Raw genomic sequence first — 1,153,433 nt, 5'->3', positions numbered from 1 at the left:
ATTGGGTAACAGGCAGAGCAAGGTTGTGGCCCCCTAAGAAAAGGAAAACAAATGAGATTATTTCTATAATTGCCCTAGATTTCTGACTGGAGTCACTTTTCATACAGTGGCAAAAGTAAGATGGACCCAAACAGAGCACAGAGGTGTCACTGAATTATGCAGTCAGAAATCAGAGTTCAAGAAAGATGAAGCAGTTGGAATTTGGGGGTCACTGCAGGAGAGGAAAGAGTTGCCCAGAGTAATAGCTGCAGAAATTTGCATAGGAATCCACTGTGTCTTTTTTTAGAAAATACTATGCTACATGATCATATGATGGAATTATACTGGAATAATCAGACTACAGGCACTATAAGACAGATAATTCTCAGACCTGAAACAGGGCTGGGAAATGTTCAAGCTCTCACTAGCTTGGTAGAGAGATCTCTGAGCAACTGAAACATTCAGTAGAGAACCTAGAAGGATCACTTTTTAATAGTAGGACTAAACCAAAACTAGAGTAAATGCTGCTACAGTACTATGTTGAATAGAAGTGGTAAGAATGGACATCTTGTTTTATTTCAGTTCTTAGGGGGAATTCTTTCAACTTGTCCCCATCCAGTATGATGTTGGCTATGGGTTTGTCATATATTGCTCTTGTTATTTTGAGTTACGTTCCTTCAATGCCTAGTTTGTTGGAAGTTTTTATTATGAAGGGAGGTTGTATTTTATTGAATGCTTTTTCTGCCTCTATTGAGATGATCATATTTTTGTTTTTAATTCTGTTTACGTGGTAAATGACAACTATTGGTTTGCATATGTTGAGCCATCCTTGCATCCCTGGAATAGAACCCATTTGATCATGATGTATTATTCTTTTGATGTGCTATTGAATTTGGTTTGCTAGTATTGTTTTTGAGAATTTTTGCACCTATGTTCATCAGAGATATTGGCCTGTAGTTATATTTTCTCGTTTGCCCTTGCCTGATTTTTGGTATCAGGGTGACTCTGGTTTTGCAGAATGAATTAGAGAAGAATCCCTTTTCTTTGATTTTTTGGAATAGTTTCAGAAAGTGATACCAGCTCTTCTTTGCAATATCTGGTAAAATTCTGCTGTAAATTCACCTGGTCCTGAGCTTTTTATATTGGAAGATTTTTTTATTATTGATTCTATCTCATTATTTCTTATTGTTCTGTTCAGGATTTGTATTTCTTCCTCGTCCTATCTTGGGAGCTTATATGTTTCCAGGAATTTATCCATTTCCTCTATGTTTTCTAGAGAATTTCATAGTAATCTCTGATAATCTTTTGAATTCTGCTCTGATCTTTATTATTTCTTTTCTTCTGCTAGTTTTGAGTTTGGTTTGTTCTTATTTTTCTAGTTCCTTCAGGTTTGATGTTAGGTAGTTAATTTGAGATCTTTCTTTTTATGTGGGCATTTAATGCTATAAACTTTCCTTTTAGCATTGCTTTTGCTGTATCCCAGAGGTTATGGTGTATTGTGTCTCTGTTTTCATTTGTTTAATATAAAATTTTAGCTTTTTCTTTAATTTTGTTGTTTCCTGAAAAGTCAAGAGCAAGTTGTTTAGCTTCCATGTACTTGTATAGTTTTGAGAGTTTTTCTTAGTATTAATTTCTAATTTTATTCCACTGTGGTCTAAGAGGGAGACTTGATATGATTTTGACTTTTTTGAATTTGATTAGACTTACTTTATGGTCAAGCATCTAGTCAATTTTGGAGAATATTCCAGGCACATACAATAAAAATGTATACTCCGTAGTTTGGGGGTACAATATTCTGTAGGTGTCTACTGGCTCCATTTGGTTTGGAGTATTGTTTAAGTCTAGAGTTTCTTTGTTGATTTTCTGCCTTGATGATCTCTCTAGTGCTATCAGTTGGGTCCTAACACCCCCTACTATTGTTTTGCTGTCTATCTCATTTCTTCAGTCTGTAGTATTTGTTTTAAGAATATAGGTGCTCCAGTGTTGGGTCATATATATATTTAGGCAGTTAAATCTTCTTGTTGTATTGAACTCCTTATTATTAAGTAATACCTTTCTTTGTCTTTTTAAAATTGTTGTTGGTTTAAAGTCTCTTTTATCTGATATCAGAATAGCTACTCCTGCTCACTTTGGTTTTCTATTTGTGTGATATATTTTTTTCTATCCCTTTTCTCTGAGTCAGTAGTAGACCTTACCTGTTAGGTAGGTCTCCTGTAGTCAGCAGAGGGTTTCATCTGGGTTTTTGCAAATCCAGTTTGCCAGTGGGTCTCTTTTAAGTAGGGCATTTAGGCCATTTATGTTGAAAGTTAATATTGGTATGTGAGGTTTTTTTCTGGTCATAGTGTTGCTAGCCAGTTGCTTTGTCTTCTCAATTGTGTAATTACTTTATTGGATCTGTGAGTTTTGTACTTACATGTGCCTCTATGATGGTGAGTATCATCCTTTCATTTCCATGTTTAGAACTCCTTTAAGCATTTCTTGTAGGGTCAGTCTAGTGGTTATGAATGCCCATAGCATTCAATTATCTAGGAAATACTTTACTTCATTTATGAAGCTAAGTTTGGGAGGATATAAAATTCTTGGCTGGCTTTTTTTTCTTTTTGTTTTCTTTAAGAAAGCTAAACAGCAGCTCCTATCTCTTCTGGGTTGTAAGGTGTCTGCTGAGAAGTCTGCTTTTAGTCTGATGAGGTTTTCTTTATAGGTGATTTGACACCTCTCTCTAACTGCCTTTAAGATTTTTTCTTTCAAATTGACCTTAGTCTGATAACTATATGCCTTGGTGATGTTCATCTTATATAGTATTTTCTAGGTGTTGTTTGAATTTATTGTATCTGGGTGTCTACACGTGTAGCAAGATCAGGGAAATTTTCCTAAATTATTCCCTCAAATATGTTTTCCAAATTTTTTACTTCTTTTTATTCCTCAGGAATGCCTATCAGTTGTAGGGTTAGTCACCTCACATAATCGTATATTTCTCAAAGGGTTTATCCAGTTTTTAGAATTCTTTTTAAAATCTTTTTATTTAACTGAGTTAATTTGAAAGACTGGTCTTTAAGCTTGAAATTCTCTCTTCTGCTTTGCGTAGTCTATTGTTAAAGGTTTCAACTGTATTTTGAAATTGCTTCATTGAATTTTTTATTTCCAGAAGTTTTTTTTTTACTTTTTTAAAAAAGCAAAACAAAACAAAAAACACACATCTATCTTGTCTTTCATATCCTGAATTATTTTTCTGACCTGTGTTGTTTTCAACTTTCTCTTAGCACTTATTGAGCTTTCTTACAATCCATATTTTGAATTCTTTTTCTGTCGTTTCAGAATTTTTATTGTTTTTGATTAGGATTCATTGCCATGGAGCTAGTGTGATCCTTTGGGGGTGTTGAAACATTCTGTCCTTTGGTACTGCCAGAAAGCTTGTGCTGATTCCTTCTCATCTGTAAAAGCTGTCACTTTTTCTTTTTGAAATTTCTATCATTTGGATGAGACTTGTAAATTTTTTATTCTTTTCTCTCTTGGGGGTGTAACTGCAGTGTATGTTGTGTATGACCATTTGGCTACTGTTTTGGATGCTTTCAGGGGGCCAAGCTCTGTATGGATTCCTTGGTTATAGATAGCTTTTTAATGGTAGCAGATCATATGATCTGACTCACTATCTTCCGTGGGGCTGGAAGTGCAGAGGTCTCAGAAAGCTTATCTTGTATGCTGACAGGTTTTTACTTGGTGATGCAGCTTGGTATCTAATCCAGTAGGTGGTGCTTAAGAGTAAAAGCTGGCTCACTCTTGGGCACCCTGATGAAGAGTGGAAGCACCTACCCTGATGAAGGTGGCAGGGGGAATTTGCTGTGGGATTTACTGAGGTCTCAGGTGGCTGCACCAGCTCCCCATCCTAAGCAGGCAGGGATGCGATCCAGTTCCCTATCACCTCCCTGTCACAGTTTGTGACCTTCAGTTCACATTGACAGTGTCCTTTATCTCCAGGCTGCATTACGACTGAGGTTCACAGGAAATTCCCATCTGGCGGGTTACTGCAGAAATGATCTCTGGGCGGAACCTCTTCCCCCAGCCCAGAATAGATAGCTCTGTGGCTGGTCCACTCTCTGTTCCAGGGACATTGCAGCTATATGTTGGGAAGGAAAGATGAGCCATACCCTTGTGTGAACCTGTGCAGCATGGACACTTTCAGCAGGGATGCAGATGCTGAGAATAGCACTGGAAAGGCTGTCTCTAAGTGCACATACAACAGCCCCCAGTTGTGTGGGAGGTGGGGGGGCAGTAGGAGGTGACCCCCTCTCTACATTTGTTCCTAGCCACTGGTGCTGCCTATCAACTGGGGTGCCACTGTCCCCCACCTTCAGAGATCACCATTTCCTTTGTTCCAAGGGGTGCTTTGGTGCCCCTTCCCCTAGGGGCAGCTCATGCTGAGGGCTAGATCTCCAGGGGTCCTGTAGTTCACCAAGAACCTACCGATCCTCTGTGGCTGCCAAAATCAGAGCAGATTCTGGGGTATGTTTATGGGGTATTTGGTGATGCAGCAATACAAGGGCTGAGAATCCCTGGGCCCGGTAATGGTCCACAATAGATGCACAACCACTTTGGTGCCAGCTGCCTCTGTTTGGATTTGGGGTGAGTGTGAGTGCACCTGCACAAATTTGCTTCCCGGTGCTCTGTCCCCAGGAAGTTTCTAAATTGCCACAGGGTTGCCCAGGCTGACAAGGGCAGAGGGGCTCTCCAACAATTCCAGCAGTCAGCGTTTGTTGCAGGGGTGAGGGGAGCAAAGAAATACCCCCACCTACCCTTTTCATGGGACTCCAAGTTTCTTGGGGGTCGATCTCTGCCAGACTTTTGCTGCCTTCATTCTCTGCACTCCAGCTTCTTCTCATGAGTTCTCTGATAGGTTTCAGCACTCTTCCCTTAGAGTCCTGATAGGTTTCAGTACTCTTTCCACATGGGTCATGACCATACACCTGTAACTTTGATCTTCTTTCTGAGGAGAGCTGGCATTCGATGTCTTTAGTCAGTCATCTTGAAAAACAGCATCAAAAACAAAACAAAAAACTAATAGTAGTTCTTGAATTTTCATTAGAAATAATGCAAACCAGAAGACAATGAAACAATATAAAGTTCTGAAAAAAAATCTGGCAACCTAAATTTCTACTTATAGTAAAAATATTCATCAGAAATAAAGTGAAATAATGATATCTCAGGTAAACAGAATCTGAGAGAATTTAATTATTAACATATCTGAACTATAATGTGAAGCCTTTCAAGTAGGAGAAAAATGATAAAAGCTGGCAACATGAATCTATAAAAAAGGAATTGAAGTCCTAGAAATGGTAAATGTTTAAGAAAATAAAAATGACATGTTTTTTCTTAATTGAAAAACATAATTGACTTAGAATAAGAGTTAGAGCAAGACTAATGTTTTCTGGGTTTATAACGTATGTAAAATAAAATGGATGACAATAGCACAAAGAACTGAAACACTTGTACATTGTGAGTGTGAATATAAAATGGTACAACCACTTTGGAAATTTGTTGAGCAGTAACTTATGATGTTAAACATATATTTTGCTCCTCATTATTTACCTGAAAGAAATGAAAATATATGCTTCACAAAGACTTTAATGCACAAATGTTTATAGATGCCTTTTTCATTTAGAACAAATGTGCATAGTAGCTATACAATGGAAACAAACCAAATATCAACTGGTGAATGATAAACATATTGTATTATATTCATGCGATGAAATGCAACTCAGGCCTAAAGGAATAAACTACTCATACATGAAACGACCTGGGTAAATCTCCAAAATATTATGCTGAGTGGAATAAGGTAGAGACAAAAGAGTAAATTCTGTTACTTCCATTTATGTGAAATTTTGGAAGAGAAAAAAACCAATCAATATAGACAGAAAGTAGATTAGAGTTACGTGAGGCCAAAGTTTGTAGATTAACTACAAAGGGGTCTTGGATGAACTTCTGAGGTAATAGAAACGCTGTATATCTTGAATGTTGTAGTGGTTAAATGGGTATATACATTTGTCAAAAATCACCAAACTGTGTAGTTAAAATGAATTCTTTTTATGGCATGCAAATTATAACCAATGAAGTTTATTTTAAAAAAACTAATAGATAACAATAGAAAAATCAAACGTTTCTATTTAATGAATGATTTTCTTTAGAACAAGTTAATGTTATAAAATAGTTGATATAGAAGCTTTACATTTAAAGGTTAAATGAGAAACTTTGTGTTCCATCAGCATTCTTGTCTTTTTCATTAATAGATTTGTCTGAAATGACTCATATTCTGACCTGGTTGTATACCTCTGATTTTCTCACTTGATAAATGATTTTCTGATTTATAAAGGAATATTCAAGTCAAAGCTGCAAAATAAATTTAATTATTACATTTTCCTTTTTTTGATCGATGAGAACTTTATTCATTGATTCACTTTCTAAATATTTGAATAAGACAGCACAACCTAGGCTTTGAAATTAGCCAATTAGACCTGGATTCTAATCATGGCCAATTATTACTTGCATGACGTTGGGTACCTCAGTCTTTTGTTGCTGTTGTTCTGCACTATGGAGTCAATAGGTAGCAGAATTAATAAGTCATAAAGAAAAAGGCACAGTCGCTGCCTTTAAAAAGGTTACGCTTGGAGAGAAAGGCAGAGAAACAATTGTGAAATATTTTGGTCATTGTCAGGATGAAAGAATATATGTGGGCAGTGGAAGCTCCGTGAAGGGCCATTTTAATCTTAAGGTATTGGAAAAGGTATCAGAAGTTCATATTTAAGTTCAGAGTTGAAGAATGACTAGGAACTCACCTAGTTGACAAGCAGGCAGAGGCCATTTTAGGTAAAGGAAGCTGAAGTGCAAATGGAACAAGGCTTGAGAAGCATGATGTTTTCATGTTGTAGGGGTATAAATCAAAGGGTTGTGGGTAAAAGCCAGGGAAGATGAAGCAGCACAGGCAAACACACACCATATCATAGATGTCATTGCATTCTATTTGTTTGAGGGCTTTATAGGATAGGAGTCTAATTCATAGAAATTTTATCTTACTTATCTGGATGCAGAGATAATCAGACAGGAATCACAATGCTGACCAACACAGTAGGCTATTTTTCTTTGTGTAAATCTGCCAGTTCTAGTAAAAGCTTCTACTAGGTTGTTTAAAGTTGTAGTTAATTGTTATAATTTATATTAAATGGTGCCAATATTTTATCGACATATCTACTTTTCCTTTCAATGTGTGATTTTAGAATTTTCTATATTGTTGGATAAGCTGATTCCATTTGTCGCTTCATTGAGAATAAAGTTTGCCAATTTTGAAATGATAGTTCATGGAAAAAAATGCAGTCTTATAAATTGAAATATAATTTATAAATAACATATATACATAATAAAATCAAGTTCATGTTTAAAGGGCTTTGAAGCACCACCTTCCTCATATTTTCCCCATATATTTTAGAATTTAGTGACCAATAAACAAAAGAAGGTTAAATTAAGCCCATTTTATCTAATGTCCCAAATAAACAACAGGCTTAAAACTCTGTTTTAAAATAAAACTCAGAAGGACGAGAAACCATTGATCAGGGCCATATCTAGAAACAAATCATATTCACCAAAGTTCAGCGCAGGAAGTAGAACACTATGTATTTCAAACAGTAAGGGGTATAATATAGTGTATTAGAAACTTACATGCATTATTGGAAAGGTTGGAGAAGTAGGAGTTGGGAAGTGACTATTCAAGTAGTGAGTTTAAAGATATATCACCATAACTTCAATCCAGGAGTCAGAAGGATGCTGCTATCTCAATCCCCACCACTGCAACTAATGCTGCCACCTGACACACATAAAGCCAAAGACCAGACACTGAGAAGCAGAGTCCAGCCACCACAACTGCCTCTGCTCCATAATCATGATTGTCAGCACCCATTAACAGGAAGTTGCTCTCTAATTCTCTTCCACCTTCCAGACCCCAGAGAGTGCACCTAATTGATACCTAATTGGCAGAAATTAATTTGCATTTATAGTTCTAGCTACAACGATATCTGAGGAATGCAGATCGTACTTTTCCTTCCCTTAGGTGAAAGTGCATAAAAAAGAAAACAGACAAAAATGAATCCTGAGGACCTATTAGACCATAGCCAACACCTCCTTTAATCTTTAGAATTTTATATCATTATGAAAAAATGTGATGCTTTAATATTGAAATGGAACATAATACAAAGAAGCATGGTGTTGGAGACTGATGTCCTACAGTGAACTACAAAGTAATATCTCCATTAAACTGCGTGTGAGCTCCTTGGGGGCAGGGTTGCTATCTTATTGATCTCTGTATTTTTAATCTGATTAAAAAATACTTGATGTAAGATGTACATTCAGTAACAATTTATTGAATAAATAAGTCGAATAGAATACATTACTCCAACACAGCTGACCAAGGCTGTTCATTTATTTATTAACATTAGAACTTCAACTACTCAGGCTAAGTGCAGTGGCTCACATCTGTAATCTCAGCATTTTGGGAGACTGAGACAGGAGGTTTGTTTGAAGCCAGGAGTTTGAGACAAGTCTGTGTAACATAGTGAGACCCCATCTCTAGAAAAATAAAAAAATTTAGCCAGGCTTGGTGGCATGCCTCCTAAGTAGCTGGTGTCATCTCAGCTACTGGGAGGCGGAGGCAGGAGTTGAACTTGAGCCCAGGAGTTTGAGGCTGCAGTGAGCTATGATCATGCCACTGCCCTCCAGCCTGGGCAACAGAGAAAGACAGAAAAAGAATTTCAAATGTCGTAGTTCAAGTAAATAAACTTTTTTTTTGCCATTTTCCCTCCAACTTACATATATGTAATCTATACACATGTATATGTATCTATATACACATACACATACATACACCATTGGACAGTTAGTTACTAATATTTTGCTGTATTTATCTTCTAAGAATAGAATATTCTTCAACATAAATAAATTTCAGTTATCAAATTTAGGAAATTGAACTTTGATATAGCACTATTATTTAATATACTGTCTATATTCAGATTTTACCTTTTGTTTTAAAACCTAGGATTTGATAAAAGGATCATATATTGTATTTAGTTGTCATTTCCCTTTAGCCTCCTTTAATTTAGAAGGTCTCCAGTCATTGTTTATTTATTTACCTATATATCTATCTGTCTATATCCATTTATTTTCATCTTTCATAACATGGTACTTTTTTTAGTCTAGGTTAGATATTTTGCAAAATATCCTTTAGTTTGCATTAGTTTGACTGTTTCTTCATAATTAGAGTCAGGTTTACACTTTTTTACATTATGGTCAGTAGTACTTTGTGGGTGATGTTGTGTTTTCAGTGCGTGACATCAAGAAGCATTGATGTCAGTTTGTCCTGTTATCAGTGGTGTTATGTTTGATCATTTAGTTAATGATTATTAGTAATTTTATTTTGAGGCCTGCATACTGTCCTTAATATAGGTGTACTGTCCTTGTGCCAAATGTCTCCTAGCTTCTAGAGGCTTATCTATACAAAAGGGATATGTTTTAAATTATTTGTCAGCAATATTAGAAAGTGTTAGGGAAAAAACCTTATATAATATAATAATTTTGACAATTTTTATTTGAGCAAAAAATAAGTCATGAGTTGGGCAGCACTCAAAACCATAAGAGGTACCAAGAGCTCTGCTCTAGCAGCATGACCAGCAAGACTTTACCAGTTGTACATGGAAGTAAAATGAAATTACTTGATTTGGCTGGAGCTAGATATTTGCCTTATTTGGGCATGGTGTGATGGAGGTCCCTAGTTATATAGCCAATTGGCTGATTAGCTGTCTGTGATTGACTAAAGATCAATGCAAAATTAATCAGTTACAAGGAATGCCTCTAAATTAAGTTTCTGTTTGCTTGTGGAAGAGTTCCGTTTACAGAAACAACCCCAGGCTAACAGCATCCTGCTTATCTTGCTTTAACAGAGATAAATAGAGAATGTTTCTCATCAGCTATTTTCTCTAAGGAGTTTGGCACCCACTTATTATACTACTGTAAGTCTTATAAATTCAACAGATAGGAGATTGAATAAAGCAGAAAACACTAATGTGAGTATGAAAGTTCTGAGCGATGCCATGAAAATTATCTCTGTAAACAGACTCTCAAGTAGAGGTGAGCCTTCCTGGAAGCTTGTTTCTTTACTTCGGACCCTGCTCTTTGCCTCAATATTTAAATTGAAGTGGTGATCTGCACAGAATTTCCAGACCCAAGCCAGGAAATAGCCAAGGTCTGCAGCATTTCCCACTCACAGGACTTTTCTCTAAATACTCTGATTGTCTTAATCCAGAACTCAGTTTGGATTAGTATTTTTTCCTTTTTTTGAACATTTTTGGAAAATAGGTCTCTTTACTAGTGGGAAAAAGATGCTTCTCTGAGATTTACTATCATACATATAACCCAGTGAACTAGAAGCATTTGTGGAATGCTGTAGAGGTAGAAACTAGCTTTGTCACAGATGGAAATTTCACTTCAAAGAGGAAGATTGATATAAATTTTTCTTTTTCCCAGATACAGTAGTCAGATTTTCCTGACTGTGTTTACAGAATGACTTTGATTAAGAATGCAGTTTGTGAGGAAAACTTAAATATATAAAGCAAATATTAGCAGAAGTGAAGGGAGAAATAGACAGCAATATAATAATAGTAGGAGACTTCAGTACTCCACTCTCAACAATTGATAGATCATTCAAACAGAAAATCGATAACAGAACAGTGGGCTTGAACAACACTAGACTGAAATGGACCTAAAAGACAAACACAGAACATTCCATCAGTAGCAGAATACGCATTCTATTCAAGCTCACATGGAACATTCTCCAGTACAGATCATAGGTTAGTTCACAAAACAAGTCTTAACAAATTTAAGAAGATTGAAATCATATCAAGTATCTTTTCCAACCACAATGATATAAGGTTAGAAACCAATAATAGGAGAAAAATTGGGAAATTCACAAATATGTGGAAATTAAACAACACACTCCTGAACAACCAAGAAGAAATCAAGAGGGAAATTTTAAATATTTTTCAGATAAATGGAAATGGAAACACAACTTAGCAAAACGTATCAGATACAGCAAAAGCAGTTCTAAGAGGTAAGTTTAGAGTTATAAACGCCTACATCAGGAATGAAGAAATATCTCAAATAACCTAATTTTATATCTCAACAAAATGGATGAGATTGGGTATGTCCAGCATGTATGGCTGTATACCAATAAAATAGAAAAGAAAGAACAAACTAAGCCCAGGGTTAGTAAAAGGAAGGAAATAATAAAAATAAAAATAAAAGCAGAAATAAAAACTAGAAAAACAATAGTAAGGATCAATGATGTTTTGAAAAATTAAAAAATGGACAAATATTTAGCTAGACTAAGAAAAAACAAAGAAAACTCAAATAAACATAATAAATGAGAAAGTAGACATACAACTGACACCACAGAAATACAAAGGATCATAAGATACTACTAAGAACAATTACACACCAACAAATTGTATAACTTAGAAGAAATGAGTAAGTCATAGAAACATACAGACTACCAAGACTGAATCATAGATTTAAAAAATAGACAATCTGAATAGGACAATAATGACTACGGAGATTGAATCAGCAATAAAAACCTTCCAACAAAGAATTGTTAGGGTAACGCTGACCTCATAAATAAGTTTGGAAGTCCTCCTCTTCAATTTTTTGGAAAAGTTTGAGAAGGATTGGTGTTAATTTTGTAAATATTTGGTAGAATCTGATGAACTTCAGGTTGCCAGCATTACCCTGTGTATTAGTCTGTTCTCAGGCTGCTATGAAGAAGTACCTAAGACTGGGTAATTTACAAGGAAAAGAGGTTTAATTGACCCATAGTTCTGCATGAATGGTGTATTAGTCAGTTCTTATGCTGCCAATAAAGACATACCTGAAACCAGGTAATTTATAAAGGAAAGAGGTTTAATGGACTCACATTTCCACATGGCTGGGGAGGCCTCACAATCATGGCAGAAGGCAAAAGAGAAGCAAAAGCACGTCTTACATGGCAGCAAACAAGAGGGCTTCTGCAGGGGAAGTCCCATTTATAAAACCATCAGCTCTTGTGAGAGTTATTCACTATCAAGAGAACAGTATGGGAAAGACCCATCCCCTGATTCAATTACCTCTTATCAGGTCCCTCCCACTACACGTGGGAATTAAGGGAGTTAACAATTCAAATCTAAAGGTGAGATTTGGGTGGGGATACCCAAACTATATCAGCTGAGAAGGGCTCAGGAAACTTACAGTCATGGCAGAAGGCATCTATCTCTTAACAGCAGCAGGAGAGAGAATGAGTGCAAGCAGAAGAATTGCCAGATGCTTATAAAATCATCATATCTCATGAGGCTCACTCATTATGAGAACAGCATGAGGGAACCACCTCCATGCTCCAATTACCTCCACCTGGCCCCGCCCTTGATGCATGGGGATTATTACAGTGTAAGGTGAGATTCGGGTGGGGACACAGAGCCAAACCATACCACCCTGATACCAAAGCCAGACAAAGACACTACAAGAAACGAAAATTACAGGCTAACATTTCTGTTAAATATAGATGCAAAAATCTCCAATAAAATACTGGCAAACTGATTTCAACAGCACATTAATGAAAGGATCATACACCATGATGAAGTGGGATTTATCCCTGGGATGCAAGGATGATTCAACATACGTAAATCAATGAATATAATACATTACATTAGCAGAATGAAGGATAACAATTATATGATTATCTCAATAAATGCAGAAAAAGCATCTGACAAAATTTAACAACCTTTCATAATAACAATTCTCAACAAAATAGAAGGAAAGTACTTCAATGCAATAAAGCCATATATGACAAATCCAAATCTAACAGGTTTGTGACAACATGAATGTACCTGCAAGATGTTATGCTAAGTGAAATAAGCCAGGCACAGAAAGACAAATACTGCGTGGTTTCACTTTTAAACGGAATCTAAAAAATGTGAAATTCACAGAAGCAGACTATAGAATGGTGATTGCCAGGGGCTGGGGGGTGGGGAAAATGAGGAGATGTTGGTCAAAGGGTGCAAAATTTCAGTTAGGCAGGATGAATAAGTTTTAAGATCTCATGTACCCCCTGGTGATGATAGTTAATAATCTGCTATATAACTGCACTTTAAATTTGCCGGGAAAGCAGATCTTAAATGTTCTCAGCACACACACACAAATAATAATCATTTGAGGTACTGGGTATGTTAATTAGCTTGATTGTGATTATAATTTTACAATGTATACACATATCAAAACATCACATTGTGCATCATAAATATATACAATTTTAACCTGTCAATGGTGCCTAAACAAAGCTGGGGGAAAAGATAGTGAGACTAGTGGACTACATATAAATTTCTAGCTTTCCATCTTACTAGTAGTGAGCCTGAGCTTCCTCATCTGTAAAATGGAGATAATATGTACTTTCCTCATGGATTATGAAGATTAATTAGGTGACGTTCTTAAGGTGTGAAGACATTTCTAATAATAGTGTCAGGCATGTGGATACCAAGAATACAGTAAGAATATTATTATCAAAATCACCTTCAATTTAGATATCATTTCCCAAGAATGTGGATGGGGGCATGTCCAGCCTTTGATAACTCAAGCTTCTGATTTGAAGATGTTACTAGTGATATTAGAAAAGCCAATGATGATTTTTGGGAAGCAGAATGTGATTGTTTAGGGGAAAGATTAGTGGACTGTGGAATCTGACAATATGAGTTACGATCTTTACCAATGATGTCTGTGGGCATGTTATTTAACTCTCAGCCTCCGTTTCCTAATATCTGTAATTTGTAGGCTTGTTATGAAGATTTGAACAAATGCATAAAAAGGTAAGAAGGACAACTTCTATGGCTCTGGGTTTTTCTCTTCACAGGGTAATAAAACTTAAGACCCCCGAGTCTCCTGACTCTTCAGACTCTCACCTCCTCCCTGGAAAAGGATTATACAGGGCTGCTCCCCACCTCTGTCTTATACACAGCCCTGTAACAACTCTGGAAAGACAAAAAAAAATGACTTAAATAGGATAGCACCGAACAGATCTTTAGATCTTTCTGTTTCACTTGATTTCCTATGAAATGATTGTCTTCTCTTGTTACTATTTATTTATTTATTTTGAGACAGAGTCTCACACTGTTGCCCAGGCTGGAGTGTAGTGGAAACATCTCTGCTCACTGTGCCTCAGTCCCCCGAGTAGCTGGGACTACAGGCACACACCACCATGCCCGGCTAATTCTTTTTTATATTTTTAGTAGAGATGGGGTTTCACTATGTTGGCCAGGCTGGTCTCGAACTCCTGACCTCAGGTGATCCGCCCGCCTTGGCCTCCCAAAGTGCTGGGATTGGAGGTGTGAACTACCGCACCTGGCCTCTTTAACCTTTCAATGATGGAAGAAACTTTGCTAAAATATATTGCCTTTTTTTCAGTGAATAAAAATTAATTCAAATAGTACTTACAAGAAGTATTCAAGAGGAAAATAAGATTCCAAGTTTGTTCCTCTGATTTCTGGGGCTGTGGTCAGCTCCTAGTTGTTCAGTGATCTCAGAATACACACACACACACACACACACACACACACACACACACACACACACACACACAGGTTTTTATTAGTTTTGTGAAAGTTAATTATATTACAGATCTGGATATTTAAATATTAGGATTCCTGGATGTTCAAGGATTTTTTTTATGAAGAATTATTTATAAGCAGATCCCTAATAAAATCTTTTTCTGGATTTTTACCAAAGATGTAGATAAAAATCCACCATCTAAGTATTTATTAAGCATTTATGTATTACAAAGGAATATTCTAAATTCTTTTTTTTAATTTTATTATTATTATACTTTAAGTTTTAGGGTACATGTGCACAACGTGCAGGTTTGTTACATATGTATACATGTGCCATGTTGGTGTGCTGCACCCAGTAACTCGTCATTTAGCATTAGGTATATCTCCTAATGCTATCCCTCCCCCTCCCCCCACCCCACAACAGTCCCCAGTGTGTGATGTTCCCCTTCCTGTGTCCATGTGTTCCCATTGTTCAATTCCCACCTATGAGTGAGAACATGTGGTGTTTGGTTTTTTGTCCTTGTGATAGTTTGCTGAGAATGATGGTTTCCAGTTTCACACATGTCCCTACAAAGGACATGAACTCATCATTTTTTATGACTGCATAGTATTCCATGGTTTATATGTGCCACATTTTCTTAATCCAGTCTATCATTGTTGGACATTAGGGTTGGTTCCAAGTCTTTGCTATTGTGAATAGTGCCACAATAAACATACGTGTGCATGTGTCTTTATAGCAGCATGATTTATAATCCTTTGGGTATATACCCAGTAATGGAATGGCTGGGTCAAATGCTATTTCTATTTCTAGATCCCTGAGGAATTGCCACACTGACTTCCACAATGGTTGAACTAGTTATAAGCCCCATCAACAGTGTAAAAGTGTTCCTATTTCTCCACATCCTCTCCAGCACCTGTTGTTTCCTGACTTTTTAATGATCGCCATTCTAACTGATGTGAGATGGTATCTCATTGTGGTTTTGATTTGCATTTCTCTGATGGCCGGTAACTGCGCTTCTTGGTATTTACCCAAAGCAGTCACAAATTTATGTTCACAAAACCCAGCACATACATGTTTACAGAGGCTTTATTTATAATTGCCCAAACCTGGAAGCAACCAAGATGTCCTTTAGTAGGTGAATGGATAAATATACTGTGATTCATCTAAACAGTGGAATATTATTCAGCACTAAAAGAAATCAACTATCCAGCCACAAAATGACATGAAGGAACCTTAAATGCATAATACTAGGTAAAAGAATCCAAACTGAGAAGACCACATACTGTATGATTCTAACTAAATGACATCCCTGAAAAGACAAAAGTATAGTGACAATGAAAAGATCAGTGGTTTCCAGGGGATGGGGAAGGAATGAGTAGCAAAATATAGAGGATTCTCAGGGCAGTGAAAATACTCTGCAAAATACTGTAATGGTGGATACATGTCATTATGCATTTTCCCAAACCCACTGAATCTACAAAACCAAGAGTGAACCGTAATGTAAAATGGATTTGGGGTGATTATGTTGCATGTGTAAATGTAGGTTCATCAGTTATAATAAATGTACCACGCTGGGGGTAATGGTGATAATGGGGGAAGCAATGCATGTTTAGAAGAAGGGAGAATATGGGAAATCTCTACACCTTCCTTCAAGGCTGCTCTAAAAAAAGAAAGAAAAAAGAACAACCGTGGAGGAGTTAAAAGGATGATTAGCAAATGGAAAAATGTAGTCATATATGTTAAGTGGGGGTAAAGTACTAAAGTATTATTAAAACTGAGATGACGGCCATGTTAAAAAATATATACGTGGGGAAATTTTGGCAATAGAAACAACACATTCACACACACACACACACACACACACACACACACACACACACACACACACACACAGCACATCCAAATGTACCCTAGCTAATATTCAATAGTAGTTGAAAAACAAAACAATTAAAACAAAAATCTTACTAAAGGGAGAAAAGGTAAGGAAACTTCAGGTAAACACCATATGCTGGTCATCTTCTGCATCCTCTGGATAGGATAATAAAATATATTATGGGAAAAGAGACATCCACGGGAAATAGTTTATCAGATCCCTTTCTTGGCATTAGAATACATCCTTGGCAGGAAAACTTGACTCCCTGCTCCAGGTTTTTCTCTAGCACACCATTTTCTATAGGTCCCTTCTTAATAGGGCACTAGGAATAATTTTAAGCATGTATTTATGTGTCTAAATTGCCATAGTAGTTCAGTTATTGGTGGTGGCGGTATCCATTGTACTTTGTCTTAGTTTTAGCCTAGGTGACACTTTCAGTCAGATGAATCAGTCATAAGCCACTACTCTCTAAGCTTGGGATTTTTACTGATGTTTCAACCCTCTTGAAACCTCCCCATTCACTTTAGAAACTCCATTTAATTTATTAAAAGCCACTTCTAGGGATCTCTGCCTCTCAAGCCATCCTTCCTAAATTCTGTTTACCAAGCTAATTTGTTTGCTTATTTTGAGGATCAAGCCCACTTTCATGGGATTAATCTTTGCTATTTGGGATCTGTTCATCCACATTACATGTTGTTCTGTGCTTAATGGCCCTTGTCTCAGGGCAGGGATGAAGGAAAATGGATTGGGAAGAAACAGATGGAGCTTTTTTTTTTTGCCTAATTTGGTTTTATCATATCACCAGTCACTGCACTGAAAATTCCAAATCTAGAAGTAGAATAAGGCGGTAGAAGATTATTGCCTATCCACGATTTTCTCTTCCTGCAGGAAGGTCAAATTGGGTAGAAGGGGAAGATAAGTTTAATTTTGCTGGTTCGAATTTGAGCCTGTCAGCAAATTTCCAAGAGAAAATGTTCTGAAGATAGTTTGAAATAAGAAACTATAGTAGATGTAGGAGATTTGGATTGAAGAAGTTTTGGAATCTACTTTCAGCAGTTTTACAGTTGAAATCCTGAGTGCACTTAACTTCGGTGAGGAAGTAAATCAATGGTGAGAAAGAGTTTTGGAGAATCAAATAGGGTAAGTAAGCTAGCATGTATTGTATATACTAAAATGCAATGAAATACTGGTTTTGATTTTATGATAATAGCTATTCTTATTAAAAGGAGGAAGAGGATACAGAAAGGGATAACTTATAGGGAAGGCGGAGAATAATGAAAGTTTAAAAGTCAAGGGAGGATACTAGAGACTTCCAATACTGTCTCTAGTATTGAAAGTGCCAGAAAGGTCAGTGTCACTGACTGATAGAAATTCATGAGATTTGGTAAATGAGAGAGTCATCAGTGATGATGTTAGGGATAAGAGTAAGAGTACATGAAATTGCAATGAGAATTAAGGCCAGCAATGGGGCATTTGTTTAGATTCTTGGCATAAAAACAGAGGGTGCTATGGACTGGTAAGTAGAAAGGACATTAAAATGAAGTGAAAAGTATTATCAATCAGGAGACATGAATATATTTCAGGATGGCAAGGCAGCGGGGAGAAGGGGGGTGCATCTTGTAGTGAGGAAAAGATTGAACTGTTCTAGGGTAGTGATGGTGGGAGGTAATCTTACAAAGAAAGTAGGAAGCAGTGTGGGGGTTCTCTCAAGAATTGCCTTCATCTGAACTCAGCCAGAGATGGTGTGGATCCTGCCATACCACACAAGAGTTTGTTCTCTTTCCACTCTTACTAGGTGATAGATATTCTCTATCTATTTCATAGATTTTGTTTTCTTTCAACATCGATTGAAACTTTCCAGCATGCTTTGGCGTTGTATTTATATTCTATTTGCCTACACATCTCACAATATGGCTTACTTATGCTATACCACATAGAATTGTGTCATAGACACATAAGAAGGGTGAAGCAACTGTGAACCTGATGCCCAGTAATGCAAGTGTTTGCAGGAATTGAATGACTACTCTTACTCAATACTCAAATATATAAATATAACAATTCTTTTCATAACTATCCAGAACGTCTTCATGATGAATTACTTCAGAATTATGAGTGGGTACAAGAAAAAACATATTTTATTCTTTTTAATGTAAGCGTTTTAAAAACAAGATTATTTTTCTGAATTGCATTATCATGTGAAGTTTTTTTTGTTTGTATATGGCTTTTTTTGGCTCAGGTTCAATAGATTTCACAAAATCAACTTCAGATTCTGTTATTGTGCTCCCTCACTCACTTCCTAGTGTCAAAATATGTGCAAAGGCTGAGATTTAGGTTTAAAAACATGGATATGCAATTGAAACATCTACAGAAGTTATCAGAGGAGAGTGTATTTTCATAACCCTTTCTGATTTTTGCATACAGTGTGGACATAGGGGATTTAAAGTTGGTTCAAGTACCTTTTCAATTATAATTAGAACTGAACAAAAACAACAGTCAATAGATTTTTTTTTGTCCTTGGGGCTATAAGAAGTCTGCAACAGGAATTACATTTTGGGACAGCAGTGCAAGGAGGTTATTTAGGAAAAAGATAATTAATTATAGCCATTATGATGATTTGATCTGAGCAAAAGAAAAACTTTTAAATAAACTTCTTGTTTAATCCACCTGAATCCAGTCTTCTTTAGTGCAAGCCCCAAAGGGATATTTTCATGTGGTTTATGTTATTCTCTCGTGTTTGTTACTTCACAACTTTGTGTTATTTACATCAGTGCCAACGACCAGAGAGAATTTGTCCACTCCATTCTTTCTCACACTCTGGATTGATTCACACATATAGAGGCAGCATGTAGAAAAGGTTTCAATAATTTCAGACAGGTCATGGATTGAAGAAACATATAGAGTGTTAATTGAAAATACCAGATTGTATGCCGTTTTCTTCTTAATTTCCTAGTTTAAAAGCTGGCTGGAGTTTTCCTTTTTGTCACATAATATATGTCTACTCTTTTTTTACATTAGCTTTGGGTTGTTGCATGGTTGAAACATCATATTGAAATTTGTTTTAAGCCAAATTATTATAAAGCATTTGATTGTGTGTTTTATGTGTCTACCACTTCTTTTTTCCAGATTATTTAGTTTGAAAAGATAAATTCAAGTTCACCTGGATGTAAGATAATTCTGGAGTAATATAGCTAACAGAATGCCATAGTCTGTTTCAAAAATATTTTGTTGTACAGTTTCATGAGGAAATATGTCTGTAATTTTTCATTTTATAGAACTATGACCTATATTTCTCAAAGATAGCATCGGAAAACATAATGCTTCTTGATCAAATGGCTGTCATATTCATGGACCTGATAAATAATCCTGAATATGAGTGTGTATAGGGTAACTTTAAAAATATCTATGTACAAAGCTATAAATGTGAATTTTAAAAAATTATCTATTTTGTTTTTAACACATAATAGTACATACTTGTACATAATTGCACAAATGTATAATGTTTCTATACATGTATATGTTGTGCAAAAATCAAAGGTATTTAGCATATCCATCACCTCATACATTTATCCTTTCTTTGTGCTGAGAACATTCAAATTCCCTCTTCTAGCTATTTCGAAATATGCAATACAACATTGTTAACCATGGTCACCATACTGTGCAATAGAACACCAGAACTTATTCCTCCTACCTAACTAATTGTATCTGTTGACCAATTTTTCCCTATGCTCTTTTTCCTTCTTCCCTCCCAGCCTCTGTTAACTGCTATTCTACTCTCTACATCAGTGAGATCAATTTCTTTAGATTTCACATTTTCGTGAGATCATGCCGTATTTGTCTTTCTGTGCCTGACATATTTCATTTAACATGATTTTCTCCAGGTTCATTCATATTGCTGCAAATGACAGGGTTTCTTACTTTTTTATGGCTGAGTAGTATTACATTATGTTTATATGTCATATTTTTGGCCATCCATCTGTTGATGGACACAGGTTGATTCTATATCTTGGTTATTGTGAATAGCAAGCAGTGTAATAAACATGGCAGTGCAGATATTTCTTCAACATACTTATTTAAATTCCTTTGGTTATATGCCTAGTAATGGGATTATTGGATCACAAGATAGCTCTACTTTTAATTTTTTTGAGGAATCTGCATACTCTTTTCCGTAATGGCTATAGTAATTGACATTCCCAACCAAAGTGTATGAGTTCCCTTTCTCCACATCCACACTAGCATTTGTTATTTTTTTTATAATAGCCCTTCTATTTGGAATGAAGTGATATCTCATTGAGGTTTCGATTTGCATTTTCCTGATGATTAATGATGCTGAGGATTTTTACAATATATCTGTTGATCATCTTATCAACAGATATGTTTTCTTTGGAGAAATGTATATTGAGGTTTTTTGCTCATTTTAAAATTGGATAATTTAGTGTTTTTGCTGTTGAGCTGTTTGAGTTTCTTATATATTGTGGATATTAACCCCTTGTCAGGTGCATAGTTTGCAAATATTTTCTTCCATTCTGTGTGCTGTCTTTTCACTCTTTGATTATTTCCTTTGCTGTGCATAAGATTTTTAGTTTGATGCAATCACATTTTTCAGTTTTCTTCTGTTGCCTGTGCTTTTGGGGTCTTATCCAAAACATTTTTGCCCAGATCAATGTCTTGAAGCATTTCCCCTGTGTTTTCTTCTAGTAGTTTTCTTGTTTTGGGTCTCACATTTCCAGCTTTTTGAGTTGATTTTTGTATTTGGTGAGAGATAAGGATCTAGTTTCATTCTTCTGCATATGGATATCCAGTTTTCCCAGCACTAATTATTGAAGAGACTGTTCTTTCTCCATTGTGTATTCTTGGCAACTTTGTCAAAAATCAGTAGGCTGTAAATGAATGAATTTATTTCTGTGTTCTCTATTCTGTGTTATTTTTCTATGTATCCATTTTTATGCTGGTACCATGCTGTTTTGGTTACTATAGCTTTGTAGCATATTTTGAAATCAGTGTAATGCTTTCATCTTTGTTCATTTTTCTCAAGATTGCTTTGGCTTTTTGAGGTCTTTTGTGATTCCATACACATTTTAGGATAGTTTTTTCTATTTCTGTGAAGAATGTCATTGATATTGTGATAAGAATTGCTTTGAATCTTCAGAGTGCTTTGGGTAGAAGGGTCATTTTAACCATATTAATTCTTCCAATATATGAGCATGGAATATTTTTCCATTTATTTTTATCTTCTTGAGCTTATTTAATCAATGTTTTATAGTTTTCAGTGTAGAAATATTTCACTTTTAGGGTAAATTTATGCCTAAGTATTTTATTTTTTGTAGCTATTGTAAATGGGGTTATTTTCTTAATTTCATTTTCAAATAGTTAACTATTAGTGTATAGAAACACTACTGATTTTTGTATGTTGACTATTTTCTGCAACGTTTTGAATGTATTAGTTCTAAGTTTTTAGTGGAGTCTCTAGGGTTTCTATATATAAGATCATGTCATTTGCAAACAATTTAACTTCTCCCTTTCCAATTTGGATGTCTTTTATTTCTTTCTTCTGCCTAATTGCCCTGAGTAGGACTTTCAGTACTATCCTGAATAGAAGTGGTGAAAGTGGACATCCTTCTCTTATTCACAATTTAATAATGAGGAGGTTATTAGAGGTTTCAGCATTTCCCCATTCAATATGATACTAGGTTTGAGTTTGTCATGGATTGTCTTTATTGTGTTGAGGTACATTTCTTCTATAATTTATTGGGAATTTTTATCATGAAGTCATGTTGAATTTTATCAAATTCTTGTGCATCTATTGAAATGATTATGTGGTTTTTGTTTTTGGTTCTGTTAATGTGATGTATCATATTTATTGATTTGCATATGTTGAACCATTCATCCCTGGGATGAATCCCACTTGATCCTGGTGAATGATCTTTTTAATGTGTTGTTGAATTTGGTTTGTTTATATTTTCTTGGGGATGTTTGCATCTATGTTCAGCAGGAATGTTGGCTTGTAGTTTTCTTTTGTTACTGTGTCCTTGTCTGATTTTGGTATCAGGGTAATACTGGATTTGTTGAATAAATTTGGAAATATTTCCTCTTCTTTAATTTTCTGGAATAATTTGAGTCGAGCTGATCATTGGGTTGGTGCAAAAGTAATTGCTGTTTTTGCCATTAAAAGTAATGCAAAAATCCCCAATTACTTTTGTACCAACCTAATATTCTTTCTTCTGTTAATGTTTGGTAGAATTCAGCAGTGAAGCCATCAGGTCCTGGGCTTTTATTTGATTGGAGACTGTTTATTACTGATTCCATCCTGTTGCTTGTTATTGTCTGTTCAGATTTTCTCTTTTTTCATGATTCAGTTTTGTAGGTTGTATGAGCCCATGAATTCACCCATTCCTTCTAGATTAACCAATTTGTTGGTATGTAATTGTCTCTTATGCTACTTTGTATTTCTGTGTTACCAGTTGTAATATCTCCTTTTTCATCTCTGATTTTACTTGAGTCTTTTTTTCTTACTCTGACTAAAGGTTTGTTAATTTTGCTTATCTTTTCAAAAAATCATCTCTCTGTTTCATTGATCTTTTGTATTTTTATACTCTATTTTATTTATTTCTGTTTTGATCTTTATTATTTTCTTTTTTCTATAATTTTTAGGTTTAGTTTATTCTTTCTTGTCTAGGTGCAATGTTAGGTTGTTTAAGATCTTTCTTTTTTTTTTATGTAAGTCTTTATTGCCATAAACTTCACTTTTAAAACTGCTTTTGCTGTATCCTATAGGCTTGGCAAGTTATAGTTCCATTTTCATTTGTCTCAAGAAATTTTTTAATTTTACTTTTAATTTCTTTATTCACCCAGTGGTTGTTTAGGAGCATGTTGTTTAATTTCCATGTATTTGTAAAATTTTCAAAGTCCAAGGCTCTTAGTAGGTATATTACATATTTCTCAGAAAGTAAAAAATTTAATAAACTTGGTGACATAAGGTATAAAATACACGGTTTACTCATTTTTTGTCTTCTGAAAGTGAATAATTGAAACAGCTACATATTCAATGCTACTTGAATTAAATTGAACCCCTAGGGAACTTAGGTGCTTGCACCTGAAAAATCTATTTGCATTCTAGTTTGTAATACTGTAGTCATTTCAACTAACTAGGGATTTCTAGTTCTTAGAAGCCTGATAGAATCCTCTAATCTCCCCAGTCATTTGTCTCATTCAGGGTAGTGGACTTCTAGAAACAATGTTCTTCTGTAATCTCTTCTGGCAATACAAGTACACAGAGAAGTATCCCCTCTCTCCTCTCTCTTTGTTCCTGCCCTCTACTTCCTCCTCTTCGCTGGATCTCTCCCTGTTCTTTGTTAGTACTAGTGGAAATAATTCTACTTTCTCATTTCCCTTTTTGTATCTACTTTAGATCTAAGTCTCTATAGAACTTTCTTTAGGGGAAAGGGAGCCACAAGGGTGACCTCGTTTCCCACTTATGCAACCTACCTTCTTAAGGGTTTCTCATGTGGCTGCCATTTTATTTATTTTCGAAATGAAAACAGCTTTATGTTTTGTTTTTATTATTAAAATAATACATACTCATGAAAAACACATAATGCGAATTAGAAAAAGTAAAATTTGCAAAACAAAATACAATACAAATAAAAATAAAAAATAAAATGTAAATTACCCAAGGATAATTACAGTTAACATATTTATAAAAATCCTTAAAAAGCATGTAAACCAATAACGTAATCCCTTTTCTGCAGGACTGTGTGCCTGCGCATATATATCTCTAGGCATGTGCAGACACACATATCTATAGAACAGGGATTATGTTATTGGGTTACTCGCTTTTTCCACTTGACAGTATGTTATAGATATCTTTCTTTATCAATAAATGTCACTCCATATAATTGCTTTAGATTTCACCTAGTATTCAAGAGTGCTGATGTACTATAATTTGTTTAACTGAGAAAGATTAAGATTTTTGTCAATTTTCTCCTATTATAGACAATGCTGCAGACATATCCGTGCATAGATACCTCTGCATACATGTGTTACCATCTCCACAAAATACATTTCTATAAAGGGGATTGTTGTACATAGGGTGTATTTTAGGATCACATTTAGTTTGTCTGTATGAGAAAAATATAAGTAACAATAGTTTATCTGAGTACATTATTTGCTTGTCTTTCATAACAAAGTCTGGAAGATGAAGTTCAGGCTTGGAGCAAGTATCTGAAGAACCGGGTTGATTTTTCTCTTCTTGTTCCACCGTTTTAACATATAACTTTTTTCTTGCAGTTACAAAAAGGCTGTCTTACCTCTGTGCATTGCATTCTCATTTTAAACAGGAAAATAGTGGGAGGCAGTGACAAGGAGGAAAGGGAAGGATTTCTGTCTACATCGGGAAAACAAAACTCACAGAATCTCCCGTGGATTTCTGTGTATGCTTCGTTGACCAAAATAGTCTCACAAGACAAACTCTAACAGCAATGGAGACTGGCGCATATATATATAAATTATTAATATTATATTATTAAATATTCATATAATAATATGTATTTATATTATATAACATATAAAATATATAAAATATATATTTGGATATTAATAATAGGTATCATGTAACATGTAAATCTACACTGGATATTAATAATAGGTATATCATGTAACATGTAAATCTACACTGGATATTAATAATAGGTATATCATGTAACATGTAAATCTACACTGGATATTAATAATAGGTATATCATGTAACATGTAAATCTACACTGGATATTAATAATAGGTATATCATGTAACATGTAAATCTACACTGGATATTAATAATAGGTATATCATGTAACATGTAAATCTACACTGGATATTAATAATAGGTATATCATGTAACATGTAAATCTACACTGGATATTAATAATAGGTATATCATGTAACATGTAAATCTACACTGGATATTAATAATAGGTATATCATGTAACATGTAAATCTACACTGGATATTAATAATAGGTATATCATGTAACATGTAAATCTACACTGGATATTAATAATAGGTATATCATGTAACATGTAAATCTACACTGGATATTAATAATAGGTATATCATGTAACATGTAAATCTACACTGGATATTAATAATAGGTATATCATGTAACATGTAAATCTACACTGGATATTAATAATATATATCATATAACAGATAAATCTACACTGGATATTAATAATATATATCATATAACATATAAATATATATTATATATTAGTAATATATTTATATATTAATATATAACATATAAATACATATAACATATATAAAATATTTTATATTAATATATTATATATAACATATATAAATATATATTAATATATATTAATATATGTAACATATATAAATGTATTATTATATATCAATAAAATATATTTATATATTATATATAACATATAATATATATATACACACACAAAGTCTGGGCACATTGCCATTGAAAACATTGCCACTGAGAGAACATTTTGGGTTCTGTTAGTTTGGAGGATGGCTATGGACAGGTAGTTAGCAGCATCTGTTACAAAGGCTCTGTGTGTTAAACATTTCCAACACAACAGTCAACTATCATCGACTCTAGAAAGACTGTCTCAATTTACCCCTCCCAGGCATTAGAGTGTGCTTTTGCTATGTCTGAAAGTATAGGAGTAGGAAAAGAGTTCTCAAGTGACTTTTGTTCTTGAACTTTCATGGGAGGAAATGTTTGCCACTTGGAGAGGATGATCACTGGTCACCAGACATGAGGGTAGGTCAGTTTTTACATTGTGTAAAATTTTTCTTTTCAAAGTTTTGGTTATTTATACTAGAAACAATGGCACTGCGTTCTCTTGCTTCTAATCATCAGCATCTTTGGTGCAGGCTCAAGTGGAAACCTAAAATGAGCTGAAGCAGAATCAGGGTGGTATGAGCTGCCAAAAACAGGACTTTCTGGGGATATTGGTAAGAAGTTGATAATGGGGAAAGATATGTGGTAACATTTGAAAAAGTGTTTTAGGGATCAATAAGGTTGCCCATCTCACCAATGCTAGTCACTGTATTTAGGATTGCATTTCTTTCCAACCATTAAAGAAGCTTACACTGAACTTTTGATTTATTTATATAATCATTTCTGTTTTGCATATAAAAGAATAAATGTGCATCAGAGAAACTATAAAAATTGTAACCACTTTAACACTTTGGTAAATTTTTTGTATGTATAAAAACTTATCTGTGCACATACACATATAAACAAATGCTGAATCACATTGTATATTTAATTTGGTATCTTACATTTTATACTTCAAATTATTATAATAAGAATTTCCCCCAATTCTTATAATTATACTCTAAAAACATGATTTTAATGATTATGTTATTAGTTTGATATTTCATTATTCTCGTATTGTTTGATTTTAGTTTTTTCCCCTAATTTTTCTACATTATTTAAATTTTAATATTAAGCATCCTTAAATTATAAAAGCTATTAAGTATATTAATTATTGGGTCAAAAGATAGAAAACATTTTGAAGCTCTATGTGGATACCTTTATAAAATGGTACAGATACATAAATGTTGCCAAATCTTTCAGAAACTTTGTGCCAGTTTACTTTTTTGCTGGTAATGCAGGTACCTCTCTTTTTGCACTTTTGCACCCAAATATATCAATTTTAAACCTTGCTAAATTTGAAGTCATTATTTTTCAAATTATAAATTCTGTTTGTTACCATTGAGTAGAAGTTTTTTCATTGTTCAACTCCCACTTATGAGTGAGAACATGCGGTGTTTGGTTTTCTATTCTTGTGTTAGTTTGCTGAGAATGTTGGTTTCCAGCTTCATCCATTTGCTTATTGTGTGAGGTTTAAATGACATATCTAAATTGGGACACTTTTTTTTTTACTTTAAGAAACTGAACAAATTTAAATTGTTTATTTGAGTGTAGTTTTATTATTATTATTATAATACTTTAAGTTCTGACATACATGTGTGGAACATGCAGGTTTGTTACATAGGTATACACGTGCCATGGTGGTTTGCTGCACCCATCAACCCGTCATCTACATTAGGTATTTCTCCTAATGCTATCCCTCCCCTAGCCTCCCACCCTCTGACAGGCCCCAGTGTGTGATCCTCCCCTCCCTGTGTCCATGTGTTCTCATTGTTCAACTCCCACTTATGAGTGAGAACATGTGGTGTTTGGTTTTCTGTTCTTGTGTTAGTTTGCTGAGAATGATGGTTTCCAGCTTCATCCATGTCCCTGCAAAGGACATGAAGTCATCCTTTTTTATGGCCACATAGTATTCCATGGTGTATATGTGCCACATTTTATTTATCCAGTCTATCATTGATGGGCATTTGAGTTGGTTCCAAGTCTTTGCTATCATGAACGGTGCCACATTAAACATACGTGTGCATGTGTCTTTATAGTAGAATGATTTATAATCCTTTGGGTATATACCCAGAATGGGATTGCTGGGTCAAATGGTATTTCTGGTTCTAGATCCTTGATGAATTGCCACACTGTCTTCCACAATGGTTGAATTAATTTACACTCCCACCAACAGTGTAAATGTGTTCCTATTTCTCCACATCCTCTCCCGCGTCTGTTGTTTCCTGACTTTTTATTGATTGCCATTCTAACTGGTGTGAGATGGTATCTCATTGTGGTTTTGATTTGCATTTCCCTAATGACCAGTGATGATGAGCTTTCTTTATATGTATGTTTGTTGGCTGCATAAATGTCCTCTTTTGAGAAGTATCTGTTCATATCTTTCATCCACTTTTTCATGGGGTTGTTTTTTTTCTTGTAAATTTGTTTAAGTTCTTTGTAGATTCTGGATATTAGCCCTTTGTCAGATGGATAGACTACAAAATTTTTCTCCCATTCTCTAGGCTGTCTGTTCACTCTGATGATAGTTTCTTTTGCTGTGCAGAAGCTCTTTAGTTTAATTAGGTCCCATTTGCTAATTTTGGCTTTTGTTGCCATTGCTTTTTGTGTTTTAGTCATGAAGTCTTTGCCCATGCCTATGTCCTGAAGGGTCTTGCTTAGGTTCTCTCTTAGGGTTTTTATGCTTTTAGGTCTTATGTTTAAGTCTTTAATCCATCTTGAGTTAATTTTTGTATAAGGTGAAAGGAAGGGGTCCAATTTCAGTTTTCTGTATATGGCTAGCCAGTTTTCTCAACACCATTTATTAAATAGGGAATCCTTTCCCCATTGCTTATTTTTGTCAGGCTTGTCAAAGATCAGATGGTTGTAGATTTGTGGTGTTGTTTCTGAGGCCTCTGTTCTGTTCCATTGGTCTATATCTCTGTTTTGGTACCAGTATCATGCTGTTTTGGTTACTGTAGCCTTGTAGTATTGTTTGAAGTCAGGTTGTGTGATACCTCCAGCTTTGTTCTTTTTGCTTAAGATTGTCTTGGATATACAGGCTCTGTTTTGGTTCCATATGAATTTTAAAGTAGTTTTTTTTTTTCTAATTCTGTGAAGAAAGTCAATGGTAGCTTGATGGGGATAGCATTGAATCTATAAATTACTTTGGGCATTATGGCCATTTTCACGATATTGATTCTTCCTATCCATGAGCATGGAATGTTTTCCCATTTGTCTGTGTCCTCTCTTATTTCCTTATGAAGTGGTTTGTAATTCTCCTTGAAGAGATCCTTCACATCTGTTGTAAATTGTATTCCTAGGTATTTTATTATCTTTGTAGCAATTGTGAATGGGAGTTCACTCATGATTTGGCTCTCTGTTTGTCTGTTATTGGTATATAAGAATGCTTGTGACTTTTGCACATTGATTTTGTTTCCTGAGACTTTGATGAAGTTGCTTATCAGCTTAGGGAGATTTTGGGCTGAGATGATGGGATTTTCTGAATATACAACCATGTCATCTGCAAACAGAGACATTTGACCTCCTCTCTTCCTATTTGAATACTCTTTATTTCTTTCTCTTGCCCGATTGTCCTGGCCAGAACTTCCAACACTATGTTGAAAAGGAGTGGTGAGAGAGGGTATCTTTGTCTTGTGCCAGTTTTCAAAGGGAATGCTTCCAGTTTTTGCCCATTCAGTATGATATTGGCTGTGGGTTTGTTAAAAATAGCTCTTATTCTTTTGAGATATGTTCCACCAATACCTAGTTTATTGAGAGTTTTTAGGATGAAGGGGTGTTGAATTTTGTTGAAGGCCTTTTCTGCATCTATTGAGATAATCATGTGGTTTTTGTCACTGGTTCTGTTTATGTGATGGATTACATTTATTGATTTGCATATGTTGAACCAGCCTTGCATGTTTCCCAGAGATTCTGGTATGTTGTGTCTTTGTTCTCATTGGTTTCAAAGAACTTATTTATTTCTGCCTTAATTTCATTATTTACCCAGTAGTCATTCCGGACACTTTTTTGAGAGTCAATGGTAGTTAACTATTGTGTTGCTTTGAAAATTGCTTGGCCCATGGAATGAGTTCACTTAATTATTACTCATCCACATGCACAGAACCACATCACCACCAGCCTCCGAAACACACACACACACACAGTACCCTTTGGATTGAAATCTAGTATTTTTTATATCTAATTTTGTAATAGCTACATGATATTCTCTTACCTGAATGTTTTTATGAATCTCCTTTGTAATATATTCAGGTTGTTTCAAATTTTTTCAAATTGTATATGTTGCAAATAGTGAAGCAATGAAGATTCTTGTGGTTACAGCTTTGACAGATTTTTAGTTATTTTCTTATGACAAGTTCACAGAATTGTTGAAATCACTTATTTTTAAAATATGCAAAATTTAATCCTTTTATATGTACTCCCAGTTACAATACTACAATGATTTCTTTATAATGTTAGTCACATCTTTTTCCAGGAAATTATTTATGACATTGAGATTTTCCAATGTATTCACATTATTTTATAATAATAATTGTAATAAACACTCTATATTTGTTTCAGCATCCTCTTTCTCATTTGTCATTCTTATTTCTTTCCTTCTTTTGTTCTACATTGACTTTTTAATAAATTGATCTGGTTTATTCATTTATTATACAGCAGAAAAACTTTTAAAGTTTGTTAACTCATTTTTTATGTTTTTAAAGTAATTCATTTGTACTATTATTTGTGTTTATTTGTATTTTTACTTTCCATGGTGTTAACTTCTTGGTGTTTTTTTTTTAACTTTTTGAGTTAAAGCTTGAGTTTTTAGATTTACATATTAATTCTATTTTTCTATTTTAAAAATCATTCATTTATGGCATTATGTTATTTTCTTTTACCTTATATTTTTTATTTCCTTGGGGCTTATTTGATGTTTGTGATAATGTTGCTTATTCTTATTCCTTGAGTTGAAAACCAGTAAATCAGGATTTCATGACCATTAGGTATATGAAATTAGCTAGAAATTAGTAGAGATTCAGTTGCCTCTCATACTTTTGTGTATTTATGCATAAGGTTTTTATTTTTATTTTTAAAAATATTTAATTCTTTGGGAGGCCAAGGCGGGCGGATCATGAGGTCAGGAAATCGAGACCATCCTGGCTAACACAGTGAAACCCCATCTCTACTAAAATTACAAAAAATTAGCTGGGCGTGGTTGCTGGCGCCTGTAGTCCCAGCTACTCAGGAGGCTGAGGCAGGAGAATGGTGTGAACCCGGGAGGCGGAACTTGCAGTGAGCCGAGATCGTGCCACTGCACTCCAGCCTGGACAACAGAGCAAGACTCTGTCTCAAAAAAAAAATTTAATTCTGTATCTTTATTTTCTGCTTGTTCCATTCACTGTTTATGGAGTCTGTTTCAAATTCAGTTGTTTAGGATTTATATTAAAACTTTTATATTAATTATTTAACTTCACTGTAATTGGAGAAAACAGTCATTAGTGTTTCTATACTGGGGGGTGACATCAGCAAGATGGTAGACTAGGAAGCCCCAGGCCCTGCTTCCCCCTTGGAAGCACTGATTCAACAACAATACACGGGCCTATCTCCTTTTTGAGAAATCCAGACATCAGTTAAGAGGCTGTTGTATACCCAGGGGATCACCAAAACAATTGCATTCAAATTGGTAGAAAAATTCATAGCACTCATTCTCCAGAGCACCTGTCTCTGGCATAATATGGTGACTAGGAGGAAACTTCCATCTCTCAGCTTCTCCTGGGGATGGAAAGAAATGACTGGAACGTACATCTAATATGAAACTTTTCTGTCTTACCTGAATCTAAGTGGTGATAGAAATGAATATCAGGTTGAGGGCCACTGAGAACAAAGGTGATGTGAACTAGCACATACTCATTTGCCATTGCCCCTTCCCCTAACTCAGTGCAAAGTCAGCAGGAGAAAACCTCCAACTTGTGGCTTCTTCCTGGTTAGAGAAAAAGTTGGAGCATGTGTCCAACATTCAAACTTTTTGTTGGGGTAGGAGAGTGGCTGCCTGAGGCTGGTTACTATCTTTCCTGACTAGGAGAGCTTATAGGACTTTACATGCCTGGGGCACCCTAAGAACAAAAAAGGAGCTGGAAAGCTTGCTGCTGCCTCAAAGGACTTATAGTATAGTATACAGGCTGATACAGCTTGGTAGCTTCTCCCTTACTTTCTGGCTTCTGAAGGGCGTTGCCTGAGGGATAGTATCTTACCTGACTGGTGGCATGACAAAACCAGCATACTCTAGATGCCAGGTGGCCAGTGAGAGAGAGAAAGAGAGAGACAGAGAGGAAAAAAGAAAATCTTACAGTAGCCCCAGGGAACCCAAGAGAGGTACCAGGGGGTGCAAGAGATTGCAAGCTGCTGAAAAAGGAACTCTGCAATACCACTCTAATTTGGAATTTACACATGTAAGTCAGAGAAGAATCATCCACAGAAAAGGTTTGAGAGGCTGTCAGAATCTCTAACGGGGCTTATTGATGAAAGTCTTTCCTTACATAAAGCCAGTTTGTAAACATTGGGAGAGGTGGCTGTTTTTTCAAATGTCTATATCCCAACACAATATAATAAGGCACATAAAGAAACAGGGAAACATGGTCCAAACGAAGGAACAAAAAAAATCTCCAGAAGCCAACCCTAACAAAACAGAAGTATACAAATAATTGAAAATAATTGACAAATAATTGAAAATAATTATCATAAAGATAGTCAACAAGCTTAGGAAAATGATGTATGAACAAAATGAAAATATTAACAAAGAAATAGAAAATATCTAAAAGAACCAAACAGAAATTTTGGAACTGAAAGTATAATAACAGAATACTATATATCTAATAAAAAGTTAATCACCAAAATACATCAGAATCTCCTACAACTCAATAACAAAAATGTACAAATAACCCAGGTAAAAATTGGACAAAGGACTTTAATAGACATTTCTCCAAAGGAGACATATAAATGGCCAACAAGTGTATTTTTAAATGCTCAACATACTAATCATCACAGAAATGAAAATCAAAATCACAATAAGATCTCACCTCACGCTTGTTAGGATGACCATTATTAATAAATAAATAAATAAATACATACATACATAAATAAATAACACATTTTGCCAAGGACGTGGAGAAAATGGAATCTTTGTGCATTGTTGATGGAAATGTAAAGTGGTGTAGCTGCCATGGAAAATAATACGTGTTAAATACAGTAAGAAATTCTTCTTCAAAGGTTTAGCTTGTTTAAGTTTCCTTGTCCTTTGTTCCCTGCTATCAAGGCCAGATTTCCTTACTCTTTGTGTCCCCCTGTCCTGGTAAACAACCTTCCCACAAGTCCTTATCTATAGAGCCCACGTTCCACATCTGCTACCCACTCTGTGAATTACCCCTCCCGTCGCAACAGCCCCTCCTGTCGCAACGGCCCTTCCCGCCGAAATTGTCCCCCTGCCAGTGTAACTGCATTCCTGCACTTTTCAAGTTAGCCAACCGGGTTCAGCTTAGATTATGCGGTTCAACTCCAGCCCGTGGAGGCAGGACACAGTAGCAGGGACAAGTTGGGTTAGGAATAAAACCCCTTCCCTCCTTTGTTCCGTGTGCTCTCCTGACAACCCGACCTATGAGAAGCACCTTTCTGCAGAAATAGATTTGCCTTGCTGAGAGATTCTTTGTCTCAGTGCCAGTTCTTCTTTGTGGCACCGAGCATTTGTTTCCAACAGTATGATTCCTCAAAAAATTAAAAATAGAACTACAATATGATCCAGCAATCCTACCTCTGGGTATTTACCAAAAAGAACTGAAAAGAGGATCTTGAAGAGATATTTGCACACTCATGTTTTTTATAGCATTATTCACAATAGCTAAGAGGTGGCAATAACATGTTTCTATTGTTGGATGAATGGCTAACAGAAATTTGATACATACATACAATGGAATATTATTCTGACTTTAAAAAGAAGGAAATCCTGTCATTTGCAACAACAAGGATGAAATCTGAGAGCACTGATAAGCCAGTAACAGAAAGACAAATACTGCATGATTCCACTTATGTAAGGCATCTAAAGTAGTCAAATTTGTAGAAGCAGAAGATAGAATGTTGATTTTCAGGGACGGCGGGGAGGGGGAATGCAAGTTGCCATGCAGTGGGTATAAAGTTTCAGTTATGCAAGATGAAAAGGTGCTGTTAGGTTGGTGCAAAAAGTAATTGCGGATTTTTGCCCTTAAAAGCAATGGCAAAAGTGGCAATTACTGTTGCACCAACCTAATATATAACAAAGTATACACTCTGCTATACAACAAAGTGCATATAGTTAATACTGTACTGTACACTTAAAAATACAATAGGATAGATTTCATGTTATGTGTTCTTTACCTCCCTCAAAAATTTTTCTATATTTGAATCTTGCTGAGTTAAAAAAATAGTTTAGTACATATTTGATGATTTTAAATGTCCTATGGAAATTTTAAAAAGTATATATATATATATTTAAAATAATTAGTAAATCTTATTATTTAATAAGTCCTATGAAATCTATTATTTGAACCATATATGTCATAATTTTGGCAACTGAGTTTTCCACAGATGGACAGTGGCTCATGAAAGTCTTCTACAGTTATACACAGGCCATTTCTCCTGAAAATTTTAAACAGCTTTCCTTTATAATTTTATATTATCTGCCCCATTTAATGCTTTGTTTTGGCCTGCCTTCTCTTTTATGTTTTTGGCATTTGCTCAATATATATTTAATCATTCTTATTTCTTTTTAGCTTTACCTTTGCTGTTTAAACAGCATATAATGTATTTTTATTTATTGTCTTTTTTTTGAGACAGGGTCTCACTGTGTCACCCAGGCTGGAATCTGGTGCCAGTAGCATGATCTTGGCTCACTACAACCTCCACCTCCTGGGTTCAACTGATCCTCTGCCTCAGCCTCCTGAGTAGCTGGGATTATAGGTATGTGCCACCACACCTGGCTAATTTTTGTATTTTTGATAGAGACAAAAGGTTTCACCATGTTGCTCAGGCTTCTCTCGAACTCCTGGGTTCAAGTGACCTGCCCACCTCGGCCTCCCAGAGTGTATTGTCAATTTCAACATCTTACTTTTTCAGTGTGTTTTGTGCTTTCTAGTTTCTTTTTCTCTTTTCATGAGAATATTTTGTTTTTATTTTCTTTAATGTTGCAGCCATAATATATTCTATTCTAAATTCTACATTTGATTGCTTTTAACTTATCAAATAAATGCATAATCCCAATTTCTCCATTTATTAAAATCAGGAACCAAAAAGAAATGACACTCCCTTTATGTACTGAGGAATTTATGCCATTCTACTTCTTCTCCCTAGTGTAATTTCTGAAGGCTGAATATAGAGTTACTGTGGGTGTGTTTGTGTATAATTTTTAATGTAATTATTGTAAATGTATCTGCAGAAGTTATATTAGTTGGTTTTAATTTTGCTACTTTGCCATTCTTGATTTTTAAATTTTGATTATCTCTTAGTAACCAAGAGGATCTTTGAATAATTTTTTCTAGGGAGACTTGTAAGTGGTGTAATTTGGGAACATCTTTTTATTTCATTTTCTTAGGTGTCAGTGTTGCAGGAAAAGTTAGAGGCTGACGTGATGTTTGCTCTAAGTAAGAAGCTTTGGTATTTGCAGAAATGTTGTTATCGTATAATTGGTTTTAGTAGTTGGGCTGTGGTGATGTACGTACCTTTTTCATTAACCATGTCTGGGATATGGTGAGCTCCTTCAGTTTCACATCATAGGTTTTGATCTCAGGAAAAGTTTCTCTGAACACATCTTTGATTATTGTGTTCAATGACAATGATAATGGTATTGGTAACAGTTATTCATTGAGTGCTTAAAATGCCTATGTAAAAAAATTTCTATGCATTATCTAATGTCGTCAAGAATAGCTACTATTCTTTTTCTCTTAAAGAGAAGCAGACAAAAGCGATGTTAATTAACTTTCCCAAGCCTCTAAGCTAGTAAATAGTAGAGTTTCAACCCCAAATGCCTCACTCCAAATCCTAAGCACTAGCTCACTAGTTTATACTGTCTCCTCAAGGATTCTATGTTTCTGATGTTTTTCTTCAGGGCCTATCTATATATTAGCTTGGTTCTCAGCCCTTTATCCTATATCATATTAAGTTCATATTAATATCTGTATAAAAATCCTTCTTTTCAAATTCTAGGAGAGCATCTCAAATTGGACCATTTCCTCAAAGATTTGATTTTACATAGTGTAGCTTTGCTTTTTTTGCCTAATTTTTTAAAATTTTAAATTGTATTTTAGGACTCATTAAAATCCTTTCTTATTTCGTCAGCCTCGTTTTTGCCTGTGCCTTGATTTAACAGCGTTTTTCATCATGCTTTGGGACCTGTTTCTGAGAGCACCAAATAGACACACTTCTAAAACAGTCTTATGATTTCCTGAGTTTTTAACATACTTTTCCTTTCCTCATGTGTTGCTTTTTGTTGTTTACTTTTCTTTGGTTGGGAGAAGACTCTCTGTGTCTCACATTTGTCTGTAGACATGACAAGGGGAATGTGTTTTTAGCAACACTCCTTGTCTACTGGTTGTTGGGAAATTCCTCCTCAGATTTAGGTCTTAGAGGCAAAGTAGTGTGAATAGTCTCTACATTTAGTTTCTAGCACTTATTTTATTCAGGGTGGGTCTACTGGGGTGAGGTGAGATATTTTCTGTGGTTGGGTTCTCTACCTATGCTGATGAGATAGCAATTCTTGGCACAGGTTTAGAATAGGGGAGACTAATCCCTGCCAGTGTGTAGTTGTCCTATTAATCTTCATGTCCCAGCATCTCATAGTACACATTTTTTCCAGGTGCCTATGTCTCCAAAAATGCTGTACACTATTGACTGTTCTCATCTTTTTCTGGTACTGTTGTTTGTTGACTTTCATAGCTCCTGAATATGTAGAAAATGGCAAGCATATGGAAGTAGGGAGAGAAGCATTATTTTGGTCAGCTAGATTTTGTACATGCTACCATGTATACCATGGCTAAGGACTAATATTGCAAGTGAATCAAGTTTGTTCTTATGGTTTTCTATTGTTTTTTGTATTCTGTATTATTCTTGGTCAGACCCAAGAATAATACCACAGAATATGTGTAATCTAAGAACAAGTTTATGAATGTATAAATCTCAGTGATGGATTTATTGAAAATCTCCCCAGAATTTAACATATATGCTTTTAGGAACTTTGTTTTATACTTCTCTTGCCAGTTTTTAACTTTTTTTCTTTGATACGACAATTCAATTGCAATATGCAAAGATGCTGTCTTCTATTGGGTTCCCTAAAAAGTAGATCCTGGAACCTATACTTCATTTAGACGGTGCCTTCAGATAGCAGGGTCCAAAGCAAGAAAGGAGGGAGAGCCATTACAAAGAGGGATTATGGAGCTGGTCTCAACTACAGTGACAAGTTGATCAATCTTGTTGATATCTGAGAAACAAAATGAAATGTGTTTTAGCATCTAGTGTAAATTAGTTTCCATCTCTCATTAGTCAAAAGTTTAACCCATGGGACATTAACCCATTGGTTGTACGTGTGTGAACACTGACTAGGTTCTTGCAATGTCACACGCCACAGTACCAACCCAGGAACCCCAAAGTAAGAGGACAGGGCATACAGCACAGGCCTGGGCTAGGTGCTATCAAAATGCTCCTCCCTGAAGCAGTTCAGGGTCCATGTAGAACCACTCACTGACCAGGGGCTTGAGAAAGATACCACTGAGGCTCAGAGGATGTGAATAGTAGACAAGAGGGCCCTACTGGAGACATATTAGGTTCCCAGTAAAGGTTTGAAGAAGTATCAAATGTAATAATCTGGGATAGAGCATTGTTATTTTCAACTGGATTTAACATTACCTTGTATTCTAATAAAATTGAAATCGACAACATTGTTCAGACATTTGCTGATATTCTGAGATTTTTCATTTTCTGATATTGTATGAATTAAGGAATCAATACCACATCTACTAAACTCCTCTGCTGTGAGCCTATGTGCCCTACCACATCTCCTACCACTCTGAATAGAGACCTTCATCTTATCTTTTATGTGAAACACATACTGTCTTCATGAAATCTGTTAATGGACAGAGGTGACATGGAGACTTTATGCAAGGGAATTTTAGTGTAATTCAAACAGGATGCTTGGGGGTAAGGACTGAGAATACTACGTTCTTGAGAAAGGAAGGCAAGAAACTGGGAATTCCTGGGGGCCCATTTAAGATGTTTGCATCACCCTGCTCCCTGACTTTTCTCAATCATAAATTAATCCTGAAGATAAGAAAGCTGTTTTAGCTCTGGAGTTCAGACCCATGCAAAGAGACAGATTAGTTAGCAAAAATGAACAATTGAAATGCTTGTATACCATATGCTGCTTAACCACAGACATTCAGCTATTTCTAACTTGCTGTGATGCCTGATAGTGTAATTGTACTCCACATACAATTTTATGGCTGTACTACTGTGCTGAGTAGACCAAAAGATTGGTAAGATTTTCAACTATTGTAAACTCACACTCATATATGTGTTATAGAGGTGATTTTTAAAAACTTTTTGTTTTGAACTTATTTTAGATTCATGGAAAACTTGCAAAGATAGTACAGAGAGTAGCTATATATGTCTTATCTCACTTCCCCTAATGTTAACATGTTAAAAAACCATCATCCAATTGTCAAAACAAGGAAATTATTGATTGAATGCTCTTATCTAAACTTCATACCTTATTTTAACTTCCAATTTTTCCAATATTTGTCTTTTTTTCTATTCCCGGATCCTATCCAGGATCCCACATTGCATTCAGTTGTTATGTCTTCTGTCTCTACAATCTGCAACAGTTCCTCAGTCTCCCTTGGAGTTTCATGATCTTTCCACTTTTGGAGAATACTATTAAGTTGTTCTGTAGAATGTCCTTCCATTTGGATTTGTCTAATATTTTCTCATTCTTGGAATAAACTTTTGTATTTTTGGCAAGAATACAAGGAAACGATGTTGTATATTTCTGAATATATAGAGGTGATATTTTTATCTTTTCTATGTCTAGATAAAACTTGTAAAGTTTTCTAAAGTGTCCAAACAGTGACTAGTTGATGCTCAGGGATGTTGTCTATAAGATTCTTGGCTTTAGATGTGAAATCAAAGTAGATAATTTCTAGGATCCCTTTCAATTTATCATATTCTATGATTCTGACTTATTCATTCAGCCATTATATATTTACTGAGAAACAAGTATTTGCCAAACACTGGAACATAGACAAATACTTGCATTTTTAAAAAATCCAATATTCCAGAAATACATACATATAAATGCAGATACACATAGAGCAAAAACAATTAGTGTATTAGTAGACGAATGTGTAAACTTAATGGGGCACTCAGGAGAGTTTGGGTTTAAGAAAATTAAGTTGGGGAGTATAGGGGGAGGCAATTCTTTCCCTATTTCCCATCTTTACCCATACATAAATAAACTTCCACTAACAATTAAGGTCTCTTGAGGAAGTTATGGGGAGGGAGATATATTAGAAGTTAGGGTTCTCCAGGGAAAAAGAACCAATAGGAGATATATATATATATATATAATATTTGATATATATATTATGTTTAATATATATATTATGTTTAATATATATATTATGCTTAATATATATATTATGTTTAATATATATATTATGTTTAATATATATATATATTTGTATTGTGATTATGCAGAACAAGAACTTTCAAGATCTACCGGCAACATGTATAGAAGTAGAAAAGCAGATGGTGCAATTCAGTACTAATATGAAGGCCCGAGAACCAGGAGCACTGACGTCTGATGGTGGGAAAAGAAGAATGTCCTAGCTCAGACAGAGAGAGACCAAATTCATCCTTTCTTTGCCTTTTTGTTCTATTGAGAACTTCCATGGATTGGATGATGCCCAACTGCATTGATGAGCTTAGATCTTCACTGATTCAAATGCCAGTCTCCTCCAGAAACACATTCACAGACACACCAGAAATAATGTTTTACCACTCCTCAGCTAGTCAAGTTGACACCAGAAATTACCATTACAGAAGCCTCTCCCTTCTGTATTCTCTCAACTGAGTTAACTCATTACTGAGATTGGTAAGAACCTGACATTCTCTGGGTCTCACTTTTCCATTTGGCGTTGATAAACTGTTTATGTATGATGCAGACACTTGATTTCTATGACTGGTTTCTCTGGAAGCCACATAATTTCCTTACAATTTCCATGAAGTCAGACTCTCAATAGATCAAGCTCTGGGAAAGTGTGAAGGAGATGACTCTTCTATCTTTTTATCTGTCACTTGTGTGTAAGTTTCAGTGTGTCTGGGTAGCCGGTGGTTACAAGGCTGTACTCAATTCTCCAATCCAGCCTTACCACTAATAACTGAATGCTTCAAGCCCTGTTTTCCCTCATGTGTCTAATATCTATTGATTTGAAGCAAAAATGTAATTGGCATCCTTAAACTTTAATACGTTGACTGTCAGGACAGGCTTTATAGAGGCAGAGATCTTTAGACTAGGTTTGAAGGTAAGACAGAGAATGGCAAGGGTGGAAGACAGGTACATATTTCAGGCATAAGAGTATTGGAGTATTTGGAAGTGGCCAATTATAGCATCATTCTTCTTTACCTGGGATTTGGAACAAATCATTAAAAAAGACAATGGAGTAGCAGATAGAGAAAAAAACATATTTTTCTAAACCCATACATGCCAAATTGGAGAATGTAGCTTAATATAGGCCTGCTGATCAATCTCCAGAATTATACAGACTTATCTATCGCCATGGTCGTAGACAGTGATAAACTGGGGCAAGCCTCCTGATATGGGTGTATGTATGTAAACTGTGTGTGTGTGTGTATGTGTGTTTGAAGCAATAGAATATGTGACTAGAAAGGACAATTGAAAGAGACTTAGCACATTGGTATATAGCCTGTATCCTGTTTTAGATCGCTCTTGTTGTGTATGAGGGATGCTTTGGTGGGAGGTGAGATAGAAGGAAGACAGTAAGTTCAATTCTCCCTTTATTGAACTAATCTAGAAATGAAGTGATTAACTTATTAACCAATACAATGGAAGTGAGGGTAGAGTGGACAGAATAGGTTCAAACAAGAGTTTAATAGAATAGGCCTTCTTGGTAAACAGTTAGGTATGAAAATATGGGAGACCTAAGCAGCCTCAATTCCTTCTTCCAAATTAACTGAAGTCTGATCAGATTTTACTGGGAAGTTTTCCCTTGGAATCTATGACATATTTTCAAAGAAAGAGCACTCTTCATAATTATGTTTACTAGCCTCCTAGCATAGAAGCCAAATCTGTTCTGTGATTGCCATGCCATCTCTGCTTGATAGCAGCATTGATCTTGAGTTCAGACGAACTCAGAAGACACTGTAGGCTTCATCCGGCATTGTTTATTTGGTTTTCAGAAAGGCTACAGGATGCAATCATGGCATGAATGGAACGGTAGAATGGAAGTCCTTGTAGGCACAGCTTCTGAGGTCCCCATCATTCTACAATTGGAATGCAATAAAAGTGAGTAGACGCAGAAAACCTCAGTTTAGGAAAGCCATAAATTCTGGGTCCTTTTAGCTTTTATAGACTAGCTAGTCTCTTAGACTCCTCAGGATTATAATTCTAACTCTCATTCTCTCGTGCAGCTCATTCTTACCACTGAAAGTTATTCATTATTTGATGAATAATCTTGCTAATAAGGCATAGGCTCTTGGTCCAGTACATAGTCCTTGGCTGGATTATTATTTATCTTGGGCCTGGTATACGTATACTCCTAAAATTCTTTCCATTAATGTTAAAGGAGGATTTGCAGGATCAAATTCCAGATGTCTCTGAGAATAGAGGAAAGGCCATAGAATCAGCTCTCAAGCCTTTCATTCCAGTAATGAAGAAAAAAAATCAAGTGAAATATAAAAAATATGTATTGTACCAACTGTTTAACCTACTTTAGTCTAGAAGATAATTGTTAGTGCATTTGGATGATCAATGATCATTCACTTGACAAAAAAGCACCCCCCACAGAAACCAAAACCAAAATCTCTAGCTGATTTCAATAAAAAATGGAAATAATTGACTAAAAACTTAGAGGCAAAATATAGCCTCAGATACAGGCTGATCTCGGGTCTGAAGGCCTCAAATGATACATTACTTACTCTTTATTTCTGTGCTCTGCTTTTTGACTTATACTGACTTACTGATTAGGTAGGCCCAGCATGGTAGCCCCTGTAGATGCAAGGCTCAGTTTTCCCAGTATTTAAATCTAGTGGGAAAGGAATATATCTTTCTTCCAAAATTTTCATTCTGCTTCATTGGCTCTAATTGGGGCATATTTCAATTTTTGAGCCAATCACCGTGAGGCCAGGGAATTTGGTGCTCTAGTTGGCCAGACTTACAGTTGAAGGTTGAGACCACCCATGTGCCATGACTAAGAATGGGAACAGGGTGCTTCCTCAAGAGGGAATTTGAACAGCTGTTACTGGAAACATGGTGAATAGATGCTGAATGGCTATAAAAGTCATTTATATTTAGGTTTTTTTTTCCTCTTTCAACTTATAGGAGCCCAGCTCAAAATAACTTAAAGATAAAACAACATTCATTAATTCACATGCGTGGGAAGTCCAGAGATGCAGCTAACTTCATATAAGCCTGCAGGGGGCTCAAATGTTGGCATGACTCTGCTTCACTTGCACTCTGTCATTTCTCTTTGTGTTACTTTAGTAATCAGGTTTCTCCACAAACTGGGCAAATGGCAACTGGAAACCTTGTGCTTGCTATAAAGCTAGAAAAGTTCAACTACTTGAATAATCTCAGTGGACAAAAACTGTCTTTACTGTTAGCTCCAGAATCCTTGGAGAAGACTTTTTGGCCCTCTTTGGGTCAGCTTCCTATTCCTACATTAATTCCTGGGCCCCAAGACACATGGGGACTTTGGCAATATTTGGATGCAGTTTGACCAGGTGAGACCAGGTCACTGGGATTAATGACCCCACACAGCATCAGGGAGTAAAGTTTCCTGAAAGAAAATTGGTATATATCAGAGGAAGAGAGATGAGCAGACAAAACCATAGCTGCTACAGTCCACTACGGCTGTTGAGTTGCCTCAGGGATTTTTAATATTGTGCCCCTATTAACTTTATTCATGAGTTTTCTCACTCCTCTGAAAGCTGATCACCAATCACAAATGTCTGGCACAAATGTTTTTTAAAATGAAAAAGAGAATGATCACATATGATTTCCACTTGATCAGAACACAAGACCTCATATCTACTTCTTGCAACTAAATTTGGAAGAAATTTGGGAGGAATCATGAAATTTCTGGTAATAGGCCTGGTATTTTCCTCTGTAAAGCTATACACTCACCAGGTCAGAGGAAATAAAGCTACCCAAGTGACTAAGATGAGTTCCACTGACTGGGTTTTGTTAGTTGTAACTATTGCTAATACCATTTCTTAAATAAAGTATCAGAGCAACAATAACATCTCTCCTTAGCACTCCTAGAGTGACTTTGGCAACATTCTTATTTAGCTGTAATTCCTTTATAAGCAAATCTTCCGGAAATCAGCTTTCAGAAAGGGAGATCAATTAGGGAGTCCCTTCTAAATTCATATAACTTTAGGATTAGGCTTGGAGGTGAGTAGGGTGCTTTTAGTGAGGTACATTAGAGATGATTCACTTGATTTGTTCACCACTTGCCATACATTTCTCTATGTGTGAGCTAAGTTTTTTTCATGTTCATCAGTAGGAATGAGCCCACCAAAGCCGATTAACTCTCACCAAGGGTTTAAATGGAATGGAATAAAGATGGCTTATTTAAATCACATGCATTTTGACGATCATTAGAGCTCTGTGTCCTATGAATAAGGACGATTAAAATTCAGCAGAGTTTTGTGTATTCTTAATATGCATTTAGTTTACACCACAACGTTGTCTTTAACATACCATTATGCAGTGTGCTATGACTGCTATTCATAATGGCACACACTTGGTAATATGCACGATGATTCAGAATAAGTTGAAGTGTCTTTACATTATTCTTAATATAATAATGGTTCCTAGGGCTACATGCAGCTGTGAGTGCATATTAACAGGGGTAGCCCACTGAGAATTATGAATCTATAACACAAAATTTTCAGAAAAAGTACTTACTGTGTATGCAAAATTGCGGCCCTTTAAAGCTTGAAACTTGGGCTGGTTAAAATTGCTTCTAGAAATATTTTTTAAAAGAAAATATTCCAGAGGTAATAAGTGAACTGAATAGATTTGTGAATGATTGCTATAAAGTCTTCTTTTTAAGGTAATAACTCACAAAACTGCAAAAGGAATAGAAAATTATCTTTTTATGCATGTGCAATGTGAAATCAATTCAAGTGAATTTCAGTAATACATGTTCTTGATGTTTTTACCATCTTAATAGATCTCACTATCTTTTATTCTTGTTGATTGACTGATAATGAGACATAAATAATCCTATTTCTTTGCTAATTTGATCTCAATTTCTACAAATGTAGACAGTATTAAGAAGTATTTTTTAAATGGTCATTTTTGACCTTATTTTGGTAATGTCCACTCTTACTTCCACCCCTCCCTAAAACCTCTCTAAAATTCTCATCATCCTATAAATCAGTTCAAACACTTGAACATCATACATGAAGCTCATTGTGAACTATCCATTATTCTCCCTGCACTCAACTTTCTTTACCTCCCATAACCTCACACAGTACACATCAGCATTTTGCAATCATTCATTATCTTTTGGTTCTGCACACGCTGTTCCTTTATTCTGGAAAGTTTGTCTTGCCCCTCTGGACACCATTTTTTAGTTTCAAGACACAGTTAAAGCCTCATCTTCTCTATAAAATGATCCTTGACCCTGTGTGTATTGTACCTCCTAGCCCAGCCCACCTCAATCATGCACTTAGTGACTCCCTTTATAATGCCATTGCTGGACTGGGTAGACTAACCTCCATCAGTATACTTACTGAACAGCATGGTCATAAAATAGACAAAAATAATACTGTTCCCATGGGATTGACATATGCTTGAAAATATGTGTAATTGACAGTATCTAGCACATTGTATATACAGTACATATTAGTTATATTCTTATTGCTGCTAAACTGAATTTTAATTATTTTTACATATTAATCTCTTCTACTAGTCTGTGAATTTCTTGAGGGCAGGGACTATGTTCTATTCTCATTTTACTTTCAGGATGAAACATAATATTAAACATAAAAGAGGTGACTAATGAATGCATGTTGCATAAATACATTGAATATTTCACTAAAGAATTTCATATTTTGTAGAATTATTTTACATGTAAATTGTTGTATTTCGTTAGTTCTGAGATCCACTTTTTTGCACATTTTACCTTCTCAGAAATTAGAATGGGTTATCACAGCTTGATTAGCAGCACTCATTCTTTCTTTTTATTTTATGACACATAAAATAATCATGTGTCTTACATTTGATGGTGTCTTAAATTCAAAGAAATGTAGTACTTCTGTTTCTTACTAGAGTTAATAAAATTAGTTAAAAATATCTAAGTGTCTGTATTAGTCGGAGTATTCCAAATACCACAATAAATAACCAGAATGTCTCAGTGGCTGCTTACCAGAGGTTTAGGTGTCACTCATGTTCCAGTCTAACGTGGGTCAGAGAAGGGATGAGGGGAGCCTGTTGCCATGCAGCCCTTCAGGGAGCTATGCTTGTTCCATCTGGGGGCTCCCCCATCCTCTGGGGTGGGATGTCCTCTGCTAGATTTTCTGAATGAAGGGAAAAGTGAGAGCACAGACAACTTCGCAGCACACTTACCAACCAGTCCTACAAGTGGTACACATCACTTGCTTTCACATTCCACTAGCCAAACTCAGTCACATGGCCCAACCTAACTGCAAGAAAGACATGACATGGAATCCAGATATGTGCCAGGAGGGAAAGGAAACTGGATTTGGTGAGTGCATAAAAATTTCTGCCACATGTCCAGTGCTGCACAAGACAATATTGAGAACACACATAGAAGTTATCACAACTCCTACCTACAAAGAGCAGACAATTCAATCTCTATGCTTATTTAGTCAATAAATATCCATCAAATACCTCCTATAAGCCATACCATGTGCTACATGATGTGAGGCATACAGAGCTCAATAAGATTTTGATCCTGCTGGGTTTTTATTATCTAAGATAAAATAGGCACATAAATAATTATAATACAAGACAGAAAATGAAAAGGACCATAAAATAGAAGATGCATCTAACTGGAGAAATCAAGGAATGGTTTTGGAAGAGAGATGTGTAGACCTATACTAACAGAAGACTTTGAGCATGGATATTACCAGAAAGGATCCCAGGAAGAGGGATCATCTTAGACTCAAACTGTGGAAGAGGATGAGGGTGCAGTCTTGCTAAGAAGATTCTAGAGATTCTCTTGGAATAAGAAATGGTGTCAAAGGACAGAAACAAATCTTACTGAATAGAAGCCATCTAGAGAGAGGGATTTGAGGAGCAGAGAACATTTTGTTAGGTAAAGCTTAGGGAGGAAAGAATACAAAAAGTAAATGCTCAGAGGCAAAATCTCCATATTGCCCCTTTGGTTCTGTCATTTCAGTAGCTGTGTGAGCACATATCTTCCTTGATCCACATCACTACCACCCAAGCAAAATAAGATATGGTGGGTCATGCTCCGGGGGTGAGTGTGTTAAGAACTCACTATCTTTCCCATTTGTATATCATATATAAGTATAATACAGTATGATACATGTATAATGTTCACATATATGTGTGTGTGTGTGTGTGTGTGTGTGTGTATATATATATATATATATATATATATATATATAGTCACATTAGACTTTTAAAAATAACATTGGGCACCACAGTAGACTCCTTTGGTACCCAGTGTCATATCCCCTCTTACAATCTCTGATTTCAGCTACAGCCATGATGCACAGTTCCATGGGAACTGAAACTCTCATTGTGTTGGCAGCTTTCCTGCAAAACCTGTAGGTTCTGAAGTCAGGGAGAAGTTAACAGCCTTGGGGCAACCCTCAACCCGTGATGGAGGTGGTGGGGGGTGGAAATCAGTGGATAAATGCTCATATGTATTTCAATTCAAATATTTAAAAACACTTCGAAGAAAATTTTTGCAATCTATCCATCTGACAAATGGCTAATATCCAGAATTTAAAAGGAACTTAAACAAATTTACAAGAAAAAAAACAAAGAACCCCATCAAAAAAGTGGGCAAATGATATGAACAGACACTTTTCAAAAGAAGGCGTTTAAACGGCCAACAAACATATGAAAAAAAACCCAACTTCACTGATCATTAGAAATGCAAATCAAAACCACAATGAAATACCACCTCATGCAGTCAGAATGGCAATTATTAAAAAGTCGAGAAGCAATAGATGCTGGCAAAGCTATAAAGAAAAAGGAATGCTTTTACACTGTTGGTGGGAATGTAAAATATTTCAACCATTGTGGAAGACAGTATGGTGATTCCTCAAGGATCTAGAACCAGAAATCCATTTGACCCAGCAATCCCATTACTGGGTATATACCCAAAAGAATTTAAATCATTCTACTATAAAGACACATGCACATGTATGTTTATTGCAGCACAATTTACAATAGCAAAGTCATGGAACCAACCCAAATGCCCATCAATCATAGACTGGATAAAGAAAACGTGGCACGTATACTCCATGGTATACTATGCAGCCATAAAAAGGAATGAGATCATGTCCTTTGCAGGGACATGGATGAAGCTGGAAACCATCACTCTCAGCAAATTAACACAGGACAGAAAACCAAACACTGCATTGTTCTCACTCATAAGTGGGAGTTGAACAGTGAGAACATATGGACATAGGGTGGGGAACGACACACACCAGGGCCTGTTGGGGGGTGGGGGGCAAGGGAGGGAACTTGGAGGACAGGTTAATAGGTGCAGCAAACCACCATGGCACATGTATACCTGTATACCTGTGTGAACATGTCATGTTCAGCACATGTATCTCAGAACTTAAAGTAAAACTGAAAAAAAAAGAATTATTATAACTGGGTTAAGAAAATGTGGCACACATACACCATGGAATACTATGCAGCCATAAAAAAGAATGAGTTCATGTTCTTTGCAGGGACATGGATGAAGCTGGAAACCATCACTTTCAGCAAACTATCACAAGAACAGAGAACAAAACACCACATGTTCTCACTCATAGGTGGGAGTTGAACAATGAGAAAACTTGGACACAGGGCAGGGAACATCACACACCAAGGCCTGCCAGGGTGTGCGGGGCTAGGGAAGGGATAGCATTAGGAGAAATACCTAATGTAAACGAAGAGTTGATGGGTGCAGCAAACCAACATGGCTCATGTATACCTATGTATCAAACCTGCATGTTGTGCACATGTACCTAGAACTTAAAGTATAATAAAAAAATTAAAAAAGAATTACTATAAAGCAATAGTCATCAAGACTATATGGTATTAGGAAAGGATAGACATATGAATCAATGGAACAGAATAAAGTGTTCACAAAATAGACCCACACGTATATGCTCAATGGATATTCAGGAAAGGTGCAAAGACAATTCAACAGGAAAAAAGGATAGTCTTAATAATGTTGAAACAATTAGACAATCATGAAAGAAAGAGAACCTTCAATAGCCGAAATATGGAATAAATATCATGTTCATTGATAAATGAATAAAGAAAATTTATTATGTATACCCAATGGAATACTGTTCAGCCTTTTAAAAAAAGGAAATTCTGTCATTTACAACAACATGATGAACCTGGAGGACATCATGTTAAGTGAAATAAGCCAGGCACAGAAAGACAAGCACTGCATTAGAGTACTTATATGTGAAGTCTAAAAAAGTTGAACTAGAGGCAGAAAGTAGAATGGTAGTGGTAGCAGATGGGTGGTAAGGAGGCTGGTGAAGTGGAGCTGTGTTGGTCAAAGGCTACAAAGTTTCAATTAGACAGGATAAAAATCTTTTGGAGATCTATTGTATAGCATGGTGACTTTACTTAATAATGTATTTTATACTTGAAAATTGCTAAGAGATTAGATTTTAAATGTTCTCATCACAAAAAAGTATGTAAAGTAATAGAAAAAAATTCTTTGAGAAAAATAAGTTTTCCTATTGATTGCTGGCAAAGGGAAAGATATATTGAAGGTGTTTCAGGAATGGAGGAAACATTCTCCAGAATCAGAGATTAAGAAACTTCTTACCAATGGATGCAGAAATTGTGGTATACATACACAATAGAATACTATTCAGCCTTAAAAAAGAAGGAAATCCTGTCATTTGACACAATATGGATGAATCTGGAGAACATTATGTTGAGTGAAATAATTCAGGCACAGGAATACAAATACTGCATAATCTCACTTATATGTGTAGTATAAAAATGTCAAACTCATAGAAGCAGAGAGTAAAATAAATGGTGGTTACCAAAGGCAGTGGGGGAAGGGGAATTGGGGCAATGTTGGCCAAAAAACACATTTCAATTAGACAGGAGGAATAAGTACAAGAGATCTATCATAAATAATGGAGATTACAATTAATAATATTTTGTATATTTGAAAATTTATGTGTTCTCACCACAAAAAAGTGTGTGAAGTAATGCATATGTTAACTTGCTTGATTGAGCCATTCCATGATGTATACATATATCAAAATATCATGTTACACACAATAAATGTATACAGTTTTTACTTGTCAATTAAAGGAAAAACATACTCCTTGTTATGGAATTTATATGCTTTTGGAGCTCTGAAATGATCAGACATTTTCCAGGGTGTTTGGATTTTTATTGGGTTACTGTTCTTTTACCTTAATAAATGCTGACTCTGTAAGTCTTCTTTTAAATATAAAAGATAACCCTTCTTTGTCTTACAACTATAAAAGCTTATCAGCACCTTAGTAACCTTTACAGGTTTATTTCTATTTAACTCCCTTAATCTGATTTGCATTAGTCTTTTTAAAAGAAGCAATATTTTCTTGTGCTAGACACACTTTGAAATTGATGTGGTTTAAATCTTCCCACACATAACTGAGTGGTGACTTACTGCTTTCCTTAGTTGCCAGCAGACTGAAGAGATGCCAACAATAATGAAAGAAAACACAGGCTTCCCTGCCTCTCCGTCACCTCAAAATTCTGTAACTCTGAATGGCTAAAATAAGAAAATATGATAGGGATACCATCTGGGCTCTTATTATAAAAGTTAACTACAGAAAAAATTATTAAATGTACACACCTCTACCTTGACTTGCTTAGAGATTTCCTCAAGCTCTGATGTTGGTTGACAGAATGCAGTTCACAATTTTAATATGCCACATTTTGATATGGATGACAGCAATGATAACAATATCAAAAAAGTTATCCAGACTGAGTGTTTACTATCTGTTATGAAGTATGATACATGTTTACATGCAGTTCACTTATTCCTCAAAACAACCCAATGAGGTAGGTACGATTATCCGCATTTTACAAATGAAACATTAAGCCTTAGAGAAGGACCAAGTAATTTTCCTTAAAGTTACATGCTAGTAAATGGCAAGTCCTTTCAAAGCAGATCTGTTTGATTTAGACTGCATTGATCCCACTTGGTTGAAATGACAAACTGGCTCGTTCCTTCCCCTCCTTATTCCTGCCTTCCTTCTGTCCATCCATCCATGTTATTTCTCTTATTCTTGTATAGATCCATGTTGAATACATTTTTCTGCCCTGGATTCTGGCTTATAAAATGTATAGACTTATCAAATGCATTCATTGGATAAAACCACTGAGGTATAATGAACCTAAAAGGGTATATAAGTGGTTAGACTTCCCTCCAGATGCAGGAAAAAAAAAAAAAAAAAAAAAAAAAGCTACATCATTCCAAACAGTTCTAGTTCCACTGGAAACCTTCCTGGGATTGGGAATTTAGTTGTTGTTGTTGTTGTTGTTTTTGTTTTTGAGACGGAGTCTTTCTCTGTCGCCCAGGCTGGAATGCAGTGGCGGGATCTCCGCTCACTGCAAGCTCTACTCCCGGGTTCACGCCATTCTCCTGCCTCAGCCTCCCGAGTAGCTGGGACTACAGGCGCTCGGACCACGCCCAGCTAATTTCTTTTGTATTTTTTTTTTTTTTTTAGTAGAGATGTGGTTTCACCGTGTTAGCCAGGATGGTCTTGATCTCCTGACCTCGTGATCCACCCGCCTCGGCCTCCCAAAGTGCTGGGATTACACGCGTGAGCCACCGCGCCCGGCCGGGAATTTAGTTCTTTTGTAACAGCCCATTCTTCAAATTTCAGCCTTAATCCTTTTCTTTACGTGCCCGTGGTAACTAGGTTTTATCCCTGTGCTCTTCTAGAGCTGCCTGCAGGGGAAGAGCAAGCTCGTCTCCAGAGAAAACAGTTGCTAGACTGCTTTGGCTCCCAATCAAGTGGAAAAATGAGTTTAGAAGGGTCAATTCTAGTTGCCTTGATCAATTTCCAAATCAAGACAGTTTGACTGCCAGTGTCTCCTTTTTCATGTAGAGAACAGATATTTAAAATTTCTGATCTTCCACCTGAATTTCCAAATTGATTGGGAGGGTATTTCTTTCTCTCCTTCTCCTCTTCTTCACCTCCTCCTCCATTTTCTCTTTGTTATCATCAGAAACCAACATAAAGTTTCCATCCAACTATTTGCCTATTTTATCCACCGTTTCTCTTAGGTATTTTTCTATCTGAAGCTTGTATTCTAGCACAACCTCCACTAAAGGTAACTCTATATATTCTGATTTATTCAAATCCAATCAGCTAGAGTTAATGAATTCCTAAGGGCAGGAGATCAATCATGTGCTATTTATATTTAATTAAATTCGTGTTGCCTCACTTGTTTTTTATAACAACTTTAAGGCATTTGAGAAAAGCATATTTGTGATACATTCTTATCTTAGAATAGTTTTTCTTATATTTTGATGGATTTTACTTTACCAAATTCATAAAAATCTTACTTTCTTCAGGACTTTTAGGACATGCACACTAATAATACTTTTATTAGCGCAAGAGTCCTCCTCACAAATTTTCTCGTTTCCTCCAAGGTAGAATTGATCTCATCCCTGTATTTTGGTCTCAAATTAAACTCAATTGTAACAGTTTATTGCATGTGCTTGTTGATCTGTTTGCCTCTCTTTCTGGGCCATGAACTCCTTTGTTTCCCTGTGTTTATGTGTAACAGGCTGGTTACACATAATGCAAAGTGATATGTCAGATGAAAGAAATTACGGCACAATATAGTTAACTGTGAATAAAATGAAAGCATGCTATATAATCTATGTTCCTAGGCACTAGGGTTTTAGTATAGAGAAAAAGAAGGGGTACGTTGGAGGAAGGAAAGAGTTTGATGGAAAAGTGGGTATACATGTGTATAGAGGGAAGATTGAGAAAACAGAACCAGGGCATGAGAGACCCATATCTTTGAGAAGCTGGTATAACATGGACACAGGTTCTTTCTTTCATTAAAGACTCTCAGACTTCCCTTTGGTTGTCATGCCAGTTGCTAATTTTCCTTCTCAACAAAGTAGGAAGACCATCTAGGGCAGGGGACTGCAAACTTTTTCTATAAAGTGACTTTTAGCAATTATTTTCAGCTTTGCAGGACATATTGTCTCTGCAGAAAATTCTCAGCTCTGCTGCTGTGAAAACAGCCATAGACTGAGGCCATGTGTAAGGGGTTTGATTAAACTTTATATGCAAACTCAGGCATTGGGCTGGATTTGGCCCACAGGCATCATCTGTCGACTCCCGATCTAGCATAGCGAGATCATAGTCTGTGCCTTCTGGTTCTCCCTCTGCTCTGTTGTGCTTTCATGGTTTGTCCAACAAATTGGTCTAATGTGAAATTAAGAGCTTTCTTTACGGAATCAACAAATCACATTTTGCTTGCTTACTAACTAAATTCCTTAACAGAAAACAAAATATTTAATTTCCAATTAGCTATAAACTATTCACTATTCAAATAACACAACGTCTGAAATTTACTCACTAAAATATGCTCTATTAATAAACCAAAAAATTCCAATGACTGATACTAAATCTTTTCTAGTATTCCAAAAGAAAAGAGACAAAGCAGAAATGATAGCTTGATATATCTGAGTTTAGGGAAGTGGTAGACATGGAAGTGGTAGGTGAATAAAAGTGGCAGAAAAGATTAATTGGAGGGGAAGAAAATCAGCTTTGCTGTCCTCATTATTTGATTGAAATTTGGTCCAGTTTGCTTTAAACTAGTCATAAAGAAACAGATGCTGAGTAGGAGGCATTTTTTTTGGTCAGCCATGCTCTTAAGACTCTATGACTTTGTTTTTCAAGATTTCTTGAGGGGTGTATAGGGTGATGGGAATTGTTTAAACAATTCATCTGACCACAGGAAAAGATAATTATATTTCAAAGGATTCTAACTGTGGTGCCACTCCTTTCTTTGGATTTAAAACTCAGACTAGAGAGGTAGTGATCTGATTGAGGTGGGGTTGAAAGTTTATGTATAAAACTACTTCCCTGCAACTATAAACGTATAGCAATGATAGCTATAAATAATATTTATGGAACCATTGTTGCTCTGGAAAAAATATATAAATGTTTCTTATAAAAAAACAGAAAAACAAAACCAAACTGCAGTAAGTTAGGCTAAAGCTGGAGATCTACTGCACTACAGGGAGGCTGAAGCTAGAGATCTACTGTACAAAGAGGCAGTTAAGATTTCAATTTCTGTGGGGAAGTAGAACCTAAGTCTTCCACACTCCAGTCAGAAGCTGGAGTAGGAAAAAAGCCAAAATCATTCTCAGGGACTATAGCCTATATTGTAGTGCTGGATGGCATGGCAGGAGGAAGCAGAGACAGCTGAATATGGCTCAAGCCATATGTTGACTTGGACCCTCAATTTGTTACAGCTCCCAGAATGGTAATTCTGAGCTGCCAATACAAGACTTGTTTCTGACTGGAGACTTGGGTAACCCAAATAGAGGCAACTATAAAAAGACCAGACATATAGAAGTGAGTGCCGAGAGAGAAATAGAAAAAAAAGTTAAAATAAAACACAAGGAAATTGTTAACTTGGTCTTGCAACTAAAATTCTATGAATGAAAACTAAACTCATAATAGCCAACAAATTTCATAAATGATTAAATTCATTACCCAGAAAATTACAATCTTCTGAACAGGACATTAAAATGTACATGGTTAAAATCCTGAAAATCATATAGGAAAAATACACAGCAAGAGCAAGATATGAATAAGTATAGATGATTATGAGTCAATTACAGGAGATGATTTTTTAAATGTATAGGTTTGAGAAATAAAAAAAATGTAATCACTGTAATAAACTCAGTAAATTGAACATAGCCAAAAAAGAAAGAGTTAACTGGAGGAAATATCTGAAAGCTTGACCTGTTATTCGGGAGAGATAGACAAAGAGATGGAAAATATCTAAGTAAAATTAAGAAGCACAGAGGATAGACTGAGGAGCCCCAAACTACATATAACAGTTCCAGAAGCAGGAAAAAGAGGGAATAGCAGAGAAGTAGCATTTCAAGAGATAATAGCTTAGTGTTTTTCTGAATTGAAGACAAGAAATTTATTGTCACAAAATACACACTGCAAGCTGAAAAGGAAAAATAAAAGTAAGTCCAATTAGACTCAGAACCAAAAAACCCTGTAAACAACGAAAAGGAAATAGAAAATTTAAAAAAATTTTTCTATTTTTTAAATAGAGTAAAAAGAAAATTTTACTCTTATTTACTACCTAAAAAAGAGTAAAATTAAATTCACAATAGCCTTCTAGGAAGCAACAATAGATGTTATAAGTTGTCAGAGAGGGAAAATAACTCTCAATATGTAACTATAACTAGCTAAGCTATCATTCAATAGTAAAGGCAAAATACCATTTTCAGGTACTAGGATTAAATGAATTTATTGCCCATATGTAATTACTGAATGAAGAAATAGTGAACTAGTGAATTTGTGACTCTCTAGGAAGATATCATTGGAATATGAATGCAGCCTAATTACTGACTCTAAAAGGAATATTAATAGTCACTAATTATCTTAAGATTATTGGGAATAACAATATCCTAGAAAAAAGGAAGGGCAGTGTTTGGAGGATAAAACAAGCTAAAACATTTTAGGAGTGAGAGAGAAATAGCAAACTTTAGGTTTTGTTAGAAAAATATGAAATTAAGTAGGATTGCAAAAAATTTTAATGTTGCCACTAAAAGAATAGAAATACAAATGGTAATTTCTAAATTAACATAAAAAGAAAGAGCAAATAAATTTATCAAACAACAGGCTGAAAATGTGTAAAAGGAAGCAGTGACAAAAATATGGTATACAGAAAACATAAAGGAAAGTAGCATAAATAAGTGTAAAGAAATCAGTAATCACAATAAATATAAATGGATTAAATATACCAGTTAAAAAGAGATGATCCAATTGCATATGAAAAATAAAAGCAAAACCTAGAATTATAGATGTATCATTAGAAAGGGTGGTTTGAAAGAAAGAGAGGCCAAAGTAAGGCATTTTGGTGCCATTTGTGTTGTTGGAATTTAGATGACTTCAAAGTGATTTAGTTTACACAGAAAACCAGAAATAATGAAAGAAGTTAATACCACTGAAGTCGTCAGCACATTATTAAAGCAACTCTGCTTTTCAGGGGTTTTGGAATGAGAGATGCTTAAACTTAAATTCTTTTTGTACCACTTGGCTTTGTGACCCAGAATAATTATCTAAGACTTTTGTGACTGTGTTCTCATCTGTAATATGTTTTATCGAATCTGCCTCACAGGTTTGTGGTTAAAATTAAAATGGATGATGATTTAAAGTGTTTATTACAGTTCAGTGTATGTTAGTACCCTTTTTTCTCTTTCCCTTGTACTCTTTAATGTGCTTTAATTTTGAATCAGATGAAATAAAACATTTGGCTTGATTTGTTTCTATAAAGAAAACTTAGAGGCAGCAAAGGCTCATTTAATCTCAGTCTCCAAATATAGATGGTGTTGTGCTTGGAAGCTCTTCAGGAAATTCAAGATGAAACAATATCTAAGAAATGGGGTTTTCCAGCTTGCATTTGCTGTAAGTCATAAATTGTGGACAGGATCTTAGTGAACACTTAGTGCATCTCCTTCATTTTACCAGTAAGAAAAATGGAACACAAAAGATTAGTGTGCTGAAGTTACATAGAACAATCCCTCTCAAACTTTAATAATGTACACATGAATTTCTCAGTATCTTCTTAAAATGCAGATTCTGATTTACTATGTCTGGATGGAGCCTGAGTTTATGCATTTCTCACCAGCTGTCAGGTAATATTGATGCTGCTGCTGTCTGGGCCACACTTAGAGTTGTAAGGACAGATACAGATGGCAGAACAAACATTAGAATCTGAATCTACTAGATACATATATGCTTTACACTATGTCACACTTTAGGAAATTTTTCAGGGAAGCAAACAAGGGGTTGTTTCTGACATTTAAAAAAAGCACACAATGCAGTGGTTTATAGTACAGGAAGAATATAATTTATATAGATATATACTATTCTTGGTTTGTTATTGGGAATCAGGTGGCAACCCTATCTATACAAATCAAAATTGAATTGATCAAAAGACTTGTTAGAGGAGAGAAATCTGAATAATGTCACTTCAGAGTTCCCCCTTTGTGCTTTTTTGCTAACTTCTATGGCAAATTTTAAAATCGATCTCTAAGTGTTTCCATTGAAAACTAAGTGAATTTCAAAGCACCTCCTTCTTGCCATGACTATTACTGGATCTTTAATACAGATAGAAGGTGACCAAAATCCAAACCAAAATTCCCTGAAACAAAAGGCATTGAATTGTTGAGTTTGGATTCAGGTATTTTTTGTCAATTTTATTTAGACAATGTTTGTTTCCTTCTGAGATTTGAATAAGGTTCTTACACTCTTGGGCTCTATTTCCCTGCCTGTTCTAACACTAATTATTAAAAAAAAAAAAAAGAAACAAGGAAACATTTAAAACAGTTCTTTAAGTGCTAAGTTCTTAGATTCATGGATTCAATAAAAAAAACAGTGCCTCTTCATTTTTCAGGGCTTGTGCTGATTTATACAGGCTTTACGGGCACAAAAATTAGATTAAAATTTTTTATTGAATCTTGTCTGAAATGCTGAAACGCGAAGGGAGACTTCAAGAAAGAAAATTCATTCTCCCAATTCTCTCATTAGATTTGGCTTTGGGAAAACAGAAGGTGTAAGCATACTAGGCTGCTGGTTTACCTCTGGATGCATCCCAGTCTGCCCAACCCACCAGGGGAAGAGGTTTCTTATCCTATTCAGAACCTCACAAATTACGTATTCTGCTTAGTATTTCAAGGTATGGCACACTAATTACCATCTATGTAGACAAGGGTTCGAATTTTCCAGGATCCCAGCAGTTGAGTAGAACTCCTTTTGACTTGCTCATGGATGAAAAAATTTCAGGAGATATCTTTAGTGAATTTGAAGGAACTTGTTTGTCAGAACTCACAATTCAAATTTCTGTGTTGCAGCTTCCTGCAGATCTAATCATAGCTTTTCTCTGCTTGGTCATGATTTTCTTCATTTGAGCTCAGTTTCGTCTCCAGATGTCCAGTAGTGCTTCATGCACCTGGATGAACATTGAATCAGAAGGACAATTAAATAGCTGAGAACAATGAACTCAGGGATCTCTGCCTTTATTCTTTATTTAAATTCAGGAATTCTTCTGGGCTTCACTTTCAGGAAGATCAAAACTCTTTGATTTTTACCCATCAGTTGCAGACTACCAGCAAAGTGTGGAATTGGTTTCATTACCTTGTGAGATTGCTGGCAACAGTGACTCATGCAGGGATGGTTATTTGCTTCCTGTGATTTGCCTGCCATGCAGGTGGTTGGTTATAAAAAAAGAAAGTTATTTTCAGACATGTCTTGAAATAATATCACCTCTGTTGGGTTGCCTAAGGTAATAGGACACTGAAGGATGAGGGGTACTGGGGGATTGGGGCTTGGTGTTATATCAGTGCATCAGAAAGCTGCTGAAATGACAAGGTACCTGTTAGAATATCTACATGTAGAATGTATGCTATAATTGTTTATGACTAAAAAAATTAAGAAACACTGCAATAACATAATTATCTAGTTGGGTGAGTTGGTTGACTGTGGTCATTTTATTAATGTGTTTTTGAGTAATATTTTAATATGAAAGAAATTTTTACCATAAAAATAGTTAAGCAGGAATTATGATACCTAGTCTTTGCTTTTGTCATGCTCACTCCACCATACATCTGATCCCATGAAGAACCCCCCTCCACCCAGTGTTTCCATTTTCTCATCTAGAACAGTGAAGACTAGGTTTCTGAGACATTTATTTTTAGCACATTAATTGTACATAATTCTTTTGAGGTGTAGGTGTTAAATGGATTTTAAATATTAAAACATTCCTGGAGCATTGGTGTAGCCATACCACTAGTGAGTCAGAAATATAAAAAAAAAAATAAATATCTACTGTCATCCATGAAATACATAGGTTTCTCATCCTGGCACAAGTTAATACTCCATTTCCTAATTTTCCAACTTGTGAATTTTGTAAGTGCACACTAAGCTCAGTTGTCCCTGTAAATTTAACCAATCAACAAATGCTCCTTGAGTGCGCTTCCTCAGAACTACCATGAGGCTGTACGGGGATGTTGGCTTCTGTGGCGACAGAGAGGTCTTTTGATGCTATTCTGTTTGCTAAGATCTCACTCCATCTCCCCCCAGCTTGAAGCCACCCAGGTTCTATGTGAAGGGTTTGGAGGCCATTATGAGTCAGGCAACAGCTTTCTCATTGACGTGGTCAGTGGGGTTCTTCTGAGAAATAATGAAGCAATGGCCCTGGCTGCAACCAACAGAATGCCTGCTGCCTCAGAGTTGCTGTTTTTCAAAGCTAATCTTTTTTTTCAGTTTATTTTTACACTTAGACTTTATTACTATGTAAAAATACAAATACCAAAAGAAGCATAAATTTACTCTGAGAGGATATGACTGACTTAATCTCATGAGATATCGTGATTCCCATACATTTACGTTCAGCTGTTATCAATTGAATATTTCATATTAATCAAGGAGGATATGATTTTACTGGAGGAACCAATTGGTGCTGCTGTCAGTTTTTCCTGTGTATGATTCTATCATCTTTTTAATTTGAGGGCAGGAGAATTTCTTCAGACCCTGAGCCAGAATAAGATCTAGGAAAAGGTGACATGATCTATATTCTTAATTTAAGAACCTGTTTCTAATGATCAATATCTGCATCAAAAGTGTAGTTTTTATGCTTTCACTTTAAATATAGATCAAGTAGCACTTCTCACTCATATATCTTCTGCATTGAGCATTTAATTTATTACACTTTTTATTTAAGGCTTGGGATAAGGGAACTATTAGTTTATAAAAGAAAACTTTTTGACTGAGTTTGAATTCTGCTGAGAGGAGGCAGCAAATTGGAGCTGAAATTGGACAATGTGGGCACGTCGGTGGATTTTAGGTGAATGATAAGGTATGTGTGTTTGTTTAAATAATCACTAGATCAAATTTCCAAAGAATAACTCTCTTCTAAAGGGATAATTATTTGTTCACTTACAGTAAAAACACAGGGGAAGCGAGTTTAAGCACTCAGTGAAAGTTTGAAATCTACACTGGCATTAGGACAGGGGTCCTCAACCCCCAGCGTGTTAGGAACCGGGCTGCACAGCAGGAGGGGAGCAGCAGGCAAGTGAGTGAAGCTGAGCTCCACCTCCGATCAGATCAGCTGCAGCATTAGATTCTCATAGGAACGCGAACCCTATTGTGAACTGTCCATGCGATGGTTCTAGGTTGCACGCACCTTATGAGAATCTAATGCCTGATGATTGGTCATTGTCTCCCATTACCCCCAGATGGGAACATCTAGTTGCAGGAAAACAAGCTTAAGTCTCCCCCTGATTCTCCATGATGGTGATTATGTGATAATAATAGAAATAAAATTTGCAATAAAGGTAATGTGCTTGAATCATCCTGAAACCATCTCCCACCTGCCCCCCCCCCCCCCCCCCCCGCCCCCCAACCTGTGAAAAAATTGTCTTCCACGAAACCAGTCCCTGGTGCAAAAAGGTTGGGGACAACTGCATTAGGGCATAGATAAGAGCCACCCACATACTGAGTTAAGGTAGGTGTTTTGTGTTCACCTTGTCCTTAGGAATTTAAGCAAGGTTTCCATGCACTAAACAAATGGTACTTAAAAAAAGAATGGGAAAGAAAGACACTTTTACTAACATAGTTCCTCGATAAAAGTAATAGTTCCTCAATATTTATTACACAATTTCTACATCCTAGACACTGTGCTAGGTGAAGGAGCTCTGGCTCATTTGGTAAGTGCCCGATACCATCTAGCATGACCTCACCTTCCTCCTTACTGCTTATCTACAACGACCAAGTCCCAGGCTCTGGAAAATGTCTCTTGAACTAGTTCAGTTTTCCTTGTTTTGACCATCTGTGGGATGTTTTTTGCACTAGCTGTCTGGGTCTTCCTGCTCTTTTTTCTAGTTAGCTATCCAGCTGATCAGCCCAGGACCCTAGTGTAACTTGTCTAAATGGTGCTCTGATAATGGCTGTGTCCCAATTCTTTTGGGAGTGGGATTTTACATTTCCGGGTGTGGTTGTTCTGCTTCTACAGGACATAATAGAACCTGTGATTCATCAGAACTCTTAGCATAATCAACTAAAAACGGATTTCCTCTAGCACTCTATACTTTTTTTTTTTTTTTAAGGGGGAGTTTTGCTCTTGTTGCCCAGGCTGGAGTGCAGTGGCACAATCTCGTCTCACTGCAACCTCTGCCTCCGGGGTTCAAGCAATTCTCCTGCCTCAGCTTCCTGAGTAGCTGGGATTATAGACATGTGACACCATGTCCAGCTAATTTTTTTTTTATTTTTAGTGGGGACGGGGTTTCATCATGTTGGCCAGGCTTGTCTCGAACTCCTGGCCCCAGGTGATCCACCTGCCTCGGCCTCCCAAAGTTCAGAGATTACAGGCATGAGCCACCACGCCCGGCCACTCTATACTTTTTAAACAAATTAACTTGTTAAATAAATACTTGTTAAACACATTTTAAATTAAAAAAAATTTAACTTGTTAAATTTTTTTTCTGAAACAAGCACTTTGCATTTGTTGAACAATACTTTTAGTATCAGAAAACTATGGAAATGTAATGAATTTCCATAGTTTCCATAGAAATAAAGGCTTACTTCTTCAAGAAATTTCCTAGCGAAAGCGAGACGATGCCTCCCTTGGTGCAATTTGATTTTCAGTGAACATCTTTGCCTTAGACTGTCCCAAGCATAAGTGGACACTAAGCAGGAAAGAATTCTAAGGTTTTTTTTCCTTAATCCTATTTTTTTTACCATTTGTTTGGCAGTGCTCAGAGAAATATGGCCACTCATCTTTGCCAAAATGGACACTTTTTTTCTTTTTAGCAGCAAATATTTTTTGAGGATTCTCAGAAACTTTTATGGTTTTTGGTTAGATTTTAAAAGATTATAACAACGAATTTTCAAGTGTTTACTTTGAACTATGATCATTAAAAAGAATTCAAAATCCAACTATAATATATCAATTATTTGTATCTGATATGAGTCTGAGATAAGAAGAAAAAGAGGAAAAAATAGAAAATTTTTTTACTCTGTAGTAAGCCACTCCTAAGTAAGTAACTCCTGTGTGTTGGTGCATTAGTCTGTTCTTGAACTGCTGTAAAAAAATACCTGAGACTGGGTAATTTATAAAGTAAAGATTTAATTGACTCACAGTTCCATAGGCTGTATAGGAAGAATGACTGGGGAGGCCTCGGGAAATTTTCAATCATGGTGGAAGGTGAAGGGGAAGCAGACATGTCCTATGTAGCTACAGCAGGATGAGGGCAGGGGAAGGTGCTACACCCTTTTAAACAACCAGATCTTGTGAGCACTTACTCACTATCATGAGAGCAGCACCGAAGGGGAAATCCATCCCCACGATCAAATAACCTTCCAACAGGCCCCACCTCCAACACTGGGGGTTACAATTCAGCATGGGATTTCGGTGGGGACACAGATCCAAACCATATCAGCTGGGAAAATATAATTAAAACCAAAATTTTCTCCCAGCCCAGGAAACCTCTCCACAAAGGCAGTTTAAAAATAAAACAGTTTTATTATTAAATAAGCATAAAACCAAGATGTGATGCACATCACAGACAATCCACTAAGAGGCTGCAAAGACAGAAAGAAATCTCATCCCTTTAAGCCAAGTATATACAACTCATTACATATATGTTTTCAAGATAAACAATAACTATCCTCAAGTAAGAGGACTCAACAACACCAATTGTCACACATAGTTTATCCTAATTTCACCTGATAACTGGGGTGACCATATGTGTTAGTTAATTTGCTTTATCCAGAGGAAAAACACATTTCTTCTGTTTTTATGACAGGAGGTAGATTTGTAACTTGGAGCAAGGCACCCATTGAAGTTAGGCATTTACATTTCCACAAAAACTAAAAGATAGATGCTATTTCCCTTGAGGTTTACATTTCAAAGAGAAGCATTTTAAATGTTCCAAGGAAAAGGAGGGGAGAGAAATCTGTTTCCCCATTTTCCACAGGAAGAATTGAGTCTCTTATTTTTAAATTGTATTTGTTCTTATGTGTGTAACCTTGCAGATAAATCACTATTTGGTTTCACAATTGTCTGATAATAAAATCTGCTATGTAAATGTTTATCTCTGAGTATTGAGACCATGTGCAATATTTATAACTTTAACTTTGACGAATGTAACCAGTCTACAAGCTGAGTTCCCTGGAAATTTGGAATCTTTTCCATAGCACAATCTTTCTCAGCATATTCTAAGGAAATGGAGTTGCTTTGGAAACAAAGGATCTGGCTTATGTATTTTCTGAGGTGCTAAGACCCTTGGTCATAATTCTGTGTCATGCCCAACTTTTGAGATCCTTAGTTAATTTGTGTAGAATTAATCATTCTTCTTTTGATCTTCTTCTCAATTTAGTTGCTATTAATGCAGATATTTTTGCCTCACACAATCTCTTTCTTGCTTTCATCTCCAACAAGGGCTCTCAACACTAGCTAGATGTTATACTCACCAACAGACTTTCTATAAAATGACAGTGTCCAAAGACTCCACCTTCAGAGATTCTAATTCAGTTGATTTGTGGTGGGATCCAGGCATCAATATTTTTGAAGAATTCTATTTTGCAGCTGAAGTTCAGAACCTCTGATCCAGAACAACAAATTGGTCCAATAAGCCACTCACCAACAATAATAATTACTCTGTTTGTAAGCTGATCCCATGCTAATCTTTTTGGAATGCTGGGAGCTTTCACTTTACTGGACCTTTCATATAATGGCAGACACCTTATAGAGGAGACCACATTATCTTCTACACCATCATCACAACCACCAATAACTATAAATATAAACAACACATTGGAATCCTTGGTACTTGCACAGAACCTAACAGGGACTAGATATATCTTTATTGAATAAATAACAACTGCCTAGTTATTGAGCAGTACATAAGAATCAAGGAGGCAGAGTATGTACTTCTTAAATGTAAAGAAGATCTCTTCTGACATTCCAATCTTAGCTCTGGGGACATAGGATCATTGTAAAATTCAAGTACATGATTATTTGCTGTTGAGAATAATTAAGGTGTGATAATGGTAAGCTTTAGGGTTTAGAAAAGGGGCAAAAACTCAAAGCCAGAGAAATTTAAATGGTAATTGATTCCTGATTATTTAAATATTATAGTTATAAGAGATCAATAAAAACTTATCTGCTATAGTTTATTTATCTCTCCACTGAGGAAAAAAAAACTACATCTGGATGCTTTGTAAAATTATCACTATGTCTTCCCATCTTGACTTGGGTGGAAGCGTAATAGAAAGAAGAAAATAGATAAAGGAGAAAAATTAGGGAAATACATCTCCTCCTTTAGGAAGGAAGGGAAAAGAAAAATAAGTGAGAGAGGAAAAGAGGAAATTAATTAAGTGGGCTTTTTCCTCTAGAGAAAGGGATTAGAGTAGGGCTTTTTTTTTCTTTAATGTAGCACAATATTGTGTCAGCCTAAAAGACACCTAAACAATATTTTGAAACTTTCTGTCTTGACATGCACCTCATGCCATTGGTAAATGTGCTTCCTACCCCCTCCTTCCAGCCCCCAGCAGATATTTAACCTGGATTTTACCTATGAGTGATCCAGAGAATTCTAGTTCTCCCAAATGTTGCACATTAAAAAAAAAACTCATGGTCAGGCAAGTCTGAAACAGTAGGTCCTACAGCCCAATGTATACTAGCATATTAAAGGCCCAGAGAAGCCTGAAATAAAGAAATGTGGTGCACAGTAACCTAGCATTCTCCCTGAAAGCAGGAACCCTAGAGTTATATAACACTAGCAGCTGTGGAGCGAGAGGTCTGTATTAGACATGTTGGGGATACACTGTTAACCCATTCCACCACATTTTCCATCCTATTACCTTAGTTTTATTATTGTGGGTCTCTATTCATTTGTGTCACAGAATACCTAAGAAAGAGAGGAAAGAGGTTGAATTTAGGAAAACAAGTGGGAAAAAGAGGAAGGTGAATAAATAATAATAATAATAAAAGACCGAGATAGATCTAGAACAACAATGGCATTAAAGTGGAAACCCAGCTGAGGTATATTACAGCGAATCGAGGACTTTTCACACATAACATCTGATTTAGGGAGAAGGGAAGAGAAAATGAGGGACCAGGCTGCCTGGGTCACTGCATTTGTGATGACAGGATTCCTACTCTATGCACAAACAGATGTGATCTAATCTTCAGACACTCAGCCTGTTCAGAAGAATTGTGATGAAGGTGAGCTGAGCTTAAGATAAGCATTTTTCAAGAAGAGTCAATACAGAGAAAGAAATGTCATGTTCTTTATGGTGATTTTAGAAAAATTTCTCTGATTCCTCTCTGGGGCATAGTTATGACCCACATTATATTTAAAGAAAAATCTTGTTTGGCTAATATTATCTCTCAACTACCTTGTTATCTAGTGAAAAAATGATCATAACCAAAACCCAACTAACTATAACCTTGCAGTAGCTAGAGAACCTTTCTTCATTATGCCACACTCACAAAACCAAATACCAACAAAAGAAGCTGACGGGAAGGATTTACAAGATGTGCAAAAATTCCAGCAGCGTGAGTTTGAGTTCCGAAGTGCTTTCATTTTGAGCACCTAATTTGGTATAGACTGGGCAGTTATGATTATCTCATTTTGCAGATGAAGAAGGTTAAATGATTTGTCCAAGATCATGTTGCTATGATAACTTTCTTCCAACTCCAAATTTTATTCTTGTTCCAATACATATGCAGTTTACTTTACCATGCCCTTGACTTCTATGGTAAATTCATACTTAAAATTCAAAGAAAATGATCAGTTAAAAGCTAACAGCTAATGATTATTGAGAACTTGCCCCGTTCCAGGCCCTGTTTTAATTACTTTACACCACCGTAGTTAATCCTAACGCTATTCCTAGGGAGAAGGCACTATCTTGATTCTCATTTTACTGATGAGGAACAAAGGCTGGCAGGGGTTGGCGGGTCTGGAACTAAGACTCAAGTCTGTTTGGCACGGGAGCCTATGCTTTGCCACATTGTTGTTTGTCTCCATTATCTATTGCTCCTGTAAAAAATTACCACAAACTCGATGCTTAAAACAATGCAAATGTATTATCTTACAGTTCTGGAGGTCAAAAGTCCAACACGAGTATCACTGGGCTGAAATCAAGGTGTAGGCAGGGCTGCATTCCTTCTGCAGGCTCTAGGGAAGAATCCACTTCTTTGCCTTTTCTGTTTTTTTTTTTAAGGCCAGTCACATTCCTTGGCTCCTGGCCCCCTTCCATCTTCAAGCCTGCAATGTTTACTGGGTTTCATGCCGCTGTCTCTGTTGGGTCTCTCTGATGTCCCCTTATAATGACCTTTGTAGTTATATCAAGCACACTTGGATGATCCAGGCTAATCTCCCTATTTTAAGGTCTGCTAATTAGCAATGTTAATTCCATCTGCAACTTTAATTTCCCTTGGCCAGGTAACCTGACGTATTCACAGGTTACAGAGATTAGGACATGGACATCTTTGGTGGTTAGGAAGGGTGGGGGCATCGCTCCACCTACCACACTGTTCTTTCTCTTTTTATAGAAGGCAAGATTTAGAATGCAGTACTGTATCTACTTAGGCAGAAAGTGTTACCCGAATATTTTAGAAAGGCTTTAAAAAATAGATCTGTAAACAAAAATGACTTGGGTGACAATGAAACAAGAAAATATGAGTTTAATTAAACAACCTGGGTTTGCACTACTGTGCAGTTTACAAAGTGTTTTCACACACATCTGATCCTCGTAGATAACCTTTGCAGTAACTAGGAAAGATCTGACAGTTAACTAACCCCCTCCCGCCCTCCTTTTCTTGCTTTCTTTTTCTTTTTCTTTTTTTTCCTCCTTTGGTTCACAAATGTTTTTCCTAAAATAAATCATACTGTGCAGGCCTAGTAAAAATTATAATTTTAACCTAAAATAAATATATTAAAATTTTCCACAGCTTTCTATTACTTTTTGGTTTAGTTTTCAAGGAACTCTGTCTGTGGGAGGAATTCTAAGTATCATTTGCAGATGGCAGTTTCTTGAGCTGGTTTAATCACGTCAATGAGAGGAAAATGAGAAGAAGGTATTGTTGGGAGAAGTAAGAATGAAGTTGCTAAAAAAGTGGGCACTTATTCATTTGAGAAAACCATATTGAGCACTTGCTATAGGCCATGTACTTTTCTGGGATCTAGGGATATAGTAATGAATAAAACAGTCAAGAGTCCCTGTCTTGGGAGCATAGACATCCATTTCTAGAAGAGATTGATAATGGACAAATTAACAAGCATATATCTATCTATGTATCTATCTATCTATCTATCTATCTATACACACACACATAATATTTAGCAATGATAGATATTGGGAATTCTGGTGGCAGAATTGTTATTTAATGTGGAATGGCCAGAAAAGACCTCCCTGGCAAAGTACCATGTGAACAGAGACCTGAAGAAAATAAAAGATACAACCAGTGTTTATGTGGGGAAGAGTGTTTCAGACACGGGGAATAGCCAGCCCAAAGACCCTTAGGTGAGAATGTGTTTACAATATTTGAAGAAGAACAAATAAAATGGAGCAGAGGAAGCAAACTAGAGAGAAATAGGAGATGAGTTCAGAGACATGATGTGGACCAAACCATAAGCAAACATTTGAGGAATTTGGTTTTTAATCTGAGTGTGATAAGGATCCACTGGAGGATTTGAGAACAGAGACGTGATGTGATCTGACTTTAGTTTTGAAAGGATCACTCTGCCTGTTGAGGATGGGGAAGAAAACAAGGGATGGGGATGAGAGACCCGTTAAGAGGCTATTAAAATATCCTACCTGATGGTAGCAGCAGAGGTGGAGAAGGGGTCAGATTGTGAGTGTATTTTGAAGGTCTACCTGTGAAGATGACTGATGAAGGGGAAATGGGGTATGAGAGAAAAGGAAGACCCAAATATAACACCAAGATTTTTAACCTGAGCAGCTGAAAGATGAGTTGATACTTACAGATGAATAAGATTGGGGACAGAGTAAGTTCAAAGAAGCGAATGAGGATTATGTCTTTGGACATGTTAGGATTGAGTGGCCTATTGGGCACTTGAGTATCAATATAAAAAAGAGAGTTGGATATGTAAGTTTGGACTTCAAAACTGGAAATACAAGTTAGGAGTCATCAAAAGATTGGTTCTTGGTGTGCACTGGTATTTAGACATTGGAGAACAGAGGAAAAGGTCAGCAAAAGAGACTGAGGAGGGGCCAGTGGAGACAGGAAGTCAAGTGCAGAGAGTACTTCCAGAAAAAGAGAGTGAAAATGCAACTGGTAGAGGGAAAAACATAGGGCTGAAAATGAACGATTGGATTTTTAATATAGAGGTTTTATAACTTTGACAAGAGTTTTTGCAGCCCGTGGCATGGTGAAGATGAAACTGATTGGGGTAAGCTCAAGAGTGATACGGGGGAGGAAGTAAAGACAGCAAGTATAGACATCTTTTAGGAATGATTTCTATAAAGGGAGGCAATAAAATGGTACAGTAATGGACAGCATCATATTTCAAGGGAAATTTTTTCTAAAAATGGGAGGCTGATAGGAAAGAATGAATAGAGAGGAGAAATTGATGATGCAGGTGGAGGACAGTTGAGCAGGTGAGAGTGCATGGAGGTGCAGCCCAGGGAAGCACTGGCCTTCCCTAGGACCATGGAAAGTGACCAGAGGGAAGGTATAGGATGCCAGCAGAGGCGGATAGATTGGTGGATATGGTAGGGGCATGTGGTACTTCTGAGAACTTCTAATAACTCAGTGAGATAAGATTTAAGGTCATCAGCTGACAATGAAAAGAGGAGATGGGATGTGGGGTGTTTAAAGTAAAGAAAAGCTATCATGTAAGAGAGTAGGAAAGTGAGTACACTAGGAAAATGTGATTTCCACTAGGATTTCTGGTTAAATTTCAGCTTGGGTCTGTTTGTCTTTAGCTTTCCCTGGTAAAGGAGGTTAAAAATCAATCATAATAATTGGTGCTATAACATTTTTAAATTTTCAAAAATCCCTCTCTCTGGATCATAATAAAATATTATGAGGGAAGTCTTTAATGTGGTCCACTTTCTAGGGGTATTAGCATTTTCAGCAGTAGGAGAAAGCCTTACCCAATGCCTGGTGACTTAATAATGGAATTTCAGGCTTTGGAAATAAGGTTGTTGGGGAAATATTTTTGGGGAGTGGGTCCAATTCCTGTTCCTTAAATACCAGTATATTGTTATCAAATGATGCACAAATTTGGAGCTTTACAGAAAAACAGTTGTAATTTCTGATATTCTTGATAGAGGCTATTAGTTAATGGGAGCATGAGCATGCCACTCAACTGCTCTAGAAACAAAATAATAGGAACAAGGAAATGTTTAAGGGGGTAGGTTGATTGTAAATCTTCTTTGTTACTGTCTTCTGGTTTTCTTTTAAAGCTGTGATTCTTTCCTAGGGTTTCTCACCAAAGAAAATGATAAACATCTCAATGATTCCCAATATTTTCTCTTTGTAGTCCTTTGGCCCATTATTAGGTTGCCAAACTTCTAACACCTTTGGAAAATGAGAATATGGTGGTATCCTCATAGCACAAGACACTAATTCTGGTCACTGCTTCCATTTAATAAAGACAAGGAAATGTCTTTCTCTCTCTTAAATGGCAGAGCTAACCTTATAATCTGTCATAGCTTTGCTAAAGCAAGAAAATTCTGAAAAAATCTTCTGACACATTTTTCAAGACTTCTGGAAAAATAGTATATAAAGAACCAAGAGAGGCTGACATAAAATGAAGACAGCTTACTGTTCTGTCTTTTTCCTTAATTGGATATGCTGTTTTATAAGAAGCTCTATTTTATTTTCATGTACTGCAAGGAAGAGCAGCATAGTTTGATTAAGCTACAAAGATCTTCACTGGTGCTTTAACACAGTTATTCTATGTTAGAGCTCATGATGTGGACATAGAAGTCCAGAGAGGTTGAGGGGCATGATAGTGTTTTCTGATCCAGGCTACAGTGGGAGTCTTGGATCCTGACTGGACTGTTCCCAAACAGAAACCCAAAGGTAAATAGCATAAAATATAATGCAATAGAAAGGCGACATTCATTGTTTTTAACATTTATAATTTATTGGTTTTTTTATCACTGAGTCATTATCTCGTTTCTTATTTATTTAACCATCTACCCTATTAAACAAGCATTTATTAAGTATCTACATGGTACTTAGACTTCACGCTAGATGCTGAGGATACAGAGATTAGTCAGCGATATTCCTTACCCTCGTGTAGCACACAATGTAATCTTCCAAAGTAGCCAACAGTAGTGGGATGAATCATGTCTCTGCCAAAGTTCACAACAACCCGGAATCTCAAAGTGTGACCTTATTTGGAAATAAAGTTTTGCAGATATAATCAAGTTAATATAAGGTCAAACTGCATCAGGGTGGGTCCTAATCCAATGGCTGGTGTCCTCAAAAGAAGAGGAAAATTTGGACACAGACACACACAGAAGGAAGGTGGTTATGTGACGTCCAAGCAGAGATTGGAGTTATGCTCCACAGACCTCTTGCCAAGGATCGCTGACAACCACCACTAGCTAGGCAGAGGCAAAGAAGCATGATCCTCTAGAGCCTTCAGAGAGAGAGAGTGGCACTTCCCACACCTTGATTTCAGATTTCCAGCCTCCAGAACCCCAAGACAGTAATTTCTCTTGTTTTAAACTACGTAGTTTGTGGTCATTTGCTATGGCAGTCTTAGCAAACTGATATAGATACTTATATTTTGATACATTTACACTGATCTCCAAATATCTTCTTCCTTCCCTTTTTCTTTCGTGAAATCACTCCATTTAAATAGAAAAACTTGCAAACAAGTGCTTTGTTACAAGTTGATTTGAGATGCTCTATGGAGACCCATCCTCTTTTTTCCACTCATCTTCATCAGTACTTTTGCCTTCATTCAGAGTGGATGCTTTTTTTTTTTTTAAGTACATCTATTTGACAGTTTGCTTTCATAGTGGAAGTATTTTTGTGGTGGAAATAAAGGCTGTTAGTAGAAGACTTACTAGAAGCTAAAGGCTTTTTTTTTTTTAACCGAACAGCATGTGAATGGTTTCAAATTTTTTCCTGAATTTCAAATACTTTTTGTGAGAAGCAAAGATGGAAGGAAAATGATATCATGGCTTCTTAAAATTAAATGAAATTTCTACTTGGCCACGTCTTAATAAACAGAAGCCAGCTAAGCCATATTTCTTTTATCTGCACAAAATGAATGGCATTTCAATCAATAGATCCAACAGCAAAGAGCAAGCCATGGTACTTACAGCTGCCAATGTCAAATATAGTAAGTACTCAAGAATACATTGGCAGGGACAAGTTTTGTGCAAATGCTGTTTCGTGAAAAGCAAATTCTCATAGTAATTGTTGGTGACCATGGAGATCATGTTCTAAATTAACATTGTACGATTATTGATTTGGAGGTAGGAAATGCATTTATTCCAAAAGCTCATTACCTAGCAACCACTGAGGCAGAGAGTCACCCAATCAGAAATAATCTTTCTCATAGAACTATGGAGGTCAAATTATATGTACGATGTGTGTGTGTGTGTGTGTGTGTGTGTGTGTGTGTGTGTTCAAAAATGGCCATGGATATTCTATTATATGCAGGTCTATTACTTTTCAAACCTGTTCAAAACTAGATTGTTTTATAAAAATAGGAAAAAGCATTAAAAGGTCTATTAGGTGCTTGGGAAATGGAAAAAGTATAAATTACTTGCATAGGTTAGATAATTTTTATGTTTTCTTCAGGGACAGACCTTTTTTCATCTTGTCTTTTCTACATCCTCTCTTCTATTGCACACACACTCTCTTTTTTCTCTCTCTCTTCTCTCAGGACTAACCAGGTATAACATCTCAGAACTTAAATATACAGAACTATATGGCCAACACAACCTCATCTCATGTAGTATTTCTTTTAGAATACTTCTTTCTGTGATAGTTTCCTGAGATAATGATACTCAAAATTAATCAGAAAATCTCAACTTGATGTAAAACAAAATGTAACTGGTTTTCCCTGAGGTGAATGATTTCATGAGGTACAGCCATTGTGAGGTGTCAAGTCTAAGTTTACTTGTTTAACTCATGGAGTTAAATAGTAAACCACAAGAAAATAATGTTCTTCAATGATGATAAATGTTTGTGCATCTACTTTAAGATTCTTCTAATTTTCTCTCAGATTTTAATGTAGTGGAAAAAAATTTGATGTCACGGTATAAAAGTGGAGTTTTTTTTGTTTTGTTTTGTTTTTTCTTTGAGATCGCAGGGACACGTGTCTTAAAAAATATGTTTTAATATGCCACGCGCGGTGGCTCACGCCTGTAATCCCAGCACTTTGGGAGGCCAAGGCGGGCAGATCACGAGGTCAGGAGATTGAGACCATCCTGGCTAACACGGTGAAACCCCGTCTCACTATATTTTTTAGTATAAAAAATACAAAAAACACTAGCCGGGCGCGGTAGCAGGCACCTGTAGTCCCAGCTACTCGGGAGGCTGAGGCAGGAGAGTGGTGGGAACCCGGAAGGCGGAGCTTGCAGGGAGCAGAGATCGCGCCACTGCACTCCAGCCTGGGCGACAGAGCGAACTCCGTCTCAAAAAAAAAAACAAAAAAATCTGTCTATCTATCTATCCATCTATCTATCTATCTATCTATCTATCTATCTATCTATCTATCTAACTATAAATACATAACTGGAAACACAAGAATATATATAACTTGAGGTTAAGATCCTTAGCTGAAACTAGTAATGTGTTCCATAACTCATCCATTAACAAATATTTATTTGTTATTAACAAATATTAAGGTCCAGGCATTGAGAATTTAGTAGTTAAAAAAAAATTCCTGCCTTTGTGTAGTGCATATTTCATGATGACTTTAATTGCATTATAAACTAAACATTTAGTGAAAGGTGTATATAAGTTTGAGCAATGTAACTGGACTTTTTACTGAAGGGAAATTTATATATAGTGTAATGTACAGACAGGAAGTGAACAATTCAATGAGTTCTGATAAATATATACACCTGTGTTAAGCACAACTGTTGTCAAACTACAGCACATTTCCAGAATTTTCCCTGGTGCACTTTACCACTGAGTTTATACCCCACAGGAGAGATCACCGTTCTAATTTCTATCACCACAGATTGCTTTGGCTTGTTCTTACACTTCATATAAATGAAATTATAGAGTACACACTCTTTCGTGTCTTGCTTCTTTCACTCAGCATGAGGTTTTTGAGATTCATTCATGTTATATCAGTAGTTCATTCCTTTTTATTGCTTAGCGTTATTTCATTGTATGAATATACCACAATTTGTTTATCCATTCAAATGTTGATGGACATTCGGGTTGTTTCCAGTTTTTGGTTCTTATGAATAAAGCTGCTATAAACAATCTGGTATAATTTTTTTTTCCATACAAGTCTGTTGTCAGATATATGCACTGTGAATCTTTTCTCCCAGACTGTAGCTTGCATTTTCATTTCTTAACCATGTCTTTTGATGAGCAGAAGTTTTTCATTTTGATGAAGTCAATTTGTCAATTTTTTCTTTTATGATCAGTGCTTTTTGTCTCATCTGTATGAAAGCTTTGCCTCCTTGAACCACAAAGGCATTCTGTTTTCCTCTGGATTTAGAGTTTCAGCTTTTGCTTTTAGGTCTATAAACCAGTTCAAGTTAATATTTCTGTGAGGTGGAAGTCAAAGTTAATTTCTTCCTCATCTAATTACTGCGTCATTTTTGGAAGAGATTATTCTTTTCTCATTGAATTGCTGTGGGGCATTTGTCAAAAATCCACATACTTGATCATATGTTTCTAGACTCTATTCTGTTTCGCTGATCCTTTAAAAAACTTTTATGCAATACCATGCTTTTCATAGTAAACACTGAAATCAGGCAGTGTGAGTTGAAATTTTTTCTTCTTTTTTTTAATATTGTTTTGGCTATTATAGGCTCTTTTCACATAGATTTAAGAATAAACTTTGTGGTACCTATTTTAAAAAGCTCACTGGAAGTTTTATTGAAATGGTGTTGATCAATTTAAGGAGAATTGACATTGTAGTGATATTTAGTCTTCCATCCCATAAACATGGTATATCTCTTGGTTTATGTAGATCTTCTTTTATTTCTGTCAGAAATGATGTATACTTTTATATATCTTTTGGTAAGTTTATTCCTATTTTCTATTTCTTGGTGCTATTTTAAATAGAATGAATCAGTTTAAATTTCACTTGTCAAGTATTTGCTGTTGATACATGAAAATTTAATTAACTTTGCATATTAACCTTGTATCCTTTGAACTTGCTAAATGTACTTATTAGCTTTGTTTTATAAATCCCTTAGGATTTTCTATGTAAAGATGATATTGCCTGCAAATAAAGACAGTTATAACTAAATTTTCAAAATCTTATTAGGAAATATAATGTTATTGAGGTACAAAAAATTAAGGATGTAAGTATAAAAATGAGCCACTAAGCCTTCACCATTTCAAAGTTATGTGATGAATCTACATCTAAGGATGTAGGTTATCCTTATTTACCTACATAAATTGAGTGCTAGCCATTAAAAATACAATGTGTGGCCAGGCGTGGTGGCTCACATCTGTACTTCCAGCAGTTTGGGAGGCCAAGGTGGGAGGATTGCTTGAGGCCAGGAGTTTGAGATCAGCCTGGGCAACATAGCGAGACCTCATCTGTACAAAAAATTAAAAAATTAGCTAGCCATGGCAACATACACCTGTAGTCATTGCAACTTGGAGACTGAGGCAAGAGGATAGTTTGAGCCCAGGAGTTCAAGGTTACCATGAGCTATGATCATGGCACTGCACTCCAGCCTGAGGGACAGTGAGGCCCTGTCTTTAAAAAGAAGAAAAAATACACTATGAACCATATATGTAATTAAAAATTTTCTAGTAGCCACATTTTAAAAAGTAAACAGAAATGGATATAATTTACATTGGTATTGTATTTTATTTAACTCAACATATCCACAATTATCATTTCAACATATAACCAGATGAAAATTATTAAAGAGGTATTTTATGGTCTCAGTTTTGGTACTCAGTCTTTGAAATTCAGCATGTAGTTTATACTTACAACATATCTAAATTTGGATTAGCCACATTTCAGGTACTCAATAGCCACATGTAGCTGGTGGCTTTCATATTGTACAGTATAGATCTAGAGGATAAAAAAATATAGAAACAAAGAACTTGTAGTTAAATGACTGTATTTTGTCTTTCTACAAATGCACAGAACCTGATTAAAAAAAGCTTTAAAATTTTACTTTCTTAAGGCACATATTGTGATATCGCGGACACTTTTCATTGTTAAGTACTATTTTAGGAAGACAGTTACAGTAATTAAGAGCTCAAGCTCTAAAACTAGACTAATTGTTTTTCTATGTTTCTTCCATTACTTACTATTTGAGCTTGGGCCAGTTACTCATTCCCTCTTTGCATTCATTTCGAAAATGTTACTTCATCTCTAAAATGGGGACAATAATATTACCTATCACATAGAACTTCTGAGAGTTAAAAAAGATAAAACTTAGAGAAGTTAAAAGAGATCAGACAGTGCCAGTCTGCACTGGCACATAGTAAGCAGTCAAGAAATATTAGCTATAATGAGTATTCACAGAGTGTGTGTGTGTGTGTGTGTGTGTATGTGTGTGTGTGTATGTGTGTGTAAACACCTTGTGTATGACCTGGGTGAAAAATGAATCCAGTGGAAAGATGTGTTCACTTATGTCCCTTTTCGTTGGTCTTATGGTTAAACTGAGCTGCATATATCATATTGATATATTAAAGTGGAGTAATTAGGAACATGACACTTATGAAGAATGTGTCTGTGGAACCGACCAAAGAAGCAGCTGCCTAGGCTGGTCAGCCAGGAGAAGTTCCATCTAGGGATCTCAAAATCACTCTGTATTTGGAGCTGAATGGACTTTTCAGACATTTTCTATGGATACATTTGCTCTAATTTCTATTCCTGGTCCCTAGCTGCTAGTAACCTCTGCTGCCGCTATTGACATCTGGCAGCTCTCTGGTTCGGTAACTTAAGTCAAATTACCTTTTTCTCTTTGTTTTAATAACTATTCCCTCATAGCCTCCTCTCTCGAAGCCAGAGACAGGACAGAATTTAAAAAAAGAAGCCCCTCTGAGGCAAAGTCTTAGATTTTTGAAAGAATCTATTTTGGACTCACTTTAAAATCCATTCATTTTGATAAATATAATCTAGCATGTGTCTGGAGCCAGACCAGTAAATTTGTGAAGATTCTCAGCTTCATCTCAGCACTCTCAGAGAGACAATAATTCTGTACTTCGGCAGCATAATGAGATTTATTTGCACAACTTCCATGAGTGTATCTATAGAATGTTCTTGTGGGGGAGAAGGGTTATTCAAGTGCTATCATCTGACTTTCCTGCTTTCAGTAAATGTTTGCTATTTGAGATATTTTTCTATGTATGTGTCTCTTAGAGTTTCTTTGCTTTGTGATGTGTTCTCCTCTTGGGAGGCTGGCAGTGTAAGTGGTTGACAAAAAAAGCTAATAAATCTGAGGTTAATAGGGCTCTAGACAGCAAAGTACATGGAATAAGGAGTCTCAATAGCTGCAGAGTATTGGTGAAGAAGGAGCTGTCAACAGAAAGCCTGATTATTGCAAAGGGCAGGACAAAGCTCAGAAAAATTCCAGATCAGTTTTCAATGTGCTGAAGTAGTGCCTCACATCAGCATATTTCTCCCATGGCATGTAAAGTTGGAGCAAAAGGAGTCAAACGAAGATACAACTCTCTGTGTGATTTCAGAAATCTTAGCTTGGATTTTAAGGTAGTACATGTATGTGGGATACCTTGAGAGGGCTAAATACACAGGAATGAAGAGTGTTCAGGCTCAGGTGCACAATACACCTTAAATGTTGTGTAAAGAACTAATGTATTAGCCAGGGTTCTCTTAGAGGGACAGAACTAATAGGATAGTATATACATATAAAGGGGAGTTTATTAAGTATTGACTTAATGATCACAAGGTCCTACAATAGGCTGTCTACAAGCTGGGGAGCAAGGAGAGCCAGTTCAAGTCCCAAAACTGAAGAATTTTGTGTCTGATGTTTGAGGGCAGGAAGCACCCAGCATGGAAGAAAGATGTAGGCTGGGAGGCTAGGCCTGTCTCTCCTTTTCACATTTTTCTGCCTGCTTTATATTCGCTGGAAACTGATTAGATTGTGCCCACCAGATTAAGGGTGGATCTGCCTTCCACACTCCACTGACTCAAATGCTTATCTCTTTTGGCAATAGCCACACAAACATACCCAGGATTAGTACTTTATATCCCTCAATCCAATCAAGTTGACACTCAGTATTTCACCATCGCAACTAGCATGGTGAAACCTCCTGCATTTTGTAAGAGTTTGTCATTTGTGTTGCTTTTGAGGCTTCATAATTTAGCTTCTCTCTCCACCTGCAGGGAAATTAGGTACATTTAAATATTAACTGTTTGTGGTTGCACAGCCCGGGTGAATCAGCCTATTCAGCTGGACCTTCTGGTAGTAACTTGGCTGAATGTGCCGACAGTGACTGCTGACATCTGGCTGTCATGGTGGCCACCTCGATATTGCTTCAGTCACGTCCTCAGGCGGTGTGAGGAAAATGTGTTACTGTGGTGGTAGAGGTGACTTGCTAGTGGGAAGAGGGTTTCTTTTCTTTAAGATCTGAGCATAGAATCTGTGATGGGGATAAAGAAAAGATCTCACAGCCTCTAATATGGACTATGTAAAAAGAGTAAGTGGTTGAAACATTGTATATCTGAGGAGTGGAATCAGGAAAGAGAGCCTACAGAGTGCCTCTGACATAGGAGCACACTTCCTGAAGAAGCTAGCTGTCTCCGACTTATAACACAGGTGTTGGTTTCCCTTAAACTCAAGAAAACTACCTCTTCAAACATATACATTTCTCACGTTGAAGAAAGAAAAGCATCTCATTTAAAGATAACATGTCAAGAATTGGAGTAAACCAAGGCTTCCATATAAATTGTAAGTCTCTCAACATTTATTAAGTAGGCAATTTATGCCAAGTTTATTTCTAGATAATGGTGGAAGCAGGGAAGGGTTCTAAACAAGCAGGGGTCAAATCCTGCAGCAATCTTCTCCAGCTACAACTCCTGGTCTCCTACTGGGTGTCCAGCTTTGTACAAGGCTCTGGTCCATGTGGTGGGGGGAAGAACAGATGGGTAGACCTTACAGAATCCGAGGGGGTGACTGACCAATCCACATACACCTTCTCTGGAGACTGCCATCTAGCTCTGAGAGAGAGAGGGAAGAAAGGGAAGTATCACTGAGAGAGTGAGTGAGCACTCTTATCCCCTGATAGCACTTCACCTTCTGCAGCCTGGCAGCACTGCTTGCCATTGGAGTCACTGGATTACAATTCTTTTCTAAGAATCAACTTTCCATTTTGGCTTATACTAGTTTGAATGTTATCTTTATTTATTTATTTATTTTTGAGATGGAGTCTTGCTCTGTTTCCCAAGCTGGAATGTAATGACATGATCTCTGCCTCCTGGTCAAGCAATTCTAATGCCTCAGCCTCACAAGCAGCTGGGATTACAGGGGTCTGCCACCATGCCCGGCTAACTTTTGTATTTTTAGCAGAGACAGTGTTTCACCATGTTGGCCAGGCTGGTCTCAAGCTCCTGACCTGAACGTCCGCCTCGGCCTCCTAAAGTGCTGGGATTACAGGCATGAGCCACTGCGCCCAGCCTGGATATCTGTTGTCTTTTGATGGAAGCCAGACATGTTTATTATTAAACAAAGGAAAAATGAATAAGTATAAAATTGAAATAGAAATAATCCTTTCTACTCTAATTTCCACCTTCCTGCTATACATGCATGTGCATGTGTGTATGTGTGTGTGTGTGTGTTTCTTTTTTTGAGCTGCTCAGGGTACCCCTTCTCTTTTCTTTACCCTTTTTCTCTTTTTAATTTTTCTTGATTTCCTGGCCCTCATAATGATGTCCATGTAAATGAGTCCTTATTTTTTATCTTTCATTTCTATCTTTTTTAAAATATACTTTAAGTTCTAGGGTGTATGTGCACAAAGTGCAGGTTTGATACATAGGTATACATGTGCCATGTTGGTTTGCTGCACCCATGAACCCATCATTTACGTTAGGTGTTTCTCCTAATGCTATCCCTCCCCCAGCCCCTCATCCCCCAACAGGACCCGGTGTGTCATTTCTATCTTTTATGGACATTATGATGTGATAAAATTGGACTATTCAATGATATGACAGAAATCTATTTTACACATGTTAATGTATTTGTTATTACTAAACAAATATAGCATTTATATAAACCACAGCCTTTGTCTATCTCAATCTCTGCATGTCCAAGTCCTATTTCAGTCAGCTTAAATGCTGCATCTTCAGTATGTCTTTCTTATTCCTCTTGCTCACTTCATCCTTCTCCTCCTCCTCCTTTTCAAAACTACCTACCATGGCAAGTAATGTCTCTCCTTGAATTTCCCACACTATTCTAAGTGCCTTACATGTGGTAACTCATTTAATACTAACCATACCCTATCATGTACATAACCTTGTCATCACCGCTATTTGACAGATGAGGAAATTAAATATCAACAGTCATATAACTTTCCAAAGTTCATGCTATTAGTAAATAACAGATCCAGGGTTCACACCTAGACGGTCTGGTTCAAGGGTCCAGGTTTTTAACCTTATTCTGTAATGCCTAACTCTCTCCAGGGCTTTATGCCTAGTAGTGTTGATGAACACTGCCTTTCCTGCTACACGCTAATTGTCTTGAGTGTAGAGCAGCTGTCTGACTTTCTTTGTCTCCCACACATTACCTAGCAGGGTGCCTTGTACATTCCAGAAACTCAATAAATATTGGGTGAAGGATTGATTCTCTTATTTGTTACTGTATCCCTTTCTGTGGTTTGGTTGTCCCTAAATTTAACCAAACAACATATTAGTTGATGGTCAATATGTTGATTTATCCAAAGCCTTATTAAGAACAGAGTAAGCCATCTCCTTTGCATCTTTCATGCCACCTCTCACCAACTCCCGGCTGAAGAAGAAAATGGAATTGGTTTGACATGACAAATTTTGTGGGCTGCTTCTAAACAACTTAATAACCTCCAGGATTTTACAAATTGATCTTTTTCTTAATGAATTGCCCCAGAAACTTTCAGGTTTGAGAGTTGGACTAACTGCTCCATAATTCATGAGCTAGTACTGATGCTCTTCTTGTAGTGTAGGATGAACTGATTAATTTTTTGGACATTTTGGAAAATCTGATCTGGATGAATAAGTCCCTGGCCTGTTTTAAATCTTATTTCTTAAGTCCTCTGGTAGGAATTATATTATGTCTCTGACAATAGTAGCCTTTGTAATGAGAACTGAAACAAAACAGGCATTAAATATGTCTGTGTTAGTCAACGGCTTCATGTGATTTTTTAAAAGGATCAAATTATATTCTGAAGACTCAGACCAAATGGAGAGAGGTATTTTATATTTAATGATCGTGTATTGATAATGGTTAATGATTTATTTGCCCTATGGCAAAAGAATTAGCTATGGCATGCCTTTCCTGCTCTCAGAATCACTGTACAGAATCATTGTTTTTTCCCCTATTCATTGCCCATTTTTGAAATTCAACCCCAACTCTTGATATTTAAGCAAGTTCATCTTCATTTGTGAGCTGTTTGCACAGCAAAATTTAAACAAATCTTTAATGCACATTTGTCAAGAAAATGGCATTAAAAGTAATTGTGGAGCCCAAACTTTCTCTGCTGATTATGATTAAAGTAGAATCATGTTCTATTTAAGAGGTCCTGAGACTGATTATGGGGCTTGAGATACTGTAGAGCTGATAGTGGTGGTAGCTGCAAGCAATATGCAGAGCCTCACACCCAGTGAATGGCCAAACTGTTAATGGATGGTGATTCCGACCACTATGATTCACTAATATGAATGGCCTTTGGGAAAAGTAGCTGTCTTGGACATTTGGATCATGTCTTTGTTTGGGCTGCTATAATAAATTACCACAGACTGGGTGGTAATAAACATCAGAAATTTATTTCTCACAGTTCCAGAGGCTGGGAAGTTCAAGATCAAGGCACTGGCAGATTTATTGTCTGGTGAGGACCCATTTCCTGATTCATAGACAGCTGTCTTCTTGCTGTCACCTCAGGTGGCAGAAGGAAGGAAAGAGCACTCTGGGGCAAATTTTATAAGGGCACTCATCCCATTCATAAAGGCTCTGCCCTCATAACCTAATCCATGTCTACAATCGCCACCTCCAAATACCATCACATTCAGGTTAGGCTTCAACATTTGAATTTCGGGGGGCATAAGTATTCAATCTATAGCAGCTTGGAATACTGGTGTGTTTTTGTTTCATTGGTTTTAAATTTGCTCATAGAATTTGAAAAGTTATTTCACTAGTAAAAAAACAAGTCCATGGAAGCAAAAATTTCCTCTAGTCATGAAAAACTGTAACTTTTTACTCAATTCTCAGATCTCATATTTATAAAAGGAGAATCTCGCCATGCAAGGTGTCTTTGAATAGCCTGCTGGGTGGATTTGAGAACTGCAGTATATTATAGGGTGAGGAAAAGAGTAAAACACACAAAGAGAAAAACAGACACCGAGTCTGTCTTTAAGGACTTATATCCTAGTTGGTTTTTAAATGTTGAAAAGTAATGAACATATATAGCTGAAACACAAATGTGTCTACAATGAATTACAACTCTGGAAAAGTATCATGATGTTATAATGTTTGGCGTGAAGTGGAAGGAATTTTGTAAGTAGAAGCTATGATCGTTTTGCTATCAAGGGATGGCAGGGGGATGACAAATCAAGGCCACAGCTACTACAGATATGATAAAGTAAGAGTCCATCTTTTGAGTCTTGTCCAAAGACCTGAGTTCAAGACTAGGTTCTCCCACATATTGGTTCTGGGATTGTGGGAGGTTTGTTTAAGCTCTGGGCCTGTTTTCTCAAATATAAGATGAGGAAGTCCAATTATTTGTCACCTGAGGTGTCTCCTAGTTCTAATATTCTTTAACTCTACAAACTGATGGGATTGCCTGAAGGCCTACAGTTTCAGCGGTTTGATGAATCTGACCAAGAGGTTGGCTTACCAGATTCTGTTGGTTGGTTCTGGCGTCCATGGTGCTAAGCAGCAATGTAGGTGAGGCAGGGAAAGGAAGGACTTTCTCTGTATTTCTCTGTCATTGGAGCTGATCTCCATCTCTACCTCAGTCTTTGCAAACCAATTATGAATGTAGAGTTTCTGAAGCAAGGCTATAGCAATTCATGGGACTGCATTCCCCTTAGGTAAAAGAGAAGGAAACAAGGCTGGAGTATTCTGGCACCTTTTTGCTATAGAGTCAATGTAGTGTGGTAGGTAAAGCATTGACTAGCTTAGTGAGTTAGATAAATTGCATACCCTCTCTGAGCCACATTTTCCTCATTGGTAAAACTTGCCTAATAATAGCATCTATCTCATAGAGTAGGCTTAAGGATTTAAGAAAATAATCTGAAAAATGGTATTTATTGAGTGATACTAAAGCCAGGCACTTTGTATGAGCTTTAAACTCTTGCTTAATCTTACTTATTTCTCCAAAAAAGTAATGAGTATGTTGAGTAGAGAGACTGAGGTATGCTAAAATAATTAGTTGAAAGACCATTAGACTGGGGCAGATCAAGTGGCCTGTGTTAAGTAAGCAACGTGAAACTCAAATCAATGTAAACTTTCATATTCCAGGTCAATTAGAAATCACCAATTACCCCTAACTAGCGACTTTCCACTATTTAGGCTTAACCAATCAGAAGGTGCCAACTAACCTCTGACTAGGGACTTTCCACTGGAATGATCCCAATAAGGCAACTGCTCCACTCTAACCAATCAAATATTTTCTTTGCCTTGCTTTAGTTTATAAGAGCCTTCCCCTCGTGCTCCTTCTTCAGTGGAGCTCAAAATGGCCCACAGTCTGGAGCTGCCTGATTCATGAATCACTGTCTGCTCAAATAAACTCTCTAAAATTTTAATGTATCTTAGTTTATCTTTTAACAGGTGGTAGAGAGGGAGGAAAGAGAAGCACCAGAAACAATGTTTTTATAGTGTTGTAGCTTCTCCTAGATCTGGCCTCTGTCCCACATATTTGCCTCAGTTTTCTTATAATTCATAGGAAAATTGCTGTCAAATGTGTGACCCCCCTTTAAATTTCCAGAGGAAAATAAAGAAGCAAGAGAAAGTTAGTGGACATGGATTAGTGGCTAAATATGAATGTGGTTCTATCATTTTATGTTCCAATATATGCTTTTTTAACATTCTCTAATTCTTCTCCACATTTCAATTTGATAAAAATCATTTGCTGTCCTTATGTTCAGTTAGTGGATTTCTTCTGGGAGAAAAAGAGCTTTTAAAAAACCTACTGTAATGACCACAGCACAAGTGAATCCTCTCTGTAAATTCACTTGTATTTTTTCCTTGAATATTGTAAATGAAATGTAGGAATAAATTTAACATCCCCAAGAGAAGCAATGGTCTCCTATTCTATTACTTTCAGGCCCACTCTTATATTGTTAATTTGTTTTTGGTCTCCGTAGAGGGCAGCCTAAGATAAATTGCATTTAAAGTGAAACAGGAGTGATTTGGAAGACATAGGGTAGAACTGGCTCAGATGAAGATTTTGAAACACTGTGGTGTATTATCTAGAATGACTGAGATTCCTTCCCTTGAGAACTTTGTAAGTAGACTGGCTTCCTCCTTGTTTATATTATTTCAGTGGAGTGATAGCTGAAAGAGGGTGTGTGTGTGTGTGTGTGTGTGTGTGTGTGTGTGTGTGTGTTGGGGGTGGGTGGGTATTCAAAAACCCTTCCAGTCCAATTCTTCAGAGTTTAATACCAAAGGGAAAGAGACCTTCACAAAGAGCCTTTATCATTGGAGCCAACTTAATGACAAAGAGCAATTAAGCATTTCTATGGTGGGTAGTATTCTGTGTCTGTTAGCTATTATTAAAACTTATTGAGTTTTTGAAGGGATTTATCTCTTGTTGCCTCTCTTTGCCTTTGGCTCAATAGGGCAATGAAATCGGAATTGCATGCCTGTGACAACATGGGGGCGTTGCCACAGGATGAAAGATGTTACCAATTTAGCCTGACGACCACTTCAAAGTCAAGAGGAGGAACAGATGGGTTGGCATTGGAAAATTCTCCTACTTGCTTAAATAAAAATAACTCATAAAATACTAAAGATGGAAAATAGATTTAAAAAATTAAGCAAATACAATTCAATTTTTTGTTTCTATTGGGTTTTTTAGACAATAAAGTTGTGTCTGATCTAGGATCAATCAAAAAGTATTTGCTGAGGGCCTAATATCTATGTTATGAACTATGTAATACAAAATTAATGAGTGTTAAAGTTGTGGACTGCTTCTGAAGAGAGTATGTATGATTACCTGGACAAGCTACACTCACATGTGTGTATGTGTATATATGTTGTGTGTATACATGTAAAAATATGTGTATATCTATCTATATATCTATAAAATTGTATTAGCAGCAGATTTTATATTGGAATTATATGTATATCACATGCAGATAAAACTAAATGTTAAATTGTGAGGTTCTATCATGAAAAGAACTATAATCTGTGCAATATGCCATGCAGATATTGTAAAATAAATTTTTAAAAGGAGATTACTATGAATAGAGGCATCAGGGATGACTTGATTGGGGCATTCGGGTGCGTGGAGATTGATGGGTAGATGGGAGGAACAAGGCAATCAATCGAGTATGACAAAGAGCTTAAGCCAAGGTAGAGGCTAGAGTCAGGGAGGCAGTAAAAGGACTTGTTGAATAGAAGCTAATATTTCTTGATTTGAAATTGTAAGAGATAAAATAAACTAAGCACCTGGGCTGAGAGAGCCAGACAGAGTTGAAATTAATGTGGTTTCCATTATAGGGTCCTAAATTGGAGATGGCATAAGATTTAGAGGTTGGATGAATTTGGAATTGAAGATAAGATCCACCTTCATTACTGTATCGTAAGGCTGGGGACTTGCTTAACGGAATTAATTTGGAATGATGGGAACCAAACAATTGTGTAAAATGCCATAATGGAGACAAGTAGAGTTTTAAGGGTGGGAAGGGGTGTAATTTGACACAGAAATTGCCGCAAGCTTGGTGACACCATTCATTTAAAAAACATTTCTTAACACAACTTTGTGCTAGGTGCATCCAAAAGACAGGCCTTTCATTCTTCTGGAGTTTATAACCAGAATGATGCCCAAATTTAATACTGTCCAAATTTAATACCCACTACTGTTCTTGTGTAGAAGAAAAAGCAGCTTCTTTTTCTATAACTTATTGCGCATTGATGGTATTCCAGGCACCGTATTAAATACTTTACAAATATATCTGTAATCTTACAACAAACCTGTAAGGAGATATTATTAACTTCTTCTTATAAATAATAGAATACAGGCTCAGAGTGATTAAGTGATGATTAAGGTTAAGTGGCCGAGCTGATGTGCAAACCCAAGCTATACAATCCCATTATTCTGTAATATAGGCATGTAGTGCATTTACACGGAAAAAGGACCAAAAAGTGTTAATGATAGAGAAAGCGAGGTAAACAAGAAAGATGTAATTTGAGGGAAGCCTCTAAACACTTGTGGAACTCTCATCCCAGCTGAATTTAGGACCAGTCAGTACAGCTCATTTGTCACTGTGCCTGTCTACCTCATCAGCTCCCCATTAAGTCTTCTTGTGTTCATGCCATGTGTATCCGTTTCCTAGGGTTGCCACAGCAAATAACCACAAACTTTATAGCTTACACTAATAGAAATTTATTCTCTCACAGTTCTGGAGGCCAGAAGTCCAAAATCAAGGTGTCAATGGGCTGCATTCCCTCTGAAGGCTCTGGGGGAAATCTTTCTTTGCCTCCTCCACTGGTGGCTCCAGGCATGGCATGGTTTGTGGCTGCATAACTCCAGCCTCTGCCTTTGTCTTCACATGACCTTCTCCTCTTTCTCTCTGGGTGCCTCTACCCTGTGTGACTCCTATGCGGACGTTTATCATGGGATTTAGGGCCCACCTGGATAGTCCAGGATGCTCTCATCTCATGGTCTTTAACTTAATTATATCTGCAAAGACCTTTTTTTTTCCAAATAAGGTCACATTCACAGGTTCTAGAATGTGGACAAAGCCTTTCCCCACTTAACCATGTGTTTCATTTCAGGAAGCTCCTGCTTATGTTTTGGACAAATACAACCAAGACAATTCAGCTTATTACCAATCTAGCTGTGGCCTCTTTACTTCTAGAGGCAGAAGACCTGCTCAGGGTTCAGCTCTGTTGTAGTTAAGGCTTCTGGTCAAGTATAGGCAGGTGAAAGGTGCACAGAAGCCCATGGGTTTTCCCCCTTTCTTAATTGGGGCTTTTGTAACATTACACAATTGATCAAGATCATACAATTTCCTCCTTCCTCCTTGGTAGGGAGAGATATACACAATTCTCTTTTGTGTTCTAGTTTGTACGTAGGGCATTAGAATTTGTATTGTTATTGTACCTAAGAGTAAAAAGTCTGTCTGGAACATAAATAATGGTTATGACTTGAAGATTATTTCTTTCTTAATTTGTCAGTGTTACTCCAATAAACCAAAGTGAAAAAGATCTTCACATAGCCCTGAGTTACCATATTCTGTTCTACTCATTCATACGTCAAGGCATAAATGATAAGGTATAGTATGTGTCTGGAATGAAGCCCTGTAATCTGACCTGCAGATCAAAAAAGTGCTAATAAGTGGCAATCAATCCATCAGCCAACAAATGGTTTTATTTTCACTCAGTATGGGTTTCACGCTTAAAGGGGAGATAGATAATTAAGACTTCATGTTTCAAAATATTAAATATTGATTTGTAGACATTTAGCAGCAGGCATAAAGCTCTCCTGAGGGATGACAACAACTGTCTAAAAGATTATAAAAGATTTTATTTCTCTTGGTAGAATTTAGCATTTATTTCTTATTTAAAAGATGTGAAATGAGAGTTAGTAAAATATTATATCAAGGAGAGAGCTCAGAGCTCTGCAAATGGATGTCATGTCTGTGGTGTGTGGCTAGCCAGAGTTAAAATAAAACCATTTTGCTAGTTTCATATTGGCGTTTGGTTTATTGAAGTGTCAGAAGGTTTATAAGCTCTTCAACTCAAGTTTTGATTGTTTTATCCAACTACTGTCACTTCTTATCAGTATTAAAGGCAAAAATCAAAGAAAAGGCCCAAGGGAGGAGCACTTCCAAATGTTGCTTTTTGCTGTCACAGTTGTAGCACTGATACTCTCTTGACAGGCCCTTTTTCTTGACACCACAGAGTAATTAGGGGGATTTTTATAATAGGCTTCACCAATTAGTTAATACATTTTCTGATTAAACACTCCTTTATCTCAGCCTTAGAGAAACTGCCTAAATGAGTAAGAGCTGGAGATTGGACCTATAGTCAGGGCGAGAAGGGAGACAGCATTCGGAGTGCAAGTATCACCAGGGCTTTGATCTTCCCAAGACCTTGAGTCAGGAATACTTGTCAGCACAGGCAATTGGGACATTAGGGCCCAGCACAATATTCAGACCTCACAGAGTAATTTTGCAATCAATAGACTCACGTTATGTGTGGTTTTCTAGCACCTTGAGGAAATTTAGTGTCTTTCAAAAGGTTTATTCTACTAATAAGCTCTTTTGGTTGAGGGACTTTGCAAGGTAGAGAAAATGTCATCAAATTGAATGAATGTGGAGAGACTTACAAAACAGTGTAAAGGTTCTGGGAACACCCAAGATATAAGATTTACAAGACTTGCAGAACTTCCCCATGTTGCCATAGCATTCTCACAGATGCAATTTGAGTTTCAAAGTTATTTGTACTATTTAATATGCTTCAATAAAAACAGCAATGCTCCCCCAAATCTTATGCCATTTGGTTGGTTGGATCAAGTTTTTATAGTTGATAAAAGTAAAATGCACACTTGTGGTCCCAGCTACTGAGGAGGCTGAGGCGAGAGGAGGGCTTGGGCATGGGCATTTGTGGATGCAGTGAGCCATGATTGTGCTACTGCACTTCAGCCTGGGTGTCGAGATCCAGGCTGTTGAGATGCTGGGAGCCAGATCCAGCCTCAAAAAAAAAAAAAAAAAAAAAGTAAAGAGTAAAATGCTGAAGTTCCAATTCTTTTGGCCACTTAAGGCTGGGGGTTTGTCTGGTGGATCTGAGGATGTGGTGGATGTTGGGTCTTCTCTTTTCCTGGGTTTACAAGTGGAATTTGGGTTGAAGTTTTTATAAAACCTCTTTTCCATTGAAGATAATCTAATGTTTGAGCATGCAGCTTTAAGGAGGTCCCTCTGTTTACTAAGATTTAGGTAGGTAACATATCCTATGGGCATAAACTATGCAGAGAAATGAGCAGGAGTTTAAAGCTTCCAAATTGTAGCCACAATCTCTCCAATGGAAGATGTCCTTGGATCTCCATGCCCAGTGGTCTGCTTCCTATGGTTGTTGTTGTTTTTAAATCAATTGCTCCATGGGCTTTAGAATTGCTCGTTAAAGAGGTTGAGAAAGAAACAAATTTGGTTCAAGTTTTTGTGCTGAAAATTTGCACTCTCTAAATCTGAAGTGCCCAGAGCTAGGGCTCTGCAGCTCTTATCTCATGCTTTGATAGCTCCATTGCATACAATCTACAGCAAAGTTGAAAATATTTAATGAACAGCCTTGTTGTATATGAAATTGATTTCTTTAGCAAATATTTGTTTGAGAGTTCCATGTGTGAAACTGACAAGCAATGTCACAGTCCATTTTATTTTTTTTATTATACAGGTATATTCAATTTTCAAATAAAATATATTTGAATTTCTCATTTAAAAGTCTGAAGTTCTTATGATGCATTTCAGAGCTATCTTTTTCTATAATGAAATGCTTAGAATTAAAATGCATTCTCTTAAAGGCACATCCTTTTTTTATTAGACATTTGAATGCACCACGCCATTTTATCAGCAGTAGTAAGTAGAGGATAGAATAGGGAAGTGACAGAAAATCCATATGACAGAGAAAATAGGCTCTCTTCATATGTGTATGTGATTGCATGTGTGTGAGTAACATTACAGCAATCGTAATATGGGGATAGACATCTTTTGGCATCATAATGTTGAATCATAAAATAAGATACAATTTTTAAAATGTGGTCTGTTTTGATCACTTGATTATTTCATACTAGCAGCAAATAGAAAATAGACTAAGACAAGAGAATCTACTACAGTCGATTCTAAATTAAGTCCTAGGCTGTATCTCTTTTACAAGTGAAAGGGAATTGGAAAGGCAAGTCATCTTTTTGGGAAATAAAAATAGACAATATATTTAGAAATAAACACTCATATTTGGTTTTAAACATATATTTTATAAAACAAAGAAGCAGCTGCGGTTTCCATAAGAGAATCATAGAGCGTACATTAAATGGAAAATTTAAAGCTGTAAAGTTGAAGTGGGAGTTCATACCAATTATCATTGCCTCTAATAATTTAGATAGTATTTCCTAGTATGCAAGAAAATCTCTAAAGTATATGATCATGTTCATATTTATATTTAACTTTGGAAAAACAGAAGAAAACAAACAAAAATTGTCTTTTTTTTTTGAGACCTTCCAGGACATTTTTATTAGACATGCAAATTTCTTCTAATTATCAGGTGATCCAGGAAGTATTTGCCATTTCTAAAATAGAAAATGTTAGATTCCAAATATAATGCATCCCGAAGAGGGAAAAACCTGGCACACTTAATAATGTATACTTCATTTACAGTTCTGAGAATATGCATTTTTCTGGCTATGACATTTCTCCCAGTCATGGTTCTGATGTATTTGGATCTCCAAGTACGTTGTAACTAGAACAACAACTGAAGGATATACTCAACAGAATTCATGGAGAGGAAATAGACATATTTCAGCATGAGAGAATATTTATGCATTATTTAACAGCAATAATGTTTGAATTCATACATTATGCAAATGCAGTTATAATCAGGAAAATGAAAGAACTTGGACTGCTGCAACATCCTTAAACCCACCATTAGGTACCTATTTGTGCATAACATTTGATACTGCACAACGCCTTATGATGCTACACCATGTCACTTGAGGAGAAAAGTTATCAGAGAGTAGCCAGATATCAAATGAAAAGGTGATGAACCTCTGATTACTACCTGATATTGACTTCTATAAATTTATCCTCAAACATGTGTTAAAGTGTGAATGATAATTAAAATGATATTGGAATAAAATGCACTTTACTCAAATGTTGCCTATTTAGTCAGATATGAATGACTTCATCTTCTTTCCCAAGAGAGGCCTACCTATGTGTAGGCACTGTTCTAAGAATTTTATAAGAATTACCTCTTTTATTCTCATAAAAATTACCTCCTAACAATGCTATGAGGTAGACACTATTATTTTTCCTACTTTACAGATGAGGAAACTGATCCACAGAGAGGAAGAATAGTTTGTCCAAGGTCACTAAAGTATTAAGCGGCAGAATTTTGGCTTTGAATCCAGGCGATCCAAATCTAAGCCACTATGACACATTGTTTACGTTACTATGATAGTTATTTGTGTTCTGCTTTTTCTTTCCGACTGTAAACTAACAGCATTAAAAAAGATAATAGTTGAGCATTTCTTATATCCCAGGCACTGTGGCAGTCACAGTGGATGCAAAGATGAGTAGGCATAGCTCCTATTCTCCAGGGGCTCACAGTCCAGCAGGGAAGATAATCATGAACTTACGCTGCATCACAGGATGTGCAGAGAGGGCATTAGAGAAGCAAAAGGAAAGGTATCCCATCCATCTGGAAGAAAGGCCATAGGAAAGTGAGGAAAGCTAAAGGAAGAGTTACTATGATTAGAGCTTCATCCTATACCTTGTCCATTCCTTACGCTCTGGCTCCTGGATGGAGTACTGCGCATGATATGAACAAGTAAATCAATTTAGTATTTAATTTTCTTAAATTAAGTCACTCTTTCTTGACACCAGAGAACCCAGTGACTTCCATACTGTTTGTCCTCAGGTGCCATGGAGTCTAGGCAGAGTCTGGAGAAGATACAATCCCTGACTTTAACAGTGATTCCTCATGACTTAGAGAACCTTATAAAATTCATGACTCTTGCCCTAGAAAAAAATATACCTAAGTGAAATTCTGTGAAGTATTATGGTTTTGTGAAGTCTCTAAAATCCACTTGGGACCCCACATTAAGGACTCCGTGTCTGAAAGAAAGCAAGGTAGCTGAATAATGAGCCTACTAGAATACAATGACAACGAATGGGTGTACAGCAGCAGTTCTCAAACTTTTTAATCTCAGGACTTCTGTATACTTTTTAAAATTATTGAGAACTCTCCTGATTTTTTGTTTATGTGGATTCTGTCAATTTATACTTATCATATTAGAAATTAGAACTGATAAATCTAAACATATTTATTAATTCAAAAATTACAATAACGAACCCCATTACATGCTAACATAAATGTTGTTATAAAACATAACCAGGCCAGGCACGGTGGCTCAAACCTGTAATCCCAGCACTTTGGGAGGCCAAGGCAGGCGGATCACCTGAGGTCAGGAGTTCGAGAGCAGCCTGGCCAACATGGTGAAACCCTGCCTCTACTAAAAATACAAAAATTAGCCAGGCATGATGGCGGGCACCTGTAATCCCAGCTGTTCAGGAGGCTGAGCAGGAGAATCTCTTGAACCCGGGAGGTGGAGGTTGCAGCTAGCCGAGATTGTGCCACTGCGCTCCAGCGTGGGCGACAGAGTGAGACTTTGTCTCAAAAAAACAAAACAAACAAAAAACACCACATTTTCAAAGATAAGAAAAATTAATGACTAGTGTTATTATATTACATTGTTTGTTTGTAAATATCTTTTATGTCTGGCTCCATAGAAGAAAACTGGATTGTCAGGCCTGCTTCTGAGCTTTTAATCTGTTTGGATATGTTACTCCTGTTGAAGCATATGAAGAAAATCTGTTCTCAGGTATGTAGTGGAAAAACGGGAGTACTTTAACAGTCTGTTAAGATCATCATCTGTGAATATTCTTCTTTGATACTGCACCAAAACTTAGCAAGTGGTTGTTTATTAAAAGTTACTTACAATGCCAAAGCTGAAATCACATTAAACAAACTTTTCATACTTTGTTAATTAAAATCCCTTGGTCTGCTTTTAATTTTGAGTAGCAATTTTGCCCTTGCATGACTTTTGCAACATTTTTCAATGGTCATTTGAAAATATAAATTCAGGGAGTTACGCAGATCTTCCAAATATTAACATATTTTGTTATATAGTATAAAAATGCACTTATTGATATCACCATCAATCTTATTAAACAATTTTCAAGTACTGGGAAGCAGCAAGCTTATCATTTAGATACAAGTTTCCAAAATTTCAATTTTCTTTCAAAACTTTTAGTTTTATCAATGGCAGCAAACATTGTCAGTTGCTTTTCTTGATGTGCTAGGCTTATTTTATTTCTTTTTGGGAAAATGTCCCCCAAATACACAAGATTGAGTAATCATAGCTTGTCGGTTATTCTTTCAAGTAAAAATAATGTTCCACAACCTGTCTTGTTGAGCTTGCAACCCAAACAATCACACTAATGTTTCCCTCGACACAAAGCTTGTATCTCTATATGCAGCAAAAGTGCTGCATATCTTCTTCCTATTTTGTCATCTAAATTATTAAATACTGAGAGCTGAAGACCAGCCTGGGCAACATAGTGAGACCCCATCTCTCAAAAACAGAAAAAAAAATTTAGCCTGACTTGGTGGCACATGCCTATAGTTCTAGCTACTCAGGAGTCTAAAGCAAGAGGATCCCTCAAGTCCAAGAGTTCTAGGCTGCAGTAAGCTATGATCACATCATTGCAGTCCAGCATACGTGGCATAGTGAGATCCTGTCTCTAATAAAAAATAAATAATAATATTATTAAATATTGTACTCAAGGATTCAGTTTTAATAAAATTAATAATCTTTACTCTTTTATTAAGATATTTCTAAGTGAAACGGGATTTTGCAAAAACTGTGTGAGGCAACTGAAAAGCACAATAACTATCTAATAGAGTGGATGCCATTGCCTTGATTTTGCTAAGGCACAGGAAGTCTTACCCACCACTGCTTTTGCACAATCCATGCAACGGTCAACAAAATGAAAAAGGCAAATGTCTTAGTATTATTATGAAAAAATGTTTGACCCTGCAGATCCCCTGAAACCATTATGGGTTCTTAGGAACCCTGAAGATTCTGCATTTCACACTTTGAGAACCACCGGTGTAGATGATACAAAGAGAAGAACCTGTGAGGGGAGGTTGAAAGGTTTGGGAAACAGACTTTGTAGAGAGAGAAGCTGGCTAATCAAAGCCTTAGTATGTGCCTTAAGTAGTTTCAGTGAAGGGAAAGGCTGCAGACATCTTGGATGCCCAACACACCAATTTTAACGTTGGATTTCCCTAGGATAAGGATGTGCGTTTCCTTCAGGAGTCATTTTTCTAACTGCAATTTTTGAACTTAGTATTTTGAACACAGTGATATCTATTTCTCTGGGCAGAATTTAAAGAAAGAGTGAATAGGAAATGGTAGGAGGGAATTACAGTCATCCAGCTGAAAATAGAGATTTAAAAAGAATCTCGCAAAACAAAGCCTTCTTAAAGAGCGAGCTTATATTATGAACACAGAAGCTTCAGAGAATCCAGGTTCAGAGTGGAGTGTTGACAGAGGCAGGACTAGAGAAGCAGAAGAAGGCTGTTCCGCAGTAATTAAAACTAAACTGAAGAAGCTGAAAGATGCTTGTAATTCTGTGTTTTCATAGCAGTGGGTTCAAGCTGCCATGGAAGAGGCTCTATTAGCATTTACATTACAAATCTCATTTCTTCAGAGGTCATAGCTCAAGCTGAAAATTCACTTCTAGTGAAAACTCCATACCTTTTTGTTGGCCAGAGTCACAAATGGAATGCTGCTTAGGTTTATTTTAGTTGTCTAAATATTGTAGGGTTGCCTGGTAATAAATCAACTTTATGCAGTATTTTTCTACTATTTATCTGTAATCATCTTGAAACACTAGGGTTTCTTGCATTTAGGTAGAATCCTGTATTATATACAGATCACTGATAAAAAGATATTTTCATGTTGTGAAACAGGTTAACAAGAAAGAATATTACTCGCCATTCATCTTTCTGCCTCCAGCAAAGCATATCTTCCAGAGAGATAGCCGTTGATGTCTTTTTTAAATGCAGTGGTAATTCCCCCCCCCCCCCAACATTATTGCCATATGGATGGAAACTTGTGGTAGAAAGTTATCCTAAGCTTCAAATTTCATTCATACTTTGCGATTTTCCTGGCATCACCATTTCTTTAAGCATAAAGTATATTGTGTAGAATCCTTCATATGGTCCAATATGCAGTTATTTCTGGGACAAAGTTAGCATTTGGTAGTATTTCCTGCCAAGGAATTTTGCAAAGGAAATTGCTATGCTGTGGTATTGCATGAAGGATGTAATTTGCTGGGGTACTGAATACCTACCACAGTGAATAAAAATACGTACTCACAGCAGAAAAAAAAAGCCTGGACTAGAAAAACCTGCCTTGTTCTTCTTCCCTCTGTGAGTCACAGTCAGGCTGGAAAGAGGACAAGTACACAGCTCTGGAGAGAAAAGTAAACGAGATCAGGTGCTCATGTCATGATTACACTCAGGTGGAAGAAAATACTTTTCGAGTCTGGAATGTTCTAGACACCCACATGTGGCTTTGTAATTAATATGGTGATTGAACACATTTATAAAATTCTGGGCAAGGAACAGAAGATAGATTAATGGAAAAGCTTTCCATTAGTGTAGTCTGCTAAGAAAACCCCAGAGATTTCTCAAAGTTCTTTTTGGAATATCTCATTTGGAAGCTTACATAAGAAGAATCATAGAAAGAAAACATCGTAGTGATAAGGGGTCTTGGAAATGGTTCATTTCTAACCCTTCATTTCTTAGGCAAAGTGTATTTTCAGCATTTTAGAATCGTATCAAATGAGAGTGAACCTCTAGGTGAAAAATGGGCCAGAGAACTTGAATTTCTTTTGAGCCCTAAGTTTTCATGTTTTAATAAAAATAGATATAAAAGTACTTTCGTTGAAATAAAAGCCCTCCATAAATTCTAGAGATTTTAGTTATCTTAACTGTTGGTTAGATGCCATAGAGTGACACAGTAACAATAAAACCAGATCTACACTGGCAGAAAAAAGGTTGTCTTTGTCTATGGGGCCTTCCAAGGGAGGTAAAAGCAGCTTTGGCCTGCTGACTGGTCAACGGGGAGCACTTGAAAAGAGCTTAGAATTTCCAAATCGGCACAAAAGCAGTATAGGTGTCACTTCAATCTCATATAACCTTAAAAAAAAAACCCTTGTTCTCTTTTTGATTCTGAGTGAATATGGCCTAAAAAGAGGCCATGGGAAAGAAGGATGATATTTGCATACTCACCATGAAGACTGTACTTGTAATATATTCTTAATATTGAAGTCTTTGTTTTTAGAAAGGTGAAATACACCTCTCCCTCCCCTAATACATTCCAAGCTGAAACATGGTACCAAGAGCTTCATCCTGCACAGTTTCATTATTAATAGTGCTATCATTAATGCAAATGTTGACACATTATCTGCACAACCATTTTCTAGTAAGGAAATCCACAAATAATATTTGACATCTTGTTTACATAGCAGCTACAGTGTGTATTTTTCACTCTTCTTTATATCTTTACTGCATATTGGAGCTCCACATCATTTTGGCCTAGTTCAAAATCTTTTAATATGCAAACCTGAATCAACATCAAAGGACAAATCAGCTTCAAAATGATTTTCCACACTAACAGTCTTGTGCATCTACACCAAATATTATCACATGGATTGCTATACATTTTTAAGATTCCATGGTTTCATAACGCTTTTTCTGACCATTAATATGATGTATGGACTTTCACAATATGTTTCTTGGGCATAATTTTTAAATAAGTTTTCATTTTCTTTTTTAAAATATAAACTTCATTAAATGTACATTTTTTCATCATAATCTAGGCTTTTCTAAGATCAGGGTGTTAATGATACTTCAATTATTTTAAACCATTGTTTGCAATACAATTAAGCAGACATCGTGAATCTTTAACATTAAGATTTCCTCTGTATGAAGAAATTATATAACCATTGCAAAAGTGCTATCAATTCTGCAGGATTTTAATCAGAAACAATCTTTTAAGAGCCATACTTCACCATAGGATGCAAACATCTTGTCTCCTAAGAAAAGCATTGTAGAGAGGGTTTGCTAATTGATTTTTCCTTAAGAACAATCTGTTTCTTTTCCAGTTTATTATAGGAAACACTGGCATTTGTCATTTTTCCAATATTTGGAGCTTGCTGCCTTAATAAATGCACATATCAGATGATGCTCTCTCCCTGTCTGATGGGCGGATGGTGTTGGGCAGAGGAAGGTCACAATGATGCTAAATTTGCTGCTGAGCAAAGGATCAAAGTGTAAATGGAATCCAGAAAGCTGGGAAATGTAAGTGTGCCAGTGTAAATAATCTATTAATTATTAACAGCTAAGAGACTGAAAATTCCTATTTAGTCATGACATCTTTATTTTCTTACTGATGGAATCATTTCTGGCATTTTTAAAATTAAAGGTTTTTTTTACTGTAGATATAAAATATTTCAATTTACAGTACATCTCTGCTGGTGTTTTCTTCTTCTTTTGACATTTTTGTCTGATTTCCACATATTAAAACAATATCAGATATGACAAAAGGCAAGAAGAGCTCCAAGTATGAAAAATAGAACAATGGTGTTAGGGTTACCTATACATTAAAAAAAAATCTGTTCCAACATAGAGGGAAAACAAACCTCCAGGTACAAAGTAAGTGATGTTTGAGAAGCTTCAGGCATGTTAGCTATTTATAGAAAGCAAGTGACATTGAAGGTGCTGACACTTATGAGACCATTTAGCAGATGTTACAGGAGTATAAGCCATTTTTCAAACATTTTCAAATATATCGAAGAAAAGTACAAAGCAAACATGAAATATATTAGGGTCCTTGCTGTAAGTTTTTGAAATTATTATTATAAAGTGGACAATGATATAAAACCTTAGTATGTTCAATTTTTATGTCTATAACCTTATCAAAGTTAATTTTAATATTATTTTCAGAATTAGCTATTTGTTTAACTGAAGTAACTGACACTCTGCTCATCACAGTTTAACTGGATAGAGTATAAATTTAGCCTAAAAAAAAAGGTTGGTACCATGCCAGACATTTGGGGACTTCTGAGGCACAGTGGGTTGGTGCCCCCGACACGTGGGGGAGCAGCTTTTATTAACAGCACACTTCCATTGGCGAGGTAACGTGCAGACCTTTGATAACTATAAAGGCCCTCTCTTCTGGGTTTCTTAACAAACTAAAAGGTTGAATCAGGTTCCCTGAAGTTTGTGAACCCCTTTTTGTACATTTGAGTCAAGTTTGAAGCCCAAATGGGCCAATTTATGTTTTCAGGTTAGTTTTGCTTTGAGTTGAGGAAATATGTTTCAACCTTCCATTCAACAACCAAACTCAAGGGGTGTGAATAACGGTGAACTGTTCACACAAGCCTCTGCACACCTCCACTGCTGTGTTTCCTACTGCTGGACTGCTGGTCCGAACTGGCCTCAAAGGACTTGACACCAGAAGGAGGTCTTTCATGTTTCTCTAGCTTTGATTTCACACTCTCGGCTACTGATCATTTATGATAAACTGGAGCCTTTTGAGGTGAGCAATGTCATGGTTACTGCCTAGATTTGAAATGACACTATATTGATGCATTTTACAACTGGAACATATGTTAAAAAATATATATAGATAGAATATGTATAAGATATATTCTTTTAAAAAGAAATATTTTAGATAATATGTCCGAGATAGAGAGTGAAAGAAAAAGAATAGGAAGAGTTCCTATGGAATACATTTCAGTGTAAGGAGTTTTATATAGTTTGTTTAAAAGAAGGCGGGAAGGGTAAGTAAAAAGAAAATGCTATCAGAGTTTATGCAAATTGAAAACCATTATTCCTAATAGAATCACATAGTAAGAATGAGTCTCTGTATCTTGTCTTTAGTTTGGATTTTTTTTTTCCTTGGGGAGATGCTGTGTGTCTTACAACAAAAGCATCTGAATTGGAGAAATATGTATCCATCCTTACTGCCGGTAACAAGGGAGACAGCCCAGCCACAGCCCTCCTGGTGAAATGCTCATTCTGTCCAGCAGAGGGCACTAGCAACTAGTGCACACCAGTCAACACATCATGGTCTTTCCCGTATGATAAATAACCATATTTTCTTTTTTTAAAATTTAACTTAATTTAATTTAAAGTTCCAGGATTCATGTACAGGACGTGCAGGTTTGTTACACAGGTAAACGTGTGCCATGGTGGCGAATAACCATGTTTTCATTACATCATAAGCCACAGTAGTAAGAAACACCTTTTTTTTTTTTTTTTGATACAGAGTCTTGCTTTCTGGAGTGCAGTGGCGCGATCTCGGGTCACTGCAACCTCCGCCTCCCGGGTTCAAGCGATTCTCCTGCCTCAGACTCCCGAGTAGCTGGGATTACAGGCGCCCGCCACTACGCCTGGCTAATAGTTGTACTTTTAGTAGAGACGGGGTTTCACCATGTTGGTCAGGCTAGTCTCGAACTCCTGACCTCAGGTGATCCGCCCGCCTCAGCCTCCCAAATTGCTGGGATTATAGGTGTGAGCCACCGTGCCCGGCTGAGAAACACCGCTTCTTATTTTTGTTGTTATCACAACATAATCTCTTTACTCCAGTGAACATTTCAGATTCCTCTAGCTTCAATGAAAATATCAATATCCAATTCAAAGCACTCTCTCAATGTCCAGGATGGGTCTATTAAAACAAATCCACACAGCCCTTTCCGTACTTCTGAATAAAATGAACTTTCCTGACTTTCCTCACACGAACACTTCTGCTCATTTCAGCAGGATTCCAAAGCAGAGAGACAGCATCCGAAATTTCTGAGATCTTCGGGTGAACGGAAGAGGTGCTTCAGAATGTTTAAGACCCTTGGCTCTGCTACTGCCGTACGAATTTCTTACGGAGGAGACCTGATCAAAGTCAAACAAACCTTGATTTTACAGGAACACTGCAACGTTTTTAAGTAGCCATATCTTTACATATTTAAATAGTATTTAAGTAACCATCATAAACATATTCAAATAATTAGATTTATTTGAAAGTCTGCTGTATGTTGATCAGTATAATTCCTTGGAGAATGACAAATATTTCAAATATGTTGCCACAATATCATTGTAAAAGTTTAACTAAAGGAATTTGGCCCTTTTTATTACCCTGAACAAGAATGTGCAAAACAAAGATGCAATGGACTGTATATATCTTAACTGTTGCTGAGTAAACTTACCAATAAAAGCCAATAGCAATATCTCCAGATCATTGACAAGAAAGAGTTCCTTGCAATATTTTTATACATTAGCATTATTGAATGATGGTTACATAAATATAAATTGTAAGAATGTTTTTATTGAAAGGAAAACTTACAGGGCATTTAAATTATATTTATATAATTTATATACATTTATATTTATAAATTTAAATTTATACAATTTATATACACATTTTTAACTTTGGATGTTTGTGATTTTTCTCTCTCTTTTTCTTGGGGGGGAGTGGGGACCTAAACCCTATGGAGATGTATAATGATTTAAAAAAATAAAAACATGAATGTAAACTGTGTATCACTGAAATGACGTATTTTGCTACAGAACTATACCTTCTATGGCTTCCACTAAAAATATAGGATACATTGGTCAATCGGTCAGAGTTTTGAATTTTTTTTTCAATCATTGGTTTATAAATAGCATCCATCTTGCTTTCCATCACAATCATGCCTGAGTGAGTGTAGAAAAAGTTGCATTCAGGAATATGGTAAAATGTTACAGGAAGATTTATGCCATTTTGAATGGATTGTTTCAGGTTGCCTGAATTTTTAATACCCCTTTCTTGTCACAGAGAAGAGAACTTTGTTATTTTTGGCTTTCATTAGAGTTCTCACTTCAGAGTTGGTTAGTATGGGTTTCTGCTTTCCAAGCTGACATCTCTTTTCTATTTAGCATCTGTTACATAAACAGGGTGAATAGCTACAGGGTTCCAAAATTGTGAGTGAAGCAGCTAACCCCCTTCTTCCTCACTAGCCAACATAACTGACAGCACTTAGCTCTCTCCACCCCTGCTGTCTGAGCTCTGAAGGGACTCTGTAGCACTGCCTGCCTGACTCCGCGCCACTGACGGCGGGCAGCGTTGTTGGGAAGAGAGCAAAGGAAGGGAGTCTGGTGGTGTGACGATGAAGATAATAAAGGAAATTATTAATGCGTCTACAGTATTTTTTGCATATTTATCTTACTGATCCTCACACCATCCCTCTGAGAAACATGTTATTATTATTACCTCACATTTTTAGTATTCTGTGTACATATTTTTAAATTCTATGTACATATTTGTAAAAAAAAATTTAAGTAAAGGCAGGAGAGAAGAAATACTCTAGATAGGAGAATTTTTTTTTTCCACTCTTTTGCAGACAGTGTTAAGGCAGGGGTTGGGCAAATCAAAATGCCTTAAACACAGAGGAAAATATTTATCTCACGCAACAAGAAGCTTAACATAGGCAGTCCAGGGCACAATGATGTCCTCAGTACTAAGCACTAGCTGTCATATTTCTGCTCTGCTGTCCTCATAGGGCACTGATTCATCCTCAGCTTGGGTCTTCATAGTCATAAGTTGGCTGCTGCCCTTCGGGGGTCGCAGTCACGTTGTCACACAACACAGGGTCTAGCACAGGCTCTTGAAGATAGCAAAGACCAAAGAAGTCTTGTGTGTCAAATTGAACTGCACCACCTCTGAGTTCCAGGGTTGGTTTAATTCTCTGGCTCCACATAGAAGCAAGATGGCTCTAGTCTTTCCTGCCACTCAGATGCAAGCACATCATAAAACAAACAAACAAACAAATCAAAAATTCCATGAGGCTCAGAGACTTTAAATAATTTGTTCCTGGATTTTGAGGCATGTATGGAATATGGTGCCCCTTGTTCTGTCTCCAAGTACGGTGCTCTGCCGTGAAAGGTGTTTGGGTTAAGAGAAGGCAGCTCTCTCAGGTATCTGTCGATTTGCACAGGCTTCTTTGTACACAATAGGCACTCAGCATCCACTGATTTGATTTTAGGCTTAAAAATGAAATTAAAATGGAGCTACCTTGGGCTGTTTGGCTTTGTTCTCTCTCTGGCATTTTCCTGTGTTAACTTTAATTGCATTTGAACCAGACTCCACTGTTCTGGTTCAGGACAATGTCCAGAACCCAGATAGCTTTTTCTGATCTGTTTAACTCTCTGCTAACACCCACACAGATGGAGAAAATCAGAATCAGTGGACTCATTCTGTTGTTTCAGGATCCTGGACCCCCTCTGTAATCAGCCAATTCATCTACCCTTTTTGAGCACCTCCACGGTACTACTCCATTCTAGCTGCTTCAAAGTATACAAGATGTAGTGCTTTTTATCATGTACTTACAATGTATTTGGAGAAACATGTCAAGTACATGTGAACAATTGGCTAACAATTTTAAGGTGCATTATATGCATCAGATAAATAAGCTCTATGGGAAGTCCAGTGCACAAATAGACATAAGATGTGGGCTGGCCCTTGGCAGATGAACCGGTCACAAGAAGCTCTACTCAAATTTTATGAACATGGGGATTCTCAGATACCTGCCTGCTGCACCACCTGGTGAGACAGGAATTGAGGCAAACCTAGGGCCTGGAAAATTAGGGCAATTGCTTAGGGCTATGAACTCTATGCAATGGGAGAGCGATTCAGATAGTCAGCCTTGAGGGGCAAAGGAGGATTTCTATTTAGGTAGATTTAACTAAGACATAAAGTTTGAGGGATATTTTCAAACAAAGAATTAAACAGTATGTGTACTCATTATGCCCAACACAGAGCCTCCCTCAAGCAACACAGCCCTCTTTATGACTTAATTAATAAACCTGATTTTACTTGCCGATAAATCTTACCAGGAGTAGGGGGTCACTGGACTTGACAGCAAGAATTTTCTGTTTTGTTACTGTTTCTGCACATCCTCTGAAGCTTGGATTAGAAAGAGAGGTGCCGATTTGGAAGTCAACAACACAGAGGTGGCTATTAACACCAGAAGAGTAGATGAGCCATGAAGGCAAGAAATTCCATACAGAGGGGAAGGCTAGAGATAGAACCTAGAGGATCGCCAACCGCAGTTCCTCTTAACCACAGACATGACTCTGGTCTTTGATGCTTCATTTGTAGAGTAAGGACAATTACAGTATCTACCCTATAGAGCTATTTGAAGGTTTAGTGAGTTAATAAATGCAAAGCACTGGACAATTGCTTCATAGATAGACAACACTCAATACTGTTATCAAGATGAATCAAATTCTCACTCCCCCTCTCCCATTCTCCTCTCTCTGCACATTTCTCCTGTGCCCATGAAACTGCCCTCCTGCCTGTAAACCCTCGCCGGATGTTTAGAACCGTCTGCCAAACATTTCTTGAGTGATGGGTGGACCTCCAGGCCTTTTTATTTACTTTCCACAATCAAAATTTAACTGTTTTATTTTAAATTCCACTAACTCTACCATGGGTGTTTGCATTTTAACCAGACAATGCCTTCATGTGAAAGAATGTCTGTATTGCTGAGATTTTGGTCTCTAACAGAGATTTCTAGATACAGGGCTCTCTTTGTACACCCTCCTCAAAACACACTTGTAAGCAACCTCCTACTCGTGAGACCTCGAAAGTGGGAAAGGAGACAGCAGTAAGGACGATACAGAAATAGGCACAGAGAAACCAGCAGGTACCAAGGATGTCATCAAGCAATTTCCACAGAAAGCAAGCATGGATTAAAAGAGAGAAGCCAACAAATTTGTGGTCATTTGAAGCCTAAAGACACATTTTAAAACATTTCTTAATTTCTTTAAGTTTCTATCTTTTTTCCCCCTATGGAAGAAATCTACCCAATATAACATAAACCACTAATACTGTGCTCTAGGCAGAACATAGTTCCGTGAGCCAATGCAGGCTGGTTTCAGGGAAACTAACAACATTATTGATTTTAGTCAGGCTTATTAGAATCAGTGTTACATGCCCTTTTCCTCTACCAGATTGTATTTGGACTTCATTATGAAATCTCATTACATTAAGAGGAGGCTGCGATGAGTTCTGTAAATAAAAAATTTCCAAAGACGGATTTGTTAAAATTAGTATATCTGTGAAATCTGCTTTGGGTATCAATCTGTCAAGAAAGGGAATCATATATTTTCTGATTAGACCTTGCTTTTTAAAAAATATTGGGAATATTCACCAATTCTAGCAGCATACAGGAAAGCTTCCCTTGTTTTCCTGTTAGGAACTCCTGTGCAACATATTGTCACAGAACCTGGGTGAGACATCGCATCACATAATGATTACAGACAGCTTGAAGGGATGAACATGGCTTTTTCCTCTCCATGCAGCTCAGTAACACAATAGGCTCGTGAATCCCAAACTGAGAGCTATGAAAATGGAGTCAAGTCTGTAGCTGGCAATGCCTGGGATTTTTAGTGCAGGAATACGGAGGACTAAAAGAGATTCGAAACACCCAACCCTTCCATTTCTGCTTCAATATGTGGCATATCATCTGGATTAGGCGACTTAAGTGAACTGATAAAATTGATGAAAATGAACTGATAGAGGAAATTACTTTTCCAAAACAAACAATTGCAATATGTACTTTTCTCTTAGACACTCACTCCTGTGTCTGTTTATTCAGTATCTGCACGCACAACCTTGTAAATACTGAAGAAAATGATGAAAACTATTTAGTCAGACAGCTTAGTGTTTTCTCGTCCAAAATTATAACCACAAACTCAACACCAAACCATGTAGTGTGGTTTCACTGAGAACTGAGAGAGCAGTTGTGGGATTTTCATTTAAGAGGCAGGGAATGATAAGGCATTAGAGTGAACAAGTGCTGTCACAAACCTCTTCCCTGCATCTCTCTATATGCTGCCCTGGTAGAACCCTGTATCCCCTTGATCCCAGAATGCTTCCCTCCCTCCCTCCCACCCAGGTGACATTTAAGACCTCTCTTGTTAGCCCAGTGCTGTGGCTCATGCCTGTAATCCCAGCGCTTTGGGAGGCCGAGGCAGGTAGATCACCTCAGGTCAGCAGTTCGAGACCAGCCTGACCAACATGGCAAAACCCTGTCTCTATTAAAAATACAAAAAATTGGCTGGGTGTGGTAGTTCACACCTGTAATCCCAGAACTTTGGGAGGCTGAGACGGGTGGATTACCTGAGGTCAGGAGTTCAAGACCAGCCTGACTTACATGGTGAAACCCCATCTCTACTTAAAAAAAAAAAAATAGCAAGAATTAACTGGGTATGGCAGTGGACGCCTGTAATCCCAGCTGCTCAGGAGGCTGAGGCAGAAGAATTGCTTTAACCCAGGAGGCAGAGGTTGCAGTGAGCCGAGATCGTGCCACTGCACTCCAGTGGGGGCAACAAAAGCAAAGCTCCATCTCAAAAAAAAAAAAAAAAAAAGATCCAGGTGTGGTGGCAGGTGCCTGTAATCTCAGCTACTTGGGATGCTGAGGCAGGAGAATTGCTTGAACCCTGCAGAAGTTGCAGTGAGCTAATCACACCACTGCACTCCAGCCTGGGCAACAGAGTGAGGCTCTGTCTCAAACAAAAACAAAAACAAAACAAAAAACAAACAAACAAACAAAAACCTCTCTTGTTCAGGGCATTGTTACAATTTATTGGATTCATTCTGATAAGGGAGAAAGACCTAAGCATGGAGATACAGAGTGGAATATTACAGTGTGGGAGAGTCACACAGACAGGTTGGGAGAACTCTCAGGACTCAGATCTGCTGGTGCAGGGTAGGAGTTGCAGTGACAGGTTGATTTCTCCCATCTCTTCCGACATGGGTTTCCCCATGTGCCACTCCCTGTAGATTAGTAGTGGGGTCACGAATGTCCTCAAACCACACTAGCATGCTGGGACAATGTGTGTCTTTGTGTTCTGTAATTGATCTGAGTCTCCTTTATGAGCCCCCTCTCTCCTGAATACTTCAAGTTGCCAGTTAACAAGATATCAGTCACCTCTGCTTTAACCAGTCTCACTTCAGCCTCTGGTTCATCCATCTGGCCTCTTCCCAGGGCTGCCTCTGTGCTACTGATCCTGCACCATGGGGAATTGGCTTGGTTCCAAAGGCTGAGGATGTCCTAGGGACCTGGAGTCTCAAATAGCATGCTGGCACTTGTCCCAGTGTTCCTGAGTTCCCTGATGACTGTAAGTTTTAAGTTATCATCCCCTCTTGGGATGTGACTCCATGACAGGAAGGGGGCAGAGGAGGAGAGTTGTCTGCATATCTAGATGCACTTGCACTCTCTACCTTTGCTTCTTTTCTTCCTGCTATGCCTCACTGCTGGCAAGATTGGGCTTTTATTTTACTCATTTGTCCTATTTGATAGGGACTTTTCCTATATCCTGCATTCTCCTTGTAGACCCCAGCATCATAACCTCATTCCCAGTGATATTGTTTGGATATTTGTCCCCTTTATATCTCACGTTGAATTATAATCCTCAGTGCTGGAGGTGAGGCCTCGTGGGAGATGTTTGCATCATGGGAGCAGGTCCCTCATGGCTTGGTGGTGTCTTTGTGATCCAGAACTCTGGATCTTGAAGATAGTGAGTTCTGACAATCTGGTCATTTGAAAGTGTGTGGCATCTCCCCCTACACTCTCTCTCTCTCACTTGTTCCTCCTTTTGCCATGTAAAGTACCTGCTATTGCTTCACCTTCCACTTTGATTGCAAGCTCCCTGAGGCTTTGCCAGAAGCTGAACTAATGCCAGCACTGTTTCCTTTCAAGCCTGCAGAACTGTGAGCCAATTAAATCTCTTTTCTTTATAAATTACCCAGTCTCAGGTATTTCTTTATAACAATGTAAGAACAGCCTAATACATCCGAACACCATTAAGATTTAAAGAGAGAAACCAATTCACCAGTAGAAGATTACAATTCAGCAGGTATTTCAAGGACATTAAACTCATTGTCCATTATGATTTTCGTAGGGGTGAAACTTGAATGGAATTATAAAATATAGGGGCTTTGTCTTTCCCATACAAGCCTTCTTCAGGATACAGTTGGCCCCTTGTATCTTCAGGTTCTGAATCAAAATTGGTGAATAATAAGAGCCAACTAAAGAACTTGAGCATCTGCAGATTTCAGTGTCTTTATGGGTCCTGGAACAAATTCTCCATGAATACCAAAGGACCGTGGTATTCATTTTCCAAGACAGAATGGAGATGTCCATTGCCCTAGATTTCATATTGTTCGCCTAGATATCCTGACATCATTAGAATGTCTTAAAATTCTTTAAGCCAGATGGACATTTACTTTCATTTAAGTCATCACAGTATACTTGAAAAAGTGTGCATGAAATGGTAACATGAACTATAAAGGGTTAACAGTTCGATTGTCATCAGTGCGCATTTATATTTATAAAATTCTCTTGCAGTGGTTCATTATAGCCCTGAAAAGCAAGGAAGTTCCTCGTTACTAGTTTATAGAGTTATACGCACAGAGGCATGAGGTTATGAAATTAGTTATCTAAGCTTCTACAAAGGGGAGAAATCTTCTACTTAACACTAGTCAAACATTCTCTGGAGAATATGATATGCTTCTGGATACAAGACATCACAAATTACTGCACATTCTTGGAGGGCAACTGGGATTCAATCACTCAACATATATTTATTCAAAAACCATTTATTGCACTCTAAGCGCTTGCCCATTTTTTAGGTGCTGGGGATGCAATAGTGTTGTGTTAAGTAAGGTAAATAAAGTCTCTGCTTTGAGGGAGCTTGCATTCTGGCAAGCAAACTAAGAAAGAGGAATATAGGCAAGTGTGAAGAATCTCTAAAGACCTTCAAGAGTAGACCTATCAGAAGAAGAGAAACCTTGGGGAATGGAAGCTATTTGATGATTGCAAATAGTAGAAGATCTGAACTTTAGAAGAGGAAGGAACTTACGTTTCTATTGGATGTTGCTCCGTAAGACAGAACTAGGACCAATGGGGAAGGTTAGGGAGGCAGACTTTGCTCAGTATAGAAGAGGACTTAGTAACAATTAGAGTTCTACTACATCTGAAAGTTACAAGCTCTTGAGAAAGTGTTCCAGATAAGGCTGGGTCGCCATCTGTCAGAGGCAGTCGCAGGAGGCTGCCTGCTTTTGGAGAAGAGTTTGAAGATGGTCTGTGTGGAACCATTCAAATCTATATCCTTATGATTCTGCTCAGGTAATTAACTTCAAATGTATCACGCTGAGCTCATGGCATTTTGAAAAACAAAATATTTTGAAACTAAGACACACATCTAAGCACACAAAGTAATCACAGGTATTTTGGACAGCAGGCTAACGCAAAGACATCACATGGGGACTATTATAAAATCTGGGGCCTACAGGGTTCCAGGGGGCTTACAAGAACGGATGAGAAGTAGAATTAGAGCCCGTGGGGAATGGAGCAGGAGAAAGGAAATGGTATCAAAGGGTTGACAGGTCAGGGCCAGGGACATGGGTTCTGTCATTAAATGGTTGAAGCAGGTCACTTTAATTCCCTAGTCCTCAGTTTTCTTATGCTTAAGAGAACATTTTGCATCGATGGCTTCAACTAGATCTGATTTTCTGAGATGAGAAGAGAAGTGTACATCCCTTTTCCTTGCCACAAAAGTCTTTTGACTGGCAAAGCCGATAGTGGGTTCAGTAGGGAAGTGTCCTATACTATTGCTTTCACACAAGTTTACTCACATATTCATTTACTCTCATCCACAGCTCAGTGTTCAGAACTTTGGGCAGTATTGATAAACTTCTCCTTTTATGTATATTTGCTAATAAGGTATTGCAGTTAGTTATTTGATTCTAAAGTCTACTCACTTAGATGTTACCTTATAATAATGGTTAAGATTAAGATATGGTCAACAAGAACAGGAAAAGATGTTCAGCATCACGAGTCATCAGAGAAATGCAAATCAAAACCACAAGATGCCACTTCAAACTCATTAGGATGGCTAGAAACAAAAAGTTAGATAACAATAAGCATTGGCAAAGACACGGAGAAATCAGAACCTTTATTCTTGCTGGTAGGAATGTGAATGGTGCAACTCTTTTGGAAAATAGCATGGCAATTCCTCACATGATTAAACAATTACCATATGATCAGCAATTCCGCTCCAAAGTATACACTTTGGGGGGCCGAGATGGGCAGATCATTTGAGATCAGGAGTTTGAGACCCACCTGGCCAACATGGTGAAACTCCGTCTCTACTAAAAACACAGAAAAATTAGCCAGGCATGGTGGTGTGCACCTGTAATCCCAGCTACTCAGGAAGGTGAGGTGGGAGGATTGCTTAAACCCAGGAGGCAAAGGTTGCAGTGAGCTGAGATAGACCACTGCACTCCAGCCTGGGTAACAGAGCAAGACTCCATCTCAATAAAAAAAAAAAAAAAAAAAGAAAGAAAGAAAGAAAAGAAAATATATGTTTCTGCAAAAACTTGTACATGAATGCCTATAGCAGCATTATTCATAATAGATGAAAGAGGAAAACAATCCAAATGTCCACGAACTGACAACCAGATAAACAACATACAATGGACTACTATTTGGCCATTAAAAGGAATGAAGTATTGGTACCTGCTGCAAAATGGGTAAACCTTGAAAACATTATGCTAAGTGAGAGAAACTACATGTTGTATGATTCTATTCACATGAAAGTACAGAATAGGGACATTTATACAACAAAAAGTAGATTAGTGGTTGCTTAGGGTTTGGGGGAGGGGATAGCAGGGTGATTGTGAAAAGAATACTGAGTTTCTTTTTAAGGTGACAAAAATGTTCTAAAATTGTCTGTGTTGATTGTTGCACATATCTGCAAATATGCAAAAAGCCATTAATTGTACACTTTAAATAGATGAATTTATGGTTATTTGAATTATATATCAATAAAGCTCTTCTTAAAAAGTAATATTTGAATCCGTGGTTTGAAAATAGTCTCTAATAAAATACTTGACTCCCCAAACCAGGTTGTAGGACACCTCAAATTATAGCCTTAGTTCAAATAAGGAGAGTCCATTTCAGATTCCATTTGAGCCTTTAAAATCTGTAGTTTAGTAAGTGAGGAACTCAGACCTTCAGTCTCTGATGATTTGGGGAAACTAGGTTTGCGGAAAAATAATTCCTATCCTTTTAATGCTTTCTGTGTCATTTGTCCTAGGTTCTCCCTCCTAAAGATGCAATTATAAGATGCAGAAGAGTGAAATATCTAGAAGATACCTAAAAATCAGTTGCTACTATACACCCTCCAGTAAGCTTCTATCAAAAAGGAAAATTTTTTAAAGAAAAATGTTATAAAAGAGGTATATTATTTTTAATACTATATTCTTGCAATTTAAAATAAGGAAAAAATATAAAGAGCTTCAAAATGTTACTGTCTCTTGTTACATGACATGGCCAAAGTTTTGCTTATTGACATTTATTAAGTACTCTTGTGCCCTAGATGCTTTTACATACCTTTAGTCATAATCCTGTTTAGGGTCACAGAAGCGGAGTTTATAGAGACTGCAATTTGCCTCAAATTACACTGTTTTTGGTAAGTGGTAGAACCAGGACTTGAATCTGTATCTTTCAGTCATCAGAGTCTTTTGGTCTAAACTGCCCTTGAAGAAAATGGGCCAACACCATGGCTTGAGTTCTCCTATTGCTAAGGACAATAAAATAATACAAGATATAAACAGGAAAGCTGGCTACTCAGAAGATCCATCCACAAAGTTTTCTAACGTAAAGCCACCTCCTGAAGTGAGTTATCCTTACTAATTTCTAAAAAGGTAGCATCATTGCCAAAAGTCTTCCCAATCCAAACTTTCTTACTTTTATGCTAGCTGAATTCAGATGGCAGCACCTTCCCTCTCTTGTCATTTTCTCTTGCTTTCACCCTACACAAATTGCTAGTGGTTGAATTGCCAACACACTAGAGCTCCCCTAGTGCTTCTCACACATCTCCAGAAATGATGTCAGACCAGCTCGGCTCATGTTCATATCCTCCTTGGCTGATGAAATATTTAAGCCATGCTGATAGCCTCAGATGGCATTTTAGATGCAGAATATACCAGCCTGTTGTTCCTCTTTGCAGAGGAACAGTAGGCTACGGCGCCCTGCCTCCATTTCTCTCCCATGTTTATGCTAAGAATGATACTTCTGCCTAATGGTGTTTTAATCAAAAACAGCTCATCACCAATACTTTTTTTTTTCTTTTTTTACAAAAAGAAGCCATTTCTAGTAGGCTTGGCTGACAGAGTGTATACAATTAGTAAGACCTTTTAGAGAAAGAATTTACAGAAAATGCTCCATTTGTTGACTTTCAATTAAAATGATAACAGCAACAGATCGAGTGAAAGGAAACCTGTTGCCATTCTGTCAGCCCTGTGGCGGGTGTGTGGTGGGAGAGCGAGGCTGTCTTTGCAAGCACAAGTGAGCAGGTCATTCTGACTGCAGCGTTCACACCCAAGCTAATTGATAAAGACATTCTCATTTTGACCCGATCCCATGGAAAACAGGCAAACAAACCAAAAACACTTGTCAAACAGCTATGTTAACACAGGTAAGGTTAATAGGTGTGAGAGACTAGACTTTCCTTAATATTAATCAAAAATAATTTAGGCTTTAACACAATGCCCTTGCTCTTTAATTTTGATGGTAAAAATCAGAACGCTTCCCTTCAATGCCATTAATGGGGTCAGCCTCCAAGTCTGAGCGAGTAGCCATGCCGTCAGTCCCATGGAATCCTAAAAACCATCATCATTTGTTTCTAAACAGATCATGAGCTATTTACCATCCCAGTGTTTTGTGCACAGCTGGGTGTCTGGCAAGTGTCCAATATCCATTAACATTTAAAAATTAGTCCCATAATGCATCTTTTCTGGGGCTTGAGAAGTATACACAGTGACACATGGTGGGAACCAATTACACTTGCACTACCATTAGTCTGGCTGCATTCAACTTCCCAGTAAATGCAGGCTAATTTAGTTTCCAGAATGGTGTGTCTAAATTCATACAATAATCTTAGAGAAGGCTGCACATCTAAAGATTTATAGTGGAACAAACTGCTCAGCAAGAATATTACTTCCCACAGTGAAACATGAGAGCACATCACAGGACGATTCACTGAATTTCTGCAAGTTTCCTTTCAATACATCCTTCTAAAACTTCCAGTCAGGGGATGAGTTGGAGGACACAAACAGACTAACAGATTTCAGTAACCATTTCTGTTGCCTTGGTCTGCAGAGCTACCATCACTTTGTATGCTAACAGATAACTTTAAATGCGTCTTTCTCACCTTTGGAGTTATAGCTGGGTTACCTTAATCCATTTTTCCAGTGAATGGACAAATTCTGCCTTTGGAATAGAGTACTTTGAACTCTTTTTGGGCATCGTATTACCTTATTGCCCAAGATGAGCAAAGCAAACTCTATAATTGGTGGTTTGGTAAAAGGTTGAATACAGAGAAGTTCAGAAATAAATGCTGTCTGGAAAGTGCTGTTCTCCAAACTTCCACTGTCTGGAACAATTTCTCTAATAATATCCAAGGCAAAATAGGGAGTCAGGTCTATCTGGAAAGCAACCCAAAGAGAACCTCCTTCCTTGCTAGGTGTCCATTCCACTCTCAAAATCAGGATGGAAACTGATTAGCTTCTCTGGCTAATCATTCTGGGGCACATACTGTACCAAGCTTCTTAGCTCACTCAGTCTATGTCACGCTGCTTAATAAAGCTAAATTGCTCACACAAACAGAATACTGTGCCATGGGCTTTTAGGATTCAGAGGTGGTTTAAAAATATAATTTTTCACTAACATTCAACAGAACAATTTAGCAATAGCTTACAGAAAATTGCAGGAAAGCAGTAATTTTCCAAATGTGCACAAACTGATTCAGCAATTTACAAATTAGAGACTTTGGGGGTGGTTAGGATGTACAGTGAGCTAGCAAAATTGTCCTCTCTGAGGGCAGACTTCCCTTGCCTCAGGCTATGCTGGGGAACACCATTTCCTTTTTCTCTAGCACCTTGAAATATTTAATGGCAAAACTTTGTTTGGAGGTTATAACAGTTAAGTTAAAAATTACGTTGACTGAATTGATTTAAATTGGAATTGACTCCAGGAAATGCCAAGGCCTCTGTAATTGAAGAGTGATTTTTAATGAGTTTGGAGCAAATACTAGTTCTCTTTCAGTGTTCTCTTATTTTGAGAAGACCGTATACTACAATGTTTTTCATTGAGAAGTTTATAAACAGCATCGAAGGTACAACTGCCTCATCAGGGCTGTTGATTTGTGCACTTACTGAATTAGGAGTTTGTGGATAGCATTCTTTTCTTATTGTTTAGGAAGTATGAATCACTGCCACTGCTGAAAATGTATAGGATAGGCAGTTAGGCACAGTATATTAAAATAATATGAATGTGCCAATTGAGGAAAACAATGAAACCAGTTATTTAATAAAACTGTCTATATCATATGTTTCCAGATCATTTTGTAGGGCGATTTTAGTGTAAGGATTAACCCAATTGGTGCAGATTAGATGAGAAGAGGCCTGATTTGAGTGAGAATATTTCATTTCAATAACCTTAAAAGGTATAGATTTTATCTATAATAGTCATTTGGATATGTGTCTTGCTTAAAATAGCTAGTTCAATACAGACTGGGGAAACAGGTGCACTTATCTTTTGTATAAAATGCATGCAGGGTTATGATCTCATCACACATACAAAAAACCCTTTACAACTGGAATCATGAACAAGAAATGTATTTCCTTCAACTTAATTATTTAGTTTCCTACTAAGAAGTTGCTCTGCAGAGGTCAATTATCCTTCAGGGATATCCTGGAAGAAATGAACAATTAGCTTGATTTTCTGTTGAATTTGGAGCTTGAAACTCAGTATGTGATCTATTAAAAAAAGGAGATAATTCCTCTTAAACCATGTCCTAATCTACATTGGAGTCTTACACTGCAGGTAAGAAATCAGCAAAGTAATCCAATCCACCACCATGGGGCCAAGACTAAGTATCTTGATATACAACAATCATGGCTTCAAAACATTAATGGAAAAATCTCTCATGGGGAGCTATGAAGAATAACAGAATTCACTCCTCTTATGAAGTGCAAAGCCTTATGAAAGGGAAATGCCATTTGATTTTTTTTAACTAAACAGAATTGCTCAAATCTGATTAAAGAGAGTAGCAGCAAACATTGTAATTTGGGGTAATCAGGAGAGTGTACAGTTTTATGGAGAGATGAAAGGCATGAGTATGGCTTTCATAAGCTTCAGACTATCCAGGAGGCTGACTGTTACCTGGCTCTGCTCTAAAAAAAGCTTTCTTGCCCTAAGAAACAGAATTTAAAGTGGGGACTAAATTGAGTTAAAAAGCATCCTGCACAGAGCTTTTCAGAAAAGCGCTGAACTCGCCTATGTAATGAATCTAGAGAAAAAATTATTTTCTCTCTGGAAATGTCTTTCTGTTTGTGAGTTATTTTAACATGGGAGTTGTAATACAACATTCTTTTTTATTTTAGTTTTTAAATTTGAGGATGCTGGTTTCAGCCGGCTCTATTTCCTTGGAAGTCAGGGCTATGCTTTAAGCTTCATAATATTGGATGACCCTCAAGACCTTTAAATCACCTTCATGTCACTGATTTAGCATTTCCCCTGAGGATGCATTCATTTGTTCTGTCTCAGTCCTGAAAGTCTGGCTTTAACACACGCATAAACGCACATGCACACACACACACGGAAAAGAGATGAAAATATGCAGAGGGTTAAAAGAAGAACTCAAAAGTATATTACGGAGTAGGAACTTGCTAGAGTTGTGTCATTTAAAAGATAATCCCAAGCAAATAGTTTTATAGCCAGTTGCTGGCTTTCTTTACAGCAGAAAGATCTGTTTTATCAAAAACCACTGAGTGGGTGGCAGAAATAAGTCTCTGCCTGGAGATAGGGTAGAGCTCTCTTAAATGGCTGCTACTTATGATACCAATGATAACTTGTAATAATGCATAACAAAGAGCACCCTGAATTCATTTAACCAATTTCAATAAGATTGAAACACGTTTTTTTTAATTTTTTTTATTATACTTTAAGTTTTAGGGTACATGTGCACATTGTGCAGGTTAGTTACATATGTATACATGTGCCATTCTGGTGCGCTGCACCCACTAACTCGTCATCTAGCATTAGGTATATCTCCTAATGCTATCCCTCCCCCCTCCCCCCACCCCACAACAGTCCCCAGAGTGTGATATTCCCCTTCCTGTGTCCATGTGATCTCATTGTTCAATTCCCACCTATGAGTGAGAATATGCGGTGTTTGGTTTTTTGTTCTTGCGATAGTTTACTGAGAATGATGGTTTCCAATTTCATCCATGTCCCTACAAAGGACATGAACTCATCATTTTTTATGGCTGCATAGTATTCCATGGTGTATATGTGCCACATTTTCTTAATCCAGTCTATCATTGTTGGACATTTGGGCTGGTTCCAAGTCTTTGCTATTGTGAATAATGCCGCAATAAACATACGTGTGCATGTGTCTTTATAGCAGCATGATTTATAGTCCTTTGGGTATATACCCAGTAATGGGATGGCTGGGTCAAATGGTATTTCTAGTTCTAGATCCCTGAGGAATCGCCACACTGACTTCCACAATGGTTGAACTAGTTTACAGTCCCACCAACAGTGTAAAAGTGTTCCTATTTCTCCGATTGAAACACTTTTCACACATTTTCATTTACTTTTTTTTTTTTTTTTTTGAGACAGAGTTTCACTCTTGTCACCCAGGCTGGAGTGCAATGGCGCGGCCTCGGCTCACTGCAACCTCTGCCTCCCGGGTTCAAGTGATTCTCCTACCTCAGCCTCCTGAGTTGCTGGGATTACAGGCATGTGCCACCATACCCAGCTAATTTTGTATTTTTAGTAGAGACGGGGTTTCACCACGTTGGCAAGACTGGTCTTGAACTCCTGACCTCAGGTGATCCACCCGCCTCAGCCTCCCAAATTGCTAGGATTACAGGCCTGAGCCTCCATGCCCGGCCTCATTTACTTTTACAGCATGCTGGAAAAGCAGAGTGGGCAGATCTTACTTCTCCCTCTGCAGTGAAGAGATGTGAAGACCAGAGCTGAGAATATGTGAAGTGAGACAAGATTAGGTGCTTCTGGTTGAACCCCTTTGAGTTATTTTTTTCTAATATATATCCCTTTCAACATTTTTCTGTGTTCAATTTCACACTGTTTCCCATCTGGCCTAAGTGGATGGGAAGGGAGTCCCAGGATTTCAACTCAATCTGAAAGACACGCTCTTTGATTTTAATCTTCCCTTTTCCTTAAACTCAACTTCTGCAGACTACCTCGACATGACCTAGTAACCCCAAGCCATCAGACTGGCGTCCAATGTGACCACAAGAGATTTTATGAGGAAGTGTATGGTCTGACCACTCAGAATGGACCTGTATTTCCAAAACTAAGCACCAACCTACTTGGCAGCTTAATGTGTCCTAAAGGATTGGGTAAAGGGAACTATCACAGCTTTTGGTGTCAGACATACCTGGGTTTAAGCAATGGCTGATGCTTGGTCTGAGTTCTCACTTCACCATCTGCAAAATGGAGATAAGATCAGTAATCACCTCAGAGAGTTATTTATTTTAGTAAAGAGGAATGAGATAATGCAAGTAAAACGTGTCTGTAATTATAGTAGGCTCTCATCACAGACCCAGCCTGAACCAAGCAACTTACATCTTCATGATCCATATTAGCCTTGGACTCAGTGTTTTCTCCAGCCTTGTCTTTCCTGTGTACACTTTCTTAGTCAAAGTTCCCAAGTCCTAACTTTTTGTTATTCCATGTTGAATCTCACAAAGGAATTTCCCAAGTATACTCTTTATTTTGAAAATATATTACCTAACTCGTGAAGTCAGAAAGTTTTCTTCGGCTATATAGCTTCTGAGGTTTTTCTGCCCAATTGCCCTCCAGAATGTGTAGGTTGAATTAGATCAAGCTTACTGAGGAAGCCATTACTAATTTCCTTCCTATGGAGAAGTGAATATGCCACGAGAAGTTCTCACATCTCATAAAACTGCCTGTGACAGTGTAAAACGCATCATGGGAGTTTCCAAATGCATTTCTCTGCTTTGCTACGAGAATTGAAGCATCAGAGAATATTAACAGTGACTTGGAGCCCCAAAGTCACTGCTCAGCCCATTTTCCAGATGAAGACACTGAAACATAAAAAGGTCTAGTAGTTCTTCAGTTACCAAAATGGAGAAGAGCCTTGAACTACTGACCTCTAGTGTTGTACCTTTTGTATCTCAGAATAAAGCACAATCTTTAATAAATTATTTGTGAATACAAGTTTGAAGGCAATGTCTATTCATAAAACAACTGACCTAGTTAATCTAGGCAATCAAGTTAATTAAACAATTAATTCCTTGGCAGGTGAAAGGAGGGCAAGTTGCTAACAAGCAAAGGACTGCTAAATTGGCTGTTTGGCCAATTGTTTGATGAAATCATCCTCAAGTCAGTCCAACAGTCATTTCAACAGCCTTCTAGATACAAGACAGATCAGGGGGTGATCTGTCTCCACTGCTGTGCTGAATGAATGGGCAGTGGTGGTGATAGTGGTGGGCCATCCAATTTAATAGAATGAGATGGTTTTCATTCTTTGGGATTTACAAGATGCATAAATGTGGCTAGTCATTAATTTTTTCTTATTCAAATGGACGTTAGTTCTTGATGAGCCATCACACATTTCTTTCCCTTGCACAGTGATTTATTTCCTCCATTCATTTTTCCTTCAGTGACACTTTCTTTTTCCTAATTTTTTTTTAACTTTAAGTTCCAGGATACATGTGCAGAACGTGCAGGTTTGTTACACAGGTATACGTGTGCCATGGCAGTTTGCTGCACGTATTGACCTGTCCTCTAAGTTCCCTCCCTTCACCCGCACCCCCCAAAATGCCTTGTTTCCCACCCTGTGTCCACGTGTTCTCATTGTTCAACTCCCACTTATGAGTGAGAACATTCAGTATTTGGTTTTCTGTCCTGTGTTAGTTTGCTGAGGATGATGGCTTCCAGTTTCATCCATGTCCCTCCATAGGACATGATCTCATTCCTTTTTATGGCTGTGTAGAAGTCTATGGTGTATATGTACCACATTTTCTTTATCCAGTCTCTGATTGATGGGCATTTGTGTTGGTTCCATGACTTTGCTATTGTAAATTGTGCTGCAATAAACATACGTATGCATGTGTCTTTATAGTAGAATGATTTAAATTCCTTTGGGTATATACTCGGTAATGGGATTGCTGGGTGAAATGGTATTTCTGGTTCTAGATCCTTGAGGAATCACCATACTGTCTTCCACAATGGATGAACTAATTTAAATTCCCACCAACAGTGTAAAAGCTTTCCTATTTCTCCACACCAGTACCCATTGTTTCTTCACTTTTTAATAATTGCCATTCTGACTGAAGTGAGATGGCATCTCATTTTGGTTTGCATTTCTCTAATGATCAGTTAAAGTGATGCATTTTCACAAGGCCTAACTATATTAGTTCATTTTCATGCTGCTGACAGAGACATACCTAAGACTGGGCAGTTTACAAAAGAAAGAGGTTTAATGGACTTACATTTCCACATAGCTGGGGGGCTTCACAATCATGATGGAAGGCAAGGAGAAGCAAGTCACATCTTACATGGATGGCAGCAGAGCAAAGAGAGAGCTTGTGCAGGAAAACCCCCATTTTTAAAACCATCAGATCTCATGAGACTCATTCACTATCATGAGAACAGCACAGGAAAGACCCACCACATAATTCAATCACCTCCCACCAGATTCATCCCATGACATATGGGAATTGTGGGAGTTACAATTCAAGATGAGATTTGGGTGAGGACACAGCCAAACCATATTGCTAACAAAAGATGGACAACCAACTCAAGTGCAAAGTTAAATACAACTGTTCAAAGGCCCTTCTCCAGAAATTAAGCAGATATTTACATGACAGCCAGAATGACAAGAGAAATCAGTCAAAGGTGATTTTAATTTTTTCTCTTTCTCTTTGCTTCTAGAATCATGCATTTTTCCTAATGAACTGAGAGAGATGAAGCTGCCTCTCTGATAGTGAGTTTCACAACACTCAGAAGCACAAGATGGATTTGACTCCCATTTCTGATTTCATCCTGTCATTCCTTTTCTTTTACAGACATGTTTTTTTCTCATCGGTCTCTGAGAGTTAGGAAATGTTTCAAAGGCTATAGCATCCATTCCATATATCGTAGTTGTCCCCAAATGGGCTCTGCAGAATTATCTTCACTAATGTAGGGCCAGCAGTGAGCTCTGTGACAACTACTTATGCACCACATTTCTGGGTGCCTAACTACTCATATCACATGAAAGCCCTAGGTCTTCCACATGATGGCACATAAACAAGACTACTCCCTGAATGTCACCAGCTCAGAGGCACCTCTTGCTAATTTGGAAATCCCAGTTCCCCTCCCCCTGCCAACTTGATTCTCTAATTATGTGTGCAGGCCCACCCTGGGATACAGTCATGTAGGATTTAGTCTTTCAAATTCTTTGCAAGATGTTTCCCTAGCCTTGGCTGTGTCCTGAGGAGGACGACTGCTCAGCTCAGCAGTAATCTTGTAGTTTGGTAGCCTTTAGGGGGCTTGAGCTGCACAATAATGGGGGTGGAGTGGGGCTGGAGATCCACTGGTGGAGAGAGAAAGAAAAGGCCTTCTCCTCAAATCTCTGTTGTGCTTTGCACCTGGGTTCCAGAGTAACTTAATTTGGGCCCTGTGATGGTTAATATTGAGTGTCAACTTGATTAGATTGAAGGATGCAAAGTGTTGTTCCTGGGTGTGTCTGTAAGGGTGTTGCCAAAGAAGATTAACAGTTGAGTCAGTGGACTGGGAGAAGCAGACACACCTTCAACATGAGTGGGCACCATCTAATCAGTTGCTGGGAGGCTAGAATAAAGCAGGCAGGAGAAGATGGAAGAGCAGACTTGCTGAGTCTTCTGGCCTTCATCTTTCTCCTGTGCTGGATGCTTCCTGCCCTCAAAAATCAGACTCTGAGTTACTTGGCTTTTGGACTCTTAGACTTACACCAGTGATTTGCCAAGGGCTCTCGGGCCTTTGGCCACAGAAGGCTGCACTGTCGGCTTCCCTACCTTTGAGGTTTTGGGACCCAGACTGATCCACCATTGGCTTCCTTGCTCCGCAGCTTGCAGATGGCTTATCGTGGGACTTTACCTTGTGATAGTGCGAGTCAATTCTCCATAATAAACTCCTTTTCATATATACATCTAACCTACTAGTTGTGTCCCTCTAGAGAACCCTGACTAATACAGGCCCGGAATTGCATAACATCATCTATGAATAAAGCTCTTTTTGTCCTAAAGTCTCCCTCTCTTTGTATTCCAGACTGATGTCCACCAGACTGGTGGTGAGGGGAGAATGAGTGGGTGACCCGAAGGCTACCATGCCAGCACTTCTGCTTTCTCTTTTTCTATCTCAACACCCTTCAAATATACCATAACCACAGCCACACTGCCGTCCCCCAAATGCCTCTTTGAGTAAAAATTCAAGCCTCCTTAAACATTAACTCGTGGAAATGTATATACGTGTGTTGGGGTAGGATGGAGAAGCAGATGGATGGAAACCTTCTTACCTTGAAGTGCATGAGCGGAGTGGGGAAGAAAATGAAATATTGGAGACAGCTGGCTAGGCTTTTCCTGTAAGGGTGTCCAGTTCTCTTCATCCAATGGGCCAGGCTGTGTCCCAGGTTGTCAAAGGGTAAATCCTCTTCCTCATCGGCCAGTCTACAGTGTGGCTGACTGCAATGTCTGCTTCACTGACTTCCAGAACAAATACACTGATGAACGTTTTCAGCAGCTCTTTACTGAAGCGTTCATGTAATTGCTCTCTAACCACAGAGTCAGGAGATGAGGGCAGTGAAATTGTGGTGCTTGGGCACTGCACATAGGCCTTTAGGATATTCCAAGTGGACACCTTATTGTTCACTAATTCACCCCATTCTCTGTGCCCATCCTTTTAAAGCCCTTCCCCATCTGTGTTCCCAGCATCATTCCTATCCCCTTCCATTTTCCTCCAATAGGCCTTGAAATTCAACACCCTGGCCAGAATAATGGAGCCATAGTGTCCCTGACGTGTCCAGCAAATTCTAAGACGTTGGGTCTCAGGCCTTTCCTGCCTATCATGGCTTTTTCCTTCTCTCCAGTCTTTCCCAGAACACAGAATATACTTTCACATAGAGCCTGCTGGTTCTGCTGAAAGCACTTCCCCCTCCCCTCACCACCTGCCTTCCTTACCCTTCTCAGATGCTTTCCTTTGTAAGACACTGTGCCTAATCTTTGTGGCGGGTTTATATTTCTCCTTCTCAACATACTTTTTTTTTTTTTTTTTTTTAATTTGAGACAGAGTCTTGTTCTGTTGCTCAGACTAGAGGGCAGTGGTGGGATCTTGGCTCACTACAGCCTCTGCCTCCAGGGTTTAAGTGATTCTACTGCCTCAGCCTAATGTAGCTGGGATTACAGGTGCACACCATGATGCACAGCTAATTTTTGTCTTTTTAGTAGAGATGGGGTTTTACCATGTTGGCCAGGCTGGTCTCAAACTCCTGACCTCAAGTGATCTTCCTGCCTTGGCCTCCCAAAGTGCTGGGATTACAGGTGTGAGCCCAGCCTCCACATGCCTTTGACCTTGGTGTTTTGTTTTGTTTTTGAGAATGTTCTTGGCCTTATTTGTTAAAGACACACTTGATCCCTCCCTGCCTGGATTATATTCTGAAATTCTAAATTTCCTTAGATTAATTCACATGAATAGCACCAAATCCAAATCTCTTTTTTCTAGTCCCCGAATTTCTTTCTGACACACGACTGTGGGTGGAGGAGGGAGGAGGACTCACGGGTCAATTTTCACCAGATAGCAGTAGACGCTGTGCTACCGAAGGAGGGTGGGGTGGGATCTGTACCTTGAGAGTGCATGTTAAGTTTTAAACATGTTCTTTCGTCTTATGAAAAAAATTACTGAGGACACTAAACCTTTGTCTTAGGTTGAGTCCCTCAGAAGCAGCCCCTGAGACAACGATCTGAGCATAACTCATTCATTTGGAAGGTGGTCTCAGGAAACACTAACAGGGGAATGAGGAAGTGAGTCTGGAAGAGGATGAAAGGAAGCCACAAAGTGTGCGGGGCTCCCTCTCCTCCCAAACCCTGGGAGACTGAGGAAATTACCACAGTGGTGTTGCCCAACGACTGGGAATTGTGGCCATTTTTCTCCTCCTCCATTATTGAGTGCTGCTCCAGGAGGGATTAACTCCCCCAGCATTTCTGGCAGCCCCTGCCCTCTGTTAGAAACCAGACCCTTGGGGCAGAGCCCTAGGTACTTGAGGTTAGGCGCCAATAGCTTATATTAGGACAGTCACAGCCCCAGCAGAGGGGAATGGGCAGGACACTCACTTCCCCATCTGTTGTGCCCTATTCAAAGACATGAATAGAAACACACTTTTATACTTTACTGGTCAGTGACCCAGAAATGCAGAGAATCCTCCTTCCCTTTGGTCAGAAACTACTCCATGCAGTTTGCTGGTGTGATTTTCAAAATGAAAGTCCTTCCCACACCCCCTCCACAGAGAAGGGTCCAGTGAGGAGGGAGAAAGGCTGCTGGAGTTTTATATCACCTACAGTCAGTGGTCTTTGTTTTGATAACTCCTAAGAAAGTAGTTAGTGTCTGATTAATGAAAATAAATATTTATTAAATGGAAGAATAAATAAAGAAACTGGGACTGAAGCCAAGGACACCTGATCCCAAGAGTTGTGTTCTTTTCATTTCATTCAGTCTTTACCTTGTTAGGGAATCCCTGAGCTAGGGAGACTGGAAGCAGTGGTTGCCACCAGTGGTGCAACGAAGTGTCCCTCACTGGGAATTTGCAGCCTCGGCTGATAATGCTTTTGTGTCTCTACAACTGGGACCTGTAAATTGGCCTGCTAACCTCACCAGAATGCAAAAAACCCCACTCTATTAAGGGCTGTTGAAAAATCAACCAAAATGTCAACACTCTTAATAACAGATCTATTAATAATTCAAATGTTTTAGTAACAATATAAGCATTTCCTCACATTATATCAGAAAATTTGACAATGTTTGCCCATATTTATAATTGTGGTGGCTTTACTTTTCAGAAACAGTATGATTATTAAGCACAAATGCATTTGTTTCTGCACTGAATAGCCTGGCTTGACGAAAATATTCCAAAGCCAATAGCTCTTATTTAAATAAATAAAATTTGTCTAGAAAACTTCTGAATTCATTCCAAGAAAAGGGAAGCTATGTTTAGCATAGAGCTAGTGCTGTTTATGTGTTTTTGTTTCTTATAATTCTTTCATAACTGGTTATGGATGGTAACTTTCTATTCGGGATGCATTCTATTCCGCTGGCTGTAATAGGTAACAGAGTTTCCATGGTGTAAATTTGCATACACATTATGTAGTTCACATGCATGCACATTTACACACTTACTACATTTGTTTATTCAACAACTACTTATTTGCTGATTAACGCTTTTGTCATTAAATGTACAAACTTATTTGAGGGCCACAATAAGATAATTGCTCTGTTAAAAAGGAAAACACAGTCTTTGTCTTAAGAAAGACCTAATTCAAATCCCATTAGCTGCTTAACATTGAGTAAGTGACTTACACCCTTCAACTGTCAGTTTCTACATCTGTCAGATTGTGATAGATAATCCTTACTGCATGATTGATGAAGGTTAAATTAGATAATACATGTGAGTAAATTAATACTTAATTCTATGAATGACTTTATAAGGTTGATATTACTATGCATATTTTTACAGAGAAGTCAATCGAGATTCTCCCAAATATGAGTCCTCCAATTTGCACAGAATGGCACCTATGTAGCTAACACACTGAGGGCACATTCTGATTTTGCCCTCAGTGTGTTATTTAGTGGGTTACTGAGTGAGATCTGACATCTCACTTTAAAGTTTTCAGGGTTACGTAGAAGTAGCAAGAAGATTCCTCTTATCTCAGATGACACTACAATTGTTCTTATCAGGGAAGAGACATAGAATCTCTTTTTTATCAGTTAGATACTCATTAAGGTTAGCAAACTTTTATTGATTAGTGAAGGAGTGTGTGGCTGGTTAAAGGGATAGTAGCAGCTTAACTGTTAACTGCAAAGCAGGGGACGCCTAAACACTTCTCTAAAAGTATTTTTATATATTTTTTGCTGAGTTTCATTAAACATCCAGCATCAAGGCCTAAGAAGGCTGTTTAAATATTTGAAAGAGGATTGATTGTGTGTTTTGACATAGTTGTGCTTTTACAGGAGTATCAATGATTGTATGGATTGGTTGTCGGTTTGATGTACTTGCATGAGTGGTGTTGACAAAGTCAGAATATTCCTGAAAGTACATGTTTGGCTTCACCAGCAGCATTTTGTAATATTGAGGTAAATATTTTTCTTTGTGTGTGGGAACACATTTCTAAAATGACAAAGGAACAGAGTGAGCCTACATGATTTTTGTATACAAATATTTATCTTACAGACAACTTTTCAGGAACATTTAGTGCATAAAGCCAAGTAGATCTATATATCGATCAGGCTGGCTGGTTTCCAGGCTAGGAGAACTTGATTCCTCTCCCATAAATTCACTATTCTCTTTACAGTCCCAGGATTTTCACTGGCAGCATTTCTCCCAAGGCTACAAGGCCTTTGCCACCTACTTGGGCATGGGCGAAGAAGAAGAAAAAAAAGTAAAGGAAGAAGGAGGCATGTATAGAATATTTACAAAGCATAAAAGTGTTTACCTTTGATATAATTTTTATAAGAAACCTAGAAGAAATAATCTTTGTATTTTTCTCTTTGATTTTTGTCCTACTTTTGGCAAAAGAAAGAGGATAAGGCAGCGATGAGGTGGGTTTGGAGCTTGGCCCACCTGCACTCTCCTGTACCCTTTACTTGCCATCCACATGGCCTGGCTTGAAGGAATTCTCTCCAGTCCTGAGTGCAGGCTCATTCCCTCAAAACTGGGTACAATTATACGCCATGTGGGGTTGTTGTGAAGATTAAAGAAAAGTACTCAGCAAACAGTAAGTAATTAATAATTTTTTGGCTATTTTTAATTTTTAACAAGAATATGATCACCTCTGGGATGGTAGAATATCTACTAGTTAGAATATAGTATTAGAAGTGGGCAAGTTGCTAAATTTTGTTTTTAACCTTACTATTGACTCACCGTATACTTGGCGTTAATAATGCAGTTGTTTAAGTTACATAGAAAATTTGATGTTGTAATTTGGTGATGATAACTGGTCCTAAAGTGTTTTCAGAAAGGGATTTGGAGGTAATGAGGGAAGGAACAGGTCACACAGAGCCTCGTTGACCATTCTGAGGACTTTAGCTTTGACTTTTACCACTTCAAGGTTGCAAGTAAAGGTGTAAAATGACCTGAGTTATTTTTTTAATGGACTGTTCTGGTCGCTGTGTTGATAGTAGCCTATGACTGGAGGTGGGAAGGGAAAAGTAAGGGAGAAACAGGATGACCTTTCGGGCAGATAGTACAATAAGTAATCCAGGTGAGAGTTGACGATGACTAGGATCAGTATGATTGCAGTGGAACTTTTGAGAAGTAATCATATTCTTGATATATATGTTCAAAGCAGAGACAATAGCATTGCAGATGGACTTACTGTAGGGTGCAAGAGAAAGAAATGAGTCAAAAGTCACTTCAAAGTTTTTAGCCTGCACCACTGGAAGAACACAGTTGCCCTCAGTAGGGATGAGGGGAACTGAAGTAGAGTAGATTCGGGGTGAAAGATCAGGTGTTCATTTGGTACATACTATATTTTAAAATGTTTATTTAATTCAAGGTAGAGATGTCAAGTAGGCAGTCAGAAATGTGAAACTGCAGTTTGAAAACAAGGTCAGGCTGGAGATATAAATGTGGAAATAGCTTGCATACAGATGGCATTTAAAGCTACAGACTGGATGAGATCACCAAGAAATATGTGTGGTAAGGAAGACAGCACCAAGGGCTGAGCCCTGGAAGAGTTTACTTTCATTAAATGATGTCTCCTGAAGATTAAAGGAAAAGCAGCATTATTCAAAAGAGGCCATATCTACATTTGATCACTTTCTTGCCTTGTAATTGCAAACGGTTTAAGTCCTCCTGCTTTTGCCAGGATTCCGCTGAAAGAGAGGCTGCAATGGGACTCAGAACACAATACCCCAAAGTATGGCATTTTGATATGCTGAGTACTTTAAACTTAAGGACATTAGAAGGGCCTTGTGAGCAGGTCACTCTGACCTTCTGTTGCCCTTCTGTCTCCTGACCCTTTTTCTCCCCCAAAAGGGAGTCATAGAAACCAGAATTCCTTTTCCCCAAAGGTAGGTCATAGAAATTAGGATTCCTCTCTCTCAAACCAAACCATAAAGTCTACAAAGGTTACTCTTTCCCCACCCCTTGAAGATTCCAGAGGCATCCTGCCCCACACCTGAGAGGAAGGAATGCTATGCAAGGAGGTCAAGGAGAATCTGAACAGACAGGCCTCGCTGGGTTTCCCTCCTCAGTCTATTAGAACAAAATCATACCTTGTGCAATCACATCTCTACACAGCTGTTCATTCTTCATTGAATCTAAGCATAAAAATCGACAGCTTTCCCTTCAGAAATGAAGATCTAAAAGCCCTATCTTCATTTCTGAAGATCTAAAAGATCCTATGTCACATAAAATTTTGATTAAATACATCTGTTATGTTTTTCTCTTGCTAACTTGCTTTTTGCTACGGGAGTTTCGACTATGACCCTTATGATCGGTGAGGAAAAGTATTAAACCTTTTGGCCCTTACAATAGTAAACACCAGATACAATTTAATCTCTTTAATTGAATGTCTCTTAACTGTCTTGGACTTGTATCTGGAATATATAAAGAACAATAATAATTCAATAATGACAAAACCAACTCTCAAATAAAAGATGGACCAAGATTTGAACTGAAACTTTTCCAAAGAAGATATGCAGATGACAAATGAGCACATGAAAAGATGCACATCATTAGTCTTTATGGAAATGCAAATAAAATCACAATGAGATATCATTAACTGAATGGTTAAAAAGGAAACATACCCCTCCCCTGCCAAAAAAGCCAGCAAAAACTGATAGTACCAAACGCCAGGGTGGATAAAGAACAACCAGGACTTATATATTGTTGGTTAGGAATGACAAAAGGCACAGCCATTTTGGAACACAGGCAGTTTTTTTTTTTTATAAAGTTGAACACATACTCACCATATGTGTTTAACTTTATAAAGTTAAACAGCAATCCATATTTAAACAGCAATCCATATTTACCCAAACTGGGGGTAGAAACATGGTCATACAAAAACCTGTACACACATGTTAATAGTAGCTTTATTCATATTTGCCAAAAACTGGAAACTACTCAAGTGTCCTTCAACTGGTGGATGGTTAAACTGTGGTACATCCTTACGATGGAAGACCATTTAACAAGAAATAGAACAAATTACAGACACACACACCAAAGTAGATGAACTCAAATGCATTATGGTAAGTGAAAAAAATCAGACTTAAACAGCTACATATTGTATAATTCCATAAGCATAATCTATAAAGACAGAGAAGTGGCTGTTGAGGACTGAGGTTGTGGAGAGGGGTTGATTACGAAGGGCACAAGTGAATATTTGCAGGAAAGGAAACCATTCTACACCTTGATTGTAGTAGTTATATTATTGCATACCTTTGTCAAAACTCATGGAATGATACACCAAAAAGGGTGAATTTTACTATATGTAAATTATATCTTGGCCAGGCGTGGTGGTGGCTCACACTTGTAATCCCAGCACTTTGGGAGGCCAAGGCGGGCACATCACCTGAGTTCAGGAGTTTGAGACCAGCCTGGCCAATATAGTAAAACCTTGTCTCTACTAAAAATACAAAAAAAATTAGCCCAGCGTTGTGGCCTGCGCCTGTAGTCCCAGTTGCTTGGGAGGCTGAGACAGGAGAATCTCTTGAACCCGGGAGGCAGAGGTTGCAGTGAGCCGAGATCAAGCCACTGCACTCCAGCCTGGGAGACAGAGCCAGAATCCATCTGAAAAAAATTAAAAAATAAAAAAAAATCTTCATAGAGCTGATTTTTTTAAAAAAATAGCATTTTTTAAATAAAACAATAAACAGCTACAAAAATATAATAAAACACCAGAACAAACAAAAAAACACACGGCTTTTAGTGCTGAACTTTTTGAGTTAACTACGTCAAAAAGTCAAGAGAAAGTGAATTACCATGCTGAAGTCTTTCCCAAAGGATGGGCAAGAGGTGGAGAGTTATTGTCCTCTTTCATTTGCAGCATCCAGGAACACTTTGAACAAAGCCAGTGATACACTTGCTGTGGACCTGTTGGATAGCACATTCGCCTCAGTGAAAGGTGACCCCACCTAATGTACTATAAAGTGTCAGCATACAACAAGCTTGTTGTATTTTTAGATCCCAGACTCAGAGACTCCATGTATGGTATTTTCACACGGGGTGAGGTTGACCCAAAACACCACAGGCAGATTCTCTGGAGTAAAAGATTTTTAACTACATGTCAGCAATGATTAGTTACAAAGGGAAAGAGAACTTGCCCCACTTGACACTAAATGACAGAACAATTTGACAAAAGCTAAAAACAGGAAAAAAATCAGTCCTTAAGACAAGAGGCTGATCCCCAGTAGTGTTAGGGACAAGTCTTTTGATTACATCTTTTGTCCCACGAATAACAAATCCCTACCCTCAAAAGGCTTTCTAGGCTGGTCTCCTAGATTTTGGCCTGGTGACCTCCAAAGTATAATTTGCAGAGTTAAAGGAATCTGACCTGCATTTAATATTTAGTTCCTATATATCTCCACAAAGTGTATTCTGGAGAGGGAGCCATAGAATTTCATTATCCCTCTACATACCAGGTACAGCACAGACAACATGTTCTATAGTTTTTTAAAGACCTGGGTAACCAGTTAAAACCCTGATTACTGAAGATGCTCTTTAAAACCTCCTGACTTAGGCCTCTAGCCTGGTTATTGTTAATAATTGTGATGCTGGCTTTCTGTGAAAGCTCAATCACAATATTTAATCATGGGACATGCAAGGCTTTGCTAGGGATGGTGTGCAGAGACACCAGACAGGCCCCTGTCATCAGGGCTGGCATTGGGGTGGGAAGAAGCAGGACTTAAGTATAAAATGATAATCGTCATAATGATGGTAATTCAAAGTATCATACACCAAATCACAAATGTGTGGTAGGAAGAGCAAACACAATAGAGAAGTAGCACATCATAAACAGAGGTTTGAGAATCGAATGTCTGTGCCCTTGAGTCCAGGTTCCATTCCTTTTTAGCTGAAACATTGGAAACTCACATAACCTCTCTAAGCCTTCATCTCTTTATCTATAAAAAACAGATACATAAATTTCACTGCCTAAACCTGTAAGAACTAAAGGGGATCATGCCTATAAATGTTTAAGGACAGTGTCTGGCATGGAAAGCACTCAGGAAGTGTTAACTCTTGGTGGCAGAAGAAGCAGTAATAGGATTTGAAATAAGCAGTGACTTCTGCAGTGGTACATGGTGTGTACTTCTGGGGAGGTCCTAGGTGGAGCTATAAATTTGGAAGTATAAATAGTACTTAAAATGATGGGCTGGAGGGAGATTATTCAAGGAGAGAAAGTAGACGAAAAGGAGGATAAGGTCTCCTCTGGAGCCCTTCCGCATTCCAAAGTTCAGCATTTTGGAATTGGACATTTTTCCTCCTTTTTCCTTTTCATTCATTTTAGAATATACCTCTACGACATTTTACAAATTCCCCACAAATATCACAGCCGTGGAATTAGAGCTCTCTACCTAAACCCTGACAGGCTTCTCCACTCACTTTCATTTCTGTCACTATTAGTGGAACGTGGAAAAATAAGTTACATAAACTTCCGTTGGCTTATGTCATTTTAGTCCAGGTCTCCATTGTCAGGTTAAAGGTTGAAGCAATTATCTGGATAATTCAGGCAGAACTTACCAGGCCTCTGGGACCCCTTTCTCTTTCTGCTACTTTTGCCTGAGTAACCAGGGAATCACTTCAATCCTTTTTCTGCTCATGTAACTCTGGTCTGACTATGTCTTTACCCACTGGACCTTGTCACTGAAATAAATATATCATATTGGAAACAAATACCAGTGAGGGAAGGCATGCTCATTTCAAATGTGGGTGTATTTAATTTCCATATGGACTATGCTGTGAGCCAGTGCAAAAGGCAGCTCTAAAGCATAAGGGATAAATGAAGGCAGACAGTCAGGAACTGAGTCCTTGTCAGAATAAAAGGAAATCAAGCTCACAAAAGGTAAAGGAGATGAATTTTCTTGACAAGAGCCTGTATTACCATTTATTGTTATTTATGGCTTTTTGGGAGAATAGCTAGAATACTAAAATAAGGAACATTTTGACTCATGTCACAAAACACCATGTGAATTGATAGCCTCCTCGTTAGAGATATTTTTCTGATCAAGAGGCGACACATCACCCTCATGAAAAAGGAAGTGGTGGGGAGGGGGACAGAAAAGAGATTTTTGATGGAAAAGCCTGGAAAGTTTTACTTGTTTAATTGCTTGGGTTGGGATAAATAACAGCAGAGTAAATGAAAATCGCACTAGCAAAGGATACCCTCCTGTTTGTGTGACTGAATATAAGTCCATGAAACTTATGGTGGTGCCCAAATAGAGAGAAGCCACTAGCTCTAACTCAGCATTGACCGAGCCTGTCAGATCTTATCTTAATGAGCTACAGATCCTAGGACAGGAGAGGAACAAAACGAAGCCGTGTGATAAGGTACACAGTGCCGTAATTGGATCAAGCTGAGGCAGCGGTGGTCCTCAACAGCAGCTGTGGGCACAAATGAAAGGGCTGTCAGTCGCAAATAATTTGCTATGTTTCAGTTTTCACTTTTGTCCATAGGGTAGGATGTCAGAAGAAAAGTCTAAGAGCACAGCTTTCCCTTCTGCATTTGCCTGCCAGAATATTTCTCTCTATCCACACTTCAGCAAATTTAACAACATGACAAATCTCGAGATGTTTGAAATCCTTTATTTACATGAATCCAATATACTTTCTCAGATCTTACAACCTTACTCTGCATGCAGTAAATTCCCTATGTTGCTAGTGCACTGTTGCAATTTGCATTGCATTTTCCATGATTTGCCAGTGTTCCCAAGAAACACTCAGTAAATACTGATGCTGGGCACTGTGAAATGAGCCCTTCAGAGTAAACTGAGGTTTTGTTACAAATGAACAAGCATTTAGCCTCCCATGATCCACAGCAATTTTATGACAATTCCATGGGCATTGTTTTAGTAATCTAATGTTGTATAACAAACTACCCCCAAATTCAGTGGCTTACAACAACAATCTATTATTTCTTGTCATTCTGTAACCTGGATTGGGCTTAGTGATACAGTTCTTCAGCACTCTGTGGTGTCTGCTGGGGCTGGAACCTGTAAGATGGCTTCTTTACTCACACGTCTGCCGCTTCAGCTGTGATGTTGGGAACAGCTGGTGGCTGGGCAGGCATTCCTGTCCACATGCCCTCTTCATGTGGAGAGCATGGTCTCAGAGAGTTCTGATGTGTTCCATGATGATGGCTTGCAGGAAGGAGGAGGTAGAAGCTTCCAGTACTCTTAAGGCTAGGGCGTGTCCGAGTACATCACTTCTGACATATTGTACTGATTAAAGCAAGTGATGGGGCCAGCCCCGATTCAAGGGAGGGGAGATAGGTAGCGGTAGGGATAGATCCCCACCGTTAAGGGGATGAATGAGCAGTGTGTGTGTGTACAGGGAAGGAAAGAACTGATGGTGGCCATTTTTAGAGGCCTCATAGATGCGTTTTGGACTGCTTGGTGGGGACTGAGGAGTACTGGAATTGGATTTCTTGCTTGTAACTGGTTTGTTTCTTGTTTTGAGCACATGATCTCAGAGGTATGAGGAACTCTAGACATTTAAACAGGGATTCTCAAACAATTTTGTGGTGATCCATACTGGAAGTTTTATGAAACAATGTTGACTCTTAATCTGTGCACTGAATTCTGAAGTCCTTTATTCTGTTTCATTTTAAAGAAAGTTTGTCTTGACTCTTGACATTGATTTCATTATCTACCAATGGCATAACACTGTGATTTGAAAAATTCCAGTCTAATCCTATCTACTCATTTTAGAGATGAGGTGGCTAAGGATTAATGAGGTTGAGTGACTTTTTAGAGGCAGGACTAGTATGCAGGTCTTCTGACTCAGAGGTGATTAAATGCCCTATCAGTTCACCATACTGCATTTATAAATACGGAGTAAGCAGTGGATCTAACGTGAGTTATTAATTTTGTTTAATCTATACTTACTCATTATGGTCTTCACAAAAGTACAAATGAGGGATTGTTGTTTTTTTAAATGTATTTTTTTCTCATTCCCCTACAATTTCACCATGCTTAATATAATTTTTCAAGCATGAGCATTAACTCACAGCATTTCTGAGCAAGTATATAATGTATAACCTATTCTCTGCCCTCAGACTGTTTTTTTTCTTCTTTTTGAGGTGGGGGGTATAGTTTGCCTACTTCACAACCCCAGGGGATATAAAAGAAATAAAAACCCATAAATATCATCCTATTTAATATTATTGTCAAGAGGAAAAATGTTCTGACTTTCCTATTATGAAAAATTGGAGTAGTATTCTAATGAAGATGGTGGAAAGGTCCACAGGAGATTTTGAGGAGCAGGACTGTCTTCCAGGAAAAGTTTTAGTGTATTTCTGCCTGGAGTCATAGATTGACTGGAGGACCTACAAATCCAAAAGTTACTCACTTTGGTTTAGTGGTGTTATGGGGCTTCATCAACTGATGGTTCCATTAGATTTCCAACAATAAAACTGCTTTTTAGGTAAACTAAACTATCTCTAAACTTGGAGCTGCAATTGATAGTGAAGAGTTGGATGGATGTTACTTTGGTTCTTACTGCAGTTTGGTGGTCTAGTATAGCACTATTCAATAGAAATATAATGTGAGCCACACACATAGCATTTCTAAACATTCTAGAAGCCTCATTTTAAAAAGTAGAATGAAATAAATGGAAGTAATTTTTTTAAGTTTATATTTTGAAATAAGTTTAGACATTAAAAAGTTGCAAAAATAGTGTGGTGTTCCAGTATATCTTTCACCCATCTTCTTTTAATGTCAGCATTTTGCATAATCATGGCAAAGTTAACAACACTAAGAAATCATCATAGATCCAATATTCTTAACTAAATTGCAGACTTTATTTGGACTAGTGAAATAATTAACTCAATAGATCCAAAATATTATCATTTCAACATGTGATCAATACAAAAAATTATTAAGATACTTTACATTCCTTGTTTTGTACCAAACATTTAAAATCTGGTGTGTGTTTTACTCTCACAGAACATCTCAGTTTAGCCAGCCATGTTTCAAGCCCTCAATCACCACATGTGGTTGGTGGCTACTGTATAGGACAGTACAGTCCTACTGTCACAACTCAGAGAAGAGCCATCATCAACAATCTACTTATTCTGCATGTGAATTATCTGTAGGGAACTTGAACATATGCAACGCTTATGGGAGAGGCAACATGGCTTGCTGTTAGGAGCACTAACCTGGGAGCCAGGCAGAGTGGAATTCCAGCTCTGCAACTTACCACTGGTTGTGTGACCTTGACACGTAACTCAAACTTTCTGGGCCTCCTTTTCTTCATCTGTCAAAAAAAAAAAAAAAAAAAAAGGGAAATAGAAAATAAAGAAGATAGCAACAACTCATGGGGTAATCAGATGGACTGAATGAGATAACACGTTAAATGTGAACACCGCACCTTACCTGGAGTCGGTACACATCAAATGTTAGCTTCTAGTGGTCATCTATGTCACTGCCAATAGATCAAAGAAAGATCACTTTCTTTGGGTTAAGTGATATGAAAAGACCAATTAGGGCTCTGGTTAATACTTTAGAAAGGCTCAACAGATGTTTATTGAGTACCTACTATTTGCCAGACACTGGGCTGAGTGCTAGAAGTATAAAGATGCATAAAAAGCACCTAAGGAGTTTACTATTTAGTAAAAGACAAATAGCATTTAAATAAGAATTCTGCATTTTCTGTGTATATGTGCTTGTGTTTGTGTATCTGTGATGGGGTGGAGGATGGAAATTGTTGTGGCAATTTAATTAATTTTTAAAATTATGAAACAAACATACCTTTAAGAGTTATGAAAACAGTTTAAAAAATTGAATATTGGCCAGGCGCGGGGGGTCACGCCTGTAATCCCAGCACTTTGGGAAGCCAAGGTGGGCGGATCACAAGGTCAAGAGATTGAGATCATCCTGGCCAAGGTGGTGAAACCCCATCTTTACTAAAAATACAAAAATTAGCTGGGCGTGGTAGCACATGCCTGTAGTCCCAGCTACTTGGGAGGCTGAGGCAGAAGAATCGCTTGAACCCTGGTGGCAGAGGTTGCAGTGAGGCGAGATCACACCACCGCACTCCAGCCTGGTGACAGAGTGAGACTCTGTCTCAGTAAATAAATAAACAAATAATATCACTAATCCTGTCATCTTCACGATTAGCTTTTTCTGTCTTTTAAAATATTTATTTTAGAGTTTTTTCATTTGATTAACATTGTGTGATTGTAATCACAGTGTAGGTACAGTCGCTTAACTTCTATATTGCTAGATATTTGCCGTAGAATCTGAAAGACTATTTGTAAAGAGACAGTTACCTAAGGCATTTTTAAATAAATGATTTAAGCTGCATTCATTAGCAGGAATAAAATTTATTTATTTCTTATTACAGAAGGAGGTGGTGAACTCATGGAGGTGGTTAGATGTGTTTAAGAAAGCTATCAGTGGTAATGATAATGATAGAGCTAATTTTTCCTGAGCACAAGTATTGTGCAAACCCAGCAGTATGACTGCAGAGCCCTGTCTTGTCTAATAACCTGTATTGTCTTCAAAAAAAATTGTGTGTTTGTTTTAATCTGAGTGTAATATATATTGAGTTCTTAAAGTCTGGATATATACAGAGATGTAGAAAATCACAATAATGACTCTACCAAATGTGTAATTGTCTTTGGGAAGTTACACTATGGACTATGTCCTTTCCTCCCTCCTTCCCTCCCTCCCTCCCTCTCTCCCTCCCTCCTTCCCTCCCTCCTTCCCTCCCTCCCTCCCTCTCTCCCTCCCTCCTTCCCTCCCTCCTTCCTTCCCTCTCTCCCTTCCTTCCTGCTTTCCTGCCTTCCTGCCTTTCTTCCTTCCCTCCCTCCCTTCCTTCCTGCTTTCCTGCCTTCCTGCCTTCCTGCCTTTCTTCCTTCCCTCCCTCCCTCCCTCCCTCCCTCCTTCCTTCCTTCCTTCCTTCCTTTCTTCCTTCTCTCCCTCCCTCCCTCCCTCTGGCCTCTGTAGCTCCTCACCAGGCCAATTCCAAGCCTCCCTCCCTCCCTCCCTCCCTTCCTTGATTCCTTCCTTCCTTCCTTCCTTCCTTCCTTCCTTCCTTCCTTCCTTCCTTCCCTCCCTCCTTATATAGTCTGCATTTACTTTGTATTATGTGATCAATAATTTTAACTAAATTGTCTTTTTATGTTATAGACGCAATTTGAGGGATGAACTATCTTGCACTTTCAAAACGAAAACTAAAATCTCATTGATGTATTTTTAAATATTCTATTCATTGTGTACTGGTCACAAGACAAACAGATCTAGGTTTGAATTCTGGCTCTTATGTTTGCTAAATATATTCTTTTTGGGCAGCTTACCTTCTTTGAGACTCAGTTTCCTTATTTGTGAAATAAGAACAAGAAAAGTGCCTTTCTTCCGGGGTAGTTTTGAGGTTTAAAAAAGATAATGTACGTAAAGCTTGCACTATTACAAAATATACTTCACACACATTGACCACAGAAAGTGTTCAATAAATGGTTGTATAACAGTCAGTCCAAGATACCATAGTCAACTAAATGTGATCTTTGTATCACAGCAGTCATTTTGAAATCCGGGCTTTTTTTTTCCAAGATAAAACTGCTTTGTTTTGCCTCCATTCTCTTACTTCTCATTTATCTTTTCAAGAATCAAATATAGAGGATTTAAAGCAGGATGTTTCTTTTATTACTTAAAGAGGATTGCTCTTCTAACTCTATCAGCGAGGCCATGAGTCTTGCTGCCCTGGCATGGAAGGAGACCATGAGGAAAAGGAAATGGAAAGCCAGAAGTTGGCCCCTTCCGTTCCAGGAGGATGTGGGGAAGAAGCAGACAGAGCAAGAGTAATGAGATCTTTCTGCCCCTTGGTTTGGTCGGCATCTCATTGGCACAAGGGAACTTTAGAATCATCCACATAATTTTGGGATTCTGAGAATGTGAGTGCTAGTGCTGTGGTACATGGGGGGTGGCGGGCTGCAGGCTCTTATAACAATTCCAATTCTTGCTATAGCCCAAATTGGTTTAGGAGTGATAGTGCTGTGGCTCTGAGGGATAAGCTTGAGTGAGCACTCCTGGCTCTCCTTGGCCTGTGGAAAGCTTGGAGGAATTGGCCTGGTGAGGAGCTACAGAGGCCAGAGGATCCCAAGATGGGAATCAAGGAAATGAATTTAAATGGTTGGGATTATGGACTTCAGCAATAAACACCAGAATCTCACTTTCAGAAAAATGTGAGATAGAAACATTGTACCTCTACAGCACAAACTGACCACACCATTTGTAGCAGAGAACATTGGGTGAATTCACAGACTCTGCCTCCTCAGTGCCAGCATTAGGTCACATTATCTACATTCTTCTACATGACAACATTTTGACAAGTAGCAGGGAAAGGATAAGATTGTTCAAAATCTTGAAAAAACACTGTTTGATCAGAAGAGACTGAGCTATCTAAAGAGAAAAAGTCAACTATTGGATCTAAGTTTTTCAGATTGGGTTAAAATTTATTTTTTCCCCTATCAACTGGAGGTGTGAGTGTATATGTTTGCATGAGTTAAAAAGGATGGGAAGTTCCTTTTAATGAGATGGGTAAGATTCTTAGAGCCCTTTTGGTGACAGGGAGATCAGAGTTTCCATTTTGAACGTACTAAATTTGAGATGCCTGTTAGATATCTAAATGGAGAGAATGAGTAGGATTTTAGGTATGTGAGCCTGATATTCAGAAAAGGAGGCTGTGGCGAAGATAAAGATGGAGTTACAGCAAATAGATGGTGCTTTTGTGCCAGGTCATAGCTGGCCCTTGGCAACTTAAGTGTTTGAAGAACATATACCTCCCATCTGTTTCTTTTGGAAACCACTGCATGAATAGCTGGGGCTGGGAGGATGGAAGCTTAACTTATTCTCCCTTCTTCTTCATCATAATCCTAAGGAAAATGGAAAAGTGGCCATAGACTGTACTGGCCTGGAGGGTGTGTAATGCTGCTGAGCATGAAATTCTTAGACTTATGAAGGGTTGCCCGTATGGAAGGGACTAAGGCAAGTCTGCCCACACTCCCACATACTTCATGAAAGGAGTAGTGAGGACACTATTTGCACATCATCCAGGTTGATATTTTTAAAGGAAAGTCCCATTCTTTTGTAGCTTCATGGTTTAATATGAACGCATGAGAAGGGATGACATTAAAGGTCCTTTGCCTCTGGTTGAACACTAACAAAAGCCACTTACCTTCTACTGTTTTTCCCAATAGCTTATTTATGATCTAGGCCTGAATATCCTTCCACCTGTCTATTGGGGTTTTCACCATCCTTGTGTCATGTTCACGCTTTATGATGTGGCGACATTTAAGGCATGTAACTCTGATTTCCTTCCTTCCATTTGTACTATCCTTGTTTACCTCTACTTCACATATCCATCTTCTCTAAGTGTGTGAGTACATGCTCTATTTCATGTCACTGGAGAGGGATGCTATCTTTCCAAGTAGATGCATTTGAACCAATCTTCTCACCATCACTGACATAATATACAACTCCAGCTCTGTTGAGGTGTCAGCAGGTCCGTTATCATACTTGACTTGTTTTGAGTTGCTGATTCTGTGGAATCTATCTTCTTCTTGAAACAAATGAAGTCTCCTTTTCTGAGTATCTCAAACAAAGTATAAGACAAAGGCTAATAATTACCATAGTATTAATAACATTAATTATAATATTGATAGCTAACACTTGTTAAATATTTTCTTACATACTGGGTTACTGGGTTCATTTTTTCACATGTGCTATCTTAGACACAGGTGAGGTAGGATATGGGAGGCCATGTACCTAGTGGTTAGGACCCAGGATCTGAAGCCAAACTGTGTGGGTTGGGATTTTGACACTGTCACTTATAAGTGTGTCATCTGGACCCCCCCGCCTTTTGCCTTGATTTTTTAATATAAAAAATTGGAATAATAATAGTGAGGAAAATAAGAATACCTATTGCACAGAGTTGTTTCATGGACTACATTTGGTAACACATCCAAAAAAACTCAGAAAAACACTTGGCACATAGGGATCCATCAATATCAGCTTTATAAGTATCAGAATGACATGTTCTCCTGTCAAAAATGAGAAAAATAAATTAAATATAAGCGATCCTAAACTGTACCGTGATAGGTGGAATATTCAGACTTAAAGCCAGGTTTGTTTAAGGTAATATATCATCCAGTAATCTAGGGGCCAAGAGGCCCCCCTAAGATACTTCTGATACTTGTATATAACTAATGAATGTGCATTCTAATGTGAACTGGTGGCAAACATGCCACATGCTGTATCACATGAGTACCTGTTATATCACCTACAAGAGAAGAAAACAGTACTTCCATTTTGCTGGACTTTCTTACCAGTTCAGATAGCTCTGATCCGTACGCAAACTAAAAAAAAAACAAAAATAAAAATAAAAACAGCAGTTGTGTGGATATACCTGACTACTACCACATCAGTTCTTGGCCTATATATGTAAAAGTATTTTCTAAACTTTAAAGCTCTTATGATTATTATCCCGGGATGCCTATTGCATGGGTACCAATACCTAGGAATATTTATGCCATCTGGATAGAAATAAAAAGGCCCTGAAGGTTGATGTTATAACTCTCAACGCATTTTTTTCCCTCTGCTTTTCTTGTTTCTAATGTTGACAACCACCCACATGGTATTCACTGGTTCTCAGTGCAGCCCACAGAAATGCCAGCTGGCTGCATGCCAGTGTCAGGGGGATGAGATTGTTGGGAGCTTCCTCATAGCAAAACCCTGTCAATGACAAGCATTGTTTCTGAATCTGAAATATTTTTCTTTTTCTGTCCCTTTGGTTTCTCTTCCCACTGGGGAATGGGACTCAGAATGGGTAACTAATTATATCAAAGTAGCTGTGATGCCTAACAACACCAGTTCTCATATTTATGCAGCATCACTCACTTGGCTGTACCAGCTAATATGTGAAGATTGGGTGAGGCTGTCAGCATCCACGTGCAGCGTTGCCGGCAAGTCTGGTGTGCCTCTTTGTAGCTCCATGCTTACTTTCAAAAATATGATTTGTTTTCTCCAGGCCTGTCCAATGCACCACATTTAGAGAAAAGCACGATAAAAACACAAAATCTGCCTTCTGCCTATTTTTTGGCAATTAAACAATCTTTTTCTTAAATGAATAGAAATACCAAATTTTCCTGTTTGAGAACAAATGATCACCAAAATTCAATCGCAAGCATTTGTACACCAAAGATCCTTCTTCTATCCTGATAACAACTTCTCAAGTAGCATCACAGATTCACTCTAAGGAATATTCTTTATTTGGAATCCGGTCTTGTGCACATTGGATTGCTGATTAGAGCAATAAATGAAGGAAGCTTGGAGAGCTCACAGCACTTCCTAGACTGTATAAAAACGCATTACCTTTTACTCAACAAGCATAATGCTTTAAAAATTGATCTTCACTGACTTAAGGACTTTTTTTGGCTTCTGAAATCTCTCATGCAAAATCTAAGGGATTCAGACTGTATGTATTATACACATAATGAAAATTGGTGAGCCTTCAACAAGTGTATGATTTGTGCATACCATTTTAATAACTTCATATGTTACTGTGCTTATATTAGTCCGCCAGGAGTGAGATCAGTTCACCAACTCAAGGTTTCTTTAGATAATGATGGAGCTAGGATTCATAGGCTTATCATTCAAGATACTCCTGTTTTACACTAGGTACTGTGATAGTTCACAATATTGTATTATCTCTTGTGGAGAACAATCTCCTACCAAGGCTCCTAGAGATTGCCAAATTGGATTTCAAGTAACTCTGGATTTGAGTACAACAATAAGAGAATGATTGATTGATGACCCTCTTCTACCATAAACATGAGGTTTCCTTGTGTCTGCAATTTCTGACCAAGCGATGTCCAGTAATTATGTACAATGCAGCTACGGTTTGGAATATTTCAGTTGTCCTTCTAGGTCTGTGAATATTGTGCTTTTCTTTGGTAGAACAATAGATGAATTAGTGTTTACTGAGCACTATGACTAGGCGTGTTCTAAGGGCTTTACATGTATTTAATCATCACAGCTATCTTATGAAGTGACATTACTGTTTTTCTAATTTTCAGACAAGGACACTAAAACACAACAAGGTTAAGTGATTTTCCTAGGGTCACACAGTTGGTAAGTGGTGGGAGGAAAACAGACCCAGGCACTCCTATTCCAGGCATAGTGCTTCTAACCTCTGTGCCCATAGAGTTTGAGAGACAGCTTTTTTGTAGAAGTAGCAGTAACGGAATTTTTCAGTGTTAGGTGAATCCAGTAGAGAAGCAAGGACTCTCTGATTTCTAATGCACAAACTTCCTGGCTTGTTAGGTTTCTTTGCCTGATTAGTAACAGCTTGCAGGATTCCTTAATTCGGGGAAAATCCTAAGTCTACTGTAGCTACACAATTTCTCCTTAGCAACAAAAATATTCTGAATGGGTAACATACTGAGAGCACGTGAAGGAATTGCAAATTGTAAATGGTATAAGCATAAAGATTTCCTCAACATGTGGCTGTGGTGGTGATAGGATAGGCATTTCCAAGATGGGTACCATCCACAGTTCCAAGCTTTCCCTAAGAAAGAAATAGGGTTCCACCCAAAAGGAATGTAGTGCTCCCAATGGTTAAAGTATCTGGTCATGTATCTAGAATAAGGAGCACTACTGTGCCCTCCTATCAGAGGAAGTGTGAGCATCACATTTTCAAGTTACATACAAGGTTATAAGACATTTTCTTTAAATGCACTGAATGGTGCATTTGATTAAGGACTGAACTTTCAAGGGATTCCTTTGAGTAGAGTGTTTTGATTTGCTCCTATCAGGCCTAGCCCTGCCTCATAAATAATGGAACAAGCCTTGCATGCCCCTGAATTCTGAGCTGTGGCAAGCATTTGAGGAAATACTGAGTCACTGAGATTCTCAAGAGCCTTAAAGAAATGAGGACCAGTTGAAATTCTACCCTTGGGGACCTTTGCACAGACTTTACTTTGGTCTTTGGCTAGGATACAAGAGGGAGGTGAGCCATTGGTTCATTTGTTTTCAACCCATACCATATTATTCCATATAACACAAGCCATTGCACTCTGGTGTAGTATCAACTGCATTCTCTTCTTGGTCTTAACCAGACCGTGAGTCCTTTAGTGTCACCTCCTGATTATATTCTCTGTTGCTCCATACAAAATCATTAGCAGCACTTGTGCATGATTTGGTTGATTCTCTTGCCTGTTTGGCTGCACTTAGAATCCTACAGCAGCTCTACAAATGAAAAGGTGTCCAAGTAAAGGCTCTACATGTTAGGATAATTCAGTAACTAATGGTTGCACTGTTAATTTGATTTTGCTGCTGATCAGAGATAGGAAGAGAATTGTAATTGAAATGCATTGCAACCGATTTGTAAATGTTGGTACACATTATCCGTCATTGTTATGCTATTATGCTATTAACATAAATTATCACATAGAGGTAATTTGAAATTGTGAACTGACACAGGTATATCTCATTTCTGGCAATAATTACACATACAGGAAGGAGGTCAGGCTAAATGTTGCATAGTATTATTGTGTGAACTACTGATGGACAGTAGTGATTAAGTGATGTTAGCATGGAAAAATTAATTTGTTCATAGCATTTCTATTTTTTGTCATATATAAATTTTATGTATCACATTCAAATGAGTAATAGTTTTTTTTTAAGAATACACTTTTAGGGCTAACTTCTTTTTCCTTTTCTTTTTTTTTTTGAGATGGAGTCTTGCTCTGTCACCTAGACTGGAGTGCAATGGCGTGACCTCAGCTCACTGCAACCTCCACCTCCCGGGTTTAAGCCATTCTCCTGCCTCAGCCTCCTGAGTAGCTGGGATTACAGGAGTGCGCCACCAGGCCCGGCTCATTTTTTTGTATTTTCAGTAGAGACCCAGTTTCACCATGTTGGCCAGGCTGGTCTCGAACTCCTGACCTCGTGATCCACCCACCTTGGCCTCCCAAAGGGCTGGGATTACAGGCATGAGCCACCACACCCGGCCAGGAGTAACTTTTCTAAAGTCACTTCTGCTTCATACTGATATTGATTTTACTGAGTTTTTGTTTCACATTTTATTTTTAGCTTTATACATAGTGATAGGACATTTTCTTTAAAAAGTTAGAGGATACAGGAAGACACTGTTAAAAAGAGAAGCTCTTTAACAGTGACTTCTTGGTTGACTACACGAATCTCCAATTCATTTGTGTATTGATGAAGTGCCTTCCCTATTCTTAAAGCAAGTTAGGACAAAAACAATAAGAATATGCTTCAGGAGACGAGTATTCATTTTGACTAAAGGAACTGTGTATGCAGGCAGATTCCATGTTGACTCTATACTGTGGAGAAATACTTTCCATTTTTCAGTGTAGTCTATTAGATTACATACTACATTTGGTCTTTGGGATGGACTAATGAAAAGAAAACTAAGATCGATTTTATGATGGGAGACAAAGTCAGACAAGAAACATTGGATTCCTCAGATTTAAGCTTTGAAAATCTTACATGCTCGAAGCCTCTCAGGCAGAGGTTAAGTTGTCAATGGATACCACAGTGAAAATAGTGGACAAGTGTCAGTCTGAGATCTTGCCACAACCAGATGTCAAGAAAAAAATGTAAAATGACAAATGGACCCTTAACAGAATAATGTGCTATCATTGCATCCTCTCCCAAAGGGTCCCATCAATTCTAGGACTTTTGAGTCTATGCAAGTCATACGATACAACTATTTATGAGATGGAGATGACGCAACAACACCTGTGACATTCTGGAGCTCTGAAATGGGAGGCCTAAATGGGTTCCTTCGGGCTCAGGTCTGAAAGAAGCTGCACATAAACTTATAGAGACAGTGCCATAACAATTCTTGGTTATTCTTAAATGTGACGTGCTAAATGCAGAGTCAGGACACAGGAGTTTTTTTTCTAAGTGATAAGTTCTACTATAATCATGAAGGATAAAAGACATATGCCATCAAAATTACCCTTGAAAATCTCAAGAAGATGCCATATTGAAGACTGAGACAATCTCTCAGTGAATCCTACACTGCCAGCTTTATTCCCAGGTTTGATAAATCAGTAGATATTTCTGTGCAACAGATGTAGTAGGTGCCTTTCATTTAGGGCCATAATGTATGAGAAATACATATTTTTATGCATTAGAATCTGAGTCAACATAGCACAGATACTTGCATGATGAGGGGCACGTGAGAACTGGGGCTGGCTTGAGGAGCAAATTTTCATATTCTCACACTCCGTCTTCAATTCTTTCTGGGACATACATGCATTGAGTGAAATGGCCAAAACTGCGGTCCGTATTGCTTTCCTAAAATTTTTCCCTTTCACTCTCTTCCTCTCTTTGCACTGCCTCTTGTTGTTCTCTTCCTCTCCCAGACCCTTCCTTCCTTCCCTCCCCTCCCCTATGAACTATCAGCAGTTAGCATTATTTATATTTCCCCAACTAACTCTTTGAGATGGGGTAGAAACATTAAGCCTTAAAAAACCCCAAAAACCTATATATGTTCTATTCTCAGCTCTAAGGTTTCTAGTTTCAATTTCTAGTTTAAAACCTATATGTCTTATTTTCTGTTAGCAGGGGTTCTTAACTTTTTATAGGCCAGGATTTTTGAGTAGTTGATGAAAACAAAGGGCCATTCCCCAGAAAAATATGCTGTTTGCATTCAAATTCAAGTTTTTAAAAATCAAGGTGAACTCATGGTCCTATAATCTTTAACTAAGATTCTCTAGAGTTTCTCTTTCACCACAAGTTTCTCTTTGTAATAGCAAGTGTCCCATGTTCTTGCAATCTAATATTCTATGTTTTAGAGGGAGACTATAATGATAATAATGACGATTATACTAGGAATAAATAGGTAACATTCATTAAGAGCTTAAATCTGTATAGGCATTAGGCCAAGTTAACTCATTTACCCTTTACCAAAACCCAGTGATGAATGTGTTGTTGTCCTTATTTACTGTTAAGAAAACTGAGGTATAGGGAAGCTAAGGAATTTGCTCAAGATCACAAAATTAGTGAGCAGCTGAGTTATGATTTGAGCCCATTAGCTTGGTAAAAAAGAGAAGAGAAGATGAGCATGGCCATATTGTACCATCAGATTGTGACTCTCTAACACCGGTCCTTTCTAATCAGGAGAGCGTCCCTCCTTAAAGGAGAGGATGTGCCTTCTCTTAGTAGTTGATGTTTGCTGTTGACCTAAACTACATCTATCCAGTCTTACAATCAGTCCTCCTGGTAAGCACTTGAGTCATTTCAGCAGTTTTGTAGCCTGATTTTGGATTCTTAAAAATATTATACCGGCTGAGGCAGGAGAATGGCGTGAACGCGCGAGGCGGAGCTTGCACTGAGCCGAGATCGCGCCACTGCACTCCAGCCTGGGCGACAGAGCGAGACTCCATCTCAAAAAAAAAAAAAAAAAAATTATACCTACTTTCCAGAACAACCTAATTTCATATTATCATTTCAGAGAATGTTTAATTTAAAAAGATATTATTGAGGCTTCAAGCATGTAATGACTTTTCATACATATCAGAAATCTAACCTGCAGTAACTTAAGGAAGAAAACAAATTTATTGAATTGTGGTGTCCAAAGAACTACTGAACAGCGAAGTTGTGGAAGGAGCAGGGAGGCCATGAGGCCTCAGGGACAACTCACACAGGGAAGCAAATACTGATAGGTCCCGCTGGTTCTAATCTGCTTTTATTTGCGTTCATTTTCTTTTACTTCCAACTCACTTTCTTCAAATGGCAGGAAACATAAATGACCATAGCTTATAAGTTTTATATTTTACATCTTATCACAAGAGGGTGACAGTTTTGTCATTGTCGTGATGTCAAGTACAAAAATCCAAGGCAATTTATTTTATTGACCTAACTTGGGTTAATTTCCCACCCCTAGAATAAATCAAATGTGACTTGAGATGGAGAAATAGGATCATTTGTGAAAACATGTCAGTCTCATAGAAATATGTGAATGGAATAGAAATGGAGAAGTTCCCAGGAGAAGGGACCGGGTGATGAATAGACAATACTGGTTTGCTGAAAAGTAAAACTCAACTAAATTTATTTGTTTGAAATTAGCATTAAATTATAGAGGTAACTATTAGGGGGCTTGAAAACATATTTCTTGATTTATACAATTCGATGAATATACTGGGAAAATGGTATGCACTTTGAATTTCGTTAATTTAATAAATAGGTAATTATATGGAAAAATTTTATCATGTCTTTCAGCAAAAGTAACATTATTGTGAAGCAAATAATATTATCCTTAGTTTGGATTTTTAGATGAGTTCATTTAAAGCGAGATAAACTTGCAATGAGGAGCCAATGGGAATAAGAAGCACCTATCTTAGAAGAATAGCTAGGACCTTCTACTGAATGACTTCTGGAAGAATCCAGGACTATGATTAAGGTAGCTTTAAGCAGAGAATGAAAGTGTACATGCAAAGTTCAGTGACTAAATTGTCAAAGTTTTTGATGCTGTACCTGTCACCTGGTGCTTTTTAATGAAAGGAGAAAAATAGAATTAGTATGCACAGGACATTGTGTAACACAATTCTAAGATGTAGACCTGGGTTAGCTCTTTGAAGAATCTGAAATTTGCAACTGGGAAATATCGCTGGTCTAGCTACAGCTGCCTTACATTGCTATAGCTGTGCTGAGTAAAAGACGGTTCTGGTTAAGGTCTATTTAGGAATTATGTCATTGGAAAAGGCTTGCATTTTGTGGAGGTCACATTTTCAGCATTGAACTAGAGCCAAGATGGGAAGAAGAAATTTCTTTCTCATTCTTTTTTATTTGCATTAAGTAAGAAAAATACATTTACATTTGGGACTTCACATATTTGAAAATATATGGAAGTCAGGTTGAAGATTTTCTTCTTGGCCAGCATCAGTGAGTGTGAGAAATAGTGGTGTGCTGTGGATGGCTACATGCAGCAATGAGCCCCATCATTTGGAAAAATGAACATCAACAATTTTAGCTCAAATACATTTTTAAAGGTGCTTTATATGTAGATTTATATTTGATATTAACAAATCTCTTTTGTTTAGCATGAACTCTGGGAACATGATGATAATAATACTAGGGCTAATTTGTAGTAATGTTTTTTGCACCTGGGAATAAATGTGCATTTGTACAGAAAGTTCAAAAAACAATTTAATGTTGAATAAATATAATCTCTAATTTATGGTGATAGTAGGCTGTCCTAGCAGCTTGAAAGGACAAGCTGGTATATATGGGGAAAACAAGGAGCCAAAGGATGACACAGGGTGGGACAAACACAAGAAGGGTGCAAAATTGACAAGAAATGAAGTGTGCTTACACAGACTGTAATTGATCTAAATATATGCCCTAGCCGACAGACACCCTCCTGAGATTGCCACCTTGAAAAAAAGTACCTTGGTTAGTTTTATCCTTGTCCCACTTTCCTTCCAAGTCCGTCAGGAAGAACTTTCAGGCTCCCTTTCCTCTGTTTTCTAGACACTAGGACAGGGGCAGGAAATCTAGAAGCAATGACTCATGTGTTATTTGGAACTGATTTGAACCTAGAGTCTGACCCTTTGCATCTTTTGGAAATATTTCAAGAAATACATAGCCAACTCCAAGAAAAACACATTTTTACCAAATCACTCAGTAATAGGACAGAAAACAACTTTAGGAAAAACTTAAGTACAGTTCTAATTTTTATTATGTCAAGAACATATGAGATGAGGTGGAGCCTCCAGACTGTCTTTATAATGGAGGTAAAAATTCTCCAAAATATACCTTTTCACCTCCTGCAAATAATGACTTAGGGTTCAGCTAGAAACTTATGTCCAAACTAAAGGTTTTCCACCCATTGTGGAATAATTTATTTCTTTTGGAAAACTTGCAAACCATCTCTCCATAAGCAAAAGAGTGAAGCAATAGTAGACAGAAGGGAATAGAAAAACAAGGAACACTTTGTCTTCAAAATAACAAATGGTTATTAGAGTATTGGCAAAGGGATAAGAAGATGCAAAGACAGGGTGTGTGAAGAGAAAGAAGAGAACCACAGAAGGGCCAGACTGCCAGCTGTCTACACTCTACAAACCCATTAGGGCAGGGAGAGATTGGGAGGGGACTCTCTTCTCCATCCTAGCCGAAAGACTCCAGAGAAAAAGGCAGGTCTATTAGCCTTCTAGGGCTCCCATAACAAAATATCATATTAGGTAGCTTAAACACCAGAAATCATTTTCTCACAGTTCTGGAGGCTAGAAGTCCAAAACCAACGTGTTAGCAGGGTTGGTTTGATTCTGAGGCCTCTCTCCTTGGCTCACACATGGCCACCTTCTCACTGAGTCCTCACATGGTCTTTCTTCTGTTGGCCGACATACCTGGTATCTCTCCGCGTGTCCAAATTTCTCTTCTTATAAAGACGCAAGTCAGATTGGATTAGGCCTCGTTTTAACTTAATCCTCTCTTTAAGGTCCCCATCTCCAAATGTGGCCACACTCTGAAGTACTGGGGATTAAAGCTTCAATTTTGTGTGGGTTAGGGGACACATTTCTGCCCATAACAGCAAGATAGCTCATCAGCCTGTCAGCCTCACAAATAGGCATCGTTACAGAGATGAGCAGAAATTTTTTTGTTGTTGTTTAACTGGAGCAATATTTCTGTAAGGTAAGGTAATGCAAAGTGTGGTCATCATTTACTTTCAGTTATCAGGACTCTGGAGACATAAAGTAGACAGTGAGTAAACTGGCTCTTTGACCCAGGTGTGGCCTGACTTTTGTAACAGCTCTTTTCATAGGAGACTGAAGTATTTAGGGACAAAATATTATCTGTTTGCCTGAAGATGGATTTCCAAAAAGGCTACCAATCCTGCTACAAAGGCTTTGCTACCATATACCTCTCATTGCTGTGTTTACTCACCATGGTGGAGCATTTCCAATCCTGTCAACTTGTCTTTGATTTTACATTTTTTATTGTAACTTTCTAGCCAAATATCAATGCTGCTGTCTATCTTTTATATGTTCAAAATAAAAAATTGCACAGTGGTTATGTTTTTATTTTATTTAAAGATTATTTCTGTTTTTGGCAATCTTTCACAGCTCTTTTCAGCTCTGGTGCTACAATAAACCTATTGAAACTCTGACTTTTATGAAGAACAAAACAAGCCAGAGAATTATTTCACCCCACAAAGTTGGGAGACAGATTTTATTTGCACCCTTTAGTGTTCATAAATCCTATATATCTCCATTATAGGTTTACCTTAAGAATGGAATTTTGTGTCTTGCTTGCATTTTATAAATTTTGTCTGGAGTATTTCACATAAGGAAGTACTTTCATATCTTTTATTTAAAACCAAGACGTCTTCTGGGCTAAAGAGGTGACTTTTAGAAATGGAGTTAGGACATGATAGTCTGCCCCAAATGAGAGACAAATCTAAAGTATGCTGAGCTAAGAAGCAAGACAGGTTTCAAAAACCTCTTACCATATTTATTTTTATACGTACATTTTATCCTGTGTTCATTCCCATATGATCTGCCATCAATTACCCAACAGTAATGAAAACTTCTATGTTTTTACAAGGTAGAGACACAATAAAACTAACTGGAGGTTGGCAAGGCTGCCACTTCAGCTTCTTTTCATATTACCTGTCCCTGCATACCCCTGACTCCTTTCCTGTGCCCTTCTTTCAAGCATATATATATATGTATTTTTTTTTCCTTTTCATCTCTTAAAGCTTTTTCTCTCGTTTATTTTATTGGGAAAAGCATAGTGTTGTATATCAAAGCACCTTGGACTCAGACTAACCAGAAATTGAAATCCCAGCTCTATACTTGCTGCATACACTTGGACAAGTTACTCACCGTTTCTCCGCCTTTGTCTCCTCATTTCTAAATTGGTGCAAATATGGAAAGTAAATGAGACTGTACTTATAAAGTGCTGAGTCTAGTGCTACATAGTATAGGTAGTTTGGCTGCGTAGTGTGAATGAAAGCTATTTTAATCTTTCTTATTCCCTCTCCTTATTATTCTCTTTAAGTCTCTTCCTTCCTTTCCTTCCCTTCCCCTATCTCCTACTCTTCTTTATTTTCTTTTTGGTTCATTATTGTCTCCAGTCTTTTCTTTCTTCCTCTAACAATGACAGAGTATACACTTACATATATAGAGATATATATGTAATCAGATTATCATGTCCTAACTCCATTTCTAAAAGTCACCTATTTGGCCCAGAAGATGTCCTGACTTTAAATAAAATATATGAAATTATTTCCTTATTTTATGTGAAATACTCCAGAAAAATTTATAAAATGCAAGCAAGACATAAAATTCCATATATATATGTAATTTCCTGTGACCTAATCCAGTGAGTATCAAATAAGAGACTATATTGGGAATCTTTATGGATTTTTAATTATTTCAAGAGCCTGAGGGAAGCCTTAAATTGATCTGCAATAGCACTTCATTGTTTCTTTTCTTTTGGCTCCAATTAGGTCAACTCAGTATAGAGAAACTGGTTCATGCTGATCAGAATCTCTGATGAGGAGTTATAAATGTCTTTGGTTTTAAAAAAGAGAGAAGGTGGGGGAAATGATCAACTTATACTTTTTCTGGGAGTACCATCTTTCAACATGTAACGTTCGTGAGTACTGGAGAAGAAAATGAACAAATTAAAATCCTTATAGTTCTCTTTTCTTTTGTCTAAAATTAAAGAGGTGGACTAGATACTTTTACCTTTTCTGAATAATAGTGGTAGGACCATGTCAGAGTGATTCTTTAATTGAAACATGCTTTGGTGTTTCAGGCCCTCAGACCTTTCATTATGGTAAGACTATAAGAAAAGGTTGATAAATCCTATCATTGTATTAGTTATTTAGGAATATTATTGAGGACCTTTTTTAACCACATTATTCAATGTGGCTCTGGTGTGAAACCCATTTCACTATTTCACATTGGAATCCAGAAAGCTCAGAGTCAAATTCAAATCTTAATCACAGGCATTGAAGAGGTCTTTTTAGGCTACCTGTACTCTAATATCTCTGGTCCTGGAGTTTAAAAAACAATTCATTGATTTCCAGTTTCTGGTTTCATACATACAGAGCTTAGAGTTGCCACTCTATCCTAAAAACAAGTAAAAAGTTGAACAGATTGAAAAATCAACTTTCCTTAGGTCCATCAGAGAGGTGAGGATGCAAGGCAAACTGCTCAACCCAAGACTAAAGAGACAGGCAAATGCAGGGAGTCACGGCTTGTCAGAAAAGAGACTCGGGAGAGGAAACAGACATGGGAACAAGAGCTAGAGTAAGAAAACTTGACTGTGTAATTTGTGAATTGCTAGAGGCTTAGTGTGGACAAATTTGAGTCAAAAACTCCAGGGGGCCTCCCACATTTTTGTCAGTTTTATCTCCAGGAGTTTAACCAGGTTTTCACAGTAAATATCAGAGAAAATGTCCTTGTGCTTCTCGAAGGGAAGGGGAGAAGAAGCCATTTTGAAATATGCCAGAGCACTCCATTCTTCTGAATAAGGCCCACATGGGAAACTAGTTAACCAGAGCCCCACCTGCTGGGCTATTATCAGAGCCTAATTGTCCTGGGGGAAGGCACATACTCAACTCCAGTCAGCTTTAACTTTTCACATGAGAAAGGAAAATACCCAAATTTAGCCCACTTTAGCCATCCTGTCCCACCTAAGGGAGATGGGAAATGAAGAATCACTAGTGAAGTGCCTAGACTAGAGTCACAGGCTCATAAAAGACTGAGACCTGATTATAAAACTGTAGAATGCTTCCCCTTGCCCACACCTTATCACCACATTACTAAAGGTCTATTTACAACAGTTTCTTTTGCCTGGTTCATCATGCTTAGCTACCAAGAAAAAACTACAAGAGAAAGGAAATAAAGTTTAGCACCACAAGAAAATCACTAAACCACAGGTGTAAATAATAACAGAAGATCTAAAGACAGATCCTCTAAAAACCAGAAAATGATTGACAAAATTATAACCTCAATAATAACCCTTATTGCAAACGAATCAAGTTCTTCAATTAAAAGTTAAACAGTGGCTGAATGGATTTTTTAAGAAGACCCAACTATATGGTGCCTACAAGGGAATCATCTCACTATTAAAGACAAACATAGACTGAAAGTGAAGAGATGGAAAAAGATATTGCAGCAAATGGAAATCAGAAGTGAACAGGAGTATTCATACTTAGATAAAATAGACTCTAAGTTAAAAACTATAAAAAGAGACAAGACTATTATATAATGATAAAGGGCTCAACTCAACAAGAGGATATAACAATTATATATGCACAAATACTGGAGCACCCAGATACATAAAGCAAATATTATTAGATCTAAAAGGAAGAATAGAGTGAAATACCATAATATTAGGAAACTTCAACACCCCACTTTCAACAATGGACAGATCATTTAATCAGAAAATCAACAAAGAGACATCAGACATAAACTTCAAAACAGACAAAACAGACTTAACAGACATTTACAGAACATTCTATCCAAAAGCTTCAGAATACACAATCTTCTCAATTGTATATGGAACATTCTCCAAGATAGATCACCACAGAAGTAAACAAAATAGAGACAAAAAATAATTCACAAAAATGGAAAAAACAATCCTAAAATTCAAGTGGAACCACAAAAATACTGAATAGCCAAAACAAACCTGAGCAAAAAGCAAAAAGCTTGAGACATCCTACAACCTGAGTTCAAAATATGCTATGAAGATATAGTAGCTAAAACAACATGGTCCTGGCATAAAAACAAACATGTAACTCAATGGAATAGAATAAAGAGCCCATAAATAAATGCATGTACCTACAGCCAACTGATTTTCAACAAAGGTGCCAAGAACACAAATTGAGGGAAAGACAGTCCCTAAAACAAATGGTGCTGAGAAAGCTAAATATCCACGCGCAGAAGAATGAGACTAGACCTCTACCTCTTGCCAAATGCAAACATCAACTCAAAATGGATTGAAGACTTAAATGTAAAACCCCCAATTATTAAACTACCAGAAGAAAACATAGGGAAACACTTTATGACTTGGATTGGGCAGGGATTTTTTGAATAAGATCTAAAGAGCACCGGCAACAAACACAAAAATAGACAAATGGGATTAAATCAAACTGAAACACTTTTGCACAGCAAAGGAAACCATACAGTGATGATGCAGCCTACAGAATGGGAGAAAATATTTGCAAACTACATACCTGACAAGCGGTTAATACCCAGAATTCCAAAGTATTTAGGAGACTTAACTGTAGAAAAATAAACAAACAAATTTAAAAAATGGCTAAAATACCCCAATAGATATTTATCAAAAGAAGACATTCAAATGGCCAACAGGTACATGGAAAAATGCTTGCCATCACTAATCATCAGGAAAATGCAAATCCAAACCATAATGACATACTACTTCACTTCGGTGAGAATGGCTATAATCAAAATGACAACAGAAACAAGTGTTGGTGAGGATGTGGAGACAAGGGAACACAAACACATTGTTGGTGGAATTGTAAATCAGTACAGCCACTATGGAAGACTGCATGGAGATTCCTCAAAAAATTAAAAACAGAAATACCATATGATCCAGCCATCCCACTACTGGGTATATATTCAAAGGAAAAGAAATTACTATGTCAAAGAGGTATCTGCACTCTCATGTTTATTGCAGCACTATTAACAATATCTAAGATATGGAATCATTACAAGTACCCAACAATCCAAAAATGGATGAATAGATAAAGAAAATGTGGTGTATATATACACAATGGAATACTATTCGGTCATGACGTGATTGAAATTCTGTTATTTGCAACAACATGGATGAACCCAGAGGATAACATGTTAATTAAAATAATCCAGATGTAGAAAGACAAATACTGCATGGTCTTACTCATTTGTGGAATGTAAAACAAAACAAAAAAACCCAAAACTTGATATAGAGAGCAGAACAGTGGTTGCCAGAGAAATGATAAATACATGGGGTTAATAGATATGCTAATGCTCATGCTAATACATGAGCTTTCTGGATCTATGGGTAGGTGTCTGACATTAATTTGTTAAAATCCTCAGTTATTTTTTTCAATGAATGTCAGACACCTACCCATAGATCCAAGAGGCTCAAAGAATGCCAAAAGGATAAATACCAGAAAATCGATACCTAGGCATATATCTTTCAAACTATAGAACATCAAAGATAAGGGAAAATACTGCAAAAAGCCAGAGGAAAAAAGATCTTACCTTTAGAGGAGTAAAAACAGAAATTACATTTGACTCTCTTCAAAATCATGCAAGGAAGAAGATAGTAGAGCAAACTATTTTAAATAATCTCAACAGCCTAGAATTCTGTGTCCTGCAAAATTATCTTTCAAAAGTGAAGGGAAATTAAGACTTTCTCAGACAAACAAAAACTGAAGAAAGCTTTTACCTAGTAGACCTGCCTTGAAGGAAATGTTAAAACAAGTTCTTTAGAGAGAAGGAAAAATAATATAGGTCAGAAATAGGTCTACATAAAGAAAGGAATCATATCAAAGAAGGAATAAGTGAGAGTAAAATGAAAACTTTTATTTTTCTTATTCTCAATTGATCTTACAGATGACTGTTCTAAATGATAATAGCAACAATGTATTTGAATTTGTATGTTTCCATATTACTCACATATCTTGAGTGTGTATATATTAATATAATATACACACATATATATGCGCTCACATAGAAGTGAAATAAATGACAGCAATGATGCAAGGGATGGGAGGGAGGAATTAGGATTATTTTATTGTTATAAAGTATTCACACTACCCTACCTGTGAATTGGTATGTTATTTGAAGGTAGATTTAAATTAGTCGTAAATGTATAGTAGAAGGTTTAGGGCAACCACCATAAAAAGTAAAATAATAAGAAGAGAGATGAAGGAGAAGAGGAGGAGGAGGAAGAGGAGGACAAGGAAGAAGAAGAAGAAAAAGAGGAAGAGGAACTAATATGCAGGAAAAATAGAAAATGGAAAAAATGCTCAAATCACAAAAGGCAGAAAAAGAGTGGAAGATAAAACTAGGAACAAAGAATAAGATCAAGAAATAGAACATAGTAATATGATAGATATTAATCAAGCTATATCAATAATAATTTAGAGTGGCAATGATCTAAATGCAGCAATTAAAAGACAAGGATTGTCAGAGTGGATTCTAAAACAAGACCCAGCTATATGTTGTCTGAAAGAAACACACTTTCAATATAAACTCGCATACTAATTAAAAGTAAATGTGTGGAGAAATATATACCATGCAAACATGAATAAAAATAAAATAAGAGAAGACACATTAATTTCAGACAAAGCAGCTCTCAAAGCAAAAGAAGTTATTGGGGATAAAGAAGGGCATTACATGATGAAAAATTGGTCAACTGTCTAAGAAACGTAACAATTCTTAGTGTGTATGCACCTAACAACAGAGCATCAAACTAGATAAAGCAAAAATTGATAGAAGTACAAGGAGAAATAGATGAATCCATTATCATAGTTGGATAGCTCAACACCCCTCTATCAGAAATGGACAAATCTAGTAAGCAGAAAATAAGTAAAAACTAAGTTTAATTCAATAACACCGTCAATCAACTGGATATAATTTGATTTCCATAGACTATTTATTTCAACAATTGTAGAATACATATTCTTCTCAAGCTCACATGGAAAATTCACCAAGGTAGAACATATTCTGGGCCATGAAATCCACCTGAACAAATTTAAAAGCATAAAAATTAATGTCTGCTTCTGACGACAATAGAATTAAATAATAATCAATAGCAAAAGTATAACTAAAAAATTCCAAAATATGTGCAGGTTAAACAATATGCTTCTAAATAACACATGAGTCAAAGAAGAAATCTCAAGAGAAAAAATATTCTGAATTAAATAAAAATAAAATCACAATTTATCAAAATTTGGGATTCAGTGAAAGTGCTTAGAGGGAAATGTATAGTCTTGTGTGCATATATTAGAAAAGAAAAAAAGATCTAAAATCAATAACCTAAGCTTCCACCTTAAGAATCTAGGAAAAAAGGAGCATATTATGTTCAAATTAAGCAGAAGAAAGAAAGAATAAGAATTGAAGAAGAAATCAATGAAATTGAAAATGGGAAATCAATAGAGAAAATCAACAAAACCGAAACCTGACACTTTTAAAAAGTCCATAAAATTTATAAGCCCCTAGCCAAGAAAACTAAGAAAAAAAGAAGGATACACATTAGTAATAACGGAAATGAAAGAGTAGATATCACAACGGGTCCTATGACCACTAAATGGATGATAAAGAAATACTAAGAGCAACTCTATGCCTACAAATGTGACAATTTAGATCCAATAGACCAATTTCTCAAAAGATACAATCTGCCAAAACTCACACTCACACACAAATGAACAATCTTAATAGACTATAGCTATTAAAGAAGTTGAGTCAACAATTCATATGCTTCCAAAACAGGAAGTACTAGGCCCACATGGCTCCACTGGTAAATTCTACCAAACATTCAATGACAAAACGTGTCAATTACTACAACCTTTTTCAGAGAAGAGCGTTTTTTCCTAATTCATTCTATGAAGCCAGCATTACCCCAATACCAAAATTAGGCAAAGACATTCCAAAAAAACAAAACTACAGAGAGCGGCAGATCAAGATGGTGAAATATAAGGTTACACCAATTGTCTCCTCTGCAAGCACACCAATTTAACAACTTTCCACACACAAAAATAAACACCTTCATAAGAACCAAAAAAATCAGGTGAGCACTCACAGTACCTGATTTTAACTTCATATCACTGAAAGAGACACTGAAGAGGTTGGAAAAACAGTGTTGAATTACCAGTGCCACCCCTCCCCACATCCCCTGGCAGTGGCAACGTGGTGCAGAGAGCATTTCTGTGAAGCAGGAGAGGGAGTGCGCAGCAACTGAGAAGCACTGAACTCAGTGCTGCCCCATTACAGCAGAAAGCAAAACCAGAACAACTCAGCTGATGCTCACTCACAGAGGGAGAATTTAAACCAGCCGTAGCCAGAGGGGAATCACTGATCCCAGCAGTCATTTTTTTCTTTTTTTTTGAGGTGGAGTCTCGCTCTGTAGCCCGGGCTGGTGTGCAGTGGTGTGATCTCAGCTCACTGCATCTCTGCCTTCCAGGTTCAAGCTATTCTCCTGCGTCAGCCTCCTGAGTAGCTGGGATTACTCTCCACCATGCCCGGCTAATTTTTTGTATTTTTAGTAGAGACGGGGTTTCTCCATGTTGGGCAGGCTGGTCTCAAACTCCTGACCTCAGGTGATCTGCCCTCCTTGGACTCCCAAAGTGCTGGGATTACAGGCATGAGCCACCGCGTCTAGCCGATCCCAGCAGTCTTAACTTGAGTTCCCACAAACCTTGTCACCTTGGGCTAAAGGGCCCTGGGCCCCTAAATAAACTTGAAAGGCAGTCTAGGCAACAAGGACTGCAACTCCTATGTGAACCCTAGTGCTGAATTGGGCCCAGAACCAGTGAACTTGGGGGGACACATGACCTACTGAGATACCAGCTGGGGCAGCTAAGGGAGTGCAGGTATCACCCCTTCCCAAACCCCAGGCTGCATAGCTTGTGCCTCCAAAAGAGACCTCTTCCTTCTGCTTGAGGAGAGGAGAGGGGAGAACTTTGTTTTGCATCTTGGATACCAGCTCAGCCACAGTATGATAGGGCACTGGTCAGAGTCATGAGGCCCCCATTCCAGACTCCAGCTACCAGATGACATTTCTAGACATGCCCTAGGCCAGAAAGAAACACACTGTCTTGAAGAGAAGGACTCTGTCATGGCAAGATTCATCACCCGCTAACTGAAGAGCCCTTGGGCCCTGAATAACTAGCAGTAATACTAACAGACTGCACTGAGGGCCTTGAATGAGACACTGAGACTTGCTGGCTTCAAATGAGATTCAGCATGTTCCCAGCTGTGATGGCTATGGGGCAAGATTCCTTCTGCTTCAGAAAAGGAGAGGGAAAAGTAAAGGGGACTTCGTCTTGCACCTTAGATACTAGCTCAGCCACTTGGGGGGGTAGAGCATCAAGCAGGCCCTTGAGGTCCCCGATTCCAGAACTTGGCTCTTGGATGGCATTTCTGGACCTGCTCTGGGCTAGAGTAGAGCCCACTCCCCCTGGGATTCCCTGAAGGGTGAATCCCAGGCCAGGCAGCAATGACCGGAAGCTGACTTAGCTCTTGGACCTTAAGGGAAGATCAGCGGTAGTCTGGCAGTGCTCCCCTGTGTTCTGGTGGTGGCAGTGGCCGTGGGGTGAGGCTCCTCTGCGTTTGGAAAGGGGAAGGAATAGTAGGAAGAACTATGTCTTGTGATTTGTGTGCCAGCTCAGCCACAGTACAATAGAACTCCGGATCGACTTCTAAGGTTTTTTACTTTAGTTCTTAGCTCCTGGATGGCACCTCTGAACCTGCCTGGGCACTGAGGGAACTGATGCCAGGGAAAAGGCACAGACATGGCTGGGTTTGCCACCTGCTAATTGTAGAGCCCCAGGCCTTGAGGGAACATAGGTGGTAGCCAGGCAGTGGTTACAGTAGGCCTTGGGTGAAACCCAGTGCTGTTCTGGCTTCAAGTCTGATCCAGCACAGTCCTAGTGGTGGTGGCCCTAGAAGTACTGGTGTCACTTTATCCCCAGCTCCAGATGGCTCAGAACAGAGAGAGAGAGATTTTGGTTCTTAAGGAGAAAATGAAGAGAGCAAAGTCTCTGCCTAGTAATCCAGAGAATTCATCCATATCTTGTCCAAGACCACCAAGTTGGGACCTCTATTAGTCTACAAGAACCACAGTGTTACTGGCCTTGGGACACCCCCTAAAGCAGATACAGTTTAGATCACAACACCTAAGTCCTTTTGAATATCTGGAAAGTCTTCACAGGAAGGCTAGGTACAAACAAGCACAGACTATGAAGACCAGACAGACACAGACAAACATCTGCAAGTATCAAGACCATCCAGGAAAAAAATGACCTCACAAAATGAACCAAAGAAGGCACCAAGGACCAATTTTGGAGAAAGAGAAATAGGTGTCCTTTCAGACAGAGAATTCAAAATAGCTGTTTTGAGGAAACTCAAAGAAATTCAAGATAACACAGAGAAGGAATTCAGAATTCCATCACATAAATTTAACAAAGAGACAAATAATTAAAAAGGATTACACAGAAATTCTGGAGCTGAAAAACACAACTGGCATAATGAATAATGCATCAGAGTGTTTTAATGGCAGAACTGATCAAGCAGAAGAGAAAATTAGTAAGCTTGAAGAAATGCTATTTGAACATACACACTCAGAGGAGACAAAAGAAAAAAAGAAAAAAACAATGAAGCATGCCTACATGATCTAGAAAATAGCATCAAAAGGGAAAAATCTAAGAGTTATTAGCCTTAAAGGAGAGGTAGAGAAACAGGTATCAGTAGAAAGTTTACTTGAAGGGATAATAACTGAGAACTTCTAAAACCTAGAGAAAGATATTAATATCAAAGTATAAGAAAAATATAGAAGACCAAGCAGATTTAACTCAAAGAAGACTACCTCAAAGGGTTCAATTCAACAAGAACAGCTCACTGTCCTAAATATTTATGCACCCAATACAGGAGCACCCAGATTCATAAAGCAAATTCTTAGAGACCTACAAAGAGACTTAGACTCCCACACAATAAGAGTGGGAGGCTTTAACACCCCTCTGACAATATTAGACAGATCATCGAGACAAAAAATTAACAAAGATATTCAGGACCTGAGCTCAGCTCTGGATCAAGGGGACCTAATAGATATCTACAGAACTCTCCACCCTAAAACGACGGAATATACATTCTTCTCATTGCCACACAACACTTTCTCTAAAATTGATCACATCATAGGAAGTAAAACACTGCTCAGCAAATGCTAAAGAGCTGAAATCATAACAAACAGTCTCTCAGACCACAGTGCAATCAAATTAGAACTCAGGATTAAGAAATCCACTCAAAACCACACAACTACATGGAAATTGAACACTTTGCTCCTGAATGACTCTTGGGTAAATAATGAAATTAAGGCAGAAATCACGAAGTTCTTTGAAACTGAAGAAAACAAAGACAACATACCAGGATTTCTGGGATGCAGCTAAAGCAGTGTTTACAGGGAAATTTCTAACACAAAATGCTCACATGAAAAATCTAGAAATATCTCAAGTTAACAACCTAACATCTCAAATAAAAGAACTAGAGAACCAAGAGCAAACAAACCCCAAAGCTAGTAGAAGACAAGAAATAATGAAGATCAGAGCCAAACTGAAGGAGATAAAGACATGAAAAACTCTTCAAAAAATCAACAAATCCAGGAGCTAGTGTTTTGAAGAAATTAATAAAATAGACCACTAGCTAAGCTAATAAAGAAGAAAAGAGAGAAAAATCAAATAAACAAAACACAATCAGAAATGATAACAGAGATATCACCACTGACCCTACAGAAATACAAACAACCATCAAAGAATGTTATAAACACCTCTATGCACATAAACTAGAAAATCTAAAAGAAATGAACAATGTCCTGGACAAATATACCCTCCCAAGACTGAACCAGGAAGGAATTGAATCCCTGAATAGACCAATAATGTGCTCTGAAATTGAGGCAATAATGGCCTACCAACCAAAAAAAACCTCAGACCCAGACAAATTCACAGCTGAATTCTACCAAAGGTAGAATTCAAAGAGAAGGTGGTACCATTTCCACTGAAACTATTCCAAAAAATTGAAAGGGAAAGGAATAGAAGGAATTTTTTGGAACACATCAAAAAAATTGAAGAGGAGGGACTCTTCCCTAATTCATTGTATGAGGCCAGCATCATCCTGATACCAAAACCTGACAGAAATACAACAAAAAAGAAAAACTTCAGGCCAGTATCCCTGATGAACATAATGCAAAAATCCTCAAGAAAATACTGGCAAACTGAATCCAGCAGCACATCAAAAAGCTTATCCACCATGATCAAGTTGGATTGATCCCCGGGATGCAAGTTTGGTTTGACACACAAAAATCAATAAATGTGTTTCATCTCAAAAACAGAAATAAAGACAACAACCACATGATTATCTCAATAGATGCAGAAAAGGCCTCTGATAAAATTCAGTATCCCTTTATGTTAAAAACTCTCAATAAACTGGGTATTGGTGGAACATATCTCAAAATAATAAGAGCCATATATGAAAACCCACAGCGAATATCATACTGAATAGGCAAAAGCTGGCAGCATTCCTCTTGAAAACTGGCACAAGACAAGGATGCCCTCTCTCACCACTCCTATTCAACATAGTATTGGAAGTCCTGCCCAGGGCAATCAGGCAAGAGGAGGAAGTAAAGTGTATTCGAATAGAAAGAGAAGTCAAATTATATTTGCTTGCAGATTACATGATCCTATATCTAGAAAACTCCATAGTCTCAGCCCCAAAGTATCTTAAGCTGCTAAACAACTTCAGCAAAGTCTCAGGATATAAAATCAATGTGTAAAAATCGCTAGCATTCCTATACACCACCAACAAGCAAGCAGAGAGCCAAATCATAAATGAACTCCCATTCACAATTGCTACAAAAAGAATAAAATACCTAGGAATACATCTAACAAGGAAAGTGAAGGACCTCTTCAAGGGGAGTTACAAACCACTACTCAGAGAAATCAGAGAGTATACAACAAATGGAGAAACATTCCATGCTCATGGACAGGAGGAATCAATATGAAAATAGCCATACTGCCCAAAGCAATTTATAGATTCAATGATGTTCCCATTAAGTTACCACTGACGTTCTTCACAGAATTAGAAACAACTATTTTAAAATTCATACGGAACTTAAGAAAAGCCAGAATAGACAAGTCAATCCTAAGCAAAAAGAACAAAGCTGGAGGCATCATGCTATCTGACTTCAAACTATACTACAAGGCTACAGTAAACAAAACAGCATGGTACAGGTACAAAAATGGACACATAGACCAATGGAATAGAATAGAAAACTGAAAAATAAGACCATATACCTACAGCCATCTGATCTTCTACAAACCTGACAAAAACAAACAATGGGGAAAGGGTTTCCTACTTAATAAATGGTGCTAGGAGAACTGGCTAGCCATAGGCAGAAAATTGAAATTGATTTCATTTTTATATAGGGTTGGAGGTCTAGTTTCATTCTCCTGCATATGGACACCCAGCTTTCACTGCACCATTTATTGAAGAGACTCTCTTTTCCTTAGTATTTGTTCTCGGCAGTTTTGTCAAAAATTAGTTGGCTGTAAATATGTGGATTAATTTCTGGGTTCTGTCTTCTGTTCCATTAGTCTTTGCATCTGTTTTTATGCCAGTACCATGCTGTTTAGGTTATTATAGCTTCCTAGTATATTTTGAGGTCTGGTAGTATGATGCCTCAAGCTTTGTTCTTTTTGCTCAGGATTGATTTGGCTCTTCAGGGTCTTTTGTGGTTCCATTTGAATTTTAGGATTTTTTTTCTATTACTGTGAAGAATGTCATTCATATTTTGATAAGGATTGCATCAAATCTGTAGATTGCTTTGGATAGTATTGTCATTTTAACAATATTAGTTTTTCTGATCCGTTAGCATGGGATGTCTTTACATTTGTTTGTATTCTCTTCAATTTCTTTCATCAGTATTTTGTAGTTTTCCTTGTAGAGGTCTTTCACTTCTTTTTTTAATTATTATTATACCTTAAGTTTTAGGGTACATGTGCACAATGTGCAGGTTTGTTACATATGTATACATATGCCATGTTGGTGTGCTGCACCCATTAACTCATCATTTACATTAGGTATATCTCCTGGATCTTTCACCTCTTTAGTTAAATTTGTTCCTAAGTATTTTATTATATTATATTTTATTTTATTTTATTTTTTGTAGCTATTGTAAATAAGATTGCCTTTTAAATTTCTTTTTCAGCTAGTTTATTGTTAGTGAATAAAAATACTACTGATTTTTATATATTAATTTTGTATCCTGCAACTTTACTGAATATCAGTTCTAAGAGGTTTTCTGCTAGAGTCTTTTGGTTTTGCTATATATAAGATTATGTCATCTGAAAACAGACAATTTGACTTTCTCCTTTCCAGTTTGTATACTAGAAGAAAACATAGGGAAACACTTCAGGACACTGGTCTAGGAAAATATTTTATGAATACGACCTCAAAAGCACAGGCTGAAATAAACAAATGGGATTATGTCAAACTAACAGCCTTCCACACAGCAAAGAAAACGATCATTAACGGAGTGAAAAGACAGCCTACTGAATGGGAGAAAAATATTTGCAAGCTACTCATTCAACAGGGGATTAATATTCAGAATATGCAAGGAACTCAAACATCTTTTTTTTTCCTTGATGGAGTCTTGCTCTGTCACCCAGGCTGGAGTGGAGCAGTGTCACAATCTTGGCTCAGTGCAACCTCTGCCTTCTGGGTTCAAATAATTCTCGTGCCTCAGCCTCCCAGATAGCTGGGATTACAAGCATGCACCACCTGGCCCGGGTAATTTTATATTTTTAGTAGAGATGGGGTTTCACCAAGTTGGCCAGGCTGGTCTTGAACTCTTGACCTCAGGTGATCCGCCTGCTTCATCCTCCCAAAGTGCTGGGATTACAGGTGTGAGCCACTGCACCTGGCCATGGAACTCAAACATCTCAACAACAAAAAAACAATCTGATTTTAAAACAGGCAAATGATCTGAACAGACGTTTCTCAAAAGAAGACATACAAATGATCAAAATACATGAAAAAATCCTCAACATCATTGATGTTTCAGGGAAATGCAAATCAAAACCATAATGAGATGTTATCTCACCCCATGCAGGATGGCTATTATCAAAAAGACAAAAAAAATTGCTGCTGAGGATGCAGGGTAAAGGAAACTCTTATACACTGTTGATGGAAATGTAAACTAGTATAGTCACTATGGTGAACAGTATGGAAGTGCCTCAAAGAACTACAAATATTACTACCACAGGATCCAACAATCCCACTACTGGCCATTTATCTAAAGGAAAGGAAAGCAAGTATCCAAGAAATACCTGTGCCCACAACTTCACTGCAGCACTACTCACAATATCCAAATAAGGAATCAATCCAGGTGTCCAACAACAGACAAGTGGATAACAAAAATGTGATACGTATACACAATGGAATACTATTCAAGTGTAAAAAAGAATGAAATCCTCTTATTCATGGCAACATGGGTGGAACTGGAGGATATTATGTTAGGTGAAATAAGCCAGGAATAGAAAGTAACACTGCATATTCTCACTCATTTGTGGAAATGAAAAAATATTGATCTCAAAGAAATAAAAAGCAGAACAGGGGATACTAAAGGCTGGGAAGAGCAAGAAGAAGGGAGAGATAGAGAGAGACTAGTTAAAGGATATAAAATTGCAGCTAGATAGGAGGAATAAGTTCTAGTGTTCTATAACACTGCAGGGTGATGATAACATATTATATAGACTCAAATAGCTAGGAAGAGAATATTGAATGTTCCTAACACAAATACACGATAAATGCTTGAGATGGAAGATATAATTACTCTGATCTTTTCGTTATATATTATATTTGTTGAAACATCACTACATACCCCCTGAATATGTACAATTGTTATTTTTCAATTAAAAATAAAAATAAAAAAGACATGCAAAAAATAAATAAAAAAAGAATAGCCGAAATCCAGAACAACACCAAAAGCAGGTAAATATATGGAACAAGATACGGAACAACATGAACTTTCATTCATTGCTTATAAGAATGCAACATTATATAGACATTTGGAAGACACTTTGGCATTGTTTTACAAAACTAATCCTACCATACAATGCAACAATAATACTCCTTTGTATTTTACCCAAAGGAGTTGAAAGCTTATGTTTTCACTCCTTTACACAAAAACCTGCACACAACGTTTTTAGCAGCCTTATTCATAATTGCCAAAACTTGGAATCAAAAGATGTCCTTCAATAGGTCAACAGATAGATAAACTGTTGTTCATCCAGACAATGGAATATTATTGAGCACAAAAAAGAAGTGAACGATCAAACATTGTAATGATATGGAGGAAACTTAAAAGCATGTTATTCAGTGAAAGAAGCCAATCTGGAAAAGCTACATACAGCATGATTCTAACTATATATGACATTCTGGAAAAGGCAACACTATGGAGACAGTAATAATGTCAGTGGTTTCTAGGAGTGAGGGTAGAGCAAGGGATGAATAGATGGAGCACAGAGAATTATTAAGGCAGTAATCATTATGGTACTATAATGAAGGATACATATCATTATACATTTGCCCAAACTCATGGAATGTCCAATACCAAGAGTGAACCCTAGTGTAAACTATGGACCTTGGGTGATTATGATGTGTCAGTGTAGGTTCATCAATTGTAACAAATATATGACCCTGTGGGGGATGTTGATCACAGGGGAGGCTATTTATGCATGTGTGGGGGGCAGAGACATATGGGAAATCTCTATACCTTCCTTTCAATTTTGCTATGTACCTAAAATTGTTCTTGAAAAAATCCTTTAAGGCAAAAAATAAATTAAAAAAAATAGAATAAAAAACTCCTAAACCAAATTTATTCAGATTTCTATTTTATAACATTTACCTTAAATCCTCTGTAGAAACACTAAGAATATACATTAATAAATAATTCTCATCTCTTCCTCTGGCTTCTCTAATTTCTTATCACTCAGATATTTCCTTCAGATGTCATTTTATTCACATGCCTTCTTAGGCTGTGTTTATCTCTCACATAAAATCATTGATTAATAATTTGTGCACATATGTAGAAGAGAAGGGAGGTCTTTTCTTCTTCCTCCTATCACAACCTCTAATTTTTGCATGCAGATTTTGTTTGGCTTGTAGATGTTATTTAAGAAGAGCAAATCTACTGTGATAACTGCTGCCCCATATCATACATTACTTCTTTCTATTCGTGGTCTTAACTTTGCTGGTGAGAACTCTATTTTATGTTTTCTGTATTTCTCTTTTCTTTTGTCTACTTTACTCTGGAATATGCCATATTTTACCTTGTGGGCATGAGTTCCAAACAAAATTATTCCTGGATGACTGTGTGTGTACCCTACCTAAAAGCAATTAGTTATTGCAACCCAAATTACCAACACAATATAACTGGGTCATGCTAATTTTTGGTTTAGTACTTTACTGTAGGTTATTGAAGCTGTTTGGCATTTTAATTTTTCAAAGTGCTTCAGGAGGATTTTGATCACTTTATAATAAAACTTTATTAAGCAAGATACACATATAACATTATTTTATAAAAGAGCTGAGACACTGGCATGTGGTTTGGTATAAGAGTGAAGGCCATGGCCTCTGAAATGGGACTACTTGGGTTTGAGCTCTAGCTTTTTCACTTAACTACTATGTGAGCTTGAACAAATTACTTAATCCTTCTGTATTTCAGTTATTGATCTTGTTTTGTAATCTGTAAAATGGGCATTAAAATAGTACTTTTAGCTCATAGATTGATGCATATGTATTATTACTTTGGTGATTTTTAATTGTCATAATAAAACAGTCAAAACTAGTCTGTAGTAAACTTGTACATAATTACATTTAATTGCTCTATCTTCTTGCCTCATGGCTCTTTGTTGTTGAATTTCCATTATCCAGAGAGAGCTGTCCCTTGCTCTCTCGCTCTTTACTTGGACTTTGGAGAACAACAACAAAAAGCTACCATGTGTAAAATGAAGCTAAAAAGAAGTTGATGATTTAAATAAATGAGCATGTTTCTTATAAAATTCAGGAAGGATAAAGAACTCCACTCAGTTCATTAACCAGTTACTAAATGGTGTTTGCATTATCCACATGAATACTAAATGAATTCATTATGATATGTGCTATTACAGTGAATAGCAAATGAACTCATAACTATGGGCTCCATAAAAATATTCCTAATGGAGAAGTTATGCATTGTCAAGCTGCTTTCTAGAGTAACTGGGGCTTATATTGAAATGGGTAAAATAAATAAGATGAGGCACAACATTGGTTAGTTGGAGTTATTTTAATAGGTTCTTTAGAACTGAAAATACAGTTTATGTCTTGATAAAATGTCAGTGGCCTCAGATCACTCCATTATTTGTTTCTGTCCTTTATTACTGATGGCTGATGTCTAGCTTTGTCTTTGATTCAAAGACAAAGATACAATTATATGCAGCTGGTCAACAGGAAAGCTTTGGTCTGTGATAAGACAGACTATGTGAAAAAGTCTTGAAGAGTTTGCAACATTTTCTGCTCAGAGACTATCCAAAGAAATGGTTAGCACACTTCACCAATCGCAGGTCAGTTGCTATACATAAAATCCAGTGAACTCCCTCATCTGCCAACTTTTTCTCAGTATAAGAATCAAATATATTTTAGAATTAACAGCATGATTGGTGTACCCTTGAAGTAATATTTGGATTTTATTGACCATCATAAATAGATTATGAAATCATGGCAGCAACAAAAGCACAGATGGTGTCTTATAAACCTGCATACTACAAGTGATGAGCCCTAAGACGAGTCAGAGGGCACTCGTGGGCCATCAGTGGTCTAGAAACCACACTACACACTACGATAACCTCTCATTTAAATGCAGAATTAATTTCTTAGGAAAAAAATGACACAGCTTCTTGGTTTCGTGGTAAAATTAAAATACTTCCTGTGCTGAATTTTCAAGAATCACCAGTTTTGTAAGTAATCCTAATCTATGGATTACATTTGAGCCTATGAAAGTAAAATTTAGCAAGAAGTATAAACAGTAGAAATAGAAAGTAAAACTTCTCTAATGTAAGCAGTTTAACAATTCAGATAACATTACTTGCAGGCCCACAATGCCCAGGGCATTATGGGGAATGCACAAATAAGACTGTATTAGACTTCCAGAAATTTTTAATGTAGTCTATCATGTACCTATTTAAACATGATATACATTAAACTGGAATAAGACTTAGAACCAATATACACATACGCAGTGTGAATAATAGCAGCAAAATAATAGCAAACATGTACATAGCACTTTCTATGTGCCAGGAACTGTTTTAAGTAAGCACTGTACATAAATTTATTCATTTAGTACCCACAATAAGCCTGTGCTGTGGGCCCTATTATTATCTCCAATTTACATGACACGATACTGAGCTGCAGATGGTTAAGTAACTTAGAGGTAGGTAACTGACCACAACATTGTCATGCTTTACTTCCATGATGGAGGGTTGTTGCTGAGAAGCAGCTGCTGCATGTAGAGAATGATGACATTGTAGAAGAGGGGAGAGCCACAAGATTCATGATACCGTGAGAAAGAATTTTTGCAGATTAGAGAGATCATGGAGCCTAGAGAAGGATTTTCCAAAAAAGGGGTTTTTTTTTTTTGGTTTGATAATTAGAACATCATGGTGTTTTTAAGTAAGTGGCACGTGGAAGTAGTAGGACATGGAAGTTATTTCCAGATTCTTTCTAGTTAAGGAAATACGAGGGCATAAAAAATTAAAGATAGTTTTTGAAACCTTTTTTTTTTTTTTTTAAGAAGTTTGGTCTTGAGTGCCAAGGGAGTAGGGATGAAATTAGTTTTCGGGTATTAAAAAAGTAGAAGGAGCTTTACAAAATAAGCATGAAGTAGATTTAAGAGTGATCATCAGAGAAGAGTCAATGGAGGGAGAGAGATTGAAGATAAAATCATCCTCTATGAAATCATATGCATACCTTCTAAGCTACTGTTAGCAGAGAAAATTGATAAAAAATACAGCTCTTTGGTTAATTACATTGGCTGGATATCACCATTTTGTGAAGGTCCATATGGTTTGTGGGTCATCTTCCCAGCTCAGAGTCTTCAGGTGGTCAAAGGATCAACTTTATTTTTTGTTATGATCCACAGAGGAAAGGAAAAGAGATAATGACCAAGACAAAGAAAGAAGTGAACCCGGGGAGAACCTTCAGGAAATCTAAGAGAAGAGTTTTTTTAAGTTTTTCAATGTGTAGACCATTTTAATATCGTGTCAATGTTTCCTGAAGAAGTTGTTGGTGATCTTTAAGATTCCTGGACTTTCACCAAAGAGAGTCTTAAAACACACACACACACACACACACACGCCTCCAATCAATATCATAGAACACAAGAGTTGTAGTTTCGATTTCCTCTATTACTTAAATATATTATATGTATTATGGTTCAAGTACCTTTGATTATTCTTAACTTTGTGAAAACATGGCATTAGAGCCTAACTTAATAATGACACATTTCAGGAATGAGAAAGCTTCTAACACAGCACCTAGTAAAATGTTAAATGAATTAAACACAATTAAATGAGATTTGACATGCATTATCTCATTTAACATTCACAAGAATCCTGTGAAGCAGATGTTATTATCCTGTCTTATAGTTGAGGAAACATGTTAATGGCATGCCTAAAATAACAGAGGGGTAAGAGGAAAAGCATGGTCTTGAATGGATTCTACATAATCTACTAGTATTTTCTTATGTGTTACATTTGTTTCATTTGTACTTTGAAAGTGTAAGGCAAGTATAAACTTCAAGGTGCTATTAAAAATTGTATTTTTTAGTGTAATGATGTCTGAAAATTGTTCACAAGTATTTTACTGTGGCTTACACCTCAGCAGAAACAGCTCTCAGCACTTTCAAAGTGGGACTGTTTTATACAGCCTAAAAATGCTCTCCAATAAGGCTTCTTAGTAGCAACTCCGCTGACAACCTCCTGAATGTAATGTTAAGTTACACAGAATCTAGTCCGGCGCAGTGGCTCACGTCTGTAATTCCAGCACTTTGGGAGGCCAAGGCGGGCAGATCACGAGGTCAGGATATCGAGACCACCCTGGCCAACATGGTGAAACCCCGTCTCTACTAAAAAAAATATATATATATATCTATATCTATATATATATATATATACACACAAAAATTAGCTGGGCGTGGCGGCGGGAGCCTGTAATCCCAGCTACTCAGGAGGCGGAGGCAGGAGAATCGCTTGAACCAGGGAGCTGGAGGTTGCAGTGAGCAGAGATAACGCCACTGCACTCCAGCCTGGGGACAGAGCAAGACTCCATCTAAAAAAAAAAAAAGAAAAAAAAAAAGAACAGAATGTAAATGGGAAGAAATGTTTTCCTGGGAGAAAAATGATACTGATCTCTATTTCCCCTCCTGGAGGTAATTGACAATCAATTGCTTAATTGTTCTCAGAATCTTTCCTATTTCTACCACAAATGTCACAATAACAGCACAAATGTACTAATACAATCATTTATTCATTCAACAAACTCTTTTTGAGTAATTATTAGTGGCTAGGCATTGGGATTATCGTTTTTGGATACAAAGAAAAATAGAGTACAGAATCCATTACCTCAAGGCTCTTGTTCTCTAGCATGTGTGTCTTAGGTATTTAAACATATGTTCACAGGTACAAAATATTGCACATAGAACTTTAAAATGCATAACAAAAGAAATCATATTTGTGATAACTTAGTATTATGCTCCAAACTAATAGTTGTCACAGATTATTCAAATTCTAAACCTTTCCGGGAAGAAGTGCCGTATACAGCACTTCTCTTCCATCCTCGCATCTCCCTTCCCGCCAGTACAATGCCTTGGACTTACGTAAAGTGTAGATTTACTGAGTGCCAGACAAATGCAAAATTGACTTTTCCTCTGCTCCTTTCTTTTACATGTAAAATGTAGATTCACAAAGCTAATCAGACCCTCACAAGAATGTAACCACTTGTCTTATTGCTTACCCACTCTCCTTTTTTTGTTCCCCTCCTGCTTGCTCTTTCCCCTTTAAATATTGAAGCTCCCAAAACCATCTTTTGAAAAAGCACTGGTCACACATCCTGCTATGACTTGCATTTCTTCTTCCCAGGAGTGTCTTCAACCTTGACAAAATTAACCTCTAATTGATTGAAATTTGCCTCAGTCACTGTTCAGTTTACAAAGTTACCCAGCTCTTCTGCTTAAATCTTTCTCTTAAGCTCCCTTTAACTGCCTTTACTGGACTTCTCTACCTTGTTGTTTCTTAGACATCTAAAGTTCAGCATATTAAAAACAAATGTTGTGGGGTTTTTTAAACATAATGATGTCCCTTTATTCATTGTGGTACTTCAAAAACAAAATACATACATTATTAAGAAAATAAAACACAGCAAAGCAGAATTGAACATTTGAGTACTTTTTGCCTCTTCCTTTTCTCTTACCAGAAACCACCTAAAGAGGTAAAGAATGGTAATTGTTTTCTAGATATGTTGAAAATATTTTTTTCTTTTCTTTCCAACTTTTATTTTACTTTCACTGGGTACATGTACAGGTTTGTTATGGATACATTGCATGTCATGGGGGTTTGGTGTGCAGATAATGTTGTTATCCAGGTAATCAGCATAGTACCCAATAGGTAGGTTTTCAGTGCTCACCCTCCTCCCAACCTCCACCCTCAAGTAGGCCCTGATGTCTATTGCTGTCTTCTTTGTCAAGAAACTCAAAGTTTAGCTCCCACTTGTAAGTGAGAACATGCAATATTTGATTTTCTTTTCCAGCATTAATTTGCTTAGGATAATGGCCTTCAGATCCATGCATGTTGCTGCAAAGGATATGATTTCATTATTTATTATGGCTGCATAGTATTCCATGGTGTATATGTATCATGTTTTCTTTATCTAGTCCAGCATTGATGGACATTTAGGTTGATTCCATGTCTTTGCTATTGTGAATAATGCTGTGATGAACATATGCATCCATATGTTTTTATGGTGGAAAGATTTATATTCCTTTGGGAATATAATGAGTAATGAGATTGCTGGGTTGAATGGTAGTTTTATTTTAAGTTCTTTGAGAAATCTCTAGACTGTTTTCTACAGTCACTGAACTAATTTACATTCCTGCCAGCGGTATATAAGTGTTCCCTTTTCTCTGCAACCCTGTGAGCATCTGTTATTTTTTGACTTTTTAATAGTAGGCATTCTGACTGGTACAGGATGATATCTCATCGTGGTTTTCATTAGTGATAATGGTTTCAGTAGTGATATCATGGTTTTCATTAGTGAAATGTGGTTTCGTTGGTGATACTAAGTGTTTTATCAAATGCTCAATAGCCACGTGTACGTGTTCTTTTGAGAATTATCTGTTCATGTTCTTTGCCCACTTTTTTAATAGGGTTGTTAGTTTTTTGCTTGTTGATTTAATTTCCCTATAGATTCTGGATATTAGACCTTTGTTGGATGCATAGTTTGCAACTGTTCTCTCCCTTTCTGTAGGTTTTCTGTTTACTTTGTTGATAGTTTCTTTTGGTGTGCAGAAACTCTTTAATTAGATCCTACTTGTCAATTTTTGTTTTTGTTGCAGTTGCTTTTGGAGTCTTCATCATGAAGTCTCTGCCAGGGCCAATGTCCAGAATACTAGGTTTTCTTCGAGAGTTTTTATAGTTACAGGTTTTACGTTTAAGGCTTTAATCTATTTTGAGTTGATTTTTGTATATGATGAAAGCGAGGGGTCCAGTTTCAATCTTCTGCATATGGTTAGCCAGTTATCACAGCACCATTTTTGAATAAGAAGTCCTTTCTCTATTGTTTGTTATTGTCTGCTTTGTTGAAAATCAGAGAGACATACTAAGTGTCTGTCTTTATTTCTGGGTTCTCTAACCTTTTCTATTGGTGTATATGTCTGTTTTTGTACCAGTATCTTACTGTTTTTATTACTGCAGCTTTGTGATATAGTTTGGACTTGGGTAATGTGATGCCTCCTGCTCTGTTCTTTTTGCTTAGGGTTGCTTTGGCTATTATTTGGACTCTTTTTTTCTTTCCAAATGAATTTTAGAATTTTCTCTTCTAATTCTGTGAAAAAATGCCATTCATAGTTTGACAGGAATAGCATTGAATATATAAATTGCTTTGGACAAAATGGCCATTCTAACAACATTGATTCTTCCTATCCATGAGTAGGGGATATTTTTTCCATTTGTTTGTGTTGTCTCTGGTTTCTTTCAGCAGTGTTTTGTAATTCTTGTTGTAGACGTCTTTCACCTCCCTAGTTAGCTCTATTCCTAGGTATTTTATTCTTTTTGTGGCTATTGTGAATGGGATTGCACTCTTGATTTGGCTCTCAGCTTGGACATTATTGGTGTATAAAAATGCTACTTATTTTTGTACATTGATTTTGTATCCTAAAACTTTGCTGAGGTTGTTTATCAGATCTAGGAGTTTTTGGAGAGTGACTATGCAGTTTTCTATGTATAGGTTCATACTGTCTGCAAGGACAGATAGTTTGACTTCTTCTCTTCCTATATGGATGTCTTTTATTTCTTTCTTTTGCCTGACTGCTCTGGCTAGGACTTCTAGTAGTATGTTGAACAGGAGTGGTGAGAATAGGCATCCTTGTCTTTTTCTGGTTCTCAAGGTGAATGCATCCAGCTTTTGCCCATTCAGTATGATGTTGGCTGTGGGTTGGCCATAGGTGGCTCTTATTATTTTGAGGTATGTCCTTTTGTGCCTAGTTTGTTGAGGGTTTTTAACATGAAAGGGTGTTGAATTATATTAAAAGCCTTTTCTGCATCTATTGAGATGATGAAGTGGTCTTTGTTTTTAGTATTGTTTATTTTATGAATCACATTTATTGATTTGTGTATGTTGAACCAACCTTGCATATCAAGGATAAAGCCTACTTTATTGTGATGGACTAGCTTTTTGATGTGCTGCTGGATTCAGTTTACTTGTATTTTGTTGAATATTTTTGCTTCTATGTTCATCAGGGATATTGCCCTGAGGTTTTCTTTTTTGTTGTGTCTCTGCCAGGTTTTGGTATCAGAATGATGCTGACCCATAGAATGAGTTAGGGAGGAGCTCCTCCTCCTTGAGTTTTGGAATTGTTTTGGTAGGATTGGTACCAACTCTTCTTTATATATCTGGTAGAATTCAGCTGTGAATCTGCCTGGTCAATGCCTTTATATGGTCAGTAGGGTTTTTTTTCTGTTATTATTACTGATTCAGTTTTGGAACTAGTTATTGGTCTGGTCAGGTTTTAATTTCTTCCTGTTTAAATCTTGGGAGATTTTATGTTTCTGGGAATTTATCCATTTTTTCTAGATTTTCTATTTTGTGTGTATAGAGGTATTCATAATAGTCACTGTGTTTTTTTGTTTGTTTTGTTTTCTGTGTTTCTGAGGGGTTAGTCTTAATGTCCCATTTGTAATTTCTGATTGTGTTTATTTGGATCTTCTCACCTTTTTTCTTTATTAGTCTAGCTAGCAGTCTGTCAATATTATTTATTCTTTCAAGAAAAAAAACCCAACTCGTGGTTTTCTTGATTTTTTATGTTTTTTTCTTACCTCCATTTCATTCACTTCAGTTCTGATATTGGTTATTCCTTTTCTTCTGCTAGGTTTGGGGTTGCTTTGTTTTCATTTTTCTAGTTCCTCTAGGTGCGATATTATGTTGTTAATTTGAGATCTTTCTAACTTTTTGATGTGGACAGTTAGCAATGTAAACATTCCTCTTAATGTTGCTTTAGCTGTGTCCCAGAGATTCTGGTATCCTGTATCTTTGTTTTTGTTAGTTTCAAAGAATTTCTTGATATGTGCCTTAGTTTCATTGTTTACCCAAAAGTCATTGGAAGCAGATGTTTAATTTCCACGTAATTGTATAGTTTTGAGAGTTCTTCTTCATATTGATTTCTATTTTTATTGTGCTGTGGTCTGAGAGTGTGGTTGGTGTGATTTCAGTTTTTTTTGAATTTGTTGAGAATTGCTTTATGGCTGAAAGCGTGGTCAACTTTAAAGTATGTGCCATGTTCAGAGCAGAAGAATTTATGTTCTGTGTTTTTGTGGGGGTGAAGAGCTCTGTAGATGTCTGCTGGGTATATTTGGTCAAGGGTTGAGTGTAAATCCCAAATATTTTTGTTAATGTTTGGCTTTGATGATCTGTTTATTACCATCAGTGGAGTGTTGAAGACTCCCACTATTATTTGTGTGGTTATCTAAGCCTCTTTGTAAGTCTCTATGAACTTGTTTTATGCATATGGGAGCTTCAGTGTTGGGTGCATATATATTTAGCATTGTTAAATCTTTTTGTTGAATTGAACCCTTTATCATTATGTAATGCCCTTCTTTGTCCTTTTCAATCACTGTTGCTTTAAACTCTGTTTTGTCTGAAATAAAAATAGCAACTCCTGCTCTTTTTTGTTTTCCGTTTGCTTGAAAGATCTTTCTCCATCCCTTTACTTTGAGCCTATGGGTGTCCTTGCATGTAAGATGGGTCTCTTGGAGACAGCATAGAGTTGGGTCTTGCTTTTTTATACAACTTGCCACTATGCACCTTTTAGATGGGGCACGTAGCCCATTTATATTCAAGATTAATATTGATATGTGCAGATTTGATCCTGTCATTATGTTTTTAGCTGGTCACTATGTATACTTGATTGTGTAGTTGCTTTATAGTGTCAATGGTCTATGTACTTAAGTGTGTTTTTGTGTGGGTAGATAATGGTCTTTTGTTTCCAAGTTTAGCACTCCTTTAAGGACCTCTTCTTAGGCAGGTCTGGTGGTAACAAATTCTCTTAGCATTTGCTTGTCTGAAAAGGATTTTATTTCTCCTTTGTTTGAAGTTTAGTCTGCTGGACATGAAATCCTTGACTGGAGTTTATTTTCTTTAAGGTTTCTGAGTATAGGCCCAATCTCTTTTGGCTTGTGGGGTTTCTGCTAAAAGGTCCACTGTTCCATTTGTAGGTGACCTGCCTCTTCTCCTTAGCTGCCTTTGAATTTTTTTCTTTCAAGTGTACCTTGGAGAATCTGATGACTATGTGTCTGGGGGATGGTCATCTTATACAGTATCTTGCAGGGGTTCTCTAAATTTCTGAATTTGAATGTCAGTTTCTCTAAAGAGGTTGGGGAAATTTTCATGGACAGTATTTTCAAATATGTTTTCCAAGTTGCTTACTTTCTCTCCTTCTCTTTTAGGAATGTCAGTGAGTCATAGGTTTGGTCTCTTGACATAATTCCATATTTCCTGGAGGTTTTGTTCAATTTTTAAAATTCTTTTTTCTTTATTTTAATCTAACTGAGTCACTTCCAAGAACCAGTCTTTGGGCGCTGAGATTATTTCCTCAGCTTAATCTATTCTGCTGTTAATACTTTCAATCATGCTATGAAATTCTTGTGGTGAGTTTTTCAGTTCTAACAGGTCAGTTTGGTTCTTTCTTAAAATGGCTTTTTCATCTTTCATTTCTTGAATCATCTTACTAATTCCTTAAATTCCTTGGATTGGGTTTCAACTTTCTCCTGAATCTTGAGGATCTTTGTTGCCATCCAGATTCTGAGTAATTTCAGCCATTTCATTCTGGTCAAGAATCATTGCTGGGGAGCTAGTGTGATCACTTGGGATTAAGAAGACATTCTGACTTTTAGAGTTGCCAGAGTTCTTGTACTGGTTACTTCTCATCAGAGTGGATTCATGTTCCATTAACTGTGGTAAAATTTGAGTATAGTCAGTTGGCTTTGTTTCTGGATGTTTTCAGAGGGCCACAGCTTTGTGCAGGGTCTTTGTGGCTGAGTTCTTGTCCTTGGTTTCACAGATGCATATATTAGCAAAGTATTTTTGGTGTTGAAGTCTGGACTGTGGTCCAGTGGATGGTGCTTCAGCATAATGACGAGTAGAAAGACTCTTACTCAGCCTATGTCTCCTCTGTATTTCTTTGTGTTTGCAGCCATGCTACCTCTAAATGCTCTGAAATTGTGGGCTCCTCTCCCACTCAAGTGCTGGCCATAGATCTAGGCTTGGCACTCCCAGGCTTCACACTACATCCCTGGGGTGAGTTAAGGTTTTATGTTTTCTCTTCAACTTGGTGGCACCAGGGTCAGGGACCTTTGCAGTGGCAATGGCAGAGGACCTTTCACTTATCTCTTGGGGCACCATTTCCACCCCAGAGAAATGCAGAGCCACTGCCAATCAGAATGATCAGCTGTGGGTGGGGTGGCTGTGCTGTGAACCCAAGCTGTGGGACCCTTCCTGGTGAAGACCAGGATGGATGGGGGTCTCATGGGGAAGACAGTCTGGCCTCTTCTCCATATGGTGAGTGCAATGTGCTGGAGGTATGAGTGAAACACCATGGCTCTTTGTTCCTTCCCCAGCCCAAGGGCAACAAGAGCCAGTACAGCTGCAGCAGCAGTGGCAGAGGAGTTATCAGTCGCCTCTGGGAACTCCACTCCAGAGAGACACAGAAGGGCTGCCAATGGGAAGGTTCAGCCAGGAGTGGGCCTGCTGGAGCAGGGGGTCAGGGGTTCACAGGAAAGAGAAACTGGGCTCCTTTCTGTATGGTGGCTGCAATGTGCTGGAGGTGCAAGCAAAGCAAGCAGGTTCTTTGTTCCTCAACCCAAGGGCAGCAAGGATGGTACTACTGCAGCAGCAATGGCAGAGAAAGTCTGTGGGTTGTCTCTGGGTATTCCACTCCAGAGAAAAGTGGAGTTGCCACCAACTGAAGTTATCAGGTGAGGGCAGGGCAGCTGGGCTGGGGGCTCAGGTGAGGAGGCCCTGCCCATTGAAGAGCAGCAGGGGCAGGAACCCTCATGGAAAATGGTCTGGCCACTTTTCCATAAAGCAGCTGCAGTGTGCTGGAGGTCTATGATAATAGTTCTTAGGTTTTTTTTGTTCCCTCCCCAGCCTGACGGCAGTAGGGATGGGGCCTGCAGCAGCAGCAGCAAAGGCTGCAGTCCTGTTGGTTACCTCTGGGAGCACCAACCCAGAGAAATGCTGAGCTGTGACCAGTTAGTGTGCTCTGAGGGGATAGAGTAGCTGTGCTTGGGTCCTAGGGCAGTGGCCTTTGCCTGAGGAGGTGCAGTGGAGGCAAGGTCTGCAGTCTGTCCACTCCTCAGCACTGTGGATGTGGCCTCTATCCTAAGGATGTGCATGAGAGCCTGGCCTCCCTTGTTGGCAGGGCTGTGGTCCCGGGTGCCAGGGAGCTCAGGGATCCAATTTCCTTGGGGCTGTACATAGGCCTGTGCTGCGGCTCTGCCCAGACTCTACCCAGCTCTTCGTTTCAGTCTGGAGATCCCATGGAGAGGCAGTAAGGGGGTATCTCCTGTGCCCAGGGTTGCAAAGGTCCATGGCAGAAGTGTAGGTCTCTGGGTTCTCTCGCTCACTCACCCTTTCCCTACAGTGGGGAGCCTCCCTTGCCTGCATGCCAATCCCAGATGGGTGGCTGTACTGCCTTGTTCCTCTCTGCTCTACATGGGTCCCTTGGCTTCCCTGATGAATCCCAATGTGTCCCTAACATTGTTATTTCTCTCCTAACTTTTCCCTTATCCTGTGCCCATGATTATTATTGAATACTTGCTCCCCAAATATCACTAGCACAATGTGTTGATAATTTAAAGTTCAGTTCATTATTTACCGAAGTAAGAGAGAATACCACCTTGATAGAACTTTGGCAGTGTGTGGGAAGTGGGAAAGCAAAATTTGAATTTGTTGAGACTTTTGGTTTAAGATGGGTGTTTTAATGTGGGGACTTGATTAGGATTCGGTAAGGGTCACCATACAACTGTTTAGGATTGGTGGAATTGGCAAGGTGGGGATTTTTGAGGGAAGGAATTTAAAGAATTGTAGGGTACAAACTGTTGATGCTTTCCATTGAAGACTTTAGCTGTTTCCAGAAAGTTTTCTCATGCAGAATCAAGTCATTTGTCTGAACTAAATTCTCGTGCAATTGTAAAGTCTTATTAATGATGGCAATAGAAAAGTCATGCTGATATTGAGCATAAGTTAGGTTTGGAGGTGGAAGTGGGTAGTTTCCATCCACATTGATTTTGGACTTCTAGCTTCCAGAACAGGAAGACAATAAATTTCTGTTATTTTGAACCATCCAGTTTGTAATACTTTGTTATAGCAGCCATAGGAAACTACAACTAATGTTAATGAAGCAGGTGACTACACATTTTTTTTAACAACAACAACAAAATTACCTCCTATTAAGAATAACCACAAAATCATCAAACTGGATTCTTTCAACATGTATTTATTGAGCACACAGTGTCCAATCTGTGTGTGGAGGTACATGGTTTGAGTTCTCATTATCTACAAACTTGCTTTAAACAACTGGGCAGCTGATGGTTATGTGAATGTATGCTTGCTTCATATATTCACTGTTTAAGCCTCGATAATATTAGACCTCTCTTGTAATTTCTTAGAAGAATTCATTCACAAATGATCATTGCTAATAAAAATTCCTTTTAAGCCATATTTAATTGGATGACACTTAGCTTGAACACCTAACAGTGAATTATATATAACCCCATTTGTGATCTTCTCCATGCACAACTCTTTGATCCCCCATTTACATCAGGTACCTAACTGTATAAAACTATCCATGACACTCTAGGGCACTGCTTTACCTGTACTTTGCATGGGCATTTTCCGTGATTGGCTGAATAATCTTTGAAGGCAGTTTTTAGCATACTAGCTGCAGAACAGACAATAGGAGCTTAATAAATACATACTGAAAGAACCCAGTTTGATGATTTTGTGGTTATTCTTAATAGGAGGTAATTTTTTTTGGTTAAAAAAATGTGTAGTGACCTGTTTCATTAACATTAGTTGTAGTTTCCCATGGCTGCTGTAACAAAGTATCACAAACTGTGTGGTTCAAAATAACATAAATTTATTGTCTTCCTGATCTGGAAGCTAGAAGTCCAAAATCAAGTTGTTCGCAGGACCATGCTGCTCCTGAAACCTCTGGGTTTGCCTCCTCCTAGCTTTTGATAGATTGCTGGCAGTCCTTGGCATTCATGAGCTTGCAGCTGCATAACTCCAATCTCTGCCTTTGCCACCATGGCATTCTCCTTGTGTGTGTCTGTCTTCACGTGGCCGTCTTCTTATATTGACGCCAATCACATTGGATTAGAGGCCCACTCTACTCCAGTTATGACCTTGTTTTAACTTGACTGATCACATCTGCAATGACCCTAGCTCCAAATAAGGTCATGTTCTGAGGTACTGGTATTCTGAAGTACTTTCATGTATCTATTTTTGAGAACCAATTCAACCTATAACACTGACTTATATAATTCACTTTTGAACTAGAATGACAAATTATTGGCACCTAGTGGGTGCCACAAAATGATATTCCTTTCCTTCCTTCTTCATGCTGGGTTATAATTACAGTGACTATTCATGACTGATTTCTGTCTGTCCCAGTGCCTTTATGCTTGTCAGAAGGTGTGCACGCAATGTGGTGAAAATTGGGTCACCCATTTACCTGTTGATCCTCATCAACTGGCAGGTGGTTTCTGAGGACCTGGGCTTTTTAATGCTATTCGGTGATTTTTCTTAGAGAACCATCGGTCTGCCCCTCATGCAGTATGTAGCCACTGCTGGTTTCTTTCTTTGTCATTTTGTACAGTCTTGCTGCACTCCCTCCTACACCACAATATGCTTTTGTGCAAGGAGCCAGCTCACTTCAGGGAGAGGAGAGGCGTCCAGCTGCCCATGGACCCCACCAGCACCAGCTCTGACATAGGAGGGGAAACAGCCCCGAGAGGTGCAAAGTATTCTAAGTTATGGATGTTCATAGAAGGGTAGTTTGTTTTATTTGTAATTCTTTACTTTTGGCTGTGCTTACCTCCTGCCAGATTTCTAACTCCCTTAACATTTAAGATTGCCAAATCAGGCCATCTGTAAACATGAAAAGTTGTAAAACTGGGGTCTTTCACCAAAGTGATAGTTTTAATATTCTGAACAGAAGAAAAACTAATATTTTAGTTCTGAAAGTCCCAAATAATAGTTTGGAGTGGGCATAGCCTCTCTGTTCTCCATCCTCTGCATTTCTCAGGGTTTTCTGAATGTGGGTGGATCTTGGTTTGATGGCCATCTTTTTCTTCCTCTCTGTCAAGAATGTGCCTTGGCAACCATTGGAGAAGCCCAGCACAGCTTTTGTGAGCCAGAAAGGTTAAAACTGAGCTGACAGGACAGCCCCAGCTCTCTGCTGTTGGTGAGTTATTCTGTTTATTCTACATATGTTTCCTTTTAATTAAAATGTCATTTTTAATTAAAAATGAAATGTCAAGAAGGAAAAAAATTGGCAAAGTCTGGATGATTGCAATGAATGCAAGCAGGAATAGTCAGTAGAGAGAAATAACTTTAAAAGGACGAGACTGTATCTTATTCACCATTTTGGTTAAAAAGGAAAAAAACAAAACAAAACAAAAACAAAGAGAGCCTTGGAGGGTTTTGAATGTTCTCTGCTGTTCATGGCAGACACACACACACACACACACACACACACACACACACACACATCTGCTTTATAGCTTGTTCCCATAATTAAAAAATATATATATGATGTGTGGGCACATGCTTTAAGTTAATGAAGGATGCTGATGGGTGCCACATCTTTCATGAGTGACAGAGCCACTAATGAGATGTAGCATTGACTGTAGAGGGCACCAATAAATTGTGTAAAACACCCCTGCTGGCCATTTATTTAATTTATTTTATGGAAGCATAATGCCTTATAGTTTAATATGGAGCTTTTATTTTGTTATAAAGACCCAAGTCTACAATGGGGTTTTCAAGAATTATGCATCATTTATGCCTCCCATTTCAGCATGGCACTGATAGAGAATATTCTACATTATGATTAAATCCTCAAAGAGATGCTTCTATAGGCAAAAGCAACTGCACTAGAGTTTACATTATGTCTTCTGCAGAGTGGGAACTGACACATGGTTAGGAATGTGGTGGGGCTTGTAGAAATCAGTTGCAGAAGAGCGACGAAAGGTAGTTTTGGTATCGAATAAAGGAAAGACCAATGAGAAGTGAGCCTCTCCCCAGCAGGTAGTGTCTTCATTTGGTCTTCCATCTTTATCTTTTTATGCCTTTTTTTGCTCTTTTGATCATGCTGAGAAACTTCCTCTCCCTCTCCACATCTGGCAACTTTGCCTCATTTTCTTTCCTGTATGGTGCTATTCTTTTCCCTGACTTAGGTCTTTGCTTATGTTCTTTCCTCCGACATGTAATTATCCCACTATACCCTCCATGAACTCCCCACCTAACTTCTCCTACTTGCTCTTTGAAGCTCTGTTTATAAAATCAGTTCTCAACTTCAATGATTTCTATCCTGTAATGGCATTTTTTTCCCTTCCATCAGTAAGTCCTGTGAATATTCTTTCATAACTCCCTGGACTTCTTCCTTGTATCACTTATAGCACCTGTAATTAAATGCTTAATTGCCAACTTAATTTGGTTACATTTTCTAGAATGTAAGCTCCAGGAAGGCAGAAACAGTGCCTACCTTGTTTATAGCTGCATCCCTAGCACCTGGCATGATGTCTTGTACATAGCAAATTTCAGATAAATATTTGTTGTTGAATAAATATTTACTCTCAGTAAAGACTGTAAGTATTTGGTTAGTATGGTTTTCTTAAAAGCAAGTGAAAAGTAGTACAGGTTCATGAAAATTGTGAAAGGGCTTTATAAACCGTTATACATACCTCCAGTTTAGCTCTCTCTCCAATCCTGCTTGCAGTCTATGAAAATGAAACTAAGAATTAGAGTTTGATTCTCATAATGATACAGAAAAAGCTGTAATTTTATGGAAACATAATTCAATAAACCTATACTGAAAGTCTACTATGTGCCAGACAGAGTACTTGGCACCTGATGTCCCTACAGTTAAGGAGCTTTCAGTTTGGTAAAATTTGTTGAGCAAGTAAGAATTGAAAAACATTTTTATCTACATTGGCTGTCTTTTGTATTTCCCCACCAGTAAATGTTATGTAAAGGAAGCCCAGTTCTTACAATGTATATGACAATATATACTTGTGTCTATCTACAAAACAAAAACCTGAAGGAAATTGAAATGCTATTCCTTGTTTGCTCTATTAGCTTATTAGTATGAAAGTATTACTTTATTGAAAAATAAAATAAAATGGTTGAAATGATATTGTGTACGCATTATTTTCTGTCTAGTACTCAATTTTGTAAATATAAGTAATAAAAGTAAAGACATCTCTTATCCATTTGACTAGATTTTTTTACAGTTATCTTTAAAAATTTATTGGAAACATTCTCCCATTTTTCTTTATCTCCATGATAGTCAAGAAGTTCTGCTTTGTGTCCAGTTGAAATATCTTCTGCTTTATTAAACCAATTTCTGCTTGTTTGCACCTCTGTGTCCATGGAGAACAACTGATCAGCATCCTTTATATAAAACCTTTTATATTCTTGGAGACAGTAATTTCCTGTGAAATGTTTAGTTGAAAGTTCCATAAACTTGAAGAGAAAAAAAAGGGTTGTGGTTACTTTATACTTCATGAAAATATTGTGGCAAAGCTTTGAATGTAAAGACAGTTACATTTACCTTTCTGTGTGACAAATTAACTTTAGCCCCCTTTTTAATCGCATTTTGGTTTCATCATGATACATTTAAATTATGTATTTCCTGGCAAATGTGGTTAATTATTTTGGAAGTGTATGCACATAGCAACCCTCTTTGGTTTCTCTTAATTTCTCGGTAAATCTTTTTGACTGTATTTTATAATTTAAATTTATAATTGTCCCAATATGAATTATTATTCATTTGGAATTGATTTTGGCAATTTGATTCTAAAACCTTGAAATCTAATAATGGATAACCACTAAGAAAACATTCTCATGAGATATAGGAAAAAAATTTATTTTAGGGTCGAGTGATTTAATTGCACGAATAGGTTTTTTTATTTAGAAAATGTGTTATTCCTACCATTAATTTCAATAGTCCATAATTGTCCACAGTAGTTTAAGAAATTCAAACAGTATTTATGTAACATTAAACCCAAAATATCACTGAAACTGCAAACATTTGTGTGGCAATATTAATGTGCAGACATTTTCTGGGATTGACAGCACATGGGCACATGGTATTAACTATCTCATAATTTCTTCATTCTTTATGTCAAGGGAGCTCTTCATGGAAGTTCTATGATTGGAGGGGGTCTCTATATACATTAGCACACTTCTGCCCAAGTGTTTCCTTGGTTTTGGTGAAAGGCTGCCCTCTTGTGCAGAGATGAGAAGCAACTGTTAAACAGCCCCATTTAGCTTATTAGCTGATGCAATTTCTATTGGATTCTAAAATGGAAGTTAATGCTATGCTTGGAACCCACAAGTCATCTTTTAAAAATATCAAGAATTTACTCTTAACCTTCCTCTGGACTCTTTGTACCTTAGCAGGGATTATGATTCTCATGGTTCCTCCGTATGACTCAGACCAAAGATAAACTCTCACCTTCAATTCAAGGAAACAGCTCCCCATTAGGAACAGCCTATAGGGTTTTGCTCTCAACAAATAAATGATGTGTTTATTTCTAATTACAAAACATTCTCATCTATTACTGAATCATATAACTTAATGAAAAAGAAACCAGACCCACTCCTTTGGGTCTATTGAAGTCTAGGTCTTGGCTTTGTCACCGCTGGAAGAGAAGAAACTTGAAGAATCCTTCACAATGTTAGCACTGAGAAGTGAAAAATAGAGTGCCACTCACTTCTACTGTTTTAGGTCTTATTTATCTAAGCATCTAATTGGATTGAAGAAGTAGTATTTCAAAAATGTATATTTGATAAGTAGGTAAGATAGATTATTCTATCTGAGACTTTAGTAAGTTTTATTTTATGTAAATGCTTTCTTGTACTTTTTAAATTTAGGGTTTTAAAGAGCTTCAATAATTATTGTCACTTAGAAAAGAATGAGTTGAATATCTTCATGAAAGTTGTAAGAGTGGCTAAGAACCCTGAGCAATGGTGTCTGAATTAATCACTCTGTCTCTAACGTATAACTCACAGAATGTAAAAGTAAAGCTCTGATGTGATTATAGTTTAGAATTCCACAAGGTCTTTGGTCACCAGAGTAAGTTTGAGCCCCACCTTTTTATTAGATAAGGATGACATAAAAACAAACAGAGCCTCAAGGAAAATGAAAACATGTGTCCCCACAAAAACTTGTACACAAAAGTTCATAGCGGGATTGTTCATAATAGCCATAATAACCAAAACATGGAAACAACCCAAATGTCTGTCAGTGGACAAAATGTGATTTATACATACAATGGGTTCTTATTCAGTCACAAAAAAATGAAGTACTGATACATGCCACAGCATGGATGAACCCTGAAAATATTACTCTAAGTAAAAAAAGCCAAACACTAATGGCTATATAATGTATGGTTCTATTTTTGTGAAATGTCCAAAATGAGCAACTCTATAGAGATATGTAGATTAATGATTTCCTAGAGTTGGGGTGATTGGGGAGGGGAGGAGCGGGGAAAAGAAGAAAATGGTGACAATGGGCACAAGGGTTTTTTAGAGAAGGAGGTGATAAAAAATGTTCTAAAATTGATTGTGGCAGTGATTGTACAATTTTGTGAGTATACTGAAAACCATTACCTTGTACTCTTTAGGTGAATTTTATGGTATTAGAATTATATCTCAGTCAAGCTGTTCTTTAAAAAACATAAAAAAAGTAAATAAATTAAAAAAAACCTACTGTGTTCTGTAAAAAGTCTTTTCCTTATTTCAATGGTTGGTACAAAGTCTTTATTCAGTACTGAAAATTATTCATATGTGTGCAGTTAGCCTCACCAAACCATTCTTGGTTTAAAGATTTTATGTCTGATTCAAACCTGCTTTCTTGTTTTATGAGTTTAATTATTATGAATAATCTCTCAGACTTTTCTCCCCCCCTCCCAGGACAAAAATGCCTTGGAGGGAATGTAAATATTTTAAGTGTTGTTACAATATTTATATGAGCAGAAACAAAGAGTTGAGGGTGGCATTTCCCTAATGAATGCCAGCACTGGCTTTGGGATCAGATCTATTAAGATTCAAATCCTACTTATTCATTGTGAAATCTTGTACAAGTTCTCTTTGAATGTCAGTTTCCTTCGCTATAAAATGAGGATAGCAGTACCTTCTTCATATAGCTGTTGTTTCATGTATTAAATGACATAACATATTTTAAGCACTTTGCAAATTTACTTAGACATGATAGGTGTTCAAAAAATGTAGACATTAATAATAATAATTTTGAAGAAAATAATTCAATTTATTTAAAGATAATCCTTATTTAGCTAAAGTGCATGAATAGAAAACAGAGTTAACAGATTCCTCAAACCATTTCAATGGTAATTAGGGAATTTTTGCATTGGTCTTTAAAAGCATGAATATTTATAGAGAGTTCCTTATTAAGAATCATTTTTTTTCCTTCAAAAGAAAAGCCAGATACAAACAAGTAGGGAACCATTGTAGCTTTTGGGGAATGGGCAAAATTATTATCTTGAGGTATTATTTTCAAAATAATGGATTTTACTTGTCGTAGGACACTTTTTTCTGCCTTTTCATCACAATTGCAATCAGCACACTACCTGCTTTCAGCAGCAACAGAAACAGCTGGATCACCCATTTTGATGAGGGATTACTCTTCAGTATTTATAGTAACACCCATTTCACCAAGTAGGGCTCAAAAGAAGGAAAAAACAAACAACTGACTTTTCTTGTAACGGGTAACTGTTTTCTTTTGTACTAAATTTTCTTTCCTATTGCTTTCACTAGCTTCAGATCCTGAAGCTCATTTCGCCACTCAGGGGACACTAAAAAGCAGCCAAACCAACACAGCCAATAGAAATTTAATCTTAAAAACATAAGACTTTGCTTTGAAAATCCTGTAGAAACATTAAGCAAAATATTAAGGAATAAAAACAAGCCCATGAGCATGCCAAAGGTCTTGAAACCTGAACAAGGACTACATTCTAAGTCAGACACGCATAAATATGTGTCTTTTCTCACTGATATTAATGAAACGGTTAATTCTGTTGTCATGGCAACAAAGAACAGCTGTGATAAAAAGCTAAAGGTCTACACATAATGCCCAATACAAGGTCTCTAATTCTAAAGCTGATTTTCTTAGCTACAATAGAAGTGATGTGTTTTCAATATCATTCTAAGCTTTCACATCAAATCCTTCTAGTTAATCCAATAAATAGACCAGTAGCATAAAAAGGAATATATGTTTGCACATTATAAACCTTATAAAAGAAGTTTACCTATGTCCAATGTTAAGAGGGGATCTGAAAAGTAAATATATGCTCCTTCAGAATAAAAACCTACTCTGAGTGAAACCCTAAAAAGTAGAATATGTTTGAATAGGATATTAAGGTAATTATCAAATGCACTATTATCTAGCTAGTCATTAGGAATGTATTATATTTGAGATAACAACATCACTGCTACTACCAACAGCAACACAACAGCAAAAATAATTCAATTTTAAAAACTCACTGGAACATAGTAATGTAAGTGGCAGAGTTTGTTATAGGCCTATTAATGTTGTTTATAGGTCCACTGCAATTTGTCAAATATATTATACCAGTAATCCAACCCTGGTTGTAGATGAATTTCAGGCTCTGATAAAGACTCATGTAATATTTCAGCTTCATTGATGAATCTCTTCCTTACCTTCTTTTTGGCCCTGGAAGGTCACCTAGATTTCTTTGTCTTCCTCATCTCCCTTCTTCATAGATCTCTACGAGAACTGTCCTCCCTACTCTATTCCATATTCTTAGCTCAGGTACTCACAGTTTCTCTCCTGGATTACTGTGATCGAACAGGCCTCCAATTCATTCTCCAGCCAAATGTCAAAGTAATCTTTCTAAAACATAAGTGAAATCATGTCCCTTCTCTTAAAATCTTTCAGATTTCCTCCCTTTTCTGTCTGAGAAAAATCAAAAGTTCTTAGTATGGCTTAGAAGAGGCTTCACGTGAACCTTAGCAACTTCACCCTCATCTCCTCTGATGCCCCACTTGCTCTGTAGTCAAAAAGACCTTCTGAAGTTTTCTGAATGGTCATTATGTTTACGATTTCTATATCATTTTATAGCTGTCTGTCCTTTACTTTGAATGTCCCTTTTTGCTTTTCCATGTAATGATTTCCAATTTGTAGTTGTAAATTTAACTCATATTTTCAAGGGTGAGCAATATAGTGCTTTATATATAATAGTTTTTGAAAAGGTCAAAATTAAAATATTCCACAGTTAAATAAATTGTAGCACAGCCATAATATCAAGCCATTACACACCATGCTAGAGATAAACATGCAGTGATATAAAAATCTATTGTTGCTCTTTTTTAAGGTTATTATTGGATTAAAATCAGTATATGCTAGGTGATTCAATTTTTTCAAAATTAACTTTATTGATGTATAGTTTACATAGTATAAAATACTCACATTTAAAAAGTACAGTTTGATGGTTTTTAAAAAAGTGTATACTACTACGTAACCACAATCACAATCAATATATAGAATATTTTCTGCTATTCCCTTCTAGTTATTCCTCATGTTCATCCCTGGCCCCAGGCAACCACTGATTTGACTTCTGTCACTATAGACTAGATTTTTTTTCTGGAGTTTCACATGAATGGAACTTAGAGCATTTTTTTTGTGTGTGTCTGGATTTTTTCTTTTAGCATAATGACTTTGAGATTCACCCATGTTGTCCTGTGTACCAGTAGTCCCTTTACTTTTATTGGTGATTCGCATTTGATTTGGACATTCAGTAATTTATTCACATGTTGATGGATGCTTGGGTCATTTCCAGTTTTGGCCTATCATGAATAAAACTTCTATAAACATTCAAGTACAGGTCTTTACATAGACATTTGTTTTCATTTCTCCTGGATAAATATGTAAGAGTGGAATTGCTCAGTTGATTGGTGTCTTAGTTCATTTGGGCTGCTATAACAAAAATACTATACACTGGATAGCTTAAAAAACAAACATTTATTTCTTACAGTCCTGGAAGCTGGGAAGTCCTAGATCAAGACACCAATAGATTTGGTACCTGGTGAGAGCTCTCTTTTCAGTTTGTAGATGGCCATCTTCTTGCTGTGGCAAGGGACAAAGGGGTCTCTCTGGGGTCTCTTTTATCAAAGCATAAATTGCATTCATGAAGGCTGATGTGGTTTGGCTGTGTACCCACCCAAATCTCATCTTGAATTGTAGTTCCCATAATCCCCATGTGTTGTGGGAGGGACCTGATGTGAGGTAATTGAATCATGGGGTGGTTACCTCCATGCTGTTCTCATGATAGTGAGTGTCTTGTCATGAGATCTGATGGTTTTATAAGGGGCTTTCCCCTTTTGCTCAGCACTTCTCCTTGTTGCTGCAATGTGAAGAAAGGCATGTTTTCTTCCCCTTCTGCCATGATTGTAAGTTTCCTGAGGCCCCCCCAGCCATGTGCAATTGTGGGTCAATTAAACCTCTTTCCTTTTAAATTACCCTGTCTTGGGTGTTTTTTCATAGCAGCGTGAGAATGAACTAATACAGTAAATTGGTACTAGGGTGTGGAGTGCTGCTGTAAACATACCCCAAAATCTGGAAGCGACTTTTGAAGTGGGTAATGGGCAGAGGTTGGAATAGTTTGGAGGGCTCAGAAGACAGGAAGATTGGGAAAGTTTGGAACTTCCTAGACACTTGTTGAGTGGCTTTGACCAAAATTCTGATAGTGATATGGATAACAAAGTCCAGGCTGCGGTGCTCTCAGATGAAGATGAGGAACTTGTTGGGAACAGCAGTAAATGTCAGTCTTGCCATGCAAAAAGACTGGCAACTTTTTGCCCCTGCCCTAGAGTTGTGTGGAACTTTGAACTTGAGAGAGATAATTCAGGATATCTGGTGGAAGAAATTTCTAAGTGGCAAAGCATTCAAAAGGAAGCAGAATATAAAAATTTGGAAAACTTGCAGCCTGATGATGCAGTAGGAAAGAAAAACCCATTTTCTGGAGAGAAATTCAAGCCAGCAGCAGAAATTTGCCTAAGTATCTGGGAGTCAAATGGTAATCACAAAGTCAATGGGGAAAATTCAGAAGCATGTCAGAGGTCTTCACTGCAGCCCCTCCCATCACAGGCCTGGAAGCCTAGGAGGAAAAAATGGTTTTGTGGGCCAGGCCCAAGGCCCCCCTGCTGTGTGCAGCCTTGGGACTTGGTGCCCTGCATCCCAGCTGCTCTAGCCATGGCTAAGAGGGGCCAAAATACAGCTCAAGCCATAGTTTCAGAGGATGCAAGCCCCAGACCTTGACAGCCTCCACGTGGTGTTGAGATTGCATGCACCAAAGTCAATAATTGAGGTTTGGGAAGCTCTGCCTAGATTTCAGAGGACGCAATGGAAATACCTGGATGTCCAGGCAGAAGTTTTCTGCATGGGTGGAGCCCTCAAGGAGAACCTTTGCTAGGGCAGGGTGGAAGGGAAATGTGGGATAGGAGTCCCCACACAGAATCCCCACTGGGGCACTGCCTAGTGGAGCTGTGAGATGAGGGTCACTTCCTTCCAGACTCCAGAATGGTAGATCCACTGACAGCTTGCACTGTGCACTTGGAAAAGCTGCAGATACTCAATGCCAGCCCACGAAGGCAGCTGGGAGGGGGTTGTACCCTGCAAGGCCACAGGGGCAGAGCTGCTCAAGGCCATGGGAGCCCACCTCTTGCATCAGCATAACCTCGATGTGAGACATGGAGTCAAAGGAGATCATTTCAGAGCTTTAAGATTTGACTGTCCCATTGGATTTTGGACTTGCTTGGGCACTGCAGCCCCTTTGTTTTGGCCAATTTCTCCCTTTTGGAATGGGTGTATTTACCCAATGCCTGTACCCCCATTGTATCTAGGAAGTAACTAACTTGCTTTTGATTTTATAAGCTCATAGTTGAAAGGGACTTGCCTTGTCTTTGATAAGACTTTGGACTTAGTCTTTTGGGTTAATTCTGGAAAGAGTTAAGCCTTTGGGAACTGTTGGAAAGGCATGCTCGTGTTTTGAAATATGAGAACGTGAGATTTGAGAGGTGCCAGGAAAGGAGTGATATAGTTTGGCTGTGTCCCCACCCAAATCTCATCTTGAATTTTAGTTCCCATAATCCCCATGTGTCATGAGAGGGACCTGATGGGAGGTAACTGAATCATGGGGGCAGATACCTCCATGCTGTCCTCATGATAGTGAGTGAGTTTGCACAAGATCTGATGGTCTTATAAGGAGTTTTCCCCATTTTGCTCAGCAATTCCTCTTGCTGCCACCGTGTGAAGAAGAATGTGTTTGCTTCCCCTTCCACCATGATTGTAAGCTTCCTGAAGCTTCCCCAGCCATGCAGAACTGTGAGTCAATTAAACCTTTCCTTTATAAATTACTCAGTCTCAGGTATTTCTTCATAGCAGCATGAGAATGGACTAATACAAAGGCTCTACCCTCATCACCTCCAGAAGCCAAATCACCTCCCAGAAGCCTCATGTCCTAATACCATCTCACTGGGGGGTTATAATTTCAACATTCAAATTTTGGGAAGACAAAAACATTCAGCCTATAAGAATTGGTAAGTATATGATTACTTTACAGGGTACTGTCAAATTGTTTTTAAAAGTGATTGAGTGATTTTATATCTTCTCTTGGTGAATGTCTGTTTAAGTCTTTGGCCACTGTTAATTTTCCTTTTTCTGGAGTTGTTACGTTTTAGAATTTTTTTTTCTGAAAATAAGTTCTCTGTCTTATGTTTGTATCACTCAATATTATGTAATATTTTCTCCCTGTCTATGGCTTCCTCTTTACTTTCTTAATAGTTTCTTTTAAAAATAGGAAGGTTTTGTGTGATTTTTTTTTTTTTTTGGCTGAAAGAGTTTTTTTTTTTTATTAGACTTTAAGTTTTAGGGTACATGTGCACATTGTGCAGGTTAGTTACATATGTATACATGTGCCATGCTGGTGCACTGCACCCACTAACTCGTCATCTAGCATTAGGTGTATCTCCCAATGCTATCCCTCCCCCCTCCCCCCACCCCACAACAGTCCCCAGAGTGTGATATTCCCCTTCCTGTGTCCATGTGATCTCATTGTTCAATTCCCACCTATGAGTGAGAATATGTGGTGTTTGGTTTTTTGTTCTTGCGATAGTTTACTGAGAATGATGGTTTCCAATTTCATCCATGTCCCTACAAAGGACATGAACTCATCATTTCTTATGGCTGCATAGTATTCCATGGTGTATATGTGCCACATTTTCTACTACCTGACTTCAAACTATACTACAAGGCTACAGTAACCAAAACAGCATGGTGCTGGTACCAAAACAGAGATATAGATCAATGGAACAGAACAGAGCCCTCAGAAATAACGCCACATACCTACAACTATCTGATCTTTGACAAACCTGAGAAAAACAAGCAATGGGGAAAGGATTCCCTATTTAATAAATGGTGCTGGGAAAACTGGCTAGCCATATGTAGAAAGCTGAAACTGGATCCCTTCCTTACACCTTATACAAAAATCAATTCAAGATGGATTAAAGATTTAAACGTTAGACCTAAAACCATAAAAACCCTAGAAGAAAACCTAGGCATTACCATTCAGGACATAGGCATGGGCAAGGACTTCATGTCCAAAACACCAAAAGCAATGGCAACAAAAGACAAAATTGACAAATGGGATCTAATTAAACTAAAGAGCTTCTGCACAGCAAAAGAAACTACCATCAGAGTGAACAGGCAACCTACAACATGGGAGAAAATTTTCGCAACCTACTCATCTGACAAAGGGCTAATATCCAGAATCTACAATGAACTCAAACAAATTTACAAGAAAAAAACAAACAACCCCATCAAAAAGTGGGCGAAGGACATGTGTGATTATATTTTTGTAAAAAGTGAAACATAGACATGCACACACCCCTTTGAAATACAGAAAAGAACCTGGAAAGATATACACATGGTAAATACCTCTGGGTAATCAAAGTGATTACCTCTAGGTGGTATAATTATAGTTCATTAAAAATTTTCTTTTTTTCCCCTAACTTTCCATAATATACATGAATTGCTTTTATAATTCAAAAAATATTACATGATATGTGAATAACATTATAATAATTATATATATATCATTAAGTGACACTCCTCCGCTTGTTGATCTTCTGAATGTGTCTTTCTTTCATCTTTGTATTCCTGGTGACTGTCTCAGCATCTGATAAAACTGGTGCACAATATGATTTGATCAAATTCATTTAGCAAATATTTATTGAGAACCTACTACGTGCCAGGAATGTACTGGGTACTGGGAATGCAAATTGTATATGAAACACAGATCTCGCAAATAAGTAATTTACAGTTGGATAATCTCTCTATTGTCTATGCCTATTATAATGCCTAACACTTACTAGCTACTTGAAAAATGTGTCAATGAATGAAATGAAGAGATTGTAATTGAGTCTTGTATTTCTTAGCATGATATTTTTTCCCAGTTATATTATCTATTTATTTGACAATGATTTTTTGGCTTATCTATTAGAGTTCAGCATGGACAATTCAAATAAATTGTCTGTACACAGGGTTTTGCCTTAAATGGCCGAATCAAGTGGGATATAATTCTGAATCCTCTGAAGAGCTGATGAATTTTAAAAAGAGAGGTATAGGGAGGGGTCTGGAAGATGAAAACTTTTTCATTACGTTTTTCTAGGTGAGCTCATCTTAAATAAAAGTAGAGTTCAAGTCATCTGCCTGGCATGGTAACATTTTCCTTTTTATTAGAAGTGGTCAGATCAGATCTCAAGTCACTTAAGATTATCTTAATTATTAACATGACTACAATCATTCTTTACATAGATGTTGCATATGTATTACTTGGTCATTAGACTCAGGACAAACAGTGTCATCCACATAATCAAATTGAATGATTTCATTCTCTGGCTCCAATCTCATGATACTATTAAATAATTTCCTGTGAAATATCAACTACCAAATATTGGATATATTTTTGTTGGTTACTATGTTTGGTAACTGTGTATGATATTGTCAGCTATGGTTACTGTGTTTGAACCTTTTTCTAATAAGGGCAAATAGAAATGGTGATTGCAAGAAGTCTCAAGACCTGTGAATAAGGAAAATAATTGTTCTTTCAGCAGATACATTCTAGTTAGCTAGCCATTCGTGTGTAAATAGAATAAACGGGGGGCAGGGAGATATTACTGCATAAATTGAACATTGACTACCTTTTTAGTAGCGGAATGTCTTTTTTTATAAGCTAATATTTGAAGGGCAGGATTTTTGGGTGTTAAGTAGTTATGACTAGAGATTAAAGCACATTTATTTTAATTTTATGGTGGCATTCCACAGGGTCAGAATTTTTGCAAATGTAAGTTTCATTCTGAATTTTACTTCTATCTTCTGCTTTGAGGATAAATCATTACCTGTAGGTGGAAATATATACCTTAACACATTTGGTAATGACTTTGGAGCAGGAAAAAACCACTTTTTTGAGTACAAACATAAACAATTCTCATAATGTTTAGCTTTTCTAGACAGAAACATGTTTCTAGGAAACACAACAGAGTTGTCTAATTATTTGTGAGTTCCGAACTGCTTGTCAACTTATGTTAAATTGAACTAGAGTCATCCTTTAATCTGATCAATAAATTGCCCTATTACATTTACTAAACATTGCTGGCTAGCTCATGATCACTGCTTTAGTCCTTTTACAGGGCAACTGATTATAAAGTTCCTTTAAGCAAGAGGACTTTTCTTACACTTTCTAATTTCATCCAGTAGTTGATGGGAACAGTGGTGGAAAGTCTGTGGAGACACCAGTGAAATTTGCCTGTTTTAGTTCTATATAAGAGAACTCTGAAAGGGAGACAAATGTTTTTCATATGGTTAGAAATTGCTGGAATAAGTCAATCAACCACTTGGGGAAAGGTGGCTTCTATTGTTCTGCTATAGTTTCCTCTAAAACTTAATGATCGAAGAGCAGTTTTTGGAGGGAAGGAGTGATGTAGATTTCTATCTTCAACAATTAAAAACCAGTAAGCTGAGACCACAGTCTAATCCAACTGTAACATTACCATCTCACCAATAAAGTCAGGGTTTGTTAAAGTTTCTAAGTTTGTAAATTTGTAAATTAACGTTTGTAAATTTGTAAATTAACCTGTCAGTACCTCAATATCCTTATTTGTAAAATTGAGATAATCCTAGTATCTATGTCATTGACTTATTTTGCAGTTCCATGAAATCATGTAAATAAAGCTGTCAGGGCAATGGATGACACATAATGGCAGAATAAGTATTAATAATTATTATTACTGTTAGTACCATTGTTACTGCTATTATTTCCCACTTTTATTATTATTACTATTACTGATATCTCACCAATTCACCTCTGGGTCCCCATAATGTTTGGCAGTAAAATTTATAAAATCAACAATGCTCACTCTTCATTATTGAAGAAAATCAAAAGGTAGCATTTCTCTTCTGGGAGAAAGCATCCTCAAACATTAGTGAATGTTGAATCTCACTTAATGAGTAGAGGAAAACAGTCTAAGCATTCTGGGCCTGCAGATTGGAGGCAACAAGTGCCATGGGAACCTCTCTGTGCCTGAGCCAAGGTCCTGAGGCACAACAATGTTTCCCACTGGGCTGAGATAGCACTAAAGATGAGCTAAAGTTGATGCTAATCAATTTATAGATTTATTTGGCAGTACAGGTCCATGATCTCTTTTCCACAATTCTGAAATCTAAAGAACTCCAAAAATAAAGAGGGTTTTTGGGGATGGGGCAGTCACTTATTAGTAAAACTAACTTGATCAGCACTCATTTGGGGGCAAAATCTGAACTCAAGTGAGTCTACTGTAGAGTCTTCATTAACCTTAGAATGAATATTATATGCAATGATTCAGAAGCATTTAATGACCTTGCATATGGAGTGTTGCCCTAGACCCCACTGGGGGTATATATAACATAAAGCGTATACATTTTTTTTCCTAAAATGTGAAAAATTGTGAAGTTGGAAACACATGTGGCCCCAATCTTTGTGGGTGGGAATTAAGAACTACACCTACTCACAGATTTACTTTGGTTTAGCAATGTGAGCAGACCCAGTGTCACCATCATTTCCTCCCCCAGCCTCCAACTCTGAATGCCCGCTCCTTGAGAGGCTGTCCCTGATTGAGGCAGAAGGCAGACAGATGCCTAGGCAGGTAGGTAAGTGTCCCCGGCAAAACCCCACCTTCAAGCCTAAAACAGCCTGAAGGCTGAAAGACCAGATGAAACCTGTGACCCAGAGGAAGAACTGCCCCTGTTTGCCTGCTCTTTCCCAACTGATTCTTTCTGAATAGTCCCTTTTAACCAATTGAATGTTACCTTTTTCTATACAACCTATGGCTTGCCTGGGCATGCCTGCATGCACACTGGGAGAATAGGGTAGAGCCACCAGGAATTCATGCTTTATGTTGGGGAGGAGCCTAGCCTCTTCAGCTCATATGTGAAAGTCTTAGCACTCCACCATGAGATGGGAGGCTGCTGGCCAGACCCCTCTCTTTGTTGAGAGCTCCCCTTTTACTTAATAAATTCCACCCTCCTCACCCTTCAATGTGTCCATGTGCCTAATTCTTCTTGGTCATGAGACAAGATACTGGATTTAACTGAGCTAAAGAGCAGAAAATCCTGCATCATCTTTCACCTCTACACAGAGCCCTGATGGGCTCCCAGAGAAAAGGAAGGCCATTGAACCAAGGTCAACAGCGATGACAGACTGTGATGGTTTTTTTTTTTTTTTTTTTGCACTAGAGAAAGCCATCCCTTCCTGCTCTTTTGAAGCCAGGGATCAAAATTTAGAGACTGTTTGGGTGATTATAATTCAAACTGAAGGATAATCTCCCCAGTGAAATTAGACTATAAGCCCATGGACCTAGCATTTCTGATTCCAGCAGGCCTTTGCATGTTGGAGACTTGGTTTCTTCTCTCTCTGTGGTTTTCAGTTTGGTGTTCAGTTTAGCTGCTCTAGCGTGCTGACTCTACCTTGTCCTACTTCAGTTATGCAGCTAGCTCTTGGGACAACTCTGGGGTGACTCTCTGACATTTCTTTCTGTTCATCTTGAAAATAAAATACCTCTGAGATTTAGGTTGGAAGATCAGTATTTACTAATCAAACCAGAGATATAAGGCCATGGTAAAGAGATAGCAGTTTCCTAGGCCTAATTAAGGAATGGATGCTAACAATGACATGTTTTACAAAAGAAATATTACACTGGAAAGGCATTTGTTTAGTAATGAAATCTCAGAAATGATTTCAAAAGACAGAAATTGTTAAAGTACCATGGAGGAAGGGAACCCTGGTCATGGGAGGTGACTTGCCAGCCTCAGTGCTCTGGACTCTTTGAAACTGATGTCAGCAAACATTCCAACCATCTAACCAATTTCCCTTGCTTTATTCCTACGTTTTCCCTGCCTAGAGGAAAAAAATACACTGGTCAGAAGATGCAAGAGTCCAAGTTCCTTGGTTGTTCTAGTTCTTATTGCACGTTCTATTTTATATAACTACATTTGTGAATTGAGGTAGTCAGAGTTTGCCCCAAGGCAGGGAGCTAGTCATGGTGTGTGTGCTAACAAGCCCTTATAACTGAGAGGCTGAGGCTGCCACCCAGAGAGGACTTCTTGCAGGCAGACATGGCTTCTCCTGAGGCACCCTGCCCTTGCTTCCAGAGGGTAGACAGGTGGTCAGGTGAAGCAGACAACAGGTGACTCCCCTCGTTGTGCATCTTCCCCTAGAGTTTTTCTTTCTGAAGCAAAAACATGTATTTTAGTACTCTTTATTTGTTTCTGAGGTTAGAGTACATCAGGTTGACAACAATAAGTCAAATAAAAAATATTTACTAAGTATCTACTATTTTATTCACATTGCACCAGGCCTTAGGGAAATGCAAAAGAAGCAAAGAAATGTTCCTGCCCTGGAGAGACAAAACTAACAAACTTTGCACAGGAAGAAAACATTTCTGCAGCAAAACCAGGGCAGATAAATGTGGCTGTTTTGACTGACAGTGGGGAGAATCTGGGTCTAACTTGGTTAAAGGAGAGAGAAAGAAAAGCATGAGCTAACATGTTAAGAGATTCTAAAAACTGTAAACAGAGAAGAAACTTCCAGGTCTACAGGGGACAGGCAGGCAACTGGAGATATGACAGCCTTTGTGTAGGTGGTGGGATGGTCTGTTGACCTGGAAAACTCACGTCCTACTTAAAGAGGCAGTTGCTTCAAGGCAGTTGCTTCAGGCCTAGTTCAGGGGTTGGGAAATGTTTCCTTGTAATGTGACAGATAGCAAATATTTATTCTTTTCAAGGCCCTCCTGTCTCTGTTGCAACTCAGCTCTGCAACTCTGTTACCCATGGAAGCAGCCATTGACCACATGATTACTGGATGGGTGTGACTGTGTTCCAGTAAAATTTTATTTGCAAAAACTAGAGGCCATGGTGTGGTCACCATAGTTTTCCAACCTCTGCTCTAGAGCTGATGGCTGTTGGATCTGAGTTTTCAAAGGGATTTAGAAGTCAAGATTGTGATGTGAAATATCTTGATTTTAACATGTTGAATCAAAACACATTTAATGTCATCTGATACAAGCAAAATCCTTTCTATGACCTCATTTGCAGCTAATTTGCATACTTTGGGTAAGATTTGATATGGATTTTAAAGATAAGTAGGATGTGATAACTGAACATGAGAAAGGAGGGTTTCTGAGAAGGGGGAATAGCATGATATTCAAATTAGCTTAAGTTCATACTGACATTGTTTGATTAGCACAGCACCAATAGTTCAGCTTCTCTATCCATCTAAGCAGCCCTCACTAAAATCCTGGCCTTCTTGCAATAGTTCTCTTTAACTATGCTTTGTTATTCTTTGGATGAGGTTTTCTAAGAATCTATTGTATTAGGGAGCCCCAAATCTGTAATTTCCTTCTAATGAGGCCTGTTAATTTGATGATAGCATAATCAAATATAAACACCACCCTCCCTTGGTCTGTAGGGTGCTTCATAATGAGATGGATCCAGAGGGGCAGAGAGTTGCCAGACACATGAAAGAAGCCTGTGTCCCTAACTAAGGAAGGACTTATTAATGATTTTAGTCCCAAAGGAAGAGACACACAGAAAATCTTCAGAAAAGAGAAATGGCGATGGTGAAATCAAAGCAACCCAGATGGCCTATAAACAGGCTAATTATGTGGAAGACCCAGAAGCAGCTCTGAAGTTTCTTTCCCAGCTGCCTATGGAGTCTGCCAGGTAGCCAGATGCTGGCAGGGAAAACGCCTTCCACAGGTCATCAGCAAAGTGGTGCTCCACATTAAAGCAAACGATAACCCCAGTACTTTCCTTTACGCAACAAAAGAAGATTTCAGATCTTTACGAGAAAAATTTTAGAGAACTTGTAAACCTCCATATTATTCAATGAATAAGAATTATGCTGATTGTTTTTGTTGCTGGAAAAACACAATTTCAGAATACCACATATGTTTTTGTGCATGTACATATACATATTAGAATAAAGAAAGAAAATGATTCTGGGGTATCTTGTTAATCCATTGTAGTTTAGAGATAAATGTCAAAATTTTGATGAATAATGTCATTTCATGTCAATATTTTCTTTATCATCTTAGATGTACCAAACTCAAAGCTCGGCTCAGATGCTGAAATAAGATGCTGTGATTGAAAAGCTCTGCTCGTTCTTAAGCCTTCCTTATAGCCTTTGGGACACCTTCTGCCAGGCATCTGAGGGTGGGTAGTGTAGGTCTTTCTTGCTAATTGAGTATGGTGATTTCAGCAATATCTGCAGAGAAGCCAGGTACTCAGATTCAGAATGGAAAACAAGATAGAAGAGTAAAAAAGGGCAATGTGGTGGCTTTTTATTTAAAGCTAAAAAAATTAATTTATCTATGACCAGGATGATATCATAAAAGAAAATGGGACTTGTGTTTCAAGAGAGACCTACCTCAGTTTCCTAGCTATTTTTTTATTTTTAATAACACCTAAGATTTTCTTCTTTTTAAATGGAGGCATCTCCATCTTCCTCTGTGCTTTTATTCTTGGTGTCTATTAATTGTTGAGAATTGCATATGAGTGGAGACAATAGAGGCATTATGCAGGTGTCATTTTAATTATATATCATAGGAAGAGAGAATCATTGTTTGTAAGTAACTCTATGTTCAATATCGGGGCTCAGTTTGGAAACTTGAAGAAGACATTCCTAGCCAGCTCTTGCACTCTTTTGGGCTCACACATCGCTATGTTGCATTGCCATGTTGCATTGCCACTTTTTCATGTATCTACCAGTCTCCATCACAGTACTATGCATTCCCTGAAGGCAGAGGTGGGGTAGTATGGAGTTTAATTCTAAATTTTCTTATGAGGGAAAGATTGGTCTTTTCATCAAATGGGCTGGTACATCTGGAAATCTACATGCAAATGAATGAAGCTGGATTCCTACTCACCATCTAAAAAAAATTAACTCAAACGGATCAAAAACCTAAATGTAAAGGTAAAAATATAAATAGAAGAAAGCCTTGGTGTAAATTTTGTGAACTCTCATTAGCTAATAGTTATTTAGATAAATTATACCAAAAATAAAAGTAACACAATTTTAAAAAATAGATAAATTGGGCATCACCAAATTAAAAACTTTTGTGCTTCAAAGGACACTATCAAGAAAGTGAAAAGACAACCCACAGAATGTGAAACATTTTTGCAAATCATACAGTTGATAAGGGACTTGAGTCTAGAATGTACAAAGAACTCCTGCAACTCAATAATAAGACAATCCAATTAAAAATAAGCAGACAATATGAGTACACATTTGTCTTAAGAAGGGACAGAAAAAGTCAACGAACACGTGAAAAGATGTTCAGCATCATAAGCTGTCAGTAAAATGCAAACCAAAGCTACGATGAGATACCATCTCATGTCATTAGGCTAGCTATGATCCAAAGTACAGATAATAATAAGTGTTGACAAGGATGAGGATAAATTAGAACACTCATTCCCTGTTGGTGGAAATGTAAGTTGGTGTAGCTGCTTTAGAAGACAGTCTGGCACTTCCATAAAAGGTTAAAAAGAGTTACCACGTGACCCAGCAATTTCACTTTTAGGTATATATTCAACAGAAATGAAAACATATGTCCATAACAAAATTTCTACATGAATGTTCACAGAAGCTTTATTCATAATAGCCAAAAAGTAAAAACAACCCAAATATCCACCAACTGATGAATGGGTAAATAAAATATGTCATATCCATCAAATGGAATATTATACGGCCATAGAAAAAATGAACTATTAATACATGCTAATATATGAATTAACCTTGAAAATAGCATGCTAAGCAAAAGAAGCCACTCACAAAGTACAGTGGTAATATCCACACTATATTGCATGATTCTATTTTTGAAATGTCCAGAACAGGCAAATCCATAGAGATCAGAAGCAGATTAGTGTTTCCCTAGGGTTGGGCAGAGAGGAATGCGGAGTGACTGCTAATTGACTGAGTTTCTTTTTTTTGGTGTCATAAAAATGGATTCTGGGCCGGGCGCGGTGGCTCACGCCTGTAATCCCAGCACTTTGGGAGGCCGAGGCGGGAGGATCACGAGGTCAGGAGATCGAGACCATCCTGGCTAACACGGTGAAACCCCGTCTCTACTAAAAAATACAAAAAATTAGCCGGGCGTGGTAGTGGGCGCCTGTAGTCCCAGCTACTCGGGAGGCTGAGGCAGGAGAATGGCGTGAACCCGGGAGGTGGAGCTTGCAGTGAGCCGAGATCGCGCCACTGCACTCCAGCCTGGGCGACAAAGCAAGACTCCGTCTCAGAAAAAAAAAAAAAAAAAAAATGGATTCTGGTGATGGTTGCATAAATGTAAATGCACTATAACCTATTGAATTGTACACTTTAGATGGCTGTTACATGAATTACAGCTCAATAAAGCTGTTATAAAGGATAATTTATTATGTACCTAGGCTACTACATGCCAGGCTCTGCACCTGGCTCTGGGAATGCAAAGATGAATATGACAACTGCTTTTAATCTGATGCACTAATAGGCATATGCATAAGGAGTAGAGATATTACCAGGAGTGAATGATTAATTCTTGCAGTTGGGGATATCCTCAGAGATATCAGAGAGGAGGTCCCAGCTGCTTGAGATAGTATTTGAAGAAAAAAAAAAGTTTCCTCCAAGTGTGGCATGATTAAGAGCAATACAGAATGAGGAAGTAGCACATGCTAAGACGTGGAGGTATTTTACACATTTATTTTGATATAATTTATTTTCGAAAAACTCTATGCTACAAAAAGGAAAAAAAGAAGTTTAAAAAGCACTTTTTGGGCAATTGCTTTAGTATTGATGAAAGGTGGCAAGGACGCAAGTTGAGGTCACACATGTGGGATGGTGTGGAGAGTTGGGATAAGCAGAGGCCACATTTATAGAGCCCCTGCCCTGTTCCTACAGGTCTTGCCTCTCTTTGTCTGCACACAACCCTATAAGATCTGCTTACTCTTCTTCATTTTATTGACAAGAGAATTGAGGCACAGAGAGGTAAGGTGACTTGCCCAAAGTCTCAAGTGGCCAATTGACAGAGTTAGTATTCAACCTGGAAAATCTGTCTCCAGAACCTGAGCTCTAAGCCACTAATCTTATTTTGAAGGCGTTATTCCAATTTTGTATTCCCCATGAAACCTGGCCCAAGGCCTGACCCATTGCTGGACCTTGGAAAATGATTATTGTTTGAATAAATCCATGCTCTCCTATCTGTTTATTTCAAAGATTCCATGCTATGAAGCATGAAGCATAGGCATGAGCATAGGCAATCCCACTGCCTACAAGTAGAGAAGCTGGAAATGGAGGTCCTGGCCTTCTGCTTCAAGACAGCTGCCTTTTTCGCTCCTTCGTACTCTTTATAGTGCCTAACCAGCAGATCCAACCACCCAGTGACACCAATCTGAAGAGCCAATATTTATTAATATTTAATTTTATGAGTATAAAATTAAGCTAATACTTATCAAGCAAGTTCTACATGCAGGCACTGTGCTAAGCACTTTACGTGCATTATCCCCTTTAGATCTCTTGATAATGCTAAGCAGCTGATCCTTGGGAAAGTGGCATATTGATCAACAGCATGGATTCGGGAGGTGAACTGCATGGGTTCAGATCTTAGCTCTGCCATTTACCAGCAGTGTGGTGTGTGAAATCTGTTTAATATATCAGTACCTCAGTTTCCTCATCTAATAATAGTACCTACTTCATAAGATTGCTGTGATGGTTAAATAAATTATTGGCTGTTGAGTATTTGGAATAGTACCTGACATGGTGACTGCTAAGTGGTAGCTGTTATCAGTAATTTTCTTTCTACATCTGTTTACAATTGAGAAAAGTGAGGTTTACATTATTAAGTACCTTCCACACAAAGACACAGCTAAGAGCCAGAGCCAGGATTCAAACACAGGGAATTTGATTCCAGAATCTGCATTCTGAACCAACTCCAGAAGATTCAGTTCCCATGGTATATAACCTCTGTGAAGCATCCTTTGTCTTCCCAGACGAATTTAAGGATGGCTTTATCTATACTTGCATAATAGCAATAAAATAAAATGTTCAACATTTTATTAGAAATGTAGAACACCGTATTGGTATATTTTCCATTTTCACAGTGGCTGGTATCTAGTAGGCTCTTAATAAATATATGTTGTTAGTCTAAACCCTATTGCTAAATATTTCTTCAATCCATTCCCTCCTCCCTAACCCTATTACTGCTGCCTTATTAGTCCAGGCACTCAAAATTTCTTGCTTGAGCAGATGTAACAGCATCCTAATTAGACTTTGTGTGCTGCCTACCCTGCACCATACCCTGTGATATGAGATAATATTAGTGAGTCTTTTTTCTGTGCAACCAAAAGAATCTACAGTTTTCCAGCTGATAAAATTGATCCAAAAGCTAAATGTTTATACATACAGCCCAATAATTTCATGATAATTTGAGCAGCCTTGCCACCCAAAAGTCCTTAATAATTGCTATTTGTTGAGTGTAGAACTATCTCTGTTATTTAAAGCATGGTGATGAAGAGTGTTGATTTGTAAACACCAATGTAAAAACAGTTGACCTGATAGTCATATGCAAAATATGGTTTGTTTGTTTTTTACTGTTGCTATACCAAATAAGTCATCTTAAAATTTTAACTATATGACAAGTTCCATGTAGGTCTGTTCATGATCATTAACATCCTCTTTAAGGAAGGTGTCTTGGTCCATTCAAGCTACTATAACAAAGTAGCATAGACTGGATGGCTTATAAACAACAGAAAGGTATTTCTCACAGTTCTGGAGGCTGAGAGGTCCAAGGTCAAGTTGTCTGTAGATTCTGTGTCTGGTGAGGGCCTATTTCCTGGTTCGTAGATAGCAACTTCTTGCTGTGTTCTGACACCCTGCAAGGGGTGAATAAGCTCCCTAGGCCCTCTTTTATAAGGGCACTAATCCCATTCACGAGAGCTCTGCTCTTATGACCTAAGCATCCCTTAAAAGGCCCCACTTCCTAATACCATCACCTTGTTGGTTAGGATTTCACCATGCAAATTCCCGCTTGCCATGGTATTTAATATATTCACAGGTTTCAGGGATTAAGATATAGGTAACTTTGGGGGCAGTGGGGCGGGGAGCATTATTCTGTCTACCATGCAGAACAATAAAGATAATATGAACTTTCAGCTACAGGGGTTACATGTGGCCTGAAAATAAAGCCACATAAAGAAGAACAGAGAGATGAAGGGAAACAGTTCTGATGATGCCACTGTTTGAAATTCTGAATTCAGTAAAAACTTCAGTGAACTCTATTCCTGGGCTTTTAAGTTATGTGAGGCAATAAAATTCCTTTTTCTTTTCCTAAACCAGTTTGAGTTGGTTTTCTGTCACTTGAAATCAAACATCCTTACTGATATGGGGCGGGAAAGAAAAGGAAGAGGTAGGGCGGAAAGAGAAGAAAGAGTTCATTGCAAATTTAATGATCAATCCTAAGCAAATGTGAGAAGGCTGAAGCGGTTATACATGTAGAAGGCAAAGAAGATATGAACTTAGGAAGAGATAAACTTTAGACATATTGAGTTTAGGGCTTGTATATGAATATACATTGTATTTGAATAAAATATACATTTGTATTCAAATATATACATATAGGTTTGGGTTTTAGAGAAGTCAGGATGAAAGAAAGATTTGGGGATATCTAATACTTTTCCCTTTATCTTTAATATGCATGTTTTTATCTATGGTGTTCTTGGTTTTCTAGATCCTTGGATTCCTATACTTCCATCTTCAGCAGAGGAGAGCATAAAGACATCACATTCTTGTCTTTAAGAAACTTTCAAAGTTTTAAGGGTTAGCTCATGTTTATATTGTGATGGAAAGCAATGTTATTGGCCATAATTGTTGGCAAGACTTTGTAGCGTGATAAAAATGACTCATGCTCGTAGTCTCAAAAGAGAAAGAGAAAATGAGGTGTTACTGTTTCCCCCCACCCCAACCACATATGCTGGTTGAAGTCTCATTGAAACATCCTAGCCTATAAGAAAGAAGAGCAAGATGTGGTCTCCCAAATGTTGCAAAACTGAAATGGAGTGTAAAAATATTCATGATTTGTTTTCTACAGTCCTATCCCAAATCCCTAACCCCTTTCTACCTATTTTACTCAAAAGCTGCTCTTCTAAAATTGAGGAAATAAGCATCTTTGAGTTTCTTGCCTGAAGACATAAATCAAATTGAAAGGCTCTTATCTTCCACTCAGGTTCTTATGCTTTCAAGACAAAACATGCAGACTTAACCTCTTCATTCATCTTAAATTTTAACATACATGTATATATGCACACTCATGGATGTGTATATGCATATATATTAATATATTTGGTTCTTTATTATTGACCAAATACCTAGGTTTCATAGAGATGGATACCATAGAAGCCAGGAAAGATGAATAAGCCAACACTATTAATAGGCAGGTAGATCTCATTTTCAGTAGAAACACATAAAGGAAAATTACTGGTGAGAGAGGAGGTCTTGACCCATATGTTGATTAATGCAAATCTTTGAAAACTGCCAAAAGCGTATAAACTTGAATGCATCAATGGTAGTGGAATAAGGAAGGCAGGGCCATAGAAAGACAGAAACAGACAGAAGGCTCTTGGTGCTTGCAGAATACAGCGTATGAAAAAGCACGATATAAATTCTGTAAACAAGTAACTGCACAGATTCATAAATCAATATGACTCACTACTATAGACTATTTGCCAGTGACAAAATAACTTGGATTCTTTTATAATGTAGAAGTTTATAGTGCATACCAGAATAGTAAATGAAAGACAGTATCAAAGTTTATAAATGCTCTAGATCAGCTAACGAAAGGTTAACACACTCAACAAGACAGTCAGCCATGCTTGTTTCCAATGCAAATAGCACTATCCAATTTAAAGATGTCACCTGTAATTTTAAAAATTTAAGCAGAAAATCCATATTAATTAATAAAAGATGTGCCATATTAATTAATGCTACCATATTAATTAACAAAGGGGAGCACTATAGACTACAGGAACTTCCCAGAACCATTAAGGGTCCGGTCCAAATTTTCACCCGGCAGGCAGTTTGCTGAATTTTGCGCATATGTAAGTGGAAAATGTTACAGCTCTGGGTAGATACTAGTGTGTTTAATGGCCTTCCTGTTAATTGGATTAACTTCATGGGATAGAAGCAGACCAAATCCTGCCAGGTAACAAACTCATTCCTAAGGGCAGTACCTTTCAGACAATATTATTACATGATTTTGCCAGCCCATCTGCTGGTAACCTAAGACCATGCAAAAGTGAAAAATGCATCTCCAAATATCCATATTACAGCAAAATATCTAATGCTCAGAAAGATTATCTGACAAAGGGCATTGCCTGAATATCAAGTCAATTTAACTTCATTGCCAAATACAGTTCCGATTAAACATGTCAGTTTATGGAAGTCATTTATTTGCTTTGTGTTTTAATTTCCTTTTTAAAAAATATAGAAATAACCAGCTTATAGAATTAGGGAGGTAAAATGAGATCATTTAATATTTATATATTTTCATATTTATATACTAATATATAAATATATAAACATGTTCATTTTAATCACATTCACCTTTTCAATTATATATATTTTATTACTAAAATCTTTTATTTTTGACAGAATTGGTTAACTTACTCTTTTTTTTTTTGTGACAGAGTCTCACACTGTTGCCCTAGCTGGAGTGCAGTGGTGCAATCTCAGCTCACTGCAACCTCTGTCTCCCAGGTTGAAGCAATTCTCCTGCCTCAGCCTCCCAGGTAGCTGGGATTACAAGCATGTGCCACCACGCCCAGCTAATTTTTGTATTTTTAGTAGAGACAGGGTTTCACTATGTTGGCCAGGCTGGTCTAGAACACCTGACCTCGTGATTCACCCACCTCGGCCTCCCAAAGTACTGGGATTACAGGCGTGAGCCACCGTGCCCAGTCGATTAACTTACTCTTAAAAATAAATCTTGATCTTTCCATTGCATGGAGTACTTTTTTTTTTCCAGATAGCCATGACAAATGTCAGCCTAAGAAGTCATACTATCAGTTACTACTATGACCATCTGACTTTGAGTCTAGCAAATGTAGATTTTAGTTAGTGGCCGTATATCTTTTAAAACTGTATTTGAAATTTCTACGCTCATGAACAACAGTAATTATATCTAACTTATTAAGTGTATGACTATTATCTTCTCCATTTTATAGATAAGGAAATTGAGGCTGAGCAGTCTAGTTAATGTATCCAAGTTCAGCAAGTGGCAGATGTAGATTCTACTATCCTGTGTGTAAGGTGAATAACTGTTTTCATATTAGTAGGAAGTTTTAAGAGACTCCAGTGAAGATGGGGATCATGCACTGTGGACTGTATAGTGAGTGATTGGAGTAACAGGTTTAAATATAAACTCTGCCCTTGGCAATGTATGGTCTTGGGAAAATCACAGAAACTCCTAAGCCTTGTTTTTTCATCTGTGAAATGGAGCTGATAACCTCTACCTGACTACATTTCTGTGCAGTTAAATGAGATGTTTCATTACATTTCAATTTCGGCATTTTATTTTTTTGGTCAATGAAGTTTTAAAACAAAGCTAGATTTTTTTTCAGCATTAAAAACATAAGATTTATATAAAAATTCTCAAGTATCTACAAGTAATTTATTTCTTGACATTATACAAAGTCAGCATAAAATTTTAAGCCATTTCAATGTATTGACAAAGCTCTACCATAAGTATTTTATAAGATAAACTTGTGATGGTGTCATAGGACAATGTAACATCTTAGTTACTGTTTTCTTATTATTGAAATTATCTATTTGTTATAAAGTATAATTTGATTAGATGAGTTCTGATACAAACATTTTTTAACTGAATACATATTAAACATTGTATTTAACTCACTATTAATGAGGGAATGGTTAAGATTTACAAGTAGTCCCGGTATGAACATTTTAATCTTAAAAATACATGAGACAAAATATGAAATATATTCAAACATTTGTTTTTTAGTGTTTCACTATAGGATGTTTTTAAATAAGAAAAACAGTAATTGAATACTTATTCATTGAAGAGTCACTGTTTCATTTTATCCTCACAATAACCTTAACCTTAGGTGGTACAAACTATTTTAATACCAACTTTACAGATTGGGAAGTTGAGGTTTGGATGTCTGAGGTGACAAGCAATTAAGAGGCAGCAGGGTATCAAACTTCAAATACATACTAATCCTCAAACTTTGGGGGTAACGAAGGTCACATATAGTTGGAATAGTGGCGGGAGGCCTTCCTAGGAGGGTCTTGAATTCCATTTTAATTTGTTAAAACGTGGAGAAATCTTGAGGGTTTTATAACAATGGAGAAATATGATAGGATATGCAGGTTGGCAAGCAATCTAGGAGAGTGCTTGCATGAGTGGGAGTGAGATATTCCTACAAGAGCTGGATAATACATAATGGAAGAATGAATCATGGCAGTGTGTACGATGGAAAACTGGAGAAAGCCTTAGGAGATGTTTTAGAGGTAAAATTGTTAGACATGGTAACTGACTGGATGTGGGTATGGAACAGAAAAAGTAGGGAAATAACTATTTTGATATTGGAATTAAGTTAAAAATATTTAAATACAGCAAGTGCTCAGGTACTCAGAAGTCCAACTTACAGGTATAGATGTTGGCATTAACTGTACAGAAAAGGTGATAACACCAGTCAGAGTGGGAGAGGGGGAAGACATCCCAAGGAGCATCTTGCAGATTGCTTCTGGTTCATGGTTCCTATAGATTTTAGCTATTGTCTTTTACTATCCTACCTCAGCTTACCTTTGTAGTCATTTAAGTAACTCAGGCTCTCCAATCTCTTGACGTTTGCAATTGCTGTTTCACCTCTGGAACACACTCTCTATTATTCATGACATTGGTTTCTTCCCATCCATCAGGACTTACCTGCCCACACTAGGAGGAATAAGTACCTTCCTCAACTCCGTCTCAGGCCTTGTTGTTACTGCCAGAGCACTTATCATAGTTTGCACTTAATTTATTTGCTTGATTTTTGTATCATCCTCTAACAGGCCCAACCAGTAAGGCAGGAGCCATGTTTGTCTTGTTCATAGTTGAATCCCTATCAGCTAGGAAGTGCTTGGCATAAAGAAGTTACTTAATATTTTTGAATGAGTGAACAAAGTGCGGATTCTGATTCCTTGAGGGATTCTAGTGTGATCCAAACCTGTCTCTCTGTCTCCACCTTACTTCCAACCACGTTCCTTTTGTCCTAGCTAATTCAAGCTTTTGTGGTTTTCCAAACATTCCAGACTTCTTAAACCTCTGTGCTCTCTCTTGTTTTCACTGCTTGAGGTGTCCTTCTCTTGTTACCTATTTAGGAAATTCCTTTATGAGCTCATATTCAGAAAGATTAAATAATCTGTCCAAGATGATACAGATAATGAGTGGCAGCTGTCGTATTCAATCCAGTTCTGTTTATTCCAAAGCCCAAACTTTTAATCACTGTGCAATATTGATAATCACATGTTAAAAATATTATATTTTATGAAAAATCAATGTATCCCAAATTAAAGAGATATGTTTTAATCAAGTTGTTGAATACATGAGAAAACTTCTAAATAAAAGAGCCAAAGTTTAAAAAAAAAACAAACTTGGCTTAATTGTCATCTTGTTAAGAGAGTATACCTTTGATGTCCCTGCTCTCAAGATTGCTTTCCTAGCATTCACCACATGTTACCTACTATTTCCCCTGTACATTGTAAGCACCTTGAAGTTAGGGAGTGCCGTGGTCTGAATGTCTATGTTTCCTCAAAATTCATATGTTGAAATTTCCATATCCAAGGCGATGGTATTAAGAGGTAGAGCTTTTGAGAGGTGATTAAATCAGGAAGGTGGAACCCTCGTTAATGACATTAGTGCCCTCATAAATAGGCCCAAGGGCCTATGTTCATCGCTCTACCATGTGAGGACACAGCCATAAGGTGCAATCTCTGTACCATAAAACAGGCCCTTGCCAGACCTCGAATCTACTGGCACCTTGATCTTGGAATTCCCAGCCTCTGGAACTGTGAGAAATGTTTTTTGTTGTTGTTGTTGTTTGTTTTTTGCTGTTTATAAGCTACATAATTTATGGTAATTTATTATAGCAGCCCTAACAGATTAAGACAAGGAGCATTCATCATTCGAGTTCATACCCTCAGCCCTTAGTCCAGTGCTTGGTTCACTGTATAATAGCTGCTTCCTAAATATTTGTTGAATGAATAAATGGTTGGTTGAACAAAAGGATGAAGGCATGTAGCATATTAGACATAACCAAGGGCACCTACAAACATATCTAAACAGTTATATGACCTGGAACAAGTTAGTTAGACTCTTTAAGCACCTATGTCTTCATTTTTAAATGGAAAAAAATATAGCACTTACCTGTGATCTTTATAACATTCCAATGTAATAATACATGTTGTATTAGTCATGATTGTCCAGAGAAACATAACTGATACACTTTATATATTTAGTTAAAAAATTCATTTATTATTTTAATGAATGAACACACATAATTGTGGAAGCTTGATGAGTCCCAACTTTGATAGGGGAAGCCTGCAAGCTGGCCTCTCAGAAAAGAGCTATAGTTCAAGTCCAAAGGCAGTCTGATATACAACCAGAAAGAGCCAATGATGTAGATGAAGGCTGAAGGCAGTCTGCTGGAGAATTCCTTCCTGCTCGAGGGAGGTCAGCCTTTGTTCTAGCCAGGCCTTCCACTGGTTGGATGAGGCCCACCCACATTATGAAGGGCAATTTGCTTTACTCAGAGTCCACTAATTTTCATGTAAATCTAACCCCAAAACACACACCCTCACAGAAACATGGAGAATAATGCTTGACTAAGTGTCTGGGTACTGCAGCCCAGCCAAGCTGACACAAAGAATTAACTATCATATATGTAGAACATTTAGTACAGCTTCTCAGACATTCGTTAGGAAGTGCTCACTAACCACACTCTCTTTTCTGGTCTTATGTCCCCAGTCATGTCTGGAGGTAAGGTGCCATGAGAATGTGTGTGTTAGGGTCAATGGCTCCTGGTGTCTTGCTGGATGGGAATAATGTGGTTTTCATTCTTCCTTATTATGAGTCTCTCTGTAAATAACATATGTAAAATTGAGTTATGTTTTCTACACACAACATGGATAAGAAAGACTTCTTGGTACACAATAGAAAGTGAATACAACAGAAAGAAATGTGTGTAAGGAAGAAACTAGTATAAAATCATGGATTGCCATGGCCTAACCCTGGTCACTTGTAGTTCTCCACAGTAGTTACAGAAACAGTTAAAGTATTTTGCCCTCTCTTTCTCAGAAAAAAATGCAAAGGTCATGATTATTTCTTTAATCTTGATCAAGGAAATTTCTGCCTGGCATTTGGCATTCAGTATCTTGAAGAGGACTCAGGTGTGTACATACATGGGATATCTTTTATAATATTCCCAGAAGGCTACTAAACTCCCAGAACTCCCAGAGTGAAAAACTCTCATCAGATTCAGGTAGGGGGTAAGACATTATGATGGCATCCACGTAGCCCTGGTAAATCTCTTTTCTAGATTACTGGAACTGTTTTCTAAGTGTTACCAACTCCAAAAGTTAAAATCCCTCACCACGACAAGAATGCAAAGAGAGTCAATTTATATGAGTCAATAATATCACATAACTATCTAAGCAGTAATATTAAGTGAGGTGTGTACTTGCTACAGTGAGACTGGCACTTTCAGACAGGCAGGCAGGCTGCCACTTTCCATTTGTCCCTGCCCATGGGCCATTGCAAGAATCCTGGCCTGTTCCCAGTAAAAGATGCCTTTTGGCAGAATAGAATCTAATTCAGTAGGTAAAGATGGGTAAGAAGGACAGGAAGTGAAACATTTGAGTGACTGCACTATTATCACCCTTATTTTACTTAAACTAACATGAGTTTTATATCTGGATGGAATGCTCTATAGGACTAACCAAAAACTGCTCTATTTCAAAATCTAAATGGTTTATATGAAATTATATTTGCAAATGAGGCAGCAAAAGACCATATTTAAAATGCTTTATGATATTTTATTTGATATTATTCAGTAATACAGGTTTTGTGGCAAATATGCATTTCTAAAAGTGCATAATGAAATATTTTATTTTTCTAGCTCTTGAATTTGTCATAGAAATAAGCCATAGATTGTTATTTTCTGATTTACTACTTATAGATTCATATTGAAGATGCCATGAAGAGGAGATAAATGAGTTTATATGACACTATTTACTGATTATGAAAATAGACAAATACAAAAATATTATCTAATAACAAAAATATATTTCTTTTAAACATAACCACTAAAACAGAGTAGTCAAACTGATTTGGCACACTTAATATATATTATCAACATTATATTTTTCATTCTTGAATAATGAAGCATTGCATACTTTGAGCTTTGTTCAAACATTAGTTGCTATAATCATGAAGGTGACTATTAAAACCAGTCAGAGCCCGTATGTGCACAGCAAAAGAGTGGTAACCAGGATCTATCCTATCATCTCATTTTGTTAGGAACATAGTTTAAAGAGAAATGCCATTAAAAGAGGATGAGTTTGGACACCCATCTCACGCATGAGTAGTGAATGGTATTTAGTTGGTAAATATTCTCACTATCCTCTATCCAACACCAAAAATAAGCAATTTCAGCAAAGGGGATTTTACTTAATAAAGTTCTACAAACTCAATTTTAGGCTTTCTTTTCCTGTCATAGCAAATAATTTTTTTGACTTTCTTCATTTGTACTTTATGGAGCTAATTACATTTTCTTAGAAACAGCATTAAAATTAAAGGTAATTTTTAATGATAAAATGTTTCCTTGGATACATTTTCTTGTATGTTAAAGAGTACTTTGTTTCAAAATGCTTAATTTCACTTACAATTAGAAATCAAATATGGAGCACAGCACAGGGCAATTTGGAAACTGTCACACTAATTGCCACAAAAAAGTTAATTTTTCACATAAGACAACTGGCAATGAACATCCAATTAACTGCCACACAGTTATTTAACTACTATCCTCAGAAAAGAATTATTCTATTTTATGACCATTAATTGAATGGTCATTGACATGAGACATTTTTTACACTTACAAATGTATTTTGAAATTACATATTTTTACTTAGAAAATGTATATTTGTTTTAATTTGGAAAGAGCTGAACACAAGGATCATGATTTTAAAAGATCAGCATATGTAGGTGACATGAAAGTTCACAGCAACTGTTTCACAAATCACCTTAACACACCGAATTCACAGATAAGGGTACGCCTCTCTTTGGTTCATAAGGTGTTGTCCTGGAAACCATTTTGATGCAGTCGACAATAGGGCAAACACTGAGACACAGAGTACAGCCTGTACAAGTGTCGGTTATGGTGGGCAGGTGGGTTTCTGGATCAAACTGTATAGCCTGCAAACAGAAATAGAGGGTATTGATGTCACTGACCACAAAGGTCAACAATGTCCCCATTTTAGCATCAACATTTTTCTCTGCTGCAGAGGAGCCACACTATGAGACAACTACGTCCAGCTCTATGGTGCAACTATAGCAACAGTTGAGCTGACAGAGGAGGAAAAAAAGAGCGAGAAAAGAAATCCTTTTAAATTAAAAACACAATGTTTAAAATTCCTTAGGGGTATTTTTCTTCATTGTGTGAGGAAAATATGTCATAACATAGTCACTCTCTAGTTTTCTTTGTTCTGAGCAGAGTTCGGGTCTTTCCAGTTCTACCAGGATGGGGCGTCTTCTACCTGTGGATTTTGGGGGACTTTCACACGTCCTCCTTTTCCTCTTCACACTCTTTGTTCTTGACAGTGGAAAAGTGTTACTGTCAGATTCTGAGGCAATGAATACATTTGTTTGGATTTCAAATAATGCATGTAGTTTTTAGAAGAAAGCAGAAGAAAAAAATTAGCTTAACAGTCAGCTTTGAGTTTTGAAGATTTCCAAGCTGACTCTAGTCATTGTCCACCAAGAAGGGGAAAAAACACTGAATGGAGAGCCAGGAAAACTGGTGTCCAGTCCTGGCCCTGACACTATTGAGCCCAGATTACCACAGCCAGGCCTCCAGCTCTGAAATGGCTTAGGATTTTGAGAAATTTTACAATTTTCCTTCCCCCGTCTTCCTCTATTCCCCCCCTCCCTTCCTCCCTCCCTTCCTCTCTTTTTCTTTCCACGAAGCAATGTAGAATAAGCAATTAAAAATACCAAGTATGAAATTCAGGACCGAGTTTTTTTTAAAAAAAGATATGATGATTATTTTCCCACTAAAGAGAAACATTTCAATGATGAAAAATGACATGTAAGACCTCAGCGGAAGTTACAGGATTTCTATCTAGGAGGGATTTCAGGGCAGCTATGTAGGGGTGGATCATGGTGTCAGAGGGGATTTAGGAAACTTGCCTGGCAGTCTCACTTGCAAAAAAAAATACAAGAGTTTTACTCAGACTGTGTACTACTTTGAAGTGACTAAGTCAGGGCTGAGGAAATTACAAGGGACAATAAGTGTCTCTCCACCCCCATGGTACTCCTTGAGGCCAGGTCTACAAATCTTACATTTTCAAGGAATTGCATTATTTTGATTTTTTTCCTGTCTCATACCAATGTTATAATTCAATTATATATGTGTGTGTATATATATATATATATATAGTTGTTTAAAAAATTCCCTCCTCCAAATGAAGCTGCATGCAACTATGTTTTTTCTCTTTTATGCACATATAAATGAAAATAATATTTTCAGAGTAAATCATGATAGTTGCTTAATATTTTTTAAAAGTCTGATCTTTAAGGAAATAAACATATATTTGAACAAGAACTATAGCTATAGCAAGTCATGAGAATATTTGTCCACACAAATTGGTGCTATGTTTTGTAAAACAACATTTTAAGGTGCTGTTTGGATGAGTAAAAATGATTTATCTTCCTTACGTACCCTTTTATATAAATGGAAACTCAATGAAGTAACTGATAAAAATTAAGACTAATGCTTAGAAATATACTTTGAAAATCTGCAAAGATATAAAACTTTATGTTCAATTAAAAATTTTGGTTTTCTATTTTTATCTTCTGAGACAGAAGAATCAAAGAACTTTCTAAGTCTCTTAAAATGCATACTTGTGATTTTCTTTCTCATTACTAAGAAGATTTTTCTAAAGTTGTTCCAAGTCTAGAATTCCACGGTGGGAGCCATAAGTTCTAAGATTTAAGATATTAGAGAGCTGATGCTCTGATAGTTATAGGACTTCCTGACTGATCTCTGATTGGTTAATTTGAAAGATGACATGAAAGTAAATGTGATATGGCTAGCACTTTATAAAAATAACGGTTAAGACAGCTTTTAGCTAGAAAAAAGGTGATGAATTGAGTAAAAATTTGGTGTAGAACTGTGAAACTAGGAAGAAAAATTAATAGTTTTTTTAAAATTAAAATATGTCTGTCATAAGAATATGCAAAATCCCACCATGAGCAGTATGGAATCTGCCCCTAGGTTGAATAAGGTACACAAACTTCTCTTTTTAAACATGGGGACATTTTATTATGAATTTCGAACATTCCATTGATCATTTCTTAAAAAGATCTTTTTTTACTTATAGCTTGAAAAATATAATAAAAACAATATTGTATAGTTTTTAGCAATTTTTAATAGTTCAGTAGTTTTCCAAAACTTTAAAATTTGCTTTCTCCAAACTCTACTTCTTAAGAAATTCTTTTGCTTTCACAATACATCAGGCTTTTGAGAAGAAACGTATGTTTAAAAGTATTGTTATGATCATTTTTTCATTCATTTCTAAAATTCAACCAGTTAAAAGTCATAGTTGTGCCAAACTCTTTAAAAAATAGCAGGTTATAAATATATAGGAAGTAAATGAAGAAGCAAATTACAAGCCAAAGAGAAATTCACAGAATGTGTTTTCAAGAGAATAGCCCACTAGAAGGAGTCAAATCCCCAATTTTTCTTTCTTTTTCTTTTTCTTTTTCTTTTCTTTTCTTTTCTTTCTTTCTTTCTTTTTCTTTTTTTTTTTTTTTTCCTGCATGGTAGATGCTCTGCTGAGGACTGAGGAGCTGGAAAGTAGCTATGGCTCACTTCATGAGGGAAGAATACATCTCTTAGGCTTTTCCAGCTTCAGAGGAATTCCTGGGACCAACCTATACAACTCGTTGGTGGGAAAGTGCTTCTTTCTGACTGTAGTAAAAGCCTAATCAATACTGAATGGAAGAGAACTCTCTTTTGGCAGAAGGAATCATAGCCTTTCAGAGTAATGGCCATAAATGGTAGTTCTGTTCCCTTTCCTCTGTATTAAAGCATAATGCTTTCCTAGTATTCCTAATTTTGTGTGCATTTCTCTTTTCAGTTGGATTTTTCTCTCTAATGTTGTGGCTGATGAAATGGTATAAAAATGATTCTGTGCATTAAATGCTGGCATAGTAAAAGTTACAAGTTTCCTTTTAAAAAAAGACCATATTATAAGGGTGACAGGACAGAAAGATGTACTGTTGCAGAAGAGCAATATTTGGCACCACTGGTTTAAATTTCACACATAGCAACAGAAAATGCTTTCTGCCACAAAAACGAGAAGAAACATGTCTCATAGCATTCTAATTCCAGCAGGATTCTTACCTGGTAGCCGGAATCATTACAGGTCATGTAGCATTTACCACAGTTGATACACATTTCTTCATCAATCATAGCCACAACTTGCTCTACGTTGCTCAGTTCACCAAATGTTCCAAGGTACTGCAGTGCTTTTCCTATTACATCCTAAAAATAGCCACTGAATTACTTAGCAAGCTCATTTTAAAACATTTTCATGTAATAATTAATATCACTCAGCATTTTCCTGTTTTTATACAATGTTGCATTATATTAACTTGGGAGACTGGATAGCATAATTCTCATAGATAAGCTTTTTACGATAATTATAGCTTAGATGTTTGTCTTCTGAAAGATGGGCAATATGCATGCCTAGCTTAGAAATACGAGACCTAATTAACTGCATTCAATAGGTTTTTGACTGGATAATTGAAAACAGCATTTCTGTGGACAGAAAGAATAAATGACACCCGTTTGAGTTGTTATGGCTAACTTTTTCTCATTTTTGGACCTTGAAGGACCAAAAGTAATACAAAGTGACAAAGGGTAATACACTATGCTAGAAAAGTTTAGATTGCTCATAATGAAGGGAATACGAGTGTGAATGTTATGCATTTATTTCACTGCATGAGGATTTTAGATTTTAATTTAAAAAGTGCTGTGATAGAATACTCACCTGTCATGTCTTGAAGAGTACGTAACATTATTTAAAAATTCTAATTTATGTTAATTGATTAGGTTGATCCAATAATTGAGTCAGATGCTCTTTTACTTTAAAGAAGTAGAATTTTCTTCATTCACCATTGAAGATCTTTCATGTGATTACATATTGCTTTGTTCTTCATACTAATTGGGAGTGTGCCTAATATGTGAAGCACAGACTATGTTTCATCAACAATAAGAAACATTTTGCTTCATAAAACAAAACAAAAGAATGTAGCAATGTCAAATTAGCATGCTGTCAAGATTTTTGCTTTTGTTTTTAACTATTAACATGAGAATCTTGTTTGAATTCAAGGTCCATGTTCAAGGAGGTTTGACTCTTACTTAAAATCATCTTTCCATATTCTCTTTGGTATTGCATTTTCTGCTATTCTTATAATCTTGCTTACTCTTCTTTACTTTTTTTTTCTATTTGATCTCTAAATTATAATATACTCATTATCATGGAATTTCAAACTGAGACAAAGTTTACATTTTTATACAGTTCCTTTGTGTATCTCTCAAGTGATAAGATGCTAGAAAACTTCCAATATTGTCTTCCCTATTTTCTTTATAATGCGTTGAAGTTATAATTTCAACTATACTGCAGTCTGTTTGTAGGTGGGCACTTGACATCCAAATCAATATTTCCATTTTGAAATGCTCCCATAAACTCAAGATCTACATTTATCAGCTGCATAATGAGCACTGTCATTAGAGATTGGTACTTCAGATTCTCTACTCACTGAACTTATCATCAACAACACGAACTGGGTCTTCCTTTGTATTTCTTTAGTTTTGTGAATAGCATTAGGATTTTTCCAATCATGGAGTCTTGGAATTTCATAGTTATATGTCACTACATAACTTGCTCCAATATCTCCTATCTGTTGCCAAGTCTGGGTTCCAGATGTGCAATATCTTTTGAATCCTTTCCATGTTTACTGCCATCTTTAAACATTATTAATGAATTTCTCATTAATTTTAATGCAATTGTAAGAGACTACTTGATAAGTTTCATCCTCACATTCTTCCTTTCCCACTCTATCCTGGGCAATGCTGCCATCTTAATCTAGGATGTAAGACACAGACTAAATTTCTCACTACCTTATTCAAAAATCTGTTGAATTAGGCACAGGCTTACCACGCTGGCATTTAAGGCTTTCTGCAAACATGTCTTTTTCTATCTTATTTCTCAGTTTCAAACACCATGCACTTCAGCTACACTGGAGGACACACTTTTCAACTGACCCATCTGAGATCTAACATTAGGTTAAATCCTCTGTCTAAGATACCTTTCATTCCTAACTCCACTTTGCAAAATCCCAAGCATCCTTCAAAGACATCTCGAATGCCACTACTTCATGAAGATTTCCTTAATCCTTCCTTCTTCTTTCCTAACCAAATGTGAGGACGTGATCTCTCTTTCTTCCTCTTTCTCACCTTTTCCCCTTTTCCTCCCTTCCTTGCCCTCTCTCCTCCATATCCTCTTTCTTAAAAATTTTTTTGATGGCCTATGGTATTATATCTATTATGTGGAACTAATGACAACAGATACCTTTTGAGTCCTTAATATATTTCAGGCCAGTGCCATACGTTTTACACATTTTCTCACTTAAACCTCATGCATTTAATAGTTGATGATGTGACTGAGATTTAAAGTATCCAATTAAGTAAATGATGAAGCAGGGATTAAGAACCAGTGTTGCCTGTTTAAATACCACGATCATCAGCACTCTGCTATGCTGACTCATTTGTTATTCTGTATTTAGCAAATTCTAATTCATGTTATGGATATTTTCTACATTTAGCTTCCCATGTTGTGGTCTCTTAGTAAGCTTTAATTCATCTGTGTATCTCATGTGGTGTATCCTGTTTCTGGAGATCATTGAAACACAATGGGTACTCAAATATTTGTTAACATAAATATAAATTTTATATATCTACACACTAAACCTATAATGTGGTAGTAGGCACATAGTGGGATGAAGTAATAGCTATTTTACTGAACATTTTTATTGATATGAGTATTTTAAATACAAAATAATCATAGTCAAAGTATCTGGATATGTGTAATATTTCCCAGTACTATTTTAAAATAATAAATTCAAGAGGTCACTATCTGGCTGTAAAAGCCCATTTATATATGATAGAAAATAATTTTTTAAATCTAGTAAATAAATCAACCCAAAGAGTTGTTTCACTGAATCAGATCATGATGACTAAAATCATCAATAAATATTCAAATGATGATTATACAGGAAACTCTCTAGGCAGTCAACAAGTGTATAAGCCTTCTTCAAAAGAAACATTGTATATGCCTTAGAAATTTTATGTGGAGCAAGTCCACATTCTGTGTACATTAAATATGCCTTTTCCTCTATATTGGAGATTTGCTTTTGTCATTTATTAAAACATCATTGTTTAATGTGAAACCAACGTGGAGCCTCTAGAATTTATTAGCACATGGTGTTAACAATTCATCCCTTATTAATTACAATTTTTTAAGAAAATTATATTTTTTTCTTTATCTCGAAGAGGATAAAAGAATGACAACTATTTTAAATCATTTTGGGAAAGAGTAGCAAAAAAAATTATTCCATGCGGCTAAAAATGTGGACATTTGTTTTAATCCCAAAGCCTCCAGGTAGTACTACCAGCTTATGAATACCCTTGAGTAGATGTCCTGGAATCTGGAGTTGGCTGAAAGATGCATAAAATCAGGAAGTCACATATGGCTAGTCTCCAGCCCCTCTTGTACACACATCTGTGGAGATCAGGGAACCCATATTCATTATTCCAATTCATTATTACACCCATTTGGATGTATGAAGGTTCAGCAGTATGGTGTAGCCATCCCTGATTAGTGGAAATGGTTATATGTAGATATGTATGTGGAGAAAGCAATGTTAAATCTTTTAAATTATAGATGATAACACTTAATTTTAATGTAGGTGTTCAAGGAATGGATGTTGCAAAGTACTACAGAATTCCAAGATCCCATTATTATCAATTTATTACTTGTTTGAGATAGTTAAAAGTTGTCGTTGTTTTGTTTTGCTTTGTTTTGTTTGAGACAGAGTCTCGCTCTGTTTGCCCAGGCTGGAGTGCAGTGGTGCGATCTCGGTTCACTGCAAGCTCTGCCTCCTGGGTTCAAGCGATTCTCCTCCCTCAGCCTCCCAAGTAGCTGGGGCTACAGGCGCCCGCCACCACGCCCGGCTAATTTTTGTATTTTTAGTAGAGCCGGGTTTCACCATATTGGCCAGGCTGGTCTCAAACTCTTGACCTTGTGTCCACCCGCCTTGGCCTCCCAAAGTGCTGGGATTACAGGCGTGAGCCACGGCGCCTTGCCTAGTTTTTTTTTTTTTTTTTTTTAATAGACCAGTCAATGTTTCTGTTTGATATAAAGTTTAAGGCCAAAGAGTGAGGAACTAGACAGCCCTGATTCCGTCCCTGATGTTTCATTCTGAATTTATTACGACTAATATTAATTTATTAGTTTTGGCCTATTTTTAATAGCTGATGGAAGTATTTTCAAATTGTGATTATCTAGCATGTTAGCTGTTCTTTCTAGCTTCAAGTCTTCATATTTGATTCGCATGTATCATATCACTTTCTACTGCATGCCTATGGCTCTCGCCCTATCTTAAAGTAAAACAAAAGTCATAAGATGAACCATTGTAAGTCACACTATCGTAAAGTAAAAAGAAAAATCATAAGACGAACCATTGTTAAGTTCTTAAGATGAACCATTGTAAAATAAAAAAAAAATCATAAGATAAACCATTGTAGGTCAGGATTGTCTGCACTTTGTACAACTTCTGCAAATAAGTATCCTTCAAAAACCAGGACCCAGAACAGCATGCTGTGGGCAGTCACTATGACTTCTAACCTAAAAACATTCAATATTTAAATTATTTGGATGTAGCTATTTAATCATTTAACTATTTCCTTATCTGTACCATTACCAATGTCATATCTTTTTATGGTATATTCACTTCTTGCCTAATACATCTTTCAAAACAGAAAATGAGATAATTCAGTTTGCTCTTACTGAATTTATGCTGATTTTTAACTTCTTCCTTTACTAATGCTCCCAAGTCAAAAGCTGAATGACGTTTGTAGGATTCCTTTGGGGTTAGATCTCAATCTTTCTGATTTGTTTCCATCTTTTCCCTACTTCCCCTACAACATCCACCTTTTTCTTTGGTAAAGAACCTGGAGTAACATTTATTTTTCATCAGTGTGGTATAATGATCTCTTACAAAAGCACTTAAAAATATAGCAGGTGCCTTATTCTGGATATTCTATATATGCCCTCTGAGCAGAAGGCAGACAGGAGTACTGTACAGTAAGAAAAGGACATCTTAAGTTTAAATTTGGCAGAACTCTGATAACTAAGGACTCGGCTTGAATATGCTGAGAGCAGAGGGCAGAGACAAAGTATGATCCAGAAAATGAAGTATTAGATTGGCCGGCGAGGGTGAGAGAAGCAAGTAAATCAAGAGATTGAGTAGAGGCAAGTGAGACTTTTGGAACCAAAGTAGTGAGAGCGGCTTGGGTGAGAGGGAGATTATTAGTGAGAGAGTCAGATGAGTAAGGATTGGCCGGGAGCAAAGTTGGTTCAGTACCTGTCTGTGGCCCTGATCACTGTATTTTTTCTATCTGGGATGAGCTCAGGCTTTAAAGTGGTAATGTCTTGCAAGACACTTTGGATTTAAATTCATTTAATGAAGGCAAGTGTATTTCTACAATATCCTTAGGTATCTTAGGTTTTAACTCTCAAATATATTTTCTCTACTCTTTTTAGTTCTGATAAAATTCTTTACGGGATTCTAGAAAGATAATAGGAGTCAAACAGTTCTCTCTAATTATAATTTAACAGTGTACCACCTGCTCTAAGTAGTGAGTATTAATAGACAAAATATGTTGCTATTTTTCCTAATATTTTCTCCAAACTCAGATCATTTGAGGCTTTAGCACTTCTGACCTGTCCTTAAATCTTGATGCCACCCTTTTACTTCATCATTGGTAATGTGATCTGTCTTTTCTCATATAAGCACCAAACACTGAGTTATCTAAATGCATAACCTTTTTCTTACTTCTTAGGAAACTTAGTGATTATATAATCAAATTTGTACTTGTCAGCTTCTCATTTTTCCTGATCCATCTTCAGGTTAGAGTTGCTGACTATAAGATAATATCTATTGTTTTCTCTGAACTTCCTGAAATTAGGTTTACTAAAGGTGGGATACTTGCATTTCTAAGCTCAGACTTCCTTTCATTGGCCTAATAAACTCTAAGTTAACGTGGAATGGTTACTTTCCTTCAAGATTCCTTTAGCTGCCATTTTCTTCAAACAGACTTTTTTAGCCAGTAATAAGCCAAAGCAGCAAGTCCCCTCATTACTTGTCTCTCTTTTGTGAGACTGAATTTCCAACAAGGCAATTCAATAATTTTTCCGATGTTTTGCCTTTAGTGGAGTGGGATTTCCATCTGAAGTTTGCAAAGGCTTTCATCGCTCCTCTGTCTTGCCTGTCCCTATTAACCATCTGGTTACAAGGTCTCTGATGCAGTCCCAGGGTAACATTTGTTTTTCTTTCATTTCACTCTCCTGCAGCTGCTTCCTCCATACTCCACCCTCAGGTTTGTGGATTTCCATGCATGTGTATAATTTTTTTGATAGATACTGCTTCTCCCCTAGCCCTTCCATCAGACCCATTTATTCCAGACAATATACACCTTTTCATGCCATAATCTGGTCAGGAATCACATTTCTACAAATCCCCATAAGACTTAAGGGATTATTTTACCAAATTCTCTTCAGTTTTTAAAGTTCAGTTTGATAATTTTCATCTGCTATGTGTTGGTACAGGGACAAGTGAGAATATTAACCTTGTTCCCAGCCCATTTCTCTGGTATCTTTTGGAAATTGCTGGGCAAGGCCTCCACTATTTTTCTTTCTGTTCCCTCCTGTTTATGCTCCATAGTATCCAATATGGTCTTGCAGTTTTATCTGAGTACTCTTCTCTTTCCTTTCACAATTCAATTGAAATAATAAAGCACTCAATCAGGCTGACTGGTGTCCCGCCAACACTGTCTTGCCAGTCTTATGAGATGCAGTCCATCTCTTACTAGAAGCAGCAGGAAGAAGAGATGAAAACATCACTAGTGCCCCTAAACCATTCATTTTCCTACCCAGAAATTCAAAGACATTAGAGATACATTCCCGGCTTCATAAGGAGAATGAGAATTCATTCTCATACATATCAACAGAAGTGGAAAGCATTCGGGGGACTTTATAAGTCTTGGCAGACTCTCAAGTCTCTGTTATATGCTGCCTTGGAATAAAGCACGTTTCTCATTTAACTGGGCCAAATGTGCACACTGTCACTTCAGTTCTCTCAGCGAGGAAACGAAACTGCCTCCTGTAGGAGGCATTGTCTGGTTTCTTTTCTCTAGCACAGGTGAACCTGTAGAATATGTCAGGAGCTTCTTCAGAAGGTCCTTGTTCATCTTTTAGAAGGAAATCTTTATACTCATTGCAGGAGGCCAGGTTTCTTTTTCTTCTTTTATCTCATTCTTTCCCATCAGCTTTCCAGTACTTCTTTTGATACCCTCTTCTTCCTCAGAATCTTTTTCTTTCTGTTTCCCTTATGGAATTGGTAGCTTCATAATATGGGCCATACGCATGGTAAATGCTATGCTATTATGCATTGGAAATGAAGATGTGGTGTTGACAAAAAGGAAATCATGCAGATTCCAGGCTGTCCCCAGGGCCCCAGATCATTCCCAGGGGTAGGACGGAGGGCCTCTGAGGCCATTTTGTTTTTGTTTTTGTTTTTGTTTTTTTTTAGTTTCAAGGGGCTGGGAGAATCAGGATGTATGTTGTCTAGCAAAGATTTCTGGTTCTCAAGGACTCTCTAGTCCCTGGATAACACTGGGCATAACTATGCTTGATGTTCAGATGAAATTCATAGCAGTTTAATCAGTTGATCCCATTGCTTTTTTATATTCTGTTATTAATACTGATTTATAAAACCCAGTTATTTTCCTCATTATTGCTTCTCAGTTCTGTGCTTTCTATGAATTCCAATTTAACAAAAGAATGAGCTTACCATTTTGATGTCACTATCTGCTTGATCCAGGGATTATGTATTGGATTTAAGGTCCCATGGCTGCAGGTTATTACAAGTATGTTTGAATACTGTGCTTTGCAAACATACTGATTTGCTTGAAATGCCACCTTCCTTTTCTTTCTTATTTCTATGTTTCATGAGAGACAGCAGAGGACAGTGCTTAAGGGCCCAAGGTTTAGAGCTACCCTTTGGAATCAAATCTTGGCTTTGATATCTTCCTAGCTGTGTGACCTTAGGAAAGTTATTTAACCTCTCTGTTTATCAATTGCTTACTCCATAATAGCACAGAGGGTTATTGTGAGGATTAAATGAGCTAATTCGCAAGCACGTAGTGATGCTTGAAACCTCATAAGTACTCAATAAATATTAGCTTTTATTATTAATTCTCTGCTTAATTAACACTAATTTATTAAACTCCATTTTAAATATCACCATCTCTGTGAAGCTTTCCACAATTACCCGAGGCAGAACTAATCCCTTTCACTCCTCTGTTTTCCCAGAGCATTTTGTACATATTTGATTGAACTGTAAATAATTTTTAACATGTGTCTTTCTCCCTTGCTAGACTATGAGCTCCATAAGGATAGACGTCTTTCTTTTTAAAATTCACGTTGTATTCCTAGTTTCTAGCACAATTTCTGGATTGCAGCAAGTGCATAATAAATATATGTTAGCACTACATCTCCATCGAGATTGCAAACATCCTGAGCCTTGGACCATGCCGTGTCTGTTTTTTTGAATCTCCTGCAGTCCTTAGCACACTGCTGATCACATAGCAAATACTAAATACATACTTGCTGATTGACTGATATTGAAACTGCCTACCTCTGAAGAAATAGACCATTAAGTCATTAAGGCATTTGAAAGGAAAAAAGAACAAAAGATCAGATCTACTGAGCATAGCTTGCTTAGAAATATTATTGTTGCATTCCCAACCAGGGAAGATGGGGTAGATCAGAAACTTGAATGCATGACAGAAAAACTTGTTCAGACGAGAGGGGCTTAGTTAACTTTGTGGGACACTGGGGTTCTTTCTACAGCAGATGGGGAATAATGTACTGTGGAAGCTGAGACGATAAACAAAGCAGTGTCATGGAGTTTAAACTATCGAACAGAGGAATCTATAAAGAGGCCAGCAGAGAGGAGGGAAGAAACAAGCTAAAATAAACAGATGGGTGGACAGAGAAAATATTAAGCATGAAAACAGATAACCCAGGTCCTCCAGGAAAAAGGGAAGTAGGAAAAATGGTATGTCAAGAAAGAAGAAACACTCTAGGGAAAACACTGAAGTAATCATGTAGCAGCAAATACATGGCGTGCCTGGGTGTGTGCTAAAAAACAGCAACAACAACCACAATAAAAGGACAAGAAGCAATGTCTGATGCATGTGCAGACAGAAATTGACTTTAAAGGGAATGTGGCCATTAATATCAACGTGGACTGAAAAATCACACAGCCACATCATCTAGATGTGGTCTGAAATAATGGGCAAAACGGCAGGGACTTGTATAAAAATGACAATAACTGTGGCTCCTAGAATTTGAATAGAGCTGTGCTGTGTATAATACTTTCACACATATCTTTTCATTTAAAACAATAGAGTTGAGGCCTTCTGACATTATCCAGTATATATTTTCCCTCCTGCCAATCCCTTGCCTGGACTGTTACAATAGCTTCTAACTGGTCTCCTTGTTTCTGCCCTTGCCCCTCTAGCAAACTGTATCAACACTGCAGCCAGAAAGAGCCTTTGCAAAAATAAGCCAGATCATATCAGTCTTCCTTTCTAAAAGCCTTACTGGTTTCCTGCCAAGGGCTTTGCTATTTCAGGGTCTTTGCACTTTCTGTTCATTCTGAATGGAGTGTTCTTCCCCTGGATACCCACATCATTCATTCCCTCACTTTTTTTTAGGTGTTTGCCCATATGCCATTAAACAGGCAGGTGTTCCCTGGCCAGTCTCTCTAGTAATTTTTATTCTCCTAAGCTTGTTCTATTTTCTACATCACACTTGTCACCATCTGACATATTATGTATTCATTTGTTTATTTGTCATTGTCTGTTTCTCCCTACTAAACTGTGAGCTCCATGAGAGCTGGGATTTTCACTACTGGATTGTGCCAATGACTGCTATAGTACCGGAACATAGTGGTTGCACATTAAAGATTATTGGACAAATTAAGAAACATACATGGATGAATTTGACAACTGTTGCCAACTAGAGGTGGAATTTCATTGATTGCATATGCGAGACAAAATGAAACAATACAAAGTATTGGTAAAACAATCGGTGCTTTCTGACCTTGTGGACCACTTTCCTACTCTTAAGACTTCCTTTTTGTATTTCTTCCACACTATCATTTTATCTTGGTTATCCTTCTTTCTTTGATCACTTCTTCACATTTGTTCCTCCAGAACTCCCTACTTCTTCATAGAGTATTAGGTTAAGTAAGAAATAAGAAAATACATGTGCAGCTTCTATCTTGGGTCTGGAACACAGTGGGCGTTGGAAATGTCAGCTCTTTCTCCTTTATATCCTCCAGCATAGGCCCATAATTCCTTTATCAATTTCAAAACACTCAAATCTAAGTTTTTCATGCTACACCCCAAACCCCCCTCAAACCTAAAACACTAACATCAAAACCTTAACTCATTATCTTTTATTTTTTTTTATCTCTGTGGAACCATAAAAAAGCTGGACATCTTAGTCTTCTTATTATCAGCTCTTTACTATACCTATGCCTAATATAATGAGAATCACTGACTCTTGGAGGAAGAATTAACAAGACTTTATTAATTTCATCTCTGTTTCCATTACCATAGCCAATTACCAAATCCAGGACCACATTATGGCATACCTGAAATATTCTCAGTTCCCCATTCCCTTCTAATCTCTACTTAGTCTACAGAGCTCCTTAAATGTCACTTCCTCAAGGAGGCTTTCATTGGCCCCTTCAATCTAAATTAGGTCTCACTATGAAACAGATTCTATATATCTTGCATTTTTTCTATGTAGCTCATATCAAAAAATAATTTTATCTTGTTAGTGTGATTCCTTAATATCTGTCTCTTTCTATATTCTGTATGCTTTATGAGGACAGAAGCTGTGTATGTTTTATTTATTGCCCTGCAGATGCTCAATTCCTAGTGCATTGCTTATCTCATGGTAGGTATGCAATAAAGATTTCCTGAAAAATACATAGGTTTCTTCAAAACTTCCAACTTTGTTGGCCTCCAGAGCTTTATGTATTTCTATTTTCATTCATCAGTTCATTTTATTGGACAAAATGGAAATGAATAGTCATCTTAACATGGATTTCTTTCAAACTGTTCATTTCAAATATTATAGCTAATAGTAACATTTATTTAGGACACATTTGGTGCAGGCACCATGCTAAAAGCACTTCACACATCATCTAATTTATAACTCTATGAGGCAGATACTTTTATTCTTTCCATTTCACAGATTAGTTAGCTGAGGCAAGTTCATGCAGCTATGAAACGGCAATGCCATAGTTTGAACCTAGGCAGTGTGACAGAGTAGTCCCATGCCTAATTCAGGAAATTCTTTCACCATAAACATAATCTGTTAAAATTTTACAAACTTTGCTTTGTATTTCAATGAGGGCAATAGTTTCTGAAGACATTTTTATGGTCACTTTCTTTAAATATGTCTGCTTGTTAAAATGACACTGGAAAGTCCAAATTCAGCTTCATGACACGTCTCTCCTCTTATGCAAGATATCTTAATATATTGTTTAGACTCCTTTCCCTCTCTGCTTGCCAAAGATGTAGTTTCCTTAATCATGCCCTTTCTGGCAGCTTCAGCTATTCTCTCCCAAACATATGCAAGCATATGCAAGCCTGGATCATTCTCATATAAACAAAACAATCTTTTCCTCTACTCCATTCCTCTTCTTATCCCTTTCCTACTGACCTTTCTCAAGTTACTGAAAGCGTATTCTGCACACTTTGTTGTTACTTTCTCAGTCTTCATTCATTCCTCAAATTATCACCTCCTGGATTCTACTTCTCATCATTCCATTGAAGCTGCTTCTTGGGCCAGGAAAAGCTAAAATGTGATGGGTCTGAAGGTTATGCTAAGGAGCTTACCTTAGGATTACGGTTACGATGGGGGAATTTTAAGCAAGGGATAAAACAAACAGTCCTACATTTTTAAAAGACTCCTTCATAATAGTTGGAGAATGGATTAGATAAGGAGGACAAAAGAAAGCAGGACAGTTAATATAATGTTTTAGAATTCCAGGAAAGAATATGTAAGCAACACACTGAGGCCTCAGCATTATGTAAAGAATGTAAGAGGAGGGAGATGTAAGAGATAAGAACAATAGTCATTGCTGACTAGCTTGTGAATAGGATGAGTAATAAGATGACATCCAGGCTGAACTGCAGCTTTTTGAGTTAGGTAAGATGGGGTTCATTGAGACAGAGGACTCAGGAGGAAGAGCAGGCTTGGAAGGAATGGGAATCAGTTTAGTTCTAAGTATGATGACTATTGGGTTCCTTGGTCAGACGATGCAGGTGGAGGTGACCCCAAGATATGGTGACACAAGTCTGAAGTATAGAAAAGATGTCTGGGATGGAGAATAGTTGAGTCATTGTGTAGGAAACGTTTAGATTTATCATAAAGGAAGATTATACAGAGAGAAGGAAGCAGAGAGGTGAATACAGACACCAACGTCATGTTCTTTCAATCCTTTTCTACTTTCCCCAACCTGTTCTTCAGCTTCCATCATATGAGACTACACGCTGCTCTCTGAACTCAGTGATTTTCTCAAGGCCCACCTTCCCCTACCTCTTCCATGAGGTTAATATCAGAAGGAAAAAGGAATCATATTAAACATATTTCAAAGTAAAGGATCAAAGCTACAGGACAAGAAATAATTTTGTTTTGTAGAAGTGTAAAAGGGGTATCTTAAGTTTGGTATTAATTAAATAAGGAGTTTAGAACCCAGAATTTTGAATTTAATTAGAAGTTTTCATTTATAAAGATTTAAAAATCATTTATTATTGGACAAATAATTACTTACGGCATAAAACTTTTTTCTAGAGATTGACCATCCTTATTAGAACCTTGTCTAATTCATTTTTGATTTGCCCTTGAAAAGTTTTGGAAAATTTTGAGAGGTCGAAAATTTGAATATAAAGTAAACGATGCAATTTATGGTACATTTTTGTCACTGAATCATAATTTGAGAGATGAAAGGGATCCCTTTAAAATGCAAATATTGAGGTCTTGGAACAACTGTCTATTTGGAAAAAAATAAAGTTGTAACTGTACATGATACTTTAGAGCAAAACAAATTTTAGAGAAATTGAAGTAAAATACAAACATTAAAATCCTAAAACAACTAGATGGGGTAAATACTGATATAATCTTGTGGTAGAAAAGGCTAACCTAAGCAAACAAACGGCAAAAATCACAAAATGAGCCTTTGCTAGAGATGATTACACAAATTAAAACTTCTCTGTGTGTATGTATATGTGTATATATACATATATACACATACAGTTTTATAGTATAATATAAATATAAATACACAGTTTTATATTTATAATACAGTTATTTGTTATAACAAATTTAATCTCTAATTTTCTAAAGAGATAACTGCATTTATAAAAACTGAAAATGCTCGCTTCCCCGAAAACCTCGCCACTATCAGCTACTATTTTGTTTTTTGACAGGGCACAGCATCTGCCTAGAAATGACAACAGGTGGAATGAGCATGGACATTCTGGGGAGAAGGCCAAGGCAGTGGAAAATCCACCAGACATTGAGAAAATCTACCACAGCTGCCCATTAAGATGTTGACACTGATAAGGTCTAAGATGCTGGTAAGATGGTATCTACAATGTCTTGAGGCTTATGTAACATGTAACACCAAGGACATTTCACTCTGGATAACCTCTAAAGTAAGACAACTTAGGAGAGGAACATAAACTTGCACTATTTTTAATAAGATGCCTTATCCCTCTTTGATACTTCAGAAATCTTTATCTACATCCAAGACTTCACAATTCTTTGGTTTATTTAATTCTGACTTTGATTTTTTTTTGATTAATGATCTACAGGCTTTCATGCAACCACAGATTTTTTGTTTGCTCTGTTTTGTTTTTTGTCTAAGTTATCAATATTTGATATATAATCTCTGAAAGATTTGAGGGCTAGAAAAGGTAAAAATGCTTTCATAATCATATTGCACTTCTTTTATTTCAAATATAAATAATATCTTCCTTTAGAAATTTTTACACCTAAGGAAAAGATGCCTAGAGATGGAGATTTTACATTTAATTCAAATTGATTAAGAAGAGAGAGAAAGCTGGGAGAATTCCTATTGAGAGGTGAAGCCAGCTGGACTTCCTGGGTCCAGTGGGACTTGGAGAACTTTTCTTACAAGAGGATTGTAAAATGCACCAATCAGCACTCTGTAACTAGGATTGTAAAATGCATCAATCAGTGCTCTGTAAAAACACATCAATCAGCACTCTGTAAAATGCACAAATCAGCACTCTGTAAAACGCACCAATCAGCAGGGTCCTAAAAGTAGCCAATCACAGGGAGGATTGAAAAAAGGGCACTCTGATAGGACAAAAACAGAATATGGGAGGGGACAATAAGGGAATAAAAGCTGGCCACCCCAGCCAGCAGTGGCAACCTGCTGGGTCCCTTTCCACGCTGTGGAAGCTTTGTTCTTTCGCTCTTTGGAATAAATCTTGCTGCTGCTCACTCTTTGGGTCCTTGCCACATTTAAGAGCTGTAACACTCACTGCGAAGGTCCACGGCTTCATTCTCGAAGTCAGCGAGACCATGAACCCCTGGGCAGGAACTAATTCCGGACACACTATATCTCCAAATCATATAGTAGTCATAGCCACACATTGGCAAAAAGGCTCGTGAAGGGCTGTAGGTTCTGGCCTTCGCATTCCATTAGTGTTCAGTTTGTTCAGTTCATACTTTTAGTGGCACAAAAATAATATAACATGAACAACTCAAGAGACGATTTGGGGCTTTTATGCTGTTAAAAGTCCCAAATGTTCATTTTATTTAGAATGATGGCATTGAAGTGCTGGCACGCTTTGTGGTCAGCCACTCCCTTTGCCCTTTCGGAACTCTGTATTGCTGAAATTTTGGAACATTGAGTCTGGACCACTGTTTTTAGCATGAGATACATTTTTTTTTCTTCATAGGTAGAAGGAATTTTTAAGGGTTCCAGTCTCCAGTTGACTGCTAAAGATGAATTTCAGTGAGGTCTACTTGAGAACACATAAAAGCAAGCTTTTCAGCTGATATTTCAAACAGAAAATGGAGATGTAGGAGTAGAGTGTCATCAAATACAGAAGAATGAATTTCAGTAACTGCAAACTACATTTTAGTGATGATGATTTCAGACAGAATGCCATCCAGTAACACCTCCATTTTTCTCATTATGACTGCTTCGAAACAATACTGTCTTGAGGGTGACAGAAAAAAAGAAGGTGTGGTTACAAAAGGGTTACCTGAGGGATCCTGGTGGTGATGGCACTGTTTTGTATCTTGACTGTGGTGGTGGATACATGAACCTCCATACATGACAAAATTGTACAGAACTAAATACAACACACACATAGAAGTAAAACTGGAAAAACTTGAATAGGATTGGTAGATTGTGTCTGTGTCAGTATGCTGGTTGTGATATCATACTATAGTTTTGCAACATGCAAAACAGGTGAAACTGGATAAAGGGTACACAAGACCTCTCTGTATTATTTCTTACAACTACATGTGAATCTACATTTCTGTCAAAATGAAAAGTTTAAGGAAAAAAATCAAGAAAGGTAACACATACTCATAATTCTATCTTAGTGTAATTTTTGTTATTACCAGAAAATAATCTCCTGAGACCCAAATAAATGTCCAGGCTTTCCAGAGGCCAAACCAGAGAAAGATTTTCCAAAACTTTCAAGTGCTCACATTGATATTGATGTGCTTATTGATAACTGAGTTGTACTACATGACTAATACAAGATATCTTGGAGTAAATTATGGATTAAAATAATTTTTAAGTGACTATAAGAAAACTAGGAATTTCATCTTAATATCTCCTGACACATTTAATGTATATAAAAATTTCCATGACATGCATGCTTGCCAGTGTTCTAAAAAGTATAAAATATGCAAATAAAAAAGGTTATTTTATAATTTAAATGCAGTTTTCACCATGGACAGATGTTTTTAAAACTTTCATTATAATTCTAAAACCAAATTAGTGATACATTTAGGCAGTAAATAAACATTTTAACTATATTTGTATATTTAACCAGTAAAGTAGGCATACTTATATAGTTGGCATAATTTTTACCTTGATGGTAGGAATAGGCCTTTTGGGAATAAAACAGTTTCTCTTAAGTGGTGAAAAAGCTACATTTTGTTCTTTCAGTCTAATCTTGTTTTCTGCTATGATTTTCTTGCGCTGTTCCAGATAAGGTCCAAAACTTGGCAGTTTCTAAAAGGAAAACACACAAATAAGGAAGCATGTTAGCTCAGAGAAGAGAAAAATGGGAAGATATAAACATATAAATATTATCAACAAACAAATGTGTGTCTAGGGATTGTTTCATGTATACTGTAACTAGATCTTCACTCATTGTTTTGGACCACTAGTCTTCTTGGTATCAGGTTCCGTCAATTATTAAAAAGAACACAACAGTACAATACTTTTACCAAATATGTATGTATTACATATACAAATGTTAATTAAAATACATTTCTAAATGGAAGAAAGTTCACAATGGCAAACCAAACCCATTCACATAAAACAACAGCTATTAGTTAAACCATTTGTTTGGTTTGTATAGACAGAAGGTGAAACCTATTGATGCTTTTTTCCCCTTCATCAGGTTTTTAGCATGATATAGACACAGTTGTAGTCCCTGACAAATGCTTTTGTCAATAGCAAAGGTACTTCGCCAAAGTTCTCATCTGTATCTCTATTTTATTGTGTTCAAATTCTTACTACATCTCTTTAAAGATTGTAACTAATGTTGATTGCAATTTACTGGAATAGCTGAAAAACAAAAATGGTAAAAATATTGATTTCTCTGTACAGAAAACAAATTTTATTTTGCATGGAGGCAAAAATAGAAATGAAAAGGAGAGGAAATATTACAGTGCTTAAACAAACTCCATCAGTATTCAAAATCACATCACGGAGCTTTAAATTTCAAGGTTATCCAATTGTACTTTACAAAGTTCATTTAGAAAGATACCTGGGCGTCATGGAAAAATGCTAAGTGGTTTCAAGTTAACACGAAAATGCCCTCATACCATTCATTATCCCACAATTATTTTCTCTTCACTTTGTCCTTCCCCTCTTCTAGAACCTTTGATCTTCACTTTTACTGACACATACTGCTGGTGATACACATCACTGAATTCCAAATGTTTTGTGTCGGCCTGTAACCTGGAATTGCTAGGTCTCTTTCATAAGACTGCAAAAATACCCTCTCTCTCCTGCAGAATAAAGTCCATTTATCTAGCTGATGGAGGTTTGGAAAACTACAGCACTCGAAGGTCATCCTGATCTCTGACCTAGCAAGTATTTTGGTGAAAAATCACACTTGTTTCAAAACACTGGCCTCCACATTTCAGCTTGCATAACGCCCCAGGAAAATGAGTTCTCTGGTCCTCTAGAGACCTCAGTAGAGTAGGTAAGCTAAACTTAAACCATGTTCCAATTAAGCCGAACTGCAAACTGCAACTGTAATTCATGTTAGCAAAGAACGTACTTATGTGGAAATATCTAAGATTGTTACTTCCATTATCAATTCATTATAATTATGTCAACAAGTCAAGTAAATGGAAACAATGTTATGAATGCCAAATTAATTTATATACAATGAGACTAGAACTGAGTACTTCATCTCTACACCTTAATGCTTTCTTAATTTGTAATATTTAATTGTTGCAGTAATATGAAATGATAGGATGGAGGGAGATAGTATTTTGTATCTATTTTGCTATAAAACAAGTGATACTGACTTGCTAAAAGTGTAAAATAAATAAGAGTATAAAACAAGTCCTTATCACATATATAAGCATCCTTAAAAGACAATGCTTTTATGAAATGGCTTTTTCTTGGGGCATATGAGGTATATGAGGTGTTAGGGATTACACTTGGTGCCAAAGAAATGCCTTTGGGGTCAGATAACACCACATAAGGTGGCGAGCACATGTCCACATGATATAAATCTTCAGAATGTCACCCCCTGCGTGCTTCTCTTATACCTCAGGGGCATCTCAATCCTAATCTAATATACTCAAAGACTATCAAGAACGGTTAAGTGTTGAAACATATGACCTCTGGTTCTAGCAGATGCCTCAGGTTAGCAGGCTCCATGAAAATCGGAACCATTGTTTTCCCTGTTGGGGTTTACGTGGTTCTCTGTTTGGACTTTACCTTACTCAACATCATCTAATTTCACCTAAGAGTTTTGTAAAGGCCATTCAAAAGAAATCATTCTTGCAACCTTTTAATCTATCTTCCTTTAAATGTACATCAGAGGATAGTATATTTTTTCATTTAGATTATTATTTATCCAAATGCAGACAATGAATGTAGTTAAATTTAAACCATAATGATTTCAAATTATTTCAACAATGGTAATAATAACAATAAATTTTTGAAAATCTTTTGATGCTGAATATAATACAGCCTGTGTAAATATCCAACAGCCTGATATTTTCTGTCATTTTTTGCAATGATTGACCACATTTGCCATACATAAATTATGTTACACAGCCTTCCCCTGGCTAACATGCTAAGTTTCTAATGTGCTAATTGGTTTTATAATTAGTCCTAAAGAGAGAATCTCAATTTAACATAAAGATTCCTACAGGATTTTCTTTGTGCATTGGTTAGAAGAATTAATGGACTAAAAGGAAAACTTGCCAATTTTTTTTAATTGAAAGCAAAAAAAAAAATACCAAATATCAGTGACTGCTCCTTCCACCTTCCACCAAGCATCTCCACGTCAAATTGGGTTCATTTTTGTTTAATTCCTCACTGCTACATGGAGCTCTCAGAGACTAAGGTATAGTACCAGCTTCCAAAACTTCAAGGCTGCTGTAGACATTTTGCTTTCCTTATTAGTTTGAAAATTTAAGTGCTTTAAAAAATATGTTGTATATATTAAAGTGGTCCTAAGGCTATTTAAGTACTGAACATTTTAAAAGTAAAGTTTTCCGAAAACAAAAAACATCAATTCTCTCCTGCAACAAAGGATCAACCGATCACCTTTACACATACTACATTTAGGCATACATTTGTGTTTTGATCTTGCAAAAAAAAAAAAAAAAAAAAAAAAGGAAGAAGGAAAAAGCAAGCAAGCAAGCAAAACAAAGCTAAGAAAGAGTGAAGATGAATGCATAGTTGGCCACTGTGTGTGTGTGCAATCAGTGATGATTAATAAAGCATTTAGTTCAAATCTCTGCCTGAACATACAGTTAATTGATTTCCTATTGCAGGAGGAGAAGCAGCAGGACCTGACAGTGCCAGCAGCAGGAGCTTTTCCTCTTCATTCATTATTTTCTTACAGAAAAGTTGTAGCCTGCGGTAACTCAAAGTGAGAGGTTTTGAGCGTCACGCTATATTTCTTAAACAAAGGAAAAAGTTCTTTAGGACTATCAAAAGCTGCTTTGTAACTGATGAACTGAACAAAGCTCAGAAATGGTGTGAGTTTTGTTTCAATAGTTTCTCCAGGGATTCATCATTGATGAATTTGTTCTCACCAGAAAGGCTAAATCCTACTCATTTAAAGATAACAGTATCTTACACTAAAACTGTCTCTATCCAGATATAAAAAAAGCATTACATTGCCGATAGAAAAGTGACAACATAATGAATCAACAATGATACCTTAAGCCAGCAAAGCTTTAAGGTAAAGAAGTCTATTTGGATTATAATTTATTCATGGATCAATCTAAAGGTAATTGAGCATATTATGAAGTAGAAAAGGGTTCTTGTTTGTAATAGAAGCAAGCACTTGTATCTTCCAGTTTAAATTGCATAATTTTTATGAGAATGGCAGCAAGTTGCCTAATAGCACTAGTCTGTAGTACTGTAATGGATCAACTCTATTTTCTTAATCACACTCTCTTATCTAATTGGAAACCATAACAAGAAGACAAGTAATTACTTTGATATCTAAATTGTAATATGTGAAAGATGAAAATATTTCCAGCTTATATCAGAATATATCACTCAGTATCATATATATATGTATATATGTATCTTATTCAGTATAAACCTGAAATCTATCTATTATCTATCTATCTATCTCCTTTAAACCTATTTCGTGTGTGTGTGTGTGTGTCTATACAACTGACAGACTAAAGGATAAGTTACATGTAAAGGATATCTAAAAGTTGACTTTTTTTCCCAAAAGACATGTTTGCATATGACATAGCTCTATTATTTATCAGTCTTTTGACATTTATTCAACAAATACAGTATTGAATATCCACTCTGGGCCAGGAACTGTCCTGTGCTACACTAAAGGCTAAACAATTTCCAGACAGTGTAGTACAAATTATCATTGTTATTAATTTTGTAAGTATCTTTTGCTATTCATTAAGGGCTAGTGTCAGATTGAATTATATGTCAAATATACCTGGTTATTGCAGTTATCTCAAGGAATAATATGCCAGACTCCTTGGAAAACTGTTTGAACTCAATAAAATGACCAATAATTGCAGAGAAAAATGAAGAAAATAAATGTTCAAAGAGTTGATCTTTAAAAAACTCAAAAAGCTAATTGAAGTAGTTCTTGGATACCTAAAATAAAAAATATGGGAGCAGTGTGGTATAATGGTTGAGAGCATGGGTTCTCTGAGTCTATTTCATTATCTATAAAATGGCCATTGTGAGGTTTAAATAAAGTAATCCAGGTAAAGTTCCTAACTCACCCTAATTTCAATCTCTGTGCTCAGTATGATTCAAGGTAGCACAGGAGATAGAGATGAGAAGTCTCTTTTCTGTTCTGTAGTTTCTGAATTCAGTTACTTTTCTTCTTTCCTCTTTTCAATTATGAAAGTAATCAGTTACTTACATTTGATGCTGATTTTTATTTCAAAATCAGTTTTAGCATGGTTTAGAATCAGAAGCTCAGATTTTCCCATATGTAAGTGGCATGTAATGCTTAATCACTGATATAACAGTAAGCAATGTTTCATGATATTATCAAATTTGGACAGTGGAACACAATAAAAAGACAGAGACAGAAAGTCCATCTACATATTACACGTTACCATAGTGCTATGTGATGGCTAATGATGCAAATCAGTACACTGGCATTGGACTTGTAAAATATATGAAATATGAGTATTAGTTTAACCTGATAAATGTAAGCTACAACTTTTGATCAAATGTGTGATATCTAAATAGGTCAAAAGCAGAGATAGTTCATGTTTCATAGTGAAAGTAGAAAGTCAACATTCACATAGTGATGAGGGAAATAATTTAGAAGTCAAATTTGCATTAAAATCAGTTTCGCACTCATTAGCTGTGTGACTATGAGCCAATTACTTTACTATTCTGCTACTAATTTTCCTTATCAATGAAATGAGAATGACAGTATCAAACTCACGATGTTGGTATAAGCATTAAATGGAATAATATTTGAAAAATGCATGCCTGCCAATTTATTCCCATAAGCCTTAACTGCTTCTATTGCATTGTGTACTGTGCTCTGTGTTTCCATGTTTGCTCATGCATCCCCTCTGCCAGAATACCCCATCTTGTCTTTTTCACCTGGTACATGCCAATTAGGCTATTTAGTTTCAGCTCAGTCTTCATAACACCTAAGTAATCTCCTTTACCGATTACCCTCCCTGCCCAGTGGTTTAGAATATCCTGGGCATATTTTAATCTCTGTGCCTACTGCACTGCCTTATCATCATTAGCTTATGTGTCCATCTGCCCAGCTTGAGATCCTAGACAGGTAACTTTGATCCAGCACATAATAGGTGCTGAATATAATTTTTCAAAGCTTAATGAATGAATGAATAAATGAATGAATGAATATCTTGAATATATTTACAAAATCTTTCTGGTTGTTTGAATTGTCAAACAATCCCAAACAATTACTTTCAGAAACAAATTAAAGTATATAAATAGGTTTTCAAATATGACATGAAGTAAAAAATCGTACTTATAGAAAAGCTGTGATTCATACATTCAGAAAACATTTATAAGGAGCCAGACACTTGAAATTTATATAGAAAGGATAGTGTGTGACCTTAAAGAGACTATATTAATAACAATTGCAATACCCTGTGACAAGGGCTGTGGCAGAAGTGACACAAACTGTTATATGAGCAGTGACAATGTGTATCTAACCCAGGCTGAGGGGTCAGAGATTTTCTAGAAGAGGTGTCATCCGAGCTAAACTCTGAAGGATAAGGTGAAGGTAGGATGGCAAGTGGTGCAGTGGAGGCGTGAGGTCAGGAAAGGGGAAGATAATCCTCCAGGTGGAATAAACAGCGGAGGGAGAAGGGTGACAATTTGGAAAAGGCACCGGGGAGCCAATGGACTGCTAACCCTCTGTTCCATCGTTCATAAGCTACAAGAGGGTGAGGCACTTCACCTGTTTAAAGCAGGCAGAACGCATTTTGTTGTGAAGTGATGAAGTCGGATCATGAATTAGGAATAATGTCAATCAAGAGAAGAAAGTCTAACATTCATGGAATGCCAGCAAAGGATGATGGAAATAAGACTTGCTTTCTGCTAAGTGCTGTGCAGGTGCTGGGGCCCAGGCCACAAAGAGGACCAGGAGACTGTTCCTTCCAAAAGCAGTTTATAGCCTTATGAAGAGGATTGAGTCATATTCAAAGGAACTCAGATAAGAAAATTATTATTTTCATACTGAAACAATTTAAATAACTCATATCAGGTCTCTCTTTAAAAACTGTCATTTTTTAAAGTAAGTATTTTTGAAGAAATACCTCTAGGTTGGGATTTAGGAAATGTGGTATTGATGGCATGTTTTAGGAGAAACCAGAACAAAGAGATGGTCCAAGCATTATGCATGGAGAAATGTAGAATTTTGAAGGAGAGGGGGAATAGAAAAGAGAGGAGAGGGTAAAAGGAAGTGTGAAAAGAGAGGGCAAGAGAGAAGGAGCAAAGCCTGTTGGTATGAGGCTGAAGGACTTTTATAAACAGGGAGAGCCACTATTTAATTTTAAGATGTTTGCATTGCTCCAATCTAAATCCTCCTCCATAGTCTTTATCTAAGAACATCTGCTACACACTTACATGTCTTGGTGAGACATTTGGAGGAAAATCAGGGAAACAGGGTTGAGTTTCATGGTTGGGTTGGCATATAGCTGAAAAGAATAGAAACCAACAGGAGGGAGGTTTGAGGGAGATTCAGAATTCAATGACAGCTGGAATTTATAGCCAGAAGCAACCTAGAGAACAGAATCTCTGGGGATTTTGTAGCAATTTCCAGAAGGACAGGACTGGGTAAAGTCAGCTGACATGTGGCTTACGTCCGTCATTGTAAGGAGAAATAAGTAGAGGACGACATGCACAAACAATCTGATGTAACCCAGATCCAACGAGCAATTAATTCCAACTCAGAGGTTAATACAATCTTTACAGTGAAGGAGGAATTTAAACTATGCTGAAAAATTCTGAAAGGGGAAAGCAGTGCCTAGTTGTAGGAGGAGAAGAGAAGTAAGGAAATGAAGTGAAGGAACTACAGGATGAGCTTATCCTTATATGGCTAAAATATACTAAATGTCAGGGAGATAGTGGGGGATGAAGCTGGACTATCTATAGATAGGGCTCTGAATTCTGGGCAAAGTGTTTGGATTTTATTCTTTAGGGTGTATGGGAACACCAGATATTTGAAAATGTGTGACCAGATCCTCATAGTGGCAGAAGGAAGGGTGGACTGTAGGATGATGGCGGTAGCAAAAAGGGAGAATGATCCAGAACGTTGGAGATGGGATTCTGGTAGTGGTAGGAAAGTGAACTAGATGAGTTCTAAGGTCATCATTATTTTCAAAGCTGTTATAGTAGAAAATTAAAAAAGGGTTCTATGGTGTAACGGTTAATTTTATGTATCATCTTGACTGGGTTAAGAGATGATGCCCAGGGAGCTGGTAAAACATTATTTGTGGGTGTGTTTGTCAGAGTGTTTCCAGAAGCAATTAGCATTTGGATCAGTAGACCAAGTAAAGAAAATACGCCCTGAGTAAAGAGAATGTGGGCGGGCATCCCCCAATTGGTTGATGGCCTGCATAGAACAGAAAGGTGGAGGAAAGGCAAATTATTCTTTCTTCTGGAGTGAGAGCTAGGACATCCATCTTCGCATGCTCTTGGATATCAGAGCTCTAGGTTCTTGGGCCTTTGGACTGTAGGCCTTATAGCACTTGCCCAGCCATCTCCTCCACCATCTGCTGCCCCCCTCATCTCTCAGTCCTGAGGCCTGCAGATTCAGGCATAGAGTTAAGTATGCCATTGGCTCCCCCAGTTTTTAGGCCTTCAGAGTCAGGCTGAATTACACTACAAGCTTTCCTTGTTCTCCAGCTTGCAGATGGCACATCATGGGACTTCTTGGCCTCTATAACAACGTGAGCCAATTCCCATATTAAATTCCCTTTTACATACCTATATATAACCAATGGGTTACATACAGATATAACCTATAACCTGTTGGCTATAATAATATAACCAATTGGCTGCATATAGATACAGGAGGGAATTGAATATATAACCTATTAGTTATGTATGGATATATAAGAGGGAATCTAATATGTTAAATTGGCTCTGTTTCTCTGGAGAACGCTAATACACGTAGTATTCGGGAAACAGAGAACCAACACTGACTACCTGTCCCCACACCAAGGCTCCAATATTGATCTTCACTCCCACACTGCCTGCTGACTGCCTCACCCTGACTCACAATGGCTTCTGCCTTGAAACTCCTGCATGCTGTCATTCTTCCTGACAGACTTTTATTTCCACCTCTTTGTTGGTCATCTTTCTGCAGATGACCCCTCCTTTATCACCACCCCCTGCTCAATCAGATTCTTGACTTTTAAAATTACATAGGAACTTTGTTAACTGGGGCCTGCATAGTCTATGAGCTGCCAAAGACTTACTTCTTAGTCAAAAGGAACATAAAGCAGTGTTGGTGGACAACCTGGGAAGGGTAAAATGACTTAGTTTTACTTTCCTTGCATTCTAAAGGACCTTTGCTTATATTTTGTAGAGATGATGAGGTAAGGGAGAAGACGTGGGGAAAATCAATTTCCTCAAAAATGGCTGAGAGGGGATTATAAATTTAACAAGGGAGAGGGAAGGAACTGCACCATCATCATCACCTTCACGAATATATCAGCTTATTAACTGATCATGGCTATATACCAGACACTTTGCAAAGCACATGAATACATTATCTCTTCCTTATTGCGAAGAAGATAAATAATATCCATGAGTTGGGTATTCTAGTGTCCATTTATACACAACAACACTGAGGGGCATAAAGACTAAGTAACTTGCTACAATTAATTCAAATCCAAGTCTGCCTGATGTGAGACTCTGTGCTATGCTGCCACTCATATTTCTTTGTAGTCCTCACAAAGTTTTGTATAAGGTAGGTGTTTAATATGCTCTTTATTTATTTAAAGAAGCATACTACCTACATACTCCATTCCTTGAAATCCATGCTTCCTGTTTTACTTATTCCACAAATTTTGAAGGGAAAATGTTTTGCACAGTAGAAACCATTAAAAAAAGATGCTGAACACATACCAAGCAAAATATCTGAATTAGTTTGGTCCTGTTTATTACTGGCCTCAAGTTTAATGAGCTCAAGTTAATACAGGTGAAAGGCCAGGGTGTTACATGCAGAAGTTAATGAAATACTATAGAGCTGCTGAGAAAATGATTAGCAGCCAAATGTGAATTTAATATACTTCATCTTCAAGAAGCAATGCCCCATGGGAGGCATCTTGCTGGGGGAGGTAATGTGGCATATTGGAAACAGCACTCACTTTGGAATTAGGAGATGGGGCTCTGATCTTCGCTTTGCTGTCAGCTGGTTTTGTGACCTATGGCAGCCTGATGACTCCCTCTGTGTCTCAGTTTTCTCACCGGTAACATGAGGGGGTTTGACTACATGATCTATGAGGTCCCTCCCAGTGATATGATCTGTTTTGTTTTCAAATTCACAATTAGAATTCCTTAGGGCTTATGCCTAGGTGGCATCACATTGTCTGTGAATGAAACATCAGATTGAGTCATAAATTATAACTCTTTCCATCCTACTTAACTCTAGAACATTCTGAGTCTATTAGGCTATAACATATGGATATCATGGATCATGTTTATCAAAATTCCAAGGTTGGATGGGTTCATAAACTGTTTTAGACTTCATTAGTAAAAGGTAAAACTAAAGATATTGTAGCTATTTTACCTCACTATTAAATAATGAAATCTGTATAGAAAATTAATAGAACTAAAAATATTTTTTTAATGAAAGCTATTATAAATCTGTATGAATTGGGAAATTCATACAGTTCATAACTAACATTACACTGTAATTATCTTGACAAAGTTTGATGTCTAGTTACAAACTCATCTGAGACACACTCTATGGAAAATCAACCACAAATATTAGAAGTGAATATAAATGATAACAGGCATGAAATTACTAAAGAGGTAAGAATAAAATATAGATACACACGTGGTTGCATTTGGTACATATTAGAGTTTTAGGATTTGGGAGAAAAAATAGAACCTTCTACTAAAGCAATGCAATATGCAGAATGATCATTGATCTTAGAATGCAGAAACTAGCTGAATGACCTGGGGCAAGCCACTTGCCCTCTGTGAGCCTCAATTTTCATCTGTATAAAACAGAAATAACAATGATCACCTTGCCCATTTGTTCTTCACCACAACTATTTAAAATAGGAAAAGCATTAATAGATGATTAAAATACAGCTGTTACTAAAATACAGCTGTTACTATTTTGAAAACTCTAAAGCATTATAGAACCAAAGTATTACATTGTGCATAAATCTCATTTATGCACAATATAATAAATAATGTAAAGATGTGAGTGCTCTGAATTATAAAAATGTCACAGAGTATTAACAACACATAAAGAAAGATTTTCTCAGCAACAGTCCTTCCAGTGCCTTAGGAGTACTTGGGTGAAATAATTTGCTTTTGAAATCCACCTTCAAAATGCTACTGCTTTCATGGCTAAATGTTGCATAGAATGTCAAGGGCAAAAACCAATGAGGGAAAATGGAATAAAAATTGCCTTACACAATGGAATGGAAGCAAAGGAAAACAGAAAAATGAGGTGATGAGGAAAATGGGACTGCTATAAATGTGGAGTAAAAAAGCATACAGGATTCAGGCTATATTTGGAGCAAGACTAGGTTAATCAATTTTCTTCCATATTTATGCAATATGATAGCTAATATCCTCCTATGCAGAAACACCTGTCTTAATCCCTTTTACAGCACAGGACATAAAATATTACATTTTGATCCATCTAAAACCCTATTTAGAGTTACAGTTCAGAGCATACTGGAATGAAATGATCATCATTTTGAAAGTCAATTTTTAGTAGTTCTATGCTAAGCAGCAGATTTATATTGGAAGGAAAATAAAAGCAAGTATAAGTTTTTTAATATAAAAAAATCTTTCTAATATAATTAATTAGCATACATGTATGAAATATTAAACATGGGAAAATATATTTTATTCATTTGGCAAAGTGCTCCACAAATAATAGCTTCTCCATGCAGCTACAGAATACAGTAACAAACATCCATAAATCAGAATTCATCTCAAATCTAGGTCTCCCAACTCCAAGCCTAGTGCCACTCCCTCTACATTGGCCATGAACTTCCTGAAGTTTTTGGGCTACTGTTTTGCACAACAATACTTAAAGTTTTTGGTGTTTTAGGAAAAGATACTGAGGGAAGGACCTAATAAACTACATCCTTGAGAAAGACTCCTTCTTTCAGATGTATTTGTTTAGTATTTACAATTTGTCTAGTACATGCTATGGGCTGACCATTGAAGACATAATGGAGAATAAAACAGATATGATCTCCTTCCTCAGGGAATATGTAATCACTTTTAGTGCAATAGAATTAAACATAAGCAATCCCACTCACCTGCACTTTCACCCTCTGTCTTCTCTTCCACTACTAAGAGAGGTATCCTATGTCCTTTAAAAGACTCCACTCATGGACTCCACCTCACGTACCCTTTGATCATCTGAAGGAATTTGCTTCTGTCATTTTTATCTTTGACTATTCAACAATTCACCCTCATTTTTACATTATTTTCATTAGCACACAGATACACTTTAGCGTCTGTCATCCTAAAAACAAATATGCTAAGCATAACAAAACAATTTCTGTGACCCTACAGCCACTTTCAGGCATCATTAATTTACTTCCCTTCAAACTTCTTTTAAGCATTTTTAATAGTGTCTGTCTTCACACCTTCACCTCCTATTCACTCCTCAACATACCCTTTTCAGGAATTTGTCCTCCATTCCAAACAATTGAAATGCTTCCATAATGAAGCTAACAACAATCTTTATTGTGCAAATCCTGTGGCCACATTTTTGTTTGTGCTCATCTAACTTTATCTCTCAGCATCATTAAACTTAGTTGACCCTTCTTTCCTTCTTAAAACACTATCCTATTGCTGGGCACAGTGACTTATTCCTGTAATCCCAGCACTTCGTAGGCTGAGGCGGGAGGATAACTTGAGCCTAGGGGTTTGAGACCAGCCTGGGCAACATAGAGAGACCCCATCTCTATTTAAAAAAAAATAAACAAAACCCCCACTATTCTGTTTTTCATCCTACGTCACTTCTAAGTGTCTCCTTTGCTGGGTAGTACATACACCCCAAATCTCTCTACTTTTCACCATTTCCATTGATATGGCTCTAGTCCAAGGCTCAATTGCCTCATCCTTGGGCTACTGCAATAGCCTCCTAACCAATCTACCTGCTTTCTCTTTTGACTTGGTATAATGTATCCTCCTTATAGTAGCCTGAGAAGTTGTCTTAAATAGAAACTATGACAGATCATTCCTCTGCTTAAAATCCTTCAATGATTTCATTGCTCTTAGAATAAAATCGGAAAACATCACCATGACTGTAGGTTTATCTAGCCCCTGCCCACCTCTTCAGTATATTTTAACCACTGTCCCCTTTACTCACTACACTCCAGCCATATTGTTCTTGCTATTCTTGACAAATCTTATAAGATCATATGACCTTAGGGCCTTTACATTTACTGGGTTTTTTTTTTTGGTCTGCATCCAGATCTTTGCATAGTTGGATCCTTCACATGTTTTAGGACTCAGATAAAACGTCACCTCCTCACAGAGGCACTCTCGGATCACCCAATCTAGAGTAGGCCTTTCAAATCACACTCTTCACATCTCCTTTTTAAAAATATTCACATCGTTTATTTGCTTACTTTTAAAAATCTCCAACCCCTCTAAAAGGTACTAGATTAAAATGTTCACTAATCTTATTTACTAATTTCCAGAACCTTGAGCAATGCCTGGCTCATTGTACACTCTTGAATGAATGAAGGTACTGGGTAATTGTACATTTATACACAGTACAGTCTTGAACTTAGCTTGGCTTCCAATTCTGGCTCCATTTTTACTAGGTTTTTGACTTAGTCGTGTTTTGCTTAACTTTTGTAAGATCTCAGTTTCCTTACTCATAAAATGGGAATAATATTTTATAAGGTTGTAAAGATTATATAATTTATATAAATTGTATAGAGTGAAGCCAGAGCTTAATACACAATAGGCACTTAATAGGCCTCTTTGCCATCATTATAGAAATTCTTATCGTCAACATTATTTTTATTATAGAAATTCTAGCAATGTCTCATAGCTTTTTATTAACTTTGTGAATTACTTATGTACACAATGACACTATTTTAATGTATTTATTTTTTAAAAATGTGCTTTTAAAATATTTTGCCTTGTGCTTAATATTATGATATAGTAAACATTTCCCATCCCTTCAGCAAACCATTTCTCCAGCATTTATAAGGGAAGTCAATGGATTAAGCATGTTGTACGTGATGGAGAACTGCTTATTTCACATTTAGACTGCATACACTGTATAAAGTCAGGATTGCTCATACAGTTATGTAATTTTGTGCTCCACATGTTTAAATAAGTAAAATTAAGAAAATGAAGATTTGATAGTTGACAAGTAAATGTAAACACCAGTGCTTAAAGAATGAAAGCAAGACCATTCTGTAGCCTAAACTAGATGCTGTCATCTGTGGGGGTTAGGGAAGATGCTAAGATCTGAGCCTGCTACCATGCTACTTCACGAACATCTGGCAGTGTGTCACTTCACAGGCAACAACATCTTCTCTAAACAGAAGAGACTTGAATTCATCAGGGATTCCTGTAGTACAGTATATGCTTAAGTTAAGTACCTGCTTTCCCGTGATTTCCATAGATTATCATATTCATGATACTGTGGAGTGAAAGCATTCTTCTCACTCTCTAAGTAGAACATGAAAAAGAAATTAAAACATTGGCAGGCACTTTGTCTCCAGTTTGTTGGACAAGTAAGAAAAGGACTTTCCATCCATTAATGTAAATGAAATTCTGTCAACTTAGAGCATTTAAACAAAGATGACATCAGCCTGTCTATTAATAAATTCCTGACAGGATAACAATTACATTTGTAGTTGACTGTTTTTCTTTCAATAAATGTAGGTCAGTGGGTATTTTTAAGGAATCTATTTAAAATAAATTCGCAAACCCCAATAACTTTTCTCCTCATCTCTGTTAACCCAGAAAGTAACTTTAACATGCACATTCTTGCTTCTTAAGAGTGGTTTTCAGAATATTGTGGTCAAAGCCTTTTTAACACATGTAACTGTGTAATTAAATATGTGTGTGCCTACTGTGCTATATACACACATATACATACAATGCACTTCCATAATACATATATGGTATCTATATTCTACCCCAATATTTTGAATTGAATCCTATAGAAAGATTTAAAGCTACAGAGGGCTCTCTGTTATCTATGGATGGTTCTTCCATTTAGGGATAATCTGGGCCCTTGTGTTACTGCTTCTTTCTGACTTGTGCATTTCTTTCATTATTGACTATCAGAAAGGAAAGGTAAGAAAAGGTAATAAATTGATCTAGCTGGTTAGTCCTCTAGCCTTAGGAATCCATTTTGTAGAGGAAGAAGAAGTGAATTTAATGAATAAATTGAGTTTGGGGGGATTATGTGTGGAATTCACTAATCTACCTGGCCCAATACCCCATTAGTTAGATTTGAGAAAGTAAGTTTCTAAACAGAATCAGGATGAGATTTTCAATTTCATTTTGTGGAAGGTCTTTCCAAGACAATGTGTTTTCTCTGTCTAGGGGAGTTTTGGAGATGGTATATGTTGATATATTTGAATATCAGTTATAAGTACTACCAAAACAGTGAATAATTTTACCTTCATTTATTACAAATTAAAAGCACAGCTCTATATTTCATCACATTTAAGATGCTATCATACATTGTTTATTAATACGATAAACAAGAAAATATAAGGAAAATATATTGTTTAAAATATTACTAAAACTTTTTCACATTCAGCATCTGGTAACTTGACGATATAATCAATTTTAAGGCAAACTGATTCAGAGGTATTAAAAATGAAAAAATGGATGTCTTAGATTTGGTAAAATGCATTGTGTTTTCTAAATACTTACCGGCTCAGTTCTAAGTCTCCTTCTCATCATTGTTAGTAGCCATAATACAGTAATGGCATCTCATTACTCCTAGGGCGATGCTACATGGAAATTACATCATCATTCCTAAAACCCTATTTATAAATGAAAGTCCAAATTTTGGATGTATAAAACTTCAAAATTTGCCATCATAGAAAAGCAAAGAATAAACCTTGTTCTACTTCCAGCATTATCCCAGAAAATGATGAGTGACTATCACAAAGAAAGAGAGGTGAGGGTGAACATTACCATATGTTCTTGAGTCGGGTTAAGTCCATACCTGAAAACTTCTGAGATAGGTGTCTTTATTGTTTCTTGACTCCATTTTCCTATCCATATCTCTTCTACTCTTCTAGAGGTATGTGGTGCTAAATAATTTTTTAGGTTAAAGACTATGTACATTATATATTTGTATTTGTGTCTTCTAATGTGAATTCAAGGAGAAAATAGCATAAGCAATATTTGTTCCTTCAAAGAAACTCAGGATGTCCTAACCATTTTATAAGAGAATGATTTCCCTCTTGTATTTCTCCATGAATGTCTTTGCATGAGTTAAATATTTGAAAGGTTGACAGACTTAGTTATTTCTAGAAGAAGTTTCTGTTGATCAGTGTGCAGGGGTTAATTCTGGGACTGCCCCTTAGAGATATTTTTCTAGGGCAGAATGAGCCACAAAGAGAAAGATACACAGGACAGTGTGAATACAGCATCATTACATCATTTAATGGCTGATGGTGGTTATGGCAGCCAATAGTCTGAGGAAAGCAGATTTTCCCTGAATGATAAAAAAAAACCATCATATTAAATAAAATCATAAACAAATACCATATATTCCTGTTAATCATCCAATGATGAAACTGTATATGTGAATACACTAATGCATTCCTTAAATGCAAATTACTGCTAAATTTCTAAGTAAACTGTCTTCCACTTCAGAGCCATTGTAATCCATCTCTTATGTCAGATGAACTGTGAGACTTATCCTTCTGATCGCATAGGATTTACTGCTTTTCGTCATTCATCTCTCACACTTGGTAATCCTTTTACCTCTTCCTTCCAAGTTTGTAATTTAAATGCACTCTATTCACAACTGAAAAAAGGACCCTAGTGTAAATAGGATGTCTTTAAGTTACGGCCAAAGAAGTCATTACTGCTTATACAATGGTGTGGGTTCTATTACACAGAGGACAATATGAGGAGGCTCACTCTTCACTTGCTTTTATCAATGTTTTGTGTCAACACAGAATAAAGGGTGGGTGCTGAATCTGGGGTCTTCCCTTGCTTTGACTTGTTTCTTATGGTATTGCAACATTTTGTGTTTGAGAGAAAAGTCCTTGACTACCAGCATTGGCCCCCATGAGTTCTTCAGTTTGTCATCAACATGGATTCTGATTTTATTGTTTGAAAGTTCTAAAATAGCAAATTGACAAAATTGGTATTTACTCCTGAAAATCCTACGTGGCCATTTCAAAGAGAATCACGTTTAGAAGAATTAAAAGGTGCATGTAAAATGCTTCCATAATATATTTTTAAGTGAAAGAGAAAGCAGGATTAGAGCAGCACATACAGTATGATCCTAATATAGTTTTTATTATACTTATGTATTTTCCTAATTTTCTACAGTGAGCACACACTACTTTTATAATGAGGAAAATGTTCTTAAAAGTATTGTCTTAAAAGGCACACTAACAGAAATTGTTATAAAAACCTATGCAGGAAGAAAATTACAATCATTATTATGGTCACAATTGTTACCTTATATGTTTTTAAAATATGAATCTCAAATCGTAATTTAGAATGGTAGATACCAAAGAAATGTATGCTGTGGGAGGATGCATATGTAATGACTACACAGACGGAAATATGATAAGTAGACCTCAGGCCCACTTCTAAAATATGGTTAAATACATAATAAGTAAGAAATGTTCATTCAGTTCAGCAAAGCACTGCATATGTTTGAGGATATAGATTTTTTTTATTCCTGAGAATATGAAACTCCTACATTTTAGGTCTATATGGGGTGTTGGCAAATTAATATCCTCCAAGAATTAAACTGTGATGCTAACTTTCCAAGAATTAAAACTATAATGTTAGCTTTTATTAGAGTGAGTTCTTTTCTATTTGCAGCTCTCAGAGAAGAAATACATTTAGGAGGATATACATATGAAAATATTTATATACAAAAACACAGATTAAAAGTTTGTCTTCCCAAATAAGTTAAACATTTAACTTAAACCAATGTTTGCTGAGCACCTACAATTTTTTAGGTATTGATCCCTCTAGCTGGCTCCCTATTCAATGAGCACACCCAAACTGCCTGCACCATGACTGCCTTTTAACGGGGGGGCTACAGTGCATCTTACCAAGACACAAACTTAGGAGGTCCAGGTATAAACTATAGCTGATGTAAAATGACAAATTGGTCATGCACAGTGGCACACACCTATAGTCCCAGCACTTCGGGGGGCCAAGGAAGGCAGATTACTTGAGCCCAGGAGTTGAAAACCAGCCTGGGCAACATGGTGAAACCTGTCTCTACAAAAAATACAAAACTTAGCTAGGTGTGGTGGCATGCACCTGTAGTTCCAGCTACTCAGAAGGCTGAGGTGGAAGGATTGCTTGAGCCCAGGAGGTCAAGGCTGCAGGGAGCCAGGATTGTGTCACTGCACCCCAGCCTGGGCAGCAGAGGAAGACCCTGTCTCAAAATAAATAAATAAATAAAAGATAAAAATATATAAGTATACAAATAAAGTGACAAATCATGGATTTACTATGGAAATGGGTAGCTTTTCTCACAGGATTAATTTTTGTACACTATCTCCTTTCTGCAGTGTTTTATATACAGATAAATTTGAGTTGTCTTTAGATATCTACCTCAGAAAATGCTTAAAAAGGCAACTCCAGGCCAGTGACTCACACCTGTAATTCTAGCACTTCGGGAGGCCGAGGCGGGTGGATCACCTGAGGTCAGGAGTTCGAGACCAGCCTAGCCAACATGGTGAAACCCCATGTCTACTAAAAATACAAAAAAAAAAAAAAATTAGCCAGGCATAGTGGTGTGTATCTGTAATCCCAGCTACTCAGGAGGCTGAGGTAAGAGAATCGCTTGAACCCTGGAGGCAGGGATTGCAGTGAGCAGAGATAACACCACTGCATTCCAGCCTGGACAACAGAGCAGGACTCCATAAAAAAAAAATGCAACTCCAGACCCCTGGAATAAAAGCATATGACAGGTTGAATGTGCTAACACTACAAAGTTTCCAAAATAAAATCTTTATTGATTGATTGACTGAATGCCTTGTAATTATCAAGTGTCGCTCATTTATCTGCTGCTTTCAACTTTACGTGAACATATGGATGAAGAAAGACTTCCTGAACAATCTTCACTAGAAGATCGTTTCAGAACCATATGCTAAAGTAAAGCTTTTTTATTGCTGTATAACTGCAGAGGACATTTACAGGAAGCTGGGTCAAGCACTCTTATCATGTTTCTTATGTACTAATTCAACCTATTTCTTAAGGTTTACCCACATTCATTCTATAAAGTTAATACAGAGACAATTAGGAGAAAGACAATCCATTGTATACATATTGCAAGAAACTTTTAGTGTCGCTAGAATGTCGAAGATGCAATTTATCATACTTTGTTTGGAACTTTTGCATCTTTATTCATAAGTGAAAATGGTCTATAATTTCGGTCTACAATTTTCTGGGTTGTACTATTGTCAGGATTTAGTATTAAAGTTGGTCAAGGTTCATAAATTTATTAGGGAGTTTTCTGTACCTTTCTATAAGTTGTAATTGTTGAAATAACATAGAAACTCTGATAAAACAATTAGCTAGTCAGATGTGAAATCACTTGTGCCTGATATCTTTTTAATAATAAATTTTAAAATTTGCTTCCAATTCTATGGATGATTATTGATTACATAATCAATTTGAGTAGTTTTTATTTGACAAGAAATTACTCCTCTCTCTAGATTTTCTGACCAAATAATTATATATAACATCTTTTCACTCTTTAATTCTCTCCTGCGTTTGAGGTAACAGTAGAGAATTAAAGAATTCTGTTTTCATTCTTATAGAATACATTTTTGCTTCCTTTTTGCTTGAGATTTTATTGTAATTGTATATATCTATTGATCTTTTCTTTTCAAATGTCACCTTTTGTTTTATTTTTCCTGTTCTTTTGGTTCTTCCTAAGACTGACCTTGCTGATGCAAGGGGGAAGTGACATCCCTTAGAGGCCAGCACATCTTCTCCCAGTCCAGGCGGGTCTTCCACCCAGACTCTGGGCACCCTGAGCTCTCTTTATAATCTTCAGATTTTATTGTGAGAACACCTTCTTTTTCCCCCTTTTGTTTCCCACCCTGTCGTTAACCTTCTGCTTAAACTCTCTTTCCATTTCTCTTTCTTTTTAACATTTTTTTTTCTAAGCCAGAAACTTTTCCAAAATACAGAGCCATTTAAAAATACACAGGTAGAAAGCAAGAGATAACTATAAAGTAGATTCCATGCTTCCTGGCTTCTGCATGGGGCAGGAACTGAGGAGGGCATCAAAAAAACATGGTTCAACAATATAAGCTGCATTGCTGTTTAAGTGCCTGGAAACAGCAGTGCCCATTGAAGAGTACTGAACGTGGAATCAATACTCAATAAGGAGATTCAGGTTCTAGGGCTTTGTTTTAAATATTTTTTCTGCCAGATTCAAAAATTAACTCTTATCTAAGGAATCAGTCACCAAATTTCCCTTTTACTGTCGACTCAGAAGTTTAGATAACTACATAGAACCAAACGGAAGAAAAATATTCTAAGTTTTATAATCACATTTATTTGCTTCAAAACTTTCAAAAAACTTGTTTGTTTGTCTTTAATAACTCACATTTTGGTGGTTTGGCACATATCATCTGAGGATTGATGTTGAATGAGTAAATTACTGCACCAGTTGCAAACAGGAAAGAAAAAAAATAATGGAAGAGGATACAATAATATAATAATATTTAGTGACAACAGGAGAAAATCCCTCATTTTTTTTCACAGACTTTGGGGACAAAAGGTTCTTTCCTTCAGGTATTGGGAATTTTGAACAACAAACATTCATTAGAAAGCATACTAGGTGTGTGATTTATTGTGACTTCCAGTGACATAACAGAGCTCAAACAGAACAATATTTATTTGAAAAGAAAGCCATATGGCAGTGCATTCTGTAATTCTGGTTTATGAACATTAAGAAGTGAATTTTTAGGCCATCTACAATGGGTCTCAGCACTTTAGTATGTCTCCAGAAGTCAGGTAACAGCTCTCCATGCTAGAAAACCATTCAAAGCAATGACATGGAAATTAGCACAGGAGTGTCCCGCTTTGCAGCCCAGTCCCTTGATTCCTGTGATTTGACAGGAAGATGATATCAAAGACTGCAGAAAAGTGTTAAGGGACAGCTCAAATGCTGGTGTGTGTGTGTGTGGTGGAGCAGGTGAGCAGTTAGGATTGTGTGTCATGGGCTGACAGGAGAGGGAGTGTCAGGCTACCACGTGGGTGAACATGGGCCCTAACATAGAAAATATGCTTTTTGTTAGGATTCTCAATATCTAGAAGGAGGGGCAACCTTTCTGGCATGAATGTGCAACTGCTGTGAGGATCCAGTAAAAGGTCTTCTCAGGATTTGTTTAAAAAGGTCAGCTCAGGAACTACTGACCCCTCTGACTTCATCCTGACAGTTTCAGCCCTCTCACAAAATCACTCTTGTCACTTCTAGCCTCCTGTGCTTTTCTGAAAACAAAACCCTCTACCACCTGCCGTCCATTATTCCACCAGCAAGCAACATGCGCTCTCTTCAGCTGATATTTCAATTTATTCGTGGTTAGATGTGCAGTAATCCTCTGACTGAAGCTGAGGGAGCAGTTTAAAGATTTAAAACAAAACAAAGCCAGTGCTTCAAACATCTCTTCATGCAAAGCTTACCAGATGCAGAAATGTGGCTAATTCTCATCCACACAAAAGCTAAACGAAGACCCGCAGATGGTCAGTGCCTGCCCTCTGCAGAGGGAGAGGCAGGGTTGGCTCCAAGTAACAAATAATTATCCAGGCCCTTTGTAAATCAAGTTGTACCACTTCTCCTGTGAGCATCCACAAAGACGGCTGCATATATTTGCTATTAGCTCCTTCTTTGTCTGGGGATTTTGTTAATGCCCTTTCTTCATATAAGTTTGTGTCGCCTTGTTCTCACATTTGACACCAACTGAAATAGCCTTGCAGAACCTTTGTTTCTATTTTCTTCAAAATGTGTATTCCTCAATGAGGTTTCATCTTAATCTCTTCTTTTCAAAAGGATATGAATTGAACATGCAGAGAATCAGCCTAACAGGACCGATTATCAATTTCCATTTCCTTTCAGTGCCTTTGCCACCCGTGGGCCACCTAGACAGCTTTCCTTGAAGACAAAGGGTGTCTGAAATGGACAACTTTATTTTATATACCAGTCTCTTAGCGGACGACAGAGCCTCATCACCAGTAATAAATCCTTCTCCTGACCCTTTTATATAATGCACAGCTGAGCTAAAAAGGAAATCAATGTTGCAATTTTAATTTAGCACTTTCATTCTGTTAATTTATCTAAAAAATCCTATGCCACGACTTTACCTTGTCAAAACAGCCAATTTGTGTCAATAGGAAAATGTGAAAATGCTCTGAGTCTCTCCTCTGCACCCCCAACCACGTTTTTAGTAGTATGGCTGTAAAAACCATGGGGCACATACTAAGCCTTCCATGTTTTCCTGTAAGTGCAAAGCTTCTTTTGCAAACAGTGTGAGCTCAGCAAGTTGAAGAAATATGGAGGGTCTTTAGGGAGAAAATAATCTGGGACCACACTGTTTGTTAGCTTTGCTAAAGATGTTTGTGAAACTACTAAAATGGAATGCCAAATGTCTAAGTATGTATTAATGGTGATGCCTGAGCATATTAGTCAACTAGGGATATTAAATCTTGATTAATCTCTGGGGAGAGTTCTAAGTAATAAATAACACTGTGTTTTCTGTCAGGGGATCATAAAATAACTCTGGTTTTACTCTTTTCTCTCTGTATTTCACAACTCTAGAATAAGCCAGGGATAGAAACTTAATTTACTCTGGGAATGATGCTGCCACAGGAGAATGAGGTCAACTCCACACCACACTGCACTAGTGCCATGGTGGAGATGCAGAGGGGTGGAGCCCCTGAGCAGGAGAGGACCTGCTACCTTTCCAGTAGGAATCTTGTGTCAAGAAATTGTTTCTTCAAGCCTTTATTCAAATATCACATTCTCAGTGGGAACTTTCCTAATCATCCCATTGACATTAAAATTCTTCCCTGCCTCCTGCCACTCATTGGCCTTCACTATATCCCTTCCATGACTTTTTCCCCTCTTGGCACTTCTGACTTTCAACATCACTTTATAATTTACTTGTTTTGTTTATTATCTATCCCCATTCCAATGATATGTAAGTATACTGCTGTTCACTAAATAATCCTCAGGGTATGGGACTGTTTTTAACATACTGCAGGTGCTCAAAAACATGTTTCCCAAAGAATTATCATGAGGTCACTTCTGGCCAGTTGTTTCTTGGGTGCAGGAATGGCTGCATTATATAGGTTGATGCATGTAACAATTCTGTTGGAAAGAAAACCACCTCTTGCTTTCAGGGTCCTTTTGAACTCTACAAGAACTGAACTTGGTATGGGAGAAGGAGCCAAACTCCAAATCCAGGGTAAGGAATTAGCCCAAAGGTGGGCTTATAAACAGAGTCAGATCCTGGGACTTATGTGTCGCTGAAATAAAAAATAAACCTAGTTGGTTTGGGCTCGAAAAAAGGCTTCAGCTATTAGTCCAGCATGCTGTAAGCAAAGTAATTCAATGAGGGCCATTATAGCATAGGTACCATGCTTGGCACTGTAAGAGAGACAACATCCTGGCCTGGGTCTGCAAGTAGATTATGATCTAGGGAAGTTTACATACATGTTTCAGTCTAGAGCAGGGCATGGAATGTACTATCATGGGAAATCAAGGAGGGTTTGTCCAAGATTCTTGAATCTTGAAGGATGGAAATGTTTTCAGTACCAGAGATGAGATAAATGGCATTCAAGACAATGAGAATGCTGTTAAGGGAAGCAGAACGCATTTGAGGAGTAGCAATTAGCCTCATGTAGCCTACTTCCTTTGTAGATGTTTGCTGGAGTACGGATGAAAAGAGAGATAATTCTAGAAAGATAGGTGACTATCATATTAGAGGCTGGGTTTTACATGTTGTATTATTTTATTGGGTAACCAGGAATAGCTCTTAAAGAGGAGACAGACTTCATTCAGAAGCCTGTGCTGTAGGAAGGATGCTCTATTTTGGTTTTGTGGCAGTGATGGGGCTAGGGATAAATATGCTTAGTCAAGTAAATAAGTATTTAGAAGTACTAGGCTATAAAGCTTAAGAACTATGGAATCTATCCAACTTATAACTGTAAAGCAGTAAATGTAGAATATTCTAGAATAAAGAGTCATACACTTATATTTCAAAGACTTCCCATCAGAGACTTTGCAATTTTGCTCCTTATTCTTTCTAGTATTCTTAACCTGAATGGTTAAGAATTCTTCAAATGAAATCTCTTTAACTTAATTATAACCAATTTTATCTTATTTCCTCATATATGTACGCAGATAATTACCACATGGCATTGCCAAAAGTCAGCCTGTTACATGCCTGATGATACTAAGCAAGTCTACTGTTCTTTAAAAAAATGTTGCTTTAATCTTTCCTTATATCACTTACTCTATCCCTTCAGTTAAAAAAAGAAACTCTTCTCTTTACTCCTTGATATCTTTATTTTTTTTTCCTGAATATTGACAATAAAACTGTATGTGGACCTGAGAAGAACGTGACTACTGGAGAGACTAGTGGATGATCATTTCTTGACTGTTTTATGCAATTGACTTTTTAGTTCTCAATTGCACTGCTCTGATTTGTCAAATTAAATATAAGGTTGCCTATACTCTCAGATATTTTTCTTCTATACTTGGATCTCGTTAGATCAGACCATCCTCTATTATCTTTAAAGTAAAGGTTAACTACCATGTGGCCAGGGAATAGTAAAACATGATGCTGACACATTTATTTCAGTTTTAAAGGAAAAACCTCAGTTTTCAGCTGATGAAACATAGGCTGAAAATCCTAATGCTAACCATAACATTGTAGGTTCTCATTTGAATTCCAAAAATTGGGTATCTTTACATAGAAGAAACGTATTTACTCTATATGTCGGTCAGTACTAAGATATACACACAAACAGTTTACCACACTTCCTGTAGACAAAATTTATTTTTTTCTAATAAACTCTGCTTCTAACATTAAGGTTAAATTTAACTAGTTCATTGAGACTTTGTTCTTTATTGTCCTCTGAAATTGGTATTATGCTATCAAATAAATATAAGAAAAACAGTAAAAATTCATCTGAGTAGGGTTTGAAATATAGTACCTTCAATAGCCCAGAGGACTCACTTACTTTTGAATCTGATAAACAAAGTAAATATATGAAGAAAAATATATATGCTCCTTGGCATCACATTTATACACTAGCTTATTTACAAAATTTTTCTTTATTGGTCCTTTGAATGTAAGAAAATCCACAATCTAGATGCTTAAAAAATGGATGAGAACATTTATTAAGTAAGAAAATATACATGGACACATATATATGAATGCATATCAACATTTACTTTTGGTTTTAATTCTCTCATTTATCTTTCCCAAATTTATTTTATAGTCTATCTAATATTTAACAGATTTTTTGTTGTTGTTGTTAGCTTCATTACAACATCTGAAATATCCAATTTCCTCTATAGTTGCTGCTGTGTTTAGGCAGACACCTTTATTGAGTTATCAGAGGACTGTGCAGGTTCTGAGCCCTGCAGCATACAGAGTAGCCTGGGTGATTCAGGTCAATGTGCAATAATGAATCTGGGTCCCTGCCAAATATGGTCTGCCATTGTGAAGTTCTATCTCTCTGCATTTTAAATCATGATGGTTTTTTGCATTTCACTTTTCCATGGATTTTGCTTCATTAAACAACTTTGGAAGGAGTATTTTGCACTCTCAATTTTTGCGTGAAAGTCACTGATTAACTGGTGAATTTATGGTTTGAAATGATGCAAGGCCTGATCTGTAGGAACCAGAGGAAAATTTCCTAATGGACTTCTTCCTGATTTTACCAAAGCAAATGCCCTCCACCCTCGCCCTGCTCTAAATAGCACAGATTTCTGGTATTTTAATGTGTCATTAGTTTGACCAGACAGATTTTAGTCCCTAATAAAATAATTCTCCTAACTCTTAGGTTATTTATTTCTTAATACTTTGCTGTGAGATAAGGCAGAAAGACATGCTAACTGAGCTGCAATGCTTCAACATTATGACTTTAGTAACTTTTCTGAGTAATTTTAAAAACATGGAGAGCTACAGTTACCCAAAAAAACAGTTCAAGGAAACAAAAGGACTAGATTTACTCCAAGCACAGGTTCAGTAGGTCAGTGTCCACATAATAATCTGTGCTTTGTATTTTCCATTATTTCTTTTAACATGCTTTAGTGTCTACCAAGGATGAAAGAATATAGACTCCATTGTCCACTTGGAATTTAACCTTCCTATTTGGCCAGCTACTAGGCACAAAATGTTTGGGTTCAGTGGATATAAGTCCACTGAGGAAAGTTAGATGCTACTAAAATTTTCCTGCATCTTTGCACACCCCGGATGATCTATCCCACCCCAAATATTTGTGCATCTACACAGTGAATAGTTTATCTGATCTCCTCATAGTGATTTTGTGGATTACCTTTGCTTTATGAATTTAAGAAAGTCACTTACTTCTTTTTATCTGCTAACCAAGAGGTTCATAAATATTCTCTAAAAACCTGTGGGCTCTAACATGGGAAGTTAGAGAGTACGTACTTTTCCTAGTGCGTATGAAAGAAAAACTCTAGGTTCACCCTGAATAGCATCTGGAGGGACTGAATTAATAGAGTAAAACTGCAACTTCAAAACTCTTTTTTTAGAATGTTAATTTAATTTTGAAACCTTTTTAAAAGGCTTAAAGGATTCTTTTTAGATAAACTAACAAGTGGGGAAGAAATAAGCCACTTCTTTTGGGAAGTTATCAGTGGTTTCAGGACCTTATAGTGGCAACTGGATTTTCAGAAAAGGAGAAATATTTTAAAATAATCCCCCATTTTTGACTAAGATAACACTGTTTGCTTGTGAATGGAGACTCAACATGTATAACTATGTCTCCTATTTATGTGGATGAATCTTGTTTTCAAAAGACTATCTTGATCACAAGATCGTTTTTCTCAACAAAAAAACAGAAAAAGTATTACACCATAGATGTCCTGATGCATTTTTTCTCACTCATATCCAGCATCTCATTTGTTATAGAAAATTAAGTAGATTTGAGTAAAAAGGTATAAAAAAGAGATTCCAGTTTTATGACTTTCTAGTACTTATAATTATTATAACTATGCTGAATACTTGCAAAGGCCTGGAGAATGAGACTCAGTTTACTCAACAGGCCAGAATAAGCCAGAGAAGCAATTGCTATGGTCTGACTGTGTCCTCCCCCAATTCATATATTGAAATCCCAACCTCCAAAGTGATGGTAGTAGGAGGTAGGGACTTTGGGAAGTGATTAGGTCATGAGGGTGAAGTCCTAAAAACCGAAATTAATGCCTTCATAAAAAAGATCTTAGAAAGACCCCTTCCTCTTTCTACCATGTGAAGTTATAGTGAAAAAATGGCTGTTTAGGAACCAGATAATAGGCCCTCACCAGACACCAAACCTGCTAGCACCTATATTTTGGAATAAATTTCTGTGGTTTATAAGCCTGATTTATAATATTTTGACATAGCAGTCTAAACTACTAAGCAAAAAATTATTTTTATATGAATAGGTACTTTTAAGATAGTTTAAAATGGTTAATTCGGTTTAGTTTAGAAATAATTTATATCATTCCTTTCTTTTGAGATGATTACTGGCTAAGTACAAAAAGTAATTTCAAAAGTAAAACTTTTGAGATTAATAGTACAATGATAAACTTCAGCCATGCTCTTGTCTGACTTGTCAGAGATTCCCAATTTTTAAGAACAAGTGAGATTTACTGTGCCTGTGAGGCTCTTTCCAGAACTGCTCTTTTGGCCCTCATTCTTATGGATGTGGTATTAAGTGGTGAATCCAACCTCCACACATGAGTATTTGATAAATTTGCTCAAGTAGAACTTCTAGATGTATCTGACACTTGTTCCCATCCTACTTGTTTTTTAATTACCTATAGATTATAAGGCATTTTTATATACATGTTTTATTGAAAGCTCTGGATCTTAACAAAGCAAACACTTGCTTGGATTTGCCTGCCTGGCCCCTTTCTCCACTTGTTCACACTCAAACTCCTACCAAATCAAATTCCTTGCAGGCCCCTAATGTTCCATTACATATCATGCCCCTCAGTCTATGCACGTGCATGCTGGGTCTCATATACCCTTCCTCCAACATAATCTAATAGGTGAATCCTTACTATGTCCTAGGTCCCACCTTGATATGGCCTTCTCCAGGAAGCACTCCCTGCTGACACTCACTTCTATCACATCTGAGATTAACTCATTCTTAGTATTTACTACACTATACTGAGTACCTGACTTTCCCTCAGGCCTAGGACAGAATCTTGTAATATTAATAGCATGCTGTCTGTCACAGACAACTGTTCAAATACATTCGTTGAGTAAATGAATGGGTGAATGGTAGCTAAAACTTCATTTTCTCTTTAGCGTATCTTTTGCACATGATTTCCACATTTCAGTTTTTCTTAAAATTCCCTGGGAACAGCATCTTGAAATTTTCTCAAATTTTATATTTTCTTTAGGACTTTTGTATCTTGCTCTGCCTGGACAGTCCTTTATTCATTCAACAAATATTTTTGAGTTGTGTTTATGTACAAAGTACTTTACAAGGTTTTCTAAGGAACCCAAAGATAAATAGTACTTGGATGTTGCTCACAAAGGGCTTACCGTCTAATTGAAAAGGGAAGACAAGTATAAACGTAGTAAATGGCAAGCTTCATACAAGGGAAGTGACACATTCAATTGGAGGATAAGGCAGGCCTTCTTGGACACGAACAAGGCCTGACAGCATATGCAAAGTCTGGACATCACAGCATAAAGAGAAAAGACATTCCAATCCATGAGATGATGTTTGTGACAAAGAGGAAAACAGAACATGGAAACTACAGATCAAAGCCTGACTGGACCTCAGTGTTTATGAAGAAGGGTAACAATGCTGATGATATGTTGAAAAGGGAGCCTGGGTTGGTCCAGGTAGGGGAGGGTCTTGGAAGTTACATTTTTGTAGGCAAAGGAGACTAGTAAAAGCTTCTGTGCAGAGTTGTACATCTCTCATTGGCTGACTCTTGCTTCATCTTCCTACTCAGCATTTCTGTACCTAACTCCTTTTTCTATGAAGCTACAGAAACCCCTCGTATCCCATTCCACCTCCTTTTCCTATTGTTTTATGACATTCTAAATAATTCTAGAAATTCCAACTTGAAGGTTACTAGAAAGGTAATCATCAGCTCATTTTCCCCCATCCTCATTAAGCTCTATTACTTACATCAGGCTCAAAATCCCAACAATTAGTTTCTGCAGTAGTCCCCTACTGGCATCTTTCCAGTACTAATTTACTTGCTACAGATTATATTTTTTTTAGTTATTTTGAGACCTTTGACATCAACATTTCCATTTCTGGAGCCATTTCCTTGTCTTACAGCTCCCGTATTGTTTCTTTTTTGAAACACCAACTCATGGCTAAACTCCACTGAGCATCTTCTTGGATTATGGGAAGAGTATATTAAACAGAGGCCATTCTCTTCCACACACGGTTCCATGTACTGCAATAACAAACCATGTATGTATTGCTAATCTTGCACGGACCAAGTACATAGCAGTCGGCACTCAATAAATTTGTTGAGTGCTTAATAAATGTGTTAATGAATAAGTGTTGGTTCATGCTGGAGTGCAGGTTCCTCAGTATCAAGTATTAGTATTTCTATTCTGCATCTTTGAACACTCTCACTGAAACAGGCACTAAATAATTCTGATTAAATGAATGCATTAATCCCTTCAGAAAAAGGATGCCTGTAGAAAAATCCCAAGGAAATGCAAACAAGATGCAATGCAATAAGTTTTCTCACCTCAAAATATGTAGAGCATCATATATATTATTTAGGCTATTACAGAAACATACATATTCTTGAGTTCTCATTTACTGATGCCTGGCATATATGCTTTCAATAAAGTATAGCCATTGCTGATTTTTTTTTAAGCCTGACTCAAAGGCTTCATGTCTTTGAACTAAACAAGAGTTCTGGGTTTTTATGACTTATACAAACAAACAAGCTGAGTGTGGTTAGAGTTATCCATGCCTAATATTTTAATTCCATTGTTCAATAATTCCAATTCCTTTGCATTAGTTTTGCTTTATTATACCCTTATAATACTCTCAAATATATCTATAAAACTTTACAGCCCTTTTCCAATGGCATATGGTGTGTGTTCTGAAGAGAAACATGTTTATGAGCTGAAAGATGGGAAGAAAATGTAAAGTGCTCTTACGGGACTCAGGGAGGGATTGCTGCCTGCCTGCGTGGCAGGAACACTGCAGTATATCAGACTCTTGCAGACTGAACAGAAGCCCTTCTATTTCAACAATGAGCAGAAGTCTGGAATTGTGCTATGCTAACTTTGATGCTATTAGGGTATTTTTTGTTTTTTGCTTTTTTCTCTCCTAAAGATTAAAGTAAATATTTCCTGAAACAATATTTGAATACTGTATGTTGTAGGATAGTATCAATTGAGATGGAGGGAAGGAAAGAAAAGTAGAGTGTGGATGGAGGAGTGACAAAAAATACCATTTTTCTGTCCTCTCCCACTGAAGCCCACCCAAACTTTGTCCAAGCCGGAGCTTGCAACATTGTTTCTTACAGAGCTTATCTGTAGTTATTCTTGGAAACATGCAAATACTCATTCTAAAAGGTCCTGCTGTATTCTTTTTTTTTTTTTTAATGGAGTCTTGCTCTGTCACCCAGGATGGAGTGCAATGGCATGATTTTGGATCACTGCAACCTCCACCTCCCAGTTCAAGAGATTCTCCTGCCTCAGCCTTGCAAGTAGCTGGGACTACAGGCACGTGCCACCACACCCAGCTAATTTTTTGTATTTTTTAGTATAGACAGGGTTTCACCATGTTGGCCAGGCTGGTCTCGAACTCCTAACCTCAGGTGATCCTCCTGCCTCAGCCTCCCAAAGTGCTGGGATTACAGGTGTGAGCCACCACACCCGGTCCTGCTGTATTCTTAAAATGGTCATTTGCTGAGTGCTAGATTCAAATTTTCAGTTGCCTCATATATTCCATCTTGGTCTTCCTTGTCACGATCACTGATATATAGTAACACAGCTGCAGAGACTAGAAAGCTTCGTGTGACCTCTGACTTCTTTGCTGTTGCCCCTAGTTGGTCACCAAGCACAGTCATTTTCCTCTCCCATCTCTCTCACTCACTCTTCCCCTTAATTTCCGTGGCTCTTCCGCAGGTTTCAGGCCCTTGAACTGATCTCACATGGCCTATTCCAATAGTTTCTTAGTCAGTCTCTTTTAATGCTAGGCTTCCTCACTCAAATTACCCTCTAACATGCCACCACAAGATGGTTATTTCTTTTAGAAAGTCTACTGTCATTGCATCCTATTGTAGCATTTTTATTCTGCTTTTTATTATACTTTGCAGTTTTAACTCCTGTTTGCACCCAGTGACTGTAAACTGCATCTTCATGTCATCTTCAACATCTCCGTCACCCATTTCACAGTGTGTTTTAAATAGACTCAGGATTATCTTTACACAGAATGTTGGTTCTGCTCATGAGGATTCTCCTGGTCCATATCCTGACATTTCTAAATGTCCAGCCTTTCCTATTGATATTCTATTAGAAGGTAAAATAAAAAGGCACTCACTGCCTTTAAATAGCAATACAGGAAAATTTCACTGCTACTCTCATGCTGTCCACCACCGAGTCTTGAGCAAACATAGATGTGAAAATAAAATATTTAAGGAGAATACTTTGAAGGATTCACTTTTCTGAATTCTCTAAATTTTACTTCTAGGTGTTCTAAATTTAAGCTAGATCTTTAGAGAGCTGGTTAGCTGGAGAGTCCTTTGCAAAATTCTTTCCATGGTTACAAGTGAAAAAAGAAAGTATAAAATGCTACATTATGGAACCTGTTGTTGCATTTGTATCAGAGATGTGGTTCTAGAACAAAGTATCTTCTTTGTATGGACACATCAGACATTTCTTGAGGGAATCCTACCAGAAGGAGATGCTCTTTACCTCTTCTATTGGTTTATACCTGTAGGTCCTGTGGTCTGCATGTGATCTATATGTGATTGCTCCACTTTTTGCATTAGTTGCTAGGCTGCTCAGAGTATTATTTTTAACCTCTCTTTATTAGGGATATCATCCCTACTACTGATAATATTTAGCTTATGACTTACATACACATAGATACTAACTCTATTCCATCCCCATTTTATCTTTTTCACTCTAATTCCTACCATCTGATATTTTCCTTTCCTTTCCTCTCCTTTATCCTTTTCTTTTTTCCTTCCTTCCTTCCTTCCTTTCCTTCCCTCCTTCCCTCTCTCCCTCTCTCTCTTTCTCTATCTCTTTCTTTCTTTCTTCCTTTCTTTCTTCTCTTCCTTCCTCCCTCCCTCACTCCCTCCCTCCCTCTCTCTATTATCTATCTATCTATCTATCTATCTATCTATCTATCTATCTATCTATCTATCTTCTACATGCCCAGTTATTACTTAATTACTGAAAATCATTATGACAAGTTTTAAGTATGAACAGTGTTTGCGAATAAATGAATATGCTAGTAAGTTCTATTTCCTGTAAATTACCTAAGGCAGCACTTTACACATAGAAGATGCTCAAGAATTTCCTGATTGGATTCCCAAAATTTCAAAGCACTAAAATATATCAAAAAGAAAAAAAAAAGGAACGCTACAGGTCAGAGGTAACTAGTCATTTGAAATAACCTAAATTGGCTTTTGGTCAAAGTTGAGCACAACAATATGGTACTCATCCTTATTGGCTTTCATCTGTTCTTAGTGAGTTATATTTCCTAACTTGAGGTAAAAAGAGTGAGGTAACATGTGTGGTATTTTTTCCTGCTATAATCCTCATACAGAATATCTGAAAGAAAATGGTACTTTTCATGCATGTAATAATACCCAGGCACCACTATATCAGCTAACTTTGCTAGATAGCAGTCACAAAAAGGCCATTAATATCTCTCTTACTTCCACCTGAGAAAGGTTAGTGCTATGGGATGTGCACAAGAAGAAGATCAAAGAGCATGCATTGCTGGTCCCTGCTATATGTCAGAGCAAGACAACTGAAATACACTGAGAAGGTCAAGAGCAGTGGAAGCTGAAGAGATAACTATTTGTGTGTGTGTGTGAATGTTTATAGGATCTGAAGAAACCTGAGCACAAACGTCAGTCTTCATGACCTGATCACATATGACTCAATACAGAGGTGAAATCAAGGTGCTCCTACTGAGGAGTTCAAAGTAGAGACTCCGAAGAATGAGAGTGCAATACGCCAAGGCATCCAGGTCCTAACAGGAAGAAAATCCATGAACAAAACCAGCAATGAAGAAAAGATCATTCAAAATGGAATAATTTTAGTTTCTAGGGTTACTTTTTTTGTATTTTTCACATAACAAAAACTTTTTTGTCACTTATTTTCCTTTACTTAAATGATTTTAAAATGAAGATAAATGGTTGCCAGGGTGCCTACAATTTAAAATATGTCTGAAAAGATTTCTGTGGCAGTCCCAATTACTGAGCTATTAAAAGTAAACACAACTAAAATTTTAAAGAACATGCGGAAAGAAGCCTAGGAAAATGTTGATTTTGAAAAAACAAAAACAAACCACAAACATATTTTTAAAAACACACATACACAGTGTAATTCCTTTATGATCCTCATCAGACTTTCCTACATCTCAGCATTCTTTAGGTCAGTCAGTCAAATCATCGCTAAAGCTTTCACCAACAGGAACATCATTCCTGGCGTTAATACTTCAGTGTAAGAACTGTTACTAATAATAAAATTTTATATACTAAGAATTTCTTCCTCAAGTGATATACAAATGCCTCTACAGATAAATACAATGTTGTATCTTATCACTAATCTATTCTACCCCACATTCATTAACATAGCTACGGTACAGTGTATTGGGTTAGGAAATGAATCAGATGGAGGAAATCTTCACAGCTCCATATTTCTAATATAAAATAGGAATTGTGCATAAACATTTTGTCTTTATATTTTTCAAATATAACAGTAATAACTATAGAACATTTGACAAATGGAGAAACATAAACAACAACTACTACATAAATTTGGCACTCTAAAAATTCTATCATAAATTCCATCATTCTTATAGGTCCTTCTTCCATCTTTTTTCATGTGCAAATCATCAAGATGAAAAATGACTTGCATATGTTTGATCATTTTGCATTTTATCATTAAAACACCTGATCCAATAAATTTACTGTAATTTAATCAATTATTTTCTATATTGCTCCCAAGTTTTTATAATGACTACTATTTCATTAGTAAGCAATGATGAAGAGAACGTCTATATGCACATTAAAGTATATTTTGGATTATTTACTTAGAGTTAATTCAAATACTTTAGATTAAAGAATTTCTTTTCCAAAGAGCTGAACCTATTTCTAAAGTCATCAATATTTATGACATCAACAGTTTCAAACCAATACTTGATATTTCTTAATATAACATGAATATTATTTTTTTTTGCTCCGTTGGTATGTGATGAAAAAGTAAGGCCTTAGTTTTCCTTTCAATTTCTTAAAAAACTAGTTAGCTTGAACATTTTCTATGTTCTTTTTTAGATGTATTTCTTGTTTTGTAAACTGTCTGACTATAGAGTACTAAGATATTTTTTAAAAAAATTTAGCTTAGCCTTTTATAAAATAAAAGCATTAATTCTGCCACACTTATTATATTTTTCCTTAAATCTGTTGCTAGCCTTTTTGGATTTGGGTTATATATTACATACATAAATTTTACAATTTATGCAGATAAATATATTTTTGGTCTTCTTTTTTAATTGCTTTTTGATAGCGATAACATACAATGGTATCATAGCTTTATTTTATTCTACTTTTTTTGTTTGAAAAAATAACCTTTTTCTCTAACTTATGCAGGGGAATCTGCTTGTTAGTGTCTTTTTCCTTTTTGTTGCTTTTAAAAATTGATTACCTACAGAAGCTTGATAAATATTCAGTTTTATTTTCTTCTACATGTACTTTGGTTTGTTTTTATATCTAACTATCTAATCCTTTGAAATTTGTTTTGGTATATGGTATGAGACATTTTTGATCTTTTTCTTCTGTAATTGCTATACCATATCACAGAGCACATTGCAATTTAAAAAATCCTTCCCCATTGTTGTATGAAAACTTCTATGATACACATTGACCTATTAGGTTACATTTTTTATTTAAAATTATATTCTAGGCCTGGTGCGGTGGTTCACACCTGTAATCTCAGCACTTTGGGAAGCTGAGGTGGGCAGATCACTTGAAGTCAGGAGTTCGAGACCAGCCTGGCCAACATGGTGAAATCCCGTCTCTACTAAAAATACAAAAAATTAGCCAGGCGTTATGGCATGCGCCTGCAGTCCCAGCTACTCAGGAGGCTGAGGTGGGGGAATCGCTGAAACCCGGGAGGTGGAGGTTGCAGTGAGCTGAGATCATGCCACTGTACTCCAGCCTGGGTGACAGAGCCAGACTTTGTTTCAAAAAAAAAAAAAAAAATATATATATATATATATATATATATATTCTAATTATATTAGGTAGAGACTGTTATGGTGTAAGTGTGGGCAGCAATAATGAGCTGATAATAATGTCTTTATCTTTTAGGTAAAGACTTATGGCCAAGCTAGGGTTTTATATAGCTGGCTCTAGGCTGACCCTAAGTTTTCAAAAAATGGGAAGAACATCACTTTCAACATTTAAATTGAGTTATTAATGTATTTCCATAACGAAAATAACGCTATTAAACCTGAGTATAAATATTTGCTTTCCTTTGAAAAATGATCAGTTTAAAATAAGCCAGAATTTGGTATTCTCACATCGTATGTATGAGCATGAGTTCTGAAACAGATTGCCTGAGTCTAGCTCTCTGGTCTGCTACTGACAGGCTGGATAGTTTGGCAAATTATATACCACCTTTGTATGCTACTTTCCTCATACGTGACAGGATGATAATAATAGTCATGATTTCTTGCAGTTGTGATAAGAATTAAATGAATTGAATTAATATTTATGCCATTTTACCAGGTTTGGGGAGGAAGAGGAGGAAACATGTCAACAAAGGCTTCCTTAAAGAGGGTGACCATTTGGTTAAATCTTAAAATATCAGTAGATGTTCACTATTTGAATGTTCTATTTTGACACGACTTTCTGAAGTTGGTGGTGGCCCAGTTAGCAGAGAATTTTTACTACATACTTTTAAAGGTTCAGCCCAGCTCTGCAGGGCCATGTGAGATGTTGCTTCTTATTAGTAGCCCTCGGCATAATGATGAAGGAAGTTAACGTTGCCTTTGACACTTACATCCTCTCAGTGAAACCAAGGTATGGATTTGAAAGCACCTCAGTGTTGGGAGTTTAAATAGAAAAAGATCTGATAAAATAATTTACACAAAGGTGAACAGTACCTAGTGGGTTACTCTTTCCAGGTGCGGTCTTATACATATTTTTTTAATTTAAAAAGTGTTTTGGAGATAATTGATATTTTAAAAAATCAGCCTAAAAGACAGCTTAATCCACCATTTTTCTGAGTTTCTCTAAGCATTAAGTTTGGTCACCAAGAAGCAACGTTCTTAGATTTTATTAGCTTAGGTTCACTCGAGCATACTTCTTTTGAGTTGATTTAGCTAATCCTTAGCTTTCACTAAAAATTGATATGGTATAGGTATTTGAAAGACACTTTTGTATTTTTCACAAAACCCCGGCTATAGGCATTGTACAGTAAATTATTAAGTGTTCATTAAATATGCATCCATGTAACAAAATTTTCCCAATATTTACTGCCAGGAGCAAAGTGTTGTCTCTTAAGACAAACCTAGACATCCCCTTTCATCAGACCATGAGAGCTATAAAACTCATGAATTTCTTTAGGTTCTTGGCGACCAATAAGTTTACAGCTAAACATGATGTCCTGTTTTAATAATATAGCTTATCTTTTGTTTCCCATACAAGCACTTCTTGCTTTCTAAATAATTTCTGCTGTGTCTTAAATTTTAAAAATTTTATTATCTTTAATGTTTTAAATTGGTAAACTACTTTAAAAGACATGTAGGAACATGAGTGGAATAGCTGTTGCCTGTGTTCCTCATTTGACCCTTACTAAATATTAATTTTTAAAAAATAGTGTTTTTTTTCTTTCCAAGTAGATTTCAAGGTTTTATGGTAGAACAGGATTTCTTGTTTTCTATCCTCTATACTCACCCCACATGGGTACTCAATAGCTAAATTGATTGATTGATAGCTGTCTTTTAAAAGCAGATGTCTAGACAGGATTTTTAATGATGGACCGCGTTAAAAAATGATGGACTAATAGTGGAAATACTAGGCTGAGAGAGTGTTTCTGTTATTTTTCAAAATTCCTCTACAATGGACTATGGCCATTTTCTGCATGCAAGGAAGAACACAGCCAGGATCACCGTTCTTTAAATCAGAAAGGACTTTGATAGAGTCCAGTTCCCTCAGTTCAAATGAGGAAACCAAGGCCCGAGGAGTTACTATCATTCCCAGAAGTAGCGAGCTGAGTCAATATAACGTTAAGACTGAAATTTAGGCCTCCCTGTTGCCAGTCTGATGTTGTTTGATGCCAATCCATTTATTCACTTTCTGCTTCCACACAAGAATGACTTGCATAATTTTAAAGGTTGGAAATCCAGCATGATCCTAAATCAGAGTCTCCATTCATAAAACTCTAAGCTTTAAAAATGCTAGGAATCATTACACAAATAAAATTCTGAGCACTCATTGTGCTATGCCTTGTGCTAAACGTGTTTCTTTTTTCCATATAGTCTTCACAATCACCCTATGAGGTCAGTACTATTATTATTCCTGTTTTAAAGACGAGAAAATGAGAGGCATGTCTCATGTTTAGCACTGGGATTCAGTGGCACTCTCCTACACTGTGTGGACTGCCTCGCGAATCCAGTCATGTATACACATGTGTGTGTTTTTCCTTTTGGACATGTAATGAGATTTTTTTTCCCCATGCCAGACTGGGGTATCTTAGTATCTCTCTCATGGAATTCTCAATTCCTACCCACCTAGGTTTTTCCCTGGAAACTTCCTGCCATCAAAGCCGGAATGATATTTAGTGCTTCAGTATTAGAAGGTCACAAATTGTGCTGGAATCCAAGGGAGAATCACGTATTTGGATGAATCACGAACGAATAGTCTGAACTTCCCCAAAAACACTGTCAGTAAAAATAAGGTGCTGCCATTAAATGACACCTTTAAAGAAGGCAAGAACGCAAATTTATGACAAGAAGAAAGAACTTCTGAGCCAAAATCAGCTAGATCTTTTTTGTTTTTTTCAATGCCATCCTTGACACTGGTAAAGAGTAGCCAGCTAGGTATCTGTCGACTAGAAAGAATAGTTAAAATGGACAACTAAAACCATCATATTTACAAGTGACACAAATCAGAAATTGTTGGCTAACAAATCTCCTTATTCCATCACTGTGATATTTGCTAAAGCTGACCACCTATTAATTTTTCCAGTGGAGCCTAAGGATATAGCAAATGCCAAGTAAATAGTTCAATCTGAACCAGGTTTATTGTTCATCTGCTGGTGCTGTGGTACTGTGCCGTGCTTGTGTCTTTTGTTGCTGTGGAATAGCAGGCCTTCCGGGAATGCTAAGAATACAGTGTCTTCCCAGAGCTGATTACACCAGACACGGGCCTCAGTGATGCATGAACCAGCTAACACAGTGCCACACAACCCCACAATGCTTTCAGCATATTCAGTCATCTGCCTCGGAGAGACTGAAAATATTACTATTGATTTGGCTTGGTGTTTAATGTGGTTGTTAAATTTTAAATCCCTGTACAATGACCAATACTTTGGGTAGTAATGTAATTCTTCCAGGTTTATCATCTCTCTTGAAATCTGACTATTTAGTACATTGTGTAGCATTAAATTTCAGACAGGGGAATAGGTTTTAATAACACAAACACTTAATAAAATAACTGTCCATGAGCTTTCTCATAATGGTATTAACAGGGAAAGACAATTTCTCTCATTGCGCTTCTCTGCAGACATTCTGTCGGCTCTGTATCTCCATCAGTTTTTTCATAATGTGCTCTTGGCACACTTACTTTAATATTGCTGGTTTGAGAGCACTGTCTTTTTTATCCTTGTCACTAAATGTGATATTTTGAGCACTCAAGATGCGCTGCAAACAGGCCTAAAGTATTTATATTGAAACTACAATGGCAAAGCATGTAGGATCATCTACCTCTCTGAAATGAGCCTTTAGGAAACAACTTCATCTTGGGAACATCTCTGGCTACACAATTGTAAAAATGGGCTGATAATTAAAGTACCAGGGAACACTCCTTCCATATTCACTGCTTATAAGCAGAGTGGTCTTGGTGGGTGCACACCTTAACATAAAGGAAGTAATACTTACATCTTGCTTTTGTCACACCGAGGCTGATATCTCCACTAAGTACACATCCCTAATCCAAGACGTTAGCAAACATATCTCTTATCAACAGCACGGCTTTCACAGGCTTTTTTCAGTGTCCACCAACCACTTTCCATTCTGGATAAAGGATGTTAGCTAGGTAAGAGGATAAGCACAGTTGTAATCTGGATATTCAAGCTGACCTAATGGTAGATGCTGGATGCACACTGAACCTGGCCTGGCGGAAACCTGTTTCTAAATGAGAGTGGCATGTGGAAACAGGGACAGATGGTGGGGTCAGTAATAAAGAACTTGTTTGTTGTTGCTGATTGGAGGCCATTTCTTCTGCCAGCATGACTCCACAGATTTATCCTGGCATTGGTGACCAAGGGGAGACAAACAATGTTGTTCAACAAGCATTCTGAAAGCTACCATATGGCCAGAAGGAAATCTCTGGAGAATACCAGGATGTGCTGTGTTGTGCTACACTGTGGTAGTATTGCTCTTAAGCAGTAGGGGGCATGGTGAGTTCATCCGGTTAGAAGTATAAATAGAAGTAACTGAAAACAGCAGGAAATATAATCCGGTGAGCTTGAGAGCTGGTGAGCAGTTTTGTTGTGGGCTGCTTTTAAGATTATTTGCTTAATAAACTGCATTAGTTTCATTCTTTTGCATTTTTCTCGCAAAAAATGTTCATAAAGGTTGGGTTCTAGGGTGACAAAGTGTTGGGAAATTTTGTTGATTAAAAAAACATAAATATGAACTAATAAGAGAGAAGAATTCATGTTAGTCTAGAAGCTTAGTTAATTGGGAGTCTCTAGAGGAGTCACTCAAGATAGTGTTTGCTAATTAAGGCAATGCATTTTCCAGGGATTTGGAGAAGCAAGAGCTCTCCTCTGGCTTTCTGTCTGCTTGTGAGTTACTGTGCGGCACCAGTGACGAGCTTTCACTGATTCCAGTCACATGACTGACTTGGGTAGATGTATTCCACTCTCATAACAAAGGCTTGTGGGTAGTAAATATTACCTATCAAATAAAACACCAAGGTAATTCCAGTTAACTCTTTTCAGGAATTCTAAAATTTTGTCATTGAGTTTGGTCCTTTCGAAAAAGAAGTCTGCCAGAATTGGATATTTCTTTTTTAAGTTTTTGGATTAGTAAATCTTATCCAAAATGTAGATTAATTTCCTATACTAGCTCCAAATTAAGAATTCTGCAATTCTGTTGATCCTATTCTGATTGATGCCAGATTCGGTTCACCGGTGATGAACAAGTCAGTCATGGTGCCTCAGATTCCTTCCATCTCATTTCTGATGCTGTAGCTGGATTTCTCTAATTATAATTGGATCACGCCAGTGGGATTTTTAGAAAACTGCAAAGTGTTTTTTGTTCTTCTGAGAAACAAGTTATAAAAATAAAAAAATTTATGTATTCTGAAAATGGCTTCACAAGATGAATCTTTTAAAGAAAAATCAAAACGTTATGAAAAACCTAATAACACTCATAAGTTTAGATATGCAAAAGAAAATGAAACAGTATTAAACCCCAAGACTGGGTTCTATTCATGGATTTTAAAAATCTTGGACCTGTAATATTTAAAACCTCTATCTTTATAAAACTTGAGTTTAACCAACTGAAGTATCATTACATCCTTGGTTTTAAACGTCATTACCACACTACCAGATATTTCTAGACTGAAAAGATTTTTTATGTTTACGAGCAACAGATTAAAGGCAAAGGCAGCATTATTGTAATAGGATGTCATAAGATGTTTCTCAATCTTAGATGAGGCCCCAACTATGAAAGGAATGTTGGCAAATCTCCTTCTTTCTAAAGGTGGATCAGGCAGGACTTGGTGAGATGTGATTCAAATTCATTCTGTAGGTCTGGGATCTTTCCCTGTCACCCATAGCTCTAAGGAGAGGCAGAGAAGACACTGGAGAAAAGATTATGTATTGATAGCCCAGAAAAAGTGCTGTAATTTTCTCTGCTCTCTCCTGTAGAATGTTCTGTTTCCGCTACCTCAAGCCAAGTGACAGAAGACACTCTAAATACAATCAAGAGTGGGGTACTTGCCCAAAGAGGCAACTGATTTTTTTTCTTTTTTTTTTACTCTGGGCTACCTATAGCCCTATTTGCTACTTGGAAAAATCTGCCTTTATGGGACACTTGCTGACCGTAGTGATACCAGTCTTAGCAACCTGAACATGGACATGCCCCTGGGTGTTTGGGTGGGTAGCTGTGGAGGGTTAAAGTAAGGAGGCTGGTGTCTGACTACTGCTGAGAAAGGCCTGTATGTCAGAGGTTGGTTGTGAGGGTTCCCTGATAGTAGGGCCAGTAGAGGTGTTTGCTTATGATGACAGAGACAGGAGTTTGTTTTGGGGACACTCTGGAAAGCTGCTGCAATATAACTACATTGAAAGCCCTGCCAAGGAGAGGTAATCCCAGTAGAAAGAGACTTCAGGGGTGAAATGCTGAAGCATAGGAAATCATAATGGGCAGAGCAGAAGGTATCACCAGGGAGACAGAATGGGAGGCTCTGAAGATCCCACAGAGGTATCCTTTAAGAAAAAGAGTTGGTACCTGCCCTGATTGCGTCAATATCAGTACCATGCCATAAGAGCACTACACAATCATCTTTTAGCCTCATATGCTTCCTCCTTTCCCAGCACACTGGAGGAATCACATGTGACATGGAGAAGTGGAGAAGAAGGATGGCAGAGGGAGGCAGAAGATAATCACAGACGACCTAAGCATCCGGCCTTTTCTCTACTGATGCTATAGGGCCTACTGCAGGTTAAAGCAGAGATTGTTTAAACAAGAGGAGAGCCACAAGTTTCCTGGCTGGACTCTTTATTATCCGAGGGTGTTCTAATGTCTGGAAGTGATCAGAAAAACTCTGGGATTTTATCCATAGCCAAGAAGAGGAGCTTAGTGGGTTTTAAGAGAATAAAGATGTTTCTGGCTTGTTTTGAAAGTGCAGCTCATTTGGTACACTATAATACTGTTTTTTTCCCAATAATCAAGTAATTAATTTTTGTGTGATGACATGAAGCCAAATATAAGTGTGAGCTGAGTGGATCATACGTCTAATAGATCTGTAAACATGAGGAGGTAGGGAAAGTTCACTTCTGAGTACATATCACATCTGCAAACCTTGTCATAGTGATCCAAAATGGAATGGGAAGTACTGAAGATGTATAGTGATCTCGCTTCATGTAGGATTGTGCTTGCATTTTCTAGCACAGTCCCTAGCACATAATGGAAGCTTAATAAGTGTATGCCAGACCAAACTGGGAAGCTGGGAAGACAAAGCGAGGCACGAGGTGCATAGAAGGTGACTAACAGGTTCTTGAATTAGAAGGGAACTAAGTTAGAGCATGAGCATGGCCACTATTCCTCTACTCTACCTTACTTACCTCCCTGACTTTGTCTCTTATTACTCCCCCTATCTACTCTACTCCAGACACCCTACTCTTGGCTGATCCTTAAGGTTTTTTTACTCGCTATTCCTCCTGCCTGGAAATCTCTTCTCACAGACATCCACGAGGCTTATTTCTCATTTCCTTCACATTTTGCTCATATGAGACTTTCTCTAAAAGGTCCATACTCACTGCTGTCTAACCTTTAAAATGCAACCTGTCTCCTGACTTCCATACTTTTGAACTCCCTTGCCTTCTCCACTTTTCCTGTTTACATAGCCCTTATCACCAAATATACTATCATTTATTATCTTTACTGTTTGTTCATTTTTATCTCTTTTACTTAAATATAAGTTCTACAAGGGTAGGTTCCTTTTTTAAGTGGATAAATCCCAAGTGTCTAGAACAGTGTCTGACACATGGTAGGAATTTCAGTCATCTTAGCTGAATGAACGGATGGCAATAGATGCCCAGAGGCCTCTGTGTCATGTTAACTGGATTCCATTTGAGGCATTACAGAACCCTCCGGGGTCAGGGGAGGAGTTACTGACTCCTTTGCCAAGTAGCCGCAGTACATATCCACAACCTCTTACCAAAATCAGCATTCTGGGTATTCTAGAACCACACACGAAAACTGCTTAGGAACTCTCAAATCAAGTAGCAGGTCAAAGAACTCCTTTGATTTACTCTTTGTTAGGCTGCTTGGAGTAGGATGTACTAATTAGATTTGGAAGCACTCAAGGTTTATACTTTGAGCTTTATCCCCATAGAATGCAGAGAGAATAGAAATGTAAACCCTAGTAAAAATTAAAATAAATTAACAGAATCAATCTAGATAGTTCTTCAAGTCAACTTGCACTCAAAGAGTATTGGGCCTTTTATGGTGCAAATAATCATATTGTACATTAGGGATAAGTAAATCTATCTTCAGTTAGACTTTGGCAAGCATTTCCGCTTTTAAATGTGAAAAGCCAACTTGAAAATTCTGATAAATATATTTTATAGAAAACCTCATGTAACATTAGAAAAGAAAAAGAAACTAGTTTCCTTCATATGGTTCTACTACACATATAGAATTATAAATACATGCGAATCTCTCTTTTTCTCAAGGACCAAAGAAGAGAAATGAAAAGAAAAACAAGAAAATAGAAACAAAAGATTCCAGAGATGTTGTCAGTCTCTTTCAAACAGCTCATTCTTTGGAAAGCATATCTCCGTCAGATTTCATTCTTCATACTTGTTTCACTTTCCTTCATCAGTAGTAGACTTAAAACACTGTTACTCTCTTTATAAAACTTTACATAATAATCTGTTATTTTTTTAACAGAAAAATAGCAATTCCTCCTCAGCCATTCTTTGTTGGCTAAACTAATTTAATTTATTCTGTAAGCTAAATAATGCCAGCTCTTTATGCCCTTCCTGACTTTCCTGCTTGGCACTTGAATAGTCTTGATTCTTTTAAATTTGGCTCTTCTAAGATTTTTTGATGAAATTTGATGAAATATTTTGATGAAATATTTGATCAATAATTCTTTAGAGACTTATAGAAAACTTTCAAAAGCTATTGCTTTCATTTTTAGTTTTTCTCAGTATAAAATACATGTTCCTTAAAGAAAACTGAGGAAATATAGAAAAGAAAAAGAAAGAAAAATTACCAAGAATTTCTGCTTTCAGAAATGTCTGGTAATATATGGGTATTATCATAGCTTTTTTTTCCTGTCCACAAATGCATGCTTTTTTAAAATAACAAAACAGGAATTATATTTAGATATAGCAAGGTTTCTTGTTTTTTTAACTTAATAGCATGAGCATTTCTAAGGGACATAATATACTATTTTTAAAATTATTATGATTATTTCGAAAATAAGTCACTTTCATTCTACCAGGGATGTTTGGAACAAGGTGTGTTTTGGAATTCCTTCTTGCTAGAATGGCTATATTGGAATCCTGTAGGGCATCTTGACATCTGCTTTAGGCACACTGAAATGTTCAATGGCAAGATTATTTAGGACTGAGAACATCTGACCACTCAGAGCAAATTATTTAAACTTCAAAGTGAATTAACCCATAAAAATGACTTGATAACCACTATCTAATGCTGATTGAGATATCGAAACCACTGGTCCACAGGTGGAAAAAGCCTCCAAGATAAGTGAATCTAGGTTCCTGAGTAAGGAAATTTAGTATTACCCAGTGACTGTACCAATTAGATAGACACTTCTACCTACAGACTCAGTGTCAACCTCTATAAAATAGTAAATATAATCCTCACCTCTTTTCACACAGGAGTTTCTTAGAATTTAAGTTTGGCAAACACTATAAAAAATAGCTCTGAGTCATAAGAAATTGCCATATTGCCAGGCTACTTAGCTATTTATTACCTCACACTTTTAGTGTCTGAGGTGAGTCAACTTTAAACAAAAAAGCATTTTGAAAATGGATTTTACAGCACATCTTCATAAGGCCATTTCTTATATCTCATCTTTCAAATTTCATTTGACCAGAATTTGGGCAAAGAGAATTATTCTTAATACATGTGTAACGGCTGCTTTTATGTGTCATCAAGAAGAGTTGTTCACCAGCCAATGGTAACTGACTCTTCTGACTCTTTATCCCCAGTTACAGACCTTCCCAACAAGGAAATTATTATTCTTTCCATGATTCTCTGGTCATCAAACCCTGCTATGCATCACCATGAAACAAATATCAAATAAAGGATAAGTCTCAGGATAACCCCAGAACTGGATTTCAATGCTCAGATCCTGAAAAAGTATCCTCTGATTTTAAGACATTTGCTGATTCAAGTGACTTTTTAAAGCAAAAAGACAACAAATGGGTACACTTCCTTAATGCAGAGACATAGGCAAATGCCTTTCTTTCAGCTTTACGCAAAGATAGAAGAAGAATCTCTTACATTCTGGGCAACCATCTGGAACTCTATTAATTGGTGTATGAAGCAAGCTAAACTATAAGCTCAGATGTAACATGAAACAAATACACTCAATTAATGGAAGGTAAAATTACAGTCCCCAAATGGAAAGAACTACAAGTTCTCTGGTCATTCTACACGAAAAGTTCATTTTGACATTTCAGTTATATTAACAATCTGTTCCTGCTTTGGTGATCTTGAAAGAATGAACAGCAATATTCATAATCTCTACTATCAACTTTGCTAAATTTTTTCCCCAAAGACCATCTTTATTACCCTGTAACTTTCACTGCTTGAAGTGTTCCCATTTCTACAATAAATAGATTAAAATCAACAGAGAAAAGCTTCAAAAAGTGACAGGGTTGTTGGAATTTTTCTTGGGATTGTTATAACTCCTTCTTTATACACAGGTCATCTGAGTCATAATGAAACACCAACTATTCAGAGTCACATGCTGTGCTTTGTGCTTTTGGTTGATCAGAAAAGCAGTGAACTTGATCCCATCACTATAATCTGATGCAGCAAGGAGGAGTGATAACAAATTATTCTTAGCTGATTTATTTTTTTCTTACAAATCACTTTCTTATGCACACAGAACTGCCAAAATGGCATCAGTTCTCTCACTAAATCTTGCAAATAAAACAGTATACCTTTCAACGTGGTGGCTGAGATTGTGTGTTGTGGAGAAAAGGAAGATATGCAGAGATGTTAGCATGGCCACAGGGTGATGGTGGTGGTGGTGCTGGGGCAAGTGTGCACTACTAATAGGAGAAGATGTCAAAAAAATGAAGCATAATAATAGTGCAATTTATCCTTGCTAAACGTACTGCAGTGTGCTATAATTAAATATGAAAACCTAAATTTATCTCTATGTTCGGTTGTCATTAATTTAACAGGGAGTGCACATGTTCTAATCTAATGGTTGATTTTTTTTTCTCCATGTGCAGCATATTAAAATGTATATTAGCCTCAAGGTGCATAAACACAAAATAATAGACCAAAGGTTTTGGCCTGTGGAGAAAAAAAATCCATGCTCAAAGGCCGTCAAGTAGCTGTGATGCAGGGGAGACACTCACTTAGCCTCATTAAGCCAAAGCTCTCTTTTGCTTGTCTTTTGTTCTGCATGACAGCAGCCTCTTTGTTGTATAATAATTCATTCCAAGTTCGTTCCAAGCTACCGAAACTGGTGAACTGTGGCCATTTTAATGAGAAGTATTGGTGGTATGCATAATCTGGAAGCCACGTGGGCCAGACAATCACAGAGCACTGCAGCCAGCAAAATGAGATATTGTCGAAATCACAAATTTGTCAAGTTGTTTTTGGACAGGGTATTATAATAAGCACAAAATATGCATCCTATTACTCTGCATCTGCCAGTCAAAGATCACTGTAATGAATGCGTGCTGCAGGGTATAACCAGGCCGTTTTCCTAAGTAAAACAAACCACAGAGTACAGAAAAGAATTGTGTGGGTTTTTTTTTTTTTTTTTGGCATTGTTTGACTTTTTTTTTTTTTTTCCTAATCCTTTTGCACCAGGAGTCAGGTTCTCCTGGCATGGTGTCCACTGCTAGCAGTGAATACACAGGCGCTGCTGGTGCCAGGGAGTTAACATGAATACATTGCTTTTTTAATAGGTGTGCTTACCATCGGAGAATACAAAACCTCAAACTCAAGGCTTCAACTGAGTCTATTGAAGAATTCCTGGGAGAGAAAAGGGAAAAAGGAGGAGAAAAAAATATCTCTCCCAATGATCCTAAGCCTTATGTTTTATCCTTTTCTACTTCAAATGGCTTAGCCTTTGGGACTTGTTTTGTTGTTTGTTTCTCTGTTTGTTTATTTTTGCTTTTTTGTCTGTCTGTTGATTTATTTGCTTTTTAGATGAACCTGAAGCTTTGGGAAGAAATGGGTGAGATGCTAATCTATCCCAGTTCTATAATATTAATAGTTTGTATAAGAAAACTAATACAATGTTGACAAGTAGAGAGAGTATTTTCACTTGCCCATAAAAATGGTCCTTAGGGAGAGTGACCATATACTTTCTCAACTAAACCAGAACTCTTCTGAGAGTGAAGGGAAGATATTATCGATAATTACAGGCATAAAAAGTAAGACTGTCAGAGACAAACTGGCCTATATGATCATCCCAACCATAAGCTCTTGAATTGGCAAACGTAAAGGAAGCACACCATGTCCAAAGGCCATACAATACATCCTGTTATTCTGGGCAGTCTCTATGAAACATTCAGGGTTATTTGTTTGTTTGTTTGTCTGTTCTGTTTTCAGCCAATGGACTTTCCATAAGGTCTGGATGGAAATAAAATGATTGTTAAATCTAAGAATATGGAGAATACTCTTCCATTCTTTTCTAGCCATTTTTTAAACCTTACTGAACCTTTTTTTTTTTTGTGATCAGGAGGCATGATGTGAGACAGAGACATATAAAAGTATGGTCCATATGGTATTTATAATTGGGGCTGCAGTAGAAAGATGGGTAAAACCAAGTACAATTACTCAAATAAATGTGGATTCGGATGGTAAATATGAATATATGTATAAAATAGATGCTTTCTTACTTTAGAGGAGATAAATATATCCAGTGGGAAAAATAAACAAAGCTTCCTGGGGTAGGTAAGAATTAGTAGAATTTCAATAGGCAAGGAAAATAAAGAGTCAGAAGAACTGCATGCCATGAGCCAATGTATTGAGGCTGTTATAGGAAGGAGGAGAGCATGTTTGAAAACCACTTTACTGAAAGATAATTTACATAGAAGGAAGTAACAAAAGTAAGACTGACAAAATAGGCCAGGTGCAGTGGCTCACGCCTGTAATCCCAGCACTTTGGGAGGCCGAGGCCAGTGGACCATGAGGTCAAGAGATGGAGACCATCCTGGCCAACATGGTGAAACGCTGTCTCTTCTGAAGCTACTTAGCTGGGCGTGGGGGCATGCTCGTAGTCCCAGCTACTCAGGAGGCTGAGGCAGGAGAAGAATCGCCTGAACTCAGGAGGCAGAGATTGCAGTGAGCTGAGATCGCGCCACTTACTCCAGCCTGGTGACAGAGTGAGACTCTGTCTCAAAAACAAACAAACAAACAAACAAACAAACAAAAAAACTGGCAAAATAGGTTGCAGGGAGATCACAAAGAGCCTTGAATGCCAGATGAAAGAATCCCTTACATTTGTTGGTCAAGAAGTATCACTGAATGCTCTGAATCAGAAAATAAGCTTTGGAAAAAATAAACTGGCAGTGATATGTAAAGGGTCTGGAGAAGGAGAAGCTGGGAGAAGAAAGCCTACAGTTATAGCGCAGAAGAGAGGTCCTAAAAGCCTAAACTAGGATATTGATATTTGAGATAAAGATAAGACTATCCAAAAATGCTCCTTCCTTTTCCTAAATATTCCAACTGTAAGACTTACATATATTTCTCAAGTTGTATCAAATCTTCTCAATGTCGTCTATGTCCTTAGCCCATCAGTCCATCTTATTTTCATGTTAAACTCTTCTGTGCATCTTGTCAGGCTCAATGATTGCGGAGCGAGTAATAGCTCTCGTTTACTGTACTTTGAGAATGGGTAGAATCAAGAGGGTGAGTGCAATATTGGTTTATACAACTTGGTATAGCCTAAGTTGGTAGGCATTTTCTTTTACCCTAAGTTACAAAGTGTGTGCACTTTGGATAGATACATGACTACTTTATTGTATAGGCACAGGTTTGAGAAGGGAGATAAGTGCAAGGCAAACCAGATCCCTGAGTAGGTCTTGGGAGATATAAGCTAGAAACTCTGCCCATAGCCTGAATTATGGAAGCCTGCAACTGTAACAAATGTCCTGGGATGAAATGTCTGGAGCCTTAAGCTGTCATGCATGACAAGAACAGCTCTTTAGTGCCAGAGGTCTCTGTCTCTGGGGCACTGGTATATCCCTCCATTGCCCATGTGTTCTTCTGTTTGGTGTATGTGTAGGGTGTGTGTGTGGGTGGGTGTGTGTGTGTTCTTTTGGGATATCTGCTTTGAAATTTCATCATCAAACTAGGCTTTTCCCTGATGAAAGTTCCATACTATAGAGAAAACATCCACATTTGCTTGCAGTTTGTGCAGCTTAAACTGAAGACAGACGAGTTGTGCAGCAACCACAATATTTTCATTTATCTCTTAATAGATTTCCATCTAGGAATCAAAAGTCTGATTTTATTTTTCAACTCTGATGATGAATACTAAGAATTATTTTAATTATAGATCTATTTCATTCTGCAGGAAATAAGGAGAGGCATTTTGAAGCTTTTTTCTTTAAAGACCTCAATAATATTTATCTTCTAAATGGGATTTTCATATATACCATGACAATCTTATGGATTACTACATATTGGGAGATACCTACTATGGAATCCCTGGCAATATCTAGTTTTAATTAAAATGAAATGTCATAATAATGTCATCCCACATTCTGGTGTCACGACAAACATCTTTGAACTCCTGTGATTAAATAAGCAGAAACACTTGATAAAACTTCTAATGATTCTTCTAAAGAAACGAAAAATCTTACAGTTCATTGTTTGTATCTCCTTTACAAGTATATCCTTTCTTGTATTATAGCTATTTAGATCTTAACTTTCAACTCAATTATAAGCTCTTAATAGAAAATACCTGCATCACTCTAAGTTTACAACAGAGTCTTTTGTATGCTTTGGGCTTGATAGATATTAATGAAATGGAAAGGTAAAGGTAAATGTTTCACGCCCTTTGGAATTAATCTCTATTGTACATATATAACATGCAGATGCACTAACAGAAGATGACAAAAATTAGCAATCTTTTGAAAACTAGTATTTACTAAATGGATGTAATATGTGTTGATTATCGTAAGTTAGGATTGAGTAAACAATTAAAATGCTCTACATGGACCAAATTGAAAGCCCATATTACTGGCAATCTGATACAGAATTATAGCTGTGTTTCACTTGTGAAATAGAGATAACTTTTTTTCTTTTTTTGAAACAGAGTCTCGCTCTGTCACCCACGCTGGAGTGCAGTGGCATGATCTTGGCTCACTGCAAACTCCACCTCCTGGGTTCAAGTGGATTCTCCTGCCTCAACATCCCAAGTAGCTGGGATTACAGGCATGCACTGCCACGCCCAGCTAATTTTTGTATTTTTAGTAGAGACGGGGTTTCCCCATGTTGGCCAGGCTGGCCTCAAACTCCTGACCTCAGGTGATCTGCCCATCTCAGCCTCCCAAAGTGCTAGGATTACAAGCCTGACTCACTGCGTCCAGCTGATAACTTTTGTCTTTCTCCAGTGTCATTATCCTAGTTTATAACATCATCTTGCAACTCGATTTCTATAGTAGACAGTATTAGCTACATAATTTGGGGACCCAATGAAAAGCAAAAATCCAAGCCTCCCAGTTTAAAAATTATTATGAATTTCAAGATGGGGTTGTCAGAGCATTAATCCAAGAGCAGGACCTTCTGAGAGGGAAGCTTTGTGCTATGGCACAGATTACATACCCACAAAGCCAAGTCTGCTAGCCACCTCATAATGATGTCTGTAACTTCATTGCATCACATTTCCTATATATTTTCACATAGTAGCATGACGATGTATTTGTATATTTTCACCATTTCTGTGTAAAACCATTTGGCAGTTTCCCTTTGCACATTTAATAAAATCCAAATTCTTTGTCATGGTCAACGAGCCTCCACATAATGTGGTCATTGTCAACCTTTCTAATACCATGTGGCGTTACTTCCTCTTTTTTTCTCTAACTTGTGCCACAAAGGCCGTCCTTCAGGTTTTTGCACACCTTCACAAATGCTACTCTCACCAGTGGAACGCTGTTCCCTGGCTACTCATCCTTCACATATCATTCCAAATATCTCTTTCTCACAGAACCCTTCCCTGATACCCAAATTAAAGTAGCTCCACATTCCCTATTTTTCTTCTAAGCATGCCTTTTCCTCCTGCAAATGTTTAGTACACACTGTATCTTAAAAAAAAAACTAAAATAGTTTCTGTCCATGATTAGATTGTAATCTCCAAGAGAACAAGGACCAGTCTCTCTTCTTCGCTACAGTACGACAATGTTTAGCACATTGCCTACATCACGGCAGGTGCTTAATAAACATTTGCTGGATGGATGAATAAGTGAATGAATGAAAGCACCATTCAAATGTTCAAGAACATTTTTCTCACTATTACTATTATTTTCACGTAGGTAAAATATAATTTGCTTGGGCAACCAGAACTATAATAAGCTCACCCAGGCATTTTCTTGTGGGCACTGGGCTCTCTCTGGGTTCTCCTCTGAAGAAGCCCTCTTCTCAGATATACTGTATATATGAATATTTATTTCTCTTATACAAAAGAGGACCTCAGAGCTAGGTGCATCACTGCATCATCTGCTTTCATGACTTCTGGATGGAGCGAGACATGCTTCTTTCTAGGTCCTTCTCTTTTCCATTTTCTATTTTACTTAAAGAGAATGAGCTGTTAACATATTGAAACTAACCACCCTGTTCTTCTTTAGCTTCAAATAGAACTAAGGCTGTTTATAAGAAACTACACACAAATAGAGTATATTGCATCTTCCTGGAATTCTAGTACATTATAATGACAAATGTTTTTCATTGCAATATTCATTGCATTATGTTCAATTGTTTTTGTTGTTGGTCTGGAAACACCAGAAGTGTAATTACTAGCTTTGATAAAGTAATAAAGTCAATGGAATAAACTATGCTTGGATTATGGCCTCTTGTTATAAGATAAGCAAAGCTAAGTCAATACCCAATAAAAAGTAATACTGATATCAAATCCAGCTATCTTACGTTCAAAATGAGAAATCATTACCTTCTCATAACATTCTTCTATGAAATGTGTTCCTTTTAAAACATTAAAACTGTAGAAACATTAAAATACTTTACGTATATTTACATATACCTTACTGTATTTGAGAACATATATAGAGATTATAAAGATATAATCGTACATATATATGAGCTCTTTTTGATTCTTTACAACAGTGCTGTGAAGTCAACTGGGAAGATTGAATTATCTCCAGTCTCTAGATGAGAAAACCGAGAATCAGAAAGATTATCTGGGGCTGGGTGCAGTGGGGCTGGGTGCAGTGGCTCATGCCTGTAATCCCAGCACTTTGGGAGGCTGAGGTAGGCAGATCATCTGAGGTCAGGAGTTCGAGACCAACCTGGTCAACATGGTGAAATCCCCGTCTCTAATAAAAATACAAAAATTAGCCAGGCATGGTGGTGGGCACCTGTAATCCCAGCTACTCGGCAGGCTGAGGCAGGACAATCGATTGAACCTGGGAGGCAGAATTTGCAGTGAGCCGAGATCATGCCATTGCACTCCAGCCTGGGCTACAAGAGTGAAAGTCTGTCTCAAAAATAAAAAAATAAAAAAATAAAAGAAAAGAGAAAAAGAAAGATTATCTGGTACTATGCAATCAGCTATTAATACAGACAGAATCCAAATCTTCAAATCCCTGTTCTTTCAATTTTACTGTTAATATGTTCCAAAATGCATTTTAAATTAAAAACATACTAATGGTCATACTCTACTATTCCATAGAAGAATTTAAAAATGGAAAGTTATTCATGGAACAGTTTTGAAGTAGTATATTATCTGGATTTGTCTAGTATATTTTATTAAGCTCTCTTCAGCCTGTCCTCATCAAAAATAAGTATTACATTAACATTACAGTTATTTAAAAATTAACCTTTTCTAGGCTGGTTTAATTTTATGGATAATGTATTAATCAACATGGCTTGAAGTTTCCTATCAAAATGCAGTCAAGGCCATTTACACTACTATTTCCAGGAATCTCCTTCTGCTACCTTTGTAAAGCATTTACTTCATAGGAAGCATTTCAAACACTACTAGTGGAAAAATACACTAGGCAATTATAGCCAAAGTTTCTAGGGATGTGGCTAATTTATTTCCTGGTTTAAACCATATCTAAATGAGATTTAAGAGTTCAAGAGCTGGGAATGAATGGACAATTGGGTTATTTTGTATTCTGTAGAGTGAGATTTGCAGTCAATGTCAGTATTAAATGTAGGTGTAAAATGCAAAGGTGCGAAGTTTGAATGATGCCTCCACTTTGTTAGGTGATGGCTGAATCACATACACACACACACACACACACACACACTTACATAAACACATTGAATATATACACAAACACATGCAGATATAGATAGTTAATATCTATAAATATATCTATTAAACTATAATATTAATGTCACATAAAAATACACAGATACCCATATTTAATAATTTTTAAAATATACCATATATAGTACTCATATCTATTGTATATAACATATATATGCAAGGCACACATGTAGATATTGCTGTATATATTCTGTAGACTAATATATTAATATATATAATTATCATATTTATACAATATTATCATCACCAATGTTTTCATCAAGTTGTCACTCTCTCAGGTATAGCATACCTGAGAACTGAATACTTTTCAAGTTTATGTTTAGATGGTTTTCGTGGTTGTGTTTTCCCACTGATAAAGTAGAATTTTAAATATAACTTGTCTTATTTTTATCTGTCCTCAATTTGAGTGCGTCCTAGTTCATTAAATTTAGAAATCCCTTCTCATTGCCCCTCTGCCATGTAGTTAATGGTCTGTAAAACACTTAAAAACATTAGAGGAGTTCATTTTTTTTAAAAGGGGCTCTATGGAGAAGCCTTCTAAAATGTAAGAATCTTTTGTAATCAGCTATTTATTTACTTGTACTTTAAGTTCTGATTTTCATCTAGTAGAGGCATTCTTTGGTCAAGGCAAAACTGCAGTATTCTCTGTAGCTTAATATGAGTATAGCTGATAACATCATATTTTTTCCCATTACTACTATACTGAAACTAGTCTGGAACCTAATGAGCTGAATTGCTATCCAAAGGAACAGGATTTAGGTTCAGATGGGGAAAAAGAGAATAACAGCTGCATCCACACTCCCTTCCACATGATCTTGTTCATGAGCAATATGATGACCTGGCATGACATGCAACTTTAGGTCTGGCTCTATAGCCCCAGGAGAACATGGCGAGGACAGTATTAAAAACGTGTCTATCCTATTCAACAAATGGTGCTTGGATAATTGGCAAGCCACATGTAGAAGAAGGAAACTGGATCCTCATCTCTCACCTTACACAAAAATCAACTCAAGATGGATCAAAGACTTAAATCTAAGACCTGAAGCCATATAAGTTCTAGAAGGTGACATTAAAAAAAACCTTCTAGACATTGGCTTAGGCAAAGACTTCATGACCAAGCACTCAAAAGCAAATGCAACAAAAACAAAGATAATAGATGAGACTTAATTAGACTAAAAACTTCCTGTATAGCAAAAGAAATAATCATCAGAGTTAACAGACAACCCACTGAATGGGAGAAAATCTTCATGATCTATACATCCAACAAAGGACTAATGTCCAGAAGCTACAAAGAACTGAAACAAATCATCAAGAAAAAAATAAACAATCCCATTCAAAAGTGGGCTAAGGACATGAAAAGACAATTCTGAAAACAAATGGCCAACAAGCATATGGAAAAATGCTCAGCATCACTAATTATCAGGGAAATGCAAATCAAAATCACAACGCAAAACCACCTCACTCCTGCAAGAATGGCCATGATAAAAAAAAAAAAAAAGATGTTGGCGTGGATATCGTGATGTGATGAAAAGGGAACACTTTTGCACTGTTGGTAGGAATGTAAACTAGTACAACCACTATGGAAAACAGTGTGTAGATTCCTTAAATAACTAAAAGTAGATCTACCATTTGATCCAGCAATCCCACTAATGGGTATCTACCCAGAAGAAAAGAAGTCATCATACGAAAAAGATACTTGCACAACCATGTTTATAGCAGCAGAATTTGAAATTGCAAAAATACAGAGCCAGCCCAAATGCCCATCAATCAATGAATGGATAAAGAAAATGTGGTAAATATACAGCATGGAATACTACTCAGCCATAAAAAGGAATGAAATAATGGCATTTGTAGCAAGCCAGATGGAACTGACTATTATTCTAAGTGAAATAATTCAGGAATGGAAAACCAAACATCTTATGTTCTCACTGATAATTGGGGGCTAAGCTATGATGATGCAAAGGAATAAGAACGATACAGTGGGGCCAGGCGCAGTGGCTCACGACTGTAATCCCAGCACTTTGGGAGGTTGAGGTGGGTAGATTACTAGAGGCCAGGGTTGAAGACCAGCCTGGTCAACAGGCGAAACCATTAGCCATGTTATTAGCCAGGCATAGTAGCGCACTCCTGTAGTCCCAGCTACTGAGGGGTTGATATTGCAGTCCGCAAAGATTGTGCCACTGCCCTCCTGGGCAACAAAGTGAGACTCCATCTCAAAAAAAAAAAAAAAAAAAGATTGATACAATGTGGGCTTAGGGGAAGGGTTGAGAGGGGGGTGAGGGATAAATGACTACACATTGGGTACACATTGGGTAAGTGTACACTGCTTGGGTGATGGACACACCAACATCTCAGAAATCACCACTAAAGAACTTATTCTTGTAACCAAACACCACCTGTCCTCCCAAAACCTATTGAAATAAAAAATAAATTAAAAATAAAAACAAAAACACGTGTCTAGGTAGCATACATGATAGGTGTACTCACCCTAAGTAAGTTAATGTGTTTTACTTGTGTCATTGCAAAAATGAAGCAAGGTAGAGCTATAAAGGCTGTCTGAACTTTTCTCAAGACCCGGTGGTGGGGTGAGGAGTCAGTTACAACTGGTTATTTTCTCTTTGCGGGGAACATATATGTGGCCTGAATAGCTGAGCAGACAGACTTGGGCTTGCTGCTATTAAATATGTGGAATGTGTGTTAATATTCAGGACATATTTTTTCTGTTTGATTTCACTACTATACTTCAAATTTCATGCCTCCTAAAATCAAAGGCTTTTCACATTTCATATTTCCAAGTGTTGTCATAAGTCTGACTTTGGAATCATCATTTACACTATTCATAGTTCTTTTCATCTATCAAATGTTATAACCTGTTGTTCCCTGGATTCTGTATGAAGCCAGAACTCTTCTGCTTTTGTGTCCAAATATTCTCTCTGAATTTTCACTCGAGTCATTAAAAAAGAACTATTATCTGACTCTTCCATGATTTGTCTCTGGATAGGAGGCCCCAAATTGCATTAGTTGTTTTTATTATCCTAATACACTGAAAGCCTGATTTTACTATAATTTGTTCTTCAGTTTCATCCCAGCTCTAGGTCTCCTGATAATACTGCTTTGTAAATTGTGTCTATTAAATGCCTTATTTGATATTATTATTTCACAGATTCATATCTTACATTTACCCAAGTTTCATTTCATTTCTTCTTTCTTCTTTGTAACCTCTTTAGATTCTTTTGTGCTAGTTATCTTTTTTCTGAGAATTGAAAGTAGTTCCCAAATTATAGCCAACTACAAATTTCCTTAGTGTTCTTTTGACCTCACTTTCCAACGGTCTCACTAAATAAGACAGACGAGATGCTTCTTACATTGAGATTTTATTTTATTGTATTATCTATTCTAGTACTTCTCAAACTTAAACATACATATCAATCACCTGGGGATCTTTTTAAAATGCAGATTGCGATTCCATAGCTGTGGAGTTGGGCCTGAGATTCTGCATTTTTCAACAACCTCTGGTGATGCTGATGTTGCTGGTTTGGGTACCATGTTATGAGTAGCATTGATCTAGATAATTCCAGTTGGTACAAATAAATAACTTGATTGATTTCAAATAATGTTTTAAATAAAATGTTTATATTTTTAGTGATGGAAAATTTTTAAATCGGTAGTTATTTGAAATGAATAAATTTTTTTTACCTTGGATTAGAGAATCTCACTTTAATAATACCTAAGAAGGAGACAGGAACTTGATTTTCCCTTCTTCAGGCTCCAGGGTTCCATTCTTATAGAAAAATACAGACTGCATTCTTTAAAGAAACTACCATCAGAGTGAACAGGCAACCCACAAAATGGGAGAAAATTTTCGCAACCTACTCATCTGACAAAGGGCTAATATCCAGAATCTACAATGAACTCAAAAAATTTACAAGAAAAAAACAAACAACCCCATCAAAAAGTGGGCAAAGGATATGAACAGACACTTCTCAAAAGAAGACATTTATGCAGCCAAAAAGCACATGAAAAAATGCTCACCATCACTGGCCATCAGAGAAATGCAAATCAAAACCACAATGAGATACCATCTCACACCAGTTAGAATGGCAATCATTAAAAAGTCAGGAAACAACAGGTGCTGGAGAGGATGTGGAGAAATAGGAACACTTTTACACTGTTGGTGGGACTGTAAACTAGTTCAACCATTGTGGAAGTCAGTGTGGCGATTCCTCAGGGATCTAGAACTAGAAATACCATTTGACCCAGCCATCCCATTACTGGGTATATACCCAAAGGACTATAAATCATGCTGCTATAAAGACACATGCACACGTATGTTTATTGCGGCTCTATTCACAACAGCAAAGACTTGGAACCAACCCAAATGTCCAACAATGATAGACTGGATTAAGAAAATGTGGCACATATACACCATGGAATACTATGCAGCCACAAAAAATGATGAGTTCATGTCCTTTGTAGGGACATGGATGAAATTGGAAATCATCATTCTCAGTAAACTATCGCAAGGACAAAAAACCAAACACCACATATTCTCACTCATAGGTGGGAATTGAACAATGAGATCACATGGACACAGGAAGGGGAACATCACACTCTGGGGACTGTTGTGGGGTGGGGGGAGGGGGGAAGGATAGCTTTAGGAGATATACCTAATGCTAAATGACGAGTTAATGGGTGCAGCACACCAGCATGGCACATGTATACATATGTAACTAACCTGCACATTGAGCACATGTACCCTAAAACTTAAAGTATAATAATAATAAAATAAAATAAAATAAAATAAACCCCTCTTGGTAATAAGTTATATCACCTAGTGTTTGCCCACACTCAAACACACATCACCTTTTCTGCCCGTGCACACAGTTTTAGAGATCCCTTTTCAGTGTATTACCATCATCTTGCCTTTTTCTTATTGGGAAGACTTATCTACTTATGTGGGATTTTATTCCTCAAATAAGATGGGTTTTATTACCGACCCCTGAGGAACACAAATGCCCAGTTATCCCTATATGGAGTTTCCTATTATTAAGTCAGTTCTCTATCCAAGACAACAAAAAGTCCTTCTCATTTCCATGGTGACTGAATGGGGAAGCAATGATTATAAGGCATCAGCCAGAACATATGCGACAGAAAAAAGGAGGCTTGAAATTTCTCCAGACTCAGGAAATATGTATTCCATGGCACACAATAGAGTATTGCTTCTGAAATATTTCAATTTCTGTGAAATACAACTCTTGATGGATATATTTTCAAGTTGTACAGACATTCCCATACCTGTAATATGTGTATAAGCTCTCCTTTACTTTTGACACTTTTATTCACCCTTAATGGTACATGGAGCTAAAAGTGATATATTTTCCAGATGTGGCTTGATTTCAAGTGATATATATCTGCAACTAAAGAATAAGATTCTTTACAATGAGCAATGCTGAATAGGTGCTTCTATAATAATGAGGCTTCACATATTTGGACTTGACTGCTTAGGGTAACCATATATATTCTTGTTGAAGTACTGGGTGCTTAAAAATGTTTTACTTCATTCCTCAGTTAACAAAAATGACCCTGAAAAGTACACTGATAGCAAGTAGTACTGCACCAATTATACCCTTCACTGCATTTGATTGTAGGGTTTTCTCTTTATTAGCTTAAAAGTGAGCAGTACCAAGTCCAGTTCCCCAGGGCTTTTTGTGCTTCTACAAATCATGTCAAGTTGCTCACAACCAGTGAATTCATTACTCTGATTTAGCGATGGCAGTACACAGGATGGGAATTTAAAAACAACAGCAAAAAACATTTAAGTCTTCAAATTCTACTAGTTTGCAATCTGAAAGTTTTATATCTAGGTGAATGCTCTTTCTATAAGGATTCTTCATATTTTTATTTATGATAGATGATTTTTGAAGATTTCAACTTCTCGTAATGGCAGAATACCTCCTTTGGGCTTCTCCTGCAGATAACTCACCAGACACACACACACACACACACACACACACACACACACACACACACACACACACACACACACTATCCAAATGCACTGAAGAATGTCCAAAAGAGGGCAGAAACTAAAGGGGAATTGGCACCTGGAAGAAGGGAATGACACTATCCTTTTTGCCTGAGAACAGGCTCAGGGGGTGGTACCAAGCAGGGAGGTTAAAATTCAGAGAGAAATTCGTCTTCTAACTGGCTGAGAAATCAGAGTTGGGGCCATCAAAACATCTAGAAACTGGGGAGATATCCAAGAAAGAAAGCTACAGAGAGGGAGCACCAGATTCTGCATATGTATTCTACCCAAATCACTGGCTGACATCTGAGTTAAGCATGTGCTTGGCAGATGCCAAGCAGCCCAGCTAAGATTGAAATAACTGTACAGATATTTCAGTCAGTTGCTAACTGCAGAAGGGGCAGAGTTTTGGGGTTTGCATTAAGATAAGTTAATTGTCTGCTAAAGCAAACAAAAATCAGGACTCTTAGGTGTGGAGAGTCCAGAGTCTCTGTATAATGTATCATTTACACAGTCCAGATACAATATAAAATTGTCAGACATAGGAAAGAGCATTTTGACTGCTCTCAAAATGAAGGGCAATCAACAGGGATCAGTCCTGAGATGATCCAGATATTCGAATTAGAGGTCAAGGATTTTAAGTCAGTTATTATAACTATGCTCAGAATATAAAGAAAAATACTCTGATAATGAATGATGAGATAATAAATATGGCAAAGTAATAAATGAGAAAAATGAAGCAAAAAGAAATTCTAGATTTAAAAGATGTGATACTAAAATAAAAAGTTCATTAGGTAGGCTTAACAGCATAATGGAGATGGTATGAGAGGAAAGACTCAGTGAACTTGAACATGGATCAATAGAAATTGTCCAATCTGAAAAACAGAGAAACCATTAAAAAAATTAAAAGAACATCTGGGACTTGTGGAACAATCTTTGAAGTTCTAATATATATTCATTTGGAGTCTCAGAAAAGAGGAAGAAAGAATGAAACAGAAAAACTATTTGGAGAAATAATGACTAAATATTTCCTAAACTTGGTAAAAAAATAAACCCACAAACCATACATTTACCAGTTTAAGAAACCCACAGAAGCTTAAGGTAGATAAAAAAAGGTTTCTAACATTTTAATAATATGTAGGAAGTAAGTTGCAGAAACTATTCAGGGGGCAATTTTGAGAATGAATTTGTGGTATGTTTGTAGAAAACTGTAGCTAAGGAGATATGAAAAAATGGGAAAATAACAAAAATTAATTAGAAATACATTCTGTTCCTTTTAATCTTATTATTAGAATGTTAAATAGGAATATTAAAGGAATAAATTTATCCATTAAATAACAAAACAGACATATGATTATTCAGTTACTATACCACTAAATAAATCCTATGATTTCATCTTCCTCCCTTATCTCCCTCCTTCCTTGTCTTCTTCTCTCTCTCCTTCCCTCTCTCCTGTCCTTCTTTTCTTTTATCCTAGAGAAAGATGAAGGATAAAATCTTTCTTACTGATACTATTATCATTAGGATACCATCATCATTAGGAAGACATAGTGTTTTACTGTTTGGGTCAAGAGTCATTGTAATAACCAATAGTTTTATATTTACAGTGTTATATATTCAACTAATTCACCAACGATTTCTATATAGTGTTGTGCTGGGCTTTCCAAGATAATTTTAGAACAATTCTTATTTAAAGGACATGGAATTAAAGCAGAAAATTATTTTATAAAAATAGGTGAAAAAGAAAAACAACAACAAAGACAACTTTTCTTTCTTATCCTTTCAGAATATTTCAGTAGAATGGGAAGCTACACTTGAAATGCAAGATGGAATATTTTCCCTAAGCTCTCCATAACAGAATGTTGGTTATACATCCTTAACTAAACTAACACTGTATCTTTTCTGTAGTACTGATAAGAAAATTGAAAATGAACAACTCCTTAATATACTACCTGAAAAATGTGAGATTAGAGAGTCCAGCAGAATTTTGAAGGCCAAGTAAGGGGGTGTTTGATGATGAGAGATAAGCAACTCTTTGAATAGAAGGATTGTAAGAGATTTACCCTCTGCTATCAGCCCCCCTCAGTTCCCAGGGTTTAAAATCAATTACAATTTCATTGGTACTTAAAATTTCTCTTATTGTCACATAGATTGAATTTCAAAGAGAACAGAACAGCCTTACACATAGAACTAGTCAGTGGGGAGCAGAAAGTGTACAACCTAAATTGTTTACTTCATCCACAAGAGACTGTACTATGACTGGGATTCCATAATGTGATATCTGAATAAAAGCCTTACTTTACTTACCGATTTATTTTTCAAAGTTCAGTTCTTAACAAATTTTGAAAACAGAAATTCAGGCCTGGTCACTATTTATTCTTGAGTTAATTTTTCAAGTAGTTTCAGGATAGCCTTAGTTAACTTGGCAAAATGCCCTGAAAAGTGAATTAGCATGTTTAAAACTTGGCTAATCACTCCCTCATCCCCAACCATAGCAAAGCCTGCTTAATTTTGAGCCGGCGTTTTAGCATACAGTGGTCTAACTCCATCCTGCACACATATCTTGAATTGGCTGATTTGGAAGCAGGCAGACTTCCTTCTGGATCTCATTCAATTTAGAAACAACAGCAGATTAGCGATTAAATCGGCTGAACAACTTCTGGCTCATATCAATTAATTTCTTCAAGGATTTTTCCCTTAAATAAAGCGTCTTACACAGTTACAGGGAATGTCTCAAACAGCCTGACTCTATATACCACTATTGTTGAATGTTTTCATTTTTAATGTTAAAAGCTCTGTCACAGAAAACAGCCTGGAAACTCTGTGGGGTAATGCAACCCATCATTCTACCATACTGATACAAGTAAAACAACAATATCAATGTTCTAATACATTAGGACCCTTTATAAAGAGTTCTCACCATCTAAAAGCATCAGCAATCATAACGGAGCTGTAGGTATTTCTAAGCCAATCAACAAACAGCCATAAATATACTCGGAATATACAGAGACATTATCCTATTTCACTTTTAATTCAACATGAAGTTTTTTTTAAATTTAATTTAATTTTATTATTATTATACTTTAAGTTTTAGGGTACATGTGCACAATGTGCAGGTTAGTTACATATGTATACATGTGCCACGCTGGTGTGCTGCACCCATTAACTCGTCATTTAGCATTAGGTATATCTCCTAATGCTATCCCTCGCCCCTGCCCCCACCCCACAACAGTCCCCAGAGTGTGATGTTTCCCTTCCTGTGTCCATGTGTTCTCATTGTTCAATTCCCACCTATGAGTGAGAACATGCGGTGTTTGGTTTTTTGTCCTTGCGATAGTTTACTGAGAATGATGATTTCCAATTTCATCCATGTCCCTACAAAGGACATGAACTCAACATTTTTTATGGCTGCATAGTATTCCATGGTGTATATGTGCCACATTTTCTTAATCCAGTCTATCATTGTTGGACATTTGGGTTGGTTGCAAGTCTTTGCTATTGTGAATAGAGCCACAATAAACATACGTGTGCATGTGTCTTTATAGCAGCATGATTTATAGTCCTTTGGGTATATACCCAGTAATGGGATGGCTGGGTCAAATGGTATTTCTAGTTCTAGATCCCTGAGGAATCGCCACACTGACTTCCACAATGGTTGAACTAGTTTACAGTCCCACCAACAGTGTAAAAGTGTTCCTATTTGTCCACATCCTCTCCAGCACCTGTTGTTTCCTGACTTTTTAATGATTGCCATTCTAACTGGTGTGAGATGGTATCTCATTGTGGTTTTGATTTGCATGTCTCTGATGCATTCTTATACACCAATAACAGACAAACAGAGAGCCAAATCATGAGTGAACTCCCATTCACAACTCCTTCAAAGAGAATAAAATACCTAGGAATCCAACTTACAAGGGACGTGAAGGACCTCTTCAAGGAGAACTACAAACCACTGCTCAAGGAAATAAAAGAGGATACAAAGAGATGGAAGAACATTCCATGCTCATGGGTAGGAAGAATCAATATCATGAAAATGGCCATACTGCCCAAGGTAATTTATAGATTCAATGCCATCCCCATCAAGCTACCAATGACTTTCTTCACAGAATTGGGAAAAACTACTTTAAAGTTCATGTGGAACCAAAAAAGAGCCCGCATCACCAAGTCAATCCTAAGCCAAAAGAACAAAGCTGGAGGCATCACACTACCTGACTTCAAACTATACTACAAGGCTACAGTAACCAAAACAGCATGGTACTGGTACCAAAACAGAGATATAGATCAATGGAACAGAACAGAGCCCTCAGAAATAACGCCGCATATCTACAACTATCTGATCTTTGACAAACCTGAGAAAAACAAGCAATGGGGAAAGGATTCCCTATTTAATAAATGGTGCTGGGAAAACTGGCTAGCCATATGTAGAAAGCTGAAACTGGATCTCTTCCTTACACCTTATACAAAAATTAATTCAAGATGGATTAAAGACTTAAACGTTAGACCTAAAACCATAAAAACCCTAGAAGAAAACCTAGGCATTACCATTCAGGACATAGGCATGGGCAAGGACTTCGTGTCTAAGACACCAAAAGCAATGGCAACAAAAGCCAAAATTGACAAATGGGATCTAATTAAACTAAAGAGCTTCTGCACAGCAAAAGAAACTACCATCAGAGTGAACAGGCAACCTACAAAATGGGAGAAAATTTTCGCAACCTACTCATCTGACAAAGGGCTAATATCCAGAATCTACAATGAACTCCAACAAATTTACAAGAAAAAAACAAACAACCCCATCAAAAAGTGGGTGAAGGACATGAACAGACACTTTTCAACACAAAGTTTAAACTACATGTAGTTGAGGTGCTTTTCCAAATGGAAAGAAAACAATCTACTACCCAAATCAACACATAGTTTCCTGTGAACAATATCAGAAACTAATAGGATGATCCTCTGTCTTAGCCCATTTGTGCTGCTATAAAAAATGGTACAGACTGGGTAATTTCTAAACAACAGAATGTTTTTGTCTCAGTTCTGGAGGCTGTGAAGTCCAAGATCAAGGTGCTGGCAGGTTTGGTGTTGGGAGTTTGGTTTCTGCTTTCTAGGTAGCACCTTGTTGCTGCATCCTCCAGAGAAATGAACGCTCTGTCCTCGCTTTGTGGAAGGGTCAGAAGGGCAAGAAAGTGTTCCCTTCACCCTCAAGCCCTTTCATAAGGGTGCTAATCTCATTCATGAGGTTGGAGCCCTCATTGCTTAATCACCTTCCAAAGACCACATCTCTTACTACTGATGCTCTGGGGATTAAGTTTTGACATCAATTTTACAGGGGATGTGGTCATTCAAACCACAGCACCCTCTTTTAGAAACAAGATTGAGAGACAACTTTCTGGTATTCACTTATTTTTGGTTCATAGAGTTCAATCATTAAGGAAAAACGGCAAGTTGAAAAGTTGTGTAGTAAAAAATAAAGAAAACTTCAGGCCAATATCCTTGATGAACACTGATGCTAAATTCTTCAATAAAACACTGGCAAACCAAATTCAGAAGTGCATCAAGAAGTTAATTCACCATGACCAAGTAGGCTTTATCCCTGGGGTGCAAGGTTGGTTCAACATATGTAAATCAATAAATGTGATTCATCACATAAACAGAACTAAAGATAAAAACCACATGATTATCTCAATAGATGCAGAAAAGGTCTTTGATAAAATTCTACTTCCCTTTATGTTTAAAACTCTCAATAAACTAGGTATTGAAGGAACACAGCTCAAAATAATAAGATCCATATATGACAAACGCACAGCCAATATCATACTGAAAGGGCAAAAGCTGACAGCATTCCCCTTGAAAACCAGCACAAGTCAAGGATGCCTTCTCTCACCACTCCTATTCAACATGGTACTGGAATACCCGGCCAGAGCAATTAGGCAAGAGAAAGAAATACAGGGCACCCAGACAGGAAGAGAGGAAGTGAAACTATCACTGTTTGCAGATGACATGATTCTATATCTAGAAAACCTCATAGTCTTGACCCAAAAGTTCCTTCAGCTGATAAACATCTTCTGCAAAGTTTTGGAATACAAAATTAATGCACAAAAATCACAAGCATTCCTACACACCAACAACAGCCAAGCCAAGAGCCATATCAGGAAGGCAATCCCATTCATAATTGTCACAAAAAGAATAAAATACCTAGGAATAGCTAACCATGGAGGTGAAAGATCTCTACAATGAGGATTATAAAACACTGCTCAAATAAATCAGAGATGACACAAACAAATGGGAAAACATTCCATGCTCATGGACAGGAGGAATCAATGTTATTAAAATGACCAAGTGCCCAAAACAAAGTACAGATTCTTTTTTTTTTTTGTATTTTTAGTAGAGACGTGGTTTCACCGTGTTAGCCAGGATGGTCTCGATCTGCCGACCTCGTGATCCACCTGCCTAGGCCTCCCAAAGTGCTGGGATTACAGGCGTGAGCCACTGCGCCCAGCCACAATGTACAGATTCAATGCTATTCCTATTATTTAATAGGAATTATCAATGATATTCTTCACAGAACTAGAGAAAACTATTTCAAGGTTCATATGGAACTGAAAAAGAGCCCAATTAGCCAAGGCAATCCTAAGCAAAAAGAACAAAGCTGGAAGCATCATGTTTACCTGACTCTAAACTATACTACAGGGGCTACAGTAACCAAAACAGCAGGGTACTGGTACAAAAACAGACACACAGACCAATAAAATGGAATATAAGCCCAGAAATAAGGCTGCACACCTACAACCGTCTAATCATCAACAAAGCTGACAAAAACAAGCAATGGGGAAAAGACTCCCTGTTCGATAAATGATGCTGAGATAAATGGCTAGCCATATGCAGAAGATTAAAATTGGACCCCTTCCTTACCATATACAAAAATCAACTTAAGATGGATTAAAGACTTAAATGTAAAACTCTATAAAAACGCTGGACGACAACCTAGACAACACCATTCTAGACACAGGAATGGGCAAAGATTTCATGACGAAGCTTCCAAAAGCAATTGCAACAAAAGCAAGAACTGACAAATGGGAACTAATTAAACTTAAGAGCTTCTGCACAGAAAAAGAGAATGCCAACAGAGTAAACAGAAAACCTACAGAATGGGAGAAAATATTTGCAAACTATGTATCGAACAAAGATCTAATATCCAGAATCAATAAGGAACTTAAACAAATTACAAGAAAGAAGTAACAACCCCTTAATAAGTGGGCAAAATACATGAACAAACACTTCACAAAAGAAGACACACATGTGGCCAACAAGTATATGAAAACAAAGCTCAATATTTCTGGTCATTAGATAAATGCAAATCAAAACCACATTGAGAAACCATCTCACATCAGTCAGAATGACTACTATTAAAAAGTTAAAAAAAAATAACAGACACTGGCCAAGTTGCAGAGAAAAGAGAACACTTATACACTGTTGGTGTGAGTGTCAATTAGTTTAACCATTGTGGAAAGCAATGTGGAAATTCTTCAAAGGGCTTAAAAAGGAACTACCATTCAACCCAGCAATCCCATTAGTGGGTTTATACCCAAAAGAATATAAATTATTCTACCTACCATAAAGATACGTGTCCACATAAGGTATGTTCATTACAACACTATTTACAATAGCACAGTCATTAAATCAACTTAAATGCCCATCAATGGCAGATTAGATAAAGAAAATATGGTACATATACACCATGGAATACTATGTAGCCACAACAAAGAATGAGATCATGTCCTGTGCAGGAACATGGATGGAGCTGGAGGCCGTTATCTTTAGAAAACTAATGCATGGACAGAAAACTAAACACTGCATGTTCTCACTCGTAAGTGGGAGCTAAAGGATGAGAACACAGGAACACAAAGAAGGGAACAGACACACTGGGGCCTACTGAGGGTGACGGGTGGGAGAAAACAGATAATCAGAAAAAATAACTATTGGGTACTAGGACTAGTACCTGTGTGACAAAATAATCTGTAAAAGGGGCCCCCATGACATGAGTTTACCTATATGACAAACCTGCACATGTACTAAAATAAAAGTTTTAAAAACATTAACATGAAAAAAGTAACATTGTACAGTAAAGCTTAGGTGTCATACAAATGGGAAAAATTAACTTTTCTTTTAAGATTTCCTTAAGACAACTAATGGTTTATCTTTACCTTCCCTTCAGCCCTTGGCAGCTGACTGACACAGCTACCTATTCCTTCCAAACTTCCCCTTCTCTTAATTCAGAGGTATAAATGCTTTTATGTGCCAGAAATTATATTTTATGTTATGAGTTCTCCAGACATAAGCAAGAATTGCCAAACTTGCCAGATGGCCCTACACTTATATTTCAAAGTTTAAAAAAGCAGAATTTAATGCAGATACAGGAATATTATCAAAGTACCATATTATTTGAGCATTTTGGAAAATATTTTTATTTTATTTTAAATAGTTTGTATTACCACTAATGTTGTTAATCACTTCAGAGAGTATATTAATGCTAAATTCAGAAATAGGAATTTTTTTTTATAGCCAAAGTTTAGATTTATAAAAAATATGAGATTTTGCTTTAGAAGAGATTCTTCATGAATAGATTTATATTTCAGTTTTCCTGGTGGGAAATCTTGTTCTTTCAAAGCCTTTCAGAAGATATCCCATTAAAAGTGTACATTTTTCAAAAGTTTTAGTGTAGTTTAAAATTATTTTGGACATAGGAAGAGCACAATATATACTTCCATGGAATAGCTACCTCATATTCATATACTCTCTCGATTTTATTTAGTGTGCTGGCATTAGATTTAAAAATTAAAGCACATATCACTCCTTTTCCTGAAAGTTACCACTTCTTGACACTGTACAATTCTTGGACATAATTACTTTGAGTCTCTAGAGTAAGATCAGTAAGCAACTAATGAAAAATTCCTGGTAGAGGCAGATAGAATGAGAAAATGACTATATAACTGAGATCAAATTATATCCACAGGGAGTAGGATGCTTTCTATATTCTACAAAAGTCTACAGCAAAAATGCACTAATGTGGATGAATTGTGTGAAGAGTCCTTTTGAATTGGTGAAAAGACTGAATTACAGATTATTGGGAAAGAAACGCATTTTTTCAGGTACATCCAATGGGAAGAATTGCTAACAAACATTCATTTAAAACAGCATATTCATTGTTGATTTTCACGTGAATTTTGATAGCGTACTTGAAAGCTGTTAATTATCTTAAGTAGGTTAAACAATTTCTTGAAATGTGTTTATATTAATAATTCACTTAGTAAAGTAGGGCTTTTTGTCTGATAGCATAAAGGTATATTATAGCCTAGAAAGAGTAAAGAGCCTGCATTTTAAAGTAGTTATTCCTAAAATTCACAAGTTTGTAGCTCTTTATTACCAATCTTGGGAAAACTTCTAGACCTTTCTTTCAGAGGTCAACTACTCTCATTTAATAGTCATAAGTACATTATTTTTAATAAAATAACATATCCTGATGGAGTAATGTTTTCTAGTTTGGATGACGGATTTCTATAGTGGATGATAAACCTAAAGTTTTTATTCCAGTCATAGATTCACAGATTCTAATTATAAATCTGAGGAACTCTAAGAACATAAAATCTTTTTTTAAGCGTGATATTCTCCAAACAAGTTAAGCTTTTCTTAGGAAAATCAGAATATTATGAGGTTTTCTAGCTCTGTGATCCAAGTAACAATCTTCTCCACAGTGTGTAACAGGCTATCATACTCAGCTGTCAAATGCCTTCCAGAAAGCAAGATATGCCTTGCTGGCAGCAGCTCTTCACTCTATTGAGGGATGTAGAATGGTTTGGAATTTGGGCTTTCATTTCCTGTTGTCTGGGTTCAAATCTCAGCTGAGCCACTTGTTTTATCATCAGTTAAAGCACAGGTATCAGGAAGACCTACTTCACAGATTGCTCTGAGGGTTAAATGAGGTAACTGAAGTAAAGCCCACTGCAAAGTATTAATATTTAGTAAGAGTTGGGTGAAAATTGTTATCCATTGCCTGGAAACATATTAAAAGAGGACAGTATGTTCATCTGGTATGAGTTATTCTCATTGAATTTTCATTCTCCCTATCCCTATTCACATACATTGCTTTAGACAAATCTTGCTTCCAGAGGAATACTGCTTACTTTTCCTTATTTAGATTTTTTTAACCAATGAGCTTAGATATATTCTAGATGACCAAATTGAACTTTAATACTCAGAAATTTTCAGAATTCACATTTTCACCCTTTGATAAAAATGAATTTAATGTGATTAGGCACTACACCTGACTACGCTTGCTCATATAGAGATAGGGCTTCAATTCCCACTTAGTAACTTTTTTTTTTTTTTGAGACAGTCTCACTCTGTCACCCAGGCTGCAGTGCATTGGCACGATCGCAGCTCACTGCAACCTCCACCTCACAGGTTCAAGCAATTCTCCTGCCTCAGTCTCTTGGGTAGCTGGGATTACAGGCACCCACCACCATGCCCAGTTAATTTTTGTATTTTTTTGTAGAGATGGGGTTTCACCATGCTGGCCAGGCTAGTCTCGAACTCCTGACCTCAAGTGATCCACCCACCTCAGCCTCTCAAAGTGTTGGGATTACAGGCATGAGCCACTACACCCAGCAGTGATTCTGTTTTGCTCAAGAAGAATAATCAAACTGATGATTCTTCTTGGTGAAATATTAATAGTTCTACCTACTTTGTGTTACCTATAAACATTTTACAGTTTTACATTTACTTCTCTATGGAATGGTCTAATCATTACCATTTTCTTCAGAGTGTTCTAAAAAGTCAATATTTACCGATGATATCAGTAATCCATAATGTATTCTTTTCTTTCCAACTCCAAATGTTTACAAATTGGCATTCTCTTTATATTTTGTCTTAGAAGGAACATTTCTTTCCAAGGCGAAATACTTGAGAGAAAATGCCCTTAGTATGAAGATGTGCTTACAGATGCCTATGATAATTGATTAGATTTTTTTGATATATTGGGTTAATTTTTATTTTATTTTATTTTATTTGTTATGGAGTTTTGCTCTTGTTGCCCAGGGTGGAGTGCAATGGTGCGATCTTGGCTCACCGCAAAAATACTTCCACACTTTCCTCTTTTAATAGACTCTACTAGCAGCCTGTCACATTTAATCACTACTGAACTAGCCATGTTGTTTTAATCTGCATTCTATACAAATTTAGCATAATAAATGAAAACTTCAAAAATCCTCCCTGTTGATGACTGGTAGCGTAACTCTTGCTGTATGCACACTTATGCTCTGCCTTGGATTGTTGACATTCTATGTTCATGACACTGGAATCACTCAGAAACATCCTTTAAGCTCTCCATCTCCACCTGCATCCCTTCTACTGCCTCATCTCACTCACCCCAACCATGGTATTTACACCTTGTGGCACTCAATAAATAACTAAGGAGTAGATAAATATTTAGATCATTATTCTGGGAATTCTTCTTTGGTGCAAGAGTATGAGGCTAGGTATCCTCTAGGGAACTTCCAGGGAGCAATATGCAGGCATACATACAGAAAATATATTAGCATCACAAAGGCAGGGGAAAGAACCCAAATACAGATCTAGAATACTTTCAGATGCCCCTCATAAGTTTTATCTTGGTCCTTTGCAGAACTGCATACATTACAATGCTTGAGTAAGGACTGTATGAATGGAAACTTCACCTGCAGTTGTGATGAGGACACTCTAAGGTCCTTGGCAGGTATATCTAGGGTTTTCCTTGCTATTAAGTGTAAATCAGTCATTGCCTGGTACCCTGGACAGTAATAAGAATTATAAGCCAATTGAAGGTTGCCTACCACAGGGGAATCTGAAGCCCATTCGAGTACTCAGTTACTGCCTAGATAGCTGATTTTATATGAAATTGACACGACTGAAGAGACACAGAAGGCAATGTTCACATCAACAGTTTGCTGGGCATGCAGCCAGGCAACCATACACATCTACATAGGCAATGCAGCTGATGAAGGGAAGGCCCAAAGCTGGGGAGAACAAAGCAATTTGCAGGGATCTATGCAGACCTCAGGATCAGGTTTCTCCCCATTCCCTGAAGGTCTTCTCTTCTTCATCATTCTCTGGCTCTCTCTATCTTAAGTACTTTCTTCTTTCCATTTCTTTTTTTTTTTTTTTTTTTGAGATAGAGCCCTGCTCTGTCATCCAGGCTGGAGTGCAGTGGCGTGATCTTGGCTCACTGCAACCTCCACCTCCCGAGTTCAAGCTATTCTCCTGCCTCAGCCTCCTGAGTAGCTGGGATTACAGGCTCGCACCACCACACCCAGTTAATTTTTGTATTTTTAGTAGAGATGGGGTTTCACCATGTTGGTCAGGCTGGTTCGAGCTCCTGACCTCATGATCCACAAACCTCGGCCTCCCAGAGTGCTGGGATTACAGGCATGAGCCACCGTGCATGGCCTATCTTAAATACTTTCAAAGACATAATCAACAGACTAGAAAAACTAGTTTAATTAAGGCATTGGTAGGGAAAATATATGCATGTAAATAAATACATGAAGTCATAACCCAAGTTGGATTTGTTGTAGAAAAGCTAAAAGTCAAGTAATATAACATACATGGGCAGAATAGAAGGAGAAAGAGTTGGACCTGTGATCTTTGCCAATAAACAGAAGGTCCATGGTAAGGATCAGCCCATGATGGCAATGTGGCTTGATGCCAATGATGAAAGGTTGAGGAAAGAAGGTGGCATGCCTGCAAAAGCAATAATTTATCCTAAGTTCACTGAATACAGGTGAGTAAGTATTGTATTATTTCTACTACAACTGACTGCCACAGGTTACTGGGAAAGAGGTAAAACGTTCAACAATCTTGCCCACAGATTAGCAAAATCTTAATCTGCTCTCTGCCAACTCAGAATCAAATCCCAAGCATTAAAAACAACGATTCTCTCTGGACAGGATAACAAGTAGAGGTGGTAGAATGTAGTAGGCAAGTGCGGAGGTTTTGTGAGCACAGAGACCAGGACCAGAATGCTGCCTCTGCTCTTTCCAGCATGGGACCTAGGACAACTTCCTAATCCCTCCAAGCCTTCCTTTTCTCAACAGGATAGAGAATAATAATTCATACCTTACATAAATCATTGTAAGATTAAAGTAGATAACACAAAAAGCCCTCAAAATGTTAAATAACAACCATTGAAGGTTTTTAATTTGTATTGTCATTATCATGATTATCAATTCTACTTTTCCTTGGACAAATAACCTTGTACTCATAAACTGATTCTAACAGTTTTGTCTGTTTTATAGGATGAACACATACATCATTGCATGGAAAAGGCAGAACTTAGCCTGGCTGTGCATTTCATGGGTGTAGTTTACAGGCATCATCTGCAACTAGAATAGCAATATTAATTGTAATGCTAACATATGGAAAGACAAAGATAAAGGTGTAAGATAAAGCTCACTAAAACAAAGGGATCTTGATGTGGAAATGTTAGTATTTAGACAAAGTATAAGGACGCAAATGAGCAAAAAGAATTTTTGTGTTTATGTCCATGATACAAACAGTTAAGAAATCCAGGTGAAAGTGGGTTTTCCATCCCACAGAATTTGAACCGCCCTCATTGTCACAACTGTAGGCATCGGTGATGGTGTTATCTTTCTTCGTAGGCTCTCTGGTCTCTAGCCAGTGGGGAGAAGGAGATTTCGATTTTATAAACTCCAGGACACATACATTAATGAGTAAAAAATGATTCATAAGCTGATCAACAGTATTTTTTGTCATCCTTCAAGTAATAAAATACTTAAAACTCATATTAGGTTCTGACGAGCCCAAAAATGCTAAGAGGAGGGAAAGACATGATTTGATACAAAGTATAGATCTGATTTCTGTGTATGGGAATTCATACGAATTTGTTTTTATTGCACCGATTTTGATAACCTGCCATAAAACTTTTGTTAATGCTAAGAAGAAAGACATAGCTAATGCTATAAATTCACTTAGATATCTCTGCCTTCCATATTTTGGTATCAAATTAAATTTATCACTTCATTATCCCTTCCTGGCAGTTGGAAGTTGTAGACTTTAATGGAAGGTGCCAGGGTTGCTAATAGAATCTTCTCGTCACAGATGAAGGAAATGTAAAAGCAAAACTCACAAAGATTTGATAGGATTTATGCTAAATGACAACGACACCCAAAAGCACAAACTAAGAATGAAGCCTGTGCCCTATCGGGAGAAGGAATTAATTATCCAACAGATTTGTAACTCTTTCTCTACTATAAATAAAAATGTAGCAATTTTCACAAATGATCATTTAGCCAGAGCCAGCCATTGCCTATAGAATGGAATTAATGAGGACATTTACATAAACCTTACAGTGTTTTCATCCCTCAAGACTCAATTCATCTGTTGCCTCCCAACTGCTCCTGATGCCCTAGGTTGAGATGGACACTTGTTTCCTTCTAATTCCATAACTCCGATAGCATAATAGCAGTTATGTTGAGGAGTGGTAATTGAATGGTTATGGGCACAGTGTTTGCAATAAACAGAATTGGGTTTGCATCCGGCTTCCACTAATACATGGCTAAACCTCTTTAACCTCAGTTTTCACCTTTGTAAAATGAGTACATATATATATATATGTACATATATATGTATATATATGTACATATATATGTAAAATGAGTATATATACACACATAATGTGTGTATATATATATACACACGCATATATATACACACACAAAAGGTATATACAGTTATGTGAAGTAGAGTTTATTACTATTTTTTTTTACAATTGATCATCAATGATAAAGAGTTTATCTTATTCATCACTCAATCTCAATTATCTACTGCAGTGCCTGGCATGGAATACTCAATATATGTTGAATGCATAGATGTTTATTTAAATGATTAAAATCCAAACACTAAAGTTTCTGAGGCAGGGATATGTAAAATAAATTCTAATTAGTACCAAAAATGAAAATATGTCAGAATTATGTGAGTTCAGAAAAGATGTGCGATACTTGTTTCCAGTCACAATTTTCTAGGAGAGGCATCCTAGATAATAGGAAGTACAAAGGCAGAAATCCTGAATGCAAAAATAGCAGAATGAAAGTATAGTTTTGACTCTTTTCCAATTTGCAATACTAATGCCCTACAAAATGCACAAAGTGCACCCAGAGTGAATGGAAATTCAACCTCAAGTGTTTTGTCTTCAGTTCTATAAATGTTATAATTTTATTATCCATTAATAATAATGCTATTACAAGACAAAATGTCAATGCATATATTAAAACGCTAGAAATGTATTTGATTTAAAGTTTCCAGACAAATTTCCCACTGGGTTTGTTTGTATAAGGGTAGGTAGGACGTTAGGGCAAAAGAGTCCAGCCCTGCATGTAATATCCTATCAGCAATCAATTTAAGGTTCTGTTCTGGAAGCTTTGGCCTCAGGCAAGGCCAGCTTTTGTTAACTAGCCTTAACGGAGGCTGCAGGCACTGGCTGATCCTACAAAGCAAAGCACATGGAAGGCCTACCAAAAGACCTAATCAAATTTTCCATCTTTAAGAAGCAGCTTCTCCTTTGAGTTGTGACACCACATCCACTACCTACTCCATTCCTCAAGGAGCAGATGTGCCCCTTCTCCGTTTCTAAGTCCTAGCCAGCCTCCCTGATGTGAAAGGCTGAAAGTCTTCCAACTCCACACCCAGCTGCTGGCAAGTTGGCAGAGTGAAATGCATTTGTTTATGCCCCTAGCCATTCATTTTCTTTAAGCTGGTTTCCAGCCAAGATTTTTATCTAGGTACCAGCTATTCTTTTCCAGTGGTTAACTTCATAAGGTTTTTAGTTCCCAAAGGCTACCTGATTAAAAGTAATTTGGGCATAAAAAATGTCTTTAGTATTTCTTATATGATATATCTTATTTTGTCGTAGAAATATTACCAAATGCTTATCCTATAGTTTCTTTCAGAGTGAGTTTGCATTTCTTAAAAAAATTAACAATGTATTTATAATATGTAGGATTTATAATATGTATTTATAATATGTAGTATTTATAATACACACACATTTTAGGTATACAGTTACACTTTAGACAAATATACACATTCACAAAACTACCACCCCAGTTGAGATATAGGATAAAAATATTACTGGAGAAAATTTCTGTCTTGATTTCAAATAGTACGGATTTGTTACTCCCATTTTAAACTCCACATAAATGAATCATTTGGTAACTGCTCTTTTGTGTCTGGTTTCTTTTCCTTACATGTTTGTGAGATTCAATTACCTCAAAACCTTATGGATATGTGCTTTCATTTCTCCTGGAAAGATACCTAGGAGTAGAATTGTTGGGTCTTACAAGAAATTGCTGGAGAGTTTTCCAAAGTAGTTGTACCATTTTATATACTCATTAGCAATGTATGAATTTTCAAGCTGCTCAATATCTTTGCCAGCATTTATGCTTTCAGTATTTTGAACATTAGCTATTCTAGGGGGTGTGAAGTAATATCTCATTGTAGTGTTCTACTGTACTTTCTAATCTCACCTAAGCATTTTTCTCTCTCTTACCTAGGTTGTCAGTTCTTGTTCAGTGCTTTCCTTTATGTAAGAGAATACTATTCCCAATCAAAGGACAGACTACCAAAATTATGGTGATGTGCAAGGTCACCTGTGTGATGAAATATAAGTTGATTATGACAACAGATGCATCTACCAAAACATTTCCTTGATCTCCTCCTGTAAGCTTCCTTTGGGTTTCTCAGGAGGGGCAGAATGATTCACTATCAACATAGTATCACAGATAGACTTATCAGAATCTTGGTGAATTCATTCAACAGAAGTCTTCTCCATTTTGGTGCCAAAGTGATAAAGGAAGAATAAAGGCAAGGGAGTGGGTCTAGAGAATGTCTGTTTCTCAACTATACCTTATTTCCCTTATTCAACTGCCACCTTCTATAAGCCTTAGCTCCTACCTAAACCACCTAATGCATACCTCTTAGCCCAAAAAATCATCCTTGAAGCTCATTAGAATCAAGTGCATCTCTTATTAATTGATTCAAAAGTGGGAAAAACCATTTCATATAATTCAGGCTACATAAAATTTTTAAATACAGTGCAAATCAATTGAACTGTCCTTTCGTGTTGCATCTTTCAACAGCTGAATATTCTATATGGCATTTCACAGAAATAAGATTTGATTTGAGAACATCTGCAGCAGTCTGGAACACATTTTCCCCTGTACTTGACTTTTAGCTCATTATAGCTCTCAGATGTTCTCTCGGCAATCCTGTGACACATTGGAGTGTTACTGAACAAACATCAGTGAAGCCTATGTCTTGAGTAGTGTCAATCTCAGTTGAAAATGTTTCAGCTTTCTTAGCATCAACACTAGAAGAATTTAATTAACCCACTGAAACTTTCAAAATGGTAGTTAATGCATGGAAGAAATGAGAAATCAGAAAAGTGGGGGGAGAGCGGATAAGTGCTTAACCTCCCACAAGCTGATGCCTGCCATCGTCAGCCTCTGCTTAGGCAGGCCATGAGAAGCCTTGCTGCTCTGTGTAGCCTCCTGCATTCTGCCATGAAACCTCTGGCTTGCTCTATTGCCCCTATGGAGATGGAGAAGGTGTGGAGGTGGCAACTACTGCTGTCATGCTCCCTTGGTCCCCACACAAGGTCAGCTTCCAGGCTCTAATCAGCTCTCATCCAGATGCTCTCATGTTTTTAGTAGGTGGGGCTGGGAGACCAAGGTCAGAAAAGAGCTGTCGGGAGTGACACGGTTTTTTGCCCACTGCTGCTATTACATTAAGGAAGCAGCTGGTGAGATAATGTATGCCAAAGTGCTTTGTAAATTATAAAGTGCTTATATAATTGTCAGGGATAATCACTACTGTTGTTTTATTCTGAGGTTGCAGAAAAAGCACTGAACTGGGATGTTGGGTATCAAAGTCCACCAGAAAGCTGAATATAGGAATGTGTAGGGTCCACAGGGAGGTCTTTGGTGAGAGTACAGATTTGGAAGATAACAATAAAGAGAGGAATATTGGCTTCAGGGGTCAAATGACCATACAACAACATGAGAGCCAGAGATGGAACAAGGGAATACCAGTATTCAAGGGACAAAAAAATGTGTGTGTGTGTGTGTGTGTGTGTGTGTGTGTGTGTGTGTGTGTAGGGGTGGTGTCCTAAAAGATTAACTCTAAGAAGTTTCTCTTCACACACAGAAATAGTGTTTATCTCCAGGCCTTTGCCACGCTTTATGCCTTATCCTAGAGTATTTTTTCCCACTCCTACTAGACTTTGTTTCAGGTTATCTAGGAAAACATTCTGAAACTCCTCCCCTGTTGTCTGTGTATATCTCTATAATTGCAATTATCACACTATATTATTAATAACTGTTTAAGTGTTCAATTTCCACACAGTCTGTGATCCTTTTAAGGGCACAATTATATTATTGTTAATGTTTGCATCTATAATGACCAGCAAATACTAGGTACTAACGGTTGTTTCCTTGAAAGAAGTAATAGAGAAATATGAGAAAAAATGTGTTTAAAAGTCAAAGAATACATTTCAAGTATGAAGGAGTAGTCAGTTGTTGAATGTCACACAGATTTTGCAAAATAAAGACTGGGAAGTATCTACTGGATTGGGTGATCAGTAGTAAATAACTCAACTTTAGTGAGAGCATGTTTAGTGATTTTGAGGGTTGCCAGTGGGTAGAAATCTAACCTTGAGTAGCTGAAGACAGAAAAGCAAGTAAGAAATGAAGGGCAGTGAGTACAGATGACATTTTCTAGAACCTGAACTGTGAAGGGATAAAGAAATTCAGACCATTATTTCTTTCTTTTTTTTTTTTTGACATTCCTATAAGATATATATATCCTAACTTTTTGGATCAGGAAATAGGGGCTAAGAGAAAGTATGTATATTGTCCAAGGCTTACTGCTTACAAGACAGAAACCATGAGTAAGGTGCACACTCTTCTTGGTTCCACAGCTGGATGAGGCCAATTGCTGGATATCCTCCTAACTTATTTAAAGTCAGGCTGTCTTAGTCTGTTCAGGCTGCTATAATAAAATACCATAAACTTGGTGGCTTATAAACAACAAACATTTATTTCTCACCATTCTGGACGCTGGGAAGTTCAAGATTGAGACGCTGGGAGATTTGGTATCTGGGGGTGGCCTGCTTCCATACAGATGGCAACTTCTGACTGTATCTTCACATGGTGGAAGGGGCAAGGGATCTCTCTGGGGTCCCTTTTATAAGGACGCTAATTTTATGCCTTCCGAAGGCCCCACCTCCTAATAGCATCACCTTGGCAGTTAAGATTTTAACATATGAATTTTGAAGGGACACAAACATTCAGACCATAGCATAGGCACAATGGGGGAATAAACATCTTAGCTGTATGTTATGGAAAGAAAGGCTATGTGGTAGCCTGGAGCACTCTGACAGGAGAGGTCAGACTACTAGTGGAGTGATATAATGGGAAACTGCACTACAGCACTAGCTACTTGCAGATGGGAAGGAGTGCAGAAAAGGAAGTGAAGAACACAAAAAATGAGTGTATTAGTCCATTCTCACACTGCTATAAAGACATAACAGAGACTGGGTAATTTACAAAAGAGGTTTAGTTGACTCACAATTCTGCACTGCTGAGGAGGGCTCAGGAAACTTAAAATCATGGCAAAAGGCGAGAGGGAAGCAAAGGCATACCTTACATGGTGGCAGGCAAGAGATGAGTGAAGAGGGAAGAGCCCCTTATAAAACTATCAGATCTCGTGAGAACTCACTCATTCTCATGAGGACAGCACGGAGGAAACTGCCCCCCATGATCCAGTCACCTCTTACCAGGTTCCACCCTTGACACATGGGGATTATGGGGATTACAATTCAAGATGAGATTTGGGTGGGGGCACAAAATCTAACCATATAAATGAACTTTTCCATTTCATAATTTTTCACAGGGCTAAAGAGCCAGCTACCCCTTTGGAAACAGTTACAAGTTATCTGGAATTCTATATTAATCCTCATAGGCTGGTTGTACTGTGGTAATAATAGACCCTTAAATCTCAGTGGCTTAATAAAACAAAAGTTCCTTTCTTACTCAGAAAAAGTCTGCTGTGTCTCTAGCTGTGCTAATACGTGGTATCTGACCATCTAGGCCATCCATTTTATGTTGCCACCATCTCAGCATGAGACTTCAGTGTTCATCGTGGCAGAGAAAGGGAGTAGGGAGAATTGAGTGCTAGTGCTTAAACGCTTCCATCCAAAAGAGTCATACACCACACTTTGCTCACATTTCATTGACTAAAGTAAGTCACTCACTCATATGGAACATCCAAGGGGCCGGGAGGTTTGCCTCTTATAAAACCAGAGGGGACAAAGAATAGAAAATATTAGCGAGCACTAGCAATATCTACCACAAATGCCAAAAGCATGCAAAGTCAGATGGCATTCCAGCCTTACTCTATATCTCAATAAAGATTATATACAGTAGCACAGGAATAATTTTATTTTCCTAGGAGGACTGGATTACCACAAATGCTATGTGTTTGCTTTTGTTTGTTTCACTTGGGACCTACATTAAGTGGAAATAAAGACTTGGTAACATTTAGGGTTTGAAAGGTGCCCAGATTGATAGCCTGATGATGGGTGGGTGACATTCTTCAGCTCAGCTGGGCTGGGCTGAGCAAATGAAGAGACTAACAGCCAGCACAGGACCTAGAAAAGGCTCTATAGTTTGAGATGAAATGGTATAAAATTGATAAGTAGGGAAGACAAACGAAATGCTTTAAAGATGTATGGCAACAAATCTTCAAAAGGCATGGTCTTGACAGTGAAACAATCCACAGCAGACTGGCCAGCATGGTGTAAGGGGCTGGGAGTGAAGGCTTCAGGGCACTTCCAGTCTATAAGGCACTTCACAAAGAGTGCCTGAAGCTGCAAATCAAAGGCTTCTCAGTGCAGCATTAGTCACATTTTCTGTGCACGTTGTAGTCACATCTTCTCAGACATATTTCGAGGGGTCACTTGTGACTATGAAGCACAGAACTATTATAGGGCATGGATTTGAGCTACCAATAACATTGCTTTTTAAGATTATACAGCATAAAATAGAGTGGATATTTGATAATTAGGTGGTTAACTAGATCAATATGGGTAACCAAACAGAGTAACCAGGTTTCTAAGAAGAAAAGGAAAGGAGATGGATATTTCATCTGAATGTCTAAACTGATTTGGTTAAGTGTGAGACTGCCAATTATTCGGGGCAACTGAAGATATCCTCACCTATCCTTCCTAAGCTCCCAGGGTTTTGGTAACGCTGTTCAATATCCATATCATCTTGAAGCTAAAAATAAATTTAATTATGGTTTGTTTTGTTTGACTTTTTTTTTGGTAAATTAAATCCCCCTTTTATTATTCCAAACAGCAGACATTTCAATTTTTTCCCCTGAAATCTTAGATGAGGACAAATTGGCATAAAGCTCAATATAATTATAATTTCTGTTGACTCTTTACATTATCAAAATGACTCCTTTGTCTCCTATAATTACCACAAAATTATATCTTCAAACTAATACTCCCTTTATTCAAGTGAGCAGATGGGCTTAACGGGAGATATAACAAATACATGTTTTTCTCAGGAAGAGTATCAGGGGCATAGCTCAAAATTGCAGAGAGGTATTTTCTTTACTCCGTAAAATGAGGATTGGGAACAAAGCTAACTGGTTTGCTATAAATGTCCACTGATTTTGTAGAGATCATAGAAGGAAAGGTAGGGCATGAATTCAAGGCTAGAATTTGAATTCAAGTTTTAACTTACATGGATATAGTAATGATTTCTTTTTAAATCCTCAATCTCCACCCAGAACAAGAACAATCCTCATTTTTTTTCATGGTTTAAAAGCAACATCAGAATTAATGTGGACAACTTGTGTTGAATATGAAAAGCATTTTTATACAAGTTTTAAGTATATAATTAAATAAGGTGCATTCTGATTAGTTATATTTGATGAAGTATGAGGAATTATACTTAACCACTCCCATGAATGTGACAAAAGAAGTAACTGCATTTGTGTTTGGCAATTTGATGTAGTAAGGAGAAACGGGGAATCATAATTTGTATAAGCACGATGGACAAAAGAAAGGAACTTATGGGAGAATGACAACACAATGAAAATGTAGTATAGTTTACATTTTATTTCAGGCATGCAATGGTGGATTGTGATAAGGCAGTTGCAGCAGCTACAGATTCAAAAAGCACATTTCTGCCCAAATTCCTAGAATTGGTGACCTGTTGGTACTCCACACTCAGACATGGAAGTGGAAATCCATGTTCTGTACTATCTCATCCTATATCTCAATGTCCATGCAGGCACTGACAATTGATCACACACCTCTGCTGGGCTAGGCTTTGAATCACGAGCTTCCTCTATACAGGGCTCCCAGCAGGTACTACCAAATGTTTAGAGTTGCCTTGTAAAATGAACCAACTTACCTCTGGGATGAGAGAAACCAAGTTGGGGAGGCTTACAGGACTTCACAAACTATTCTGGTTATAAGCAATGCAAAACTACCTCTTCCCATAACTTGAGGGACTCTTATCCCTCCCCTAATGGTTCACGTTAAATTCAGATGTTAATGTTTGGCAACAGCAGTAGACACCTCCCTTCTGCCTATTTTAGGAAGAATGATGGACTACTCATGACAATTTACTGCCCAAACTTGAAGTTAATTAATTTATCTCCATTTTACCTGGAAAGTGAGCACTTCTCAATTATTTAGAAGCTTTTTGGGATAGGAGGTGCTTCAAAAGACAAAGATGGTAGCTTTTGACAAGATCAAACAAAACTAAGCTAGTAAAATCATGGTGTCAATAGATTAAGGTAACTTCTAAAAACAATTTTTAAGTACCATCTGAAAAATCTGCACAAAGCAGGGAAGAAATCAACTCATAAAGTATTGCTCAAATGTTTCTATCTACCCCAACATTACCCATATATTTTGGAAATGGATATATCACATATTCAGTATTATCCCAAATTGCCTATCTATCTATGCCTTTCCATGTTACGAATAGTTATAATAACAACCACCATGTATTGATTGCTTACAACTACATGCTATACACTTTAGATAGAGGATTTCTCTTTTTTATCACAGACGACTTCTGTGTACATATATGATTTCTAATCTTTACAAAGTACTGCAAAATAGCTATCATCATCTCAGTTTGCCTTTACATAAATGGAGGATTGTGGGATCCATGTAGCTGTTCCAAGCTCACCCAGTAGTAAGGCATCATGCCTGGATTTAAACTCAGACCTGCTGGGTTTCAAGCACTCTCTCTTCTGTGGTAAGCTTTTGACTACAGCACATTGACTTATTTGTGGGATTATCACACACTGATGAGATGATCAGAAGCTCAGAACAAGATGGGGCTAACAAATTTTATCCAACATTTTTTGCTTCTGAGGAGGAATAATCACCATTTATAAAACAGGTGTCTGTCTTATTTTTACAGGATACTTGACACTCCAGCATTCTACTTAAGATATCACTCAAACCATCTGACGATATTCAGATGTAGATTAAGTCTTCATAACATTTATGCAGTACATTCTGATCTGATAATTTTGAACGTTTGAACTTTCAGGGACTGGTGTTTTGTTTTTTATTTTCCTTCCTCATACCCTATGAAATGAACTAAAACAATAAAAAATATTTAGCCTCATGTGATCTGACTACAATCATAGAAAGTGACCTCAATAATATATTTTATATCAATCATTACCCAAGTAACTGATAGAAATGCAAATATCATCTGGAACTTTTCTAACAACATAATGTAACTGTCTGGCAGTCCCAGGGAGAATAACTGTGGGGACAAAGCTGTAATGGGAGAAGATAACATGGACAAGAAGTACAGGGCCATACAATGAACTTGAAGAAAAATGGCTTTCATTCCCTTCCCTTCTCCTCTTTTCTGGGTTAGCTCCAAGAATGGTCATTACAGTATAAAAAAGTCCCCCAAAAATGTTATCATAGATGGGCAGGAGTAAGCTGCAAGAGCCTACCAGCAGGTCCTTATTATAGATTTTCCATTTTAAGATTCTATATACTCATCAATAAAATTAAATTTTCTCATTATTACAGTTTACATTTTGAAAATATTATATACATTTATTCTGGGCACAAGTTCTTCATGAGATACAAGTATAGGAATATTTTCTCCCAATCCGTGACTTGAGTTTTCATTTTCTTAATTGTAACTTTTGATGAGTATAAGTTAATTGCGATGAAGCATAATTCATCTATTTTTTCTTGTATGGTTAGTGTTTTTTTGGTATCCTGTCCAAGACATTTTTCCTTTCCCCAAGGTTATAAAGATATTTACTTAATGTTTTCTTTTAAAAATGTACAGTTTGAAGGCAAGGAGTATATGCCTTCTGTTCAATTTTGCTGTGAATCTAAAACTCTAAAAAGAAAATCTTATAGTCTTACCTTACCGTTTACTTTTTTTATATCATATATTTAAAATTACTTTTTTGTCCTGTGTGAGGTAGACATGAGGTTCATTTTTTAATATAGGTATCCAATAATTCCAGTACTACTTGTTGAAAGGGCTTTCTTTTCTCCATTGGATTGCTTTTGCACCTCTGTCAATAATCAATTGAGTGTATATGTGTGGGTCTATTTCTGGACTTTCTATCCATTCCATTGATCTATTTGTCTACCCTGACACCCAAACACACTTGCTTGATTACTGTAGATTTATAGAAAATCTTGAAGGCAGATAGTACAAATTCTCCCACTTCCCACTTTGTTCCCCTTTTTCAAGATTGTTTTGGCTATTCTAGTTTGTCTGAATTCCAGTGTAAATTTTAGCATAGCTTGTCAACTTCTAAAAAACACATGTTGAGAGTTTGATTGGGATTATGATGTATATACAGATCAATCCAGGGAGAAATAACATCTTAATATATCTTACCATTATTTTAAGTCTTCTTTAATTTTTCTTCAGCAGTTCTTCTTAACTTTTATTTTAGATGCAAGGGTACATATGCAGGTTTGTAATAAAGGTAAACTTGTGTCATGGGGGTTCATTATACAGGTTATTTTGTCACTCAGGTATTAAGCCTAGTACCCAGTAGTTATTTTTTTCCTGATCCTCTCCCTCCTTGCACCTTCTATCCTCAAGTAGGCCCCAGTGTTTGTTGTTCCCTATTTTGTGTCCATGTATTCTCATTACTTAGCTCCCACTTATGACTGAGAAAATGGAGTGTTTAGTTTTCTGTTCCTTCATTAGTTTGCTAAAGACAATGGCCTCCAGCTCCATCCATGTTTCCATAAAAGACACATCTCGTTCCTTTTTATGGCTGCATAGTATTCCATAGTGTATATGTACCACATCTTCTTTATCCAATCTGTCACTGATGGCCATTTAGGTTGATTTAATGTCTTTGCTATTGCAAATAGTGCTGCAATAAACATATGTGTTCATGTGTCTTCATGGTAGAATGATTTATGTTCCTTTGGGTATACATTTGGCAATGGTATTGCTGGGTAGAATAGCAGTTCCTTTTTTTTGCTCTTTGAGGAATCAACACACTGCCTTCCACAATGGTTGAACTAATTTGCACTTCCATTGACAGTGTATAAGCATTCTGTTTTCTCTGCAACCTCACCAGCATCTATTATTTTTTGAGTTTTTATTAATAGCCATTCTGATTGGTGAGAGATGGTATTTTAGTGTGCTTTTATTTGCATTTCTCTAATGATCAGTGACACTGAGCTTTTTTTCATACGCTTGTTGGCTGCATGTATCCATGTGGCTGTGAAAGCAATTCTTTCAGTGCAGATACTACATATATTTTAATTTGTTCCTAAGTATTTTATAGTTTTTACACGCCATTGTAAATGACATTTTAAAGTTCATTGTTCCAATTGTTCATGTAGAAACAGAACTATTATTGTATATTGTTTTTGTATTATGAAACTGTTAAATTCACTTATTAATAGTGTATTTATAGGTTCTTTAGGATTTTCTATGCACACAATCTAACCATCTGCAAATAAAGACAGTGTAAGCCCATTTTTTTCCAATCTAAATATCATTTATTTATTTTTATGACCTTATTGCACTGGTTAGGACTTCCAGTACAATATTGAATAGAAGTAGAAAGAATGGACATTCTTGCCCAGCTCTTGATCTTAAGAGAAAATAATTTATCCTTTCAACATTAAGTATGATACTAGGTATAGAATTTTTGTAGACGTTTCCTTCTATTAATGAATTGCTGAAGGCCATTATTATGATTGGATGTTGGATTTTGTCAAATGCTTTTGCTGATCTAAGGACTTATAACTAGAATGATTAAGAACTCCAAAAAATCAATTAAAAAATTAAAAAATGGACAAAATATTTGAATAGACAGTTCACAGAGTAAGATACATGGAAGGCCAATAAGAACATAAAGAAGAGTTAATATCTTCTTATTAGGGAGAAGAAAATTAAAATCACAATGAGATATCAACACTCTATGTACTAGAATAGCTGAAACTAAAAAGACTGAGAATATCAAAAGGTGGCTGGAACATAGAAGAACCAAACACCCACCCACAGCTGGTAGGACTGTGAAAGAGTAAAGCCACTTTGGAACTCTGTTTGGAAGTTTCTTGTAAAACTTATGCATCCACCTTATGACTGAGAAATTATACTTCCATGTACTAGCCAAGAGAAACGAAAATATGTTCACAAAAGGAGTTATGCAAGTATGTTTATAGCAAAAATATTTATAACACCGAAAAAGTGAAAACAGCCTAAATATAATTTAGAGTAAATAAATTGTGGTATTTTAATAAAATATAGTATTATTTACCAACAAAAATGAACTAATACCTACAATAATATGAAAAAATCTCTGTAATATTGTAGTGAGTGAAAGTTGCAACACACGCAAAAATACATATTCTGTAGAATTCCATTTATGTGAATGCTAAAAAACATGAACAAACTAATCTATGGTGACAGGTGCTAGATGGTGTTTGCTTCTGGTGGTGGTAAAGGAAGATGTAATGGCTGGAAAAGTGCACAAAGCAGCTTCTAAGGTGTTGGCAATGTTGCATGCTTTGGCAGAGGTGAGGATTTCACGGATATATGTGTTTGTCACAACTTGTCAAATGGTTCATTTAAGACCTCTGTATTTTTCCTCCAAGTAATTTATATTTCAATAAGGAAAAATAAGTGGCATAGAAGATACAAAACTTTTAAAGTTGTAAATAGGAAATTATAGTATCCTCTTTTGAAACTGTCATTATGCATTTGGTAAGGGTCTTGCTGTTGACATTTATACATTTCTTTGGACACTGCTTTATTCTCTGTGTTGAATAACTTGCCAGAAAGGAAAAAAATAGATAATTAGACATCTACATATAATATTACCACAACCAAATAGCAATAGTTTTATGAAATTGTGTTATTTCAGTTTTTTTATTAGTATAAATTTAAGGGGTACAAGTGCAGTTTTGTTACATGGATATATTGCATAGCGGTGAAGTTTGAGCTTTTAGTGTAACCATCACACGAGTAATTTACATTGTACCCGTTAAGCAATTCCTCATCCCATATCCTGCTTCTATCCAATTCCTCATCCTACACCCTGCTTCTACCCTCCCACCGTTTTGAGACTCCAATGACTATTATTCCACACTCTGTGCATGTGTACACATTAATTAACTTCCACTCACAAGTAGGAACATGCAGTATTTGACTTTTTCTGAGTTGTTTCACTTAAAATAATGGCCTCCAGAGGGCGCAGTGGCTCATGCTTGTAAGCCCAGAACTCTGGGAGGCTGAGGTGGGTGGATCACTTGAGGTGAGGAGTTCGAGAACAGCCTGGCCAACATGGAGGAACGCTGTCTCTACTAAAAATACAAAAATTAGCTGGGCGTGGTGGCAGACACCTGTAATCCCAGCTACTGGGGAGGCTCAGGCATGAGAATCGCTTGAATCTGAGAGGCAGGGTTGCAGTGAGCCGAGAACGTGCCACTGCACTCCAGCCTGGGTGACAGAGCAAGACTGTGTCTCAAATAAATAAATAAAAATAAATTAAAAAAAATAAGAAAGAAAATGGCTTCCAGATCCATCGATGTTGCTATAAAATACATGGTTTCATTCTTTTTTATGGCTGAATAGTATTCTACATTTTCTTTATTATCTGTCAAAGTACATTTAGCTTTATTCCATATCTTTGCTATCATGAATAGTGCTGCCATAAACATACGAATGTATCTTTTTGATGTAATGATGTCTTTTCCTTTGGACATAAACCCAGTAGTAGGATTGCTGAGGTGAATGGTAGTTTTATTTTCAGTTCCCTGAGAAATCTCTATACTCTTTTCCACAGGGTTTGAACTATTTACATTCCCACCAAAAATGTATAAGCATTCCCTTTTTTTCCCACATCCTCACCTACATCTGTTATTTTTTGACTTTTTAGTAAGAGCCATTCTAACTGGTATAAGATAATATCTCATTGTGGTTTTAATTTACATTTCTCTGATGATTAGTGATGTTGAACAGTTTTTTATATGCTTGATGGGGTTTGTCTTCTTTTGAAAAATGTCTGTTCATGTCCTTTGCGTACTTTTTAATAGGGGTTACTTGTTTGTTGTTGTTATTGAGTTGTTTGAGTTCTTTGTAAATTCTGGGTGACAGTCCCTGTTGGATACGTAGTTTGAATACATTTTCTCCTATTCTGCAGGCCTTCTGTTATCTCGATTATTTCATTTGCTGTGCAGAGGCTTTTTATTTTAAGTCCCATTTGTCTATTTTTGGTTTTGTTGCATTTGCTTTTGAGGTCTTTGTCATAATTATTTTTGCCTAGACTCATGTCCAGAAGAGTTTTCCTTAGATTTTTTTCTAGTACTTTTATAGTTTCAGATCTTACATTTAAGTCTTTGATGGGTTTTGAGGGGATTTTTAAATATGGTTAGAGGTAGAAGTATAATTCAATTTTTATGCATACGGCAATCCAATCATCCCAGCACTATTTATTGAAAAAGGTGTCCTTGTCCTAGTGTATGCTTTTTGTCAACTTTGTCAAAGGTCAGTTGACTGTAGATATGTGGCTTTCTTTTGGGTTCTTTATTCTGTTCCATTGATCCATGTGTCTATTTTTGTACCAGTACCATGCTGTTTTTATTACCACAGCCTAATTGTGTAATTTGAGGTCAGGTAATGTGATGACTCCAGCTTTGTTCTTTTTGTCAAATTTGCTTTGGCTATTTGGACTCTTTTTTGGTTGCATATGAATTTTAGAATTGTTTTATCAATAACTGAGAATGATGTATCTGGTCATATGGATACAATTTTGGTTTCTATTATCAAAACAAATCCTTGTTTTCAGAGTTGCTGTACAACCACCATGACAGCATTTCTGATTTTATCCAAATGAGAGCCTTTTAATGAGCACAGATTATGTTCATTTATTAATATCACAATATGTATTTCATCATTTTTTAAAACCTACTGAAAGTACAGTAATTTGGCAGGTTTATTGTTTTCTTCTAAAATGACTGCTGCTGTTCTTAAAAGGATCTAGCTGGAATTTTAATTATACATTGGCTTTCTTTTTTCCTCCTAAATAAGGACACAACAGATAATTCGTGCAATTTAATTCTATAAACATGTAGCATTGTGCTAGGTGCTTGCAAACTCCAGTATGAATAAGATATTATCTTTCCTTCAAAATGCTTGTAATGACCTGCAGCACTGGACAAGAAGATATACAATTAAAAGAAAATGCAGTACTTGCAATACTAGTTATAGGAACCATGGGCTGTAAGAAAACAAAAAGGAGTGATTTGACTTTCTTGGAGGCCAAGGAAGAGGGTCATAGACAGACTCACAAAAGAAGTGACATTTAAGGTAGATCCTAAAAATATATTAATGATTGATCAGTATGTTCAATTCAGCTACCATGCCATTACTCCTACATGGTAGACATTGCATTAGGCACTGGCACACAGTCTGTGTTCTAGGCCGTCAAGAAGCTTATAATCTAGGCATATTTTGCCAAGTCAAGAAGGCATAAAGGTTGCTCACCTGTCTATCTCACTCCTTCTATTCTGGCTTTTTCCATGTTATTTTTACCAAACTCAATTCACACATAAAAAGGAACTTTAAGTTCAAAGGTTATTTCTTTACACATTCTTTTCTTTTCTGATGTAATGGAAAAAGTAATGGCTTGGTAAGTCAAGCGATTACTAATTCTTAATGTTACCAATAAGCTTTTTTCTTTCAACATTCATTTAGTCATTAGTTCACTTCTTCAGTCAACATTTATTAAGGCATTACCATGTTCAGTGCATGTCTAGAGAACTGAGATACAAAGATGGATAAGAAAAGTGAGGTTATTTTCTAGTAAAGGAAGCAGACTTACAAAAATACAACTGCGATGTGATACTGGTTACAGCTAAGGTTCAAAAAGGAAGGAGACATTAATTCTATAGCAAAGGTCAGGGAATAGCTCAAAAAGTGATGCTTGAGAACTGGAAGGCCATTCCAGATGTCGGGAATAGCATGTGGAAATGCATGCAGATCCCAAGTGATCATTAGTTTTTGGCCTCTACTGTTTTTCTTTCATGACTGGTATTTAGGAGTCCTGTTCTCATCCCAAGCACCAAAAAGTGAAGACATTTTCTTTCATGCTTTTCCAGTTGCAAAATTTGTTGTTCAAATATCAGACTGTCCAATTTCTTTCATGTTTCTTAACGAAGAATGTCAACATAACTCTTATTTCCCATAATTAAAAGTGCCAAATAGTAATATTTTCTTTTCTAAAATCACTAAAATATATACATTGCCTCCAACTCTATAGATGAATTTCTGGATGAAGTTATATTTGCAATTATATTTTCATTTTGGTAATCTTCACAAGCCCATAGTTAAAACCTTTGGAGCCAGATGTGTGGATTTAGAAATATCTTTTGGATTTTAGAAATGCAAAATGGTACACACACCTAATTTTAATAAACACTCCCTCTCCAGCCCCAGCAAGGTGTGGGGTAGCAACCTGGAATCAAACAGGTTAATCTGATGTTCTCTGAGAGGAATAAAGATTATAGCAAGTCTCACATCAGTTCAGGCCAGGTTTTCTGCTGAATGAATTATGTAAAACCATTTGGTTTCAGTATGTTTTGGATTTCAGAATTGTTAATGAGGGATTATGGAACTGTATTGTAATTATTTTCATTGTACAGTTTTATAAAAAGGTTTAGAGAGATTAAGTAACTTGCCCAAGCTGTCTAGCTAACAAGGAAGCTTCACATAAATCCAGCAGTCTTACTGTTTGCTAATAACTGCTGTCCTACATGCAGTTTCTTCATTGGGTATTTCCAACCTCTGGCCATTTGGAACCTAGTGTGATGCTTCTCTGGCATTCCTCTCCTGCCTCTTTTATTTCACTTCTTTTTCAGCTCAAAATTATGTATTGTTTACTTTCTCCATCAAGAGAAGCTTGTGTTCTGCTCATTGCTGACTTCTCAATCTCTCACTGTTCTATTGCTATTCTCTTTTTCGTCCCTTTTGGCAATGCAGATTTTTGGATCCCTCCATGAGAATTATGATGTTAAAATGCAGATTCTCAACACACCTCTTACCCACTGACTCAGGATCAATGCTGGTGGGGCCTGGGAACCTACATTTCTCACAAGCATGCTGCATGGTTTTTAAGCACCAAGAGTTTGACATCAACAGCTCTGTGTTGTGCCAAAGCTGATGACTGTTCTCAGGAATTTGCTCTTCTTGCAGGCACAGATTTTAATGGCTTGCACCGTAAGTGTACTAACACCCAACTACCTGCCCTTCAACAGCCACCTGAAGAAATGCTGCTTAGGCAGTTTGATCAGTTAATAAGTAAGGTAAGCATAAGGAAAGTATATTAATATGCTAATTACTTGAAAGATAACATGACATACTTGGCCAAATCCTTATTTCCATAGCCCAAGTCTCATTTTCTCTCCATTGTCAAACACTGCACTGTAATGGGTTTCTTCTAAATATCTATTCTGGTTTATTCTAGCCTGACCTATGAGTGAATATCAGAGTAGCCATTGTACTTTCCAAACAAAATTTTCCTGTGTAAAGAAGCCAGATACTTCTAGAGTGTCTTTCTACAAAGGGTCTACATTTTCTCTCATCTCCCTATAGTATGCGGACACTGTGAGGACCAGCATACTATTCTTTGGCTAATGATAGGACAATGTGAGTTATATGCAAAGACACACACACACATACACACACACACACACACACACACATACAAACACACACACACACACAAAAGCAGCAGCAACATTAAGAAAGAACCATTAGTTTGCTGAGAATGATGCACATGTACCCTAGAACTTAAAGTATAATAAAAAAAATAAACATAATAAAAAGAAAAATAAAAAAATTATAGGACAAAAAAAAAGAAAGAATGATTAGGAAATCACCTGTACCCTAGATCCAGAGTACTTTGATTCACTACTGGGGATATCAATCTAAAGGGATAATCACCTATTGTTTTAGTCATGTCAGCCTGCACAGGAGAATCCAGAAGCACAAATCTATTACCAGACCATCTGCTTATTCCTCAAGTTAGTGTTGAGAAATGAATCACTAATATAATCACATAGAAAAATCTTCCTTTTTTTAAATGAATGATAATGCTGAAAATTACACTTAAGATTTTGATGAAAGCTGAGCTTAACAAAATAAAGTCTGAATCTCGATTCAAACTATTACCAAATCAGTTTCCATTTACGTCATTGACACAAGTTGTCTTCTTCATTACCCATCTTTTATTTGAATATGTAAGTTTTGAAATGAGTGTGAAAATCCTTTAAAGACAAAACATGACAGTGCAATGCAGCTACTTCCATTTCAGCTCACATGGCAACCACCCAAATTTGAGACAATGATTTTATAGATGGTCATAAACTATCATGTCAGAGACAATTTCCTTGAGATATTTACATCGAATGATTGTAAAGTCATTTGTGATTTTTTTTTAGTTATAAACAACCTTAGGCTATTGATAGTCATTGATAAAGGCAAGAACACTCACTGTCTAAATACTGCAGAGTCAGTTTATGATAATATGATTAGTTACACTAATAATGCTGCTTAGGCACTATCTTGCTAATTACAATATTATAAATATTAATGTCACAGTCTTTCTGTTTGATTGCCACTCATGGAGTCATTCATCATGACATTTTCCTGGAACCCACATTGTAAGATTTTATTTCTTTCCTCCTTTTCTTTTTTCATTACTGGACTTGCAACCATACACATTACTCTTGAAGAAGGGTTTTTTTTGGCTATCTATTAGGAGAGGGACAGTGATATTTTCTACTAAAACTAGCCAAATATAAGTCAATTATATGATGTTTCTCTTATTCTTTCTGAGTCCCTAACCCAGTCATCCAAGGCAGAGTACCCAGGGCTTTTGTTTTCCATTCTTTTTCATGTGACCTGCTTCAAGTTAAGATTCATTTGAATTATTAAATGCTTCCTTAAAGAATCTTTTTATACTGCCTCTCTTTTTTTTAAAGTTAATTATTGATGTAGTGACAAGCTGAAAAGACTAAGAATTATAATTTTTTCCTCCCCTCATTGAGGGCTCAAGAAATGTCCTTTGACAATGGTTATCTATTTAGGATAATACAAAGGAAATACAAAGGCAAAATGCTGAATGTTGTTTCAGCAGTGTTGCTAAAATCACTGTATTACAGAAAACGTAAATGTAGTGTATATTTCTTGGAAAATAGCAGTTAGTGAGAAAGTTGGGACATAACCTTTTGAGCCCCGGTTTAACCACACAGCAGAAAGAGTTACAAAAGATACTGATTAGATTTTAATTTTAAAAACTTCCTTATATTATTCAAGACTACAGTGATTTGATTGTCTTGAAAATAGAAAGGTAATGTTATAATTTCCAGAAAGCATAAAGAAATCTCCAGACTCCCACTGGGAAGAATGCCAGTCATCACCACAGTAAGCAAGAATTTGGAGGCACTTTACACTGCAAACATCGGTCTTTTCCTTTTATATAATCTTGTGTTGTATTGGTTTATAAAAAGGTAACTCACAGACCCATCATATGGCTGTAATCAAGTCTCCTTCAGAAAGAGTCCACTGAAGAAATCACATCCAGGAGGCACTGTGTTTCCTTTGTTGGTGAGAATGTGAGATGGTAAATAAGATCTGAAATAGAAACCAAGGCTGAGTTCTCAAGAATAACACAGGAGATTTAAGCACATACCTTGTCCATGAGTTCAGCTATACGTGGAACTGGTTTCCCTTTCTGGTGACTCACAGTAGCTGGACTCTGTCCATCCCAGTCTTGTAGCTCTTCAATGCTTTTCAGATAAAGCAGGGCTTTGAGGCCAGTGCAGTAGTCTTCGATCACAGTGAAATCCTGATTCTGAATGGCACTGCATACCTAGAAAAGACAGAGCAGTCAACCAAGTGTCAAACCAAGAGATAATTCTCCAAACAAATTCACTTTTCTTTGAGTCAACAAATGTTTATTTTATGTGCCAGGCAGTGTTTGAGGCATGATGGATCAGTAGCCGTCTGGAGATGGGGGTGGTGGGGAAGAATGGACTGCAAAGAACACAAGGAAATTTCCAGGGACAATGAACATTTTCATAAACTTGCAATGGTAATGGTGTCACAGGTATATACATGTTTCAAAACTTATTAAGTTGTATACTTTAAATAGGTACAGTTTATTATATGTCAGGCTTAAGGAGTCGAATTTGGCACAACATAATAAAGGACATTTAAATTTTCATTGTCACTCTATTGGGATGTGCTGCCTGCAGGCAGTTCTCATGTCTGAAAGTGGTCAAACTGAGGTTGGAGTGCTGTTTATTACGTTAACTCAACCATCACTTACCCCTGCCTCTGTCTCCCTCCTCATCTGCTATTGTTCTCCTTGTTGTCAACTATGATCCAGTTACCCAGGTCTTTCCTTTCTTCCTCAAAAAAAATGCCATAGTCTTTCTTTGCCTTAGGATCTTTTCACAAGACCTTCTCACTGGCTAGAAGGCCTTTCTTTTCCATACATGGCTAACTACCAACCATTCCTCAGGCTCATGGTAAATGTCCCTTCCTCAAGGAGGCTTCCAGGAGCCCAGAATAGGTTATGGCCTTCTTTTAATCAGACATTTTTAACTTCTAATTATTGCATTATTATTTAGTTGACAACTCACTTCCCAATTAGACCAAAGTTTCAGAAGGGAAGAACTGCATTTATTTTGGTCACTATATTATCCGCAGTGACTAGGACAGTGTTTGTCCGTTAGTCTGCTCTCCACAAATATAAGATGAATGAATGATGATGATATGGTTTGGCTGTGTCCCCACCCAAATCTCATCTTGAATTGTAGTTCCCATAATCCACACGTGCAGTAGGAGGGACCTGGTGGGGGTAACTGAATCATGGGGATGGTTATCTCCATGCTGTTCTCGTGATGATGAGTGAGCTCTCACACAATCTGATGGTTTTATAAGGGGCTTTTCCCCTTTTCCTTTGCACTTCTCCTTCCTACCACCATGTGATGAAGGATATGCCTGCTTCCCCTTCCCCCATGATTGTAAGTTTCCTGAGGCCTCCTCCAGAAATGTTGAACTGTGAGTTAATCAAAACTCTTTCCTTTATAAATTACCCACTCTCAGGTATATCTTTTTATTTATTTATTTATTTATTTTGGAGTCTCACCCTGTCACCAGGCTGGAGTGCAGCAGTGCGATCTCGGCTCACTGTGACCTCCACCTCCCGGGTTCAAGCAATTCTCCTGCCTCTGCCTCTCGAGTAGCTGAGACTACAGGGACACACCACCATGTCCAGCTAATTTTTGTATTTTTAGTAGGAACGGGGTTTCACCATGCTGGCTAGGATGGTCTCAATCTCTTGACTTTGTGATCCACCCGCCTCAGCCTCCCAAAGTGCTGGGATTACAGGCGTGACCCACTGTGCCCAGCCTCGGGTATATCTTTATTAGCAGCATGAGAATGGACTATTACAAAAGATTAAAAAGAAAAGAGAACTAAAATAAAAAATTCTGGAGTTGAGGAAGTTTGAATCAGAGAAATTAAAGTTCTTCCACTAAAAAAACCCTGGGGATTCTGTGAGTGTGGCTGGGATTTGAGTTAAAGCTTGAAGAATGTGGATTTAGATACTGCTTCTAGGTTGATTATTTCCAAAGATATCCCTCCAATTTTGATATCACATGTAGACTCCAGAGAGTCATTCACAAATTCCTGTAGAACCTCTTCACCAACATGGCCCAACATTACATCAAATTCAAAATTTACAACATGGATTCAACATACTTCCCAATTTATATTCAAATTCAAACAATAAAACAACCATTAAAACAAAACTGAGCAAAGAAAAACTCATTTCTATCCTGTTTTCCCAGATGTTGAATACCTAGTATACACCAGGGTGTCTGGCAATGGCAGCCAACAAAGAAAAATCATGTCATGCATGAATGAAAAAGAAAATGAAGGAAATGCCTGAAAACAGAATAATAAGATTCTATTTCAAAGACTCTTAAAGCCTTTTGGGTCTTTGATTAAATACATTTTATCGTAAGCCTCGTGCCTAGCATGCTACCTGATACCTCATTGTTGCTAGGTTGGTTGAGAGAATTTATTGAAAACATACTAGGAGGTTCCAGAATGGGGAATGGGATAAGGAGAGAGAGAGAGAGAGAGAGAGAGAGAGAGAGAGAGAGAGAGACAGAACTCTCATATATATATATGTATATATATATGCCTAGGAGTTCTCAGCAAGCAGTGGTAGTGATTCCATGATGTGTACCTAAAAAAATGCCAGGTGTGAAATTCTGGGAATGCTAGCACTTAAAAGGAAGGCTAAGAAAGATGATCGTGAGGAAGGCTAAGAAAGATGACCAAGCAGAAGAGATCCAAGAGAGTTAAGTCAGGCGCTGCAGAAAGGTCAGGAATATCAGAGCTGGAAGTGATGACTGGATGTAACACTCAGCAATATACCGGATAACATTTGCCTTTATAGGAGAGATCTGCAATGGAGTAGATGCCGGTTTTTTTGGTAGGTTGAGGAATGGATGAGGGATGATGAACTAAAGATATGCAGCCAGGTCACATTTATAAGAAGTTTGGCTCCTGTAAGAGGAAGAGGCGAGCTGGGGTTATAGGTTATAGGGTTTTGCATTTTGCTTTTTACTTTTATGTTTGAGACAGAGTCTTTCTCTGTCACCCAGGCTGGAGTGCAGTGGCACAATCATAGCTCAGTGTAGCCTCAACCTCCTGAGCTCAAGCAATCCTCTCACCTCAGCTTCCCGAGTAGCTAGGACTACAGGCACACACCACCATGCTTGGGTAATTGTTTTTGGTATTTATTTATTTATTTATTTATTTATTTATTCTTATAGAGATGAGGTTTTGCCATATTGCTCAAACTCCTGAGCTCAAGCAATCCGCCCACCTGGCCTCCCACAAATGCTGGGATTACAGGCGTGGACCACCATGCTTGGCCTGCATTTTATTTTTTTAAAGAATGAAAATAATTATGTTTTAAGGAGATACAGTTATTTTACATTTCAGAATAGGACAGACTGATTTCTGTGTATGAGATTTCTGTCAAAATTGGCTGAATGATTATGTGATGAGAATAAAACAATGCAATATCTAACATGATGCGGGCTCTTCTTAGGGGCCAGACACTTTGTTAGCACTTTTAAATACATTATCTTCTTTAGTCCTCAAGATAACCCTAAAAGATAGGTTTAATTTTCAGCCCCATTTTACAGGTGAGGAAAGTGAGTCTTAGGAAAGTTAAATGACTTGCTCCAGGCCCCATGGTTAGAAAGTGGTGGCACCAGAATTCCTGGCCATACAATAGAATATGACCTAGATATAGACATTAACAGAGGAAAAACTTTTAATATAACTACAAATACTTTCCTACAACTATTGCATGGACCAAACACATACATTTTTAAAAATTTAATCAAGTTATCTTCAACTGAAATATAGCTCTGGTTTTGAAAAAATCCACGCTTTTAGACAAAAATTGTCAATGTTTTCAATTTACCTTCTTACTCATACAGTATGAGTAAGAATAATAACAAGCCAAAACCAAAAAGCAGAAACAAAAACCCCTTCATTTTCTATTCTGAAGTGCTGCATGTTAGTACAATGTAGAAAAGAGTATAGAATAACTACTAAATATGAACAAGAACATTTTCTAGGAAGCCCATTTACATCAGATTAAAAAAATCTGTTTCTCAGGAGGAACAATTTGAACATTAATTAGGCCTGTTATAACTTTCTTAGAGTTGGTGGTGTTTTTTTCTCACAACAATTATAAGGAACATCATTATCATTTCCTCCACAGGGGTATTTTTTTTCTTTTGACTATAAAAGTCAACTGATGCTTTACTTAATCCTCTTTGCTTACTCTGAGATTCTATTTTTTTGTAGTATATGCTTATGGGTATACTTTACTATAGTCTTAAAATAGTTCACCATGTGAACATAAGAAATCAGATTTTGAAAATCACATAATGTCATGTACTTTATGGGATTTTCATGATTATTGTAAAATCCTGCTGCTAAAATGAATCTAGAAATACACTGCAAGGGATGAACAGTAAAGTATAATCTAAATCATCCCTGATGTTTCCAGGAAGAAGATACAAAAGCTATGAGTTATCTCAATCCTCAAACACGGCACAATTTGTATACAGTAGACTCAGCCAAGGAGTGGAGTGATCAGAATGTAGACTTGGTATCTTTTAACTGTAGAAGAACATGGTAGGTCCCAAGGCTAAGAAAACTTCCTCTTTCCCACCCACTTCTAGGCTCTTTATCATACAGGGTTGGTGTTTCACATAATTGGGAGCTATACTGAGAATGTGAACTGAACGCAAAACCTTAAGAGGAAGGAGAGACTGACTACAGGATACTTACTGAGCAAGACTGGGATAGTGTGCAATGCTGGAAGCCCTGGAATCCACCATGAGACACGAGTGCTGGAGGGGACCACTTCAGATATACTTAATCATATGGCAAATGTCACACCACTTACGTACCTTTCCAAAGTGAGTAGTTTAATTTTTACTTCCAATAAGATTAAACCTACTAATTTTCCTGATAGAATTTTTGATAGTAGGAACTTTGCACATTTATATTTTCTTTTAAAATTTTATTGCACATACAAATCAGGTGGGGATCTTTTTAAAATGCAGATTCTGGTTTTGTAGCTTTAGAGTGGGATCCTGGAGTGAAATCCTGCATTGGCCAAATTTTCGGGGGATGCTGCTGCTGCTGCTGGACCACACTTAGAACAGCAAAGTCTTAAGCACTGGCAGGGGTGAATCTCATCTCAACTGAAATGCTGACTGCAAAAAAAAATTTATTCTAAACAAATAGGTTTCTCCTTAATTTTTACTATTAGATTATATCAACATTTTCCTAGCCTTTCAAATAATGCACTACTTATAATAAGAAGTCATGTTTGAAGAAACAAGAATAATTTGCTGATTAAATACTAATAAGACTAAAAATAAATCTTAGGATGCGAGTGCACCATTGAGAACAGCTTTGCCCATGGATTTGATCTCAGGAAATGGAATTGCTTAGAAAGATGCCTTGTCCTTGCCTAACTTATATACTCCATTGAGGGCCTTATCGCTATCTCAAAGGTAAATGGTTCCTGTTAAAACTCCAAACATGTAGCTGCTATGCCTAAATGGGTGCATTTTATATGACATCTCTTAATTGTTTGTTTAACAGCTCTGATTAGGACTCTTAATAGCTGTTAACATGTTTGCTTAGTATAATTTGTAAGTTCTTTATGGTGAAGGCTGGTTTATCTTTCTTCACAGCAGGGCATCAGGTGCCATTATAAGGATCGTTGCCACCATTAATTATTTCTATACGTGTGAATATCCCTATAGTGAGCTATTTTAAAGAGAGGCCCCTAGATTCTCAGCAGGACCAGCCCTACACAGGAGCAGAGTAGGTGGTGGCCCCCTGTGCAGCATGATTTGACATGTGCCATAAAGCGCCAAATAGTCTCCTCCAGGGGTCTGACACAGTGCCCTGAATTTTTACTTTAGGTGCAGACGCATTTAATAGAGGCCTACCTGTGCAGAACAACTGTACAAATACCTGGATGGTAACAGAGGGTTGTGGGGAGCTATTCTTTTCTCAGTATTTCTCATAAAATGAGATTAACTAGATTATCAGTAAATTACCTATTTATGGAGATTTACGTCTTCAAAATCTTCTTTACATACATTATTTCTTTCAGTACTCAAACCTGACTTAGTCAGGAGAGGGAGTAATATTCTTACTTGTAAAATGGAAAGAGCTTGGACTTGAAGTCCTGTTTCTTAAAGTCAAATCTTGTGGTTTCTATGCCATATTAAGTTAAGAGGCTGAGAGCATGCACACAGAAGTCAAGCAGAATCGAGTTCCAATTACATCTTAGCTGTGTAATCATGAGCATTTTTTTTCACTTAAAAATGGAGATTAAATACTTAGCACATAGGAAACTAAAAGGCAACATACTTAAGTGCTTAAAATAGTAGCTTATACTCAGCTACATTGGCACCAAAATTAAATTTCATACTATGAATAAATCATTAGGGCATGAATTAGGCAGGATATAATTTTTTTAATGTAATACATTTTTGGTCAAATACTGCAGAGGAAAGCCATGGATCTTATTTTTATTTGCATTAAATAATGATCTCCAAAAAAAAAAGCTTTGGTTTTGTTGTCAGAAGACTCAGGTCTGAGACCCAACTCTGTCATCTGGCAGCTGTGTAACTAGGGCTAGTCATTTAGCTTGTTGATTCCCTTCTCCCTCCTTTAAATCTGAAAAAGGAGGATGATAACATTTTATTGTTGTGAAGATTAAATTATATCATGAAGGTGGAAGTACTGGGGAAATTATAAAGCTTAGACAGAATGGTACTAAACCTCATAGGTATTGTAGAATTTCACGTAATCTAGAATTTCAAGTGCCTGGCAGAGGCCAAAATGGGAAGTTTTGCCTATTAAAAAAAAGCTCACTTCATCTGAAAAGTAAAATAAATTTACAAGGAAGCTATCAAATAAAATCTAAGTTAGATTAAAAATATTTATCCCAGGTAAATAATTTGGCAGAGAAGAGTTCTACAAAAGCAGGAACACCCTGAGACTGGCACATGCTTTTGTGTAATCAAATAGCACATTTTTCAAATGCTATTTTAAAATATAACAAAGTTTAAAAATAGAGATCTTGATCTATTAAACACAACTCAGATAAACCCATGACCATAATTATCCCTTTTCATTTCTTATCATACAGGTGGATAAACTACACTTCAGGACTTAGAAGTATGTGCCTCCAGGTTATATGCAAGTAAAATATATGCTTACAATTGAAGTCTAAAGTTGTCTCAAATTTACTGTAAATTCATTAGTAAAAGTTCTATTGGAGAATTACTACATTTAAGCAAAAACGGAAATTCTTTTGCAATGGTTATCACATCACAAATTTCATTAATAACTGAGTTATGTATCTGGAAGAGGTTCAAGAAGCCTCCCATGAATGTGGTTCATATATGAAACATTGAATAAGAAGGGTTGTTCATCCAATTCTTAAAGCTTTCTCAGGAAAAAGAAGGTTATATTATCTCTTCTTACTAACCTATTTTGATAAGCACATATTTTGTTTAAACTATGCAAAACATCTGCAATATTTTATATAGCACTTTATAGTTTTCAAAGCATGCTGTCAAAAAGGAATATCTATACAATAATTTACAGTTTTCAAAGCATGGTGACAAACAAGATTAAAGGGAATTTAGACTTTTTTTCAGACCAGCTTCCTCATTTCAGAGATCAGGAGTCCAGAATGGCTAAATGATCTGTGCATGGTACACAGCTAGTTGGAGGCAGTGCTGGCAGACCCGCCTGGTTTGAAGCTCTTTCTGCTACAACACTGTCTGTCAATATCATCGTACATCAGTTCTAAGAGAAAGACAGAGAAGGTGCTATGAATTGTTCAGTAAGTGAGGAAATTGAAACCAAACATTGAATGCAGTGCCCAAAATCAAGATTAGTAACTGGGAGGGCCAACAGTAAGACTCAGAATTTCTGACCTCTGCAGAGCTTTTTATCTTTTCTTTTTATTATTATTTCCATAAATTTCAAAGCCTTAAATGAGATGAAAGTCTTACATATATAAACAAGCATATATTTATAATTTTCATAAAAAGAAGCGAAGTGATTTCACATTTATTAATTATTATGACAGAAATCCACAGATTTTTAACATTTAAGGTTTTAATATTTGGATGACCCACTTAAAATTTCTTACTTTAACTGGAAACTAAATTTCTCCTGTTTTCGGATGTTATGCAGTTTCTAATTCTATCTGCCCACACCTACTGATTAAAAAAATCAGATTTTCTGAAGGCATGGAATCAATAATTACTCACGGAATTGAGTTCTGACCAGTACTGACAAACAGATGTATAAAACTACATTGTACTTTAAAAATTGATGTACAATACATATAGATAAGGTAAGAATTCCGAATAACAATATCCGCCTATGAGCTTTTGGTACTACATAAACATGGCATTGCTTACTGGAATTCATGAATAAAACACCAAAATTATAATTTTATAAAAATATAGGTTAAAAGACAGCCCCTGGAGATACATAGTAAATAGGGAACTAGATGGGGATGTATTTGTATATTCACATAAAACCACAAATCTTAGTTGTTCTATCATATTAGTTTCTATTTGTTGGAGCTGTACAACATCAAAGTCATGATGTCCCTATATATTGCATTTAGCAGTAATGTAACGGACTACGTGAAGAAATCAAAGTGAGAGTTTCTAAGTAGTTTCCTGGCAATTGAGACAGCAGGCTCTTTCATCTGCTCTGTAACTGTGGCAGTGCATTGATTTAAACTCCTTCTGAGATCTCAAATGCTTTTATATTCTTAGGTCTCTCAAGCAGCTTTTTTTTTTTTTTTTTTCCCAAAGTGATAAAATTCCAGCATTCAGCAGAATACCATCTTGTTTCCCCCAAAAGGAGAGGGCTTATTTCAGCTTTGCTACGAAACTGCACAGGATCACTAAGTAAAATAGCTGTCCAAATGTCATTCTACTAAAAAATCTGGCTTTGAGTTCAGTTGTCTATGTTCTGACCACAGCAAATAGGATTGGGAAAAGAACAACAAACGAATAGCCCCGGAGATGTTGTTTTTCAAAAGTTCAGTTCAGAAAAATTGCCGAAATGGATAAGTAGTTCTGCTTATTAAATATTTTCAAAGTTGTTTTTAATTGCCACTCATGGATCAGTCCAAATGGTATAGGAGTCATTTATTTTGTAAATCATATATTTCTTCTCAGTACATTACTTATCCTCTTAAATGATAAATTCTCTGATAAATTTTAAGTACAAAAATTTCCCCCTTTTCCTCCAATTAGGAAGGAACTTTATGTAGCCTGAAAGTCTATTTTTCAGTGTCACTCTGTGGTCATTCTTTAATTAATTTCTTAACCCAAGATCAGCTAAAGGCAGACTGAAGAGAATAATATGTTTTCAAGGTATATTATACTGAGATCCAAACCACATTTTGCCAGCCAGAATATAATCATCAATTCTCCAAGTATTTTCTCAAAGGCAGCATATGATGGGCCACCCACTCGACTACTATTCAGAAGAGCATTTGTGAGACTGATCTTCTCTGTTGCACTTTGTTGATGACACAGCTTCACTGAAGATGGCCTGGGCTGATTAGTCAAAGGGCTGTGCCCTGCAGGCGAGACTGCCCTGCCCCCTTCCTTGTATCTGTCCTTTACAAAGTGAGCTCTAACTGGACTCAGATCTCAATAATGACTGCAACCAAGAAATAATAATAAGAACCATACAGAGACATAGCACCTCTGTCTGCCTTTTATGCGACACTAGAGATAAAATGGGTGAGCCAGGTACAACATGTAGGGCCAAAGAATGGTGATTACTGTTCTGACTCTTCAAAGATATTGCTGTTGATGGCTCTGCTTCCCAACGGGCACACATACAAGACTCAAAAGACTGAGGTAACAACTGGAGTCTTCTACACACCAGGATCCTATGCAGCCCATTCCTTGGTTAGGAACTGTGGCTGCAGTTTGAGGAAGCTTGGCCACTGCTCTTCAGAGGCAGTAGGATTTTTCTACTAACATCGTTTCTCACCATCAGGCTTTGGTGCTGCATCAGTTACCACAGCAATTTTCAGTTACTCTGCAGTAACACAGGTGGTGGTGTAAGGGTTTGCACGTAGCATTGTGCATGCTCAGCACCTCTCATGATAAAAGTGGGGTAAGAAAAGGAAACTAAACATCCAAACAATAGCTGTCAGATGACTCAAATCCTTAATTTTAGGCAATCTTTCTTTTTCAACAGAGTCAACACAGCTGGGAAAACTTGATTTATCATATCATTCACTAAAATACCACATAGAGTTTGATCACAGAGGAGAAGTCATAATGCCTAGAGAGAAAAAGTCTATAGGGAAGATTAACACATGGAATTTTTTTCTGAACTCTGAAGATGGATAAAAGTTATGTGGTCACTCAATAACTAAGCAGACATTCACATTCCAAAAAAAAAAAAAAAAAGAACAATTCACCTACAATGAGAAATATTTGTTAACATGAAAATAACATCTCAAATAGTCCTGACTACCTCTTAAAGCATTCACAATTCAGTAGTTGGTGTGATAGTTAATCTATAATTGATAAAAACACAAATTTGTGAGAGAGTACAACTTGGCTGTTATCAGCGAGTCAACAATTTTGACTGAGTTGCCAATACATTCTGGGACACAAAAGTTAAAGTTCAGTTGATTAAGAGTGAATAAACTATGTAAGAGTTAAGCATTATAGGAAAAACAAAACAACCTTACCAATGTTGAAGTTAATATATGGTAAACGCGGTGCATATTTATGGGAGGGCTAGAGAAGCAAAGCAATAAGGTTTGCATTTGTTAAAAGGAACTTTTAAAAATACTAAACTCATTTTTAATCCCTTTACTGTGTATATGGAAAAATAAAAGCTCACAAAGTTTGTGGTTTTGCAGAAAGACCAGGAGAATAAATTGTATGCTAGTTTTTTTTGGCTTTTTGTTTTAATGAAGGCCAAGAACCTAAAAGTAAAATGCCTGGTCTTCAGCTACAAAAGATTGGATCTACTGGAACATGGTTACAGACAAAGAAATGCAATGTCCAAAGAAGTAGTTTTATTTATGCCTTCTCACTAAAAGGGCACATGTTTTATGATTTGTGACTATGACAACCTGAAGAGAGATTACAAACACCAGTAAAAGTTCTAGGCTGAGGGTTTTAGGAGGATGCTTAGAGATGACCATATAATTTACCATCCAAACTGTGACACTTGAGAGTAAACAGGAAACTATTAATGAAAATACCAGGACCAGCAGTATAAACTGGGATTGTCCTGTACCACTAGGATCTGTGATTCCCTTACTTAGAGGGTTTTTTTCATTCCTGTCTTTATATTGGAGGGAGACTTTCACTTGTCCCCGTGGAATGCATTCCAAAATGCTCCGTCACTTTTGGTTTAGTTTAACATTCTGGTCTTTCAGATACTTATGCAGGCCTCAGAGCATTAACATTGGATCTAATTCACCAGGCTTTTATTACTTAGGTGGGGATTTGGAATCCTGGAGACCTGACTTGATCCAATAAGAGGACCCGACTTGATCCTGTTATTGATCCAGATAATCCTAGATTTAAAGGGTCCCTTTTGGCCTCCAACTTTAAAAAAATAATTAATAGACTTTGCTTTTTAGTACACTTTTAGATTTACAGAATAATTGGGCAGATAGTACATAGAGTTTCATATGCCCACACCACCCCCAAACTCGGCACCTTCCCCATTATTAATATCTTGCATTAGATGGTACATCTGTTACAGTTAAAGCACCAATATTGATATGTTATTATTAAAATTCATAGTTTATATTAAGATTCACTCTTTGCATTGTACCTTTCTATGGTTTTTGACAAATGTATAATGACATGTATCCATCATTAGAGTTTTATACAGAATAGCTTCACTGCCCTAAAAATCTACTATGCTGTACATATTCATCCCCCTCACCCTCACCTCCCCCATCCCCTGGCAACCACTGATCTTTTTTACTGTCTCTATAGTTTTGCCTTTTCCAATATGTCATATAATTGAAATCACATATATGTAGCTTTTTCAGATTGACTTATTTCACTTAGCAATATGCATTTAAGGTTGCTCCAGGTTGTTCTGTAGCAACAGAATCCATTCACCTATTGAAAAATTATCACAGTTTTTTTCAACTTTAGTAAGAACTTCATATATTTTAAAATCTAAAATCATTTTTCTATATAGCCAAATAATATTTTCACAGTTAATAAAATAAATAATTCCTTAGTGTAATCTGATATTCATAGTACAATTTCCATAATATTTTTATAGCTAGTTTATCCAAGCCTAGGTTCAATCCAGGACCGCATGTTGCATCCAGTTGCTCTGTCCTTCAAGGTTCCTTTTATCTGGCACAGCCTCTTTTTCATTGCACCAGCCTGTTGGAGAAACGGTACTGCTGGAGTCTGGCTGCTTTGCCACAGTGTTCTTTACATTTCTTTCCTCTATCCCTTACATCTCCTGGAAACTTGTACTTGTCTTGAATCTTGCTGAACTCTCACACAATGTGGTTCACTAGAATTGGGTCCTCACAGGGCATCTCCAATGCTTAATGGGAATGGGGTGGCAGGGAATGAATGGTGGACATTGCCTGTGATCATGGGCTTGCTCTGCTGTCCCACTGGACTTCAGTTTAACTCTTTTATGATAAAAGATACAACTCAGAAACAGCCAAACAGAAAAGATGCATAGGGCAAGGTATGAGGGAGGGGTACGGAGCTTCCATGTCTTCTCCAGACACTCCTCCAAGGGTCTTTCAGCCTAAAAAAAAAACTCAAAGGGGACAGGGGAGGTAAGGAGCTACTCAAAATCCATATCCTTTAAGGGTGGAAAGGTTTGGTGTATTTTAACAAACTTAATATTCTGTCCTTTTGTAACTTATTTCTTTATGCTTTACCCAAATTCCCTTATGATTACAGCATTTTGAAATTTACTTAGGTTACTTATTATGTTCTAAACCCTGTTCAAAATATGTCTACATGTAGCACCACATTGAAACTCACAATAGCACCTTGGGTAAGTATTATTATTTTCTTCAGTTAGCAGATGGGTAAATATGGGGTCAGAAATTACAGGCCTTGATTAAGATCACACAGTTACTAAATGGCAGAACAAAGATTAAAATTCTGGCTCAGTTTGCCCACAGGATCCTTTCTTGTAACCACAGTGCAGTCCTGCTTTCTGTTCTGACCACTACTACGAAGGCAACTGGCTTTCATGTGAAAACAGGGAGATTTTATATATATATATATATATATAAAATCTATATGCTTATAATGCATATGTGCGTATACATGTTTATATGTTTATGTTAATGTATGTTTATATATGTATGTGTGTATGTTTTTATGTTTATGCATACACATACATATACACAAGCATCTATATACACACAATATTGTATATATGATATACAATATATGTACATATATTTATACAAAGACACATATATACACATACATACCTATGTATATGTAGTATAGATTTCTTGTAAGTATTATATCAAATAAAACATACATAATTATCTACTTCAGTGCCTAAATAACTGCACAATAGGTATCATCATTTGGATCTCATTCACCAGATTTCAGAGACACAGCAAAAAGGGCAGAGACTATATTTCTTTTGGTTACCATTGTACGCCCAGTACTTACCACATAAAGATCTTTGCCTGGCATATGACTTATTCAATGGATGAATAAATGAAGCAAAATAAAAATATTGTAATAGTATCAGTCAGTGACAAACACAATTCCCTTTCATTCCCTGTCAAGAATACATTTTTCTCTCCAATTATACAAATATATCATAATTAAGAACTCACACCAATCCACAAGAGAATACTTTTCTCTCAACTTCTGCTGCATTCTATATCACTCATTGCATCATTTATACATTAATATCTTTGAATTATTACTTAACTCTTCTTTGGATATGCCAATGTATTTCAAGGATGCAGGGAGTAACTCTACTTCTTCAGCATTCTTCTTCATATTCAAAGTACTATTTGTCACAGACAAACTGGACAAATTTTTGTCCTGTGTATAGATTTTTGCATCTCTGGTGTTCCCAGTCTGGATGCCTGAGTCTTATCAGCAATTGTCATTTGATTATGTTTTCTCTTATGATGGTCCCCTTTAACACTAACTGAAGGAATGTGTAATTAAGAACCCTATAAAGATCTCATTTAACAATGACTGAATTCATACTATCAAATCCAATATATACAATGTTCTAATTCTCACACATATATATTAAAGCAATCTGGATTCTAACTCTAATAAAGGACAGATAAAACAGAGCCCAGAGACGCTAAGGAAAAGGTCTTCTATCTTGTTTTGTGGCTAGACTCTCTTATCTAATTTTTTTGGGTTTCTGCATCACACACCAATAGAGGTCAGTCCAGCATTCTTGGGTCAGGACTAATATTTTCATTTTAAAGAATTCCCTCTCTATCTTTAATTATTTCAAGTTCATAAAGTTCAACACTTCATCAAATTACTTTGAAATAGTTCAAAGTAAATGATAAAATGTATTATTGAGCAAATTTGTACAAATATTATTGCCATTGTAAATGATTTGCTTCCTCTAATACAGGTCCTGCAAAAGCACTGCACATGCCCAGTAAAGGCCTTCTCTCTGTTTGCTGGGAATGTAGCCAGGAGTGTTTAATAGATTATTCTGAATTTTTACCAGAAGAGAGCAATTGTTTTTGTTTTTTTCCTCTTTCTTTTCTTTTCTTTTCTTTCTTTCTTTTTCTTTCTTTCTTTTCTTCCTCTTTCTTCTTTCTCTTTCTTTGTTTCTTTTCTTTCTCTTCTTCTTTCTCTTTCTTTCTTTTTCTTTCTCTTCTTTCTTTTTCTTTCTTCTTTCTCTCTTTTTTTTTTGACAGGGTCTCACTCTGTTGCCTAGGCTGAATGCAGTGGCATGATCATAGCTCACTGCAGTCTCAAACTCCTGGGCACATGCAATCCTCCTCCTTCAGCCTCCTGGGTAGCTGGGACTACAGGCGCATGCCACCATGCTTGGCTAATTTCTTAATTTTTTTTGTAGAGACAGGGTCTTGCTATGTTGCCCAGGCTGATCTTGAACTCCTGGGCTTAAGCAATCCTCCTGCCTCAGCCTCCCAAGGATTGGGACTATAGGTGTGACACACTGCACCTCGCCAAGGGAGCTATATTCAAACTCATCATTTCTTCAAAAACTTTCTCTATTACTCAAAAACTACCTACTAATTAATTTATTCTTTCATTCGGCACATGTTAATTTATGGACTAATCTTCTGGTTTCTTTTCACATTCAATTATCAAACAAAATTGTTGACTGAAGCAGCCTGAGGTTATGCTGTTTGTTTTCTGTCAGAATGAACTTTCCATGCAGAGCTGTTGTGAGGACCAAATGAGATAAGAATTATTAAGTACTGTTTACTAGGAAGGCCTCCCTTGTTGGTATAGGTGTGACACAATGAGTTTGATTCAGAGGTAAGAATAATTATTCAAGTTCTGAATTTTGTATCTGAATGTGCAACTGGTGTCTTCTGAGGTGTGTGTGTGTGTGTTCCATATTGACTAATTTCTAAGATGAGTTGCTCCATTGAGCTCCAGGACCAAAATGATCATATCGTTGTTGTAAACAATTAACTTAATCACACACAGATAAACATATAAGATCGAATTTTGAGACAAGGAAATGACCTTTCAATTGTTATGCTTTGAGAGTATAAACCAGAATCATATTACCACCGCCTACCCATAAATCAATATACTACAGGTTTTGAATCAATTATTGAATATGAATTAGGTCAAAGAAAAGGTAAATAAGGTAAATAAATACAGGTAAGTTGGATTTTTTTTTATTTTTTATTTTTTATTATACTTTAAGTTTTAGGGTACATGTGCACATTGTGCAGGTTAGTTGCATATGTATACATGTGCCATTCTGGTGCGCTGCACCCACTAACTCGTCATCTAGCATTAGGTATATCTCCCAATGCTATCCCTCCCCCCTCCCCCTACCCCACAACAGTCCCCAGAGTGTGATATTCCCCTTCCTGTGTCCATGTGATCTCATTGTTCAATTCCCACCTATGAGTGAGAATATGCGGTGTTTGGTTTTTTGTTCTTGCGATAGTTTACTGAGAATGATGGTTTCCAATTTCATCCATGTCCCTACAAAGGACATGAACTCATCATTTTTTATGGCTGCATAGTATTCCATGGTGTATATGTGCCACATTTTCTTAATCCAGTCTATCATTGTTGGACATTTGGGTTTTATGTGTTTTATATTTCAGTTTTGTCTATAAAATGTCACACTTTAAACCACTGCTTATATTTTGAATCTGCTTATAATCAACATTACCTAATTAAATAATGCTCAGACATGCAATAGAATTGGCTTTTTTTAAACTCCCTCCAGATTACTCACATTTATTTTGTGTGTTTTAGAGACATCAGGCCTTATAAATGTGCAACAGTATTCTTACTGTAGCTGTGTAAGACCAGGCATGTGTAATGTGTGATGTATTTGGCCATACAAATTCACCAGTGATTAAACTGATTTTTTGCTTGTGTCATTGTTTTTAGGCTCAATGATGAGTCGTGAAACTTTCCTCTCACCTCATATTCATTACTACATCTGGTGCCATCCAGAGTTAATATCCACGATGTACTGATTGATTTAGGAAGATGATAATGAGATTATTGCTTATGCCCTTAAAGCATGACAACTGAAATCCCATCATTTTCCACATGAGGAAATATGCTAAATATTATAATATCTGACAGGTCTATCACTGTGGGATTAAGCCAGCTATCTGAAACAAAGGTTTGATATTTTGATCTTTAGACATATTATCTTCTTTTGTCTTACAAACACAGAATTATTGATTTGGAGATAATGGCAGTTTATATTTGCATGCCTACATCTTTAATTCCACAAACTGTTAAGGTTCTCCTGGTTCATATCTGCCAAACAAAGCTAAGGGCAAACATTGTTCTTTCTTCTGATTATGTGGGGCATGACCATAGAATAGGGGAAGAGAGATGTTTAACTTGGAGCATTTATATTTCAGGCCAGGAGAATCTGGTTTAAAAGTTTTCAAAAGACTGATGAGTCACAAAAATATTAAATGTGTGGGAAATCTGACCAGTTAAACAAAATGAAGAAGGAATGTTTCCTGAATATTCAAAGAAGGCAAGTTATAGAATTGGATGAGCATGTGTTTAAAGCTAATAAATGTAGAGCATTTTTTCCCTCCCCCTTGGAGGGAAATGTTTTATAGACCATTTACTTATTTTATTTTAAAATGTACATTTGATATGAATTTCATTTCTTTTACTCTTTTCCTCCAAGATTCATAATCTTCTAAAATTTAGCTTCAGGAACATATTTCTGAGAATGACAAGAGCTTACTGAAACTGGCCTCTGAACTATTCAAAACACAGTTGCTTATTGTTCATTTTTAAACATTCATTGGTCGAGACTTACGGTAAGGCATTCCTCTCTCCCCTTAGCATCTGTCCACAAGCAAGTATGCACATATCTGCTTTGTGCCTAATATTATTTCAATTACTACGAAGCATTCTTAACAAGTGAAAATGCACATACATCCTAGCTAGGAGATAAGACATACATTCATTTATCTGCATTGGCTTGTACATGCATTTTCAGGCTTGAGACATGTCTAGAAAGTAGGATAGAAAAAAAGAGATACTAGTGCCTATCTGACATTTTCACGGAGGTGTTTCCTAGGCATCTTAACTATAGCCAGAATACCATTCCTAGTTTTTCCACTCACTGCAGCCTATCACTCCACCAGTCCAAAGTCTAGAAATCATCTCTGTTCCTTTCTTTTCATGTCCACGACCATTCAATCCCTCAGCAAATCTTGTAGCACTACTTCAAGTATATATCGTGAATCTATTTGTTGCCATAACCACAGCTTCTTGCATTCTTGCAACTGGAATCAATCATGGTCTCTCACTTGCCTCACTGCAATACTTTCTTTATTCACTCTTGACCCTCCTAAATTAATTATCTACACGACAGCTAGGATGATTATTTTAAAATATTAATTAGATCATAATTTGCCACCGCATAAGACCAACAATGTCTTGCCTCACTTTGCAAAAATGGGAACACTTTCTACAAAGTACTGCATGATCTGGTCCTGCCTCGTTGGCCTTCCTTCAGTATGTCAAGCTTATTTCTGCCTTAGGAGCTTTGCTCTGTCTTTCTGCAATGCCTTTCTCCATACTTTCCCATAGCTGGATGAATCTTCTCATTCAGTTCTCAGCTTAAATATCACTGCTCTAGAGACGACTCCCCAACCAGACAAGGTATCCTCCCAGTCACTATCACACAGTCTAATTTAAATTGTAAGTTAATGTAAAGTACTTACCACTATCTGACATTTTTCTTATATATCTGTTTCTTACTAATGTGCCTGGTACCCATCAGACACTCAGTAACTATTTGCTGAATGAATAGAAATTATGACCATTACATAATATACTGTTTGATAATATGAACCTTATGACTGAGTTTCTCAGCAGATATTAGTTATTGCCAGCTTCAAAGCCAAACTCTCCTTGATATATTTAACTTTTCTTATATACAGTTTTAAAATTTAAATAACTTGCAACATTCATAAACATTTATACAAAGTATGATTAGTGCTTATTTGTAAGGAAATACTCTAATTTTAATACTTTAATACATGGAACACACTTGAGAAATATAGAAATGCTTCCTACCCAGGATGCCTTAATTAGGCAGACTTATTTAAACGTGCTTATTTTTAAATTTGGCAAGGTTCACAAACATTAATTTTGTTACATTGCTGATACTAATAATAGTATACATATCTTAAATAAAGGTATTATGTCATTTTCCCATAAGACTTTGAAGAAATAGAACTCCTAAGCATGAGTGAAATCCCCCTTACTTGCCTACAGATTTTTCTCCACTATGAATCGCTCCCAATTCAGATTTCAAAATTCAGTATTTAATAACTTCATTACACATATTATTTAAGCTATCTTTAAGTATGTGGGTTTTTAAAAACATTATTATGGTATAATTTACATAGCATAAAACTCGCCCACTATAAGTGTGCAAGGCAATGATATTTTTGTAAATTTATAGAGTTGTGCAGCATCACCACAACCTGGTTTTACGATATTTCAATTACCCAAAAGTTTTCTTGCATCCTTTAGCAGCCACTGTTCACCACCTCCCCAAGCTTCAAGAAACTACTGATTCGTTGTCCTCATAATTTTGTCACATCCAATCATTTCACATAAATGGAATTTTATAATAACAAATATTAGTATTTTGTGTCTTTTTATCTTCATTTAGCATGTTTTTATACACGTTAAAATATTCTGTGCTATTATGGTGTCAGACTATTTTATTGCTAAATAATATCTCATTGTATGGATGTACCACCACATTTTGTTTACCATTCATCAACCTGCTAGGGATTTAGATTGTGTCCAGTTTTGGGGTATTAGAAACAATGCTGCTATGACCATCTGTATGCAAGTCTTTTTTTCTGGATATATATATTTATTTGTCCGAGATAGATGATGTGGAGTGGAATTTCCGGATTGTATGGTACATTTTTGTAACATTATGAGAAACTGCCAAACTGTTTTCCAAAGCAGTTGCACCGTTTTATATTCCAACAAGCAATGTGTGAGGATTCCAGTTTCTCCACATCCTCACCGTCATTAAGTATTATCTATCTTTTGATACTAGCCATTTTGGTGGGCAGAAATGTCAACATAGTATACCGGTTAAAATAACAGATTCTGGGCCAAATTGTGTAAATTCATATCACAACTTGCCATCCTGTAACTTAACATTCCTGTCTATAGAATGAGGACAGTAATAACACCTGTCTTAGCCTGTTTGAACTGCTATAACAAAAATGCCATAGACTGGGTAGCTTCAATAACAAAGATTCATTTCTCACAGTTTTGGAGGCTAGGAAGACCAAGATCAAGGTGTCTGGTGAAGACTTGCTTCCAGGTTAATAGCCATCTTTTTGCTGTTTTCAAGTGGCAGAAAGAATAGGGGCTCTCTGGAGTCTCTTGAATAAAAGCACCAATCTCATTTATAAGGGCACCACCCTCTGACCTATCAAACCTTTGACTTACCAAAGGCCTATCTCTTAATACTACCAGATTGGGGTTAGTATTCCAACATATACATTTTGGGGGGACACAAACATTCAATCTATAACAATAACTATCTCACAGGATTACAGGAGGTATAAATAAATTATTACAACTTTTAGCTTACAAAAGGTGTGTCTCATAGTAAATTTCATATACAAGTTAACCATGATAATTTTTTTATTATCATAATTTGCAAAGTTACAACATACTTAACCTGGCTGTGGATTATAGTTAGGCTTTGGGAAGCTGTTTATGTTCTCTTAATGATCGCTTCCTTAAGTGATGTCAGCTTAAGATAGTTAAGATGGTTATCACAGTGTCCAGGCACTAGAATGCTAGGTACTGTGAAAATCAAATCACAGATTTTAAATGACAATTAGAATGGTTAAAACTTCTAAATGGTCAGATTGACCTGGCAGACTACTTCAGTCAAATACGGGACTTTGAATGAATCATTGAACCAGTGGTTTATTTTACTCATAAAACGTACCTGTCCATGGGGATTAAAAAGGAAACTGCTGTAGGTAAGCTGTTTTCCTTTATAAAATTGTCAATTGTTTGACCATAAGGACCTTCGTCCTCTGTTTTCTTTATCCCATTTATTTGTTTCCTTGTCTTCTTCCTCCTTCACTTGACTACGTGGGTGATTAATGGATCACTGCTGCTTTGACCAAGGAACAAATGGAGAAAGGGCAAAAGGATGATATTCCCCCTCTCGAGTTACTAAAATGCCCATTTTAGACACTTTTCTAGAAAGACACATGTGCCGTCTGCTTGTCAAATCCCTTTCTGATTAATAGCTTTAGAAGATGTTTGCATGCATGCTTGCCAGTTTTTAAAGCACATTACTGAAAGCATTTCAGAGCACTTCTGGGTTTCCAGCAACAAGCAGGGATCACTTCTCCATGCTTAGGTCACTCCTGTACTAATTTCTCCAGGTTCCAGCAAGCCTTGAAGGTACCAATAGAATTCCCTAACAGCAGCCAAATTTTACTTGAGACCATCCAACTTAGCCTTCTGTATTGCATCCTGGGAGTGACTTGATTTAGGTTATGGTATGGTAAAACTATTATAAAATTGCACAGTATTTTCACTCACCTGTGTACCACTCATAGTCATATGAATACAAGATTCAAGTATTTATGGATTGTCAAGGTTTTCTCCATTTCTGAAAGTCTCTGTTTCTATGAAAATAGCATGGATAGATTCTATCTAGTTTTAAAAAGAAGTAGACCAATGAATAAATGATATATGAAGGCACATCCTCCAAAATAAGGCAGAAATTGTGTATAACTTTATGAATATTCAACCACGTTGGATAATCACAAGTGTAGAATAGAGTAATATAGTGTAGAGTAATATAGTGGATTAAGTGCCATACTGGGCCAAACCACAGGGTGTTGGAGAAGCTTTCACCAGGTGATAAAATCCAGAAGGACTGGGTAGTGGACTCTCCAGAAGGATGAACTTCAACCAATGCATGACAGAAGGCAGAAGGGAATAGAAGATACATTTCCTCTCCATTTTTTCCTGTGATGGATTACCCCAAGGCATTGCTTTCTAGCTAGTCTGTCTGGAGTTGTTCCACGTGGCCAGTTGGCTGTCTTGTCTCACTGAAGCTTGTGAAGCAGTGGCTAACTCAGTAATGCATTACCTTGTATTCAAGTCTCATCTTTCTCTGTCTCATTTCCATCTTCTTTTACTCTTGCTACCCTAGAATTTTATCTCCCAACAAAACATTAACACTTGACCCTTTCCTTGGGTTCTGTTTTCTACCACCCTGAGCTAAGATACATACTAGTCAAAAGCTAGAATAGAGGGCTGTACATTTTATTTTAAAATTTGGCATAAATGCATAAAACTACTAGCAGACTGGATGATGATGATGGCTGATGATGATAATTAATAGCTGGCATCCGTGGTACACATACTTTGTTTCAGATACTGTATGAGGTGCTTTGCATATGGTTGTGAATCCTCACAACCATACTACGAGGTAGGTAGTATTATTATCTCCACTTTACAGATAACAAAATTGAAGTATAAAATGTTCACACGTCTAGTAAGCCCAAGGTCATATAGCTAATGAGCAACAGAGCTGGGATTTCAACCCAAACAAGTTGATGCATTTCCACTTGGGTTGAAGCATTCATGAATAAGGTGGAGTTCTCAGTGACTTCCTGTTCTTATTTGGTGATTCTGAGACTGATATCACTACTTGTCCAGTAGCTTCTGGAAAAGGTCATCTGAGTCCTTGCCATATTATTTATGATTACAATAGGGTCTCTAGAGAGCTGAAGTCCACTTTCTTTCAAGACTGTATGGTTGTTGAGGCATCTGATTCTCTACCTCCCAGGCTATTCAGATTGTATGTTCAAAAGGAGGCAATGAAAAACACACACTTAGTTGAACTAAAATCTCTCATACCTTTCCTTGTAGTAGAGGTTTATGAAAGGTCTATATTATTTTATATTTAATTGAGGGCACTTGTAGTTTCATCCTTGAATCATTTTTACCCACCATCACATAGTGCATACCACATTCCTCCTGCGCACAAACAGGCACGCCCATGCTTAGGCCCATGACACTCCATCACGTGACTGGCGCTAAAATACAAACGTTCCCATTTTGTGTGGTATAAGATACTTGTGACTGAAAGTGACCTAAGCATTCTTTTTGCCTTTCTGTTGCTCTATTTAAAATAATGACTACAGACTCTCTTTCAACAAAAGGTCATTTGTGTCAATGGACAGAAGAGAGGATCAGATCACCTGCGGTAATTGCAAATTAATGTTCTCCTGGTAATGCACCAACTACACATTATTGATCTACAATTGAATAATAGAGGCTACTGATAAGTGATTTTTACTTTCCTGCTTTTTTGTGTGTGCTTTTATTGCTTTTTCCATAATGCATTTTTCTTTCAACTGGAATTTTCTCTAATTGTCTCCATTTTTAATTTCCCACAGTGAGATGACTTCTAACTTGTAATTAGAATCTGTAAAAATTCATGTCTGTCTCAAAAGCCTTTTAGAAATCTACTGAACTGTAACTTTGATGCCATAAACCACATATATGATGCACAGATACATAGTTTGAGAGAGTCAAGCTTTCGAATGATTTTTTTTTATTAATACTCAGATAAAACAGAAATCCATTTGGTCCTCTATCCAAAATAGCAATTTGTTGAGTAGTCTGCAGTAAAACATTCAAAAGTTTCCCCTAAAAGCATTTTACTTGGAGAACATTGATGATGTGTTTTTCTTTCCAAGAGCAAACTTTTAAAATATGAGTAAACAGTTTATTCCAAGATAATTTTTATTTTTAAGTGTGTGAGAGAAGCGGGGCACAGTGGCTCACACCTGTAATCCCAGTACTTTGGGAGGCCGAGGCAGGCAAATCACTTGAGGTCAGGAGTTCGAGACCAGCCTGGCCAACATGGTGAAACCCGTATCTACTAAAAATACAAAAATTATAGCCAGATGTGGTGGCGGGCACCTGTAGTCCCACCTACTCGGGAGACTGAGGCAGAAGAATTGTTTGAACCTGGGAGGCAGAGGTTGCAGTGACTTGAGATCACGCCACTGCACTCCAGCCTGGGTGACAGAGCGACACTCGTCTCAAACAACAACAACAAAAAAGTGTTTGAGAAGAGGATGCAGATTTCCAATTGAGTAAATATTTATACACATCTTCATAGCATACTTTTGACAATGTTAAATTTTCTCATGTTTGTGTCAAAACCTTAAATGAGGACCTGGCGCCGTGGCTCACGCCTGTAATCCCAGCACTTTGGGAGGCCGAGGTGAGTGGATCACCTGAGGTCAGGAGTTCGACACCAGCCTGACCAAGATGGTGAAACTCCGTCTCTACTAAAAACACAAAAATTAGCTGGACATGGTGGTGGGTGCCTGTAATCCCAAGTACTTGGGAGGCTGAGGCAGGAGAATCGCTTGAACCCGGGAGGCGGAGCTTGCAGTGAGCCGAGATCACGCCACTGCACTCCAGCCTGGGCGACAGAGCAAGACTCTGTCTCAAAAAACAAACAAACAAAAACAAAAAACACGTTAATAGATAATAATTATTCTATCTGGTGGAAATTAACACACATTTGTATTTCAGTGTTGTACTTGATCACGCTCCCTGTTTAGACAGAGGTCATTCATCCTAAATCTGGTTTCTGAACTGTGGTCTAGAAATCACCTGAAATGGAGAGAGAGTCTGACAGTAATTTCCTTCACTACTATTCGTAAACTTTAAGCTTATCACTGATTTTCTGTATTTCTAAATAAGAGACATAGTTGTGATTTCTAATGTTTTCAGGCCTGTAAGAACTTTGATATTTTACTGTAATTTCTTTTACAATCATTATTTGCAGCTAGTCACAATTAAATACCATCAAAATAAATGTGTGCCCAAATTGTTTGCTTATTTTTTATTCCTAAGTCATGATTATCTGTACCAAAAAAAAAAAAAGTAATAAATGTCAACTGCATGGCTAGAATTATATAAGTCTGGTACTCTTTCTTTTATCAGTTTATAACTAGAGACAGATACAATTACAGTTGATATTCATTTTACAAGCAGTCTTAGGGCTGGACCAGAGTGCTGATGGCTCCCTGATGTGGCAATCATTGTTAGATAATGAAAAGCAGGGCAACACCAGCGTGGCTGGAGCAGGAGGGAGATACTCGGAGGACTGAGACTCTGAATTGTGATACTCGCTTTATCATATTAAATATCATTTCTGTCTTATTACAATCCAATGAGATAGGTACTATAACTTCCATTTTATAGATAAATAAACCAAGGTTTATAGAGGTTAAATAATTAGCCCAAATTTATCCAGCTAGTAAATGGTGAGCAAAGTATTATAAAACTTCAAAGCTCGTTCTCTTAACTACCATAGTATACATGACAATAGAACCACATCCATATACATAATGATAGCACACAAATACTGTAAAGAATCTTCAAGCTTAGGATGAACTGAGATTTTTGAAAAATGTTAAAACTAACAACAGGGTTACATTACAATATACATTAAAAGTCCAGACTTCACTATGAATCCATGTAACAAAACTGCACTTGTAATCCTTAAATTTACACAAAGAAAAAAATGAATGCATTAAGAATGAGGAAACTGAATGTACTGATTTATGAAGAAAAAACAAAAAATGACCAAAAACATACTTGGTATTAGGTATATAGAGGTATAAGGTAGAACAATTCAGCTTTCATTTTATCTCACTAATAAGAGCTACCCACCCGCCTTTATACAGAGGTTCTCAGAGCTTGTTATATTTTTGGTCTAGAGCTGGAGTCATTCCCGTCTAGCTACTGTCTAACATTGTGTTCCTCCCTTTTCCTCTTTTCTGTTCTGCCTCAGCCTTTAGACATCCTAGATCAAACCCAAAAAGTCAATAAATAAATCCTCAAATTTTCTAATCTTGGACGATGGTTAGGAATGGGACCTTTTCAAATCTACTCCATAAGCAATAAACTCAGAAGAAATCAGAAGTACATCAATACAAGGAAAAAAGGAAAACAAGAATAAAATAATGATATGCCAAATCAAAAGTGATGAGTGGACTTTCTGAGAAGAAGATAACATCAGAGGGTCTAGTTTGTTGTGAACACATTGAAAATATGGTGACCAAACATGAGACTAATTGTAAATAGGCCTATATAAACATGAGTGTAGGTGTTAGGAGGATAAGAGATTTTAAAGTTTGGTTTGCTAGTACTGCAAAGAGAACTTGCCTTTTGAAAAGGCAAAGGTGCATAAAAAATTAAAGGTACCAGTCTGAAAATAGCCCAGAAAAATCTAAATTTGTTTTGAACCCTTTAGAAGAAAGAGAGTAATCATCAGGTAGAGAGAGAAGTCCTTTAAAAAGGAGAGTGGCCATAACCCATGAGCTTCATTTTATAATAAGCTTATAATTCAGTGTTATTTAGAAAATGTAATGAAGAAAATTTATAAAGAATTGAGACAGTACACACAAAGCAAAACAGTGGGGTACAAAACTGAATGTCATGATTGGAAACTCTTAGAGAGGTAGATGCTTTTGAGGGACCAACTGTGAAATATATTTTTGTGGTCTGTATTTTCATTTTTTGTTGCAAGAGAAATAGAGTGGCAAAATCTATTCTCATCTGAACCCTTGGGAAAATTTTTAAATATATTAAGCACATGATAGAACTGAATGATTCTGGAAAGAGATGTGTGTTAGTCTGATTTTTGGATTAATATTTAATAATGTTTTCCCTTGTATAGAAAGTTAATGATGATGTCCTACCATTAACAGAACATGTGCTTTGGAGACACGTTTCCTCTAGAAGTGATGAATTTGAGTTGATAAAGGCACATTTTTGGGGCCTGTCACCCTTGAGAGTAGTAAAAATTATTTATAAGCAGCTAACCAAGGGTGAAGGAGGCGATGAGTAGCCCTAGAGGAGAGGAGAATTAAAATTATGAAGGATAAAAACCATTATTTAAAAATGAACAAGATGCCATGGAAGTACAAAGTAGAAAAGGCCTACTGAGCATTCACTCCAGGATCTGAGGAAAGTGACAGCCGGTGTGGTGTTGGCCTGTGAAAATGTAAAGACCTTGCCACTCTTTGGAGACACTTCACTCCTCAAGTGCAGAATAACATCTAAAATCGTTATCATGACCTGAAGTACTCCACAAGATTCATCTCTGCCTATGTCTTTCACTTCATTTCCTATCATTCTCACCTCTGTTCAGTATGCCTTGCCATGCCTGAAATAGGCCATATTTGCTCACTTGTATAACTACGCCTTGATATTTATGCTGCTGCTCTTTCTCTGGCCGGGAGGATACTCTTCTCTCAGGGTCTCTGAATGGCTCAATTATTTTATCATTGCTATGGTTTGAATGTCCCCTCCAAAACTCATGTTGAAACTCAATCTCCAATGTGGCAGTATTGAGAGGTGGGGTCTTTAAGAGGTGATTGGATCATGACAGCTCTGCCCTCATGAATGGATTATTTCATTCACAGATTAATGCACTATCATGGGAGTGGGATTCATGGCTTTATACGAAGAGAAAGAAAGACCTGAACTAGCGCATTAGCAAGCACAGGCCCCTCATCATGTGATGTCCTGCCCCACCTCAGGACTCTCCAGAGAGTCTCCGCCAGCAAGAAAACTCACACCAGATGCAGCCCCTCAACCTTGGACCTCTCAGCATCCGTAACTGTAAGAAATACATTCCCTTTCTTTAAAAATTGCCCAGCTTTGAGTATTCTAAGTAACAGAAAATGGACTAAGACATCACTCCTATGAGGGAGCTTCTAGCATGCAAGCTTTCTGAGGGCAGGTCTCAGGTGTCTGAGAATATCCTCGTATCCTTGATGCTTGAGCTCTGCCTGGGATATAGTGGGGTTCATTAAGTGATAAAGATGCCATTTTATGATAGTTCATTGAGGACATTATTTACATTTTCCTAGATACCACATTTCAAATTTAACTAAGATCAACTTTTTAAAAGAAGCTATACTGTTTATCTTACTGTCAATTATATCCCTCTATGGTTTTTCCACAAAATCTTCTCTTTGCCATGGTTGTCTCCACTTCAGATGTATAGTTAAGTTTTTGTACCCAAGAATAGGACCTTACTTTTGTCACTAATTAACTGTATCTTCTCATATTAGATCAATCACACATGCATCTTCTGATTTTTCTGAGTCTACTTTGTGATTTACTCTTTACCCCAAGTTTACTCCAAGTTTCATGTTATCCAAAAATGTGATCAAATGGATTTCTGTGCTTCCCCCAAGTAGAGCCCAGGAGCCCCAGAGTAGCCAGTCTTCTAGAAATCTCAAAGTTTTCTTTACTCAGCACATGGAAAGAGTGTCCAGAATTCAAAATAATTTTGGAAACTGAAGAAGTCAGGGATAAATTACTTAATAAAGACAAAAACAAATATCTCACTTATAAAATTATATGATTGGGTATAAACAAACTACTCGCAGATAGAGCTGAAGAACTGAGAAGAATCAGCAATTAATAAGTGAAAGAGCAAGCTTTCACACGTTTATTATTTTGAATTCCTCTTTCATCTTGCTAGTACATTTATTGAGTACAGTAACAGGGAGGGTGGGGGATGCAGAGACAAATTATAGAATAGAAATCAGGTAACATGGTTCCTAGTCCTACTGGAAAGTCAACTGATAAAATGAACCCAAGGAAATTACAAACTGTGAATATGCAAATCTATAAATGGGGTTAAAAATGCTTATTGATATACCCACAGCTTTATAAGAATCATATAAATTAACATATGGAAAAGGCTTTTTGAAAAAATACAAGGTAATATTCAATAGATCATTAATACTCTTTATAATATATTTTGCTATGGTCTAAGAGCTCTCTAAATTCCCTGTACAGTCCAGGTTTTCTAGATCTCTAACTTAGTACCAGAGTCTATAAAACATGGAAAAAATTTTAAAACAAATATCAAAGTGTATACATCAAAATGAAGTGGTCTTTTCAAAATAATCACCTGGGAAGATGTTCGCACTGCTCAGAGCAATTTTGGAACATTTCTCTGTAAACTGGTAATTAAAATCAATTTATGAACTAACAGAAAAAAGACTCATGACTTTGGATACCTAATTCACTCAACAACCAACTTTGGTCATTCATCTTGGCTCTCTTTAGCTTTTTAAAATGGGAATGAAATCCATTCCCAATATATAAAGAGTAGTTACTACATTACCTCCCCAAATAACTATTTCTAATAGTCATTTGGATGAACAAGACACAGTTATTAAAAAATCAGTTACCCATCCAATCACAACTCATTTCAAGTGACACTGATAAACCAGAAATAGAGGAAAGGAACAAAGATATACAATGTTTAGAAAATAATATGTGAAATAAGAATATCTAAACAACTGAGATTTTCTTTCAAAATGAAGAATAAAAATAGTAGTTTAAGACTTTGGTCAAGCATATGAAGACTCTTTGAAAAAGAAGTCAGACCGTTAATTAGTCACATCTCTGCATACAATTCAAATTGGAACAGACAGTATAAAGGATTTGTCAGGGACAAGAAAAAATTTAGGCAAGGACATTTATATAAGGTGAGGAATTTTCTGTAGCTATATGCCTGCAAACATCTTAGCTAACTCATGATTATTCTCTAACTTGAAATAGTCATTGTGCAATGCTATTATTTTTTTCTATAGTAAAACTGTCTTTCAAAAATATTAGCTTGAGTTTCAATTAATTTCTCTTGAATCTAGATGTTAATCTTTCTATCAAGTGCTCAAAGACGTAATAAGTTTCCATTTAATTTATTCTCTTTGCTTATAAACAACATTTGTTGCACTAGAATCAAGATGCTTTTTAAATATGAAAACCTCTCGAAAATAACCTTCCATTAAAGTAATTTAAAATAATGTGATAATTGACACAGCAATTAGAACATCATTGAATGGATAAACTAAAAGCATTTTTTTCTTATATATTATTGTGAGAATATTGAGTTTCCATTTTTAAAAATATCTACCTACATATTATTCTTAAAGTTGTAAGTGAAACATTCATTAAAGCCAGGACACAAGAAATTGCATAATGGAAAGAAAAAATATTTCTCTTTTAACCAGTTATGTGAAATAGTTCTGATTCCATTTAAAATAATTTTGAATGCTGTCGAGTATTTTTACTACATTTGTTACCCTCTGGCCTGAAATTGAATGATGATGAAATAAAAAATTAGAAGTTATTGAATAAATATTTTCCACCTACCCAATGAAAATCTGTAATATAGGATGCAAAATTTTTATCACCTAAAGACACCCGTCAGTAAAGTTGAAGCAGTGAACTCTCTGTGTATATTATGACCAAGAGATAATATGGGTAATGCATCCATCTGCACTCAAGTGGAAACAGTGTCATCGTGCTGCTTCAATTACTTCTTTTTCTCTAATTTTAATAAAATAATACATTTCCTGATCACATTAAAAAATTCCATTTAGCTTCAACTAGCTCCATCAGAGCAGCTTTGATTATTGTTAAAAATTGATTTGGTTATCTGAGTTCAGCGAGTGGCCGTCATGTGACCATGACTTTCCACAGCAAATGCCCACTATGCTTCATCTTTCCGTTATATTTCAGGATTTTCTATTAACTTTAGTGACAAACCCACACAGAAAAGATAGAATTAAACACACACACACACACACACACACACACACACACACACACATCCATACAATCTCAATGAAGGCACAGGTCATAATTGTTTGTGATTTAACTGATAATTTTTGACTTTCTGAATCAAAGTCCTTAAGGTAATGAATTGTAATGGCAATATCATTAAATTAAATTAAATTAAATTATAGAAACCTACAGTCATTCAGTGAAAAAAAGTCATATAGTATGTATATTTTTTATCTATAGAGGAAGGTGAACATTTTATAATGAAACCTATCACTGAAAGCAACTGACTCAGTCTGAGCTTTGGTTGTAATACAAATCCCTAAATAGTTTTTCAACAGAAATTATAGTCTAGTACTTGAATACTAGAAAGAAGATACAGGACTCATTGGGAAGATAAGATCTGGGACTAACAATGAAATCAAAACTTAAAAAAGCCAATGTTAATTTATTAAAGTTCTCCCTTCAAACTGTTTTGAAGGTGAATTACTAGTTATTTATTTATTTTTCTCTTCATGAAGAAATAATTGACAGAAGCAAACTTCTTTTTTTCAGAGTAGCCCTCAAAAAGATTTCAAGACCTCAAGAGTTTATGAATAGTTTGAGAATATAATTTAACAGGAAGGTTTTTATAAATATCAGTACCTGAAATTTACTGATAATTTTCATCTGTCCTTTTCATATTTCTAATTTGCATATTCTAACTAATGAAATCCTGTCAAATAAGATTAAAAAATCAGGGATTTCAAAGACACTGAAGTTCACTTAAATAAATTAGAAGTCAGTTGGGTTGACTGAAGAACTTATAAGAGCATTTACCCAGGAAGGCAAGCCTGTAATCGGTTTTGAATCTCATTTCTAGGCCACGGTGTTACATCTGGTTCTCTTGTAATAGTCATTTTCACTCCAAAGTTGTACTAGGAAAATGATCTGGAGTGCCCAGATTACTCTCTAGCTAATTCCTTAGTTTTTATATTCAGGATTCATTGAAGCATTTTATCCATTTTAAAATTATACAGATTTAAGTGTACTGCTTGATGTTTTGTTATACATATACACACTCAAATGATCACTACAGTCAAGCCAATTAACACATCTCTCATTTTACACAGTAACATTTTTTTCTGGTGGTAAGAGTGTCTAAAATCTACTCTTTTAGCAAATATCTAGTATAACATACAATATTATTAACTAGATTACTCGTGCTGTGCTTTAGATCTCCAGACTTACTCATCTGACATGACTGCAATTTTGTATCCTTGAACTGCATCTCTTTGTAACCTTCCTACTTCATGCACCCACATATGATAACTACAGTTCTACTCTCTAAGTAGTCAACTTTTTTTTTTTTTTTAGATTCCACATATAAGAGAGATCATACAACATTTTCCTTTCTGTGTTTGGCTTATTTCATTTGGCATAGTATTCTCTAGGTTCATTTATTTTGACACAAATGGCAGGATCTTTTTTACAGCTGAACAAAACTCCATTGTGTATATATGCTGCAATTTCTTTATCCATTCATCTATTGATAGACACTTAAGGTTGCTTCCATATCTTGGCTATTGTGAATAATACTGCACAGAATATGGGAGTAGAGATCTATCTGTCTATCTATCTATCTATCTATCTATCTATCTATCTATCTATCTATCTATCATCTATCTATCTATCTATCTATCTATCTATCTATCTATCTATCTATCTATCTATATGTAGTGCTGATTTCATTTCCTTTGGGGATTTACCCAGGAGAAGGATCGCTAGGTCACATCATAGTTCTGTTTTTAATTTTTTGAGGAACCTCTATATTGTTTTCCATAATGGCTGCACCAATTTACATTTTCCCCAACAATGAACAAAAGTTGCCCTTTCTTTACACCCTCATCAACACTTGCTATTTTTATCTTGTTTGATAATAGTTATTCTAACAGGTGTAAGATAATATCTCATTGTAGTTTTGATTTACATTTTCCTGAAGATCAGTGATGTTAAGCATCTATTCAAATATCTGTGCCATTTATGTCTCCTTTGGTCCATTATTTACTCAGATTCTTTATTCAAAGATATTTACTCAGGTTCTTTACTCAAAGAATATTAACGTCTACACTCAGGACACATAACTCTCATTCATTTTTCTATGATTTCACATATTTTTCTTCAAAGATCCTGAGTAAAAAATTTTGAAATCAGGTTGTTTTTTTTTTTTGCTTTTGAATTGTGAGAGCTCCTTATATATTTTAAATATTAACCCCTTAAAAGACATATGGTTTGAAAATATTTTTCCAAATCCATAGGAAGTCTTTTCATCTTGTTGATTGCTTCCTTTTTTGTATAGAAGTTTTCAGTTTGATGTAGTCCTACTTGTTTATTTTTCTTTTGTTGCATGTCCTTTGATGTCCTATTCAAACAATCATAGCCAAGGCCAATGTCTAGGAGCTTTTCCCCTGTATTTTCTTCCAGGAGTTTTATGATTTCAGGTCTTATGTTTAAGTCTTTAATTCATTTTGAGTTTGAGTTTCAGCTGAGCCCAGTATTACGCTGAAGCCAAACCCAGAAAAGGGTACTATAGGAAAAAAAGTATAGGCCGTATCTCTGATAAACATGGGTGCAAAAATCTTCACCAAAGTAATAACAAACTGAATTCAACAGCACATTAAAAGAATCATTCACCATGATCAAACAGCAGTCATCTTAGAGATGTGAGAATGATTAAACCTATGCAAACCAACAAATATAACAACACATTAACAGAATGAATCACAAAAACCATACGATAATCTTAATAGATGCAGAAAAAGTATCTGACAAAATTGAACATCTTTCTTAATAAAAACTCTCAAAAATTAGATATACAGGGAATGTACTTCAGTACAGTAAAGGCCATATATCACAAGCATGCAGCTAACATCACAGTCAATAGTGAAAAGTTGAAAGCTTTTCTTCTAATATTAAGAACAAGACGAGGATGCCCACTCTCCTCATTTTTACTCCACATAGTACTGGAAGTCCTAGCCAGATTAATTAGGAAGAAAAAGAAATAAAAGCACCCAAATAAGAAAGAAAAAGTTAAATAGACTCTGTAGATACCATATTATATGTAGGAAACTCTAAAGCCTCCACCAAAAAACAGAACAGTTAGAATAAATGTATTCAATAAAGCTGCAGGATACAAACTTCACATGCAAAAATTAGTGATGTTTCTATAAATTAACAAAAAATTATCCAAAAAAGAAATCAAAGAATTAATCTTACTTACAGTAGCATAAAAATAAACCCTTAGCAATAAATTTAACCAAGGAGGTGAAAGACCTGTATACTGAAAATTATAAAACATGAATTAAAGAAATTGAAGAAAGCACAAGTAAGTGATAAGATACCCTATGTTCAATGACTGGAAGAATCAATAGTGTTAAAATATCCATACTATCCAAAGCAATCTAAATATTCAATAGAATCCCTACAAACATTCCACTGGCATTTTTCATAAAAAAAATCACTGAAGCATTTTTTAAGGTAAGATGATTGGATGATTTACCATTGAAATGTTGACATCTTGTCAAAGCATGTTACAGAATAAGATCATAGAAATAAACAGTGCCACGGAGAAATGATACATTCCAAGAAAATTCGCTCAAAAATTTTGAAGCAAATTTTGCTATGAAAAGCAATAATTGGGCTGGGCATGGTGGCTCACTCCTTTAATCCCAGCCTTTTGGGAGGCTGAGTGGGTGGATCACAAGGTCAGAAGATCGAGACCATCCTGGCCAACAAGTTGAAACCCCGTCTCTACAAAAAATACAAAAATTAGCTGGGTGTGGTGGCACGCACTTGTAATCCCAGCTCTACTCGGGAGGCTGAGGCAGGAAAATGGCTTGAATCTGGGAGGTGGAGATTGCAGTGAGCCGAGATCGTGCCACTGCCACTGCACTCCAGCCTGGCAACAGAGTGAGACTCTATCTCAAAAAAAAAAAAAAAAAAAGAAAGAAAGAAAGAAAGAAAGAAAAGCAATAATTGCCCAATAAAATGTAATCTGAAACCCTAAGAGACATTTCAGTTTATCAACTGTGAGGTGGACCCTATTTAGCTGATGTGATTACTATGCATTGCATGCTTATATTAAAATATCTCACGTAACCTATAAATATGTACACCTACTATGTACCCACAAAAATTTTAAGAAGTTTAAAAAAAGTATATGCCCTTTACTGATCAATTACATTATACTAAAATATATTATAAAATAATTAGAGATAAATGCAATTTGGTTTTCTCAGCACTGCTTAAACTAGCAGTGAAGAAGAACTCATATAATGGATTTTATAAATAAATTTCAGTGCATTTATAATATGGGATAATATGTGACCACTGAAGGTAGCACTGTATACTGAAGTATGTTGAGATGCAAAATGTATTTCGGTATATCAAGTGATAATAAGGTTCAGTTTGATTACACATACGAAAATAAATAAATAAAAATAAACTGTGAGGTTATATACAATATTTTGTGAACTTACATTTAATTCCTCAATTAGCAAAAATTTAAGCAAATGATGCTGTAACCTAGGTTTTTTCTTCAATAAAAATTTTCTAGGATTTACAACCATCATTTTTTAATAAAAATATTATCTTTACAATGAAGTCTGTTTTTTTCCCACAGCACTTATCTTATGTTAAATATAATACACTTACATTTAACATTTATTGTATATTTTTCTGTCTCCGCTCACAAGAATGTAAGCCCAATAAGGTAACAGACTTTAGCTGTTTTTTTTTTTTAATTCACAGAAATACTCCAAATTTCTACAACAATGCTAAGAATATATAGTAGGGTCTCAATACATATTTATTAAAAAATGAATGAATGAATTATTCTCTGTGATGCATATAAAGCAATAAAGAAGGTATGTGCTATCACACTTATACAACTTATGAAAAAAATTAGCTTACCATTCTTGAAATGTCATTACTCTTCTTAATGTCAGTCATGTGGCTTAATTTACAAACACAGATTCATTTGGAACAGATTTTGAAATTACTAATTTGAGTGTAAATCTTTATTTTAGCAGTGAACTCACTTAATTACATAAGATTTTGAAATTACTAATTTGAGTGTAAATCTTAATTTTAGTAGGGCACTCACTTATCTACATAGTCTATACACATGATGAATAGTGTATGAGAAAAATCAGAATCAAAATATTTATTTATATTACTATTTCTACACCCATTACAGGACTTCTATTTCTATACTCTAGTGTATCAGCACCATAACCTAGATATTTAAATCAATTTCATTTGTCTGGTCATACCTGCTATAAAGAATTCATTTTGTTGGTACACATTTCACTTGTGAATAGAAATCATTAGAAAGGTGGATTTAATAAATATTGTAAAACCAGAGAACAGAATTCGGTTGGGCAATGAGAGGCAATGAAAGGATGATATGAGAGAAATGGGAGGATGATGATCGAGAGGCTAAGGGCTTTGAGCTGTAATGAAAAAGATTCGAACTAACTGCAAGAAAGAATTTGAGGCTGGGCGCGGTGGCTCATGCCTGTAATCCCAGCACTTTGGGAGGCCGAGGTGGGCGGATCACGAGGTCAGGAGATCGAGACCATCCTGGCTAACATAGTGAAACCCTGTCTCTACTAAAAATACACACACAAAAGAATTAGCCGGGCATGGTGGCGGGCACCTGTGGTCCCAGCTACTTGGGAGGCTGAGGCAGGAGAATGGTGTGAACCCGGGAGGCGGAGCTTGCTGTGCCTGCTGTGGAGATTGCGTCACTGCACTCCAGCCTGCGCAACAGTGCGAGACTCCTTCTCAAAAAAAAAAAAAAAAAAAAAAAAACAAAGAAAAAAAAAAAGAATTTGATGGGAAGTAAAAAAAAAAAAAAAAAAAGACGAATAAAAAGAAATACTGACTAGTACCGAAGCCCCAGCAGACATTAAACACTATGTATTTGGAGTAAGTCCAATTGCAGAGTTACATTAATTTCTCTAATAATATTCAACAGCTTAAAAGTATACTGAATGAAAGGTTAGGTTAACCCAAGATTAGGGAGTGGAATGAAGTGAAATTCAGTTAGAATGGAAGAAAGATGGAAATATATATTCTCCACCCTCCACTGAACTACCAAACTAAAATTATAAATTCAAATATTTCCCACCTTATGACCATCCTAAGTATATATATATATATATCTTAATACTGATTTTAATTCATACTTTAGCTAATATTGGTTAAAAAACATGTTCTGGCTGAGTTAAAAATCTGACTCAAGCTAATGGCAGAGCTCATAAATAATCTTTAAATTTCTACAGATTAGATTGCCAGTTCTCTGGGCAATAAATTCTCTTAGGTATTTTTTAGCTGAAATTGTCTTGATTTCCTCTTCATTTCCGAAGTAAAAACCTATGTGTGAAACTTTACATTTTTAACAAAATCATTTGGGAACCAATATTTTAATAGCTGGAAAGTCTCTGGGCTATTCCCAGCTAGAGCTAAAGAGGTAATGATTTTTTTTTTATACCATGTGAATCCTTGTATCCCCTCTTCACAATTCTGGTAAAAACAAAACAAAACAAAAAACCCATAACCAAGCACATTCATTTAACAAACTCATTCAACCAAAATTTACCACGTTTCTGTTACACACCAAGCAGTCAATACATGGGGTAACCAATGGCTTATGATGGGGCCTGGCATAAAAAGATAAATTTAGGCAAACAGATTTCCTCTCTTAGCAGTCTGAGCTGTACACAAAGGAATCAAATCATCCCATTATAAAGACACATGCATATGTATGTTCATTGCAGCACTATTCACAATGGCAAAGACATGGAATCAACCTAAATGCCCATCAACGATAGACTGGATAAAGAAAATGTGGTACATGTACACCATGGAATACTATTCAGCCATAAAAAGGAATGAGATCCTGTCATTTGCAGGGACCTGGAGGGAGCTGGAGGCCATTATCCTTAGCAAGGTAATACAGGAACGGACAACCAAATACTGCATGTTCTCACTTAGAAGTGGAAGCTAAATTATGAGAACACATGAACACACAGAGGGGAATGACACACACTCGGGCCTATGAGAGGGTGAAGGATGGGAGGAGGGAGAGGATCAAGAAAAATAATGAGTACTAGGCTTAATACTTGGGTGATAAAATAATCTCTATAACAAACCACATGAAACAAGTTTGCCTATGTAGCAAACCTGCACACGTACCCTGAACTTAAAATAAAAGTTTAAAAAAAGAAATCCAAGCCAATAGACAGTGAGCTAGTGGGACATTTCATGGAGAAATGAGAGCTAAAAGGCTGCAATGTGGCGTGGGTCTAAGGGTCATGACAGCCATGTGATAGAAGTTCAGAGGAGGCAAGAGTAAGCCATGGAGAGAACAAGAGTGGACAGAAATTTAGTTTCTTCTGAAGAAGAAATCACATGGCTCACAAAAGAGAGATGGCAAAGGTCTTGCCCCAGGACTGTCCCACTGGTTCTTGCAGTTCCAGTTCCACGGTCCTTTCATGTCCAGAATACAATAGGCTTCATGTGCATAGTCAGTGAGTTTCTGATTTTCCATCTAAGAGGAGCCTAAGTAGAAACTGACATTTGAATAATTATTTCACCATTCATTTCTTTGAGGACACATAGTACTCTATGTATATTTACATACTAGGATCTGCACCCTGAGCACACATCTACACACAGGACACATAACTCACGTTTAGTTTTCTATGATTTCACTTTTCTTCTCTTCATAGAATCTTGACTCTAAGAGGTAAGCTATAGCCTGAACATGTAAGCTTTGAGTGGGCATGGAAGACTTGTGTATTACTAATATTCCCATCTTACAGGTCCTGTGATGGAAGACAGGCAATATGCCCAGTTGGAAGAGTATTTGCTTTGTGGCTGTGAAACTCTAGATGGGAATTCTGGCTCCATTGCTAGTCATGTGACTGCTATTAAAGACACACCTAAGACTGGGTAATTTATAAAGGAAAGAGGTCTAATTGACTCACAGTTCCACATGGCTGGGGAAGCCTCACAATCATGTGTAAGGCAAATGGTGAGCAAAGTCTCGTCTTACATGGCGGCAGGCAAGAGAGCATGTGCAGGGGAACTCCCCTTTATAAAACCACCAGATCTTGTGAGGCTTATTCACTGTCAGGAAAGCACAGGAAAGACCTGCCCCCATGATTCAACTGCCTCCCATCAGGCCCCTCCCACAACATATGGGGATTATTACAACTCAAGGTGAGATTTGAATTGTAATCTCACACAGAGCCAAGCCATATCAACCACTTTTATCCTCCAAGCCTTAGTTGATGTCAATAAAAAAAATATTTAAAAATTTCACTCTCAAGTAGGTTGTGGAAATACTATATGTAGCAGCAATTACTACCAGCACATTGTAGACAGTCAATAATCTTTACTTCCATGTGTGACTTGCCCATGGTCACATCTGACAATGAGCAAGAGTCTCTTCTGAAACCCACTCATAACTCCATTGTATCCTTCAGCCCAGGTATTTCTACATGTGGATGAAAATAAATTCAGGTGATACTCAAGCCTGGATACCGTTATCTTCCAGATTCTTTTTGAAGACACTGCTCCATATTCTCCCTTTCTTCTTGATATCCTAAGGTGCCTTCTTTTATCATTTTCTTTCTTCTGAAAAAGCTTCCTTTAGCCATTCTTTTGGTTAAGGATTCCTGGCAATACATTCTCTTAGTTTTTCTTCAGCCAAGAATGTCTTGATTTCTGGCTCATTTCTGAAGGATACAGGATTTTGAGCTGACAGTTCTCGTTTTAGCATTTGAAAAATGTCCCACTTCCTTCCAGACTCCATGGCTTGTGATGAGAAATCCACCATTATTAGAATTGTTTGTCCCCAATAAGTAAGGCGTCATCTTCTTCTTGCTGTTATCGAGGTTTTATCTTTTTCTTCAGTTTTCAGAAATTTGAATATGATGGATTTTGGTATGGATTTCTTTGAAGCTGCCCTCTTTGGAAGTTTACCTTGACCTCTTGAATCTACAGGTTTATGTCTTTTGCAAAAATTGGAATATTTTCAGCCATTATTTTTTTTCCATTCCTGCCTTTTTCACCTCTCCTCTGGGACTCTGAGGACATTAGTGTTACATCTTTTGTTATAGTCCCACAGTTCCCTGAGGGCTGTTTTCATTCTTTTCTTCAGTCTTTTTTTTCCCTCTGTTTTTCATATTGGCCAATTTCTATTGCTCTATCTTCTAGTTCACTGATTCTTTCTTCTGTTCTCTTATTTTACTATTGAGCACATCAGTTGAGTTTTATATTTAAGTGATTGCATTTTTAAGTCCAAAATTTTCATCTTTATATCTTCTATTTCTTTGATGAGACTTTCTGTTGTTTCATTTGTTTCAATCATGCTTGTAGTTGCTTGTTAATGCAATTTTATAATGGAGGCTTAAAATATCTGCCAGATAATTATAGTATCTCTGTCATGTTAATGTGGGCATCTATCAATTCTTTTTTATGATCCAGCCTGAGGTTTTCCTGGGTCTTGGTATCATGAGTAATTTTTAATTGAAATCTTGACAATTTTGGTATACTATTAAGAGACTCTTGATTTTATTTAAACTTTGTTTCTGCTAGCTTTCCTTGGTGTCAGTCTGGCAGGGGAAGTGGAGAATGCCACCTCCTTAATGCCAGATAGAAGCCCAGGTATCTTACTTGGCTTTCTTGGACACCCGAGGGGCATGGCTCCTGGTTACTGCTGGGAGGAGGTGAGAATTCTGGCTCTCCAGTAAGCCTGCACTGACACATCCCTGGCTAAGAGATGCAGGCACGCCTTGTTGCTGCTCCCTACTTGGCCTTCACTGACACCATAAGAAGGAGGAAAGGAGAGTGGCCTTATTACCACACGGTGATGATGAAGGTCCTGACTCTGCACTAGACCTCCTCTACTACTACTGCAGAAGGGAGGAGGATGGACACCTCATTACTCTCAGGTGAGGGTAGAAGTCCAGGCTTCTGATATGGGATGGGGGTGAGGGCTCATTTTTGCCCAGTGGGGATGTGAGATTGCTTGGTGAGGGTGGACGTCTAAGATCCCTACTTGTCCTTTGCTTGCATGGATGGGTGTAGGGATGGAATATTTATCTGTGGTGTTGGGTGGAGCAGGGAAGTTATGCCCAAAAGTTCTCTCTCTTGCTAGGCTGCCCCTTTCCTGGTTCTTTGGCTAGAGACAGCAGGCTTTTCATCTGTGCCTATTGTTGTTTCTGGGTTGTTGAGCTTCTTTGGCTCCAAGTGTGAGATGAGATATGTGAGGAAAAAAATCCCAGGAAACTCACCACTGTGTTGTTTCTTGGGTCTTGAGATCCCTAGCCAATCTGCCTTCTCTTCACCTTTCAGTCTTCTTATATCATCAGTTTTATACATAAGGGTTTTTAGTTGTATACAGTGGGAGGCATAGAGAAAAGTAAATCTATTCCATCTTCTTGGAAGCAGAAGTCTGCCTCCATTAGCTTTCTAATACATATTATTTCCACCATAGATTGTAGGTATTTCATAGAACAATGTTAATTCTGATTGTCAAGTTAGCAACATGAACTATTTACACTCTACCCTTTTGACAGAGAATATGTGATGCCAAACTTTCTGCTTTCCAATTACCATCAATGCTAAGTAGTGAGAAGTCATTATTAATGGAGTATTACCAGAGAGTTCACAGTTCACAGTCTAGTCACATAAAAAGCTTGGTCGCTAGGTCAATTCAGACTACAAAACCTGAATGAGAAATTCTTATGCTAAAATGTGCTGACAGTACTAAGCCCATGTTGAGCAACATTATTTTTAAAAAGTATATGAATACTTTTTAATGTCCTAATTTTTATTATTTTAGGGGTATTATTAAGAGTACAATTCACTACATCTCACAGCATCCCTTTAAGAGGACAAGGGAAGGAAGAAGTTCCCTCAGCTTTGTACCACAAGAAGCTGAACAATCAATTTATTTTAATATTTTAAAAGTTATAAAGCCAATAATTTATTTCTTTGGCTGCCAGGAATCTCAGGATCAAATCTGGTAATGACATAGATTTTCATACCCTTGATTTCATTTTGTTTTTCAATTGAGATTTTACTTTTACTCAGATTTCCTCATGTATTGTTTTTCCAGGAGGACAGTACTCATTTTGGTACCTGATCTAATTTATTTCAGGATCACATGGGTGAATAAATGTATTAAGAAAAGACAGTGGGTTCGTAAGCCCTCAACAGGACAGTAAATAAACCTCAGGTCTCTTCATAACTTGTCAGAGGAACTTAATACATGCTGCCATTTTGATCCCAAATGGCCTCCTTTTCAAGAGGCCCAAAAACGAATCTATTTTTTTTTTTGTCACATAACTTACATTGCATTTGTGAGATGGAGATTTTTAAAAGGGACAGACAAACACAATGACTACCTGGAGGACCGAAGCACCACTATGGAGAAACTGAAGACCACTTTCAGCAGAGTCAATTCCACCAGTAGCCAAAATGGGAAATCCAGGCAGAGCACGAGCAATGGAGGTCACAGCTCTCAAAGCAATAGGTCTGACTGCTGTCCCTACACAAAATCAGAATAATCAATGGTTAGCACACTGACGACTTGAGTATACTGTCTTATATTACTTCTATTACTATGATGTGATGACAGTGTCACTGGATAATTTTCAAATTACTTTATCTCTGTTTAAGATGTATATACATATGTAGTGTATAAATGTTATGTTTTAAAGCATGTTAATTTGTTAATGGATGTTTATTTATTTTAAGGACTTTGATACCAATATTGAATTTAGACATGTTATACAAGTAGGTATAGCAAACACAGAATTCTCTGTTCACACATATTACATGCATATTACTATTTGATATACAGTAATGTGTAAAAGATTGCATAGAATATTTGAGCATCAGTGGCTCACGCCTGTAATCCTAGCACTTTGGGAGGTTGGGTGGATCACCTGAGGTCAGGAGTTTGAGACCAGCCTGGCCAACATGGTGAAATCCCATGGCTACTAAAAATACAAAAATAAACATTAGCCAGGCGTGGTGGCAGGCACCTGTAATCCCAGCTACTTGGGAGGCTGAGGCAGGAGAACTGCTTGAATCCACGAGGCGGAGGTTGCAGTGAGCCAAGATCACACCATTGCACTCCAGCCTGGGTGACAGAGTGAGACTCTGTCTCAAAAACAAACAAACAAACAAAAAACAAGGAACAGCAGATTTTGAAAAGAAAAACAATCCCATATAGTACATCAGTAGACATACAGCTATGTTATGTTTCTTTAGAGTACAAAGCAGATGTTGTGAACACAGACTCTGTAAAAAAAGGCAAGGTGCTGATGAACTTACAGATTCCATGTTGCTTTTTATATGTACTTCCCACAATTTGAAAAAAAATAGGGAGTCTAATCCAATTTTTCACATATTAGAAAGTTTTAATCAAGTTAAAGAGAATTTACTAGAATCCAGTAATTAGATTGCATGCATTTAATTTTTGAATATTTAATTAGCCAGACATTACCAGTATATTATTCCCTAACAGTAATAAAAATTGTATGGATAGAAAGAATACTTTGGGGCTATTTTAAAAATGAGTATATTGTACTAAAGCTACTTTGAATTCTCAAATGTTAAACATCCCAGAGTACATTAATGCTTTCATAATAAAGGAATATAATTTAATATTCCTGGTGTTCCCTTATAAGTCAGGGGTCCTTTAAGCATTTTCTGAACTAAAGACAGTTCAACTTATGCAAGAATTTGACATTGCCTTAAACCAGGGCTTCACAAGCAACATAAACAAATAACTGGTTCAGCCTCACGTGGTGAGTTCTTTGTCATCACCTCCACCACCACTAGTCACCAGCAATATCAATATGTATTTACTGGAGTGCTTACTCTGAGGTAGCACACACAGCCTTCCTTTAAAAAATGGCCAGAACTTAAAATTAAATTAAATTAAATTAAAAAATAAAATAAAATAATTAAATAAGAAAAGAAACAAAAAGTTAAAGGGCTTTCAATTTGAAAAGGCTAGATAGCATATGATTCCAACTATATGACATTCTGGAAAAGGAAAAACTGTGGAGACAGTGAAAATATCAGTGGTAGTAAGGAGTGAACGGGAGGGATAAATAGGCAGAGCAAAGAGGATTTTTAGGACAGTGAAAATACTATATATACTATAATGGTGGATGCATGTTGTTATACATTTACACACACACACACAAAACACACTTAGAGAATGTATCTGTTACACTCGTAGAATGCCCAACACCAAGTGTGAAACCTATTGTAAAGTTTGGACTTCGGGTGGTTAGGCTATAGGTGTCAATGCACGTTCATGGATTACAACAAATGTATCACTCTAGTGGGGAATGTCGATAATGAGGGAGGTCATGCATGTGTTGGAGCAGTGGATATACTGAGTATCTCTGTATCTTCCTCTCAATTTTGCTGTGAACCTGAACTGCTCTAAAAAATAAAGTCTAAAACAGAGGCTGGGAGTGGTGGCTCACGCCTATAATCCTAGCACTTTGGGAGGCCGAGGCAGATGGATCACCTGATGTCAGGAGTTTGAGACCAGCCTGGCCAACAGTTTGAGACCAGCCTGGCCAACACGGTAAAACCCCGTCTCTACAAACAAATACAAAAATCATCTGGACTTGGTGGCGGGCGCCTGTAATCCCAGCTACCCAGGAGGCTGAGGCAGGAGAATTGCTGGAACCCGGGAGGTGGAGGCTGCAGTGAGCCGAGATCGCGCCATTGCCCTCCAGCCTGGGCAACAAGAGCAAGATTCCGTCTCAAAAAAAAAAAAAAAAAAAAAAAAAATCGGTGGCTTTCTTTTTATCCTGTTCATATCTGTTTCAGATAAAATTGAACGTTTGCATGACTAATGCTTTTGTACTCAACACAAAAATGTTTGTGGAAATGTCTACTTGTGGCTCCCACACCTCAAACATCTTCCTCTACATATTACTATAGTATTCCTTAGTTAGGAGTATTCAATGCTGACACTTCAAAATTCATAATAGACATTTTGAATACAAAGTATTAAGTTGGGCAAATTAGAAACCGGACATTAAGATTCTACTTCTATATTATTTATCAGTGATTCCTCACAGTTTTTATGTTTTAACCATAAAAAGGCTAATAGCGGACAGAATTTATAGTGAGAATACAAAAACACACACATATATATATACACATATCTTCAGTTATACTAAAAGAAATCTACATAACAAAAGTTAAAAGAAAGCATTTTTTAAGGAAAGCTGTAACAAACTTTTTGATAGGCACACAGCTATCTCTGCATAATATAACTGGCATAGTCAATACATACTAACCCAATGGCTTCTTTACATACACACTACTTTGAAGTAATAAAGAAATATTGTTTTTTTCCCCCTTATTTAGTTGACCCAAGAGAGTAAATTTGAACTAAGTAGATAAATAATTTATTTCTACCACCACTGTTAGAAGACTATCATTAACAGTAAGGGGTAAAATTTCAAAGTGGTATACAGGGATTTGGCCACATATTCTATTGATATTAATGGACATAAAATGGCAGCACAGCTTTGAAAAATTAACCAGTGACACTTAAAGGGCAACATTATTACACAGGTGTTAAAAAAATCAGCAAATTCTTATTGGCATTTGAAGATGTTCAATTAGGTCAATAAGACATTTTCCAATTTATGCTTTTCTCCCTTTCTAACGCTTTTATAATGTACCTGATGAACAGAAAATCTTTTCAAAAAATTAGAGTATTTTTTCAAGTTAAGAGTAACTATGTTCTCTGAGGAAATGAGATCCAAAAAATGAAGAAATGATCTCTCTGTTGCTGGACTACAGTAAATTCAGTTTTTATTTCCATTATAAACCCAGTTTGATTTTTTATAACTCAACTGATTTAATATGAAATATAATCTACCTGTTCTCAGCATTTTTATGGGGAATAGTTCTTAAGAATGACTTCATCCACCAAGAACGGTTTCTAGAAGGAAAATGAAGGTATATAAAAAGATCTTTCTAAATTGCTATATAGAATTTATTTTTAGTTTTAAAATGACAGAAATGAAGTAATAATAGGTTCAAGATAAAAATAAAACTGTTGGTTTAAAGAAAATACATATATCAATGCCATACAAAATTGTACATATGCCAATTAAAATCATAAAGACTTCCTGAATTACAATTATCGAGATAAAGGTCTTTTAAAATTTTGTCACTGCTACAGTGATTAATGATTTTAGACCAAAGACTAGGGAGGAAGAAGCCAGTGTGAGAAGTTCAAAGAATGTGTATGTGGGCTCTATCCTTAAGGAAACAACAAGGTTTAAATCAAGAAATTGAAATCCTATACACTTAATTGAACTAACAGGTAACATGCAATTTAAATTAAGCCCTCATCTACATGGGGTGGCCAGATGAACCTAATGGGGAATTCAGTTACATCAAGCCATTCTGCTTCAACTGTGTGGAATCCTCCAATAAAAATCAAGCCATTCTGAGTTCCTACGTTTTGAAACAAGCTGCAGGTTTGAACAAACAAACGAAAAATGAACTGGACTTATGAGTTGCAACATTGCTACCAAGAACTTTGCTTTGCATTATGTGGCTCTCCTGGTGGACTAGACTGAACTGTAACTTTTGGTCAATAATCATTCTAGGCCCTCCATGTAGTCACAATTTAAAATACAAATCAGTGTGTTGAATTCATAGATTGTCTTAGATAAACTACACAGAACATTTTTGAATTGATTCATGTTTCAGAAAAACATTTCAGTAAGCCAGAGATTTTGAATTAAGTGAATCAATATGATTTTGATGAAAAGTATTTTTCTTAAGAAAATGAACTCTCGTTTGTCAGATATCATTTTAAATACAATTTCAGAAACGCTATCATTGGCTATAATATTATATATTGATATATGTGAATTAATGTATTATGACAATCAGGTTCCTTACTCAGTCTTCATTTATCCATTCATCTGTCTATCCACAAAATATTTTTTAAGCACCTATGGCTTTTTTTTTCCTGGTTCATCAGTTTGTGTCCTAACTATATATCTACGCTTGACTCACTAAACACCAGGTCTTATCATTGTAGTAGGTTATTTCAAGTTAATAATTTGAATCCAGTTATTCATTCTCTACCAGTATTCCATTAGAAACAATTCACATTTGTTAGAACATTATACATTTTATAAATACTATTAATATGAATTCTATCAAGAAGGCAATTTGAGGATGAACTAGTTACCAACATCAGAGAGACAACTGGGCCAACTGTTGAGGTTCAAATCTTAGTTCCATTTATAAGCTGTGTGACTTTGTGAAAATTTTTAAATCCCACCGAATCTCAATTTTGTCACCTATAAAATAATAAAAATTGCAATAACGTCTTCATAGAGCTGTTTTGAAGAATAAATTACATAATATATATAAAAGGCTAGCACATAATAAAAATTGTAGAAGTGTTTGCTGTTATAATTTGTACTGCCCTCAAGGACAATTGATTTCAGAGGGAGCATTTATGTAGTTTACTTTGACATTGCCTTCTGTGTTCTTGTGTGTTTAGTGATGCAATTAAAACCAATTTTTAAATTGGAGACAAAAGCATGATGCCTATGATGACAGAACTTTATCCTCTGAAACCTTAAGAGGACCATACATGTCCCCTCCTTTTACTCTTTTCCTAACAGCTGTCATTTAGCAGTGTCATAATGTTGATGAAGAATACTTTGACCCCAAAGGAAAAAAAGCCTCAAAAGGCTGACATCAATATATTTAAGAATTTTTTTTTTGAGAAGCAAAATGTCCATGGATTTTAATTACAATATCTGAACTCAAGTTTATTGGTGAAAAGGAGGCAGAGATGTACTTCGCATGACTAAATCCTTGAAGAAAAAAGGAATTTTTAATGAGCAAGAGAGTGTGGAACATATGCTAAATAACTGGAATTTTGAATAATTGAGTTTAATTCTGTTTGTCTTTCTCCCCCTAATCATTTGACTCCTAGGACAGCGACTGCTACACAATTAATTGTTAGAACTAAGTCCACAATAAACTCCCTGATAATAGCTCTAGCTGGCAATAAAACAGAAATTGGGTTATAATACTCATTCGTGCTCACTGTGTATGCAAAAAGAAAATGTAGTTTTAATTTGCTTACATTAATTAAAATATAATGAATTAACTGGATAACAAATTCATTAGAAATTGAACCTTGACTGTCTAATTGTTAATAGTTTTAACATCATCCAGAAGAAAAAAAATTAGTAAATCAAGAATTTCAAGGATTTAGGAGGTGAGAGATTGATTTTTAAAAACTACATATAAATGAACCACCAACAAATTTATGCTTTACTAAAATAAGTGTACAATGATAATGAAGTTAATATACTAATAAATACACGGGACACACCTATTTAAAAATAACATCTTTACACATGGATTAGGGTCCTCTGAGAATATTTGCATCATTCAATCAGAAACTGAAGTACTAAAAGGATCTAGGGTTATATGTAGAGATGTGTAATTTAAATAGAAGAAATTGAAAAAATAAAGTTGATTATTTGATGTTATTTTAGTTTTTTCAGAAAAGCTAAAATTTTTCTTTTGAAAATGTTTTAATTTTAGTTGAATTTTTTATGTTTTCTCCAAGTCTTCCTATCTTCATAGCTATGTTTATCTGCTTCATAATGCATTCAATATGTTCCTAGTGGATTCATATTAAATAACTCAGTACCTAGCATGTGTCAGGCATTTATTTTTACCAAGAGAATTAATAACATTAACCAAAGAGGGCCATTCTCCTTTCTGAAAGTGTCAGCTACTGTTAGTGGAATGAGTAGGATCACTCATTCATAGAGTGACTTCCACGTGCAGACACTGAGGCAGGGGCTTCATGTACACTGTGTACTTTAACCCTTGTAACTCTGAAGCTAGGTGCTGTCCTCTCTATTTTGTACATAAAGAAAGAGAAGCTCAAGCTGAATAAATAACTTATCCAGTGTCACGTAGTTTAAAAAGGATGTAATACGATTAAAAATAAAGTCTCTGTGACATGAAAGTTCCCATTTTCAGTTATTATTGAGAAGTGACAATGCAGCAATTACCAAAAGAACCATCTTTGGATTATTGTTGCCTAAGAAAACTAGTATCAGTACAGACTGATGCTATGAGAACATAGAGGAAGTCCAACCAATTAGGTGTAAGTCTCAAACCATTTGCTTTATACAATTGTAGCTTTGAGCAAGCTCCTCAACTTCCTAAAACATTGGTTTTCCCTAATTGAAAAACAAGGACATTAATACTAATAATATTCCAGGGAGTTTGGATGTATTAGATGATATAACTCATGGGAAAGACTTGGCACAGTGCCTAGCTTATACTGTATATAAGCTAATATTAGTGTCAAAGCCAGAGAAAATTGATCAGAAAAATAAACATTCAGCTATAACACATATAAGGATAAACACTTAATTTTTAAGGGTTGTTAATATTCATTCCTAGATATAACATTTGGGGATCCTTTTGTAACCCATATGTTATTTCATTGGTTTCAAAATTATGAATATTCATAGCTTGAGTCTATGGTAGTAAATGTGTGTATCTGTGTGAATAAATCTTTATTAGATTTTTAAGTGTAATTTGCAACGTGTGTGTGCGTATATATATATATATATATATATATATATATATATATATATATCTTCTAAGTCTTTTTTGAAGAATCTGTTCCATTAGTGCTTAGACACAAAGTTACATATACAACAATGTTCCTGGAGGTATTACTTTCTATAGAAAAACAGTAGAAAACAATCTAAAGGATCATGAGTAGTTACTCTATTAAATAAATTATAGTTCATCAAGATATGATATTCCAGAAAACCTTTAAAATTGACATGCAAATAGCTCTAATCTATAATGTTAAGAGTTAATCACAAGTAGCAGAGCAATATATATGGTATGGTCCCATTGTTGGCAAAAAAGTATGTGATTACATTTAGTATGTGTGCATGTAAATGCATATAATGTTGAATTTCATACTGTTCACAGGTATCATCTCTGGGAAAAGGGGTGAGTCCTGCAGTAAAGGGGTTGAAGACCTTTCAAGTTTATATATATATACTTTTTATTGTTGGATTCTTTCTGATAAAACAGTGTTATAATTTACTTCTGTAGTAAAAATATCTATTTTTATAATGTTCCTAAAATTCACCTTACAAGAATAAGCATCATCAGAATATATGATGTGACATTTTTATATATGAGTGATACATACAGTGATTCTATCCTCTGTACATTACAAAGAACATGTTTGGTTCTGTGTCCAATATTTTAGATAAAAGATCTACAAACACAACAGAGTGAATAGGATGATCTCTGTTGATCTGTCTTTCTCACACACATATCATATATATCTATAGAGTGATTAAAAGAAATCCTATAAACGGTCATCAAATATTTGAAGGATAACCATGAAAAAAAGGGCTTATCCTATGTAGCAAATTGGAACGAACAATTCAGCATACACGATTGATTTTATTATTCTTATTTTTATAATTAATTTATTGCAAATTCAGCAATGAAAGCAGCTACAATGGAACTTCCCTATTCCTTGAATCTTGATGGCTACTTGACAGCAAGATGCAACAGAAAGACTTCTCTGTACTACAGGAAATATTGGATTAGTTTTTCTCTTCCAATTCAAAATCTGGGGATACTATAACTTCTTCTTGGTAGTTTAAGAGCAATTTTATATGCTCTATAGTTTTCCAACAGATACCAGTGATTAACTTAGAAAAGAAGCAAGTATGAGTTAACTTTTAAGATTAAATATGTTAAATATAAATGCTCCTCTTTTGAAAGCTTTCTAATTGACAGATATTTTCCTATTTATTTTTGCATACATTGTGCTGGTAACATTACTATGAAATAGATATTTCTGTCTCTATTTTTATAGATGTGTAAACTGAGATTCAGTAGGGATAAATGCCACATCCTCAAGATCACTCTGTTAGAAAGTATGGGTCCAGTATTTGAATCCAGGCCTACCTGACTCCCAACACCATGCTCTTAACCACAATGCTATGCTGCTTCCTGATTTTAAGTGTCTGGATATAAATTAAGCTTTAGAAAGAAGAGTTAATAATAATAATTGTTATAATTAATAAAGATATATTATCCAGGTATGATAAAACCATAAAAATCAACATTATAGAAAAAGACATTATATTAATTGTTGGATAAAAATTAAATTAGAAGTAGAATAGTTAGTAATTGTATAACTAGAGTAACCATATAGCCCAGTTTGCCCAAGAGAGTCCCAGTTTATTATACCTGTATTTATTTGTAATTACATGATGTAACAATAGCTATCTTCCTTTGGTCTAAAAGTATCCCAGTTCAGATGATAAATTATAAAATCATACTAGCTATAACTAAAGATAATTATGTCCAAGAATAATAGGACAAAGACAATTACAGAAGCAAAGTGAAATTTGTTTTAGAACCAAAACCAAGTTTATGAGGAGCTTAGAAACTCACTATACTGTCCAAGACTCAAAAGATGGCATGAAGAGCTAAATGTCTTTAAATTTGTCACTAGAGAGAAAAATATACGGCATTTACTAGGCATAATTAGTCTATATGTATGTTCTTTCTATTTTCAACCTGTAGGTGGCCACCACAAGCTACACTTATTAAACAACTCATTAGTAGCATTTTCAATACTGTCATCTTCAGATAATTAGCAATTTATTTAAATAACCAATTTCTGTAGAAATAATTGCCATGAAATGCCCTGAACCTACTTTTTATAAACTATAATAAAAGTGTTAAGATAATCCCTGACATTTGCAAATGCCATTAGTTCACCTTTCCTTTTGATAGTGCTATGGCATTATGTTTAAACAATTACCCGATAACACAGCAGTTTAATGAAACAGTACAGTAAGCACATTCTTCAATATGGCCAGAGAGGACATTCAGATTTAGAAAGAAATCCAGTGCGCAGAGAGGTTTACCCAGAGGAAAAACACAGCTAAAAGAAAAAGAATTACTGAATTAAGGACACTATTGCTATTTCCAAGTTGGTTTAGTTTCCATGGTAGATGCCATATCATATGTACTCTCTTTGGAAACAAGAAAGGAGAGTTTTACAAGTTGATTTATGTGATAGGCTGGTGTGAACTATAATCATATATATCTATGAATATGTATAATACCTTCATTGTATTATTTGCTCTAAAACCTTGATGCAGGAACAAGTAGTAAATTTTTCTTACTATCAACCTTAAATGTACTTTTACTTTAAAAATGGTGTGCACTTTCAAAGTAGAGTTATTGAGGAAATGCATAAATGGTTTTACATCGCAGCTAGTATTTATCATTTAAAATAAACCAGAGTTCTAACTCAGTTTCTTCCTTGCTATTCAGTTCCTTATACTACTAAGATCCATTGATGTGGGATTATACAGTGTGTCTTGGTTGCGAGTGGTAAAACTATTTGAAGCCTTTATAATTTTTAAGCTGTTGTCCACTTCATATGAAAAAATAAAATTAGAATTCAAAGCCAGTGGCAATATTATTTTTATGGTTAGACTGAAATAACTTGAGAACCTATTAAGTACCAGTTGCTCTGCTAAATTATTCACTCGTTATTTATATCCTCACGACATCATTACAAGTCACATATACATTATCTCCATTTTACAGACAAGGAAATTCAGGCTCAAGGAATTAAATAGTATGTGCATGTAAGAAAGGCAGGGCTGTGTGGTTAAATAATGCATTACAACAATAAGACGATTAGTCTGCAATATCACCATAAAATTCACTGCCGGGTTTGAATGTGAGGACTTTTCTTTATTTCCAGATTAACACATGCCTCAATCTCTCCAAATAAGAGCTTCTGGCAATGCTTTTTGCCTACAATTTTAAAGGTTTACCTATAAGTATAAATAGAAGAACTATTAAAAAAAGACATATTTCCCCAGCCAAGAAATTATTCTCACCTATGACAGACTTAGTGGACTTGAAGTAACATTTCTCATGTGATTTCGCTTAAGGATGTCCAGAGCAAATGTTACACAGCATAAAAATCTCACCATTCTATGTGTTTACAAAAATGATTATTTGAGTAGGAGAAGGAGGAAGATTATAATGACAATGATAATGCCGATGACCGGAGTTTCATTTTACTCTTGGGAGAATCCAGGATAACAAGTGGGCATTATTCTGAGAACATACAGAAAAATAACAAAAAAGAGGTTCCACATCCATTAGGATCCTATTACTTCTTCCTTTGGAAAATCACAATTTCTTTTCTCTCTGAAATCCTGTGCTCTGTTTACTCTGTGGGTGGTTCTATGGCCAGGGTGTCCATGGCAGCACTTGCTGTACTGTAAAACCATTCCTTTCACTCTCAGCAACGCATTCTCTTTCACTTTACAAAGAATTACATGTGTTAATCTCTATGCTCTGTGATAAGGCTGTGTCCCTCAGAGTCTACTGAAACACAGGCTGTACAGCAGTTGATGACGTTTTGTTCTCTTCTTTGGCCTGTACAACTCTCAAAGATGTGGTGTGGACAAGGACATCTCTACCTGGGCCCTTATCTGAACCCTCTGAATCAATGCTCACTCTAAAACTGACCAGGCACTTTGAAAAAGAGAGATCCTACTGTTTAGTTGCTCTATCAATTAGTTGACAATAACATTTCTTCCTAAATTTCAATAGGGTAAAAAATGAAAAATCATTTTCAGTCAAAATTATTTCTTGTACCCAGCACCATGGCTGTTGCTCAAAGGCAGCAGAAGAGATGCCTCTTCTCAGCAAGCTTATAAGGCTGGGTCAATGAGATAAAAAACATGGACAACCCATGTTCACATGCCCAATTTTGTGGGTCAGACAACAGACACTGCTGAAACTTAGAAGACAAGGAGAGCCAGGAAATCTGAGGTGGTCTAGGAAGGCTTTGAGGAAGATGCAGGACTTACTTCAGCTGGGCTCTTGAAAGATAAGTGGGTAGGTCTGGGGCTAAAAATTAGGATATTTCAAACTGTGGCAGAGGTTGGGAACAAGGTGAGAAAAATTTCAGATATAGTAATGAACAAATCATATTTATAAAACACGTTAACAGCAAAACTAAAGTAGCCTCTCAGGTTGGGAAATGGTATACAGTGCATTACATAGTGTAGGGATGTTGCCTCGTAGGCAGGAAAACAGCCTACCCCCAGCTCTCGCAGCTACCAATATCAATTTCTATATGGTATTTTACTTTTTAAAATGCATTAAAAAATATTGACCTAGTATAAGAATAAACAGGTTTAAATTTAAACAAAAGATCAAATAAGGGAAGTTCAAAGCTATTTATTGTTAATAAAAATAATATTCCTATTTTAATAGCAATTGTTAATTATTAATAAATTAATAAATATTGCTATTTACTGCCAATAAAAATATTTCTCAGGGGACACTAAAGAGAATCTGTACTCTTTATACATGTCCCTGTCTGCAGCCTTTCTAGAGATCATAAAGTTCTTTCTAGTCTGATGAAAAGTAATATTAGGATTTTTATGAAACAGAAGAGATAAGAACTACAACTAGAATAATATGATCCACTTTTTCATAATATAGAGAGCTTATATAATGGAAGAGAACAAGTGTTCCGCTCCATTCAACCATTTAGTAACTATTGCCAGTAATGTGAATTATCATTTTCACAGATGCATCTATACTTTTAACAAACATCATAAATACTGCAGGAATCTGTAGCATGTATTAAAAAGAGCATATGATCAAAAAACTAGGAAAGGAAAAAGAACTTAAGACTACATTATTTCAGACAAGATCTCCTAAAGTATTACCTAAAGGAACTGTAATACTACCCTAGAGCATGAGGATATGGAGCAATCTGGCAACCTCTCTTAACATACCACAAGTCAGCTACATGCCAAAAATGGGAAGCTAGTTTCAAGCTGTGCATATCTGTGTGGCCCCTGAGACCCCTGATGTTTCAGGGCTTTGGACTACAAGCTGGAGATGTGCCTCAACCAAATGGATGATAAAAACTAGTAGTGATTTGTATAGCCACTGAGTAGGCATGAATTTCTAATGTATCTAACACAGAACCAAATAGAATAAAATAGAATAATCTATGTAAAGCAGGCAGTACAGTGACAAGCACATAGTAAATGCTTTAAAAATGCCATCACTACAGCTTCTAAAAATATAAAAGGATAATAATAGAACAATATAAGCAATGTCATACAATAAACTCAACAGTTGAAGTGAAATGCACAAATTCCATGCAAAACACAACTAACCAAAATTGAGACAACAAAAAACAGAAAGTCAAAATTAAAAATAGATCCATAACTATTGCAGAAGTTGAATTCATAATAAAAAACATTTTCACAAAGCAAACTGCAAGCCCAGATGGCTTCGCTGGTAAATTCTATTAAACTAAAGGAAGAAATAATACCAATCTTACACAAACTCTTGTAGAAGATAGAGGAAGAATGAGCCAATCTCAACTCATTTTATAAAGCCAGTATAATCTTGATATTGAAACCTGACAAATAAATTAAAGGAAAATAAAATTATAGACCAATATCCATAGACCCAAATATCTGTATTAAATAAATTCAGCAATATATAAAAGGTGTAAAGCATCATGATCAAATACAGTTTATCCCAGGAATATGAAGGTAATTTGATATGGTTTGGCTGTGTACCCACCCAAATCTCATCTTGAATTGTTAACTCCCACACTTCCCACGTGTTGTGGGAGGAACCCAGTGGGAGGTGATTGGATTATGGGGGCGGGTCTTTCCTGCACTGTTCTTGTGATAGTGAATGAGATCTGATGGTTTTAAAAATGGGAGTTGCCTTGCACAAGCTCTCTTTTTGCCTGCTGCCATCCATGTAAGATGTGATTGCTTCTCCTTGCCTTCCACCATGATTGCAAGGCCTCCCCAGCCACATGGAACTGTGAGTCCGATTAAATCTCTTTCTTTGGAAATTGCCCAGTCTGATGTATGTCTTTATTAGCAATGTGAAAGTGGACTAATACATGGTTTAACATTTGAAGATCAATTAACGTAATTCACCAATCAACTGAATAAAAGAGAAAAGACATATGAGTATCTTAAAAGGGTACAGAAAGTGTACACAGGAAAATTTGAAATCCATCCATGATGAGAACTGTAAGCAAAACAAGGGTGAGACTATCCTCAATCTGACAAAGAACATCTATAAAAAAACCTATAGCTAAAATCAGACTTAATGTTAAAAAATTCTTTCTCTATATACTCTTTATGCTTTCTATATACTCTATTCCATATACTCACAAGAAGCAATTAGAAAGTTAAAAAATAGTATTCACAATAGCACCAAAAAGCAACAAATAGGAGTACATTTAGAAAAGATATGTAAGATCTGTACACTAAAAATATTTTGTAAAATATTTCTGAGAAAAATTCATGATACTTCAGAAAATAAAGAGACATACTATTCATAGACTTGTTGACTCAATACTGTTAAGATGTTAAACTTCACCAAATTGATCTGTAGATTCAACACAACTCAAAACAAAAATCCAAAAAGGTTTCTTTGAAGAAACTGATAAGCTGATTCTTAACATTATTTAAAAATACAAAGGATGTAGATTAGCAAAAACAATCAGGAAAGAAAATAACTCAAGGACACGGTTTCATTTTAGGACTCGCTTTAAATTTATAGTAATAAAGACAATGGCATTAGAATATATGACAAATAAGTGAAAGAGAACGGAGTCCTGATATAGTCCCACAGGTAAGGCCAATTAATTTTTGACCAAGGCAGGAAGTCAGTTCAATGAGGGGAAAAAAGTCATTCTAACAAATGGTGTCAGAAAAGCAGGATATTTTTAAGAGGAAGGGGGGAGAAAAGAAAAGAAAAGAAAGGAAAAAAATGAAACCATGGCCTCTACCTCACTTCATATACAGTTTTTTTAAAGATTCAAGATGAATTGTAAATCTAAATGTAAAACTTGAAACCATAAAGTTCCTAGGGAGAAGAAAAGGAGAATATTTCTGTAACCCTGAATTAGGCAAAAATTTCATGGAAAGGATGTTAAAAGCAATGACTAATTTTAAAAAAATTGATAAACTGGACACTTGAACAAAATACATCATTAAGAAAATAAAGAAGCCAAAGTCTAGAAAAAAATATATTCACACACATATATTTTAAAACGAACTCATATCTATCTAAAATACATAAAGAACTAGAAACCAACAGTTAAAAGATCACAATAGACAAAATACTCGAACAATACTTTTAAAAAAGACATACAAATGATCAATAAATACATTAAAAAGTGTTCCACATCAGGGAACTCGAAATTAAAATCACCATGAGACACCATTTTAGGCCCACAGGGACGGCTAAAAATCCAAAAGACTGATAACACCAAATGTTGATGACAATGTGGAACAAAACGAACTCTCACATGCTGCTGGAAGGAGTAAAAAATGATAAATCACGGCCAGGCACGGTGGCTCACGCCTGTAATCCCAGCACTTTGGGAGGCCAAGGCGGGCAGATCATGAGGTCAGGAGTTCGAGAACAGTCTGGCCAACATAGTGAAACCCTGTCTCTATAAAAACACAAAAAATAAGCCAGGTGTGGTTGTGTGTGCCTGTAATCCCAGCTACTCAGGAGGCTGAGGCAGGAGAATCACGTGAACATGGGAGACGGAGGTTGCAGTGAGCCGAGATCACGCCATTGCACCCCAGCCCAGGCGACAATGCAAGACTCCATCTCAAAAAAAAATAAAAATAAAAATAAATAAATAAATAAAGATAAATCACTTTGGATAATTGTTTCACAGTTTCTTTAAAAAATGACATACATCTATCCTATCACCCAGCAATTTCTTTCCTAGATATTCACTCAACAGTGAAAACAGAACTAAAAAAGTATATGTACAAAAATGTTCATGACAGCCTTACCCATAACAGCTCAAAACTGGAAACAACTGAAATATCCATCAATTGGAGAATGAATAAACACATTTTGGTCAATCAGTAGAATGTAAACTACTAGCAATAAAAATGAAATTTCTACTGATGTATGTGACAATATTATTTTAAAAATTATATTGAGTGCAAATGAGGCCAGACATGTCCCCTACTCACACACACATGGAGGTAGCAGGGAAGAAAGGTAAGAAAGAGAAAGAGAGAATACAATGAATATTATTTAGTTTATATGAAGTTTTAGCACAGATAAAAAGAATCTATGGTGGTATAAGTCTCAGCTGGAGATAGAGAAATTGACTAGCAAGCAACCCAAGAGAACTTTCTGGTGTGAAGGAAATATCCTCTGTCTTGTTTCAGATTGTGTTACTACAGATGTGCATCATTTTGAAAGCTAACTTAGCTGAACATATATCATATCTGTGTATTATATTGTATTTAACTATACTCCATTAAAAATAAAAATATATGAATACATAAATAAGAAGTAGCAAAATGTCCATCTCAAAAGTGAGCATCTCCTATATGAATCCACTCCTAAAAAATTCTTTTGATGGTCAGAATCTTTCAAATACTTCATTTTATGAAATATGACGACATCTTCCCATTTGCAAATAGAAAATGAATCTGTGGCAGGGCATGGTGGCTCATGTCTGTAATCCCAGCACTTGGGGAGGCCAAGGCAGGTGGATGACCTGAGGTCAGGAGTTCGAGACCAGCCTGGCCAACATGGTGAAAACCCGTCTCCAGTAAAAATACAAAATCAGTTGGGCATGGTGGCAGGCGCCTTTCCAGTGACTCGGAAGACTGAGGCAGGAGAATCGCTTGAATCTGGGAGGCGGAGGTTGCAGTGAGCCGAGATCACGCCATTGCACTCCAGCCTGGCCAACAAGAGTGAAACTCTGTCTTAAAAAAAAAAAAAAAAAAGAAAGAAAGAAAGAAAAAAAGAAAAAAAATGAATCTGTGAGCTTATATTTTAAAGGTGAATGGGACTGAAGATCATCATCTACAGTACATCATGTAAGGTAAATCAATGTCAACTTAGATGACCCAGTGAGAACAGTTTTTATGGTGTTGTTGCTCTTGTTAATGTTCGTAATCTCCATGAAATTTTCTTGAGAGCAATGCTTTTAAAGAAGCCACATATATCACATATAAGCACGTACACACAAACATACACATACACACACACACATTGTCAGTGATAAATCACTAGTTACTAAGAATAAGGACACATGGAGTACAAAATGATGCGCATGTAAAGACAGGTATTACGGCTAGACTATACCTCTAAATCGTAACTCTTGAATTAGCCAGGCATGCTAAAAATCACTCTATTTAGAAAGGCACAGCTTCAATGAGCCAAAGAAGCAGTTTGGCCCTTTGCTGACTGTAGTGCTAAGTGAGACCCCAGAGCCAAATTTCAAAAAATGCCATCAACTGATCACAAGTATTGTTAACATATAATGAGAATGTCTGTTTCTGCACTTTATGCCCAAATTGGTATTTGAGTATATCTTTACCTCTCCAAAACGAGAGAGGAGTCACTCAAGGGTGTTATTCCTATTAAAACCTTGTAGTCATAAACTTAACTTCCCAGACAAATCTTTAAGGAATATTTGGCTCATAGTTATGTCAAGTCTATGGTGGGTTTGTAATGAAGTATCCTTTCTCTATTTGCTACTTTTCCAATCTTTAATGTTTTCTGATGAAATTTCAGGCTCTTGTCAAATTGAGGTCATTACTTTGTCTACTGGCATGGATATGCAGGCAAATTGGCCAGTGTGCAACCCTGGATGACTCAACTTATTGCCAAATGGCAGTTAGCTAACTTCCATTTGCAGGAAGAGGAGACAGCCCATTGTTAGGACCAACTTGGTGGGGAAAGGATATATAGTCTGTGTCTAATGCACATATCTAAGCAAAATGTGATGCATATATTTTTCCACATTCATAGATGCTCTTTCTTGTTTTTTCCAATTTATATTGTTGACATAAGTGTCTCTCTTTTTTTTTTTTTGGTAGCTCTTACGATCTATTTTTTTTTTATTATACTTTAAGTTTTAGGGTACTTAAGTCTCATCGTCCAAATGCTTAAATTGTGTATAATAATTCCAAACAGCATTCGACCATTCAGATTTGGGCATTGGGCATCAGAGATATGTTAAATCTAGTAACAGAAGCAGAGCTAGAGCATGGTTTCCATGCCTTGAGGGGAGAGACATTTTTTAGTAACCTTTGCCAAAACCGCTATATACTGTTTTTCTCAACAGAGCTCAGAGACTCATTGCAATTGTGTAGAAGTCAACAGAAATCATATTAAACTATAACACTTTCAAATTTTTTCAAGTATATTCGCAATCCAATGTAAATAGGGCCAACGGTCACAATGTATATTTTTTTGGAACACTAATATTTGTTTTACTCTAGGCAAGTGTTTTCACAGGTAGTAACTGGCAGGAAAAAGATCTGCTTTCACTCTAGAAGATTATTTATTTATAAACTTCGAAATACAAATCATAAGACTCCCAGAATTCTAATTTACTAAATGCTGAATATATTATGAAGCAGTTCTTAAAATTTAAAATTTGAAAATGGAAATGTATTGAAAAAGTTTCAGAAAAAAATGATGTATTTCCCATATCCAGCACAAACTGAACTAGAGAAACATATTATGATTGCCAAAAAACAGGCTATCACTCTAAAGGCTGTAGGCAAACAAAATACTAACAAGTTTAATTATTCACAATGGCACATTTATGGAGAGTATAATGTCACAATCAATGATTACAAGCCCACACAAATAGCACTGTAATAATTCTACAAGGCGTGTTCAGAAGTGAAATAATTTAGAATTTGAAATCAATAGCATTTATAGACATTGGAAAATGTCAAATGGAAAACGAATGCCAGTATTTGTATTCTTTCTGGAGCATTTTTACTTCTCAGCTTTTAATTATTCTTTAAAAGATTTTTTAGTATCTGAAAGCAAAAGCAAACATTTCCCTTTCATGTCTCAACTAACTCTTTCAATAAACTTAGATATGTGAGGGTATTGTTTTATGTATGGAAAAATGAGAAGTCTTTGTGAGAGCTAAGGTTTTGCTAAGTGTTTCCCTTTAATTTCCCTTCTCTTGGCATCGCTCCCTTGTGCCATTCTCATCCTCCATCTCACAATGTTTTTGTTCCATTCATTTCCCATCACTATTAGCATTTAAATTCCGGTTTTGGCACAAAAACTTTCCAACACAAGGTATTACTTTGATAAATTCTTAAAATACTCCTTGTAATTAGAGACAGGGTAAATTGGATGAGAAGTATATAGGGATTCTCTACACTATCTTTTCAACTTTTCTGTAAGTCTAAAATCATTCAAAAATAAACATTTATTTTTAAAAGTTTCCCCTACATAACTCTTGGATTCTTCTTGCTCTTATAAAAATATCAGTTTACCTATATTATTTGGGAAAAACAAGGACACAAACTTGTGAATATTGAAAATAATTCTTAAAAATATAACATTCATAGCTATTTTAATTAATTGCCATTTCCTAGCAAGGAATAATAGCAATAACAATAACTATCCTTTGTTGAATGAACTAAATATGCACACAGCACTCTATTAAGGCTTTTATTAATATTACTTAAGTTACTTTATCTAAATCTCACAGAATCTCCAGGAGCTATCACTTTTTATGCTAAAAATTGTTAAATATCTTGTCTTTATAAGAGTAACTGGAAAATCTCAGATTCTACCCAAATATGTTGACTCCCAAACTAGGGCCGTTTTTCACAAACATTTTGCCTTCCTTCAAGAAGTTGATATTTGTATGTACCTATTGGCTCTAGGCATTGCACTGTACATATGCTTTTTATATATATACTTATTTGTATGAATGCTCAAAAATAACCCTGCAACAAGTTGCTATTAATTCTAAAAACGAAAGGAAAAATCCTGACATTTTCTAGTAAAAGCTGTTTTAGTTACGAAAGCATTTAACTGTCAACTCTGGTCTTTGCTGACACTTTTTTAGATTTCTGAAAAAAAAACTGTATTTAACCATTTGTCCATTAATGGAGTGATGTCCAATCACCTTATGTACCATCAAATTACCTATCAACAGAAAGAGAAAGAGAAGAAAATTTAATTTCAGGTTACTCCAGAAACTATGGCAACCAGGCTGTTTGGCAGCCAAAGGGTGTAAAATCCAGATTAGATAGATGGATGTATTTACATGTTCACTTTTACATTAAACAAAGTGGATGACACATCCCTATATAAAACCTATTATTTAAAAACTTCAAGTGAAAAGTGTTAAAATAAATGGCTCATGACTTATGAAGTGTTAAAATAAACGTTTATTTCAACACTATACATGACATAAGCCATTTATTTCAACACTCCCTACTACAGAAGACTTACCCAAAACAAGAAGAAAAGATCTCACTTGCTAAGTGTATGTCAAGAGGCCAAGACGCAGAAGATAAAACCGAAGTTTTGATGCTAGAGCTTTGGTATGTGGAAGTTCAGATCAGAAGGTGGAAGAGGAGGTTTGATGCTTAACACCTGGTAAAAGCTCTGTGGATGTGGTAAACTGTTCATCATCACCACCTACATTGGCTTCATTTAGACATCACGTTTATCTTAAGTCATTCTGAGAGTTTAGGGCACGCCTGAGTATCAAATTATGAATGAAATGCACTGTTTGAGGTGTTTCTGCAAAGATAATATATGTTTTATTTTATGTCTCCACTTATTAGAGAAGGCTCATGTAATCAAAGTCTTCAGGGAGCAAAGCTTCAGGGACAAAGGCCCAGTTTCATAAGCATAAGTGCATACACTTATACAGCGCTTCCTATATGACAAGCTCTAGTGTAAGTGTTATACAAATATTAAGTAATTTAATCTTCACAATGTTTAGGAGGGTGATATGGTTTGGCTGTGTTCCCACCGAAATTTCATCTTGTATTCCAACATGTTGTGGGAGGGGCCCAGTGGGAGGTAATTAAATCATGTGGGCAGGTCTTTCCCTGCTATTCTCATGATAGTAAGTCTCATGAGATCTGATGGTTTTATAAAGAGGAGTTCCCCTGCACAAGTTCTCTCTCTTTGCCTGCTGCCATTCATGTAAGTTGTGACTTGCTCCTCTTTGCCTTCTGTCGTGATTGTGAGGCTTCCCCAGCCACGTGGAACTGTAAGTCCATTAAACCTCCTTCTTTTGTAAATTGTCCAGTCTTGGGTATGTCTTTATCAGCAATATGAAAATGGACTAATACAGAGGGGTAGGTATTTTATTTTTGCCATTTTTTTTTCAGATGGGAAAACAAATCTAGAGTGGCTGAGTAATCTAACCAGGGGAAACTGGTAAGTGGTGGCACCAGGATTTTACCCCAAGCAGTTAGCGCCAGAGTCCACGTTTCTCATCCCTATGCTAGGTTGCTGACTTTCAGCAGCAGAACAGCAGACTATCTCATGCTCTAGAAGTCATGTGGGCTTGAGAAGTCAAGTTCATCATTTCATTTTCAGGCAGGGCTAGCCCAAATGGGTGACAATTTCTCTCCTTTATAAACAAGATCTCCTAAATGAAAAGAATTAATGCTATTTCTATAAGAAATTAGTATTGACTGATGACTGATGATAGTTGATTATGACAGCTTTCAGTTTTGCCTATTTTAAGACTTTATGTTCCTACCAAAAGTTGAAGGCCTATGGTTGAAGTGGGAACGTCTGACAGTGACTGAATTATTTCCCTCCAGGATGTCTTTTATTGCCCGCTAATAAAAGCGCTGGTAAAACATTTCCATTGTTAAGCATACCCAATAATAGCAGTCTTTATATTCTGAAACAATGCTGTATAGATCCCAAGCTTCTCTCTCCCTCCCTTCCTCATCCTTCCTTCTCTCTTTCTTTTATATTTCCCTCTTGATATGGTTTGGCTGTGTCCCCCCTCAAATTTCATCTTGAATTGTAGCTCCCACAATTCCCATGTGTTGTGGGAGGGACCCGGTGGGAGGTAACTGAATCATGGGGGTGCGTCTTTCTCATGCTGTTCTCGTGATAATGAATAAGTTTCATGAGATCTGATGGTTTCATAAGGAGGAGTTTCCCTGCATAAGCTCTCTCTTTGCCTGCTGTTATCCACGTTAAGATGTGACTTGCTCCTCCTTGACTTCCACCATGATTGTGAGGCCTCCCCAGCCATGTGGAACTGTGAGTCCATTAAACCTCTTTCCTGTATAAATTATCCAGTCTCAGGTATATCTTTATTAGCAGTGTGAGAACAGACTAATACACCTCCTCTTAGTTCTCTAACATCTCTTCTTTCCTTTATCTCCCATCTTTACCTTACCTCTCCCCTCTCCTCAGACACCTTAGCACTAAGAACAAAATTAAGTGTGGATTGCTTAAAGTCCCTCAGTCTTTATAATTTTATAAATCTGTCAATAATTGGAACACATGATGTAAAATCATGTAGTCTATCTGTAATACATATCCTTGTCCACAAACCAGACTTTAAAATATCTACACCCTTCCTCTGCCCACCCACCTTCCCACTTCACACTACTCAATGATTACCAACAAGTTCCTTTGGAAATCACAAAGCCAAAAATCGGTAAAAAGAAATCAGAAGACTCAGTGCACTGTGACATACAAAAAACAATGTGCTTTTAACATACCACAATGGAAAGAAAAATTCTGAGTTTTTTTTATTAGAACATTTGGCATTTGAAAGAAGAAAACTAAATTATTATAAAATTATGGAATGTACTCAACAAAAAAGTGACATAATTAAAAAAATAATAGGTTGGATAATATGAAAATATACTATATACTCACCTATTTATAAAATCTCTATATTTGATATCTTGTTATTAGAATCCAAACTACTCCAACTAGTAAAACATTCAGATTTATTTATACTACATAAATGAGACCTATATTTTTATAAGTGACACCTGAAATGTATTTTCTGAGAGCATATTTTGATATTTACTACTGGTACTAAAGTAAAAGTACATATACATACGTATGTATATATATATATAGAGAGAGAGAAAGAGCACGTGAGAGAGTTATGTAAATATACATATACCATATCTCTATATAGTGTGCATATGTATATGTGTGTGTATATATGTATACATATATATATATTTGTGTATGTATATGTGTATATATATGGTACAAGTATATCTTCCCAGCTATTTTTTCAATTTAAGAAAAGTTTCATACCATCAATTGGAAAAAAATCTAAATTTAAAATTAATTTTTATACAAATTTAAACTAGACATTAAAAACCAAATATTTTCGTTCATTAAATAAGTAGACATTTATTGAACGCCAGCTATGAAGCAGCTATTATGTTTGGAGCTGGTGACATAAATAGGAGTTAGACATTATCCCTGTCTTTAAGAAATGTACACTCTAGCTAAATGAATACATAAATAACTTATTATAATGTATGTTAATGACTCCAGTAAACCTTAGAAAATGATCATGACAAATCAGAGAAAAGTGTATTGTACTTTGTCTAGTTGGGTCATCTTTACTTGAAGATGAAATATGAACTATGTCTTAAAGGATAACTAGCATTTTGAATGCAGAGAAGGAATGGAGGGAATCACAGATAACTGCATGAGCAAAAGGATAAAGATCTGGCTGGAATGTTAGGTGTGTAGTAGGGCCTAGAGTAAAGATGGATTAGGAGGGAGAGGAAGGAGACAAGGCTAGATGGAGAGTGGGGCAGATATTTCTGGGACACACACTACAGCCTCCTTGACCACCTCTAATTCAACAGCAGCTCTTCTAGTCAGTTCCATGTCAGCTCTGACTGACCCCAAGAAAACAGAGCCCCACTTCATGCTTTGCTAAACTTCTTTGTACCCCCTGTCCCAGGGCCTCTCCTGCCACCACAAGAGCCTACTAAGCCTGTGCTTCCAAGCCACAAAAGTACAGGCAAGTGAATAAATACTTTCAGGGACAGCCCTTAGGCTGCTCCCACCTTCCATCCTTCAGGGGGACAATTCTATAAGGCCTCTGCACACTTTCTAGGAGTTCATAATTGTGATCTAAAAGTGATATCTGCTTAAGTTGCCTTTTGCTCCTTCTTTGTCTCATATTTCCTCCTCCCTGATGTCTATTTCCCAAGATCAACTCCCAAATAGGCCACTTTCATCCAAGTCCTTGTCTTCAGGCTTTGCTTTTGTAAGACCTCAAACTAAGGCAGAGATGCAATGAGGCCTGTTTGTGAGGGGTCCTATACTCTGCATTCAGCATTCTGGACACTTTCTTACAGAAGTGAGAGGGCCTCTGAGAATTTTGAGCAAGGTAGTTACCAGATAAGATTGTATTTTGGACTTTGTATATGATGGTGGTGTTGCATAAGGACCAGAAGGACAAGAAAGTGAAAGTGATTAGCAGATGGTCATTTAAGAATTGTCTATAAACACAAGGGCTTGGACTAAGTCAAGCCTATATAAGATAGAAAATGACATAAAAGATTTCATTCACATTCGGAGATGGACTATATAAAACCTTGTGACTAATTAGAAATGCAGAGTAAAAGGGTCGACAGTGTCAAGAGGACTCACGTTAATGCCATTTACTGTGATAATTTTTAAAGTATTTAGAGGATAACAAATTTGAGTTTGGGTAAATACCTGAGGCTAACTGGATGGAAAACAGCTGAGCTACTTAAAAACATGAAATATAACCTATTACTTATGTTTTGGCTTGCCATGCATGGTATCTTCAGTACTGTAAAACTGGGATTCTATAAATGCCTTATTTATAAATAGGATCCTAGAGCTCAAAGAGATTGTGACAATGCTGACTACTAGAAAGAGTTTGCTAAAATGTTATTCAATTGAAAACTGTGTATGAACTTTAGGATCATAAAAAGCTTGGTATACATTCTCCTTTCCTCTCTTAATAGCAACCACAAACTGGATTTTACCGATTAAAAATATTATTATTTTTGAGTCAGAGTCTTGCTCTTTCGCCCAGGCTGGAGTACAGTGGTGTGATCATAGCTCATTGCAGACTCGAACCCCTCCTCAAGTGCCCCTCCTGCCTCAGCCTCCTAAGTAGCTGGGACCACAGGCAGAAGTTGAAAGACCAGTGGCCAAGGATCAAAGTATTCAATCAAGGTTGGGCAGTGACTTAGGATTAGCAGATGAGATCAGGTGGCATAATGGGAGGCAAAGTGAGTGTATAAGGTCAAGATGGTATAATGGAGGCAAGAACTTCAAAGAATGGTGAGTGAAAACTGTACAATAATGATTTGGAAGAAGCAGTGAAATAATAAAACAATTATACTAACATCACAAATTTTGATTACATACAACAAGAATTTCATTTCTTGCTTTCAATTTTCATCCTTCTTCTATATCTGTACAAGTCAGACTAGCCAGACTGAAATTGGAAGATGATATGGGCAATGGTTGACATAGATAGATAGATATGTACACATCTCTTTACATATATACATAAAGTTACCTTTCACCACTGTCATTCTTGGCAGATAAAATACTATAATCACTTTATAGTTGAATGGCATATAATGCAATGAAAGGTCTTCACAAGAAAAAAAATTATGTTTTCACCTTTTTACTTTCTTTAGCAGTGATTAGTTACAGAAATATAAGGTATCATCACTTCTCAAAAAGCGCTGTAGGTTATAAGATTGCTCTTCTGAAGTTGGCAACATGTAATAAATGTGCTTTATTCCTAAACATCAATCAGTTTCAAGAATGGCACTTGCTTGTAAAATGGTAATAATAGAAATAGTCAGCTAATAAGTACTATAGGCATTAAAACACTGGATGACAGATGTGAAGACTTCTTGCTATAAAAGAATACTCTCTTATATAATTATGGTTTTATAACTAGTTACATCAGTTTCTAAATATTTAGTTTTTAAGATTTCTGTATCTTTTTTAGTAATGAAACTTATATGATAGTATTCTGTACTATCATATTTATAACAAATAAAATATAGAGATATAGCCAAAAAAGACAATGAAAGTATCCTGGAGAGGTGTGATGGCTGTAGGTCATTTAATCTGAAGAGTAACAAATTTAAATAATTAAAAGTGTTGCTTGAGAAGATATTAATTTGTTGTATAAGTATACAATTGAAAAATATTTGTGTAAGTCTTAAAATTACCATAAAATTAGAATGTTTCAGTAATTTATGAAATAGTTACATGGATAAACTTTATTGAATGTGTGGTTTAGTAGAAACAAACAAAAAACACTCAAATACAAAACAAAAGGACACATGGTGATTTTCATTTTCCAAAGCAAAACTTCACTCTGTGTCAAATAAACAGAAAAATCAGGTTCCTAACGTAAATGGAGTTATATTTTGCTGGAGAGAGGATCTGCAGACTGAACATAACTACATAATGTATGAAATCTAAATGCCAGGGGAGTGTAGCAGACAGTCCAGAGGGAGTTCAGAGAGCAGGCAAGTTCCAGAAAGTACATGGAGGCAGTAAGCATTTTAAGTACAAAATCAGATAAATGGACCACAGGCATATCAAACTTCAGAAATGTTTTCAAAGAAGGCATGCAAGTGAGAACACATATTTTGTTTTCACAGAACAAAGAGATAATCGTTCACCATAAGTAAATAGTTTGTAAATGATCACTGAATTGTAGATAGGGGTGTAAATAGTTGCTGGATTGTGAAGACTTAGTCTAGAATTGTGAAGACGTATGACAAACACATGACAAACAAGTCATTGGTAAAATGTCTGGAGTTCTCTTTCCGAGTAGCTTTTCGAAGTAGATTCAGAAAAGGCTTTTAACATAAATTTGAAAGGAAAGAAAGGGAAGGGGAGCTAATGGATGCCTCTATGCACTGGGCACTGTGATGGACACCTTTAACTTTAGAATACATTATTTTTATGACAGCTACTTTAATGTAAATATATGTATCTGCAATCACATCTATCCAAAATTAATGTAGAGATCCAACTGCACAAATATGAGAAAATTAAGTATCAAGTGACACCTGCTAGTGTGGATGAAGTTATGATGACTTTCTTTGAGAAAAAGATAAAAGACTATGCATCTTTTTTTTTTTTTTTTAAAAAAAAAAAAGAACAATTTGTGTCTCTCTCCTAACTTGCTAAGCAGGAAAATTCGAAGGGAAATTGTGCCAAATGACTATTTTATTTAAAGAAAATAGTTTGAGATGGCAGTTCCAAAATTACTTCCGAAGGTAGCAAAGGGTATGAATTTAGTTAAGAGATAAAACTGTGTTTTTAGAATTGAGAACTTAGGCTAGGCAGGCATTTGGCCTACATTAGCTAATTTATTCCTCATAGTAGCTCTATGAAGTCTTATTTTTGGCATTATCTTCAGTTCACAGTGAAGTTACTGAGGTCATCAGCTGGTGAGTGTGTTTCTGACATTTAAACTCCGTTAAGTTTTATTCATCATTCATGTGACTTCTACCTGATAACTCCTTAAACACTGAACTATTTGCTGTTTCTTGAAAATATCACAATTATTCACACCTCTGTGTGATTTCTCCTGCTATTCCTACTGCCTGAATTTTTTTTTGTTTTTGCCTTCTTCTCCTTGTTTGTTAAGGCTAATACCAAATATTACATCCTTTGGGGAGCACTCCTAGACCATCCTCAATCACCAGATTCCTTTCTTTTTGTTCTCTCTAGCATGAGTGGGAACAACATCTTGAATAATAGCAATACCCACCTGCCTCATCTTTTAATGTGTGAGCTCCGTAAGGGCAGGAGAAATGTCTAGTTACTACTTTGACTGTAGGTATATCCATTGGAAAGAAAATAAAGGTAATCTTTAGGCACACTGGGCATGACCAGATAAGCTCCTTAAGTTCTTTGAGTCTTGGTTTCCTCATATATGAAATGAGGCCAATGGAAGTATCTATCTCATATGAGTTAGATGAGCGATTGCATGTAAAATGCTCCACATAGGGTTGAACACATTGTAAGCCCTTAATAAATGTTAGTTCTTACCAACATCATCACCTTTATCATTATTATTCCTAGTAATTAACAATTCATTCTTCAACTTCCTGGACAATAAAAATGGGTTACATTTTCCACTAAAACTTGAAGACAATTAATTTTAACTTTTTAAAATTCTAAAGTTTTGAGAGTAGTAATGAAAAATAATCTTTATTTCTTTTATGATCTATATTTTGTCTTAACTTCTGAACGAAGCCTCTACAGAATTAGCAGTTTGGGATACATTTTCTTTTACCAGAAGCTATATAAAGAACAATATAATTCTTCTTATTTCTTTTTCTTTTTTTAGGAGGTGAAAATTGTAAGACATTTTCTGATAGAGAAGATAATATCAGACTTAGGTCTACAGCAGTTTCATTCTGGATCCATGCTGGGAGAGAAAACAATGAATGTTACACTTCATTTATAATTTCCACTGTGAACATGATAAGGGCTAGTATATTCTCAAATCAAATTAATCCACAATTCTAGCATTTAAGATACAGTGCAAATCCCTAATTCAAGTATACAGTATCACCTACAAAGCCAAAATAAATGGGGTAAGATAACAGTTCTCAGTGCTGGGTTATAGTGTCAATGCAAGACTTGAGCTGTGTTAATTCAACAAGCTTGATCTTGATTGCCAAAGCATGCTTGTCAATATTTAGCTCCCAGAGGGCATGTCAGGGGCCTTCACAGAAACTAGCTTAAATACAAAATACTATAGCAGCATTTGTGATCCTTTTCCTAATACTCAGATTAAACTGCTGATTTTCTTTCTTTTAGCTTTTTAAACCAAGAACGTGTTTTCCATACTCCTATGGTAACAAGAAGAGAAGAAATTGCATAGAAGAATTGTAAATGCTATTATTAGAGTTCCTTGAAACCCAGATAAAATTCTGTCACATGAAATCATTATAAAGCTTTTATCTGAGGTCTGAAATACCGTTTCCCCACTATGATTACAATATAGAAAAAGGCTTGGAAAAAAATGTTAATCTTTATTCAGAAACAAATGTAATACAGATGAGATGATGGGTAATGATTCCCACAAACTTAAAAACAAATAGTTTACAATTTTAATAACTCTGCACTTAGAATCTTCTGCTACAAGGATGCTGTGAGGTTTTGAAGCTTACATAGCCATTATTATTTATTATTTAAGGGTTGAACCATTAAAACAATTACACTTAAGAAAATATAGTGGGAATCAGTAGTACACTGATGAAAACCTATACCCTCTATGGTGATTAAGTATAATACATGATGTGAAAAATAGCATTTTTCCAAATTAATACGTTTGTTTGCCTTCTAACTTTTATTCCTCATTAGATATCAATTAATTAGACATCTACATTCTCCTTTTAATTGAACCTGACAAAACATTCTATGAGATTGGGTATGGTGAGATTCTGACCAAAATATTTCCAAAACAAACAAAATAAACCCTACCACCACAACAAAAACATGTTAAACACATACCTCAGATAATTGAAAAATTACCCCCTTCATTTGATGATCAAAATTTTAATATATGTCAAGTACTTATAACATGGCTGAAAATAGCCCTTGATATTATCTTTTCTATCTATTTTTTTCTAAAATAATGACTAAAGATAAAATCAGATCAATGCTGCAACAATGAGAATCAGGCTGAAATGGAAGAGCCAGATCATGATCTAGATACTTTTGGTTACCTACAGATAGCTATGACTGCCAATTCTGAATCTTAATAGCAAAATTCTGTTTTTTTTTTTTGACAAAGTCTTACTCTGTTGCCCAGGCTGAAGTGCAGAACTCATTGCAGCCTCAAATTCTTGGGCTCAAGCAATCTTCCTGCCTCACCCTCTCAAATAGCTGGGATTATAGGCACACGCCACCATGCCTGGCTAGTATTTTTTTGTTTTATGTTTTTTGTTTCTAATTTTTAGTAGAGATGAGGTCTTGCCATGTTGCCCAGGCTGGTCTTGAACTCCTGAGCTCAAGCAATCCTCCCTGCTTGGTCTCCCAAAGTGTTGGAATTACAGGTGTGAGCCAACCCTTCTCTTCCCACTTTATACATTTCTGAATTGAAAATTCCAGTGATTTGTCGAAACAATACCGTTTCCATTAATCATATTTGTTTCACTAAGCTAAGACAAATGCATAAGCCACATCCCTAAATCCTATTTTAACTTTTACACAGTAATAAATTTTTCCATCATTGTCCCTAACTTAAGCTTCCTAAATGTCAGCTGATCTTCACAATTACCATATTTTATAGATAATAAATTGTGCTCAGATGGATCAAAAGAGCACAATTCAACACCACAAGACAAAGCTAATTTATGTTTAAATCGGGACTCGAACCTGGGTCTGCTGACTACAACCTTTTTGCTGTCTTTATCCACACATCAGATATTTCTTGATCAAGGCAAAGCTTAAATATAAAACCATTATGACTTCGAGACCTGAAAGTGTTTTTGTTTTCAGAGAAATGTTATTCCTCAGCATGTGTCAAAGATATGGTTATGAGAAAGACAAAACTTTATAGTTTTCAGTTATATTTTGCCTTGTCCCTTCAATTTTACCCCAATAGATAGTAATAGCAAGACTGTCCCGTTCATCCGTGGACAGTGCCATTATTAGATACTGGGAATCTTCGTTATAAATTACATCATACCACTTTCACCTTGTTTATCAGACTCCTGCCTCACTGATACTTGTTGTTTCTTAAATTCCCAAGCTCATGATATTAGGTCCTTTGCATGACCTTTTCCCTCTTCTTGGTGTTCTAAATCCATATTATTGCATGATTGGCACTGTTCATACAAGTCTTAGCCCAAATGTCATTTCTCAAAGACATCTTCTCTGACCCCTAATCTAAAGTCCCATCTCTTTTTCTATCACAATTATACCACCTAGTTTTGCTATTTTCATAACAGTTAGAGGTATTTGAGATTATTCTTATGTATTTTTTATTCTCTCCTCCCCACAGCAATCCCTGCTTCCTGTCTGCTCAATGCTCTATGCTCAGAATTTAGAACAGCACCTGGCATATGGTAGGCTCTTTTACAAATATATGTTTAATGGATAAATAATTGAATCAGAATATTTTAACATCTAGATGTAATATATCCTACAAGAATTGTTTTTTTTTCTTTTTATTATTATTATTATTATTATTTTTTTATTTTTTATTTTTTTATTATACTTTAAGTTTTAGGGTACATGTGCACATTGTGCAGGTTAGTTACATATGTATACATGTGCCATGCTGGTGCGCTGCACCCACTAACTCGTCATCTAGCATTAGGTATATCTCCCAATGCTATCCCTCCCCCCTCCCCCCAGAATTGTTTTAAGAATAACATTTGTCTTTATCAGTCCCACCTGTGGGAGTTTGAATGTGGTAGAATTTGTGTCATTGTGATGTACAAAAAATCTTATTATCTGTTTTTTATTATGTAGTGTATAGTTTTTATATCACTACTGTTTGAGATAAATGTGACCTTTTAATCTTCTTATTAAGCTTTTAAATACAATTTTTTCTTTAATCATTCCAGGTCTCTGACCAACATGCTCAATTTCAAACATGTACTCTATCTACTCATAAGTTAGAAAATTTTGATACTCTCCACTTAGATGACTAAGTTTCTAAGAAAACCCCATCACTCTATTTTGGTCTAAATTTGATTCCTTTACTCAGAAGTTTACAAATTAAACTTTCTATATGAGATGCATTCTACAGAATTTTAATTGATAAATACATTGTGCTTTAAGTAAAGGTAAAAATTACTTTTAAAGTCACATGAATTTAGACAAATAGTACTATACAATAAAGTTACTGCTGATCACCAGGTTTTTTAGCTAATAGGGACATCCAGAAATAAATAAACTTAATCTAAGTTTCACGATAATTAGCTCATAATATTTTTAGTAGAATATGAATTTCAGGGATATCCTGTGTTATAAAATCTGTGTCATTTGTTCCTTTGAGTTCAGAAGGGTATTAATAAATGCCCCTAGGCAGCAGTATCCAATTGGCTTAGCATATCAAGGGAGAATACTAACTAGAGAATGAAAAATAGCACATTAGCGTTCAGAATGCTCAGCTATTAGGAGAAGATACGTCTGCACCATGGAGAGAGGGTACAAGGACATCAAGACAAAATCTAGGAGTGCTATCTAATATCAATTAAACAAATCATTGCTGTGTCCTGCAGTTCAGGGTTCTGCATCTTTGGTGTCTTAATCTGTTTTATGCTGCTATAACAGAATACTATAGACTGGGTAATTTGTAATGAACAGATATTCGTTTCTTTTTTTATTATTATTATACTTTAAGTTCTAGGGTACATGTGCACAATGGGCAGGTTTGTTACATAGGTATACATGTGCCATGTTGGTTTGCTGCACATATTAACTCGTCATTTACATTAAGTATTTCTCCTAATGCTATCCCTCCCCCTGCCCCCCTCCTCATGACAGGCCCCAGTGTCTGATGTTCTCTGCCCTGTGTCCAAGTGTTCTCATCGTTCAATTCCCACCCATGAGTGAGAACATGGAGTGTTTGGTTTTTTGTCCTTGTGATAGTTTGCTCAGAATGATGACTTCCAGATTCATTCATGTCTCTGCAAAGGACATGAACTCATCCTTTTTTATAGCTGCATAGTATTCCATGGTGTATATGTGCCACATTTTCTTAATCCAGTCTATCATTGATAGACATTTGGGTTGGTTCCAAGTCTTTGCTATTGTGAACAGTGCTGCAATAAACATACAGGTGCATGTGTCTTTATAGTAACATGATTTGTAATCCTTTGGGTATATACCCCGTAATGGGATCACTGGGTCAAATGGTATTTCTAGTTCTAGATCCTTGAGGAATTGCCACACTGTCTTCCACAATGGTTGAACTAGTTTACACTCCCACCAACAGTGTAAAAGCGTTTCTATTTCTCCACATCCTCTCTAGCATCTGTTGTTTCCTGACTTTTTAATGACTGCCATTGTAACTGGTGTGAGATGGTATCTCATTGTGGTTTTTATTTGCATTTCTCTGATGACCAGTGATGATGAGCATTTTTTTCATGTGTCTGTTGGCTGCATAAATGTCTTCTTTTGAGAAGTGCCTGTTCATATCCTTTGCCCACTTTTTGATCAAGTGGAAGAAAGGGTATCAGTGATTGAAGATCAGATTCATTTCTTACAGTTTCAGATTGAAGATCAGATTCATTTCTTACAGTTCCAGAAGCTGGGAAATCCAAGGTCAAGGGGCCTGCATCTGGTGAGAGCCTTCCTGCTGTGTCATGGCACAGGTGCACACAAGAGAGAAAGAGATTGAACTGGCAGCCTCAAGCGCTTTTATAACGGGCATTAATCCATTCATGAGGGTGGAGCTTTATGGCTTATCACCTCTCAGGAATCACCCTCATGAATGGGCATTAATCTATTCATGAGGGTGGAGACTTATGGCCTAATCACCTCCCACCTCTTATCGCTGTTGCATTGGGGATTAAGCTTCCAACAAATGCTTTTGGGGGACACATTCAAACCATAGCATTCCACAATGGTCCCCCAAAATCATGTCCTTCTCATATACAAAATATGTTCATTCCATCCCAATGGCTTTAACCCATTCCAGCACGAACTCGTAAGTCCAAAGTCCAGAGTGTCATGAAAGTCAGATATGGGGGAAACCCAAGGCACAATTCATCTTGAGGCAAATTCCCATCATTCTGGGAAATCGAACAAGTTATCTACTTCCAAAAACACAATGGTGACACAAGCATAGGATAGACATTCCCATTCCAAAAGAAAGAAATAGGCAAGAAAAAAGGAGTAACTTGTTTCATGTAAGTCCAAACCACAACAAGGGAACATTAAATTTTAAAGCTAGAGAATAATATGTTTTGACTCTATGTCCCACCTCCTGGACACACTGGGGCAGGGGTTGGGCCCCTAGGGATTGGGCAGCCCTCCTTATGGCTTTGATGGGTTCAGTACACTCAGCAGCTCTCACAGTTTGGCGTCTTATGCCCGCAGTTCTCCTAGGCTACAGATGCATGCTGGTGGCACCACAGTTCTGGGGTCCCAGGGACTGCCTCACTCCCATGGCTCTACTAAGTAAGGTCAAAGTGGGGATTCCCTGCAGTAGTCTCACTCCTGCACTCTGCTGTGCATTGCCCTAGTAATAGCTCTTTGCAGTGGCTCTGTGCCTATGACAAGTCTCTTCTTAGGGACCCAGGCTAACCGAGAGATCCTTTGAAATCTAGGTGGAGGGTGCCATGGCCCCAGAGCTCCTGTATTCTATGTTCTTGAAGAATTAGCACTATGTGGACGCTGTGAAGGTTTGCAGCTTATACCTTCTGGAGTGACGGATCAAGTGCACCTAGGTTTGCTTGAGCCACTGCTGGGGAAGCTGAGGGTGGTGGACAAAAATTCAGGGAACAAAGTCTCAAGATAGTGCAGGGCACCTAATGCTGAGGTCCAATGTGAGCCCCTGTCTAGAAACCCTGCCTTCAGTGTCCTACCTAACTTGCCTTGAAGACCTCTGAAATGCCTCCATGGTCATTCTCCCATAGTCTTGATGAATAAAACCTGGATTTCTTCTATCCATATTAATCTCTTTAGCAAACAGTCACTTAGCCACACACTTAGTATTACCTCCTGAACACATTCTTTTATTCTTTATGTGGCTAAGTTGAGAGTTTTTCAATGTTTTCTGTTCTGTTTCCCTTTTAATTATAAGTTCCATCTTTAAAACATTTCTCTCTCTCATTTTACTGTAAGCTGCCACCATATAGCACCTTGAATGCTTTGTTGCTTAGATATTTATTCTGCCAGATGTTGTTTAGATAGTTCTTCTTAAGTTCTGTCTTCCATGAAATCCTAGAACATAGACACAATTCTACCACATTTTTTTTGCAACTGCACAAGGATAGCTTTTTACTCAAGTCTCCAATACCACATTCGTTATTTCCATCTGAAATCTTATCAGAATGCCCCTTACCATCCACATTTCTACAACATTCTGATTATGACCACCTAAGTAACCCCTAAGAAGATTTAGGCTCTCCCTGTAGCTCTTGTCTTCTTCTGAGCCCTCACCAGAATTGTCCTGAAAGCTCTATTCATGGAAACCTAGGCTTTTTCTAGCCTTCTCCTCCAAACTGTTCTAGCCTCTACCCATTACCCAGTTCCAAAGTCATTTCCACATTTTCAGATATTTGTTATAGCAGCAGTCACACTTCTCGGTACCAATTTCCTGTCTTAGTCCATTTTATAGTGTTTTAACAGAATACCAAAGACTGGGTAATTTATAATGAATAGAGATTTATTTCTTATAGTTCCAAAGGCTGGGAAGTCTGTGGTTGAGGTGCTGGCTGATTCAGTTCCTGGTGAGGGCTCTCTTCCTAGCTTGGAGATGGCTGCTTTCTCACTGTGTCCTCACTCACATGGTAGAGAGAGAGCTCTGATATCTCTTCCTCTTCTTATAAAGTCACCAGCCCTGTTGCATTAGGGACCCGCCCTTATGACTTCATTTAACTTTCAGCACCTCTTCACAGGCTTTATCTCCAAATACAGTCACATTGGAGGTTAGGAGGTTAGGGCTTCAACATATGAACTTTGGAGGGAGGGGCACAATTCAGTCCACAGCGCTCAATATCTTTCCAAGTAAATTACTTCATCAGCAAATTTATGATAAGATTTAATTGCCCAAATTCCCTCTGAAAAGCATATGAGATTATGTCACATCATTTGGCTCAAATGAAGAACTGTAAACTCTTCCATATTTCAGGTGCTTTTTGGAGGGACATAGGTTATAAGCACCACGAAGGCCTGGGGCCATGTATGTTTCCTTCATGCCATTCCAGCAGAGTGGCATATAGAAAGCACTCTATTTGTTAAAGAAAGAAAGGAGGCAAGAAAAGTAGTAAAGAAAGCAATATAATCACTAACAATTTCCCATTAGGAGTGTAAATTCATAAACAACCGGAGAATGGGTTTAGTCTTCCCAAAGGAAAGATATATGGTCATCTTGCGGTTGAGAGGCATCAAAATATTCCAGTAGAATGTGATAGACTATAATTTTTTATTCTTCCCTACCCCAATCCGTGTTCCTGCAATATCTGAACCAAGTGCTGATATTTCTCATATTCAAGCTGTTCCTTTGTGTTAAATCTAGAAAAATCTAATTAAAACACACACACATTTTCTGTGAAAGATCATTAACTACAACATTTACACCATTCCCCATTCATATGGACCTGTGCTCTAAAGGCTGTGAGAGGGTAAAACATGCGGCTGGTAAGCTCTGCTGCAAGTGTGGGGCCAGAAAATATTTCATTTATAAACAATTGCTACCTAAGGTAGAGTTTGGGAGAAAAATGTTTGTCTCAAATGAAGAAAGGTGCTGTGAACACTGGGAATTTATCTGCTAAAAGAGGAAGTAAAAGTGAGAGGGACAAAGATAAACTTTGTCTGGTTATGTTCTTCAAGAGCCATCCTTGCCTATTTAAACAGTTTAAGGAGAAGTTAGTTATGTAAGTTCTCTCACAAACTCTTACATATTTTGAGCAAATTTATTCAGGAAGATTTCTGCTCTTAATATCTGCCTCTTTTATTCTTTCCCCAAGTGTTTATTGAGTGCCTACTACTACATACCAGGTACTTTGCTAATGCAAGATTTAAAAAATGACCAAGAGGACATTCTGTGCTGAAAGAACTTGCAAACTGCTAAAAGAGAAACGCAGTAACCACACAAAATGATAAGTCCTTTGACAGAAACACACTGAAAGTATGTTTCCCATCAAGGGAAGCATCAAATTCAGCTAAAGAATTCATAGAGAAGGTTTGTCGGCACATTGAAGGAAGCTGGGATTTCCCCAGACAAGAGATAAGGCACGGAGTGTGGCGAGCATGGTGCATTAGAGAGTAGAACAGTTCCCTCTGACTGGAGCACAGCTGAGCCTGGGGGCAGGCAGGGAAAGCTAAGGATAGAAACGTTCTTAGGAATGAGCTTGTGGACATCATTAACAAGGATTTTGAAAATAAAAGAAAATTAAATGTAGTGTAGAGAATGGACAGAAGGGAGAGAAATAAAATAAAATCAGGAAGAAGTTAATTGCAGTATTCCCAGAGATAATCTTGTGGAATTAGACAAAAAGGACCAGCTCAGAAAAACTTTAAGCAAGTAGGTTCTTTGGGCTTTAGAGATCAATCAGATATGGCAATACTTATCAAAGCCTCACGTGTCCTCTTAGAAGAGGTAATGTGCACTGGAGGAAAAATTGTAATAAAGATCAAAGAGAGATTGCTATTTTAAATTCAACCTTTTTCAAGAAATCTGCATATTCTCCACACTCTGCCGATATTATATTTTGAAAACCCCATAAAAGCATGTTTTGCTAATGCAGATTAAAAGAAATTACTAGGGCATAAATATATAGATCATTTTCAATTTAGTCCCTACTCACTACTGTTTTCTACCTTACCACATCCTCAAATAGCTGCATTCTCCTTTCTCCCACTTGGTGAACTATTGAATCACAATATTCGAATGGAAGGACTTCCACACTTTGAATAATTGATCTCAAGCATGTTCCCTGATGATTTGACATTCACTCTGTCCTTCTCCCTGAAGTATATTTATATCAATAACTGCAGCTTCAGTTGCCCTTGTATCACAGTGTTCCTTTTTAAGAGCAAACTGATACCGTAAGTAACTGCTAGCCTCTTTCTGAAAAATTTTATTCTTTCTGCAATTTGAACTTAGGGCAACAGACTTTGTCAAAGGCAAACCAGAACATTTTTCTCTTTTAAAAACGCAAGTTTTGAACACCTGTGAAAGGTCTCCATTCAATTTGACACTCAGCCAAGTCCTAGGAAAATAAAACTCACAGTCTTGTTTATTTTTTCTCTACTTTTTCTCCAACTTCCTCTATATTTTAAAACATATTTTCTGGCCTCATGAATAAAAACAAACAAAAATGTGGCAGAGAGCACAAGCATGAAAGTTAAACTTCAGAATGGGCTACATTTAGCTATTCTGTTGCTTCTAGTCTGACTCTTTATTTGCACAGCAATTAATCAGCTATGGTATGTCTTTTAACTGAGTAAACGATCATCAACCTCTCCTAAACATGTTAAGAAGTTCATTTCCATCTGAATTCTCCTGACAAATACTAAAATAGATAACCTTAATAAGGCACTAATGAGATCATTATAACTAGTTTTGTCTGTATTTAAAGTACAGATTTAAGATCTTCATTAATGATTAACTACTGGAAAACTTTGTTCAATCCCTTGAGTTATTTTTAATCTCTATATACTATAATTACATATATTCAATCATAAAACTTTCCATGGTGCTGAACACAATTGAACTTTGAATAAGAACAAGTATGTTACACATCTTGGCTGTTTAAAAAGGTTAATCTTTAAGTAGATTAATGACATAGTGATCTTCACTCAGTTCAAGCTTTTTTTCTTTTTGACTGAGGAAAAGATACGTTACTACAAGCTATTTCATATCTTTCTGATGGAACTTACATGAATGACTCCTTTAGAATACTGAACAATCAGAACCCTGAACTTTCTATTATAAGGTGTCTCTGAGATCAGATAAGTAGGATGTGGCCTATCACTGGTCTTTATTTTCAGTTGTGCTAAAATAAAACAAGTGTGTTTTCTCCCGTCAGTTTCAGAGGAGAGTGGATATTAAATGTTAAATCACATTTAAGCTGAAGTCAATGTACAAAACTTTCAACCCTAAAGTTGCCTAAGGGAATCAGAAATAAGGGCATTTTACGGGTGTTACTATAAAATTAAAGAAGAGACAGAAATGTGGGATGTTTCCTTTCATTAAATGCCAATTAGTTATTTCAAACAACTTGTAGATGACTGTATTTTAATGTTATCACATACAACTTTCAAAATTAAATGTGTTTTAAGTCAAATTTGCTAATAGTATCCAGCAAAAAGATAAATTTTAGAAACATAATTCTCTAACTGTTCAGGCCTTTCAAAATATAGTTTGCCATGGGCCCAACAAGGCCAAGGGTGAAACGCAATATTTTCTGATCCTAAAATCTTTGCAAAAAAGGAATGCAGAAAATCAATACAGAATTATATAAAATATGTTTGAGGCACAGACTAGCTATTCATCTATACTCCAACTAAACTACCCCCTCTCACAAGATACCACTTTTTAATATAGTACAATTACCTCCATACTGACTGCAAAATGGCAGTTAAACCTTTAAAGTGTAAATCTTTGCTTTTGTGTGTTTACCTGTCATGGACTTTAAACAGTGTGGAGAGAGGACTAAGGAAGGTGGTAAGCTATTTATAAATTGGAAAGTCTTTTTGCATTTATCTAGGAATATAGACATTGTCAATATGTGATTAAATTACTGCACCAGTTTTCCTGGAGGATTTGTATGTTTATTGCTTTTTTGTAAGACATTTATCCAGATCTCTCAATCCTGTTCTCTTTCTTGCATGAGTTCACACATATTAAAATGCAAGTGTCTTGCTTGTCTGATATGTCATTTGCATTATTTGAAACCCTGAAGCCCCGATATTTCTTGATATCTGTACAATTCTGAAACAAAATTATTTAGTAATAATATTCCAGGGATAAGGCAATAATGAAATGTATATGCAACAAAAAGTTCACAAGCCATCATTTCAATTTTCCTCTTGAATTTTCAGGGTAAAGTTGAAGGAAACATTTACTTTTGAAGAGAGAACAAAACTCTAAATTATTATCATCACAGCCTGTGAATTATTCTTTGATGCCTATTGTGCTAAATAGGAGATTTTATACAACATAAAGTTAAGGCAATATTTACTTTAGCAGCTTACATTTTAAAGAATAAAAATGAGAAAATAAATATTAATTTGGATATATACATCTAAATTCAAGGAACCTAGAACATGATATGGTTTGTATATTTGTCCCCTCCAAATCTCAGGTTGAAACGTAATCCCCGCTGTTAGAGGTGGGGCCCAGTGGGTTATATTTGGGCCATGGGGGCAGATCTCTCATGAAGGGTGTGGTACCATCCCTGTGGTAATGCATGAGTTCTAGCAATCTATTATTTCACACCTGAGCTGCTTGTTTAAAAGAGCCTGGCATCTCTTTTGTGCCCTCTCTTGCCATGTGACACATCTGCTCTCCCTTTGTTTTCCCCCATGATCAGAAGCTTCCTGAGGTCCTCACTAGAAGCAGATGCCAGCACTATGCTTCTTGTAGAGTCTGCAGAACCTGGAAACAATTAAACCTCTTTTCTTTATAAATTACCCAGCCTTGGGTATTCCTTTATAGCAAGGCGAAATGGACTAATACAAAATAATATGAACCAAAGTACAAATACTCATTCATGATGATAATAACAGAAACCAGCATTTACTATTAGGTTGGTGCAAATGTAATTGCAGTTTCTGCCATTACTTTCAATGGCAAAACGCACAATTACTTTTGCACCAACATAATATGTTCTATTACACAGGAAGTTGCTCCAGGTTGTCAAAAAGTGATCAGTGCTGGTTGGTAACCATTGTATTCTAGTGTGTGGGTCTAGGGATCAGTTATATGCCAGGAAAGTCCCTGATCCCCTGAAGTTCACAGACAAGAAATTATATATAGAATATGATATAAACACGAGAGAGATGCACAGGATGCATAAGATGCATGGAATCAGGGGTAAGGGCTTCTAAAGTAGTTTGGGGAGTGTAAGGAAAATATTGGACTGAGAAGCTGGTTCTAAGGGTAGAAATGCCTCTGTGTCTAAGGTAGCAGTATGCTTGTAGGTACCATAGGTATAGAAGCAAGAGCAACCTTGGCATTAAGTAAAAGTGTGAATAGCTCAGTATGGTTGATTATGGCCTGGGGCAGCAGCAGGGGATGGCAACAGATAAGGCTGGAGATGTAAGCTGGGACAAAATCATCCAGAGCATTGAATACCATGACTAGGTAACTTTTATCCTGGAATCATATTCTTTCTTCAAGTTTTAGTTAAAATGCTATCTCTCCCACAAAGTCTTCCCTGATCCTTCTGGTAAGAAGTGATCACTCCCTCCATGGAGCTCCTACAGATCTTTGTTTGAATTGCTCCTTTGACAGGTACCAAATTTTCTATTGCAATAGGTAATGGAGTGAAAAGTATAAGAATCTAGGATTCAGAGGGCAAGAGGTTCTACTCCCAATTTTGTCACTTTGCAGTGGTCTATTTGCCTTTGGGCAGATCTGTTCACCTTATTTTCCTTTACCTGTAAACTCTGCGTAATAGTAGTTACAAACATTTGTCATTCAGGGTTATTATGAGTATGTGAAAGTCGCTTTAGAAATTTTGAAATTTCTAAAAATTGAGGTGTTTGAGTACACGTCATCTATTTCCTATAAGAATGCACACACCTTAAAGGGAGCGAGATTTAGATTCTAGAAGAGGTGGATAATAGTTTGCCAATTATTTATAAGCCTAAAACCTTGCAGATTAATTTATCTCAATCCTTCCTCTTTCCAGGAAATCTTCCTTCAGTTCTTTTCCATGATAAGTCAGCTTCCTGTTAGCTTCCTCTCTCCTTGAGGCATAGACATGTGCATAGCTATCTCACTACACATGCCTTATCATGCCTTCTCCTGATCTTCTTCCTCTCAGCTTCTTTTGCTGGATCTTCTTACTCTTCCTGTTCATAAAATGCTAAAATAGTCATTGGACCTCTTTTTTTTCTTTATCTGTATGCATTTCTTAGTTTATCTCAACAGGTTCCACAACTTTTTATAACATGTTTATGGCATGAAGGTTCAATTTATGTATTCAGTTCTTTCTTCTCCTTGAACTTCAGGGTCAAATATCTAACTAGTTAATCTATATCTTCATTTGGATGTCTGATAAGATGTCTTAAGTTCAACATATCCAAAAAGAACTATTCTTTCCCAAGGCTGATGTCCAGAATGGTGTTTCCTAGGTTTTCTTCTAGGACTCTTAATGGTCTTACATTTAAATCTTATGACTAAGTTCTCAAAAGCAATTGCAACAACAACAAAAATTGACAAGTGTGACCTAAGTAAACTAAATAGCTTCAGCACAGCAAAAGAAATTACCAACAGCTTAAACAGACAGCCTACAGAATGGGAGGAAATATTTGCAAACTATGCGTCCAACAAAAGTCTAATATCCAGAATCTATAAGAAACTTAAACAAGTCAACCAGCAAAACATAAATAACTCCATTAAAAAGCTGGCCAAAGACATGAACAGGCACTGCTCAAAAGAAGACATACAAGTGGGCAACAATGAAAAAATGAAAAAATGTTCAACATCATTAATCATCAGAGAAATGAAAATCAAAACCACAAAAGGTTACCATCTCACACCAGTCAGAATGGCTATTAAGAAGTCAACAAATGTGACACAGCAAGACTCTGTCTCAAAAAAAAAAAAAAAAAAAAGAAGTCAACAAACAACAGATACTGGTGAGGTTGTGGAGAAAAGGGAATGCTTATACACTGTTGGTGAGAATGTAAATTAGTTCAGCCACTGTGGAAAGCAGTTTGGAGATTTCTCAAAGAACTTAAAACAGAACCAGCATTTAATGCAGCAATCTCATTACTGGGTATATATCCAAAGGGAAATAAATTGTTCTACCAAAAAGACACATGTGCTTGTATGTTCATCACAGCACTATTCACCATAGCAAAGACATGGAAACAACCCAGGTGCCCATCAATGGTGAACTGAATAAAGAAAATCTGGTACATACACACCATGGAATACTATGCAGCCATAAAAAAAGAATAAGATCATGTCTTTTGAAGCAAACTAGATGCATCTGGAGGCCATTATCCTAAGTGAATTAACGCAGGAACAGAAAACCAAATACTGTATATTCTCGTTTATAAGTGGGAGCTAAACACTGGGTATACATGGACATATAGATGGGAACAACAGACACTTGGGACTACCAGAGGAGAAAGGGAGGAAGGAAAGGAGGTAAGGGTTGGAAAACAACTCACTGGGTACTAAGCTCACTACCTGGGTGACAGGATCATTCATATCCCAAACCCCAGCATCATGCAATTTACCCATGTAACAGACCTGCACGTGTACCCTTGAATCTAAAATGAGAGTTGAAATTAAAAAAAAAAAGAGAACACAAAAAACACAAGACAAACAAATAAACAAACAAACAAAATGCCCCTCAAATCAGAAATGAACTATTGATACTCCTCCCTTACTCTTTTGCCATAAAGCTGTTCTCCAGAGTTCACTTAAAATGGCACTATTGTTTGTTCACATGCTCAGCCCAAACTATTTGAAGTTATTTATAATTCCCTTTCCTCTTGTATCACACATTCAACCCATCAGTTAATCCCATTGACCTTCTCTAAAACATATTCTGAACACAACATTCTCCCTCCTTCAATTCCTCCATTGCTACTACACTGGTCTAAACTACAACTGTCTCTTGCTTAGATTTCTGAATTAGCTTTAAAAATAATTACCCTGTCTCCATTCTTATGCTGTATAGTCTGTCTGCTACACAACAGCCACAGTGCCCATTTATTCAGAAATTGAAATTAGATCATATAACTACCTTAAAAATTAGAATAAATCCCAAAATCCACGCAGGGCCTATATGATCTCTGGTTAGTCCTCCAATCTCATTGTCAACTATTCACTCTCCTATTCAACTTACTTCACACCATGCATCCTCATTGCTGTTTCTGAGCATTCTACTATATTTAGCCCTTTGTCTTTGGGATTTCTGATCTATTTATTTAGTTTGTGATCGCCTAGTCCACCTTATGTGACTAACTCTGACTAATGTGCCAGTGTTAAGTGTTTACTGTCAATTTATCTCATGACTCAGTCTGTTCCAGGAAATGCAAAGATTAAAAAGAATTTCTCTTGATTGCAGCTTAATATTTTCCTTATTCTAAAATGTTTCTTTCTGTCTCGAGCAATACCTAACTACTAGTAACTACCAGAAATGTTAGTGAAAGCTTGCCTACTCAGGGGCTTCATCTCATAAGAAAGTACCAGAAAAGCCAAAAGTAATGCGCCAGTCTATAACAAATCTGTGTTTTTGATAATCTAATTTTTAAAAGTTACATTTACTTTCTGACTGCCCCTTATCACATTACAGTTCAGGGCAGAACAACCAGAAACTACAGAAAGTAAATGGACAGGGAAAGAGATGTGCTGTTGTTGATAATGTGCCGGCACATGACTAAGCTGTGATAGTTCAATGTTTCTTAATGTTCTTAACCCAATGCCTAGATTTAAAAAGTCACAGATCAGAGCTGCAATTATGCCAAATACCTGGTGGTTTTATTAAACCCCCAAACAGATTTCCTGTTGTTGCTCCCCTCTAAAAGTTTCAAAATATGCAGAGAAAAATGAGGACAGCCAAATGAGGATAATCTGATGTGTATAGTTGAAAATAAAGCATCATTTAGGAAGAAACAAAGTTTTCTGTTATGTAGTAATGATGCAAAGGGCTAGAGAAATCTATAACCCTGAATTCTGACAGTACAGATAATAATCTGTTTTTCTTGCACAATGAAATTTACTATCAGTGTATCAATTTTAACTGTGTGTAGATATATATGCACACTCTAACACATATATACATAAATATATATTACACTCTTACTAAGACAATGGTATTTCATAAAATTTTTTTTTCCCACAGCTCTTTGCAGACACTAAACTCGAGTTTCTGAATGGCAGAAATTGACTTTTAAAATATATGACTTCTTAAAAAAATTCAACTTTGATTCTAGATTCAGGTGATGGACATGCAGATTTGTTCCATGAGTATATTGCATGATGCTGAAGTTTGTGATATGAATGATCCTGTCACCCAGGTAGTGAGCATAGTGGTGAATCTGTAAGACATTAGATTCTGATATTACAATTTCCAAAGGATTGTTTTTGAAATTACATTAAGCATAACCCATACTTTGTTTAAACATGGCAGATTCCCCACACATATATGAGAAGTTTTGGAAGATGAAAAGCAGATTGTAAAATGATAACTGACTTAGTAGAAAAAAAGAACATTCAACATGTAGAACTCCCAAAAAGGCAGCTAAAGACAGGGTACCGGAGAGTACAGTTCAAGCAGGGAGGCACAGTGGGTGAAATGTGAAGACTGTCTGAAGATGGTATATAGAGCCAACTGGACCCCAGTTTCCAGCACAACCCTGTGCAATCAGGTTTCTAGTGGTCCACTGGAGACAGAGATTTGTTTGTTTGTTTATTTGAGATGGAGTCTGGCTCTGTAACTCAGGCTGGAGTGCAGTGGTGCGATCTTGGGTCACTGCAACCTCCGCCTCCTGAGTTCGAGCGATTCTCCTGCCTCAGCCTCCGAGTAGCTGGGACAACAGGTGTGCATGACCATGCCTGGCTAATTTTTGTATTTTTAGTAGAGATGGGGTTTCACCATGTTGGCCAAGCTGGTCTCAAACTCCTTACCTTAGGTGATCCGCCCACCTCAGCCTCCCAAGGTGTTAGGATTACAGGCGTGAGACAGAAATTTATTTTTATAGAAGTGTACTAGAGATACTCCAGATATCAAAACTAGTGGAAGGCTGTAATTGAGACAGGAAATTGAAAGCAATGAAATGAAATGAAAGTCTGCATATTGAAAGCTGGGACTACCATTCATCCACTGATCCCTTTTTTACAGAAAGGCACATTGCTTTCATGACGGAGATCTGAGGATCCTTCTAAGAAATTGTTTATCCCCAGAGAAAAGACCTGAAGATACTCACATTTGTTAGCCACAGTAAAAGGAAGAGCTTACCACTCAATCTCCTCTGCAATAAAGCTCCCTAACTGTTAAACTTCACTCACATACTCAAGGCTTCCGATCAACTTTTTAATATCTCACACTTAAAAACTAAATTGAGGATGTCTTGAATCTCCAGACATTTCAGAAGTTTTTTTTACATGAACTAGAGAAACCAAAACAAATAATCAAAATAAATAAATGAATAATGAGGCAGAAGATATAGAGATTTATGTATGCATTGAAGGGAAACTGTAAGAAAAAAACCAAACATAGCTAACATCTTCAGAGACAGTACAGAATGCACTGCATCCAAAAGATAATGCAATCAAGAAGAAACCACCAAAGAAAATGATATCAATATGCTGAAGAGATATCTGTGCTCCCATGTTTATTGCAGCACTATTCACAGCAGCCAAGATATGGAATCAAACTAAATGGCCATCTATAGATAAATAAAGAAAATGTGGTATGTACACAATGGAATACTATTCAGCCATAAAACAGAATGAAATCCTTTCATTTGTGGCAACATGGATGAACCTGCAGGGTATTATGTTAAGTGAAATAAGCCAGGCAGAGAAAGACAAATACTGCATGAACTCACTCACATGTGGAATCTGAAAAAGTTGATTTCATGGAAGTAGAGAGTAGAAAAGTGGTATTAAGAGACTGGGGAGGGGTAGGGGGAGCAGGGGCCTGGATAGGTTAGTCAATGAATACAAAGTTATAGTTAGGAAGAAACATTTCTGTTGTTTCATTACACAGTAGGGAGATTACAGCAAATAACAATATAGTGTATATCTCAAGATAGCTAGAAGATTTTAAATCTTATCTCCACAAAGAAATGATAAATGCTTAGAGTGACGGATATGGTAATTACCCCGATTTGATCATTATACAATGTATTCGTGCACTGAAACATCACTACACACCCCATAAAAATACAATTATTGTTCGAGTATAAATACAAAATTATTTTAAAAACTATCAAAAGCAGAAAGAGTTGTACAAAAGTTAAAATATAATGATCAATAAAAAATAAGTTACAGGTATGATATCAAAGAAATCTCCCAAAAGAGAAAGCAAAATTCAAGTAGGAGAAACAAAACAAAAGAAATCAGAGGGGAGAATGACTAAAAGAAAGAATGGAGAAAATGGGAAGAAAAAATGATAAACAGATAACACCAGAGAATTTCCAGACCTAAAAATAAAATTTTCCACATAGAAAAGAGCTGAGAGTAAAACAGGAAATTAAAAGGAAAATCCAGGTTGTGAAAACCAGATCACAAGAGATAAAGAGTAGATCCTACCAAAAGGATAAAATAATTTGAAAGAGAGAAAATATATAAATATATATATGGATGTGCATATATATAATTTAAATCAAAGAGCAGATAACAGATGAGATCAGCCCTCTCTATAACTGATAGAAGAAACTAGAATACTGGCTATAAATACTTAATTAAAAATTGTTTTCAATATAAAATTTTATACCCCATCAAATTATTAAGTATGAGGATAGAATAAAAACATTTTCAAATATGCAAATTTTATCTAAACTTTCTCAGAATGCTTAGAATATCTCAGGAAGTTATCAAACTAAGTCCCAGAAAAATAAGTAAATATACTAAGGGTGAGAAATGTATGGGATCCAGAAATAGAGGGTTTAACACACATAAGCTAAGGAACATCCCTAAATGACATCAATTAGGACACACAGGGAATAATTTTAATTTTTTCCCCCATGATGTATAACAAAGTGCAATATCACGAGTAGGGTATAAAATTATCTACCTCATCATTATCTTTGAATTATATATTGCCTTTAAATATTTTACCAATTTGATACTCAAAAATAGCTCACCATTTCTTCACTTTGCATGTCTTCGCAAACTGAGTTTTAAGAGTTTTTGCACATAAGTTACTGGCTTTTTTCCATCTATTGCTCAAATAACTTAAAAAATCTATCTCTATTTTAAGCCAGAGCAGCTCAGAGTTGCTTTTATTGACTTACCACTTGATATTATGCTTGATATTAAACCTACACTGAGGGATGTTGTAAGAGAAAACCCACTGGTGTTACTGTGTTGACTACAAAGCTTTTGTTGAGGATACAGCTATTTTATGACATCATACTCTCTGAATGAGAAGTCATAGACCTTGATTCTGAAGCAATTGCATTATTGTTGTCTTATGAACACTGTTTCATATTCGTCTTCTAATTTTGTTCTTTTTTTGATATATAAAAATTTAAAGACAATATGCAGTCAAATATTTGCAATATTTTCACTGATATTTTTCCATTTATTTTATCTTTACAAAGCTTTCCTTTACCATTTTCTCTTTTTTTCAGAGATGCAGAGGTTGTTTAATATTAGGAAATACATTAATATTATTTTATGACTCTAATAGACAAAAGTAGAAAATCATATATTTTCTAGATACACTAGTTTATTTGACTAGACAGAAGCTAATTTACTAGTATAAAATTTTTAAAATAAAAGTCAACTTTTTTCTTGCCAACATTTATTTTAGGTTCAAGGGGTACATGTGCAGGTTTGTTACATGTATAAATTGCATGTTGCATGGGTTTGGTGTATAGAGAATTTTGTCACCTAGTTAATCATCATAGGTAGTTTCTATCCTCACCCTCCTCCTAACCTCCTCTCTCAAATAGGCCCCAGTGTCTATTGCTCCCTTCTTTGTGTCCATGTGTACTTAGTGTTTAGTTCCCACTTCTGAGTGAGAGCGGTATTTGGTTTTCTGCTTCTATGTTAATTTGCTTAGGATAATGGCCTCCAGCTTCATCCATGTTGTTGCAAAGGCCATGATTTCACTTTCATATGCTGTGTAGTATTCCACGGTGTTTATATACCGCATTTTCTTTATTCAGTCCACTGCTGATGGGCATCTAGGCTGGTTCCATGTCTTTGCTATTGTGAATAGTGCTGTGATGAACACATGTATGCATGTGTCTTTATGGTGAAATGATTTTCAAATAGGATAAACATACACCTATCTTTTTTCTTTCTTTTTTAAGTTTAATTTAGTACAATTGTTAAAATTTTAGTCTACAATTTATTTTGATACATAGTATGAAGAAAAGTTAATACGTAGACTTTTTTCTAAATAAATAGCTAATTTATCCATTGATTATCTGTTTAATAAAACATCTTTTTTTCCCTGACAATTGGTTTGAGTGTCTTCTTTTATATGCGATATTCTTGGAAATACCAAGACTATTTCAGAGTTCTCTGTTCCATTGGTTTAATCTACTGGTTCTTGTGCCAGAAAACATTGTCTTAGTTATTATAATTTTGAAATCGGTTTAAATAATCTGTTATGTATGTCTTTTTTCACCTTCCATCTAGTTGAAAAAGTTGCTTAGTGATTTTTTCCTGTTTCCTCTTGCTCTTAAATTTTAAAGTAATTTTATGTGTCTTAGAAAAAAGTTCATTTCAATTTTGTAATTGACTTAATTTGAAATAAATGCCATATTTATTTCTAATTTGAACTAAATGCCATACTATGAGTCTTTTATTATAACTCAATTTAATATAACTCAATCTGAAATAAATGCCAAATTTACTATGAGTCTTCTGCTATAAGAACATATTGTGTTTTGTCATATATTCAAAGCTGCTTCTCTATGCTGAAGTAGTTATGTTGTTTCTTTCAGTCCCATATATTATTTAAGGATGAGTGTTTTATACTTCGTTTATGCTAGTTTGAATGCTGGTGTATAGGAAAGCAATTGTTTGTATGTCTACTGTACAGTGGAACACTGGGTCCAAGAGTATAAGCCTTGGAATCAGTCAGATCTGACCTCAAGTACCAATGGACCTCAGGCCTTGGTATTGTTTTTCTCATTTATAAAATGATTCTTTGTGAAAGCTGCCTAACTCAGAGCCTGGTACACAAAATCTCCTTAATAAAAGGCAGCTGATATAATACCTTAAGCATCACCATTATCATCTCACTATCTTATACTTTAATTAATTCTGAGATTTAAATTAACTCTTCACATTTCCTAGGTATATGAACAGAGCATCTCTATTAATAATAATGGTATTTTCTATAATGATATGTCACTTCTTTCATGTTACATGTGTCACACATAACTTTCACAACAATATTAAATAACAATGTTCATGGCATATATCTTTGTCTTGACTTTTATTTTAATGGAACTATTTTTAATAGTAAACTCACTCATTAAGTGTGAGTTTGACTTTTGGTTTATGATGTATATTCTCAATATTAATATTTATCATAAACTACTTTTAGTTTTCTAAGATTTTAAACAGAAAGTGATACTGAAATTTTAGAATGAGTTTCCAGATCATTTCAAAAGAATTAAGCTTTTTCATATTGGATACAGTTATATAGTATATTATGTTAATAATGTTCATAATATTAAGCCATCTTTGCATTCCTGGAATATTCTTCTTTGGTCAAGATGGCTATATCTTTTAATGTGCTGTTGAATTTAATTTCCTAGCAATTAATATAAAATCAATTGCTAGTCAATTTTTTAAAGCATCAAATAAAAGTTTTAGATCAATTTCATTTATGAATATAAATGTATATTCATTATTCTGCTCCCCCACTCCCATCCTGCTACTTCATCATGAATTCATTTTGGGTTGTCTCATTGTCACCTTCTCTTTCATAATTTTGATTACTCTGTCATACTTTTCTACATTTTCTGGAGAAATTCCTATGGCTATCCTTCACAACACATTCAATTTTCCATGATCTCAATTCTGCTCTGTCACAACAGCAATGTGTATTTTATTTGTGCTGCTGTGTTTTTGATTCTGTATTGTCTTTCCATTTCCCACGTATTTTCCGATCCATTCTGTATCTTCTTGTTTCAACCCAGTGTGAATTGCCCTGCTTTTTCTGTCTGCTTGTTTGGGAAAATCCCCTTTTCAGGACTAGAGACACACACAACATTGATGCTAACGGGTCTGGATCAAAGCCAAATTGGCAGAATCTAGCAGATTTTTATGGGACTCTACAAGACTAAAGGTGGAGGGCTTTAACTTTTCCTCCTTGCTTTGACCTCTAACACTCTGTATAGAAGGGATATATGTAAACTACAAAATTCACAGTAAATAGACAGGAAACTTGAAGTCTCTGGTTCTACTTGAAGATCATGGCTTCTGAAAATTAGACCTCTTAAACATTAGGCATTGCTTCCAACAACTGCTTGCTCACAGAAACGAAGAGAAATGAAGAGGCTTCCTTCACTGTAGGTTCTATCCTATGGCATCAGAACAAGAGCAATCCTGCTTGCCTTAAAGTAGGTATAAAACTGCCAAGTGCTTCATTTCTCTATTTTTATCTATTCGTAGTTTAGAAAACAAACACAAAAAATAAAACCTGAACCACTTATTACAGTATCCTTATAACTGCTCTTTGATGTATACAATCATATATACATACCCTCAGAAATACCTGGTCAGAAATTAGGAGTAGTAAAGAAGGACTACTACTGCTGAATCCCATCACTCAAAGTTTAAATCCATATGTGAAGTTCACTAAATGGAATATTCGTGAAAATTTCTTGGCCATTCTGACAATTGGCTGAAAGTCAACTTTTTATTGTTCCTTTAATTTTTTTTTTTTTGAGACAGGGTCTCTTTCTGTTACCCACGCTGGGGTGCAGTGGCATAATCTCAGCTCACCACAACCTTTGCCTCCTAGGCTCAGGCAATTCTCCCATCTCATTAAATTTTTGTTTATCCTCTATGTCTTCATATATTTTAGTGAGACTTTTGGAGAGTCCACCCGAGTGTCCAATCACTTAAAACCTAAATTCCTTTTAATTGGACCATTTAGTCCATTTACATTTAAAGTTAATATTGTTATGTGTGAATTTGATCCTGTCATTATGATGTTAGCTGGTTATTTTGCTCATTAATTGATGCAGTTTCTTCCTAGTCTCGATAATCTTTACAATTTGGCATGATTTTGCAGTGGCTGGAACCGGTTGTTCCTTTCCATGTTTAGTGCTTCCTTCAGGAGCTCTTTTAGGGCAGGCCTGGTGGTGACACAGTCTCTCAGCATTTGCTTGTCTGTAAAGGATTTTATTTCTCCTTCACTTATGAAGCTTAGTTTGGCTGGATATGAAATTCTGGGTTGAAAATTCTTTTCTTTAAAAATGTTGAATATTGGTCCCCACTCTCTTCTGGCTTGTAGAGTTTCTGCTGAGAGATCCGCTGTTAGTCTGATGGGCTTCCCTTTGTGGGTATCCCAACCTTTCTCTCTGGCTGCCCTTAACATTTTTTCGTTCATTTCAATTTTGGTGAATCTGACGATTATGTGTCTTGGAGTTGCTCTTCTCAAGGAGTATCTTTGTGGTGTTCTCTGTATTTCCTGAATCTGAATGTTGGCCTGCCTTGCTAGATTGGGGAAGTTCTCCTGGATAATATCCTGCAGAGTGTTTTCCAACTTGGTTCCATTCTCCCCATCACTTTAAGGTACACCAATCAGACGTAGATTTGGTCTTTTCACATAGTCCCATATTTCTTGGAGGCTTTGTTCATTTCTTTTTATTCTTTTTTCTCTAAACTTCCCTTCTCACTTCATTTCATTCATTTCATCTTCCATCACTGATACCCTTTCTTCCAGTTGATCGCATCAGCTCCTGAGGCTTCTGCATTCTTCACGTAGTTCTCGAGCCTTGGCTCTCAGCTCCATCAGCTCCTTTAAGCACTTCTCTGTATTGGTTATTCTAGTTATACATTCGTCTAAATTATTTTCAAAATTTTCAACTTGTTTGCCTTTGGTTTGAATTTCCTCCTGTAGCTCGGAGTAGTTTGATCGTCTGAAGCCTTCTTCTCTCAACTCGTCAAAGTCATTCTCTGCCCAGCTTAGTTCCGTTGCTGGTGAGGAACTGCGTTCCTTTGGAGGAGGAGAGGCACTCTGCTTTTTAGAGTTTCCAGTTTTTCTGTTCTGTTTTTTCCTTTTCCCCATCTTTGTGGTTTTATCTACTTTTGGTCTTTGATGATGGTGATGTACAGATGGGTTTTTGGTGTGGATGTCCTTTCTGTTTGTTAGTTTTCCTTCTAACAGACAGGACCCTCAGCTGCAGGTCTGTTGGAGTTTGCTAGAGGTCCACTCCAGACCCTGTTTTCCTGGGTATCAGCAGCGGTGGCCGCAGAACAGCGGATTTTCATGAACCGCGAATGCTGCTGTCTGATCGTTCCTCTGGAAGTTTTGTCTCAGAGGAGTACCCGGCCGTGTGAGCAGTCAGTCTGCCCCTACTGGGAGGTGCCTCCCAGTTAGGCTGCTCGGGGGTCAGGGGTCAGGCACCCACTTGAGGAGGCAGTCTGCCCCTTCTCAGATCTCCAGCGGCGTGCTGGGAGAACCACTGCTCTCTTCAAAGCTGTCAGACAGGGACATTTAAGTCTGCAGAGGTTATTGCTGTCTTTTTTTTTGTCTGTGCCCTGTCCCCAGAGGTGGAGCATACAGAGGCAGGCAGGCCTCCTTGAGCTGTGGTGGGCTCCACCCAGTAGGAGCTTTCCGGCTGCTTTGTTTACCTAGGCAAGCCTGGGCAATGGCGAGCGCCCCTCCCCCAGCCTCGCTGCCGCCTTGCAGTTTGATCTCAGACTGCTGTGCTAGCAATCAGTGAGAATCTGTGGGTGTAGGACCCTCCGAGCCAGGTGTGGGATATAATCTCCTGGTGCGCCTTTTTCAAGCCCGTCGGAAACTCGCAGTATTAGGGTGGGAGTGACCCGATTTTCCAGGTGCCATCTGTCACCCCTTTCTTTGACTAGGAAAGGGAACTCCCTGGCCCCTTGCAAGACACAGACTGGCAAATTAGATAAAGAGTCAAGTCCCATCAGTGTGCTGTATTCAGGAAACCCATCTCACATGCAGAGACACACATAGGCTCAAAATAAAAGGATGGAGGAAGATCTACCAAGCAAATGGAAAACAAAAAAAGGCAAGGGTTGCAATCCTAGTCTCTGATAAAACAGACTGTAAACCAACAAAGATCAAAAGAGACAAAGAAGGCCATTACATAATGGTAAAGGGATCAATTCAACAAGAAAAGCTAACTATCCTAAATATATATGCACCCAATACAGGAGCACCCAGATTCATAAAGCAAGTCCTGAGTGACCTACAAAGAGACTTAGACTCCCACACCATAATAATGGGAGACTTTAACACCCCACTGTCAACATTAGACAGATCAACGAGACAGAAAGTTAACAAGGATACCCAGGAATTCAACTCAGCTCTGCACCAAGTGGACCTAATAGAGATCTACAGAACTCTCCACCCCAAATCAACAGAATATACATTTTTTTCAGCACCACACCACACCTATTCCAAAATTGACCACATACTTGGAAGTAAAGCTCTCCTCAGCAAATGTGAAAAAACAGAAATCATAACAAACTGTCTCTCAGACCACAGTGCAATCAAACTAGAACTCAGGATTAAGAAACTCACTCAAAACCGCTCAACTACATGGAAACTGAACAATCTGCTCCTGAATGACTACTGGGTACATAATGAAATGAAGGCAGAAATAAAGATGTTCTTTGAAACCAATGAGAACAAAGACACAACATACCAGAATCTCTGGGACACATTCAAAGCAGTGTGTAGAGGGAAATTTATAGCACTAAATGCCCACAAGAGAAAGCAGGAAAGATCTAAAATTGACACCCTAACATCACAACTAAAAGAACTAGAAAAGCAAGAGCAAACACATTCAAAAGCTAGCAGAAGGCAAGAAATAACTAAAATCAGAGCACAACTGAAGGAAATAGAGACACAAAAAACCCTTCAAAAAATTAATGAATCCAGGAGCTGGTTTTTTGAAAGGATCAACAAAATTGATAGACTGCTAGCAAGACTAATAAAGAAGAAAAGAGAGAAGAATCAAATAGATGCAATAAAAAATGATAAAGGGGATATCACCACTGATACTGCAGAAATACAAACTACCATAAGACAATACTACAAACACCTTTACACAAATAAACTTGAAAATCTAGAAGAAATGGATAAATTCCTCAACACATACACCCTCCCAAGACTAAACCAAGAAGAAGTTGAATCTCTGAATAGACCAATAACAGGCTCTGAAATTGTGGCAATAATCAATAGCTTATCAACCAAAAAGAGTCCAGGACCAGATGGATTCACAGCCGAATTCTACCAGAGGTACAAGGAGGAACTGGTACCATTCCTTCTGAAACTATTCCAATCAATAGAAACAGAGGGAATCCTCCCTAACTCATTTTATGAGGCCAGCATCATCCTGATACCAAAGCCGGGCAGAGACACAATCAAAAAAGATAATTTTAGACCAATATCCCTGATGAACATTGATGCAAAAATCCTCAATAAAATACTGGCAAAACGAATCCAGCAGCACATCAAAAAGCTTATCCACCATGATCAACTGGGCTTCATCCATGGGATGCAAGGCTGGTTCAACATACGCAAATCAATAAATGTAATCCAGCATATAAACAGAACCAAAGACAAAAACCACATGATTATCTCAATAGATGCAGAAAAGGCCTTTGACAAAATTTAACAACCATTCATGCTAAAAACTCTCAATAAATTAGGTATTGATGGGACGTATCTCAAAATAATAAGAGCTATCTATGACTAACCCACAGCCAATATCATACTGAATGGGCAAAAACTGGAAGCATTCCCTTTGAAAACTGGCACAAGACAGTGATGCCCTCTCTCACCACTCCTATTCACCACAGTGTTGGAAGTTCTGGCCAGGGCAATTAGGCAGGAGAAGGAAATAAAGGGTATTCAATTAGGAAAAGAGGAAGTCAAATTGTCCCTGTTTGCAGATGACATGACTGTATATCTAGAAAACCCCACTGTCTCAGCCCAAAATCTCCTTAAGCTGATAAGCAACTTCAGCAAAGTCTCAGGATACAAAATCAATGTACAAAAATCAAATCACAAGCATTCTTATACACCAATAGCAGACAGAGAGCCAAATCATGAGTGAACTCCCATTCGCAATTGCTTCAAAGAGAATAAAATACCTAGGGACCCAACTTACAAGGGACGTGAAGGACCTCTTCAAGGAGAACTACAAACCACTGCTCAAGGAAATTAAAGAGGATACAAATGGAAGCACATTCCATGCTCATGGGTAGGAAGAATCAATATCGTGAAAATGGCCACACTGCCCAAGGTTATTTATACATTCAATGCCATCCCCATCAAGCTACCAATGACTTTCTTCACAGAATTGGAAAAAACTACTTTAAAGTTCATATGGAACCAAAAGAGAGCCCGCATCACCAAGTCAATCCTAAGCCAAAAGAACAAAGCTGGAGGCATCATGCTACCTGACTTCAAACTATACTACAAGGCTACAGTAACCAAAACAGCATGGTACTGGTACCAAAACAGAGATATAGATCAATGGAACAGAACAGATCCCTCAGAAATAACACCGCATATCTACAACTATCTGATCTTTGACAAACCTGACAAAAACAAGAAATGGGGAAAGGATTCCCTATTTAATAAATGGTGCTGGGAAAACTGGCTAGCCATATGTAGAAAGCTGAAACTGGATCCCTTCCTTACACCTTATACAAAAATTAATTCAAGATAGATTAAAGACTTAAACGTTAGACCTAAAACCATAAAAACCCTAGAAGAAAACCTAGGTATTACCATTCAGGACATAGGCATGGGCAAGGACTTCATGTCTAAAACACCAAAAGCAATGGCAACAAAAGCCAGAGTAAACAAATGGGATCTAATTAAACTAAAGAGCTTCTGCACAGCAAAAGAAACTACCATCAGAGTGAACAGGCAACCCACAAAATGGGAGAAAATTGTCGCAACCTACTCATCTGACAAAGGGCTAATATCCAGAATCTACAATGAACTCAAACAAATTTACAAGAAAAAAACAAAGAACCCCATCAAAAAGTGGGCAAAGGACATGAACAGACACTTCTCAAAAGAAGACATTTATGCAGCCAAAAAACACATGAAAAAATGCTCACCATCAATGGCCATCAGAGAAATGCAAATGAAAACCACAATGATATACCACCTCACACCAGTTAGAATGGCCATCATTAAAAAGTCAGGAAACAACAGGTGCTGGAGAGGATGTGAAGAAATAAGAACACTTTTACACTGTTGGTGGGACTGTAAACTAGTTCAACCATTGTGGAAGTCAGTGTGGCAATTCCTCAGGGATCTAGAACTAGAAATACCATTTGACCCAGCCACCCCATTACTGGGTATATACCCAAAGGACTATAAATCATGCTGCTATAAAGACACATGCACACGTATGTTTATTACAGCTCTATTCACATAGCAAAGACTTGGAACCAACCCAAATGTCCAACAATGATAGACTGGATTAAGAAAATGTGGCACATATACACCATGGAATACTATGCAGCCATAAAAAATGATGAGTTCATGTCCTTTGTAGGGACATGGATGAAATTGGAAATCATCATTCTCAGTAAACTATCGCAAGGACAAAAAAACCAAACACTGCATTTTCTCACTCATAGGTGGGAACTGAACAATGAGAACACATGGACACAGGAATGGGAACATCACACTCTGGGGACTGTTGTGGGGTGGGGGGAGTTGGGAGGGATAGCATTAGGAGATATACCTAATGCTAAATGATGAGTTAATGGGTGCAGCACACCAGCATAGCACATGTATACATATGTAACTAACCTGCACATTGTGCACATGTACCCTAAAACTTAAAGTATAATAAAATAAAATAAAATAAAATAAAATAAACCCTAAAAAAACACCTAAATTCCTATATTTGAATTACTAGTACTAGAATGATCATTGACTAAATTTAACCTACCAAAGATAAATATTTTTCATTTCATTCTCCTTAAAACAAACATTTTAAATTTTTTTTACACAAAATTATAATGTGTTATACCCCACATTAGGTTTTATTTTTTTTGCTTTCAAAGTGGGGACTAAAGTTGCATTTATCAGAATCCTCTGAGATGCTAATTGAAAATATATATGCTTGGCCTTAACAAACATCTACTGAATTAGATGCTCTAATTCCAAGAATCTGTGTATTTGAAAAACTCCTCATGTGACTATTATCACACTGAAGACTTCAGTGACCTCTGCTGTATTTTAAGCTACATTGGTCTGTTCTCACGCTGCTATTAAAGGCATACCCGAGACTGGGTAATGTATAAAAGAAAGAGATTTAATTCACTCACAGTTCTGCAGGGCTTGGGAGGCCTCAGGAAACTTACAATCATGTCAGAACGAGAAGCAAACATGTCCTTCTTCACGTGTTGGCAGCAAGGAGAAGCGCAGAGTGAAGTGGGGGAAAAGCCCCCTATAAAACCATCAGATATTGTGAGAACTCACTCACTATCATGAGAACAGCATAGAGGTAACTGCCCCCATGATTCAATTACCTGCCATTGGGTCCCTCCCATGACATGTGGGGATTATGAAAACTACAGATCAAGATGAGATTTGGGTGGGGACACGGCCAAAACATATCACAAGCCTATATAAAAAGGGTGAAACTAAAGAAAGGTCTTTGAGAGTGATTTCAAATAATGTACAAGGAACAAACACCCAGACACAAACACACATGCGTGCGCGTGTGCACACACAGACACACACACACACTATTTCTACAAAATATTACCACACCCTCATCTAGTATAAGCTTGCTATTAAAACAAGGGTTTGGGGATCTGGGAACACTAGGGTAAAAAGATATTTCAACGACACAAGGCATTGTTGTTGGCCTAATTCATTTCTATTATGTTTTCATTTTAACTACTTAATAGAGAAATTTATAATTTCATTTTAGTATTGGAGTAAACTAAAAAAAAGACCAAATGTTTGGAACTATTGAATAAAAATCCAACATAGAAATAATTTGATCCATTAAACCTTTGGCATCTGCCTTGAAAAGTGCATATGTTTCTTTGTGTTATTTCTCGGTATATTAATACGAGAAATGCATGAAGCACAGAGGTTAATAGGAATATGGAGAGGTTTACTAGACCACTTACAGTGTAATTGTGACCTGTCATTACTGTGAATTTTTTTAAAACAGTGATTAATCTTAGTGTTATATTTATAGATTGTTTTCAGTCAATTTTTTTGTTAAGTACAAAAGTGACTATATATTTTCATCCTACAATATGTTAAGACATTACAAAAGCTTAATAGAATAAATTAATACAGAATGAGCAACGGAGAAGGGGCAGCTGAAGCACAGTGCTTAAGTGTACAGTATGAAGAATCAGACAGTAGAGATTCCCATATACCTGGATACCAGCTGTGTGATGTTATAGAATTTACTTGACCTTTCTGTGTCTCAGTTTATCTTTCAATAAAGCAGGCCCCTAATTGTGCCCACCTGATTGCTTTGTTGTACTGATTAAATAGCATAACATGTGAAAAGCTCCCAGCATCTGACATCTAACACATAGTAAGATGGCCTATATTCTATTAGCTAGAATTTCTTACTAAGTTTCCAAAGCTCAACAGCAAAATCAAGATGGCTGGCAAAGACTAAAAGTCAGTCCAGGCCGGGTGTGGTGGCTCATGCCTGTAATCTCAGCACTTTGGGGGGCTGAGGCAGATGGATCACCTGAGGTCAGGAGTTTGAGACCAGACTGGCCAACATGGCAAAACCCTATATCTACTAAAAATACAAAAATTAGCAATTAGCCAGCATGGTGGTGTGAGTCTGTAATCCCAGCTACTCGGGAGGCTGAGGCATGAGAATCGCTCGAACCCGGGAGGTGGAGGTTTCAGTGAGCAGAGATCACACCACTGAACTCCAGCTTGGGTGACTGAGTGACACTCTGTCACAAACAAAAAAAACCAGTCCAATCACTAAATGCTCCTGCTTGTATGCAACTGAATATTAAGAATAAAATGGGGTTTCTTACATGTCTACTATGTCCCTGAAACTTTCATAAATTCTGGAGGAGTCGATATGAAAGAAACAACGGCTCTTGCTTTTAAGATGTTTATAATCCAAACAGGTCAGTCATCAACCGAATGTGCTAAATGAACTGAGACTAATTAGGAACATTCCTTGGACTCATGGTTTCTGTTCCATACACTTCTTTTCAAATTAATACACACTAATTAACATTTCTCACACCATATCATGACAGATATGTGCTAAGACAGTTTAACCTTCTTGTTTATTTTTGTTTATTTATATTATATATCGTTTTGTTGTAAACCAGGAGAAATGAGAAAGAGTGTGAGCTCCTTTTTCACTTCAGAAAGGACTTAGTATAGTTTTTTAAATCTCAATTTCTTCCCTACCTCACCATCTTCAAAATGTCCTTCTCTTTTTCCTCACCTAATGAAAAGGTAGCATATCTGAATTACTTACTAGGCTTTTGCAAGCTCAGCTGAAATTATAAAAGAGATGATGCTGCTTTGGGGAAAAAGATGAATCTGTTCGAAAAGAAGGTGAGACATATGCAGGAACACAGGTATTTGTAACTTACTCAGGATTACAAAGAAGAAATTAAGAAGGACATCCAAAGTTGCTCTTGGCATCACAGTTAGACTGAGTGCTCAGACGGTTCATCCAAGGCAGTAAGAAATAAGGTTTTTTTATTACTATATTGATGGCAGCTACATTTCTAGCTGCATGCTTACACTTCAAGAAAAATGCCTGAATGATGCCTCTCATTTTTGTTCCTTGAAACGAATCCAAGAATGTTTCCCTAATTTACCTATCTGACTCAATTTTCCAAGATAGAGACTGAGTGAAACAGGTAATATGGGCCCATAATTTTAACAAGAGTCACAGAAGAGTACACTGGCAGCTTTTCAAAACCAGAGAGAATAAATGTTAGATTAGTAAGTGACACTTGTAGACTATTAGAATTTAATGAGTATACTATATTTAGACAGATATGACAGATGTTAATCTCTGATATTAATAAAAATGCCTAAAAGTTCATTTTGGAGAAAGATCTGAGTATGAACCCAGACTATGACATGTCCTGGTTATGTAAACTCTGGCAAGTTTCTTAAGTATCTAGACTTGAGTCTCTAAGTCTGCAGAATGGGCCCAATGGTATCCACCTCCCAGGGTTATTTAAATAAGAATGCATACAAAGTGTTCAATAAAGTTCTGGGCACATTGTATTATTCAAAGGCCTCGATATTCCCACACAGCTGCTATGCATTGCTTGAATAGCCAGTGCTGCTGAGGAATGCAGAAATGCTGATCAATTTTCTAGCAATACAAAAGTCTGTCAACATAAATTTCCAAATACCAAAAAGAGCACATATTAACTTAAATACTGAGATTTATAAATCCATAAATAACTTTTTTTTTTTTTTGATAGGGTCTCACTCTTTTGCCCAGGCTGGAGTGCATGGGCGCAATCGTGGCTCACTGCAGCATCTACCTCCCAGACTGAATAGCTCCTCCCACCTCAGCCTCAGGAGTAGCTGGGACTACAGGCTCATGTCACCATGCCAGGCTAAGTTTTGTGTTTTTGGTAGAGACAGGGTTTCACCATGTTGCTCAGGCTAGTCTCAAACTCCTGGGCTCAAGCAATCTGCCCGCCGCAGCCTCCCGAAGTGCTGGGATTCCATGTGTGAGCCATCGCTCTCAGCCTGATAATTTTCTTAAAATTGCCAGTGCTACTGTAAGAGACATAGTTAAGTTTATATAAAAAGGAAAACCAAGGTATTGCTTAGTTGTCATAAAGTTGTGTGAAGATTAAGTGAAATATGTTAGTAGTTTTCTCACAGAGTATACACACAGAGAGTTACACTTTACACAGAAATCTATATATCCCACAAGTAAACTGATTTTAAGGGAATCATTTTCTAGTTTCCCAATTTCCATATGTATGATGTCTTAAATTTTGTATGCCTGAGAAACAATGCAATCAAGGCATCCCGCTGGTTCTTCTGTCTCAACTCCTCTGTTTCAACAGTCCTTCCCTTACTTTAGAAAAAAATCATATTTTTCATTGATCTCAAATATTACAATAACATATATATAGAATATAAAAATTTGGGGGTACCAAACAAAATAATTCAAAATATTGGTGTTGGTTTTGAGAAAATGATTGATTCTAATGATTGAGTGACAAAAATTCTTGCAAATCAGGTAAAACCCAGGTTTCTGATTTCAATAAAATAGAAAGAGCAAGTAATCAAGTTGCTTAATCACTTTTGGTGAAGATCGCTAACTAATTTTAGGCTTACAATGGAGAAGGTGTTCAAATATTTAGGTAAAATGACTATAATAAACTCCTTCCAGTTTATTTATTTAGATAAACAAGGATTTTCAGTGTCTACACCTAAAAAAAAGAACAAAACTGATGATAAACTCTATTTAAGAATAATGTCTCGATAGATACATGATCAAATTATTTAAAAAGCCACATGTTTCTCATTAATAAATGAATCTTCAATAAAATTCGTTTTTATTTTGAATAACTGTCAATATTTATGATATATTCATGTTGTTTTGATAAAGTGTAAATTATAAATTCTAACAATACAGGAAATAATTTATCATTTAAAGACTGAATCTAGGAATTTTTAAAATGTAAAAGTCCATTTATAGACACATATTTTGTTAAAGAGTACTTCTAAAGAGGATCCTTAAGATGTTCAAGTTTTAAAGAAAACATAAAAATAGGATAAAATTTGATGGAGAAATTGTTTTAAAATATGAGTTTAAGGAGAAAAAAAAGAGGCAAAACTTCCCACTCTTTGTTAGAGCATGTTTATGAATTTTTAAATGGGTGATGATAAATATAAAAAAGCACAGTGGTGTTATTTATTCCTAGTAGGTTTATTTAAAAAATGCTGAAACAATTTCATTTAAAGAATTCATATTTGAAAAACATGGGGGAGTATGTCTTTTGCTAGCACTTGAACTTACTGCTAAAATTCTCAGGTCAACTAAAATGAGTGAGGAGTATATGGTTTATAACGTTTTAATTGTAGGGTATTTGTAAGCATAACAATTTGAAAACCACAGAAATAATGTACTGTATATAAAATCTTCAGTACACTTTCCAATCCAACATTTTTTCACTGAATTGAATTGAAACGTTGGACTCTCCAAAAGCACAGCAAGTAAAGTTTAGCTGGCCTGACCAAATTCCTTTCTCTTCTCTATTCTGATAACAACTCTTATCATCACTCCTGTATAACCCTGGCAGTCTCCACCTTCAAGTATCAGATACCATGTATGTGTCTCAAAGGTTTACTATGCCACACGCTTAAGGACCTCTTGGAATTTGAGGTGTTTTCTACCAGCCATTCACATGGTACTAAATTTTTGGGAATGCACATCAGGACATTTGTCTGTCAGAAGAAGGTTTCAAGCAGCTTCCAGGATTGACGAATAATATCACGAACAGTCTATAAAGATGACTTTGGAAGAGCTCAGTGCATAGTGTAACAGTGCTAACAGCAGGGACACTGCATTGACATAGCATATCTCCACATCATTGGTTATCTCCTCCCTTCCACTAATAAAAGGATAGCATTGTCTGGGGATGGCAAGAAAGCAGTAAATTAAGAGAGAAGAGCAGTAAGCTACCAGCACTGCTGTTTCCCACACTTTAAGGGTTTGAGAACATAACTAGGTAAATTTGCATGTAAGCACTGTCCTAGAAGAGAGCTGTTATTTCTCAATATGCTAGTGTCTATACAAAGTTAAGAAGAAAAACATAACATTTCACAATCAAGAACTTAATTTTATCCTTGCCTAACTCACACCTGTTTCCTTTTCAAAGGACTAGTGATATCCATAAATTGTCTTCAATGGCACTCATAATAAATTCTCTTTGCATAAACAATGGTTTCCACTCAACATTTAATCTTAAAAGAGTGACATGTTCTTCTCTACTCTGAGACCTCAAAGACTGTGTTCCACTTTTTCTAAGAATTCTGACTTCATTTACTATAATTTGCTTCAGATACTTAACTGTGGGCAGAGATTCTTATTTATTTATCAAATACTATACCCCTCTAATTTTACCATTGTTTAAAGCGTTTGACATTATTTTGGAAATAAGATATTCTAACTAAAATGCTCGATGATACTAATCTTTCTTCATCTACAGTTCTCAAAGTGTGGTTCCCAGATCGGTAGCAAAAGCATCATCTGGAACTTGTTAGCAGTGTACATTCTGATACATAAGGCCCTCCAAGCCTTATGTATCAGAAACTCTGGAGAAGAGGTCCAGCAATCTGTGTCACAACAAGCCTTCCAGTTTCTGATGCATGCTAAAGTTTGAGAACCACTGATCTACTGGAATCTCACCTCACCAAGAGGATGTTGATATGCAAAAATTGGCTACAGTTTACAAGTTAAACAAAAATATTTTTCTTTACTAACATAGATGAATCGTGATCCATAAAAGACTCATAAATATAAATGTTAAATCCCATAAATTAAGAATTAATCTAATTTCTTCTTATGGAATCAGACATTTGCTTCTAGCAGGTTTCAAGATCTTCAACTACTGAGAGGCAATGACATTTTGATAGTCCTCTAGATGTAAGGAATAAATATGCTGGCTGTATAGTCAGAGTAATGCTAGAGAGTTTGGTCTGATGCTTAGGGATTTAGGACGACAAATGGATAGAGATGGTGAGGAATCTCATTCCAGTCATGCTCTCCTTTCCTAATTTCCCTTTTCACTGTTTGGTCTTCTCCCCCTTTTCCTTAGGGAGTCGAGTGATTGATAGCCTAATCCAATGACTGTATTACAGCTGCCTCAACTAGGACTCTTTTCCTTATCATTAGCAGTTAGCCTATGGTTAAATTCACAGCTCACTGCTTGGTACAGCCCCTGAGATTTAAGGGTCTGGCCTTTAGAAAATATTTAACATAAAACTGAAATCTTGACATACTGAGAACTCAGTTCTCTGCAAGGCTTCCTTAATTAATCCAATGTACTGTACCATTGTTCTGTATGAGACTGTGACATGGTGAACTGTTTCTGAAGCTTACAGAGATGTGTAGTTCTAAATTAAACAGCCACTGACGTGTACCTACACTGATTTTTTAGTACAGTAGATATGCATGAATCTGTGAATATTTAAATTCAAGCTCAAACAGTGACACAATACTCTCTAGTTTTACTTTCATAATAGAACATTTTTTGATTAATTTCAAGCTTGAAATCATTCTTTATGAAAAAACACACACAGAGGAAAGAAATTTAATAATTCATTACCACTACTGCAAAGGTAAGTTTTCTTAATATGCTTGTCAGAGTTCTTTGGTTTACAAAGTCTATCAAATATTTTCTCAGGAACTGGAACAGACATTAATTTATTTTCCTAATTTTTAACCAAAGGAAAATATATATAATATCCAGGTACCCATGAATTTGTTGGCTCTTAAATACTATTTGGTTCTACCATTTATCTGCAGGACAATAGTTATCTTAAAATACCTAAGGAAAGGATGTAGACCTTGATCTATGCTTTAAACCTTTGCCCTTGCTCCAGTCTGTCCACGAGCTATAAGCGTCTATGAATATGGCAGCTGAGTCCCAGATGAAAAATTATGCATCTCATAAACTGCTATTCTGCTGAAATGTCAAGCCAAGGCAAGGCTGTACCTCAGACTCAGCACTTGGCATTTTCCTTCTGTCTGCTTTGTTGCCATGAAGCAAACATGAACAGTGAGGATTTGTGTAGGGCAGGTAGCAGGCGAACTCACTGTCAAAAATCTATTATTAGGGCCCTGATCTCCTGCACAGACCAACGATGGCTAAACAGTGAGATACTGAGGCTCTGAGAAAGGCAACATAATGAAAGAGGGGATTCTTTGTCAATCTGTACATGAATATATTCAAATGAGCATTATTTAAATGAGAATATTTCTAATGGTAAGCCTCTCTCAACCAAAGTGATAATTTATAATAAAATTGTAATCTAGCATCTGTATTTGAAATGCCTACTTTTGACTGTTCTGCAAATATAGTACATACATATTTGTATAACAAGTTCTTTAATAGTTTGATCAGTTAAACTTGTAATAAGCTAAGAATGTTTTTACATAGGTGAATAACAGGCCAGATTTTTTGCATTACTTTTGTCCATACAAAAAAAGGAAAAAAGTGAGTATAAAATGGAAGGCTCTCCTTTTAATTATTCTTTTTGCATGAATTACCACATTTTGATTCATTTAAATTCTATCTTTATCTATCAGGTTATTTTAGATCTTCAATGTTAAAGCCTAAGCTCTTATCGATAAAGATGATTACAATAGATAGCTTAAATTTGATGACAGATAATAGGCGTGTTTTTCTAAAAGCAATTTATGCATCAATAATCATGTGATTGACACATAAAAAAATCCAGCACATTAAAAACAACTTCCCAATTAAAAAAATACTAACACTGTTTTTTATGATGGAATTGTAATGTGTGGTGTAAGAACTTAAAGCAATCCTGCCAAAATCTTCAGTTGCTGGCATGTGTGAAAATAGTTATTTAAAGAAAAATGTAACTAAAACTTCTGAGTTTGTAATCTGTTTTGTTTTGCCATCTCCCTGATTTTACACAAATATTCACTAATAAATACAACAAAATAAGTGTATGATTAGAGTGGGTTACACCGGATTTGTGTTTACGTAATGCCCAGTAGCACAGTGTATGCTGCCAAGTTATTATTGCATTCTAACAATTCACACCTAAGTAACTATCTTAAAAACACACATAAACTATGCAATGTGAAGTCGATGCCTAAAATCCCTTTCTAAGCTACTATATTGATTCACATTTGTGCAAGTTTTCTAAATTATACACTTTGTACTCACTTCTGGCCCTACACTGACACAGATCTACAAATTACTAGCTAAATTTCTAACTTGTACCTTCTTTTATTAGTATTTCCTATGTTGGATTTACAATGAAAACACCTTTAGGAAGCTAGTAACCATACAAGCCAGTGTCCAGTATCTCACACAGCTAGATTTCAAATCATTCATTATTCACTTGTAGACTCTAAGAACATTCATGGAATATTCCATTATAATTTATTTAGAAATACACAGTCATTTACAGGATTCTGTAATAACCTCTATGAGAGGAGTAACTTTGAGCTGAAACAGAAAATCTTAAAAGCCATCTTTTATGAATTATTCAGAAATCAATAATAAAGTTTATAAGTCTTAATACTGAAAAAAAGTGTTCTATTGTTGTAATTGTATAAGTTGATACATAATGAATAACTTCAAACAAGCATTCAAAATTTGAAGTTAAGAACAAGAATTTCCTTTCCTTTGGTGAAAATAGAACAAATTTGGCAAATAAAATAATTTAAAATAATAAGTTAGTTTTTCAAGCTTGTGGGAAGTAAATTATATTGAGCCTAAAGTGTCTATCATTATTTCAATTTAAGTGTCTTCTGCACTCTTTCCTATGTATGTGAAAGTGCATGTGTTTGTAAGTGCAACACACAAAATATATACAGGACAATGAAATTCATTCCCCATTAATAAAAAAAAATTAAAAACACAAGGAACAACAACAAAAACTTCAAATGAATTCACCCCATTGAAAAATGCTTGAATACTGTTTCTCCCGAAGCACCTGTAAATGAATAAAGGTTATTCTCATGAAGTCAGCTGCAAGAAAGACATCTTTAGTTTATGCCATGCAGGACTGATTCTAAACCAGCTCTGAAAGAATCTTACCCACAGGGAGGATTTCATGTGAAAATGTCACACCACAGCTGGATAACACCATTTATATAGGTGATAGTAATCACTGATTTGGGGGCTATCTTAAGATGCCCTCATTATTTGGGAATGAAGTCAGAAAAAAAGGTCAAAATTTGAAACTAAAAAAAAAAAATAAACTGGGAAAAATAATGAGTCACGCAGTCAAGGATGGAGTTTATAATTGTTACTGAGATTAGGGTTTTTTCCAATCAAATAAGTCAAAGAATTTCTTCTTCCTTTCCTCTCTCCAAACCCAATAAACTATTCAGCTGTGTGATGATACATGAATTAACTGCTGTTTGATGCAACAGAAGTTTTCTGCATGGATTCTAGAAAAAGGAAAGGTCGTAACAACTTAGTGTTACATCTATACTGTCCAAAGAAAGGTACAGAATTATTTAGAATCAATGGTTTAGACAGAGTACTTATATGGTGGAGAGCTGAATCAGCCATCCTTGTTTGATAAAAAATATTCCTTTTGGATAACAAACAAGATTTCCTTTTATACTGTTCTCACTATGAAATCATCTGGTATATAATTCAACTTTTTAATGAAGCAATACTATGATGTATTTCTCCCATAATTGAAATTCAAGTTTATAAATCACTTTATTATGAGTTTGTTTCGTATATTTAAGCACCGCCCCCCAGAGTTTAATCATCTGTAGATGAATTAGAAAAATTGCTTCTAAAATAGCAAAGCTGAGGATAAGACCTTGGAGTGAGGTCCTAATTTGCTCTCTTGATGTAACTTTTAAGCTACAGCAGGTAGAAGTTATCTTTCTATAGTCTTATTGACTTCTTTTATTTAACAAAAGAGACCTCCCTCTGAAACAGTAACTCTCAAAATATTTTGAAGTTAACTAAGTAAAAAGTGCGTTTTACATTATGGCATATATAAGTGTATATTATGTGTATAACTGAAAAAGAAGTTTGGCCAAACAATGCTTATCCCAACTATATGCAAAGCATTCTGACATTTCTTATTCTATTTCATTATTTAAAATGTTGATTACAGTTCACTAAACTTGATTGCATAGTATACTCATGAGTTGGGAACCAACCTTTGAAAGACATTGCTCTCAAATCCAGGCTACTTATATGGGAAATAATTCCACTGACATTCCTTAGCTGAGATCCCGTTTTCCCAATGCAAGTCACTGTCCCTTATTAGCTAATGCATTTTCTCTAGAAGAACATTCCTGAAACGTGCCCAGTTTTCTACAGCAGGTATACTACTCCAGGTGCCTCACTATTTCCGTATTTAAACAAAACATAATCTTCATTTCAAAGAGCAGAAATCTTATTCTGAGAAAAATAATAACAATTGAATAAACAGCTAAAGAATATATTGAAAGGGGAAAATATCCTTCACTGGCAATGAAAAGTATGTATTGTGTTCAGGTGGCTATCCAAAATTAAACTCTATTTAGTTTTCACTTTTTAAAAATCTGTGATTCATGCAGCGTCTCTGAAAGCAGACATTGCCATGCTCTGAGAGAACACTTGAGCAGATATTAGCACTGTGCTATGGTAAACTTTTTAAAAATCTTATAAAAATATCTAGCTTATTTTGTGTAACTTTCAGTATTAAAGCAGCATTTGAAGTCCTGACAACCATATTTGATACAACTCTCGTAAAATGTGAAACCATTATTATTTAACACAATTTTGCTAGGCTAAGTTTTGCTATAACTCATACTGAAGGTACTCTGTTATAGAACTTGCTCTGTCCTAAAATATATTATCATTGCCTATTTAAAGTGCTTTTCAGATTCTATTACCTTTAAACTTAAGCAAGCATTACTTTAAAGGAGGAAAACTATATTAATTCTGTCAATGTGGAGAAAGGCTATTTTCAAAACAGATTGTTTAATGTGAAGAAACTTAATATAGAACCTATTAGAAATGAGGTACAAGTCCTTTAAAATGTTCAGGATTTTTTGTTGTTTAAAATGAAAGTTCTACCCAGGCTTACCTAAGCTTATAGCCCAAGTGAATATTTATATATGAATTTATAAATCTTAGAAATAGAGTTTTATGGAAATGCTAACAGGCCCTGAGGTATGACTGAGCTTGTTTTCAGGTACTACTATAATTTCCAGTGTGTGTATGCTTAAAGACTGCAACACAAAAGACTTTTTCTAATGCTGTAATTTTGTAGTTTTATTAGACTGAGTTATAGTATGGGAGAATATTCAGAAATTGCAGCTTAAATGAGAAAACATGAATGGTGTTACTTATATAAAATACTACTGCAATAGTTCTTTTATTAATTTTTAATGTTCAGCACCCTCTGTGACCTCCTTTATTCTCTTGCTGTCAACATGGCAGGCTGGAAAAATTGAAATGGGCTGACAGAAAACATAGTGCATGTTACAGCCCAACTCTGGAGTCTCTTGACTGTCTTTCTGTGGCACATGCTAACGCGGTCCACGTTATTCTGCATTACAATAATATTTAAGGCCCTGTTTGATAGCTCCTGATAAAAGCGAGCTGTGTCTGGAGCCTGAGCAGGTGCTCCTCGTCAGCCTTCTTCTTTCTGACATTGTGGGAATGGCATTCAATTAAAAGCAGAATATAACCGTTTTTGTTCTTCATGGCTCACAGGCATACTTCATACTCTCAAAACTGAATACCTCAGCATGGATAGAGCTTTATTTGTGTCTGTCCAGCCTCTTCCAAAAGCACATTTTGGTCTGATTCAGCAATGCTTTTCTTGAACAGTGGGGCACTGTTATGTTATGTATATTTACCACTTTCTCTATCACCAAGGAGACTAATCCCAAACCAGTACAGTCAAGAACCTTACAGCATTGTCTTTGCAAGACCAAGTTCATGTTGTCACAGTCACAGAGTGCACAGGGTAAAGATACTGAACAGGACCTTGAGATTAAAACCTCTCTTTCTTTTTCAAATTCAAGCGTATGCTGATGAGAAAGAGCGTGCAAAGGTGTGAGGTCTGCAAATGTCTTGTCAGCTGATGCTTAATTCAGTGTTTAATGGCTTGTTTGAGACAGTTGGGACAAGGTTTTTGAAGAAGGTAGATGTCTAAATTCTAGGAAGAATGAAAACTAGTCCAGACCATGAAAAAGATATTATAATGAGGGTGCTTATATTTTTTTCTCAGAGGGCCCTCATATTAACCCTTACTAGTAAGTGGCAAAAGAACTGAGAGACGATGAGAAATTCTTAGGAAAGCATGGACCACAAGAGAATAGAATTTGTGCAAGACCTTATCTTGATATTCTCTCATCCTGTGCTGTCACTTGAGCTTTCATATTCAATCCGTTCTGTCATAACTATTAGGAATATTGATCAGCTATGAGTTATAAGAATTTGGGATCATAAAGGGCACAAAACTCTTGCAACATGACCTTCTGATTTTTCAGCAACCTCCAAGAAAGCACAATGCAAGAAGCGGGCAACACCTACCAGACACTCCTCCATATGTAGTTCGCTTTGCAATCCCCACTGCTGGCCAAGGTGTGCCATCAGATTTTAATCCCATCAGACCTGAGACAGTGTTGGTGGCTGTAACGCCATTGGCACCACCTGTGCAAGACACATCAACATTTTCATGCAGCTCTTATAAGACACGATAGTTAAAACCCATTCAAACCCTCACATCCCAGAAAAATGCATTCTATTTTATCTTGAGAACATGTCTTCTCCTCAAAGTTCTTCACTAATTTAACTCCTACATTTATGTTTAAAATTTTAAACATTAAAGAAGTTTTAATTACCACAACTTTACTTTCTCAATTATTATACAGACTTGTTGTTACCAAATGTTTTGTATTTGGTGTTATTTTCCAGGTAATTTACAATGTCTTTGCAAGTCAGGGTGCAATTTCCCTGGGATGGAACACAAGCATGCATGATTTTTGTATTCAACAGATATTTATTGAGCATGTGTTTAAGGAAGTCAGCTAGGCCCTATAAAATATGAAGAGAACTCATAAGAAATTTCACATTGTGCAAATTGAAATTTCTTTTTTTTTCTTTTTTACTCATTAAAGTTTAATATATTGAATTGTTACATTATGAGGTCATTTATTTTGGACGGGTTTGCTGTGACTGTGTTTTTTGTTCTTATAATGTGTGAAATAAGTGTTTATTAGGAAAAACTATAAAGGATCTTGTGTTTCCAGATCAAAGTTCATGGTCAATTTGCTAGCATGAGTCCAGGTGTAAATCGCCTGTGTTTGTGGGATCAAGTGCTCAATTGGAAACTTTTAAAATTGAGACAAAAAATATGCACATGTTTGTACGAAAAGACATACTTGAGTATGGCTACATAATGTGGGCCAATATTTACAATAGCGGGCAACTGATTCAAGTCAAGTTCTTACCTTCCTTTGCAGCTCTTGCGATGCTCACAATATCAGTGACATTTGGGGTCAGCTTGGCAAAAAAAGGAATCTGAACAGCTTGCCTAACCCAGCGGCAGATGTTCCGCACCAGCTCTGGATCCTGTTCAAATAGGTCGGTTAAATATAGAACATAATTAAAGAATTGTGATCAAAATGTGTAGTGGAACAACAGCAAAGCTGGAGACGTGCAAGACAAATCCAACTTGACAATGAGCTACATGATATATTTCTCAAATTCCTCCTCAGTATTACACCCAGACTCATTAGGGAACTAAGGTTAACACACTTCAAGTGAACTGCAAATTCATCGCATAAAGGTTAAATTCCTCAACAGAGCCTTTAGAAAATAAAATTTCAAAGAACAAAATGGAAGACAGTGTTTCCCACTTTCAGTTAAATATTATCAGGAACGAAACACAAACTTTTGATGTTAAGTACAAGAAACATTACAAAATTTCTAGTGATCTCATTGGTTTAAGCAAAATAAAAAATATTTAAAACTGCTGACTCTCAAGTGAATGATATTAAATCTAAAGCTTGTTGTTTTCATTATTAGACTTAGTCTTGACGTGTATTCAAAATAAAATCTATGACTTCATCATCAATCTACATGTGATATATAGTATATGCAAATATGGAATAATCCAGCCTTGTATTATACATGAGCTGATCAATAACTTTAATTTACTTTTGTAAATGTTACCAAGATCTGTGCAGCATTTTCAGCACTCACAAACTTGAAAGAATTGATCAAAATGACAAAAATGAAATAAAATATCAAATGCTCATTTTAAAAAGCAAGAAATAGACATTTCCCTGTGCCTATTTTCTGTGATTTTCCAGGCTTTTATTTTCTCATGGGGCAAGTATCATTTAGAGGGCAAACACCTATCCTTTCCATTGAATAACTTAGCTACAGTACAGTAATGTTCTTTGATTTCAACACATACAATAGTCCTTTTTTTCATTACTTTTAGTGCAAAATTTATTCTGACAGGTACTGATAATGTGCTTTGATAAATTACCTTAAAGTATGCAATAGCAATTCATTATTGAACTTGGTAATATTATCTTAGCAAGTTAAAATGTTTTTGAATAAAAGAAAAACCCAGACAAATACAGTCATATATTTAAACTATGAAATAGCAGGCAAGCATATCATTTGTAATTAATGTTTTTATATGTAAGAAAGTTGCTCTTCGCATTTTAACCTTTCGAATTCCTTTAAGATGAGATTTGTAATGTTATAACCTTTAGAAAGAACCTTTTCACTTAGGTTTAATGTGTCTTGATCCATCATCCTGTATTACTCAAAAAGTTATGCATTTTTGTGCTAAGATACTGCAATGAGGTAATTTCTGTTGATTGTTATCATCTCTATTAAGCAAAAGTTAATACTTTTAAAAAGAAGTCTTTGGCTTGGCTTATTCTCTTTTTAGAACAGTAATTTCTTCATTAAACATAAATATTAAAAAAGTACTATATGGAATGCTCTACAGGGCATAGTGTGCATTATGAATAGTAAAATGTGGAGACTTAGCTGTACAAATTCTAACTCATGAAAATGGAGATCTGCCCCTGCCCATGCAATGCTCATGAAATATTTATAACCACTGCATTGGTATTATGAAGGCAGTTGCATCTTTGTGACTTTCATTTCTAAGTTATGAATTTCCATGGGACTTAGCCTAGAAATGACAGTAACTCTAGATGATATGAATTGCATGTCCTTTGTGGAAGCTCTCTTTAAGGTAGACTTTGACAATAATTTAAAGATCACTTGAATGGCATAATACATGGAATGTGTCCTGATAAGAATTGCTAAAACAAATTTGAAATATTATTTGGTTCCAATAGAGTAAACACTAATAATCTGATATAGGCTTCTAAGTGGCTTTCAATACTATTGACCCCCATGCCATAATAATTTACTTTGAACATCTGTCAGACATTTTTTCTGATTTTCACTAGGTGACTGCTTTAAATGACTGCCTCTTACCCATTGCTTAATGATCTGGAATTTGTTCAAAGTTTTTCAAATTCTTAGAAACACATGGTTTTTTTTTTGGTTAGCACTGTTTACTTGAATCACCTGTCTCTATTTTGAGATACCGTAATTTGACCCTCCATGAGTAAATTTGACCCTCCATGAGTAAAGTTGACGGTGTTCACATATATTTTTCTCATCTTCATACTTAGGCAAGCCAGATGCTGACTAATCATCATAGCCAAGAGTAAGTACAATTTGGCTACCTGAAAATTTTAAAAACAACTTCTAACCAAAACTACCATAAAAATTAATGATTGTTCTGTAAATTGCAATGTTTTGTTTGACAGGTATAATAGAGAATATTCTAATACAACTAGAAATGTGGTGAGGTCAATAACATCATGAAATGAATCTATATACTTCGAGGAATTCACGAATACACTGTAACTATTTATATTTTCCTGGTTTCTTCACAATTGTGATATGAATGTTCAAGATCTAAAAGCAATTAATAGTGTTTCTACATCTTGACCTTCTCATTTTCTAGTGATAGCATGAGATGGCTTTGCCTCTTGTAACAAGCCAGTTTTTAGAATCTTATTGAAATAAATAAGTTTTAGACAATTTCTAATTCTTCCCAAAGTCTTCAGGATCAGAAATATACAAAAATACTCTTATTTCTCAGACAAATCGAGAGTTTACCATTACCAATACATACAAGGAGAAGAAGAAGAGGAAGAAGGAAAACAAAAAACAATTATTGACTGCTCTATTTCTGGGCACTAAAAAATATATGTTGTGTCAATGAATGAGGAATGAGTGAAAACTTGGCAACTCGGCATATTTTCACATTATTTCCTTATATATCCATCAAAATATAAACTATGTCTAGATTTAAGAAAAACCCAGCTATATTTTATGACAATGTCCAAAAGCATGAAATGTAGGAAGACTACTTTACAAATCACTGGTAATTCTGTGAAAAAGTGATGGATAATTAAGAAAAACAGAATAGCTTAACAAAATTTTAAAAATGTCTAATACACAAAAATGTCTACGTAGATCACAAAGGCTTTATTGGTGCTTTCTAAAGGCATTAATGCTTCTCCCTGAACATGATTTACAATCTCTGTCACAGTAGTTGCTTGTCTGTGTGTGTGTGTGTGTGTGTGTGTGTGTGTGTGTGCATGTTCTTCAATACCTGTTAACCCTTTTGCTATGCAATGTGATCACCAAAGAAAGCTCTGAAGCAACAAAATGATTTCCTGTGATGGAGGTGCATGGCATTATAAGCAGAAAGACAATTGAAGCCCCTTAGAGAATGAGTGACAGATCTAGGGAGCAAATGGTGGTCTTGAGGATACTACGTAAACTGAAGGTACCAGAGCAGACTTGTGAAGTGCTGAGAAGAGTTTTGATAAAAGCAAGCTAGAGGCAAATTTGGCCTATTTGAAAATTTTGATGAGGTACAGCCCCGTGTCTGCCTGCAACTAATCTTATCAGGAATAGATTCCTATGAAAATCAAAGAACGGTGACAACACAACTAGAAAAGGTAATGCTGAGGAATGCAGATTACTTGCTGCAGTAATGTCCATTATGCAAAACTGGTTGTTTTTAAAGCTTAATTTCTAATCTGGGACACAAGATAATAATTTTTAATTCTAGTAACTACTCTGTATTTACTTACACATTAAGGGAGTTCTATAAATGACCCATCCTGCTGCTTTTGAGACCCTGAAGATGACCTCTTCATTGTAGAGCAGGCATTTCTACCAATTACTTAGGGCATGAAATCTCACTGGTTTCATGTCCTCTGCAAAGGAATAAGCACTACAGAATGAGACTGAGAATTTCCTGATAAGCTAAATTACAAGTGAAATTTTGACTCGAAGAAACATTTCTCTCCCATTTACCTAGTAATTTTCACTCTATACAATTCATTTCAAAATGGCTTTCTTAGAAGCTGGCATTTCAATAAATCCACTGAAAAATTTTACCAGTTATAAAATGTTTTTCACTAAGCAACTTTTAAGTCTTAATTCATATGACATGCCAAGAGGTGGCTAGAATTTTCATTACATCCATGTTTCTGATGGAAAGAACTGGGGCCCAGAAGATCAATCTGAGTACCAATTTCAACTTCTTAATTTTCTTTCCCATTATCATGTCCTAAACCTTCATCTTCTTTAGCAAAATTGCTCCCTAAAGTGAAATTCAGCCATCACTTGTAAACTAGAACTATCAAAGGCTTCTACTTCACTTATTCCTGTAAGACTAGAAGTAGCTGCAAAATAATGAGCAAAAGTGATGTATTATCCTTCTATGTCAATAAAACAGGACAGGCAGTCAACTATTCCAGGTACAATTATAATATTAGTGAATGCAAAGACTATGTGTTGAAATGGAGACGTTTTTATTAACTATTTTTTAGCATGTGTCCTTCTTGGATCTGTTTTTCTGACTTAAGTATTCTAATGGTGGTCCAACCACTTTGGAAATTAGTTGTGCAGTTTCCTAAAAAGGTAAACATGGACTTACTAATCAACCCAGAAACTCAACTCTTAATTATATATACAAGTGAGATGGAAACATATTTCTACATTAAAACTTGCACATGAATACTCATAGAAACTTTTTCAAAATAGGCCCAAATTTGACATAATGCCAATATTCATCAATATGTGAGTTGAATAAACAAAATTGCTGCATATCCACGCAATGAAATATGATTCAACAACAAAAAGAAACTAATGAATCATGCCTCAACTTGGAATTAATAAAACAAAATGATGCTAAGTTACAGAAGTAGACATTATACGCATACATTTATTAAAATTCTGTAAGAGGAAAAACTATGAGTATGGAAAGTAGAGCAGTGGTTGCTGAGACTGAGAATTAGGCATGGAGGAGGAATTAAGTGGAAACAAGTATAAGAAAATTTTTGAGGGTAATGGAAATGTTCCATTTTCTTTAAAGGAAAACTATTTATATATTTGAAGATATTAAAATTAAAGTGTTAATATATTTAAAAACATTGTGAAAAGACAAGGCACAAAGTGTGACAAGATTCTGAAGCACAACTCATAAAGGAGTAGTATCCAGAATATATAAAGGACCACCTGCAAATTAATGAGAAAAATGGGCAAAACTTTAACATACTTCATTCAACATAGCATACTTCATTGGATTTCATTCAAGATGAAATCCAAATGGCCAAAAAATTTATGAAATGTGATCAGCCTTATGAACACCTTTCACATTTTTTCCATATAAGGACAATGCTCATTTAAACCACAATGTGATGCCATTATATATCTACCAGATTGGGGGGTTGGGGGAAAGTCAATACACCCTGGGGAGAATGTAAATCAGTACAAGAGTCTTTGGGAAACAGTTTCGCATGATCTAGGTTCCACTCTTACGTATATGTCCTTTTAAAGATGCAAACTCCAGAATACATGTTCAAAATATCCATAGTAGCACTGTTTGAAATAGCCCCAAAGTGGAAAAAATCCAAATCGTCCATCAAGAGTAAAATGAAAAATAAATGGTAATATAGTCATACAATGGAATAAACACACTAGAGCTACATACAATGATAAGGATGAATCTCATAATGCTTAGCAAAAGAAACCAGTCTCAAAAGTATACAATATAATTTGATTCATATAAATTCCTTAAATAGAAAGTAAATATGGTCTTTAGAGACATATACATGGGTGATAAAACTACGAAGAAAAGCAAAGCAAAGAGTAGGGATGGTGTTAAAGTGGACAGAGAGGGTTGTGTTAGGGTGGGACATATAGGGAGCTTTTGAGGTGTTGGAGATGTTCTATTTCTTGACCTGGTGGTCACATGGTGTGCATATTATGAGTTGTTAAAAAATATATATGTGTGTGTGTAGGTATCTGTTTATAAATGCATACATATATGTTTTATGTATGTTGTCTATATTCTACAATAAGAAAATATACAAATGACCAGCAAATATGAAAAGACATCGAATCTCGCTAGTAATTAGAAAAACAAAAGAATAAACATGATCACCTATCATGATTTGCCGAAAATGTAAAGACTGATAATATCCCTCTTTGCTGAGGTTGCAAAGAAACAGGTGTTCTCATAGGCTCTCAATAGGAAAGTAAATTAATAACTCCTTTTTGAAGAACAATGTGGTAATATGTATAAAAATGTAAAGCTCATCTTATAAGTTTTAAATTCCAATTCCAAATACCTAGCCTAATGAAATCCACATGCATTCAAGATATGTGTACAAAGATGTCTGCCATTCACTACAGCATTGTTTGCAGTAGTGAAAAAAAAGAATAAATGTCAATATGGGAAGATTTGTGAAAAGTACTATAATCCATACAATGAAATACTATGCAGCCATTAAAAATAAATCTTTATAAACTGACATGTAAAGATATCCAAAACATATTAAGTGAATAAAAGCAAGACACAGAATAACACACAGATAGCCTAATCCTGTTTTTAAAATATAAACATGTACATATATTTATATAGAGGTCTGAAAAACAGACTATGCATTTATGCTGTAACCTGTTAGCAGTGATTACCTCTGAAATGTTCCATATTTTGGATGTGGTATGATCGGGTATAGACATTTGCCAAAACACATCAAACTCTACACTTAAGTGTGTTCATGCTAATATAGGTAAATTATTTCTAATATAGATAAATTTCATCTATTATTCTAAAAATAATTCTAAAGGCACTCAAATATAAATAGAAAAATGAAAGAAAGTGGCATTGTAGGTAATGTGGGTTCTACCCTTTTGGCAAATATTTATTGACCGTGAGGCACTACAAATTTTCCGTGCTGAACACTAAGATGAATGAAACTAGAGTCTGCAAGGAAATGCAAACCAGGCACACAATAAAATGGACATCTGATATTAAGTGTCACAAAAGACAAGACATCCTGAAAGTGTTCTATCATTTCAGCTTATTTCAGAGCGTGTAGCACAGAACCTGACACATAGTAGGCATTCAACAGTATTGTTGAATTGATAGAGCCTACACCACACAAATTGACACTGACTTTCTTATTTCTATGTACTTGGAGGAAAATTGAGAGTACAGTATACTGGGTCCAGGATAACATAATAGATAACTGTTTTAGGTACTATATTGGATAATACAGATTTAGAGATACGTAATATGCTATCCCTGTTCTTTAAAAACATAAACCAAAATACTTTACAATCTAGGGGAGACAAATGCATACAACAAACACATAATGTGATTATAAAATGTTGTAACTGTATATACCTGGAATGTGTACATGTGTGCCTGTGTGTGTGTGTGTGTGTGTGTGTGTGGCCACTTCCTTGTGCCTTAAATAGAAGATGACATAGACCCACATGTGTGTCCTCTCCTCCCCAAGCACATAGCCTTCTCTATTCTGTTTCTCATTTCAAGTTTTTTCTTATTTTTCTCTTTCTACCTGGAATGCCCTTCATTTTTTTTCCCTTGAATAACACCCTTCAACGCAGCCCTCCATGACAAATCCTTCCATCCCACTTCAGCACAGGATGGATTAGTAAATGACTGCCTCTTTAGTGCTCCTATAATGTTTCTTTATTACTGCATTTATCACAGTGTTTTATAGTCATCTTCTCTGTTTAATAATCAATTTCTTTCTACTAGACTATTAGTCTTTTAGGGGATGTATTTTACTCTTTTATCCTAGCAAACAGCCTGGTACATGAAAGACAATAAATACCATGTTGAATGAAAGAATGAAGAATTTCTAATTGCATACCAGCTTTCCATCATGAACCACAAAACATTTGCATCTCCTCTTCCATGGAGCCAAAATAAGCTGGAGATACAGGATATTAGCAGCTCTTGCTCCAGGAGCCAACTGAGTTTGAAAACAGTCTTTTGATGCTCTCCATCAGTGAGCTAAAATACTTGGAGAGAACTGTCTCCTACTGTGGCCTAGAAGTCCACGAGAACCCACCTGAGGGCCCAGGCTGACCATGATCCTTTCTGTCTGAACCTTTAATATATTGAGGGCTTTTCCAGGGTTTGTACCTCTGACCCTGACCCTGCCTCAACTCCCAGTCTTTAGTCCCTGGGACCTTGAGGGGAAGGGAGATGCTGTCCATATTTTTATCAGCTAAGGGGAACTATATTCCTGTTTTGTTCCTTTAAATATCATTTCTGGTGAACATAACTTAATGATGTTTTTTTCTCCCTTTCAGACAAAATTTCCCTAGTGTACCATTCCTCTGACATTCTTAGTGTAAATGCTCCCCATTCCACTTAGTCGCTAAAGCTTTCTTTTTTTTACAAATGGACAATAATTGCCATACACAACTCACTGTTTAGTTAATTCCTGACTGCCAGCGTTCTTTCAGGCACTATTTTAATTCTCTGCGAGGACTCTCAGATCCTCTCCACCAGCTCACTTCTTTACTCTCAAATGGCAGTGTTAATTGTAGAGATCAGCCCTGAAAGCTGTTCAAATTTCAGATCTCCTCTGCCACAATTTGTCCCTATGGAATCAGATTCAGATTTCATAGAATTATCTTGCTTCTGCTGGCTAATCCCAACAGGAAATCCACAGCCTCACCTGGCCATGGTAATGAAATTTGAGAGGTGCCTGCCCAAATAAACAGATCAATGAACACCTTCTGCCCACAGTTTCATGTGCTATTCTAGACACTGAGCCTCTCAGGGGCACTGTAGCACTATTGCTATTTTAATATGTAAATACCTTGTCTCTATTCCAGGAATCCCATGTTGCATCAAAGAAATGGAAGCAGGGCTCAGACCCTGCATGGTAGAGGGGGCTCTGCAGTTTAAAGCGTTAACTTTCTGCAATGTTGAGGAGTCGCATAACTTTTCATGAGAACTGATGAGTAGATATGCTAAAGTAACTAAGTTCTGAAAAGGTCTAAGAAAAATACATGCAGAAGCAGGCAACTGCAACAGACACAGACATGAGCCACTCAGATCTACCTTCAGGAACAGACTCTGGCCTAGCTGCAGGAGTGTGGTGAGCTGACTGCCTCTAACTGCTTCCTCCTTTAGGTGTGCCTCGCTTTTAAACTGGGGTCATGCTCCTTTCAGGGAGACCCCAGAGAATGATAGCAAAACTGTAGTACAAGGGTCTAGCTATTTCTGGTGAATGTGGGACTCCTCTAATACGCACTTTTTGTCCTGAAGCTCCCTACTGGGCTAGCAAAGATTTTTCTTGTGTCTGTATCAGGGTCCAATGTCTCTCCTTTTCCAATTTTGCTTCCACTTTTTTCCTTTCACAAGCATTTCTCTCCAATAAACCTTTGGCCCTCCTAACTCCCTCTCTGTGTCTGATTCCTGGAGGACTCAACTGACACAACAGTTCTCTACTTGTATGAAGAATTCTCCCTGTAAGAGGATTACGCTATATTCTAGGAAAGTGAAAGAAGAAAAAAACTTGCCCAAGTGACCCCAGGATATCTTACTGAGAGGAATTCAAGAAAGCTACGCTGAATCCAAACGAATCTCTCAAATTTCTTCTGAATTCTAGTTCTACCCTTGGCTTAACAGAACAAGGTCTCTTGGAATGTCCTGAATACAGTTAAGCCTTGTTGGTGACCTACCCAGCAATAGCCAATATATGCTCAGGGGAAAGAAAAGGTCCAATACCAGGAAGCAGGGCTAATTTTTTTCCTAGAAAAAGACTGCTTTTAGGGACATGGTAGGAGACAATGATTGAGTGACCTCTGCAAAAAGACAACTCAGAGACATCCTTAAAGAGTTTGGACACTTACTTGATCTTTTGATTCAGAACTTGCTCAAACTCACTATTGTGATGTGGGACTCTGGAAGCAATTGTGCAGATGCCCATGGATAAAGGACATGATGCCTTTGTGTCCGCAAGACAAAATTATCCATCAAGGGAGGATGGCCAGAGGAATCAGTGTAGATGCTAATACTCATTCCAATTCTTTGTCTCTTACAGATGCAATCAATGACAAACCTCTTTAAAACATCACTGAGAGGCTGGGCACATTGGCTCATGCCTGTAATCCCAGCACTTTGGAAGACTGAGGAGGGTGGATCACTTGAGGTCAGGCATTCAAGACCTCCCTGGCCCACACGGCAAATCCTTGTCTCTACTAAAAGTACAAAAAAGAAAAAAAAAAAAAACAAAAAAAACCACAAAAAACCAGGCATGGTAAAACATACCTGTAATCCCAGCTACTCAGGAGGCTGAGGAATGAGAATCCTTTAAACCCAGGAGGTGGAGGCTGCAGTGAGCCGAGATTGCGTCACTGCATTCCGGCCTGGGCGACAGAGCAAGACTCTGTCTCAATAAAATGAAATAAAATGAAATAAAATAAAATAAAATAAAATATCATTCATTGAGAGGTCAGATGAAACTTCTTCCAGGTGTGTTGGGCCTCCAATGCCCTCTGTTCTGAACTGTACTCCATTCTAATGTCTGCCTTAGCTTTCATAATCCATTCTGCTCGTTTGAAGTCTAGTTCTCCCTTACCGCTATCTGTACTCTACATTTCTAGACTTTATCCGTTGTTCACTTCTTTCTGGATTGGATCCCTCTGAGCCTCTATGCCTGCCTGAATTGACCTAAAGTTGCCTACCTTGCACCCATAATTGATCCATGACTTGTCTGTCACTTAGGGGCAGCCATTCCTTTCTGCCTTATAATGTTTTTCTTTACCTATGGTGTACATTCCCAGGTCTATTTCCCTTGTCTTAGCTTTTATCATGTTTTTTTCTAAAACCAAGATTGACACAGGTTCCATAGGCCTATCTTCACAGGCAAACAAAAAACTCTTCGAGAGCCATACATTGGCCATATTTCGCAGTAATTAGGACACCTCCAAATCTTCTACATTAAAGCATTTCAGAATAGTTTATTCTTTTGTTGAATCCTTTATACTGAGCCAAAAAATGAGCTTGAACTTTCTTTATGTGTGGGATATTATTTATCTTTAAATTAAAATGCTAGTTTTATCTACCATACAAAAAGGGTGTCATCCATAGTTTGCTTATTAATGAGGGTATGCAGCATAATTTGGAAGATCTTAATATATGGAGAAACAGGTCATGCACACATTTTCCTGATACCACCAGTAGGTGTTCAAAATTGTGGACCAGCTGAGCCAAAATGAGCCCCAGCAGGTTTCCTAATCATTGCTTAGAACACATTAAAAAGACCTCAGTGGGTTATGAAATATAGGCAGCTGCTTGCCCTACTATGTATGGATTCATTTTGGATAAGGGCAAATGTGTATGTAAATGTATAATAAGGAGTTTTTATTCTCTGCAGACTTCAAGCAGCTTGGCATTTGTTTTCTTAATGCAAAGCATTAGTGTAAACAGTATAACAATTGATATTTTATACATCTGCTGGTCTATTCACTTAGCTTATGTATTTCAGTGCTAGACTTAGAAAACAACCACAAGCATAAAACCTCAGTATTTTTATAATTCCATATTGAAGTGAATGATTAACCAACACAGGGAGGAAGCTAGTGTGGGGCACCATTCTGCCCTGGAGCACCCACCATGCTGATACATTTAGGATGAAGAGAGTCTAGGGAATTCACACTTCTGTCCTGGGAATGTTATGAAATCCAAGCAAGAAAGAATTACTATTGAGGCAATTTTAAATAACCTATCAGAGAAAAACTGCAATCCCTTGGCAATGAATGGTTCCAACTAATGAGAACTCATCCATAACAAGTTGGTATAGTTCTTTAAAGAATTTCTTCCCACTGCTGCTGTAGGAGCTGGAAAGAAATATCTAGGCCATTTTGTTTGTTTGTTTGTTTGCTTGCTTGTTTTTGCCAGCTCTGTGGACTGATATCCCTTTTTGAGGTAAATACTCAAAACTAAATACTAAGGGAAATAATAATACTAAGGAAATAAAGTGGGTGACTTTGGTGGAAGTCTTTGGTGATAATGTGGGATAGAGAAGGCTTTAAACATGACCTTTTATAAGTGTGGTATTCACAAATTCAAAATGAAATTCATGGATACTGGATTTTATCTAAAATCTTTAGCAATCTTGAACCTAAAAATCCTTGAATATATTTATTACACTCATGTGGTGGTTTATAAGCATACATGTCATAAGGGGTGTGTCTGTGTAAAAAGAGAGTTCTCTATTTAAATCTTTCAGGTGTCAAGGAAAGGAAACATGGCGAGGTTACCCCATTTTGGGGAGTTTATTACAACTATACATGGAAAAATAAAAAAGTAAGTGAAATGTTTTTGGTAAAGGAAGAGCTAGGCCTCTGGGGACTGGGACACCATAAATCATTTTGTAAGACATACAGCAGCTCTAAAGAGCAGCTCCTGTTTTCTTGTTGTTCCTTTAGGAATGGGTGTCTATTGTTTTAAGGATTAAAAACTCTGCAATACGAATACATCTGCTCTTATTTCTCAGCATCTCTTATTCCATTTCTACTTCTACTCACTTTCTCCTTTTTCCTATATTAGCTTTTTGGTTCTCCAATTCAATTTTTTCCAAAATTGAGTTGAATTTGGTTTTCCGATTCAATTTTTTTACTATTATATATATATATGCATATATATGTGTGTGTGTGTATATGTATAGGTATATATATGTGTGTGTAAATATATATGTATATATACATATATACACGTATATATATCCACATATGTGTATATATACATATGTATATATGTATACACATTTATATACATATATACATATCACATATATACATATGTGTATATATACACGTATATATACATATCATATATACATATATGTGTATATATACACGTATATATACATATCATATATATACATATCATATATACACATATGTGTATATATACACGTATATATACATATCATATATACACATATGTGTATATATACACGTATATATACATATCATATATACACATATGTGTATATATACACGTATATATACATATCATATATACACATATGTGTATATATACACGTATATATACATATCATATATATACCTATCATATATACACATATGTGTATATATACACGTATATATACATATCATATATATACCTATCATATATACACATATGTGTATATATACACGTATATATACCTATCATATATACACATATGTGTATATATACACGTATATATACCTATCATATATACACATATGTGTATATATACACGTATATATACCTATCATATATACACATATGTGTATATATACACGTATATATACCTATCATATATACACATATGTGTATATATACACGTATATATACCTATCATATATACACATATGTGTATATATACACGTATATATACCTATCATATATACACATATGTGTATATATACACGTATATATATACACACATATATATATACATATATATATAATATATTTAAAAACAAATCCACAGAGAACAACACTCAGTACAAATAGCGTTCTTTATATTTTGGCTGTCTGAAATTTGACTTCCCTTCCTATTTGCAGGAAATTTAAATCATATGAAGCATTGGTAGGACACAGGAACTATCCCCATTTCGCAAGTCTTTGAAAAGAGGGTCTTAGTCTTTCTACTGTCTTGCAACCAAAAAACCAGTACATGATCTAGGCCTAGCCAACTGAAGATCCAGCCCAAAGTTTTAACCTCACAATCAGAAAAGTGGTTAAATTGTATTTGTGGTAGTGTGTTGTGCAGCATCTCCTGACAGTATCCCATGATGGCAGTAGTGGTGGATATCAACCTTGGTAGAGGCTGTATTAGCTGGACAACTCTTGGTGTTCATTCTCTGACCCTTTTCATTTTTTGCCCATTTTCTAAGCCTGCTGTTCCTGCCTTCTTTGATTCCATAAGCCATCTTGTACCCTGCCAATAAATCTCCTTTCACTTCTGACAGCCAGTCAGTTTCTGTTGCTTGCAATTAAGACTGTTAATTGATATAGGCAGTTGGCCGCTATCCAGTGTGGAGTGACATTATTGCCTGGGTTATGGCATCACACTTCCTGACATGTTGCTGACCTCTTTTTATTTAGTCTCCAAGTGGTTGCTTTTTGCTCAGGGATACAATATCTGGTCCAATAAACTGTGGTCAAGGTAGCCAGCACACACACTTTTACGGCAGGTGTATCCCAAATACTGCTTCTGTTTACTTTTCTTTAGAAAAGAGCTATTGGCCTGGCCGAGCAGGTCCTTAGTTTCATGGACTATGTGGAAATTACAAGAGTAAGGCATCAACTTTGTCCTCAAAGAACTTACAATCAAGTTATAGTTTCAGTTGTGACACTTAAACTATGTCAGGTTCAGTAGAATATAAAAATGGCCTTTAGAATTACAATATATCTCTATTCCTCTATAAATCATTTAGCATTTTAATATGTCATAATGAGTAAGCCCTCATATAATTCAGGAGACCCTTGCAGAAAGAAGTGATAAATATCACCCAGATCCAGGAAAGCTTTATTTGAAATGTATTAACAGTGGCTATGATTTCTACAAGATGGATATGTAGACAGAGAACAATAATATAGTCCATAAGGGAAAATATCTTGAGGCACTGAAGTTAAATTAAAATATGATCTCCCTTTCATTCTCAATACCTGCATGATTACCAATTTGACAATGATCTTTCATTTATCCCAACTCAACTTTACAGAAGTGCCTGAAGCCTACATTGTTGATAAAACAGTTGATGAAGTTTTCATGGGGGAAAAAAATCTTTAAAGTGCTTGATATACAAAATCATATTAGTACTAAAACAGATGGGTATTTACTTTTGCAATATTCAACAAATGCAGAGTACCCAAAGGACTGCTAAATTTAGATAGTTTAAAACTTTGCACTTTTTTTCACTTAAAAAGGAACATACTATGGTGAACTTTGCTGGTTATGTAATTAACATCTAGAAGCAGCAGCACCTAATTAGATTTTTACATCATCTGGGCAAAGACAGCATCCAGCACTATAAAGAAGTCTTTATCTCATACCTTTCAAATTGCTACTATTCCTAGAACTTAACATAAAACTGCTAAAATCACAAATGCAACTCACAGATTTCTTACTGCTTTTTCCTTTTTTTGAAAGTGAATAATTTGTGGGAATACTGAAACCTTCTGAATCTGGACCAATGTCCTTAAATGAGCACTTGCAACCATCCTGCCTCTAACCATGAAAGCTTTACAGTCTTCATGGTTTAGGCCATTCTGGGTTTGGTAAAATAAACAGACATAAAAATGATCCAAAACAATCTGTTCTACTTGAAGTGTTTATGAAGTGAATGGAAACTTAGCAGTGGAGTGATTACTTTTTATTAACTTCTAGAGTGTGTGTGTATGAGAGAGATGTGAGGAGACAACAGTGAAGGTGATTGTAGTTTGGAATCTTGAGGGATTCACAAAATCACTGGCTGGAGTAGAGCCTATGGAACAATGTATGACTAAAAAATACTTAAGAAAAGGTTCAAAAGCATAGGAATGCATGGTATCATATGAAATGGGAAGGAAACTAGTGCATATGAAGGAAGCAGGGAGGAGACATGTCCACATGGTTCAGCTAGAGTTTAGGGTCAATTTTTGAAAGATTTTGTGCCTTATCCTTTAGGCAATAAGAAAACATGGAAGGCCATATGTTTAATCCATGTTTTAGAAACATAACTCTTATATATGTCTACGGGGTGAGAGTATAAGATAAGAGTCCAAGCAGGAGACCAATCAGAAAGAGAAGGTACGGCTAATGTGAAACAATGTCAGTGAAAATCAATAACTTCAAGTGGACTAGGATGTTATTTTAAAGATGAATGTTAAAAAGTTTCAAGATAAGGACAAATCAGAGTTGGGGAATGAAAATTTAAAATTTTGCAGATTTCAATTGCTGGAGGATAGTAATGTCATCAATCAAGTTAGGAAACACAAGAGAAGCAGCTTTTGGCAAGGGCTGGGGAAGGGTGAATGAATTTCAGATACATTGAGTTTGAGGTCTCTATGGGACACCTACCTGAAAGAATCTGGTTGAGAGTTAACAGCAATCTGGATCTCAGAAAGGAGTTTTGGAAACATAGATTTGAGAGTCATTGGCATAACTCTCAAATTAAACTCTAATTAGTAGATGGTGGTTGATGTCTTGTGAATGGATGAGAAGATGGAAGGAAAAGGGCTTAAGCTTTGGGATCATTAATACTAAGGTGCAGAATCCTTATAATGGTCAGAGAGAGAGGAGAACAACCAGGAAAAATATAAATGAGAAGACCACTTTCCCTAAAAAAGATGTGGATGAAATTATTGAGGTAAAATACTGCAGAGAAATTAGGTAGAATGAAGACTGAAATGTAAGTAATAGAATATACCACTCACAGTTATTGGCAACTTATGGGAATGTAGTTATAGACATCTAATAAGATGGAAGGCAGATTGCAAGGGGTTAAGAAATTAATATTTGCAAACATATAGTCAAAGAAAACTAACAATAAATTCATCTGAACTATCAGAGTCTATAACTGTGCTTTACATAAAATACGTATAAAACAAATATATCAATTAATTATCATTTTACAGTTCTCACAATTAGAACTAATGACATGATGAAAGAGATCATCTGTTATGTTACAAGGCAATAAGTGTATGTAAAGATAAAGAGATTATAAGACATTTTAAAATAAATCAATTGTGGTTTAAACAACATCCTGAATTCTTACAATGTGAAACCAGCAACTCTCTGAGACACCAAAAATGAACTTTGCTTATTAAGCACATAATTGAGATCACAGGCCTAAATAGGACCTGAAGAAGTTCTCAGACAATATTAAAACTAACATATATACCACAGTTAATGATTTTCCAAGTCCTCTCACCTATTAGCTTTATGGTGCTTAAATCATTCTAGCTTTCTTATTTTCTTTCAAATTATCCCTAGCAACAGATACAGTAGACTCTGCTTCTCATATTTATAATCATCAAATTCCAATGAATATCTTTCTTATCCTGCTACAGATTAAAATCATATCTACTTGTCTTACCTTGAATGAGAAAAGAAACAACTATTTGCCATAATTCATTCAATATTCCTACATTATATTTTTCAAATGTTATTTTCCTGATTATAAAAAAAGTTCTTAATTATTGTGGAAGCAAATACCAACTTGAATAAAGAAGAAAAAACTAAAATTACTCATAATGAAACAACTAAACAGAAATAAAATTAAAAAGGTCTATTTCCTTTGAGTAAGAAAATTTTACTCCTTTATTGAGTAAATACACTGCACTCAAAATTTAATGCTTATCATTTTTAGTTATATATCCTTCATTTTTATATAAGGTGCATTCCCTATGTCACTAAGCTTCTTTAAAAATACTATTTTAACAGTCATATATTTCATATAATAATTTATAAATCATATAGATACACCTTATTTTACTTAATTATTTATTTCTCAATTTTTGGATGTTGAGATTATTTCCAGGTTTTGTTATAAATAACATGGCACTGAATCTCTTCTAATGGGTGGTGCTCATAAATTGCCTTGCTTTTGATGCTACGTGCTGTGCTCATAGGCAAAACTTACATTACAAAAAGCAAATACATAACAATAGGCATTTAGAAGATATAACTTCTTAGAAGAACTGGGTAATCCATAGCTCTGGGCCTGGCACAAGTAGGAACTTTGATGCTGTATGTTAACACAAGGGCAACTGATGAAGGAGATATAAGTGGGTATTTCAATTGATGCACGATACCCATCCACAATTGGTCTTCAAATCTCCTCTGTCCTCTGAGAGAGAGTAGAGTATACAGGGCTTCTATGTCTTGCTCACATACAGATCTCCTCTCAGACAGCACATGCATAATTTGATTTGTCCACAATGTATAATCTGAGCCTATGTTATTCATAATAGAATTCCCTAAACCTTATACACCATAGAGATGCCTCTTAAGAAATAAAACAGTAATGCTACTATATTATAGACATGGTTATTTCTAAATAATTAAGAAAGAGACAATAGCCTATATAATACATATAAATCATGGCATGCAGTGAAAACCAGTCACTATATAGTATGTTAGGAAAGTCATATTAGTCTACTTATGTTTAACTCCCAGGCCGGAGTTTATTAATGTTGCTTCCTCCATCCACAATATCCATCCCATTCATATCACACACATTTGCTCCTGCCCTTGAGTGAATTTACTCATTTACTTTTCCTTCAGATTTTACTCAGATTTTTGCTTAATAGAAATGTACTTAACAGATGAATAAATAAATACTACTTGTTATATAACTGTATACTATGATAAAATTATTTGAAATGTATCAATAGTGTTATAGGTATCCAAAAGATACATTAGTTAGAAAAGATAACAGAACTATATACTACTAGAAAAGGGAAAAACGGTCAGATTATATAAAATATAGATTTACTTTTACAAAGTATACTTAAGTAGTATTTTGTTAATCATTTCAGAGTTATATATTTACTTTTATACAAATAAATGTACTTAAAGTATGCTGAAATTTTACTGTGATTATGTTGCAATCAATTATTACAGAAAAGTTGTGAATATTCAAGTTGGCCTTATTTGTAACAGCTCTTTACACCAAAGGGCTTTTTATTGTATGCTTTTGTTTTATTTCACATTTAATTAAAGCTAATAATGTGTTTAAAGTTTGATTAGAGAAAATATTTTCCAAGGTGAGTGAGAAACAACTTCTGAATATTACTTCCTAGATTTTTGGGCAATTTGGTAGGATGAACTTAAGCCTAAAGTACCTATTAAACAGGAAGGAAAAGAAGAATAATAGTAAATCTGAATTTTGTTAAGATTTCTGAATAGAAATGAGCATTACAAAAAGATATTTCAGGATGTGGAAATGCTACCAATTTGAATACTGCATAAATTCATTTTTGCGGTGATGTCACTAACTTTGAATTATCCATATTAGAGTGGGAACAGCCATTTATATTACAAGCATATTCAAAATAAAGTATATGTCTCTTTGAGATGTAATCAGTATTACAAACGTACACTGCTAACATTCTTTATTTTCAGTATTTAATCCTGTATTAAAGTGATGTTTGATGAGCACTCTGTGGCTACTAATGGGTAAGGGTAAGAAATAATTTTGAGGCTGGGCGCAGTGGTTTACGCCTGTAATCTCAGCACTTTGGGAGGCCCAGGTGGGCGGATCACCTGAGGTCAGGAGTTCGAGACCAGCCTGGCCAACATGGCAAAACCCGATCTCTACTAAAAATTAAAAAAACAAAATTAGCTGGGCATGGTGGTGTGTGCCTTTAATTCTAGGCACTCGGGAAGCTGATGCAAGAGAATCTCTTGAACCCAGGAGGTGGAGGTTACAGTGAGCCGAGACTGTGCCACTGCCCGCCAGCCTGGGCGACAGAGTGAAACTCCATCTTAAAAAAAAAAAAAGGAAAGAAATAATTTTGAATCCCCATGCATGAATGGCACACTAGATAAATGTCTTACCCTACGTTTGAACACAGATTCACAAAAGAATGACTATCAGGTCATTTTTACCATGTTTGTGACTTTTGATGAAGGTTAAAATTTACAAAGAATGGAAATATTTTGATATCTTATTTCTATGATATTTCTGGTCACTTCTAGAATACCAAAATATGCAATGTATTTCCATCTCAAAAAAAATTAAAGTCCTAACTTGACTACAACTTTCGTTATTATGTATATATGTATATAATCCTAATATACAAGAAACATTTTACTTATATTTCTTAATTCCTAATTAGATAGTGAACAACTGTTTGGACATTAAATTTCCTGTATTTTGCCCTGACACAATATAAAGTGAATCAATAAAAATAAATACTGATTTTCCTGGCTTTAAAAGAAATCAGGATGAGCTCAAAAGCAGCCCTAAAAAATTGAAAATTGAAAAGATGATCAGTTCATTCTCTTTTATATCACTCCTTGTTGTGGTTCATTGTTATAACTGTTGTTTAATTAATATCCAAACTTGCATAATAACTAAAGTATGTGCATGGTAAACAGTAGGGTATCATCAGCCATAATTATCTTATTTGCCTAGTAGTGGGCTGCATGTTATATAACCAGTCTGTAATAATCCTTATTTGATGATACTCATTAATTCATTCACTCCACAAATATGTATTCAACTGCTACTCTATCTGCCAGAGCTTGACAGTAATAAGACAAAGCTACTTTTCTCATGAAGTTTTCATTCTAGTGGAAAATATGATAAGAACAAAATAAATAAGTAATATAATTTCAAGTAGGTGATTTAAAAATATACAACAGGGCAAGGGATGAGGGGGTAGACAGTGGTTGTAAGGGTGTGGTACACTGGGGATGAATTACCTTGGATAACCTTTTGGGAAAGTCACAGTTAACTCCGTATATTCTGTAACTACACAAATTATCCATTTGCTTTTATAGTTGCCTTTAAATTATTTTAATTTCATGAACTTAAATTTTGTCTTTGCTCACAGAATTTGAGTTGCTCAAAGTTAGAGATCATGTATTTTTTCATCATGCAATATCATCCACAGGGACAATCATAATATTGGTACATGAAAGACACAGTAGATATCTTTGTTGACTCTGAATATTAATTCTTGACTAAATATTCATTACTTAGATAAAACTTTTTAAAAATAAAACGCAACTGCAAAGCAAATGTAATGCTGACATATTTCATATGATCATTGCCTGTCTACATGATCCAGTTCCATGTAACACAGTAAGAGGAAACTGAGATACAGGTGTGAGAAAGCTTCTAAGAGTTAGGATAACTCTTAGCCAAGTCACTAGCTCACACCAGCCTCATGACTCAAATTTTTTGCAAACCTATATATTGAGGATGGGTGTGGTGGCTCATGCCTGTAATTCCAGTGTTTTAGGAGGTCAAGACAGGAGGATCGCTTGAGGCCAGGAGTTCAGAGCCAGCCTACGTAACAAAGACAGACCTCGTCTCTACAGAAAAAGAGGAAATTAAAAAGTTAGTCAGGCGTGGTGGTGTGTGACTGTAGTCCTAGCTACTCGGGAGGATGGGGCAGGAGGATCGCTTGAGCCCAGGAGAGTTCGAGGTTACAGTAAGCTATGGCTGTGCGACTGTACTACAGCCTGGATGACAGAGCAAGACCCTGTCTCAAACAAACAAACAACCCCCCTGCCAAAATTCTGTATTGGTATATTTTATACGAGTCCTTTCACCAATAGTTGAAACTGCAAATGTTTGCACTCATGTTCATCTGGGTTATGGGTAGGTAGTGAGATTTTCTTCACAAAGGAGAAAAGGAAAGAAGGAGGAAAGAAAGACTAAAGAAGACTAGAGCTAATAAATTAAATTATTAATAACTCCTCTGAAGTATTATAACATTTAGCTTTTGCTACAAATTATATGATGATGCCATTTGTGTAGGGCAGCTTAAGAAGGGGAAAAGAATAGTGTTTTTGTTGTTGTTCAGACATGGATACAGGATAATATAAAGAATGCTTGTGATTTTATTAAGAAAATAACTGTTTAAAATTCCACTTGGAAGCTATATATGTTCAGGTCAGGATGAAAAATTCAGAGAAATACAGATCTAATGGGAGTATTAATGGGATATTCTCATCACTGTTTTATCTATTATCCAGAAACTTTTACCTTAGAAGAAAGAATGCTTTATTTCTCTCGTATTCAAGGTTTATATATCCAGGTCCTATGAATTCCATCTGAGATGCTATTAGTTGATCATTGTTATCTTCTAATTGTGTGCCTAGGAACACTGAGAATTCCGTTGGTATTTCTGAGCCTAGATCTACTGTCCAGAGTCATACACCCTTCTTGTCCAGCTCTGCAAGTGGTAATCTGAAGCCTGAGCTGCTTCTCTACAATGAGGCACACATCCTGTCTATTCCTGTAGTCTCTGAGCTAGTTCTGCTTCTGTTACAATTTAACTACTTTAACTGGGCCAGATTGCTTTTGGAAAATTTAAAAGAGCTAAATAAAAATGTGCATGTATAAAACAGAGTTATTTCAAGTTTCTCACGCATGCATTCAATTTTTATTAAACACACACGCATATATGTATTTTTAACAATATAATAAGGATGGTAGTAATATTAAAGTAGAACTAGGAATAGCATTACTATAGGCAAATTATTGAACTAGGAATTCTGAGTTTGAAGGCTTGATGATTTCGTTGAGTTTTGTGTCCTAGAAGCATCTTCATCTGCTCCAAGCCAAGTACTCTGTCTTCATGCTTGGGCATGAATACAATTCAAGATAGTTACCAACAAAATGATAGTGGTGCCTTGTCATGTGATAGAAACGATATTGCACTTTTTTGATTCCTGACATAGTATGAATAGTAATGTAAATCACAAACTCTGGAAAAATGAACAAAATGCATAGTCAAGTAAGTAAATTCTTTATTATTGTTGATGGATATATTGAAAAACACAAAAGAGGCTGAAATTAAAGAATCTAAATCTCTGAGAGTCATAGACTAAACATTTGCTGTTTCAACTATTTGTGAATGGTTGTAAAGAACATATTAATATGTAATTCTGTAAGAAACTTGAATCATGCAGTGAGGGTATGTGAATGACTCACATGGCTAAGAATGAGTTGAACTTTCAAGAGCTTTTCCAGCTAGCCCCTACACTGCAGTCTTAACTCTTTTTTTAACTTAGTAGTTTAATTTTGTGAAGTTTTATTTAAAAGACCCCCAAAGAAAGCCAACTGCTAATTCTTTTTTTTTTTTTTTAGACAGAGTTTTGCTCTGCCACCAGGCTGAAGTGCAGTGGCATGATCTGCTCACTGCAACCTCCGCCTCCCTGGTTTTCAAGCGATTACCCTGTCTCAGGCTCCCAAGTAGCTGGGACTATAGGCATGCACCACCATGCCTGGCTAATTTTTTGTATTTTAATATTTGGTATTTCTGGGCCTAGATCTACTGTCCAGAGTAATACACCCTTCTTGTCCAGCTCTGCAAGTGGTGGTCTGAAGTCTGAGCTGCTTCTTTAAATGATGCACATTCTGTCTATTCCTGTAGTCTCTGAGCTATTTCTAGAGATGGAGTTTCACCATGTTGGCCAGGATGGTCTTGATCTCCCGACCTTGTGATCCACCCTTCTCGGCCTCCCAAAGTGCTGGGATTACAGGTGTGAGCCAACATGCCTGGTCCCAATTGCTAAGTCTTAGGATTTTTTTTTTTTTTTTTTTTTTTGAGATGGAGTCTCGCACTGTCGTCCAGGCTGGAGTGCAATGGCAAGATCTCAGCTCACTGCAAGCTCCGCCTCCCGGGTTCAAGCCATTCTCCTGCCTCAGCCTCCCGAGTAGCTGGGATTACAGGTGCCTGCCACCACGCCTGGCTAATTTTTTTGTATTTTAGTAGAGATGGGGTTTCACCATGTTAGCCAGGATGGTCTTGATCTCCTGACCTCGTGATCCATCCGCCTTGGCCTCCCAAAGTGCTGGGATTACAGGCGTGAGCCACCGCACCCAGCTGAATTTTTAAGTACAGTTTTTGAAAGTTGATGGGTCTTAGCCAAAAAAGAGAAGTTCTGGATAAATTTGATGGTGACTCAGACAAAAATGAGCATACCATATGCTCTATATGGAAACAAGAAAAAGTGATATTTGAAAATGTTTTAGCCAGTGCTCAATTCAGAATTTATGTTAATAGCATTATAAACAACTTTAGTTCTGTTTCTATAGACTCATTAGGGGTCTACAGGGATCATTTAAATATTTCAGTTACACTTTACTGCATTTTATGAGGAAAATTATATATTATAATGATACTTGGGGATTTGAGAAGGTCTTGGGACATATCCCTCATGAATATCTAAGTCTCAGCACTAGTAGATTTACTTTTCCCCAATAATTTCTTGTTAATTTTTCAGTAATTGCAAAAATTTGGCTTACTTAGCTTATTATGGAACTCTACTTTTTTGAAGATGCTGAGTTTTCTTGCAAGTTATTTTAAATTTTACAGTAAAATGCCTAAAAACTTAAGACTTAAGATGCTAGAGGAACTGCAACTGCTCCAGATGTACAAGTGCTAGCATGGGATATGGTTGAAGTTATAACCCCTGCTCTTGCTAATTCCTGCTGCATGGTCATTGTTCAACTCATCTGTCTATATTAAAAAACAAACAAACAAACAAACAAAACAATAGCAGACATTACAGGATTTGTAACATGCATATTGCGTGGTCTGTGACCATAAGTAGCTTTCAGGCTAGGAGCAAAGACAAAGTCCAAGTAATCAAAGTATTAATAGAAGGTGGTATAGAGTAGGGACTGCAACTTGCAAAGCAATGAAAAGAATGTTGGCTTTGGATCAACTAAGCCTCTGCTTTCCTGGCTCTGTTGAATAGCAGCTGTATGACTGGTGCTGACCACATAGTAGGAGCTCAATAAATTATAATTATAACATCAGTGTCACAAACTACAGTAGAATTTAGAGAAGAGAATAGTCATTTTGGATATCAGTGCTCAGCAGAACTATTTAAATTTGTCCTTGGAGAACAAACAGACTTGATGAGGCAGACATTAGAGGGGAATTTGTGCCGCCACCTAAGAATGAACAAAGGTGCTGTAGGGAACAAGAGAGCCCGGTGCATATTGGGAAAAGCACTGTGTGTAAGTGTGTTACCACGCAAGTGTGTTACCACGGAGGTTCTGTGTGTGTTGGGGCAGTGGGGAACAGACCCAAAGAGTAGGTTTTTAAAAAACGACAGAATGCCTGTCACTGTGACAAACTTCTAGAGAAAATATTTCCTGTGTTTTTCATCATGCTTTCCTTTGCAGCCTGCATAGAAAACTTTGCTGTCAGCTTTTGTAGAGGCTGCTTCCTAAATTTAATTAGAAGATGTTTCCTAACAGGGAAGCAGAGCCTCCCCTCTTCTTTCCATGGCTGCAGTTTATCTAATCAAACTAAGCTCATCAAATTCCTGGCTTAGTTGTTCTTCACACTGGCTATGCATCACAATCATTTATGGAGTTAAATACACACACACACACACACACACACACACACACACACACACACACACACAGGATGCCTGGGATCCAGAATTCCTGAAGAATCTCAGGAAAAAGGCAGTCCATGCATCTGTTTAAAAGGGCTTCACAGATTCCAATATTCAGAAATGATTGCAGGAGAACTTTGAGCTCATATCACCTTCCTTAGAAATTCTTTAAAACAGGGTGTGAAGGTGGAATCTATTTAGATATGATAGTGCTGTGTTTCTCCATGGGATCACTATATATTTTTCCTTAAAACAACTGAATACATAATCATCAGGCATTATTTGTAAAGATGTCAAAACTCAAAGAGTTCCATTTACCACAGCTCTCTCTAACTTAGTTGGGTCCCCATAGCCCTCTGCATTACCTTTTCCACTCAGCCAATTCAACAGATAGGTATCAAAATAACTCTAAATTTCTTGCATTTTAAAATAACATATGGGAAAAGAAAATAGTACAGTTGCTGCTTTACTTCAAAGAAGTCCACCTGCCTTTTGAAAGCAAAGACAACAGACTCAATTTACTCTTTCACATTTTTTGTCCTTCTGTTCCTCCCCCTCCAGCCCAGTGTTCCAAGGCTACCCAGACCTCCTTCTCCCTTTGACTGTCATGGGCATTTTCCTTTGCTCAGTGTTTTGTATCCTTGTCCTTCGTGTCTTTCTCTCTCTCTTCAAGTCTCTCTTCGAGGTGACTGGTTTCATATTTTAGTCATGAAGTTATAAACAGCTTAATAGTTTTTCCTTATAAAGAATATTCATATTTTAAAAGAAAGCTCCAAAAAAGCAACAATGTGACACTGTCTCCACCTCACAGAATGACTCAATAATAGTGCATAATTCAGACACCATGGCACAATAATAGAAGAGATACATTTGAGCAAGTAAGCCTTTATGGAGTGCCTCTTGAATTACACCTGGCAGGCTATTCAAAGCCTGACCCAGAACAGGTAAATGCAGTATCAGTGAGCCCAAATCAATTTTGAAAGTTTTACAGCAGTTTTTAAAACATAACTGCAAAGATGATTTAAAGAACTAAGTCTAGTAAAACCACCAGGCATCAAACCTGAGGTGTCGATACCTACTAGGTTCTCAATAAGTGTTTGTAGAATGAATGGATGTACTAACATATTTAAATCATATCAAGGAAAGAAGGCTGGGTGTGATGGCTCATGCCTGTGGTTCCAGCACTTTGGGAGGCCGAGATGGGCAGATCACCTGAGGTCAGGAGTTCAAGATCAGCCTGGCCAACAAGGCAAAACTCTGTCTCTACTAAAAATACAAAAAATTAGCCTGGCACGGTGGCGTGTACCTGTAGTCCCAGCTACTCAGAAGGCTGAGGCAGGAGAATTGCTTGAACCTAGGAAGCAGAGGTTACAGTGAGCTGAGATTGCACCACCGTACTCCAGCCTGGGCGACAAGAGCAAAACTCCATCTCAAAACAAACAAACAAATCATATCAAGGAAAGAGATGTGAATCAGGAGCTAGGAAAGCTGAGTTCTACTTCTGACTTAGGAACAAGGTGAAAATGGAACAGCAGAGGGTAGAAACTGAAGTGGTCACAGAGATGGGATTGAATGGAAAAATACAATGTTAAAGAGGTTTCAAGGAGAAGTTATAAATAAGGTCAAATTCTGTGCAGTACATGAAAAGGGAGATGATAGTGAAAACGTGACTGGTGACACTTCTGATTGTGTTTTGAGCAGAGTAGGAGAAAGCACAGACAGAAAGAGTTTGGAGAGTGGAAGCAAAGAGTTTTCTGGATGACCGGAAAGGAAGGAATGATGAAAAATAGACAAGTGTATTGAGAGGGTGGTAGAATCAAAGCAATTTTTATCATGCATGTAGGAGAATGGGAATGGACCGTGAAGAGGCAGAAATGAAAAATGTAAAAGCTGAACAGAGAGTAAGATTTTTAAGAAGTTGATGAAGCTCAGATTAAGCACATAACTAGGGAAGTTTGTCTTGGAAAGGAGAAGTTCTTCTATCTGATACTGAGCTTAAAGTAGAATGCCCAGTAGAAACAAATATTCCCAGGTGAGTCAGAGCTGGGAGGAAGCAGAATTCCTCAGGACTCTATCAAATACCTCATGTCATGCTTCCTGTCCAAATGAAAGCTACGAATTTCCCACTCTCCATCCTTCTGCCCTGACCACCACATGCTGGCTCACCTCTGTAGTGTAACACATCTCATTCACCTAGACCTCCTAAGACAGCCCTCTGATTTCCACTGTTCTAAGACAGAAGACCTTCAAAAGAGATCTTAGCTGATGGCTGACCTCCTAGGCCTTTTGCTAAAAAACTACCAGGGCTAAGTTGAAGGCTCATGACTTAACACATTTTTTTTTTTTTTTTTTGGAATTGGTTTCCAGTTAGGAGATTGTCTCAAATGAAATCAATACAGATCTGAGTGGAATTTTTAAAAAGCTGTATTTCCAGAGACACTTTAAGTCTGGCAGAACGGCATGGGATTGCTTAACAGTTGAGTACCATTTAACTATGTTAACATTTATATACTGGGCAAGGGTTATTTCCCAGCAACAGGACCTGAAGCTGTGGCACTCAGTCTGGCTACACAAAGAACTTGCTTTATTTCATGGGAAGTGAGTTGCCACTAAATCTCCCAGGCAGAATGGGCTCTGTACTTAGTACCATTGACAACTTATACCTTGATTCTCTCCTTCTCGTTTTCTAAATATAGTGGTTCCTCCATCACTGTTTACTAAATGTGTCTGTTATTATACAGTCTATATGTTACAGAGTTTTATATATGAAGTAGCAAGACATTATGGTGTCATTATTTTCACCTGCCACTTTAACCCCACAGCTATTTTTACTGAGACGCTGGGAAAATTAGATTCATTAGAGATAATCTAAGCAAAATAAAGGTGAAAATAAAAAAATTGTATACAGTAAAACCTTTACACTTGGTGGCAATATTTAAAACTGTGAAAATGGATTCTAGGAAGATGGGAAGATGCCAGGGTAAGTCAACACTTAAATAAGCCAAGTAGTACCACTGAAGCCTTGAGTTTCCTGGAGAAGACAACAAGTGTGAGGATTCATTTATCTTGGGGAAGGGAAAAGAACAGAGGTCCCAACAGGTCTGAAGCTAATATACAGCAGACTCCTTGGCCACTGGAGACTGCCCAGCCACATATGCCGGTGGAGCTTCGATCATCCAAAGAAGAGCACGTCTGCCAAGGTCTCACACAGTCCTTCAGGAGGTTGCCTCATGCGGCTGGTAGGCAGTCCTGGGAGGGTAGGGGTGATGCAATAGGTGGGACAAAATGCTACAAGTTTTTATATTTTAGAAGGAACTTTGTCCCACTTGGACCTAGAGAGTCTTAGGTCCTGGTCTTATACCTGGCCCAGTGAAGAGGTTCTGGTATGCTAGGGTGTAATCACTAGCTCACCAGACAAAATTGCCATTGCACCCACAAACCTCCAGTTTACCAGTGCTCAAGACAACCTCAAACCTGGCCTGTTCTTGTGTGGCAAAATCTACATTACAAGGAAGTCAAAGAAAAATTGCTACCTATTTCATGTACTCTTAAACTTGTGGGAGGGAGGTCAAGCTTGAACAGGTAGCTACTATTAAGGAAGAGCTAATGAATGAGACAGAGGAGAATGTTAGTTTCAATGTAATGAGTATTCTCAAAGAGATACAATTAGAAAATAAAAATAATAATTACTTGAACTAACAATAATGATTTTCACAGTTCTAAAATCAAAGAGAGGAGGTAAAAAAAAGAGAGTAGCTACTGCTGAGACCTGAATTAACTGTCTGGATGACCAAAATAAAGGGACAAAGAAGGAAATTAGTGATAAAATAAGTGATTTAGAGGAAGATCTAGGTGACATAACATGCAAGGAGAAGTCGTTCCAGATGGGGAAAAATTCAGCTTCTATCAAATAGAAGTCATAATCATGGAAATAACAGAATACAAATTCTGTTGAAGAAAGGCTTGTGCCTTTTGACTGAATGGGCTCACTAAGACTCAGACAGGATTAATTTTACAAAAAGCCACACACCTAGACATAATCAGGGAAAATGTCTGACCTCCAATGCTAATGAAAAAAATTCTTTCTTCTACTCAGAACAAAAAATAGTTTTCTTACAAAAGAAAGATTATGCGACTATGTTATTAAAAGAAAATGACTGTCGCCCAAGAATCTTTATACCAGCCAATATAATAATCAAATGTTAAGAAAAAAGGCACAATGGTTTTCCACGATCAAGAATTCAGAAAATATGCCACCCATGTACTGATATCTTATCTGAAGAAAATACTCAAGGAAGTACTCCCAATCTCATAAAATTTCTACCAGAAGCAAATCTCTTCTTTACAAGAAGAGCAAAGCACAATGCAGTGTTAATACAGTGAATAAACAGTGTTAACTTGTTTTAGTTTATGTGATGATAATTCTATAACTAAGACAGAATAGAAATTATAAGACAGTGTTCTTAAAATTTATGTTTGTGTGTGTGTTTAATTAAAACCCGTAACAAAGAGCTTTCAGCTACTCAGCAAAATCCAAAAATTGTGGAGAAAAGAAGGAAGAGGAAGTAAGGTAGAAAGGAGTTTAAAAGTCTCTAAAAAGGTACAGGGAGTAGAGATTCAGGAGTAAAATGGGCAAGTAGGCTGTCTTAGTGTGATCATTGTCATTATTGAACTGGATATACTAAGCGAGAAATATTGTTTCACATATTATTGTGAATAGCAGAAGAATGCAATTTCCAAATTAAGAGACTTTTAAAAAAGGAAAAACACCCAACAAAGTAAATAAACAGTAAACACAAAATATTATAATAATAAGTAAATAGGTCATTTACCACTATATATGTTAATGGAATGAATTATGAAAATAGAGAAAAGAAAAAAGAATGCAGGAATGGCAATATTAATGTTAAGAAAACAATGAAAACTCAGGTCAAAAGCACTAATAAAGATAATTAGTGATATAATGATTACAGGAATAATTCTCAAAGCTATATGCATAAACTATATATCAAACAAGAAAAGACATACAGGAAAAAAGTGGGAAATGATATAAAAACACAACGATGGCCAGGCATGGTGGCTCTGCACTTTGGGAGGCCAAGGTAGGAGGGCCACTTTAGCCCAGGAGTTCAAGACCAGCCTGGGCAACATAGGGAGACTCTGTCTCCACAAAAAAAGTAAGAATAAATTAGCTAGGTGTTGTGATGTGTGCCTGTGGTCCCAGCTACTTTCGGGAGGCTGAGGTGGGAGGATCCCTTCAGCCCAGGAAGTTGAGGCTGCAGTGAGCTGTGAGCAGGCCACTGCACTCCAGCTTGAGCAACAGAGTGAGACCCTATCTCAAAAAATAAAAGAAAATAAAAACACAACAATGGGAAATTTTAATAGGTATCTGTTAGATTTTGACTGATCAGTCAGATTGAAAACAGTAAATACGTAGATAAGTTGAGTGATACAATTAACTTGCTTGATTTAATAGATAATTGTGAAATTATGTAGCAACATACATAGCACATGTATTTTTCTCATATACTCATGTGAATTACTTGACATACAGTTGGCCACAAGAATACCTTGGCAATTTCCCCCAAAATAGCTGTTTTATACATTGGGTTCTTTGACTAGAATTTAATAAATCTAAATCTAAACCAAGAGATGACCTACCTCACCCCTTTATCAACTGCTTATATTTGCAGGAAAGTGACAGTAAAGGCTAGTTACCAAGAGAAATTGATGGAGGGGTACCATGACATTAGGTCCTTGTCTCTGGTCTTCCCCCATGTCAGGAGTACTGCCATTCCTACGGTTTGGCTCTGAGTCAACAATTTCTCTTACTGGGCTTAGGCTAGTTTGCCTTCCTTTCTGTTTCATAGCAAAAGGAGCTGATTAACACAGGGTTCTCTCTTTTCTCTCCCTCTGTCTCTGTCTCTCACTACATATACATGCAGACATGTATATTGAATTCATACAAATACCTTCAATTACATCAAGTTGAATTGCAAAGCCCCTAATTTACTGCAGATATGCTTAGATTGATATTTCTATGCACAAGACTTGACAAGTAAAATTTTTTCTCATGAATCCTTCTCTCTCTTAAAATAATATAATTTAAGGAACAGATCTCCTGAACACAGGATATACATAGGAACCCATGGAATTTTCATCTCTCTAAATTCTTTTACTGAACAGAGACCACACCATTAAAGAGGAACATTTTTAGTTCTCTAGGTTAGCATATTAAAAAGGTGAAATTTACATTAAAAACTTTTTAGTTTTACCTTACCAAATTAAGGATCCTTATTTCCTTTACATAAAAGCAGATAATCACGAAGACCTGGTAAGAACAGCTGACTTTCTGGTCAGTCATTTTATCACTCTGTTTTTCTCCTTAAGGAAGATTAGCACATCCTTTTCTATTGTTAGTGTTCTAGTCATGCTAACAGTGGCTGCAGAATCAAGTCTTTCCTAGAGAATGCCTAACCGTTTCAGTGTTGTCCTGGAGTCGATTCCATGTTGAGTGACATCAGGTTGGTAGCTTGAAATTGGCTATAGTGAGAGAATCATAACACAGAAACCAGCAACAAATGCTACAAATAGGAGATTTGTTTTCAGGAGAACTGCTTCACTAGCATAGTACTTGTTTTGTTCCAGGTAGCTGATCTGATGAAGTTTAGAATCTCATACTCTAGTGAGAAGAAATAAACTGGGGAAAAGACGTATTAAAAATTGATTATGTTCCTCTTGAGTCAATGAATTTATTTCAGAGAAGTATAACTTTTTAGAAAAACAATGGAGTCCTTAAACTAATAATTTTGGAAAATGTTAAGTGTGAAAAATTGTCATATAAAATTGTAAGCTGAGAAAAAATAGTACTTTTGCTTAAGGCGAGTTAAATACATGATCTTGTCTACTTTCTTCCTTTTAATCTCCTGTATTCTTGTAGTATTGAATCTTTCTAGTTTCTACTTCGAAGAACAACTAATTTAATTTTTCAAAGGATGGTTGGAATGGTATTTCAGTGAATAAGAATATTTCATATTGTGCCTTAATAAAACTTGGAAACCTGTTATTATTATAAGGATAAAAATTACTAAGGCTTTTTCTTTCTAGAAAATCACTGAAACATTCTTATTACTTTATACAGCTTCACAGTGCTAAGCAAAGTCGACTTATGTTCTTAGTGGAATTAATCAATGTACAGCCAATTATAACTAGTAGTAGGTTCAGAGTTGACAAATATGCATATCAAAGTCATGTATGGAAACTTGAACTGAAACCCCTTAATTTACATTCCCCAAATGTCCAGAAGAATAAGAAAAGTAAAAACAAAGTCAAAACTGAGCACTGGAAGTTTAGCACTGATGAATGCTCAGAAGTCTAAAAGATACATTTGTGTTGGGAGTTGAAGTCGTGGTAAGGGTGCTGTCAGTGGCATGCAGGGATCTGGCTTCAAGGATTTTGAATTGTTTTTATTTAGTGGCCTTTGCAATTACTGGCCTTGCCAGCTCATGAAGGAGCTTATCATCACTCCCCCTACCACTTACCATCACCACCACTTTGAGAAGAACAATTCAATTTATTTTTATGATAGAGCACAATTTTTGATCTCTGGATGAAGTCAGTTACATCTCCTGTATTTGACTTAAAATTTCAGGAGAGGAAAAAAAAACACTCAAAGAAACAAACAAACAAACAAATAAACAAAGCCTTTTAAAAAATACTGTGAATCAGTACATTTCCTTAATGTTATAAGTCTTTTGAGATTCTTGTGTGTGTGTGTGTGTTTAATTGTCCCAGCTATCTTCTATGAACTGAGAAAGGCCTTCTTTTGTTTGAATGTGACAGATCAGTTAGAACTGTGGCAACTACCATTTACAGCTATTGATTTCAATGTGACATTAAAGGCCCCAAATTCAACCATTATTCTCTTCAATTGTCACAAACAAAGGTTAATAATAGTTGAGTTTGGACTGAAGGAATCAAGTAAAGATTGCCAACTGAAATTACATGTTGTTTATCTGAGGCACAAGTCAGTATGAGGGTCTCTGGTCCCCAGGTTGCATGTGTATTATCATTATTTTAAAAATATGCCTTTTGCTAAAAGTAATATTTAAAATACAGAAAATGAAAGTGTAGTATAAGAAATCATGCTATTTAAAATAAATAATTTAAAAAATATACTTGTCCTTACACAGAGTAAAAACATTTTGTTTTGTTGCTTCTATAGCAGCAAAATAATGTTTCTCATAACTGTAAAAAGTGGTATGTAGCATGATTAAACAATATTTCAACTCTTTAGTTCATGCAGAGGTTACCAGCTAGAGGGTAGAAAGGTTTGATTAGGTTTATGTCTTCCATGAGAAATTTTTTTAAAAAGCATACAACTCCCTTAATATATGAGTGCTAAAGCTACAAATGGCTTTCTTCTGTGGTCAGGTATGAAAGAACAAAGTCCCTTTACTACAATAAATAGGTAGAAAATAGCTAGTGAGATATTATAAATCTTCACAAAAGCAATGCGAAGTTAAAAAAGTCTGTAAGTCTTTAAAATTTTAATTCGTTTATATCATCACTTACTACCTATTTACTCCAATGGTAAATGGTAAATAGTTTCATGTGCTGTTTCCATGGTAAAGCTTCTTAAACAAGCATCTTATTTTTTAAAAAATTACACTAATAATTGCAATTATATTAATACATAATCATTCAATATTTACACAGAACTGCAGAATTGCACTTATTAGTGGAAAATAGCTATTTTAAAGTATTTTATGAAAAGGAACCCTAGATTAAGTAAATGAATTGAGGATAATTTATTATTGGTCATTATTTCTTAAAAATAAAAAAAGAGAGAGAGATAGAGAGAATCTCGCCAAAAGTACTTGTTAGTAACCATTCTAAGGAATTCTAGAAGTAGGGCAGTATGATTCCAAATACATATGGTTTATTTTTTGAATAGACAGACCAACATTCACGCTTGAGTTAATGCTATGCAGTACCACTTCATAACTCAGAAGATAACAATAAAACACACAGGTGTTGAGAATTGTTCATATATAGACAATTGTACAAAGAAATGAAAGTTCTCCTTTCCCAGTACCAGAGGTTCTAAACACTAGTAGTGTTGGTGTCTATTCTTTTCATTCTTTAAACCCTATGTTTATATATGTACATCTTTATATAATACATGTATTATTGTTATTTTAACATTCAATTTTTTTCTCTTTACATTATATATAATCTATATATGTCACCACACACACACTACATTGATATATGCGAAAATTGCTTTACTTTTTCCCTTTCATTAAGACATAGAGATCTATCTCACTGTTTTTTATAGTGACAGAGTATCCCATTGTGTACATGCCATAAGTTACTCAACGTTCTTTAAGGATGGACATTTGTCTCCAGTTGTGTTATTAAAAATGGTGCTAACCTGAACTACATTAAACATGTTTATGCATGTACTATAATTTTTATAGGAGAGATTTTTAGAATTGGCCTGCTGGGACTAAAAGTATATGCCATGAAATTTACTTAGATGCTGCAAAATGCTTTCCCAAAGGGTGGTACTGTTTCACTTTCCACTAATAAAATATGAAAGTGACTGCTTCCCCACACTCTCTATAGCACTAATGGTAATCACTCTTTGCCAAATTAGTTGGTGAAAAATATAATATCTGTGTTGGTTTAATTTGTATTTCCATTCTGACCAGCTGGGTTGGATATCTTTTCACGTTTACTGGCCATTGGTAATTTTGCTTCTTTAAATTGTCTATCCATTTTTAAAAACCTGAATTGTTTGTCATTTTCTTAGTAACTGGCTAAAAATATTTTTTCCTAATGTCCCATTTTCCCCTGCTTACATGAAGAGTGCATTATCATTTAAAAAAATACATATGGACAAAAAGAAGATGAAAACTGTCCATAATATTTTTGGTGTATATTCTGACATTAGTGTTAAAGATGAGATGGAATCATGCTGCCCATTCTATTTGTCATTGCTTTTCTTCACTCAACAAAACGGGCTCTACATTTTTCGTATACCCTTAAATGTTCATTCACAACTATGCTTTTTAAACTTTGTGATCAAAACAAAAGTAAGAAAACATTGAAATCCTTTCACCAAGCAAAATTTCATTTTGAAAACACAAAAATGGAGTCCAAGTGGAATGGCTCAATCACCTTTCCCTCATAACTCATATCCTAGACTGGATAACGGTGACTGTCGGGATGCGAGAAAATGCTTTTTAATTGACAGGTACAAAACAGCAGGAAGAAAAGTGATGGGTACCTCACTTGCAATTATGTGTGTAAGAAGGCTTCTAGTCTTGATTACAACTCCATGAGATGAATGCTGTTATTAACCCATTTTACAGAAGACAAAATGAGTGCAAAGTCACTTGCTTTATATGATAACATATAGTATGCATAGCATTTGAATTCAGCAATCCAGTTCTGAAATATGTGCTCTTAATCACTATGAAACCTGCCTAATAGAAGTACAAAAACAATATTTAAACGTGGGTCATATTATTTTAATGATTTTTTTACAAGACTTTCCCAACATGTTGCAAGAACTGTAAAAATAGGTTTATATTTTTGTTTAATGCAGTAAATGCAAAAGAATATTTATAATACATATATTAGGTAAAATAAGTTTTTATTTCTCATTCCTTTGCTTTTAAAAGTTTTACCATATACATTTATATATCCAAAGAACATATAATTTAGTAAAGTTTTTATCTTCCATATACATGAAATATTCTTCCTTATTCTTCAGCAACTTCCTTTGTCAATCTGACATTATATCACAGAGATTTATTTATGTTTTCCATATAGCCATATATCATTCATTTTTTATTGCTACAAAGTATTCCACTGTATAATTACAAGTCTTTTTATCTCTTCTACCATAAATGGGCATTTGGTTGTTTCTAGTTTTTAAATTATTACTATATCTTCTCTTAAGTGGTTGCTCGATCCTTTTTTTAGTTTTTATATTGAGTTGTCTTCCGCTTCTGAATTTGATGAAATGCATATATTCTAAATATCACTCTTCTGTCTCTTGTTTGTAGAACAAGTGTTTATTCCTAATTTATATCTTGTCTTTTCGTTTTCCTCATGGTATTTTTTGATTAAGAAATTTTAACAAACTTTTATGATCTGTGTATTTTCTGCCTTGTTTAAAGAATCCTTATAGATTATAAGGTCCATAAGGCATTTTTCTATATTGTTTTTGAAACATTTACCATACTGCCTATCACATAAAGGTCTATCTACTTAAACTTGATTTTTATGTATAGATAATGATTGTCTTACTAGTATTTAGTTAACAGTTCAAAATTTTCTCACTGGTTTGTAATGATAGCTCAGACAAAAATCAAGCTTCCATATCTGTCTGGGTATCTTTATGAGTTCTGTGTTCTGCGAGTTTGCTCAATTTATCCAACTGTGTGTCAAAACCCCTATCTTAAGAGATATAGCTTTATAAGAATTGTTGAAAGTGGTTATGGCCAAGTTAATATATGTTAAGTGCTTAGAACAATGTCTAGCATAAATGCTATATAAAATATTTTCTTTTATTATTATTATTGAATGCCTTGGTGATTTGGGGCCTTTTAAACATCCATATAAATATATAAATCAGTGGATTCTTTTGGATATTTTTTATAGATTATCAGAAGATATGTGAATAATGTCATTTTTCCCAATCCTGATATTTTCATTTTTTATCTCTTTATTTTAAATTCATTTTTCAAGCCTTACTGTACTGGCATTTTATATCTAGTACAATGTAGAATGAATATGCTAACAGCAGGCACCCTTGTTTTATTTCTGATTTTAAAGACATGCTTACCACGTTTCACTATTAAGTTTGATGTTTGCAGCAGATATTTTGCAAACATCTTTGATCACTTTAAGGAAGTTCCTTCCTATTCACAATTTTCTAAGATGTTTTTAAAATTATGAATGGATCTTGACTTCTACCAAACATATTTTCCATATCTAGTGAGATGATCATATAATTTTTCTGCTTTAACTTGTTAATATGATGAGTTACATGACATGATGTTTTCTTTCGGTTAAGCCAACCCGGATTTACTGAGATAAGCTCCATGTTGTCATGCCATATTCATCTTTTTAATCTTTTAATATGTTGCTGGATTCTGCATGTTAACATTTTGTTTCATATCTTGCATTGATGCTTATGAGTGAGACTGACCTATAATTTCTTTTCTTACACTAATCTTTCAATATCAAGGTTGTGCCAGGCTCATAAATTGAGGGAGTTTTGTGTTTTTTTATTGACTGATTGTTTTTCCAATTGACAGACAAAATTGTAGGTATTTATCATGTACAACATGATGTTCTGAAGTATATATACATTGTGGAATAGCTAAATTGAGCTACTTATATGCATTATCTCACACAGTCTTCATTTTTTGTAGTGAGACCACAATAAACATTCTCAGTATTCTCAAGAATACAATATATCATTTTTTTTGCTATAGTCTGTAATAGCTTAAAACCTTTCCTCCTGCATTTCTGACTTTCTAAAGCCGTTTGGAAGGCCAGCTTTCTCTTGTGTACTGAAAACCAATCTCACTGGAATGCTGGTCAGCCATTCTACAGTTAAAATGGAAATTAGGAATCTTTTTGACTAATTAGGTTTCAAACGGCTTTTGCTTGTACAGTATATTCATGGATGTTAAGAAGGCATTGTCACAATTAAGGTTTTTGAGAAAATCCTTTCCAAGAGGATGTTTTCCATCAACAAACAGAAGAAAAATTAAACGCCCGATTAACAAACATAATGTCCTCTTTAATAATTCTCAGCACTCTGGTAATTCTGTTAATATTACTGTGCTATATCTACAGTTCTTTCCTTTTGTTTCATGTTCTGAATAATTCAATTAAAAGTCTGACAAAGCAATAACAAGGAATTGAATGCTGTCGAATCGTAATTTGAAATAAAAACATAAGCTCTTTGGGAACACTTATTTAAAATTCTGCAAAACCTTTTCAAGTATCTGAGATTGTTGCATTCTACAAAAGAAACAGTTAACTACTTAGCTAAGTTATCCTGCTTCCTTTCTTGTAACCAATTTCAGTAAATAAGGAAAACACAGTTGTGTAAAACAATGAAGTTCTTGCAAAACAGACCACTTTGTCTGCACCTGGCTTACATGGAAGGAAGAACTATTCCTTTTTCCTGAATTTTGAGGAAAAACAGTGGCACAGCTTGAGTACTGAACAGCAGAATTGCCTGGAAGGCTCATCCACAGGGCCTACAATTTCTGTCCTTTTATCTGGAAAATATTAATATACAAGGTAATGTGAGGGAAATGAAAAAGAATGTGACAGAGACCTTGCCCTTAGAAAGTGGCCACTCTAGTAACAGAGATAAGAGCTGTCATGTGTGACACAATCTCATGCAGTTGGTGGACAGAAGGGAGCCAGAAGGTATGGCAAGGGGAATATTGATCCAGATGTTAAAGCCATAGGCTTCAACTTCCCCTCCCCCAATATGGACACTATTCTGCTTCAGTTCTCTGAGCTGTCATCAGAATTCATGATAAGGAAAGACACAGTGAGGAAATCACTTATTCTGACATCAAGAAGAAAAGCAAGTAATATAACCTGGTGTCATTTTACAGAAAAGCTACGGAGTAGTGATTAAGTGTACAGTCCTGTAGTACAGAAACCTGTGGTCAATTTCTGGCTGTAGAATTTCAGCCAAGTTGCTTAACTTTTCTATCCCGCAGTTTCCTGATCTAGAAAGTACGAATAATAGTGTACTAGCTCAGAGAGTTGTTTGAGGATTAAATAATATAATCTACTTAAAATGTTAACCATTTCCTGGCATAAAATTAGCTCTCAAAAATGAGAACCATTTAATATTATCAATGTGAGCCAATCCTACAAGTTCTTATTGAAGAAAGTAGCAATGATTCTTTTTTTTTTGGAGTTATTTCTTTTTTAAAATTTTATTATTATTATATTTTAAGTTTTAGGGTACATGTGCACAATGTGCAGGTTTGTTACATATGTATACATGTGCCATGTTGGTATGCTGCACCCATTAACTCGTCATTTAGCATTAGGTATATCTCCTAATGCTATCCCTCGCCCCTGCCCCCACCCCACAACAGGCCCTGGTGTGTGATGTTCCCCTTCCTGTATCCATGTGTTCTCATTGTTCAATTCCCACCTATGAGTGAGAAAATGCGGTGTTTGGTTTTTTGTCCTTGCGATAGTTTGCTGAGAATGATGGCTTCCAGGTTCATCCATGTCCCTGCAAAGGACATGAACTCATCATTTTTTATGGCTGCATAGTATTCCATGGTGTATATGTGCCACATTTTCTTAATCCAGTCTATTGTTGTTGGACATTTGGGTTGGTTCCAAGTCTTTGCTATTGTGAATAGTACCGCAATAAACATACGTGTGCATGTGTCTTTATAGCAGCATGATTTATAATCCTTTGGGTATATACCCAGTAATGGGATGGCTGTGTCAAATGGTATTTCTAGTTCTAGATCCCTGAGGAATCGGAAAGTGGCAATGATTCTAAGAGAATCCAAAAAAAAAAAAAAAAATGCTGCAGATTCAAACAAGAGAAACGCTAAGTAAGCAAAAAGAGAAGAAATATGCAATTAAAGAAACAGAAAGACAAAGTTAATTTTTAAGCAAAATTCAGTGAGAGAAACCAGTCTCAGAGCTGAAGACCACTCCTCTTGTAGGCTGGGAAACAGATAGAGGTAGGAGTGACAAAGAAGGAGACCAAAGAAAAAGAAAGAAAGCCATGGGAAAATTGAAATCTGCTCTTTAACTAAAAAGAATTAAACTTCATTGTAATACTGGCTGGGATATAGCTGGTAAGGAGGAAGATACTAAATACTCAAACCATAGGCTTTTGTCCAAAATGTCTTATTTAAACAGTTTTCTAATCTGAAGTTTAGTACTAATCTGAAGCTTAGTAATATATACAACTGATACTTAAAAATAATCTAGTCATTCAAATTTACTTACATTCTTTCTATGCTTACAATTTATAATGGAATGTGGGTTGCTCATAACATTTTTATATTTACTCCTCCATATATAAGACTGAACTTTTGTAGGCAGCCATCCCATTTGACAAATCCAAGGTGACCTAAAAGTTTAGGTTACAGGGGTCAGTGAAATAAATTAACTGATATATTAATAGCTTATTATTGGAGCAGTTGTGTTTAAATATGACAGGTTTTGTATTAAAACTGGCACTAGTTAAGCACAGCCAGAACAGAGTTTCAATTATTAATAATGCCGTGAGTCACAAAATCAGAAAAAATTTAAAAACATCTGACATAGTTGTTCAGGGTTGTTTTACATACTGACTTTAAAATGTAATCATTTACCCAAGTGTTTATGTTATAACTGGAATCCGGTCAATAGAAATGCAATATGAGATTCAACAGCAACCGATACTGTATGCTTTTAAAAATGAGTGTGTCATGTCAAAGACTTGCAAAATGGGAGCAGTGCCTTACCAAGGCTGAGTCTTTTAGTAATGAAATGAATGAAACTCTATATGGTGAACTTATAGAAAAGCCACTATGTTTGGTGCAATTGGCTACAGGAAGTCGTGGCCTTCAGGAAAGAATCTGTGGGAGGTTTTCTGAACTTTGTATCTCCTATTCAGCCACTATAAATAATTTCCCTGTGACATCCTCTAAGGAATCAAGTGTCCCCGTTATCACATTTGCTTATTTATTTTCAGCTTATTATCTCTCTTTCAAAACTTCATAGCTCTTTATATCTGTTCCTCCCTCTTCTCCAAACTGAGAAGAGAGTAATTAAAAATTGGAAGTTTGAAATATGTAAGATCTAACATGAACATTCCACTGCATCTGGAAGCTGACAGGGCAACTGACTTATTCTTGCAGGTGCTTAAAATGAACTATATGACAAGTTGGAGAGTTTACTCTGAAAGCCCAATTAGTAAAAATAAAATGAGAGAAGATGTTCCCATGGCGTTTGCAAAACGATATTAAAAGAACCAATGTTTCTTTTAAAAATAAGCCTGATACAGGAAAAAGGTAAAGGGCAGAATCAAAGTGGCAAGAAAAGAAAAAAATACATCATGGAATGAAAGAAACACTGAACTGGAAATTTAGAGATATGGGGACAAGGGGAAAGGTTAAAATTATAAAGGACATGAATACAGAGATAGAAGAAATCATGTCCGTGGTAGAAGACAGTACACTAACTTTTTTGAGCTACTATCACCAATCTTATTTAAAATAATAACTACAACAAAAATAAAAACAGCATTAATCTTAGAATACAATAAGACACCAGTTAGAATGGCAATCATTAAAAAGTCAGGAAACAACAGGTGCTGGAGAGGATGTGGAGAAATAGGAACACTTTTACACTGTTGGTGGGACTGTAAACTAGTTCAACCATTGTGGAAGTCAGTGTGGCGATTCCTCAGGGATCTAGAACTAGAAATACCATTTGACCCAGCCATCCCATTACTGGGTATATACCCAAAGGACTATAAATCATGCTGCTATAAAGACACATGCACACGTATGTTTATTGCGGCACTATTCACAATAGCAAAGACTTGGAACCAACCCAAATGTCCAACAATGATAGACTGGATTAAGAAAATGTGGCACATATACACCATGGAATACTATGCAGCCATAAAAAATGATGAGTTCATGTCCTTTGTAGGGACATGGATGAAATTGGAAACCATCATTCTCAGTAAACTATCGCAAGAACAAAAAACCAAACACCGCATATTCTCACTCATAGGTGGGAATTGAACAATGAGATCACATGGACACAGGAAGGGGAATATCACACTCTGCGGACTGTTGTGGGGTGGGGGGAGGGGGGAGGGATAGCATTGGGAGATATACCTAATGCTAGATGACAAGTTAGTGGGTGCAGCGCACCAGCATGGCACACGTATACATATGTAACTAACCTGCACAATGTGCACATGTACCCTAAAACTTAAAGTATAATAAAAAAAAAAGAAATTAAAAAAAAAAGAATACAATAAGGCAAAAAATGGAGAATTAGCAAACACGATAGGGAGAGAAACAAAATCAAACGTGTTTCAGGAGAAACAGGATTAGAAAAGAGAACGTTTATAAAAGAGGAAATCAGTCAGGCAAATAAAAGCAAATGGAGAAAAACATTTAAAAGGAACAAGGAACTCAATACTGTAAAAGAAGAATTGAATTGCAGATTTTGATGTAACTCACTTATATTTCATAACTATACATATCAATTCAATTTAATTCAGCTACTGCAAGTATTACAAAAATTTGTAGCCATACCAGAGGTGGAGATTACTGTTTTTATTTCGTTTTAAGTGTGACACAAAAATGGGGTTAAAGAATCTGGCACATTCTTTGGTATTCACCGCCAAGGAGGTTTGAACTTTCTAATATGATGCAGTGAGATTTTCAAGCAGAAAAAAGTCCTTCTCAAATAACTCTAAATAAAAAGAAGGAGCTCTAGATCCAAAGGGATCAAGGAAGTGAAAGTGGAGGAGGTCAGACAACAAGTGCCAATGTGGCGTGTCCACACAAAGAGGAAAGAAAAATTGGGAATGATGGACAGAACCAACTAAGGAATATAAAAGATTGAACAAAACCTAAACTGATGATTCCCAGTGTCTCTAACATCTGCATGAGGCCTGCTACCTAATAGTTGCTCAATTAATAACTAATGAATTAAATGAATCAGTGAATTAACTGAATTCCACTTAGTGGAACTATATTTTCAGGCTGTACTCATCAGTGGGAAACAATGAAAGAATGAGCAGACACCTGGATTTACAAGAAATAGTGTCAAAAATTTGTCACTTTGGAAAAGACTTGCTCTTGGAGAAAAGAGGAAAATATTGAACAACCTGAAATAGTAAAAAAAAAAAAAAAAAACAAAAAAAAAACTTACAGATTCTATGTGAACTGATCTACAGGGAAGAAATAGGTCTACACTGTTTTCAAAAAAAACTACTCTGGTTGTGTGATTTTTTTTCCCCTTCCCTACTTTGTGGGATGATGTTTGATTGTTTTTTATTGCCATCAGCATTGGCACTCCTCCGGACATGTGTTTGGGGTTCTTGGAACCAAAATGAATAGTACATACAGTAAAGTGCACCTTTCGTGAAGGGAAAATGACAACCACATAACACCATGTAAAAGAATGCAGACAAAAAGAGAATTTGTTTTTCTGTATTATATGAGACAATAAGGCGGAAAGAGAAAGAAAAGTAAGGCAAACGACGCATGACAGAAAGGAGAACAACGCTCAGAACACACAAGATCAAGCAAGGGGGGTGGGGGAGCCCATGAAGGCAGAAACAAGGTAACAAAAAGGACAAAACCAGCAGTAGAAAAGAACTGTCAGACACAAAACCCTCAAAACAATAGATAGGAAAAAAAGGAACAAGATGACAGGAAAAGAGCAGCATGGAATCTAGTAAGAAAAAGAAACAAAAATTTCAAATAATGGATTTTCTAACACCCCCGCTGTTCCTCCAGTGCATTGTGTCACAGTCTCACAGAGCAGTGCATAATTTATTATGGTCACTCGCTGCCAGGCTGCTATAAAGGGCAATAGCTATATGAAAATACTCCTCACCGCCTGGATGGCTTAATGATCTACCCTTTGTAGAGGGGCAGGGCTGCGGAATGGCAGGCAAGGGCAGGAGGAGCACTTGTGGTGCTGGATGGCGCTCTGCATATTTAGTGCTTCCCACCGTTTGAAGAAGGGGTGTATTAACTCTCAAGACACCTCGGTGGGTTTTTTCCCCCTTTTAAAGCTTTTCCTAAATAATCAACTTCTGTCCAGAGCAGTTTCTTAATCTAAAACTACATATACCCTCCTTTAAGGCAGGGGTCATGTCAAAGTAAACAACCACCAAAAGATGGATTTTAAATATAAAATCTGACTTGGACAATTAACATTAATAACTGGAAAACTGTATTCTGTTTTCACTATGTCTGGAGATTTTTTTTCTATGCTACAGTTTCTCTTTAGAAATGAATTTTGGGTGCAGAAAAACTTAAAAGTCTCAAAAAAAATAGAGACTATACAAATCATTTTCAGCAATCATTTTCCAGAAACTGGACTTTTTGGTAGTATTTATATAGAGGAACTTTCATAACTTTCACAAATAGCACTATCTTCAAACTGAAATGCATCATCAAGATATCTATCAATAATTTCTGTGATTGATAAAGCCATGGATTACTTCTTTAAAATTCTTCTTTGAGGCAGTCATGTCTGAGGGACAGGAGCACAGGCTCTTGAGCCAGATGGCCGAGATTTGGGTCCAGATGAGGCCACTGACTTGCCGTGTGACCCTGCCATGTTACTTACACTTTCTGAGTTCCTTCATCTGTAAAATGGGAACAATAATAGTAAATATGTCATAGAGTTGCTGTGAGAATTAAATGAATTAGCCCTTGGGTGAGAGCCTGGTAAACAAAAAGCACGGCAGGTGTCAGCTGTTGTACCTGCTCTCAACAAAGCATGATGGGACATTAGGGCATTTGTAATCCAGAACCGTTCGCCATTTGGTAATAGGCATAGAGACAGCTGAAAAGTGCATCCCTTAATTCCACAAAAGACCAGGCTAGACAGTGCACTTTCTCTTTCTGTCTTCTCATCCTTGGATACAACCCTTGCTTATATAGGATAACAGATGTGTAAAAGGAAGTAACAGTCAGCTGTTTTGACATCTTTCATCCTCCAAACTCCTATAGTAAAATGCAAAATGCAAAAAATGCTCATTCTTAAACAAAATGATTTTTGAGTTCCAAAGATAAAATATTTTGAAAAAGATGGTCCAGATCACAGAAAATTGTTAATAATATGCTTATATAAGTAGTATGTAATTCTGGACAAGGACAAACATATTTAGGTTGGAGAAATCAGACATGTGAAGCTTAAAATAGTAGAAGGTGGAAAGATAGCAAAAAATCAGAACAAGTTATGGAGAGTGGTCATAGAAGGAAGAAAATTAATTTGAAATGTAAGTTCTCAATTTAAAAAAATCAGAACTACTTTCCTGGGTCATACTCAAGAACAATCCTTCTCAGGATCTTCTCACTGCCAATGACACGAAAAGACATTTTGTGTCAAAGGTGAATTCATTCAATTATCCACTCATTCATTCGTTCATTCATTAATCTATCCCCAAATTATTTACTGAATACCTGCCATGTATCACATTAATCACATTAATCCCTGGAGAATCAATGGGGAACAAGTCACTCTACCATCAGATTCTTTATTTTTCATGTGGAGAATATTCTATCTTCCCCCTCAAAGTTGATTGAGGAATGAATGTGATCCTATGTGTAGAAATAGGCACTTTGCCTAGAATACAAAGGGAACTGACTGAATAAAATCAGTTTCTAATCACCATAAAAATCATTTATGAATTTATTATTTTGGGATATATTTACATAATGGTAACTATACTTTTATTGCAATCACCTTAAGATATACTTATTTACTACCTAAAGGGAAACTATATTTCACTTTACGTATTCTAAATCTATCATCTCTATAGGAATAATAGGTATATGTTTAATATTCAAAATCTTTCATTTTTTAAATTTTATTTTTTAATAATTGAAAAATTATTGTTGTATATATTTGAGTTACCAAGTGATGTTACAATTTATGAATACAATGTATACATTAAAATTAAATCAAGTTAATTAACATATCCATCACCTAAAATACTTACTTTTTGTGGTGAGAACATTTGAAATTTACTCTCTTAGCAATTTTGAAATGTACAATAAATGATTATTTACTATATTCACCATGTTTTACAATATATCTCATAGTAAAAAGAACCCTTATTATTCCTGTCTAATTGAGGCTTTACATCCTTTCACCATCTCCTCCCTATTCTTTGACCATCTTCTCCCTATTCTCCCCAACCCGAGCCTCTGGTAACCACCATTCTACTTTCTGTTTCTTTAGTTTCAGACTGTTTCATTGTTTTAGAGTCCACATGTAAAAGAATATGCAATATTTGTCTCTCTAGGCCTGCCTTCCTTCACGTAACATGTTCTCTAGTTCCACTCATATTGTTGCAAGTGACACAATTTCTTTCTTTTTCAAGGCTGAACAGTAGTCCATTGTGTATATATACCATATTTTCTTTATCCATTCATCTGCTGATAGACACTTAGGTTGATTCCATAAGTTGCCTATTGTGAATAGTACTGCAAGGAACATAGACAGGCATGCAGACATTTCTTTGACAAACTGATTTCAAATCTATTGCATAAATACCCAGAAGTAGGATTGTTGGATCATATGGTAATTCTACTTTTAGTTTTTTGGGGAACTTTTATAATGTTTCCATAAAAAGTATACTAATTTACATTTCCACCAACAGCGTGCCAGGGCTCCCTTTTCTCTGCATCTTCTCCAACACTTATTATCTGTTGTCTTTTTGATAACAGCCATTCTGATAGGTGTGAGTGATATCTCACTGTGGTTTTAATTTGCATTTACCTAGTGATCACCAATGTTGAGCATTTTTTCATATGCCTATTGGTCATTTGTGTTATTTCTTTTAAGAAATGTCTATTCAGCTCCCTTGCTCATTTTTTATTCAAACTATTTCTTTTCTTTCCAAAGAGTTGTTTAATCTCCTTATATATATTTGATATTAACCTCTTATCAGATTTATGGCCCAAAAATATTTTCTTCCAATCCATGGGTTGCTTCTTCACTCTGTTAATTGTTTCCTTTGCTGTGCAGAAGCTTTTTATTTTGATGTAATCCAATTTGTCTATTTTTGCACTTGTTGCCTGTGATCAGGTAGCAATATTTGCTGTTCTGCAATATTTGCTGTTCTGCAGTCTCCACTGGTGACACCCAGGCAAACAGGGTCTGGAGTGGAGCTCCAGCAATTAAAAAATTAAAAAATCATTATCTAGACCAATATTGTGCACTTTTTCTCCTATATTTTCTTCTAGTAGTTTTACAGTTTAAGGTCTTACATTTACCTCTTTAATCCATTTGATAATATTTCTGTTAATGCTGTGAGATAATGATCTAATTTCATTCTTCTGCACATGGATATACATTTTTCACAACACCCTTTAATGAAAAGATGTCCTTTTTCCAATGGTTATACTTGGCACCCTTGCTTAACATCAATTGACTATATATGAATAGGTTCACTGCTGAGTTTTCCATTCTGTTCCACTGGTCAATTAGTCTATTTTTATGCCAACACCATGCTGTTTAACTAACATCACTTGGTGGTAGAGTTCAGAATCAGTTAGTATGATGTCCACAGCTTTGTTCTTTTTGCTCGGACTGACTTGGCTATTCAGGGTTTTTTTGCAGTTCCATACACATTTTAGAATTATATTTTCTATTTCTATGAAAAACTATATTAAATTTTCATAGGTATTACACTGATTGTGTAGATTGCTTTGGGAGATAATATGAACATTTTAACAAACCAATTCTTCTAATCCATGAACACAAGATATATTTGTTTTTGTATCTTTTTCAATTGCTTTCATCATGTTTTACAGTTTTTAGTATATGGGTAAGTTTCTCACCTCCTTGGTTAAATGGATTCCTTTTGATTTCTTTTTCATATAGTTCATTGTTAATGTACAGAAACATCGTTGATTTTTGTTTATTGATTTTGTATGCTGCAACTGTGCTGTGTTAATTTATTAGTTCAACAGTGTTTTTTTTTTGGTGGAATCCTTAGTATTTTCTACATATAAGATCATGTCAGTAAACAGCAACAATTTGACTTCTTCTTTTCCTATTTGCATGCATTTAATTTCTTTCTCTTGCTTGATTGGTTTGGTAAGGCTCTTGCTTGATTGGTCTGGTAAGGACTTCCAGTACTATCTTTTTAAAATAGACTTACGGGATACAAATGCAGTTTTGTTACATGGATATATTGCATACTGGTGAAATCTGAGTTTTTGGTATAGCCTTCACCCAAATACTGCATATTGTACCCATTAAGTAGTTTATCATACCTTAACCCTTTTCCACCCTTCCACCCTTCTGAGTCTCCAGTGACTATTATTCCATTGTCTTTGTCCACGTGTACAAATTATTTAGCTCCTGCTTATGAGTGAGAATATGTTTCTGTTTCTGAGTTATTTCAATTAAGATAATGACCTCTAGGATTCCATTCTGAGATGGCCGAATAGGAACAGCTCCGATCTGCAGCTTCCAGCATGATCAATGCAGAAGATGGGTGATTTCTGCATTTCCAACTGAGGTACCTGGTTCATCTCATTGGGACTGGTTGGACAGTGGGTGCAGCCCACTGAGGATGAGCTGAAGCAGTGGGGGCGTCACCTCACTCGGGACGCACAAGGGGTCGGGGGATTTCCCTTTCCTAGCCAAGGGATGCCGTGAGAGATGGCACCTGGAAAACCAGGACACTCCCACCAAAATATTGTGCTTTTCCAATGGCCTTAGCAAATGGCACACCAGGAGATTATATCCTGCGCATGGCTCAGTGGATTCCAAGCCCAAGGGGCCTTGCTTACTGCTAGCGCAGCAGTCTGAGATCGACCTACGAGGCAGCAGCCTGGCAGGTGGAGGGGCATCTGCCATTGCTGAGGCTTGAATAGGTAAACATAGCAGCTGGGGAAGCTAGAACTCGGTGGAGCCCACCGCAGCTCAGCAAGGCTGGCTGCCTCTGTGGTCTCCACCTCTGGGGGGCAGGGCATAGCTGAACAAAAGGCAGCAGAAACTTCTGCAGACTTAAACATCCCTGTCTGACAGCTCTGAAGAGAGCAGTGGTTCTCCCAGCATGGTGTCTGAGCTCAGAGAAAGGACAGGCTGCATCCTCAAGTCAGCCCCTGATGCCCGTGTAGCCTAACTGGGAGACACCTCTCAGTAGGGGCCGACAGACACCACATATAGGCAGCTGCCCCTCTGGGACGAAGCTTCCAGAGGAAGGATCAGGTAGCAAAATTTGCTGTTCTGCAATATTTGCTGTTCTGCAATATTTGCTGTTCTGCAGCCTCCGCTGGTGACACCCAGGCAAACAGGATCTGGAGTGGAGCTCCAGCAAACTCCAACAGACCTGTAGCTGAGGGACCTGACTGTTAGAAGGAAAACTAACAAACAGAAAGGAATAGCATCAACATCAACAAAAAGGACATCTACACCAAAACCCCATCTGTAGGTCACCAACATTAAAGACCAAAGGTAGATAAAACCACAAAGATGGGGAGAAACCGGAAGAGAGAAGCTGAAAATTCTAAAAACCAGAGCGCCTCTTCTCCTACAAAGGATCATAGCTCCTTGGCAGCAACAGAAAAAAGCTGGATGGAGAATGATTTTGACAAGTTGACAGAAGCAGGCTTCAGAAGGTTGGTAATAACAAACTTCTCTGAGCTAAAGGAGGATGTTCGAACCCATCGCAAGGTAGCTTAAAACCTTGAAAAAAGATTAGATGAATGGCTAACTAGAATAAACAGTGTGGAGAAAAACTTAAATGACCTGATGGAGTTGAAAACCATGACACGAGAACTACGTGACACATGCACAAGCTTCAATAGCCAATTTGATCAAGTGGAAGAAAGGGTATCAGTGACTGAAGATCAAATTAATGAAATAAAGCAAGAAGTTTAGAGGAAAAAAAAGTGAAAAGAAATGAACAAAGCCTCCAAGAAATATGGGACTCTGTGAAAGTATCAAATCTACATTTGATTGGTGTACTTGAAAGTGATGGGGAGAATGGAACCAAGTTGGAAAACTCTTCAGGATATTTTCCAGAATTTCCCCAACCTAGCAAGGCAGGCCAACATTCAAATTCAGGAAATAGAGAGAACACTACAAAGATACTCCTTGAGAAGAGCAACTCCAAGACACATAATTGTCAGACTCACCAAGGTTGAAGTGAAGGAAAAAATGTTAAGGGCAGTCAGAGAGAAAGGTCGGGTTACCAACAAAGGGAAGTCTATCAGACTAACAGTGGATCTCTCAGCAGAAACTCTACAAGCCAGAAGAGAGTGGGGGCCAATATACAACATTCTTAAAGAAAAGAATTTTCAACCCAGAATTTCATATCCAGCCAAACTAAGCTTCATAAGTGAAGGAGAAATAAAATCCTTTACAGACAAGCAAATGCTGAGAGATTTTGTCACCAGCAGGCCTGCCTTACAAGAGCTCCTGAAGGAAGCACTAAACATGGAAAGGAACAACCAGTACCAGCCACTGCAAAAATATGCCAAATTGTAAAGACCATCGATGCTAGGAAGAAACTGCATCAAGTAACAGGCAAAATAACCAGCTAACATCATAATGACAGGATCAAATTCACACATAACAATATTAACCTTAAATGTAAATGGGCTAAATGTTCCAATTAAAAGACACGGACTGGCAAACTGGATATTGAAGACCCATCAGTGTGCTGTATTCAGGAGACCCATCTCACATGCAAAGACACACATAGGCTCAAAATAAAGGGATGGAGGAAGATCTACCAAGCAAATGGAAAGCAAAAAAAAAAAAAAAAAAAAAGCAGAGGTTGCAATCATAGTATCTGATAAAATAGACTTTAAACCAATAAAGATCAAAAGAGACCATTATGTGATGGTAAAGGGATCAATTTAACAAGAAGAGCTAACTAACCTAAATAAATATGCACCCAATACAGGAGCACCCAGATTCATAAAGCAAGTCCTTAGAGACCTACAAAGAAACTCAGACTCCCACACAATAATAATGGGAGATTTTAACACCCCACTGTCCACTGTCAATATTAGACAGATCAATGAGACAGAAGGTTAACAAGGATATCCAGGACTTGAACTCAGCTCTGCACCAAGCAGACCTAATAGACATCTACAGAACTCTCCACCCCAAATCAACAGAATATACATTCTTCTCAGCACCACATCACACTTATTCCAAAATTGACCACATAGTTGGAACTAAAGCACTCCTCAGCAAATGTAAAAGAATAGAAATTATAACAAACTGTGTCTCAGACCACAGTGCAATCAAACTAGAACTCAGGATTAAGAAACTCACTCAAAACCGATCAACTACATGGAAACTGAACAACCTGCTCCTGAATGACTACTGGGTACATAACGAAATTAAGGCAGAAATAAAGATGTTCTTTGAAACCAATGAGAACAAAGACACAATGTACCAGAATCTCTGGGACACATTTAAAGCAGTGTGCAGACAGAAATTTATAGCACTAAATGCCCACAAGAGAAAGCAGGAAAGATCTAAAATTGACACCCTAACATCACAATTAAAAGAACTAGAGAAGCAAGAGCAAACAAATTCAAAAGCTATCAGAAGGCAAGAAATAACTAAGATCAGAGCAGAACTGAAGGAGATAGAGACACAAAATACCCTTAAAAAATCAATGAATCCAGGATCTGGCTTTTTGAAAAGATCAACAAAATTGATAGAACGCTAGCAAGACTAATAAAGAAGAAGAGAGAGAAGAATCAAATAGACGCAATAATAAATGATAAAGGGGATATCACCACGGATCCCACAGAAATACAAACCACCATCAGAGAATACTATAAACATCTCTACCAAGTAAACTAGAAAATCTAGAAGAAATGGATAAATTCCTGGACACATACACCCTCTCAAGACTAAACCAGGAAGAAGATGAATCTCTGAATAGACCAATAACAGGCTCTGAAATTGAGGCAATAATTAATAGCCTACCAACCAAAAAACGTCCAGGACCAGACAGATTCAGAGCCGAATTCTACCAGAGGTACAAAGAGGAGTTGATACCATTCCTTCTGAAACTATTCCAATCAATAGAAAATGAGGAAATCCTCCGTAACTCATCTTATGAGGCCAGCATCATCCTGATACCAAAGCCTGGCAGAGACACAACAAAAAAAGAGAATTTTAGATCAATATCCCTGATGAACATTGATGCAAAAATCCTCAGTAAAATACTGGCAAAGCGAATCCAGCAGCATATCAAAAAGCTTATCCACCACGATCAAGTCAACTTCATCCCTGGCATGCAAGCCTGGTTCAACATACGCAAATCAATAAATGTAATCCATCACATAAAGAGAACCAATGACAAAAACCATATGATTATCTCAACAGATGCATAAAAGGCCTTCAACAAAATTGAACAGCCTTCATGCTAAAAACTCTCAATAAATTAGGTATTGATGGAACATATCTCAAAATAATAAGAGCTACTTATGACAAACCCACAGCCAATATCATACTGAATGGGCAAAAACTGGAAGCATTCCCTTTGAAAACTGGCACAAGACAGGGATGCCCTCTCTCACCACTCCTATTCAACATAGTGCTGGAAGTTCTGGCCAGGGCCATCAGGCAAGAGAAAGAAATAAAGGGCATTCAATTAGGAAAAGAGGAAGTCAAATTGTCCCTGTTTGCAGATGACATGATTGTATATTTAGAAAACCCCATCGTCTCAGCCCAAAATCTCTTTAAGCTGATAAGCAACTTCAGCAAAGTCTCAGGATACAAAATCAATGTGCAAAAATCATAAGCATTCTTATACACCAATAACAGACAAACAGAGAGCCAAATCATGAGTGAACTCCCATTCACGATTGCTACAGAGAATAAAATACCTAGGAATGCAACTTGCGAGGGATGTGAAGGACCTCTTCAAGGAGAACTACAAACCACTGCTCAATGAAGTAAAAGAAGACACAAACAAATGGAAGAACATTCCATGCTCAGGGATAGGAAGAATCAATATCGTGAAAATGGCCATACTGCCCAAGGTAATTCATAGAATCAATGCCATCCCCATCAAGCTATCAATGACTTTCTTCACAGAATTGGAAAAAACTACTTTAAAGTTCATATGGAACCAAAAAAGAGCCCACATAGGTAAGACAATCCTAAGCAAAAAGAACAAAGCTGGAGGCATCACGCTACCTGACTTCAAACTATATTACAAGGCTACAGTAACCAAGACAGCATGATACTGGTACCAAAAGAGATATATAGACCAATGGAACAGAACAGAGGCCTCAGAAATAACATCACACATCTACAACCATCTGATCTTTGACAAACCTGACAAAAACAAGAAATGGGGAAAGGATTCCTTATTTAATAAATGGTGCTGGGAAAACTGGCTAGCCACATGTAGGAAGCTGAAACTGGATCCCTTCCTTACACCTTACACAAAAATTAATTCAAGATGGATTAAAGACTCACATGTTAGACCTAAAACCATAAAAACCCTAGAAGAAAACCTAGGCAATACCAATCAGGACACAGGCATGGGCAAGGACTTCATGTCTAAAACACCAAAAGCAATGGCAACAAAAGTCAAAATTGACAAATGGGATCTAATTAAACTAAAGAGCTTCTGCACAGCAAAATAAATTACCATCAGAGTGAACGGACAACCTACAGAATGGGAGAAAATTTTTGCAATCTACCCATCTGACAAAGGGCTAATAACCAGAATCTACAAGAACTTAAACAAATTTACAAGAAAAAAACATACAACCCCATCAAAAGGTGGGCAAAGGATATGAACAGACATTTCTCAAAAGAAGACACTTATGCAGCCACAGACACATGAAAAAATGCTCATCATCACTGGTCATCAGAGAAATGCAAATCAAAACCACAATGAGATACCATCTCATGCTTGCCCATCATTAAAAAGTCAGGAAACAACAGATGCTGGAGAGGTTGTGGAGGAATAGGAATGCTTTTATACTGTTGGTGGGACTGTAAACTAGTTCAATCATTGTGGAAGGCAGTGTGGCGATTTGTCAAGGATCTAGAACTAGAAATATCATTTGATCCAGAAATCCCATTACTGGGTATATACAAAAAGGATTATAAATCATGCTACTATAAAGACACATGCACATATATGTTTACTGAAGCACTATTCACAATAGCAAAAACTTGGAAGCAGCCCAAAGGTCCATCAATGATAGGCTGGATTAAGAAAATGTGGCACATATACACCATGGATACTATGTAGCCATAAAAAAAGGATGAGTTCATGTCCTTTGCAGGATCATGGATACAGCTGGAAACCATCATTCTGAGCAAACTAGCACAAGGACAAAAAACCAAACACTGTGTGTTCTCACTCATAGGTGGGAATTTAACAATGAGAACACTTGGACACAGGATGGGGAACATCACACCCCAGGGCCTGTCATGGGGTGGGGAGCAGGGGGAGGGACAGCATTAGAGAAATACCTAATGTAAATGATGAGATGATGGGTGCAGCAAACCAACACGGCACATGTATACCTATGTAACAAACCTGCACGTTGTGCACATGTACCCTAGAACTTAAATTATACATATAAAAAATGATAATGACCTCTAGTTCCATCCATGTTGCTACAAAAGACATTATTTCATTCTTTTTATGGCTGAGTAGTATTCCATGATATCTATCTATATCTATATCTATACAGATATTAGAAGAGAAAAGATACTGTTATCCCTTCATATATCAATTTATTCCATGTTACCCAAAACATAATTACAGGAAAAACAGGAGTGCCAAGACTGCCATGCTGTTTACAGTTTTGGTGTGGTCAAGGAAATAAAAAAAGTTGGCAAAGGAAAATTGCAACAAAGTTTTCCATTCACTTAATAGAGGGTTAGACATTTTACAAATAAGAGAAGAAAGCTGCATGTTCTTTTCTGATGAATCATGAACACATACTAAGGTTAATGGAATTTGCAACCTATCTATGAGGACTTTCAAAACTGAATAGACCCAGTAGCAACAAATAGGGAGAAAGGGGCAAAAACTCAAGCAATCAATCCTAGAAAAAAATAAATAACAAATAACATGAGGAAAGAGTCAAAGATGTTTGAGACATCTCAAAGAGAGTAAAATTGTAATTCATGCTTTAAATTGATTTTTCTTTAAACAAAACTTTTTTTGTAGTGTACATATATTCATTAAGCATACTGATACTTAAAGTGCTTTTGGTGAGAGAACAAAAACAAAGTTAGGTATAAAACAAAATTTTCAATAAGATCTCTGCAATATAAACAATGTCAAGAGAGACTTCATGTTGGTATAAAATCTGTGATTATCAATAAGCACCACCTCATGTTTGTCTGGGGGGTTGTAATAGTTCTCAGAGAATATGGCTTCCCCAATGATCATGACAAAAGGCACAGAGCCTTCAGTCTTCAGCCAATACTCCTAAGTTGTAAAACGCCGTAATTTTAATAACTTTATTTTCCTTGACTTACCTTATCTCCTTCTCTAGTCAGGCAAATCCATACGCCTCCTTCCTGACAGCTCACCTATCGCAGTTGGAAACCTTAAACTGACTGCACCATAAAAGACTGACTCTACCTCAGCAGGAAGCGTGTACAAATTTCTCTCTGCGGTAGAAGTACCTTAATTTTAAGGTCTTTGTGAAAGTGGTGCCTCTGATACCTTCGTTTAATTTCTCTTATTCCTTATCTTCTCTCTTGCCTTATCTTGAACTCTGTTGCCTCTACTCTCAGCCGCTGAGTACTTACTAGTTTTCTGGTCCAATATTGCTTTTTAGCCTGATATGCAGTCTCCTTTACTCTCGAGTCGTTTGTGGCTTCTAATACATGACTCAGTCTTGTCCACCGGTTCTTCCAATATTCTAGGCCAGTCAGATCACATAACTAGACCCTCCCTTTTGCTGCCAATATTCATTTCTTAGCAATCTTGGTTTCCCACCTTGTCTCTACTCTGCCCTGACGATCTCTATTATTGTTCTGTGACATTACATTACCTGAACTCTTCATGAAATCATGAACTAAGACCATAGCTTCTCCTCCATCTCACCTCTGTCTCTGTCTCTCTTTATGACATTTTTATTTCATCCTTATGCTATAGTCAACAAACACATAGAGAATTCTGCTATATTTCTCAAACTCACTGTGATGTGAACAAATATTTGAGGGTGAATTTTAAAAAACTTAAAAAAATACTTTTGCTGCTTATTTCTGGAATAAAACAAATGAGAACAACAAAAACCAAGTAAGTTAAAAAATACATAGTTAGCTGTTTTTCCTGTAACATTCACCAGGCTGGAGTGCAGTTGTGTGATCTCAGTTCACCACAACCTCCGCCTCTCAGGCTCAAGTGATCCTCCCACCTCAGTCCCCCAAGTAGCTGGAAACACAGGTGCACACCACCACATCCAGCTAATTTTTTTGTGTGTGTTTTTAGCAGACACGGGGTTTCGCCATGTTGCCCAGGCTGGTCTCAAACTCCTTAGCTCAAGCAATCTTCCTGCCTCAGCCTCCCAAAGTGCTGGCATACAGTCATGAGCCACCATGCCTGGCCTATATATAATGTTTTTTACTGCCACATAATGGTTGGGCTACACAAAAACAACAATATTTCCTGACCTAGAACTGATAATTCAGTTAGATTTAAACGGTGTTGCTTTCGACTAAAAAAATTACAACTTTTAAAAGCAGCAAAAATTTTTATATCATTACCAACATTAATAACTATAATTGAAAAACTCATAGAGAACCAGCTGTAGGCAAAATATTGGCAGTTACATAAATGTCTCTTACAGATTTCCTGTAGTTTATCTACTTATGTAAGCACCCATGTCTATCAAATGGCTGAGAATTAAAATCAAATAAAATGTTGGGCAACATAATATAGTATAAAGCAGATTTTTTTTTGATTAGAGATAGTTTTTCTCATAAACGAGTGGATAATTTATTTTAAAGAACTTCAAGAATTATAATGCTATGAGGAAAACAAAATAGGATGAATCCAATGAATATGGCTAACATCAGATTTTAGTCACTTTTGCAGAAGCTTATACCACACAGTCATTTCTCATGTTTCTTCACGGAACTATGTTATTTCACAGTGCAATGATTTTCAAACCCATAAAAGTGATGCCTCAGGGGATCATCCCACTGAGGCCAACCTAGTCTATCCCATACTTATCAAGTCAAATCATAGACCTGGAGTTCCAACTCTCTAGCCCAAACCTACATGTGTCCATGCTGATTCCGGCATAACTAAACATCACATTCAGGATAATTCTCCACATACATAGCTCATAGAGGCTTAAGTCACAAGGAATGAGAGGAATCAAGAACCTGCAGAAGATGTCTCAGGAGCACATACCTAATCAGTATCAAAAAGCGAACAGAACTCAGCAGTGATCCTCACCTTAGATTCTCCATGAGATGCCAGGGAGGCTACTGTGGCTTAAGTTTGTTGTATTTTACAAGTGCTGGGGCTCCCACATTCTTTTCTCTAACCTTTGGGATTTCTTATACTCCTGAACTCCTGAGTTTCAACTCTGGGAAATATGGAAAATACTATGACTTTTCAGCTGTTTTGGTTTTAAAAGAGTGTCTTCATATTGTCTCCTCCACAGACATCTATGGGGGTCTGATCCAAGCAGGGCTGTGGTCATTGCTCCCTGGACACTGCATTGCATATGAGATAGAGGGTCTGCTAAGCCAGCTGCTGAAGGAAGACTTTATTTCCCAGGGGAAATTCTAGCACATCTGGGGCACTGTGGTCCTCACACTTGGTTTGGATTCTCTTCCTGATGACAGATGTCTGCTTTCTGGCAAGGGTAAGAGTAATAATCTGTGGCTAATGTCTAATAAAAAAATGCTGGCATGTTGAAACAGAAGCAAAGCCTCTCTCTTTTTTTTAAAAAAAAACATACAGTTTTGTGCAAATTAAGTTTGAACATAGAACAGATCGTGAAAGAATTATCAAAGTATTGCTCTGGGTGGTATTTGGAGTAATAATCTTTAAAAATCAATTTTAAGGTTTACCACTTTTAAACCTTTTATTCTTGCTTAGCTAAATCGTCATGAAAGCAGGACTTCATACATCTCCCTGATGACAAAACTAATGTTTGGACTGTTTGAGTTGAACATTCTAATATTTAAAAATTCTATGCATAGAACTGAACAATATGATTAAACGCAGGAAGGGGACTGTGAGGTGGCAAGATATAACAGATGATAGCAGTGGTATTGCCATCTTTGTTCAGGTCCTTATTTGCCTGTAAAGCTACGGCAGTCTTCTCTCTGATTATACTATCATTTTTGAACTTTCTATCCAAAGAAATCATTACTAAATGAGTGTACACTAAATAGTTGTTCACTCTTTAGCAATCATACCTACAATGAAGGCACTCAAACCACTGAACAATTGGAATCCATCGAGGGCTAGGGAAATAACATCTTTGTAGCCTCTTGGAACTGTTAGGTAAAGAAATCAAATTCTTTGACAGTGATTCAAGCTCTAGGTCACTACAGATTCAAATGTGAGTATGCACTGGGTTTCTATCTTTAAACCCTTTCACATATATTCTTCTTCCTTCCTCACGGAAAGTTTGATTGACTGATAATATACACCCAGCTCGTGAATTAGAATGTCATTTGAAATAGAATTAGAGAGGTGATTTCCATTTGGATAATTCCAGCTGAGAAGGTATACATTCCAAGCAGAAGGAATAATAATTGTATGCAAAAAGGTATAGTAGGGAGTAGCCAGGGCAATGCATTGACTTTTCCTGCTTGACCAGAAACTTTGATACACCAAAATAACACAGTTGGGAATACTAGACAGAGCACTAGACAGGGGTCAATAACAAAGGCACTAAAGCTGTGGGACTTGCTACTTGGTTACCTTAGGCTAAGGCAGATTAGGCACTTTTCTGGTCCTTAATTCCTATCCTGTATATAAGGGAGATGAATTGGAAAATCTTTAAGGTTCTTCTCAGTCACAAAATTCTGTGCTTTACTATGCCCCGTCATCGACTCAAGGAAAAGAAGTAAGCAGCTTTAGGTTTTCTGATGGCAGGAAAAAGAAAATCATTCCAAGAGGATTATATGGCTAGCATTGAGAAGTCCTGTGGAGCATGCTGCATCTTGCTCTTCTTTATTGCCATATGGAAGGCAAGGCCTCTTACCACATATCTCACTCCATTTACAGCTCCTGGGCAACTATTTTTCTTTTGATAGCTGATGGAAGGTCTAAGAATTAAAGGTACTGCTGGCCAAAGAAGGCAGCCCAAAGACAACAATGTCAGGAACTCAGAGGCTCAGTAGAACTCCTGGGGAAGGTCGGTCTTGATATTAAAAGGTGAATCAGAAAGATATATACTGGTCAAATTCATGTTTGAGAATGAGCACATATTCTTAGTCAAATGTTTGCTACTATTCACATGTACCAGAAAGAGTGTCAGAGGAGCCTAGTTAAGGTCTACCTTGCTATTGTTGCATGACAATGCAGGCCAGGGAAGGCCATATCTTGTCATTATTTTAACAGAAATAATAGGATTTTTTTGCCACCTATTGTTGGCAATAATTTTAAAAACACAACAACCACAACAATACAAAGGCCTACTCGAGGTCTATTCAGTCCTAGCCTGAACTGGGTAAGAAGGTTCTGCAGAATGGAAGTAAAAAAATGTAATATAATTTTAGTAGGCTAAAAGAGGGTTAGTACTCAACGTGGCAAGAACATGTAGCATGTAGGAAAAGGGGAAGACCTCAAAAAGGTGTCATTTTGGCTGAATTTTATAGAATTGGTTATAAAACAATTAAATCTATTAAGTAATATGCTGTTACAGAAAATGGAATTATATAAATTGCATGTAGACAACTTTAAATTTGGATGCTAATACACCAGAGAAGCACTTTTAGTCGCAGGAGACAGAACCTAAGTAGTGGATTCAAGTTTGCTTGTAGTTTCATACATTTAGATAAATGAAATAGAATTATAAAAACAACTTTAGAGCCTATGTAATCCTGCACTTAATTTTCAGTTAACAATACTGATACTTAACATTGATATTGGAATACCTACTTATTAGGAACTGTTCTAGACAACTTCCCTTTATTCAGGCTAATATCAAATCAAAGTGCAGGTCTAGAAGCCACTGACCAAATCTTTGACCTGGGAAACTCGAGGGCCTCTGCTTTGTGAAAAAATGGAATAAAAACTCAACCGGCTTCAGAGGGTTGTTGGGAGGGAATGGAAGAAGAGTCATATTTTATTTTTCATGCTGTAATACAACTTTGATTCTTTGGAATGAACGCAACCAAAACCGAATGATATTTTCACCTTTGCTTAAGCATCAGGGTTATTGACACCGTTAACTAAAATGGAAGCGCAGCCTCTAGTATAAAAGAAGGGTTCTATTCTAGCCACTTTAAGTACAAGATGTCCACTTAACCAATCATAGCCTTTTTGAGCAACTGCTGCTTAGATTCTCATTCGTCAAAGTAAAATATACCAAAAAGCGAGCAGCATTAGTTAGGGTAAGCATTAGTAAAAACAAGAATCACTTAAGTAAAATACTGCCTTAATGCAGGCTAAAGAAATGTTAGTGTTTTTAAAAACAGCAACGTATTTTCTTTATCCACTCTATCATTGATGGGCATTTGGGTTGGTTCCAAGTCTTCGCTATGTAAATAGTGCTGCAATAAACATACGTGTGCATGTGTCTTTATAGTAAAATGATTTATAATCCTTTGGGTATATACCCAGTAATAGGATTGCTGGGTCAAATGGTATTTCTGGTTCTAGATCCTTGAGGAATCACCACACTGTCTTCCACAATATATACCATGGAATACCATGCAGCCATAAAAAATCGAGTTTATGTGCTTTTCAGGGACATGGATGAAGCTGGAAGCCATCATTCTCAGCAAATTAACACAGGAACAGAAAACAAAACACCACATTCTCACTCATAAATGGGAGTTGAACAACGAAAACACATGGACACAGGGAGGGAAACATCATCACACACCGGGGCCTGTTGGGGGTTGAGGGGTCAGAGGGCTGAGAGCATCAGGACAAATACCTAATGCATGCAGGGCTTAAAACCTAGATGATGGGTTGATAGGTGCAGCAAACCACCATGGGACATATATACCTATGTAACAAACCTGCACGTTCAGCTCATGTATCCCAGAACTTAAAGCAAATTTTTTTTGTAAGAAGAGCAACACAGTATGCACTTGTTTATTTCTTTGTTTTTGTTTTAACAATGCTCTTTAAAGTTAGTTTAAAAATAACAGTAGCCTGCTATTTTTAATGTTAACATTAACAGAAGATTAAAGCTTAAAGGAGATTTAAAGATCATTTAGTTCAAATCCCATATGTTAGAGATGGACACTTATCCTTCAGGAGAGCAAGTGGCTTGATAAAGGTGACACAGATGGCTGATGGAATGAATACATGAGACTACTTTTAAACACTTAGCAATGCTGAGGTGTTTTAAGATTTGATATGAAGCTTTGTTTTGCAGGAATACACAATGCAATTTCCCAAGGTCAGCTTGAGATTCTGTTTCCATAAATTTCATAAATAAATATGGAACCCATAATGTTGTAGAGTATGGATTACGGCCTTCCCTCTTCATAAATTTCATGATTTTTAATCACTTATTTTATATAGATGTGTATATATAAGCTTATATATATGTATATATATCAGCGTTACATCTATATAATGTTGATTACACACAGGCAAATTACTTATGTACAAAGGCAGCATTTTTCACTCATTAAATATTTGTGAGAAAATATTTGAGATAAAGGAGAAAAAAATCAAGTATTTAGAGAGGAATGTGTACTGAACAAGAAAGTGTCTCTGGCAGATAAATATTTTAGCCATGGAACCAACAGCATGTCTAATTCGTGAAGCAAATATTAATCAGGCTCTGACCATGCATGCAGCTCTGTGCTTAGCACATAGTAAGTTTTCAACAGATGAAATGCAAGATCACATAGCAATGGGGAAGAGGGACTAGAATGACTCTTCAGTCCCCCACCACTGAGTATAAATTCTGCACCCCACCAATTGGCAAGTGTTCAAGACTTTGGAACTTAGGGAGGTAAACGGAGAAACAATGGGAATAGGAGGCAGAGAAGGGGTAAAAGGAACTAGAGGAAAAGGCAAATAAGCCCAAGTGTGTTTGTGCTCACTTCAGAAAGTCAGAGTCACAGAAAAGCATTTTTTAAAATGCACTAATATTCTGCCTTCCCTTTATTTAAAATATGGAACATTCATGTGTCCTCAGGCAGAGAAATCATTTAAAATATGTTGGAACAAAAATGATTAAATTAGCTTTATTCTTCAATTATATAATTTACAAGAGAATATCATTCAAAAGAAAATTTCTAAACTTGGCTGATATGAAGAATTGGTTTCTGTTGTAGAGATTATAACTAATAAGTGAAATGGAAATGTTCCTAAATTTTTTTCCGCCAAGATATCATGGTTTTTGGAACATGTGTTTTCCAAGAGTTTTTAGAAAGCTTAATGATTCTCTGATTGCAAAGTTTTAGCATTTGGCATTCTCATTCAGCCAAAGGCTGTGCAAAACTTTATGTGGCTAAATAACTCTCTAGAAAGGATGCACCTAAGACACTTAATGGCTGAGTAAATTCAGATGTGCTCATATAGCAAAAGCCTACTCCAAAAAATAAACTCAGGTGGGACTAGGGCAACATTTTCAAAATAATTGTCATATTTGTGGTAAGAGAGAAATACTGAATTGCATTCTCCCCTAACAAAGCAATCAATAGATTTAAAACCTCCATAGCTGTTTTCTATCCATGTAGCTAAAAAATACTTCGGTTCTGAGATTCAGAGACTGTGAAACGAGTGGGGGGACAATCTTGACTTGAGATGGGAAAAGAATACTAACTCAGCCCCCATTCCAGGTATCCTTTAAGGAATCCTTCTCATTTTAATCACATTACTTAAATGCTAATATCTAATCATGTGACTCATAAAAGTCACAATTCGATGTCATGTTTTCCCTATACTAGATAGTTCTGAGTCTTGGTTCTGTTATCATATATCATAGTTACTGATCTTCTGGGCAACCTGTTGTGAGTGGAACAGAGAATATACTTGAAGAATATTTGACTAGACCCTCCTTCCTTGTTGTTACATAAAAATGGTTTCTCCTTAAGTCACAAATCTATTCTGCATGTTAAATATTTACAAAGTACTTTAAAATTCTTCCTGAATGCTAATACAAAGATAGCAATCTATGTTCATTTGAATAAGCAGAAATGTTTGCCCTCCCAAATTAAGGGCCTCCGAGTTTAATTCAAATCAATTTGATGACTTGAGAGAAAAAAAAAAAAGCTGGGGACCTACTAAGTACAAGGCCCTGTGCCAGACATGGAGATAAAATAAACTTTCCAGGACTAGACAATCCGTCAGAAATTACTACATTTCACATTATTTAATTCACACCATTTCCTTCTGGGCTTAAAAGGTAAATAATAAGATGCAAAATACTCACCTTTTTAGCATTAACTTTTTACAGTGCTCCTTAACATCCAACATTTAACTAGTTACATAAAGATGCAGTGTTTTCTATATATTAACATATTATTTCACATTTTGTTCATTAGGCTTTTGAAAGTATTTTAGTATGAAGGTTCCATTTATTGTATCCAAAAATAAAAATAGCATCAAAGTCTTTTTGCAACTCCCCAAACACAGTTAGTGAATAATGATCATATGCTAAAAAATGTAAAATGCAATTTGTGCCGTGCCCCATTTACTACAAAATCACTACGAACAATGCATTTTGTACAGTATATTGCTCCAGGGAAACTGGATCGGCATCAGGAATGAATAAAGAACACTGCATTTGAAATCAGCTAATTCTGCTTCAGCGCTTTTAAAAACTATTTGTTATGATATTACTTCCTGTCAAGCACATAATGTGATATTTTCCTCAATAAAACTAAACAGTTGCTATAATTTCAGCTTCCCTCATTTTCCACTTTTTAAACACTAAATATTTAAACAATGCAGACCTGGAAGTCTCTAGCCAGTCGTCTGATCCATGCATCTCCTTGCCTAAGGTATAGTAACTATCCATACGGGGGCCTGTTATGTCACACTGACATACTTAGTGGCAGCTGTCAAGGTCCTTACCTGCCCACAGGCCAGGCCCATTCCTCTTTCTCCCATGCCATGTGGACACGACAAATTTAACTCCAGGGCATCTTCTCCAGAATCCTTTAAACAAGAAAGGAAAATGAAAGAAAAGGCAAAGCTTTATTTATATACCAATAGGCTTTCACCGTTAATAACACAAGTCACATTTGTCAAGTGTTAACTATTCTGTTTTCTGCATCACAGCTATCTTGTGAGGTATAGTCTCTCTCTCTCAAATTAAGGTCTATATAACAACCACCACCACAACAACAATCACACACCAAATATTTACTGAGTGCTCATAAGGGGCCACTCACTGCTCTATATGTTTTATATTTGTTACCTCTAATTCTCATAATCTTTGTATTATTATGTTACCAATTTTACAGGCATGTGAACTGAAGCATAGGGAGGTTAAATGACAAGCTTAGTTATTAGGTGACACAGTAGAGATTGTAACTCAGATCTGTTTGACATCACATTTATTCCTTCCTAAATAGCTTCTATTTTTATGGACACAAATCTTACTAATTATGGATAACTGATGCTGGGATTAGGCATACAAACAAAAATGTAGTAGGCTAGCTAGAATGAATAAGCAAAATGTAAAATGTTTTTAACAGAAAATCAACATTATCATACTTAAAAACAGTTTGTCTAAGAAATAGGAAGTATTGATAGTTTTGTCTTAATAGGAATCCTTCTTATTTAAATCATTAATTCCTTGGTATACAAACAGATCTTGTATAAATGAACAACATAATTCATTCTAAGTATTCTTGGAATACTTAGAGAATCTTAGAATTCGTGGGAAGTCTTCTGTAAAGAACTTGAAGAATAAACAAAACACTTTTAAAAGTTATTATAGGCCGGGCACAGTGGCTCACGCCTGTAATCCCAGCACTTTGGAAGGCCGAGGCAGGCGGATCACGAGGTCAGGAGATCGAGATCATCCTGGCTAACACAGTGAAACTCCGTCTCTACTAAAAATACAAAAATTAGCCGGGCATGGTGGTGGGCGCCTGTAGTCCCAGCTACTCAGGAGGCTGAGGCAGGAGAATGGCGTGAACCCAGGGGGCGGAGCTTGCAGTGAGCCGAGATCGCACCACTGCACTCCAGCCTGGGACAGAGCAAGACTCGGTCTCAGAAAAAAAAAAAAAAAAAAAAAAAAGTTATTATAGTGGCCGGGTGCAGTGGCTCACAACTGTAATCCTAGCACTTTGGGAGGCCGAGGTGGGAGGATTGCCTGAGCTTAGGATTTCAAAACCAGCCAGGCAACACAGTGAAACCCCATCTCTACCAAAATACAAAAGATTAGCTGGGTGTGGCGGCCTGTGCCTGTAATCCCAGCTACTCGGGAAGCTGAGGCAGGAGAATCGCTTGAACCTGGGAGGCGGAGGTGGCAGTGAGCTGAGACCATGCCACTGCACTCCAGCCTGGGTGACACAGCCAGACTCCATTTCCAAAAAAAAAAAAAAAAAGAAAAAAAGTTATTATAGTAATTTTAGAGATGGAGGAATAAACTAGCTGATTCAAATTTTATATTCTTTTACCTAACGTCTATAATTTTTCCAGTGCCGCGGTTTATTTTTCGGTAAGGCCAACTAGAAGCTTGAATTGGTTACAAGAGTATTTTAACAGGTTTATCACATGCAAAGGCTTAAAAAATAGTTCACTACTTTCTAAGTACACCAGACCTTTCTTTAGGGCAACAGTTGTTTCTTCTTTCTCTTTCCTTCCTAATTGTTTAAGATTTTAGCCTATTTTTTCCTGCTTTGTGAATTTTAAGTAGGACCTCAACAAATTTAAGAACTCCAGCTAGTCATTAATCGGTTGATAGTCTTGCCTATCTTTATTCATTAGTAAGTCTGCTTTTTCTTCTGCACATTTGTTAAAGTCCATTTGATCATTGAGCCTGTTTTTAACATGGTTTCATCATGGTTTTGCTTTCCTAATCCAATTTTAAAGGTCTTCATGTTATTTGAGAATTGCTGAAAACCATGCTACTCTTTCCTTGATGGTTTGGTAGTGAGCATGGATGAGCACAGCCTGCTGAACCCTGAGTTCTAATCTTACGCCTGTAGCTAAGGAATTGGGGATGATTTGGACAAGTCAGTCAATCTTCTTTGTCTCCAGCTGCTCAAGTGTCAACTGTGGATAATATGACCTGTCTCAAAACCATGTCATGCGGTAATTACCAGCTTAGTGAAAAGATTGTATAGTGCAAGTATACACTTATAACATGTTTCTTATTATTTCCTGGTTACTTCAAATATTTCCTTTAGACTTCTCTATTTAACTGAAATGCAGCAATTAACAGCAAATCAATTCAACATCATTTTGGATTAAATAAGGCTTTGCATAATAATTTTATACATATTTACATTATGCGTATTTCATTTCAAACTTACACCTAGCTACCATATTACATAATAATAGCTTACATTAATTGAGCATGTACAATATGCCAGATACTTTACTATGTCCTTTGTATGTTTTACTTTATCCTCACAGCAACTCTAAGAGGTAGGATATATCATCATTTCTATTTTATAATTGATAAAACTGAGACATAAAGAGTTCAAGTAATTTATCCAACATCCCACAGCTTATAGCTGATAGTAGGGTCTTGAACCCAAGCATTTTGAGTCCAGGACCTGCATTTATACCCACTATTATAATTTACTACAAATCACTTATTTTATGGCTGGAGTTGTCATAGTGTGTTGTGAAAAACATAACAGCTCAATATCCTTACAGCTTCCAAGCTTGAAGTAAAAATTAAAATATTTTAAAATCACCTGTTCAATATAAAATTTTTTCACTAATTATTATAATTTCCCCAACATTATACACATATACAAATGCCCACTCACCAAACACACCTGGAAAGGCCTTTGAAATGTGTATCCAAGCCTCAAAAACAGACAATGCTGTTCAAGGTGACACCATGAGAACACGACAATTCATGCGGCCTCTGCTTGAAAATTCCTGTCTCAGGATGCACACCACCTTAAAAGGCAGTTAATTCCATTTCCAAGCAACTCTAACCATTCAAAAAGCCTTAATTGCTGAATTAGCATGAAATGTTAAATTAACTGAAATTGGGCATGCATTCTGATTCCTGTTAGTCACAAGCTTTTTAGTTTAGTCACTTACCCAGAGTTTATTCTACCTCACCTAAATGGTTATAAAATGAAATATCCTAGTGATGGCAGTGACATAGGAAATACACTGTTACTAATTTCCTACATTATCTATTTATCATCCATCTATACACAGAAGAGAGAGAGAGTTTGTGTGTGTGTGTGTGTGTGTGTGTGTGTGTGTGTGTGTGTGTGTGTGGTGTGGACTCTGAGCCAAACTATAGGTTTGAATCCCACTGTTACTCCATCCTAGCTGTGTGAACTTGAACACATTATTTCACTACTTTTGGCCTTAGTTTCCTCAAAAAAAGAAAAAAAAAGGAAAACATCAAGTCAGAGATAAGTTAGAACTCCAAAAAATATTAAAAATTAAAAATAAAAATATATTTAAAAAGTGGAACTAAGTCACAGAGTTGTTGTTATAAGGTATAAATAAATTTGATATTTGCACAGAAGAGTTCTAGGGAGATGTATTTTTAAATGTTTCCAAGGCTAATACAGGAAATGAAAGGTGCCAAAAAAGAAAGTTTATTTTTTACAGTTTTAAGTAAACGGAAAAGAAAAATAAGAGCTTTAACATATATAAGAGTTTAAAGAGGAGTGATAAAAAATAAATCTGATAAAAGTAAATGACTTCTGGAATGTAGTAAATACTATAAAGGTGAATACTATCTATCTAAATACTTTATCTATCTACCTATCAATCATCTATCTATCTAAATACTTATCTATCCATCCAAATAGACCTCTGACTTGTCCTTCCTCTGCCTTGATATGAAAATGATTTAAGATAACTCACCTGGTCCTACATTGTCTATACCTCAGGAGGGAAAGGAAAACTATCCTGAGAAATTCTTGGAATATGACAGTGGTATAATTTTTAAAATTCTCTGAACCACTTTATAAAAACACCCAGAGAAACTAAGGTGGCAAAACCACAAACTCTTGTGCAACATATACAATGAAATCAGGCACAAAGCATCTCTCCTCTCTTCTCCTTCTTTCCTTACCTCTTTCTTTCTTTCCCTTACCTTCCTGATCAATACAGCTCTAAAGTCATTGGTCAGGCAGGGCAAGACAGGTGAGCACGAGCATTTGAGGAGAAGCCATGAGGGCCCAGTGTGCGATGTCACAGCCTAAGCGGAGCAGAGCCAGAAGGATGTCTACATGGCCAGTGGCATGGTGCGGTATATCACGGTCCAAGTGGGAAGGGAAGACGTCCGTGGGTGATAGCGGCTGGCAAAGGACATCAGAGCTCAAGTAGGGTGAGAACAGTGTACTGTACTGGGGCATGAAAGGCACAATTATTGGATTCCCTCTTAACTTCTTCTGTTAAATGAATACATGGGGTCAGATATTGACTTTCCAAGTAGCAATGCTATCCTCTAGTCTCAACTATCCAAAACTGGAGTTAAAGTTCTCTGGGATCTTAAACCTCTCTGAGATAGACCTGGGACAGGTAAAACACACTTGGCTTGGGCCCCACTGGACGTAAAGTCAGTTACTATCTCTCATCTCCAGCTGCGTGTCTATCTCCTGTGATTCCATTCTTTCCAGTTACTGTCCCTGTTAAGAGACTTAACATCCAACTGGTCCTACATGTCTCTGTAATGTGCCTCTGTTTGATTTTTACCTCAAACTATTTGGGATTTCTAACTCTCACAGCTATTTAATTCATGGCATATTGCTGTCCAGATTCAGGTAAAGAAACTGATAGGAAACTGGCTTGTTAGTGTTTTAGTGTTTTATTTTGGCCCCGCTAGGAATAGTGTGGTCACTTGGTTTTAATGCCTGTGCCTTTCTGCTGGACCTTCCTTGTCTCTTCCTACCAAAGGGGGTCAGAACCTTGGCAATCTCTCATCAGGTACCTGACTTAAAATCATCATCACTGGATTTTAAACACTTCAAGTTCATGGGTGCCAAATAAAATACCATTCTTCCCATTTATTCTGTAATGGCTTCCTTTTTGTTTCTCACATGGCAATACTCGAACTGTATACTTCTTTTTTACTTCATTCAACAAATATCTGCTGGTAGAGAAAGCCTTGTGCTTGGAATTGAGGATTAAGCAGTGAACCATGCAAGGGTCTTGACCCCCATGGAACTTGCTTTCTAACAAGCAGGACAGAGGAACTATTAGTAGTGGCCAATGACACAACTGTTAATCACCACTTTATTATATGCTACAGAGGAAAAACACAGACAGAGGTAGATCCAGATTTTGGGGAGCCTAATGCTTAAATAATTTGGAAAACCTTCTTTAAGGAAAAAACAATAATCAAACATTATAAACACAGAGTTAGGTATAGGGACTTGCAAGTGGCCCATGCAAGTAAATGCCCTGAAGCTTAAGCTTCATTAACTATCTGGTCAACTGGCCTCTGAAGACAGGGTCTTACAGAATAGGACAGGGAGGTTTAAACTATGTAGCCAGAGGCTTAGGACTGAGGAAGAGAGAACATTGCAGGTCAAGGCAACAGCAAAAGCTCTGAGTTGGGAACGTGTTGGAGGAGGAAAAGAAGGCAGCGGGATCTGGAATGCAGAAAACAGACCCACGGTGACAATGGGGAGAGGCAGGCAGGGGAGGGGCCAAGTAGCACTTAATGGTCAAGTTAAGCGTTCTGAAATTAGGAAAGATGGAAAGAATTTGGATTGGTTGAGAGCAAGAAGATTAGTGGAGCTATTGTAGTTAAACTTGGTAATGATGCATTTTGGACCACAGCCAATTATACGCTTCCTCAAATTTGATGGCCCTACTTGTCACCCAGGAATTCTGTCACTAGTTAAAGGGGAGTCCCAGTCCCTGTTGCTATCTTCACATCTCCTATAGTAACTGTCTGCTCTCACAGACTCCCTCCAGATGAGAGTGGGTTGTGTCACAACCTCCACCGAGCCTGTCAAAGTGAGAGCTCCAGCAGCACCAGTGCCCAGGCCCCATCAGGAGGCTCTGGCCTTCCCCTACAATTCTGGGTTTAGAAGAAGCATCACACCCCATGCTAGCAAATCTAGCTTCCCTAGCAGCTGCCCTGAAGGGGCAGGACATGCAACTCAAAAGTTCAGAGGAAAGTAGAGCCCTATGGAGTGAAATGGGACCAGTGAGAGACAGGAGACTGAAGGAGCCAGTAGACTCATTCCTTCCACTTCCTTTCCTAGAAAGTGATGAGAGAATGGGTGATTCTATCTTCTTGTGAAATGATGTGCTATTCCCTGTCCCATATGACTGAGCAATTGGCTCCATTTCCTTGTGAAGTTGTGGCCAGCTCTGGAATGCACCATATTGCACTTGTTTTCCCTTCTTCCCATCTCATTTTTCTTTTCTCCTCAGTCTTACTGCTCTGAGATTGTATACTTCAATAAAGCTTTTTCACATTAACTTTTACTTGGGCTCTATTTTCAAGGCTGATTACAAATTACAAAAGAAATTGATTCAAGATCGACTACACTGGATTAAAGATCCATTTACAAGTGAATATTGTGAACCTTCAGAAATGGCTCAATTTGGCATATATCTGATTGCTCCCTATTACTCATCTTTGTTTTGGCTAGCCAGGGACTTTATACATAGTAGGTGTTTCATAGATCTTCTTTTGCATAGAATTGGAGTAGACTACCAAGGTTCCAGAAAAGCAAGAGAGCCTGTGATCAGGTACCTGGATCAAGAAAACTAACTAGATTCTAACAATGCTACTAATTTGACACAAGCAGTAGAAACTTCTTTATGGTGCTCAAAAACATGACAAATTCAAACCAGGTTGAAGAATATAGAACATGAAATGCATGTGCATTCTAAGGCTCTACTGCTCCGTATGTGTCATTTCTGTTTCAGATAAAGTAGTAAAAAGCTGATAGCAGGTTTCCTCAGCTCTCCATTGTGTAATTCAAGAATTAATCTGCCATAAATACAGTTTTATAAACTTAAGGTTTAGTATACATCATCACATCACAGCATTAGCTAAACTTGAAACAGTTGGCATGCTAGAGCGTTGGTGTGGTGTCTCTGATTTCTTACATCCCTATATCACCACCCCAAAAGAAATGTACATGTTAGGTAGTACAGTAATTTTGACTTGAATATGTTTTTGTTGGTTTGTTTTAATGTGGGTTTTTCCATTGTAAGGAAATCTGTTTTAACCTGTTTTGAAGCATATTCATAAAACAAAAACCAAATACTGATTCTACAAAACGTTATTGGGTGCCTACCATATGAGCTGTGATGAAATCATGCTGCTTAATGCTACCCTCCTAGAAGCTGTGAAGGCCTGGGGGATACTTCCTTCATATGATATCTCCTGGGCTAGTCCAGACTTAAGATTATAGTGAATATTTTTATTTTTTAATTGACATTATCATACCCTCTTGTTATGGAGACTGCTCTCCTATGGAGAGATTTTGCAGACTGTTTTGATTGAACAAAAGGCATACCTTTTCCTCCCTTCTTTCTTTTTTTTCTTTCTTCCTTTCTTTTTATTTATGTTTTTGCTATAGAGTAATTAGAAGGTGATATTAAATAAAACTGAAATTAAAGAAAAATATGAAATGTGAAAAATATATTTAGGTTAGCTAGTTTGCTTATAATTAGAGGCTTTTGACTTATAAAAAGTAATCTTGTCTATTTAAAAATTAATGTCTAATATTAAAAAAATAATTTTGAAAAGTATTTTGTTCTTACAGAAAGGCAGAGAAGCAAGCGGCATGATAAAGCCATTCATCATAGTCAGCTTAAAATTGGCAAAGCTCATGCCAAGCACGGGCTCTGTGGAAGATTTCATGGTCAATTAGGTAAATACATGTATCAAATGAACCCAGCATGGAAGATCACGAGGCCAATTACTGATCATGTTTAATTTCACCCCTCTAAGTCCCAGTAGTAATTTTTCCCTTCTCAGTTTTAAAATATCCAAATAAAATGTATAATCAACATTTCTGAACACTACAGACAGCTTTGCAATATTTTATAATGTAGCGTCAATTAGTTCATTGGTATAGTTAGATTTAGTCTTCTACATTACTGAGAGGTTTTCAAGGAACCCCAGCTAAGACTCTCCAGACTATTTTCCATGACAGCATGATGGACATAAGTGTATAATTTTAAGTATGTATTTTTCTATTTGAAATACAAATTTAAGGCACATGGTTACTTGTTTGCATTTGTGCAGGATTCAATTTATATTATGGAAAACCTGCTGACTAGTGTTCCATTCAGGAGCATTCTGTCCCGCTCTTTTATGCATATCTGCATTCAAACTAGAATAGTATTAAATGAACCTTTTATACTTTAAATATTCAAGAGTTTTATATTCAAAATTTCTTCTCTTACTGTCAAACTAGTTTGCCTAAAGGCAAGGTAAGATCAAGTTAGACTCTCAAAGGTAGAATTAAATTTTATCATGGCATCCATCATAATATACAGTTTGCTTAACATGCAAATAAAGAGTGTATGGATTCAGAGAATAAAGGATTTTTAGGTAGTGTGTGAAATCCAAGGGACCGCTTTTATAGAATAAATTCCTTTTAAATTTACATTTCCATCATTTTAATGAAAACACAGGGTAAACAAATTATAATAGAAATGTTTTAAGTTACATTTTCAATTCAATTTTAGTTCTACTGTATTATTTCTCATGGCAGCTCTTTATTTAAAACTAATAAAAATAGGAGAGAAGAAATAAAGTAAATATATACTAAAGTAACCATTACCTCAGACTTCTTGGCAAGTTCCGTCCAGTCATTTTTATTGTAACTGCACATAATGCTAGCAATCACAATCTTTAAAAAGAAAAACAAAAGAATATAAGTTCGAGTAGTTATCCAGTTGTACACAAAGATATATTAATATTTACATAAATTTATAATGGTAAACTATATTATAAAATTAGTTTTCAAACTGTTAAAAAATAAATCATTAGAAAATAGCAGGGTAAGATAGCAAAACACTGGATGACATTTGGGGCTTTGGAATTACATTAGGAGATTTTCTCATTTACTATCTGTGAACACTTGGGCAAGTTACTTAACTTTTCTGATCCTCAGCATTCTCTTTTTCAAAATAGAGATGATTTTACTGGCTTTGCCATCCTCTGAAAGTAGCAATGTAAATACATGCATGTACGTGAAGGGATTGTCTAATTATACAATGCCATTAAAATGTTGTTTGTAATTACTGGTATAGTGAAAAGGTTTTAAGTGATGGAAAAGAAAAAAAAATAGTGTCTCTTTCAAACATAATTCACTATAGTATACATAATAATATCTTAAATATTCATAGTGCATTATAGTTTTAAATTTTATTATGTATTGATTATTTAACTACATTATTACAGAAATCCCATAATGGAGACTGTATAGAGTAGTAATTACCAATGCCTCCTCTGAAACTAGGATGTCCAGGTTAGAACCCTGACACTGTCACTTACTTGTGGCCCTGAGCAAAGTATTTAGTTTCCTGATTCGTAAAATATGAATAATCGTGCCACTTATTAAGAAAAGTAATAACAGAAATTGGCCAGGCGCGGTGGCTCACACTTGTAATCCCAATACTTTGGGAGGCAGAGGCAGGTGGATCACCTGAGGTCAGGAGTTCGAGACCAACCTGGCCAACATTGTAAAACCCCATCTCTACTAAAAATACAAAAATTATCCAGGTGTGGTGGCGTGTGCCTGTAATTCCAGCTACTCGGGAGGCAGAGACAGGAGAATTGCTTGAACCAGGAGGTCGAAGTTGCAGTGAGCCAAGATCGCACCACTGCACTCCAGCCTGGGCAACAGAGCAAGACTCTGTCTCAAAAAAACAAAAAAAAAAAGAAAAGAAAAGTAATAACAGAAATTGCTAAGACTTACATAGCTCTTACAGTGTGCTTGGCACTGTTTCAATGGTTTTTACTTTATTAACTTATTTAATCATTCCCAATGTTATTCTCCCCACTTTATAGATGAAGACGCCAAGGCAACGAGACCTGACAGTCATATAGCTGATAAGGAACAGCGCCAGGACCCAGAGCCAGGCAGGGTGACTGAGCGAGAGTCTGTGCTTTTAACCACTAGGTTTTGCTAGCCCAAAGCAAATACTTGATACATTTAAGTAATTATTTCCTATCATTATCATTTAAAGACTATGAGATTGAGGCTGGGTGCAGTAGCTCACGCCTGTAATCCCAGCACTTTGGGAGGCCAAAGCAGGAAGATCGCTTGAGCCCAGAAATTCATGACCAACCTGGAAAACATAGCAATACCTTGCCTCCACAAAAAAATAGAAAAATTAGCTGGGTGTGGTGCCCTGCCTCTGTAGTCCCAGCCACTCAGGAAGCTGAGATGGGAGGATCACTTGAATCCAGGTGTTCAAGGTTACAGGGAGGTATGATTGCATTACTGCACTCCGGCCTGGGCAACAGAGCGAGATTCTATCTCCATAAAATAAAAAAATAAAGACTAAGAGATTGAGACACAAAGAGTTTGTGCCAAGCTTAAAGTTGCAGAGTCTAGTGGTAAGAGTCCTCTAAAAGCCACTGTGCTCTCACTACATAGAGCTTTTTTATTTACTTTGAGAAAAACAAAAACAAAGATACGCTGTAAAAGTCAGATAAACGTTTTCATCAGGAGGATAGAAAGTTGTGACCATATTGGAGAGAGTTCTAAAAACCAGGGAAAGAAGCATGTCTTTAAAGTTTTTTTTTCTTTTTCTTTCTGGATAGACTATAAACACCATGAAAGCTGGAGCTGCTCTGCATTAGTCATCATTTATCTACAGTAACTAGCATGGTATTTGGCACGTATCAAAGACTAAAAGAATAAATGAATGAGGTCACCAGAGGTTTAGGAGCAAGGGGTTGCATTATCAGCTAACCCTTTTAAGAAGATTAAGTAGAAATGGATACCATAAGTTAGAGAAGCGAAAAATAAACAATTGAAAACTGCTGGCGATTATATGAGTAACAGTGAAGAGTGATTAGGGCTGATGAAGGTATCTGTCTTGGTGATGAAAAAATAATCAGATATTAAAATACACAGGACTAGTCAACTAGAGAAGCAATTAAAAAGAAGGAAGCAAAAGATCTGAGAGTCTGAATCAAAGCCACTGAGAAATTCGCAGAACATTAGTCACAAAAATGTTGAACAACGTTCCAAAATATGGAAGCCAGGAGAAACAGCAATTTTGAATAGATTCCTTAGAGAGAGGAAAAAAGAGAAGAAAGTAAAAGCAGATGATGGATAGAGAAGGAAAATTAAGCATGCCAAATTGTTGTTCATTTTAAAATGAATTTAAAATTCATTTAATGAAATTGTTCATTCAATTTTTTTTGTCTAGTGAAACTACAGCTTTTCAGAATTGGGGAGAAAAATGTAAGAATGCTTGTTCCATGGCCTTTTCTCTAGGGGCTAAAAAAGTGAGAAGTCATACTCCAAGCTTCATTTGCAAGTATAAAAGGGGCACCATGTAATTACACAGCTTCAGTTAGAGATGCTTTCCGCCCTTTCCAAGTGATCTAAGAGCTCAGGGATGCTATGCCCTATTCTCCAGTTAGAAAAAAGATTACGGAGAACTATCAAAGAGGGCACCAGATCTTCTAGGACTAGACCTAATACCTCTTGGTGTAGGCATTCCTTGCAAAAAAAAAAAAAAGAGAGAGAGAGATTAAGGACCTTATTTGAAAGGAAAAATCAACTGGGGAATGGGCAGAGCCCTGAGGCTTACTGCTAGAACTTCAAGGGCAGAGACAGATACGGAGATACAGACTGAAGAAAAAAAAAAATTAGCTATTAGATACTAGTTACCCTGTGGTGAAACTGATAAGCAATAGGCACAGATTTTTAGAAAATTTTTTTCTTAAAAAGAAAAAAAAATAAAACAATAACAACAACCACAAAACCCCCACCTCCTAGCATAACAAAATAATCCCCCAATTCACATTCTCATGCAACTATGAAGTGGCTGCTCAATCAGCACAGTCACAGCATGTGCACCTCCCTCTCCAGCTCCCCTCTCAGGGTTCCACAGAGGACAAGAAAAACCTTTCTCGTGGGCTGAATCTAGCCAGGCAGATGGGTTGACCAAAGAAATCCACACCAGGGAAGCAAGGTTTAGCAGCCTTGACAGTAGGATAAGATATATCCTCTCAAGTAGGGACTAACACTGTTTCTCTCTTTTACATGGCAATTTTAATTTTAACAGAGCTATTTTTGCTTCAAATTTATATTGACTGTGCCAGGTTGGTTAATTGTTCGCCCTGTAGGTTGCTGAGAAGCATGAGGCACTACAATTGGACTTGATGAAGGGAAATAAATATCATACAGAGAGTTGTTCAGGACATTGCGAGAATCATGCCATTGAATGCTGGTGGGGCAGCCTCTGATTGGGGAGGGGTGACCACAGATGGGAGAGATATATTATGGTAAGCAGTGGTTTCCATTGTATGCTCTGAGCAGCCAAGCACTACCCTGTTCTCCTTTCCCTATCCATTGAAAGCAGACTCTATCTTCTTGCCCAGAAAGATGAGAAAGTATCCCCACCTGCACTAATCATAGGAATTAGGTACTCTGCTTCTATCAAAATCCTTCAGTGGAACTGGGAAAGTTAAAACTTTTTTTTTTTTCTCCTTGGTCACTAAACTGGAATGAAGTTTATTCAGAGCTGCTGGTGATCACTGATTCCTCATTTAACCACTTTCCAATCCCAAAGTTTACTACACTGGGAAAAAATAAAACAGAGACAGGAGAAAGTAGACAAACACACAAGATGGAGAGAGATCCCCTTTGCAGCCACTTTTAAGGCCGGGTGCCTCACTAACATATCTGCATATTTAAACTAATAAATACCACATTTTGGCTTAAGGAAATTCTATTTTCACATTCTTGTTTCTATGATTTAACAGTCTTGACAATTACTACATGCAAAACTAAAGTTGTCATTTTTTGAAGAAATTTTCAAAGCAATTTTTTAAATCAATTAAATTTCAGGAAAAATGACTTTATATTTATTTTAAAAACGTGAAATGGTCTAAGGATTCTAAATATCCTTATCTAAAGCCAGAGGATGGTTTGTTAAAATATGTGGTAGCATTCTATTTCTGAGAAATAAAGATGACCAAAAAATAATTTTTCTTTTTATTAAAACAGATAGCAATTTTTAAAAGAGTCAGGCTAAAAGACATTAACAGTAAAAGGACATTGGACATAATTTAATATTTATTTGATAATTAGAAAGCCCTTCAGTATTTTGCTGTACTCCGTTTTTAATCAAGCAGGAGGGAACAGATTATTTTTCCTAAGAAAAAAAACAGAATGATGGATATTTTATATCGTGAAACATCATGCAATGTTATTAGAAATATATACCCAATGAAATATATTTTTAAATAAAAGCAACATTTTTCTATATCAATATTTCACTTAATTTATGCCATTTCTAGTGCTCAATTTTTATGGCTCATATTTTAAAACATTATTGAATGAAGAGATAGTGAAACCCAGATGCTACACAGTATTTGAACTTTGTCTTCCCCCATCCTACATTTTATGTTACACAGTCTGGTGGGAGATTCAATGTCACCTAAATGATTAGTAAGCAAATTGAGCATCTAATATAAGAGGAATTAAATGGCACACAAAAAGGAGCTTGAGACATTGACTTAGCATTTTCGTGTATTCAACTTCTAACCAATATTTCTTGAGCCCCACTATATGCCAACAGCTGTTCTAACTCAGAAGTGATGAACAAGACAGAAAAAGTCCCTGCCCTCCTGAAGCTTACATTTTAGGGAGGAAAATGTCATAATGAGTTAAAAAAAGATACTTTAATTGGACCATTTCCAGTTCCAATTGTTAGACCTATTTATAATATTATTTTTAGGAAGGTAGTAATAGAGGAGGAGAGCATGACAGAGAATCACCAGAATACATAAATGCATGTCAGACACATGGTCAGTAAAAAGCTCCCTGAGTTGAAAACTGAGAGATGAGATGGAACCTCACATTAAATAAAATGTGGAAGTGAGTAAAAGCAGCCAGGTATGTAGAAGTAACTGCAGGTGCAAAGACTGAGGTGGGAATGAGCATGGTATGTTCAAGGGGACAAAAGAAGGCTTTTGTGGTTGTAGATTCATGAGAGGACAGGAATAGTATGAAAGAAAATGAGAGAAGCAGGCAATAGCCAGATTTCTGGGAGCTCTGAACCCTGTGGGAGATTGGGTTTTATTGTTGGTGTAATGGGAGGCCGCAGAAAGGTTTAAAGGAGGGTGATAAAATAATCTGATGTACATTTTCAAAAGATGCTTGTGACTATAGGGAATAGGATAAGTGGGTTAAGGGTGAAAGCAAGGAGTCTGATTATGTTGAAATAATGTGGCTTTCATAATATCCATGGAGATACAGAGAAGTGGATAGTTCTGAGGTTCTAGTTGGTGAATGCTTAGATTCAGAGAGACATAGAGAAAAGTAGAAATTAAGAATGATCCTAGATATTTGGCTTGAACTACTGAACTGTGGAATGTAGACAATTTACTGAGATAGAATAAAGCCTAATGAAGAAAGTATTGAAGAGGTCCAATTTTAATATTTTATATTTAATATGTCTAGTAAGCATAGCATTAGTGAAGACATCAATTGTGCCACTGGATATATGAGGGGAGAATTCACTAAAGAGGTCAAGGATAAAGGTGCAAGTTTTAGAGACTTCAAAATAAAATGGTATTTGAAGTCACCAGGCTAGATGACTTCACAAAAGGAAGAAAATAATATAGAGAAAAAGAAAGGCCCTAGGACTGACCTGGGGGCACAAGAGAGTGTGATGTCGTGCCAAGAGAAGGAAGTGTTCCAAAAAGTAAGGAACAATCAACCGTGATGAATGCTTCTGAAAGTCTGCGTCAAAGAGTAGAAACGTGTCCACTGGATTTGAAGAGACAAAAACCATTCGTAACCTTTATAACAGGGGTTTCAGGGAAGTGACAGGACAAAAGTCAGGCTAGAATGAATTGAGTGAATAGAATATGAAGAAGTAGAGGCAATACATGAATCTCTCTAAAGGTTTTCTTGGGCTAGCTAAAAGACAAATGAAGGCAGCCTGTACAAGGTCATGGGAGGACTAATGATGTTTTCTTAATGGACTATATTTGAGTATGTTTTTACACTAGTGGAAATGATTTGGGAAAGAGAAAGAAGTTCTTGAGAAGGGAAGAGGGGATGATGAATCGAGAGTACAAGTGGAGAAAGTGGGCTTTAAGAGAGGCAGAGGCATTGTTTCTATCTAACAGGATAGAAGACGAGTAGAGAGAGAAAAAAATAAGTATGGATGCATTTAGGTTTCTAAATTCGAAGTGGAAATAGTAAAATCATTCTTCTTGGTGTCTACATTTTCTTTATGAACTAGGATGTAAGGTCTCTTACTGAGATTAAAGAGAACTAGTTACGGGTTTGTGACTATGAGGAAGAGATAAAATGTGAAATAGTCTCTAAAAATGGGCCAAGCATGGTGGCTCATATGCCTGTAATCCCAGCTACTCAGGAGGCTGAGGCAGGAGGATGGCTTGAGCCCAGGAGTTTTGAGGCTTCAGTGAGCCATGATTGTACCTCTGCACTACAGCCTGGGTGACAGAATGAGATTTTGTCTTTGAAAAAAAAAAAAAACGAAGAAAGAAAAGAAAGGGAAAGCAAATTTACTAGAACATGGTATGATCATGAGGTCAAAAAGGCAGATATATTTAATCAGTGTTGATAATATTTATGAAAAATATGATTAACTAGTAAAAATAAAAGGACAAGATGATTTACAAAGTTGGAACACAGATTACAGTCCCCTTTATATTACTGAAAACATGAAATTGGGTTTTATAGATTGTCTTAGAGTTAAGACCCATCTTATCAAGATGCTTTTTAGTGCTTAAGTCATTAAAATTTGATATGCTCCTGAAAAGCCGTTGTTTTAGTGAATTCTGCTTTGTAGAAAATACTTTTAAATTTGAGTATTTAATAGTTTTGACTTTCATTTTGACTAATTAATAGAACTTAAGAAAATGTATACACTTTTTGTAAACATCTAATTTCTATGAGACATTAACATTTTGAAGCATATAAAATGCAAAGTATAATAATTTACTAATCAAATTTTGCATATTTCTTTCTCTCTAAAAGGTATCTCAAAGGTGAAAAACAATGTGCAGATGCTTATTTGGCAAAAAAAAAAAAAAGTAGTGCTATATGGCTTCCATTGTCATCCTTTGAAATTTTAAATAAAAGAATCAAATTTAACGGTCAACTTATTTTGTTTTGACAATTCCATTTCCTTAGGGAATAAATAAAATTATTTTATTAAGTAGCTTTTAAAAACTGAATTTCATTAAAGTTTACACATTAAAAATTAAGGTGAAGAACAACATAAAACTTGCAATGGCTTACAATAACATGCAGGCTCTCTTGGCAAATTCCCATTGACTTCAGGTCTATGCTTTTTAAAAGACATTGAAAATGCTGTTTTGGTATTCTGTAACCATACTGTGAACTACATAGGAAATCCAGTCAACAATTCAGCTTCAAGACAATCTAAATTTTTTAGTAGGGAAAAACTGCAAAGTGACAGGGGTGAACAACTATAAATTACAAGCAGCCAAGTTAGGTTTTGTCAAACAATTTAACAAAATCATTCCTAAGACTACTGGGATTATATTGATGAGGAAAAACAGCATGAGACATTTGATTTTCAAAGACATTTAAACAAAGAAAATAAGTTTATTAAATGTTAATTAACCATACAACATTCAAATTTTAGATGTCCTTTATGCCTTAGTTCAAATTTAGTGAAAGTGAGATTGGTGCAATATTCCTGAAATATACACATTGACTATAAGACATTTACGGTGAAAATAATAAGCTTTTCTAATTTTATTTGTTCATTGCTTATTTAATGGCCATAAATGAGACTAGTATGCTTAAAAGTTGTCTTTTAAAATTATTTAAAAATTCATCATTTTTTGGTTTATTTTGGGGCTGACAAATGTCTTATTTACACAACTATTTCAAATATAGAAAAGTAACATTTAAACAATATACAAGAGTTTCTACAAAAAATCAGAGATGTTTTCCAACACAACAGGAAACAACCACTGTACCAGTCTAGGAGCTACAGTAACTTGCTTTTTCCTCCCCTTTTGATCACTCCATAATATATTTTTATTTAGTTTCTGTCCCCAATATGCTTAGGAACTGATCTCCCCAAGGTTAACAGTGACCTCACCAAATATATTAGATACTTTTCATCCCAGATCTGTACTAAACTCTCTTCAGCATTTAAGACTACTAACCACCTCCAGTTTCTTGAACCCCTCTTCTAACTGAGCTTTGGAGATACCACTTACTTTTCCTCTTTTTTTTTTTTTTGGTGTTCTTTTTCTACCTCTGTCAATTTCTCACATGTTGATGCTCCCAGAGTCCACTCACAGTCCTCTTTTAGTCTCATTTCACATGCATTCACTAGACATCATATTCGCAATGACTGTAAATAATATCTATTAATACATGCAGAAAATCTCGAAAGTGTATACCTCTAAACTGCATCTTTTTCCTAAGTGCAAGAATTGCATATACGACTACCTGTTAGCACTTAATTTCCATTTGTCCAAAACCAAACTTAAATTTCTCCACTCTAAATTTGCTTATTTATCCACACTATATATGCTTATGTTTCACTCTTTTGTCCCAGATTAGAAAACTAGGAATACCTATCTTTGTCGCCCACATCCAGTGATTAACCAAGTACTTGGCTGAGCATTGAAATTACCTAGAGAGTTAAATAATAATAATAATTCCAAGGATTCTGCGTTACCTTGTATGGAGTGAGGTGCAGGCATCAGAGTTTTTCAAGGCTCTCTAGGTGGTCCTAAAGTACAGGGAAGTTTGAGAAGTACTGCTCTAGTTTATTTTCCAAATATCTCCAGGTTCCTCATTGTGACTGCATTAAGATCCTCACCATTTCTTCCCTGGATTACTGCAGAAGATTCCTTATTAGTTGCCCCATATCTGATTTCAGCCTATACTATCTGCCAAAGTATTCTAAAGAGACAAACCTCCTCATATCACACTTTGGCTTCAAATCCAATTTCAGGATAAAATAATAGGCTATACAAGACCATAGTGCAACTTTTGTTTTGACCACACTGAATTGCTTTGCTTTCTGAGTGTAATTTGCATGCTGAATTCTCTTGATCATATGTCTGTTCCTTTTGTCTAAATGTATAAGGAATGGTCAAAGCATATAGCATAATAAAGGAAACATGAAAATTGGTACAAAAAAATAATACTAACTAAGATAAAATGAGAGCAAAAGAAAGTGTAATCATTTGTAACTGTGTGAATCAGGGAAGGCACCATACAACAGGAACACTTGGCCATTTATGAAATCACCCATAGACATTTAGAGGTATACCTCGAAGATATTGCAGGTTTGATTCCAGATGACAGCACTAAAACTAATATCACAATAAAGCAAGTCACACAAATATTTTGGTTTCCCAGTGCATAAAAGTTATGTTTTCACTACAATCAACTGAGACTTTGGTGAATCATAATCTTTTTGTTAAAGGAATGTCTTGTCTTGATGGTGATAGCTGCTGATTGATCAGGCTGGTTATTACTGAAGGCTGTAGCATTTTCTTTCTCGCTCTTTTTTTTCCTTCTTCTTCTTTTTTTTTTTTTTTTTTTTTCTAGATAGGGTCTTTCTCCGTCACCTAGGCTGGAGTGCAGTGGTGGGATTATAGCTTACCGTGGCATCGAATTCCTGGGTGCTGTAGCAATTTCTTAAAATAAGACAATAAACTTTGCTAAATTGATTGACTCCTCCTTTCACAAGAGATTTCTCTGTAGCATGTGATGCTGTTTCATAGCATTTTATCCACATTAGAACTTCTTTCAATCCTCTCAAATCTCTAAAACTCAGTTACTGCTTTATCAAATAGGTTTATGGAATATTCTAAATCTTTTGTTTTTATTTCAACAACGTTCACAGCATCTTCACCAGGAGTAGATTTCATCTCAAGCAACCACTTTCTTTGCTCATTCATAAGAAGTAACTCCTCATCTCTTCAAGTTTTATCATGAGATCGCAGGAATTCAGTCACATCCTTAGGCTCCACTTCTCATTATTGTTCTCTTGCTATTTCTCTAATCCGTAGTGACTTCCTCCACTGAAGTCTTGAATCCCTCACAAGGCTTGCAATCAATTTCTTCCAAACTCCTGTTAATGCAGACATCTGACTTCCTCTCATGATTCACAAATGTTCTTAATGGCATCTAGAATGGTTTGATATTCTATCCAGACCACTAAAATGTTATCCAGACCACTAAAATGTTCTCCAGACCAGCAATAAGGCTGTTTGCTTTCTTATCATTTGTGTGTTCACTGGAGTAACATTTCTAATTTCCTTCAAAAACTTTTCCTTTGCATTCACACTTTAGCTAACTATTTGGAACAAGAGGTCTAGCTTTTGCCCTATCTCAGCTTTCAACATGTCTTTCTCACTAATCTTAATCATTTCTAGCTTTGGATTAAAGTGAGAGACATGCAACTCTTCCTTTCACTTGAACACTTAGAGGCCATTGTTGAGTTGTTAAATAGCCTATTTTCTTTTTTTTTTAAATACTTTAAGTTCTAGGGTACATGTTCACAACGTGCAGGTTTGTTACATATGTATACATGTGCCATGTTGGTGTGCTGCACCCATTAACTCGTCATTTACATTAGGTATATCTCCTAATGCTATCCCTCCCCACTCCCCCCACCCCACAACAGGCCCCAGTGTGTGATGTTCCCTACCCTGTGTCCAAGTGTTCTCATTGTTCAGTTCCCACCTATGAGTGACAACATGCAGTGTTGGGTTTTCTGTCCTTGGGATAGTTTGCTCAGAATGATGGTTTCCAGCTTCATCCATGTCCCTACAAAGGACATGGACTCATCATTTTTTATGGCTGCATAGTATTCCATGGTGTATATGTGCCACATTTTCTTAATCCAGTCTATCATTGATGGACATTTGGGTTGGTTCCAAGTCTGCTATTGTGAATAGTGCCACAATAAACATATGTGTGCATGTGTCTTTATAGCAGTATGATTTATAATCCTTTGGGTATATACTCAGTAACGGGATCACTGGGTCAAATGGTATTTCTAGTTCTAGATCCTTGAGGAACTGCCACACTGTCTTCCACAATGGTTGAACTAGTTTACAGTCCCACCAACAGTGTAAAAGTGTTCCTATTTCTCCACATCCTCTCCAGCACCTGTTGTTTCCTGACTTTTTAATGATGGCCATTCTAACTGGTGTGAGATGGTATCTCATTGTGGTTTTGATTTGCATTTCTCTGATGGCTGGTGATGATGAGCATCTTTTCATGTGTCTTTTGGCTGCATAAATGTCTTCTTTTGAGAAGTGTCTGTTCATATCCTTCGCCCACTTTTTGATGGGGTTGTTTGATTTTTTCTTGTAAATTTGTTTAAGTTCTTTGTAGATTCTGGATATTAGCCCTTTGTCAGATGGGTAGATTGTAAAAATTTTCTCCCATTCTGTAGGTTGCCTGTTCACTCTGATGGTAGTTTCTTTTGCTGTGCAGAAGCTCTTTAGTTTAATTAGATCCCGTTTGTCAATTTTGGTTTTTGTTGCCATTGCTTTTCGTGTTTTAGTCATGAAGTACTTTAAATAGCCTAATTTCAATATTGCTGCATCTCAGGGAACAGGGAGGCTTGAAGAGACTGACAGAATGAGGGATTTGCCCATCAGTGTAGCAGTCAAAACACACACAGTATTTATCAATTAAGTTTTCCATATTCAATGGGTGTTCGTGGCACCTGAAAACACTTAACAATAATATCAAAGATCACTAATCACAGATCACCATAACAGGTGTAGCAATAATGAAGAAGTTTGAAATATTGCAAGAATTACCAAAATATGAACATAGAAACATGAAGTGAGTGCATGCTGTTTGAAAAGTGGCACCAATAGACTTGTTAGAAGCAGGATTGCCACAAACCTTCAATTTGTAAAAAAAGCAATATTGCAATAAAATGAGGTATGTCTGTATTGGAAATTGATTTAAAAATCCTAGGAGGTAGAGTACTCCAGGTAGAGTGAGCAGCAAGATCAAAAGCAAAGGATGGTGTATTTAAGGAATATGCTGTGTTTAAGAAATCTCAGGTAGTTCAATTTGGCTGACTTTGAAACAAATGGTTACGTTTCATAAAAAATGAAGCAAGATATCTAAGTAGCAATCTGGTTTATGCAGGTAAGGGACAAAACAATGGTTTCTAATAAGCTAAGCATTTGGATTTGAATTTTCGATCATTTTCTCTAGTAAATTCGTGCTTCTCATGTAGACATTGCCTTCTGGGATGCCTCTCCTGTGCCCTATTGCTCCTCTGACTTCCTTTGGCACTCCTCTTCTGAGATTCCTCAGTATCCTTTGCATTTTTCTGCTATGACATTTGTTATGTTGTATTTGTTTATATATTTTATATATTTTTAAAATATATATTTTAATGTATATTGTACCTTTCTACATTCTAGAGACAGAATAAGGACACATAGATGGTAAAGGTAAGGGGTTCTAGATCCTTTTATAATTTATAAAGTACATTTTATATCAAAAAATAATTTTTCATTATATTTGTTTCTGTATTTACAGTTTAGTACAGATTTTCACATACATTATCTCATTTATCCCCCACAACAATCTTGAATTTGGAGAATCTTATACTGATAATAATGAGGCATGGATAATTTAAATTACTTTACCAGGGTCAAGTTAATCAATAGCAAAGGCAGGGATTAAGCTCAGGTCTTTTGATTCCAAGTTCCTCTCTACTACATCAAGACTATACCATATTGATTTCCTATCCTTTCAATTTACATTAGAGATTCTAGTTGATTTTATGTCTTCAACCCTCTCGTGGTAGATTGTTTGAAAAAATTGTTCCCTCCTGGTTTCCATGCCACTTCGGAAGGACTCCCATCAAGTGGGGGCATTTATCTACCCAAACTTTGGGAGTGGGCTGATTTTGTGACTTGTTTTAATCAGTAGAACATGGTAGAGGTGATGATGTGCCAGAGTTAAACCAAGGCTTGAAGGGGCCTGGTGCTTTTCTGCTTACTCTCTTGAAATTCTACCAAGACGACAAGGCAGTGTAGGTTCCTGAAGGATGACAGACCACATGACACACAGACAAGCCATCCAGCTGAGGCTGACCTAGATTAGCCAGTCCCTAGCCCACCTGGAACTTGACCACAGATGGAGTAAGACCAAGTGAGGCGAAGAACCATGCAGCATAGCCCAGTTAAGCAAATTGCTAACATCCTGAATCAAGAACTAAATTAATAATTGTTTCAATCCCAAATTTGAGGTATTTTGTTACATAGGAAAAGCTAACTGATGCCACTTTTACTAAGTACCACAATAAGAACTATTACATGCTGTGTACTTGCATATGCTGAGTACTATGTTTAGAATTTCACATGACTTATCTCTAATCCTTAGAACAACATAACATAGAAGTTATTAGCCCCACTTTACAGACAGAAAAAAAAACTTCAAGAAGTTAAATAACTACTCACAGTTGCATGGCTAATAAGAGTAGATACAAAGCTTGATCTGTTTGACTATAATATTTATACTTTGAACGATTTTTTTGTGTTCCTTATACAACCTTTATAGAAAATGTGTTGGTTTACTTTTATAGATGGTTAATTTTATTCAATGTGTGTCAGTTTTTATTATATTCATTCTCAGAGGCTAACCTTATTTATATGATCTTCGCCAATGAGTTATTTCACTACAGCTCTGCATACCATCTAAGCTAGCCCAGCAGATGGAACTGCCTAAGAAATAATAAAATTAGAGGAAAGAATGAGTGAGCAGGAACCAATGGGATGATTCACAGCTTCCCGACCATTAATGCATGTTAAGGGCTGATGATAGGGTAGTATTGGCCCTTTATAATCTGGCTCCAAATCACCTTGCTGCCCCTTATCTTGACATATCAAACTGAACCTCCTATATATACTGCCTACCGCATACCACATGTACTTTTAGATGTCCATTCTTTTCCTCATGTTGGTCCTTCTTGTAGTGCCATACTAGACGTCTGACTGTACAGCTCCTATCTACTTCTCAAGGTCTAACTCAGAGCTAACCTCAACTATATCATCCTCAATGATCTCAGAGACAGAATCACTGCTTTCTCTTAATATTCAAGTGTGCTACACCAACCACTACTCAGTTCCTGTTGGACTGTGTCAGATAGATGTTTATTTATATACTTCTCTTGTCCCACTTCTCTTACCTCACTCAATGTGAGACCATGCTAATTATTATCCACCTTTAGTTTCTTATCATTTGGTGCAGGATTGCCTAGCACCTAATGTAATTTAGTAAATGTTGGTGGAAAGAAAGATGGCTTATTATTAATAAATTTTTTAAACCTTCCGTTTCATCCCTATGAAGATTGTAATACTTGCTACAAGCAAAAGTGCATGCATGAAACTACCATGACTAATATACATGCATGTATAAAATACCATGACTACTACTGTGTATACTATAGTAGTTATGTAGTCATGTAGTAGTAGTAGCAGCTGTCACATATGTATGACAGATATATATATATGGTATGGCTTATATGTATATGAACCTATATTGACACAGCATCATCATACAAATCCACAGTTTACATCAGAGTTCACTCTTGCTGTTACACATTCTATGGGTTTGGACAATGTATAATGACACTTATCCATTGTTTTAGTATCATACAGAGTATTTTCACTTTCCTAAAAATTTTCTGTGCTCCACCTATTCATTCTTCCTCACCCCACCCAACCCTCCTGCCTATCATTGATTTCTTTACTGTCACCATAGTTTTGTCTTTTCCAGAATGTCATATAATTGGAATCACACAGTATATGGCTTTTTCATTATGGCTTCTTTCAGTTAGTAATATGCATTCAAGCTTCCTCCATGTTTTCATGGCTTGATATTTATACCATTTCAGCACTAAATAATATATCACTGTCTGTATGTACCAAAGTTTATAATTCACCTACTGAAGGATATTTTGGTTACTTCCCAGTTTGGGCAATTATGAATAAAGCTGCTGTAAACATCCATGTGCAGGTTTTTGTGGAAATATAAGTTTTCAACTCCTTTGTGTTAATACCAAAGAGTTGAGTTGTTGGATCCTATGGTAAGAGTATTTTTAGTTTTACAAGAAACTGCCACATGCTGTCTTTTTTTTTTAAATTATACTTTAAGTTTTAGGATACATGTGCACAATGTGCAGGTTTGTTACATATGTATACATGTGTCCATGTTGGTGTGTTGCACCCATTAAATCGTCATTTACATTAGGTATATCTCCTAATGCTATCCCTCCCCACTCCCCCCACCCCACAACAGGCCCTGGTGTGTGATGTTCCCCACCCTGTGTCCAAGTGTTCTCATTGTTCAATTCCCACCTATGAGTGAGAACATGCGGTGTTTGGTTTTCTGTCCTTGCGATAGTTTGCTGAGAATGATGGTTTCCAGCTTCATCCATGTCCCTAAAAATGACATGAACTCATCATTTTTTGTGGCTGCATAGTATTCCATGGTGTATATGCTCCATATTTTCTTAATCCAGTCTATCATTGTTGGACATTTGGGTTGGTTCCAAGTCTTTGCTATTGTGAATACTGCCACATTAAACATACATGTGCATGTGTCTTTATAGCAGCATGATTTATAATCCTTTGGGTATATACTCACTAATGGGATCACTGGGTCAAATGGTATTTCTAGTTCTAGATCCCTGAGGAATCGCCACACTGACTTCCACAATGGTTGAACTAGTTTACAGTCCCACCAACAGTGTAATAGTGCTCCTATTTCTCCACATCCTCTCCAGCACCTGTTGTTTCCTGACTTTTTAATGATGGCCATTCTAACTGGTGTGAGATGGTATCTCATTGTGGCTTTGATTTGCATTTCTCTGATGGCCAGTGATGATGAGCATTTTTTCATGTGTCTGATGGCTGCATAAATGTCTTCTTTTGAGAAGTGTCTATTCATTTGCTGTGCCCTCTTTTGGATGGGGTTGTTTGTATTTTTCTTGTGAATTTGTTTGAGTTCTTTGTAGATTCTTGATATTAGCCCTTTGTCAGATGAGTAGATTGCAAAACTTTTCTCCCATTCAGTAGGTTGCATGTTCACTCTGATGGTAGTTTCTTTTGCTGTGCAGAAGCTCTTTAGTTTAATTAGATCCCATTTGTCAATTTTGGCTTTTGTTGCCATTGCTTTTGGTGTTTTAGACATGAAGTCCTTGTCCATGCCTATGTCCTGAATGGTATTGCCTAGATTTTTGTCTAGGGTTTTTATGGTTTTAGGTCTAACATGTAAGTCTTTAATCTGCCTTGAATTAATTTTTGTATAAGGTGTAAGGAAGGGGTCCAGTTTCAGCTTTCTACATATGGCTAGCCAGTTTTCCCAGCACCATTTATTAAATAGGGAATCCTTTCCCCATTGCTTGTTTTTGTCAGGTTTGTCAAAGATCAAATAGTTGTAGATGTGTGGCATTATTTCTGAGGGCTCTGTTCTGTTCCATTAGTCTATATCTCTGTTTTGGTACCAGTACCATGCTGTTTTGGTTACTGCAGCCTAGTAGAATAGTTTGAAGTCAGGTAGCATGATGCCTCCAGCTTCGTTCTTTTGGCTTAGGATTGACTTGGCAATGTGGGCTCTTTTTTGGTTCCATATGAACTTTAAAGTAGTTTTTTCCAATTCTGTGAAGAAAGTCATTGGTAGCTTGATGGGGATGGCATTGAATGTATAAATTACCTTGGGCAGTATGGCCATTTTCACGATATTGACTCTTCCTGTCCATGAGCATGGAATGTTCTTCCATTTGTTTGTATCCTCCTTAATTTCCTTGAGCTGTGGTTTGTAGTTCTCCTTGAAGAGGTCCTTCACATCCCTTGTAAGTTGGATTCCTAGGTATTTTATTCTCTTTGAAGCAATTGTGAATGGGAGTTCACTCATGATTTGGCTCTCTGTTTGTCTGTTATTGGTGTATAAGAATGCTTGTGATTTTTGCACGTTGATTTTGTATCCTGAGACTTTGCTGAAGTTGCTTATCAGCTTAAGGAGATTTTGGGCTGAGATGATGGCGTTTTCTAGATACACGATCATGTCATCCGCAAACAAGGACAATTTGACTTACTCTTTTCCTAATTGAATACCCTTTATTTCCTTCTCCTGCCTGATTGCCCTGGCCAGAACTTCCAGCACTATGTTGAATAGGAGTGGTGAGAGAGGGCATCCCTGTCTTGTGCCAGTTTTCAAAGGGAATGCTTCCAGTTTTTGCCCATTCAGTATGATATTGGCTGTGGGTTTGTCATAAGTAGCTCTTATTATTTTGAGATATATCCCATCAATACCTAATTTATTGAGAGTTTTTAGCATGAAGGGCTGTTGAATTTTGTCAAAGGCCTTTTCTGCATCTATCGAGATGATCATGTGGTTTTTGTCATTGGTTCTGTTTATATGCTGGATTACATTTATTCATTTGCGTATGTTGAACCAGGCTTGCATGCCAGGGATGAAGTTTACTTGATCATGGTGGATAAGCTTTTTGATGTGTTGCTGGATTCGTTTTGCCAGTATTTTATTGAGGATTTTTGCATCGATGTTCATCAGGGATATTGGTTTAAAATTATCTTTTTCTGTTGTGTCTCTGCCAGACTTTGGTATCAGGATGATGCTGGCCTCATTAAATGAGTTAGGGAGGATTCCCTGTTTTTCTGTTGATTGGAATAGTTTCAGAAGGAATAGTACCAGCTCCTTCTTGCACCTCTGGTAGAATTCAGCTGCGAATCCGTCTGGTCCTGGACTTTTTTTGGTTGGTAAGCTATTAATTATTGCCTCAGTTTCAGAGCCTGTTAATGGTCTATTCAGAGATTCAACTTCTTCCTGGTTTTAGTCTTGGGAGGGTGTATGTGACGAGGAATTTATCCATTTCTTCTAGATTTTCTAGTTTATTTGTGTAGAGGTGTTTATAGTATTCTCTGATGGTAGTTTGTATTTCTGTGGGATGGGTGGTGATACCCCTTTATCATTTTGTATTGTGTCTATTTGATTCTTCTCTCTTTTCTTCTTTATTAGTCTTGCTAGTGCTCTATCAATTTTGTTGACATCACATGCTGTCTTCTAAAGTGATCAAATCATTTTGCATTCCCACCAGCAACAAATGAGAGCTCCTTTGCTCCAGATCCTCATCAGAATTTGGTGTTGTCAGTGTTATGAATTTTGGCTATTCTAATAGATGTGTAGTGGTACCTCATTGTTGTTTTAATTTGCATTTCCCTCCTGACATGATGTAGAGTACCTTTTCATATGCTTATCTGCTATCTGTTTATCTTCTTTGATGAGGTGTCCGTTAAAGTCTTTGGCTCATTTTTTAAAATTTGGTTCGTTGTTTTCTTATTGTTGAGTTTTAAGTGTTCTTTGTGTATTTTGGATAACCGTACTTTCTCAAATGCATCTTTTACAAATATTTTCTCCCAGTCGGTGGCTTGTCTTCTCATTCTCTTGACATTATCTTTCACTGAGCGGAAGTTTTTTTTTGTTTGTTTGTTTGTTTGAGACGGAGTCTTGCTCTGTCTCCCAGGATGGAGTGCAGTGGCACGATCTCTGCTCACTGCAGCCTCCGCCTCCCAGATTCAAGCGATTCTCCTGTCTCAGCCTCCTGAGTAGCTGGGATTCCAGGAGGCTACCATCATGTCCAGCTAATTTTTGTATTTTTAGTAGAGATCGGGTTTTGCCATGTTGGCCAGGCTGGTTTCAAACTCCTGACCTCAGGTGATCTATCTGCCTTGGCCTCCCAAATTGCTGAGATTACAGGTGTGAGCCACTGCGCCCAGCCAGAGTTTTTTATTTTAATGAAACCCAGCGTATCAATAATTTCTTTCATGAATATTGTCTTTGGAGTTGTATTTAAAAACACATGTGTCATCAACGTATTCAAGATCATCTAGGTTTTCTTCTGTGTTATCTTGTAGGAATTTTATATTTTTGTGCTTTACATTTAGATGTATGATCCATTTAGAGTTAATTTTGGTGAAGGGTGTGTCTAGATTAATTTTTTGTTGCATGTGAACATGCAGTTGTTCCAGCACCATTTGGTAAATGACTATGTATTCTCCATTGAAGTGTCTTACTGCTTTGTCAAAAATCAGTTGATTTAATTATGTGGGTCTATTTCTGGGCTGTCTTTTTTGTTCAATTGATCTATTTGTCTGTTCTTTAACCAATATTACACTGTCAGATTACTGTAGCTTTATAGTAAGTCTTGAGGTTAGGTAGTGTCAGTCCTCTAACTTTGTTCTTCTCCTTCAATATTGTGTTAGCTATTCTGGGTCTTCTAGCATGCCTTTAAACTTTAGAATCAGTTTGTTAATGCCCACAAAACAACTTGCGGGGATTTCAACTGTGATTACATTGCATCTATAGATCAAGCTGGGAAGAACTCACATCTTGACAGTACTGTCTTCCTATACATGCACATGGAACATCTCTCCATTTATTTAGTTCTTGTTTGATTTTGTCCATCAGAGTTTTGTAGCTCTCCTCATACAGATCTTGTCATATTTTGATAGACTTATACCTAAGTATTTCATTTGTTTTGATTCTAATGTAAATAATATTATGTTTCTTTTAACTTCTACTTTTTCATTGTTGGTACAGAAGAAATCAAATGACTTTGGTATATTAACCTTTAATCTTGCCACATTGCTATAATCACTTGTTAGTTACAGGATATTTTTTGGTAAATTCTTTCTGATTTTCTATGTACACAATAATGTCATCTGCAAAAACAGTTTTATTTTTTCCTTGATAACTTGTATACCCTGTTCCCACCTTTATTTTGTCTTATTAGCTAGAAGTTCCAGTATAATTATGAAAAGAAATGGTGAAAGGGGAAATCCTTGCCTTGTTCTTGATCTTAGTGTGAAAACTTCTAATTTCTCACCATTAAATGTGATATTAGCTGAAGGTATTTTATAGATATTCTCTATCGAACTCAGGAAGTTTCTCTGTATTGTTAGTTTACTGAGAGATTTGATCACGAATGGGTGTTGAATTTTGTCAAATGCTTTATCTGCATCTGTTGATAAAATCATGTGATTTTTCTTCTTTAGTCTGTTGCGATGTGATGAATTACATTAATTGATTTTTGAATGTTGAACCCGCCTTGAATGTCTGAGATAAATCCCACTTCACTGTGGTGTATAATTCTTTTTATAGATTGTTGCATTGAATTTGCTAATATTTTGTTGAGCATTTTTGCATCTTAAGAGATACTGGTCTATAGTTTCTAGCATGTCTTTGTCTGGTTTGCTGTCAGTGCAATTATTAGGTATTAGGGCCTCATATAATCAGTTAAAAAGTACAGATGCTCCTTGACTTACGATGGGGTTAAGTCCTGATAAGGCTGTAATAAACTGAAAATATTGTAAGTCAAAAGTGTGTGCTTCAACTTCTGAGATTTTCAACTTACAATGAGTGGAGTTATCTGGACATATCCCATTGTAAGTCGAGGAGTGTAGTGAATGTATGTTGCTTTTGCATCATCTTGAAGTTGAAAAATTCTAAGTTCAAACATGATAAATTTGAGACTATCGGTATTCCCTCTGTTCCTGAAAGATATTGAGAGAACTGGTAGAAATTTTTCTTAAATGCTCAGTAGAATTAAATAGTGAACCCATCTGGGTCTTTTTCTTTGTTTTGGAAGGTTGTTAATTATTGATTTGATTTCTTTAATAGATATAAGCTGATTAAGATTGTCTATTTTTCCTGTGTGAGTTTTGGCAGTTTCAAGGAATTGGTTCATTTAATCCAGGTCATCAAATCTGTGGGCATAGAGTTGTTCATAGCATTCTTTATTTTCCTTTTAGTGTCCCTGGGACCCGTAGTGATGTCCACCCTTTCATTTCTGATATTATTAACTTATGTCCTCTCTTTTTATTCATTAGCCTGGCTAGAGGCTTATCAATTTTGTTGACGTTTTTCAAATAATCAGATTTTGTTGATTTTCTATATTGATTTTCTTTTTTTATTTCATTGATTTTTGCTAATTCTTATTATTCATTTTCTTCTGCTTACTTTAGACTAAATTTGCTTTTCATTTTCTGTTTCCTAAGGTAGAAACTTAGGTTATTAATTTTAAATCTTTCTTCTTTTTTAATATATGTATTCAATGATATAAATTGCCCTTTAAGTACTACTTTTGTAGCACCTCACAAATTTTGATAAGTTTTCTTTTAATTTTCATTTAGTTCAAACTATTTTTAATGCTTTTTGACATTTCGTTTTTGGCCCTTGTGTTATTTAGAGGTGTGTTGTTTAATCTCTGTATATTTTGGGATTTTCCAGATATATTTTGTTAGCGGTGTCTAATTTAATTCCATTGTGTTCTCAGATCAGAGACTTTATGATTTCTGTTCTTTTAAATTTTAAGGTATGTTTTATGGTCCAGAATGTGGTCTATCTTGGTGAATGTTCCATGTAAACTTGAGAAAAATGTGTATTCTGTTATTGAATGTTGTTGTCTATAGATGTCAAATTATATCCAGTTGACTAATAGTGTTGTTGAGTTTAACTATGTGCTTACTGATTTTCTACCTGCTGGATCTGTCCATTTCTGACAGAGAAGTGTTGTAGTCTCCAACTATACTAACAGATGCACTACTTCTCTTTGCTGTTCTATTGGTTTTTCCTTGGCATAGTTTGATGCTCTGTTATTAGATGGATACACGTTAAAGATTCTTATGTCTTCCTGGATAATTGATCATTTTATCATTATGTAATACCCTTCTTTTGTCCCTGATAACTTTCCTTGCTTTGAAGTCTGCTTTGCCTGAAATTAATATGGCTACTCCTGCTATCTTTAGATTAGTGTTAGCATGATACATTTTCTTCATCCATTTACTTATAATCTATGTGTTTTTGTACTGAAAGTGACTTTCTTATATGCAATACATAGGTGGGTTTTTAAATCCACTTAAACAATCTTTGTCTTTTAATTGGCGTATTTAGATCATTGATATTCAAAATAAGTATTGATATACCTGGATTAATATCTACTATATTGATTAATGTTTTCTATTTTTTTCTCTGTTCCTATTTTGTCTTCTATACTGTTTCTGTCTTTTGTGGTTTTATTTCATTATTTTATGTGATTCAATTTTTTTCTACTTTTTTTTAGCATATCACTTGTACTTTTTTTTTTTCCTTTTTGTAGTGGTTGCCCTAGAGTTTACAATATACATCTATAGCTAATCCAAGTCCATCAAATAACCCTGTACCACTTCACAGATGATATCAGCATCTTGTAATAAAAAAAATCATATCCTCCCTCCTGTCCATTGTGTCACTGCTGTCATTCATTGGACTTATATATAGGTATACATAAGCACATATATTATACGTAAGTATACACAATCAAATATATTGTTACTATGATTATTTTGAACAAATTGTTATTAGATCAATTAGGAGTAAGAAAAATAAACATTTTTATTTTACCTTAAATTATTCCTTCTTCGATGTTTTTCCTTTCTTTATGTAGGTCCAAGTTTCTGGCCTATATAGTTTTCCTTCTCTTGAAAAACTTCCATTAACATTTCTTGCAAGGAGGTTTATTCTGAATACATTCTTTCAATGTTTGTTTGTCTAAGAAAGTGTTTATTTCTCTTTCACTTTTGAAGAATAATTTTGCAGAGTATATAATTCTACATTGGTGGGTTTTTTTCTCTGAATACTTTATTTATTTATTTATTTATTCTTTTGTTTGTTTTTTTGAGACAGAGTCTCACTCTGCTACCTAGGCTGGAGTGCAGTTCCGTGATCTTGGCTCATGGCAACCTCTGCCTCCCAGGTTCAAACAATTCTCCTGCCTCAGCCTCCCAAGTAGCTGGGATTACAGGCATGCACCACCAAGCCCAGCTAATTTTTGTATTTTTAGTAGAGACAGGGTTTCACCATTTGGCCAGGCTGGTCTCTTAAACTCTTGACCTCAAGTGATCCACCCATCTTGGCCTCCCAAAGCTTTGGGATTACAGGCGTGAGGCACTGTGCCTGGCCCTCTTAATACTTCAAATATTTAACTCCAGTCTATTCTTGCTCTTTAGGTCTTGTTAAGAAAAACAGAATGCTCTGCCATATTTTGAAATGGTTCTTCTTCTCTTCCCCCTGCCAGAAGCAGCGGGGGAATTTTCTCTAATACTCACTTTGAGAAGTTTGTCAAGCTTCTCTAGATAAATCTCACAATATCCTTGGTGTCCCCTATGCCTGGGCCCTCCTGGAGTTTTTAACTCTCAGACTTGTCTGCACTGATCCTCCAGAAATTCATCAATTATAGTTCAGGTTTTCCTACGCTGGTCCTGGAACCTGATGTGGTTTCTGCTAGTGAGTCTCTGCTTCAGTAAGCCATAGTCCCCTATATTTGCCTGTCTATCTCTCTAACCTTGGGGTAGCAGTTTTGCCCTAAGTCCTCCCATCTCTTACAATCTAAGAAGAGCTGTTGGTTTTTAGTCTCTTTAGCTTTTTTTTATTATTTATTTATTTTTTATTTTTAAGTATATCTTATTTATTTTATTATAGAATAAAACTTATTTTAAAATATTCTTTTTCTTCAGACATCAGGTATTTTTATTCATTTATTTATTTTTATTATACTTTAAATTCTGGGGTATATGTGCAGAATGTGCAGGTTTGTTACATAGGTATACACATGCCATGGTGGCTTGCTGCACCCATCAATCCTTCATCTACATTAGGTATTTCTCCTAATGCTATCCCCCCCCAGCCCCCCACCCCCCGACAGGCCCCAGTGTGTGATGTTCCCCTCCCTGTGTCCATGAGTTCTCAATAGGAATGCTTTTACACTGTTGGTGGGGTGTAATTAGCTCTTTAGCTTTTTACTTGTTAAGATGGAGTGGCAACTTCCAAGTACCTTACATGTGTAACCGGAAACAAGCTATCATATATTTTTATGCCTATAAATCATTCACTGTTTTCATAGCATGTCTGGTATTGATATTAATCTACAATGTCCATTCGAGTTGTTCTATCTCTTTTGAGCTCTCATTGAGACTGTAGTAAGTCAACTAAAGTCATGAGACTTGAATGCACTATACACAAACAACAAGGTGTGTTTTCCACATAAAATCTGTGCATGATATTTTCTTTGCTTTTATTTAAAAGGTCATGATATAGTACCTGCAAGGTTATGGTTCATTTAGGAATAGAGCTTTTCAATGGCACATAAAGAGCTTGATTTAAAATGTGTTATTATGCATTTATATTCCAATTACAAACTTCCTTTCAGAGGCTTTAACAAATATTCATTTAATAAACTACCTTTCTAAATTAAAAAGGTTAATAATTAATGTAGTATTAAAATGTAACATAGGAATAAAAAAGAGGTTAATAATAAAATAATGAAAACTCTTAAAATAATTACATGGAATGATGCACAACATCAAATAGTCTGGGTACATTTTCCAAAACCATACATTTAAGCACATGGGTGTTGTAAAGATCATTAAAACATTTTCTTTAAAGATTTTACATTCCCAAAATAAAATTCTATGTAAATACTTATTATAATTATTTTATGAGATTTAGCTCTTTGCTCTCATTAACTATGATTGCATGCTTAATGCATGTTCAATTAGATAATCCTGGCGTGTACATTAGTGGTACTGTGTCTTAGGCAATGGATGGCAAACTCCTAGAAGACATGGGCTATGTCTTCTAGCTCATCATGTCCCTGTGGCCAGGAACTCATCAGCCTGGATTAATCCAGCCTGGAAGCAGCTGGATTAATAGAATGGTGAAATGGCCTTTTGAAGTCACAATTACAATGCCAACTAGGTGACAAAGCTTTACAGGGCTGGGGCAAAGTTCTCCAGAAGGCTGTGTATGCTCTGAATCAGCATCCAATACACGGTACTGTTCCTCCCATAGTCAAGATACATGGGTCCAGGAATCAAGGGGTGTAAGTAGAAGTGGCACCACTCACCATCACCTCTAGTGACCCACTAGCAAAAGGTTTCCTTCCTGTTCCCACAACATTATGTTCAGTTGGTCTAGAGGCCTTACTTCCAGAGGAAATAATGCTGCAACCAGGAGACATGACAACGATTCCATTAAACTGGAAGTTAAGATTGCCACCTGGCCATTTTGGGCTACCTCTAAGTCAACAGTCTAAGAAAGGAGTTATAGTGTTGGCTGGGGTGATTGAACCAGCCTATCAAGATGAAATCAGTCTACTACTCCACAACGGAGATAAGGAAGATTATGCATGGAATACAGGAGATCCCTTTGGGCATCTCTTACTATTAGCATGCCCTATGATTAACGTCAATGGGAAACTACAACAACCCAATCCAGGCTGGACTATAAATGGTCCAGACTCTTTAGGAATGAAGATTTGGGTCACTCAACCAGGTAAAAAACCATGACCTGCTGAGGTGCTTGCTGAAGGCAAAGGGAATAAAGAATGGGTAGTAGAAGAAGGTAGTCATCAATACCAGCTACGACCATGTGACCAGCTACAGAAATGAGGACTGTAATTGTCATGAGTATTTCCTTCTTATTTTGTTAAGAACATGTTTGTGCATGTATACACTTTTACTAGGAAAATATCTTCATTTTATTTCCTTTTTTCCTTTATCATGTGATGTAAGATTTATTGACTTCATATAAGAATTCAAGTGTTAACTTTATGTAATAGCAGTTAGGGTAAGGATTAATGCACTTCTGGTTGTGCAAAGAATAGCTGTGTAATTATGACCTTATTATTGTCTTTATTTGGAGATTATGTATGATTTCAGGAGATGTGTATGGGTTCATGTTGACAAGGGGTGGACTTGTGATGGTTAAAATTGAGTGTCAACTGGATTGGATTGCAACGTATTGTTCCTAATTGTGTCTGTGAGGATGTTGCCAAAGGAGATTAACATTTGATTCAGTGGACTGGTAGAGGCAGAGCCACCCTCAATCTGGGTAGGCACCATCTGATCAGCTTCCAGCATGACTAGAATAAAGCAGGCAGAAGAAGGTGGAAAGAGCAGACTTGCTGAGTCTTCCGGCCTTCATTCCCATGCTGGACACTTCCTGCCCTCCAACATCAGACTCCAAATTCTTCAGCTTTTGGACTCTTGGACTTACAGTAGTCATTTGTCAGGGGCTCTTGGGCCTTTGGCCACAGACTGAAGGCTGCACTGTCAGCTTCCCTACTTTTGAGGTTTTGGGACTTGGACTGGCTCCCTTGCTCCTCAGCTTGCAGACGGCCTATCGTGGGACTTCACCTTATGATCATGTGAGTCAATAATCCTTTATAAATTCCCCTTCATATTTACATCAGATATACATCTATCCTATTAGTTCTGTCCTCTAGAGAACGCTGACTAATACAATACACATAAGCACATGGGTTTTGTAAAGATTATTAAACATTTTCCGTAAAGATTTTAAATTCCCCAAATAAGATTTTATGTAAATAATATTATTATAATTATTTTATGAGACGTAGCTCTTTGCTCTCATTAACTATGATTGAAAGTTTAATGCATGTTCAATTAGATAATCCTGGTGGGTACAATAGTGGTACTGTGTCTTAGGCAATGTATGGTAAGCTCCTAGAGAACATGGGCTATGTCTTCTATCTCTTCATGTCCCTGTAGGTGGTAATTTGCTGGTCCTTTTTATCAAGGTACCTGATACATAGTAGGAACTGAGATAATATTTGTTGAATCAAGAACAAATGAAAGAATCATTGAGATGCAATTAATGCTTGTTAAATGCAATGCTTTAAAAAGTCAAGGACTTGTAAAAACACACAACTTACTCTTTTCCAACTATGTCTATCCTATTACCTCACAGAAATTCTAAGTGAAAGCTTAGATTCTTTCACTGTGAAACATGTTGCACACCCTCCCACTTGAGAGACTCTACCTTGGCTGCCTGCTCAACCTTATATATTCTTCCCCAGACATACACATGGTGTTCTTCCACATCTTCTTTAAGTCTCTGCTCAAATGTCACTGTCTCAGTGGCACTCTTTAAAACTACAGGGCCAGGCACAATGGCTCACACCTTTTTGCTGAGGCAAGCGGATCACCTGAGGTCAGGAGTTTGAGACCAGCCTGGCCAAAATGGTGAAACCCTATCTCTACTAAAAATACAAAAATTAGCTGGGTATGGTGGTGCTCACCTGTAATCCCAGCTAAGGCAGAAGAATTGCTTGAACCTGGGAGGTGAAGGTTGCAGTGAGCTGAGATGGCTCCACTGCACTCCAGCCTGGGTGGTAGAGCAACAATCTGTCTCAAAAAAGAAAAAGAAAGAAGAAGAAGAAAAAAAAAAAAACTACAAACGACCTCCTCCCAGCTCTATTTTATTTTCCATAGAACTTTCTATTATATCATTTTCTTATTTAATATATTTATTGTCTTTCTCTCTGCAGCTGAAATGTAAGCTCCAATAAAGTGAGAATCTTTGTTTTGGATACAGAATACTGCTGGCATAGAGTAGATGCCCTGTAAATACTTGTGGAATGAATAATTAGACACTAACATATCATTTGAAAGTCTTTTTGCATCAGCTACCCGATATATAAAATGAAAATAATTTGGTCGCCATACTTATTTCATAGGACTGTTCTTAGAATTATATTGTATTATATATTTGACATTAAATAGTTTTCAATAAATTCAGTGATTATTTTGATAACTGAAAGAATAATGTCATATTCAGATTTGCCTTTTTTCCACAATTTAGCTAGAGTGCAAACAATGACATTTTGAAATAGCAGAATACTTTGGTTTTAAACATCCGGAGATAAGACTTTAAAAAATATGCCATTGGAAAGGGTAAAAAGCATCATCTTTATATGCTCCTTTGATCTTTCTGTAGTGTCACATTGTGAGCATATTATATTTGTGAATTAATGCAGTTTAAAAAAGAAGTAGAGCTATAGAACCAAAATTTATAGATAGATTTATATTTTATAAATATTTTAAAATTATTTTTAGATTTAACCAAAATGCTAGAAAATTCACCAATATGTAACATTACTTTTTAGTAAATTATGTTTCCTAGTTTACATTGCTTGAGCAGAATTGATATTAAAAATTTTTGTCCTACTTACACAGAAAAAGTTCCTAGAACTGTGAGCCCCAGACATGTGTGCCTCTCTGATTTGAAGGACCCACAGAGGGCCACTATTGCAAACAGATACTACGTCAAAGATAGAATAGTGAGCTGGGAATGGCTACAATGTTGGGTGAGGAAAGAATGGACGGTGGGGTCAAAACTAGGAATCATGTTCTTTACCTGAATGGTCTAAAGGGCATGCATTCTGATTACGCAGCTGGATGATTCTTTTCCAATCCAGGCTCTACATGAGACATAAAGATTTTCATTGCACTTATCTGTCTCCTATGCACTTCAGTAATACTCATCTTCTTTTTCCCCGTGAGATCATCTCCTTCAGTACTGCATCTTCAATGCCCATCTCTGAGCTGGCACAATAATGAAGCTCAGTGTAAATAGTGAATGAATAAGCTAATGATCCTGTGTACTATTCCTGCACAAATCAAGTCAACTTCACTTTTTTTCTGCTCTCCTTCCTCCCACTTTATCATATTCCATCCTCACTACAATTTCCCTCATCTCTATAAGATCTTTCTGTACAAGAAGGTATTTCCACGTTTGAATTCACGAGCTTCCACCTCCATTTTGAGCTGCCAATCCTGCTAACAATGAGCACCCCAGTAAACAGCAATAGAAAAAAAAAGTAAAAACAACCTCTAACATGTCTCACTACTTAGGATAATGATTAATGATACTAAAATAATAAAATATTCATTTATCATTGAATACTCATAAATCATTCCTTTGCCTTAATATGCTGTTGATGCTTAGGGATCAACCAAAAATGTTTCCCACATTTTTAAAACATCATAAGGGTTTAATCTTCATTACAAATTTCAGTTCAAAATGTTTCTTCTCAGAAGCATGACAAAGTGATTTAGAGTAGAAGTAGTGAAAGGACCTTTTTCAAAGTGATTGGAACCTTTCTGGTATAGACGTTAAACAGCATAATGAATGTGTTGGCATTTGTTTCTTATTTGCATACTATAAAAATAAAACAGAGTGTACAACAAGTTCCTGTTAAATTCATATTACCTGTTTAAATAAGGATATTCAAAAGGCAATGTGATCTAATTAAAATCAAGAAATGGTATTCAAGCCATATTTATATACTTCTATGATAATACACATGCACTAATATTTACAATGTATGCAAAGGGTATACACCTCATTAAGCATACCGGGAGGAAAATTCCCCAATTTCTTCAATTCAACTAGTCATTTCATAATTTTTTTCTAATGTGAATGTTAGCTATTTCAAGTGCTGAACTAAAGTCACATTTAACTATAATCAATGCATTAGCAGTTGTAGTCCAAAGCAAACTCTGAAGGACCTTCTCATAGTCTAAAACTTGACGCATTTTGAAGATAATACACTGAAGGCTTGAAAACAAACTATTTACTCTCTTAAATGTGCCTTTTTCTCATTGTTCATACTTTCCAGCTTGCTCACAAATGCCCAAATGTTGATATCAATGCTGTTTCTAAGAAACTACAATAAGGGGTTTGTTTTGCTATCTTTTTTCTCCCTTCTCCCACACATAATTACATGATCTTTGAAACTTACAAAACGAATAGGAGAAACATATCCTTTCAAAATGAAGTAACTTTATGGGGTTATAGTCCTCTAAGAGTAGATTATGCATTTTTTCTACCATAAAAATTTGTCAATTGGGAAGTCTGTTTAAAATATAAATGTATAAGCATACCTTTGTCTTAGAAATTATTATATGAAAGTATGGACAATTAAGTTTTAGGAAAAAAGTGTACGACTACAGTTTTGCACATTAAATGCATCCTGTTTTGAGAGTTGCTATGTATTTTCAAAGAGCATTATAAAATCTATAGCACTGATTGTTTTCATTAATTAGAATAAAGCAAGAACAGCCTCTAGAATCACTTGATTTAAAAGACAAATTCTGGTTCAGAACCTTCTGAATTATTTACAACCAACTCCACTTGGTCTATCATTTAACGAAAGAACAGAAAGGTGTCCTTCCCCCACACCACCCTAAACAAGTCATCATAGTAGAATGCCATAAAAGCCTGTGATGAGGATTTTAGTCTCAGATGCAGCCTATGTCCCCACATGTCTCATAAATTCTTCTAATGCATTTTCACATCCATGATCATGAATGCCTATTCAATGAAAGGGTTTATCATATGCTACACTTTTCAACTACCAAGAACAAAGAGTAAATGGCCCCTGGCCCCATATTTGGAACAAAAAGTATGAAAGCAAAACAAAAACCTCTTACATTTTTACTAAATAAAAGAATGAATGCAGACTGTAAAGGCTGAGTGGAAACTTCTTTTGGCACCATGCTGTTCTTTCTTGAGACCATGCTGTGTTTTCTCTGCTCAGTGAGGTACAGATAGAAAAAAATGGAGATACAAATGTAGTCAACCTCATGTGTCACCCAATCCATCTTCTCCCTAGTAAAGAACTATTCACTACATTATAGCATTAAATGTTTCCATCAGTATGCTTTAAGAGTAATGCAGATTTTTGCTATCTATTTAGGAGGAATTCACAATATAGTAGAGGTAGTTACTGTCAAGAGTTTTTCATTGTTTTTTCGTTTGTTTGTTTGTGGACTGGTTCTGGCTCTGTCACCCAGGCTGGAGTGCAGTGGCTCGATCTCGGCTCACTGCAACTTCTGCCTCCCTGGCTCAAGGGATCCTCCCACTTCAGCCTCCCAAGTAGCTGGGACTACAAACACTACAGGCCCATGCCACCACACCTGCCTAATTTTTTGTGTTGTTTTTGTAGAGACAGGGTTTCACCACGTTGCCTGGGCTGGTCTTGAACTCGAGCTCAAGCAATCCTCCCACCTCAGCCTCCCAAAGTGCTGGGATTACAAGCTAGTTTTTGTCTTTCAATTTCTCCCTCAAGCTACTCGTGATTATGCCCCTAGATCAGGCTAAGCAATTTCTTATCCTCTTTTTTTTTCAACATATTTTCATGACTTGGAGTATTATTTCTCATTAGGTAACTATCAGCCAAGCCAGAGAGATTTATGCATTTCTTAAGTGCACAACATACTCACACCAAATTATATATAAATAATACATACATATGTATACATAGAAGTTATATGTAGATTATAATATATACAAGTACATATGCACTTTTCCTTCAACCAACTGCCCAGTGACTCCACTCAGAAATAGCCACCTATGAGACAAAACTACTCAACAAAAAGAAATAAAACAAAACAAAAAAACTAAAAGAACAGTAAAAAAACAAAAAACAAAAAACACACACACACATATTAAAAATTCTACAAGTTGGAAGGAGACATACCAATATACACATTTGATGGTAAATTTTTGTCTAGTCTAGAAAAATGCCTTCTTTTCAAATTATAATTTATTACAATTAGTCTATCAGTTGGTTATCAGCCTTGTTGAGTAGACAATTTCCATTCAAGGACTCACTGTATCAAAATACCATTTAAGGCAAATATACGGTAGATGCTGTGAAGCTCAGTAATATGGGATATTATCCCTATCTTATGGTCTTGAAGAAATCTCACAAAAATTATTCAAAATAAATTAGTGGCTACATTTCATGTATTATAGGACTTGTACAGTTTCGGTCGAGCAGTGGTTTCATGGTGCCATTTTTCTGATGTGCATCAGAGGGGGCTCAGAATAGAAAATTCATTTGGGTTTTTAACTATAAATGTAGGAAGCTCACCTTCTAAATACACTCTTGCCTTAACAGTGTTTATTCTTATATAGAATTACTCTGTCCCACTTCATTTCTTACTGGACTCTTATTTATTTGTAGAAGAGATTGTATTCTTCACTGAATATGCTGTAGCTAGAAAATGTCTTAGTTAAGTCTTTCTAGGTGTGAAATAGGGTCACAGCCTATATCTTACTAGGCGTCCTAGCAGTAAGCAGTACTGAAGCAATAATATCGCCTGGCATTGTATTTGGCTTTTAGTTTGGCTGGCAGGGCCAGCTTCTTCCATCTATTCATCCTAAATAACATTGTCAGCAAACCTTTTTTTTAGGCAACTGCAAATAATCTTCATTAGACTATCTCATTCTTTTTTTAAAAAACTCATTAACTTATTTCACTTTTAGCTAATATTTTATCAAATGAGTTTCTGTGTAAGTAGCATGGCTGTTTTTACTTCCTATGAAGCTACCCTTCCTAAAGCTATAAAAGAAGAAGGAGAACACTTTCATTATGGGAAAAACAAACAAACAAAACCAGAACAAAAGCAAACAAAACTACAAAACCAGAATAAAGGCAAACAAAACTCTAGGACATTGGTAGAATGAAAAGCTGGGAAAATTACTATCAACATACATAGTTTTCAGAGACTTTCTTAATTTAAGCAACTGTTGTAGCACACTCATTGATCCTATCTAAATGAATCAGGATCTTTTTCACAATCTCCAGCCTCAATGAAATAACACTTCATCTACAATTATATTATTATTATTAGAGACTCACACTGTCACCCAGGCTGGAGTGCAGTGGTGCAGTCTCGGCTCACTGCAGCCTCCGCCACCGGGGCTCAAGCAATTTTCCTGCCTCTGCCTCCCGAGTAGCTGGGATTACAGGCCACTGTGCCCAGCTAGTTTTTGTATTTTTGGGTAGAGGTGGGGTTTCACATGTTGGCCAGGTTGGTCTCAAACTCCTGACCCCAAGTGATCTGCTCACCTTGGTCTCCCAAAGTGCTGGGACTACAGGCGTGAGCCACCATGCCTGGCCTTGATTTACAATTATTAAAAAATACTATGCTTCCTGAGTTGTCCATATTTGAATGAGATACTTAGGAGGAATGTGGCATTTTCCATGCTTTATTACTGATAAATTTTTTGGACATTTCTGCTGCATCATCCATTCTCTGTGATAAAGATTGTGGTACACTAACAGGTATGTTTACTCCTATAGCATGTGCAGCTTGTACAGGGTATGGCTTTTAGGAAGTAATATCATTTTAAAATTAATTGTTAATTTCTATGTGTTTGTCCTGTCTTCCCAAGAAGTTTATACTCCTTTGATGGTGGGGTCTCTTTCTTATGAGTTTTATTTTCTCGTATATAATGTCTTATACATTTATGAGTCGTACTCCTGATTAGTAGATAAGGTAACTATTCAATAATACCTGTCTTACAATAAAAAAGATGAAGGAGATGACATATCTAGCAAGAGAAACCCAATAATATTAATGCTTAAGAACCATTGATGTTTCAGTTCTCATTTGTCAGAATTTGATATTAAATTGCTTTTTGTCAAGAATCTGGAAAAAACATGTCATAATATAGAATCCTTTATAAAAAGGGCAATCTAATTCCTTATAGCTCGGAAAGGACTTCAAACTGTGTCATTCCATTTGCCAACAAGGAATAAATTCACATAAATTAATCTCTCATTCATGTAATGTAGTACAGAAATTTATAGTCTTGTCAATAGTTCATGTGGAGCTATAATTTGGGATAGGTAAAGGAAATGTATCCAGTGACTGCGTATGGTGCTATATCCTTCCAGAATCAATGACTGAGAAAATGTTTTACTCTCTGATTTTCTTTATCCATTAGATATCAAATGTTTGGACTTCTCTCATTTTTAACTTTGAAAATGCTATTCTGTTTTAGCTCCAAGGTATACAGTGACATGTTTCCATCAGAAATGGATCCTAGAATACTTTGAAGCCACTGATATATCACTTCTCTTGAAGTATTTCTGTGGTAGTCAGCAGTTGGCATTGCCTGTGGTAGAAAGCTTCACATTATTCTTGGTGAAACAGAAAAGAATTCTGTCTGGAAATCATTAGGGATCCATGACCTATAAAGCTCTTTGCAAACACAACACAATTTTAAACAAATGCAAAAGTCTTGCTCCACTCATCACTGGAATGACAGGATTAATTAACATCCTCCTGAGATACCCTTAACCCAGAGGTGCTCATCGAACCCCCTTTTAGGTAGACCTTGGCTTCATGTGCAGCCTTAAGGATTAGTTGTCAGCATTTACCCTCAAATAAAATATAGCCACACAAATATTAATTAAACAATTTCAATTTTCAAAAGAGTGTCTGGAAAGATCTGGAGCCAGATATAGTGAAGTCTGACTACTATTTCCCCTGCTTGCTAGCTGGAGAAATATGTTCCTTTTAAAAATTATTACTAATTAAGGCACATTATTAATTATTTAAAAATGAACATATTTCCCTAAACCCTACAAGAGAGGACATATAATCTAGTAAAAGAGCATGGGCTTTCACATTTACTAGCTGTGGATCTTGGGTAAGCTTCATAATGTCTTGGATAAGTTAAGTAACCTCTGTGAGCCTCAGTCTCTTCAGCTGTAACATGAGGTTAATAAGAGTTGTCTTAGTGAATTGTTGAGTTGGTTTTTAAAGCATTTCTATTTGTTTATTTGTCTATTTATATCTCTGTCTCTATTGCTATCTCTATCTCCATTGCTTCTTTTATATCTGTATTTTAAAGTGAAAACTTAAAAACACTCAGCCAATATTAGCTACTTCCTCTGCCCCTGTAATTATCTAAAATTATTATATATGTCTTGCATTCAAATAATCAACCAAATATGTAAATTTCAATTTCAACAAATAACATACTCTAATATACTCTTTTTACTGTTTAGTAAAATTGAGCTGAAAGATTGAAGGAAATATTCATTTCTTTTCAACAAAGCTACACATAGTAAGCAAAAATTCTTTAAATAGCCATATTGTGTTGCCTGATACATTTGATTTTGAATTTATTTTACAATGTTGGTTTCACTTTAATTTTTTTCAATATTGAAATACAAATAAGCTTCTTATTAAAAACTACCTAGAACATTGAGTCCCATACGATAAGAGTGTTAACCATTGTAAACCCTGTCATGTCTCTGGGAAGCAGAGGAATTATCTTGTTATCAGTTTAATAATGGAACATTGAAGTAAATGATGCCATCCACTGACACCAGTAACACTGTCTCTCTGGGGAAATTCATGTCTGTGAGAGCTGTCAATCTAGATGGATACAGACATATTAAACATACTCCCTTCAATCCATAAATCTACCCTTTCTGGGTTGCCTTAATAAAAAGATCCCTTATTTTGATAAAGACAAGCTATGCAGAATATCTTGACATTACTGATCTATAATCCCTTTATTTTAAAAAAGTATTTTGTGGAAGGATTTAGTAAATAAGTTAACAAATTTTCATCTACTTCCTTTTTGTGCTTTAGCATAACTTACATGTAAACATGTTCCTGAGGTTTTAAATTAATAAAGTATTAATAACTACATAGAGATGTGGGAAATAGATATAATGTATTTATTTCCACTATTTGCTTTGGCAAGCTTTCTTCAAAACACAGCCTACTTTTGTTGTTTTGCATTAAAATTGCCTCTAGTTCTAATTGAGATAGATATAAGATGATTTTTTTTTTTGAGATGGAGTCTCTGTCACCCAGGCTGGAGTGCAATGGTGCGACCTTGGGTCACTGCAACCTCTGCCTCCCAGGTTCAAGTGATTCTCCTGCATCAGCCTCCCGAGTAACTAGGACTACAGGTGCCCGCCACCACACCCAGCTAATTTTTGTATTTTAGTAGAGATGGGGTTTCACCATGTTAGTCAGGCTGGTTTCAAACTCCTGACCTCAGGTGATCCACCCTCCTCAGACTCCCAAACTGCTGGGATTAAAGGCGTGAGTCACTGCACCCAGCCTAAGATGATTTCTTATATTAAAAGTATCACACGTTTTCCCATGAGAAAATATGACAAGAAAAAGTAAAAATTATCAACATAAATATATCAATGAAATATACAACAGTAGAACATAATGAAAACCTTCTCAGTGCAAAAATACACTGTATTACAGAACAAGCAAGAACCAAGAAACAAGTTGAATTGCATTGTTAGTTACCAAAATGTGTTGGTATATCTTAGTTTGCCAGAGTAGACTAAACTGCATTAATGGACACAGGTTTCAGCCAAAGCCTAGAAGCAATGACACTTACCCTAAAGACTGAAAAAGGAAAAATAAGTATACTGAAAAAAGGAAAAGAAATCCAAGGTGGCAGCAGGGATTCTAAGAAAAGGCTCTTATAACCTCTAACTGATTTTGAACTCTTACTCCCAGACAATGATGTTTCAGGGTAGAGAGGGCCTACTTGCCATGAGATCATTTGACTTTTTCTTATCTAAGTGCTTCCTAGACAACCCAATGGATATCCCACAGGCACCAGAAACTCCATTATGCAAAACCAAATTCTTCATCTACCTTCCCAAATCTCTACCTCCTGGTGCATTTTACCTTTAGTGAATGGAGCCATCCAACATACAGTTGCTTAAGTGATAACTGAAAATCACTGTATAATACTTTCTTCTTCATATGCAATATATGCCCTACTCTTGCTACTTGAATAATCACCATCTCTGGTAATTCCAACTCCTATACCACTCAAAAACTCATCACCTCTTCCACTTCCATTAGTCTGCTGTAGTTCCGGTTATCCCCACTTATTACCAGGTTCTCTAGACCTGGTACGTAATCACTATTATAATACATTATGATTTTTGTTATTCACAAAAACCCTGTAAAATAGGCACCGATATTCCAATTTCAATGACATCTTTGAAAATTAAAAACAATTTTTGTTAAAAGTTAATTGAAACAGTTTAGAAGAATTGAATATGATGAGACAAAATCTACCTATAACCTCACCCTCTGCCTCCAGGCCTTTTCCACATATGTGAACACTATTAATGTTGTTTATCTTTATAAAAATATATTTTTTATACCAAAAAGATAATACTATGCATACAGTTCTGCAACTTGGACTACATTAAAAAATACCACAGTAAACACTGGTTTATACCTATGTTGGCAATTTTATCTACTGAGTGAAATTTTAATTGAGAAATTTCTAGGTCAAAGAGTGCATGTATTCAAAAATTTTATTGCTATGTTCAAATTGTTCTGTAGAAAGAATGTACAAATTTATAATCCTACTAACAGATTCTGACAATGCCTATTTTCCTTTATTCTCGCATAGTCTTCAGAATCCTAGCAGGAAATAGAAAGGACACTCAATTGTGGATAAAATGAATAAATGTTATGTAACCTCTTACAAAGATATAGCCTTGTGCAGGAAAACCACAAGGGACAGTAGAGGACACTGGGAGTGGCAGTAAGGACCCAGGACCATCTTAAGACCAGAGCCTGGCAAAAAGGGCCACCAGACATGAGCTGAGATTTCAGTGGCATCCACAGGTACTTCACAGTGACCCTGCAGGAGGCCTCCCCCTCCTCAGTCTCTCTGATCTGTCCTGACTGAATCCAGCTGGAACCTAGAGGGCAAGGTGGCCAACTGAAGTAGGTCCGTCTTCCAGATGCAGATACTGTGTCGAAGGGAGGCGAGTGGATCTGAGCAGCAAATTGAAGACATTGAGAACACTTCGTAATTTTCTGGGGTTGAAGATGAAAGAGTCTGTGTTTAATGTGAAAACTTGTAGATTTTTTTACCTTGCCATGTTCATTTCTGAACTCTTATTTGTTCCTTGGCTAACTGGTTTTGTTGTTTCTATCCTTGCTTTCCCTTCCATCAAGTTTCTGCAGAGCCACTCAAGGATCTTTCCAAAATGCAAGCAGGATCATATAATTTCTCTGCATAAAATCTCTCACTAGTTCTCCACCTCTCCAGGGTAAAGCTGAAACTCCTAGGCAAGCATAAATGGCCCTTCGTAACTGGGCTCCTGCGGTCTAGGGATCTCTTTCCAACCATCATGTCTGCTATCCTCCCATCTGTATTCAGCACTCAGGCAGTACGGAGCCATTTGTAGTTCCCGGTTGTGAAATATTTTCTCAAACTTCAAAGGTACTGCATCACTCTGCTGGTAATGCCAGTGCCTTCTCTGCCCACACGCTGAACTTCTAGTCATTCTTCAAGATGTCAATCAAGAGTCACTTTCTCTGGAAGGTCCTAATCAACTTGCTCTTGTGGTAGAGTTAGGTAATTAATACTCTGAACTACTATGTGACATTGTGTGTTTCTCATCTGCACATAGTCTTCTGAAACTATTTAGTTGCTGCCTTCCCCCTTGAGATTGTGAGCACTGTGACAGCAGGGGTTTGTTCCTTGTTCACTTTATTCATTTCTCTCTTCAGTATTCAGCACAGACTCTGATGTCTTACGGCCTATATATTATCTTAGTATCTTCACTAACTTGCCATGTGTACTTGGTAAAGCCCCTTAATTTCTCTAAGTTTCCTAGCTATAAAATGGATGCAATATTAGTGCTAAGGGTCTGGCAAATATTAACTCTTTTAACTCTCACAACAACCTTAAGAGTTAATTTTAGTTAAGCTCTTGGCAGTATGTCTGGCAAACAAGTGGTCAAGAAATGTTAAATCTTTATGTATTGTATCAAATCTATCAAATCACCAAGGATCTTACTTCCAGAGATTAACTATTTGCATGAAAAACCATTAGATTTCCCAAGAGAAATGTGAAAAGTTTTGGGGCCTCACACTAAGACTCGTGAGGTTATCAAGCTTAAAATTTCTGAGCAAAAACAACAACAACAACAACAATAACAAAAGTGATTGCCCAGAAACTTCGGGTGTTTGAGAAACATAAGGATGGGTTTTTGGTCAGTTTTTATTTATTGCCTAATCCAGAGAATACAAGAGTGCCTATCCCATAATAGGTGACAATAAATATTTGTTGGAAGAATGTATTGTATGTGCTTTAGTTTGGGACACAGCTGCTTATCAATATGGATCAGTACTGTGGCCCAAGGTGAGACACAGGCACCCTGTCTCCATGTCAGGGGGATATTACTGCAACTCCTCAGGGAGGTGGAAACACACCATTCAAAGAGTAAAGCAACACTCTGAGCATCTTAAAGACTATTATCTCTGGTGGAAAATTCTCAGCTTCAAAGACTCCATGGCAAGAGCATTAGGAAGAATGTTTCCAAAAACTGATACGGGGGGATTTTCTGGCAGAGGTGAGTTTCTGAAATGGTATGAGTGAAATAGTCAGGCATATAAAGCGCTAGCCCCTGAGGATGGGAGCACAGAAATACAGAATAGGGGCAGTGGGGATTGGAGTTCTGTATTACAATACCCCTGAAATTGTTGTTTATTCCTACACCTTGTGTTTTACCTCAGGAAAGCAAGAGATATGGAATTGTTCTCACCAATAGTTGAAAGTGATATTAGGAATTAACTTTTTTAAAAAAACAAAGACCTAACAATCTTTTAGTTATCAGAATTGGTTTTGGGAAGTATTTTTAACATTATTATATTAAAATATTAATATAGGTAGCAATATTTGAATATGGAATTGTTTACGTTTTAGAAAATGTGCATTTCAAATAAAATAATGCACTTATTAGCGAGAGTTTTACAATTAAAGGGAAGACAGCTTGCACAATTTAATTGTTTAGTCCTTAACAAGGGACCATGGAAATGACTGGAGAATCCTTCAGAGGACAAATGACTTTGAATTAGAAAGCTAAGGTCACATTTACAGACTTACTCTGATAACATGTTTGCTGCTAACTAGATTGTAGTAGACTGACCTAGGAGAAGACCAAGAATGTACCAAACAAAGGAGAGGTAAAGTAGAGTAACCTTTTTTAGAATGTATTTTTCTGGTCTGGATTTCAGATGTCTCATTTCCTACCTCCACGGGCTACTGGGTCACTAGTATTACTTCACATTGTACAGGTCACAACAAGGACCTTGAGCACATGACAGGGTGGTGGATTCTAGGAGTTCATTCTCTGAGCACCTACTATGGACCAGGAATTGGACTAGATTCTGAGAATACAGTATTCAAGAAAACATATATGACACTTGCATACTTCAAGCTTGTGATCTAGTGGAGAAGAGAAACATTCAAGGAACATTAACACAATGGTATACATTACAAAATGTGGTAAGTGCTACAAACAAGATGCTATCCAAAATAAATGAATGAGTAAATAAATAAGTGGCCTGTAATACAGTTCACCCTTTCAGGCAATGTCTCCATGTAGAAATGACATGAAAATGGAAATTTCACAGATGAGCTGGAATCTGTTTTGGGTGAACAATGACTCAATTCAAGTAAGGGGAATATCATACATCAAGGTCCACATGCACCGAGAACTAGGCATGTTTAAACACACAGAAAAAGCCAGTATTGCTGGATGTTAATGACTGAGCAGGGAATGGAGTGAAATGCTGTCATGGAAGCAGACGGTAGCCACATAAAAATGTTGGTCCTAGCAAGAGAAATCATATTGTAATGATTTTACTAGGGATGAGGTAGAAAATGCTCCAGCTCTCCTATGCTGCCCATATGCCCATTTTCTTTGACTTGAAGATGGAGCTGAACAGCACTGAATTCTTGATTTTATTCAAGTCTTTGAGTAACCACACAACCTCTAAGCTCATTTTCTGTCTGGTTCATAGTCTGGCCAAGTGGAAAGAGGGGTGTGATTATGGCTAAGTGGGGTAGGTGGAAGGAAAGCAGCAACTTCCTTTGTTCCTTCCCTTTCAGACCTGATATTATCCTAAAGAAGAGAGTACAAAATGACATTGCTTCCCTCCTGCTGGGGAGAGTGCAGAATTGGTCATGGGCAATTGTGAGCACCGAGCTGACATAGTACCCTGGTGACCCGAATGAGTTAATGCATTGTCCTAAAGCTCTAATTTACAACCAGGAAGAATTTGGAGCATTGAGAGGCAGATTGAATAGGTCCATTTTTACCCATTGTGATTTCAGTGACAGGACCAGTTTGCTCTCGTCTAAACTGGCCCACCAAATCATGCATTCAGACAATTGAATCACCAACCCCCTGACATACTGCAGAATCTCTGCAATGTAACACAGCACTGTCACTTCAGGTTCCAGCTTAATGTACCCTTTACTTTCTAGTCCTCTTCTCTCTTTGGACATTTTGCACTGAAAAGCTTCTTTGACACTGATTACAAAATAAGAAATTAATATTGTCATTCATCTTTCCACTAGCCTGTGAGTGCAAAATCTTTCCAATAAACCCACTATAAAACCAAATATGCAACCAAAAATAGACCTAGTCCTCCTGATTCTCAGATTTGCACCTCTTTAACACACCAACACTATGACACATCTGTTTGTCTTTTTATGTAGAACTTTCTTAGTATATAACGATTATATTTATTTTTATCTACTAATGATAACAAGAGACAATTCCAATAACATCTAAAGCCAGATAATTAAACAAACTACATTAAAAGCTGTTCATAAGTTTAATAAAAATGATTATCTTGAAAGCTCTTAATATTCTTCATATCAAAGGATATGTGGAAAGGATATGTGAAAACCCATTACACTTATAGTAATAGGTGTTTCGTGGTTACATGGTGAGGCTCTAGAACTTTTGATAGGATAGTTTATGCAGAAATAACCATAATGCTGCAGGATGGAAACAGGGTAGAAATTTCTCTTTCACCTCCTGAATAGAAAAGACAACTGAGAGTGGTGGTTAGAATACTACTGGGAAAGGAAACATAGACACACTGTTCAGGCAAGACACAGAAGCACAGTGTGAAAACAAGACCTGCTAGAATATGAAAGAAGCATCCTTTACTCCCATAGGTTAAAGAATGTCACCAGAATCACAGTAAGGAGAAAATGAACACTGATTATAGTTGCTACGTGTCTTTATCATTTCTTACGCAAATATTTATAGTGAATTTCTCTATAACACTCATTATATAGTTTGGGCTCACTAATTCTTATAGGATACCTTTTGTCACCTTCGTAAGATCGATGTTTCTCCAGACACCGATACTAGCATCTGAGCTAGTATGAACCCTTTGAATATTATATTTTGGATTCTTCTGCCCACAGTGAACTGAAAAAAATCCTTTTCTGAATGCTGTTTTATTGAAGGTTAATTTTTTCTCAGAGTTTTCCACAATATATAAACCCAAGCAATTGAAAGTTCTTAAACTGACCGTTGTCAGCTTCTCACATTACCTTTATTTTAGTATGTTCTGAATTAGGTAAGCACAGACTTAATCAATTCAGTTTTTCAGATCTGAAAATTTTTTTGTGTTAAAAATATATGAAGTTATAACAATAATATCACATCAATTTCATATAAATTTCACAGACTCTGCCCTAGAAAACCTAGGGTATATGATGACTATGCTTAGGGTATCGCATTATAAAATCTTGATAAACATTTTTTTAGAAAGGATTAATTAATTCGAAATCTCCAGATGACAAATATGTGTGCTTCTGGCATCAATACTATTTTTTAAGCCTATAAGAAAATCAGCAGTATAAATAGATGTTACCACATTTCAACTAAAGAAAAACAAATAAAAAATATCTGCCATAGGTCTCCCTCTTACAACAATATAACATAACAGATTATGAAACTGATCTCCAATGATTTGCCTATTTAGAATCTTTCGGTAGAAAACAATTAAGCAAATCGAGATATTTCAGCATAACATTATAAAGGCAAAAACCATCAAAGTAGACCAAACAATTATTATCCTATTAAATATTAACCAAGAGTATTGTTACTAAAACTGTAAAAATGAAGAAAGAAGGGAAACTTAGAGATTTCTGCTTTCCTGTTACGACTACAACTTTTCAAAATGTTAGTCTCCTTTACTGACCCAGCACTTCATTACTCCAGAGGGAAATTTAGAAAAGGTCTTTTATAGAAACAGATGTCTACGAAGGCATCTATAATGATTCATATATGGTTGGGATCCTACACCTATAGTTGAACTTCAATAGCTAGAAAAGTACATCTGACATTTTGCAGACAGACTTTGTCCAATCATGCTATGGCTTCACCTAAATCCCCCAACTCTGGTCAATTCCCCTGCATAGGATTGTAAACAAGTTCACATTTGAACCCTGACAGCATTCTTTTCATTAATGCCTTTTTCAGAAATTTCACTTGTTTGCATTTTAGCTGTACAATTTTCATACATATTATACCTTTCAGCTTCAGTTTACCAAAAAAAAGTCTGCATCTTAACTCTTTAAAACTATAATCAAAGAAGAAAGTAAAGCAAACATTAAAAAAAAACTTAACATTTGTCAGTTCTGAGTGGTTCTACGCAAAGGTGTTATTACATTATTATTTTATGAAAATATTTTCATTATTTTTAATTTTTGCAAAATTAAAAGAAAGACATTAGTTGACATTAGTGTTCATTAAATATAGGCTGGAAAAGGAGGGTAGCAGAATCAGAAATTGGCTGAGAATTAGAGCAGAAAGGAGGTATGAGGCAAGAGGTCATGAAATTGTTAAAAGTACACGTGGTGGGAGATACAGAGATAAGGACTTCGGTTCACATGACAGGAACACAGCTTTCAAAACTGCAGAGGTGGCAAAATTCTTTGGGAAAAGAAGGGCAGGAGCTGTCTATGGAAGAAAGTCAGTGACATGATGGCAAAAGTAACTAGAGGATGATACGTGGTAGCAAAGACCATAAATGCTGACAGCAGACAAAGATTAAAAGTAATATACCAAAGGTCTCACGAATATTTGGGGGTAAGGAGGAAGAAGAGAAAGAAATGCAGAGCAAGGACCCATGAGGCTGAAGGATAGAAAGAGTGTGGCTTAGTCTAATAGAATATGGTTTGGTGACACAGAATGCTGACTCAACCTCTCTCCAAATGGCACTGGGAAGAAGGAAGAGTACTGGATGCAACTATTGGCTTAAAAATAGAGGAGTGGCTCTATAGTGGGGTGGGATGAAGGGTAGGCAGAGACAATGGAAAATAGTGACTTCTATTTGAGAGATTTTTAAGGAATACTCCTCTTTTTCAGGGCTAATAGATATTTTAGTAAAGGCAAAGAGGTAGATACTAGGATCTAGAAAAAAATTTAGGTTATCAAGAGATGTTAAGAGGATATGTTTCAGAGAGCAGAGTCAAAAGGGAGGTGCTCTAGAAAAGAGGAGAGTTAATTCTTGTTGGGTGGTAACTGATTAGAGAATATTAACCTTAAGCAATGATGCATGATTTTTCTAATGTCACTAACTTTTTAGGCCAAACTAGAATTTTATTTTATCTGATGTCTCTGCAAATTTCTATGGCATAAGAGATTTAAGATTCAGAGTTGGTAGAAGAAGGACTTTATTTTTATGCAGCATATAATATGTGAATTAAGTTGTTATGAACCTATAGTATTTCTTAGTTAATCTTCAAATAAGTCCTTTAAGAAAATTCATATCTACAACTACTACCTCGGGATACTATGACCCAAAAGGAGGGCTATATATCCAAAGATTTATCTTTTATTGTTTGTTTTTAAGATTAATTATCTGTTTATAAAGTTAAATATTTGTTGGTACTATCCATCAAAAGGTAAGTTTTCTGATATTGGAAGTCTTACAGATCAGACAAAAATAACCTTCACTTTTTTTTTTCTGATTATTATCTCAAGAGCCAACATAAACCTACTCTTATTTCTGCCTGGCCAAATGACTGACATTTTTGTTTACCTAAAGATCTATACCTTCAGCACATACAGGCGATAATATAAAACTCCTGTGTGTCTGTTGTAGGAAATTACTAAGAAAACATAACCTCAATCCTTCACTCTATACTAGGTACCAAAATAATTTCACAGCTGATTTAAAACTCTTACCCTAATCTTCATGCCCCAAATGCAATGTGACCTGTCTAGCCAGGAAACTAACAGAGCATTCTCTCCCTTCCTCTTTCGGCCTTGTGTTCCCCAGCTCCCAGCAGTGGTCTGTTCCCATAGTTAACCTCACAGAACAAGATAAAGCTTTCTTGCCCAATGAAACAAGAAAAAAAAAAAAAATCTCTCCCTGAAAATGCACCTCCGTCTCAAACATTTTTTCCAGAAATAGATATTAATCCTGCCCCTTTGCCCACTCAGCCAACAGTCAAAGAACCTCAGAATATAAAAATTCTCAGTAATTTTCTATGTTGCTCCCATCAAACCATTTCATTACATATGACTAAAATGGAGTAGGGAATAGAAAATAGTATGTATTCACCTCTGGAATGATCTCATATATTTTCCAAGCATGAGATCCCACTGGTTTCTCTTATGTGCAATTCAAAGATGCCTAAAAAATGGCTAAGTATTTATGGTTCAGTTAAAATATAAAAGCTTTTTCTTCTACTATTCAATACACACTGTAACAATACAATAAAAGTTATACATTACGAAAGTGATTTCTGAGCCTCAGTGAGAGGTCCATTTAATCAAATCATTGTCAGAAGTGTAGTATCTCTAGGAGAAGTGACCTTGCCCAACCTTTTTGTTTATAGATGAGATATGACTTGCCCAAGTTCATGTAGTTGGTGACACAGCCATGAAAGGCTCTAGTTCTTCAAGATCATGGTACAGTATTTAACCATTTATTTTAATGTGCTCCATGATTTTCCCCCATAACATCAACAATCCCACAAATTACAGACTTCCTAATACATAAGTCAGTTTTTAAAATCTATTTTTGGAAAGAAAGGCAGTTCTTCAAATTCTGAACATGAAAAAGAATTTTTAAAAAATTTAGTGCCCAGTGAGTACTTATGTAAATGAATACAATGAATCAGATACTATAGGACAAATTAGTAAGATGGAAGCAATAGAGGCAGGAAAGCAGTAGGTTTTGTTCCTGGAAGTTTCAGAGTTTGAGCTCATTATTTAGAAGTAACCGGGAGATCCTATGCTAGTAGGCAGCTAAGACTAAGAAATTCAATCAGCCAGCCAAGAAACAACCACCACTAAAAGCAAAACAACAACAACAAAATCTACTTGAGATTTTTAAAAATTAAACTTCATAACATCTCTTACAGACACAAGTGATTCAGATAAATTGAAAATGAACATGTTGTCCAAAATTCAGCAAGTCCTTAAGTTTTCTTTTTTTTTTTGAGCATGTGTAGGTGTTTTTATGTTTGCTCATGTGAGTGACAGTAAGAAAGATTTCAAAATGTGAATATGATTATGATTAAACTGTAGTGTTAATTTAGCCTGAGAAAGTGGGCTTTTTGTTAATAGATTATTAGGTAAATAGGGTATTAAATTTTTTAAATCATTTAAAAAGTTTTACAAGGATTCAAATAAAATCAAAATATCAGTTCAGGAAAATTTAAGAGCTTAAGTAGTAAAATAGTGTGGGCATTTTTAGAAATGAACATTAGACATGAATTTGTATTTGGGGAGTATTATAAATTACAACACAAATTATTATGTAGTCTTAATAATCATACAGAGATAATGTTAAACATTCATCTCAAACTATTAACCAGGGTAACCTGATATACATCTTGGTAAATCTGAGTTAATGAAGAATTATCATTTGTTTTACTAAATAGGATAACATAATTGTACCATATGTAGGAGTAGAAATATTGGTATGCTTTCTAAGTTGTTTTATTTTGCATAATTTGATTTTCTATTTTACCTTAAAAAGTGGTATGCTTCTTAAATTTAAATCAATAGTGTATCTGTAAATAAATTTTTACTTGAGAAATAACTTCAGCATACATTCATCTGCCTTAATCATAAACAGAAAGAAGTATCTTATTTTCTCTTTATTCTTTTTTTGGAGGTCAGGAAATATGATTAGGTATATGGTACATTTAACCGTTGTGTATATAGGAGAGATTGAAAACTCTGAGGTTCAATTCCTGGGTTTGCCACTTTCTAGTCTTTTTATCTTGAGTAAGATACTTCTCATTTTTTAGGATTAGTTTCCACATTTGTAAAGTAAGGATAATGATACCTCCTGTCTAAAATTGTGCTGAGAATTAGTGATAAAGTATGTCTACTACTCAGTCTAGTAACTGGCACAAAAACAAGTAGCTTCTACTAACGAATTTAGTCATCATTAATTATGATACCCTGACTAATCGATATTGGCAACACATAATTCTAAAAGATGTGCATCTGAAATTTAATGCTATACTCTTGTGTTTTCTCTGGATTTAAGAGGAATAGGGATGTGGAGAAGAGGGTTGTGGAGAAGGGGGGGTAATCAATAATCAAAATCATATTTAAGAAAAGAAGTATGATATGCTTAATAAATGTGGACAAACTGAACACTAGTTTGCACAAGTTTGGAACTAATCTCTTTAACCCTTAGTTTTTCCCTTGGTAAACAAACAGACTAAGTCATATAATGCTTGATAATTAATTATTCAAAGTTTCTCTGGCATTCAGTGTCTCTATGATTAATAATTCAGTTACATTTATTGAGAATGCTAAATAATGGCAACTCACATTTTTCCTACTATCATTAAGACTGTCCTGTTCCAGTGATGGCTGGGAGTAAATCTGAACATAAATCAGAAAATCGCAGGAGATGTGTAGTAGTTCCTTAGTTACAACTATGAGAATGAAGTCGTACCCTTGGAGAATTCTAGTGTGTGACTTGAAATATACTTAGTAATCCAGTCACTGAAAGACTGACAGATTTGCTCATTGGTTTCTCAGATTCCGCCTAACAAGGCCTATGGGACATGGATTCTAAATGAGAAGAATAATTTCTAAAAAGTATTTTGACAGTTGCCTTTAAAAACAGAAACATTTTATGGCATGTGTCCTTTATTTATAAGACTGATTTTTATAGATTATTTAGCATGCTTGAACCCAGGAGGTGGAGGTGGCAGTGAGCCGAAATCGCGTCACTGCACTCCAGCCTGGGCAGCAGAGTGAAACTCAGTCTTGGGAAAAAAAAAATGTCCTCTTTCACGTGAATTTTAATAAAATACTATGATGCACATAAAAGAGAAGCAGTTGAACTGTGCTAAGCATGGGGCTTGGCCCTAGGAACACTGTGAAACTGCTGTCTGGTTAGGAAGCAGAGTCTTATATGCACATAATTACAAGATGCATGGATTCATGTATTAATAGAAGTATGATTATCCTTCCCCAACATCTGATTCCTTATTGAAATACAATTTTACATCTATATACTTTTTATATCTATCTATATCAATTTGTAAACATTGCCTATATGTGAACCAATCCTACTGAGAATTTAGTAGAAGTGGAGCCTGAGTTCAGAGGGGAAAAAAAAATAACAGATAGCAGAACAGGCTTAGCAGTTTTTTCCAGACAATCCTGGAGGAGGAAATTAAAAAATAGGGTTTTAGAATTGACCTGCAGGACCATTAATTAATTTATTTTTTCTTAAGAAATATTTATTGCGCTACCCTTATGCACCAGCCATTCTTCAAGGAGGTAAAGATTCAGGGGTAAATGAGAAAACAAAGAAAAAAGATTCTTACACATAGAGAAAAAATGTTTTGTGAGAAAACAGACTCCATCTGTCTTGTTCAATACTAGGTTCTAAAATAATGTCTGGCATTTAGCATACATTCAATAAATATTGGTAGAATAAAAAAAGGAACAATTTATACAGAAATGAATATTATTGAGGCACTAAAACCTAGCAATGTGGTTGAGAATGACTGGAGTCTGGCATAGGGGCCTGCTTTTAAAATGATGGCCAAGGAAGGCCACTGGGAGATGGTACCAAGCGAGCTGATGATTTCTGCTCCAATCTCTATCTTATCTCTTTATAATATTCAATTATATGAATGTTAGAACTTCTGATATTGTTCCATAGGTATTGGACACTGTGGCATATTTTTTCTCTTTGATTTGTCAGTTTGGGGAATTTCTTTCAATAATTTTTATGGTTATATAATAATTGTACATTTTTATGGAGTACCTATGATATTTTGATACAAGCATACAATGTGTAATGATTGAATCAGGGTAATTAGGATATCCATCACCTCAAACATTTACCATTTCTTTGTATTAGAAACATTCCAATTCCACTCCTCAGTTATTTTGAAATATGCAATTAATTATTGTTAACTATATTAGCCCTATTATGTTACTGAACACTAGTTCTTATTCCTTCTATCTAACTATATTTTTGTAACCATTAACCAATCTCTCTTTACCCTTCCCCTTCCCCTCCCACTACACTTCCCAGCCTCTGGTAATCTCCATTCTACACTCTATCTCCATGAGATCAGTTTTTTATCTCTCATATGTAAGTGAGAACATGAAATGTTTGTCTTTCTGTGCCTAGCTTATTTCACTTGACACAATGTTCTCCGGTTCCATCCATGTTGTTGCAAATGATAGAATTTCATTCTTTCTACGGCTGAAAAATATTCCATTGTGTATCTATACCACTTTTTTTAGTCCATTCATCCATTGATGGACACTTAGGTTGAATCCATATATTGGCTATTGTGAATAGTGCTGCAAAAAACATGAGCGTGCAGATATCTCTTTGATATAGTGATTTCCTTTCTTTTGGATATATACCCAGCAGCAGGACTGCTGGGTCATACGGTAGTTCTAGTTTTAGCTTTTTTAGAGCCCTCTCCCACACCCATACTGCTTTCCATAGTGCCTATGCTAATTTACTATGTCTTCAACTTCACTGATTCCTTCCTCCATCTTGTCTAGTCTCCCTTAAGCCTGGCCAATGAATTCTTCATTTCTCATAATGTATTCTTCACTTCTTTTATTTCTCTTTGGATATGTTAAAATATTTATTTTACAACTCTCTAACAAAATTCCACATCTTTTCATGACTGTTTTTCCACCTCTCCCACTAGATTTTTTTCCCACATTTATCATGGTTATTTTACGTCTCTATCTGATAATTCCAATTCTATGTGTGGGTCTGCTTCTATGGACCACTCTCAAGAATATTCTGTTGATCTTGGGCCACACTTTTTTTCCCTCATGTCTTATAATTTTTTATTGAGTGCCAGATGGTTTCTGTAAAAGAGCAGTAGAAATTTAAAGAAATAATAGTCATCCCCAGAAAAGGGTACACCACTTCTCTTATTAGGCTGCTAATTAGGAGACTGAGTGGATTAAGTCTACAGTTAAGCAGAGTCTGGGTTGTGCCGTTGCTTTAGTTAGATTCGGTTCTTCATTGCCTTCAAATGTGTCGAGAGCAGAACCTTCTCTTCAGCAGGACTTGGGACTTGAGTCCCAGAAAGACTCTAGAAGCTCTTTACTTATTGTTAATCCAGTAACCAACTTTCTGAACCAAGGGATATCTCTTGCTGCTTTACAGGCCAGCTCCTAGGTTTTTCGGTTGCTCGGGAGTTCTCTCTGCTCTCTAGTTTCACCATGGCTTTTTGTGCTTCAGGATATCTTTCTACTGATCTTCCCTTCCTCTAGCCTTCCAAAGAGCCACTGCAGTACAACTAGTGAAGGCCTAGAATGCACTGGGGGGATTTCTCTCAAGGCTTTTTCCCTGCCTTAGCCTTCAGCAGACCTCTTTTAACTGGAGGAGGTCCTGCTTGCCTTAGGGGGGATATCTCTCAGCTTGGCTGCCTTGGCTTTACATTTGGTTGACAATTCAGTGAAGTCCCATGAGACGGTTGGTTGATGAGTGCAGAGATGGTCCGTGCCTGGGCTTCTTGGGGTTCTCACACATCACACAACTCTAAACACATTCATTAAAAGTTCTTTACAATTTTAACTGGTGTCTCTACCGTGACATCTTCCTTTCACCATTTCTCCAGGGAGCAAAGCAGTCATGAGTTTCTGCTCTCCTTGTCACTTTCTGAAATTTAGTTCATTTAAGTTTATTTGCATTTTCAGATTTTAGGTAAGTTTTTTAAAAGTCTAATTTTGTGGCTTATATCTTTTGTTATGGTTATTAGGGTAGGAGTAATAATCTCTTATAGCTTTCTACATCCTTACTAGAAGAAGAAGTCCTGCCTGAATTTCAAAGTCATAAGCTAACCATATGGTATCCATTATCCTAGCAGTCTGAGTTTGAATTGGAAAGGCCTTGGAAGGTTTTAAGCAGACATTAGGCAACAACTATGAGTCATAAAACATTTCATACAACTCTGCAGTTGAATAGTATGTATGAAAATATATGAAATGTAAAGCATTTGAGGAATAATTATAGTCTAGGTAACAATAATAATTACTGTTATATGGTGTTATATGTCATTTCTCATATCGATTGCTACACAGTTTCCAGTAATTCATTTAAAAACTTATTGTACACGTAGCCATTCCAGCCTTTAATTGTGTTCATTTCCTATATTAAGACATCTCCCCACCCATACTTTGTAACCCAAGAGCCATAACTAAATTTACAATTTAAACTAAATCAGGCACAAAACAGTCACTGATCATTTTAATATTGAAGGTTTTAAAGGACACATTATGAAAAAATTAAAATGCAAAAAGCAGCACAAAGTTAAATTAAATTATTTATTATGGAAAGATTAGTCAATCTGGTTACTTCCCTAAATTTTGCATGACTCAAATATTACAGAAAATTTCCTTTTGGCTGATCAGTATATAGATCAGAAACTCCCCAAAGAAGATGTATTAATAAAGTTAACTCATTCCTTATTAATGCTCTAGGCATTTTAACAAATGCAAAGTGAAATATCTACCTCAAAAATGACTTTAATGATAAGTTATTTCTTTGCTTCATGTACACAATGGATAATTAGTTCAGGAAAAGAATCTCAGAGGGAGAAAAAATAGCCAACTGTGAAATTCACAAATACTTTCCCTGGATTGGGTACAAATGCTATTCAGGCTAATACCAGGGATGTATAAATTCTTTCTATCCTATTTACAATCCGGTCTTGATTAGTTAGGAGCTCATTTTCCAGTTTGTGAATTATCTAGGTCTTTGATTCTTCTCTTCCCTCTGGCTGATTACCTTTCCCATTTCTCTGCTCATTAGCACCTCCACCAAAGGAAATGAAAATCCAGGTGAAAAGGAAAAGTAAATCATTCATAGATAATTCTAAATAATCTGATGTTTGGCTTTAAAAAACAATCTTTTTATTGTGCGTAAGTATATATGCATAGTTTTATTTAAGAAAATACAGTTTCTTAGCAGAACAGTGGGGACTGTGTGGTCAGATGTTCTGTGTTCAATTTGAAATTCTATCACTTACTATTTAAAAACTATCCGTAGGAAAGTCCTTACCTTCATCCAGATATCAGTCTTATCATGCAATCAGGATGATATTCATATCTTTTTTGTGAGGTTATTATGAGATCGATTCAGAGAAATACACATCTGTATCCTATAAATGGCTATACAAAACTAAGAAATTGTTATGTTTTCAATTTGTAAAACCCCTTTGTCAATTCTTGTTTCTTCTACTTTCCTTAAGAATCAGTTTGTTTTGGGGAAAAGGCTCATTGCCAAAGTATATCTTTTTTTCTTCTTCCTTGCTCCTTTTTAAAAAATTGTACCTTTTCTCTCTAACATGGTTATGAAATACACTGGTAGAAAGGCTGAAGAAACTGGTAGAAATATGGTTACATCTTTACCAACAAATTTCATTGACTGATTCTTCCCTGCCTCCTATTAAAATGGATAACTACTAGTTACCTGTATTAGTATATATTCTTACCAAAATGGCCCTCATTCTAATTTGTACTTTTATAAATTTTGGTTATTAAAATGAAGACATATCCCACATAGTAAAATTTTCAGTAAATTAAAGAATTCATTATACACATTTAACTGTTATATCAAAGTATACTTCATTTGTCTTATCTTAAGGATGTCTGGTTTGCCTGGTGATTAAGCTAGTAGTCCTGTGTCTCTCATGAACAGTCTCTTTTTAATTGATTTACAATTAATTGGATCATATTTGTGGATCACAGATATAGTTTAAACTGAATCAATTATCTAATCAAAAATAACAATTAAAAAAGAAAAGCAGTCATTAAAATACAGTATATAAACCCTTAAAAAATAATGTGTTAAGTATTTGTTTTTTAGAAGCTATTTTAAACAATAAAGAGGATGCTTTCAAGTAAATATCTTAGAAGACCTCAGGGGGAAAACGTGAAATTAGTTCTTTGTGAAAAATAAATATCTAAAGAGTATTCCCTGTAGGGTACAATGTAAAAGAATAAACTAGCTACTGGCAAAAAAGGAAGCTGGGGGAGAAAAAAAATATATAGTTATCAATAAGCCCAAAAAAGAGTAAAATGAAATGAATAGTTTGTAACAGAGCTAATGAAACACATATACTTGTAGCATATTCTGCTAAATAAAAACTTTGTATTGCCTCCTACATTTAAACCTCTCATAAAACAGTTGTGCATTTTTCTAAAATTGCTTACAAATTAGCAGATTAAATGGGCCCTTTGAGATTAAAAAAAGGTACATTTTAAAGGCTTGAGGGGATAAGTAGGAGGAAAATAATTGTTACAGTTTTCACATTATCCTTTCTTTCTCCTTCTTTCCCCAGCCCTTTAAGAGAAGATTGCATTAGAGTTGAGTTCTCAACACTGATTGTTATGAAATAGTACCAAATTGATACTAAGTAAGATTACATTGGAGTTGAGATCGCAACACGAATTGTTATGAAATATTACTAAATTCATATTATGTAAGCGAGCCTACTGAACAAAGCTTTTCAGCTCTTTGAATATGAATTTTATTTTCATTTTTTGACATGAACTGGGTATGTGACAAACATAAGCAATTTATAAATTGTTTCCATTGCCTCTCTCATGAGCTAGTTTATACCAAGAAAGACTCCACATTCACTGCATCATTGCCATCCCCAGGGTCTCTTTCACATGGTTCAGTGTGTTAGATGCTATACTTCCAATGTGGAAAGACAATATTCTCACCCCAAAGGCAGGCTGACAAATTACAAAATGAAGGGGAATTTGAGAAAGAGTATGTTGTAGCCAGTAATGCTTGTAAAATGACTCTTTTAAAAGGTTTGATGGATTTTCTCAAGATTCTTCTTTTACTGAATGACATGAACCACCAGCATTTTAATCTTCAGCAAAGCCAAAGCTTAAAAATCCAACCAATATTTCTTTCATTTCTTAATACTATCTAAGGTCATTTTTAACTTCATGTTAATTCCCATGACTCAGTATCAAAGTGAGAATGATCAAAATGCTAGAGGGTGTTAATTAACTGGTATCTTGAAGAGTTGGGTAGGGATTGAAGAGCTAGGTAGCCGGGTGTTAGCGATTCAACTCAATCTAAAAGTAATTCCCAAGATGCATCCCAGGAAAAGGGCTTTAATAATTTTAAGTTAAACCAATTTTTTAAACAGATTTATGGAAGTATAATTCTATGTATGCTATATAAAGTATAAAATAATAATTTATTAAATAAAGTATACAATAAATTATACATACCTAAAGTATACAATTTTATAAATTTTGACATACGTAATACTTTAAGACCATTATCACAATCAAGATAATGAACATATCTATTTTGCCAAAAAGTTTCCATGTGACTCTTTATAACTCCTCTCTCCCACTCATAACCCCTCTGTCCATAAAGCAACCATTGATTTACTTTGTGTCACTACAGATCAGTTCACATTTTCTAGAGTTTTAGGATGACATAATAATATATGTACTTTTGTGAGGTTTTTTTTTTTTTTGAATCTGGATTCCTTCACTTGAAATAATTATTTTGAGATTAATCCATTGTGTTGTATGTATAATAGTTCATTCTTTTTATTGCTAAGTGATATTTCATAGTATGAATATAACACAATTTGTTGATCTTTTCAGTTGCTGATGAAAATATGAGTTGGTCCCAGGTTTTTTGTTGTTGTTGTTGTTACAAATAAAGCTTCTATGAACATTACCGTACAAGTCTTTGTATAGATACATGTTTTGTTTTCTCTTGGGTAGATATCTAAAAGTAAAATATCTGGGTCATATGATGGGTATATGTTTAACTTTCTAAAACAAACCCGCCAAAGTACTGTATCAGATATATGATTTGCAACTATTTTCTTTCAGTCTGTCATCTGTATTTTCATATTTCTTTATAGATGAGTTTGAAGAGGAAATGTTTTTAATTTGTATCAAATCACATATATCCTTTTTCTCTCTTTCAAAGGCAGTAATTTTGGTAGGTATCTGACAAATATTTACCTAACAAAGGTCAAAAGTTTTCTTCAAAAAGTTTTATAGTTTTAGGTTTCTCATTTAGGTCTATGAGTATTTTAAGTTAACTTCTATATATCATGTGAGATCTGAATCAAGGCTTACTTTCTTGTTGCATAAGAATACCCAATTTTTCCAGCATATTTGCTGAAAGACTATATTTTGTCCACTGAATTGCCTTTTTGCATCTTTGTCAAAAATCAGTTGTTCATATAAATAATTTGTGGGTTGTTTGTAGGACTTACTATTCTGCCACATTAATCTATTTGCCTATCTTTATGCCAACACCAGATTATCTGATTACTGTAATTTTAACATATCTCGATATCAGAAAGTTTTAGACTTCCAACTTTGTTCTTTATCAATTGTTTTGTAAGTCCTTTGCAATTCCATATGAATTTCAAGATCAGCTTGTCAAACTCCACAAAAAAGGTTTGCTAATATTTTGATTGGGATTGTACTTTATCCATAGATAAAAATGGGAAGACTTGGCATCTTAACAATAGTGGCTCCTCTGATCTATGAATACAGTATATTCTTCCATTTATTAGGTTGTCTTTAATTTCTCTCAGAAATGGATTGTTTTCAGTGTTCTTATCTTTCACATCTTTTGTCAGATTTATCTGTATTTCCTGATTTGCTGCTACTGTAAATGATATATTTATTTCAATTTCCAGTTGTTTATTGCTTGCATATAAAAATACAATTAATTTTTACAAGCTAATCTTATATCCTGCAACCTTGCCAAACTCACTGATTACCTAAAGTATTCTGACAGGGCCAAATCTAGGATAGGCAAGTTAGGTATTTATCACAGCTGCAAAAATTAAGGGAATGGCAAAGTCTCAGTAATGAAGAGAAGGTGTTTTACTGTAATTAAAAAATAAAATACGATCTAAAAACAACAGCCTGCGGGCTATCTGACTGTTCCTGTAAATTAAGTGATTTTTTTGGTTGGTTGTTTCTTTGGTATATTCCATGGATTTTCTACATAGATAATCACATTGTATATAAAGACAGTTTTACTTCTTCCTTTGCAGTCTTTTATTTTTTTCTTCTAATTGGACAGGGCAGAATCTCTAGCGTAATGTGGAATGGAAGTCGGTGAAAGCAGATATCCTTATTTCACTTAGGAGGAAAGCATACAATCTTTCACTATTTAGTATGATATTAGTTGTAGGCTTTGTTGTACATACCCTTCATCAAGTTAAGGAATTTTCCTACTATTAATTTGCTGAGATTTTTCCCATTTTAACTAGAAATAGATTTTTAATTTCTTCAAAATTTTTTTTCTATGGGGTTTATTGAGATAATATATTTTGTGTGATTATCACTATTTAGTTTATAACATATGAACTATGCTACTTTCAAATATTAACCCTATCTGGAGTTCCTATCTGGAGTTCCTTGTACTCTTTCTCTAACTGTGGTATCAGGGTGTTGGCCCCATAGAATGTGTTGAGAAGTATTCCCTCTATTTTACATTTCTGAAAGGTATGTATAGAACTGGCACTATTCTTTTCTAAATAGTTTAGCAAATCTACTTGTGAAGCAATCTGGGCCTGAAGTTTTATTTTCTCTAATGTTATCTATTGTCTCTTGAATAAGCTTTTATAGTTTGTGTCCTTCAAGGAAATTGTCCAGTTCACTTAAGTTGATTAATTCATTTACATAATGTTGTTCATAATATGATGTCATTTTCCTTTTAATATCTGTAGAATCTGCAGTGATGTTATCTCTCTCCTTTTCTATATTGGTAATCTGTGTTTCTTCTTTTTGTTTCCTGATCGGTCTGGCTAAAGTTTGGTCAATTTTTTTCGTCTTCTCAAGGAACCAGCTTTACCTTCATTGATGTTCTCTATTATTTTTCTTTTTCCAATTTCATTTCTTTTCCACTCTGATCTTTATTATATCATTTATTTTATTTACTTTGGGTTCAATCTGCTCTTTTTTTAGTTTTTAAAGGTAAAAATGTAGGTCATTAACTTGAGACTATTTTTCATTTTGATACATGCATTTGGTACTATAAATTTCCCCATGAATAATGTTTTATGGCACACCACAAATATTGACATTCTGTATTTTCATTTCCATTCAGTTCAAGGTACTTTCTAATTTCTTTATGATTTTTTCTTTGATCCAAGGGTTATTTTCTAGTATTTTCTAAGTATTTGAGACTTTTCCAAATAAATTCCTGTCGTTGATTACTAATCTAATTCTACTGTGGTAACAGTATATACTTTGTATGATTTGAACTGGTTTAAAATTATTGAGACTTCTTTTATGGCCAATAATATGGTCTATGTATCTTACTAAATATTTTCTATGTATTTGAAAAGACTGTATTCTATTGTCGTTCAACAGCATGTTCTATAAATGCGAATTAGATAAGTTGGTTGATAGCATTTTTTAAATATTTGATAGCCTGACTATTGTCTTATGACTTCCTTTTTTTTTTTTTTTTAATAGAGGCTGGTTTCAAACTCCTGGGCTCAACAATCCTCCTATCTTGGCCTCCTAAAGCGTTGGGATTACAGGTGTGAGACACTGTGCCTGGCAGTTTTATTGCTTATTGATAGGAAGGTGGAAATCCCCAACTATCATTATGGGTTTTTCCATTTTTCCTCACAGTTCTATCAGTTTTGCTTCATGTATTTTGATGCCCTGTTATTAAATGCATAAATACTTAGGATTGTTATCACCTCTGGAAGAAATGACTCTTTCATCATTGTAAAATAATCTTTTTTTTGCCCCTGGAAGTATTCCTTGCTTTTATATCTACTTTGTCTGCTATTAATATAGCATGCTTTATTGGATGAGAGTTAGCAGGGAATTTATCTTTTTTGATTGCTTCCATTTTCTTCTATTTATGTCTTTATACTTAAACTCTATTATAAGCAGCATACAATTGACTTTACCTTTTAAAAATCCAATCTCAAGGCCGGGTGCAGTGTCTCATGCCTGTAATCCCAGCACTTTGGGAGGCCGAGGTGGGGGGATCACCTGAGGTCGGGAGTTCGAGACCAGCCTGACCAACGTGGAGAAACCCTGTCTCTACTAAAAATACAAAATTAGCCAGGCATGGTGACACATGCCTGTAATCCCAGCTACTCGGGAGGCTGAGGCCTTGAACCGGGAGGCAAAGGTTGTGGTGAGCCGATATCACACCATTGCACTCCAGTCTGGGCAACAAAAGCAAAACTCCCTCTCAAAAAAAAAATCCAATCTGAAAATCTCTGCCCTTTATTGGGGTGCTTAGACCATTTACATTTTTCATGAGATTATTTAATGGTTAGGTTTAACTCTTATCATCTATATACTATATGGATTCTATTTGTCTCATCTCTTTTTTACTCCTCTTTCTTCTTCTTCTTTCTTTTGGATTAAGTACTTTTTATTATTCCATTATATATTTATTGTTGTTTTTTTGGCTATAACTCTTTGAGGCTTTATTTTAGTGATTGTTTTAGAGTATCTTTAAGGTACTCTTAGAGCATCTTTGAATTATCACAGCCTACCTCCAAGTAATAGAAAAATCTGTAAAAGGTGTTAGAACCCTAGAGTAGTATACTTCTATCTCTTTCCTCACAACTTTCGTACTATAGTTGTACATTTAGCTTTATGTATGCTATAACCCCCATATTATTTTATTTTTTGTTTAAACAACCTATTTTCTTCTAAAATGAGTTAATCAATGGGAAAACATCATATATTTACCCATGTAGTTACAATTCTGGTGGTCTTTATTCCATTGTGTAGAACCACAGTTTGACCTGGCATCATATTCCATCTGCCTAAAACAGTTTAACATTACGCAGTGTAGACCTCCTTTTATTGTGCTTGAAAAATTACTTATTTCACTTATATTTTTAAAAGGTATGTGGCTGGATTTTGAAATCTAGGTTAATATTCGTCCTTTTCTTTCAGTACTTTTAAGATGTTGCCCCTCTGTCTCGTAGCTTAGATTGTTTCTGACAATTAATCACACTAGTAACTGTTACATGTGTTTTTCTGTACAGAACATGTCTTTATTCTCTGGCTGCTTTTAAGATTTTTCTCTTTATCACTGGTTTGATTAATCTGATTACATTACTGCCTAGTATAGTTTTCTTAATGTTTCTTATGCTTGGAGTTGATGAAGTTTCTTGGGGTTTTTTTGGGGGAGGGGTGTTTTGGGAGGTTTGTAGTTTTAGGCAAAACTGGAAGCTTTGCACTATTATTTCTTGAAATTTTTTTCTGTATTTCCACAACTTCCTTCGGGAACTCTAATTACACATATATTAGGCCACTTATTGTCACCAGCTCCCTGATGGTATGTTTACTTCTCTCTCTTTCTCTGTTTGCGTGTGTGTGCGTTTCATTTTGGATAGCTTTTGTTGTTATATTTTTAAGGTTACTAATCACTTCTTATGCAATGCCTAAAGTGCTGTTCATAGCTTCCAGTGTACCTTTCATCTTATTCATTGTAGTTTTAATTTCTGGAAGTTTTATTTAGCTCTTTTATCTATCTTCCATGTCTTAGCTTTTTGAACATAAGGAATATAATTATAACAGCTTTATTGTACTTGTCTGCTAATGCTAATCTCGTCACTTCTAGGATGGTTTTAATCTATAAATTTTCCTCCTATAATGGCTTATGTTTTTCTACTTATTTACATAACAGGTAATTTTTTATTGAATGCTGGATATTGTGAATCCTACCTTTTTTGGTGCTAGGTATTTTTGTATTCCTATAAATATTCTTCAGCTTTGATCTGGGTTGCAGTTAAGTTATATGGAAACACGTTGATCCTTTCAGATCTCACCTTTAACATTTGCTGGGCATGACCAAAGCAGTGCTCAGGCTGGGGCTAATTATTTCCCAATACTTAATTAAGAGTCTTATTTATATTCTATTCAATGCTTGTGGTCATAGAGTTTTCCAGTTTGGCTGGCAAGAACAGTCACTATTCCCAGATATATGTAAGAACCAAGGAGTAGTCCATGTCATTCCTCCTTTTTTCCAGTCTCTTTGTTTACTCACATGCATGAGCTGATCTGTACTCTGCTGCATACTCAAGAGAACACCTGCAGGTCTCTGGAATTCTCTTTATGTAGCTCTCTGCTTTCTGTACTTTATCTTGTGAATTCTAGCCTCCTCAACTCAGGGCCTGGGGCAAGTCCTTTGTTTTCTGTCTCTCAGTGACCACTCTCCTTTATTGCCTGATGTTCCAGGTCTTAAAAGCTGTTGTTTCATGTATATTCTAAGATTTTTGTTGTTGTTTCCATTGGGAGGGTAAATCCAGTCTCCATTTCCATCTAGGACGCACTAACATTTTATTTTAAAGAACTACGAATGTCCTATGTCAAGAAAATACTTGGCTACATGGAGCTGTAAACTAATCACAGAACTGTGAGCCATATTACATATTCTGATTCATTTTTTGCTACCCTTGTTTTGTGAAATTAAATATATTTTATTTTTTTCTTTGCTTCTATGCTGATACCAAGAAAAGAACTCACTATTTAATTGTTTTAATGAGAATCTGTGAAGTAAAATGAATGAATGATATTAAAGCAGGGGAGTATAATAAATAAAACATTAAACAAGGAGCCCAAAAACTTACATGATATAGGACATATGATGAACTCAAATTGAAGGAATCACTGAAAAACATACTTAGCGAGTTAGTGTTTAATTTTTAAACTGGTAACTATTTCTGAAATGAAGTATTTTGTATAAAACCACTAGTTCACCAAGTTTTGAAAATCAATTGGGCAATATACTTTAAAAGCTATACACATGCTGTTACCTTTGACTTGCCAAATCTCCCTTTCACAACATATAAAAATATTATTTTAAAAGTAGGGATAAAAACCAAATGCATAAATATTCTATGCAATCTAATTTATGGTAGTGAATAATTACCGTGTGTCAAAATGTTATATGTAATCTTTCACAATGTTTACAATGACCTCTGAGGGTCACACAGATGAGGAATTGAGGCTGAGAGTGTCATAAAAAGCAAGTCAGAGGAGATGTTGAGATTCAAATCTGTTCTGACTCTAAGCCGTCTGCCTTTAGCTCCTAGACTACAACTCTAGAAAAACAGAATTTTGTTAGGATAAGTGGGCATGGATGTTTTTACTCTTAACCACTCATATTTTAAATTTCCACTACTATTCTGATATATTCTTTTCTGTAAATTAGAAGAATATTTTTAAATGTCCACACAATAATGTCACTAGATAATCTGAGTTAAAATTTGTCCCAAATTTTGGCAAAGAAAGGAGGATGGGATGTAAGTATATATTGACTCTAGAAATCATGAATATCAGAAAATCACTATGTAAGCTCTAGTACAAAAAAACTGAACTGTTTCCTGGGGATATACTAGTCTTCCCTTCAATAGTTGCTTCAGCAGTTTCCTAATTTATTTAAAATAAATCAGCATGGGACTGTGTAGAAATCAACAGAAACAAGGACTTGACAAGCTCAAAAAATTTCAGAGGGAACAAAGGAGGAGTCCCTTCAGTACAGAGACTCTTACATTTCTCTTTGTGAATATCCTCTTTGGGGTACAAGGCAAAAGAACTAAGGTGATGTTCATGCTCTCGAAGTTCTTTGATAAGTAACAAAAGTAATTATCTTGTACTAGCCATTGCTGGCCTGACAACAGATATAGTTTCACCTGTTACAAAATTTTATTTTTTTAAACAAGTTGTGTGAGTGACAAAAATCCCCCTATTTCTAGTAAGTGAAACTTAATTATAAAAACTTCAAAGAAATAGAAGCCTACTTTTGCAGAGGTAGTCTTCGTGGAGATGGCAAGAAGACTGTACAAGGGCTGTGGACTAACGTACGCCCATCAAATAAGCAATAAGCATCCTCTTCGCTTGCAGGACACCTAAATTTGACTTAGTTCTCTGACTTCTCCCATTTTGGAATACAGAATTTCAGATGAGGCCAGGTAACAGCTCAAATCCAAGTCCAAATGGAGTCCCACTGACACTATTTTCAATAGACACAGCTACATCCTTGCAAAGCATTAAGAGCTGGGCATAAAATGTCCTTAGCTGGGACTAAGAGCAAGACAATGCTTGGCTGATAACATATCTTCTTTCTTTGTCAGATCATTTGTTTTCCTTTTTGAAAATTTATATTTAAGACTGCCCACTTAAGAGGGTTGGAATAACACATATTCTTAATTTCTCAGGCTACTTAGGGCCAAATGAAATATTTCTTCAAGGTGTAGTGGAAAGCCTTCCTGGCCTAGTGCTTTCACTCACTAGCTGTGTTACCCAAGACAGTCAATGCAATATCTCTAAATGTCAGTTTCATCATGTGTTAAAATGGGAAAAAAAATCTCTGCTTCACAGATACATAAAGCCCTTAGCACAGTGCCTGAAACATATGAAATGCTCTTAATAAATTGTTCTGATATAGGAGTTTTAAAAATATTTAATAATATAGGTCAAGAGCCATAAATAACGCTGGCTGTGTATATAGTAGAATCAATTGATGAACTTTATAAAAAATACACACACATATGTATATACACATATACATATATACACATATATACACACACAAACATACATATATATATTCATTGTATCCACAGGAGATTTCTGAAATGATTGAACAGAATAGGGCCTAACCACAAATATATTTTTTAAAGCTTCTCAGGAGATTCCAATATCCAAACAGAATAGAGAGCTACTGGACACAGGTTCTTAACCTGCAGTCCAGAAACTCTTTACAGAATACAGAAATCCATAAACTTGGGTGAGAAAACATTTAGACTTTTATTTTTACCAATCTTCCAAACTTTGGCATTTTTCAATCATGAATGTATAAATTAAAAATAAGGCCCCTTGCTCCCCAGGTGAGACAGAATGGACTCTTTGTGTTAATAAGATACCAAATTATAAAGGAGACCTAAGGCCATGCCAGGCAAAGGTAAAGACAAGCACCTCTGCACTTGAATAAACTGTTCTCAACGCCACAAGGATCCTTTTTTCTTTTTCTCTGGCAGTTAAACAAGCACTGGCCTCAAGATAAGCAATATAAAAACAATTATAGCTCACTGATCACCAGACGCTGACCGACTTCCCCTCTTCCGCAAGTCATAACTACAGGTTTGATTGGACAAGAGATGGATTTTAGCAACTTTCTCCTGATAAGGGACTACAAACCATCGACTGGTTCTGCCCAGTTTACAGAGGCTGTGCACTGAGTGCCTTCATGTCTCTGCTTCACCTTTTGATGTACACAGCCCAACTGTAATACATTCAAATGTTAAGTCTCCACTGCAAAGTGAAGATTGCATGTATATAACATGCATGTTTGTTCAGCACACATGCATTAAGACCCCTTCATGCATATTCATAGCTTCTCCTATAACCTAATATGTAACTTAGATGTTAAGGCCCCTTCATGAATATTCATAGCTTCTCCTTTAACCTAGTATGTATACTTAGCCAACCCCTTCACCATAAATTCCTGTCTCACCTTTCTTCCCTTGAAGTTTCTGTCTCTGGTTTTGGCCAGAAACCTGCTTCCTAGCCCACAGGTAGTAATATTTTCTAAGTATTACTCCTTTCTAAATGTATAAATTGTCTGAATTTTTTTTTTGGAGACTGAGTTTCACTCCTGTGGCCCAGGCTGGAGTACAGTGGCGTAATCTTGGCTCACTGCAACCTCTGCCTCCTGGGTTCAAGCAGCTCTCCTGCCTCAGCCTCCTGAGTAGCTGAGATTACAGGCACCTGCCACCATGCCTGACTAATTTTTTGTATTTTTAGTAGAGACAGGGTTTCACCATGTTGGTCAGGCTGGTCACAAACTCCTGACCTCAAGTGATCTGCCTGCTTTGGCCTCCCAAAGTGCTGGGATTACAGGCATGAGCCACCACACCCAGCCAATTGTCTGATGTTTTTAAGATGACAAATGCAATAAACCATAGTGGCACTATTGATATCTGTCACCTTGCACCAAAAGAAATCACAGAAAATCACAGTAGAGTTGCTGCAGAAATCTGAAGTACTTATACTCACCACGACATCAAAATTTGAGTAGTTATTAGACCCACGACTAGATTGTTACTTAGTGCCTTAATAAAAAAAATACATTACTATATCGTATATTTTAAGTGAGATAGCGAGAATCCTTTGTAACCCTATGAATTTTGTTTTATGCCTTCAAAAATATTCTGGGAAGAGGCTCCCAAGCTTCGCCAGAGTGCCTAAGGAGTACCTGGTACACATAAAATATTAAGAACTTAATATTTAGAGGCTATTTGTCAGTAAAGCACCTTCAGGAGTGCTGATGTAGATCAACTTCTTTGGAGTCACTTTGAACCTAATGTGTACAATGCTGATCTCTCAGTAATTAACCGAGAAAGTGTTTTTTACAGAAATGAGGTGTATTGTAATAGATGTATATTTACATATCAATTGTTCTTCCTTATTAATTTCTCTAACAAAGCCATCATTTCCTTTTCTATCTTCACTACCTGATTCACTGCTGAAGGCCTACCTTCTGCTTCCTACTTTAACTGCCACAAATGATAAAAAATTTCAGTCTTTGCTTCCTAATTCAGTGCATTCAAAGTGCAGCATGTATTTTTTGTTAAAAAAATTTTTCCCCGGCCCGAAATACATGATTCATAAGGCTTTTGCATTGAGAATAAAAGGATTCACTTTAAATTGACTTCTGCAAGCCCTAGTTATTCTGCACATTTAATAATAAGCATTACAAAATCTCAACTTAGGAACAAAAAGCTCTTAGTCAGTAATAAATTGTCACTACAATGATCAATGTGCCAAATTTAATTCACAGATAAATAAAAGGAAACCTTGAAAGCCAAGCAGAAGTCTAGTGCGAATGTAGGCTTTGGTATAACTGTGACAATTCAGAGATGAGCCCTCACAATATATTTCAGAGGTCTCTCTGCCTTTACATTCAAGAAGTTCATCAGCCATCTCCTCTGGTTCATGGTCAACTGGTGCTCACTCTCTCTGGAAACAGAGACATTAGCTACTGATATTAGCTGACCTATATCCACACCCAGCACAATTCTTTTTATCAGAAAAGTTAGCTTTTGCTTAGAAGCTGCCACAGTGGGTTGAATTGTCCAGTCCCTGTCATTAAAGGTGGCAGCCATGCACTCGAGAATGATGTGAAAAAACTCCAGCAAGAGTGATAATTAAACTTGGAAAATGAAGGGTCACCTTCTTTCATTCAGCTCATTGGGCAAACCCATCAGAATAATTCCAAAACAGCGGGGGACTGTCTACTCTCAGCATGGCAATATCGAGGTGCACACACATTATTTCTATGGGTTCAAATGGGAATGCCATTTTAATGGTATTTAAAACGTTATCTTCGATATGAGGAGTAAAAATGTTAGAAATTAGTTCTAGGAATACAGAAAAAGAATAATGTGTATAACCTAAATAGGGAAAGAATCAGAAACAAGAAAAGTATGCATTTTTTTTCTCAAGGAAAAGCATTCTAAGAGAAGAAAATTATCGCCAGGGAAATTGAAAAGAATATTAACTATGTCTCTTCTTTCTACTCAACTGTAGAATCACAAAGCAAGGGTTTCATCTCAGCTTTCTTGTCCACTTACTGTCATTTCTTGGTGGTCATTATTACAACAACTTACTCCTACCCAAAAAGAGAAACAGTGTCACATGAAGTTAAGACAATCCATTGGTAGGAGTTATTTTCCAGGAAAATTTTTTTTTTCAGACACATTAGCTTATCTAGATACTATTGAATCAGTATTTGGGAAATTATATTTCATACCATTCTCATGTTGTATTAAAATGTAATACTAGACCAGGAACAGTGGCTTACACCTGTAATCCCAGCACTTTGGGAGGCTGAGGTAGGAGGACTGCTTGAGTTCAGGAGTTCCAGACCAGCCTGGGCAAGAGACATCATCTCTACAAAAAATTAAACAATTAGCCGGGCATGGTGGCATGCACCTGTAGGCCTTGGGAGGCTGAGGCGGGAGGATCACTTGAACCTAGAAGCTGGACGCTGCAGCGAGCCATGATGGCGCCAATGTACTCTGGCCTGGGCTACAGAGTCGGGTGGGGGGGGACCCATCTCTAGTTAAAAAAAAACGTAATACTGAATATTTAAGGACAACATAGGCAAATGCACTGGATGAGAGACAGAAGCATGGTTGGTAAAAGCAAATTTCAAGTTCAAATTCTAGCTTCACCATATATTAGGTGTGTAACGATTGATATGGTACTTAATCGCTGTGTGCCTCAGTTTCCTCATCAGTGAAATAGAGAAAATACTACCTATCTTATAAAGTTGTTCAAAAAGATCAAATGAGCTTAAAATAAATAAAACTTTTGTAACTGTGCCTAGCACAGAGTGAGTGGTATATGAGTGCTCATAATATATTATAACCATTATTATTATGTTGCATGTTCAGTACCTGGCAGAGTATTTAATACTGTAGATCAGGTTTACAAACATATTATTTCTTTTTATAGTTGATCTTTTTTTTTTTTAGTCCTTATCATTCTGAGAAAGGCTTCCCAAAAGATGTGGGTCCTTTAGTAAACAAATAGCTCAGCATAATTCTCATATAGAGTTAATTATATAATATGAAAACAGGGATAATTTTCACATCAAGCTCAGGAAGAGAAAAATTCCTAATAAGCAGAAACTATAGATTTTAGAAGGGTCATGATAGTTCCCTTCACATCCAAACGACTATCTTGAGGAAGATAAATTATATTTGTTCTATGTGCATGTATTTTATTTCGTTAGTATTTTATTTTATTTCATGTATTTTATTTCAAATGCATGTATTTTATGTTAAGTTCTATGTGCATGTATTTTATTTCAAGTTTATTTTATTTCTATGTGCATGTATTTTATTTCAAAATTATCAAGAGATAATTTTGAAATAATTAGAGCTGTCTAAAACAGAAAAAAAACTTGACGGGCAAGGCAATCGTGTGATTTCTATATTCCTTTGTAAGAATTTGCAATTTATCAGTTTGTAGACAAACATCCACCAATTTCAATAGATTTAAAAATATTTATCATTAGTATATTTAAGTGTTGTCTTTTGTCTTTGAAAGACATATGTAGGTAAAAAAATATTTTCGATGACATAAACACACACATTGCCTCAAACCTCAACCTCCATTCACTAACAATTCATTGAAAGAAAGAATGAAAGAGAGAGAAATAAGTTGTGTATATTTGAAAGAGACAGAGAATTGAGGAGGAGGGAAGGGAAAAGGGAGGAAGGAAGAGAGAGAGAAATAGGAAGAAGGAGTAGAAAAAAATAGGAAGTGGGAGAGGGAGGTGGGAGGGATAGGGACAATAAATGAATGACATTAAGGATCACCCTAACCAGACTATTGAAGAGAAAATATTATGTATTATATTTAAGCCTGATTTTACTGCAATATTTAGGCATGGTTCTTTAAGATAAAAAAAGATTTTATAAAAGATAGTTGACTAATTTAGTATAGGAGTGTTAAAATTATTTAATAAATTATTTCCCACTGAAAAAATATAGACTTCATAGGAAGATATGCTGCTTCTGCCTCAGGTTTATATTTAAAATGATTTATAGTCTGCAATTTATTCCTAAGGTCATCACCTTCATAAATACCAGCCACATACAGTGAAAACCAACTCAATAAAATGAGTATTTCATTTCTCTTCCTTCTGCTTATGTAGATACTTCTTCCATCTTACATGGCACCCATTTATAACAAAGCTTCACATTGTGTGGATTTTTATGAGTTCTTGAGCTTTTCTTTCTTTTTTATCTTTCTATGCATCAGCAAAGCAACTGGCAGATTCTTTAATAAAATATACACATTAATATTTATAAGCCTATGAATTGGATGTTTAAATAAACATTCACCAACTTATGCCAATTCTCTTGTTTTAGATGTTAAATCACACTTACGTTGTCTGGAAAGTCAGCCTTTAGTTCAGTGACACTTTGACACCAATATGCAGCCGTTTTCTCACTGATGAGCTCAATATTCAGAAAGGAGCTTTGTCCAGGGCCATACATGGGGCCAGAGGTGGTTCCCCGGATGATTCTGGGGGAAACATTTGTCACAATGTCCTGATGAAAGAGTAAAGATATTGAGTCTCCTTTTGACAAAGAAAAGCTATAATCTTTATTATCTGCTCATTTCCATATGACAATATTTTATGAGGTCCCTTCTCACATTTTTGCAGAAGAATTTTTAATATACATTAAATTAGAATTGAACATAAACTACTTGCAAATAAAAAGGTAAAATAAAGTATATGTTAGCTTTAGCTAAATTACTTCTTGTAATTCTAGGTTTAGAATAGCACAAAAATAAAAATATTTATATTCATTAACACTCATTTAGGGCATACTCATTTTAATTTGTTTGCAATTAAATAATAAAAATATGATAGGTAAAATGCAAAAGGTTATCATTTCTGTCTATTTAATCTAGGTATCTCCAATCATAGTTTAACTCCAATAAGAATTAATGTTAGTAAAAAGCTTATATTTTTTTTCTAAAAAATTAACTCCGATGTAAATCAGTGAAGGAATAATATTAGTATTACTGGCTCATCAACCATTAACACACATTCTAACAAACTGGTTATGTCAAATTACTTATAGGATTATAACTATATATTCACTTTAAATGAGAAGAAAATCACTTTCTCCAAGACTGAAATGAGTATATCAATAACTTCCTGATACCTATAAACAGTAAACAGCAAAATTAACTTGCTTGTTAAGTGTAATTAACAATCCACAACTGCTTCTAAAGCTGTATTAACGAAGAAGAATAACATTCTTCCATTACTTAAAACTAAAAAGAAACAAAGAAGGAAAATGTTTCTTTTGCCAACTTCCAATTAAAATTAATTTTGAGTAAAGGTCATTTAGTTAAGGATTTATCAGAATTAGTCATTTAAGTACCCCTCCTCACCATCTTGTCACTTTTAGTAAGATAACATGAACCCCCATTAGTATATAGCAATTAAGGTCAATTTACATATTTTAATTAAGAACCACCCCATATAAAACAATTAGCGTAATAGGCATACTAACTGGATTTCATAACATTTGGACGTTTTTCCAACTAGATAGACAGGAAACCTTAATTAGCATTAATTAGTGCTGATCTGCATATGTTTGATAAGGCATACCCTTGCCACAAAAGATTATTTATTCCTGAATCTGCCAAATGCTACAGTTGCAGAGGATAAAAGGACTTTTCTTCACATTGCATGTTAATTTCTGGTAATTTACATTCACTTTTACATGCGAATTAGTATATTATAAAATAAATGGTATAAATGTTACAATAAGCCTCCTTAAATATGTACATTTTAACTTATAGGAATCATGCCAGTTAATTTTTTACTAATTAAGCCATTCCATTTCTATTGTAATTGTGTGCAACATCACCAGCCTTGCTTTGATTTGCTATTGTGAAACCATGTTTCACAATCCTATTGGGTAAAATGACAAATAGAGTTACTCCACGAAGCTCAAGCCTTGTGGGTCAATTTCCATCTTGGCAAACGCTTAAATGTATGTTCTGCGTCCCTACAGGTGGCTCTGTGAAGCTCATCCAGTGGGTACTCCGGTGTTTTCATGGTCTGAGAAGGCAATTCTTGAAATATTTCACTCAGATGAGGCTGGTTTTCTTCTGTGTTCCACTTTTCAAGAGCCATACCCTTTAAACCTTGAGATCCTCCTTTCCTCTGCTTTACTCCCTACTCTAAATGCTCTTCACCTAAGTAAGTCCAACCTAGGCCACAAGTTGTTCTCTACACAGGATTTCTTAGCCAAGGAGGAGTGAAGTCTGTATTTAGTTCACCAAGTCAAGTGCCCTGGTACTGTGTTGGTGAGCAAATAATGGGGCATCTGGTTTTGATGACCATTTTTTAATTTATTGATCTGGAAACAGGTGCTTCCTGCTTATTCAACAAAACTCATTCACGTTAGCAGCATCCCTACTCCCGCCCATTCTCCATATCTTCACTTAGACTTCAGTTCCTTTGAGAAGTTTTTCTTTTCTCTCCAACCCCATTGAGTCTTAGTAACATGCTCTGACTCATGCCACCATAACAATATATACCTTCCTCAATTGGCATTCTTACTACCATTTATTGAGATTGTCTGTATTCCTGACTGTACCTTCCACTACAGCATAAGACTTGTAAAGAAAGAAACTATATTTTGTTTACTATTATATGCCCAGCTTCCAGCCTGGCCTTTCTTTAGTGGTGCTAAAATAAAGTATTGTATCTTCAATGAGTCTGGACTAAAACCATAGGCACTAGAATAAGTCTTGTCCTGAGGTATGAGAACCAAAGACATTTATTGCTGGCCGCATTCTGCTGCTGAACAGACCGGTGGTTTGGGCTTTGATATAGTTTGGATGTGTACCCCACCCAAATCTCATGTTGAAATGTAATCCTCAGTGTTGGAGGTGGGGCCTGGTGGAGATGATTGATTGCATCATGGGGGAGAATTTCTCATAAATGGTTTAGTATCATCCTCTTGGTACTGTCCTCATGATAATGAATGAGTTCTTGTAAGATGTGGCCCTTTAAAAGTGTGTAGCATCTCTCCCCTCTTTCTCTTGCTCCTGATTTGCCATATGATGTGACTGCTCCCCCTTCCCCTTCTGCCTTGATTGGAAGCTTTCTGAGGCCTCCACATTAGCAGATGCTGCTATGCTTCCTATAGAGCCTGCAGAACCATAAGCCAATTAAACTTATTTTTCTTCATAAATTTCCCAGGCTCGGGTATGTCTTTATAGCAAAAACGGGCTTTTATTCAAAGTTCAGGATTTATTACTATGCTTAGATCTTTTCCTGTTAGTCCATTTGTCTAGAATTGGGTTCTTGCTTGCTTCTTCTGATCCTTCAAGGACCCCTTTTTATACAACTCAGTACACCCCCTCCCATGGATAGATATCCCTGAACCAAATGCTGTGATACAAAGCACCCACTGCTATAGGCCTTCTCACGCAGCCTACTGTGACGACTCCCTGACAGAAAGCATGCTTGAACTTCATTTCACTGCAGCTTCTAAGACTTTCCTGGTTGCTAGTTCTTAACTGCTGGGTATCGCTGATCTCTAGGATTTAAATAGAATGCCCCCATTCAGATACAATCCAACTACCAGTCTTTTTTGGTTCATGTGGATGTGTATTCTTAACCTGATCCATGACCACCTAGGGTATTTCCTAGCTAATGAGCCTGTCCAACTACAGTTGTCTTTTATGTTTGTCCTGTATGCTAAGAACACATCTTAACAGTATACATAGGAATTTTTAAAATATCATAGAATATAAAGGACACAGAATGGAAATTTCACCTATAACTAATAAGGAAAAAAATCTTCATGGTTCAGGAATTCTAAGCTATATGCTATATGCTATTTACAGTAACTTACTAATAACCACAAGGCCAACATCTCACATTAGCCAAAAGGATCAATAAGCTGACAATATTTAATTGGAAGACTGTCAAGAAAATGCTTCTTTCTCAAGCATTTCCCTCCTCAGTAATACCTCAAAGCCTACAATTCTACCTTCAAGAATTTTTTCTTTGTGTATTATGAGTTAAGTTTCTTGTTAATGTTGGAGCTGGTTTATTTTTCTCTTCTACAATGTGGTGTTAAACTGTAAATATAGCATAGGAAAGTTATCAATGATCTCCTTAAGATAATGAACAGGAAGTACAAACCAAATCAAAGGAAAATTTATTTGCTTTATGATAGAGAATGCTTATTCCTTTGTGTTGATTTATAATAGAGAATGTTTATTTAAACAGGTCAATTTTCTCATTCCTTAATTCAACCAAAGGTAAAAGGTCCTTTATAACTTCTCAAATTACAGATGCCTACTGTTGTAGAATGGGTTAACTATCTGTAAGGAATTTGTTAGCATCATAGAAATTCAACATTTTCCAAATTCAACTAAAGTGAAAAATTCCAATGTATTCATCCAGTAATAAATCGGTAATATAAATTTTATTCTAGATTTTCCTTCCCAAATTGTCATGTTTGCTATTGTTTTGCCAAAAACATTCTCCACTGAATTTAGACTTTTAGAATTTTTAAATTAAGTGAAAGATGAATGAAAACACATATATAACCAATTATCTTTGGTTATATAACTAGAGTTAGAGTTTAAATAATTGGACAATAACTTACTAAAGCTTTTGACCTGGGAAGACTAGAATTTGAGCATGATTTCATAAGAGAATATTTTGCTTTAATATTTAATGGCTAAGTCTTATTAGCATTGCTTAAAGGAGTAAATATAACAAAATAAACATATTCAAGAATAGTTAGAGTAGATAAGAGTTCATTCTCTATAATAAAAAAGACAAACTGCCATAGCTCTCATCTTCAGTGCATTAACGATATTCATATTTTTTAAAAACAGATGTTTATAGAAAAGGAAGTGTTAGGTAATGTCTTTGCTTTATGTAATATTATAACTACCATTATAACATCAAGTATTAGTGACCTTTTAACATTTGAAGTGATGATAATGATTTTTTCTCTATCAGAAAAGAGATTTAAATGGTAAGCGCACTGATTATACTTGTTTAGGTTCATTTACTTGACCTCTCTTATTATAAAAACTTATGATGTTTCTATGGTTACTACTGAATTAAAACAGTCACAATGGCCACAATGAACACAAAAAGAAAACTTTGCAGAAATGTCTGAGTAAGAGGCTAGAAAAAGAATGGGGTCAAACAAAGTTGGATGAAAACAAGAAATAAAATTTGCAAAGTGAATCATGGCTACATATACCATAGTGGATGAACTTTATAAACATCTTGTTGAACGAAAAGGGCAAGTTCTAGAAAAATATATAGAATATGACACACAACACAAAGCAATATATTATTTAGTGAAACATACTGATAGGATAAAACTATAAATATAAGTAAGGTAACAACTAAAAATAATTCAAGATATAAGTTACCTCTTGGAGTAGGTAGATGCTGGAGGAGAAATTGGAAATGGTAGAGCAAGGAGGGCTTTCTGAAAGTACTAGTGATGTATAATTATAAAGAAGCTTTACTCTTGAACTGCAGAAATGTGGCAGAATGAGAAATCTGTTCAATGAGTTATGTAGTAGTATAGTGTATATCGCTATGAGTTGTTGATAAGGTTTTATCAGTTTACTTGAAAACCTGTAACTGAAATCGAAGAAACATTTGTTTTGTTTTCTTAACTTCCAAGATTCTGCTGTAAATATTTTGTCAAAAATGTTTTAATTATTTGGTTTTATAAACTAGGAGTTCAAAAATTAAATGTACTAATTGACCAACTGTCTCCTAAAATTATCACTTTCCTAATAAAATCCTACTGAGATAAGTACAACATAACCATACATTATTTCACAAAAGAGGAAAATCACTCTACAAACAAGTCTAACAACAAATATCTTGTTACAGAGTCAGATTCCATCATTATAAATCTAACACACTGATACCCTGTGAATAGCTAAAAGTGAAATAAAATTCAAGAGTGGCCCAGTTTCTAGAACAATTGCACTACTATGAAAGAACTCACTAACATTTTATTTTCTTCATGAACTAAGTATATTAATATTTGATTCCTCCACAAAATAAACTTTATAATGGTCAGAATAATCTCTACTTGGTTTTCTTGGAGGTGCAAAGTGGGCAAGATAAGTATTTGTTCCCAATAAATCATATTTTTCTCTTGTAGTAGCTTATATAAAGACAGTACTCAATATCTGAATTAGTGACAGAATTTGCCCTTTTGTCATCAGGAACTTCAGACCTATCTACATGGAAAACACAATAAGCAAAAATAGCACTATTATCCTAGAAATAAAAGATAAATTATCAGAGAAGTTGTAGCACTGACATTGTAGAAATAGTAATATTTTAGATATGTATAGCACAAATCTTTCACATATATCAGTCTTTTCAAATTATCACGACCTATATCCATGGTTGCATATCTAGTAAGCATTCGAGATGAGACTAGAACTCAGGTGTGCTTATGTGATATGGATAATAATAATGTTGTTAGTGACCTCTTAACATTTAATATACGTAATAATAATTGGAACTCATTTCAGTTTCAAGAAAAACAAATCAACTTGAATAAGTTAAATTTTTAAAAAATGGGGTGTTGTCTATTTATTTTAAGGAAAAGGAGTATTTCACATAACACACACAAATATGCAACTATACCTCAGCTAGGAATCATTCTGTGTCTCCTCTCTGCTTCTGTTGGCTTATCTCTTCATTTTTCTTTCTGTCTCTCCACAGAGGGCTTTCTCTGTCTCAGTTCATATGATAGAATATAGCTCTCTGACAAGTCCCAAGTTTACAAGTTGTAGGGAAAGACACTCCTCCAAACTTGTAATCTCTTAGGCCAGATTTTAACCCCTGGTGACAGAGGCCCTAATGGGCTTAAGCTGCATTAGTTAGTCATCCCTTGTTTAATGAACTATGTCTGGCAGGATAAAATTAATTAGGATTCACACAGATGCTCAGGTAAACAATGATGGCGTAATTGAGAGCTGGGCAACTAGTATTATAGGAATCTGTGACACCAGGACCGGTAGATTTAAATTCACCTTAGAAACTTTAGAAGAAAATATACAGACATGATAAAGGATAATTATCTAGGAAAATGGTGGTAAGACAGGCAAAATAATTATCATTTAGTGAAATAAAAACTCTCCATAGTCTTGAATCAAACATGATGGTCCATTTCCTATTCCTGTGGCCCAAAACCTTGCAAGATCAAAATTCTAAGAATGCTTTGACATTCTCCAGTGTTTTAGACTACACTGGGACTCTCTCATTACCATGTGTTAGTGTGTTGAAGACTGTCAACACAAAATGGCACGGTGTGTACTTAATCTCAGTCTTGGCCTAGGCTGAACTGATGGAATGGATAGATACTCTACGTTAAGAAGGGAAGACAGTGGAAGAAGTAGGAAAGGAAGAACAAAGAAGAGCACATTGTTCTAAAATGAATAAGAAAAAATGTACGACCTGATTAGGCTTAAAAGAGGGGAATAATAAATGAAAACTGACCAGACTGAATGTCTGCTATATGTCAAGGAAGGAGTTTTACTCACATATTCTCCAGTGCTCACCCAACACCAAATGTTCCTCACCTCTTGGATAGTGTGTCACATATATAAAGCATGTGGTGTCTTACATTACAGAAATATGGAGATTAATTTTCTGAATTTTATTTATGTCTGACTGATAAAAATACTGGCTCACATAATCATGTAGCCTTTTGTTTTTCCTCTTGCCCTTTTTCAAAGAACTTATGATTTTGTAAACTAGACACTAAAAGTGGTTTGTTTTGTTTTTTGACCTTCTCATCTGCCGATCCGGATAACCATCACTCTGTCACAGAGAAGTTGTAGGATAGTAAATGAAGCAATACAGCACATGACTGGCATGTGGTATTTGATAAATAAATGTTTATTCATTCACCAACTCACTAGCTTCAGAAACAGTCAAAACAAAAGTTGTGGGAGTTCAGGTGACTGGCTTTAACTAGTTCACGGCTAAAGCTGGGAAATAAACCGGAAATGAGGATGGGAGGATTAAATAGAGTTGGGTCAGATTGCAGAGTCCTGAATGACTGTTTTAAGGAGTTCAAACTTTTTCTGCAGGATTTGAGAATCCATTGTGTTCTGTCTCCTATTCAAGTTATTAATACCAATAGCTCACAGCAGCTGTGCATTCACAGAGATAAGTTTTACAAGAAACAGATGAAGGGCTTTTTTAGTGCTGATATCAGATGGATTAGAACGTGATTAATCAACAGACAGACTGATTAAATTATTGGGTTCACTGTTCAGATAAGAGGTTTTGGATACACTCTGCCAAACGGTAATTAACTTAGAAATTTCTGCTGGCCTGCTTATAAGATGATCATGTGATATGCTTTGAAGAAATCTTTTAAGGCCCAGAATAGCAGCTGTGAAGGTGTAAGCATGAGTCAGTTTTAACAATTATTAATTATCTTCAAGTATTAGAGCAGAATTTTCATTGGAAGTGATAAATATTTTTTAAAATCTTTACTTTTAAGAAAACTTGGTAAATCTCTGGCTCTACTCTACAGTCGACTGCAAATGAAATGACTACTATTTAAAGGAGTATCTAAAAGAGTCAAGAGAGGAGTTTTCCATTTCTACAACACGGTTAACAAGATATTGAAAGGAATCCCTTGCAATATAACACATATAAACCTACTGGACAGGATATGATTTTTTCTAAAAGATGCATAGCTGTACTGGTATCAAAATAAGGAAATTTCTGAGAGATCAGAAATAAGCACGAAGCAGAGATTCACAAGGGCAAACTAACTGTTGGGTGGTGTTTACCCTCAAGGTTTTTGCCCATCCCTGGTGGCCTATAAACTGAGTTACAAACACCTGAGACAGCAGACAAAGTCTGGGACTGAGCACGTTGTTAGGTAGAGTAGAAATCGCCACATAAATATAGGACCAAGAAAGAGTGATGTTCTCACTAGAAAATAACTAGAGAGCAATGGCGGGTCATGCGTCAGTTTCAGCTTTAGTAATCAAGGAGGTAAGTCTCTTCTAAGAATCTTAACCTGTGTGAGCCCCAAAATTTAAACTGTGAGGTTAAAAATTTGGTTTAAAAGTGGTTCCTAGTCATGGTGACCTTAGATAACTAGTAAAAGCAATCTCAGACCCTCTCTGAAAGAATTTACTTTACCTCAAATATTTATAAATTCCCATAAATACATTTTCAAGGAATGTGAGCCCACAAGAGAAGAAAATCACTAATGACATGAGAAAAAAGATATCATAGGTGGGAGCCAGTGCAAAGAAAAAGCTACAAAATCAGATCTACCAAAAAATGTATATAATGGGATTATCAGATGTAAAATATAAAAAATTTAATATGCTTAAAAATACGAGAGACTTCAATGTATAAATAATGAGAAACTCAAAGTTTATCATGAAGATATAACATATGAGCAAATAGAATTTCTAGAAATAAAAAAAATATGGAAAATTAAAACCTAATGGTTTGGGGATGATATGATGATATATCTGGGCAAGTTACCTGAAAGCAAACAAATGTGATGCAAAACATGATCGAGAGGTTAAGAGACATGGAGAATAGCTTAACAAGGTAAAGGAAAAATCTAATTGCAGTTCACAAGAAGCAAATGGAGAGAACTAGGAGAGGCACCATTTCCAAAGATATTGTCAGGGGTTTAATAGAATTGATGAAGGACACCAATTCTTAGATTCCAGACACCAACAAACTGAGGAAAATACGTTTTTTAAAGAATTGATATCTAGATACATTGTAGTATATAAGAAAGGGAAGAATTAAAAAATAACCAGAGGAAAAAAAAGACTACTCACAAAAATAAAAGCAGATTGAGAGCTCACTTCTTAGCAGTACCAATGAAAGCCAGAAGAGATTAGAATATTTTATATGAATAAGAAATGTTAACTGAGAATTGCATACCTTGTAGACTTATAACTCAAGGATAAAGATAAAATGAAGACATTTCCAACAAAAGGAATTGTGAGCAAGTAGTATATGGTAGAGAAAATTAATGAACTAATGCTAATTCTGCAACTAGGATTGATGTGAAAAAACAAAATATTGAACAATAACAAGAAAAAAGCAAGCTGTGTAAAAATATAAAGGTGTGATTATGTTTATATGAGGCAAAAAAATAAAACTAAATAGTACACTGTTTAGAAATACATTATGTGAAAAACATACGCAAAAGCAAGAAAATGATTATCATAAAATCTAAAATAGTCACCTTTCGAGGGAAGAGAAAGGAATATAATTGAGGAGGCACACACAGAATCAAAGGTACAGGAATATCTTATGTTCTCTTCTTCTGTGAAATGAGAAAAAGGTATTCATTTTTACTATATCTTAAACTATATAATTTTTGTAGTATGCAATTTTTATAATAAAAAATGAAAACAAACATTAAGCAGAAAAAAAGCAGGTGCAAATCTGAAGATAACAGTGTTTGATAACTCTAAGATTGTATGTTTTGCCTCAGTATTACTGCCTCTGTTTTCATATGGTTCTGAATGATGTTTTAGAAATAATATTGATTCTAGTCATTCCACTAACAAAATGATGAGCTTGAGCTTGTATGACATGATCCTTTGGGATTACAGATCCCTTAGTGGATCCCTAATCTACCACTGATGAGGATTTCAAAGTCATTTATCTATACAACTACAAAACATACAACATGGGAACATTTCAGATTGGAGATACTGCTATCTGAAACCCTTGGCACAAATTTATGATTTAGAGGCATTGGGGCTCAAAAAAACGACACCCTGAAGTACGGTGCGTTGATATGCTGAGTACTTTGAACTAAACGAATAAACTCAGAACCAAGGTCTCTCTGGCCTTCTCCCAGCCCCCATCTCTTGTTCTTTCTTTCCTGAAGTGCAGGGAGAGGCCTTCTCAGAAGTTTCTTTTATCTGACTAAAGGAAATTCTTCCTGAATAAATGTCATTGTCCTGCACTCCTTCCCTGGAACCTACATTAACCAGTCAAGATTAACTGCTTGCAAAAGAAGAGACACGGCCAGGCACGGTGGCTCATGCCTGTAATCCTAGCACTTTGGGAGACCAAGGTGGGCGGATCACCCGAGGTCGGGAGTTCAAGACCAGCCTGACCAACAGGGAGAAACCCTGTCTCTACTAAAGTACAAAATCAGCCAGGCATGGTGGCAGGCCCCTGTAATCCCAGCTACTCGGGAGGCTGAGGCAGGAGAATCACTTGAACCCAGGAGGTGGAGGTTGCAGGGAGCTAAGATCGCGCCATTGCACTCTAGCCTGGGCAACAAAAGTGAAACTCCATCTGAAAGAAAAAAAAAAAAGAAAGAAGAGATCACACTTACACTTTCCACCTATTCTTAAGGCTACTACCTGGGACACTTTATCTGCATAATAAGGCAACCTTTGTTTTCAGTTCGGTTCCTTCTTTCATCCTTCTATTGCTTGTGCTGCCACCTCCCCTCAGAAGCCCCAATCCCCTACTTCATTCTGTAGCTCAAAATATTATTTACGCTTCCACAATTTGGCACTCCTCAGAGTCTCATGTTTTGTGGGACTTCCGTATATATGAAGGTGATAAATTTGTATGCCCTTTCTCCTGTTAAATCTGTCTACTTTCAACTTTATTCTAGAGATTCCAATCACAAAAACTTTGGAAAACAGAGGGAAAGCATAAAACTTCCCTAAAGAGGTAATTTCAAACTCATATTAAAGTCATTTCGGGCAACACACACCTCTGTTTTGGCTACCTTAGGGAACCTTCCTCACCAATATCCTACTGACTAAAATGGAAAGAGAAAAATGAGGAGGATAAAAAGTTTGTTTCTGCCAAGAATCTATGAAACTATTCAGCTAATGAAAAATCATTTATTTGAGCATACATACAAAGTCAAACTACCCTAAATATAAGTTAAGCAGCTATGTGATATAATAATTAAAATAATAAAATTTGAAGTCTATTTTCTCATCATTCTACTCTATAGCATTCTTTCGTATATTAGGCCATAAAGATGCTTGTATTATAATTACAAAACACCATTAACAAATGTATTATGTCCTACAGCACTTAGCCTTAACAAACAATTACTGGATCTCACATTCAACTGAATACAAAAAGCAATCTTTATCACAAGGTTAAAATTAGCCTTGGAACAATAAATGCTTTCAAAGCTATTCTAAACTCCAAACTGCTTTGTACCAGTCTCTTTTAAGGAACTGAAAACAAGTAAACTGAAGGACATTTGAAAAACTTCCTGTCTGTGTCCTCTCAATTTTTCTTTTGTTTGTTTTATAGGAGACAATCCTGTTATATCTGAAAGGTGATCCATATAGCCCTCACAGGGTAAGGTTTCAGAAGTTAAAATCAAAACCAAACAAAAATAATTAACCAAGTAAACAAAGAAACCCTGAGAATTCTAGGTTTCACAATGTTATTCATAATAGCACTCTAATTATCAGCACTACTTTTCAGGCATTACTACAGAAAAAAATGAATAAATTTGATTCATGGAGGAGGGACCTGAAAGCAAATGGATTTGTTAGTTAGTTCAAACCCAGAATTCTGAGATAATACACTTCTCAGTTCATCCTTCAGAAGACAATATGATATGTAGAATTTCATCATTTAAATTACTTAACAAATTAATCAGAGTAGCTTCTCCTTCTGTAAAAGGTGTTGTAAACTAAAAATAAAATTCTAAGCCCCCCAATCATATGAATAGGCCCCCTCCTCTCAGTCAAGGGCATTACAAAGTTAACCTGAAAAACTAGTTCAGGCCATGATGGGAAGGTGGGGCTGGACATGCCTCATTCTACCCTCCTCCTTTTGAAATTCAGGCATAACTGTAGGTATTAACATTAAAACAGAGATCTTAAGACTGATGAAACAAACTTTTTGTGCAATAAGACACCAAATTCCAGCCTCACTCTAGTACAGCATCACATAACAGGTTCTGAAAGGAATTGAAGTATTTTACCCTAAACTATATTTCTTTAACATATTTTGAAATGGTCCTGCAAAGTTGTCTCTTGTGGGGAAAATCTACTTTCTGTAGAGAATCCCCTTCCTTTTCCAGGTCTTTTCCCTGATCTAGGAGAGAATTAACTAAGAGTCTGGCATATTTTTCAGTCTGACAAGGAACATTTACAATCTATTCTCTCTGTAGCCTGCTACCTGGAGGCTTCATCTGCATAATAAGAATCTTGGTCTCCATAATCCCTTATCTTAACTCAGAAACTCCCTTCTATTGATACCAAGTCTTCAGATAAACTCTTTCAACCAACTTCCAATTGGAAAATCTCTGAATCTACGACTTGGAACCCTCCCCTGCTTCAAGTTGTCCTGCCTTTCTGGACCAAACCAATGTATATCTCGCATGTAATGATTGATGTCTTATGTCTCCCTAAAATGTGTTGATATAATTTGGCTGTGTCTCCACCCAAATCTCATCTTGAATTCTCGAATGTTGAGGGAGGGACCCGGTGGGAGATAACAGAATCATGGGGCAAGTCTTTCCTGTGATGTTCTCATGATAGTGAATAAGTCTCAGGAGATCTGATGGTTTTATAAAGAGGAGTTTCCCTGCACTCTGTCTTTGCCTGCTGCCATCCATGTAAGATGTGACTTTGTCCTCCTTGCCTTCTGCCATGATTGTGAGGCCTCCCTAGCCATGTGAAACTGTAAGTACCTTAAACCTCATTATTTTGTAAATTGCCTAGTCTTGGGTGTGTATTTATTAGCAGCATGAAATGGACTAATACAGTAAATTGGTACCAGTAGAGTGGGGTGCTGCTGAAAAGACACCTAAAAATGTGGAAGTGACTATGAAACTAGATAGCAGGCAGAGGTTGGAATAGTTTGGAGAGCTCAGAAAAAGGAAAATGTAGGAAAGTTTGGAACTCCCTAGTGACTTGTTGAATAGCTTTGACAAAAATGTTGATAATGATATGGGCAATGAAATTCAGGCTGAGATGGTCTCAGATGGAGATGAGGAACTTGTTGGGAACTACAGGAAAGGTGACTTTTGTTCTTTTAGCAAAGAGACTGGCAGCATTTTGCCCCTGCCCTAGAGATCTGTGGAACTCTGAACTTGAGAGAGATGATTTAGGGTATCTGGCAGAAGAAATTTCTAAGCAGCAAAGCATTCAAGAGGTGACTTGGGTGGTGTTACAGGCATTCAGTTTTAAAAGAAAAACAGAGCATAAAAGCTTAGAAAATTTTCAACCTAGCTGGGCATGGTGGCTCATGCCTGTAACACCAGCACTTAGGGAGGCGGTGGTGGGCAGATCACTTGAGGTCAGGAGTTCAAGACCAGCCTGGCCAACATGGTGACACCCTGTCTCTACTAAATATACAAAAATTAGCTGGATGTAGTGGCAGGTGCCTGTAATCACAGCTACTCAGGAGGCTGAGGCAGGAGAATCACTTGAACCTGGGAGGCGGAGGTTGCAGTGAGCTAAGATTGCACCACTGCACTCCAGCCTGGGCAACAGAGCAAGACTCTGTCTCAAAAAAAATAAAATAAAATAAAATAAAATAAAATTTTCAACCTGGCAATGAGATAAAAAAGAAAATCCCGTTTTCTGAGAAGAAATTCAAGCTGACTGCAGAAATTTGCATAAGTAATGAGGAGCCAAATGCTAATCCCAAAGACAACTGAAAAAATGTCTCCAGGGCACGTCAGAGACCTATGTGGCAGCCTCTCCTATCACAGGCTCAGAAGTTTAGGAGGAAAAAATGGTTTCATGGGCCAGGTCCAGGGTCCCTCTGCTGTGTGCAGTCTAGGGACTTGGTGTCCTGTCCTGTGTCCCAGCAACCCCAGCCATGACTAAAACAGGCCAAGGAACAGCTCAGGCTGTTGCTTCAGAGGGTGGAAGCCTCAGGCCTTGGCAGCTTCCACATAATGTTGAGCCTGCAGGTGCACAGAAATCAAAAATCGAGGTTTGGGAAACTTTGCCTAGATTTCAGAGGATGTATGGAAATGCTTGGATGCCCAGGGCAGCAAAAGTCTGCTGCAGGGACGGGACCCTCATGGAGAACCTCTACTAGGGCAGTGCAGAAGGGAAATGTGGCATCAGTGCCCTAGAGTCCCTACTAGGGCACTGCCTAGTGGAGCTGTGAGAAGAGGGCCACCATCCTCCAGACCCCAGAATGGTAGATCCTCCAACAGCTTGCACCATGCACCTGGAAAAGCTGTAGACACTCAACACCAGACCATGAACACAGCCAGGAGGAGGGCTATACCCTGCAAAGCCACAGGATGGAGCTGGTGAAGGCCATGAAAGCCCACCTCTTGCATCAGCATGACCTGGATGTGGGACACGCAGTCAAAGGAGATAATTTTGGAACTTTTTAAGATTTGACTGCCCTGCTGGATTTCAGACTTGCTTGGAGTCTGTAGTCCCTTTGTTTTGGTCAATTTCTTCCATTTGGAATGGCTGTATTTACCCAGTGCCTCTACCCTCATTTTATCTAGGAAGTAACTAACTTTCTTTTGATTTTACAGCCTCATAGGTGGAAGTGACTTGCCTTGTATTGGATGAGACTTTGGACTGTGGATGTTTGAGTTAATGCTGAAACGAGTTAAGATTCTGGGGGACTGTTGGGAAGGTATGATTGGTTTTGAAATGTGAGGACATGAAATTCGGGAGGGGCAAGGGCTGGAATGATATGGTTTGGCTGTGTCTCCACCCAAATCTCGTCTTGAATTCCCATGTGTTGTGGGAGGGACCCTGTGGGAGGTAAATGAATCACGGGGGTAAGTCTTTCCTGTGGTGTTCTCATGACAGTGAATAAATCTCATGAGATCTGACGGTTTTATAAAAGGAGTTTTTCTGCACAAGCTCTCTCTTCCTTTGCCTGTTGTCATCCATGTAAGTAAGACATGACTTGCTCCTCCTTGCCTTCTGCTATGATTGTGAAGCCTCTCCAGATATATGGAATTGTAAGTCCATTAAACTTCTTTCTTTTGTAAATGGCCTAGTCCCGGGTATGTCTTTATTAACAGCATAAAAATGGACTAATACATGTGTAAAACCAAGCTGTAGCTCGATTATCTTGGGCACAAGTCGTCAAGCCCTACTGAGGCTGTGTCATGGGCAGGCTCTTAACCTCACCAAAATAAACTTCCAAATTCATTGAGCTCAGGAGTTCAAGACCAGCCCGGGCAATGTGGGGAAACCTTGTCTCTACAAAAATTAGCTGAGCATGGTGATACATGCCTGCAGTCCCAGCTACTTGGGAGGCTGAGGTGGCAGGATGGCTTGAGCCTGGGAGGAAGAGACTGCAGTAAGCTATGATTGCACCACTGCACTCCAGCCTGGATGACATGGAGAGACCCTGTTTTTAAATAAATACATAAATTGATTGAGACATGTCTCACATACACTCTGGTTTACAGTGTAATCAAAATTATAACAACAAAAAAAGTTGGCAAATAGAAAATCTGGATATATCCGCAAAATATTCTTATTGGTTGACCTAAAAATAAATTGATTCCTGCAGAAGGTTCTACAATCAAAATCTTCCTATCACTTTGGTTAAAATACTGATTGAGACCCTATCACTAGCTTGCTGAAGTAGCTTTGCAAATCATTAGATGGTTATAAGGAACATCATCATGGTGGCAGTTTTCTTTTCGGCTGTAATCACAGTCTGACTTCAAGTATATATTCAAAATTAATTAAGTAGCAACAGTAACAACAACAACAAATACATTTTAAGTAACAATCGAGTCAGTCACTTAGATGCCTGTCTTGGTGTCAAGATTGATAAAAGCATCTCCAAATGATAGCTGATATTTTTATAGTGCTCTATAATTATCATTTGTGCTTTTAAACATGCAATAAAATTTAACATTCTGAAACATCCTATGAAATGAGAGAACCTTTTTCAAAAATGTTCTTTGAAATATTTGGGGCTAAATGGGAAGTTATGTGACCACGCTATTTTGGGGAAACACCAAAGAGACCTCCTCCTGGTGATTCACAAGGCATCTAAGCATATTAAAGGCCATCAGGCATCCAGTACTAAACCTACCTGCATAATTTTCTATAATCCATTATCTTTCAAACCTTTTGGATTCTAAAAGTTTTTCATATATTATCCATAAATATCCCAAAGAACTCTAACATTTTACAGAAAACAGGTTATTGAGATAGAGAAAGAACCCCCTTTAGGTGCCTGCAGTGGGGGTGGAGGGTGGGAGCCCAAGCATGGAAATAAAGGAAAAACTTGAGACCCTTCAAGAAAAATTCCAGGCACCTAGCTAGCCTTGAGAAGTAAATAAGCAAATTGATAAGCAAGAAGGTAACAGTAACTTCAAACAATAGCCAAGGAAGCTATAATCACAGGATGTTTGGTTCTCTCATAGAAACTAACAATAAAATATGTCTCTAAGTTGTTTTTCAGAAATCTGTACCTCCACCAAATGGATCTGCCTGCAAGCAGGCCTCAGATAAGGGAGAACTAAGGGCTGAACTTTGACCAAAGTTCTTTGTTCTACATTTCTTTCTGAGGTACCTAGAGAAAGTCAAACCCAAGAGCCAGAGCTAACATTCTTTTTGCTCACCACAAATTTCAAAACAAAGCTTCTCTTCCTTAACTGATTGCAAATCAGAAAATATCTGAATCTACCTATGAACTGTAAGCCCCCTGCTTCATGATATCCTGCCCTTTTAGGCCAAAACCAATGTGAAACCTCCATGTATTGATTTACAATTTTGCCTGTAACTTCTGCTTTCCTGAAATTTACCCCTGCTTTAAAAAATCCTCATCTGTAAGCCATCAGGGAGGTCAGGATTTAAGTGTGAGTTGCCTGATCTTCTTTGCTTGGTGCCCTGCAATAAATGCTTCACTCTCTCTCGCTGCTATCAGGTTGTCAGTGTTTGTCCTTGCTGAGCCAGGTGAGCAGGCTTCTGATGTATTTACATAGGTCAATGGTCTCTAAAATTATTTGATCATGTACTCCATCAACAAAGCAAACTTTTGACCTGCATCTCCAATAGAACATTTACAAAAATAGAAATCAGAATAAAGGAGACAAATAATATAAATATTTTCAAACTTTCTTGCCATATCCCAATGCTTTAGGGATATCTGAACCCACAATGGGCATTGAACAAGATTTTTCTGGAGTGCAAAAGAAGGGAACAGATCTAGAAAAGAAGCTATTTAGTTTGGTGCAACCTCATAAAAATCTGCCCTGACAAGAGAAGACCGTCCAGAGCAGGGGTTGACAAACTCCTATGGTAGAGTCAGATGATAAATATTTTAGAGTTTACAGGCACTATAATCTCTGTCACAACTATTCAGCTCTGCTATTGTCACAAGAAGGTAGTCATAGACAACATTAAGGAGTGAGTGTGTCTATGTTCCAATAAAAAATTATTTATGGACACTAAAATTTGACTTCCATACGTATGTATGTATTAATCAGTTGTTGTTTTCTTACTGCTACTTATATTAATTTCATACTATTTTCAAATGTAACAAATCTTCTAATTTATTTCCAGCCATTTATACTATGGTCTGAATGTTTTTGTCCCTTCAAAATTCATATTTTAAAATTTAATTATCAATGTGATAGTTTTAGAAGGTTGGCATTTTAGAGGTAATTAGGTCATGAGGGTGGGGTCCTCATGGATCAGATTAGTGCCCTTATAGAAGAGACCCCTAGAGAGACCCCTTGTCCTTTCCATCATGTGAGGACACAGGTAGAGGGCATCATCTATGTTAACAGAAAGTGTGCCTTCACTAGACACCAAATTTGCCAGTGCAAATAACCTCCAGAACTGTGAGAAACAAATCTCAACCTCCAGAACTGTGAGAAACAAATCTGTTGTTTAGAATCTAACCCATCTATGACATTTTGTTATAGCAGCCCAAATGGACTAACGCAATTTACAAATGTAAAAATCATCCTTAACTCATAGGCAGTAAAGAAACAGGTGGGAGGCTGGATTTGACCCATGGGGCTATCATTTGCAGACTCCTTGTCCTAAGAATGAAGGAGTAGATTAAAGAGGAAGACCAAAGATGACTACAGAGGGTGAGTTGAAACACCGTTTTGATTTTCCTGCTAAGTTTTAAGGATGAAGGATGAATGACCCAGTTTCTTAAGGTTAGGAGGGCATAAGTCTTGAATTTATTTATAATAAGTAGCAGTAAGAAATTAGCAGCTAGCCAATGCATAATAACGGATTCCAAAAAAATTAGTTTCCTTGAAAGAGTTCAAAACATTATTTAAAACATGATTGCACTTTTGACAAGTTTTTAGGAAACTCCAAAATTATCAGAGCTGGCTCTGTGATCCTAATGGCCCTCTGTAGATAGTCACCACTAATGTTTATCTGCAGGAATTATTTCTGCAAAAATGGTATAAAGGAACAGCCATTTAATATATCAAGCTCATTAGGAACAAATATAGTCCTAATATCTGTAATGTTTGATAGCACTAGATATAATTATTTTCAAATTTAGGTGAGGGTTACACAAACATCATAGGTCTCCAGAAGCCTTTTATCTGATAAATCTAAGTGCAACAAAACCTCATGGCTCTGATAACCAAAGGCTAAAGAATGAGTGATTTATATACACTGCAGCCTTCCAGAATTCCAACTTGTTAGCTAAAATAGCTCTAAGGGAAGCTAAAATTGCAAAAAAAAAAAAAAAAAAAAAAGACAAATAAATAAAATGCCAGTATTTCCTCAGAAACCTTTTTGGTTGTAGTTGATTTTTTAAAAAACAGTTCTAATATTACTGAATTTTCTGGTAGTGAAAATAGAACAATAGGTATAAGCATCACTGTTTCATATTAGCTATACAGAAGAGTATGTTGAAATTCATTCATTAGCATATTGATAAGTTTCTGCTTCTCTGATAAAATTAAACTATACTAAAGGTTCACAACTTAGAATGTAGATACTAACCATAACACCATATTATGATCTTATAATTGGGTTACGATGTCTTGGATCAATTTTGTAATGGAAGTAATTTCAAAGTAATCTTATTTTTTTAAATTGCTACAAATCTAATATACAGAGAATTGTGAAAGATTCCAGGTATCTGAACAATTGCAAGCAAAGTATCTGATTGTTTACTTAGATAACATGGAGGATACAGGCTAGAGAAAAATACTTAAATGATTGTGTATTCACATGGAAAAGTGTTCCTAATATATAAAAGCCCTCAGCCAGGTCATTTTCATCGTTGTTGCAAATAACAAATGGATAGCTAAATAGACTTGAATATAGACATAAGCAGATCATATTTGCTAAATGTGTTGATGTTATTGAGAGGAATTAGGAGGTGCTCCAACGGACTGAGGGACCAGATTAAGAGATACGGGTTATATACTGATTCTCATAAACTTCATCCATTCCCCCTGCATTTTTGGAATCATTTTTTTGATATGATGGGGCAGTATGGTGTATTGTTTAAAAGAGAATGAAGTCAAATTAGCTGTTTCACATACTGATTCTTTTATTTTACTATCTGTGCCACCCAGACAAGTAAACAGCCTCTTTCTATTTCACTTTCTCATTAGTAAAATGAAGATAGTCAGAGATAACATCTCAAAAATTAATTGACACAGCCATTAAATAAGGTAAAATAAAAAAGTGTATTTAGTTTGGATAAGGTAAAATAAAGGATGTTTAAAGTGCTTAAAATAATGTGTGGCACAATACAAATGATTATTATGATTTCATGGTCTTCCATGCATTAACATTTTTACCCTCTCTACGGATGTAATATGTGCAATATAATACTGATGTATACTTTATCTTTCGTGAATGGATGCTGGGTGTTTCAGAGGTTGTATATAGCTGTAAGCAGTATAACTGCACGAGGATACTGGGAGAACTTTGATCTTTAGGAGGGCTTCCAAATGCTAACTTGCCGAAGCTGCCCTTGTTAGTGATACAGTTAGACCTACAAAAGAATTATAAGATTTCTGAATTAGGGCCAGGCACAGTGGCTCATGCCTATAATCCCAACACTTTGGGAGGCCAAGACAGGCAGATCACCTAAGGTCAGGAGTTCGAGACCAGCCTGGCCAACATAGCGAAACCCCATCAAGTACAAAAATTAGCAGGGCGTGGTGGCGGGAACCTGTAATCCCAGCTACTCAGGGGGCTGAGGCAGGAGAATAGCTTGAACCCAGGAGGCGGAGATTGTAGTGAGCTGAGATCGCATCACTGCACTCCAGCCTGGGCAACAAGAGCAAGACTTCATCTCAAAAAAAAAAAAAAAAAAAAAAAGTTTCTGAATTAGTTATCCACACTGCTTGATCTGGTAACGTGAAAGGATTTGAGCTGGACATTGTGAGTGCAGAATGCAGAACAACAATGCAGAACAGGTCTAGGCCATACATCTTTTCTGAAAACGTAATGTAAGAACAGAGCCTTATATGCCTACTTCACTGATGCCAGTATGTATAATGAGATCAAACAAGTTTCCCTCTAAGTTTCATATTTCGTTGTCTGTAACTTCACTATGTTTTAAAGGGGTCAATAGGGAAATAATAAAAACAAAGATGGGGGTCCCAGGACAGAGAATAAAAAAAACCCGAAAAACAAAAACAAAGAGTCAGGGAAGGAGACCAAATATCTTGGATACAGAATCAAGATCCAAAAAGATGTTGTGATGGACCAGAGCAATGGACTTACTTTAACAAATTAACATGTAACTTGGGGTCTAAAACTGCAACCACACAACTACAAGATAGAGACAGTACAGTTTATCAGCTGAAAACATTAATAAAACACCATGGAGCTTATATTTCAATATAGTCAAGAGAGAAATGAGTATTTTCATAGTAAATTCGTATGGGATGTGATCGTCCCACTTTCCTTTTTTTTTCTGAGACAGTTTTGCTGTGTCGCCCAGGCTGGAGTGCAGTGGCACAATCTTGGCTCACTGTAACCTCAGCCTGCCGGGTCCACGCGATTCTCCTGCCACAGCCTCCCGAGGTAGCTGGGATTACAGGTGCGCACCACCATGCCCAGCTAATTTTTGTATTTTTAGTAGGGACTGGGTTTCACCACGTTGGCCACCCTGGTCTCAAACTCCTGGGCTCAGGTGATCTGCACACCTCGGCCTCCCAAAGTGCTGGGATTACAGGCGTGAGCCACCACGCCCATCCCTTCCCCCTCTTTTTCAGCGATGTTCGAAGTAGTGCCTTCAGTTTTTGGCAAACTAGAAAACTTTAAGTGGAAAATGTAAAAAAAGAGACAGGTTTAGAGACTTAAAGACAGGTCATATGAGAAACAGTTAAAAGAAACAAGCATATTTAGCTTGGATAAGGAAAAGAGACATACAAAAAATCTATTTTTACTTATCTGAAGAACAGTCATAGAGAGGGAGTTTAAATTTTTCTGAATCACCTTAAGATGGGATAATGTGCACAATAATTAGAAACTACTCAAAAGCATTTCAATTGTACTTTCAAACATCCAAAGCTATTGAAAGAGGCAATTGCCAGTCTCTGAAGAGTTCCTCTTAACTAAAGGGTTTGAGGATAGTGTAGTAGACACCTACTGGATTAACTACCCAGCACTCCTTTTCTGAGAATTGCCTGTTCTCTCCTTCACCCACCTGGTTGCAGCCTCTGCCACACCTTCATCTCCCCTATGCACATCACTTTTGATAGGTTCAGAGGCAACAACCTGAGAAAGAGTCCATACATGGTTCCAATTTTTAGTACACTTTCTTCCTTAGACAAATTGCTTTACTGTTATTTGGATGTGAGGGACATGTCCTTATATTTTTCACTTGGATTTCAGTTGTGCAACCAAAACAAAACTTATGTACATATTAGTCAGGGCACTAATTGACAGCAAATTGGGGAATAGAGTAAGCAGATGATGGCCAGTAAGCCTGTAAGTTCACTTCCAACTGATACTTTGTATTTGTGTAACTACTCACTTTTAGTAAACATCTATCTTTAAGGACAAGCTTTGGGAATTTGATTATTAAACCATAACCTTTTCTCAAATTATATTAACCTAAATAGCCATCATGAGAGAAAAATATAGGATAAAATTTTCCCCTAATTATTTACTGAATTTTTAATTGATTTTCCAGCTTTATTGAGGAATAACTGGCAAAACTTGTATATATTTAAGATATGCAATGTGATGATTTCATATATCAAACATTGTGAAATGATTACTATAATCAACCTAACTGACACAGCCATCACCTCACATAGTTGCCTTTGTTTTTTTGTGGTGAGAATATTTATGATCTACTCCTTTTACAAATTTCAAAAATACAATATATGCCATTATAGTCACCATTCTGTATATTAGATCCCCAGAACATATTCATCTTAAAATTGTAAGTGGGTACCCTTTAATCAACATCTTCCAATTTCCAACCCGCTTCCCAAAATCTCCTGGCAACTACCATCTCACTCTCTGCTTCTACAAGTTCAATTCTTTTAAATTCCACAAATAAGTCAGATCATACAATACAGTAGTACTTGTCTTTCTATGTCTGGCTTATTTCACTTAGCATAATGTCTTCTAGGTTCATCCATGTTGCCCCAAATGTCAGGATTTCCTTCTTTTATGGCAGAATAATATTCCTTGTGTAGGCATACATACCACATTTTCTTTTTTTATTCATTCATCAATGGACACTTAGGTTGTTTTTCTATCTTGGCTATTGTGAATAATACTGCAGTCAACATGGGAGTGCAGGTATCTCTTTAAAAATGGTCAAATGACCCGAATAGAGATTCTTCCAAAGAAGATTCACAAAGAGCCAAAAAGTATATGAAGAGGTGCTCAATAGTTCCAATCACCAGGGGAATGCAATCAAAGCCACAATGAGATATCACCCCACACCTATTTGGATGGCTAGTATCAAAAAGTCAAGGGAAAACAAGTATTGGTGAAGGTGTGGAGAAAAGGGAATCCTCATACACTATTGGCAGTAATATAAACTGGTATAGCTATTATTGAAAACAGTATGTGCCAGGCACAGTGGCTCACACTTGTAATCCCAACAATTTGAGAGGCCAAGGTGGGCGGATTGCTTGAGCCCGGTAGTTTGAGACCAGCCTGGGCAACATGGCAAAACCCCATCTCTACAAAAAACATAGAAAAAAACTTAGCTGGGCATGGTGGAACATGCCTGTAGTCCCAGCTACTTGGGAGGCTGAGGTGGGAGGATCGCTTGAGCCCAGGAAGTTGAGGCTTCAGCGAGCCATGGTCATGCCACTGCACTCCGGCCTGGGCAACAGAGTAAGAAACTGCCTTAAAAAAAAAAAAAAAAAAGAAAGAAAATAAAAAAGAAAACACAGTATGAAAGTTTCTCAAAAAATTAAAAATAGGTTACTATATGATCCAGCAATTTTATTTCTGGGTGTATACCAAAAGAGAATGAAATCATTTACCGAATTTAAAAAAGAAGTTAAATACTTATGCAAGGTAATCAAAATGACACAAAGTCTACAATAAAATATTCTAACGATGAACAATGTTGTTTACCCAGAAATGCAATTAATTTGTATTCTAAATGTAAATATAAATATTAACACAATGAAATGTAAATGCCAATATAGCCCATTATACATACTCTGAGTGTCTAACTAAACATATGAAAACATACCAAAGATATATTTACAATTAGATACAGATCAGGTGTTCTGTCAGACATATTTCACATTTAAAATTTCTGGGGAATATCTTTAATAATGTTTAAATATTTAAAATCCTTTGAAAAGAGAGTTTAGGTATTAAATCAACTTAATACAGACTTACAGATTAATATTACTCCTAGTAATTATATATTAGATGTTCTGAATATACTTATTAATTAATAATTCATTTAATAACAACTTAAGGTTCAGTTTTTCTGTCCCAGTTTAAGATTAATAAAGAAACAAAAAATAAATGATAAACACAGAAGTTATGTGTTATTCCTATTTAAGAACAAACTTGTGGTGGCATATAATGTAGAAAATGCACATAGATATTTAATTTTGGCATTTTGAATATTCTTCCTAATTTTATTTAATCTGAATGAGATATATGTTATAATTATAGCAAATGTTTGATCTAACTTTTATATAGAATTCTATAATTAATAAAATGCAGTTCGGAAATAAATTCCTATCATTGACTTTTGGAATTATGAAAAAATAATTCCAACTTTTATCTATAAAAATTATATCTTATATCTATGAAAGTTGCTAGAAAAGTTAAGAAAATGTAAAAGGAAGAATACAGGTCAATAATATATGAGAAAATGTAATAAAGGTTAATAATATGTATTAGCACACATAATAAAAATCAGTAATTTAAACAGTATGGTTATGTTACAAGAAGAAACTGGAAGACCAATGGAGCAAAACAGCAGGGCAATGATTGCGGGCATCATTTTTGTGGGCATTCATTCATGTTTGAATCTGATATATAGTTAGGCTATAATATTCAATTAATGGGGAAATATGAGTTATTCATCGATTGACATAGGATAATTGATAATTTAGTGAAAAACAAAGTTAAATCATGATGATTCGCTATATACCAAAATAAACTCTAGATATATTAAAAACATATAGATAAAACAGAAGAAGTAGAAGAAAACATATGTTAACACATGCCTCAACTTTAAATGTTGGAAAACTTTTAAGTATAAAAACAGTGACAATAAATGAATAAATAAATGACTTAATAAGTAAAGGAACAAATTAATGAGTAAAAGAAAAATAGACTAAATAAAAATTCAAAATAGAGCTAGCATGGATTAATGTTCTTGATATATTGGGAGAAAAGGATTAACGGCTGAGTTGTGGCCTTTCCTCTAGCCCTGGGGTAGCCAAACTTTATTTGTAAAGAGCCATTTAGCAAATACTTACTCTTTGTGGATCTGTCTGTCACATCTACTCTGCAATTGTAACATGAAATCCACCATAGACAATATAAACCAATGGGTATGGCTATGTTCCAGTAAGGCTTTATTTTCAAAACTAGGCTGGTGGCCAAATTTGGCCTGTGCACCTTAGTTTGCTGACCCCTGCTCTAGCCTCAGAGATGTGAAAGACTTGACTTTTGGCCTAATCCTCCTTGGCCTAATCCTCCTTGCAACAATAACTCAAAAAGTGAATACCTGATCCAAGATAAATCAGAGTCCTGCTGAGGTTACACTCTACTCACTGGATACCTATACATTGTTGAGTTTGATTATTAAGTAATATATAACTAAGGAGATACAGTTACATCAGAAAATTAAAGCTAGATTCCTACCCCTGAGGGGAGTCATGGGCTAGCAAGGTAACAAAGAGTAAATAGATCCCAGAGCCGATGGTTTCCCTAAACTGACAGACTACATCAATCAGTCCCTTTCCTAATGACCATGGAAGTCTATGGTGCAGAATCATCTGGGGACACTGAAAGCGGTGCCAGAGCCACATCACTTCCACTTTACTAATACTGTACCTGCTGTAACAGATTCATCTCAGATCCTTTTTAAAGACAAATAAACTTGATGCTACATTTCTGGGTTGGACTATCAATCAAAATCCAAAAATAACTGCTGCTGGGAAGAGTAAAATATATGTGTGATTATAAAACGTGTTCGAAACCAATGAGAAAAAGATGACCCCTTTAGTAGAAAATGATAAAAATATGAACAATTCACAAAATATAAATTTATATGAAAAAACAAAGCAATGAAAAATGTTTTTACCTTGTTAGTAATCAGAGATAAAGTGATCCAATTTTATACTTATCAAGTCAGAATTTAATGATAAAACTATGCACTGGTAGCAGCATAAAGAAATAAGAATCTTTGTGAACTGTTAGTGGAATTTACACTGGAAAACTTGAAAGTAATTAGGCAATAGGAGGTACCACAAAATGTACTTTTTGAACTACAATCCCAGTTCTGGGAATTTATTTCATAAATGAGTCATAGAACGTATAAAGATATGTGCATACAGATACCATGTTTAGCATTATCGCAACAAAAATATTAAAAAAAAAACAGCTTATATGTCAACTACAGGCACACCTAGGAGATGCTGCAGGTTCAGTTCCAGACCATCACAATCAAGTGAATATTGCAATAAAGTGAATCACATAATTATTTTTTGTTTCCCAGTGTATAAAATATATACACTATGCTGTAGTGTATTAAGTGTGTAATAGCATTAGGTCTAAAAAATGTACATTCCTTAATTTAAACATTCTTTATTGCTAAAAACTGCTAATGATCATCTGAGCCTTCTGAGAGTCAAAACCTTTCTGCTGGTGGAAAGTCTGGCTTTGATGTTGCTGGCTGCTTACTGATCAGGATGGTGGTTGCTGAAGGTTAGGGTGCCTGGCAATTTCTGTAAACAAGACAAGAATGAAATTTGCTGTATCACTTGGCTCTTTATTTCACAAAAGATTTCTGTGTAGCATGCAATGCTATTTGGATAGCATTTTACCCACAGTAGAACTTCAGTCAATATTGGAGTCAACATTTCAACAATGTTCACAGCATCTTCACTAGGAGCTGATTCTATCTCAATAAACTACTTTCTTTGCTCATCCATAAGAAGCAATTCCTCATCCACCCACATTTTATCATGAGATTGTAGGAATTAAGTCACATCTTTAGGCTTCACTTCTAATTCTAGTTATCTTGCTATTTCTAACATATCTTCAGTTACTCCCTCCACCAAAGTTTTGAACTTCACTTGAACTCAGTGAGAGATATGCAACTCTTCCTTTCTCTTGAATACTTAGAGGCTACTGTAGGGTTATTAATTGGCCTAATTTCAAAGTCATCAATGATTATTGTAATCAAATTCTTTGAAACTCCTGTTAATATGAAGATTCTGACCTCCTTCCATGACTGTTCTTAATGAAACCTAGAATGGTAAATACTTCCCATTCACCACTAAATGTTTTCAACTGACTATGCTCAGATTCATTAGAGGTATCACTATAGCAGTTATAGCCTTAATGCATTTCTTAAATAATAAGACTTGAAAGTTAAAATTACTCCATGATCCATTGGGTGCAGAATGGATATGTGTTAGAAGACATCACCACATTAATCTCCTTGTACATCTCCTTCAGAGTTCTTGAATAACCAGGTTGATTGTCAAGAAGGAGTCAGTAGGTCTCAACCTTAGGCTTAAAATATTCAGTAAACCATGCTGTAAATAGATGTGCTGTCATCCAAACTTCATTCTTCCAGTTAAAGAGTACAGGTAGAGTAGATTTAGCATAATTCTTTACTTTCCTTTTCTTTTTTTTCTTTGAGATGGAGTCTTACTCTGTTGCCAGGCTGGAGTGCAGTGGCATGACCTTAGCTCACTGCAACCTCCACCTCCTGGGTTCAAGCAATTCTCCTGCCTCAGCCTCCCAAGTAGCTGGGACTATAGCCATGCATCACCATGCCCAGCTAATTTTTGTATTTTTAGTAGAGACGGGTTTTCACCATGTTGGCCAGGATGGTCTCGATCTCTTGACCTCGTGATGCACCTGCCTTGGCCTCCCAAAGTGATGAGATTACAGGCATGAGCCACCACGCTCAGCCAATTTAGCATAATTCTTAAGGGCCCTAGGACCTTCCAAATGGTACATGAGCATTGGCTTCAACTTAGAGTCATCAGCTGCAATTTGCCCATTACACGAGAGTTAGCATGTCTTTTGAAGTCATTCATTCACTCCTCTTGTTTAGCTGTAAAAGTCCTAGATGGCATCTTCTTCCAATATAAGGCTGTTTTGTCTACATCGAAAATCTGTTATCTAATGTAGTTACCTTCATCAGTTCTCTTAGCTGGATTGGGATAGCTCACTGCAGCTTCTACATCAGCACTTGCTGCTTCACCTTGTACTTTTATGTTATGGAGATCTCTTCTTTCCTTAAATTTCATAAGCCAACTTCTGTTGGCTGCAAACTTCTCTTCTGCAGCTCCCTTACCTCTCAGCCTTTACAGAATTGGAGCACGTCAAGGCCTTGTTCCAGATCAGCCTTTGACTTAAGAGAGTGTTGTGCTGATTTGATCTATTCAGACAACTAAAACCTTCCCTATAGCAGCAATCAGGCTGTTTTGATGTCTTATCATTTATGTGTTCAGAGGAGTGGCACTTTTAATTTCCTTCAAGAACATTTCCTTTGTATTAACAACTTGGCTAACTGTTTGGTGCAAGAGGCCTAGATTTCAGCCCATATCGGTTTTCAAAATGCCACCTCCACTAAGCTTAATCATTTCTAGCTTTTGATTTAAAGTGAGATGAGTTAGTCTTCCTCTCACTTGAACACTTAAGAGAACACTGTTGTATTATTGATTGGTTTAATTTCTATGTTGTTATGTCTCAGGGAATAAGGAGGCCCTTGGAGAGGGAGACAGACAGAGGAACAGCAGGTTGGTAGAGCAACCAGAAGACACACAACACGTATTGGTTAAGTTTGCTGTCTTATATGCGCATGGTTTGTGGTGCTCCAAAGCAATTACAATAACATCAAAGATCATTGGTGTAACAGATGACCCTAACAGACATAATAGTACTAAAAAAGTTTGAAACATTGCAAGAATTATCAAAATGTGGCACAGAGACAGAAAGTGAGCACATGCTATTAAAAAGAATGACATCAACAGACTTGCTCGAAGCAAGGTTGCCACAAACCTGCAATTTGTAAAAGAAGAAAAAATACATGTGAAGTGCAACAAAGCAAAGCACAATGAAACAAGGTATGTTTGTGAGGTATGTTTGGAATAAGGTATTAGTCATATAAATTATGGTGAAACCAAATTCAACAGTTATTTTTCATTGCCTATCCAACATCCATTCCTATATTTGTTCTTACTAATGGGATCCTGATATTATTTAGGGGGCAATGTGTCCAATTTAAAACTTGCTTTAAATTCCCTTGCAGCTGGGAGAGACCATTTGACTTACATCTGGCTAGTGAGAAATAATCTGAGAATTTCTGGGAAACTTTTTTCCCTAATATAGAACTTGTATCTTCCTGCTTTTCTTCTATTTCTTTCTGCCTGAAAAATATATTTCTCAGTAGCAGCATTAAATGCTAGAAAGCAAGGTGTAACGTGTTGAAACTTTTTAAGAAAAATAATGTTTTTTTACTCTAGAAATTTTAAATCTATAAGGATACTAAAAATATACCTACTATACACCCTTTTTGAACAACCTCTGGATGACTGGTTTTAGGAAAATAAAATATCAAACTGAGAAAAAAAAGAAATATGCCACATGGAGAGTGGCATAAAGTAATTTGAGTACTCAGAAATGAAGTACACTTCTGGAATACCAAAGACTTGTCTCCAGATGACTGATGGAAACTGACAGAATCTTTGGAATTATGTGTAAAAAACATATACACTCGTAACAAATCAGGTAAAATATAGAAAAAACTAATGACAGTTATGTATAACAGGAAGTCAATAGAAAATGTTTAAATTGGAAAAAAATGGAGTGTAGTCATACTCTTCGGAAGCATGAATTTACAAATCTAAACATAGTAATTGCAAGTATAGCTTAACAAGATCAAGGAAGAAGAATGTGAAAAGACGAGGTAGGGAATTGCTGAATTTCATCAAAATATTTTTGGCATTATTTAATGTTTAACCTTGTGTACATTTTACTTTTCTAGAAGTGAATTTTTTAGTTTTAAAATATTATAAAAAGGCTGGGCACGGTGGCTCACGCCTGTAATCCCAGCACTTTGGGAGGCCGAGGCATGCAGATCACCTGAGGTCAGGAGTTCAAGACCAGCCTGGCCAACATGGTGAAACCCCGTCTCTACTAATAATACAAAATTAGCAGAGCATGGTGGCATGCACCTGTAATCCCAGCTACTTGAGAAGCTGAGGTAGGAGAATTGCTTGAACCCAGGAGGCGGAGGTTGCAGTGAGCCGAGATCATGCCACTGCACTCCAGTCTGGGGCAACAAGAGTAAAACTCCATCTCAAAAAACAAAAAGAAAAAAAATTATAAAAAGCTGAAAGACAATGTAATATGAAAAACTGATTTGTTAAAGATTACTATCTTCTATGTATAAAAGCACTCCTTAAAATGATAAAGGCAAATAATTCAATAGAAATGTAGTCAAAGGATGTGCACAGTTTCATAGAAGAAGAAAGAAAAATGTAAGTAATGATTTGAGAGGACGCTCAACTTTACTAATAGAAAAATGCACATGTGAACCAACCATGAGATGCCATTTTTTTGCACATATTATTTGGCCAATATGACAAAAATTTTAAAAGATTGATAACATCCAGTGCTAGAGATTGGAGGTAGAGGCAGGGAGGGATGCTATCTTATATTATTTAGTGTGTGAACTGTTGTTGAGATACTTTTGGAAATTTATCTTCAGTTTCTCTCAACATTGAAAATATATATACTTTTAAATGAGTAATTCCACTTATAGGAGTCTATTCTAGAGAAATTATAGTATAGGAAACAAAATATGAACATTTCACAGTGACAAAAATTGTAAAACCCAAATGTTCATCAAAAAAGTAACGGTTAAGCAAATAATACTGTATATAATCCATACTCTGAGAATTACATAGCTATTGAAAAAGTGAGTTAATAATACCAAAGGGTTTTCCTTTATCTGTTTTACATTCTATTATGAGATAATAAACAGAAAAATAAAACCAAATATATTAATACAACTTTTAAATTGGAATATTAAAAATGACAAAATTCAAACTATTCCTTAAAAGTCATGATTCCTTTGGTTATAATGTTTCATAATTGATAGCTGCATTGGCATGGATTTTTGCCTAACATAAATATTTTAAATTACCAGTTCTTCAGAAAATTATAATCTCTACTATCTCTCTCTCTGTATATGTGTGTTTATTCACACACACACATATTTAGACACACACATACAAACATTTCTAGAGAAGGATATAATGCACTGATAGTAGATTATAAACCATTGTTGCATTGAAAGTATCTTTTTTTAGATTACTTTTACCAAAGTAGATGCATTATCTTCTCCTATGGGAGTGGAGAAGAAAGGTCTATTACATTAAAAGTTATAACAAAGTATATTATATGTCAACTTGACAACAATTGAACAAGCGTAGTGCTGGTATTGAAAGAGGAGTCTAAGGGGTATATATAACAAATCCTAGATATAAAGACTTACTGTCAATCAGTGAACTATACAGTTATTTAATATGTGGATGTATCCAGTTCTTCCCATTGCATTAAACTGTCTTATTCCTCCTTTAAAGTGGTGTTATCCATCTGAACACATATTCAATTACATTTTCCACTAAGGATGAACTGCTAAAATCAATGTCACATCATAAACACCTGTATTTTTCTTTCTCCACTAGAGTTTAAGATTGCTACAATTCTATAAGTATTGACTGACATCATTAGATTATTTAGAATGAAGAACTTGAAGGAAAGATACCGTTTCCATGTGAGTGCTAACATAGAAAATGTGTACTTAAATTCTTCCTTTTTTCTTCAAGTAAGGGCTGAATCAGATTCAGGTACACATGGCTAAAGAACTTGTTTGGATAAAATGATACATCCAGGCCAGTTTCATTAGTGATAATAAGGAAGCACTTTTATTATTATATTGGGAATCAAAGACAGCAAATTTAGTTTTTGTAATATGAGTAGCCATTAAAGAGAACAGTTAGCATTTCTGTGTTGATTGTGGATACTGAGAATAGGCCAGTTACTTTTGTACAGAGAAAGCACTCCCACCCCACCTCACCCCACCTCTGCCTTTGCCCCTAACTTCCTATGATGGAAGCTAAGATTTCAGCTCTTTTATATAACCTCTCAAGCAAATTTATTCTCCTCCAACTTCCTAAAATATTTAACACATTTTCAGTTAAATCTAAACTCATTATATTTTATGTTTGTAGCTATATAAATATTGGTCACAACAGAACCAAATAGCAATCTGTAATCTCATTTCTTGTACCGCTCTCTCATTTCACTCTCACCCCAACGTAAATGTTCTTTCATTTACTTGACTTTTCCCGAATCACAGGCTGTCTTCCCACATACCATGGTAACTTCATAAAATGGCTCATAATCTGACTTTCCACAAAGTCAAAGCTATCAGATAACTGAGCAGTTTGCTCTGTTTCCTGAGAAATTCCTTCTAGCTCTTGGTTACCTGATCCCAGACTGCCCTGAAGGTATACTGCATACCTCTTAGCCTCAAATTTCCTTTGCAGTCCTATCAGAATTTCTTTTTGGTGCAGTCCAGTGTTCACTTTCTTCATTTATTTGCTCGCTTCAGATGAGCACGCTCTCCAGTTGCTTCCTGAGAAAGGGCTCATGGAAGGTAAATGTATTTATCTGCCCTTGCTATGGTTTGAATGGGTCCTTTCCAAAATTCAGGTGTTGCCAATGTCATAGTATTACTTATAAGTGGAAGCTGAACAATGAGAACACATGGACACAGGGAGGCGAATGACACTGACTGGGTCCTGTCGGGGCTGGTGGGGAGAACATTAGGGAAGATAGTTAATGCATGCTGCGCTTAACACCTAAGTGATGGGTTGTTAGGTGCAGCAAACCACCGTGGCACACGTTAACCTATGTAACAAACCTGGACATCCTGCACATATATTCTGGACCTAAAAAAAAAAATTAAAAAAAGAGATGTGGCTTTTAAGAGGTGATTAGGCCAGGAGGGCTCCTTACCAGTGAATGGGATTAAGGCTCTTATAAAAAAGGCTGAAAGAGGCTTCAAGCAGCATTGGGCTAGCTAGCTTGCCTGCCCTTCTCTCTTCTGCCATATAAGGACACAGCAAGAAGGCCCTCACCAGAGCAGATGGTGATTCCTTGATTTTGGAATTCCTAGCTACCAGAACTGTGAAAAAAAATATTATCTTCTTTATACATTACCCAGTCTCAGATATTCTGCTATAGAAGCACAAAGTGAATGAACTAAGACATGACATCTGACTGATATTTTGGTTGGTATAGAATTCAATACTAAAAATAATTTCCAACCGGGTCCCATGGCTCACGTCTGTAATCACAGCACTTTGGGAGGACAAGGTGGGCAGATCACCTGAGGTCAGGAGTTTGAGACCAGCCTGGCCAACATGGCAAAACCCCGTCTCTACTAAAAATACAAATATTAGCTGGGTGTGGCGGCTTGTGCCAGTAATCCCAGCTACTCAGGAGGCTAAGTAGGAGAATCGTTTGAAGCCAGGAGGTGGAGGTTGCAGTGAGCGGAGATAGCACCACTGCATTCCAGTCTGGGTGACAGAGCAAGACTCCATCTCAAAAACAAAAACAAAAACAAAAAAATTCCCTTAGGTTTTCAGAAGTATTGTGTTCTAACTTCCAGTGTTGCTTTTTTGGGTTTTTGCTTTCTTTATAGATGGCTTGCTTATTTTCACTCTAGAATTTTCTAGGATCTTCCTAAATCCATGTTTAGAAATCTGAAGATGATAAATATTGGTGCGGGTTTTTCTTATTTCATTGTGCCTTTGTGGCCACCATGTTCTTCATTTCTGGGGACATCTTCTCATTTTATATTGTTGGAAATTCCCTCCTCTTTATTCGCTCTGACTTCTCCATGTAGCACAACTGTTTTAAAGGTATGGAGCTATTAGTCACAGTCTCTATTTTTCCTGTCTTTTCTTTCCTATTTTCAGTTCTGTCATTTTGTTCTTCTTTCTGAAAGATGTTCACAACTCTCCCTTCCAACTCTTAAAATACATATTTACTTTGTACTGTCGGAAGTTAAACTTCCAATATTTCTTCTTTGATTTGTCAACTGTAATAGCATTATATTTTTATTCATGGAGTTAGTATATTGTACTGTTTCTCTGCACTGATTATTTTTCCGCTCACTGTATTCACTCAGGTAACTATGAATTCATCTCTTATGTTAGACTATTGTGGTCTCTGTCTTTATGTCAAGGAATTTCCTTAAGCCATCTCTTTTCTTTCTGACTACTTTTAAGGGCTTTTCTTTGTCTCCGATTTTCTGTTATTTCACTATGATGAGTGTAATGAGGAGTTTCTGTTCATTTATTCTGTTTGAGATTCATTGAGCTTCCTCAATGTATACATTAGGTCTTTCAACATTTCTGGACAGTCTCAGCTAACTTCTTTGTATTGGATCTTCCCTATTTTGTTAATTTACTAGAACTCTGACATACTCTCGTTTGTTTTTATTTATTTAGACAGAGTCTCGCTCTGTCTCTCAGGCTGGAGTGCAGTGGAACAATCAATCTTGGCTCACTGCAACCTCCACCTCCCGGGTTCAAGCAATTTTCATGCCTCAGCCTCCAGAGTAGCTGGGACTACAGGAGTGCACCACGATGCCTGGTTAATTTTTCTGTTTTTAGTAGAGATGAGGTTTTGCCATGTTGGCCAGGCTGGTCTCGAACTCCTCAGCTCAGGTGATCCACCCACCTTAGCCTCCCAAAGTGCTTGGATTACAGGTGTGAGCCACTGTGTCCAGCCTGACATACTCTTTTTTAGAACTTCTCATTGTATTTTCCATGTCATTTAATATTTTATTCATATTTTCTATCTCCTTTCTTCAGATCACTATTTTTCTCTTCAGCTATTTAATCAATTCATTGAATTTTTTTATTAATTTTGATTTCTAGATTTATTTGGTTCATTTTAAAATACATGTAGTCATTTTTCAGTTTCATTTTCAGGAATATAATTGCCGATCCTCTGCAAAATTCTTCAGCTAATATTGACTTGAAGCAACTACAAGGCTGCCCCCAGATAGTTTCAGATATCCGCAGTTGGCTAAGTAACTTACAATTAGTACACTCACTTTCTGTCTTCTAATATTTTGTTGGTATCCTTTACTACGTTCAATCTCCTGATATGTTTGTCATTGTGAGTTTGCATATATACTATAGTTTTAAAAAATTGATTTAAATGAATGATATTGCAATATTGAAATGGAATAGAGATTAGGAGAATAAGTATGAAGTATGATACAACTACTATGTTTAACAGGAAGTTAATACAATGTATTAGTTAAAGGATTTTACTACTAATGCACAACCCCAAACACCCAGATTATGTGACAATTCATAATTTTAAAGAGGCACATCATAACGTTGTTATTGTCTATCCAGTGACTAATTAAAGCATAATCTTTTTAAATGCTTGTTTTTGAAATTTATAAAGTTCATGGATAACAGTTCAGTTGTGATTTACTTGTAAAATATGTAAGGATAGAATCTATTTGAGTACATTAATAAATTATTTTGGCCTTCCATTTTGCAGTTTTTAAGGGCTGAAGAGAACACTCAATTTTTCATTTGTACTATACTCCATTACGTATGAAATAACAGACGCACATTTTTGTTGTTGTTGAAAGTTGGGGCCTCCAAAACTTTATGACAGATCGTTCATAAGTTTCATGGTTCTAATGACTGGAAAAATAATACAGAACTTAAGCCTTGGAGATTATGGGTAGAGAGTATAGAATTCATATCACATAAATCAGTATAAGATGTTGGTGTTTTAAGAGGCTGTTACTCATTTCATATCCATTACTCAGATAGATCACTTTAATTTAGAATCCTTCAACTTTAATGATTCTGTAAATAATGGGAAGGTATATCACTGTTAGTGCTATCCAAATCACATTTTATACGAATTTATGATTAATTCAGAATTTCTAAAACTCCAAAGGCATTGGGATATTTTCATTAATACCTTTAGTTTTGTTCTTATTTATTATATGGGTTTATAACTCAGTTTTTAAAACACTAGGCTACTGAAAAATCCTAGAATTGAGTAAAGTTTTCTTTTTTATATAAGCTATTTCTAAACATAAATACAGAATTTCTCTCCATAAGTTATCAACTTTTTATTTTTCAAAGTCACTAAATAGCATTATTAAAATAGCAAGCATTAATTAATGAGTAAAAAAAGATAAATCAGAAATAGCCATGCAAATACTAAAAATAAGATGTTTTGGAGATTAGTCATCTTTGAATCATTTTATCTGTATTCTTAGGTCATATTTCACATATTTTTTAAGAAATAAAATGCTAAAACGATTAATTTTCTTAAACATGGATATTTATTTATTGACCCATTTGAAATTAAAGATGACCAATTTCATACATAATTGATTATAGTATTTTGGTATATCCACACAATGGAGAATTATACACTAGTGGAAAAAAAGACAAAGAAATATCTTTATATTCTATTAATGAGTGACCTCCAGGATATTTATTTAAATTAAAAAAAATATGGAGAAAGAGGAATTTTACTAAGGAGGATATATAAATGGCAAATAAGCATGTGAAAAGACGTTCAATGTCATTGCACATTAGAGAAATTCATATTAAAATGACAATGAGGCCAGGCGCGGTGGCTCATGTCTGTAATCCCAGCACTTTGGGAGGCCAAGGCAGGCGGATCACGAGGTCAGGAGATCGACACCATCCTGGCTAACACGGTGGAACCCCACCTCTACTAAAAATACAAAAAAATTAGCTGGGTGTGTTGGCGGGCACCTGTAGTCCCAGCTACTCAGGAGGCTGAGGCAGGAGAATGGCGTGAACCTGGGAGGCGGAGCTTGCAGTGAGCTGAGACTGCACCACTGCACTCCAGCCTGGGTGAAAGAGTGAGACTCTGTCTCAAAAAACAAAACAAACAAACAAGAAAAAACAATGAGATATCATGACATGCATAAGAGAACTGCTAAAATAATTTTTTAAAATAGTGATGTGACAATATTAAGTACTGGCAAGAATGTGGAAAAACTAGATCACTTATACATTGCTTGTGGGAATATAAAATGTTACAGCCATTCTGAAAAACAGTTTGGCACTTTTTAATCAAATTAAACATATAGTTACCATATGACCCATCAATTGCACTCCCTTGTATTTATCATAGAGAAATGACAACTTATGTCCAAACAAAAGGAGTACACAAATTTTCACAGCAACTTTATTTGTAGTAACAAAAATCTGAAAATAACCCAGATATCCTTCAACAGGTGAATGGCTAAGCAAATTGTGGTTATATACATAGCATGGAATACAAATCAGCAAAAAAAAGGAACTAGCTATTGACATAGGCAAAATCTTGGATGCATCTCAAGGGTATGATGCTCATTTTTTTTAAAAGCCAATTTCAAAAGATTACACATGTATAAATCCATTCATATAATATTTTTGAAATTAGAAAATTTTAGAGATAGAGAACAGATTATGGTTTCCAGGCGTTAGGAATGCAGAGAGTGAGGGGACAGAAGCAAGTGTGACTACAAAAGGTTATGTGAGGGTTGCTTGTGATGATAGAACTGTTCTTTATCTTGGCTGTGGTGGTAAATACATGAACCTACACATGGTAAAACTGCATATAATTATATATACACACACATACACAAAGGAATAAAAGTAAAACAGGGAAATCTTCATAAGATTGGCAAATTATATTAATCCAATATTTGTGCTCTTGTAAGTTTAATCTGTACTTCATAGGCTAACCTCAAATTACTGTGAAACTACAAGTGCTAAGTCAGAAGAATCATGCCTATAACTAGGTAACACTGAGGTAGGAGGCAGGACTCAACTCTGGAGGCAGGGTTCAGACACCAGACCCAATTGAGACCTAGCTAAAACAGGGCCAGGGCAGAAGCAGCTTTCCACAAGACAAGACATGTCCACCAGTGTGCCATGTCAGTTTACCATTGCCATAGTAACAGCCAAAGGTTACCGCCCCTTTCCATGGCAACAACCCAACAATCCAGGAGTTACCACCCTTTTCTTGGAAATTTCGGCATAATCTGCCACTTAATTTGCATGTAATCAAAAGTGGGTATAAATATGACTGCAGACTGCCTCTCAGCTGCTGCTCTGGGCACACTGCCTATGGGGTAGCCCTGCTCCACAACGAGCTGTACCTCTGCTGCTGTGTATTCTGCCGCTTCAGTAAAAGTTGCTAACACCTCTGGCTTGCCCTTGAATTCTTTCCTAGGCAAAGCCAAGAACCCTCCCGGGCTGAGCCCCAATTTGGGGGCTTGCCTGACCTGCATCATCACCACTATTTGAGTACAAAAATGTAGTTGAAGAGACAACCCATAGCTTTGTTAAACTATTTACACTCACTGATATCAGGAATCCTGTTTTTAGGAGTAATCGTTGTGAGGAAAAATATATTTTCATAGAACCACAGAATTTTTGGTATGTGCTACATTAAGCAAGCGCACCAGGTTTAACACCTGAGCTCATGTTCCTACCTTGAAGTTAAGGCAAAAAGCTCAAATCTAAAAAATGGATGAATTTAGCACAATAAAGGTAGGAAAATGTTGACCAGCCATGCTCATCTATACACAATACTCCCAGAGGGTTCCATCCTTATTATTACTACATGTGATAAAACTGTCTAGACCTAAATACACACACACACAAAGGAATAAAAGTAATACTGGAAAATTTTCATAAGATTGGCAAATTTTATCAACATCAATATCTGTGGTAGACAATACACATGGTACACTTACACCAGGACACACCACAGCCTTGACCTGTGGTTATTGTCCTGGTTACTCCTGTCCTATTAAAATAAGGATGAAAAACTACATTAACAATGATAGCCTTTGTTGAGTACTTACTATGCCCTGAGTACTTGCTAAAGTTTTACTTCTGTTACATGCTACAAGAGTACTTGACACATGCATGAACTCAGTAAATTACAATATTCCTATTTCATTATAATAATTTTACAAATAAGAAAAGAAACTTAGCATTTTAAATAAAACTGGCACAAAGTCCCATAGCTAGTAAATTGCAGAGGTGGGATTATTCATTAGTTATTCATTCAACAAGTATTAATACTTTATTATTGCTCTAGAAATAGCCTTTAACATTAATACCTATAATATTTTTTGAGGACTCACTAGAGGCTAAGAAATGTATTTAGTACTTTCATCATTACACCAAATAACAATGTGTTCCTGGTTGCGCAAGTCCCTAACCCTTTTGTGACTCACCTTCCTTCCTGTAAAGTGTTAATAATTATACTACCTCTACTCCATAGTGCTATTGTGAAAACTTACATGAAATGGTATATGAAAGATGCTTAAAATACTGCCTGCCACATAATAAATGCCCCATAAGCTGTCACTGTCATCAACTCACTGAATATCGACAATTCCTTATAGTAGAAATCTCATCTGCTATACCACTTACTAACAGTTTTATCAAGAACAACCATTCTGTCTCATACCTTCATCCTTTATTATTATAATACTACTAATATAATATAGAATATACTGGTAATATATTATATATTACCAGTATATTATATTATCATATATGTTATTAACATATATATTACATATATTACAATTATATGTTAGTATAACACACTAATAATTGTATAAGTATTATATAACATACTAATTATATACTATAATAGTATATTGTAAGTGTTATAATTACTAATAATTATATTAATAATATAATATGTATTATTCATATTTAGAGGCTGCAGAGAGAAGGCAAAAAGAGGATGCATCTCAGGGAATGTTGGATGTTTAATCTCTGGAATAAAAGAGAAAGAAAAGAAAAAATAGAAACACAAATTGGTACATCTGGGCCCCTACCAGAAGGTGAACTTAGGTGTACAGTTTCAAGAAGCATAACATGAGTGGACAAGTCTACTGCCAACAACTGGTTAATATCTGCAATCAAGTGGAATTCCTCAACTTAATTTCTTCTCTGAATAAATTAAGATTCAGACTTTGTAATACTATTGCCCTGAAATGTAATGCTAAAAAAAAAAAAAAACCAAAAAACTGATTTTCAAGCTTAGAAGATGGCTACACCTTTCACTAAATACTTGTTTTACTACATTTGCTCTTCTGCAGTAAGCAACTGATTTGCTATTTTTCTTAGTATTTAAAAGATGTAACTAAATAGTGAATATATACATTGCATATGAAATTCTGCATATACTTCTAAGATTAAAATTTGCAATTGTATTTCCATCTCTCATAAAATGATCTAACGACTTAAAAATATACATAATATATAAATATGTAAAAATTTGTTAATATATAATATATTAACCTAATGATATATTATTTAATAATATAGATACTATATAATAAAATATATATTATTCATAGTATATTATATATAATATAATTAGTATATTATTATTATATATTTGTATATTATATACCACTAATAATATAAGATATAATAATAATATGAATAGAATATATATTGCATAGATTTGTTGCAGAGGTTCAGTGAGTTAATTCCTTCATGGTGCCTGGGATATAAGTGCACAGGAATAGTTTTAAATGAGGGAAGCACCTAATGGATGGAGGAAGGGGGCAGATAGGAGTGGCTTCACCCTTGAAACTGAAAAATAACTAATTTTTGTATATACTATGTAACCGTGAGGGCTCACTGCTTTTCTGTGTCTTCATTTCCTTTTTTAAGCTGCTTTTGAGGCCAATTTTAAGTGACATCTTTAATGAAACAGAGTTGTGTAGCAGAAAAGCACTGGCTCTGCAATTATACAAACCAAGGAAGAATGCTGGCTTCCTTATTTAACAGCTGAATGATGCTGAATAGTACATTTAATTCTCTGGGCCTCAGTTTTATTAACTAAAATTTCAACAAATAACAATATAAACAATATTAAAATATTTAAAACTTCTATCTCTAAAGGCCATTAAAACTATTTTAATCATATTGTCTATTATATAAAGTTTTTAGATGAACAGGGGGTTGCTATACAAAAAGATTTGATCTTACAGTTTTGCACCATCATATTAAACATGTTTTTCCCCAATAGTAGCAAATTCAGCAATTCTCCAACCAACTTCCGGGGTAGCACTGCCTTGGGAAAGGCATTTACAAGTTGGTTTAAATGTTACAGGGCTTATTATGGATACATCTCATGTATTCTGCGGCAGGTTTCCCTTTTATGTTTCAATGCCTCAAAAAGATCTCTTCTGATACTGTATTTTTAATTCATTTCCACTTGTCAAAGGGGGATATCAGGTTTTATTTCAAATTTGTGTCATCCCATTGCTATGTGATATTTGACATTACAAAATATAGTGCAACTCTCCACATATTAAGCTCGATATAGTCATAAATTTGCACTCCAAGCCCTCATTGACTTCAATAGGGCTTGGACTTGTGGAATGATTGCAGATCAAGGCATTTTGATATAATGTAATTTTTTAAGTAGCTTTTTTCCATAAGGAGAAACATGCTGCAAATAGCAAACTACCTGCACAGCATACACACAGCAGTCAGTAATCCTGGTCCTTGTCAAAACATTTTCTGTTCATATGTAAGTATTGACTGCGGTGAGAGACTTAAAATGACTTTAAGGAAAATCTCTGTAGTCACACTCTACTCCCTATTCACATAACACAATTTGAGGAGCTTCATTAAAATCCATTCTTATAGAACCACCCTCGCATGCTTTATTACAGTAAACTAGCTATCAATTGGACTATTGACGTTCCACGTATGCAAATCATAGTATCTTTTCCATTATTTTAAAATGCTTTTGTTTCTAAATGAAGATTTATTTTGCCAGTTGATCACAGAATGAGCATGCACAATAAATCATGAAGAGCACAGTCTGCAAATATATGTTTCAAATTCAAGCAGCAATGATCTGCTACTTACAATCCTGAAGATAATAAACATTTTTATCCAATCATCCAGAGTCTGAAGAAATTCAAAAAAATGGAAACTCTTTGAAATATACAGGCTTTTGGGTATCAAATTACCTTTGAAACCCCCCACCCAGAAGTATCTCTAACAAAATCCATTTGAAATACTGCTTCAATATTCTAAAAAATCAATAATTTAAACCACAGGTTGAACATTTTTACTGCTTCCACTGCAGACTGTCATTTTTCGAAATGAAAATGCTAATGATACCGAAGGGGAAAGCACTAAGCCGAAGAGATGCATGAATGAAACGTTGGATTGGCTAGACTCGCTGGTTTGATCTCTTTCTCCCTCACTCATCTGTGACAAGATGTCTTTTAAAATCAACAACTTTCATTTCAGTGTTTCTAAAAAATGCACTTCTCTGTTGTACATTACATCCTTCTCTATAGGAAGTTAAGGAATATGCTCTAGCAAGACATTTTATAGTAAATATGAATACAGAATGTAATACCAAGTAGTCTTATTTCAGTGCAACCTATAACGTTGGGACACCTTTAAAATATTGCAGAGAGCACTGGAGAGAGGATAATCCCCTCGTACTAACGGTTTTCATATTCATACCAGTGTACTGAAACACAAGCCATGAAGGAAGCCATGGAAATCCAGAGCCCAGAGGAGTTCAAATCAGAAAAAACTTTTTCATTGCATTTGAAATTTATTTTTGTCTTTAAAGATTTAAGAAGTAAAGGCGTGAGATCAGGATCATTGCCTTCTCCATAGGGCTCCTGGCTTTGAATTTGCTCTACCTAATACAGGATCTTGCTAGTAAACTCGGTTAATGTCAGGTGGAGCAATTTTCATCCAAGAACTGGGAATTATGATTCATGGGATGTAAAACATCTTATTGGAGGGAAGACTAGGGAGGTGGAGAAAACAAAACAATGATTGTCAATGAATAGCCAAACATGGTCCCATGAGCTATGGGACTCAAAAGGGAGAAAGCTGGTGCCCTACAATAATGGAATTAAAAAGAGGCCCATAGCAAACCTTTTAACAAGTTTCTCATTTCTTTCTTAAAAACCTACAGAAACCTAAATTCTACCCGCAGCAAAATGATAGCACACAAATATTATTGACCGATTTCTATCATGTGATAAATCACATCATGTTTCCATCTGGAAGCAAAAAACTCTAACAAGATAGAAGAGGGCAATTCAGTCTTTGTTGACTATTTGCTGTGTTCAAGGAACTGAGATATGACTGTAGGGACAGACAGAAGAGAGGAATTCGAAATTATTAAAGCTCAGTTTATCCATGCAGTGGAGATTATGACGTCTACCACAGTGAGTTGCTAGTAGTAAAAGAGAAAATGTAAATTATATGGCTTTCGAAATGCTTGACAAATAATATATACACAATAACTACCCAATGCTAGTTTCACAGAGGAAAATGGACCTGGTATACAGATAACTCTAAAAAAATTTAAAATGTTTTAATTTTTGTTTGTCTGTTTGTTTTAAAGATAAGGTCTTGCTGTTGCCCAGGTTGGAGTGCAGAGGTGCGAGCATAGCTCACTCCATCCTCAAACTCCTGGGCTCAAGTGATCTTTCCATCTTAGCCTGCCAATTAGCTGGGACTACAGGCATGTGCCACCATGCTCAGCTTAAAAAAATGAATTTAAATTTAGCATGATAGAACTGAAAAGAGCTGATAGCTGGTTCACCTATCTCATTTTAAAAGGCTTCATAGTGTGTTAGTGGCAGATTTGCAATTTCATTGCAATTTCCGTCTTTTTCCTCTTAACACAGGCGGTTCTAGGATTCCAACAGTTTATAAGAACACAACTTTAAGCCTGGGCAACATGGCAAGACCCCAAATCTATGAAAAATACAAAAATTAGCCAGGCATAGTGTCACACTCCTGTAGTCCCAGCTGCTCAGGAGGCTGAGGCGGGTGGATCTCTTGAGCCCAGGGGATCAGGCTACAGTGAGCTGTAATCATGCAACTGCACTCCAGCCTGGACGACAGAGTGAAAGTTTGTCTCAAAAAAGAAAACACACACACACACACACACACACACACGCACACACACACACACAATTTTAAGATAAAAGAAAGCTTCCAGGGTGGGTCACATCTAAGCTGGCTCCTGAGGATGAATTGTATTCTCAAAAGTCAAAATACTGGGCAGAGCTCTTCAGATACCAGCACACTGCATGCACAAGTGCTGGGGCAGAAAAGCACAAGCCATCTTCAGAGACTGTGCAGGGCACCCTCAGGCAGTTTTACCTTGAGTAATGAGCGGCCTGCACATCCATGTGCACAATCATAGTTTGTGGACTGAATAATAAAAACATCATGTGAAGTCTGAGAAGTTTTATCAGGTTCCAAAGGGACAAATATTTTAAACATGTTAAGGCTTCTGTTATTGTGTCTCCTTTATGGGAAGAGGTTGGTGGGAGGAATTAAGACTAAGAGAAAGTTAAGATGAGAGAGGGCATTGTAGGCACGCTAAGATTTATGGCCTTTCTCCTGCAGATAAGCAGGAGAGAGAGATGTCAAAACATACTTTGGGGAGATATGGTTGGATGAAAATATGTAGATTAATTTCTGTAATGTCCAGAAAGAATACAGAAATCAGATTTTAAGAGTTTCAGGCAGTGTCCTTTCTTTGTGCTCCCTCTTCCCTTCATTGAAAGTTAAAAGTCAAAATGTAAATATAGACTTAAAAGGGTAAATCATTGTTTTTCAACTTTATTCATGTGAACTCAATGTTTTAATAAATTTCTCTTTCCAAGCCACATCAAAATGATTTGTTATATTGTTGATTTTATTATTATTGATTATATTATTATTACATTAGCATTTGAATCTGTGAAGTGCTGTAAGACAGTTTGTTAACAATTTGTCATGACACCTCTGCTGGGTGGGAGGATGACACACATCATTATCATTATTATTAAGATTTTCTTTTACAGCTGGTATCATGATAAATGATTTACAGATAAACATAGCAATACTCAAGTTATTTATATCAAGTTAATTAATCATATTGATTTAACATCCTGTTCTGTTATTTAACTTTTCCCCTTTCTATGTTAGTTTTAGATCTAATTTTAGAATAATTAAATAGAATTTGAAATTTAGAACTCTGCATTAGTACCTATATCACATCTGAAAAATTATTAACATTTTCAGATCAATTTTAATAACTGCAGGTCCTTTATTAGGTTGACCTTTTCTTTCCAAATATTTGACATCATTATAGTTGGAGAATAAAAGTACCTATTGACAGTTTTCTTTTGATATTGAAAGGTCCTGCTTCAGTGACTGCACAGAACATAGTAACCATGTTTTTCTCATCTTATGTTCACTTCCTTTGCAAAACAACAATAAACAGCTGGCAAGTCAGAGATACCAGAGTTTTTCCTAACTTCTCTCTTCCCATAACTAGCCTCATGCAATCTGTCGCCAGGACTGCTACTTTACTCTCTTTTACACATGTCAAATACGTTCACTTTGCTCTAGATACAACCTTGAGCCAATATCTTTTCTTCCTTACTGTATTACACTGTAAGCTCCATGAATTTAGGGCCTTATATTCCTCTCCACTCTATCCTCAACATCCAAGCACACTGCCTAGAAATAGTTTGTCAATGAACATGTTCATCTGCTCTCACTCTTGTGACTATTTTCTACACTATTATCAGAGAATCCTCTCTAAAATGCACATCCAAGCCTGTCTTATCCTTCTTTGCATATAGTTCATTATCCTTTAAGATAAAGTTCAAACTCTCTTTGATGATCAAACAAGGGCCTTTATTATGTGGTTCCATTCTAATTCTTATTCTCACTACATTATCCTTCCAGTGAAAGTAAACACTCATTTTTACGGGGTTTTCTTTTTCTCCCTGACTTTGCTCATGATATTCATCTATAATGTATTCTCTATTCTTTGGACAGGCACTATGCAGGGCAACTGTTTGGTATCATCTTTTTTTCCAATGGCATCCCTTGCTCTAGCTTGGTTTGGTGCTTCCTCTGTAGTTTTATAGCTCTTCGTTTCTAATTCTCTCATAGCATGTTTTCTCACGCACATCACATCTAGATTTTAGGTTCTCTGAGAACCAGGATTGTATCTTATTGTTATACAATACATGATCTATAAAAATGAACAAACAAATTACACAGAGTATAAAATACTATAAAAATACAATGCTAAGGGGGCCAAGTATGTGGTTTAAGAGCACTCTATTGCCATCCAAATGAATTTGAACAAATCTTTTGATTAAATAATAATTTTCATTATCTGTAAATGAAAACTCTTAGACTCAAGATAGATCTCAGGCAAGTCTTTTTTTAACACTCACAGTCTGTGCTATTATATCTAGAATGATAAAATTACCAAGCAGGGCAGAAGTGAGCAGGGAACGACAATTGATTCAGACTCCTAGAGTAATGATCTTTCTCCTTGCTATCTACAGTATATTAAATGCTTTCCTTTTGGCTTCTAATTCTGTATGTTTTGCTCAAAATTTAGCTGGGAATATTTATTCATTTCTTTGAACTATATATAAACAGTAAGAGACTACTCATTGAATATAGATGATCCTGTAACACTTTCTTCCAACAGCAAAGAACCTATATAACTAGCTATTCTTTGGAAGTTGCCTGTAACTCCAAAACTCTATTTTTAGATTTGCTATTACACCATGCTTCCAATAGAACTGGGTCAAATTGCCCCTGATGACCACACTTTCTGAATAAGGGGAAAAAAAGATGGAAAGTGGAAGCTACTTTAACTGTCAATTATATTAACCAGTTGCCACAATGATTGTTAATAAGAATATTAAGGAAATTATTAGGCCTTCATATTTTTACTTTTTCTACTTATCAATAACACTAGGAGTCAATATCATAATGGGAAACAACTTCATACCCACTATGAAGGTTAAAACAAAAAAGATGAACAACAATGCTGGCGAGTATGTGAAGAAACTGGAAATACCATACATTGCTGGTGAGAATGTAAATTGGGGTAGCTGCTTTGGAAAACAGTTTAGCAATTCCCAAAAAGTTAAAAATAGAGTTACCATATTACCCAGAAACTCCACTCCTAACTATATTCCAAAGGGAATTGAATATATATGTATCTCCCCTCAAAACTTACATATGAATGAAGAAATATTTATAATAGGTAAAAGTAGAAAAATACCCCATGAAGGGTTATGAACTAATGAATGGATAAACAAGAGTGGTATACCCACAGAAAGAAATGAAGCATTACATTGATAAATGCTACAACACAGGTAAACCCTGAAATATTATACTAAATACATAAAAGAAACCAGACATTAAAGTCATATATTATATGATTTTGTTTATATCAAATGTACTCAATAGGTAAATCCATAGAGATAGAAAATACATTACTGGATTCCAGAGGCTGCGGGATGTGGGGAATGGGGAGTAACTGCTAATGGGTATGGAGTTTCTTTCTTAGGGTGATAGAAATGTTTTGAAATTAGATAGTGGTGATGGATACACATTTGTGAATATACTAAAAACCATGAAAAGGTGCACTTTAAAGAATGGATTTTATACGTAAATTATAAAAACAATTTTGGAGATGAAGTTGATGGTTAAGAACACTAAATATTATATTTTCTTATTCTGAATTTTTTAAATTACAGGGATAAAGCTTTCCAAGTGGTTAAAAGAGAAACTGTCTTTACACTAAATATCCACACACAGTACTTTGCCTCTCTCTCTCTTTCTCTCTGTGTGTGTGTGTGTGTGTGCACTTATTTAAAAGCCAAAGTAAAGTATTACATGAAGTTCTCAACAGATGATTGCATAAAATCATGATATACAGAATTCACTCTTGTGATGGCTATATATTAATGGAAGCCAGCTACATTTTAAAAATTATTTTACATTTTTTATATATAGATAAATTATAGTTGCATATATTTATGGTATACAAAGTGGTGTCATGACTTTTGCATACAATGTGGAAAGATTAAATTAAACCATTTAACATATCACCTCAAACATATCCATCACCTCAAATATTCAACATGTTTTGTGATTAGAATATTAGAAATTTATTCTTAGTGATAATGAACGTACAATGTATTGAAATAGATTAAAATTTAATAGAAAACAACATTGAAATTTATTTGTAAACATAAAGAAATTTTTCTTGAAAGTTATGATTTATAAAGAGTTCTTCTCTAAGACCTTAATTTCACTGGTAGATCTACTTGGTATTTCTTTTATGTAAACCTTTATAACTTATGATAAATAACTTTAAAAGTTATTTTCATGAGGACTAAGATGAAAAGTTGAGTGGATCAAAATATAGATGGGTTGGAGTTACAGCACTGACCTCTATCTGATTTTTCTCCCTCAGGAGATATATCTTTAAATAAACAATTTCTGTTTATTTAAAACAGAATATATCTTTAAATAAAACAAATTTCTGTTTGTTTAGCCTTGTATTCCTTTGGTAAATTTGGTAAATTCATTTCTCTGCTATCTTGAATAATTTGTTTATGAAGTCTTCCAAGACTTTGCAACCTATGCTTCAAATGGAATGAATATAATTTTTCTACATTCTTGAAATAAATATTTTTATTTTACATCCATTTTTATGTCTGAGAACTAGTATTTTAAAACATTGAAAAACACCTTTTGTGTTAAAACAGTAAATATTTTCATTTACTATGGATATATCTCCAAGATTAATGCTAAGGCAAAGACATTTCAGAGACTGCATAATGTGTATTTCTCTCTATCTAAAAACATATATAGTATATATACAACTTCAAATTCTCCTTGGAGAACAGCTGGAACAAAAAAACATCCATATCTATCTAATCACATACAGACTTACTTACAAAAATTACTTACAAAAGAGGTGACCCTCAACACTTTTCTCAAAACAAAGGGAAATTTATTTTATTTAATAAGAAAGTCACAACAATTTTTGATACTATAATTTAATTTAGGCCTTCTTATCTCATTACAAATACAATTTTTATTTAGTAATCTAGTTTGGAAATACTGAAAAGTTTTTCAAGTTTTATTTACACAATAGTGTAAGTCAATCCAAGGGTCACTGTGAACTTGTGGTCCTTTGTTACAACTGCAACCTAATGTTCTATTCAAAATCTTATTTCAAAATCCTCAAAATATGATGAATCTGGGTGGCAAATGGTAATACAGGCAATCATTTACATTCAGGTCTCTTATGAAGAGGCAATGTGTATGTACCTAACATCATCTGTAAAGGACCTATATTCTCCAATGGATTCATTTAATTTATTTGCAGGGTGAATTTTTATGTTAGTATTTCAGCCATAGGTGACTTATTGAAATGAAAAGTTAAACTTCCTCAGCTACAAAGAACAATAAAAACAACAAAGCAAACTTCTAGAACTTTTATTTTTAAAGGCACTCAAATTTTACAGGTAATTCATCAAACACCACTCACATCCACACAGAAATCAAATATATTTAATTATGTATTGAAATATTTTTCTTACAACTTAAACTACAGGCAAAATCCAGTTGCATGACAAAACTGCATAAACAGTAAAACAAAAATGCTCTCATTACAAATACAACTTTTACTCAGTTAAAATATCATCCAAACTTATATTTGTATCATGTCTAATATTTTTATGATTCACAGTGATATATAAATTAATAATTAAATAATGAATTCAAAGCTCTTATTTCAAATGTCTTCTAATCAGTCATTTTGTTATCTTATATTTTCAAAAAAGAGGCATTGTTTTAGACGCATGGGATTATAGTTTTTTATTTTTTGCCAAATATATATGTTAAAAGGAGGAACTGTAGAATCATACAAGGCGTAGATTAATATAATGTGAGATAGTGTATCAGAGGTGATACATGCCATGCAAGCAGCATATTTTACATTCTGACACACATTTTAAGCCTTCTTTTACTCACGTAATTTAGGCTTCAGATGCATTTCTCAATTGCTCACTGCAGAATAGCTGCAGAACTGAAACAAAACCTTCAGTACAAAAATGACAACCCTTTTGTTTCCACTAAATCCGTATTCTGTCATCCACTGGCAGGGAGTTTTCCAGTCATGTTCTCTGCCAGTCCTTACCAGTTTGCCAATTATACAAGCTGCTTCCCAGACATCAGACACAAATTCCACAAGACTGCTGTGCAAGCGTACCCTAATTAACCATCAGCTTAATTAGACAATTTACTGTGTAATTAGCAGGCAATTAGTCAACACCTCTCAGATCTTATTGACTGCTGTGACAGCCTTTCAGTCTTTGCACATTCCAACATTCCAATACACAACAGCGACCATGTTTCTAGCACTCTGAAACCCTGTACGACATAGTTCTGGACGGAGAAGTGGGTAATATTATATAACAAAGGAAAAAATCAATATGGAGCCTGTCCAATTATTGAACTGTTTATAAACTTGTCTTTTATTTAATACCAGAAGTCTAACATTAAAACTACTTTAATATCTGCTTCAAAATGGTTATAGAGCCAACTTCTTAATATGTTCTATTTCATGTTTTAATGTAAAACACTTTAAATTTACTATGAATTATACCCCTGATTGGCTCTGCCTATAGTAACTTGAGTAAATTTTCAATCAGTGTATCAGAGATCTACTCAATTAAATCCAATTAATGTGGCCTGGTGCAGTGACGTGCACCTATAATCCCAGAACTTTGGGAGGCCAACGCAGGAGGATCACTTTAGCCCAGAAGTTTGAGACCAGCCTGGGCAACATAACAACACCCTGTCTTTAAAAACAAAACCAAACAGAAACACATTAGCTAGGTGTGGTAGTGCACGCCTATATTCCTAGCTACTTGGGAGGCTGAGACAGGAGGATCACTTGAGCTCAGGAGTTCAAGGATACAGTGAATCTACACTCCAGCCTGGATGACAGTATGAGACCCTGTCTCAAGAAAAGAAATCTTACTCATGTTAATAGCAGTTGTAGACACAAATCCTACAAACACTGATAAAAAGTGCTCTGGGGTAGGGAAGCGTTTTTTAGTTTTCTTTGAGTCAGCTACGAAGAAATCACACCTCAGCATTTTAATGTTTACATTAAGACTTTACATGAGTTACATGATTTTAACATTTAAATTAACACATTAATTTTACATAGAAAAGCATGTTCACAAATGCATTCCTCTGAGGTCATGTATATGTCATATAATACCCACTGCTCTTTGTAATGCAATTTCTGACCTATATAAAATATTTTCCATTATCTCGAGATTTTATGACTTGTAACTAACGAGATCCCAACAACTGTAACAAAGAATGATCCTTTATCGCTTTTCTTTCAGAAATATTACAGAAGAGGATAAATTTTATTGAATGATTTAAAAGTCATAAGATCTTCTGTTAACCAAAAAGAACAGGAGGAAAGAATTTGTGACCACTCCTTCATAGTTTAATTGGTTAACTGCCATATACATTTTCTAACTCCTGATAAACTTCCATAAGTATAAAACCACTATGACAACATAATTATTTCTGCATTATCTAAACTTTGCCATTAGCAGCAATTTTCTTTTTCTTCTTTTTGAATGTAAGGGCCTGAAAATTACCAGCAAGAACAGTTATTGAAAGGCCACAGGTTGGAGGAATCTAGAGAAGTCCATTGTGGCCTTATTGGTACCAGGTAAAGTAGAATGAGATGAAGACCGAGAGACAGGCAGGAGCTGTTTGATGACATGATTTGTACAAAGATTCTGGATTTTATTTTAAGGGCTAAGAGAAGCCATTGAAATGTTTTAAGCAAACAGCCACGATCTGATTTAAGATGTCAAAGTCCACTCTGACGGTGGTATGGAGGCTGGAATTTAGGATAAGAGTAGAAGCAGCAAGACTCTTTTAGGAAGCTGGTATACTATTCCGTGAGAAATGATGGGGGCTGTGATGTGGGTGGTACCAGTGGAGATGGGAAGTGACTTTCTACCCTTTAATAACTGATTACATAACTATTAATGTTTTAGTCTGGCATACAGATTATGGTAATAAGAATTATAACTTTTATTGACAGGGTATTTTACATGTTACAAATCATTTTAATATCTTTATTTAAAAAAAATTCAATCTAAGCCTCACTAGAATACTGTAAAAAGGCAGAGCAGGTATTATGGTCTATTTTGTAATTGAACATGTGGAAGTTTAGATAAGTTAACTAATTTATTAACAGGCAAATTACTTACAGAAGAGGTAACCATCAACACTTTTCTCAAAACAAAGGGAGACAACTGTAACATTTCAATAATAACTAGTATGATTCACTGTGAAAACCATAATTTAAAACTTAAGAGTATATTGTGCCTCTCTAGCCTTCTGCATGCAAGCTTGTTTTTCTCTTTTCATATTATAATACTAAATAAGATAATATTTGTATACATTTTATTTACCTGTGGATCTCTGTTGTCTATACAATAATATTTCTCTTTATATTGATCAACAGGAGATGTCCAAAAATCACAACAATGTTTGTTTATTCCCCCCATTTAAAAGCCATATACTAAGTGGCTGCCTACCTTATGCTGAGTATTGTAAAAGATCCAAATATCTTTGTGGCAATCTCACATAACTCCAACTATCAGGAGTATAACTGAGCAAGGACCCCAGCTGCTGTGCTGTGAATGAATCCACACCTGCATTTTCACTGCAGCCATGCTTCCTGTGGCTTAGCCAATGACTGAGCAGCGCAGAGATACTAAGCAGGCCCCTTCCTAAGACATGAAGACTCCAGATGGCTTTGTTGAAGCTTTCTCAGTCTGCAAGGCACTCTATGATGCTCCTACTCAACCTTTCTTTCTTCTCTCCCCAATGTATGGCTTGACTTCTATTGCTGTCTTACGGCTCTCCCAGTCCTCCTCAACACCCTCCATATTATCTCCCACAATTATTTCACCTAATCAAATCCATGCATGTTTAATCACATCTTGGCAACTGTTTCTTGGAAGATCTGGACTAAAACCTGCTGCCATATTAAAAAATTACATGTTACTGACAAAATCCAGAAAAAAAATCTCTATATGCAAATAGTTGTATGAAATTTAAGGGTTTTTAAATAATGCATTTTCATATACTAAATGTCCATAAGTAAAATTCAATATGGATATTATTAATGCAACAGAATATTAAAATATACATTTTGGCTGAGACCTTAAGGGGCATTGAGATAAATCACAAAAATAAATTTTTCCCTTACAGAAATGTTCAAGTAGATAACAAAAATCTGCTTAGGGAACTCTTACACCCTTCACTCCAATATGGAAACAAAATGTTAACAAAAAGTTAGGGATGGATGTTGGACATTATGACATGGTTTCTTTGGAGCATGCTTCTGGGATTATATGAGTCCCACTGTCATCCCAAATCCTCAGAGACAGCTTTTAAAAGGGACCCTTCAGAGCACTTTATATGTGTTCCCCGCAGTTTTATTTTCTTTTTTGGAGGTTGGTGCACCGTATACAGTGGCCCACTCTGCTTGATATATCGAAAAGGTCTGAGTTGTCTGTTGCTAAAAGATGAGCTAAAAGAGATGCAACTGTACAGCAACTAGCCTATATTCCTAGAATTTGTCAGGGGAAAGGAAATGTAAGATTTTCCTGTGGACCAATTAAGGGACCCATATTTAAATAAGTAATGTGAAGTCACCTTAAGCTCTGTTCAATATGTCCCCTTGGAAAGGCAAATGTGTTGCAGCAGAGAAAAGCTAAGTTACTCAATAGCTTCCTAGGAGTTTCCTAGAGAACAAGCTATGACCAAAGATTCAAAAGCACCATAGGGAAGAGTTCCCAAGTGATGGGAAGTATTTTTGAAGAATGCTTGGAGGTACCCATTAGATAAACGTTAGTCTAAACAAAAGTATGTCTCCTAAAGAGGAATATTATAGCTGTACAAAATTATATTTAGCCATGAAAGTGAAAATACTCTTCAAGAGGTAATAATATTTATCAATTTAAAATTCATTATATTGCTGAACAATGTATTACATTGCAAAATAAAACTGGTTGATAAGAGGAGGGAGGTAGTCAGTCAGCAGGTTCCCTTTGCAGGGCCTGGTGGTCACAAGATCTGATTTCCAAAGGCTTCCATTCAGGAAAGGGGCCGGAGGTGGGGTGGAGTTTAAAAGGAATCCATTCCCTCTTGTGTCCATTGAGTAAAATTCTATAAGAGCTCAGACAATGGAGAGAAGATAACCATTGATTAATGTAGCTCCAGGGGACTTGGGTGGTCATTGGCTTTTTAATATTTGAAGAACAATAAATGTCTCCTTACGGATAAAGAATGGTAAAATTAAGGTTTAGATGATGCAAACATAAACCTGGTGATAAAACCAGTTTTGTCAGAAAAGAGAGTTTGTATGAGGAGAGAAGTGAAAGTTATTGTTGAAATGATAAACAGTAGTTGTATTATGATTAACAGTCTCTTCCAAATTGAATTATGTAATTTCTTTGCTTAAACCTCTTAACAACAGGTTCCCTGTTTATACAACAATATTTAAATTCCTAACCCCACAGGCCTTTCTCACTATCTCTACAGCTACTTATACCATTTCATGAGACATTATGCTGCATCTTACATATGTTCGGTTCTCTCATGACCATGACTATCCATGTGCTATCCCTTCTCCCTAGAATAAAGACAGTTCAAATGTGAAGAAAATAAAAAACTAAAATATTGAAAATAAAAAATTATTAAAAAATTAAAATTATAAAATAATTTAAAAAATAAAATATTGCATATTAAGTAACATTTTAGTATTAAGTAACATTTTAGTCTAAGAATTCCTGTGGCCTTAAGTCATCTTATATCTTTTGGTGTATATATTTTCTGAACTACAGTTTAAGTTGTCTAAAGTGAATACCATACATACACACATATACACACACAAACACTCGAAAAATAGTATATATAAAAGGACATTATAAGAGCTCTCAAAATACATCAAATCTTGCCCAGATACCTAAAAATGGTACTTTCTTTAATGACATTTTAAGATAATTTTTCACATAAATAGAGGGTAAATTTGGCAGGATAGAAGTGAGAAACTGTTTCAGACACATAAGATATTGTAGAAAAACATACAAATGAAGAAAGCAGGGCAGGATGAAAAGGGCAATGGGCTTAGCTGAAGTGAAAGAAGCAGATGAGGCAGTGGGGTAAGAAAAGGTAATTGGTGTGTGATAGGGCAGTTTGAGTGAATATTTCCCTAACACACCAGTAACTTCCTTGAGTTAGTGACACTTTATTTCTCACGACACCTCATTTCAGAAATAGTGGTACTTGAACATTAAGCACACTGCTAGTCCTTTAGGAAAAAGGAGCATACAGCGAACTGTAATTTTACTAAAACAGAGTCAGTCTTGTAACAAAATAGCCAATGTAGGTATGCCTTTAATAAAAATCTGACAGTAAGGTAATCATGGTATAAAGTATTTAAAATGAGTATAAAGAATATCATTACATAATAATTACTAGAATCTTATTAAAAAGCAATAAAGAAAATACAAAGGCAAGGAGAATATTATGGAATTCAATCCAACTAATTTCAACCAAAGATTGTATCATCTAAACATACCCAAAATATGGAGATTTTTAACTGGTTAAATTTAAAATTCACAGAAGAATTATGTGAGACAGAATAAGAGTAAAATCAGTTTCTCAAACAGCAGCAGGACTGTACTTTAAGGAAATTTCCATTAACCATAATTATGAGAATTTTCCATTAACCTTGACACCAGTTGCTTTTTTTATAAAAGGAAACTGAATAAGAGGTACTTTCCATTACAAGTTAGATTCATCTACCAGCTAACCTAGATCAAAATTGTACACGTCAATTTATATTATTAAAAAGTCTATTTGAGTTTCACTTTGTCCACTCTACCAAAATGATTAACTAATTAACAGGTGTGAAATCACAGCCTGAAATGGGAAAGTGGTGAAGATGTAATTATATTGGAAAATTGATTAGTCTGCTTCATGGTTAAAAATATTACTTTGGCTATAATTAAAAGATTTTTACTTAATATTAGAAATACATGCATTAAATTGTGTTTGAAAGCATCTTAATCTATATTTTTTACTTAACAGACTAAGTCTGGCAAACATGGTATGATTGCGAACAGAGACTGATTTAAAACTTTAAGGATAGACAGTGGTGTATTCATTAGATTCTAAATTGCAAGATTTAGCTTCAATATTGAATGTGTACACACGAGTGTGCAAGCACACATACAGGTTCTTTTGTTGATGAAGAAATGAGGGTTACGTCATAGAAGAGCTTGCTAAATAGTCTTGAAGTGAACACTTGGATGAAATCTCCCATAGGAGTACTATATGTGAACTGTAGCCATTTAATAAACTAATTCTTTATAATTTGAGGATGAGTTGATTTTATGAATTTCAATAAAATAAGTCTAAGTTATAAGAACCTAGCTAAGTGATAAACTATTAGTATACAGAAGTCATCTCAGTTTTCAGCATGTTAAAAGTCTCCCAGATAAAAAGCTTACATTGAATTTATTTAAACAATTATAACTCCTAGTTAATGTATATTATCAGGAAAACAATATTATGCAATAAATAGAAAATAATCATATACAAAATTGGAAGCCAGAACTATAGCAGCAAAAATAACGCACTGGACTATTGTTAATTTATTGTTTCATAGACTTTCATGATGAGGTAATGGATAAACTCTAAATAATAATTAAGTAAATCAGTTTTATGTAATCTTTTTAAAAAATACAGATCTTTATTTCTAACGAGGCTTTCCAAAATGAGTTACAAAAATAAATTGTGATGTTCTGTATTGTAATCCATAGAGAATTACCCAGGCTCTAAAATATTATTACATGACATGTTTGTGAAATTTTCAACTTTAAATATTATCTTTAGCATTTACAGTCCTGACAATGTTATTCCTCAGTTCTCGTCTCGTTGATAGGTGCTAGCAATTTGTGCAATTTGTGCAAACGCAGGAGCAACTTCCTCTCAATTAAGATAATGTGGATTGAAACAAGTTTCTTGGAATCCACATGGGAGAACAGACAACCTACATGGTAAAAAGTCTGCAAACCTTATTATGAAAAGAAAAACAGAACTATTTAGAAAGGAAAAAGAAAAGGCTTATGGATAGGACATGAGAGCTGTCTCCAAGTAACTGAAGAGCTGTCATGTGGAATTGTGGTTCAAATTAGAATACTATAATTATTCATTCATCTAACAAGTATGTATTGCGTCCTTTCTATCTGCCAGACATTGTTCTTGGCACTGGGCATGCTGTAGTGAGCAAGAAAGACAATATCTCTCTACTTACAGAGCTTACTTCGAGTGGCTAAAACAGAACATAAATAAGCAAACAAATAGATGACCAAGAGCATGGCAATTTCATATGGTGATAAGTGCAGTGAAGAAAAAAACAACCAGTGTAATGTGGGATGGAGAGCCTGGGTTTTGAATGGTTAACAAGAGCTTCTCTGAGGAGGTAACTTTTGATCTGAGAACTGATTAAGAAGAAAGAGCCAGTCATATAAATATCTGAGAGAAGAGCATTCCAGGCAGATCAAACACCAAGCAAAATGGTCCTAAGACAGGGAGGAAGTTGCCATGTTGGAGAACTAGAAAGGGGGCCAGTGTGGCTGGCAAAAAATTGGCATCTGATGACAGCAGATTCACAGAAGCTGTTAAATCAAAATGCTCTCTTGTATTCTCTCTGAAATTGCACATAGAAATATAAAATTTCTGTGCAACTTTTATTTCTCAATAGAAAGACAAGCATAGGTGCCACTCTATACGAAGCAGTGGGTAGAAAGTCCTCAGTGTAAATGCTCAGGCTGAACTCTAAGTCTCTGAAGACATGAATGCAGTCAAACTGCCTTCATTTTAGACATAAAGTAATGCGGTCCAGAGAGGATATATTATGTAAAAGCGTGATATAGTGGAAATTGCAGGGATTTGTATCAAATAGACCTTGGTTCAAATCCTGACGTGGTGGATTTCAGTGTTTTGATGGGAGGGGCCATTTCCATGCTGTTACAACCTGATCTGGTCTTGTGATGTGCCCTAAAGAATGGAACACAATGAAAATTATATTGTGCAACTTCGGAGCCTTGGCATCAAGAGGATTTGCAACTTCTCCTCCTGCCTTTTTTGTAGCACTGACAACTTGTGAACAAGTCCAGTGTAGTCTCTTTGAAGATAAGACCATATGGAGATACAGGCCTAATCATGTCAGCTGAGGACCCAGGCATGTGAATGAAATCATCCAGGACCAGCCATCAGCCAGCCACCAAACAGTCTGTCAACTGATTGCAAATCCATGAGTGAGAACAACTAATATCATGTGGAGCAAAGGCAAGTCAACCCAGCTGAGCCTTGGCCATACTGCCAAACTGTCGAAACAAGAGCAGAAAACGTGTTGCCGCTTTTGGTAAGGTGGTCTGATATGCAGCAATAGGTACGTGATGCTGAAATAGGTTATGTTTGCTAGCATAACAAAATATAAAACATGTGGCCCTGGCTTTGGCATTGTGAGGCAGGCAGAGCCTTGAAAAACCAAGAGTAAGATCTTAGTAAAGGCTGGAAGAATGGTGAACAAACTGTTAGTAGAGGTTTAAAATATGGTATGAAAATTGTTATTGGAGGGTTGGAAAAGTGGCCTGTATTATGTGGTGACAGAACAATTGGCAAGAATGTCAGCAGTGATAATTTGGAAAACAGAAAGTGAACATAATACATCTCTAGAAAGAACACTGAACGTGTTCAGTTGAGTGTTTCTACCCAAGTGTGATAAGGTACTAAAAGAGAGAAAAGAGCTAAATAAGGCTATATTTAAATTTGCCATGCAAAACAGACAGAATCCAAGGGACCTAGGACACACTGGGTCAGAAAATAAACTATTCTTTATATTTGTTCTCTCTTAGATGGAAAAAAGATTCTCAAAATAAAGTACCTTAAAGATCATCTCAAGAATATTGCAGTAAGACAGTTTGTTAAGACTTTAGAAAGACCTAAGGCAGGTCCTAGTAGATTCTCCCAGGGCTTCTAACATTCCTAAAGACATTGTACCACAACAGCGAGGCATATCCAAAAATAAAAGAAATCTGTTTAAAAAGAATTATGGATGTGACTTTGGGCATCAATTTAGTCCTTAATAGATTCAAAATTATGTTAAGAGAGTTTTATGATGATATTACCATGAGTTAGGATTAAAAGAAACAATTCAAAACAAAGAGAGGAATAGGGTGCTATAACTTTATTTGGGCAGGAACAGGCTGACAAAACTACTCAGCTGTCAACAGGGGCCATCATTAGCCATTTACAAAACAAACAAACAAACAACAACAAAAAAACTCAGAGGAGAAAATCAGTAGCCCAGAGATAATCAGTAGCCCAGAAGGCAGAGCCAGTAGTAGATAGGAAAAATGTATTAGGACAGCCTTACCAAGGAGCATAAATGGACCCTGATTCTCCATCCCTGGAGCAAGAGGCCCTGAAAATATGTGCCAAACTGAATTTCAAAATTGCTATGGACAAGTGATTGCTATGTGCCTTCCATTTCTCCAGTTTCTAAAGGAGATTTTATCTACTGTGGTTCTCTTGACTGTATCGTTTTGTGTTGGGTGTATGGAAGATAGAAAACATGTCTTTCTATATCACAGAATCCTCAGTAAAAAGAAACTAAAACCAAATAATCTCATAGGCATTTGGACTTGATGAAGATCATAAGATAATGAACCTTGAGCCTAATGCCATGATTAGATGATATTTTGGGTGTCTTGGAAAGGAGTGGATGCAGTTTACATTTGGGAGGGATGTGAATTGCTCTAACCAGAGGGCAAGTAAGGACTGTTTGCAAAGATGGCTGCAATAATCCTTCCCTACTTCTATGCATGTCCCTTTGTAATGTGGTTTTGCAGTTCTTTTTATCAATAAGCGGATGGTATTTACCTACTTCATGAACATACGTTGACTTTGTAACATGCTTTGAAGAAAATACGGAAGTAACACTGTGTAGACTTTGGTGTCAAGAGATCTTTCAGCTTCCACTCTTGTCCTCCTAGAACACTACTAGCCTTGTGAAGTAGCCTTATCAAACCTAAACCAGCCACCTTGATAAGACATTGTGAGGCAAGAGAGATTATGAAGAGATAGAGAGAAAAGCTCAGCCATCTCCGCAATTATAGCAATCCTACATGATTGCTATATGCCCCACATGAGGTTCCAGACACATTAGTGGAACATCTTGATCCCCAGGGATCCAAACAACCAACTGTAAATGCATGATTGAGGCCAGCTGACACCCTGTGAAGTAGGAGAACTGATCATGCGTGCTGAGCCCAAATTGCCAACCCACATGACTATAGTCAAATAGATAACTGTTGTCTTAAGTCCTGGACAATTTATTTAACTTTCTCAGACTATTATTTCATCTGAAAACAATACTATCTATCTTATAAACAGGTTGTGAGGATTAAATGAAATAATTTACAAAAACATTTAGTCTATACATCCTAAGCACTGATTATAGGGTATCTAATAATGTGAATAATGATAACAACTATAACAATGACCTATAATATTACACATGTCCAAGACAGTGATTTAGAAGCAGCTTTGGATTAAGACCAGGGCCTCCCAGGCCAAAGTACCTTTCCCCACACTACACTGCTTCTCCATATTTGTTAGACTTTTTCTAAGGTATTTATTTACTTGTGGAAAACAACAACAACAACATTTTATTTTAAATAATTCATTTATATTAATATTACTCTTATTTATTCCACAATGTATCAGAGGGCAGAACTATATATAAAACATGGATGAAATTTATGAGAAGGGTGATATGGGGTCAATAAAAGGAACATATTTCTAAAACAGATCTTTCTACAGTCATACAGGTTATATTGCCTTAAAGATGTAGTATATTCCTTGTCACTAAAAGCATTCAAGAACAGGTTACATTTCTTCTCTCAGGACTACCAATACATGCAGTTAGAAGTTAGGCCAGCCGATTTTTACATATCTTCTTAATATTGTGTGATACTTGCCCTGTTTTCTCAAAAATTCTCTGCATTTTAAAGGCTTATACAACAACCTAAGTCTTAAACCACAATCTATACATTCAGAAATTTCACTGACATTTTCATTTTTAGACACGTATAGATGCGCTGTAGAAAAGCAACATAGAATATGAAAATTCTTTAATTGGCCTTTTCTCCTTCGATTGAGATCAATACTCAAAACATTCAATTCTTTTATGTGTTAACTGTCTGTTCATATACTGGGAAAAAAATAAACTCGATATGCTCTTGCCAAAAAAATCTATGTATTCATTTATCCAGCGAATATTTACGAAACATTTATCAAGCCTCTCCTATACATTAAGCTTTGTGCTATGGGGTATAAGGTTGTGTTTTACAGAAACAGCTACATAAATACTTTGATGCCAAAAAAAGAGGCTTAAATATTTTCAGTCTTTACTTCTTAGCATTTTATAAGAGAGACCTATTACATGGATACTTATTTACCTAATTTGATACTTATTAAAACAAAATCTATTCATTCAAGATATTTTCATAATTAAAGTTAATCACAAGTTAATCTATGTATAGAGAGGGCTTACAAGTGAAGTGAACTGTTGCTTGAGTTTAGATTTGATTTAGGATAGAAATAAATACTTCTTAGTTTATTTATCTGTGTAGTAATAAAGCTATGCAACTTGCAGTTTCATGTTACAGATTTGCAGTATATAATATGTAGCTCTCCAAGAGAACAAAATTTATGGACAAGATTAATGAAAACAAAATGTTTTTATCTACTTCCTATCAATATAATGTGAACACAGGTCAAGGGGTTATTTTATGTGAAGTCCAAACCATTTCTAATATTCCCTCTTAAACAGATCACTTCTCTGTTTTGTCATGATAATTTAGCTTTAATCAAGCTTGACAGATCGATTTCTCTCCCACCTTTCAAAATTTAAACTTGGAGCCGATATACATTTATATAGAAAAATGATTTCATAACTATATTTTAAATATGACTTTACTATCTTTATAAAACATAAATAGAATCTCAAGAAAAGCAATCCTGTTATTTTGAAACATTTTGAAAAGACAGATTTGAAGAGGAAGAATATAGTTAATAAAAGCCATTTTTGATGTTATTTAACACAAAAGCAAACAGATCTTTTCATATTTGACATTAAAAATATGATCATTTACCTTTTTAAAGAAAGCACATACAGCTTTTATATAGACTGCACAGTAAAGAATAATAATATTTCTGTTTACTGAGATATCAACTGGCATTTCACTGTAAGTCAATGGTCTATCGGTGCTACAGCATATTAGACCTCAATCTGGCATCTACAAATGTCAAGAGTATAATATATATATATATATATATATATATATATATATATATATATATGATGAAAATCAAAAGCATGTTCCAAACTCCCAAAAAATAAAAAAAGGGAAACAAAGTTCACGCAAACATATTTGCTGCAGAAATCAGTGCAATATTCAGCTGTCAATCCAGAAAAACAACGAGGGAGCCACACTGTCAGTAGGACAGGATAATAAAATTTCTAGCAGATGTTCAGTCAGGGCTCTAATTTTCACTGAACTCCCTTGGTAAGCATTTAATTTCTTTATCATATGCAAGCTTGGCAAATTGTACTTCATCAAAATTGTATTGTGAAATATTAATATTTCATATAATAACAAAACCCCATAGAATAACCTTTGTCATATTAAGAGCATCCAAATTTCAAATGTCAAGATTCTGAATTTTAATTCATTTTAAATAGATTCTTCAATTGCCATAATAAATTATAATAAGGCTAATCTAAATTGGTATACTATAATGTTACCAAAATGTATAGTACATGTAATATTTTAACAGACGTCTTTAGTAAAAGGCTGTGGGGAAATAAGTATGTTCATACTACTGAGTTGTATACTACCAACATTTCATCAATAGGAAAGCATAGAAATAAGAAATAAGCACATACGATGTAATTATATATTCACAAATTTAATCACTAATTAGGAACCAGATAAGGAAACAAAAAAAGTAGACCTCTATGAGGCAAACGGACTACTCTGCAAAATCACGTATGGAAAATAATCTTTCTTGAAAATGGCATTATATAAGCCCAAGGTGGCTTCATTATTTTTGTCATTGCAATTTGCACAAATATGTTTAAAATAGTCTGCACAATATTTTGTTGTACCCACCATCAAAGTAAGTAAAATAGGGTTTCCAAAAAACCCCGCATGGTTACATTTCATGTGCCAAATTTAATTTCCATTTGTTCATAACTCCCCTTTTGAACCAGCATCACAGACTTCTAAATTGATAGATTAAATTCAAATTGGAGGTTTAGAAGGAAGTTAGCTTCCACATTTATTTCTGCTGGTGATCCTAATAAAGGCAAGTGCTCCTAGGTTACTGAAAGACACAGCATCACAAATCAATGCATGTCACCAACAGTGTAAAGACTGATGTCTCTGATTAATCACAATTCAATTATTGCAAGCGAAGAAAACATCAAATTCAAAGCAGCAAACACCTTTTTTTTTTCAGCTATAATTCTTCACCTGTGCCCAATTAGCCACCTATTTCGGTTTACATATATATTTTTTAATAGCATAACTAATATAGTCAGTATATGCTATCTGAGACTCAGTTTTCTCCAATAGATTAAACATTTGATTATAGCTTCTCAGTAATTCTTAAATAATCAATTGAAACAAAGACAAATATACTATCAATATTCTACAAGGTTATAAACAATTGATTCATGGTATTCTAAAGCAGAATCTAGTATATTCTGTTACGTTTTACACTTTGTTTAATAAAATATTCAGTTGATTTATTTGAAAAAATAACTTCTCTTTAAATATAAAAAATCTTTACGACGGATTTTTTTCCTGCACTGTTTTTTTTTCTAACTTTTGAGAATTCTCTAGATTTTCCTGATCACATTTACACATTGCATCTTGTAAAGCTGTCAGAGTAAGACAGCCTTAATGTTTTAGCCATAATAATGCCAGCTATTGATCCTAGTAAGAGGAAAAAGAAAGAGAGAATGTGCTTAATGGGGCATGTTTGTTCTCTATTATTTTCTTTGCCTAAGGATAAAGCTGATTCAAATAATGATACTCTTTTCTTAGTCACTAAATTCACACATTCATATACATTAATTATTACTACCAGTTAGCATTAAATACATTGAGAGGTTTAGCATTTGTAATTTATCAATAACTGGTCTAAAAATGTTAAAGTCTGTTGTTCTTTTCTAATTCAAAACCATATAAGGATGCAATCCTCTTGTATAAAGCATCTTACTTTGAAAACATGCATTTATATGCTTTGTGTACTTTAAAGACTCAATCTCAACTTTAATACGTAGTTTATTTCCTACTAAGTATAAGATGTCCACTTCTGGTTAAGTACAAAGTCATAATGTTAAATGAAACTCAGGGTATTTGTTTTTGAGAAAGGTTTCTGTATTCCAAATTTATAAAGAATCTATCTTATTACCAATACCAATAAGTTACACTGAGATTCTTTTCAACATAAACTGAATTCCAGAATTTTGTGCAAACCAAATCAATTGTGTCCCTATCTTTGAGCTGAGGCATCCAAAAATAATGAAACAATTAATAATACAAAAATAAGGGTTTGAGATTATTAAATGAAAAAGTCACTTTCGTAATGTTTATATCTTTGTTGCTTCCTAGACAATACCAGATGAGCAATATATGCCTGCCCCTTCTTCCATGGGACAGAAAGGAAGGAAAGAAACTAAAGATTAATGTGTAATGATAGGTCTTGTCAAATAGTTTAATAAGTAGTATTTCTTAGTAAAAAAATCCATTATAATACTTATACCTTAATTAAAATATACGATAGACATTTCTATATGACTTCAATAATATTTTCTTACCTTATCAAGAGAGAAAGTTTTGGTCAGGGCAAAACCCCATCCAGCTTCAAAAGCTCTTCGAATCATTGATGTGCTGGTGGCTGGAGTTGCGCTAGCAAGACCAAAAGGATTTATAAACTTCAATCCGGCCATTTCTACACTAATGTCCACCAGATCAATAGGAGTGTAAAAGAGGGGTAGTTCAGGCTTGGCAGAAACAGAAGCTCCATATTGTGACTGCAAAATACAAACCAATAATTGGTTTCATATTACATCTAAACTGTCCATATAATATTTTACAAAAAAAATTACTTCAACACAGCATCCGAATTAATATAGATTACAACAGTCTGTTTACAATGAAAAAAACTGGCAAAAAGTCAGTTAGCAGTGAACTGAATTCATATAATATCCCCTTTTAATTTCAAAGGCAGTATGAAGAGTATTCGCAGAAATAAAATCAATTAAATCAACAAACAACTGTATTTAAAACATACTGAGATTCAAATACAAAAGGGAATAATTTTAGAATTTTTCTCCCTGGTCCAATCCAGTCTCTTTGTACTTAAGTTATGAAAATACCTTTAGTGCTCAGAGATATGGGCAACGGCAAGTCAGGAGGCCTAAATTCAATTTCCAGTAATTTCACTACTGTTTAGGCGATTTTAGGAAAGGCAACTAATAAGTCCCTGTCTTTTCTTCTCTATAGTTTTCAGTATAGCAGCAGGAATGCTGCTTGCCTAATTTCTACCTCACAGGAAGACTGGAAAATTCAGGAAATCATAAGCTGCAGGGAGACATTTAATTTGGAAAGTGGGTAGTGTTCTCATGTGCATTACGGGGGTTTGTTCTTTTTTCTGAAACCAAATAGGTCCCAAATAGTTTACGTCAAAATCTTCGACTGGCACTCAAAACTGTAAATTTACCTTTGTTAAATGATCATGGTAATAATGCTTCTTTGCAGGATTATTGGAATGATTTAATAAAAACACTTACTCTTAGCACATGCCACACTGAAACATCATACATAGGTGCTTGCTAAATGTTGTCTCCTTTTCTGACTGGGGAGGTTATTAAAGATTGCATCAGGCCTTTTGTTTGTAAAGTGTCTCTCTCACTCCATTCCTCCCTCCCCTTCTCTCTATCTCCAAAAGACAAATAACATTGGAAAATATAAAAAGGATGAATTTTCTCAGCCAAAGCGGTTACTGAATGGACAGGGCTAGTTAATTCAAAAGTAGAAATCCGTTCTCTTGTGAATCATCACTCAAAAGAAAAGTTATTTGAGCAGAACTTTAATTTTATAGGAGTGTGTCTTGTGTAGATAAAGATTTCCATGACTTGCATAGAAATTATTTCTGGCCCTCCACCACTTACAATGCAAAGCAAAGTTCACTTAATATGTAAAAAGGCATCAAACTTGTCAGTTGAAACACTAATGTGTCTCTGGTACATGCAAAGAGATGCCTGATGGGATCCAGGCTTCAGCTATGGCAGGCACCTTCTCCCAGGGATGTTCTGGGCTTCAAGGCACATTTCTGAATATTGGTTAGTCTGGGTGTGAACATAATTTTTCTGTCCTCACATAGGATTGCTATACTATTAAAAGGATTATTAGCAAATACAAAAGCTACAATGTAAAATATAGGAAATTCGAGGTTAATTTGAGGTGTGTGTATGTATATCTGTCCACGCATGGATGTTTACCATGACAAAAACTGGCAAAAAGTCAGTTAGCGGTAAACCGAATATATACGATATCATCCTTTTTAAATTCCAAAGGCAGTATGGAAAGTATTATCAATTAAATAAACAAACAAACAACTTTATTTAAAACATACTGAAATTCAAACACAAAAGGGAATAATTTCAGAATTTTTCTCCTGGTCCCACTAACCAGCCTCTTTGTACTTAATTTATGAAACCTTGCTTGATGGTATTTTCTTAGCTTTGTGTAATCATAATGTAAATTCAATCAAGCAAGTTTTAGGGTTAGACTAAAGAAGAATTTCCTGACACTACAGGTTGATTAATATCAGTAAAAGTATAGAAGCAACTTCTCTGTCTTAGAAACAACGTTGAGCCAACTTGCCTTTGATGGCAATAGCATAACTACATATGGTCCCATGTGTCTGTACTTTACAAGGTGAAATAAGTGACCTTACAAGTATTCTTCTCTTTTTATAGCTGTGTGTTGAAATATCTATTTTTTCAATCTTACAGATGAATTTTGGTTTGTTCATAATTGTAGCTATATATGGCATTAGGCAACAGCCCAAGGAGGCAGATATGTATGTGTAGTTCAACTTGCATTGCTTAATTTATGTAGTTTTAAATAAATAAGTAATTGCTTTGAAATTCTTACGAACATTGCTGCCTTAATACTTAGAAAGAAAATGATTTGGACACATTTTGCAAGATTTTCCTTAAGCTTCAAAACAAAACAAAAACCAAACACAACAAAGCAAACAATAATAAAACACACACACACACACACACACACACAGACACAATTCTTTCAAATGAGAAATACAGCTTCTTATATATTTTTTCTTTTATTCACAAAAGTGCTACTATGTATATGTGTTTATAATATAATCTAAAATCTTCACTTGTCATAGGCAGTCTTTTTTCATACTGTGCAACACAGGGCTATTTTTAGCTTTGTCTTTGTCGTGCTATAGCAACTCAGTCTGTTCAGCTTCATCATACATCCATGCCCTAATGTACACCTCCTTTTCTGAATTTTAAAAGCCTGTTCCCCCTCTGTATCCTTGCTCAGAGAACTCAAGCATATCTACTTTCAGCTCCCATCACAAGGCTAATTCCTCCCAAACCTCAATTGCAATCTCCAAACTCAGATTTCCAAGAGACGTCAAGGCCTTTGGATGTAGATGCTTTGCTCTTACACTTTAACCTCAACTCTTTTACCTCATCATATTCCCTCCTAACAAATATGTTATCTAGATTTTCAATTTCAGACAATACTATTTTTCCATTCATCTAGTAGTGTTAGTAAATAACAGATATAAGGAAACAACCTAGGTGTTGAACAATGGGGATAGGTTCCATAATGGCTATATTGTAAAAAGGAATGCTATGCTAGTATCAGAAATGATACAGAAGAAAATAATTTATTGATGTGAAAGAGGGTTTATTATGTACAAAGTAAAACTGTGAGTTAATATTATAATATTATATGTAAATTCCAAGTTTTTGGTGGAAAAACATACATATCTATTTTGCTGTACGTTTCTGTTTATCCATCAATCACAAAAGATAAACATCAACATGCTAGGAGAATTATATCTCAGAATCAGGGTTTTAGATGACCTTTAATTTTTAAATTTTTGCTTATTATAATTTTCATATTTTCAATAATAAATACAAGTTAATTGATGAGATAGATTTGAAGGTATACTAAAACAATTTTTAAAAGCCATGTGTGTTAGTTCATTTTTACACTGCTGTTAAAGACATGCTCAAAACTGGGCAATTTACAAAGGAAAGAGGTTTAACTGGACTTACAGTTCCACCTGGCTGGGGAAGCCTCACAATCATGGTGGAAGGCAAGGAGGAGCAAGTCACATCTTACATGGATGACAGCAGGCAAAGAGGGAGAGCTTATGCAGTGGAACTCCTCTTTTTAAAACCATTAGATCTTGTGAGACTTATTCACTATCATGAGAACAGCACAGGAAAGACCTGGCCCCATGATTCAATTTCCTCCCAACGGGTCCCTCCCACAACACATGGGAATACAAGATGAGATTTGAGTGGGGACACAGTCAAACCATATCATCGTGATACTCTAAAACCCATTAAGTGAAGCTCAAAGTAAAGAGCCTGCCCTTTAGTTTCCTCCATAGAGTGTCCTGAATCAACTTTTTCAGTTCTATGTATTATTATGTAGAGCTAGAACAATCAAAGAGACTATCTACTTTAAAAGCTTTATTTTACAAAGAGAAAACAAAAGCCAAAGGAGGCTAAATGAATATCTGTAAGTTGCTCAGTTACGGGTAAAGCCACAATAAAATATATAGTTTGCTGTCTTGTTGGCTTATGTTCTTAAGCCACCCCTTAGAAATAAAATGTTTCAATCATTGCTTCTCAAAAATACTTTGTGCCTCCCTACCTCTGCACTTTTCACGTTCCATCTTTCTTCTCCATCTGCTGAAAATTACCCGTTCTAAAGTCCTTCCCTTGTCATTATAGAGAAATTATTTTATCTGAGACACTTATAGATCATAAAAAATATAATTATTTTAATTAATTACATTGAAAATATTTGGTTAAGTATTTAAATGTTTAAGTATTTAAATGTTTAAGTATTAAAATGCATTAACTTCCCCATATTTTTCAGGAAACCAACTTAAAATTTCTTTGCATGGCACAGTCTGATTTTTTTATAACATAGTGCCAATACACCTGTTAGACTCAGTTATTAATGTTCATATAGAACTATTTTCATTCATTTACTTATTCAGCAGGTATTTGTTAAGAACTTGGGGTTAAAAAGATGAACAAAACAGACAAGGTCTCCGACATTTATATGCAAAAAAATACAAATAAATCTACCACCTACCACCAAACAAACACAAAATTTAAACTACCAATAGTTCATCACACTGTTACATGTATTTTACCTGCCTAAAATACAAATAAATCTAAGACTTTACTCATGTGTTAAACTCTTCATAATCCTTCCAAACTCAACTGATTCATTCAAGCATATACTTGTTGGGACATTTCCTTACTACCATCTATACACTTTTCTGAAGTAGTTACCTCTTTTTTATTTACTATCCCACAATTTTACTTTAGTATTATTCTTTGAGTTCTGGGATACATGTGCACAATGTGCAGGTTTGTTACATAGGTATACGGATGCTATGGTGGTTTGCTACACCCATCAACCAGTCATCTACATTAGGTATTTCTCCTAATGCTATCCCTCCCCTAACCCCCCACTCTCCAACAGGCCCCAATGTGTGATGTTCCCCTCCCTGTGTCCATGTGTTCTCATTGTTCAACTCCCACTTATAAGTGAGAATATGTGGTGTTTGGTTCTCTGTTCCTGTGTTAGTTTGCTGAGAATGGTGGTTTCCAGCTTCATCCATGTCCCTGCAAAGCACATGAACTCATCCCTTTTCGAGGCTGCGTAGTATTCCATGGTATATATGAGCCACATTTTCTTTATCTAGTCTATCTCTGATGGGCATTTGGGTTGGTTTCAAGTCTTTGCAATTGTGAATAGTGCTGCAATAAACATGTGTGTGCATATCTCTTTATAGTAGAATGATTTATAATCCTTTGGGTATATACTCAGTAATGGGATTGCTGGGTCAAATGGTATTTCTGGTTCTAGATCCTTGAGGAATCACCACACTGTCTTCCACAATGGTTGAACTAATTTACACTCCCACCAACAGTGTAAAAGTGTTCTTATTTCTCCATATCCTCTCCAGCATCTGTTGTTTCCTGACTTTTTAATTATCGCCATGCTAACTGGCATGAGATGGTATCTCATTGTGGTTTTGATTTGCATTTCTCTAATGACCAGTGATGATGACCTTTTTTTCACATGTTTGTTGGCTGCACAAATGTCTTCAGACAAACAGAGAGCCAAATCATGAGTGAACTCCTATTCACAATTGTTACAATGAGAATAAAATACCTAGAAATACAACTTACAAGGAATGTGAAGGACTTCTTCAAGGAGAACTACAAACCACTGCTCAAGGAAATAAGAGAGGACACAAACAAATGGAAAAACATTTCCACGGATAGGAAGAATCAATATCATGAAAATGGCCATACTGCCTAAAGTAATTTACAGATTCAATGCTATCCCAATCAAGCTACCAGTGACTTTATTCAGAGAATTAGAAAAAAGTACTTTAAATTTCATATGGAACCAAAAAAGAGCCTGTATAGCCAACACAATCCTAAGCAAAAAGAACAAAGCTGGAGGGATCACTCTATCTAATTTCAAACTATACTACAAGGCTACAGTAACCAAAACAGCATGGTACTGGTACCAAAACAGAGACATAGACCAATGGAACAGAACAGAACCCTCAGAAATAATATGACACATCTACAAATATCTGATCTTTGACAAACCTCACAAAAACAAGAAATGGGGAAAGGATTCCCTATTTAATAAATGGTGTTGGTAAAACTGGCTAGCCATAGGCAGAAAACTGAAACTGGACCCCTTCCTTACACCTTATACAAAAAATAACTCAAGATGGATTAAAGACTTAAATGTAAGACCTAAAACCATAAAAACCCTAGAAGAAAACCTAGGCAAATACCTCAGGACATAGGCATGGGCAGACTTCATGACTAAAACACCAAGAGCAATGGCAACAAAAGCCAAAATTGACAAATGGGATCTAATTAAACTAAAGAGCTTCTGCACATCAAAAGAAACTATCATCAGAGTGAACAGGCAACCTACAGAACAGGAGAAGATTTCTGTAGTCTATCCATCTGACAAATGGCTAATATCCAGAATCTACAAAGAACTTAAACAAACTTACAAGAAAACAAACAAACAACCCCATCAAAAAGTAGATGAAGGGTATGAACAGACACTTCTCAAAAGAAGATATTTATGTGGCTATTCCACAGTTTAAAATATGCTGCTACTCAGCTGTCATCATAGTCGGCCGTACATGTTAATTTTCTCTTCAAAAACAACATAAACTCCTTGAAGACAGTGACCAAACATATCTTAACCAAATTATCATCTCCATTGCAATTAAAAATATGCACGTATGTCGGGCGTGGTGGCTCACACCTGTAATCCCAGCACTTTGGGAGGCTGAGGTGCGTGGATCATGAGGTCAGGAAATCGAGACCATCCTGGCTATAGTGAAACCCCGTCTCTACTAAAAATACAAAAAATTAGCTGGGCATAGTGGCGGGCACCTGTAGTCCCAGCTACTTGGGAGGCTGAGGCAGGAGAATGGCGTGAACCCGGGAGGTGGATCTTGCATTGTGCCGAGATCACGCCATTGCTCTCCAGCCTGGGCAACAAGTGAGACTCTGTCTCAAAAAAAAAAAAAAAAAAATCCATCTATATAAAATACTTATTCTTGAAGGCAATTCTTTCCTCTGCAGAGATATAGATAAATAAAATCACCTTTTCACATGGCATTCCTCAAGTATATTTTGCAGAACTAACATATACTTCCTACATCTCCTTTTTTTCTCTAGGCTAAACATTTTTATCTTTAATAATTATTTTTAATACAAAATGCTTTTAGTATTCTAGTTATCCTTTGTCAGATATCTCATTTACCTATATGCTATGAAACTGAGGAATCCGCTAACATAGTTGAAAAGGTTAAAAATGAGAACTCAAATTTTTGCCATTTCCCTCCCTCCCTTCCCATTGTAAAGCAAGAATCATTTTATAACCTGGACATCACCATGACCTGTTTGATTGTTCAAAATACACTCAATGAAAACTAAAGAAAACTACAAAAGGAAAAGAAGCTGAAGTCCTAAAGAACTGAGATGAGAATGGTAAAAATGGAGATTAAGGAAAAGCTAAATGTCCAAGTTTTAGAGTGTAAAGATAAAGAGCAACCTTTCCTTTTTAGAAGTCCTTCCTAGACATGAGAAAAATTGAAAATAACAAGGATGTTTAAAGACTATTTTTTTAAAGTTTGCTTTTTTCACCCTTAGAATTTTTGGGGGGAGACTGAGTAAAGGTTTTATTCACTTACAATAAAATTTCTAAAAATTAACTCCATGACAAGTATAGACCATCAGGAGCCCCAAATATATATGCATTACACTTAATTTTTTTCATTTCATTGTCATCTGCAAGTTCCTTCAAGCTTCTTTACTACATACAGAATAAAGCAGAACCTCAGCATTATATAATCCCAATTGTGATCTGGGCCCTTCTCCCTCCCCACCCTTTCTAATCTCATCTCCTACCCCTCCTTCAAAATATTTTTTGCTTCCACTTATTGAACTAGTTATAATTTCTCAAATAAAACAATACCATTAATGCATCTTTGCATTTTGCCTTTTGTTTTTTGTTTTTGCTTAGAATGTTCTTTCCTGCCAGTGTTAATGCTTTGAAAATTCCAACTAAGCCTTCAAATTCAGTCCTGTTGTCCTCTCCACTAAAAATCCTCCTTGTGTGTGAAAAAGGGAGACAGAGGGGGAAATGATAAACTATCATTTAATGCGTATAGTGTTTTAGTTTTGCAAGGTAAAAAAGTTCTGGAGAAACATGATGTATGTGCTTAATGCCACTGGAACTGTACACTTAAAGATGTCTAAGATGGTAAATTTTATATTATGTATGTTTTATCACAATTTAACCATGAATAATTATTTTAAACTAAAAAAAAAAGTCTAGTAAGCGTCTTGACAGAAGATATTGCAAAGGTGTCCTGAAGGCCAAGGGTTGAAGTTTTAAAACCTAAACTGTGTAACAGGCTCTGTAACGGGGAGAAACCCAAGAAACTTAGGGTGAAGTTGAAACGCTCAAACTGCAGGAATATAGTCATTGGGGTCCCTTAGATGCAGAAAAGTAAATTAACTACAGCGAGCTATGTTTGTGTTTCACATAAGAAAGAATTTTGAAATAGAGTTGTCCATTAGGGGAGGGTCTGTCCTGGGAGATGTGAGCTCATTTCCATCGGATATGACTCAGACTATCTATTAGTCATGCCATGGGTGTGAAGTTGGAGCTAGATAAACTTTAGTATATTTTCCAAGCCCTAATTCCATGACTTTGTGATTATTATCGCCATAAACTCTGAAGTCTTGGCTGGGCACCTTTTCCACAAGGGGCTTGTGGTAAAGTGTAGAACAATGAACTCAGAAAAGGCCTATTCAAAAATCAGAACTAGTCATGGTCTAAGATATATTCCCACAAAGTTCTGAGGCCAAGATAACTTACCGATATATAACCCAAGAATATTTCTGGATGTTTCAGTTACCAAGCATCCAGGAAGCCTCACCTCTGGACATTGAGTGCTAATCATTTCTTCTTTCTTTTTTTGAAAACAGTCTGTATCCATCATCAAACACCCCTAGGATGTTATACCTCTTGATGGACACATTACAGTTTATTCGGGATATAGTTTACACCCCCAAAATTTCTATCCCTAACTCAGACCTCTCCTCTGATTAGATTGTTGCAATCAGTTGGATATTTCTGATTTGTATTTTAAACTTATTACACTTGAATATTTATTAGGCATTTTAAACTGAAAACCCCTGACGCAAATTTTCTGCCACCAAACCTGCTTCTTCTACAGCCTTGCTCATTTCAATGAATGGCAACTGTATCCTTCCAATACCTTTGGCCAAAAACCTCACAATCATTTGTGCCTTTTCTTTTACACCTTACAGCCAGTCTGTCAGAAAAATCTATTGTCCCTTTTTCCAAATATATTACATTTCTCATCTCCACTACTACCTCCTGGTCTAAGCATGGTTATCTCTCACTGAATTTACCACAATAACCTTTTAACTCATCCCTTTGCTTCATGTCTCAGTCTTTCGCAGCACAGGAATCACAGTAGGCTGATGATTCCTACTCAACATTTATGGTGAGTGATTGTGGTGATGGTTGCATGACTCCATACATCAGTCAAAACTCATCAAATGGTACAATGGAAATTGGCAAATGTTATTATATACAAATTATATTGCAGTACAGCTGATGAAAACAGAAAAGAAAGAAAGAAAAAAAAACCTCCTCAGCTTCCCACAAGCAAAGCTGCTTCCTAATCATACTCTGTACTTATTTGCTTACATATATGCTGTCTCCCGCTTGATTTAATTTCAGCACCTAGCATAAGACTTGGCAGAGAGATACTCAACATATTTACTGAATGTATTAGATTAGTGACCTTGGGTACTTAGTGTCTTTTTCAAATTAGTTCCCAGTAAGGTGATAATCAGTTTAGATGAAATAATCATTAGCTTTATTCCAAATCTATAAAAGCCCATTATTCTATGATTCTAACGTAGAGTGGCATTCAAGCTCTGGAAGATTGCTGATTTTAGGCCAGTCTCTCCAAGAGCCATCTAGTGGGAAGAGTAAGTAATTGCCCTGGGTAATTAAGAGAGAGAGAGAGAGAGACTCTGTGTGTGTGTGTGTGTGTGTGTGTGTGTGTGTGTGTGTGTGTGTGTGTGTGTGTGTGTGTGTGTGTGTGTGTGTGTGATTGAGAGAGAGAGAGAGTGTGTGTGTGTGTGTGTGTGTGTGTGTTTTAGGCCAGTGTGTGTGTGTGTGTGTGTTTTAGGCCAGTCTCTCCAAGAGCATCTAGTGGGAAGAATAAGTAATTGCCCTGGGTAATTAAGAGTGTGTGTGTGTGTGTGTGTGTGTGTGTGTGTGTGTTTTAGGCCAGTCTCTCCAAGAGCTATCTAGTGGGAAGAGTAAGTAATTGCCCTGGGTAATTAAGAGTCTGTGTGTGTGTGTGTGTGTGTGTGTGTGTGTGTTTCTATAATTCAGTCACATTAAATGACACAAAGATTCACCAACATCACACTTTTGCCTAAAACAGAGCATTTTTCTCCCTACTGGAATTCTGACTTCCAATTTAGAATGAACTCCTTTGGTGGGAAGTAATGAATTGGCCTCAGATACTTATCATGAGTTACAGGAGGATCTCATGAAACTCATGCAGAAATGCAGCCAGGCCTCCAGGAAGAGCTGGGAATTCTCGAGGAAAGTAAGAAGATTTTTCGTGCTTTGTCCTCTTTCTATGTACAGCTACTTTATTCTTCTCCCTCTTCCAATTGGCTTCCTCTACTTCTTTATCCAGAATGATTAATATTGTGTAGGTCTAGCCCAGTAATTTTTTACTCTACTTACCAGAAACACGTAGAGAGTTTTAAAAATTATGATGTCCAGGCCAGGTACGTTCCTACTAAATTATATCAGAATCCCTTGGAGGGGGACTCAAATAACAGTATTTTTAAAAATATTTTAAAAATCCCTCCAAGAAATTACACAGAGCTTTCAAGGATGAGGTCACTTCTCCAGTAACATGAGTTCTTTTCCTAGTTCCTAATTATCAAGTAAGAGATTCAGGCTTGGCCAATATTGTGTTAGGTGTCTATTTTATTCAACTACCTGGCTACTGGGGGTCTGTTCAAGAGAACAGACTGTTTTAAGTTTGGAAGATAGTCTAAAAGGTGCTCATGTGGACCTCTCATCTGCTAATAAAGTGTCAGCTCTGACAAGCATCAACACATTGTCCAAATGTTAAGGTCTACTGTAAAAATAGGACAGTTAAAATTTTTTTCTATTTTATTCTTAAAATCAACAAGACAGTTGTCCATTTGCAAGTAATATTTATACCAGACCCAGTGATAGGTATTTTTTAATCACGATTTTTAAGGTATGCATTATTCTCCTATTGAAGATGAGGAAAGTGAGGCCCAAAGAAAGTAAACTGCTTGTCCAAAGATTAATAAGTGGTAGAGCAAGACCTGAATTGAAAGTTTACACTAACTACATTATATCAAGCTGCCCCCATCTTTTTTTTTTTTCTTTTTTTTTTGAGACGGGGTGTTGCTCTGTCACCCAGGCTGGAGTGCAGTGGCGTGATCTCGGCTCACTGCAAGATCTACCTCCCGGGTTCACGCCATTCTCCTGCCTCAGCCTCTCGAGTAGCTGGGACCACAGGCGCCTGCCACCACGCCCAGCTAATTTTTGTATTTTTTGTAGAGATGGGGTTTCACCATGTTGGCCAGGATGGTCTTGATTTCCTGACCTCATGATCTGCTCGCCTTGGCCTCCCAAAGTGCTGGGATTACAGGCGTGAGCCACCACGCCCGGCTGCTGCCCCCATCTTACATAAACATGAATTTTCTAAATTATTAATGTCCTCAAAACAAGAAACTAACCTAAAAAGTTATTCATGATGGTTTGATTGAACACACAGAGTACATATACACACACATTGAAAAATCTTATCAAAAATAAAAACCATACCCTATTCAAATATCATTAAGACAATCATAATGCCATTAATTAAAGAATAGAAATAAAAATACAGTCAAACTATAATAACCCATTATTTTATTATTAAATTATTACTCTTTACCACTGGTTTCCTCTGTTATACCTCATGGGGTCATGGAATTATAGCAGAGACATTTGGATGTGTAATGATTATGTTGTTGGGAAAAAGTAACTCACATGATAAGTATACATCCCAGTTGCATTTTCTCCTAATTTGCTTTGCTAGAATGAAATTTGGAAAAAAAAAAAAAAAGGGAAGAGAAAAGCACTACCAAAAGCAATACTAGTGGTACTGTTTGTTATATTTGATTGAAGAAGAAATCACCATCACTATGTTCCATGCAATTCAAAATAATCAAGCATCTTTCACTTACTCATTTTGTTTATATTTCATTGTGATATGCTACAACGGGCCCTATCTTGGAGCACAGCTGCTTAGAAACATCCATTCTGAAATTATTTTAAGGAAAAGAATAAATAACATTGCGTAGCTGCTTGTGGCTAGATTAATTCACAGACTGGATTAATGCACTAATAATTAACTCAAGATCAGTTCCTTCGCTCTTTGAAGAAATATCTATTGAGGGAAAAATCTTACAGGGTAAAAATTAATTTGGATTAGCTGTTTCCATGATGGAAAGGCCTAGCTCCAGTGATTACAATTATAATATAAAAACAGATTTCACTCTCCATTTTGAGAAATTATTATTCATAATAAAATTTCCTTCTGATATAAAATCTTTTCTGATTTGAGGCTTCAGAAGTTTCTACAAAATAATGATTCCATTTTACACATTTCTTTAAAAGACTATGTTCACATTCCTCTATACTTGTAATCTGAGCATAAAATAAGACTAGAAAATTAAATATTAATTGGCTCCATGGCATAATGGTCAGCATATCTGGACTCTGAAAATTAAATGATATTAATTCAAATCCATGTCCCATCTTTCTCCATCTAAACTCTACCTCTACCCCCAATTATCAGCTCTTTAACAACTTAATGTAGTAACATGCAAAAACTCCTCCTCCTTCAACAAAAAATAACTATTCCTCCCCAGTTTTCCCCCATTTACTTTATGACACTACCATCCATCAAGCTTGTTAAAACCTGTTAATTGTATTATTTTTGATATTTCTTCTCTCTCAACTCCCATTTCCATTCTACAGCAAATCTAATTATTTTTGACTCCATTCTCTTTGCCACTATTATCTCTGACTGAGACTTTTTCTTACTGACTTCTGCATTCTCCTTGCCTCCTACTCAAATCTGTTCTTTACTCTGTACCAGAGTACGGTTTTTAAAACAGAAATTTGATTGTGTTATGCGCCTGCTTAAACTTTTCATTAGTTTTCCATTGGATTTTGTTAATATTCAACTTTTCATGATAGCCTACAAGCTCTTTCATGATATGGTCCTGTCTGCCTATCCAAACTTACCTTATGCCAATCTCTATAAATATACACATCATAGTCACATGTGCCTTCTACCAAACTCTGCCTTTAACTGGACATTTACACTTGCTATTTTCTCTTTCTGACGTATTCTTTTTCCATACTTCTATTTCCATGTAAACTCTTCTCCCACTGCCACGTACCAGCTCTTTTAGCAACCTGAGGTAGTATCACCAATGAGCCAAGTGAACTTGTAAAATATGCTTCCTAAACCCCATTTGTCCCATGATCTAAAATATTTCCTTAGCATATAAAATTTATATCTATCAAGTGCATTCTATATGGCAGGCATTCTGTCCAGGTGCTAGGAACACAACAGTTAACAGAGTATCTTTTCTTTCTTTTTTTAAAAAAAGTAGTCTATTTTATTTATTAATGGTTAAAAAACTGCTTCACTAAACATTGTTTTGTTATTTATATATTAATATGCTGAGAGCAGTATTATTACACACTTTTTTTCCCACAGCCTTATTGAGGTACAATCAGTCTACAATAAACATAATTAATGTATAAAATTCAGTGCTTTGGATATATGCATACACTCATGTTACTATCACTACAATCCACGTCACAAACATATCCATCACGTTCAAAAGTTTCCTTGTGTCCCTTTGTTATTGTTGCTTACTTTATCCCTTCTTTTCTTTTCTCTTTCTTTTTCTTTTCTTTTCTTTCTTTCTTTCCTTTTCTTTCTTCCTTTCTTTTCTTTCCTTTCTTTCCTTCTTTCCCTCCCTTCCTTTCTTTCTTTTTCTTTTTTCCCTTTTTCTTTCTTTCCTTTCTTTCCTTTTATTTCTTTTTCTCTTTCTTCTCTCTCCCTTCCCTCCTGTCCTCCCTTTCCTTCTTTCTCCTTCCTCCCTTCCTTCTTTTCTTTCTTTCTCTTTCTTTCCTTCTTTTCTTTTCTTTCCTTCTTTCTTTCCAATATACCCAACATCGCTCTCACCCATCTCCTGGAAACCATCATTCTATCGTCTATTTCTACACATTTGACTAATTTAGATGCCTCATATAGAGGGAATCATGCAGTATGTGTCCTTCTGTGATGGCCACTTCATTTGGCATGTCTTCCCGGTCTATCCATTCTTTCACAAACAGTACAATTTCTTTCTTTTTTAAGTCTGACTAATATTCTCTTGCATGTATACATCAGAATTTCTTTTTTTTTCTTTTCTTTTTTTTTTTTTGAGACGGAGTCTCGCTCTGTCACCCAGGCTGGAGTGCAGTGGCACAATCTCAGCTCACTGCAAACTCTGCCTCCCAGGTTCACGCCATTCTCCTGCCTCAACCTCCCGAGTAGCTGGGACTACAGGCGCCCACCACCACGCCAGGCTAATTTTTTGTATTTTTAGTAGAGACGGGTTTTCACCATGTTAGCCAGGATGGTCTCAATCTCCTGACCTTGTGATCCGCCCGCCTCGGCCTCCCAAAGTGCTGGGATTACAGGCGTGAGCCACCGCACCTGGCCATTATCCATTTATCTATCAGTGGACATTTAGGTTATATCTTGGCTATTGTGAATAATGTTGCAGTGAACATGAGGGTGCAGATATCTCTTTGAGATAATGATTTCAGTTATTTTAGATATATACCCAGAAGTGAGATTGTTGGATCATATGATAGTTCTATTTTAAATTTTTTGAGAAACATCTATACTGTTTTCTATAGCAGTTTCACCATTTTACATTGCACCAACAGTTGTATAAGGGTTTCAATTTCTCCACAAACTTGTCAAACTTTTGTTTTTCTGATAATAGTCATTGTATCAAGTGTGAGGTAATATCTCAATGTGGTTTTGATTTTCATTTTCCTGATGATCAGTGATAAGCATTTTTCATACACCTGTTGGCCATTTGTATGGCTTGTTTGAAAAAATATCTATTCAAGTCCCTTGCTGATTTTTAAAATTGGACTATTTAAATATTTTGCTATTGAATTTTCAAAGTTTCTTATATTTTTTGGAAATTAACTGCTGGTTAATTAATGGTAAATATTTCTTCCCATTCTGAAGGCTGCTTTATTACTCTGTTGATTGTTTCCTTAGCTATGCAGAAGTTCTTTTAGTTTGTTGTAATCTCACTTCTCTCGTTTTGCTTTTGTTGACTGCACTTTTGGTGTCATATCCATGAAATTATTGCCAAAACCAATGTCATGAAGCTTTTCCCATATGCTTCCTTCTAAGGAGTTTTACAGTTGCAGGTCTTACATTTTAGTCTTTAATTAATTGTGAGTTAATTTTTGTCTGTGGTGAAAGAAAACATTCCAATTTAATTATTTTGCATGTGGATAGCCACTTTTCCCAATGTAACATTTATTGAAGAGACAATCCTTTCCCCGCTATGCATTCTTGACTTTCGTATTGAAAGTCATTGTATATGTTGTATAGTTGACTGTACATGACATGGCTGTAGGATATAAGCTCTCTATTGTTCCAATGCTCTACATGTTTGTTTTTATGCCAGTAGCATACTACTCTAATTATTATTGCTTTGTAATTATTCTGAAATCAGGAAATATAATGTTTCTAGCTTTATTCTTATTCAAAATTGTTTTTGTTATTTGGGTATTTTGTGGATTCATACATATTTTAGGATTACATTTTCTATTTCTGTAAAAATGTATCTGGAATTTTGATAAGGATTTCATTGAATCTGTACATTGCTTTAGGTGAAATGGACACTTTAACATTAGTTTTTCCAATCCAAGAATATAAGATGTCTTTCCATTTAGTTTTGTCTGCTTTACTTTCTGGCAGTATTTTACAGTTTTTATTTTAAAAGTATTTCATGTCCTTGGATTCAGTGTATTCCTAAGTACTTTATTCTTTCTGGTCTTATTGTAAATTGATTTTTTTCTTAATTTTTTGGATAGTTTATTGTTGGCATACAGAAACACAACCGCTTTTTGTATGTTGATTTGAATCCTGCAACTTTACTGGATTTGTTTATTAGATCTCCAGTTTTTGTGTGTGTGTGTGCAGTTTTCAGGGTTTTGTAAGTATAAGATCATGTCCTCTGCAAATAGTTAATTTTTCTTCTTGTTTTCTGATATGGATGCCTTTTATTTCTTTGGTTTGGCATATGGTTTTTGCCCATCATTCTGTTAATGCGGTGTTATCACATTTATTGATTTGTGTATGTTGAACCATCTTTGCATCCTAGGAATAAGTCTTGCTTTATAGAGATTTATAGGTCATAGAATATGATCTTTTTAATGTACTGTTGAATTTGGTTTGCTAATATTTCATTGAAAGTTTTTGCATCCATATTCATCAGGGATATTGGCCTGTCATTTTCTTTGTTTGTGGTGTCTTTGTCTGGATTTGGTAACAGTGTGATGCTGGCCTCATAAAATGAGTATGGAAGTATTTACTCTTCTACTTTTTACAAGCCTTTAGGAAGAAAGGATATTAATTCTTCTTTAAATGTACAGAAAAATTAACCTGTGAAGCCACCTGGTCCTAGGCTTTCCTGTTTGAGTTGGTTTTTGATTACTGACTCCATCTCCTTATTTGTTATTGGTCTTTTCAGGTTTTCTATTTCTTCTTAATTCTGTCTTTATAGGTTGTATGTTTTTAGGAATTTATCCACTTCTTCTAGGTTGTCAAATTTGTTCATAATAGTCCCTTATGGTCTTGTTTTTTATTTCTCTGGCATTAGTTGTAATGTCTCCTGTTTCATTTCCGATTTTATTTTTGAATACTCTTTTTTTTTCTTGGTTCAGATAACAAATTGTCAATTTTATCCTTTGAAAAACAATTCTTAATTTTGTTGATTTTGTTCTATTGTATTTTTATTCATTATATCATTTATTCCTGCTCTAATCTTTATTATTTCCATCCTTCTGCTAACTTTGGGCTTAGTTGTTTTTGTTGTTGTTGTTGTTGTTCTTGTTTTGTTGTTGTTGTTCATCAAAGTTTAAAGTTAGGTTATTTATTTCAGATCTTCTTTCTTTTGTAATGTAGACATTTACTGCTATAAAACATCTCTTAGTACTGTTCTTGCATTAAGTTTTTTTTTTATTAGTCTTTTGGTATTTTGTGTTTTTGTTTTAGTTTGTCCTGAGAGATACTCTAATTCTGCCCCCATGATTCAATCACCCCCCACCATGCCGCACCTCCAGCACTGGGGATTACAATTCAACATGAGATTTGGTGGAGACACAGATCTAAACCATATCACTGAACTACAGTAATATGTTGGTTTCTTTTACATTCTACTAGTTATAATATTATCTGTTAATATAATAGCATGTAGACTATTACAGCCTCTACTGCATACAAACCAAAGAGTCTGTTCAAAGAATAAAATAGCAAATTAACTTTAAGAAATGACTTTAAGTTAGACAGAGATCCCCCTAAAATAATAAATAACATGTTGACAAATTTTCAAAAGTGTCAATCAAAAAGGTAACAATTGCCATACTGACAGGCCCAGGGGCAAAGGTGATGATACTGCTGACAAGATGTCAATGACTAAAGTAATAAAAACATGGTGACCAGCTCAGGGTGGTGCCTGACAGCAAATCCATGTAACATAAAGGAGTCAGTATGATCAAGGTGAGAGTGACGAAGGTAAATCAAAGAAGCTGACATTTAAGACAGGTGACAGCAGTGATGTTAAATATTAAGCCTTGGAATAAGAAGCTCAAAATTGTAAGTCAACAACATATCAGCCAATACTTGCTCTTGTGTTAACCTATTAACCCTTATATTTCTAGAAGGAGAATTCTCTGAAATAGACTAAGGTGAGGATAGAGTATGAAGAGAAAACCAGTGTAGTTGCCCAGAGGTCACTTCAAAATAGAAATAACAATATCTATAGGGAAGGATGGTTGTGAAGATCAAATGAGAAAAACTACAAACCCCAAGCATGTTCATTTGTATCCTTCTGTTCCCATGGTAACTCTACCCCACCATCAAACACCAGATCTTTTAGTAGTCTAAGGTAGTATCTATCACCACTGAGCCATGTGAACTTATAAAATCCATTTCCTAAACTCAGTGTCCTCATAATCTAAAACATTTCCAAAACCTACCCATTGTTTCAATTGTATTTATTAAGTGCCTACATATGGCAGGCATTTCATTGGCCAACCACCAACAATAAGGTAACCACTGTTCTAGGGATACAACAGAGAACAAAACTGATTAAAAATGTATTTGAAGGCTACATTCTCACAGGATGTTGTCTGGTATACAGTGACTGTTCAATATATTGGAAGTGATCTAAAATGAAATAAGGTAAAATTTTGAGTATTGGTTATAAGAATCACAAAAAGTCCAATACTTGTCCCCACCCTGGAGCAGAGTTCTCTGATAACTGGTAGGAACTTACTTATGTGTTCTGACTTCCACATGCTCAGCTGGAACTCAGAAAAAGAGAAAAGAACATCATGAGGAAAAAGTAAGCTGGTTATTGAAAAGAACAGTAGAACCGAGAACAGAAAAACTTGGGTTCTACCCCCAGCATTGCCATTAACTAGTTTTAACACCTTAAGAAAGGCATTACATTTTTTTCTTTTATATTTTCTGGATGTTATTCTTTTCTTTATCTCTTTGAGGATATTTAACAATTTTTACAGCATTTTCAGATAATTCTATTATTGTTGTATTCTTCTGAGTAAATTATCTTACTATGTGAATTTACTCTTTTAAATCCTGTTCCTCAGCTTCCTAACTCATGGCCAACTACATCTTAACCAAATCCAGTATAGTTCTCCATTTTTTTAAATGGGAAAATGGTTAATCCAGAGGTAATTTTGCATACAATGTGAATGCTAAGCCTCTAAAAACAATCAACCATAATGGGTATTCAACAAATTAGATTTTTAATTTTTTATATATATTATTTGAGTTTTAGAACCATATAAAATTATAATTCTGCCCCTTCCATGAATGAAAATGATGAGGTTCAAGATAATGTATTGGAGATTTTAAAAGTTGTTAAGTCCTTGAGCTGGGAATTCTACCTCTATGATGACAAAGTTCTGTCTCAGAGACATAAGTGAGAAAACCAAAAAGGCAACATGATATTCCCAAAAGTCTGAAGGCAGAATTACTGAGCAATTAGTTCAAGACTTGAACCCAGACTGCTTGACTTTCAGGATGCCATTATACCATCCTGGATATTTTTTGATCTGATCCTTTACAGCTTGTTTGAGATTCAACTTTACTAAGTCACTGAATTCAGAAGAACACAATTCTGGTCAAAATTTCTAATTAGGTTGTTTTGTATTTAAATTTTCCACAGCAAACTAAAGGTTTTGGGTGTTTTGTTTTATTGTGCTACATTGCCATTAGACCCAGCGGACCCCACGCATTAGAGCGCTGAAAATTTGGCATGGGATGCATAACACTTCTACTATATTTGGACCAATTGATACTGCAGTGGTTAATTTCCTTCATACTCCATCAACATGAACTAAGGTTAGATTCCCTATGTATTGGATCAGATTTTTCAGTTAGTTTTTATTTCTGCCATTCTAATCTTCAATTATCTCTGCCTGAAGTAGCAATCTATTGCTATATGGGTAAGGAAATATTCTGTCTTTATGGAGACAATTTCATTTTAAATTACTTTTCAGGTCAAACACTGCCATTTAATAAAAGTTTGGAACTTATACAAAGTCAATAAAAGGCATTAAAATTACTTATCAGTCATGGTATTTTCTTTCTCTATCACCAACTAGACAGTTTTGTTTTGATAGCTCCATTAGGTACACAGCCTCATTGCTCATTTTTTCCTTGACTTCCTTTTAGAACATATGGATGTTACAAAAAATAAATTCTCCTTTATACACAAAAAACTTCACATTGTTAGGAATATAATTGTTAATAGTAAAAGTGTCAAGTCTCTGATGCATAATAATTATTTAAAAATATCAGCTGAAGAACACATCACAATTTAACCTGAATGTACTAGCAAAGAGGAAAATTATGTGGAGAGTACTATAGGGTTTAATGTATGTTTATTTATAAGCAACTGAAGAAGACTTCATTTTTCAATGACTGTAAGCAAATTTGACTTTACTACTTGCCATTGCGAGAGATAAAGATGAGATCACATACATTTCTGGTACTAGTTAAGTCTAAAGGCCCAGTTTCCCAATGAGACTGACCTGAAGTCATCTCAACACTATGATCCTGACCCAGTGGAAAAACTTAGCATGGAAACAGCATTTAGCCATGACATACTTCAATATTATTTTTTGGAGACTATCACTATCTCAAACTAAACCCATTATGATTTAAAACTGTCTTTTTATTGATATTCATTGTTTTTCAACCTGACAGTGGCCAATGATTTATATCAATCTTCCCTTAACACAAGAATAAAAGAGTTTGCAACATATCTTAAACTGAAGGACAATTTTTCAGTAAGTCTCAAGATTTTAATACAGTTGTCATTTCAAAAGCCTACCTCTTCTCAGTTGGAAAGGGGTTTCGAGAAGAAGAAGGCAGCTCTGTTGATAAGATTGTTTTTATCTGAAGCAGTAGAGGATTCAAAAATTAGTATGACATATCGATGATGCCCTTTTTTCAGGCATTTTTATTCTTTAAGTGCAAGAACACTGCAGCTGGCTGTCAATCATTAAACCACAAAATGAAATCCTTTGCCTGGCTAGGAGATTTGCAACTATACTGATGCTGGTAAACTAAACACCAAATTATAGCCTTTTCTCCTGCCTCACCCAGATTTCACAGGGGCTGCACACCCAAATAAATGCCTCTTGGCTACCCATTCATCTAACAGCTGGAAAGATGACACTTGACATTTGGAAACTTTCCTGTGAAGATTGCTGCAAGGCTTTCCCATTAGCTTCCTGGTGAGACTGTAAGGTCGAATAAGCTGCCTCAAAACCTGCAAAGGGTAACGGAAATACTCTAACATTAAGCCTGTGCAATTTAAATTTCTAATTCTCGAATCATAGTTCTTCAGATATTGTAGAAATCACTGGTATATTTCAGGGCAAAAGAATGCCTTTGAAGATGTGAAATTAAAGTGATATTTTAAGCAATGATAATGATAACAAGTGTCTTTTATTTAAAGTTGGGACTGAAGGTCTTCTAAGTAACAGGGACTTCAACACAGAGAAGTTCTTGTAAGTTTGTTTTCTAAAATCCCTGACTGTCATATTTTCAACAACTGTTCATCTTTGTCCAGAGCAGAAATCTTTAACATGAGGCAGAGTTATTACCATTCTTTACTTTTTTTCCCACATCATAAGCATTATTGAAGGCAGCTTTAAAATTCTTACAACCCAGCATTGTGGATTCATTTCAAAAATTACTGCCCCCAACATAAAATAAAATAGTAAATATGCCATTATTAAAATGCTATCATCTTATAAAATTTTCAGGTATAAACAAGCCTTTTTTCCTCTTCAGAAAGATAATTCCTTTAAAATGTCCCCAAATCAGAAATTGTTAATAAAATGACAGTTTATTAAAGATAGCAGAAAGACAAAATTCCTCACATAATCTCAACCCAAAAAAAACAGAATGTAAAAAATTTCATTTATTGATATGAATGCACACAATTCAATTAGATTTTATCGCAATGATCTTTTTCCATGATACTCAATTTGGAATTCCATATTTTTAATTGTCTCTATAATTGTCTGTTCTTGTTTGTTAACTAAGTATTTTTCAAGTGAAAGATTAACAAGAATGAACGGGCTTCCCTAAATGTTCAGTCATATGTCCAAATTAGATGAAATTAATGTCATGATTAAAAAGGAAACTGAAACCTTTAAAAAATATACGTTGAGGGCATTGAAGAAATGGAAGACACGAATGATGTAACTTTCAATCTTGAATACATCATCATCTGAGACTAAAATCACTTTTTAAAAGTTCAAGACCAGCCTGACCAACAAAACTAACTGGGCGTGGTGGCATATGCCTGTAATCCCAGCTACTTGGGAGGCTGAGGCCGGAGAACCACTTGAACCCGGGAGGCGGAGGTTGCAGTGAGCCAAGATCGTGCCATTGCACTCCAGCCTGGGCAACAAGAGTGAAACTCTGTCTCAAAAAAAAAAAAAAAAAAGTCAATTTAGTGATGCTGAATTGTACCTCATTAGCAATGGATGTGCACCTCTTGGCCTCAAATCACGGCATAAACCTAGTTTTCTCATGCCATTCCATTAACGAATCCACCAAAAGGAAGCTCAGCTCACAGAAAGAAGATGGAATATCTAGCAATGACTGGACTTCCCATTTCTCTTCAAACCAAAACCACTGCTACCATTTGTACTCACTCTACTGCAGGTCTATGGCATGAATTTGTCTCCACTAGGTCTTGAAATCACACATTCGTTTCACATAGCCTATTGAACTGCCATCAGATGGTAATGACTTTCTGTCACTCTTGACCTGGGGCAGATTTGAACTAGTGACCAAGAGGTTAAAGGCTCTGTATCTCATTACCAATCCCCTGAGATACTTAGTTCCCTCAATCACTGGTGATTTTTTTTTTTTTTTGTGCCTCAGTCAAGCCAGAAGAAAATACACACAGAAAAAATCTAAGCAGTAGAAAAGTAGGTCACCAATGCAAGACATCTATGATAGTTCTCATGAACCTAATAAACACCTATTTCAAAATATACCCATATACTACATGTACCTGAGTAGAATCACAGTAACTGTTAAAGAACTTCATTATAACTTTCAATAGTATTTCACATAAGCTACCATTAAGCTGAAAAACACTGCAGAGAAACTGAAGATACTTCTGCTTCATGAGCTTACAGGGTTAAGGAACGTATTTTAGATTCAGTATCATTCCAGAATATTTGTGTGTGTGTCTTGTGTATCTATTCTAAAATAATTCTGCCTCACAAGTTAGTTTCAGAGGGGGTTTGACAAATTGGAAGAAATAATATAGATTCATAAACGAAATAATCAAAACATTATCAAACACCTTAACGTGGACACTTACTATAGGAATACAGCATATTTTAATAAGGATAAAATTTGCTGAAGAAAACAGAAGAATAGTATTTAGGAACATATATTTAGGCAAACATATATAGAGAGAGTAGTAGAAATATTGAACCTAAGCCAACAATGAAAAAATTAACTTTTTGTTGTTGTTTTTATTGTTGTTGAAGGTTGACTTCAAATGCTGGCTGCCAATAAACAATATTCTATAACTATTCAGTGGCAATTATTCTGTACGTAACTAAGTAGGCAGTGACTCCTGAAGTCACTTAGAAATATGTACTCAATTTTTTTTTAAATTTAATGCCCTGACGCCTCCTTCCTTGCACTTTGCATTTTCCCCTAAATGTTTGATTTTCATGGAATGAATCCCACTTGGAAGAAAATAGATCTTTTCCTTTTCATTTCTTGCCTATATTTAAAATGGTGCTCTATACAAATTATTTTATTTGAATTTCTACCTCTACCTGTTGATTCCATATTTATCCTTCTATTAATAACTCTTATTTTTTGTCTCTCAATATATATATATTTCTACCACAACTGCTTTTGTAGCAGCAACATGTACATTTAGTTGTTCCCTTCCACTACTGGTAATAAATACTGTGGCTTTTTAAACGCTGCATCTAAAATATAGAGAATTGAAAACAATTCTTAATAAAAGAATAATGACATGGCAAAAATAACTCTAATGATGTAACAAACCAATTAGTTTTGTGATTATAATTTCTATAAAGATCAACATTATTTGACAAAATGTTCCATGTTTATAAGAGCTCCTTCTCAGGACTACCATGACTACTGAATGGACAATGAGCTTCTGATCTGGGATTATAATTTAGAATAATTTAGTTTGTGTTCTATCTCCAAGTTTTTTCTCAGTGGCAGGACATAAAATGATGAGATACCATATAGCCTTTTTCTCTCCACTTTTTGCAACCAAATCTGTTTATATGCTAATACTAGAACAAAGTAAGTGCTCCGCCTTCTGAATGTTGTGTGAGTGGATAAAACAAACTCAGTTTCTCCACTAAAATCTCACAACACGCTTCTGACACCAGGTGTGTGCAAACTGCTCCCCACCAGCAAGCAAGCAAGCAATCAATTCTGTAGTGGACACAAGCTGAATGTCTTCTAATTCAGCTCAATTCTGACACTACCTACCTGATGATAGCACCAGTTCCTACAGGTTGAGAGCTCATTCCCCAAAACTGCCCCCTACCACTTCAAATGCCAACAACAAGCCCCAGGTTACTTACCTGTGCTTCTGACCAACCAGCTATAAACTGGGATTCCCACAACCCCTTCTTCGGGTTAGATTAACTGGTTAGAGCAGCTTACAGAACCCGGGGTGGGGGTGGCGGCGGGGCAGGGAACAAAACAAAACAAAACAAAACAAAAACCAAACTTTTACTAGTTTATTACAAAGAGTATTTTAAAGGATACAAACACAACAGTCAGATGAAGAGACACATAGGGCAAGGTCTGAAAGGGCCCCCAGAGCAGAAGCTTCTGTCCCTGTGGAGCTGGGGTGTGCCACCTTCTTGGCACATGGAAGCATTCTAGTTTACTTTCCTGGAAGCACCCCTGTCACCCATATTTGTCTATTGGCAAGTTCTCAGAACCTAGTCCATTTGAGTTTTTATGGAAAGTTCATTACATAGGCATGATTGATTAGATCATTGGCCACTGTCAATCAACTTAACCTTCAGCCCCTTGACTCTCCCCAGAGGTTGGGGAGCAGGGCTGAAAGTCCCAATCCTAATCCTGCCTCAGTCCTTCTGGTGACTAGCCCCTATCCTGTAGTTACCTATGGGCTGTCAGCCATAAGTCAACTCATTAGCATACACACACACACACACTCATCACTTTGGAGATTCCAAAGATTTTAGGAGTTGTATGCCAAGAAACAGGATAAAGACCAAAATTTCACAATATCACCATGTGTTTTTATAAATTAATAACATTGGATATTAATTCAGTCTCTATTTGGTGCTTTTGTAATGAAGAAACTGAGGTCCTCTACATGCTCTCTTAACCAAGTTGGTTGCATCTGACAGATTTACTGGACTATTTCCTTCCCTTGTTTTCCTCTCTAAGAGACACAAAAGATGGCCAAGTAATGCTGATGCTTTATAACCAGGGGTACCCCTGTATACCTACGAAATTTCTGCTTTTATTAGTTGAGTTGTCTACTTATCAAGAGTCAGCTGTATGTTTCTCGCCCTGTTTCTGTTGGATATAAATGTAAATAAATAAACATTAATTAGTTATATGGATGCAAAAAGAAAGAAGGTTGATTCTATGAAAACTAAATTGAATGTTCTTGAAGGATATGATACAAATGAGTTACTTAAAAAATACTGCTGTCAAATTAGGTGTTGGTCAAACCACTGAAATGACTGCAGGACAAACATAAAAATCTGGAAAATTGCATTGTATGATTCTCGAAGGTCTTGTACCACTTTTAAAAATGAAAATGGTAGACAATATGTTATAGATAGATTTAGGCAAGATACATAATACACCTCTGGCTATTTTATTTAAAAACATCTTGGCCCTGGATTTTTTTAAAAGAAAAAGGAAAATGAGAAAATATCTATATGCTTTAAATAAAATTATAAGCTTTGGTCATGTGCTGCTTATGTAATAAATAATAAAATAAAATGATGAGGTTAATGTATGTGTATATCCTTTTTACAGTTTCCCATTTTAACTTTTTCTGATTAACCAACAAATTATTAATTTTGGTTTCATAGGAAAAGAGAAATTAAGGAATTAAACTAATTAAGGAATTCATTTAGCTATAGTCATTCTTTCAGTTACAAATTCTTTCTTTAGGTACACTGTCAAAATTATCCTTCGTATTCAGTAATTCTTATTCATTTGGTAGAAGAAAATAAATATGCCTGGACTCCACTAATATCACATTATAAACAATTAAGGTGAAGTCATATTGAATTATTAGTAGAAGTAACTAAAAAAGTAAATTTAATATTATAACAGAATGACACTTAAGAAGGGAAATTCTGACAAACTGGAAAATGCTTTTCTTCACATTAATACCAGATCTGACACTATCATATCATTTCTATACATGAACAATTCCTACCATTACCTACTCAAAATTGAAATCCTAGCTAGGCAATCTCATCATGTTCTACCCCTGGTATAATTACTGAACTTTCTCTCTCTCATTTTTCCTATATAATCTCTATATTCAGAGCTTCCATTAGTCCACCCTATGCTTTTTGGTGAAATAAAAAGGAGTTGCTGCACAGTGCAAAACTTATGGACCAAGCAGAGAACATCTTTATGAAAATTTGAGGAAGGTACTCCCTCCTCTGTATAGAAGCAGAACAACAAAAGGTGTTATTGTTTGATTAGTGGAGCTTAGTCTGGACTTCAGCCAGCTTGTACCCTGGTCTGGGTACCCCTCATGGAGTGAGCAACATATAAAATCTTATCCAGTAGCCTTCTTTAAATCCCAGTAAGTCTAATTACCCAGTATTATTCTAATTTTTCTTATTCTTTTTAAATTTTGTATCTTGTTGTTTCTGATGTCCTTGCTGATTCCACATCCTAATACCCATATCCAGATGGAATCAGTCATTGTCTCTTCCAGGTTACCTTTGTAACTTGATGCTTTTTATTATTGTGTTAAGTATGCTATATTGGGCTTACATTTACACAACTCACTTCTTTACTAGACGATAGGATTCTTACTTGCAAATTTAAAACTAATAATTGGTGCTATTATATCCACTACTTTTTAAAATGCATTTTTTGAATGAATGAATGAATTAATTAATTAATGCATAAATGAGATTGATGGATGTATGTGGATGAATAAATTAATGACTAAATAAAATGCTTTTGCAACTACCTAAAATATCCTATTTCAATATTCATCTGTTAAGACTCTATACATCAGATTTCTATTCAAATTTCCTATTTGCCATTTTTTTCCTGATCTCATTTTAACAATCCAAGGTGAATGATTTCTAATAACCCACAACAATGGTATACACAACAAATATTCACAAAGCTTCGTCTGTACCAAGAGCTTTCCATACTTTCTTTCATAATCTTCCGCAAGACCCAAGAGGATAGCAGCTCTAATTATTATTTTAAGTAATAATAATAATTTATAATTGCTTATTCACTTCTATACCCTGGAGTGCTGAAGTAACCTGTCCAAGGTAACATGATTTGAAAGTGTTGGAACTGGCTCTGATGTCTTCTCTTTAGTTCAGAGAGCCCAAATTTATAACCACTATATTATACTGCTCTTATTTATGCATTTTGGTACCCTCCTGAAGCCAAGTGTGGGCCCAAAGGCTATTACTTAATAAGTGGTAATTGAGCAAATTAACTAATGAAATTTAAGTGAAGCTCTCCTCAGAGAAATTGCCTCCACTTTCTCCCAACATGGATGTCTTCAAACAATCACATTTATCTGAAAATGCATATTACAAAGAATTTATAAACACCCAATTGCATGCATTAATACTATAATCTGTTTATAAAATCTTATTTTAAAATAAGCTATCCAATGTTACCTTTTCCCCCAAAATAAACTAATGTAAAATATAAGACAAAATGTCATAAGCCTTAGTTGTGAAACATACTATAGACATTACAGAAATTTTTTTTAACAAATGCTACATTTGTGAGAAAACAATATTATATGCTAATGAACTTATCATATAACAAACTCATTAGTTTTCTTAACTCCTCCTTAAATGTATTTAAGATAAATGATTTCTGCATATTTTTCCATGTAATAGATGAATACTTTATTTTGAGGGTACAGCAATACATAAACATAGTTCCTAGCTTGTGCAGAGACAGACCAGTAAGCAGGCTTCAAACAAGGAGCACAAAAGAAGTTCATGTCACAAACTCCCTGGACGAGGAGGAGGAAGCCAACCCTGAAGGACAAGTGGGACTCAACCAGACGGAAACGGGTGAAGTGGGGGAAAGGCCCAGATTCAGGAGAAATCTTGGTATGCTTGGGGACATTCAAACCAGCATCTCAAAGCTAAGAAGTTTGGCCTTTACCTTGAGTGTGAGGAAAAGTCATTGAAGGGTTTTAAATGAGCTAATTAGGATTCAACTGATAATCTAGAAAGATGACTCTGGCTTCAGTGTAGGGGCATTGGATTTGACAGGAGAGAAAGTGGAGGCAATTTCAAGAGAGGTGATAGAGGCCAGAACTAAGTTAATGACAATGTGGAGAGAGAAAAATCCCACTTTGTCTATAGGTACCTTGTTAGCCTTATCGCTGCTTAGCACTTTGCATCCAACACCCTGGCAGGAAGGTGGAAATGCTGATTTTACTTGACAGAGATTTTTACCTACCTTCCATCTCTACTCCATTTTAACATGTAATTCAACACTTAGTTTGACAAGTCTGAATCCTTCAACCAAATCCAAAATTCTTACATTGCACAACCTTTATTTTATATTTCAAACACTATCATTCCTAGCAATATGTGTTTTTAAAGCACATGCATGTTTTCTTCATTATAGCTAAAGGTCTGTTTCTCTCCTTTCTCTACACATCAGATTTCTATTCAAATTTCCTATCTGCCATTACATGGAAGTAAAATAATTTTTTTTTCCAGTACACATTTATTAGATTCAGGAAGTTACAAGACAACAGTGAAATGAACAGAAAAAAAATAACATTAAGAGTCCTTTAGAATGATATTGTGAAACACCACCAAACTACAATCATAAATATATAAGTATTGTTTATTCACTTTAATTTAAAATCTATAAATGGATTTAAATATTTAGGATAAGAACAAAAAACAAAATCCTCCACTGACCTGTGTTCAATTTTACTTTTTCAAATCTTTTTAGCTTCTCTGCCCACATACCATTTTCACTATGAATTCACACATTCACTGGGCTTCATCTGGTCTAACACAAGAACCTCATCTCTTATCCCTTGATTCCACTTTCATTTCTTAAAGGAGCTAGCAGGCTGCTCAGTAAGATTTCTGGTCAATCAAAATTATAACTCCACACAAAAGATAAACAAAATAAAATAAGGGTATAAAAGAGTTTTTAAGAGATAGAATAAGAATTGACCAGTTATATACAAAAGAGAGAATAATAAAACTTAGATAAGTAGTTGGTAAATACAGCTATGTACCGTTTTGTCTTATAATGAAAAAAAAATGTGTGTGTTGTGTATGTGCACCAATGTAAATCTTTTAACTGTACTTTCTTGAGGGTATCTCTTATTCTGAGACTAGCCTTTCCTAACTTTTTCATAAAGTGTCCTATTAATTTATGTAAATAAATGTCAGTTTCCTTTGTTCTAATATTGTTATTCTGTAAAAGAAGAAGCCATCAGCATTGTATTGATTTCCAAATCGATGGTGAAATTTTAATTATTCTGAGTAATTTATGAGGGCCACTAACTTAGTAGGTTTGAACCTGGAAATAAAAAATGTTAAATACTGGAGTTGGAGCAAGTTGGGAAGAAATGTTTGACTTAAAAGCAGTGAATCTGAAATGTAGGAAAGACATTTACATGAAGATGTTTGGTGAATATGAAAAGTAGATTAGAAACACAGGGGAAGATATTCAGTGGACTGCTGGATTATGCAAGAGAGTGCCCTGTTGGAGGTACAGATTAGAGAGTTATACAGCAGGAGGTAAGATTAAAAACTGTGAAACTAAAAACTGCCAACTAATAGTAATGGTCCCGAACCATGAAGAAAGGGAGTTTCGTGCTCCAACTTTGGCATCCCTAGAAAACTGCATGAAGCTTTCTCAGATGGCCGTTCAGGGACTTCAGCAATTTAAGTCTCCCCTTCTGCAGCTCCCTTACATTGAAGAGGACAATCTTAGACAGGTTTCTAATCATAAGAAGTATAAAATTTAAACTATCCAGGATTTGGTGAGTTTAAAAGAATCAGACTGTCATACTCTACTGCACTTCCTTGAAGATGAAAAATATGAAGAGGTTATGGCTGTCCTTGGGAGTTTTCCATATGTGACCATGAATATAAAATCACAGGTGTTAGATGATGAAGACAGCAACAACATCACAGTAGGATCCTTAGTTACAGTGCTGGTTAAGTTGACAAGGCAAACAATGGCTGAAGTATTTGAAAAGGAGCAGTCCATCTGTGCTGCAGAGGAACAGCAGAAGATGGGCAGGGTGAAACTAACAAGAACAGGACAAAACGAGGATGGCAACAGAAGAGTAAAGGACCCAAGAAAACTGCTAAATCAAAAAAAAAGAAACCTTTAAAAAAAAAAACCTGCACCTGTGCTATTACCACAGTCAAAGCAACAGAAACAAAAGCAGGCAAATGGAGTTGTTGGGAATGAAGCTTCAGTAAAGGAAGATGAAGAAGAAGTTTCAGATAAGGGCAGTGATTCTGAAGAAGAAGAAACCAATAGAGATTCCCGAAGAGAGAAAGATGATGGTAGTGACAGAGACTCTGATAGAGAGCAAGATGAAAAACAAAACAAAGATGATGAAGCAGAGTGGCAAGAATTACTACAAAGCATACAGCGAAAAGAGAGCACTCTATTGGAAACCAAATCAAAAATAACACATCCTGTGTATAGCCTTTACTTTCCTGAGGAAAAACAAGAATGGTGGTGGCTTTACATTGCAGATAGGAAGTTGCAGACATTAATATCCATGCCATATCATGTGTGTACACTAAAAGATACAGAGGAGGTAGAGCTGAAGTTTCCTGCACCAGGCAAGCCTGGAAATTATCAGTATACTGTGTTTCTGAGATCAGACTCCTATATGGGTTTGGATCAGATTAAACCATTGAAGTTGGAAGTTCATGAGGCCAAGCCTGTGCCAGAAAATCACCCACAGTGGGATATAGCAATAGAGGGGGATGAAAACCAGAAGGACAGTGAGGGCTTTGAAGATAGCTTTGAGGAAGAAGAGGAGGAAGAGGAAGATGATGACTAAGCAGTACTCTGAATGGACCACAGTGTTTGCACATATTTGCAATTTTTTGCTGTTTTGGAAGTTTATCATAAACCAGAAACAGTACAGAACTGATGTTGAGGGAGGTGTAGTTTTTTTACTCTAGAAACAGGTGCATAACATAACTAGGCAGTGGCAGTGCCTTGGTACAACCTGAAAAATGTTAAGGCTTATTGAAACCTTTCAAGTATGGGATGGTGCATTTATTTCATCTGCAAATGATAATAAATCCTTTGTTATCATTAAAAAAACTGTGAAATTACTCTGAAAATAAGAGTAGAATGAGAAAATAAAAACAGGAAGATAGTTTGGGGGACAGGAAATGCAGAAGGAGGCAAAGTAGGGAACCATCCACTCCCTGAGTGGATAGCTGTCCTTTGCTGCTTCCTCCGTCTGAGGCAATAAACACTTGGTAAAGCATAGTGCTGCTATCTATCCTTCAGTCACTGCAAAGACTGGAGCCTGAACCACTCACCAACTTGTCTCCTTTGGGTTTCCCAGTGTCTGTCTCTGTTTAAATTGTGTTCTTTTTCTTTCTTTCTTTCTTTGCCTAGCCTAGTCCCTTTTGATGTATAACTTTTTAAAGTTTTAAAATTTTAGATTTGGCATCTCCCTAGATGCTATTTCCTGAATCAAAGCTTTGTCTCTTTGCAAAATCCACAGGCTCCTTTCTCTCTCTCTCTCTCTCTCTCTCTCTCTCGTTGTTTTGTTTTTGTTGTTGTTGTTGTTGTTTAAAGATGAGGTCTCACTCTGTCACCCAGGCTAGAGTGCAGTGGTGTGATCATAGCTCACTATAGCCTCCAACTTCTGGGCTTAAGTGATCCTCCCACCTCAGTCTCCCAATTACCTCATTCATTTTGAGATTCCTACATTTCTGGGACACCACGGTTTGGCCCAACAACTCAAGCCCCACTACTCAAAGATGCCAAGGAGGAGGTGGAAGTAGGCAGGTGAATCAAACTTTTAAAAGATGATACAATCAGTGTCAAGTCCAGGCCCTACCTAGCAAATAAGTAGGTCCTGCATTAGTTACACAAACAAGAGAAGGACAACTAGAATAGACAAAATGGTCATGGAAAAGAGGAAGAAATTAAAGGAAGCATTAAAGATAAAGTGAATTTTGTTAGCATGTGGGAAACAAACAAGAGAACCAAAACAAGAGTGGTAAAAAGGCATAGTGTGAGCAGTCTTCCTTGAATAGGAAAGAAAGAATAAAAATTTTATTAACAAAAGCAAATATTCCAGGAACATTTTACATAAATGAGGTAACTGCATCCACATTTAATAAAATCATAGAACAAAAAGAAAACAAAGCATTTAGTCAGAAAGTAAGCTACTGAGATCTGGTAGTTACACCTTTCTTCCTCAAGACCACAGTCGTTGTGGCAAAGTATGCACAGCTTCACATCTCATCATTTCACATTCTGTATCCTAAATTGTTAAAAACTAAATTGTTTTCAAAAATTACAACTGAAGGCTGGGCACGGTGGCTTATGTCTGTAATCCCAGCACTTTGGGAGGCTGAGGTGGGCGGATCACTTGAGGCCAGGAGTTTGAGACCAGCTTGGCCAACATAGTGAAACCCCATCTCTACTAAAAATACAAAAATTAGCTGGGTGTGGTGGCATGCACCTATAGTCCCAGCTACTCGGGGGCTGAGGCATGAGAATTGCTTGAACCCAGGAGGCGGAGGCTGCAGTGAGCCAAGATCGTGCCACTGCACTCCAGCCTGGGCATTAGAGCGAGACTTTGTCTCAAAAAATATAAAAAAAAAATTAAATTAAATTAAAAAAATAAAAATTACAACTGAAATTCATCAAATGTTTCTTTCCTTTCCACTTAGGTGCATAGAATTTGGAAAACAGATAGGACCTTATCTGGTCCAAATGAACAGATGAAACCATTTTTTGGACTATGTAAGATTATAATTAATGTAGATTCTAGTATATGTCCTATAATATTGTATACCATCAGATTTGATAAGTGTATGATCTATGTATTTAAGCCAATAATAAATATTTTGAACACATCAGGACTAATGACTTCACAGTACTCAAATGGTAGGAATGCATGATAAATTTTCTTTCTTTTTTTTTTTTTTTGAGACAAGGTCTCTCTCTGTTGTCCAGGTTGAAGTGCAAGTAGCACGATCATGGCTTACTGCAGCCTTGACCTCCTCAGCTCAAGAGATCCTCCCACCTCAGCCTCCCAAGAAGCTCGTACCACAGGCGTGTGCCACCATGCCCATCTAATTTTTTATTTTTTGTAGAGATGGGATATTCCTATGTTGCCCAGGCTGATCTTGAACACCGGGCTCAAGCATCCTCCCGCTTCAGCCTCCAAAATTGCTGGGATTATAGGCATTAGGTGGCATGCCCGCCTGGCCCAATTTTTAATCAACTAAACAGTTCTACTACCTAGTCTACATTTTAAAATTTTTATCCAAGTATGTACGTGACATATTGTATATATGCTTATTATATACCAAGTAGAAATGCTCTTATAGATGAGTATCAAAAATAAATGAAGCACTTATCCATTGGAAAAGAATTAAGTGGAAATGATGGCAAATGCCTACCTGTACGTATTTGTGAATGTACCAAGAAGCTTGCTTTCCATCATTCACCGATTCCACCGTAGTGTTAGCCAAACCAACGACATCGCCACCTGCAAATACCCATGCTTCACTAGTTTGCATAGTTTCTGGATCTACTTCTGGGAGACCCCATCTGTTAAATTTTATAGGACTCAAGGCTTCTTTTACTGAAAAAACAAGTGAAAAACAATAGACAATCACTAGTCAACAACAATTCCATAACAATAATTTTAAAATTAAGAAAAATTATGGTTTAATTATTGTTCCAGGGATTCAAACAACTGTTTTTAGTAAACTATAAAAATGAAAAGCTAATGAAATATTGGAGTTAACAACACATTTGAAGTGCACTGACTTAACTTTACACCTCACATACAGAAATTAAAGACCACAGATTTGGTCAATGTTTCAGAGCGGACATTTATGTCTGCGAAGTATGGATCTATAAAGAAGGAAAGTACAACCTTTTAAATACGTACAAAATACATTTTTCTAAAACTTTATTCATAGACATCATTTTTACAAATCTGTTACTACTTATATTATCCCCAACTTGCTCATGTGTGTCACTTTTGAAAGTTACATCATGAATTCAGGTCAATGGCTAATCTCCCTTTTACAACAAAACATTTTATAAAGCAAAATGAGAGAACATATATAACATTTTCATTAAATTATTTGCACTTACTATTAAGCAATTTAATGGATCTAGTATACGGTTACATTTAGCCAGCAATTTCTGCTTTGTTTTGTTAAAAGCAACAAATGCAAACATTACCATTAATTCCTTGTGGAAATTGCTCTGTAAAGTAGTTTTGCAATCATTTGCTAAATATGCTGCATTCTAATGAATCTAAAAGAGTCATGGAAGAGGAATGAGGTTGTGTTTCTTTAAGAAAAATAACGAACATTTTGAAAGCATAATCCTGACATTTGGAAGAGATCAATGGATGCAATTTAGAGAAAGGGTTGAGTAAGAGAAGAAATGAAGAAAGGTGGACAACACCCTATTTGATAGAGTAAACTGAGTAAGCCAGTGTTTAGGATAAAATGTTCTCTCCAGGTAACGTCATAATTTTTAAGCACAGCATCTCAGACAGACTAAGGGCCTTATTCTTTACTCCAACTCCAAAGAGAAAATATTAGTAACAACTTAAACTAAAGGAAGAGAGCTTGGGAGATTTTGGAACGGAAAAGTTAGTTGTTGAATTGATTTATGAATCAAGTATAACACAAAATAGCCAAATACAAAAAATGTTATTTTTGACACCTAAAACCAGTTTCTTCTGAGTAAAATAGAGGAAAAAAATAGAAATAAAATAAACACTGGTATATATTTGTAGCTTTCTACTTAAAGAATGTTAGAGTTGTAGAAAATTATTGAGGGGTTACTGTTGATTGTGTTTTTCCCACAAGATCATAGGTTCCATGAGAACAGGAATTTGTCCACACTGCTTGCCTGTGTTCCACAGAGCACACTACAGTTCTTGGAGCAGAGGACACTCAATTGGATTGATGGATGAATGAATGAATGAGTAGATGGGTCAATGCTATCATACTCAGGTTTTTATTTTAAAATCTTCTACTGTTTCTATTTGTTTTTTCGTCTTTCATTGAGAGGAAAATTAAATATTCATGTAATTATTTTCAAAGCAGAAAGGCATTTTAAGGAAATTTTTCTAATGTTTTTAAAGGTCACATGAAAACAGATCTTTATCATTTGTTCCCTATTGCATAACAGATCATCACTACCATCTGTTGACAGTTACCTGAGTTGCAAGAAAGTCAATAGTGAGTATGGCTCATCAATTCAACCTATTTTAATAATGGCAACTGTAACACATCATCATTGAATGATATATGTAATGAGCTTTATAAATAGTGGCAAGGGGTAAAAATGAATTCTGTTCTATCAGAAATGACCTTATGTTTCCAAAACTTTGGCCTACAAGAGATCTGAAATAAAGATAATTAATAAAAAGATGAGAAATTCAAAATTTTATCACTAGGAGATCAAAGCATTGTTTTTTACATTTATCTCATGTTTCACAGCAATATCCTTGACATTTAAGTACAGATTTCATTCTATGCTTGAGCAAGGTAGGAATAATTCCTTAGTTATCTCTGAGTCCCACAACATAAATTAGAGTCAAAGACATGTTTACAGTCGGCCCTCCATATCTGTGGGTTCCACATCTGAGGATTCAATCAACTGTGCATTGAAAATATTTGGGAAAAAAATAGAATGTTTATGTCTGTACTGAACGTGTACATACTTTTTCTTTCCATTATTCCCTAAACAATATAGTATATCAACTATATATACAGCATATACATTGTATTAGATATACCATAAGTAATCCAAAGATGATTTAAAGTATATGGAAGGATATGTGTAGATTATATGCAAATAATACACTATTTTCTATAACAGACTTAAGAGCACAGATGGATTTTGGTATCCATGGGGGATCCTGGAACCAAGCCCCCCTAGATGTGAAGGGATAACTTTATCGTGAAGTTACTGAAGCTTAAGTAGGGTCCCTCACTTGCATGGGACTCTTTCAAAGCCCTGTGCCTAATTTCAAATCTATGAATTTTTCTTTTCTTAAAGAAGAGCTCTCAAATTGTATACAATTCAGGCCTCATAAAATTTGAATCTTCACTTGAGCACAGTGAATTGTACACAGGAGGTGCTGAATAAATGCTTCACAAATTAAATTGAAGTTCTTGAAGAATGTGCTTTACCATATTTTAGGATGCAAAAAATATACATAGAACAATTCCCTTTAACACTCCACCTGTCACAAACTCGGTCAATAAGTAGTCAGGAAATGTTACTCTGAGTTTAATAAGTAACTTTATATTTCTTAAAATATTTAGCACCAACATCATAAGCCACCCTAGGGGCATTTATTTGTGAATTCAAAAGCACTCTTCTGCTCATGGGCATTTCTATTGTATATGCATTGTGTTATTATGTATCCTTAAACATTCATAATACTCATGTATACTTTTAAAAATAAGCTTTATTTCCTTAATATTTGATTTATTTATTCTGTGAAGTCTTAAACCTGAATATCAACTGTTTTAATTATTTTATCATTTGTAATATCCAGCTAACCTCATTAAAAATCAAACAATTCTTTGATACTCTATTCTAAAAAAGAAAAAGGATTTTCTTTCATATTAAAAATCATCTCAGTCTCCTTTTGAAAATTAACTACCAAATTTCCTCCTGCTCATTTTGGAGACCTTCAAGTTTAACATGTTCCTAATTTCATTCCAGAAATAAAAAGAAAAAGCTGAGAGATCACACAGCTGGTTATGAGTTACTAACATCAATCAAAATAGAGACCATCTGTATATATTTTAATACCCAATATTTGGCTCATCAAATATCTACAAAAAGATCACTAAGAAAGTAGAACATGGACAACATTTATAAATATAAGCAATGCTACAGTGGGTCAGAAATATTTCTTTCAGTAGCCCTAAGCACCAAGAATGACTGTATCACAACTGGAACATCAAATGGTTAGGATCATTTCCTTGTACATGTAGTAGACTCTAAGCACATGTAATATTCATATATAATATGAATTTTTTGATTCATACTATATATGAATTTACTGAAACTTTGTTAAATCTGGAGCTAAATACCTTTCCTAATTTCAACAATTCTTTTAAAATACAGCCATTATTTTAATTATTTAATCATTTTGTTAAGCTTAGAACTCAAATCAAGGATTCAGTGAAAAAATCCACGTGCATGTTATTCATAATTTCTCAGAAAGGAATTCATTTATTTAGCTGCTCCTTATGAGGAAGACTATCATCCTCATCATTGTAACTGTTCTTCTATGAACTCCTCAGAGCTCTTTTACATCTCTGCTGATAGATTTAACTTGGAATACAATAAAAATAAAACTCAGAAGCAAATCTTCTGTTCTGTCTTCACCCAGCTTGGAAGGAGTGAAAGCATAAGTGAATGAAAAATGTATATTTACATTTGCAAACCAAATAACTGCTTGCCATTTCCTCTGAAGTGTTAAATGAATATTAATAGAAGGATTGTATTATTCCTTTCTTGTTTATAAAACGGGGGGGATTTTCTGTTATGTTCATGCACAGTTTTCTCAGATTTTCCATGAGATTGCATCTTGATGGAGACTGTGGCATATGTCCCAGGAGCTCCATAGTTGAACAGAAAAAGAACTTGAAAAAGAATCCCAAAACATGCTTATTCACAGTCTATATTATTCTGCAATTGGAAGAGAAATTTGTTAAATGATATGGTGCCTGGAATTTTATGCAGTCTTTATAAAGAATGAAAACGTCCTTAATTCATACCAAACATTCAAGATTTATGTTAATTTTCTGCTTTAATTACTACTATGTTCAAATGAGCTTATTTAAAAAACAAAGACACTCTGAGGTAGCTTTATAACAAGAAACGGTTTTGAAATTGGAACTTTTAGTCAATTTAATGCTATGCATGAAATGATTTTTTATACAGACTTAATGGTATTGTGACACACAAGTTCTTCAATAAGCCACAGCTTAAAATTGCAGAAACTGTCCCTCAGGGACACATCACTAGCAGATGCAGATTGCCAAGGTCAATTAAACTGATGTAGCTGTGCTGTCACATATGTAAAAGAGAAACCCACAAGCATATGACAAGTATATTTCTCAGTTTTTATAAAAAGATGTCAAGAATGTTATATTTTAGTACACAAATATAAATTAGTTCTCCATAAACAATAAAACAATACAACAGATATCATAATGAAGAAGGATTATTAGTATTCTTTGGAGAGTTTGATGTGTTATAAAACAACGGGGGGAATAAAAACTTTCAACATTTACAATAAAATGATACCTTGAAAACATAGATGAATTCATCTATGTCCTTGTTGTTTAATTTTACATAACCTATTACCCACTAGGACCAAATCACAATGAAACTTAAAGGTGAGCTGAGGCAGTAATCTCAGTAATTCGGCGCTGAAAGCAAAATCTCAGCAAGATCAAAATAAATTCTAATTACAAGGCCAGGATATCAGAGTTCTGTTTAAATAGAATAACCTGGGGTAAGGAAGGGCCAGAACCAGAGAATGCCTCCAACTAAGAATATCAAGTTTGGATGGCTTGAGCTTTGTCTTCACATCTCCCTTCCACTTCTCAGTACTTTAATCAGTATGCTCTCCACAATGAAGATTCATCGTTTTCCTTCTGCCAGTCTCTCGGAAGGTAACCTTGATTCTGTACCTTCCTGCTCCTCCAGGTCCTCAAATACTGTCTCTTACTCTTTTTAGTATATTGTATGTGTCATTTTCTCCTCTCGTCTCCAATTTGAAAAAAACTTTGTTTTTGACATGGTTATCTTCTCTCACTGCCATTCTTATATCTTCCTTTACCCTATTTCTCAGTCATATACTTGGACTGCTTACTTGTCTCACCACCAAATTATTCCTTGAATGAAAGTATGGTCTCCACGGTCACCAAATTCTGTGACCTTAGTCTTCAGCTCTTTTGCCTTTCTGTAGCATCCAACAGTTGAATGGCATTAATTTTGATCTTCTTTGATTTGCAGAATGCTCCTCTACCCTGGCTCTGCTTATCTTTAAACTGTCCTTCTTGGGCTCTAGCCCCTCTTCACCTCTTCATTTTCCTCTTCTCAGCTCTCAAATATTCAGTCCACTGCACTTTCTCTGTCAGAAATCATAGTCATTTAGGGCCTTCAATTTCATCTCTATAAAGATGGCCTCGAACTCTCCCTTGAGTTCTTCCTTTTATTCTGGAACTTCTGGATGCCTGTTTAAGATTATAACCTGTATGCTCTAATGTCCCTTCCAAATCATCACATCCAAAACTCAGTTCACAAGCTTCCTCTGGGCCTTCCCACCTCATGATTTATTATTGGTGACCTTACTCTTTCATTTCCTCCACTCATTGTGAACACGTCTTACCTTTGCTTCACTCCACAAACCTTCTATAGACTTGACTCCTTTCTCTTGCCCCCACTGTCAGGAGAAGGCCTTGTCCCACAGTTCACAGAGAATATAAAAGCTATCACATGGGAACTCTCTTGTCTTCCCATCAGCAAAACTACAAACCTACTGGATCTATACCTTCCCTCTCTCTCTCTTCCTTTTTAATACCACTAAGGAACTCTCCCTCCTATCAGAAGCCAGTCTCTCCACATGGGCCCAAGAATCCTCTCCTCTGACCTGGTAGGAATTTTGCCCCTGACACTAAATCCACTCTCTTCTCTATTACCAGCCACTCTCTACAAATTAGAGGTTTCCCATATGTAGGTACATACACGTACAGTAGTACCTCCCAATTTAAAACCATTCCACATCTGCATTTGACTCCAAAGCTTCACTAAAACTCTTTTCACTGATATGATTAATTGGTTCCAGGTCGCCAAGTCTACTGATTCTTCTCAGTGATCATCTTGCTTCAGAGCCTGAAATAGGGTGAGGTGAGTGAGGCAGACAAAGAACAAAATTTAAGGAGGTCCTTACTCTCAGGGTCATGCAAAGGCAAAGTTGTTGGACAGGCACCTAATGTGCCTCCCCCTTGTTGTGCTCCTTGATTTCTCAGCAAAATTCAACAGATAACCACTTCTTCCTCATGAAAGTCTTTTAGCCTGGCTTCTGTGACATCATACTTTCCGCTTTCCACCTGTCCTCATGATGCATTTTTAATAGTCATTGCTGCTTTTTTCTATCCCCTTTTTCTTTTTTTTATTTTATTATTTTTTTTCTTTTTTTTAATTATACTTTAAGTTTTAGGGTACATGTGCACATTGTGCAGGTTAGTTACATATGTATACATGTGCCATGCTGGTGCGCTGCACCCACTAACTCGTCATCTAGCATTAGATATATCTCCCAATGCTATCCCTCCCCCCTCCGCCCACCCCACAACAGTTCCCAGAGTGTGATATTCCCCTTCCTGTGTCCATGTGATCTCATTGTTCAATTCCCACCTATGAGTGAGAATATGCGGTGTTTGGTTTTTTGTTCTTGCGATAGTTTACTGAGAATGATGATTTCCAATTTCATCCATGTCCCTACAAAAGACGTGAACTCATCATTTTTTATGGCTGCATAGTATTCCATGGTGTATATGTGCCACATTTTCTTAATCCAGTCTATCATTGTTGGACATTTGGGTTGGTTCCAAGTCTTTGCTATCGTGAATAATGTCGCAATAAACATACGTGAGCATGTGTCTTTATAGCAGCATGATTTATAGTCCTTTGGGTATATACCCAGTAATAGGATGGCTGGGTCAAATGGTATTTCCAGTTCTAGATCCCTGAGGAATCGCCACACTGACTTCCACAATGGTTGAACTAGTTTACAGTCCCACCAACAGTGTAAAAGTGTTCCTATTTCTCCACATCCTCTCCAGCACCTGTTGTTTCCTGACTTTTTAATGATTGCCATTCTAACTGGTGTGAGATGGTATCTCATTGTGGTTTTGATTTGCATTTCTCTGATGGCCAGTGATGATGAGCATTTTTTCATGTGTTTTTTGGCTGCATAAATGTCTTCTTTTGAGAAGTGTCTGTTCATGTCCTTCGCCCACTTTTTGATGGGGCTGTTTGTTTTTTTCTTGTAAATTTGTTTGAGTTCGTTGTAGATTCTGGATATTAGCCCTTTGTCAGATGAGTAGGTTGCAAAAATTTTCTATTCCCTTTTTCTTTTCTTTTCTTTTTTTTTGAGGAGTCTCACTCTGCCGCCCAGTCTGGAGTGCAGTGGCATGACCTCCGCTCACTGTAACCTCCACCTACTAGGTTCAAGTGATCAAGTGATTCTCGTGCTTCAGCCTCCCAAGTAGCTGGGATTACAGGTGCTTGTCACCACGCTCAGCTATTTTTTGTATTTTTAGTAGAGATGGGGTTTCAGCAGGTTGGCCAGGCTGGTCTCAAACTCCTGACGTCAAGTGATTTACCAGCCTCGGCCTCCCAAAGTGCTGGAATTACAGGCATGAGCCATCGCATCTGGTCCCATTCCCTTCTTCAAAACTAAAAATAGAGCTTACAAATCTTAGTATAATCCATGAATCTTGTTTCCAAATATCTCAACATCCAGTCAGTTAACATGTTGTGCCAATCCATCCAATGAAAATTTTATCCTAGTTACTTCTTACATTCCATTAACATCACTGTCAACTAAAGAAGAATGTTAGAAAAAATAATGAATCGGCACTTATGGATCTCTAGTACATGGCAGGCATACTGCTGGATATTTCCATAGAATATCTTATTAGATCACAAAAGAACCCTTGAAGGTGGATATTATCATCCTCAATAAAGCCAAGAGGTGGCAGAGGCAGTATTTGAATCCAATTATTTCATCTCCAAAGTCCTGCTGCTTCTGACTTTGGGTGTGGGGGCAAGAGAAAGCCAGAATAAATAGACTCTCCACAGTCTCATAAAATTCAGCATTGGGGATCATGGGAATAACTAAAACGAAGACAGGAACAGCAAAGAATTCTAGTCTTGGCTAGCTTCGCAGATTCAGCCTTGAGAGCATCCTTTTCAATGAAACCTTTTTTCCCCCCTTTCTAGTGAATTAACCACTAACAACTTTGTTACACTAGGCACTATGTGACTTTATTTCAAGTATTTGTTTTACCTCTACTACTCCTAAGTTCAGATAACTTATTTAAGTCAGCTACTTCCCCCCAGCATCTAGCATATAATTGGCATATAAGGGGAATCTAGTATATGTTTTTTGGTCAAAAAATGTAGTATTTGTCCATTCCATTTATTTAGCATTCATATTATTCTGTCTTAGTTATTTTTCTTGTAGATCTTATTTTCACAATTAGAGAGTCAGTTCATCGTGTGGAGGAAAAGTATTTCTACACTGACAAACATACTGACTAGGGAAGAATGGGCACATAGTGAATTTCTTTTGATCAATTTAAATATTTGATTTTCCTACTGCTATGGTTAGATAATTTTCAGTTTGAATATGCTAGTAGAATTCAGTCAGGGTAAAGTACAGATCTGATCTTCTCCCTCACCCTGTTCAGGATAAACTTAGGCTCCCCAAGTTGAATGGAAAAGATGGATGTCAATAAGAGCCTATAGCAACTCCTTTTGTGTTATTTGTATTCTATTGGAAGTTTCATTTCCACTTCCTAAACTGACCAACAAACCAATTCAGAATTAAAATAGTCCAAGCACTTCACCTTGATCTGCTTATGTCTCTTAAATAATTCTATCTATTTAAGACGCTGAACTCCTTGAACGCTGGATTTCATTTTACCTGGAAGAGATCTCCTCCAGGAGGTCAGTGTCCTTGAAGTAAATACATGGGAATTGTTTTCAAATTCTCTGTTGGATTCCCAAATGCTGTACTTTGATTTGCTTATTTATATTCAATGATACCATCTCTTTAAGACTGCAAACTGCTTGAAGGAATAGATCATCCTTTAATCTGGTTTGGACCATAATCATTATAATTCTATGCACATTTGGGTGTTTAATATTTCTTGATAATTATGAGACAGTGAAAAAATAGGGTATTGAAATATTTTTTGTATACTTCTCAGCAAACAAAATTTTTTAAATGCTGAATTATGTCATCAAATGATATAAACAATTACTGAAAGGGGTTAAGAAAAATGTTTCATATAAAATTCTCATTTGCTGCATTTAACGGAAAAATAAAAACAAATAGGAAACCAGTAGTAAATTATACTACTTGTGAAAACAATATTATTAAAATATAAGTGAACACTGAAAAATATTTTAATTAACAAAATAAATCAAATGGAAAAGATTCCCTAAATAGAGCTTTAAAAGTAAGTCTATGTGTGTCTGACTGCCATGACTAATTATGTATCCATGTAATGTGTGTTCAATTTGGGCTTATTTAAATAGCAGAAATGCTCATTAGCTGCAGTATATCTGTGAAGCTTCAGTAAACAGTTTAATGGTTTTTATGTTTAACCAATTTCATAAGTTCCTGTAATTTTAGCTTTAGCAGCTCATTAATGTTATTTTTTGATATCCATCTTACGGCTTTTTTTTTTCCTTGTCAATCGTCAGTAGGCACACTTCAATGCAAACTTAAAACACACAGTAGAATTTTGTTTAAACAATTTTAGTACATAAGTAAATGTGTAATTCAAAAGTATAGTTTATTTATATAGAGAACTAGCTGTATTATCATGCACTCAAGAAATATCAACATTGGCAAAGGCTATATCTAATGGGGATAAAACTGATAATAATGGAAAACATTTATTGAGCGCTTTCATCAGCATGTAGCTGGCTCTGGGCTAGGCACTGTATATACTATCTCTTTGGATCCTCACAAAATAGGTATATCTCAATTTTATAGTTGAGGAATGTGAGACTGAGATAAGTTACCAAGGTCACACCCTTAGGATTTAAACCTCACTAGAAATCAACTACATATGTAGTTGGAAAATGCCTGAAAAATCCACAGAAGCATTTGGAGATACACACCTAGACCTCAGATGAAGGCACTGCAACTTGGGATCAAATAAATCACAAGCCTGGGTAAAGTTGCCAAAGAAAGAGTGCAAAAACAGGTGACAATAGAATCATCCACTTATTTTTAAAGTGTCAGCAAGCATAACCTGAAGTAAAGCTAGAGAATAGTTCCTCAGAGTTACATGAGAATCAAAATATTTCTAAGCCACACAAGCCAAGTAAAGAGGTAAATTCAACAAGTATCAAATACAAAAGAAATATAATGTAGGTAAATAGATTGATGACGTGGAGGTCAATGAACCGTAAAAAGACGACACTTGCAGTTAAACGGTAAAGGCAAAAAACAGAATTCTGAAGTTATGGACAAAGTATCTGGCAAAGACATAACATAGTGTATACAAGCTATTCTTCCCAGGTGTTTGATAATTTTTAATAGGAAAAAAAGCAAGGCATTACCTTGCCTTCATTCATTCAATTAGCAAAAAAAAAAAAATGTTTTTGGTCTCTCATGTATTACATCCTGCTGCAGGCACCGTAGTAAACCACAGATAATAGACCCATCCTTGTGTGTTGTAAATTTAATCTGGCAGAAGATAAAAAATGAAAAGTAAATAAGCAAGTGAACTATATGATAGTGAAAATGGTTATGAATAGGGTTACATGAAAGAGACTAGTACAAAATGAGGGATGTGAGAAGCAGAAGGGGTGCTTTAGATCATAGCAATTATGGAGGGTCAGAGAGCGCCTCTTTGATGAGATGACATCAGAGCTAAAACATAAAGGATAAGAATGAACCAGTCACGTGATGACTTAGAGGCAGATTATTCCAAGAAGCGGGAACAGTGGCAAGGGTGTTAAGGATGAGATGCAGTTATAGCACGTGAGGAGTAGAAGCAAGGTTTTATGTGGGTGAAGGAAAGCAAGTGAGACAAGAGAGGAAGTCTGAGAAATAGGCAGGGGCCAAATCAAGGAATGTGTTAGAAACTGTGGTAAGAAGTTTATTACAATAAAATAGGACAGCATTGGTAGCTTTAGAACAAAAAAAAAAAGAAATTAAATAATCTCTGTTTAGAAGCTCATTCTGGTAGGATTATATGGAAGTGAGAGTAGAAGCAGGATGACCAGCCTTAGGAAACCATTCTCAATGCAAAGAGAAAGCGTCCAGCGTCTGACCATTCCCTGAACAGAAGGAGGGCTGGCTGGCCTTCATGACACCTCACAAATACAACACTTTCACATGATTTTGCCCTTACTGTTAATTTTCAGTACAGACATTTAGAATAAGTCACTTCATTCTTTTCATTCAACCATTTATTCATCTCTTCACTCACTCATCCATTTGGTGAATATTTATTGAGTTAAGGACTGTGCTGGATCTTTGGGTTAAAATATAAATAAAGTACCCTGCAGTGGTACTGTCAATATACTTCAGAATATGTAAGATATACAGAGTGAAATAGAAGAGCAAGAATCAAAAAGGAGAAGCATATTTAACTACATGGTCCCTATATGTGTGTAGCAAACATATTTAATCTACGTGCCTCTTTAGATTTCCAGTACCACAATTCTGGAATAAAATTCACATAGCTAAACACTAAAAACATTTCATGAATTAGCAATGATATGTTTTTCCACCCTTACTCTATTATTTCTCATATACCTTATAATCTAGACAAAGAAACTCCCCCATGTATTCATCCAGCCTGTTTACTATAACTGGAATGTGCTTTCAATCCCTGTCTCTGTTCTCCTAATTCCTACCCAATCCTCAACTATTATAAATGTCACTGCCTCCACAAAACCTTTTAATTCTTGTTGCTGCAAGTCATCTCTCTACCCTGTATGTTACACCAGAAATTTATGTTTCTCCTGAGTCACTTTCTACCTAAAGGTAACTTTATTTGCATGCATCTTTCCTCCTTTAATAGACTGCAAGCTCCTGCAGATGGGGACAATGTATTCATTTTTGTGAACTTTAGAGAACCTAAAAGAATCTTGTATAATTAATACAAAACACATATAATAAATACAGAATGAAAGAATGGGAAGTAACATCCCACAAGTATGTAGGAGGGCAGATTAGTAGGATGTCAAAATTAAATTGAAGCATTTGGTTTTAATCCCACCATCAGGGAAGAATAGTTTTAGATTCCAAAGTATGAGAGTAATGTGATGAGACTGGTGATGTAAAGTTCATTTGGCAACAGTATGCAAATATAGGGAGAAACACTGGGTCATGTTAAACCAAACGAATTGTAAATACACTTTGAGGAGGGCTTGGAAAATCACTGGATATTTGGCAAACACTTACTATGCAACATGCTTGCCATTCTTTCACATATTTGTATGGAAAAAATGGTCAGGTAAGCCTTGAAAACACTTTAAAGAGCTTTAGAATTACAAAATATAACAAATATCGTTGTTAAAGAGGAAAAAAAATAGCACTGGTTAGCATTAATCCACATACTGTTAGGCAGGATCCCCAAATGGATGTTAACATTAATACTGGTTTCCTCCTCCAACAATGGCAGTATATTACATTTGAATTGAGTAGCTTCCATATTTTGGGAGTAGATATTGAATAAGATTTAATGTAATTTTCTAATTTATACAATAGCATATATGCAGATCAATGTCTTATTTTTTTGAGACGGAGTCTCACTCTGTTGCCCAGGCCAGAGTGCAGTGGCATGATCTTGGCTCGCTGCAACCTCTGCCTCCTGGGTTCAAGTGATTCTCCTGCCTCAGCCCCCCCAAGTAGCTGGGATTACAGATGTGCGCCATTACACCTGGCTAATTTTTGTTTTTTCAGTAGAGACAGGGTTTCACCATGTCAGCCAGCTGGTCTCAATCTCCTGACCTCAAGTGATCCACCTGCCTCAGCCGCCCAAAGTGCTGGGATTACAGGCGTGAGCCACAATGCCCGGCCAAATATCTAATTTAACCAGAGTATTTTAGATAGGGATGTTGTCCTATTTCTTTGTGCTTTGAGTCAAGAACACAAACACAAAGTAATTAACAATAATAATCTCATTCTGCAATACAAAATACATATAATTAAGAACCTTACTATACTCTATATTATCATTTTATAGTTTAATTAAATCTTACATCTTGATTTTACATCTCACAGCGGCTTAGTTTAACATTTCACCAGCATGTTAGGTTTCAGAATAACCTTTCACTATACTATAAGCTAACTAGTTTTTAAAATAAAAATATTATAGGCTGTGGTCAATAAAGCTCAGTTTATTTATTACACTCACCGTATCTATTACATTAAATACATCTATTACACTCACTGTGTGTTCAAAACCATTGGCTATGTTTTATGATTTCTGTTCTCTGAAACAATTACGTTATTTTTTTCCATTTTCTACCTTCTTTCCCTAACAAAACTTGTTACATGCCACTGCTCTACTTCTTGTATGTAATCTTTAATTTGATGGAAAACTACTGATTTATCCACTGTCTCCCTGTAAGAATGCATATGATATCAACCAGTAGTGAAACCTGGAAAATAAAGATAAGGAAAGGCTCTGAGCAGAGCTATTCACTGGGGAAACAAACCTATTCCTATGCAGTTATTAGAGGGAAGTAAAATAATTACAGAAATACCATGTTGTGCTTCAAATGGATATCTAAGGCAGTTGTAAGTGATGTGGTGTTGATTCCCAATCACTTTCAACACTGTTATCAGTTTCACCTCCCTCCTCATCACCTCCACCCTTTCAAAATAATTCCAAAGAAAACCTGTGCAAGGATTCCATTAGTTTGGATAGTTATTCTGCAGAAATGCCAGTACTTACACTAGATTCCACCACTTCATCCTCACCCTGCACAACATATTTCGTTAACAGAAAGATGATAAATCTTTCAACCAAGCAAAAATACTTCTGATAATCAGAACAATTTTTGAAACATGTACAGTGTTTCAGTTAGGTTCCTGAAAATTCTTCTTGCCCAAAATATAATTAAAAGCAAAGCACTGTACAAAGAAGGCAAAAATAGTTCATTTTCATCATCTGGCAATCGGTACACAGGATCTATCAATGTTATTATTCAGGCATTTTAAAACAACATGGCAGCACATGAGGAATCACGTGTATTATTAAAAAGCGAACAGGTGGTAGAGAGAGTACCATGGAACAAAACTGTCCCTTGATGTCATAACCTCCTTAAAATATTTACCATCAGGAAATCAACAGTAACAAAAGCTGACTTTTTTTCTCTTCATATTATGGAATATGACAGGCTTCTGGATTTCCAGAATCAATGCCACATATACTCTATAATCACACTCTTAAGAAGCTGTTATTTAAATGATAGGCTACAACACCTTTCACTAATTAATTAAATCAATGAACAGCTCCTGCTGTAGGCATTAAGGTATAGTAGTGAAAAGATAGGAAGATGATGTGTACTAATTCCCAATGTCTGTTTCCAGTCATTCTCTATTTCCTTAGTTCTAGTCCCCTGCTTCAGTTGTTCAATAGCAAATCCAAATTCAACACACCACCATTTCACTCAGATCTCTTCTATCTGTGAGTTCTGTCAGCACTATAAACACCTGTTTACCTCCCAGCTAGCTACCCCACATCCAATCTCTTTATCAAGCAGATAACCAAATCCTGACTATTCTACTTAAGAAATATATCTTGATTCCAAATTTTCTCCTGTATTTCCACTTCCTCTAACTTAGTCACGGTAACTACTGAAAAAAATATTTTAATCCTTTAACTTGTCTTTCTTAATTCCAGGCCGTCTTTCCCAAAATTACTGACACTGTGTAGTTCCACACTCCTGATGTTGCCTTCCATGTAAAGAAACAATCATTTGTATAACATTCAGGGTGTCGCATTGTACCTTTCTTGCCTCTCTCCAAAACACTAAAATAGAATCCAAATTAGTGAATCTGGAAGAAGAAATGAGGCATATATAATCCACCCTGGTCAAACCTATAACTTGAGAGCTGCCCATCTGAACATAGGTTCTCAGTCGCCCCTTATACTGAAAATGTTACTGGGTCAGCTTCTCATAACGGCATTTACTGTGTGGGATCATACCCTGTGACTGAATAACTCTACCTAATTCAGGCACCAAATGTTAGAAAATGCATTTGCCCACTAACATGAACCATCTCAAAATGTGGTTGCTTATTTTCTAACCCCCAACTATTTGAAGATTATTACAAATGGTGCAAAATCCAAGCAGAGAGAAGGAAGCTCTAACACCTGCTAGAATTACCTCATTCAAGACAAAGAGCTCTTCCTTATTTAAACCTCCTCATTTGTCACCTGCATGTCTACAGCATAAAATTCAAAATCCCTACTTTAGCATATAATCCTTTGACTCCACATATATTTTAGCCATATTTCCTGCCATCTTATCCCTACCTGCTCCCTACCCTTATGTAACCACACACCATCTGGTCCAGCAAAACAGAATGCCTCCCCGTTGTCTGGGCATATGAGGTCATTTTGTCGGCCCATACTTTTGTATATGATGTTCTCTGTAACAGGAAAACTCCTACTCAAGCTCTAAAACCCATTCCAAATGTGATCTCAAATTAGCACACTGTGTTGCTATATATGTATTTACATGTCTATTTCTCTCATTAGCCTATAGGTCCCTGAAGGGCAATGACTCTTTTACTTGTGTTTGTATTCCTAGTGCCTGAGCAGTACCTGGAACACAGTTGTGCATCAAGAAATGTTCATTGCATGGTGAATAATGAGAGAATGAATAGTAGAAATCATAAAATAAAAAGTTCTATTTAGAAATACAAATGAAAAATTCAGACCTTCATTTACGAAGATGAGAACATGCATGAAGTAAGTAGGCTGATGACAACTTTCTAAAGACATATATTTTTTACAGCTTTTTAAAATGACTGTAAAATGACTATTTAATCTAACAGTGTGGTGTTGAGCAAATTGCATAATCTCCCTGTGGCTTCCCTCCCTTCCACCCCCGTTCCACCTGGAAACTCCTACACATCACTCAGACTTCAATTTACAACCCACTTCCTCTAGGAAGCTTCCCTGAATGCTTAGACTCTGTTCTGTGCTTCCTCGGGAATCTAAACTTCTCAAAGTACAATTTATTGTAATTGTGAGTCTCCCCTGTTAAAATGTGCATTCTTGGAGGCAAAGTTTGCATTTCTCTTTTCACTACTTTATCCCTGAAACGTATCTTAAAAAAGAGCCTGCACTAGCCAACATATGTTATTTAAAAACCTGTGAAGCGAGGGGATTAGAATATATAATCTCTTAGGTCCCTTCTAGCACATTCAGAAATACAAATAAGGAAAATCCTAATGCAAGTTATTGTATTGTATCCAGTGTATTATACTGGACTGATTACTTTAGTTCTTAATGTTAGGTAAGAATGTCATTCATTCTTACTTATATTAATCCTTAATAAGTCCCTTCCTCTAATGTTTTGCCATTAGTCAAAAAGGTATCCTAATTAGCAATATAGTGCAGTATTCTTTAATCTGTTCTTTGAAACTTCATTGTAAATATTTGTTTATTAAAATGCATGCAACAGTGAAAATTTGAAGAATTATGATAGTTTCTCAACTTAGTATTCAGTTTTTCCCCCTTCCCCTTTATTTTTGATATGAGAAATTACGTAAGCTGAAGGTCATAAAGAGTGGATAGTTGTTCAAAGAAAATTTTGCCACCAGTAGCTTCTATAAGACATGTTTTGTTGTTTGAAAAATAGAACATGATGTTAACCAAAAACTGGGGTTTATTAAAATGTTCTAGCATTCTCAATTTCATTATAAATTACCAAATAAGTTACATTTTAATAAGGAGTAAATCAAATCAAACATACTGATTCCAGGTCTTTTAAAACATAGGTAACTACCATTTTTGAATACCTAAATAATCTAATGCCAACATTAAAACATTTTTCATAGTCTCTTCCCAACACTTAAACAATTGAGAAAAGAAAAATGGACACATTTGAAAAATTCTTGAATTTTTGCATCGTCAGAATCTTAGCAGGCCATTTCTTGCCTAACTGGCAATTTCTAGTTCTGAGTTAGGCCAGAACAAGGCAAATTAACCCATGGCCTGCACCTTTTCTCAGTATGGGGGAAAGTGAATCAAAGCTACACTCAAAGCTGCTATTGACAGAATGTTTGATTTACCCCATGAGGCTTTCAAAAACTTTTCTGAGGGCCTTCTAATAAGAGGAACTGATGAGTGATTTAAAAACCTTTTCTTTTTTTCCTGAAAACACTCCCTTATGGAACTAATTGCAATCAATGTTATCAAGGGAGCTGATTTCTGAGAGTTGCATTTAAGATTCAGAACTATCTAGGTTTTGTGTTTCCTTGTTATCTCTAGTTCCCAGTGAGTGAGCAGAAAGAAAATGTAAGCAGTGGGTGAAGTACATAAATTCCTTTCCTAACAGAAGGGTCGTATCTTCCCTGGCTGTGCCCTGAGCTCAGTCACCTTGTCTCCGCTCTACTGAGCAGTGTGGTGCAACATGATGCTGAGTCCATCACCATTCATCCTAACATCTTCCTTCCCAAAACATGGGTTTTTAATCTTAGTTATGTAATCCCATAATTTTCACGCATTTAAAATCTCAAACTTAGTTGAAAATTCAAAAGTGCCTTTCTTTTCTTAAAATACAAATGAATGATCCTTATACTAAACAAAAAAATGTGGTCCAATTTTCACCATTTCTAAGAGGAAGAACCAAAGTCATTTAAAAATATGTGCTTTTTACATACCTCATTTGCAGAAATTCAAAATGGAGATTTCTTTTTTTTTATTATACTTTAAGTTTTAGGGTACATATGCACAACGTGTAGGTTTGTTACGTATGTATACATGTGCCATGTTGGTGTGCTGCATCTGGATCAAGAAAATTTGGCAAAATGGAGATTTCTAACAACTAAAAATAGTTGAAAAATTGTTTTTGATGGCATGAAAAACATTAGAATTGATAATAGTTTAAAAATATATAATACAGTTACAGACTGTTCAATCTTTCTTTCAGGAAAAAAACTAACCAAATATATTGAACGTTTTCTCATTAAAAAAATCATGAATGTATGAGCATCTGCTTCACTTATTTACAAAGTCATGCTGACAGTCTCCAAAGTTCCTAATGAAGTATTGATATTCAAATGATTTTATTCCCAAACAACATGAATAGCTACATAAAAGTTAATATAAATCAATTTAATTACTAAAATATGGTTTTGTTACAGATTAATAATAACATCTGTAACTTAAGCTTACTATATGCTATGCCTATATGTAAATGATTTACATATATTATTAATTCATTTCTTCTAAATAACTCTAGGATGTTGATACTATAGTCATCCCCCTTACAGCATGAGGACCATGAAGAACAGGTAGATTAAGTAACTCATTAAGACGATGAAGTTAGAAGGAGGACAGCCAGGTTTTCAGCTGGGGCAGCCTGGCTCCAGAGACCCCACTCTCAGCCAATATACCAGATAGACTCTAATTAGTGTAATATTTATTGTATTATGAGGAATACAACAATTTATGCCACAACAAAGGAAAAATTCAGAGCAATAGAATAATAGAATTATTTTTCTAACTTTTACATTTTCGAAGAAAAATAAACCAAGCAGATCCCATCATAGGAGAAAATAGTAACTCATAAGAAAATTAATACCCTAACATGAAGCAAGTCAAGTCAAATGCACAAATATTTTTGTGGATCTATTATGGGCACACTAATATGTCAGTTGCTATTGGGACTACAATTTAGTATAAAGGTGCATTCCTTGCCCTCCTTGGGGTTTATAGGATAATTTGAAAATAAAATAGATTCCAGAAGATCACAGAACATAAATCTTTACAGAGTCAAAATTTCATATAATGAAAGAGTGGTTGTGGTACAGGGTATGGAGGAGGCACAGAATCACAGAATGAGCTAAAGTACATTCATTCAGCTGTCTGAAAGCATATTCAACAAACCATAAAATTATGTCATCCAGATCTCCTAGGAATGTGAGGACACAGGCAACCTTATCGCCTTGGTTGTAAAAATGAAGCAGTGAGATTAGTGAAAGGGTGGAAGAATTCTTACTAATGCAAAACTAACAGAAATTTGGGCCCACTTAACAACTGCCAGTTTGGTTCCAACAAGAAAGAGAAGGAGAGATTCACTATAAAACAAACAATAAATCGATTAAACCTGACATTGTACCAACAAACAAGAAGAAACACAATTCAATTCAATAAATATTGAAAATAGTGTTTAGCAGAAGAGGAAACATCCTATATTAGGAAATATATATATTTATACCATATATAGAAATATATATTCATATATTTATATTATATTTATATTATACATATATGTATAATAAAATATACATATACATATTTTAAATAAACATTTAGAACTTTCCAGTGAATGGACAATATTTGTAAAGCAGAAATGCAGTTACAGAAAGTTTGTGCTTAATCTCCTGATAGCCTTTACAGTCTATCTAGAACAACAAAATCCCAAGTTAATGTGATGTGATCTGGAGTCGTACATTCTTAGAGGGAATAGAGGAGACTTTTTAAAAGTAGAACCATTTTGAGTTTTTCACAAGAAAGATATTTAAGGCTGAGGTTATATCAATTGAGTCCGAAATTGGACACCATTGCCTTTAAAATTTGAGCTAGTGTTTAATGAAGTATTCAATTAAATTATGCTGATCGGCACATACATATTCCAGGCACATGGATATGGAATATGTAGTCTTTTGTTCCTGCTTCCCACTCCCTGGTACAATCCAAAAAGTGATGGAAGAAATAGAATTATGTAAAGTAATGATTATTACTTATCACCCTTATTATCCTTAGTGGCAATGAAATAATTAGCAACTATAATCCCAAACTCTTATCCAAGTTTATTTTATAAATGATATACTTATCTTTTCTTTAAGCTGTTGAGGCACTTATCATTTTATGATAGGGAATATTTATTATAGATATATTAGGTGAATAACACTAAAAAGTTATTTTACATTCTCCATTGTGAAACAAATTTAGAAACTTACAAAGATTGTGTAATATTTCAGAAAAAACTGACATTAAAAATGTAATCTCCTTTCAATTTTCCAATGAGCTTAGCTTTTCAAGTTCTTATTATTGATATATTTGAGATTTTAAAAGTATTTTCCTTTACAATATTATTATAAGCAGAGACTGCTGAGAGTGTAATTTATCACTGTACTTTATATGTATTCTGTCAAGTTTACTTCATTACTTGAATTTTTCAGTATGTCTTTATGTAATGCATTTACCAAAGATTTTCTGTTTTGCCACTATGGAATGTTCCCTGTGCTGGATGCTGGCAGGAATAATTCAACAGGGAACAGAAGAAAATATAGGTGGATACACAGAATGTATATAAGGCCATTTGCTGATGTTCTCAAGTGTTGAGAAGTGGAAGCTTTATACCATAGTATAAGATAACATTGGTACATTTAATAAATATTGTAATTAGAAATTTGAACTGGGGTAAAATTTTGAACTTTGGCTATGGGGAGTACTAATGGTACCATTTGCAATAACAGTGAATTTGAGAAAAGATCTGTTTTAGGTAAATCTGATAAGGTGAACTTTTTTTTTTTTTACTTTGTGCAAATCTCTCTTAATGTACACATTCCTCACTTTGTAATAAAATTAATTGATTACAGATCTGCCTCCACCCTAGTCTATGGAATTTTAAAGCCCATGCAATGACTCGCTCATTTTCATACTCTCTAGAATATAATTTGGCACCTGGCATTCATTAGGTACTCAGTAAATGTTTGTCACATGCCTGAGCAAAAATTTAGGATGAAAGGAGGTCTTCTGAGAAATGGGGAGTGGAAAACTAGATTTGAGAGTCATTTTTACACAAAAAGGAAATAGTGCCTACTGTAAGTCTAGCCACTGTATGGCACACAGAAGTTCATTTCTATATCTTGAGGAATGAATGCACGTATGAATGGATAAATGAAAGAATGAACAAGACATTCATTTCACTGAAGAAATAAATACGTTAAGGAGAGAAAATGAACAAATTCTGAACTTTGGAAAGTAAAAAGCTAGAGGAAGAAAAGCAGTCAGTGATAGGCTTGGAAAGGAATAGTTAAAAGAAGCAGCAAGGTAATAGAGTGTCACAAACAAGAATACGTTCTAGTTTTGTTTCCAAGTCTTTTACATTATTTCATTTTAATTCTGACAATAGTCCTGAGAGGTAGAAAGATAATGTATTATTATGCTTTTTTTTTAGTAGATAAAGAAATTGAGCCTCAGAAAGTTTAAGTGACTTGGAGGAGAGCATTTTAAACAGAATTCTTAACATTATCAATCATAAAATGCAGAAAATATACTAAGGACTGAAAGGATGTCACTGCATTTGACATGCAGTTCACTGAAGTCTGGGCAAAGTGAGGTTGAAAAGGAGAAAAGTGGAGGGGTGGAAAGAGAAGTAAACATTTTAAAAGATGAATGCATTAAAACAGGTATCACATATGTGATAATCACTAGGTACCATGCAGAAATGACATCACATAGTGTTAGGATGGGGAATAATTTATGGTAGAAGAGGATTAACATGAATATCTTCTCTTCTTACCCAAATGGACAACTTGCTTCCAATAAAATGCTTTTCATTTTATTTTACATATATGTGTGCACATGACAGTTTTCTGACTTTGAAACTATTAAGATTTTAAATCCTATTGAGTAAGATCTTCTTGATCAAATTCTAACAAATACTGCTTCTGTGACTCCTTTATTTAATGTTTTCCATCCAAAAGAACAGTACTGAAAACATTTAGATGGGAGTCCAGGAATGAATGCTATCTCACACTGCAGCTCTGCCAGCTCCCCTCTCACTTGGAGAATAACTTCTTATTAAAGTAAACATGGAAGGCTCCTGGTAAAGTTAGTAATTCTACTTAAGGATAATTTCTACAGGCAGTTTATTATTTCAAACCAGAAGAGGAAAAAAAAATAGCGAAGAAACATTTTTTTTCCTTGACTTCTCTAAATGTATAAGAGGTGGCATATGTGAAGTGCTAGAAGAAATATACACAGTAAATTCTGGAATAAAATGCATAAATTCTGAAATGACCTAGTCAAACTTGAATAGATCAAATTTTCTCCTTCTTCATATTTTATATGCTAACTTAAATCTTTTATTCTTCATACATACATACACAAATACACATGCCTGCGCGCACACACACACAAGCACAAGCTTATAAAATCATATCTGAGATTGCAAAAGCTGTTTTCTGAGCCAAATCTGTTTAGGTTTGTTTAGGAAAATATAATTATTATTAATATTAGGATTGTCAATTATGGAACATAAATTTAAATAGTTAAGCTAACCTTTTTGGATAGGCAAATAATCAACAGAATTGCTAGTTAAACATGACTCAACATTTTACTCAATTTTTGGTGATGTACATAGTATTTAATAGTAAGAAGAATGGGATTTTTAAGATAATATAAGCACTTTACATATCGTTCTTTTTTCCTTCCTGAATTCAGTTAAATAAATAAACTATACTCTGACTGTGTCTACATACCACATAAATGTCTAGATAAAAAGTGACAAATTTAGGCCATCATCCAGCTATTTGAAAACATTTATCTTGATGACATTAAACATCTGGATGTTTCCAAATACCAAGATGTTTGATGCCCTGCAGATAAAATATCTGATGACTAGTTGAATCCTTTACTTATCTGTGGCATAAAAATATACATTTTCATGTATGTATCTCTTCCAACTTCAGACAAAAAATGTAATTTTAGCATGGATATAGTAGGAAGTCATAGGAATCATCAGGTTTAGAGAGATTTTTGGTATGGTTGTTCTTAATGAATCTCTGACCTAGAAAAACATATTTTATTTTCCCTTCAGAAAACAAAAGAGTTAATTGTCATTTCAACAATGTGAATTAAAAGGTAAAAGGATTTGTAAAATGAAGGTACCTAGATACATAAGCTTTCATCTACAATGACCCACAAAAACACTGTATGTGGGAAAAGTATAACATAAAGTAGTCTTACTTGACTGAATCATTATTCAATTGAAATGTTATATAAAACATTTCTTTCTCTCATTATCTTTTTAAAAAACATTTTGTTTTTCTTAGCATGCTCATTTATGCCATCCAGGTGAAAATGACAGACATTTAAACTTTCTAATTTGATAATTCTGACGTCTGAAGTGATGATCTGGCACAAGGATGGTAATAAACACAAATTCTATTTTTGGCCATTCATTAGATTTTAATTTGTCTGAATCATTGAAGACTGGCTGTTCCAACTACTCTGCCTCATTTTCTTACTCTAGTCTAATTGAAGAAAAAGCCATTCTTCTATAAGAAACAAGGCAAATATCATTATAGAGTAGAATATGTGTTTTGGTTATAAGCTTAAAAGAAAGATTAATGTTCTTTTCAATACTTGCCGCTTTAAAAATAATTCTATATAAGCATTAAATAACATTTCTAAGCCTTTTGAATCAAGATTGCTTTTACTTCTTAACTAGAAGAGGAAAATAAATTTTAAAGTGAAAAACAATTCCCTGAAAGCTAGAAACTATTATAGCACTAAAATAACAGACAATTGCATCACACATTTCAGCTCCCAGCACTGTACCTTTAGGATCACTCAGAACTGAACCAAAGGCACTGATGACCACATCGGCTTTCAGATGGACCATCTGATCTTCATCTTCATTCCATTTACCAGTTTCATCTTGCTCTGTCCGAACAAATTGCATAGCAACAATTCTCCCACCTTTTACTATAACCTTCCGTGGGGACAGGAATGGCAGAAATTCACACTTTTCTTCCTTAGCAAGTTCCATCTAAAACAAAACAGAACAGAGAAGAAACTTGAAAATGTTTCTTATTCCACACAGTATTTGATTTCTAATTGAATTACACATGCTAAAGCTTATGATATTAAGTCAATATGCAGCTTTTTCTTTCACCAAACCTGAGTTTCAGTTACCAGTTATTTGCATTTTGTAAATCACTGACTCAGGGAGTCTTGAATTGGAGTTGTAATGTGGACGTTTATAGATCACGGCATCATAAGGTATTTCTCAAGTTTTAAGTACTGCATGCTCTACATTTGGTAGTTTGTGAGGTTTCTGACCATAGTAGCCTATTATTTTTATGTTTTCAATTCAGTAGATTAAGCTCTCTTTTTTTAATCATGCTGCATATTAAAATAAATACTTCGGTTTATTACCAGGTTGCATACATCCAAGCTGGAAAAAAGTCAATAAAGTGGGTGAGCCAATCTGTGCAAGTACATGATTAGAATGGTAGGTAGGAGAAAAAGACTAGAGAAACTCTGTAGAACTAAGAAATAAAAAACATTTTTTCTTCCTTTTATAAAACCACAGAAGCAAATACTATAAATGAAAAACTGAGGACAGCGAAACAAGCATGTCCTCCTGATGAATGCCCAGTTCTTCCCCATTTCCTATGTAATTCATTTTGCTGTAAAATCTGGATACCTCAGTTTCTGTTTGTTTTCATATGCATACTGGAATGTTCATTGAGACTGAATATTAATGTTTACTCATTTGCTTATTTTTCCATTAACTGTTTTTGGAGAAATCCAGGCCTTTGTCAATGCAATCAGAAGTACTATGTTGAATGTTCTTTTTTAAAAAAATGCAAAAATGTCCTACTGAAGTGTTTTGGGATGTTGTCTTATTATTTTCCTTCACTCTGAAAGCCAGGCAGATTCTCAATAGGCTCCCTGGGTAATGTTTCCACTGAGGTTGTGTGTATGAGGCTTCAAACTAAGAGTTATCTGGGCTTTGTCAAGATGGAAAAACTGAGACATAAAATAATTAACTCAATGCTGTAATCAAGCCATGGGCCCATCTTTCAACAACCTATCCAGAGCTAGTGCCATGCATCACAATCATCTGGAAGGCTAATTAAACCAGACTGCACAGGCCCATTTTCAGAGTTTCTAACTTTGGAGGGTTAAGTGGGGACTGAGGATTTGCATGTCTAACAAATGCCTAAGGTGATGCTATGCTTCTAGTGCACAGATGATATTTTGTTAACCACTGTCTTTATTAGATTACAGCTGACTGGCTCAGCACTTGTTCTCTATGATGCATTTTCAAAGACAGGAATATTGCCCCTAGGGAGCAAAAATTAATTCTTGGGGGAAAGAAAAAAATCCTCAGATATCATAATGGTCTGGTCCCTTCAAAGAGCTAAAGTATGTAAACAGTTATACAGTATATCTATGGTATTAAAATTATAGCAGGGAGGATTAAGAAAAAAATCTAAAGATACTCCCAAAAAGGGTAAGAAGAAAATGGTTGGGAAACACTGATCTATACTATACATTATTTTGAAGCTATTCAATCTATGTCTTATTTAGGATATTTTAATATTGTCATTAAAGGCTTAAAAATTGGAACCACATAAAAATTATTACACAGTCTTTCCCTTTTTATTATGAAAATCAAGAAATTAGCAATATAAAACATAACATGTGGGATGTTATGCTGGTAAACATACAAAACAGTTGATATAAAACTGCTCACTCCTCAGACAGGAAGATTAGAGGTAAGCGGAATTGAATCAAATTTGAAAACTGCTCTGCTGATTATTTGGGATAGTTTCCTTATATATAAAATGGGGAGAACACCATCTCATTAATCGGTATGTGTGGTGTTACTTAAAACAACTCCAAAATGCAAAATGCCTAAAGCAGAATTTAGCATATAGAAGGCTATGTACTCATAGTTGCTATTTTCTGAATTCACTTTTTTTTCTCTGAATCATTCCTCATCTATTCAATATCACTTAGAAATAAGATTGTGATTTCAAGAGAAAGGTGGCCCAATAACAAAGGTTAGTAAAAGGCAGCACAAAGACAAACCTTAGACTCCTCTTTAGTTTTCTACAAAATAAAAATGTATGATTTCTGGAAGGCAAATTATTCCTTGAATAATTCAAATTACAAAATAAATATGATTTCAATATGTGAAATGTTTTCTGTATCGCTTTTGTCACATTTGTGCCACATATCACCTTATAACTCATCAATATAAACCAGTTTATTGTGTTTCAAAATGTCAAGTGGTGCTACATTTTAATGATAATGCCACACTTGATTGAATAACAACTCCAAATGTTTATGGTTTGAATAAATCAATATACAATGTGTACCTGTAACAGTACTGTTTTCTGTGGAGGGCAGAAATGAAACACTGAACTATGCTGTACCTATTGGGAATATGTCTTACAGATCGATTTAGGATCTGTTTGATCCCACTCTATCTTTGCTATCTATTAATACCTCTACAGTATCTGTTATTACATATAGATAATCTCTTATACATTTTGGCAAATTTGGCATTAAATTTGGAAACAAAAATTGGACATGACTAAATCAAAAACTTCTATGAATTTAAAATAAAGATTATTAATCACTGAATGCCTAAGCATGTTTTAGTAATGTTTAGTAATGTTCTCACCATGGTTTTGATTTTTGAGGACCTTGTATAACCATATATAGTTACAAACATAAAAAACCTGGCTTTTGCATATGCTCATCTATGTGCCCCAGGTTTGATTACATGTATTCAAATATCTAGCATTCTTACCAATTATCCAACAGTGCACTTGGGATGGCATGAACACTGGACCCCACAGAGATTCATCTGCATTTTTGCTTTTGAAACTTTAGAGATTTTCTTCACTCACTAGTACATGTAGAACTAGACTATTAAGCAGCAGACATAAACCACACCACTTCCTGCTATTTAGCTCGATAGCTAGATTTTCCATTTTACATAAGAAAGGGAAAATTGTTTAAAGAAAAAATAGTAATATGATTTGCATATATATATTTGTTTGGAAAGTATTAATATTGGGAGAGTGAGATCATGTTAAGATTTATCTTGGGAAATAGGGAAATACTAGGACAATGAAAACACAGGGTAAACTTGTATAGTGAATGCTTATCATTTTATGCTGCCTTGGCATCTATTTTAAATATAAGTTGGACTTTGTTATAGCAGAAGAAAGATTCAGTCACCCTTGACACACATAGTTTCCAATTCTATACTCTACCTCCCTGCAGCACCCCCGTTTCTCAGTGTGGTGGATCAAGATATTTCCCTTATACACCTGCTCCCTGATCACCACATCCCTATGAAACGAGTAGATGCAGCCTGTTGGACTGGTCCTGCTGACCCTCCACCCTGCATGGACTGTGCAGACACACCACAGTGACTGCCTCTCAGTCAATGCTTGATGTTCTGGAACTTGTGCCTGCTTGCTTTAAACCAACCAGTTAAAATTTCCCATGAGAAACCTGTTTGGATAACGCCCTGGACCCATAAATAAAGGAACTGGCCCGCAGGTCCCATTTTCTCTCTTTCTCTCTCTCTCTCTCCATGCACTCCTAACCTCCGTGTGTGTGGCCTCTGTGCATGATGTGTACCCCTTCAGGAACTGTAAGTAATAAAATCTTTATTTCCATCTTGAGCCTGTCCCAATCATTGAAGGAATGCTCTCATCTTAAAGGTCCTAAATTAAAATTGACATTACATGTGAAGTGAAATATACTTTGAAATATTTTTGGACATTATAAGGATTTACTTCCACTATTTAACAAATCTATTATTTGTCTTGTTATAAGTCTTGTCTTATTATTTTTGTTATTTTTTATTTTATTTTAATTAATTAATTAATTAATTTGAGACGGAGTTTCGCTCTGTTGCCAGTTGCCCAGGCTGGAGGGTAGTGGCAAGATCTCAGCTCACTGCAGTCTCCGCCTCCCCAGTTCAAGTGATTCTCCTGCCTCAGCCTTCCAAGTAGCTGAAATTACAGGCACCCGCCACCATGCCTGGCTAATTTTTGTATTTTTAGTAGAGACGGGGTTTCACCCTGTTGGCCAGGTTGGTCTCAAACTCCTGACCTCAAGTGTTCCGCCCACCTCAGCCTCCCAAAGTACTGGGAATACAGGCGTAAGACACCACGCCCAGCCATAAATCTTGTTTTATAAGAAGATAAATAATAACGGTAATAAGTATTTATAACACTTAAAAGTATTCTTTTAAGTGCTTTACATGTAATTCACTTAATCTTCATACAGAAAATACATCTAATGCTTTACCTGTAACTCAATCTTCAGACAGAAAATGTTATGACATCCGTATATTTGTTACAAAAAAAAGTATTTAGCTTCAAACCGAGTTTGTCTCCATGTTGTGGTGCAAAAAGCCAAAACCGCACTGGGCATTATCATGATTTTACAGATTTAGCATACAGCCTTAGGCACACAGCTGCTTGCTGGCCTCACAAAGAAAAAAAAAAATCTGTGGACAAGCATTATTTTCTTCCTACAGAGGAGAAACTGAGGCTCAGAGAAGCCAAAAATACACTAAGGGATGAAAAAACTTATCTGAAATTAGGATCTGGCTGAAACGAAATCCTATGTGGTCTTCATTATGTCCAAGAATAACAACTGTAGTATATTTGAAATAATGAGACTGTATGATTCTAGTTGCTGAACCTCAAACAAAGCAAAGTGGAAAAGGAAAAGCTAAAGTGAAAGGTGAAGGGCTTGGCTAGACATAGGTCCCTTTGTGGGAAGAGGAGACTCAAGCTTCCCAGTCTAAGCTCATTTACAGGTACTATAAAATCATGAAATATAGGAACCACATGATGGATTTATGAACCCAATATTGTAAACGAGTTAATAGAGACACCTTGAATCCAGATAAAGAGTAAATTTAGAACAAAAAAAGTACTACTTCACAAAGTGGATATTAGATACACAGAACATATAATCTTAAGATATAAAATTAAAAAACTAACAGAATTTAAATAAGTTTGTTCGATAGTAAACTCGTTCTCAACACTCTTTAGAGGAAGAATACCTTATTTAACATTCTATCCTTTATGTCCAAGAGTGATATTAAAATAGTCAACAATTGATAAGTATAAGCCCATGAACATTAAGATAGACACCCAGCAAATCAGAATATATGCCAGTCAATAAGCCAACGAAGAGGCATCAAGTGAATGTCACATGGAAGGACAGGGCATCAAGACTGGTCACAGCCCTACCTGTGTCTATCAAAATGATTGGCACACAGTAGACCTTGAATACAGTTTTGTTTAGTAGAATGAAGGACAAATTATTACGAAAATCTGAAGGACATTCAAATTAAGGAAAGTACAACTAACTAGTAGTATACTGAGTGAATGGCTATTAAACATCCATCCCAATGTAAGTAACAGGACACAGCAGAAGACATGCTACCTGCCCAGATCATCCTATGTTGCAAGGTTGAAATAAAAAAGCAAATGGTGTTCCTCCTCAGTTGTCAAGTTATGCTGCTATCAGAAAACATGGACCAAATTGACCTGTGGTCTAACCACATGCGGCGTTACTGTTTAAATTAACCAGCCTTCTGTGACAAGTAATTCACAGATGTCAGTGTTAGTGCCTTTTAACAACTAATGTTTGTCAATAATCATTAATAATCAGTAACTCTGAATCTGGATATGAATGCTTCTCCTCATGGCACCCACATATATTTATTTGTTTGATGGAGCATGTCTTTATGAGGGACAACTGGTTTATCAAGCAAACATGCCAACCTCTCTTTTCCTAGTCTCCACCAATAAAGTAGTAAGCAGCTATAAGGGTCCATTTTTTACATTTGACAAATCAGGTTGTCACTTTCTTTTTACACAGTAGTGGGAAAGTTAAAAAAAATTCTCAGCTTTGATTTTCACCTCCATATTCAGGAAAGATAAATGGCTGATGCTGAGTGAAATAAAAATAGCATGCTATAAGCATGCAATAATGATCATCATTTTAATGATTAACTTTATGTAATGTGATGATTTGGTCTGATTAATATTACAGGCATCATACTCCAGAAATTATGAAACAACTTAATTTTCTATAATTAAAAGCATGATGTCAACTCACTTTTAGATTGCACATAGGCAAAGCAAGAATAGGTTATAAAGTGTAATGAGCAGAGCTCAAAACCAGCATATATTAAATTCTGGAATAACTTCTAATAAGCCAAAGTTTGAGAAGCAACATGAAGAAACAACATTCTTTATAAAGATTACCCTCTAATACTAATTGACCATTTATCCATTCTATATGAACACAAAAACCTAAAAATATTATTTAGAAGCAAAATTGTTTAGAAGTCCACTTTGGCCAGTGATAAACCTAGAAAATATTATCTCATTTCATCACTGTTAAATTATTGGATGTACCAGAAACATTCAGAGCCATGTGGTAAGAGCACCCTCCATGCATAAATCTAACCAAACATTTGTTAAATATTATGTACAAAAATAGTGCTGTGAGCTACAGTTAAAATAAACTCTGCCTTAAAAATCTCATAGAAGCAGAAAATGAGCATTTGTAGGTAATAATGTATGACAAACATTATTTGCTTGACCCAACTTTAGTCAGGTTTCTGAACCTTTTCCTAAGCCCACTTGTGTGCTTTTTTGTAAAATCCAGATTTAGCAATAACCCTGCTAAATCAGTTTAGCAAAATCCCTCACCCTTGATATCTAATTATCTTCAATATCTCATCAGGTACCTCATCCTCCACTATGACCCAGGTGATGTCTTACCCTCGCCTGTCTTCTGCAAGAATCCTGTTAGACTGATTTAGCCAAAAGGATTAAGCCTTACCTTGATGTTTCCTTTCAGTAATATTTTATCTACTAACCCGCAACCTACTCCTTGGCTATTACTTCCTACCTCCGCATTCTGTATTTGGAGTTCAACTCTCATTTGGGGGATAAAAAGTGTCATCAGATATTGATAATGGACGGTTCTTGCTAAAACCACACTTTATGGGGAAGTACACAGGTGGGCCTTGGAGAAGGTTTAGGAGCCTGATTAAAATTTGGCCTTTGGGAGGCCAAGGCAGGCGGATCACGAGGTCTGGAGATCCAGACCATCCTGGCTAACACGGTGAAACCCTGTCTCTATTAAAAATGCAACAACAACAACAACAAAAAATTAGCTGGGGTGGTCGTGGGTGCCTGTAGTCCCAGCTACTCAGGATGCTGAGGCAGGAGAATGGCGTGAACCCGGGAAGCAGAGCTTGCAGTGAGCTGAGATCGCACCACTGCACTCCAGCCTGGGCGACAGAGGGGGACTCAGTCTCAAAAAAAAAAAAAAAAAAATTGGCCAAGTTAGGAATCTTTGTCATGTGTAAAGGCAGTGTACTTGAATGGCACGTAAATGGGCATTTCACCTAGCAGTAGTGCAGATCAAGGAAGGGCAGCATGGCTGGGCATGGTAGCTCAGGCCTATAATCTCAGTGCTTTGGAAGGTCGAGGTGGGAGAACTGTTTAAGGCTATGAGTTGAAGACTAGCCTGGGTAAAATAGAGAAACCTCATCTCTACTAAATTTTTTTTAAAAAATTTGCCAGGTATGGTGGCATCTGCCTGTAGTCCCAGCTACTTGGAAGGCTGAGGTGGGAGGATCTCTAGAGCCCAGGTGTTTCAGATTGCAATGAGCTGTGATCACGCCACTGCATTCCGGCCTTGGTGACACAGCAAGATCCTGTCTCAAAAAAAAAAAAAAAAAAAAAAAAAAAAGAAAGGACAGCATGGAAAAGGTGCTATATAAGCTAATCTTGAAGGAAAAGTAGGAATTAATCACTGGAAAGGAATTAGTTACTAGGAAGTTCTTGTATGGAATCCATTCTCTCTCTTTGAAGAAGTGGGTGTGGAAGGGTAAAGGAGTTTATCTCAAGAAGAAAAGAAGGAAAGCAGCTTGGTTAAAGCTCTATGTAATATGTAAACATACTACTGGGAAACAAACTATTGTCATTTATAAGTGGAAGAGTCCTTACCAATGGAATGCTTTTGGCATGGCATATCTGTTAGTTTAGGATTGCTATAGTAAACAAACCTGGAAACGTGAATTTAAGGGGCATAGATCACTATAAAGAGTAATGCAAGTTACATAACTATCTGAGCATAAATTAGATGTCTCATAAGTGAAACAACTTTCTTTGACCTAAGTGATGGAGCTACTTACATGACTTAGAGACCACATGTTAATCTGGTTTAGAGCAAATCCTAATGCAGCAAGATAGAACCTGAGGAAATCTGTGGGCAGTGGTCCTGCACTTCTTGTTTACCTGACAGTTTGTTTTTAATTGTATCCTTGAAGTTAATAATCAAGTTTGATAAAGAGTGATATTTAATTCATATGAGTTTGATTTCACAATCCAATCTTCTAGTTATCTTGGTTACCAAGGACATGAAGGAGGGTAAAAGAAGAGGCATCAAACTCGGCCCATTCACACTTGATCTCATATTCTTTAATTTACTAAACAGTTTTTTAATATTTAGTAATTTTTGACTTATTTTATTTTGAGTGGTGAAATGCAGAACAATTTTTATATGTTAATTAATCTCTGGCCTGTACAAGCAAATTCTGCAATTATTCTTTTAATTAGGCAAAAAAAGTTTGCTGAGACCACAAATTGACATTCCTTCTTTTAGTACCTGGTATGGTATTACAGGCTTCATTCACATATAGAATGTTTTCATTTTAAGTTTTTTAAAGTTGAAGAATCTTGAACATAAAGAAACATTTATCCAAATGAGAGTTGTACTACACATTGGATAAATATAGTCGTCCCTTAACTGAGTCCTTACTAATTTTATTGTGTCACTATTGTGCTGCAAAACCCAGATATGCAATGTAAGGAATAATTTAGAGGCTTAAAATGGCTTGACACGACTATCATTAAATACATCTCTTTTAACAAGTAAAGGGTTGATTTTTTGTTGTTGTTGTTTGTTTTTTGAGATGGAGTCTGACTCTGTTGCCCAGGCTGGAGTGCAGGGGCGTGATCTCCACTCACTGCAAGCTCTGCCTGCCGGGTTCACGCCACTCTCCTGTCTCAGCCTCCCGAGTAGCTGGGACTACAGGCGCCCGCCACCACACCCCGCTATTTTTTTTGTATTTTTAGTAGAGACAGGGTTTCACTGTGTTAGCCAGGATGGTCTCGAGCTCCTGACCTCGTGATCCACCCGCCCCGGCTTCCCAAAGTGCTGGGATTACAGGCGTGAACCACTGCGCCCGACCAAAAAGAGTATTTTTAAACACTATTCATTTACTATTGATGACATTTTCTTATTATTATTATTACACTTTAAGATTTAGGGTACATGTGCACAATGTGCAGGTTAGTTACATATGATGACATTTTCTTAAACCTAACACCTATTTTCTTCATCTTAGGTTTTGATGGATTCAAGCCTTCCTGGCAGCTGTTGGAGTATCTCACAAAACTACGTTCTGTGTAACTTGGTGCCTTTGCAGTTCCTCCTTTAATCTTAAAATGCCTCCATGTACAAATTCTTTACAAATTAGGATCATCTGTTTTCTGCCACCTGCTAATACTCTCGGATTCTAGTAATTTTTATTATTTTTTGCTTTTTTATATATTACTTGCTCATATTTCCTTTTTTTTTTTTTTTAGTTCTCAGGTATCTTTTAAGAGACTGAAAACTAGGGATAATTTACTTTTTTCAGTCTACTTTTAATGTTAGATTGACATAAAAATGTGACGCAATAATTTTTTTAACAGTTTAAAATAAAATGTGTACTTATTCCAGTCTATCATTGTTGGACATTTGGGTTGGTTCCAAGTCTTTGCTATTGTGAATAGTGCCGCAATAAACATACATGTGCATGTGTCTTCATAGCAGCATGATTTATAATCCTTTGGGTATATACCCAGTAATAGGATGGCTGGGTCAAATCGTATTTCTAGTTCTAGATCCCTGAGGAATCACCACACTGACTTTCCACAATGGTTGAACTAGTTTACAGTCCCACCAACAGTGTAAAAGTGTTCCTATTTCTCCACATCCTCTCCAGCACCTGTTGTTTCCTGACTTTTAATGATTGCCATTCTAACTGGTGTGAGATGGTATCTCATTGTGGTTTTGATTTGCATTTCTCTGATAGCCAGTGATGATGAGCATTTTTTCATGTGTTTTTTGGCCGCATAAATGTCTTCTTTTGAGAAGTGTCTGTTCATATCCTTTGCCCACTTTTTGACGGGGTTGTTTTTTTCTTGTAAATTTGTTTGAGTTCATTGTAGATTCTTGATATTAGCCCTTTGTCAGATGAGTAGGTTGCAAAAATTTTCTCCCATTCTGTAGGTTGCCTGTTCACTCTGATGGTGGTTTCTTTTGCTGTGCAGAAGCTCTTTAGTTTAATTAGATCTCATTTGTCAATTTTGGATTTTGTTGCCATTGTTTTTAGTGTTTTAAACATGAAGTCCTTGCCCATGCCTATGTCCTGAATGGTATTGCCTAGGTTTTCTTCCAGGGTTTTTATGGTTTTAGGTCTAACGTGTAAGTCTTTAATCCATCTTGAATTAATTTTTGTGGCACATATACACCATGGAATACTATGCAGCCTTGAAAAATGATGAGTTCATGTCCTTTGTAGGGACATGGATGAAGCTGGAAACCATCATTCTCAGAAAACTACCGCAACGACAAAAAACCAAACACTGCATGTTCTCATTCATAGGTGGGAATTGAACAATGAGAACACATGGACACAGGAAGGGGAACATCACACACCGGGGACTGTTGTGGGGTGGGGGGAGGGGGGAGGGATAGCATTAGGTCATATACCTAATGCTAAATGACAAGTTAATGGGTGCAGCACACCAACATGGCACATGTATACATATGTAACAAACCTGCACGTTGTGCACATGTACCCTAAAACTTAAAGTATAATAATAATAATAATAATAATAATAATAATAAAGAAATAAAATAAAATGTGTACTTATTTAAAAGCTATCAGAAATTATTTTGAGTTATATGTATATATGTAAAATTATATATTTTGAAAATTTCATATTAACTTAAAGCCTTCCTATGAAGTTTTCAATGCCTTTAATATATTGGCTAATTCAACATGCCTCACTGGTCTGCCACCTTGAATCAAGGGCTGCACTATATGTTGAGTCAGATACCAAGTTGAATTCATCAATCCAATAAAGAAGCTTGTATTTCAGTTTATGGAATAAGTATAAAGTAATAAGTACCCTATGTGATAAATTCTATTAACAGCAGGAAGCATAAAAAGCCCACAGAAAGGAGAAATTAAATTGGTAGGGAACTAAGGAAGCCTTCAAGAGAAAGTGACATTTGGAGCAGACCTTGAAGGATGAGTTCACGTGTAGCAGTTAGCGGCTCCCCTGGTACTAAGATATTAAGTACACCTCTAAGACTTTATGATGACAGGGGGATGACACATTCCAAGGATCTGTATATGTTTATCTTTTTGAAAGTTGTGAAAATTCAGTATAGTATGAAAAGGTAGAATGGAATTTTAGAATTTAGAATTTTAGAAAAAAATTTTAAAATTTTTTTAAAAATCACCTTTAAAAGAATGACAATTCTTTGTTTTTATGTTAATTCATGTGTATTTTTCATTTATGTCTTTCGAATAGCATATACATTGACTAATGTGTGTTTAATAGATTATACAAATTACTTTTTAGTATTTTCATTTTATAGGACAAGAAAAGATATTGAAAAGTGGAGGTGAATATTTTTAAATGAAGAGGGGCTTCTAATGTTCACCTAAAAATGAATGAAGTAGAGCATACAGATCTCTTCCCACTTTCAATTATTGCCAGGCAGTGGCCAAAGGGAAGTTCAACTCCTTTGTGACTTCTGACAGCAAGAATGAGCCATAAAAGGTATTTCAATGCACCTTCCCATGTTCACAGAACAATTATGTCTTCCCCTCTTTCCAAAGAGCTGAGATAGAAGTACAATGTTTGATCCATGCCCATCTGAAAGGATGATGAAGTTCAGGTTGTGTGAGAACACTAAAAAGTTCAGCAAGTTGGCAAAGTGGTCCAAGGTTACAGGAAGAATTATGTCATTTACATTGAACGGGTGCAGCAGAAAAAGACTGGGCTAATAGGACAACTATTCGTGTGGGCATTGCCCCAGCAAGGTGGTTATTAGGCTGGAAGTGAAAAAAACCCACAAAAGATCCTTGAATGGAAAGCCAAATCTCACCAAGTGGGAAAGGAACAGGACAAACATAAGATAGAAACGATAGAGATGGTGCAGGAATAAAGTAGTCTTATATACAATTTTCATTACAAACTACTAAAATGAAAAAAAAAATTAATAGAGTAATAACAACTTGTTGTTATTAAATAAGGCCTGACAGTGACACAGCAGGTAAAAAATGTTCACTTTTAATGAATCTGTGGGTGTATCTGTGAAAATACATATATATATATATGCTGTGAAAATATATATATATATATATATATATATATATATAGAAGATTAGTAAAGATTTTTTAAAAGCATATAATTTTCAGCTCCTCAGATATTCCTGGTCAACATAATGCAACAACCTCCTTCAGAATTTTGAAAATAGTTATGCTTTTAAAATATGTAATCTTAAATGGGCACAAGCTTTTGTTGGCTCCTGGCCTATTTGCAGTCTTCTTTTTTTTCCACTCACCATCTGAATTATCACATGTACTGTAGAATTCTGACAATTTCACCTGTCAGTTTCTTTATACTCATGTCTTGAATATGGTAGATTTTACCTCACCAATTGGCTGGGGATACATTAATTGCAATTTGTTTTAAGTGTAATATTTATACACATTTCTAAAATTTTCAGTATAGAGCTGTCACTCTGTGAAGAAATAGAGCCTTCCTGTCCAGATTCCACATCATTCATATATATTTCTCTGAATGTTAAAAATATAAAATGAGGAATGGAAAAGACTTTAAGAAGCATATAATTACAACACTAATTTTATAGATGGGCATACTCAGACTAGAATGTAAATCAAGAACCAAGTGCTCCAACTGTAATTCCTTTTTGACTATTCCATTCTACCTTCTCATACTACACTGAAGTTTCACAACTTTCCAAAAGATAAATATATACAGATCCTTGGAATGTGTCATCCCCCTGTCATCATAAAGTCTTAAAGGTGTACTTTAATATCTTAGTACCAGGGGAGCCCCTAACTACTATTAATTAGCTTTTTGTGCCTAGAGAAGATTTTGTGTGAGGGTTTGTTTTCAGCTACCTTCAGATAGCAAATCATGTCAACATGTCTCTGATTACCTTCCATGAAGAACACCAACCCAAATGACGTGCAGGTGCCAAACGTTGAAGAACTGCTGTAAGCATCACTTTTAGTAAATAAAATTAAATTTGTCAGCTTATGGGGGCTATTTTCCAAAAATAGTCCCAGGTTCATATTTGTTGTAATTAAATTAAAACTAGAAAGCATCAGTTATCTGTAGAAAATACATGTTTAGGCCACGCACGGTGGCTCACACCGGTAATCCCCGCACTTTGGGAGGCCGAGGAGGGCGGATCACGAGGTCAGGAGATGGAGGCCATCCTGGCTAACACGGTGAAATCCCGTTTCGAACTTAAAAATACAAAAAGTTAGACGGGCATGGTGGTGGGCGCCTGTAGTCCCAGCTACTCAGGAGGCTGCAGGAGAATGGCGTGAACCCGGGAGGCAGAGCTTGCAGTGAGTCGAGATCGCGCCACTGCACTCCAGCCTGGGTGACAGAGCAAGACTCCATCTCCAAAAAAAAAAAAAAAAAAAAAATGCATGTTTAGCCATAAGAAATTGATGACAAAACTATCCATAGACATAGCTTTAACATGGTCCTTTGACATTAAAAATATCTGAGAAGACGCCTATAGGTCATGCCACAAAAATGATCTATTATGGGGTATGCTGTGTGGTGATGGAAAAAATCAGGTAAAAGGCACATTCTTTTAAACGTTGTGCTATTTCAAAGTTGTAGTACCAGATGAAGAAAAATTTGACAAACAGACTGAGTAATCCGGTATTGTTATTTTTCTAATTAAAATAATAAAGTAGCATTAATTATCAAAACAGTTAACCCTCTCAATAGCTAAAATATGTAAAAACTGACATATCAAAGTTAAATCAGTTACCATTTTGACAAACAAACAAAGGGAAGCTAAGGCGTCCCAGGGGTAGCATGCAGGCCCCATAAAAATGTAGCAGAATTAAAGATCAATCGTGTTTTGCTCCTATTGGAAAATTGAATATGTGAATAACAGATCTTTGAAATATACTTTGTGTGTGGGATTGTGCTATTAAAAGTAAATTTGAAACCATCCTCTTCTCGGTAATAATTAATAAGAAATATAAAGTCCTTCTCTAACCTTATCCTTTAAATTTATCAACTCTAGCAGGTCTGTTGAGTTCTGACCTTCATGCCTCCTTTTAGGGATTCCCAACTGCCTAAAGCATCCTTGCAGTTCTATCTGATCTGTCAACAGCTTTTAATACCAGCATTTTGGGGGATTCTGTTATCCTGTGAAATTTAATCTCACCTATTTAAGCTTGCAGAAAGTACTGGAGGGAATTATTAACAGATTTTCCCTCATCTTCTTAGAGGATAGTGCTGAGTGATTGGCTGGTTTCCCTAAGGACCCATGGCTGAGAAGCGCTAGTTTGTCAGTAGCATCCTATTTAGCATGTGTGCAAGGCCACAAGGGAGCTGGAAAGACACTTGGAATCAGAATTACATCAATATGCTGATGATGCCTGCATATCTTCATTTCTATATCCTTTAGTATTAATGCTTTCTTAGCCAAGATGGAAAGTACCTCCACACAGCACACTGTTTGTGACTCTAATTAGACAGCTGGAAAGCATGTTGATGATACATCAGAGCAGTGGACCAGCAACCTCAGCATCACAAGGAAACTTGTTAAAAATGCAAATTCTCAGACCCACCCCAGACTTACTGAATCAGCAACTCTAGGGACAAGGCCCAGCAATCTGTGTTTAACAAGCCCTCTAGGTGACTTAATGCACCCTAAAGTTTGAAAACCTCTACATTAGAGAAATGGGATGTGTTTGTCACTAAAGTGTCTATTGGATGATGTCTCCTACTTTTGTGGATTAAAACATTCCTGAGTCTAACCATACAGTTCTTGGTTACTAACCACATAATATACATGGTCTCAAACAATTCCATGTGTATGGTTAAGCTTTGTGCCCCCACTCAATTCTCATTTTGAATTGTAATCCCCATAATCCCCACCTGTCAAGGGAGAATCATGGGGGTGGTTCCCCCATGCTGTTCTCATGATGGTGAGTGAGTTCTCACAGATCTGATGATTGTATAAGTGGCTCTTATCTTTTTGCTCAGCACTTCTCCTTCCTGCCACCTTGTGAAGAAGGTGCCTTGGTTTCCGCCATGATCGTAAGTTTCCTGAGGCCTCCCCAGTCATGCTGAACTGTGAGTCAATTAAACCTCTTGCCTTTATAAATTACCCAGTCTCGGGCAGTTCTTCACAGCAGTATGAAAATGGACTAATACACCATGTGAAATGTAACTGGCTTCTGTCATAATTCATATTTGTCACTAAAGGATAAGTAAACTTCATATTGTTCTGTATTTCCCTCACTCAGAGATTGAGAATTAGACTGCACCATCAGACATATACATGCTGACATGCCTAATGGTGAGGCATTTTACTGACAAACCATGCTATTTCCAAATTACACCCAAGAGTCCATGACCATTAAATAACACACATATTTGACGACATCTCTAAATGTCCCTGTCCCTCAATCTTCACTGACTCTAAAGAAACCAAATGTGGCTTAAGTTTTTACTAGGGGAGACAGTGAAGGAGAAAGAAGACAATTACTCAAGAAATTAGGGCCAATATTAAATTCTTCATATTGGCTAAAAATTATGTGATAGACCTAACCTTTTAAAACCTGTATCTTAAAGTAGATACATGATATTGGACCTGTACTCTCCTGACTTTCCAATTTCATGAGTGTTAGCACTGTAATATTTTGGCTCCTCTTTTGATGTATACAAAACCAAGCAATGGCCATAAAGGATTAACACTGAAACTTCTGTGAATGCCAAAAGTTCCCAATCCTTACATGGTATTACCCCTGGTAAGCAAATCAATCCTGAAAACTTTGCATAATCTAATCATATATTACTTATTATTCCATCTCTCCAAGAAATTTTGCCTATAATTATGAGATGAACCTTCAAAGGCCTACTGTTATAATATTTATCTAACTTGGAAGGTATTAACCCATGTAATGCTAGAAAGCCTTTGGTGCTGATTCCCTCCAGTAAATATTCATTCCACAATTATTTGTTGAATCTTTTATAGGTAGCACCCAATGTGCTAAACAGGCGGAAGGTAAAAGTGACCCAGAGAGATGATCATGGCCCTTTCTCTCATGAAGCTCAAGGTCAACTAGTTTTAATATCATATAAAAATTTGGTTAATTGTAAGCTAATAATAAAATAATTCAAACAATCAAACATTTGTTCTTCTAGTTTTAATTAAGACCAGACCCATTTGAGTTCTACTAAGCTCTACTGCAGGCAGGTTACCTATTATCTCAAGGATCTGTTGCTTCTCAACACTTTGGTAATCAAGTTTCAGGCAGCTGAGCTCTGGCCTTCCAAGGTGCTATGCCTCTACTCTGATCCTGTGCTTCTTGTAATCTACTCACATTAACCAATAGCTCACTCTTTTACTTAGCCCCTGATTAGCCTCTCTGCTTCTGATGCCACTCCACTATAGTCAATTCTCAACAGAGTAGCCATTTTAAAATTTAAATCAGAGCTTGGCACTTCTCTGTTCAAAGCAGCCCAGTGATTTTTCTCTTTCAATGAGAGTAAAAGCTAAAGGTCTTATGAATGCCTACAATACATAATCCGGTCGGCCACATTCTGTCCTCTCTTACTCTATTCTGATGATACTGGAGTTTTTTCTATTCCACAAATCCAGAAGACTTCCACAATAAAGGGTGAAGCCATTTAGCTTGCCATGGAATGTTTATCTCCTGGATGCCTAGTTTCCCTCAATTTCCTCATCTCTTTGTTCAAAAATCATCTAATCGGAGAGGTCTTCCAGGGCCACCCTGTTTAAAATGGCAAACCCTGCCTTCTCTTCCACCATTATCCTCCTCTCTCACACACTCATTATACTCCTATATTAATTTTTCTCCACAGTTCTAATTACTTTTCAATATACTATTTATGTGACAGTTTATTTGTTTAATTATTGGGTATCTTCTGTCACTAGGTACAAATTCCATGAGGGCATGAAATTCTAACTGGTTTGCTGACTGTTGTATCTAAGTTGCCCAGAACAATACCTGGTACATAATAGATGTTCAATAAATGTAGTTTTAATAAATGAATGAATGAATGAATAAATAAATTCATACCGCTACCTTCTTCTTATCTGGTCTCAGTTTGTTTGTGTCTTAGTTCTACCTAAGACAGAAGAAATAACCACCATTCATTTCCAGTGACCCTTGCAAATGGAAGATGACTATGATATAAAATGTGAAGTAAATTGATACTGCCAATCAGTGTCATCTTCCCCTTCCAACCCTCAAGAAGTCACCTTTGGTAATGAAACTTTTCTAACATTGGAATCAGAAGGATAAGACTTAATATTTAAAATGTTTAGTTCAAAACCTATTTCTCAAGTACAAACTATGTGCCAGGTCCTGTGCTATGCACAGGAATACAAAGATCAAAATGTTTCTATGTGTAAAAAAAAACCATGATTACACTAATTATTGCCTAACACTGCATTCCAGGAAGAAAAAAAAAACCTATGATCATAAAACTACCTTGGATTTTATAGAAAAGTCTAAAAAGGGTAGATAGGATGGAGAAAAGTCCAGACAATAAACATGGAATTTGAAACTCAGCCATGAACCAATGGTGACCCTGATATTTTGGTAAGATTAATTTGTAATGTGGGTAATCTACATATGACAAATTACCTATTGACTACAGCTATAATTCTTGCCTAGTATAGAGGCTCCAAACACATTCAGGCATTCCGAAGTAAGTCAAGTTCATAATACTGATTTGATTAAAATGAGTAATTTATCTTTCTATAAATACATTTGGTTCTTGTTCTCAGAACTAATATTCTTTATAAGGTATTATATTTCTCTAACAGCATTAAAATTTGAGAAGTGTGTAGTACATGTAAATAGCTGATACCTCACCCAAGACTACTCCCCAGTCACTGGTAAGAATGAAATGATTTTAAACATGTTATTATTACTATTTTTCTGAGACAGAGTCTCTCTCTGTCACCCAGGCTGGAGTGCAGTGGCACGATCTGGGCTCCCTGCAAGCTCCGCCTCCCGGATTCACACCATTCTCCTGCCTCAGCCTCCTGAGTAGCTGGGACTACAGGCGCCCACCACCACGCCTGGCTAATTTTTTTGTATTTTTAGTAGAGACGGGGTTTCACCGTGTTAGCCAGGATGGTCTCGATCTCCTGACCTTGTGATCCGCCGGCCTCAGCCTCCCAAAGTGCTGGGATTACAGGCGTGAGCCACCACGCACAGCCAAACATGTTATTTTTAGTGTGCTAACTAACTACTAATTTTGAGTAGTGCTTATATTAGAGCACTTTAAAAATATACATGACACCCTTTTCTTTCTATTTGCTTCACAAATAATGAACTGACTGAAAGTATGACCAAGGTATACATCTTAGAATGCAGTTTGTAAATTGGCTTATGGAAAATTCCGTATGTGTTTTATTACCACATTCTTCTAATATGCATACATTTTGTGAAGAGTACCTACTATTCAGGATATGGAAGACTTAGCACTTTACATTGTTACTAGTTACATAGAATACATTTCAAGCATATTAACACTAACAAGAAGCACTTGAGTATTGACAAAGATTAAATTTCTCATTTTACCCAAATCAGTATTACCAATTTTCTTTTACTTGGAATGTCTGAATTAGAAAAGAAACAATTATGTGTAGCCCTGAAATTTTTAAACTTGAATTTGACAATTTCAACATTCTAGCGATTTAAACATTAACAGTTTCATCTCCTAAAATCTGTTGGAGTACAACTCCATATTTTCTGATGGTTCCATTTTACCTCCTCAGGGACAGCTCTTATATTAACAAAGCCTTTTCTGAAGACGATGAACACACGGCGAGCTCCACAACGTAGAGCGGATGTTGCACAGTCAAAGGCAGTGTCTCCAGCTCCAAGTACAATCACGACTCCCCGTATCGATGGCAATGGAGAGTGACAGGCGCACATTCCTGAATGATGAAAGGAAAACCCCATTTTCAAGTAGAGAAACCATTTCTGCATGACAGCTCAAAAGATACTTGTACTCAAAGCAGTGTAAAATTGCATCTTGCAGTTTTCCAGGATGAAGTGTCACTATCAAATTATTCTGCTTCATTGAAAGACAGTTTTATTCCCATTTCAAAAATATGCTCATATATGTAATTTCATAGTCAGTATCTTTAGTTTCTTTTTTCTTCTAGGATTCCTACAACACATTTTGAGAAGTTTAGGTCATAACAGACTGGAATCAATCAATTAAAACTCTCTTCATCAAAATTGTGATATCTATCTTTAACTCAGCATAATTTTCTTTTTGCTAGAAGAAAAAAGTGATCCTTATGATCTGTGTTAACGGTTTGCAATATTTCATTATAATACTTTTTTATATATTACCTTATATAATTTCTAACACATACTTCTGTTATGTATTTTGTTAACTTTGAATATTAACGTGCTGAATAAGTGTCTTTTATGTAACTGAAGAATTTCTGAGAACTATTTTCTTGAAATAGTTCAAATAAATCTTTCTCCCTTTCACTGCTTTCCTCTGGTTTTGTTTGTGAAATTGGGCAGTAAAAGAAATATGACTTTCTAAGCATCCATTTCTCAAGGTCATCTCTATTAAGATTTGCTGTCCATATGAAGATCCTTGTAAAAAAAGTAAAATGCAAGTATTCCTTATGTGTTAGGTAGCAGTGTATAATAAGATTAAATAAAACTGTTCATAAGATAAATTACTATAATTTTTAAAATGGTACCAAGAATAGAATAAACCTATAATTTCAATAAGTGTAATCATTTTGCTTGGAAGATTTTGTATTTGGGACACTCTGTAATTTTCAAATACAAGCTAGGTGCACTATGACCTTCCTCAGAAAGGGTTTCAGACATACAAACATCCAGTTCTACTGAGAGGGAGAAGGTGGAGAGGGTATGCATCTTTAGCTGTAAACTTCTGAAGAATAATTTAATATAGAAAGTTTCTTACTGTTTTAAGTCCTGGGAGAAGCATAAAAGTTTGTATCATTTCTACATGTAATTAATGTAGGAATAGCTGTGGCTCAGACCTCTTTAAAAATATACGTTTGAAGGATTTAGATTATCTGACTTTGGATAAAATATTACAATTTTCCCCAAAGACAATGACTCTGGTCAGGCCAAAGCAAGGTACAACCTTCATTCAGGTGGTTCTTCTTGGGGTGTATAAAGTGATAGGGTGTCTATCAAAGTATTTTATTTTAACTTCATAAAATTACTGTTTAAGAGAAGACAGTCAATCTTTCTGCCTGCGTAGATACAAATCATGTAAGATATGTGACGATTCATGCCATTTCTTTGAAAAACATCTTCCAATGTTTGTTAAGGACTGGCTTACCTTGAAACAATTTTTTATGATGTAGTTTAGACATATATATTATACTGAAAATTCCTTACGATGATACTTTATTGGAAGAATGAACAAACAGATGATTCTGGCAAACTGTTATACCTGGCCTTTTTTTTTTTAAATTTTACATTTGGGTCTTAGGCAAGGTTGGGTGTGAGAGCTGAACAATGTGCTGCTGAGCTTGATTTTGATATTAATTTATAATAAATAAAATAGCATACTCACTATTAAGCATAAAAGACAATATGTTATACCTGCTTTACTGCCTTTGGCTACCAGTGGCAAAAAGTCTTTGGATGTGTAAAACCCCTGGTCCTGCGTCAGGCCTTGGAAGATGGCATCTTTATTGGGCTCTGGCAAACCTAAGTAATCAAATTTATAAAATATCATTAGCAGGAGAAGGGGCTTTTCCTATTAGATATTAAAACAAAAAAGAAAATTTTAATCTTTGAAATAATGTCATTCTTAGAGGAAAACATCTGTAAGCAAATCAATATAAAATGTACATAATACAGTCTAACGGATCTCAGAGTATATCATGTATATCTTTAATATATAACCAAGTACACATCGTAAATCACACATTAATGTATACCTATAAATATATGGAAACATATGTATATACACACATTAACATATATAACATTACAGGAAAAATCAGGTTATATTCTTGCCTCATATCATAAATAAGTCAGTTTCAGCTACATTAAAGTACTAAATATAAAAAAAGTTAAAAATGGGTACATATTTATCTAATTCCTGAATAAGTAAAATCATTTCTTTTTTAATGAAGGAAAAAAATTAAAGGAAAAAACAATGTATTTTGCCACAATAATTCAACCACTGCTAAATTTCAAAAATATAAATGAATTAAAATGAAAATTATTAACCAAGAAGATGTTTTAATAATTAAATGTCTTTACTGTATAAATTCTCAAAATCAGTAAGGAACATATTAGCTTTTCAATGGAAACATAAAGAATAATAAAAATTGGGAGAAGAAAAAATATAAATCACCTATAAGCACTAAAAATATTAACTCCATTAAGTCATTAAACTGCAAATTAAAAGAATAAAATTGTAACTTCTCTATAAGAAGAAAAATATTTAAGAAAATTAAACTATACACCAAGGGTAGACATGGAACTTGTCATACTCTTTCGGTGGAAATATACATTGGTGTTCAATATCTAGAAAATAGTCTTAAATCTATCTTAAGAAAATACTGACACATGCAAATAAAGGTTTAATGCACAAAAATGATTAATACAGAAAGAGGAAAATAAGATGAGAGAGTACCAGAATGTCAGGTAAATGAAGAAATTAGTTTTACCATATAAAAGAAAAAGACAACAGAACGAATATTTGAGAAATATGGTATAAGACTGTAATCAAAATACAGTCTTAAACAAACCTGCAGGATTCAAAACTCTGTATAGTATAATTCAAATTTTGTAAAAAAATGTATTAATATAAACCATGTAATCTAAACAGAAGATCATTTAGAGTGGTGGTATTAAGGATATTCCAATTTTTATTATTTCCTTATTTTCCAAATTTTCTACATTGTACATATATCAACTATAAATTAGTAAATTCTTACCAAAACTTTGAAAGGAAAATAAATAGCAGACTAAATTTTTTTCCAAAGTGTAAATGAAGCAAATCTTATAGCAGTCACCCCATCCAAGGCAAGTAGAGAAATAATTCATCTCAATTCCATAAATGCAGGGGAAAACACGTAGTTTTATTTTATTACTAAGACTCATTCTACCAATGGGTCATTCTAGAGAGGCAGGAGTTTATTTTACAATGAAATGAAGGGCAATGGACATTTGCTGGTAGATACAGAGTAATAAGCATAGCCCAAGGATGACATTTGTTATATGAGATAAGGTGGGTGCCATATCTGATCTGAAAGCTGAAGGTTTCTGTGGGTTGCCTGTAATCAGCAATAAACCACCATTGTCTCTTCAGATTAAACAAAACATTTTTCTTCCCCATCCAGCACCCCCTGAATCTCCTTTTCCATAACATTTGCTCATAAATGATTTTAAAAGACCTTTTGCTTTCAAAATGATTTCCATTATGTAGTAGCATAGTTAGGGGAGCCACCTCACCTGCCTTTGCCTCAGCTTCTCTGTAAAGGAAATGGGGATAAGACTGTTTCTCCCTTTTATGACATAAAAAGGTATATTAGTAACAGAAACGATTATATAAATGTGTGGCCATTTATGTGATTCTTTTAGAAAACCTGGGTTGGAGGGATGGGGTTGGTAAAATAGCTGAATATGTTCTTGAAGGCTCTCTAATGACAAAATGATTCCTTCTGAAACCTGTTAAAAGAAGACTGAAGTTAGGTCTACATTTGACTATTCAAACCAACATATACATAAGCTACATATAATTAGCCTTTTCTTTCCAGTTTATTTAGCCACACCCCAGGTCACACATAGGGCCTCAAGGTCCACGGAGCCCTCCTCCTCCACCTGGGTGACAGGTCATCCCTTCTGGCCAGGGACAGTGCATCTGAAGGTCTCCATGTGGACACTTTGATAGTCTATGCTAATCATAGTGCTGTGGGATGATCAGAAGCAGGGATTTTGTCACTAGACAGACTTTGCTATGAGTCCTTCCTCTCTCATTTACCACTTCTGTGGTATTGTATAAGTTCCTGTGAATCCTGTGAAGGTTAGGGTTAGATGTCAACTTGGCTAGGCTATAACACCCGTTAGTCAATCAAACACTAAGGTAGGTGTTGCTGGGAAAGCCTTTTGTTGATGTGATTAATATCTACAACCACTTGACTTTAAGGAGATTGCCTCAATAATGTGGGTGGGCCCTATCCAATCAATTAATCAAAAGGCCTTAAGAACAAAATTGTGGTTTCCCTGAGGAAGGAGAAATTCTGTCTTAAGTCTGCACAATCAGCTCCTACTTGGGAGTTCCAGTCTCCTGTCCTGCGCTAAGGAGTTGGACTTACCAGCTCCCACAATTAAATAGCCCAATTCCCTAAAATAAGTCATCTCTATCTACCCATCTGTCCGTCCTACTAATTATGTTTTTCTGGAGAACCCTGAAATTGAGTTTCTTAATTTGATCTGATTTTCCACTACTTCATTTCTAAAAACAGAGATAATAATTCTACTTCTCTCATGGATGTGAGATTTTTAAAAAATGTTAAAAAATATTACAAAATTATGAAAATATTAAAAATATATCCATATGGATAAACCATACATATAATTGAGAGCTGGCACATCGTGAATACTCATTAAACATTACTATTAATATTAAGATAGGTTTATTCTGTAATTTATCAATTATTTCATACTTCATATTGCATGGCAAGGAAAGAATAAAAACTTAAATAAAAATAAAGTATTAAACCTTAGCATATGTAAATCAAGTTCCACAAAGAAAGAAAAATGAGGCAACCTTAAGTGAAATATGAAAGAAAATGAAACTTGCAAATAGTCATCTATCAAAGGAAGACTTCTCTGAGAGTAGGTCGCATATTAATAAATAAGGTATGTGTCTATACTAGGATGATTTCAAAATGACACTGAAATGACTTTTTAATTCACCTTTCAGTGTGAAAAAGAGAGTTTATGAATAAAGATGAATTGACAAAGATTTGACAAACAAAACAGTTCAGCGTAGTAGATATGTATAGTCTTTGTCTTTCAAGGAGGCCGGATAGTTTGTTTCTTTAGAATAGTTATTGAAGTTTTTGGTGTTTTAGCATGCATTTATACAAAGGAACACCTCCTTAAGAAGTATTTTTAAATGGTGATTTTCACGTTCTCTGAAAAAGAAGGGACGGAGGGAGGGAAGGAGGGAGGGAGGGAGGAACGAAGGAAGGAGGGAAGGATCCTGCTTATGTTACAGAAAATTTAAATTAACTTTTATTGACTACAGACACTACTCTAAATGCCTGGCCCCCAGGTGATTATTATATAACTCATTTTAATTCTCAAAATAATTGTATGAGACAACTGATGTTATTATCCACATTTTAAATATGAGGAAATTGAGGCATATAGGGATTAAGTAACTCACTGAAGGATCACAGAACATGTAAGCAGCAGCGCCAATTTCTAACATGGACACTGGTTGTAGAGTCTATGTTATGAGTTCAAAATGGCTGCCTTTTTCATGTGTAAGGTTATAACTAGGCCAGGTTATAATGTGAAGCTACATAACCAGTCCTATCTAAAGTAATCATTCAACATGTATGTATTAAGTTTCTCTACAAGGCTGCAGATATGCATACCTCACAGGATGTGTCTGCAGCCAGGTTCCAATCTAGTGACAGAGAAAGGACTGGCTGCTTCTCTTGTCGGCATTTTTGTTTTGTGATTATTTTCTCCAGTACAATCCCTTTCTGAAATGTTTTCCTTCTTAAGTGAATTCCTCTTGGGTATATCCTGGTTATTTTTCACTATTTGATATTCTTTGAAATGTGTATCCTTGCTTTGTTGCCAAAGCACCTGCCTCTGGAACAACTACAGAATAAATAACAGCAGTATATATAGTAAATTCTTTCCTTGTGCTCACATAAAGTTTTGCACAACTTCAGTTAACATGAACAAGATATTAGATGTTCTGTTACATATTAAAATCTAGGAAGTAATAAAAGAGAAAAAAAAAAGCTTTTAAGGCTTTGCTTTCATAGCTATGGTAGGGTATGTTTAAGAATTACTCAGATTCTGTAATGTTTGCTTGTGTTACTTCACCAAGCCACTTGTTTAGTGTTAACTGAATGATGCAAGCATTTGTGTGATGCTTCCTGTTCTTGAAAGGATTCACCTGAATGACAGCTAAGCCATCATGAGAAAGACAGTCATCTTTGGAGATAGACTCACAAATCCCAGGTGTGAAGAAGATAGCACAGACCACAGAGAAACTACCTCAGGTCCCTGGCCAAAGGCTGTGGCTCACAGAAATGGGTGATGCTGGCCAGTCACGGTGGCTTCTGCCTGTAATCCCAGCACTTTGTGAGGCCAAGGTGGGTGGATCACTTGAAGTCAGGAATTTGAGATCAGCCTGACCAACATGACGAAAACCCATCTCTACAAAAAAAAAAAAAAAAAAAAAAAAAAAAAAAAAAAAATTAGGCGGGCGTGCTGGCTCATGCCTGTAATCCCAGCTATTCCAGAGGCTGAGGCACAAGAATCGCTGCACCTGGGAGGCAGAGGTTGCAGTGAGCTGAGATCGCACCACTGCACTCCAGCCTGGGTGACAGAGTGAGACTCTGTCTCAAAAAAAACAAAAACAAATGGACAATGCTCTAGTATACTGAACTTTATAGGAACACCAATTCTTATTATTTCACACAGGTGCTTTTTCAATAAGACTTTGGTAGACAAATAAAACAACACTGATTGTGTCACTACTCTCAAGTTTTCTGGATGAGATCAGCAAAATGTAGCTGATGGCAAAAACCGTAAGTTTTTCACCTTCCAAAGTACTTTTGTATGTGAGATCTCACATGTTATGTTACTCAGTCCTTATTTTCTAATGCTGGCTTGGGAAATGGTGCTGCATTAGGGACAGTATTAAAATATACAGATTAAACATGTATTTATGGAATAAACCAGGCTAACTTCCCCCTCTGTCTTAGTAAAAGAAAAATCCATGTAACAACTTTTGTCTTTATTTTTGTTTATTACATCTTATAAAATATCTTAAGGCCGACTGACCTATTTGTACAATTATTTGTAAACAGTATACTGGATAAGACTGAAAACTCTGAAGTCAGACTTCCTGCATTAGAATTCTAGTTCTAGCACTTACTAGCCATTATGACCTTGGCCAAATAAATTACACTTTCTGGGCAACAGCTTCCTCATCATAGGACTGTTGGGAGAATTAACACAAAAAACATGTATATAAAGCTCTTTGCATAGCTGTAAAATAAATGTTTCCTTTAATTTTCACTTGCTTCCTTAAAGCCTTTGTTTGACTTAATGAAATGATACGTTTGAGTAGATATAAGTTAAATGATCATCTAATCCATGACATACACAGTTTATATTATTACACATTTAAGTGGTCAGTATTGGATAGGTAGTATCACAGTCCACGAAACGTAGCATCTTTGGCTAAAATGGAAGGATGTAGCCACATAAGAGTATTATTCTAACTTCATTCATTCTATAGACTACAATGAACTCCAGCTACATGTGCATCAAAACAAGGAAAGTATTAACAGCAAGATAAAGCCCACTCCTGTTCAAAGTGTCATTCAAATTGGAGCATTAAGAACAAAATCATGTCTCAGACAGCATTGACCTAGGGTCTAAAGAACTGGGTTCTAATCTCATTATTTCCATTTTCTAACTGTAATTGAATAAAATTGCTTAATCCTGTGGCTTTCAAACTCCTTGATTTTAGAATGCAGACAACTCTGCTTACTATACAGGGTTCTTCTGAAAATTAGGTAGAAAAGTGCACATAAAGCATGCTGGTAAATCTAAAATAACATTAAAATGTAAGTCATTATTACTGTCTTCGGTAAAATATAAAAACTATGGGGGAAAAGGCTTACATGATAAAGAGATTCATAATAAACACTTTCAAATAAAGAAGATACTGCAAATTAATCATAAGCCATTTGGGTGGCTGTATACAGGATGTGTAAAAGTAGGTAGAAAATCATAAATATATGCATCTATGTATATATATATGTTTATATATGTATTAGAGAAGATAAGCTATTCCTGATTCAAGCCCAAGCAGTTGAGATTACAATATGGAAGTAAAATATTCCTTTCAAATGTCTAACTAAGCATGTCGCAATTCCACAATGGATTATAAAGTGTTTCATCTGTCACTTAAAGATCACTCAAAGGATTTATGTCTTATTTCTAAGGGACAATAGTGCCATATGGGTTATCATTCTAGGATCTATATATTGATGAGAAAGAGAATAGATCAATGATGGCCTATTGTGGTTCTTTTCTCAATAAAACTCCCCATTTTCTTCCCGATGTGCTGCTGTAAATGCGTTTACTACTGAGTGTTCAGAGAGAATTCAGAAAAAAATGGAGTGATTCAATATAACACATATGAAATTAGATCACCATGCATCACAATAATATTCATTTCATTGATTTTTGAAATCCCCATTAAACATCTGTTTCATATAACTGCTGTCTATACTCTTTCTCTAAATGTGACCACACACATTAATTGTGTGTATCACCCAATTGGTTAGAGAATAACAAGAAGATTTTAAAAAATGTTATGAATGGAGACACCATTTAAATAATATTTTTTCCCATTACACAAGATTTTTTTGTAAACCAGCACATAACAATAAGTCCAGAACCAAGTGGATTACTGAGTATTATTATATCATTTTGAAAATCTGATACATGCTGAATTTCTCTTTGTATTTAATGTATAAAACAGTACAATTTTAAAAAGCACTAGAAAAGAGAATAAAACAACCAAAGAATTTTTATGAAGTTATAGTATTTCAATTGGCTTCTATACTTCATGTAGAAAATACACAAATTCTATCGTGCCAATGTAATTACTTCATCTAACTTCATGTTAGAACTTACTATCAGACTTCAATTTAGAATATCTACAGGTGAGAAAGGATGTGAACATATTCTTTATAACAAAGCAATGAATGTATTAAGAAGTACAAGTACACATATGAAATGAATTGAATTTGAGTGGTTGAAATTCTTATAGAGGATTTTTTATCTGTAATAAATGTCCAGTGATTTAATATAAACATAATGAGAATATGGGTTCACCATGCATTTTTGGTCTCATACTTTTTACTTCCTTTATACATTTGGAAGAAATACATAGATTTTATTTTGTTTAACAAAATTATGGCTTTCTTTACAGAGATGGATAAAATATCCTTGAGTATATTGTACTTTTATAACAGATCATGTCTGTATTAGGATCTGTTGCATCTTTTCTTCTATCTATAGGACATTATGACACAATGAGAACAACAAACCCTTTGGACAAAAAAAAAGAAGTACTTTTTTCTTCATTATTATTTTATAATATTGCAATTTGCTTATAATTAGTAGAAGTTATTGTAATAATTGAAATTATACTTTAATATAAGCATTTGGTTTAGTTAAAACATTTCTAGAAAAGATGTTAATGTAACTTCATATTTCAGCCATAAAATTATCCTCATTACTCTGCTTTATGGTATTATTTATTAAAGTATACTTTGTCTCTTGAGCCTTTTCTCTTCTCCTTTTCTTTATTTCCCTCCCTTCTATTTTCTCTGTTTCTTTTTCTCATTTGGCTTTTGCTATAAAACAATTTCCTTAAATTTTAATCCCCACATTGTGAAGTAAGGGTAAGCAAAAATCTCAAACAATACGCCTCAGGCAAAGATTTTTTTTCTTAATGATTGGAGTTCTTAGATAGTGTTAGGAAATTACTGTTTAGGACTGTGTAAGTACACTATATCCCAAAGTAAAGAAATCATTAATAATAAAATACTAAAAAGGAACAGTTATATTACAAAATAAATCTTCCAGGCTTACAAAGAAAACAAATTTGCAACAGCCACCTGCTGTGGAGATGAGGCAGTAATCTCAACAGCAGGAAATAAAAGGAAGGAGAGGAGAAAAATACAAAAGCACAGACATTAAAAAAGTAATTAAAACACTTATCTCCATCGACATACATAACGGAAAAAAACCCTCAACCAACCACCTAAAAACATACTCTATTGAACTGCACAGTAGGAAACAGCATTAAAGCTGCCACAATAAACACACATTCCGTAGAAGGAAGAAGACCCCTTTAAAAATGTAATATCAAAAGTATTATTAAGTGTTAATCACCAGTAAATATAACTCACATTCATTGTATTGTATTAGTTACTTTCTGGAAGGTGTTTTTAAAAATTGTACTTTTACATTTTTTACTCAGGTAAATTCTTAAACACAGGCACTGATAACCCCTTTATCAGTAACTGTTCTAGCAAATTATACAATCATATTGTGAGACTGAAATATTCTGTATTTGAAAAACTTTATGTAATAATTGTTAACATACCATGCATTTTGATAATGGCATTTAAACAGTTTCCTTTGAAGTAAACTAGCCTTTGCTATAGTACTGGAAAAAAATGAGGTGAAACACAATGTATGAGTTAGAGTCATGGATTAAAACGGAAATGAAAGCTAAGAATCGTTCTGAATTACTCATGTATGCTCTGGCCTTCAGAGCTCTGCAAAGTGAAACAATGCAAGACTGAGGAAGCAAGTGGCAGGCTTTAAAATAAAGAACATGTAGCAAACGCGCTTGTGACTCTCTTAGCTGCTGGAACTTGTTTTCTGCATCTATGTGATTTCTCCAGGCATATATGTGAAACGATGGAGAGCTGCTCAGTTCAGAAGGATATGATCTCTCTAATGAGCTCTTGGCTCTGTTACTTATATAGCTATAAATCCAAGCATAAATAATTAAACTTTAAGCCTCAGTTTCCTCATCTTTAAAATGAGAAGCTACAAAACCATATCTCCTTATAGAACTGTTACGTGGACAAGTAAGCATAAAATAGCTCTGTCATACTGAAATAATTTTATAGGTAGAAAATGTAATTCACATAGAAATTTGTCGTGCTACCATATAATTATTTTATCTTGTGATAATATTCACCGATCAGTGTTATTTCATTTTAATTCTGCATTTTCTTCTTTAAATGATAAACTTCTGTGCAAATTTATTTTATTTTACTCTAAGTCATTACTGTAATTTTATAAGTTTTCCAAAAAATTACTGTTCTCGATAGATTTTTACAAGAAATATGTTAGATATTAGAAAATATGAAATCATTTTCATGCATAAATATACTTGGAATATATTTAGTATTACTGTCATATTGCTGAGACTTAAAATCACAGTACTTTTCAGGAATTCAGAAAATTCCACAAGAAAATCACCTTCTAAAGGGCATTCTTGATGGATGCGCTTGGTCAACAATTCCAGAAACATGTTTGACCTTTTTGCACCTCAGTTTCTTCATCCATAAAATAGGTAAATCATCTAAAAATGGAGTTCTGGGCCTTGTCTGTGTTTTTTACAGACTCCAAGACTATATTAAAACAGAGTACCCTTTATAAGTATGCATTTTATTGTGTACAGAGGGCTCACACTTTTCATGACATTCTCCTAGGATCCTGTGACTCAAAAATAATTAAAAAATCACATTTCCCCACTCTAGCATTAAATCAATTACACTATACCATATCCAAATGTCTTTTCAAGTGTACAGACTATGGTTGAAAATGCCAAATGCACTGCAATTTTCCACATCTAACAATCACTACACACCTGTTCATAAAAGAAAGAATACCTGTTTATAAAAGAATTTGTAAGAATATTGGGTCCAGTGTAAGGGGAAGCAATAGTTTTTAACATCAGACATCCTTATGTTCATATCGATATGTGATATGGTTTGACTGTATCCCCACCCAAATCTCATCTTGAATTGTAATCTCTGTAATCCCCATAATTCTCACATGTTGTGGGAGGGAGCTGGTGGGAGGTAACTGAATCATGGGGGTGATTTCCCCCATGCTGTTCTCATGATAGTGAATGAGTTCTCATGAGATCTGATGGTTTTATAAGCATCTGTGATTTCCCCTGCTGGCACTCACTCCGTCCTGCTACCCTGTGAGTAAGGTGCTTGCTTCTCCTTTGCCTTCTGCCATACTGTAAGTTTCCTGAGGCCTCCCCAGCAATGTGGAACTGTGAGTCAATTAAACCTCTATCCTTTATAAATTATCCAGTCTTGGATATTTCTTCATAGCAGCATGAGAACCAACTAATATACTACTTCACTATAAATACTAGCTGTTTAACCTTGCATAATCACAATTATTTAAATTTTAAGTCTCAGTCTCAACTATAAAATCTGCTTTGCTGGGATATTAAATGAGATAATATATCTCAATAGTATGATAATTGCTTAGCATACTGACTGGCATATGGAAAATGTTAATAGATGAACTGATCTTGATGTACTTAAAACTTAAAAAATCTATTATTTTCATATGCATACCTTTCTTGATATTTTTTCTTCCTTGATATTTAACACAATTATTATATAAAACATCATAAAAAAAACTTTAACAACAATGAAAACTATGGACACTTTAAAACATTTAGTCCCAACTGAAATTACCTTGAGTATCGGTGATTAAGCATACAAAACTTGGCAGTTTCATTGTATAATCATTATATATCTAGTTCTGAAATTTTTGTTGCATAAAATTATTTTAAAATAGTCTATCGTATTCAACTTTTGGATTTGGAAACCAGCTTGATGTTTTAAGAATCATGAGGACAATCAGTTGGAAATACAAGTCCTAGGTATTAATTTAACCACTTATTCATTAATATTTACTGAATGCCTACTATGTGCTAAACACCATATTAGGTGATGAGGATACATAGATGAGTACCTACTATTTGCTAAACACCATATTAGGTGCTGGGAATATATAGATAAATAGCTTCTGGGGTAGTAGGAAGAAGGACATGTAATAAAAAAATTTAGAATAGAGCAAGACACCTGCTATGAGAGAAGGATGCATAGGTTACCACAGGAGCAGTTACAAAGGCACTTCACCTGGACTGGAGACAACATTCTAAAGCTGAGTCTTAAAAGATTAATGTTTCCAGTCATAGAAAAAGGGGGAGTATAAGCTTCATATACAAGGGCATGATGGGGTATGAGTTCAATCTGACAACAACTGGGGTATGATGAGAGGAGTAGATAGGAGGAGACAGGAAGAAGCAAAATGCGAAATTTAACAAATAGGCAGGGTCCAAACTATGAGGGGTCATTCAAGTCACACCAGGATGTTTGGATTTTACACTGAGGAAACATTTTAGGAAATGATATAATCAGCTTTGTATATTAGTAAGGACAAATTGGTAGTCGTATATAGAAATAATTTGCAGAAAATAAGAATGGAAGAAGGTGGATATAAGGGGATACTGCATAAATCCAGATAAGAAAGGAAAACTTCTCTTCTTCTTCTTAACCAGGATTACTAGTAACCTCCACTAACATGGCATTGCAGGGGGTATCCATAGCTTAGTATAAACACAGCTTACCCTCCTGGGGCAACAATTTCACTCAAAAATAAGTAACTTAAATTATAGTGTTCATATTACGACAAATGTAGAGAGACTGAAAAATGAAATGCAAATTTTGAATGAAATTTTAATACTTCAAAGAAATTCTATATATGGCATTCAAAACTGTGCCTCCAGATTCCCTAGAGGTATGTTTTCATTCTCTTCTCCTATTACAGTAACTTAAATGAGAAAAAATAGCACTTATACTAAGATACTGACAGTGGGGATGCAGAAGAATAAAAACATAATCTCAATATATTTAGGAATTAACTTCATAGGATTTGGTCCCTTGTGGTTATAAATGGCAAGGTCAAAGCTGAGTCTCAGCTTTCTGTTGTATTTCAATAGCCTATACATCCTTCTCTCATAGCACATGTCTTGCTCCATTCTAATTTTTTTTTATTACATGTCCTTCTTCCTACTGCACTGTGATTCAGTATAGTGGAAGAGGGGCAGATTCTAAGGGAAGAGTGTTGTTCCTTTTTGGACATATTTAATAGAGTGTGGAACAAACATCTGAAGCTCAGGAGGGAAATCCCGTCTAGATAAACAGATTTGAAAATTATTAGCAAAAAAAATGGTGCTGGGAGTCAGAGATGCTAATGAGCATTAATCCAGGGAGAGTGTATACAATAATCAGAAGAGAAGGCCAAGAGGGGAGCACAAAATAACACACATACCTTAAGGAAGGAAAGAGAAAAGGAAGCTAAAGGAGATATTGAAGAAGGACCAATCAGTCAGGAGGAGGGGTAGGAAAAAGCCGTATGCTGGAAGTCAAAAAAAGAGAGGTATCAGCTCAAACTTTCTTGTTATCACAGAAGAAAACTGGATGCAAAAATTTAAAACATTATACAGCATATAACACTATGTACACTGTAAAGCACAAACAGTGTTCAAAAGAACACTTTTGATTTTAGGAGTCATCTTTCTTGATTTTTCAGTACAATAGATGGCCACTAGCCTACAATTAATTTTAGAAATAATATAAACAAAAAAGATTTATTGAAAGAGAATATTAAACAGAACAAAAGCAACAAAACACAAATACATATATTGTAACTATTAGAATCTATTTAAATGAGCCAACTCAGAAGAAGAAAGGGGAAAACTCTATAATAGCCACATGGGGAAGTATTCTAGTGGCAATGTTGGACAAGTATGAAAAGAATGAATTGGCCAGAGGGAGAATACATCACATGAAATCCCAGGAATCAGTATAATGGAGAATATATTCGCACTGGAGCGCTTTCTCAAGAAGTAAAAATTAAGTCAGTAATGGCAACTGCACATCAGTTACATTCTGAGTAAATAATATAAAAGGGACATAACTTAATTTGTATAATATTTGTTTGATTAAAAACTACATTTAGAAAATATTCTCTTACAATCTTAAACAAATACATCAAAACTAAAGCCCTGAATAATGGAGGTGTTGTTTTTCTACTAGTGGGTTTGGAAATCCCACAGAAGGGTGCATTCACGTCTGGTTCACCCTACCACAGATTTTCTGACCTCTGAAACCAAAACCAAATAAAGACTCCTAGACAGTAGAAATATATGGGTAAGGTAGTGACACCTAGGTTTGCTCTCGGTTTCCTTACCTACTAGCTTTGTGATGTATGGCAAATTAGCTTACTTCCCTGTGCCTTAGTTTCCTCACCTGTGAAATGAAATGTTTAGTGCTTCCTCACCTGACCTGTTTTAAGTGCTCTTGAATTATGAAGCATGTAGATAGATATGAGAAATTTAATAATAATGAAAATTATTTTCATTTTAATTGGAGCATATTAAAATGTACATTAATATGCATTTAATATAGATTTAATAATACACATATAAATGTATACTAATGTGCAATTGGCAAACAGTCATGTTTTCATTTATCCCACTACTAGGTGAAGAATCTATAGCAACAGTTCATGGTGGATTAATTAGGGAGATCAAATAGAAATTCTCAGTTGCTGTTTAGAAACTATTTAAGTTCACTGTAAACTATATAATACATACCAATTCACGAATTATACTAACATCTGAACCACTCTAATGATAGTATAGAGAGCATACATTTTGACAGAATCAATAAAAATCTCACATTTTTAAAGTCAATGTAAAATAATGAATTACTTTCCAAATGCCTTTGGTTTAATAAACTGAGCAGTCTGCTTTGATACTTTCTTTTCAGTGTCTGAATAGGTAATTTCTATGATGACATATGGTTTTAGGGCCATTTTTAATCATTTGTAAATACGTTTATATTTTTTAAAGAAGGCACATTCTAATGCTACGCCATGTGATTCATCCTCTTAGACCAGGCTGTATAAAGGGCCACTACCGGCAATGAAGTCTAGTTCAATCAGTTTACATTCCAGCCACAATCTAGACTCTTTTGAAACCCTCACTTGCTGTTTTGTCAATGTATTCTACAGAAGATAAAGAAAAAGAGAGAGAATCTAATTCAGAAGGTCTTTCACCACTAACTGTCTTAAATATAGGCTCAACATTATACAAGCTCAGTAATAATAAATATTTTAAAACTTTGCGTTTGTAAAGTGATTTATTACTTAAAAATATTTCTTATATACTTGAGCCCCACAAAAACACTATGGACTAGGTATCCTTATGCTCATTTACAGATGACAAACTGAGGTTCAAGGCAGTAAAAAAAGCTTTCTATAATCTCACAGACAAGTGGCAAAGACAGATTTAAAATACCGAAAACTGTTAAATACATTGTTTCTTCCATCATTTCATAAAATATACTTTAGGGCAGCATTTAATCTTTATTGTTAGAGAGAGAAAAAAGGAGGCTTAACCTAGTCTGAAAATTTGGCATACAATGCCACGCGGTTTTAAATGTTAATATAGCTATTTTATTCATAAGAAAGAAAAAAAATATGGTTTAAAGATTAGTAGGTAATTACTTACCTATCATCCCACCTACACTACATTTTGGAATGATTTTAGGTAAACCACACCCACTTAAACTTAAATGGCATCTTGTAAAAGTATCTTCTAAGCACTACTCATTTGTTTAAAGCACAGATCTACAATGACAAAAATCAATTCATTTTGAGAAAGAGGTAATAATTAAAGTGTTATTTTTCTTCTTTCACTGCAAGTCATCTGACCTATGTTAAATCAACTATCAAATTTTCATTCATTATTTCTACATGAAGGATTTTGCCAGCTCAAAAAAGTATAAATCTTCATTTGACAAATTTAAACTATACCTGTCCCAGATGTTATCAGGCCTCATAGTTCTTATCCCTTAAAAACAGCAAAATATTGTCAAGTCACACCACCCCCTATACCCTCGGATAACCCCTGGAATCAATAATATTTGTAACTTGTAAGTGCATGGTTAAGGAGAACAGAAGGCAAGTGCTGTCCTCGTTAACCACATTGAGCTGTGATACTACAGCCGACTCCCTTGTGTGACCTGTGATCAATTTTAATCTCCTGACCAAGAATAAAAGAGTGCAGACTCCTGATTCTGGATTCATCTTGAAAGGAGATTATAGATTTGCATGTTTGCAGTGGGAATGAAAGATTTAATTCAACTGGCATTTCAGGAAAGAACACATCTAAACTATCATTCCTCCTCATTTACCCTCACTGCTTCCAGGTCCTCTATTGACAGAACTAAATACTGAAAAATGTGTACACGATGGGTTAAAAAGCAAAGCTATCTTCGTGGACATATGATCAACTAACTACAGAAACAGACTCCATAGTGGTTTCAGTACATGATTTCAGATGGAATCAGATTTTTGTATCTCAGATTTCAGATTTCTCTATAAAGATTACAATTTTTTGTCCAAATTCTTCATGTGAAAATCCTATTTTTAAGCAATTAAAGAATTCATTGTTTGCTCAAATCATGATTAGCTGCTTACAAAATACATATATCCAAGTACATTGATACATCTGGGGAGCTTTAAAATGCAAAGTAACCGTGATGTCAGAAAGAGGAAAGACATTACCAGTTTTAGTTTCATATCTCTATTTGTAACTATATATCGGTGTGTTTGTGTGTGTATATATATATGTGTGTGTGTGTGTCTGTGTATGTATGCACAAACATACATATGATAATAGATGTATTCATCCATTTTCACACTGCTGATAAAGACATACCAGAGACAGGGCAAATTACAAAAGAAAGAGATTTATTGGACTTATAGTACCATGTGGCTGGGAAGGCCTCACAATCATGCCAGAAGGCAAGGAGGAGCAAGTCACATCTTACATGGAAGGCAGCAGGCAAAAAGAGAGGCTGTGCAGAGAAACTCTTGCTTTTAAAACCATCAGATTTGGTGAGACCCATTTACTATCACGAGAACAACACAGGAAAGACCTGCCCCCATGATTCAATCATTTCCCACCAGGTTCCTCCCACAACACGTGGGAATTATGGGAGCTATAAGATGAGAGTTGGGTGGGGACAGAGAATTTCATTTGGGTGATAAACCGTATCAGTGAGTTTATACAAAAATGCACAAATCTTATTTTTCTATATACAGAAAAAATAAAATGTCTTATTGTTGAAAATCAAGTAAATATAAGGTGTTCTAGGAGGTTACAGGGGCAATCCATGCAACTGCAATTTGAAAATTCTATAATTAGTATTAAATAACTTTTTCTATACATCAGATAACATTTCCAATTCCACATCATCACAGCAGTTTTCAAACATTCACAATGCATCATGTACTGTGCTAGACAAATCCAAGCCAGAACCTAAGTTTGAGTCCTGACTCTGCTACTTTCCAGCAAGTTAGCTTACCACCTTTTACTACAGATTTTTTCATCTGCCAAGCAAGAATAAGATCCTTAATAGCACTGAGATTAGGATTTTTTGTAATGATTAAATGAGATAATATAAGCAAACCTAGAAGTAGTGCTCGTGGTACTTAACAGTTACTACACAGGTGTTAGTTGTAGTAAAAGGTATTCTGATTCATTCATTCATTCTTTCATAAACATTCATCACTCCTCATGTTGCAAGGACTGCGTTAGAAAATATTCTCATAACTTTATTGTTAACATAACCTTCAAGCATTAGTTTATGACTAGAAGATGCATGAATGGCTCATGTGTAATCTGGGACATAATGACAAATATTTAGGATGTATCCTATTTCCACGGATCCCCTTATGCCCTGTATTGATATTAAGTGGTATTAAAAGTAGAAAGGGCAAAATAGACCAACTTAATATGGTGTTGCATTTTTAAATTCAGCATATTAATGCAATATACTATTGTCTCTGTGGAGTTTCATTTCACATGATAAAAGAACCAGGAGGCATCTGATCAATAAATAGAAAATCAAGTTATATGTTCCTGTTAGGGTGGTCTAACAAGGATTAATCTCAGAAATGTTGGTGCATGCCTAATGCTGTGGCTTTTAATCTTTTCACACAAGTGGGTCTAAAATACTTGCTATTAGTACTAATGTAAAAAAAAATAAATACTTTACATATGGCTATCCACTGTACTCAAATGAAGGGGTTAATGGTAAAATAAGCCTTTAAAGATGTAAATGATTCCTCCCATGTGGCTGCAAAATAGCTCAAGTGTTTGCCATCTAAAATTATTAACATATAGAAACATTATTATCTCTGCAGTTAATATGCACCTCACTGAAAATCTCATGGATGCAACAATTAAGGAAGGCACCATCCTTAATGAAGTTATAAGACATATATCATTTATTAAGCAGCAAATAATATCTTTAATTTTGGCTTTAATATATCTTTAATTTTAGCTTTAATGATTATATGCAAAATGTCTTCCAAAACCTCAGGACAAATTATACCATAGCAGTTGGGCTTGTTTCTTCAATCCCTCATCCTCTATGCTGCCCCCAGTGCTGAGCAAGAGTTGTCATTTACCTGAGGCTTCCTTTCTATGAGCATGTGCTTCTCTGAAATACTGAGATAATCAAGGCCAGGGCAACACTACATGAATGTTTTTCCATTAAGAGTTTATATCTAATTTTGAAATTTTCTTATTGATTATTATAGAGTTTTGAATAATCTAGAATGAATGTTATCCATCAGATTTTTATTACTACCCTAAAATGATAAATAGTAGCATAAAAATATTGAAACCAAGTTGGGCAGACATGTCTTTTCTCTCTCTTTCCCTTTCTCTCTTTCCTTTTTTCTGCCCTTCCCTTGATTCCTTCCTTCCTTCAATAAATATTTATTAAGCAGCCTTCCTGTAACAGGCATTGTTCTCTAGGCAGGTTATCTAAATTTGTTTAAATCATATACTAATTGAATGTAAAGTCTATTTGTACAGTCAAAAGATAATTTTGGTAGTTAATAGTAAATTGAGTTTAAGTCTGGGAACCCTCTTTCCTAAGGAAAATATTTCCTTTAGCACACTCTTTGTTCAGTGTGCTCATAAAAATCAATCATAACTCTCTGAAAATGATGAGAAAAAGAGTGGACATGTCACTAAAATCTTTAATAAATTTTTTACTCTTCCGCATCCTCATATTTATCATCTGTTTTACATAAACTATTGGGTGGTTTCACTCACAAAAAGTCCTTAAATGCGACATCTAGAAATCTGGGGCATACTGAGTGTGCTGGTGAGACTTTCCGAAACACCTGTTTTCAATGCATGATCTGCCAATATGTGTCTAAATTTGTTCATTTGTTCAATATATATTTACTAATTAAAATTATAAATGGAAAGAGCTAGAGCATGAATATAGCATTTAAGTAATAAAATGAATCCTAATGTATAGATTTTTAGGCACAAAGGACATGAAAGAAATAAGATAAATAGACAACAATGGGTATGATTATGTATTAGCAAACATCGATAATTAGTAAAGGCACAAGTAGAAAGGATAATGTCATAGTGGCAGTAGCTACAGAGACCATAAAAGTGGCAGTTCTACCATGTTATTTTCCTTTGTGCATACATGCAATATTATAACAGTCTTTGAATTTCCTTTACTAGCTCATCCTTTTATCTAATTATCTGGCTCATGAAGAGCCAGGAGGAGGGATGGATCTTACTTGTAATCTCAGCAATTTCTCTCATTGAGTTGATATTCAAGTAACTGAAACATTTTATATAGCAGCTACCGTAGTTCCACACATGGTATTGGGATATGGTGATTTAAAACTTAATTAATATTTTTAAATGAGGCAAATCTTCAAAGTTTCTTAAAATTTTTTTTAAAGTTTTATGACAGGGTGTATCAAACAGAATCCCTACAAAAAATAAATCTCACACTTAAATTAGGATTACCCCAGATTTTATTTACTAAAGAATAATTATAAAGATATAGGTAAGGTGTTAAGGTACTACAAGAGTTAGAGACTTGAGCTAGAAGAATTAGTTTAATATCAATGTTTCTGATGAATAATTTAAATACTTTTACTCTGTTTTCAGTAGATCAAGTGTTGCCTTAATAGATATTACGCGAATGATATTTATAAGACTGAGTTGATTTCCCCCATAAGTTTGACAGGATAAAATCACACATAAATACTTTTAATAAAACCATAGTAGACTAGAGATAAAAGGCATGTCAAGGACAATTAGCCCCTAGAAGGGGCTTAACAAGTCCAAAATTTTATAGCTAATTATTGACAGAGATGAGGCCTAAATCCAGTTAGCTAATTCTAAGTTCCACTTCATTTTCATTAGCAATGGATGGAAGCATCACGAATACTCACTAATATAAATCAACTATACATCCTCCCCACCCATCAAGATGCACACTTTTCAATATGTATTTTAAAATCATGTTTAAGTATGATTGTACAGGATTATTTAATGTTACAGGTTGAAGAGACATTGGATACCATGAAATATCATTGTCTCATTTTAGCACTGAGGAAACTGCAGTCTAGAAAATTTTACAATTCTTAGTGACTAAAATCTAGTTAACAGCAAAGTTAAGGCTTACAGATCTTCTAATTCAAAAATCAATGCTCTTTCCACAATCAAAGCCGCCTCTTTTCTCTGCCTTATTTATTCCTTAAGACTGTAGGCTTTTAAAATCCAGGGCAATATCTAGTTTTTCATATATGCCTAAAAGATCTAGCTTGCTCTTAAACTATGCAATACTATTTGAATACTAGTGCTAACTATGATTAAAGTTAGCACACATTTGGAAACTCGCATAACACTGCTAAGGTCTCTAACCATGAGTAAGACATAATTCTTGTTTACAAAAATAAAAATTCATAAATCCATATATCCAATTGTCCAACTGCTTACTGAACATCTTCCACTGGTTGGGCTAGTAACACAACAAATTCAAGATGTCCAAAATGCGATTCTTCATTTTCTTCTCCAAATGTTCTATTATTCACACTTTGTCTTTTTGAACTATGAGATGATCATTGATTCAAAATATATTCATAGAGCACTTACTATGAGCTAGACACTATGCTGGGTGTCGGGAATCTATGCTGACCAACAGTGGGGTGATTCTGACCTTCATGTAAAACATGACAAAATAATTGGTAAGTACAAACTACATACCAGCTATGCAGATTACCAAGTAACAAACAGAACCACCCTACACATCTCCCTCTCCATCAAACTTCATTTCTACAATCACCAAATCCTATTCTTTTCACTTAATAATCTTCCAAATTAATCTCCTCAGTCTCACTAATATTGCTTAGGCCCTTATCTTTTCTATTCTGGCTGACAAAAAAATAACCTCCCAAACTGATCTTCCTGCTTCTTTCCTCTCTGTTGGTATCATTCCCCATCATGCTGGCGGATAAGTTTTTCTAAAATGAAAAATTTGAGGGACTCCCCAGTGTTTCACTCCTTAGCAAGGAATATGAGGCCCTTCATTATTTGAACCTTAGTCTCATCTCCCCCACCCCTTCAGCAATTACACTTCATTTCTGATAAACCAATTTGAATTCTGTCCTATAGTGCACTGAATACAACATTCCCCTTCATTACTCCTGAGTTAAGATTCCTTCTGACTGGCATGCCCTTCCTTCCCTCCTTTGCCTGGCTTCCATTTACCTTGATCCTTATGAAGCACATGATACGTTAACTCCTCTGAGAAGACTGACAGACCACTGTCACTCCTTACCCCAAACAGAAATAGCAGATTCCTACCATGTGTTCCTCCTCTTCATTATCCTTACACCCAGGGTTTGAGTCTATTTTATTGGTATTTACACTGCACTCTAATAAATGATTTCTTATTTTTTTTTTGTCTGGGAACACTTTAAGGAGTTTCTGCTTTGTTCTTCTCAGCATTCTTTCTGCCTAGGACATACCAGGTATTCAATTAATGTTAGTCTAATGAAGGAATGGTAAATTCAGTTTTCATTTGTTCATTTTTTATTTATTGTCACACTTTTCTCAGCATCATAAAAGAAAGGTTCCACACATATGTGAATAAATCATCCTTTTCTTTTTAAATATCCAAGGATCAAAATTTAATTTAGGATAATGAGATTGAAAATTATTCCAAGTCAAGAATAAAATTCTTATTCAAAATATTATCTTTTTGAGACAGATAGGATTACATTCAAAGACCAGAGGGACCATACGGAGATGCTGGATACTTACCTATTGTTCACTTAATTATTCATGCAAACTACTTGGATGTTTTACTAAAACCAAGATTTGCAAGCATATTAATATTATAAACCCAAGAATCACAAATATTAAAAATCGTCTCTAACCATGTAGCTCAAATTACTTAAGTGCTTAGATAACTGTGATAACACAAAAAATAGAGACCTAGTTCATACAAAAAAGAAGAAATATATATCCTAGGTGAATGACTTGTACAATATGAAACACAGCAATTATAATTTTTAATTTCAATTGTTTATGTTATGTACAAAAAGAAAACTTGAAGAATGAATATTTTACCATTGCATTAAAATTCCTAAGATTATTAGAGTAGTGATTTGTCCTAAAATTAAGGCTATGAAAGTTTTATTTCTTTCTCTTTTTTTGAGACGGAGTCTCACTCTGTTGCCGGGCTGGAGTGCAGTGGTGGGATCTCAGCTCACTGCAACCTCCGCCTCCCGGGTTCAAGTGATTCTACTGCAAGACCATCCTGGCAAACACGGTGAAAACCCATCTCTACTAAAAATACAAAAATTAGCTGGGCATGGTGGTGCACACATGCAGTCCAAGCTGCTAGGAAAATTCTTTCTTTCTTTCTTTTGTAAATGATCCAAGGATCTAATTCCCACATATTCAGATGGGGCATAAGTATGAAGAAAACACACATACAAACACCTATGCATACACACACACAAACACACAGTTCGTGTCTACAACCTCCAAACGTTCTTCATCAGAACCACAAGACTGTTCTAAAATGTCTATACAAAAACACTCAACTATCCATGCCTAAATAAAGGTAATTGGCTAGGGACTACTGATTTCAGGCAAATATATTTTTACAAGAGTTACAAAACACTAAGCAACAGTGGCTGTGTCAGACTAGTCAGCCTGTCCTACTCATATTTGTAAGTTAGTAATTTAAAAAGCTATTTGGCTTAAATAAAATTATATTTACATTGGAATTCTTAGAACTTTAGCTTTGCTGGATCTTTGGCTTCTGGTGGTCTCTAGGTCCAGTGAAAAACACCAACATTGAGAGTAAGTTCAGGGTGAGGATAAAACATCTCCTATGAACTAGGGATACCTACAAAATATTTGCAGGGAGATTCTATCTCTGAGAGAGGTGCTATGGAGGGGTTGGGGGTGTCTGCTGACAGGCACTAGGTGGAGTGCATACCTGGGAAACAAGACTTGTCAAATCATTGCTACCAAGCAAGGTCTGCACATCTGCAGCATCAGCACCATGTGAGAAATGCAGAAACTCAGACTCCACCCCTCTGAGTCAGAGATGGATGCACATCTCCAGGTGATTCCTACACGCATTAAAGTTTAAGAACTATTAAACCATGAGTTATCACCTCGAAATAAGGAGAAACTTTTATGAAAAGAAGGAAAAAGTCTCAAGCTGCCTTCTCTTTTAAAACTCTCTCAGTTTGCCACGTGGGTCCCCATAATGTAAGTCATACCAGGGTCAGATCTGCTGTAGGTCTGATAACTACATAAGAAACCAAATGGGCAAGTATGTAGAGAAATAATTTTTATATGGTACAGTAGACCCCTTTAAGTGTTGTCACCTGAAAGGTATAAAAATCATTGCCCTGCCTTGCTTTTTGTCGAATTTTAATGATAAGGACATTAAAGCTTTGCCTTAGTACTGTTCTAGATCAGTGTTTCTCAGACTCTCCATGGCAAGGGACTAGTCTTCTTTCATTCCAATCCTTTTCAATTATTTTTTAAGAAAACACAAATAAATTACTAGAAACAGAAATTGACAAAAAAATCACAGGCATAGCATGCCCTGACATTTTATTACTTGATTCATTAGACATGTAATTATTCTGTCAAGGATTTTTTTTTCTTTTTTTTTTTTTCTAGATGGAGTCTGGCTCTGTCATACATGCTGGAGTGCAGTGGCATGATCTCGGTTCACTGCAACCTCCGCCTCCCGGGTTCAAGCAAGTCTCCTGCCTCAGCCTCTTGAGCAACTGGGATTACAAGCATGCGCCACCATGCCCGGTTAATTTTTTTGTATACTCTGTCAAGTTTCTATAAAAGTTTCTAAATACAGTGTGTGGGCTTATCTCATTACAGACCAGTAATAACCAGTTCAGAGTCTGGCGCCAGTCTATGGCTACACAACCAGCAGCATTGCTATAGATGACACAGAATTTGAATTTAGGTAGATGATACAGAATTTGAATTCAGGTAGCCACACTTCAGAAATAAACGTAGGATTTTAATCCAGGCAATCAGGCTTCAAAACCAACAGTTTCAACCAAGCCACCATCACAGACTAATAATGAAGGGCACGGGGTTCCTTGCTCATAGCTTAATATGGAGTTTTGGTGAGCTCACCAAATAAAATCAAAGGCAGTGTAGATAGAAGAAATAATAATGCACCAGAAACATCCAGGATGCAATCTTGTGTCTCATTTCTGCAGTAACAGTAAGAAATCTTGGTGAAGATGTTTTTATTTATCTTCATTCTTTTTTTATGATTTTTGTTTCTATTTGATGTGGATATCCACCAGACTGTAAATGGGGATAATATATCACACAACCAGGTTGTTATAAGGATTATATACTTTGGTAAAATTTTGTTGTTTTATTTCATACAGATTGGTAAAATTTACAAAATCTTACATTCTAGAAAAGTGTAGTCAATTGTTTAGTTTCAAATCAATTAGGTAATCATAAAATATTTTCCTTTCTTTTAGGATTGCTAGAGATGCCTAATAACATTATTTCTACTTTAAACAATTTGTACTAAATTATATTTAAGCATCTTATTTATATCAACCTGACAACTACTAGCTTATGATCAAAATGGAATGCTGGTTGACAGGACAAAATACCATGTTCTGTTTGATTCGCTTGTCTTTAGCATGTAGTAATATATAGAGATAACAAGTTAGCGACTTTCCATGAAATTGGACTTAAGCATATGTTTGTACTTAATTGTTCAGAATGTCATATGAGAATCCTGAAGGAATAATCTGCTTTTCTTTCAAATGCATTGCCTATATTAAATCCGCATCCACCCTTTTATCAATGCAAGGGAAACACCAGTTACAAAGTTAATGTTAACAACCATTGCTTCTATTTTTATAATACTGACTAGCATAAAAATTCAAGCAATCATGCTTCTTATAACTTTGAAAAATGTTAGTTTTTTCCTTGCTCTTGGTATCTTTTGTGATTTTACCATTATACAAACTATCTGATTTCACTTAGTTTCTAGGAAATTTGAAGGTAACTTTTTAAAATGGATATATTTAATATGAAAACATTATTTTCTGGGCTTAAGGCCTTAAAGTATTGCCAGTGGCATTTGTGCCTATACTGTTTGACAGCTTTTTCTCATGTTGAAAAATAGATTTGAGGAAGTTAAATCAAATTCAAACATCTGTGATTGCCATGACTGATTCTAAATACAAAAAAGCTGAAAGCTGTAAGAACCGTTTTTAGCCATTCTTTTTTATTTAATTTTAAAGTTCGGCAAAATCTCCTAGTATAAGTGAAAAAAAAAACATAGGCACTTTGGAATTATTAGCCTGGGTTACACTCAGATTCCAGTGAGATTTGGCTGCAATCACTATTCCAATTGATACACAGGGCATTCATCTTAATGTTCTGCCATTTACTGGTGTTCCCATACCCATTTTGAAGGCATTTACATTTTCTTTTTGTCCTTTTAAAAAAATTTTTTATGAGACAGTGTCACTTTGTTGACCAGGTTAGAGTGCAGTGGCATGATCGTAGCACACACTATAACCTCAAATTCCTGAGCTTAAGCAATCCTCCAGCCTCAGCCTCCCTCCTAAGTGGGACTATCGGCACATGCCACCACACTCCACTACATATTTATTTATTTGTAGAGATAAAGGTCTCCCTATGTTTCTCAGGCTGGTCTCAAACTCTTGGCCTCAACTGATCCTCCCCGCTTGGCTTCCCAAAGTGTTAGGATTACAAGTGTGAGCCAAGGCACCCACTCTCACATTTAGATTTCTTACTGGCAACATCTCATAGGTTATTAACCATCTGCCCTCTTAAAATTAACTTTTTAAACATAGTTAGCCAAAATTTATTTCAGTGAAGTTTCAGATAGCTTATAATTTCTGATATGTGGCCAGGAATCCACATTTACCTTTTATATTGTTCATAATTTTATAAATTCTATTCGTATATGCTCTTTCATTCTTCACTGTCCCAAAATGTAAAAGTCCAATCTTCTTAGCCTTCCTTCATACTTCTGCCCCTATCTAATCATTCTTTTAGCAACTTCTGGTTCCATTTTGATAATCATTTTTTAATTTAAAAAATCAGCTTCCTACTTGTAAATGGATTACAGCTTTATTTAACAATTCGATAATTAGATAATGCTTTCATCCTCTTAAGAGATTTATCATGAAATAAAAAAGTTTAGCATTTCATTCAAACTCAGCTATCTAACAATCAGCATATTTGTACATATACTGTACAAGCCTGTCTAATTTTATAATGATGACCATGTCAGCACTGCAAGAGGCTGTAATGCCTTTTGAATATCAAAAGAAATTTAGATTTGATTGAGTATATTAACTATTTTGGAGACTCATCAATAGCATATAGGACCTACTATAAATTCATCTTTATTCTAGGTCCTTTCAGTAGTACAGAAACATGCTAAGTATCTGGCACTTTTATATCATTTTAAACATAATGAATTGGAATGGTGGTATGAATTAATAATTTTAATGAATGTAAATAAGAATTGAATAATTAAGTAAACTGATAGTAGATTATGGGAGTCAGGTGTTTTCACTGTTGTATTGGGAGGTTAAATGTAAATAAGAAGAAAAGGATAGAGAGAGGCTACAATGGTCTACGTGGTGATGAATTAGAGTGGAAGACATCAGTATATACGCATGTTTCGTTTAATATAGATACATATGGTTAAAGAAATACATATGTATTAGCATTTTATTCAAAATCAGCTATCTAATAATTAACATGTTTGTACATAAATAATATAAGTCTAATTTTGTACTGATGTCCACATACATGTATATGCATATGTTAGTATACACATATATATTCCCTTACCCATATATATTCCCTTACCCATAGTATATTCCCTTACCCATATATATTCCCTTACCCATCAGCTGGGAGGGCCTAACGAGCAATAACATCACAGTAGCAATGAGCACACTTAGCTCCCAGATCTTGATTTCTAATACCATTATCCAATAAAAGAAATCAGGGCCCCTTGGAGAAACACCTGATTCTAGGACTTAGGAAGGAAATATACAAGATAAGCCTAGATCATCTTGTAGGGCCAGAAATTAAGTGCTAAAACACAAACACACACTAATGCATGCACATACACACATACACACGCACAGATGTAGATATATTAAAGGGACACAGGAGTAAACTAAAAGAACTCCCAATGGACACAGCCAGAACAATTTGAGCAACAAAACAAAGTGATATTAGTTTACAGCAAAAAGTAAAAAATAAATATCCACGAGTCCATCATACTTATATAAATAAATGACTGAATAAATAAATGGGCAGAATAGACAAATTCCCATGCAGATGAATCCCAAATGATTTATGTAGATACTCTATTCTCAAGGAAGTGGAGCATAATTCCCCACTCATTAGGTGTGGCCTGCTCATAGTGGCTTTCTTCCAAAGAACATGATATGCAAAGAGTCATAAAAGAGTAATTTTTTAGTGGAGAAACCTGACATACACTATGTTAGTCATGAAATCAAGGTTAACATCAATCATGACAAAGCTTATTGATAGTATATAAAATAAGGTGATTTAAATAACCCTTTACCTCTGTGGTCTTCTGCCCAAAAACCCATAACCCCAGTTTAATCATGAGAAAAAAAACATATAAATGTCATTTGAGGAACATTCTAAAAAAATACTTGACTAGTAATCCTCACAGCTGTCAAGGTCATCAAAAATAAGGAAAGTCTGAAAAAACCATTGCAACCAAAAAAAGCATAAGAAGACATGGCCACTAAATATAACTTGGGATCTTGGATAGACTCTAGGTAAAACCGACCCTGGGTAAAAACTAAGGAAATCTAGCAAATGTGTGGACCTTAGTTAATAATAACGTATTAATTTTGGTTCATTAATTGTAACAAAAACATACTATACTAATGTAAGGTGCTAACAATAGAGGAAACTGAATGTGGACTCCAGCGATTCTGTAGTGTCTCTAAAGTAACTGTAAATCTAAAACTGTTCTAAAATAAAAAAGTTTATTTAAAAAGATACCGAGGAATAAAAGACTAAGTTGCATGAAGTATGAGTTTCTATACAAGACTGTATATAATTAGATGTTATTTTATGCAGTTTCCAGTGTGGTGAAAGTGAAGAAGAAAGGCAGGCAAACAAGATCTGAAGGAATCAGGAAATAGTTTCATGAAAAGAATGGCGTTTACACAGAATAAGGAGAGCTAAGATTTGCATATGTGAAGTTGAGAAGGGAGTATCATGATACTGAAGGGCAAAACAGATCAAAGACTTCAGGCAAAAATTATTTAAAACCACTTCTCAAGAAAGTGGGTATGAGATAGGACTCCGGTCATTCTAGTTTCCATCAAGCTGGGCAATGTTGAAAGTGAATGGAGTTAGTCCAAGGATATCGGCAATGACCAGTGACTCAAGAAGCAAAGGAATGCTCTCAAGAATCATGACCAAAGACTGTGAAGCAGAGAGGTAAGAATTAGGTGCAAACTGAGGGGTGTCCCCCACAAAAAAGCAAGATGAAGAAAGCAGTCTGAATAACAAAGGCAAGACAGTAAAGATTCCTCATGAATTTCCCCACAAAGGAGAAAACATGTAATCTTACTCATAAAGCTAGAGCAGGCTGTTAAATGTTCTCTTATGGAAAGTAAAAAGGATGTTCAGTCTTCAGCAAACATAATTCACTGCAGAATAACAGGAAATAAATTTGGGAACACAGTGTTCAATTGTTACCAAGGCCTCAGGGAGTCAGGCATAGTGATAGAAACATTTTAATGAGGGGGTTTTGATCAAAGTCATAATATAATGAAAATAACTACTGACAAAAGGAATCTACAGATTCAATGCAATCCCCATGAAAATTCCAACTTTAATTTTCATAGAAATAGAGAAAACATTACCAAAACACATATGGAACCACTGAAAAACCCTGAATAGCCAATGCAATCATGAGCAAAAAGAACAAAACTGGAGGCATCACATTACCTGATTTCAAACTATACAACAAAGCTAGAGTAATTAAAACAAAAAGGTATTCGCCAAAAAAAGTAGACACATCAACCAAGGGAACAGAGTAGAGCATCCAGAAATAAACCCATGCATATATGATCAATTGATTTTTGACAAAGGTGCCAAGAATAAGCAATGGGTAAAGGATGGTCTCATTGAAAAGTACTATTGGGAAAACTGGATTTCCACATGTAGAAGAACAAAATTTGACCTTGCACCATATAAAAAACCAACTCAAAATGTACTAAATACTTAAACATAAAACCAGAAACTCTAAAATTGCCAGAAGAAAGGATAGGAGAAAAGCTACATGACATTGGTCTGGGCAATGATATTTTGGATTTGATCCCAAAAGCACAGGCAACAAAAGCAAAAATAGAGAAATGGGATTTCATCAAACTAAAAGACTTCTGCATTACCAAGGAAGCAATTAACAGTGTGTAGAGACAACTTACAGATCAAGAGAAAATATTTGAAAGCTGTACCTCAGATAAGGAGTTAATATCCAAAATACTTAAGAAAGTAAACTCAACAGCAGTAAAACAAAAATCCCAATTAAAAATGGGCAAGGGATCTAAATAGACATTTCTCAAAAGATGACATACAAATGGCCTAGAATATATGAAAATTATCCTCAATATCACTAATCACTAGGGAAATACAAATTAAAACAATGAAATATCATCTCACACCTGTCAGAATAACTTTTATCAAAAAGATGAAAGATAACAAGTGTTAGCAAGGATGTGCAGAAAAGAAAACACTCTTGTTGGTGAGAATGTAAATTAGTAAAGCCACTATAGAAAGCAGAAAGGCAGTTCCTCGAAAAACTGAAAATACAATTACCATGTGATCCAGAAATCCCACTTCTGGGTATTTACCCAAAAGATGTGAAATCAGTTTGTTGAAGACATGTCTGCACCCCCATGTTTATTACAGCACTATTCACAATAGCTAAACTTTAGAATCAAACTAAGTATCTATCAACAGATAAATGGATAAAGAAAATGTGGTATATATACAGTATGAAATACTATTCGGACTTAAAAAAGGGAAATTTTATTATTTGTAACAACATGGGTGGAATTGGAGAACATTACACTAAGGTTAACAAGTCAAGCATAGAAATACAAGTACTGCATGTTCTCACTTGGATGTGGAATCTGAAACAATTAAACTCATAGATGCAAAGAGGAGAATGGTGGTTACAGAGCTTGTGTGTTGGGGAATGGGGTGATGATGGTCAAAGGGTATAAAATCTCAGACCATAAGTGTGTGCTTTTTTCTTTTTTTTTTGAGTTATACTGCACAGCACAGTGAATATAGTTAATAACAGAATACTGTACATTTCAAAATTCCTAAGATATTAAGTTCATATGTTCTTACCACAAAAAAAGTTAAGATTTGAGGTGATGGGGATGTTAACTAGCTTGCTTTCATTGTACCACATACTATTTGCAATATTATAACATCATCTTATGCCTCATAAATGTATACAATTATAAACTGTCAATTTATAATAAACTTTTATAAATCAAGAAAAGAACTATTGAGAAATAATTCTAATTGGAAGGATTATATGTAAGAAGAATTTCTGAACAAGAGTCTGCCTTTAAAAGAAAACACTGTTGTTTATAAGCATCTGGATTAGAGTAGTATCAGAGGCAATAGAATAACTGGATGTAAAATGATGACAGAATGACTATAGATGATATATCAATGGGTAACTGTTGTGAACTGAGTAGTATCCCCTCAAATTGATATGCTGAAGTCCTAACTCCAAATACCTGACCATGATCTGTATTTGGAGATAAGATCTTCAAAGAAGTAATTAAAATTATGGTCATTAGTTAGAGTGGGCCCTAATTCAACAAGACTGGTGCCCTAAAAACTGGAGGAAATTAGGACATAGGCATATACAGAGGTGACAGCATGTAAACACACAGGGAGGAGATGGTCATCTACAATGCCAGGGAGAGACACCTCAGAGGAAAAACCAACTCTGCTGCCACCGTGAACTCAGACTTCCTGCCTCCAGAACTGTGAGAAAATAAATTTCTGTTTTAAGCCACCCTGTCTGTGATACTTTGTTATGGCAGCCCTGGCAATCTAATATGATGATAAAACACTCAGTTTTATTTTTTGAAGCTTTGCAACCTTATACAGTAATTGTGACATCACTGACATAGACTGGACAAATGAAAGCAAAGGTCACGTGGGCTTTGGCAGATGATGAATCTGTCAATACAAATAAATCATTGTTCTTTTCGGGTCATTTCAAATATCAAGGGTAGGAAAGCTTGTCCTCTTGGACCTACTAGGCTATGGGCAAAGTGAGGTCAGAGACCACTTCTTTCTTAATTGTTCACTCTATCCGTGATGCCTGAAATACAGCATTAAATACTTAACTATTTGTTAAATGAATAAACTCGTATTTCCCACGGTGCCAAGTCCAGAGTCTCTTGCATTTTGTCAGCATTTCATTAATGTTTGCTAAATCAATGGGAAAAAATGTCTTAAGCTCTAATCTAAGTTGCAACTATTCTGAAATGTCAATGATATTAACATAAATGAGAAAATCATTAATATAAACAGAAAATTCATATAAATATTCAGTTACTTCAACTATTTCTTTTTTAGAAGATTTTATTCTCAATTTAAATTGGAAGTAAATATTTCCAATGACTACGACTGGTTACTCCAAAGACAAGAAAAAAACAAACAAACAACAACATAAAAAAAAACACACAATGACTTCCCATTTCCTCCAAAAGGAGGCAAGCTCCTCTGCCTAACTGAAAATTGGTTCACATTTTGCCTCAAGTTTCTACTCCCATCTATAGTTTCTGAATGTGATATATACATTTCACAAATAAACATTGGTCTTCTAAAACAATGTTAAATCAATATCAGTTATTATTTGCCTGATTATCATAGGTGGGAAAGATAAAGTCTTAGCATGTCTTCCTTCTGCATTAGTCTGACCATTATAAAAATAAATGACATAGTAAGGAAAGAGAATGGAGGGGAACTTTAATTTCTGAAATACGTATTACATGTGAAGTATTTTCTCAGTGACTTAAATTCCCAAAGCATCTCAGTAAAATATATTAGTAGTCTTTCTTTCTTTCTTTTTTTTCCACAACGGAACTAACTAGAGCTTAAATAGACTGAAATTCCTTTCCATGGTGTCTTAGTTCCGGCTTCTATGTCAAAGTGCCATAGACTGCGTGACTTATAAACAGCAGAAACTCATGTCTCATAGTTCTAGAAGCTGGAAATCTCAGATCAGTGTGTCAGCATGTCTGGATCTGGTGCAGGGCCTCTTCAGGCCCAGCTCTTTGAGGCTCCTTTTATGAGGGCACTAATCCAGTTCATGAGGGCTCCACTCTCAGGTCCTCATCACCTCCCAAAGACCCCACCTCCTAATACCATTACATCAAGGGTTGGGATTTCAACATACACATTTAGGGAGACATAAACAGTCCATAACACAAGGTAAAACATCTGCTGAGATGCAGATCCAGGATTTGGATTCAAATCCTACATAATTTAACTTACAACATATTGCCTCCAGGATTAATGACATTTTATATGTAAATATTACCAACAACAATTTAAGAAACATTATTTCCAGAAACAGAAAAGTTTTCAATTATCTCTTCCAAGTAAGAACTGATGCTACCGCCTAATTCCCAGTGTTCCATTGTGCACTGAGAGCACGAGGAAGCCAGCCTGTGGCAACTCACTCTGTTTCAGGTATTTTCCCTATATCACCCTCTTGCTCTGCAATTCCCCAGGTTTTCTAAGAACCAAAAAATGTATGCTTCTTTTTCATTTCTTGTTGACAAAGAACAAGACACTGTATTAGGATGCCTTTATCTTACCCACTTATGCTATCATCTGCCATAGGGCTAGCAACTTGTAAATTCCTCAATTTCCACCTTGCTTTTAATAGAAAATACTGCTCTAAATAACACCAACTCTCTTCTCTCCAAGTATTCTATCTTGAAACATTTATCCAGCCTAGATGACCTAGACTAGTTGAACATCATTAGCAGATTATCATCTGATATAACATTACTAATAGTATTATATATTAATATTATACAAAACACATATATTATACATGTACAAAAAATAACATTATAATACTATTAGGTTCAGGAAGGCAAAATTATAAAGGGCCTTTTGAGCCATGCTAAAGACTTTAGATGCTATCCTTAAAAAGACTAGTTTGAAAGTGAGTTGTAACTATCTGCTAGCAAAAAGACAATTGCATGGACAAAGATAATGATAGTAGGAATGAAAGGGCAGGTTCCTATTTCAGAGACATTGAAGCACAGACTCTTCATGATATGAAAACTGCCTGGATGTTGGGAGAAAGGGAAAGGGTCTTCCAAATCTTGACCACTTTCATGGACCAAACCCTCCTCTGATAAGTACTTGTTTCCTAGCTCTATTAATTCTATTGCCCAGACTCTCCAATACCCTCCATCTATATTCTAGGGACCAGGTGGACTTTTTGCTGTAAGGACCTATTTCTAAATTCTTCCCATGTGTCCTCATCATTCCTCCCTATACCTTGATTTCAAGGCAACTCAAACTTTGAATAATACATATCACATTCCTAGACACCACTCAGTATACACAGTGATTTTTCTTATTGTGTATGGGAAAGAGAAAATATTCTCAGACATTAACAGTTAAATTATCATTTGTAAATCAGCTAGTGATAAGAGAAGATGCCTTTGGCATCATATATATTTTGCCTGCTGTTTTAGGTCCTGCCATCAAGCATGTAGTAATATTTTCAAACAATTCTATCAAATAACAGTTGATTACAGAAAATTCAGTACAACTTAGAAATCTTGCCAATAATAATAATGATAGTAATATTACCTCTTAATTTTTATGAGAAGGGTCATGATTTTTGAAATGATAGCCAAGTCCAACTTAGACTTACAAAATACTTTATATATGCATACATGCAAAAAAAGTGGCTAGAAGAAAAATTCAGCACCACCTCTTCATTATATGCAAATAGAATTAGTAAATACGAATGTAATACGTACTAGTAATATGCATGTATATATGTATGTAAATATGAATGTATGACCATGCTGTTTTATAGCCTATGTACTATCTGTGCAAAAGAGGACAGTGGTTATTTGCTCAGACTTTAAAACTAGATACCTTGAGTTCAAATCCCAGCCTCTACATGCTAAATAGAAGAACCCAGACTCATAATGATGGGGCTTTAGGGATAACTCATATGATTTAACATGTGCAGCAGGGCTAGGTGAGTGCCTGGCAATTAGTAAACAATCACACAAGTTGGATGTTTTTATGGCTCCTTTTAATGATTAACATTAAAAATAAGTCATTTATTTCTTTGATTTTCTGTTTTCCTCCTACCCCATATCTAATCTATCAGTAAATCCTATCGGTCTCACTTCTAAATGGCATGCGGATTTTGATGAATTCTTACCACTTACATTGCTACCACTCTCTTAGCTTGGGTTCTTCCAGAAGCAGAGCCTGAGTCAAGAAATCAAGTGGAAGTATTTATTTGGGAGATAATCCCAGGAAACACCAATAGGAGGGTGGGCAAGTGAGACAGGAAACAAAATAAAGCATGTGTTAAAAAGTCATGCTAAAAATTCTAGGAGCCAATGTAGGACACACACCTCAAAGCTATCCTACCCCAGTGGTCAGGCAGTTGGTGCATGAAGGGGGCATCATTCATTGTTTGAAGCCTGCTCACAGAGGCACTAGTTCTTTTAACACATCCTCCTCCAATGCTGTCATCTCTTTTGCCCCCTTACTTAGTTAGATATAGCCATATTTTATCAGAATACAGCCAACATAACTGACACTCTCACTTCTTGCAGTTAACTCAAAGGTCCCTCCACAGACAGGCCATTTCTGATAATCCTATTTAAAATAGTGTCTCTCCAAAAACAAAACAAAACAAACAAACAAACAAACAAAAATGCATAAAATGCTAGAAATCTTTGCCATATATCAATATATTCAGCAAATTCTACGAGTGGATTTTAGAAATTAGGATTTAGACAATGCTATGATCTATGCAATCATTTTAATTTTATTCACCTATGTAATTGGGGTAATGAAATTTATGCTGGGGGCTGTGAGAATTGAATAAAATAATACAAATAACCACTAACCTATTACCCATTTCTAAAATATCATAATTTCAAAATATTGTATAAATAGAATCATAAAGTACGTAACCTTTTAGAATCAGATTTTTCCACTCAGTATTATTGTCTGGATAATCATCTAAGTTGTCACATATATCAATAATTCGTTCCTTTTTAATGCTAACTAGTACTAATATGATATATATTATGACAGTTTGTTTAACCATTAGTCAGTGAAGAACGTCTATACTGTTTATAGTTTTTGGCTATTACGAATAAAGCCACTATATACAGTCAAAAAAAAAAACAAATATAAAGCACTATATAAATATAATACAAATGTTTTATTCTTACATTGGACATTTTTTATATTTTGCCCTAAAGTTTTCTGTGCAATTTGATTTTTATTTCATTTCCCATCTTCCTAACCAGTTACTTCTGTTTTGTTTTTACCTCCAAAACTCCTTTAAGTACTTTATGTGCCTCATCATCTCTCAGTGTTTAATTTGGTGTTGCTCTATTTCTCCATGCCTTCTCTCTAATGTTGTTTCTAGCTCCCTCCACATCCCCCTCTTGGGGTGCCTGCTCCTTCCTCTGAGCACTCTGCCAGTGTTGTCTTTCCTGCAGCTCGAAGCTAACAAGACCCTGAACTGCTGCTTCTCTAGGACCTCAGAGCTTAGTGTTTTGTCAGCTTCAAGCTGTTTTGGAGAAAGTGTTGGCTTATTTCTCAGCTGTAGCATTGACTTAGCAAGTCTTTCTTCTAAACTTGTAAATAATTCATTTCAGGTCAAGTTTTGCTACCAGAAACTTTTCCCAGTAAATAACAACTTTCTTTATCTCCAGTAAGAAAGTATGGTTTTGTGGTAATAGTGGTGAGCAACTTATTAATAAAAGATAAGTTCTATAATAGGAAGGGATAAGCCTTCCACTTTGGTACAACTCTTATTTTGCTACTATTTTTTGATAGGGAGCAAAGTAAAGAATTATAGTGGTAATACAACTTCCTGCCCTTTACAAAGCCCATCAATAGGAAGTATTATCAAAAGCTTTGAGAGATAAGCCAAACCTCAAATGGATACTAATACTCCTTTGTCTTGATTTGTTTCATTCCAGGTCCTCTAATAACTTAAATAATTGAAGAAATGGAGGTAGTTGAAACAACAAAAACATAAGCACGTAACAGGCTTCTGAGAGCAAGCTTACTGATTTTCATTTGCTGGAACCACGCCAAATGTGGGCTATGGCGTCTCAACAGGATTTCCCAGTCACTTCAAACTGTCATTGTCTGAGCTGCCCCAGTGACTGGATTGAGATCAGGAGTTTCAAGCATTCTGTTTGGCCACTGCAAGCCAAAAGGAGTGATGGCTGCAAGGCATAAAAGGGTACAGACTCTCTCTGACTAGCAAAATTGAAAGCCCAGCCAGCCACAATCAAGCTGGCTTAAAGCATAGTTTATTTTCTCTTGTCAATCTCAGCAAACCCTATTTGTTGTTGGCATTTCAACGAGCAAGACTTATTAAGGGTGAAATGTCAATCTTGGGCCTTGCTCTACCTTGTCCCAGGTCAGTAGGCAACCAAAGTGGTCATTCTAGCAAGTAGCATTTTGCAATCATAAGGGCTTATGTGAACCCAATCTGAGAAATGATTTATGTTGACAAAAGAGTAAGAGAGCAAATGTATAAAGCAAAAAAGAGATGGACAAAAGAGAAAAAGTGCTTCAAAGGAACTAAGCCAGAGGAATTTCACATATAAAAATATATATGAATTAATTTTATATGCTTTACTCAGGAAAAGACACACATACATACCACAAAAATGTAAGAATAATTGAAAATAGAGTCTTTTTGAAACATATTTAGGAATTTGAACAAATGTCTGTTCTTTAAAGTTACGGGAGTGGGTAGAGCTTTATGACACTGTGCGGGGATATGGGGGATAGAGGAGTCAGAGAAACCACAACATTAAACAGATGCATAAAAATAATATTAGAGTACTTTATGGATGACACAGTTATACTTTTTAAAAATGATTTTTAAAGACCCCTTTGAAATTGAGATTTGAATTATACATAAATATAGCCACAGGGCTGGACTTCTAAAATTCTATACCACCGTTCGATTGTAATCTAAAAGGGATGCCAAAAGTGCATAAGCAGAAGCCCACGTAACTTCTTCACAGTAAAAATTACTAATATAACAGGGACTGAAATGAAAAGAGCTGGCAATGCATTTCCCCCCCAGCATATCAAGCAGGTTTTCATAAGGAAGCTGTGGTCATCAATCACTACCTCATTACCAGCCCGTCATCTGGGCTTAGGCTAAATGTATTCTGGCTGGCTGCCATACTAAATGTTCAATGAAACATCCTTAAGGCTCTCTACAAGTTCAGCTGAAGTCGCACATGCTATACATCAAAGAGGAACATTAGCGTTATCATAGCTTAATAAATAGTGCCATTCCAGAGACGTAATCCTGTGTTCTAGAGCTATCTACCATCCCCAGTATTCTACTGCTTAAGTAAACAATCTTTCTGTCTCCTGTGAGGTTTATTTAATGATAAATACATGTAGAGATAATTAGTCATACTACTACTGATATACAAATGTACTTCTAAACTTGCTAAAACCTGGACATGAATGAGAGTAACAAATATTTTAAGACACACAATACATTTACAAAATCTGTCTTGGAATATTAATCATACATGTACATTGCTATTCATCAATGATATTTTGACTCTCACTGGAAAAGTTTTAAGCCAAATAATGACCCCAATCTTACTTCTGACTTTCCCAAGTTCAACTGATTGAAATGTTGTTGTGCAAATAAGCAACCATTTCCTTATTGAAATGGTCAACAAGGACCTCAGTTAAAACAATGGTCTCAGGATTTTTAATATATTTACAGGTGTCACTACCGTCATTTGTATAAACTATCCTCAGATAAAAAGACTAAAAGATGGGTTTTTTAAAAGACGAAAATTAGACAAAATTGTTTTAGATCACTCAACATTTTTACAATTGCTGGTCAATCTTAGATTGGTCTTTAGAGCCTAAAGATAGAGCCAATATTCACATTACTAAATAAAATGTCCCTGGCTTCTCTCCAAGTTTCAGAAACACACGTAATCTTAGCACAAAAAAATGGGGCATGCTTTTCAAACTGTATCAAATTTGCCCAGGCCACATGGCTTTCTTTAGTTTTCCTGCTAATCACATGCTATTGATTAAAAGCCAAAAAAATAATACTTGAGAGACCTGAAAGGTGAACCTAAAATGTGAAGTAAACCATGTTTATAAGAATTTTGGGTCAAGATAGGATATGACAACAATAAGTTATATTCAATAAGAAAGAAAAAGACTTAGGGTCAAATATGACATAAAGATTATTTTGGACCATGAAATGAGACAGAAATATAAAGTAGCAAGCAATCTTAAGGCCCCTATAATGTAAAGGGGACTAAAAGCGTCATGGGGATCTAGAACCAGGTTTTCCCTGAAAGCCTGGGCCTAGGGTAGTATTAAGCTGCCAAAGATAAGTGGCCAAAACTGTCGCCAACACACTGACTGGAACTTTGACTTTATTTTAAAATGGGAACCTAGAGCGAGTGGGAGGGCATAGACACAGCCTCTTCACTATTAATCAAACCAAATCATCAACGATTTTAGACATCACTGTGGGAAGAAGCCCCCCAACACATTATTAAGATGTCGGGAAAAAAAAACAAAAAACTTTTCTTGTATCCTCATAGGTTCTGTCAAGGAGGCCTGCAAATTAAACTAACAAAAGCTAGGTAAGAGAAAAAGTCTAAAATTTTTATTAATATTTACATGGATAGGAATTCACAGAAAAGAAGTGAAATTCAAGTGGTTAGATTCAGGGGTTTATATGCCTTTTAAAAGGGGGCATTAGGCTTCAAGGGATGATAACTCATGGGGAAGTGGCTAGACAATATATGGGGGAATTAATGGAATAGACGGGTTATATTAGTAAGGTTTATTCGTGCAAACTCGTTTCAGCGTTGACTCCCCATTCGCAGTGATAAGAGTTGTTCTTCCCTTCTTGGTGCCAGGCTAAGGAGGGAGAGCCTTCACAAAGGAAAATTTATGCCCTGCTTTTAGACAGATAAGGGGAAAGAAGATAACTCTTCCTGCATCTTCTGCTTCTCAACTGGGCTTCAGCTCAAAAATCATCCTTATGCCAAAGTAGAATATTTTGCAGTAGATTCTCGTAGAAGACCTGATAAGAACTAGAGTCCTGAAGGAACAAGTGAAGAAACTGTTAAACCACTAGATAGGAAGGACAGTTTATAGATGAGGAGAGAGAAGAAAGTAAAGCCAACATGAATTTACAAATTCCTACTAAAAATAAGCCTGAAAAGCCAAACTCAAATCCTGTAAAAGATTCTAATGCTAAGAACAAAAACCAAGTAAGTCAATAAGTGAATCACGAATTCACAGAATTTAAATTAATTTTAAGGAACACCAACAAAAACTTTGAAATAAGTATGTCAATGCTTAAAATGGAAACTGAAACACTGGCTTTTATCAAAATGAAGCATCAATTTATGACACAAAAAGAAAAATAATTAAATATAAAACAACAGATTTGAAGAAAATAACTAACACATAACAATAGAAAACATATATAATCATCAAAATAAAAATAACTAAAAAAGATAATTCTTACTCTGAAGATGTCAAAGCAGTAATTAGTGATGATACCAAGAAATTCATCCACAAGGTAGAGGAAAAAGCCATGAATAAGTAGGTGGAAGATACAAAATATATCAACAGATGTCTTATAAGCACCAAAGAATAAAATAGAAAGAGGAACACTATTTGAAAAACTTGTAGGTGAGCATTGTGCAGTATTTGACACTGGTGGCCACAGTAGGCATACACGTTTCTGCAAGCATACAGAATAGCATCAGAACAAAGCCTATTCACTGTCTGGATATAGTAAAACTGACAATACCAGAAGTTTTAGGGACAAAGAGAAGCCCCTCAGGACCAAATCTAATCTTATCCATCTAGTTGCAATTGCTTGAAATTCCTTTAACTAGAGACAAAGACTTTCAATCTATAGCTAGAGATAAAGGACTTAAAATGCAAATAACCAGGGAGAAAAAAAAATGTGTTCAGTCCATGTTCTGTTTACTTAAATGGAGTGTTGAAAACAGTGAGGAGACACAGAGGTGCCATTGAGAGTGATGCCTCTGAAGAGAAACGCTGGAGTGGCACTGCCTCAGGCCCAGGCTAGCTTGATCCTTGGCTCCAGAGTTTAAAAGGCACTGACCATAGAGGACACTCCTCTTCTTTGGCTGTACCTTAGGATAAGGAATTATGTAGGGACCGATATATATGCCCACCTCAAGCCCGCACCTTCCTTCCTCCCATTTAATTGTGGGAATTCCATTCCCAAAAGGCTGAACCTGTTTCCAGGGCCTTTGTGAGGCACAGTCTATTCCTTAGTGTTCCATCCCTAGAGTGACATGTCTACATACCAAGAGCTAGCGGTGGCCAGGGTGCAGTTCTTGGGATGGGAGATGAATGTACTGCCTACTTCTCCCTCAGTGGCTCCACCATGGGATTATGTGTTAACGATGTAATTGGCACCCACAGTTTAAGACCACCAGTGCGGTTCTTGCCTAAATAATGAATTTACTTACAAATTGCACTGAAATTATTCTCTAGCTATTAAATACATGGATGCATTTCTTAATCAACTAGCATGGAATTCTTCAAGGGCAGGGAATATGTCTGCTAAAACTATTCAACTATCCTCAGTGTCTATATTGTACACGTAGAGTGTATTCAAAAATTAATGTCAAACAATTTAAAAGGAAAGATACTGACATTCTCATTAACTCAACTCATCATGTCTAAAGTTGAAGAAATTGTCCCGTCCCAAAAACTAGATATTTTTCTGTTCCTCATAATTGTTTTTATTTGTTTGCTTCTTTGTTTTTGAGACAGGATCTTACTCTGTTGCCCTGGCTGGAATGCAGTGGTGTGATCACGGCTCACTGCAGCCTTGAGTTCCTAGGCCCAAGCAATCTTCCCACCTCAGCCTCCCCAGTACCTGGGACTATAGGCATGCATCACCATGCCCAGCTAAGTTTTGTATTTTTTTGCAGAGATGGGGTTTCGCCATATTGCTCAGGCTGGTCTCGAACTCCTGGACTCAAGCTATCCACCCACCTTGGCCTCCCAAAGTGCTGGGATTACAGGCATGAGCCACTGCACCCAGCCATAGTCCCTCATAATTTCTATTAAAAAAATCACTAAGCCAGGCTCACTTAGCATCATTTTTGGCTTCATTCCCATCTCTCACTCCAAGCATATAGTAGTTACTAAGTCAATCATCCAAGTAATAATATCAAAGTAATAATACCAATTAATGGAGTCATACTGTTGATCCCATTTCATCCCTTTTTCCCACTTTCATTTCCATTTCAACTGGCCCCACCTTTCTCTGGGTCTCTATTTCTTACTCCTAGATTACAATCATCACATCTGGGTCCTACCGCTTACAGCTGTGTTACCCTGGGCAAGTCACCCGACCTTTCCAATTTCATGATCTTTATAAATAAAATATAGATAAAAATCCACCAAATAGAATTGTGCAAAATTAAGTATGATTTATTTACGTTTCTTAGTGCCTGACAAGAACACTTTTAGGATTACTTGCATTCGTCATTTTTATATGAAAGAGGACATGGGCAAATGAAGACATATAATATGTGAATTATCATTTTTATAATTATTATTTAAAATCATCATTAATAACAAACTTTTGCTTCCCCACTTCTCTGAGATCAACACAGCTTTACAATGTTATTTTCTACCGAAGAGTCTTGAATGCTTCCCCAGTAATGTCTGAATCCTTTAATCTCTGTAACAAGTGAAAAGTTCTTATTCATATTATCTTAACACTAGAAATGAGAAGTTCACTCAGTGAATGAGGGCATTGTCTCTCCCATGAAATGCCTTGACAAACCTACCCAGGGTCAGTAAGAAATCCTGTGAGCATGGATGGCAGGCATACCATGTTGCAAAATGCCAGGGACCTTGATTCACTGTGTGGGAACCCACTCAGGTCCCCAGAGTTGGTATAAGAAATTAAATTGAAGGTATTTGAGATTCAACCAATGCAGAAAAAAACATTGTTGGAGCTTTCCCAATTTGACTAAAAGCAGAAACTTTTGGGAAATGAGGCTGCCATAAATTCCATCTTCTGGGTGGCTTCTACTCCCAGGAAGAAGACTAAGAGTAAAGCTACCATAAATCCTCTCTTCAGGAGAGTTTCATGGCATGAAGAAGAAGGAAAAACCACACACACCTCATAAATGAATATCATCACAAACTTTATCTCCCATTTGTTCTCCTCAAAACCAATTTGTCTTTCCTAAAGAAACCTACTTGTTATTCCCATAGAAGACTTCCCCCACTCCCCTACTAAGTTGGGTATATTAGGCTTTAACTTTAACCACTTATCCAGCTACCTACTTCTTTTGTTAGCTCCTTTATGCATATGAATAAACCTTTTTTCCTTCTGATAATATCTTCTGGCAGTTTATTTTATAGACCCCCCAGACACTGAACATAAGAGAGTACAGGAAAAGTACCCCCCCCAACAACACAAAATACCCTAAGGTTGGCAAGCACCCAGAAAACCAGGCAAAGGACTAAAGAGCTTTGCCTTAGACCAGGAGACATATATATTATTTTGTTCCAAGACAAACAAGAAAGAAGTGAGAAAAGAGAAGGGGCAGAAAGAAGCCAACAAAGGAAATAGGTGAGATGTAATTTCACGAAGGGAACAAGTGTGATAGCCAACGAATATTTTAAGAACAGTGATGCCTACTCTGATTTCTAATTAATATTTTTATTACTTTACTATACATCTCTTTTCCAATTCCTTTAAAATATTTCAGGAAAATACTAACCTTACTGATGGATTTTGTGCAAATCTATACTAAGGATCATTCTGAAAGGATGGAATAGAGAACAGATAAACCAAGACCTTTTGCTGACAGGGTCTCTTTTGTTTGAAGGGGGCACTAAATGCAATACGTTGTGCCCAGCATCATTTCTCTGAATTTGCCTGATGAGCCCTTGGTGTTCACTCTAAGCACATGTACTGTATCTCATGTAACATTAAATATTAATGGTGTTCTCATAAAACTTGCTCTCTTCCTTGGCCTCGACAAGTCTAGAACTTGTGTTTCCAATTTGTTGAGACCAAGGAAGAGAACAAGTTTTCATCTGGAAGGCAGAAGGTTTTACAGATGAGAATCACATGGATAACATTTTCAAAATGTACATACAGTGAGGGTAAAAACCCTCACTGTCAGCTCAGCATACCAGGATTTGGTCAAGAGAGGCACACAGACATACGTACATTGGCACATCCCCTGAAGTTACGCTCTCATTTATTTCCACAGAGAACTATGCCCTGGGAAGCCATGCCTGACAGAATAAGACACAGATGTTTTTGCACATGTGGGTACTTGCAGCAAATCATTATGTCACCTAGGAGAAGCTACTTTCTAAATTAATGGCCATTAACAAGCTTACCAACTCTTTATTATTGATCATACAGACTAAGCCATTATGAAAATTCAAGAATTAAGTTGAAAGCTCCTGGTATTGAGTGAGAAAATCTTCATATTGGATGACTTAGTCCATTTTGCATTGCTATAAAGGAGTACCTGAGACTGTGTAATTTATAAAGAAAAGAAGTTTATTTGCCAACGCAGGCTGTATTAACATGGCACTCATATCTGTTTGGCTTCTAGTGAGGCCTTAGTAGACTTACAATCATGGCAGAAGGGAGGGGGAGCTGGTATGTCACATGGTGAGAGAGAGAGCAAGAGAGAAAGGAGGAAGTGTCGGCCTCTTCTTAAAAACCAGGTCCCATGTGAACTTACAGGGTGAGAACTCACTCAACGCAAGGACAATGCCAAGCTATTCATGAGGGATCTAGTCCCATGATTCAAACACCTCCCACTAAGCCCCACCTCTAACAATGAGGACCACATTTCAACATAAGATTTGGATGGGATAAACATCCAAACCATATCATTTGGAGATGGTATCATAACGGTTTCAATATATATTTTTGAAGCTTTAAAAACATATTTTTAGCCACAGAACAGTCCTGCATTATGTTACTCATCACCAGTGTAGTAAGGCAAATCTTCTTTGTAGGCAGTTGATGAGGCAGAAGATATACAGACATTGGGTTGCGTTCAACCAGCTCTACCCATTTACTAACTGTAAGGCACACAGTTTTAAATAATCTTGGTGTCTCCATATACAAAACAGAAATAAGACTATTTTCAGGATTGCAATAATGACTTAAAATACATTATAGATGATTGGTATATATATGTAAACAGTTAATAAATTCTATTGCTTACGCTTATTGATAATGTCATTATTACAAAATATGCGTGTGTACTAAATTAAAAATAATATTCTATTACCTTTTGTTTTCTACCGCTCCATGGCTCAGACACTGAAAAAAATTATTGTACTCTATTCACTATTAACTGTTATTTTGTGTGTGTATTTTCAGTTGCTTTCCCTCATCTTATATTTTTCTTACTTATATAAATTTTGGAAAAAAAAATGTAAGCACTATGCATTTTTAAAAGTATAAATAAGAGTTTAATTTACTAGAGGTTTTTAAAAATCTCCTTCCTAGTGATAATTAAGGTGATGTGCTATATCAAATAATCAATGGTCTCATTAAAAACAAGACCCCAATCTTATAAATAGTCTATGAAGCTGGGTCCTTCAGCGTTATAAGGGTGTGTGTATGCGAACTTAATTTCATATAATTGGTAGGTAAACAAAGAAATAAGATTTTCAGATAAAACATTGATTCCAATTATCTCATTGTTAATTCAAGAAACTACTATGGAGGCTTTAATACCAATTTTTTTAAAATACATCGTCAAATTAGATCCTCAAACACATGCGTATGAACAGATGACGCAGCACATGCCTATTCAAGACAACATGGCTTCTGAGTGACACTGATTAACAATCTTGTGAAAGCTGGCCTTTATTCTACTCAACTTAACTGAAACAATGGGGCAGAAATGGTGTTTTTGCCATATCACAAATATGAAGTTAATTTTCAAAACAAAAGCAACCTAAAGTTAATCAGACATCAGAAAATCTATCTATCTAGTCTTCATATATAACTGACAACTCACTAAAATGTTTAAATACATACTAATGAAGTCAAGTTACGTAGTGACTTACAGATTTAAAGGGTACAAATTCTTCAATTTGTTTTTAAGAAAAAACTTCTAAGAAAATGGCATTTTCCAAATCCAATTGTTGCATTTAAGATTTTTTTTATTATTGCTTCCAGCTTCTTGTAGAAGCATTTGTACTTACAAATTTCTTTTATTTTCTTTTATTTTTATTTATTTTTTATTTTTGACGGAGTCTCTCTCTCAGTCAGGCTGGAGTGCAATGGCGCCATCTCAGCTCACTGCAAACTCAGCCTCCCAGGTTCAAGCAGTTCTCCTGCCTCAGCCTCCTGAGTAACTGGGATTAGAGGCACTTGCTACCACGACCAGCTAATTTTTGTATTTTTAGTAGAGGTGGGGTTTCACCATGTTGGTCAGGCTGGTCTCAAACTCCTGACTTGAGGTGATCCTCCCACCTAAGCCTCCCACAGTGCTGGGATTACAGGTGTGAGCCACTGTGCCCGGCAATTTATTTACTTTCTGTTAGATTATTAGAGTCTGTAATTGTAACAGTTACGTAACCACACCATGGATTAACAGGCTTGAGGGCTTTCCCTGAAAGATGGGCAAAAGGTGGGACAGAGCCTGAGTTTTCCACAGCTGCTACTGCCATGAAGTTCCTGCCCCTTTACACAAGTGGTCCCTCATAAAAATTTCCCCTGGGTGAAAAAAAAATGGTCACTTCAATAGAAAAGTCACAGAGGCCAAAACAGTGATAGAAGAAAAGCATGACTCATACTTGGCCCTGTTGCTTGAGGCACCAAGATATGACATTTAGTATAAGTAATTTGTTTATTCTTGCCTGCTATGACTTTAATGGGCGGGCCTTCTAGCATAAAATTCTTCTAGCATAAACTTTTCCTCTTCAATTTGAAAAGGGAGCCATAGGCTCCCAGTTTTTCTTAGATGAAGGATATGACTACCTGTCTGGTACATGGATGGAGTGTAAAAGCTATATGGCACTGCTGAGACTGTCCTCAGGCTTGCATGGGGGAACATACCAAATGATCATTTCTTTAGACACAGTTGATTAGATGGGGGATGAACGTCTAATCTAGTTCCTGATTTCTGACAAATCCACCCAGATACTGTACACAGTGAGTAGTGGGGAATTTGGTTGAAATCTGGTGCAAAGTACAGGACTGAGAACTTCTTTTTGAGACATATATAATGAGCACATATAAAGGTGTAGATGAAAGGAAGGGGATGGAGATAGAAGAAACAAAAAGTGACAGATCAGATATAAAAGACTTTCTGACAACCAAATAAAGAAGGATTTTACTTCTACTCCTGATATTTTCCAGTTCCACTTTCATTTCCTACATAATCCATCACATAAACAGAACCAATGACAAAAAGCCACATGATTATCTCAATAGATGCAGAAAGGGCTTTCGATAAAATTCAACACCACTTCATGCTAAAAACTCTCAATAACCTAGGTATTGATGGAACGTATCTCAAAATAATAAGATCAGTTTATGATAAACCTACAGTCAATATCACACTTAATGGGCAAAAGCTGGAACCATTCCCTTTGAAAACCAGCAGAAGACAAGGATGCCCTCTCTCACCACTCCTATTCAACACAGTATTGGAAGTTCTGGCCAGGGCAATCAGGCAAGAGAAAGAAATAAAGGGTATTCAATTAGGAAAAGAGGAAGTCAAATTGTCCCTGTTTGCAGATGACATGATTGTATATTTAGAAAACCCCATCATCTCAGCCCAAAATCTCCTTAAGCTGATAAGCAAATTCAGCAGTCTCAGGATACAAAAATCAATGTGCAAAAATCACAAGCATTCTTATACACCAATAACAGACAAACCAAGAGACAAATCATGAGTGAACTCCCATTCACAACTGCTACAAAGAGAATAAAATACCTAGGAATACAAATTACAAGGGGTGTGAAGGACCTCCTCAAGGAGAATTATAAACCACTGCTCAAGGAAATGAGAGGACACAATCAAACGGAAAAACATTCCATGCTCATGGAGAGGAAGAATCAATATGGTGAAAATGGCCATAGAGCCCAAAGTAATTTACAGATTCAGTGCGATCCTCATCAAGCTACCACTGACTTTCTTCATAGAAAAAAAACTAGTTAAATTTCATATGGACCTAAAAAAGAGTAGGTATAGCCAAGAAAATATTAAGCATGAAGAACAAAGCTGGAGGCATCATGCTATCTGACTTCAAACTATACTACAGGGCTACAGTAACCAAAACACCATGGTACTGGTACTAACACAGATATATAGACCAATGGAACAGAACAGAGGCCTCAGAAATAATGCCACACATCTACAACCATCTGATCTTTGACAAACCTGACAAAAACAAGAAATGGGGAAAGGATTCCTTATTTAATAAATGCTGTTGGGAAAACTGGCTAGCCATATGCAGAACACTGAAACTGGATTCCTTCCTTACACCTTTTACAAAAATTAGCTCAAGATGGAAATCATCATTCTCAGTAAACTATCGCAAGAACAAAAAACCAAACACCGCATATTCTCACTCATAGGTGGGAATTGAACAATGAGAACACATGGACACAGGAAGGGGAACATCACACTCTGGGGACTGTTGTGGGGTGGGGGGAGGAGGGAGAGATAGCTTTAGGAGATATACCTAATGCTAAATGATGAGTTAATGGGTGCAGCACACCAGCATGGCACATGTATACATATGTAACTAACCTGCACATTGTGCACATGTACCCTAAAACTTGAAGTATAATAATAATAAAATTAAATTAAATTAAATTAAAAAGATGGATTAAAGACCGAAATATAAAATCTAAAACCATAAAAACCCTAGAAGAAAACCTAGGCAATACCATTCAGGACATAGGCATGGACAAAGACTTCATGACTAAAACACCAAAAGCAATGGCAACAAAACCCAAAATTGACAAATGGGATCTAATTAAACTAAAGAACTTCTGCACAGCAAAAGAAACTATCACCAATGAACAGGTGACCTACAGAATAGGAGAAATTTTTTGTAATCTATCCATCTGACAAAGGGCTAATATCCAGAAACTACAAGGAACTTAAACAAATTTATAAGAAATAAACAAACAACCCCATCAAAAAGTGGGCAAAGGATATGAACAGACACTTCTCAAAAGAAGACATTTATGTGGTCAACAAGCATATGAAAAAAAGCTCATCATCCCTGGTCATTACAGAAATATAAATCAAAACCACAATGAGATACCATCTCATGCCAGTTAGAATGGCAATCATTAAAAAGTCAGGAAACAACAGATTCTGGAGAGGATGTGGAGAAATAGGAACACTTTTACACTGTTGGTGGGAATGTAAATTAGTTCAACCATTGTGGATGACAGTGTGACAATTCCTCAAGTATCAAGAACTGGAAATACCATTTGACCCAGCAATCCCATTACTGGGTATATACCCAAAGGATGATAAATCATTCTACTATAAAGACACATGCACATGTATATTTATTGTGGCACTGTTTACAATAGCAGAGACTTGGAACCAACCCAAATGGCCATCAATGATAGACTGGATAAAGAAAATGTGGCACATATACACCATGGAATACTATGCAGCCATAAAAAAGGATGAGTTCATGTCCTTTGCAGGGACATGGATGAAGCTGGAAACCATCATTCTCAGCAAACTAACACAGTAACAGAAAACCGAACACTGCATGTTCTCACTCATTAGTGGGAGTTGAACAAGGAAAACACACGGATGCAGGGAGGGGAACATCACAAACCAGGGCCTGTCGGGGTTTGGGGGGCTAGGGGAGGGATAGCATTAGGAGAAATACCTAATGTAGATGAGGGATTGATGGGTTCAGCAAACCACCATGGCACGTGTGTACCTATGTAACAAACCTGCACGTTCTGCACATGCAACCTAGAACTTAAAGTATAATAAAAAAAAAAGAAAATTGTATTTTTAAAATCTGAAAAAAAAAGTATCATCCTTTATTTGAGCTCACCGCAATGGTTTTCTGCACAGAAGCCTTCTACTGAGAACCACAGAAAACATCTGTATTGAATGCTATGTCTGTATATGGGGGAACTTGGAAAAGAAAATGTCAAGCTTTTCAATCTCCAATGAGTAATAAAAATAAAACTGTAATTTTATATATCTACCAAAAGATCATGTTAAAAATTCTTGCCATAGCTTTCTGACCCTTGGTTTCAGGTAACTATATGTTGCAAATAATTTGAGTATATACATCAGATGGTAATACATTATAAAGTGAATTTTCCATTTTTGTTTGTTTGTTTGTTTTGAGACAGAGTCTCCATTTATTGCCCAGTCTGAAGTGCAGTGTCACAATCTTGGCTCACTGCAACCTCCGCCTCCTGGATTCCAGAGATTCTCCTGCCTCAGCCTCCCAAGTAGCTGGGACTCCAGGCGAGCACCACCACACACAGCTAGCTTGTTTTTTGTTTTTTGTTTTTGTTTTTTGTTTTTGTATTTTTAGTAGAAACAGGGTATCACCACATTGGCCAGGCTGGTCTCAAACTCCTGACCTCATGATCTGCCCACCTCAGCCTCCCAAAGTGCTGGGATTACAGGCATGAGCCACCGCACCTGGCCAATTTTACATGTTTTTAATGTCAAATATTTCACACATACATTCTGTAATAATTAATATATTCACATATGCAAAGATAAGATATAAAAATATACACCATGAAAAGTGACCCTTCACTGTTGTCTCCTCTATTTTAAATTTTCTTGGGTAGCCTTGTGTCTATAATTTTTTAATGCATACACAAGAAAAATTTTACTTTTTTATGCAAATTATAATATATATGGTTTTACATCAACTTTCTTCCCAGTACTGTTCCATCTTAGAGATATTTCCCCATCAGTATTTAAAGATCTTTAATATCTTTAAAACTTACAGTATTCTATTGCGTGAATATGCTGTAAGTTATTTATCAGTTACTACCTAGTTTTTCTTGATGGACATTTAGGTTGTTTCCATTACTTTGCTATTATAAACAGTAGTGCAGTTAATAAGCTTTTAGACACATTGTTTCATGTATGTAATTTCCAAGAGGTGGAATTGATGGTTTTATATAATAATTGTATAGGAGTGCCTATTTCCTTGTACCCTCGTCAACAATTTGTCAGTGTGATAGATAAAATGGTAGGTCAGGGAGCGTTGAGTTACACTTCTTTTATTATGTGTGAAGTTGAGCATCTCTTCAAAAGTTTAGAAGTCATTTTAATTTCCTTTTTCGTGAAATATATTATTTTATCTTAGTGAATGGATCCAACTCCATTACAGAGGATATCCCAGTTATATCAATGCCATGTAAGAAATAACTTGTCTTTTCTACACTGATTTCAAATGCTACTTTTTAAATATTCTAAATCTCTGTATGCATTTGTGTCTGTTTCTGTTTTTTAATGTTCTGTTAATATGTTTTCATGATCTAATGCCATATTATTTTAATTCATGAGGCTTAATGATATGTTAGGTTTATAACAAAATAATTTAACTTTTGTTGTTCTTATAAATATGGTCTTTCCTTACTACATCTTCTGATGGGTTACTGTTTGCATATATAAAAGCTGTTGATCTCTGTATAATAATTTTGAACCCCAATCTTACTAAAGTTTTTCTCTAACAGTTTCACCAAGAACAGTCTCCAAAAAACAATCTTTCCTGAGTTCTGAGAAATTACTTGTAGATTCTATATTTGAAGAAAACCTTAGCTGAATATCAAATACTTGGCTCACACTTTATTTCTCTAAATATCTTGTAAGTTTGGTTTCAGTGTTTTCTGTTACAGAATGATGCTGTGAGGAGTGTAAAGCCAGTCTAATATTTTCTCTTCAGTATGACTTGATCATTTTCCCTATATGTCCAAGGAAGTTTTATTTTGTAAAATACATAAGTTTTCCTAGGATATTTCTGTCTAAAGCATCCCAGGGCAAGTCTTTTCAAAGTACAATTTCAAACATTTCATTTCACACAAGAAGATTTTTTGTATTATAGTTTCAAATATATATTCTGTTCCAGTGCAGTGCAGAATCCTCCTGAAGTACTCCAATTATGCATATGTTGAATTTGCTTTGATTGTTTCCTTTGGTTATTATTTTCTCTCCCTATTCTTCACTTTTATCTGTATCTTCTTTTTATTTTTTTTTCATTTTCCTCCTTTCCATATCAGATGTCCTCTACAGGGCTTTGTTATCTTTATCCATTCTTATGCTCCTCCCATTGTGTCTTTATTTTAGTGATTATGTTGTTTGAACGCACATCTTCTTTTATATTTTGTCAACTCACTTTCTATTTCCTATTTTTTCTTATTTTGTTCTGAGGCTTATGCTTTATGGTTTTCAAAACACTCATGGTAACACGAGATTAAGTTTTCTTCTTTTAAATAAAGTTCAAAATGTTTTGTTATTTTCTTTATGTTCCATTGCAATTTTTTTTGAAAAGTATGCTTATCTCTTGGTAAATTAATTACCTCTTTTCCATAAATTTTCCATAGTATTTTTCTTTTAATGCCATGAGAATATCTTATTACTCATCATGTAATGAGCTAACTTTGCTTAATTGTTTATTTGCAGGATGTTCCTGCAGAGGTGGTTATGGTGAGGGACAGAGTTCTCTCCTTTTTTGCTGCCACAGGGATAGGACGCTACTTGCAAATATGGCTTATTTGTACTGGATTACTTGAGTAGTTTCACCTACTCTGTTTTTCTGAACAAAATCAAGTTCAGAAAGCTCTTGGTTGCTGTTGTTTCTTCCCCTCACCGGCATTGCTCATCTCAGTTCCCATACTCATCCATTTAAAGAAGAACAAAGTGCCCTTGTATCTGATACCATTCCTGGGTTTCCCAAGACTCTAAAATACTTATTTGCACTTTCTCACCTGTAGTTATTGCCTGATTTCATCAGCTCTGTAAGCTCCTAAATTACACCAGAATATACCACTTGTATTTGTTTTCTGATTTCCTAAAAAAATGCATTTTTTGATATGGCTGTTGACTTTAAGGAGAAATGGGAACTAGCTTACTAGAAAATATAAGTTTAAATATTTTGGTGTCCTTTCCACCAATAAAAATTTAAATACACATATATTCTTAAATTTTAACATTTATACATTTTCTTATAAGTAATCTTATATTTGGTGGCCCAAAGTGATGGGGAGATGAGTACAGAGCCAAATGTCTATCTGATTAGAAATGAAAGATAAATTCTCTTGGGTTGAAATAACATGTAGGAGATCATGAACAAAACAACAATAATAAGAACAATAACAGAACCAGTATAATATACAGTTTTTATTCTAATGTAATTAATATTTATCCAGCATGAGTGTTTTACCAAAAGCAGACAACTTTAAATCCAAAATCACATATGTTTTTGAAGGGAAATATACATACAACGTATAATAAAATAATATTGAGCATAATTTCATTCAAAAATATTTTATCTTTATAATTTCTCTGAATGAGCTAAAAAGATTATCTCTAATTACTGACTTGTTATCAAGCCATATTATATCTGCATAGTATCTTTGTATAATTGTATAACTTCTGAGAAAACAGATATATAAAATTACTTCATATTTGAAGTTTTTCCTAATAAAATATTAAGATCACTAAACTGTCAAGGCTGTATGATAACGAAAATTATGTCCAAAAAGGAGCTACTAAAATAAAAAGTTACTAACTGTAGAGTCTCTTCTAGTTTTTCCCAACTCATACATCTGATATTTTGCCAATTACTGATGACTCAACTCTGCCCTTTCTCTCTCATCCATCTTCTTAAATTCATTCCTGTTGCTACTACCAAATCAGATTTTCATTAACTTTCACCTTGGCTACAGCCTTACAGAAACACAGAAAGTTATTATTGAAAGGAACCTTGTAGTCATAATAAGCCTACTGAATGTCAAGTCTGGATTTAAGTGCAAGCATTATTAGGTGATAGTTTGAGTCAATTGTCATAGTTTTGGTCTGGCAATCAGAAAACCATACTGATAGCCTCACTATAATCATGGTAAGGAATCTAGATAGTGAGACTAAATATGGATTCAATCAAGCAGTCATCATCTAGAACATCTAACCTTAGAAAGTATGACTATGGAAATCACTCTGGGGCTTAGAGTAAATGTCTAAGACATTATAAGCAAACTGACTTAAAACTAAGGTAAAAGTGGACCCAGTCAGGCAGACCGTGTTACTTACAGGCAATTTGGTGTTTGTGGATCATCTCAATAGATACTATGTCATGTGTTTGATGGGAAGCTAAATACTTGGGGAATAAACTTGGATTTCCTGTTATATGATTATGGTTAAAATTAGTATTTTGACAATGAGGTTTAGAAATAGTTACTAAAAGAAAACACTTTATTAAAAAAATAAGATAAATCAAGTAAAAGTGGAATCAGAACTAGGAAAGACACTGATTTCTCCTATAAAGACACGCAGTTTTATTCACTATTGAAAGGTAAGAATACATTATAATAATAGCTAACACATGTTAAGCATTTGTTTTATGCCAGGCATTATTCTAAGCATTTTCGCTGTGCGAAATCATTTAATCCTCTCAGTCCTGTGAGGCAAATTATATGATTATTCATAATTAACTTTAAAAAAATAGAACAAAGAATCGTTAAGTAACTTTTTAATCATAATCACTTGGAATGTAAGACTCTTAGAAACTATGTATAAGCATACGGCTACTGTTACCTCATTTCAGTCAGAGAAGATTCCCCTTAGAAGATCCTCTATAGACCCTCAGTGTCCTATATTGAATCTAAATTCGTATTATATTTGTAGTAAGTACACCCAGATCTTAATTTTGTTTTACATATGTTATATCTACATAATTAGTAAGAAGAACAAATCTCTATATGTCCTTAGATGTTAAGCATGTTAGGCTACATTAATATTTAACATCTAAGCAAGGAGCTCTAAAAAACTCCTAAATCAAGAAGGTTTATATTTTCTTATGTTTGCCTACATATTGCAGTGTAATTGAGGAAGCAATTTTTAGTCTTTAATTAATTGGAACTGTAATTATTCAGCCTAGAGAAGTAAATACTAAAAATCAATTTAATAAAGATTTTCAGCTACATAAGGAGCTCTCAAGGTGATCATGACTATTTCCATTTAAAAACTGGATTTATCTGATAGCACAAAAGATGAGTGAAATATTCCTGACAGTGAGGGTTAGCAAATTTTAGAAAATAGAAAGGTTGTAGAAATTCTTTTTATAAATGCGTTTTTAAATCTTGTTCATATTTATCGTCCTACTTATGATACTATCTGCACATGAATAAGTTACTTAAAATATGTTTCTTTTTCTATCTTGAATGATTTTGTGGTTGGAAATAACAATTAGTGTGCTTAAATCTGCTCATACTACAATTAATCATGTATTTCTCTTTGGTAATAACAAAATATTTTTTCTTCACATTTTAGTGAAGTCAAAACTTGGAAAACATAAAATCTTACTGGAACTGTGTTATTGTCAGAAGAATACCACTGTGTTTAACTTAAATGATAATTAAGACTCGCATATTTGAAAGTTTAATATAAGAAAGGGAAGTAGGAAGTTCCAAAAAGTAATGATGAAAGACACTCTTATTTTTAAGCCATGACCATTCCTGGAAGAAAACAGAAACTGGGACACAGGCGGAACAATGAGGTTCCATAGTTGGCAAAGATTTGTATGCCTGGATAGATTAGAATCAATGCATTACCTCCTGTTCTTATTAACAGCCCCCTTGCTATAGCCTCTTCAAAGGTTTCCCACCTCTACTCTGCCATCCACCGAGGCCGACAGAGTAATTCTTTTTCCAAATGCAAATCTGATCATTTCACTTCCCAACCTAGCTATCTACCATCTCTTGCCACTGCTTCTTTTCTTTGTTCTCTCAAAACTCAGCTTGCAGGATCCCTCCTCCCTCCACTTAGGGGATGTTCCCTTAGAATGCGCCCTCATAGCCCCTTACATTGCTGCTTTTCAAAATGTTTCATTATGTGATGTGGTGTACTGAATGTCTGTCTCCCGCAGGCTAGGAGCTCCTCTAGAACAAGGACTCTATCTATCCTCTTTACTGTCATATTTCAAGTGCAGCTCATTGCCTGGCATAGAACAGGTTCTCCATTACTCCAGTAGAAAAAGGAGCAAAACTGCTAAGAATAATGTTTCCTCTTCTAATCTTGTAATGTATTCAATCATTCAACAAAACATTTAGTGAAGATTTAGTTTTATGCTAAGACCTAAGGCAACAATGGTCAAAAGAGATACCTAAACCTTGCTCCAATTCAGTTTCTAAGTTATTAACAATTACGCACACAATTTGAAATTTTCAAATTTTAAAAAAGACATGTTTTTCCCATAGATTTTAGTTTATGATGGTGATTATATTTTCCTAAATTCTGTTGATCTGGAGAGGAGCTTGCTCATAATTACAACACCCAACTTCACAAAAGGGCATTTTAGAGGCAAGTTAAACAAACAGATAGATACATCTCATAAACCACAAAAGAAGGAATTAGTAGTCCCTAGGGCATAACTCTAATATAGATTATTCCAAGTTTATTTTCACATTCTTTATCATTCCTATTATGAATATTATCAGTTTACTTCTTCCTTGAAAAAAATTTAAATCTTATCTCAGTTTCCACAGTGAATAATTCAAGGTGTGTATACACACACACACACACACACAGAGGAGAGCTTAAATATTAGTACTTAAGATAGTACCATTCCCTTCATTATATTCTATTATTTGTCATATAACATGTCACCTAACTAAAAATTGTTCAATCATAAAATGATAGATTATTCAAATGTCTAGCCACAATAGCTGCAGTGAAAAGCCTTAGCTCTGAGTATTTGATGAGTGTTCAATTAAGACCTCAAACCTTGTTTCTCTTTGGGCACCGTTATTTTAAGTAGCTATAATTTATTCATCTTTATACATAAAACATGTACAATTTTAATAGTTGTATATGATACAAAATTTGAACATTTAAGGATATGTTACACCACATTAAGTTTAACCCTCATTTATGTCTTGGATGATAGATGCAGGAATTCCAACTGAGGCGATTTTATGAACCAGCTAAATGATTTGTATTCAGAACAGCATTAAAAATCCCCATGACAAAGTGTACTTGAACAAAAATACCCTGCTTGTGACACATCCTTTACAAGTAATGTGTTTTCATTTTTCACATGTTGCATCTCATTTATTTTATTCAGGCACACATACCTAAATCGGCAAGATACTGCAAGCTTCCAATACCTTTGAAATAATAAATCACTTCTTGCAGATGTTTTCACCCGCTGCAAGGCTGCCGTTCATTAATCAAACATTATCATTTTCTATCAGTGCCCAGTGTTAAACAGAAAAGGCACTTCATTTTGAGTTCTGACTTTCATTCACTGGTTACACCCTGACCCCACAAAACTTACTGCTTGCATTCTGGAAATGTGAAACCTCCTACAGCGTAATAGATTTTGCAGCAAAAAATCCTAAATGGTATTATATTTTCTGAATTCAATATGCTTTATCAGGAGCTAAATCAAACCAGATTTTAAAAATGCCAAATAAATGCAGTCATAATAGACATTTAAAATTAGGTATACAATAATAATAAATTTATAACATAAGCTCTTTTTCTATGAATATATTTAATATCTAACACATCAAACTGCTAGAACAAAGATTCAGAGATATATTTTTTAATTTAGCTTAAGCTATTAAAATCATTTCAGAAGCCAAAGAAAGGCAATTTATCTACCTACTATAATTTTTAAGCCCACAGAAAGAAAATGGAACAAACTGAGAGACAACTGTAAAATCTTTCTCATTTTTTTATTCTCTAAGTAAATAAATAATAGAGAATGATCAATTTATAATACAAGAAATCAAGATGATCTTACAGATCACGAGTCACTATATTCATTCTATAAATAGTCATATAACCTAAAAAAAGGACAACTGATTTAATCTAGATTGCTTTACTGCCTTAAAAACAGCTCAAGAGTACAGATGCTGCAAAAGAGAATTTTAGAAATCACTTTCATTTTCTCTTAAAAAATTCTCATGCTATTCATCCTCTTTGACTAACATCTCCTAACCTATAAGAACATAAAGCTAACATTCACTTAAAATCTGACCTGATAATGAATTCATAAACTAGAAATGGCCACGCAATTGAATAAAAAGGAAATAGTTTATAAATATTTTGTTTCATCATTATGAATTGGTATCATTACTGATTATTCACAAACTGTCTCCCATTAAGGTATAGTGCTAATAACTTTACACATGGATATGGCCCCCTTCCCAGTAAATTTATAATAAACATTATGTGAATTTGTGCAGGAGAATTTTCCAGAAAAAGATCTGAAGAATTCAGAGTAGATAAGAAAAGCTAAAAGCAAAGCATATTATCAAGATTTCATTCAGGTCTCAACAAAACCCATATAATTTTAATTTGAGGGCAGAAGGGTGAAGGACATTTCTATTGCAGTATTTTATATGGTGAAGATCCTGAGCATGGTAGGCCTAAGGCAGTTTCCTATGATATCAATCAAGAAACTCAAATGCTTTTTCACTGTCTCTAGGATAAATCTAAACTCCGTAAACTTCTTAACCTCGGGTATATGACCCATAATTGTTTATTTGTCTCCTACCCTCATGTCCTATCTACTGTTATTTACTCTCTGCCTCCATCAGCATGCTTCCTAGGCATATGCCATCCCACAAGTATCACAGTTTTCAAAATCGCCCTCTTCTTTCAAGTCTCCATGTTATGGTGGACACCACTTTATCTGCCAGTGATGATCCTGCTTCAATTTTTCTATCTAACATACTCCCACCCCTCCAGATTAAAGACTCAACCCCCTAGATGGTCATTTATCTATCTTCTCTGTCCTCCCTTTGTACGTCACTACAATAATATTTTTCCCCTTAAACACCGATGAGCATCTCTGGGAAGAGAGTATGCCTAAATTCTTTACTGAAGGACAAGTATAGTGCATGGACAAATAATACCTTTCAAAAATATGACAAATCATTAAATGAAAGAATGGAATCAGGTAAAAGTGGCCTTTCATAGTCAGAATTTCAGTTTGTTTCTTTCTCCTTTTTTTTTTTATTTTTTTTTTATTTTGAGACAGTCTTCCTCTGTTGCCAGGCTGGAGTGCAGTGGTGCCATCTCGGCTCACTGCAACCCCCGACTTCCGGGTTCAAGCGATTCTCCTGCCTCAGCCTCCCAAGTAGCTAGGATTACAGGCACATGCCAACACATCCAGCTCATTTTTGTATTTTTAGTAGAGACAGGGTTTCACCATGTTGGCCAGGATGGTCTCTGTCTCCTGACCTTGTGATCTGCCCGCCTCGGCCTCCCAAAGTGCTGGGATTACAGGTGTGAGACACCACGCCCAGCCAAAATGTCAATTTCTTAGTTGTCTTATATTCTGTTGTCTTTGTATTCTCATGATAATTTTTCTTGTCTTTTTATATTTTCATGAGACCAGTGTCCCCCTTTTCCTTCTCTTCTATTCTTCCTACCTTCTCCTCTCACCTTTTTATAGGGAAGGGTCTGCAATATTTTTGTACTAAGTGTTAAATGAGTAATAACGATAAAATTCTATCCTTCCAGACACACACACACACACACACATATTTAACAAAGGATAAACATAAGGTATGGTCCTTATACTAAATAATAAGGCTTTAATTATGAAACTGTGAGTATAGACTGAAGAGTGATGGAGAAAAATCAGAATCAGATCTCTATTGAAGTCTGAACTTTGTATCTAGCAGTGATCAATATTGTGCGTGTGCTCTCCATACATGTGCACAATAACTTATCAAGGTGTCTCTACAGTTTACAACACCCACCTTATCTTAGCTAACCCAATAATCTCAAAAGTTAACGAGTTAAGTAAAGATGCCATTCACAGAATTGCACAGGGCCAAATAGATTACAGAATATGTAGCTATAATATACACTTTCCTGCTTCCATAAAGCACTTGAAATAATCTAACATGATGGATAGATAATTACAATGATTGAACACTGAAATTAACCCTGAGATTTTTTGCATTGAAGTAAAATGAAATTATTAGAAATTACATAGATATCAATATCTGATGAAAGAAAGCTTACTGACTCATTAGGAGACAAACTATTTTCCTATCACGAAATTATTTAAGGAATTCTATGACATCAGCCAATATATAAAGATTTACTGACCAATATAATATAATTTTTATAGTGATTTCACAAAAGATACAAGATTTCATTATGTGACCCTCTAATATTCATAAAAGTTCAGGGAGTTATAATAAAGTAATATATATTTCCATATATTTTCACGATTATGTGAGGTATTTTATTGTATATAATCTTTCTGTATAGAATCTGCAATATGTATTATTTGACATGAGCAGCAAAAGCATACCATTAGAAAGAATAATTTGATCACTACATTGTTCTATTTATCAGAAATGTCCTTTATAAAAATAAAGACATACTATTAAATGGTAAATAATAATTAAAAATAACGTGAAAATAGTCAACAGAAATCAAATATGGGCTATGGTATTAGTCTGCTTTCATGCTGCTGATAAACATATACCCGAGACTGGGTAATTTATAAAGAAAAATGGAATCGCAGTTCCATGTGGACTGAGCTCGCAGTTCCATGTGGCTGGGGAGGCCTCACAATCAGCAGCAGATGAAAAGTACGTCTTACATGGTGGTGGCAAGAGAGAATGAGAACAAACAGAAAAGGGTTTCCCTTATAAAACCATCAGATCTTGTGAGACTTATTCATAACCACAAGAACAGTATGGGGAAACCACCTCCATGATTCAATTATCTCCCACCCCGTCCCTCTCACAACATGTGGGAATTATAGGAACTACAATTCAAGATGAGGTTTGGGTGGGGACACAGCCAAACCATATCAGCTACCATAACAGAAATAGTTTTCTAACTGTTGTGACCTACTTGAATATACACAAGCATACTTGACCCTTGCATTTCCTAAGAAAAAAACTTTGGCAATTAATTTAGTGAAGAGGAATTCTGAAAATGAACAAAATCCTCTGGGATCCCACAATGAAGTGTCATGGATCTGATTTTTAAAATTACTGCACAGCTCACACAAAAGTATGTACATCTTTTTCCTTAGAGGCTAAGACATGGTCTCTTGAAGCTTAGCTCTCCTACTCTGTTAAGCCTCAAATAGAGCGAGACACATTTGTGACTGCTGTTTCAGCTCTCAGAAGATGCTTTTTGCAAGTTCCTTCCACTGCTGCCTGCTGAAATACATCCAGCTTCCCAGATCCAAAGTAATAGAAGTAATTTCTTATGGAGTTAAATTTGTTTTGTTTTGCTTTGCTTTTGCTTAAACAAGTTGATTTCTAAAATTCAGCTTGGACAAGGAAATTAAAATTTTGGTGACAACAATAAAAGTTAAAATACTTAAAAACAGTCTTTTTATAGCAGAAGCAATCAAATTAGAATAACAAGCATAGGAATACACAAAGCACTGCTGCAGAAGACTCTGCCTCCACCCCGCCCCAACCAAGGGAAACAAAAACTTTAAAAACTGTACACATTTGATATAAATTTGAATGAACTCATGTTAGCTTGTGTTGTGAGCCAGTTAACAGAAATATTGACGTTAAAGGTTCTTTTTGAGTCATTTAGCTTTCACTGTTTTGGGAGAAATCAGGATGAAAAGGGTTAGCATGCCTAGGAAACTAAAAAGAAGGACACACTTTACTTTTTACTTTTTAATAATATAACTGCTAAAGAACATCATTATTTATTACGTAAAAATAAAGGCTTAGAAGACAAGAGTGACTTTTCAAAATACCTACATTTCCTGAGCTCTAATTTTGTCATATTTCCATTTTTATTTGTAAATCTAAATGTACCATTTTCCAGTAACTAGCAATCTTATAATTCACAACACATCTTATGCAACAAATAACCAAGCCAAACTGTCATATTCTACCTACGGAGCAGTTGTTCTGGCAGCCCAGCAAGAAGAAGGAGAATAATGTTCTCCACTTGTAGCATGCAGAAATTCACTAATCCCCTTCTTTTCATGGAAGATCTTTCTGTCTTGTGTCCTCTGGTCTAGACATTGGGTTTATCCTCCTTACCGAACAACAGAATTCTCAAGCTACTCAAGATGAATGAGGGAATCAAGGGGTCTAGCTACTTTTTTTAATAGACTCTTCATAAATTCCCTATTTTTTGGCCTTGTCTTCACTCTTATTTCCACAGCTACCTGGTACTACCAATCTTGAAACTTTAAGTAGGTTCAGTAGTACACATTATGATACTTCTCCAGTCTGGTTAAGGATTTAGCTTTCTTGGGTCTGCTAAGTCCAACCTCATGTAGCCATCTGCTTTTCAACTTCCAAAATGTTGTCATTTCTGCTCCTTTCTATTCTTTTTTTCCTTCTGGGCTTATGATTTTTGACAAATCCTGTTGCTTTCATTTTTGTGACAATCCAGGACAGGATATAGAGATACACTTGCATTTGGTCTGCCATTTTTAAATGAAATCCTCATTAAACTAATTTTATAAAGAAGAATTTCCATCGATAAATTGTATCATACTTTGTCTCAATACTTAGGAATTTTTTTTTTTTTTCAAAAGACTGACTGGATCTATGAGATCTATTTCCAGGTGTGACTTTGCTTACTATAAATGGTCAATATTCCAAGAATGAACTTGGGCTTGATTCAAAACTCAACTGCAATTTCTTAACTCTGCTGCATGATTGTATTTTTTTTTTTTTTTTGGATGAAGTTTCACTTTGTAGCCCAGGCTGGAGTGCAGCAGCATGATCTCAGCTCACCACAACCTCTATCTACCAGGTTCAAGCAATTCTCCTGCCTTAGCCTCCACAGTAGCTGGGATTACAGGCGCAAGCCACTGCACCCAGCTAATATTTTGTATTTTTAGTAGAGATGGGGTTTCACCATGTTGGCCAGGCTGGCCTTGAACTCTCAACCTCAGGTAATCCACCCACCTCGGCCTCCTAAAGTGCTAGGATTACAGGCATGAGCCACTGTGCCCAGCCTGTATTCTTTAGGACCTTCACTGTTCAATTAGCCTGCCAGTAAGCAAGGATTAGGGAAAACAAAATGAGTTATGACTTTCTGTAGATATTTATTCACTAAAAATTATAAAGAATATTAAAATTTGTATTTTTAAATTAAATTTACAAATTCTAAAACATGCAGTCTTGCCCATCAGCTGCCTCACTCTTATGACTTATAAAGTTGTCAATATTTTTTATGGGCAAATGTAATATAAAGCAAATTATTTTTTGACAGTGTTGAATGATCTCCTCTCAATCAGTGAAAACACATTCTCTTGCCATTACTGACTAAGCAACTGGTTTTATTTTTAATACATTGTGTGTAAATGAACAATCATCCATCTTCTTGTAGTCATAAATATATCTGATAAAAGATGATTCCATAACAAAGGAACCATGGGCGTCTAGAAATAACAGTTTATGCTGCAATTTTTATCTTAATAACGGTATCAGAAAACTGATAATTCAACATCAATAACGTGTTCCAATTAGAAATATATTTATTATATAACTAGCAGAAAATGTTGAAGACTGGTGGTTTCTGAAATTCTTCTCAGAGACCATGCACTAGAAACAATGGAACCACAGATTTGCTAATTAGAATTATTCCTGAATAATCATTAAAGCAAACAGCAGCTTTTGCTTTTGAATTTCACATGAAAATTCAACTACTTTTGAGACCAACAGATAGTTGAAATAGACCTATAGGAACACAACTACAGAAATTAAAAGGTATTCAGTTGCTTGTTTCTGTTCATGAGTACTAGTTTTATTCTATAGATAGTACCTACGGTTTGCAGCAAATAAGCCAAAACAACAAGAAAATATCTTGTTTGGTTATACTAGAATTCAATGGCTGTTAATGCTCTATTACACACTTCAATTAGTTTTATGTTTTAGTTTTATAAATTAGTCTTCTCTGCATATCTAAATATATATTTCCTAATGAGGTTTAATATTCAAGGAGATAAATATGAGAAAATGCTTTGAAACCAATTATAGGAATAATCTTACATAATCTGCAAATGCTGATCAAAATACATCATTTCTACAATGTCAATACTGGGAAAATATAGCTTTATTAGGTTGAAAATAATTATTTTGACTTTTATGATAATGGTTAGATTTGATTATATGTACATAGGGATAAATACAACATTGAAAACACCTAGCCACATAAATTTAAAACATCGTGTAATTCGAACAGCTTCTTACTAGTGGTTTATTTTTTAATGTTCTCATTAAAGTTCCTGATATTAAATTATAAGGAAAAAAGACCTAAGAATTTAGACTTAAATATTAATTACTTCAGCATTTGCCCAAGTTCAATCTCTAATCATCTCTCTCCTGCACTGTATAACCTCTGTCCAGCCCATCTCCACATGTCCAGTCTCATCACTTTTAAATTCATCATCTACCCAGAAAGCCTACACTGCATAAAACCTTTTCATCACTTTTCGTATTCAGTAGAATAAATGCCCAACTTTTCTAACCTACTAACAAGCCCTCTATGACTGTATGACTTGCTTCTTGCCTTACACTTCAGCCTAAAGACTCAAAAATTGGACTGTCACAGATCCAGAAACACTAGAGGTTTATAATGCTAGTTCACTGAACACCTGGCTCTCTGGAACCATCTTTCAGAAAAAAACCTTCTCCCTCTAACTTCTCTTTTCCTGTTAACTCCTAATCATCTTTGCAACTCAGTATCTAAGACACCACTTCTTCTAGGAAGTTTTCTATGGCTCCCTCCCTGACCCAGTACACATCCTCACACTTAAAAGTCATCCCAGGAATGTTGGACCTACCCATTGTGCGCCCACAACTCTCTGGGAATCTCTCTATCACTACTTATGTTATTACCATATTTTGTTGTAATTATGTTACTTTACACCCAATGAATCTTTGATCTTTGTGAAGTCAAGAAAAATGTTTTCCCCTTCATTGAATGCGTAATAACAGGTACCTAGGACAGACCATGGTAAATGCTGGTAGAATTAATATATAAATTTGATATAATTACATATGTCCAACCAGGCTGCTTATAAATTGGCAGTCTGGAAATTCAAGGGAAAGCTTTCAATGATAATTTTTAGATTACAAATACAGTCTGTACATTTGTATAAGAGTGGTATCAGCTCAACATATTCAGTGATGGATATTATTTGATTATCTGTATTGCTCTGAACAGTTATAGTTTAAAAATATCAGTCCATAATGGGGAGTATTCTCCATGCCATGTATATTGAACTATTGTTCTTTAATACATGGCTAATTAAGTCTTTGACAGAAATCAGTACTCACTTCTTCCTTCAACTAAAGTTGAAAGCTTAGCTTAAAATGAATTACTTCATTCCTCAAAACAGCAAGTTAAATTTTTCAACTTGCTATTTTATTCATGTAATGCTGTGAAGTTTACCTGAAATTTTTAAAAGTGCACATAGTATAAGAACTCAAAAGTTTTTGAATGAATGCTAAATTACATTGCCCTTCATTGAGTCATACATACATTTTCTTGCTTTCTTTTGTTTCTTCACATTCACCTTCATTTCTTCAATTTCCACCTCACTATATATGAGTATTGTATATTCATATGGTCATCTGATTTTGAAATAAACCCAGTGCACATAGCATAATATGCTTACAGGTGAATTCATCTTCAACTTTCAACTCAGAAAATGCCCTATATTCTTTCCAATAGTAATACTCTGTAATGGCATGGTGGTTGGTTCTATCACTATATTTAAGCAAAATAAAAGTAGCTGCTAAGGACTAACAATTTGCTAAAATGCTACTAATATGCTTGTCACAATAATTTACTAATGGGGTTATTTAATGACCTGATAGGACTAACTTCTTTTCAAAGCAATTAATTACAACCTGAGTATTATTTATAGCTGGATAAAACTGGCTCAAACCAGCTTTGTGTGTTTGTTGATTTTATTTATATATGCTTGAAGGGGTGATAATTTTGTAGGTTTCCTAGAATATCCATTTGATAAATAATCACTAATTTCATTGTAAAAAGTATAAAATATATTACTTTTATCTTAATTATAAACAATAAAACTAATGTTCAATAAAGGTATCATCCCTAGTTGTTCCCTCTGTTAAAATAAAATGCCTTATTCTTTGCTTCCTTCCACCCCATAAATGTAAACTAGTATTAAGACCCATCATAAATGTAAAATTAATTAACAATCTAATGTCCCTTGTATATACTTCTCTACTATGTCATACAGTTTCTTCACACTACTTATCACTTTCTGTTCTGTGTGTTCCTGGAGAGGACTGAAGGTTCTTTTTCTCTCTCTCTTCACCCCTCCCCACCAACCTTTAGCTTCTAGTAAAGCCTTCCTACTCAAAGGAGTAAATAAAACCTTACTACTTCACTAAGAAGAGGCTAAAGCAAAGTGAACTCACTTGGCTGACATGTTCCACCTTAGAACTTTTTCTGTCTTCACTATTTTTGTGTCAATGGGAAAAAAAAATATCCTTTCAACTTTCAAAAGCGAACATTTCTGCCTATGTTCTTCTTTTCTGGTCTCTTCCTGTTTTGCTCACTCCCCGCTTAAATTTAATTATCATCTCAAACATCTGTTTTCTACTCACTTCTTTATCTTGCCATAAAATGTGTTTATATTTCTATATTAGGAAAACAAAACCCAACTGACAAACTCTCACCTCTTCTTCTCCCTTAAGCCACTGTATCATGATTTACCTCTCCATAATTATTGAATGAGGTACCATGGAAGTTTGAGAAAACCACAGGTTTGGGTTTCTGGTTCTGTCCTATTACATATTAGAGGAGAAATAATTTAGCATAATGCCAGTTATGTTTAAAAATATCTGCTCATTTAACATATAGCATATATGTAGGTATACATATTAGAGTTGTAATGAACTCATTATTACAAATTCATTTGAAGAGGGTAAACATAAATCCCAAGATCAAAGACTTGCCTACAATGTTCTCTCCACCTCCTTCCCCCTCATTTTCTTGTGTGTATACCAATTAGCCTACAATGGTAGAGACCATATGTTCAATTATTCGGCATTATGGAAACATATAGAATCGAGGAGGACTGATGTTATGTTTCCATAATGCATAATGCATATTTTCCTCCCGTACTTTAGGAGAATACAATATTTAACTGTGACTATGGGAAAAAGTTAATTTTAGAGACCCATCTAGTTGATACTTGCCAAAATAAGATAATTTTTAAATGTGTTAAGACATATACTACGCTTTGATAAAATAAAAAAATATATAGAAATCCAGGAACAAAGCTCTATAGAAGAAGCAAACTTAAAGTCAATCAAATTACAATAAATATTGAAATTTCTCTTTCAGAAAAACTTTATTGGTTAGTAAGAAAAAAGGAATGAATTTACATATCACTTTTATGATGAACATGCATCTATGAAATAAATAAATCTTCATCAGCTTTTGTAAAACATGCTATATGTTAATTAATGTTAAGGAAACTTGCTTTTTAAAACACCCCAATCTAATATTTTTAAGTAAAAGATTTTCTTCTCCCATTCATCTCCTTTTAAATATGTATATACATACATACACACATGTGTATATATACATATACACACACAATATCAAGTTTTATTTTAGAAAGTATATATTTTCACACATAGGAAATATTTAGTATTTCCAAGTCAACTTTTTTTTTTTTTTTTTTTTTTTGACGGAGTCTCGCTCCTTCGCCCAGGCTGGAGTGCAGTGGCATGATCCCGGCTCCAGCTCACTGCAACCTCCGCCTCCCAGGTTCACGCCATTCTCCTGTCTCAACCTCCCTAGTAGCTGGGACTACAGGCACCAGCCACCACATCCGGCTAATTTTTTGTATTTTTAGTAGAGATGGGGTTTCACCATGTTAGCCAGGATGGTCTCTCGATCTCCTGACCTCATGATCCACCTGCCTCGGCCTCCCAAAATGCTGGGATTACAGGTGTCAGCCACCGCACCTGGCCCCAAGTCAACTCTTTAGCAGGCTCAATAGTATTCATGAATACCAGCTGTGTACATCAAACAGCTGTTATTAAAACACAGTGCTCACTTTGGGAGGCTGAGGCGGGCAAATGACGAGGTCCAGAGATCGAGACCATCCTGGCCAACATGGGGAAACTCCATCTCTACTAAAAATACAAAAAAATTAGCCAGGCGTGGTGGCAGGTGCCTGTAATCCCAGCTACTCGGGAAGCTGAGGCAGGAGAATGGCTGGAATCCAGGAGGCAGAGGTTGCAGTGAGCTGAGATCGCACCACTGCACTCCAGCCTGGGCGACAGAGTGAGACTCTGTCTCAAAACAAAAACAAAAACAAAAAACAGTGCTAACAAAAGTTAGTCATCATGTGGACTAACCTTTTTTGCCCTATTATCATGAAAAAAATCCCTCTAGCCACACAGATTTATCTAATATATGATATGGTGAAAATAAGGATGGGGCAATGGCAACACCAAAACACACTATGAATAAATCATGTTGAAATAATATTCTTAGATACGGAATTAGAGCCTATTCATTTCAGTGTGTGTGAATATCACACTCTGTGGAATTGGTAGTCACACAGTTTCACTGGGCTATAATTTTTTCTCATTCTGCATAGGGTGGTTATGAAAACTAAATATGTAATCTCGTCAATGCCATGGCATGTTACTGTGTGCCAATTTCAGTGAAAAGGTAGTTTATATTATTTCTATTACTCCCAACAATCATGAACTATAACATACTGATTGAATTTAACTAGCTTCAAGATTCATACTAGCAAATAGCGAGGAGATACTGCCACTAGCATCATTTGCCACAGCCAAGGATACCAAATCTACCTCTCCTGCCCACACTTCTCATATTATTTCCCCAGAACTAATCAGGTACACCTAAGAGCTTCCTGGATATTTCCATCAGGTTGTCACAATGAATCTCAAACATAAGAAGTCAGAAAAGATCCCATAATCTCCCCTTATTTTATTTTATTGGGTAATTGTCACCACCATCCATTTATTTGGTCAAAAGAAGTGTTGAAAACATCCCCTGACTTGTACCTATTTCTTAGATCTTTACCCTGCCTTCTCCTTCTGACTCCTGTCCTTCACTAACAGTATCTAATCAGTAACCAAGACTCATTCATTGTATTTCCTTATGTTTGTTTCCTGCTCTCAGCTCTTGCAGCCCTACCTTTGGTCCTCAATTTTCTCTTGCTTGAATTATTCCAGTAGCCACAATGTAAAAATCACCCAGTGCTGGTCTTGCTCTTCTCCAAACCATTTTCACAGTGCAACCAAACCTATCTCACTAATCTCTTACCTCTCACATCAAAATCCTTCATTTTCCACAGCACAAAGTAAACACTCAATAACTACAGATAACTAAACACATTTGCATTACCATGTGAAGTCTCCTGAATCTGGCCCTGGTCCCTATTTGTCAGCACACGTCTCTGGAAGTGAAAACTCTAGCAAGAATATAGAGCTGTTACATATGACATTCCCTGTATCTGGGTGCACTCCTAATCCCTGCCCCAGCATGTCTCCTGAATTATCCTTTTCCTACAGAGGCTTATAGTCTAGGATGAATGAATAGAAATATATACATGTAAGTGAGCAAAATTTTTTGGATGCTCTTATATTGTGTTATATATTGTGGGAAAAAAGGAATAGTCAAAGTCACAGATTAGAAAATATTTACATGTCTGTCTCCCCCAAAACTGTAAGCCTCTTGATAACAAGGTCACATTAATCACAGATCAGGAACTTGGTATTTACTGAATGAGTAGATGAAGTTATATAAGCATTAATGTGGGTGAAATCCTTAGCATTATTAAAATTATGAGAATGAAGATAATTTATTTTATTACTACTTTAAGCACATGACTGTTGATATTTTATCAATGATAAAGCTGGATTCTAAGGAAACTTATAAATATTAGATTTTTCAAATAGGATTTTAAGGTCATGAGGCCATATATATGTGTGTGTATGTGCATATATATGTGTGTATGTGTGTGTGTATATATATATAGCTATAGGTATAAAACTATTCAAAACATATATATGTGTGTGTGTACATATATATGTATAGCTATGAGTTTAGTATTTTAAACTATAGCTTAAAGTACTATTTCAAATAGTATTTTAAGGTTGTGAGGGCATAATTAAGTAAAACACACATAAATATACATGTATATATTGTATACCTACATAATATATATATAACTATACATTAGTTTTATACCTTGGGTATAAAAACTATAAGTCAAAAGTTTTCTTAGTCACTGCCTTATTTTGCTTCCTCTTATTAGAGGTCTTAGTAGTCCAAAACCTTTAACCTCTTTAGGGAATTTTGCTTCTCATATAACTCATTGATTTTAGGCTGCTTTCTGATCCTACAGAAACAAGGGTCTTCGAGTGAAAATAACTTTAAGATAATGCTGCCTTTATGAATTTTAGTTTTTCCTTACTCTGCCACCTCAAGCTTCCAGTTTTCAGAAAAAATGACTATAAGTTGTAAAAGGCTGGAAGCTAGAACACATGCACGCACACACACATACACAGGAGAAAAAAGAGCATACTTAAATATAGTGGAAAGCAGTTGCAGAAAAACATAAGATTGCTTTACCACTAAAAGTCTAACACATTTCAGTCTCTACCACTGTAACAGAAAACCTCACAGATGGATCAATCACTAGAGATTAATACTCTGTCTTTTCTAAGCCCCATATGATCTCGTATTATCACCCAGAATGTTTCTGTCAGAAATTCTAGTAATATAGCTACCAAAACCACATTAGAATGGGAAAAAAGGCACAAACATAACATTGATTCAACTTGCCCTAGAGTACTCCATTAACCAAATATTTCTACAGTCAACAGGAGAGGAAAACAAACATACACACAAAATCCCAATAATGTATTTACTTGACTGTGCCAGAGTGGTTTGCTTTAGAAAATAATTTGAGTCCATATACTTAAAATGTTTATATTTTAGTAATTACAAATAGACATTAATATAATAAGTGATCATGCCTCCCATAAAATAACAATAGTATTTTTCATTATCAATCTTTTATCACATTGTTGTTTTTATTTTTGCTTTTTCTTTTTGTGTTTTTCTAAGTATCACAAAGGCCAACCTGAATCCAGTTTAAGGCAAAAGGAATAAAAAACTGAATTAGTCAGTCTTGAATTTAATATATTTTTACAATAGAACAAACAGATTTTGAACTAACATGTTTTGATCCACCACAAAAGAATGCATTTCTACCTAATCACATTATCTTCTAAATGAAGAAAAATCACAAATTCTATTCAATATCCAGGTATTTTTCTTATTCAGTATTCAGATGACTCTATCTTTAATTAATTTATCAGTAATACTTTTCCTATGGTTTTTAACAAATTTTGCTACATAACAAATGTGTACTTATTTGTTATTCATAGCAAGATGATGAATATGCTTGCATTAAAAGTTAAGGACATCTTCTAAAATAATTCCACTGTACTGCCCTGAGCACCTTGAATAAAAGGAACTATGCTCTGGATGGCTTTTTGTTATTTCCTGGCTGAAGTCAATAGGTGCTAATTGCTAGAATTCATAATGAAGAATCCAGAGACAGAACAATAAAGTGAAAAGGAAAAGTTAAAGAGGTTTTATAGAAGTCCTAGCCTAGAGGCTAAGATAAATTTTTTTTGTATATGTATATTTTCTTTTCTCTTAAGTTATCAAAAATTGATGTGAAAAATAAAACCATTCATTAATAGTGTCTAAGATATACTTTCAGAACCATCAGTCACTTCACAGAAACTAATTTCAGTTCTCATTTATTCCTTCTGTGATTTATTTTATTTTATTTTATTTTCAGAACCAGAATCTCACTCTGTCACCCAGGCTGGAGTTCAGTGGCACAATCATGGCTCATTGCAGCCTTGACCTCCTGGGCTCAAGTGATTCTCCCACTTCAGCCTATTGAATAGGTATATCCCACTCTGCAAGGCAAAATTTTTCTTTTTGTAGAGATAAGGTCTTGCTATGTTTGCCCAGGCTGGTCTGGAACTCTTGGCCTCAGGTGATCCTCCTGCCTCACCCTCCCAAAATGCTGGGATTACAGGCATGAACTACCCTACCTGGCCCCTTCTGTGTTTTAATTCTTGGTTGTGTGTGTGTGTGTGTTTTCTTTGATTACAAAATCAAGTATAAACTTATTTATTGAAGATGTACTTTAAAAGGACAAAACACTACACTTTAGAAATAAAAACAGCAGCTTGTGTTAGTAATATTTAAAAAAAATAACACAAGCATGGTTATCAGGAAAACATATTTTTGGATACACCTTTCAAATAAGCTATTTGCTAAAATAGTAATTAAGGAGTGAGAAGCAAGGTTGGTTTCTCACCATGGGGGGTTTCACAAAAATTCAGCTATTTTAAAGTTCTAGTACAAAATAATCAGGGATAGATATCTCTTCTGCTACCTATGTTGGCATTCTTAAATTCCACAAACAGATGCATGCATGCAAAACAAGTCAGGTTCTATTAGACAAAAGTTCACTTGATTTATATTTCAACTAGATTTCCACTTAAAATGTTTTTTCTTAAAACAAGAAGAAAATATAAGCAACTAATGTTCTTAAGTAATTTTTTGGTGCATCATCTGCTGAGCAAATCTGCCCCTCTACGCATTTTTTTAAATAAAGTTTTATTGGCACATAGCCATATTCATTTGTTTACATATACTCTAAGACTGCTTTCATACTACAAATGTAAAGAGCTGAATATCTACAAAAGAGACCATACAGCCCACAACATACAAAATATTTGATATCTGTTCATTTATAGACAAATTTTGTAGACAACTCACTTAACTTTTTTTATTAGTTAGAAATTTAAATATAAGATATTTTGCTATCTCTTAATAGTCCTCTCTATAATTTGCCAATTCAAAACTGGTCTTCCTGCTGAATTTGGCCCTCTCTCTTCATCCCTTTGGCATATAATCTAATTGAGGCCCTCAAAATATCAAAAAATGTGAATGCCATTTAATTTTTATAGGAGAGGTTCCTATTTTCTAATTCATCCTGTTGATTAATCATATGTTTATATACTTAAAAAATTTTTTTTATCTATATATTATCACTGCAAGTTTCTGTTGGTAACAAGCAGGCTGCAAATGAAAAGCAAATGAAAAATCATTATATACTACTTACATCCATTAGGATAGCTACTATCAAAAAACATACAAAAACAAACTAGCAAATGTTGGCAATGATGTGAAGAAACTGGAACTTTTTTTCACTGTTGATGAAATATAAAATGGTGTAGCTACTTTGGAAACAGTATGTTGGCTCCTCAAAAAATTAAACAGAGTTGCCAAATTATCTAGCAATTCCACATATGGATGTGTGGCCAAAAGAGATGAAATCAAGGACTCAAAGAAATATCTGTATAACCTATGTTTGTGGGAGCATTATTCCCAATATCCAAAAGTCAGAAACCATCTAATGTCCATTGATTGATTAATGTTAAACAAAATGTGATATATACATAAAAAATTATTCAGTCTTAAAAAAGAATAAAATTGTGACACATGCTACAACATGAATGAAGGTTGAGACATTATGCTAAGTGAAATAAGCCATTCACACACAAAATATATAATGTATAATTCCACCCATACTAGGTACATAGAATAGTCAAGTTCATAGATTTGTTGCTTAATAGGTATAGTTTCAGTTTTGCAAGATGAAAAGAGTTCTGTGGATGAACAGTGCTGATGGTTGCACAACAATGTGAATGTACTTAATCCCACTATTCACTTAAAGATGATGAAGATGGCATATTTTATGCTATGTGTACTTATCACAATTTTTAAAAAAGAATTTAAAATATTTTTTAAGAAAGCATAAATAAATTTTAAAAAATGATTAAATTCTGCCAACTTAATGTATTAGCCAAGAGTAGGGCTTTGGTTTCAGAGGGACCTCAGTTAAATCCAGGTTCTAGTACTTGAGAAGGTTACTTAATATCTGTTAGACACCATTTACATAAATGTAAAATAGAGATATGAATAATACCAATCCAAAATTACTTTGTGAGAATTAAACATGACTTTGCACAGAACTTCAATAAATGTAGCTATTCTATTTATTATATTTACATGCACAAAGTTCTTTTTAAAATGCATTAATTACTTTTCTAAATATATAATAACCTCTTTAATTTTTCTGTAACATATAATTGCTAGCACACTGCTAGGTATATTGCAGAAGCTTAAAAATATGATCAACCAACTTTAAAATGTGATCAACCAACAGTGGCATTAAAAGAGTAAGAGAAATGGAAAAATACCTGACTGTGATACAATCTCCAAAGATAAAAGAAGGGCTATTTTTTCCTGTAAAATGGAAACTTAACCAGGGAGAAATTAAATAGCAATCAGTTTTAAACTACAGTATTCTAGGAATGATAAATTTATCAGTAAAATATAGATGATAAGGCTCAATAGACAAAACTACCAAGTAATTTTTTTTAAAAAAAGGAAAGAATAGAAACACAAAATAAGACCTTAAAGATCCAAAGAAGCAATTTTCCAATTAAACATTACTTTATTCTCATAATGGATGTATTAATATAATCTTTGACTGATTAACCCAAATACGAATATCTTAATCTCCAAATTTAACTTATGAATTAAGAGTTGGATGCACAATGTATCTCAGTAACAAAAGCAAAATGAACATCTGTTAACTTTCTGCCATGTAAGTTTGTGTATGGTGGGGGTGGGTGTGAACAGAGCCTCTGATGTGTAATGCTCTTTCCATCTGCACACCAGGTGGCACTGCATGGTTAATCAGAAGATGACAACACACATCAAGATTCCTTACATATTTTGAGATAGGAAAGTAAATAAATCAAAACATTGTTTTAAAAATAAAACTTTCTTAGATGTCCACAGTATTAATGCTTAATAATGCATTTTAAGAGTTTATGTTTCTGACTTCATATTGTAATCATTCTTGCAGTATTGTTTTTCCCACACATTAATTCCTGACATAACTTATAACAGTATTAAGTAATATGAGTTTAAGAAACAGAAAAGTAATATAACCAAACTAGATTGTATTTGGGAAGGTGGGAACAATATGACTGTTTTGGACACCCCTTAAGCCATTCAAAGGCAAGATCTGAAGAAAAACTGATTTGATATAAATTTCAATTGCATTGCTTCTAAAATAGATTTACTTAAAAATATTTAATGCGTCCCTTAAAAGCTTTGGTCTTGCTTTAGAGTATACAGGTGTTAAGCACTTAAAGTCAAAAAAGCTGTTTAAATGACAAAGAAAGAGATTATTAGATCACTTTAATCCTGCTAACGAAAGATGGCATAGCTTAACTGGAATAAACAGGAAATAAGGAACGGATAAAACATAAATTATCCTCCAAAATTTCACATTTCTGTACTTTGGTAAGATTGTTCTAGAAAGAAATATATATCATATATGGAAATATGCCTAGTTTCCTCCAACTTGCATCAATCCCTGCCATTTCCATGCCATTTTCCTTTTCTCTTACTAACCCCTCTTTTCTTCTGTGTATGTCTTCTTCAGTTCACCAAACTTTACATAGCAGCGATTCGTAAGATAAGAGCTGTGTGGTTTGTAGTGTGAAAATAGCTATCCAACAGTACATCTCCTAGCTCTATTTGAAAACCACTGTGTACTGTGCACATGAATACAATGTAGTCTTGAATTCTCCACATTCAGCTTCATTGAATTACAGGGGGCGGAGGGGAAGGGTTGTGTACTGTGATGTTCCAAAAGTCTTCTTGACAATATCCACTATCTCAGTAACTTCTAATTTTGTTAAGTATCCTAAAATTTATCCTTCAACATCAATATTCTACCTTTAGAGGACAATGCAGACCTATAGTATGATTACCAAACGTAAAACAAAACAAAACATAATGATGATCCTAAAGACAAATGTCATACACTGAAGCCCTAATCTCAAACATGATGGTATTTGGAGATGGGGCCTTTGGGATGTAATTAGTTTTAGTTAAATTCATGAAGGTGGGACCCCCATCATGGGATTAGTGCCCTTATAGAAAGAAGAAACGTCAGAGGTCTTTCTCTTTCCATGCGGATAAACCAAGGAAAGGCCATAGGAACACACAGGGAGAAGGCAGACATCTTCAAGCCAGGAAGAGGGCCTTCACCAGAACCCAGCCATGTTGGCATTCTGATCTCAGACTTCTAGCCTCCAGAATGGTGAGAAAATAAATGTTTGTTATTGAAGCCACCCAGTCTATGCTATTTTGGCATAGCAGCCCAGCAAGACTAAGATAATACCCATAGTATATGTTCACTAATAACTCCTTCCAGGTTCAAATGATAATTATCTCCCACAAAAAATGTAACTGGCAGCCATAAATAGCAGTTGAAAGACAACATTTTTCTTAGTTCAGTAATTTTCCAATTCTCTTATCAACTTCACTTTAAGAGTTAATTAAACCATTGGAAACTACTAAAAGAAAATTAATGCTTAAACAATGAAAATACCAAAAAGAACTGTTTTACTTCTCTAATTTAGGTAACTACCATAAGTAAAATATGTCTTTATTCCATGAAACATATATAGAAAAATATAATAAAAATTCCTCCATGTCTCCATCCAAAGAAATACAAAGAAGATAAACACAAAGAAGGTAAATGCAAAGAAGATAAAATATTTTAAAATATAATTTGTGGTTTATAAAAGGTTTTTTAAAATAAAAAGAATATAAGCTATAAAATGTTAAAATAACCTTAGCGATTAATAAATTATCTCCTTTTTTACAATAATATGGAAGACATCGTGAGTTAATAGGGTTAATCAGAGTTAATAATTAATCAATACTTCAACAGATATTTATTGATCATCTACAACATGTAAAGACTTCTACCAGTAGAAAAAGCCATGATTTTAAAAAATATTTCCTTATATCATCATCTTCATCACAAAACGCTCATTAAATACCCTAGCGAGTACTACCATTAAAAATTAACCAAAAATACTTAAAGAAAATATCTGATATTCAGCACAGTAATGTAATACTTGACATAATTATAAGGCATCAAAATAGGAATGACTTAAGAGTGGCTTTGAGTCATTAATCAGAACTAATGAATATGTCTTTGCATTTTGTCAAAAACAAAAAAAGATAAAAGAGGATGCTTGGAAAGATCCATGAATTTTAAGCAGTGAAGTAATCAAGTACAATCTCAAAATTTCTCAACAAGTTATTACATTGCTTTTCATTTCTTCCATTGTTTCCTTTTTTCTTTTTCCAATTACTTAACTTCAAAAAACTTTATCGATGTTGTACTATGTGTTAAGAAATGTGCTGAAATTATGCAATTCAAGGATAAAAACCAAGACCAACTCTCATAAATGTTTAATATACTGTGTTTGTGTGGGTGACAGGGGAGGGATATATGCACACAACCAAAAATGACAAAAGGAAAACTATATTCTTTACTATAAATGACATATATTATATATGAACACAGAATAAACTTTTATTTTCTTTTCTTTTGTCTTTTTTTGTCTTCTTTTCTTTTTATTTATTTATTTATGTATTTATTTATTTTTATGTATTTATTTATTTTTTTTTTTTGAGATGGTGCCTCACTCTGTCATCCAGGCTGGAGTGCAGTGGAACCATCTCACCTCACGGCAACCTCCCCTTCCCACGCTCATCTCCCATAATCAAACTATTTAGGAATCAGTGGCAGTTTGGTGAGCTTGGAATCAGAACAAGAAGATTCAGAGGTCTCTAAAATAGACTTCTCTGTCTATCTTACGACCTGGGCTCAAAGAACTCCCGGTCCATTGATTCAGGTGCCTTAAAAGAGTCACTGTCAATATTGCTGATATTTCTGCAGGTTCCTTTTCTTCCTCAATACTTCTAAAGATGACCAGCCCCCATTGCCTGCTTCTGCAGATTAATATGTGCTTTCTATAGATATGTTAATATGATCAAAGAATAATTGCCCTACATCTATTTTATCTCTTTCTGGAGCTTTGCATGAACTCATTAAGTAATGATTTAATGAACTCTCAGCTGGAATTCTATTTCCCTCATTTCCAAATTCTTGGGAGCCATTTTACAATTATACCGAAGTACTTACAAGTGACAGTAGATTAAACAATATTACAAATAAAAAATGTAGATTGGTAAAATACTCAAGACTTGCTTTTTGCTTAAAATTAAGTCAGGTTTATTTTTTAAAATAATCTATTCATAGTTGTGGATAGTGACTAAACAATTTACATTTTTATCTGGGGACAGAAGTAAAGCAAATGGGGTCTAAAAACTTTATTGCATTTTCCTCTGAATAAACAGAAAGTATACACAACTATGTACAATTTAGAAATTCCTGATTAAGAAGCCAATTAAGAATAACTTTTATAGAGAATAATTCTGGCTTTGTGAAGGCATGAGAGATTTAACTAAAGGCCACTCTGTAGCAAATTTAATACCACAATCTCTCGATGGATTTTTTTTAATTATAATTATCTGTTATTTGTCTGTTATAATATTTGGGAATCTTCACATTTAAAAAAATATTATTTTCTGATGGTAACTAAAAGAAAACCAATTTGTGATAACAATGAGAAAAATGAGGCTAAATATAAAGACTAATTCTTCTTGAGTATGAGCTTACCCTCTTCAAGAATCTTAAGTGAGATGCTGAAATGTAGACAGAGTCATGTTGGCTTTGAGTCACAATTGAAGTATGGGTATTTGCACTTGTTATTTTTTTTACTTTCCTTATAAAACTCACTTTCCATGCTTTAGTTGTCATTTACTTCTTTTCTGTTACCTTTGATAGTCTTAATTTTCTTACCCATCAAAGAGTGTTAAGAATATCGACCTCAAGGACCATTTTAAGAGTTAAAAGGATAGATCATGTTAAGAATTGAGCCTGGAATATTATTCACTATTACTGCTATTATTACCAATATCACCACGGCTAATATCACTATTCCTACTTGTTTATTTCATTAATAGTGTAATACCAAAATTATAATAATGTAAAATGTATTCCCCCTGGGTTTGGGCAATGTTATAATACTCCAAAATTGCCAACTTTGTTAAGCAACCTATAAATTTACTTTATTTTGGAAAACAGTCAAAAGAGTTGCATTTATAATCAATAACTAAAAATACGTATAAAGTTCCTACTATGTACCAGCCACTTTGCTAGGCACCAAATATCTGTCAATGAAGAAAGTAGACAGAATCTACAGTCTTTAAGAAGCTTAACTTCTAGTGGTGGAAACAAACATGTAACTACTCAATTATAATAAAGAAGGTGAAGAAGTGCTATACTACAGTAAAAAGTCCAGTCTGAACATAGAGAGCAGGAACACAGAGTTTGTGTGGGGCGGGGGGTGAGGAAGATGATTCATTAATCCAGGCTAAAGTATGAAGGTAGGGAGTAGATCATCACAAGTAAAATAATTGTATCAAATAGAAAAAAAGCATCGAAGTCAAGAACACAAATATGAAAATAAAGATAGCTCTAGGTCCATGTCCAAAACTTGAGGTTAAAAAACTTCAGATAAGGTAAAACTAAAAACAGTTCAGAAAGGCTGAATCACATAATTTAATAGGAGAAGTGACTAGAGACACAGCTGTGACCAAATCAACAAGAGCCTTGAAAACCTTCGTGGGGACTTTTCTTTATCTGGAAGGAAATATGGAGCTATGGAAGAGTTTTAGTGAGGAATAATGATCAGATCTGATTTCAGCATGATTACTACTTTTGTTGTGTGAACAGTGGTGGCCAAAGAGACTGGTTGAGGCCACAGCAGTATCCCAGTGGCATTAAGCGAGGTGAGTGGTGGTAGCAAGAAGTAAGTTCAAGGAAAATCTTTTGGGTGGACACAAGTAAAGCACTTGGTGTTGAAAAAGTGACTATTCATCTCTACAACACCTTCCTGTAGTTCCTGTTTCGTAGTGTCTACTGTGACTATTATAATGGATTTCACTGCATTTTCCCCTTAACCCCTTCTTTCTCATGCATTCTAAAAACAAAAATTCAAAGAAAGAAAAACTTGGCAGAAGAATATATAAAGTTTGATCAGTTACCTAAATGTGTCTTACTGGATGTTCTTTCCCTTGCATGCTTGTTTAACCTTTTTGGCACTATCATGTTTTATGAGGCTGTGAGATGAAAACTATCAGAAGATGGACAATCAGAAAGAGAAAAAGAAATGGGCTTCTTTAAAACAAAGACGAAGGGTCCATCTCTTCAGTTATCTATAACAGTGACTCTTAAACCTGGCTCTAGAATAAAATTACCCACAGAACTTAAAAAAAAAAAAAAAAGGAACTATACCCATGTCCAACCTGTCTACCACACTACGTCCCACTCCTGAAATTGTGCAATATGGTTGTTCTTTTTGAATGTCTTATGATATTTCTGACACAATTTAATACCAACCTAAACAATGAATTCAGATTTCTTTATTGTTTTTTAAATTCTTATCACAGTGTTTGGGACATTGATTGCAGTAATTCAATACTTATTTAACTCACTAATAGCTACTTATTGATAGGTGTTGAGTATACTATGGGAAAAAGGTGTTTAGTCCATCAGAGCCCTTACATTGTATAGCATTGGCTATCAAACTTTAACTAGAGCCATATATAAAAAATACATTTTAATGCAGTGTGAATGTGCAAGCACACACATCAAACACACATACACACAGCTGAAAAACATTTTTCACAAAATAACACTTGCCCTAACCATAGCCAGCACACTTTGATATGTTCTATTCTATTATTTTCTGGTTATTCTTATCAAATAAAAAGGAAGAAACAATGGTTGTAACCTATTATGTCAATTTCAATACCAAACAAAGAGAGCCATCCAATATTTTTTAAAAGCCTTGTATAGTAGATGTTCCAATTCTACTTCTCAATATTTTCAGTAACATGCTGTCCAGGTGCTCTGATTTCAGTAAAACCACCAAAATTTTAGAGTCTTTAACAAAGACTCAATTACTGTGAAGATAACAGACTAATTTTGAATAAGACATAGGGCTTTATCTCAGTACTTAGAAGAAGCTAAACTTCTCATGGTTCAAGAGACATAAGTCTTTAGAAGTAACAATGATGTACATTCAATGAGATAATTTCCTTGGACTCTGGTAGTATTCGAGAAAACTCTAAAAATGAGAGACTTTTCACAAGCAATATCATACACTATAGTTAAAATCAGGAAACGTGAACAGACTTGACTTAATACAATGGGCTTAATGAGCTATCTTCATTATGTCATAGTTAATTAAAAACATTTTTTATTTTACACAATCTAACGTAGAATAAGATAGTAGTTATAAACACACAAGATTAATAACTACGGCATTTCCAACTACAGAAAGAGAAAGTATCTCTTTTTTTCTTTCTTTTTTTTTTTTTTTTTTAGACGGAGTCTTGCTCTGTCGGGAGGCTGGAGTGCAGTGGTGAGATCTCGGCTCACTGCAACCTCCGCCTCCCCAGTTGAAGCGATTCTCCTGCTTCAGCCTCCCAAGTAGCTGGGATTACAGGTGCACACCACCACACCCAGCTAATTTTTGTATTTTTAGTAGAGACGGGGTTTCACCATGTTGGCCAGGATGGTCTCGATCTCTTGACCTCGTGATCCACCCGCCTCGGCCTCCCAAAGTGCTGGGATTACAGGTGTGAGCCACCACGCCTGGCCTACCATCTCCATTTTTAAAAACTACCTATGTAACCAACATGTATGCACCAGGTACTAAGAGTGTTTTCTTTGCTACTAAGTACTTTACTGATCTCCTGTGTCAAATACTAATGATGATGCACACCTGTAACAGAGACTTTCATTTCTATCCTCTCTCAATATCTGTCATCCCCTTTCCCTATGATTCTAGACGTTTGATGGGGATTATGTCCACCCAGCAAAAGGCAATACTTCCCAGAACCCTCTGCTGTTGCCATGCTTATATGATCAGGTAACAGACAATGAGATGAAAGAAGAATTGATTTGTGTAACTTCCTGCTCATAAATATAAGACTGAAGGAGCTGCTTCCCTCCTTCCCACTTCTATTAGCATGAATGTGAACATGGTAACTACCCATAGACCAAAGACGGAATTCAGGTTTGAAAATGGCTTACATTGTTACATGAGAAAGAACTAAACGTTTATATTGTTTTACTCTCTATTGTTTTCTGAAAGTGCCCAAATGTATATCCTAAATAATATGGAATTCCTATTCTACATTTCCTCCTACAAAATCAGTGAGAAAGGGTAGATAAAATAAGTGAGTAAAGTTTAATTACAATATGGAAGCAAGGTTAATGAACAAAAACATGTAAGGTTGTGTGGCTGTCCAAGTAACCGACAGTTATATGGTAATACAAAGGTCATAAATTCCCAAATCGACACTCATGAGTGTCAAATAAACATTTCCTAGAGAATACGGCTACTTGTCTTCCACAGACTGAAGCTTTTCTTTTTGACATGATGAAATTTTTCTTGTATATGTTTCATACAAAATACTGAAATAGAGCATAACTGCATTCCTCACATCACTACACCAAAATGTCAAAGATTCACTTCTCAGCATGAAAATGCACATCACATAAATATGAAAGGACTCTACATTCTAAATGCTGTATTCACACCTCAGTGCAGAGTCAAATGGAGACAACTGTATTGTGAACCAGTATAGCATTATCAAATAATATACTTAAGGGGACTTAATAGTATAAAATTAAATTAAAAAGCTGAAACACTATTGATTATTTCAGTTAGAAGGTGTTTCATGGTTATAACTACTCAGAGTGATAAACAATTTAATTATTCCAAATTTTTGGAATAATTTGCTTCTTATGTAATTAATTTGGATATTTCAATGTATTGGTTATTTTATTGGTCCATATTCCTTCAGTACAAAGATTCTTTGTAGATGAAGTTCTTACAGATACATGTATTAATAATTGTATTAGTATATACTCAAATAATGGAAAACATATCTTTTAGTACATTGGTGAATTTCAAATAGTTATTTGATAACATTATTAGTATTGCAGACCTAAAGCCTGATGAAATTTTTCACTTATTACTGACCAAGCATTTTTGATCATGTGTTTATTGAGAGTAATTGGAACTTACAGACACCTGCCCAATTTCTTTACATTAAATTATCAATACAAATGTAATGTTGAAAAGTAAAGCTAAAGTCAAATATAGTATGCCTAAAAATAGAACCCAGGGAAAATATCAGATCTTGCCTCCTTCCTACTTTTGATATACACAATAAATATAATATTGTAATTAAGATCATATAGACAAATACTAATGACAATGGCACCCAAAATTTTCTGAAAGGAAGGAGGTTCAGTTGAGACATTTAGGAGCTAGAAGACAGTGCAAATTTATGTTGCTTTCCATAATTTTTCACCTAAATAAAGGGGCTGACAGGCACAGTCTTAGAAATGGCATTTTGATAAGAAAAGTTTAGTAGACAAAGAAGCATTAATGATGACTGCACTTCAGAAAGGCAATGTAAAAGGACAGCTGCAAAACAAACATTACTCAGTGTGTGATCACTTAAAGAGATATTATTTCGAACTTCATATTCTGAGTGTGAACTGCCGAAGAGACAGACAAAGTAAAATACAGGACAATGAGTTTATACTAAAAATGAGTAACAATTTAACACTGTGGTCCCCAACCTTTTTGGCACCAAGGACCAGATTCATGGAAGAAAATTTTTCCATGGACCGGGTTGGAGAAAGAGGATGGTATCAGGATGAAACTGTTCCACCTCAGATAATCAGGCATTAGTTATAGATTCTCATAAGGAGCATGCAACTTAGATCCTTCGCATGCCCAGTTCACAATAGAGTTTGCACTCCTATGATAATTTAATGCCATTAGATTCTAATCTAATCTAATGCTGATCTGACAAGATGCAGAGCTCAGGCAGTAATGCTGGCTTGCCCACTATTCACCTCCTGCTGTGTGACCAGGTTCCTAACAGTATAGTACTAGTTCGTGGCCCCGAGTTTGGGGACCCTGATTTAACATACTCCATTTATATGCCGTAATTGCCCATAGTACAAATCATATCAGAGAACGAATATGACATTCATGAGGCAAAGACTAAGTCAAGCCAACTTACTTGTTCTCTCTGGTCTCTCAGTAAACACTAAGTGGAAGAAAAATGTTAGAAAACTCATTCTCCATAACATATTTAGGGAAAATATGAGAAAACAGTATACACTGAGTGCCTCACGAGTAATACACTGTCTATGGGACTTTCAGAACACTGATGAAACATTTAAAAAATTCAACCAAATAAGAAAAGTCTTTAGAAAATTTTGGAAAATGAATAGCAAAGGGAACGAGCCAACTCCATCCTTTATGATCACTTTAATCAATTGTTTTTATCATAAAAAGAAAGCTACAGCCTCTAGACAGATTCTGAGTTTCTAGGGGTATGACTTGAAAATATTTTCATCCTAGAGATTCTCACTGGTGATGATGGTGTGGTGAAAGAATGGGAAGATAAACATCTTGCCGAAATCTCTCCATAATTAAGGTGAAACAGCACTCCTACTTATAAAATAGAAATTTAGTTACTTGGCCAATCATTTCTATCTGTTATTCCCTGAACAAATATAACTTTCATCATGAAAATGTCTGAAGGCAGTCATTCTTCTGGATATTGCTAGGAAATAAAAAAATACATTATAAATAAATATATTTAAGAGTAAACTACTCACCTATTCCAATGAAAGCAGCTTTGTAGCCTTTTTCTTTCAAAGTGCTAAGAGTCATTTCATTCACTGAAAGGCTTTTACCACAAATTATCTGTAAGAAACAATATTTTGCATAAGAAAATTTGGCATATGATTAATTAAAATCTTAATATTTAACATCACAAAGAATGAAAAGTCAGTCAAAAATTCTATGAGATTCCATATAAAATGTGACAACATTTTTGTCTTTTAGCATATAGGTTTACGTACACAAAATAGTACATAAATAGAACAAAAATAGTACATAAATAGTACAAAATAGTACATAAATAGAACAGGAACATGTTCCATTAAGGGCTAAATGCAGAAGAAAAGCCAGTAAACTTCCATAGCTTGCATAATATGTTCAAAGCACGATGTGGGGCATTTAAATAATAAGACGATAAATAAGGCACATTTCCAGCATCAATGTACAGTCAAGTAGGGGCAAAAGATATACACAAATAAATATAACATAAACAAGCTATGATCACCACATGTGTATGAGAGTTCAGAGGCTGGGGAGATTCATTTTAGCTAAGCTTAGAAGGTTGAGAATACAGAGAAGTGGGATTTCAATAGGGCCTTTAAAAGGAAAAGACAGGATTTTGATAAGGGACATTGTCAAGGGAAAATGAATAAAGTCAGGAAGCAGAGGGTAGTCACCCCTAGTAAAAGTCACAATACTTGGTCAGTTCTCAGACATGAGATAATTTTCACTTCTGGAACCTGCTGACCAGGGAGGTGTCAGGGTCCCTAGGAAGAAAGACCCTGAAACATCCCTACAAGTAAATACTGTGATTCCCCTAGTCCTTTCCCAGAGGAAACTATGGTCATTTATCCAAGCAACTAAGCCCTGGAAAAAGGGGAATGATCAGACATTTCAAGGACTATTAAGCACTGGTTCTTCAGTAATACTGATACTTGGAAACATAAGAGTGGGTACTTACAGGGTGAGGTAAAAAATGGAGCCTGACTGAAGTCTAGTTCACAGTGGGCCCACTGAAACCACAACTCAGTCAGTGATCGTTCTCCTAGTCTCTAAGAGCATAATTGAAATTGTTACATTTGTCAATTGAAGTAATCCCTACATTGGGTCTCTGGTCTGTGAAGTAAGAGCTGTAAAAGCTATCATAGTTGGGAAGGCCACATGAAAATATCTGAAAATCCAGCCAAGAGACTAAATCAAAGATAATATCCTATCCTGGGTGCAGTGGGATGGGGAGAGATGTTAGTGGTCCCTGTCATATCCCCATTTAATCCACCAGCCTGTCCCCTGCCAACACCAGAGAATTTCTGGAGGATGACTATAAATGTCTGCAGGCTTAACTAAAGAGTAGTCCTGATTGCAGTTTCTGTTACAGATGTGGTATTATTGCTAGAGAAGTTTTATAAGGCCACACATAGACTGCATGTGGCCATTGATTTGGCAAATGCATACTCCTTCCACTCCAATTAAAGAAGGAGATCAGAAATAGTTCGGAGTCACAGAGTATAGATAAGAATATTCATTTACAGTTTTGCCTTAGGGATATGTCAACTCTTTTCAGTAATAATATATGTAATCTGAAGCAATCTGGACATCCCACAAAACGTCACAGTGATTCATTACATTGACGACATCAGGCAGATCAGACAGCATGAACAAGAGGTGGTGAGTATGCTGGAAACTGTTAAGATATCTGCACTCCAGTGGGTGGAAGATGAACTCTATTATCAGGGACTGGCTTCTTGAGTGAAGTTTAGAGATCCAGTTATCAAGTATGTGCCAGTAAGTCCCCTTGAAAGTAAAAGACAAATAGAGCTGCATCTCACATTTCCTGCCATATACAAGGAAGCACAATGCCTGGTAGGTTTCTTTGTGTTCTGAAGGCAAAATGTTCCTAAAAACAAAGTCCCTTAAGCTGAGTCATAGAAGAAGAGCAATGTATACCCATGAACTGGTAATTACAGCTACACTGAATAGTGTACCTAAGTGTAAACTCTCTTCTAAGTACTGCATATACTGACTCATTTAATCCCCACAGCAGCCCCATGAAGTGTTATCAGTATTTTCATTTTACAGATAATGATACTAAAGGACAAGAGAGCTTACATAACCTTTATTGCAGTCAAATACATAGTCTAATTTCAGAGCCAACATGCATAATTGCTGTGCTCTTGTGCCTCTTGAGGTTAGAGGGCAGAGCTGGCACCATCCTCAAGGGCAAAGAACAGCATATTGTATGTGAAGACCTACTAAAAAGGTTGTGTTTCAGGAATAGAAAGTGCAAAGCAAGCAATGGAGCAAGAAGTTGGAGAGGAGAATATGACTGGAACTGGATCATAGAGGGCAATGTTTTGTCTTCCTAAAATAGTAATTGTTTTTATATTGGCAGATATGGTAACTGTCAGAAAATTTATAATAAGGGGACAACCAAGGTGAGATTAATAATGAATATTCAGAACTCTGGAACGTATAAAAAAACATTAAACTGGAACATTAATTAAATATGTATTATTCAAAGCATTTTATAGTAAGTAATAGTATTACTATTAGAATTAGTAGAATTCGATGCTATTAAAATCATCTAATAGTGAGGCTTTAGAACTTTAATTTATTCTAACTTTTAAATAATACATATTTTATTGAAAAAGAAAAATAATTTCGCTGTTTGTTTTATGAATCAAATACCCTTCATACCAATATATAATAAAGGTTAGACATAAAAGAAAACACCAGGTCCAAACATTCTAATAGAATATTAGCAAACTGAGTAAGTATGCCATTTTCAAAGTTGAGCACTGGAATGCCATGCCAATGAATTAATTGGTGGAGGTGATTCTCAAAATACTTAATCTTAGGTTTACTTTATTCAGTGCCTCTGCAGGAAGATTCAAGAAGACCTCCCATCCTTTTTGAGGTGGGTATTTGTGGGAGAAGGCACAATAGTTTAGTTTAATAGTAGCTTTTTGTGATTTATCAAAGAGGAATAAAGACATCTCAATTCTTCCACCACAGCAGAGTGAAAATGTCTTTGATTTTGTAATATATAAGAAAGATGCTCATTCTGTATTTATACAGTCTGATTCTACTCTAATACACAATAGTGTGCAAATGGGGATAGAAAACAGCTGAGTTTTCCTTTCATGTATGGAAAGCTGCAAAGACGAGTATCTTGATCTTGGTGTGAATCTACTGGGATGGAGACCAGCAAGACTTGACTTTACCATGAACAGACATTGTGGGAAAGATGGAGGATGGTCATCACTGGGCAGCAGATCCCTGGTAGAAATGAGGACAAAGCCATAACAAGAACATTCCAAGCAGTGAAAGGCACAAGGCTTCCTTCCTTTTTGTGAATGGGAACCTATTCAAATTTCCCTTTCCTAAAAGCCTGAGGCCCCAAATATTTGCCATGCAAGAAATAATCTATTCTTAGAAAGAATTAGAAGAAAGATTCCTTGACAACAAAGGTAAAGCTTTGCTTACATTATGCCTTGGGAAATTGAAATGAAATGTGTGTTAACTAAAACTGGAATTGCAAGACAACTACAGCTATCAGGAACATCACGTTGGCTGATAAGCTATGAAATCTCAATGTTATTTGTTAAATAGATATGATGCTAGAAAAATCATATTACGGGCATTTTGTTTGGTGTTTTTGTTTCTTTATTCCTTGTACTTTTACACAGGTAATATTTCCATCTTGATTTTCTTAGATATGGTTAACAGTATTTTCTTAGATATGGTTAACAGTATATATTCTACCTTCCTCTAATGACTTTAGTAACATATTATTAGATATTTCCTACCCAAATTCGGAATACAAATTCAATCTATTTCAAGTTCAGTGTAATAGTCACTACTTTATTCCAGCAGTTCTGAATGTCATATACCCTGAGCCAAAGTTCCATCTAATAGTCTCTTAGGGATTTGATGAAAACTTTCTTCATATACTATAATATGTATTCATATACATAGTAACATTTATTATGCAGGATAAAGGCTTACAACTTTTTTGTGGAGTATAAATCTTCAAATAAAATAGGTGATGCCCATTATTTTTAAAAATCAAATAAAAACATACATACTCTTCACAGTTTTCTAATAGAAAATTTGGTTAAATAGACCAAATATTTCCAGATGCTCTAAGATAGAAAATAAAATGAAGAAATTTTGAAAGTATTTAGCTATCTTTAGAAATGAAAATTATTTATTAGCTATTAGTGTACATGTTTACTTGTGGGAGAGAAATAATATGATTTTATATTTATTTTCTAATACTATCTCATAATCACAGATATTCTTGGTTCAAATAACCATAGTGAAAAACAAGATGTTATAAGAGGTTATTAAGAAAAAGGTAATACCTCTATTAGATATTTCATCTCAAACTATGAAGCAGAAGAAATGTATAGAAATTACAAATTAAGGTAATCAATTAGAATTCTATCAGAATACTTTGGGAAATGACAAATACACATATTTTAAATATGCAAAAATGCAATATCTTCATTCATATTTTATACTTTTAACTTTGAAAAATTAGGATATAAAGACCATGAAACAAAAATATGTATTTCTATTTAAATTCTGAGTTGCATTACAAAAAAATGTATAAATAAACATCAGCTAAGAAGCCATTTCTCCTAAAGGGAAAACCCAATTTTATTACACTATAAATGATCCTTTGATGTAAAATCAATTGAGAGTATGCTTGATAAATTTAAAAAATGCAAATATGGCTAATAAAGTGAAAAAATAATGAATTCTATCACAAGAATACAGAAGCAAATGAAAATACTATCCTACATAACTTGTCTACACAGGGAAAAAAAAACTACTTTCTGAAGAAAAATAAAAATAATAAAATAATGAAAACACATGGATGCTGACAAAGACTTTTCTGAAACTAATAACTTTAAATGTTTTCATTATTCAATCTATAAAATGAAAATGAAGTAAGTTTACAACTCAAGATTTTAAAGCAAATAACAAATAAGTTCCACTCTGATCTTGCTTATTTCTTGTCTTCTGCTAGCTTTGTGGATATTTTTCTCTTGCTTGTCTAGTTCTTTTAGTTGTTATGGTAGGGTGTCAATTTGAGACCTTTCTAGCTTTCTGAAGTGGCATTTAGCGCTGTAAATTTCCCTCTTAACACTGCTTTAGCAGCATCCCAGAGATTCTGGTACATTGTCTCTTTGTTCTCACTGGTTTCAAAGAACTTCCTGAGTTCTGCCTTAATTTCATTGTTTACCCAGGAGTCATACAGGAGCAAGTTGTTCAATTTCCAATTGCGTGGTTCTGAGTGAGCTTCTTAATCTTGAGTTCTAATTTGATTGTGCTGTGGCCTAAGAGACTGTTAGTTATTATTTCAGTTATTTTGCATTTGCTGAGGAGTGTTTTACTTCCAATTATGTGATCGATTTGAGAGTAAGTGCCATGTAACTCCAAGAGCGAAACTGAAGGAGACAGAGACACGAAAAATCCTTCAAAAAAAATGAATGAATCTGGGAGCTGGTTTTTTGAAAAAAAAAAATATATATATATATACACACACACCAATAGGTAGACTAATGAAGAAAAAAGAGAAGAATCAAATAGAAACAATAAAAAATGATAAAGGGGATATCACCACTGAACCCATAGAAATACAAACAAGCATCGAAGAATATTATAAACATTTCTACGCAAATAAACTAGAAAGTCTAGAAGAAATGGATAAATTCCTGGACACATACACCCTCCCAAGGCTGAACAAGGAAGAAGTTGAATCCCTGAATAGACCAATAACAAGTTCTGAAATTGAAGCAGTAATAAATAGCCTACCAACCAAAAAAAGCTCAGGGCCAGATGGATTTACAGCTGAATTCTACCAGAATTACAAATAGAAGCTGGTACCATTTCTTCTGAAACTATTTCAAACAATTGAAAACAAGGGACTTCTCCCTAACTCATTTTATCAGGCCAGCATCATCCTGATACCAAAACCTGGCAGAGATACAACAAAAAGAGAAAACTTCAGGCCAATATCCCTGATGAACATCGATGCAAAGATCCTCAATAAAATACTGGCAAATGAAATTCAGCAGCATATAAAAAGCTTATCCATCAAAATCAAGTTGGCTTCATCCCTAGGTGCAAGGCTGGTTCAACATATGCAAATCAATAAATGTAACTCATCACATAAAGAGAAATAAAGAAAAAAACACATGATTATCTCAATAGATGCAGAAAAGTCCTTTGATAAAATTCAATATCCTTTCCTGTTAAAAAATTCTCAATAAACTAGGTATTGATGAACATACCTCAAAATAATAAAAGCCATTTACAATAAACCCACAGCCAATATCATACTAAATGGGCAAAAGCTGGAAGCATTCCCCTTGAAAACTGGCACAAGACAAGGATATCCTCTCTCACCACTCCATTTCAACACAGTATTGGAAGCTCTGGCCAGGGCAATCAGGCAAAAGACAGAAATAAAGAGTATTCAAATAGGAAGAGAGGAAGTCGAACTGCCTGTTTGCAGATGACATGATCCCATACCTAGAAAGCCCCATTGATCAGCCCAATAGGTTAAGTTGATAAGCAACTTCTGCAAAGTCTCAGGATACAAAGTCAGTGTGCAAAAACCGCTAGCATTCCTATACACCAACAATAAGCAGAGAACCAAATCATGAATGAACTCCCATTCACAACTGCTACAAAGAGAATAAAATACCTAGGAATACAACTAACAAGGAAAGTGAAAAACCTCTTCAAGAAGAACTACAAATCACTGCTCAAAGAAATCAGAGAGGGCACAAAAAAATGGAAAAATACTCCATGCTCATGAATAAGAATAATTAATATGACAATAGGCATCCTGCCCAAAGCAATTTATACATTCAATGCTATTCCCATTAAACTACCATTGACATTCTTCACAGAGTTAGAAAAAACTACTTTAAAATTCATATGGAACCAAAAAAGAGCCCATATAGCCAAGACAATCCTAAGCCAAAAGAACAAAGCTGGAGGCATCATGCTACCCGACTTCAAACTATACTATAAGGCTGCAGTAACGAAAACAGCATGGTACTGGAAAAAAAATAAACACATAGACCAATGGAACAGAACAGAGATCTCAGAAATAAGACCACACAATACAACCATCTGGTCTTTGACAAACCTGACAAAAACAAGCAATGGGGAAAGGATTCCCTATTTAATAAATGGTGCTGGGAAAGCTGGCTAGCCATATGCAGAAAATTGAAACTGGACCCCTTCCTTACACCTTATACAAAAATTAACTCAAGATGGATTAAAGACTTACATATAAAACCCAAAACTATAAAACTCTAGAAGAAAATCTAGGCAATACCATTCAGGACATAGGCACGGGCAAAGATTTCATCATGAAAACATCAAAAGCACCTGCACAAAAGCAAAAATTGACAGATGAGATTTAATTAAACAAAAGAGCTTCTGCACAGCAAAAGAAACTATCATCAGAGTGAAGAGGCAACCTACAGAATGGGAGAAAATTTTTGCAATCTATCCATCTGACAAAGGTCTAATGTCCAGAATCTACAAGGAACTTAAACAAATTTAGAAGAAAAAAACCAACCCCATTAAAAAGTGGACAAAGGAGGCCAGGCACAGTGGCTCATGTCTGTAATCCCAGCACTTTGGGAGGCTAAGGCAAGCGGATCACTTGAGATCAGGAGTTCAAAACCAGCCTGGCCAACATGGTAAAATCCCATCTGAAACATAAATAAAAAAATTAGCCACGTGTGGTGGCAGCCACCTATAATCCCAGCTACTTGGGACACTCAGGCAGGAAAACAGCTTGAACCCATGAGGTAGAGGTTGAAGTGAGCCAAGATAGTTCCACTGCACTCCAGCCTGGGTAACAGAGCTAGACTCCATCCTCCATCTCAAACAAACAAACAAACAAACAAAAAACTTACGTAAAGGACATGAACAGACATTTCTCAAAATAAGACATTTATGTGGCCAACAAACAAACATGAAAAAAAGCTCAAAATCATTCAATCATTGGAGAAATGCAAATCAAACCCACAATAAGATACCATTTCACACCAGTCAGAATGGTGATTATTAAAAAGTCAAGAAACAACAGATGCTGGCGAGGCTGTGGAGAAATATAAATGCTTTTACACTGTTAGTGGAATATAAATTAGTTCAACCATGTGGAAGACAGTGTGGCGATTCCTCAAAGACATAGAACCAGAAATACTATTTGACCCAACAATCCCATTTTTGGGTATATGCCCAAAGGAATATAAATCATTCTGTTATAAAGATACATGCAGGTGTATGTTCACTGCAGCACTATTCACAATAGCAAAGACATGGAATCAACCAAAATGCCCATCAATAATATAGTGGATAAAGAAAATGTGGTAGATATACACCATGGACTACTATGCAGCCATTAAAAAAATTAGATCATGTCCTTTGCAGGGACATGGACAGAGCTGGAAGCCATTATCCTCAGAAAACTAACACAGAAACGGAAAATCAAACACTGCATGATCTCACTTACAAGTGGAAGCTGAACAATGAGAATACATGGACACAGGGAGGGGAACAACACACACTGGGGCCAGTTGAGTGGGGCAGGGACAGGGAGAGAATCAGGATAATTAGCTAATGCATGTGAGGCTTAATACCTAGGTGACGTGTTGATAGGTGCAGCAAACCACCATGTCACACGTTTACCTATGTAACAAATCTACGCATCCTGCACGTGCATCCTGGAACGTAAAATAAAATAAAATAAAACTAAATTTAAAAAAGAGACTAACAAATAAGAATAGCAGGGGAAAGCATTAATAAATATATAGTCAGCAATTAATGAATAAGAAAACAAAACTTTGATAACTGTTTATTTTAAAGAAAATATTAACTGGATAGGAAAACACAAAGGAAATTTAGAGATGCAAGAGCAAATATAATCACAGGCACAGATGAGATATTTTTATTGTATACTGAAATAATAGACTTAAATTTTTGCTAATAAATTCAAAAACCTCAATGAAGCAGAAATTTTTCTAGAAATATATTGGCAAAATTGATACGAGAATAAAATCAGTGGAAAAAACTTATAGAAGATATGAAGAAAAATGGTCATAGTTCTATTTCATAAGAGGGTTTGGAGAAGATGACAACTTCCAAATTTAGTAAAAAAGATATCTCAAGATAATATTCTTACCAATGAGAAAATAATAAAATGCTTAGAAGTTTAATTTTATAAGGCTAATATAACTCTATTATCAAAAATTCACAAAACAACAAATAAAAATAAAGCAAAACAAAACAAAAAGTCTTTGCACATTTAAAACTTGTAATGGTAACAATATTATTTGACTGTTCCCTGCAATATTTCTGGTTTCAATATCCATTACATAAATAAATGAATGCACAAGAAAAATTTTAAAAATACTAACCAATTGAATCTGAATTACATGTACAGAAATAAACATGATGCCAAAATGGATAAATTTTAGAAATTCAATGATTAGTATAATTCAACATATAAACTCAACGTAAGTATTTACAAAGGGGAATTGAAAAATGTAACACACTTTTTATTAACTTTTTAAATTAATAAAATGTATTAATGTAAGACTAGAAAAATATTTATTCAATATGATTAAAAATCCCATTTCAGAGACAAGAAAAAGAATTCCATGTATTATACCTCTTTTTTTTTAACATACTAGATATTGAAATTGTGGAAGAAAAATATGAATAATGTACAAATAACAAACAAAATTATCTTTATTCTCTTGTAACATGATATTTGACTTTAAAAAATTAATCTTAGAACTAACAAGGACTGAATGGCTAATAAGTATAAGATAAATTGAAATTAAAATATTCAATAGGAAATGCAGCTAAAAAAAGATAGTTGGGAGTGAAGATAAAGAAACTGAACTGGGTTCTGGATATAATCAGGTTATGTTATTTGGATGATAATACGCTTATTAAACTACTAAGTATACAGGACTGGAGTTCAAAAGAAGGATGGCTCTACATGGTTCTAGTCCTGGCATACTACTTGGCAAAAATAAGTTCTGAACAATTATTTGTTGAGTAAATGAAATAAACCTCTTTGGGAAGTAAAAGAAAAAGTAGAAGAATAAACAAGATAATGCTAGGTCATGAAAGTCAAAATACATACATACATATATAAGAGAACTTTTACATCATATGCTACACGGGAGTCAAACAGTATGAACCCACAAAAATAGTTCATTTCATTGCCAGGAAATTATTTTTGACTTTAAAATATATATTAGTTGAGAGAGACAAACAGAAGGCAAATTATAAAAAGAACCTCCGTGATGACTTTTCAAAAGGAGGTAATAAGCACAGACCACTTTGTCAAAATGTACCCACTTATGGCTAAAGTTGGTAAATCACAAAAGCTGCAAGAGTATCTCATCAAAGGATACAAATCCTCAAAGTGAAAAAGAATCTCACTGCTATCTTTCCTCAGAATTGTATATACAGTTTATTGTTTACAAAGCAAATTTGAAAACATCATTTCCTTCACATCTTAAAACAGCTTGAGAGATGGACAAGACAGCACTGTTAGCTTTCTCTTTAATTTAGGTTCCATTTTTTTTCCTCAATAATGTAACAGATTCACAGTTTAAAATTCAAATGTACAAAATGTTGAAAAAATTGTCCCACACCTTCTCAAAGGCAATCTGTTCTATCAGATTCTTATATCTTTCCGAGATATTCTTTGCATATGTAAACAAATATTTTTATATTTTGTTCAAATATTAGTAGCATACTTTTTATTTGAGCAGATTTTGAACAATGTTCTAGATATTAATAGACTTTGCCAAAGATATCTGACAAAACTAAAAAGTGGCACGACTATAGCTAAGATATATTTCTTGGCACTCAGTATATTGCCTACTACTGCACCTTGATGAGTTTTCAAATAAGAGTAATGGGTATGCTCTAATTTATGCAATATATCTGGTCCTGTGAAAACTGAATGCAATTTTGCAATTTTATATAAGATAAATGGAGAAATAAAGCCTAATTTCTTTTTTCATTTTTTATTAATACATAATAATTTTAAATATTTATGGGGTGATACATGCATAGAAAGTGTAATGATCAAATCAGGATAATTAGGATATTCATCACCTCAAACATTTCCCATGTCTTTGTGTTGGGAACATTCATCTTCAATTCAGAATACCGAATCTAATAGTTGGAAATTTCAATAATCATTTCCATATTTGATGAGATTTAGACAAGAACTTGTATTCAAAATGAAAGACATCTTAAAACTTTTCAGAATGTACTTCTGTAAAATAATCACCTCTAAATTATCTATTTTGAACACTGTAATTTTGAACATTAAGTTTTATAAAGTTGCCCAAATCTATACTATGTGTTTCTATTCCCAGACATCTTGTTTAGTCATTATGTGTGAATGTTTCATCACCCGGCCACTGTCAATTAAAACGTAATTATAAATATAAACCACAAAATATTTTTTTGAGTGTTTTCTCTTTTATTGATTCATTTTAAGTTTTACTGGTAAATGCAAAAGGTATGAGTAGTTTGTTAATCACTTTTCAAAGTATCTTCTGCATATACTTACAGCATGTATTATGTAAATCACAGTACATTACTAATCTATTGTGTTATATCTATTATGAAAAATTAACATTTTTGAAACAAAAATAGCAATATGTTCAAGTGAAGAGCTAGAGTGTAATGCTCTTAACAGAAAAGAAGAGGAATATTTAAAGCTATATGCTGAAAATAACGATGTGTCAAATTTTCAACCATCTCGAAAAGAATAACACAATATTTATTTAACAAAATAATAAAAAAATACGAAGCTGTTGCTTTCTATCCCACTGATTTACTGCTTGTGTTGAGAAAGGATTATCACATTCACACTACTGACATGATGAATATAATAAATAAAATAAATCTCCGTAAGAAATTATGTTCCAAATTGTGAAATACTAATGTTTCAGAGTGCACACAACTTGCATGAAAAAACGTGATTAAAGAAACCAAATCCTTCTATTAGCTGCACTGAACCCCTAAAGCAATTTAGGAATTTGTTTCTTACAGACAATTAATCACATGCAGGCATGCCAGATGAGAACTATTGATTGCCCTTTTCCAGGCTAGTGGCATTCAGACAGTAGACAGACAAATGCCCTAAGCAAGGGGAAGCATCTTTCTGCTTCTGCCTGGTGTAGCTTTTAATTGTTCTTTCCTAAAATGCGTGACATTTGCTGTTAATCTTTAGTGTAGAGCTTACTCCTTTCTTTTTGAGCAGTACACAGATAGGTGTTTTTTTCATTTACCTTTACACCAAGGTCCTTCATTAGCTCAATCTCAAAATTCACTACATCATATGGCAGCCGGAACTGAGGAATTTCAGAAGTACTGAAAAAAAAGGAGAAAGAAAAACAGGCATCAGTAGAAAAATGACCAATCTTTGACCAATCTTAAAAAAATGTAACATGTCTTTATGGATTAGTAGAAAATAAATATCTCTTCCAAGGATATTTATATATCACACAAGATATGCATGAGGACATCTACATTCTTATTGATATAAACATGTTACGTGGAGTGAAGATACAGTAGAAACTGATATAAAAATAACTAAATTACAGCAATAGAAAATGATAAATATAAAACTGGCCAAAAGAAATTTCAATACTTTTAAGTTCAATAAAGTATTTGGTTGATTTATTTAATAATAATTCTATAAATTCCTAAGATAAAAAATCTTAAAATCTATTAATAAAGCTAGATGGAGATATACATTTTAATATATGTGTACACATATATATATACTAACATTCATATACATAGTCTATAAATGTACTTCTAGCTTGTTGATATGCAAATGTGTAACTGTATTACCATACTGTTTAGAATATTACAAAATCAGTTCCATGTGATCTATAGAACATTTTAGTCTTCTGTGAAAGCAATGAGTATTCCAAAAGTTCAGTCATTAAAAAACAATTCTATTGTATATTAACGCCTATTGCCTGCATTTAAAAAAAAAAATGAGGCCTATGGCACTATTATTTGAGTAGTATAATAGAGTATTAAAAGTAAGCTAAAAACACTTTCCAATGTTTTGTTAACAATTTAAAAAGCTATGTATGTCCATGAATACACAGCAATCCATTCATTCATTCATTTGCTGAATCATTCATTCACCTACTCATTAAAAGTGAATAGTGCCAGGCATAGTGTTTACAAAGTGCCAGCTAAGAGTAAGCTGCAATGATTTGATGGTGAATTTTACCAAATTCTCACTGTTAATAAGTTCTTTTTCTGATCAGGGAAGGGTACACAAAAGATAATTACATTTAGAATGTGGCACAATGAGAGAAGTATATCCATTATATCTTTAATGTGTATATATATATAAAATAGCAATTATATTTTATATATTATAGAGATTAATTTGTAAAATAAATAATTGTTGAAGATGAATCTTCTGGATCATCAATTGAAAAATCTTCCAAAGTACAGCCTTTTCATTATTTGATGACTTAAGAACTTGATTATGCAATTAATTTTTATATATCAATCAGCAAGACATCATGCTCAACGCTATAGAAAATGCAAGGTATCCGTGGTGGCTCACGCCTGTAATTCCAGCACTTTGGGAGGCTGAGGCCAGCAGATCACGAGGTCAGGAGATCAAGACCATCCTGGCTAACACGGTGAAACCCCGTCTCTATTAAAAATACAAAAAAATTAGCCGGGCGTAGTGGCGGGCACCTGTAGTCCCAGCTACTCGGGAGGCTGAGGCAGGAGAATAGTGTGAACCTGGGAGGTGGAGCTTGCAGTGAGCCAAGATCATGCCACTGCACTCCAGCCTGGGCGACAGAGCCAGACTCTGTCTCAAAAAAAAAAAAAAAAAAAAAAAAAAACAAACAAAAAAAGAAAAAATGCAAGGTATCAAACACCATAAAATCAAAGCTGTACACTAAAGGAGCTTCCCTCTAGTTAGGAATACAAGATGATGTTTAAGAATGAATTCAGGCATAGGGCAGGGATAAAAATCTCCTAAGCCAACTTGTGAACTCCAGCCACATTACCTCAAAGTAACAAGAATGTGCCCGAATGCTCTGGGCACCAAGAAGGTTTTCCCTTCAAAGTCTAAGTAGAAAGATTCTTAACAACTATGGACTGTATGTGGACACAAACAGACACACAGACTTGATAGACATGGGGCTGCATGAGAGAGAGATTAAATATGGACTAAAACTGGGCACTGATGCAGATCCTCAAAAGGCTGAACAGGAAAGCAAAAGCAATGGACCATGAACAAAGAATTCCAGCCAAATAAACCAACTACAACAAGATGAGAATCTTAAATACATCCAGACACATTGTGAAGCCGAGAACCTTCCAATGAGTCAGGCCTACTCTTGGATTTTTATGGGATGTAAGTAGAAGCACATGGAATAAAAGGAAAAAAAATGGTGTGAGTGCAAGTCAGTGGTTCTGACTTAAGAAAAAAACTCTGACAGAGCATGTTATAAAAAGCAGGGACAACTTTTCTGTTGGTCAGAAAAAAATAAAGGAAGGAACACCTAACCTAGCAGGAAGACACCTGAGAAAGGAGGAAGGGGCAGCCACCACCCTTGGCAGTATAACTTTGAATGCAGATACAGGCACCAGAGAAAATGGAAGCCAGGCTGCTGGGGTTCAGCAACTCTGCTTAAAACCCCATGCTGCTCTGGAACCATTGTCACCAACACTTAGCACAATGTTAAACGAATAAGTGTGAGAGAATCCATTTCCCAGCATCTCCTGAAGCAAATCAGAGAAATATGAAATACTGAGAAATGTTAGATTTGGTTACAGTCAAGTAGGTAGGGGGTAGGTGGAAATTACTGATTGTGAAAAATGTGACGTTTTTATATTCACTAATGGATGAAGTCAGCAAATAGACGAAACACACACACACATACATGAGCCGAACAACATGACAAATGTAAAATACTAAATGTGAACAAGTGTTTCAAAGGAGGGAAGGCTTATTGTGGGATGAGATAAGTGGGTAGGGGAAATGTCTTAGGACTTTAAAATATCATCAGTGTATGATGGCTTCCACATTTTTCTTCTTAAATTCCAGACTTTTATGTTCACTTGGGTGTCTAACGGGTAACTCATATTTATCATGCCTAACAGTAAGCTTTGGTTCTTGCATCCCAACACTGGTCCTCAGACAACCCCATTTTATGAGTTGCTCAGGACCTAAACTCCATCATCACACACTGTTCCCTTTCCAGCCCCACACCAAGCGAAGATGCAGGCAGTAAAGTAAAAGGGTGTGTTCTTTTTAGACAATTTAAAAACCATTATAAAACTCACTAAAATGAGCCTGTTTTGTCTTATTTTCATGAGCTAGTAATTCTAAATAATGTCACTAATATCCTAAACAATGTCCTCTGCCAAAATAAAAAAATTCTCTGGTGAGTCTAAATTCTAAACAATAGCCATAGTTGCTATTGAGTTTTAGTAATATATATGTAAGCTTTCAATGATCCCATTTTTATTACCAACTCTTTAATAAACATTGTGTTCTACAGGAAAGTTAACTTGCAGAACTACAGTTAAATAGAGGTCATCAGCAACTGCTGATTCAGCTACAGGCATTCCTCATTCCAATTCCCCGTAGGCGACATATGCCTCCACTCTTGTGATACTACAGATTCCAATATGTGAAAAGTTGATTTGGAATAGATAAAATGATAGCACATGAAGCAATATTAATTACTTCGATTCTGTCATTTTGTATGATCACATGGAATTTTTGTGTTTAAAATTGAAAATAGCTATATCCTTCACATTAAAATAACGTTTTAATCATTTTTTGTTTTACAGGAATAAATTAAAAAATAATTATTACTGGTTATTGTGTGATTCTTATTCAATCTTATTGTATAGACCAGAGGACAGCATGTTAAAAAAATCTATTCTGAGTATCTAGTATGCTAGGTATACCACTAATCCATCATTTTTAAAAAACTTCCTCCTTGCATTTATCCTCACTTAACATATTCTATATTTGGTTTATTGTTCGTTTATTGTCTGTCTCCCCACGACTAAAATATAGGCCCCATGAGAAGGCACTTTGCCTTGTTTACTTTTATGTTCTAAATAGAGCCAGAAATAATGACCAGCACATAGTCAAGTGATCGATATATATATACTGAAGGAAGGAAGGGAGGGAAGGAGAAAGGGGAAAATACAGGTAGGTATCAGGTCGTGGAAGGGTTTTTATGCCAGGACAGATCCTTTATCTCTGAGGTTAGGAGGAGTTGTTGAAAGATTTCAAGTGGAAGAGTGATAGAATCAGATTTGAAACTAAAGGAAGAATGAATTTGAAAAAACAAATCAGGGAGCTAAGATAACTGCTTGGAGGCTACTGCAGTGGTAAAGAAAGTGAGAGGTGGCCGGGCGCAGTGGCTCACGCCTGTAATCCCAGCCCTTTGGGAGGCCAAGGTGGGTAGATCGCTTGAGGTCAGGAGTTCAAAACCAGCCTGGCCAACATGATGAAACCCCATCTTTATTAAAAATACAAAAATTAGCCAGGCGTGGTGGTGCATGCCTGTAGTCCCAGCTACTTGGGAGGCAGAGGCAGGAGAATCACTTGAATCCCGGAGGTGGAGGTTGCAGTGAGCTGAGATCTCGCCACTGCACTGCAGCCTTGGTGACAGAGCCAGACTCTTTCAAAAAAAAAAAAAAAGAAAAGAAAAAAAGAAAAAAAAAGGAACCTGAGAGGTAAAGGATATCAGAGGACATTTTTTTAGAGTGTTCATAAAATGGAATTGCCAGGATATTAAAGAGTAGCCCAGATAATCCCCATTTTGGTGATGCCATCCTCTGAGATGGCAAACTCAGGAAGAGAAGCAACATTGATCAGTGATATGAAGTTTATACAGAGATGTCTAGGATTTGAATGTATAAATCTGTTGCTTAGAATAGAGAAAGAGGTCAGGGCAGATATGGATTTTTAAGAAATTTGCATGTAGGTGGTAATTGAAACCATGAGAGTAAATGAGATTATTCTGAAGACTGCATGGTGAGAAAGGAGATAAAAGGACAGAAGACAGAATTTAATAGGAATGATTATTTTCCAAGTTTGTTGTGCTTAGGAAAACAAACTTTTCTTCTATCTGTGCCCCTGTAACAATCTAAGGCTTTGAAAAAAAAATTTCTTGTAATCATAAGTCCTTTAGTATAGTCAGTGGAATGTCAGACAACATGAAAAAAATCTTTCTTCTATTTTCATGTTTCTTTCATGTGATGAAATATATCTATAACAACTTTCCATTCTTTTTAAAGCACAGTTCTCATACTCTGACAGAGGTATGCTTCAGTTTATTACTATGGAGATAATAGACTTAAATTTGTAATACATCACACATTCTCAAAATATTTCCTATTGCTAAAACTAGTTCACCTAGACCCCATTTCTCTTTATTGTCAATCAACAAGAAAAACAATAGGCCTAATGAAAACAATATAAAATTTGAAAGAGGTAAAGCAAAGGGCAGCATTGGCCTCACTATCCTAACAATAACATCATAATCCTTATATATTAATTTATAAGAGAAAAATCAGAACGTATATATGTGCAAACATTCTTGAAAATCTATTAGCACTATTTTGTTTATCTTTGTTATAATATCAAGCCCTTTTAACCCTGTTAAACTCGTGTCCTAAAAACAGAAGCCACTGTTAGAGGAAAGCAAAACTACTGATTATTTTATAAATTTGTTGCAACATTAAAAATAATTGATGTGTTCAATGCAATGGAGATTAAATCCTAGATATTTTTCACTGACTCCAGTGATTTCTTAAAAATTGGTTGTGATACTAATTCACCAGAGATAAAAGAATCTGTTTGGATGCAAAGGAGAAGGAAAGATAAAACTTGACATTACCTCTTTAAGCAATTGATTTCAAATTCAAAGCTAATCTAATCTTTTTTAGCCACTTTCAAGATACAAGAGAATGAGAGGCAGCCGTAAGTAGAAAATAAAGTAACAGGAAAGTTTTGTGGCTATAATTCCGGCTAAATTCCAGCATCAGTTTTTATAATCCTGTAACAGTGACACAGAATGCCTCTACCATGGGACAGTACAAATGAGACTGATTAAATATTTCATATTGTCTCTACATACTGCAAAGATTCAAAGGCAAAAGAAAGAATTTAACAACTTTAAAAGAAAAACCACCATGTTTGTTCTGGATCCAGAGAACTCTGTCTCACTAAAAAACGTTCAGCAAATAAATTTAAAAAAACAAGTTTAGTACTAATTTATATGAATTACAAATGTCTATCCTGCATTTGAGTTAAAAAAGAGATAGGCTAACGACAGTAATTTACCAAAATTGGCAATACATAGTAAGTTATAAACAGGGTTGGTTCCATTTTAGGCTTTTTGTGAAAATGCAATCAAGTGGCAAACAGATTTTTCCTAGTTCACCAGGGTACACAATTAAGTTCATATTTTAAAAATTAACTCAGATATTCACTGATCTGTATAACTGAAAACAACATACAATGCTTATACATATATTGTTAATAGGTTATGTTTTTTCGAATTAATAAAGCTGTGGTAAATGCCATTAAAATGATATTCTAAATCTTTCCAGGGAAACAATATATAGGACATTTTACTTTCCAGAAAAATAAATTCATAAAATACATGTAATCTCTTGGAATTTATAGTAGTGGAACATCAGTACAGAAGAATAATTATTTCTTAACAATCAGGTTATTTATGTTTCATACCCACACTAAAGGGTCTTCCTAAAATGTGATATTTTTGCTTGACGATTCAGTCAAATAAGATTATATTAATGATAGCTTATACATCAATATTTATGTTAATAAATATATCAACATATTTATATCAATGATACAAATAATTGATAATTGATAATTTTATATTATCTTGGGCTTAGCATATTGTTGTTTGAGTAATATTGAAATTTATACATTTATTAACATATATTCACAGGTGCCAAAAAACATAAGAAACTTCACAAATTTTAGTAACAAATTTGATTAAATTTATCCTCTGTGATTATTGGGTATGATTAATTTATTTGTTACACATAGGGCAGTAACCACAACAAATTTAAATGTTAAGCATAGAAACAGATATTCCAAATGGATACATTTTGTAATCCATGATTTTTTTGATAATATACATAGAGAAAATAAAAATCAATTGAGTAATATTATTCAGTTACCATCCAAATTCTTTATTTTGTATAAAATGTTTTAAGCAATATCTATTCCCTAATCGTAATAAATTTTATTTCTTTATGATAATGAAATATGTGTCCAGTATAGAGTTCTGTTTATTTTCAATATATATTCCCATTTCCATGTGTAAATTTTCATGGGAATAATATGATCATGTGATTTTAAAAATGTATATTTAAATACATTTCTAGTACATGCTGACAAAATTTTAATCAAAAGTAAGACTTAAGAAATTTTAAACTGAAAATATGTAAGACAAAATATGTAGACAACACAATGAATAGTCCAATATTCCATGGATCTAGGTTTTCCACATCACTAATATCCATGATTTTCAGTTATATCTCCATTAAAAGAAATATTCACAGGGCTAAAACCATTTTTCATATGATTGGTTCTTATAATCAAAAAATAATTTGCAGAGATTTCTCTTAAATTCACAGAACTAGAGAGAAAATTTCTTAAATAAATATTGCTTCAAGCCAACTGCAAATTTTAAAGTGAATAATGTAATCAAAATTTGAACATTTGGAAAAAGAACATTTAAAATACCATCTGTGAGCCTGAAGTTTCTATATGATTATGAACCAACAATATTCATAATTGTTTTGCTCCATCATTTCTGACACTATAAACATTAAATAAATGTAAGCATTACCTTAAACCACCAACATATTCTTGTTTTTCAAATATAGTGATGTCAGAGTACCCCAATCGAGCCAAAAAGGAAGCACAACTTATACTTGCAGGCCCAGCACCAAAAAGAGCAATCTTTGCAGAATAGGCTTCAGACATTTTTTCTGGGGGAGGCAGGGAAGGATTTCTGATCTGTGGGATACTCATTGCTTTGAATACCTACGGAGAAATCAATTGTCACAGTTAAAATTTTGAAACTAGCTTACATCCTCAAACATATTTTTAATGTTTCAAACGAATTCTTGTTTTAACTAGCAATGAGCAGTACATTTTCAGTATTAATATGGTATACTTACAACTTTTATTGTGTCAAGTAGATGAGGAGTTATGGCTAACTTTCAATCTTTCCTTTCTAGAGTCATGCCTCCTCTAGGAAACACTCATGGGGCACATTCCCTACTCCCACCTAGAGGGTACATTAAGTGCCTCTCCTCTAAGCTCCTACAGCATAATCTGTATGTCTCTAACATAACCATCTGTGGCATGTGTTATGATGTCAGTTAGTAGAATGTTAGTTCCCTGAATCAGAAAACATGTCACATGTAAACACATTACCCTTGCATTATAGGAGTTAGCATTGTGATGGCACACGGTAGACATTTAATAAATAATTTCTTGAATTCTGCTTTTGATTATGACAGATTAACTTTGGGAGAATAATGATTTAAAAAAATAGTTGAAACATTCAAGAACTACTGACGCAGGCATCTTGGAAGGGCTAACATCTCAGAGAGAAAGTAAGAACAAAGTTAAGTGACCAGAAGTCACTTTTCCCCTGAGGGATTTGCGACTCCTTACCAAAGGGAGGAAGGCTAACCATCTTGAAGAGAACCACAGCTCAGAAAAGAGATGTTGGCAGTCTTTTGAAACCAGAGAAACACAGAGTTTTGGAAATGTAGGAGGCCATTAACCCGGAGCAAAATAAAGTACAGAAAAGTGAGATTAATTCTTAAAGTGCATATGACAAAAACCTAAAGATCTAAACAGAAAACCCTATGGTCCAGGAAAAACAAAAACTGGAGTGACTAAATAAGAAAGAGCCCTAGTAAACACCTCAGTGTACAGCTGAAGCTTCTGGAGGGCTACACTCTACAAGTAGGGCAAATGAGGGGTAAATAGCCAACCTAGCCTTGAGTCAGCTCATCCCTGGATTTAAATGACAGTGATCAGTCCTCACTCTTATCTATGTACCAAATGATAGAATGCACTTTCTGTGAATAATAAGTCAACCACAGTTTCTACAAATTTTTTATAAAATGCCTGGGTTTTTATTTTAAAAAGTCCAAGCCTGCAAGAAAAATAAACCTAAAAAAATTGAAAGAGATATATACATAATCTAGTAAGTGTGGTTATCAAAAATAAATTTTAGAATAACTATCATTGATATGTTCAAAAATATGTAAGAAGAATGTAAACTTCATTAAAAGCTGGAATTTGTTAAAAATAAAAAATTAAATTTACTAAGTACATTTAGTAAAACATATTTAGCAAAAAAAATAACTAGATAATGTGGAAGGAGGGAGTGGGATTTTAAAAATACATTATTAAAATGTATTAATTAAAATTATTATAAATAGGTGGTAGAGGGTAGGAAACAAAGAAACAAATGGTAAGATGGTAAATATAAATGTAAACATGAGAAATTATATTAAATGTAAATGGACTAAAATTCCAATTAAAAGACAAAAGTTATGGAAGATAAATGCCTTAAATATAAGAGCACAGATAGATAAGTGTAAAGTTAAAGACTAGAAAAAGTTATACAATGCAAACACTAACCAAAAGAAAGCTGGTACATATATATATTATACATATATATGAAATATATATATACCAATATTAGAAATATTACACTTTAAGGCAAGATGCATTACTATACTTAAAGAACATTTCATAGCAAGGAAACAGTCAATCTTTCAACAAGATTTTAAAGTACAATTTTAAATATATAAAGCAAAATTGATAGAACTAAAAGTAAAAGAAATAAATCACAATAATCTCATTATTCTACTCTCATGAAAACTTGACTACCAATAGAAATGGCCAATGAATAAATCCATATTATAGGTAAGTTATTTATGATATCCAATGGATTGGCTCACACAGTTGTTTGCATTTAATAGGTCAAAGCAGTAACTTTCTCTCCTGGAAACCCAGACAGACATCAATAGATATAAATGTAAGTTTTCTTAAGAATGAGGAATAAAGGTGACAGGACTTTACATTTTCTTAAGCTCATCCCACATATACCACAAACTACTGTAAATAAAGTCAAAACACATAAGGAACATCCAAACAATCTTATTTTAAAAAATTGAAGAGGGTATTATCAACAAGAATTATAGGGTCAATTTCTCAGCATGAGATGAAAGGTCCTCATAAATGGTCTCATAATATTTTGTCATTTTCATTCTAATACTTTGTCACTTTTACTGGTTTACTTATCTGTTTCCTCTCTTAGACCATAAAATATTTAAGGGAAGACAACATCTTTGAATTCATCTTTTAATATTCAGTGTTTTTATATATAAGGGGGTATATATGTTAACTAATGAGTTTAAATTGGTAATAAAATAATTTCTTATTCCCAGCTACAATTTGTATAATTTACAAATTATTAATATGTGTTCCTGCTCTTCCCTGTGCTATCCAAACAGTACAGATTTTCTTAAATATTGTTTTTGAATCAACATATACTGTTATCTTTTATTCCTTTCTAAGCAATGTGAACAGGGAACTAAATTCTGATAAATAATTTTATATGATCATTAATTAAAATGTAGTTAAAATATATTTTATATTTCCCCAAAGAAAGGTTTCACATACTTTTCATAAATATATATTTTATTAGATCATTAATTAAAATATAGTTAAAATATATTTTTTATATTTCCCCAAAGAAAGATTTCACATACTTTTCATAAACAGATACTTAAAACATATGTTTAACGTGATCAAGGATCTCTGATCAGGGAACAGAGATGTAGCTAATTTTATTTAGGGATTAAATAAATGCTAATTTCTTTCATATTTAGTTGAATAATTTTAGCTTTGTGAACTAATAATATTTAACTTTCCCATGTTAAAATCTGCTAACATTTACAAATAACATTGTGTTTTAACAAATCTTAAATGAAGACATTTATGATGTATTTAAAAGTATCATTTATTGCTGACATCTTTTACAATGGAAGCAGATTTAAATGTACTAAGGCTACAGCATTCATTATAATATGAAGTTACAGTGTCATAACCAAAAGGAATATAATTTGTGCTCAGCATTCACTCATAAGCAAGAAATAGGTAAGTTCTGAAACGCCTAGCATATCTGAATAAATTCTAGCTAATGGCCTGCAAATAATAAAGTAGCAATTACCAAATAATACACAATATGTATGTATTTTCACCTAAAATATTTTAATATTTTTGAATAAAAATTTAAGCCTTCTTTTAAAAAAATTATCAGATGCAAACATTGAATTATTTTAAAAAATGTTTACAGAATCCCTAAGTACCCAACACAGAGTTAAATACTCTTAAAGTGTTTGAAGAAATGAAAGCAAGCACACTCCTCAGTACACACAGCATATGTGCACATACTAGAATGTAAATTGTTAGCCCGATTTGCTCAACCCCGCGCACTGCAGCTTAAGAGTTGTTCAGTACATACTCATTACATTGCTTGGCTCAATACACTAATCTATCAATTGGTATCCCTTTGCCTGCTCTGTTCTGGGATTTTTTCTTTACAACTTTTCATTGCACTAGGTTTTCCCCCTGAGTTTAACAGGAGTTTGGATTAACCTTGATGCAATTTTTAAGGAAGTAAATACTTGAACCACATTTTTGTGAATTTCAGCACAACAGATGGTATATTTTTAGAAGTATGGCATTGAAACGAGACTCTTGGGGTTGAGTCTTGACTTCCATCATTCTCATGGTGTATAGAATTGAACAAGTCCTTTAACATTTCTATGCCTCAGTCTCCTTAATAAGGTGGGATTAATAAAATATATTTCATAGAGATGCTTTGAGGATTTAATGAGCTAATTATATGTGGAAAGTGCTTTAGGAAACTGCCTGCCCATATAGCAAATGTTATTTACTTCTCATTTCACCTAGTGTTCAAATTCCATGAGACAGAATGTATCTAAACTCATAGTGTCCAAGACGGAATCCACTAGCCACATTTGATTAAGTTCAAATTATAATTAAAATTAAATAAAATTAAAAATGCAAAGACCTCAGTAGCACTAATCATATTTCAAGTGCTCAATAACTACATGTGGCTAGTGGATAATACATCGAACACATCCATCACTGCAAAAATTAAAATTTCAAACATATAATGCAATAGATATAAATAATCTCATGAGCATAGTTAATGGGATATAAATAATTTAGAGGCAGTGAGTTTGTAGTATTTGTTATAGTTATTTTTAATATGATTTTTATGACTACATGTTCATATACTTTAATTTTTCAAAATTACTGTGTTTCACAACCCGTTTACAAAATTCCTAAAAATTTAATCAGCACTAGAGCTGGTCCTAGCTGGCTTCAGCACACTATTGCACCTCGGCAATACATGAGGGCTCATTCAACGTTTTTTTAGCCACTAATATTCTTCTACCATCAACCCTAAATTCTGAAATACATAAGTTACACTTTCCAACTTAATAGAGATCTGAAGGCATAAGTGGCCCTCCACCCCTTTAAAACATCAGCAACTAACTCTTTTTTAACTGAAATACAAATAATGGATTATTTCATATATACACAATATACTTCCATGAATGTAGCCTGATTATGACAAAATGAGGGCAAATGGATAAAAAGCCAAATAAATAGCTCCAAAAATATTTTGTGGGTGAATGGGGGGTAGTGATTTGTATTTAAGTATATTATGAAACTATGAAAATTGAAATCAATTATAAATCTAGAGTTGGCATTATATGAAAAATGTAAATTAAAATAACTAATAATGTAACACTTTAAACTGCCAATGAATAGATTGTGTAAGTTAAAAAAAAGAGGGTTAACTTAATTTTTTTTAATTTAAAAATAAAAGTTTACAAAAGTTAAAACAAATTACACAATTTAAAATGTCCATAAATACGAAGAATATTTTTCAAAAATAATATTTTTCATTCCTTTTATTAAACTACATCAGTCTTCAGAGAAGTGTAACATAAAATTACAAATTATACATAAAAGATATTATTAGGTCCAGTTACTTACAGTATCAAATTCCTAAGAGATGTTTCTTAGAATATAGTTCCCTATTGTTTCATAATGTAACAAAAATATTATAAAATAATTTGGCTCTTTCGGTGAGAAAGACCCCTCTTTTTTTCGTTAAAGCAAATGTCAGTTGTCCATCAACTGACTAATATTCTATGATTTAGTTTTTAAGTTGAAGGGTCAACTGCCGAAACAATGTAATAAATGAAATAAACTTGTTAATATCAGAAGAGAGTGACTGAAGTATTTAAAGATGAATGAAAAGTATACCTAATATGTATTTCCCCACAATAATAAGGCGGCCAATATTTATTGAAATATATCCTATGTGCCAGGCTTTATGTTAAATCTCTATCATTTAGTCTTCAACCCTCCTTTATGGAGGTACAATTATCAGATCCATTTCCTAGGTAAGAAACCTGTGGTCAGGTTCACATACAAAAGATTTTATCGTAAGGCTACTTGACTCCAAAGCCTGAACTCTTTTTTTTTTTTATTATTATTATACTTTAAGTTTTAAGGTACATGTGCACAACGTGCAGGTTTGTTACATATGTATACATGTGCCATGTTGGTGTGCTGCACCCATTAACTCCTCATTTAGCATTAGGTATATCTCCTAATGCTATCCCTCACCCCTGCCCCCACCCCACAACAGTCCCCGGTGTGTGGTGTGTTCCCCTTCCTGTGTCCATGTGTTCTCATTGTTCAATTCCCACCTATGAGTGAGAACATGTGGTGTTTGGTTTTTTTGTCCTTGCGATAGTTTACTGAGAATGATGGTTTTCAGCTTCATCCATGTCCCTACAAAGAACATGAACTCATCATTTTTTATGGCTGCATAGTATTCCATGGTGTATATGTGCCACATTTTCTTAATCCAGTCTATCATTGTTGGACATTTGGGTTGGTTCCAAGTCTTTGCTATTGTGAATAGTGCCACAATAAACATACGTGTGCATGTGTCTTTATAGCAGCATGTTTTATAATTCTTTGGGTATATACCCAGTAATGGGATGGCTGGGTCAAATGGTATTTCTAGTTCTAGATCCCTGAGGAATCGCCACACCGACTTGCACAATGGTTGAACTAGTTTACAGTCCCACCAACGGTGTAAAAATGTTCCTATTTCTCCACATCCTCTCCAGCACCTGTTGTTTCCTGACTTTTTAATGATCGCCATTCTAACTGCTGTGAGATGGTATCTCATTGTGATTTTGATTTGCATTTCTCTGATGGCCAATGATGATGAGCATTTTTTCATGTGTTTTTTGGCCGCATAAATGTCTTCTTTTGAGAAGTGTCTGTTCATATCCTTCGCCCACTTTTTGATGGGGTTTTTTTCTTGTAAATTTGTTTGAGAAAAAAACTCTGTTATCACATTTTCACAGTAATTGTTAAAAAATTCACTATATATCTCTAATTTTTCAATAAGAAATGTATAACTGAAAAAATTATATGAATTTGTCATTCCTAACCCACTTAGAATATATTTTAATATATTAAATTCATACATTCTGATAAAATAAATTTTGATATATTCTAGCCAATCTACTAACAAAAATAGCTGGTTATTATAATTAATAAATCAACTTTACAAACCAAGAATTGTTCATGAAGCATTTAAAAAACACTGAACTACATCATCTGGTTTCCCACCATGCTATCCTGCCACCCGAGAACTAAGGTAGTTGGTGCATTAAGAGAACTGCCTCCCTATTATCAACATCCTCTCCATAGTGGTACATTTGAGTACATTTATTACAACTGGTGAACCTTCAATGGGTTTGCACAAATTTATTATGAAAATAGCATCATAGGACTACAGCATCATACACAATAGTTTCTTTCACTGTCCTAAAAATCTTCTTAATCTCCATATGCATCCCTCTCTCACCTTCTCCCCAGCAATCACTGGTCTTTTTAGTGTCCCCATAGTTTTGCCTTTTCTAGAATGCCATACAGTTGAAATCATACAATATACAGCCTTTTCAGATTGGCTTCTTTCATTTAGTAACATACATTTAAGTTTTCTCTATGTCTCTCCATGGCTTGATAGCTCCTCTCTTTTTAATCCTGAATAATATTGCAATATCTGTATGTACCATAGTTTATTTATGCATCCACCTACTGAAGGATATCTCAGAAATTTTGGTGATTATGAATAAAGCTGCTATAAATATCCATGTGCAGGTTTGCATGTTAACGTAAGTTTTCAACTCTTTGGGGAAAATTGCCCTATCATATGATAAGAGTATGTTTAATTTTGCAAGATACTGTCAAACTGTCTTCCAAATTGGCTGTACCATTTTGCATTTCCACCAGAAAAGAATAAAGTTCCTATTTCTCCTCATCCTGTCAACATTTGGTGATATCAGTGTTCTGCATTTTGGCTGTTTGGTCTCCTCTGAATGTTTGTGTCTACACCCCCACTGCATTCAATTCATATGTTGAAAACTAACCACAAATGTTAGAAAGGCGGGGTTTTTAAAAAGTGATTAGGTCTTGACTTAGGAGGTGATTAGGTCATGAGGAGCCCTCCTCAATTAGATTAGTTCCCTTAAAAACAACCCCAGGAGAAATACCTTGCCCCTGTCACATGTAAGACAGGCACAGTAAAAAGCCTTTACCTATGACCAGAAAGCAGCTTATGAGCTTATGAGCATATTATAAATCTACAAACACTTTGGGAATTCCCAGCATCCAGAACTAAGAGAAATAATTTTTGTTGTTTATAAGCTATCCAGTTTATGGTATTTTGTTGTAGCAAACTGAGCAGACAAAGCATTCTAATAGTATAGTGGTATCCCGTTGTTGTTTCATGTTGCATTTCCCTGATGATACATATGAGGCATCTATTCAGATGCTTATTTTCCATCTGTATATCTTTCTTGGTGTGATATCTGCTAAGGTCTTTGTATCATTTTTTAAATGGGTTGTTTTCATATTGTTGGGTTGTAAGAGACTTTTGGACATTTTGTATAACAGTTCTTTATCAAGTATGTCTTTTGCAAATATTTTCTCCCAGCCTGTGGCTTGTCTTTTCATTTTCTTTCAAGACAGTTTCCTGTAGAGTAGAAGTTTTAATTTTGTTTCTGTGTTTGTTTTGAGATGAGAGTCTCACTATGCTCCCCAGGCTGGTCTCAAACTCCTGCATTCAAGCAAACCTCCCTCAGCCTTCTGAGTAGCCAGGACTACAGGTACATGCCACCACACCCAGCTCAGAATTTTTTATATTTGATGAAGTCTATCTTATCAATAATTTATTTTATAAATCTTGCCTTTGATTTTGTACCTAAAAAGTCATTGTCTAACCCAAGGTCATCTACATTTTCTCCCATGTTATCTTCAAAGAGTTCTGTAGTTTTGCATTTTACATTGAGGTTTATGATCCATCTTTAATTAATTTTTAATGGGTGTAAGGTTTCTAGATTCACTTTTTTACATATGGAAGTAGGGTGGTATAAATATCATTCGTTGAAAGGACTATCCCTTCTCCATTATATTGCCTTTGCTCTTTTGTCAAAGATAAGTTGGCTATATTTACGTGTCTCTATTTCTGGGCTCTCTATTCTGTTCCAGTGATCTATTGTCTATTATTTTAACAATATCACACTGTCTTGATTACTGCAGCTTTACAGTAAGTCTTAAAATCAGGTAGTCTGAGTCCTCCAACTTTGTTGTTCTATATTATGTTGGTTAATCTTTTGCCTCTCTATATAAACTTTAGAATCAGTTTGTCAATATCTATAAAATAGTTTCCTGAGATTTTGATTTGGGATTGTACTGAATCTATAGATCTAATTGGGAAGAACTGACATCTTGAAAATACTCAGTCTTCTATTTGGAAACCCGGAATATGTCTCCATTTATTTAGCTTTTTTTATTTATTTCATCACAGTTTCATAGTTTTTCTCATATACATCTTATACCTATTTCATTAGATTTATATCTAAGTATTTCGTTTTTAAGGATGCAAATGTAAATGGTATACTTTTAATTTCAAATTCTAATCATTTATTGCTATCGTAAAGGAAAGTGGCTGACTTCTGTTTATTAATCTTATATCCTTTTTTGCCAAAATTGTGTATTAGTTCCAGGAGTTTTTCTGTTGATTCTTTGGAATTTTCTACATAGACAATTCTGTCACCTCCTGACAAAGACAGTTTTATTTCTTCCTTCTCTGTATATATTTCCTTTCCTTTTCTTGTCTTATAACATTGCATTTGTATTCTTTTTAAGGTGTTCCCTTCCCTACAAATATTGTATCACTTGGACTATTTTAAAATTATTTTAATAGGCACTCAACAAGATTTTGATGAATTTCAAAATTCCTGGACTCCAGTGATATGCTTAAACAAAGTAGTAAAAGTCACCAAGGAAAACAGTTCTACCTTAGTGATAATGAAGAAGAATTATCTACAAGTGAATATCCTTTTTTAAATTTTACTTAATTTTTTTTACTTTGTAAGTACATGGTATATATTTTTTTAATTTTACTTTTTAAATTTTTTAATATTGTGGGTACATAGTACATTCTTGAGGAACATTTTTAATATTAATTTTCTTGTGTATTCATCCTGTGATTTCTCATCTTTCATTCATCTAGAAAGCGCATGTATTTCACCACTCCAAATTGACTTTACCAGCATTTTCTCCATAATTTTCACATTACTTTGAAGAAAGGGAGAGATTATACTGATATTTAAAATGGAAAGATTGCAAGGCAGAGAGGAGCCACAGGATTTTCCCCCAAGTCTCCTCACCTTCTGGAGACAGAAATAGTATAATTTTCTAATCATTATATAGTGTTCTATAAATGAAAAAAGACAAAGCATTGTAAATAAAAGTATATTTACCAATTCAAATTTGAGGGTAACTCTTGCCTGTTTTAACCCTTCTTGCTTTCTAAAAGAGTATATAATGAAAATAAACATAAATGTTTGATAGCTGTAATTATTCCTCAATTACTCTGTTTGTTCTAATTAACCAAACAATAGCAAATATATACCATAGGGAAGTCATGAGAAGTAAAATACTCTTGGAAATTTTAGAACATCTCTACTAGTTGAAGGATGAATTGCAACAGTATGATTGTATTCTGCGTACCTCACAAGAGGATTATACTCTTGCAAGTGTTTACCTTGATTTCATTATCAAATAAAAATAATTTCTGGTAATTTCTAAAGGAATGTTATTTCATCAGTGTAGGTCTAAGATAAATCTTAATAAAAATAATACATCAGTTTTTCTTTTGCTCGTTTCAGTTTCTTGAGTTACTTAATTAGTGGGATGAACGTCTCATTACCTTTTGAATGCCTGAATGAAGAAATTGCTATCTGTGCATCCAAAAGTAAGTTTCCTGAAATTACATACCTTCTAGGAGATGATTCTATGTAATTTTCTTTGTTGTTTGTTTCCTTTTGTAAAACAAGTCAAAGGAAATACTGAGTACATACTAATCACTGCATTCATTCTTTGAAAAGAAATGTACTTGGGCTTCTTGACAAATAGTTTTCTTCACAACAATTAGACCAGGAACACCAAAAGTGAGAACTGTGTTTCAAATGTATTAAAAATGATAAAAACTTCATGTAATGTCAAATTTTTATTTATCAAAATTATTACTGTATTAGTAATTCTCAAAGATTTTTTCCATAATTTTCATATTATTAAAATAGACATTGAGAGATACAACTGGCAGGTTAAAAATACTGTGTTAGCTGAAATCAGAATATTCTTTCATTCAATTTCCTTTTCAATTTGGTAGGTATTGTTTATGTACCTCCTATGTCCTAGACACCAGTATGAAAAAAAAAACATAGACTCTCCAGTAACTAGCTCCCTGGATAATAGAGCACTCACATGTCCTAAATATTTTTAATAAACTATATTACTATGCAGCCTGTCTGGTACAGGGTTAATTTTCACAAATGGTGCTCTCAGAGTATCTGAGAAGGTAAACCCACCTGGAAGAGAAATTGACACCTAAGCCAAACCTTAAAAACAACAATAAAAAAACATATATATGTTATATTAGACAGTACTTCACCTTTTTAAATACCAACACTGAAAATTAAAAGAGTAATGATTACTTCAGCAATTTATTGTGAAGATTAGAGTCAATGGTGATAACTTTTTGTGATGAATGCCTTTTCCTTACAAGGCACTCTCTGGGGAACTTAATATTTATATCTCCAATCCTAAAAATCTTCGACTTTAGTTATGATTGTTCATTTTCTATACAAAGGAACTGACTCATAAGATTATAGTCTGTGTTATTATGACTATACAAAGGTTATATTGGATATTTGATAAACCAATTGAATAGAGTGGTTAAAACTGACCAAATATAGATGAAAACGTTAAGTGTTTATAGTTTGGTTATAAGAAACTTATCCAAAATCATATGCTCAGGACACTTACATTAGCCCACAGATAGGCAAAATAATCTACCACAAAGCCTGTTATAAGATAAAGTACTGAATATTTCATGTAATTTATCACATACAGTACTGAAAGTTAAAAATAAAGTAGGTGAATGAGTATTTGAAGTAAGTTTTCTACTAAATGTGTATCACTTTTACACCATTTTAAAGTCAAAAAATCCTAAGTTGAATCACTGTAAGTCAGGGACTATAAGTCACTGTTTTTTAGTACATGGTCAGTTTTGATAAATGTTCTGCAAGTGCATGAAAATGATGCATTCGTTCTATGTTAGGCTCAGAAAAGTATAAATTTCTTAAATCAATCTAATAAATTTTATGCAAATAAACCTTACAAATTTTGAGTAAAGTTATGTTGTCATGTGTATAAATGTTTATGAATATTACATCTTTTAAGAGTTTTTTATTATTATTTTTATCTTCCAAAACACGTCCTTGTCAATATTATAAAACTTTTTTTAACATCTTTATTTTTAAAACTCAAAATAAGTTATAATTACCCTGGGATCAATATTTAATTATATTCACAACCATATTTTTACACATTGTTTCTTTTATCTTTCTTTCCACATTTGTTTCCTTCCTTCTAAAGAATAACTCTTAGTAGATGCAGATGAGAAATCTAAGGTCAGAGTAATTGTCATTTGGTTTTCCAGTAATTTGTTTTCCCTTTATCTTGAAGTTCTGATTCTCATTATCCTTAGTATTGCACAATATTACCACAACCCTGTGTCTAGGTGAAGACATTTCATCTTTCCTTTCTTCTGGAAAATTTTCCACCATAACTTCTTTAAGGTTCCTCCTGTGCCAATCTCTCTCTCTCTACTTTAGGAGCTCCCCTTACATGTGTATTGGAGTCTTAGAAGCTTCTGAACTTCTCTATTAAACTTTTCATTTATTCGTTCTCTTTATTGTGCTCTGGTTGAATACTCAGATCATATTTTTACTTTTTCTTTCTTTAGTTGTGCAATTTATGCCTCTATCCAGCCCAAAACTGACCTTTTCTATTGAGATTGTCATTATAGTGTAAATTTACAGTCAACTATTTTTTATATTAAACTCACTGTTGATTTTTTTATTTTATCTCATTTTAGGATATTATTTTATACATATTAATTTTAAAGGCCTGATTATAATATTATTTGTGTTTCATTAGGATAAAGTCAGGTACCATCAAGTAAGTCTTTAAATTATCACTAATAGATTATCTTTCCTAACATAGTTTCTACCTTTTTGTTTCTCATTTACGTTGAGTGAATTTTATTCTCTTTCAGGGCACTCCCCCTATGGCTTTGTATCAGGTGTGTGTGGCCTTCAATCAACAATACTCCTATCCCTCTCTCCCACTGCAGAACCAAGTTTCTTAAAGTCCAGGGCTCCAGTCCAAGGTGATTAGAGGTATCACAGAACCAAATCACTGTACCATAGACACATGCCCATAATACCTGCTGTACAGCTTTCTCTGCTTCTTTCTGCAGCTTTCTATAAGCCTCAGCTCTGTACAGCAGTTGCACTTATTTTTTTATTAAACTTTCTATGAGGTGGAGCTGAGTCCAGTCCTCTATCATGCAAGATGTTTTTGGCACTTAAGTTTATCTTAGACCACTCTCTAGCAGAAGTTAGCAGAGAATAACCTAGTCCCCATGTTTTTATACCATTTCTCGCCCAAAAGGTATTTATATTTCTTTTTCAGTTCACCTCTTAATTTTTTTTCTACTTTCATTAAATTTTATTTATCATCATTATTTGAAGATAAATGGGTGGCTTAAATGTTAACTTACAGCATCATGCCTTTTACAAGTGACTCATGTTGATACAATAATATTGCTTTATACTACTCTATATTATTAGTCATCAAATATTTTTATGAAAGTATATACATTTTTAAGTTGTTGAAGCTTAAACCAACGAATCCTTTAAAACTGTAAATTGCCCACGAAATTGTATAAATTTACCTTTATTTTTAAAAACTAATGTAGAAAAAAGTAACCGCAAATAATTTTAACCATGCGATTTTGGTAAATTTCAAAGTTATTGCCCCAAATCACGGTAGCTTATTTTTAAGTTCTAGATATTAAGATACAGTTTTAAAACAAACTAAAATATTGTAATAAAAATCATCTAGCAATTCATCTGGCCCCACAGTTCTATTATAAATCATTGTGCCAGTAAGGAATATTTTAATAGATTTCTAAAGATTTTTGGAGAAGAATGTCAGATATTTAGTGAATTCTATCAAGACATTATTCTTTTCTATTAATCACTGCATTAAGAGTAAAAGGAGAGACAAAAATCAAATCTTCAAAGATGTTACTTGTATTTGCATTCCAGACAGACACATTTTACCAGGGTAAAAAATATTTATTTTATTAGTGCTTAATGCGTATTTTTCATCTATATCTTACTTCTCTCAGAAATAATTCACCTTTGTGTTTGAGGGTTGGGTATTGGTTAAAGACATTCACAAATAATTGAATAGTACTATTTTAAAAAGAAGTAGTATAGAGAAATCTCATTTAAAGTGATAAAACTTTGGGATAATAGGGCAAGTGTGATATATCATTAATCTAACAAATATAGTTTAATCTATATCCTATTTATAAATGACCTGCAAAAAGTTATTAGCTATATATATTAGTAATTTTTCATTATCATGATAATTTATCTCAGTTATAGATTACAAAATGAACTGATAGATTTTATTGATCAGTTTGTCAAACTATCATAAATGTGCTAGGTTTATTCCTAAGTTTATTTGTATAGCAGCTTTCACAAAATCATACTTAGGCATTCCAAAATAAAATAAAACTGCAGATAAACACTTAACGCTTCAAGGCTCCTCGTCACATAGACCCCCCCTTTTTATTTATTTATTTTTTTTGAGATGGAGTCTCGCTCTGTCGCCAGGCTGGTGTGTAGTGGCACGATCTCGGCTCATTGCAACCTCTGCCTCCGGGTTCAAGTGATTCTCCTGCCTCAGGCTCTTGAGTAGCTGGGACTACAGGTGCACACCACCACAGCTGGCTAATTTTTTTTATTTTTAGTAGAGACGGGGTTTTACCATGTTGGCCAAGATGGTCTTGATTTGACCTTGTGATCCGCCTGCCTCGGCCTCCCAAAGTGCTAGGATTAAAGGCATGACCCACCACGCCTGGCCCGTATAGACCCCTTCTAAGGCTTTGTATTTAAATTTTTCAGTAGTGCTGTAATGTAATTTCTAAAGAAGGAACCCAACATTTTGTTATCTGAAGCCCCATAAAACTTAAGATTCACTCCCGGCTACAGAAGTTAAAAAAGAAAAGACAGTCCCCAGAGTGTGATATTCCACATGTACCCTAAAACTTAAAGTATAATAAAAAAAAAAAAAAAACAAGCCATATGTGTTGGTCTTACCCAACCTATTTCAATGTAGTAGCTTCATATCTAACAGAAAAACAAGGACTTGTGAGGTATGGTGACTAAGTATATTTGGCTAGCCTAGAAGATGCAACAGATACTGCTGTGGCCTTACAGCCAGAAAACCAGGGTTTACATTGAGCGCCTCTGTCTTTGACTAGTAACATTACCTGGGGCAAGTAAGAGTTTGTGAAATAATGAAAATTAAACCACTAGCTTTGTATTCCAGATTTGCCTCTCACTAGATGTGAGGTTGTGGAAGTTAATTAATTTCCTGGAGTTTCCTGCTACTCATATGTAAAATGGAAATAATAACATTACTTGGAGAGTTATTCTGAGGATTAATCAAGCTCTAAATAAAGTACTCAACATTGTGCAGGACACTGGGAGTTTATTTAACATTTGCTGTGATTTTGTAATCACTTTGATTCTTAGTTTCCTTATGTCCAAAATGGAAAAAAAATTACCTGGTTTGCACGCCCTCAAGTGTTGTTTATCAGCATTTTTGAGTGAGATATTACAAAAATGCACTGAAGCACTATGCAAGTACAATATAACTGCATTTTCTCCTTGCCTGATACTTTTCTTTGCACTAAGGTCTACTCACCTCCAAAACCATGTGACAAAAATTAATGAAGATTGGACAATAAGTCCAAGGATGCCAATGTAAACCTATATGTCTTATTACATTTACTACATTATTTCAATTGTTGGCTTTATTTCCTGAGAAACTACAATGTTTCCTAGGACTTGTAGTAAAGAAGCAGTCTACAACAACACATAGTGCTGATCAATGCCCAATCAATGTTAGTTTGATTAACTGAATCCTTACCTAGTGGGCTCTTATTATACTGGGTATTCACATAAGCCAGTTTGCCTGGGGTGGTGTTAGTTTACTCCTGCTGTACTGGACTGATTATTAATAATGTCCTGATCATTATCTAACCTATCTCGGTCATTTGATCATCTTACTTATAAAGCAATCAACATAATACACAGCTAGAGTATTTCCAACCTCACTTTTCAGTTTATGGACAAATACTCATCTTTTTGATGACTGTTTTTAATATGGGGCTTGTACTTAATATTTCTGTCTCCACTGTTCTATTTGATAGACGAAATTTATCACAGAAATACATTATTTCAGAGCACACCTGCAATACTCTATTGTTCATTAGAATACATATGTCTATATTCTCCTAAAACAGAGTTGTAGAATACAAAAGTTTAAGAATTTCAGTGACTGCTATATCCAAGGTGAAGATATGGTAGAAGTAATATTTGCTCTATTAAAACAATCATATACTAATTTGAGTGAACAAGTTCCTTCTCCATTCCCAATTCTTCAAAACTGTTTATTATCGTTTTTAAGCAAAACATAAATGTTGATGTAATTTAAATAATTGTTAAATGTTCTGTAATGTAGTCTCATAACACTTGACATTTTTAATTGTATTAGTGTATATTTACCAGACTAATTTATCTCAAACTGTGTCTACCCTTGATAAAATATAGAAATAAATGTTTACAGTCCCTTGGAATATATAGTATATTCTTTCTTTAACCCTTAAGAAATATCCCATCTTCATGTTATTAAGGCATAAGAATAGTTAACAAAATTCTGAAAATGGTAAATCAAGAATAAAACACCCCATCATATATAAAAATATAAAACTGTAGCAATTAATACATTTTGTGTCAGTGAATGGATGCATAAATAGACCAATGTAAAAAAAATAGAGCTCCAAACCCCGCCAAAAAAAACAAAAGCAGACAAATTCATACATATGATCTTACTGTATAAAATTAGAGTTATTACAAATCAGTGTGGAAACAACAAACTACACAATAAATGGAATTGAGTTAACTGGCTTTCTGTAGAGAATCCAGGGTGGGTGTGTTGTACCACTAGATCCCTCCATCACCACACATACCACACAATGTACAAAGAATAAACGTTTTTAAAAAAGATGAGGAAAATGAATGCTCAATAAACAGATGAGAAAGTTTCTAAACTTCAACATTCATTTGAGAATTCCACATTATTTGTACAATTATTTCTTAGGAAACATAAAACATAGACCAGATTCATCAATTAATCAGAGTGCTTGACTTGGGAAGGGAATATTATGGCCTTTAGCATTTTATCTATAATATATGTTCAATCTAAAGCAAATAAAACAAAATACATTTTATCAATTACATGAAAAAATTCAATTTTTTATTTTTTATTTTTAATTATTATTAATACATATTAGTGGCAAATGTGTATGGTGTACATATGATATTTTGATAGATGCATACAATGTGTAATGATCAAGTCAGGGTAACTTGAGATATCCAGCACTTTAAGCATCTGTCATTTATTTGTGTTAATGAAAAATCCAATTCAATTCCAGATAGTTAATGGGTATGAAAATACACTTACGTGGAATAAGATCTACTGTTCAGTAGCACAATAGTGTAACTGTAGTTAATTATTTATTGTATATTTCAAAGTATTTATTGCATTACTGCAAATAGTATATGCTGATACGACAAGGATTGAGTAAAGTCAAATGAGAGGTGATAGTTTAGAAACCTGCTGAGAGACAAAAAGTAAAATAAAAAAAAAATTTTAAAACATAAAAAAGGAAAATCTACAGATACCTCTTTTCTGAATGAGTCACCTGATTTCATCTACAATTGCTTGTCAGTTCCATTCTCTTTTTTGGCTTAAAACCACAGAAATTTCTTACATTTTTAAATATTTCAATAGTTTTTGGGGAACAGGTGACTTTTTGTTACACTGATAAGTTCTTTAGTAGCGATTTCTGAGACTTTGGTGCACCCATCACCCAAATAGTGTACACTGTACCCAATGGGTTGTCTCATCCCTCATCCTCCCACCCACCATTTCTCTTCCCCCTAAGTCCACAAAGTCTATTGTATCATTCTTATGCTTTTGTGTCCTCACAAGTTAGCTCCCACTTATGAGTGAGAACATATGATGTTTGGCTTCCATTCCTGAGTTACTTCATTTAGAAAAATGGTCTCCAACTCCATCTACGTTGCAGCGAATGCCATTATTTTGTTCCTTTTTATGGCTGAGTAGTATTCCATGGTGTGGGTGTGTATGTGTGTGTGTGTGTGTGTATCACATTTTCATTATCCAACCATTGACTGATGTGTATTTGGGCTGGTTTCACATTTTTGCAATTGTGAATTGTGTTGCTATAAACACGTGTGATCAAGTATCTTTTTCATATAATGACTTCTTTTCCTCTCGGTAGATACGCAGTAGTAGGATTGCTGGATCCAATGTTAGATCAACTTTTAGTGCTTTAAGAAATTTCCACACTGTTTTCCATAGTGGTTGTACTAGTTTACATTCCCACCAGCAGTGTGAAAGTATTCCCTTTTCAACACATCCATGCCAACATCTATTATTTTTTGATTTTTAAATTATGATCGTTCTTGCAGGAGTAAGGTGGTATTGCATTCTGGTTTTAATTTGCATTTCCCTGATGACTGGTGATGATGAGTATTTTTTCACATTTTTGGTGGCCATTTGTATATCTTATTTTGAGAATTGTCTATTTGTGTCCTTAGCCTACTTTTTGATGGGACATTTTTTTTCTTGCTGATTTGTTTGAGTTTCTTGTAGATTCTGGGTATTAGTACAATAAAACTATAAAATCTAAATATAAGGAAAGTGCTAAGAGGTATATACCATAAAATGGTATATTTCATAGATATAAGAAAAACCTTATAAAATGTTTTTGTGAAATAAATTTTATATTTAGATGTCAATATCATAATCCAGTATATTCCTGAAAATTCAGAATTGAGGTGGTAATTTTAAGTATAAATTTTCCAGCTCTCATTCATTTGGACACACAAATCCTGGAAGACTGGGATTTTTTAATTTTAATATTTCTAAATTGCCTCCATAACTTTTTAATCAGTAGAAGAGAACTGATTTGACATGCAGCTAATTTTCTATGTAAAATCGTTTTTTTCAAACTTTAGGCAATGGGTAGAAAGATGCATTCTCATTTCCTTCTGCTTTTCCAACAATTCATTAATTAAATTTCAGAGGCAATGAGAGTCTAGGTGGTCTATTAAATGTAAATAATATCTAATTCTTTCAAAATTCCAATAAATACACAAATATTTTCAAAATAAAATTTTCAAGGGTTATATTTGTGCAGAGAAATTCAAAAACCATCATGTGACTGATAAAATCTATACCAAACCATTATTTCCCAGTTATTTTATTGAAACAATGTCATGATAGGATTAAAATATTACTAGGGAAAAAAAGTGCCTCGTAGAGTGAGTCACAATCACCCCGGTAGCCTGTTTACTACATGAACACAGCAGTGTGTGAAGGAAGGTCGCTTTTTCACACTGCATATGTGGAAACAGCAAAAGGTTGAATAGGAATGACAACACAAGACCCACCCCCAACCCTGCCAAAAAAAAAAAAAAAAAAAAGCAGCTGGCCTCCTGATTCTACGTAAGGCTATGCATCATGTGATTTATTCCTTTTCCACTACGGTCCCTCCAAATCACATGCTCATGTTAAACTGGAGAAGAATAAGGTATGTACCTAACCAATAATGGCAGACTACTGAGTTGGTATTTTAAAAATCACTTATAAGTCACAGGAAAAACAATTTTGAAAAATACCATACTATTGTAATCTGCTTTCCTAACCTTTGCTTAATTTGGTTGAAAAAATAGATTTGTATTTCTTTAAAGGTCAAAAAATAATCATTGTTTTATCAAACAATCAAAACATAAAATTATTTGCATCATATTGCACTTCAACTTAAATACTCATGTCAATAGTAGTTTGAAAGAATAACATTTCGCACTTTTTTCCATGAATATCAGTGAAAAAGGAGTTACTCGTTTTGTTGTTTTTTTAACTTCCTAATAACTTTGACAGTTGGGTAAATTTAAGTAAACCACACACTGACCTACGGAATACAGGACTTTCTAAAATCAGGCACCCTAATCAGCCAACCCAAAAAAAAGGACAAAAAGCTTTTCTCAGTAGCTCCCACTAGGACATTTTTAATTTATAATTTGATATTGAAATTACAGTTATACAAACTATAATTGGAATGAAATAAGCAGATACATTCCTATTCTAAATTCCTTGATTCACTTAAAATGCATCTACTGCAGTCCTAATCTATGCATAACTCTTCATTAGGTGATACTTATGGCAAGACCTAAGTGTGACCACTCTCAAATTTTAGTGAGTTTCTAATAAATTCTGTTCTGAAGGCACATATCTCTGTCTTAAATAGACTCTGCTCTGGGAATGAGTGGTAGAACCAAGTAAGAGTTCCCAGAGGGACAGTGTTCCCAGAGAAAAGAATTAAAACCATGTGAGAGTTTCCAGAGGAATAATGTATTTTCCTCTCTCTCTCTTTCTCTCTCTCTCTCTCTCTCACACACACACACACACACAAACACACACACCTCTCATGACCAGATCAATTACTAACTAATGATATCATTTTAATTTATTTTGTTTTAAAATGCTGTGTTAGTTGATACACATAGTATGTGACCTTTCACTTACTGCATCTGTGAAACTTGCCCTGGTATAATGAAGAGGCAATGGGTCCCCAAAGAAAGGTGAGGAGGAATTCAAGTGAATCTTCTCCATCAACTAAGGATTTTCACAGGTAGTAAAGATCATACTTTGTAGTGGTCAGGTAAGCCTAACGCAATTTTGAATTTGGTAAGAAAAGAAATTAAATCCCAGAATTTATTGCAACAATCCACAACCTCGAATTGTTTCTATTTTCTTATTCCCAGGAGCTCTTCTTTAGAATTAACCTGTCAGAAAGCAGGAAGGGAATAACCCTGATTTATTACTAAGAGCAAAGTGAGACTTAAGCTTGAGGAATATTATGGGAAGGATCCCAAAATGAAAGAACACATTGTGTTCACGTTGACAAAACCAGATCAGTAAGTCATTAACTAAAAATCTAGGTTGACGGGCACTTAATTTGACCTTCTAGCCAACTAGTCTCCAAAGATTATAAAATCTTACTATACTCTTCATATAAGCTGATCATTTAAATGATACATGGGAATTAACCTGCTTGTTGACTCCAAATAGGAGACGTCAGAGAGCCCAAGAGTGTCTGGAGAATCAAAGTCTTTACAAATGATTCATTAAAGAGAAAGCCAGGATCAAAGTCTATGGGATAAACAGAAAAAAAAGTGCTTTCATTTTATTTCATTATACATTTTTTACCCAAATAAAAGACCTGCTTCCAATCTATAAGTTCACAAAATCTAATGACATTATTAATGTGGTTAAATAACATTACTTAGTTTCAGGGTTTTTGAAAATTCTCTAACCTTTATTACTCAAAGAATACAATGAAATATGCTGTATTTCAAGCTTTAAAGATTAAGGAGAGTTTCAGGGAAAATATTCTGTTACAGAAGATAGTCTTTTCATAAGAGGGTCTCCTTGCCATACTTCCACATAAAGTTAATGAATAAGTTCTATTTTCGGATCATCTAATTTATATAATTTCAGTCAAAGTATTTTAATAACCTGCTGGGATTGCAACTAATTTGACATATGGTTTTATACACTTCCTTTTTGTAGCAAAGCTGCTGAATAAAAATAAAGTTTGTTGTACAAAACATACTTGAGCTGTGTGTCACACTAAAAATGTTGGGTATCAACAGAGCACCAAGGATTAAAGTTATTTTAAGATATTTTTGTGCATGGTGATGGTAGTGGGGGGATGTCATGTGTATATCATACATACCTCAGTAGCAAATTGCTGCAATCCACCAATATTAATGGGTCCCTCTTCAGTGGCATATAAATTGCATCCACCTACGCAAAGATCAGAGGTTGGACATACCATTCCACAAGTCAGACCAAGTGGGTTGTCAGAAAATATCATCTTAGCAGCTCCATAATAGTTCTGCAAAATTAATACAAAATAAAATTTTACTACTTAAAAATATACTTTAAACAGCCAAATTATGACAAACATTATTTCTTCTACTAGGTAATCAGATTGAAGATAATGATGTGTACAAGATGCATAGGTTTCAATACTACTATCAGGAACCATCAATTAAAACTTAGCAGAGTATTTGACACATAGGAATATTCAATGCACAGTATGTTGATAAATGAATAACTAATCAATTTTGGAAAATTGAAGTTTAAAATATAATAAATGTTCTGTAAATGGTTTTCATTTACAAGTCATCTAACTATATCTTGTCAAAAATTATTCATTTCACTTTCTAACAAATGAAAATTAGATGGCATTGTTTGAAAAAACTCAAAACCTAAACTTTAAAACAACAAAAAATGGTTGTACTCAGGTTATCCTCCATTTAACTAAATTAAAAGCAGCCAGAGCTTTCATTATTTTTGGAACATATGATTTCCTGAAAAAAGAATGAATAATAAGCTGAATATTTGGGAGAATGATTTCCTCTAATCAAAAGGAAGAACTGCATCTGACCAGTAATCCTGAAAACAATCAAGTACATCAAAAACAAGAAAAGCCTGGCAAATTTTAACAGACAAGAGAAGCCTAAGGACACATGACAAATAAATGTATTGTGGTGATTTTTATGATATCCTGGAACAGAAAAAAATGTAAAAATTAAGAAAATCTGAATAAACTAGGGACTTTAGCTAATAATCATATATCAATATTATTTCATTAACTGCAACAAATGTACCATACTAATGTAGGGTGTTAATAATAGGGGTAATTATGAGTGCATATGGAAACTCTCTGTACTACTGTCACAATTTTTCCATAAATCTAAAACTGCTCTAAAATACATTTTAAGAATAGAGCTGATAGAATGCACTTAACAATATAAACATATTGCATTTATTTTTCCTTTGGCTTTTATTTGTAATAATTTTGAAGGTCTTTGAAAGCACAGACGTTGCTTCCATGAAAATTCCTGGTGATTACAGAATACTGATGATAACAAAAAGGAACAATGACATTTACTATTCATTGACTCTTTAATATATCCCCAGCACTTTAAAAGACTTTTATTTACTCTTAGCACCAATTATTTTATTTACTGTTATCATCTCTCACTATATAGGATGTCCATTGCTCGATCAAAAATTCCTAGATGCAAGAAGAGACAGGACCAAACGCCTGATAATAATAAGAAAACAATAAATAAAATAAGCAAACTCCTAGGTAATCAAGAAATTTAAGTCAGAAAAAAAGACTTTTAAAAATAACCTTGACGAAAATTCAGGAAAAGAAAAGACAAAAAAAGAAACAATTAATAATAGCACCAGAATACTGGAATCTGTTTAAAAATAATCAAAATGATATTTTAGAAGTAAATGAACATTTTTTTTAAATGCTACGGGTAATATATTTATTTATTTATTTTATTTTATTTTTTTTATTATACTTTAAGTTTTAGGGTACATGTGCACATTGTGCAGGTTAGTTACATATGTATACATGTGCCATTCTGGTGCGCTGCACCCACTAACTCGTCATCTAGCATTAGGTATATCTCCCAATGCTATCCCTCCCCCCTCCCCCCACCCCACAACAGTCCCCAGAGTGTGATATTCCCATTCCTGTGTCCATGTGATCTCATTGTTCAATTCCCACCTATGAGTGAGAATATGCAGTGTTTGGTTTTTTGTTCTTCTGATAGTTTACTGAGAATGATGGTTTCCAATTTCATCCATGTCCCTACAAAGGACATGAACTCATCATTTTTTATGGCTGCATAGTATTCCATGGTGTATATGTGCCACATTTTCTTAATCCAGTCTATCATTGTTGGACATTTGGGTTGGTTCCAAGTCTTTGCTATTGTGAATAATGCCACAATAAACATACGTGTGCATGTGTCTTTATAGCAGCATGATTTATAGTCCTTTGGGTATATACCCAGTAATGGGATGGCTGGGTCAAATGGTATTTCTAGTTCTAGATCCCTGAGGAATCGCCACACTGACTTCCACAATGGTTGAACTGAACTAAGCCAAAAGAACAAAGCTGGAGGCATCACACTACCTGACTTCAAACTATACTACAAGGCTACAGTAACCAAAACAGCATGGTACTGGTACCAAAACAGAGATATAGATCAATGGAACAGAACAGAACTCTCAGAAATAACGCCGCATACCTACAACTATCTGATCTTTGACAAACCTGAGAAAAACAAGCAATGGGGAAAGGATTCCCTATTTAATAAATGGTGCTGGGAAAACTGGCTAGCCATATGTAGAAAGCTGAAACTGGATCCCTTCCTTACACCTTATACAAAAATCAATTCAAGATGGATTAAAGATTTAAACGTTAGACCTAAAACCATAAAAACCCTAGAAGAAAACCTAGGCATTACCATTCAGGACATAGGCATGGGCAAGGACTTCATGTCCAAAACACCAAAAGCAATGGCAACAAAAGACAAAATTGACAAATGGGATCTAATTAAACTAAAGAGCTTCTGCACAGCAAAAGAAACTACCATCAGAGTGAACAGGCAACCTACAACATGGGAGAAAATTTTCGCAACCTACTCATCTGACAAAGGGCTAATATCCAGAATCTACAATGAACTCAAACAAATTTACAAGAAAAAAACAAACAACCCCATCAAAAAGTGGGCGAAGGACATGAACAGACACTTCTCAAAAGAAGACATTTATGCAGCCAAAAAACACAAGAAAAAATGCTCATCATCACTGGCCATCAGAGAAATGCAAATCAAAACCACTATGAGATATCATCTCACACCAGTTAGAATGGCAATCATTAAAAAGTCAGCAAACAACAGGTGCTGGAGAGGATGTGGAGAAATAGGAACACTTTTGCACTGTTGGTGGGACTGTAAACTAGTAAATGAACATTTTAAAATAAAAGCTAATGCACGGCTTTCACAGCATTCGTGGTGGTTTAACAGTATTTGTCTTGTTCAGTGTCCCTTCAGCAATGAAAGTTATGTCTCCCATGTAAGAATGGTTCTTCTACATATATTTTCTGAATATATAGTAAGAATGTGGTATGAAATTAAACTCACAAGCAATAAAACTGAAATATAAAGGGTAAATAATTAGCAAAGGATCATAAAGCAGATAAGTGGCAGAGGCAGGATTCATACTAAAGCATACTGTCCATGGCTCAATAGATTACAGAATCTAGTTACAGTGATCTTATTCAGCTATGGTCCATATGTTGATGTAAACACACACACACACACATGCATACAAACACACACAAAAGTTCTTTTCAGTATAAGCTGGAGGACATATAGCTAGTCCATTAGATTCATTACACTTTATATTAAGTAGTTTTTATTACATAGTTCTTTTAGTTGTGGTCTTTCCATCAGTTCAATGAAAAGCTTAATAAGTTAAAAGTCTATTTCTTTTAATCAAGAGATTAGGATCTGTTTATTCCCCCAAATTGGATCAGCTTTACCACTGTGTTTGTCGGAGTCTTCGGTAGTATCTCTAAAAGAGGTTAATAATAAATCATTAAGCTGTCAAAGTATAATATCCAAAAGTCAACACAGAAATATCTTACACACAGAGAAGAAAAATGTGTGAAATATTATATTTACCTCATTAATAAATACAGAATAAAGATAGTAAAATCTGAGTCAAGGGCATTTGAGGCTGCCATGGCTTAATTGGTGAATTGTATAAAACATATAATAACAATTTATGCTAATTTCTGACAAATACTTCTAGAACATACAAGAAGGATTTATCTCAGGAATGCAAGGTTGGTTTATATCAAAATATACCATATCGGTAGAATAAAAGACAAAAAATCACACAATCATATTAAAAGATGCAGAAAAGGCACTTGACAAATTCAACATCCCTCATGACAAAAGCTATCAACGAACTGCAAATAGAAAGAAACTTCAACACCTTAATAAAAGGCCTCTACAAAAACCCACAGTTAACATCTCACTTTATGGTGAAAACTGAATGCCTTCCTCCAATATCAAGAAAAGAATGTTCACTGCATTAGTCAAGGAATCAAATGTTCTCCAGAGACACAGAACGAATAGGTTGTATGTGGGGTGTGTGTGTGTGTGTGTGTGTGTGTGTGTGTGTGTGTGTATACATATATGTGTGTGTGTGTATGTGTGTGTGTGTGTGTGTGTGTATGAGATTTATTATAGGAAACTGGTACACAATTAGGAACCTGCAAATTTCCAAGATTTGCAATTTGAGTCTGCCAGCTGGAGACACAGAAGAGCCAATGTTTTAGTTCAAGTCTCAGTTGGAAGGCCTGAGAACCAGTTAAGTTTTAGTTTTAGTTCTAGTCCAAGAGTAGGGGAGAAAGCCAATGTTTCATTTCAAAGGTAGTCAGACAGGAAGAATTATGTGTTTTTCAGGGTAGAGCTAGCATTTTGTTTTATTCAGTCCTTTAACTGATTAGATGAGGCTCACCTACACTTGGGAGGGCTATCTGCTTTACTAACCTTACTGATTTAAATGCCAATCTAATTCAAAAACACTCTCACAGAAACATCCAAGATAAAATTTAACCAAATACTTGGGCACACAAAGGTTCAATCAATCGGACACATAAAATCAGCCATCACACTAACTTTTACAACTTCTATTCACCATAGCACTTGAAATTTTTGCTAGATAATTAGGCATAAAAGGAAGGAGGAAGTGACAGAGTGAGGAGGGATAGAGATAGAGAAGAAGAGAGAGAGAGGGAGAGAGGGAGGGAGGAAAGGAAAGAGAGAGAGAGACAGAAAGAGAGAAAGTTATCCAGATTGGAAAGGGAAAAATTATTTCTATTTCCATGTAAAATGATCTTGTATATACAAACCCTAACTAATCCACTAAAATACTATGAGAAGTAATAAAAGTACAGCAAACTTACGGGATACAAGATTAAAATGCAAATTAATTGTATTTCAATATGTTAGTAATGAACAAACGAAAAATAAAATCAAGACAGTAATTCCATTTACAACAGCAACAAACAAAATAAATTATTTAGAACTATATGTATTAAAAACTGTAAAAAGTTCAAATTTATACTCTAAAAACTATAGAAAATTGTTGAAAGGAACTAAATAATACCTAAATAAATGAAAATACATCCCATGATCATGGACCAAAAGACTAATTACTTGGATGGTGATACTATCCAAATTTATCTAAAATTTCAATATAATCTCTACTAAAATCCCAGCTGATTTTGCAAAAATTGACAAGCTGATCCTAAAATTCACAGGAAAATCCAAAGGATCCAGAATAGCTAAAATGAAAAATAAGAATGAAGCTAGAGGACTAACACTTCCTGATTTCAAAAATTACTGCAAAGCTAACATAACCAAGATAGGATGGTACTGACATGAGGATAAGCATGTAGATCAATGTGATATAAATATGAGTCCAGATAAAGCCTTCACATTTATGTTCAATTAATTTTTGAAAAGGTTTCAAAGGCAATTCAATTGGAAAGAATATTCATTTCAATGAATGGTGCTGGAATATCTGAATATTCACATGCAAAAGAATGAAGTTTGACCCTATCTCACACCAAACAAAAAAATGAACTAAAAGTAAATCATAGATCTGGGGGTCTGAGAGGGAATGGACAATAACTGCTAATAAGTATGGAGGTTTTTTTTAGGGGTGATAAAATTGTTCTCAAATTGACTGTGGTGATGGTTGAAACTACAAATGTACTAGACATCAGTGAATTGTCAACTTCACTTACATGAACAAATATATGGGAAGTGAATATATCTCATAAAAGCTGTTATGTTTTAAAGCACGCATTTAAAGGAGTGGGAATTATATACTCAATTTAATAAAGGAATAATTGCATAAAATAGCTAGATTATACACAAAACTAGGCAATGACCTGTAGAGCAATAAAACATAACTTTTGGAGTCACTTTTCTTCTGAATAGAAATTGCATCTCTACTTGACACAAAGCTACTAGTTAACATGTACATTCATAGGTTGAATTTTTAAGAACAAATACAGAAGTGAGCCAATGGTTCTTTCTCCTAGAAAACTAAATAGTACTTAGTTGTTCCCTTGTATTTAAACAATACCTTAGTATGATAATAAAAAGACACAGTCATCTCCTTGACCTTACTTTCTGGTTTTGGATAATCTTACTTAATAATAATGAAAATGAGCAATTACTAACTCAGAATTAATCAGTCTATTCCTAAGCAAACATACTTAGTTCCTTCCCACTGATCTCCTCACTTAGTAAAAGCAACTGAGCAGGTCATCATTGTTAGAAATAATCTCAAAGTCACTGTCAGTATTCTTCCCTCCTCTTACATGACATCACAGAAACACTTGATGTGATTCATTAAGAAATATTTGTTGACTGACTCCATGACTCAAAATTCCCATTGTATAATTAGAAGTGTCCTTGTAATATAAAAACAGTATCATGCAAAAAAATGTGATCTGCAATTGGTAGACCACTTTTAAGGATACTTGAGGTAAGGAAGCACAGAAAAAAAAACATAATCCAATTAAACACTTAAGTATCTTTCCACAAGAATATTGATTGTTTCACGGGCCCCAAATTAGCTTCAAGATTGCACATAAAATGATATCACAAGAAGAAAAAGAGACACGTTTGAAAAATTGCAACAAATAAAATATTTAAAGTTATACTTATGGCTCATGATTTTTCTATAGCTGTCAAACTACGAGTGCCTGATCTACTACTGCCATGAAATTGTCTAATAATTCTTAACACTCTCATGACTCTAAGTATAACCCTTTCACCAAAATAAAATTTGTAGGAGGTTAAAAATTGTTTTAAGTCAGTAAGGATTTATTGAATGTCTTCTAAATATAAAGCATTATGTGTATGTTTATTTTTTTGAAAAAAACAAGTATATGCTTCCTGATATCAAGATGCTTTAGCATCAGAGTAAGAAGTCATTTCAGGTTAAGGTGTCCAGAAACAGCATTAAATGGGTAACAGTCAAAATGATTCCGGCTGTGACTTGTCTAAGATAAGAGAGAATCATAGCCACATCATTCTTGATTGATATGAGTAAATATTCAAGAAAGTTCACAATAGGGTTTGGTGTAATGACTTGGCAATTTGGCTGAGGTAATTCACTCACTTGGGAAAGATTATTAGAAGATATATTTGAAAAATATGCATGAACCAAATTATGGAGGATTCTGACTGGCAAGCTGAGGGATTACTATTTAATTAAAGCTTTTTAATAGAAGGGTTCCAGTATTATGAAACTAACTAAGAAAAATATTGAATAGATGATGTGGAAATTCTCAGAAAGGAAGGGGAAAGGTAGGGAGCCTGAGAGAGGTTACACAATGATGCCTAGAAAGAGGAAAGCATAGGCATGTTTCACAGAATAAAGAAGCATGATTTTGAAAATGGGTTGAACCAATATTAAGCAATGATTCAGAAGTCACCTTTGCAATCTATCTATTACAAATAACTTTGAAGAAATGGTAGATAACTCCATTGTTTAGGGATCTTAGTACTCAGAGCCAAAGACACTCAGAAACCTATTAGGAGGGGAACACCTCCTCAATTCTTCCCACAGAGAATGTCAAGATCAGTATCAATTTTTTCTCTCATAGCAAGTGGGAAGATTTCTTGAGTCCTCCTTCTATATAAGAGGCTTGATTTCTATTCTGTGAGCTCTTCATTCTTTTTAAAAGTAAAGGCTAGAAAATTTAAATTTAGAAGGGTACTTTATAGACACCCCGGCAGTCTCCTTCTAGAAAATACACACTACTTCAACTGGTTCATGTTATTCAATCAGTCACAAACATTTCAGTGTTCCATCATGTGAGGAAAAAATGTACAGGGCTATGTCAGGAGGGATACAAAATACATATCTGATTTTTTTGTGCATAGAGATATTTTATGTACAAAACATTAGGACTTTCAATCCTTCTTCTAACAAAAATCTAAAGACAAAAATAATATTTGAAATGTTTGCTGTTTTCAAATCAACACATTAGGCATTGAATGTTCTTTGGCCCACTAATTTACCCACAATTTGCAGGTGTTGAATTTTCTATTAGTCCTTGGGGTATTTAAAGCATGTCTATAGGCACGACGTGCCATTTAGGTGAGTTAATTTTAAAATAATTTAATTTCTATACTTTGCTTTTTATTTAAAATTACAGCATGAAACTGCATTAGTGTCATTCCTCCACAATTTAATGATTTCCAAAGTCATTATCAAGAAATGGAAAACTCACAAGCCGCTACCCTGTCATATGGTATAACTAATTTAACAAATAGTCCTATCATATTCAAGTCTTCATATCACTACAAGATTATCAATACAGCTGGTGGATTTATTTTAAAGTGTTCTTCCTTCTTCCAATGACAGTTTTCACAGATGGAAGCACCCTTCCAAGATAAACTCCAATCTGCTGCATTTAAAAAAAATACTTGGGCTAAACTTCAAGAAGTTTGCATGTGTGAGAAGGGTGAATTAACATTACTTTTATTTCTGGCTCAAGCTGTAATGGTGAATGTACTGATGTACATTAATTGAATAGAAAATGTCTCTAGCACCACACACAGAAAGTACATGCACACAGAACACTCTTTTTGTCAAGATGTCACCATCCCTCAATAAACAACCTGTGGGTCCTCAGATATTTGGCAAAGAAGAATGTAGATATATTGTGAACAGAACACATGAAAATTCCTGCCCTCATCGTACTCATACTCTCATAGAAAAAAAAATGGAGATAGAAGAATAGGTTTGACTAGTTTTATTCTGAAAAATTCTCTTTTCATATCTTAGATATACCACATTTTAGATCAGCTTTATACAATATGATTCATTTTTAGAACTATATATTTGGTTCAGTGAGCCTCGTTTAAGCCTATACATGTAAGGAAATTAATAATCATTCTTGTAGAAGATAAAGTTTTTATTGATCCTGAGACATTTAACTGGAACAAAAACACAGGCACATACAAGCACGTGCACACACACACACATGTACACGAGCTTTGAAGTCATCAACTGAATTTGAATTCTGCTTATACTATGCACAAGCAATATGACTGGGGAAATGTCATATCTCTCAGCCTCGGTTTCATCACTTGAGACATGAAGATCAAAATTCCTTCTTCGTCAGGCATATTTATATTATGCATTTTTTAACTTTGCATGGATAAGATGCCTATTCCATTATGTACTATACAATAGATTCAGTGAACTTAGGTTCCCACTCTACCCCTTTAGGCTTTTTGTCCCTAAAAAGATTTTGTTAAATGTTAATACTGTGAGTTTAAGATTTTAATATTTACTAAATAAATATTAAATAAATATTCCATGTTAGGAAGTAGAATAAGAAATACAGAAAGAAAGAAGCAAAATGTATGTACAGAAAATCACCAATCTACCAAACCATAAAAAATCAATGACAGGGGGCATATAAATGGTGGTATAATTTTTTATATAGAACCTATATAAATTTTAAGTCACTTCTATTACTCCTATTTTCTGCATCCTATCCTCCCTGCTCTATTTAATGAACTTGAGAACTTACAATCTTCCCCATGAGTTCGTCAAAATAACTTAGTCTATGTGTGCACATGTATTCAATTCATTATTCATCAAATATGTGAGAGTGCTTTTGGTAAGCACTAGATATGAATGAAGAATCAATATTGTTGCCTCTATATTGTTCTAGCTGAATGAAATAAAACTTTCATCTGTATCAAAACCCATTCTTTTCAGCTAACATTTCTTTTAGAGACCTTTATCAATACTTCAGCTTTTTTCCAATTGGAAGCATAATGCCAGAAAGCACTTTGTACAACAGCCTTTTGATGATTGTGTTTGTTAATATATATTTGCGGTAGTCTTATATTTTTATGACGTGTCTTATTTTTTCTTTTATTAAGGTCAGAGATCATGTCTAATCAACCCCTTTTGGCTGTAAGCATATAGGCAACTACATATATAATACTAGAAACTGAACTACTGATTACTACTTATCGTCTTCTTTTTAGACAGAGTCTGGCTCTGTCACCCAGGCTGGAGTGCAGTGGCGATATCTTGGCTCGCTGCAACCTCCACCTCCCAGGTTTAAGCAATTCTGCTGCCTCAGCCTCACAAGTAGCTGGGACTATAGGCATGCACCATCACGCCCGGCTAATTTTTGTATTTTTTTAGTAGAGACGGGATTTTTCCATGTTGGCCAGGCTGGTCTTGAACTCCTGACTACAAGTAATCCAGCCGCCTCGGCCTCCCAAATTGAGGGGATTACACACGTTAGTCTCTGCGCCTGGCCTACTTATCTTTTAATATTGAAAATGAAAATCTCTATAAAAGGCAAAAATAAGAAAGTGCTTTATAGTTTTTGAATTATCAATTAAAATTAAATAACATGAATATATGTTCTAAAATTATAAAAGCCCCACTTTATCCAGGGAAAATAACTATAAATGCAATAAATTTTATAAGAAATTTAGAGGCTTAAGTTTTTCATTTCCAGTAAGTTATTAAATTTGAAGAGAGAAAGAAAAAGATGAAATACTATTTTATTTAGTGCGTAGTAGAGTTTGTATAATTTGCTTCAAAGAGATAGGATACTTTTCTACATCGAAACACTAATACAAATACAAAAACAAAGATGTCAAAGCTAGTCATCATTAGAGTTGAAAAAAAAGCATTGGGCATTGAAAGAATTCTACAATTTCATTTATGAATATTACACAGCTTGCAAGCAAATGAGAATCTTTAAGTTTGAGAAATTATTGAAAGGTGAAGATTATTAATCAAAGAATCTCATATTAATGTGAAATATATATATATTCAAACATATATAACTTACATATAAAATGCTGAAAACTTTTTCTTTAATGATTATTTATGCCATGCCAAAAGACACATGATTATTTATGCCATTAAATCTTGACTGTAGTATCACACCATTTGTTCTATACAAAAAAGTCAGACTATTTTGTGAGAGTTTGCTCTTTATTGACAAGAATATGAGCAATTCCTTAATTGACAGACTGCTGTGATGCGTAGTACAGTGTGTTATTATATTCTACAGTGGAGATAAAAAGGTTTTTCAAAAAAGCCTCCATTCTAAGTACATAATTTAAACCCATTAATAGCTTCAAAATATAATTAGTATCGATTCTAATAATGTACTTTAAAAATTTTAATTTTTCAAAGTAGTTTTCAAAAAAACTAAACTCAAGTTTCTTTAACATGAAGTCTATTACATTATACTTTTTACTCAACATTCAAGACGTTAATAGCACTTATAAAATTTGGTCATGATAGCAAATGTTTCAGCCTTTTATATTTTAATAATATTTCATAATCTGCATACTTTGTTAATATCGATAGTATAGTGTAATACAAAGGCACACTGAACAAGAAATCTACAAAATTCAATTATACTATCAAGCAGCTGTGTCATTAGCTTTGCTGGGTTTCAAATTTCTTTTCTATACAATGAGATGTCTAGTTCAATTACATTTTCTTTTGGTCTATATTCTGTTACATTGACTTTTACTTATTAATATTAAAAAATACCCAAACTAGTATCCTATGTGTTTCCTATACAGATTTTCCTTGTCTTAATATTGTGAAAGAAAATAGTTGTGATTCCAATTTAATTCATATATATTTATTTAGTTTTTATATCATTAGTGTTTTTTAAAAATAATTTAAATTTTATCAAATATTTACAAAAGCATATGTTTAAATTTGTCTATACTGCACACAACCACAAACAATATGATGTTACTTGTTTCATATAAAATTGGCTTAAGATGTATAATAAAAATCCTTTCTTATTTATACTAACATGACTCTTGGACTTATAGTTGTTTACATTTTATAACTTATAATTGACTAACATTTGCTTTGAGCTACAGGCTTTTCAAATCTGAACTTCCTCTATTAAAGCAAAAGTGAATAAAATCAGTGACCATTACACATTGTATCAGCTGTGATTAAAAGTAAAAATGAGCCGGGAGCTGTAATCCCAGCACTTTGGGAGGCTGAGGCAGGTGGATCATGAGGTCAGGAGATGGAGACCATCCTAGCTAACACGGTGAAACCTTGTCTCTACTAAAATACAAAAAATTAGCCGGGCATGGTGGCACACGCCTGTAGTCTCAGCTACTCGGGAGGCTGAGGCAGGAGAATGGCTTGAACCTGGGAGGAGGAGGTTTCAGTGAGCCGAGATTGTGCCACTGCACTCCAGTCTGGTGACAGAGCAAGACTCCATCTCAAAAAAAAAAAAAAAAAAAAAAGTAAAAATGTAACCTTGTGAAGTTATATATATATCAAAACAGAAGCAAGATACATCTTATATAAGCATTAATGACTCAATAGATAATGTTATATCCATCTATCCTTTTCACACCATACATTCATTAAGATGTGATATTTTAACAATAATACCCCAGTCCTTTGTCTTTAACTCTAGTAAATTTAGTATTCCACAATTTGCCAGATTCAAGACTAGGAAGCTATTTATTAAAATTAAAGTCTGAATTCTGGAAAATTTAGTTAATAGTTACATTAACTACAGTAACATTAGTAATAAATGAATAAGTCAAGGTGGGCATACATTTACATTAATAATTAGAAATTAATATTTTATTATAGTCTGAACATGGTGCTCAATATTTATTCTGTAGAACTCTTTCAGTTTACAAAGCTAGTTTTACACACAGAAAAAAGCTAGGATACTTTGAAAATAACTGTAATGTCAAGGAGATGCTTTTAGTTAATAACAAAATATACTACACAGCATAGAAATTAAAACAGCTTGGTCCTGTTACATATAGATAGGTAGGACAAAGAAGATTTGAAAATAGATCTAAATAAATATGGAATCAAATAGGCAATAAAGGTGGCATTAGTATACTAATTATTCAAAAAACATATTTGGAACTATTTTAGCAATTTGTGGGGAAAATCTTGGTATTTCTCTCACTCCTTGTACCACAATGAAAACTTAGAATAGGGTATGTCATGTGCTATTGTGAAACCTCTCAGCTTTACTTTATTTAATTTTACTACTGGATTTTAACATATTGTTTTTATTATAAAACGTATGTTCATTATAAGAAGCAAAGTCATTTAGAGATTTATAAGGAAAATGTTAGAAACCTAACTTCACCCTACACTAATCTCAATCAAATGAAGAAACTAAAGTTAAATTACATCCTCCCCTTTTTTGTTTATATAAAGATTAAATATTTTTCTAAAAGTAGTGTCATACTATTCACATTACTATGCAATTGTCCTCTTTCACTTACTACAAATATCCTTTTAGACCAATAAATATAAAATGCAATTTTAAGAATTGCTTCTTAACCTTCCATAATATAAATATAGCCTAATAGATTGAGCTGATACTAAAGTATTCACCCGTTTTTATTACTTCAAACAATGCTATAATTGCTTTAAATAATATACTTGTATATGTGTCCCTTTACATTGTAATTACTTTATTTCTCTAGGTAGAACAAATTAATAAAGCATGCTGGTGAAACAGTACATATATTTTTAATTCTCAAATATATACCCATCATATCAAAGTTCTTTCCTTCCTGCTGAGTAACATAGGGGTTTACTTTTCAACTTCAACAATTTGATGAGAGAAAACTGGTATCTCATCTTTTCATTTACATCTTACTGACTAATATGCAGGTAGGCTAATTTTAATATGATTAATAGTCACTTACATGACTTCTATAATAGTAAAATTTTTGCCTATGCCTGCATTGAGTTATCCTTCTCATATAAATTTTCAGGAGCTCTTTGAGTAACAAAGATGTTAACACTTGGACTGAAACATGCATGGCAAATAATTTTTCACTTGGTTTCAAGTGTGGTTAGTTTTTATTTTAAAATATATTTTTAAATGCAGGTAGTAAAATGTCCTCTCCCATATTTTATAGCTGCTTGTAATTAAAATTATCCTTAAATATGTACTTTTCATATCTAGGTTAGTCCACCTGAAAAGAATTCTAGGAGATAACCTATGAAAGATTCTAAAAGTAAAGTCAAAATTATTCCAGATCTACTTATTGAAGAAATAATTAATTTTCCACTGAATTGAAATGTCCTCCTAATTATATATTACATACTCATATTTACTTGGTTCTATTTATAGATTCTCATCTGTTTGAGAAATGTATATTCCTGCACCAATACCACATTGTTTTGATTACAGTAGCTTTGTAGTATCAGTATCTGATATAATAAATCTTTTTTGTCTTCATTTTTTAAAGTTTCTTTCTTCCATATATCTCCCCAATTACTACTCCTATATTTTCCTACAAAATCTCTGGGTTTTTTATCAGTTTAGACTATCCACTCATTCTTAAATATCTACCGTACTTTTCCAGGGCATATTGAAAACTAATTATCTGCCATGACTCTTCTAATTAGAAATTAAAATTATAGGAAAATAGCTTTTAAGTCATGAATAGGCATGTCCAAGGACTGAAAATAACAAGGCAGTAAGTAGACCAGAGAAATCAGTGGGAATCATCTTAAAGGCATTTGCCAAACCATATAAACAAAGGCTTCTGTTTTAAGGGTCTCCAAGGATATAGGTTCTAGAAAAAAAAGTTCAAGGCCCACCTAAAGTCTGAGTCTAACATAAGACTCAATCATAAAGCTAGGATTGTGTAAGTCCACATCACCAGAAAGAGAAATTAAAATTAATCCCACCTAGGTCCCACCTGGAACTGCACAGAAACTTTTCAGTCTTAAACTTGGGTACACAAGAAAAAGAGGGAAAATAATGTCCTTGGCAAATAAAATTTATATTTGTATTTTTGGTCTGATTCACACAGTCTTGGTGACTCGAAAAAAAACATTAAGTGAGGAATTTAGTTTAAGGTGGTCCCAGAGGACTGGCGGTAAAGCCACTGCCTGAGGGAAGCAAATATAAATCCCTTGTAAAGAAACATGCATGCTTCACAGTTCTCAGAGAATTTCCTCCAATAAGGCATCAACACAAATGACAGAGTAAAAAAATAATAATAATAATTCAATGAACATACAAGGGAACACAAAGCCCTCAGTGGAGGCAACAGATAGCACAGACAGTATCATCAGATTCGCAGAGACTTTTAATAGTAAAATTGACAGAATATGAAAACGAATATTTTAAGTTTTAAGAAATAAAAGGCAGCCAGGTGCGGTGGCTCACGCCTGTAATCCCAGCACTTTGGGAGGCCAAGGCAGGCAGATCACGAGGTCAGGAGTTGGAAAGCATCCTAGCTAACATGGTGAAACCCTGTCTCTAATAAAAATACAAAAAAAAAAAAAAAAAAATTAGCCGGGCGTGGTGGCGGGTGCCTGTAGTCCCAGGTACTCTGGAGGCTGAGGCAGGAGAATGGCGTGAACCCGGGAGGTGGAGCTTGCAGTAAGCAGAGATTGCACCACTGCACTTCAGCCTGGGCGACAGAGCAAGACTCTGTCTTAAATAAATAAATAAATAAATAAATAAATAAATAAATAAATATAATAATAAAAGTCTTGAAAAGATTAATAAAAAGCTGGCAGATTAGAAAAAAAGCACAAAAAAACTCTTAGAAATGAAAGATATAATTGTAGCTCGAAACTCAATGGACCATTTTAACAGCATATTTGAAACTGGTGAAGAAATTATTAGTAAACTTCAAAACAGAATTGAAGGAAATTATCTATAATGAAACCCCCACACTGTAAATAAAAAGACAAATGTATGAAACCTAAGAGTCATTGAGAACAAAGTAAAAAGATTTAACATGTATCTAATAAGAGCTTCATAAAGAAAAAGAGACAGTGAGATATTTCCCAACATGATGAAAGAAATCAATCCAGTTTCAATAATTCCAAAGAAAAATAAGTAGGACAAATAAAAAGAAATATGGACTTAGATAAATCATGGTAAAATTTTTGAACATCAAAAACTAAAAGATCTTTAAAACAGCACCCCAAAGGCATATTAACCTCAAATGAACAATAATTAGACTTCCATTCATTTTTCAATAGTAGCATTGTATGATAAAAGGCCCCAAAATGGTAAGTTCTATGAAGTCGAAAAATAATAATAATCACTGCCAACCCTGAATTCTATAATTAGTGAAAAAACTTTTCAAAAGTAAAAAAATGGAAATAAAAATAGTTCAGAAACAAAAATTAAGATAGTCTGGCAATAACAACAAAAAAACCCTTTCTGAATAAAATTTTATTTATTCCAAGTAGAACTGCTTCCACATGGAAATTGCAACACTGAAAAAACTGACAAAAATATGAATAAAGCTAATCCAATATTGACTAAATAAAGCAATTATAATACTCTCATCAAATTTTAAAAGAGAGAATATCCACAGAACATCTTGTAACATGGAAAGAGGTAATTAGAATTAAACCTCATTCTATGACACAAAACCCACTCACATTGATATTCTAAATGACACAAACCAACCCATAATACATAGGCCAAAATTGGCAGGTCATCTGTAATGAAAACTGGCACGAGTTCAGAATTACTTATTTAAATCACATGGCATACTCAACTCAGCAACTCTGCAGGATTATGGCTTGTGTACCCTCTAGGAATATAACAGAGATAGAGGTGGGTGTGTGTGTGTGCATTTGTGTGTGTGTGTGTGTGTAGAGCTTTATTAAGATATAATCTACATAGCATATGTACACCAATTAATTTAGAACACTGATTTTTGAATCACTCAAAAAAGATACTCCATCACCACTAGTAGTCATTACCCACTTTTATAAATACTCCTCACCTATTTTTGCCCAACTCTCCAAACCGAGTCCCAGGAAATCACTTATCTACTTTCTGTTTCTATATATTTGTCTATTATGGACATTTTCTAAAATATTCCTCCTAACTGTAATTCTATAACTTTGGAGACATGCTGGTCAAAGGAGATAGAGGTTTTGTTTTGTTTTGTTTTAAAGCTTTGTTCTCTTGAGCACTGTCTTATGGCAGATAGATAAGTCAATACTCTTTAAATGGATAGAGGGGTAAATACTTATTATCCAACAATAAAGATGAAGGAACTGACCTCGTGTACCAAGGGAAACCTGAAATCTTATCACTGCTTTTTGTTGCATATATCTAAATCTTCACATTTTAAAAAATTACTGGGTTATAAATTACGGACTTCCCAACATTTTTTCTTCCACTTACTTCTTTAATATAATAGTGGGAGAAACCCCAATCAACTTACATAATAGATTATGTATTTGGACATTAGTTTCTAGGCACTGGGGAGTAACTACAGTTACTGAGCAAGGAAGTCAGAATTCGAGCAAAGCTTTAGAAAGTTATTCTGGAAATGATCAATATTTTGTTTGATAAGAGTATAAACCATTCAGCCATTGAAACTGAAAGGCAAACTGGAAAGCAGAAAGCACCAAATCTATTGGTTACATTTCTGCTTTTCTGCTTTGTAACAGCTGTAATATGTGTGTGTGTGTGTGTGTGTGTGTGTGTGTACAATATATGTACAACATATATCCCTCTCAACCATATATATATATACACACACACATACATGCATACACACAAACACATATCAATGTAACTTTCTTATAAATGCAAACATTATTATCAATAATTTCTGCTACTTCGATTTTGTTGTTTCTTTAACTTCCAGTTACTTTTAATAAGGATCTATCACAAAGAAAAACTTTTCTTTTACATCGTGTAATTTAGTCAGCTTTTCTGTAACATATAGTATACATTTATTTGTCTATACACAAAAGCCACACTAATCTGAATACACAGATTTTATAAACACATGCAAAATCATGGAAAAATCGATGGCTTACACTTTAAAAGTTTTAAGGAGAACATATCTCTATTGTTTTAAATACAGGATCATGAAATCAAGGAACACTGTTTAAAACAGCCATTTATTTCACTATATATATAGACTGATCTCATGCATTCTCATATAAAGTAGTGTTTTTTAAAAGAAAACCTATCAAGAAATACAACCCAGGATTCACTGTTTGATGAATCTGAAATGTGTACTTCCAATTGAGAGATACAATTGCAAACAACAGCCTGCACAAACCAAACAGAGAAAAACTGACTGAGGGGGGACAATAGAATTGAGTGTACCTTTCAAAACTAGAGCTGTAATCCAGTTTGTAAGAAAATAAAGAATGGAAGTATTGGCCTAAACTCCACTGAATCACAGAAGCCTAACACAATACAAAACAACTGACATCCTTTTCTCAAAGAGGCGCAAGGCTCATTGAGTCTGGCGATTCAATTACCCTCTCAACCTGGAAAGAACCCCCCTCCTGCGTTGAGGTCCACTGGCAAAGCAATGTGGGACAGCCTATATTGTACACAGCTGGTAAATATCTAAAAAGCTGCAGGCTTTAAAGAACAACAGTCTTTGACCTTTAATGATTGCTACAGTGATCCTTCAACAAAAAATTACGAGAGTTTTTTTTTTTTGAGGTTTGACAACATATTATCTTCTCAATCATCTTCAAATCTCTCATATTCATATAAAAATCTTTTAAATAGATATCTAAGCACAACATTCCATTAGGTAAAGAATATGAAAAAATTAATGAAACAGAAAGTGGATTTCCAAAAATAGAGATGATTGTGATCTTGCTTAGACATTTTGTAAACCTCTGTAAGAATCCTTTTTGTCTTTTTTTCTATACATTTGTGTAGACCTTGAATAAATGAAGTGTGTACTCATAAAATAACTACTGATTCTGAAATATCTATGAAAAAATTGGGGTAGCATGGATCTTCTAAGATAGTCCATCATAATTCTCATATTTCCTCATGCTTGATATGAAGAGTGTTAACTTAGATATATTTTTAGCGAAAATACTTTAGACTTCAAACTTTGGATGCTCCTTTTCTGATGAGATCTTTAGTAAAAAATGTGATTTTATAAATAGCAGTTTACTTCAAAAACAGCAATCACTTCTATAGTATTTACCATATTGAATGAATAGGGAAACTAATAATTCCACATAAAAAATTGTTGAGTAATCACTATATTAGACATTTTCATATAAAAATATTATTCAGTTTATACTACAACTCTGTAAGATAGATGCTACCTTTCCTTCATAAGTGAAAGTAAGGAGGTAATTATCCCCAGTTTCACAATAAGTGGTTTATCTAAAAATTCAAACCAGACTTCAAATCCTAATAAATCTGACAATGCAGATTTAAATCTGACCATGCAGGAATAATTTTTAAATTCTTTCAAAACCCTAAATTTATATAAAAGTATTTATCATTTTTCTCCTAAATTATCTAAGTACTTGAAATATTAAGAAATAACCTTTATATGTAAAAAGGTACCTGGTTGTTGAAGAACGAGGAGTTAAGGTATCTTTACAGCATTTTAGAAAATTAGTGTTAAACCTTGTGAAAGGATTCTCTGTATCTTTATGGGAGACTTTGTTCAGCCTTTGCTCATCCTTAAAGGATTAGACACTTGGGCAAGAGCTCTCAATGCTCTCTTCACAAAAACAATAGGTACTATTAATTATTCAATCAATCAACCATTCACTTAGTGAATGAAAACTGGGCTTAGACTTACATTGATTTTTTAAAAAAATTAAAGATCAAAATTCCTTTTGTTCTACTTGTGCCCATATAAGCCTTTTCTTCTAATTTTAGTTGTGTATTTTTTTGCTACAACTCTGAGTCATTATGAATTATTTCAAATCTTAAACAAATTAACTGAATTTTAGTTAAAAAAGTCTGTTACCTATATATCTATGCACTAGACTTATTATCAAAGCACACTTTCATAGATATTTCACAAATCATAAATGTGTTTTGATGATCAATGACAGTTCTTGTCTATTAGTATTTAGCTAGCATAAACTAAAATCAATCTTTTCCGTGTCTTGAATTTTAAAAATCATTCGTTTTAACACAAACTAATTTTCAAAACAAAAAACAATGAATCTGGATTTTCATGATAAATCACAACTTGGAAGTGCTTAATTAATAAATGTGCCACATTTTTAAATGCCTATAGAAGTCATATTTAATGCTTTAACTGGATTTGCTAAGACAAGCTGTATGTTGTACCCACAGATAATAGAGAACAAGATCAAATACTGTTATTATTTTCATTTGCAGAGTTAAATCTGAATTTACCTTGTTTGCAATACTTGTGATGAAAGATTTAATATCGAGATTAGTTGGACAGCTCTTCTGACAGGGGGCATCTGCACATTTCAGGCATCTAGGAAATAAAATAACTATGTTAAGAAACTACAAGATAAGTGAGATAATCTACTTTCTACCTTATACTCATTTAGAGTCCGTGTCTAGTAAGTATAAATAAAATCGTATCATTTTTAGGTACAAAACATTTTTAAGCAATAAATACAAAGTTTCTGTGTTTCATCTTTGGCACTCCTCTTGGGATGCATAAATGAGAATCATGCTGGCTAGTAACTGCCCCTCCTCTCAGAGTTCCTTCTTGATTTTAAGAGAATCATACTTACTTAGGACATACCATTCCCTCACTCTATCAGCTTTGTTTAATCCTTCACTATGCTGACAATACTTGCATGCAGTTTTTTATGATACATGGTTTGTAATTCTTTTAGACCAAAATTATTATACAAAAGCAAAGATTAAAGGTAAAGTCTTATTTTACCACTTGGAATATCCTTTCTTCCACTCTTCCTTCCTTCCAGCTTCCCTCTCTACCTCTGTAGAGTCTTTCAGCCTTCTGAAGTCTTTCAGCCTCCATCCCATTCACAGGACAACTGAGTTCTGTAACAGATGCTTCAAAGCATAGCCCAGATCCATCCCCTTCAGGACCAAAGCTTTATTCCCACAGCTGCCTTCCCTCTGCTGCTGAAGAGAATGGGCTCCAACAAGGTCAGCCTCCTTTCCAGTAGCAGCACACATCCAATTCAAGGTCAGTGAGCAGGGTTGGAGGCTCTCTACCCATTCCCATATTTGGGGAACTAGTCTGCAAGGAGCCATTGAAGCATTTATTGTGACTATTTGCTCAGTCCCACTTCCTTCACTCTTCTACAGATGTTAACCTGCATATAAACTTCCTGCATATTAATCTCATCTGACCCTCCTCTCCGGGGGACTGGCCAGAGATATATTCGAACTTCGTTGCACCTAAGAACCACCTGGGAAGCTTGATAAATGGCACAGACTTCACAGAGGAGCCCCTACTGAGTCCAAGTTACTGACCTGGGAATCCTCATTTTGAAAAGGGCCTCTGAAGTGATTCTAGTGTTCATAGTTGGAACCACATTGTTAGAACAACATTCTATAATTATTCATTCAGGACAACTAAAACCAATGGCCAGACTCACCCTTTATTTGCACATTAACTTGTGTGTGTTTTTCTTCATTTATTCATTCATTTAATACATATTTAATAATCCTCCATTACATAGCAGACCCTGGGATATGAGAATATAAAAGTGTTGGAAAAAGATCACCATGGTCCTGCCATCATAGAACGTGCAGTTTGAATGAAGTACAGACACACAAAAAGCCACACACTGGTCAATGTGGTCAATGAGAATCTGTGTGAAATATAGCATGCTAAGGGAACACAGATGAAAGACAGTAGTCCTGGAGGGAGGTTGTCAGGACAGGCTTCTTGGGAGGAATAATATTGAAATAGAAGCTTAAAGAACGAATGGACATTAGGAAAGCAAATGACAGTGGGATTCTGAGTGCAGGGTCACTCAGGATAATTACCCAAGAATAGAAAGAGTATGCACCAGTGCCTGGAAAGAAAAGAACGTGACAAGGTAGGTGAACTAATGAATTTGGTCTAGCATAAAGTGAGAGTGGGAGTAGAAAGAAATGAATGTGGAGACAGACAACTAAAGAAAATATACTACTGCCACATGTGTCAGAAAAACAGCATTCTCCAGGAATTTCACTGAGCATGAATCCTACATTGCTCAGTGACAAAGGTGACTAGCTAGCTCATTTTCTATACACTTCCATGTGTAAAGACCTTGGTTCATTTCCTTCATGAAAACAATACCAGTCTCCTTGTCATTCTTTTGTGAGTAAGAGAGCCCTCTTCATTGTCTGAACCAATTTCTCAGTACCTAATTAATATCTTGTTTTTAAATCTGATCTCTTTTCTCTGGTTTGTGCCCTTAGCCTTCTCTCTAAATTAAATTTTACACAATGAGTACCAAAGGCTTTTCATAATCAATTGTCCTCTCTGAAATGTAGTCATTAAACCTCTCCCCTATCATTTCTCTAAATGCCATTGTTAGATTCACATCTATCATTTAGTTGAATTCCTGTCTGCTCATACTTAACGTTTTTTCCCCGAAACACTATTGTTGAGTTCAAAAATAATTTCTTCAAAGTATAATCTGCAGCATACATTGCAAACAATACAAAAAACTCCATAATGTATGGCTTATTTGGTCCTTGATGTTAAAATGAGGTGATATTTATATGTGTAACTGTCATGTGGATAAATATACTGAGCATTAATAGTGGTTTGAAAGGATTTTCTTTTATGTCACAATATAAAATAGCTAAAAAGTAAATAATATGGCAACTTAAATATCACCTTATTGCTGAAAAAAAGTCTTTTAAACAGTTGTAAAAATATCTGCCATCACACAAAAGTAAGCACACACACACACATATATGGCACATCATATGGATTCTGGTTATCTCTATGAAGTCAAAAGTTTTCTGCTTTTCTTTTTTCTAACACCCAACTTGAATAATAACACAATTAAAAAATAAAGTTATAATGTCAGCAGATATAAGGGAACCAAATTAATGTGCAGTGTATTTTTCTGTTCTTCCAGAGAAATCTTATATTCAACATAAACAGATTCACTTAACAGCATTGACAATGTAAGGATTTTTAGTTGTGGTTATTAAGCCTCTTTACCAAATAATTCTCCTTTTATTATTGAGCTAGTTCACAAATAACAGCTGTTGAAAATGTCAGATGTTAATGAGGCAGGGCCACGCAAACCTGAATTGTAGCATTCCTTTTTCCTTTGGTGTCATGAATATGCCAGAATGGGCAGACTCTGATAATAATACCATCTTGCAATTCTCTAAGCGCTCTGCAGACTAAAGTGCATCAGGCTGCCATTAATCCCACTTATCACTCTGACAGCTCAGTAATTACACTACTGCTATAGCCAGGTAGTCCTAATAAAATATCAACCACTGCACTGGAATGCATACTGGTGAGATGTTTTATTAAACTTTGAGCGGTGGGGGTTGATCATCAAGTGACATTAGTGTTGACCTATTTTTCTATTTGACAATAAATTATCCTTTGACCATGCCATAATAGATATTACAGAGTGCATTTACTGCACCAAATCAGAAAGGTACTGCATTACAATGATATAGGCAAATGGTGTAAATAAAATAGCAGAAGTGCATGTCAGAATGTTATTACCTAAATTGCTTTAAATGATTGATACCATGAAAAATCACAGACACAGTACTTACGGGAATATGTCAACAATTATTGTAAACCACAGTTCCACATAAATTTCTCCTTAAAAGTAACATTTAAATTACACTTGTTTTCATCTTTAGTCATTTAATTCCCCTTTTACCTTTCAAAGTTACTCTGTTATAGTGCAGTTTATTTGTAAATGCATAAGCAGCAAAAATTAATTCAGAGAAACAATTATGTCATACTTTTTCCCCCAAATAGTTGTTATACATAAAGAAGTGTATTTGATTTTTTTAAACTACAAGAAAACAACTTAGAGTTTTCACTAGGCATACACTTTTTAAATTTTCATATTTAATACAAAGCATAACAATGAATTTGTCGAAGAGCAAAATATAGAATACTTAATCAATGTTAATTTTTTATGATTTGACATGAACATAAAAAATGTATGAAAACTTAAGTACTGTTACTTAAAGGCCAAAAACTATCAAAGATATATTTATCCATGATATTTCTCTAGAGAAAGAGAAACATGATTCCTCTTCCCAAATATCCGTGAGGCTAGACAGTTTGACTCCATAGTATGACACCAAAAATATTATAGTGAGTAATGAAACAAGCGGCATTTCATTCTTCACACATCTGAGAACAGATGCCTGCTTCTTTTATTGGTAACCATCCACAGCATTTGGAATTGTAACCTATGCTTGTTAAAGAATTTTCTAGTCAATGAGTTTAAATGGCTGAATTAATTTCTTTATCAGATAAAAAATAATAATAAAAAAACACATACACACAAAGCTATCTGAAACCCTTAAAACTCACATTGCATCATCTTAGCTTTGCTAGAGTTTGGTTTAATTGAGTCAGCATGGTTTAATCAGGCTATGTAAATATATGTTAATCTATATATAATGGCATTAAGCAAGAAAGTATTCACATGAAAAATTAAAATATTTTCCTAATATTAATATTGCATTTCCTTAGATATTTAATGTTCTACATCATCATTTGGAAAGTCTACCTAATTTAGATGTATCAGATGGACTCAAAACCTTGTTTCCCTACCCTATAAGCACCAGTGTAGGAAAATACATAATTTAATATCTTCCTCAGTGGTGCAATATGTCTACTGAAAACTGAGCAGAATCAACTATCAGATTGAAAAGAAATGTGAATAAAGAAATCAAAGTTGGAAGTGTCATACATGTATGAGTTCCACAACTTTTATCCTTAACTTCCAGACCCTATCATAATAAAGGAGACAAGAAAGATGGCTGGTATCTTTAAAACATGATAGGACTAACTCCATGTTCTGATCCATTAAGCAGTCAAAACAGTCAAAAGCCATCCTCAGCTTCCAATAATTATCTGCCTATTTATACCTCTGTGCTTCTCTTAATAATCCATTAACAGCCCTTCCTATGTACTTCCGACTCTGCTTTTCTGATTACACCACAGGTTCTTAATAGCTTAGGGCTATCTGGAACTAACTTTGAATATTCTTAAATATGCATCTTGGCTCAGCCTCTATTATACTGAGCTGGAAGCTATGATAACATCAATGAAAATAACTGAATTTTTAATGCTGTGCACCATTTGCCTTTTAACCACACCTGTGATGTTCATGTTTTGAGGCTTTTGATATTTATTTGTATTTACAAGTTAATGCCAAACATAATTTTAAATAGCTATTTATCTACTAGAAATTTCCTTTTGCACATGGGTGCTTCAAAACAATTCAAGAGAAGCAAATTTAGAACAGAACACAATTCACACAACTGATGCTCAAAATTATTTGTTGGATGATAATAACCAGGAAGCCGGGAATAAAACACAGTTGAGAACTTTCCTGTAAGTATTTTCTGAAGTCTATGTCAGGGGATTATTGGTTTTACCACATAATAGCTTTAAAATGTACAGTTTATACTTTTTGCATATTTTGAATTAAATGAAGGGACTTACATTAAATTCCATACTCATTATTTATCTTCATCCATACAGATTCCTAAAAATTTATAAGACTACCTCTATCTCCACCTCATAGATGAGGCTCCAGTCATCTCCCGTAAGCATAAAAGACCAGTGGCCAAGGCAGTGGAGGAAATAACTAAAACACATTTAGTATCTTACACCCAGGACTATCCCATCTACGTACAAAAACAGGTTAGAATTTTAAAAGGTGGTATTCTAGTGACCCCATCTCTTGATGACATCAGTGCCTCCTTGCCAGAGTAATTTGAAGACTGAGAAAAAAGCAGTGAAGAAGTCACAGCTAGAAAAAGACTACGGTATTATCTCTCCTGGAGTCCAATTTTAGTTTAGGAAAAAAAAAGTGAAAGGTAGTCTTGACTGTCTCCTCAAGAGGCTTCTCAAGTCCAGATGAAAAGGTTGGAGTTTTACAGTATCACAGTTTTGAAGGCTTACCCAACCTTAGTAGTCATTGAGGCACTATGACTCAGAGAAGGAAAGTGACTTGTCCTAAATCTTCCTCAGAGTTTATGGCAAGCCTTTCTAACTCAATCCATTGCCTGTTCTAGTCTGTAACATTTATTTTCTTCTAATTCATATGCTATTATTAGGAAGCTAGTTTTATTACAATTTTAAGCAACTGTGATTTAGCTGTTTGTGCTGGAAACATACTTTTATTAGCATATTCTTATTAAAAATTAAATATGCTACAAAATCCTCAATAGCATAAGAAACCACAACCTCAATCAAGTACTTTGTGCTGTCTTACAAGCAAATAAAATATCTTCATAAAAACTTAGTACATATCACCTTTTATAAAATTTTAAACAAAGCTTGTCCTATTTTACTATACAGGAAAAATATAGTTATGACTATTAAAGACTGTTGCTCTTAAACGTATTTGTTTCGCTTTCTTACCCTGGAAGATATTTGGATAAAGAAGAAAAAGATTAAAAAATAGGCTTTTGGTATACAGCGGTGGAATACGAAAGACATGATGGAAATTGTATACATTAATAACTGCAAAGGAGTCATTGGAAGAAAATACACACATCATGAATACAGGTACAGACAGTTATAACCAGGAATGAAAAGAGAACAGAGCCCATATGAAGAAAGTAGCGTCAGTACTTAACAATTTCTGAATCTACTGGGGCTCTCACTTACTGGAAATATAAACGATATAAAAATGAAAAGATTTAAATAGTAACACTAAACAACAATGACCAAAAGGCCAAAAGAAAATGTTTTTGTTTTTTGGATTTTTTTTTTGTTGTTGGTGGTGTGTGTTTGTTTTTTTGTTGCTAAACGAATGTACTGATAATTATGCTGAAAATTATGGGATTGAATGAAATTACTGTAGGTTGCAGCATGAAGGAAAAGTGTCCCAATTCTGACTACTCTCTGTTAGAAATTTATTTATGCAGCATAAGATCATGGTTTATAAACTGAGTTCTTAAAACTGAACAAAAAATAAGTTATTAATTACAACTATTAGAAGTAATTAAATATTAGCTATTCACCAGTTTTTATATATCAATAATACAGAAACAGTAACAGTAAAGACAATGAATACCAGAAAAAAATACGTAAAAGCATTCATTAAATGTTTTCCTGCCCAGTAGATATCTTGGCACTAAAATAGCTGATATAATTTGATCCCTGTCACCTGCAGCTACAAGTGAGGTACACTTTAATCAAGAAAACCAGAGAATACCATAGATAAAAGCTCTGCTCTATGTCCTGGAGGGACGGGCTTGTTGGCGACACTCTCCTAGGAAGCCATTCTTTATTCACCTTAAAGATGGTGGGGATTGAGAGTATGTACTTAAAGGGATTGAGGAAGATGGCAAGATTCAAGAAGATCAGAGTTTCCTCTGTCTTGTAGTAATGAGGAAAATAGTGATAAGCCATGTACCTAGGATAGGATGCTTTATAGAATCTGTCTATATTTAGCATAAGTCAGTCAGATAATACATAGCATATATGTATGTAGCTATGTATGTACATAGCATATATGCATGCACCCAGACTTTCGTGTATACTAATATTAAGTGCTCAAATGTGCTTGCTCATCCAAGGCCTTTAAGTGTATTAACTCAGAAAGCGTAGCATTGAGGTTAAGAGTACAAGTGCTGGTGCTTGATTGCCCATATTTAATTGTTGACTTCATTTTACTGGTTTTAACACATTAGGCAAAAGACTTAAACTCTCTGACATGACTTTTCTCATTTGCAAATAGGGATAACTTGTACATCAAATTGTTGCGATAATTTTTAAAGATTATACCCTTATATGCATTTCTTTAGTAACAGGTATTCTCTACAATCTTCAATATATTCTGAAACTTATATATTGCTTTCTCTTCTTTAATGTGGAAGGAATTAGTGAAGAATCAAAGTATAATGTTTTATAATTATTTATGTACATTAAACATAGTAGACATCTGACAAACATATACATATGCTTTAAGGGTTCATTTTCTCCATACGGGATTTCAGAAGAAGGAAAAGTTATTTTCCTCTCAGGAGAACCAGAGAAGCCTTCTTAGATAGAGAAACTTATGCTGAAAGTTGAGGAACAGGTAGGATTTGACCATGTAGAGATTAGTATAATAGAACTTAATACTGAGAGCAAGTTATCAATGCTATATGGTTCTTCTTTTTATTCTACACAGCAGCTGCCACCACACCATGTACATTTTAACTGCTCAATAATGTGAAATGAATGAACAAATGAATGAAAAAAATACAGGGAAAAGAAACTATTGCCTAATGCAATCCATTAAAATAGATTATGCTACTGCCACTGCACCATGTACATTTAACTACTCAATAATGTGAAAAGAATGAATGAATTAATGAAAAAAATACAGGGAAGAAGGGAAAAGGAACTATTGCCTAATGCAATCCATGAAGATAGATTATGGGTTCATCCAGGACAAAGAGTATAATTTGGCCAGGCACGGTGGCTCACACCTGTAATCCTAGCACTGTGGGAGGCCACGGCGGGCGGATCACGTGGTCAGGAGATAGAGACCACCCTGGCTAACACGGTGAAACCCCATCTCTACTAAAAATTCAAAAAAATTAGCCAGGCGTGGTGGCACGCACCTGTAATCCCAGCTACTCGGGAGGCTGAGGCAGGAGAATCACTTGAACCTGGGAGGCGGAGGTTGCAATGAGCTGAGATTGTGCCACTGCACTCCAGCCTGGGCGACAGAGCAATACTCCATCTCAAATAAACAAATAAAACAAAAGACTATAATTCATCTTTGGTTCTCAGTGCGTATCCTATTAGCTGGCACATATATAAGTGCTCATATGTGTTTAAGAAACATTTCTCAGTCACTGTACTTCAGGAAATCAAACAACAAAAATACATGTCAATCTCATCAGTGGTCCAATATTATTTACAGTGTACTGTATATGGAATCCTTTCTTCTTGAGGCTTTTGGTTGTTTCCCCACGGTAATGGTATGATGTAAAAAATATTCTTCTAAAATAATTAAATTAAAAATGACAGGTTGGACAACACAATGTACTGTGAAGCTTGTACTTTTGAAAATGGCTACATTCTAGCTAAAAATGTAATTGATCCTTATTATGGTTGCATATGTTCGAAAAGTATCTGAAGGATGCAACTGGTAAGTATGAGAATATATGTGACAAAAGACGCTTTCCTTTATTCCTGCTCCACACATTATCTCTAGCTATTCTGTACAGCCTATCTCCCTTCCCTTTTTCAATTGTTATCATCTAATGAGATGGCAACAAAATATTTCTCATGTTCCAGGGTAAGGCAGCAAATTTCCCTGACAAAATAGGCTATCCATGTACAAATATGGTCTGTCTTTCTATAAGTTCTGAAAGTTATACATTGCTTTCTCTTCTTTAATGTGGAAGGAATTAGTGAAGAGTCAAAGAGTAATGTTTTACAATTATTTATGCACAATAAGCACAGTAGACATCTGACAAACATATACATATGCTTTAAGTGTTCAGTCCAACCATTTTTACATTTTGCACTGGTCATATAAATTGACTAGGCAAAAGCAAACCAATGATACTCTCATATATGAATTTCCTTTCTCAAAATCCTTCCAAAGCTTTACAAAGAATTCAGTTAAGAGTTTTAATAGAGAAGAGTTTTAAAGAGTTCAGTTAACAGCTTTAATAGAGAAATACCTATATCTTATATACCACATTAATTTGAATAAGTTTACATAAATGCAACCACATATATCCATAATAGAGAATAGTTATGCATTTAGTTAACACATAGCCATATTCTGAAGCCCAAGGTTCAGAGTATTTTTTACAGTCCAATCACTTTATAGTTACCATTTTTAATTTAACAATAACAAGCCATATGTAATTTTTTTTTTGCAAACCAAGATATTGTTCCCTGCTCACCACAACTATGGTTTCCTTCATATTCTAGACAGCTGTTACATGATGCTCAATACACTTTTGATCCTTCACAGACCTTGATGACAGTACTAACAGTTTTTATTACAGCTTTCCTATGGCACTGTAATCTTATTTCACCTGGACCATTTCTCCAGTAGCATCATAAACTCTTTGATTTATATCAAATAATTATTCCAGGCTTCATAGAAAAAAAAAGAAATTATTTTGTGTTGCATATTCGCATGCTATGCAAATTATCTTCTTAATTTTTGAAACACCTGTTGTATGTTTATCTTAATTTCAATGAAGCCCCTTTAGAAAAGTTTAAAAAACTAATATATATTTTTCATAGATGCCGTAGAAGTAAACCTCTCAGCAAACTTCAAAACTGAGAAAGCTTTATATTTTATGACATATTTGTGGGCAATTTCAGAAATAATATATTAGTAATAGTAATCTGACATATAGATTTAGAGTGCATGTACCCTACAACTTAAGATAAAAATAAAAATTTTTAAAAAAGAGGTGAAAAAGGAAGTCAAATTGTTAAATCCATAAATAAAATAGGTTATTTGTTCCTATACAATTCCTAGATGTATGGAATATGTTTGTCATGAAAAAAACAGTATGTAGACAAATATATAAACCCACCTTAGGGCATGTGGACTAAGATTTGGGATAGATTTTACTTTTCACAATGCTATATTGTTTGCATTTTTTGCAATAAGTAAGTATAACTTACGTTATTAAAAACAAGACATAGATGTTGATTAAAATCACATTATCCTAAGTAATTTTTACTTTTTGCACTGGTCATATGAATTGACCAGGAAAAAGCAAACCAATGATACTCCCATATATGAAATTCCTTTCTCAAAATCCCTCCAAAGCCTTACAAAGAATTCACTTAAGAGTTTTAATAGAGTGACCATAATGGATATTCAATTTACACAGGTTTGAACTGTTGGGCTCAAGTATACATGGGCTTTTGTTTTCAACCAAACAAGGATTGAAAGTGTAGTATTTGTAGGATACAAAATTTGCCTATATGGAGGGCCAACTGAGGGACTTGAGTATGTGCAAATTTTGGTATATGCAAGGGTCCTGGCAACTCTCTAGCATATACCAAAGGATGACTATATTTCTGAGTATTTGGTGGCTCATAAAGCTACCATAAAAAAGGGCTGAGGTGGATGAAAAGAATACTGAGTGACAATGCAAGTGCTGGAGGCACTCATTCATTAAGCTGAAACAATAGTGAAAAAAAGTTTGGCCTTAAAATTAAAAGACAGTATTCATCAATAATAGAATCTTGAAGTAAATAAATGTCTCCACATATTAGCTGTGTAGGTATAATTGAACAACAGAAATAATTCAACTCAAAATTATTAAAAGGTTCTGTGTTCTAAGTTCTGTGCTGGCAAAAGGGACGAGTTACTGGAACCTACTTAGAAGAGGATGACTTAATATATTGGACACATACTTCATGGAGAGGGCTTTCAAAGTATATATATACACACACATATATATACACATATATACATATACACACATATACATATATACATATATACACATATATACATATATATACACATATACATATATATACACATATATACATATATATATACACACACACATATATATACACATATATATACATATATATATGGCAGGGGACAGTGGCTCACGCCTGTAACCTCAATGCTTTGGGAGAATTACTTCAGGCCAGGGTTCCATATCAGCCTGGGCCACATAGAAAGACCTTGTCTCTACCAAAAAAAACAACAAAAATGAAAGAAATTAGCCAGGTATGATGGTCTCTACTTTAGTCACAGCTGTAGGCTGAGGTAGGAAGACTGCTTGAGCCCAGAAGGTCAAGGCTGCAGTGAGCTATGATCATACCACTGCACTCCAGCCTCAGTGACAGAACACTGTCTCTAAAAACAATTTTTTTTTTTTGAGATGGAGTTTCTGTCGCCCTGACTGGAGTGCAGTGGTGCCATCTCAGCTCACTGCAGCCTCTGCCTCCTGGATTCAAGTGATTCTCATGCCTCAGCCTCCCGAGTAGCTGAGATCACAGGCCTGTGCCACTACATCCAGCTAATTTTTGTATTTTTATTAGAGACTTTCACCATGTTGGCCGGGCTGGTGTCGAACTCCTCACCTCAGGCAGTCCGCCCACCTCAGCCTCCCAAAGTGCTGGGATTACAGCTGTGAGCCACTGTGCCTGGCCTAAAAAAAGATTTTTTTGTGTGTGTAGTTTTTTTCTTTAAAAGTGCAACAGTGATTGCCATTATTATAGAGGATGAAATAGCACATTTGGAAAGCAATGTCCATATATGAATTGTCTTCCTCTTAGAACTGTTGAGTTTCATGAGTGACATCCATACAAGTTTATTTGGTAGTTTTATTCCATAAAAATGGTGTCATTCTCCCTTTTACAAAAATAAAAAGTAAACCTACTTCACACACACACACACACACATACACACATACATGAAATTTAAATTCAATTTAAATTTAAATATTCATTCATTTTACTTAGCTAAATCTATGTTGATTACGCCAAGTGAAAGGATAATTTATTCAGCACAAATTTTTTTCTAAAGTTTTAATGCAATCCTGGTGATCTTTTTAAAATCCCTGTCTGATCACGACATTCTCCTTAAGGGGAGAATCTTGGTACAATATTGTCTCTGAGCCTCGGCTTCTATTGCATTTCCACAGCTAGAGCTGCAACACCTGCCTGATGCTAGAACTCTGCTCATAGTTCCACGTGTAGGTCATTTTCAAACTGTGCATTCCACATGCTCTTCCCTTTCCTGAAGAGCCGCACTTAAAGTCTTCATCAGAACTCAGCTCAGATGTCTCCTGTGAAACCCCCTGGCTATCATGCTTGGAGCCATTCTGATCTCTCTAATAGCACCCCGTGGGTTCCCTTATCAAAGCAATTATCACATTGGACAGTAACAGCTGATTCACTTTTCTAGTCTATCTTCTATTTCCTCCTCCAATGAGAAAATGGTTGGGTTCCTCTGTCTTTGAGGTTAGTCTACTTGGAAATAGATTAATTTGAATTCAGATTAAAAAGCCAGAATTTTGGCAATAATCCAGTTTTTGTACAGTTGATGTTTGGTAAAAATTATTTTTTAATAAATGTTCTTCAAATTTATGTAAATAACAAATCCTTATAATTTAAACATTATATTTAATTTATTTAGTAGGTATTTATGCAAGGGGTTACTATATGCTAGCACTGTTCTGTGTGTTTTATAAATGTTAACTCATTTAATTTTCATAATCACTCAATGAGGTAGATATAAATATTAACTCCTATGTTTATAAAAACCCGATGAGGTAGATACTGTTGTTATTCTCATTCTAAAGAAAAAGATATTAAGGCACAAAATTTGCTCATCTGATTTAGGTTTGAAATATGTTACTGCCTATTTGTATGATCCTGATAATCATCAAGAAGTTAATAAAGATCTCCTAAAAATCTATAATTCTGGTTATCTCTGCCACTTCCTCAGAACAGAGTATGGTGACATCAAGGCTTGTCTCACAGTTTGTGAAGGGCAGATTCAGGACTCTTATCCAGGTTTGACTTGCTCTACAGACCAGCCTGTGGGGATCATCATTTCATTTCTGCAATAGTTCTCACAATGATAGCCAGTAATCCCAGAGAACTTGAGAAAGTTTCCTGAAATAACACATTAAAACCAAGTATAACATAGTCATTACTATATATTTTATATATGACTGAATTTAGAAACAAGCAAACAAAAATTCCTCATTTATTTACTAGGAACTCAGCAATAATACTTGCAGATCATGTAATTATTTACAAAGCATTTTCTCGTATGTAAATTACCTATAGAAATCAGTAAGACCAATCTTTCCAGTAGAAATACTAGACAAAATAAAAGCAATTAGAAACAACATTTACAACTATCAGAAATATGAGGCATAATAGATACAATAAAAATATATAATAGATAAAATAAAAATACATATCCAACTTGTATAACCATGACTCTAAACTAATTATGTCCCTATCCAGCATCTGGAATATTATATAAAATGACATAAAAGTAGCTCAGAACAAAATTGTCCCCATTAAAACTATTGTATGGGACCACTATAACCTCATGCAAGCTTTTGTATGAAATGGCTTAAGACATGACTTTTGTTCTTAGGCATTTAATGCCTAAGAATCAATGCTGATGTTGCACATAAAGAATATGTGGAAATTTCAGGAAATTAATGAATATGGGTGAAAAACAGATAAGAATATAAATGTTTAATCTTCTCAATTTAATTCATATCATAAGGTAGACCACGTTTTCGGGCAATGGCACTGCTTAGAAAGTGAACTAATATGAAGATGACCTATTCATTAAGAGAAGATTTTTTGAGAAAATTAGCCTAGAAGCTAAAGGACACAATATTCAGAAATAATATCTTAAATAACATCAATAAAATTAGCTGTCTACAGCTTAATATGATTTAAACTAGAAAAACAGGAAAATAAAAAAGCTAAGGGCAAATAATATATAGTTTTGTAAAAATGGAAAATTCCCTCCACTATGCTCCTAATGAAATGCATAAGAGCACTGACAATGCTGTCACAGTACATGGCATCCTCCATTAATTTAAGAAAGCTGAATGAAACATTTGAGTCAAGGTAATAGTACTTAAATGTGTGTGTGTGTTCTGCGGAATCTTAACATGTTATTTGCGTTGTTCCTTCATTATTTGTTTTCTTCTTTCCTTCAAACAACAAATGTCTATAGAGCACTTAACTATTTTCTGAGATTTTGCTAAGTGCTGGAGATAGCAGGATGAATAAGTTATAGGTTCTGCCCTCAAGAATCTTCACAGTGGTGAAGTCAGATAAATAAATGCCCATCCTCAGATTATGTAGAGGTGGGGTAATAGAAAGATAAGAGATACAGGGTGTTTATCTTTTTCTTCAATAAAAACCCTAGTTCAGAGGTACATTCATTTGTTCATTCCTCTATCTTCAAAGCCTAGCATCATGCTAAGGACACAATGACCGTTCAATGTTCATTTGTTGATTAAATGAATGAGGTATTTATTTGTTTCTTCGGGACGAATGAGAGAGAGAGAGAGTCTTGTGGACAGGCCAAGTAACACATGGCTTTAAGAAGACACAGAATGTGAGGAATTGAAAGCACTTGTTACTATCCTACTGAAAGTAGCATAGAGGTTGCAGGACAGTTCTATGGATGGCCTTGCACCAACCCGGTTCTCCCCTCTTTCCTGCTTGTAGGTCTCAAGAACAACTATAGCATGTGCTGTAAATGCAGCATCTTGAGCTAAGAAGGGACAAGGTAGAACAGATCAAGCTCTGCTCTAGTCTCCCCTAGAAACAGAGATTCCTTCAACACTTTAGCCCAATATGTCCTATGACCCTGGGGTATAAAATCCAGGGCAGGCTGCTTCCCTGAATCCCCCAGCTGTGATGCCAGTGGGATGCCCCCATTAGTGATATCATCCACGCCTGGGCAACTCTCCTAAACCTTGGAAGACTGGCCCACAATGGGTCTTAGGCTCCTGTTTTCCCTACTGTCTATCTGTAAGTAATAAACCTGCTTCATGCAACTTGTTGCATGTAAGCATGTTTTGTCTCACCAGACCCAGACAAGCTGGTAACAGTGCACAATGAATCTGCTTCACAGAGCTCTCTGCCCAACTACATTTAATTCACCCCCACTGTAAACAAATCATCCCTTCTTTCAACTGATCTCTCTTCTTTTACCCACACACCATACATTTGATACCCACCACAACACAATATCATAAAAGGCAGTACGGTTTAATGGATTCTGGATTTAAATCCAGCTCTATTATTAGCTTTGTGATCTTGAGAAAGTTATTTAAATCCTTTGTGTCCCAGTTTCCTCATCTAAATTGCTAATTATAGTCTAGACATCATACCATTATAGGGAGGATTAAATAAATAATACATGTGGAACATTTGGAACAGTTCCTGCCATTAATGAGTGCTCAATAATGTAAATCATTTGTATTATAATCTAGGAACAATGCAGAATACAATGCGGGAAATGAGCACTGTTTTTTAATAGCTACTTGGAAGTATAGAGCTATGGTGAAAACTGTAAAACAGTGACTACCACATCAGTTACTGTGAAAATAAATGAGGTAATTATGACAAGCACCAACATCATATTTATAGTAGCTGCTCAATAAATGTTAACTAGAAAACATGATGGAAAATGTCTTAATCTCCCAAGCCAACCAAGGGGGAACACAGAAGGGAAGTAGTATCATGTTGAATAAAAATAAACTGTGTAACCAAAGAGATCATAAGAATAATATTGTAAATATTACGTGCATCTATTAGGATTATAATGAAAGCAGCAGCCATACCACAAAGCCAAACATAAACTGATCTCCATAGATACCCCATTTGCACGATGAGTTACATTACACAATGACTTGGCAATCATTATCTTATAGCCCAGGGTGGTGGGAGCAAGCAGGGAGGCCAATGAGTCTCCCTTTGTCAAGGGAAGATCTCTGATGGAAGTCTGATTTTTGCCTCGTTTATTCCTCACATCTAAAATGGATATTTTTCCAAAACATGAATGCCTCCCATATGATGAGACAACACTAAAATTTCTGCTTTAATTAAACAGAAAGAAGAAGAGAAACTTATTTTAAAATAATATTACAGAAATTTTTCTTATGTGCCACCTTTTCATTAAGGTGTGAAATTTCTCACCTGCTCCCTACTTGGTATTTTTTTAAGGTGAACTTTTCAGAACAACCCCACAGAGAGGAAATTGCTTTGCAAGCTAGGAAGATATTAATCTGTTCTCCCAGCATCATGGGTGCATAAATCCTTTCATATTGAAGAGGTGTTGTTAAAGTTCTATATATAAGACGACAGTACAGTATTGACTGTTCGTAATGCTAATACAAAAGCAGTATTTTCAGTTAAATATGCTATATTCTTTCAATTTTCCTGCCTTTACTCTTGCTTTTCCCTCAATAGAAATGCATGCTGCTCATTCCCACTCCCTATCTGGCAGGTTCCTGGGCATCCTTCAAGACACAGCATTAGGTGTCATCTCCGTTGAGAAGCTTTCCTCAACTACCCCCCACTCTTCCTAAATGTTATTTTTTTCTTATTCATATCCCCATATTTTTCAAACTATAATATAATTAATTTGTAAGCTAACTGTATCCCCAAATATCCTGATAGGTCTCAAGAGGACATTCATTCATTCAACGAATATTGTTTGAGTACCTGTTAGGTCCAGGGTCAAGGGAAAATGATGGCAAGTAATACAGAGACAGATTCTTTCTGTAACTCAGAATTAAACAAGTGAACAAACAAACATTGCATTGTAGACTAAGCTTAAATCATGATAGCACAGCACAGTGAGATCAGGGGATCAGGAAAGTCTTCCTGTTAAGTCAAAAAGAAGCAGGAGTTAGCCAGGGTGAGGAGACAGTGGAAGAGGCAGAAGAGATGTGCAAATACCATCAGATGCAGGAGGCCCAGCATTTGGAGGCTCTGAAAGAAGGCCCTGGTGACTGAAGCAGGAGGTGAGTCCAGGGAGGCTGATGAGGGCAAGGAAAATGCCAGATTAGTCTTGCATTTTCAGCAGCAGCCACACCAGGTGTTCAACAAATGCTTTTTGAATAAATAAATAAATAATAATACTAACAAAGATAACTATGCCATTGTTTGGCTTTTGAGGATATGCGTTCCTATCTTGAAAAAACTGAAATTGTTAGAAGGTAATTTACCTCCCATTACTACAAATAGGAATATTTTTGCCTTGTTAAGACTTTCCCCTTTTCATATACTTAAAAATAATGTAGACAGCTATAATTCAGTATTAAATACAGAATATAAAGCATTTATGATGCAAGTAACTAGAAAAACACACATCTTACATACATCAGCTTCCAGGACAAGTATTCACAATATGTAGGAAGTTCCACTGTGGATCCAAGGGGATGTAGATGGTACAATCTCTTTAGGAAAAAAATGATCATTATTTTCCACATAGTGTTACCAAATGAATACCCCATAAGGCAGCTTGGCGCTAACCATTTCTTTTGTCTGCACTACTGAATTCTCATAATACGCACTGCCTGAGAAATGGAGTGCCTGCCCCTTTTTGATTATCTCATTTATGGACATCTCCCATCACAAAATACTTCAGTCATAGGGCAATCAAAGATACCTATAAATAAACTCTTGAGGGAAGACAAATAAGAAAATCTAACTCATAATTGTCCCTCTGCATTGAAAAAACACTGGACAAATAATGCAATCTGGCTGCCATTCTGTTATCAACAAATTATATAACCCTGAACAAACCACTTAACCTCTGCTAAGTGAAACCTCATTTTTAGCTATGAGCAATGGGTGTATGATTAGGTGGTCTTTAAAGTGCCTTCCAACACACAAGGGCCATTACCCCATATCCTCTTCACATATGTCAAAAGTGTTATCAGATTATGAGAGCAAAAAAAAAAAAAAAACAGTTTCATTTTAGGGGGAAATTGATAATCACCAAAATTTTAAACTCTGAATGTTTCTTTACATGAGAGACATTAATCTTTCAATAAGAACATAGTTGAGGCCTCTCCTAAAATTTCATTAGCAGTGAAACCCTTATTTTAAAAAGAATGTGAATAACTTGAATGAAATCCAATCCACAGCAGTAAAAATGATAAAATATTTGACAACTCTAATCTGGTCCAAAATATTTGGCTACATTAAGTGATTAGGATATAGAATGTTTCCAGCTTCTCCACCCTGTAGTTCTTGGCAGTCCGACTAGTAAAATTTTGGAATAAGTCCTTAAGAGAGTTATTTAAGTTCAATTTTGAGAATCAGGCACTGACCTTCACTACAGTCAGCAATTTCCCATTTATTTCTATCCCTATCATGTCATTTTAGCCTCCTGCACAGGAAACATCAAGCTTCTTTCTAGAAAGTATAAGACAGAATAACCAAAAGATCTGGTCTGGAGCCAGAAAATAAGAGTTTATATCCTGTCCCTGTTACTTGGAGGCTGCAGGGCTTGGCTAAGCCACTTAATCTTTCTAACATTCTCCATTTGGGAAATGAGACAATATTTACCTTAGAATCATGAGAATCCAATAAAGTACACAAAGTGTTGGGGCAAGCAGCTATTCAAGACACAGTTATTTATTCACTTATACATGGTTTGCTGGTGTTCATGCCCATTCCACCAACAACTTACCTGCAGTGTACTTCTGTGGGACTAAATTTTTTGGCTTGTGTTTTGCTTACTTGCTGCCCAGTCCGTATACCAGCGTTACTGCATCCTACCAAAACAAAGCTTTGCTGCATTGGTGTTCAGAAATATTTAACTAAATATCTTAAAGTTCTAAAAGCCCAAGGCATTTGTTGACTAATCGTTAGGTCAGATTTCTTATTCCTCTTGTCCTACTTCCCTTCATGTTTCTGGTTAATGCTTCTTAAAATTGCTAAAACCTTGGCTTTTGAGTCTTTACTGCCCATTTAGCTTTTAATATTATGCTCACCGACTCTTAAGCAATCCAACAAATTTATCCATATGGCTGCTTCTGACCTCACAACCATCTTTGATATTTCTTTTTCCTGCTAGCCATCAAGTTACACATAACAGTGGAAAACAGCACTTATCCAAAGTAATATTGAAATACTTCTCTTAGAAGACAAGCATATTTTTGTTTATTATTGTGTAGAAACCATTCAGTACTGGTATTTTTTCAACTGTGCTTTGTTTTAGATGAATATTTGTAAAACAAATAAATATTACATTGTATTGCCATCTTCTACAATCTTTTATGTATTTTTTGTTGTCCTAAATTGATATACTGTTACTAAAGGCATGATTCTGATTTAATTCACTTAATAATTACATATTTATTTATTGAACGTTTCCTAGATACTTACAATGGGACAAACACTATACTATGCACCAGAGTTTCAAAGATGATCAGAATGTGATCCATAACTTACACAATAACCATATTATTGGAGAGCAAATACTTAAATATCCAATTATGGATATATGGGATGTGATAAACTAAAAGCATGTGCAAAAGACTCTAAAAACACGCAGAAAGGAATGGGAAGAAACAAGATAAATGTCCCATGGAAAGTGGCTTTTGGGATGAATCTTAAAGAACGATGTCTTCGACAGAGAACGGAAGGAGGTGTTTTGGTGGAAGAAGCAGAATGGGCAGAGGCATAGAATATAGAAGTACGTAAAGCACTCAGGGAAAATCTCTGTTCCTCAGAAGAGTTAGGATAACAGATACCAGAGAGAGGGTAGCTGGAATGAAATTCTAGTCTGTATTGGAACTCAGTTTTACTAGTCCTCTAAGAATTTTGTTGTAAAACTTTTATTGGAAGCCCATCTTCATTCCAAATATACAGCCATATTTGAATCTCTCTCTCACACATACACAAACACACCCCACATATATACAGTTGATCCTCACGTATCAGTGGGTTTCACATCTGCAGATCCAACAAACCGTAAAGCAAAATATTCAAAAATAAATTTCAAAAAATAAAAAATAGCAATACAACAATAAAAATAACATGAATTTTAAGATACAGTATAGCTATTTATATTTGTATTTACATTTTTTAGGTATCTAAATTTTTAGTAATCTAGATTTTTAGTAATCTAGAGATGATTTAAAGTATACAGGAGGATGTGGAAGGATGTGTGTAAGTTACAGCCAACTATTAAACCATTTTATATCAGGGACTTGAACATCAACTGATTTCAGTATCACTGGGGATCATAGAACCTTGGTGGACGACTGTAATGTCAAAGTACAGAGGGCACCTAAAGAACAACTGAGATACTTCAGGGATCAGAGAAGAAACAAAGACACAGGGTAGCAAGCAACATAACTGAAGCTACAGGTCTGAAGTGCTCCAGGTTCTGAAGCAAGCAGAGATAGCCTAGAATCAACTCTGCTAGTGTAATTGAGACCAAACGTCCCCTGCCTCAGGTGGGGGACGGTAGTTAAGCTCCTTGCTTCAAATCGTGGGCCAGGTGGATAGGACTGATCTTCCCATGCAAGGGGTTAGAACAACACTGAAAGTCGTGCTAATTAGGATAATATAAAACTGTATGCCAAAGAGAAAGGAGGAATCCAACACAGATGTAGCTTGAATCTAAGGTGTAGGTCCAGCCACCCCTCGTGTGGTTTCCATAGATAAAACATCAACACAATTATCAATGGGACTACTCCCAGGGCCACCAGTTTAAGACATGATTCTACATCAGGTGGCTTAAAGTCCATGTTGAGGCAATCACAGAGTTGTTAGTTCATCAAGATAAAAACAAATAAACACAACAATCACCGTAGATGCACAAATTCACAAAATTTCTAAAATGATACAAGGAAAAACTAACACCAAAAAAGGCTGCCAATTATAAGAAACAAATTTATTACAAAGTGAAAAAGGAGCAATCTGAAAACGTCTTTAAAATTACTGTTTAAAATTCTCATAAGAAAAGAAAATAAAGGAGGTACTATCCCTTAATGACAAAACGAGAATATATGAAACAAAATGAGCATAAATTAAAGAGAAATGGAGGGTACTAAAATAAGCCAAGCAGAAATTCTAAAGATAGAAAATCCTGACATTACAGCTATTACTAAAAAGCCAAAAAGTAACAGATGCTGGCAAGGTTGCTGAGAAAAGGGAACTCTTACACACTGTTGCTGGGAGTGTAAATTGTTCCAATCATTGTGGAAAGCAGTGTGGCAATTCCTTAACTGAAAACCAAACTACTGTTCAATCAAGCAATCTTATTACTGAGTACATAAATCATTCTACCATAAAGACACAAGTATGCATATGTTCACTGCAGCACTATTCACAATAGCAGAGACGTTTAATCAGCCTAACCACCAACAGTACACTGGATTTTTTAAACAGTGTTATATAGTTATATATACACACCATGGAATACTATGCAGCCATGAAAAAGAATGAAAGCATGTCCTTTGCAGAAATATGGATGGAGCTGAAGGCCATTATCCTAGGCAAACACACACAGGAAAAGAAAATCAAATACTACATGCTATCACTTATAAGTGTGAGTTCAACACTGAGTACATATGAGCACAAGGAAGGAACACAAGGACACTAGGGCCCACTTGAGGGTGGACAGTGGGAGGAGGGTGAGGATCAAAAAACTACCTATCGTGTACTATCCTTACTACTTGGGTGACAAAATAATCTGTACACTAAACCCCAGTTTCACACAATTTACCTAAAAAACAAACCTGCACATGGACTTTTGAATCTAAAATAAAAGTTAAAAAAAGAAAATTCTGTGATTGAAATGAAAAAGTAAAAGATGAGGTACATTCCAGAGAGGACATAGTCAGAGAAAAATTTAGTGAATTGGAATATGTTACTGGAGAACTCATATAAAATGTACCACAGAGTGACAAGATTAACACCTTTATATCTGAGGATAAGAATTTTAGATATTATTGTACAGATAAAGGAGAGCCATTAAGGTTATTATTCAGAGGATGCTGTAGAAACTCAATTCTGGTGTCAGTATAAGGAATGAGCAGCAGGTTATTGTCATAGTCCTGCCAAGGAATGATAAAGTCATGAACAAATAGCTGATAGAAGGAATGGAAAGAGACCCATTATTTCCCCCTGCTTTTCTCTGTAACTCCATTAAGTCAGCCTTTATATTTTAAAACTGCTTAGATTTTGTTAAAACTTGATCAGCCATTCTCTAAATCCTCTCCTTCTTAACCTTAGATTCTCTCTCCACATTTATTCCTGTCTTCATCCTTTCTTTCCAATCTACTTAGCAGAGAACTTCAGTATTTCTTGACTAGAATATAATTGTCTTTTTTTCCCAAAAAGATGTACACCTCCAATTTGTTTTAAGCATAGCAGCCATAACATTTTCAAAGAACTGTCAAATCAAGCTCACACTCCCAAAATAGGGTAGTAGAAATAGCAGTCTCTTAAAAGTAAAATGGACTTAGATTCCAATCCTGATTATTCTACATATTAAATATGCGTCGTCACAACTGCTGTGAGCCTCACTTTCTTAATCTGTATTAAGTGGCATAAAAAGCTCCTTCTTCCTAGAGTTATTATGAGGAACAAAGGAGATTAAGTCTCTACAGAGTCTAGCAAAGTGTTTGTAAAGTAGTAAATGTCCAATAAATATTTTGCTATCCTCATTAACACCCAGCATGAAAGGTATTTCCTAATATTCTTGACTGAGAAAGAAAAGACCAACACCTCCATTGTGCCTTACTTTTCTGTTTATATAATTGATTAAACTAATTTATGTACACATCTATCTCCCCCTACTAAATTGTAAAATCATTTCAGAGCAGGGCCCATATTGCATTCCTTTCTGTATCATTATATTTCTAGCACAGTGCCCAGTTAATAGGAGGGGCTTAATAAATGTTAGATTAACAAATTATTGTAGATAAAGTCTAATTTATCTTCCACTCAGTGCCTATACATGCAACCAATGTTTTTTTTTTTAATTGCACAATACAAACTTCTAAAATTATTGTTACCTTCTCTTCCTCTTTTTTCTGTTTCTCTCATTCCCTTTAGTTTTCTTCTTCTGGCAAAAGCACACCCAATCTACCTTCATTGTGTCCATCAAGGCTGACCTATCCCTTCTCTGAACTCCTCCATCAAGAAAGGAAAATGAAAGGATTTTAACTATTATATCCAACAACATACTCTTGTTTCCTAGTCTAGTTTGTCATACACAGTAGGAATTCAAATTTGTTGAACTCACCTGAATAATCTTGCCTATTGATTAAAATAGTTCTTGCATAGGAGTAAAATGCACCATATAAAAAGGTAATGCATCTTTTAAATTATTGTGATTTATTAATTTGATTATTTTTGATTTATGTTAGGGTATTTGAAAAGAATATTTTAAAATAAAAAAGGCATCAAAATTCTCAATATTCACCCAAACATTTATTATGAATCTTATTTTTCTCTGAATGTAAAGCTTCACACTAGCTTAATTAGTATGCATTTATTGTGCGTGAAAACATCCTCAAGGATTTTCGTTTTCTTCCAGTCAGGTCACAATTGTTCGCACTAATAGTTACTACATATTTTATTAATTCAGAATGAACATAAAGTAGGATGTCATCACTGTATTCAAAAAATAATAACAACACTGCTGACAGAACCTTTTGTGGTAAGAAGGATGGCATGAGACAGGAGGAAAGACAAAGTTGATAAAGAGGAAACAAGGGTCAAAGCAAACTGAATAGGAAATAAAACCGATGAAGGGGTAAATATAAAACAAAAAGTGATAAAAGGAGGGAAGATTACATAAAGTAAAGAGAGAAAAACAAGAAAAGAGAAAATTAGAGAAAAGAAGGAAACAAATTGTAAATGCATAGTTAGATCCATAAAATTCTAGCACTAGGAAATTAAAATATAGTATAAGGTAAAATGACTGTCTTCCCAACACAGAGATTTTTAATATTTTCCCATTCCCTACTCAGAAATTCTTGTATAATTCCAAAACACTTAAAAGGAGATCTGTATTTAGATTTTAACTATCTATTTTGGTTTAGTACAAAGGTGACATTACATCTGCACTACATGTTCAAGTTAATAATAATGAATACTTTTTAGCAGTTGTCTTTCAGTTCTAAGCAAAAAAATAAACTTTTAACTTTATCACTTTACACAAAGTTAACTGTCCAATTTTCAGTTCCCATATTTTATGTGAAAAGAAGTAAACTAGTTCTATTTATAATTAACTTACACTTTAAAGAATTTTTAAACTCTAGGGAAAATATCTTTTTCCTAAGAATAAACTTTAACAATACTTTATTATGATCTGCAATGCTGATTTATAAATAGCTTCACCATATTTTATGTACCATATTTGTTTTAGAGATTTATTATGTACTTCTCCTTGCAGACTGAAAATTATTTGAAAGCGATATTAATTTTAATTTATATTATATCTCTCATCCTGTGAACAGTGCCCAACAATTTATACATTCAATGAATATTTGTTGAATGAATTAAGGAATAAATCAATGAGATGTTATAGTTTAAGTATACTTTGATTAAGTTCTATGTGAACTAATATTCTCATATGTTTGACATATTTGTATGTATTTCTTCCATTCGAATCTACCTATTACTACCAGGCCAATCTTCTTTAAATATTTATTTCATAATGGTATTGCCCATTTCCTAAACATTAAGAGGACCAACTCTTTCTAAAGCTTAAAAATATAAATGCCTTGACCTTTTTCAGTCACAGATTTTAATTCTATACAACGCCTTCACTCTTGAGTTTTACTTTTAGTTTCAAGCATTGTCATAAACTCATTGTGGGAGTTGTTTATAGAGTTTTGGGGAAGGAAATGCTTTTCTATTTTATGTTGCATTGCTTGGATATCTAATCCGTTTATCAACAAAGTATTTTCAGAAATTTGTGTTTATTATATTTCTTTGGTCTAAGGCTATATAGAGAGGCTACTAGAGCACTGTGCCCATCAGCCATTACTCTGAGGCAGATCACTGGAGCTATTCAGGTATAAGCTCACAGGAGACAGAACCAGCTATGTAAGACAGCAGCTAGGACAGTCAACACAGAGAATCTACCCCAGGAATTCCATATTCCATTTTTACTTAACAGCTCACACCTCCCAGGTGGGTTTAGGAAATGAACAGAATAGTTTGACAGCCTTACTCCTTAGGAGGCACTGGCAAGTCATCAGAAAATTGGCTGAGATGAGTTGAGCCCAGTGTAGACCTGCAGGACTGTCCACCTCACCCTTAGACTTGTGAGCAGTAATACATGCACGTTGTTATAGGCCACTGGGTTGGGAGTGGTTTGATCTACAACAACAGCTAGTTGATGAAAGACTGTGTCTACAAGTACAATAATATGTAACACAAACCTAAAATATGTGGCACTGGCTCTAGGATCAGGTAGTAAGCAAAGGCTGATAATTGATGCAAAAGCTAAAAAGATGATAAGTGAACTATTATCAAAGGCTGAATAATGACATGATCATGTGTGCTGGAAGAATGGTGACCTGTGTTATGCAGCAGCAAATGTAAAACTGTTGCGGCCAGGCGCGGTGGCTCATGCCTATAATCCCAGCACTTTAGGAGGCCAGGGCAGGCGGATCACCTGAGGTCAGGAGTTCAAGACCAGCCTGACCAACATGGAGAAACTCTACTAAAAAAAACACAAAAAATTAGCCATGCGTGGTGACACATGCCTGTAATCCCAGCTACTCAGGAGACTGAGGCAGGAGAACTGCTTGAACCCAGGAGATGGAGGTTACGGTGAGCCAAGATTGCGCCATTGCACTCCAGCCTAGGTAACAAGAGGGAAACTCAGTCTCAAAAAAAATAAATAAATAACTGTTGCCTGTGGTAAATTTAAAGTAAGATAATATACCTAATGGATTTATGAAGTATGGTAAGATAAATTTTTAGATATTATATTCAGAATGTCAGTTGGTTTTATTGCATGTGATAATGTATATTGATAAGGAGAGAATCAAAACAGCACTCACCCATTTGCAAGCAGATTTTAGAGGGAATATAGAGAGGCCAAGGATTGCTGAGTTGGAAAATAAAATTGTTTTTCCTTATAGTCTTCCCAGTTGGCAAAAGATCATCCATGTAAAATGAGGCTTAAAGACTATGATCAAATTAAGGCTGTGGCCGTAATACCCTTTGTTAACACCTCTGAAAGAATTAAGTGGTGCCCAACAGGGGAAAGGAAAGGGGAAGGGTGCTTCTAGAAATCTTAAAGAGTGGTCCCACAAATGTCAAATCCCTAAATAGCAGTAGTTAAGTGTGTACAAAGAAGCATTCTTGAAAATAATTGTTGTATGGATTTTGCAGCAGAGAGTGGAGTATAACCAGACTTAAAGAAAACCCACAAAGTTTTACAGTAAGTTTCATAGGTAAAATAGCCATCATCTAAATTGTCTGCAACTTTCTATAGGAAAGAATAAGTCTAAGAAAACTAATCAGGTGCCAAATAGACCACTTCTTCAGAAGTAGCCCAGGAAAGTGATAGACTATGAAGGTCATCATAGAGGGTAGAGCAAAAGGGTACCATGTGAAAAAATAAACAGGGAAGTTACTCCCAAGGAGCAAAGGCAGGATTTAAGAAACATTTCCTATTCTGTAGATGAGGGACTTGGTAACATTTTTCTAGCATGATTTCAGAATTACTACTGATCGGTGATTGCTAGATAGCTCCTGTTTTTCCCCTTTTTGGAGTTACATCTGAGAAGCCACATCAGAACTTCATGTAGTATAGGAGACCCTGGAATTAACATGATGTTAGAACTGGATTCAATTTCTGGGTTTGGATTGGGCATATTTTTTCCTTTAGGAGAGACATGTATAACTGAGACCAGGGATGGTAGTCTTTGATAGACTTGAGACAAAATGAGTCCATTTTTTTACCCTTCCCTGTATTCATAACCTTTGCAATGGGACTTTGCAGCTCTTCTTATCAAAGGGTAGGCTTTTTCCCTACTCTGAATTTAAACTGAGACAAACTGCTTTGACCAAGAGAATGTGGCAGAAATAATGGTATGCTCATTCTGAACCTCAGCCTCAAGAAACTGTGCATGTTCTGTTTCCTCTCTGGAACCCTGCCATTCCTATGTGAGCAACTCCTAATTTGTCTGACGGAGGATGAGAGACGACAGGGAGAAGAGTCCACGTGATGGAGCCAAATCTACCAGACTACTCTACAGGCAGCAAATCCCAAATGTGTGAAAGAGTTCAGTCAAGATAAGCAGAACTACCTACACAATTCAGCCCTGACAGGATACATAAGTATACTCAAGTAATAATACATGTTTATTATTTGAAGCCACTGAGTTTGGGGCTGGCTTTTTTTTTTTTTTTTTTTTTTTTTTGCAGCAGTTAACACATGCAATGATCCCCTGCAAATATCAACTGCAGATTAACTAACATCCAAATGTTTTAAATATCTAGAATTAATTTCAGCAATCCTCTCTTTAAATAGAGCCAAAACTAGATAATCATTTTAGGTTCTTTCAACTTGACTGTGTTTTTCCTGCCAACATACCAAGGAAATGATGAGATTTGTCAAAGTTAATAGAAAATCCACTACTGCAATAGAAGAGTATCTGATTTTTACTTAAATGTTTCCATGAATAAGTTTACAATGCTCAAGTAAAGAAGGACATAACCCAGAGAGACAGCAATCAGGTCCTCGAAAGTTTTGGGAATCTGAGTAGTATTCTCATAAATATGTACATGTATCTCTTCCTAATTACGAAATATCTTGAGCAAGCAGCCTCTAATATTCAAATAATTCTTGATTTTTTTAAATACTTGGAGCCATATAATATACAGATTTCTGAAAGTTGCTGTATGTCTGTATGTATATCTTTGTGTGTATTAAACAAAAAAATTAAAAAATTTCCTTATAATGAGGCCATAGACATGGGACCCAGGAAAAACGAACTCGTGTCCTGAATGTGCCCTTGCCAGAGTTTATTTCAATGTGAATTGATTCTAAATACACTTTTTTGCAAGCATTGCCCAACATCATTATATAGGCAAGAATTTCACACAAATCACTGATTGACAGAAAAAGAAATTCACTCATCTCTTTTATTGTCATTTTAGAAGATACATTAAGATCTGTGATGATAATGTAAGAACTTTAAGTATTCTTTCACATTCCAAGCTTAGTCATTTTCTTTGTAATTTAGATAGGTGAACAGTTATTGTGATGTGAAAATTGGAATAATTCAATTATAAAAGCTAAATTCCTGCTACAAGATGCATAAATGCTCCACATTTTTTGCTGTGGCTAAAAACTGATTTTCATGCATGTAGGGCTTCTAAACCCAAAAATATTTCAAAATGCGTCTTTTCCAAATAAGAAAAAACCCACACTAGTCTACCAGGTTAAATGAAAAGGCTAAATGAGAGAGCTCTTAAATATAGCAAAACAAATTTCACAAAACACAATTTTAAGATACAATAAATATTTGTCATATTTTGGCAATAAAATAAGTGGGAAATAAAATTATATTTATAATATTAACCACGATATAATCACAAAATCTCCACAAAATAAAGAAAAAAACACACAAAAAACTCGAGTATTAAATTTAAAAGTGAAAATTTCATTTGGTTTTTCATATGAGATTACAAAAAGAAAGGCATTTACTAAGATATAACTTATAAGAGGACTTTCTATAGCTATTCATCTTTCTATTGACAGAATATCCCAGATTCTTTACAAACTATTTAGAAATTGCTGGGTTTGCCTAGATTTCCATTAAGTAGCAGTATTCCACAGGAAAGAAAAGGACATTTTGGAAGGAATAAAGTATTCTTTGGCATAATGATTTTCATTCCCAAAGAATACAAGAGCTGGATACAATTATACATTTTTTTCTAAGGCAATGGAAAAGTAATAGTCAACAAGGTGGTAACAGGCTTCTTCTTTACCTTGAAAAAACACTATTTTTAACATTTTTCAACCAGAGAATAATCTCTATCATGTATTTGAGTTGTATAACACCATTTAACATATCATGCTGGAAAACATTTGTCATTATATAATGATTTCATTTTAAATAATTATAAGATGATTTGTGGTGGTTAAAACACTCTGTTTTTTAGATTAGAAAAACAGTTTCGTTTCACTCTAAACATTTTCAAAGAGTAGGACAAGATCTCAGAACTGGCCCTCAAAATATTTGGTGGAAAATATTTCAAAGTGAAATGTGAAGTTGATTTAGAAATATTTCTGTTAAAATATAAATACATGTATTATCAAACTTGAACATATTAGCTGTTTATTCTACCTGTGAAAACAGCTTAAAATTTGCAAACATTATCTCCATAAATTATTTTAAAAATCACTGTCCAAAGAAATAAAATAGAAAATTACAGGAAACATTTAAAAGAAGTTATCTTTCCACTTCGGAAGTACCATTTAGGGTGGGAATACAAGGTGGTGAGGACATGGGAACAAATCAGTGAACAAATGAATAATCAAGACGATTTCACCTGTGATTGTGCTGGGAAATAAACAAAATACTTGGAGATTGATTTATAGAAGAAGAGATCCTTTAGATTAGGTAGTGAGGCTTTTGCATAGGAAGCCAGTATTTACACTAAGCCTGAATGATATTAAAAAGCCATTCAATGAAAGATCTGAGGGGAAGGGCATTTTGGCAGAAGGAACTGCAAATGCAAAGGGCCAGTGCTCATTAATATGTTCATGCTGTGCATCCACAACTAAACTGCAACCTGCCTAAGTTTGAAGCTCGCATGTCCTAGTTGTTTGGTGTAAAGATTATTATCGGTATGACTTTACCATCACAACAATTAATTCATAAAAGTCTATTATTTAATTAAAACACAAATTTGGCCACTTTGTAGGGGTATGATATATGACAGCACATACTGATTTTAGCTGTTAGAAACAAATAAGATGTTATGATTTAGGTAATGTAAACAAAGAAATGCACAATGTTTTTCAATAAATTAATTCAATAACAAAACTCAAAGCCTTTTAAAAAAACTTTCCATATTTTCTTTTCTATGAGTACCAAGATTTTCCAAATAAGAAAAGGGGAAAAAAAACATTTGAATAGTGAATGCTCTGCATGTAAAGGAGAAAAACTGTTTGGAATATAAAGATATTAATAATTGTAGTGACTAACACTGTACATGAGAACAAACTGTTTTCAAACTGTTTTGAGTAGCTAGAAAACATACTAAGTTTGTGTAAGTGTTTTTTGATATAGATTCCATACAGGCTGACTAGATAATATAACAATTACTTTTATTTCATTAAACTGGGAAATTTCATAATCCTCTTGCAAATAAAAAATTTCATTGTAACAATTTATTTGCTGCACACGTCTCCTTCAAATATTTTATTTTTTAACATTTACTAGTTCCTTAATATATCTTATTATAATCTTAAAATGATATGTGCACACATATACACAGGATGTGTTTGTGCGTATGTAGCTATAACAGACAATAATATCATAAGTATTATAAACTAGTCATTGTGAAAAAATTCAAATGTTTATCCAACATATGAAAAAATGTGTAATCTAGTTATTAAGGAAATTAAATCAAAATGTACGTTTTCTAGCATGAAATTTGCTAACATTAAAAAGAAAAATAGGCTGGATGCAGTGGCTCATGCCTGTAATCCCAGTACTTTGCGGAGCTGAGGCAGGCGGATCACCCGAGCTCAGGAGTTCGAGGTCAGCCTGGCCAACATAGTGAAACCCCGCCTCTACTAAAAATACAAAAAAAAATTAGCCGGTCGTGGTGGCACGCGCCAGGGGGTAGTGGAGGTTGCAGTGAGCTGCACTCCAGTCTAGGTGACAGAACGAGACTTTGTCTCAATTACAAAGAAAAAAGAAAAATATTAATTTTGGAAAGTAAATGAGAAGTAAGTACTTTAATATGCTGTTAGCGGCTGCATCAACTTCAATGAGCTATTTCACATTTCTAGTAAAAAATACTTCTGCCTTTTTAACCAGAAATTGATCTCTAGTAATATATCCTATAGAGACATGCATATATGTGCACAAAAAGACATGCATACAGATTTATTTCAAATAAATGAAAGAGATGAAATTAACAAAAAAGCACATTTTTACTGTAAAGCAGTATATCTTATTTAAAAGCACACATTCTAAAGAAAGAAAATTAAATCATGGTATGATTTTGAATAATAATTGTATATGATATCATATTCCCTTACATCTGATTCAAAACAGCTAGATGAATGCATTAATCTTCTTTAAAACTAATTATATAACCCATATTTGGGGATTAAGAATGTTTCTGACTTCATCTGTCAATATGATAGACAGTACGTTAGCCCCACAGATTTTCTAAATAATTATGAAAACATTCATATTTAATGGATAAGGAAAAAAGCCACTGCTGTTTCAAAATGAATAACTTGTGTGCTTGATTACATAGTCTAATAATTTTAAGCACCTTTTGTTTTATCTTACAAAACATTTTATATTATAAAATATTATCTGCTACATGGTCTTTTCTTATGCTCAACTTATTTCCATTTCTTAATAAAAGGAAAAGGCTATAAAATTTAGTAAGTAGAAAAATAAGTGAAAGGTATTAATATTCTTTCTTGTATTCTTTATCATATTATACAAAAAATAAAAGATAAATCTTTATTTATTAAAGTCCTCTCACTTTTTCTGCCCAATGATGTTGTCTTAAATTTTTTTATCTCTTTAAACTACTCTCTGACTTCCTCATTCTCATCAGGGAATACAAGGAAAATGGAGAAAATAAGACAAGACTCTCAATTTTGCCACTCAGCATCCTCTGTATTCAATAACTACTTCTTGAGTGTCCTCCATAGTCTTAGGCACTGCACAAGGTCATGAGGATACAGCAGGGGATGAGTCAAATCCATGTTTGACCTTAAAGAACTCAGAAATTGTACTTATTTCTTTCTTTTATTAAAGGAAAAGTTAGCTATCCAGCCTGTTCAGTTAACCACAGCAGTATTCCACCTCTCATCCTATCTTCTCTCCACAGAAAACTGTAGAGAAGCCACTTGAATTTGGAGAACTCCACAGTCATCTATAAAAGTATAATTTCAATAGATCACATTGAAGGCAGAAGTGTAATTTCACAGGTTGGAAGTAAGCATTTGATGAGGAAACAGATGCATTGTTTGCGTGTGCAGATTTGTTCAAAATAGGCTGACTTGTGAAAGAAAGAATTTAAGTAGAATGATAACTAGGGAGAACAGGAAAGTTGAGCCAAAGCATATTCAGTATAGAAGAATCTCATACATGCTTACGAATGGAGGAAACTGGTAAGTAGAGGAGAATGGAGAATCTAGCATAACAACAACAACATACAAACATATACGTGAGGAACAAGGTGCTGAAGGAGGTAGACTAGTTTGATTGAAGGCATACCTTAAAAGTAAACTTACAAAGAATAGAAATATTTCTTCTAATAAAGTTGAAAAGCTGAGAGGCCAGATTTCTGAAGAGGATGGATGGTCCCTGATAGAGCTCTATGCAGATGATTTTCCATGGCCTCTATGATTTTTCATGGCCTCTGCAGGAGATTCACTTGGAGAGTAGAAAATCAGGAATCTAAATAATTAACTAGCTAAGAAATTTAAAATTTGTTTTGAACTTTTTCAGAGCCCTATGGAAGAAGTGTGAGAAGTTTTATTCTATCTCTAACAATGGCTCTGAAATAAACACTGAGTTCTTACAATGCCTATACCCCGCTAATTTTCAATAGGGTAACTTATGTATTCTTACATCAATCCTGGGAGGCTAATGCCATTTATCAAATGACTGCACAAATGAGACACCTGAGCCAGAAAGTGGTTCAAGTAAAATTTGAATCCAGGAAATTTAATTCCAACACTCTTAATCATGAATATATATTTCCTCTGAGCTTATTTCCACAAGACATATTAGGATATTATTAAACAAGTTTAATTCATAGTTACTAATGATACAGGAGAAGGGCAGGGAAGTGCTGGGCAGAGAAGGGCATTGTCCCCAGTGAGGGTTCTACCCTCGGGCCTGTGGCTCACGGACCTAAGTGAGAATAGCACTCCTATTTTCACGTCCAAATGTTCCATTTTCCAAGACCACTCTGACCCACCATGCTCCCCATCCTGTGCCTATAAAAACCCCGAGACACGAGGTGGCACACAGACACAGGCAGCTGGACATTGAGTGGAACACACCAGCAGAAAAACACACTGACAGACACTGTGTTTGCCATCGATGGCAGAACGACACGGCCATAGATGGCAGAACGAAGCGGATTACATGGAATTTGGCTGAGGGTGGTTGGAGAAGAGCCCAGCCACTGAGCTGCCCAACTCCAGGGGAAGACCACCTTCCTACTCCATCCCCCTTCCAGCTCCCCATCCATCTGCTGACAGTTACTTCCACCACTCAATAAAAAACTTTTCACCCATCTTCCAAGCCCACATGTGATCTGATTTTTTCAGTACACTAAGGCAAGAACCCAGGATACAGAAAGAAGCCCCTCTGTCCTTGTGATAAGGTAGAAGGTCTAATTGGGCTGATTAACACAAGCCGCCTGTGGACACCTAAGCTGAAAGCACACTGTAACACACATTTACTGGAGCTTTGGGAGCTGTAAACACCCAACCCTAGATGCTGCCATGGGGTCCACATTCCCCACTACCTGCCCATATGCATGCTCCCCCTAGGGGTTTGAGCTTTGGGACAATGAAGAAGCAAGCCACACCACCATTGCATGCCCTGTGAGGGGGATAAGAGAACGTTTCCTGTTTCACCTGGGGCTCGTCCAGGATCCTGGAAGGAGAGTGTGAATGCAAAACTGTAGGATCTGCCACTCTTCCAAAACACTGCCACCTCTCTCTCTTTCCTGTGAGTAAAAGGATCTGTTTGCCCTCATGGAGTTTTAACCACCCTAACCAGGCTGGTTAAACACCCCAGACTTCGTCTCTTGTCTCTCTCTCACTGTTTGAAAGGCTCTTATCTCTTCCTTTATGGTATTAAGAGTTTTGCTAGAGGCTGCGGCAATGTTACTAGGTAAAATGAGCATTTCACTCAGCCGCCAAAGGTGCAAATCAGACCACCTGTAGAGGTACACCGACTCAGCCTCTACCTAAAAAGCCACAGGCAAGTATGGCTCTGGGTATCTACCCTTACTCTTTCCCGTCCCATCTCGGGTGCCTGGGCATGTCCACAGCATGCAAAGGCCATGCCCAACAGCCACCTTTAAATTGCTTTGCCATTTTAAGGAACACATGAAATCACATTCTACTGAGAGTTTCAAGTGTGAAATATGCAATAAAAAGTATCTTCTGGAGAGCACACGGAAACAGCACCTAAATTGAACTACCCTGAAGAAGCTGGTAACTGGGAAAGAACTAGGAAAAAAAATTCATGTATATCAGTACTGTGGGAAACGGTTTGACGATTTTGAACATTTTAAAGAACATCTTTGAAAACATACAAGGGAAAAACCTTTTGAATGTCCAAATCATCATCAATGATTTGCTAGAAACAGCATCCTCAAAGGTCACCTCACTGCATGCCAAACTGGAGTAGGGGCAAAAAAAAGAAAGAAGCTCTATGAATGCCAGGTCTGTGACAGTGTCTGGGGTTTATATGTAGATTATCATCATTATATTGCCAGAGACTCATATTATTATCTACTATTTTAAAAATATTTGTCTTTTATATTCACTTGTACTCTCAATTTCTAAATTGTTTTCCATTCAAGTGTAAAATATTTTCCAGGTTTTTTTCCTAATAGGTTAGATAAATGGTATATTTTCTGAACCCCTGAATGTCTAAGAATATATTTATATACCAACATACATTAACTATCTTGCCTCTACATAAAACTGTTAGCCCACAACATAATTTCTTTTAAAATTCTGCAGACAAAATTTTTCTATTATCTTCTGATATATGGAAGTGAATAGGTGAAGCCACCTAAATTTCCCCCCCTGCTCTTGGTAACCTATCTGTCCCTTTTGCCTACATATTTATTGGCAGGACTTTTCTTAATTGCTATAGTATAATAACTTGACTAGATAATAGTAAACTAGGAAAATAAATCATTTGGAGTTATACATTCAGGTAAAGAAAAAACTCTTCTATGACATATCTGATTATTGGTTATACTTATTTAACTTTCTCTTTGGGGTATACCTATTTCTGCCTCCCTACTCTCGATTCTTAACCCTGCTCTGTTTTTACTCAACATGTTATCATCTCCCAAAATATTATATATATTCTTGTGTCCTAATGTTTATAATCTGCCTCCCTCCTCAGGATGTCATCTTTGTGAGAGCAGGTGCAATGTTTGCTTTGTTTATTGCTGTATTTCCAGAAAATTGAATGATACCATAGCTAGAATGCAAATAGTTTTTTAGTGAATTCAAGAAATGCCACATTGGGTCATCATTTATCCTGAATATTACTGAGTTTGTCTCACATTATTGTATCTTAATTTACATTTAGAATTTTAAAAATAATTTTCTATGATGTGTTTCATTTTCTGTTAATTTTTTCATTTTTACTTACGGTGGGTGCATATTAGGTGCATATATGTATAGGCTACATGTGATGTTTGATAAGGTTGGGAGGGAAAGCAGGTGGGGAAAGGTGGGGATGGTTAATGGTTACAAAAACATAGTTAGAATGAATAAGATCTAGCATTTGATAGCACAACAGAGTGTCTCACATAATTTTAAGCTTTATCATTTTCATCTGCTTTATCAAGAGCTGATCAAATTTCTTTTTCTTTTTACCACTGATTGTATTTTTCTTTAGCTATAATTCTACTCATGAATGCCTGCAAAGTGGAGTTTATTTAATGTTTTTAGATTCTTAATTCTGTCTTACCTCTTTCCTTTATCTCAGTCTATATTTTGCTCCTTTTTCAAAGAAGTCATGCTTTCATGAACTGTGCTGAAGTCCTAAAATTACGCCAAGGTGTGTCCATATCTCTGAAGTTATCATAAAGGTTAATATTTTTCAGTATGCTCCAGGATGTTAGAATATAGTGCGTAGTAGTTTCAGGCACTGCTACCAGGGTTCATCTGTATCATACAACCTGCAAGTCTTTATTTTTTGAGGTGATCCTCTTAAAAAGGTCTTATGATTGGATTATTTTCCCAAGACGTTCTCTCTAGTTTTTCTATGCTTTTCAACATCTGCCTGCATGTAGAAGAAGAAGTAGTGGAGACCCAGGAAAAAGTCCTCTGTTTTGCACAGACAATCTAAAAAAGACAGAGAAACTGATACTCAGCTTCCTCATTAACACAAGTGTAAATTCTCCAGGCAGAAGCAGAGTATTGAAGCATTTTCCTTCCTTGGTCTTAGGCAGTCTACATTTTGGAGCACAACAATTTGGAGCACAACAAAATTTGGAGCACAACAAAAATAGGAAACCTGCTTAAAGTTTTCTTATGGAAATTCTTTTTGATGTATACTTAGTGTATTTTTCTTTAGGACTTTATTAATTGTCAAAATTAGTTGTTACTGTTATTACAAGTTTAGACATTTTCTAGTGTATTTGAGAATACATAAAGGCGCAAAGCTACAAATGTGAGTTTTAATTAAAGTAGTATTCAAACTTTTTGACAAAAGTTATACACTCTAAGTGAAATTATCTAAAAATACTATAGGAAGTGTGGATATCATTTACCATGATGGAACTACTAATAACTGCAACAATTATTTATCTGTATGTCTTTTCTTCTCTGAGTATTCATTATTTACTACCTAACACCCAGTTGTAAAAATTTTAAATATTTCACTTTTTCACCCAGATCATTTATAACATTAAAACTTTTTAAAAATTAATATACTCCAGGCTTTTAAATGTTATGTATGTATATTTTTTCACTTACCATAGAGACAAGATTATTTAGTCATGAAAATGACTATCCATTCACTTATGAGCAACTACAAAGCTGTTTCTTGCAAATAAGGCCAAAGAGATTGCAAATAAGGCCAAAGAGACTGCAAATACTCAAGTCCACACTAATTTCTCTTCCCTTTGAAAATCTACTGTATGTTAGCAAATTCATAACACAAAATATTCTGTGGATAAAAGTGCCAGAAGGGACCTTACAGATGATCAAGTTCAATGTACAAATGAGAGACTGGAACCACAGAACTTTTGAAACCTATTCAAGATTTCAAAGCCAGCTAACCCTAGAACACAGGTCTTCCCATTTCTTATCTAGTTTTATTTTTTCAGCCAAACAGAAAGGTATTTAAGGACAGATATCACGTCCTCTGGGTCCTAGTAACCTCCTCCATGCACATAATATTGGTAGGAAATTTAAAAATGCTTTAATGTTGATATATGATTGATGATGAACAAGACATGCTTTTTGGTTTTTTGTTCTCGCTTGACTGTGTGGTGAAGTAGCCATTATGTACTAACCTGTCATGTGGCAAATAAATGCGACAACCCTCAAGTTTTTCTCTTAAGATTACATCAGAAAATAGAAATAGGAGCCAGGTGTAGTGGCTCACACCTGTAATCAAGCACTTTGGGAGGCCTAGGCAGGCAGATCACCTGAGGTCAGGAGTTTGAGACCAGCCTGGCCAACATGGTGCAACCCCATCTCTGCTAAAAATACAAAAATTAGCCAGGCATGATAGCACACGTCTGTAGTCCCAGCTACTAGGGAAGCTGAGGCACCAGGACAGCTTGAACCCATGAGATGGAGATTGCAGGGAGCCAAGGCTCCGCCACTGAACTCCAGTCTGGGCAACAGAGTAAGACCCTGTCAAAAAAAAAAAAAAGAAAGAAAGAAAGAAAGAAGAGAGAGAGAGAGAGAGAGAGAGAGAGAGAGAGAGAGAGAGAGAGAGAGAGAGAGAGAGGGAGGGAGGGAGGGAGGGAAGGAAAAGTTAATATATTATTTGGTTATAATAATAATTAGAAAACATCTCAAAATTTAGAAAGCATACCCATAAACATCATCTCATTAAATTCTTCAGCAGTCTTGCGGGGTAAACACTATATTATCTCTAAATTATTAACAAGAAAAAAAATCCAGAGCCCAAGTAACTAGCTCAAGTTTCCAAAGCTAATGAGTGAGAAGGCAAGAAATTAAACTTACTCTATTTCATTAAAAAGCTTAAATTCTATTACTTCTCCACAGACTAATGCTATTTATTAAACCCTGCCAAAATACTTCTGCATTCAATGCTACCAAAGTCAAAGTTATAACTATTACACAATATTCAACAGGACTATAACCTAAAATGTTATATCTTAAAACATGTAAAGTCACTTACTACTTAAATGTATCAATGACCATAACAAAAGACATTTATTTTCACTGCTATATCACTATATATATAGGCATAGATAGGGTGAAGGAAAAGGTTTTATTTTATGCAGCAGTAAGTAATAGTGAAAATCAAAAGAGTAGTATCTTTGATAATTTCACACATATTACCTAAGAAATAGCTGCTCAATTTTCCTCAAAAAAATCTACAGGGAATTTTCATACAGAGCTCAAACTAGCTAAGGAACCACTTGGTTCAACAAGCTCTCTTTCTATACTGATGGTTAGCACTGAAACATACTGCCACCTTATGACAATTCTTTTTATATCTTAATTTTCAGAATATTCTGTTATAAAAATAAACCTTCACCAGGAATATAGCCATAATGTCTAGAAATTATCTGGAATTTATTTGAGATTTTTAAGTTATTAGCTCTATTGAAAGCAACCTGAGAGAAAAACACTGCATTTAAAAGAGTATTTTTAGATTTTGAACAAAATAATAATTTTGACATGGTTTCACAAGGATTTTTAAATCCAAGAATCAGGCATATAACTGATTACATGCTGGCAACTAACCTAAAATTTAGAATCTATTTTTCCAATAACAGTTTAAGAAGTTATATTCAAGTATTTGCCCTTATTGTCTCTATAATTTTGCAAACACACACACACACACACACACACACACACACACACACACACTAAGACTTACAAGCTGCAATAGCTTAGATTTGAACAAAGTACAGGGAAAATAAAGACTAAAATTGAAAAAAGACTGTAAACATAAATAAATACACTAGTATGTGAAATTTACAAGAAGACAAAATAAAACAGTACTACAAAATTACTACTACTACAAAACAAAGTACCTGCCTACATATAACCCTCTTTTTGAGTATCCACAGTAGAAATTTCCATTGTACCATGAAACATGAAGTTTTTATACAGGAACTGATTTATTTTTCTCTATGGATCCAGTGATTCATGTTTGTAATGGGTTCTCTGTTTCCCTTTTTTCATTAGTTGCTAAAGTACTTATAGAATAATTTATTTTTCATCTTTATCAAGTATATAAGAAATCATGGCGTGCATTTTGTACAGTATTATCACCCCTGGTTGCATCTCTTTTTTTTGGCCTTATTTTCACTTTGGCCTGGTAGTACCATTTACTTTATGTAACAACTTGTTTCTATGGAAAGATAAGAATTTAGAAGTTGAACAACTAGAACCAACTCTAACTTTTACTAGCTGTAGGGCCATGATCAGTTACTTCATCTCTAGGATAAACTATAGATCGTCTGTTCATAAGTTGTGACAAAAAATACCTTTAGAGATATCTAATATTTATTGGGTGCCTAATATATAATGGCTACTTACATAACTTAATTTCTACATTGTTTGATTTCAGTGAAGCTTCTAAAATCAAGTTATGTTTTATAACTACATTTAATGAAGTTGTGTTCTCCCACAAAAGCAATTTTTAAATCAGTGATGTCTTGGAATTGAGGAAAAAGAGTATTAACTTATTGTACTGTACTTTTGTAATCACCTTCGTGTTCTTTTCGAACTAAGCAGAATTACTAACAAAAACATTTCAATAAAATGCTCAGTTGCAGTTAAATCATAAATGGGGAAAAATTAGAAACTGCTGAACAAATAAAGGCTATGATTAAGACTTCGACGTTGTTTTCAGAAAAAAGTTGACAATTCACTAAACTTTTCCATATGTCATGAACACAAAATTCACTAAAACTTGTTTAAACTTCATGGACAAAAGAACAATAAATTTTTTAAAAAGTCATGCACAATAACATAATGCTTAGTTTAATTACTGATTTGCTGTTTGCCCAAAGTTTTCATCAAGAGAGTTCTTACATGTGGATAACAATGATGACATCTGTAAAAGCTAGTGCCACGTTTAACTCCTCCAGGCGCTACAGCACCTGGTGACGCCACAGGGAAGAAATCATGGATACTTCTTGAACATACTGCAACAGCTGTCAACTCAGAAGGAGGTATATTCTAAGTTCTACCAAGCAAGTAGTACTCTACAAAACCTCATTCTGTCCCTTCTTTTAACTGAAAAGAAGCCAGATGGAAACATGCAACTTGTCAAATTACAAATGAAGAATTACTATAAACTGTATTGCATGGATCTCTGGGTGTTCACCATTAAAAATTTGGTCGCTCAATTTGCAGAGTAATTTCACTTAAATTACTTTAAATTTATTTAAATTTCACATTTAAAGAAAACTAAAGATGCTTGATACTATTTCAGATAAAGACAATATCATATTTTTAAGAGAATACAGCAAGGTAAAGACAATGAAAATATGAACATATCTTTAACATAACAGCAGAACAAACAACTAACAGGCATTATTCTAGAAGCTTCATAATGTCCAGAATGACTACAACTGCAGCTCTCACGACAGTTAACGGGGCAATCTGCTTGGAGCACACAGCCACAGAAAACCAAGAAAACAAGCTGTATTACTCATGATATAGCAGTCTTAGCTACACTGCTATGGTTGGCTAAACCTCCACCTGTATCTCCATTATAGACTTCTATTTCCATCCACTGTATGTGATTACCATAAATGTTTAAACATTTTGAGGAAATATTCATTGTAAATGTATACAAAAGTAAAAACTAATAAATTTGCTTTATACTTTTGGTACAAAAATTACCTATGATTTTAAGACCACCATTTGATAAAATTAGACATATGTAGTTATCTCATATTTAGAGTGTAAGCATTACTATTTCTGAGATGCCCCAGGGAATGTTTTGATTTGCTCATCCATTCTTGTATGTCTACATATATGCATCCATTGAGCACCTACTGTATAACATGTTCCATGCATGTTTAGTTACATAAAGACATCCTTTCAACATCATTAAACCCTTCTTTAACAACTAGAGTCTTGTTTAGGGTAGAAAAAATGCCCTACAAGTTCTGAAACAAAATGATTTATATCAACCTGAATCACATCCTAAATGTATATGTGATCCTAATGATGTGATAAAGATCACTGAGTTCCTGAGAGTATCCATTAACACATCTCCCAAAACTGTGGTACAAATAATTTCTTAGCAGCTTTAAATGATAGACATTATTTACCTATCTTCTAAAGAAACCCTAAAAATTATACAAATGATTTTAACAAGTCAACTCACATTTTTTCTATACCAATAATGCATTTTAATATGGTTAATCAGCACTAAATAATATTTCAAATGCTTATAAATTTAGATACAGCTTAGCTCAATAACCACACCATGCATGTCCACAGAGGAGAAGACTGAGTCTTAGCAAAGGTTGAGAAAGCTGCTTAAGATCACACAGAAACAGGATATGGTGGTTCTGACTGATTCACTTCAGCGTCAGGCCTCTGTCTCATTCCAATCCTTTATTCTTTGGTAAATCTCTTAGACCGAAAAGTGCAACACTGGAAGGTATTAGTACAAGGTAACCATGTAGGGACAGAAAGATAAATTTTAAGTTGTTGAGGAAGTAAACTCAGACACCTTTTTCTGCTCTCTCTCTTCCTCATCCTCTCACACTAATAGATACATGATTAAACCACTGCAAACAAAGGTCTGTGGAGGATGCTTTGTCCATACTGCCTGGTTCCCTTCACATTACATAAATCACGGGGCAGAGCTACCAGCCTAAAGCACCTCTGTTATCTTCATTTCTCTACAGATTTGCCTTTCTTTCAAACCCACTATCCCATTTTCTTCTGTGGCCCCAGACAGCTGTCTTTGCAGCATAACGGACAGCAGTCACTGCGGCCTTGCTTGGAGCATGTTCTACAGAAGTCCACATCCCTTGCAGTTGCCTTTCCTGGATCATGGGACCCCATCACAGTGAGCTCTTCCCTATCTGCAGGTAGAGGACTAAGAATTATACATTTGCTGGGGGCACTGCCATGCATACTCACTTTACTTCCCATTTTACTAAACTGTATTCTAATTTTATTCATTTCCCTGTTTAGATTTAAAACGTTCAGTAAAAGCACAGAAAGTAAAAGTAGTATAAAGGCAAGACCAGTGAATGAAAAACAACTCAGAAATTGATCACAAATTCAGTGCTACTTTATATGACAATCCCTTCTATCTTTAATAGTATTAATCAAATGTCTTAAATCATTTATAAAGAGTAAATTATTTTCCTTTGATACCTTTGACAGAATAAATGGTAAAAGTCCTTTGTTACTTTTGTCTGTAGGAGTCAGGGCTGAGAAAGTATTCCCTGGATATCAGGTGGCAGTATCATCAGGGTGATACCATGGTTCACCCTAATGTGAGCCATGTGAGCCGACATAGTGAAGGCACAGTCCTAGGGGAATGTGCAATACTGTGGTGGGCACTGGAGAATTCTGAAAGCATGGGGTAGGAGTGTGTTGGAGAGAAGCACCAAATGCTAGCTGTTATAATCCCTGTGTTACTCATCTCTCAAATGTCCCCTTTCTATTTCTTACAGAGCCAACGCTGTTGAACAGAAAAAGATAAAAAATGGATTTTTGAAGAAAGTATTATTCGAATGATCATGACTATAAATAACTGGCCTCCTCCAAAATGAAAAAGAACTCCATGCCCTAGTTGTACAGGAATAAGTATTGATCATCCTACTTAAAGTAATACTTTCATACAAGATGACTTACACCACAGAAAATCAGATGTGCTTTATCGGGTTTGGCAAGTAGGGACTGCTTTCCCAGGGGAGATGTTTCCAAATAAGGAAAGAATACAACTTTGTTATTTTATTTTATTTTTTACTTATTTATTTTTTTGAGACAGAGTCTTGCTCTGTCACTCATGATGGAGTATAGTGGTGTGATCTCGGCTTACTGCAACCTCCACCTCCTGGATTCAAGTGATTCTCTCACCTCAGCCTTCCGAGTAGCTGGGATTACAGGCATCCCACACCCAGCTAATTATTGTGTTTTAGAGATGGGGTTTCACCATGTTGGCCAAGCTGGTCTTGAACTTCTGACTTCAGGTGATCCACCTGTCTTGGCCTCCCAAAGTGCTGAGATTACAAGGTGTGAGCCACCACACCCAGCCTTGTTATTTTATTTTTAATCAAAGTAAGGAGGCATCATTTACTAGAGGTCATGAAACTGGAAAAGACAAAAAAAAGTTGCAGATTCGGAAGACAACTCATTCAGAGAAAGGCTACACCTTTCTTATGGTCAGTAATTTATTCTAAATCCCAAGTCTAACCCGATATCATGGTAACAGAAAGCATCAGCTTTTCCCTGCAATCTCTCATGCTTCCAATAAAATAATGGTTCCCATGACAATAGATGCTACCTCAGCAGAGGCAAGTTCAGAGTAGAGGTAGTACACATATCTTGGCTTAATAAGCAGGGAGGAAACTACACTGGCAGTATTATCCTCTCACTTTCTTTTTGCTGTTAGTAATAGAAGTAATAGGTTATAACAGATATGAATCACATTATCAGCCATCTAATATGCAATACTTGACTTCATTTGATTTTCTATTTCAAAGAGATTATCAGCGTTCAACATAGGAGGAATACTAAAAAGCAAAATGGGAGACATGACGATTCCTGCTAATTGCCATTCATTACCTCTCCAAACAACAGTGTTTCCTTAGATATAAGCCATGCTTTTCCTTTTTTTTAAAAAAAAAATTACTCTTACAGTGTAAATAAAACCAATTTCTCAGCGCTTTATACCAACAGTTGAGAGTGTAGGTATCTACTTAGTAACCAAGCTTCCCTGGCAAGAAGCTCTAGGGGATATATGAAGTAGATCTCTAGATGAAGAGGACATAAAGAACAAGAGAACACACTTAAGTCTCTAAGTGTTTTAAACAAATGTAAATATATGTAGTTTTATAAGACTAAACTATCTGAAGAAGTGTAGTACAAAATGTTCTGGGTGGTTCTCATTTAACAAAATAGGCGATTACTTTACCGAGAAAAGAAATCCAGTTTATATTTCCTATTACTCCACACAGGCACTATGGAAGCACTCTCTCTCATAAATGATCTGTGTTCAAATCTACCTACCTCTCTCCTATTTCCTCTTCAGACAGTCTCTTCTAACTACTGTGAAAAACACGTGAGGGATGCATATTACCAGATTAACCTGAGTTATCCAATGTGACATTGTCATGAGACTGTGATTTCGACTGTCATCTATATCAACTTCTTAAGGCCTCCATTTTTTATACAGTTAAATAGACACTAACAAAGGTAGCCAATACATAAAATTGTATGTCCAGAAGAATTTTAATGACAAACAGATGCTAGGAAAACAATTCCTGCACTGGTTACTTTTGTGTGAGGATATAATGTGCTTAAAAGTAAGAAAGACAATAAGCTATTTGTAAAATATAATTTTTTATAATTTCATGGTGTTCTGATTTTAATAAACACAAATAAATTTATTAATCTTTGCTGTCTAATGAAAATTATTCACACCCTGTTGTTTAGTAAAATCATTAAATGAGAATATAGCTAATACAAACTTTTATTTGTAGAAAGAGAAAAACATAGCAGCATAGCAAAATATACTTGCATTTTGTATAAGCTTCAAACACCACAAAGTCCATTGAACATTTAGTAATTATGCATATTTCATTTGTTATTTTGATAATGTATAACATATAAAAGTACTTTACTGAATATGAGAAAGGTAAAAATCTATCTTCCTGAGATACAACATGCACCACACAGATTTCCTCTATCTGTGTGTTCTTCATACTGTCATATGAATCAGTTTGGATCACTGTTTTATGTTATGCATATTATTCAATTTGAATATATATTTAAAGTGGTATTTTACAAATGGAAGAAAATAATTACTTACACACATATTTGTGATTTGAAGCTTTCAACAGGCAATGACACTCATCCATCAACAGTCTTCAATGCCGTATGTTTTTATAGCAGTTCTCCAAACATGAATAGAACCTAAATATGCAGTGAGTTTCAAGCATATCACACACCCTGTGTTTATTAATAGATCTTTATGCTGGCCACAAGAGAGATTATCTTTTTTTCTTTTGGGCCACTGACTCTTTTTTTTTTTTTTTTGAGACAGAGTCTCGCTTTGTCACCCAGGCTGGAGTGTAGTGGCACATTCTCCGCTCACTGCAAACTCCACCTCCCGGGTTCATACCATTCTCCTGCCTCAGCCTCCCTAGTAGCTGGGACTACAGGCGCTGGCCACCACGCCGGGCTAATTTTTTGTATTTTGTAGTAGAGATGGGGTTTCACCGTGTTAGCCAGGACCGTCTCGATCTCCTGACCTCATGATCCGCCTGCCTCGGCCTCCCAAAGTGCTGGGATTACAGGCTTGGGCCACCACGTCCGGCCGGGCCACTGACTCTTGACTGCAATGATATCTTCCCAATTTGGCCTTTAAATCTTGGGTCAACGATATGCCTCAGCCAAATTAAAAAAAAAAAAAAGAAAAAGAAAAGGTATTCAACTTCTCTCCCAAAATACGCATTTAAGACAATCAGAAGATGAATGGCAATTAAATCATATTACTCTAAAAAGAACAAGGGCAAATTTTAGAAAAGCATTCATTTCTCTTTTACATGTTTATTATTAACCAACACTTTACGAATTCTAACAAACTTGATGATTGGTGCCTTAGAAAATTTATATTTCTGATGAAATTCATGGATTCTTTTAACGTACAGATGAAAACATGTGTGATATGTAAAAATGTGGACATTTGGGACGTGTAATTGGCCTTCACTTTTACGCAAAAGACATCTTCCTTACAAATGATTTTTTTTACAGCACAAAGATAAAATGTGCTTAGTCCACTCTGAATTATTGTAATGTTCTCATCTAAAACCACCATCTATCAAAGATTATCTTATTTTATACCAAAGGACCATCCATTCAATATTTATCCTTCTCATCCTGGAAATGTGCTCACACACAAGATGAGGGCCCTACCTGAGGAGACATTTGTATAAGTCATTTTATTAGCTTGTCTCTGAATAAAACAGAATAGACACCTGAAGTTTACACCTAAAGAGCAGCACTATTTTTAGGCTGAAGAGTGTGATTTCTGAAGGCCAATATTAAATTACACATTCTGAAGGCAATGAGTTAACTTATGTTATCTTGGCAACAAGGAGTTATTACTTATTTTGTTTGACCTAAAAATAGCAAAAATTTGCAAAGGGAAAGCTTGTTAAAATATAGCATATACCTGAAAGAATTTGGGTGGAAATAAAAAGCGAATTATTACATAACTAGTGAGGGAGAAAACTGTGTAAATTGTTCTCCTTTTGCATGGAAGTTCCTAACTTCTAGACTAGTTAACCATTGCTTCATATTTTATGCTTTATTTCTCTGGCTTTGAGAAAAAAAAAAACACAGGTCACTGTGAACTAAGAACAGTCCTTAAAATATTCATGCATTCTCCTATTTTCCATACAATAGTAATGAAAAAATTGAACATTTGGTCAATTACAGAAAATACTACTACAATTTTCAAGTTATATATGCACACAAATAATACCTAAATTCAGAAAGAAAATAAAGCCTCTCATCTTGTTTCACAGATTTCCCAGTAGGATACTTGATATTGGCAGTGAAAATATTTGAAAGCATAACTTAATAAGCCATAATTGCATCAACATCTAAAGTAAAATGAAATAAGTGAGACTTTTATCCTAAACAGTGAAATAGATCATAATGAAAACACTTTGGAAATAAAGAAGTTTCAAGATGCTATATCACAACTGCTGGCTTAAATTGTCAACCTGCATTTCTAGCCTGCATTTAGAATAATGGCAGTCATCCATGGCAAAGTTCCCCTGCTAGTCTGTAATACATGAAGAAGAAGAAAGGTCTATTTACAAGATTCAACTTACCCTTAGGCAGAGAAGTAGCAAACACTTTAAAGAATAATTCTTGGCAAAGACTGCAAGTCTAAGGCACACCATTTAAAATAATGATCCTTCTGCAATTTTTATGATGTCCTCCGTTTGTTCATAAAAAAGAAAAAAAAAGCTAAATCTTAAGGGAAATTCTGAACAAACAGAAGTTCCATCGAACAAGGCTATAACAATAATAGAGCACTTTTAAAAACCAAGTTAAACTCAAAATCCTCTTTTCTGAAAAGAGGTGAAGATATTTACATGTAAGTGCTAAAATATAAGCATATATAAACATTGATATTATCGTAATCAACAGCTTCAACATAGAGATCACTCTACCATTGACCTTTATTGGTCACCTGCTGCATACATATAAGAGACAAGATTTAGTAATAAAGCTTCCTCTAGAAAAATCACACTGTAGTAGAGAGGTAGACAGGTTAAATTATCATTGCAACACAATGTGAAAACTACTTTATTTGTAATAAGTGGCAGCTTTACTTCAAAGATGGTGCCAATAAACCCTCCCATCCCTGTATGTCCATGATATTTATCCCATGAAGATATATAGAGAGCTGCAACAGCAACCCATGAGGTATGTGCAGGACGTGGGGCAGCTTTGGGGAAGAAACAAAGCTACAGAGGAGGCACATTAACAGAGACTTGGGACCTTCATTCCCTTCCCTTGAATCTGGACTACTTTGTGAGTTCCAATGACCTATAAAATGATGGCAGAAGTGATGCTGCACCAGTTTTGAACCTGGTTTTAAAGAAGCTTGGTAACTTCCACTTTTGCTCCTTTAGAATCCAGACCTCTAGGCTGTAAGATATTAGTTTAGCCTACCAAAGGAGGAGAAGCCATATGAGAGAGAAGAAAGATACCAGATACCTTAGCTGACAATCAGTACCAACTGTCAACTACATGAGAGACCATCTTGGTCCTGCCAGCATCAGCGGCGCTCCCACATCACTGAAATAGTTTGAATGAGCTCAAGCAAGACCAACGAACTACCCACTGAGTCCAGCCAATTGACACAATTGCAAAAAATTATAAGTTGTTATTGCATTAGGCCATTGAGGTTTGGAATGGTTGATTATGTAGCAATTGATAACTAACATGAAGTGAGAAAAAAGTGATCAAGGAGTACATAGGCCTATAGAATCCAACCTGATTTTCCCAAGGCTAATCAGCTAATAAAGGACAGAAAGGCAATTCCCCTGAATTCTCATCCAGGATTGAATAATATTGCAAAGGCAAAAATACAAGCTGTATTCTTTTTCTTGTTGTTGTTGTTATTGTTGTTGTTGTTGTTTGTTTCCAGGCAAACTCTGGCTGTATGGCCCAGGCACCATCTCGGCTCACTGCAACCTCCGCCTCCCAGGTTCAAGTCATCATCCTACCTAAGCCTCCTGAGTAGTTAGGACTACAGGCATGCACCACCATGCCCAGCTAATTTTTGTATTTCTTGTAGAGATGGGGTTTCACCACGTTACCCAGGCTGGTCTCAAACTGGTGAGCTCATGCGATCTACCGCCCACCTAGGCTTCCCAAAGTGCTGGGAACAAGCTGTTTAATGCAAACACCTGTGGCTGAATAAAACCTTAACCCAAGAAATAACCTGCACTGGGGTACACATTAGTACCTTCATTCAATAATAAATTCATAGTGACCCAGAATCTGGCTAATGTCCACATAACAGCCCTAATTTGAGTATAAAATTAATCTACCAATTACCCAGTATTAAAATTTGAAAGCACTATCCATATATTACGTATTTCAGAAGCAAATATAACTAATCACATGAGCTGACCTTCCCTCAGAAATGCTTTATATGAGACACGGTTTAATGATATGGCTTCTGACTATACTGGGAGCATCAATCATTTAACAGCATTTCTTTCTTTTGCAAAATTGAATCACAAGCTATTATTTGCAAGTTTACTATTGATCAGTAAGATACAAAACCCTGCATGGTGAATTCTAGTAGTTTAAATTCTGGGAAACAGTTTATGAAAATGAATTTTAGGCTTTCACCCTCAGAAAATAAATCATATTATTTATTGTAGATGATAAAGAAAATTTTAAATAGACTTGTTTTTTCTGTGCTTTTTTCTCGCCTCCCACACTTCCTTCCAAGCCCATATGACCTCATGCTGGCCTAAGTTCCTTTGTTATTTCATAATTTTCTCAAAAGCAGTATTTGAATAACAAAATTAAGAATAAAATAAATATGTCTTCTTAGATATACCTCCTGAAAGACTCCGTGTCCACAAATCACTCAGCTCCCTTCCTCAAATCAAAATGCTCAACCTCTGAGTACAGATGATCTCGGCTAGTTATTAGCATGCAGCTTTAACACAATATGATTAATTTATATACTGCTTTAAGTCTTTGATAGACTTAGAGATTGACGGTTTTGAAAAACAAAAAACGAAGCCCTTCAAGATTGCAAGGGAGAAATATCAAGTTAACGAACAGAGAAAAACCGCAAATCATCACTTGAGGTACTTGTGGGAGGTGGGGCAGCTTTGGGGAAGGAACAAGTCTAATGAGGAGCCACATTAACAGAAACCTGGGACCTACGTTGTAAACTTTTCATCTACCTCCCTCAAGAAATCATCTGGAATCCCCACACTGCTTACCATTTTCTAAGAGCAAACTCTTTCTGGTATTGGAGAAAAATGATCAATTCTGTCTTAAAGTTGGCCTAGGTTCAAAACGAATACTCTTCATGGACCCAGCTGACTTCAAGATCACGTGCTTTTTACACAGAAAAGTTGCTGCTAAAAGAGGTCACTTTTCTTGCATAACAAAGAGAGGAATGATACTAATATTTTAGTCTCTAATAGTTATTTCTTTAACATATTGAAAAGGATGATACAAAGCCCAGAAGGATTCTACACCAGACGACCCTAGAGAGAACTGATTTTCTACAGAATTTACACATTTCAAACAAAAATACAATGTTTTCATAGAGGGCACAGAATAGTCTGCAACAATGTGATTTATATGGTTCTCTTACTGTTCTGACATTTGTTTCAGAAAACGTGCTTGAATACATTCTATTTTTCTGCAAAATGTGGATAATACCATATGTTGAAAAAGTAAAAACAGTGTGGTTATTTTCTGTGTTCTCACCATTTGGACATTATTTCTTACTCTCTTCACATCTCTTTTTCACTCATCTTTAGAATTCTTCAAAAGACTAGGCTCATGTTAGGTCACATATTGGAAAAAGTAGAATTACTAGAAAGACATTCTGTTGAGTTCAAAAGATTCAATTAGGAAAAAAATCAACAGGTGATTTTAATCAAATTTGTAAGCATGATTAAAGATTATCTACAATTTTCACGTCCTTATTTGCTTTAGTATAAGCTGCTATCAAAAATAAATTTCCAGTTATCTATTAAACTATTGAAAGACATTTTATGAATAGATAAGTTATTCTGTTGAGCTTATAGCTTCTTTATTAATTTTTACATATTCAGTAAGAAAAAAGGCAGTTGGTTCATCCAAAGTTATGTCTAAATAACAGTTTAATGCACAATGTACATAAACACAGATTTTTCTCATAAGACATCAGGATTACCCACAGTTCTCAAGTGGCATGACTCACATTTTTAAGAAATATTTAATGCTTCCCTTTTATTAAATGCTTTCCACAACATTGTGGGATGTATTGTATTTCCGACCCCTTCCTATCAAATGTCAGAGAACCTACCAATCATTGTGACAATCATTTCCAAATGTCCATACATTTCCAAATGTCCCCCAAAAGACAGGAACACCCAGTCCCCCAGTTAAGAACTACTAGACTCACAATATGATTCAGGAAGGAAAACATCTTCACAAAATTAAAACCACTGAAACCTCTGCTTAATTTGGAAACCAAAATGATGTGCTTTTGCAACTGTAGCATTAGAGTATTGGAACAAGTTTTGTGGTCTAATGTAGATTCATACTACAGGTGTGCTAAATTTGTACCATGTGTAAATTTTTGAAGGAGTAATTTGCATTTTTGGTAACACAGAATGTCTCCAAGGAAGCCATGCTTAAGTCTAGTAACTAAATGTGATGGTCTGGTTGTGAATCAGTTGGCCTCAGATACACTTCTTTTTACTACTTTAAAAACTTCTTTCTTTTGAGAAAAAGAATAATTAAATGCTAGTGTATTGACTAACCTAATTTATCCTATTCAGTTTCCCACACTGAGGACAGAGAAAAAACAAGCATTTTATACACCTGTCTAAAGCTATTCTGATCACTAAAATTTGTGCACTCAAATATTTAGCTGCACCAATATTGTAATGGATCTTTTTTATGTTACACTGTAGGAAAAGACAAAGAAGTAGAAATATAGAAAGGAAGTTAGTAATGGGTAAAAAAGAAAAAAACCCAAATATTGTCAATATCCTATTGCTCTATGAAGCAGAGTGCTCATAATATTTTGAGTTTGAGAAACCAATTACAAAAAAAAAACTATATTTTTAAATGCTTTAGCTGATGGAATGGATTCATGCTTCTTAATTGTTCTAAGTCTAAGAGAACCTTTCACCTGCTAACTCTATTATGCATAGTCATAATGCAGTACCGAGTGAAGATATTTCCATTAAGAACTATTTTTGGTATGCCCATTAGACACAAGGAAGGACAGTGCAGTAAGAAGACCTTAATCATAGATACTCCTGACACCAAACTAGTCATATGGCCTTGCCCATCTCCCAAAGAGAAAAATACTGCTACTGAGCTCTTTTTATTTTTTTATTTATTTATTTTTTTGAGACAGAGTCTTGCTCTGCTGCCCAGGCTGGAGTGCAGTGGTGCAAGCTTGGCTCACTGCAACCTCCGCCCCCCAGGTTCAAGCAATTCTCCCTGCTTCCAGGCAGCCACCACACCCAGCTAATTTTTATATTTTTTAGTAAAGACGGGGTTTCACCATGTTGGCCAGGCCGATCTTGAACTATTGAGCTCAGGTGATCTGTCCACCTCAGCCCCCCAAAGTGCTGGGATTACAGGCGTGAGCCACCGCACCTGGCCGCTACTGAGCTCTTTAGTCTGCATCAGATCTTTTTAATGCTAAATACTTTACACACATAGTTTTCTCACTTAGTGTTTACTGCATGCCATTATCATTATCTCCACTTTACAGATGATGAAACTAAGCCTCAATCACATCAAAACGCCCATAAAATTTCATGAAAATAAGAGAATGACACTTCATCTTAGTTCTTGTCCTCCCAAAACCAGTAATCCCAGTCTAATCATGAGGAAAACATCAGACGAATTCTAAGTGAGGCACATTCTACAAAATACTTGACCAATACTCCTCAAAACTGTCAAGGTCATCAAAAACAGGGTAAGTTGGACAAACTGCCACAGCCAAGAGAAGCCTCAGAAGACATAATACGTAAATATAATTTGGTATCCTGGATGGAATTCTAAATCAGAAAAAGAACATTATGTAAAAACTAAGGAAATACGAATAAAGTACGCACTTCAGTTAATAATAATGTATCAATACTGGTTCATTAATTTGACAAAGCACATTTATATAAGATGTTAAAGATAAAGGAAACTGACTGGTGTAGGTGGGAAATCTCTATATAGTGTACTGTCTCTGCTATTTTTCTGTAACCCTAAAACTATTCCTAAGTTTTAAAATATGTTTTAAAAAACTACCATGCTGAGAAAAAAATTTAAAGTCCTTACAAAATGGAAAGTTATACTATGTTCATGGGTCAGAAGACTCAATTTTGTTAAGATGGTGATTCACCTCAAATTGATATATCAAGTCAACACAGCCCCAATCAAAATCCTAGCAGATGCTTTTAGTAAAAATAGACAAAGTTATTCTAAAATTCATATGGAATTTCAGGTGACCTAGAATAGCCAAACAACTTATAAAAAGGAAAACTAACTTTGAGAACTATAACTAACTGCTTTTAAGACTAACTGTGAAGACAATATGATACCAGTGTTAATACAGAAAAAAAGATCAATGCCACAGAATACAAAGTCCAGAAAGAGACCCACAAATATACTGACAACTGGTTTTCATAAAAGTGCAAAGTCAATTCCATGGAGAAATGAGTCTTTTCCACAATGGTGTTAAAACAATTGGATGCCCATATGAAAAAACAAAAACAAAACAATACGAAAAAAAACTTTGGTCCATAACTCATACAATATATAAAATTTAACATGAAATGTAACCTAGAGCCAAATGTAAAACACAAAACTACACAACTTCTAGAGGAAAACATGGCAGAAAATCTTTGCAACCCTAGGGTAGACAAAGATTTTTTTAGATATGACACCAAAATACACATCATAGCACAAGAAATTGATAAATTTAACTTCATCAAAAATAACAATTTCTGTTCTTTAAAACACCTGGTTGTTATGTTTGTTTGTTTGTTTGAGACAGGGTGTCACTCCAGTCGCCCAAGCTAGAGTGCTGTGGTGCAATCATGGCTCACTGCAGCCTCAACTTCCTGGGCCCAGGTGATCTTCCTTCCTCAGCCTCCCAAGTAGCTGGGACTACAGGCATGCTCCACTATGCCCAGCTAATTTTTGTATATTTAGTAAGGATAGAGTTTCACCATGTTACCCAGACTAGCCTCAAACTCCTGGGCTCAAGCAATCCATCAACCTCAGCCTTCCCAAATTTTGGGATTACAGGCATAAGCCACCAGGCAAGGCCAAAAGACATTCTTAAGAGAATGAAAAGACAACCCACATACTAGGAGGAAATATTTTCAAGGCACATATCTGATAAGAACTTGAATCCATAATATTGTTTAAACTCTCAAAAATAAATAATAACAGAAACAAGCCAACCAAAAAAATAAACAAATGTCCTAAACAGACACATTACCAAATAAGACATACAGATGGCATAAAACACATGAAAAGATATTCAGCATCATTCACCACTACAGAAAAGCAAATTAAAAACGTTAAAGACTGATCATAGATGTTTACAGTTAACATATATTACTTCTGTTTTGTTTTTAAATCTCTATTTTAAAAAGCTTGTTTGACCTGTATTCCATTCACCTAAGGGTACATATTATCAACATGACTTACTACCATTGATGTCAATCTTGATTGCCTGGCTAGGTAGTATTTTTCAGGCTTCTCTTCTGTAAAGTTACTCTTTTCCAACTCTTTACATATTATAATTTTCGTAAAAAAGTCACCACGCTTATTTCACACTTAAAAAGTGGGAAGACATGCTTCACTTATTTCAGGGCAGGGTACATAGATTTTTAGTACACATATCTTTCACATCTTTCACAAGTCAGATTTATCCCTAGTACTGTATAATTTTTATGCTATCTTAAATGGTATTGCTTTAAGTTTTAATTTTCAATTGTTTGTTGTTAGTGATTAGAATATATTTGATTTTTGTATATCAATCTTGCAATATACCTAATCTTGTTTGTTCTAGTATCTTTTTGTAGATCACATTAGATTTTCTTTGTAGAGAACAAATAAGAGTAGCAAATAAAAATAATTTTACTTATTTCCAAAATAATAATAATGTGAGAAAGCAGTCTTAACTAATGGGATGAGCACAGAGTCCAGTTAAAGTCATACTTCTTTATGTAAAGTTACCAGTGTTGTGTAACTTCCAAATGGGTGGCAGAAAAATTTACATGAGAAAATAATTATTTTTAATTTCCTACCCTCTCTAAAAAGACATTTAGCAATGGGAGGCAGTTTACTACATACTCACCATATTTAATTCATTCATTCAACAAATACGCCTACCTACAAATTTCATCAAATTATTTTATTCTATCATGTATCAGTATTCTAACTGCTAAAAGTGTATAATTTATAGTGTTAGAATGATAAATAAATACATAATTAACTACTCAACATTTAGTAACTGATACTAACTGTTAGCTATATGCTGATCTTACTAACAGAATACATAAAATACGTTTTAAAAGCAAAATAACATAGAATGGAGACTAAAGATCATAATGCACATTGACGCAATTAAAAACAAACATTCCTACATAAATTCAACTCATTTCTATAATTTTACCTTTGTCTTAGCAACTTCACTTTTTGACATAGTGAACAATTCATATTTCACATGTACTCACCATTGTAGCTTTTTAAACAATAATGGACATACTATACACACTCCTATATTATTTTATATTTCAATGCTGAAATTTTAATTAACATATACATATACTCAATAAAAACAATAAAAAATATGAGTTTGATTCTCTGGAAAATTTCATTATTAAAATTACTGTTATTTTATAATGATAACATCTCATTTTGTTGTGCCCTAGGTATAATGAAACACTCTTTTTATTATAATAAAATGCAATAAAAAGTGTTCTTCCCTGTGTTACTGCTGTTATTTTGAATTATCCTTATAAATTTTCTCATAATGAGGGTAGGCTATCATCAAGAGATGCCTCCATTAAAATATAACAATGATGGTAATAGCTTAAAACTTGTATTGTACAGTTGAAAATTCACTTTTACACATATCTCTTTTCATCTACATACCAATTCTGTTAGGTGAATATACTTAACCCCATTTTACAGATGTATCCCCATTTATATGACAATGATCGCAATAGCTTAAAACTTTTATTGTACAGTTTAAAATTCACTTTCACACATATCTCTTTTAATCCACATACCAATTCTGTTAGGTTGGCATTATTATTATCCCAATTTTATAGATGTAAGTACTAAAAAGCTAAGTTGTTTTCCTTGTCCTAAGCAACATAGCTAATTAGGGAAGTTAATTTTTCTCCACTGCTTTTAATCACATTAAACTGATCCTTCTATTCAACACATGAAGTTAACATTCTATGAAAATAAAACTGGAATCTCTCAGTCTACATTGATCACAAATTGAATGTATCCTCTCAATACACTGTTTTAGTCCTTTATATCTTTGATAGAAGTGAACATCCTAATTATGCCCATGAGTTACATATATGAAATGCCTTCACCCCACTTCAATAAAACTCTTTCTTAATGCCAATATAAAAAATACTCTGTATTAATTGGTAATTGTGAAAAGAGACTCAGGGAGAGAGTCTGAATCAACAAAAGAGGAAAATATAGGAAGGAAAGGGAAAGACAAAGAAGGAGGGTGAGACAGAGAAGAGAGAACAAACATCCAGGAGTAGTGATGTGAATTATTTGCTTAGTTACCACAAAAGTAATAATTACACTGTAACTCTGTGGGAACAATCGTAATTTCACAGTAGCTCACGTTACTGTTATCACCTTATATCCTGATAACTGTGAAATTAATTTGTGGCACTACTGTATGTGTCGGCCATAAGCTGTTCCCTTGGTAACAGTATTATGCTACCATAGAGAAGGAATGTTTGGCAGTAAAATGGGCAGCAGCAAGCTGATTACACAGGGAAAAGCTTCTATCTAAATACACATAGCATAACAATCACCCCTGGAAAAACTACATGGCTTACCAAAAGAGGTCTCTCTGTTCACTGTCCATTATCTGTTGACTGAACTAGTTCAAATGAATAACAAGTAATGATCAAATTGCCAGTTTATATTTTACAACAGAGTCTTATCTTTAAAAAAATGCAAGGAGGAAATACAAAAATGTAATACATTTATCTTGCTTTCTTTTCTATTTCCTCCCCTGAAATTATTACTATGCTATTGGAAGCCATACAAACACATATATACACAAATATACATATGCTTCAATGAAAAGCAGGCATGCAGCTGATAGCTCGGCAACCCTGAGGTATAAACAAAGATAGCAGACATATTTTTTGAAATAATTTTGCTCAAGGAAATTCATTTCAGTAGGAAGATCAGTTACTCTGCTGTCTCCTACCTACAAAGTTACAGAAGGAAAAGTTCAACATTTGGCCAAAAGGATAGTAGCTTACATTTCTTTTTTTTTTCCTTTTTTCAGCACAGAATTTTGAAGAGAGAATACACTAAAAGGGAAGAACATAACTACATGACATCATAAGAAGTCCTGAATTAGAAGCGTATATTTGAAAGGTCATGCATCCTGAGCTGCCAACAGCTTAACAACCAGAGGCAGAGGCCAGCTTTGCCAGCTCACTGCTTCTACTCATCTTTCATGATAGTAGCCAGGCTGAATATAGTTCCAGGATGATAATGAATTGGCTGGGCATACTGTTTATATTAGTATGTATGTTCCTGTACTAAGCCAAGCATCATGAGGCCACCACTATTTTGCCATTTTTCAGAAAAAAAAAATGAACCCTTCAAAACATAGTAAGCCTTTTTTAAAGTATGTATTTGATTTTGAAATAATCAAAATATATGTAGGGATATGACTGCATCCTAAGATTTATGATCAGTTCTGATGAGTAATATTTTCTTTCTACATGCAAGGCAAAGTTAATAGTAACTAGAAAGTCTTTATTTGGCATATCATAGATTTCTGTCAACCAAAACAACTAACTCTGGAGAACATAACATTCTGACAACTTCAGAAGAGTTAAGTCACAGACAAAAGTTTATTGGATCTTAGTTGGCTCCTACCCACCAATTCTTTCTTTTCCAAGTGGAACATAATAGATTTTCAATATTTGTTAAATAATTGAAAAAATATCCTCAAAATTCTTTTTTGGCCATCTTCCCAACAAGAATATGGTCCTAACCTATATGTAGAGTCCTTTGCTGTGTCATCTATTTCTTCAGAATTATTCTCCTAATTCATATGTCTGGATAGTCTCTCTGAATTGTTATAGAAAATTAAAAATGTGAACTATGAAATTAATTTTTAAATTTTTATAACCATCTAGTCATACACAGAATAACCACAAGCTGGGATAATAAACATGGTTTCAAAGAATTCCCTGTGACAATCAAGCAAATAGTGAAATAGTTTCTGCTATTATGAATTTATCACTTACTCAGTGTATGGCCATGGGCAAATATCTTCACCTCAATCCTGTGAGGCAGGTACTATTATTATACCCATTTTCAGTATAGATTTGCAATATTTGTTAAATGTTCAATATTTGTTATTATAAAATGAGTATACTAATAGTACCTACCTCACAGTATTGAGGTGAAGATATTTGTCCATGTACATACAATATGGGCATAATAATAGTACCTACCTCACGGGATTGTTATTAAGAATAAATAAGATAATCCATGCAAAGTATTTAACATATTATCGAAAAATTAAATGATCAAAATAAAGCTTGATGTTATTGTTATACTTTAATAAACGCATCTGAAGTATTTTTAAATGTATTCACTTCAGTTACTTAAAGTTTCATCTGCTGTATCACAGAGCACATATATGTTCAGAAACATTTGTTAAGTATCTATGTACCAGATAATAAAGGTGGTATTGGAAAAAGAATAGGCATTGTAACAGGCAGACAGGAGTATAAAGTCCAGCCTTGCCACTTATGAGAGTCCCATCTTCAAATTATGGAACCTTTCTGAATCTCCATTTTCTATCTATAAAAAGGGGTAGACATTATGTCTCTACTTGCTTCTTATCATTAAATTAAAATTCATATTCCTTTCTATGGCAAGGAAACGAGTCCTGTATAGTCTTGTAACTCATCTCCCTCCACCAAACTTCATCCACACTGACTTCTTTAGGCCAAGCTTGTTCCTATATCAAGGTGAGCCTGGAAGCCTGTACACTGTTCCACAGTGGTACACCTCCTCTAGCCCTATAGAATGCAAAATGGAAGCACAGAGACATTAAACAATGGTTAGCCAGTCACATTACATCAAGTAAAAACAACAAGTTACCATGAAGTTTATTTATTGGAGTGGCTTCAGTATTTCTTGAGAAACACAAATGATGACCCTGATTTGTATGATCAATCAGCAAGTTTTCAAAAAGGTTACTGAGTATATGACAGTAATTTCTAGAGCCAAAGATATACCCGCATGAATAAGCTTTCATCCTGAAAAAAAATCACCTTCTGAAACTCCATGCTAGTTATCTGAAATAATAAAGATGAAGTACAAATTATGTGATCTATCATAACCTGAAATAAATATATGTTGCTACTCTGTGATTTGGTCTTTATCCCAGTCTGACCCATTTCTTGAGACTGTTACCTCAAGATGCTCTCCCATGGAGCTTTCACTGAGAATACTTTAATCCATTTTCTTAAAAATCCATAACAAAATTACTAGGATCTCAATGTCTTATCAAAACTTTTTTTTGTCTCAAAAATGATACATGAAAAAGATAATCTTCAATAAATGCAGGTAAAGTATTTTATACCTGCAGCATTGAATTGTTCCACTGGAGGGTAGCAGGGGGAAAGAAAGTTCACGTTGCCTAGAACAGAACCTTGTTGTTACCTTAAAGTGTGTTCTTTCTGAATTTTCTAATTCAATCATCATCTCTTCCAATGCACATCTCCAAACCTCCCATTTCACTTGTTCAATTCCCCCATTAGTAGTGATATTTATGCTCCTCAGGATCTCTGTGTAGCAAAGTCATTTAGCGAAGGCACCAGAACTAGACTATAGAAACATTCAAATTCCATATTTGCCATTTATTTTTTGTATAAAGGTAGATGTCTTCATGATATTAACTGTAAAATTAAAGTAATAATAGTAGTTTAAATTTAAGTAATAATACCTACTTCATAGGAGTGTCACAAGAATTGAGTAAATATATGTAAAATATTTAGAAAAGTTGTTTGCACATAGTAGGTGAGCAACAAATTATAGCTATTATTATTGACTTCTCTTATTTTTTCTTATCTATTTACTTCAAGTTTTTACTGTTCAAATTCTGTTTTTCATCACTTCAAATAACTCTTTATAAAGAGCCCCCTTGCAGTTCTTCCATCATGCCTTTCTTAGAATATCCTAATTCTAGATGAAAATATCCACGTCCACGGTGAAAACCTATGCAGAAAACTAGCCTCATGGTCTAACCTCTGTCACAGATCGAGCTCTCAACACTGCACAGCAATGGAACTTAACTTCTTTGGTCAAACTCCCACTCTCCCATTCCCCAGAATGACTCTTTAAAACTTTCTTCTTTCTCTTCCAATTTCCAAGCCAGTCCTATTCTATTCCTTCATCCTCACCAGATAACCTTTCTTTCTACTGTGACAAAACAAAGCTTTCAAGTGGCACTCCCAAATAGTGCTGCCACCATCTCTGTGGACCTATTTGTAACTGCCACTGTCTTTTTTTCTGTCTGTTATCATGATGCTGTTTCTGACCCTCCTCCCAGTAAACAGGAATCCCCACAAGTGTAACTAGATTCCATCTCCTTCCACCTTCTGTAGAGTCAAATGCTTTTAACTTTCATCTCTTCTGTTGTTTCTTGGAGCCTCCTTAATACCATTTAATTATTTTTGATTGTTCCAATCTGATAACATTTCTCCCTGAGTCTTACATCTCCTTCCTCCTCTGCACAGCCAAAAAGTAGGAAAAAAGTTTGTCATCTACAGTGACAATCTCCATTTCCTTTCTTTGCATTCATCCATCCATTCATTCTACAACCTATTCCAATTGTTATGGACTGAATGTCTGTGCCTACCAAAATTCACATGTTGAAGCCCTAATCCCAGTGGGAAGCCTTTGGTGGGTAATGAGGTCATGATGGTGGAGCCAACACGAATAGGATTAGTGTCCTTCTAAAAAGAAGACAGAGAGCTAGTTAGGTCTCGTTCCACCATATGAGGACACAGCAAGAAGACAATACTCTGAAAGTCAGAAAGAGGGGCTTCACCAAGAACCTCTACTGGCTCCTTGATCTGAAACTCCTAACCTTTAGAACTGTGAGAAGCAAATGTTTGTTGTTTAAGCGACCCATTGATGGTGTTTTGCTATAGCAGCCAAAACTGACCAAAACACCAATTTAGCTTCTGTTCCTACTCCTCAAATGGATACAGCTTATGTCACTAATTATGGCCCTGCCACGAGCTTATATTTTACTGAGAGAGATGCATTAAAGATTTTTAAAATGTAAGATATATAGCATATTAGATAGTTGTAAGTTCTCAGAAGAAAAATAAATTAGAAAAATGGATAAGAAGTGTTAATGCTATAAGTTGAATTCCAATTTTATATGGTATCCAAAAAAGGTGAACCTGAGAAGGTAACATTTGAGGAAAGAACTGAAGGATGAGAGGAAGTATCTGGGGGCATGCAAATATCTGGGGGCAGAGGGATCAGCAAATGGAAAGGCCCATTATTTTTCTCTCTCGTGTTTCTTTTTTCCTGTATTCTGTGAAACTGTTTTATGGTTTGCCTCCTCTCCCTTATTGAAATTTCAACCATGTGCAGTAACTATTCACTGCTTAGCATGTTTTTTTCCAATTTCTGTAGTTCTTGTCTCAATTGTTTAAAATGTGATAAAGATTATTTATTTTATTATTTGACTAGTAGTGTCTAATTTTCATACAAACTTAATATATCTCCTTTTAATACTTTAGAAGTAGGATATAAAATATAAATAACAAATTAAAATTAAAATTCATCAGTATGTCAATTGAGCTTTTACTTTGTAAAGGGCACTATGTCTAACAGAAAAAATGATGCAAAGAAGCCAGATTGTAGTGGGTTGAGGTATGACTGGGAGGTAAAGACGTGGAGTCACGCTGTTCAGACTACATATTCAAAAAGCTTGGCAGTGAAATGCCTTCCAGATAAATTTGTAGTTGGATACAGCACAATTCTGACAGTTGGCTCTAGCAAATTCTTTCAGGTTTTTAAAACTATTTAATTATGAACATATGAACATAAGCCTTAATTAAGACAAATCTTTCTTCTGCCTGAATAAGAACTGCCAAAATGTCAGAGGGCAAGACTAAAAGTTCCTGTCTGAACTCATTTTACAGTCTCCACATTTGCAGACTGCATAATGCTCCATACTACCAGCAATCACTCAGCACATTCTCACACTGTTTTAGGGTCACCTCTTCTGAAGTAGGAACTTTGGACTTACACAATAAGAAATATATAAGGAACCACAGAGTCAGAAGCAGCTTGTACTACTCAAAGCACAATTTTCCTTTTGGGGCCTCAGATCTATCCCTCAGATATTTCTTTTACCAAGACTCCCAACTATATCTTTTCAAGATTCACTGTCAAGAGACACCTGACTTTTGAGATCTTATCCTCCCTTAGTATAGAAGTCCCAGTTCTCCCACTTACCCTTCTTGCCTTGGTTGAACTTTCTAAAACCTAGATCTCTTGCCATTAAAAAAGAAGTGTCAAATTTCCACAAATCCACAAAATCAATCCTTTTTCTCCTATGCTATAGTCCAAGATGTTGTCCTGAAGTAATTTCAGACTATTTTTCAAAAGTTCTATTGGATCCTATGTCAATTTTTTTGTGATGTTTGTTGTTCGTTTAATTCACAACATCTTTTCCTCAAACTAAACTGAACTGGCAAGAAACAGATACCAGCAAAAAACTGATACAGGCAAACAGCCTTTAAATGACTCAAAGTTTACTTCTTACATGCCTTCAACATAAAAGTTTATTAATCTTTCAAAATGAACATATTCTCTCAAACTGAAGGTATGAAATTATTACAATGAAAACTAAATATATTAAATGCTGTATAATTATCTCATTTATATGGCTAAGGTTATTAGCTTATATATGGTGCCTTTAAAATAATTCCCATTTGCAGTTACATTTCAAACTGCCGATTTGACGCACCAGTCAGGAGGAATGCCAAGACTCCTGCTGTGCTAAACTTACTGAAACAAATAGAAAAAACACTTTATTGTGTTTTGTTCCTGTTTTACTATTTTGTAATTGGACTACCCTACAGGAAATACTCTTCTTTATAATATATCACCAAGTTACTATAATAATCTTGTTTCATGCTCTTCCTTTACATATATTTCTGAATTATCATTTGTCATGGGTAAAAATAGTATGACAGAAAAAAATTGAGACATTAATCAAAAAGGTGTTTTAAAACTACTGATAATGGTGATTGCTCTTAATTACATGATTGAATGTATATTCAGAGAATGAAAATATGGACACACATACTTCTATCCAAGTATCTACGAAATGGGACTATACAAAAAACAGAGAGATGAGAAATATTTTGAAAAATGTGACTTCTCCAATTTTTTAAGAAAAAGATTAACAGCATATATTTCATTATTAAAAGACTACAAAGTTCCCCTTCTGATCATTAAATGAAATATGGCTGAAAAGTCAAAATTTCCTTGTATATAAAGCAGTCTTGAAATTCACTCCTGTAAACTATGACTTAGGGTTATATTTCATTATGCTTATATATTACCATGCGTTACATGGTTAGTTTTACCAAAGCAAATAACTTTTATGAAAAGTGCTGATATCTTTATTGATGAATTTAAAGTGTTAATTCAGAAAACACTAGGCAACTCCACCTCATATGTACCTGGACTTAAACTTCCTTCTTACTGTTCATCTTTGGCACTAACTAGAATAAACCTGTAAAACAATGTCTTTAAAAAAAAAATATCAAGACCATTTTTAAAGTGAAAATAACTTTGAAAATATTTTGTCACTGAAGCAGTGCAATTCATTTAAATGGTTTTAAATCGAAGTAGTTTTATGAACAATTGTGCTAAATAGCAATGAAATTTCATTTCTAGTGAATAATGAAAAGTCTCATCACAGCCTATTAAAAAAACAAAATTTGTTGTTATATTAAACGTTATTTTTCTTGACCCTTATTCTCATTTGTTATGAATATCTCTGAGGGAAAAACAAGAGCCTATGTAGTGGGATATAATATTCAATTTAGAATTTTATATAAATAATGCCTGTTCTTTATGTATTATCACCACTTACTAAGGATCAAACTACAAGAATACTAAAAGATTTTACTTTACATAAAGACACATATAGAATTTTCTCAGAAATAGACACGCTTGTGAGTAGTGAAACAATTGAAAGGAATTAAACATAATCATGCAAATTACTTCCCATAATATAAAGTCCTAAAACTATTTGTGAAGTCTCAAGATGTTAAGATGCTATACAATTTCATTAAGAAAAATAAATGAAAACATTTATTTCATAAAACATTAATTAGACAAATTCTACAGTGTATTTTGAGTTTATCTATCCCTACAGTATCTCATTGATATTTATCTTCCTACACCAAAGTCAAAGTCATTTGATTGTGTTCACCCAGGTATAGCATACTCAATGATACAGAACTCTCTCCAGAGAAAAGAGGGAATTAAAGAAATTAGAAGATAACAGGTTGCATATTCTAGCTGTAAAAACAGACACTTTAGGATAGGTAAGTGTTTAAGTGGTCATATAAAAAGCTCAATTAAAACTAATTTAACTTCATCTCTTAGGATTTGTAAATCTATTCTTTTGAGCATTGAACTGAGTTGACAGGACAAAGTTATCCTTAATTATTCTTTATTTAACTAGACCAATTAATAACTAATTCTTACGAAAGTAATAAATTATTTCATTTACATATGAGGTAGCTGCAATTCTATTATGGTTTTATAAAAAAGATAAATACTAATTTTGCACTTGATAAAATATTTTGTTAAAACAAGCAATCTAGCTACATTTTGATTCGTTTAAATGAAATATAAATTGAAAAGTAAGGATCACAGAGATTCAGAGGCTTACTAAAAATTACAGTCAGTCCCACTGACAGAGCCAGATGCAGAACCCTGGGAATGTAGGAGACCAACTAAAAGGCAAAGCAAATGAATTTGGGGATTGAAATGTTGAGTCTGAAGTTTTTGAAGAACAATCAAATGTCAAACAAACATTTAAAACTGTAAGTTTGAGATTCAAGAGGGTGACTAGGGCAGAGAACACAGACTTGAGAGACACTGATACACACAGTGGATAAGAGCCAAAGAGCAGAACATGAACACAGAGTGAGAATAGGACCAGGCATGAAACTTTCTTACGTGTCCAGATTTTAAAGAAAATATAGGGGAAAAAAAGACAGTGGGTTAAATATTTTGCTTGAAATAAACAAAACAAAGTAAATTATTTTAAAAAGCACAGTTTTGTCTTCCTTTAAACATAATGATATGTAGTTGCTTATATTCAATCAATCCATGACTTTGATTACCAAAACAATGTGCTGAGGTAGACACAGAAAGGAATTTCGCCTTCTAGGCATAATGTAGTAAGTCACAGGAGGCCAGTGAATGTTCTCTCTGCTAAAATCTAGAAAAAGCTGGATAAACCACAACACCATATTTTTTAGAGGCATAAGAGATCTGAGAAAGCAAGGAGAAGTAGACAAACAAAAGTTCCTAAGAGAGGAGAACTTTCTTAAAATGGGCTAAGGAGAAATCAGCAAAACGTTTAATGACCACCGGCACAGGCGGAGGGGTGTTATAATTGGAAAATTAAGAGAACAAACACATCTGTTTCCCCACTGGACACATACTGAATTCAAGAGGTTTGTGGGAGGCTAAAAAAGAGAGGCTAGAAGCTTCCAAAATACAGAAATAAACAAAATGAATGAGGGTTCAGGAGAAGCATAAAATGTAAACTGTCAGACCTGAAAGAAAAAAACTGACCAAACTCAAATCATAGTTGGAGATTTTAGCAACCCTTTATCAGAATCATAAATAAATGACAGTAATGATACTGAAGAGCTAGATAAATCTATCTATTGCCTCAATCTAACTGATATTTATAGAACACTAAATCCAACAATTGCAGAATAAACATTCTTGTCAAGTTCACACAAAACATTCACCAAGAATAGACCACATGCAGGGACAAAAATCAAGTTTCAAAATATAATCTTACACATTTTCTTGCCATAATGGAAGAAAATTAGAAGTCAATAACAGTAAAAGCTAGAAAAAAATGCAGTTGTTTCACATCTTCACCAAAATTTGGGTTTTGCCAGTGTTCTTAATATTCATCATACAAGTGGGTATAAAATAGTATGTTACTGTTGTTTTAATTTGCGTTTTCCTGATGACTAATGATGTTGAGTACACTATCATGTTTCTACTGGATGTGTGTATATCATCTTTTGGGACATTTTTTACTCAAATATTTTGACTATTTTTAAAAACTGTACATACTTCCTTTTTTAGAATATTTTAGGTTCACAGCAAAATTCAAAGGAATGCAGAGTTCCCATATTTCTGCTACCCCCACACAAGCAAAAACTCCCTCACCATCAACATTCTGAATCAGAGTACTACACTTATTACAATGATGAACTAACACTGACACGTCATTATCACACAAAGTTCATAGTTTACATTAGAAATCAATCTTAGTGTTGTATATCCTAAGGCCTTTGACAAATGTATAATAATATGGATCTATCATGATAGTATCATACGAAGTATTCTCACTCTCCTAAAAATCCTCTGTGCCTCACCTATTCATCTCTTCATCTTAAACCCCTGGCAACTCCTCATATTTTCACTGTCTTTTAGTTTTGCCTTTTCCAGGATGTCATACATTTGGAATAATACAGTGTGTAATCATTTCAGACTGATTTCTCTCATTTAGTAATACGCATTTAACTGTACTCCATGTCTTCTCTGACCTAATAGCTCATTTATTTTTAACTCTAAATAATATTCCTTTGTCTGGATGTACCACAATTTATTTAGACCTTCATCTTCTAAAGAACATATTGGTTAGTTCAAAGTCTAACAATTATGAATAAAACTGCAGTAAACATCCGTGTGCAGGTTTTTGTGTGGACATAAGTTTTCAATTACTTTGGGTAAATGCCAAAAATGCAATTGCTGGACTGGATAGTAAGAGTATGTTTAATTGTGTAAGAAAGTGCCAAACTGCCTTCCAAAGTGGCTTTACTATTTTTGCATTCCCAGCAAAAATGAATGACAGTCCCTTTTGCTCCACATTCTCATCAACATTTGGTGGTGTCAGTGTTCTGGATTTTGGCCATTCTAATTGTGTAGTGGTATCTGTTGTTTTAATTTGCAATTCCCTAATGACATATTTTCACATGGTTATTTGCCATCTGTATATCTTTCTTGATGAGGTGTATGTTCAGATCTCTTGCCTATTTTAAAATCAGGTTATTTTCTTATTGTTGGATTTTAGTGCTTCTTTTTATATTTTTATGTCATTTATTTATCTGTTATGTTTCTTTCATAAATTTTTTTAACCAGTCTGTAGCTTATCTTTTCATTTCCTTGACAGAGTCTTTTGCAGAGCAGAAGTATTTAATTGTAATAAAGTATAACTTATCAATTGTTTATTTCATGGATCATGCCTTTGGATTTGTATCTAAAATGTTATCACCAAATCCAATAACATCTATATTTTCTATGTTATCTTCTCAGAATATAGTAGGCATGTGTTTTCTATTTAGTTCTATACTTCATTTTGAGTTAATGTTTGTGAAAGGTGTTAGATCTGTGTCTAGTGTGTCTAGATTTTTTTTTAGCATGTGTATGTCCAGTGGTTCCAGTATCATTTATCGATTGAAATGCCTTTGTACCTTTGTCAAAGACAAGTTGATTATGTAGGCCTATTTCTGGGCTCTGTATTCCAGCTCACTGATCGTGTCTATCCTTTCAATAACACCACATTGCCTTGACTACTGCAGCTTTACAGTAAGTCTTAAATTTGGGTACTGTCAATTCTCAGAGTTTGTTCTCCTTCAATATATGTTAGTTATTCTGAGTCTTCTGCTTTTCTATATAAGGTTTGGAATCATTTTGTCCATAAGCAAGATATAACCTCCTGATATTTTGATTGTAATTACATTGAATCTGTGGAACAATTTGGAAAGAACCAACATCTTGAGAATTGTGAGTATTCCTGTCCAGAAACACAAAAGATGTTTCCATTTATTTTGTTTCTCTTCAATTTCTTTCACCATATTTTTATAGATTTCCTCATATAGATTTTGTACCTATGCTATGAGATTTATTAAGTATTTCCTTTTTTGGTACTAATTTAAATGATATTATCTTTTAAATTTCAAATTCTTATTGTGCATCGCTGACATATATGAAAACAATTAACTTTTGTATATTAATCTTGTATCTGGCAACCTTGCCTATTAGTAAGGAACTAATAATTGCTGATTAGTTCTAGGAAATTTTTTGGTCAATTTTTAGGATTTTCTACATGGACAATCATGTCATCTGTGGACAAATGTAGTTTCATTTATTTCTTCCCAAACTGTACACCTTTATTTTCTTTTCTTTCTCATCACAGTAGCTAGTGCTGCCAGTATGATGCCAAAAAGCAGTGGTCAGAATGAACATTCTCGCCTTGTTCCCAGTCTTACCAGGTCTTAAATTGGGGTTTATATCTTTTTATTATTTAAAATATTTATTTATATATCCATAATCTTTAAAAAATATAATAAATATATGGAGTAATTTTATTTTGTAAAAACACTGCCAAACTGTCTTCCAAAGAGGCCATAAACTTTCTTTTAAGTGACTCTTTCACTGCATTTGAAAAGTTTTCATGTTTAATTTCATTGTTCAGTTCAAAATATTTTTTTGATTTCCCATTATTTATTTTCTGACCTATGGTTATTTTGAAAAGTGTTAATTTCTCAATGTTTAGACCAGTATGGCTAAATATGAGAGATAAATTGAGTTCTAAAATATAAAGTCATGGAGGCAGTAGAGGGGATCAGGATCACATAGGGCATTGTCAGAATTTTGACTTTAAGTGCAGTTTGAAATCACTAGTGGGTTTTGAACAGAAGAGAAATATGATTTGACCAAATTAAAAGATCACTCAAGCTCCTGTGTGAAGAACAGTCTTTATGGATACCAGTTACAAGAGTAATCTTCAACCTTGATTGCATTCTGAAATTATCTGCAATGGGATGCTTCAAAAACACTGACGCTAACTGCTACCTCTCCAACACATACCTTGATTGCATTCTGAAATTATCTGCAATGGGATGCTTCAAAAACACTGACGCTAACTGCTACCTCTCCAACACATACACATACACACACAGACACGTGATTCATGCATGCCTGTGATTCTCATTTAATTGATCTGAAGTTTGGGTTAGGTATTGGGATTCTGTTAACCACCCTCACCACACCTCCAGCCCAAGATGTCAGCTGTTACAATAGCCAGCAATTACGGTGGCTTGGACTGAAGTGGTAGTCTTAGAGGCTGTCAGTCTTTTAATATTTCGGATATATTTTTAAAGGAGAGTCAACAATAGTTTCCGATTGACTGAGTGTAGAATACAAGGGATGATTTAAAAAAGACTAGAAGATTCAAGGACTACCTAAAATTTGGGAGTAAGCTAACTTCTGTTGAACTACAAGACAAATCAGTGGTCACAGGGAGATGCAGGATAGCTGAGGTACAGTGTAGTATACACAATATTACAGAATTAAGTGTCTGAGGTAACTGTGAGAGTAGGTGACTGGATTAAGGTGGAGAACCAAAAATACTGGAGAAGAATTCAAGGAATAGAGGCCAGGTACTGAACGCCTCATCTATGTAGGTTATTGAACTAACAAAGAATCAGGACAAAAGTTGGACAAAGCGAGCCCAGAGACAAACTTTATAAAGAATGAGGAGTGTGACCAAATGATCCATAGGTGTCCACAGGAAGGATGGGTAACGGGCAATATGATATAATAGGAATCACATTTTATAGATTTCCAGAAGAGAAAGGTAAAATAAACAAGCATCGGCCAGGCGCGGTGGCTCATGCCTGTAATCACAGCACTTTGGGAGGCCGAGGCAGGCGGATCTCGAGGTCAGGAGATAGAGACCATCCTGGCTAACACGGTGAAACCCCATCTCTACTAAAAATACAAAAAAATTAGCCGGGCGTGGTGGCGGGCGCCTGTAGTCCCAGCTACTTGGGAGGCTGAGGCAGGAGAATGGTGTGAGCCCAGGAGGCGGAGCTTGCAGTGAGCCGAGATCGTGCCACTGCACTCCAGCCTGGGCAACAGAGTGAGACTCCATCTCAAAAAAAAAAAAAAAAAAAATTAGCATCAACAGGAAATAAAAAGGGCACTTACCCACCTCACTTAGTACAACAGATGTGAAGAGAAAACAGCATCATGTGTTAAATAATTATATAGCATATCATCCTATTTTCCCTTTAATTACACATTAAAGGGAGTGAATATTTAAATTTGATATTGTCAAATAAACCTGCAAAGAAACATTCTACTAATGTACACTCTTACCAATACAGTTCCCTATCCATCCAGTTACACCAAACAGAGACCTGACTGTTAATTCTCTTCTCCCATCCTTCACATTTTACATCCTAAACATCTCTCCAATCCCTGCACATTACTTGAGCTCTAATATCCATATTAGAGCTCTCATATCCATCTCTTACCAAAACCAGTATGACAGGCTCCCATGCAGACTCTCTGCATTCATTTTAGATCCTTCTGAACCTTTTTATTTCAGCCAGAGTGATATTTTTAAAAATTCTACAATTATGGTGATATATCTCAAAAGCTTAATTATTTTACATACTTACCTAGTATATGAAATACTCCTAGTATAAAGAGTATTTAGTAATACGAAATACTCCCAGTATAAAGACAAAATTTCTCAATGGGGTTTCCCAAGGTTGGCCCCTACCTATAGCTTCAACCTCATCTCCCACAATGTAACTCCGTACCCTCTGCGTTTTTCATATTGGTCTTCAGTTACTTTCATCTACCCCATGCCCACAAATACTTTACATCAGAAAACTCTCATTTATACACTGGCCTATTTTCTTAGCCTATATCCACTTACCCTTCTTTCAGACTTCAGCTTGATTAACTCTTTGTTGAAGACTCCCCTGTCAAATCTTCCTATAATTTGTTGAAGACTCCCCTGTCAAATCTTCCTATAATTTACACTCTTAGCAACACTTCTTCCTCTTTGTAGAATTATCCTAGTTACAATTTTATATACATTTGTGTGGTTATTTGATCAGTGCCACCTGCCTGCCCGTTATCCAATTTTCATGAGGATAAAGCTCATGAAAATTTGCTCGTAACTGTATCTCCAGTTTCTACTTGTACTTTGCATATGTAAGAACTCAATAAATATTTGAAAGACTAAACCAGGTGTAAGAGTACCTCCACAAATCTTCAATGCCACTATGCCTTCAATGGCCTTACACTATAATTCTTAAACTAGAGTCATCCCTTAGATATAAATGCTAGTAGTATTCACAAATACAAACATTGCTCAAAACAATAAATATTTCAATGTAATAACCCCACTTTCTTAAAGAAAACCTCTAAAATGTCATAGATTAGATCTCAGCCCCTTGCACATAAAAAATTACTTTGTTTCTAAACTTCAGTTTTACAATCAATCAGTATTCTTAATTCCATCTTAATACACATACTAAAATTTAAAATTATATTAAAATACATAATCATGTTGCAAACATATATAACTTTTCCTCTATTATAATCTCCAAATTGTAGGCTGAAATTCAAAGTGTATATGATGGTGCACTGTAACTCTTAGCTATAAATAATTCTTATAAAGCCTAATACCCTTTAATTATCAATCACAGATGAAGAGTCTGAGGTCATTAAATAAATTAATTTAAAACTATAAAAAAAGTGATACATACACATTTGAAGGTATCATTAAGATTAGAAAATCACTATAAGTGAAAATTTTAGAAAACAATACAACAGTCATCTCTTTCTGGTGAAAACTTCTTTCTTTCCTCATCAGTTATTATATAGCTGTGACTATTTTCAGATTTTCCTTTACCCACTGCTTCTTCCCCACTGGTTTTGCTTTAATCTTCCCTCATGATTTTAGAATTAATAAATGCATGCTGATGACTTAAAACATTTTATGCACATCACTGGCTTCCATCTAAATACTTTCAAAAAACCACCTCTTTTGACAGTAAATCTACCCCTAGGCACTAAGCTTTGGAAGCAGGAATTGAGGGCTGTTCATTCTTATACTCTAGCACCCAGCCTTGTGCCTGGTATTTGACAGGCCTCATAAATGAACTGAATTTAATGATCAAGAACAGAAAAAGATTTGCCTCATATTGTTTTTAGTAACTAAAATCACTTTCTGTATAATTAGAGATAAACCTGAAATGTGATAAGCCATTCAAAAATATTCAATCTGAATCATGGTGCAAGGAATGTGTGTGTATAATATTTATGTATGTCTTCAAACACTAAGGACTTTTTTCCAAAGTACATTTTTAAGACTGAGTACCCTAACAGTAACACAATAATCTAGATTTAGTCAAGTCAAATTTATCTACTATGCTATATATTTATGAGGATACAAAATATAAAACTTGTCTTATGGAGAGTTATTCATGGTCCTAAATTATTTGGCATTTTAAAAAATACTCTATTTCTAGGCATCATCATATTTAAAATGTATTTGTTTTTATAAACAAGCAGAAAAATCATAATCACAGGCATACAATGATTCAGGTATGTCTAGAAATTATTAGTTTGCTCATAGAATTATAGGTTTCAAAGAGTATACGTTAGTATTGATATAGTCAAGAAACCCTTCTGCAATAACTATGTCATCTATGGAAATATGTGTCACAAAAATATTTATCATGCTCTTTAAAAACAGACAGGTACTTTGGTGGAAGTACTGAAAGAACAATCAATTCTCAAAAAATTTCAGATGAACAGATTATAATCCCGAGTAAATATGAAATGCAGGACAAGTCTTGTATTAATGCCAAAGAACAATAGACTTTCATTTTGGTGCAATGCCCCATACAAAGAACAACTTTCAGACTGCAGTTAATGGTAGTGACTGGCTCAAACTGGCTACCCAATGTATTTAAATTATTTAATATAGCTTCCTCATATGCAATCATTTACCTTTAATTATGTGTCAAAACTAGTAATTATTTTCATTCACAGGAAGAAAATTCTTATCATTTTTTCACTACTAAAAAGAAAAAAAAATCTGATTCCCCAAACAGCTTTTTCATCCAAGCTGTTTAAATTTCAACCCAATTCTTACCTCTGGGTGAGAAATATCTCAAGCAATATTCCCTCCCAGAATATGAAATTATAAACATCATCTAAGAAGATGAAGGAAGAAATGAAATACGAAGAAAAAATATGACAATGACAAATATAATGCCAGTAAGTAATTTAACCTTATTGTAAACCATTTTTCTTTCCCCATCTAAAAGAAAAAAAAGAATTACTCTAAACTCTCCTGAAAGATAGAGAAAGATGCTAGCAAGATAATTGGTTTGTAAACATAGCACAGATATCGACTAAGAGTATTACCTCTGTGGTCCAATGACAAACACCCATTTCCACCAAAAGTTGATGTTATGGAAGATCTCCAAATAAAATTACTACTATTACTTCTATTCCCCAGCCAAAATAATGGTCCTTAAAATGGGACAGAGCTATAAGCCTGAAGTTAGAAAACATACTAAATTAAACTAAATTTCCTAGACCCCTTGGGAAACATTAGGAAGACCGATCTTTAAATATCTGTATATAATTTCATGATATCTATCATTTTATTCCTGTATTCCTTTAATGAAGCTTTCTCTAATATGTGCATAAAGTGTACTGACAAAGTACTTATATCCCATGGCCTAGATAGGAAACACACACACACACACACACACACACACACACACACACACACACACACACACACACACACACCTAAAATTTTCTGAGAGGTAATGAGTTCTGCAAGAGGAATGAGTCTGGGTTCAAATTCTGGCTCCTTCAATTTTGTGCCATATGCCCAAATTACTTTACCTCTTTCATTCAATTTTTATTCACCTAACCTTTATTGATCTCTTTTGGAAAAGATGGCACTGAAGCTGAGAGCTGAATAGCAAGAAGCAACAAGGCATGGAAGAGCCCATGTAAGAAGGAGCCCAGGTAAGCATCAGGTCCAAGCCTGGAAAGTTTTAGGGATGGAAAGACGGTTGGTCAGAAGCTTTGTGAGCAAGGCTGAAAGAGGTTAGACATATGGTTAATGAGTCAGAGGAAGATCACAAAGGTTTTTGCAAGACAAGTTAGGAGTAAGGAATTTGTCATTTATTCTAAGTAAAATAGCAAGCCTTTGGAGAGAAAGGTCACAATCTGGTTCATCTTGGTGATCTGTGGAAAACTGATTTTTAAGGAAAGAGTGTAAAAAGGGAAATCAGTAGTTCAGATGAGACGTAAGGAGGGTAGCAGGGGAGAAACAAAACTGGACAGATTCCAAGGATATAGCTTTAACAGGAATTTTTATACAACTTTCTTACTGATTAGATGCGCATGTGAGAGAGAAAAATTTTTCCATGAATTCCAGATTTGTAGTTCAAATAACTAAAGATGATGCTACTGCCATTTACTCAGATAGAAAGACTAGTGGATGAATTGGTTCAGTGGAGGGTTGTGGTGAGAAATCCAGGAATATCCAGCCTGGCCAACATGTTGAAACCCCGTATCCACTAAAAATACAAACACTAGCCAGGTGTGGTGGTACATGCCTGTAGTCCCAGCTACTCAGTAGGCTGAGGCATGAGAATTGCTTGAATCTGGGATGGGGAAGATGCAGTGAGCTGAGATCGTGCCACTGCACTACAGCCTACGCGACAGAGTGAGACCCTGTCTCAAAAAAAAAAAAAAAAGAAAGAAAGAAAGAAAGACAAAGAGAGAAAGAAAAGGAAAAGGAAAGGAGGAAGGAAGGAGAGAGAGAGAAAGAGGGAGAAAGAAAGAAAGAAAAGAGAAGAGAAGAAAGAAAAGAGAAGAGAAGAGAAAAGAAAAGAAGTCCAGATCTAGATATCACCTTTGGATATGTTAAATTTGGGTTGTTATTTACATACTGAAGTGGCTAAGTCAAGTGTCTCACTGAAGTGTAAAGCTGAAGTTTTTTTAGGGGAGACATCAAAAGTAGAGATGAAAGTATGGCAGTTATCATCAAATAGATGGTTATCTAAGGAAAGAAATGGTAACTACCTAGGAACAGAGGGGAAAATAGTATAAACAAGGCATTCCAATATTATGTCCTATAATATGTCAATATTTAGACATTGAAAAGAGGAGGACATAGCTGCCTAGGAGAGTTAAAAGGAGTGGCCAATGAAGCAGGGGAAGAATAAAATGATGTAGAGTAACTTAAGCCTAGGAGGAAAAATGTTTCAAGAAAGGATAGTCAATTGAAGCAAATGCTGCAGACCAGTCAACTACAAATTACAGATTTGGCAACACAGAGCATTCTCACTGAACTGACAGCAAGAGATGTCCAGGTGGAGTGGATTAAGGTGAGACCAGGAGGTTAGAAAATGAAAAACCTTTACTGACAACTCTTTCATTAGGCTTTGAGGGTGAGGAGCAAAATGGAGTGGCACCTGGAGAGGAAAATGTAGACAGGTTTCACTTATTTGTTTGTCTTTAAGATGCACAATATGCAAGTATGAAGATGTAAATAACCATGTAAAAGCAAAAATTAGTGTTTCAGGAGAGAGAGGGTAATTACACAAGGGAAACTTTTGAAAAGACTAGAGGAAATGGGATCCAGATCACAAGTGAAGGTGTTGGCCTTTGACAGGAGCAAGGCCTTTCCAGCCACCACATGAAGCCACTGAAATTAGGGTTTATTCCCAGTTCACTGCGTATCTGCACATATCACAACAGCTGTCACCAAATAACATTTTGCACATCAAGAAAACACCAAGAACATTTACATTTTTAATTTTTAATTTTATTTTTTTTAGGAGATGGATTCTCACTACATTGCCTAGGCTAGAGTGCAATGGCTATTCACAGGTGTGGACACCGCACACTATAGCCTCATACTCCTTGTGACTCAAGTGGTACTCACACCTTAGCCTCCTGAGTAGCTGGGACTACAGGTGCCAAACACATTTTTTAAGTGGAGCTTAGAATATCCTATATGCCATCTCCTTTCACTCAAAAAAAAAGAGAAAAAAAAGAAAATACAAAAACAAAAAACCCTCTTTGTAGACTACAAGAAAAGTATTCAAGATTCACTAATTTATTAAATATGCATTGACTAAATTTTTAATAAAAGTAATTCTTTAGATAATTCCATGGGTATAAAACTTACAAAGGCATTAAAATAATAGACCACAATCAATATTTTTTCAATCAGTAGCAGATATCATAGATATGCCTTAGTATAGATACCATGATTCATCTACTTAAAAGAATCATAAATAAACTAAAATAACACAATGTTGTCCTTTTATAAGTACCATACTATAGAAAGCTAATTGTCCAACTAAGAGCAACATTATACTGTTTCATAATGTAAATGATTCATTGGTGGTTATTCCACATTTTAACTATAAAACATAAACATGAATAATCAATTCAGTGGCACTGGTACCTATGTCTCATGTTTGTTGCATATTGGTGATTTCACAAGCTAGATTGTCTGTTTAATTCTTAATCACACTAATTACTTGAAAGAGTAATCCAGGAAATGTGACTTATTCAATTTCAAAGAACAGCCTAGAAATTAGTAGATAGGGCACCTCAGTAATGTTATATAGTCATGTTCATTGATAAAATTGGAAGGACTTCATAGTATTTGTATTAATCTATCAGAGAAAATCACAAATTCTTAATATATTTCTCCAAACATTATTTGAAATTTCTTCTAATGGACTTAAGTCATGTTTGCTCTCAACCAGGGGTCTGCAAACTACAACACAAGGGCTAAATCCAGATGGTTGCCTGTCTTTATAAATAAAATTTTATTGGAACACAGCCACATCAACACAGCCACACCCATGCATTCACATATGGTCTACAGATGCCTTTGTACAACATCAGCACAATTGAATAGTTGTGACAGAAATTATGTAGCCCAGAAAGCTAAAAATATATGCTATCTGGCCTTTTACAATAAAATGTTTCCTTACTTCTACTTGATTTTCAAAAGAGGCAACACATTTTTTAAAAAGAACTTGTCAGAATGGGAGACTTTTTCCCCAAAATAAAATAAACACAAATACCTTCAATGGAAGGTATTTAGTACACATCATAATAACCTGTAGAAATGCTGGATAAGAAATTGTATTAATTATCTTCTAAATGTAACAAGCTGATATATGAGAAATGAGAAATATTATAACTAAATGTCAATGTCTATCTTCCAGAAGGGATGACTTACAAAAAAACATAGGGCCAGCTATTTTATTATAGTATATTGTGACATATATACCAAATAATTAGAATGAGCAATAAAAAATGCCAACGTGCTTATAAACAATATTATCTGTAAATCTATTCTATTAGTCTTCTTTAGTTGTAGAAAATGACAAATATAATTACAAAATACTTATTCAAAACATGTAAACCACTAATTTTCCACTTGCAAAAGCCTGATTCAAAAAGCAATTTACTTTATGGTTTACTTAAGCTTTGCAACTACATTAAAATATGATAGTATATACACAACAGCTTGTTAACAAGATTATCATAACATTAAAATCATAATGTGGCACTTCAATTATGGATACTTAAAATTAAAGCTAATCCTCACAGTACCAATTTTTATCTCCTAAATAATTTTAGCTATTAGCTGCTCATTCAAAGTCTGTATCTAAAATGATAAGCATTCTAGAGTAACGACTTAGCTCTGCACTTTTCTTTGGTAGCAAAACAAAAGCTGCATCCCTTCTTTCCTAGTCCTTAATATACAATCTTTTGATACTAAGGGGAAATGCGGTTTTTTCCTGACCTTGCTTGGCTCAGAGCTTCTTACTCATGTTGCTGTTGCCAATGCTGTTGTTTCAAACAGATACATTCTGTATATCAATGGTACATATTTCTTTTCTGGTTTTATCTTTCCAAAAATATCAAACTATCACTTGCAATATTAATTTGATATTTTCTGCAAATACTGTGTTTGAACAAATGTCACCTAGTACCTACTAGGCACCAGGTGGAACAAACCAACGCTTAGATTAATGAGTATTATAATGTATTTCATAAATAAATAATTAATAACAATTAATCGTGTTAACCTATTAACTGATTTCATTTGTTCTACTGTTTCACCAGATTTGTACTTGATGATTATGTAATCAATATTTCTCACCTTTGAATTCTAATTCAAGTTTAAAGTGAAGGAAAAGATTCTAAATTGACAGAATTCTGTATTTATAAATGCCAGTTAATAACAAATCCATAAATAATCCAGAAGCATTGTTGCCGACCATATGGTTGATTTTACTAAACACTGGTAACAGCTAATATAATTGTTTTCTTCTATTTCCCCAATTAAATTGTATTTGGGCCATCTGAAACTGAGTGTCAAATCTTGCTTTCACTCACTCCTGAAGTGAATGAATGGAAATAATATTCCTAATTTACATGGCAAACAGATAATACCAAATGCGTGTATCCATGTGTGTGCATGTGTATATATGTGTATAAAGACATATACATACATTCATGTTACAAAATGTACATGAAACTAATTATATAAATTACCAAATGTGTGTATCCATGTGTGTGCCTGTGTATATAGGTGTATAAAGACATATACATACATTCATATTACTCAAGGTACACGAAATTAATCACATACATTACAAAAATTACATAAAACTAATTACATATATTTTATGACCTGTATTTCAATGATATTTATTAGGGCAGGTGCATGATTATGTAAAGTAATCATGCACTTTTGTCTTTTGATTTCAAAAAAATCTGAAAGTACTCATCCTGATTGACTTCTTCATGTGTTAGGTGGCATAAACCAAATCAAAGAACCTGCTCTGGACATGGTGAAATATGTGTTTTTCTGTAATAGAAATGATAAAGATAACATGTTCTCTGTGCATAGAAGACAAGAGAATACTCTTCTCTGCTGATTTGGGGAGTAGCGCTTTCAGGAGGTTCCTGCTGATCTATTTAGTGATAGAAAACTTGGAAAAACATAATTAAGATAGAATTTTAGAAATGATTAAAATAGAAAAGAGTTGAAACATTGCTTCTGAATCCAATCTCACTGCTCAAACTTTTCAAGTAGTTAAAATATACCCTTATACATGGGCATTTCTGATTATAAAGGAATTTGTTTTTCAACACTTTGAAAATTAAAAAAAAGTTACAAATGTTAAATCATGTATTATTACTTCCATCATTACATAACATTTTCAGAATGTTTAAAAAATTATTTACTTTCCATACTATTAAACAACCTGCTAATTTCACTGGAAGTATTTGTTAATACTTTCTCATTTTATTTATTGTATATTCTTCTTCAATGCCACTTTGATTTTTCCCTCATAGCTTTATATTTACTTTGTAACCTACTTAATCAATTTGCTAATCTCAAATACTTAGTGTGCCTTATCCTTCCCCTCTTCCATTTTTAACTATTTTAAAATAATTCCATAGAATTTCCTTAAATCTTTGTAATCCTAATGAATACACCTGAAAGGCAAGGGAAGTCCAAACTCCAAATGCTGTCACAGTGCAAGTTTTCCTTGACTGCAAAGGGGAGATTTTATAGAGAAATATATCCATACATATACACACATGTAATATCTATATAATACATACCACATATAGAAATATGCATACACATGCACACACACAAATCTCTAAGAATAAGATAAAGTAGAATAATGACCATATTATTATCTTTAAATCTTATTCAGATGAACAAAATTACTCGGTTCATGGTTTACTAATCACGGCTTACTCGGAGTCATGGTTCATGTAGAAGTATCAGTTAAAGTATCAGTGTAATTCAACCATTATATTTAGCAACAGATGCAATATTAACATAACCCAAATCATAAACAGCTAAAATAATACCTAGGTTCCAGTAGTAACACAACCCTTAGGTCAGATGGTAGTCAACACCAGTACTACTGAATACTAACAGAGGAGTGAAATTAAAGACATACATTAGGCTAATATACACAGATGGGACATACCTGAAAAGCTGAAAAACTACCTCTTTTAAATGTCTTGGGATCTCTTTTTGGACCTCAGCCTTTCAATAAAAAGTTAGATTGCCATTTATATTGCTTCCACCTCTAAAAGTCCTTGAGTTGAAGGTAAAGAAACAATGACATTAAAGCAATTTTAACCTTTTGACTCAAATAATATTTAGAAATGTTAGACCTCTTAAAAGCTACTTTCCAAGTTTACATGGCTATACTTTCATATTTAACTCTGTATAAATGGCTGTTTATGATGCACCTACAAATAGTATACACACACCAGTAAAAAAGCCAGCACAGATAAACTGTGCAACTCAACATCACCATCTAGTGACAAAATTCTTAACACGTGATGAAGCCAAGCGAAAAATAATACATTTCAGAGACATTCTGTACTGGTAGTTCATCTTTATAGTACTAATGTAAATATAACAGATCTCACTGAATAGACTTGGCTCTGCAAATAAAACAACGCCTAATGGCAATATTGGCACTCCAAAAATAATTTGTATTCTTGCCATAGAGGTATACTCATAAATCTATTAACAATCTATATTTTATGTGTATTAAGAAATACACTGTAAAAAACTCCCAATAGTATTTTTATTTTTTTATTAATGAGTATATTCTATATGTACCTCCTCTTTTTCAGAATCTGACGTCGCCTTTTCTCAAGTTATTCAATTCAAATACCTTCCAATTGCATATATCTATTACCCATAGCCCTCTACTGCCTGTGAGACTGAAAAGGGACAAAAAGACAACACACTGGAGGCTGAGGAGGGCAGATCACCTGAGGTCAGGAGTTCAAGAGCAGCCTTACCAACATGGTGAAGCCCCATCTCTAATAAAAATACACAAATTAGCCAGGCATGGTGGCACATGCCCGTAATCCCAGCTACTTGGGAGGCTGAGGCAGGAGAATCTCTTCAACTTGGGAGGCGGAAGTTGCAGTGAGCCAAGACCGCAACAATGCACTCCAGCCCGGACAACAAGACTGAAACTCCATCTCAAAAAAAAAAAAAAGAAAAATACAACACAATGTTAAAAGTGGCCCCATCCTTCCCTTTACTGTTCAGGATTTATCACAGGGGCTAAAATAGGTACAGAATATGATAGTAAAGAAATTAAATCCCTTTGGCATGATTACAGAGTTGAATCAACCAAGATAAAGAATATGATGAAAAGAAGTTGAGAATTTTACCTCTAAATTCATTATCATACTATAAACCAGAGATTTGACCTAGAGATGATGCACTTTTTTCCTGTCCTTAAAATGCTTTTTCTTTGATTATCATTTTCAGAAATGCTGTATAAGATTTCCACACCCATGGCACTACAATAGACTATGTAGAAGTTGGACAAGATATACAGCTTCTAGTATTCTATATGCTAAGACTGCAGTGAACTTCTCCATTGAATTCCATTATTTATACATTACACATGTAATTCTTGTAAGCACATACAACATTAAAAGGAAAAATGTGTACAAACATTATATTTTATATCTTATTTTTATTAATTTTCATAAATTACAAAGCATTCTCTCCTCTATATCCTAGTTCCTCATATAAACCCTAGGAGATTTTAAATCCTATTTTACAAAAAAGTAAGAGTAAAATAATTAATTTACCTAAAATTACAGTTGGAGTCTCAAATTTGATTCTTACTATTGATTCCAGTATTTATTTCATATTTTTAGTTTTCTCCATTTTTCCTTCACTGTTTTTCTAATTATTCATAATATATTCCCATTACAGAAAATATAGAATGGAAAAGCATAAGCCTCAAAAAATTATCTTTACGCCAACCAGCCAGATGTAATAGCCACATTTCATTCCTATTTTTTCTCTGCATTTTTTATATTCAGTTGAGATAATATTCTACAAGCAATTTTGTTTCTCTCTCTATATATATATATACACACACAGATTTATTTTAAATATATGTAAATCTGTGTATATATCTGTAAATATAAATATTATATATCTGTGTATATACACATTTTATATACTTCATAAATTTATATTTTAAAATTCTAAATATGAATATATAAATAATATATATTTATATGTAAAATATACATTTATATATATTTATGTTATATACATATAATTGCCTTGTCTATTGTCTTAATGGTAGACAATTAGTTCCTGTAAAATTTGTTCAGGGTTATATTCCATAATTTGAGTACCACATTCATATTATGCATAATTTCTATGGCTTCTGCATAATATATTCCTAGAAGGTAAATTAATACAAAAAAGTATGTTTGTTTTAAGTCTCTTAATACTTAGTGACACAATCCTTTCCTTAAATGCAGCAGTAATTTTCAATCCTCTGAGAATGTGAGAATGGCTGTCTCACCATTCCATCTCTAGCCATCTGTGAGAATGGCTGTCTCGCTATTCCATCTCTAGCACTCAAAAACTTCCCACCAAACTGCATTAACAGCAATAAGCAAGAGATTGGTGTATTTTTTGTGAAATTTACACTTTTTGTTTGCCATTAGAGTTGAATATTTCCAAGGGTTACTTAATCATACTTTGCCAATTATCTACTGAGTTCCCAATTTTTAAAATCTGTCATACATATGGCAATATAGTACATTGATGTCTTTTAATTTTGTGATTGTCCCCATTTGCATAAGTTTTTTAAAATAAGTTTGTTTTTAATTGGCACATAATAGTTGCACATATTTATTGGATACAGTGTGATGTTTCAATACATATTAGATTGTGTAATGATCAAATCAAGGTAATTAGCATATCTATTACCTCAAACACTTGTCTTTTTTTGTTTGTTTGTTTTGTTTTTTGTTTTTTGTTTTTTTTTTGAGACGGAGTCTTACTCTGTCACCCAGGCTGAAGGGCAGTGGCGTGATCTCTGCTCACTGCAAGCTCCACCTCCCCGGTTCATGCCATTCTCCTGCCTCAGCCTCCAAAATAGCTGGGACTACAGGCCCCCGCCACCATACCCGGCTAATTTTTTGTATATTTAGTAGAGACGGGGTTTCACCGTGTTAGCCAGGATAGTCTCCATCTCCTGTGACAACACTCCAAATTTTCTCAGGTTATTTTAAAGTATACAATATATTACTGTTGACTATAGTCACCTTACTGTGCTATAGAACACCAACCTCTCCCCATTTCCACTCCACACTACTCTCCCAAGCTTCTGGTAACCACTATTCTACTCTCTACTTCTATGAGATGAACGTCTTTAAATTCCACATATAAGTGAGATCATGCAGTGTTTGCCCTTCTGTGATTAGCTTATTTCACTTAACATTTTCTAGGTTGATCCATTTTGTTGCAAATGACGGAAGCTTTTTTTTTATTATTGGAATCAAAGCTTAGTGATTTCTTCACCTACTTGTTAGTGTATCATCTCTTGCCCCATCTCAATCTCAAAGTGTCACTTCTATATTCCACTGGACTTTGACTGTTTCATTTATTTCCCTTAGCTCTTTAAAAATGCATGAAATTTCCTTTGGGCCATGTGAAGTGAGACTACAAAGTCTTTTTTTTTTTTTTTGTCCAAACAGCAAAAACAAACAAGTAAACAAACAAAAAAAAACCTTTTATACCATTTACTGGGTGATTGAACATGTCCTGAACTACTTGGGGTACTTCATCATATAATAACTTCATCAGATCTTTATAGTATCTATTATCAATTACAGACACTATTTGTTTTAAATAACACGTAGAACTTAAGAATTTCCATCTTCATTTTGAATACAATCACATTAAAAGATGTCAAATTCTTAGGGAGGTTTTGTTGTTAATTCTGTTGGGCTTTCTAGGTATAAATTATGTCTGTATAAAATAAGAGCTACCTTGTCTCCTCTATATCAAATTATACTTTTTAGTTTTGGTTTTACATCTATTACCAGGTTATGGATCTACCTTTCACTATTAGTTTTCTAAGAAAGTAAGTGTGTCTATGTGTGATGTGTGTGAACATGGTTTAGCTTCACTCTGGCCTCTCCATTGTTGAGAACTCTGTTAAGTGAGAGGCAGTCAACTGTCATATTAGCAACACAAAAACTTCCCTTTAGGGCAGCACAGAACAAACCACAGCCACTAACCACATATAATTATTTAAATTTAAATTAATAAAAATTAAGTAAAATTAAACATTCGGTTCTTCAGTTACACTCATCGCATTTCAGGTACTCAGTGGCCATATGTGGCTGATGGCTCTCACACTAAATGGCACAGATGGAGAACATTTCTCTCATCACAGAAAGGTCTGGGCAGCATTGGTCTAGATGTCTCTAAGAGCCACAGAAAAACGGCCAGGAATTCCATTCCTCTGTCGTTTTCTTCTTAGGCACATTATATTTCAGTCTAGTCTTACTCTGTTAGAGAAGGTTATTCAGAATTTTAAATCCCAAAATATGTTTTTTCTGGCACGTATTTTCCTAAGCCCTGTATTTTCGTAGACATCTGGCTGGACTCTCCTTCTTTCTTATCCCAATGCACTATTCTTGGAAATCATATGCCTTCCCTTGGCTACAACAAGTATCAAAATACTAACAAGTCTCAAATGTGCACATCAACTCTCAGTCTTTTCCTTGAGTTGTTGCATTATATTTTCCCTCTGCCTATTGCACATTCACACGAGTTAACCTCAGCTATCTCACAGTCACCTGAAAACCCAAATCTTCACTAATCCTCTTTTTTTCTCTCTCTCTCTACATCAATTAATGTATTTATTTAACGTTTTATTTAGCTAGCATATTCCAGAGAAGGTTGTAACCCCTCGTCCTTTTTACACACCAGGGCTACAGGCTCAGGGCATCCTCAAGACTGGGATCAGGAGGAAGCATGGGAGGGATCTAAAGTGATTTGTAAACTCGGATACTGACAAGAAACCAGATTCAAGACTGCACAGCAAAGACTGGCCAGAAAGAGAGACTGGATGAGGTGGCTAAGAATCCTCTCTTTTCTGTTCTAAGCTCATAGAAATAGTAAAACCTAAATAAATAACGAGGTACCCAAGATGGTGAAAGGCCCCCCAACACTGCAGCCACAATAGGACAATCTTCAGATGTGGGTCCAACTCTGTTCCAGTTACTCCTGGCTAGACACACTCAGGACAAGAACACCACTGTGGGGACCTGGAGCCACTTAGGGGCTGCTAAAGAGATCAAGCTAATAAGAAAAAGGGATGCTCCATGTTCTCACCCATAGGTGGGAATTGAACAATGAGAACACTTGGACACAGGAAGTGGAACATCACACACCGGGGCCTGTCGTGGGGTGGGGGGAGGAGGGAGGGATAGCATTAGGAGATATACCTAATGTAAATGACGAGTTAATGGGTGCAGCACACCAACATGGCGCATGTATACATATGTAACTAACCTGCACATTGTGCACATGTACCCTAGAACTTAAAGTATAATAAAAAAAAAAAAGAAAGAAAAATGGATGGTCCCATAGCCAAGCTATGCCAGGCCAATGGACTAATAGAGAAGCTACCATGAAATATTCTGGGCCAGGGAAAAGACTGAAATACTCAGTCTCTGGGTCTTCACCTCAAGCATATTCTGAACACATTTTAATAAGCACCTGACCCACCATATACTAAATTGTTGTATGCTATTAATTACTAAATTATTCCACTGTGTTTAATGAATCCAGACATTACCAATAATGTGTGTCTGTGTGTGTGTCTGTGTGTGTGTAAGTAAAATGTATAACTTAAGCAAACAAGTACATTTCATGCCATAAAATTAAATTCTCATTTAAATTATCCAGACTACTGCTTTGTCTCATAGAATGGGTGGTTGGCAAGTTATTCCAGGCAGGTAATACTTGTTTTTATCATCAGTTCATCTCTAGTTTTTTAAAAAACAGGACATCCTGGTATGTTCTAAAATGTTATGTATAACGAAATTTGGCAGAATTTAATAATCTCTTCATATGAAGTTAATTCTTATAATTCAATTTGTTTTTTTCTTGAGGACAAATTTCCTACACTGATTACATATCCTTTCCTTGTTCCTTGTATTCTCCTCATTCACATCATTTTTCATTCACATTGCCTCTTTTCAGTTCTTTCTGTCTTTTGCTTCAGTTCTTTTATTCAAAGCGTAAGAGTTGGCACCCTCTTTGTCTTCCTGTTTGTCTATGTATTTACTTCAAAATAAATAGATATAAAAATATAGAGAATAACTGCAGTTTTCCAAGTAAATATTGGCATGCATGTTTACTGTATTTAAACTTATCATAATAAGCATTTACAAAAAATGTTAAATTTATAGCAGTGGTAATTTTAGGATAAACCACTACGTATGGTGAAAATTAGAAATTCATTCATAATTTCTGCATTAGCTTTTTCCAAAACAAATATTTTACACCTTATTTTTAATTTGCTAAAATTTTCAATAACTTAAACTTTCTGAGAATATCTGATTGCATTTTATATAGATACAAATTCTCTATTGTGTACTCAGTTTTATTTCTCCCTCTTTTTTTATTAGTAAAGACATTAACAATAAAATAGGCTCACTTGCTCCAGCTGGTAATTTCTCATACTAGTAATATATTATTCCTCTTTTTGTGACATCATAATCATCTATACAGAAGTACCATGTATCTTTGTGTAGAAGCTACTGTTTCCATTAAATTTAATTACCTCCCCCTGTGGTTTTAAATAGAAGTGGCTTCAAAATGAGGGCAGCTTCTATTAAATTTAATTACTTTCTCCTGCTGCTTGCATGGTAAAAGGAAGGTTACTAAATGAGAGCAGCTTCTAAACTAAAGTATATGGTAACTGTGTGCTAGCAATAACAAAATTGTATCTAAACTACCTTTCTAGGAAGCTCTTAGGTTTATTCTTTCTCTCATTTTAATCTCTTTAGCCTTAACATCCTTGAAAAATGAGCACTAAGATAGAAGGCAGCATATTTTAAAAACATATTTTAATTTTATAGGCTAAATAAATATAAATACACTGTTTCTTTACAAAGATATTGGAAATTATGCTACTCAAATATTCAAGCTCAGAACTTTTAAGACTACTAACATTTGTTGTTTTCTCACTCTATGGATGATGAGTTTTATTTCCCACACATTTTCAATAAAAAGCCTTTCTTGATTCTGATCAAATAGATCTGAAAAATGCTTCACTAAAAGTTATTTAAAAGGCATCAAATTTGGGGCAATTTCATATAAATATTCAGAAGTACTGATGTTAAGAAATGAAAAAAGAAAAAAAGTCAGGCTCATTATAGACCACTATAGTTGAAAGGAAGTTAATTATATGCTTTGTAATAGTGTAAAAATGTAAATCACTAAAAATACTATAATATAATACAATCCTATAAAATGTTATAGAAGATGAAAATGTAAGTACCTCTCTTTAAATTAAATATTAATTAGGAGGAAATACTACTCAATTAAAGCACCATTGTACAATGTTTATTTCTTTATATACAGGCAGAATTTAGATGAACAATATTTTCATTCAATCACACAGTTTAGTATAAATATAAAACAAGACACCCCTTAAGCATTTTAAGTAACAAATTAAACATTTACATTTTTTACTGTGCACTGAGGCTTAACATTTATGCAGCTTCAAAACCAAAGTACAGCCTCAAGGGAAGTCTCTCCACTGACAAATTAATACCTTAGAGAACAGAGCTGAATGGTGGCAATGAACTCATTTGTTCTCCAAATAATGAAGAATGACTTTTTCTTTACCACATCTGTGACTGTTGCTATGGTGACCCAGACTTACCTCATTGCTTCTCGGAGAGCTCCTCGCTCACCAAGAGTCGTGTGCTTGATGTCATCAAAATTATTCTCCAGCTTCTCACAATTCTGCAACATATTTAAAAATTGCATTAATTCTCTAAGATCCTGAGAAAAATTGTATCTATGCAGTTATGCAAAAATGTAATTGATTATATTGATCATGGACTCATGAAAAATATGCATACCACTTTAATTGGGTAGCATTCATTAAAATTGACAGTTAAATCCAACAGTAACAAAATAAAAACATTTTATGATACAGCTGTCACAGAAGTCTCATTATCAATTTTTCAAAGTGGAGTTTTGTTATCAATTTTTCAAAGTGGATAAACAGAAGAAATGAATTTATAAAAGTAGGAAAACTTCTTAAGTTTGGAGGAATAAAAATTAGTTCTCTAAAATAATCTTAAGTATAGAAAATCCAATTTAAACTCAAAAGAGAAAACCATTAAGTTTTTAATCACCATAAACAGTATACAATAAATACCAAGTTCTAAATAAGCTAGCATTGACTAAGATGAAATGATAGAGCACAGATATAATAATAAAAGTTTCAAAATTTTTGAATCAAAATTTTATAATCAGATCTTTAAATGACAATTTTATGTGTAATATTTACAACTGCACATATATATTTATATACTTGAAACTAAAGTTAAAATCTCAAAATTAGGTGAAAATTAGATTAGATCAGGTTCTTAGAAGAATTTTAAGATTGAGTAAATATGACATAAGCAGTTTAAATTTCATAAGTGTTTCTACTTTTTGGTAAAATAGCAATACTAGACTGAATTTTCTAAAAGTACTTTAAAAAATTTTTACTACTATTCTAAATATAATTATACATACTTAAAACTCACTTAATCTGAGAGAACCTGAATAGGTTTTGAGGGCATAAATTGTAGAAATTTTCAACATATATATATATATATATATATATATATATATATATGAATCTTTTGGCACCCTAGATTTCTTATGGAATTTACTAGTATTTAGGTGATAAAATAACTAGATTTAGTGTATTAGTTAATTTTACAGAAAGAAAAACTAAATGACAAAATTTTAGTATTAATATGTTCTTTCTATTCTTGAATAAGTATCCTGAATTTTACAAAATTACAGAAATTATATTAATAATGTCCAATGTATAAGAATGAATTGATTTGAAATATATTGGTATAGAAACCACTATTTTTAACCTTGATATTTTTTAAAACTAAGTCAAATTAAGGCAAAGATCCTTTTAACAAACACACACAGTTATATGTTGTTATAATTAAAATCTTTGAAATTACCAAAATGAATCTACAATAATTAAAATTATATATTTTTCAAAAAGTCCTTTTTGGGTATACACATTAAAAGTATCCTCTTCTGTCTTGTCGTCCCACATTTTTAGAAGTGTCTTTCAATGAAGAGAACTGCTTAGCTGAGATCGAATTTGTTAGTTTTCTAATTTAAGTACAGTGTTTTTGTGTCCTGTTTAAGAAATTTAAAAACTTTCTCAAAGTTATAAATGTTGTTGATTGAGACCATTAAGAAAAAATATACATAATTTTTTGTTTGTTTCTTTTTGGCCCTGAAATTCCTCATCAGCTTCCTCCTCTTTGCCAATCCTACTGCAATCATTTTTTTTATTTCTTTTTTTTTTTAATTATACTTTAAGTTCTAGGGTACAGGAACATGCAGTTTTGTTACATACGTATATATGTGCCATGTTGGCTTGCTGCACCCGTCAACTCGTCATTTACATTAGGTATTTCTCCTAATGCTATCCCTCCCTCAGCCCCCCACCCCCAGACAGGCTCCAGTGTGGGATGTTCCCCACCCTGTGTCCATGTGTTCTCATTGGTCAATTCCCACCTATAAGTGAGAACATGCTGTGTTTGGTTTTCTCTCCTTGTGATAGTTTGCTGAGAATGATGGTTTCCAGCTTTATCCATGTCCCTGCAAAGGACATGAATTCATCCTTTTTTATGGCTGCAAAGTATTCCATGGTGTATATGGGCCATATTTTCTTAATCCAGTTTATCACTGATGGACATTTGGGCTGGTTCCAAGTCTTTGCCATTGTGAACAGTGCCTCAATAAACATATGTGTGTATCCTACTGCAATTTTTAACTTTACTTGGGCCTCCACCACTGTAGAGGAACAAGTTCATAAAAGAATTAAAGAAATAACAAAATTATTGGACATAAATTTTTTAAGGTCCATTCCTAGCATAAACAGCAGGGTTGGAAGATTACTTGAATATCTAGTTTTTCTAGCCACAGAGACAGGAGATAAACACATTCTTGGATTAAAATAAGAGACAGAAGCCTGGGCAGAGTGGCTTATGCCTGTAATCCCAGCACTTTGGGAGGCCGAGGTGGGCGGATCATGAGGTCAAGAGATGGAGACCATCCTGGCCAACATGGTGAACTCTGTCTCTACTAAAAATACAAAAATTAGCTGGGCATGGTGGGCGCACCTGTAGTCCCAGCTACTCAGGAGGCTGAGGCAGGAGAATTCCTTGAACCTGGGAGGTGGAGACTGCAGTGAGCTGAGTTCGCGCCACGGCACTCCAGCCGGGGACAGAGTAAGACTCCATCTCAAAAAAAAAAAAAAAAGAGAGAGAGAGAGAAAGTGGACACGTGGACACTGAGAGACTGTAGTAGCCACACTGAGTAGCCACACTGAGTGCTCAGTGATGCCAGGAATTGAAGACAGCCAAATTTATGATTTAGCTGAAATACCGTGTTTCACTAAATACCGCTTCACTATAATGAGTAGAAGCGGCAACCTTAATAATAATTTTATCAGGAAGTGGTTAAAATGGCATATTCTGCCTTGATGTGGAATGGGAAACCCAAAATGAGTATTAGGCTAACTAACAGAAGAACGAATGCTCCATGTTTTACACTTTGTGTCTGCATAAAGTTTATTATACCCAACAGAACAATAAAGGAAATAAGTAAGCACTGTAGCATTTAAACAGTTAACTATTACCTTGACTAAAAATACTTCTGTATACAGAAATTGAAATCAAATCTATTTTTTATGCTTCAAGAACCATATGTAGAAGCACTAAGTAACAGACACATGATGTGAATTATATTTCAGACAATATTAGGCTCTTGCCATATAGAATAAGTATTTCAAGCAACTAACATCTTTATCTGCTTAAACTTCTCATAAATAAAAGTAAGCATCAAATATCCACTGAGTAAAGGGCAAACAGATTCACTGTCACGTTTACCACCAATAACACTTCTCTAACATTAGAGACAACTGCAGGTAAAATTGAGCCAGCGGCCTCCAATCAAAATCTATTCTCAGCCCAGTTTATATGAACATGGATCTGAGAAAAACTGTAAATTATTTGTAATCAACAAATTATTCATTCTTGGGGATTCTGTAAGTTAGTATAGGACTGTCCCAGAATACGATTTCAGTGATAAGTATCACATAGGGGACTTACTTTACAGGATAGGAAAGTTCATAAAAATTCAAAAAAATTATCCATGGTAGTGGCTTGTGATTTCCACCCTCCAAGTGCCTCCTAATTTCCTTTGACCAATATAATGGCATGAGAAACCTACAACCATCACAGCAGAAGAAAGGAAAAGGCAACAGATAAAAAGAGAAAAGGGGACAGAGAGAATGAATGAACAAACTACTCCTGAGAACAGCAAGCAGAAGAACAAAAATAATCAGTGATTAGTAATAAAATACTGGAACAAAAAGCAGGCCTGCTAGCCTAGACAATGTGGAGCAAGAAAGTGGGAATACACAGGAAAAATGGAAGGTCACAAAGGTACTAAATTTAACGCCGACCAGACATGCCATGTAATATAACAGGCACAGGTTAGCTCTAATTAATTGGTAGAAAACTGAAAATTCGGAAAAATTTGTATCAGCAACCATGGTACACATTATAGCTTTAATATATAATGTATTTTGTGTGTGTGTGTGTGTGTGTGTGTGTGTGTGTGTGTGTGTATTAATTATAGTAAACCAGTTAACACTGAGTCGTGACTCTGGGTTAGGTACTTTTTCTAGGAAGTCTAACCATTTAATCTGCATGACAACCATATGTATTCCTATTTTACAAATGAGGAAACAACCACAGGGGAGATTAAGATAAAGCTTGCCCAGGGTTATACAGCTAGCAAGGGATAAAGCAGGGATTTGAACCCAAGCAGTCTAGCCTCAGAGCCAGACTCAAACTCCTCGCGAGTCCGCTTCTAAAGAGTAAACTGCATAAGTGAATATAATAAAGTTCTGAATAGGCCTTCCTCTAGGTGTCATCAAATTTAAATACTGAGCTGGATGGAAAATAGTTTACTAGCAGAGTCAAATGGAGCAGAAGCTCTTGCAGGATTCTGTCTTACATCTGTCTGGAAGTGCTATACTTTATAATGTAGAGAAATATGGAATCCAATATACACATTTAGGCCAAATTAATACCCATAAATATTTTGCATGCAACAGTCTTTATTTGGGTCTGTGACACCACCGTGACAAATATAATGAGCAATTAAATTCCCAAGTGTTCAGATTTTGGCAGCAATTAAAGTAGAAACTGGAAACTAAGCATCAAAAAGAACTGGGTTTGGTGGCCTCCTGCCAAATGAATCCCCATGGGTTGAGGGAAGGTCTAGAGTTTCAACTGTGATAGATTTCATAGTGTTTTATATCTCATCTGTGTTAAGGGTTCTATAAAAGTATAATGAAACAAGTAGAACACCAACAGTCACATGAAAGAAAATAATATACAAGGAGATTTCAGAACGCTGAGAATTTGAAATAAAATTCACTGAGTTATCTTTGCTCAAATTATACCAAAAAAATCACAAAATTCAACCAAACATCTACTGATTCTGGATGGAGGTGGAAAGAGGCAAAGAAAAAAAAAAAAAGAACAGCTAGCAAATTACATTATTAAATAAAACAAATCACTGATAATTCCACAGGACTTTATTTCCATGGGACTGAATTTTTATGTTATAATTATGATAACTAAAACTAAATCAGATCTAAAATTTATATACAAACCTAAATTGAATAAATTAGGAAACCAATTTTAATAAATGAAAAGTCACAAAGAGTTAATGGCATAGCTATTGGAGTTTAAGTCTCAGAATTACTAAGTAACAAAGGCTCGAGTTAATGAATTAAATTTCAGTGCAGAAAAAAAAATCTTGAAAATCTATTACATGTCAGGGATAATACTATGCACAGGGATATGAAGGTAAATAAGACAAGACTTCTTGTCTTATTCTGTAGTAAGAATACAGAGGAGAAAAAGGAAATAATTCTCTTGGAACAAGAGATGACTATGAGTTTGTTACTTCCAAATCTGTCTTTGAAATGATTTACAATTTTCCAGATTAAGAGAAAAAAAAGGGGGAAGGCTAAGGTAATAAAATTGGCTCTAGCCTCAGACCTTACCATTACTGTCTACAGGCTAAGTCCTTAGGCAAGTTAATTAACTCAGTTTCCTCATCATGAAATATACTTACCTTCTAGAGCTATCAACAAGATTAAATGAGGTAATATATGTAAATCCATTAGTAGATTCAGCAACGACGTTTTCAATAAAGGTGGAAAAAGAGGAAAGAATAAACAGAAGAAGAGTATCCATGAACCCCAACTCAATCCTAATGGATCAGATTTTATATGGTGAAATAGAAAAAAACGTGCATTTTTCATGTTTACCAGGTGATTTTTATGAATAATAAAGTAAAAGAAAGTCTTTATGGATTTTTTAAAACTTTTTGGTCATAAGACTCCTATGAGAGTATAATGAAAACCATGATCCTTTTCCTTAAAAAATTACATTTTCACAAAAGTACATATGCACAAGTACACAATATGCTATGCTATATACAATTTCCGTGGGCCAATACAGCTCCTGAAGACCATCTATGGCCCAACGTCTATGTGCACCAAATTTTAGTATCAGGGAGGATGATTTCACAATGGACCTAGACAGCTTAGAAACAGAAGTTACAAATATAATCAGTAGTCCAAGAACCTTGTGAAACAAGGGGTCCAAACGTTGGCAAATTTCTATTGCTGTTTGACAATAAAGCATCTTAAGTTCAAACATCAAATTTGTAATTTAAAGAAAGACACAAAAGTCAATCCTGTTGCCAAGCTAGAAATGAAAACCAGTCATTCATTCATACATTCATTCAATATTTATTTAGAACATAATGGGTGCTAGATAGGATGCTAATCATTGAGACACCAAGGTTTAAAACCTTTTTTTTAACTCCTTATTTTGAAAAAAAAAAGCCAATTCAATAGGTTAACTGCTATAAGGTAAATATTCCTCACATCCATTGCCATGTATTAGTGATATATCAGCAATAATTACAAATCTCAGCTGGTTGAAAACCTACAGGATACTAAATTTTGAAGGAACCTCAGAGAATTATCACAAGGGAAACCACCACTCTTATGAAGGCAATGATAAATTTCATATTTTAAAATATGAGGAATATTTAAATAAAATGGCATACTCCAACATGTACTGCTACAATTCTAAGGCAGTTCAATGTTGGTTAATACAAAGCTTTTCTTTAGGACATAAAGTAAATTGGGAAAAGGTAATACAAGTACATGCATTTCTCATGTAGTTAGAATTTCCAAAGGTCTAGGTTCCTCTAAAAAAAAAAAAATGAGTCAATTAGGTGAACTTACTCTTTCTGGAAAATGTTGTATCTTAATTTTTGCACTCAACAAGAAGTCTCAAAACTAGCCCTGCTGAAGTTCTTTATAAGTACAAGTAAGAAATAATTACTATATTCATATTTTTTTAATTCTAGATGAACATTCTACTATCAATATATGATTTCCAGTTGTAATCAAGAGATTCATATTTCAATAGATAATTGCTTTTCCCTTTGGTGTGTCTTAACTAGTCTAATCCTTTCAGGGAACATTAAGAGGTAATCATATTTAGCTAATGTCATTTCACTAATTGTGGCCAGCTTACAATCAGGCCCTGTCTAGGAGAATCTTATATGAGTCACAGTGAAATACAATATAATGCAGTAGGAGAGGTAGGAGCTATGCAGAGAGAAAATTTGTTTTTGAGTTTCATCTCTACAACTAAACAGCTTATGTGTTCTTACAAAAATGCTTAACATCTCAATCTGCAAATAGTCCTTCATAAAATGAAGGTATCAATGAAGATGATGAAAGTAATATTACCCACTCAAAGTGTTATTGTAAAGATTAAAGTAAATAAAAACATGTATGTGAAAATATACACATTGTTCAAACATTATTACATATTTTTAAATGACAGAGTGAATCTCATTTCTGCCTTCATAGTCTGAAAGTATGTTAATTTTATTTGAAATATTTTAAGATTTCATCTCTCATACACAGTAAGAATTAAGTAATATTTTAGTACTTTTTTGAGATAAATTAAAAGTTTAGCTACAGTATCCTACCTGCTGATAATTCATTCCTATATCTATGAGAGGTCAACAAAATTCAGGATAAAGTATTTGCTTTTTAATCATAATTTCATATTTAAAATTACAATGCGTTTGTTTGCATAATGTATGGTTATATTTTGATTGAGTCTCATATGGTTTACATGATAATCAAACGAAACACAGTATCATTATTTCAATATATATTGCGGAGTTCTATGTCCCATGTACTGCCAACCACAAACTATTATACAAATATTGATATTTACTATTTTGGAAGCCATTATAATTTACTTACTCACTTAATCTTGACAAGAGGGAAGGCTCTCCAAGAGCAATTTAAAAATGAAAATCTACTATTTCAACCAGGGAAGGCTGCTCACCTTTAAGCTCTGAACAATCTGACCCATCTCCACTAAATTAATTACCACCACAGGGAAACCACAGCTACACAACTGCTCTCTAGGATATTATCCCTATAAGGATAAAAAATTTGATGTAACCTAGAGGCTTTAAACTTAAAACAATCCCTTGTCCTTGATGGAGTTTTTGCTGAAGCATCTGGCAATCCCTGCTAGACTAAGTGGTGTCTAAGCAAATGAGGAAAACTTTGGTATCAGGGATGGGGTGCGGGTGGCAAAGTCAAATAAATCCACTGTTACTACTTGAGCATCAGTGGTGTTCTTCTGTCTCAATTTTGGATGGTTAAGTTTTTCATCTGTTTATAGGACTATCACTCACTTAAGAATGTTAAATGTCTCATTTACTCAATCCAGTGAGTTTGTTCATGCATTTATTAGTAACACAGAAAACACGTTATTCTTAGTCTTTGGAAATCAAGTTTTAATGTACGCTTAATCTAGTTAAAATATAGAAAAGTCTATTTAGATGGTATGGCTGTGTAATGCAATGCATAATGTACTTTAATAACACCACCCAGTGTGTGTAAGATGTAAAGTTAGACACCAGGTAAACTCACAGATGTAAACAGTCTTTTCTCTAGAACATACTTAGAAGGATCACTTATTTTAAAAATATGTTGTTTAAAAAACAATTAACATATGAATATGTATTACCTTAAGCTACCTCAATTCTCTGTTTGGAAAAAAAACCTTGAGATCACAATGGAGTGGGTCAATTCAAACAGAAACAAGGAATTTACTAGATTAGGGCTCTAAAAATTAACAATCTTTGGTGTATCATGAATTTTAAATGTACATTACAAAGAAAAATATGCAAGCCAATTTAACATGTCTCAATAAATAGTGCCCAAATTGATAAACTGATTTTTGTTTACAAAGATAAAATATGCCTAAGATTTCCATATACTGTACACAGTTATGGAATGGTTGGTACTAGATAGATATCAAATAAAAAACCTAAAATAGTATTCATGATCATTTATCTTTAAAAGCACGTGTGCATTTTAATACATGAGGAAAGATTAATAGAACCATTTAAGTTTTTGTGTTAAGTTAAAATTCAGAGAAGCAATCATTTTTAAGTCACAAAAGATAAACCCTTCTAATATCCTTCTGGTTTTGGAGGAATAAAGGCTTTTACTTGACAGTTACTTACATGAATTTGTATCAAAAAGAGAATTTGGCAGAGACTTCTAAATTCATAACAATTGTCTATTAGTCTGTTTTTAATAATTTTTCTTTGGCATGTAATCCTCTTTAATTAGATTCCACTCTCTGTTGTTTCAAGACTCCATAAACGGGTGTCTTATGTACCAGCTGCTAAAGCAGGAGTTACTGTCTAAATGATATTCACAATGAGTATTTAGAAGGTTTACAATTATACCCTTGCTAATAAATTGTGCTATTTTCCCCAACAATTTTAAGTGCTAATCTTCAGAAGGCATTTTAAAATTAGCTAAAATTCTGTCAAGAGATTTACAAAAATTGTTAGCATGAAGATAATTATGTCACAGTCCTTGGACTCCATCTCTGATTGTGTGCATAAATCAGAAAATGTCAGCTGTGTTTTCCCTTAATAATTATCCTTGCAGCAATATATTATAGTCTAAACTCCTATTATAATTTCTGTTTCTGGTTTCTAAAACACCAGACAGTTATTTCAAAAGTTTGGAACTGAATAAATAATTCATATTTCCCAGAATAATAAGTGATTATCAATTCTAAAATTGTAAGTATTAGCAATAAATAGATCAATATGGAAAAGATAAACTCTGTTTTCATAAACTCTCCATCCTAAAAAACCAAATGCTTGAATGTGATAATGACTTTTTAAAAATATTAATTAGGTAAAAATCTAACATAGCAGATAGTAGGCAAATAGAAGCAGGGATCTCAACAGAATTCTAAGGCACCCACTATTTTTTATTTCAACAGCACAGACACTTGAAACACAGGTGTCTGAAATACATATCAAGTTGCTTATCATCTGATACTATCCAATTTTCTATATTTCTTATTAAGTATATAAAATTTTGACCCTCATTTTAGAAGATACAAAATAAAAAAGAATTTTTTGACTTTCATCCAAATATCAAAAATTATAAGTATGCTTTTATTTTCTCTGGTCAAACAGATTAGACCAGAAATATAATTTTTATATAAGCTCAGTAATCATGTTAAAAACAAGTCTCAGACAGCAGTCTTTATAATAAATTAGCTAAGCATTTTGTTTAGCATGTTTCTAATACTATCAAGCATTTCAGAATTCACAAAGATAAAAAAATCCAGTTCTCTAAATACTTTAATGCTGTAGCATATCAAACTCAGGTTTATTATATAAACCATAGAAATCCAGATATAATAGTAACGGTATGTGGCTCAGAGTTGTGGGTATTCAAAGACAAATGAAAAACAGAATATATTTTCCTAGAACATTAGGTTCACGGAAACTATTTTGGAAAAAGGTTTTAAAATTTTGCTCATCAACTGTAATCAACAGAGTCAGATTTTTCAAGTTACTCAATATTGTGTTCTTTCCAATTGTGTGTTTCCTCAGAGTAGAAACAGTCATGTAACTCAAAAATAAAAGAACTTGAGTATTACTACTAAAGTTAACATAAACTTTTCAATCACATCAAATGAACAGGGCCAATGCTAGAACAACAGGGACTATAGGAACTAGAATCCATGATTTCCGCAGATCCTCATGAATCAATTTTCTGAAAAATAAGTTTATAGCCTTAAATCAGATTTCCTTACACCTTGGTTAAACCAACCAGCAAACAAAACTTTCTCCTACAAAATACATCCACTTCTTTCCAAAACCACTTCCTTTAAAAAATGTTTTAGTAACAAACATACTATTAACCTTCCTTCCTTTCACAGTATACTCCCCAATATATAAAGCATGTTGAAAATTATGCATATTGTAAATGGTTTAATTTTTTAACTTCAAATCTTAATATATTCAATTACAAAAGTAATATATGCCCTTTTATAAGAACTGAATACAAAGTTATGTAACAATAATTTTCTGTCTCCAACCTAACATCTAATTCTACTCCAGTGAGCTAGATTACTACCTTTCTATAGTTTTCCATGCTCACACGACACGTTTTATGTTGCAGTTTTTTGTGTGGGGTATGTGTGTGTACTTGTTGTTTCTCAGTGGGGTCTACTTACTTAAAAACATCAGTCAGCAATTCTCTGTGTGTGTGTGTGTGTATCACAAATAGGTGGATCTACCACCAGGTCAATAAATATGACTATAAAATTCCAAAAACTTCTCAATATTACATATTTTACTTAACAATTTTCTTAATGATAGAAACATAGTTTTATTTCCCTAGAATTTTGCTGTTATGAATAATGCTATAATATATCCTTGCACATGTGTGATGGTGACTTCTCTTACTAGGGGATAAATTATGGTGAAAAAGATAGGATCTTTTTTTAACCATTTTGATATACATTACTAGACAATTCACCACAAGTTTGTAGTAATTCACAATCCACTAGCAATGTATGAAAGTGCTTAGTTGCCTGAAACTTTGCCAGTGCTAGACATTATTAATCTCCTACATATGCCAGTTGGAGACTGAAAAGCATTTTATAATTCCCTGGATACTAATGAGGTGGAGCATCTTTTCATGTGCTTATCGGCTATTTACATTTTATTTTTAGATATTGCCTATTCATATCCTTTGCCATTTTTGTCATTTATGTCATAAATATATTCTCAATAATTTTCCCTTCACTTGTGTAGAGTAACTTTGGCCACACAATAGTTTGTTGTTTATCTTTAAAGGATATTAAGAATAACCAAAAACTGACATAATGTTTGAGATAAAGCTATAGTGGATTTTTAGAGGACAATGTATAGCATCAAAATATAAATCAGGAGACAACAATAAAGTATTGAAAATTATAAAGTGTTTTTTTAAATGCACGACAAAAAAAAAAAAAACCCAGAACACCCTCTCCCTTAATCAATGAAATAGGAGTAATTTTTTAAGCCCAGTGCTGTAATATTTTGTTTGAATCTGCTTTGGGCCAAAGTGAAGCATCCAAGCGGAAAATGGGGTTGTTATTCATCTAAGTCTAAACCATAAAATTTAATACATAGAAATAATTTCTGAATAACTGGTTGAAAGCGGAGGTTAACCAGATACTGTATTTTTCTGGGATTAAAGGATGAATATCAACAATATTCCTTATTCTTTGCCACATTCACCATTTCATCCCATTTTTTATGATGTCTTCATTTCCCAAACATTTGAAGTTAAAATATGTGAAGAAAATGTCAGTAGGGTAAGTTTTTTGTCTTATTTCTTCTTAATTATTAAAAAAAATATGACATTAATTGGAAAAATGAATGGAGTTATGTGCACAAATGATGTGAAATCCATGAAAGGCAGAAGCATAAGGGGATTTCACTGCATCTAGGCCTGGCCACTTTCCAAATTCAAGGAACAACAGCCTCACTCTCAAATTATGCTTTGTCTCCAAGAGTTTATTTTTTCTCAAAAGGTTTATTTCAGTGATAAAACAGTTGAATTATATACATATGAAGTTTCCAAAATTATAACTTTTAGTCCATTTTAATCAAATGGGCATGAATGTGGATAATTTGCTCTTCTGACCTTCACTGGAAGAAAGTGTAGGTGTAAGAATTTTTCTCCATGAAGAAAAAATGATGCTGTATCAGAGGTTAAAAACTACAAGTAAAACAACTTAAGTTCATTGTTCACCCTAACACAGACATTTGCATATTTGGCCCATTAAAGTATTCTTACAACTTTGGGCATGATTCATTTTTTAAAAAATGTAAAGAAACAGTATATTTATGGTACATGACCAAAATGCTGCAATGAAAATGAAATTTGAAAATTGAATGAAGAGAGTTGATTATGTAGATTGCAAGGCTCAGATAATTTACATGTGATGAAAATTACAGTATCAGTTTTAAAATTAATGGCATTATCACTCATCATTATTCCCTGAACTGATCCTTTTATGAGATTATCACAGAGACAAGAGAAAATTGACCAAAAGATTAGTGACCCTTTCATCTCATCATAATCCACAAGTGGCTTAACTTGTCATCAGAAAATATACTTATCAAAATTTCTATCAACACAGCCTTGAAATATTGCACTGTACTGCTTCTTTGACTCAATTCTGAGTATCTCTTACTAGTGATTATGTTGATATATTTTACAAGCAGTGAAAAAGGAAACTGATGGCATCTCTCCCCACATGACTGTATGCAATCTTCAATGCTATGACAGCTCAAGAATGACAATCGCCTCATTGCTGAAATGAATATCTGACATAAGTATTTAATTTAAACCAGTTTCCTGAACCTGACAGGATCATAGAAACAGTATCCCACCAATTTACCTAAACGGAGTAGCAGGGGAAAAAAAAAATGTTTGTTCCCAGATATGGAAAATTCATATATCATTTTAATGTCAAAATGAACAAATCTTATAGGAATCTAACATACTCAACCTTATGCTTATTTTTTGTTTGTTTTTATTATTAATTTTATTAAAATAGAACGCAATCTCTAGGAGACAAGAAATTTTCCTGTATTTCATTCACTACTGTAACTGAAGGGCTTAAACAGAGTCTGACCCATTCTAGAAGTTCAAGGAATAAATAAAAAATATATTATATGTAGAATAAAAAATTTGCATTATTATTAAAATTAAACAAAGACTTCATAGATACTGCCTTTTGTGGGCTAAAGGCCTGGATCTTCTCTAGTAGTCAGAGGCTTCTTTTTTTACTATTAGTGGAATTTCACTGGAAAATTTGATATGTAGTCCCTTGTTGATAAAATTCTTAAAAACTGACTTGCTACACAGGGAAAGATGTTAAGCATATTTTAATTTTATTTTTAATCAATTTTGGCGATATATAAAGTAACATTTTTATTAAACATATTAAATATTTCAACTTGAACTGAATAGCTATATTGTTATGCTTGTTAGAATAATTAAATATTGGCTACAATCATCAATAGAATAACAAGTATAATAAAATTAAATTGTCAGTGCATATGTTAATTGCAGAGACGAAAATATTCTTCTAGAGCTTAATTTTCAAATGGCCTTTCAAAGGAAGATCATACTAGGTGGCATTCAAGTTGATTTCCTCTCTCACTAATATATATTTATTTCTATCAGAAGACATTTTAATACAATTGAGTAATCCAAATATTTCAATGCTTTCTACAAGTCATACAGGAACTTATGTTGTATAATGATTCTACTAAATGCAACTATTAATACCTTTTACTCTTCTACTGATTTCATTAATTATTATAACATCACGATTATTATTTTAAACAGCTTAAATGTTGACTAGTTCTACAAAGTTATCAGCCCTCTATTCACTGACACATTGCTGAAATCATTAAACTGGAAGGGGCTTTAAGAATGCAATAAACGTTTGTTAAAGTGAATTGACACTAGTGCCTATTTATAAAGTTATGAAGAGAAAATCTATATTGTTTAAAAGATCTCTAAAAAACAAAATTCATAGCCTCTCAAGGATTTAAAATCTTCATCTTAGTACATTTTTTAGTTCTCATCTAAAGCACTTATACTTCCCATCCTCTTGTTCTGCACTTGGTGGAGATGTTCAATAAATATTTGTTAAATCCCATCTTCTTGTTCTGTACTCACTGGAGATGGAAAACAGCTAGTCTTCTTTCTCTTATAAGAACCCTTCATCCTTAAAGACTGTTATTAACTCCCCACTCTTCTAGTCTCAAGCCTGAACAATCCAATCTTTTAGCCTTCCTTCATCATTCTGGCTTCTCTTAAGTCTCAATTTATACAGATGCCTATCTCAGAAAACCTACTCAGGGTCTCAATTTCCCTTCTTATTAATTGAGGTTAAAATTGGAAAAGTTACCCAATGCATTTAACCAATTTTTACCATAATCAACAAAATATTGCTTTACAGCTTCTCACTATAGCAATAACTCGCCCCTACACCTATCTATATGTTCTTTTGAATATAAATAACACTTCAACTCACTAGAACATTCAGATTTAGTAGAAGAGGCTATTTTACCTCATAGCAAATAATATGTTTCTCTTCAGTATAGGCAACAGGATTTTATCTTAATTTCCCTTAGCATAATCTGATTGTCTGGCCCAAAGCCATCATCTATGGAGCCTTCTGAACAATCCCCAGTGGACATTACAATATTGACTGTGTGAGAACTTTTATTTTCCTAGACAAGTTAGAAATGTGAACTTGGTTTTCTTTAACACTTATTTATAGCATACAATCAGACTGACCTTGTTTGATGGAATACCTAGATTAAAGGATAGTCATGTTTCTTTCCATAAGAAGTCAAATGTTCATTAATTTAGTAAGCAATACTCTAAACACTCCATAATTATTTTCATATGTACAGCATTTGTATGAATTTGATCTGTATGAATTTCCTAGAAAAAATTTACAATACTTTTAGAGTTTATTCTAAATATTTATTCTAAATATTCTAGGCATCTGCCCTCATAAGCATACATTTTAATGAATAGGGGAGAGATGATACAAATATATACTTAAAATATCTTTTTAAAATATGAAAAATATACATACTTCAAATGTTTACATTTAACACTATGTGATAACCTCAGATACTAACAGAGTTTATCACATAGTGTTAAACGCTACAGGGAAAGAAAGGAGAATAAAGTGATAGGGAAATAAAGATCTATTACAAACAGAATGGTCAGGGAAGACATTTTCAAGATCTGAACAAAGGGAAAGGAACTGCAAAGACCCTAAAAGAGAGTCAGTATGCCTAAAATATGATAATAAGGTACATAATGGTAGAAGGAAAAATAGGAGACAGGTTTCATATCACAGAGAATCTTGCCAAACCATGGTGATACTGCAATATAATAAAGAATACATATTTTGGTTTTCATCCCTGTTTTCTGGCACACAGCTCCTATAAGCTTTGTAATCTCAGAAGTCGTAAGTGTCTTTTTGTATGCTGATGAGATGACTGATGCCTGGAGGCTCCTGTACAGCTTCAGAATGGGGGCTGGTTGCCAGTCAATCAACCGTGTGATTACAGAGTTGGAACTTTTAGTCCCATCCCCTATCCTAGGAGAAGGGAGAGGGGCTGAAGTTTGAGTTAAAAATGACCAATAATTTGATCAATCATGCCTACATAATGTAACCCTTATAAAAACAAAAGAAAGGGGCTCACAGAGCTTTGGGTCAGTGAACATGTGGAGGTGCTGGTGATAACAGCGGTGGTCTATCTGGAGTGGCTGCTGTGAAGACACCAGCTGCAGCTGGGGAGGTATGGCTGGAGGAAGCGTGGCCAGCACTACACCCTCCATAGGGCCAGCAGGAGCCGGATACAGGTGGGAGCCCCACACCCTTCTGAGTTGGCAGGGTTGGAGCCTTGCCCTCTTGGGTGCAGCTGCAGCCACCCAGCTGTGGCTCCAGACCTGGGCAACCCTGCCTTCTCAGGGGCCTGGGAAACCCCCCACTGCCCCCGCAGTCTCAGAAGTGCCTGCTCCCACTACCTGGTCTCTCCCCACCCAGGCACCTGCTCTGATTTTGGAGCAAAGTTGTGGCTGAGCCCAGGTGCTGTCGCAACCTGGCTGGGTGTGCACACATTTGCAGCAGTGCTGACAGGCCAGCTGTCTCTCACCTTGTGCCCCTCTGGACTCTGGGTACCGATGAGCAACAGTGGAAAGCAGGGGGTGCTGAGGGGTGCTCAACATGGGCCTGCAGGCACTCTTGGCACAAATAGCCTGGGCACTGTAGATTACCTGATCAATGGCAGCAGTACGCAGACAGCCTCAAGCATGGAAAGGGGCGGGTCCCCAGTGAAGCCCCACCTTCAAGCCAGGGACTTCCTGAAGCATGAGGGCTGGACTGTCAGTTCCAGGTGGAGTCCCTGGAGTTAGAACTTACGGTGCTTTTTCTGGACCTGCCCACAGCCACCTATAGACCAATCAGCACACACTTACTCCCTTCTGAAGCCCATACAAACTCTGGACTCAGCCAGACTCAGAGACATCAGGACAACCAGCTGTGGAAAGGAGCTACCCAATTTGGGTCTTCACCACTAGTTGGGACGACCTGCCTACAGAAAGAAGCTACCCACTCCAGGTCTCCTTTCTGCTGAGAGCTGGACACTCATTAGGATGACCTGCCTGTGGAAAGCAGCTAACCACTATGGGTCTCTTGAGTACTGTTCTGTCACACAGTGAAGCTCCTTTCTACCTTGCTCTCCCTCCAGTAGCCTGTGTACCTCATTCTTCCTGGACATGGGACAAGAACTCAGGACCCATCAAATGGTGGGAATGAAAGAGCAGTAACAAAAACAGGGCTGAAACAGAATCTTCCTACTGCTAGCCAGGTTGTGGGAGACATGAAGGAGAGGAGAGCTGTGGTCCTTCAGGGAGGCCAGACCTAGGGGTTACCTGATCCAGGGCTGTCACATCCTCTTTGGGGCTCTGTGGCTCCTGACGTCTCCAAGCTTCCAGGCACCATTACATTCCCCTCATCCACGTGTGGGTGCATACAGCAGACGCCACGTGTGGTACATCTGATCCAGCTGCAGCCTCACATGGAGCCGGGACCTGTACCAGTGCCTGGAGCTGCCCACCCTGCCGCAGCAGCAAGCATCCCTGGCTGTGTGCAATGGGTGGACCCCACACTCACTCACTCGCACACCTCTTGCCACTCCGCAACTGGCTTGCCCTTGGCAGGTATGGGATCCAGACTGGTGGTGCGAGCCGAGAACAGCCTGCTGGGCCGAGTGGGCAGAATGAGCCCAGGTGGCATGGGCAATACTCAGGCAGAAGGCATTGTTGAACACAGAGGTTTCCAGCTGGTGAAGTGACACCTCAAGGATCAAGTGACACTGGGATGGTGGCACAACCAAGACAGGACATGGAAGCTCCATGTCTTTTTCCCCATACCTTGCTCTATGCATCTCCTCCAATTGGTTGTTCCTATGTTGCATTCCTTTATTTTAAAAAAACTGGGAATCTAATAAATGAACTGTTTTCCTGAGTTCTCTGAGCCATTCTAGCAAATGATTGAACCTAAGGAGGGTGCTGTTGCAACATCTGATTTATAACTAGTTGTTCAGAGACACAAGAGACAGCCTGGACTTGTGTTTGGCATCTGACTCGGGGGAAGTCTTGTGGGACTGAGCCCATAACCCCCAGGATGTGATGCTAAATCCAGGTAGATAGTGTCAGAATTAAGTTGCAGAACACCTAGTTGGTGTCCTCAGAGAACTGGAGAATTACTTGGGGTGGGAAAACCCCACACATCTGGTGTTAGAAGTGAAGTACTGAGATTGGTACGAATATAAAGAAGAAACAATATTTGTTTATTTTGTTCAACAATGATAATGTTTGCATTTATTCAAATTACAATATGAAGTGTTTACAGGGAAATATGTAGCATCATTGTCTTAAAATCATATGAAAACAATCACATCATACTTTCTATTTTTTAATGACTATTATTTGTTCACCTATTTTTAACTTCTCAAAATATAGAACTAATAAAACATTAGTTCATCATATGTTTTCATAACACAAATATTCAGTAAGAAGTACAGATTTTCAAAAAAACAGCACCTTTCAGTCGTGAAATTCAAAACCATAAAGTGGAGGGAGGGATGGCTGCCCCAGGTGTCATTTTTAGCTATTCACCTTCAAATCCCACTTACACTTTGGAACTTTTACCTAAGAATCAGTCATTTATTTCCAACGGATTGCCATGAATTTAGAACTGGACTATGTGAATTTAGAACTGGACTATGTGAATTTAGAACTGGACATGGAGTTTTATATTTTTCCTCAAAATAATTGTCTTTCCTCCCAGGAACCACAAAATACATTTGGAATATAGTGACTGCTAAAAAATAAGAATATAATCTCTACAAAAACACGTCAAATAATTACTCAAACAAAAACTCTCTCCATTTACATAATTTCTTAAATAGAAGGAATATGTAATATACAAACTGAAAATAAATGAAAAATAAAAGTGTTACAAACTTAAGCAAATGGTATTATGTCTTCAACATACCTATGAAGCTTAATAAAAATATTTAAAATCATTCTTTGAAAAAGGATTCCTAGTGCCAAAAAATAAAAAGTAGAACAGATTTCAAACACAGGCATATTCTAACAAAATAACAGAAGGTATTGTCAGGCAGGGAATAAAGGCATGCTAAATTTATCTGCTTAAATGAAGGGACTCAATGGAGCCTGACTCTATTTATTGACTCTGATACTTATTGACAATTATAAAAAACAATTCAATTATGTTTAAAATTTAATATTAAGTACTTACAGAATCAAAACATAGTGTATGACATTAATCAGGAGAAAAACTTAAAATTTCAGCAAAAACAACAAAAGAAAGAAACACTATATACATGGTAGGGGTGGGCTGGGAGCTAATACAGCATTTGAATGCAAGTCCAAATATGTAAATTAAAAATTAGGTTAAACTTTTCTATTAAAGGGAAAGATTCTCAGAATCAAAAATAACCAAATAAAGCTTACTCTGTCATACACAAGCTATATCTCTATATCAAATGCCAGAATTTAAAAATAAAAGGATGGGCTATGTGAATGCAAAGCACACGATTGTTTTATATTCATAAATGGTGAAACCCACAAAGAACATACAATAATAGGAAACTAAGGTGAAAATATAGCATTTAAAATATTAAATATTCAATGTCAATGAAAATTGTTATACCCCTCTAACGAACAAGAGAAAATATCACTTCTTTTTTTTTGAGACGGAGTCTCCCTCTATCACCCAGGCTGGAGTGCAGTGGCGTGATCTTGGCTCACTGCAAGCTCCGCCTCCCGGGTTCATGCCATTCTCCTACCTCAGTCTCCCTAGTACCTCCGACTATGGGCGCCTGCCACCACGGCCGGCTAACTTTTTGTATTTTTAGTAGAGACGGGGTTTCACCGTGTTAGCCAGGATGGTCTCAATCTCCTGACCTCGTGATGCACCCACCTCGGCTTCCAAAAGTGCTGGGATTGCAGGCTGCACAAATACCACTTCTATTTAAAAATGTTTAAGAGACTTTTAGTGACTATTTTCCAAAAATGTCATATTGAGTGAAGTAAATTAAATTCAGTTCATCTTTTAAGAGGATGTGAAAGTGTTACTTTAGAGGATTCAGGAAGTTGGACTGTGAAATGCAATTATATTTTATGTTATTAGGGCAACAGATGTATTAGTTTTCTTTTATGTGTATCTAGCATGAAAATATCAAGCACAATTATTATATACAATAATGCTTAATTTGATATGAATCAGTGCTATTGCATCACACTTATAAAGGAAAGACTATGTTGTATAATTAAGTATAAGCAGAATCTCCCTCTGCATGGCACCATTAACCAGCATCTTGAGTATTGCACTTGTTTTAGAAAAGCTCAAATAAAGAACAAAGGTTTTCAGAGGAAAACAATGAAGAAAGGTTTCGGGATTTTTTTCTGTGTATTATAAGATTAGGAGTCATATGTCTCCAAACATTTGAAATTGGATCAATTTCAGCTTGTCAGAGTTGTAAGTAATGACTGAAGTCTAAATATTAGAAAGAAAATCTGTATATATCCTAAGGAAATACTCTTAAATACGTGAAATGATAGTGATTACAATTACACCAATTGAGGCATTGGTTATGATAGCAAAAAACAGAACAAACAAAAAAAACCCTGTATAAAAATTTAGTGATCAGCTCTAGAGCATTAGATAACCAAATTACCATATTATTGTGATACTGAAGTCACTTAAATAATGTGTAGTATAATACAAGATTATGCAAAACATTTGCATATTATTTTAAATGAACAAAGTTACAAACTAGGAATATACACTACAATCGCATTTTTAAATAAAAATATAGACATATAGAATAAAATTAAATGAACACACTTCAAAATGTTATTGACTTATTTCTAAGTGGTAGGATTTCAAGTGATTCTATTTGCTTTTGTTCTACGTATATGTATTTCCTGAATTCTGTACACTAAAAATCCTTTAGTAGTTAACTCTTAGTGAGTTCTTACTCTATACATGGCATTGTTCTAAGCAAGTGCTTTATATGTCTTAATTTGTAAACACTTCAACAGCCCTGTAAAACAGCCATTTCTACATTCATTTTTTTTTTTTTCGCCAGCTGAGAAAACGGAAGCCCGGAGCTTAAATGACTTGCCTAGGTTTCCTGAGTAGAAACTGATAGAGCCTAGACGTGAACCTTAGAAGTTTGGCACCAGAACCAGCACACTCCAAGCACTCCACAAATAAGAACTGTATTATCTTTCATAATTTTCAAAGAACCTTAATAATAATGATAAAAATAAAGGAAGATATTTGATTAATTTTTAAGTTTGCCACACTTGCCATTCATCACAAAGATCAGTTCTATCTTTATTTCTACAAAATTTACAAATTTTATTTCTACAAAATTACAGGAAACAATACTGGCCAATATTCCTCAGCAGTGTTTAAATAGAGCTTTTCCTAAAGACATGAGTGTCTTCTAAACTTTTAATTTTGTGACTTTAACAAAAACAAAATATCACATGTTGTTGTTGTCCTCAGGAGCACTAAGAAATTTCCTGCCCGAGAAGTAAATGACTGAGGGGAAAAAATTATAGACCATTATGGCATGCTAATAATCCAAATTAGATAAACAAACACAAGCAATGGAAAGGAAGAAAGAGCAAATGCATTCAGCAGAGAATGGTGATAAAAAATAATGGACAGCTCATTCTCCACAGCTAAAATTGCACAAGCTGAGCTGTCTAAGGGAAATGAGTCATCTGTTTCTCAAGTTATAAGGGAATCTTACAGAATATTTTGAGTTTGAATAGCTAACACCGCAGGCAATTGAAATAGGTCTCCAAATATCTGATTAAAGTCATGCATGATTACAGCTGGTATAGAATTTTTTTGTACCTTTCTTGCAAATGGTAAAATGTAGGTTAAATCTCTAATTTTCTCTGTTACTTAACTTCTAAAGTAGGTATTAATTAAAGAAATAAATTAAGATATGCTTAACTAAATTCTTAGATATGAAAATGAAGTATAAAACTTTTTATTAGGACATTATTCACTTTTACAATGCTTCTTAATGAACTATTTGGTCCTTTGATTCAACAGTCCTTTTATTTCATATGAATTCTTTAAAACAATGGATTTTCTGGAGTAGAATCTGGTTTTAAATATCTAAAATATCAGCCTCAGAATGCCAGAGTGACTGAATAGAAGGAAAAATGAGAAGAAGAAGAATATAAAGGGTGCTGTGCAATCATGACAGATAAAAACACAGGAGATCACAGTAAAAATAAAACTACCAATAGTGTCATCTATAGAATTCGGTCACCTATTTTTTCCAACTTAATTTGATCGAGCAAATTGCCTACAAAAAACCATCCAGCAAGGTGATTTTTGTATTTCACTGCTTATAACTATAACTCCACCATCTGTTCTATAAATGATATGTTAAAAATCAAATCAATGGTGATTTTTAAAACACATGTCCTTTTTAAGAATATGATATATTATCTCCCATGATTCCTTACCAATTTGCTACTTCACAGAAAAAAATGAATTGTCCTCTGGTTTCTTAAATTGTCTATGTAATAAAACACAGTAACACATACTATGAAAAGCTGAGGGTGAAACAGAACTTTAGGATCTTTCATCAGTTAAATATGTCATAATATTTTGTCATTTCACAAAGCAATGATGCTCAAGGAGATATTATTTGAAGAACGGATAGCCATAATCTCTATTAATACAAAAATACATAGGGAAGGACATTTTCATTTAGACTTTCATTTATTTAGATTTATTTAGATTTATTTATTTAGATTATTTAGATTTATTTCATTTCATTTAGATTTTCATCTAGACTTTTATACACTATGATGTTTCTAACAATTTATAATTTTGGAACATAAATTATCATTGTCTAATTACCATATATATATATATATATATGTCACTTCTGTTGCCCTTTATTTAATACTCTTATTCAAATAAGTAAGTGGAAAGTATTGCTTATGATGAGGTCAGATTAGGATTCTCCTTATTTTTATGTTAGTGTAATATGTCACTTCATTCTTTATTCCTTTCACCAACTATATGTATTAAATTTCCTAGATGCACATAGTGCATGTAAGGTCAAGGTCAAATAAAGGTAAAACACATGAATGGCATACAGCATCACGGAAATTCAAGAAAATATAGTTATAATTTAAATATACAGGGGCATTCAGACCTCCCCTATGTAGTCTTTTCAAATCTCTACATAATCATAACATTTTACAGAAAGTTTCTGTCCCGAAGTCCAAATATGGTACTTAACCCTAGTCCTCCAAACTCAGCAAATACCAGGCCAAATTTTGAAATTTCTACCTTGGCTAATGGTGACAGTAGCAAAGAAAAAAAAAAGGGAAACTGGGCTCTAGGCTCTAAACAAATATATGTGAAAGTTTTCTATCAATTATAATGCACTATACATGAGGATTTTCTGTCTACATATGTCTACATGTTTGTGTTTGTGTTTAATTCAGGAAAACCAGGACTGTAAAAAAGAAAATGCTTAAAGCTTGCATCTTTGAACCAGGCAGAAGGTGAAGCAAACCAACATGACACATGTATACCTATGTATCAAACCTGCATGTTGTGCACATGTACCCTAGAGTTTAAAGTACAGAAAGAAAAAAAAAGACATACCAGAGACTGTGCAATTTACAAACAAAAAAAGAAAGTGCAGCTACATGATGCCTGAAGGAAACCAAATGAAAGAATGTGGAAATTAAGCCATTCAAGCATTCAAGGACCAGCACTAGGAAATTTCAAGTAGCCATTACCTAGATTTAAAAAATCAGAAATCCTTACATTAAAAACTAATCATTTGAATTCTGTTTTAATTTACTTTCTATTTTCTCTTAGGTGGGATAATCATACCTGATTAGTGCTATTGTAACATAATAGTGCTTATTATGTGCCAGACACAAGGAGTCACATACATAACAGTTATTATTTACTGTTATTACTAATATTAGTATATATTACTTTCATCCTCATTTTATAAATGAGGAAATTGAGGACTAGACAGTTGAAGTAACCTCCCCAATATCACAGAGCTGGTAGTTTTCCAAAATTCAGTTTTCCCATCTTTAAACTGAAGAATAAAACATAATAACATGGAATCTATTACAGTAATTCTTATTGTATTAATGATGATGTTATCCAAATTGTACAAGTGGAGTGTAGCCATTGAGCAATGAACACTGCATTTTTATCAGTGATTTCCATTGTTAAACTGCTTTGTATAATGCCAACTATTTTTCGTCTTACTCAAATTCAACTTATCTGATGCTCATATAGCAACTTTCTGAATACAATTTGACTCCCAATAGATTTTCTTCTTCAAGGATGATGATTTCTCAGGTTAAATCAACAACCTATTTATAATGATGATGTGTTACCCCATGAAGCTGAAACACAGGCAAAAAATGATGTTCGTCACAATTCAAATACTCATACACATTTTCCTCATTATAATTTAGTAAGCTGGCACACTGGAAGCTATTTTAGCAAGACTTATTCAGATATATTTCCCTCAGGGATACTTCACCAATTTATTATTGAAAATCAATTGGCTGCCAATATCCAAACCCCTTTGTATCATGACATCACTTCTAGGCAGAAGTCTCCCCTGATACCCAGGGAGCCCATTCTGAGTAATGGTTGCACCGAAGGGCACCCTAGCACTTGGGCATGTGTCAAGTTGTTTCTCTTGTTTTACTGTAGCATTCTGTAGGTCTCCCTCCTGCACTAAACATTATGAGGGCAGGAACTGTCCTCTATGTATAAATGTCTGTTGCATAACCCAGTGCTTGTTCTATCATAGTTTATTATATGGTAATATCAGTTTCCTGAATTAATGCTCAATATCAATGTACTGAATTAATTATTGATTTATATTTAAATCAATCCTTCAGAAACTTCTATGCTGTTAGTTCAGTTATGCACAGTCTTAAGCATATCTTCATTCAATAAACTCTCTGGGTATTGTCATACTAAATTTCTGAAGCAGGTGAACTGCTCTGATAAAAACAATTAAGCTTGTGTTGCCAAATGTGGGCTTACTTGATAAACATCAGTCTTTATGATATTGCTGAGCACAACCTTAAGGCTGATTTTGTTCCTAACCAAGTGTGATACATATTACACTACATGTGGCCTAGAGTCTATAACTAGAATATTACCCAAATGAAGATTTTCAGTAAATCTATTAAACCATATGAATAAATTAACAGCTACAGTTTATTTAAAATTTAGTATTTTCCAAAATGTTTTACACATCATCTTCAATTATCTTCAGACTAACACTTTTACTAGGAAGTAGACATGAAGGACATGATCAGATAACAAGAGATCATCAGATAATGCACAGAAGTCAAGTGACTTGTCTAAGATTGCGTAGTTAACATAAATAGTGTTCTCCCACTTTCCAGTATTGTTTTGCTTTACAAAACTATACTCACACAATTAAAAGAAAATGTTATAATAAACCAGTCCATGTGGAGGCAAATCTGTCTCATCCTTGCAAAAAATACTTATGGCCAAAAAAGAATCTCATATAAGAAAAAAAATGAAAAGACATTTCTTATAGGAACAGAATTAAAATATTGCTTTGTCTCATCTTCCTGTCTGTTGCTCACACATTTGACTGCTGATTATATTGTTAACTCTTCAGAATAAAAAGGAAATACCAATTCACCATTTCTATTATCCAGAAAATATATACATAAAAAGAAAATATTCATATTATTTAATTGTTTGCCTTTTTTCTTGATTTTTCAAGCATCTATGCAAATAAATTTTGGAACAAAGACAGAGATGTGCAAGATTTTCTGATAAATTTAGAACCACAAGAGATTTCTGCAAAGGAATTCATGAAAATATCTGTATTTGCAGATTTTTTTTACAGATGTTGAGACTTTAATAAGCAACATCTTTAATATCATACATCAATTTTCAAAAGTTTATTTAGCTTACTGCATATTCTCCAATCTGATACTCAATAGTAGCTAAAAATAACATACAATACATTTATGTAATACGTGGTTATAGTTCAAAGAGCCATCCGCTACACTGGGAAGAAGCTCAGGTGCCCCAAAACTCCTACCATGGGAGCAGAGAGAGTTCTATTCAGTATCAAATGCCCCCAGTTTAAGATTCTGAACACTAGCATGTAGAAAGACTTTTGTGTCAGAAAACATTTTATCACATTCAGGAAGAGTTTAAAATCAACTTAGATAGCACATTGCTGATATGTGAAAAGTTTGAAAATTCTACTGAATACTTCTCCTCCTTAGTTTTGAAAGCTGGTATTAGTGAAGTAAGTTGAAACTCTTGGTTCAGCCTTCCAAACCACTCCCATACCCCCTGCTTATGTACATTCAAGGTCAGCCAAATACAACCAAAAGAGGGTACAGGGTCAGGAGATTCTTGTGTCCATCACGAGCAGGGTGAGATGTCCATGGCCACAGAATGAAAAGTTTATTAAGAGAAGGAGGAGCACTGGCCAAGCCTAGGAGCTGCAAATCCAACGCAGTTTAAGCTTCCCAACAGAGAACCCATGAATGCTTTATGGGTATGACAAGACCTTGATCCCATCAGCTAAGCCCATCACCTCAGCCTCCTGCATATCTCAGGGGCCAGGTGATTCTATTATAGTCTCTGAGTGTCAGGATGTGAAGGAGGTGGGAAAGCTGTGTTCTACTGTTTGCTTCCCCTTCCCCACCTCCACTGAGGTCTGTCCTCATTGCCAGGCACTTGTTCGGTTCAGAGAAGAATTGTATACGTGTGTTCTCGAAAGTTCATAGTGGTAAGCAGGCTTCTGGCGACCTGAGATAGCTCAGCAGTGGCCTCAGGAGTCACAGAGAACGTGTTGTTGGCCATGGTGCTCTGTGTCAAGCTGGTCCTAGAACTGCTATGACAGGTGACGGTAGTGCTGCCAGAGGCCCTAAGCCCAGGCACAGGTCCCTGCAGATTTCTGGACGCAAGTAGGGACAAAGAACAGACTACTGGAGTTTTTGTCACTTTAGAAGAAAAAACATATTTATGAGATTTGTCTCATTCAAAAAAAAAATGGTCTTAAATCAACTTTGGTAGAAGACAAACTTAAGAACAAATTATTAGAAATTCACAAACTGGAAATCTTTAATAAAGCACTAGAAAGCCCCGACTCTTTACTTGGGCTTACATTAAAGACTCTCAGAAAAGGACCAAAAAAAAATCTAAATGTTTAGAACAATTTAGGTTGGTAGCTTAAAGACAGAATGTTTCAGTTTTTAGGAGATTCATCGAAACACAATTCATGTAGCTGCAACCAAAACAGCCTTCAAAATACATCAGAACAATGAAGAACAACTTCAGACACCATTGAAAGACACTTCGGATAAAAATTCCAATCTTCAGGGAAACACAGAGCTGCTTTCACAAGAAGCTGAAGAGTGGAAAAGGGAAGAGGGAGCAAACATACTAAGCAGAATAAAATGCTAGAAAATTCTAAAATGTGTAGGAAACAAGTTCTAAAATATGACAAGTCTGATCAAGCTTCTGTGTGAACACTAGTTAAAGGTGAGAGACTGGGCTACTGTTCTTGGAGACGACAACATGGATGCTAGGAACTTGGATATAAAAATGCAACAGAAATGGAGACATCTCAGAAGATGAATCAAAATTTTGAAGAATCTTACTAATGCAGCTGAGTTATTTAGAAAATCTTGATTCAAAAAACATGAATGCTCACTAAATTAACTGAAAGAGGGGAGGTCATATTAAAAGTCTGCAAACTGGGAAAGCTTCATCACACTCAGAAACAAAGTAACAGGAAAACGCACACAGAAAGGAGAGGCAAAATTGCTGGTGGAAATTTCAAGTCCTTCTTGAACTGAATCAAAGAAATGAAATATATTTTCACAAAATATCCTATTTAGACTGTGTTTACCCCATAAAGATAGAGGAGAATCTTCCCAAGGGAGGTGAAAAGATCAGTCATGCATGTGAAGAGATGGACACCTACAAAATATAAGCCTAAAAGTTCTTAGAAAAAAAAAGGTCGTTGGCCTATTATCAAAGCCAGATTATTTTCAATGAGCAAAATACTCAAATAACAGGTTGACAGTTCTGTTGTCTGAGTGAAACCTTAATCATGTAAGAAAACAAAATGCCTGCACATAAGACAAATTATTAACAATTTAAATGTTTCAAAAAATATCCTAATATTCTTGATATTCCAAGTGAAACATTTAGCAGAGACTTCTGAGGACCACCAGGGCACACTCTGGCTAACCAGATCTCTGATGAAGGAGAAGTATCAAGTTGTGAAGGTATGCAAATGCAAGGCCTCATGCGTGATATGGACCGGATGCCACCCACTACCCAGCCCAGGCTCAGGACTGCATAAGCAGGGTCCTTCCAACAGACCACTCCCTCCTGACATAGGAGGTCCTCCATAAGCGCAAAACTGAGTTTCTCCTGGTATCTCTGGCATTGGCAGATGCTGCAGACCTCCTTTGGGCTCAACTCTCCCACTGACGTGGAGTTTCTGGTTCAGGTTCTGGTGCTCTGAATCTATCCTATCGTTCATTCTGTTAAATGGCAGCTATTACAAAGGGATCCCCAGTGGCAGGTACTGAGAAGAGGATCCTCTCCCCAACCTCCTATTCTATAAAGATGAACCTCTCCAAGAACCCTATTTCCCAGAAACTTGCCTTGCCCAGTACATCTTCCCCTGACAACAAGAAGGGTCTCAATACCAGCACTGGATTTTGTCTTCAGACCCCATAGCCTGAAAAATAGAAGTGAGTCAATTTCCTAGCTATCATGGAGTATGTCTTAAAAGACATACACTGAAAATAGCCTGAAAATAGAAGTGAGTCAATTTCCTAGCTATCATGGAGTATATATCTTCCTCCATGTTTCCTGGCATACAACTCCTAAAATCCTTGGAATCTCCAAAGTGCTTTCTTTTTGTATATTAATGTTGACTGATAGCATCAGGATAAGGCTGGTTACCAAAAAGACCAAGCCATGATTAAAGGATTGGAACTTTGAGCCCCACCCCCCAACTTCCAAGGATGGGAAAAGGAGCTGAAGGAGAAGCTGATTACCAATGGCCATGGTTTAATCAGTCACGCCTATGTAATGAAGCCTCCATAAAAACCCAAAACAAGAGGATTCAGAGAGCTTCTACATAGCTGACCACATGCAGTTTCATGGAGGGTGGTGTTCCCAGCGAGGGCATGGAAGCTCCACACCCCTTCTTCCGTAGCTCACCCTATGCATCTCTTCATCTGTATCCTTTGTAATATCATTTACAAGAAACAGGCAAATGTAAACAAGTGTTTCTCTGAGTCCTGTGAGCTGCTTCAACAAATTAGTCAAACCCAAAGAGGTGGTCATGGGAATCTCAATTTGAAGCTAGCTGGTCTGAAGTTCTGGAGACCCGACTTGATACTAGTGTCTGAAAGGGGTGCAGTCTCGAGGCCTGAGCCTTCAGCCTGTGCAATCTAACACTATCTCCAGGTAAATAATGTTAGTCTGACTAGGAAGAGACTCAACTGGTGTCTACTGCTTGGTGTATGGGGCTTCTTGGTCAAACAAGTCTTCTGTGTGAATGATTGCTGTGTTGTATGAGAGCAGAGGAAAAACAAATGTTGGTTTGGGAGTTTTTCTGAAACATAACTTGATCCTCTTCCAATGAGTCTGTTTCTAAAGATTCAGAATTATAGCAAAATGCTTTTCTCGTCTCTTTACTTAAGGAATTTTAACTTCTTCCCTTTTATTTCTTCTGCTATTAAGTGATTATACAGTGGCTCAAATGGAAGCTTGATAGGACTGGAATCTGTAAGATAATATTTTATAACTTTAGATGATTATTTATATATGAAGTGCCTAACTAAATTGCTTCAATCTTATTTGATTTGTAGGCCACGAATTCAAGTGTTTTTGTTAAGTCTGCTAAAATAATCCAGAAACACAACAAGTGTCTCAAAATTACGATTTTTTGTTTTATTGTGTTATGGCTATTTAAGTAATTATGAAACCTTGATAGGATTACAATTCTAGGATAGTGTTTTAATAAATGCAGCTTATTTATAAGTGAATTTCATGAATAAATTGCTTCCTTTCTTCTACTTCCAGATATTATAAAGATAGTACATCTGTTTTTCCTGTTTGACTAGTCCCATTAACATTGGCTGTAATAAGAATTTTGTCAGGGAAATCTTCAGTTAAGATGCTTGAAACTCAAACTTTATTTCTATATACCAAAGACTAAATTTAATCAAGTTATGATACTAATATATTTACCAAAATAAACTGGTTTAAAAAAATGAAACTACGTAAACATACAAGCCTTTGGGGAAAAAATAGGCATTACTATCTAGTACTTCATTCAATTAAGTATTATCAAATCTTTGCTACTGTCAAAACAATTTTAATAGTAGTCATAATATATGCTTAATGAATATATACATGAAATCTTTAATCCCAAATGCAGAATGTGTTTGACAAATATTATGTAGCAGTAGTACTTAATTTTGATTCAGCATAACATGTCATGTTACAGTTCTATGAATTTACAATTCATATAACTTAATTTAACTACTACTTAATTTTACTTGGTTTTCAAATTTTTACTCAACTTTTTCTCCTCTGTTATTTCTAGTGGTAATTTTTGATAATTTCCCTCCTTTTTGAATCATTTCCTTCTTTGTTCTTAAAAATAAGTGATTTTTTTGTGTTATGTTTTATTCTTCAGCTTTAAGATTTCTATCTGTTTGCCTATTACACAAATAACTCTAAGCAATACTCTTTTTAAATATAAAATATGTAAGCTTGAAAAAAAGAATCTCTATGGTATGATTGTGTTGTCTAGCAACACCATTCACCACCCTTTTCAATAAAGAGCAGCGTATGGCAGATGCATCTGAAAGCAATAACTAATATTTATTTGGAGTTCTGAGCTAAGGAATCCAGGAATGATCAACCTGGAGATTCATTCCTTATCTATAAAGAACATCTGAACCTGGCCCCTCACGGGGAACATGGGCTGTACGGGGGATCAAGGCCCTTTGTTTCGGGTTAAAAGTTGTCAGATGGAGGATGCTAAGGGGAGAACGCTAAGTGAAAATGCTATATAAACTGCATGTTTTTTACAAGCAGTAGCAGTTCTCCTGTACAGCCCGCCACCACTGGACCACCCTATATGTAAGTTCTCTTGGTAAACCCTGTGTGTCCTTCACTAGCTCCAGGTCTCTTCTTTGGTCTCTTGAACATGGTGCTATCACTACTGAAGTCAACAGGCTCCGGCAAGACAAGCAACGACACGGATTCCTTTCTCTAAGTCTCTTTAGTATACTAGTATGCAAAACCTTTCTTTTACTCATTATTTAATAATAGTAAAAATAAAAATAAATACTCATGTATTTACTCATTATAAATGTAAACAAAGATATAAATGACAAAGATATGTTCCACTATGAATATAAATATTTGTAACAATTTAATAATTTTTCCTCAGATTTTCATAAGTATAGGAGATAGAAATTCTAAATATTAGGCTGGGTGTGGTGGCTCATTATGAATATAAATATTTGTAACCATTTGATATTTTTCCATATTTTTCTCTGATAGATCAAACAAGATACCTCAGATTTTCATAAGTATGGGAGATAAAAATTCTAAATATTAGGCTGGGTGCGGTGGCTCACGGTTATAATCCCAGCACTTTGGGAGGCCAAGGCAGGCCGATCACTTGAGTCCAAGAGTTTGAGAACGGTCTGAGCAGCATAACGAAACCCTGTCTCTACTAAAAATACAAAAATTAGCTGGGTGTGGTGATGCACTCCTATAGTCCCAGCTACTCCAGAGGCTGAGATGGGAGGATCACTTGAGCCCAAGAACAAGACCCTGTCTCTACACAGATAAATAAAATTCTAAACGTTTTTTGAGATCACATTTAAACATATCTTACTTACTACGGGAAAACAATTACAAAGAGATGCAAACCATATTTGTACTAAAAAGTATAAAAGAGAAAAACATAAAATTAGCTTACTGTGGGACATAAGGTATTAAGGTACTATGAAATTTTCTAAAACAAATGAAATAAAACATATCTATAGTGGAAACCAACACATAGCAGAGAATTATGCACAAAGTAAAAAATTAAATACACAAATTCCAGTAAATATGAGGCACCTGAGTACTGGACAAATCTTTAAGTTAAAAATAAAATATAACCAGTGACATTCTCAGTGCACAACGACATTCCATACAAATGACAAACCAGAAACTGAAATTTGCAACTGAAATAATAGATACAAAGTCCGTTAACAAAAAATGGCTAAAACTATTTCTAACCTAAAATACTGAAAACAAAAGCCATATAAAAACAACTCTAGTAATTAAAAAAATCACATTATATGAATCATTGGAAAGCATTACTCTAAAGATATTTAATACACAAAGAAAATGTTTTGTCTTCTCAAACGATAAAAAGCTACAGGGTAAAAAAAAAGGAGGGACTTAAAAAAGAGATAAGGACAACATTTTTTAAGGTTTATATATCTTTTGAGATAAAATCTAGCTAAATAAGATGAGGATGGGATGAGAGAAAGGCACTTATAGAAAACTAAAATGCAATAATAGAAACACAAATCCTTTGTAAGCATTAGAAAATAGAACTGACGTTACAGACAGAAAAACAATTTACTAGTATCACAGATCAATTTGAGATCATTTCTCAAAATACACCGCAAAAAATAGACATAAAATAAATTAAGGGAAAATGATAACTATTTTGTACTAGTAAAAGAAATTCAATACATGGATAGTGGATATCTTAAAAGAATAAAACATAACAAATGATGCAGAAACAGTAAGCTGAGTATAGCAAAAGAAGATGCTCCTTAACTCAGGAAGAAAAAAAGACTTTGTATCATTGTAAAGACTTACCAAGTTTTACACAAAAGTAGTGGGAAAATATCATTTTGAGATATAACTTCAATGAATTTTAAACAAAAAAATAATAACTGTAAAATAAAAGGGTGATAAATTCAACCAAATTAAAAATAAGAATATTTATTCATCAAAATTTAAAAAGAGTGAAAAGATATGCCACAAACTGAGGGAAGATATTTGCAACACATAAAGGTAAAAATTATATAATTTGTTATATAAAGTGCTCTTCAATATCAATAATAAAAAAGACAATGTAACAACAAAAAAATGGACATAAGACATGGAGTTATGGCACACAAGAGAAACATGCAAAGCCCTAAGCATAAAACGATGTCCAAATTCATTAGATTCATCCCTTACTAGTAATTTGGGAAAAGTCAAATTATGAATGTATTGAGATATAATTTTACACCCCAACGTGAACCAAAATTTAGAGGTTGACAATACTAATTGTTGGAGACAATGCGGAAAGGGATTAAGATTATTTCTATAATGTTGCTGTGGAAGTATAAATAGCATAAACAATTTGACATTCTGCTACAATGTTCTACATTTGCAGCCTCTATGACCCCCTACACTCTAAAGACTCTTTTCCACATATGTACCAGGAGAAATGTATAAATGTAAATAAAACAAAGATGTCATAAAGTAAGAAACGCAAAACAATGAAAATATTCATGAATAGAAGTGTAGATACTAAAATCCTTACTATTATTTAATCACTGACTTAGAAAATTAGAACAATCTCAGTTTAAACATAGTTAATAAGGTCTTAAAGATAACCACTATTATTTCTTAAAGGGGAATTTTCCTCCTAAATCACTACAGAAGACAATAAAATATACCAGAGTATATGTACGATAAAACAGAAAACAGTAAAAAGATTTAAAAACAAACTCATAAAGGCATTTAACACTTGATAGAAAACAAATTTGTCATTTATTACTATGAGTTTAAATGGTTTCCAGTCATCAATAATAGACTACATTTTTCACCTGGAATTATATTTAAATTCAAACATACACTAAGGAGAAACAAGCCAGACACAAGCTGAGAAATCAAATTAAAGAGAAAAGCATAGAGAAAAAATATATTAAATAAGCAAAAACAAAAGCCACAATAATATACTACCCAAGTATGACAAAAGATACCTCTTTGGAGACCATCCAACCTAAATTCCCTGACCAGTCAACAACTCTTACTTCTCCCTACTTTATATTCACCAGTATCTAAAATTTTGTCTATTTGTTTATTTCTTTATTGTTCATCTTCCTTATCTAGACTGTGCACACTGTGTGATATGACTTGTTCAAACAGAGACCTGACAGTATTGTTTAAACAATATAACTCAAAAATTCAAATTAATTGGTATATGTCAAACATAATATCCCACAGTTAGGGGATATACTTCACTCTCAATAAACATTAGAACATTAAAAAATAATGACCTAATATTATATCAAATTAAAAACATTTTATAGTCAATTCAAAAAAGGCAATTATTCTGTACTTTCTCACTGCCATGTAAGTGAATGAGAAAATGATAACAAACATAGCAACAGGAAAAACATGCCCATTTGGACAAAATCATCACATCAATCTCGAATATCTACTAGGCAACACTGTAATACGAAAAATACTTTTCAAAAAATAAAATGAGAAAATGTTTATACCCAAGACCTATCCAAGCTGTAATCATTACTTTTTTAATCTTAGTGATATATTTTACTCAAGAAGTTATGACTGTTAAAGCAAGAAATGATAATAGTGAAATATAATAATAATGATATTAATCATTAGGATAAAATGTGATATGGTATGCATTGAGGGCATCCAGCAGAGGAACATGACCTAGGCCACAGATTCAGAGGTTACCCTCCCCTTTCTTTGATAAAGAAATGCCATATGATCATCAGAATATGAAAAAATTACACACACATAACAGCATTTATATCTATAAAGTAAAGGTCTGAAAAAGGGAAGGGAAACAGCAGTTACTATTTGGGAGATTATAAATTGGTAACGCCTTTCTAGAGAATAATTTGTCAGCATTCACTGTTTAAACCAACAATTCCACTTCTAGGAAGCTATATTAGAGAACCATGCAGATATATACATAAGAAGATATATACAGAGAGGTTTACGGTCACATGATTTGCAATGGTAAAGACTCGGAAGTAGTAAACGTCCTTATAAAAAGATGATTAAATATATAATTACATATGTATATTACAGAATATTATGCATTCATTAAAATTAATGGAATAGATCAATATGTACTGCCCACAAATCAGTTAAATTCTGCCTTGTATGTAACAACTAGCAGAAGACTTTTCTAGAAGTCTTTATATGATGAACAATTCATTATAACGCTAAGTTACAATGTGACATATAATTATTATAATACTGGAGAGCAACCAATTTTAAAAAACCCTGAAAACTAGAATAAAAATAAAATAATTAATGCATGTAACACAGTAATATAAATCTGTCCAGAGGCAACTTATCTCTAGAGTCTTAATAAAGCATGAAGGTGACACTGGACTAAAGCTAATTTATATAAAACCCTGGAATACAGACCAGCCTAATTTGGCAAGAGCACTCACTGATTCATGTGAAAGGGAGATTCCAGAGTCAATAAATATTTTTAAGCATACAATAAAATGCCAGGAACTTAGTAGGTAAAGGAACTTATATCCTTGGGAAAAAAGACAAGTAAACGAGCAATATTAATACAATGTAAGTAAGTTTTAAAACTGTATAATGTAATTATTTATAAGTGTCTGTTGTCTGTCTTTCCATGACTAGAATGAGAGTCCCATGAAGCAAAACTTTTGGTCTGTTTTGTTGTTTTCCAAATGTTAAGGCAGTGCTAGGCACTTAATAAGCCCTCAACAGAGATAGATTAATTGAAAGAAAAAAGGACAAAGAAAAGCAGAAGGGGGCAGAGTGGGCTATATTAGAGGGAGGCTCAGGGGGCTGGGGGGCCTGGGAAAGATTCATTTTCCAGAAGGTATGAAATCTTAGTTGAAGCCTGAAGGTCAAGATTGGATTCAGTAAACATATTTGAATGGTGATTGTTTTCAGGCCTGAGTCAAAGAGATGACTCTAGGCCACTAAGGAGTGGAATTGATTTGGAAGAAAGGAAGTTACATCTGAAAGAAGTCCAGTAGGCATCTCTCTCTTTTTTTCTCTCTCTCTCCCCCCCTCCCTCCCCACCTCTGTAGATAATAAATCTTGATAAGAGAAAGCTTAAGACAGATGTTAGATAAAAACTGAGGCCAAGGAAGAGATGGGCAGAAAGAATACTGAATAGTGAGGATGGTGACTCAAGAAGCTGTTCTAAGAAGAAAAATACTTCGAGAAGGAAGGTATCCACAGTGCCAAATTATACGAAGTTCTGGTAAGGAAACACCTGGAAATATGTTCACCAGATTTATTAATAGTAACAAAGAGGTCATTTGAAACCTTCATAACAGCAGTTTCACCGGAGCAGAGGAGGTGAAAGCCACATTATGGTGGCTTTAAGAGTAAGATATGAGAGCCTGGCGTTTCTAGAGAATGGATAGTGTTTTTGAAGCCTGATTCTAGGTGAGAGCAAGAGATTTATTTAGCTGGTTATATCTGTGAATGCTTCTAGTTGTAATAACATACTTTCACTTATTTTTTTTTTGAAGTAACAAACCTAGGCTATGTGTTTGTAGAGGAGGAAATATTGCTGCAGAAGGAGAGGGAAAAAATGTCTACTGCCTTGTATGTGTCTGCTTCTTCCATAAGCTTTGGGACATTCTCACCAGGGGGTTTGAGAATCAAACAGTATAAGACAACTTACACAACAAGTTGGTCAGGTAAAGACTTGTCTGCCTATTATTTGGATTTTATAGGAAATTTAAAATAAACAGCTCTAACAAGCAGAGTAAGCTTGTTGACTGAACCATATGAGATGCATTTAATTTTTCTCACCACAGGTGTTCTCAAGTTTCTATATACTCTGTGCTTGTGGTTGTTCTAAGATAATATTTCTGAAAATATGGAAATATCTCTGGGGATATTTGAAAATAATTTATTTCAAAGAATATGGAATGTTAAGACCTAAAATCCATGATTTATTCAATACTGGGTATTCATTCATTTATGTGATGGAAAAGTTACCATAGACTTTCCATCTACATTTTCTTATTGCATCTTGTTCTGTTCCTTCAAGCCATCCTCCTTCACCCTCTGATTAACCACACAGTTCCATTCTTCTCACAATATATAGGCAGTAAATTTTTTTCTAAAGATAACAGTAAATGTGTGTGTTTAACAGTATAAGAGGTAGATCTCAAATGAGCGTAAAGATCAATAACAATTATGTGCCAATTATACTATGAATATGTAATTGGCAGAACTGTATGGGCAGACCATGAAGACTTTGAGCAACAGCGATTCTGATTGAACCATGCCCTAAATGTCTCTGCCTAAAACCCCAGGTTTTAAAAAGAAGCCTAATATAAACAAGTACCTAAATGAATTGAAAATATCAACACTGGCATATATTTGAAATTAATATATACAATACAACTTCTATTTTTTCATTATTCATTGAACTATTGAGCTATAAGTGGTTATATACACATAGGTGAAACAAAGAAGACTAAGACACAATTCCCTACCCTCTAGTAACTCAAATTATCTTTGAATTAAGAAGAGTTTACTATATTGCGAGGTTTTCTCTAATTTGATAATAGAAGAGATGGAAATGCATGCAGTTACATGGCCACAGACAGATAACTTCCTTACTTAGCATTGGGATAAATCCTCAAAAACTAATTCCAAAAGTATATCTAAAATAAACCTTTATTTTCCATTCATTCTCCTAACCACCCTGCCATAGACTTTGAAGTGGAAGACTTTCGGTTCAGTTGAGAGATGCCACAGGACGGCTCGTGCAGAGCAATTACTCATGTGGTGGCTAAGCATGGCTTCCACAGGAGAGCTTCTTTACTGGTCTTCTGTTAATGAGTAGAGGTATGACAACAGATATTGATGGATGTGTTTAAAGAAGCAGATGAATTTGAAAAACCAAACTTTAAATGTGAACTTCAACTTTTATACTGTGTGACTGTATTTTTTATATCATTGATTAGATTTGAGATAGTAGCATAGTTTAGTCTCTGGAATCTTTGTTTCATTCATTTAAGTAGCCGCGAGGTGCCAGGTATTGTTGTAGACCCTGAAGTTACAGTTGTGAACAAAACTGACTAAGCTACTGCTCTCAGGAAACTTGAACCCTAGAGACGGAAAGAGGCATTAGGCAAAACAGTAAAGACAGAGATGATAATAAATTCTGTAGAGAAAATAAAATGTAGCCAGGAGTAATAAATAAAATGTGGTTAGGAGTAATAAGGAATGCTGGATGACGAATGTTACATATGATGTTGTGTGTTAGGAAAATTCACACTGATTAGCTAGCATATGATGAAAGTAAGGAAGTGCAGTATGTATATAAAACAAGCATAAAGAAAAGGTAGTGCAAATGCCTTGAGGCAGAAGGCCGCAGGAAGTGTTCATGAAAAATCAAGGAATCCAGAAGACAGTGACCAGGAGCCTGGGAAAACAAGCAGCAGGAGATGAGGATAGGGGCTTGTAGGCTACAATAGGACCAGGTTTTATTCTGAGTGACACAGGAAGACAATGGAAAACATAATCTATTTTAGGTTTCAAAATAACAATACAGTTGCATATTTTTTTAATGTCTGAGGACAAGGGGAGAGGCAGAGACACCAGATAGGAGAATATTAGAGTTCAATACTGTCATTAGACATGGATAACAGAGGGTCACTTTGGAGAATCTCCATATCTCAAACATAAACACAATAAATTTATTAAACAAGTGCCTGCTTCTGTCAGTCTGATATTGGTATTAAGAGCTCACGTAGTTCTAAACTCTGTCCTAACTCTGGACCTCAGTTCTCATAACCAACCGTTCAGTCTGCAGTGAACACTCCTCTACATCTTTTGTCTTATGTACTCAAAAAAGGAAGAACCATATGAATAATTGTGGGTTATGCCACTGTTGACACGAGAAAAAAACTGCTTTGAAATGAAGGAAAGATTTGAGTTGTAGAAGCCTTTAGGTAAATGAAAAAGCAAAATTAACTACTCAACAAAACACTAACAAACCAAACTCAACAGCACATTAAAAGGACCATTCACCATATTCAAGCATTATTTACCCCCAGGATGCAAGGATGGTTCAACATACACAAATCAATAAGTGTGATATACCACATTAATAGAATAAAGGACAAAAACCATAGGATCATCTCAATTGATGCAGAAAAAAACATTGGACAAAACTGAATATCCTTTCATTATAAAAATACTGTAAACATTAGGTGTAGAAAAAATGTATGTCAACACAATAAAAGCGATGTATCACAAGCTCACAACGAACATCATATTCAATGGTGAAGAGCTGAAAGCTTTTCCTCTAAGATCAGGAACGAGACAAGGATACCCACTTTTACCATTTCTATTTTACATAGTACTGAAAGCCTTAGCCAGAGCAATCAGGCAAGAGAAAGAAATAAAAGGCATCCAAAACATAAAGGAAAAGGTTAAATTGTGTGTTTGCAGGTGACATGGTCTTATGTATAGAAAACCCGAAAGCCAACGCCAAAAACAGTTCAAACTAATAAACAAATTCTGTAAATTTACAAAATACAAAATCAACATACTAAATTCAGTAACATATCTACACATTAACAATAAACCACCCAAAAAAAAAAAAGAAATCAAGAAAACAATCCCATTTACAAGTAGGTAAAAAATATATAATTAAGAACAAATGTTTCCAAGGAGTTAAACTATTTATATCACGAAAACCATAAATCTCTGAAGAAAACAATTGAAGAAGAGAAACAAAAAGTGTAAAAGTTGTCAGAATCTAAATGGAGTCAACGGCATTAAATACCTTGACAAATGGGGCCACAGTAGGCCATAAAGGAAGGGTTCTCACATACACTCTTGATAACATACTATCTTGATAACAAGAACTATCACAAAAGACTTCAAATGATATCTGTATTTATTACTAAAAGATAAAATATTATTTGAAGAAATCCAAGCTAAATGATTAATCATCTGAACCAGAAGTCATTACCAATATTTAGGTAAAACTAAAATATTAATAATAAAAAGTACTACTTAGTGAGCATTTACCATGTGCTAAACTTTGTATTGTACCCTTTTAAAATTCCTCAGTTCATTTAACTCTCAAAATAATGTAGTTAGATTACCATAATTATCAAGATTTCTATTTAACAGTGAAAGAAACTAGAGCTAGCTAGTTAAGGTGAAGAATCACACCCAAGATCAAGTTAGTAAATGTAGAGACAATTTCAGTTTGGGCATGTGTCTCTGAGTCAGAGCTGATTATATTATACCCTACTGCCTCACACAACTTAATCGTAATTTTAACATATTCCATAAAAATAAAAAACCTCTTTTGGGAGGCCGAGGCGGGCGGATCACGAGGTCAGGAGATCGAGACCATCCTGGCTAACACGGTGAAACCCCGTCTCTACTAAAAATACAAAAAATTAGCCGGGCGTGGTAGTGGGCGCCTGTAGTCCCAGCTACTCGGGAGGCTGAGGCAGGAGAATGGCGTGAACCCGGGAGGTGGAGCTTGCAGTGAGCCGAGATCGCGCCACTGCACTCCAGCCTGGGCGACAAAGCAAGACTCCGTCTCAAAAAAAAAAATAAAAAAATAAAAAAAATAAATAAAAAACCTCTATCTAGGTCATTAAAACTTCACATATACCACTGTGCTCCTTAGGATTTTTTGGTTGTCTATATCTCAAACATGATTTACATAGTTTAAGCCAATAAAAAGAGTGTATCCAAGAGTATCTCACAAAACACGAAGTTGCAAAACTCTCCCTACACAAAGCCATGAGAAACCTGTGCAGCTTCTTTTTCTATGACTGCCTCTATCTTCTCTCTCCTCAGCCTGGCCTTTTCTGATTTTCAGTACATGTTGCAAGTGGAAAATGGCCACCCTGCAGCACCAAGCTTTCATTTTCTTCCTGCTCAAACAGCCCAGAATGAAAAAGAATCTCTTGTCATAGATATCTAGGAGAGAACCTGATTTCCCCAGCCTCGGTCAGTTCTCTCCATCAGATTCAAGTGACCAGAATGAGGGCCAGAGTTAGGTGGTACAAAGAAAGCTTCAAGGGTCTATGCCAATAAACTTGTGGATTTGTGTGGCAGGTACCTTCAGAAGTATACATCACAGTCAAATTTATCCAGAATTTGTGATAAATATTCCTATCTTCTAGGAAAGAACCCTATAAATAAGAAATATAATAAACAAAGGAAACAATCCAAAGACGCTGTATGTGAGGGGGTCAGAATGTCACCCCAAAATATGCCACCTTGGCATAAGGACCATTTTGAGCTGAAAGCACTTAAGAAACAACAAACTGCAGAAAGAGCCCTTTGCTCTTTGCTCTCTCCCTATCTGCCTAAAAGCAGACATAAATTTCCTTTTGTGAAGGTGTTCCCCTCCCTTCTTCCATACCAGGAGGAGAACAATCCTTATCACTGGATACAGAAAGTTGGCACCAAGATGGATTTGCACAAACAAACCTTGCTAAAATAGCCCTTATCTTCCATTAGTATCCCTCATATATTTATCTTCCCACAATTTATCACCCCTAGAATCCCAAACCCCTTTTCCTTTGTGTTATCACTTCTGCACGATTTATCTCCCTTTATTAAAATGGTATGTAAGCCCCTGGGTTTAACTGCTTCTTTCTGTCTTCATTTCTTTCATGTGAAGGTCTTGTGCACATATAAATTAAAATATGAACATCAAATACAATGTGTATGCATGTTTTCCTGTCAATCTGTCTTCTGTCAGATTAATTCACATGCCCCAGCCACTGAACATAAGAGGTTAAAGGAAAAGGTTTTTCTTCCCCTACATACATTACACATAAATGTAGTATATACAGTTATTGATATTTGGAGCTCCATATTCAAATATTGATGTTGGAATTTTAACTACTTATTCAATTCGCAAATGCTGAATAGATATTAACATTTTTAGGATAAATCACATGAAATATTCTGGGGAATAGGTTAGTAAAATCTAAATAGATATTAGAAATTTGAAAGAAAAGAGAAAATAAAATATTCCATTCTGTCTCACTAACGACTACTGAATCAAAGCATGACCATGCAAATAGGGTATAACACATTTTTTTTTGTAATTAAAGCAACTTCAAGATAGGTAACATTAAAAATATCCTGGCTTAATGAAAACAAAAATATGAAATGCAGTTAGGATGTGTGGATCTTTATCGTGTTATATAAAAATACAAATATTTCAAAATTCATAAACTTCAATAACGGAGAGCTATGACAGCAGAGTTCCACATTTTTGTTCATATTCATTTTAAGTGCATGACTGCAGGAAGGTGTTTCTCATGCTATTTCTCTGTGGTCCCTGATATTCAAAGTAGTACATGCAATATTAATGATCTCACTTTTGTGAGTATACAGCATACACCACATTCCCACCTAAAGAAAAGCTCCTCAATTCCTAATCATTTCAATAGGCTCTAATGTAATATTTCCTACATTGGAAATCACAGCACTTTATTTAAGGAAATCAGTTTGGCCAAGTGAGCTCTATGGAGTGCAGCCTGCACAGACGTCAGTTCAAAGGATCAGATGTCAAAGTGCTCCCTCTAATGTCCTTTAATCATCACTCCGATTAGTGCATGAATAGGACTGTGATTAAAAACGCTGCTGCCATTGTCTACCTATTCAGGCGTCTAGCATTCTACGTGGGTTCCACCGATTAGTGTTTGAATAGGGGAACGATTAGAAAGACAGCTGCCATTGTATGCCCATACGGGAAAACAGCAAAACTCACATATTTATTTGCTATGAGCACCAAATAAATGTTTTGCAAAGGTAAAATATACCATTAGACTCTAAAGACAATTTTGCTGATTTCTTTTGTTCAGAGCACTGTATTTTCCCATATGCAAAGATGTTTCTTATTTGCAAATACAGTAATATGCTTCATTAATATCTTTTAAAATATACATATTTTGTTTTCATAGAAATAGTCTTAACACACATCTGCTTTATTATATACTACTTATTGACCTATAATACATCATACAATTCCAGTTTAATATTTATGATTATGCAAAGATTTTCTGTGTAAACAAATTCAATCTATTTGGTTCCAGATCTTTTGGATCCCTTCTCAATATTCTTGGACTAATACGTAGTGTATAAGAACAACTTCTTCTCCCAAGAGAAATTTCCTTGTCAGACACGGAGAATAAATATTTCACTCTTGGTCCATTCTAAGAGAGGGAACACATTTCAGGTTAGCAGTTAGTAGCCCTGCAGGAGCTCACACAAGAGAGCTTCGGCCAGAGTGGAATTCCCCACGACAATACAAACCTCTATCCTATGATAAAAATTCTCCAAGACCAAGGCATCATTTTGAGGCTTTTTGGAAAAGGGAGAAATACAGGCAAAAAAAAAAAAAAAATCACAGAAAAAGAATCCATCCATATGCACATATAAGACAGTGCTCAAAAAAATTTTTGTGGCTGTTTCTCTCTCTCTTCTTTCTGTTTCTGTAGAAATATGCTACTAGGAAATTTCTGGGCAATAGAGGAAATATTCTGTCTTCCATTACCATACTCAGTATCTTGCTGCTCAGTACTTCTCCATGGTTTTTCCATATACATTGTTCTCTATCCACTACCATGATGCGCTTCCATATGTAGTAACAGAAACCTCGGAGCATCCCCCTTATAAATGCTGATAATGATAAGCAATAATACTTACATAAGGTTATATATATGCCAACCACGATTTTAAGAATACTATGCACATTGACTCATTTACTCTATCAGGTAGATATTATTCTCTTCATTTAGAGATGAGGAAATGGAGACAGTAATGGAATTAGAAATTTACTCAAGGTCACACTCCAGCAAATGGCAAAACCAATAATTGGAGCTAAGCAGATTATCTCTAGAGCTTACTCTTTTAACCAAACTCTCTACTGACAACTGAGCTCTTTAGGTTCCACTGTCTTCCCTCATAAAAACCCAACCTCAAAGATAAGGAAGCTGTGAAGGGAAAATTTTCCTTCTTTTGCAAATAAAGCTAATTGAAACATACCTTACTTAGGGGAAAGTTTTTTCCAGTTCAGTTTAAACCCTCAGTAGATAACTATATTCCATTAACCATAAAGTTGTTTTAAAAAAGAGCACCCTGCTTAACCATTATTAAAATTTCAAACCAGTGAAGAACAAAATAAAAGTAACAAGGCTGATGGCTGACAATTACAAACGAGTTTAATTTGTGTGTCACATGGATGTGGAGAAAGTTGCAATCAGTCTGAAATAAATAATTAAAGCAAAGCATTTTTGTAACAGCCTCAGGAAATTAAGAGTTAACACTTTTCCTCTTTTTAGTCAATTATCATCTTATTACATATTTCTGCCTGGAGAATAAATCTCTGACAATACTGGTCCATGTGTGGAATGAAGCACTAGGAAAAAACATACTTTTAAAGAGGGATACTAACATATATCAAAACTCTAAATTACAGCATATCGCAAACAAAGAATGTGCCTTTTTAACATATAACATGCACTTCTCAATGAAATAACCAGACTATATAACTTTTCGAGAAAAAAATATTTATCATCATCATCATTGTCACTACGCTGTGGAGAGGTCCTCAGCATCATCTCTTGGTACTTTTCTTCATGCTCCAGTCTACGACTTCAGCCATGCAGTACTGACACTGTTTCAATCCCTTAACTTCAATCAGTATGCTCCCCCATCTTCGGACTTTCAGATACAAGTTTTCTACTCTCATGAAATTCCTCTTTTTCCTTCCTTCCTTCCCTCCTTCATCTTTATTTTCAGTTTAAATTCTGGTTCCTCAGGGAGGCCAACCTTGAATTCTGAGACCAGGCTACACAGTACTTCAGCTGTAACTCCCATGGAAGGCTGTACTGACAAAACTTGATCGTGAAATGAGGTTAACACCTGTGCAAATGCCCACTTAGCTGTCTGGGCAAAAACCGTTTTGTCCCTTTCCCATGACTTATCACAGTGGCTGGAACATGTTAGATCTTCCATTAATATTTAGTAATTAATAAATATGTACAATTTAGATTCAAATATTTATACTATATAAGTTTCAAAGTGAAATAATTTATATGTAGTGGTGTTATAGAAATACTGAAAAGTGTGACGCAATAAATTAATTCTTTAAGTGGGTTCATTACTCCAGAAGGTAACTTATTTCCAGCAATTGAATTAATGCCCAAAAATATTCAGGAGATAATACTCAGAGTTCATACTTCATATATATATATAAACAATGGAAACCAATCAATAGCTTCATATTTTACTTGCTGTCAGGGTATACTTTGTATTCTTACAGAAATCTAGGTGTATGTTAGTAGATAAAACTTATTATATAAAAATTCTTCAAAAGAATATCAAAATACATTTTTATATATGTGTAGATTGAGCAATTCACTTATCTTCACCAAGCTTCATATTTCCCATTAATAAAAAGAGGATTATAATCATAATAATTAACAAAACAACAGTAATAGTTCTCATCCACCAGAATATAAGTTTTGGAAGAGTAAAGTACACAGTTGTATTCTCAGCACCAAAAGCAGTGTTTAACACACACTAAGATTTCAGTAAATATTCAATTAATTGTTATTTATTGCACACTTACTACATGTGTGGCACTATTTCAGGAGCTGAAGATACAGTTGTGAACAAAATAGGTCTTCACAGACCTTACATTCTCATGGGGAGAAAATGACTAAACAACCAAACAAGTAAAATATGAAAAATAGTATGTTAGATGGCAATATGTTCTATGAAGAAAAATAAAGCAGGAAAGGGAGTATAAGGAGTAAATGCATGAAGTAATATTTGCTTCATAGTTGTTAATCAACTAATTTAGTTATTATAAACAGCCTGGTTCACTATCCACCATCCTCATTGTCTTCATCATCACCATTATCACTGTTATTATTTGAGATACTATTACAGAGTATGGCACTGTGTCACACAGCTAAATCCTTTGTTAGATGCACTCCCTAAATCATAGAACTTCAGAAAAAATAAGTGAAATGTATTTGCTTCTCAGCACAGAGATGGAAAGAATATATGAGAAACTGAATCATATAATCTAAATTAGGTATTTGTATCAGATACTCAAAAATGCTTTGTGTACATTAAACATATCATAAATTCATAAGGAAGGAGAACTACAAATATTTTACAGATCATGAACATTTATGCCACTTATGTTTACATAATTTACTTGCAGAACTAGGTGCATACAGGGTTTTTCTCAAATCAAGATACCATAAGCAAATTGATCTCTCTATACAAATGTCTACCAATTTTCAGTTAAATTAATTTGGGACAGGAAAATAATATATTTGAGAATCCTTAAAAATGATGTGATTCAGACACACAGAGGAATTGCTTTTTATTCTGGAAATACAAGACAAAATTATCCTAAACTAAGTTGAACTGCAATCTTGCAGTTACTAGGACTATTGTTCATATACCTATGTTTTTATTTTCAAACGGTTTCCTTTTCATGAATTTCCAGTGCCATGGAAAGCTATCACATCTACCAACAACATTAATAAAAATTGGAGAACATTTGCTTCAGTCAAAATATTTTCTGCCTTCTCTCTGTACATGCTTTATTTTATAGTGCCAAAGACAACAGAGATTTTTAAGATATGTTATTTTTACATACTAACAACAACAAAAAACTGCTAATTAAACTGATACAAACTTTCTTATCAGATTAACTATAAAATGAATCTTAATTCCAGAGATGTGAAACTGTGATAAAATATGCATCAGAGAATTGATCAAACATGGCAAATATGGCAAGTACCACAATGACATAACGATTCATTGTTCCACGCAGAAATGAAAATCAAATGGCATAAAAATATTAAATGAATGTATGTTATACATTAGAGTCTTCTTTTATTCTATGTTAGTTATAATACAGTGTTGTTGATAATAGCATTTTTAGTGTCAAGAATTGCCCTGAGTTTTCTTGCCTAGATGACAAAGTGATTATTTTTGCTACCAACATAGCAAAAGAAAAGCCGGGCAGGAATAGGCATGAATAATTCGGTTTTTGACATAGTCATAATCAGAAGCCAATACAATATCTAGGTGGAACTATCTTAAGAAGCATCTGGATACAGACGGGATCTTGGATGGAGATATTCATTTGGCTGTTAATAAACACATAGATGGGCATTAAAACTATGGAGTGAATGTAGCTATCAAGAGAGGCATAATTGAGATTTTCCACTGTTCCCATCTTGAAATCTACAACTAAACTCTAAACTTTCTACCCAAAATGTCTTTGCATAAGCAGCCAGTTATTATTTTAAAATAAATACTTGTTGTATGTCAGAATTCATACAATGAAAGACTCCACCTCAAGTTCAAAATTACAAGGTCTACAACATGTGTAAATGAGCTTTATACTCTGAAGGGATTTCTAGGTAGTCACATTTCACAGTATATTTTTCCCTCTCTAATTTTTTTCCCTCTGCTTAAATTTTAAGCTCGCATTTTCTTTAAAGTGTTGTTTTCTTTAATTTTCCTAAGACACACACGCAAAATTATTAAATTTACACATTAATAATATCTAACATTTGTTAGAAATAAGAAAGCTATTGCCCAGTAATGATCACTTAAAATATACTTACTTCAAAGTAAACTTTTATTTTTCTAATTCATTGCAATGTTCTCAACAAATGCCACAGGAAAATTGTTTTTAAAATGTATGTATGCCATTTATGTTTACATAATTTACTTGCAGAACTAGTTGAATACAGAGTTTTTCTCAAATCAAGATGTCATAGGCAAACTGACCTCTTTATTCAAATGTCTACCAATTTTGAGTTAAATTAATTTGGGGATAGGAAAATAATAATATATTTAGTAATATATTATTCACAGTAAAATCATACCATTATCAAGTGTTCCAAAACACTCAATAATGCGTCATGACTGGTAGTGCAATTCAGAAGTTAATGTAATGACCAGGAAATCCCACAGAGTGAGCCAGCAAGTACTTCTGACTCAACCTGGACATCCAAATCCATCTGAGTCGCTACTGCGGTTTTGCAGTTGCTACTGAAGTTTAAACACCTGTGGAGACACTACTGGGTCCTGAGGCTGGCTGGTACCTCCAGGACAGTGGAAGCCCTTTGGGCCAGTAACAGGGTGAAGTAAGTGAGGCACTGAGGCACTACATTTAAGTTGGCACTCAGTTTTAGGATCACGTAAGTAATGTCCCAGCTTCCCAACATGGGGTTCCTCTGGAATTGCCTGCCCTTGCCTACCTTTCTATAATCTTTCCCATCCCAAATAGGAACTTACTCTGCCATCTCTCCCCACTCCAACAGTCTTCATTTGAGAACTTGCTGGATAGAGGGCAGGAGATGATCATCATTCGTGATAAATTCAAATTCAAAATCAGTCTTTGTGGGGTGGTTGTAGTTTTGCTACCATCCCTTCCCATTCCACCTAGAAATGTACACCTATTAGGCAGAGAGGCCACTGGGGTTTCATTTCTTGAAGGAAATAATATAACTACAGAAAGCAGAGAAACAAAGGGTGTTTCTTTTGGGCTTAGAATTTTAGAAGTCATGTTTTCAGAAAAATTGAAAAGACTTCAGTGATTGACAGTGGATTTAGGAGGAAATGGGTGATAAGTTAAAAGTAACTTTTTTCCTCCACTCCCATCCTTCCCACCCAGTCTATATAAATATTTAATGGACAGAGAGACAAAATGAGGACCAAAAGCAAAGTGTAGGGCCCAGAGATATTGGCAGATCTTGGAGAAAGAGGATCAATGCCCAGCTCCTTAGGCTATTCTCAGAGGGCTGACAAATACCAGGTGTGGGTAAATGAAAGATGGAGAATCTGTGACTCGACAAACGAAGCCCTGGGAGAGTAGATTGAACCATGAACTTCTCTGAACCCCAGTGTTGAGTGGAACATCAGAATGACTGTCATGTTTTCAAGAATGGCTTCAAAGTAGTACAGAAGCAAGGGATAGAAAGGGTTCTAATGAATGAAAATGAAAGATGACTCCAAAGTCCCCATGATGGTGACCAGTGGGAAGATGGCATGAAAAATCAGCTGGGCTTACCTCACAGCCCACACTTGCCACCAACCCTCATAAAACTTAGGTATCAGCTCGCAGAAATAAGGGGTGAGGGGGACAAGCAGGGAAAAATGAATACTACAAGTGACACACAGGTTTCCACTCTCACAGATATTTACATTAGAATTAAGTTCAGTTACAAGAAAATAAAAGAGGTCACGTGACCTGCATGCGTGAGTTTCTAGTTGGATATCTGTATGCTCTACACAAACACTGCATTTTTCACATACTGAAAGAGGTATTTAGTTGCAAAGAATCTGTTTTTATTTTTTTATTTCAGAAACTCAACTACTGTCTATTTTTGGAAGAAAATAATTGTCAACAATCAAAAAAGCAAGCTCATGCTTGAGAAAGTATTTTCAAATATCATGTAACAAGAGGCAAGGGTAGAACAGGTATTGCTTTCTTACTGGGTATCTGGTGAAAAGTTTATTTACTTTGGAGCTTAAAAATAAAAATTCATATTGTGAATTTGATATGTCAATGGAGGGACATATATTCTCCATCAAATTTAGCAGATCCCAGTAGCTGGCTATCCATGAAAGCGTGAATGAGATTGACTGCTAGTTGTACTAACTAAGTGGATTTCATCTCTTAATAGCCATGTAAACTTGAGAAGGAAAAATGGTGCCAGCAGACAAGACAAACCTTAAGTATAATTTCCAAAAGTATAAAAATTAAACGTATTTGGAACATAAGAAATAATATATTATTAGAAAAATATATTAACCTATCCTTCCTCCATGGAAGTCCCCTACTATGCTCTTGTGGTTCTCATCTCACCTCTCATAGTGCTTATAGCTAAATTCTCATCTCTGCCTGCCTTTTCCGTGCTATGTTCAGTGCCATGCTGAGCCACATTGGAGCCTGAGGCAAAAGGAAAAAGGTGTGTGCCTATATATATTTATTATTATTATTGTTTTTCTAGATTACTGAGTCTTTGTTAGCCCCTGATATTTTGAACCTCAGGCCAGTGCCTCACTTGCCTCACTCTAATTTCTGCCCTAATCCCAAAGGTCTAACCTGCACCCTCTTCTCACTTTACACACTCTTCCTGGGTAACTCTCCCCCTAGGCTTTTAGTTATTTACATATATCCTGATGATTCAAAAATTCTTTATCTCCATCCCAGACCCTTTACTAATCTTCAACTTTTGCAGTGATCCACAGGCACAAGACCTCAAATAATCCAAAAGTGAGTTTAGTATTTACCCTCAACTTATGCTATAAACAAGTAAACATACACATAAAGTCAACTCCCAAATCATATGTGTTTTATCTCCTAAATCAATTCAAGCTCATCCTCCCTCCTAGTCTTCATCATCTGTCTTCCAACTTTCTAAACCCAGTCCCAGAGACCTTGCCTCCCATCTTTTCATTAAATCCATGGTCCACACTGAAAGCTAGACTGATTCACCTAAAGGCAAATATGATCAACTCACACTGATCATTAAAACTCCTTAACTGTTCTTCCTTCAAAAGAGTATTATTATTATTTATTGGTATTTCAGTCTTCTTCAAAACAATGTGAGAACTTCTTGGCAAGGCTTATGTCACATAAATTTCAATGTGGCAAGTGGCACAGACAATAAATGTGAAACAAACGAGTGACTGAGATTGTGAAGCTCATGCAAAAAAAATTATCAAAACCCATATATTATTTAGTTATTTTCATTGTCTACAAGGAAAATAAGTCAATGATTTTCTTTTATTTCCTTATTCAAAAAAATTCTACTAAAAGAGCTCTCTGGCAATTGCATAGGTTCAGTCTCTAGTTCCACTATTCAGTTGTGGAACTGTGAATAGGTTTCTTATGCTTCCATGTGCCTCAGTTCCCTCGCCTATGGATGGATGATAAAATATAATGTATACCTGACAGGGTGCTCCTGAAGCTTAAATAAATTACTTCACAAAAAGCATTGCAAATTCTTAATATACATTATAGCTTATTCTCATTGTATTTTTTTATGGTGAGCACCTTGTATGTGTCATGCATTTAGAACAAATTTGCTACAATTCTTAAAAACAAGTCTAATAATTGGCTAATTGGCTGTCTTTAGCTGCCTTTCCTTTTAATTTTCACCTAGCATAAGTTTTCTGATTTGTAATATTTTCTGGTCTTCAAAAATTGCTCAGGAAAAATGAGTGCAAAATATTTATGTAATTAGGATAGTTCAACATTTTCAAAAATGGCAAAAATAAACAGCAGTTACGGAACACCTGCTTAAAATATACTGGAAATAACTGCTTCGTGCTTCATTAACCAGTATAAACATGTTTGCCAGTTTAAATCCCCTACTGAAGTCAGAATTTCCAATTAGTACTAGAAGAGTATTAAACTACCAAGTGAAGATATTCCTGGGCAATAATTTCAGAACTGCCATTCTTAAGGCACTTTTACAGGTCAAACACATGCTTATTTTCTAAGAAGCCTATGATTTACTTATTAAACAAAATTTGTATCTATTTTAATAAATGATTTTAGACTACTTATTTTGCTAGATTTTATTCACCTCTGAGTAGCATTCAATATAGTGCCTGAAATAAGATGCTTCGAGCACCAAAGAAATAGAAAAAAGGAAGAAGAAGGCAGATAGTAAGAGAGGACTATATAATGCCTCAAGAAAAACTTCTATAATTGTTGAGTCCAATTATAACTCTGTTTTGGGTAAGTGAACATAAGAAACATATAGCCTATATATAGATAGATATCTATATATAGAGAGAGATATACATATATATATCAATATATAGATAGAGAGACAGTAATGCAGGCTAGAAATATAAAGGAATCTTCAATCTAAAGATAGTATTAAAAGTAAGGAGATAACGAGATAACCAATGTAGTGACTATTTTAAAAGAAAGAAAGAGAGTTTGAGCTCTGGGCACTGAAATATCTAGGGGTGAGAGGAGAAATAATCAACAAAGAAGTGAAGAAAAACAAGAAGGAGATGTCAGTGAGGTAAGAAGAAAACTTTTTCATATCTCATCAGTTACTGGTTACTGGCTAGCTAGTGGGGATAAAAGTTCCAGCATCCTACTTGGGTCTTTATGAATTGAAAAACAAACCATATGTTTTGGTGACACTTTCATTCAATTATTTATGCCAGCATGAAGAGGATAATAACAAATAGGTAAGGAGCAGCATTATTCAACCACACCGAGAATAACTTTCAACCCTAGCTTCATATTTCACTTTTGGGAATAAACCTCACTGCTCTGAGAAATTCATGAATGTCACAGAGAGTCTTCAAACTAACAGACATCAGTGCAATAAATCTGATCTTATAAATCGAGATTAGGATTTTAACATAGATCTAAAGCTTTCATTTTATTTTTCTACTAATACTCATTATAGAAGACCTGAAATATACAAAAGTGCCAAAAAAATATAATCAATATTAATATTTCTTTTTTTGTTCTTTTGTGCATATATATATAAAGGTATGGTTATGTGTAAGTGTACACAATCACTATTGAATACAGTGATGTTAAATCCTTTTTCCATGTAATGCAGATAGAATTTATCCAGATTATTATTTCAAAAACATCTTAATGACTGCACAATATACCACTGAATTAATTTACTCTAATTTGCTTAACCATGACCCACTGGTTGGAATTCAGTGGGATTTCCCCTACATTTGTCTCCATTGAGTAAATAATGCCTAAGATAATCCTCTTTGTGCTTAATTCTTTATCTATATTCCTAATTCTTTCCTTCAGATATGTTATTAGAAAATAAATTACTGGTGCAAGTGTTTGATAATTTAAAAGTATTGTTATGAACTGAACTATATCTCCCCAAAAATCTTATGTTGAAGTCCTAACCCCCACTATCTCAAAATGTAGCTATATTTGGAGAGAGAGTCTTTAAAGAGGTAATTAAGTTAAAATGAGGTTATTAGGGTATGTCCTAATCCAATACAGCCGATGTCCTTATTTGGACACAAGCACACCCAAAGTGAAAAACTCAGGGAGAAGACACCATCTACAAGCCAAGGAGAGAGGTCTTGGAAGAAATCACCTTGATCTGGGACTCCTAACCTCCAGAACTGTGAGAAAATAAGTCTCTGTTGTTTAAGCCACCTAGTCTGTGGTATCTTCTTATAGCATCCGTAGGTATAAATAGCATCCCTAGGTATAGCATCACAGGTCCAAATGAATATTGTCAAAGATATTGTCAAACTGCTTTTATAAATATTTGGGTCAATATATATTTGACAGAGAAAGTGGACCTCACTGTACCTTGGTTATTATTTTTAAAATGATAAAATAAACTCAATTTATAGGATCACATTATGAGATACAAATGCTAATTTCCATAAAATAACAACAACAACAATCAAAATAAAGAAAGTCTCCATTTCGAAATAAAGTCCTGACCATAAATACTTTGAAAACTTATAAATGCGAAACATTAGGGAAGTCACATAGTGTCTCTTGATCATAGTTCTCAGACCTTTAAAAATTAGAGATTTAGGCTCGATAGTCTTTAAGGGCTTTCTAAGTTTAAAAATTATATCACACTCTGGGGACTGTTGTGGGGTGGGGGGAGGGGGGAGGGATAGCATTAGGAGATATACCTAATGCTAAATGACGAGTTAACGGGTGCAGCACACCAGCACATGGCACATGTATACATATGTAACTAACCTGCACATTGTGCACATGTACCCTAAAACTTAAAGTATAATAATAATAAAAAAAGAAAAAAAACTGTAATAAAAAAAATTATATGATTCTTTTTTCAGTGTTATTCAATTGCTCTTATCATTAAACTGCGTCATGGCTTGTAAGTGGCCTATTCCTTGAACAATCTGAATCACACTGGTTTCCTTTTAGAGACCTCTACTAGAAGCATCATGATAGAAAACAAAGCTCCCAAAACTAGAACAAGAAAAACTGAATTCAAAATCCATGTCTGTAATTAAGTGACTATGGGATCTTTTCATGTAACATTGTTTCTCTGTTTCTTTTTCTTCTTTCATTCAAAAAAAATTGCCCAGTGGCTGGTGATAGAAAAACTAAAAATTAGATAAATACAAACACGCATGAGCACACACCCTCAATTTCCATCCTCAAAGAGTTCATAATATAAGAAGGAGGAAAGAAGTACATAAACTAAAATCATACATTCTATAAGAAAGTATATACACGGTTCCAACTGAGCTAATGTTAAACTAATACTACTGTCTCACTCATTAATTTGGGAATATTAATTTGGGGTAATTTGGGGAAATCAGATAAAAAGACATTTCTTTCAAAATTTAAAAATGTATATAACCTTAAGATGGAATTTCTAACATCGCCTTTAAGGTTGTACTTATATCCGACCTACGGTCTCAGTTTCAGCTCTATAATCACCTCCTATATACAGTTAAACAAAGTTCTAGCAATAATCTCAGAGAAATGCTGCTTTGCTCCCACACCTCGCCTGGAAATATTAGGTGTTCATAGAACATCTAATGTTCATATATTCTGTGAGGGTGTACTTTTAAAGTCCACAGATACCAGTGTATCTACAACTTTCTTCATTGAGACTATATCTTTAACATGAAAACTCTTCTGTATCATTGTGTCATTAGGCAAAACAATTTTAAGACAAATTTTAAAGATTTTGAAAAAAGAAATTTTGGCACCAAACTAAATTTACAGGTTGCATATCCCTTATCAAAAATGCTTGACACCAGATTTGTTTCAGATTTGGGTATTTTGAATTTTCAGATTTGGGTTACTCAACCTGTATATAATTTGTATTTCAGGAGATTTTTTAAAGCAGTGTAATTAAAAATACACTTTCAAACTTATTCAAATATTAAATATTTAAAATATTTTTAAAATCACAGCTGTACTTTAATACCTAATTGTATTTCTAAGTGTATGTAAAATCTTGTCTTACAATGTGTGGAGTGAGATAATTTTCAGCATGAAATAGTGTATCAGTGGTACTTACAAAGCAGTTCTTATCAGGATTTCTTTTCCAATGTTTCTTGTCTAATTTCTTGGCTGAAGTGGAACGCAGAGTTGCATGAGTTTGTGTTCGAGGATTTAAAGCCAGGATACTCTAAAGACAGCATAAACAATGTGTAAATATACGGAAATATGTTGGCATTTGTTTAAACTTATTTTTATTTTAGTTTTATTTATTTTGAGACACGGTCTCTCTCACTTTGTCACCCAGGCTGGAGTGCAACGTTACAATCTCAGTTCACTGCAACCTCTGCCTTCCAGGCTCAGGTGATCCTCCCACCTTAGTCTCCCGAGTAGCTCGGACTACAGGCGTACGCTACCACACCTGGCTAATTTTTATATTTTTAATAGAGACGAGGTTTCGCCATGTTGCCCAGGCTGGTCTTGAATTCCTGGTCTCAAGCGATCCACCTGGCTCAACCTCCCAAAGTGCTGGGGTTACAGGTGTGAGCCACCACGTCTGGTGGCATTTTTAGGAATCAAACTTTATCTAAGATTTCCTCTTACAGGCCTCTAAAGAAAGGGTTAGCCAGGAAAGAAAACTTAGGAATCACAAAAAAAAAAAAAAAAAAAGATTACATGTAAATCAGAAGAATGACCCCAAATTTGCAAGATTGTGTTTAATAAAATCAAGTGAGGAATCCTATATTTGGTTTTCCAAAAAAAAGTTCAGTATGGGAAAATCCTAATACAACAAAAATTTATATGGAAAAAGTGAGAAGATATACTTGTCTTAGAAAAAATCTAACAATGTTATCATTGATATAATGACATCATTATATCAATGTATATCATTATACATTGACAAAAAGCTAAAATATATGTTTAAAATGTTGCATGGCTCTCAAACAGCTTACATTAATAGACTAATATGGGGCAAAATATGAATCGAGTAATTGCTATTGTATTTTCTACTAATTAGCCAGAAGCAATTCTTGACCAGAAGAAAAACTTCACGAAAAACAAATAAATATAATCAATAATGAACAACATACTATTATTTCACCAGAGAGGAGGAAACATGGTAGTAGCAAATGCTTCTGTCTAACCAAATTAACATTTTTACCTACCATCTTTCAATAATGATTATGTGTTGAAAAGTTAGATGCAACAGCTGAAGAAAAGCCTGGAGAAAAGATCTGGGAGAGACACAGTGTATTTCAGCAGGTGAAGAACTTTCACATGGAAGAGAGATTTAATATGTTTTGTATTAACACAGAACCAAGGCTGTGGAAATTAATGGAGGAAGATTTGGATTCAGATATAAATTAAAAAGTGGCAGCTGAGATTGTATTAGAAATCATACCAGCTGACATTACTGCAGTCATTTTAAATGATGTTCATTTCAAAAGTCTTCTTCCATGAAGTTACCCCTAACTAATCTAGATCCATTTTTCTGTTTCAGATCACTGAAACATCTCTACCACAGTATTCCAGTCTAAACAGTAACTGCTGCTTTAAGAATTTTCTTCCCTTCTAAACTGTGAATGTTTTGAGTTGCGGGATTCCTGACTTTTCAAAAATCTTTCAGTTTATGATATACAGTACCAGGTAGGTAGCATATGCTTATTCCTGTAAAATAGTGATTCAAAAATCATAAATCTAATTTTTAATTCCTAGTACTCTTATAACTTTGAGTAAACCATTGATCTTTTTGATCTTTGATTTCCTCACATGCAAAATAGGGCAACACCTGAATCAGAAGTAAAGAATAAATGAAATGCATGATACAACATGTTTTCTAAACTACAAAAACCCTAAAAATTGAAGTGCAGTGAAAATGGAATCCAGAGGCTATGTGCAACAGTAATCCTCTGTCCATGATTTGTTCATGTAGTGGCCAAGTAGGAATTTGAAGGGGACCTGAGAATGCAATTCCTACTAGATTTAACCAAATCCAAGATCACCTTCCAAATCTAGATTCCATGATTCTTTAAAAATTATTGGGTCATGTTCATCATTTTCACATATAAAAATGAACTCTTATTGAGATCCACAGAGAACTATCAAAAAGACCACAATAAATGAACAGATAAAAGAATTATTATACTATTAATAACAGACACAAGCTAAAAATGTTATTTTCCACCTCTACTAATGTAATTCCACAATCAACATATCTAAAGTAATCATTTTCTAGGTGATATCTTAGCTGCTTTTATAAGAGTATCACATGCTAATATGAAGAATTTAAAAATCATAAATGACTTTCTAAAATAAATGTTATACTTAGTATTCTTACACAAGAATAAAATCAGAAAAAGTCACTTCATTTCATTCTGCATTTGATTTAAAGTGGTAATAACAATCCTTTGTGTTTTAAGTTTTTAGAGTTTAAAAGTTCAAAAGCTTTCACATCCATTATGTAATTTAACTTACAAACAGCTACTACTCTCTCAATACTTAGGATGAGCAAATAAATTGAGGGTGGTTAAGTAACCTGCTTAAGATCTCACAGTTAATATGCAAAAAGAATTGAATTGGAACTCTGTTTTTCTGAGTATGGGACTTATATTGAACCTGATCCAAAGATGAGGGCTATATTTAAAAGTCACTTTTTGAGATATAAGGTAGGAAACATTTTTAACCACATGTTTAAATAATATCAATTTGCACCTGAGTAGCTCAATGAAAAATTAATTTCAAACCCTGTCTTGAACAAGCCAGTAAACATGACCATTAAGAGGTCACCTCTGGAATGGTAGAGTAAGGACCTGTGCAGACTGACTCCCATAAAAATAAACATATAACTGCAAAAATAGTAAAAATGAAAACTCTTTAAAGTCTCTGGAAATTTGCCTTAAGGCAAACAGCAAATGAAGAAACAATAATACATGAAAATCTGCTAAAACTGGTAAAAGGAGTGAAGGTCTATGGCATTTGAAGTATAACCCACACCACTTCAGTCCAGTGTGACAGTCATTCTACCTCAGATGGGTATAGCTCAAAACACAGAGCTCGCTCTACCCCAGCCACCAGTTGAGGGCTATGGTACCTCCCAGAGAGGGGTAAGATGCCAGCATTTCTCATTTTCTCTCTCCCCCATGCTACACAGAGACAAAACTGCAACTGAGTGCAGCTGAGACTAAAGTGCAGCTGACAGGTCAGGAGTTCTGTTACTCCATCCAGCCCCCACTCATAGAGCCAAGGTTCTACCTCAGGAATATCATGCCAATAACACCAGGGCCCTGATTATCCTTGCCTCACCTCACTTACTGGGTAGAGTTTGCACACAAGGAAGAGCAAGCTGAGAGGACTAGAGGCTATTGCCTATACCTAGTACTTTGCTCATAAAGCAGAAATTTAACTCTGAGAGAAGTGGGCCATTGTCACTATCCTCAGCTCTGGAGCAGTGGCCCAGAGATTTTTCCCAGAAGACACAAGCCATAAGAACAGAGAGGTCCCCCCAAAGGAACTGACTTTATTTGAACCTGTATGCAGGGAAGTTCAAACCTAAGAGTACTCTTATAAACAATAAAAATGTTCATGTCAAACAATTAAGAAGAGGGAGGTAGCTTCCTGAAAACAAAAAACTGAACCATAAGGCAGGTAGTTCATAAGGGAAACCCAGGGAAGGAAACGTAAGATGAGTTCTCCTGGAGTTACAAAAAAACCTCAAGGACTCACCTCAAAAACTACCACCACTGAAAAAAGGCCCAAATTTAACTGAATCACACTGTGGAAAAACTCATATTCCACAGCAAAAGTAATAAAGAAATCAACCAGAAGCCATTGGAACTAAGATCTGGGTGTGACATTACTACAGGCAGACATCTTAAGAGAGAGATCAGAGAAAAAGGCAAAGAGACACCTGATAAAACCATGGACACCCAAGAATGACTGCACATATCCAAGGCTGCACCCTGTGAGACTGACATCAGTGGTTCACACACAGGAAAATGTACATCCCTAAATAGTATATCCAGGCCAGGCATAATGGGTCATGTCTGTAATGCCAGCACTTTGGGAGGCTGAGGCAAGTGGATTGCTTGAGGAATTCAAGACCAGCCTGGGCAACACAGTGAATCCCCATCTCTATAAAAAATACAAAAATTAGCCGGGCATGGTGGCATATGCCTGTGGTCTCAGCTACTCAGAAGGGTGAAGCAGGAGGATTGCTTGAGCCTGGGAGGTCAAAGATGCAGTGAGCTGTGACCATGCCACTTTACTCCAGCCTAGGTGACAAAGTGAGACTCTGCATAAAAAAAAAAGTATATCCAGTCGCCAGTAACAAGTCGCCCTCCTCTAGAGGGGGGTTAGTGTCCGGCAAGAATAGCTACATTATGTAAGATGTTCAGTCTTCAATTTAAAAAAGTATGAGCCATGCAAAGAAACAGAATTGTTTAATCCATACAGACACACAAAAAAAGCAGACAACAGAAACTCCCATTAAGAGGGCCCATGTGTCAAATTTAACACTTTGATATGGTTTAGCTGCATCCCCACCCAAATCTCATCTTGAATTGTAGTTCCCATAATCCCCATGTGGTCATGGGAGGGATCCGGTGGGAGATAATTGAATCATGGGGCCAGTTACCCCCATGCTGCTGTTCTCATGATAGTGAGTGAGTTCTCACGATATGTGATGGTTTTATAAGTGACTTTTCAGTCTTTGCTAAGCACTTCTTCCTGCTGTCATGTGAAGAAGGACATGTTTGCTTCCCCTTCTGCCATGATTATAAGTTTCCTCAGGCCTCCCCAGACATGCACAACTGTGAGTCAGTTAAACCACTTTCCTTTATAAATTACCCAGTCTCGGGCACTTCTTCACAGCAGCATGAGAACTAATACACACTTCAAAGCAGCCATTACAAGGAAAGTATGATGACAATGTCTAAGAGAGTACAGAATATCCATATACAGATATAAATCATTTAAAGTATTTTAAGAAAAACAACAAGCAGGCATTCTGGTCTTGAAAAATACAATAGCTGATATGAAACATTCACTAGAGTTCAATAGTAGATTTGAACTAGCAGAAGAAAGAATCAGCAAACCTAAAGACAGATCAAGAGAGATTACACAATCAGAAGACCAAAGAGAAAAAGAATAAAGAAAAATTAACAGAGCCTCAATGATATGTGATACACCACTGAGCAAACCAAAATACTGTAATGGGATTACCTGAAAAAGAAAAGACAAAGCAGGAGAAAATACAGAAGTTATACTGGCTTAAAATTTGCCCGATTTATTTTTTTTTATAAAGTAGAACAAGGTATATTACACTACCTTCAGGAAGCTCAATGAATGTGAAGTATGCTAAATGTAAAGAGATCCACACAAAGAACATCAGTAAAAGGGCTGAAAGTCAATAGCAAAAAAAAAAAATCTTGAATGTAGCAAAAGAAAAATAATTCATCATGTAAAAATAATTTCAATAAGTTTAACGGTGAATTTCTCATTAACAACCAGAGAGACCAGAGAGAAGTGGGATAAGACATACAAAGTATTAAAAGAAAAAAAATGTGAACCATGACTCCTATACCCAACAAAACTATCTTTCAAAAAATACATTCCCAGAAAAACAAACAATAAGAGAATTTGTTATTAGCAGATGTGACTTATAAGAATTACTAAAGGAAGTTCTTGGCCAGGCATGATGGCTCCCGCCTGTAATCCCAACACTTTGGGAGTCCAAGGCAGGTGGATCACCAAGGTCAGGAGTTCAAGACCAGCCTGGCCAACATGGTGAAACCCTGTCTCTACTAAAAATACAAAAATTAGCCAGGCATGGTCGTGGGTGCCTGTAATCCCAGCTACTCAGAAGGCTGAGGCAGGAGAATCACTTGAACTCCAGAGGTGGAGGTTACAATGAGCCGAGATCACACCACTGCACTCCAGCCTAGGCAACAAGAGTGAAACTCTGTCTCAAAATAAATAGATAAATAAAAATAAAAATAAAAAGTGAAAAAAATAAAATTAAAGGAAGTTCTTCAGGCAGAAAGTAAGTAACCATAACTTCCTATTCACACGAAAAAAACAAAGGTCAACAGTAAAGTATAGGTAATTATGAAATTATAATAGTATAAATGTATACTGTCAGACTAGATAAAAAGCAAGATGCAACTATGTTCTGTCTTTAGGAGACACACTTTAAATTCAATGACACAAATATGTTGAAAGTAAAAGATGGAAAATGACATATCATGCAAATAGCAGCAGCATGAAAGCTGCAGTGCCCATACTAATATCAGAACAACAAACTTTTAAAGAAACAAAAAAATTTACTAGAAATAAAGAGGAACATTTTATCATCATAAAGGCTCAATCTACCAGGAAAATGTAACAATTATAAACATATATGTGCCTAACAACAAGGCCCAAAATACAAACAAATTTGAAAGGAAACAAACCTCTAAACAATACTAATTAAAGACTTCAATACTACACATTAAACAGTGGATAGAACAACTAGGCAGAAGACCAAAAAGGAAACAGAAGACTTGAATAACAACTATAAATCAACAAGACCTAACAGACATCCATATAACACTCTAAAAGAGCAAAACACACATTCTTCTCAACTCTATATGGAATCTTCTCTAGGATATATTGTATGCTAGATGAAAAAATAACCTCTACTAACTTAAAAATATTAAATCATACAAAATAGTTCTCCCACTTCAATGGAATGGAATTAGATATCAATAACAGAAAGAAATTTGGAAAATTCAAAAACAATATGATGAATACTGTAAACATTATGCTAAGTGAAAGATGTCAGCTACAAATAAGACATATTGTTGATACCATTTATACAAAATGTCCAGAATAAGCAAATCTATAGAGATAAAAAGTATATTAGTGGTTGCTCAGGCTGGCAGATTAGGGAGAAATGAGATGGCTACTATAAAAAGGATATGTGATTTCTTTTTGGGTGAAGAAACCTGATTATGGTTATACTGGCACAACTCTGAATACACTAAAAAATACTTTGAATTCTATAATTTACATTGGTTAATTGTTGATTTGTGAACTGTATATCAATAAAGCTGTTACCAAAAATAAAACCCTATTAAATTCTACATTCAGTCGATTTAGCCATATACTTTATTCACTGTAATACCACTAAAACTTCCTTTATTAGCTCAATATAAATGTAACAAGATTATTTTCAGTAACTCCTAAATATTACAGAGATCATATTTCTTCAGTCTCTCAAGTTAGACATCTGTGTCTTTTTGAAGAAAAATATACAATAAAGCTTTAATTTTAAGTGGTGTATTCCTTATGATGAAATAATACTAACACGACCTATTTTACAAAGCCAGTATTAGAAGATTCAAGTAATCTCATGCTTATAGAAAAAAGTGAAAACATTTTCTTATTCCAGAATATAATGTTTGCTTATCTATTCAGTTTTCAACCATTACTAATCTCATCCATTAATTCAAAGTGAGAAATAAAAAGACACATTTTTTTAAAGTAGTTATTCTAACATTTAAAGCAAACCAGCCAGGTAACATGCAAGAAAGATGGCTGCATTTATTTTAGTTTTTATTTCCATAATCCATATTGTGATAAATGATCATGTTTATCTATGTCAGCATAGCAATATAACTTTTGAGAATAAACATTCTGAATGTAATTTATTGGCTACTTATCACAGCTACTTTTCTTTCACATAGCATAAGTAGAAAGCATAACATAACATGAAATATTGGGTTAACCTTTTGCAAAAACGCAGTGAGTTGAATTCAATGGATCTTGGGTAAAAATAAATTGGATTGTGGAAAATGGTTACCAAGGATTTGGCTTAATAATATCCCAAATGAAATGTGATATAAAATAAAAATACAAGACATGAGTGGTTCAGAGCTGTTAAAAATAATTTTCCAAAGCAAGACTTTAAAAAACTAAAAGTCAATATCATCAATAACTAAGCAGCTGACAGATAATACAGGAGAGTTCTAAATTGGATTTTTCCTAAGAAATGGCCAAAGCCACGTTCCAACAGGTCACAGGGTCCCCTCTCTGGATGAATTGAGCACTTTAAGAAGCCCATTAACCCTTTCAGATACAGGCTACATTACTTATACAGGGAGATTTTTCTCTCATCAAAGAATTTGACTTGTTTGGCTTTACCAAACATTTTCAGTAACACAATAAAGATACACTGGTTATTCCAGACGCAGAAAAACAAAATTAGAAAAAATTTAATTGTACTAATTTTACCTAGTTTAAGAAATGATGGAATATTATCCAGGGCCAAGTATAAATGAAATCAAATAAGAGTTATATATTGTCACCGTTTGGTCTGTTAACACTATTATGTGAAGCAGTGGAATGAGGAAACATACAAACTAGAATTATACATCTAAAGAGAGTTTTTCTGTATTACCACTGAGGGCAAAAAAGAGAAGCCTGTATTGATTACAATCACAGGCCCTCATGTCACAAATAAAATCACTAAATCTTAGGCCTAAAACATTGGAGCTTCAGTATTATTCAAGAGCTTGAATTCCAATTGCAGGGAGCTACTTGACCAACATGTCCTCTTTCTTACCATGTGGTATTGTTTTACATCACAATAGTAATTATCCAAACATAGGGTACCATTAAGCTTCCTTTACCCTTTGCATTCGAAGTTATAAACAAATTTTTCCTATTCAATGCTGGTAATTACTTACTATAATTCTGAGCCATTAAAATGATACACATGTTGCTGACATTTTGTACTTACATGCTTAAGATGATAAACTAAGTTTTGTCTTATTTAAATTATGCTTACATTTTTCTTAATGGCTTATTCTGAGTTCTCTATAAGTTATCTCCTACTTTCCAATGCATCAAGTAAATAAATAATAATAATAATAAACATGTTTTTCCCATTTCTTTCATAATTGGACATAAATACTTTGATTTCAATATAACATTGTACTGTGGTGCCAATTTTTTATCAATAAATATTCTCAGCTAACAGAAAAACAGAAATATCTATTGATTAACGCTTTTGACGAGTATTTGTTGCCTTATCCAGGTAACAATCTAACTAAGGCTGGTCAGTGGAGAACTAAATTTTTCAGTTTATTTGCTTAACAGTCTCTTGTTTAAAAGCCCCAGTCTCAGCCAGTTATCCCACGCTTCTCCATGTCTCTCATTAGTCATAGTGTAGAGTGATTTAATTAATATCTTAGAAATTCACAAAGGTATCTTTGGTTCTTGAATAAGCTCAGAACTGATACGGCCCATCTCCTGCTAGGTAGGGAACAGAAGAGGAGAGAATGCAGCTTTATTTTGCATCCTAGGTTCACACTTGAGATACAATCAACCTTAGAGTCTGAAAATTTCAGAAACCCATGGTAATCAGTCCTGGTCAAAGACTTACATTTACTTAATAATTTTTTTAATGTACTTCCATTCTTTGCCCAGACACAGGTTTCTAAGCCCCTAGGTTGTTGTACTTTTCCAAGTAACTTACCATACTTTTTTTCCCATTTTACTAGTTCTGCACAAAGGCCAACTTTCCCTTTATGCACAGTGGGTAACTCACTGCAGTTGATTAAAAATTTATGAAGGAAAGAATCTCTGATAGTCCTAAATCTTACAACTTTCATTTTGTTAAGTATTCACTAAGCAATATGCATAGTGTTTGAGATTAAATTCGGGTTTCTATCTTAGCTCTACTATTCTTGTTGGTTATTTAAACTCTCAAGCTCTCTACTCCTTCAACTGTAAAATGGTGATTAGTAATAGTACTTACCCCATAGGGTTGTTTTGATGATTAAATAAGATAATGCAAAAGATGTTTAGAGTGGTGCATGCAGTAAGTGCTTACCACATGTTATCTATGTATGTAATAGAACTAGGTTTTAGCCACTATTAACCCAATGTATATTCATATTCCTATATTGTCAATTCTGAATGTATACATGGGAATCATGTTTTTAAGTACAGGAATATAGAAAAAGGATGAAGACAACAGGTGAGAAAATATCTATAAATAAGGTAGTACAAAAAATAGAGATGTATCTCAGAGGAAACCAAATCACTGACTGAGTCATGGGTCTCTGAACTTATCATTGCCCTAAGCCCTGCAATTTCAAAGGCAGACTGCCTGAAAATACAATATGCTTTTTACAAATTAATATGGCAGTGTGGAAGGGTCATGAAATTCAAAAACAGATTTTAATATCCATCGCATATATATATATAGCAATGGAGATATCATTTTATAATCCATAGAACTGTATATAACTCATGGGTCTTTGGTCCCAACATGTTTAGGTAAATTTACATTACATTTCCTTCCCAGGAAGGGCATGTCAGATGAAAAATGATGAATCTGTAAAACATCAAAAAATGTTATCAACTGAAAATAAATGAATCCCTTCAGAATGCTCATCATATCGCCTGGAATATTTGATTCATTTCTACTGAGCATATAGTTAACACAAATAGTTTACACATTTTAAAATATCATGTCTATTATGTCACTCTCACACTCAACAAGGTAAGGTCAGCCAGAGGAAGCTCTTCATCTGTCTTTGCAAGGCCCAGTGTGTGACTCTCCTTCACTTCTAAAATACATACCATACAACAGGTGCCTAAATGATCTCTACGTGAAAAAAAGTCTTTTTATTGTCTTTCAGAAAAGATTGACAATTCAAACACAAGAATAATAACATCTGATATTAACCTCACAATTCTTAATACAGAACAGAGCATGCCAAAGGTAGTGACTAATTCTGACACAGACAATTTAGTCTGTTCAGGCTTTTATAACAGAATACCATAAGCTGGGTGGCTTAAACAACAGATCTTTATTTCTCACAGTTAGAGAGGCTGGAAAGTCTAAGATCAAGGTGCCTGACAATTTGGTTCCAGGTAAGAATCCTTTTCCCTCTTCTGACTCACTGACAGCCACCTTTCTGCAGTGTGATCATGTTGCAGAGAGAGAGGATGAGAATGAGAGAAAGCTCTCTGTAGTCTTTTCTTATAAGAAGCACTAATCCCACTATGAGGGTCCCACCCTCATGACCTCATCTACCCCTAGCTACCTTCTAAAGGCTCCATCTTCAAATACCACACATTGGAAGTTAAGTCTTCAACATATGAATTTTGAGGGGACATAAACAGTTCATAACAGACAAGGAAAGGATTCTACCACCTGTGGAAGTATGCAAATACTATTAATATTGGGCATCAACTTAAAGAGACCTTTAGCCTAAGAGTTCAAATGGTACCACGTTGACTGTACCATTTTATTTTATCAAGAAGAAACTTCAGAATAACCAAAGGAGATATTTTAAAGTATTGCTTAATTTAAGAAAAGAAAAGAAAACAATATTACCAAATAATGTAACACTAGCTATTAATTATATATCTTTATTCTTTAAACAATTTAAATAGCAAAACATTAATAACACATATACTTTATATATACTGTTTGTATATTTTTATTATAGGAATTGAGAAATAAAGTGTCAAATGCAAACACTTATAAAGAGGTATCAAAAATATATAAAATGGGATAACCTATACTGCATTTTATTTTAAAATTTCATTACTTTAATTATAAACTATTTTCAATTTAATATAATGTGGCAAAGCATCCGTATATTACATATTTAAATTAAAACCAATATGTAGAAAATGTGTAACTATGAAAATACACGTTGGAATATCTTGCATTTGCAAAAGTTGAACATATGTATAAATATATACAAAATCCCAAGACAAAATTATGTGAAAAGAAAGTTGATAGGGATTATTACGTTACCAAAAAAATTCACCAGTTCATTGGGTAAGAAAATCTATATTTTAGCATTTATACTTTCTTTCATTCAAAACAAATTAGTCAATTTACCTCAAAACTTGCTTTACAGAAATTGTCTGGCTCCTATGTAAAATTGGCCTTAGAGGGCCTTTTCAAGTAGTATGAAAAGTATTATGAATTACCTTTAATCTAGTACCTTTTGTGTATAAAATACTCTCATTTACAAAAGACACTGCTCACAAGACCAAGGGTTATTTTAGTTCAAAAGAGGCTAAGTGTATACCAGCATGCTAAAATTATTTAATACCAGTCAACAAATAGAGATGCTGGAAAACAGGACTTCAAGGGAAAGATGAAAGCAGGACCTGGGCTAACTGAGTTTAAATGTTTTACAAATTAAGTAAATAGAGGAAGTAGCATGATTTTCAGGTTCACAAAACTGTAATAAATCATAGCGTGACTAGTTGCCCTTCATCTATATGGTTAACAGCTAAAAGGAAATATATATATGGGCTGGCAAGTGACTTATGTTAAAAATAAGAACTGATATGATAAAAATGAGTTTTCATTTCTGGATTTTATTAATTGAAGGATTATCATATCTATTTTTTGAGAAGGATCAGAGTAGAGCAAGGAGCTGAGGAGTTGGGGAATTGGGTGAGTTGAGGAGTTGGACTATTTAAAATCATGAAATTTATGAATTTAAAATTCATGCATACAATTACTATTTAAGCTACTTTTATTTCCTTAATAAGTAATATTTTGTATTCTTAATTAATACACTTTGTTTCGATGCCTAGAGAGAATGCTTTCCATTTAAACAGTAGTATTAGCTGTATATGCAGTATGGAGTCGCATCAAGATATCCCAATTTTTTTACCAAAAACAACCTAGGAATTCCAATTTAAGAGAACAAATATATCACTTAAAATAATTTAAGTTTATACCTAAAGCAAGATATAAAAATATAATGCCCAATCTTACACTGTAATTACATACTATTTGACCTAACCTAGCTTCTTTCCAGGGATTAATAAAATTAACTTGGCATCTTTTTTGGGTCCCTAGGATTCAGTATATTAGAGTTGGAATGGACTCTTAGAGATTAACATTTGATTTCACGTCCTATTTAGAAATCCTGTTCCAAACACTCATTGAACTATATCAATCAAATTAATCAAAAACGACATAGTGTTAGTCTCTTATATAAAGCTCACACAAATGGATAAGAAAACAGGAAAATATTATCAGATAAGCTGGAAAATGGCATAAACAGATTACAGAAGAATGCATACACATCTCCAATTTAAAGTGAAAAAGAGAAACATTCAGCTACCCACTGAGTCTTCACTTTCCTACCACTACCGCAAATGCTCTTGTCAAGTCTCGCCGATTATGTGCATGTTACCCAACATTCTTTGTGCATTGTTAGGTTTTACTTCTCCCCGTCTCATATTTAAGTGACTTTATTTTTTTCTTTATAGGTAAAGTATTACTTTTTTACAATAGCTTTATTGAGATATAATTCACTTACACATGATTCACCTATTTTAAGTATATAATTCATGAATTTTAGTATACCTACAGAGCTGTGCAACCATCACCACAGTCAATTTTAAAACATTTCATCAAACATATCCCTGTCAAAAACATGTACCCATTAGCAGTCACTTCCAGTTTTCCCCAAACCTCCAGATTTAAGCACCATTAATCTACTTTCTAACTCTTTGGATTTGTCTGTTTTGGACATGTCATATAAATGGAATCATACAATATGTTGTTTTTTTTGTAAATGGTTTTTTTCACTTAGCATAATGTCTTCAAAGATTATTCATATAGCATTTTACTTGTATATGTGTTATAAACCCCATACTTTACTGTTTAATTTAAATGACCAATTCTCTTAATGAGATTTAAGTAGTAAGTAAAAATCATATATCTACCTATGTAGTTACCATTTTTGCAATTATGTAATCCTTGGTGCAAACCCCTATTTTTACCTACTATCGTTTCCTTTTGCCTGAAGGATGTGATTTCCTTTAACATTTCTTGTAATGCGGGTCTGCGGCTTATAAATGTTTGCAACTTTTGTATGCCTGAAAAAGTCTCTATTTTGCCCTGGTTTTTGAACTCTAATTTCACTGGATAATAGAATTCTACACTGAAAGTTTTTGTTCCCTGATACTTTAAATGTCTTCTCACTTGCATTATTTCCAACAATAAATCTGCTATTGCTTTATCTTTGTTCTTCTGTATCCAGTACACCTGTTTTTTTCCTCTGGCTGCTCTGAAGATAAACTCTTTATCACTAGTTTTGACCAATTTGATTATGATGTGCCTCGGCGTTGTTTTCTTCATATTTCTTCTGCTTAGGTTTCACTGGGCTTCTTGGATTTACAAATTCATTTTTACAAATATTTTCTTCTTCTCTCCTCCCACTGCTTCACTCTTATCTCTTTGGGGAAATTTCATTTACATGTATATGAGGCCACTCGAAGTTGTTCCACAGCTCACTGATAGTCTTTTCATTTTTTTCTCTGTGTTTCATTTTAGAGTTTTTATTGCTATGTCCTCAAGTTAACTATCTTTTCTTCTGCAATGTCTAATCTGTCTTCAATATTATCCAGTGTGTTTTTCATCTCCTTACAGTTGCCATCTTTAGAAGTTCAATTTGGGTCTCCTATCTATCTTGCACACCTCTACTTCATGTTTTGAACATATAGAATACAGTTATAATGACAGTTTTAATGTTCTTCTCTGCTAATTTAACATCTGTGTCGGCTTTGGATTTGTCTCAATACATTAATTTTTATCCTCATTATGGGTGGTATTTTCCTGCATCCTTTCATGCCTAGTTATTTTTAATTGGATGATAGACATTGTGAATTTTACCATATTGGGTACATGATATTTTTGCATTCCTATAAATGTTTTTGAGTTTTGTTCTAGGACATAGTTGAATTATTTGAAAACAATTTGATCCTCTCAGGTCTTGGTTTTAAGCTTTGTGAGGTGGGAATCAAGCAGCATTTGCTCTGGGGCTAACTATTTCCCACTACTGAGGCAAAAAACTTCTGAATACCCAATGTCGTATGAATCATGAAGTTTTCCAGTCTGGCTGGTGGGAGGAGGCATTATTCCCAGACCCATGTGAGTGCTAGTTCCATCGGACTGTTCTTTACGCAGCCGTGGGTCATTTTCCCACATGCGTATGCTAATCATTACTCTGTGGAGTACTCAAGGGGAACCCTCTGCTGATCTGCAGGTTTCTCTCTGAGCAGCTCTAGCCTCTCTGTTGTTCTGTTCTACAAACTCTAGCTTCCTTGGTCTCCCTAGACTTTCAGCTCTGTCTCTCCAATTGAGGGATTCCACCAGGCTTTGTGTGGTTTCCCCCTTCTGGTCTGCAGCCTATAAACCCTCTCAAGAGGATAAACTAGAAAAATATTAGGGTTTCCTTCATTTGTTTATGTTTCTCAGGGAACACTGTATTTCATTGCCTGATAGCCAGTATCTTAAAAATAATTGTTTCATATATTTTGTTTCTTTTTTATTGTTTCAGGTGGAAACGTGTACAGGAAAGAACCTGATAGGCCTGAGTTGCTCAAATCCTGAGCAATATGGTTTGACTGTGTCCCCAACCAAACCCACCTTGAACTGTAATAATCCCCATGTCACAAGGGTGGGGCTAGGTGAAGATAACTGAATCATCAGGGAGGTTTCCCCACACTGTTTTCATGGTAGTGAATACGTCTCATGAGGTCTGATGGTTTTCTACATGGTGGTTCCTCTGCATAAGCTTTCTTGCCTGCCACCATGTAAGATGTGCCTTTGCTCCTCCTTTGCCTTCCAACATGATTGTGAAGCCACCCCAGCCATGTGGAACTCTGAATCCATCAAACCTCTTTCCTTTATAAATTATCCAGTTTCAGGTATGTCTTAATCAGCAGCGTGAGAACAGACTAATACACTAAGCACTCCCAAGAAAGGCTTGTTTTCAGAAGAAGTGGCCCTCAGCTCATTCCTAGGAACCAAGCTGTGACTATTCTGTCAGACAAGAGTGTTTTGTTTTGTTTTGTTTTGTTTTTTAATGCCAAAGGCCTTGGGCCACGTTGTAATAGTTGGCTAGTTTACATTAACAGTGTGATTAATGATGAGTATCTGCTTTTTCTCTGGTGGTCTGAACCTTGAATAACTGAAGTCAGTCACACAGCACTATATGTATACATGACTAACACGCAATTAAAAACGCTGGATACTAAGGTTTGGGTGAGCTTCCCTTATTGGCAACTCTTCACATGCTGTCACACATCATTTGCTGGAAGAATTAAATGTGTGCCATGTAACTCCATTGGGAGAAGACAACTGAAAGCTTGTGGGTGACTTCCTCTGAACTTTGACAAATGTGCCTTTTCCCTTTGTTTCTTTTAATTTATTCTTTCACCATAATAAACTATAACCATGAATACAACAACTTCTATATCCTGAGGGTATTTATAGTAAATCAATTGTGCCTGGAGGTGGTCTTGGAACCCCCAATACAAAATGTACATCTATTCCCTAGTGTCCCACCTTGAGTGTATGCAGAATTCCAGTAAGAGTATCATACTTTAGTGGCCACTCCTTCACATGGCTTAATTTATAGAGCACCTGGACAAACAATACAGAAAAATTTTCAAAATGGCAATAAGTAATTTCATTACTCACTTTTATATAGGAATCTTAGGTAAATATATTAGAGATTGATACGTGGTCATGGGACCATGGGCTTTAAAGTAGAAAAAGTTAACTTATCACAGATACTCCTGAATAAATCAGCTGCATCAGAATATCTCAGATTTCCCTACACATCTATCAATTATACATGGATAGGCCTTGGGAATCAATCAGTTTAACAAATGTCTGTGGCAGACTTTGCAGCTCTCCTGCCTCAGTATGCACTCCATCCTTCCTTCTTAGTAGCAAACCCCTATTACATTTTGGGAGCCATAGTTCTCAGCTACAGACTATAATTCCCAGGCTTTGACAAGCCATTCAGCTAAGTACCAGGAAATAATATGCATTTAGAAGTGTGTATCTTTTAAGGAGTCTCATTAAAGGGAGAGGTATACCTTGTTTTTCCTGTTCTTCTCTGCTTTTGGAGCTCTAGCTGCTAACTTCAACAAAGAGGTGAACTTGAGGATATCAGAATGGAAAGATAGAAACCTGTTGACAACAAAAAGGTGCTATACGCACTCTAGTATCTATCTCTGGACTTCTTTTACATGAGGAATAAATAAAGTTCTGTCTTCTTTAAGCCGCTTTTAGCAATTTTTTCCATGTTATACCCCAACACCTGGTTTTTACAGTTCCCAAGGTGATTCTGGTGGCCAACTAGGTATGGGAAGGACTGATAGTCCAATCAACAAGGCAAAATATTCAAAACCAGGGTGCATGGAAACTTCAAAATAAAAGCATTTGGCTTATGTACTTAAAAGACAAGTGGGAAATCACATCAGCTTAAGTATTTTTCTTGAAATCCATCAAATGTCAAAAATCTTAAACCAAAACTTACTCATTTCAAAGAATGATCAATGGAAATTTTATTGTGCCAGCACAAAAAAAGTAATTCATTTTCATCTCCATTCATTGACTGCTAATAGGTTTCTCCATTTTAACTGACATAATTTTTTTACAATATAGCATAATGATGTGAATAAAATATATCCAATGCTCCTTTGCAAACTGTTTTTTGAAAATCTCCCATGCACACAACTCCCTCCCCAAAATCCACACTTCCAACCAGTCTGTTAAATCCCTCCCTCCTATCAAGCCGTAGTAGATAACACATTTTTGTGCTCCCAAGATACACCATGCAAAACACCCTATCTCTATTAATATTCTAACTTGATTTCTGGATGTGTTCTCAGTCTAATATATACTTCAACAATAAGACAGTTTAGCTACTTTTTATCAAAATTTTATAATGTCTTTTATTTGAAAAAAGTTATATTAAAAAAAGATATAAGAACATTTTTTAATGTTCTTATATCAGATGACTATTTGGTAATACCTGATGTTGAATGAGAGCTTACAGTATGCCAGGCACCCCTTCAAGTGTTTTGCAAGTACAGATGAGAAAACTAAATCACAAGGAGATTGAGTAACTTCCCCAGGAAGTAACAGAGATTCTTAATCCACATATTTTGGCTTCAGATTATGGACTGTTACTCACTACTCTGTACTTCTTCTATGGGCAGCTAATATTAGTTTCATTTTACTTTTAATGTAGTAACTCAACGATTGCTGCATATTCACTGTAAATACTGAAATCAATTTTGCGCTGGTGCAGCTACAGAAACAAGACCTGAAATAAGTCAGACTTAAAGAAAAGTCTATTATCTGCTGATTAAGCCACAATACATACCAAACTTCCTGGTACACACTGCTTATATAGTGTTACTTCAAATGAAAAGAAAGAGACAAACCTCAGAAATATTGTTAAGGAAGCTCTAGCAGGACTTGATAACAATGAGTATAGGTTGTAAAGAGACAGAAAAGTAAATACACCTCCCATATTAACAATTTGTGATTATAAGGGGAATAGTATCCACAGAAAATAAAAGTTGGGATAGAAAACTGGCTTAGGAAAAAAATATTTAGTACTGTTTGGCTCATCACTTGAATAATGGTGTCATCTTACAAATGACATATAAGCAGCAACAATAACAAAAAACTGACAGTGAAATACAGCATGTCTCCAGTGCCTTTCAATTAATTGTTGGATTTGAATTAAGTTCACACATCTTGTCTAAAAAGCTAAGATTTTTCTTTAATTGTAAAAAAATCACAGATGCTCTGGTATCAAAAATACATTTACCATTCAGAAATGTCAGGTAATGCTACTTCCATTAAAATAGAAATTCTGGGTTTAATATTTATCAATTTATAAAATAGTTTACATATATTATTAAACCCTCAAATTCTTGTATTCCAATTGAAATCCACATAGTCTAAAATTCTCTGCTTATATGCCTGTCTGCCCCACTAGCCTTTCAGCTTACTGAGTATGATGACTGGCTATTACCCTTCTCAGTATCTCCAGGAACTTATATAAGGCATAAATATAGAGACTTGTAATAAATTGAATTGTATCTCCTTAGAGTGCAAGAGCCACAAGGGACCTCTATTTACAGATGCACCTAGTGAAGTAAAAGAACAATCCATATTAAAGACTGAGTCAAGATTAGAACCAAGTCTCCTAACTCTATCACATCACCACACTCATACAAAAATATCACTACAACGAGGCTCCCGAATACTTTGAATTATCCATGACTTTACATTGCCTACGAGCCTACTTCTGATAAGAAACCATACTTGAAAGTAGCATAAGAGCAAGAATTAGAAGATGCATAAATAATATAGACCAGAGAGGCGTAAGAGGTCAGAAGTTCAGTGTTTTGGATTTACTGGGTAAAACTGGATTTCTTTAATTTCCACAGGAAAGATTACAGGATCCCCATATGTCAAGTAATTCTTTAATCATTAAGTTTGCTGTTTCCATTGAAATGTTATTCATCTCAAAGATATGTAAATTATCACCATCACTTTAATACAATGCTTCCTACACTTCCTCTGTCATTTTAAAGATTAAGACTGAAAATAAATTAAAAGCAGGGGTATGTTGCTATATAATAAGTGGTAATTTCATCAAATTAGTAACATTCAGATTCTAATGAGATTTCTTTATTATTTTATACACAGAATATTTTCCTAAAGGAGCATACTAAACAAAACAATCTACCTTTTAAGACTTTTCTTAAATGGAGCATACCACTAGAAAACAAACAGCTATTATTTTTCATTTCAATCTAAATAACTGCAATAACTTCCAGGTGTTTAGAAAGAGGTACCTCCCAACACTACATAGTTCCACGCTTTCTTTAAACCTTCCTAACACTTAGACTTACTCAAAGATAAAAACATTATTCCAAAGGATGATAAATATTACATCATAATTAAGGTTACTGGGCTGGCATAGAAGAGAATTTGACTTAATGGGAGACTTCTGTGATGGAAATTAATAAGTTTGCCACTTAATTACAAACAGTGTGGGTTGTGAGCAACATTTACACACTTGTTAAGATTTAAGTAAGAAAAGGCTTGATAATTAATACATCTCTTATTTACTACGAAGCAAAATTAAAACTTGAAAACTAGACACAATCTATATTTAACAATATCACAAAGAATGAAATAGCTCCGATTTCTTTTGCTTTAAAATTTGTTTTACTGAACATAATACATATTTATTTTTAAAAGTTTTAATCTGAATGAATGATAACCCCCTAAAATGCAGGTTACAGAGCTGGATGAAGCATGTGAAAATTTTTAGAAACGTATGTAAATGGTGTTTCTCACAATTTATGGATCAGTTCTGTCTATCAATTCCAAATTTGAGTTTTTGTCATAACCAGAATCTTGAAATGGTCAAAACATGTTGGTCTAGCAAATCAATATCTAACATGGACAATGCTAAGTAAATGTCCTTGGTTATTAAGTTAATTATATATTAACATATAAGTATGTTTAATATCAACAGTATCTTTTTAAAACTATTCCTTAGAAAATTTTTCTTGATACTGTCTTACAATTCATCTTTTTTCACATTCAGGCCCATTATTTGGTAATTTTAAATTACTTCAAACTATACTAGAGGAACTAAGAAATCCAAATATCCAGAGTTTTAAAATGTTAATTCAAACTTTAGGCAGCCTTTTAAAAAGCTGCCTTTCCAAGACTGCTAGGCAAATGGCCAACAACAACATTTTAACTGTCCAAAAATCTGACGGCTGAATAAAAATTTGAATTTTACTAGCAAATGAATTAAAAGAGAAACAGCTAAAGTGTTGCTTCTAGAAAGGGAAATAGGAGAAGATGGAGAGGGGTGAGGTGAAAGCTAGACCCAGTGGGCACTGGAGAAAGGATAGCTAACATCTATTTCCAACTCCCTATTCTTAGGGAGGGCTTAAAATCAGCAACAGAGGCTGTATTTACCCCAGGGTAATCAGGAAGGGCTACACATCAGGATGTCCCTTCTCTGCACCATCCCTCCCCTAACTCCCATTTACTAGTTTACCATCGTATCACTGGGAGGAATAGAACTACTATTCCACAAAGTTGTTTGTTTATTTTTAAATGTTTATGATATGCATGTACTATCATGATGGAAATCAAACACATTTAAAGATGTCATTATTAAAACAATGGAATAATTCAGAAATGATTATACAGGATCCACTGGGTGGCAAGGTAATCATAACATTTCAGTGACAGTATCTTAATCATAATGGAAGTGTGGGAGACCAGAATATACCTTCCCAAAATATGAAGGGTTATTGCACTGAAGGCAGTTAAGAAGAAACACAGGAGAGCTCTCTGGCCTCCCTTTATTTGCCTAAAAGCAGTAGATAGATTTACAAAGAAAATGGTATCCTGCCCCCCTCTCTACCAAAAAGAAAAAAGGTTAACCACCAAAGACAGCTTTAGACCCTTATCAGCCTAGCAACAGTACCAGAGGAATTTATATTAACAAGTTTTACTAACTTTTGTCTGCCATGCATTTGCCTTCTCCTCAAGTTGCCATCCTTTGTCTTTTCAGTTCTCTAAAAACGTACTGTTCTTTGTTGAAGGGGCTATTTCAAAACCACTTCTGGGAAAACTACTCATTCTCTGGGTATCTCCCATGTACTTGTGAAATATATATGTTAATCAGCTTGTTTACTTTTCTCTTGTTAATCCATCTTTCATAATAGGGGTATGTTCCAACTAAGAACCTACTGAAAGTTATTACTCCCTTACAGTTTGTACTCAAAATTCCATATCAATCCAAATCAGTTGCCATGGGTATTAAAAGGCACTACTGATCTTGAGTAATAGCAAGGGCACCTGCATAGTCAATGTAATCTAATTTCTCCAGGAAAGTTGACTTACACAATTAAAGTTACCAAACCTAAGTTTATATTTATTTTTAAGCCCAATATATGTTTTTATGGAAGTATACTATTTTAGAATTGATAAAATAAAGAATTTCATAGATTCTGGATTTATTTCACTTTCAGATTAACTGAGAACTAGACTAGAATTGCTTTGTTTTGAACACTGTAGTGCAAATTATAATTACCCAATATGCACCTCTAACTATTTGCTCCTGTAGCATAATTAATTCAAAATTATACAGGACTAAAGATGCAAAAGGAGCAAGGGTTAGGCTAATATAAAATTAACCTTAGATCATATCCTTGTCATTATATTTTTTCAGTCCTCAATATGAACTGGTTTTCTTGACAGTGACATCATTATCATTATAAAGTAGAACTAAAAAGAAAAATGTCCTTCAGTCAAGGGCTCCAGTGAATCAGTTTTATAACACATCTAAATGTATACAGACTTTAAAGAAAAGAAAACACGATATAGAATCCCAAAACCAATTCCAGTCCGGTAATCCAGTTTGCCTATTTCTTTATCCAAATTTCCCAACAAATAAAGATTCTGTCCTGTCAGCTGCCAAAGTGGCCGGCAAAGGACAAAACTGGTCATTTGACATGATGTAGAGAAGTGATTGATGATATCTCATCAGCTCCCTCCACTGCAACCATCTGGCCTGTGGATTAGACGCCATTCATACCTTGCTTCATTTACACATGTGAAGGACTCCTTGAAGAACCGAATATTAAACATCTTATTGAGAAACTCAGTGAATACATAAGGTCAGGAAAAATGAGGTAACTTTTGAAGGACTTCCCACTTCTATACCTCTATGATTCCTAATTTTCATGTCATGTATTTTAATGTCTGAATAAGCAGCAATGTAAAACTGAGCTCATATTCATAGATTTTAATTTCCAGTTCACTACTGACTTTAATCAAACCATTTAACCTTTCTATGTCCTTGGTTTCACCATTTCTGAAACGGATACATCTTTTTAAGACTGGAAACATGTTCTTAAGTAGGGAACAAGAAAAAAAAATGCTCTGAGTGCATAGATCCACAATGATCCCTATTAACTCTAACTCTGCCAGCTCCTATACTTACACCTGCCTCACACCTGACCCATTTCAGCCAGGACAGCCTTCCTTCACTTGTCCTTGGAAAATGATCACCTAATTCATTTTCTGGCCCCTAAATTACTGGGTATTGAGGTGAAGGTGAAGAGAAACTGTAACAAAACTTATATGAATTTATCATTTATTAAATATAATCTAAATAATGGTGTAAAACTAAATTATTAAGTTGCATGAATGTGAATTTATAACATGCTTATTTTAACTCTTACACCATAATTCTGAACCATCATCCCCAAGTACTTATGACTTTCTGTCTTGATATATAATTATTGGTGAATTTGCCTCATCTTCTGTTCTGTATCAAAAGCACATTTAGAGGAGATGCATTTATCTTTCTAACCAGACTCTAAATGGTACTTAATATAGTTCCCAAGATACAGCAAGTACTTAAAAATTACTTATAAAATTGAACTATGGAATAATATGTTTTGTTGGTAACTTAAGCTTTCGAAAAATGTATACAGGAGTCCACCCTAATCCACGGGGATATGTTCCAAGACTCCCCCAGTGGATGTCTGAAACTGCAGATAGTATTGAACCCTACATATATATTTGTTTTCAATGCTTTTTCCGTTGTAACTGAGCACTTCTCATGAACTGTAGCTATAACTTTTACAGCCTGTGGTGCAACTGCAAAACTTGCAAGAATTTCTTTTTCCTTCTTCACAACTTCAGGGACAGAAGATTCATTCTTACCATAGATCTTAGCAATCTCAGTATCTTTCCTTAAGTCAAGAATTTTCACATTTTCACTTGAGGAAGCACTTTACTGCTTCTCTTTGGCATATATGAATTGTCTCCATCACTACTGTTGCACTCTAGAGCCATTATTAAGTAAAATATGCGTTTCTTGAATACAAAGGACTCCAATATTGCCACAGTCATCCGAGAACTAGCATGGTTACTAAGTGACTAGCAGGCAGGGAGCTTAGAAAGCGTGGAGACCCTGGCTGGACAAAGCGATGAGTCATGGGCTGGGCAGGAAGGAGCAGAACAATGCAAGATTTCATCACATTACCCCAAATCGTGCAATTTAAAACTTATGAATTATTTATTTCTGGAATTTCACATTTAATATTTTCAGACCTAAAACTACAAAAAGCAAAAATTGGATGAAGGGGACCTGCTGTGTTTAATTTTTAGTGTGGGTTTTAAAAAATTATCTACCTGGTTCTTTTCCATATTTGATAACAAACATCTTTTCCCTTTATATAAGGACACTGCATATCTGTAAATTAAGCAACTTCATGATAGTAACAGCTTACATTTGCATTTGTTCTTAACTTATTTCTTCCAAACAACAGCATTATAAGATAAGCAGAACAAGGATCACGATCTCGATTTTACAGATGGGGAAATTAGTTTAAGTTCACAAAGCTCAAAAGTGCCAGAACTAGGACTTTAATAGCATATTTAGGACTCTTCATATTTAGGAATAGTCAACCCCAATTACTTCCTTCAACTACAAAAATTTGAATTTAATAAATACTGTCTCTTACAAATGTTAGTTATCCCCAGTCTAATTTATTCCTACTATCAAAGTATCTGAGGTCCTCCCCTGCTTCCTCCTCCCTCCCTCCCTTCCTTACGTTATTTGTCCTTCCTCTTTCCTTCCTTCCTTTCTTCCTTCCACAAATATCCCAGCTCCTTTGCAGTTCACATCAAAATTTGTATTCATTTTCTTGGGCTGCCATAAAAAAAATTACACAAACTTAGCGGCTTAAAACAGAAATTTACTGCCTCACTCATTCTCAAGTCTAGAAGTCTAAAGTAAAGGTGTCAACCTTGTCATATTCCCTCTGAAATCTGTAGGGGAGAATTCTTTGTTGCCTCTTCTAGGTTCTGGCGATCCTTGTTATCCTCTGGCTGGTTGATGCATCACTCCAGTCACTGTCTGCATAGTCATAAGGCTATCTTTTCATTTTTTTCCCCTTTCTTTTTGGAGACAAGGTGTCACTCTGTTGCCCAAGCTGGAGTGCAGTGGTGTAATCATGGCTTACTGCAGCTTCCATCTCTCAGGCTCAAGCAATCCTCCCACCTCAGCCTCCCAAGTAGCTAGGATTACAGGCACACACCAGCACACCAATCTAATTTTGGTATGTGTTGTAGAGATGGGGTTTTGCCCTATTGCCCGGGCTGGTCTTGAACTCCTGAGTTCAAACAATCCACACCACTCAGCCTCCCAAAGTGCTGGGATTACAGGTGTAAGTCATCGTACCTGGCCTGGCTGTCCTTTCTTATCTATCTTTCCATCATACTTCCTCTGTGTTCTACTCCCTATAACTCAGTGCTTCTGTCATCTACCAATCCTAGGGGGTTGCCGCCGCACCCTCTACCCAGATTCAGTGAGAATTTAACATCTAATTCTCTATGTCCTCAACTCCACTCAATTTTTTACACCAGTCTTAGTGACTTCAACAGACTCTTGGCTCATTTAGCACCTGCCTCTTTTTACTCACCATCTCACCACCAATAATTCTTGTTCTTCCACCCCACTGCAGCCACCATCACCCTTGGTTATAGTCTTGACTTTACCATGATTATCGCACTATCTCTAAAAGCTTTATTTCAAACATACCACTCCAATCTTTACCTCTGACAACATTCCACTTTCCAAGAATTACCTGACCTCACTGAAACCATCAATCCATGGAGCATATCACTGGTGTTTTCAGTAGTCATCTCATTCTCCTATGCTGACGTCCCTCAGATCAGCTTCCATGATACACTATTATGACTTCTTCACAACATCCTTAATTCCCTACTCTTCTCTCACTCCAACTTTATTGCCCAAGCAAAACTAATCCACTTAAACTTATCTCTTTACATCTTCTTTGCCTAAACCCAAGCAGTTAAAAGTGGATGGAGAACAATCCACTATTATGTTCACTGCTCTCATGTTCAATTCTTGATTGCAAGCATCAAGTAGAAAACAAATACTGCCTAACAATCCTACTATACTTATTATTTTCATTATCCTACTTTCCAGAAAATCTATTCATACTTTCACCTGTTCTTCAAACTTTTACAGCCTGTTTTCCTCTCACCCTCAGTTGGTAATCCTGCCTCATACTCTTAATGAGAAAATTAAAACCATCCATCGGAAGAGGGAACTTATTTTTTGTTCCGCCACCCAATGTGCCACCTCTGTCTCACCACCTATTCTAAACCTTATATTATCAATCCTATTCCCTCTCACCAAAAGAATCCCTTTATACAAGTAATTATCCCGTCTATGTCTTTCAACTCTAGTTTCCCCACTGCAACTCTTCCCTTAACATATGTACCTGCTCTGTTATCCCTCTCCAGCTACTTCCCTATTTTCTGTTCCCCTTTACAGGAAAACTTTTCTCCAGCATTTCCCAATGCCATTGTCTTACTTCCTCACATTCTATTTTCTTCTCAAACCATTTTTATTAGGCTTCTTTCCCCAATGGCTATTGTCAAGCTCACACTTTTTCAAGGTTACTAAGTTAAAAGAAATCTTTATGCCCTCAACTTACCCTCCCAACAGCAGACAAGAAAGTTGACTATATACACATCCTTCCTCCTTCCTTGGTTTCTTGGCTATCTTCTCCTCTTCTTAATGCCTAAAGTCCTCAGTCCCTTGTCAAGCTACGCTGTCTTTAAGTAATCTTACTCAGTCCCAAGACTTTAAATAACATCTTTATGTCAATAATTCCTCAATTTCTATCTCCAGCTACGGCTTCTTTACAGACATCCAAAAGCTTACTTTCAGCTGCCTACGTGATATCTTTACTGTGCTATCTAATAGTGATTTCAAACTGAATGCCATTACATATTACATTTGTGTCCCCCACACCTCTTACTTCTTTTTGTTTACCAAACTAAGTTCAGTCCCACCTCTTTGATTTGCTTTCATTTTTCCTCAAAAGCCCCTAGCAGATTTCTTATGATCTTCTAGATTTCAGTTCAAATGTCAGCTCTACAGGGAGGCCTTCTCTGACTACCATATGAAAAAAGACCCTACTAGCCATTCTGCATCACATTTTCTTGGTTTATTTTTACAAAAGCTCATGATATTATCTGAAATTACTGTACATTAAAGAAATTTTTTTTTTACTGATTACTGTTCTTCCATTAGAATGCAATTTTATTGACTGCAGAATTCTTTTCTGTCTTGTTTGAAAATGTGATTCCAACATCTGGACCAGTGCTTAGCACATTAGGAAAAAATTAATATTTTAGATTTAAAAAAAGAGAGTAAATTCCTGTGTTTTAAAGAAGATTAAAATAACATATTGTCAAAGAGATAAATCACTGAAGTCAAAACAATAGGTGGTAGCCATTATTAATAATTTAATACCTAATATTAATTGCATACTTGCCACATGCTGGAACTATTAAAAAGGACAAATCTGTAGTATTTTCTTCAATCACACAACAATCCTGTAATGTAAGTATGATTTCTATCCCCACTTTTACAATGAGGAAACTGAAACATAAAATGTTTAAGTTATTTGCCAAGGTCAAAACTAGTAAGTGGCAGAGCTAGGATGTGAACATTAGCACTCTAATTCCAGAGTCTATACTCTTAACCACAAATCTATGCTGTCCTTTCACTACAATCAGACTAAATATTAATTATCTGTTACTCATTATCAATAAATATTATAATGGACAGAGATTGTCAGTCTACTGCTGTTTCTGAATTTATCTGAGGTTTGGGGAGATTTTATGTTTCCAAGATAACATTCATTTTGTTGTGATTTTATGATACATTAGCATCTAGTTTTCTTAAAATCTGTTATACTTCTACTTTTCTTATTTGTATCCTTATTTACATTTTTTTATTTTACTCTTACATTAAAATGTTGTTAAAATAATTTGTTTAAAATAAAACCCAAAATATTTTAAAATGTGGAAAAATGTTTAAAATTTACCAATATTCAAACAAATACAAATTAAACAAATCACACAAAAGTTTCACCTAATTGTTTATTTAAAAAATAATTTTTATTAACACTTGAAAGGGTATCATTTTATACATACTCATACAGCTGCCAGCAGCTATATGAATTAGTAGTACTATGTAGACATCAACTTGAAAATATTTCAAATCCTTAAAGTAGTCATACCTACCATTGATGATTCCCTTCTAGGATCCTATAATATTGTGATCTTAAGCATAAAGGATGCTTAAGTTTTGTTTCTTACTGTCCAGTCTTGGAATGAAAGCGGTGATGGGCACTAATTTTCATGAGCTACATACAAATTTTTCTCTGCAAATGTTTTTATCTCTTTCAGAAAAGACAGAGCCTTAAGCATACCAATGTCTGGAGTTTGGGTTGCAAGTAAACTTTAGCTTTAAAAAGTAGCAAAAATCAAGAGTCATTTTGGTTAGCACACCCAACGAAGAAGTATGTTTTGCTTCATTTAATTTGTATGTGGGAGAAAAATGTGTTGAGTCAAAAGTAGTTACACTCATGGACCCTTTCTTCTCTGAGTATCAGGAAGGAAAAAACAAGAAAATGTACACACACGTGCTAGTGCATATGCACATGCACACACATGACAACCCATACTTCAAAGTAAAGGCAGGCTAGGATAAAATAATTCTTTGAGAATCTGGTCTGCCAGAGTGGTTTGTTCTTGGCGTGAGGGTGGGAAGGCTGGGATAATATAAAAGTTTCCATCACATAATGAGACAGCTGCAGTTAGTATTACATTTACTCATTCTAGATAACAACCTGAGATTTATCCATTCACGACAACAATCTGAGGTCTATGAATGTTCCATCCAAGATAACAACCTGAGGTCCAACCTTACTCTTCCTTTTCTCCCAGGGCAGAAAAAATTAGGAACCATGCAGGCTGTCAAGCCATTCTCCAGAAAGAAACGCTATTATCAGCACTGAGTTAAAAGGCAGTCACATCCACATCAAAGGGAACTACATCCAGATGCCTGCCTGTTCTGTTACCTAGAATCAGTGTTAGGAAGATGAGGCAAACGGTTAAACTGGTTCCATTTCCATTTTGCCCCTTCTGTCTTTGCACCCCAAAATGGTCCCCTTTTCCTTTTTTAAAACATATTTTTAAAGACATTTAATTCAGTTGAAGCATGCAAACGAGAAGGGCAGAACCAAAATGCACTATATATCATTGAGCCAACACTCTCAAGTGTATTTCCAGCACAATGCTTTAAGCAAATAAAAAAAAATTGTGCTGAAACATTGTTCTTAATAACTGACTACTAAAAAACAAGGTAAATGTACGATAATAAGAGAGAGGCTTGAATACATTTTGATATCTCCACTCACAAGGAATGTTACGCCGTGACTGAAAATTGAAGTTAATAAGAATGTGAAGAAATGCTTTTGATAGGACAAGAAAACAAATATCAAATTATATATGACTAAAAGTATTTAGGGAAAGATTACCTCGTGCACAGGAAAGAAATGTACTACATCAATATTACGTGGATGACTTGAGCGGGATGACTATGTACCTTTGGGGTCATCTTTTGATTTTAGTTTTTTGTATGTTTTAAATCTTCTGTAATAATCATGAAAAATAATTTAAAAATCAAATCGGGGAAATAAAGCATAATAAAAGTTAACACTTTTATTACACTAAGGTTACACTAAAAGTTAACAGGAATGAACATTTTGTGGTGAACGGTAACACATGTTACCCCTAGAGATCTGTAAGGGGAACTGAATGCCTTTCTTCTCTGAACTGTGGAGAAGTTTAAATTTTTACCCCAGCACTCCTCAATATTTGGCATAGAGAAATATCTGAAAGAAGTCCCGCAAAGCTCTCAGGTCACTGTGGTACAAGGAGTCAGATTAGTATAGCTTGAATTCTGGGGACCCCATCGCTTATGCCATGGTTTCCACCTACAATCATCAATCAACAAACACACTGAAGAAATTGGCATAAAGAGTCCCATCTCCTTTTTCGAATCTCTGGTCTTAATTTCTAGTTAAAGACAGCATAATCCAAAACATACAAAATGTAAATTTGTTAATTCCAGATCACCCTTACACAGAACTCCAGCCATATATAGTAGGATTGAACTTTTCTTGTATTCTCAGGCGAAATTTAGATTTAGCTACTTCATCAGATTAAAAAAGAAAAGGCAGCAAGCAGACATTAAAAAAGTTTAAAATCAGGTGAATAAGTACATGAAATTCATACAGCTGGTATAAATAGTACACTCAATCCTACCAAGTATGTAAATCGAGGAGCCAAGATCTCAGCATTTCCTTAATATGACCACACACCAGGTCACATTTCCAAACAATTTCACCATTGCCATATTTTATTTCAAACCATCCTTAAAAGACTGATCAATAGCAAACTCACTGAAGATCAGAAAACTCTTCACAGTGGCTGAATGATTCCCACAAGGTCAGAGAGCAAGGGATCTATGGCATAGAGCAAAATTATCCCCAGGCTTATCCTGTATCTTGGGAAATGTACTTATTTTAATTAACAAATAGTAAATATACATTCTACTATTTTGCTGGCAATTTTCACACGACCTTTTCATTAGGCATGGTAATGTTTCTATAAATTTTAACATGCTACAATTTTTCATGTCAGTCTTAAAGAATTTCATAAAGATTAATATCTACCAGGTGAGTCAATTCTGTGTAGGTACACTGAGTTGTAAGTTGGAGGATAAAGTTTTGGGAGAGAAGTAAAAGTGCTGGGGGCTTTGAGGGGTTGAGGTGGAGGAGAACCAGCAGAGAGAGGTGAGGAATAAAACATGGAGGGAGGAGGAAGTGCAGTCAGGGCTCCATCCACGATCGCCTCCTATATAAATCAGGCCTGGAGTTGACATGTAATTTTGTGTGGGTCCCCTGAGAAGTGGCCCTCAGGGATTAATTATTGATGAAGAGATTTTTCTTCAAAGTGGCCCATTCAAGAGTGCCTCAAGGGGACATTCATAAGTGCTTATAATATCAATTTCCAAGCACCTGGGAGGTAGGGACACAGATTGTCTCTTTAATTATTATGATGGAGGTAAAGTCTAGCAAAAATGCTGTTACACAGCCAAGGTAAAATTCTCAAAGAAATGAAATTATTATAGCTAGTATAAAAAGTGTAATATATGAGTCATCTCTCAGTAAGATCACACTTTACCTTTTCCTAGTGCAAAATAGGTTATCTCCAACCAACTGTTTCCTAGGAGCTAAAAGAGTTATTCATAAGCAAATGCAGTGTGTTTAGGGATGCTTAAAAGTTTAGAAGAAAATTGTTTTTGAAGCTAATATGTTTGCTTAGAAAGAAGATGAGTTTACTCCAGTTAGCACATGGAAATACAAGGGTTTGTTTTAATTATGTAGGAATTTCTTTTCAGAAAAAAATTAATGTCATATGCCTTCTACATTTCTATGAGAATGCCAAAAAATAATTTTCACCTATGCATTAGCCCTGATCTAGTCTCAAAAACACTCAGAAAAACACAGAAGAATCAATCCATATGTATGCTGCAGTAAAAAAAGGATGGGGCTAGCCTGGATTTGAATCTTATTAACCTACGTAATAGATGTGAATAGTCATGTATAAACAAAACCTAGGCCATATACTTCCTTTGTACCATCTGAAACTTACACCAGTGGGCTGGCAGTACAACAGGTACTAAAAACATATTTTTAAACAGAAATGAAATGAAATGGGTCTCTTTAAATTGATCTGAATTTCAGAAACTCCCCAATCTCCCTCATAATGTTGACAAATGTTAATTCAGTAACTTTTTCATAATAGATATATGCAACATTTATAAATCTATAATGCACCTCTTTCATAATTCTTTTAACTTCATTAACTCCTCCCTTTCTCATAGATTCTAACAGACTTCAATACCACTAGTTGATTACTAGAGTAAAAACAAATTCTTGCCAATTGATGTTTATATAATGTACATGATAGACGCAGTAATAACATTTAAAATAAGTGTAACCAATTAAAAAAACATATATTTATGTGACAAATGCTGTCTGAAGCATTTTGTGTACGTGACTCCAATTAATCCTTATAGCTATTGCATGAAATACATAGGATTAAATTCAATTCACAGAAGAAGAAATGGCAGTCTAAGAAAGAAGCTGATCACAGTCACACAAATAAAATAAAATAGTGCCAGGATTCTAACCCAGGTCTGTCTAAATACAATGTTTTCTTTTTGTACTAACCATGAAAGGAAGCTTGATTTGGGGAAATACAAAATAAATAACTTCATATAAAAGTACTTAATTCCTCAATACATATAAATATATATGTATTCATGGTGAACTGGCTAAAAGTTATATGTTGAGTTTGAATGCAGATGTTTCATATCTACTAGTGTAACATTTCAATTAAAAGCAATGGAAGCAGTAATAATTATAAACCACAGGAAGGACATAATCCTATTAAGAGTTATCTCAGTAGTATAATTGGCTCCAGGATATCAGTGAACACCCACATGATTGATATTTGAGGCCAAAAACACCTTCTGTCTTGATATGGAGGATTATGAGCAAATGAAGTCCAGAAGGTAAATATGTCACATTTTAAAATCAAAGTCCCAATTATAGATAAAGGTGTAATCTTACAATGCCTTATTAAATATTTTTAATTAAGGTGGAATATAAACAAAATAAAATTTTCTTTACAGTTTTAAGGACTGAAGGGCTCTGCAACGTATTTGTCATGCATTCATACAGCTGAGAGGCAGAAAAATAAATTGGCCAATCCTCCGTTTCGATCTCCTCTTTAGCTGTATTGAAGCCTGGATTACATCAAATCTCATCAGATTTTCTTTGTCATGATATTTTACGACAACCTTTTTTCAGTCTCATTGTCTTTTAGTTTTAGTGTTCCAAACTATTACTTACATTTATGCTAATTATTAGAATTCTCCCACAGTGATCAGACATCTTTATTTTACTAGGAGTTCCAGCTTTCAGCCCTTGTGTTGTTGCCAGTTTATACAGTTTGGTAAGATGCTGTATTCAAATAGTTAAAGAAAGGTATGATTGCTTAAAGATCTTCCATAACTGAATCAGTATTTTGACTCTAGATCTTCTTAGTGTCCTTATCAATTCCTTACTGTTAATATTCATCTTTTTTTATTATTATACTTTAAGTTTTAGGGTACATGTGTACAACGTGCAGGTTAGTTACATATATATACATGTGCCATGTTGGTGTGCTGCACCCAGTAACTCGTCATTTAACATTAGGTATATCTCCAAATGCTATCCCTCCCCCCCACCTCACAACAGGCCCCGGTGTGTGATGTTCCCCTTCCTGTGTTCAAGTGTTCTCATTGTTCAATTCCCACCTATGAGTGAGAACTTGCGGTGTTTGGTTTTTTGTCCTTGCGATAGTTTGCTGAGAATGATGGTTTCCAGCTTCATCCATGTCCCTACAAAGGATATGAACTCATAATCTTTTTAAAAGTGAATTTTTCTTCTAGAATGTAACAAAGGAGGCTACTAAATTCCAGCACACTTTACAATTAAGCAATCAGTCAACACCATTTGCTATCATTAAGATTAAGCAGATCCAATCTAAAAATCACCCTCCATCAAGATCCATCATTAGTCATTAATCTCCCAGATTTTAATTAAACTACCAAAACTATTCATCTGAATTCATATGCAAAGGATAGAATTTTTCTTTAAACTGCCCACAACTTTGGTGGGCCAAGCTGAAAGGTTCACTTGAGCCCAAGAGTACAAGGCCAGCCCGGGCAATATACTGAGACCCCCATCTCTATTTTTAAAAACTGCACTGAAACACATATCAACACACTCAACTACAGAAATATGCAGTACCTTAAAACTACAGGAGGCTACCATTAGAATCAGTGACTCCTCAAATCAGATAATCAGACACATTTCTACTATCCAGCTAAACTCCTTAGAAAGGAGAAACACTTTAAAGTAAAACTATGGCCCACAAAACAGCTTAAAGTAGGAAGTACAAGCATGTTTTCAACAACTCTAACTCACAAAATAGTTTTAAAAAGTTAAAGCTTTAAAAGTCTTAATTTATTTAAGAATACATTTCCAAAAGATCTGCAGTGCCCAATCAATAAAAGGAAGGAGAAAAGAAATGACTGATACTTACACATTCAGTAAAAATATATCCATTTAAATCAATAAACAACTCATGGCTTTGTATAAAGTGGAATCTTTAGTATCTTTTTTGGATCCATGATTCTCCTTCCTCCCCAGCAGCAAAGGCAATTATGATAAAAGATGTTCTGAAAATTTTTTTGCCATCTCTGCCAATTTATAACCCATGACTTTCCTTGTTTCAAAATTTGTAAAGTCCACTTTCTCCAAGTGTTTCCCATTATGCTTCTATTTTCCAAATTCGCTATTTTTAATCTCATTTTCCTAGTTAATCATACAGAAAATTTCCAATTACCTTTTCAAATGAATAGAAGTCACAGTATCAGTAATTCCGAAACCATTTCTGTTTGACTTAAAATGCATTTGATTTTGTGGACAATGGACTAAAATCCCTTTTTCATTCAGGGTAAATGTGAATTAAGTTTATAACCCTTTAACATTCACTAACTGACCATTCAAGGAATGGGCCTGTGATTGTGACTGTGGTAGCAGTACAGTAACAGATAGCAACTTGGTTTGGCTACAAATATATATCAAAAGTACTAGTATTCAAATAGTTAAAAGCTTGCTGCAGCTGCATACATTTTCGTTTAGATATATATACTTTCAAAGTCTATTCTCATTATCCTTGCCGGTGGAGGGGAACAAGGTCTTGAACAAAAGAGTACTGTTTCAAAATAATTCTCATTTCCTTTCAAGTGTGCACATATTCACAATATACTGGCTGTAAATTCAATGTAAATGAAGAAGTGCTGTTAAGTTACTGCTGAGGCCTGGGAAAGTGACCAATGTCCAATACTAACCTTCTTTGAAACCATCCCAGGAGAGTTTGTATTAAAGTCATCGTTGACAAAATTCAGACTGTATCCAAACAGTACACTCACAAAGCAAAATAACTTCTAAAAGCATATAACTACTATTAATGGACTTTAAAATGCTAATCATTTCATTGGAAGTGATTTTCCTGAGAATAAGATATATTTTTCTGTTATCTTTATTTTTTAACATTTTTGTCCTTTTTCCCAACAAGATGCTGTCAACTTGTGACATTTGTTTACTATCCTTAGCAGATTTTCCATGTGCAATTCAGAGAGGCTAACTTGCCCAAACACACAGCTTAAAGTTAGACCTCAATCAGAGGCAGTTGGTTTCAGAAGCCAGGCTCTGAACCACATTAATATATCTGAAAAAAAACTTGATTTCTCATGCAACTTCTATGATTACAACAACAACAACAACAATTCTGAGGTAATGAGCTAGGTCCTATTACCAAGTAACACATCCTTTCCTTGCCTATCTCCCAGCCCAGGGATATTCCAGCTATGGAGTTTGGTGATCTGATTGTTTTCCATGTTCCTAACCCTCAAATCCTGATGTGATATTGGATTCAGACTAGAAATTATGAAGCAGGCACACAAAGCACCTTTATATATACCTCAATAACTTTTCCCCCAGAAACAAAGATATTTCTTGGCTGTTTCACTGAAACCTGAGGTTCTGTAGTTAGCTCATACGGAAAAGTCAGTCACTATTAGAGTAGGTTGTTAACATCACCTTCTGTTCTTTTAACAATTGTCAAGTACTTTTCACATTTATCAATGTGTTTTTATCACATTCATTAACTGCTTCATACCAATATTTTTAATATATTACTTGCTTATCCATGTATTTGAAGCTAAAACAATGATCACAATCAGATCTCTAGACAATGGTTGTAATGAATTTGTTCAAGAAAAGCATTCAAATTTGATGGAAAACTGAGCCTTTATAATTCATTCTAATTCTTCAACACAAAAATGAACTTTGGTAAATCAATAGGATCAACTGAGCCATTTATGCTTGAATGTGCTCCCCTAGGCTTAATGTATTTTTCCTCACTGCATTATATTTTAATGATTAATTTCATGCTCTTTCATGGTATTTTAGCTCATGAATCACGGGTATTACTTTGAGGGAAAAGTAAGGTGCTGTGAGTGATGAAAGATGTTACTGATTAAAGTGTTGCACATATGAACTACATAAGAGCTGAAGGTGTTTGAACACCAGCAATCCAGATTAAAAGTAATATTAGGCAAACTGGCCATATAGACTAAGGTTGAATTGAGTGGAGGGAGTGGGAAGGATGGGCTTCTTCAATGTTCTTAGTTGAAACAATATATGAAATCAAGCTTGGCATTCAGTGTTTCACTGGCATCTTTCTCCTCAGTAGAATGTAAGAACTGATTTCAAAGACAACTGCAGAGAAAGAAATCAGTTAAGCAGATAACACACCATTCTGAAATTAAAGAGCCAAAAGCCACCCATCCTAAGACAACTCTGATATCTTAAATCAATACTGCCTTAATACTGTCAGAAGCTTGTTTTTCGACTTAGTAAATAAAATTTTTTAAAAAGTTAAGTCAAAGTCACAAGGACCAAAAAGGAATAGACTACCCTAAATGAAATGTAGAAAAAGACAAGTATCTATTATCCTGCACACAGATGAACAAATATTTGTTAAATATATCATATTGCTCAATATCAAAAAGTCAACTCTCCATAACAGAAACCAAAAGTAAACTAACCAGAGATGTCCACATAATACACTTTGGCTCTTGTTACTAAAATGATTTTTCAAACCAAGTTATGGAGCCTGGAGAAAACAGGACTACTTCCTCCCAGAATTATAAAGTTTCTTCAATTACAGAGGCAAAATGTGGCAAAAGCAGCTATTTTGCAAACAGGTGGTTTGCAAAACTTTTACTTAAGCCGCCAAAAGGACTGACGAAAGGAAAATTTTGTTATTTCTAAAGAAAACACACACACACATAATTTTCTACCAGAGTAGAAGACTCAAATAAAGAAAAGCCCCAAACAAAACAGAAAACTAAAAATCAGTTTGTCTTAGCTCAAAAGTGCTGACCTAGGTTTAGTATGTGTAAAATCACTGTTTATAATTAAATCCTTTTCATCGCATATATTACGATACTAGAGAGAAAGGAAATGCCATGTCGTTTCAGGTAGGACCTTATTTACATAAAAAAAGATTTTTTTTTAACAGAAACGGAGTGCAAGAGGGAATCAAAAACCGTTGAGAGGAGAGAAAAATACAGTTTGTTTTTCTGAGGGCACTGCATTTTTCATGTTCCGAATACTTCGTTCCATTCTCTCCATGTTAAATTATTTCATAAACAATACTATGACTAGAGGCGACTGCTACAGCTGACACACAGATGTTTTATTTCTATGCTTCACCTTTGCAAATAGCAGGATTCAGCTATTGGAGATGGGGGCAGTGGAGGTGTCCAGAAACGACATACAGGAGGTGAAGGGGTAGAACGTGTGGGAAATGGGCACTCCTACCCCCTAGAGTCCACCTCTCTGGAACTCCAGTGCTTCTTCAGTCACTGACATTCAGAGGAGGACAAGACAGGCTTCCTGAAATCTCTTCCGAAGTAAACAGGTCCCGACGCAAAGGGCAACCCCTCCAGTAGCGGAAAGTCCTCCCCTGAGCTCCCCTTCTGCCCACGCGGGCCTGTGGCTCCGCGCTCCTCCGCTCCCCCGCAGCGCTCCCACGGGGGAAACTTTCCCGCGTCTCTCACTCTCCGGGGTGCGGGGGCCGCGGGGGCCTCCCCGGCACCTACCCGCAGAGCACTCCCCACCACCCCGCCACCACCGACGAGCCGGCGCGAAGTCCGTACCTCGATGTCCGCCGAGTCCTTACTGAGCACAGGGGCCATGGCAGTGCCTACAGTCTCGAGTCTGCCAGTGACAAACCCTCCTTGCGTCCTCAAGCTCCAGCCAGAGAGCCAAGTGACAGCAGCCGGAGCGCGAGCGGAAAACAGGCAGACTAGGGCCGGCGGCGCGGGGGCGGAGCGGGCGCGGGGCGGCAACGCCCCCGGGGCGGGGCTGCGCTCTCGGTCCTGCGGCTCCCGCGCCAGGCACGGCAGCCGCAGCCCGGCCTTCCCCGTTCAGCCCGCTCCGCGCCCCAACCTGCAAGCAGAAGGGAGGGAGGGAGTAGAGCACCCGCTCTGGGGACTGGCCTTTACTCTCAAGACTGCTAAAAACTGAGCTAGGCAGGCGGGGCCAGATAGGAGGGATCCCCGGGCAAAGGTAAAAGCAGTCCGCGCTCCGAGCAACAACTTGCACTTTTTCTTTTCTTCCACAGAAACCCCGCGAGATGTAGATACATTGTTTGAGGGGCAACTGCATTTTCAGGAACTCCTCAAGGATGAAATAGTAGATGTTCCTCCATCCATCCACCAAGTAGGTGGGCGGGGTTTGAGCTGCAGTGGAGGATACCAAATCACCGGTCTTCTGAGAGTTCACAGCCCCTGCGGGGAGGGGAGGGAGGCGAGCAAAAACATCCACAGCCCGCAGCAGCATACAGGAAGTGCTGCAGGTGGTACATAATCAAGGTTGTCTTTTTGCAGGAAAGTCTCATTTTAATGGTTATTTTTTAAAATATTTTTTATTCTAAAATGTGAAACTCTTTTGAAAAGTTGCTCTTCGTTTTTGCTCTAGAGCTTGCTGAGAAGGGAGAGATTTCCTGTAGAGTTGGTCCCAATCCAGAAAACATTCACCTCGTTTTTTGAGGATATGTGCACTCCAGACCTCTCTCCTTTTCTCCCCGCCCGCCCCCCCCCCCCACCCCTGTTAGATGCATCCCACCTCTCTTCTACTGTAACACTTTCTACTTCCGTTAGGACATTTGCGGCACTCCTTCATGCACTTGGCTAGGTAGTGACACCTTGGAGTCAAGTATTTCTCCCTTATTATTTTTTCATTAGTCCATTCATCGTTTTATTCAACGAATATGTTTATTGAGCATTTTCAATATGCCAGACACAGACACTGTGCTAAGTTCTCCGGATATAGTCTTCAAGAATACACATCACTCTCATGGAGATTATACTCAAAATAAGCAAGTAAGAAAATGTGATGCCTGCTTGTAAGATAAAAGAAGAATAGGACAGAATAACTAGGGTATGGGTACCTTGAGTGGTTGAGAAGGCTTCTCTGAACAAACCATCAGATTACCTTCCAGAACCTGGAAATTACTAAAAGACAGATACATTTTTCTTGAATCAAATATTGACAGACACTAGAAAGTTAAATGGAAACCTTAGAATCATCTTTTACTCCTTTATCCTTATTGCCTCATTTAATCTATGCCCAAACTCTCAGGAGTCAACCTCCTAAATAGATTTTGAATCATTCATTTCTCCATTTTGCTGCGTCCACCATGGTCCACGCTACTGGTATTCTAGCTTCTATTCTTACCTCATCTCCACACCAGATTGAGCTTTAGAAAGTATTAACTGGCTCATGCCATACAAAGATACATCCACACACCCAGGTACCCATGGTATAAATCCTTCAATGGTCCATTGCAGTCAGAATATAATACAAACTCCCTAGTAACCGCTGAATAACCTGCTCTACTCCGCTTCTCCGCCACTCTTGCCCTGACTCATTATGTTCCAACCACAAGGTAATCTTCTCATCCTCCATCCACTTCTCTACCTTTGCACATTGCCCTCCACTTGGAGCTCTTCTTCCCCTTCTACTCATCATTTAGGTCTCACTGAAGCCTTTATGATCTAACCCCATCACCAACAAAATTACACCCACTCAGTCTTTTTCATTATATTTCGTCTTCATAGACTTTTCAAATGTTGTTTAAATATTTATTTGAATGTGACTCATTTAATAGATGTCTTCTATTTAGAGAGGAAGCTCCAGGAAGAGGGGGCCCATGTGTACTTTTGTTGTTTACTGGATACTCAGTTCCTAGCTCAGTACTGAAGCATAAGAGACCAAGAACACTTGGTGACTGAATGAACAGAGTACATTCGTTTATACACTGGGCAGTTCATTTTAGAAACTTTAGTTTCTCTGCATCACATATTCTCATTGTCCTACTTACTGCTGAGAAATAGGTCACAATATCTATCAATGAATTTGTAGTTAAAATGGGTCAAAATAACTGCTTATCTTTTCATGGAGTAATGTTCCAAAGTCAGATGTTCTTGCATCTCCCTACAACCACACCTTACCCACTTACTCTAGATCCTCTTGGAGATATAGAGATAGATAAATCTATCTATATCTATTTTTCTATCAGTCTATATATATAAACACACATATAAACACCCAAATACATACATACATATATACACATATGTATATATTGAGAAAAGATATACACACATAAACATATAAATTTACAAATATAATATATATAATTATAATACATATGATTTCTTCCCCAATTTAATCAGTCAGGTTCAATGTTCAATATCCTAACTTACAGGGATACAGGCTTATTGCTCTTTCAGGTTACACTTTAACATACATCTTATTAGTTAGCAATTGATAGTTCATTTATGTGTACAAGAATCCAAGTTATCTTTAAGAGTTATACAGTGTATTTTCATATTCGTTTTCTGTTATAATTCTCCTAAACAACTATAGAGGATAAGTCCAAAATATGCTGGTTTTCCAAAGATAAGAGTTTCATCGGTGATAGTCAATAATCAAATATAAAATTTAAATGCTATTTACCATCCCCCCCAACTTCATCAAACAGATGTATCCTGTTCTGACATATTAATTAAGGCATCTAATCACATTGCTCACATGCCACACCTATGCTCTGTGATCAGTGATTGAATCTAATAATATTTTAAATTCATTGAAATTGCACATTAAACACAGTTGTACCTGTAAATAATGCAAGCTGTTTAAAGCTTTTACTGCAAATGCATTTGCACCACACTTTTTAAAAGTTGTAAATTATGATGGCGTTTGTCAAGCTGTCCCTCCATCTGGAAGCACAGTGAAATATCAGGTGTTCCACATTTTTTGTAGGCTTTGGAGAGACAGCTTATGTTTGAACCTAATAGTTTACAGTACATAAATGAATATTATTACTACCAAAGTCAGAAGTAGGGCTTATGAGTCATCTTTAATTTCACATCTAAAAAGTTATTCAATATTACAAATTTAGAAACACAATAAAAATTCAGATTTCCATATGCCTTTATTTTCCCTTTGCAGTGTAGCATTAAGAAATTTTTTTTGGTGGGGGACATTTCTTTGAAAATGATTTCCTCCCAAAAAGTCAGAGGCTGAATGATCATGAGGTGCGTTTTTTCCACTGTCTGATTTTCAAGAGCCAAATTAATTCCTACCCATATTGACCAGTAGGATAATGACTAAAGATCAGTTAGGCCCAAATATTTCCAGCATGCCTGTTAAAAAGACCAAAAGGAATATATTGGTTCATATTTCATGGAACAAACAGTATAATGTGCTCAACTACATGTCTATCATATTGTATATATAGATATGCAGTATATCGGCATGTATTATGTAAATGCCGTAAAAAGCACAGATAACACACAGAAACTACAAACCTCTCCCATAAATTTATTTAGCAATTATTTATTGAGTACAATTGTTTCAGACACTGTGGTAAGCATTAGTGACATCTCAGTGGACAATAGAGACATTGTCTCTGTTACCACAAACCTTTAGCCACTAACTGAAAAACAAAAATTGCCGCTTAGTGATTTTAAATGAGTGGTTTAACTGAATGGATTACTATGAGAGTCAGATGTCAAAATGTATGCAATAGTATTTTGTAAATTGAACAGTGTCATATAAATTAAATATTACAAATTTAAAGATATAATCTTTCAATGCCCACGTTCCCACGTTCTAGAAAAATGTCATTAATGCATGATTGCCTATGAAAGATTTTGAGTAAAATGCAGTGTAAGGGGAAAGTTTATAGACTTATCTAACTTAAAGTGGGGGGAAAACATCCTTTAGAATGAATGTCCCCTGAAATAATTTGCCTTACTACTTACGGGTCTTTTCCTTGGCCTTGTTGGTTTCCTCTCACCATCAAATATTGTCATAATTCCAAGAACTGGCATTTAAAGTGGTTTCTTGTTTTATTGCTGGAATTTTATTGTTTTATAATTTCTAGTTCATTTACATTTGAGCAAGTTCTTCATATCCTTGCCTTAAAGTATGTATTTTCCCTTTTGGTTATCTGTAGCAGATGTTATGATGTGCTTCACAGATCACCACCCATCCCCCAACCCATTCAAAACTGAGGCACTCATTCTCTCAGCTCCTGGGAGTGTTAGTGGTTGACAGCTGTCTGCTGAGTTCCTCTCTGGAAATTGCCCCTGGCTAAGAGAGCCATCTCATGGAAGTTCAAGCCCTTTCCTGGGGTAGCAGATATCCAATGACAGTTGATGTGGGAATTTAAAGGCTGGGCCCTTGCCTCAATTCAAGACACCTTTTAGGGGCCATCCCACCTTCAGAGGTCCCTCAAGGGATTAGCTGGGACATATGTTGGGACGTCTGTAGAGTTCAGCTTCTCCCTTTGCCCATCCTGCTTCATTTCCTTGCTCTCACTGGGCCTCATCCAGACAGCACTGAATAATGAATATACTTCCTGCACACACATTTCTATTGCAAAGTCTGCTTCCTAGTGAACCTAAGCTGCATTGTTACCTCTGTATATTAATTAACAAATAGTCTATACTGCATGTAAAATGTACATGCTTAATTATCATCATGCCTGGACATAAAAATTAACTCATATTTTTAAATCTCATCATTTATTTCATTGTTCTGAGATGTTTCTGTATTTGTTCATTCATTCTTATCACTGATAATTATGTGCCGAACACATGCTAGGTTCAGTGGAAAACACTAGAGGTACCGTGATGAGCAAAATAAAAGTGAACTCTTATTCTCCTGCGCTTTGCAGATTAGTTAGGGAGATGGACATTTGCAAAATAATCACACACAAATATATTTACTGCAAATGGCAACATCAATGAAAAACAAAAGGCTGTTATAGTAGAGGGCCCTGAGAAATCAATGGAGTCCTTGAGGTAATGGCCTTACTGCTGAGACCTAAAGGACAACGTAAGAGTTAAAAAGGCAAAAGGAGGTTATTAAAAGACTTCCGGGAAGGGAGAGCAAAGTGTAAAAGCTCCAGGGTCAGAGATATCCAACAGGGAAAGAAGGCCCTGATGGCTGGAGTTTAAGCAACTAGTGGGAGAGTGACCCAGGGTGAAGCTGCAAGGTAAGCATGCCATGTTTTATTTAGTCTTTGTTTAGGGTTTTGAACTTTATTCTATAAGAAATGGGAAGCCATGAAAGTTTTTTAAAGTAGAAGAATGGTATGATCAAGTGTGTATTTTGAAGTATTACTCTGATTGCGATGTATGTGTAATTGCATATTCATATACTCACTTGGTTGAATGTGTGAAAATCAACCAAGGCAAGTGATTTCTGGAGATGGGCTCAGTCATTTCCTGTGCATGCTAGCCTGGGTGGTAATCATAAGTGCCATTAGAAACCAAAATAGTACATTTCTACCATATATTAATACCGTTGCAATTTAGCATGTTGTGGCACTTAAAAGGCAGATCTCTGTTTTTAATCAGAGGCCAGAAAGAAAAACCTACACTCCAGAAGGATTTCCGTCTCTCAGTCAATGGCTCTCATTCTGTTTTCCTACATAAAATTATAATCATCAATTTTTAATCATCTGAATAATGAACGATGTGCTGTTCTTGTTCTGCAGTTTGTTTTCATGATTTCCACTACCCCTACCCCTACACTACCCCTACACTGTAAGATCCTTGATAATTTTTAATGGGTCTTATCTTTTAATCCTCCATGCCTAACATAGTACCTAGTACATAGCAGGTAAATAAATATTATGAATAACTATCATATTTTTATCTTAAAACTTCATTGCAGATCATTGTTTAGCATTACTCTTTTTCAACATAGCAGAGAGTATAGAAAGCCTAAGAGGAAAACATTTCCAGTGATATACAAATAGATAAAGGGCATCAATGGCCAACTCACAAAAAAGGGAATACAAGCAGTTAATGAAAATGTGAAAATTGAGTCAACCCAATCAGTAATCAAAGCAATGTCAAAAAATTATAATGACATAGAGTTTTTCACACATCAAACTGGCAAAGATTTTTTAAGGAAATGAGGGTGTAATAAAATTAACAGGTTCATAAGATTCCATAATGAGTAAAAACTTAGTATAGTATATAGGCAGGGCAGTTGAGCAATACATAGCTTTCTTAGTCTATTTGGCTGCCATAACAAAATACCATGAAGTGGTTAGCTTATAAACAGACATTTACTGCTCCCAATTCTGGAGGTTGGGAAGTCCAAGATTAAAACATTGGCAAATTTGGTGTCTGGTGAGCACCCACCCTCCGGTTCATGGATGATGCCTTCTCGCTGTGTCCTCAGATGGCAGAAGGGACAATGCAGCTCTCCAGGTTGCTTTAATAAGGGCACTAATCCCATTTATGAAAGTTCTGCCCTCATGATCTAATCACCCCTCAAAGGGTCCACCTCATAATATCCTCACATTGGTGATTAGCTTTTAACATGTAAATTTTGGGAGGACACAAACATTCAAACTATAGCAATAGCCAAACGGTAAATATGTGCATTCTCTGAGTCATCAACTTTATTTCTGATTTTTTTAAGAAAACAATATTCTTTTTGCAAGATGTATCCAAAAATATGTTCATTCTGAAGTTGTTCATGCAAAAATAAAACAACATATATGCCCTATAACAGATGACTGACTGATAACTGATTATTAATAACTGACATTGGCCGGGCATGGTGGCTCATACCTGTAATTCCCACACTTTGGGAGGCCAAGGCAGGCAGATCATGAGGTCAAGAGATCGAGACCATCCTGGCCAACATGGTAAAACCCTGTCTCTACTAAAAATACAAAAATTAGCTGGGCGTGGTGCTGCGTGCCTGTAGTCTCAGCTACTTGGGAGGCTGAGGCAGGAGAATTGCTTGAACCCCGGAGGCGGAGGTTACAGTGAGCCGAGATTGCGCCACTGCACTCCAGCTTGGCAACAGAGTGAGACTCCATCTCAATAAAAAATACATAAATAACTGACATTAATCTGGTGAATTCATAATTCAACTTTATGCAGGCATTAGAAATGATGTTGTAGAAGAATATTAACAGAAAAAAACATGGGTAATTATATATATAAATATATATATAAAGATATATATGATATATATATATCAATAAATCAAATAACATGATATAAGATCTAAATATTCATGGACAAGTAACAAACACATATTAGTTAATTATACAAAAAAGTAAAAGTTATTTTACAAGCTCCATTGCACTCTGAGCAGCTAGACCAATACACAAACATTTTATAAATGTGTATGTTTGTGCATGCAGGGTAAAAACCTCATTACTCCCACCCTTGATACATATTAGGTATTCTGTAATTTTTTTATATGAAGTATTTTATATGAAAAGCTGAATACCAAATTTGTCTATAATCTATAGTCCGTTATTAGCAATATAATTATCATCAGTCTGGAGCAAATTATTTTTAAGAGTTATAGAAATTGGCAAGTAGCGCAAACTCCTTAAGCTTTAACTAGGCAAAATAATCTAAATATGTGGAGAATGTCGTATTATAAGATAGTTGTTTGAATGTTTTGATTTATTTAATCTATGAAACAGCAATCCTGTCTGTCTCTCACTCCAAACCCATCATGTCTTCCCATTTCACTCAGTAGAAAAATTGTACAATGGCCCGCAAGACATGTATGTATATATCTAGCTTTTTGTTTCTTCTCTCCTTCTCATTCCTGCTATTCTTGTTTACTCCAACTCCACCCACAGAGATTTTTCCATTTGCTCTTCCCTCTGTCTGCATTGATATTCCATACTAGGTATTTCAACAGATAGCCCTTCATCAGCTTCAAGCACTTGCATAATGACCACCTTCTCAGTAAGGTCTTCTCGAATACCATATTTAAAATTGCAGCTCACATTTCTCACATTCACTACCCCCCTTTTCCTATTTTATTTTTCTCCCTAGCAATAGAATACAAATGACATTCTATTTGTTTTAGTGATGTGTGCTCTCATTGCCTGCCTTCTCCTAATAGAATGTAAGTTCCCTGAGGCTGTTTTGTTCACTGCTGTATCATCAGTGTCTGAACCAGTGCCTAGCATATTGTAGATGATCAATAAATGTTTTTGAAAAAACTCATGAAACAGATTGTAGGTTATAGTCTCTTTTCATGCTTGTGTATTAGCATTTAATATTCTACATTTATGTGTCTGTCTCATCCACCAGACAGAACTGTTCAAGGGCAAAGACTACATCTTACTAATCTTTGAATCACTCAGTTTAGACAGTGTCTGGATTTAAGTAGATGTGCTCTAAATATATGTTGATTGAACAAGCAAATGGAATAAAAATCAACATGTTTGTGTACTTTCCCAAAAGCACCCACCTCGGTGCATCTTTAGGTATTCAAAAATTGAAATTTATCATGTATGTCAATCAGAGAAACTCTAAGCTAACAGCTTGCTCTGAAACACATTTCTCATTCTTCTTGTCTTAACAACTCACTTGACAATATTTGATAAATACAGTCACTTGTGCAAAGGACCTTGGTATTTCCAATAAATTTGAAAATATTTCCCATTTCCTTGTATCTTTCCTTCAACATGTTCAAATAGTTTAATTTGTTTTGTTGTTTCAAATATTCTGAGCAGTTTCTTCTCCATTTATTAAAAATTTTATTAAATTTTAAAGAATATTCACATCTTATTTGCAGAATTTAAGGGAAAGATTATTTGGTACTTTGTATCTTAAACAGAATAACCATTCTGAAAGTATTTTGACAATCTTTTAGAAGAACCGATATATTACGTGTTTATGCCATCGTATGTGTTGTGTATATATAGATATATACATGTATGTCTGTATGTATATTTTAAATCATCCATCATACTTTTTCCAATTGTTGCTTAAAATGAGTCATCACTAGATTCATTAATTCAACTATCTTGTTTTAGGCTTCAATGAAAAGAGCTTATAGATTTTTCCTTTTTTTATTTATTTTTCTTTTCTGGGGGTTGGTGTTGCGGGTGCTGATTACTATCACTCTTCCAAGTAGCACAAATACATTTCACAATGTGAACTTTGATAAATGTCCAAATGGATTTTAAAACTAAGCAAATTGAACCGCTTTTTGAGTCCCATAATTTATTCCAGCCATCTGTGTCACACACACGTTTGTTTCTTAAAGGCTTTATACATTTTTTTTTTTTGCCCGTCTTCCAAACCAGCAGCACCTTAGGCTGTAACAGCATTAACATATTTCAAGATTGACTTTGACCCCCTGAAGAATATAATACATCTTTCCATTGAGAAACATTTTTCAACTTAACTATTTTCAATTTGGAGATTAAAAAGTGTAGAACCAAAAACATTCTTTTGGCATGATACTTTCTATTTAAAGGCCACCAAATGTTTCTTTCTGAGAGATTGTATTGAGTGGTTAGGATCTTGGCATCCACTATTGTTCTAGGGAAAGATTTTCCTGGCCCACACTTGTTGTTCCTGGATAATGAATGACTAGAGTATATGGACAGAGCCACCTTCCCATCTGTACTAGCTTTAACTACCATTGATTGCTGTGTTGCATCCTCTGTTGAACCATGCATGCTTAATCATTAATTTTACTTAGAGCTAATAAAAATAGCTGACTTTATTGATCATCTACTGTATGCCCAGGACATTACACATGATCTTTTATTTAATTACCACAATAATCTGAAATTAAAAATGTAGAAACTGACACTTATGTATTGTATTGGAGTTTCAGATACCTAATTTCTTTCTTGGGGGTGGTAGGTAGGAGTTATTGAAACACCACCACAATATCGTGAATTTTATTTATTTATTTTAAGTGCAGTATACTTTATAAAGAGCATTTTTTGGTTTTATAAACGTCCAAATGGATTTTATTTTGGTTTTATTCATGGAACTAACATTTAGAGTTCCTATTTTGCTAAGCAATTTATTAGACTTTGTATATTAATTATCATATAATTAAGAAAATCGGGGCTTCACAATGTTAATGCTGTATCTTCACAAGACTAATGGGTGGCAGATCTTGGATTCTTGCCCAGGACTCCTTCATTCAATACCTTCTATTTTAGATGTCTGCCTTGAAATAGAGTAATATGTTCCCTTACAGTATTTTTCTATTTTGCTGTTCTATTCTAGTCTAATCTGTGACCTATGAGAATCCTGATTAAAGAATGATAATATCTATTTCATGGTTTTTCCTTGTTACAGTAAGAAACAAACATATGTATATGCCTATTATGTATGACTAAATATATTACATGTATCATCCACATCCTAAATAAATATGTATAGTTGTAATTGTTACGCATAGTAAATCCATGCCTACGCCATGAGTTGTATCACAGATTTTGACATAAATATAATGTGTTAAATACTTTGTCATCTTCCTCTCATCATTTTAACTAAGCTAAATTGCTAAACATAGAACATAAATTTCTAATCAACTTGTATGTGCTTTGATACAAGAAGCAATTCATACTTTAAAGTAGATTTTTCTGGGCATAAGAAAAATTTGACTGAAGTGATAAAAATAGGGAATGATAAAAGAGTTTCAGATTGTTTAGCTTACAGAAGACAAAGCTGGCTAAGCTTGAATAAATTATTGTATTAAAATAGTTTTTATCAGAATAGTGAGCAGTTGTTTTCTATTTTGACATCAGGTCATGAAATAGGTTTAATAAATTGAGACAATGTAATTGGATATAAAAAATAACTTCTTTATGTCAAAGATAAAATATTAGCGTGGACTACCAGGGATGATATGAAGTCTTTATCCTGGAAATCTGAACAAAGAACATAAACAGCCATTTATCCCAGCTGCAAAAAGCAAGCTGATGGACAATGTGATCCTTAATAGTCTTTTCTAATATTTTGTTTTTATAGACATCATAACTTTTTCTTCTCTTTCCTTTCACATATCCCTGCCTTTTATGATAATAGTACCTTAAAGCAGGAGCGATTTCTGATTTTTATTTTTAAACATACCTGACTATAAGATATTAACTGCAATTTCTCTTTTACGTTAAATTTTCAATAAGTGAAAATGATAATGTATTAGCCAGTTCTTCAGGAAAAATGCAGATTTCAAAGTAGGTCACATTTCTGTTATACCCCATAACATACATACAGCAATTAGATTGATGGTTGAAAAACATATTTACATCATAACACTCCCCTGTTAACCTATCAATGGATTCTCATTAAAATTAAAGTAAAGCACACATTACTTAAATTGGCCTGCAATGACTATACCTCTGTGTATCTGTGATCTCATGTCATCTCCATTTTACTCCAGCTTATACCACGTCAGCCACTGTGGCTTTACTATTTATCCAGCATATTAATTCTAAGCTCTTTCTATTATTTGTACTTGGATGAATATCAAAATGGTACAGAGCAGGCAACTATTCAATGATGTTGGATCAGGATCTTCCTTAAGTAGGAAAAAGCAAGTGCAAAGTCATCGACTTCCCTTTCCATCATTTTCCCCTGAATATGAATAGGTACATATACACATCAATGCCCATCAGTTTCTCCTGATCGTTTTCTTTATTCTATATACACTGACTTTGTATCTATATCTGTATACTTGTATATTGTCAGTTTCTTCTTCTCTACCATGAGTATTGTGTGTTCTCTGCTGTGTTGCCTACACCTAGAATGGTGCCTGGCACATGATAGACACTTAATAAATAAACCTTTCACTTCACTTTCAATTTAAAAGTAGATATTATTTCTGCAATGTCAAAATATGATGAAAAATATTGTTTATAGTTGTGACTATAGTCGAAGTCAATATATTTGTGAGTGAATATTATACTTTCCATCCATATAGTTTGTCATCATGGAAAGAGAGCCGTAGTCTAAAGGTGAAGTGGAAAGTACAATTTGCAAAAATCATTACCATTCCTTTCTAAATCCAAATCAAGGCTTATTGTCTTTGGGTAAACATGCATTATTTAAGAAACTTATACTGAAGTTCTTCTCTCCATATAAGAAAACGTTTTCTGTTAAAAAGATGTGATTCTCTGATGTGAGAAGAATTTATTCCATTCCTTATCTGAGAATTTCATTACCATTTGCATGTTGCCTGGAATACAAATTGTACTGAGTAATCAATCATTGTTTAATTGCCGCTCAAGTAAACCCTTGTAATCAGACTTGCTATAAAAATGTTAAGGTGTGCAAAAAGCATAAGGTGGCATTTTCTCCTCCTTCTTATTATGCCTGTGTAACTTCCATTAATACTAATAGGAGGCACAGCTGGTCGTCAACAGGAGATTACAGGTTGCTGTTTAAATCATATTTTATTTTTATACCTTGGCAAGATTTATGTATTGAAATCAGGTGGCCAGATTTTTGCTGTTGTTAAGAAATCTTTTACTCTGAAAGAATGAGATTGGGGGGTGGGAATTGGGTCTCACATTTTTTATTTTAGGAATATAAAGACTCGAAATCCAAGCAGCAGCTTGTCCTTATACAGCAAGTCTGTCTTATTCTTTAGCACCAGCTGGAGTCCCGTTTCTAATTTGCTGTGAAGAATTAAGTGATTTGAGACCCATACCCTGGAGTATTTGACCTCCAATGTCAACCAGCTAGCTTGCAATTCCCTTGGCTGGAAAGTTTCTCCAGAATTGATTTGAACTAACATCAGTTAAAACACTCTGAAATATGGTAGTAAATATCATTGCAAATCTGAGTATGACTTTATAACCGTGAAAATAAACACACTGTAGAATATTAAAGAAAAGAGTTTAGGAGCATGGAGAGCCTTGAGGATCAGAAATGTTGTGGCAATACAACGATTCACCTCAGGGTCATCAGTTTAAGTCTGGCACAGTTGGTTGGCTACACTGTCTGAAGATGGTTGTTTGTAGCATATGTTAACTGTGCCAGTGCTCGCAAATTCATTTCATAGGGTTCAGGTCCATTTGTCATAAAACAGTTATTCCTGTTATTTTCAATTGCCACAGTGTTGACAATCCTAGAGGAGAATAGAAGGACTAATAAGAACAAAGTTAATGCAGTATCTTCGTTACCCCAAGCACAAGCCAGTCTCCTTTCCCCCAATCTTCATTTTCTCATGCTGTTGCCCTCACTCACCTAGATTCTCTCCATTTTTTTTCTCTATACTTAATCTAGTCCTTTAAATTATCTAATGCATTCCTTCTCCCTCTCCATGAAACTTCTCCCAGTTATTCCTGTTACTGGTAGATTTCTATCATTCCTGAACTTGGTTGGTACCAACGACCTGAAATTAGATATAATACCAGTGCAAGTAAGTAATAAGGTCAATAGTGCTGGAAGGATTGGTAGGTAGGAGGACACTGTGGTAGCCAGAAGAATAAATATCAATGTCCCCATAACTCTTTTGAAACTCCTTAGTCCTTATTCTCTCTTCATTTTTTCTTTTTCCAGCTTTCATCTCAGTTAATTAACCACATCATATGAAACCATATCCTGCTCCTCACCCTGAAATCTCTGGCTGCTCACCCTAGAAACACCACCTGCTAACAACCTGCAGTGCTGGTATCCATCTTTGGCCACCACCTATCCTAACTTGCTGGACTAGCACCCTATGCCAAGAAGGGTACAAAAAACGTATAGGGAAGTAAGTCCTACCCACATGAGACAATAAAATGGACGGATGAGAAAGTGGATAGAAAGTGCCAGGCGTTAGTTGAGATCAAAACGTATTAAGTGCAGCTGGGCATGGTAGCTCACATCTGTAATCCCAGCACTTTGAGAGGCTGAGATGGGAGCATTGTCCAGGAATTCAAGACCAGCTGGGACAACATAGTGAGATCTGTCTCTACTAAAAATTATAAAAAATAAATAAATAAACCAGGTGTGGTGGTGCATGCCTATATTCCTAACCACTGGAGAGACTGAGGCAGGAGAATTGTTTAACCCCAGGAGTTCCAGGCTTCAGTGAGCTATGATCACCACTGCGCTTCATCCTGGGTGATAGAGCAAGACCCTGTCTCAAAACAAAACAAAACACCCAGGTGTTAACTGTGCATTCTGGTTGGAAAATAATTAAATAGCGATTACCTTTCACAACCAATTTCCTACATATACTACTTTCATATGTTTATTGAGGTACTTGGTGCATCTAATACTATTTTTCAAATATACTGTGAGTTAATTTAGCTTTATGCCTTTGTGTAATTTCCAACCTCGAACTTGCATGTTTTCTTCCCCATGAGTAAAACGATATGATGAGACTGAGTAACAAAAATAGCCACCATTTATTGAGAGATTATGTTATGCCACACACTCCTTTAAGTGCATGATGTACATTATACATACTCATATGATACTTAATTATCAATCCAGAAGATATTATTATGCTTATTTTACAGTTCAGGAGAATGGGCCTCTAGGAGTTTAAGTTCCTTGACCCAAGACACTACCTAGTTAGGCACATTAAAGACCTAGCCTGAGATTCTGCCACAATACATCAAATTTGCTGCAAGAAAATATTATGTTTGTGCATTCAACTCAGTACTTTATCATATATAGTGGAAAAAAGGAAGGCTGTTTATAAGCTATTGTACACCAATTCTTGCTTGTTTAAGTCTTTTGTTACTAGGTCAGATTTTGAGTGTAATATTCCAGTAATTGATATATGCACTTCTTGTTCGTCCTTGACATCGCATGACACCTCATGGTACACTGAATAAATGTTCAACAAATAAATGCATGTGGCTTTGATTTGATGTTCTGATAAAATTGTGGGATCTTGTTATTCCTTTTATTTTCAATTGCCACAGTGTTGCAATCCTAAAGAAGAATCGAAGGACTAATAAGGACATAGTTAGGGTAGTAGCTTTCAGGGATGTGAGGTTTGAACCCCTTGGTTTAAAATTGAAAGAAAAATTTTTCCTACCTCCTATTACAGTACCTAAGACTGTATACAGTACACATCCTGGTTTTCTAGTAATGAAGTTTTAAGAAATATGTGATCACTTTCATTCACATTTTTTTCTGAATATGTGATAAAATCATAAAACACAAAACATTAAAGGGGAAAATACAAAATACTCATAATTGTACTATCAACATTTGAATTTATATCAATTTATGGAAATATTGATTTGTTATCTTTTTTACTTAACTTGAAATGTGATTTTTAGTAGATTCATATTATTCTAAAGTTTGGATGTTCCCTAAAATATTAATATGTGTAGGATAGGTTATGCTACAATAACAAATCACTCCAGAAATTTCAGAGGCTTAATGCGACAAAGGTGTATGTCTTGCTCACGTTACATATCCCATGTAGGCTGGTAGAAAGCTTCTGCTCTATACAGATACACAGGGACTTGAGCCGCCAGAGGTTGCAATTTCTTTTGATTATACCTTCAGGAACATATGGCCTCCTCGGTCCAAGTGGTTATAAAGATGCAGAAATTTCTCACCTCAAAGTAAAATACTTAAATAAGAAATGACATATGTCACTTCTACTCGTAGTTCAATGGCCAGAACAAGTTGCATTACAGTGCCTAATTGTAAGGGGTCTGCAGACTGTAAAGGAACACATGGGCTATTTTATGTAATTAACCCTCCTCAATTTCTTTATTAAATAGATGTCCCTCAGTTTTATATTTAGCAGTGTTTTCTCAAAGTTCGGGGTATAAAGAAAGGCATCCTTCCTTTTTTCAAGTGTTAATAAATCTGTAATAGTTACTAGCCTTTAGACTTCAGACTTAGGTTCACTCAAAATATAACTTACGTGTTCTATAATAAAAGTTAATTTCTATTTTGAATCCTCAATCAGCCAAGTGGCAAAACAAAATCTCAGCCAATCTAATACTTCTTCTCCCATTCACCTAGAGTTTCTTCTAAATTTAGGGGATAGCAAAGTGCCCATATTTCAGGCAGGAGAGTGAGGCACCTAGGCCCTAGTCATTTGCATGTTCCAGTGTGGTGACTGATGAGATGAGCATCACCCATTCTATTCGCTGGTCCATCTGCATGAGTACAAGAAGCTTCTGTTTCCTAAAGACAAGACTCTCAAAGCGTTGTGTTCTCTCTCAGTTGCTGCTGTGCCAGTGTGGGCCTCATATTCTGCTCTGAATGTGTCAAAGATGGGGTGCTGGCAAGGGGATGTAAAACATCAGGGCTCAGATTCTTTTCTCAGAGTCCCAATAGTGACTAGTTTTTTTCCCTTGATAGGGAGGATAGGAAGTGTAGAAATTGGCTGATTGCATATTCTCCCAAATCTTACAATGTACCGTAACTTCAGGTTTTGAAATCAAGAGGCTAAAACTTGACTTTTCTAAAACTTGTCTTCTGTTTTAATAACTCTCAGCTGAAGCTATAATCCCACTGACTGGGTAGAGGCAAAAATGAGGAAAAAAAGTTGAAAAATGCATACCTTTCATCAAAATATTCTATGAAAGAGATACATATATATGTTTGTGTATGTAAATATGTGTGTGTGTGTGTGTGTGTGTGTGTGTGTGTGTGTATTTGTTGTTGTTGTTCACATTGAAAGAGATAATGCTGCCTACCAAACTAATAAGTCCTTTCCTGGAGAAATTGTCAAACCTGCTGACCAACTACTCAGGTTTCCTGTGTGTAAGGTGGTCATCTTCTGCACCATGCAACTATATTATCTAATAAAACCCGACTATCCAGTGTTTATTTGCAATCCCAGAGCCAAAATTCTTCTTTAATAATATGCATCCCAATCATATTCTTAACTTAGTATTTTACCTGGAGGCTTAGGTGTTCCCAGAAATACATTTTTTAAATGTATTTTAGAGGTGGTGGTGATGGGATAGGGGATTATTATTTGTATGCTCATTTGTTGGTTAGCTGTGGCTTTAGAAGAGCCATTTTGTCTGTCATTGAAGGAAGGTGACTCACTAGTTGTAAATGTAATTCCCTCCCTTTCTACATCCAGTTTCCAAGAAGGAAGACTTGCCACTGTGTTTCTAATGAGTCATTTTTTAATCATGCTGCCCATCAAGCAAAGATAGATGAATAGATTATTTTTTCATTTTTGTGGATAGTTTTTCAACCCAATAAGCACTTCTTCTTGAGATATTAATCCACTTTATGAGAGAGAACAGGACCAGGATAGTGGAGGGCTTATGTTTTGGGAGGCAGTTGGAGTGGGTGGGGTTAATGAGAGAGTTTCCTGATTGGGAAATGGGAAGGAGTGGAAAGGAGAAAGGAAGTACAAGTTCCACAGAGTAGAGGCCCCCTGAGTATGTAGGTTCATAGAAGGAGAAGCCTCTGTGGGTCCCTGTAAAGACTTAGCACTCAATTTCGCTGTTTCAAGGATCTTGGCGAGTGTCTCTCACAACTAAGCCAGGAAAAGAGGAAGTTCATCTTCCACGGGAGCCACAGCCATCATAAAATGTTAGAGTGGAATGACCAGTGAAAGAGTGGAAAATGCAGTGGAAGAGTAAAGTTTAATAGTGACAATGTATAATCCCTAGACGATCCCTCTACTTTTAATATACTTTTAATTTTAGAATAGTTTTAGATATAGAGAAACGTTTCGAAGATAGTACAGAGAGGTCCTATTCATCTCACACTCAGTTTCCATTATTATACCTTCTTACATTAGTATGGTACGAATATTACATTCATGAACCAATGTTAGTCCATTATCATTAACTAAGTTCCTACTTTACTCAGGTTTCCTTGGCTTTTACCTAATAGTTTTCACTCGTGCAGGATCCCACCAGTGTACCATACTACATTTACTGGACATGTCTCTTTAGGTTCCTTTTCGCTGTGGCAGTTTCTCAGATTGTCCTTGTTTTTGATGACCTTTGAGTAGTACTAGTCAGATATTTTGTGGAATCCCTTAATTAGATTTGTCTGGTATTTCTTAATGATTAGATTGGCTAAAGATTTTTAGGAGGAAGACTTCAGAAGGAAACTTCCATTTTTATCCCATCATAATACAAGTGTGTGCTAGCAATATGATTTATCACTGTTGATATTAAATTTGTTCACCTGGCTGAGATATTGTTTGTCAGGTTTATCCACTGTAAAATTACTCTCTTCTTCTCTTTCTTTTCATAGTGTATTTTTTAGAATGAAGTCCCTTATGAGAAGACCACATATAATTATTAGAAATAAGAAAGATCAGCGGGGCGCAGTGGCTCATGCCTGTAATCCTAGCAGTTAGGGAGGCCAAGACGGGTGGATTCCCTGAGCTCAGGAGTTCAAGACCAGCCTAGACAACATGGCAAAACCCCGTCTCCACTAAAAATATAAAAAAATTAGCTGGGTGTGGTGGTGTGTGCCTGTAATCCCAGCTACTCGGGGGGCTGAGGCAGGAGAATCACCTGAACCCAGGAGGTGGAGGTTGCAGTGAGCCAAGATCATGCCATTGTAGTCCAGCTTGGGCAACAGAGTCAGACTCTGTCTCAAAAAAAGAAAAAATAATAATAAGAAAGATCAGTGGTGGTAGGGAGGAGTGACCAGATTGGAGGATAATATAAAATAAGTAGAGTTTGATTTGTGCTTTGAAAAAAAGGTAGGGTTTGGATAGGTAGTAGGGACAGAGGATGGGGAGTTATGCTCCCCCTCCTTATAGCCAAGTACCTACATAGATTATTTGGAATTCTGCATGAAAGCTCTGTTTATTCTCCCCTATTTATTTACTTATTCAATTATTTATTTATATTAATATGGACTGATGGATGTTTATTTTATACTTTGAGTTATAATCCACACTACTTTATTTTTTTATTGTTGCTCAAATTTTTCCAGCATTTGACATTGAGAGCTTTTTCATTTGGCTCCAGTGTCCCTTTGATATGCCTCCTTCACTCATCATTATGTATCTGTGTTTGTGTCTCTGTGTGTGTATGTGTGTTTTAACACTTCCTTACTTTTTGGCACTACAATATGCCCCAAGCTTATCTTGTATATTCCCAGCCTCGGTTTTGGAATCAACCATTTTCCCAGGTAACTTGCTTCCTTCAATTGGAGAAAAGTACATTAGAAACGAAGATCTGGGCACTAGATGTGCTTATTGCTATTGGAGTGTCATTTTTCTAGGTCTTCTCAGCTGACAGAGCAAAAACAAATTTATGTATACTAACCCTTGTATGTGCACTTATCTGTAAATATTTCCATAATCCACCTGTAATATATAGAGGAAATTAAATAATGTGCTAAATTAAACATGAGTTCATACTAATGTCTCTAACTTTAACCCATTGCCACATTGATCATTCTAACCACCCCTAGTGTTTTTGTAACTTCCCACTCCAACAGTGAGAAACCTGGCTTCCACCATCCATTTACTTAATTCTTCAGTTCCAGTGTATATGTATGATAGTGTCAGAATTGTTAAGCCATAACCCTGCGGGAAACAACTTTGTCAACTATACTACATTGATAAGGTACCGTGTATTTTGTCACTAGCTTTGTGGACTCCAAAAACTTCCGAAGTTGCTTCCATCAGTACCTTTTTCCCTACTTTCTTTAGTGCGGTTATTTCATCCACTTGTAGTAGAGTTAGATTCTTCTGTCACACGTTGCCTTCCATCATGGGATTTCTTAATCTCCTATATGATTTTGTTTTAATTTACATGTGTTAAGCTTTACTGTTGGTGCTATAAAGTTCTATGGGTTTTGACAATTTAATTGTCATGTGTCCACCATTATAATAGCATACAGAAAAGTTTCTTGCCCAAAATATCCCCTGTATTTTATCTATTTAAACCTGCCCTCTCCTGGAACCCTTGGCAACCACCGGTCTGTTCACTGAATCTATAGTTTTGCCCTTTCCAAATGTCATATACATTGAACTATAAGTTAAGTAGCCTTTCAGACTAACTGCTTTCACTTACTAACATGCATGTAAGGTTCATGCATATTTTTGCGTAACTTGATAGCTCCTTCCTTCTTATCACTAAATAGTATTCTATTGTTTGGATAGACAACAGTTTGTTTAACCTTTCACCTACCGAAAGACATCTTGGTTGCTTTCAGTTTTTGGCTATTATATATAAGACTTCTAAAAACTCGTGCAGATTTGCTTTGCAGCTTTATCATTTAATTTTTTTAATTTAGATATAATTTGCATACCATAAGATTCATCTTTTTAAAATGTATTTTAAAATGTATATTTCAGTGTTTCTTAGTACATTCACAGTATTGTGCAGCCATCACCACCATCTAATTCAAGAATATTTGCAGCACCCAAAACCATGTACCCAACAATTATTTCCCATTCTCCCTTGCCTCCGACCCACTAATCTACTTTCTGTCTCTATAGCTTTGCCTATCTGGACATTTCCTACAAATGGAATCAAATGATACATTACCTTTTGTGTCTGGCTTCTTTAACTTAACACAGCGTTGTCAAGGTTCATCCATGTTGTAAACATGTGTCAATCATTCCACTTTATGTCTCCATATTATTCCATTATATGGATATACCACACTTCATCTTTTCATCAGTTGTTGGACATTTGAATTGTTTCCACTTTTGGCTATTAAGAATAATGCTGCTATAATCATTTATGTACACATTTTTGCATAAACATATATTTTCATTTCTCATGGATATATGTCTATCACTGTAATTTCTGGGTCATATGGTAAGTCTTTGCTTAACTCTTTGAGGAGTTCCCCAACTATTTTTGAAAGCAGCAGTACTATTTTAGATTCCCTCCAGCAATGTTTGAGAGTTTCAATTTGCCACCTCCTCACTAACACGTGTTATTGTCCATCTTTTTTATTATAGCCATGTAATGGGTGTGATTTGATATCTCATTAAGATTTTGATTTGCGTTTCTCTAATGACTAATGATCATGTGCTTCACACGCAGGTTTCTGTATGTTCATAAGTTTTCAAATCAGTTTGGTAAGCACCTAGAAGCACTATTATTGGATTATGTGTTAAGATTATGTTCTCTTAATTTTTAGTCAATCAAATAAATGTAATCATCTAAAACAACCAATATTTGTGAACTCCCATCTGTTACAAACAATGATAGCTAGCTAGTTGTTAGCCAGAGAGGAAATAGAAAACTCATGTTGCTCTATGTTATTCTTCCCTGAGTGCAAATGATTATTGCACCTTCTAGGGGAGATGACAAGGTGCTGGGGTACTTTCAGGTGTCACAATGACCATGTGTGCCACAAGCATTTAGTGTCTGAGGATGAATCAATATTGTGCAGTGTGTGAAAGAGTCTTGCACAATTAAGAAATGTTCTATTCCTAATGTCCCCGAACATCCCAGATAAAATTAGTAGACTAGGAGTCAACAGAAACTGAAAGACAGAAAAGATAGAAGGTAGAGTTCAAAATTTGCAAGTGAAAAAACAAGTATGGAAAGGAAATAGTGGTTAACTGACAACTTTCTGGGACTGATAAGATCTCCTTCCTAGAAATATTTTGAGACTTAAATAATCTCTGAGACCTATAAATGTCACAGTCTTTGAGACTGTTGTTTTTATTTATATTTTGCATCTTCATCCTGACTATCTAACATTATTTAGATTACCTTACTGGGTGGCCTTTGCAGTCAAAAGATGCTAACCAGCACGCTTTTTTTTTCCTATAAAGGTATGGACAGGGTGGAATTTGAAGGAGGTGTTAAAGTTCCCACTTTACTCTGAAGTTATTCATTATAAGCTGTTAAGACTAACATTTGCACTGTGGTTAAAAAATGACAAGTAATTGTGGTATCTTTAAACATTAACCTGGCAAGCTCATTATTTGGGATGCTTTGACTAATTATTTTTCTTTGTGATGCTAATGAATTGCTTTCTGAGGTCACATAAAATTATGAAATTGAGGCTAACATAAAATCAAATATTTGGGTAGGAGAAAGTAGCAAATGCTTTGCATCCTTATTCGAAGTATGTGGGATAGTATTCTAAAGTATTATTCAGCATTATAAACCAGGAATTAACACAGAAAAAAAATGAAAATTTCTTAATTTAATTCCCATTGGTAGGATATTGTGGTGAAGTGGAACTTTGTCAAAAAAAAAAAAAAAAAAAACCCAAGTCACACTCTGTACATACCAAAGTGTTTAATTTCCATTTAGTTGATTTTTGCATGTTACCAAAATGCTAAATTCATTTTCCCCCAACAATTAAAGAATATAATACATTGTTCTATATTTCTCACAGCCAACTCAGTAAGTAGTGATTAAGCCTTCTGGCAGTCTGTTCCGTTCATGGCCCCCAGTGAACAAGTTTCCTGGTATTCATCCCCTTGTATAATTCTTTCCCATTGAATCTGGGCTGGACCAATGACATGCTTAATCAAAAGAACATGTCAGAGTGCCAGTTCCAGGACCAAGCTTTAAAAGGTCTGGAAGTTTTCACTTTTACACTCATAGGAGCTCTGAGCCTCCAGGCAGAAATACAGCTATGCTTCTGGAAAGGGCATGTGAGAAGCACCAAGCAGAATGAGAGAACCTGTGACTACATGGAAAAAGAAAGATGCCTAGCTCTCTCAACTTCCCGACCTGCCCACCGCAGAGTTACCAATTGAATTCACCCACAGAAGTGACCAGCAGCAAGACAAGCAGAGGAATCAGTTGCTGTGTCCAGCACAGACTGCAAAATTGTAAACAAATTAAATAGTTGTTGTTTCAAGCCAGTAAGTTTGAGAATTTAGTTTTGAAGCAATAAAAAAACCAAGGCACCTGCTATATATCCAGCACTACATAATTTGACAAGGAAGCACAAAAAAATAGAAAATGAAGGAGTGATGAACGTTTGACTTCCAGTTGTTGAGCTGGATTATGGTATACTACATCTTTTCTTTTTTTCTTCCTTTTTTTTTTTTTTTAGACGAAGTCTCTCTCTGTCTCCAGGCTGGAGTGCAGTGGCATGATCTCGGCTCACTGCAACCTCTGCCTCCCGGGTTCAAGTGATTCTCCTGCCTCAGCCTCCCGAGTAGCTGGGAATACAGGTGCATGCCACCACGCCCGGCTAATTTTTGTGGGTTTTTTCTTTTTTCTTTTTTTTTTTAGTAGAGACGGTGGGGGGGTTCCATGATGTTGGCTAGGATGGTCTCTATCTCTTGACCTGATGATCCGCCCACCTCGGCCTCCCAAAGTGCTGGGATTACAGGTATACATCTTTTCATAATGATTTTGGAAATTATGTTTTTATCAGTAATATGTTTCAGCTACATTTCAGATTATCCAAAATATGGCTGGAATATTAATTATATTTAGCATTTTTTAGGCAAATGAATTCTTCAACTTCCAACAAGTAACTTATCAATGAACTGTGGGAACATATTAATTTACTGGGTGTTACTGGTATCATGACATGCAACCTTTCAAGGAATAATTTCCAATTATTACAATAAGTCAAGCAAGGGAGAAATTTGGACTCGCTGTGTGATACAAGGAAGATGCAACACACTCAGTTTCAGGAACTGATAGGAAGGAAAGGGTCGGAATGAGCCAGGCATAAAAGAACAACAAAAACATTCTAGTGGAGGAAGCCGCCATCTTAGAAGGGCACATAGGATTTGGTTTATAATCACACTGGATGGTGAAAAGGATTTTTATGAAATTACTCAAAGATAACAAGGAAATTACATGGTTAGGTCATGTTTTAGAATTATGAATTTGGCAGCAATTCATAGTAGAAGAGGGAAAGATTAGACAAAATCTTTAAAAGACTTCCTGACATCCAGTATTTTCAGTAGCTTTCTCCAGTATTCAAAAGAGATTTTTTTAGTTCACATTTTATATTTTCAAATGTAAAATAATTAAATAAATGGCAGTAAGTACGCTTATTTTGCAGTTTAGTCAAATGTTTTCATAAGATGTCATAATAATATCAAATTTTCTTGACCAAATATCGAATTATTTAATCAAATAACTTTGATGATCCCCTGAGTTCATCCATGATATATTAAATAAAGAGACGTATGGTTTTTACATGCATGACCTTTGATATCCTGAAGAACATTTTATAATGACTTTCCTTAGCAATATTTTTGTGAATGTATATGTTTATATGTGTTTTCCTCTTTTCGATTTTTTATTCTGAGCATGATTTTTAATATTCTGCCAAGAGAGTAAATAGCAGAGCATTATCTTATGTACTTAGCTGTATTTCCTTGTGAGGAGAAAAGATTTTTAAGAAAAAAATCAGTTGGGTACTAAAGAAATAACTGAGTCGGCATGAAAAAGAAAATGAAAAAATCCTCCCCAATTCTTATTTTAGCCCTAAATTTCTTTTAGAGTATCTTATGTCAATGTACTTCATATTGTTATTTGCAGTTGCATAGACTGTATCACAAGAACTAAGAGAAAAATATCTTGTTGGGATTTACTACCACTATAGGCTTTGTAAACAAATAATTTGTTTATACACAAATATATTATCTAATGGTCTGACACAGTGCCTAGTAAACAGTTATGGCCAGAGTTAGTGTGAGAAAAGCAGATCCATAAGGTCTGTTCAATTTATATTTCTAGGAGGATGAGCTGGGTTTGGATTCCTTCTAACGTGTAACTTGGATATATTGTTCTATAAAACTTTACTGAAATTGGGGGAAGTCTTTCCAAATTAGGTAAAGTGTTTTAGAGGGCTTAGTGCTTAAATTTCATGAATTGGTCTCAGTGCTGATCTGTGCTTTAGTGGCATATGATAACTACTTCAGGCATTTTCTATGGCCAGAATTGATGTTATATGTGCTTCTGTGATTTGTAGTGTTATGTCATATCACTGGATTACAGGTAATTCATTTCCCATTGAAATATGTAGCCATGACCAACCGCAGTGGCTCATGCGTGTAACGCCAGCTCTTTGGAAGGCCGAAGCGAGCAGATTGCTTGAGCTCAGGAGTATGAAACCAACCTGGCCAACATGGCGAAACCCTATCTCTACGAAAAAAAAAAAAAAAAAAAAAATTAGCCGGGCATGGTGGCGCGTACCTGGGGTCCCAGCTACTCCGGAGTCTGAGGCGCAAGAATCACTTGATCCTGGGAGGCGTGATAGCAATGAGCCTCGATCGTGCCACTGCACTCCAGCCTAGGTGACAGCGTAAGACTCTGTTTCAAAAAAAAAAAAAAAAGAAAAAGAAAGAAAGAAAAAAGGAAAAAAGGAAAAAAAAGAAAGAAAAGAAAACGAAAAAAAGAAAAGAAATACGTAGCCACAAACTTCGACTGAGTAAAGAATGAATCCTGCACAATGTGCACATGTACCCTAAAACTTAAAGTGTAATAAAAAAAAAAAGAATGAATCAAATAAGAAGCATGGTGAATGTTTCTAAAATGCAAAGTCTGTATTTATTTTTAGGTTTGTATACATTAGAATCTATATTATAAAGTATGGAAATTCTTTTAAAATCCAGAAATGCTACATGTTTTTGAAAAGCCTTACTCTAAATAGTATAATTTAGGTTTAAAGTATAGTTTGTGATAAAATATTAAAGGTAGTTTTTGATTTGAAATATTTAAATTAGAGCTGTCTATAGATTAATTTCAAAATTATAACTCATAATCAGCTGTTAATTCTAATTCTTTTTAGTGTCATATAAGTGTAAAATTGTATTTTTATCTCTAAGGTAGCATAATGAACTGTGAATCTAAGATTTGAAAAACGGTGTACTAATGAACTTATAATTCCTTGGTGCATATGTTGGGGGGGCCTTTTTCAAAGCATATCTGAAAGTATAAAGAATCTGTTTTTAATGTTTGATTAGCAGCAAAATTAGTGGGCTAGAAACATTATTCATAATATAATAGAGGTGTAGGAAAGTTGGAAACTCTCCAATTGGATATTTGGAAACAGGGACAACTTAATTGTTCTGAGGTTGAGAGACAAATTACTGATTACATTTTCTCAGTAAAGGTCTCTTTTTAAAATTAAAACTAAATTTGTTTATATATTTTACTAAGAAAATGCTCATGTCCTCCTGCATAATGGTTGGCACATAGTAGGTGCTCAATACATATTTTTAAATTAATTCTAAGTGCAATATGTCCATTAATTTTAAGTCTATTGGGCATGCTGCCTATTTGAACTTGGTGAAAATTATGGATTCTAGTTTTTCTATTTTATGAATTAGACACAGTCAGAAGATATGAATGTTGATGTCATTTTTGGTGATTTTATTTTGAAGTAAAAATAGATAAATAATAAAAATTAAATTTAAAATTTAAATTCTTAATTTGTGATTTATGATATTTTGACTCAACATTTCTATTGCTAGTGTATAAATTATATCTGATTCCTGGGAAGTATTAAGGGTAATTTGTTGTATATCGAATGTTTTTATCTTTTTTATAATACCTCTTAAAAGTGGTTTTTGAATATAAACCTTAACAATAGAAGAAAGAATGAAAGTGCCTACTTATTAAATGAGATATTTAGAGGGGTATTTCTTAAGCTATATCCTCTCAAATTGAAGGTAAGAATTTTCTAGGCAACATAAGAAATTATGCTAAAATGAGTTCCCTCTGTGCATGTGAGCTGGTATATATTTACATTAGTGATGTGTATCTTTTACAATAAATGGGAAAAATAAGTACTTCTTGTAGTTGAGTGGAAACTTCATTGCCCCAAGTTGTGTATGCATTAGATAAAAGAATGTTTAAAATATTCAAACTCAGTATCATAGTTATATGCATTAAGGACATTCTTCCACTGTATGGAAGAAGCATGCTTATGCAAGCCTGGAGTCAGGAAGGGAAAAATAGGATGAAGGATCACTAAGGATATAAGTAAAGATAGCCATGAACTAACTAACCACAAGTATGAAAATACTTTTATTATTCATTGGACAAGAAAATTACAGAACCAGGCATTTGGAAAATCTTCACATACTGACGTGTGGTTTCAGTATAAAAGGTGCTGCTAAATAGAGACAGAAACAAGCTCAAATATTCCCAAATGATGCTTGCATCCGAAAGAAGAGGCAGATATGTCAAGCTTTATTCTAATCTACCACTAAATCTGTCTGATCTCATCATCAACAAGTATTTATTAATAATCTAACATTTATGTGCATACTATACTATGTTAAATGACAAGAAGACAGAGTATCATTAAGTATACTGTACAACAATCTTAAGTTGTATAGTCTTATTACAAAGCCAGGCATTCCACCCATAGAGAGTAAACTCTGGTATCATCTGCTATGTTCCAAATATGTGTAAACAAAAACAAAAATGCTATATTCAGCTATTATATAAGGTGAAATATGATAATTGTTCAAACCAAATAGCATTGGTACCTAAAGTTGGAGAAATTAAAACTGGGGAAGAAGTCAGATTTTAACAGTCTAAGATTTGATGTAATGGATATAATGAAGTAAAGGCACTAATATTAGAAAGATGGAGTAAGATGATGGAGTTTCCCCAACTGAGCATACAACAGTATAGTGATACAGTTTCAAATATTGGACTAAAGGATACTAATTATATTAAATAATCCTGTAAAACTATCAAAAGAGATGTTGAATTTTAGGAAGGAAACTCTGATAGAGGGCAGTGAAAAGAATGGAGTGAAGGTGTGGGAGACAAGTTGGAAAGTTTTAATAATCCAGATGATTGTTATAAGACTGAAATAGGACAAGAACAGAATGAATGGAAAGCAAGAAGTAGATGATGTTGCAGAGATTGGAATAAAAATATTGCACATACAAATAGATGTTTGGACAGATAAAATTGGTAAAGATCTTAGTAACTAGCATTTGTTACAGGTTTTTACATCTATATTCATGAATAATATTGTCTGAAATTTTATTTCTTTTAGTGTCTTGTCTGGTATAGGTGCGGGATAATGCCAGCCTAATACTGAGTTTAAATGTCTTTCTATCTCATCTGTTTCCTGCAAGGATTTGTGTAGAATTGTTACTATTTCTTCCTTGAATATTCAGTAGAATTCACTAATAGAATTCAATTCTTTAATAGATACAGAGCTACTTCTTCTTGAGTGAGCTTTGGAGGTTTCTGTCTTTCAAGGAATTTGTCCATTTCATTGATTTATCAAAACTACTGGCAACAGTTTTTCATAGTATTTTTTCTTCTTCCTTTATTTTCATGGCATTTGCAGTTATATTCTCTCTTTATTTCTGACATTGGTGATTTGTGTGTTCGTTCTATTTTTTCTTGAGCAGTTTGGCAAGAAGTTTATTAATTTTATGGATCTCATCAAATAATTAGCTTTCAGTTTCACTGATTTTCCTCTATTGGTTTTGTGTTTCCTATTTCAATGATTTCTGATTTTATCTGTATTGTTTCCTTTCTTTTGCTTTCTTTGAATTGAAATTGTGCCTCTTCTTATATAGTGTTAAGATGGAAATTTATAACATTAATTTGAGAACTTTCTTTTTTAATAAAGACATTTGATGCTTAATTTCCTTTTTTTTTTTTTTTTTTTTTTTTTGAGACGGAGTCTCACTCTGTTGCCCAGGCTGGAGTACAGTGGCGCGATCTCGGCTCACTGCAAACCTGCCTCCCTGGTTCACGCCATTCTCCTGCCTCAGCCTCCCGAGTAGCTGGGACTACAGGCGCCTGCCACCACACCTGGCTAATTTCTTCTATTTTTTAGTAGAGACGGGGTTTCACTCTGTTAGCCAGGATGGTCTTGATCTCCTGACCTCGTGATTCGCCCGCCTCGGCCTCCCAAAGTGCTGGGATTACAGGCGTGAGCTACTGCGCCCGACCTAATTTCCTTTTTACAACTGTATTAGCTGCACCCTGAAAATTTTGATATATATGTTTTCTAAAGTTCGTAATTTCAAAATAGTATCGGTTCCCATTTAATCACTATGAAAATTATTTGGCCTTGGTAGGGAAGATATAATTATTATATAGATTACAACATTCTAGAAATGAAGATTCAGGCAAATCAAATACTCAGATCTGGGTTTTCAAACCAGATAATTTGCTTCTAAGCATCTTGCTCTTCACACTATACCACATGGCTTCGTGGGCTACTTTACAAGTTCTCAAGTGTGGAAGACTTGAAGAAAGTTGAATATATAAGGCAAAGTTTTGAATACAGAAAGAGAAACAGATTTTTTTTTTTTTTTTTTGGAGGGGAAGTTAGTTGTTTTATCCTATGGTGAGCTGAAGCTATTGATGTGAGAAATAAAAGGGCTGTCTGGATAAATGCTCATACCTTGAAACATCATGAAATCTGCTCTTAGAGACTATTTCATCCAGAGGAAAGGCACTTCCCATTTTCTATTTCTTAGATACCGTTAATTGAATTGGACTAAATATTGTTTCATTTACTTCCCAACTACAGCTTTCCATATTCAGGTACAGACTTCAGTTCTAAAGAAGCGAACAATTAGAAATAGGATACTGAAGATGGCACAGTGATTTTCAGGTATATAAAATCTATGAGTATGTCCTAACAGAAAGTTGTAGAACCCAGAAAACCTCTGGTCAGTATGCATCCTAGTCAATTACATGTTATACAAAGATATTTACATTATTATGGAGTATCAGAGTATCAATCAAGAGCATAAAAAGATGTCCTCTCAAAGGAGGAAGGGAATAGGCAAAATCTGATAGAAACTGAAATGTATGGGAAATGTACATGTATTATCCTCCCTGTCAAATTTATGTCTGAAAAGGTTTTCCAAAATCACTGTTGGAAAATGTGCTGGGACAAGACGGTTTGCTCACCATCTTAACTGTCACACTGTAAGTGTAATTAGTTATTGTCCTCTTTAAGAATGAGGAAAATAAATAAAATAAAGGCCAAACTTGAATATGTGAAAACAATAAAAAATAATAGAAAGGAAAGAGCTTCTGGATGACTTAGTAGAAGAATTTTGTTTCGGAAATGATTTGCTGCAGGAACCAGAAAAAAATACTATTAGAATACAATTAGCACTCACGGAAGTACACAAGAAAGCATTATTTTTAATAAAAGGAGGATAAAACTATGTTAAGAGACAATGTTCATATGAAATGGTAAGAGAGTAACTTAAAATATTAAAGGATGGTGATGAAATTTAAAATTATATTAAAAGGATGAAAATCCAAAAAGCCTAATAATAATGTACAGGCTGAACTTGGAGATCAACCAGAAACAGAAGAAAAGAATATTAAAACAGTAGAAGATTTACCTATTTTTTGTCTCTGATATTTCTGTAAAGTATAAAAACACATATGTAGAAATATGAGAGTCAGATATAATCCATGGGTCTTGTCTTCAGAAAATATGTACAGATAAACAAGCATATACACATAGAATTCATCAGTTTCCAAGGATTTAAAGAACTTCTAAATGGCATTCATGTATCCCATGTTAGGTGAAAAATCCCCAATATGCAGCGGAGCTGAATAATCTAGTTTAACATTTCCAAAACCAATACTCCCATGAACACATTATTTTCCCCCAACTGGTTATGACCACTCAAATAAGTTTTGGGAATGCTAGGGTAAGTAATATCAAGCAGATTCCATTACTTCATTACTTTTCAGAACCTCTTATAGGCAATGTCTCAATATATAGCTCTTTCAAAATGTGCTTACTCTCTGCCAGGCATTGTTCTAAGTGTTTCACACTTAAATCCTCCTAACAATCCTATCAGATAAGTACTATTATTTTCTGTATTATACATAGAAACTGAGGAAAAGCAAGATTAAATAACTTGTCTGGTTCACACAGCCTGTATATTAAGGAAGCTAGGATTTGACAGTATGGTCCAGAGTCTGTCATTTACCACTACAATAAAAGCAGGAAGTAGAGCACACAGGGATCATTTAACTTTTTATTTTGAGGTGAACCTATTAATATTCCATAGAAGCGTGCTTTATAGAGCATAGTATGGAAAGTAGTAAGGTGATTGATTAGATAGATTGAACCACATGTAAATACATATGAAACTTACACATACACACACAGTTAAATAACTTTTAAAACTAACAATACAGGAACTATTTACAAAACCTGATCATCTACGAGATAACCTAAGATGTCTCAATATATTCCAGGCAGACTTCGTACATTATATATTATTTGATAACAATGCAATGTAACTAAAAATTATTATCCATATTAGTTATAATCACAGTTGCTGATGTAGGGTTTCAAAATAAAGGGTTTTAAATGAGACAGAAATTTCTTTCTTTCTCATGAACAATTATTTTATAAACATAGGGCAGCTTCTTGGTGTCAGGCACCCAGGCTTCTTCTATTAATACTTGCTTATTCCACACACCTCCACCAGCCATCTCCACCCTGGGGTCCAAAGTAGCTGCTTCAGCTCCTGTCTCCTTCACGTCTGCATTTCAGGCATTAAGGTGAGGAAGACACACTTTTCCTTTCAGAGTAAGAGTTTGCACCGTTTCATCATTCCATCACTTTCACTCATATCTCCTCATGGAATTTAGTTACATGGCAAACCCAGCTACAGGAGACCCTGGGAAGTAGCACTCTTTAGGCTGGTGGTCATGTGCTCAGCTAAAAATATGTTACCATATAAGAAGAGATTAACTGATATTGAGGTGCTGGAGCAACCAGTAGCTTCTACTGAACAGAAAGTTTCTCTTAACTCAGATAAAAGATGAAATCAAAAGTATAATTACGGAAGGTTTAAAACTGGTAAAATATTGCCAAACCTAACTCCAAAGAAAATTGAATGCTTTAATGAATGTATATTAAACATGAAAGAATGAAAATGAATGAGTTTATCATTCAAGTTAAGAAGCTAGAAATAATACTTCCAACTGAGTATAAGAAAAGCAAGGAAGAATTAATAAAGATACAAATGTAGTTTAATAATTTATAAATGAAAAACAAGTTGAATTATTAAATTTGAACACGGGCTCTTCAAAAGACCATTAAAAGAGATAAACTGCAGAAAATACAAATCAATAAAAAAGAAGATGCATATCTTTAACGTTATATATGAAAAAGAGAATATAACTACAGCTGTAAAAGAAAATTGATAATCATAAGATTAATAATTATACCAGCACCTAGTACAGTGCCTGGCAAAGTACCTGACATAAGTACTAGGACCTTAATTATTACTTAATTAATTACCGAATAAACTCTGGCCTACAAAACTCTTGCCTATAATATAGAAATCTATTACAATAACAAAATCAGCTTAAGAAAATCTTGAGATATGAATCACCAAAGCAGAGAAGAAGAAAGGAAATCAATCTTTTTCTGGCACATTCTATGTACCAGGTGTTTTACATAATTTTTGTCTTTTATTTAAGCTTCGTAACCCTGTAAGGAAGGAATTCTAAATTTCAAAGCTTAGAAAGTTGTGATTTAAAAAGATTCAGTCTCAGACAGTAAATGATTGAATTGGTGTCTGTACTAGTCTGCCTAATCTGAATGTTGGTGTTCTTTCCTCTGCACTTTTTCATTATTTTTTAGACTCCTCTTTCCCAAGAAAATCCTACCAAGTTCCTTATATCTGAGCAGGTCCATTTTATCTATTTTACTGGTTTAAATAATGGGAATTTGATTTGTGTGAGACTTTTTTTGAAAAAGGAGTTTAATTCTTACAAAATATTTTTGAAAAATGGTTGCATCTATGTGGAAGGGAACTTATCTATGCAGAAATTTCTCTCATGTTTCAGTACAAACCATATTGTTTCTAATCAACTGGTCTGTTTTATCTTTCAGACATTTGTGGGCATTATAATTGACTGTGCTTTTCTCTCGTCTTGGCTGGTGGGAAGATAAAAAAGCAGAGGCCAGTTTATCTCTAAAACCCTATAACACAATATCCCATGTACGTTTTTTGTGCTAATATTAGCTCTGATTTTATTTTCCCCCTACATGTTTTATTTTTTTGCGTCTTTATTTTATCCATGATATTCTGAATATTTTTGTTAGTCATTTAAAAGTGAATGTGTATAAAAATATATAAAACTGATAAACAATTTTCCTAATCACGCTCTTATTTTTGAATATTTAGTTGCTTTCATTATACTTTTCTGCTTTTCTAACGTAGTTTACTAGTTTGCTTTGGCACTAGCAATGTTTGAAATTGCCAGTTTTACCACTGACACATTTATGGTGGATACTATCATAACCCATATTTACTTTAATATTAGTAATAACAGGATTTTATTATAGAAAGAGAAGAAAATCAGGAATGGGAAGGGAAAGTATAAAGAATTCATTTGATCACAGAGTAAACACCAAGAATAGTGGTGAGCAAACCAAATCATGGTTGAAAAGGATATGGCAAACTCAGGCTCGATTTGTTCTGAGAATATCAAAGTATAAGCCAGTAGATTGGAACAGAGTCAGCAACAATTTCAAGATGGTAGTAATTCCTGTGGTAAGGTAGGTGGTACCGTCAATATTTTAGGGCACTGTTTTTCAGTTTAAAGCAAAATTCAGCTAATTGCTAGCAGTACAGATCAGAGTCCAGTGCCTAGTCCAGAGTCTAGCAGTCATCAGAGCTGATTTGATTGGAAAGAAAATACTTATTTTCATTCTCATTTTTGATAAGCTCATCAGCCTAGCAGGTTCTTAAACATTTAGTTATTAAATTTACCTCCTCATTAAAACTTTTTAATAAACTATCCTACTAGCTATTGAGATATTAATGTTTTAATTATTAGCTTCTATGACCTCTTTGTATAGATATATACAATATCCATATATAGATATTCACCCTTTTTACTTTTGCTGAAAATATTTTCCTGGTTTTTTATTTAAATATATGTGTATATTTACAACTTGGAGAATTTGTGTTAGATTTTAAGTGTTTCCTTTTGAATGTATTGATCACCTTGAGAGATACTGCATCAGATGTAATTCCAGTTATTGGCATGGTGGAATGCCTTGCAATCGACCAACATTCTTGTTGAGAACAATAAACGGTGATTTTTTTAAGTGCATATGAACTCTGTATTTTCTGCTCAATTTTTTTATAAACCTAAAACTGCTCTAAAATAAAGTTTATTAATTAAAAGTATACAAGTGTTCTATGGTCTGAATGTTTGTGTTCTCATCAAAATTTATATGTTGAGGTCCTCACCCAACAGGTGATGGTGTTAGGAGATGAGGCCTTTTGTGAGGTGATTGGGTCATGAGGGCAGAACCCTCATGAATGAGATTAGTACCCTTATCAAATAGACCCACAGGAGGTCCTTCTTTCTTTCCACCACGTGAAGACATAGCGAAAAGACACTGTCTATAAGCCAGACACCTTTTTCCTTGGTCATGGACTTCCCAGACTCCAGTATCGTGAAAAATAAATTTTTGTTGTTTATAAACCACTCAGTCTATGGTATTTTGTTATAGCAGCCTGGAGGCACTGGTGAACTGCAAGCATTAATAGGACTAGGGAGACTCAAGATTTTGGATGGAGACACAGTTAAGAGTTGCAAGCCCTTAGACTGATCATAGTTTTTTCCTGAGGATATTTGCCAATTCTGGTTTCTGGATAAGCGTCTGATAATCCAGGATTTCCTCCTGCAGCAGAACAAACTCCAGGGACAGAGAAAAGAGCAGAGCTTTGGTAGACTCCAAGGCTTAAAGATGAAATTTGAGACCTGTGGGGATAAGATCCCGGCAAGAAGGGAGGGATAGAATGACACTGACACTTGACAAATTTTCCTCACCAGATATTTGCCATTTTCTGAAGCTACACAGGTGACAGCCAAGAAGCTGAACAGCTTCTGAAAAACAGATGGGAGATTTCTGCACTCTTGCCAAATTGAGTAAACAACAACAACAACAACAACAAATCATTTCACAGCCTACCGGAGAGAATAATCTAAGTGAATAAACTAAGTTTTACTACAAAAATTGTAGGTGGGTACACTGAATGAGAACAAGCCAGAAGTAGAAAAAAAAATCATATCAAAGCTGTAACTGATCCTAACTTAGCTCAGCCCCTGATTAAATCAAGCCCTCACTTTACTCACTCTGTCTTCCTGGCCAAAAAATAAAAATAAAAAAATAAAAATAAAGGTAAAGCTTAACCCTCTCTGCAAGAAGATAATATCATATAGAGAAGCCAGAGTGACAAAAATTTATGAATGACAAACATTCAGTTATAAATTACCAGACAGGCAAAAACAAGAATACATGAATTTTAAAAATAAGATTAAAAACTGAAAGAAAGAATAACAGATGATAAATACATTAGAAATTAACAGGCAAGAACGTCTAAGTAAATATAATTAATATATTAAAAGAAATAGAGGAAAAGAGAAAACAGATAAAAAATTGAGAATTTCACCAGCAAATTAGAATATGTAAACATAAATAAATAATAACTTTAGAACTGAGAAATATAATAATTGAAATGAAAAACTTCAAAGATGTGTCTAAAAGAAGACTAGACAGTAGAACAGAGGATAATAAACTGGAAAATGAGTTAATGAAATCAGGCAAACTGAGGTACAGAAAAAATGAAAATACAGAAAAGCAGAAGAGAAATGTAAGACAGTGTAAAGATCTAATAAGCATATAATTGGATCTCATAAGAAAAATACAGAGAGAATGGGGTAGCAGCAGTATTTGAATACACAATGGCCACAAATGTTCCAAAAATGATGGAACACATCAACAGTTGAGTTCAGAAGTTCTGATAGACCTGAGAAGGATAGATATAATAGTAAAGCTGCTTCATATAAGAACAAAAATACAATCATACAAATAGTCACAATAATAGAAACATTGCCTTGAAAGAGCATCAATACATTCATAAAAGAAACAATAAAACCAAAAGACAATGAAACAATATCCAACTGATCAAAGAGAATCCTATTCCCAGAGAAAATATCCTTTGAAAATTAAGATGAAATAAAAATTTTCACATAAACAAATGGTGAGAGAATTTGTTCCTAGCTGAACAAAACTAAAAAAAATATATCCGATAGAAGAAAAATTATCTCAATGGAAAAAAATGAAGAAGAAAATGAATAAAAGAAGGATAAGTATACAAGTAAATATAAGTGAATATCCATGTTAGATAACAATCATACTTATGGCTTGGGGGATTTACAATGTATACAGAATTATAATGTATCATAACAACACAAAAGGCAGAAGTGGAATAAATTGAGTCAAACTATTCCAAGATCCTTACATCATCTGGGCAGTGAGAAAGTAATAACTTATATTCAAATACGCATATTTTAATAATTACCCACAATAAGACAAAAAAAAGAAACGTATAACTAACAATGTAGTAGAGGGAAAATGGAATCATGAAAAATAATTGATTAATTCTAAAGAAGATAAGAAAAGACACAAAAAAATAAAACAGGTAGATTATATAGAAAACAAATAGTATGCTAATACCTATCAAAGCCCCATCAGTAATTATATTAAATTAAAAGGGATTAAGTATTGAGTAAAAGATTAAAAAATAAAACCTAACTATGCTGTTTATTGGAAACATATCTTAAATACAAGAACACAGAAAGCCAAATTGTAAAAAGATGTGAAAAAGATATACTATAAAAACACTACTCAAAAAGAAGCTAGATATTACATTAATGTGAGACAAACTAGATTATTAAGACTAGTTAAATTTCTAGAGAAATGCTGATAAAAGGTCAAACTAACAGAAGCATATAAAATTATAAATTTGTATATACCGAGTAACTTAACATGTTACTATAGACGGATTATAGATAGATAGATAGATAGATAGATAGATAGATAGATAGATAGATAGACAGATAGATAGAGAAAAGTTGGCAGAAGAAAAAAGAGAAACAATTCCAAAATCACTGGAAAGAATTTAATTCACCAATCTTCCTAGACAATAAAACAAATGAACATGTAAGAATAAAGAATGTCTAAACACAACAAATAACTTATTGTCGTAAATTGACCAGTGCATACAAATATCATAAAATGTATATTATCTTTAAATGCATACTCAATATATACTAAAAGCTGTTATTAGCAAATGTTAACTAACTGAATAATTCAGAGAATATACGCTTGGCCACTACTGAATTAAATTGTAAAATAATAGCATAAATAACTATAAAATCTCCAACTTTTGGAAATTAAGCAATATACTTTTCAATAATACATGAGTGAAATAAGTCACGATGGATATTGAAAATCTTATGTGCTAAATAGAGTATGATACCGTGAGTGTATCAAAACTTTTGAAATACCAAATATTGTTTCTAAAGACTTGTTTACAGCCTTAAATTCTTACATTAAAAAACAAAAAGAGCTGATAATCAATATCTAAGATTCGATCTCAAGAAGCAAAAGAAATAAACAGCACATTACACCCAAAAATTAGACTGAATGAAGTAATAAATAGAAGAAACCGATGAATTACAGTAGAAAGCAAACACACTACAGAGAAATTGAACAAACTACAAAATTGCTTTCTGTTTTTGAAGATTAAAATTTCTAATCACTTACAGGGCTGATCAAGTAAAATAAGAGAAAAGCCACTTGCCAATATCAGGAACAAAATAGGTCTGTAGGTCCTGTCTGTTGCAGAAAGAAACACTCTTTCAAGTTGACTTTGCCAGTGAATTCTTCCAAATATTAAGGAAGAAATAATGCCAATCCAGCATTAACCCATCCAGAGGGTTAAAAAACAGGGGAAACACTTTCCATTCTTTTTATGAGGCCAATATAACCTTGGTATCAAAATCTGGCAAAATATTACAAAAAATTAATATCACACTTTAAATCAACCTGTTTCAGGAATACAGGTGAAAAAAGTTGCTGAACAAAATATTAGCAAATCAAATAGAACAATATTTTAAAATGATGGGTTTTATTGCATGAATTGTAATGGTGTTTTACCAATAAAAAATAGATTAATATAATCGACATGAACAGAAAAGGTGAATAATACATAAAATTATATCAATAGATTACAAAGTTAAATATCATTTATTTTAAAAATCCTATTAGTAAAGTAGGAACAAATGAGGTCTTCTGTTCTACATAAGAGCTTCAGATAAAGTGTCTACAAATATCGTAGTTAATTGTAAATCGTTGAAAGTATTTTCAGAAATTGAAAATGAGACAAAAGTGTCTGGAGGTCTCAACTAGTGCAGAAAGGCATGAAAAAAGAAGTGAAAGGGAGAAGGATGTTATAGGCAGAAATAAAACCATCATTTATGAAATATATGATTACATATGTAGCAAATCCAAAAGAATATCTAGACGAATTATTGAGATTCACAAGTGACTATAACAAGGTAACAAAATACAAGGCCAATACACCAAAATCAATTGCTTATCTATATCGTAGCAAGAGAAAAGACAATATAAAAATTTTAAATATAACTTTTATAACAGCATAAAACAGAAGCTATTCAGAAATAATTTAATAAAATATGTACAAACCCTGTGTCCTGGAAACTACAAAACTTTGTTGACAGAAATTATAGGAGGCATAAATAAAAGATAGCATACAACATGCTCAAGAGTTGTAAGAAATAACAGTGTATAAGATGGTCATTCTCCATAGAATGATCTATAGATTCAATGCACTCCCAATCAAAATCCCAGACGAGTTTTCATTCTGGTGGAAATTGATCATCCGATTCTAAAATTTGTATAGAAATGCCAAGACCTAAGAATAGCCAAAGCAGTCTTGTAGGAGAAAAAAGCAGAAGAACTTTCATTACCAGTTATCATGTCTTATTGTCAGACTGCAGTAAATATGACAGTGTGATATTGGCAAAAAAAAAAAAAAGACAAATAGACAAAATAAACAAATGAAGGTCCAAAAAGAGACCCACATTCATTTGGCCACATGACAAAGATGACATTGCAGGGCCAGGGGGAATAAATGTTACTGATTCCATTTAATATTCATATAGAAAAGTTGCAATTTTTGACAACTACCTCATGCCATACAGAGAAGTAAATCTCAGAAGAATTGTAGGCCAAAATTTTAAAATGAAAACAAAGAAATTAAGAATATAAATAATGGATTTTTTGTTGGAAGAATCAATGATTTATTAATCAGGACACAGACCACACTAGTTTTACATAAAGGAAAAAATGATAAAATTGATAATAGAGTTAAGTGTATAAGTTTTATTACAGTAGGCTTAAGGATGTTCAATAATTAAAAACATAGAATCAAAACCAAGACACAGTGGTAAAAAATATTTACACACATAGACACACATAAAACAAAAGACTTATATAGAATAAACTAAGAACATCTTCAAATCAATTTTTTTAAGTATATAATCCAATGGAAAGATTGGCAAAGGACTTGAATAGACAATTCACAAAATATTATATCCAAATGACCAATGGCTGTGATACAAGATGCTCAATTCCAGTGATCATCAAGTTAGTGAAAATTAAAACCAGATTGACATGCCTACTAACCCACTCATATAAAATGAAAAATACAGATAATTCTAGTGTTGGTGAGGATGTGGTGCAACCAAAACCTTCTGTAGTGCTGGTGAGAATATGAACTGGTACAGAGAGTTTTGGGCTATAAGATAATGACCCTAACCTTGTAGACAATGGTTAAACAGTATCTTCTGAAGCTGCATATATGCATTACCAACAATTCCACTCCTTGGTATGTCCAACAGAAATGAGTAATACATTCACCCTTCCCCAAAAACAGACATTCTAATGATCACAACATATACTTATAACTATTCATTTCAGCAAAAAGCTGGGAACAACCCAAATATTCGTCACCAGTAGAATGAGTAAATCAACTGTGGTATATCACATAATTTAATACTAGAAAGTTATGAAAATAAACAAACTATTGCTACCTGCACCAACATGGATAATACCCAAAGACATAATGTTGACTAAAAGAAACCAGACTAATAAACACTGCATGACTATATTATATAAAAATCAAAACCAGGCAAAACTTATCTATGCTTTTAGAATTTGAGATAGTACCCTTGGGGTTATTAAATCCTTGAAGAGAACATGAAGAGTAATTCTGGGGTGCTGGTAATGTTCTAGTTTTTGGTCTGGAAGCTGGGTACACAAGCATGTTTACTTTGTAAAAATTCATCAAGAAGGATACTTATGACTATGCTTTTATTTTATGTGTTACATACATCAAAAGATTACTAAAGAATTGAAAAAATAATAATTTCTCAGAAACGTTTCCCACCAAAGTCTTGATAACATACTGCATTCCACTAGTTTTAAATAATTTCAATTGTTACATAATTTTCTTTGTGTGCTATGTGAATTTAAACTGATGTTATATAACTGCTAAGTAGCTATCCGTTCAGCACTTATCATAAATCTTTTCTACTGTTTGAACATATACTTTACATATTTTAATCATTTTTTGTAAAAGGGATTTCTATTATATTCTATAGTTGTATATTTCCAGTTTTGTTCAGTATCTTGTTGTTTTATTTTCGGTTGATTTTAAAATAGACAACTTTCAGAGTACTCCTTCACCAGTCTTCATGATTTGCTTATATTCTCATGCGTTTATTTTTTCACATGAATTTTATCCACACTATTGAAATAATTCTTTTCCTTCAGCTATCTTATATAAATAAAAAGATAAACCATCAAAACTTTTCATGCAGGATTTGACCCAATCATATTAGTGTCATAAAATGAATACATTGATATGAATAAAGACTAAGTATGGAAGCACATTTTAATATTAAAGACAATATGTGACTAGCACATGAGATGAGCCCAAGAGTAGGAGGAATAAAGAGTGGTAAAACACCTGTGAAAAGTTCATGAAGTGTAATCGGTGATCAAATAAATATGAAGAACATGAGAGAAGGAGTAATTAAGAATAATTCCATCTTGAAGTATTTAGCAGATGTTGATATTAAAAGCTGTAGATTTTAAATAGAAGGAGAGAGATTTGGGCTATAAGATAATGACCCTAACCTTGTAGCATTTACCTCTGAATTGCCCGTCAGATGCCCAAAGAAAATATGACCTGGCCAGGCATGGTGGCTCGCGCCTGTAATCCCAGTACTTTGGGAGGCCAAGGCAGGCTTATCACCTGAGGTTAGGAGTTCAAGACCAGCCTAGCCAACATGGTGAAACCCCGCTTCTACTAAAAAGACAAAAATTAGCCAGGCGTGGTGGCACACACCAGTAGTCCCAGCTACTTGGGAGGCTGAGGCAGGAGAATTGCTTGAACCCGGGAGGCGGAGGTTGCAGTGAGCCGAGATCGCACCATTGCACTCCAGCCTGGGTGATAGAGTGAGACTCCGTCTAAAAAAAAAAAAAAAAAAAAAAAAAAAAAATGACCTAGAGGAGATGAGGCTTTTTTCTTTTCTTTCTTTTTTTTTTTTTTTTTGACAGTGTCTTGCTTTGTCACCCAGGCTGGAGCAGTGGGATGAACTCAGCTCACTGCAGCCTGAAACTCCCTGGGCTCAGGTGATCCTCTCACCTCAGCCTCGCAAGTTGCTGGGACCACAGACACGCAACACTACACCCAGCTAATTTTTTGTACTTTTTGTAGAGACGGGGTTTTGCCATGTTGTCCGGGCTGGTCTTGAACTCTTGGGCTCAAGCAATCCACCCGCCTCAGCTTCCCACTGTGCTGGGATTACAGGCGTGCACCACCAAGCCCTGGCTAAGCTCTTTTCTTATTTTAGATTTGAGAGCTATTAGCATGCATGGATAAGAAAAACCATTGAAATTACTTTTTCGCAATAAGGGAAGAAAAAAAGACACACACAAAAAATCAAATTTAAGCGTTGGTTAGTATCTTAATTGGCTGCTACTTGTAGCATTAAAGTAACTTCCTCCAAGGCAAAGTGTGCAGGAATGCTCTCAAAAACCTCTCCAGCTAGGGCCCAGGTTCCTGGTCTGTTGCCTTGGTCCCAGTTTCAGCATCTTAGCCATCAAATGGACGTGTTGAGATTGTTTTACTTGATTCCAAGCTTACCTTTGCATTCTTCACTTTCTAATCTTTCTCTACTCTGTATTCTAACATCTCTGAGTAACTTTCACTCTATCCCTATAACTAGAGCTTTCTTCCAGAGCACCAGCCCAGGAATTGCCCTCAGAGCCCCTCCTTTGCTTGGAAGAAAGGAAACCCTAAGGTGTCCGTGAAGCAGACAGAAAACCAGCAATCAGAGAAGAACCCCACTGGTTAAATGGGCACTGCTTTTCTAATTGTCCTAATTGTCTTGTCACTTTTGTATCACCAACATCTTTCCCACATTGGTGAAAACTGATCCTAGATATACTCACCTGGCATCCTAGATATTGCTCTCCTGGCATTCTTCTGGGCATACATATATTATCAAAATAATTAACATATTTTCAGATACTTTGCCAAGGGAGGAAGTTCTGATTGTTGAAATTCCTGTTTAACACTATGCTTTGACTTCGTGGTAGTCTTGTAATGTTTATCAGAATAGCATCATCTGAACTCTTCACAAAATCCTCCAATGGTTTCACCGCCTTTGTCCCCTTCCCTTGTTTCTCTATTCCCTTTGTTCCTTTCCAAAGTTCAAGAATTTCCACTTGTACCCACAACTTTATAACATACAATGCTATTCTCAACCCCCTTCCACTGAGCATGTTTTAAAATATATTTAAAACCCTTTTATTCTCTCTTCTACTATTGAATTCCATCTCATCAAGCTGTGTCCATAAAACTTTTTTAAGTTTAACATTTCAAAGTAATTCTTATATTAAATATGAAATCTGGAACAATTAGCTTTCTGGTTGTTTTTCTTTTTCCTTTCCTTTATTTTTTACATTTTTTACAGTAGCTTCATTTCACACCCCTTCAGAGTAGAACTGTGAGAAACTTCATTACCTAATTGGCATTTTGCTGCATGATGTACCGCCCATAAGAGAATCAGTTTTAGAAATTACACAACAAATCCATTCTCACTGAATTTAGGCGAGGTTAAAAAATATATTTTTCATTCTAAAAGTATTCATGAAGGGATAAATGTTAAAAAGATCAATTCCATAATAAGGAGAAAATGTTTGACATCTGGTTAGTGGGAGGGGGGATGAAAATAAGAAAAAAACTAGAGATGATATAACTTCTGAATCCTTACAAGTTTTAAATATTCGAAACCTAACATAATGCCATCTTCTCTTCTCTCTGAATTTCTCTCTGTCTATGCACTTTTTCTTCTTCAAATCCTTTAATTATAGCCCTAGACCAGCTGCAGTAGTGCGGACTGTAACTATGATTTGCTAACACTCTAAGTTTCTTGGTTTGCTGCAACTGGCTACCTCCTAAAAAAGATTGGACTTGCACCTCAGCTCTCAGATAAAAAGTGAGAGCACTTGTACTCAAATGAAACTGAGTATAAGCAGATCCAGGTGGTGCAGAGATGGACTGTACTAGGCTCAGTTTATGTGCTACCTGAGTTCTGCCTGAAACCACCTACATCACGAGACCTCAGCCACTTGCCTCTCTGGTAGAGCAAGAGAGGCACTAGTGAAGACTCACACCTTCCACAGCTGTGATGTCCTGGATACTGCCACTGGTACTGCCACCTCCATCATCACAGATTTAGGAGCCTCCACACACTGCATCTACTGACATAGGGACACAGAATCTACCCATTGGCTGTATTGGTTACATGGAGGCTTTGACTTCTCCAACATATATCTGAAGGGGCAAGATAATACACCCAGAATATGGCGGCATTAATGCTAAATGAATAGACTTTAACCAATAAAAGGGAGAAAACAGAGGGGGGCAGAAAATAAATGTTTGCCATCCCTTCCTGTAATTATTATTTTTTATAATAGTTTCATATAGCCTCTCTGGAGACTTCCTACAACAATTTGCAATCAACTGTCATGCAAGGCTGTGAAAAAAAAGTTCAGTAACATATTCCTTAGTCTTAATTTTTCCTTTCCTCTTGCTTTTCTAAAATTCTGTCCTCAAGAAAGTTGTAACACATGAACTTTTGCCTCAAGGTCTGTTTTCCAGATGGTCCAGACGGACCTTCCAGCTTCCATCTTCCGGAAGCTTATGCAAGATGGGCTAACTATCAGCAAAAATAATATTTTACATTGGCTATTCTAAATGATGACAACTAAAACCTAAGGATATGGAAAATTTGAAAGAAGTATGAAAATATATATAGCAGGCAAATAGTAAATTTTTAAAACTACTGTAGTTCTATTAAATAGAGATAAAATAGATTTTAAGGAATAAAAACTGTAAGTAATAAGGTGGATAAATACTCAATTATATAAAACAAATTTACCAGAAAGAGTTAATAATTATTTTGTGTGCAGCTAATAAAATATCATCAAAATGTAAACAGCAAAAATGACTGAAACACCACTAACAAAGTGACAAATTCTCAATCACAGGGAGAGACTTCAATTTACTTCTTTTAATTGTTGATATGTTAACCAGGAAGGAATTGTGAAATATAAATAATTAAACACATTATTGAAATATTTCTAATAGCAATTTTTGAAAACCTAGAATGAATCAAAATATCATTTGACTGATGACTTGAAAAGTTGTATAGTCACTCAGAGAAATACTATGTAGCCATGAAAACGAACAAATAACAGCTATGTGCAACAACATGATGAACCTAAGAAACACAGTCTTGAGTGAGAAAAGCATGTTGCAGAATACATTGACTATGATACCAAACTATGAAGTGCAAAATCTAGAGATAAATTCATTTGTAATAGAAACTATTTTCAAAAGCAAAGGAACAATAAACCTAACATCTAGGATACTAATTGAGTTTTGGGGTTGGCAGAGGGATGGGATTTGGAGGAAAGCATAGATACAGCCTCAGTGATATTCGTAATATCTACCTCATAAGCTGGTTGGAGGGTTAGTGACCATTTTATTTTCATGCTTCATTACTTTTATGTAAGTTGCACATATTATTTTTATGTATCAAACATTATAAAATAAAATAATATGTAAAATTTAAAAATTGATTTTAAAGTATATGTCTAGTAAGTAGAGCAAGGTAAACCATTAATTACTGAAAAAGTTATTTACAAAAAATGAGTTTTACCAATTTTGTTGCCAAGCTTTACTTACAACAGATCTTGAATTTGGTCTGAGATCATACTACACCGAGTCTCCTAGATTCTCCATCAAAAGAACCGTAATTTAAAAAACGATAAACATTGATTCAATTTAATGAGCTGCTTTCCAATTTTACTACATGATTTCTTTCAATATGGAAGGGCTTTATGGTAATGTCCAGGGAAATTCGGCATGTTTTATTTAATTGTGGTCAGAAATGTAACTATAATTTTGAAACTACCAGTGAAAATGTGCTAAAAATGTATCAGTATAGAGGAATGCCAGCATTACTTGATGTCATTTAAATATTCTTCCTTGAATTACCATATGCTATGTATATATACTGTATACTGTTACATACCCCGGTCCTCAACCTGCAAACCATTAGTATAGTCAGCACACAGAGCGACAATGTAAGTGATAACTCTGGAGAACATGAATTGCTACTCTGTTCATTTTAATGCTACATACAGCTAAATGTTCATATACAGTCTATATCTCAATTATCCACATGCGTTGAGGTACGTAATGATTACTAGCTTGTTCCCAACAGACTTGGATTTATTCACTTATTAGCTGTGGGACCATGGCAGTTTTATTATTGCTCTGACATATTTTCTGCATTTTAACAAAAGTGATATTATGACTCCCCAATTTAGAGGTCTGTAGTGAAGATCAAATAAAGTAATATATGTAAAATTCATAGCACGATGTCCTTTTCATTCATTGTGAGCACTCAATAACAGTAAGCTGTTGTCATCATCATTATATGGTTGGGTTAGTGCTCACATCCGTGACCAGCTTCTAGCTCAAAAGAAACACTGTTGGTCTGTTATTTTTCCTAAGACTTTGGACTAGCCAGACTCTATAAGAATATAGAGTTCACATATATGGAGAATATAAATAAAAGAATGATGAGTGTATGAATTTCAGCTGCAAGAAATAGAAGACCCAACTAAAAGTGCCTTAAATAATAAAGAAATTTTATCATGTCACATATTAAGAATTCTTTTATAGAGGTAGGGTGGTATGGGGTTCGTTATTCAGAAGCTCATGAATTTCACCAAAAACCTGGGCTGTTTCTATCTTTATTTTCTGCTATCCTCAGTGTGTCTGTTAGTCTCCCCAGACTTGCCAAACGGCTACAGCAACTTCAGGTAAGCTCCATATAGGATTGTTCAAAGATTGTCTGAAAATATATCTCTTCCTTTTATCTGAAGACTATGGAAATATCTTCCTAGAAGATGTTGCCTCATGTTCAATGATCACAATTGCATCTCTTGTCCGTTCACAGAAGTTGGGAGTGGAAAGGCTGTTAAGGGTAGGTAACTGACAGTATCTGTTACACGGAGGATGAGAAGTAGGTGTTGGAAGTAGCATTGAAAAGGTTAATCGATCAACAAATAATTACTCTACAGTATCTATTACAGAGAACAATTCTATGAATATGTGAGAAAATTAAAAAATGAAGATGGCAATATGCAGTTAAGAAAAATAAATGATAATTTTTATGAAAAAAGCAAAAATACCAGCAGGGACATAAAATTAAGTAAAATAAGAAAAATTTACAGAATTTTAAAATGATATTATCTTATTAGTTACGTATAGTGAATGTCATTATTCTAGGCATATCTCCCCTTTATCTTTAATTACATTTTCCTGAAGGGAAATAACACTCATTTTATTTTCATTATTAGCATACCACATGGCTTAGAATTTTTTTTTTTCTCGTTGTTACCTGGACACTAACATTTGAAAAATAAACGAGAACCCTAGAAAAGTTAAATTATCTGCATTACACAATTTAAATTCAAGAGGAAAATCATAATGATAAACTAAGTACTTAGCATGCATATATAATATTGTGCTTAGATTCTCAGGCTTACTGACAAATGATCAGTATATAAACACTTACACAAACAAGGAAGTAAATTGCACTTTAGTTCAAAGCCATCACAGAAGCCATAAAATTCCTCCCTGTGCATTTTTGAACTTGAAAATATTGATGATTTATATATACCATGTATTAAATCAAAATAGTCATCAAGAGAGTGACCAGTAAATATTTAATGGATTTATGAACATTAGACCTATTATTTTTAACTTGTTTCCATTATAGTTAAAAGGAATATTGAAAAAAAATTCACAGTGGTGTTTTCTGCTGAAGACATCATGTTTTTAAAGGCTCTGAACTCATAAAAATTTTAAAGCTAATAGCAACCTTATAAATTATTTCATCCTGCCTCCTAATTTTACTAATGAGATCCAGGTAGATAGAGGCTGACAGACTTTTTTTTCAGGTCATTTAGCTGGTTAGGTGCTTGCTAGGACTGGCTTCCCCTCTTTGCAGCCTGCATTTGGACCTTTTTCACAGGATTTTTCTATTTTCTTCTCTAATGTTTTATTGTTCTTGATTTTTTCTCTTTCACTGTTAGACAAATAACATATATTAATATTTTACTTAAATTTAAACAACTTCTTGTAGAAATATAACCACGGAGAGATGAATTTTGTTTCAAGTCAGTTGTACTCTAATACCTGTGAAGAGCATTTCCTTCATAGCTGGGAAATCTAAATACCAGTGCTGTTTCTCACAAGCACCCCTTCCTCAGTGTTATCCAAAAGAATATTTAATATCATAAAAGAATAAGTACCATAATTATATTACTTAAAAGAAAATCAAAGTGTTTCAAAGTCCCTTTCCCAAAGCTAAATATAGTCCCTGCAGGAAGATTGGTCTGAATAAGCACTTTACCTTCCAATCCTTGTCCCTGCACTAAAATCTACCACTTTTCTTTCCTTCAAAGTAAAATGCCTACAAGGGGACATGGCCCAGTATTATTTTCTGAATACATCTCTGGGTCTATATTGCTTAAGTCATCTGCTTGATATAAGCACATCCTTTAGGCAGTTTCCACTTTGTCTCGTTACTGTTCATGTCCATTTCCTGTGCTGGTAAAATCAGCTAGCTATTTCCCATTCAGAGATTCATTCCTTCTACAACTATTTGTTGAACACCTCTTGTATTCCTGGCATCCTAATAAGCTCTGGGGATATTTTGGTGAGCAAGAAAGACACAATTTCTTTCCTTACAGAGTATTTAGTTCAACAGGGAAGGTAGGCAATTAGATAACTAAGCTCAACGTGCTATTTGCTCTGAACCAGAAATTATGGGGTATGATGAGAGCACATAACAGTGACACCTAATACAACTTCCAGAGGAAGTTACTTTTACATTGGATACTGAAGGCTGAGTAGGGAGTTCACAGGCAAAACAGGCCAATTTCATTTTCACAGTTTTGTTTTGAACTTCTTTATTTTTCAATAAAATCATTCCTAAAATAACGTTTTAAAATCTAGAAGCTTCTCATTTGGAAACTCTGTTAAGTCTTTTGCACCAGGATTTTGCTGCCACATCTCGATTTCTGCATTTCCTTGAACTGAATCTTAATATCTGAATTCAATTTCTGCTGTGGCTGTGGTTTCTCAAAGAAGGGTCACTATCTAAGAATCACTTAGGCCAGGCATGGTGGCTCATGCCTGTAATCCCAACACTTTCGGAGGCTGAGGCGGGCAGATCACGAGGGCAGGAGATCACGACCATCCTGGCTAACACAGTGAAACCCCGCCTCTACTGAAAACACAAAAAATTAGCCTGGCGTGGTGGCACGCACCTGTAGTCCCAGCTGCTCAGGAGGCTGAGGCAGGAGAATCACTTGAACCCGGGAGGCAGAGATTGCAGTGAGCTGAGATCGCGCCACTGCACTCCAGCCTGGGTGACAGACACTCCTTCTCAAAGAAAAAAAAAAAAAGAATCACTTAAAGTAATATTTAACCTTGAGATTATAGGGTCAACTCTAGTTCCACTGAAGTATGATCTCTGGGGCACGTGGGAGAGTCCTCAAATTTGCATGATTAACAAGTTCCCTTCATACACACTGAAGTTTAAGACTTATTGGCTGCCATCATTGAATGTGTATAAAGAATGTAACTAAAATCATCTTCCCCAATTTTGTTCTAATTGTCTCAAAATGGAGTATATTTGCCCTTTCATGGGAAAGCTATCTGTGGCTGTCCAGATGCCAAAAACTCACCTTGATTATTTTCCTATTACATTACCCTAAGGCACTATGTTGGTATATAAGCATTTCTTGGGACTAAAATGACACATGCCTAGGACAATCACCGGTTATTGTAGCCCTCTTACTTGGGAGAATTAGGAATTAGAAAGGTCAGTGTTAGAAATTCCTGTTTCGCCTACCTGGAGTTGTATATTTTTATCTAGGAAAATAAAATCACATTTACTGTAAGTAGCAAGCCTCTGACCAACTCAGAAAATTGGGGCAGAGTTTATCAAAGTACCCTAGAGTTTTTGACCCAAGATCCAATGTTTTACCAACTAAATCATTCTGATGCCAAAGTATATTGTATAAAACCATTACTTTAGTTAGGATAAGAGTAGCCTGCTATGAAAATGACATCCATTGATAATTCAGTGGCTTAAGGAAGATTCAACATTATAGTGTTTTAAGTTGGGGAGAGTCCTTGCTCTACATAGGTTTTAAGTGATCAAGGTTCCTCTCACTGGTGCTCCTCCTTTCTCTAGGACATTCTAATTCTCTGAATTGTAAGTCAGGTTGCTATAGATTCCAGTTAGTGGAGAGGGGAAGAAGAGCATAGAGAAAGCCCAAGAAATCCATGCATGATTTCCATTCATACTCTAGAAGTGAAAACCTAGTCTTGTGGTCACACATAATTGACATAGAAGCTCAGAAATGTATTCCCTGACTGGGTGGGTGCATGACCAGTTCCAATTGTGGAAAAAGGGAAGAAACAGATAGTGGTGTAAAACTAGCAGTCTCCGTAACTGTACTTTAGAGATGCAAACTGAATCGTAATCTTGTAGCCATAGAAGGATTATTGGCCCTGCGGGGGGCGGCCGGGGGGGAGGGTGGGTACGGCTTGTATTTTTTTATGAGTATAAAAATTAATTCATTTAATAAAAAATGGGACATATTCCCTTTTGGAAAACAGTTCTGTGCCATTTATCTATTGCTGCTTAACAAATCACCTCAAATCTTAGTGACTTAAAACAGGGATCAGCAGGCCGGGCGCGGTGGCTCACGCCTGTAATCCCAGCACTTTGGGAGGCCGAGGCGGGTGGATCACAAGGTCAGGAGATCCAGACCATCCTGGCTAACACAGTGAAATCCCGTCTCTACTAAAAATACAGAGAAATTAGCCGGGCGTGGTGGCTGGCGCCTGTAGTTCCAGCTACTCAGGAAGCTGGGGCAGGAGAATGGCGTGAACCTGGGAGGCGGAGCTTGCAGTGAGCGGAGATCGCGCCACTGCGCTCCAGCCTGGACTTCGTCTTAAAATAACAAATAAATCATGCTGCTATAAAGACACATGCACACGTATGTTTATTGCGGCATTATTCACAATAGCAAAGACTTGGAACCAACCCAAATGTCCAACAATGATAGACTGGATTAAGACAATGTGGCACAAATACACCATGGAATACTATGCAGCCATAAAAAATGATGAGTTCATGTCCTTTGTAGGGACATGGATGAAATTGGAAATCATCATTCTCAGTAAACTATCGCAAGAACAAAAAACCAAACACCACATATTCTCACTCATAGGTGGGAACTGAACAATGAGATCACATGGACACAGGAAGGGGAACATCACACTCTGGGGACTGTTGTGGGGTGGGGGGAGGCGGGAGGGATAGCACTGGGAGATATACCTAATGCTAGATGACGAGTTAATGGGTGCAGCGCACCAGCATGGCACATGTATACATATGTAACTAACCTGCACAATGTGCGCATGTACCCTAAAACTTAAAGTATAATAAAAAAATAAAAATAAACAAACAAAAAAACACAAAAAAACCCAACCAACCAACCAAACAAGCAAACAAAAAACAGGAATCAGCAAACATTTTCTGTAAAGGGGAAGAAGTAAATATTTTAGGCTTTCCAGGCCATATGGTCTCTGCTGTAACTATTCAACTCTGCCACTGTAGTGTGAAAACAACCTTAGACAATACACAAAATCATGTAGTGGACTGGATTTGGTCCATGGGCTGCCAATCCGCAGTTCCAAACAAAATTTTTATTTTATTTTTGCTCATGAGTCTGTGGGTGATAAATTGGTACTCCATTTAGCAGACAGGTCATACAGGGCTGAATGGTCTACAGTGACCTTGCTCATATGTCTGGTGTTTGGTCCAGGGAGCCTCAGCTGGTATGGTTCATCTCCGCCCAATGTGGTCTCTCCTCCCAGCAGCTAGCTCAAGCTTTTTCACATGGCACTCTCAGGGCAGCAAGGACAGCAAGCCCTAATGTGCACGTGCTTGTCAAACCTCCACTCTCATCAGGTTTGCTAGTGTCATATTGGCCAAAGTCAGCTGGCAAAGCCAGATTGAAGGGGGAGAGAAATAAAGTTTAGCTCTTGATGAGAGGAACAGCAAAGTCATATTGCAAAGATGTGTGCATACAGGGATAGGAGAAATTATTTCAATTATCTTTGTAAACAATCTACCATAAAGTCTTTGAAGTAATAAAGGACTTACATTTCAATTCAACTTCAGTAGTTTTTTTTTCTCTACTAGAAAATTACTTAGATCCTTAAAATATTTTTTAACGATAACATGATCTTTACAATTTATAAGCTATATCAGAAAATGCATATGTATGATATTTTAAAATATTACAAATAATTAAATTCCAAGGCCAGAAATGAAAAAAGGATCTTAGGAATAATTCATATTGAAGACTACCTGGATGAGAGTTTTTAAGTAGGCAACTAAGCAGGGTTATCTCTAGACTGTTTAATCTTTCCTTAAATTTATTTCCTGCAGTGCCTACCTTTAAAGTTTCAAGTTACACATACTGTCTGTCATCATGATAGACACAGTGGCCTCTGGCTCAGAATTTTCTATGAGAGCTTTCTGAACAGTGGGGCGTATAGCTAGCATCAGTACTCATGTTAACTTATCAAGAAGTTTTGAAGAACTGAAGCCATGAATTTAATCTAATTCAGGGGAGTGGGTTAAAACTTCAAGAAGTGCCCTTGAGCTTCTATATGTGTGTGTGTGTGTGTGTGTGTGTGTGTGTGTGTATATATATATAGAGAGAGAGAGAGAGAAGCTTATACATATCACTGTAGGAAACAGTTTTTTTTCTAAACTAATCATACAGAAGGAATTTTCTATTCAAGTATTAGTAACTGTTTATCTTCTTCACAAAAATCTAATAATATTTAGGAGAAACCATTTCATCTATAAAGTCAGTAAAGTCATTTTTACAAGTCCTCCTCTCCTGGAATTTTGATGAACTATTTGAAACGCTTTCTAGGATGTTAGAAATGTGAAACTGTTCTATGTTCTATATACAATAGGCTGAATTAAAATACTATAGTGCTACCATTATTGATGTTTACTATGTACCAGGAATCATGTAAAATATATCATCCCATGAAGGGTTTTCAGAGTCTTACGTGAACCTGTCGTATTTAATTTTCCTTTTCAGATGAAAAAAAAAATCCCTTTAGGTTCATAAAGGTTAGGAAACTTGCCCAAAGTCCAGTGGTGTTCTGGTAAGCTGGTACATAGGGAATAAAACCATGATTGTCTGATTTAGTGTGCCAATTTTAGAGGTGTAAATAATCTCATCTTGGCTGATTTCAAACTACCAATTATGTCACTGAGCACAATGTTGGGAAGAGATGCACACAATCAGCTATCATAAACCAGTAGGAGGTGGCTCTGACACACGACTGCCAAGATCACAGATATAATAGGAAGTAGGAGAGCCAGGATTTGAGCTACCAGTTGTCTACAAAGCCCATCCTCTAAATCACCATACAGTGATGGCTTCCTAACATAATAAACTAGTCACCTGACAAATCATAAAAAATTATGAATGTCAATAACATTTTTAATTTCAGAAACACAGATATCTTTTACACTATTTTGGAAATTAATACAGGAAATGGTTTTTCAGAATTATACAAGTTATATGTTAGAGGTCAAGGAAAAGTTTTATGCTTCTTTCATTCCATTATCCTCTTTTTTTCCTTAAGCTTTCACAATTTCTTTGTGTTATTTCTTATTTGCATTTTATTGCCACATTTCATCTTAAAATTCTTATGTTTGGCCCCTGACAAATTTCTTTGCTGTTTTAGACTGCTTGCTGCTGCTGTTGTTTCCTTTCTTTTTTCTTTTTCATCACATATTTATTTTTTTCTTACCTTATGGCACAACTTTCACATTTTGACTTGTTGGTTCTTCAACATTCTGGTTTGAGCAAGTAAGAAGGTGGATAGGAAGTCCTATTACTAAAATAAGGTGGGCTTACATTTTAAAAATTATTTAACCACTCTGTATCAGAGATTTTTCATCTATAAATGGGGATGACATAATACTTACCTTGTGCTATATAAGTTGTTGATCAACTAAAATAAAACAAAACAATAGACTATACAAGAAACACATATGGAAGCCCTGAGATAGGGATGATACCTTGAGAATGCATAAGATCCAAAATTATTTGATGCAGATACAAAAAAATCATTTGATGATTGATAGGGACTCATTTTAACAATTTGGAAACAATTGAACTTTTCAAACTGATAGCATTTTTTTCACAACATAAATAAAATTGTACTTGGGTACTTTCTTCATTTAACCGATTTTACACCAAGAATTTTTATCCTTTGTTAAAATAATAAAGGTACTCAAAAATACCATTTAACATTATCATGGATTGAAAGAATGATAAATGAGAAAATCTATTTTTCCCAAATTATCTTACATGTGTTAAGCTTTAAAAAATAAGAAAAACAATTTTGCAAATTGGTATGAATTTCTATCTGATTGGTTGAGGGGAAATTTATGAAAGCATACCTGTGATGATAGATCAATGCATGGCTACACTACACCACAGCAAGCACAAACTTTAAAAACTCATCGGAATTTTCATAATTTCTTCAAATGTTTGAATTGAAGTGAGTAGATACCCAGCAAATTTTTCTCATATGCTTCTGTGAAAATATAAAGGTATAAATTAAATTGGTTTTTCTTTTTATAAAATGAGTTTCATTGTATATTTTTCTTCCAATGTAAAGACAGAATATATCCTGTGAAATAGCTAGTTGATAATGGATTGTTATCATGGTCAATAAGTTAAAAAAAACTTACCTGTTGTCTGATGTGTCATTTTTATAAATCCATGGCAAAATCGAGTGGCATCTTGATTTTCTGTTGAAATTACTACTTTTATTATGTACATTATGTAGCATATCCTAGAGTTTTGAAGAGTTGTACAAAATGGTGAGTAAGAATTTTTTTTTTCTGAATGCATTTTCAAGTACCTCTAGGCAAATAAAAAAATGGGTAGGAAACAGAGACAATTTAAAAGACTGAGGTTCAAATAAATCAAAACCAGCAATAGAAGCAATATGGAACTCTGAATCAGGAAATACAGCCAGGAGTGAATTCGAATTAAATAGTGGTTAATTATAATTAAACTTCAAACAAAATTCGTAAATCATGTATAAGGCCACTGAATGGAACATATAACAAAGTTTGGATTTTGTGTATTTTTATTTACTTTTTCTTCCTCAACTCCTACCCTGACATTGGTGTTGTTCTATGAGAAGCCATTTTGTATGGCAAACAGAAGATAGTTTAAGACTATAGTAATGTTAGGGGCTAGAAAGGAATCTTGGGGAGAAAAAAATCATTAACTCAAAATTTAACCAATATCCTTCTAAAAGATGGAAAGTGGTGATGATGGCATAATTGTTGTCTCAGCCTAAAGAAAACAAAACTATTGAACAAAATACCTCTGTTCTTTCCAAAGCCAAATGATTTTATTGACTATTCCAATGGCTTTACTTGTTAATTTCATTGCTCAGCAGACAGAAAGTGCACCTTGGAAATAACATTATCATATTGGCTTTTTTCCTTTACAATTAAAGAATTTAAATTTTTCTTCTGCATATCACATTACACTAGACATACATATTATTTCTCTTCTAATTTTGTTGTCACTATAAGGTGTGAGCCTCACTTATTAATACATGGTAATTGACAGCTTCTTTTCTTTATTCAAGGAAAGAATGGGGATGATCAGTTTTTGCATAAAACTTTAGACTGTAGTAAATTCTGTTTCTCTCAAAATTCTGGGTTAGATTTTATTGACCTGTAGGAGCTTGTAGTAATTTATTTTATCTGTAGGAAAATGTATCACTGATGAATATTAAATCTAAACATATTCTAGTTTAAACAGATGGTAAAACAGAAGTAGTGAGAAAGCTAAATAAATAATAAATAAATTAAAGAGAAGTCAGGATTAGTCACAAAGTGAAAATGAAAGCTCTAATAATGACAAGGTTGTGAACAAAACATTTAAAGAAAATGCAAGACGCATAGCTTGGATATCTGAATTCTATTTCTTCATAATTTTCTTGGCTTCATTTTATTATGAAATTATCAAATTTAGCTCAATGAATATAAAACATGCTGAACTTATGAGAAATGCTACCAAGATTATCTTGCAACATAAACATCAGTTTTGTGGATCCTTAATATAGCCTCTATATTGTCAAGATATTATATTTAATAGTTCTAATCCTTCAGTGAAGACTACTATAATTCCCCAAAGTTAACTTTATTTGGTTATATAAACAAGCCATTTCAGTATTACACCATGCTTTTTATTTTAAGCATTTTATTTTTATATTAATTTTAATTTCCAGAAAAAAGTTGATAATGTTTAAATTGATCATTTTTAGGGAATGCATGGTTTGTCATAAGCAACATAAATAAACACATTAATTGCCTTGTCATACTTTTATCTGACAGATGGGTCCCCAGGCATAGAGCCTAACCTTTTATTTTGACACCTGCCACATTTTGCCAGCCCTGACCCTTTTTTCTTTGCCAGAATGTCACTGTGTTCACCATGGTTGCACTAATCTCCAGCTTTTGAAAGGCATAATATTGGAACCCTTCTGAGAATCACTGCTATCAATCAGCTGATACTACAACATAAAGATTTCACAGATCTATCCAACATCCCTTCTCTCCTGTGATTCAAGCACATTTTCTCTTATTTCTATGACCTACTGGCTCAGTAAGATTACATGGAGCTTGTTTTAATCTAAAGCCGCATATTGTTAACATCTGACACAAACCATTTAATTTAGCAGTAATTTAAAATTTAGAATTTACTGAAGAATAAAAAAAGAAGCTATGATTTCATTTTTGTACTAAGAGAAACTTTTAAACTGTGAAGCAAATATGCTATTTTAATATAGCTAAGGAGTTAAAATCTATCTGAACATTTTCCTTTTTAAAAAAAAAAGCATCAAGCAATAAAACATGTTTTGAAAATCACTGTGCACTCAATCTCATACCTACACCTTTGATTTCTGGGGTGATTCCAGAAGCCATTAATATATGACGTGTGTCTGGGTTAGTACAACTAAAAGCACATGTCTGGCCCATTAAAGAGTAGGGGTTGGTTCTAAAAAGCTCTGCAAATCGGAGAACATACAGAGGGCAGATGAATTGTGGGAGCTCATCCATTATTGAGATAATTTGGTATAAATTTTAAGATATTTCCTCCTTGAGCAAAATCAGACTATAATTAACTATGAAAAATGTTGTAATTATTCTTTTTTTGTGACTAAGTTAAAAACAAAGAAACTGAAAAGTAGGTATGTAGGAGACAGATTTTAGTAGCAAACAGATAGTTCCACCAGATCAACACAGTTTGGTTTACAATCTCATTGCAGAGATGTGGATGCCAATAACTTGTCTTTCAAATATGGCTTCTATTGGTTCTGAAATAAGCTTGTTTGGTATAATAAGAAAAGCCTGGGACTATGTCCTGGTTAAGCTAAGCTTCTTGAATAATTCAGAGACATATTTGTGCCAGCTAGGATATAGATGTACATTGTAAGAAGTGTAGGTTCTGTATCTCAGGACATTCAAAGAAAATGATGTTTCATGCCTTGGGCTAAGGGGTACTGGGGGTAATTCTAGAATTCTAGCAGCTTTTTCAGCTTCAGCACAGTTCTTTAATCTTTGTTGTTGTTGTTGTTGTTGTTTTAGATGGAGTTTCGCCCTGTCGCCCAGGCTGGAGTGCAATGGCGTGATCTTGGCTCACTGTAACCTCCGCCTCCTGGGTTCAAGCGATTCTCCTGCCTCAGCCTCCCAAGTAGCTGGGATTACAGGCATGCGCCTACATGCCCAGTTAACTTTTGTATTTTTAGTAGAGATGGGGTTTCACCATGTAGGCCAGGCTGGTCTCGAACTCCTGACCTCATGATCCATCCGCCTCGGCCTCCCAAAGTGCTGGGATTACAGGCATGAGCCACTGTGACTGGCCCAGCAGTTCTTTAATCTTTAGTCATCTACTATTAATATGACTCAGCTGCATTGCACATATTCCTCTATCTGCCCTGCCCCAATCCAGCTTTCACGGATTACTCAAAGTTTCTGCTCGTTCACATTTTAACCATGTCCCAAACCTTGGAATTTCATAGAAAATTTTTTTCTTCGCATATTATATCTAAGTCTAGAGACAAAAATACTGATGAGCCCAGCTCATCTTTTGCAGCCTGGCCACACAGTTCAAAAATTGCTGGCCAATCTATTTTTTGGCCCCACTCCACTCAGCTGTAAATTTAAAGAGTTAGTGTTTGGGTTGGGTTAGCGTTAGGGTTAGATCCTGTGTGAGTAAACATAGCAATTTAGATGGCAGATGTTCTGGATGAGGATGATTCTTTTAGAAGGGATATGTCATGATTGACACAAGCAACACTGAAAGTGTGATCCAGAGACTGGAGCTGTTCCATGTGCTATTTGTTATCCAACCAAAACAATAAGTACATTGAGATTAACAATTTAGGAACTCTTCGTCTTATTTTTTTATTTTTCTAGTAATTCAATTATATTACTAAAAAATAATGGTTAGCAGCATATTGGGCGTGGGTGGGGAGCTGGTCTTTCAGTGCAGATATTCTGAGAGAAACTGGATTAGAAGACTCCTAGACTCTAATTATGGCACCTCCTTAGCCAATTAATAATGATCAAATCTTTATCATCAAATTATAATTCTCTGAACACCAGTTTCCTCCTAAATAAACAAGGACTATAATGGCAGTCACTCACCTTTCCAAGTTATCAGTCATGAGAAGACACAGTAGAATGAATTTTGAAAAGCTGCAAGAGGCTAATCAGAATTAAGTTATAATAGTTTCTTTATAAATACAAGCATACATATATATCCATATACATGTCACATGGGAGAATTAACATCAATACTCAACATTATCATAATAAATATATTTATTTTAAATCTTATCACTTTCCCATATAAAATGTAAGATGTGGGCAGTGTGGGTTTTATTGCTTGTTTCTGTTGTATTTACTAGTTTTTACAGAAGGCAATTAGAGAGCAAATTGATAAAGATGAACTTAGCACTCCGTTCTCAAAAAGTTTACAGTTAAATCACTGCATACAAAAGTTAAATAAAAATATTAAGCAGCATAACTCTAAGAACTATTGAGAATGAACACATTTAATAAATTAATGATACAAATATTAAAGACCAAAGATATCCAGAGGAAGGAGAGAGGATTCAATGCTACTGTGGCCAGAGAAGCATAGGCAGGATTTATACAGTGTTTTGAAGAATGGATAAGATTTAGAAAGATGGAAAGGATGAATGGGGTTATTCTGGGTAGAACAAAATTTTCAAGCAAAAGTCAGAACATCTATGTAAACATATGTGTGAATATGTCTGTGTGTGTTCTGATAGGGAAATGTCAGAAAACATATGAAATTAGAAATATAAATAAAATTTAAAATCCTAAAAATCATATTGTAAAATGAAAATTTAATTTTTTTAAATTTTTTGCCAACAATAGTATGATAGTAAGTTATTAAAACTGGGCTCCTTGAAATAAAATTCGTTTTGTGTATATATATATTTATATATAAAATTTACTGTCATATATGTGAAATGTGTTATAAATGAAAAGTAATGTAACAAAGAATTTTCTCCAAATAAAACACAATACATTATGTTAAATGATTTTTTAATCTCAGAAACAATGCAAAGAATAAAAACACAATTTTAAAAATATTAGCAAACTTTCCAGTGACCTTCTGACATTTCAATCTAATGCAAAAACACTAACTAAATAACAGGAATTGCTTCTTCTGATGGGCAACTATATGACCTTAGCAATTTTATTACTTTACAATAGAGTCACAATAATTAAATTACAGAATATTTCAGAGGATTATGTAAATTTGGACCACTGTACCTACAGTGCCTCACTTAGAAAAGTCCACCTAGTAAAAATACCATTATTTTAAGAAGTACTGTGATATTAATAATGCAATCTAGTGATTTCAATACAGGCTTTCAGTATTTCAGCATTCAATAATGTCATATTAATTTGAAGTCCAAAGTACTGGTAATTTTGTTAGTATAATATTCTTTTATTATTCTGACATTTATTACATCATAAAAGTAAAGTCAATGATTTCATTGTTCAATTTATACAAAAAAGACAAACAGACAAATGGTCCACACATAATAAGCAAACATGCTGTGGTGCTGCACACTTGTTTTGCAGGAATAATCCTACTCTGATGGCACATGTGTTAAGACAGTGTTGATAGGGAGAGCGGTAACTCTGCATAGGTATTTCCAAGTACACAAAACAAAAGACGGTAAATACAAACTGGAAATGTTAAAAAAAAATAGAAATAAAAATTATGGGTCCAACTTAATTAAAAATATTCCAGTTCTTGAAAAGAAAAAAACGTAGTAACAAAGACCTTGCATTTACAAAAAAAGTAGGATTATCTGAAGATGAAGGAATCAAAGGAAAATATGCAGAAAGAGTTTACAATGTCCTCTACAGCATTTCCCTGAGCAGTGTAGATGTTAAAAGAATTTCTGGAGCAGTTAGAAAAATTACAACAAAATGGATCAAATGAAGCTTTGCTTCTTTACATCACAAATCTGTAAAATCCAAGAATATTATTTTGCTTTCAATTATCTTAATTGTTTTTTCCACTTAATCTACTATTTTGTTTGCAATTTTAATAATACTTTAATTGACTCTATGAATAATTTATACTGGAATGATGTTTAATATTCCCATACTATGTACTATAAATTTACATTTTTGCTTTTTTCATTCCTCCTTGTAATATATACATAAAAGTTTGTGTTTGACATGTATGAAATATTTATTTATTTTTATTTTTGTTATACTTTAAGTTCTGGGATACCTGTGCAGAAGGTGAAGGTTTGTTACATAGGTATACACGTGCCATTGTGGTTTGCTTCACCCATCAACCCATCACCTATGTTTGGTATTTCTCCTAATGCTAACCCTCCCCTAACCCCCCCACCCTCCAACAGGCCCCGGTGTGTGATGTTGCCCTCCCTGTGTCCATGTGCTCTCCTTGTTCAACTCCCACTTATGAGTGAGAACATGCGGTGTTTGGTTTCCCGTTCCTGTGAAATATTTAGTTAGCCTTTTTTCATTGCTTCTTAATAATATTCATATAAACTACCAGAAGAAATACTTACATGGTTTGGACAAATAGTGGAGGTTATTAGAATTTGAAAAATCAGTAATTTAAAATTCTTATACATAAAAAAAATCACTGGAGGTTTTTGGACATGACCAGTTATGTTTTGCAATAAGGAAGTATGTATAGAGAGTCAAGTTGTATCACTGTATTTATATTCTAGACCAACATTAAATAAGACTATAGGCACAAAGTGAGAATCCAGAGGAGGATGCAGACGTAAGGAATACTGTTGAGGGAAAACCCACACAATTTGTCAACTCAAGACATGCGGGAAGGAGTCAGCGCCAGGCTAATATCCAAGCCTAGTTTTCTAGGATTGTGGTCCTAATATCTAAGGACTAGGAAAATGTGTGGAGAGAGAAGAGAGAAGCTTTTGGATGTGTTGCTTTTGTGGTGATGGTGGGATATCAGGTTGGCCTTATTTTTTTCTTGTATATCTTTTAATACAGCATTTCACCTGTCTTTTCCCCCTTATACTAGACTCTCAGTCACTTGAGAACTAGGGCTTTGTGTTATTGGTTGGTGTTCCCGAGATCTTCATGTAACATTTAATTCTGTCATCTTAATATATATGTTGTCAGGGTGAATGGACAAATGACTAAGGTAGCTTTTACTGACCATGTCTTTATCCCTGAAATTCTGACATCCTAGAGTAGGGGATCTTAAGATCAATGCTAATAAAGCTAATAAAAAGACTAGAATGTTGGTTCTTAGCCCTGGATGCACACTGGAATCACTGGGAGGATTCTGAGAAACACTAATGCTCCACCTACAGAGATTCTGATTTAATTGCCCTGGGTGGGATTCACTAAATGGTATTTTTAAACGTTCCCCCAGACAATTTGAAGTACACCCAAAGTTAAAAACTTTTGAGCTACAGAGTAAGTGTAGGCTGGGGAAACTTGAATTTTTAATTTAGTTTAAGATTAATTTTCATATACTATATTTACCCCAACAATCAAATCCACCCAAATTAATCTTCTCACTGTCTCTATGCAATGGAATTTAATACCTAATGGATAATGTACATAGAAGAAAGAATTGATCTTAATAGAAAATTTGACTTTTAAAATCTGTATGTAATTATCTGAGATTAGAATATTCAAAAAGAGTATGTTACAGGACCAGAAAGCAAACCATCATAATTTATGCCTGGGTTTTTTATTCTAGTCATGCAGTTATCTATTCATTTAACCAACATTTATATTCAATTATGTTTTTGTTGGCTAAAATTGGAATTTTAATTAGTACCAACATGATTCCAAATCAGGCTATTTTAAATTTTAGAATGTATTGATCCTTAATACACATTAGGTGATTATTAACAGTATTGATTATCTGGAACCCTGGTAAGACCTTCAAGGTCATTATGGATTTTAAATCCTCTAACTATGCTTTAAAGAGCATTACACTGCACTTACTGACTTACTAAGGGAGTGGATCCAATTGAAGTAGACATTTCTAACTTTAATGTTCTTATTATTTTGTCTCGCTCTCTCTTTAAACACAGATATAACACATATTTCAAAGTACTTTTTACATTTTACATCTCACCAAACAGCCAATCAATATTAACTAATCCTTCTTGTTTTAGAAAGTAATTGAATGGTTTTAATATCAAATTTGTTGACTCAGCAATCCATTAATTCATTTTGGAATATTAACTGATTTCTTTTTCCTTCATAGGTTCCTGAAGTGAAAGAAGAAAGTATTTGGTTTTTTTTTTTTTTTTTTTTTTTTTCTGAAACCTGTTTCAAAAAATCTGAAGCCTTCTGGGAATGGAAAGGACTCAGACTATACGTAAATATTTGAGAGGGCAGTTCCTTAAAATCTAAACGTGTACCACTCCCCTACCCCCGCCCAGGCTTGCTGAGTGTACAGTAGGTAGATGGAGATGGAAAACGCTATAAACAAGTTCTCTCTCTCTCTCTCTTTTTTTTTTTTTTTTTTTTTTTTTTGAGATGGAGTCTCGCTCAGTCGCCCAGGCTGGAGTGCAGTGGCGCGCGCGATCTTTGCTCACTGCAAGCTTCGCCTCCCGGGTTCGCGCCATGTTCTCTGTCTTTAGAAACATACAAGGGATGGAGTAAAGTGAGCCACTACAAAGAGGAAATCAGCCAGGAATAAGGACTATGCAATAGATGATTGCAAGCATGGGCGTGAGAGCCAGGCAGCCTGGGTTAAAATCCCAGCTCTGACGCTCACCAGCTGTGTAACCCAAAGCCAGTTATTATTGTTGTCTAATTTTCCTAAACTATAAAAACGGGAATAAATGGACTGCCCACCTCATTAAACTGTTGTAGGGATTAATAAATTGTGGGTGCTGGAAAGAAATGGAATCTTACCAAATCTCCCATCTCCCCACATCCTTCACATTTTTTTCCTCCCTGGGTTTTTAAGATCCTGCCTCATCCTTATTCCCTCCTACCACTTTGATTATTCTTCAAACTCAGCTTGTGCAAGACCACTGTCTTTAAGAGCTGTCTTCTGGACGACTCTCAGTTTCATGGCATCCTATGAAGTCCCTACCACCTGCTTAAGAAACTTCAAGCTTTGTCTCATACTGTCTAAGCTGATTTTTTTTTTTTCATATTTCTTTGCTCAGTTCCTTTAGATGGACCTTACACTTGGATGGCTGACTAGGCTTTTGATTTGGCATATTTCTTCTCAATTTATCATTCTAGCACCGCAGTGCTTGCTGTGGATGACTGATACTCAGCCCTCTGCACTGGACCAGGCATCCCAGATTCTGCCCAGGCCCCAGGTCTGGAAGCCTCACTTTTCCCCTTGGGATGATCACACAGCCTCCATACTGGATTTCCTTCTAGCCAACCACTGCTTAAAGGATCAAGGACCCTCTGGTTTTCTTATTCCCCACATTCACCCAATCTCCTTTTCCTCCATGATTTCAACATTCATAAATAGGCTAATGGAAATAATAATTTAAGGTTGATTGAGTGCTAACATATACCAAGCACTGTTTTGAGATGGATAGTATTATTTCCCTCAGTTTGCAAATGAGGAAACTGAGGCACAGAAGTGGTGGGTAATATAATCAAGTCACAAAGCAAAGGAAAGACTGACAGTCCCAGTCCCTATACTGGTGTATACTGAGTACGAATTTTAGAAGCAGAGTCACTGGGTGGGAATCCTGCTTGGTTTGAGATCTGCACGACCTAAGGTAAACTAGGAAGTCTGTGGCTTGGTTTCTAGTTTGTAAAATGGGGATAATTATGCATATCTCCAAAAGTTTGTTTATGTGAGTATTAAGGGTACTAGCATGTGCTGAGCAATTAGTACCCAGCACTTAGAAAGTGCTTTAATAGTTATTATTATTATTATTATTATTATTATTATTTTGTTTTGTTTTGTTTTTTGAGATAGGATCTCCCTCTGTCACCCAGGCTGGAGTGCAGTGGCATGATGTGAGCTCACTGCAGCCTCAACCTCCCAGGCTCAAGCGATTCTCCCACTTCAGCCTCCCAAGTAGCTGGGACCACAGGCGCATGCCACCATGCCTGGCTAATTTTTTGTATTTTTTGTAGAGAATGGGTTTTGCAATGTTGCCCAGGCTTGTCTTGAACTCCTGAGCTCAGGCAATCCACCTGCCTCGGCCTCTCAAAGTGCTGGGATTACAGGCGTGAGCCACCATGTCCAGTCTATTTATTATTATTATTACTGTATACTGCCTCTCATGATGTCCAAATCACTATCTTTGTTCTGAATTTCTCAAGCTCCAGGCCTATTTATCCAACTCTACTAAACACCTGCATATTTCATAAATGTCTCAACTCACTATTATCTCCCTAACTTATTATTCTAGTATACCTTACCTTGGTGAATATCACCATCACACCAAGCACAGAAGTCACTCAAGGCTCCTCCTTTTTAATCAATTAACCTCAAACATGGATTTTCCCCATATTTTCCCAGCCTTATATCTTATCCATCTTCCTTCTGCTCACCGTTACCTAAAGCACACTAAATTCCAGTAATTTTGAAATACTGAATGTTAGTTCATTTCATAAAAAAAGGAACCCTAAGGGAACCCTACTATATGCTAGGCAAGACACTGATCATGCAAAGATGAACAGGACCTAATCTCTGCCTTCAAGAATTTCACAGTCTAATTAGGAAGACAAACACATTAACAAACAATTGAATACAATGTGGCGAGGGCTTACAAAACATATGCCAGTGTATTAAAGGAAGGTAGAAGAGAGTATGGACCACCTGGTGAAAAAGGCAATATCAGAGCTTAGTCTAATTTGACAAACAACATGGTACCAGGCTCTGTGCTAGGTGCTGGGGGTATTGTTTATGACTTGGAGAATCTATGGGAAAGGAAAGCATCAAAATATATTTTAATATAAAGTAGTGACTGCTAAGACAGAGGGAGGCACAGCATGTTCTCAGAATGCAATCAAGATATTTGTAGTTTAGGAATAAGAAACTTGGAGAATAAGTCAGGAAGTTTAGTGATTGTTCATACAACTTCCTCTGCTTGATCTGACTTCTCTCATTTTGTTTTCCTGGAAAAACCCGTGTCTAAGACTCCAGTTTTTACCTTCAGTTTGAAGCTGATCCCCAGTGCTTTTGATCCTCAATGTCCTGTCCAACCCACCCCACCCTCAGCATTTTGTCTCTCTTTGACCACTGATCTGTGAGAGCAAATGTAACTTATTTTTTCAGCTTAATTATTTACACAGCCATCTTCCTCTCAATCTATTATCAAGTGTGTTGTGGAGAGTTTGCCATAAAAAAACTCATATTTCTTAGAGTAATTCAATGAATTATCACATTATTGTCAAATCACTTGTTATGCATATTTTCTTCATTGAACATATGAGCATTTCCCCAGTGTTTCCTATATGCTGAACACTGAACAATCATACCTACTAGAGCTGGTGAGCTCTGATTCATGTGGCATTTTTGCACAATCTGGAAATGAACTGTATTAGTCAGCTCAGCACAAACTACTGTAGACTAGGTAGCATAAACAACAGAAATTTATTTTCTCACAGTTTCGGAGGGTGGAAGTTTGAGATTGGGGTGCCAGCTTGATTGGGTTCTCGTGAGCCCTCTTCCTGGCTTGCAGAGGCTGCCTTTGTGCTGTGTTTCCACATGACGCGTGCGCGCGCACACACACACACACACACACACACATAGGGAGAGAGAGAGAGAAAGAAAAAGAAAGAGAGAGAGAGAGAACTCGCAAGCTTTCTGAGGTTTCTTATAAGGGCACTAATCCTGAGGGCCTCACTCTCATGATCTCATCTAAACCCAATTATCTTACAAAGGCCCCATCTCCAAATACCGTAACACTGGAGGTAAGGGCTTCAACACAGAATCTGAGCAGGGGATGGGAGGACAGTTCAGTCCAGAGCATTCCACCCAAGACATCACCCACATGGATTTGCAGGATAGCCCCATCCTTTCCACCCTGTAGGATTGCCAGCCCCACCCCCTAGCTCTGACAGGCTTGAGTCCTCTGAGTGGTTCTGCCTCCAAAGAGCTGAGTGGAGACTGTCCAGCCTGTTGAAACTGAGGCTGTGGCTCTGGCTATCTCTGAATTGCCTTTGGGGCCATTTTTTCCTCTCCTTGAAAAATAGTGCAGGTTCACAGCCAAATAAGCAAATCAGCCCATCATGTCTAACCCAAGAAGTCTCGAAGCCTTCATTCTTTTTGTCCCATCTTCATCCCCTTCAGTTCAAACTGGCAGAATTTCTGCTCACATAATCTCATAAACTCTTATCAAATGGTTGTCCAGTCACACTCCTAGTGTTATTTTCAGAGCAAGTTTTTGTCATTTTTTAATAATGTGGATAAGCTGAGAATTTCCCAAATCTTCAAGTTCTGGTTCCTTTTTGCTGAACAATTTCCTCTTCAACTTATCTTTTTTTTTTTTTTTTTTTTTTTCATTTCAGCAGAAATGGTCAGGAGGAAACCAGCTGCTCCTTCATCATATTGCTTAGAAATGTCAAATATTTAATTTCATCACTCACAAGTTCTACCTTCCCCAAAACACTAGAATACAGTTCACCTAAGTTTTTTGCCACTTTGTAACAAGGATCACCGTCCTTCCAGTTTCCAATAACATATTCCTCAATTCCATCTGAGGTCTCACCAGAATCACCTTTACTGTTTGTTCATATGTTTAGGATGCACCTGAAAATTCTTGAGCCTCTACTCACTATCCAATTCCAAAGCCATTTCCCCATGTTTAGGTATTAGTTACAGTAGCACCCCCATTTCTTGTCTTAGTTCAGGGTGCCATAACAAAATACCATAGACTGGGTGGCTTAAATAAGATAAATTTATTATCTCACAGTTCGAGAGAATAATGTCCAAGATTACAGTACCAGCAAAGTAGATTTCACTCTGAAGCCTCTTCTGTTTTCTCATAGGTGGTTGTTATCTCACTGTGTACTCACATGACCTCTTTGTGTGCCTGTGGGGTAAGAGGGAGAGAGGACAAGCTCTCTGGTGTTTTCTCTTTTCAGGGTACTAATCAGGAAGGCCCCACGCTCTTGACCTCATCTAAACCTAGTTATCTCCCAGAGGCCCCATCTCCAAATACCATCATATTAGAGATTAGGCTTCAACATTTGATTTTGGGGGGACACGATTCAGTCCAAAGCAGGTGCCCTTCCTCAAGACACTTTATGTCCATCTGTAGGCAATTTGTCATAATAAACTAATTTTAACAGAACAGGGTGTTCCACTGTTATCTGCCAGAAAATGGTTGTAATAAATACTTAAATCTGCAAATTGTACCATGTGAATGCTCCTCTGGAGTTACACAGTAAGCAACCTGAACAATTATTCACCGTAGTCCAGGTTAATCCTTCCTTGTCCTCAACTGACAATTTTTATGTATGGTAAGGAAAATAAATGCTTCAAAAATCTATTAAATCAGAAATCAGAGGTTTAGATAAGTAAACTATTTACTCCAAAATTATTACAAAGAAAGACCATCTTAATAAGTAAAAATGTAGTATATGGTTTCAATTTGACAAGACACAATAGTGTATGACTAAAAAACTGGGCTATAAATAGAGCTTTTTGCTAAGTTTGAGTACAGTAATTATTAAGAAAATCCGTTATTTAATAAAAGCAGCTGAGAACCTGTCATATTCAAAATCACAAGGTTGAAACTGACTAAATAGGTCCATATGTTTGTAATCCTGTTTCCAGAAAGGACCTTCCTTAAATCACCCAAAATAAATGAATACCTTGTTAAATACAGATGAACAATTCATACTATAAAATATCTTCCCTAAGTTTAATTTCAATCCATGGTACTTAAAATTTAACTTCATTTCTCTTGTTCTGTCAATGTCTGAATAAATGTTGCAGCAAATATGAAGTGCCTAGAATGTGGCAGGAACTCTGTAGATGGCAAAACAAAAATTAATTCATGTAGAACCCTTCTTATTAATGTATTTAGAATACTTTTCAGGCTTCCTTCTTTTCTGGCAAGTTACACTTTTAACTTTGTACAAGCAAATATGAATCATCAACTAGTTGATTATACAGTCTGAAATTTTCTTTTTAAAATATGAATACAGCAGTTCATAATCTTAGGTTTCTATTACAACACATACTGCAGACATGCAACATTTAACAAGAAAGTAGTAACAATGTAAATAGCATTGCTTTCAAATCTACAGAAAATGGCTTTCTAAGACTTGTGCCAATCATTCATTTTTAAAAATTGGGAATGCTGGCCAGGCGTGGTGGCTCACGCCTATAATCCCAGCATTTTGGGAGGCTGAGGCAGGGGAATAGCTTGAATACTGGATGCAGAGGCTGTGGTGAGCCAAGATCACATCATTGCACTCCAGTCTGGGCAATAAGAGCGAAACACCATCTTAAAAAAAAAAAAAAAAAGTTGGCAATGCCTAGATTTAATAATTTGAGGAAATTTTTTAAAAAGAAAATGAGCAGTGCCTTTTCATCACCATGGGCTCCTTTCACCTATTCTCTTTTTCTTAATTATTTCATATCTTCTAATCTTTTCTCAATATTTTACAATAATTCTTTTTCCATTCTGCTTATCTACACATAAAAGTATAACACATAAGAATTTCCCACAATTTTCTTTCTTTCCTTCAGATTATTTCCTTTGTCATAGATTATTTTAGATATATTAGAGAACTTAATGTGTTTGGATTACTTCAAGAATAATTGTACATAGGCCCAATTCTGTATTGACTGGTTTTCTTCAGTTTTATGTAGTCCTACTAAAAGCAGATTTTTTTATTTTAGTTCTTAACATTTCATGTGCAGAATATTTGTGCTATTTCATGGTAGTTTTATCTTTAATTATGTTGGTGCATTTTGTGTATTTCCAGTTTTAAAATTGTATAGAAAAAAGGATCCTCAACCACTGCACTATGAGAGTAGGAGGGGTGCTCTTATTTTCCTGGCTCTTCGTCACAGCCTTCCCTCAGGAATGGAAATCATGGTGGCATAACTGGAGAGCAGCTCATCAGGCACACAAGCTTAGGGAATCCAAGGGAAGAATTGTGGGTCAGCATAGAAAAGAACATGATCATGTCCTTTGCAGGGACATGGATGGAGCTGGAGGCTATTATCCTTAGCAAACAAACTCAGGAACAGAAAACCAAAAGCCACATGTTCTCTCTTATAAGTGGGAGCTAAATGCTGAGAACACATGGACACATAGAGAGGAACACACACTGGGGCCTTTAAGAGGGTGGAGGGTGGGAGGAGGCAGAGGATCAGGAAAAATAACTCATGGGTACTCGACTTAATACCTGGGTGATGAAATAATCTGTACAACAAGCCCTCATGAAACAAGTTTACCTATGCAAAACAAACCTGTACTTGTACCCCTGAACTTAAAATAAAAGTTAAAAAAAGAAATATGATAATTTTCTTAATTGCATGGAAATGTAGTAAGAAAAAAGATTCTTAAAAACGACTAAAATTTATACTTCTGTAGCAATTAACATAAACATTTTTTAAACCATTCATCAGTTTATTTTCACATACCCCCAAAAGATTCAAAAAGCGTTAGTCACACTTAAATGATTTGATTTTTTTAAGTGAATCAAACAACTTTTTTTTTTCCTGATTGCATGAACTGACCAGGTGTTTGATGACTTTTAGCAGATGTTGACAATATATTGATACTACTAATGCCAACACTTTTTTTTATTTTTTATTTTTTTGAGATGGAGTCTTGCCCTGTTGCCCAGGCTGGAGTGCAGCAGTGCGATCTTGGCTCACTGCAAGCTCCGCCTCCTGGGTTCACGACATTCTCCTGCCTCAGCCTCCCGAGTAGCTGGGACTACAGGTGCCCACCACCACGCCCAGCTAATTTTTTGTATTTTTAGTAGAGACGGGGTTTCACTGTGTTAGCCAGGATGGTCTCGATCTCCTGACCCCGTGATCCACCCGCCTCAGCCTCCCAAAGTGCTGGGATTACAGGCGTGAGCCAGAGCGCCCAGCCTACTAATGCCAACACTTTTGATAAAACGTTGAACTGAGATTATTATGAACTCACCTTTCAATTTCTCATTAAATATGAAAGTTCATACTTATTTCCTTGTTGTTTCTTGAAAATATTCTTTCAAACTATGCCAACTCTCTCGAAGAGGAAGAAAAAAACAAATTTACTTCCTTGACTTTACCAGATGCCATGTTATTCAAAAGTTGTTTTTGTTTTTGTTTTACTTTGTTTTCAGGGAAAAACCCATCAATCTTAAGCAGTGAAAAAATGGAAAGACTCCATGATGTTTTTTAAGTATAGCTACAACATAAATGAGAGTTATTAATCTGCAGCACACCAATCCAACTCCTAAATTACATAATAAACAGGTTTTCTGTCACATATAGCCTCGTCTCTTTGTTAATACCATTATAATACTGCTAATATCTATAACTTGAAAAACGAGGCATACAAGGTTAGGATGTCTCTGATAAACAAAAAAGCTTTTAAGATGGGGCCTTCATTGTTTGTGAAGAGCTAATCATTCAACAATTAAATGTTTGACAAGTTTGACAAGCTAAAACTAGACAACGAAATTGCTGCTTAAAATAATAGAAAACATCCTTTTAGGGGAAATTGGTAAACCTCTTCTAGGGGAAATAAGACCCATTTTCATGTCAGCTGAGTTTTAAGTTGCCATTAAAGTGATAATATAAAGGGAAAATAAACTGATTTTGATTACATATTTAACGTTAATTCAAGTGCCTCTTGATATCTCCCCAAATTAGTTTGTTAAAAATAAAATTGCCTGTTGACAATCTATTTTTATAAACATTTAGGTTATCTGTAACTTAATTGTAGTTTTTACTTAAGCCATAACAAATAGTGTTTGTAGTACAAATGTCATTTATATCCAAAAATTTACTTAGATTTAAAAATATTTTTTACTGATTTATTTGCTCACTGTTTCTTCCTGAATCATATTCCTTCTTTCTTGATTTATTTATTTCTTAATGAAATATGTCCTTTAGTATTTTTTTCAAGTGAAAGTAGGAAATTCTGTGTCATTGTGCATCTTTAAACTTCTTTATTCCACCTTCTCTCTTAAATGTTTAACTTTTCACTGAGATTTATCTTGTCAGCACATTGAAGTTACTCCTTCATTCTCTTTTGGTCTTTCCTAATGCTGATGAGGTCTTCTATCCACCTGATTGTTCCTTTGTAAATTACCTTTTATCTCTATTTGATTTCAAAATTCTCTCTTTGTCCTTGATGTTCTGCAATTCCACTACAAAGTGACTAGGTATAATTTGGGGTTTTTTGTCTATTTAAATTTTCAAAATAATTACTCACTGCTTTCTTCAGTTTTCCAGAAAGGTTTCAGCCATCATTTCGAATATTTCCTCTTCCCTATCAATAATATTATTTGTTACTGGAACTCTTATTAGACATATGCCAGGGCTTCTTGATATTTTTTTCCATGCCTTTTAAATTTCCTTTAATATTTTTCTTTTCTTTTTCTCTCTCTGTTGCATTTTTGTATGCTTCGATCTACCTATTCACTTATTTTTCTCTTCATCTACATCTAGTCTACATACTCTCTATTATTGTTTTATTTCAATTATTTGTGACTTTATTTGACTGAAATCTCTTTTTGGCTTACACTAGTGGGAGCAGGGAACACAGGATTCTATAGTGTTCTGAAGAGATAATGCTATAAGTGATTCGAAAGAGCAAATGCCTCTGATAAGACTGTAAGATGCACGAGAGAAAGGATGTTTCATTATCTAGGTAGCCCTACTACCCAGTAAACAGCCTGGCAAATAGTATGCTCTCAATGAATGTTTACAGTAATGGATTAAATATAAACCAAGTAAATGTTAAACTTCACAACGATATACCTTAATATTAATATGTTGCCTTTAGTAATTGTCAGTAGTTCAAGTACAGTAATTCTCAAACCAGAGATATTAAAAATCACCTCCGGAGAACACTAAAGTGTAGATCCATAGGTCCCACCATAGAGTTTCTGATTAATTAGGTCTGAGATCTAAATATCTGTATTTTCACAACATGTGAAGTCACGTAAACTATAAATTTTGATTCTGAGAGCCAAAGAAGTACCTTGAAAGAAATACTGTCTGAGTGCAATCAGATTTAGAAATGGCAATGACAGAAAGGTAAAGCAAAGATTCCTCTACATGACTTGGTCAGCAGATGGGGCAGGAAGAGACTGACAGGAAGGAAAAGCTATGGTATGAAGGAGCAAAAGTTAAATAATAGGAGGGAAGTTTGAGAAGTTCTGATGCTGTCTTGGAATCCTCCTGTTCTAAAACAAAGCTACCTTGTTTTAAAAATACACAAGTAATAAATATTTAGTCATTTGCTCTAGTAAATTATATGCATTTTGCAGCATATACTTTTTTAACTTCTTCACATGGGTTCTTTTACTAATTAAAGCTAATTGGAAATAGGTAGAAAAGGTTAATATTGGGTCTGTTTCCTTGTGGATCTATTTTTTAAGATTTGCATTTAATTCTGTGGGATGATAGAATGATAATGTAATGTAATTTAGCTTAATATCTATTTTGTGTTAGATGACAGTTTTATTAAGCAGAACCAATAATCATCGTTATTCAGAGTCATAATGGCCCATTATAAATGGTCTCATTTTCCCTAATTTTAATTTTACCTCTTAGAGTATGCCTAGAATTGTTAAAATGGTTACGCTTGGTTTCTTTCATAAATATCATTTTAACAATCAGTATGGAAACATAAGTCATCTAGTAGTTAAGTCCCACTATTCTACAGATTTGATACAAAACTACTTTAGTGTCTTGGTTTCTCTTAATTAAACTTTCAGACTAACAAATTTCAGGAAATTAAATTACCATCCTTTATGTATCAGAGCCTTAACATTGAGATGAATAGGCTTTTGTTTCTGGGATACCACCTTTCTGACTCTTGTATTTCTTAGGATAGAGGTGAACAGAGTAGACAAAAGAAGGACTTGTCCCCAACAGGCTGCAGAATAATTAGATTCACAATTCTCTCTTAAAAAATCTCAACAAACTAAGGTGGTTTTATGTTCATAAGGCATTTTTTCTTTTCTTTTCTTTTCTTTTTTTTTTCTGAGATGGGGCCTCTTTCTGTTGCCTGGGCTAGAGAGAAGTGGTGTGATCTCCATTCACTGCAACCTCTGCCTCCCAGGCTTAAACGATCCTCCCACCTCAGCATCCCAAGTAGCTGGGACTACAGGCGTGCAACACCATGCCCTGCTAATGTTTGTAGTTTTTTGTAGAGACAGGGTTTCACCACGTTGCCCAGGCTGAACTCAAACTCCTGAGCTCAGGCCATCAGCCCGCCTTTGCTGGGATTACAGGCATGAGCCAACACACCTGGCCTTACCAGGCATTTTTTTCTTAAGGTGAATAAATTTAGGGAACAGTCAGATTATTTTCTGTCCCAACAATTGCAACAAGAGACGGGAATTTATAGAAGGGAGTAAATGGAGTTATTTGGGTCATAAATACATCAGGGGAGAGAGGGCCTTAGAAGTTCCCTCATTTTAAGGCTCTTTTGAGTGACATCAAATATCTGTTTAAGGTTGCACAGTTTATTGAGCATTCTCACTTACATCCTTTCATATAGGCCTACACCATTCCTTTCAGGGGAAGATCACTATTATTCTACACTTACACCAAGAGGACTAAGTGTAGAGAAATTAACTCACATCCAAGCCAGTTACCTGGTTTGAGTGGAGGCAAAGCGTAAGCTTTTTTCACAACATCAGAGTTTTTACAGTCAGAACACATCCCAGAGGCTTTGGATGCCTGGGAACAGAGGCAAAAGGTCAAACAAGTTCAAAAAATGGAGGTTGAAGGTCATCTCAAATACAAACTTTACCAGCTTTATATTATTGTCCAGGGACCAGCATGCAACAATTGCTTAGAATTCAAGGAAAGTCAACTCCTTTCAGCTTCTGTCATGGGCACTATAGGTGGCTCCTGTTGCTTTTGAGTAATAATTCTATTTCATCTATACATGATTAAATAGAACTCTCTTCTATAAAATTTGTGCCTGGATGAACCAAAGATGCATTTTCAAGCATTCAAGAGTATGCAGGAAAAAATCAGATCCACTCATGGATACGAACGTGGATTATAACCTATGATGCTATTATGTAATTTGATATTTTACTTTACACCATTCAATTATTTATTCAATAAGTAATCAGTAAGTGCCAGAACTGTGTTATGCACTGATATCACTGAGAAAAAACATATAGTCTCTGCCCGTATAAAGCTCATACTCTGGTTGGGCAAGAAAGCATTGACAATACAACATGGTCAATAAGATAGAATTTTTAGTAGGCCATGGGAATGTGGAAGAAAAGACTTTAAGGCAATCTTTCGTTATCTTTTGAAATGATTGTTTCACCGCAATTCATTTACATGCATGCATATCAGTGATTGAAAGTATCTATGTATGTATGCAGCTGTACTTTCTTGGTTGCCGCACGCTTTTTAAAATAACATTCCCAAGTTGTTTAAACAGAGAATCCCCATAAAGAATGGTAACTTAGAAGTGCTTTGATTGGCCTTGGAGTATGTAGTTTAACTTCATAGATATTGGACTATCTGGGATCACGATAAGCCACGCTGAGAATCGCATTTAAAAAGTCTTGGATAAATTAATGAAAGAAATACTTTAATTTTTAACCCAACAGATGTTTACTTTCTGGGTTATAACCATCTCTTAAAACCTTAGCATGACTGGAAAGCTGTAACTACCCATGAATTCTGCCAGTTTAGCAAAGTCTTTAAGATAAAGCTAAAATAACTGAGAAAATAGAATATTTCTGACAATATGTTCTGAATGTATAAAGCTCTTGGTCAAAAATCATGGTCATATAAAAATCCATGTTCTGCCCCTTGAGTTTTTAGGTCAAGTATTTATACCCATTTATTAATATAAATAATACAAATTACATAAATTCTAGCCAAGCTGTTTGGTTATATTTTTGTTATCTTTATTTTAAATAAAAAAGATCATGGACTTAAGAGTAAGTCTTTGTAACCAAATTCAATCTTTGCCATCTTTGACCCCGGACAAATTTTTACTCCAAGATTTAATTTGTTATCTAGAAAATAAATAAAATACTACCACATAGTTCTACTGTTAGAACTGAGTCCAACATGAGGAGTGGTATAGTACCTGACACAGCATAACTTCAACATCAATGATAGTTCCTCTCCATGATTGACTACAAAGCCTATGCTAGGTCATGCTTTCATCATTTAAAAGCATTAAACATTAAAAAAACATCTTTTCACGACATTCCACCAGAGTCATTGAGTCAAAAAGCTTAATGATTCCTATTCAACTTACTTATTTTGTGGGGAAATCAAACTCACCTGCCAGCAATTGGGCTGGTCCATGTAAAGAGACCACTCAAAATATTACGTGGATTGTGTTTTTCCATGAAAAGTTGAGACTGACCACGCATTTTTACATATTTTCTCATAGTTATAGTACTGAGTGATGTCTCACATTCTATTTGTAATGCACATGCTGGAGTCAGTACATTAAGCAGGAATTGGAGACGTTTTCTCAAATTCATTAAATTATAAAAGCATCTGATGTTAAAAAATTGATTAAATATAGATTCATGGATATCACATGGATAGCTTACATTAGTTTGTCAGAGATTGGTGTTGATATATCAGGTCTGAGATTCACTCTCCCCCATTCACCAATTACAATCTAATTGATTTTTCACTCACTGGGTTTTTTGTTTTGTTTTGTTTTAGGCTCACTGACTGACTGCAGCTGTAACTTCAACTTGCCAATGTACACCATTGCTCACAAGAGGACCAGCTGAGAGTGTGAATGAATTTATTGCCAGCCCTTTCCTACTCCTAAAACAAAGCAATTCTGTAGATTTGTTACTGATGAGTCATAGCACCATCTTCATATACAAATAACAACATTTCATATGGCACTATTTTCAATGTAAATGATAGCAGAGATCATCAGGAGACAGTACAAATTATCTTGGGCCATTGTCTTATTTATAGATTAAAGTACAATTACGTTTTTCACTGATTTACCTTCTGACATCTTAGTTAATTAAGTTACTTGTTTCTTTTATGTTCATTCTCCCCTTAGATCTGGCACGACTATTCTTTTCTTTAATATTCTTTCCCTTGTTAAATTGTTAATTTTTTCTGAGGGGCAGAATACCTTTTTATCATTATAAAAAGGTATAATGATACCTTAGCATTCTCAATTTGAGAATGCTAAGTATTTACATAATTATCCTTCAGAGAACATTGGAAGACAATACTGTTGAACAAGTGGATAAATACTAGAAAAGGATTACTGGATAATTCTGTCATTTCCGGAAGCCTCAGTGATTGATTTATTCTCTCTTTACCTTAACATATTTTTCCTCTAGGTTACTATTTTTTTCCTGACAGGTTTTCAAGCTTATAGTTGGTCATTTTCTCTGTTTAAAAAAATATTCTGGGAGTGCGCAAGTGCTCAGAAAAATATTATCTATTAGCAAACTCATTAATTTAAGAACCTATTAATAAATTTGCTCATTCATTTAGAATGAAAAATATCTAATACAGTATTTATATTTATATTTACATTTATTTTATATTTTATATTTATGGCTTTTAGTCAATATATAACTTCAAAAGAGAATTTCAAATCAAATCTTATGCCAGTCCAAAAATCAAATAACTGATATAAACAAAAGAGTATAGGCCCAACACAAAACAGTAAGACAGAGATAATTTGTTAATTTAGTTAGGTAGTCGATTAGTCATCTATCATACAATTATTGAAAGTCTACTTTGTGCCAGGAATTTCTTCAGATACAAAGATGAATAAGTCATAGTACATCCCCTCCAAAAATACCTATTCTAGCAAGAAAGGTGCTATGTAAATGCGGAAAAGAATATCAAGAATACAATGTGGTCAGATCTATTATAGAGGTATGTAGAATCACTGAGAGACCATCTAGCCCAATGGATAATACAATCTGGCAGACAATGTATGTTATTTCTGTTTTGATTTGGAATGCATTCTAATTGTTGCCAAGCAATTTTGTTTTTATTAACTTTTGTGTTAAATTGGCTAATATTTAAATTACTTTAATTCCTCATATATATACAATTAAGAGGTAGAATGAATGATACACTTTGATGAATGAAAGGGTCACATAAGATTAACATTTGTAAAAAATTAATTTGAAAAATAGAATTCAATCCTGAAATGGAGCAGTGACTGCAAAACTAGTGACTGCAAAGTTAGAACCATGTTCCTGGAAACTTAGTAGCATAAGCCTGGCACTGACAATCTGATTCATGGTTCTCTTACTATCTACTCACATTGCTCCTTTAGGGGAAATTTGACAATGATGTCTGGAAAAGGTATTGCTACTTTCAAAGATTCTTGCTAACATTTGAGCAAAGTGGAAAGCAGTTCTGGCATTTTGGATAAATGTTCCCCAAATCTTCCTTGCCAGATATTTCATTAAGTAGGAAGCCTCACTAGGGTAATATGGGAAAGCAATTTAAATAGAAGTTTGATTCACAACATGATGCTTTTTGTAAATAATATTCTGGGAGGTCTTCTGTGTTTTTGATTAATTTAATTTTAATTTTACTGTTGAAGTTGCGTGCCTCGTCCTGTCTTTTGTGGCCAATAATATCTCCCTGCCACCTGTAACCCATTTTCAAAAAGAAACTGTAAGTAAGTATATGAAAACATCCCATAATTTACATGAGACTTCAATAAATTACTGTTACTTCTAAAAGGATTACTTATTCATTATGTTCCCACATAAATATTCTCTAAAACCCCCTCTCTAATTTGATGGTGCATTGTAATAGCAATATTATAGCCTTTCTTTTAAATACTACATTATTATAATTGTCCCTCTGTAATTCTAATTCTTTTGCTAAAAGTGGACCCCTAAGAGCAGGACTTGTGTCTTATTCATTGTGTACATCTTTGTATCTCTAACTCAGCACCAAACAAATACATGTGCTTGATTAATATTTTTGAAGGAGTGAATGGGATGACTGACCAATGTTTGATACTTGCTGACATCTACTTATTTTCTAGTAAATATATCTCTCAATCTAATTGTCTTAGTTTAATATCCTCATTTGTTGAAACTGGATGAAAAGGATCTTGAGTAATTCTCTCTATCTCACTTGCCTTTGTTCTGGTGCATGTTTTCATTCTTTCTTGGTTGGACAACAGAAATAGCCTTCTTACTAGCTACTTGACTTAAGAATCACCACCTCACTATGCCTGACATCACTCCCAAGTGATCTTTCCAGACTCAAATCTGCTTATGTCACACTCATTCTCAGAATTCTTCCATGCCTGCCCTGCCTTCCACTGTGAATCTACATTCCAATGTTATTTTGCATAGACATAGTACCATATGTGTGACAGGTCTCCCCATCTTTTCATTTCTGTCCCCCAAGTATCTTGGATAGTGTTCATTAAATAAGCTGAATAAATGCTGTTTCATTGAACGAAGGAAGGTGGCTCCAGTAGCCCACTTGTACCAAAGTATGTGCAGGAAAATTAGTTCATAGAAATTTCCATCGGAGCTCTCTGAAAATGGAGATGGGTACTGTAGAAAAGCATTTCTCACAGATGATGCCTGTGCATAAAAATTACCTGAGATGTGTTTTTAAAATAAAAGATTTTTCGAGTCAGAATTTCCAAAGGAAGACATGGGAATCTTTATTTTCTAAAGCAATTGCTATAATTTGTTCAGGGAGATTTGGGAAAGAGCTCTTAGAGTAGTAGTTAATATTTGGAGGCTAGATGGCTACTCAGTGTGGGAGGCTGAACTATGTGACCCTAAATTCCCTTCCATGAAGTTTTGGGTGCTATGATTCTAGTGGAGGTCATAGTTTATAAATGTGTAGAAGCAGGTGAGTGCTTTGAGATGTAGCTAGTGCAGATAGGAGGGATTTGGGGGTAAATGACTGAGTCCAAGTGTCATCAGATCTAGAGAGTTATGACCAATTTTCAAGGATTCTAATAAAAATCTTGCTCTAATCCCCGAGTTTAATCTTTTAACAACTATTTACTGAATGCCTACTATGTGTCAGGTACAGTTCTAGGTGTTGGGGATATAGCAATGGCAAAACACACATAATCTCTGCTTTTGTTCAATTGGTTTGTCTAGACTCACCACACTTGTCTCTAGGACTCTCCCGTGGTTAAGAGTTATTTTCATAGCCACTTGATTCTTACGCTAACTGAAAATGATCATCCTCAAAGTCCCATCGTTATCCTTGTTAAAAAATAAGTGTCAGCCTGGGCAACACAGGAAGACCTCATCTCTAGGAAAAATAAAAATTTTAGCTGGATACATGCTGGCACATGCCTGTAGCCCCAGCTACTCAGGGGGCTGAGGCAGGAAGATCACTTGAGCCCAGGAGTTCGAGGTTACAGTGAGCTATGATTGTGCCACTGCACTTCAGTCTGGGAAACAGAGCAACACCCTGTCTCAAAAGAAAAGAAAAAAGTGTCTGAGATTTTCAGTCTGGCTGGAAACTCCAAAAGTATCCTATGTCCTCTGAGGGTGTAACAGGTGAGTTCAGATTATCAGACACTACTTCTTACCTTGTGAGATCTATATATGTCATTGGCCAAGGTTCATTCCAGACCTAGCCTTGAGTCTCTGACCTAAATGTCCCCATCATTTTAAGTACAATGACATATTATTTCTTATTTTTATCTTTTGAACTGGGCATTTTTGTGTTCATCTTGAGAAACCCACACATATTTCAAGCTCTGGAGGTAAGATGGTCAAGTGGGGATAATTGTGGGCTTTGGAAACCAGATTAACTAAATTTTAGCTCCACTTACTAACTATTGAACCATGAATAAATTACTTAACCTACCCGAGACTCAATTTTATCAGCTGTAAAATTGGGATAATAGTCCCTATTTCACAGGTTGTGAAATTAAATGAGATATAAGACAGTGTTATATATTATAGTGCCTGGTATTTAATACTTACACATTAAAATTGCTGTGTAATTTATCTGCATCAAACAGCACACTAAGAGAGAGAGTTCTGAGGTAACTAAGATAACTTACAAATACGCACTTATGGTAATAGAGAAGTTTTTTTTAAACTTTGTTAACTTTTCAGAACACCTAATATTTTTATGAAATGTGGTGAGTGAAAATGATGACCCCAAGAAATGCAACGTTTTCCACTACTACTTTTTATACAAAAATCCTTCATCATAGTCAAGAATTAGATTTCTTGATATTTCATTTCTATATAAAACTATTCCCATTTTAAAGAACAGATTTTGTACATACATACAATAAAATTGCTACATTTTCATAAGAAAATTCATTCAAAGACAAAGTCTGCTAAATTAAATCCAAGGACAGGACAAGACCATATTGAAATAAGTTACATTTAAAAATAGAACTTTGCACATGCAAAAACTGAAAACAAAATAATAAGCATGTGTGTTAGGTTTTTTTGGTTTTTATTCTGTTTTTTCTTTTCAGTAAAAAAGTTTTATAAGTGTGCATGCATTAGAAAACTGAAGAATTTTCAAGAGCCAAGAATGTCATGGTGATTTCTGTGAACTTATTTCTAAGGACTACAAGAAACACACTGGTTGCTAAATGTGAATTGGGAAACATGAACTCTTGCATACACAACAACCCCAAAGAAAAGCAAAAGAAAAGCCTATATTAATTGTGGGTCCAAAATTCCACCCATACCTATAGTTGCAAAATAAAACAGAGAAAAATGGCCTTTATTAGCAGTGGCTTAAATGTCCATGGGGTGGTGCAATTGACTTTTAAAAATACAAAGCCAGGCTATCAAAATAAATATCCTTTTTCTCTTATTTATTGGAGTGAGGGATATTTTCACTAATCACTGTGCTATAAATTTAAGAGACTTAGAGCATCTTACAGTTTCTTTTATTGGTCACCTTTCCCTGGGATCCTTGGAAGATGACTTTATCAAACACAAGCATACTTTTTAAACTGGTAGATTAAAAAGAGAAGTTATTTCTTTTGCTTCCAGGGGTTTTATGAGCCCCACATTTATGTATTTATCACTGTAATTTGGATAATTCCCAACACTACCATCAACATTACCATCCACCATGTATATTGTACAGTAGGATTTCTGAAATATTTCCATATTATGGCACTCATTGAAAATAGTATTTGTGTACATGCTGGGGTAAAAGAGAAGGGTTTGTCCAGCAGACATTGGAAGCAAAAGGCCGGGCCCCACGCCTAAGCTCTGAGAGCTGCAGGAATCACTATTGTTGGCAAACCTGCAGCCTGTTTGGAAACACTGGGGTATATTAGCATGCCAATTGGAAAGCTCTGTGTTTGATTTCAAATAATGCATATTAGTAGTAAAGAGAGAATAATACCCTTCATCCCATACCAAAAAGAAGGCTGACAATACCAAGTGTTAGAGACAATGTGGATAAATCATTCTACTACACATTGTTAGAGGTAGAGTAAATTGACACAAGTGTTTTCAAAAATAATTCAATATTATCTTGTAAAGCTGAATTTTCATGCATTCTACAATCCAGAAATTCCTCCTCAAGATATGTGCATATGTGTGTGTATGTGTATACATGTGTATGTATGAGAAGACATGCACCAGAAGATATGTACAATAATATTTTTAGCAGTACTACTTGTAATAGCAAAATAATGCCAACTCTAATTCTCATTGACAGGAAAATGGACAAATAAATTGTGATATATTTGCACACACACGCACACACACAACGCTATATATATATTTTTGAAGTTTCCTTGAGCCTAAAGTTTAGCAGAAAATATTTCCATATTTTGTATTGCATCTTAGCTTTCTATTGAAATAGATTGTTTTCAATGTCTATGTTGATCTCAGGCAAGTATTTGAGCTTTAAGTCTCAAGTAAAGGCAATTAGCAAATGTGAACCTGTTTGTACTGAATTGGGTTTTTCCTTTTCTGAAATTGTCAATGAAAAATTTGGGGTTCCAAGTAGCAAATTAAATTCCTGAGCAATTTTACCTGTGTAAGGTAATTATTCACGGTTTGAGAGAAAGGAATAAGATTGTATACCTATGTAACTGACATATTTTGTCTTAAGCATGTTTTCTTTTAGAGTTTAAAATATAATGCTTAATGTTTCTCATCTAACTTGGGTATAATAATGACAATCACTAAAACAGAATGCAGCTTGTCAAGCAATTTAACTTTAGAAAGGAATGTCTTTAAAGAAATTAGAAAGGCAGGAAGGAGAGAAAGAGATTGATTTAATAGTCTCCCTTAGTGTGTTCAAAATTTAACAATTCTTCCTGTCTAGAAATTGTTATATGTAGCTTTAATCTCCTCTACTACAATGCAACTTCATTTTCTCTTTTTATGTCTTGGTGGGCAGAGGGCCCCAAGAGTGTAAGAGAAGTTAAAGAATAACCAGCTCTACAACCACAATTGGGTAGTGTTGACACGACTATAAAATGAAAGCTATTCCACTTGTTCTATCACCCTTAAACTTTGGAAATAGTGTCCAATAGTGGAAAATTAAAAAAAGAAAAAAATAAAGCCTGCCTTGTTTTCCACAGGAAAAGGATCATGAGTCTGTCTCTCCATGATAGATTAGATCAATTGCATTTCTTTCAAAATCTTTTAAAAACAAAAGTGAAGTCTAAAAGTTTTATGTCATCATTGTGATATCAGTAACGTGTGACACTTAAGCAATTGATTCCTATGTTCATTTTGCTTTATTAATAATCCTTTGTATATTTTCTGACACATTATCCTGTTCATACTTTCATAATCACTTCAATTTTGAAGATAGTCTCATCGCAACGTGTACTCATGAGGGCCAGTCTCATCTGTTGGAGATTGAGATCATGTATCAGGAATACCCTTTGAGTTTTTGTGACCTTAAAAGCAATGTGAAATTGGATCACAATTACAGAAAAATACCCAGTCTGTAACTATTTGTCTCAGACTTCTTAATGGTAGCTCTTGTACTTGAAATGAGTTAGAGAAGACTGTTCAACATTAAATCTTTTCTGTGGAACTTATTGAAGTACATTTGAAGTTTATCATTCTCTTAAAAGTCCTAGGAAGTTTTAGAGAAAATGCTGGTTCCAAGTATGTACTGTCTCTCACATGACATTTCTAATGATCCTCAATAATTGTACACGGAATATTTTAAATATATCAATGTATTCACTATTTATGAGGCTTTTATTGCAAACAATGAATTTATTTAAACATAGTAAAATATCTAGAAATTATTAAAAACATAGGAAATGTACACTATTATTATTCCAAGTTTTGGGGAAAATAAATAAGGCACATTGGTGTTATGTCACTTATTAACCGGAAATTATTATTCTTCTCAGATTTTTATGTTTTAGTTGTTGTTGTTGTTGTTTAATTTTAGAGACAGGGTCTGGCTCTGTCACCTAGGCTGGAGTACAAAGATACGATCATAGCTCACTGCAGCCTTGAACTCCTAGCCTCAAGCAATCCTCCCACCTCAGCCTCCCAGAGAGCTGGAAATACAGGTGTAAACCACCAGGCCCCACAGATCTGTCCAAATTAATCATTAAATAAATCCTGAGCAGTAGAAGATTTGGGAGAAAAGCCTTTCTGCTTTTGTGTGATCCCTGAAAGTCTGTCTAGAGAATAAATTTCCAGATGCCACACACGCACAAATAAATTTACCTATAAATAAATTTATAAGTTTTTTAATAACATTTGCAAATAATGTTTATTACCAAGCCATTTTATAATTTTGAGTTGAAATAAATTGCATTGTTTACATTGTTTGTGATCTATGATTCTTTTTGCAACAGTCTCTTACCAAGTAGTAATTACATACATTTTCTGAATTACAGTCTAAATTTTTTTTCAATTAGACCTTGCTAATTTTTTCTAGATTCTTGATTTCAAATATCAGCTAATTACAACACTACATTTTCCATGAACTTTGTAGGTCCAACGTTTTCTCTGTAACTTGATAACCAATTTGAATTAATTTATTTTGGCATCGTATGGAATTAGTGTAAATGATCTTTCATTAAGGTGATATCAGTTTGAATCACAAAATTTAATTTCAGGAATGTAGCTCCATTCATCTATTTAATTCACTTATGCTAATACCTCAATGTATGGAATAATAAGCAAACTATTGTTCATTAAAAAGTAGAAAAGTCAAAATAATTTTCTGATCTAATGGTTAGTAATATTGCTATAAGCTTTTACTAGTTTCTACACAGAAAGTGACATAAAGCAAAGTCATATCAAGATAAGGCCTTTTCTTTTAAACTATTGCCTGAAATTCCTTCCAAATAATTCAGCAATTACTCAGAAAACTACTAGTTTGATGGAATGTCATGTTGCAAAGATAATTATCACTATTACATCTAAAAATTATTTCTACAGTATGAATAGATTATGTCTCTAGTTGTCTACTGAGGAATCTTCATCTATAAATTTATGAGTATATTTTAATATAATGTCTATATTTTAAAGGTGTGGACAGAAAGGAATTCTGTCCTGGTCTATGCACATGGGAAGCTCTTTTTTCTATCCCCAGAGGGTTCATGGGTTTTGGAGGTCAAGTCCAAAGCATGTGCTCTGTAAAATTCCCAGAGTTTCCCTGAGCTCCCTCTGGAAGTCTAGTTATACATTTATAAGTGAGAAATTATAGCCAGGCCAGGTCACCTGCAAGACCTCACCATCTGCTATGAGTCCCTATCTTTAACGCAGCTCTGATTTCCTCCTTAGAATATGGGTGTTGCACATTTAAACAACACATGATTCCATTTCCCAGCTATCAAGTTAGCAATATTTTACTGAAATTGGAACACATAGTTGATATAAATACAATAGAATCAACACTTTAAAATATGAATAGTGGCAATTAATTGATAAACTCTCTAAAAATCATCTTGGCAAGATGCACTGAAAAGCTTAAAATGTTTGTATCATCTGAGACAATACATTTTATTTCTGGGAATATATCATAAAAAACTAGAGTGCTGACTAAAAGTGTATTGAAAGGTGTTTATGACAGTGACATCTGCAGTATTAAAATATGGGAATAACTTAAATATCCAACAAAATGGAACTGGGTAAATAAATTTTAGTATACCTGTACGAGGAAAAGATATTAGAAATAATTAAAATTTATAAGATTATTCATAACATGGGAAATGCTTTTAAATCAATGAAAACTGACCATTGAAAAAAAATCTTTAAAAAAGAATCACATAACTTTAGGAAGAATTGTATCTCTGTATGTGTGCATATCTGTATTTGTAGCTATTTCTATTTTTCTATCTAACTATATTTAAAACGCATGACAGCTATCAAGGAGAGACTATGACCAGTTTGTTCTTGTAAATTTCTTTACACTTCTAAAATTTTTCAAAATTGCATAAAATTAGATTACATTATATTTAAAATTACAAGAATCTTATTATTAAAAAATAGACTCAGCCCTTGGTAGTGGAAAAAGGAGTGTCCTTCATTAAGAAATGTATCCCTGTCTGAAATGCACCAAAAAGCACTATCAAACTGCTTCCATATACTAGAACATTCCATCTCTTACTCCTGGGTGACAAATTTTGATACATTTGATAACTTGATTCATATAAGTATTATCAATAATTGAGGCACTTAGATTCATGTATAACAAAATTTCCAATACTTCATTTTTGTCAAGTGTAAAATGATATGGGTAAGCTGAGAGTTTAAAAAAACCTCAAAGAAGGTATGAAAATTATAATTAAGAAATAATTATAAAATCATGCAGAATTAGACCTTTATAATTCATCAAATATAGTATAAACAATTTTTTTCTGTGAATTTTTTTTCAATGTACATTTTACATGCCTTCTTACAAACAATATTGACTTTGGAGGACTTGAATATGTAATGTTTGGAAACTAAACAGGAGTTTATTAGTTTCACTTAGAGTCTTTCAAACGAAGTCTTGGAGTTGTTAAAAGATCTTTGCTTTCATCCTAGAAATTATTGTGTTTTTTTTATATTGACACCAAGGTGGTAACTTTGAAAATGGAAGAATGTCTTAGGATAAGCACAACTTGGAAGCAGGCCTAACTGCTCAATTTTATCCAAATAACTAAAGTTAGTGGAAGGTAAATGGTTTCTATGGGGTGATTATGTTCATGGTAAACACCACATCTAAGATATTTATTTCAATGCTTTATAATTGAGTAAATATAGGTATGGAAAATGTTTATCAATTAATTGTATTGACTCAATATGTATGAAGTTTGCTCAACACCAGACACATGGTAGTACAGTGTTCTGCACATAATAGGATCAAGTTGAAAAGAATGTGGAAGGAATGAGTAAATGAAAGGCCTTTAATGAACCCGTTTCCTTCCTTTTCATCTCTGTTGATTCCTTAATTGATAGCTAAATCAAAAATTCAAATCTGCACTGTGACCTGGAAGATTTCATGTTTAAAATAATACAAAACAAACGAACAAAATATATTTATTTTGTTTAACATAATTTTAAAACTTTCAGAGTAAAACAAATTCAGTTAGTAGGCACAATGCCGGTTTGTTAAATTCAAGTTTCAGGGGAAATGGAAATTCTTACATGTGCCTAGATAATAACCCTATAATATATATTTTCATGATTACAATAAAATTACTTATAGGCCCCTACAGTTACACTACTGAGAGCTGCAATCACGATGAATTTGCACAAAGAATGCAAATTTCATTTTTGCCAGAGTGATATGACTTACATCACATGTGGCTGTTATAGTTTTAATAGATGCTTAGCAACTGAATCTATAGCTTTTGTTTGGTAATGTCTATTTTAGGAAAAGAAGCATATTCAACCGGAACTAGGAAAAAAGCTTGTTTTTATATTGATTGACGCACATTAATTGTTTAAGAAGATATTTAAACATTCTCCAAGACCATCTTTTGAATAAATCATTTGCTAAATCATAGGGATATAAAGCATAATAGAAGGGACTGAAATTCAACAAATGCTTATAATTTGAGTTCTATGTGCATTTTAGATATGTGGTTGTATGGGTAACAGAAACTGAATAATATATTTATCTTGGGATAGAACTGTCATCAGTAAGCTAAGAAACTAGAAATTGATATCTCTGCTTGGGTTAATTTGAAGATGATGTTGTGTTTATTTGCAAATAATTTTTAAAGTAATGAACTACCCACTACACTACCTATAGGCTTTATTTAAAACTAAAAATGCAAAACAATTGAGATAATGATCATTTTCTTAAGAGGGAAATGAGAAATGGTTTTACTTTTCGTCAGTATGCCATTGCAGATTAAAGAAAAATGTGATTTCATTGTATGCTACAAAGGAGGATGACATCAAAGTGTCCTCTTGGTAGCAAGCTAGCTATATAAACCACAAAAAGAGAGCTGCATTAAAAATACAATACATTGAAACAGTAATTTTTCAATGCTATGTAAATACTGTGGACATTTTAAATTCAAAGATAAGCAGAATCAGCAGATAGTGACAGTTTTAAATTTGCTAAAAATCAATAGAAGAGCAGTAAAATGCAATTTTCCTAAACCGGGCTGTAACTTCAAGTGAGCTGAACCATTCTGGATGCAACTGAGAGATTTTTTTTTTTTAAATAGGACTTAAGAAAATTGATTTAACATTGTTTCATTTTATTAGTGGTTGAGCAATATAAATGTGAAATGCTTTGAAGTAATCTGCATTATATTTTTATTAGCTTCAGAGCTTCTATATACATATTTTATATTCTTTTCAAAAGCTTAAATAGTATTACATTCTAATTATTATTTGCAGATGGTATTTGTTTTTCTTGTAATGACCAGTCAGAAATCATTTGTCTGAATTGCACGAAAAAGAATAATTTCCTGTTGAGTAGCAGTTACTCAGTATGCATTCTAGCTCTTGCTATCTCAGAGGGAAAGATTTAAATAATGTATGGTGGATTCCTTTGTAATGAGGTGCTCTTTTCTTACATTTTGTTGTGATTTTGTCACGTTAGAGGAAATGTCATTAAAGGGACACAAATCATATGAAGGATTTTATCAATGCCATATAATTGACCTATATATCTTTTAATGGGTGGGTGAATGTCATTCAAGGCTCTTGAGCATTTAATTTAAATACTAAATTTAAGAACCACAAGCATATTGATGAGTTAGGAAAAGACAGAATTGTGTGGATAAAGCAAGATCTGGGTGAACAATCTTTTTTTTTGAGGTAGACTTATTTGATAGCCATAGTCACTTTTTGGTTCTCAGAGTGGCAATAAAGAAATCGCTCAATAAAACACAATTTCCCTTTTCTCTGTGTCTGGTATTCCGTTTCTCTTCAAATGCAGCTGTTTTCTTCATGCTTCTTTCAAATATGAAGACCATGAGAAAAACAAAACAAAACAAAACAATTTCTGAAGAGCCCGGTAGCTTTTTAAGCCTTGAACTGACATCTTGCTTTTAAGCATTATTTCTAAAATAGGCAATCCTGCAATAATAAAAATAAAAATAAAAAGTCTAATCAAAATTTAACAAAAGAGTAGGCTCCCTAAAGGTATCCTTCATTGTCTGTCACCTCTTTTCTTAAATGTTTCCTAAATGTGAAATCTCTTGTATCATCTAGCACACTTGATTTCTTCAGTTATCGATATTTATTTTGTGCATTTCTTTTTATTGCCTACACATTTTGCTATTATGCCATGTCAGGCACTTTGTCAATTGACAGTATATGTAGCCTTGTATTTGAATACATATCTAGGAGGCATAATAAGTAGTAGCAACCCATAGAACACAAATCAGAACCTTCTATGCCAGAAAAAAATGATTTACCAAAGATCTATGATATTCTCTAAAGGTAAAACATTAGCATGTTAATTTTACCTGTTTTCCAAAGAGCATGCCATTATTATTGACATGCTACTGGCTTTATGGTCCCAGGATGCATGAATTATTAGTGTTGCCTGACATTTTTAAATTCCTAACTCTATAGCCTATAGCAGTACTTCCTGTTAGCTATTATGAGCTTTAAGAGTGCATGCTAGATGCTGATCAATGATTGTTCAGTAATTCAGAGGTGTCAAATTCTCTCGTGGGTTAAAAAAAATGTTGGTTCTTTCTGGATTTTTATAAGACAATATATAAATAAAATTTTAACACACTGAATCTGATATCTAGAGGACAGCCATCCTGATTTTTGAAAAGAAACTGCACTTTTCTACCATTATTTTTCTAAGAAATAAAACCATACTATTCAAATGCATTTATTTATTTGATTGTAGTGCCTTTTTTCTCAAAACATTACAATGAAATATTATAACAGCACTATATCACACAAAATTGAATTTATCTCTTTTTTTAATCCAAAAAGTCCACTTAAATAGGAAAAATAATGAGGATATTTAATTTATAGAAATTTATGGTATATTTACAAGTTTTTCATGTTTCAAGAACAATATTCGGATTTTTTATCAGACTGAGTTTTTAAATGGTTGTTTGTAATAGAAAAATACAAACATTTGAAGCAATAAAATATTGAAATAGAAATATCAAAGACATATACTTTTATCTGAAACAATTTTTATCTTTTTTATATTAACATTTTCACTGTGAGAAGATGTTAATCTTTAAGTGAATCAATGCATTCTCAAATGCATCTGTGTTTGGAATTTTTAATTGGTAAAGAATCACAATGGAAATATCTTATTTTCATTTTTTCCCTTTAATATCTATTAAGCCTGCCCTATCAGCAGGAAGCACTTTCAATTAGGAAACCTGTAATGAAACTCAGCACAATTAATTCCCTGTTAGTCTCTCATGCTATATTTATACTTCTGGATATGTTGCTAAGTTTTGGGTTTGGGCACTTGCCTTATATAGACTGACACCCAGCTCATCAAAGGACGTATTACAAAATCCCAGTGATTAGTTCCAGTGATTAGTTGAGAATCACATTTTCTAGCACTCTCCTATCGACAAACCCAATGGCTGATTTTAAGCTCTTGTCCCAACTTATCTCTCTAAAGCATTTCAATCTATAGGACCATTTCCTACATCTTGAAATACTCTTCTCCTTTGGCTTCCATTCTTCTTGTTCTCATCTCATCCCATCTGTTAAACAATCCTTCTAAACTTCCTTTCTGGGTCCCTTCCCATTTCCCATTTCTTAGGTTCTATTTTTGGTACTATTCTCATTTATCCACCTGTAGAACATTTACGAAGTATTTACTATACAGAAAATTGGCTGTGCGTGGTGGCTCACGCCTGTAATCCCAGCACTTTTGGAAGCCAAGGCAGGTGGATCACGAGGTCAGTATTTCAAGACCAGCCTGACCAACATGGTGAAACCCTTTCTCTACTGAAAATAGAAAAAACAGCTGGGCATGGTGGTGCATGCCTGTAATCCCAGCTACTCAGGAGGCTGAGGCAGGAGAATCGCTTGAACCTGGGAGGCGGAGGTTGCAGTGAGCCAAGATTGCACCACTGCACTCCAGCCTGGGCAACAGAGTGAGACTCTGTCTCAAAAAATAAAAAATAAAAAAGAAAGAAAGAAAATTGTATAAAAAACTCTGAGAGATTCAAAACTGTATACAATAAGGATAATATCCTGAGGACTTTGACATTTAATGTGTAAATCATTCCAACTGGATATCAATGCTTGTCTTCTCTGTACTTCAATTCTACCTGGATAATCTCACTATTCTCAAGACTTCAACCACAGTAAATAGTGACCATCCCTAACACTTCTATCTAGAGCTGTGCTTTCAGCTCCTTACTGGACATCTCCGCCTGCTTGTCTTCTAGGCAGTTAAAATTCATTGTGTTACACATTAAATTTTCCCTCTACCAGCGCTCTTTCACATCCCCCAAAATCCTGGTTCATCTACTGAATTCTCAGTCTTCAACGCTGCCACATGTTTTAACACTTCCTCAACCTCATACCGTCTAATTTATCCTTGAGTAGTGCCTTCTATTTCCTCTTTTATATTGAATTCGTTACCCCAGTTTGCTGATTTTCCTCAAAAAATTGTTTCTGAATATCAATCCTCATCACCATCTTTTATCTCGGTCCTATATCACCTCTCATCTGGATAAATGGCAAAAGTTTCATATTCTATTTTCCTACCACATTTAGTAGTGGAAGTATAAGGGGCTTTGGAATCTTTCAAAAATGATTAAATGTACATGACTTGGTCATGTGATTTTGGATGGCTGATTGTTCTAAGCTTCAGTTTTCTCACCTATTAAATGAAGTAATCTGTTCATTTCAAATTCGTTGAGAAAATTAGGTACTATCTTGCTAGAAAGTGATTAGCACAATTCCTGGCACATATTAAACACACACACACACACACACACATTTGTTACTTTTTCACTGCAATTTATCCTGGACAACACTGTAAAAATTGTCTTCCTCTAAAAACGTATTTTTCTATTTAAAACCTTCAATGATTTCACATTGCCTACAACTCACAATTCACCTGGATATTCTAACACCAATTTACTTCTCTGACTTCACTTTCTACCCCTCCACTCCACGCACGATTTGATTCAGTTGCACCAACCTTCTCATCACTCAGAGCTCTCTAATCCCTGTGAACACTCTACACCTTACGCATACTGTTCCTACTCACTTCCTGGAAAGGTCTTCTCCCACTTCTCTTGGTAAAACTCCTACTCATCTCCAAGAACCAGCTCAAATGGCACATCTTTTGGAAGTCTTCCCTGAATCATCCAAGAAGGAATAGTTATCCTTCCACTTGTGTTTCTGGATCACTTTCTTTGCAAACATAATAGTATACTACTTTCTTGTGACTTTCCCTATATGAGTTTCAGTTTGCTGAACAACAATAGTAATAATTAGCATTTATAGAGTGCTTACTGTATGTATGATCTTAAGGAATAAATTTATCTTGCTTATCTCATTTGGTCTTCACTACAACACAGTGAAGTAGATGCTATTTTATTCTTATTTTAAAGATAAGCAAAATGAAACTTAAAAGTTTGCAATCCATACAAAAGTACATCTATTAAATATCAACAACAAATTTAAAGTTTGTAATTAGTCTGGGATGAATAACTTACATAGATCTGACTTCACAGTTCACATATAATCACATATAATAATAAACATATATAGTCATAGATTCCAATATCTTATGTTTGTGCACAAACCCCTTTGAGAATATAATAAAAGTAAAAGAAAATGCAATTTTCAGATCCATGTGGAATTTAGTATATATCAGGTAGTTCATGGATCCTCTAAAACACTTTTATAGACACTTAGAATGCCATTGATCTAAAGATAGGACACTCTTCTTTATGGATAAAATTTTTGATTATGTAATCTGATGAAAAAGTATTCTCAAGCTTTTTTATTTGAAAATAACATTTATGGTTAATAACTAATTGCATATTTTCAAAAAGCTAAATGAGAGAATTCTGAATGTTCACAACAGAAAGAAATGGTACACATTTGAGGTGATGGATGGACTAATTACCCTGATTTGATCATTATACATTGCATATGTATATCAAAATATCACTCTGTATTCCATAAATATGTACAATTATTACATGTCAACTAAAAAAATCCACATTTCAAATACCAACCTTCAGTTATCCCCATAAAGTGGCCCATAAGGAACTTCTAACTTTTTACATTCTATGGAACAAAGCTTGAAAACCACTGGGCTAAGGTAGTGACATGTTCAATCCCTCAGAAATGTTTAATTCTCTCCAGGTTGGACAGCATCATGAACTGTGTGCCTGACTTACCACTGTATTCCATAATCTGCTTTTTAAAGGATGATTTACACAATCAAGCTGTTATCTGAATATTTAAATGAGGTTGGGATTTAAAAGTGGAGTAAGATATATCTCCACAACTGAGGTAGATAGGGCAAATTACTTTTCGTCATGAAAACTGAGTAGCCTTGGCAAATAGCTGACATGAATGAAGATATGCTGATCTAGATTATTAAGACCACCACTGGACATATTTGGATCAGTGCTCAAGCATGTGAATTATGAGTTAATCAGTAAATAAAATGAACAAAGTTGTGATTATATATGGGTAGCAGAGGTTGCAAATTGCCTGCCAGCAGACTCAATTTGGCCTACAAATATGTTGTTTGGCCAGCATAATATTTTTTAAAAATTTAAGCCAGTATTTAAACATCTGATATTTGGTTTTTTTTACATGAATCCCTGAGTTTCCAGCTTTCTCTTGAAAATTTGGAAGCTCTGACAATACTGGGCCCACATTCTCACATGGTGACAATTGGCTAGAACTGAAAGCAGCTGTTCCCTCTACACAAGACATGTACTTTCTAGTACAGCATAACTCCCAGTAGACCCACTTCACACATATACTGTACCTGCCTGTCCCCCATTAGGCAGTTGTAACCCTAGAAGACTGGCCTAAAAATTTGAAGAGTTTATAGGAAACTGCTATTTTAAATAATGCATCATGTGCTGCAATGCCCCCCCACCAAAAAAAAAAAAAAAAGAAAACAAAAAAACATAAACAAACAAACAAACAGCTCTTCTGGAGTGTAGGCTGGAAACATATACTTCTAGGTAGCCACTGAGGCTGTTATGACCCCCAAGAAATGTGAAAACAGAAAATTTTCACCTCTATTTATTTGGATTCATACCCGTTTTACTATGGAGAAACAAAAGGCTTGCATTTTAGCCTATCAGTCAAAGGCAAATCAGTTCTGCAGGTAGTAGTGAAACAGCATGGAAGTCAGGTACTCTATGATGTGTGTGAAATCAAATCCGGAAGCACAGTATACTTTTGGTGAATTAAGTTACAATTAGATGTAACTTTTAGCATTACACTATAAGAAAGAGGATGAGGTTGAGGTGGGGTTCAAACTTCTTCCTATTCTCTTCATATTGGTATTCTTTCATTTGTGTTATCACTGTGTAATAAGAAACTATAATATAAGCAAGCAAAGCAAATGGGAAAAGATTTTGTAATTCTATGTTTTCTGGTTTCTATCTGGTGATGATGAACATGGTATCATTAAAATGGTCTAGTGGCTATAGTATTTCCAGTTATTCTAATCCTTATAATTCTACAAGGCTTTGAAGGAATTCTCTTGAGAAAAAAATAACTATATCACAGTTTAATTGTTTATAGTGACTAATCAACATAACACAAAATTTCTATTCATGGTGCTTTCTTGAATCTTAGACTAGACTATATATTGGAGAACTGATTTGATTTAGGAGGAATCTGAGTCCTTAAATTATTATGGAAAGACCAGCTCACATTTCTTTGATGTGTCACTCATCTTTCAGTATCCCTGCTAATATTAGAGCACTTCATTTTTTTCCAAAGCACTTTCACATACTGGAAAGTTGCCTTCAGGTATTTCAATTAAGTCAATTTTAGGATATTTAGCCTAATGGAAGTATGAACAAGGGTAGCTCAAATAGAAGGGCGACTGATTCAGGAATTTTCTTTCTGGTTCAGCAGTACTTAAGGACTGCTGAGAGATTTAATAACTCTGGTAAGTAGTGACAGGAGAAATACTATCTAGGAAGACTCCAGAAATATGAGAGTTGTCATTTATATTAGATCTTTGCCGTTTATGGATTTACCATTTGAAATCTGACTAGTCACGAGCTTTCCGAAAAGTTTATGATATTTTAAAGCTATGGTCATTTTTTTCAAAACTCCAAATTTGAATTATTTTCTTTTAACTCTGGTAATGTGAAGAAGTCACTTAGCTAGTAAGTATTGTGAGTCACTGAGCATCATGCTCGATGCTGCTTGTCGTTCTCCAACCATCTCTGCCCATACAAAACATTTCTCTTAGAATTGTTTAAAAGAAACAAGAAAACTCAGTTTCTTTGTGGAAAGAAAATATCCTCAAAAGAGAGAGGCAAAAGCGATTAAATTTCAGTGAAAGGATTTCTCAACTCAAACAAGCCAATGCTGCGCTAGCATTTCTATGTTTGTAAACTTGGAAATTGAAAATCTCAAAAACTGAAAATTTTAGGAGTCTACTATCCTTTAGAGGTACCCTTTAATACTTGTTCTCCTATATTTCAACAATGGAAATCGTTGAGCTTGCTAAAAGGCAAATTTAATCTTCACTTAGTGAAACAAAAAAATATTCATTGAGTGCTTATTTATGCATGTCATGGGATTACAGAGATTGAAACAAAGCATTATTACAAATAAGTTTCCTTCCAGAGATACTCCGCTCCCTCTTGATTTAAAGATCTCTATCTGATCATATATGTGATTGTCTGACTAGATTCTTTTCACCCCACGCTTTTTAGGGTGACTATTATTTTTTTTAAAAAAACAAGGCTGGCCCCAGTGGAGCAGCCCTCTAATCCCAGTACTTTGGGGAGGCCAAGGCAGGAGGATCACTTGAGCTTAGGAGTTTGAGACCAGCCTAGGCAACATGGTGAAACTTTGTCTCTACAAAAAATACAAAAATTAGCTGGACATGGTGGTGCATGCCTGTAGTTCCAACTACTTGGGGGGAAGAGACGGAAGGATAGCTTGGGCCAGGGAGGTTGAGGCTGCAGTGAGCCATGACCACACCACTGCACTCCAGCCTGGGTGACAAAGGGAGACCCTGTCTCAAAAATAAAATCAAACAAGCAAAACAACAACAACAACAACAACAACAACAACAAGTGTTTGCAAAAGTGTGGAGAAACTGGAACTCTTGTATACTGTTGGTAGGAATGCAAAATGGTGCAGCTGCCATGGAAAACAGTATGAAGGTGTTCCTCAAAAAAATTAAAAATAGAACTAATATATGATCCAGCAATTCCACTTCTGGAAATTTATCAAAAACAGTTGAAATCAGGTTCTTGAAGAGGTATGAGCACTTCCATGTTCATTGCAGCTTCATTCAAAAACGCAAGATATGGAAACAACTCAAGTGTCCATCAATAGATGAATGGATAGAGAATTTGTGGTATATATGTTCAAGGGGAATATTAGCCTTAAAAAAAGAAGGAAATCATGAAATATGTGACAACATGGATGAACTTCAAGGATATAAAGTGAATAACAATATCAAGTGAATAAAGTTGCTAATCAATGGGCTAAAGTTTCAGTTATGCAAGATCAATCCATTCTGGAGACCTATTGCACAACATTGTGCCTATAGCTAACAATACTGTATTATACACTGAAAAATTTGTTAAGAGTTATATCTTACATTGTGTTTGTACCATAACAAAATAAAAGATAATAGATGTATATGTGTGTATTTATGTATGTATACAATGTGGATTATTTTTTTAAAATACCCAAAAGCTATTTTCTTCTGCTTTTGAAAAAAAGTTTCATTATTCAAAATAATTGGTCATTTATTTTAAATTAACACTATAGCAAAAGGGGGAAAATTTTTTTAATACTAGAAATCTGAAAGATTTATTGAACTTGAATTACTCTGACCAAGTATGTAATTGTAACAATTTGGGAAATGTTTCAAAATTTGAATATAAATTTTACAGTTTTTCAAACTATATCTACATAAAACCAGAAGATGTTGGCTGTGTGTGTTTGTGTTTATATACTTTACAAATAAATACTTAGCATTTATATAGCACCTTACAGAGCAGTCAAGCATCATAAAGTCATTTATTTTATCATTAAAGGAAATAGATGTCAAGAATAACTTAGAGTATATTATTTATGTCATCAAAAGCCTAATTCTATAAAAGCTTGCAATAGAGAATTGGGAGGGAAAAGGCTGCTCAGAGAAGCAGTCTTTAGGTTTTCATAAGTTAGGGAAATGTGACTGTTACTTACAATTAACATAGAACATATAAGAATTTTCTCCCCTATGTGATCTTGGAGAATATTGTTTCCATGAATAATAGAAGCTTAGAAAAAGAAAGAGAAAAGTCCCTAAACACACCCGTTATCTGACTTTACATGCTAAGAACAAATTTGACTGTCGGTTTATGAGGCAAGAATCAGATCTAAGACCTCTTCCCCAACTGTACTCAGGATGACAATTGTCAACATACACACAGTCACAAGTCGAGAAGTGGAGTACCACAGACCTTAGCATCTGCATGCAAAATAGCTAGATATGACACAAAAGTGGTTTCTTTCTTGATTTTTCAGCTGGCAAAGGTAGATTTTATAAATTAAAAAGCACATCCCTTCATGGTTGTAGTAGACTTTTTTTAGTTCATCAGTGTAATAATATCTCCCTATCATAAAATATTAATTTTATTCAATCCAATTCATATGTGCTTTTCTCATTCATAGCTGGAATTCAGCTCTCCAGGTGGAAAAAGTTAATATTTGAATAAGTGATTCCACCCATTTAAACATGAAGAAGTTGTCTTAATCTCTACATTTTCATGGTTGCCAATATTTTGATTAATTTCCATGACTTCTATTGACTCTGATGCTTGAATAGGTTCTCCAGATCTGTAATATAAGTTATTCATATAGACCTAGAAATTATCAGTATATCTCCTATGAAGAAATATTTCATGTGAATGTTAAAATACCTTAGGAATGTGGCTGGTCGTGGTGGCTCATGCCTGTAATCCAAGCACTTTGGGAGGCCAAGACAGGCAGATCACCTGAGGTCAGGAGTTTGAGACCATCCTGGCCAACATGGTGAAACCCCATCTTTCCTAAAATTACAAAAAATTGGCCGGGCGTGGTAGTGGGCGCCTGTGGTCCCAGCTACTCGGGAGGCTGAGACAGGAGAATTGCTTGAACCCAGGAGAGGGAGGTTGCAGTGAGCCAAGATCACACCACTGCTCTCCAGCCTGAGCGACAGAGCGAGACTCCGTCTCAAAAAAAAAAAAAAAAAAAGCAAACAAAAAACAAACGAACAAAACAAAACAAAAAATAAACAAAAATAAAACACCGTAGGAATTTATTGATCAGTTTATGAGTTAAAATAACACTAAAGTTAGCTTTCTTGAAAGAACAATATGATTTACATATGCCAGGAACTCTAGGCACATTAATTTTTTTACCAAACTCTTAGGAGAAATCAGTTGTATAAAATTTCATACAGAAGTAACTAAATCTTAATGTTAGTTACCAAAAAGCAGACATGACTCCTTTTAAATGTGCTTTCTTCATTTTGAAAAATAATTAGCACTAGAATGTTTTAGGTGGATTATTCCAAAGGAAGCAGTATAGCATGGTGATGAAGTTCAAAAAGTGCTCTTCAGTCAGATTGCTTTTTGCAAAGCCATGCTCTGACAATTCTAATGTTTTATCTTGGGACTGTTTTCTATATATCAAATGGAAAAAAATAATAATGCCAATCTCACAGATTGGATTGAGAATTAAACAGTCCATTTAAGCTGAGCCTTGTGCCTGGCACATGGAAAATGCTCCATACATTTTTGATATTAGAATAATAACACCATTAAATCGAGGTAGTCATAGTATAAAAATAAATTAGACTTTATGACTTTGGGGTTTCAAATTTTTACTTACAATTGGTTTGGTGTGTTTGCTTTAAGAAATGTTGACAGTATGTGTGTGGGAGAGCATATTTCTGACTTCTTTCTTTCCTGTAAAGTTAAATGTGGGATTTCAGTTGTTTGCATAGCATTCGAACAATCATTTATACATGTTTCTAAGATACTATCTCTGAAAATTACCTCTAGAAGCTTCCTATCTGTTTCCTGTAGCTTGTGGTCTACACCAATGTAGATGAGATAAGTGTAGTATTGCATGCTAACATATTCTGCAAAAGACAGCATGGGTTTACAAAGTTTCATTGACTCAATTATTATTGGAGTTATCTCTACATATCATTTATAGTAAGCATTCCAAGCAGCTTCGTCATAAAATTCTTAGTAGGAAGAAGTAACTAACATAGATAAGGAAAAATCAAATGCTCCTATATCTTTTTTTTTTTTTTTTTTTTTTTTTTTTAGACAGAGTCTTGCTCTGTCACCCAGGTTGGAGCATAGTGGCATGATCTCAAGTCACTGCAACCTCCACCTCCCGAGTTCAAGCAATTCTCCTGCTTCAGCCTCCCAAGTAGCTGGGACCACAGGTGTCCGTCACCACACCTGGCTTATTTTTTTGTATTTTTAGTAGAGATGGGAGTTTCAACATGTTGGCCAGGCTGGTCTCAAACTCATGACCTCAGGTGATCCGTCTGCCTTGGCCTCCCAAAGTGCTGGGATTACAGGCTTGAGCCATTGCACCCAGCCTGTATCTTGTCTTTATGCATACATTTATTTCATATCTACTTCAGAGGTCTGCTGTCTTAGCTGAGGTTTCTAATATTTGCATGGGGTGCACAATTAGTAAAGTTGGTACTGATATATGTTTCAGAGGTTAAAACCATGCAAGAATATATCTTTATAGAGTCCCCTGCTTTGCTGGAGCCTTCCCAAGACTTTTTGTAATAAGTAGCAAATAAATAATTTGCTATATTTTACAGAGACCCCATTCTGCAAAAAAACCCGTGAAAAACAAAACAAAACAAAACAAAATCTTGCCTATAGCTTCTATGAGATTAGAATGTTTCTTAGTGATAGAAATAAGTGAGTGTTACATAATATTATAATCCAAATAATTCTAAATAGTAGACTTTTCAACAAATTTTGTGTTTTAGATTGCTTTATTCCATTGAAAAATTTAAAAGTAACCATGATCTCAAATATTCTAATGTTGTGAGATTTACATTACAATTTAGAGTGTTTGCATTTTTATTAACTTTGACTTAAGAAAAATAAATTCAGTTGAAATTAACTCAATATGTTTAAAATATTTTCTAAATTACCTTTATTTTACTATTTCATGAATTATACTTTTTTAAGTTTTAGGACACTGTCGTGATTATAATATTCTAAAGTAAATTATTTTAGAAAACAGAGAACTTAACAAAATTTAAGTCAGCTACCTCCTGTCAGTTAGCACAGTAGCTCTTAAGTACCCTAAGATATCCCCTCTTTTGTTCTCTTAAGAAATAGGTGTCCCTCAAATATCTGCATTTATCTGTGTCCATATGGTTTTGAACAAGTGGTGAAAGTATTCACTATTTGCTGTGTACCCACACTTGTATAGTTCAGCTGGAATACCATCTGGTGTGGTACTCTTCCCATTTTCCTCATTTTGATTGCTTTCTCAATCTGGAAAATGGTAGCTTGATCGTCCAACGGGTCTCCAGATGGCTGCTGGATCATTCTATGTAG

The 1,153,433-nt window shown here is 35.5% G+C and overlaps 1 protein-coding gene, 2 long non-coding RNA genes and 1 pseudogene across 5 annotated transcripts; 2 read left to right on the top strand and 2 right to left on the bottom strand.

The window, feature by feature from the left end:
- Positions 1 to 211,106: 211,106 nt before the first annotated feature.
- On the bottom strand, positions 211,107 to 1,053,071 carry DPYD (dihydropyrimidine dehydrogenase). Of its 3 annotated transcripts, XM_031002041.3 has the most exons (23): positions 1,052,855 to 1,053,071; positions 1,015,237 to 1,015,347; positions 960,016 to 960,098; positions 871,881 to 871,968; positions 851,490 to 851,651; positions 829,572 to 829,768; positions 821,955 to 822,036; positions 809,589 to 809,676; positions 725,447 to 725,554; positions 723,605 to 723,774; positions 704,202 to 704,412; positions 680,022 to 680,206; positions 646,079 to 646,294; positions 580,756 to 580,920; positions 512,341 to 512,409; positions 503,495 to 503,578; positions 439,474 to 439,594; positions 438,554 to 438,673; positions 367,947 to 368,089; positions 326,121 to 326,300; positions 231,886 to 232,029; positions 215,717 to 215,857; positions 211,107 to 212,505 (listed from the first exon to the last, which is right to left on the bottom strand). In XM_031002041.3, the coding sequence occupies exons 1-23, from the start codon at positions 1,052,891 to 1,052,893 to the stop codon at positions 212,335 to 212,337; spliced, it is 3,078 nt and encodes a 1,025-aa protein (XP_030857901.3). In that variant the 5' UTR covers positions 1,052,894 to 1,053,071; the 3' UTR covers positions 211,107 to 212,334. The 3 variants fall into 3 exon arrangements, 2 of the variants coding, with proteins under 2 accessions (XP_030857901.3, XP_055229846.2); XM_055373871.2 differs by lacking the exons at positions 851,490 to 851,651; positions 871,881 to 871,968; positions 960,016 to 960,098; positions 1,015,237 to 1,015,347; positions 1,052,855 to 1,053,071 and adding an exon at positions 850,802 to 850,897; XR_008674821.2 differs by lacking the exons at positions 211,107 to 212,505; positions 215,717 to 215,857; positions 231,886 to 232,029; ... (12 more) ...; positions 809,589 to 809,676; positions 821,955 to 822,036 and adding an exon at positions 850,802 to 850,903 and having other exon boundaries at positions 829,678 to 829,768.
- Positions 229,310 to 451,902, top strand: LOC115930640 (uncharacterized). Its single transcript, XR_004067265.3, has 5 exons — positions 229,310 to 229,381; positions 398,549 to 398,612; positions 439,486 to 439,606; positions 441,694 to 441,728; positions 451,654 to 451,902. It is a non-coding gene; the product is annotated as an uncharacterized lncRNA (long non-coding RNA).
- On the top strand, positions 676,168 to 677,661 carry LOC101145615 (translocation protein SEC63 homolog; annotated as a pseudogene).
- A 3,572-nt stretch (positions 1,053,072 to 1,056,643) lies between the features above and the next one.
- LOC129529360 (uncharacterized) lies at positions 1,056,644 to 1,111,250 on the bottom strand. The gene is made up of 4 exons (XR_010130360.1): positions 1,107,274 to 1,111,250; positions 1,106,980 to 1,107,116; positions 1,073,476 to 1,073,643; positions 1,056,644 to 1,066,151 (listed from the first exon to the last, which is right to left on the bottom strand). It is a non-coding gene; the product is annotated as an uncharacterized lncRNA (long non-coding RNA).
- Positions 1,111,251 to 1,153,433: the final 42,183 nt, after the last annotated feature.

Source organism: Gorilla gorilla, chromosome 1, assembly GCF_029281585.2.
Source record: "Gorilla gorilla gorilla isolate KB3781 chromosome 1, NHGRI_mGorGor1-v2.1_pri, whole genome shotgun sequence".
NCBI classification, from domain to species: domain Eukaryota; kingdom Metazoa; phylum Chordata; class Mammalia; order Primates; family Hominidae; genus Gorilla; species Gorilla gorilla.
Note: the sequence above shows the minus strand (reverse complement) of the source record. Positions and strands in the feature narration are given on the sequence as shown.

What these genes read in the sequence shown, in the direction of transcription:
- DPYD (XM_031002041.3), bottom strand. Translation starts at nt 1,052,893, where the DNA reads ATGGCCCCTGTGCTCAGTAAGGACTCGGCGGACATCGAG. An exon ending in CGCAAGAGCTGCAAAGGAAG is followed by an intron (nt 438,674 to 439,473) that starts GTAAGAACTTGA and finishes TGTCTTGCACAG; the next exon opens with GTGGTGCCAATGGCGTTACA. An exon ending in TACATATGGAGGAGTGTCTG is followed by an intron (nt 368,090 to 438,553) that starts GTAGGTGTTGCC and finishes GATTTTGTGTAG; the next exon opens with GGACAGCAGTCAGACCTATT.